The sequence below is a fragment of the Phyllobates terribilis genome, unplaced genomic scaffold (assembly GCF_046119375.1).
Source record: "Phyllobates terribilis strain yellow unplaced genomic scaffold, ASM4611937v1 Scaffold_4__5_contigs__length_816908805, whole genome shotgun sequence".
Classification (NCBI taxonomy): domain Eukaryota; kingdom Metazoa; phylum Chordata; class Amphibia; order Anura; family Dendrobatidae; genus Phyllobates; species Phyllobates terribilis.
The window spans coordinates 495,870,166-496,936,540 of NW_027362764.1; the positions used below are offsets into that span (position 1 = coordinate 495,870,166).

General features: G+C 45.8%; 3 protein-coding genes across 9 annotated transcripts; 1 reads left to right on the top strand and 2 right to left on the bottom strand.

Moving 5' to 3' along the window:
- The first annotated feature begins 390,739 nt into the window (after positions 1 to 390,739).
- PHACTR1 (phosphatase and actin regulator 1) lies at positions 390,740 to 941,587 on the top strand. Of its 7 annotated transcripts, none has more exons than XM_073678780.1 (15): positions 390,740 to 390,886; positions 395,938 to 396,035; positions 463,735 to 463,881; positions 754,490 to 754,654; positions 860,369 to 860,449; positions 909,050 to 909,214; positions 911,014 to 911,208; positions 921,425 to 921,740; positions 926,958 to 927,187; positions 928,238 to 928,394; positions 930,443 to 930,498; positions 933,712 to 933,773; positions 937,991 to 938,131; positions 939,456 to 939,532; positions 940,457 to 941,587. In XM_073678780.1, the coding sequence occupies exons 2-15, from the start codon at positions 395,975 to 395,977 to the stop codon at positions 940,470 to 940,472; spliced, it is 1,869 nt and encodes a 622-aa protein (XP_073534881.1). In that variant the 5' UTR covers positions 390,740 to 390,886; positions 395,938 to 395,974; the 3' UTR covers positions 940,473 to 941,587. The 7 variants fall into 7 exon arrangements, with proteins under 7 accessions (XP_073534881.1, XP_073534886.1, XP_073534882.1 ...); XM_073678781.1 differs by lacking the exon at positions 390,740 to 390,886 and adding an exon at positions 391,549 to 391,699; XM_073678785.1 differs by lacking the exon at positions 911,014 to 911,208 and having other exon boundaries at positions 390,741 to 390,886.
- A 5,390-nt stretch (positions 941,588 to 946,977) lies between these two features.
- TBC1D7 (TBC1 domain family member 7) lies at positions 946,978 to 964,846 on the bottom strand. Its single transcript, XM_073676686.1, has 8 exons — positions 964,610 to 964,846; positions 964,161 to 964,280; positions 963,879 to 963,959; positions 962,535 to 962,722; positions 953,510 to 953,647; positions 950,933 to 951,078; positions 950,267 to 950,396; positions 946,978 to 947,648 (listed from the first exon to the last, which is right to left on the bottom strand). The coding sequence occupies exons 2-8, from the start codon at positions 964,270 to 964,272 to the stop codon at positions 947,562 to 947,564; spliced, it is 882 nt and encodes a 293-aa protein (XP_073532787.1). The 5' UTR covers positions 964,273 to 964,280; positions 964,610 to 964,846; the 3' UTR covers positions 946,978 to 947,561.
- An 85,870-nt stretch (positions 964,847 to 1,050,716) lies between these two features.
- Positions 1,050,717 to 1,051,115, bottom strand: LOC141264674 (uncharacterized). The gene has a single exon (XM_073676942.1). It carries the CDS (start codon positions 1,051,113 to 1,051,115, stop codon positions 1,050,717 to 1,050,719), a length of 399 nt encoding a protein of 132 aa, XP_073533043.1.
- Positions 1,051,116 to 1,066,375: the final 15,260 nt, after the last annotated feature.

Consider the following 1,066,375-nt stretch of genomic DNA (forward strand, 5'->3'; position numbering starts at 1 on the left):
CCATCATGTCAAATATAATATATACGTTGCTGCTCCTGCATAAGCTAATTGTAACCCTGGCAAAGGTGAGGGTAATTGTAGCTGGCAAAGGTGTTGTGTCCTAAACACATTGCCATGGTTGATTGTCATGGCCAGAGTCATAGTCATAATCATTTTCTCTCTGTCTGTGTCATCCCCTGCCTGCACCAAATCTATGTCCTTTTCCACTTTCACCTGCTGCTGCTCCTTTTGCTCTTCTTACTCTTCCATTTTGTCCTCCAAATTCAGCAACATAAGACATCGACCTTGACAATCCCCAATAGACATAGGGCGGCGTTTAACAAATACAAATTGTTTTTCTTCCTCCTTCCATTCTTGTATGCTGATGAGTGTTTCTTCAAGTAAAAGTATTATCGTAGTAGCACTTCCAAGAAGAGCTAATTTGGATGGAGATAGCAAATTATCTCTAAATCTGTCTGCCATTTTTGGTTCAAATTAGATAAATAGAATCAATACGATGCATCAGAGAAAAGAAAAATAATATGCAGCCAGTGTCTGAGTGTACAATTCTTGCCTGAGTCTCAGAAGCCCAGTCACATATATTTATTACAACAACAGAGATATGAAAAGGGGAATGTCTTTAAAGGCTTTACATTACCTAACGCTGCAGATATTTTAATTGGGCAAAAAAAACATCGTAAATTATGGAAACTGCTGCAGATGTCCTTGAAACTAAAACTAGCTCTATCCAATTAACTATACTTAAAAAAACAGATGATAATTCAGTGCATTTTGGAGCTTAAAGACAAGTCCAGAAAGCGCCCTACGTGCTCTTGCCCATGACAACTAAGAGTGGGAAGCTTGGTATCTTGTAGCAAGACTGAGCATGCATCATCATGTATTGAAAGACAGCAGAATCCCCATGATGTTAAGGCAGCGACTAAACAACTGGCAACTAGTCAAGAAGTGAGTTGAGTTGGCAAACCTGCAGATGATTTGGAGCATATGGTAGTTTCCTTGACCCACCATCGGCGATGGATATTTGCCAGAGGCATACTTGTAGTATGATACACAATAGAGAAGGATGATGGTGGTGATGATGAGACCAAATGGGTGCTACCTTAGGGTGTGGCTTGGCTAACAGTAAGATGAGCGTGGCGAGAAGACGGAGAAGGGCAACTTGAGACTTGCTTTTACTGCTAGCCAGTTTGACTTTGCCAAATAAGCAGGTTATGTTGCTTCATATGCTGCTGGAGAGCTGTAATTTCTAGTCTATAGAAGCTGGAATGCCCACGGTTTATTTTACTCCTGCAGAGAATGCAAAGTGCAAAAGAATCGCCTGGCCCCAATGTGCAAAAAAACTCCCACAGACGATAAGCCCAGACATACAACTTGCCACGACCATGTATGTGTGGGCTTATCGTCTGTGGGAGTTTGTGAAATGGCTATCACTCCTTGTCTCACTACCTGATTCTCACCCAGAAGTTTGCCAAAGCTCAGAATGCTACTAAAATGGACAGTGTCCCGACCACATTGGCTCTCAGAGCCTGCAGCACAGATTGTTATTAGAATTGTGCTGTCCATCTTCTCTGGCACGATGTCTTCTGACAACTAAGGCTGACTGTTCACGTCTTCCAAAATATCAACTAAGAGAAGTTTTTCTAGTATAGTATGTTCCTTAGCCTCCAGGGTGCTGTGGGTTAGGGAACTTTGGGGCACAATAGAAACAGGTGTCATTGACAGATTAGAAATTCTGCTCTATACAATATTAACTGTAATCACAGCGGAGGTGAACTGAGCAGAACGCTGACTCCAGCTTATGGTGTTGCAGTCAGAGGTTACATGATCCTGCTATGATTGAGATGAGCAATGGGACATATACTCAATTTCACCCTCAGCTTCATCCTCACAAATCCTCTTACCAGAGGCAAAGGAGGCCTAGATATGCAGGCAGAGGCTACAGTCGATTTAATCATTGACATCAGCCATAGGTGTATGAAAATCACTGCTCCATGCCTGATTCATATTCACAAATGTAAGATTTTACAGACTTATGGAGGCCTATTTGTTCTGACTATGCTCTCTGATGGTACACTGGAGGCTAAACAAGACAGTATGCCCATGGCAAACTGGGTTAGTTCTTGCTACTGGTCTAATCTGCTAATCCAGAAATGCAAGGGCTCAGGGCTCAGGGTATCTGCCTGAGAATGGATACAGTTCAGGTATGACTGAACCAAATTGTTTAAGCAGTGCATCTCTGTTTGCTGATGTGCATCAAATTGGCGCAGCAGCTGATAAAACACAGACCTGTGAACGGCCTCATAAACTATATTAGGTATGTGTCCGATCTATGGTAAAAAAAAATGAACAGAATGTGTACGTGAAAAACAAACATTTGAATGAAGCTTTAGAAGAAAGCCTCATGGCAAGTTATTTACAAACTCCTTTAAGCACAAAAAAAATCAGGACACATGAGATTTAATTTTTACAACTATTGACCATTTAAATGAAAAATTGTTCAATTGAAATGCCTTGTTGCAAATTACAGCTCTTGCAGGGTTTCAGCTGGGAAGATGTGTTTAGAAATTTGTACTGAACTTTGGTAATCTGTGTAATTTAATAATGCACACTAAGTGCACTAATGGGATGTGATAGAGGGGTTTTGACGAAACGGTAACTGTAGTGGCATTCAGACTAGTAAGCATGCCCAATATTATTACTGCTGCCAGCAGGAGCGTAGTTAGAAGGTTTTATAAATTTGTAAAAAATAGTATTTAGTAATGTTAGACAGACTTTCTTCCTATGTGAAAACATTCATAGCTAACTTAAATATTGAAATGTTCATGGTGTGATTTTTAACATCACCCATCATTATTCTCAGTGAGGAAGCATCTGCCACAAAAAAGTTGGATGCTGGATTGATACATATATATTACTGTGTATGTGAGAAGTGGGGGGTTTAACTATTGGATTTTATTATCAAAGTGTATTTGCATTTCTCCGTATTACCCATTTTTGTAGGTAGCACAGTGGCTCAGTGATTAGCATTGTTTCCATTGCAGTTTAGAGATCTCAAGTTTAAACTGATCATGGGCAACATCAGTTTTTTATGTTCTCATGGTTGCTTAAGTTTCCATTTAGTATTCTGATTTTCTCACACCCTCCAAAGATACAGTATTAGATTAATTGGCATCCTAAAATTGTTAAGTAGTGTATCTGTTCTGTATACATTGGCAGTATGGCACCAAACGGTACAGATCAGACACCATCAATGTACAGCTTGTGAAGCCCGCCAAATTGTTTAGGTTAACATGAATTAAGTATATAAATAGGTCCTTTTTGTGGAATTAAAAATATCAAAGCTTAATACAATGTGAAGTATCCCAAATTATTAAAAATTGTTAAAAAATGACACTAGTCAGAGCTATAGTTAAAATAGGTAGCATAGTTGAAAACAGAAGTTTACATACACTAAAAATACACATATGCATGTTTTTCTGAATATCTGACATGAAATCAAAATAAACCTTTCCCATTTTAGGTCAATTAGGATTACCATAATTTTTAATATTTGCCAAATGCAGAATTATGAGAAAGAGAGAATGTTTTAAGGCATTTTTATTACTTACTGAAAAGTCAAAAAGTTTACATACACTAAGATTACTATGCCTTTAAACAATTCTGGATTGCCCATATGATGATGTCATGTGTTTGGAAGCGTCTGATAGTTTTTTTGGCAACATCTGAGTTAGAGACACACCTGTGGATGTATTTTAATGCACACCTGAAATACACTGCTTCTTTGTGTAGCATCAAGGGAAAGTGTAAAGAAATTAGCCAATATATATGGAAGAGAATTGAGAACTGGCAGAAGTCTGGCTCATCCTTGGGTACAATTTCAAGATACGTGAAGGTGCCTCGTTCATCTGAACAAACAATTATATGCAAGTACAAACAAGATGGGAATGTCCAGCCATCATACCGCTCAGGAAAGAGACAGGTTCTATGTCCCAGAGATGAACGTGCTTAGGTCCAACATGTGCATATCAACCCAAGGACAAAAACAAAAGACCTTATGAAGATGATGGTAAGATTGTGTCAATATCCACAGTGAAACAAGTACTGTATCAACATGGGCTGAAAGGCCACTCTGCCAGGAAGAAGCCATTACTCCAAAAGAAACATAAAAAGCCAGATTAATATTTACAAATACACACAGGAACATTGACCTTAATTTTGGAGACATGTCCTGTGGTCTGATGAAACTAAAATTGAAGTTTTTGGGCATAATGACCATCGTTACGTTTGGAGGAAAAAGGAAGAAGCAAAAGCCTAAGAACACCATCCCAACTGTGAAATATGGGGATGGCAGCATCATGTTGTGGGGTTGTTTTGCTGCAGGAGGGACTGGTGCACTTCACAAAATAGATGGAACAAAGAGAAAAGAAGATTATGTGGCAATACTGAAGCAACATCTCAAGACATCAGCTAGGAAGTTAAAGCTTGGGCGGAAATGGGTCTTCCAAATGGACAATGACCTGAAGCATACTGCCAAAATGGTAACAAAGTGGCTGAAGGATAACAAAGTCAATGTTTTGGAGTGGCCATCTTAATCCTATTGAAAATTTATGGGTAAAGCTGAAAAGGCAGGTGCAAGCAAGGCGACCTACAAACCTGGATCAGTTACACCAGTTTTGTCAGGAGGAATGGGCCCAAATTCAGACCAACTATTGTGAGAAGCTTGTGGAAGGGTATCCCAAATGTTTGACCCAAGTCAGTCAGTTTAAGGGCAATGGTACCAAATACTAATGAAATGTATGTAAACTTTTGATTTTGCAGTAAGTAATAAAAATGCCTTAAAACATTCTCTCTAATTTTTCTGGTATTTGGCAAATATTAAAAATTATGGTATTCCTAATTGACCTAAAACGGGAAAGGTTTATTCTGATTTCATGTCAGACAATGAGAAACACATGCATATGTGTCTTTTCATATAGTGTATGTAAACTTCTGGTTTCAACTGTAAACATGTTATTGTTTTTGTGCTTAAAGAAGACATGCCACTTGCTCCATTTTGCGCTGTGTCACTCCATTGCAAAGATATTCATATGTTTCTACATTGTAGTCCAACTGGGCATTTCTTCACACTTCACTCTTCACACTCTGAGGGTGTGAGCCTTAAACTCTCCCTCCCAGATGCTGCCAATCATAGCTTAGCAGCTGATCTAGAAGTTTATCAGTCTCAGACCCTGCAAACTGTGATTGGCAGTGTCTGGGAAAGACAGATAAAAGAGCTCGCCCAAAGAGAAAACTCTGAAGAAATGCAATGCAGAAACTTCACATAGAGTGCTTCAGAAGAAATACATTTCAAAATCTCTGCAATTGAGCAATATACCCAAAAAGGAAAAGAGCAGCAGAATCAGGGAAGCTCCGAAACTTTTACAAAGTATTTAACTCATCTTTCGGAGCAAGTGACTGGTCCACTTTAAAGTTGTATTTCTAGGATTTTACTTTAGAAGAAATCTAATTTTTTTTTACCAATACATGTGTCACATGCAGAAGTAGTGCTGTTGCTTTAAAAGCATTCAGCAACAATTAGAAGTAACACAAGCACAGGAGACAGGAAGTGTTGTGCTTCAGAAGCATCCAGCAACTAGATGGGTTAACACAGTCACAGGAAAAGGGGAGTGTTTTAGCAGAGCCCCAGGGGGAAGTTGTTGGCTAGAGCTGAAGAGAAAGGTGGTATGTGCGTTCTGTATCTCACACAAGTGCCCCTGCAAGTGAAAAGGCTTCCAGTCAGGAGTGAAGGTAAGCACAGGTCAGGTAGAGTTCCTGAACTAACAGTGCAGGGTATTGTCAGGCAGAAAGATAAGGACTGGAAGAAATGGTGTCACATGGATCATCTTCCTCAGCAAACCCCCCCCTCCATCTCACTGTGCTGTAAAGAATGCTGTGTTCATTAATGCGCCTTTTCATTAGAACTGTGCTGTCTTGTGCTGTCTTGTACTGTTGGGAAGACTGTGAACTGCTGTGCTGCTAAGGAAACTGTACTGTTTGTCACTGGAGCCTGTTGCTCATAAGACTTAACTTGCACTGGCTGTGCGGCTTCTAATTAAATTCTAATGTTCTACCATTTTTGAGGACTCTTATCAAGTGTGTCTGGTCAGCAAGTGAAACAACCTATGTGTCTGTGCCTGAGGGTCAATATTTCTGTGTGCCTGAGAGAAGCTGCAGCATATGGTCTATGGTCGCCCTGAGTAACGGTTCCCCCAGGATTCCAAAGAATTCATGTAACCTGTCTCGCCCCTATCTGAACCTAGCGGCGTGCGTGTAACACATGGTCCATACTGTCACGCAGTTGTGAGGAAATATTACGCACTTATTGTTAGGTACTGTATATTACATTAATGTTAACGGGAAAGGTAATAACAAATATTAAGCTTTCAAAGCACAAAGAAATATTTTTCCTCTAACCTATATGACTAATGTATTTTTATCTTTGTGATGTGATAGGTTTGTGACTAAAAGATATTAGGCATCATGGATGGTAGTCAGTGATTGATGATATCAAATCTATGCAGTCAAGATATGTACTCTAGGTCCAGGAACCATTAATGAAGGGTGTCACTGCAGGACAAGATCTGAGGTACCTCCAGTAGTGCACTTGGGTTTTGCACTGTGTCCTAAAAGTTTGATATGTACTTGGCTGCAGTTGAAATGATTGGTTAATAGCTTAGCGTGGGTTCAATTCAGCATGCATTATCACACCCTCTGTAGTAACACAGATAACATACAAAGAAGAGCTTTCTTGACAGTAGGGGTCAAAAACACAGAATTCATAGTACAAGATTTTCAAGATTTTCATTAAAGAATGACCATATGTAGGAAAACAGACAAACAGAGCAAGAAACACCAGGTGAAGTAGAGCCAGATGTGTGGAAACACACATTAACTGGCGATGTATAGACAATGGTTAATAAGAGAGATATATGCAATCTTGGATTTGCAGCAATAGTTTAATAACAGCAGAGATATATTCAATCAGGAACTTGCGGCAGACAGATGGATAATGGAAGTGATGTATGAAATCAGAAAGTTTCAGCAGGGAAATGGTTACCCGCCGCAGTGATTAATAGGCCAACTGGTTATTTGCTTACAGTGATGAGATTACACACAGTTAAAGTAGAGATTAGTGTTGAGCATTCCGATACTGAAATATCGGGTATCGGCCGATATTCACTGTATCGGAATTCCGATACTTAATTCCGATACTTTTATAATATCGAATACCGGAATCGGAAGTTCCCATAATGCCTGCGCTCTGCAGTGTCTGTGAAGGATGACAAGCTGGATGGCAGCGCTCAGCTGCGATCCAGCTTGTCATCAGAATGCCATCCCAGCGTGGGAGAATTCTCCTGATTGTTTAAAAGCCGGCGGGCGGTAAAAAGCCGCCGGCTTTTAAACAATCACACAGCCCCATACTGCTTCCCCGCAGCCTCCCACCCCGATCCTCCGCTCCTCTCGCCACCTCCCATCCCGATCGTAAATTAGGACCGGGCGGGGAGCGCAGCACCAAGGAGCGAAGGACCCGGGCGGGGAAGCCGGCAGTGAAAAGACTTCACCGCCGGCTTTCCCGTTCTGTGCTGCGCTTTCCCGCCGGTTATTTCAAATGAACAGCTGAGGTATCAGGTGATGCCGATCAGCTGTTCATTTGAAGTAGCCGCGGTGCCCTCAGAGGGTTCATGTGAGTTCATGCTTGACTGCATGAACTCACATGAACTTTCCCACGGCCGCACAGGTCAGCCTCACCTCCCAGACCCGTCATGATTAGTGTGTGCGGGGTGTGTGTGTGCGGGGTGTGTGTGTGTGCGGGGTGTGTGTGCGGGGTGTGTGTGTGTGTGCGGGGTGTGTGTGCGGGGTGTGTGTGTGCGGGGTGTGTGTGCGGGGTGTCTGTGCGTGCAGGCAGACATAGGCCGATGTGACACTACTACTCCCATCGGCCTATGTCTGTCCCCCGTCCACTCGTGCCAGCAGGATCAGCTCGATGGGAGCAGTAGTTCCCATCAGCCTGATCCTGCTATATAAATTGCCCTACTGTGTCCCCAATAAATGTTAGATACATGTCATTGGTGGCCAGTGGTTACCTAAAAGAAATTAGTTTATACATTACCTGTCCCCGCCGATCGTCACCTAAAATAAAGTAAAAAATAAAAAACTACACCTATACTCACCTAGACACCTAATTCCCCGAAGCCATCGATCTCCTGTAATAAAATATAAAATAATAAACCACAACCTTATCCTTACCCCTCCGTAGTAGTCCACGAGTGTCCCACGATGATCTCCAGTTCAGAGCAGCCACATAGAATGTGACCGCTCTGAACCGCTGCCGCCGCTAGAATGACGGGGCCGTAAGGGTTCACCAGAGTTAAGGCAGCGCTGCTCCGGTTAGCTGCTTTACGGCACTGCTGTATCGTGAGAAATTCCCACGGTACAGCACTGCCGTAAAGGAGGTCTCCGGAGCTGCGCTGCCTGAATGCACTCCGGTAACCTCAGTCAGTGGCTCCCGCTGCCGGGAGCGGACGTGTTCCCGGCAGCGTGAGCTTACAGCAGCCATGCACAGCTGTCACCATCTCCAGATGTGACAGCTGTGCATGGGAGATCAGCGCAGGAACGTGGACAGGTAACTATTTTTTTTTAGTAAACTAAGAATTAAATAAAATGGTGTTTTATTTCAAATAAATTATTTTTTTCTGGGTGTAGTGTGTTTTTTCTTTTTAACACTTTGTAGGTTAGTAATGGGGGTGTCTTATAGACACCCATCATTACTAACCTGGGCTTCATGGCAGCTGGCGCTGACATGAACCCCACCACTATTACCCCCTGCCACCGCACCAGGGCAGCGTGGAAGAGCGAGGCTAAGTGCCAGAATTGGCGCATCCTATGGATGCGCCATTTCTGGGGCGGCTGACGGCTGGTGTTTCTAGCCTGGGAGGGGGCCAATATTCATGGCACCCTTCCTGAGCTATTAATATCAGCCCCCAGCTGTCTGCCTAGCCTTTGCTAGCTATTAAAATAGGGGGGACCCCACGTCATTTTTTTTGGGGGGGTCCCCCATTTTAATAGCTAGTAAAGGCTAGGTATTCAGCTGGGGGCTGATATTAGTAGCCTGGGAAGCTCCGTGGGTTTTACCCCCTTCCCAGGCTTCAAACATCTGCCCCAGCCGTCTGCTTAACCTCCGCTAGAGACTAAAATTATGGGGGATCCCACGCCATTTTTTTTTAAAATAAATCCTTTATTTTAACACTAAATGACATTTGAGGACTTAATAAAGATGCAGTCCCTAAATTATTATTTATTTTTTAATAAATTTTTCCCAAAACTTTTGACGTGGGCTTCGCCATATTTTTGTATGCCAGCCAGGTACAGCATCCAGCTTCTATGAACGCGCCATTTTCCGGGGCGGCCGCGGACTGCAATTTTCAGCGGGGGGCAGAAAGCTTGGGCCTCCCTGCGCTGCAGATTCCATCCCCCAGCTGCCTAGTTGTACCTGGCTGGACACAAAAATAGGGAGAAGCCCCACGTTTTTTTTTTTTTAATTATTTCATGAAATTCATGGAATAATTAAGAAAAAAAGGGCTTCCCTATATTGTTGTGTCTGGCCAGGTACAAATAGGCAGCTGGTGGTTGGGGGCAGCCCGTTCCTGCCTGCTGTACCTGGCTGGACACAAATATAGTGTGAAGCCCCACGTCAATTTTTTTTTAATTATTTCAGGAAATTCATGAAATAATTAAAAAAAAATTATGTGGGGCTTCGCCCTATATTTGTGTCCAGTCAGGTACAGCAGGCAGGAACGGGCTGCCCCCAACCACCAGCTGCCTATTTGTACCTGGCCGGACACAACAATATAGGGAAGCCCTTTTTTTCTTAATTATTCCATGAATTTCATGAAATAATTAAAAAAAAATTGACGTGGGGCTTCGCACTATATTTGTGTCCAGCCAGGTACAGCAGGCAGGAACGGGCTGCCCCCAACCACCAGCTGCCTATTTGTACCTGGTTGGACACAACAATATAGGGAAGCCCTTTTTTTCTTAATTATTCCATGAATTTCATGAAATAATTTAAAAAAAATTGACGTGGGGCTTCGCACTATATTTGTGTCCAGCCAGGTACAGCAGGCAGGAACGGGCTGCCCCCAACCACCAGCTGCCTATTTGTACCTGGTTGGACACAACAATATAGGGAAGCCCTTTTTTTCTTAATTATTTCATGAATTTCATGAAATAATTAAAAAAAAAAAATACGTGAAGCTTCTCCCTATTTTTGTGTCCAGCCAGGTACAACTAGGCAGCTGGGGGATGGAATCTGCAGCGCAGGGAGGCCCAAGCTTTCTCCCCCCCCCCCCCCGCTGAAAATTGCAGTCCGCAGCCACCCCGGAAAATGGCGCGTTCATAGAAGCTGGATGCTGTACCTGGCTGGCATACAAAAATATGGCGAAGCCCACGTCAAAAGTTTTGGGAAAAATTAATTAAAAAATAAATAATAATTTAGGGACTGCATCTTTATTAACTCCTCAAATGTCATTTAGTGTTAAAATAAAGGATTTATTTTAAAAAAAATTGACGTGGGGCTTCGCCCTATATTTGTGTCCAGCCAGGTACAGCAGGCAGGAATGGGCTGCCCCCAACCACCAGCTGCCTATTTGTACCTGGTTGGACACAACAATATAGGGAAGCCCTTTTTTTCTTAATTATTCCATGAATTTCATGAAATAATTAAAAAAAAATTGACGTGGGGCTTCGCACTATATTTGTGTCCAGCCAGGTACAGCAGGCAGGAATGGGCTGCCCCCAACCACCAGCTGCCTATTTGTACCTGGTTGGACACAACAATATAGGGAAGCCCTTTTTTTCTTAATTATTCCATGAATTTCATGAAATAATTAAAAAAAAAAATGCTTGGGGCTTCGCCCTATTTTTGTGTCCAGCCAGATACAACTATGCAGCTGGGGGCTGGAATCCGCAGCGCAGGGAGACCCAAGCTTTCTGGGCCACCCCCGCTGCAAATTGCAGTCCGCAGCCGCCCCAGAAAATGGCGCGTTCATTGAAGCGCCATCTTCTGGCGCTGTACCCAACTCATCCAGGGCCCTGGTGCGGTGGCTCACTGGGTAATAAAGGGGTTAAGGCCAGCTTGGCATTATCAGCTGGCCCTAAGCCCAAAATTCATGGGGTCACGCCAATATTAGACATGACCACCATGAATTTCTAGTAAAGTATTTAAAAAAACACAACACCCAGAAAAAAGTCCTTTAATTGAAATAAACACACAATTCTTTATTGTTCTAAATTAAACCATACTTACCGTCACGCCCATTCCAGCTGAAGCCAATGATCTCCTGCAATAAAAGTAAAATAATAAAGCAACCTCATCCTTACCTTTCCATGGCTCCCACGACAGCTTCAGCTCTGCTACATCGAGATGACAGGCTGGACCGCAGCAGAACGCTGCCATCCATCCTGTCATCCCGCAGACACTGAGAAGCACAGGCATGCTTGTGCTCCTCAATGTCTGGCTGTGACGGCATAAAGATGAGCCGAGGTCATGTCCAATGAACTCAGCTCACCTCATGTACGTCACTGACAGCGTGGGAAAATTCTCCTGCACTCAGCACTTCAGCGTGAGAATTTTCCCACACTGTCAGTGACGTGCATGAGGTGAGCTGAGTTCATTGGACATGACCTCACCTCATGTATGTCACTGACAGCGTGGGAGAATTCTCACGCTGAAGCGCTGAGTGCAGGAGAATTTTCCCACGCTGTCAGTGACGTGCATGAGGTGAGCTGAGTTCATTGGACATGAACTCGGCTCATCTGGATGACGTCACAGAGAGACACTGAGGAGCGCAAGCATGCCTGCCTTCTCAGTGTCTGCGGGATGACAGGCTGGATGGCAGCTTTCTGCTGCGGTCCATCCTGTCATCTCGATGTAGCAGAGCTGGAGCTGTCCTGGGAACCATCGAAAGGTAAGGATGAGGTTGCTTTATTATTTTTCTTTTATTGCAGGAGATCGTTGGCTTCAGCTGGAATGGGCGTGATGGTAAGTATGGTTTAATTTAGAACAATAAAGAATTGTGTCTTTATTTCAATTAAAGGACTTTACTCTGGGTGTTTGTGTTTTCTTTTAACTTTGACTATGGGGTTAGTAATGGGGGTGTCTTATAGACGCCTCTCCATTACTAACCTGGGCTTGATGTCAGCTGGCATTATAAGCTGACATCAACCCCAACCCTATTACCCCCTGCCACCGCACCAGGGCAGCGTGGAAGAGCGAGGCTAAGTGCCAGAATTGGCGCATCCTATGGATGCGCCATTTCTGGGGCGGCTGACGGCTGGTGTTTCTAGCCTGGGAGGGGGCCAATATTCATGGCACCCTTCCTGGGCTATTAATATCAGCCCCCAGCTGTCTGCCTAGCCTGTGCTAGCTATTAAATTAGGCAGGACCCCACGTTATTTTTTTGGGGGGGTTCCCCCATTTTAATAGCTAGTAAAGGCTAGGTATTCAGCTGGGGGCTGATATTAGTAGCCTGGGAAGCTCCGTGGGTATTACCCCCTTCCCAGGCTTCAAACATTTGCCCCAGCTGTCTGCTTAACCTCCGCTAGAGCCTAAAATTAAGGGGAACCCCACGCCAATTTTTTTTTAAATAAATCCTTTATTTTAACACTAAATGACAAGTACAGTAATCAACACTGTCACTGTACTTCATATATATGTGACTGACATGTTTCTATCTATCTAATCTATGTGTGATTCTCTATTCTTTCTGTTCTAAATTGTCGGGTACAGATGCTGAATTGCCGGCCGGCTTTCTTAAAGAGACGGTGCATGAAAACACTATTATTTTTTTAAATAAATCCTTTACACTAAATGACAAGTACAGTAAGCAACACTGTCACTGTACTTCATATATATGTGACTGACATGTTTCTATCTATCTAATCTATGTGTGAAGCTCTATTCTGTCTGTTATAAATTGTCGGGTACAGATGCTGAATTGCCGGCCGGCTTTTTTAAAGAGACGGTGCACGAAAACACTAATATTTTTTTTAATAAATCCTTTACACTAAATGACAAGTACAGTAAGCAACACTGTCACTGTACTTCATATATATGTGACTGACATGTTTCTATCTATCTAATCTATGTGTGATGCTCTATTCTTTCTGTTGTAAATTGTCGGGTACCGGTGTATGCCGCTGATGAATTGCCGGCTTTTCATGTCATTCTACATTATTCTTAGTTGTTTTACTTCATGTAGAATTAACCTACAAGGAAAGAAAGGGTTTATTTTCATTCCGATATTTGTGTCCCATTGACTTGCATTGGTTTCCGGTATCGGAATCGGCGATATCCGATACTTTTTGGGTATCGGCCCGATCCAATCCGATACGATATTTCCTGATATCGGAAGGTATCGCTCAACACTAGTAGAGATAAATAATAATCAGGCACCTTCTTACATTGCCAAGACATTGGTGTGAATATCATCAGTATTAGCTGAGATGAGTCCGGGCATAGGTACCTGTAGAGAGTGCAATGTATGTAGCTAAAGATTATTGGATATCAGGTAGGAGTTTGCTGGAGAGATTATTAATCAACTAAGTAAAGTTGATAAAGGAGCAAACTAGTGAAATACACAAAGTAGCTGAAAGCTATGCTTCCTGAATACTCAGACTAGGAAGTGAGAATTGTCAATCAGAAGTTGAGGAAGGCCCTCAATATGCAAATGAGGAGGCATAACAGTTCACCAAACTCTTTAACCAAATCAAGGGTGCATCGACGCCTCCTTAGTGCATATGAATTAAAAGTTATTTTCTCAGGCACTGTATCAGTAAGAGGTACAGTGCTAGTATGATTGTTATAGGGGCTATATAGCTCATTTAAAATGCATTCTTCTGTTTTTTCTGCCTCACAGACCTGTTAGTCTTTCTTTAAGAAGCCCTCCTACTCTGCACTCATTACCTGTATTGCACCTGTTTGAACTTGTTACCTGTATAAAAGACACCTGTCCACACACTCAATCAATCACACTCGAACCCCTCCACCATAGCCAAGACCAAAGAGCTTTCTAAGGACACCAGGGACAAAAATGTAGACCTGCACGACGCTGGAATGGGCATTAGGCAAGCAGCTTGGTGAGAAGGCAACAACTGTTGGCACATTTATTAGAAAATAGAAGAAACACAAGATGACTGTGAATCTTCCTTAGTCTGGGGCTCCATGCAAGTTCTCGCCTCATGGGGTAAGGATAATTTTGAGAAAGGTCAGGAATCAACCCAAAACTACACAGGAGGACCTGGTCAATGACCTGAAGAGAACTGGTACCACAGTCTCAAATATTACTGTAAGTAACACACTACGCTGTCATGGATTAAAATCCTAAAGGGCACGCAAGGTCCCCCTGCTCACCCCAGCACATGTTCAGGCCCATTTGAAGTTCACCAATGAACATCTGGATGATCCAGAGGAGGTATGGGAGAAGGTCATGTGGTCAGATGAGATCAACATAGAACTTATTGGTATCAACTTCACTCGCCAAGTTTTGAGGAAGAAGAAGGATGAGTATAACCCCAAGAACACCATCCCAACCATGAAGCATGGTTGGGGAAACATCATACTTTGGGGGTTCTTTTCTGCAGAGTAGACAGGACAACTTCACCGTATTGAAGGGAGGATGCATGGGGTCATGTATCGTGAGATATTGGCCAACAACCTCCTTCTCTTAGTAAGAGCATTGGAAATGGGTCGTGGCTAGGTCTTCCAGCATGACAATGACCCGAAACACACAGGCAGGGCAACTAAGGAGTGACTCCATAAGAAGAATTTCAAGGTCCTGGAGTAGCCTAGCCAGTCTCCAGACCTGAACCCAATAGAAAATCTTGAAACTCAATGTTGCCCAGCGACAGCCCCGAAACCTGAAACCTGTATGAAGAAGTGGGCTAAAATCCTTGCTGCAGTGTGTGCAAACTTGGTCAAGAACTACAGGAAATGTCTGACCTCTGTAATGGCAAAGAAAGGTTTCTGTACCAAGTATTAAGTTCTGTTTTTCTATAGTATCAAATACTTATTTCATGCAATAAAATGCAAATTAATTAATTGAGTAAACATCATGCAATGTGATTTTTTGGATTTATTTTTTAGATTCTGCCTCTCACAGTTGAAGTGTACCTACAATAAAAATTACAGACATCTCCATTCTTTGTAGGTGGGAAAACTTCGGCAGTGTATCAAATATTTATTTTCCCCACTGTATATTTTGTACCATATGTCAGATTAAACAAAACAACATAATACTCAGTGAGAATAAAATAAGAGCAGTAACTGGTTAGTTTTGACCGAGAGATAGGTCCTCCTTAAATACACTATTAATGGCATTTAATAGAAGGTCTGCATTCATTTTGCTTTTAGGGCCAAGATAAGGCTAATTAGAATATTGTTATACTTCTTTTTAAACTTTGGTTATATATGTTTATTATCAAGAAATAAAGAGGCTTTTCAAGATTAGAATTTTTCTTTTTTTTTTTGCAAAACATTTGAATATTTTTCCTAGTATAATTCTATGGACTGTAACATTTAATTAAATCTCATCACTACTGGAGAACCTTCATTTGACCTTGGTGTTCAGTAGCAGCCTAGTGCAGTGACATTAATGTGTAAGACTCTTCACCTCTGTGGTCTCTCGAGACATCAGACTCATTAGTATGGACAACAGATACTTGGCTTCTGCAGTGAATAACATTCTAATGTTTTTTAACATTATCTTTTATAGCCAGAGAGAAGTTTTTCTAAGCCTGAAAGAACATAATGAACATTTTATTAATAGTATGGCCTAATAATATCTGTTTATGTCAGGGAAATCTAGCTGTCAAAGTAAAGTTACTACTGAAATATCAATAGGTACAATATTGCTAAAAAGAAGTCATAACAGATCATAGTTTGCATCTTTCTGCTGAGTCATCAATATTTTATGATCGGAGATCTGTAGCTCACCACAAAACTGAAGCTTTTCCTAAGTTAGTACATTTATGCAATTTTACAAGTTATGATCTATGAGCCCCATCTAGTGGCCAATAATGATTGTGAACCATTGCTAAACATCCCAAGTTTTCACAATAATGATACATCCTTTCTCTTTTCTCACACCTATAATAGTGACTTCTTTGCAGAGACTGTGTCGCTTTATGAGCTCTGATAAACATTTTTTTCCATAATCTCTGTACACCTGTTTAATAAATTCCCTAATTGTCTATATAGTGTTTGCAGTTCATGGTATATCCTGAATTTTAGCTTGGGTTTATATTTGCATTTCTCACCTGTAATTAAATCAAGGTGAATAAAAAAATGGAGGACATTAGTGTCTTTAATATACAGTACAGACCAAAAGTTTGGACACACCTTCTCATTTAAAGATTTTTTACGAATTTTCATGACTATGAAAATTGTACAGTCACACTGAAGGCATCAAAACTATGAATTAACACATGTGGAATTATATACTTAACAAAAAAGTGTGAAACAACTGAAAATATGTCTTATATTCTAGGTTCTTCAAAGTAGCCACCTTTTGCTTTGATGACTGCTTTGCACACTCTTGGCATTCTCTTGATGAGCTTCAAGAGGTAGTCACCGGAAATGGTTTTCCAACAATCTTGAAGGAGTTCCCAGAGATGCATAGCACTTGTTGGCTCTTTTGCCTTCACTCTGTGGTCCAGCTCACCCCTCGGTTGGGTTCAGGTCTGGTGACTGTGGAGGCTAGGTCATCTGGCGTAGCACCCCATCACTCTCCTTCTTGGTCAAATAGCCCTTACACAGCCTGGAGGTGTGTTTGAAGTCATTGTCCTGTTGATGGTCCAAGTAAACGCAAACCGGATGGAATAGCAAGCCGCTGCAAGATGCTGTGGTAGCCATGTTGGTTCAGTATGCCTTCAATTTTGATTAAATCCCCAACGGTGTCACCAGCAAAGCACCCCCACACCATCACACCTCCTCCTACATGCTTCACGGTGGGAACCAGGCATGTAGAGTCCATCTGTTCACCTTTTCTGTGTCGCACAATGACACGGTGGTTGGAACCAAAGATTTCAAATTTGGACTCATCAGACCAAAGCACAGATTTCCACTGGTCTAATGTCCATTCCTTGTGTTCTTTAGCCCAAAAAAGTCTCTTCTGCTTGTTGCCTGTCCTTATCAGTGGTTTCCTAGCTGCTATTTTACCATGAAGGCCTGCTGCACAATGTCTCATCTTAACAGTTGTTGAAAAGATGTGTCTGCTGCTAGAACTCTGTGTGGCATTGACCTGGTCTCTAATCTGAGCTGCTGTTAACCTGCGATTTCTGAGGCTGGTGACTGTGACTCGGATAAACTTATCCTCAGAAGCAGAGGTGACTCTTGGTCTTCCTTTCCTGGGGCGGTCGTCATGTGAGCCAGTTTCTTTGTAGCGCTTGATGGTTTTTGCAACTGCACTTGGGGACACTTTCAAAGTTTGCCCAAATTTTCGGACTGACTGACCTTCATTTCTTAAAGTAATGATGGCCACTCGTTTTTCTTTACTTAGCTGCTTTTTTCTTGCCAGAATACAAATTCTAACAGCCTATTCAGTAGGACTATCGGCTGTGTATCCACCAGTTTTCTGCACAACACAACTGATGGTCCCAGGCCCATTTATAAGGCAAGAAATCCCACTTATTAAACCTGACAGGGCACACCTGTGAAGTGAAAACCATTTTTGGTGACTACCTCTTGAAGCTCATCAAGAGAATGCCAAGAGTGTGCAAAGCAGTCATCAAAGCAAAATGTGGCTACTTTGAAGAACCTAGAATATAAGACATATTTTCAGTTGTTTCACACTTTTTTGTTAAGTATATAATTCCACATGTGTTAATTCATAGTTTTGATGCCGTCAGTGTGAATGTACAATTTTCAAAGTCATGAAAATACAGAAAAATCTTTAAATGAGAAGGTGTGTCCAAACTTTTGGTCTGTACTGTATTTCCCATTTTTTTCCCATATTTTTTCAGTAATAAAAAATAAAAAGATCATGACAGAACTGTTTAAGAATTTTACAAACTACTGCATTTTCCTATCAGTTTTACCCTATCCTGATATACACATAAGAGAGATATCCATCGTCAAGGTCTTTCATAAAAAAAATCAATTTATTAGTTAATTTAAGCAATATATATAAGCCAAGTCCATATCAAAATCGCAACCACAGTGAGCATAATGGAAGTGATTTAGCAGCAAACGCGTTTCGGATAATAATCCTTATTCATTGCATGAGACATTTTTTCATTTATCCTGACATACGTTCTACTGGTTTGTCCCATGTCGGGTGCTGTTTATTGAGTGGTCTCAGGAGCTAAGCTACACTCTGACCATTCCTAATAAGTCCTCCAGGTGACGTGCCATTTCAAGCTCCCTTTGTCCCATCTTACCCTCATGTGCCATGGCAGCTGGGGACGGATTATAAGCCGTGGAGACAGTGATATTAGCAAAAATTGTAAGGTTCAAGTCCTCTAAGAGTACTAAAAAACAAAATAAGAAAAAAATAAAATTATCTAAAAATCCAAATTACCTTACTTATCCTCATTAAAAAAAAACAAATAAATAAAAAAAAATATTTGATTTCACCACATCCTTAAAAGCCTGATCTATCAAAATAAATAATTATTTAAACAGTATGGTAAACAGCATAAAGCAAAAAAATCAAATCTCCAGAATCGCTGTTTTTTTGTCAACAACTCTCCCCCCCCCAAACAAAAAAAATAATTAAATGATTGTATGTACCCAAGATGGTAATAATTAAATTGTCAACTCAGAACGCAAAAAAAATTACACTTAATACAGAAAAATAAAAAGGTTAGGGGTTTCAGAAAACAGCAACATAAACATAATTAAGTTTTCTTTACAAATTTCTGACATTTTTCACCATTTAAATAAAACAAGTTTACAAGTTTTCTGTCACTGTAAGAATGCACAAAAGCCTCAGGCTAAGTGCCCACGATGCCGAAATGCTGCATATTTTTTCCGCTTCTCCCTGACAGGAAAAACGCATGTGGATTTTACATGCATTTTTCCTGCCAGGTAGAAGCGTTTGTCAAGCGTTTTTTCATGCATTTCTGCATGCGGGTTATCAAGCGCTTTTCCAAGCGATTTTAGCATCACTTGGAAAAGTGCTTGACAACTTGGTCACACTATATAAATCCATGCAACCGGCATGGATTTATATAGTGTGACCAAGTAATAGTTAAAAAAAAAGAATAAGAATGGTAAAAAATAAAAAATAAAGATTATACTCATCTTCCGATGGCCCCCGGTGTTTTCTCCGCTGCGTTCGGTCTGTTGTATGGGTCGCGGTGGTGTGAAAGGACCTGCGATGACGTCATTTAGTCATGTGACAGGTCACGTGACCGCTGAGGTCACATGACTAAATGACGTTATGGCAGGTCCTTTCACACCACCGCAACCCATACAACAGACCGGACGCAGCGGAGAAAACACCGGAGGCCATTGGAAGGTAAGTATAATCTTTATTTTTTATTTTAAATTCTTTTTTTAACAGGTTCTATGGTACCCCAGTCTGGATGAGAGTCTCCTCTTTTTCAGACTCGGATACCATCCGCACATTGAATAGCATAATTAATGGACATGCTGCGTATTTTTCCACAATGATAATCCGCAGCGGAAATTTCCGCAGCATGTGTACAGTACATGCGGATTATCATTGGGGACCATGGGTCACGTATTACCCAGCATTTTTTAAGCGTTTTCGCTGGGGAAATTCTGCGGCAAAACGCTTGAAAAATGCATAGTGGGCACGCAGCCTTAAAAACAGAACCCAAAAAGTAATGTCAGAATTATTGAGTTGCTTTCACCATTTCACAGCTGTTGCATTTTTTTTCCTGTTTTCAAGTTTGTACGGTACAAAGAATGGTGTCATTCAAAAGTACAAATTTAACTTCTCAATAGGCTTTCCCTATTAATTTCTATGACAGTTACAAAGACATCCAAGCATGCTTGCCCAGTTAGTTCTGAAACTCCCATAGAAATAAAGTGAGAGAGCCACATACTGTACATGTATAGTCTTATCCTCATTTAATCCTCACCTGGAAACTATGGTCAAAGATGGGACCAGAATCTGACACTTATTCATTCATACTAATTTTGTTCAGTTAGCTTCCAGGTTTTTATTCCTGATGTGTATAGCAAATTAGAAAATATAATCATTTTTGTTACGGGTAAATATAGTATAGTGATTGCATATATTATACTGTGAATATACTAAAGGGGATATACATAATAAATAGTGATGAGCGAGCACTAAAATGCTCGGGTGCTCGTTGCTCAGGTCGAGCAAATCTTAATGCTTGGGTGCTCGACCCGAGCAACAAGCTCAATGTAAGTCAATAGGAAACTCGAGCATTTTTTCAGCGGCCCTGTCGTAGGTCTGGAAGGGGCCTAAAAATTGGCCAAATCAATGGGAACAGTGCTAAAATAACATGGGAATAGCATGGGGAAGACCCCTGGAAGCATCTCTGACTCCCAGGTCACTGCTGTGAACAATGTTGTCAGAGTATTACGCCACTTTTATAGACTCGCAATAAAACATACAAAAACGAAGCGAAAATAGATTTTCTTGTAAAAAATGTTAAAGGAATATTCTTTCCAGGGTAATGAGTTGTATATAAGGCAGAATAAACAACCAACAAAAATGCTCCTCCACACCTTGAGCTATGTTCACACATAGCGTTTTTGATGCGTTTTTGCACTTTTGCATGGCTTTCAACTGTGAAAAATACATTCACTGGTAAAAGTAATTTTAACATTTTACTACCTTATCTGGTCATGTGGTGTGTGAGACATGATCAGACACATCCTGTTTCAATTATGAAGGAGGTACTGTGAAAGTCACAAAACCTATTTTTACAAGGCAATCGGGCCACCCTTACTATAGTTAGAGGGACAGCAGTCATCCCTCACTATTGATAGAGGGCCATCAACCGGCTATGCTTTGTTGTTCCCATTATTAAGGAGTGGGTCTCTTATACTGATATTTTGTTTGCAGCACAAGAGCACAAGTTCAAGAGCTGCCAAAAATTAGGACGCACTCCAATACCCCTTTGAAGAAACGTCGAGGAGGTCCTCTTTAAAAAAATGTTACCATTATTAAGGAGTGGGTCTCCTATAGTGGTAATGCCCATGCAGTGACTGCAAGAGCTGCCAAAAATTAGGACGCACTCCAATACCCCTTTGAAGAGACGTAGAGGAGGTCCTCATTAAAAAAATTGTTACCATTATTAAGGAGTGGGTCTCCTATAGTGGTAATGCCCATGCAGTGACTGAAAGGGCTGGCAAAATATTGGACACACTCCAATACCCCTTTGACAAGACATAGAGGAGGTTCTCATTAAAAAAATTGTTACCTTTGTTAAGGAGTGGGTCTTCTATACTAGTAATGCCCATGCACTAAGTGTATGGGCTGAAAAACATTTACCTCTGGGGGGTATACATGAACATACAGTATAACATACAGAATGTTAGAGGTAGGCCTCTAGAAAATTTCCTAAGGGCATCATAAATACCCTGAAAGCACACCTGTCAGCAGGATTGTGCTCAGTAAACTACATACACTATCAGGTGGGCAACATTATATAGATTAAAATGATACCTTGGTTGATTAAATCTGTCCTGCGGTTGTTGTGTAATATTTACTTGCAGTTTGGAGATAATGATATGCCCATGCTTTGGGAGGGCCTGTGGGGTGGGCCCTATCTGGTGCTCTGCTTACATATTCTTCTGTATGCTCTTATGACAGCTCACTGTGGCTTCACTGACCTGCCTCCTATTTTACATAATGCATCTAGTAGTGTGAGGTTAGGTAAAATAGTAGGCCGGTCAGTGAAGGCATAGTGAACTGTCATAAGAGCATACAGATCAATATGTAAGCAGAGCACCAAATAGAGCCCATCCCACAGGTCGTCCCGAAGCACAAGCATATCATTATCTCCAAACTGAAAGTAAAGATTACATAAGAACCACAGGATGGATTTAATCAACCAAGGTATCATTTTAATCAGTGTTATGTAGCCCAACTGACAGTGTATGTAGTTTGCTGAGCACAATCCTGCTGACAGATGCACTTTAAAAAAATTATGTGGGTGTTGCATCACTCATGGAGAAGGAGGAGAACAACAGAAAATAGACAAAATCAGGAAGCGTATACCCATGTCTGGGTGTGAAGAGGTGCATGGAAATAGACACCCCCAAAAAAACCACTGGATTTGACTTTATGTTCCACTGCTATCATCCGGTGGTGTTGAGAAGTCTGGCCAAATCCAACCCTTGTTTATTTTTATAAGAGTCAGCCTGTTAGCATTTTCAGTTGACCGGCAGATGCGCCTATCAGTTATAATGCCGCCTGCGGCACTAAAATTCTGCTCTGACAAAATGCTAGAGGCAGGCCAGGACCTCCAAGGCGTAGAGAGCTAGTTCATGCCACGTGTCCAGTTTGGATACACAATAGTTATAAGGAACAGAGGAATCACGGAGGACGCTGGTACAGTCGGCAAAGTACTCCTTCAGCATCTTCCAAAACTTTTCCCTCCTTGTCAGAGTACCCTGCGCATCAGGGCCTGGGCACTGGAAGGGTCTGAGAAAACTGTCCCACATCATTGACAGTGTTGCCCTGCCTCTGCTGCATGGAATTTGTGTCTCCCTCGCCTGTACTCATTGGTTGTCCCAGAAACTGTGACCTAATAATTCCTCAACAAGGGCCTTCTGGTACTGCAACATTTTATTAGACCTCTCCGCCATGGGAAGGAGAGATAGAAAGTTCTCTTTGTAGCGTGGGTCTAGAAGTGTGACCAACCAGTAATTACTGTTGGCCAAAATGTGTACAACGTGAGGGTCACGGAAAAGGCAGCGGAACATAAAGTCAGCCATGTGTGCCAGACTGCCAACAGCCAAGTCTTCCCTGTCCTGACCAAGAGGACGACTGTCCATGCTCTCCTCCTTCTCCTCCTCCTGGTCCTCCACCTCATTCTCCCTCTCCTCAGGCCATCCACACTGAACAGACGGTATGACTGTTGTGTGGGTTGTACCATCTGTAGCGCAGGAAAACAGCTCCTGTTCCCCCTCCTCTTCCTCCTCCTCCTAATTATCACCCAATCGTCATTGAGATGAGATGAGGCTGGGATGTGTGGCATCACCCTGTATGGTTCCTTGCTCCATCTCATCATGCTCCGCTTGTAATGCCTCCTCTTTAATTGTGAGCAGCAAGCGTTTCAGTAGATAGAGAAGCGGGATGGTGACGCTAATTATGGCATCATCACCGCTCACCATCTTGGTGGAGTCCTGAAAGTTTTGGAAGACAGTACAGATGTCTGACAACCATGCCCACTCATCAGCTCTTATGTGCGAAAGCTGACCTGAATATCGACGGGCATGTTGAAGCTGGTACTTCTTCTGCTGCTCCCAAATCCTTCCAAACATATGCAATGTTGAGTTCCAACTTGTGCTAACATCGCACACCAGTCGGTAAGCTGGAAGCTGCAAACGTTGCTGAAGCACAGTGAGGACAGCGGAAGCTATAGGTGAGTTTCGGAAATGGGCACACACATGGCGTACTTTCACAAGCAGATCAGGCAGATCAGGGTAGGTTTTGAGAAACCGCTGAACCACTAGGTTGAGCACGAGGCAGGCATGGAACATGTGCAACCTTGCCTAGCTTCAAAGCCACCACCAGGTTCTAGCCATTGTCACACACGACCATGCCTGGCTGTAGGTTTAGTGGTGACAGCCTCAGATCTGACGGCTCTGTTACAGCTGTCAACAACTCTGCAGCGGTGTGCAGTTTGTCCCCTAAACACATTAGCTTCAGCACAGCCTGTTGCCGCTTAGCCGAGGCAGTCCTGCAGTGCTTCCAGCTTCCGACTGATGTGGTCATTTCGGAGATGGAGGCTGAAGAGGAGGAGGAGGTGCAGGAGCTGTAGAATGTGGGGGCAACCCTGATTGACCCAGGGCCCGCAATCCTCGGTGTCGGGAGGACGTGTTCCATCCCAGTGTCCGACTGGGTCCCGGCTTCCACTATATTAACCCAGTGTGCCATCAGCAATATGTACCGTCTCCCTGCCCACAAGCACTTGTCCATGTGTCCATGGTAAGGTGAACCTTCCCAGTAACAGCATTGTTGAGGGCACGGGTAATGTTCTGGGACACGTGCTTGTGTAGGGCGGGGACGGCACACCAGGAGAAATAGTGGCGGCTGGGGACCGAGTACCGAGAGATGGCTGCTGCCATGATGTTGTGGAAGCCTAAAAAGCAACATTTCAAGTGCAAGCAGTCTAGAAATGTGACAGTTTAGCGCTGTGGACTGTGGGTGGCTGGCTGTGTATTTGCGCTTGCGTTCAAAGGATTGGGGTAGGGACAACTGAACGCTGTGCTGGGAGAAGGACGTGGACGTGGTTGTGAGTGTGCAGCGACAGATGCAAGGTGGGAGGCATCTTCGCCTGCACAATGGACAGGGGATTGGTGGGCACACACAACAGTGGAATGGGCAGTGGTGTGACCTGTAGACACTGTTCCTGGACCCTGGCATTTGGCCCAGCTAGTCGGGTGCTTTGCTGTCATGTGCATGAGCGGTGGTGGTCAGGTTGGTAGTTTTGCTTCCCCTGCTGATGCTGGCATGGCAGATGTTGCAAATGGCCTTTTTGTGGTTATCTAAACAATCTTTAAAAAAAGAGCCAGACTCTTGAAGACCTAACAGTTGTACTGGCAACTTCTGTCGTGTTGGTGTTCCGGAGAACGGTAGCCCGCGTTGTGTCTGTGGCCACCCCACTGCTTGTTACTGCCTGTTGTGCTGTTACGCCTCCCTCCCCCATTGTGCTGCTATCCTTGCTATGCATGTCACCCTGCCAGGTTGGGTCAGTGACTTCATCATTCACCACCTCGTCTTCCACGTGCACACCCTGTGCCTCCTCCTGACTTGCTGGCAATTGTGTCCAAAAAATGTGACGATTATTATGGCAGTAATATTGGATCACGTCTGAAGAGCACGGTTTTAGGCAGTGGCCTTATAGATATGGTATTGGTCAGCGACCAAGTGTGAATAGGTTGAACAACACATAACTGGCAGACATTAACTGGCACGCTCCAAAAAATGTGACAATTATTACCGTATTAATATCGGATGACGTCTGATGACCACGGTATTAGGCAGTGGCATCATAGATATAAATAATCAGGATTCAGAGCAAAAAAAAATTAGCCCTGATATCTAGGGCTATGGATATCTGTAACAGCAGCAGATAGAACATGCAATGGACCCTATTCTGCTGTATACAGTGTCCACAAACTCTGCCTGCCTAACTCCTGCTATCACCAGTAATATATGCAACTGGATTAGTCCTTAGAAGGACTGTTAGTTCAGATGGATATATATATATATATATATATATATATATGTGTCACCCTACCTGGATGCCACAAGTGTAATAAAGCTGTGTCTGAGAGCAAGGGGGAGGTTCTCTGGTCAGGGGAACATTAGCATGCAATGCCTCCTGTCTCAGGCCAGTAGGGGGAGCAGGCTGCCCCTATAAAAGCTGGTACTGGGGACAGGGTTAGAGAGAACTGGATTGCCTGTCTCAGCTCTGAGACGTGTCCCAGAGTGGAGCAGGGACAGAAAGTTGCATTGTAACCTAAGAGGAAGTGTGGCAGGAGGAGAGCCACAAGCCAGAGACAAGAGGCGAAGAGAGCCTGTCTTGGCAGAGAAAAGACTTAACTTTACCAGACTTTGGTGTCTGAGGCTGGAAGGATTCCACATCCCCCAGCAGAGAACCAGCCCGCAAGGGACTGTACATTCCTTGGCCTAAGAAGCCTGGAGGCCCTGCCACAACCGAAGGGACCAGTAAAGCCGTACAAGGCTGGGAGCAGAAAGGAACCCACGTCGCAGGCCATACAGGCGAGAAAGCACGGAAAGCTCGGAAACGTGGGCTGTTATCCTATCAGGAGGAGATAGTCAGAAGGAGCGCAGAAAGCACGGTAGGCCTACACCCTCACCCTGACCAGGGCCAATTTCCCCGTTGCTCTCAGACATCCAGGTCCCCTTCTAGCTGGGACTGTTTGTGGGTCAGTTTACCTGTTTAGTAAAGACCCTGGACTGCAACCTGTTGTCTGTGTACTCCTTGCTCCTCCAGCACTACCATCACTCCCACCATCCACTATACTGCCCTGGGGCCGCACTCTTCCCGTGGGGAGTCACACTACCATAGCTGCACACCTCATCAGCCCCAGCGGTCTGCATGCAGCGGCGGTTCCTAATAACCGCAATCCACGGGTGGCGTAGTCGGACATTATCAATAACACATAACGGACTACCACTGGCCTGACCACCCTGAGCCACGGAACCGGGTTGCCACTACTACTCCCATCGTTTCCCTAATTGCCCGGATCCGAGTGCCCCACGGCCCAGGGGGCGAGTCAGCTTTGGCGTAGTCGGCAGGATTTCGTGCCCGCAACCACCGGGTACTGCGTGCCTGAAAAAGACTTTTGTAACTTACCTGTGGCGAAGTTTCCCGCCGTCCGGAGTCGTTTCCCGCCATCCGGAGCCGATTCCCGCCATCAGACGCCATCTTGGACCGTTTCCCGCCGTCCTCTGCCGTCTTCCCGCCATCGGACGCCATCTTCAGGACGCCGCGCGGGAAGAAGAGGGGCGTGGACGTCAAAACCGCGCGAGATCTGAAGCTCCGCCCAACGCACCGACGCTGCGCAAGGTCCTGGAAAGGAGAGAGAGCGACGCTGACGTCATCGGAGTGCGACGCCAGGTCCTCGTCCAGAGCAGCAGCGGAGCCGCGGCCTACAGAAGAGGATCGTCGGAAGGTAGGCCACACTTCACTAGGGGGGGAGGAAGATGTCGGACACAGAGGCGCCCACTACCACCAACGTAGCTGCAGCAGCGGTGATGCCCTTTTCCCTGCCCTACATCCCTGGAGCGGCCTGGCTGCCCAAATACTCAGGGGAGCCCCATGCCCTAACTGACTTCAAGGAAAGACTGTATAGTTTGTTCCAAGTTTACCCCCTGACAGAGGAACAGAAGGTCAGCATATTGACAGGGCAGTTAACTGGCGCAGCCCAAAGGGAGGTAAAATCATGGCCCATTGAGGTGAAAGGGACTGTGAAGGGTATTCTGGCCCGACTGCGGGGTACCTTTGATACACGTACCTCCGCTGAGATTAAAATGAGGTTCTATGGGTGTAAGCAGCGGGCACAGGACAGCATCAGAGACTATGCCCTAAATCTGCAGGAAGCCTTGAGGGCTATTCAACAAACTGACCCTGGCAGTGTGCAGGAAACCGATAAGCTGCTAACAGAGCAATTCATAGAGGGTCTGCTGTCCAGCGCCCACAGGGCCCAGCTGCGCCTCATGTTCTTTCAGAACCCCGACCTGACCTTTGCCCAATTTAAGGACAGGGCCATAAGGGTGCTCCGTGAATCTGCAACCAGTGGCGCTATAAACCCCCGGCGCCCTGCTATCACCTACCACCAGGAGGCGGCGCCCTCCTCTATGGACTCCGTGGAGGCTGATGCACAGGCCCTGAACCAAGCCCCGTCGAAAGGCCTGCACCACCAAGTCCAGGAGCTGACCAGGAGCGTCGCGGCGTTGACCAGGACTGCCCAGGCGTTGCAAGTGGACCCGTCAAGACCCATCGAGCTGGCTTCAAGTCCGGAGGATGTCCCGTGGCGTCGACAGAGGAGGATCCCGTCGTTCCGAGGGAGGCCCACAGACCGCTACGCAGTGGATGGACAGCCCATTTGCCGTCGATGCAACCAGCCCGGACACATTTCCAGGTACTGTAATTTAAACGGGTCCAACCTGGGGCAGAGGGCCGACCCCCAGGCATAAGATCACCAGGCCCTTATAATTGGCGTGATAAGTACGTTGGGGGGCGCCCGGTTTTACCCGTGGTGCTGGACGGTATCCCCATGAGCGCCTTGCTGGATACTGGGTCGCAAGTAACCACAATCCCTTATGTACTTTTTAAGCAGTATTGGACTGATGCTGATATCACACGGTATCCAGACAGTAACTTGAGCATCATCGCCAGTAATGGCTTACCCGTGCCGCAGATGGGGTTCAAGGAGATGACCATTAAAATTGGTAAAGTTGAACTGCCGGCACAGGGAGTGATTATTGTGGACATTGACCGTCATGAAAGTCACCCTAAAATAACTGTGGGTACTAACATAATTGAAAATTGTCTTTCAGAAGTAATTGTAATTCTACAACAGGTGGCGGGGAATGCTAGTTCCAGCCAACAGAGAGTCCTCAACAAGGAGATAAAAGCCCTGATGAGACGGCAGCAGGTAGAACTGTCTGGTGGTGAGATCGGTAGCGTAAGACTCAGTGATCCATTCCCCATTTCCATGCCTCCCAAAAGTGAAATGATGATCTGGTGTCGGACTGCAATCGGGTTGAGAGGTAGAGACTACCAAGCCATGGTAGAACCCGTGTACTCAGACAGCAGGCCCACCATTTTTACAGCCCGGGGGGTGGTTGATGTCCGTCATGGGAGGGTGCCCGTCTGCATCCTCAACATTGGGGAGAGGGAAGTACACTTACCCAGGTACGCTACACTCGCCAAACTGTTTGTTGTCGAACACCAAGCTATCAGGGCCGTCAAGCCCTTGCCTCCATCTCCTCAGGCGGAGGGTAATGGCTCCCAGAAACAAAAGGAGGACTGGTGCCAGAAACTCCACGTGGGTGCTGACTCCACTCCCCTGCACCAAAAACAAGGAGTCTACCGGGTGGTACAGGAGTACGAGAGAGTCTTTAGTAAGCACCCGCTAGACTTCGGCAGAGTAAAAGGGATAGAACACCACATCCCCACAGGAAGCCACCCACCAATAAAAGAGAGGCACAGACCTGTACCCCCTGCACATTATCAGAACGCCAAGGGTATGCTGCGGGAAATGAAAGAAGCTGGGGTCATTAGAGATAGCTGTAGCCCCTGGGCAGCCCCCTTGGTTCTGGTGAAAAAGAAAGACGGCACCATGAGAATGTGCGTGGACTATAGACAAATCAACCGTATCACTCACAAAGACGCATATCCGCTGCCTAGAATAGAAGAGTCTTTAGCCGCACTAAAATCTGCTAACTTCTTTTCTACTTTGGACCTTACTAGCGGGTACTGGCAGGTTCCTGTGGCAGAGGCTGACAAGGAGAAGACCGCCTTCACCACCCCGATGGGACTGAGTGAGTTCAACTGTATGCCTTTCGGGCTCTGCAACGCACCAGGGACCTTCCAGCGGCTGATGGAATGCTGTCTAGGGCACCGAAACTTCGAGACGGTCCTCCTTTACCTGGACGACGTGATCGTCTATTCGAAGACCTACGAGGACCACCTAAAGCACCTGGCTGAGGTGTTCGAAGCCCTGGCAGGCTATGGCCTGAAGGTGAAACCATCGAAGTGCCACCTGCTGAAACCAAAGGTCCAGTACCTAGGGCACGTGGTAAGTGTGGAAGGAGTGGCCCCCGACCCTGACAAGGTCACGGCAATCAAGAGCTGGCCAAGCCCCTCGAACATCAAAGAGGTGAGACAGTTTCTCGGGTTGGTAGGCTACTACCGAAGGTTCATCCCCGGGTTCACCAAGATGGCAGCTCCTATGCAGGACCTCCTGATCGGACAGTCCAAGTCCAGAAGTCAAAAGCCACCCTTCAAGTGGGATAAACCGGAAGAGGAGTCCTTCCGCCAGCTAAAGTTGGCCCTCACTGGGGATGAGGTCCTGGCCTACCCTGATTACGGCCAGCCTTTCATTCTCCACACAGATGCCAGTAATGTGGGACTGGGAGCCGTACTGTCCCAAAACCAACAGGGCAGAGAACGGGTGATCGCATACGCCAGCCGGAAGCTGAGGCCCACCGAAAGGAACCCGGAGAATTACAGCTCCTTCAAGCTAGAATTCTTGGCGGTGGTGTGGGCCGTGACGGAACGCTTCAAGCATTACCTGGCCTCCGCAAAGTTCACCGTGTACACGGACAACAACCCGTTGACACACCTGGACAATGCAAGACTGGGTGCCCTGGAACAGCGGTGGATGGCCCATCTCTCCAACTATGACTTCGTGATCAAGTACCGGGCAGGCAAAACCAACGCCAACGCGGACGTCCTATCAAGAATGCCTCACTTACCTGAAGGTGACGAAGACCCAGAAGAGCTGGAAGAGGTAGAACTCCCCGCGTTTCACCGATATGGAGCCGCTCAACACTCTCACCGCGTGAAGGAGGAGGATCTAACAACTGTGATGATGAATCCCCTACCTCACCAAAGCTGGGCCGAAACCCAAGATAGTGACCCTGCTGTCCGCCTGGTGAAAGATCTGCTGACCCGGGAAGACGCCCGCCTAGATCCAGATGCCCCAGAGGAAGCCAAACAGCTATGGAAGGAGAAGAGCAAGCTGTTCCTCTACGAAGGCAAGTTGTGCAGAAGGATTGTCAACCACCGGACGCACGAGCTGACCTGGCAAGTCGTGGTCCCAAGGCGGGATGCAGCTATGGTCCTGGGGGCTTACCATGACAGAGCGGGACACTTTGGTTGGAAGAAACTGGAGTTCCTGCTAAGAGGAAGATTCTTTTGGGTCGGCATGAGAGGAGCTGTAGAAAAATGGTGCAGAGACTGTGGCCCTTGTCACCTGAGGAGGAAGGACCGCACCAGCCAGAAGACACCCTTAAGGCCCATCGTCACCACGCAGCCTCTTGAGCTGGTAGCTCTGGACCACGTCAAATTGGCTACAAGCCGGTCCGGATACATCTATGCCCTGACAATCGTGGACCACTATTCCCGTTTTCTCGTGGTGGTCCCGGTAAAGGACTTGACAGCGCAAACAGTGGCCAGAGCCTTCCAGCAATATTTCTGCCGTCCACACGGGTATCTGGAACAGGTCCTGACAGACCAGGGTCCAGCGTTCGAGGCTGAAATCTTCCAGGAGTTCTGCAACCTCTATGGCTGTAAGAAGATTCGTACAACGCCTTACCACCCCCAAACCAACGGGATGTGTGAGAAGATGAACAATATAGTCATTGATCTCCTGAAGACGTTGCCCCTGGAGGAACGCAGCCTGTGGCCAGAAAAACTGCCGGACCTGATAGACCTATACAACAATATCCCGGTGAATGCTACAAACTGCACCCCGGCTTACCTGATGCGAGCTAGACCAGGTAAGCTACCCGTAGACCTGGAGATGGGAGTCCTAATACCTGAGGACACCTCCCCGGATGTGGACTGGGATACAGAAAGGCAACTGCAGTACAAGAAGGTACAGGAGAGTGTGGAGAAGAGCCTGGCCCAGGTGAGAGAGAAGCAAGAAAGACTCTTCAATCAACACGCCCCTGCTGGTCCCCTAGAACCTGGTGAGCAAGTCCTAAAGCGAAAAAGAAGGCTACATAAGTTGGACGACCAGTGGGAAAGGGAACCCTACACCGTACTGCAGTCTGACCACGACAACCCAAAGGTGTGCGTAATCACCAAGGACGGAGGAGAAACCACTAGTGTCGTCTCCAGAGACCACCTCAAAAGGTGCCCCGAGCAACTCCGTAGTGCAGAAGAGGATCAGAGTCACCTTGAACCCGCAGAGGGCAAGGAAGAAATGATCAGCACCGTTCTCGGAGAGTTCCCTCAGTCCTGGACTCGCATAAATGATGCCATAGTGGTACCCGTCCTGCATTTCCTGCAACCGGCACAGCAACAACCAACACCAGAGCCGGAAGGTGAAGAGGAGCAAGCGGTTCCAGAGGCAGAAGAGCCTGTACCAGCAGCCCAGGAGAGTCAACCCTCTGCTGACAGTGAGCCTGCCATGCCTGCGGTAAGCCAAAGGACCCGCAGACAGCTGCCTGCCCTACCTGTACACCCAGCTGGTAGCTGTACCCCTAACGCTAGTGGGGAAAGCCAGGTTGGTCCACCACCAGACAGTGGGCTACGTAGGTCAACCAGGAGCACAAAGGGGCAGATACCCGCTCGCTGGAGAATATAGGATGCACTAATTGTAAATAACCCTGTTGCAAAATGTTGAAATGTTTGCCAAAGTTACCTGCATGTTTATTGATAGTGTGTTTCAGTTTCTTGCAGCTACCGTAAGGACTCACAGGTTATGGACTTTTTGTAACCGGGACCTTGTATGGACTGCGTTCGGAGCTTAACCCAGGAATGAACTAAGACTGTGAAGAACTTGGGGTAGGACAGACCCCCACCTGGTTAAGGCTCCCCGTTGTTTTGGTGATATGGACACCCGGTCACAGGCCACACTGTGACCTTAAGAACTCAATTTGTGCGTCGTCTGTCTATTAATGTTTTATTGTTATGCATATTGTCTTTGTTTACTGTTTAGTCCCGGAGTACTAAATTTCACTAGGGGGGAATGTGTCACCCTACCTGGATGCCACAAGTGTAATAAAGCTGTGTCTGAGAGCAAGGGGGAGGTTCTCTGGTCAGGGGAACATTAGCATGCAATGCCTCCTGTCTCAGGCCAGTAGGGGGAGCAGGCTGCCCCTATAAAAGCTGGTACTGGGGACAGGGTTAGAGAGAACTGGATTGCCTGTCTCAGCTCTGAGACGTGTCCCAGAGTGGAGCAGGGACAGAAAGTTGCATTGTAACCTAAGAGGAAGTGTGGCAGGAGGAGAGCCACAAGCCAGAGACAAGAGGCGAAGAGAGCCTGTCTTGGCAGAGAAAAGACTTAACTTTACCAGACTTTGGTGTCTGAGGCTGGAAGGATTCCACATCCCCCAGCAGAGAACCAACCCGCAAGGGACTGTACATTCCTTGGCCTAAGAAGCCTGGAGGCCCTGCCACAACCGAAGGGACCAGTAAAGCCGTACAAGGCTGGGAGCAGAAAGGAACCCACGTCGCAGGCCATACAGGCGAGAAAGCACGGAAAGCTCGGAAATGTGGGCTGTTATCCTATCAGGAGGAGATAGTCAGAAGGAGCGCAGAAAGCACGGTAGGCCTACACCCTCACCCTGACCAGGGCCAATTTCCCCGTTGCTCTCAGACATCCAGGTCCCCTCCTAGCTGGGACTGTTTGTGGGTCAGTTTACCTGTTTAGTAAAGACCCTGGACTGCAACCTGTTGTCTGTGTGCTCCTTGCTCCTCCAGCACTACCATCACTCCCACCATCCACTATACTGCCCTGGGGCCGCACTCTTCCCGTGGGGAGTCACACTACCATAGCTGCACACCTCATCAGCCCCAGCGGTCTGCATGCAGCGGCGGTTCCTAATAACCGCAATCCACGGGTGGCGTAGTCGGACATTATCAATAACACATAACGGACTACCACTGGCCTGACCACCCTGAGCCACGGAACCGGGTTGCCACTACTACTCCCATCGTTTCCCTAATTGCCCGGATCCGAGTGCCCCACGGCCCAGGGGGCGAGTCATATATATATATATGTGTTGTGGAATACCTATTCTAACTAATAAACAAGCAAATCTCTCCCTCACTCAGCAGCAGCTCTACTGCTAGTTCAGATCTGTATGTATAGTTGTGGAATACCTAATACCTTACTAATATGCCACCAATTCTCTCCCTGGCGCAGCAGCATCTCTCTCTACTGTGCCTGTTTGAAGGGTAGACTGTGATGAGCATAGGGTCACCGGGTCTGATATGGCCGCATACTATTAAATGACACAGGAACCCCACACATGTAATACAAAAACAAGTAAGGATCAGTCCATATTTAAAAATAATGAGAATTTTACTGATTTACTTGATGCAACTTACATACAAATTATAGCAGGTGTGTGAATTGTAAATCACATCTTATGTTTTTTAACAAAGGCCTAGGCTTAGCACTTATAAGTGACAGCACATACCTTGTAAGACACAATTTAGTTTAATGACAAAGATGACTATCTTTCCACAGATCACCTCTACTCAGTACTCCTACCCCAGCCGGACAAGCCTGGTCTTCCATCTCTATTCTTCCAGGTCCTGCATACAGAGTGCCTCAGTCCCAACCTCCATGTCATAGATGTAACGGTAAAATGGACCAATATGAAAACCGTCTCATGAGAGGGGCGGTCCCTTTTTACCTTTTTATTTTATTTGAAAGTATATGCTGTATTCCTTTGCCTATTTTGTAACTTTGTATATTTTGATAAACAATGCCTACTTTTCGGATTAAATATATCAAATTTAATAGCTTCGATCTTCTTGCTCTATAAACTGTATCCCTGAAGACTTTTGAGGTCATACATTACCAGAAATGGGTGTCTAATCAGCATGTAAGAATAATTGGTGGTGGCATCTATTTTTTGTTGGATTGTTGCGGAACTTGACGTTGACTGTACCGGAGTATATATATTCCATGGAATCGGATGTGTATATACTATATGTTCAATGTAAGGTACCAAGTAACCTGTCTAGTAGCAAAAGCAGCTTTGGCCTCATCAATCAATAGTCAGACAATTATGTAATTGTCCTAACGATCGGAGGCAGTGGAGTGCTGGTTACTGACAACTGGTGGCAGCAGTGGAATATCTGGGTGATCTCCCAGCTGGTCCCCTGACACTCCACCTTTGTAATCTCAGGGTTCCCACAAATCGACAGCTATACCTTTCTGGGTTCCCAACTTCGTACTCACAGCAGTTGAGCTCTCCTTCCTGTCTGCTTCATTATCTATGACATCAAAGATGTTCCAACTTTGTCAAGGATCCAAAACTGCCACTTCTCAATCAAGCAACCAGGCGGGTTACCTCAGCTTTCGTCTTTCTACATACATCCAATCTGCAACCTTTCTTCTTGCCTCCCTCTGTAACATACTACTTAGCATCTAATTACTAACCAGGAAGCATCCCCTTTTTGCTAACAAAACTCTTCCCCACTCAAAACTGGCTACTTACTAACCCTTCCTTGCCTAGATGACTTTACTACAAAATATTTCCTGTTGTCGAAATGTCGCTAACAGTCACAATATTATATTAAAACATCACAAAACTTTGCATGAATATTAAGTCATAGCAGTACATCATGCAACCCATAACAATTAAAACGTTAGGTCATCTCAGCAATCTCTTCAAAAGGATGTTAGTCGTCTTTTACTTTTTTACATGTCAGCGGGGTCTCCTGAGGCTCATGTAACATTGTTTTGTCACATTAGTCCTACACCCAGTCAGCAGCCGCTAATGGCCCTCTTCACTCTCACTTCTTTCGGCTGTAACTTACATCCAGGGGAACTCAATGAGCAGCAGCAGCTCTCATTTCTCACGGATGTCAGTTTCGTTTGAAGGAGTCACTTGGTGCTTTGTATATAAATTTTGCATATCTAAAATAATTTCTTTGCATCATTGACCACTGTATAGGTTTTTGTATTGTAGTTATTATATATGCCCACCAGGGCCAGACTAGCCAACTGATAATACTGGAAAATTCCAGATGGGCTCGTGCCAGCTATGGCCTCTCCTTCACCCTAGGGAAACACATGCAAACCTTCCCCCTGGTGCCCCATTTGTTCTATTTAGATTCCTGCGCTGCGCAGGGATTAACTTCAGTGGTGATCTGACCTCCGATTCTTCCTATCTGCATTTAGTACATGAAAGAGGACATGACGCCAATGCAGCCAGTCAACTTAAAGGGGTTGTCCGGTCTAAAATGAAAGCTCTCCTCACTTTTCAATAAATCCAGACACGCAGAGAAAGTGAGAGCTGCGTCTGCTTTCTCACCCTCTTTGGATGTCAATTACATCCAAATGAGAAGAGAGAGAAGAAGCCACTGAATTGCTACAGGGATCACCTGGAACGGCATCGGCACCGGAGGTGAGTATAAGTGTTATTTTTTTACTGGGAGGAATAAAATAATAGTGATTGAAAAGGGATTGTCTGAGTAGTGGACAACTCATTTAATTTTACATTTATCATCAATCAGTAAGCAACAAAAAGAGGCTAACGAAAATGTAGAAAAAGGGTGCAATAAGGTCATGGTGGTGGTTTAGGGCAGCTGACAGGTTCCCTTTCATGGTACATTTAAGTGCAGTCAATGCACCTTGAGGCTAAGTGCCCACGAAGCAGAAATGCTGCATATTTTTTCCGCTTCTCCCTGGCAGGAAAAACGTATGCGGATTTTACATGCGTTTTTCCCGCCAGGTAGAAGCGTTTGTCAAGCGTTTTTTCATGCATTTCTGCATGCGGGTTATCAAGTGCTTTTCCAAGCGATTTTAGCATCACTTGGAAAAGTGCTTGATAACTTGGTCACACTATATAAATCCATGCAACCGGTATGGATTTATATAGTGTGACCAAGTAATAGTTTAAAAAAAAGAATAAGAATGGTAAAAAATAAAAAATAAAGATTATACTTACCTTCCGATTGCCCCCGGTGTTTTCTCTGCTGCATCCGGTCTGTTGTATCGGTCGCAGTAGTGTGAAAGGACCTGCGATGACGTCATTTAGTCATGTGACAGGTCACGCGACCGCCGACGTCACATGACTAAATGACGTTATGGCAGGTCCTTTCACACCACCGCGACCCATACAACAGACCGGATGCATCGCTGAGGAGACCGGGGGCCATCGGAAGGTAAGTATAATGTTTATTTTTTATTTTAAATTCTTTTTTTAACAGGTTCTATGGTACCTGAGTCTGGATGAGAGTCTCCTCTTCTCCAAACCCGGGTACCATCCGCACATTGAACCGTATGATATCCACATGGGCATGCGTACTCATGTGGATATTAAGCGATTCAATGCAAGTCGATGGAGGCAATTATGCTGCGTGTCTGCAAAATTAATGATTAATGGACATGCTGCGTATTTTTACGCAATGATAATCCGCAGTGGAAATTTCCGCAGAATGTGCCCAGCACATGCGGATTATCATTGGGGACCATGGGGCATGTATTACCAAGCGTTTTTTAAGCATTTTCGCTGCGGAAATTCCGTGGCAAAAACGCTTGAAAAACGCATAGTGGGCACGCAGCCTGAAGGGATGGTCCGAAGATAATAATGATATTCATCCTAAATGACTATTTATTGTAATACTTTAATACTTATTATTCCCTCTCTAATCTAACTGCTTTAGTTATTTTTTTTTTAATCTATTTCCTCTTTGATGATGCTCCGTGTGAGTATCCCAGCATGCAATGGGGATTTTCAAATGAGTCATCATCGGGAGTCAGAGGCTGTGGTCAGTGCCGCAGCCTCCGTCCCCACCCTGAAACGAAGTGTCATCCAGGGGCGGACATATCATTGATGTAACCTGTGGTGCCGCAAAGGGGTCCTAGAGGTAAGGGGGCCCATTTCCACCTCCAAAACAGGTGGAATTGTGCATTATGATGAGCTATTGGACTGCAAAGGGCCCATATACTGTTATTGCACAGGGACCCTTTTCTGTTTGAGTCCGCCAATGACATCATCAGTGACATCCATTTTAAGGGCTTGGCTAGTCCCTGCTCTACTGAGCATGTGTCAGTTGTCAATTCTGATATCTGCTCAGTAGGATCTTGCCACTGTGCAATATTCTTCCCAGTGCACAGTGACAGTGCACAACCTCTCCGACTCTAATGAGAAGTGAAGAGCCGGAAAGAGAGCACAATGTTAGTGTGCATTGTAAGGAGTGAACTGGGGCAGCAGAGATCAGTGCCACTCCCGATAGTAAAGTCACTTTCGTGGATGGGCCTGGTCCCTGCTTGCTGCATTCTTTCCTTGACTGACAGCCAGCGGTGCATCAGTGCACAGCCGACTGTCAGTCAATGCGGGGGCATGCTTACAGCTGCTGCTCTCACTGTGCATGGTGACTAATTGCTCCGGGCACACCTGCATGACTTAAAGCCAGTGGCTCCTGGGAGAAATAAAATTTATTTTGTCCAGGGTGCGACACTTACAGTACAGCAGCTAGGCACCTCCTTAATGCTATTAAACTGCAAATTAACCCTATATTTGCAGGTAAATAGAGTTATCTGACCTGACAAGTTCCCTTTAAATTTCGCATAGTGTTATTCTGGCTTACAGCAGTTTGTACTCTGTAAATGTGATATATATCTCGAGTGATCCACAAAAAAATCGACAAACATATATCAAATTCACTTCATAGCAAGTGGGCCTGTGTGCTCTCAAATGCCAGGGCTGAATTTAAGTCCCAGTCCGACCCTGATGCCCATCTATACCCATATTCATTTGGTATTTATAAGGTGTTTATACATGTTTTTATAATTCATTTGATGTTATTTTAACATTGTGTGTGATCCTGTCTCTGTCAGCTACAACATACCCACTTGTATATTTAAATAAAGTTTTTTTGATATTTTCACCACACTTTGATCTACTGTCATTTATTTTCAGAGTCCTCTTTGTTGGTTTTTGTGTTATCCAGAATAGTATTTTGCATCCTTCAATATGTGTGCATTTATTACTTTATGGTACTGACAAACGCATCGATTTTACCGGACACTAATGCACATATAGTGTTTTTGTTTTTCTTGTTCTTTTTGTCAGGTACAATAACAGTATAGGCATATTTTTTTGGACGTAGAACCAGTGGTACCGACATTTTTCCAAAATGTTCCAGGCTCCATTTTTAACATGGCAACTCAAGGCCACATGTTGCTGGTGCTACTGTGACCCGCCTACGGGCCTAAACATGCTACCATGATTTGCAGAATCTCCAGGCTTGTCTCCCATCAAGCACATCTGGAACTTCACTGACTATTACAAACAGAGCTGCCAGCAGCAGATCTTGATGATTTGTGTATCCAAGTGCATTCAGTGTGGCAGAACCTTCTTCAGACAACCTTTAATAACCTCACTGATAGCATGTCAAACCATGGAAGTGTGTGTGATTCTGTGTGTAAAAAAAAAGAAAAATTTATAAAATCCTACTTAATTTAATAATTATTCATTAAAAAAGTAGCCAACAAAGGCATAAAAGCGTAAAAAAGGGGTGGGGGGACCAAAGAGAATTCTTGGTCTCTTGGTGAGCTGATGGTTTTCCTCTTCCCTTTTTCATTATTTCTGTATTACTCATACTCAATACTGACTAAAATAAGATGTTTTGAAAACTTTTGTTTTAATTTTTTCACCACTTGCTCCTGTGATTTCCATTATTCCTCAACTTTTCCTTCTTGATCTTGCAATTTCAATGTTGTGGAGTGTACAGGAAAGTGTGTAAATGATTTTTTATATTTATTGTGAAATATGGTATAAATACCCAGGTCTGTCAAGCTACTCCTCTGAGCTTTTTAATAAAACCTTTATAAAATGAGCAGGATCTGTCTTGTACATAGCCTTGCTTTAGTCGATTCTGAAATGCTTACATGTATGCTTAGTTCAGGTTTGCATGAAATCCTTAAAACACACCTGTCCCTGGAGCCTGGATTAACTGTACTGCTATTTACGCACCATGACATTAACACAGTGACAATGGTGCAAGAATTTCATGGAAGGCTAAAAATATGTACCATGTACTTACAGCTCCACAATCCGTAATTAACGAACACTTTGTGAGTGCAGGAATCCAAATACATTGTTTTCACTTCTCTACTCAGGCTTATACCTGTACATTCAGTCTTTCCACCTTCCTAATTAGAAGGGAATGTCATTTCAGCCCGGAAGTGTCAGAGATAAATCTGTGTTACATGAACTGCAGATACAGCATAAACAGCTCTATGTACCTGACATTTTGGAAAGACAGAGGTCAAGATGGTCTCATTCATTCTAATGCTTCCCTTAGAATGCTGCTTGACAACATAATACAGAATAGGTATGCAGTTCCTTCCTCTCGGTCAACATGATTAGCCACTACTTGCAGTTCATCTTGAAGCAGTTCATGGGTATAATCAGGTCTTACTGTGAAAACTGCAATGGTTTCTCTGACAGAAGTCAGTGTCCAAATTTAACAGATCTAATCCAGGGATCTAAAACTGAACATATAAAAAATTTGAAGGTAACCGGCCTCATTTCTTGCAAGACAAGATGATGTTTTCAGTGACTCCTTGCAATTGAGGGGTTATAGTAGGCTTAAAGGGGGAGCTCCCTCCTTCAAATAACTATCTAAATATTGCTGTCATTATCTATGGAGTTAAATGGCTGTGACCGATGCTAATACCAATCGTGGCTATTGTAGCAGGGTGTCAGCTGATGATGGTGTAAACTTTGCTTGTGAACTGGCGCTGTACATGTATGGTGGTTTGCAGAAAGTCCTATTTTGCTGCGCTAGGCATGTGCAGGAAAGGAGTTAAAAAATACTCTAGTATTTAATCTGTATAACTTCCCATGGTTGGGTGTCTCAGTCATCTGTATAACTTCCTATGGATGGGTGTCCTGCTCTGCCCTTATTCACATTTACGTCATTTGACACATGGTAAAGTATTAATACTAGAGACTGGTTAGGACCATAAATGGGTACACCTTGTTGTGAAGGGATGGCTTTTATGTTTTTTTGATCAAAATTGCAGTAACTAAGTACCCTATGTTATTTACATATACTACTAATATTTACTTATTTATTTTCTGTAGGTTATATGCTTATTTTGCTTTTTAGCTGTTTTTTGTGGGGATTTTGTCTGTGAAATGATCACAGTGTGAATGTGCTCTTACATTTTGCATGTATACCAGCTTATAGTCCGGCAGTTTTCTTTGGTTTTGCTGTAATCTCTTGTACTTTGTACAAACAAATGTACAAAGACAGTGGCCTCCCTTTCTTTGCTAAGTATTTCATCTGTATAGCTTCCCATGAATGAGTGTCTCAGTCAGGGCCTTGTCCTGCTCTGCCCTTATTGATGTAGTTGGACACATGGTAAGGTTTTAATACTAGAGACAAGTTAGGACCATCTTGATGGGTACACCTTGTAGTGGTAGGATGGCTTTTATGCTTTTTTGATGAAACTAGCATTAACTATATTATTTACATGTACTATTACTAATTTCTTATTTACTTGCTGTAGGATATATGCTCATTTGGGTTTTATCTAGGGTTTTGTCTGTGAAATGGCGACAGTGTGAAAGTGCTCTTACATTTTGCACATATACCAGCTTATAGTGCAGATCATTTTTTTGGTTTTGCTGTAATCTGTTGTATTTTGAACAAACAGGGGATGTCGTCCCCCTTTCCGAGCCAAGAATTTCATCTCCATAGCTTTCCATTGATGCATGTCTCAGTTGGTGCCCCATCCTGCTCTGTCCTTATTCACACTGACGTTATTTGACATATGGTAAGGTTTTAATACTAGAGACAGGTTAGGACCGTCCTGATGGGTATACTTTGTAGAGGTGGGATGGCTTTTATATATTTTTGAACAAAATAGCGTTAACTGTGTACCCTATGTTATTTATATATACTATTACTATTTACTTATTTACTTTCTGTAGGGTATATGCTCATTTTGTTTTTTTTTGTTTTTCTTGGGTTTCCTCTCCATATTCGCCTACTACTAGCGATCCAGGAGCGTGGGAAAAGATGCTGCCCCGAGAGTGCTTGTTCGAGGCTCCTAATCGAATCCATCCTGTGTATTGGTTTGCAAAGACCTATGATTCTCAAAAATTTAAAGCATGCAAAGGTCCTGAACGTGACTAAAATTATTGCAAATGTGGTTTTAGAAAAAAAAATTGGCTCCAGAATTTTGAGACCTGGCAGTCAAAAAAAAATGCAGAGTCAAAAATGCGATAAAAACACATGTAAAAAAACGCACTCAAAAATGCTATGAAAAATACGCAAGTAACCTCATTTATTAAATAGGTGCAGAAATGCTGCAACATCAAAAACTCACCAAAAACTCATAGTGGGAATGTAGCCTAACACTTTGATTATAAATGTGGTCTCTTATTCTAGAAAAATAACTATTGGAAAAAAATCCTGCAGTGTGCCACAGAATGATCCACAAATCCAGATAATTCATTATCTATGGAAAGTCATTTAGGAAGAGTTATAAATAAAAAAATCCAAGACAAGTTACAGTGAAATCTAACCCTAAACTTCTAAAATAAGATATCGTAAGATAGTCTTCCAACACTCTTCTCTTTTTTGTAACTATTTATATAAATGAGTCCACTTGCTACACAACGCCGGCTCAATCAAGACCTGCACAGTCACATTGCGTACTGTCTACTGGCGCAGGGCACATCATCTGATCCGGCAGCTGCCCTCTGCTACATTGGGACCCTGCTGTTTGGTACATTGCCACATTGGAGTCGACCAGTCCTCTCACAGTAAGTGGTCCACTTACTGTTAGCAGTTGTACTTTTTATGCGGCACTTTCTTTATTACACACTTTGAAGAAGGACAGCGCCTCCTTCGAAACGCACAGCATCTGGACTACCACCTTTGCTCTCCAGCAGTGATTGAATGGTAGAACGCCGATTGTCACAGGTAAAGAACATTCTCGGGACGATGCTTCCGCAACTGATCTCTGTTGCAGGACCACCATATGAACAAGTGAGTCAAGCAGGAAGATTGCCCAATTAATTAAGGTACTCTTCAGTATATTATATTATTATTCACGCATGCAGCATTTGGACTCCCGCCTTTTCTCTCCAGCACTGATTGAAAGCCATTAAGGGATCTCAGCCCTATGCTATTCATTTATACACACAAGCACACTGCATTCTTATAAGCAGAGGCATACTCTATGGGGGCACTGAGGTTTCTATAGAGGCCCAAGATCTAACTAATTAAAGACTTTATTCATTGACATACGTTTTTCTAATAACTGGCTTGGGGCACTGTAAAAGGGTCCACTCATTTGCACTTACTGCATGCAATGACTGTTTATTCACACTTGGTCCAGCATCCAGTTAAATGGTACCTGGTGGCTGGATAGGAGACCGCAAATCTCTTACCTTCTGGCATCCCCGGCACAGCTTTTGATTAGCCAGGGCCGGCGCAATGGTATTTGTGTATCCTGCTCATCTCTAGTTGGGACCTATGGATTTATTTTTTGTTCATTCATTCATAGTCAGAGCTGCCAGAACTTTCTCATCTTTATATAGCTTCACTATAGGATATCTGCCTTTTTTTGTGTCTGTAAGGCCGTTTTCACACGAGACATAAATAATGTGTTTTTTGTTTTCTGCAGTTGTCCGCACCAAACTACACAGTAACAATCTTCTCTGATTATTTCTGCATTCTTTTAGGCCTTTTTCCCTTTATTCAATGCCCAGTTTATCATTTCCCCATAACTGCTTTGCTCTTTTTAGTACATCTATCCCACTCTTAGGAAGGGCTACTCCAATAGCAAGAGCACATTAGGGAACTGTGATCGCATAGAGGGAATTATTTTTAATGATTAATGATTAAACAGCTAAAAACATAAATATTTCATTAAGTGATATATAAATAGACTTTTCTGATAAGCTTTTAATGTTATATGATACAAATTAATTTTTTAAAATATACTAGCATAACATAAAAGGCCAGCCTCCTGGTGTACACCGCCAGTCTAATCTAACACAGTATATGATTTACATGCAGACAGCAGTAGCAAAAGGTTTTGGCTATACTCTCCGGTCCTGGAACGCAACAATAAAAAAGTGAGAAAAAATGGCTCCGCATAAAGGCTAAAAACTGGCTTCAATGGGAGGGGGTTAAAGACATTGTTTAATGCCAGACAAGGAGTGTACAGTGAAACTGCATGAGATGACTGAAGACCTGCAGGGTCCTTGTGAGAAATAGTAGGCCTTGGCTTGTCTATTGCATAGCGGTCAGAAGATTGCGTAAAGTGAGTGCATTGGTCTGCTGAAATTCTGGCAGTAATCTAGAGCTTGAGCAGAATGACACAGCAAGGCCCAAGTATCTTTACAAAGAGGCATTCCAGTCCGTGTGCTGGGAAGAGACAAGGTCCTGTATACTAGAGATGAGCGGATCTTTTGAAGTTCGAATTCGCTGACTTCCCAAAATTTTCCCCAAAACTATGATTTGTGGCAAATAAATTAATGTAAATCACTCTACTGGAAAGCTTGTAATTGCTCGTAAAATACATTCAGGTAAGGAGAGAGAGAGAAGAGAGAATTACCCATTGACTCTGGAGATGGAAAACAACTCTGCTGTATAAACTGTGCTCTACTGGGAACCATTGATCTGTAATGGCCCTGGTTCTGACCGCCATTGTATGTCGCGCCCCCAGGGCCGTGGGGTACTCGGCAGCCGGGCCCTCAGATGCTTGGGGGATATCACGGTGGCTGGCTCGGTCCGTGGCCCAGGGCGGACAACTGAAAAGAGGGGATTGTCTATTGGGATAATAGGTTTGTAAATGTTTGTGACACCACCTGTGGTGTCTGGTGAGGATCACCAGCGCTGCAGCAGTCCACTGAGGCCGGTGCTGTGGCAGCTTAGATGGTATCGCTCCCCACAGGTGGAGCAGGGCCTCAGGGCAGCGTAGGAGGGGGGGATGCAGGACAGAGGGGACCCAGCCGGGTCAGAGCAAGAATAGGAGCACACACGAAAATCACTTCAGTACCTTTTACTGATGGAAATTCAGGCATGTCCCGGAGTGCTGTAGGGTGAGGGGTGCACGTCCGGATTCTCCCCAATGAGCGGATGTAGGGCCTCCTGTTTCTTGCCTCTCTGTAGTAAGTTTCTGACCTGGCTGGAGCTAGGCCTAACTTGGTTTCTGTTCTGCACCTGCTTACTTGGTGATAGGGCCTTGTGTTGGAGATCACTCTCCCTATTCTTTGGGGTCTCCGTGATTCCTGACCCTGGTACATTTCAGCTTTTGGTGATCCTGGGACATGTAGTTCGCCAGGGGTTCCGGTTGTTTTCTACTGGTCATGAAGATCCACGTAGACTCGGGCCCGGTGTCCGGTACATGCTTCTGAGGTGAGCTTGTAAAGCTCCTCTGCCCCCTATGTTAGTCACTTTCCACTCGCCTTCGGCCCCGCTCGGGCCCTCACTAGGCTACACACACTGCAGCCGGGACGCTGCTCTTCTTCGCCGCTCTCAGAGTGTCGGCACACTCCTAGCTCTCTATCCTGAGCTTTGTGAGTTCTAGTCTGGACTCACTCTACAGACTGTACTGAACTCTTTCTGCAGAAACTGCTAGGCTCTGGCTCGACTGCACTGAGTTCTTCTGTGTCTGAGCAGGAACTGCTGAATCACTGAGCTGCCTCGCTCGACCTTCCCTATTTATATCCCTATCGGGCTCCCTCTGGTGGTCTGAGGTGGAAGGTGGAGGTGTGTGTATGCTGTGGGGGCCTCTTGTAGAGAAATCCGGTAATGCACACCTCTAGGATCTGTGGTACCAAGCGCAGCTGGGCGTCACATGTACAATGTCCAATATTCTGCTAGATGTCATAGGGCATTATGGGAAACTCTGCGTGGTCATGCAAAAATAAATTAGACCACTCACTGATGCTTCAGCAGTGAGAAATAGTGTCACGTTTTTTTTGTTGTGAACTGAGGATTGAATATCAAAGTGTTCGAATTTGTGTAAAACCACAAATTTCATGATATTCAAGTCAAAATAGAACTTTCACAAATCAGTCCATACATCTCTAAAGTATATATCTAGAAAATGTGCAAGTGGCTCTATGTTATGGGAGATTCATAGCCTTGTGACCTGTAAAGTGGCTTGTGGCTTCAGATTGATCTGGTCATTGCTGGGATATGAACAAGGAGTTATAGCCTTGTTCTGTTCTGTTAGGTCTCTTTCACATATCCTGATATTTATGGTACTGGAAAAAACAGTACTGGTGCTATCCGTGTGTCCGTGTGTACATGAGTGTCATCAGTGTGGCATCCATGTGACATGTACCAGAATAGAATGCAGAATAGAAATGACAGATGTTTAGGTGTTAGATGTGCAAAGATAGAGAATAGATAAATAGAAAGATGTCTGTAAGATATATAATTAGTGCCGTGCATGTGTAGTTTGCTGTACATGTATTTAGAAAAAAATAAATAATTAAATTAAAAAAATGCCATGGGGTCGCCTCCTATTTTTAATAACCAGCTAAGGGAAAGCAGACAGAAGCGGGCTGATATTAACCACTTCGCCCCAGAGCCTGTTTTTGCCTTCGTGACTGGGCCAAATTTTTCAATTCTGACCACTGTCACTTTATGAAGTAATTACTCTGGAACGCTTCAACGGATCCTGCTGATTCTGAGATAGTTTTTTTGTGACATATTGTACTTCATGATAGTGGTAAAATTTCTTCGATATCACTTGCGTTTATTTGTGAAAAAATCAGAAATTTGGCAAAAATTTTGAAAATTTAGCAATTTTCAAAATTTGAATTTTCATGCCCTTAAATCAGAGAGATATTTCACTCAAAATAGTTAATAAATAACATTTCCCACATGTCTACTTTACATCAGCACAATTTTGGAACCAAAAATTTTTTTTTGTTAGGGAGCTATAAGGGTTAAAAGTTGACCAGCGATTTCTCATTTTTACAACAAAATTTACAAAAACATTTTTTTAGAGACCACATCACATTTGAAGTGACTTTGAGAGGCCTTTATGACATAAAATACCAAAAGTGACACCATTCTAAAAACTGCACCCCTCAAGGTGCTCAAAACCACATTCAAGAACTTTATTAACCCTTCAGGTGCTTCACAGGAATTTTTGGAATGTGGAAGAAAAAAATTAACATTTAACTTTTTTCACAAAAATGTTACTTTAGACCCAATTTTTTTTATTTTCGCAGGGGTAACAGGAAAAAATGGACCCCAAAATTTTTTGTGCAAGTTCTCTTGAGCATGCTGATACCCCATATGTGAGGGAAAACCACTGTTTGGGGGCACTGCAGGGTTCGGAAGGGAAGGAGCGCCATTAGACTTTTTGAATGTAAAATTTGTTTGAAAAATTAGCAGACGCCATGTTGCGTTTGGAGAGCTCCTGATGTGCCTAAACAGTGGAAACCCCCCACAAGTGACACCATTTTGGAAACTAGACCCCTTAGGGAACTTATCTAGATGTGTGGTGAGCACCTTGAACCCCCAGGTGCTTCACAGAAGTTTACAATATTGAGCTGTAAAAATAAAATTTTCACATTTTTCCCACAAAAATGTTTTTCATTCCCTAATTTTGCATTATCGTAAGGGTAATAGGATAAATTGCACCATTAAATTTGTTGTGCAATTTTTCCTGAACACGCCGATACCCCATATGTGGAGGCAAACCACTGTTTGGGTGCACAGCAGGGTTTGGAAGAGAAGGAGCGCCACTTGACTTTTTGAATGTAAAATTTGCTTGAATAATTAGCGGACGCCATGTCGCATTTGGGGAGCCCCTGATGAGCCTAAACAGTGGAAACCCCCCACAAGTGACACCATTTTGGAAATTAGACCCCTTAGGGAACTTATCTAGATGTGTGGTGAGCACCTTGCACCCCCAGGTGCTTCACAGAAGTTTATAATATTGAGCCGCAAAAATAACATTTTCACATTTTTCCCGCAAAAAATGTTTTTCATCCCCTAATTTTGCATTATCATAAGGGTAACAGGAGAAATTGCACCATTAAATTTGCTGTGCAATTTCTCCTGAGTATGCCGATACCCCATATGTGGGGGAAAACCACTATTTGGGTACACTACAGGGTTCGGAAGGGAAGGAGCGCCATTTGACTTTTGGAATGTAAAATTTGTTTGAATAATTAGCGGACGCCATGTCGCATTTGGGGAGCCCCTAATGTGCCTAAACAGTGGAAACCCCCCACAAGTGCCACCATTTTGTAAACTAGACCCCTTAGGGAACTTATCTAGATGTGTGGTGAGCACATTGGGAGACATAATAAACAAATCAGTAGCAGGTGAAGAATCGGTTTTATTTATTTTTTACGCCGTTCCTCATGCGGTATAAGTGATTAGACAACCTTATTCTTCGGGTCGGTGCGATTACAGAGATACCAGATTTATATCGGGTTTTTATGATTGACAGCTGTCACACACTAAAAGACGCTTTTTTTTCCAAAATCTAGTTTTTGCATCGCCATATTTTGAGAGCTATAATTTTTCCATATTTCGGCTGACAGAGTCATGTGATGGCTTGTTTTTTGCGGGACGAGTTGACATTTTTATTGGTACCATTTTTGGGTGTGTGACATTTTTTGATCGCTTTCTATTCCGTTTTTTGAGAGGTAAAATTAACAAAAACTTACAATTCAGGAATTGTTTTTTGAGGGTTTTTTTTATGCCGTTCTGCGTGTGTTAAAAGTGATAAGGCAGCATTATTCTTCGAGTCAGTACATTTACAGCGATACTACACTTACTGTATATTTTTTTATGTTTTGGCGCTTTTACACAATAAAACAATTTTATAGAAAAAATATTTTTTTTGCATTGCTTTATTCTGAGAGGTATAACTTTTTTATTTTTCAGCTGATGGAGCTGTATGGCGGCTTGTTTTTTGCAGAACAAGATGATGTTTTCAGCGGTACCATTTTTATTTCCATTTTGCTTTTTGATCGCATTTTTTTCCACTTTTTGTTTGGCGATATGAGGAAAAAGCATAGTTTTTTGCTCCGTTTTTTATTTATTTTTATTACGGTGTGCACAGAAGGAGTTAATTAGTGTGACAGTTTTATAGCTCGGGTTTTTTCGGACGCGGCGATACCAAATATGTGTCCTTTTTTTATTTTTGCATAAATATACAGATTTATCGGTTTAATATTTATTTATTTTTATTAATTTTGTAATTTTTTTTTAACAGTTTCAAAACATTTTTTTTATTTTTTTTTTACATTTTTACTTAGTCCCTGTATGGGACATTAATTTTTATTTTTCTGATCACTGATCTCATGTAATGTAATAGACATATATTACATTACATGAGATCTTTGCTGACTGTTTCACAGTCAGAGTTTTCTGCCAGGCTTCAGCTGCAGGCTGAGCCAGGCAGGACACCATATATGGCAGATCTGGAGGCGGTCATGTGACCTCCAGCTGCCATAGCAACGTCAGGTCCTGGAAGGTATAAGGGGGCCGTCGGAGAGGTAAGTGGATGACCCCCTCTCCTCCTGCTGTCTTCTATATGCCGCGATCACTATAGATCGTGTCATATAGAAGACAGCAAAGGGTTAACATCCCTGGGACCTGATCCAATCAGGTCCCGATGATGTTCCCTGTCAGAGCTATCGCTCTGCACCGCACCCGCAGCACTTGCAGGACCCTGGGGGTCCTGAGCGCTGCGGGTCCACCCACCGTTTTTAAACGTCCGCGCTGCACAGAGCCCAGGCAGCGCGGACGTTTATCTACAGTGGGCGGTCGGGAAGCGGTTAATAGGCTGGGAAGGTCTACAGCCACAGGGTGCAGCAAGAGCTGAAATGGTGAGTGGTGACTTCATTGCTCATCACTCCGGCCCTTGCGCTGCATGAAACCTGGCGGCTGCGAACTGCGGTAACCTTACTGTCATCACCCCTCATCATAGCAGCCAGGTGCGGAGTGCAGCGTGAGAACCTGCAGTGTCTGTTGCTTCAGTCTATGGAGGTTTGTTCTCTAAACGGGGCTCCATACGCTGGACAAAGAAGACCGGGATTATCGTGGGACCTACATGTGGACTACAACTGGTGTAGATTTTTTTTTTTAATAAATGGATGAAAGAGGGAAATAGATTTTTAGAAATAAAGGACTTTTCTGTTTGTGTTTATTTCTTTTGACTACGGGATTAGTAATGGTGGTGTGTGACACCTCTCCATTAATAACCCTAGGGTTTGATGTCAGCGCGAGCTGCTGACATCAACCCCACAATCTCATTACCCTGATTGCCAATCCACAAGGGCAACTGGGAAGAGCCGAGGCCAAGCGTCAGAATTGGACTCAGCAGCATCTCTGGAGCACGTCTGCTCCCCTCTCTCTGCCTGCAGTTTGACTCTCAGTGCTTTTATATCAAGGAAGTAATTTCTGTGGGTCACTTGATCAGGTCCAGCACCTGAAGTCACTGCTTCTGCAAATCTTCCAGTAGTACAATTTGGTTACGCTTGATTTCGCCTGGCCAGCAGTTGGCAGTCATTCCTGATTAATGGCACATCCTGCAAGGGTTCTTTAGCGAATTCATTGCTTCTTATTATACCTTCCTGGTATATATGTCCCCCATCCTGGGCCCATCCTGGTATATATTTCCCCCATCCTGGTATAAATGTTCCCCATCCTGGTATATATGTCCCCCATCCTGGTATATATGTCTCTCATCCAGGTATATATTTCACCCATTCTGGGCCCATGCTGGTATATGTGCCACACCTCTTGGGCACAGCCTGGTATATATGTCTCCCGTCCTGAGCTCATGCTGGTATATACAGTGGCATGTAAAAGTTTGGGCACCCCTGGTCAAATTAATGTTATTGTGAACAGTTAAGCAAGTTGAAGATGAAGTGATCTCTAAAAGGCCTAAAGTTAAAGATGACACATTTTTTGAAATTACAAAAAGGAAAATGGGCTGATGCAACAGTTTGTGCACCCTGCATGGTTAGCACCTGGTAGCACCCCCTTTTGAAAGTATCACTGCTTGTAAACGCTTTCTGTAGCTAACCAAGAGTCTTTCAATTGTTGTGTGAGGGACTTTCAGACATTCCTCCTTGGAAAATTCTTCCATTTCTGTGAGATTCCTGGGTGTTCTTGCATGCCACAGATTTTCAATGATGCTCAGATCAGGGGACTGTGAGGGCCTTTGTAAAACCTTCAGCTGGCACCTTTTGAGGTAGTCTATTGTGGATTTTTACGTGTGTTTAGGATCATTATCCATTTGTAGAAGCCATCTTTTTTTCAACATCACCTTCTATACAGATGGTGTTATGTTTGCATCAAGAATTTGTGGAAATTTCATTGAATCCATTGTTCCCTGTACCTGTGAAATGTTCACCGTGCTAGTGGCTACAACCCAACCCCAAATCATTATTGATCTGCCCCGATGCTTAATGGTTTTCGAGATGTACTTTTACTGAAATTCTGTGCCCTTTTTTCTTCACACATACCGTTGATCATTGTGGCCAAAAAGTTCTATTTTAACTTCATCGGTCCACAGGACTTGTTTCCAAACTGCATCAGGCTTGTTTAGATGTTCTTTTGCATACTTCTGATGCTGAATTTTATGGTGAGGACGCAGGAGAGGTTTTCTTCTGATAACTCTTTCAAGAAGGCTATATTTGTGCAGGTATATCTGAACAGTAGAACAATGTACCACAAATCCAGGGTCTGCTAAATCTTTCTGAAGGCATTTTGCGCTTTGCTATCTTCTTATAGCCTTGCTATAACAAAACATGTGTAATTGCAATAATTTTCTGAGAGAAATACTTCCTTATCTGGAACAATTTCAAGGGTACCAACATTTTCGGCCATGACTGTATTTCCCTCTTCCTGTTATATATGTCTGTCATCCTGATCCCATCTTAATATATATGTCCCCCATTCAGCATATATGTTCCCCATCCTGGGCCCATCATGGTATATATGTCTCTCATCCTGATCTATATGCCGCACATCCTGGACCCCTTCCTGGAATATATGTCCCCTATCCAGGTTTATATGTCTTCCATCCTTGTACATATGTCCCTCATCCTGGAATACAGTGAAGGAAATAATTATTTGATCCCTTGTTGTTTTTGTAAGTTTGCCTACTGACAAAGACATGAACAGTCTATAATTTCAAAGGTAGGTTAATTTTAACATTGAGAGATAGAATATCAAAAAAAAGTCAAGAAAATCACATTGTATAAATTAGATAAATTTATTTGCATTTTACAGTGAGAAATAAGTATTTGATCCCCTACAAACCGTTATGAGTTCTGGCTCCTACAGACCAGTTGGACGCTCCTAATCAACTCGATACGTGCATTAAAGACAGCTGTCTTACATAGTCACCTGTATAAAAGATTTCTGTCCACAGACACAATTAATCAGTGAGACTCTAACCTCTACAACATGGGCAAGACCAAAGAGCTTTCTAAGGATGTCAGGGACAAGATCATAGACCTGCACAAAGCTGGAATGGGCTACAAAACCATAACTAAGACGCTGGGGGAGAAGGAGACAACTGTTGGTGCAATAGTAAAAAAATGGAAGGAATACAAAATGACTGTAAATCGACATCGAACTGGGGCACCATGCAAAATCTCACCTCGTGGGGTATCCTTGATCATGAGGAAAGTGAGAGATCAGCCTAAAACTACACGGGGGGAACTTGTTAATGACCTCAAGGCAGCTGGGACCACAGTCACCAAGAAAATCATTGGTAACACATTACGCCTTAAAGGTTTAAAATCCTCCAGTGCACGCAAGGTCCCCCTGCTCAAGAAGGCACATGTGCAGGCCCGTCTGAAGTTTGCCAATGAACACCTGGCCGTCGGTATTCAGTTCAGACTCCACACATAAGACCTCAGGAGTGGACATGGATGTCAGACATATGTACCATCCTCCAAAACTTTGGAGTCTAAACTGAATATCGATGGCCTTGTTGATGCTGATACACAACAACTGCCCTCTTCTGCTCACAAATCCTTCCCAACATCTGCAGTGTAGAGTTCCAATGCGTGGGGACATCACACACCAGTCTGAGCCGGAAGCTGCAAACGCTGATGAAACACGGCAAGGGCGGCGGAAGTTGTAGGTGGGTACACAGGCGGCGTACTTTGACAAGCAGATCCAGCAGTTTCGGGTACGATTTGAGAAACCGCTGAACCACGAGGTTAAGCACATGGGCCAGGCATGGTATGTGTGTGAGCTCGCCTCGCCTCAGATCTCCCTCCAGGTTCCGGCCATTGTCACACATGACCATGCCAGGCTGTAGAATCAGCAGTGTGAGCCACAGATCTGCCTGCTCTTTTAGAGCTGTCCACAACTCTTCAGCATTGTGCAGTTTTTCACCTAAGCATATTAGTTTCAGCACAGCCTGTTGCCGCTTGGCCGAGGCAGTGCTGCAGTGCTTCCAGCTTGTGACTGATGTGGTCATTTCAGAGATGGAGGCTGAAGAGGAGGAGGAGGCTGAGGAGAATGAGGTGCAGGAGCTTTAGACTGTGGGGGCAACCCTGATTGACCTAGGGCCCGCAATTCTTGGCGTCGGGAGGACGTGTTCCGTCCCAAGGTCCGACTGGGTCCCGGCTTCCACTATGTTAACCCAGTGTGCCATCAGCGAGACATACCATCCCTGCCCACAAGCACTTGTCCATGTGTCCGTGGTTAGGTGGACTTTCCCGGTAACTGCGTTGTTGAGGGCATGGCTAATGTTTTGGGACACGTGCTTGTGTAATGCAGGTACGGCACACCGGGAGAAATAGTGGCGGCTGGGGACCGAGTACCGAGGGACGGCCGCCGTCATCAGGTTGTGGAATGCTTCCGTCTCCACAAGTCTAAAAGGCAACATTTCGAGCGCAAGCAGTTGTGAAATGTGGGAATTTAGTAGTGTGGCCTGTGGGGTGTTGGCTGCGTATTTGCGCTTGCGTTCCAAGGACTGGGGTATGGACAACTGAACGCTGCGCTGGGACAAGGACGTGGACGTGCTTCCTGATGCAGCTACTTGAGAGTGTGCAACGACAGGTGCAGGGCAGGAGGCATCTTCGCATGAACCATGGACAGGGGAATGGTTTGCATGCACAACAGCGGTAGAAGCAGTGGTGCCACCCGCAGATACTGTTCCTGGACCCTGGGGTTCGGCCCACAAAGTCGGGTGCTTTGCTGCAATGTGCCTGATCATGCTAGTGGTGGTCAGGCTGGTAGTTTTGCCATCCCTCCTGATGCTGGCCTGGCAGGTGGTGCAAATGGCCTTTTTTGGGTTATCAGCAGAGTCTTTAAAAAACAACCAGACTCGGTAAGACCTAACAGTTGTACTGGCAACTTCGTTCGTGTTGGTGTTAGGGGGAACGGTTGCCTGCCTTCTGTCTGCGGCCACCACACTGCTTCTTCCTGCCTGTTGTTTTTCTCTGCCTCCCTCCCCCTGAGTGCTGCTGTCCTCACTCTGCATGTCCTTCTGCCAGGTTGGGTCAGTTACTATATCATCCACCACCTAGTTTTCCACTTCCACACCCTGGTCCTCCTCCTGACTTTCTGGCATTTTTGTCTCATCATCGTCCACCACTTGTGACACTTTCCCACCATTGCCTTCATGTGACCGTGGCTGCTCAAATATTTGGGCATCGGTACATGCGATCTCCTCTTGCCCCGCTTCAAGTGGACCAGGCGAGAGACCCGAACCTATAAATAGAAAAGTAAACAGCTTTTCGGAGTGTCCAAGTGTGGGATCAGTTGTCTCTGGGCACTCGGCATGGTGGGAGGAAGGAGGATCAGGGTGAGGAATATGCAGTCCAGACTCACGGCTACTGAGACTTGACCGTGTGGAAGACAGGGTGGTGGTGGCAAAGGGACTGGAAGCATTATCTGCTATCCAACCAACAATAATTTTGACACTGCTCAGGGTTCAATAGTGGTGTGCTGCAGTCCCCTAGGAATTGGGACAGGAAGGTCGGGCGAGAAGATGTGGGTGTTTTTTATGGCACAATTACAGCTTGCCCATGGCCTCGGCCTCGGCCTCTGCATGCACCATCATCATCACCAGTTCCCCATCCCTTGCCATGTGCCTTGCCCATTTTAAATGGAGGACAATATCTTCCACGTGCTCTACTAAAAATGAATGAATTTGGAGCGAAGTTATATGTAATCCGTGTGACGGAGAAACCACAGTGGCCTGTAGATAACTATTTTGAACAGCAAGCTGGTGTCAAAAACTTTGCTAACACACTGAAAAGAATTAGAATGGAGGCCAGAAATGGCAGAATTTTCTGAAAACGTATATGTGATCCATGTGACGGACAAGCCACATAAATACCTGGCCTGTAGGTAACTATTTTGAACAGCAAACTGGTGTCAAAAACTTAGCTGACACACTGAAAAAAATTAGAATGGAGGCCAGAAATGGCAGAATTTTCAGAAAACGTATATGTGATCCATGTGACGGACAAACCACAGTTTTAAATACCTGGCCTGTAGGTAGCTATTTTGAACAGCAAACCAATGTCAAAAACTTAGCTGACAGACAGAAAAAAAATTTGAATGGAGGCCAAAAATTGCAGTATTTTCAGCGCAATTATATGTGATCCGTGTGACGGAGAAACCACAGTTTTAAATAGCTGGATTTTTAGCGCTGTAATATGGAAAGTACCTGGTTGTATTCTGTATTCAGCAAATAGCGCAGAAAAACGATTGTTCTTTGGATTCCTTTTTAAGCAAGTAATGAGGATTGAGATCCAAAAAAAATTATTACTGACCCCAGAGACCTGGGCCTTTGTCTAGACATGTCTAACAGCAGCAGAAGGCAGAACTGAAATGGAGCCTCTTGTGCTATATTCACTGCAGTCTGCTATATACACTGCCTGCCTATATACACTGCCTGCCTGATATCTCTGCAGATGGATTAGTCCTCAGAAGGACTGTTTGTTGAGAAGGATATGTGTAATGTACTTGTTTTCTCCCTACGCTACTTAATACACAACCTAATCCCTCCCTAGCTCAGCAGCACCTCTCCCCACACTGCCTGATTACGGAGTAGACTGACGAGGCCAGCCAATCACTGTAATGCCACAACCAACATGGCTGTGGCATTACAGTGAGTGACAGGCAATCCCTGCATGTTGATTGGCGCTCTAAAGAGCGCCAAACATGCAGGAAGGAGACCCGAGCATCCGCCCGAGCATCTGGCAAGTACTCTGCAAGCTCCGAGCATCTCGAGTACTGAGATACTCAGGCAAGTACTGAGTACTTGCGAGTAGGCTCACTCATCACTAGTGTTTATGATGTCCGTAAAAAAAATTGTTATACAGTATGTTCATGTATACCCCCCAGGGGTAAAAGTTTGTCAGCCCATACACTTAGAGCATGGGCATTACAAGTATAGGAGACCCCCTTCTTTCTAATGGGAATATTTTTTATGAGGCCCTCCTCCACGTCTTTTCCAAGGGGCATTGGAGTGCCTCCCAATTTTTGCCAACCCTTGCATTCACTGCATAAGCAAACACAATGGGAGACCCACTTCCTAATAATGGGAATATTTTTTTCAGGAGGCCCTCTGACTTCCACGTCTCTTCCAAGGGGCATTCGAGTGCCTCCAAATTGTTGGCAACCCTTGCATTCACTGCATAGGCAAACAGTATGGGAGACGCACTTCCTAATAATGGGAACATTGTTTTCAGGAGGCCCTCCTCTAAGTCTCTTCAAAGGGGTATTGGGGTGCATCCAAATTTTCAAAGGGGTATTGGGGTGCGTCCAAATTTTGGGCAGCCCTGCCACTCACTGCATACGCAATAACAGTATAGGAGAACCACTCTATAGTAATGGGAACAACAAAGCATAGCCGGTTGATGGCTCTCTAAGAATAGTGAGGGCCAACTGCTATAGTAAAGGCCGCCTGATGGCCCTATAAAAATAGGCTTTGTGACTTTCAGAATCCCTCCTTCATAAATGAAACAGGATGTGTCTGATCATGTCTTACACACCACATGGCTAGATAAGGTTGTAAAATGTTAAAAGGACATTTCCCGGTGAATGCATTTGTCACGGTTGAATGCAAAAGTGCAAAAACACATCAAAAACGCTACGTGTGAACATAGCCCAAGGTGTGGAGGAGTATTTTTGGTTTTGGTTATCTATTTTGCCTTATATATAAGTCATTACTCTGGAAAGGATGTTCCTTAACATATTTCCCAGGAAAATCCATTTTGGTGTAGTTTTTGTATGTTTTATTGTGAGTCCGTAAAAGTGGCGTAATACCTCTGACAACATTGTTCACAGCAGTGACCTGAGAGTCAGAAATGCTTCCAGGGGTCTTCCCCATGCTGTTCCCATGTCATTTGAGCACTGTTCCCATCGATTTCTGCAATTTCCAGTGCCTCTGCAGACCACCGGGGGGCCGCCGAAAAAATGCTCGACTTTCCCATAGACTTACATTGGACTCGTTGCTCGGGTCGAGCACCTGAGTATTCCAATGTGCTCGACCCGAGCAATGAGCACCCGAGCATTTTAGTGGTTGCCCATCACTACTCCTGACATGTGCGCAACCCTCTTCATCAAATACAAAAAATGCTGTGCTTGCCAACAAGGGTATTGCACCAAATATTAAGTGTTGTTTGCCAGAGGAATCGAATACTTATTTCTCACTGTAAAATGCAAATAAATTTATCTAATTTATACAATGTGATTTTCATGATTTTTGGGGGGATATTCTATCTCTCAATGTTAAAATTAACCTACCCTTAAAATTATAGACTGTTCATGTCTTTGTCAGTGGGCAAACTTACAAATACAGCAAGGGATCAAATAATTATTTCCTTCACTGTATATGTCCCCCATCTTGATATATATGTCTCCCATCCTGAGCCCATTCTGGTATATACAGTGCATGAAATAAGTATTCAATACATCACTAATTTTTTAAATGAATATATTTTTAAAGGTGCTATTGACAAGAAATTCTCACAAGATGTCAGAAACAACCCATCCAATCCACACAGGCAAAGAAATCAAACCAGAGATGTCCATAAATAAAGTGTAATAATGATAAATGACACAGGGAAAAAGTATTGAATACATGAAGAAAGAGGTGTAAAAAGCCATGGAGGGTCGTGACACCAGCTAAAATCTATCAGTAATTAGAAAGCAATACTGCCACTTAGTGAAAAATAATATCAACTGGTTCTATAAAAAGATGTCTCATTATTACCAAGGTGCCACACAAGAAACATCTCATGATGGGTAAAACCACTGAGTTGTCTCAAGATAATCGCATCCTTAACGTGATCAGTAATAGTAACTCTCACCGCCCAGGGCCTATTGGACCAGGTAGGTACTATTATGTATCACGATTCTCACAGCTGACACCCGGTGCTATGTGCCAGGAGTGGTGCCACACCGCTCCAGGCACATTAACCTCCGAAATGCTGTGATTGAAGTCAATCTTAGCATTCGGGGAGCAAAGGGGAGTTAAGCGCAGCTTACTTACCTGGTCTCTGGCGTCCCGTGCTATCTGTGCTGGGTCCCGGTAGTTGCCATGTTGACCCGATGTCGTGATGATGACATCCGGGTCACCAGGCATCAGGATCTTACTTTGATCATGCGCAGTGCATGATCAAAGTAACTTCTGCATTACTGAGAGCCTGTATAGCATAGAGATGCTGCTGCATCTCTATGCTATACAAGTGATCAGTCTGCAAAAAAATGAAAGTCCCATAGTGGGACAAGGTGTAAAAGTAAAAATAAAGGGTGAGAAAGTGTAAAAAAAAAAATTAAAAATATAAAAAAAAAAATGAAAAAATAATCCAAACAAAATAAAAATATACTGTACGCATAAATAAATATTATTATGAAAAAAAAACAACAATAAAAGTACACATATTTGGTATCGTCGCGACCGTAATGACCTGACCTATAAAACTGTTCCACTAGTTAACCCCTTTAGTGAACACAGTACACATCATCTTATCCTGCAATAAACAAGCCTCCATACAGCTCCATCAGCCGAAAAATAAAAAAGTTATAGCTCTCAGAATAAAGCTATACAAAAAAATTATTTTTTCTATAAAATAGCTTTTATTGTGTAAAAGCGTCAAATCATAAAAAAACTATATAAATGTGGTACCATTGTAAACGCACTGACCCAAAAATAAAGCTGCCTTATCAATTTCACCACACGCAGAAAGACATAAAAAAAACAATTCCTGAATTGTTGGTTTTTGTTTATTTTGACTCCCAAAAATCAGAATAGAAAGCGATCAAAAAATGTCACAAGCCCGAAAGTGGTACCAATAAAAACGTCAACTTGTCCCACAAAAATCAAGCCATGACATGACTCTGTCGGCCGAAATATGGAAAAATTATAGCTCTCAAAATATGGCGATGCAAAAACTAGTCTTTGCAAAAAAAAGGATTTTTTAGTGTGTGACATTTTTCAATCATAAAAGCCCGATATGAATCTGGTATCGCTATAATCGCACTGACCCAAAGAATAAAGATGTCTAATCAGTTACACCGCACGAGGAAAGGCTTAAAAAGTAAACTCTAGTGTTAGGGTTGTACTAGGGTTAGGGTTGTGCTAGGGTTAGTGTTGTGCTAGGGTTAGAGTTGTGTTGGGGATGGGATTTTTTCAAAACTAAAGAAAAAAATGATGACAATATGGCGACTAGTGTTGAGCGCAAGTGCTCTACTTGAGTTTGCATCGGGTGCTCTGGTATGCACTAGTATCGTGGATGCTCGAGTGACATGCTCAAGTCTCCGCCCCATATGTTTCGTGGCTGTTATACAGCCAAAAAAACCTCACGGAGATTGTCTGCCATGCATGAGTGATCCCTGCACGTTTTTTTTGCGTGTCTAATAACCATGAAACGTGCGGAGCAGGAACTCGAGCATCTGCGATAAATGGTGCATACCCGAGTACCAGATGCAAACTCAAGTAGCGAGCACTTGCACTCAAGACTAATGACAATTTATTCAATATGATGACCTAATGTTATCAAATTCTGTGTCGTACCTCTGGGTTCAAAATGTTCACGATACCTATTGATAAAATCCTTGAGGGGTATAGTTTCCAAAATAGGGTCACTAGTGGGGGGTTTCCACTGTTTAGTCGCATTAGGGGCTTTCCAAATGCGACATGGCATCTGCTCTCAATTCCAGCCTATTTTGCGTTCAAAAAGTCACTCAGTGCTCCTTACCTTCTAAAGCCTGCCGAGTGCCCAAACAGTGCATTTTCCCCACATATGGGATATCGGCGTACTCAGGAGAAATTTCACAACAATTTTTGATTTTTGGCGTCCATTTTTTACTCTTATCCTTGTGAAAATAAAAAGTTTGGGACTAAAATATCATTTTTTTGGAAAAAGTTAGAATTTTTTATTTTCACGGCTCTACGTTATAAACTTCTGTGAATCACCTGGGGGTTCAGGGTGCTCACCACACATCTAGAGAAGTTCCTTGATGGGTCTAGTTTCCAAAATGGGGTCAGTTGTGGGCGGTTTCCACTATTTAGGCACATCAGGGGCTCTCCAAACGCGACATGGCGTCCGCTAATTATTCAAGTAAATTTTACATTTAAAAAGTCAAGTGGCGCTCCTTCCCTTCCGAGCCCTGCCGTGCGCCCAAACAGTGGTTTTCCCCCACATATGGGGTATCAGCTTACTCAGGAGAAATTGCACAACAAATTGCATAGTGCAATTTCTCCTGTTAGCCTTATGAAAATGCAAAATTGGAGGCTGAAAAACATTTTTGTGGAAGAAATGTGAAAATTTTACTTTTACGACTAAATGTTATAAACTTCTGTGAAGCATCTGGGGATTCAGGGCACTCACCACTCATCTAGAGAAGTTCCCTGAGTGGTCTAGTTTCCAAAATAATGTCACTTGTGGGGGGTTTCCCCTGTTTAGGCCCATCAGGGGCTCTTCAAACGTGACATGGCGTCCGCTAATTATTCAAGCAAATTTTACATTCAAAAAGTCAAGTGGCGCTCCTTCCCTTCCGAAGCCTGCCGTGCGCCCAGAGAGTGGTTTTCCCCCACATATGGGGTATCGGCTTACTCAGGAGAAATTGCACAACAAATTGCATAGTGCAATTTCTCCTGTTACCCTTATGAAAATGCAAAACTGGGGGCTGAAAAACATTTTTCTGGAAGAAATGTGAAAATTTTATTTTTACGACTAAATGTTATAAACCTCTGTGAAGCACCTGGGGATTCAGGGCGCTAACCACACATCTAGATAACTTCCCTGAGGGGTCTAGTTTACAAAATGATGTCACTTGTGGGGGGTTTCCACTGTTTAGGCCCATCAGGGGCTCTTCAAACGTGACATGGCGTCCGCTAATTATTCAAGCAAATTTTACATTCAAAAAGTCAAGTGGCGCTCCTTCTCTTCCGAACCCTGCCGTGCGCCAAAACAGTGGTTTTCCCCCACATATGGGGTATCAGCTTACTCAGGAGAAATTGCGCAACAAAATGCATAGTGAAATTTCTCCTGTTACCCTTATGAAAATGCAAAATTGGAGGCTGAAAAACATTTTTATGGAAAAAACGTGAACATTTTATTTTTATGACTAAATGTTATAAAGTTCTGTGAAGCACCTGGGGATTCAGGGCGCTCATCACACATCTAGATGAGGGGTCTAGTTTCCAAAATGATGTAACTTGTGGGGGGGTTCCACTGTTTAGGCACATCAGGGGCTCTCCAAATGCGACATGGCGTCCGCTAATTATTCAAACAAATTTTAAATTCAAAAAGTCAAATGTCGCTCCTTCCCTTCCGAGCCCTGCCGTGTACCCAAACAGTGTTTTTTTTCCACATATGGGGTACCTGCATGCTCAGGAGAAATTGCACAACAAATTTTGGGATCCATTTTTTACGGTTACCGTTGTGAAAATAAAAAAAAATTGGATCTAAAGTAACATTTTTGTGAAAAAAAATAAATGTCATTTTTTTCTTCCATGTTCCAAAAATTCCCGTGAAGCACCTGAAGGGTTAATAAACTTCTTGAATGTGGTTTTGAGCACCTTGAGTGGTGCAGTTTTTAGAATGGTGTCACTTTTGGTATTTTATGTCATAAAGGCCTCTCAAAGTCACTTCAAATGTGATGTGGTCCCTAAAAAAATGGTTTTGTAAATTTTGTTGGAAAAATGAGTAATCACTGGTCAACTTTTAACCCTTATAACTTCCTAAAAAAAGAAAAATTTCAAAATTGTGCTGATGTAAAGTAGACATGTGGGAAATGTTATTTAGTAACTATTTTGTGCGACATATCTCTCTGATTTAAGGCATGAAAATTAAAATTTTGAAAATTGAAAAATTTTCAACATTTTCGCCCAATTTCCGATTTTTTCACAAATAAGCGCAAGTCATATTGAATAACTTTTACCATTATCATGAAGTACAATATGTCATGAAAAAACAATCCTAGAATCGGTGGAATCCGTTGAGGCATTGCATTCCAGGGGTATAGGGGTTAAAGGGAATCTGTCACCCCCTGGCACTTATCTGACCTCTAATATGGGCATACAGGTTAAAAAAATGTAAATCTATATCCACCTGTATGCCTCATATTGGAGGTCTTGTTGCTGTGAAATGTCTTTTCATTCAATCAAGTTTCTGATGACTTGCAGGCCCGGGAACTGGAAGAAATCCCTGCCTACTGTGTGAATTACAATGTTTCCCCCCCCCCCTGCATGTCACATTGCCTGGATTTGGCTTCTGAAACTGCACATCACAGGATACTTTGACATGCTGGGAAGGGGGGAAACATTCTAATTACTACAGGATGCAGGCATTTCTCCCCGGGACTGGAACACATCAGAAACTTGTATGAATAAAAAGACATTTCACAGCAACAAGACCTCCAACATGAGGCATACAGGTAAGTATAGATTTACATTTCTATCACCTATATGCCCATATTAGAGGTCAGATAAGTGCAAGTGGGTGACAGATTCCCTTTAATGTTAATGTTCCCTTAAACATACTGGTGGCGTTGGTTACAGAAGAATTTCTAAACTACTGAAGATTTCAATGAGCACTATTGAGGCCACAATCCAGAAGTGGAAAGAGTATCATTTCACCATAAAACGGCCACGACCAGGCGCTCCCCACAAGATTTCAGACAGAGGAGTGAAAAGAATTATCAGAATAGTTGACCAAGAGCCAAAGACCATCTGTGAAGAGCTACAGAAAGACCTGGAATCAGCAGGTACAATTGTTTCAAAGAAAACTATAGTAATGCAGTCAACCTCCATGGCCCGTATGCATGCTCACTACACAAGACATTGTTGAACAAAAAGCATGTTCAAGCGCATTTAAAGTTTGTTCTACAAAATTTAGACAGGCCTGTGAAATACTAGGAGAATATAGTCTTGTCAGATGAGACCAAAATTCAACTCTTTGGATGCCATAATGCCACACCATGTTTGGAGGACAAAAAACACTGCATATCACCCCAAAAGCACCATACCAACAGTGAAGTTTTGAGGTGGAAACATCATGGTGTGGGGCTGTTTTTCAACATACGGCACTAGCAAATGGCACATAATTGAAGAAAGGATGAATGGACAAATGTAACCAAGACATTCTTGATAAAAATCTGCTGCCATCTACGAGGATGATGAAGATGAAAAGAGAATGGACATTTCAGAAAAACAATGATCCCAAATACACAGGCAAGAAAACTCTCAATTGGTTTCAGAGAAAGAAAATAAAGCTGCTAGAATGGCCCAGCCAATCACCGGACCTGAATCCAATACAAAATTAATGGAAGGAACTAAAGCTCAGAGTTCATAGAAGGAGCCAACGGAACCTTCAGAATTTGAAGAGTGTTTGTGTGGAAGAATGGACCAAAATCACACCTGAGCAATGCATGTGACTAGTTTCTCCATACAGTAGACATCTTGAAGCTGTCTTCAGCAACAAAGGTATTTGTATGAATCATTATATAAATTTCAGTAAGCGTGTTCAATACTTTTTCTATGTGTTATTTCTCATTATTACACATAACTTAATTTTTGGACATCTATGGTTTGATTTATTTGCCTGTGTGGATAAAATGGGTTGTTAACGATTTGATTTATTTGCCTGTGTGGATTAAATGGGTTGTTAACGATATCTGGTGACAATTTCATGTCAATACCACCTTTAGAAATATAGTTACTTAGAAAATTGCGGACGTGTTCAATACTTATATCACTCACTGTATGTCTCCCATCCTGGCAGATGGGACTCCAACATCCTCCTCTGTAGCCGGCTCCTCTGTAGCCAGCCACGCGGCGTCCTCCTCTATAGCCAACGCAGAAGCTGTCACCTGACTTAAGATTGCGACGGGCAGTGCATGACGTCATTACCATACCTCTGATTGACTTGCGGCATGTATTGCAGTTCAGGCAACCGGCAGGTATCTGCGCCACAATGCATTTCAGCTGAATGTGCCTCCTCGGAGGCACATCCAGCTGAAATATGCGTTGGCGTTGGTGTGCCCCCTTCCCGCACGGGTCCGGTTGCGGTTGCTCCCGTGACCGCGATCGTTATGCACCTGACCACAGTTCCTTCTTCTTCTCAGTACTCTTCACTATCTGCCTAACAACAGGAATCTGATTTTCCTATGGTCACTTAACTTCTCTAATCTTGGGCTGGCCCCAACAGTTAACACTGTCTGCAGCTAACCCACTGTTGAAGATCACAAACCAGATAAAACAACATTGAAAATATGGCAATGCATTATATTGCCATAATATCTTTAAGGGAGGGGGGTGAAGCTTCTTCATTCCTTTACACCAGTAAAAGGGAGCAGGCTAATTAGAGTTGGTGTCCTCATTAACGAGAAGGAATATGGACTGTGACTGCTTGACCTTGTACTACACTGTGTTCCAAATTATTATGCAAATAATATTTTCTCAGATTTTCCCAAATTACCTATATGAATTGCAGTCATTGCAATTTTCCAGTCAAATAACTATTAGAGTACAATTGAAAGGTTTTTGTACAAACTGCCTATGATAACAGTATATTTAAAAAAAAATAAAAAACTCAAACTGCACTCAAAATGCATGTTCCAAATTATTATGCACAGCAGAGTTTTCAACCTTTTCCTTTTAATAAAGAACAAAAAAAATGTCATTTTTGAAATTATAAGCATTAGCAGGTTATTACAAACTGAAATCAAACAGTTTTCAACTCAAAACTTTATTCTAGGTGATGTTACATTTGCACATAGGACCACTTGTTCGAAAGGAGCTTCTGAACTCTCTCGTCCATTGAATTTGTCAGGTTTTGGATGGTTTCTGCTTCAATTATTTTGCATGAGGACAGAATACCCTCCCAGAGCTGTTGCTTAGATGTGAACTGCCTCCCGCCATCATAGACACTCCTTTTGATGATGCTCCAGAGGTTCTCAATGGGGTTGAGGTCAGGGGAGCATGGGTGCCACACCATAAGTTTGTCCCCTTTTATGCCCATAGCAGCCAGAGATGCAGATGTGTTATGTGCAGCATGAGACGGGGCATTATCATGCATGAAAATGATCTTGCTGCGGAATGCACGGTTCTTCTTCTTGAACCATGGCAGGAAGTGCTGAGAAACTCAACATACATTATGGAGTTCATCTTTACCCCTTCAGGGATCCTAAAAGGGCCGACAATCTCTCTCCCCATGATTCCAGCCCGAAACATTACTCCACCTCCTCCTTGTTAGCGCCGTAGCCGTGTTTGCATGGGGTGTCCATCAACCAGCCAGCCTCCACTCCATCCATCTGGACCATCGAGACCATTTCATGCATGATAATGCCCCATCTCATGCTGCACATAACACATCTGCATCTCTGGCTGCTATGGGCATAAAAGGGGACAAACTTATTTTTGATGGGCACCCACAGGGAGGAGGTAGCGGCAAGCTTAGGAAGCTGACAAAGCACAAGGAGGCATGTGGCCTGGTGACCTAATTGTCCCAACCTTGGTTATCCAAACAACTTTGTGGGCTCCGTGTTGGGCAGTGGAGCAGATCTGTAATCCACCAGCTGGAACCATTGTCCCTGGGCTGACGTTCTGTAGATTCACACCGGTGACAGGAGCAGGGCTCTTTTATAACCCTCAGCTCCCATTTCAGAGCATTGTCCCATAGGATTGGGGGGAGGTAGTCATGGCTGTTCCCCTCATTGTTTGATTGTTCAATTACTCTGCATAATTGTGCTCCAAGTGGTGCAGACTAGGGGGACAGGGGTTAATGCAATCCATAATTAGCAGGGATTCCACAAATTAACATACAAAAAGGGTCATCGGACAGTCTCACATGAAACAATGGCTCATGTCCCTTGACTTACTGAACAAAGGAATAGTACGTCAGATATATTTAAGAATAATTCACCCACACACAAGTGGCCAGATTGATGCTGTGTCATCACAGGCATACAAATAGAGTGGCTGATGTACCATAATTAACTCTTAAACTAGGCATGCTGTGGACAGTGGATAGCCTTCACTGAAGGACCAGCAAAATTCTATAGCCGCTCTAGATGCAATCTGACTCTCCATGAACCAGTGGATTACTATACAATCCCCAGCCCTAGTAAAGAACCATTCAAGAACAAAATTGGACAAATTAACTTTACTAGAAATAATATGTTCATATTTAATACTTTGTAGAAATTCCTTTTCAGGCAATGACTGCCTGAAGACTTAAAGCCATGGACGTCACCAAAAGCGGGTTTCCTCTTTTGTGATTCTTTGCCAAGCCTTTACTGCAGCCAACTTCAGTTGTTGCTTGTTTATGGGTCTTTCTACCTTGAGTTTTGTCTTAAGCATGTGAAATGCGTGCTTGATGGGGTTGACATCTGGTGATTGACTCAGTCGTTCCTGAATATTCCACTACTTTGCATTGAAAAAACTCCTGGGTTGCTTATGCAGTATGTTTTGGCTCATTGTCCATTTGTACTATGAATCAACCTTACTGTATTTGGTTGAATCTTAACAGAAAGTATAGCCCTGTACACTTCAGAATTCATCTGGCTGCTTCTGTATTCAGTCACATCATCAATAAACACTAGTGATGCAGTGCCAATGGAATCCATGCATGCCCATGCCATTGTACTGCCTCCACCATGTTTTACAGAAGAGGTGGTGTGCTTTGGATCATGAGCTGTTCCAAGTCTTCTCCAAACTTTATTTTTCCCATCATTCTAGTACAGGTTGATCGTAGTTTCATCTATCCAAAGAATGCTTTTCCAAAACTGTTCTGGCTTCTTTCGATTTTGGAAAAGTCTAATCTTGGCTTTCTATTTTTAAGGCTGATCAATGGTTTGCACCTTGTGGTGAACCCCTTGTATTTGCTCTCATGAAGTCTTCTCTTTATGGTAGACTTGGATACTGAAACACCTACTTTCTGGAGAGTATTCTTCACTTGGGTGGATGTTTTGAAGTGGTTTTTCGTCATCATATACATAGTCTGCCGTGGACATCCAGGCCTTTCTGAATTCCCAATTTTACCAGTGTGCCTTTTTTTTGCAGAATGTACTAAACCGTTGATTTGGTCACTACTAACATTTCTGCTATCTATCTAATGGTTTTCTTCTTTTTTTCAGCCTAATGATGATCTGTTTGTCTTCCATTGAGAGCTCCTTTGACAGCACGTTGTGAGTTCACCACAATAGGTTCCAAATGCAAATGCCACATCTGGAATCAGCTCTTCTGTTAATCTGTTATCAATTAAGCAGATAGCTTAATTGATAACAGATTAACAGAATAGCCCATGCAGCCCATCAAAAAGCTTTTGAGATAATTGTCCAATTACTTTTGGTAACTTTAAAAGGAGGCAGCTACATATGAAAGAGCTGTAATTCCTAAACCCTTAGTCCAATTAGTATGTGAATAATCTCAAATTAAATCTGAGAGTCTGCCCTTTAAGCCCATATTGGTTATATAACTATCTATATGTTACGGTAAACAGCTAAAATGACAAAATTTGTACCACTGTCCAAATATTTCTGGGTCTAACTGTAGATCAGGCAACTTGCTGTGTGAAACAGTCTCTGAGTTAAAATAAACAATAAGAGGGCATGGTGATCACAAACTGAAAAGAATATGTCAGCAAAATCCCTTTGTTGAAATGCGCTGACAAATCTATGTGAGTAGTCAGAATGTCTGTGAATGTCACTTATCAGGTGAAGAAACTGTAATGTAAGCATGCCTCCGCCATTGTTCTTCTGTGAATTAAGTAGTTAAAATTTATTTTGGTGGGTGAAAATAATTTGTTTATCCTTGCAGGGTGGACTTACATAGTACTGGGCTTCCCCGCTGATGTAATAGTATGGGCATTCCCAATAAGCTGTAATTCGGTGTGTGCACTACACGTATCTGTTTGATAGCACAAACATCGGACTAGAGTACCTTGAACCCACCAGTGAAAATTATTCTTGGGGTCCACTATGTAGCTGCTTAGAAATAATACAAGACCACCAATCGTGTAGTGAAATAGGCTAATATCGTGGTGTAATATATAACACAATTGCCCACTTTTGTCAACTATGGCGTAATTTGAGCCAAATTTTTAGTGTACTTCAATTGCACCACTCCAAATTTTTATTTATTTATTTATTTTACTCACTTACAGTACAGACCAAAAGTTTGGACACACCTTCTCATTTAAAGATTTTTCTGTATTTTCATGACTATGAAAATTGTACATTCACACTGAAGGCATCAAAACTATGAATTAACACATGTGGAATTATATACTTAACAAAAAAGTGTGAAACAACTGAAAATATGTCTTATATTCTAGGTTCTTCAAAGTAGCCACCTTTTGCTTTGATGACTGCTTTGCACACTCTTGGCATTCTCTTGATGAGCTTCAAGAGGTAGTCACCGGAAATGGTTTTCACTTCACAGGTGTGTCCTGTCAGGTTTACTAAGTGGGATTTCTTGCCTTATAAATGGGGTTGGGACCATCAGTTGTGTTGTGCAGAAGTCAGGTGGATACACAGCTGATAGTTCTACTGAATAGACTGTTAGAATTTGTATGGCAAGAAAAAAGCAGCTAAGTAAAGAATGTAAAATTTTCATAGTCATGAAAATACAGAAAAATCTTTAAATGAGAAGGTGTGTCCAAACTTTTTGTCTGTACTGTATATAACGCCATTAATTCCACAGCGCTTTATAGACTTTATCGGCACTGTCCCCCTTGGGGCTCACATTTTAAATTCCCTATTAGTATGTCTTTGGAGTGTGGGAGGAAACCGGAGAACCCTGAGGAAACCCACGCAAACACGGGGAGAACATACAAACTCCTTGCAGATATTGTCCTTGGTGGGATTTGAACCCAGGACCCCAGTGCTGCAAGGCTGCAGTGCTAACCACAGAGTCACCGTGCAAATTAATCAAATGTAGCTCCTAATGATATATTTGGTGCAAATTACGTGAGTACAACTTTTTAGGCATGTAAATACACTGTGTTCCAAATTATTATGCAAATAATATTTTCACAGATTTTCACAAATTACCTATATGAATTGCAGTTATTGTAATTTTCCAGTCAAATAACTGTTAGAGTACAATTGAAAGGTTTTTGTACAAACTGCCAATGATAACAGTATATTTTTAAAAAAATAAAAAACTCAAACTGCACTCAAAATGCATGTTCCAAATTATTATGCACAGCAGAGTTTTCAACCTTTTCATTTTGATAAAGAACAAAAAAATTGCCATTTTGGAAATTATAAGTATTAGCAGGTTATTACAAACTGAAATCAAACAGTTTTCAACTCAAAACTTTATTCTAGGTGATGTTACATTTGCACATAGGACCGCTTGTTCGAAAGGAGCTTCTGAACTCTCTCGTCCATTGAATTTGTCAGGTTTTGGATGGTTTCTGCTTCAATTGTTTTGCATGAGGACAGAATACCCTCCCATAGCTGTTGCTTAGATGTGAACTGCCTCCCGCCATCATAGACACTCCTTTTGATGATGCTCCAGAGGTTCTCAATGGGGTTGAGGTCAGGGGAGCATGGGTGCCACACCATAAGTTTGTCCCCTTTTATGCCCGTAGCAGCCAGAGATGAAGATGTGTTATGTGCAGCATGAGACGGGGCATAATTTCTTGCCATAATACAAATTCTAACAGTCTATTCAGTAGGACTATCAGCTGTGTATACACCAGACATCTGCACAACACAACTGATGGTCCCAACCCCATTTATAAGGCAAGAAATCCCACTTATTAAACCTGACAGGGCACACCTGTGAAGTGAAAACCATTTCCAGTCACTACCTCTTGAAGCTCATCAAGAGAATGCTAAGAGTGTGCAAAGGAGTCATCAAAGCAAAAGGTGGCTACTTTGAAGAACCTAGAATATAAGACATATTTTCAGTTGTTTCACACTTTTTTGTTAAGTATATAACTCCACATGTGTTAATTCATAGTTTTGATGCCTTCAGTGTGAATGTACAATTTTCATAGTCATGAAATACATAAAAATCTTTAAATGAGAAGGTGTGTCCAAACTTTTGGTCTGTACTGTATATATAGGCACTAGTGTTGAGCCACCCCCGTAGTGTTCGAGTTCGGTTCGGTTCGTCGAACACCCGTGTGTTCGCCGAACTGTTCGTCGAACTGTTCGTCGAACACCTTCGAACACCGTTAAAACCAATGGCAGGCAAACAAAAACACATAGAAACACATAGAAAACACCTTCAAAGGTGTCCAAAAGCTGACAAACTGCTCAGAAGACATAACTAACACATGGAAAAGTGACAAGTACATATAGTCATGCGAAAATAAAAGAGGTGGAGGAGTAAAAGGAGGGGGAGACACAGATATAGGCATGTCATGCCCTTCTAAAATCCAAAAAGTGAGAAGCCGACACGGCCAGTCCGCTCCTGCCCGTGCCACCTCTGTGTCGCCGGGTTTGTGCCAGAGCCGCGGTGAACCCTGACGGCCAGCCCCCCTCTCCCAATACTGGTGCCTGTCCGCTGGTGGGTCGAGCGAGCCCCCATGTGGTGGAGGCAGCTCTAAGCTTTTTAATTTAAATTGTCTCTCTAATTTGAATGAATACACTTTAAATCCATTTACAAGGATCTATTGGAGGGCAAGTCTCATGCCAGCAGCCGCGGTAATTCCAGCTCCAGTAGCGTCCACTAAAGCTGCTGCAGTTAAAAAGCTTTTATAAGGATCGAGCTCGGCTGTCCACCGCAAGGCATCCTACTGCCAGTCCCAGCCCCTATGCCTTGGGGTGCCTCCTGATGCTCTTCACTAAGTATCCCATGGTCCCGAAGCATTTCCTTTGAAAAAATTAAGTGTCTAAACTACAGGTGGTGCAGCTTGCTTAACAGCCGGGATAATCCGCTGACTAGCAGACACTGCTACTAGGCACAAAGTATTTCCTGGGCTAGATGCAGTTAAAAATTTGTAATTAGATACTCTCGTTGGATGCTGAGAAAGCATTCCATAGAGTCTCCTGGCACGCCATATATGATTCTCTTAAAAAGCTTGGGGTAGGGGTCTAGGGGACCCTTTTATAGCCAAAATCACGGCCCTGTATCGCAATACGTCACCTAGGCTGAAGATAAATGGAACTGTAGCACCCTGAGGGCTCGGTTGCTACAGACGTATTGCACCTCACCCAGAGGTGTGATATCTCACTCTCAGGTAAGGATGGAGTGTGGATCAGGACCCGACACCTGCATGCATTACACCACATTGCCGTGGGGCAGGGCGACCAATATGCCCCTGAGATGGGCACGACAGTCCCTGTCCCTGGCTGGAGTGGGGGGAGGGAACACTGAGGAAGGGGAACCCTGTAGTGCAGGAGCAGGGAGGAAGCAGTTCCTGGGTGCATTGAGAAGGGAGTATAAAAGGTGGGCACCATCTTAGTTCAGTGCAGAGAAGTCTGAGCAGAAGTGGCAGGGAGCAGGGGCTCTGCATGAGCTCTGCTCCGGAGGCGGGCCTAGTAACAGAGGCCCAGGCCTGGAAGAGGGAGAAGGAAGGAAGAGGAGCGGAGAAGGCTCCAGGAACGAGGAATGAAGGGATCCCAGGGGTGCGGACGGGCGAGTCGCCACCGCACGCCCGAATCCACCTGCGTGGAGGGGTCAGGCCAAAGGGGGAGACCGGTCCCCGAACTAGTGGAGGCAGGAAACGACCCTCAGCTAGAAACCGGAGGCTCTGACATTTTATGTGGCGCAGCCCCTCGCTACACCCGCTAGGAAGGCACCACATAGGGTCAGGGAATCTGGCGCCAAGTTTACCAAGAGGAGGCCCGAGGCAGCCGGACAGAAGTGTTGGTAAGAAAGGCCAGACAAAGGACACACAAAGGGGGTCCTGTGAAGTGCTCCAAAGTTATCTGGGAGTTGTCTGAGCCCCTCACCTGGTGAGCACAGTACGACGTGGGCAGCCGTTACCTGCAGACGTGGTCTGGATAATAAGAACTGTGAGTAAAGGCCCTGAACTGCATCACTGACTCCGTGTCGTTACTGCTGCTGCCCTGCACCATCACCCCCATCCTCCGCATACACTGCCCTGAGGCTATACTCCTCCCGTGGGGAGTTATGCTACGCTCTGCTGCACCCACAACACCAGCCTCAGCGGTCTGCCCTGTAGCGGCGGTTCACTCTGACCGCAATCCACGGGTGGCGTAGTCGGACATTTAAACATCAAAACCACATAAATAGTTCCGCCACTGGTTTGACCGCCCTGAGCCACGGAACCGGGTCGCCACGAAGACTACAACCACCAGCATCCACCAAAAAGGGTCCGGCTCCGGGTGTCCCAAGGCCCAGGGGGTGCGTCAGAACATTTTCATCACCTTTCACAATCACCAATGGGACAAGGCAGTGATGTCCTCTGTCCCCTCTCTTATACATCCTAGTGATGGAGCACCTGCTCTCATCAATTCGCCATAACCCCAATATTAGGTGGATTGAGGTGGGAGGCACCGAGTACAAGTGCTCTCTATTTGCTGATGATGTCCTAGTATATATCACTCAATCACATATATCCATCCATGCTGTTATGGCTGAAATAGATCACTTTGTTACATGGTAAAATTTTAAAATCAATGCAGCGAAGTCTGAGGCCCTCGATGTCTCCCTCCCCAAATCCATATAGGATTCCATCCAGTCCAACTTTCCCTTTGCCTGGCCCTCACAGGGTATCAAATACTTAGGAATTCCTATTCATAGAGACCCCTCCCATCTATGTTATCTTAATTTTGGGCCCTTTATTGAACAACTCCATACAGACCACGGTTGGCAAGTTAGAACTGTAAGATTCACTACGTGAACCACTGGTGTTTTGTGGAAAAGCACATGTACACTGCGTTCCAAATTATTATGCAAAAAGTGTTTAGGAGTGATAAGGGAAGAATTTGTTTGTTTGTCAGTTAAACTCATTGATGGTGATGTGTGTCAGGGCTCTTTATATCACTGTAAGCAATTGCAGACACCTGTGCTAATTAGTTTGGCAGGTGTGTCCAATGAAAGGCAAGACTACTTAAGAAGGCTCTCTCACATTATTAAGCAGCCTACATTTTCTGCCAAAATGGGAAAGAAAAAGGATGTGTCGGCTGCTGAGAAGCAACAAATTGTGGAGTGTTTAGGTCAAGGCATGACTACAGTCAACATTGTGCGATGATCAGGATGAAGTGTCTTGGCAATCAAGAAGTATGTAGCTGATTCACAGTACACACGTGTGCGTGCTGATAAGGGCAAATTGAGGACTCTTTCCTACAGGCAATTACGTCAGGTTGAAAGAGCAGCGGCAAAAAAGCCTTGTCATAGCAGCAGACAAGTTTTTGAAGCTGCTTGTGCCTCCAACGTCCCCCGAACAACAAGATGCAGGGTCCTTCAGAGGTTTGCAGCTGTGCATGCGCCATCCTGTCGACCTCCTCTATCCACTTCACACAAGCAGAAACGGCTCCAGTGGGCCAAACATTACATGAAGACTGATTTCAAAACTGTTTTGTTCACGGATGAGTGCCGTGCAGCGCTCGATGGTCCAGATGGATGGAGTGGAGGATGGCTGGTTGATGGACACCCCACGCAAACACGGCTACAGCGCCAACAAGGAGGAGGTGGAGTAATGTTTTGGGCTGGAATCATGGGGAGAGAGATTGTCTGCCCCTTTAGGATCCCTGAAGGTGCTAAAGATGAACTCCATAATGTATGTGGATTTTCTCAAACAGCACTTCCTGCCATGGTTCAAGAAGAAGAACCGTGTATTTCACAGCAAGATCATTTTTCTGCATGATAATGCACCATCTCATGCTGCACATAAAACATCTGCATCTCTGGCTGATATGGGCATAAAAGGGGACAAACTTATGGTGTGACTCCCATGCTCCCCTGACCTCTACCCCATTCAGAACCTTTGGAGCATCATTAAAAGGAGTGTCTATGATGGCGGGAGGCAGTTCACATCTAAGCAACAGCTCTGGGAGGGTATTCTGTCCTCATGCAAAACAATTGAAGCAGAAACCATCCAAAACCTGACAAATTCAATGGACGAGAGAGTTCAGAAGCTCCTTTCGAACAAGGGGTCCTATGTGAAAATGTAACATCACCTAGAATAAAGTTTTGAGTTGAAAACTGTTTGATTTCAGTTTCTAACAACCTGCTAATGCTTATAATCTCAAAAATGACCATTTTTTTGGTCTTTATTAAAATGAAAAGGTTGATCGAAAAGTTTGGGGGATTTAAGAGTGTGGCAACCCAGTAGTCATGATTACTTCGAATTCTGACAATATGAGGGTCATGCTGCAGGTAGTGCAGCAAGAAGGCACTTATGTGCCTTGCGCATCTCGGAGCCCCAAAATTATTTTCCGGGCTAGATGCAGCTAAAAATTATTTTTAATTTTAAATCTGGTGAAGCTTTAGTATAGATGGCCTAATAGGATCAGTGCTGCACACTGCTACAAAGCCCAAATTATTTTCCAGTCAAGATACAGATAAACATGATTAGTAATTTGAAAGCTTAAAACGGTTGGTAGGGTGATTTTAACCAATCATCAAGCTTTTACTCTCCCCAGGATGACACAGGGGTAGAAAAGTCATTTCGGATCCATGATTTGTTCATCTTTATGAACGTGAGTCTGTCTACATTATCAGTGGAGAGCCGCGTGCGCTTATCTGTCAGCACACCACCAGCAGCGCTGAACACACGTTCAGACAGAACGCTGGCTGCGGGGCATGACAAGATCTCCAAGGCATAAGTGGCTAGCTCCGGCCATTTATCCAGATTGGAAGCCCAAAAAGAGCAAGGGTCCAGTGACACAGTCGTGGCTTCAATGTTTACTTGGAGATACTCCTGTACCATCGTCTCTAGGCGTTGACTATGTGTCAGACTTCTTGTCTCCTGTGGCCTTGCAAAGGATGGGCTAAAAAAGTGGTGAAATGATTCCGCAAAATTGATGTTACCAGCAGATACTGTGGTTCTGTTACGGTTTGAGTGCTGAACACTTGACGGTCCCACGGTTGGCAAGTTGGAACTGTGAGATTCACTACGTGCACCACTGGTATTTTGTGGAAAAGCACATGTAAGATTCTGCAACAGTCTCTGCTGATACTCCTGCATGCGTGCATCCCTTTCTATGGCAGGAATAATTTCTGCAAATTTACTTTTGTACCGGGGATCTAACAGTGTGGCAACCCAGTAGTCAGGATTATTTCTAATTCTCACAATTCGAGGGTCATGTTGCAGGTAGTGCAGCAAGAAGGCACTCATGTGTGTTGCGCATCCAGGAGCACCAAGTCCCTGTTGTGTTGGTGGCGAGGTAACAATCATGCTTCCTTCCTCTGTCCTCTCCCCCCAACCTCGCACAACAGAAATGTGATCAAGGTCTCCCTCATCTGATGAGTCTTCCATCAGTTCGTCCTCCACTTCTTCCTGGGCTCCTGCACCTTCCTCACTAGTTTGGCTGCTACCATGCGCCCTGGTAAAACCATCTCCCCCACCCTCACATGCCTGCCGCCTTGGTGCTGCCGACCGTCTGGACCTTGCAGATGTTAGCCCTTCCGCATACAACTCCTCCTCCTCTACTTCCTCCACCTCCTCTTGTGCCACCACCTGACTCCGAATTCTGTTTAACATGTGCTCCAGCATGTAAATCACCGGAATAGTCATGCTGATAATGGCATCGTCAGCACTAAACATCTTCGTCGCCATTTCAAAACTGTGCAGAAGGGTGCATAGGTCCCTGATCTGAGACCACTCCTCCAGCGTGATTTGCCCCACCTCTGAATCTCGTTGGCCCAGGCTATACGTCAGAACGTATTGCACCAGGGCTTGTCGGTGCTGCCACAGTCGCTGCAACATGTGCAGAGTTGAATTCCACCGGGTAGGCACATCGCATTTTAGCCGGTGAAGTGGCAGGCCCAACGACTTCTGTAGAGATGTAAGTCGCTGAGCTGCGGGATGCGAACGGCGGAAGTGAGCACACAGCGACCGTGCCCTCTGCAGAAGGCCATCTAGTCTGGGATAGTGGGCTAAAAATTGCTGGACAACCAGGTTCAACACGTGAGCCATACAAGGCACGTGTGTGACATTGCCCCGGCGAAGGGCCGCACCCAGGTTTGCAGCATTGTCGCACACGGCCTTCCCTGGTTTCAGGTCCAGTGGAGACAACCATTCATGAAATTGGTTCTCCAGAGCTGACCACAACTCCTCAGCTGTGTGACTCACATTTCCCAGACATTTCAATGTAAAAACCGCCTGATGACGTTGAGCCCTACTGCCAGCATAGTAAGGAGGTGTGCAGGATCCCTTCTGCGCAGTTAGAAAGCTTGTGGCATGACCAGACAGGCTTTGGGTGCAGGTGGAAGACCGAGAGGAGGTTGAGGAGGCAGAAGCAGTGGAGGAACTTTTACATAAAGAGGATTGACGCACAACTCGTGGGGACGGCAAGACTTGGACAGCAGCCCCTTGTCCTGCTGTCACCATAGTTACCCAGTGCCCAGTCAGCGACATGTAACGCCCCTGTCCATGCCTACTCGTCCAAGTGTCTGTGGTGAAATGCACCCTGTCACACACAGAGTTTCTCAAAGAAGCGGTGATGTTATGTGCGACATGCTGGTGGAGCGCAGGCACACCTTTCTTTGAGAAGTAGTGCCGACTGGGCATCTGGTACTGGGGCACTGCGACGGACATAAGGTCTCGAAAATCCTCTGTGTCCACCAGGCGGAAAGGCAGCATTTCTGTAGCCAAGAGCTTGCAGATGGTGAAATTCAACCTCTTAGCTTTCTCATGGCTAGGAGGAAATGGTCTTTTACTTGTCCACATCTGAGGGACCGAGGGCTGGCTATTGTGCTTAGACGGGGTTGATAAGGGTGTCCCCGGCAAACTGCCGGTCTGTGAGGAAGATGCAGGCGGACATGTTAGGTTGCCTTGATCCAAAGGTGGTGCTATCGATGTCGGACAGCGCTCAACACCAGCTGGTGTTACCACCTCCAAAGAAAATGATGACCTGCCAATCACGCTGGCTGTTGCGGGTAAAGAGGTGGCAGGTCTGCGCCCCAAAACAGGTGTGACTGCTGTCCCCCCAGTCACAGAGGATGAAGAGGCCGCGGATGCACAAGATATGGCAGACGGTGGTTGGCCCGGCCGGCTAGGCCGCATTGTAGCACACTGAGCTTCCCACTGCAACTTATGCTTCATGTCCATGTGCCGGTTCATGCATGAAGTACTCAAACTATGTATTTTTTGGCCTCTACTTAGCTTTTGCTGACAAATGTTACAGATAACACGAGTTGGGTCATCTTTATCGATCTGAAAAAATGCCCAGGCTATGCAAGGCTTAGCACCCATGCGACCTGAAGAGCCACCACGACTTGTGGTGAGAGGCAGAGTTGTGTTTGAGGATGCAGTTGTTGACGTGCTTCCAGTACTACGTCTCTGTCCAGGAAGGCGCAACCTGACCTCGTCGTCACTAGCATCTTCCTCCACCTCCTCTGCTGACCTCATCTCTTGGCTGACTGTGGGTTGACAGTAAGTGGGATCTCCGACCTCATCATCATCACCCTGTGCGTTATCACACCCGTCGTCCTCAGAGCCAACCTGTTCCTGCCCTGACAAAAAACTAGAGTTGTCGCTCCAATCAGGTATTTGAGACTTATCATCGTCTTCCTCATTGTCTCCACCAACAGGAGTTACAGTTTGGGAATGAGGGTCTACATTATGGTCAGAACCTTCTGCGTCTGGTCCTGGATCCGACTCATAAAGATTCTGGGCATCAGTGCAGATCATTTCCTCGTCTGGATTCACAGAAGCGCTGGAGTCGACCTCTGATTCCCAGGCTATAGTATGAGTAAACAGCTCTGCAGACTCAACCATCTGTTCTACCTCATACTCAGACGGGCAGCTGGAGATTTGGGAGCTGTGAGGAAGCAAGTGCGATTTGGGTGACACCTTTGAGGACTGGAGTATTTGTGATGTTGAAGTTGATGTGGAGGAGAGCCCACTTAAAGGAGCACTTGATATCCGTTGAAGCACCTGCTGTTTTTGTGCCTCATCTGGAATTTGTAGCGATTGGCGTGGCCGTAAGAAAGGGATCTTATCACATTGTCCGCTAAAAGAAGTAGACATTTTAGTTTGGCTGGAAAATGGTCTTTCTTCTGCAGATGTTACTGTTGCTTTAACACCTACCCCACGGACACAACCTTTTTTCCCCTTCCCAACACGCCTATTCCCCTTTCCACCAGCAGCAGGCCTTTTTCCACTCATTTTGGTGGTTAACTAATTCACAACTCTGGAGTTGTTTGCACAAAAAAACAATGGATGGTAACCGAGCAGAGCTGAGTGGCCAAACTGTGGTATTAGGCCAAAACTATTGGCTGGGTTAGATGCAGAAAAAAATTATTTTGAATTTGCAACCTGATGGAGGTCAGTATAGATGGATTAATAGAACAAGACCCACACACAGCTAGAAGCCCAATATTTTTTCAGAGGTAGATGCAGGAAAAAAATATATTCAGTTTGCAACCTGATGGAGGTCAGTATAGATGGACTAATACAACAAGTCCCACACACAGCTAGAAGCCCAAATATTTTTTCAGAGGTACTGTAGATGCAGATAAAAATTAGTTTTAATTTGCAACCTGATGGAGGTCAGTATAGATGGACTAATAGAGAAAGTCCGACACACTACTAGAAGGCCAAATATTTTTTCAGAGGTAGATGCAGAAAAAAATATATTCAGTTTGCAACCTGATGGAGGTCAGTATAGATGGACTAATAGAGAAAGTCCGACACACTACTAGAAGGCCAAATATTTTTTCAGAGCTAGATGCAGAAAAAAATTATATTCAGTTTGCAACCTGATGGAGGTCAGTATAGATGGATTAATAGAACAAGACCCACACACAGCTAGAAGCCCAATATTTTTTCAGAGGTAGATGCAGAAAAAAATATATTCAGTTTGCAACCTGATGGAGGTCAGTATAGATGGACTAATACAACAAGTCCCACACACAGCTAGAAGCCCAATATTTTTTCAGAGGTAGATGCAGGAAAAAAATATATTCAGTTTGCAACCTGATGGAGGTCAGTATAGATGGCCTAATACAACAAGTCCCACACACAGCTAGAAGCCCAAATATTTTTTCAGAGGTACTGTAGATGCAGATAAAAATTAGTTTTAATTTGCAACCTGATGGAGGTCAGTATAGATGGACTAATAGAGAAAGTCCGACACACTACTAGAAGGCCAAATATTTTTTCAGAGGTAGATGCAGAAAAAAATATATTCAGTTTGCAACCTGATGGAGGTCAGTATAGATGGACTAATAGAGAAAGTCCGACACACTACTAGAAGGCCAAATATTTTTTCAGAGCTAGATGCAGAAAAAAATTATATTCAGTTTGCAACCTGATGGAGGTCAGTATAGATGGATTAATAGAACAAGACCCACACACAGCTAGAAGCCCAATATTTTTTCAGAGGTAGATGCAGAAAAAAATATATTCAGTTTGCAACCTGATGGAGGTCAGTATAGATGGACTAATACAACAAGTCCCACACACAGCTAGAAGCCCAATATTTTTTCAGAGGTAGATGCAGAAAAAAATATATTCAGTTTGCAACCTGATGGAGGTCAGTATAGATGGACTAATACAACAAGTCCCACACACAGCTAGAAGCCCAAATATTTTTTCAGAGGTACTGTAGATGCAGATAAAAATTAGTTTTAATTTGCAACCTGATGGAGGTCAGTATAGATGGACTAATAGAGAAAGTCCGACACACTACTAGAAGGCCAAATATTTTTTCAGAGCTAGATGCAGAAAAAAATTATATTCAGTTTGCAACCTGATGGAGGTCAGTATAGATGGACTAATAGTGAAAGTCCGACACACTACTAGAAGGCCAAATATTTTTTCAGAGCTAGATGCAGAAAAAAAATATATTCAGTTTGCAACCTGATGGAGGTCAGTATAGATGGATTAATAGAACAAGACCCACACACAGCTAGAAGCCCAATATTTTTTCAGAGGTAGATGCAGAAAAAAATATATTCAGTTTGCAACCTGATGGAGGTCAGTATAGATGGACTAATACAACAAGTCCCACACACAGCTAGAAGCCCAATATTTTTTCAGAGGTAGATGCAGAAAAAAATATATTCAGTTTGCAACCTGATGGAGGTCAGTATAGATGGACTAATACAACAAGTCCCACACACAGGTAGAAGCCCAAATATTTTTTCAGAGGTACTGTAGATGCAGATAAAAATTAGTTTTAATTTGCAACCTGATGGAGGTCAGTATAGATGGACTAATAGAATGATGCTATGCCCAAAAGATTTTACTTCACTAGGTGCAGTAAAAAAATTGGTATTCTATACACAGGTGGTATATCTTGCAACACAGATAGGCTACTCCACTGACTAACACACTCTGCAATAGGCCAAAAAGGATTAGCTTTGCTAGATTCAGCCAAATGCTGTGAAAAAAACTTGCACAGCACTGGCACAGACCTGCCTGGCAAAAACTGATAGGAACTGATGTAACATAGTCCTGAAAAGGACTCCAATTACAATTAGTCTTTACTCCCACAACCTATCTATTTAAGAGCACAGACCTCCCTGATAAAAGTCGTAGGAAATGCTGTAACCTAGTCCTTAAAAGGACTGCAATCACAACTATTCCCTACTCCCAAGCTATCTGTATATTTGTGCGAAAATTGGCTTGAAATTAACAAGGTATAGCGCACACAGCAACAGCGGTGCCGTCTAACACGCAGCTGCAGCAGTGAGAAAATGGTGGCGACGGGGAAAATGGCTTGGTCTTATAGGGCAAGGACATGTGACATACACTGCCAATGACACATGCCCTTGCTTGTGTGAAAAAAAGCACTTCGCTCCGTGTGTGCGCTGCTGATAGGCTGACAGATTGGACCTCCCCACTGCAAATGCGGGAAAGAGAAAAAAAAATGGAGATCTTCATTGTTCCTGCAGAGATCCATCCCCTGCCCCTCCCCCCACCCCGCTGTACACTCAAACTGCGTATTAACATTAATTTTCATCATTACTGAGAAAAAATCCAGTTATGATTTTGGTGCACGAACAGTTATCGAACATAACCTCGAACAGCCGAATTTTTCTCAAATTGTTCGTGTTCGCCGAACGGCTCGAACACCGCCCAAAACAGCTCGAATTTGAGATTGGCGAACAGTTCGAGTAGAACAACGCTCATCTCTACTAAACACTCTCCCTAGCAGCTCAGCGATCTCTCCCTAGGCTATTACAATGCAGACTCCAGATGCTCATCTCTAATAGGCACATACACACATATATACAGGCACATACACATGCATATATACATAGGCACATAAACACATACACTGTATATACACAAAAACCATATATATAGGCACATACACACATGTAATATACAGTATATATACAAGTGCTTCTCACAAAATTAGAATATCATCAAAAAGTTAATTTATTTCAGTTCTTCAATACAAACAGTGAAACTCATATATTATATAGAGTCATTACAAACAGAGTGATCTATTTCAAGTGATTATTTCTGTTAATGTAGATGATTATGGCTTACAGCCAATGAAAACACAAAAGTCATTATCTCAGTAAATTAGAATACTTTATAACAACAGCTTGAAAAATGTTTTTCAAATCTGAAATGTTGGCCTACTGAAATGTATGTTCAGTAAATGCACTCAATACTTGGTCGGGGTACCTTTTGCATCAATTACTGCATCAATGCGGCGTGGCATGGAGGCGATCAGCCTGTGGCGGTGCTGAGGTGTTATGGAAACCCAGGTTGCTTTGATAGTAGCCTTCACCTCGTCAGCATTGTTGGGTCTTGTGTCTCTCATCTTCCTCTTGACAATACCCCATAGATTCTCTATGGGATTAAGGTCAGGCGAGTTTGCTGGCCAATCAAGCACAGTGATACTGTTGTTTTTAAACCAGGTATTGGTACTTTTGGCAGTGTGGACAGGTGCCAAGTCCTGCTGGAGAATGAAATTTCCATTTCCAAAAAGCTTGTCAGCAGATGGAAGCCTGAAGTGCTTTAAAATTTCCTGGTAGACGGCTGTGCTGACTTTGGTCTTGATAAAACACAGTGGACCTACACCAGCAGATGACATGACTCCCCAAACCATCACTGATAGTGGAAACTTCACACTAGACCTCAAACAGCTTGGATTGTGTGCCTCTCCACTCTTCCTCCAGACTCTGGGACCTTGATTTCCAAATGAAATGCAAAATTTACTTTCATCTGAAAACAACACCTTGGACCACTGAGCAACAGTCCAGGTCTTTTTCTCCTTGGCCCAGGTAAGACGCTTGTGACATTGTCTATTAGTCATGAGTGGCTTGACACAAGTAATGCGACACTTGTAGCCCATGTCCTGGATACTAGTGTTGAGCCACCCCCGTAGTGTTCGGGTTCGGTTCGGTTCGTCGAACACCGGGATGTTCAAGGAACTGTTCGTTAAACTGTTCGTCGAACACCTTAGAACACCGTCGAACACCGTTAAAACCAATGGCAGGCAAACAAAAACACATAGAAACACATAGGTGTCCAAAAGCTGACAAACTGCTCAGAAGATGCTCTCTTTAAAAAAGCCGGCCGGCAATTCAGCAGCGGCATACACCGCTACCCGACAATTTAGACAAGAAGGAATAGAGCATCACACATAGATTAGATAGAGAGAAACATGTCAGTCACACATATAAGAAGCACAGTGACAGTGTTGCTTACTGTACTTGTCATTTAGTGTAAAGGATTTATTTAAAAAAATAATAGTGTTTTCATGCACCATCTCTTTAAAAAAGCCGGCCGGCAATTCAGCAGCGGTACCCGACAATTTATAACAGAAAGAATAGAGCTTCACACATAGATAGATATAAACATGCCAATCACATATATAATAAGTACAGTGATAGTGTTGGTTACTGTACTTGTCATTTAGTGTAAAGGATTTATTTAAAAAAATTATAGTGTTTTCATGCACCATCTCTTTAAAAAAGCCGGCCGGCAATTCAGTACCCGACAATTTAGAATAGAAAGAATAAAGAATCACACATAGATTAGATAGATAGAAACATGTCAGTCACATATATATGAAGTACAGTGACAGTGTTGCTTACTGTACTTGTCATTTAGTGTAAAGGATTTATTTAAAAAAAATAATAGTGTTTTCATGCACTGTCTCTTTAAAAAAGCCGGCCGGCAATTCAGTATCTGTACCCGATAATTTAGAATAGAAGGAATAGAGAATCACACATAGATTAGATAGATAGAAACGTGTGAGTCACATATATATGAAGTACAGTGACAGTGTTGCTTACTGTACTTGTCATTTAGTGTAAAGGATTTATTAAAAAAAATAATAGTGTTTTCATGCACCGTCTCTTTAAAAAAGCCGGCCGGCAATTCAGCATTTGTACCCGACAATTTAGAACAGAAAGATAGAGCATCACACATAGATTAGATAGATAGAAACATGTCAGTCACATATATAAGAAGTACAGTGATAGTGTTGATTACTGTACTTGTCATTTAGTGTTAAAATAAAGGATTTATTAAAAAAAAAATTGGCGTGGGGGTCCCCGTAATTTTAGGCTCTAGCGGAGGTTAAGCAGACAGCTGGGGCAGATGTTTGAAGCCTGGGAAGGGGGTAATACCCACGGAGCTTCCCAGGCTACTAATATGAGCCCCCAGCTGAATACCTAGCCTTTACTAGCTATAAAAATGGGGGACCCCCCAAAAAAAATGACGTGGGGTCCCCCCTATTTTAATAGCTAGCAAAGGCTAGGCAGACAGCTGGGGGCCGATATTAATAGCCCAGGAAGGGTACCATGAATATTGGCCCCCTCCCAGGCTAGAAACACCAGCCGTCAGCCGCCCCAGAAATGGCGCATCCACAGGATGCGCCAATTCTGGCACTTAACCTCACTCTTCCCACTGCCCTGTAGCGGTGGCAGGGGGTAATAGGGCTGGGGTTGATGTCAGCTTATAATGCCAGCTGACATCAAGCCCAGGTTAGTAATGGAGAGGCGTCTATAAGACACCCCCATTACTAACCCCATAGTCAAAGTTACAAAAAAACACAAACACCCAGAATAAAATCCTTTAATTGAAATAAACACACAATTCTTTATTGTTCTAAATTAAACTATACTTACCACCACGCCCATTCCAGCTGAAGCCAACGATCTCCTGCAATAAAAGAAAAATAATAAAGCAACCTCATCCTTACCTTTCCATGGTTCCCAGGACAGTTTCAGCTCTGCTACATCGAGATGACAGGCTGGACCGCAGCAGAACGCTGCCATCCAGCCTGTCATCCCACAGACACTGAGAAGCGCAGGCATGCTTGCGCTCCTCAGTGTCTCGCTGTGACGGCATAAAGATGAGCCGAGTTCATGTCCAATGAACTCAGCTCACCTCATGTACGTCACTGACAGCGTGGGAGAATTCTCACGCTGAAGCGCTGAGTGCAGGAGAATTTTCCCACGCTGTCAGTGACGTGCATGAGGCTGATATTTAAATTTGGCGCACAAATCGGTGATTGGTCGCGGGCAGCGTCCGCGACCAATCAGCACGGTAGTGTTTAACTTTGGCGGCAAGATCAGTGATTGGTCGCGCGCCAAGACCGCGACCAATCACCGATTTGGGCGCCACATTTAAATATCGGCCGCGACCAATCAGCACAGCGTTGTTTAAATGTGGATCCAAGATCGGTGATTGGTCGCGGCCGATATTTAAATTTGGCGCACAAATCTGTGATTGGTCGCAGGCAGCATCCGCGACCAATCAGCACAGTAGTGTTTAACTTTGGCGGCAAGATCAGTGATTGGTCGCGGTCAAGACGGCGACCAATCACCGATTTGTGCGGCACATTTAAATAGCGGCCGCGACCAATTGGATGTCAGCGCCGCTCCCCGGTCCTCCCTTCACACCCTAGCCGCATGGATGTCAGCGGCACTGCCTGTGCGGATACTTCCGCTGCGAGAGCCCGGGACATGAGCGGGCGCTCGCAGCAGAAGTATCCCGACCCGCAGCGCCCCTCCCCGGTCCTCCCTTCACACCCTAGCCGCTGATGTCCCCACAGTATCCGCATGGTGTTACAAAGGTCCGGACATTTGTGTTAAAAATCGCTGATTGGTCGCTGGCGCTGCCCGCGACCAATCACCAATTTGGGCGCCAAATTTAAATATCAGCCGCGACCAATCACCGATTTGGGCGCCAAATTTAAATATCGTCCGCGACCAATCACCCATCTTGGCTCCACATTTAAACACCGCTGTACTGATTGGTCGCGGACGCTATTTAAATGTGGCGCCAAAATCGGTGATTGGTCGCGCCCAGCGTCGGCGACCAATCAGCACAGCGGTGTTTAAATGTGGAGCCAAGATTGGTGATTGGTTGCGGCCGATATTTAAATTTGGCGCCCAAATCGGTGATTGGTCGCGGGCAGCGATTTTTAACACAAATGTCCGGATCTTTGTAACACCATGCGGATACTGTGGGGACATCAGCGGCTAGGGTGTCAAGGGAGGACCGGGGAGCAGCGCTGCGGGTCGGGATACTTCTGCTGCGAGCAGTCGCTCATCTCCCGGCTTCTCGCAACGGAAGTATCCGACCAGGCAGTGATCAGTGATCTTGGCACTAAAGTTAAACACCGCTCTGCTGATTGGTCGCGGACGCTGCCCGCGACCAATCACCGATTTGGGCGCCACATTTAAATAGCGGCCGCGACCAATCAGCGAGCTTGGCGCCAAATTTAAACAACGCTCTGCTGATTGGTCGCGGACGCCAGACGCGTCCAATCAGTGAGATTGGCGCCAAATTTAAACAACGCTCTGCTGATTGGTCGCGGACTCCAGCCGCGACCAATCAGCGAGATTGGCGCTAAATTTAAACCCCGCTCTGCTAATTGGTCGCGGATGCCGGCCGCGACTAATCAGCATTATTGGCGCCAAATTTAAACACCGCTCTGCTGATTGATCGCGGTCGCCGTCCGCGACCAATCAGTAGTATTGGCGCCAAATTTAAACCCTGCTCGGCTGATTGGTCACAGTTGCCTTCCGCGACCAATCAGCGATTTTGACGCCAAATTTAAACACCGCTCTGCTGATTGGTCGCGGCCGGCGATTGCGACTAATCAGCATTATTGGCGCCAAATTTAAACCCCGCTCTGCTGATTGGTCGCGACCGCCGGCCGCGACTAATCAACATTGTTGCCGCCAAATTTAAACACCGCTCTGCTGAATGGTCGAGGTCGTGACCAATCACCATTATTGGCGCCAAATTTAAACACCGCTTTGCTGATTGGTCGCGACCACAACCTATCAGCATTATTGGCGCAAAATTTAAACCCCGCTCTGCTGATTAGTCGCGACCGCCGGCCGTGACCAATCAGTGATATAGTCGCCAAATTTCAACACCGCTTTGCTGATTGGTCGCGGTTGCTGGCCGCGACCAGTCAGCGATTTTGGCGCCAAATTTAAACACCGCTCTGCTGATTGCGCCGGGTCTGCCGCATACATATTGTAGAATACCCGATGCGTTAGAATCGGGCCACCATCTAGTTTCATGAAATAATTTTAAAAAAAATTGACGTGGGGCTTCGCACTATATTTGTGTCCAGCCAGGTACAGCAGGCAGGAACGGGCTGCCCCCAACCACCAGCTGCCTATTTGTACCTGGCCGGACACAACAATATAGGGAAGCCCTTTTTTCCTTAATTATTTCATGAATTTCATGAAATAATTAAAAAAAAAAATACGTGGAGCTTCGCCCTATTTTTGTGTCCAGCCAGGTACAACTAGGCAGCTGGGGGCTGGAATCTGCAGCGCAGGGGGGCCCAAGCTTTCTGGGCCCCACCCGCTGCAAATTGCAGTCCGCAGCCACCCTGGAAAATGGCGCGTTCATAGAAGCGCCATCTTCTGGCGCTGTACCCAACTCATCCAGGGCCCTGGTGCGGTGGCTCACTGGGTAATAAAGGGGTTAGGGCCAGCTTGGCATTATCAGCTGGCCCTAAGCCCGAAATTCATGGGGTCACGCCAATATTAGACATGACCACTATGAATTTCTAGTAAAGTATTTAAAAAAAACACAACACCCAGAAAAAAGTCCTTTAATTGAAATAAACACACAATTCTTTATTGTTCTAAATTAAACCATACTTACCATTAGAGATGAGCGGTGTTCGACTAGAACTGTTCGCCAATCTCAAATTCGAGCTGTTTTGGGCGGTGTTCGAGTTGTTCGACGAACCCGAACGATTTGCAAAAAATTCGGCTGTTCGAGGTTATGTTCGATAACTATTCGTGCAACAAAAGCGTGTCCTGCATGTCTGGCGCTATTTAGAGCACCAATCATGCAGGGATTGTCTGCCACTCACTGTAATGCCTCAGCCATGGTGGTTGTGGCATTACAGTGATTGCCCAAATCGATGGGAACAGTGCTCACAGTGAAACATGAAAAGCCGGCAATTCAGCAGCGGCATACACCGGTACCCGACAATTTAGAACAGAAAGAATAGAGAATCACACATAGATTAGATAGATAGAAACATGTCAGTCACACATATAAGAAGCACAGTGACAGTGTTGCTTACTGTACTTGTCATTTAGTGTAAAGGATTTATCAAAAAAAATAATAGTGTTTTCATGCACCGTCTCTTTAAAAAAGCCGTCCGGCAATTCAGCATCTGTACCCGACAATTTAGAATAGAAGAAATAGAGAATCACACATAGATTAGATAGATAGAAACATGTCAGCCACATATATACGAAGTACAGTGACAGTGTTGCTTACTGTACTTGTCATTTAGTGTAAAGGATTTATTAAAAAATATAATAGTGTTTTCGTGCACCGTCTCTTTAAAAAAGCCGGCCAGCAATTCAGCAGCGGTACCCGACAATTTATAACAGACAGAATAGAGCTTCACACATAGATTAGATAGATAGAAACATGTCAGTCACATATATATGAAGTACTGTGACAGTGTTGCTTACTGTACTTGTCATTTACTGCAAAGGATTTATTAAAAAAAATAATAGTGTTTTCATGCACCGTCTCTTTAAAAAAGCCGGCCGGCAATTCAGCATCTGTACCCGACAATTTATAACAGACAGAATAGAGCTTCACACATAGATTAGATAGATAGAAACATGTCAGTCACATATATAATAAGTACAGTGACAGTGTTGGTTACTGTACTTGTCATTTAGTATTAAAATAAAGGATTTATTATTAAAAAAAATTGGCATGGGGTTCCCCGTAATTTTAGTCTCTAGCGGAGGTTAAGCAGACAGCTGGGGCAGATGTTTGAAGCCTGGGAAGGGGGTAATACCCACGGAGCTTCCCAGACTACTAATATCAGCCCCCAGCTGAATACCTAGCCTTTACTAGCTATTAAAATGGGGGACCCCCCAAAAAAATGACGTGGGGTCCCCCCTAATTTAATAGCTAGCAAAGGCTAGGCAGACAGCTGGGGGCTGATATTAATAGCCCAGGAAGGGAACCATGAATATTGGCCCCCTCCCAGGCTAGAAACACCAGCCGTCAGCCGCCCCAGAAATGGCGCATCCATAGGATGCGCCAATTCTGGCACTTAGCCTCGCTCTTCCATGCTGCCCTGGTGCGGTGGCAAGGGGTAATAGGGTTGGGGTTGATGTCAGCTTATAATGCCAGCTGACATCAAGCCCAGGTTAGTAATGGAGAGGCGTCTATAAGACACCCCCATTACTAACCCCATAGTCAAAGTTAAAAGAAAACACAAACACCCAGAATAAAGTCCTTTAATTGAAATAAAGACACATTCCTTTATTGTTCTAAATTAAACCATACTTACCGTCACGCCCATTCCAGCTGAAGCCAACGATCTCCTGCAATAAAAGAAAAATAATAAAGCAACCTCATCCTTACCTTTCCATGGTTCCCACGACAGCTTCAGCTCTGCTACATCGAGATAACAGGCTGGACCACAGCAGAACGCTGCCATCCAGTCTGTCATCCCGCAGACACTGAGAAGCGCAGGCATGCTTGCGGTCTGCAGTGTCTGGCTGTGACGGCATAAAGATGAGACGAGTTCATGTCCAATGAACTAGGCGCACCTCATGCACGTCACTGACAGCGTGGGAGAATTCTCCTGCACTCAGCACTTCAGCGTGAGAGTTCTCCCACGCTGTCAGTGACGTGCATGAGGTCAGCTGAGTTCATTGGACATGAATGAGCTCACCTCATGCACGTCACTGACAGCGTGGGAGAATTCTCACGCTGTAGCGCTGAGTGCAGGAGAATTTTCCCACGCTGTCAGTGACGTGCATGAGGTGAGCTGAGATCATTGGACATGAATGAGCTCACCTCATGCACGTCACTGACAGCGTGGGAAAATTCTCCTGCACTCAGCGCTTCAGCGTGAGAATTTTCCCACGCTGTCAGTGAAGTGCATGAGGTGAGCTCATTCATGTCCAATGAACTCAGCTGACCTCGTGTACGTCACTGACAGCGTGGGAGAATTTTCACGCTGAAGTGCTGAGTGCAGGAGAATTCTCCCACGCTGTCAGTGACGTGCATGAGGTGCGCCGAGTTCATTGGACATGAGCTTGTCTCATCTTTATGCCGTCACAGCGAGACACTGAGGAGCGCAAGCATGCCTGCGCTTCTGAGTGTCCGCGGGATGACAGGCTGGATGGCAGCGTTCTGCTGCGGTCCAGCCTGTCATCTCGATGTAGCAGAGCTGAAGCTGTCGTGGGAACCATGGAAAGGTAAGGATGAGGTTGCTTTATTATTTTACTTTTATTGCAGAAGACATTGGCTTCAGCTGGAATGGGCGTGACGGTAAATATGGTTTAATTTAGAACAATAAAGAATTGTGTGTTTATTTCAATTAAAGGACTTTATTCTGGGTGTTGTGTTTTTTTAAATACTTTACTAGAAATTCATGGTGGTCATGTCTAATATTGGCGTGACCCCATGAATTTCGGGCTTAGGGCCAGCTGATAATGCCAAGCTGGCCTTAACCCCTTTATTACCCAGTGAGCCACCGCACCAGGGCCCTGGATGAGTTGGGTACAGCGCCAGAAGATGGCGCTTCTATGAACGCGCCATTTTCCGGGGCGGCTGCGGACTGCAATATGCAGCGGGTGGGGTCCAGAAAGCTTGGGCCTCCCTGCGCTGCAGATTCCAGCCCCCAGCTGCCTAGTTGTACCTGGCTGGGCACAAAAATAGGGCGAAGCCCCACGCATTTTTTTTTTAAATTATTTCATGAAATTCATGGAATAATTAAGAAAAAAAGGGCTTCCCTATATTGTTGTGTCCAACCAGGTACAAATAGGCAGCTGGTGGTTGGGGGCAGCCCGTCCCTGCCTGCTGTACCTGGCTGGACACAAATATAGTGCGAAGCCCCACGTCAATTTTTTTTTAATTATTTCATGAAATAATTTTTTTAAAAAAGGGCTTCCCTATATTGTTGTGTCTGGCCAGGTACAAATAGGCAGCTGGTGGTTGGGGGCAGCCCGTTCCTGCCTGCTGTACCTGACTGGACACAAATATAGGGCGAAGCCCCACGTCAATTTTTTTAAATTATTTCAGGAAATTCATGAAATAATGAAAAAAAAATTGATGTGGGGCTTCGCCCTATATTTGTGTCCAGTCAGGTACAGCAGGCAGGAACGGGCTGCTCCCAACCACCAGCTGCCTATTTGTACCTAGCCGGACACAACAATATAGGGAAGCCCTTTTTTTCTTAATTATTCCATGAATTTCATGAATTTAAAAAAAAAATACGTGGAGCTTCGCCCTATTTTTGTGTCCAGCCAGGTACAACTAGGCAGCTGGGGGCTGGAATCTGCAGCGCAGGGAGGCCCAAGCTTTCTGGGCCCCACCCGCTGCAAATTGCAGTCCGCAGCCGCCCCGGAAAATGGCGCGTTCATAGAAGCGCCATCTTCTGGCGCTGTACCCAACTCATCCAGGGCCCTGGTGCGGTGGCTCACTGGGTAATAAAGGGGTTAAGGCCAGCTTGGCATTATCAGCTGGCCCTAAGCCCGAAATTCATGGGGTCATGCCAATATTAGACATGACCACCATGAATTTCTAGTAAAGTATTTAAAAAAAACACAAACACCCAGAAAAAAGTCCTTTAATTGAAATAAACACACAATTCTTTATTGTTCTAAATTAAACCATACTTACCGCCACGCCCATTCCAGCTGAAGCCAATGATCTCCTGCAATAAAAGTAAAATAATAAAGCAACATCATCCTTACCTTTCCATGGCTTCCACGACAGCTTCAGCTCTGCTACATCGAGATGACAGGCTGGACCGCAGCAGAACGCTGCCATCCAGCCTGTCATCCCGCAGACACTGAGAAGCGCAGGCATGCTTGCGCTACTCAGTGTCTGGCTGTGACGGCATCCAGATGAGCCGAGGTCATGTCCAATGAACTCGGCTCACCTCATGCACGTCACTGACAGCGTGGGAAAATTCTCACGCTGAAGCGCTGAGTGCAGGAGAATTTTCCCACGCTGTCAGTGACGTACATGAGGTGAGCCGAGTTCATTGTCGGCTCATCTGGATGCCGTCACAGTCAGACACTGAGGAGCGCAAGCATGCCTGCGCTTCTCAGTGTGTGCGGCATGGCAAGCTGGATGGCAGCGTTCTGCTGCGGTCCAGCCTGTCATCTCGATGTAGCAGAGCTGGAGCTGTCCTGGGAACCATGGAAAGGTAAGGATGAGGTTGCTTTATTATTTTTCTTTTATTGCAGGAGATCGTTGGCTTCAGCTGGAATGGGCGTGATGGTAAGTATGGTTTAATTTAGAACAATAAAGAATTGTGTCTTTATTTCAATTAAAGGACTTTATTCTGGGTGTTTGTGTTTTTTTTTTAACTTTGACTATGGGGTTAGTAATGGGGGTGTCTTATAGACGCCTCTCCATTACTAACCTGGGCTTGATGTCAGCTGGCATTATAAGCTGACATCAACCCCAACCCTATTACCCCCTGCCACCGCACCAGGGCAGCGTGGAAGAGCGAGGCTAAGTGCCAGAATTGGCGCATCCTATGGATGCGCCATTTCTGGGGCGGCTGAGGGCTGGTGTTTCTAGCCTGGGAGGGGGCCAATATTCATGGCTCCCTTCCTGGGCTATTAATATCAGCCCCCAGCTGTCTGCCTAGCCTTTGCTAGCTATTAAATTAGGGGGGACCCCACGTCATTTTTTTGGGGGGGTCCTCCATTTTAATAGCTAGTAAAGGCTAGGTATTCAGCTGGGGGCTGATATTAGTAGCCTGGGAAGCTCCGTGGGTATTACCCCCTTCCCAGGCTTCAAACATCTGCCCCAGCTGTCTGCTTAACCTCCGCTAGAGACTAAAATTACGGTGAACCCCACGCCAATTTTTTTTAATAATAAATCCTTTATTTTAATACTAAATGACAAGTACAGTAACCAACACTGTCACTGTACTTATTATATATGTGACTGACATGTTTCTATCTATCTAATCTATGTGTGAAGCTCTATTCTGTCTGTTATAAATTGTCGGGTACAGATGCTGAATTGCCGGCCGGCTTTTTTAAAGAGACGGTGCATGAAAACACTATTATTTTTTTTTAATAAATCCTTTGCAGTAAATGACAAGTACAGTAAGCAACACTGTCACAGTACTTCATATATATGTGACTGACATATTTCTATCTATCTAATCTATGTGTGAAGCTCTATTCTGTCTGTTATAAATTGTCGGGTACCGCTGCTGAATTGCCGGCCGGCTTTTTTAAAGAGACGGTGCACGAAAACACTATTATATTTTTTAATAAATCCTTTACACTAAATGACAAGTACAGTAAGCAACACTGTCACTGTACTTCGTATATATGTGGCTGACATGTTTCTATCTATCTAATCTATGTGTGATTCTCTATTCCTTCTATTCTAAATTGTCGGGTACAGATGCTGAATTGCCAGCCGGCTTTTTTAAAGAGACGGTGCATGAAAACACTATTATTTTTTTAAATAAATTCTTTGCAGTAAATGACAAGTACAGTAAGCAACACTGTCACAGTACTTCATATATATGTGACTGACATGTTTCTATCTATCTAATCTATGTGTGAAGCTCTATTCTGTCTGTTATAAATTGTCGGGTACCGCTGCTGAATTGCCGGCCGGCTTTTTTAAAGAGACGGTGCACGAAAACACTATTATATTTTTTAATAAATCCTTTACACTAAATGACAAGTACAGTAAGCAACACTGTCACTGTACTTCATATATATGTGACTGACATGTTTCTATCTATCTAATCTATGTGTGATGCTCTATTCCTTCATGTCTAAATTGTCGGGTACCGGTGTATGCCGCTGCTGAATTGCCGGCCGGCTTTTTTAAAGAAAGCGTCTTCTGAGCAGTTTGTCAGCTTTTGGACACCTTTGAAGGTGTTTTCTATGTGTTCCTATGTGTTTTTGTTTGCCTGCCATTGGTTTTAACGGTGTTCGACGGTGTTCTAAGGTGTTCGACGAACAGTTCGACGAACAGTTCCTCGAACATCCCGGTGTTCGACGAACCGAACCGAACCCGAACACTACGGGGGTGGCTCAACACTACTTACCATCACGCCCATTCCAGCTGAAGCCAACGATCTCCTGCAATAAAAGTAAAATAATAAAGCAACCTCATCCTTACCTTTCCATGGTTCCCACGACAGCTTCAGCTCTGCTACATCGAGATGACAGGCTGGACCGCAGGAGAACGCTGCCATCCAGCCTGTCATCCCGCAGACACTGAGAAGCGCAGGCTTGCTTGCGCTCCTCAGTGTCTGGCTGTGACGGCATCCAGATGAGCCGAGGTCATGTCCAATGAACTCAGCTCACCTCATGTACGTCACTGACAGCGTGGAAGAATTCTCCTGCACTCAGCGCTTCAGCGTGAGAATTCTCCCACGCTGTCAGTGACGTACATGAGGTCAGCTGAGTTCAATGGACATGAATGAGCTCACCTCATGCACGTCACTGACAGCGTGGGAAAATTCTCCTGCACTCAGCGCTTCAACATGAGAATTTTCCCACGCTGTCAGTGACGTGCATGAGGTGAGCTCATTCATGTCCAATGAACTCGGCTCACCTCATGCACGTCACTGACAGCGTGGGAAAATTCTCACGCTGAAGCGCTGAGTGCAGGAGAATTCTCCCACGCTGTCAGTGACGTGCATGAGGTGAGCCGAGTTCATTGTCGGCTCATCTGGATGCCGTCACAGCGAGACACTGAGGAGCGCAAGCAAGCCTGCGCTTCTCAGTGTCTGCGGGATGACAGGCTGGATGGCAGCGTTCTGCTGCGGTCCAGCCTGTCATCTCGATGTAGCAGAGCTGAAGCTGTCGTGGGAACCATGGAAAGGTAAGGATGAGGTTGCTTTATTATTTTACTTTTATTGCAGGAGATCGTTGGCTTCAACTGGAATGGGCGTGGTGGTAAGTATGGTTTAATTTAGAACAATAAAGGATTGTGTCTTTATTTCAATTAAAGGACTTTATTCTGGGTGTTTGTGTTTTCTTTTAACTTTGACTATGGGGTTAGTAATGGGGGTGTCTTATAGACGCCTCTCCATTACTAACCTGGGCTTGATGTCAGCTGGCATTATAAGCTGACATCAACCCCAGCCCTATTACCCCACTGCCACCGCTTCAGGGCAGTGGGAAGAGCGAGGCTAAGTGCCAGAATTGGCGCATCCTATGGATGCGCCATTTCTGGGGCGGCTGACGGCTGGTGTTTCTAGCCTGGGAGGGGGCCAATATTCATGGCACCCTTCCTGGGCTATTAATATCAGCCCCCAGCTGTCTGCCTAGCCTTTGCTAGCTATTAAAATAGGGGGGACCCCACGTCATTTTTTGGGGGGGGTCCCCCATTTTAATAGCTAGTAAAGGCTAGGTATTCAGCTGGGGGCTGATATTAGTAGCCTGGGAAGCTCCATGAGTATTACCCCCTTCCCAGGCTTCAAGCATCTGCCCCAGCCGTCTGCTTTACCTCCGCTAGAGCCTAAAATTATGGGGAACCCCACGCCAATTTTTTTTTAAATAAATCCTTTATTTTAACACTAAATGACAAGTACAGTAATCAACACTATCACTGTACTTCTTATATATGTGACTGACATGTTTCTATCTATCTAATCTATGTGTGATGCTCTATTCCTTATATTCTAAATTGTCGGGTACCGCTGCTGAATTGCCGGCCGGCTTTTTTAAAGAGACAGTGCATGAAAACACTATTATTTTTTTTAATAAATCCTTTACACTAAATGACAAGTACAGTAAGCAACACTGTCACTGTACTTCATATATATGTAACTGACATCTTTCTATCTATCTAATGTATGTGTGATTCTCTATTCTTTCTATTCCAAATTGTCGGGTACCGCTGCTGAATTGCCGGCCGGCTTTTTTAAAGAGACGGTGCATGAAAACACTATTATTTTTTTTGATAAATCCTTTACACTAAATGACAAGTACAGTAAGCAACACTGTCACTGTACTTCATATATATGTGGCTGACATGTTTCTATCTATCTAATCTATGTGTGAAGCTCTATTCTTTCGGTTCTAAATTGTCGGGTACCGGTGTATGCCGCTGCTGAATTGCCGGCTTTTCATGTTTCACTGTTGGCACTGTTCCCATCGATTTGGGCAATCACTGTAATGCCACAACCACCATGGCTGTGGCATTACAGTGAGTGGCAGACAATCCCTGCATGATTGGTGCTCTAAATAGCGCCAGACATGCAGGACAAGCTTTTGGTGCACGAACAGTTATCGAACATAACCTCGAACAGCCGAATTTTTTGCAAATCGTTCGGGTTCGTCGAACAACTCGAACACCGCCCAAAACAGCTCGAATTTGAGATTGGCGAACAGTTCTAGTCGAACACCGCTCATCTCTACTGGATACATCTGTGTCTGGTGGCTCTTGAAGCAATGACTCCAGCAGCAGTCCACTTCTTGTGAACACATTTTTGAATGGCCTTTTCTTAACAATTCTTTCAAGGCTGAGGTTATCCCGGTTGCTTGTGCACCTTTTCCTTCCACACTTTTTAAATGCTTAGGAAGCCTTTGCAGGTGTATTTTGTAAATTATTCTAATTTACTGAGATAATGACGTTTGTGTTTTCATTGGCTGTAAGCCATAATCATCAACATTAACCAAAATAAACACTTGAAATAGATCACTCTGTTTGTAATGACTCTATATAATAAATGAGTTTCACTTTTTGTACTGAAGAACTGAAATAAATTAACTTTTTGATGATATTCTAATTTAGTGAGAAGCATCTGTATATATAAAGAAACATAAACACATATACTATCTATACACAGGCACACACACACAGATATACAGGCACATTCATATATAAACATACTGTATCTACAGGCACATACACATGCATATATACACCAGAACATACACACATATACAGTATATGCACAGGCACATACACATAACCATATATACAAGCACATACACATATACTATATTTACACAGAGACATATACACAGCCACATATACTATATATTCACACTGGCACACATACCATATGCTATATATACAGGAGCATACACACATACTATATATACACAGGCACATACAGAAATATACTATATGTACTGTGGGGATTCGCTCTCATAGGCAATGGCAGAGATGCAGTAAAGAGGCACATGTAGGTTTTCAGTTCAAGCTCAGAGTTTTATTCACACTGGCTGCAGAACAGTTTTACATCAGACAAAGCAAAAGTCCAGCTTGTTTCCACAACATAGGTTAGGGCCTGGACATGCCAGACAGTTCAGGTCCGATGTTGCCACAAAACACCCCTCAGCTCTTTCACACCCATCAACAACACCCTGAGCAGTTCTCACTGACTATGCTGTCTTAAGACTTGCAGCTGTGCCATCTGGATGTTGCCTCAAAAACCCAGAATAACAGAGAAGGTCCAGGCCAGGTCTTGACCTCCTTCCCTGCTGTTTACCAGTGTGAAAGGCACTTGGTGGAAGGAATATATCTCCCATCTAGCACCATACCCCTCACTGCATCACAGTACACAGACACCAACACATATACCAAATATACAGGCACATACTGTATATACACAGGTACATACATACTATATATACAAGGCACATATACATATACCATATATATAGGCTCATACACACATATACTATACACTGAAGAGCAAAAGGGTAACAATGTTTTGAACTTTTTTGACTTTCAAGCTCCATATCTGTCACGGGTGTGTCAGGTCTAATAGACAGTTGCTCTGAATCTGGCTGTAGAAGGTCACTGCGCTTGGCATTATAGATGCCTTCTTAATCCTTCTGCCTTTAGGACCCAGCAGCGACCTCCCTCCTGCTGCTGATTAACACACCCTTGCCTGGGAGTTAAAAACACTCAGTTTGCTCCAGGGAATCGCCAGTGATACTTCTATGTACCTTTGTGCAGGCGTGGAGCAATAGCAGTCTGCTAGCTTCTTCTCTTTTGCCCTTGGAGGACAACTAGCATTGCTCCTCTGGTGTCTGCTCAAGCTAAGTTTACCCCCTTTGTTTTTCTACCTTGCTGTCTTTAGTTTGTTGTGGGGCCTGACCAGTGTTCACCCCTCCCCCTCCCTATCTAGGGCCAAGCTCTATGGTCATCCAGGGCTTAGTGTCCTGCTCAGCAATAAATGTGGAACCTATATTGGGACGGTAGAGTAGGCAGGGTGATATTAGATCTGCCTAGGGATCTACACTCCCCCTTTCCCTAGTGCTTGGGCTTACTCTCCCTCTTCCCTTCGTGTTCCACTTAGTCTTTCCCACACCTTGCGTGACAATATCTCACCATCCACTACTGCTTTTAACCTGAGACTACCATCATTTTATACACCTTCATCTTGGCTATCTCATACATAAATTTGACTTACACTTATTTAGCATATGATTAGTTATGCAGATTCTTGTCATGTCACTGCATTGTTACTGTTTTGCTCCTGATGGTGGAAAAATATTTTTTTTCCTGTAAACTACAAAATAAAACCTGTTCTCACATTCCCTAATAGCTCATTGTGTTATTAGGATGATTCCCAAGGGAAAGGTCGCTGATTTGAATCGAGGAGCATCCATGAAGAAGATTTCCCAAGAAAAGAGAAACAGCATCATCCAGCTCATCAATTGCTGTCTCTCGGCCAAGAAAATTGTCAAACTGCATTATGTGAGTGCCATGACAGTTAGAAGAATATGAAATGAACTCTGTCCATCCATTCAAGAGCCAAGAGGTGGACGTCCAGGCAAAATATTGGAGTCAACAAGTTGGGTAATCACAAGGTCTATTAGTTCTGGTGCGACAAACACAGTAGTGGAGGTGACTCATATGCTTCATAATAGTGAGGTCACAGACGTCCATGCAAGAACTGTGTGACTCGTGTTACACAAGTCTTGAATGGTGTCTCAAAAAAAGGTGAAGAAGCCTCAACCCCAATATCGTCATAAGAAGCATTGACTCGAGTTTGCAAAAAATATGAAAACTGAACAGTAGAAAATTGGAAACGGGTGATTTGGAGCGATGAGACAAAAGTCAATAGACTAGGCTCTGATGGGTGCTAATGGGTCTGGAAGAAACAAGGGAAAAGGGAGCTAACAGATGGAAAACTTGAATGAACTGTCCTCCAGTTTGGTGAAGAAACCTGATGATATAGGGTTGTTTCACTGTCAAAGGTGTTGGATACTTGACCAGGATCGATGGTGGTCTCAATGCTGAGCTATATATGAATATGACAACAATCTCTTATATTCCTCATATATCTGTGAGGTAGGGTGGCAAGACAGAAGCCTTTTCTTACAAAGAAAAACATCCAAGCTTGGCTATGTTTTGCAAAATCTACTGCAAGTGTGCCAAATGCATATGGAAAAATGTGTGATGAATAGTGTTGAGCATTCCGATACTGAAATATCGGGTATCGGCCGATATTCGCGGTATCGGAATTCCGATACTTAATTCCGATACTTTTGCAATATCGTATACCGGAATCGGAAGTTCCCATAATGCAATGAGCCATTTTCATTTTATTCAGCCAATGAGGATCCTAAGAAGTGTGGGCACATCCTGTTAGGCATGTAGGCATGTTAACTAATGGCATGGCTGTGATTGGCTGCTGAAATGATGTCATGATGCACTATAAAAGCCGCCGCCGCCATTTTGAGCTCACTCTGCTGTGAATTCAGTTAGGGATAGGATGCTGTTGTTCTGAGGGACAGTTTTAGCTACCTATTTGGTCTATTCTGCTTTACCCAAGCTACTTTATAAATCGCTGTGCCTTGCAGTGCTAGTGCACAGTTCTCTGTGCTGTTCACCGCTTTCTGCAAGGTCTCTGTGTGTGAGTGCAGCTCACCCTGTAGTGTGTGCTTCAGCCACGTCTGGTTATAGTGCACTCAGTGTGTGTCACTGCCTCATACATTGTCCTTTTTTGCCAATTCATAATTTTTCCTGATATCTCCTATTAGTGTGGTGGTTCCATCCGTATTCAGCTAAATTTGTTCCAAACACACTATATAGGAGTAGATAGAGAAATTTTTTTGGTCTTGCAGCGCTAGTGCACAGTGCTCTGCATCTGTACTGTTCACCGCTGTCTGCAAGGTCTGGTGTGTGAGTGCAGCTCACCCTGTAGTGTGTGCTTCAACCACGTCTGGTTGTACTGCACTCAGTGTGTGTCACTGCCTCATACATTGTCCTTTTTTGCCAATTCATAATTTTTCCTGATATCTCCTATTAGTGTGGTGGTTCCATCCGTATTCAGCTAAATTGGTTCCAAACACACTATATAGGAGTAGATAGAGAAATTTTTTGGTCTTGCAGCGCTAGTGCACAGTGCTCTGCATCTGTACTGTTCACCGCTGTCTGCAAGGTCTGGTGTGTGAGTGCAGCTCACCCTGTAGTGTGTGCTTCAACCACGTCTGGTTGTAGTGCACTCAGCGTGTGTCACTGCCTCATACATTGTCCTTTTTTGCCAATTCATAATTTTTCCTGATTTCTCCTATTAGTGTGGTGGTTCCATCCGTATTCAGCTAAATTGGTTCCAAACACACTATATAGGAGTAGTTAGAGGAGCCTTTCTGCAGCATTGGGCCCTGCAGCCCCAGCCAGATTAGTATTAGCCTATTTTTTGCAGCCTCATCTATTGCATTGTAGGTTACCTTCCTACATTGTAATAGCTACAAAAAGTTTGTGATACTATCGTTATTACATCTTTAGGCACATCCAGTGTCTTTTTGTGACAAAAAAAACCTAAATAAAGTTCACCAAACACTCCACTTTACAGTTGTGTAGGCCACATTAGCTCATATTAAAGTCTAGTCCACACTTTATAAAATTTGTGTTTCTTATACCTGTTAGCAGCTGTTCAGGAATAAGCACACTAAGCCCTTAGTACTTTTCTGCCTATCTTTATCAGTCTACCAAGATGAAGAAGGCAGGGAGTAAGGCATGTGGTCGTGGGCGTGGGCATGGAGTTTCTGCAGGGAGAGGACGTGAGGATTCTGTGCCTGCAGGGAGAGGACGTGGGGATTCTGTGCCTGCTGTGGGCACCAGTGACTCAGCATCCCCCAGTTTTACCAGGGAACAGTCCTTTATGCGCAGCTTTGTAGGAGCTAGCCGTACCCCACTGCTGCGGGAGGACCAAATTGAAGCCGTTGTCGGATGGATGGCAGCTAATGCATCGACTTCAATTAGTTCCAGATCCTCTCAGGTCCTGAGCACTGAAGAGCACCCATCTGTCTCTTCACCACCTGCCAAATTGCCCAGGCAGTCAGAGAGCCCTGGACAGGAGCCATCTCTACTTCTCTTCTCTGAATCTCTTGGCTTGGAAAGAGGGGGCCAGCCAAGCAGAATTCGAGAATTTGAAGAAGAGGTAGCATGCAGTGATGCGCAACCGTTTTGTCTCTGTGAATCTGAAGAGGCAGGTGGGCCAGTGCCTATGGTCAGCAGCACACCTCAGTATGCATCTGATGATGAGACTCAGGTGCCACTTTCTGGTGCGTACTGTGCTGTCGAGACTACCCAGGAGAAGCAGTTGTTTGAAGAGGGTGGTGTAGATGATGAGGTCCTTGACCCATCATGGCATGAGGGACAGGAAGGTGGTGGGAGCAGCTCTGAGGAAGAGATTCCCCGAACAGCCCAAAAAGGAGGGAGAGGGAGGGGGCAGACTTGGTTGCCTGTAGCCTCCACTTCGGCACCCATTAGGAGCATGGCTCTTCCAAAATCCAAAGCAGGCGCTCCCAAGACTTGCAGTGCCTGGTCCTTTTTTGACACAGTTGCAGATGACATTTGCTTTGTCAAATGCAAGCTATGTAATCAGAAGGTGAAAAGAGGGAAAAGTGTCAGCAACCTCAATACCACAAATATGTGGAAACATGTGCGGACCAAGCACGTGGTGGAGTTACAAAAACACACTGAAGACCTAGGCCAACCTACAGCGCCACCTACCACCTCTTCAGCTTGTGTTGTAGCCTCTTCCTCCAGCTCACACACAGCTGGTTCGGCTTCCTCACAGGATCGCCATGGAAGAATCTCTGGCACTGTTGTACAGAGACACAGTGTAATTCCACCCACAGCACCACTTTCCCAGTCATCCTCACACTCCCAGGCCAGTCTACAGCCATCGTTAGCACAGGCATGGGAGAAAAGGCGCCCATACTCGGCAAACCACCCCCGAGCACAGGCTCTGAATGCTGGCATTGCTAAACTACTGGCCCTTGAAATGCTATCATTCAGGCTGGTGGAGACTGACACATTCCGTAACTTTATGGCATTGGTAGTCCCACAATACAACGTGCCCAGCCGATTTTATTTCAGCAGACAAGCCGTCCCTGCCCTGCAACATCATGTGGAGGGAAAAATTAGGTCCACCTGACCACCGATGCATGGACCAGTAAGCATGGACAGGGACGATACCTTTCCCTCACTGCCCATTGGGTAAATGTTGTGGAGCCGGGTACAGATCTTGAGAGTGGCGCTGTACGTGTTCTGCCAACTCCAAGGATTGCAGGAATCCAGTCTGTACACATTGACTCCTCCTCATACTCCAGTTCCTCTGAATCAGCGCTGCAGGAGCCGTCACGGTCTACCTCCACATCGACCCGTGAACGGTTACCTGTTATGGTGACCAATATGAGCACAGCCGTGGCCAAACGTCAACAGGCCGTATTAAAATTAATTTCTTTGGGGAATCGAAGCCACACAGCGCAGGAGCTCTGGAATGCCATCAAGCAGCAGAGCGACGTGTGGTTTGTGCCAGCGAATCTCCAGCCAGGCATGGTAGTGTGTGACAATGGCCGAAATCTGGTGGCAGCTCTGGGCCTAGGCAACCTCACTCACATCCCATGTCTGGCACATGTGCTCAACTTGGTCGTGCAGAGTTTTTTGAGGGACTATCCGGATCCTGATGCACTGCTTCACAAGGTCCGCATAGAGTGCGCTCACTTGCGGCGTTCCAGCAATGCAAGATCACGCATTGCAGCTCTGCAGCGCCGATTACGTCTTCCGGAACATCGCATCATATGTGACCTACCCACCAGGTGGAATTCAACGTTACATATGTTGGAGAGGTTGTGTGAGCAGCAGGCAGCAGTAATGGAGTACCAGCTGCAGCAGCCGCAAACAAGTCGCAGTGCGCGCCGTTCACACTTCACCACCACTGAGTGGGCCTCTATGAAGGACATTTGCCACGTTTTGCGTGCCTTCGATTATTCCACGCGGATGGCGAGTGCAGATGATGCATTAGTCAGCATGACTATCCCCCTTATCTGCCTGCTTGAAAAAACACTGCAAGCACTAAGGGACGAGGTTTTGGAAGAGGTGGAGGATGAGGAGTCACAAATGCCATCTGCTTCTCTACAGTCTGCGCAACGTGGTTCCTCACAAAGGCCTAGGCAGGGGACACTTTGTGAGGAGGATGAGGAGGAGTCAATGGATGAGGAAGACATCTGTCCAGAGGAGGGAGGTACACAATGCTCTAGTAGTCAGTATCTAGAGCGAGGGTGGGGTGATGCAGAGCAGGCAGAGATCACGCCTCAAGCAGGGGACAGCGTTTCTTGGCCAGTTGGCAGTCTGCAGCACATGGTTGATTTCATGCTGCAGTGCCTGAGAAACGACCGCCGCATCGCCCACATTCTCAACACGGCTGAATATTGGGTGTCCACCCTCCTAGATCCTCGCTACCGGGACAACTTACAAAGCCTCATAACACCGTTGAACCGGGAGCGTAAAATGCGGGAGTACCAAGACGCACTGGTGCATTCCATCATGTTCTCCATTCCAACCGAGAGCAGTGCTGCTAGTGCTTTACAAAGCAGCTCAGTGCATCGAGGCAGTGGAGGAAGCTCTGCACAAAGAGGAAGCAGAAGCAGCGCCTCAGCACAAGGCAAGACCAGTATGGCCGAAATGTGGCAAAGTTTTGTGTCCCCGCCGCCACAAATGTCTACACCATCACAGACGGCTCCAGTCAGCAGGAGGCAACGTTTCCGTCAGATGGTGACAGACTACATGTCTTGCCCTCTTAGTGTACTCCCAGATGGCTCTTCTCCCTTCAAGTTTTGGGTCTGTAAGCTAGATACATGGCCAGAGCTAAGTCAGTATGCATTGGAGGTGCTAGCTTGCCCTGCTGCTAGTGTATTATCGGAACTCGTCTTTAGTGCCGCAGGTGGTGTACTAACAGACCGTCGCATGCGACTATCCTCCGATAACGTTGACCGGCTTACTTTTCTCAAAATGAACAAGGCCTGGATCTCTCATGAATTTGCCAGTCCTCTTCCAGAATAAATAATTGTTGGCAAAAGTATCCAGGTCTCCTGTACTGTTCATGTTTCTACCACCTGAACTGTAGTCCCTGAGCTCCAACACCGCCAGTTGGCGCTCGGAAGTGCCGTCTGCACAGTCACCACTTGCTGCCGTGTCATTGGGGTTCAGTAACGTCAGCTGTTCCCCGGCTGTGCGGACGGCAATTTCTCCTGCTCTGTCCACATTCTCACTACTACAGATTTTAAAGTTGCTCCAATTACACCTCTGGCTCCTCTGTTTTCAGTATTATCCCTGAGCTCCAACACCACCAGTTGGCGCTCGGAAGTGCCGTCTGCACAGTCAACACTTGCTGCCATGTCATTGGGGTTCAGTAACGTCAGCTGTTCCCCTGCTGTGCGGACGGCAATTTCTCCTGCTCTGTCCACATTCTCACTACTACAGATTTTAAAGTTGCTCCAATTACACCTCTGGCTCCTCTGTTTTCAGTATTATCCCTGAGCTCCAACACCGCCAGTTGGTGCTCGGAAGTGCCGTCTGCACAGTCAACACTTGCTGCCGTGTTATTGGGGTTCAGTAACGTCAGCTGTTCCCCTGCTGTGCGGACGGCAATTTCTCCTGCTCTGTCCACATTCTCACTGCTACTGATTTTAAAGTTGCTCCAATTACACCTCTGGCTCCTCTGTTTTCAGTATTATCCCTGAGCTCCAACACCGCCAGTTGGCGCTCGGAAGTGCCGTCTGCACAGTCAACACTTGCTGCCGTGTTATTGGGGTTCAGTAACGTCAGCTGTTCCCCTGCTGTGCGGACGGCACTTTCTCCTGCTCTGGCCACATCCACTGTACTACTGATTTAAAACCTCCTCCAAATACACCTCTGGCTCCTCTGTTTTCAGTATTATCCCTGAGCTCCAACACCGCCAGTTGGCGCTCGGAAGTGCCGTCTGCACAGTCAACACTTGCTGCCATGTTATTGGGGTTCAGTAACGTCAGCTGTTCCCCTGCTGTGCGGACGGCAATTTCTCCTGCTCTGTCCACATTCTCACTACTACAGATTTTAAAGTTGCTCCAATTACACCTCTGGCTCCTCTGTTTTCAGTATTATCCCTGAGCTCCAACACCGCCAGTTGGCGCTCGGTAGTGCCGTCTGCGCAGTCAACACTTGCTGCCGTGTCATTGGGGTTCAGTAACGTCAGCTGTTCCCCTGCTGTGCGGACGGCAATTTCTCCTGCTCTGTCCACATTCTCACTACTACAGATTTTAGAGTTGCTACAATTACACCTCTGGTTCCTCTGTTTTCAGTATTATCCCTGAGCTCCAACACCGCCAGTTGGCGCTCGGAAGTGCCGTCTGCACAGTCAACACTTGCTGCCGTGTCATTGGGGTTCAGTAACGTCAGCTGTTCCCCTGCTGTACGGACGGCAATTTCTCCTGCTCTGTCCACATTCTCACTACTACAGATTTTAAAGTTGCTCCAATTACACCTCTGGCTCCTCTGTTTTCAGTATTATCCCTGAGCTCCAACACCGCCAGTTGGCACTCGGAAGTGCCGTCTGCACAGTCAACACTTGCTGCCGTGTCATTGGGGTTCAGTAACATCAGCTGTTCCCCTGCTGTGCAGACGGCAATTTCTCCTGCTCTGTCCACATTCTCACTACTACAGATTTTAAAGTTGCTCCAATTACACCTCTGGCTCCTCTGTTTTCAGTATTATCCCTGAGCTCCAACACCGCCAGTTGGCGCTCGGAAGTGCTGTCTGCACAGTCAACACTTGCTGCCGTGTTATTGGGGTTCAGTAACATCAGCTGTTCCCCTGCTGTGCGGACGGAAATTTCTCCTGCTCTGTCCACATCCACTGTACTACTGATTTAAAACCTCCTCCAAATACACCTCTGGCTCCTCTGTTTTCAGTATTATCCCTGAGCTCCAACACCGCCAGTTGGCGCTCGGAAGTGCCGTCTGCACAGTAAACACTTGCTGCCATGTCATTGGGGTTCAGTAACGTCAGCTGTTCCCCTGCTGTGCGGACGGCAATTTCTCCTGCTCTGTCCACATTCTCACTACTACAGATTTTAAAGTTGCTCCAATTACACCTCTGGCTCCTCTGTTTTCAGTATTATCCCTGAGCTCCAACACCGCCAGTTGGCACTCGGAAGTGCAGTCTGCACAGTCAACACTTGCTGCCGTGTCATTGGGGTTCAGTAATGTCAGCTGTTCCTCTGCTGTGCGGACGGCAATTTCTCCTGCTCTGTCCACATTCTCACTACTACAGATTTTAAAGTTGCTCCAATTACACCTCTGGCTCCTCTGTTTTCAGTATTATCCCTGAGCTCCAACACCGCCAGTTGGCACTCGGAAGTGCAGTCTGCACAGTCAACACTTGCTGCCGTGTCATTGGGGTTCAGTAATGTCAGCTGTTCCCCTGCTGTGCGGACGGCAATTTCTCCTGCTCTGTCCACATTCTCACTACTACAGATTTTAAAGTTGCTCCAATTACACCTCTGGCTCCTCTGTTTTCAGTATTATCCCTGAGCTCCAACACCGCCAGTTGGCGCTCGGAAGTGCCGTCTGCACAGTCAACACTTGCTGCCGTGTTATTGGGGTTCAGTAACGTCAGCTGTTCCCCTGCTGTGCGGACGACAATTTCTCCTGCTCTGTCCACATCCACTGTACTACTGATTTAAAACCTCCTCCAAATACACCTCTGGCTCCTCTGTTTTCAGTATTATCCCTGAGCTCCAACACCGCCAGTTGGCGCTCGGAAGTGCCGTCTGCACAGTCAACACTTGCTGCCATGTTATTGGGGTTCGGTAACGTCAGCTGTTCCCCTGCTGTGCGGACGGCAATTTCTCCTGCTCTGTCCACATTCTCACTACTACAGATTTTAAAGTTGCTCCAATTACACCTCTGGCTCCTCTGTTTTCAGTATTATCCCTGAGCTCCAACACCGCCAGTTGGCGCTCGGAAGTGCCGTCTGCACAGTCAACACTTGCTGCCGTGTCATTGGGGTTCAGTAACGTCAGCTGTTCCCCTGCTGTGCGGACGGCAATTTCTCCTGCTCTGTCCACATTCTCACTACTACAGATTTTAAAGTTGCTCCAATTACACCTCTGGCTCCTCTGTTTTCAGTATTATCCCTGAGCTCCAACACCGCCAGTTGGCGCTCGGAAGTGCCGTCTGCACAGTCAACACTTGCTGCCGTGTCATTGGGGTTCAGTAACGTCAGCTGTTCCCCTGCTGTGCGGACGGCAATTTCTCCTGCTCTGTCCACATCCACTGTACTACTGATTTAAAACCTCCTCCAAATACACCTCTGGCTCCTCTGTTTTCAGTATTATCCCTGAGCTCCAACACCACCAGTTGGCACTCGGAAGTGCCGTCTGCACAGTCAACACTTGCTGCAATGTTATTGGGGTTCGGTAACGTCAGCTGTTCCCCTGCTGTGCGGACGGCAATTTCTCCTGCTCTGTCCACATTCTCACTACTACAGATTTTAAAGTTGCTCCAATTACACCTCTGGCTCCTCTGTTTTCAGTATTATCCCTGAGCTCCAACACCGCCAGTTGGCGCTCGGAAGTGCCGTCTGCACAGTCAACACTTGCTGCCGTGTTATTGGGGTTCAGGAACGTCAGCTGTTCCCCTGCTGTGCGGACGGCAATTTCTCCTGCTCTGTCCACATCCACTGTACTACTGATTTAAAACCTCCTCCAAATACACCTCTGGCTCCTCTGTTTTCAGTATTATCCCTGAGCTCCAACACCGCCAGTAGGCGCTCGGAAGTGCCGTCTGCACAGTCAACACTTGCTGCCATGTTATTGGGGTTCGGTAACGTCAGCTGTTCCCCTGCTGTGCGGATGGCAATTTCTCCTGCTCTGTCCACATTCTCACTACTACAGATTTTAAAGTTGCTCCAATTACACCTCTGGCTCCTCTGTTTTCAGTATTATCCCTGAGCTCCAACACCGCCAGTTGGCGCTCGGAAGTGCCGTCTGCGCAGTCAACACTTGCTGCCGTGTCATTGGGGTTCAGTAACGTCAGCTGTTCCCCTGCTGTGCGGACGGCAATTTCTCCTGCTCTGTCCACATTCTCACTACTACAGATTTTAGAGTTGCTCCAATTACACCTCTGGCTCCTCTGTTTTCAGTATTATCCCTGAGCTCCAACACCGCCAGTTGGCGCTCGGAAGTGCCGTCTGCACAGTCAACACTTGCTGCCGTGTCATTGGGGTTCAGTAACGTCAGCTGTTCCCCTGCTGTGCGGACGGCAATTTCTCCTGCTCTGTCCACATTCTCACTACTACAGATTTTAAAGTTGCTCCAATTACACCTCTGGCTCCTCTGTTTTCAGTATTATCCCTGAGCTCCAACACCGCCAGTTGGCGCTCGGAAGTGCCGTCTGCACAGTCAACACTTGCTGCCGTGTCATTGGGGTTCAGTAACATCAGCTGTTCCCCTGCTGTGCGGACGGCAATTTCTCCTGCTCTGTCTACATTCTCACTACTAGTGTTGAGCCACCCCCGTAGTGTTCGGGTTCGGTTCGGTTCGTCGAACACCGGGATGTTCGAGGAACTGTTCGTCGAACTGTTCGTCGAACACCTTAGAACACCGTCGAACACCGTTAAAACCAATGGCAGGCAAACAAAAACACATAGAAACACATAGAAAACACCTGCAAAGGTGTCCAAAAGCTGACAAACTGCTCAGAAGACACTCTCTTTAAAAAAGCCGGCCGGCAAATTCAGCAGCGGCATACACCGGTACCCGACAATTTAGACAAGAAGGAATAGAGCATCACACATAGATTAGATAGATAGAAACATGTCAGTCACACATACAAGAAGCACAGTGACAGTGTTGGTTACTGCACTTGTCATTTAGTGTAAAGGATTTATTAAAAAAAATATTAGTGTTTTCATGCACTGTCTCTTTAAAAAAGCCGGCCGGCAATTCAGCAGCGGTACCCGACAATTTAGAACAGAAAGATAGAGCATCACACATAGATTAGATAGATAGAAACATGTCAGTCACATATATATGAAGTACAGTGATAGTGTTGGTTACTGTACTTGTCATTTAGTATTAAAATAAAGGATTTATTATTAAAAAAAATTGGCGTGGGGTTCCCCTTAATTTTAGGCTCTAGCGGAGGTTAAGCAGACGGCTGGGGCAGATGTTTGAAGCCTGGGAAGGGGGTAATACCCACGGAGCTTCCCAGGCTACTAATATCAGCCCCCAGCTGAATACATAGCCTTTACTAGCTATTAAAATGGGGGACCCCCCAAAAAAAATGACGTGGGGTCCCCCCTAATTTAATAGCTAGCAAAGGCTAGGCAGACAGCTGGGGGCTGATATTAATAGCCCAGGAAGGGAGCCATGAATATTGGCCCCCTCCCAGGCTAGAAACACCAGCCGTCAGCCGCCCCAGAAATGGCGCATTCATAGGATGCGCCAATTCTGGCACTTAGCCTCGCTCTTCCACGCTGCCCTGGTGCGGTGGCAGGGGGTAATAGGGTTGGGGTTGATGTCAGCTTATAATGCCAGCTGACATCAAGCCCAGGTTAGTAATGGAGAGGCGTCTATAAGACACCCCCATTACTAACCCCATAGTCAAAGTTAAAAAAAAACACAAACACCCAGAATAAAGTCCTTTAATTGAAATAAAGACACAATCCTTTATTGTTCTAAATTAAACCATACTTACCATCACGCCCATTCCAGCTGAAGCCAACGATCTCCTGCAATAAAAGAAAAATAATAAAGCAACCTCATCCTTACCTTTCCATGGTTCCCACGACAGCTTCAGCTCTGCTACATCAAGATGACAGGCTGGACCGCAGCAGAACGCTGCCATCCAGCCTGTCATCCCGCAGACACTGAGAAGCGCAGGCTTGCTTGCGCTGCTCAGCGTCTCTCTGTGACGACATCCAGATGAGCCGAGTTCATGTCCAATGAACTCGGCTCACCTCATGCACGTCACTGACAGCGTGGGAAAATTCTCACGCTGAAGCGCTGATTGCAGGAGAATTTTCCCACGCTGTCAGTGACGTGCAGGAGGTGAGCTGAGTTCATTGGACATGAGCTCACCTCATGCACATCACTGACAGCGTGGGAGAATTCTCCTGCACTCAGCACTTCAGCGTGAGAATTTTCCCACGCTGTCAGTGACGTGCATGAGGTGAGCCGAGTTCATTGGACATGAACTCGGCTCATCTGGATGTCGTCACAGAGAGACGCTGAGCAGCGCAAGCAAGCCTGCGCTTCTCAGTGTCTGCGGGATGACAGGCTGGATGGCAGCGTTCTGCTGCGGTCCAGCCTGTCATCTCGATGTAGCAGAGCTGAAGCTGTCGTGTGAACCATGGAAAGGTAAGGATGAGGTTGCTTTATTATTTTTCTTTTATTGCAGGAGATCGTTAGCTTCAGCTGGAATGGGCGTGACGGTAAGTATGGTTTAATTTAGAACAATAAAGGATTGTGTCTTTATTTCAATTAAAGGACTTTATTCTGGGTGTTTGTGTTTTTCTTAACTTTGACTATGGGGTTAGTAATGGGGGTGTCTTATAGACGCCTCTCCATTACTAACCTGGGCTTGATGTCAGCTGGCATTATAAGCTGACATCAACCCCAACCCTATTTCCCCCTGCCACCGCACCAGGGCAGCGTGGAAGAGCGAGGCTAAGTGCCAGAATTGGCGCATCCTATGAATGCGCCATTTCTGGGGCGGCTGACGGCTGGTGTTTCTAGCCTGGGAGGGGGCCAATATTCATGGCTCCCTTCCTGGGCTATTAATATCAGCCCCCAGCTGTCTGCCTAGCCTTTGCTAGCTATTAAATTAGGGGGGACCCCACGTCATTTTATTTGGGGGGTCCCCCATTTTAATAGCTAGTAAAGGCTATGTATTCAGCTGGGGGCTGATATTAGTAGCCTGGGAAGCTCCGTGGGTATTACCCCCTTCCCAGGCTTCAAACATCTGCCCCAGCCGTCTGCTTAACCTCCGCTAGAGCCTAAAATTAAGAGGAACCCCACGCCAATTTTTTTAATAATAAATCCTTTATTTTAATACTAAATGACAAGTACAGTAACCAACACTATCACTGTACTTCATATATATGTGACTGACATGTTTCTATCTATCTAATCTATGTGTGAAGCTCTATTCTGTCTGTTATAAATTGTCGGGTACCGCTGCAGAATTGCCGGCCGGCTTTTTTAAAGAGACAGTGCATGAAAACACTATTATTTTTTTTGATAAATCCTTTACGCTAAATGACAAGTACAGTAAGCAGCACTTTCACTGTACTTCGTATATATGTGGCTGACATGTTTCTATCTATCTAATCTATGTGTGAAGCTCTATTCTTTCGGTTCTAAATTGTCGGGTACCGGTGTATGCCGCTGCTGAATTGCCGGCTTTTCATGTTTCACTGTTGGCACTGTTCCCATCGATTTGGGCAATCACTGTAATGCCACAACCACCATGTCTGTGGCATTACAGTGAGTGGCAGACAATCCCTGCATGATTGGTGCTCTAAATAGCGCCAGACATGCAGGACACGCTTTTGGTGCACGAACAGTTATCGAACATAACCTCGAACAGCCGAATTTTTTGCAAATCGTTCGGGTTCGTCGAACAACTCGAACACCGCCCAAAACAGCTCGAATTTGAGATTGGCGAACAGTTCTAGTCGAACACCGCTCATCTCTACTCACTACTACAGATTTTAAAGTTGCTCCAATTACACCTCTGGCTCCTCTGTTTTCAGTATTATCCCTGAGCTCCAACACCGCCAGTTGGCGCTCGGAAGTGCCGTCTGCACAGTCAACACTTCCTGCCGTGTTATTGGGGTTCAGTAACATCAGCTGTTCCCCTGCTGTGCGGACGGCAATTTCTCCTGCTCTGTCCACATCCACTGTACTACTGATTTAAAACCTCCTCCAAATACACTTCTGGCTCCTCTGTTTTCAGTATTATCCCTGAGCTCCAACACCGCCAGTTGGCGCTCGGAAGTGCCGTCTGCACAGTCAACACTTGCTGCCGTGTCATTGGGGTTCAGTAACGTCAGCTGTTCCCCTGCTGTGCGGACGGCAATTTCTCCTGCTCTGTCCACATTCTCACTACTACAGATTTTAAAGTTGCTCCAATTACACCTCTGGCTCCTCTGTTTTCAGTATTATCCCTGAGCTCCAACACCGCCAGTTGGCGCTCGGAAGTGCCGTCTGCACAGTCAACACTTGCTGCCGTGTCATTGGGGTTCAGTAACGTCAGTGTAACATACCTGGCGGCGTCCTTGCATGGTGGTCCATCTCCCACTGTGCAAGAGCGCGCACTTGATCTCCAGTCCAGAATGTCTCTCTGGCTTCCCTCCTTGCTGTCTGTTTGTCTGTTTTGGCTGCATAGGGCGACGCCCGCTGAACTTCCTGTTTCTTGTACCTGCTGCGGACACGCCCCTGTTGCACCTTCAGCCTATTGCTGTCCATCTTTGGGTATTTATACCACCTTCTTCCTCAAGATGGTGCCTGAGCATTGTGTCCTGTCAGTTGGCTTTTTGTCTCTGACGTGCCAGGTCCTATCCTGTTTTCCTGCCTGTTCTCCAGTTCTGTGTCTGAACTGTGGTCTGTTCTTGTGAACACGCTTCTAGCCTGTTCTTTCGCCTTCTAGGGGCTGTATTCCTAGATCTGCCTGTCTGTGCCTTGCGGTATCTGTTCCCGTCTGAACAGAGTCCTGTTTGTGTCCCAGCCTTGCTGTATTTGTTCCCGTTCCTCTGTTTCCAGTTGTCTGTGCCTTGCGGTATCTGTTCCCGTCTGAACAGAGTCCTGTTTGTGTCCCAGCCTTGCTGTTTTTGTTCCCGTTCCTCGGTTCCCAGTTGTCTGTGCCTCGTTTCTACTTTAGCCTTTTCTCCCTTTTCCCTCTATGTCTGTTTTCTGCGTCTTTCTGCAGAGTCTGAACTTGCTCCTAAATTCCTTCTCGTCGTCTCTGTACCTCTGTTGTGAATTTAGTGTACGCTCGCTACTTCTTTGTAAGTACTTTGTGTGCTTCTGGTTCTGCCTTTCCTTCTCCGTCTGTTCTTTGTGAACAGAGTCCTATCCCCTTGCCTTGTCTCGTTCGCCGCTCCGGCGGTTCTAGCCGCTCTGCGGTTTCCGCTCTGCTTCTGCCTCGCCTACCGCTCTGCGGTTTCCGCTCTGCTCCTGCCTTGTTTACCCCTCTGCGGTTTCCGCTCTGCTCCTGCTTAGCTTGCCGCTCTTGCGGTTTCTGCTCTGCTCCTGCCTTGTTTACTGCTCTGCGGTTTCCGCTCTGCTCCTGCTTAGCTTGCCGCTCTTGCGGCTTCTGCTCTGCTCCTGCCTTGGTTGCCGTCTGCGGTTTCCGCTCTGCTCCTGCCTTCTTAGCCGCTCTGCGGTTTCCGCTCTGCTCCTGCCTTGTTTACCGCTCTGCGGTTTCCGCTCTGCTCCTGCCTTGTTTACCGCTCTGCGGTTTCCGCTCTGCTCCTGCCTTGTTTGCCGCTCTGCGGTTTCCGCTCTGCTGCGGCCTTCTTAGCCGCTCTGCGGTTTCCGCTCTGATCCTGCCTTGTTTACCGCTCTGCGGTTTCCGCTCTGCTCCTGCCTTGTTTGCCGCCCTGCGGTTTCCGCTCTGCTGCGGCCTTCTTAGCCGCTCTGCGGTTTCCGCTCTGCTCCTGCCTGGTTTACCGCTCTTGCGGTTTCCACTCTGCTCTTGCCTTGCTTGCCGCTCCTGCGGTTTCTGCTCTGCATCTGCTCGCTGCTCTGGCAGTCCTGTCCTGCTCTGCTTCTGCTCGCTGCTCCGGCAGCCCCGTCCTGCTCTGCATCTGCTCGCTGCTCCGGCAGTCCTGTCCTGCTCTGCTTGTGCTCGCTGCTCCGGCAGTCCCGTCCTGCTCTGCTCTTGCCCACCGCTTCGGGCGTTCCCTCTCTGCTGTGTTTGGCTACCGCATCTGCGGTTCTGTTTCTGTGACCCAGTCTGTACTGGGTCTTGTCCTCTCTGTGCTCCAGCCCGTCCTTTCGGCCAGTACCTCCCTGCCTGCATATTCGCCTGTATCCACCCGTCTGCATACCTGCCGTGTTTGCTTATATCCACCAGTCTGTGCCAGCCTAGCCTGCCTGTTCCAGTAATCCCTGTGTGGGTCAACCCCCGTGTCCGGAGTTTGACCTGGAGTAGCACCTGGTCCCTCTGCCCGGTTTCTCCCTGGTGCACTGGCGTCGTATGCCGTCGTGCCACCTTGGTCGGATCGGCCAGATACTTAGTCACGCCCCTCCAGGCACTCTCCGGTCCATGGTCCAGTGGAACCACTACTCCTGCACACGCCAGTCAGTCCGGGCGTGTGCATAACAGCATGCTCAGGCCATGGTTCCCGTTGAGCCCCACGGCCTTCGCTCTCTGAGAAGTTTTCCAGCGAATACATGCATTAAAAATAAATAAATAATTTTTTTTTTTTTTTCTCAGCTAGTTCCAGGCGAATTACGCACCCGTCCAGATGGATCTATCTGCTCTCGTTCCTGCGGATCCGCCACGTTACTATGGGGATCCAAGACAAAGTCGTGCATTTGTGGAGCAATGCATGCTACACTTCAAGTTCTACCCTCTATGTTTTCCCACCGATCGGGTTAAGGTGGCATTCATTATGTCTTACCTGGCGGGTGATGCCTTGGAATGGATCAACCCCCTATATGAAACACAGGATCTGATCCTCCTGGACCTAATGGCCTTCCTGGTGGCCTTTCTAATGGTCTTCGATGATCCTAACCCGGAGGCTCCTGCTGAAGCTTCACCTCCCAATATCCCGGAGCAGCCCCGATGGGTAATGTGTGTGGGTAGCGCAATAGTCCTCCAGCCCAATGAGACTACTGCCCACCCAGAATCCTCACAGGGTGACTACGCTTTCCGGAATACTTCTCCCAACCTCAAGAGGCAGTCCAGACGTGCTAGACGTAGAGGCAAGCCGTCACGCCAGGGTCTGTCCTCCCTGAGACCTCCTGACCCCAACCTTGAAGTCCCTACTGAAGCTTCATCTCCCTGTATCCCGGAGAAGCCCCAACGGGTAACGTGCGTGGGTAGTGCTCCGGTTCTCCTGCCCGAAGAGACTTCTGCCCATCCAGACTCTACACAGGAGAACTTCCTGCACCCGGCATCAGATGCTTCACCCACTTTAACCGGTGTGCATGTCCAAGGATGCTCCAAAGCTGTGGTTACCTCTGAGTCTGTGCACCTCTACTACCTGGCGGAGGACCCCCTGTTGCCTCCTGAATCCTCCGGGATACCACTCGATGACAAATGGAGAGAGACTTCTCTACACTCGGTACTCGATACTTTGTCCGCTTCGTCCTGTGAGCCTGACAATGGGTACCCCAAAGTGGTAGTTACCCCCGAGTCTCTACACCCCTCCGACCAGTCGGAGGACCTCCAGTTGTCTCCAGAACCCTTCGGGGTGCTACCTGGTAGCGAAAGGACAGAGACTCTCCTATACTCTGTACCTGATACCTCGCTCGCTTCGTCCAGTGAGTCCAACCTAGTGTACTCCGAAGCAGAGGTTACTCCCGAGTCTCTACACCCCTCCGACCAGGCGGAGGACCTCCAGTTGTCTCCAGAACCCTACGGGGTGCTACCTGGTAGCGAAAGGACAGAGACTCTCCTATACTCTGTACCTGATACCTCGCTCGCTTCGTCCAGTGAGTCCAACCTAGTGTACTCCGAAGCAGAGGTTACTCCCGAGTCTCTACACCCCTCCGACCAGGCGGAGGACCTCCAGTTGTCTCCAGAACCCTACGGGGTGCTACCTGGTAGCGAAAGGACAGAGACTCTCCTATACTCTGTACCTGATACCTCGCTCGCTTCGTCCAGTGAGTCCAACCTAGTGTACTCCGAAGCAGAGGTTACTCCCGAGTCTCTACACCCCTCCGACCAGGCGGAGGACCTCCAGTTGTCTCCAGAACCCTTCGGGGTGCCACCTGGTGGTGAATGGACAGAGACTTTCCTATATCCTGGACCTGATACCTCGCCTGCCTCCTCCAGTGAGTCCGATCTAGTGTACTCTGAAGCAGATGTTTTCTCTGAGCCTCTGCACTCTTCTGACCCGGCGGAGGACCTCCAGTTGTTTCCTGAATTCTCCGGGGTACCACCAGATAACAAAGAGACAGTGACTTTTCCTCATTATGTACCTGATAACCTGTCTATTTCTTCCTGTGAGCTTGACAAGATGTACCTCGAAGCAGAGATTACCCCCAAGTCTCTGTCCCCCTCCAACCCGGTGAAGGACTTTCAGTTGTCTCCTGTACCCTCTGGGGTGCCACCTGAAAATATGTGGAGAGAGACTTCCTTGTGTGCTGTTCCTGGTACTCCACCCGTTTCGTCTGTTGCTAAGGATGGCTGGATAGGAGGTAGCATCCTAGCTAACCAGATGAGATCAATTTTTCCTGTGGACAGTGGAAGTGATCTCCTTGAAGTGAACGACTGGTCCTCGAATTCCCTGCGGGAGATTCTGGCAGGCCTGAAGAAGAGGGGGCGTAAGGGGGGGGGTACTGTAACATACCTGGCGGCGTCTTTGCATGGTTGTCCATCTCCCACTGTGCAAGAGCGCGCACTTGATCTCCAGTCCAGAATGTCTCTCTGGCTTCCCTCCTTGCTGTCTGTTTGTCTGTTTTGGCTGCATAGGGCGACGCCCGCTGAACTTCCTGTTTCTTGTACCTGCTGCGGACACGCCCCTGTTGCACCTTCAGCCTATTGCTGTCCATCTTTGGGTATTTATACCACCTTCTTCCTCAAGATGGTGCCTGAGCATTGTGTCCTGTCAGTTGGCTTTTTGTCTCTGACGTGCCAGGTCCTATCCTGTTTTCCTGCCTGTTCTCCAGTTCTGTGTCTGAACTGTGGTCTGTTCTTGTGAACACGCTTCTAGCCTGTTCTTTCGCCTTCTAGGGGCTGTATTCCTAGATCTGCCTGTCTGTGCCTTGCGGTATCTGTTCCTGTCTGAACAGAGTCCTGTTTGTGTCCCAGCCTTGCTGTATTTGTTCCCGTTCCTCTGTTTCCAGTTGTCTGTGCCTTGCGGTATCTGTTCCCGTCTGAACAGAGTCCTGTTTCTGTCCCAGCCTTGCTGTATTTGTTCCCGTTCCTCGGTTCCCAGTTGTCTGTGCCTCGTTTCTACTTTAGCCTTTTCTCCCTTTTCCCTCTATGTCTGTTTTCTGCGTCTTTCTGCAGAGTCTGAACTTGCTCCTAAATTCCTTCTCGTCGTCTCTGTACCTCTGTTGTGAATTTAGTGTACGCTCGCTACTTCTTTGTAAGTACTTTGTGTGCTTCTGGTTCTGCCTTTCCTTCTCCGTCTGTTCTTTGTGAACAGAGTCCTATCCCCTTGCCTTGTCTCGTTCGCTGCTCCGGCGGTTCTAGCCGCTCTGCGGTTTCCGCTCTGCTTCTGCCTCGCCTACCGCTCTGCGGTTTCCGCTCTGCTCGTGCCTTGTTTACCGCTCTGCGGTTTCCGCTCTGCTCCTGCTTAGCTTGCCGCTCTTGCGGTTTCTGCTCTGCTCCTGCCTTGTTTACTGCTCTGTGGTTTCCGCTCTGCTCCTGCTTAGCTTGCCGCTCTTGCGGCTTCTGCTCTGCTCCTGCCTTGGTTGCCGCTCTGCGGTTTCCGCTCTGCTCCTGCCTTCTTAGCCGCTCTGCGGTTTCCGCTCTGCTCCTGCCTTGTTTACCGCTCTGCGGTTTCCGCTCTGCTCCTGCCTTGTTTACCGCTCTGCGGTTTCCGCTCTGCTCCTGCCTTGTTTGCCGCTCTGCGGTTTCCGCTCTGCTGCGGCCTTCTTAGCCGCTCTGCGGTTTCCGCTCTGCTCCTGCCTTGTTTACCGCTCTGCGGTTTCCGCTCTGCTCCTGCCTTGTTTGCCGCCCTGCGGTTTCCGCTCTGCTGCGGCCTTCTTAGCCGCTCTGCGGTTTCCGCTCTGCTCCTGCCTTGTTTACCGCTCTTGCGGTTTCCACTCTGCTCTTGCCTTGCTTGCCGCTCCTGCGGTTTCTGCTCTGCATCTGCTCGCTGCTCTGGCAGTCCTGTCCTGCTCTGCTTCTGCTCGCTGCTCCGGCAGCCCCGTCCTGCTCTGCATCTGCTCGCTGCTCCGGCAGTCCTGTCCTGCTCTGCTTGTGCTCGCTGCTCCGGCAGTCCCGTCCTGCTCTGCTCTTGCCCACCGCTTCGGGCGTTCCCTCTCTGCTGTGTTTGGCTACCGCATCTGCGGTTCTGTTTCTGTGACCCAGTCTGTACTGGGTCTTGTCCTCTCTGTGCTCCAGCCCGTCCTTTCGGCCAGTACCTCCCTGCCTGCATATTCGCCTGTATCCACCCGTCTGCATACCTGCCGTGTTTGCTTATATCCACCAGTCTGTGCCAGCCTAACCTGCCTGTTCCAGTAATCCCTGTGTGGGTCAACCCCCGTGTCCGGAGTTTGACCTGGAGTAGCACCTGGTCCCTCTGCCCGGTTTCTCCCTGGTGCACTGGCGTCGTATGCCGTCGTGCCACCTTGGTCGGATCGGCCAGATACTTAGTCACGCCCCTCCAGGCACTCTCCGGTCCATGGTCCAGTGGAACCACTACTCCTGCACACGCCAGTCAGTCCGGGCGTGTGCATAACAGTCAGCTGTTCCCCTGCTGTGCGGACGGCAATTTCTCCTGCTCTGTCCACATCCACTGTACTACTGATTTAAAACCTCCTCCAAATACACCTCTGGCTCCTCTGTTTTCAGTATTATCCCTGAGCTCCAACACCGCCAGTAGGCGCTCGGAAGTGCCGTCTGCACAGTCAACACTTGCTGCCATGTTATTGGGGTTCGGTAACGTCAGCTGTTCCCCTGCTGTGCGGATGGCAATTTCTCCTGCTCTGTCCACATTCTCACTACTACAGATTTTAAAGTTGTTCCAATTACACCTCTGGCTCCTCTGTTTTCAGTATTATCCCTGAGCTCCAACACCGCCAGTTGGCGTTCAGAAATGCCGTCTGCACAGTCAACACTTGCTGCCGTGTCATTGGGGTTCAGTAACGTCAGCTGTTCCCCTGCTGTGCGGATGGCAATTTCTCCTGCTCTGTCCACATTCTCACTACTACAGATTTTAAAGTTGCACCAATTACACCTCTGGCTCCTCTGTTTTCAGTATTATCACTGAGCTCCAACACCGCCAGTTGGCGCTCGGAAGTGCCGTCTGCACAGTCAACACTTGCTGCCGTGTTATTGGGGTTCAGTAACGTCAGCTGTTCCCCTGCTGTGCGGACGGCAATTTCTCCTGCTCTGTCCACATCCACTGTACTACTGATTTAAAACCTCCTCCAAATACACCTCTGGCTCCTCTGTTTTCAGTATTATCCCTGAGCTCCAACACCGCCAGTTGGCGCTCGGAAGTGCCGTCTGCACAGTCAACACTTGCTGCCGTGTTATTGGGGTTCGGTAACGTCAGCTGTTCCCCTGCTGTGCGGACGGCAATTTCTCCTGCTTTGTCCACATCCACTGTACTACTGATTTAAAACCTCCTCCAAATACTCCTCTGGCTCCTCTGTTTTTAGTATTTACCCTGGGCTCCAATACCGCTAGTTGCTGCTCAGAAGTGCCGTCTGCACAGTCAACGCTTGCTCCAGTGTTATTGGGGTTCAGTAACGTCAGCTGTTCCCCTGCTGTGTGTCCGGCAATTTCTCCTGCTTTGTCCACATCCTCTGTACTACTGATTTAAAACTTGCTCCAATTACACCTCTGGCTCCACTCTGTTTTTAGTATTTACCCTGGGTTCCAGCACCGCCAGCTAGTTCTCGGTAGTTCTATTTGCTCTTGTACCTTCTACTACCCATCCGGGTTCCAGTACCGTCAGCTGGTTCTCGGCAGTGACTTTGGCACAGGTACTCCCTCCTGCCCAGCCTGGTTCCAGCACGCCAGCTGTTTCCGGGTAGTGCCTCCAATGCGTTGTCCTGTCGTGTTGCGGTCGGGTTAGCCGACTCTATGGTGCCTGCAGTTTAGGTGACTCCTATGTGGGCTGCGGGATCAGGCAATGAAGGCTGGTTCCATAGTGCCAATAGGACAAGCACCCCCTGTAGGACTGTGGGTTTTGGGAACTGCTGCCGGCTCACGGCCTTGAACTTTATTTTACATGGGTACCTTCTGCTACCCATCCGGGTTCCAGTACCGTCAGCTGGTTCTCGGCAGTGCCTTTGGATTAGGTGCCTCCTTCTCGGTATCCAAGTTCCACCAACGTCTGCTGGTCCTTGGTAGTGCTTTCTGGCACAGGTACCTCCTGCTTAGTAACCGAGTTCCAGTACCGTCAGCTGGTCTTCGGCAGTTCCATTGGCTCTTGTACCTTCTACTACCCATTCGGGTTCCAGTACCGTCAGCTGGTTCTCGGCAGTGTCTTTGGCACGGGTACGCCCTCCTGCCCAGCCTGGTTCCAGCACGCCAGCTGTTTCCGGGTAGTGTCAACGTCACTTTGCCTCCAATGCGTTGTCCTGTCGTGTTGCGGTCGGGTTAGCCGACTCTATGGTGCCTGCAGTTTAGGTGACTCCTATGTGGGCTGCGGGATCTGGCAATGAAGGCTGGTTCCATAGTGCCTATAGGACAAGCAACCCCTGTAGGACTGTGGGTTTTGGTAACTGCGGCCGGCTCGCAGCCTTGAACTTTTTTTTACATGGGTATCTTCTGCTACCCATCCGGGTTCCAGTACCGTCAGCTGGTTCTCGGCAGTGCCTTTGGATTAGGTGCCTCCTTCTCGGTATCCAAGTTCCACCAACATCTGCTGGTCCTTGGTAGTGCTTTCTGGCACAGGTACCTCCTGCTTTGTAACCGAGTTCCAGTACCGTCAGCTGGTCTTCGGCAGTTCCATTGGCTCTTGTACCTTCTGCTACCCATCCGGGTTCCAGTACCGTCAGCTGGTCCTCGGTAGTTCCATTTGCTCTTGTACCTTCTACTACCCATCCGGGTTCCAGTACCGTCAGCTGGTTCTCGGCAGTGACTTTGGCACGGGTACTCCCTCCTGCCCAGCCTGGTTCCAGCACGCCAGCTGTTTCCGGGTAGTGTCAGCGTCACTTTGCCTCCAATGCGTTGTCCTGTCGTGTTGCGGTCGGGTTAGCCGACTCTATGGTGCCTGCAGTTTAGGTGACTCCTATGTGGGCTGCGGGATCAGGCAATGAAGGCTGGTTCCATAGTGCCAATAGGACAAGCACCCCCTGTAGGACTGTGGGTTTTGGTAACTGTGGCCGGCTCGCGGCCTTGAACTTTTTTTTACATGGGTACCTTCTGCTACCCATCCGGGTTCCAGTACCGTCAGCTGGTTCTCGGCAGTGCCTTTGGATTAGGTGCCTCCTTCTCGGTATCCAAGTTCCACCAACGTCTGCTGGTCCTTGGTAGTGCTTTCTGGCACAGGTACCTCCTGCTTAGTAACTGAGTTCCAGTACCGTCAGCTGGTCTTCGGCAGTTCCATTGGCTCTTGTACCTTCTGCTACCCATCCGGGTTCCAGTACCGTCAGCTGTTTCTCGGTAGTTCCTCAGCTTTCTTGTACCTTCTGCTACATTTCCAAGTTCAAGCTTTTTGAAATAGTTCTTGGTAATCACTCTGGATCTCCCTGACGAGGACCCTGAAGACGAGGACCCTGAAGACCAACCCTAAGAAGACGAGGACCCCGAAGACAACGACCCTGAAGACGAGGACCCTGAAGACCACCCCGAAGAAGACGAGGACGCTGAAGACCACCCCGAAGAAGACGAGGACCCTGAAGACCACCCCGAAGAAGACGAGGACCCCAAAGACGAGGACCCAGAAGACCAACCCGAAGAAGACGAGGACCCCGAAGACGAGGACCCCCGAAGACGACGACCCTGAAGACCACCCCGAAGAAGACCAAGAAGATGACCCTGAAGAAGTTGACCAAGAGGACAAAGAAGAGAAAACAAGCACCAAGATACAGAAGAACAAGAGACAGAAAACCAAGAAGCAGAAATTCAAGAAGCAGCAGAACAAAAAGCGGAAGAACATTAAGCATAAGACTAAAAATCAGAGCAAAAGATAATATCTAAATTATAAGCAGAAGATGACTGAGCAGTGTATGGGGGTGAGTCCGTTCCTCCTCGTGGTTCCCCTGGAAAAGACCTGCTGCTGCAGGCCAAACTGAACGCGGACAAATCCTGTTGTAAATCTTTTGTGACGGGCAGAACGAAAGGTGTAATGTCCAACCTTTTATAGATAACAACTACAGGAATGCCTGTCACAAATAAGAATATGATGAAGAAGAAGAATATGAAGAAGATGAAGAAGTAGAATATGAAGAATGTAAAAAAAAAGAATAATACGAAGAAGGTGAAGAAGAAGAAGATGAAGAAGGTGAAGAAGAAGAGGATGAAAAAGATGCTGAGAATGATGAAGGAGAAAGTGTGGGAGAAGTAAAAAAGAAGGTGAAGAGCATGGAAGTAGTGAAACATAAATATCTGACAAAATATAAAAATACTTAACATAGTCAATATTTCCGTAACTCAGAACGTCTTAAAAAAAATATTAATTCCTGCTATTCCATTTGATTGGGCTAAACCTCTATGCCTTTATTGTCTCCCCCACCTCCCCCAATACATTCTACATTATTCTTAGTTGTTTTCCTTCATGTAGAATTAACCTACAAGGAAAGAAAAGGTTTATTTTCATTCCGATATTTCTGTCCCATTGACTTGCATTGGTTTCCGGTATCGGAATCGGCGATATCCGATACTTTTTCGGTATCGGTCCGATCCAATCCGATCCGATATTTCCCGATATCGGAAGGTATCGCTCAACACTAGTGTTGAGCATTCCGATACTGAAATATCGGGTATCGGCCGATATTCGCGGTATCGGAATTCCGATACTTAATTCCGATACTTTTGCAATATCGTATACCGGAATCGGAAGTTCCCATAATGCAATGAGCCATTTTCATTTTATTCAGCCAATGAGGATCCTAAGAAGTGTGGGCACATCCTGTTAGGCATGTAGGCATCTTAACTAATGGCATGGCTGTGATTGGCTGCTGAAATGATGTCATGATGCACTATAAAAGCCGCCGCCGCCATTTTGAGCTCACTCTGCTGTGAATTCAGTTAGGGATAGGATGCTGTTGTTCTGAGGGACAGTTTTAGCTACCTATTTGGTCTATTCTGCTTTACCCAAGCTACTTTATAAATCGCTGTGCCTTGCAGTGCTAGTGCACAGTTCTCTGTGCTGTTCACCGCTTTCTGCAAGGTCTCTGTGTGTGACTGCAGCTCACCCTGTAGTGTGTGCTTCAGCCACGTCTGGTTATAGTGCACTCAGTGTGTGTCACTGCCTCATACATTGTCCTTTTTTGCCAATTCATAATTTTTCCTGATATCTCCTATTAGTGTGGTGGTTCCATCCGTATTCAGCTAAATTTGTTCCAAACACACTATATAGGAGTAGATAGAGAAATTTTTTTGGTCTTGCAGCGCTAGTGCACAGTGCTCTGCATCTGTACTGTTCACCGCTGTCTGCAAGGTCTGGTGTGTGAGTGCAGCTCACCCTGTAGTGTGTGCTTCAACCCCGTCTGGTTGTACTGCACTCAGTGTGTGTCACTGCCTCATACATTGTCCTTTTTTGCCAATTCATAATTTTTCCTGATATCTCCTATTAGTGTGGTGGTTCCATCCGTATTCAGCTAAATTGGTTCCAAACACACTATATAGGAGTAGATAGAGAAATTTTTTTGGTCTTGCAGCGCTAGTGCACAGTGCTCTGCATCTGTACTGTTCACCGCTGTCTGCAAGGTCTGGTGTGTGAGTGCAGCTCACCCTGTAGTGTGTGCTTCAACCACGTCTGGTTGTAGTGCACTCAGTGTGTGTCACTGCCTCATACATTGTCCTTTATTGCCAATTCATAATTTTTCCTGATTTCTCCTATTAGTGTGGTGGTTCCATCCGTATTCAGCTAAATTGGTTCCAAACACACTATATAGGAGTAGTTAGAGGAGCCTTTCTGCAGCATTGGGCCCTGCAGCCCCAGCGAGATTAGTATTAGCCTATTTTTGCAGCCTCATCTATTGCATTGTAGGTTACCTTCCTACATCGTAATAGCTACAAAAAGTTTGTGATACTATCGTTATTACATTTTTAGGCACATCCAGTGTCTTTTTGTGACAAAAAAAACCTAAATAAAGTTCACCAAATACTCCACTTTACAGTTGTGTAGGCCACATTAGCTCATATTAAAGTCTAGTCCACACTTTATAAAATTAGTGTTTCTTATACCTGTTAGCAGCTGTTCAGGAATAAGCACACTAAGCACTTAGTACTTTTCTGCCTATCTTTATCAGTCTACCAAGATGAAGAAGGCAGGGAGTAAGGCATGTGGTCGTGGGCGTGGGCGTGGAGTTTCTGCAGGGAGAGGACGTGAGGATTCTGTGCCTGCAGGGAGAGGACGTGGGGATTCTGTGCCTGCTGCGGGCACCAGTGACTCAGCATCCCCCAGTTTTACCAGGGAACAGTCCTTTATGCGCAGCTTTGTAGGAGCTAGCCGTACCCCACTGCTGCGGGAGGACCAAATTGAAGCCGTTGTCGGATGGATGCCAGCTAACGCATCGACTTCAATTAGTTCCAGATCCTCTCAGGTCCTGAGCACTGAAGAGCACCCATCTGTCTCTTCACCACCTGCTAAATTGCCCAGGCAGTCAGAGAGCCCTGGACAGGAGCCATCTCTACTTCTCTTCTCTGAATCTCTTGGCTTGGAAAGAGGGGGCCAGCCAAGCAGAATTCAAGAATTTGAAGAAGAGGTAGTATGCAGTGAAGCGCAATCGTTTTGTCTCTCTGAATCTGAAGAGGCGGGTGGGCCAGTGCCTATGGTCAGCAGCACACCTCAGTACGCATCTGATGATGAGACTCAGGTGCCACTTTCTGGTGCGTACTGTGCTGTCGAGACTACCCAGGAGAAGCAGTTGTTTGAAGAGGGTGGTGTAGATGATGAGGTCCTTGACCCATCATGGCGTGAGGGACAGGAAGGTGGTGGGAGCAGCTCTGAGGAAGAGATTCCCCGAACAGCCCAAAAAGGAGGGCGAGGGAGGGGGCAGACTTGGTTGCCTGTAGCCTCCACTTCGGCACCCATTAGGAGCATGGCTCTTCCAAAATCCAAAGCGGGCATTCCCAAGACTTGCAGTGCCTGGTCCTTTTTTGACACAGTTGCAGATGACATTTGCTTTGTCAAATGCAAGCTGTGTAATCAGAAGGTGAAAAGAGGGAAAAGTGTCAGCAACCTCAATACCACAAATATGTGGAAACATGTGCGGACCAAGCACGTGGTGGAGTTACAAAAACACACTGAAGACCTAGGCCAACCTACAGCGCCACCTACCACCTCTTCGGCTCGTGTTGTAGCCTCTTCCTCCAGCTCACACACAGCTGGTTCGGCTTCCTCACAGGATCGCCATGGAAGAATCTCTGGCACTGTTGTACAGAGACACAGTGTAATTCCACCCACAGCACCACTTTCCCAGTCATCCTCACACTCCCAGGCCAGTCTACAGCCATCGTTAGCACAGGCATGGGAGAAAAGGCGCCCATACTCGGCAAACCACCCCCCGAGCACAGGCTCTGAATGCTGGCATTGCTAAACTACTGGCCCTTGAAATGCTATCATTCAGGCTGGTGGAGACTGACACATTCCATAACTTTATGGCATTGGCAGTCCCACAATACAACGTGCCCAGCCGATTTTATTTCAGCAGACAAGCCGTACCTGCCCTGCAACATCATGTGGAGGGAAAAATTAAACATGCGCTACAAAACGCCGTCAGTAGCAAGGTCCACCTGACCACCGATGCGTGGACCAGTAAGCATGGACAGGGACGATACCTTTCCCTCACTGCCCATTGGGTAAATGTTGTGGAGCCGGGTACAGATCTTGAGAGTGGCGCTGTACGTGTTCTGCCAACTCCAAGGATTGCAGGAATCCAGTCTGTACACATTGACTCCTCCTCATACTCCAGTTCCTCTGAATCAGCGCTGCAGGAGCCGTCACGGTCTACCTCCACATCGACCCGTGAACGGTTACCTGTTATGGTGACCAATATGAGCACAGCCGTGACCAAACGTCAACAGGCCGTATTAAAATTAATTTCTTTGGGGAATCGAAGCCACACAGCGCAGGAGCTCTGGAATGCCATCAAGCAGCAGAGCGACGTGTGGTTTGTGCCAGCGAATCTCCAGCCAGGCATGGTAGTGTGTGACAATGGCCGAAATCTGGTGGCAGCTCTGGGCCTAGGCAACCTCACTCACATCCCATGTCTGGCACATGTGCTCAACTTGGTCGTGCAGAGTTTTTTGAGGGACTATCCGGATCTTGATGCACTGCTTCACAAGGTCCGCATAGAGTGCGCTCACTTGCGGCGTTCCAGCAATGCAAGATCACGCATTGCAGCTCTGCAGCGCCGATTACGTCTTCCGGAACATCGCATCATATGTGACCTACCCACCAGGTGGAATTCAACGTTACATATGTTGGAGAGGTTGTGTGAGCAGCAGGCAGCAGTAATGGAGTACCAGCTGCAGCAGGCGCAAACAAGTCGCAGTGCGCGCCGTTCACACTTCACCACCACTGAGTGGGCCTCTATGAAGCACATTTGCCACGTTTTGCATGCCTTCGATTATTCCACGCGGATGGCGAGTGCAGATGATGCACTAGTGAGCATGACTATCCCCCTTATCTGCCTGCTTGAAAAAACACTGCAAGCACTAAGGGACGAGGTTTTGGAAGAGGTGGAGGATGAGGAGTCACAAATGCCATCTGCTTCTCTACAGTCTGCGCAACGTGGTTCCTCACAAAGGCCTAGGCAGGGGACACTTTGTGAGGTGGATGAGGAGGAGTCAATGGATGAGGAAGACATCTGTCCAGAGGAGGGAGGTACACAATGCTCTAGTAGTCAGTATCTAGAGCGAGGGTGGGGTGATGCAGAGCAGGCAGAGATCACGCCTCAAGCATGGGACAGCGTTTCTTGGCCAGTTGGCAGTCTGCAGCACATGGTTGATTTCATGCTGCAGTGCCTGAGAAACTACCGCCGCATCGCCCACATTCTCAACACGGCTGATTATTGGGTGTCCACCCTCCTAGATCCTCGCTACCGGGACAACTTACAAAGCCTCATAACACCGTTGAACCGGGAGCGTAAAATGCGGGAGTACCAAGATGCACTGGTGCATTCCATCATGTTCTCCATTCCAACCGAGAGCAGTGCTGCTAGTGCTTTACAAAGCAGCTCAGTGCATCGAGGCAGTGGAGGAAGCTCTGCACAAAGAGGGAGCAGAAGCAGCGCCTCAGCACAAGGCAAGACCAGTATGGCCGAAATGTGGCAAAATTTTGTGTCCCCGCCGCCACAAATGTCTACACCATCACAGACGGCTCCAGTCAGCAGGAGGCAACGTTTCCGTCAGATGGTGACAGACTACATGTCTTGCCCTCTTAGTGTACTCCCAGACGGCTCTTCTCCCATCAAGTTTTGGGTCTGTAAGCTAGATACATGGCCAGAGCTAAGTCAGTATGCATTGGAGGTGCTAGCTTGCCCTGCTGCTAGTGTATTATCGGAACGCGTCTTTAGTGCCGCAGGTGGTGTACTAACAGACCGTCGCATGCGACTATCCTCCGATAACGTTGACCGGCTTACTTTTCTCAAAATGAACAAGGCCTGGATCTCTCATGAATTTGCCAGTCCTCTTCCAGAATAAATAATTGTTGGCAAAAGTATCCAGGTCTCCTGTTCTGTTCATGTTTCTACCACCTGAACTGTAATCCCTGAGCTCCAACACCACCAGTTGGCGCTCGGAAGTGCCGTCTGCACAGTCAACACTTGCTGCCGTGTCATTGGGGTTCAGTAACGTCAGCTGTTCCCCGGCTGTGCGGACGGCAATTTCTCCTGCTCTGTCCACATTCTCACTACTACAGATTTTAAAGTTGCTCCAATTACACCTCTGGCTCCTCTGTCTTCAGTATTATCCCTGAGCTCCAACACCGCCAGTTAGCGCTCGGAAGTGCCGTCTGCACAGTCAACACTTGCTGCCATGTCATTGGGGTTCAGTAACGTCAGCTGTTCCCCTGCTGTGCGGACAGCAATTTCTCCTGCTCTGTCCACATTCTCACTACTACAGATTTTAAAGTTGCTCCAATTACACCTCTGGCTCCTCTGTTTTCAGTATTATCCCTGAGCTCCAACACCGCCAGTTGGCGCTCGGAAGTGCCGTCTACACAGTCAACACTTGCTGCCGTGTTATTGGGGTTCAGTAACGTCAGCTGTTCCCCTGCTGTGCGGACGGCAATTTCTCCTGCTCTGTCCACATCCACTGTACTACTGATTTAAAACCTCCTCTAAATACACCTCTGGCTCCTCTGTTTTTAGTATTTACCCTGGGCTCCAATACCGCTAGTTGCTGCTCAGAAGTGCCGTCTGCACAGTCAACGCTTGCTCCAGTGTTATTGGGGTTCACTAACGTCAGCTGTTCCCCTGCTGTGTGTCCGGCAAATTCTCCTGCTTTGTCCACATCCACTGTACTACTGATTTAAAACTTGCTCCAATTACACCTCTGGCTCCACTCTGTTTTTAGCATTTACCCTGGGTTCCAGCACCGCCAGCTGGTTCTCGGTAGTTCCATTTGCTCTTGTACCTTCTACTACCCATCCGGGTTCCAGTACCGTCAGCTGGTTCTCGGCAGTGCCTTTGGATTAGGTGCCTCCTTCTCGGTATCCAAGATCCACCAACGTCTGCTGGTTCTTGGTAGTGCTTTCTGGCACAGGTACCTCCTGCTTAGTAACCGAGTTCCAGTACCGTCAGCTGGTCTTCGGCAGTTCCATTGGCTCTTGTACCTTCTGCTACCCATCCGGGTTCCAGTACCGTCAGCTGGTCCTCGGTAGTTCAATTTGCTCTTGTACCTTCTACTACCCATCCGGGTTCCAGTACCGTCAGCTGGTTCTCGGCAGTGACTTTGGCACGGGTACTCCCTCCTGCCCAGCCTGGTTCCAGCACGCCAGCTGTTTCCGGGTAGTGTCAACGTCAATTTGCCTCCAATGCGTTGTCCTGTCGTGTTGCGGTCGGGTTCGCCGACTCTATGGTGCCTGCAGTTTAGGTGACTCCTATGTGGGCTGCGGGATCTGGCAATGAAGGCTGGTTCCATAGTGCCAATAGGACAAGCACCCCCTGTAGGACTGTTGGTTTTGGTAACTGCGGCCGGCTCGCGGCCTTGAACTTTTTTTTACATGGGTACCTTCTGCTACCCATCCGGGTTCCAGTACCGTCAGCTGGTTCTCGGCAGTGCCTTTGGATTAGGTGCCTCCTTCTCGGTATCCAAGTTCCACCAACGTCTGCTGGTCCTTGGTAGTGCTTTCTGGCACAGGTACCTCCTGCTTAGTAACCGAGTTCCAGTACCGTCAGCTGGTCTTCGGCAGTTCCATTGGCTCTTGTACCTTCTGCTACCCATCCGGGTTCCAGTACCGTCAGCTGGTCCTCGGTAGTTCCATTTGCTCTTGTACCTTCTACTTCCCATCCGGGTTCCAGTACCGTCAGCTGGTTCTCGGCAGTGACTTTGGCACGGGTACCCCCTCCTGCCCAGCCTGGTTCCTGCAAGCCAGCTGTTTCCGGGTAGTGTCAACGTCACTTTGCCTCCAATGCGTTGTCCTGTCGTGTTGCGGTCGGGTTAGCCGACTCTATGGTGCCTGCAGTTTAGGTGACTCTCATGTGGGCTGCGGGATCAGGCAATGAAGGCTGGTTCCATAGTGCCAATAGGACAAGCACCCCCTGTAGGACTGTGGGTTTTGGTAACTGCGGCCGGCTCGAGGCCTTGAACTTTTTTTTACATGGGTACCTTCTGCTACCCATCCGGGTTCCAGTACCGTCAGCTGGTTCTCGGCAGTGCCTTTGGATTAGGTGCCTCCTTCTCGGTATCCAAGTTCCACCAACGTCTGCTGGTCCTTGGTAGTGCTTTCTGGCACAGGTACCTCCTGCTTAGTAACCGAGTTCCAGTACCGTCAGCTGGTCTTCGGCAGTTCCATTGGCTTTTGTACCTTCTACTACCCATCCGGGTTCCAGTACCGTCAGCTGGTTCTCAGCAGTGTCTTTGGCACGGGTACTCCCTCCTGCCCAGCCTGGTTCCAGCACGCCAGTTGTTTCCGGTAGTGTCAACGTCACTTTGCCTCCAATGCGTTGTCCTGTTGTGTTGCGGTCAGGTAAGTCGACTCTATGGTGCCTGCAGTTTAGGTGACTCCTATGTGGGCTGCGGGATCTGGCAATGAAGGCTGGCTCCATAGTGCCTATAGGACAAGCACCCCCTGTAGGACTGTTGGTTTTGGTAACTGCGGCCGGCTCGCGACCTTGAACTTTTTTTTTACATGGGTACCTTCCGCTACCCATCCGGGTTCCAGTACCGTCAGCTGGTTCTCGGCAGTGCCTTTGGATTAGGTGCCTCCTTCTCGGTATCCAAGTTCCACCAACGTCTGCTGGTCCTTGGTAGTGCTTTCTGGCACAGGTACCTCCTGCTTAGTAATCGAGTTCCAGTACCGTCAGCTGGTCTTCGGCAGTTCCATTGGCTCTTGTACCTTCTGCTACCCATCCGGGTTCCAGTACCGTCAGCTGGTCCTCGGTAGTTCCATTTGCTCTTGTACCTTCTACTACCCATCCGGGTTCCAGTACCGTCAGCTGGTTCTCGGCAGTGACTTTGGAACGGGTACTCCCTCCTGCCCAGCCTGGTTCCAGCACGCCAGCTGTTTCCGGGTAGTGTCAACGTCACTTTGCCTCCAATGCGTTGTCCTGTCGTGTTGCGGTCGGGTTAGCCGACTCTATGGTGCCTGCAGTTTAGGTGTCTCCTATGTGGGCTGCGGGATCAGGCAATGAAGGCTGGTTCCATAGTGCAAATAGGACAAGCACCCCCTGTAGGACTGTGGGTTTTGGTAACTGCGGCTGGCTCGTGGCCTTGAACTTTTTTTTACATGGGTACCTTCTGCTACCCATCCAGGTTCTAGTACCGTCAGCTGGTTCTCGGCAGTGCCTTTGGATTAGGTGCCTCCTTCTCGGTATCCAAGTTCCACCAACGTCTGCTGGTCCTTGGTAGTGCTTTCTGGCACAGGTACCTCCTGCTTAGTAACCGAGTTCCAGTACCGTCAGCTGGTCTTCGGCAGTTCCATTGGCTCTTGTACCTTCTGCTACCCATCCGGGTTCCAGTACCGTCAGCTGGTTCTCGGTAGTTCCTCAGCTTTCTTGTACCTTCTGCTATATTTCCAAGTTCAAGCTTTTTGAAATGGTTCTTGGTAATCACTCTGGATCTCCCTGACGAGGTCCCTGAAGACGAGGACCCTGAAGACCAACCCTAAGAAGACGAGGACCCCGAAGACAACGACCCTGAAGACGAGGACCCTGAAGACCACCCCGAAGAAGACGAGGACCCTGAAGACCACCCCGAAGAAGACGAGGACCCTGAAGACCACCCCAAAGAAGACGAGGACCCCGAAGACGAGGACCCAGAAGACCAACCCGAAGAAGACGAGGACCCCGAAGACGAGGACCCCCGAAGACGACGACCCTGAAGACCACCCCGAAGAAGACCAAGAAGATGACCCTGAAGAAGTTGACCAAGAGGACAAAGAAGAGAAGACAAGCACCAAGATACAGAAGAACAAGAGACAGAAAACCAAGAAGCAGAAATACAAGAAGCTGCAGAACAAAAAGCGGAAGAACATTAAGCATAAGACTAAAAATCAGAGCAAAAGATAATATCTAAATTATAAGCAGAAGATGACTAAGCAGTGTATGGGGTTGAGTCCGTTCCTCCTCGTGGTTCCCCTGGAAAAGACCTGCTGCTGCAGGCCAAACTGAAAGCGGACAAATCCTGTTGTAAATCTTTTGTGACGGGCAGAACGAAAGGTGTAATGTCCAACCTTTTATAGATAACAACTACAGGAATGCCTGTCACAAATAAGAATATGATGAAGAAGAAGAATATGAAGAAGATGAAGAAGTAGAATATGAAGAATGTAAAAAAAAAGAATAATACGAAGAAGGTGAAGAAGAAGAAGATGAAGAAGGTGAAGAAGAAGAGGATGAAAAAGATGCTGAGGATGATGAAGGAGAAAGTGTGGGAGAAGTAAAAAAGAAGGTGAAGAGCATGGAAGTAGTGAAACATAAATATCTGACAAAATATAAAAATACTTAACATAGTCAATATTTCCGTAACTCAGAACGTCTTAAAAAAAATATTAATTCCTGCTATTCCATTTGATTGGGCTAAACCTCTATGCCTTTATTGTCTCCCCCACCTCCCCCAATACATTCTACATTATTCTTAGTTGTTTTCCTTCATGTAAAATTAACCTACAAGGAAAGAAAGGGTTTATTTTCATTCCGATATTTCTGTCCCTTTGACTTGCATTGGTTTCCGGTATCGGAATCGGCGATATCCGATACTTTTTCGGTATCGGTCCGATCCAATCCGATCCGATATTTCCCGATATCGGAAGGTATCGCTCAACACTACTGATGAATAAAGGGTTTCAATGTTTTGGCCATAATTCCAAAAGGTATGTTTGGCACAAAGCTAACATTTCGCATCACCAAAAGAACACCATATCCACAGTGAAGCATGGTTGAGACAGCAATATGCTTAGTGATTTTTCTCTTCAGCTGGAATTTGGGCTTTAGTCAAGGTGGAAAGAATTGTGATCATTCATTACCAAATGTCAGTCAATTTTGAAAACAAAGCCATCCGGTCTCTGCTCTGAAGTGGAGGATGAAAAAGAAATTTACCTTTTAGCTTGACAACAACCCTAAGAAAACCTCCAAATAAACATAAAAGAAAATTAAAGTTTTGGAATGGTCCAGCCAGAGCCCAGATATGAATTGAATTGAATTGAAAATCTGTGGGTTGACCTGAATAGGGCTGTACACAGAAGATGCCCTCGCAACAGATTTGGAGTGCTACTACAAGGAAGAGTGGGCCAAAGATTGCCAATTCTAAATGTGCCATGATAATAGACCTCTACCCAAAAAGACTGAATGCTGTCAAAAATTCAAAGGGTACTTCAAGAAAGTATTAGATTAAAGGTGTTCATATTTGTGCAACCACATTATTTTAGTTCTTTATTTTTCTTTTTCAGCAGAAAATATTTTAGTTTATTTTTCAACTGAACTGTACAGATTATAGGTGACATTAAAGGTGGAAAAAGTTCTAGAATGATTCTTCCTGGTATGATTTTTCTTACATGACAAAATCTCGGTGTGTAGACTTTTTATATCCACTGTTTATCACTGGGACCGGTCTGCATCCTGCACTATATAGGTATTGTGACCAGATAAGTATGGCCTCTTTTTTTCTGTGATGATGAGTTTTATTATCTATACTTTCCAAAGACCACTTTAATAGTGGTACAATCAATAAATATTATCCACATGATATGGACTTTGTGTAATGATTTTCCATGGAACTGTGGTCCTATCTGTTCATTGTTGTTCATCCCATTAATTATTATTTTTTTAAATTATTTCACCTTGATCTTCTGCATTATTTTGTATTTGTATTTGATCTTTCACATAGATTCATTATCAACCTTCAATCATGAGAATTTAACATGTGCTTTGTGTTAGATGTTTGCTGGATTTGAAATGGGTTCAGAACCTTCAGTGGATTCTGTGGTCCTTCTTTCTGGTTGAGCTGGGGCAGATGCTGCTCAGCATTGTCGTTGGTCCCAACACCTTGCTGGTGCACCAGAAGTACAGGTTGTCTCTTGGGTCTTTGCTCCTAGCAACATGAAGGATAGGTTGCGGAGGGAAACAGGGCTGCTACAGCCTAAGTTCAGGATTCTCTGCACTGAGCATGTCTGTGACATGGCGGACCGTGATTGGTGGTTTGGGAGTCAGCTGATCCAGTGACCTGGACCTCCTGATTGGTCGCGGGTGACGTCACCAATAGTGCGATGGTGGGCAGGGCTTAATCTTTAAAAAGCCCGCCCACAAACATGGCGGTGGCTCTGATCATTGAGCTGTGATGGTGTTGTGTGGACGCTTGGTCGTTTGGGCTCCACATGTGCTTTAGCTTGATTCAGGCAGGTTTAGTGGGGGATAGGCAGCCTTAGATGGAGGGAGGCAGGTAGCTTCATCTGACAGTCTGGCTCCGACAAAGGGGTCGCCATACACCCCGAGCAGTCTGCAGACGCCATATTCCCGACACCGCCTGTAAGCCACGTGGAGAGATACTCCTCAGTCCGGTAGCACGACGGCTGGGAGCACTTATATGCCGGCGTGTATCACACACGCATCCTAGCGCCTACTGTGTAGTCCCTGTGCTGTAACAGGACTACAGATACATTATTTATCGCACATCTCTCGTGCTGTTAACAGAGATAGTGCGAATCCCTATTCCCGTTCCAGTGTGCAGTAACACGGAAGGGATTGTTATTTAAGTTGGTTGTTTTACCTTCTCATCCGGAAGGTGTTCGGCCGCAATCCACTAGGCTGCATCGTGGACCCCGGGTTCGGTTGCTTTCCATTATTTAATAAAGTTGTTTGCAACCGTCCCCTTAACAGTATCAGAGCCCAAGGGTCTTGCCGAACATGGCTGACAACCAGCTAATGCAGCGCTGTATACAGCAACTTGAGGCCAGACTTAGGACTCTGGAACAAGCTGTCCCGGTCGCTGATATCACTGTAGTAGCTACCCAGGCAGCTTCTCAGGCGGCCAGTCTGGTTAACACGGCTGCGGTGAATGCTGCGGCAGCTGCAATTACCCCATTACCCCGTTTTGCTCTCCCGGAAAAATTTTCTGGTGACAGCAAATCCTGCAGAGGTTTTATTAATCTGTGCTCCATTCAGTTGGAGATGATGGAGGCACGGTTCCCCTCCGAAAGGGCCAAAGTGGGTTATGTCATCTCGTTACTCTCCCACAGGGTTCTGGAGTGGGCTACCCCTCTGTGGGAGCGGAATGACCCGGTAGTGGCTAATGCGGGTCTCTTTCTAAGTGCCCTAAAGGGTGTTTTCCTAGGTCTTCAGGTCACGCATGATACGGCGCTTAAGCTTCTTGCGTTGGTCCAGGGTTCGGCCACCGCCAGCCACTATGCCATCCAGTTCAGAACCTTAGCGGCTGAACTGGATTGGTCTGAGCGATCTTTAATCCCGGTGTTCTGGAAGGGTCTGGCTGGGCATATTAAAAATGCTCTATCTACCAGAGAGATTCCAACCTCCCTGGAGGAGTTAATCTCTCTCGCTTAACCGAATAGATTTGCGTCATGCAGAACACAAGTTAGAGCTGGAGGTCCCCAGTCCTCACTGTCGGTTGGCATCATCCTTCTCTAGACCAATTTCCAAACCCGTGACTCCCGACCCGGAGCCTGAGGCTATGGATATATCCCGGACTGAGTCTAGCCCCTCTCGTTCCCGACCTGCACATCTCTTGGAGTACCCCATTAATAAGGGTTCCAAGCAGTCGGGAGAACGAGTGTGTCTAACCGCCGTTGGAGGAAGTGTGTTAGATTCCGGGGCTCCTTCCTCCAAATTATTGTATAAGGTGACATTGTTCTTCGGAACAACCACGGTTACTGTCAAGACGTGGGTGGATTATGGCTCCGATGGCAATTTTTTGTTATCTACGTTTGCCCAGAAGCACGCCATCCCTATGGAGTTACTGCCAAGACCAATGAGCATTAGGGTAGTCAACGGTTCACTACTGGACACGCAAATCACCCACCAGTCGATTCCCCTCACCATGTCATTTCCTCAGGGTCACGGGGAGATTATCTCCTTTCTTATTATTCCCAGTGGATTAGATGAAGTGTTATTGGGTCTTCCATGGTTACGTTGTCACACTCCACACGTTGACTGGATTACGGGGAGAATTTCTTCCTGGAGTGAGAATTGTGTGTCTCAGTGTATGGTTACAGTCACCCGGAGGGTAGTCTCTGACCCTTCTACTGATGTGGCCCCCCGGCACAGATCCTCTGTCTGTCCCCGAGACCCAGGTCTTGTCAGATTATGTCAAAAAGAACCCTTGGATAGAGCTTTTGTCCCGGTCCATGGATATGGCTGAGGACGATGACGAGCCCAGGCTCACCGTTCCTTCGGGAAGTATGCGGAGGGTGGCTCCAGTATCCTTAAACCAGGTTCCTTCGGGGAGGACGTTCGTTCCCCCTAATCTACAAAATGAGGTGCTCTCCTGGGCACATGCCCCTAAGATCGGAGCTCATTTTGGGGTCAAACGTACCACAAAGTTCCTTCAACGGTCCTATTGGTGGCCCCGGTGGCGCCAGGACGTTAAGGAATATGTTATTGCGTGTGTCTCCTGTGCGAGAGATAAATCATCCCGTCAAAGTCCGGCTGGTCTTCTTCACCCATTACCTGTGGCGGACTCCACAGATCTGACTCCGCTTCTTCTGAATAATGGCCAACATCCGCGCGTTCCGGTTCCTATGCCAGTTCCCTGTATGGAACCTGGGGTCAGACATTTGGCTCTGGGGGTGCGGGAGGTTTGGGACCATACCCAGGATGCTTTATTGGCCTCCAAGAATCGAATGAGAAAGTCGGCTGACACTCTTCGTCATCCTGCTCCCGTATTCTATCCGGGCGACAGAGTGTGGCTCACGGCTCGCAATACCAAAGTACGCAGGGAATCTGCTAAGTTTGCCCCCCGCTTTATTGGTCCTTTCAAAATTTTGGCCCAAGTAAACCCTGTAATGTACCGTTTACAGTTACCATGACACCTGAGGAGTCACGACACTTTCCATGTGTAGCTCCTTAAACCCGTTCGCCTGACAAAACTCGCTGAACCTCAACCTGCTACAGACACCAGGGGTGATAATCTCGAGGTGCAGGCTATTATGGGGTCTAAGATGGTTCGTGGAAAAAAAGGTTACCCAGTACACTGGAGGGGCCATGGATCTGAGGATCATCCCTGGGAACTGGTGGACCACATTCATGCTCCCCTGCTCATTGAGGAAAATGAGTGTCAAGTGGAGGGGGATGTTAGAAGGAGGGATAATGTTAGGTGTCGGGCGTTTACTGGATTTGAAATGGGTTCAGAACCTTCAGTGGATTCTGTGGTCTCCCATTCAGGTCCAGCCAGGGAAGATGCTGCTCAGCATCATCATCAGTCCCAACACCTTGCTGGTGCACGAGATCTACAGGTTGTCTTTTCGGTCTTTGTTCCTAGCTACATGAAGGATAGGTTGCGGAGGGAAACAGGGCTGCTACAGCCTAAGTCCAGGATTCTCTGCACTGAGCATGTCCGTGACATGGTGGACCGTGATTGGTGGTTTGGGAGTCAGCTGATCCGGTGACCTGGCACCGCCTGATTGGTCGGGGGTGACGTCACCAATAGTGTGACGGTGGGCAGGGCTTAATCTTTAAAAAGCCCGCCCACAAGCATGGCGGTGGCTCTGATCATTGAGCAGTGATGGTGTTGTGTGGACGCTTGGTCGTTTGGGCTCCACGTGTGCTTTAGCTTGATTCAGGCAGGTTTAGCGGGGGATAGGCAGCCTTAGATGGAGGGAGGCAGGTAACTTCATCTCACAGTCTGGCTCCGACAAAGGGGTCGCCATACACCCCAAGCAGTCTGCAGACGCCGTATTCCCGGCACCGCTTGTAAGCCACGTGGAGAGATACTCCTCAGTCCGGTAGCACGCCGGCTGGGAGCACTTATATGCTGGCGTGTATCACACACGCATCCTAGCGCCTACTGTGTAGTCCCTGTGCTGTAACAGGACTATAGATACATTATTTATTGCACATCTCTCGTGCAGTTAACGGAGATAGTGCGAATCCCTATTCCCCTTCCGGTGTGCAGTAACACGGAAGGGATTGTTATTTAAGTTGTTTTACCTTCTCACCCGGAAGGTGTTCGGCCGCAGTCCACCAGGCTGTATCGCGGACCCCGGGTTCGGTTTCTTTCCATTATTTAATAAAGTTGTTTGCAACCGTCCCCTGAACACTTTGCTTGTTTTTTTTATCGCATGCTGAATCACTTTCACTGAGCCTTGAAATATGTGCAATTGATAAATGCAATTAACACAAATTATATCACCTGAGTGGGTCCTATGTACTGTGATAATTGTTTTACAATTAAAAAAGCCAAAGTATTGACATATGGAATTTAGTTTATGTTTGTGTTTTTGCTTAAAACCACTAGATGGCAGCTGACGAAAACAAAGCTCACCTCTAAATGGAAATATTATACAATGCAAAAATATATTATTCTCTAATTTTTTTATCTAAATAAATGGTAGGTAATAATTATTTATAATTTTGTACATGCTTTTGAGTTGTTTCATGTCCCCCACCTTAACTTCATATTTTCAAGTTTACTTCTTTCTATAGCGCTGTCCACATGTAAGTGCTTTCTATTATGGAGATTGAGCATTTTTTACGCCAAGAAAATCTTAGTCTTTAAGATTAGAGATGAGGGGATCAATCCGCGAAGGATCAAGTTTGTAAAATTTCCTTAAATTTGCAATTTCACGCAAATTTGAACATTTTCAGATTTGATTTGTGATTTGCAAAAAAAAAAGATGAGCGGCAACATTTCCCATATTGCTAAAGCATCAGAGAGCAGGCACATGTTATTTTACATTGCCACTCGGGCTTCCCCATAATGCATAATGTCCTGCAGCTATGGCATTTTTTAAATTGGGTCATCACAGATCAGTGGTTCTTAATGGAGCACAGTTTATATGATTTGTATGATAGATTTATTTTCCATCTCCAGAATCACTAGGTAAATCTCTCTCACCTGTAGAGTGTAAGCTCTTATGGCCAGTGGGGTCCTCTCTCTTCTGTAGAGTGTAAGCTCTTATGGTCAGTAGGGTCCTTTTCTACTGTAGAGTGTAAACTCTTATGGTCAGCTGGGTCCTCTCTTTCATGTAGAAGGTAAGCTCTTATGGTCAGCTGGGTCCTCTCTTTCATGTAGAAGGTAAGCTCTTATGGTCAGAGGGTCCTCTCTCCTGTAGAGTGTTACGGATCTGGGTGGTGGAACCTCTGTGCTGTGATACAAGGAGGGACCAGAGGGACGTAACTAAGTGCCTACCCGGACCGACACTGGTCACACGGCGGCTTAGTCAACTCCGTGAACCAAGTAGGGACCGGGAAGGTGAACCAGGTGCCACTCTGGGACCTACCTTTTGTGAGAGCAGGCAACTCCCACGGGACTGATGGCCAAAACCGACAGGTACAGCAGATGAACATGGTTGGTAGACAGACAGGAGATGTGGGTAGACAAGCAGGCAGGCATGGCAGATAGACAGGCAGGTGGGCACGGCTGATAGACAGGCAGGTGGACATGGCTGGTAGACAGGCAGGTGGGCACGGCAGGTAGACAGGCAGGCGGGCACAGCTGATAGACAGGCAGGTGGGCACAGCTGATAGACAGGTAGGCAGGCACGACTGCTAGATAGGCAGGTGGACACGGCTGATAGGCAGGCGGGCACGGCAGGTTGACAGGTTGGTGACTCGCCCCCTGGGCCGTGGGGTACTCAGCAGCCGGGCCTCTGGCTGCTTGCAGGGGATATCACGGTGGCTGGCCCGGTCCGTGACCCAGGGCGGTCAGTGAAAATGGGGGAATACTTTTATATGGGGACTTTTGGGATTTTTCGTGACGCCACCTGTGAATTCTGGTAAGAGGTTACCAGCGCTGCGACAGTCCACTGAGGCTGATGTTAGGGGCAGCTATGATGGCACGGCTCCCCACAGGTGGAGCCCACCGGGCAGTGTAGAGGTGTAGAAAGATGGTGGAAGCAGCAGGGAGACGGCAGGACGGTCCCAGAGGAACTACAGGCACACACACAAGGGTAAACTTCAATGCCTTTACTGGTGGTGATGCAGATACGGTCCAGGGCACTCAGAGCGAAGGGTACACTTCTGGACTCTTCCCAGTGAGCGGGTGTAAGGCCTCCTGATCTGTGTCTTTTACTCTCTAAGCTTCGGGCCTGCCTGGAGCTAGGCCTGGCTTGCTTATTGCTTCCTTCTTGTACCTACTGACCTGGCGGTAGGGTTTTCTCCTGGTTCCCACTATTCCAGGTCGCTGGAGCCTTAGTGGTACCTAACCCTGTTCCTGTGGTCAGCGGTTGGTTAACCTGGGACTTGTAGTTCTCCAGGGATTCCGGTTGTTCCTACTGGTCATAAAGATCCCTGTAGGCGCGGACCCGGTGCGTTTCTCCTTTTTCTCCTCAGTCTGCAGAATCTTTCATGCAGACTCCCTGAGCAGAGTCTCTGAGTTCTGTCCCTGTCTGTGCCTGACAGGAACTCTCACTTGCCTTCTAGCCCGATCCAGGCTCTCACTGGCCAGAATAGCCCGCAGCTTGGGCCTAGCATGGCCTTCAGCCACACAGACTTCAGCTTGTCTGGAGCTGCAGCATGGTGTCACACTGTCTGCTTCCCACTGACTGACTTCCTGAACTCCACTCCCCCAGTATTTATATACCTGACAGGGCTCCATCTAATGGACTTGGGTGGAGGTGTCTGTGACGCGCCCCCTGGGCCATATTCTTTAGGGGAATATCCGGAGCCGGATCAGATGGGAGTTGTAGTCTTCCGAGTGGCTGTGACCCGGTCCGTGCCCAGGGTGTCAAGCTCAGAGTATGTGGCAGTCCTACAGATGTTATAAAGTTCTTAATGTCGACTACGCCACCCGTTGTATTGCGGTCACTATGGCCGCCGCTGCAGCAGGGTCCGCTGAGGCTGATGGTGTTGGTGCAGCTTTTGGTAGTATAACCCCCAACGGGTGGGGTATAGCCTCAGGGGGTCAGGTGCAGAGGATGGGGGTTGTGGTGGTGCAGCATAGATGTTAAGTGAAGACAGAGTCGGGTTGTGCAGTTTAAGGTATTTACTCACTGCTGATGTTCCGGTCACTCCAGCTTCAAGTGACCACCCGAGCCGTGCTGCGTCCACCAGGTCCTGGATTCAGCAAACCCCCAAACAAGTCCGGAGCGTGACCCTGAGCTCTCCTTCTGTCCTTTCCTCTGGCCGTCCCCACTAGTGATCCACCTAGGTCCAGCTCCCTCGGGCCTTCTGTTGGGAGACCCTTGGCCTTGGGTTCCCTGACCCTCCACGTGGTTTGCCTTCGGGGTGGATGTGGTGGGTGGCCGTGGCAGATCCTGCCCACGGCCTCCGGTCTCTGGCTAGGGTGTGCTTTTGCCCCCACCAGTTTGGGATCCGGTACCCTATTGCCGACTCTTCACCCGGGGATTGAATTTGGGTTCTCAGAGTCCTTTCTTTTTCCCTCTCTGGGTCTTTCCTTCTCTGCTCCACTCTCTCTCTGCAGGCTCATCTGGACCTCTGCTTCTTACTGACTCTGACAGACTGACCCTGATCTTTGATGGTGCCCACCTTATATACTCCCTCTATGTGTGAGCTCAGGTGACCAGCACCCAATGAGCTCCTATCTTTACCCAGGCTGCTCCCCCTATCTGCCCCTACACTACTTGGGATGTACCACCCCCCTCCCACTCCAGCCAGGAACAGACTCGGTCGTACCTGCACATTTCTAAGTGGGAGTACCGTTGGTCTGTTCCTCGGAAATGGGATGTGTGTAGTGCATGCAGCCTACCGAGCTCAGGTCCACACTCCATCCTTACCCGGGAGTGGAATATCACACCTCTGGGTTGAGGTGCAATACCCCTGTAGCAGCCGAATCCTCAGGGTGCTACATTCCCCCCTGGTAAATCACAGCACGTCCTCGGGCTGTAAGAACAAAACACCATAAAACATACAAATTTTTTTTTCATATAAACAACATAGTAAAAACATATAAAATATCATATATAAATCAGAAAACTTTTCATATAAATAACATTCTCGTCGCCTCTGCTCCTCCTCCGGTCACTGTGCAACGTGTGACCGGGTAAAGTGCGACAGTCTTCGGAACTCGTGGCTTTCCTATAAAACCGGTAGGGGGCGCTTTAGGACGCGCAACTATTTACAAGGGATATGGCCGCTCTCAGTCCTCAGCCAGGTATTAGGGAGGAATGACCGCTCTCAGTCCTCGGTCAGTGGGATTTAAGGGATAAACGGGTAAACAGTTCACACTTGCTGGTCCCAACGGGGACTATATTATCAGCAGTTCACTGTGCCCCGACGGGCAACTATATACAGCTTGTACTCTGCTGTACTTAACGACGGCGTCCTCCTGCTCTTTCTTTGTGGTTACCTTTAGCTTCAGACCCGTCCGGGTCCTCTTGTTCTTCCTCCTCACACCGCAGCTCTTCCTCCGTCAGGCGATGCACATGGAGGGCGTAGGGTCCTTTGGCACACTTGTGCCGGGTGAAGGTGACCTCGTCCCCGATGTAAAGGTCACGACCTCTGTGTCCCTCCGGTAGGTGGGATTCAACGTCTCTCCTGGTTACGAAGACGTCGCCTAGGGTGCGGTGGTCTCGGATGAAGCCCCACCCATGCTGCATGTTAAACTTGATCACAGTCCCGGTGGTGCGGGGACTATGCGCTGCACGGGGGTCTCTCCTGGCCCGGCTCTTCTGCTCCGCGCTCCTTATCTGGGCTTGTTGTTCCCGGACCCGCCTCTCTCTCCGCTCCCTCTCAAAGACCTCGAGCTGCTGGCGGCAGCACTCAGCACGCTCCGCTGCGGCTGCCCGAGTCTCCTGAGTGAACCCCATGAGATCTTCTCCGGTGGGGTCCCACTCAAATTGGGCCTCTTCTAGCGGGGGCGAGATCCTTTTTACGGGCTTTGGAGCCGGGATCAGGGGTTCACACATGGGCCTTGCCCTCTTTTGGAGCTCTTGTTCGTAGTACTCCCTGGGCCAGACAAAGGGCTGCCCGTCCGGCCATGTGTGTTGGGCGAACAGATCTTCTCCCAGATGCGGCACTTGAGGTTTTATGGGCGCGGTGGTGGTGGCGCCCGGGTTGCCCGGGCCTTGCGGCCAGGCCTGGGGTATCTGGAAGGTGAAGGGCACCGTAAGGACGGCGGCGCCCTGGGCTACTTGGCCCTGCGACCAGGCCGGGGGCTCCGCAGAGGTAGGGGGCGCTGTTGGTATTGCGGCGCCCGGGGGTACTAGGCCTTGCGACCAGGCTGGTGGTACTTCCTGCTTGGTCACGCTCGGGGTCGAGGCGTGTGACGTCACAGGGGTCGCGGCTGCGGCTTCCGGTTGAGGCCTAGTCTGTGGCGGTGACGTTGCGGTTACGGGCACGGCAGGGGGTGCTTCGGGCTCTGCGACGGGGAGCTGGGGCAGGCACGCGGTTTCCCGGCTTGGGGTAGAGACGTCCCCTTTACCTGCCTCCCTTCGTTCGGCTCCCTTCTCGGCGCCGTCTCCGGCCTTCAGTCCTCCTGCGCCATCCTCAGAGGCGGTCTGTCTCCTCGTCTCGGGTGGCGTGCTCCGCTGACGAGTCTCGGTCCGCTGGGCCATCTCTCGGCTCCACTGCGCCAACGTCTCTCGTTGCACCCGGGCCATCCTCCTTGCGAGGCCCTCCAGAGCGGTCTGCGCACACTCCCGGTCTCGGGGGAGCTGTGCTAGGACCTCCACTAGGCCTAGTGGGGTCCTTGCTTCCAGCAGGCTCCTGACCAACGGGTCGGTGCTGCTCTGCTCTCCTTCTGTTGTTTCCAGCAGGCTCCTGGCCAGCGGGCCGGTGCTGCTCTGCTCTCCCTCCTCTGTTTCTAGCAGGCTCCTGGCCAACGGGCCGGTGCTGCTCTGCTTTCTCGCCATCTCCGGGTAAGCTCCTCCGATACCCTTCTCCAGGCTTCTTGCCTCCGGGTGCGCTCGCTCCAGACTGCTCCAAGCGACACCCATCTTTGTTCTCCCTTTCTCAGTCCTCCCACTTCGAGGGCGGTCCCGGGGCCACTTGGTGATTGTCAGCTCCAGGGGCAGTTCTTTCACGCTGACAGACACCTCTAGCATCACAGTCTCTGTTGGTGGGGGCGGTTTCCACTTTTGGCGCCATTTTCGGTCCTGGCCCACGATGGGAGGCGGCCTCTTACCACCCTCTGGCACGCCCATAATGGCGTCCGCTCTTCCAAGGCGGGAAACCTTTGGAAATGGCGGGAATCGTCTCCCAGTGGCGGGAAACTCTGCAAATGGCGGGAAAAAGCTGTTAATGGCGGACAACCGGCGGGAATCGACCTGTGATGGAGTCCGATGGCGGGGACCCTCCGGAACCGGCAGGAGACTTCTTTTTGAGGTAAACTCGTTCTTTTCTTCAGGCACGCAGTACCCGGTTGTTGTGGGCACGTAATCCTGCCGACTACGCCAAAGTTGACGCGCCCCCTGGGCCATATTCTTTAGGGGAATATCCGGAGCCGGATCAGATGGGAGTTGTAGTCTTCCGAGTGGCTGTGACCCGGTCCGTGCACAGGGTGTCAAGCTCAGAGTATGTGGCAGTCCTACAGATGTTATAAAGTTCTTAATGTCGACTACGCCACCCGTTGTATTGCGGTCACTATGGCCGCCGCTGCAGCAGGGTCCGCTGAGGCTGATGGTGTTGGTGCAGCTTTTGGTAGTATAACCCCCAACGGGTGGGGTATAGCCTCAGGGGGTCAGGTGCAGAGGATGGGGGTTGTGGTGGTGCAGCATAGATGTTAAGTGAAGACAGAGTCGGGTTGTGCAGTTTAAGGTATTTACTCACTGCTGATGTTCCGGTCACTCCAGCTTCAAGTGACCACCCGAGCCGTGCTGCGTCCACCAGGTCCTGGATTCAGCAAACCCCCAAACAAGTCCGGAGCGTGACCCTGAGCTCTCCTTCTGTCCTTTCCTCTGGCCGTCCCCACTAGTGATCCACCTAGGTCCAGCTCCCTCGGGCCTTCTGTTGGGAGACCCTTGGCCTTGGGTTCCCTGACCCTCCACGTGGTTTGCCTTCGGGGTGGATGTGGTGGGTGGCCGTGGCAGATCCTGCCCACGGCCTCCGGTCTCTGGCTAGGGTGTGCTTTTGCCCCCACCAGTTTGGGATCCGGTACCCTATTGCCGACTCTTCACCCGGGGATTGAATTTGGGTTCTCAGAGTCCTTTCTTTTTCCCTCTCTGGGTCTTTCCTTCTCTGCTCCACTCTCTCTCTGCAGGCTCATCTGGACCTCTGCTTCTTACTGACTCTGACAGACTGACCCTGATCTTTGATGGTGCCCACCTTATATACTCCCTCTATGTGTGAGCTCAGGTGACCAGCACCCAATGAGCTCCTATCTTTACCCAGGCTGCTCCCCCTATCTGCCCCTACACTACTTGGGATGTACCACCCCCCTCCCACTCCAGCCAGGAACAGACTCGGTCGTACCTGCACATTTCTAAGTGGGAGTACCGTTGGTCTGTTCCTCGGAAATGGGATGTGTGTAGTGCATGCAGCCTACCGAGCTCAGGTCCACACTCCATCCTTACCCGGGAGTGGAATATCACACCTCTGGGTTGAGGTGCAATACCCCTGTAGCAGCCGAATCCTCAGGGTGCTACATCTGCATGTATTGAGGCCACTGGGGAGAATTCCATCCATGCACCCCTTTGGGATCTGTGGCACCAGTGCGCAGCAGGACGCCACATTGGTGGGCACGGCTGATAGACAGGCAGGCGGGCACAGCTGATAGACAGGCAGGCAAGTACAGCTGATAGACAGTCAGGCGGGCACGGGAACCTGAGGGCTGGAGAGCGTGTTAGCACACAAACATTAACCTTGCACAGGCACCTCCATTTTGGAGGAGGTGCCTTATATAAAGGCAGTCCTCCGGCCATTGGCCGGGGACTCTTTAGGATGGCGCTCATGGCCCCTTCAAGAGGGAGAAAGCGCACGCGTGCGCACCCTAAGTACAGTGCCCGGGGAACTACGCATGGTGCGCGCACCCCTGGCTAATGCAGCAGGGGAGCCAGCGGATGCCGGACTGGGACCACGGAGGTGAGGGTATCGGCGTCTCTGCCCGGCAGGAGGTAGAGACGACGACGCTACAGTAAGCTTCTTTGGTCAGCGGGGATCTCTCTCGAGTCTCGCCTGTAAATTGTAAGCTATTACGGTCAGAAAAGTTCTCTCTCTTTCACACCTGTTAAGTGTAAGCTCTTACGGCCAGCAAGGCTATCTCTTTCTCCCCCACATGTATTTTACGAATAATTACAGGCTTTCTGGTATTGAAATATGAATTTTTGGAGATTATTCAGCAAAGACAGAAAATTTGAATTTCAAAAAATTCACTCATCTCTATTTAGAAATATCAAGGCCCAATAATAATTAATTGGTTCTATCAAAATATAGAACCACTTTAAAATGGATGCGCTAAAGTATATATGGGATCTAAGGAGTTAACACTTCTCCTTGTGGAGAGTGAAAAGCCAGGCCCCGCATGTCAGAGTGAGGAGACTTATATGCCATGCATGCTGCTCTGGGAAATTAAATATGCAAATTGCCTGTTCAGAGAGGAAGAGGACTTGAACTCCATAGCGCCACCTATTGGAAGTAGCAATCCTAAAAGTCAATATTAACCCTTTGCACTGACGAGAGGCAATACCCAGAAACACTGTTTCTGCAAATTGTGATTTTGGTTTGGCTTTTATCCTAAGTCATATGGCAAGGCTCGTTAAAGGGTCCATATTGACTTATAGGATTGCTGCTTCCAATAGGTGGCACTAGAGTCTAAGTCCTCTTCATCTCTGAAGAGGCAAATTGGATAAAGTATATCTGTCGTGACTCTGGTATAAATGAAAGCCATGATGCTAAAGTGAACAGAGGATAATATATCGCCCCACATATATCCTTCCTCCGTACTCCAATTTCCTTACTGGAACCTTTCATCATAGACCTGTTTCTTTGGTAGAATAAATACAGTGCATTGTGAAAGTATTTGGCCCCCTTGAACTTTTCTACCTTTAACCACATTTCTGGCTTCAAACATAAACAGAGATATAAAATTCAAATTTTTGGGGGAAGAATCAACAACAAGTGGGACACAATCGTGAAGTGGAACGAAATTTATTGTATATTTTAAACTTTTTTAACAAATTAAAAACTGAAAAGTGGGGCGTGCAATAATATTTTGCCCCTTTACTTTCAGTGCAGCAAACTCACTCCAGAAGTTCAGTGAGGATCTCTGAATGATCCAATGTTGTCCTAAATGATTGGTAATGATAAATAGAATCCACCTGTGTGTAATCAAGTCTCTGTATAAATGCACCTGCTCTGTGATAGTCTCAGGGTTCTGTTTCAAGTGCAGAGAGCATCATGAAGACCAAGGAACACACCAGGCAGGTCCGAGATACTGTTGTGGCGAAGTTTAAAGCCGGACTTGGATACAAAAGATTTCCTAAGTTTTAAACATCTCAAGGAGCATTGTGCAAGCGATCATATTGAAATGGAAGGAGTATCAGACCACTGCAAATCTACCAAGACCCGGCCGTCCCTCTAAACTTTGATCTCGAACAAGGAGAAGACTGATCAGAGATGCAGCCAAAAGGCCCATGATCACTCTAGATGAACTGCAGAGATCTACAGCTGAGGTGGGAGAGTCTGTCCATAGGACAACAATCAGTCGTACACTGCACAAATCTGGCCTTTATGGAAGAGTGGCAAGAAGAAAGCCATTTCTCAAAGATATCCATAAAAAGTCTCGTTTGAAGTTTGCCACTAGCCACCTGGGAGACACACCAAACATGTGGAATAAGGTGCTCTGGTCAGATGAAACCAAAATCAAACTTTTTGGCCACAATGTAAAACGATATGTTTGGCGTAAAAGCAACACAGCTCATCACCCTCAAAACACCATACCCACTGTCAAACATGGTGGTGCCAGCATCATGGTTTGGGCCTGCTTTTCTTCAGCAGGGACAGGGAAGATGGTTAAAATTGATGGGAAGATGGATGGAGCCAAATGCAGGACCATTCTGGAAGAAAACCTGTTGGAGTCTGCAAAAGACCTGAGACTGGGATGGAGATTTATCTTCCAATAAGACAATGATATCAAACATAAAGCAAAATCTACAATGGAATGATTAAAAAATAAACGTATCCAGGTGTTAGAATGGCCAAGTAAAAGTCCTGACCTGAATCCAATCGAGAATCTGTGGAAAGAGCTGAAAACTGCTGTTCAAAAACGCCCTCCATCCAACTTCAGTGAGCTCGAGCTGTTTTGCAGGGAAGAATAGGCAAGAATTTCAGCCTCTCGATGTGCAAAACTGATAGAGACATACCCCAAGCGACTTGCAGCTGTAATCGCAGCAAAAGGTGGCGCTGCAAAGTATTAACTCAAGGGAGCCGAATAATATTGCACGCCCCACTTTTCAGTTTTTAATTTGTTAAAAAAGTTTAAAATATCCAATAAATTTCGTTCCACTTCAAGATTGTGTCCCACTTGTTGTTGATTCTTCCCCCAAAAATTAGAATTTTATATCTTTATGTTTGAAGCCAGAAATATGGCAAAAGGTAGAAAAGTTCAAGGGGTCCAAATACACTGCTCAAAAAAATAAAGGGAACACGCAAATAACACATCCTAGATCTGAATGAATGAAATATTCTCATTGAATACTTTGCTCTGTACAAAGTCGAATGTGCTGACAACAAAACCACACAAAAATCATCAATGGAAATCAAATTTATTAACCAATGGAGGCCTGGGTTTGGAGTCACCCCCAAAATTAAAGTGGAAAAACACACTACAGGATGATCCAACTTTGATGTAATGTCCTTAAAACAAGTCAAAATGAGGCTCAGTATTGTGTGTGGCCTCCACGTGCCTGTATGACCTCCCTACAATGCCTGGCATGCTCCTAATGAGGTTGCGGATGGTCTCCTGTGAGATCTCCTCCCAGACCTGGACTAAAGCATCCGCCAACTCCTGGACAGTCTGTGGTGCTGTAAGGGGGAAGACCGAGGTGTAAGTACTTTCAGAGCAAGGGATCCGGAACTGCCGGGGGGCCGTGCCTCTGGTTGCAGGGGGAAGACAGACTGTGAGCACAGGAGTCAGGTGACTGGGAAGCTGGGGGCGTGTCCAGAGTGATAGCTGGGAGGTCAGGTGACCGGGGAACTGGTGGCGTGGCTAGAGAGAGGAAGAGACGAGGACATGTGCGCGGAAAAGCGGAGCTGGGTCCTGCTCAGCAGAGTAGTGTGAGAGGGTCCAGGCTCCTGGCTACAGAACTTGGAGCAAGAGCTGAATGCAGTGGACCGGAGGAGTCAAGCCGACTAGAGGGAGAAGAGATGCAGGGTCTGTGGAGCCGAGCACGTGAGGTGCCATGTTATGGACTAGGGGCTAAGTGGGTAAAACCGGAGACCGCCCGCTGCCGCCAGAAGACGGAGCATTGTTTGGGCGGGGACGCCTGAAAAAATCAACACTGGCATCAGCTGGCAACTGCCTTGTGAGGAGCAAGAGTCAGCTAAGTGAAAAAACTGTTGATTACAACCGGTTCGACTCTGCTACATTTGGTTAAACTGTGAACTGTCAGTAATAGACTTTTACCTGCTACTTCACTTGTTTTTTCCCCCATATTTTCCCCTGTTACTCCCTGCGTGGAGGTTGACCCTGTTATCATAAACCTCCCCTGTTTATTAACCCCGTATTGGCTGCTCTGTGTTTCTGTGTCACTGCATCTAAAGTACCCATGTTACAGTGCAACGTGACATTGGTGGATGGAGCGAGACATGATGTCTTGGATGTGCTCAATCGGATTCAGGTCTGGGGAATGGCCGGCCAGTCCATAGCTTCAATGCCTTCATCTTGCAGGAACTGCTGACACACTCCAGCCACATGAGGTCTGGCATTGTCCTGCATTAGGAGAAACCCAGGGCCAACCGCACCAGCATATGGTCTCACAAGGGGTCTGAGAATCTCATCTCGGTACCTAATGACAGTCAGGCTACCTCTGGCGAGCACATGGAGGGCTGTGCGGCTTTCCAAAGAAATGGCACCCCACACCATTACTGACCCACTGACAAACTGGTCATGCTGAAGAATGTTGCAGGCAGCAGATCACTCTCCACTGTGTCTCCAGACTCTGTCATGTCTGTCACATGTGCTCAGTGTGAACCTGCTTTCATCTGTGAAGAGCACAGGGCGCCAGTGGCGATTTTGCCAATCCTGGTGTTCTGTGGCAAATGCCAAGCATCCTGCACGGTGTTGGGCTGTGAGCACAACCCCCATCTGTGGACGTCGGGCCCTCATACCACCCTCATGGAGTCGGTTTCTAACCATTTGTGCAGACACATGCACATTTGTGGCCTGCTGGAGGTCATTTTGCAGGGCTCTGGCAGTGCTCCTCCTGTTACTCCTTGCACAAAGGCGGAGGTAGCTGTCCTGCTGCTGGGTTGTTGCCCTCCTACGGCCCCCTCCACGTCTCCTGGTGTACTGGCCTGTCTCCTGGTAGTGCTTCCAGCCTCTGGACACTACGCTGACAGACACAGCAAACCTTCTTGCTACAGCTCGCATTGATGTGCCATCCTGGATGAGCAGCACTACCTGAGCAACTTCTGTGGGTTGTAGCGTCTGTTTCATGCTACCACGAGTGTGAAAGCACAACCAACATTCAAAAGTGACCAAAACATAAGCCAGAAAGCATTGGTACTGAGATGTGGTCTGTGGTCCCCACCTGCAGAACCACTCCTTTATTGAGTGTGTCTTGATAATTGCCAATAATTTCCATCTATTGTCTATTCCATTTGCATAACAGCATGTGAAACTGATTGTGAATCAGTGTTGCTTCCTAAGTGGACAGTTTGATTTCACAGAAGAAGTTTGATTTACTTGGAGTTATATTCTGTTGTTTAAGTGTTCCCTTTATTTTTTTGAGCAGTGTACTTTCACAATCCACTGTATATCATCATGTAAAAGAAACAATGTTGTACAAAGGGTCATCATAATCCAACTTGGCTATCAACTCGAACAACATTCAAAGATCATAAAAGGCCATTCATCTAGAGGTAAAAGAATAAAAGATGTTTATATATCAAGGACAAAAACTAAAGCAATGTTATCAATACCATAGAAAAACTATACAGTCATATATGTATTGCGGAGTAGCATAACTGTAAACAGCTGGCGGAGAACAGCAGCCCAACTATACAGTAGTACAATACAAATATACAAACAGTGCAAACACATTTCACAAAGAGATTCTTTCATGTGTTGTAGTCTTTACAATTAACCCCTTAAAGACCGCACGACACTAAGCGGCTCTAAACTTTTAAATAATGACTGCAAGGAGCATTTTTTTTTTTTACATTTTTTGCTTTCTTGGTTTTTCTTTACACCCATTGAGCACCGTATATACAAAAGAATCAGGACAATGCCATTGCCTCTATTTTGTGTAATGATCATGTGATCATCAGTGTTGTAGCAGTTTTATTCTGACCCACAGCAGATTACGGCATCAACATTAAGGCCAAATTGTGGAACTAGGCCGCCTCAGCCACGAGTGGTCGGATAAAAGAATGAACACTGGTCGTAAGCATAGGCAATTCTGTTTATTACCCTGTGAGCAGTTTTCTTATACCATATCCAGACAAATGTAATTTCCAATGGAAATTTCCACCAGCGCCTCCTTCTCAGAAATATGTTATGAGAATTTTAGCTATCAGGCCTTTCCCAGTGCCCTACCCATAGCACATAGGAAAATATTAGACCAAATATGAAACCCTAAGAAAAATATTAAACATAATTTGAGAGTATGAGACTAGTTAATACTAAATAAAATATAGAGCTTAGAAAAATATTAACCCTTCTATATCATTAGGAGTCAGGACCACTATTAAATGATAAATAAATCATGGAGGGACAAGTTAAAACTAGAGGTGATCAATTCGATGCGAATAGAATTTGAGTCAAATTTTTAGGAAATTCACTGGTCCTGGAAATTACGGTAAATCAATTTGCAATTTGATTAGCGAATATTGCCAAAAAAATATCCACCACCAGTTTACACATTGCAGAAGACTGTATTAATCTCAGAAGGCTGACATATCCTCAGGCATCACAGCGCAGGTTGTCCCACACTGCCTTTCAGCTATAACAGGGCCGGCGTCACCACCCGACGCACCCAAGCAAGTGCCGGGGCCCTGCGAAAGCAGGGGGGCTCACTCGCCAACTCGCCAACTGGCGCACTATGGGGTCCGTGATTCGGGGGAGCCCACTGCCAGTGCCCGTGAGTGGGTCCCCACGCTTGTTCAGGGCCCTGGCACTTGGAATACTATCATCTCCCTGTTCAACCACACCTCCGGAGTTTTCCGCATCTTCTGACTCTGTGACGTCTCATTGCAAAGGGAACGATGACGTCACTACAGTGCACCCTCTGTGGAGCAATATATGGGGACCTTTATGTATAGAGCATTATATGGGGCCCATTATGTATGGAGCAATATATGGGGCCCATTATGTATGGAGCATTATATGGGGCCCATCCTGTATGGAACATAATATGTGGCCAATTATGTATGGAGTATTATATGGGGTCCATTTTGTATGGAGCAATATATGGGGACCATTCTGTATGGAGCATTATATGGGGCCCATCCTGTATGGAACATTATATGGGGCCCATTCTGTATGGAGAATTGTATGGGACCCATTATATATGGAGCAATATATGGGGACCATTCTGTATGGAACATTATATGGGGCCCATTTTGTATGGAACATTATATGGCACATATTATGTATGAAGCAATATATGGGACCAATTATGTATGGAGCAATATATGGAGCTCATTACTTATGGAGCATTATATGGGGCCCATTATGTATGGAGCATTATATGAGGCCCAATATTCTTTATGAAGCAATATATGGGGTCCATTATTCTGTATGGAACAATATATGGGGTCCATTATTCCGTATGGAGCAATATATGGGGCCCATTATTCTCTATGAAGCATTATATGGGGCTCATTATTCTGCATGGAGCTTTATATGGGGTCCATTGCTCTGTATGGAGCAATATATGGGGTCCATTATTCTGTATGGTGCAATATATGGGGTACATTATTCTGTATAGGACATTATATGGGCCCATTCTGTATGGAGCATTCTATTTGGGCCCATTATGTATGAAGCAATATATGGGGCCCATTATGTATGGAGCAATATATGGAGCTCATTACTTATGGAGCATTATATGGGGCTCATTGTGTATGGAGCATTATATCAGGCCCATTATGTATGGAGCAATATATGAGGACCATTCTGTATGGAGCATTATATGGTGTCCAGTATTCTGTATGGAGCAATATATGGGGTCCATTATTCTGTATGGAGCAATATATGGCCCCATTATTATGTATGAATCATTATATGGGGCTCATTATTCTGCATGGAGCATTATATGGGGTCCATTGTTCTGTATGGAGCAATATATGGGTCCATTATTCCGTATGGAGCAATATATGGGGCCCATTATTATTTATGAAGCATTATATGGGGTTCATTATTCTGCATGGAGTATTATATGTGGTCCATTATTCTGTATGGAGCATTATATGGGGCCCATTGTTAAGTATGAAGCATTATATGAGGTCCATTATTCTGTATGGAGCAATATATGGGGTCCATTATTCTGTTTGGAGCAATATATGGGGTCCATTATTCTTTGTGGAGCAATATATGGGGTCCATTATTCTGCATGGAGCAATATATGGGGTCCATTATTCTATAGGGAGAAATATACGGGGTCCGTTATTCTACATGGAGCATTATATGGGGTCCATTATTCTGTATGGAGCAATATATGGGGTCCATTATTATGTTTGGAGCAATATATGGGGTCCATTATTCTGTATGGAGAATATATGGGGCCCGTTATTCTGCATGGAGCATTATATGGGGTCCATTATTCTGTATGGAGCATTATATGTGGCCCATTATGTATGGAGCAATATATAGAGCTCATTACTTATGGAGCATTATATGGGGCTCATTATGTATGGAGCAATATATCAGGCCCATTATGTATGTAGCAATATACGCGGACCATTCTGTATGGGGCATTATATGGGGTCCATTATTCTGTATGGAGCAATATATGGGGTCCATTATTCTGTATGGAGCAATATATGGGGCCCATTATTATGTATGAAGCATTATATGGGGTTCATTACTCTGCATGGAGCATTATATGGGGTCCATTATTCTGTATGGAGCATTATATGGGGCCCATTATTATGTATGAAACATTATATGAGGTCCATTATTCTGTATGGAGCATTATATGGGGTCCATTATTTTGTGTGGAGCAATATATGGGGTCCATTATTCTGTATGGAGAAATATATGGGGTCCATTATTCTGCATGGAGCATTATATGGGGTCCATTATTCTGTAAGGAGCAATATATGGAGTCCATTATTCTGTATGGAGAATATACGGGGCCCATTATTCTGCATGGAGCATTATATGGGGTCCATTATTCTGTATTGAGCAATATATGGGGTCCATTATTCTGTATGGAGAAATATATGGGGTCCATTATTCTGCATGGAGCATTATATGGGGTCCATTATTCTGTAAGGAGCAATATATGGAGTCCATTATTCTGTATGGAGAATATACGGGGCCCATTATTCTGCATGGAGCATTATATGGGGTCCATTATTCTGTATGGAGCAATATATGGGGTCCATTATTCTGTATGGAGCAATATATGGGGTCCATTATTCTGTATGGAGCATTATTTGGGGCCCATTATTATGTATGAAGTATTATATGAGGTCCATTATTCTGTATGGAGCAATATATGGGGCCCATTATTATGTATGAAGCATTATATGAGGTCCATTATTCTGAATGGAGCAATATATGGGGTACATTATTCTGGGTGGAGCAATATATGTGGTCCATTATTCTGTATGGAGCAATATATGTGGTCCATTATTCTGTATGGAGAATTATATGGGGTCCATTATTCTGTTTGGAGCAATATATAGGGCGCATTATTCTGTATGGACCAATATATGGGATCCATTATTCTGTATAGAGCAGTATATGGGGTTCATTATTCTGTATGTAGCAATATACGGGGACCATTCTGTATGGGGCATTATATGGGGTCAATTATTCTGTATGGAGCAATATATGGGGCCCATTATTATGTATGAAGCATTTTATGGGGTTCATTATTCTGCATTGAGCATTATATGGGGTTCATTATTCTGTATGGAGCATTATATGGGGCCCATTATTATGTATGAAGCATTATATGAGGTCCATTATTCTGTATGGAGCATTATATGGGGTCCATTATTCTGTGTGGAGCAATATATGGGGTCCATTATTCTGTATGGAGCAATATATGGGGTCCATTATTCTGTATGGAGAAATATATGGGGTCCATTATTCTGCATGGAGCATTATATGGAGTCCATTATTCTGTAAGGAGCAATATATGGAGTCCATTATTCTGTATGGAGAATATACGGGGCCCATTATTCTGCATGGAGCATTATATGGGGTCCATTATTCTGTATGGAGCAATATATGGGGTCCATTATTCTGTATGGAGAAATATATGGGGTCCATTATTCTGCATGGAGCATTATATGGGGTCCAGGGTCCATTATTCTGTAAGGAGCAATATATGGAGTCCATTATTCTGTATGGAGAATATACGGGGCCCATTATTCTGCATGGAGCATTATATGGGGTCCATTATTCTGTATGGAGCAATATATGGGGTCCATTATTCTGTATGGAACAATATATGGGGTCCATTATTCTGTATGGAGCATTATTTGGGGCCCATTATTATGCATGAAGTATTATATGAGGTCCATTATTCTGTATGGAGCAATATATGGGGCCCATTATTATGTATGAAGCATTATATGAGGTCCATTATTCTGAATGGAGCAATATATGGGGTACATTATTCTGGGTGGAGCAATATATGTGTTCCATTATTCTGTATGGAGCAATATATGTGGTCCATTATTCTGTATGGAGAATTATATGGGGTCCATTATTCTGTTTGGAGCAATATATAGGGCCCATTATTCTGTATGGACCAATATATGGGATCCATTATTCTGTATAGAGCAGTATATGGGGTTCATTATTCTGTATAGAGCAATATATGGGGCCCATTATTCTGAATGGAGCATTGTATGGAGCCCATTATTCTGTATGGAGCAATATATGGTGTACTTTATTCTGTATGGAGCATTATATGGGGTCCATTATTCTGTATGAAGCAATGTATGAGGCTCAATATACTGTATGGAGGACTATGTTGTGCCCATAATACTGTATGGAGGACTATGTGGTGCCCATAATACTGTATGGAGCACTATGTGGTGCCCATAATACTGTATGAAGCACTATGTGGTGCCCATAATACTGTATGAAGCACTATGTGGTGCCCATAATACTTTATGGAGAACTATGTGGTGCCCATAATACTGTATGGAGGACTATGTGGTGCCCATAATACTGTATGGAGGACTATGTGATGCTCATTATACTGTATGGAGGACTATGCCCAATATACTGTATGGAACGGCATAAAAAATACAGTGGGTACGGAAAGTATTCAGACCCATTTAAATTTTTCACTCTTTGTTTCATTGCAGCCATTTGGTAAATTCTAAAAAGTTCATTTTTTTCTCATTAAAGTACACTCTGCACCCCATCTTGACTGAAAAAAAACAGAAATGTAGACATTTTTGCACATTTATTAAAAAAGAAAAACTGAAATATCACATGGTCATAAATACCCTTTGCTCAGTATTGAGTAGAAGCACCCTTTTGAGCTAGTACAGCCATGAGTCTTCTTGGGAATGATGCAACAAGTTTTTCACACTTGGATTTGGGGATCCTCTGCCATTCTTCATTGCAGATCCTCTCCAGTTCCGTCAGGTTGGATGGCGAATGTTGGTGGACAGCCATTTTCAGGTCTCTCCAGAGATTCTCAATTGGGTTTAGGTCAGGTCCCTGGCTGGGCAAGTCAAGAATGGTGACAGAGTTGTTCTGAAGCCACTCCTCTGTTGTTTTAGCTGTGTGCTTAGGGTCATTGTCTTTTTGGAAGGTGAACCTTCAGCCAAGTCTGAGGTCCAGAGCACTCTGGAAGAGGTTTTCATCCAGGATATCTCTATACTTGGTTGCATTCATGTTTCCTTCAATTGCAACCAGTTGTCCTATCCCTGCAGCTGAAAAACACCTCCATAGCATGATGCTGCCATCACCATGTTTCACTGTTGGGATTGTATTGAGCAGGTGATGAGCAGTGCCTGGTTTTCTCCACACATACCGCTTAGAATTAACACCAATAACTTTGTCTCATCAGACCAGAGAATCTTATTTCTCATAGTCTGGGAGTCCTTCAAGTGTTTTTGAGCAAACTCTATGCGGGCTTTCATATGTCTTGCACTGAGGAGAGGTTTCCGTCGGGCCACTCTGACTGACTGACTTTCTCCCATCTCCCTACTGCATCTCTGGAGCTCAGCCACAGTGATCTTTGGGTTCTTCTTTACCACTCTCACCAAGGCTCTTCTCCCACCAGAAGGGAAAGCTCAGTTTGGCTGGATGGCCAGGTCTAGGAAGACTTCTAGTGTTCCCAAACTTCCTCCATTTAAGGGTTATGGAGGCCACTGTGCTCTTAGGAACCTTGAGTAATGCAGAAATTCTTTTCTAACCTTGGCCAGATCTGTGCCTTGTCACAATTTTGTTCCTGAGCTCCTTGGGCAGTTCCTTTGAGCTCATGATTCTCATTAGGTCTGGCAGACACTGGGAGCTGTGAAGTCATATAGACAGGTGTGTGCCTTTCCAAATCAACTCCTATCTGTTTAATTAAACACAGCTGGAATCCAATGAAGGAGTGTAACCATCTCATGGAGGATCACAAGGAAATGGACAGCATGTGACTTAAATATAAGTGTCTGAGCAAAGGGTCTGAATACTTATGACCATGTGATAATTCAGCTTTTCTTTTTTAATAAATTTGCAAACATTTCTACATTTTTTTCAGTTAAGATGGGGAGCAGAGTGTACTTTAATGAGAAAAAAAATGAAGTTTTTAGAATTTACCAAATGGCTGCAATGAAACAAAGAGTGAAAAAATTAAAGGTGTCTGAATACTTTCCATAACCACTGAATGTAAAACCTATTCTTGACCTACTGTTGATTTGTTCATTCTGCCTCACAAAGATAGCAGTATTGCTCGGCTCACATTTATGCTGCACTCTGCGCTGAGGGCTTACACCGTGGTTTCCATGCAAATCTCTGGAATACGTGATTCAGACTGAACCTACAGCAGAAGATTTCCTATAATGAGGCAGATGGGAAAACTGTGGATGCCGTCTGGCCTGTGATCCGGTGGTGTCCGTCTTTTTAGGCATGCAATAAAAGCGTGGTCCACCACAGTTTTGTGCACCTTTTAACAAAACAAGGACACCGCTGAACAGAGATAAGATGGAGTCTACAGTAACTCTGTTGCCTCATTATAGCGAATGGATGTCTCGAGGGTTTTATCTGAAATCACGTCACTTAGAGATTTAAATGGAAACCCCGATGTAAGTGCTCAGCGTAGAGCGTAGGATAAATGTGGTCCCAAATGTTAAGTAAAATGTTCCCAATAAAAGCTTCAACTCAATCCACAAAAAAAGCCCTCACTCAGGTCTGTCATCTGTCAATGGAAATATAGAAGACTTCCACGTTACTGGTAGTACAAAGGCTCTGGAAAAGCGCTATGGCTCCTCATCACCAAAAGAAATCCAGGAAATTCTGCCCCGCACCTACAGTGTGCCTAAACCACATTTAGCGTTCACATGTTTGGCATTTCTGTAGCGATGAGAGCCCGCCTAGATTATGGATGCATGTCTCCAGAAGCACGAGCTGGGCATAATGTACTGGACACTACAACGTACTGGGCACTACAATGTACTGGCACTACAATAGCAGATTTGCAATTTTCACTCAGCAACATCCACTACTGCTTGTTTCTGGAAATGGGAAACACCAATGGAGTCAAATCATCACTACACCTGTAAATAAATTCTCAAAGGGGTATAATTTTCAAAATGGGGTCACTTGAGGGGAGTATTGTTCTCTTCTAGCACTTAGGGGCTCTGTACATGAAGTCTGCAAACTATTCTATTCTATTTTTGTGGTAAAAATGTAATTATTTTTTCTTCACTGCCTCATGGTATAAAATTCTGTGATGTCAATATGATCCCTGCACCCATAGATGTATTCATTGAGAGATGTAGTTTGTAAAATGGGGTTACTTATGGGGGGTACTGCTGTTCTGTCACCTCAGGGGCTCTCCCAGTGGGTCATGGCACCCACAAACCATAACAGTAAACTCTGCACTATAATATAACACTCCTTCCTTTCCTAGCTTTGTACTGTGCCTCAAAAGTAGTTCCTGATTACATCTAGGGTATTGGTGCACTGGGGAGAAATTGCACAACAAACTGAGAGGTCCATTTTTTCCTAGTAGCCTTAATAAAAAAATAAAATTTGGGTCTAAAACAACACTTTAATGCTAAAAATGTAATTACTCTTTCTTCACTGCCCAATGATATAAATTTCTGTGATGCCCATGTGGTGTCAACATGCTCACTGCACCCCTAGATGAATTCATTGAAATTGTAGATTGTAAAATGTCATCATTTATGGGGGGTTTCTGCTGTTCTGGCACCTCTGGGGCTCTGCAAAGGTGACATGGCACCCTCAAACCATTCCAGCAAAATCTGATCTCCAATATGGTGATTCTTCCCTTCTGAGCTTTGCACTGTGCCTCAAAAGTTGTTTTCCCCCACATATGGGGTATTGGTATACTCATGAAAAATTTCATAACAAATTTTATGGTCCACTTTGCTCCTGTTACACTTAAGAAAATGAAAATTTGGGGGCAAACCAACATTTTTTCGGGAAAAAATATTTTTTTCATTTTCACATTTCAACATTATAATCTTTTGTGAAGCACCTGGGAGTTCAAAGTGCTCACCACATGACTAGATAAATTACTTGAGGGGTCTAGTTTAAAAAATGGGGTTACTTGTGGAGAGTTTCCACTCTTTAGGTACATCAGGGGCTCTCCAAATGCGACATGACGTCCGCTAATGATTCCAGCAAATTTTAAAAAGTCAAACGGTGCTCCTTGCCTTACCAGCCCTGCCACGTGCTCAAACAGTAGATTTCCCCCACATATGGGGTATCAGCGTACTCAGGAGAAATTGCACAACAAATTGTAAGGTGCATTTTCTCCTGTTACCCTTGTGAAAATAAAAAAATTGGGGCTAGAAGAACATTTTTGTGGGAAAAATAAGATTTTTCTATTTCCACAGTTCTACGTTATAATCTTTTGTGAAGCACCTGGGGTTCAAGGTGCTCACTAGTGTTGAGCCACCCCCGTAGTGTTCGAGTTCGGTTCGGTTCGTCGAACACCCGTGTGTTCGCCGAACTGTTCGTCGAACACCTTCGAACACCGTTAAAACCAATGGCAGGCAAACAAAAACACATAGAAACACATAGAAAACACCTTCAAAGGTGTCCAAAAGCTGACAAACTGCTCAGAAGACATAACTAACACATGGAAAAGTGACAAGTACATATAGTCATGCGAAAATAAAAGAGGTGGAGGAGTAAAAGGAGGGGGAGACACAGATATAGGCATGTCATGCCCTTCTAAAATCCAAAAAGTGAGAAGCCGACACGGCCAGTCCGCTCCTGCCCGTGCCACCTCCGTGTCGCCGGGTTTGTGCCAGAGCCGCGGTGAACCCTGATGGCCAGCCCCCCTCTCCCAATACTGGTGCCTGTCCGCTGGTGGGTCGAGCGAGCCCCCCTGTGGTGGAGGCAGCTCTAAGCTTTTTAATTTAAATTGTCTCTCTAATTTGAATGAATACACTTTAAATCCATTTACAAGGATCTATTGGAGGGCAAGTCTCATGCCAGCAGCCGCGTAATTCCAGCTCCAGTAGCGTCCACTAAAGCTGCTGCAGTTAAAAAGCTTTTATAAGGATCGAGCTCGGCTGTCCACCGCAAGGCATCCTACTGCCAGTCCCAGCCCCTATGCCTTGGGGTGCCTCCTGATGCTCTTCACTGAGTATCCCGTGGTCCCGAAGCATTTCCTTTGAAAAAATGAAGTGTCGCAACTACAGGTGGTGTAGCTTGCTTAACAGCCGGGATAATCCGCTGACTAGCAGACCCTGCTACTAGGCACAAAGTATTTCCTGGGCTAGATGCAGTTAAAAATTTGTAATTAGATACTCTCGTTGGATGCTGAGAAAGCATTCCATAGAGTCTCCTGGCACGCCATATATGATTCTCTTAAAAAGCTTGGGGTAGGGGTCTAGGGGACCCTTTTATAGCCAAAATCATGGCCCTGTATCGCAATACATCACCTAGGCTGAAGATAAATGGAACTGTAGCACCCTGAGGGCTCGGTTGCTACAGAGGTATTGCACCTCACCCAGAGGTGTGATATCTCACTCTCAGGTAAGGATGTAGTGTGGATCAGGACCCGACACCTGCATGCATTACACCACATTGCCGTGGGGCAGGGCGACCAATATGCCCCTGAGATGGGCACGACAGTCCCTGTCCCTGGCTGGAGTGGGGGGAGGGAACACTGAGGAAGGGGAACCCTGTAGTGCAGGAGCAGGGAGGAAGCAGTTCCTGGGTGCATTGAGAAGGGAGTATAAAAGGTGGGCACCATCTTAGTTCAGTGCAGAGAAGTCTGAGCAGAAGTGGCAGGGAGCAGGGGCTCTGCATGAGCTCTGCTCCGGAGGCGGGCCTAGTAACAGAGGCCCAGGCCTGGAAGAGGGAGAAGGAAGGAAGAGGAGCGGAGAAGGCTCCAGGAACGAGGAACGAAGGGATCTCAGGGGTGCGGACGGGCGAGTCGCCACCGCACGCCAGAATCCACCTGCGTGGAGGGGTCAGGCCAAAGGGGGAGACCGGTCCCCGAAACTAGTGGAGGCAGGAAACGACTCTCAGCTAGAAACAGGAGGCTGTGACATTTTATGTGGCGCAGCCCCTCGCTACACCCGCTAGGAAGGCACCACATAGGGTCAGGGAAACTGGCGCCAAGTTTACCAAGAGGAGGCCCGAGGCAGCCGGACAGAAGGGTTGGTAAGAAAGGCCAGACAAAGGACACACAAAGGGGGTCCTGTGAAGCGCTCCAAAGTTATCTGGGAGTTGTCTGAGCCCCTCACCTGGTGAGCACAGTACGACGTGGGCAGCCGTTACCTGCAGACGTGGTCTGGATAATAAGAACTGTGAGTAAAGGCCCTGGACTGCATCACTGACTCCGTGTCATTACTGCTGCTGCCCTGCACCATCACCCCCATCCTCCGCATACACTGCCCTGAGGCTATACTCCTCCCATGGGGAGTTATGCTACGCTCTGCTGCACCCACAACACCAGCCTCAGCGGTCTGCCCTGGAGCGGCGGTTCACTCTGACCGCAATCCACGGGTGGCGTAGTCGGACATTTAAACATCAAAACCACATAAATAGTTCCGCCACTGGTTTGACCGCCCTGAGCCACGGAACCGGGTTGCCACCACGGAGACTACAACCACCAGCATCCACCAAAAAGGGTCCGGCTCCGGGTGTCCCAAGGCCCAGGGGGCGCGTCAGAACATTTTCATCACCTTTCACAATCACCAATGGGACAAGGCAAGGATGTTCTCTGTCCCCTCTCTTATACATCCTAGTGACGGAGCACCTGCTCTCATCAATTCGCCATAACCCCAATATTAGGTGGATTGAGGTGGGAGGCACCGAGTACAAGTGCTCTCTATTTGCTGATGATGTACTAGTATATATCACTCAATCACATATATCCATCCATGCTGTTATGGCTGAAATAGATCACTTTGTTACATGGTCAAATTTTAAAATCAATGCAGCGAAGTCTGAGGCCCTCGATGTCTCCCTCCCCAAATCCATATAGGATTCCATCCAGTCCAACTTTCCCTTTGCCTGGCCCTCACAGGGTATCAAATACTTAGGAATTCCTATTCATAGAGACCTCTCCCATCTATGTTATCTTAATTTTGGACCCTTTATTGAACAACTCCATACAGACCACGGTTGGCAAGTTAGAACTGTAAGATTCACTACGTGAACCACTGGTGTTTTGTGGAAAAGCACATGTACACTGTGTTCCAAATTATTATGCAAAAAGTGTTTAGGAGTGATAAGGGAAGAATTTGTTTGTTTGTCAGTTAAACTCATTGATGGTGATGTGTGTCAGGGCTCTTTATATCACTGTAAGCAATTGCAGACACCAGTGCTAATTAGTTTGGCAGGTGTGTCCAATGAAAGGCTAGACTACTTAAGAAGGCTCTCTCACATTATTCAGCAGCCTACATTTTCTGCCAAAATGGGAAAGAAAAAGGATGTGTCGGCTGCTGAGAAGCAACAAATTGTGGAATGTTTAGGTCAAGGCATGACTACAATCAACATTGTGCGATGATCAGGATGAAGTGTCTTGGCAATCAAGAAGTATGTAGCTGATTCACAGTACACACGTGTGCGTGCTGATAAGGGCAAATTGAGGACTCTTTCCTACAGGCAATTACGTCAGGTTGAAAGAGCAGCGGCAAAAAAGCCTTGTCATAGCAGCAGACAAGTTTTTGAAGCTGCTGGTGCCTCCAACGTCCCCCGAACAACAAGATGCAGGGTCCTTCAGAGGTTTGCAGCTGTGCATACGCCATCCTGTCGACCTCCTCTATCCACTTCACACAAGCAGAAACGGCTCCAGTGGGCCAAACATTACATGAAGACTGATTTCAAAACTGTTTTGTTCACGGATGAGTGCCGTGCAGCGCTCGATGGTCCAGATGGATGGAGTGGAGGATGGCTGGTTGATGGACACCCCACGCAAACACGGCTACAGCGCCAACAAGGAGGAGGTGGAGTAATGTTTTGGGCTGGAATCATGGGGAGAGAGATTGTCGGCCACTTTAGGATCCCTGAAGGCGCTAAAGATGAACTCCATAATGTATGTGGATTTTCTCAAACAGCACTTCCTGCCATGGTTCAAGAAGAAGAACCGTGTATTTCACAGCAAGATCATTTTTCTGCATGATAATGCACCATCTCATGCTGCACATAAAACATCTGCATCTCTGGCTGATATGGGCATAAAAGGGGACAAACTTATGGTGTGACCCCCATGCTCCCCTGACCTCTACCCCATTCAGAACCTTTGGAGCATCATTAAAAGGAGTGTCTATGATGGCGGGAGGCAGTTCACATCTAAGCAACAGCTCTGGGAGGGTATTCTGTCCTCATGCAAAACAATTGAAGCAGAAACCATCCAAAACCTGACAAATTCAATGGACGAGAGAGTTCAGAAGCTCCTTTCGAACAAGGGGTCCTATGTGAAAATGTAACATCACCTAGAATAAAGTTTTGAGTTGAAAACTGTTTGATTTCAGTTTCTAACAACCTGCTAATGCTTATAATTTCAAAAATGACCATTTTTTTGGTCTTTATTAAAATGAAAAGGTTGATCGAAAAGTTTGGGGGATCTAAGAGTGTGGCAACCCAGTAGTCATGATTACTTCGAATTCTGACAATATGAGGGTCATGCTGCAGGTAGTGCAGCCAGAAGGCACTTATGTGTCTTGCGCATCTCGGAGCCCCAAAATTATTTTCCGGGCTAGATGCAGCTAAAAATTATTTTTAATTTTAAATCTGGTGGAGCTTATTATAGATGGCCTAATAGGATCAGTGCTGCACACTGCTACAAAGCCCAAATTATTTTCCAGTCAAGATACAGATAAACATGATTAGTAATTTGAAAGCTTAAAACGGTTGGTAGGGTGATTTTAAACAATCATCAAGCTTTTACTCTCCCCAGGATGACACAGGGGTAGAAAAGTCGTTTCGAATCCATGATTTGTTCATCTTTATGAACGTGAGTCTGTCTACATTATCAGTGGAGAGCGGCGTGCGCTTATCTGTCAGCACACCACCAGCAGCGCTGAACACACGTTCAGACAGAACGCTGGCTGCGGGGCATGACAAGATCTCCAAGGTGTAAGTGGCTAGCTCCGGCCATTTATCCAGATTGGAAGCCCAAAAAGAGCAAGGGTCCAGTGACACAGTCGTGGCTTCAATGTTTACTTGGAGATACTCCTGTACCATCGTCTCTAGGCGTTGACTATGTGTCAGACTTCTTGTCTCCTGTGGCCTTGCAAAGGATGGGCTAAAAAAGTGGTGAAATGATTCCGCAAAATTGATGTTACCACCAGATACTGTGGTTCTGTTACGGTTTGAGTGCTGAACACTTGACGGTCCCACGGTTGGCAAGTTGGAACTGTGAGATTCACTACATGCACCACTGGTATTTTGTGGAAAAGCACATGTAAGATTCTGCAACAGTCTCTGCTGATACTCCTGCATGCGTGCATCCCTTTCTATGGCAGGAATAATTTCTGCAAATTTACTTTTGTACCGGGGATCTAACAGTGTGGCAACCCAGTAGTCAGGATTATTTCTAATTCTCGCAATTCGAGGGTCATGTTGCAGGTAGTGCAGCAAGAAGGCACTCATGTGTGTTGCGCATCCAGAAGCACCAAGTCCCTGTTGTGTTGGTGGCGAGGTAACAATCATGCTTCCTTCCTTTGTCCTCTCCCCCCAACCTCGCACAACAGAAATGTGATCAAGGTCTCCCTCATCTGATGAGTCTTCCATCAGTTCGTCCTCCACTTCTTCCTGGGCTCCTGCACCTTCCTCACTAGTTTGGCTGCTACCATGCGCCCTGGTAAAACCATCTCCCCCACCCTCACATGCCTGCCGCCTTGGTGCTGCCGACCGTCTGGACCTTGCAGATGTTAGCCCTTCCGCATATAACTCCTCCTCCTCTACTTCCTCCACCTCCTCTTGTGCCACCACCTGACTCCGAATTCTGTTTAACATGTGCTCCAGCATGTAAATCACCGGAATAGTCATGCTGATAATGGCATCGTCAGCACTAAACATCTTCGTCGCCATTTCAAAACTGTGCAGAAGGGTGCATAGGTCCCTGATCTGAGACCACTCCTCCAGCGTGATTTGCCCCACCTCTGAATCTCGTTGGCCCAGGCTATACGTCAGAACGTATTGCACCAGGGCTTGTCGGTGCTGCCACAGTCGCTGCAACATGTGCAGAGTTGAATTCCACCGGGTAGGCACATCGCATTTTAGCCCGTGAAGTGGCAGGCCCAACGACTTCTGTAGAGATGTAAGTCGCTGAGCTGCGGGATGCGAACGGCGGAAGTGAGCACACAGCGACCGTGCCCTCTGCAGAAGGCCATCTAGTCTGGGATAGTGGGCTAAAAATTGCTGGACAACCAGGTTCAACACGTGAGCCATACAAGGCACGTGTGTGACATTGCCCCGGCGAAGGGCCGCACCCAGGTTTGCAGCATTGTCGCACACGGCCTTCCCTGGTTTCAGGTCCAGTGGAGACAACCATTCATGAAATTGGTTCTCCAGAGCTGACCACAACTCCTCAGCTGTGTGACTCACATTTCCCAGACATTTCAATGTAAAAACCGCCTGATGACATTGAGCCCTACTGCCAGCATAGTAAGGAGGTGTGCAGGATCCCTTCTGCGCAGTTAGAAAGCTTGTGGCATGACCAGACAGGCTTTGGGTGCAGGTGGAAGACCGAGAGGAGGTTGAGGAGGCAGAAGCAGTGGAGGAACTTTGACATAAAGAGGATTGACGCACAACTCGTGGGGACGGCAAGACTTGGACAGCAGCCCCTTGTCCTGCTGTCACCATAGTTACCCAGTGCCCAGTCAGCGACATGTAACGCCCCTGTCCATGCCTACTCGTCCAAGTGTCTGTGGTGAAATGCACCCTGTCACACACAGAGTTTCTCAAAGAAGCGGTGATGTTGTGTGCGACATGCTGGTGGAGCGCAGGCACACCTTTCTTTGAGAAGTAGTGCCGACTGGGCATCTGGTACTGGGGCACTGCGACGGACATAAGGTCTCGAAAATCCTCTGTGTCCACCAGGCGGAAAGGCAGCATTTCTGTAGCCAAGAGCTTGCAGATGGTGAAATTCAACCTCTTAGCTTTCTCATGGCTAGGAGGAAATGGTCTTTTACTTGTCCACATCTGAGGGACCGAGGGCTGGCTATTGTGCTTAGACGGGGTTGATAAGGGTGTCCCCGGCAAACTGCCGGTCTGTGAGGAAGATGCAGGCGGACATGTTAGGTTGCCTTGATCCAAAGGTGGTGCTATCGATGTCGGACAGCGCTCAACACCAGCTGCTGTTACCACCTCCAAAGAAAATGATGACCTGCCAATCACGCTGGCTGTTGCGGGTAAAGAGGTGGCAGGTCTGCGCCCCAAAACAGGTGTGACTGCTGTCCCCCCAGTCACAGAGGATGAAGAGGCTGCGGATGCACAAGATATGGCAGACGGTGGTTGGCCCGGCCGGCTAGGCCGCATTGTAGCACACTGAGCTTCCCACTGCAACTTATGCTTCATGTCCATGTGCCGGTTCATGCATGAAGTACTCAAACTATGTATTTTTTGGCCTCTACTTAGCTTTTGCTGACAAATGTTACAGATAACACGAGTTGGGTCATCTTTATCGATTTGAAAAAATGCCCAGGCTATGCAAGGCTTAGCACCCATGCGACCTGAAGAGCCACCACGACTTGTGGTGAGAGGCAGAGTTGTGTTTGAGGATGCAGTTGTTGACGTGCTTCCAGTACTACGTCTCTGTCCAGGAAGGCGCAACCTGACCTCGTCGTCACTAGCATCTTCCTCCACCTCCTCTGCTGACCTCATCTCTTGGCTGACTGTGGGTTGACAGTAAGTGGGATCTCCAACCTCATCATCATCACCCTGTGTGTTATCACACCCGTCGTCCTCAGAGCCAACCTGTTCCTTCCCTGACAAAAAACTAAAGTTGTCGCTCCAATCAGGTATTTGAGTCTTATCATCGTCTTCCTCATTGTCTCCACCAACAGGAGTTACAGTTTGGGAATGAGGGTCTACATTAAGGTCAGAACCTTCTGCATCTGGTCCTGGATCCGACTCATAAAGATTCTGGGCATCAGTGCAAATCATTTCCTCGTCTGGATTCACAGAAGCGCTGGAGTCGACCTCTGATTCCCAGGCTATAGTATGAGTAAACAGCTCTGCAGACTCAACCATCTGTTCTACCTCATACTCAGACGGGCAGCTGGAGATTTGGGAGCTGTGAGGAAGCAAGTGCGATTTGGGTGACACCTTTGAGGACTGGAGTATTTGTGATGTTGAAGTTGATGTGGAGGAGAGCCCACTTAAAGGAGCACTTGATATCCGTTGAAGCACCTGCTGTTTTTGTGCCTCATCTGGAATTTGTAGCGATTGGCGTGGCCGTAAGAAAGGGATCTTATCACATTGTCCGCTAAAAGAAGTAGACATTTTAGTTTGGCTGGAAGATTGTCTTTCTTCTGCAGATGTTACTGTTGCTTTAACAATTACCCCACAGACACAACCTTTTTTCCCCTTCCCAACATGCCTATTCCCCTTTCCACCAGCAGCAGGCCTTTTTCCACTCATTTTGGTGGTTAACTAATTCACAACTCTGGAGTTGTTTGCACAAAAAAACAATGGATGGTAACCGAGCAGAGCTGAGTGGCCAAACTGTGGTATTAGGCCAAAACTATTGGCTGGGTTAGATGCAGAAAAAAATATATTCAGTTTGCAACCTGATGGAGGTCAGTATAGATAGACTAATAGAGAAAGTCCGACACACTGCTACAAGGCCAAATATTTTTTCAGAGGTAGATGCAGAAAAAAATTATATTCAGTTTGCAACCTGATGGAGGTCTGTATAGATGGATTAATAGAACAAGACCCACACACAGCTAGAAGCCCAATATTTTTTCAGAGGTAGATGCAGAAAAAAATATATTCAGTTTGCAACCTGATGGAGGTCAGTATAGATGGACTAATACAACAAGTCCCACACACAGCTAGAAGCCCAATATTTTTTCAGAGGTAGATGCAGAAAAAAATATATTCAGTTTGCAACCTGATGGAGGTCAGTATAGATGGACTAATACAACAAGTCCCACACACAGCTAGAAGCCCAAATATTTTTTCAGAGGTACTGTAGATGCAGATAAAAATTATTTTTAATTTGCAACCTGATGGAGGTCAGTATAGATGGACTAATACAACAAGTCCCACACACAGCTAGAAGCCCAAATATTTTTTCAGAGGTACTGTAGATGCAGATAAAAATTATTTTTAATTTGCAACCTGATGGAGGTCAGTATAGATGGACTAATAGAGAAAGTCCGACACACTGCTACAAGGCCAAATATTTTTTCAGAGGTAGATGCAGAAAAAAATTATATTCAGTTTGCAACCTGATGGAGGTCTGTATGGATGGATTAATAGAACAAGACCCACACACAGCTAGAAGCCCAATATTTTTTCAGAGGTAGATGCAGAAAAAAATATATTCAGTTTGCAACCTGATGGAGGTCAGTATAGATGGACTAATGCAACAAGTCCCACACACAGCTAGAAGCCCAATATTTTTTCAGAGGTAGATGCAGAAAAAAATATATTCAGTTTGCAACCTGATGGAGGTCAGTATAGATGGACTAATACAACAAGTCCCACACACAGCTAGAAGCCCAAATATTTTTTCAGAGGTACTGTAGATGCAGATAAAAATTAGTTTTAATTTGCAACCTGATGGAGGTCAGTATAGATGGACTAATACAACAAGTCCCACACACAGCTAGAAGCCCAAATATTTTTTCAGAGGTACAGTAGATGCAGATAAAAATTATTTTTAATTTGCAACCTGATGGAGGTCAGTATAGATGGACTAATAGAGAAAGTCCGACACACTGCTAGAAGGCCAAATATTTTTTCAGAGCTAGATGCAGAAAAAAATTATATTCAGTATGCAACCTGATGGAGGTCAGTATAGATGGATTAATAGAACAAGACCCACACACAGCTAGAAGCCCAATATTTTTTCAGAGGTAGATGCAGAAAAAAATATATTCAGTTTGCAACCTGATGGAGGTCAGTATAGATGGACTAATACAACAAGTCCCACACACAGCTAGAAGCCCAAATATTTTTTCAGAGGTACTGTAGATGCAGATAAAAATTATTTTTAATTTGCAACCTGATGGAGGTCAGTATAGATGGACTAATACAACAAGTCCCACACACAGCTAGAAGCCCAAATATTTTTTCAGAGGTACTGTAGATGCAGATAAAAATTATTTTTAATTTGCAACCTGATGGAGGTCAGTAAAGATGGACTAATAGAGAAAGTCCGACACACTGCTACAAGGCCAAATATTTTTTCAGAGGTAGATGCAGAAAAAAATTATATTCAGTTTGCAACCTGATGGAGGTCTGTATAGATGGATTAATAGAACAAGACCCACACACAGCTAGAAGCCCAATATTTTTTCAGAGGTAGATGCAGAAAAAAATATATTCAGTTTGCAACCTGATGGAGGTCAGTATAGATGGACTAATACAACAAGTCCCACACACAGCTAGAAGCCCAATATTTTTTCAGAGGTAGATGCAGAAAAAAATATATTCAGTTTGCAACCTGATGGAGGTCAGTATAGATGGACTAATACAACAAGTCCCACACACAGCTAGAAGCCCAAATATTTTTTCAGAGGTACTGTAGATGCAGATAAAAATTATTTTTAATTTGCAACCTGATGGAGGTCAGTATAGATGGACTAATACAACAAGTCCCACACACAGCTAGAAGCCCAAATATTTTTTCAGAGGTACAGTAGATGCAGATAAAAATTATTTTTAATTTGCAACCTGATGGAGGTCAGTATAGATGGACTAATAGAGAAAGTCCGACACACTGCTAGAAGGCCAAATATTTTTTCAGAGCTAGATGCAGAAAAAAATTATATTCAGTTTGCAACCTGATGGAGGTCAGTATAGATGGATTAATAGAACAAGACCCACACACAGCTAGAAGCCCAATATTTTTTCAGAGGTAGATGCAGAAAAAAATATATTCAGTTTGCAACCTGATGGAGGTCAGTATAGATGGACTAATACAACAAGTCCCACACACAGCTAGAAGCCCAAATATTTTTTCAGAGGTACTGTAGATGCAGATAAAAATTAGTTTTAATTTGCAACCTGATGGAGGTCAGTATAGATGGACTAATACAACAAGTCCCACACACAGCTAGAAGCCCAAATATTTATTCAGAGGTACTGTAGATTCAGATAAAAATTATTTTTAATTTGCAACCTGATGGAGGTCAGTATAGATGGACTAATACAACAAGTCCCACACACAGCTAGAAGCCCAAATATTTTTTCAGAGGTACTGTAGATGCAGATAAAAATTATTTTTAATTTGCAACCTGATGGAGGTCAGCATAGATGAACTAATACAACAAGTCCCACACACAGCTAGAAGCCCAAATATTTTTTCAGAGGTACTGTAGATGCAGATAAAAATTAGTTTTAATTTGCAACCTGATGGAGGTCAGTATAGATGGACTAATACAACAAGTCCCACACACAGCTAGAAGCCCAAATATTTTTTCAGAGGTACTGTAGATGCAGATAAAAATTATTTTTAATTTGCAACCTGATGGAGGTCAGTATAGATGGACTAATAGAGAAAGTCCGACACACTACTAGAAGGCCAAATATTTTTTCAGAGCTAGATGCAGAAAAAAATTATTTTCAGTTTGCAACCTGATGGAGGTCAGTATAGATGGATTAATAGAACAAGTCCCACACACTGCTAGAAGGCCAAATATTTTTTCAGAGCTAGATGCAGAAAAAAATTATTTTCAGTTTGCAACCTGATGGAGGTCAGTATAGATGGATTAATAGAACAAGACCCACACACAGCTAGAAGCCCAATATTTTTTCAGAGGTAGATGCAGAAAAAAATATATTCAGTTTGCAACCTGATGGAGGTCAGTATAGATGGACTAATACAACAAGTCCCACACACAGCTAGAAGCCCAAATATTTTTTCAGAGCTAGATGCAGAAAAAAATTATATTCAGTTTGCAACCTGATGGAGGTCAGTATAGATGGATTAATAGAACAAGACCCACACACAGCTAGAAGCCCAATATTTTTTCAGAGGTAGATGCAGAAAAAAATATATTCAGTTTGCAACCTGATGGAGGTCAGTATAGATGGACTAATACAACAAGTCCCACACACAGCTAGAAGCCCAAATATTTTTTCAGAGGTACTGTAGATGCAGATAAAAATTAGTTTTAATTTGCAACCTGATGGAGGTCAGTATAGATGGACTAATACAACAAGTCCCACACACAGCTAGAAGCCCAAATATTTATTCAGAGGTACTGTAGATTCAGATAAAAATTATTTTTAATTTGCAACCTGATGGAGGTCAGTATAGATGGACTAATACAACAAGTCCCACACACAGCTAGAAGCCCAAATATTTTTTCAGAGGTACTGTAGATGCAGATAAAAATTATTTTTAATTTGCAACCTGATGGAGGTCAGCATAGATGAACTAATACAACAAGTCCCACACACAGCTAGAAGCCCAAATATTTTTTCAGAGGTACTGTAGATGCAGATAAAAATTAGTTTTAATTTGCAACCTGATGGAGGTCAGTATAGATGGACTAATACAACAAGTCCCACACACAGCTAGAAGCCCAAATATTTTTTCAGAGGTACTGTAGATGCAGATAAAAATTATTTTTAATTTGCAACCTGATGGAGGTCAGTATAGATGGACTAATAGAGAAAGTCCGACACACTACTAGAAGGCCAAATATTTTTTCAGAGCTAGATGCAGAAAAAAATTATTTTCAGTTTGCAACCTGATGGAGGTCAGTATAGATGGATTAATAGAACAAGTCCCACACACTGCTAGAAGGCCAAATATTTTTTCAGAGCTAGATGCAGAAAAAAATTATTTTCAGTTTGCAACCTGATGGAGGTCAGTATAGATGGATTAATAGAACAAGACCCACACACAGCTAGAAGCCCAATATTTTTTCAGAGGTAGATGCAGAAAAAAATATATTCAGTTTGCAACCTGATGGAGGTCAGTATAGATGGACTAATACAACAAGTCCCACACACAGCTAGAAGCCCAAATATTTTTTCAGAGGTACTGTAGATGCAGATACAAATTATTTTTAATTTGCAACCTGATGGAGGTCAGTATAGATGGACTAATACAACAAGTCCCACACACAGCTAGAAGCCCAAATATTTTTTCAGAGGTAGATGCAGAAAAAAATATATTCAGTTTGCAACCTGATGGAGGTCAGTATAGATGGACTAATACAACAAGTCCCACACACAGCTAGAAGCCCAAATATTTTTTCAGAGGTACTGTAGATGCAGATAAAAATTATTTTTAATTTGCAACCTGATGGAGGTCAGTATAGATGGACTAATACAACAAGTCCCACACACAGCTAGAAGCCCAAATATTTTTTCAGAGGTACTGTAGATGCAGATACAAATTATTTTTAATTTGCAACCTGATGGAGGTCAGTATAGATGGACTAATAGAGAAAGTCCGACACACAGCTAGAAGCCCAAATATTTTTTCAGAGCTACATGCAGAAAAAAATTATATTCAATTTGCAACCTGATGGAGGTCAGTATAGATGGATTAATAGAACAAGACCCACACACAGCTAGAAGCCCAAATATTTTTTCAGAGGTAGATGCAGAAAAAAATATATTCAGTTTGCAACCTGATGGAGGTCAGTATAGATGGACTAATACAACAAGTCCCACACACAGCTAGAAGCCCAAATATTTTTTCAGAGGTACTGTAGATGCAGATAAAAATTAGTTTTAATTTGCAACCTGATGGAGGTCAGTATAGATGGCCTAATAGAATGATGCTATGCCCAAAAGATTTTACTTCACTAGGTGCAGTAAAAAAATTGGTATTCTATACACAGGTGGTATATCTTGCAGCACAGATAGGCTACTCCACTGACTAACACACTCTGCAATAGGCCAAAAAGGATTAGCTTTGCTAGATTCAGCCAAATGCTTTGAAAAAAACTTGCACAGCACTGGCACAGACCTGCCTGGCAAAAACTGATAGGAACTGATGTAACCTAGTCCTGAAAAGGACTCCAATTACAATTAGTCTTTACTCCCACAACCTATCTATTTAAGAGCACAGACCTCCCTGATAAAAGTCGTAGGAAATGCTGTAACCTAGTCCTTAAAAGGACTGCAATCACAACTATTCCCTACTCCCAAGCTATCTGTATATTTGTGCGAAAATTGGCTTGAAATTAACAAGGTATAGCACACACAGCAACAGCGGTGCCGTCTAACACGCAGCTGCAGCAGTGAGAAAATGGTGGCGACGGGGAAAATGGCTTGGTCTTATAGGGCAAGGACATGTGACATACACTGCCAATGACACATGCCCTTGCTTGTGTGAAAAAAAGCACTTAGCTCCGTGTGTGCGCTGCTGATAGGCTGACAGATTGCACCTCCCCACTGCAAATGCGGGAAAGAGAAAAAAAAATGGAGATCTTCATTGTTCCTGCAGAGATCCATCCCCTGCCCCTCCCCCCACCCCGCTGTACACTCAAACTGCGTATTAACATTAATTTTCATCATTACTGAGAAAAAATCCAGTTATGATTTTGGTGCACGAACAGTTATCGAACATAACCTCGAACAGCCGAATTTTTATCAAATTGTTCGTGTTCGCCGAACGGCTCGAACACCGCCCAAAACAGCTCGAATTTGAGATTGGCGAACAGTTCGAGTAGAACAACGCTCATCTCTAGTGCTCACCACACATCTAAATACATTCCTTGAGGGGTCTAGTTTCCAAAATGGGGTCATTTGTAGTGTTGAGCCACCCCCGTAGTGTTCGAGTTCGGTTCGGTTCGTCGAACACCCGTGTGTTCGCCGAACTGTTCGTCGAACTGTTCGTCGAACACCTTCGAACACCGTTAAAACCAATGGCAGGCAAACAAAAACACATAGAAACACATAGAAAACACCTTCAAAGGTGTCCAAAAGCTGACAAACTGCTCAGAAGACACAACTAACACATGGAAAAGTGACAAGTACATATAGTCATGAGAAAAGAAAAGAGGTGGAGGAGTAAAAGGAGGGGGAGACACAGATATAGGCATGTCATGCCCTTCTAAAATCCAAAAAGTGAGAAGCCGACATGTTCAGTCCGCTCCTGCCCGTGCCACCTCCGTGTCGCCGGGTTTGTGCCAGAGCCGCGGTGAACCCTGACGGCCAGCCCCCCTCTCCCAATACTGGTGCCTGTCCGCTGGTGGGTCGAGCGAGCCCCCCTGTGGTGGAGGCAGCTCTAAGCTTTTTAATTTAAATTGTCTCTCTAATTTGAATGAATACACTTTAAATCCATTTACAAGGATCTATTGGAGGGCAAGTCTCATGCCAGCAGCCGCGTAATTCCAGCTCCAATAGCGTCCACTAAAGCTGCTGCAGTTAAAAAGCTTTTATAAGGATCGAGCTCGGCTGTCCACCGCAAGGCATCCTACTGCCAGTTCCAGCCCCTATGCCTTGGGGTGCCTCCTGATGCTCTTCACTGAGTATCCCGTGGTCCCGAAGCATTTACTTTGAAAAAATTAAGTGTCCAAACTACAGGTGGTGTAGCTTGCTTAACAGCCGGGATAATCCGCTGACTAGCAGACACTGCTACTAGGCACAAAGTATTTCCTGGGCTAGATGCAGTTAAAAATTTGTAATTAGATACTCTCGTTGGATGCTGAGAAAGCATTCCATAGAGTCTCCTGGCATGCCATATATGATTCTCTTAAAAAGCTTGGGGTAGGGGTCTAGGGGACCCTTTTGTAGCCAAAATCACGGCCCTGTATCGCAATACGTCACCTAGGCTGAAGATAAATGGAACTGTAGCACCCTGAGGGCTCGGTTGCTACAGAGGTATTGCACCTCACCCAGAGGTGTGATATCTCACTCTCAGGTAAGGATGGAGTGTGGATCAGGACCCGACACCTGCATGCATTACACCACATTGCCATGGGGCAGGTCGACCAATATGCCCCTGAGATGGGCACGACAGTCCCTGTCCCTGGCTGGAGTGGGGGGAGGGAACACTGAGGAAGGGGAACCCTGTAGTGCAGGAGCAGGGAGGAAGCAGTTCCTGGGTGCATTGAGAAGGGAGTATAAAAGGTGGGCACCATCTTAGTTCAGTGCAGAGAAGTCTGAGCAGAAGTGACAGGGAGCAGGGGCTCTGCATGAGCTCTGCTCCGGAGGCGGGCCTAGTAACAGAGGCCCAGGCCTGGAAGAGGGAGAAGGAAGGAAGAGGAGCGGAGAAGGCTCCAGGAACGAGGAACGAAGGGATCCCAGGGGTGCGGACGGGCGAGTCGCCACCGCACGCCCGAATCCACCTGCATGGAGGGGTCAGGCCAAAGGGGGAGACCGGTCCCCGAAACTAGTGGAGGCAGGAAACGACCCTCAGCTAGAAACCGGAGGCTGTGACATTTTATGTGGCGTAGCCCCTCGCTACACCCGCTAGGAGGGCAGCACATAGGGTCAGGGAAACTGGCGCCAAGTTTACCAAAAGGAGGCCCGAGGCAGCCGGACAGAAGGGTTGGTAAGAAAGGCCAGACAAAGGACACACAAAGGGGGTCCTGTGAAGCGCTCCAAAGTTATTTGGGAGTTGTCTGAGCCCCTCACCTGGTGAGCATAGTACGACGTGGGCAGCCGTTACCTGCAGACGTGGTCTGGATAATAAGAACTGTGAGTAAAGGCCCTGGACTGCATCACTGACTCCGTGTCGTTACTGCTGCTGCCCTGCACCATCACCCCCATCCTCCGCATACACTGCCCTGAGGCTATACTCCTCCCGTAGCCTCAGTATAACCTTTCACAATCACCAATGGGACAAGGCAGGGATGTCCTCTGTCCCCTCTCTTATACATCCTAGTGACGGAGCACCTGCTCTTATCAATTCGCCATAACCCCAATATTAGGTGGATTGAGGTGGGAGGCACCGAGTACAAGTGCTTTCTATTTGCTGATGATGTACTAGTATATATCACTCAATCACATATATCCATCCATGCTGTTATGGCTGAAATAGCTCACTTTGTTACATGGTCAAATTTTAAAATCAATGCAGCGAAGTCTGAGGCCCTCGATGTCTCCCTCCCCAAATCCATATAGGATTCCATCCAGTCCAACTTTCCCCTTGCCTGGCCCTCACAGGGTATCAAATACTTAGGAATTCCTATTCATAGAGACCTCTCCCATCTATGTTATCTTAATTTTGGGCCCTTTATTGAACAACTCCATACAGACCACGGTTGGCAAGTTAGAACTGTAAGATTCACTACGTGAACCACTGGTGTTTTGTGGAAAAGCACATGTACACTGTGTTCCAAATTATTATGCAAAAAGTGTTTAGGAGTGATAAGGGAAGAATTTGTTTGTTTGTCAGTTAAACTCATTGATGGTGATGTGTGTCAGGGCTCTTTATATCACTGTAAGCAATTGCAGACACCTGTGCTAATTAGTTTGGCAGGTGTGTCCAATGAAAGGCAAGACTACTTAAGAAGGCTGTCTCACATTATTAAGCAGCCTACATTTTCTGCCAAAATGGGAAATAAAAAGGATGTGTCGGCTGCTGAGAAGCAACAAATTGTGGAGTGTTTAGGTCAAGGCATGACTACAATCAACATTGTGCGATGATCAGGATGAAGTGTCTTGGCAATCAAGAAGTATGTAGCTGATTCACAGTACACACGTGTGCATGCTGATAAGGGCAAATTGAGGACTCTTTCCTACAGGCAATTACGTCAGGTTAAAAGAGCAGCGGCAAAAAAGCCTTGTCATAGCAGCAGACAAGTTTTTGAAGCTGCTGGTGCCTCCAACGTCCCCCGAACAACAAGATGCAGGGTCCTTCAGAGGTTTGCAGCTGTGCATATGCCATCCTGTTGACCTCCTCTATCCACTTCACACAAGCAGAAACGGCTCCAGTGGGCCAAACATTACATGAAGATTGATTTCAAAACTGTTTTGTTCACGGATGAGTGCCGTGCAGCGCTCGATGGTCCAGATGGATGGAGTGGAGGATGGCTGGTTGATGGACACCCCACGCAAACACGGCTACAGCGCCAACAAGGAGGAGGTGGAGTAATGTTTTGGGCTGGAATCATGGGGAGAGAGATGGTCGGCCCCTTTAGGATCCCTGAAGGCGCTAAAGATGAACTCCATAATGTATGTGGATTTTCTCAAACAGCACTTCCTGCCATGGTTCAAGAAGAAGAACCATCTATTTCATAGAAAGATCATTTTTTTGCATGATAATGCACCATCTCATGCTGCACATAAAACATCTGCATCTCTGGCTGATATGGGCATAAAAGGGGACAAACTTATGGTGTGACCCCCATGCTCCCCTGACCTCTACCCCATTCAGAACCTCTGGAGCATCATCAAAAGGAGTGTCTATGATGGCGGGAGGCAGTTCACATCTAAGCAACAGCTCTGGGAGGGTATTCTGTCCTCATGCAAAACAATTGAAGCAGAAACCATCCAAAACCTGACAAATTCAATGGACGAGAGAGTTCAGAAGCTCCTTTCGAACAAGGGGTCCTATGTGAAAATGTAACATCACCTAGAATAAAGTTTTGAGTTGAAAACTGTTTGATTTCAGTTTCTAATAACCTGCTAATGCTTATAATTTCAAAAATGAACATTTTTTTGGTCATTATTAAAATGAAAAGGTTGATCGAAAAGTTTGGGGGATCTAAGAGTGTGGCAACTAGAGATGAGCGTTGTTCTACTCGAACTGTTCGCCAATCTCAAATTCGAGCTGTTTTGGGTGGTGTTCGAGCCGTTCGGCGAACACGAACAATTTGAGAAAAATTCGGCTGTTCGAGGTTATGTTCGATAACTGTTCGTGCACCAAAATCATAACTGGATTTTTTCTCAGTAATGATGAAAATTAATGTTAATACGCAGTTTGAGTGTACAGCGGGCTGGGGGGAGGGACAGGGGATGGATCTCTGCAGGAACAATGAAGATCTCCATTTTTTTTTTCTCTTTCCCGCATTTACAGTGGGGAGGTGCAATATGTCAGCCTATCAGCAGCGCACACACGGAGCGAAGTGCTTTTTTTCACACAAGCAAGGGCATGTGTCATTGGCAGTGTATGTCACATGTCCTTGCCCTATAAGACAAAGCCATTTTCCCCGTCGCCACCATTTTCTCACTGCTGCAGCTGCGTGTTAGACGGCACCGCTGTTGCTGTGTGCGCTATACCTTGTTAATTTCAAGCCAATTTTCGCACAAATCTACAGATAGCTTGGGAGTAGGGAATAGTTGTGATTGCAGTCCTTTTAAGGACTAGGTTACAGCATTTCCTACGACTTTTATCAGGCAGGTCTGTGCTCTTAAATAGATAGATTGTGGGAGTAAACACTAATTGTAATTGGAGTCCTTTTCAGGACTAGGTTACATCAGTTCCTATCAGTTTTTGCCAGGCAGGTCTGTGCCAGTGCTGTGCAAGTTTTTTTCACAGCATTTGGCTGAATCTAGCAAAGCTAATCCTTTTTGGCCTATTGCAGAGTGTGTTAGTCAGTGGAGTAGCCTATCTGTGTTGCAAGATAAACCACCTGTGTATAGAATACCAATTTTTTTACTGCACCTAGTGAAGTAAAATCTTTTGGGCATAGCATCATTCTATTAGTCCATCTATACTGACCTCCATCAGGTTGCAAATTGAATATAATTTTTTTCTGCACCTAGCTCTGAAAAAATATTGGGCTTCTAGCTGTGTGTGGGACTTGTTGTATTAGTCCATCTATACTGACCTCCATCAGGTTGCAAACTGAATATATTTTTTTCTGCATCTACCTCTGAAAAAATATTGGGCTTCTAGCTGTGTGTGGGACTTGTTCTATTAATCCATCTATACAGACCTCCATCAGGTTGCAAACTGAATATATTATTTTCTGCATCTACCTCTGAAAAAATATTGGGCTTCTAGCTGTGTGTGGGACTTGTTGCATTAGTCCATCTATACTGACCTCCATCAGGTTGCAAACTGAATATATTTTTTTCTGCATCTACCTCTGAAAAAATATTGGGCTTCTAGCTGTGTGTGGGACTTGTTGTATTAGTCCATCTATACTGACCTCCATCAGGTTGCAAACTGAATATATTTTTTTCTGCATCTACCTCTGAAAAAATATTGGGCTTCTAGCTGTGTGTGGGACTTGTTCTATTAATCCATCTATACAGACCTCCATCAGGTTGCAAACTGAATATATTTTTTTCTGCATCTACCTCTGAAAAAATATGTGGCCTTCTAGCAGTGTGTGGGACTTTCTCTATTAGTCCATCTATACTGACCTCCATCAGGTTGCAAACTGAATATAATTTTTTTCTGCATCTAGCTCTGAAAAAATATTTGGCCTTCTAGCAGTGTGTGGGACTTTCTCTATTAGTCCATCTATACTGACCTCCATCAGGTTGCAAATTAAAAATAATTTTTATCTGCATCTACAGTACCTCTGAAAAAATATTTGGGCTTCTAGCTGTGTGTGGGACTTGTTCTATTAGTCCAGCTATACTGACCTCCATCAGGTTGCAAATTGAATAAAATTTTTATCTGCATCTAGCTCTGAAAAAATATTTGGCCTTCTAGCAGTGTGTGGGACTTTCTCTATTAGTCCATCTATACTGACCTCCATCAGGTTGCAAATTGAATATAATTTTTATCTGCATCTAGCTCTGAAAAAATATTTGGCCTTCTAGCAGTGTGTGGGACTTTCTCTATTAGTCCATCTATACTGACCTCCATCAGGTTGCAAATTAAAAATAATTTTTATATGCATCTACAGTACCTCTGAAAAAATATTTGGGCTTCTAGCTGTGTGTGGGACTTGTTCTATTAGTCCATCTATACTGACCTCCATCAGGTTGCAAATTAAAAATAATTTTTATCTGCATCTAGCTCTGAAAAAATATTTGGCCTTCTAGCAGTGTGTTGGACTTTCTCTATTAGTCCATCTATACTGACCTCCATCAGGTTGCAAATTAAAAATAATTTTTATCTGCATCTACCTCTGAAAAAATATTTGGGCTTCTAGCTGTGTGTGGGACTTGTTCTATTAATCCATCTATACAGACCTCCATCAGGTTGCAAACTGAATATAATTTTTTTCTGCATCTAGCTCTGAAAAAATATTTGGCCTTCTAGCAGTGTGTGGGACTTGTTCTATTAGTCCACCTATACTGACCTCCATCAGGTTGCAAATTCAAAATAATTTTTTGTCTGCATCTAGCTCTGAAAAAATATTTGGCCTTCTAGCAGTGTGTGAGACTTTCTCTATTAGTCCATCTATACTGACCTCCATCAGGTTGCAAACTGAATATATTTTTTTTCTGCATCTACCTCTGAAAAAATATTGGGCTTGTAGCTGTGTGTGGGACCTGTTCTATTAATCCATCTATACAGACCTCCATGAGGTTGCAAACTGAATAAAAAATTTTTCTGCATCTACCTCTGAAAATATATTTGGGCTTCTAGCTGTATGTGTGACTTGTTCTATTAGTCCATCTATACTGACCTCCATCAGGTTGCAAATTGAATATAATTTTTTTCTGCATCTAACCCAGCCAATAGTTTTGGCCTAATACCACAGTTTGGCCACTCAGCTCTGCTCCGTTCCCATCCATTGTTTTTTTGTGCAAACAACTCCAGAGTTGTGAATTAGTTAACCACCAAAATGAGTGGAAAAAAGGCCTGCTGCTGGTGGAAAGGGGAATAGGCGTGTTGGGAAGCGGAAAAAGGTTGTGTCCGTGGGGTAGGTGTTAAAGCAACAGTAACATCTGCAGAAGAAAGACCATCTTCCAGCCAAACTAAAATGTCTACTTCTTTTAGCGGACAATGTGATAAGATCCCTTTCTTACAGCCACGCCAATCGCTACAAATTCCAGATGAGGCACAAAAACAGCAGGTGCTTCAACGGATATCAAGTGCTCCTTTAAGTGGGCTCTCCTCTACATCAACTTCAACATCACAAATACTCCAGTCCTCAAAGGTGTCACCCCAATCGCACTTGCTTCCTCACAGCTCCCAAATCTCCAGCTGCCCGTCTGAGTATGAGGTAGAACAGATGGTTGAGTCTGCAGACTCAACCATCTGTTCTACCTCATACTCAGACTACTATACTCATACTATAGCCTGGGAATCAGAGGTCGACTCCAGCGCTTCTGTGAATCCAGACGAGGAAATGATCTGCACTGATGCCAAGAATCTTTATGAGTCGGATCAAGGACCAGACGCAGAAGGTTCTGACCATAATGTAGACCCTCATTCCCAAACTGTAACTCCTGTTGGTGGAGACAATGAGGAAGACGATGATAAGACTCAAATACCTGATTGGAGCGACAACTTTAGTTTTTTGTCAGGGCAGGAACAGGTTGGCTCTGAGGACGACGGGTGTGATAACGCACAGGGTGATGATGATGAGGTTGGAGATCCCACTTACTGTCAACCCACAGTCAGCCAAGAGATGAGGTCAGCAGAGGAGATGGAGGAAGATGCTAGTGACGACGAGGTCAGGTTGCGCCTTCCTGGACAGAGACGTAGTACTGGAAGCACGTCAACAACTGCATCCTCAAACACAACTCTGCCTCTCACCACAAGTCGTGGTGGCTCTTCAGGTCGCATGGGTGCTAAGCCTTGCATAGCCTGGGCATTTTTTCAGATCGATAAAGATGACCCAACTCGTGTTATCTGTAACATTTGTCAGCAAAAGCTAAGTAGAGGCCAAAAAATACATAGTTTGAGTACTTCATGCATGAACCGGCACATGGACATGAAGCATAAGTTGCAGTGGGAAGCTCAGTGTGCTACAATGCGGCCTAGCCGGCCGGGCCAACCACCGTCTGCCATATCTTGTGCATCCGCGGCCTCTTCATCCTCTGTGACTGGGGGGACAGCAGTCACACCTGTTTTGGGGCGCAGACCTGCCACCTCTTTACCCGCAACAGCCAGCGTGATTGGCAGGTCATCATTTTCTTTGGAGGTGGTAACACCAGCTGGTGTTGAGCGCTGTCCGACATCGATAGCACCACCTTTGGATCAAGGCAACCTAACATGTCCGCCTGCATCTTCCTCACAGACCGGCAGTTTGCCGGGGACACCCTTATCAACCCCGTCTAAGCACAATAGCCAGCCCTCGGTCCCTCAGATGTGGACAAGTAAAAGACCATTTCCTCCTAGCCATGAGAAAGCTAAGAGGTTGAATTTCACCATCTGCAAGCTCTTGGCTACAGAAATGCTGCCTTTCCGCCTGGTGGACACAGAGGATTTTCGAGACCTTATGTCCGTCGCAGTGCCCCAGTACCAGATGCCCAGTCGGCACTACTTCTCAAAGAAAGGTGTGCCTGCGCTCCACCAGCATGTCGCACACAACATCACCGCTTCTTTGAGAAACTCTGTGTGTGACAGGGTGCATTTCACCACAGACACTTGGATGAGTAGGCATGGACAGGGGCATTACTTGTCGCTGACTGGGCACTGGGTAACTATGGTGACAGCAGGACAAGGGGCTGCTGTCCAAGTCTTGCCGTCCCCACGAGTTGTGCGTCAATCCTCTTTATGTCAAAGTTCCTCCACTGCTTCTGCCTCCTCAACCTCCTCTCGGTCTTCCACCTGCACCCAAAGCCTGTCTGGTCATGCCACAAGCTTTCTAACTGCGCAGAAGGGATCCTGCACACCTCCTTATGCTGGCAGTAGGGCTCAACGTCATCAGGCGGTTTTTACATTGAAATGTCTGGGAAATGTGAGTCACACAGCTGAGGAGTTGTGGTCAGCTCTGGAGAACCAATTTCATGAATGGTTGTCTCCACTGGACCTGAAACCAGGGAAGGCCGTGTGCGACAATGCTTCAAACCTGGGTGCGGCCCTTCGCCAGGGCAATGTCACACACGTGCCTTGTATGGCTCACGTGTTGAACCTGGTTGTCCAGCAATTTTTAGCCCACTATCCCAGACTAGATGGCCTTCTGCAGAGGGCACGGTCGCTGTGTGCTCACTTCCGCCGTTCGCATCCCGCAGCTCAGCGACTTACATCTCTACAGAAGTCGTTGGGCCTGCCACTTCACCGGCTAAAATGCGATGTGCCTACCCAGTGGAATTCAACTCTGCACATGTTGCAGCGACTGTGGCAGCACTGACAAGCCCCGGTGCAATACGTTCTGACGTATAGCCTGGGCCAACGAGATCCAGAGGTGGGGCAAATCATGCTGGAGGAGTGGTCTCAGATCAGGGACCTATGCACCCTTCTGCACAGTTTTGAAATGGCGACGAAGATGTTTAGTGCTGACGATGCCATTATCAGCATGACTATTCCGGTGATTTACATGCTGGAGCACATGTTAAACAGAATTCGGAGTCAGGTGGTGGCACAAGAGGAGGTGGAGGAAGTAGAGGAGGAGGAGTTGTATGCGGAAGGGCTAACATCTGCAAGGTCCAGAAGGTCGGCAGCACCAAGGCGGCAGGCATGTGAGGGTGGGGGAGATGGTTTTACCAGGGCGCATGGTAGCAGCCAAACTAGTGAGGAAGGTGCAGGAGCCCAGGAAGAAGTGGAGGACGAACTGATGGAAGACCCATCAGATGAGGGAGACCTTGATCACATTTCTGTTGTGCGAGGTTGGGGGGAGAGGACAAAGGAAGGAAGCATGATTGTTACCTCGCCACCAACACAACAGGGACTTGGTGCTCCTGGATGCGCAACACACATGAGTGCCTTCTTGCTGCACTACCTGCAACATGACCCTCGAATTGTGAGAATTAGAAATAATCCTGACTACTGGGTTGCCACACTGTTAGATCCCCGGTACAAAAGTAAATTTGCAGAAATTATTCCTGCCATAGAAAGGGATGCACGCATGCAGGAGTATCAGCAGAGACTGTTGCAGAATCTTACATGTGCTTTTCCACAAAATACCAGTGGTGCACGTAGTGAATCTCACAGTTCCAACTTGCCAACCGTGGGACCGTCAAGTGTTCAGCCCTCAAACCGTAACAGAACCACTGTATCTGCTGGTAACATCAATTTTGCAGAATCATTTCACCACTTTTTTAGCCCATCCTTTGCAAGGCCACAGGAGACAAGAAGTCTGACACATAGCCAACGCCTAGAGACGATGGTACAGGAGTATCTCCAAGTAAACATTGAAGCCATGACTGTGTCACTGGACCTTTGCTCTTTTTGGGCTTCCAATCTGGATAAATGGTCGGAGCTAGCCACTTACGCCTTGGAGATCTTGTCATGCCCCGCAGCCAGCGTTCTGTCTGAACGTGTGTTCAGCGCTGCTGGTGGTGTGCTGACAGATAAGCGCACGCGGCTCTCCACTGATAATGTAGACAGACTCACGTTCATAAAGATGAACAAATCATGGATCCGAAACGACTTTTCTACCCCTGTGTCATCCTGGGGAGAGTAAAAGCTTGATGATTGGTTAAAATCACCCTACCAACCGTTTTAAGCTTTCAAATTACTAATCATGTTTATCTGTATCTTGGCTGGAAAATAATTTGGGCTTTGTAGCAGTGTGCAGCACTGATTCTATTAGGCCATCTATAATAAGCTCCACCAGATTTAAAATTACTAATCATGTTTATCTGTATCTTGACTGGAAAATAATTTGGGCTTTGTAGCAGTGTGCAGCACTGATCCTATTAGGCCATCTATACTAAAGCTTCACCAGATTTAAAATTAATAATAATTTTTAGCTGCATCTAGCCCGGAAAATAATTTTGGGGCTCCGAGATGCACAAGACACATAAGTGCCTTCTTGCTGCACTACCTGCAGCATGACCCTCATATTGTCAGAATTCGAAGTAATCATGACTACTGGGTTGCCACACTCTTAGATCCCCCAAACTTTTCGATCAACCATTTCATTTTAATAAAGACCAAAAAAATGGTCATTTTTGAAATTATAAGCATTAGCAGGTTGTTAGAAACTGAAATCAAACAGTTTTCAACTCAAAACTTTATTCTAGGTGATGTTACATTTTCACATGGGACCCCTTGTTCAAAAGGAGCTTCTGAACTCTCTCGTCCATTGAATTTGTCAGGTTTTGGATGGTTTCTGCTTCAATTGTTTTGCATGAGGACAGAATACCCTCCCAGAGCTGTTGCTTAGATGTGAACTGCCTCCCGCCATCATAGACACTCCTTTTAATGATGCTCCAAAGGTTCTGAATGGGGTAGAGGTCAGGGGACCATGGGGGTCACACCATAAGTTTGTCCCCTTTTATGCCCATATCAGCCAGAGATGCAGATGTTTTATGTGCAGCATGAGATGGTGCATTATCATGCAAAAAAATGATCTTGCTGTGAAATACACGGTTCTTCTTCTTGAACCATGGCAGGAAGTGCTGTTTGAGAAAATCCACATACATTATGGAGTTCATCTTTAGCGCCTTCAGGGATCCTAAAGGGGCCGACAATCTCTCTCCCCATGATTCCAGCCCAAAACATTACTCCACCTCCTCCTTGTTGGCGCTGTAGCCGTGTTTGCGTGGGGTGTCCATCAACCAGCCACCCTCCACTCCATCCATCTGGACCATCGAGCGCTGCACGGCACTCATCCGTGAACAAAACAGTTTTGAAATCAGTCTTCATGTAATGTTTGGCCCACTGGAGCCGTTTCTGCTTGTGTGAAGTGGATAGAGGAGGTCGACAGGATGGCGTATGCACAGCTGCAAACCTCTGAAGGACCCTGCATCTTGTTGTTCGGGGGACGTTGGAGGCACCAGCAGCTTCAAAAACTTGTCTGCTGCTATGACAAGGCTTTTTTGCCGCTGCTCTTTCAACCTGACGTAATTGCCTGTAGGAAAGAGTCCTCAATTTGCCCTTATCAGCACGCACACGTGTGTACTGTGAATCAGCTACATACTTCTTGATTGCCAAGACACTTCATCCTGATCATCGCACAATGTTGATTGTAGTCATGCCTTGACCTAAACACTCCACAATTTGTTGCTTCTCAGCAGCCGACACATCCTTTTTCTTTCCCATTTTGGCAGAAAATGTAGGCTGCTTAATAATGTGAGACAGCCTTCTTAAGTAGTCTTGCCTTTCATTGGACACACCTGCCAAACTAATTAGCACAGGTGTCTGCAATTGCTTACAGTGATATAAAGAGCCCTGACACACATCACCATCAATGAGTTTAACTGACAAACAAACAAATTCTTCCCTTATCACTCCTAAACACTTTTTGCATAATAATTTGGAACACAGTGTACATGTGCTTTTCCACAAAACACCAGTGGTTCACGTAGTGAATCTTACAGTTCTAACTTGCCAACCGTGGTCTGTATGGAGTTGTTCAATAAAGGGCCCAAAATTAAGATAACATAGATGGGAGAGGTCTCTATGAATAGGAATTCCTAAGTATTTGATACCCTGTGAGGGCCAGGCAAAGGGAAAGTTGGACTGGATGGAATCCTATATGGATTTGGGGAGGGAGACATCGAGGGCCTCAGACTTCGCTGCATTGATTTTAAAATTTGACCATGTAACAAAGTGATCTATTTCAGCCATAACAGCATGGATGGATATATGTGATTGAGTGATATATACTAGGACATCATCAGCAAATAGAGAGCACTTGTACTCGGTGCCTCCCACCTCAATCCACCTAATATTGGGGTTATGGCGAATTGATGAGAGCAGGTGCTCCGTCACTAGGATGTATAAGAGAGGGGACAGAGAACATCCCTGCCTTGTCCCATTGGTGATTGTGAAAGGTGATGAAAATGTTCTGACGCGCCCCCTGGGCCTTGGGACACCCGGGCCCGGACCCTTTTTGGTGGATGCTGGTGGTTGTAGTCTCCGTGGCGGCGACCCGGTTCCGTGGCTCAGGGCGGTCAAACCAGTGGCGGAACTATTTATGTGGTTTTGATGTTTAAATGTCCGACTACGCCACCCGTGGATTGCGGTCAGAGTGAACCGCCGCTCCAGGGCAGACCGCTGAGGCTGGTGTTGTGGGTGCAGCAGAGCGTAGCATAACTCCCCATGGGAGGAGTATAGCCTCAGGGCAGTGTATGTGGAGGATGGAGGTGATGGTGCAGGGCAGCAGCAGTAACGACACGGAGTCAGTGATGCAGTCCAGGGCCTTTACTCACAGTTCTTATTATCCAGACCATGTCTGCAGGTAACGGCTGCCCACGTCGTACTGTGCTCACCAGGTGAGGGGCTCAGACAACTCCCAGATAACTTTGGAGCGCTTCACAGGACCCCCTTTGTGTGTCCTTTGTCTGGCCTTTCTTACCAACCCTTCTGTCCGGCTGCCTCGGGCCTCCTCTTGGTAAACTTGGCGCCAGTTTCCCTGACCCTATGTGGTGCCTTCCTAGCGGGTGTAGCGAGGGGCTGCGCCACATAAAATGTCACAGCCTCCTGTTTCTAGCTGAGGGTCGTTTCCTGCCTCCACTAGTTTCGGGGACCGGTCTCCCCCTTTGGCCTGACCCCTCCACGCAGGTGGATTCGGGCGTGCGGTGGCGACTCGCCCGTCCGCACCCCTGGGATCCCTTCATTCCTCGTTCCTGGAGCCTTCTCCGCTCCTCTTCCTTCCTTCTCCCTCTTCCAGGCCTGGGCCTCTGTTACTAGGCCCGCCTCCGGAGCAGAGCTCATGCAGAGCCCCTGCTCCCTGCCACTTCTGCTCAGACTTCTCTGCACTGAACTAAGATGGTGCCCACCTTTTATACTCCCTTCTCAATGCACCCAGGAACTGCTTCCTCCCTGCTCCTGCACTACAGGGTTCCCCTTCCTCAGTGTTCCCTCCCCCCACTCCAGCCAGGGACAGGGACTGTCGTGCCCATCTCAGGGGCATATTGGTCGCCCTGCCCCACGGCAATGTGGTGTAATGCATGCAGGTGTCGGGTCCTGATCCACACTACATCCTTACCTGAGAGTGAGATATCACACCTCTGGGTGAGGTGCAATACCTCTGTAGCAACCGAGCCCTCAGGGTGCCACAGTTCCATTTATCTTCAGCCTAGGTGACGTATTGCGATACAGGGCCATGATTTTGGGTATAAAAGGGTCCCCTAGACCCCTACCCCAAGCTTTTTAAGAGAATCATATATGGCGTGCCAGGAGACTCTATGGAATGCTTTCTCAGCATCCAACGAGAGTATCTAATTACAAATTTTTAACTGCATCTAGCCCAGGAAATACTTTGTGCTTAGTAGCAGTGTCTGCTAGTCAGCGGATTATCCCGGCTGTTAAGCAAGCTACACCACCTGTAGTTTGGACACTTAATTTTTTCAAAGGAAATGCTTCGGGACCACGGGATACTCAGTGAAGAGCATCAGGAGGCACCCCAAGGCATAGGGGCTGGGACTGGCAGTAGGATGCCTTGCGGTGGACAGCCGAGCTCGATCCTTATAAAAGCTTTTTAACTGCAGCAGCTTTAGTGGACGCTACTGGAGCTGGAATTACGCGGCTGCTGGCATGAGACTTGCCCTCCAATAGATCCTTGTAAATGGATTTAAAGTGTATTCATTCAAATTAGAGAGACAATTTAAATTAAAAAGCTTAGAGCTGCCTCCACCACAGGGGGGCTCGCTCGACCCACCAGCGGACAGGCACCAGTATTGGGAGAGGGGGGCTGGCCGTCAGGGTTCACCGCGGCTCTGGCACAAACCCGGCGACGCGGAGGTGGCACGGGCAGGAGCGGACTGAACGTGTCGGCTTCTCACTTTTTGGATTTTAGAAGGACATGACATGCCTATATCTGTGTCTCCCCCTCCTTTTACTCCTCCACCTCTTTTCTTTTCGCATGACTATATGTACTTGTCACTTTTCCATGTGTTAGTTGTGTCTTCTGAGCAGTTTGTCAGCTTTTGGACACCTTTGAAGGTGTTTTCTATGTGTTTCTATGTGTTTTTGTTTGCCTGCCATTGGTTTTAACGGTGTTCGAAGGTGTTCGACGAACAGTTCGACGAACAGTTCGGCGAACACACGGGTGTTCGACGAACCGAACTCGAACACTACGGGGGTGGCTCAACACTAGTGGCAACCCAGTAGTCATGATTACTTCGAATTCTGACAATATGAGGGTCATGTTGCAAGTAGTGCAGCAAGAAGGCACTTATGTGTCTTGCGCATCTCGGAGCCCCAAAATTATTTTCCGGGCTAGATGCAGCTAAAAATTATTATTAATTTTAAATCTGGTGGAGCTTAGTATAGATGGGCTAATAGGATCAGTGCTGCACACTGCTACAAAGCCCAAATTATTTTCCAGTCAAGATACAGATAAACATGATTAGTAATTTGAAAGCTTAAAACGGTTGGTAGGGTGATTTTAACCAATCATCAAGCTTTTACTCTCCCCAGGATGACACAGGGGTAGAAAAGTCATTTCGGATCCATGATTTGTTCATCTTTATGAACGTGAGTCTGTCTACATTATCAGTGGAGAGCCGCGTGCGCTTATCTGTCAGCACACCACCAGCAGCGCTGAACACACGTTCAGACAGAACGCTGGCTGCGGGGCATGACAAGATCTCCAAGGCGTAAGTGGCTAGCTCCGCCATTTATCCAGATTGGAAGCCCAAAAAGAGCAAAGGTCCAGTGACACAGTCATGGCTTCAATGTTTACTTGGAGATACTCCTGTACCATCGTCTCTAGGCGTTGGCTATGTGTCAGACTTCTTGTCTCCTGTGGCCTTGCAAAGGATGGGCTAAAAAAGTGGTGAAATGATTCCGCAAAATTGATGTTACCAGCAGATACTGTGGTTCTGTTACGGTTTGAGTGCTGAACACTTGACGGTCCCACGGTTGGCAAGTTGGAACTGTGAGATTCACTACGTGCACCACTGGTGTTTTGTGGAAAAGCACATGTAAGATTCTGCAACAGTCTCTGCTGATACTCCTGCATGCGTGCATCCCTTTCTATGGCAGGAATAATTTCTGCAAATTTACTTTTGTACCGGGGATCTAACAGTGTGGCAACCCAGTAGTCAGGATTATTTCTAATTCTCACAATTCGAGGGTCATGTTGCAGGTAGTGCAGCAAGAAGGCACTCATGTGTGTTGCGCATCCAGGAGCACCAAGTCCCTGTTGTGTTGGTGGCGAGGTAACAATCATGCTTCCTTCCTCTGTCCTCTCCCCCCAACCTCGCACAACAGAAATGTGATCAAGGTCTCCCTCATCTGATGAGTCTTCCATCAGTTCGTCCTCCACTTCTTCCTGGGCTCCTGCACCTTCCTCACTAGTTTGGCTGCTACCATGCGCCCTGGTAAAACCATCTCCCCCACCCTCACATGCCTGCCGCCTTGGTGCTGCCGACCGTCTGGACCTTGCAGATGTTAGCCCTTCCGCATACAACTCCTCCTCCTCTACTTCCTCCACCTCCTCTTGTGCCACCACCTGACTCCGAATTCTGTTTAACATGTGCTCCAGCATGTAAATCACCGGAATAATCATGCTGATAATGGCATCGTCAGCACTAAACATCTTCGTCGCCATTTCAAAACTGTGCAGAAGGGTGCATAGGTCCCTGATCTGAGACCACTCCTCCAGCGTGATTTGCCCCACCTCCGGATCTCGTTGGCCCAGGCTATACGTCAGAACGTATTGCACCAGGGCTTGTCGGTGCTGCCACAGTCGCTGCAACATGTGCAGAGTTGAATTCCACCGGTAGGCACATCGCATTTTAGCCGGTGAAGTGGCAGGCCCAACGACTTCTGTAGAGATGTAAGTCGCTGAGCTGCGGGATGCGAACGGCGGAAGTGAGCACACAGCGACCGTGCCCTCTGCAGAAGGCCATCTAGTCTGGGATAGTGGGCTAAAAATTGCTGGACAACCAGGTTCAACACGTGAGCCATACAAGGCACGTGTGTGACATTGCCCCGGCGAAGGGCCGCACCCAGGTTTGCAGCATTGTCGCACACGGCCTTCCCTGGTTTCAGGTCCAGTGGAGACAACCATTTATGAAATTGGTTCTCCAGAGCTGACCACAACTCCTCAGCTGTGTGACTCACATTTCCCAGACATTTCAAAGTAAAAACCGCCTGATGACGTTGAGCCCTACTGTCAGCATAGTAAGGAGGTGTGCAGGATCCCTTCTGCGCAGTTAGAAAGCTTGTGGCATGACCAGACAGGCTTTGGGTGCAGGTGGAAGACTGAGAGGAGGTTGAGGAGGCAGAAGCAGTGGAGGAACTTTGACATAAAGAGGATTGTCGCACAACTCGTGGGGACGGCAAGACTTGGACAGCAGCCCCTTGTCCTGCTGTCACCATAGTTACCCAGTGCCCAGTCAGCGACATGTAACGCCCCTGTCCATGCCTACTCGTCCAAGTGTCTGTGGTGAAATACACCCTGTCACACACAGAGTTTCTCAAAGAAGCGGTGATGTTGTGTGCGACATGCTGGTGGAGCGCAGGCACACCTTTCTTTGAGAAGTAGTGCCGACTGGGTATCTGGTACTGGGGCACTGCGACGGACATAAGGTCTCGAAAATCCTCTGTGTCCACCAGGCGGAAAGGCAGCATTTCTGTAGCCAAGAGCTTGCAGATGGTGAAATTCAACCTCTTAGCTTTCTCATGGCTAGGAGGAAATTGTCTTTTACTTGTCCACATCTGAGGGACCGAGGGCTGGCTATTGTGCTTAGACGGGGTTGATAAGGGTGTCCCCGGCAAACTGCCGGTCTGTGAGGAAGATGCAGGCGGACATGTTAGGTTGCCTTGATCCAAAGGTGGTGCTATCGATGTCGGACAGCGCTCAACACCAGCTGGTGTTACCACCTCCAAAGAAAATGATGACCTGCCAATGACGCTGGCTGTTGCGGGTAAAGAGGTGGCAGGTATGCGCCCCAAAACAGGTGTGACTGCTGTCCCCCCAGTCACAGAGGATGAAGAGGCCGCGGATGCACAAGATATGGCAGACGGTGGTTGGCCCGGCCGGCTAGGCCGCATTGTAGCACACTGAGCTTCCCACTGCAACTTATGCTTCATGTCCATGTGCCGGTTCATGCATGAAGTACTCAAACTATGTATTTTTTGGCCTCTACTTAGCTTTTGCTGACAAATGTTACAGATAACACGAGTTGGGTCATCTTTATCGATCTGAAAAAATGCCCAGGCTATGCAAGGCTTAGCACCCATGCGACCTGAAGAGCCACCACGACTTGTGGTGAGAGGCAGAGTTGTGTTTGAGGATGCAGTTGTTGACGTGCTTCCAGTACTACGTCTCTGTCCAGGAAGGCGCAACCTGACCTCGTCGTCACTAGCATCTTCCTCCACCTCCTCTGCTGACCTCATCTCTTGGCTGACTGTGGGTTGACAGTAAGTGGGATCTCCAACCTCATCATCATCACCCTGTGCGTTATCACACCCGTCGTCCTCAGAGCCAACCTGTTCCTGCCCTGACAAAAAACTAAAGTTGTTGCTCCAATCAGGTATTTGAGTCTCATCATCGTCTTCCTCATTGTCTCCACCAACAGGAGTTACAGTTTGGGAATGAGGGTCTACATTATGGTCAGAACCTTCTGCGTCTGGTCCTGGATCCGATTCATAAAGATTCTGGGCATCAGTGCAGATCATTTCCTCGTCTGGATTCACAGAAGCGCTGGAGTCGACCTCTGATTCCCAGGCTATAGTATGAGTAAACAGCTCTGCAGACTCAACCATCTGTTCTACCTCATACTCAGACGGGCAGCTGGAGATTTGGGAGCTGTGAGGAAGCAAGTGCGATTGGGGTGACACCTTTGAGGACTGGAGTATTTGTGATGTTGAAGTTGATGTGGAGGAGAGCCCACTTAAAGGAGCACTTGATATCCGTTGAAGCACCTGCTGTTTTTGTGCCTCATCTGGAATTTGTAGCGATTGGCGTGGCCGTAAGAAAGGGATCTTATCACATTGTCCGCTAAAAGAAGTAGACATTTTAGTTTGGCTGGAAGATGGTCTTTCTTCTGCAGATGTTACTGTTGCTTTAACACCTACCCCACGAACACAACCTTTTTTCCCCTTCCCAACACGCCTATTCCCCTTTCCACCAGCAGCAGGCCTTTTTCCACTCATTTTGGTGGTTAACTAATTCACAACTCTGGAGTTGTTTGCACAAAAAAACAATGGATGGGAACCGAGCAGAGCTGAGTGGCCAAACTGTGGTATTAGGCCAAAACTATTGGCTGGGTTAGATGCAGAAAAAAATTATATTCAATTTGCAACCTGATGGAGGTCAGTATAGATGGACTAATAGAGAAAGTCCCACACACAGCTAGAAGCCCAAATATTTTTTCAGAGGTAGATGCAGAAAAAAAATATATTCAGTTTGCAACCTGATGGAGGTCAATATAGATGGACTAATAGAGAAAGTCCCACACACTGCTAGAAGGCCAAATATTTTTTCAGAGCTAGATGCAGACAAAAAATTATTTTTAATTTGCAACCTGATGGAGGTCAGTATAGATGGACTAATAGAGAAAGTCCCACACACTGCTAGAAGGTCAAATATTTTTTCAGAGCTGGATGCAGATAAAAATTATTTTTAATTTGCAACCTGATGGAGGTCAGTGTAGATGGACTAATAGAGAAAGTCCCACACACTGCTAGAAGGCCAAATATTTTTTCAGAGCTAGATGCAGAAAAAAATTATATTCAGTTTGCAACCTGATGGAGGTCAGTATAGATGGACTAATAGAATAAGTCCCACACACAGCTAGAAGCCCAAATATTTTTTCAGAGCTAGATACAGATAAAAAATATTTTTAATTTGCAACCTGATGGAGGACAGTATAGATGGACTAATAGAGAAAGTCCCACACACTGCTAGAAGGCCAAATATTTTTTCAGAGCTAGATGCAGACAAAAAATTATTTTCAGTTTGCAACCTGATGGAGGTCAGTATAGATGGACTAATAGAACAAGTCCCACACACAGCTAGAAGCCCAAATATTTTTTCAGAGGTAGATGCAGAAAAAAATTATATTCAGTTTGCAACCTGATGGAGGTCTGTATAGATGGATTAATAGAACAAGTCCCACACACAGCTAGAAGCCCAATATTTTTTCAGAGGTAGATGCAGAAAAAAAATATATTCAGTTTGCAACCTGATGGAGGTCAGTATAGATGGACTAATAGAGAAAGTCCCACACACTGCTAGAAGGCCAAATATTTTTTCAGAGCTAGATGCAGACAAAAAATAATTTTTAATTTGCAACCTGATGGAGGTCAGTATAGATGGACTAATAGAGAAAGTCCCACACACTGCTAGAAGGCCAAATATTTTTTCAGAGCTGGATGCAGATAAAAATTATTTTTAATTTGCAACCAGATGGAGGTCAGTATAGATGGACTAATAGAGAAAGTCCCACACACTGCTAGAAGGCCAAATATTTTTTCAGAGCTGGATGCAGATAAAAATTATTTTTAATTTGCAACCTGATGGAGGTCAGTATAGATGGACTAATAGAGAAAGTCCCACACACTGCTAGAAGGCCAAATATTTTTTCAGAGCTAGATGCAGAAAAAAATTATATTCAGTTTGCAACCTGATGGAGGTCTGTATAGATGGATTAATAGAACAAGTCCCACACACAGCTAGAAGCCCAATATTTTTTCAGAGGTAGATGCAGAAAAAAAATATATTCAGTTTGCAACCTGATGGAGGTCAGTATAGATGGACTATTAGAACAAGTCCCACACACTGCTAGAAGCCCAAATATTTTTTCAGAGGTAGATGCAGAAAAAAATTATATTCAGTTTGCAACCTGATGGAGGTCTGTATAGATGGATTAATAGAACAAGTCCCACACACAGCTAGAAGCCCAATATTTTTTCAGAGGTGGATGCAGAAAAAAAATATTTTCAGTTTGCAACCTGATGGAGGTCAGTATAGATGGACTAATAGAGAAAGTCCCACACACTGCTAGAAGGCCAAATATTTTTTCAGAGCTAGATGCAGAAAAAAATTATATTCAGTTTGCAACCTGATGGAGGTCAGTATAGATGGACTAATAGAACAAGTCCCACACACTGCTAGAAGCCCAAATATTTTTTCAGAGCTAGATGCAGAAAACAATTATATTCAATTTGCAACCTGATGGAGGTCAGTATAGATGGACTAATAGAATGATGCTATGCCCAAAAGATTTTACTTCACTAGGTGCAGTAAAAAAATTGGTATTCTATACACAGGTGGTATATCTTGCAGCACAGATAGACTACTCCACTGACTAACACACTCTGCAATAGGCCAAAAAGGATTAGCTTTGCTAGATTCAGCCAAATGCTGTGAAAAAAACTTGCACAGCACTGGCACAGACCTGCCTGGCAAAAACTGATAGGAACTGATGTAACCTAGTCCTGAAAAGGACTGCAATTACAATTAGTCTTTACTCCCACAATCTATCTATTTAAGAGCACAGACCTGCCTGATAAAAGTCGTAGGAAATGCTGTAACCTAGTCCTTAAAAGGACTGCAATCACAACTATTCCCTACTCCCAAGCTATCTGTAGATTTGTGCGAAAATTGGCTTGAAATTAACAAGGTATAGCGCACACAGCAACAGCGGTGCCATCTAACACGCAGCTGCAGCAGTGAGAAAATGGTGGCGACGGGGAAAATGGCTTGGTCTTATAGGGGAAGGACATGTGACATACACTGCCAATGACACATGCCCTTGCTTGTGTGAAAAAAGCACTTCGCTCCGTGTGTGCGCTGCTGATAGGCTGACAGATTGCACCTCCCCACTGTAAATGCGGGAAAGAGAAAAAAAAATGGAGATCTTCATTATTCCTGCAGAGATCCATCCCCTGCCCCTCCCCCCACCCCGCTGTACACTCAAACTGCGTATTAACATTAATTTTCATCATTACTGAGAAAAAATCCAGTTATGATTTTGGTGCACGAACAGTTATCGAACATAACCTCGAACAGCCGAATTTTTCTCAAATCGTTCGTGTTCGCCGAACGGCTCGAACACCGCCCAAAACAGCTCGAATTTGAGATTGGCGAACAGTTCGAGTAGAACAACGCTCATCTCTAGTCATTTGTGGGAGGTTTCCACTGTTTAGGCACATCAGGGACTCTACAAATCTGACATGGCATCCGCTAATGATTCCAGTAAATTTTGCATTCAAAAAGTTAAACAGTGCTTCTTCCTTTATGAGCCCTGCCATGCGCCCAAACAGTAATTTTCCCCCACATATGGGGTATCGGCATACTGAAATTGTATGGTGCGTTTTCTCCTGTTACCCTTATGAAAATGCAAAATTTTGGGATAAAGAACATTTTTGTGGAAAAAAATAGATTTTTCATTATTAAGGCTCTTTTTGCATTCAAAAAGTGACATGGAGCTCCTTCCTTTCCAACTCCTGGGAGAAATTGCACAACAAATTGAACAGTGCATTTTCTCCTGTTACTCTTGTGAAAATAAAACATTTGAGGCTAAAGTAAAATTTTTGTGAAAAAAAGTAAAATGTTATTTTTTTCCATCCACATTCCATTAATTCCTGTGAAGCACCTGAAGGGTTAATAAACTTCTTGAATGTGACTTTGAGGGGTGCAATTTTTAGAATCGTGTCACTTTTGGGTATTTTCTGTCATATAGGCCCCCGAAAGTCACTTCAAATGTGATGTGGTCCCTAAAAATTGGTTTTGTAAATTTTGTTGGAAAAATGAGAAATTGCTTATAAACTTTTAACCCTTCTAACTTTCTAACAAAACCAAAAAATTTTTTTTTTAAATGATGCAGATGTAAACTAGATATGTGGTAAAAGTGGTTATTTATTAACTATTTTGTGTAACAAAGCACTCTGGTTTAAGGGCATAACAATTAAAAGGTTTAAAATTGCAAAATTTTCAAAATTTCCACCAAATTTCCAATATTTTCACAAATAAACGCAAGTCATATCGAACAAATTTTACCACTTTTATGAAGTACAATATGTCATGAGAAAACGGACTCATAATCACTGGGATCCATTGAAGCGTTCCAGAATTATTAAATCATAAAGTGACACTGGTCAGAATTGTAAAATTTGGCCTGCTCATGAAGGTGAAAACAGGCTTGAGGTGTGAAGGGGTTAAAGAAGATCAGAGTAATAGTCTGCGAATTACACTGCAATTAAATTGATAGGCAGAGAGAAAGATGTGGGGGAGATGTACATTGACAGTATGATTAATCAGTGATATGATATAGCTGTCATCTGTCTGCTGAATTTGAATTACAATTACACATTTTTTCTTCATTCTTAATGCACAAGAAGCAATAAGCAAGACAACGCAATAGGTTTTACAAAAAAAAATCTGAAATCGGCGTCAGATGGTGTGATTGTAAAGAATTTTTTGCATTTCTTGTGCAATTGTTTTTGTGAAGTGGGGAAAAAATGGTTAAGAAAATTCCCCCAAATCCAGACATTAAACTTCAATTGACTTCCTAATTAAGTGTGCATGTCACAAACAATTTTTTTCTTTTCATATCTATTTTACTAGTCAAATTTTACATCTATACATGCCACACCAATACAGTGCCCAGTTACAGGTAATGGCTTTTTAGTCCTGTACTTACTTAGTGTTTCTTAATTTGTCTCTTTTGGGAAGGTAGTTGAGTTCTGTTGAAAAAATGTTTTTTTACACCTGTTTTATTTATCCAATTTGACACCAATACATGGCCCAACTGTGCTGCGACTTACTGTCTCGTTTTCCTTTATGCATGTATACCTACCTACTTAGCATTTCTTATAATGTCCTTTATGGCAATGGTTTATTAATTGAGGTTAAAAAGTTTATCAACAGTTAATTAGAGCATTGTACAACATAAGAAGAAGGGGAGAGAGGGAAGCCGACCATAAAGTCCCAAATATCAAATGTAGTGAATAATTTCATATTTATTAACAACAGGTGACAACAATGAATATCAGATCAAATACATGATAAAAATAACTAAAAACATGTGACCAAAACAATGTAAGGCCACATAGAGACACAGGGGCCGCGGATATCCACGGCAGCATGGCGACAGTGCGTACCGCCCCCTATATATATATATATATATATATATATATATATATATATATATGTAGAAAAAATGCAATGTGTGAAGGGAAAACAAGACAAATAAAGAATCAATAAAAAAAAAATAAAAAAAAACGGAATATCATATCGGACACTCGCCCCTGTTTCTAGATGTTTTTAGTTATTTTTATCATGTATTTGATCTGCTATTTATTGTTGTCATCTGTTGTTAATAAATATGAAATTATTCACTACATTTGATATTTGGGACTTGCATGGTTATAATCCTTGTAACACATAAAGTAGAAGAAATGGGTGACACTCTCCAGATACAGAGATTATCTTTCTTAATGGTATAAATCCATAAAAACAATGCAAACAGACAGAATATAGTAAACTATACATGCTACAAGCAACAGCTATTTTGCGTTACGCGAAGCTTTTAGGGTCCTAACTTAAGAAGCCACATGGAAGCATCGTGAAACGCTGAAACGCAAAGAATGGGCATTTCCTTTAGTGCATCTCGTTTCCTATTTTTTTGTCTATTTTCATTGTTTTTATGGATTTATACCAATAAAGAAGATAAAGTCTATCTGGAGAATGCCACACGTTTATTCTACTTTATTCCTTACAATCTCTAAGAAATCTATTGGAATGGAATCTGTCATCAAGTTTTTGTTACCTCATCTGAGAGCAGTGTAATGCAGCAGCTTGCGGCATTACTGTAATGGTCCAGGGTGTGCTTTGGCCGACCATGTACCTCCCCCAGGTGACTGATCACATGACTGTGACATCAGCACAGGTTCTGTGCACACAGAAGGTCTGATCACATGACTGTGACATGAGCACAGGTCCTGTGTGTGCACTAGAGGATATATAAACCCTGGTAGATTTGAGACAGGTGTGTAAGGCGTGAGACCTGTTCCTGTGTGGGACACCGTTAGCCTGGAGAGGCCTAGTGAGGGCTAGTGAGGCCTAGTGAAGCCTGGTGAAGCCTGGTGAAGCCTGAAAGGCAGAGGCTGGATCCTTATGTGTAAGCGATACCAGTAGCTGAGCTAGAGGAAGAAGTTTTAAAGCTCAAAGGTCGCCTAGCAAAGTATCACTCAGTGAACGAGGCCTCCTTGGAGAAGGAAAAGGGCAAACAAGTTGCACTCACTCCCTTATACCATGAGAAGGTGGACCTGAGGAGAGCTAAGAGAGTGTTAACAGAAGATAAATATGAAATGGAAGTGGTGAAGACGAAAATTTGTGAATTTGTAGCTGTGAGTCTGCTCAGGGGAAGCATACAGGGTGAAGAAGCTGAAAGTCAGTTGCCCCTGAAACCTGAGCTAGATGATCTTTTGGAGACCACTGGTGAGACAGAAACCTCTCGGTACAAGTGCCTCATAGATGTACCCGAGGATTTGAGAGAAGAATGCACCAGTGAGTCCGTGTATGAAGAGTTTAAGAAGGCCATGGGAGCCTGTAAGGTGTACTCGACCTCAGAAGCTAAACAGCTGCTGGTCCTGTCCACAACCAAAGTCACAGTGAAGAGGGTGGCGATCCTAAGTGACATGCACTGGCGATGTATTCGCACGAAGCGGTTTCTCCAGTTGAAGACGGAACAAGCCGTTAGACAACTGGAGCTTATGAGAAAAGCTCACAGTCTGCGGGAAGAGGTCATCCGGGAGCCTCATGTTCTGGTGAGAAAGCTCATTGGGAGAAATGGCCGAGCCATGCAGATGATGGTAAAGAAGTCTGGTGTGATGAGAGTAAGCAGTCCACGTGATCGACAGGGCTGGATACCAGATGAAGACGGCATGGTATCATTCTCCGCTGTAGGAACGGAAGAAAGTCTTGCATATATACGCATGCTGATGGAGTACCGAGTGACCTACCTGAGAGAGGTAGAACAGTTGAATCTCGCTAGACTGCGAGTGGAAAGACAGCATCGTCTGAGCAGCAGAAGATGGCAGCCATCTAGAAGTTGTGAGACCAGACAGAGAAAGGGCCCCCTAAATAACAGAACAGCTACAGCTGAAGTTAGGGACCTTTCAAGATGTCCTGAGAGTAGTGGGCATGGGTTTAGAGGTAGTGAGACCTCCAGTAACTCAGGTTTGAGAGGCCCATACAACCGACCCAATAGAGTACGGGACAGTACGGAGTCTAACCGGACCTTAGATACCAGGGCGTGTGAGTCACACTGCTGTATGGACCGCTGGGAGCGGGGGAGGTCTGACAAAGTTATGACTGACCGCTGGGAGCGGGGGAGGTCTGACAAGGTTACGACTGACCGCTGGGAGCGGAGGAGGTCTGACAAGGTTACGACCCAGAAATGTGACTTGACGAAGTCAGTGACAATGACAGATGGTAGGTCCCTAAGGAATGGGTTAATGTCGATGACTAATGTTCCAGGTGCTGAGCAGCGCAATTGTCAAGTACATAGTCTCTGTGTGAACTGTGGGTTATAAGGTGATTGTGTATATTATGTGTTCAACCCCACAAGTTTGAACAGAGGGGGGGGATATGTAATGCAGCGGCTTGCGGCATTACTGTAATGGTCCAGGGTGTGTTTTGGCCGACCATGTACCTCCCCCAGGTGACTAGTCACATGACTGTGACATCGCACAGGTTCTGTGCACACAGAAGGTCTGATCACATGACTGTGACATCAGCACAGGTAATGTGCGTGCACTAGAGGATATATAAACCCTGGTAGATTTGAGACAAGTGTGAGGCCTAGTGAGGCCTAGTGAAGCCTGGTGAAGCTTGAAAGGCAGAGGCTGGATCCTTATGTGTAAGCGATACCAGTAGCCTTGGAGGGCCAGAGGCTTGGAAGGCAAGAGTCCTGGAAGGCAGAGGCTGGATGTTAGGTGAGACAACATACCAGTAACCTTTGAAGGAAAGAGGGCTGGAGACCCCCATCTGGGAAGCCGTAAAGCCACAGTGGTGGCAGAACAAATCTGACTGAAGCAGCTAAAACCCGTCAAAGGTAAAACACTGCACTATATGGACGTTGATATAAGTGACTTTGCTGAAGGCTGTAACTGGAGCCAAGTGGGCTTGTCTGCCACTTGAAAGGCTCCTGGACATTATATGTGTATGTCGGTGAGCCACTGAGTTGGACTCGGTGATAAGCAGTAGTGAAGTGTAATAAACTGCTGGATTGTGAAATACTAGAAAACGTGGCTGGTGTGCTTTAATTGACCCGATGCAGCGAGTGTCCCCCAGCATGATGACTAGCGCTGCCTTACAGCAGCCTGATGTAGGCAAAGAGACCCTGAATCCAACATTGTATCACTTAGTTTACTAGGTGCAGTGATTCTGACACAAAGTTTTTAGATTTACCATGCAGCAGAGCTGACAAAGCTGCCCCCACCTACACCAGGCTCTGTATATACAATGTCTATAGACAGTCAGATGCTTATCACAGTAGGGGGCGGGATTGGACTAGCATACACTTGCTGCTGTAGGTGCTGTAGTAGTGCAAATGTATTCACACACCTCATTCCATCACTAATGAAAGTAATCTGTGGCCGCTACACAGGAGAGTATTGACCAACTTTACCTGTTGATGTCTACAGCTTTTCTTTTGATTGTCAAATATGCATCTCGCCATAACCTTGATTTAACGCCAGGTCAGCTAATCAAGAAAAGAGCTGCAGTCATGAGCAGGAAAGAGGTGGTACTCCTTCTACCTTGCAGTGGACCCAGACCACTGTCGTAGCCGTTGGAATGGGATGTGTGAATTAATTTGCACCACCTCTCTCTCATGTTTCATATAACAAATATTACCTTTTGGAGCACAGAATTGTGATGTCCTGAACTAAAGCACATTAGAGACAATGGCTGAGAAATGAAGAATCTCTTCACCTGGAGCACAGTTAGTTTTTTTAAGAATACCAAATAGCTCTGCTTTAATCTCAATAAATCTTACTGTGATCTCAAACTGTTCAGAATCCATTACATTTTCTTAAAATTCAAGAACCAGTTAAACTCATCAATCCTCAAATGGTTTGAGTTTTGCATGTTATTTTATCACTAAGATTCCTATTCCCTTTGATATTGCATATGCATCTCTGAGTGGGAGGTTAACAAGAATTATGGGATATACAGATGAAACAAAGTGACAGTTTGACAGGGCCCTATAATTAATGCTTTCTGCAAGTTTATATTCCCAATTCAGTCATCACTTATTTATAAAAATGTGCATTTTAACTCTAGTGGCTCCAAAATATTCATTTTACAAAAAAAGGTTTGAACAATTATGATGTATAGGAGATTCACAGTTGGTCAAATAACTGCGAATGGCATAAAAACAATCCATTCAGACAAATAACACTGTCATACAAATCCATTACAAAGCAGTGCTGTAAGGTTTGTGTTACTATCTGCATCTTAAAAAGCTATAGCTGAATACCTACATTGCTGGGATGTCCTTATTTTACGCTGGTCGATTAAAAGAACAAATAATTATATACGTTCTGTTTCCTGCTAAGAAACTAACGAATCGTGAAATTAGGAATTCAAAATTCATGCCTGATGAAGAGGCCTGAGTAGACTAGAAAGCTTGCAATTTGTTACCATCTTTTCAGTTAGCCATTAAAAGGTATCAACCACTGAGGACTCTCTAATCTTAATAGAAATTTAATGACACAAATATGTCAATATGACCTTTGTTCTTAGAAAGATAACTAATTCAGCACATTGATTTCATGTGATATAACTTTGCAGAATATTTTGCCCAAATCAAAGTCGTTCAGAAACTTATATGCACACCAAAATGGTCCAGCAGTGAGTGGAGGAGTGAGGGGATGCATCTCTATCTACCAGGTCTTGTGTCCCAATATAACAGTTGACTTCACAGGTACATAGAGATTTAGATGTGTACCAGCAGGTGGTGCTAAGCAATGGCCACAGCATGGTAATTCCTGTGCAGAAAACCGAAGTTTATGAAATAGTCACTAGAGAGTTTTAAGCACTTTCTATTAAATAATTACAATATTTTTTTTTTTTGCCAATGTTTCATGGAACATAAAAAGCAAACAAAAACCCAATATACTGTGCTCATCACAAATATGTACATCCCCTTTGAAAAGTACGATTTTAATCAATATCTCACTGAACACAAGAACAATTTTCAAAATTTTAACAAGACTGATTTTCATAGAAATTTTTTTTAACCCATAACATAAAAGTAAGGTTAATAACATAACTTTCATTACAAAATATTGTTTAACTCAAATTAGCTGATGCAAAAATGAATGCACTCTACATCAAAAACTACTACATCTAGTATTTTGTATGACCTCCATGATTTTTAAGGTCAACACCAAGTCTTCTAGGAATAGGAGGAACAAGTTGACGACATACTGCAACACCTATCTTTTCCATTCTTCAAGAATGAAATCTTTTAAATCATAGATGCTGGATGGAGAGTGATGCTTAACTTGTCTCTTCAGAATTCCCTATTCAGTTGGGTTCAGATCAGGAGACATACTTGGCCACTGAATCACTTTCACCCTGTTCTTCATAAATGTAACATATGTGTGTTTTGGATCATTGTCATGTTAGACATGTGCACATCTACCAAGGGCACGGAGTGATGGCAGCATCTTCTTTTTCAATATGGAGCAGTACATCTGTCAATTCATTATACTATCAATGTAGCTCCCCGATACCATGAGCACTCATGCAGCCCCACATAAGAAAACTGCCATGACCATGTTTCACTTTAGGCACCATGCATTTAGAAAAACTAATGCAGAAAAATGCATGGGTCCTACAGTGAAGCATGGTGGCGCCACTGTCCTTATGTGTGGCTGCATGAGATCTCCTTGTGTTGGGAAGCTACATTTCATTGATTGTATCATGAATTCACAGATTTACTGCTCTATATTGAAAGAGAAGATGCTGCCATCACTCTGTGCCCATGGCGGGCGTGCATTTTTCTAAACATATGGTGCCTACAGTGAAACATGGTGGAGGAATTGTCCTTATGTGGGGCTACATAAGTGTTGCTGGTGTTGGGAAGCTAAATTTCATATATGGTAAGATGAATTCAAGGATGCTGTGCTCTATATTGAAAAAGAAGATGTTGCCATCACTCCATGCTCTTGCTAGACATACACTTTTCCAACATGACAATGATCCAAAAGCTGGGTTTTCATTTCTATCAGCACTCTGAGAAAGTGAGCACTGTCAACCAACAAAGTGGAACATGGGACACAGTGCACTGAGAGTTTAGCTGTCACGTAGTGTTAAGGGACTGGGGCACCTACCCGATCCCTCGAACTAGGGGAACTCTAGTACCTACCTATGCTCCTAACTTAACCCTTATCTGATCCCACCCCCCACCCAGGTGAGGGGCCAAAGTGTATAGGAAAACACTAACCAGAGAGAGAAAAACTCTCCAACCGCCAACTCCAAACACTGAACTTTCTCCTTCACCTCTAAACCAGGAAATGGAACTATCACTGGCAACCCACAAGTGCCAGTGGCGAGCATATATACCAGAAGGGAGTGGTCAACACAGAATAGCTGAGACAATTCAGGATGGAGAGCTCCAGTAGATCAATTGAACTGATTAACCCTTGCCATGACAGAGCAAGGAAAACCTACATTGTTTAATAGGATGGTGAATCAGTTCTAATAAGTGCAGGAGTTCGTGTAACCAGACGCCGCAATCTTTTGGCCCTTCTTTGTCACGGTATCCTTTTGACATTAACAATCCCAAATGTGCACCGAGCTTCCTCACTTGTATAATAATTAAATATTATTTCTGGATAATCATAACTGTAAAAACAAATCAACAGACATGATTTTTATAGAGACTAAGAGCTAAGTTCCTTATATGATTACATGGTTAGTTTACACTGAGTTTTGCGAATGACAGACTCCGCTTAATTTTTTTTTTGCATATATTTAGCCTCACTTGAATGTACGATTCCTTGATGGCTTGTTTAATACACTGCAGTGCTTCAATATTGTAGTGCATTATTGCTTGACAATGTTATACCTATTGTAATAGATGTACGTAGATGATAAACCTGGGGGCTTTTATTAGGGTCCTCGTTGCAAAATTCTCACAATTGTGTCAAGAGACAAAAGGGAAGTCTTGGGGATGGATAGGTTAGCACAAGGATTCCCTAACCATTTGGATGACACAGTTGCTATTGACTGCAGCATCTAAGAAGTTAAATGGCCAAAATCAGAGTTATTTTTAATTAAAACACTATTAATTTCAGGTTACTGTGTATGTAAAAAGGGTTACGTACATATTATTTATATTTATTCAAAATTGAAGGCATACTGAACCAGCATGGCTACCACAGCATCTTGCAGAGGCATGCTATTCCATCCGGTTTGCGTTTAGTTGGACCATCATTTATTTTTCAACAGGACAATGACCACAAACACACCTCCAGGCTGTGTAAAGGCTATTTGACCAAGAAGGAGAGTGATGGGGTGCTACGCCAGATGACCTGGCCCCCACAGTCACCAGACCTGAACCCAATCGAGATGGTTTGGGGTGAGATGGACCGCAGAGTGAAGGCAAAGGGGCCAACAAGTGCTAAGCATCTCTGGGAACTCCTTCAAGATTGTTGGAAGACCACTTCCGGTGACTACCTCTTGAAGCTCATCTAGAGAATGCCAAGAGTGTGCAAAGCAGTCATCAAAGCAAAAGGTGGCTACTTTGAAGAACCTAGAATATAAGACATATTTTCAGTTGTTTCACACTTTTTTGTTAAGTATATAATTCCACATGTGTTAATTCATAGTTTTGATGCCTTCAGTGTGAATGTACAATTTTCATAGTCATGAAAATACGGAAAAATCTTTAAATGAGAAGGTGTGTCCAAACTTTTGGTCTGTACTGTATATGCACATAGTGAGCCTGGTGGGGGGCAGGGATAGCTCTCTCTGCTCTGCCGCATTGCTAAATCTAAAAGCTCTGATTGTGTCAGAAATCCTGCATACAATAAACTAAGTGATACATCATTGGATTAAGGATCTCTTTGTCTACATCATGCAGCTCTCAGAAGGGATAGCAAAAAACTGCTGACAGATTCCCTTTAAGGATAGAATAGAGAGATATGATAGTGTTAGTTGGGAGATCACAGAGGAAAACACTGTAGTACTCAAAGCAGGAGATAATGAGAGAGGCTTCATGCCCACGATGTGGATTTAATGCGTTTCCGCGGCATCATTTCTGTCACAAAAATGCATTAAAAATGCTTGTTAAGTTGTCTGCCATGTTTATCAATGATAATCAGCATGCTGCGGAAATTTCTGCTGCGGATTATCATTGCGGAAAAATCACAGCGAAATCGCTGCCATTGACTTGCATTGGACCGCATAACATCCGCATGACTACAAGTACACATGTGGATATTATGCGATTCAATGCGCGGATGGTACCCGGGTCTGGAGGAGAGGAGACTCTCCTCTAGACCCGGGTACCATAGTACCTGTAGTTAAAAAAGAATTAAAATAAAAAAAACATATACTTACCTTCTGATGGCCCCCAGTCTGCTCCCGGCAGGGCTGCTGGCTCTTCGGTGGCTCACGGTGGTGTAAAAGGACCTCCATGATGTCATTTAGTCATGTGACAGGTCACACGACCGCTGACGTCGGCCGTCGCGTGACCTGTCACATGACTAAATAACGTCATGGAAGGTCCTTTTAGAGCACCGCGAGCCGCCGAAGACATCGGACACACTGTACAGGAGACCGAGGGCCATCGGAAGGTGAGTATAATGTTTTTTTTATTTTTTAACATTTTTATTCTTTTTGTTACTGTTGATGCTGCATTTTCAGCATCGTAACTTGGTCACACAATATAAATCCATGCCGGTTGCATGGATTTATATAGTGTGACCTAGTGGTCAAGCACTTTTCCAAGTGATGCTAAAATCGCCTGGAAAAGCGCTTGACAACCCGCATGCAGAAATCACATGTTAAAAACGCTTCACAAACGCTTCTACCTGGCAGGAAAAACGCATTTAAAATTGCATGCGTTTTTTTTCTGCCAGGGAGATGCAGAAATGCTCCGCAGCATTTCTGCTTTGTGGGCACATAGCCTCAGGTTTGAATAAAGGGAAGATTTGTAGTCAGAAGCAGTGGTCAACTGTGTTGAAGGCAGAGGACAGGTCTAAGAAGAGTATAGCATATTGTCTATTAGCTTTAGTAGTTAGAAAGTAGTTTGTAATTTTTGTTAGGGCAGTTTTAGTGAAGTGGTGATGACGGAAGTCGGATTGTTGGCTGGCGAAGTGTGATATCATATGCTTTGCAGTGAGAGCTGACTCTATATTCCAGCTAGCTCCCGCTGTGTATAATGCAATTCTCAGTTCCTGAGCTTCCTACTTCTCGGTTAGATAACTGAATATAACTGTATTACTCTTACAAAAAACGTAGTTCCCCAAATATATAAATTACATTAAGTAAATGTATTACACATTATTACACATTGTGTATTGGAAACATATAATTACATTTTCCTTTTTTACTTTACTTTGCTGTTCATTTGCAATGAATAAATAGGTGTAATTTTTGCTGTTACTGAACCTTATGTAGCACCCTGAGGATTCGGCTGCTACAGGGGTATTGCACCTCAACCCAGAGGTGTGATATTCCACTCCCGGGTAAGGATGGAGTGTGGAACTGAGCTCAGATAGACTGCATGCACTACATACATCCCATTTCAGAGGAGCAGGCCGACGGTACTCCCACTTAGAAATGTGCAGGTACAACCGAGCCTGTTCCTGGCTGGAGTGGGAGGGGGGTGGTACATCCCATGTAGTGTAGGGGCAGATAGGGGGAGCAGTCTGGGTAGTGATAGGAGCTCATTGGGTGCTGGTCACCTGAGCTCACACATAGAGGGATATATAAGGTGGGCACCAACTAGAATCAGGGTCAGACGCAGAGAGTCAGTCAGCTGCAGAGGAGTTGGAGAGGAGAGAGAAGGAAACAGCAGCCCTGGAGAGAGAGAGAGTGGAGCAGAGAAAGACCCAGAGGGGGAAGACTGAAGGGACCCAAGAACCCAAATTAGAGCACCGGGTGAGGAGTCAGCATCAGGGTACCGGAACCCAAGCTGGTGGGGGCAAAAACAATCCCTAGCCAGAGACCGGAGATCGTGGGCAGCGTTTGCCACGGTCACCCACCACATTCACCCCGAAGGCACACCACATGAAGGGTCAGGGAACCCAGGGCCAAGGGTGTCCCAACAGAAGGCCCGAGGGAGCTGGACCTAGGTGGATCACTGGTGGGGACGGCTGAAGAAAGGACAGAGGGAGAGCTCAGGGCCACGCTCCGGACTTGTTTGGGGGTTGGCTGGATCCAGGACCTGGTGGACGCAGCACGGCTCGGGTGGTCACTAGCAGCTGGAGTGACCAGTACAACATCTGCAGTAAGTAAACACCCTTAACTGCACAACCCGAGTCTGTCTTCATTGCCGGCTGCACCGCACCACCACAACCCCCATCCTCTGCGCCTGTCCCCTCTGAGGCTATACCCCTCCCGTTGGGGGTTATCCCACCAAGCTGCGCATCCACCATCAGCCTCAGCGGACCCTGCTGCAGCGGCGGCCACAGTGACCGCATCACAACGGGTGGCGTAGTCGACATAAAGAACTTTAGTAACATCAGTAAGGACTGCCACACACTGAGCTTGACGCCCTGGGCACGGGACCGGGTCACAGCCGCTCGGAGACTACAACCCCCCCCATCTGATCCGGTGCCGGGTATTCCCCTCAAAAAGGAATATGTCCCAGGGGGCGCGTCACTTACAGCAGCAGCAATTTGCAGATTTATCTTGGATTTCTGGCCACTATAATCTGGTAGATAAAATTTTGCCTGAAGCTATTACATGACTGATTGCTGGACTCAATGATGTATGACAGCAGGGTACAAAAACACACTGCAAATAACTGATATTAATTATTAAAATATACTAGAGTTATGTATCCTAATAATATTTGTGTCAGGTTAAAGCTTGCTTTTTTCCTTATATGACCAATTATTTAATTATTTAGCTAATTAAATCATTTTCAACAAGGTACATGAGATCGGACAATGCATTCTTGTTCAAATATTTTTATTGGTTTTATAGGACAACGTATTCTTAAGCCATTTTTCATCTCTTTGACAAATCACTTCTCTTATGCACCATTATCTCCATACTATAGTGTTCCTATTTGCATAATTTAAACAATGGAAAAATGGAACTACCCTATACTATATGAGAACAATATCAGCAGAACAGAGGGCATCATATATTTGGTGAAAAAGGGACTCTATGACATATAGTCTACGGGCCCAAATAGTAGTCTGGACACTTCTCAATTACAGTTTAACACAGAAAAAAAATGGAGTACAATAGTCCACTGTAAAGTATAACAAAATGTATTGAAAATATAAACATAGGCAAATGTAGCACCCCGAGGGTTCGGCTGCTACAGGGGTATTGCACCTCAAACCAGAGGTGTGATATTCCACTCCCGGGTAAGGATGGAGTGTGGACCAGGACTCAGTAAGCTGCATGCACCACACACACCCCATTTCCGAGGGATAGCTCAACGGTGCTCCCACTAGACAGAAGTGCAGGCACGACAGCATCTGTCCCTGGCTGGAGTGGGGAGGGGAAGGAAAACCCAGTGGTGTAGGAGCAGATAGGGGTGGGTCTCTGGGCAAAGGTAGGAGCCCATTGGTTGCTAGTCACCTGGGCTCACACATAGAGGGAGGTATATAAGGTGGGCACCATCTTAGAACAGTGTTCAGTCTGGGGAGTCTGTTCAGAGAGGAGTTCAGCCAGAGAGGGCTGACAGGGAGCTGTGGCTCAGTCTGGGCCCAGCTCCACGAGGCAGGCCTGGAGTGGAGGCCAGAAACAGCAGAGGGAACAGGAACAGAAGAGAAAGGAAACAAGGAACAGCACATTAAGAGAGGCCCAGAGACAGAAGGAACCCCATAGGCCCAGGAGATTGCGGGTGACGGGTTGGCAGAACAGGGTACCGGATCCCAAATTGGTGGAGGCGACTAATCCTCAGCCAAAGACCGGCGGTCGTGACTATATCCCGGTGCGACCCCTCACTACACCTACCAGGAAGGCACACCACATAGGGTCAGGGACGCAGAGATCAGCGTACCAAGAGAAGGCCCGAGGCAGCCGGACAAACGTAGAGTCACTGGTGGGGCACGGCCAGAGAAGGGAAGAGAAGGGAGCCCTGTGCCACACTCTGGAATTGCCTGGGAGTTGGTCGAGCCCCTTGCCTGGTGGACGCAGCACGACTTGGGCAGTCACCGCCGGTACCGAGGTGACTAGGACCAGTAAAGAACTGTGAGTAAAGCATTGGAAACTGCAACCGCACGTCTCTGTGCTTCTTAGCCGCACCAGCACTACCAGTGCTGGGACGCTCGTGCACCATCACTCCCATCATCCATACTAACTGCCCTGAGGCTATACTTCTCCCGTGGGGAGTAATCCAATTCTTAGCTGCACACATAACACCGGCCTCAGCGGTCTGCCTTGCAGCGGCGGCCCCCACTGACCGCAATCCACGGGTGGCGTAGTCGGACTATTATCTCACTAATAAGACTGCCACTGAATTGACCACCCTGGGCACGGACCGGGTCAACGCCACGGAGACTACAACCCCCAGCGATCCGGCTCCGGGTATTCCCTACACAACACAGGCTCAGGGGGCGCGTCAACTTTGGCGTAGTCGGCAGGATCGTTACCAACCCGCCACAAACGGGTATTGCGTGCCTGAGTAGAAAACGACTGTATTATCGAAGATTGACTCTATGGAAAATGGCGCCCGCCCCGGCAGAACGGGCGCCATAATGTGCGCACCAAAAGACAACAGGAGGCCACCTCCCATCGTGGGCCAGATCCCAGAATAGAGCCAAAGAAGGAGTCCGCCCCCACCAGCCATGAATGCGGCTGTGGAAATGTCCATCAGCGTGGGAGGGCTGCCCCTGAAACTGACTGTCACCAAGTTGCCCCAGGACCACCCCCAATGGGGACGGGAAGTGAAGAAAACTGTGGGGCAGGGCACGGTCTGGATCAGTCTAGACAGACCGCACCCGGAAATGGAGGAAGCGCCCAGCAGTACCAACACCTTGGTTCGGAGCCTGCTGCAGGCCGCACCGCCATACAGCCTGGTGGAGATCCTGGCGCAGCTCCCCAGAGACCCAGAGCGTGCGCAGGCTGCGCTGGAGGACTTGGACCGGAGGATGGTCCGGGTGCAGCCGAATGCGCTGGCCGAGTGGAGAAGAGAGATGGCCCGGCAGGCTGGAACCCGCCAGCAGGAGGCGCCACCCGCAACCTGGAGCACGCCTGCCTCTGAGGATGGTGCAGGAGGGACGAAGGCCGGAGAAGACGCCGCGGAGGGAGCCGCGAGGACTGAGGCAGGTAATGGGGACGTCACCACCCGGAGCCCAGCAGCTGCAAGCCTGCCCCAGCCTCCCATTGCAGAGCCCGAAGCCCTACTCACCACACCCGTTACCGCGCCGCCACTGCTCCCAACTAGGCCTCAAGCGACAGGAGCCGCGGTCACGCCCCGTTCCGCGCCACGCCCCTCGACCCCGGGCGCGGCAAAAGAGGAAGTACCACCGGCCTGGTCGCAAGGCCTGGTGAACCCGGGCGCCACTGCCCCTCCAGCGCCCTCTTCCTCAACAGTGCCACCCCCAGGCCCAACCGGAAATTCCCCGGCCTGGTCGCAAGGCCAAATGCCCCCGGGCGCTGCTCCCCGACCGAGGCCAGTGGTGCCACCCCTGGGCGCAGACCTCTTTGCGCAACATACCGGCCCGGACAGGCTGCCCTTCGTGTGGCCACCGGAGTACGTCAACCCCCGTCTCCGGAGAGAACAACCCCTGTGTGAGCCTCTGATCCCGGCTCCGGAGCCTGCCAAAATCGCTCCGCTCCCGCTGGAGGACGCTCAATTTGCATGGGATCCCACCAGTGAGAATCTCATGGGGTTCGCCCAGGAGACCCGGGCGGACGCAGCCCGGCACGAGGAGAGCTGCCGTCAACAGCTGGAGGTATTTGAGAGGGAACGGCGGGAGAGGCACACAACCCCTGAGGAAGCCCATGCGAAACGTGTGTTGGGGCTGGTGACGAGCTACTTCTTGTGGAAAATACAGGTAAGAGATAAAGCTTGTATATGATGATTTCCTCCATTGTATGCGTCTGTTAGGCAGTATTCTCATTTTATACTCACCTTTGAGATGTCATTATGATTTTCTTTGCACATGGGCACTTTACATACTGTATATATTGGCTCCTTTGATATATGAGTTAGGATGCATAATGGGGATACCATTATGTAGCTAGACACTGGGACTATACATGGGGTTCATTTCACAGTTTTTTCTCTTCCCACCCATGACTTTTAGTGGGTAAGCATGTCCCTATACACCTGAGTCTTGCTACTGACTTTGTCTATATTTCTGTCTATTTATGTTTATGCCTAAGCTATTTTTTTTCAAAAAATTTTGTTATACTTTACAGTGGACTATTGTACTTCATGTTGTTTCTATGTCTAACCTAAACTACTGTATATGAGATAGTGAAATGAATCATGAAAACATATACATATACATGCTCCCATTCAAACTTCTTCTTAACACACAAAGATTTACAGCATTTTTTGAGGCTCTACTTGTAAGGTTGATTCTCTAAGCAGAGTAAGCATTATGACTGCACATTGAATGTTCTACACATTAACACTTCCAGTTAATGTGTAGAACATGCAATGTGAATATGCTGGTTAACACCAGGAGAAGCATGAAATAGCAAAGTTGAATAGTCTGGATGACACATAATGTATAAAAATGCAGAACTGAGTATGCAGGATGGCACCTTGGAACAGTACAGCAGAGTAGAAAAGCAGAGTTCAGGTTTTAAGGATACTTCCTTTGGGGTATATGCAACAAAGCCCATCGGAACAGCAGAGCAGGGGTGGTCTAAAAACACACTCGGAACTTGCAGTGTCAGAGACCAACAGAGTAGCTGAGCTGAGTTTGTCAGTAGATCCAATACTGTATTGATTGTATTGTGAAAAAGTAACAGCGCCCAGAAGAATGGTAGTGGCAAGTGACACGCCCCCAGGGCTGTGGGGTACACGGAGTCCGGGCCTCTGCGTATGCCGGTGGGGGAGTATCACGGTGGTTGGCCCGGTCCGTGACCCAGGGTGGTCAGTGAAAAAAGGGGGGTATTATTAGGGGATTTGGGAAAGTTCGTGACGCCACCTGTGGATTGCGGCTAAAAGGAGCCGCCGCTGCGGAGCAGTCCTCTGGAGCGGGTGTTACGGCAGCAGGGATGGTGTGGCTCTCCACAGGTAGAGCTTGCTCCAGGGCAGTGTAGGTATTGTGAGTTGCGCTGGGCCTTGTAGTGCCGGGAGGGAGAGATGGCGCAGATGAAAGAATGGACGGAGGCAGTGCGGTGCAGTCATCCGAGTTTTTACTCACAGTTCTTATGACAGTTCCACTGAACACTGTACAGGTGTCAGCCTCCCACGTCGCGCTGTGTTCACCAGGCAGGGGTTCAGCACTTCCTCAGGCAGATTAGGAGTACCTGACAGAACCCCACTTTCTTGTGTTCCTAGCTAGACCGTCTTCACGCTGGGTCTTTCTCCCTCCTGCCCTGCGCTTCCCACTCTCAATCCCGCTCGGGTGCTCTGAAGTCCCTCCTGTCTCGTTGGAGTTCCCAGACCTGCTTGACTCTCACGGAGATTAGAATGAGGCTTCAGCAACTGACTATATAAGCCAGAAGCCTCCGGCTTTCCCAGCCGAGACTTGAAGTTACACGACTGGACCAGGGGCCGGTCCACTTCTTGCGGCCTACGATCCCTCTGTATTCTGACAGATTCGGGGCGTACGGGTGCCGTCCTGCACTCGCCGTACCCCTGGGATCCCTTCCTTAGAATGGAGCCTACTCCTCTGCTCCCCACCTGGGCCTCTAGGACTGGGCCCTACTTGTGGAGCAGAGCTCCTAATGAGACTCTGCTCCCTGACTGTCCTCCTGAGCTGTTCTTCTGAACTGCTCTCAACTGTTCTGCCACCCTAAGATGGCTTCCCTTTATATACCTACTACCATGGTGCTCCCCTAAACTGCTTCCTCCACCCACACCCACTACTGGTTCCCCCTACCTTTGGGTTCCCCCCACTCCAGCCAGGGACAGGGCTCAGCAGGAAGCACATTACGTCTTGCCCTTCCAGCCGGCCTGGAGTAGTGTAGTGTTGGATGCAGGTGTTGGGGTTCCGGGCAGCACTCCCTCCTTACATGAGAGAAGGAGATACCACACCTCTGGGTGAGGTGCAGTACATCTGTGGCGACTGAACCCTGAGGGGCGCCACACAAGCCCACCTAACTACCTGAATACTCAGGCTGAATATTATCACCTGAGATGGCCTTAAGCCCTTAGAGTGTGGTATCAGAGGTGGATTACTTTGGTAACCTGATGTGCACGGGAGTATATAGAGCTGTTCATTGTGGAAAGAGGACATAGAGCCCAGCACTCAAGTCAGGATAGAAGTGTAACAATTTCATTATGATCTTACCTATTACAATTAAGTAGAAATAGTAAATTATTAAAATATTTTTTTCTATCCTTAAGGCTGGGTTTGCATGACAAGATTATACAAAAGTCTAACTTCTAAATTGGTTCTTTTGATTAAATAATTTACACATAATAATTCTTGCCAGTTGCAGTGAAAAATGCCTGGATTTTGAACTTGTGATTTTTGCCAAATTGTATAATTTCCCTGCCAATACTGACTGGAAGCGAACTTGAGAAGAAACTGTGCAAGTCATGTAATGTAGCCAGTGAGCTAAATAGCCACCAATCAACCATAGCCAAGGAAATAAACAGCAGAAAACATCACCTCACAACAAGACAGTTTTACGATAGTGGCACCTACAGAATATTTACTGGTGGCACTGTATATACTACTACATATGTTGTTTGGAAAAAAAAGAAGATTATTTTTTGTCGTTATCAATATGTTAATAAGAAATGGAATGTGATTGATTTAGTAAATATGTTTATGAAAGCAAACTTAAGGTTTAATCCATTTATTTATTATATTACCTTTTATGACAATATATGAGTGACCATCCACAGCACATGCACCAGACTGCAGACTGACCTGACAGTGCTTACACCATGCAATGCAGGCTTCACAAAAGTCAAGGACAGAGTAGAGCGCAGGACTAATATCATGACTGTGCTGCTGTTAAAGGATGATCCATATGTATAGACAATAAAGAATAGAAAAAGCTTTACTCAAGATGTCCACATCGATGTGTCTCAGGGTCGAACTGACCCCCGTTGATCAGGATTAAAACCATCATCAGTCAGGTGGTAACGTTACAAGCCAGATTGTATCCAGCCAAGTAGACAGTTGGATAAGAGTTCCAACCCCGAAACACCTCTCTGTGAACATCTTCAATAAGCTTCTTCTATAAGCTTCTTTTTGAGCAAATGCATTGTCCTTTAACAGCAGCACAGCTGTGATATGAGTCCTGATCTTTAGTCTCTCCATGACTTCTGTGAATCCTTTACTGATTGTGGCTCCTTGTTACTTGCATATTACTGGCAGAAGTTGTGATAATCTATATGTAGCAATAGTTAATACAGAGAAGTATCAAAATTTTTGAAATACAACTACGAGGTCTAATACCTAATCTATCACCGGGTATCCCAAACCACCATAGAAATGATAGAAGGTCCAGTACAAGAGAAACTTAAATCAGATAAAGAAAAAGGTACTCAAGAACCAGAAAATGTAAAAATAAGCAAAACTTTAAAAAAGGTTAAAAAAGATTAAAAAAGTAACAGTGGGAAATCACAATACCCACAGTACAAACCCACAGTACAAAGAATGCATGAGGTAAATGCTACAATACAACCATAGCTAGGAACAAATGGTCACATAGAGATCTAATCTCGTATATTAGTGACCTGCAAGACAACCCGCTAGCCCAGCGCATAGTCGAGGCTAAGTAATGGAAGCATATACAGTACCTATTTGTGGGTGATAGTGCAGCCAGCCCCTACGCACGTTTCGACGTAAGCCTTCTTCTGGGGGTCAAGAGTTCCAACCTGTGAATCCTACATTGATTGTTGCCCCTTGCTGCTTGCATATTACTGGCAGAAGTTGTGATAATCTATATGTAGCAATAGTTGTTGTGTTCTTAAAACAATATGAGAAGGTTAGTGGACCACTTCAAGAGGGAACAATACCACATAGACCTCCCTTTCTGAGCTAGGCATTTCATCTATATAGCTTCCCATGAACATGTCGCTGAACAGTGGGCTCCTGTCCTGCTCTGCCTTTATTCACATTGAGGTCTGCTGACACAAGGTAAGATTTTAATACTAGAGACAAGATAGTACTGTCCCAACTGGGTACACCTTGCGCAGTGGGATTGCTTTTACACTTTTTGATCAAAATAGTGTTAACCAAGTACCCCATGTTATTTACATGTACTATTACTATTTGCTTATTTACTTACTACAAGTTATATGCTCATTTTATTTTTCTCTTGGGTTTTGCCTGCGAAATATTCAAAGTGTGAACGTGCTGATACACACTGCACTTATACCAACTTATGGTTTGACTAATTTTTTTTGTTTTGCTGTAGTTTCTCGTACTTTGTATAAACAAGGGTGTAGCGCTCCCTTTCTTTAGGCATTTCATATATATAGCTCCCCATGGACAGGTAGCTGATAGTGTTGAGCGAACATGCTCGACACTGCTCGGTACTCGCCCGAGCATCACGCTACTCGGGATGTTCGGCGAGCACCGAGCATTTCCAGGTTACTCGGGCGGGAGCTCGGGTCTCCGCCCTGCATGTTTGGCGCTCTTTACAGAGCCAATGAACATGCAGGGATTGCCAGCCAGTCACTGTAATGCTGCAGCCTTGTTGGTTGTGGGCATTACATTGATTGGCTGGCCGCACAGCGTCACCTCGAGTATTTAAAACCGGGTGCCGCCATCTTGGACACAGACGCCCGGGAATAGATAGTGTAGGGAAAGTGCTGCTGAGCTAGGGAGAGATTTATACTGCGAAATAGGTAGTGTAGGGTCTCTAAAGGCTGCCAGATCAAACAAACAGTCCTTCTCAGGACTAATATCCATCCCAGATATCAGGCAGGCAGGTTGTATAGGAGACGCAGTGGTTATACCAGCAAACGCTGCATTACAGTCCTGTGTGCTCCTGCTGCTGAAATTTCTGGACATAGCTCCAGGTCTCGGGGGCCAGGAAAAATACTTTTTTTTTCATCTAAATCCTTTTTTTTTTCCTCCTTCACACTGTACAAATACCCGTCTTATTAACCTTTTGGTGTCCCGTCCCCCCCCCCCCAAAAAAAAAAAAAAAAGTGTGTCTGTGACAGTTCAGACACAAATATATCTGTTTAAAAGAGTCTGGTGTAGGACAGAGAAATAGAAGTGTGGTTTTTCAGTTCCACGGTTCAAATCTCTTTATTATCCACTTTTGGGCCATTTTTATCTAAAAAAATAACAGTTTGAGTGTGTCGCTCACTGTTCAGCCGCAAATATATATATTTAAAAAGTCTGGTATACACCAGTAAATTATAACTGTGGTTTTGCTGTTCCACGGTAAAAAAAATCTCTGTCTTATCCTGTTTTTGGCATTTTTTGCCGTAAAGAAAAACAGTAATAGTGTCTCCTGATTGTTCAGACACAAATAGCCCGAGAAATAGAACTGTGGTTTTGCAGTTCCATGGGTCAAATCTCTGTATTATCCTGCTTTTGGCATTTTTTGCTGTAAAGAAAAACAGTAATTGTGTCTCCTGATTGTTCAGACACCAATATATTTGTTTAAAATAGTCTGGTGTAGGCCCGAGAAATAGAACTGTGGTTTTGCAGTTCCACGGGTCAAATCTCTGTATTATCCTGCTTTTGTCATTTTTTGCTGTAAAGAAAAACAGTAATAGTGTCTCCTGATTGTTCAGACACCAATATATCTGTTTAAAAGAGTCTGGTATACACCAGTAAATTATAACTGTGGTTTTGCCGTTCCACTGTAAAAAATCTCTATTATCCAGCTTTTGGTATTTTTTCCATAAAGAGAAACAGTAATAGTTTCTCCCTGATTGTTCAGATTGTTTAAAAGAGTCGGGTGTAGGCCAGAGAAATAGAACTGTGGTTTTCCTCTTCCACGGTTGTAATCTACTTTTTATTACCCTTTTTCCATTGATAGTGCAAGTGTAAGCTATTTTACTTCATTTACAATGGGCAAGGCGTGTGGCAAGGGACATGGAACTGGACGTTCTTGTGATGGTACGTGCAGAGGACGGGGCCGTGGCCAAGATAAAAATGTGCCACATCCACCAGCCACATCTTCTCACTCCCAGTTCTTGACCGAATTACTAGGGAAGCACAGAACATCACCAGTATTGCGACCTGATCAGTGTGAACAGGTTATTAATTGGATAGCAGATAATACTTCCAGTTACCTGGCCACCACCAGCTCCGGTCTGTCTTCCACACGGTCAAATCTTAGTAGCCGTGAGTCTCAACCGCATACTCCTCCTCACCCTGATGCTCCTTCCTCCCACCATGCCGATTGTCGTCAGACAGCAACTGATCCCACACTTGGACACTCTGAAGAGCTGTTCACTGGTCAATTTCCAGATTTGTGCCCCTCGCCAGCTCCGCTTGAAGTGGTGGAAGAGGAGATCCCATGTAGCGATGCCCAAACATTTTTACAGCCACGGCCACAGGAAGTCGACGCTGGCAATTTGTCACAAGAGGTGGACGATGACGAGACACAATTGCCACGAAGTGAGGAGGAGGACCGTGGTGCGCAAGTGGAAGAGGAGGAGGTGGTGGATGATCTAGTAACTGACCCAACGTGGAAGGAGGACATGCAGTGCAAGGCCAGCCGCACACAGGGTGAGGGAGGCAGAGTACCCCAACAGGCAGGAAGAAGCAGTGTGGTGGCCGCACACAGAAGGCGAGCAACAGTTCCCCGTAACACCAACACGAGGGACGTTGCCAGTACAACCGGTAGGTCTTCCAGAGTCTGGATTTTTTTAAAGACTCTGCTGATAACTCCAAAAAGGCCATTTATACCACCTGCCATGACAGCATCAGTAGGGATGACAAAACTACCAGCCTGACCACCACCAGCATGATCAGGCACATGGCAGCAAAGCACCCGACTTTGTGGGGCGAACCCCAGGGTCCACGACCAGTGTCAGCGGGTGTCACCACTGCTTCTTCCGCTGTTGTGCGTGCAATAGAACCCCCTGTTGTGCTTGCAAGGCAATCCCCTGTCCATACTGCATGCAAAGATGCCCCCTCCTCTCAGTCTTCACTTGTTATGGCAGTTTCTCAAGAAACAGCATCAACGTCCACGTCCACGTCCCACCGCAGCGTTCAATTGTCCATATCCCAGACCTTTGAACGAAAGCGGAAATTCGCAGCCAACGCCCCACAGGCCACAGTCCTAAATTCGCACATTTAACGACTGCTTGCATTGGAAATGCTGCCTTTTAGGCTGGAGGAGACTGAATCCTTCCGCAACCTTATGGCGGTGGCCGTCCCTCGGTACTCGGTCCCCAGCCGACACTATTTTGCCTGGTGTGCCATCCCCGCACTACACAAGCACGTGTCCCAAAACATCTGCCGGGCCCTCAACAACGCAGTTACTGGGAGAGTCCACCTGACAACGGACACGTGGACAAGTGCTTGTGGCCAGGGACGGTACATCTCCCTGACGGCACTCTGGGTAAACATAGTGGAAGCCGGAACCCAGTCGGACCTTGGGAGGGAACACATCCTCCCCACATCGAGGATTGCGGGCCCTATGTCAGTCAGAGTTGCCCCCACAGTGTACAGCTCCTGCGCATCATCCTCCTCCTCCTCCTCATGTTCAGCCTCCATCTCAGATATCACATCAGTTACAAGCTGGAAGCACTGCAGTACTGCTTCAGCCAAGCGGCAACAGGCTGTGCTGAAACTCATAAGCTTAGGTGATAAACCTCACACTGCTTGTGAGTTGTGGACAGCTGTGAAAGAGCAGGCAGATCTGTGGCTGAGACCGCTGAACCTACATCCAGGCATGGTCGTGTGTGACAATGCCCGTAATCTGGTGGCGGCTCTGAGGCAAGGCGAGATCACACACGTACCATGCCTGGCTCATGTGCTTAACCTCGTGGTTCAGCGGTTTCTTAAATCGTACCCCGAGTTGCCAGATCTGCTCGTGAAAGTACGCCGTCTGTCAGCTCATTTTCGCAAGTCGGCTACAGCTTCCGCCGCCCTTGCTGTGTTGCAGCAGCGTCTGCAGCTTCCATCACACCGACTGGTGTGTGATGTCCCCACACGTTGGAACTCTACCCTCCACATGTTGGAAAGGATTTGTGAGCAGAAGAGAGCAGTTGTGGAGTACCAGCTGCAACAAGGCCGTCGATATTCAGGTCAAACTCCACACATAAGACCTCAGGAGTGGACCTGGATGTCTGACATATGTACCATCTTGACAAACTTTGAGGAGTCCACAAAGATGGTGAGTGGCGATGACGCCATCATTAGCGTCAGCATTCCACTTGTCTGTCTTTTGCAACGCTCTCTGCAGAAAATTAAAGAGGAGGCATTGCATCCAGAGTATGATGAGATGGATCAAGAAGCCGTAGCGGGCGATTACACACAGCCCAGCCTCATCTCATCCCAACGTGCATTGGGGGACAATGAGGGAGAGGAGGAGGAGGAAGAACAGGAGCTGGTATCATGCGCTGCAGACGGTAGTACCTGTACAACTGTCATACAGTCGGTTCAGCGTGGGTGGCCTGAGGACAGGGGGGAGGAGGAGGAGGAGGAGGAGGAGAGCATGGTCAGTCGTCATCTTGGTGAGGACACGGAAGTCTTGCCCGTTACCAGTCTGGCACGCATGGCTGACTTTATGTTACACTGCCTTAACCGTGACCCTCGCATTGTCAAAATGTTGGGTGACAGTCATTACTGGTTGGTGACAATTTTAGACCCCCTCTACAAGGAGAACTTTCACTCTCTTATTCCTGAGGTGGAGAGGTGTACAAAAATGGGGCAGTACCAGAAGGCCGTTGCTGCAGAACTGCGAGAGAGATGCAACTCCAATTCAGCAGAGGCAGGGGAACACTGTCAACGTTCTGGGACAGTTTTCTCAGACCCTCCCTTCGGACAGACCCTGAGGCGCGGGGTACTCTCACAAGGAGTGGAAAGTTTCAAAAGATGGTGAGGGAGTACCTTGCTGACCGTACCAGCGTCCTCCATAATTCCTCTGTGCCTTTTAATTATTGGGTATCCAAGCTGGACACTTGGAATGAACTCGCTCTGTACGCCTTGGAGGTCCTGGCCTGCCCTGCCGCTAGCGTGTTATCGGAGCGTGTTTTTAGTGCCGCTGGGGGAATTATAACTGATAAGCGCACTCGCCTGTCAACTGACAATGCTGACAAGCTGACCCTTATCAAAATGAACAAGGGCTGGATTGGGCCAGACTTCTCATCACCACCAAATGACAGCAGAGTAACAAAAGTCAAATCCACTGTGCTATTTCGGGAGGTGTATTCACATGCACCGCTTCACACCCACACATGGGTAGACGCTTCCTCATTTCGGCTGTTTTATGCTCTTCTCTTTATCCTCAGCCTCCACCACCACTATACCACCAGGGTGACCATGGTCCGTGTTGCCATTATTGAAAGTTCCTCCGTCCTTATTTTTGGCAGCTTTTGCTTGGAAGGCATAAGCAAAGACTATGGGAGACCCACTCCCCAATAATGGGAATAATATTTTTAAGATGCTGTACTGTATGGCTCTTGTAAGGGTCATTAAAACCATCTTGTTAAGCTACTGCGACCTCCACGTCTCTTCCAAGGGGCATTTAAACCGTCTTGTTAAGCTACTGTGACCTCCACCACTTTTCCAAGGGGCATTAAAACCGTCTTTTTAAGCTACTGCGACCTCCACCACTTTTCCAAGGGGCATTAAAAGCGTCTTGTTAAGCTAATGCGACTTCCACCACTTTTCCAAGGGGCATTAAAACCATCTTGTTAAGCTATTGTGACCTCCACCACTTTTCCAAGGGGCATTAAAACCGTCATGTTAAGCTACTGTGACCACCACTACTTATCCAAGGGGCATTAAAACCTGTCTTGTTAAGCTACTGTGACCTCCACATCTCTTCCAAGGGGCATTAAAACCGTCTTGTTAAGCTACTGTGACCTCCATGTCTCTTCCAAGGGGCATTAAAAGCGTCTTGTTAAGCTACTGCGACCTCCACCACTTTTCCAAGGGGCATTAAAAGCGTCTTGTTAAGCTACTGCGACCTCCACCACTTTTCCAAGGGGCATTAAAAGCGTCTTGTTAAGCTACTGTGACCTCCACCACTTTTCCAAGGGGCATTAAAACCGTCTTGTTAAGCTACTGTGACCTCCACGTCTCTTCCGAGGGGGCATTAAAACCGTCTTGTTAAGCTACTGTGACCTCCACCACTTTTCCAAGGGGCATTAAACCCGTCTTGTTAGGCTACTGTGACCTCCACGTCTCTTCCGAGGGGCATTAAAACCGTCTTTTTAAACCACTCTGAACTCCACAGCTCTTCCAAGGGGCATTAAAAGCGTCTTGTTAAACCACTCTGAACTCCACAGCTCTTCCAAGGGGCATTAAAAGTGTCTTGTTAAACCACTCTGAACTCCACAGCTCTTCCAAGGGGCATTGAAATGTTGTTTTTAATTAACTCTAACCTCCACGACTCTTCGAACTGGCATTGCATTTCCTCCTAATTTTTGGCAGCTTTTGCTTGGAAGGCATAAGCAAAGACTATGGGAGACCCACTTCCCAGTAATGGGAATAATGTTTGTAATATGCTGTACTGCATGGCTCTTGTAAGGGTATTGCAAGTTCCTCCGTCCTAATTTTTGCCAGCTTTTGCTTGGAAGGCATAAGCAAAGACTATGGGAGACCCACTTCCCAATAATGGGAATAATGTTTGTAATATGCTGTACTGCATGGCTCTTGTAAGGGTATTGCAAGTTCCTCCATCCTAATTTTTGGCAGCTTTTGCTTGGAAGGCATAAGCAGAGATTATGGGAGACCCACTTCCCAATAATGGGAATAATATTTGCAATATGCTGTACTGTATGGCTCTTGTAAGGGTATTGCAAGTTCCTCCGTCCTAATTTTTGGCAGCTTTTGCTTGGAAGGCATAAGCAAAGACTATGGGAGACCCACTTCCCAATAATGGGAATTATGTTTGTAATATGCTGTACTGCATGGCTCTTGTAATGGTATTGCAAGTTCCTCCATCCTAATTTTTGTCAGCTTTTGCATGGAAGGCATAAGCAAAGACTATGGGAGACCCACTTCCCAATAATGGGAATAATGTTTGTAATATGCTGTACTGCATGGCTCTTGTAAGGGTATTGCAAGTTCATCCGTCCTAATTTTTGGCACATTTTGCTTGGAAGGCATAAGCAAAGACTATGGGAGACCCACTTCCCAATAATGGGAATAATGTTTGTAATATGCTGTACTGCATGGCTCTTGTAAGGGTATTGCATGCTCCTCCATCCTAATTTTTGGCAGCTTTTGCTTGGAAGGCATAAGCAAGACTATGTGAGACCCACTCCCCAATAATGGGAATAATATTTTTAAGATGCTGTACTGTATGGCTCTTGTAAGGGGCATTATAACCGTCTTGCTAAGCTACTGTGACATCCACGTCTCTTCCGAGGGGCATTAAAACCGTCTTGTTAAGCTACTGTGACCTCCACGTCTCTTCCGAGGGGCACTAAAACCATCTTGTTAAGCTACTGTGACCTCCACCACTTTTTCAAGGGGCATTAAAACCGTCTTGCTAAGCTACTGTGACCTCCACGTCTCTTCCAAGGGGCATTGAAATGTTGTTTTTAATTACCTCTAACCTCCACAACTCTTCCAACGGGCATTGCATTTCCTCCTAATTTTAGTCAGCTTTTGCTTTTCAATGCAAAGGCGAAAACTAAGGGAGACCCACTCCCCAATAATGGGTAGAAGGTTTTTAGTACACTGTAATGCACGTCTGTTTCAAGGGGCATTGCAGTTCCTCATAATTTTTGGAAAGCCTTCCATTCACTGCTTAGGCCAGCAGTGTACAGGAGACCCAGTTGCTATAAATGTAAAAAACGGTTTAGTTAAGGCCCTCTGACCTCCATGTCACTTCCAAGGGGCATTGGAGTGCCTCAAAATTTTTGGTAGGCATTGCACTCACTGTATGCCCTATAACTGTGTAGCCGAACCGCTCCTTTTGGTACAGAAACATATCCTACAAGACATGTGTGGTTGACTGGCCTGATATTGATGTGAATGGTCCCTGTTCCTCCTGCTCTTTCTCCTTTGCCACCACATCATCCATCATTTATCACCTGAAGCTTTGTTTTAACAGGAGTCATAGAACTGGGATAGTAGCAGGAAAACATCCAGCAATCCTCGGAGGAGGTAGGATATGTGCCAAAACGCTGACCACCTCAGGCCTAGCCGCTACCACATACATGCGCTTGCATTCCAAGAAAACAAAGCAGATGCTAACTTCTATCATCATCATCATGCTCCTCACCTTGGCACTCTCAACTCCCCTGATGGAGAAGCCAGGGCCCACCGAAGGAGTCTGGTTCTCTGGTGGGCTCGTCCAATGCTGCCCTAAAGCAGGCCAGGCTAAGAAAAGTTTGTGGGAAGGTAATAGGAGAAATAGGGGCGGCTGGGGACCGTTTATGGACACCCGGCCGCCCCCAGGCGACTGGGGACCGTATGTGGACACCCGGCCGCGGGGCGGCTGGGGACCGAGTGTGGACACCCGGCCGCCCCCTGGCAGCTGGGGACCGAGCGTGGACACCCGGCCGCTGGGCGGCTGGGGACTGAGTATGGATACCAGGCCGCCGATGCAGCCATGACATGGTGGCCGGCTTCTGCCTCGATATGCCTAAAAGGCCCAATTTCAAGTGCAAGCAAGCTAGCAGTATGGTATTGCAGCCTGGGGGTTGGTGGGTGGCAGGTTGCACACTTACTCTTGAATTCCAAGAAAACAAAGCAGATGTTAACTTCTATCATCATCATGCTCCTCACCTTGGCACTCTCAACTCCCCTGATGGAGAAGCCAGGGCCCACCGGAGGAGTCTGGTTCTCTGGTGGGCTCGTCCAATGCTGCCCTAAAGAAGGCCAAGCTAAGAAAAGTGTGTGGGAAGGTAACAGGAGAAATAGGGGCGGCTGGGGACTGTTTATGGACACCCGGCCGCCCCCAGGCGGCTGGGTAACGTGTGTGGACACCTGGCCGCGGTGTGGCTGGGGACTGAGTGTGGACACCCGGCCGCCGGGCGGCTGGGGACTGAGTATGGATAGCAGGCCGCCGACGCAGCCATGACATGGTGGCCGGCGTCTGCCTCCACATGCCTAAAAGGCCCAATTTCAAGTGCAAGCAAGCTAGCAGTATGGTATTGCAGCCTGCGGGTGGGTGGGTGGTTGGCTGCATATTTGCGCTTGCATTACAAGGAATGGGGGAGGTACAATTGAACACTGCCCTGGGACAAGGACTTGCACGGGGATAGTTGCAAGTCTGCATCTTCTGATGCGGCAAGGATCACTTCTGATGGGCACACTTTTAGGCAGTGACCTGGGAGTCAGAGATGCTTCCAGGGGTCTTCCCCATGCAGTTCCCATGTCTTTTCAGCACTGTATGCATGTGTCACACAGCACATGGCCAGACAAGGTTGTAAAATGTTAAAATGACATTTCCCGGTGAATGCATTTGTCACGGTTGAAAGCAATACAAAAGTGCAAAAACGCATGAAAAATGCTACTTGTGAACATAGCCTAAGGTGTGGAGGAGTATTTTTGTTTTTGGTTATTTATTTTACCTTATACACAAGTCTTTACCCTGGAAAGGAAAATCCTTAACATATTTCACAAGAAAACCGTTTCAGTTTCGTTTTTGAACGTTTTATTGTGAGCCCGAGCATTTTAGTGTTCGCTCAACACTAGTAGCTGAACACCAACTTATGTCTGGCTCATTTATTTGGTTTTTATTTTGACACCATGCAATAGTACTCTGCGCTACTTACATAACCTAACATGAAAAACATTCATTTGCATTTTAATCAAAATGTGTGAGCCCATCCACCAGGGAAAAAGTGTCATCTTTTAGATTGAACACTATATTAGACTCACCTCTTTTTGTGCCTTAGCATCAAATAAAGTGGGAAGAAGAGGATCCAGATGCACTTTAGGCTAATTGAAAACATTCTTGGATAGATGGGTGAATACGGAGCATGGACCACGGATGCAGATCAGCTGTCATGTGCCCAAAAACATCTAGGTTCAGCGCTGGAGCCGCATGGAGTGCAGGGATGCAACCTTTGATTACTCATACATCCAAGGTCATAAAGGGGTTAATGTCACCTACAATCCGTACAGTTTAATAATAAAACAAACAAATATTTATATGGAAAAAAAAAAGAAATAACTAAAATAATGTGTCTGCACACCCTTCAAAGGAATCTGTTAGCATATTTTTAATATTAAATCTGAAAGTAGTACGGTACCCTAATTCAAGGGATATGTCACTTATTAGGCTGTGTGTTGTAGTTTTAATGCAAACAATGTTTTATAAGCAGCAGATTAACACTGCCAGGACTACAGCTCAGGAGACCAGCAGTCAGGCTGATATATGTATTCCTACACCACCTGTCATACAGGGGTGTGGGCATGGCTATACACAGTTTAACTCTTAACTCTGCTACATCTCCATCAGACAAAACAGGGATTCTATGAAAACTACACCAAGCAGCCCAGTAAGAGACACATCCCTGGAATCAGGCTTTCTTGCCCTATATTATGCTGCTCTCAGATTATATAGCAAAAACCCACTGGAACATTCCCTTTAAACTAATACTTTATTACATATAGTTACATAGTTATATAGATTCAAAAAAGACATGGGTCCATCAAGTTTATCCTTTCTCCACCAGTTATGCATTCTCTATCACTAGATTATTTATAACCCACAATGCCATTTCTTGTGAGAAAAGCATCCAGCCATTTTTTAAATTCTGTTATAGTGTCAGCCTACTGTGGTAGAGCATTCCACAGTCTGACTGCTCTGACTGTAAAGAACCCTTTCCTATATAGCTGCCGGAATCACCTTTCCTCCACGTAGTGAATGTGCCCTGTTCCTTTGTAAAGTCCTTGGAAGGTGGAAGGAATAAGTCATGTGCCCGTCCTTAGTATTGACCACACATTTATTTACACATATAAAAGAGATCTCCTCTGAGACGTCTTTTTTCTAAGCTAAACAAATAAAGGTTATTATTGACTGCTTATCTTGGATGGTGAGAGTGCACTTTTTCTCTGATTTAATATAAAAATGACACTACTTTTCATGCTATTAAAAAGAAACACTAGAAAAACAATGCCAAAAGTACTATTTTCCATTAATTGAAGTCATAAAAAAATGTTCCTGCAAAACATGCCCTCAAACAGCTGTTCAGAGAAAAATTTAAAAAGTTGTATTCTTGGAATGGCGCAACGCAAAAAAATATTTCTATTAATTCTATTGTGCAGTAGAAAAGTAGCAAAATGTTCACCTGGCTACCAGAATTGTACATTGAAAAGGTTGACAATGTGTCTACATGCAAAGGCATGGATTAAGTGGCATGTTTATTTCTGAACTTCTGTAATATAATTATATAACTGAGTAAATAGGAGAAGTGATATGACACCACATGAAGTGATAGAGCCAAGATGATCCAAAGTATAGCAGAAAAAACTGAGATTAAGGCCACATTCACACATTCAGTATTTGGTCAGTATTTTACATCAGTATGTGTAAGTCAAAACCAGGAGTGGGTGATAAATACAGAAGTGGTGACGTGTTTCTATTATACTTTCCCTCTTATTGTTCCACTCCTGATTTTGGTTCACAAATACTGATGTAAAATACTGAATGTGTAAACATGGCTTAAAATTGAGAATTGTCTATAGTTATGAAAAAAAATTAAAGCTGCATTTTAAGTTATGCAAATGTTATTTTTAGGCAATATCATCCAGTCCTAGTTTGACCATTATTATTATTTATTATTATAGCGCCATTTATTCCATGGCTCTTTACATGTGATAGGGATATACATAGCAAAAACTTTTACATAATTTTAACAAAACAAGTCAGCGACTGGTACAGGAGGAGTGAGGACCCTGCCCGTGAGAGCTCCCAATCTATAAGGGAGCGGTATAGCCTCCGGGTACCGGGTGGCATAGTCGACGACCACCAGTATATGTTGGTGGCCACGAGCGGATTTTACAATGGGCCCTACCAAGTCCATTGCAATCCGTACAAAAGGTGCCTCTATCACTGGCAGGGGTACCAATGGGCTACGGAAACTTGCGGTGGGTGTGGTTAACTGACATTTGGGGCAGGATTCGCAGTACTTTTGGGCCTCCGCTTAAATCCCCGGCCAAAAGAAACGCTGCAAGACACGCTCTTGCATCTTTTTAACCCCTAAGTATCCACCCAGCAGGTGTGTGTGTGCCAACTCCAGAACTGCCCGACGGTAAGACTGAGGAACTACTAACTGTTCCACGACCTCGTCCCTGATTTTGTCTACCCTATAGAGCAACTCACCATTGACTACCATGCGTGGAGATACAGTATCTGCACTGGGCTGTTGAGCTACGCCATTTACCTCTAACACCCTTTCCCACACCCGAGTCAGAGTGGGATCCTGTAGTTGAGCTGTCACAAACGAGCCCCGGGACACTTCCAGCTCGGGGATCGATGGGGTCTCCTCGACCTCTCCTGCCAGCACCTCTAGGGGAGACCTATTGGGGTCACACTCTGTCCCTAGGTTGGACACCCCTACGGCAGGTACCCCTGACTCGGGTTCGTCTGGTACAGCGCCTGTAACACATTTTACCGGGGGAGAGTGGATTTTGTTTTTCCACAGAGTCCAGAACAGGGGCAAGTCTCTTCCCAACACAGTCCCATAGGGAAGAGTTTTTACCACCCCCACCACATGTTTTATGTCTCCACATGGCGTGAACAAAACTACCTCCGCGGTTGGGTACTCTCGGAGGTCCCCATGGATACACACAACTCCGACTGTCCATCCACTGGGGTTGTCTCCTGCCACCAGCGACCCATGTACCAAAGTCACTTGGCTCCCCGAATCTAGGAGGGCCTCCGTGGGGCACCCATTAACCGTTACCTGGCACAGTTGGGGTTCACTCTCCGGGGGGTCGGCGCTCGCAGTGCAGACAGTCTGGGCGTACATTGAGACCCGGTGGATAAACCATGGGTTCCGTAGTCAGGGGGCAGTTAGCAACCACATGTTCCGGCCCCTGACACCGCCAGCACCTAATGGTGGAGGTACTGTTAGGTCTTATGACTGTTGGGAGGGAACCGGTCTCCTGCCACTCTATTTCTGGGGTACCCCTTCAGCACGGGTATGGCGCTGACTGTCCTCTGCAGAGGGACGCGACCCCTTTCCCGGTTCCTGGGTTGGCAGGGATCGGCGTGACAGTCGCGAGGGGGCAGAGTCCCAGATAAAGTCCTGAGTGGCCCAGTAGCGCTTGATCAGGCTGATCACCTGGTCGAGTGTGCCGGGGTCCCCTTGCCCCACCAAACATTGGATAGCGGCTGGCAGAGTCCTCACCAGCCGGTCAACCACCACCCTCTCAACTATCTGGGCTGGAGACAAAGTCTCAGGCTGGAGCCACCTCTTTACCAGCTGCAGGAGGTCATAAGCCTGAGACCGGGCGGGTCGGATCTACATAGGCCCATGAAAATACACGCTGAGCCCTCACATATGTATTGACCCCCAGTCGGGCAAGGATTTCACCTTTGAGCCTCTGGTAGTCCTGGGCGTCCTCCCGACTGAGGTCGAAGTAGGCCTTTTGGGCATCGCCGACCAGAAACGGAGCCACCACTTCTGCCCACTGGCCAGCCAGTAGGTTTTCCCGCTCTGCTGTGCACTCATAATGGTCAGGAAGGCTTCCACATCGTCCTCCGGTCCCATCTTGCTCAACGCTGGGCAAACCTTGTCCCAGGCCTCCCGACATTCTGAGGCTGGTGCTGTCGGCGTCTCCCGCAGGGCAGCTGTAGCATCGGCGCCATCCCCCTTACCGCCGCGCTCCTGGTCCAGCGTCTTCCAGCCTCCCTTCTGCTGCTGCTGGTGCACGCAGCTTCCCGGGCACTGTGCTTAGGGTGTGGCAACACATTGCTATGGACTTTATTATGGATCTCCCTGTTTCTGCCGGTTGTACTGTCATTTGGGTGATCGATGACCGCTTTTCTAAAATGGCCCACTTCATCCCTCTGCCTGGTCTCCCGTCTGCATCTGTGCTGGCTAAGGACTTCATCCTTCACATCTTCCGTCTCCACGGCCTACCCCTCCACATTGTGTCTGATCGCAGGGTCCAGTTTACTTCGCGCTTCTGGAGAGCTACGTGTAAGCTGCTGGATGTCTCCTTGGATTTCTCCTCTGCTTATCATCCTCAGTCCAATGGTCAAGTGGAACGTATCAACCAGGTCCTTACCAGCTTTCTCCGGCACTTCGTCAATGCTCACCATAATGATTGGTTTGAGCTCCTACATTGGGCCGAGTTCTCCTATAACAACCATGAGAGCGAGTCTTCTTCCAAATCCCCGTTCTTTGTGGTCTACGGTCAACACCCCCGGTGTTATGATCTGCTACAAGCACTAAGGAAAGACAGGAGATCTGTCCCTACAATAGAACTAAACTGGATCCCTACGATGTAACGGGGAACCTGATCCTGCGATCAGACCCGCTAAAGTCCTCAGCTAGTCTGTACGAAGACCTATAGATGCAAGGGAGGGATCCCTACAAGAACTAGGGACTGGGATAAAGTTGGACACCTCCTAGCAGAAATTGTAGCAGTAAAAGACAAACACACAACATAGAACTTAGAGGTCAGAAGACCTAGCAAAACCAACAGAGAAAGGTAACAGAGCACCAAGCTAGCTCAAGAGTAGAAATAACAATGAAGTCCAGCAAGGCCAGGAGGGCGGAGCCGGATTAAATAGGCAAAAAAGGTCATGTGACCAGCAAACTAGAAAAAAACCAACAGGAGAGTTCTAACAGTACCCCCTCTTCTAAGAGGATCCTCCGGATCACCTAGGCCCGGGCTTATCAGGAAACCTCCTGTGAAACGCTCTGACAAGTCTGGAAGCAGAAACATCATCCGCCCTCACCCATGAGTTATCCTCGGGTCCGAAACCCTTCCAAGCGACGAGATACTGCAAACTCCCTCTATACCGTCTAGAATTTAGGATGCGGGAAATTTCATATTCCCCGTCCTCCACCACCAGAGGAACAGTGGCAGAGGCGTCACCAACCGACACATCAGCTCTTTTCAACAGAGAAACATGAAACACCGGATTAATCTTCCAGGAGGTAGGAACCTCCAACCTAACAGCAGATTGGTTAACTATCTGAAGCACCTTAAAGGGCCCTACAAACTTGGGACCCAATTTTTTAGAAGGAATCCTCAATCGCAGATTCTTAGAGGACAACCAAACCATGTCACCAATAGCAAATGAAACCTCTTGCCGTTTCCTATCAAAGTACCTCTTAGATTTTTTGTTAGCCTCCTGAAGATTATCACGCACATCCGTCCAAACTCTCTCCAAATCACCGGAAAAACTCTCCTCCTCAGGCACAGCCGATACCAATTTGGAGAATGACCCAAAAGACGGATGTCTCCCAGAACAACAAAAAAAAGGCGAACACCCAGCAGAAGAGGATGTATGGTTGTTAAGAGCAAATTCAGCAAGTGGCAGAAACTCAGACCACCCCTCTTGATTGTCTGCCACAAAGCAACGCAAGAACTGCTCAACATCCTGGTTCTTTCTTTCTGTCTGGCCATTAGACTCAGGATGATATCCGGATGAAAACGACAAATGAACTCCCAACCTGTCACAAAAGTCACGCCAAAAACGAGCCACGAACTGAGGTCCCCTATCAGAAACAATGTCAGTAGGAACGCCATGTAGTCTGACTATTTCCTTGACAAAGGCCTTAGCGAGTGTCTTAGCGCAAGGCAGTTTGATGAAGGGAACCAAGTGACACATCTTGCTAAAACGGTCCACGACCACCCAGATGACCGTGAAACCTTCAGAGGGGGGAAGGTCAGTAATAAAGTCCATAGCCAGATGTGTCCAAGGTGCACTAGGAACCTCCAGAGGGCAAAGCAACCCCGCAGCAGGAGCATGCGAAGACTTAGATCTAGCACACACAGTACATTGACACACCCACTTAATGACTTCCTTCTGCCATCCAGGCCACCAAAAACTGCGACCCACAAGTCTCTTGGTCTCAGAAATTCCTGGATGACCGGCCAACTGAGACTCATGACACTCAACAAACAAATCTCTCCTAAAGGTCCTAGGCACAAGCAACCTCCCATGGGGAGTGTTAGATGGGGCATTCCCCTGAGCTTTAAGAATCTCATCCTCCAAAACAGAGTCCAAAGCAGCAATCACAACACCTTCTTGTAAAATGCTCTCCTCCTCCTCCTCAGCACCGACCATGGGAGAAAAGCTGTGAGACAAAGCATCAGCTTTAACATTCTTGGTACCCGGGATGTAAGTAACGGAAAAATTAAACCGCGAGAAAAAAAGTGCCCACCTAGCCTGACGGGCATTCAAGCGCTTGGCAGCATCAAGATAGATCAGATTTTTATGATCAGTGAAAACCTGAATGGGAAATTCAGCACCTTCCAAGAGATGACGCCAGTGTTCAAATGCGAGTTTAATAGCCAGCAATTCCCGATTACCAATATCGTAATTAAGTTCAGTCTCAGAAATTTTTTTGGAAAAAAAGGCACAGGGATGTACTCCATCCTTGCTTTCCTGAGACAACACCGCACCGACCCCCACAGAAGAAGCATCAACCTCAACCAAAAACGGCTTAGTCACATCAGGCTGCATAAGGATGGGGGCAGAGCTGAACCTCTCCTTTAGAAACACAAAAGCTTCAATGGCCTCAGAAGTCCACTGAACCGCATTAGCACCTTTCCTGGTGAGATTGGTCAGCGGTTTGACAATAATAGAAAAATTTTTTATGAATTTTCTGTAATAATTGGCGAAACCCAAAAACCTCTGTATCGATTTCAAACCAATAGGCCTAGGCCATTCCTGCACAGCTTGAACTTTAACCGAGTCCATCTCAAAACCTTCACTGGAGATAATGTAACCCAAAAAACTAATTCTCTGTACAGCGAACTCACATTTCTCTAGCTTAGCAAAAAGCGAATTGTCCATTAATAACTGTAAAACCTCACGTACGCTCCGCCAATGAGACTCCAGATCAGGCGAATAAATCAGAATGTCATCCAAATACACAACCACATTTTTGCCGATCAAAGGTCTAAGGATGTCATTAATAAGATTCTGAAAAAATGCTGGAGCATTGGTAAGACCAAAAGGCATAACCAGATTCTCAAAATGACCCACAGGAGTGTTAAAAGCAGTCTTCCATTCATCACCCTCCTTCATGCGCAACAAATTGTATGCCCCCCGGAGATCAATTTTAGAGAACCACTTGGCCCCCACTAACTGGTTAAACAAATCAGGAATCAATGGCAGTGGGTAAGGATTGCATACAGTAATTTTATTAATCTCACGAAAGTCCAGACAAGGACGTAAACCGCCATCTTTTTTTTTTACAAAAAAAAATCCAACAGCCACAGGAGACTTGGAAGGCCTAATGTGACCGGCGGCCAAGCTTGTCTGTATGTATTCCTCCAAAGCCTTTCTCTCAGGAATAGTAAGATTAAATAAACGACTTTTAGGAAGAGTCGCTCCAGGGACAAATTCAATGGTACAATCATAGTCTCTATGGGGATGCAAAATTTGTGACTCCTCCTCAGAAAAAACTCTCCAAAAATCCTGAATAGGTACAGGTAATTCCCCTTTTTCCCCCGCAGCAATAAGTCCGTTACATCACTTGTCATAACATTTAGGGCTCCAGGACTTAATTTCATTGGTAGACCAATCCAGTACAGAATTGTGCAATTTTAACCAGGGCAACCCCAAAATTACTGGAGAAGGCAAATTATTTAATACTACCAAATCCAAATTCTCTTGATGAATACCATTAATAGTGAGGGGAAATTCACAGACCTTGTGAGTAACACTCTTCAAAGGAGAGCCATCGACAGAAACCACAGCAATAGGGGATGACAAAGGTTTAGGTTTTAATTTAAATTTTTCCAAGAATCCCCTATCAATCACATTCAGAGTAGAACCACAATCCACAAATACCCGAAATTCAATTAATTCTTCCTGAGCAGCGGTAGTACTCCCTTAGTATTTAAACAAGCTATACGTGCATGACTGACCATTTTTTTTTCTTTGTTCATACTAAGCACAGAGTTCTTAATAAAATGACCAGAATTTCCGCAATAAAAGCACAAACCTCCAGAAAGCCTGCGGTCTTTTTTCTGAGAGCGGGGTGCCATCGCCCCAATCTCCATCGGCTCTCCTTTGTCAGCACAGACCCTCTCAAAACTCGGAGCTGACATGGCAGAGGATTTACTCTCATTAACCCTTGCACGCAGTCTCCTGTCCACCCGTATAGCTAATTGCATTGCCTCCAGTAAGTTTCCAGATGTGGGATAATCAATCAGCAAATCCTTAACCCTTTCACCTAGCCCTGCAAGAAACAAACTTTTCAAAGCTGAATAGTTCCACCCCACCTGGGCAGACCACCGACGGAAGTGAGAACAATATTTTTCCACATTACCTGATCCCTGCCTCAGACGTCTCAATTCAGACTCAGCAGATGAGACACGATCAGGATCATCATACAACAAACCCAAAGCAGAAAAAAAACTATCCACTGATCAAAAGCACGGATCACTAGGTTGGAGAGAAAAGGCCCATCCCTGAGGATCTTTGCGCAAAAGTGACATTATGAACCCTATGCGCTGTGATTCATCACCAGAGGATCTGGGTCTTAAACGAAAATACAATAAACAAGCATTTTTAAAAGAAAAAAAATCTTGTTGTTCACCAAAAAATAGATCAGGCAGACGTACCTTTGACTCCTCAAAAAGTGCTCCAGAACAGCTACTCACGTGTTGTTGGAGCTTGGCCACCTCCAGAGAGAGTCCCTGCAAGCGTTGAGCCAAATCTTGAACCGAGACCATGATGGAAATTGGAGGTCTTTCCTTAGAGAGATTTTTTTTGGGGGCTGGACTTACTGTTATGATCTGCTACAAGCACTAAGGAAAGACAGGAGATCTGTCCCTACAATAGAACTAAACTGGATCCCTACGATGTAACGGGGAACCTGATCCTGCGATCAGACCCGCTAAAGTCCTCAGCTAGTCTGTACGAAGACCTATAGATGCAAGGGAGGGATCCCCTACAAGAACTAGGGACTGGGATAAAGTTGGACACCTCCTAGCAGAAATTGTAGCAGTAAAAGACAAACACACAACATAGAACATAGAGGTCAGAAGACCTAGCAAAACCAACAGAGAAAGGTAACAGAGCACCAAGCTAGCTCAAGAGTAGAAATTACAATGAAGTCCAGCAAGGCCAGGAGGGCGGAGCCGGATTAAAAAGGCAAAAAAGGTCATGTGACCAGCAAACTAGAAAAAAACCAACAGGAGAGTTCTAACACCCGGATTCCGATTCCCGTCTCCGCTTCAGTGGACAATCCTGCCGCGGAGTCTCTAGTCAGTGAATTTTCAACTATTTGGGAAGACACTAGATCCGCACTTCTTCAGTCCTCCGAGCGGATGAAGAAACATGCTGATAAGAGACGTCTGGATCCGCCTCAATTGCGTCCGGGAGACAGGGTCTGGCTCTCCTCCAAACATGTTCTTCTAAAAATACCATCGTATAAGTTGGGTCCGCGGTTCATCGGTCCGTTTGACGTTCTCAACCAAATCAATCCCGTGGCTTACAAGCTAAAACTCCCTTACGGATTCCCAACTCCTTCCACATATCTCTCCTCAAACCAGTTGTTCTTAATTCTTTTTCTGACGATCCAGGTACCACCCCAGCTCCGGTCTCCGCTGAGGACGTCTATGAGGTAGAGAACATTTTGGCCACCAAAAGGGTAAGAGGAAAAACCTTTTTTCTGGTGGATCGGAAGGGGTTTGGCCCGGAGGAGAGTTCTTGGGAACCCAGGAAGAACATCCATGCCCCTCTTCTTCTTAAAGAATTTCTTGCAGGCCTAAAAAAGAGGGGGCTTAAAGGGGGGGGGTACTGTAGCATCAGCTTCTCAGCCCCCTGCCAGGCAGAGACGCCAACCCCCTTACCACCGCGCTCCTGGCCCAGCGTCTTCCGGCCTCCCTGCTGCTGGTGCACGCAGCTTCCCGGGCACTGTGCTTAGGGCGCGCGCGCTCCCTCCCTCTTAAAGGGGCCTCGCGCGCCGTCCTAAGAAGTCTCCGGCCAATGGCCGGAGGACTTTCCCTATATAAAGCACCTCCTCCAATATGGAGGTGCCCTTGCAAGGTTGTTGCTCTGTGATTCTTACTGTTGCTTCAGCCCTCAGGTCCCTCTGCAAGTCAGTCCTGTCCACCAGTCTGTTCTTCAGTCCAGTCCGCCTGTCTGACTACTATCCAGCCTGACAGTCTGTCTACAGTCCAGTGCGTCAGTCTGTCTATGGGCTCTATCCGCCTGCTTACCTGGAAGCACCTGCCTGCTACCTGCCATGCCCGCTAGCCTGCTTACCTGGAAGCACCTGCCAGTTACCTGTTGTGCTCGCCAGCCTGCCTACCCGGAACACCCGTCTGGCTATCAGCCGAATCAGCCTGCTTTTCTACCCGGACCACCCGTCATCCGCTGTACCGGTCAGTTCCTGCTATCTGACCCATGGGAATCACCTGCTCTCATACAAGGTCGGTCCCAGAGTGGCACCTGGTCCCCCTGCTCGGTCCCTCCCTGGTTCACGGAGTCGATTGAGCCGCCGTGTGACCTTGGTCTGGCCGAGTAGGTACTTAGTCATGCCCCTCTGGTCCCTCCTTGCAACGCAGCACAGAGGTTCCACCACCCGGATCCATAACAGCAGCAATCTGTTGCAGCAACAGTTCATTTGTTTTTTGCTGCTGCTGGTACAGTAGCTACTGCTGATTGTGCTGCTGCTCCTGCTCCTGTTGTTGCCGCTGGAGACTCAGGTGCTGCTCCTGCTGTTGCCGTTGGAGACTCTGGTGCTGCTGCTGCTGGATAAGTACCATACGCTTTAACAGCTCCTCCATTTTGTCCACGGGGTGGGGCTGAAAGGTGGCTGGCCAGATTGTGGTCATGCAGCTGCCGGCGGGGTATGTCTCAATCACTATGCCCGCATTCTCCACCAAGCTGTAAGGCGGAGGTGTTCACACCGTGCAGTAACTGAGGCAGTGACCCAAGCAAGTCCAACATAAACAGCTTTATTCAGCAACTCACTGGTAAGCAGAAAAGTCCTCCGGTTCGCAGCCGGGTTAACACGAGTCCTTAATCAACGGTTGCCGTTGCGGTTACACAGCTGGCATCTGTCTCTAGCTGTAACGACCTGAGCTGTGCTCTGATTGCTTCATAGGAGACTGTGATTGACATAATATACTATACTGCTGCGGTCTTGCAGTATATAGTATACTATAAGCAATCAAACTATCATAAGTTCAAGTACCCTAAGAGGAAGTAAAAACAAATATATATGTATTGTAGGATGGCTGCCTTGAGGGGAGACATGTATCATCGAGGTTGGTTGCCTCGGTGATATAAGCCCAGGAAAGCAGGCTCCAGCACGTATAGTGCTGAGAGAATTAATAGGGCATATCAGGGCCGGGTTTATGAGCAGTCAAAGAGATGGGTGGGACTGGCTGCTCACATATCCCTACCTCGGGGGCGTGGTATGGTAGATAAAAAGAAGACCAGCTGTCTCATTCAGTGTCTGTGTCTGGAGGTGTGTATATCTCCAGTATTGCTTGTGTTTGCTAATTTACTCAAAAGCTGGACACTAATCTGAACAGGCGAACCTGCACAACTGTATGGACTATTTACTTTCTGTTTATGAAGTTTTAATAAACCAGCCTGGACATTTTACTGAAACTGCTTCCTTTGCCTATTTCATCCGCAGCTGAATGAGCAAAAACCGTACAGTATATACTGTATACATATATATATTTTGGTAAAGCAACTTGCTCGGCTCTCAAAGAAGAAGACACAGGAAAAACGTCTCAGGTTAACTTCCTGCGGGTTTATTATACGGCATAAACCCCGTCAGGGTTCCACAAAAATAAACAAGTCCACTCCGGGATAACGGGAAAACAAAAAGGTAAAGTATATCACAGTTCATGGGTGAGTGGGTTTTGCCCGCTCTCGGTATCACAAACAGTCCAGCAAAGTCCTTTTGTGGAGCTCTCAGGCTTCCACTCACTGTCTCCAGACTTCCTCCTCCAGACCAAACCAGAGAAAAAAAACAGTGCCGGAGTATTTAACCCCTTAAGCCCCGAGGGTGGTTTGCACGTTAATGACCAGGCCAATTTTTACAATTCTGACCACTGTCACTTTATGAGGTAATTACTCTAGAATGCTTCAACGGATCCCCCTGATTCTGAGATTGTTTTTTCGTGACATATTGTACTTCATGATAGTGGTAAAATTTCTTCGATATCACTTGCGTTTATTTGTGAAACAAATGGTAATTTGGCAAAAATTTTGAAAATTTTGCAATTTTCAAAATTTTAATTTTTATGCCCTTAAATCAGAGAGATATGTCACACAAAAGAGTTAATAAATAACATTTCCCACATGTCTACTTTACGTCAGCACAATTTTGGAACCCAAATTTTTTTTTGTTAGGGAGCTATAAGGGTTAAAAGTTGACCAGCAATTTTTCATTTTTCCAACAAAATTTACAAAACCATTTTTTTAGGGACCACATCACATTTGAAGTCACTTTGAGAGGTCTTTATGACAGAAAATACCCAAAAGTGACACCATTCTAAAAACTGTACCCCTCAAGGTGCTCAAAACCACATTCAAGAACTTTATTAACCCTTCAGGTGCTTCACAGGAATTTTTGGAATGTGGAAGAGAAAAATGAACATTTAACTTTTTTCACAAAAATGTTATTTTAGACCCAATTTTTTTTATTTTCACAGGGGTAACAAGAAAAAATGGACCCCAAAATTTGTTGTGCAATTTCCCCTGGGCACGCAGATACCCAATATGTAGGGAAAAAACACTGTTTGGGCGCATGGCAGGGCTCGGAAGGGAAGGAGCGCCATTTGACTTTTTGATTGTAAAATTTGCTTGAATAATTAGCGGACGCCATGTTACGTTTGGAGAGCCCCTGTGTGCCCAAAAATTGGAGCTCCCCCAAAAGTGACCCCATTTTGGAAACTAGACCCCCCAAGGCACCTATCTAGATGCATAGTGAGCACTTGGAACCCCTAGGTGCTTCACAAATTGATTCGTAAAAATGAAAAAGTGTTTTTTTTTTCATTTTTACGAATCAATTCGTGAAGCACCTGGGGGTTCCAAGTGCTCACTATGCATCTAGATAGGTGCCTTTGGGGGTCTAGTTTCCAAAATGGGGTCACTTGTGGGGGAGCTCCAATGTTTGGGCACACAGGGACTCTCCAAATGCAACATGGTATCCGCTAACAAATTGAATGGAAAATCGGCTCAAATTGTTAGCGGACACCATGTTGCGTTTGGAGAGACCTTGTGTGCCCAAACATTGGAGCTCCCCCACAAGTGACCCCATTTTGGAAACTAGACCCCCCAAGGCACCTATCTAGATGCATAGTGACCACTTGGAACCCCCAGGTGCTTCACAAATTGATTCGTAAAAATGAAAAAGTGAAAAAAAAAACACTTTTTCAATTATATGAATCAATTTGTGAAGCACCTGGGGGTTCCAAGTGCTCACTATGCATCTAGATAGGTGCCTTGGGGGGTCTAGTTTCCAAAATGGGGTCACTTGTGGGGGAGCTCCAATGTTTGGGCACACAGGGACTCTCCAAATGCAACATGGTATCCGCTAACAAATTGTCGGCTCAAATTGTTAGCGGACACCATGTTGCGTTTGGAGAGCCCCTGTGTGCCCAAAAATTGGATCTCCCCGACAAGTAACCCCATTTTGGAAACTAGACCCCCCAAGGCACCTATCTAGATGCATAGTGAGCACTTGGAACCCCTAGGTGCTTCACAAATTGATTCGTAAAAATGTAAAAGTGTTTTTTTTTTCATTTTTTCATTTTTACAAATCAATTTGTGAAGCACCTAGGGGTTCCAAGTGCTCACTATGCATTTAGATAGGTGCCTTGGGGGGTCTAGTTTCCAAAATGGGGTCACTTGTGGGGGAGCTCCAATGTTTGGGCACACAGGGATTCTCCAAATGCAACATGGTATCCGCTAACAAATTGAATGGAAAATCGGCTCAAATTGTTAGCGGACACCATGTTGCGTTTGGAGAGACATTGTGTGCCCAAACATTGGAGCTCCCCCACAAGTGACCCCATTTTGGAAACTAGACCCCCCAAGGCACCTATCTAGATGCATAGTGAGCACTTGGAACCCCCAGGTGCTTCACAAATTGATTCATAAAAATGAAAAAGTGTTTTTTGTAAAATCTAGTTTTTGCATCGCCATATTTTGAGAGCTATAATTTTTCCAGATTTTGGCAGACAGTCATGTGATGGCTTGTTTTTTGCAGGATGAGTTGACGTTGTTATTGGTGCCATTTTCAGGCACGTGACATTTTTTGATCGCTTTCTATTCCGATTTTTGGGAGGCAGAATAAACAAAAACCAACAATTCAGGAATTGTTTTTTTTGTTTTTTTTTAATTCTGTTCCGCGTGTGGTAAAATTGATAAGGCAGCTTTATTCTTCCGATCAGTACGTTAACAGCGGTACCACATTTATATCGTTTTTCTATGTTTTGCACTTTTACATAATAAAAGCAATTTTATAGAAAAAATTATTTTTAGCAAAGCTTTATTCTGAGAGCTATAACTTTTTTATTTTTAGGCTGATGGAGCTGTGTGTCAGCTTGTTTCTTGCGGGACGAGATGACGTTTTCAGCGGTGCCATTTTTATTTATATTTGTCTTTTTGATCGCGTGTTATTCCATTTTTTGTTTGGCGGTATGGTGATAAAGCATTGTTTTTTGCTTCGTTTTTTTTTTTTTTTACCGTGTTCACTGAAGGGGTTAACTAGTGGGACAGTTTTATAGGTCAGGTTGTTCCGGACGCAGCGATACCAAATATGTGTACTTTTATTGTTTTTTTGTGTTTTTTTTATAATAATATTTATTGATGGGTACATTATATTTTTATTTTTGGTGGATTATTTTTTTTATTTTTTTTTTTATATTTTTGCAATTTTTTTTTACATTTTTTTTTTCACTTTCTGAAAGTTTATATGCTTTATTACTTTGCCCACTATGGGACTTTCACTTTTTTTTCTCTGATCGCCTGCATGGCACAGGAATGCAGCACCATCCCTGAGATGCACTGCGCATGTCCAAACAATCTTCCTGCTTGTCTGGTGACCCGGATGTTGTCATGACGACATCGGGTCGTCATGGCAACACCCGGGAAGCCGCGTGAGACAGCGCTGGAAGCCGGAAGAGGAGGTGAGTATCTGCGATCACCTCCCCTTGCCCCCACAATGCTGCGATCGACTTCGATCGACTTCGATCGCAGCATCGCGGGGGTTAATGTGCTGAGAGCGGTGCAGGACCGCTCCCTGCACATAGTATCGGGTGTCAGCTGTGACAATCAGCTGACACCCGGCGGCGATCGCGCCCGCACAGCCTGTGTGCGCGCGCGATCGCCATGACGTGCTAATACGGGTCTGGCTCTTAAGTCCCAGGGCACAGACGCGTATTAGTACGTCAGATGTTATTAAGGGGTTAATTTCTCCAAGCCACACCCTTGACAAGGTGGAGATATGGTGAGTAGGCATCCCGCCCGTCTCTCACCCCCTCACAAAGAACCAGACCCAAGATGGCTGTTTAACCTCTTCAGCACCTAACATGCTAAAGAAACTTCTAAGTCCAGTTCTCTGAGGCTTGTAGCCATAGTGAAACATATCTCCCTTCACATACTTCACCAGTGACTCTGTCACATTATATATATATATGTATACTGTATATATACAAATATATATATATATATATATATATCTATTTATACAGAGGGTAAAATAAGTATTTGATCCACTGCCGATTTTGCAAGTTTTCTCACCTGCACGGAATGGAAAGGTCTGTAATTTTTATCATAGGCATACTTCAACTGTGAGAAACAGAATCTAAAAATAAAATCCAGAAAATCACATTGTATGATTTTTACATAATTAATTTGCATTTTATTGCATGAAATAAGTATTTGATACAATAGAAAAACAGAACTTAATATTTGGTCCAGAAACCTTTGTTTGCCATTACAGAGGTCAGACATTTCCTGTAGTTCTTGACCAAGTTTGCACACACTGCAGCAGGGATTTAGGCCCACTCCTCCATAAGATCTTCTCCAGAATTTTTCAGGTTTCGGGACTGTCGCTGGGCAACATTGAGTTTCAGCTCCCTCCAAAGATTTTCTATTGGGTACAGGTCTGGAGACTGGCTAGCCACTCCAGGGCCTTGAAATGCTTCTTACGGAGCCACTCCTTAGTTGCCCTGGCTGTGTGTTTCGGGTAATTGTCTTTCTGGAAGACCCAGCCATGACCCATCTTCAATGCTCTTACTGAGGGAAGGAGGTTGTTGACCAAAATCTAGCAATACATGATCCCATCCATCTTCCCTTCAATACATTCAGTCGTCCTGTCCCATTTGCAGAAAAACACCCCCAAAGTATAAGGTTTCCACCACCATGCTTCACGGTTGGGACGGTGTTCTTGGGATTGTATTCATCCTTCTTCTTCCTCCAAAGACGACAAGTGGAGTTGATACCAAAAAGTTCTATTTTGGTCTCATCTGACCATATGACCTTCTCCCATGCCTCCTCTGGATCTTCCAGATGGTCATTGGTGAACTTCAAACGGGCCTGGACATGTGCTGGCGTGAGCAGGAGGACCTTACGTGTCCTTTAGGATTTTTATCCATGACGGCATACTGTGTTACTAACAGTAATGTTTGAGACTGTGGTCCCACCTCTCTTCAGGTCATTGACTAGGTGCTTCCATGTAGTTCTGGGCTGATTCCTGACCTTTCACAGAATCATCCTTACCCCACGAGGTGATATCTTGCATGGAGCCCCAGACTAAGGAAGATTGACATTCATCTTGTTTCTTCCATTTTCTAATAATTATTCCAACAGTTGTTGCCTTCTCAAAAAGCTGCTTGCCTATTGTCGTGTAGCCCATCACAGCCTTGTGCAGGTCTACAATTTTGTCCCTGGTGTCCTTGACAGCTCTTTGGTCTTGGTCATGGTGGAGAGGTTGGAGTGTGATTGAGTGTGTGGACAGTAGTGTTGAGCGAGCATGCTCGACACTGCTCGTTACTCGCCCGAGCATCATGCTATTCAGGATGTTCGGCGAGCACCGAGCATTTCCGGGTTACTCGGGCGAAAGCTCGGGTCTCTGCCCTGCACGTTTGGCGCTCTTTACAGAGCCAATGAACATGCAGGGATTGCCAGCCAGTCACTGTAATGCCGCAGCCATGCTGTTTGTGGGCATTACAGTGATTGGCTGGCCGCACAGCGTCACCTTGAGCATTTAAAACCGGGCGCCGCCATCTTGGACACAGTCGCTCCGGATCAGCCAGTGTAGGGTCAGTGCTGCTGAGTTAGGGAGAGATATATAGTGCGAAATAGGTAGTGTAGGGTCTCTAAAGCCTGCCAAATCAAACAAACAGTCCTTCTCAGGACTAATATCCATCCCAGATATCAGGCAGGCTGTATAGGAGACGCAGTGGTTATACCAGCAAACGCTGCATTACAGTCCTGTGTGCTCCTGTTGGTCAAATTGCTAGACTTATCACCCCGGTCTAAGGGGCCAGGAAAAAATTTTTTTTTTTCATCTAAATCCTGTTGTTGTTTTTTTCCCTCAGTCAGACTGTACAAATACCCATCTTATTAACCTTTTGCTATTTTTTTCCCTCCCAAAAAAAATTGAGTGTGTCTGTGACTGTTCAGACACCAATATATCTGTTTAAAAGAGTCTGGTGTAGGCCAGAAAAATAGAACTGTGGTTTTGCAGTTCCATGGGTCAAATCTCTGTATTATCCTCTTTTTGGCATTGTTTGCCATAACAAAAAACCTGTAATAGTGTCTCCCTGACTGGTCAGACACCAATATATCTGTTTTAAAGAGTCTGGTGTAGGCCAGAAAAATAGAACTGTGGTTTTGCAGTTCCACGGGTCAAATCTCTGTATTATCCTGTTTTTGCCATTTTTTGCCGTAAAAAAAACTGTAATAGTGTCTCCCTGACTGGTCAGACACCAATATATCTGTTTAAAAGAGTCTGGTGTACGCCACATAACTATAACTGTGGTTTTGCAGTTCCACGGGTCAAATCTCGGTATTATCCTGTTTTTGGCATTTTTGACGTAAAAAAAAACTGTAATAGTGTCTCCCTGACTGGTCAGACACCAATATATCTGTTTAAAAGAGTCTGGTGTTGGCTAGAAAAAATAGAACTGTGGTTTTGCAGTTCCATGGGTCAAATCTCTGTATTATCCTGATTTTGGCATTTTTTGCCGTAAAAAAAAACTGTAATAGTGTCTCCCTGACTGGTCAGACACCAATATATCTGTTTAAAAGAGTCTGGTGTACGCCACATAACTACAACTGTGGTTTTGCAGTTCCACGGGTCAAATCTCTGTATTATCCTGTTTTTGGCATTTTTTGCCATAAAAAAAACTGTAATAGTGTCTCCCTGACTGGTCAGACACCAATATATCTGTTTAAAAGAGTCTGGTGTAGGCCAGAAAAATAGAACTGTGGTTTTGCAGTTCCATGGGTCAAATCTCTGTATTATCCTGTTTTTGGCATTTTTTGCCTTAAAAAAAAAACTGTAATAGCGTCTCCCTGACTGGTCAGACTTCCACGGTTCTAATCTCCTTTTTATTACCCTTTATCCATTGATAGTGCGAGTGTAAGCTATTTTACTTCATTTACAATGGGCAAGGCGCATGGCAAGGGACGTGGAACTGGACGTTCTGGTGATGGTGCGTGTAGAGGATGGGCCCGTGGCCAAGGTAAAAATGTGCCACAACCAACAGTCACATCTTCTCGCTCCCACTTCTTGACCGAAGCACACTACAACACCAGTATTGCGAACTGATCAGTGTGAACAGGTTATTAATTGGATAGCAGATAATACTTCCAGTTACCAGGGCACCACCACCTCCGGTCTGTCTTCCACACGGTCAAGTTTTAGTAGCCGTGAGTCTCAACCGCATACTCCTCCTCACCCTGATGCTCCTTCCTCCCATCATGCCGAGTGTCGTCAGACAGCAACTGATCCCACACTTGGACACTCTGAAGAACTGTTCACTGGTCCATTTCCAGATTTGTGCCCCTCGCCTGCTCCGCTTGAAGTGGTGGAAGAGGAGATCCCATGTAGCGATGCCCAAATATTTGAACAGCCACGGCTAGAGGAAGTCGACACTGGCAATTTGTCACAAGAGGTGGACGATGACGAGACACAATTGCCACGAAGTGAGGAGGAGGATCGTGGTGCGCAAGTGGAAGAGGAGGAGGTGGTGGATGATCTATTAACTAACCCAACGTGGCAGGAGGACACGCAGAGCGAGGCCAGCAGCACACAGGGGGAGGGAGGCAGAGTACCCCAACAGGCAGGAAGAAGCAGTGTGGTGGCCGCACACAGAAGGCGGGCAACAGTTCCCCGTAACACCAACACGAGGGACGATGCCAGTACAACCGGTAGGTCTTCCAGAGTCTGGAATTTTTTTAAAGACTCTGCTGATAACCCCAAAAAGGCTATTTGTACCACCTGCCATGACAGCATCATCAGGGGTGACAAAACTACCAGCCTGACCACCACCAGCATGATCAGGCACATGGCAGCAAAGCACCCAACTTTGTGGGGCGAACCCCAGGGTCCATGACCACTGTCAGCGGGTGTCACCACTGCTTCTTCCGCTGTTGTGCGTGTAATAGAACCCCCTGTCCATACTGCATGCAAAGATGCCCCATCATCTCAGTCTTCACTTGTTATGGCAGTTTCTCAAGCAACAGCATCAACGTCCACGTCCACGTCCCACCGCAGCGTTCAATTGTCCATATCCCAGAGCTTTGAACAAAAGCGCAAATTCGCAGCCAACGTCCCACAGGCCACAGTCCTAAATTCGCACATTTCAAGATTGCTTGCATTGGAAATGCTGCCTTTTAGGCTGGTGTGCCATCCTCGCACTACACAAGCACGTGTCCCAAAACATCTGCCGTGCCCTCAACAACGCAGTTACTGGGAGAGTCCACGTGACAATGGACATGTGGACAAGTGCTTGTGGCCAGGGATGGTACATCTCCCTGACAGCACACTAGGTAAACATAGTGGAAGCCGGGACCCAGTCGGATCTTCGGATGGAACACATCCTCCCCACACCGAGGATTGCGGGCCCTATGTCAGTCAGAGTTGCCCCCAGAGTGTACAGCTCCTGCGCATCATCCTCCTCCTCCTCCTCCTCATGTTCAGCCTCCATGTCAGATATCACCACATCAGTTACAAGCTAGAAGCACTTCAGTACTGCCTCAGCCAAGCGGCAACAGGCTGTGCTGAAACTCATAAGCTTAGATGATAAACCTCACACTGCCTGTGAGTTGTCGACAGCTGTGAAAGAGCAGGCAGATCTGTGGCTGAGACCGCTGAACCTACATCCAGGCATGGTCATGTGTGACAATGGCCGTAACCTGGTGGCGGCTCTGAGGCGAAGCGAGATCACACACGTACCATGCCTGGCTCATGTGCTTAATCTCGTGGTTCAGCGGTTTCTTAAATCGCACCCCGAGATGCCAGATCTGCTCGTGAAAGTACGCCGCCTGTCAGCTCATTTTCGCAAGTCGGCTACAGCTTCCGCCACCCTTGCTGTGTTGCAGCAGCGTTTGCTGCTTCCGGCACATCGACTGGTGTGTGATGTCCCCACGCGTTGGAACTCTACCCTCCCCATGTTGCAAAGCATTTGTGAGCAGAAGAGAGCAGTTGTGGAGTACCAGCTGCAACAAGGCCGTCGATATTCAGGTCAGACTCCACACATAAGACCTCAGGAGTGGACCTGGATGTCTGACATATGTACTATGCTGACAAACTTTGAGGAGTCCACCAAGATGGTGAGTGGCGATGACGCCATCATTAGCATCAGCATCCCACTTGTCTGTCTTTTGCAACGCTCTCTGCAGAGAATTAAAGAGGAGGCATTGCAGCCAGAGTATGATGAGATGGATCAAGAACCCGTAATGGGCAATTACACACAGCCCAGCCTCATTTCATCCCAACGTGCATTGGGGGACAATGAGGGAGAGGAGGAGGAGGATGAAGAGCAGGAGCTGGTATCATCCGCTGTAGACGGTAGTACCTGTACAACTGTCATACAGTCGGTTCAGCGAGAGTGGCCTGAGGACAGGGGGGAGGAGGAGGAGGAGAGCATGGTCAGTCGTCATCTTGGTGAGGACGCTGAAGTCTTGCCTGTTACGATTCTGGCATGCATGGCTGACTTTATGTTACGTTGCCTTAACCGTGACCCTCGTGTTGCCAAAATGTTGGGTGACAGTCATTACTGGTTGGTGACACTTTTAGACCCCTGCTAGAAGGAGAACTTTCACTCTCTCATTCCTGAGGTGGAGAGGTCTACAAAAATGGGGCAGTACCAGAAGGCCCTTGCTGCAGAACTGTTCAAAAAATTCCCATCTGAACACGCTAGCGGCAGAGGTCACAGTTCATTGACCAACCAAGGCGTACAGGCGAGAGAGACACAACTCCAATCCAGCAGAGGCAGGAGAACACTGTCAACATTCTGGGACAGTTTTCTGAGACCCACCCAGCTTACAGGCCCTGAGGCGCTGGGTACTCTTACAAGGAGTGGAAAGTTTCAAAAGATGGTGAGGTAGTACCTTGCCAACCGTACCAACGTCCTCCGTGATTCCTCTGTGCCTTTTAATTATTGGGTATCCAAGCTGGACACTTCGAATGAACTCGCTCTGTACGCCTTGGAGGTCCTGGCCTGCCCTGCCGCTAGCGTGTTATCGGAGGGTGTTCTTCCTTAATTCGGCTTTTTTTTGCTCTTCTCCTTATCCACAGCCTCCACCACCACTATACCACCAGGGTGACTGTGGTCCGTGTTGCCAGCATTGCAAGTTCCTCCTTCCTAATTTTTGGCACATTTTGCTTGGAAGGCATAGGCAAAGACTATGGGAGACCCACTCCCCAATAATGGGAATAATGTTTTTAATATGCTGTACTGCATGGCTCTTGTAAGGGGCATTAAAACCGTCTTGTTAAACCACTCTGACCTCCATGTCTCTTCCAAGGGGCATTTAAACCATCTTGTTAAGCTACTGCAACCTCCACCACTTATCCAAGGGGCATTAAAACCGTCTTATTAAGCTACTGCGACCTCCACCACTTTTCCACGGGGCATTAAATCTGTCTTTTTAAGCTACTGCGACCTTCACCACTCTTCCAAGGGGCATTAAAACCGTCTTGTTAAGCTATTGCGACCTCCAATGCTCTTCCAAGGGACATTAAAACTGTCTTGTTAAACCACTCTGACCTCCACGTCTCTTCCAAGGGGCATTAAAACCGTCTTGTTAAGCTACTGTGACCTCCACCACTTCTCCAAGGGGCATTAAAACCGTCTTGTTAAGCTACTGTAAACTCCACCACTCTTCCAAGGGGCATTTAAACCATCTTGTTAAGCTATTGCAACCTCCACGTCTCTTCCAAGGGGCATTAAAACCGTCTTGTTAAGCTAATGCGACCTCCACCACTTTTCCAAGAGGCATTAAAACGGTCTTGTTAAGCTACTGCAACCTCCACCACTTTTCCAAGGGGCATTAGAGCTGTCTTGTTAAGCTACTGCGACCTCCACCACTTTTCCAAGGGGCATTAAAACCATCTTGTTAAGCTACTGTGACCTCCACCGCTCTTCCAAGGGGCATTAAAACTGTCTTGTTAAGCTAATGCGACTTCCATGACTTTTCCCAGGGGCATTGATATTGTCTTTTTATTCCACTGCGACCTCCACGTATTTTCCAAGGGGCATTAAAACTGTCTTGTTAAGCTAATGCGACCTCCACCACTTTTCCCAGGGGCATTGATATTGTCTTTTTATTCCACTGCGACCTCCACGTCTCTTCCAAGGGGCATTAATACCGTTTTGTTAAGCTACTGTGCCCTCCACCACTCTTCCAAGGGGCATTAAAACCGTCTTGTTAAGCTACTGCGACCTCCACCACTTTTCCCAGGGGATTGATATTGTCTTTTTATTCCACTGCGACCTCCACGTCTCTTCCAAGGGGCATTAAAACCGTCTTGTTAAGCTACTGCGACCTCCACCACTTTTCCCAGGGGCATTGATATTGTCTTTTTATTCCACTGCGACCTCCACGTCTCTTCCAAGGGGCATTAAAACCATCTTGTTAAGCTACTGCGACCTCCACCACTTTTCCAAGGGGCATTAAAACCGTCTTGTTAAGCTACTGCGACCTCCACCACTTTTCCAAGGGGCATTAAAGCTGTCTTGTTAAGCTATTGCGACCTCCACCACTTTTCCAAGGGGCATTAAAGCTGTCTTGTTAAGCTACTGTGACCTTCACCACTCTTCCAAGGGGCATTAAAACCGTCTTGTTAAGCTATTGCGACCTCCACCGCTCTTCCAAGGGGCATTAAAACTGTCTTGTTAAACCACTCTGACCTCCACGTCTCTTCCAAGGGGCATTAAAACCATCTTGTTAAGCTACTGCGACCTCCACCACTTCTCCAAGGGGCATTTAAACCATCTTGTTAAGCTACTGCAAACTCCACGTCTCTTCCAAGGGGCATTAAAACCGTCTTGTTAAGCTAATGCGACCTCCACCACTTTTCCAAGGGGCATTAAAAACGGCTTGTTAAGCTACTGCAACCTCCACCACTTTTCCAAGGGGCATTAGAGCTGTGTTGTTAAACTACTGCGACCTCCACCACTTTTCCAAGGGGCATTAAAACCGTCTTGTTAAGCTACTGCGACCTCCACCGATCTTCCAAGGGGCATTAAAACTGTCTTGTTAAGCTAATGCGACCTCCATGATTTTCCCAGGGGCATTGATATTGTCTTTTTATTCCACTGCGACCTCCACGTCTCTTCCAAGGGGCATTAAAACCGTCTTGTTAAGCTAATGCGACCTCCACCACTTTTCCCAGGGGCATTGATATTGTCTTTTTATTCCACTGCGACCTCCATGTCTCTTCCAAGGGGCATTAAAACCGTTTTGTTAGGCTACTGTGACCTCCACGTCTCTTCCAAGGGGCATTAAAACTGTCTTGTTAAGCTAATGCGACCTCCATGACTTTTCCCAGGGGCATTGATATTGTCTTTTTATTCCACTGCGACCTCCACGTCTCTTCCAAGGGGCATTAAAACTGTCTTGTTAAGCTAATGCGACCTCCACCACTTTTCACAGGGGCATTGATATTGTCTTTTTATTCCACTGCGACCTCCACGTCTCTTCCAAGGGGCATTAATACCGTTTTGTTAAGCTACTGTGCCCTCCACCACTCTTCCAAGGGGCATTAAAACCGTCTTGTTAAGCTACTGCGACCTCCACCACTTTTCCCAGGGGATTGATATTGTCTTTTTATTCCACTGCGACCTCCACGTCTCTTCCAAGGGGCATTAAAACCGTCTTGTTAAGCTACTGCGACCTCCACCACTTTTCCCAGGGGCATTGATATTGTCTTTTTATTCCACTGCGACCTCCACGTCTCTTCCAAGGGGCATTAAAACCATCTTGTTAAGCTACTGCGACCTCCACCACTTTTCCAAGGGGCATTAAAACCGTCTTGTTAAGCTACTGCGACCTCCACCACTTTTCCAAGGGGCATTAAAGCTGTCTTGTTAAGCTATTGCGACCTCCACCACTTTTCCAAGGGGCATTAAAGCTGTCTTGTTAAGCTACTGTGACCTTCACCACTCTTCCAAGGGGCATTAAAACCGTCTTGTTAAGCTATTGCGACCTCCACCGCTCTTCCAAGGGGCATTAAAACTGTCTTGTTAAACCACTCTGACCTCCACGTCTCTTCCAAGGGGCATTAAAACCATCTTGTTAAGCTACTGCGACCTCCACCACTTCTCCAAGGGGCATTTAAACCATCTTGTTAAGCTACTGCAACCTCCACGTCTCTTCCAAGGGGCATTAAAACCGTCTTGTTAAGCTAATGCGACCTCCACCACTTTTCCAAGGGGCATTAAAACCGGCTTGTTAAGCTACTGCAACCTCCACCACTTTTCCAAGGGGCATTAGAGCTGTGTTGTTAAGTTACTGCGACCTCCACCACTTTTGCAAGGGGCATTAAAACCGTCTTGTTAAGCTACTGCGACCTCCACCGATCTTCCAAGGGGCATTAAAACTGTCTTGTTAAGCTAATGCGACCTCCATGATTTTCCCAGGGGCATTGATATTGTCTTTTTATTCCACTGCGACCTCCACGTCTCTTCCAAGGGGCATTAAAACCGTCTTGTTAAGCTAATGCGACCTCTACCACTTTTCCCAGGGGCATTGATATTGTCTTTTTATTCCACTGCGACATCCATGTCTCTTTCAAGGGGCATTAAAACCGTTTTTTTAGGCTACTGTGACCTCCACGTCTCTTCCAAGGGGCATTAAAACCGTCTTGTTAAGCTACTGCGACCTCCACCACTTTTCCCAGGGGATTGATATTGTCTTTTTATTCCACTGCGATCTCCACTTCTCTTCCAAGGGGCATTAAAACAGTCTTGTTAAGCTACTGCGACCTCAACTACTTTTTCAAGGGGCATTGATATTGTCTTTTTATTCCACTGCGAACTCCACCATTCTTCCAACGGGCATTGCATTTCCTCCTAATTTTAGTCAGCTTTTGCTTTTCAATGCATAGGCGAACACTAAGGGAGACCCACTCCCCAATAATGGGTAGAAGGTTTTTAGTATGCTGTAATCCACGTCTGTTTCAAGGGGCATTGCAGTTCCTCATAATTTTTGGAAAGCCTTCCATTCACTGCTTAGGCCAACAGTGCACAGGAGACCCAGTTGCTATAAATGGAAAAAACAGTTTAGTTAAGGCCCTCTGACCTCCATGTCACTTCCAAGGGGCATTGGAGTGCCTCGAAATTTTTGGTTGTCATTGCACTCACTGCATGCCCTATAACTGTGTAGCCAAACCTCTCATTTGGTACAGAAACATATCCTACTAGACATGTGTGGTTGACTGGCCTGATATTGATGTGAATGGTCCCTGTTCCTCCTGCTCTTTCTCCTTTGCCACCACCTCATCCATCATTCATCACCTGAAGCTTTGTTTTAACAGGAGTCATAGAACTGGGATAGTAGCAGGAAAACATCCAGCAATCCTCGGAGGAGGTAGGATATGCGCCAAAACGCTGACCACCTCATGCCTAGCCGCTACTACATACTTGCGCTTGCATTCCAAGAAAACAAAGCAGATGCTAACTTCTATCATCATCATCATGCTCCTCACCTTGGCACTCTCAACTTCCCTGATGGAGAAACCAGGGCCCACCGGAGGAGTCTGGTTCTCTAGTGGGCTCGTCCAATGCTGCCCTAAAGCAGGCCGGGCTAAGAAAAGTGTGGGAGGATGTTCCAAGGAGAAATAAGGGCGGCTGGGGACCGTTTATCGACACCCAGCCGCCCCCAGACGGCTGGGGACCGAGCATGGACACCCGGCCGCCGGGCGGCTGGGGACTGAGTATGGATACCAGGCCGCCGACGCAGCCATGACATGGTGGCCGGCGTCTGCCTCCACATGCCTAAAAGGCCCAATTTCAAGTGCAAGCAAGCTTGCAGTATGGTATTGCAGCCTGGGGGTGGGTGGGTGGCAGGTTGCACACTTACGCTTGCATTCCAAGAAAACAAAGCAGATGCTAACTTCTATCATCATCATCATACTCCTCACCTTGGCACTCTCAACTCCCCTGATGGAGAAGCCAGGGCCCACCGGAGAAGTCTGGTTCTCTGGTGGGCTCGTCCAATGCTGCCCTAAAGCAGGCCGGGCTAAGAAAAGTGTGTGGGGGATGTTCCAAGGAGAAATAGGGGCGGCTGGAGACCGTTTATGGACACCCGACCGCTCCCAGGCGGCTGGGGACCGTGTGTGGACACTAGGCCGCGGGGCAGCTTGGGACCGAGTATGGACACCGGGCCGTCCCCTGGCGGCTGGGGACCGAGCGTGGACACCCGGCCGCCGGGCGGCTGGGGACTGAGTATGGATACCTCGCTGCCGAAGCAGCCATGAGGTATTGGCCAGCTTCGGCCTCCTCCAAACTAAAAGGCTCAAGCTAGCAGTATGGTATTGCAGCCTGGGGGTGGGTGGGTGGCAGGCTGCATACTTGCGCTTGCATTTCAAGGAATAGGGGAGGTACAATTGAACAGTGCCCTGGGAAAGGACTTGCACGGGGATAGTTGCAAGTCTGCATCTTCTGATGCGGCAAGGATCACTTCTGATGGGCACACTTTTAGGCAGTGACCTGGGAGTCAGAGATGCTTCCAGGGGTCTTCCCCATGCAGTTCCCATGTCTTTTCAGCACTGTATGCATGTGTCACACAGCACATGGCCAGACAAGGTTGTAAAATGTTAAAATGACATTTCCCGGTGAATGCATTTGTCACGGTTGAAAGCAATACAAAAGTGCAAAAACGCATGAAAAATGCTACTTGTGAACATAGCCTAAGGTGTGGAGGAGTATTTTTGTTTTTGGTTATTTATTTTACCTTATACACAAGTCTTTACCCTGGAAAGGAAATTCCTTAACATATTTCACAGGAAAACCGTTTCAGTTTCGTTTTTGAATGCTTTATTGTGAGCCCGTAAATGTGGCTTAATACCTCTGACCACGTTGTAGACAGCAGTGACCTGGGGGTCAGAAATGCTTCCTGGGGCGATGCCCATGCTGTCCCCATGTCTTTTGAGCACTGTCACTATCGTTTTGGGCACTTTTTGGCCTTCTACAGACTGCCGGGGGTGCCGCCGCAAAAATGCTCGGGTCTCCCATAGACTAACATTGGGCTCGTTGCTCGGGTCGAGCACCCGAGTATCACGGCGAGCTCGGCCCGAGCTTCGAGTACCCAAGCATTTTAGTGCTCGCTCAACACTAGTGGACAGGTGTCTTTTATACAGGTAACCAGTTCAAACAGGTGCATTTAATACAGGCAATGAATGCAGAGTAGGAGGGCTTCTTAAAGAAAAACTAACAGGTCTGTGAGCGCAAAATTCTTGCTGGTTGGTAGGTGATAAAATACTTATTTTATGCAATAAAATGCAATTTAATTATGTAAAAATCATACAATGTGATTTTCTGGATTTTAATTTTAGATTCTTTCTCTCACAGGTGAAGTGTACTTACGATAAAAATTACAGACCGCTCCATTCTTTGTAGGTGGGAAAACTTCAAAAATCAGCAGTGTATCAAATACTTCAAATATTTACTTTCCCCACTATATATACCCTGGCAGAATTTTTCCTTGTTTCAGAGAATATGAATGATAACAAGAAAACTTTTTCTCCACTCATGGTTTTTCTTTGGGTGAAGCCATTTATTGTCAAACTACTGTGTTTTCTCTTTTTAAATCTTAATGACAACCAAAAACATCCAAATGACCCTGATCAAAAGTTCACATACCCCAGTTCTTAGTACCGTGTATTGCCCCCTCTAACATCAATGACAGCTTGAAGTCTTTTGTGGTAGTTTTGGATGAGGTTCTTTATTTTCTCAGATGGTAAAGCTGTCCATTCTTCTTTGCAAAAAGCCTCCAGTTCCTGTAAATTCCTGTACTGTCTAGCATGATTTGCGCGGCTTCCAGGCTGATGAGTGAAAATTTGCCTCCAGTATTTGCTGATAACGTGCTGCATTCATCTTTCCTTCAACTGTTACCAAGTTTCCTGTGCCTTTGTAGCTCACACATCCCCAAAATATCAGCAATCCACCTCCATGCTTTATTGTAGGAATCGTGTTCCTTTCATCATAGGCCTTGTTGACCTCTCTCCAAATGTAGCGTTTATGGTTGTGGCCAAAAAGTTCAATTTTGGTCTCATCACTCCAAATTACCTTGTTTCAGAAGTTTTGAGGCTGGTCTCTGTGCTGTTTGGCGTATTGTAGGCGAGATACTTTGTAGCATTTGCACTGTAACGGGTCCGGGAGGCGGAACCTCTGAGCTACTATACAAGGGGGCGGCCCTTGTAAGGGAGCGGGTGGCAGTCTCTGGATGAACGGACAGGGAGATACGGCAAGTGATCAGGGCAGTCTCTGGGTGAACGGACAGGGAGATACGGCAAGTGATCAGGGCAGTCTCTGGGTAAGGGGTAGGTACGACCTGTGATGGCAGAGCCTCCGGGTAGGCTAGCAGGCAGATGGTAGATTGGTGCTCCCAGGTGAGCAAGCGAGAGTCTCTGGAATAGCAGGTGGTCACGGCACGTGACGGCGGAGCCTCCGGGCTGGCAGGCAGGCAGGTAACGGAGAAGCGCTCCCAGGTGAGCGGGCAAGAGTCTCTGGAATAGCTGGTGGTCACCGCACGTGACAACGGGACCTCCGGGCTGGCAAGCAGGCAGGTAACGGAGATGCGCTCCCAGGTGAGCGGGCAAGAGTCTCTAAGATAGCTGGTGGTCACAGCACGTGACAACGGAGCCTCCGGGCTGGCAAGCAGGCAGGTAACGGAGAAGCGCTCCCAGGTGAGCGGGCAAGCTGGTCCATAGACAGACTGACCGGAGTAGTAAGGCAGACCGTCGGACCTCAGGCAAGCAGGCAGGTAGCTGATATGCGCTCCCAGGTGAGCGGGCAGGCTGGTCCTTAGACAGACTGACAGGAGTAGTAAGGCAGACCGTCGGACCTCAGACTGGCAGACAGGTAACAAGTATTCAGGCAGGAATCAGGCAGGTAACTGGCAGGAATCAGGCAGGTAACTGGCAGGTAACTGGCAACGGGACCTGAGGGCTGAAGCACAGGTGAGACACAGGTGCAAACAACATTGCTCGGGCACCTCCATTTTGGAGGAGGTGCCTTATATATGATGAAGTCCTCCGGCCATTGGCCGGGGACTCCTTAGGACGACGCGCGCGGCCCCTTTAAGAGGAGGGGAGCGCGCGCGCGCGCGCCCTAAGCACAGGGGCCGGGAAGGAGCGCGCGCTGAGAGCAGAGCGGGAGGAGGACGCCGGGAAGGAGCGCGCACTGACAGCAGAGCGGGGAGAGGACGCCGGGCACGGAGCAGAGCGGTGAGGGGAGCAGCGTCCCTGCCTAGCAGAGGGCAGGGACGCCAGCGCTACAGTACCCCCCCCTTTAGGCCCCCCCTTTTTTAGGCCAGATAGAAATTTAGCTAGGATGAGAGGGGCATGGATGTTCTCCCGGGGCTCCCACGTTCTCTCCTCAGGACCAAACCCCTTCCAATCTACCAGAAAAAAGGTCTTTCCTCTTACCCTTTTGGTGGCAAGAATGTTCTCTACCTCAAACTCGTCCTCAGCAGAAACCGGAGCAGGAGGCGTACCTGTAGACTTGGAAAAAGAGTTAAGTACCACAGGTTTGAGGAGAGACACATGGAAGGAGTTAGGGATCCGTAAGTTGGCCGGGAGTTTCAATTTATAGGCCACCGGGTTGATCTGACTGATGACCTCCAGTGGGCCGATGAACCGAGGCCCTAACTTATAGGAAGGGATCTTGAGCCGGACATATTTGGACGAGAGCCAGACTTTATCCCCAGGGCGGAATTGAGGAGGGTCCAGACGTTTTTTGTCAGCGTGTCTTTTCATACGCTCGGATGACAGAAGGAGTGCGGACCGGGTACTCTCCCATATGGAGGAAAATTTGTTAACAAGAGATTCCGCAGCCGGATTGTCCGCCGAGGTGGAGACGGGAAACGGGATCCGAGGATGCTGACCGTAGACTACAAAAAACGGGGATTTGGAGGAAGACTCGCTCTCGTGATTGTTGTACGAGAATTCGGCCCATGGCAGGAGATCCACCCAGTCAGAATGGTGGGCATTAACGAAGTGCCGAAGGTAACTGGTCAGGTTCTGATTGATCCGCTCCACTTGACCATTAGACTGTGGGTGGTAAGCGGAGGAGAAGTCCAGGGTGACGTCCAGCAATTTACAAGTGGCTCTCCAGAAACGGGAAGTGAACTGTACCCCACGATCCGACACGATGTGACGGGGCAGGCCATGAAGACGGAAGATGTGGCGGATAAAGTCTTTAGCCAGCTCGGGTGCAGACGGAAGACCTGGCAGTGGAATGAAGTGAGCCATCTTGGAGAAGCGGTCAGCGACCACCCAAATGACCGTACAACCGGCAGAGACGGGTAGATCAGTAATGAAGTCCATCGCTATATGCTGCCAGGGGGCAGCAGGTACTGGCAGAGGTAGGAGACGGCCGGCCGGCAGGTGTCTCGGAACTTTGTTGCGGGCGCAGGACACACAGGCAGAAACAAAGTCTATTACATCCTTGTGCAGGTTAGGCCACCAGTAGTGCCGGGTAATAAGCTGGAGGGTCTTTTTCTGACCGGCGTGGCCAGCTAGTTTAGACGAATGACCCCAGTGTAGGATCTTCTCCCGATCAGGTACTGGTACGAACGTCTTACCAGGAGGAAGACGATTTAGACTCACGGGAGCCACCTGCATTACTCTGGCGGGATCGATGATATGTTTCGGATCCTCCTCGAGATCAGACACCAGAAAGGACCGAGACAAGGCGTCCGCCTTGACGTTTTTGTCAGCCGGGCGAAAATGAAGGACAAAATCAAAACGAGCAAAAAACAAGGACCACCGGGCTTGGCGCGGGTTAAGTCTCTGGGCATGCTGGAGGTAAGCCAAGTTCTTGTGGTCAGTGTAAATTATTACCGGGTGAAGAGCCCCCTCGAGCAGGTAACGCCACTCCTCCAATGCCAGTTTGATGGCCAATAACTCTCGGTCTCCTATGGAATAGTTGCGCTCAGAGGAGGAGAAGAGTTTAGAGAAGAAGCCACAAGTTACCATCCTCCCGGAAGATGATTTTTGAGTAAGTACCGCTCCGGCTCCAGAGGAGGAGGCGTCAACCTCCAGGAAGAACTGTTTGTTGCCATCTGGGCGATGCAGCACCGGGGCGGAAGAGAAGGCCTGTTTAAGGGAAAGAAAGGCCTCCTCTGCTTCGGGTGGCCACTCTTTGGGATTAGTACCTTTACGGGTGAGCGCAGAAATTGGGGCCGTCCGGGAAGAGAAGTGTGGTATGAAGAGGCGGTAGTAGTTGGCGAAGCCCAGGAATCGCTGAATGGCCTTCAACCCCTCCGGTCGGGGCCATTTCTCGATGGCAGACAGTTTCTCAGGATCCATTTGTAGGCCGGTCTGAGAGATAATATAGCCCAGAAACGGAAGCGAGGTCTGCTCAAAGAGGCACTTCTCAAATTTAGCGTAGAGATGGTTCTGCCTTAGCCTGAGCAGGACCTGACGAACGTCCCTCCGGTGAGTCTGGAGATCCGGAGAGAAGACCAAGATGTCGTCCAGGTACACCACTACGCAGGAGTAGAGAAGGTCCCGGAAGATGTCATTGACCAACTCTTGAAAGACGGCAGGAGCGTTACAGAGACCAAAGGGCATTACCAGGTATTCATAGTGGCCGTCCCGGGTGTTGAATGCCGTCTTCCATTCATCCCCCTGACGAATACGAACCAGGTTGTACGCCCCACGAAGGTCCAGTTTGGTGAAGATCCTAGCCCCCCTCAGGCGATCAAATAATTCTGGAATGAGCGGAAGGGGGTACTTATTCTTCACCGTGATCAGGTTTAGGCCTCTATAGTCTATACAGGGACGGAGAGAGCCGTCCTTCTTTTTGACGAAAAAGAAGCCTGCTCCCGCCGGGGAGGTAGATTTCCGGATGAATCCTCTGGCCAGATTCTCCTCAATATATTCGGACATTGACCGGGTTTCAGCAGCGGATAAAGGATAGATACGCCCACGGGGAGGAGTAGTACCGGGTAGCAGATCGATGGGACAGTCGTATGGTCTATGTGGTGGTAATGTCTCTGCCTCCTTTTTATTAAAGACATCTGCATAAGACCAATAAGGAATCGGAAGTCCAGGTAGATTAGCTGGGGTAGGAGAGGGACGGACGGGATGGACGGGAACCAGGCAGGTTTTATGACAGTCTTGTCCCCAGCGAAGGACCTCTCCGGTTTGCCAGTCTAGCACGGGTGCATGTCTCTGGAGCCAGGGCAGACCTAGCAAGAGGGCGTGAGAGAGTCCAGGCAGAACATGAAAGGTGATACTTTCAGAATGCAGCATTCCCACCTGCAGGGTAATGGATTCGGTGATGAGTTGAATGGGGCGAGGTAAGAGGCCCCCATCCACGGCAGCGACAGACAAGGGTACAGCCAGAGGTTTGGTGGGGATGCGGTATTTTTCAACCAGGGACTGTGAAATAAGGTTCCCGGCTGCTCCAGAGTCAAGTTGGGCTAGTTCGAAATAACGGTTCTCCCCGTAGATGATCGAAACTGACAACAGCAGGGATGGAGAGGATTTATTCTTGTCTAGGTGGACCTCTCTGAGCGAACCTAGACACAGGCGTTTCCCGACCTCTCCGGGCAGGCACGGATCCGGTGCTCCTTACTGCCACAGTAGAAGCAGCTCCCCTCGGCACGGCGTGAGTCCTGACGGGTTTTGACCATCTTGGTCTGGTCGACCTGCATAGGCTCAGGAGAGTGTACCTGGGGAGAGATGGAGGGAATGACGGGTCTCTGGAAAGTAGGAGCTAAACGTGGAATCCTTCTCTCACGGGTGACCTCTTTGGCACGCTCCTGGAACCGTAGGTCAATCCGGGTGGCAAGGGTTATTAGATCATCGAGAGAGGTAGGAATGTCCCGACCAGCAAGTTCATCTTTAATACGACCGGACAGACCCTCCCAGAAGACGGATACCAGAGCGTCGTTATCCCAGGCCAGTTCCGAGGCAAGGGTGCGGAACCGTATGGCATATTGGCCCACGGTGAGACCCTCCTGACGGAGGCGTAGCAGAGAGGATGCGGATGAGGTCTTCCGTCCGGGTTCGTCGAAGACTTTCCGGAAAGCCGAGAGAAAAGCAGGCAAGTTGGACACCAGGGGGTCTCCTCTCTCCCATAGAGGATTTAGCCAGGCCAGGGCCTCCCCGGTGAGATGGGACATGATAAAGGCAATTTTGGCCCGGTCGGAATTAAACTGATGGGACAAAAGTTCAAAGTGCAGGGTGCACTGATTTATGAAGCCCCGAGCCTGGACGGGGTCGCCTCCGAAGCGAGGAGGTGCAGAGAGCCGGGGTCCGGGGTAGGATACCATAGTATTAGTGGGCAGCGGAGCTGCCGGATTGCAAGATATGGCACTGGCGGAGGTTGTTGGTGGATCAGACAGAGTGTTCAGGCGAGTATTAACATTCCGCAGGTGACCCAGGATGGCCTCCTGTTGGGACCTCTGACGGGACAGTTCAAGACAGAGGTCCGAGAGCGAGGGAGCTTGGGTGCCACCGGGTTCCATGGCCCGAGCAAACTGTAACGGGTCCGGGAGGCGGAACCTCTGAGCTACTATACAAGGGGGCGGCCCTTGTAAGGGAGCGGGTGGCAGTCTCTGGATGAACGGACAGGGAGATACGGCAAGTGATCAGGGCAGTCTCTGGGTGAACGGACAGGGAGATACGGCAAGTGATCAGGGCAGTCTCTGGGTAAGGGGTAGGTACGACCTGTGATGGCAGAGCCTCCGGGTAGGCTAGCAGGCAGATGGTAGATTGGTGCTCCCAGGTGAGCAAGCGAGAGTCTCTGGAATAGCAGGTGGTCACGGCACGTGACGGCGGAGCCTCCGGGCTGGCAGGCAGGCAGGTAACGGAGAAGCGCTCCCAGGTGAGCGGGCAAGAGTCTCTGGAATAGCTGGTGGTCACCGCACGTGACAACGGGACCTCCGGGCTGGCAAGCAGGCAGGTAACGGAGATGCGCTCCCAGGTGAGCGGGCAAGAGTCTCTAAGATAGCTGGTGGTCACAGCACGTGACAACGGAGCCTCCGGGCTGGCAAGCAGGCAGGTAACGGAGAAGCGCTCCCAGGTGAGCGGGCAAGCTGGTCCATAGACAGACTGACCGGAGTAGTAAGGCAGACCGTCGGACCTCAGGCAAGCAGGCAGGTAGCTGATATGCGCTCCCAGGTGAGCGGGCAGGCTGGTCCTTAGACAGACTGACAGGAGTAGTAAGGCAGACCGTCGGACCTCAGACTGGCAGACAGGTAACAAGTATTCAGGCAGGAATCAGGCAGGTAACTGGCAGGAATCAGGCAGGTAACTGGCAGGTAACTGGCAACGGGACCTGAGGGCTGAAGCACAGGTGAGACACAGGTGCAAACAACATTGCTCGGGCACCTCCATTTTGGAGGAGGTGCCTTATATATGATGAAGTCCTCCGGCCATTGGCCGGGGACTCCTTAGGACGACGCGCGCGGCCCCTTTAAGAGGAGGGGAGCGCGCGCCCTAAGCACAGGGGCCGGGAAGGAGCGCGCGCTGAGAGCAGAGCGGGAGGAGGACGCCGGGAAGGAGCGCGCACTGACAGCAGAGCGGGGAGAGGACGCCGGGCACGGAGCAGAGCGGTGAGGGGAGCAGCGTCCCTGCCTAGCAGAGGGCAGGGACGCCAGCGCTACATGCACAGTAATGGCTTTCTTCTGGTGACTCAACCATGCAGCCCATTTTTCTTCAAGTGCCTCCTTATTGTGCATCTTGAAACAGCCACACCGCTAGTTTTCAGAGAGTCCTGAATTTCAGCTGATGTTATTTGTGGGGTTTTTTTGCATCCTGAACAATTTTCCTGCCAGTTGTGGCTGAAATCTTTGTTGGTCTACCTGACCGTGGTTTGGTTTTTACAGAGCCCCTGATTTTCTATTTGTTAAGCACAGTTTGAACGCTGCTGACTGGCATTATCAATTCCTTGGATATTTTTTTATATCCCTTTTTCAGTGTTATACAGTTTAACTACCTTTTCCTGAAGATCTGTTGACAATTGTTTTGCTTTTCCCATGACTCACAATCCAGAAACGTCAGTGCCTGGATGAAAGATGCTAGAGTCTGTCGGGATCCCAGAAACTCACTCAGCTTTTATGCACATGTAAGGAGTCCCAGCGAGGTAGTCGTGGGCGAGCTGTAGCCCCCTCTCGCTATGGCACCCTACAGACAATACGTGTCCTCCCTCTGAAGTGTGGCTGTGTATATGGTGCTCTTCACTTACTTCAAGCCATCCGACCGCGGCTGTCTCCAGGCATTTTTCTTCTGGGACCAGGGCAGCAATAACTTCAGAGGACACGAAGTTCTTAACCAGAACTTGGACTTTACTTGGGGAAGAGGAATATGTACAATATTTACAGGCAGATATAATGGATAAGGCCCGACAGGTTATCATCTCTCTCACAGGTGCTGGTAACTCCTTCAGCCCTGGTTCCCTCTTTAATCGAAGCATCTCTGTGACCCTAATCTCTGGCCCCAAGAGACTCTTCTGTACTGACCGTGACCTGGATCCGATATCTCTCCCCCACATCTTAGCCTGGAGTCCTATTTATCTTCCTCTGCTTCTTGCAGACTAGAAGTGCCCCGTGTCTTCACTGCGTTTGATGAGTTTCTCAGTCAGGCCAACAGGACTCGTGCTCTTGTGTGGAGAGACTTGCACACTGGGATCCCACTGTCTGAGGGTACGGAGCTCCCGTCTACCCTAGCAGCCACTATAGTCAGGCTGTCTGAACAATTTGCTGTCACAACTCGTACTGAAGAATCACTTCCTGATTCTAGAAACTAAACAGAGACTTTCCTAATGTGCCCACCCTCAGTGAGCTGTCATCACACAGCATTAACTCGTCCCTCTCTGTAACACTGCTAGCAGACTCAATCTGACATCTGCACCCAGGACAGTGGCATCTTGTGGCTGTTTACAGGTACTGCAGCCCACAATAAATTATGCCAGGAACAGGCTTTATATCACTCAAGGCTTGATCCGGGCACTAAGTTCCCCCTCTACTCTACTAACTGGACCACTAAAGCTAACCCCCTTAGCTTGGTCTACCACAGATGGGGAGGTCTGACTTCAGGAACACTTCCTTTAACTATCTCAGTACCAAGGGAAGGCTACGCCCTTCCCCACTGTTACACACACACACACTGATTACAAGCAAACAGGAAACAGGTGAGGATGTTACCTTTAGTAGCCATTCAGGCCAAAATCACCAGGGTATCTGAACTTTTGATCAGGGTCATTTGGATGTTTTTGGTTGTCATTAAGATTTAAAAAGAGAAAACACAGTAGTTTGACAATAAATGGCTTTACCCAACCAATAATTGAGTGGAGAAAAAGTTTTTTTGTTATCATTCATATTCTCTGAAACAAGGCCAAGAAAGGAAAAATTCTGCCGGGGTATGTAAACTTTTGAGCACAACTATATATACATACATATACAGCACAGACCAAAAGTTTGGACACACCTTCTCATTTAAAGATTTTTCTGTATTTTCATGACTATGAAAATTGTACATTCACACTGAAGGCATCAAAACTATGAATTAACACATGTGGAATTATATACTTAACAAAAAAGTGTGAAACAACTGAAAATATGTCTTATATTCTAGGTTCTTCAAAGTAGCCACCTTTTGCTTTGGTGACTGCTTTGCACACTCTTGGCATTCTCTTGATGAGCTTCAAGAGGTAGTCACCGGAAATGGTTTTCCCTTCACAGGTGTGCCCTGTCAGGTTTAATAAGTGGGATTTCTTGCCTTATAAATGGGGTTGGGACCATCAGTTGTGCTGTGCAGAAGTCAGGTGGATACACAGCTGATAGTCCTACTGAATAGACTGTTAGAATTTGTATTATGGCAAGAAAAAAGCTGCTAAGTAAAGAAAAACGAGTGGCCATCATTACTTTAAGAAATGAAGGTCAGTCAGTGCGAAAAATTGGGCAAACTTTGAAAGTGTCCCCAAGTGCAGTTGCAAAAACCATCAAGCGCTACAAAGAAACTGGCTCACATGAGGACCGCCCCAGGAAAGGAAGACCAAGAGTCACCTCTGCTTCTGAGGATAAGTTTATCCGAGTCACCAGCCTCAGAAATCGCAGGTTAACAGCAGCTCAGATTAGAGACCAGGTCAATGCCACACAGAGTTCTAGCAGCAGACACATCTCTTCAACAACTGTTAAGAGGAGACTTTGTGCAGCAGGCCTTCATGGTAAAATAGCTGCTAGGAAACCACTGCTAAGGACAGGCAACAAGCAGAAGAGATGTGTTTGGGCTAAAGAACACAAGGAATGGACATTAGACCAGTAGAAATCTGTGCTTTGGTCTGATGAGTCCAAATTTTAGATCTTTGGTTCCAACCACCGTGTCTTTGTGTGACGCAGAAAAGGTGAACGGATGGACTCTACATGCCTGGTTCCCACCGTGAAGCATGGAGGAGGAGGTGTGATGGTGTGGGGGTGCTTTGCTGGTGACACTGTTGGGGATTTATTCAAAATTGAAGGCATACTGAACCAGCATGGCTACCACAGCATCTTGCAGCGGCATGCTATTCCTTCCGGTTTGCGTTTAGTTGGACCATTATTTATTTTTCAACAGGACAATGACCCCAAACACACCTCCAGGCTGGACACACCATCTCATTTACAGATTTTTCTGTATTTTCATGACTATGAAAATTTTACATTCACACTGAAGGTATCAAAACTATGAATTAACACATGTGGAATTATATACTTAACAAAAAAGTGTGAAACAACTGATAATATGTCTTATATTCTAGGTTCTTCAAAGTAGCCACCTTTTGCTTTGATGACTGCTTTGCACACTCTTGGCATTCTCTTGATGAGCTTCAGGAGGTAGTCACCGGAAATGGTCTTCCAGCAATCTTGAAGGATTTCCCAGAGATGTTTAGCACTCGTTGGCCCTTTTGCCTTCACTCTGCGGTCCTGCTCACCCCAAACCATCTCGATTGGGTTCAGGTCTGGTGACTGTGGAGGCCAGGTCATCTGGCGTAGCACCCCATCACTCTCCTTCTTGGTCAAATAGCCCTTACACAGCCTGGAGGTGTGTTTGGGGTCATTGTCCTGTTGAAAAATAAATGATGGTCCAACTAAACACAAACAGGATGGAATAGCATGCCGCTGCAAGATGCTGTGGTAGCCATGCTGGTTCAGTATGCCTTCAATTTTGAATAAATCGCCAACAGTGTCACCAGCAAAGCACCCCCACACCATCGCACTTCCTCCTCCATGCTTCACGGTGGGAACCATGCATGTAGAGTCCATCCGTTCACCTTTTCTGCGTCGCACAAAGACACTGTGGTTGGAACCAAAGATCTCAAATTTGGACTCATCAGACCAAAGCACAGATTTCCACTGGTCTAATGTCCATTCCTTGTGTTCTTTAGCCCAAACAATTCTCTTCTGCTTGTTGCCTGTCCTTAGCAGTGGTTTCCTAGCAGCTATTTTACCATGAAGGCCTGCTGCACAAAGTCTCCTCTTAACAGTTGTTGAAGAGATGTGTCTGCTGCTAGAACTCTGTGTGGCATTGACCAGGTCTCTAATCTGAGCTGCTGTTAACTTGCGATTTCTGAGGCTGGTGACTCGGATAAACTTATCCTCAGAAGCAGAGGTGACTCTTGGTCTTCCTTTCCTGGGGCGGTCCTCATGTGAGCCAGTTTCTTTGTAGCACTTGATGGTTTTTGCAACTGCACTTGGGGACACTTTCAAAGTTTGCCCAATTTTTCGCACTGACTGACCTTCATTTCTTAAAGTAATGATGGCCACTCGTTTTTCTTTACTTAGCAGCTTTTTTCTTGCCATAATACAAATTCTAACAGTCTATTCAGTAGGACTATCAGCTGTGTATCCACCTGACTTCTGCACAACACAACTGACTGTCCCAACCCCATTTATAAGGCAAGAAATCCCACTTATTAAACCTGACAGGGCACACCTGTGAAGTGAAAACCATTTCCGCTGACTACCTCTTGAAGCTCATGAAGAGAATGCCAAGAGTGTGCAAAGCAGTCATCAAAGCAAAAGATGGCTACTTTGAAGAACCTAGAATATAAGACATATTTTCAGTTGTTTCACACTTTTTTGTTAAGTATATAATTCCACATGTGTTAATTCATAGTTTTGATGCCTTCAGTGTGAATGTACAATTTTCAAAGTCATGAAAATAGAGAAAAATCTTTAAATGAGGTGTGTCCAAACTTTTGTTCTGTGCTGTATACTGTATATATATATATATATATATATATATATATATATATATATATATATATATACACAGTGCTGGTCACCATTATTGGCACCCCTTCATTTTTTTCATAGACTGTACAATATCTTCAGAAATAAATGGAAATGTACCAAACGTCCAAACGTATATCCTCAGGATTTTTTAATTAGTGGCCCAAAGTAATACAACAATAAAACATTGTTTTCAACTTCCATGTTGCAATTTTAAAGAAGAAACAGAATAAACAGCATGTACAGCAAAAAAAGCACCCCTAATTAATACTTGGTTGCACACCCTTTAGCATTGCTGACAGTTTCCAAACGTTTCTTGCAGCCATCTATAAGCTTCTTGCACGTCTCAGCTGGAATTTTCTCCCACTCTTCCTTTGCAGTTTGTTCAAACTCTTGAATGTTTGCAAGGTTCTTTTTCCCAATGGCAGATTTCAGCTCACCCCAAAGATTTTCAATGGGATTGAGGTCAGGACTCATTGCTGGCCATTTTAAAATAGTCCATTTTTCTTTTTCAACCATTCCAGTGTATTTTTGGATGTGTGATTTTGGTCATTGTCTTCCTGGAGGACCCATGATCTTCGACTCAAACCAAGTTTTCTTACACTGGGTAGGATATTTTGCTCTAAAATCTCTTGATAATTCTCTGATTTCATGATTCCCGTGATATGGTCAAGGGCTCCAGCACCAGACACAGCAAAGCAACCCCACAGCGTTATGGATCCTCAACCAGGCTTAACTGTTGGTAAGGTGTTCTTTTCCTTATAAGCTTCATTGCACCATCTGTAAACTGTTGCTTTGCATTGCCAAAAAGCTTTATGTTTGTTTCATCTGTCCACAGAACATTTTCCCAGAAGGATTGTGGTCTGTCAAGGTACTCTTTGGCAAAGCTCAGTCGCTCCTTTATATGTCTTTTCTTCAGCAATGGTTTCTTCCTTGATCTTCACCCATAAAGCTCTGCTTGGTTTAGTGTGCGGCATATGGTACTTGTTGAAACCATGATCCCAGACTGTTCCAGGTTGGTCTTCAGGTCTTTGGATTTTTAACGTGGTGTTTTTTCCGCCATTACCACCAACCTTCAAAGACATGTCTTGTCAATTTTCCTCTTCCCCCACGTCCAGGGAGGTGCTTGACGGTTCCATGCTTTGCAAACTTCTTAATCACATTGAGCACTGTTGAAACTGGGATAGCAAGGTCTTTGGAGATGGTCTTATACACTTTGGAAGTCTTGTTTTTGGTAATAATAACAGTTCTGATGTCCTCAGACAGCTCCTTTGTTTTCACCATTGTGACAAAGGAACAGGGCCTACCATTTGGACTTATAAAACACTGAAACCATCATTCATTGGATAATTCATATCACATGGGCACCGACAATTAATCACAGGTGAATTTCTTTTGTGATTTACCACAGATGAGTCAAAATGTGTTTCCATACGAATTTAATGCAAAGGGTGCCAATACCAGTGTCACAGCAAGCTTTAGGTTTTTCTATTTTTCCCTCCCATTGTTTTTTGTTTTAAATTATTGGCTATCATTTGCTCTTTTGTTTTTAACACAAGTGCTGTATACAAAAAAAAAATTATTTCACGATTCATTTTTTTCAGGAGATATTCCACATTATGTACTTAAACATCATGTGTGCCAATAACGATGAGAAGGACAGTAGGAAGTAGGAAATGTCTTCGCCTGGCTTCTAAAGGATGGGTGTGATGGTGTATGTTTAAAGGTAAAAGGAAAGACGTCAGTTGTTAAGGATCGGTTGAAAAATAACTCAGGATTGAGATAAACAGAGTAGTAAGGCTTCGGATGAAGTGGGAAGGGACAGGGTCAAGAGGACAGGTGGAGCTTTTGACCCTTTGAGTCTATGAATCAAGGGAGTGCCAAGCAGTTGAACCATTACCAAGTAATGGCACATTCTTGTAATATGTCATAACTTTCCCTGAAAAAACACTTTAAAATACAGTACAGTACACTTTAAGCCACTCTAAAGCTTTTGGATGTGCACTTTTATTCATTTTACATAGTCTTACACACTATCCTTGATAAAAAACTAAAGAGATTTTACAGTAATTTTTCCCAATTACAACATCCCATGTAATTTATCACCAGTAAAATATGCTACTAAGATGTCCAATTCCTAGAACAACTAATTAATCACCACTAATGAAAAAACAACCTTGAGACAACTGCAACACGGGGGCACTTTGGTTATGTATTGTATTGGCTATATACAGGTTCCCCCATTATGCACAGTAAATAATGCCATGTCCAAAAGCTTCAGACAGTAAAATATTCTCATTTCACTCTATTGTTATTCATATCAAAGGTGTAATAACCTTTCTGCACATAAATCTTACAATATAATTTTGATGTGTGTGAGACAGGAAGAAAAACTACAGCCCTAGGGGCACACCATGAGCTATCATTCACTCTGTAGCTGGGGTTTTAAGCTATGTAATCAATCCCATTATATATGTTGCATCATTAGTTACTGATACATACTCCACGGAAATTATCAAGAAAAATAAGCTACTAATCACAAAAATTATAAATATAAATCTAGAGCTTGTTGTCCTCTTCATTTATACAGCATAAGTATTCATTATAACAAAATCAGAATAATAAAAATGCTAGTAATTAGGTCATGGAAAGGTAGGGGTGCACAGACTTCCAGTAGGCACTGTCACCCTAAAAAGAAAATAATACTTACAAATACTAAAGGACTAAGCAAATGAATTTCTTATCTCAATCACACTTTTGGAGTAGAGAAACAGGGTTATGTACTAAGGCTCATTCACACATCATTTTTTTTCGTACGAGTGCTCTCTGTGTTTTTCTGTACCTTTGATATTGTATAGCAGGGGTCTCAAACTCGCATCCCGAGCGCAGCATGCGGCCCCTGAGGCTCCATTGTGTGTCCCTTAGGCCCCTGAGACGTCAGGGACCGCTGACGTCAGTGCTTCTTTTCAACTAAATGTGCATTTTCACCAAGGGCGCAAGATCAGATGAGGAGAATTTTTTTGTATATGTATGTAAAGAGCAGCAGAATGGGGGACATTGTTACAAGAAGGGGACAAGGATAGGGACAATACAGGCTGAGGGACATTATTATTGGATAGGGGACCATTATTACAAGCTTGGGAATATTACTACAAGATAGAGGACACTATTACATGACGGGGACATTATTACAGGCTTGGAAATATTACAGGATTGGGGCCAGACCTACTATATGGGGCTAATTGAAAAACTATATTACTGTACAGGGCCGATTGGGGGTAAAAAAAAAAAAACATTTAAAAGAAAATGTAAAATGCAGAATGATAAAATAATGGAATAATATTTATTTTATTAATTTATCAAAAATGCTGTTTTATGTAAAAATGTAAATACAAAGGGTTGAACTGTATCATAACCCATATGAGTCATGGCATGCATCAGAAGAGGAATAGGGGCATATGATGAGAACATTGTTCTTCCTCTGTATAAAGCGCTGGTAAGGCCGCACTTAGAATATTGTGCACAGCCGCACTTAGAATATTGTGCACAGTTCTGGGCTCCGGTGCTCAGGAAAGACATATTGGAGCTAGAGAGGGTACAAAGGAGGGCGACTAAGGTAATAAAGGGAATGGAGGGACTAGAATACCCAGAGAGGTTGTCAAAATTAGGCCTATTTACGTTGGAAAAGAGAAGGCTTAGGGGAGACCTCATAAACATGTATAAATACATCAGGGGGCAGTAGAGAGATCTCTCCCATGACCTGTTTATACCAAGGATGGTGACAAAGACGAGGGGGCACACTATGCGTCTGGAGGAAAGGAGGTTCCTGCACCAGAAGGGGATTCTTTACGGTCAGAGCCGTGAGACTCTGGAACTCTCTGGGAGAGGAAGTGGTGATGTCCAACTCACTTAATGAGTTCAAGAGAGGCCTGGACGCCTTTCTTGAGAACAATAAAATTACATCTTATGCTTAGTGATAGTTAATTAATCCAGGTATTTAATCTGACTGCCAGATTGGAGTCGGGAAGTGAATTTTTCCTCAATGATGTAAATTGGCCTATACCGCATGGGTTTTTTTTGCTTTCCCCTGGATCAACGCTGCGGAATAGCTGCAGTGCACAAGAAATAGGCTGAACTGGATGGACGCTTGTCTTTTTTCAGCCTTATAAACTATGTAACTATGTAAGTATTAATTCCATCCGTTTTGCACAGCTTGTTTGACTGGAGAAGCCTGAGAAGCTTCAATCTTTTTTTTCTTCCATCACAGAAAAACTTATGAAACTCTGACCATACTCTGATGGCAAAAACTGACACACGGACCAAACTCTGATCAAAGACAAGGATCAAAAACACTGATGAAACTTTAACCAGTTTTTTTGCATATGAGAAAAATCATGGATGTGTGAAGGAGCCCTTAGCTCGTAAGAGCTGACAATCTACAATGAGGTGGGGGTGACACGAAGTACAGGGGCTTATTTACAATGATGGTCCAGCCATCTTGAGGGGATGAGGAATAGATAAAGGCTGCATGAGCTTGTCACCTGCCAGTATCTGTAGTGCTTTTGGGTGCGGTGGAGTTTGGTGGAGACTTATGTTTGGAGAAATAATTAATGGGCTATAAAAATATAAAAAGGACTTTGATTAGGGAACGTGATAGGCCGCCTAAATAGATGTGTGTTATAGGGAGCGCCTAAAACTGTGTAAGTTGAGGTTCGTCCTGATTTCTTGGGGTAGAGCATTCCAAAGAATAGGTGCAGCTCGGGAGAAGTCTTGGAGCTAGGAGTGGGAGGTACGGATTAGTGCGGATGTTAGTTGAAAGTCGCTTGCGGAGCGTAGAGATCGTGTAGGCCGATAAACAGAAATGAGGGAAGAGATGTGGGGGGGTGCCACACTGTGGAGAGCTTTGTGGGTGAGAACAAGCAATTTACAGTTGTGTTCAAAAGTTTACATACCCTGGCAGAATTTTTCCTTTCTTGGCCTTATTTCAGAGAATATAAATGATAACACAAAAACTTTTTCTCCACTCATGGTTATTGGTTGAGTGAAGCCATTTATTGTCAAACTACTGTGTTTTCTCTTTTTAAATCTTAATGACAACCAAAAACATCCAAATGACCGTGATCAAAACAATACTACAGTACAAACACTCCTTTATTAGTGATGAGCGAGCACTAAATTGCTCGGGTACTCGTTGCTCGGGTCGAGCAAATTGGAATACTCAGGTGCTCGACCCGAGCAACGAGCCCAATGTAAGTCTATGGGAAACTCGAGCATTTTTTAGGCGGCTCCCCCCGGCGGTCTGCAAAGGGCCTAAAAATTGCCCAAATCGATGGGAACAGTGCTCAAATGACATGGGAACAGCATGGGGAAGACCCCTGGAAGCATTTCTGACTCCCAGGTCACTGCTGTCAACAACGTTGTCAGAGTATTACGCCACTTTTACGGACTCACAATAAACATACAAAAATAAAAACAAAATGGATTTTCCTGGGAAATATATTAAGGAACATCCTTTCCAGGGTAATGACTTGTATATAAGTCAAAATAAATAACCAAAACCAAAAATACTCCTCCACACCTTGGGCTATGTTCACACGTAGCGTTTTTGATGCGTTTTTTTACTTTTGCATTGCTTTCTACCGTGACAAATGCATTCAATGGGAAATGTCATTTTAACATTTTACAACCTTATATGGCCATGTGGTGTGTGACACATCATCAGACACATGCATACAGTGCTGAAAAGACATGGGAACAGCATGGGGAAGACCTCTGGAAGCATTTCTGACTCCCAGGTCACTGCGTAAAAGTGTGCCCATCATAAGTGATCCTTGACGCATGCGAAGATGCCAACCGCCATGCACCTGTCATTGCAGGCTTGCAACAATCACCGTCCACGTCCTTGTCCCAGTGCAGCGTTCAGTTGTCCCTACCTCATTGCTTGGAATGCAAGCGCAAGTATGCAGCCAGCCAGCCACCCACCCACAGGCTGCAATACTATACTGCCAATTTTTTGACAGCTACTTGCACTTGAAATGTGGCCTTTTAGGCTCGTGGAGACGGAAGCTTTTCATAACCTCAAGCCGGCAGCGGCCGGGTGTCCATACTTGGTCCCCAGCCACCACTGTTTCTCCCAGTGTCGTCTCCGTCTTCCACAAGCACGTGTCCCACAACATTACCTGTGCCCTCCCTAGTGCACTTACTGGGAAGGACCGCCTAAACACAAACACATGGACAGGTGAATGTGGCCAGGGACGGTATGGAGCCAGTCCACAGCTTTTTTTGCTGAGTTGTATTTCACCACAGCCATATTCTTTAGCTTGGTGAAAGGACTTGATAAACCATATCTACCCAGCTGTCATTTCTCCCAGGAAGTCCTCTAAAGCTGCTTTCACTTGAAATGTGGCCTTTTAGGCTCGTGGAGGCGGAAGCTTTTCATAACCTCATGCCGGCGGTGGCCGGGTATCCATTCTTGGTCATCAGCCGCCACTATTTCTCCCTGTATTGTCTCCGCCTTCCACAAGCACGGGTCCCACAACATTACCCGTGCCCTCCCCAGTGCACTTACTGGGAAGGACCGCCTAACCACAAACACGTGGACAGGTGAATGTGGCCAGGGACGGTACGGAGCCAGTCCACAGCTTTTTTTGCTGAGAGTTGTATTTAGCTCGGTGAAAGGACTGGAATAGAGATAAACCGTATCTACCCTGGGTGTCATTTCTCCCAGGAAGTACTCTAATGCAGCTTGTTGCAGAAGCAATGGCAGCCCGTCCAACATCAACTTGCACTTGTCGGTGGTGCTTTGACACACAAACATCTTTCTTTGCGCATTTAATTTCATGAATACAGAGTTGGACAATGGCCTGATCTGCAATGCGGTTTAAGAAATAACATGCATAAGCATGTCCGATCCACATAAAAAAAGCAGCCATACAGTGTCTGGGAACCTTCCCCCACACTTTTCTTAGCCAGGGCTGCTTCTCGGCAGGGTTGGATGGGCCCACCAGAGAATCGGAGACTCCTTCGGTGGGCCCTGGCTTCTCCTTCAGGAGAGTTCATAGTGCTGAGGTGAGACCATGATGATGATAGAGGCCACCATCTGCTTAGTTTTCTGTTACTTGGAATGCAAGCGCAAGTATGCAGCCAGCCACCCACACACAGGCCGTAACACTAAACTGCCAAATTTCTGGGCAGCTGCTTGCACTTGAAATATGGCCTTTTAGGCTTGTGTGTTAGAACCTTGCTCTTAGGTTTTTTCCTTTGCTGGTCACATGACCTTGTTGGCCTATTTAATCCTGCTCCGCCCTTCTGGCTTTGCTGGACTTCATTGTTTAACTACTTTCTAGCTAGCCTGTGCTCTGTATCTAACTCTGTTAGTTTGCTTGGTCTACGGACCTCTATGTTCTATATATTTTGTTTGTTCGTCTGTCTGCTACTATTTCTGTTAGGAGGTGTCCCATTTTCCTCCCAGTCCTTAGTACTTGTAGGGATTCCTTCCCCACATCTATAGGTCTCCGTACAGACTAGTTTAGGACTTTAGCAGGTCTGATCGCAGGATCAGGTCCCCTGTTACATCGTAGGGATTAAGCTGAGTTCTATCGTAGGGACAGATCTCCTCTCTTTCCTTAGCTCTGGTAGCAGAACATAACAGTAAGTCCAGCGCAGCAAATGCTCTAAGGAAAGATTTTTTCTGTTCCATCATGGTGTCGGTTCTGGATTTGGCTAAACACCTGCAGGGACTCTCTTTGGAGGTGACTGAGTTCCGTCAACACGTGAGTAACTGTCCTGGAGCACATTTCTTGGAGCCTAAGGTACGTTTGCCGGATTTATTTTTTGGTGAACACCGAGAATTTTTTTCATTTAAAAATGCTTGCTTATTGTATTTTCGTTTGAGACCCAAGTCCTCTGGGGATGATTCCCAGCGCATAGGGTTTATAATGTCACTTTTGCGCAAAGAGCCTCAGGAGTGGGCCTTTTCTTTGCAACCTAGTGATACATGCTTCAGTTCAGTGGATAGTTTTTTTTCTGCCTTGGGACTATTATATGATGATCCTGACCGTGTCGCATCAGCTGAGACTGAGTTGAGACGTTTGAAACAGGGATCAGGTAATGTGGAAAAATATTGTACTCATTTCCGTCGATGGTCTACTCAAACAGGGTGGAACGATTCTGCTCTGAAAAGTCTATTTCTTGCTGGGCTCAGTGAAAGGGTTAAAGACCTGCTAATTGCTTATCCTACACCTGAAGATTTGCAACAGGCTATGCAATTAGCTATACGGGTGGATAGGAGACTGCGTGCAAGGGTTAATGAGAGCAAATCCTCTGCTATGTCAGTTTCTGGTTATGAGAATGTGTGTACTAACAGTGGTGAATCGATGGAGATTGGAGCGATGGCACCTCGCTCTCAAGAAGAAGATCGCAGATTTTCTGAAGGCTTGTGTTTCTATTGCGGAAAATCTGGTCATTTAATTAAAGACTGTGAGCTTCGTATCAAGAAAGAAAAAAAAATGGTCAGTCATGCCCGTATTGCCTGTTTAAATTCCAAGGGTGTATTTTTAGCTGCTTCCACGATTGCTCAGGAAAAATTAATGGAATTTCGGGTGTTTGTTGATTGTGGGTCTACTCTGAATGTTATTGATGGGGGATTCTTGGAAAGACTCAATTTAAAACCCGAACCTTTATCATCCCCCATTGCTGTGGTTTCTGTGGATGGTTCCCCTTTGAAGAATATTACTCTCAAGGTCTGTGAATTTCCTCTCACTATTAATGGTGTTCACCATGAGAAATTGGATTTGGTAGTGTTGAATAACTTGCCTTCTCCAGTAATATTGGGATTGCCCTGGTTAAAATTTCACAATCCTGTACTGGATTGGTCTACCAGTGAAATTAAATCCTGGAGCCATAAATGTTATGACAAGTGTTGTAACGGGCGTATTGCAGCTTTGGATAGGGGAGAATTGCCTGTTCCTATTCAGGATTTTTGGAGAGTTTTTTCTGAGAAGGAATCGCAGGTTTTGCCTCCCCATAGAGACTATGATTGTTCTATTGAATTTGTCCCTGGAGCGACTCTTCCTAAAAGTCGTTTATTTAACCTTACTATTCCTGAGAGAAAGGCTTTGGAGGAATACATACAGACAAGCTTGGCCGCCGGTCACATTAGGCCCTCTAAGTCTCCTGTGGCGGTTGGATTTTTTTTTGTAAAAAAAAAGGACGGCGGTTTACGTCCTTGTCTGGATTTTCGTGAGATTAACAAAATTACTGTACGCAATCCTTACCCACTGCCATTGATTCCTGATCTGTTTAACCAGTTAATGGGGGCCAAGTGGTTCTCTAAAATCGACCTTAAGGGGGCATACAATCTGTTGCGCATGAAGGAGGGTGACGAATGGAAGACTGCTTTTAACACTCCTGTGGGTCATTTTGAGAATCTGGTTATGCCTTTTGGTCTTACTAATGCTCCTGCATTTTTTCAGAATCTTATTAATGACATCCTTAGACCTTTGATCGGCAAAAATGTGGTTGTGTATTTGGATGACATTTTTATTTATTCGCCGGATCTGGAGTCTCATTGGCGAAGCGTACGTGAGGTATTACAGTTATTGATGGACAATTCGCTTTTTGCTAAACTGGAGAAATGTGAGTTCGCTGTACAGAGAATTAGTTTTTTGGGCTACATTATCTCCAGCGAAGGTTTTGAGATGGACCCGGTTAAAGTTCAAGCTGTACAGGAATGGCCTAGGCCTATTTGTTTGAAATCGATACAGAGGTTTTTGGGTTTCGCCAATTATTACAGAAAATTCATAAAAAAAATTTCTAGTATTGTCAAACCTCTGACCGATCTCACCAGGAAAGGTGCTGATGCGGTTCAGTGGTCTTCTGAGGCCATTGAAGCTTTTGTGTATCTCAAGGAGAGGTTCACCTCTGCTCCCATCCTTATGCAGCCTGATGTGACTAAGCCGTTTTTGGTTGAGGTTGATGCTTCCTCTGTGGGGGTTGGCGCAGTATTGTCTCAGGATAACGGGGATGGATTACATCCCTGTGCCTTTTTTTCAAAAAAATTTTCGGAGACTGAACTGAATTACGATATTGGTAATCGGGAATTATTGGCTATTAAACTCGCATTTGAACACTGGCGCCACTTCTTGGAAGGTGCGGAATTTCCCGTTCAGGTTCTTACGGATCATAAAAATCTGATATATCTTGATGCTGCCAAGCGCCTGAATGCCCGTCAGGCTAGGTGGGCACTGTTTTTCTCGCGGTTTAATTTCTCCGTTACTTACATCCCTGGTACTAAGAATGTTAAGGCGGATGCCTTGTCTCGCAGTTTTTCTCCCATAGTCGGTGCTGAGAAAGAGGAGAACATTTTACAAGAAGGTGTTGTGATAGCTGCTTTGGACTCCGTTTTGGAAGATGAGATTCTTAAAGCACAGGAGAATGCCCCATCTAACACTCCTCATGGGAGATTGTTTGTGCCTGGGACCTTTAGGAGAGATTTGTTTGTTGAGTGTCACGAATCTCGGTTGGCAGGTCATCCTGGAATCTCTGAGACCAAGAGACTGGTGGGTCGCAGTTTTTGGTAGCCTGGATGGCAGAAGGAAGTCATTAAGTGGGTGCGCCAATGTACTATATGTGCTAGATCTAAGTCCTCACATACTCCTGCTGCGGGGTTGCTTTGTCCTTTGGAGGTTCCCAGTGCTCCTTGGACACATTTGGCTATGGACTTTATAACTGACCTTCCCCCCTCTGAGGGTTTTACTGTCATCTGGGTGGTCGTGGACCGTTTTAGCAAGATGTGTCACTTGGTTCCCTTCGTAAATCTGCCCTGCGCTAAAACTCTCGCTAAGGCCTTTGTCAAGGAAATTGTCAGACTTCATGGCGTTCCTACTGACATTGTTTCTGATAGAGGTCCTCAGTTCGTGGCTCGTTTTTGGCGTGCCTTTTGTGACAGGTTGGGAGTTCATTTGTCGTTCTCGTCAGGATATCATCCTGAATCTAATGGCGAGACAGAAAGGAAAAACCAGGATGTTGAGCAGTTCTTGCGTTGTTTTGTGGCAGACAATCAAGAGGGGTGGTCTGAGTTTCTGCCACTTGCTGAACAATCATACATCTTCTTCTGCTGGTTGTTCGCCTTTTTTTTGTTGTCCTGGGAGACATCCGTCGTTTGGGTCGTTCTCCAAGTTGGGATCTGCCGTGCCTGAGGAGGAGAATTTTTCCGGTGATTTGGAGAGAGTTTGGACGGATGTGCGTGGTAATCTTCAGGAGGCCAACAGAAAATCTAAAGACTACTTTGATAGGAAACGACAGGAGGTTATGTTCGCTGTTGGTGACATGGTTTGGTTGTCCTCTAGGAATCTGCGGTTGAGGATTCCTTCTAAGAAACTGGGTCCCAAGTTTGTAGGGCCCTTTAAGGTGCTTCAGGTTGTCAACCAATCTGCTGTTAGGTTGGAGGTTCCTACCTCCTGGAGAATTAATCCGGTATTTCATGTCTCTCTGTTGAAAAAAGCTGTTGTATCGGATTGTGACGCCTCTGCCTCTGTTCCCCCGGTGGTGGAGGACGGGGAATATGAAATTTCTCGCATCCTTAACTCTAGACTGTATAGAGGTAGTTTGCAGTATCTTGTGGCCTGGAAAGGTTTCGGACCCGAGGATAACTCTTTGGTGAGGTCGGATGATGTTTCCGCGTCCAGACTTATCAGAGCGTTTCACAGGAGATTTCCTGATAAGCCTGGTCCTAGGGGATCCGGAGGATCCTCTTAGAAGGGGGGGTACTGTTAGAACCTTGCTCTTAGGTTTTTTCCTTTGCTGGTCACATGACCTTGTTGGCCTATTTAATCCTGCTCCGCCCTTCTGGCTTTGCTGGACTTCATTGTTTAACTACTTTCTAGCTAGCCTGTGCTCTGTATCTAACTCTGTTAGTTTGCTTGGTCTACGGACCTCTATGTTCTATATATTTTGTTTGTTCGTCTGTCTGCTACTATTTCTGTTAGGAGGTGTCCCATTTTCCTCCCAGTCCTTAGTACTTGTAGGGATTCCTTCCCCACATCTATAGGTCTCCGTACAGACTAGCTTAGGACTTTAGCAGGTCTGATCGCAGGATCAGGTCCCCTGTTACATCGTAGGGATTAAGCTGAGTTCTATCGTAGGGACAGATCTCCTCTCTTTCCTTAGCTCTGGTAGCAGAACATAACATTGTGGAGGCAGAAGCTTTTCACAATCTCATGCCGGCGGTGGCCGGTTGTCCATACTCGGTCCCCAGCCGCCACTGTTTCTCCTGGTGTCGTCTCTGCCTTCCACAAGCATGGGTCCCACAACATTACCCATGCCCTCCCCAGTGCACTTACTGGGACGGACCGCCTAACCACAAACACGTGGACAGGTGAATGGGGCCAGGGACGGTACGGAGCCAGTCCACAGCTTTTTTTGCAGCGTTGTATTTCACCACAGCCATATTTTTTAGCTTGGTCAAAGGACTTGGGAAACCATATCTACCCAGCTGTCATTTCTCCCAGGAAGTCCTCTAAAACAGCTTTCACTTGAAATGTGGCCTTTTAGGCTCGTGGAGGCAGAAGCTTTTCACAACCTCATGCCGGCGGCGGCCGGGTATCCATACTCGGTCCCCAGCCGCCATTATTTTTCCCGGTATCGTCTCCGCCTTCCACAAGCACGGGTCCCACAACATTACCCGTGCCCTCCCCAGTGCACTTACTGGGAAGGACCGCCTGCCCAAAAACACGTGGACAGGTGAATGTGGCCAGGGACGGTACGGAGCCAGTCCACAGCTTTTTTTGCTGAGAGTTGTATTTAGCTCGGTGAAAGGACTGGCATAGAGGGAATCCGTATCTACTCTGGGTGTCATTTCTCCGTCACCAGGTTCCGCCCATTGTCACACACGACCATGCCTGGCTGTATGTTCAACGGTGAGAGCCACAGATCAGTCTGCTGTGTTACAACTTTCAACAACTCTGCAGCACTGGTCAGTTTGTCAATTAAGCATTAAGCATGTTATCTTCAGCACAGCCTGTTGCCGCTTGGCCAAGGCAGTGCTGCAGTGCTGTCAGCTTGTGACTGATGTGGTCATTTCGGAGATGGAGGAGGAGGTGCAGAAGCTGAGCAGTGTGATTACATTGAGGTTAAATTGGTGACGCTGTTTTTTATACTAAAGAAAGATCCTATTGTTTTGTTTTTTTACATTATTTTTAAAAACAAATGCATTCACCGGGAAATGTCATTTTAACATTTTACAACCTTATCTGGCAATGTGGTGTGTGACACATCATCAGACACATCCTGTTTTATTTATTATGGAGGGACTCTGAAAGTCATAAAGCCTATTTTTATAGGGCCATCAGACGGCCCTTACTATTCTTAAAAGGCCATCAGCTGGCTATGCTTTGTTGTTCCCATTATTAACAAGTGGGTCTCCTATACTGTTATTGTGTATCCAGTGACTGCAAGGGCTGCCAAAAATTTGGACGCAACCAAATACCCCTTTGAAGAGACGTAGAGGAGGGTCTCAGTAAAAAAAATGTTTCCATTATAAAGGGACGGATCTCCTATAGCGGTAATGCCCATGCTCTGACTGCAAGGGCTGCCAAAATTTGGAAAAAACCTCACTAAGAATTTAAAGACACATAGAGAAGGGCCACAGTAACGACAAATTCCCATTAGAAAGGAGAGAGTCTGCTATACAGTTATAGGGTATGCAGTGAGTCCAAAGGCTGACCAATTTTAGGAAAAACCCCACTAAGAATTTAAAGACACATAGAGCAGGGCCACAGTAACGACAAATTCCCATTAGAAAGGAGAGAGTCTGCTATACAGTTATAGGGTATGCAGTGAGTCCAACGGCTGACCAATTTTAGGAAAAACCCCACTAAGAATTTAAAGACACATAGAGCAGGGCCACAGTAATGACAAATTCCCATTAGAAAGGAGAGAGTCGGCTATACAGTTATAGTGTATGCAATGAGTCCAACGGTTGACCAATTTTAGGAAAAACCCCACTAAGAATTTAAAGACACATAGAGCAGGGCCACAGTAATGACAAATTCCCATTAGAAAGGAGAGAGTCTGCTATACAGTTTTAGGGTATGCAGTTGACGCGTCCTCTGGAACGTGGGGTACTGGGCAGCCGGGCTTCTGGTTGATGGGGGATATCACGGTAGCTGGCCCGGTCAGTGACCCAGGGCGGTCAGTAAAAAGGGGAATTTAAAGGGGATTTGGAAAGTGACGCCACCTGTGGAATGCGGCCAAGGGGTGCCGCCGCTGTGGAGCAGTCCTCTGGAGCTGGTGTTACGGCAGCAGGGATGGTGTGGCTCTCCACAGGTAGAGCTAGCTCCAGGGCAGCGTGGGGTGTAATGGATGGTGGTGCAGGGGAGGGATGGCAGGACGGTCCCGGAGGAAAAACGGACACTCACACGGGGGTAAGCTTCAGTACCTTTACTGGTGATGTTGCAGGCACGGTCTAGGGCGCTCCAGGCGAAGGGCACACTTTTGGACTCTCCCCAGTGAGCGGGTATAGGGCCTCCTGATCCGTTGCTTTATTCTCTAAGCTTCTGACCTGCCTGGAGCTAGGCCTAGCTTGGTTACTGCCTCTCTTTGCACCTGCTGACCTGGTGGTATGGCCTTCTCTTTGGAAATCACACTCCCTGGATGCTGGGACCTCCGTGATTCCTAGCCCTGGTACTGCAATCAGCATTTGGTGAACCTAGGACCTGTAGTTCTCAAGGGGTTCCGGTGGTTTCTACTGGGTATAAAGGGTCCCTGTAGGCGCGGACCCGGTGTCCGGTATATATGTCGGGGTGAGCCTGGTATGCTCCTCTACCCCCCTCGCTACTTCTTCCTTCTCCTCTCGCCTTCGGCCCACTCAAGGCCCTCACTAGGCCTTCACACGTGCTGTAGGCCTTGGCTCGCCTAAGCACAGCAGCCAGCTTGCTGCCTTCTCGCTGCTCTCTGAGCGTCAGCGCGATCTCTGCTCAACTCTGAGCTCTGTCCCTCTCTGTCTCTAAGCAGGAACTATTCTCAGACTGAACTGAACTGCCTGGCTCCACCCTCCCTATATATATCCCTAACGGGCTCCCTCTGCTGGACTGAGGTGGTACGGTGGAGGTGTGTGAATGTGTGAGGGCCTCTTGTGGAGAAGTCCATCCATGCACCCTTCTGGGTTCTGTGGCACCAATGCGCAGCAGGGCGCCACATTCCCCCCTAGTGAAACTCAGTACTCCTGGACTGAAGCATTTTTCTCAAAAACAGGTTAAACAATTAACAATAACATTTCTTCCCTTTATGGGAGGCACTTTTCTTGAACGTTACAGGTAACATTATAATACAATAATAACAATAAAGTTACAGCAAGTCCCGTAACCTGGTGTCCATTTCACCTATGAAGGAACATGAGGGACCCGCCTGAAAACCCTCAACGTAGGCCCTGGGCGTGGCTACAGGGCATAGGTGATCCAGGTGCTGGAGCACGTCTTCGGCCACGCCAAACGGGTTTTTGTTCCGTGGTGACTTAAAAGGCACTCCAGGGAGTGCAACTATGTACATGACAGTTTTTGGGCTACTCACAGTCCTCAGCCACTGAGATCTTTATATATACCCTTACGGGTAACTAAATAAACACATATATTTCAGATTATACAATAACATTATGCAATACCCTACTGGGTAACTATTTACACTGTCAGCGTTCCACTGTTTTACTCTCTATACCTGACAGGGGTCTGGCCTTTTGTGCTACGCGATGACCTACGTAATACTGGGATGCGTGTAGTGTGGATGCTTGCACTATTTTCCACTCTATGTGTTGGTGGACTTCAAGACTGCCTTAACCTCTCTACGGGACTGGCAAGTACACTGGTTACTGTGCCTTCTGGCTCTGCTTCTACCGGTGATCCTTCTTCCGGGGATTCTTCCTGAGCAGGCTTTTCCAGGGCACTTACAGGTCTTACTTGCAGTGGAGAGTCTTCTGGCTGTTGGTAGAAGTGTAGCACAGGTATTATTACTGCTCCATCCAGTTGAGGCCAATCTGCCGGGAAATCTCCTACAACAGTATGGAGTACTTCTTCTTCAGGCTCCTCCGGTACGGTGAGAGGCATTTCTTCCTGGGGCTTCAGCGGACTTGGGCACAACTTCAGATGGTCTCTTGATACCGCTGCAGTCGTTCTTCCTCCGTCTTTGCTAGTCAGACAGGTTTTCTTATTATCGAATCTGGAATTCAACACAGTGTAAGGTTCCTTTTCCCACTGGTCGTCAAGCTTGTGGCTTCTTCTCTTTCGTTTCAGCACAACTTCTCCAGGTGTCAAGGGTTCGCCTGGTGCACTCTTGTTGTACTGTGCTTCCTGCTTATCTCTCACCCTATTTAGACTGTCTTCGACACAGGCCTGTACACTCTTGTACTGCTCCTGTCGAGTCGTATCCCAGTCTTCAGTGGACATATCTGCTTCTGGCTCTACCACTCCAAGCTCCAGGTCCATGGGCAACTTTCTGGGTCTTGCTCTCATGAGGTACACTGGAGTATAAATGGTTCAACTCACAAGTATGTGATTGTACAGATCTACCAGGTCAGGTAGTCTGTCCGGCCACTGGTTTCTTTCTTCTAGAGGTAAGGTCTTCAACAGGTCGATGACTATGTTATTCATCTTTTCACATAACCCATTGGTTTGGGGGTGGTACGGTATAGTCCGGATCTTCTTACACTCGTACAGATGGCAAAATTCTTTGAACAACTCGGCTTCAAAGGCAGGGCCTTGATCCATCAGCACTTTATCCGGGTATCCATGGGGCCTGCAGAAGTAGGCTTGAAACGTCCTTGCTTCAGTTTCTGCCGTCAGATCCTTGACGGGGGCTTCCACCAGGAAACGGGAGTAGTGATCCACCATGGTCAGGGCATACGAGTAGCCTGACCTGCTGGGTGACAGCTTGACGTGGTCCAGGGCGACGATCTCCAGGGGCTGGGTTGTCTTAATAGATTGCAAGGGTGCTTTCTGGCTTCTGTAGTCTTTTCTTCTGAGGCTACAGGGTCCACAATCCCGGCACCACCTCTCTATGGAATTCCGCATTCCAACCCAATAAAACCGACTGTTCAGGAGGGTTTCCAGCTTTTTCCAGCCAAAATGCCCTGCTTGATCGTGGTAGGCCTCCAATACCATCTGGATGTCTGTCCTGGGCACTACGATCTGCCATACCATCTCATGGGTCCTAGGGTTGACATACCTTCGGCACAGCTTCTCTCTAGAGATGAACAGCCGGCTTCTCTCATTCCACAGTTGCTTGGCTTAGGGAGGAGCGTCCTTCTCCAGGGAGGAACCTTCCTGGGTTATCAGTTCTTTGATACGGCTGACAACCGGGTCGCTGTCCTGGGTCTCCTTCCAACTGTGGTGAGGTAAAGGGTTTAGTGTCTTATCACGATACCTCCTGGAGGTGCGCTGCTCGTGGACCATCCAATTTCTGTGGAAGGCAGGTAGCTCAATCTCCTCCAGGTCATCCACTTCTTCTTCAGTATCCGACTGGTGTGGCATTCTGGATAGGGCATTGGTGTTAGCGTTCTTGTGGCCTGCCCGGTACTTGATGGTAAATTGATAGTTTGACACCCGGGCCATCCAACGCTGTCCCATGGCCCCCAACTTGGCTGTGTCTAGATGTGTCAAGGGGTTGTTATCAGTGTAATCCGTGAACTTACTGGAGGCCAAGCAGTGCTTGAACCGTTCAGTGATGGCCCAGACCAAGGCCAGGAGCTCCAACTTGAAGGAGCTATAGTTTTCTGGATTCCTCTTGGTAGGACGAAGCTTCCTGCTGGCATAGGCAATCACCTTCTCCTTGCCATACTGCTTCTGGCTTAACACAGCTCCTAGTCCCTCGTTGCTGGCATCAGTGTACAGCAGGAAAGGTTGGCTGTAGTCAGGGTAGGCCAGGATTTCTTCACCAGTCAGGATCTCTTTCATCACTGCAAAGGACTCAACCTTCTCTTTACTCCACTGGAAGGGGGGGTTTTGCCTCTGTGGGACTGTCCCACCAGGAGATTTTGCAAAGGTGCTGCCTTCTTGGTGTAGTCCTTTACAAACCTCCGGTAATACCCGACCAGTCCCAGGAACTGACGTGCCTCCTTGAGATTCTTCGGTTCCAGCCATTTCTGGATGGCAGTAACCTTCTCCGGGACTGGTGCTACTCCTTCTGGACTGACGATGTGCCCCAGGTACTGAACCTTCCGTTTCAGCAGGTGGCACTTGGAAGGCTTCAATTTCATCCCATACCGGGACAATGCTTCAAATACCTCCGCCAGGTGCTTCAAATGGTCCTCATACATCTTGGAGTACACTATCACGTCATCCAGGTATAGCAGCACGGTCTCGAAGTTACGGAGTCCCAAACAGCACTCCATCAATCTCTGGAACGTTCCAGGGGTGTTGCAGAGTCCGAACGGCATACTGTTGAACTCGCAGAGTCCCATCGGGGTAGTGAAGGCAATCTTCTCTCGGTCCTCCTCAGCAACTGCTACTTGCCAGTACCCACTAGTGAGGTCAAGGGTAGAGAAGTAATTTGCAGACTTTAATGCAGCCAGGGATTCCTCTATACGGGGAAAAGGGTATGAATCTTTATGTGTTATGCTATTTACCTCTCTGTAATCTACACACATTCTCATGCTTCAGTAGCACCCCGAGGGCTCGGCTGCTACAGGGGTATTGAACCTCAAACCAGAGGTGTGATATTCCACTCCCGGGTGAGGATGGAGTGTGGACTAGGGCTCGTTAGGCTGCATGCACCACACACACCCCATTTCCGAGGGACAGCTCAACGGTGCTCCCACAGAAGTGCAAGCACGACAGCTTCTGTCCCTGGCTGGAGTGGGGAGGGGGAGGAAAACCCAGTGGTGTAGGAGCAGATAGGGGTGGGTCTCTGGGCATAGGTAGGAGCCCATTGGTTGCTAGTCACCTGGGCTCGGGTGTTAGAAGGAGGTACATAAGGTGGGCACCATCTTAGAGTTCAGGTCAGTCAGGAGAAAGAAGAAGTTGAGTCTGAAGAGAAGTGACAGGGAGCAGAGCTGCTGCATGGGCTCTGCTCCACGGGCAGGCCTTGTCAGGAGGCCGGGGCCTGAGTGAGAGAGAGAGGAGAAGGAACAGCAAAGGAAGTAAGAAAGGAAACAAGGAACTGGAACACAGAGAAAGGCCCAGAGACACGAAGGCAGAAGGAACCCCAAAGGCCCAGGAGATTGCGGGTGAAGGGTTGGCAGAGCAGGGTACCAGGTCCCAAATTGGTGGAGGCAACAGATTCCTCAGCCAAGGACCGGAGGTTGTGACCACATCTTGGTGCGACCCCTCACTACATCCACCAGGAAAGCATACCACATAGGGTCAGGGAAACCGCAGATAGGTTTCGCCAAGAGAAGGCCCGAGGAAGCTGGACAAAGGTGGGTCACTGGTGAGGACTGCCAGAGAAGGGAAGAGAAGGGAGCCCTGTGCCACGCTCTGGAATTGCCTGGGAGTTGGTCGAGCCTCTTGCCTGGTGAACGCAGCACGGCTCAGGCGGTCCTTCATGTGCACAAGTGACCTGGATGAGAACTGTGAGTAAAGCATTGGAAACTGCACCACACATCTCTGTGTTTCATCGCCGCACCAGCACCATTAGTACTGGGACGCTCACACCATCACTCCCATCATCCACACTAGCTGCCCTGAGGCAATACTTCTCCCGTGTGGAGTTATCCCATACTCGGCTGCGCAAACAACATCAGCCTCAGCGGTCTGCAGCGCAGCGGCGGTCCCCACTGACCGCAATCCACGGGTGGCGTAGTCGGACATTTGTTATTACACTAAGACTGCCACTGAATTGACCACCCTGGGAACGGCCCGGGTCAGCGGCACGGAGACTACATCCCACCAGAGTCCCGGTTCCGGGTTCCCCACACGGCCCAGGGGGCGAGTCAACTTTGGCGTAGTCGGCAGGATCTTTACCAACCCGCCACAAGCGGGTATTGCGCGCCTGAAAAGAGACTGTTTTATTGTGTTAAAGATGGCGCCCGTCCCAGAAGAACAAGCGCCATAATGTGCGCGCCAAAAGACAACAGGAAGCCACCTCCCATCGTGGGCTTGGTCCCAGAATGGCGCCAAAGAAGGGGCCTGCCCCCAGCAACTATGAGTGCAGCAGTGGAAATGTCCATCAACGTGGGGGGGCTGCCCCTAAGGGTGATTGTCAGCAGATGCCCCCAAGACCACCCCCCATAGGGGCGGATAGGAAAGAAAACTGTGGGGCCGGGCGCGGCCTGGATCAGTCTGGACCTACTGCACCCGGAGATGGAGGGAGCAGCGAACCCCACCAGCACCCTGGCCCGCAGCCTGCTGCAAGCTGAACCACCCTGCAGCCTGACAGAGTTGCTGGCCCAGCTGCCTAGAGACCCGGACTGCGCGCGTGCGGCACTGGAAGACCTGAACAGAAGGATGGTCCGGGCGCAGCGGGATGTGTTTGCCGGGTGGAGAGAGGAGTTGGCCCGGCAGCACGAAGATAGCCAGCAGAGGACCCCGCAAGGACCGAGTAGCACGCTTGCCGCTGGGCGCGGAGAAGAGGGACCGGCGGTGGCCAACGACGCCGCAGAGGAGGCCGTCAAGACCAAGGCAGGTAACGGGGACGACACCACCCTAAGCCCTGAGGCCGCAAGCCTGCCCCCACCCTCCGTTGTGGGACCCGAAGCCCCGGGGACCGTACCTGAGACCACGCCTCCACCGCCACCAGCTAGGCCTCAGGCAGCAAGCACCGTCGTCACGCCCCGCCCCGCGCCCTCTGAACCCGGGCGCCGCTGCCTCACCAGCGCCCCCTGCCTTGGCGGTGTCATCCCCGGGCGCGACCAACAGACGACCACCGGCCTGGTCGCAAGGCTGAGAGCCCCCGGGCGCTGTCACACGCCCGAAGCCCGTGGTGCCACCCCTGGGCGCGGACCTCTATGCGCAACATACCAGCCCGGACGGGCTGCCCTTCGAGTGGCCACCGGAGTTTGTCAACCCCCGTCTCCGGAGAGAACAACCCCTGAGCGAGCCTCTGATCCCGGCCCCGGAGCTCGCCAAAATCGCTCCACCCCCGCTGGAGGATGCCCAGTTTGCATGGGATCCCACCAGCGAGAGTCTCATGGGGTTCACCCAGGAGACCCGGGCAGAAGCAGCCCGTCGCCTGGATTGCTGCCGTCAACAGCTGGCCACCTTTGAAAGGGAGCGGCGGCAGAGGCGCATCAGGGAGGAGCGACTCCAGGCCTGGAGCGCAGAACAAAAATGGAGAGCCCGTCAGAACTCCCAAGCCATCCACGGTCCCAGAGCCACCGGGACTGTAGTAAAATTCCAGCCGGAGCATGGCTGGGGTTTCGTCAGAGACCCGGAGGCTGACACCGACGTCTTCGTCACTAGAAGGGACGTTGAAAGCCACCTGCCAGAGGTACATCACGGCCGTGACCTGTACCGCGGTGACGTTGTCACCTACACCCGACACAAGGGCGCAAAGGGACTGTACGCCCTCCATGTCCACCGTCTAACGGAGGAGGAACTGCGGTACCGCCCAGACATGGACTACCCTGAGGGCCCGGACGGGTCTGAAGATTACGAGGAAGGAGCATCAGTAGGACACCGTTACTAATGAACGGTAAATGGAACTGTATATAGTTACCCGTAAGGGTATAGAAACTGTTGCTGAGTGGAGTGTGGTCCCCGTTGGGACTAATGTGGACTGTTACCTGTTAAAGTTACCCCCCCTACATCCCCTACCAGGCTGAGGACTGTGAGCAGCCATTCCCCTATCCCCACTGGCCGAGGACTGAGAGCGGCCATCCTGTACATAGTTGCGCTTCTTAAAGCGCCCCCTACTGGTTTTATACAAAGACTGCAACGTCTACCTCAAGATTAACTGGACTGTTGCACCTTTACCTGGTCGCAAGTTGCACAGCGGCCAGAACTCAAGAATATGTTTTGAAAATGTTTTACTTGAAAATGCCTTAATGTGAAAAGTCTATGTGCTGCTAAAATAGAAATGCCAAAGTTTAATATGGTGTTTTTGCAAAAAGAGTTCCGGTGGCATTAGCAAAATGTTTTCTAATGTTTATACCAGTAACGTTAAAAAAAAAAAAAAAAGGGAAAAGAGTACCTCCCATAAAGGAATGAGTTTTTGGTTAATGTCTTATATGCGAGTGCACTTTAAAAATTTGTATGTTTTAAATTGTTTTGCTCTTTTCCAGCCCGAGGACGTGCTGTGATTTACCAGGGGGGAATGTAGCACCCTGAGGGCTCGGCTGCTACAGGGGTATTGCACCTCAAACCAGAGGTGTGATATTCCACTCCCGGGTGAGGATGGAGTGTGGACTAGGGCTCGTTAGGCTGCATGCACCACACACACCCCATTTCCGAGGGACAGCTCAACGGTGCTCCCACAGAAGTGCAGGCACGACAGCTTCTGTCCCTGGCTGGAGTGGGGAGGGGGAGGAAAACCCAGTGGTGTAGGAGCAGATAGGGGTGGGTCTCTGGGCATAGGTAGGAGCCCATTGGTTGCTAGTCACCTGGGCTCGGGTGTTTGAAGGAGGTATATAAGGTGGGCACCATCTTAGAGTTCAGTTCAGTCAGGAGAAAGAAGAAGAAGTTGAGTCTGAAGAGAAGTGACAGGGAGCAGAGCTGCTGCATGGGCTCTGCTCCACGGGCAGGCCTTGTCAGGAGGCCGGGGCCTGAGTGAGAGAGAGAGGAGAAGGAACAGCAAAGGAAGTAAGAAAGGAAACAAGGAACTGGAACACAGAGAAAGGCCCAGAGACACGAAGGCAGAAGGAACCCCAAAGGCCCAGGAGATTGCGGGTGAAGGGTTGGCAGAGCAGGGTACCGGGACCCAAATTGGTGGAGGCAACAGATTCCTCAGCCAAGGACCGGAGGTTGTGACCACATCTTGGTGCGACCCCTCACTACATCCACCAGGAAAGCATACCACATAGGGTCAGGGAAACCGCAGATAGGTTTCGCCAAGATAAGGCCCGAGGAAGCTGGACAAAGGTGGGTCACTGGTGAGGACGGCCAGAGAAGGGAAGAGAAGGGAGCCCTGTGCCACGCTCTGGAATTGCCTGGGAGTTGGTCGAGCCTCTTGCCTGGTGAACGCAGCACGGCTCAGGCGGTCCTTCATGTGCAAAAGTGACCTGGATGAGAACTGTGAGTAAAGCATTGGAAACTGCACCACACATCTCTGTGTTTCATCGCCGCACCAGCACCATTAGTACTGGGACGCTCACACCATCACTCCCATCATCCACACTAGCTGCCCTGAGGCAATACTTCTCCCGTGTGGAGTTATCCCATACTCGGCTGCGCAAACAACATCAGCCTCAGCGGTCTGCAGCGCAGCGGCGGTCCCCACTGACCGCAATCCACGGGTGGCGTAGTCGGACATTTGTTATTACACTAAGACTGCCACTGAATTGACCACCCTGGGCACGGACCAGGTCAGCACCACGGAGACTACATCCCACCAGAGGCCCGGTTCCGGGTTCCCCACGCGGCCCAGGGGGCGAGTCACTTCCATCCTTTTTCCTGACCAGGACCAGGGGAGCTGCCCAGGGGCTACAGCTATCTCTTATTACCCCTGCTTTCCTCATGTCATACAACATTTCCTTCGCTTTCTGGTAGTGTGCTGGTGGGATAGGCCTGTAACGTTCTTTGATGGGTGGATTGTCAACTGTGGGTATATGGTGTTGTACCCCTTTAATCCTCCCAAAATCAAATGGGTGTTTTCTGAATACCTGTTCGTATTCCTGGACCACCCTGTATACACCTTGTTTTTGATGGACAGGAGTGGTGTCAGTCCCAACATGGAGCTGTTGACACCAATCCTCCAACTGAGCTTTGGAGTCATTGTCCTCCACTGTATCTGGTGGGGTCAAGGATTCCACTGTGTGTATGGCGTTGTTATCCACAGTGTACAACCTGGCAAGAGTGGCTTATCTTGGTAATTTAACTTCATCCTCCCCATAAAAAAGGAGTCGTACGTGTACCCTCCCATTGCGTACATCAACCACCCCTCTGGCAGTTAAGAGTGTAGGTCTGTGCTCCGAACTAATGGGCTCCACTACCGCCTGGTAGTTCTGTCCCTTGAGACCTATTGCTGCTCTACACCAAATCAGCATTTCACTCATCGGGGGGAATCACAATGGGTATCAGGTCTGTCACCCGTACATTACCAATTTCGAAACCTGATAGCTTTACCTTTTGCTGGTACATAAGGGCTCGGATCTCTTTCTGGAGCACCTTCCTCTGCCCTGGTTTGGCGGTGTCAGCACTCTGTTGGAGCAAAAACAACACTTCTCCCAAACAGTTACCGACAATATTTGTACCAAGTATCATATACAAGTCTGTATCACCAGGATTAGACTCCACTACAATTAGTCCTTGGTCCTTTAGTTCCGCTCTCCCCACCTTCACTGTCACATTCTTAACCCCTACTAGGTTAAGAGGAAGTCCTCCAGGGGTTCCGGTGGTTCCTACTGGGTATAAAGGGTCCCTGTAGGCGCGGACCCGGTGTCCGGTATATATGTTGTGGTGAGCCTGGTATGTTCCTCTACCCCCTCGCTACTTCTTCCTTTTCCTCTCGCCTTTGGCCCACTCAAGATCCTCACTAGGCCTTCACACGTGCTGTAGGCCTTGGCTCGCCTAAGCACAGCAGCCAGCTTGCTGCCTCTTCGTTGCTCTCTGAGCGTCAGCACGATCTCTGCTCAACTCTGAGCTCTGTCCCTCTCTGTCTCTAAGCAGGAACTATTCTCAGACTGAACTGAACTGACTGGCTCCACCCTCCCTATATACGAGCGTCAGTCAATAAGTAATGCCTCCTATTTTTTTTCTCCTTTTAATTGGCAAGAAATTCAAATGCAATTACATAGGTTGAAAACCACAACATTAACGATTAATTTGTCACTTTTCAATATAGTCTCCATCCATTTCCACAGTCTTGGTCCACCGTTTAACAAGGGCATGTATTCCAGCATGGTAAAAAGCATTCTTGGGACCCACCGTGCACAAACTTTTCTGTATCCCAGTTGTCCAATAATTTTCATCACACTGCCTTTACTGAGGCAGATAATGCCACACAATTCATCTGCAGTCACCCGGCGGTCACCACGAATGATGTCATCGACTCGCTGAATGTTGTTTGGAGTCACTACGGTTACTGGCCTGCCACTCCGCATTTTGTCAGCCAATGGTGATGGCCCTTCAACTGTGTTACAGCGACGAACCCATCGTCTAACAGTACTGACATCCACTGTTGCATCACCGTACACATTTTTCTGTCTCTCATGAATTCAAATGGGCGTTTCACCTTCTGCATGCAAGAATTTAATCACAGAACGTTGTCTAATATGAACATCGATGTCAGCCATTTTGCAAACGGATACAGTCCAGCCACCTGTTGGTGCAGGAAGTTGTAATTGCTGTGGATTGGAGAAGAAGGTTTGAGGAATTGTGCCAAATTTGAATATTTAACATAACTACCTTATTTAAGGAGAAAAAAAATAGGAGGCATTACTTATTGACTGACCCTCGTATAACCCTAACGGGCTCCCTCTGCTGGACTGAGGTGGTAGGGTGGAGGTGTGTGAATGTGTGAGGGCCTCTTGTGGAGAAGTCCATCCATGCACCCTTCTGGGTTCTGTGGCACCAATGCGCAGCAGGGCGCCACACAGTGAGTCCAAAGGCTGACCAATTTTAGGAAAAAACCCACTAAGAATTTAAAGACACATAGAGCAGGGCCACAGTAACGACAAATTCCCATAAGAAAGGAGAGAGTCTGCTATACAGTTATAGGGTATGCAGTGAGTCCAAAGGCTGACCAATTTTAGGAAAAACCCCACTAAGAATTTAATGACACATAAAGCAGGGCCACAGTAACGACAAATTCCCATTAGAAAGGAGAGAGTCTCCCATATTGTTGGCCTATGCAGTGAATGCAAGGGCTGCCAAAAATTTGGAGGCACTTCAATGCCCCTTGGAAGAGACGTGGAGGAGGGCCTCATAAAAAAATGTTCCCATTAGAAAGGAGAAGGCCTCCTATACTTGTAATGTCCATGCACTAAGTGTATGGGCTGAGAAACATTTACCACTGGGGGGTATACATGAACATATTGTATAAAAAAAATTTTGACGGGCATCATAAACACCCTCTAAAAAAATTATGTGGGTGTTGCATCACCGACCACGGTCACCCTGGTGATATGGTGGTGGAGGATGAGGAGATGGAGGAGGAGAAGAGCAAATAGCCAAAATCAGGAAGCGTATACCCATGTGTGTGTGTGAAAAGGTGCAAGGGAATACACCTCCCAAGAAAAGACACTGGATTTGAGTTTATGTTATGCTGCTATCATTCGGTGGTGTTGAGAAGTCAGGCCCAATCCAGCCCTTGTTCATTTTTATAAGAGTCAGCCTGTTAGCATTTTCAGTTGACAGGCGGATGCGCTTATCAGTTATAATTCCACCAGCGGCACTAAAAACCCGCTCTGATAAAACGCTGGCGGCAGGTCAGGCCAGGACCTCCAAGTCATAGAGAGCCAGTTCATTCCACGTATCCAGCTTGGATAGCCAATAATTATAAGGCACAGAGGAATCACGGAGGACGTTGTTACGGTCGGCAAGGTACTCCCTCAGCATCTTCCAAAACTTTGCACTCCTTGTGAGAGTACCCCGCACCTCAGGGCCTGTGCGATGGGAGGGTCTGAGAAAACTCTCGCAGAACTTTGACAGTGTTCCCCTGCCTATGCTGGATTGGAGTTCTGTCTCTCTCGCCTGTATTCCTTGGTTGTCCAACGAAGTGTGCCCTTTGCCGCCAGCGTTTTCAGATGGGATTTTTTTTAATAGTTCCGCAACAAGGGCCTTCTGGTACAGCCCCATTTTTGAAGACCTGTCCGCCTCAGGAATAAGAGCTATAAAGTTCTCCTTGTAGCATGGGTCTAGAAGTGTCACCAACCAGTAATGACTGTCACCCAAAATTTTGAGAACGCGAGGGTCATAGGAAAGGCAGCGTAACATAAACTCAGCCATGAGTGCCAGACTACTAACAGGCAAGACTTCCGTGTCCTCACCAAGAGGATGACTGACCATGCTCTCCTCCTCCTCCTCTCTGTCCTCTGGCCATCCACGCTGAACAGACGGTATGACAGCTGTGCAGGTAGTACAATCTATAGTGCATGAAACTAGCTCCTGTCCTTCCTCCTCCTCTTCCTCATTGTCACCCAATCCACATTGGGATGAGATGAGGCTTGGCTGTGTGTAATCACCCTGTATGGTTCCTTGCTCCATCTCATCGTGCTCCGCCTGCAATGCATCCTCTTTGATTGTGAGCAGAGAGCGCTTCAGAAGACAGAGAAGCGGGATGGTGATGCTAATGATGGCGTCATCGCCGCTCACCATCTTGGTGGAGTCCTCAAAGTTTTGGAGGATGGTACATATGTCTGACATCCATGTCCAATCTTGAGGTCTTATGTGTAGAGTCTGAACTGAATACCGACGGCCTTGTTGATGCTGGTACTCAACAACTTCCCTCTTCTGCTCACAAATCCTTCCCAACATCTGCAGTGTAGAGTTCCAACACGTGGGGACATCACACACCAGTCTGTGAGCCGGAAGCTGCAAACGCTTCTGAAACACGGCAAGGGCGGCGGAAGCTGTAGCTGACTTTCTAAAATGGGCACGCAGGCGGCATACTTTAACAAGCAGATCCAGCAGCTCCGGGTAGAATTTGAGAAACCGCTGAACCACGAGGTTAAGAACATGGGTCAGAGCCGCCACCAGGTTCCAGCCATTGTCACACATGACCATGCCTGGCTGTAGGTTCAGCGGTGTAAGCCACAGATCTGCCTGATCTTTCAGAGCTGTCCACAACTCTTCAGCATTGTGCGGTTTGTCACCTAAGCATATTAGCTTCAGCACAGCCTGTTGCCGCTTGGCCGAGGCAGTGCTGCAGTGGTTCCAGCTTGTGACTGATGTGGTCATTTCAGAGATGGAGGCTGAAGAGGAGGAGGAGGCTGAGAAGGATGAGGTGCAGGAGCTGTAGACCGTGGGGGCAAGCCTGATTGACCTAGGGCCCGCAATCCTTGGCGTCGGGAGGACGTGTTCTGTCCCAAGGTCTGACTGGGTCCCGGCTTCCACTATGTTAACCCAGTGTGCCGTCAGTGAGATGTACCGTCCCTGCCCACAAGCACTTGTCCACGATTCCGTGGTTAGGTGGACTTTACGGGTAACTGCGTTGTTGAGGGCACGGCTAATCTTTTGGGACATGTGCTTGTGTAATGCGGGGACGGCACACTGAGAGAAATAGTGGCAGCTGGGGACCGAGTACCGAGGGACGGCCGCCGCCATCAGGTAGCGGAATACTTCCGTCTCCACGAGCCTAAAAGGCAACATTTTGAGCGCAAGCAGTCATGAAATGTGAGAATTTAGTAGTGTAGCCTGTGGGGTGTTGGCTGCATATTTACGCTAGCATTCTAGGGACTGGGGTATGGACAACAGAACGCTGCGCTGGGACAAGGACATTGACGTGCTTCCTGATGCTGCTACTTGAGAGTGCGCAACGACAAGTGCAAGGCAGGAGGCATCTTCGCATGCACCATGGACAGGGGATTGGCTTGCATGCACAAGAGCGGAAGAAGCAATGGTGCCACCTGCAGACACTGTTCCTGGACCCTGGGGTTCGACCCACAAGGTCGGGTGCTTTGCTGCCATGTGCCTGATCATGCTGGTGGTGGTCAGGCTGGTTGTTTTGCCACCCGTGCTGATGCTGGCCTGGCAGGTGGTGCAAATCGCCTTTTTGGGGTTATCGCCAGAGTCTTTAAAAAACAAACAGACTCGGGAAGACCTAACAGTTGTACTGGCAACTTCCTTCGTGTTGGTGTTACGGGGAACGGTTGCCTGCCTTCTGTCTGCGGCCACCACACTGCTTCTTCCTGCCTGTTGGGGTGCTCTGCCTCCCTCCTCCTGCATGCTGCTGTCCTCGCTCTGCATGTCCTCCTGCCAGGTTGGGTCAGTTACTATATCATCCACCACTTCGTCTTCCACTTCCACTTCGTCCTCCTTCTGACTTTCTGGCAATTGTGTCTCATCATCGTCCTCCTCTTGTGACACTTTCCCACCGTCGCCTTCATGTGACCATGGCTGCTCAAATATTTGGGCATCACTACACGCGATCTCATCTTGCCCCACTTCAAGTGGACCGGGCGAGAGGCCCGAATCTATAAATGGAAAAGTAAACAGCTCTTCAGAGTGTCCAAGTGTGGGATCAGTTGTCTCTGGGTACTCGGCATGATGGGAGGAAGGAGGATCAGGGTGAGGAATATGCGGTCCAGACTCACGGCTACTGAGACTTGACCGTGTGGAAGACAGGGTGGTGGTGGTGGTGGTGGCTAAGTGACTGGAAGCATTATCCGCTATCCAACCAACAACGTTTTGACACTGCTCTGGGTTCAATAGTGGTGTGCTGCGCTCCCCTAGAAATTGGGACAGGAAGGTCAGGTGAGAAGATATGGGTGTTTGTTGTGGCACAATTTCAGCTTGCCCACGGCCTTGTCCTCGGCCTCTGCATGCACCATTACCATCACGTCCAGTTCCCCGTCCCTTGCCACGTGCCTTGCCCATTTTAAATCGAGGACAGTATCTTCCACGCACACTACAAATGACTGAGTTTGGAGCGAACTAATATGTGAGCTGTTTGACGGAGAAAACACAGTTTTAAATACCCGGCCTGTAGGTAAGTAGTTTGAACAGCAAACTGCTGTGAATTGCTTCACTGACACACTAAAGGAAATTTTTAATGGAGGCCAGAAATGGCAGTATTTTCTGACAACGTATATGTGATCCGTGTGACGGAGAAAACAGAGTTTTAAATACCTGGCCTATAGGTAAGTAGTTTGAACAGCAACCTGCGGTGAATTGCTTCAATAACACACTAAAGGAAATTTTTAATGGAGGCCAGAAATGGCAGTATTTTCTGACAACGTATATTTGATCCGTGTGACAGAGAAAACAGAGTTTTAAATACCTGGCCTGTAGGTAAGTAGTTTGAACAGCAGACTGCTGTGAATTGCTTCACTGACACACTAAAGGAAATTTTTAATGGAGGCCAGAAATGGCAGTATTTTCTGACAACGTATATTTGATCCGTGTGACAGAGAAAACAGAGTTTTAAATACCTGGCCTGTAGGTAAGTAGTTTGAACAGCAGACTGCTGTGAATTGCTTCACTGACACACTAAAGGAAATTTTTAATGGAGGCCAGAAATGGCAGTATTTTCTGACAACATATATGTGATCCGTGTGACGGAGAAAACAGAGTTTTAAATACCTGGCCTGTAGGTAAGTAGTTTTAACAGCAGACTGCTGTGAATTGCTTCACTGACACACTGGAAGAAATTTTTAATGGAGGCCAGAAATGGCAGCATTTTCTGACAACGTATATGTGATCCGTTTGACGGAGAAAACACAGTTTTAAATAAATGGATTTCTAGTGCTGTAATATGGAAAGAGCCTGGCTGTATTCTGCTGTGCCAACAAGCAAATGGCGCAGAAAAACGGTGTTCTCTGGATTGCTTTTTAAGCAAATAATGAGGATTAAGATCCAAAGAAATGTATTCCTGGCCCCTGAGACCTGGGCTTTTGTATAGAAATATCTAACAGCAGCAGAAGGCAGAATTGGAATGGAGCCTCTTGTGCTATATGCACTGCAGTCTGCTATATACCCTGCCTGCCTATATACACTGCCTGCCTGATATCTCTGCAGATGGATTAGCTAGTCCTCAAAAGGACTGTTCGTTAAGATGGATATGTGGAATGTACAGTTTTTCTCCCTACACTACCTAATACACAAGCAGATCTCTCCCTGACGCAGCAGCACCTCTCCCTACACTGTCTAATTCCGGAGTGACTGTGACGAACATGGCGGCGCAAGGTCTGATATAGACCCGATGACGCTATGCAGCCAGCCAATCACTGTAATGCGACAACCAACATGGCTAGAGCATTACAGTGAGTGTCAGGCAATCCCTGCATGTTGATTGGCGCCAAACATGCAGGGAGGGGACCCGAGCTCCCGCCGAGCAACCCCGGAAATACTCGACGAGCGCCAAGCATCTCGAGTAGTGAGTTGCTCGGGCGAGCACCGAGCAGTAGCAAGCATGCTCACTCATCACTATCCTTTATTTCATAAATATATCAATTAGTATGGTCATTATTCTGTTATATGTATGGGGCATTATCAGGCCCATCAAATTTGCCTGGTTTTACAAGACACCTGTTTTTCTATTTTTTGTTGTTGTTTGATTCTATAGTCATTTCATTATAAAAGCAGTTTAGCTGCTACCTGGACTCATAAAGAAATCCTGTGGGTCCTGCTTCAGAGTGATTGATAGAGCTACCTATCTAGAGGCTCATATCAGAAAAGTTGTCAAGCATTCTTTAATGGAAGGAGAAGCAGTTGTAGACAGTAACAAAATATCTGAGTGCAAAGTTACTATCTGAAGGATTGTGCATCAGTACCTTAAAAAGCTTGTCCACTTAAAAATATATATTTTAAGAGGTTGTCCACAACGTTAGCATTAATAATATATCCTTAGGATAGGTCATCAATACCTGATTGGCCGGGGTCCGACACCTGGCACCCCCGCCGATCAGCTGTTACCGATGTCGGTGGCCGCTGGTCGGAAGTACTCATTTGCGGAGCTGGCCATCTTCTGGTAGTGGCCAAGGCTTGGTACTGCACATCCGACTCCTATTCAAATCAGTAGGAGGCGGATATGCTGTACCCTGCTGCTGCCACTATCAGAAGACGGAAAAGCTCCGCAAGTGAGTATTTCCAGCCAGCCACCGACACCGATTACATCGGGTCATCAATAAAAAAGTAGTGGACAACCTCTTTAACTGTGTTCACAATGTAAATATATGCAACTTACTAATATATTTGAATCTCAAGGCGCAGCTTCATCAGCTAGGTCCTATTCCCTGCAGCTCCACTTATAATTTGTGCTTGCCACAGATGAAAACATGACATGTGCCATTATGTCATCCATGTGTGAAGAGGGCTAGCAGTCTGTTTCATTTCCCTGAGCATCAGCCGCAACATAGTAGGGTGCTTGCTTAGCTATTGAAATAAATCAATCATTCCGGCCACATGTAGTCCTGTGTGGAGAACAAGCGGGAAGTGAAATATCTGGAACGAATGCTGACACCTGAAGATCAGGAAACTTTTGTAAATAAAAGTAACTCCTAACATTCTCAGTTTTAAATGCCACATAATGACTCACCTACAGCCTGAAGTCACAAATATCTGCAGTGCATCCTTTGCTCAGGTACCTACAATTTTCTCATCATTGTGCATTTTATGTGTATCAAATATTAGATAGGTGATAGGTTGATATGTCCGATTCTTGGACAAAATGCACTCCTTGTACCCATGGCATAATTTCCACCCATTTTACTTAGATTGTAAGATATCATAGACAAAAACTTTTATGCTTTTCTCTCAGTGTATGCTACTTGTCTAAATCGCTGTGGAACGTGTTGGCAATACATACATTGTTATTTTTATTATGTAATCATAATAATTATCAATCATTAAACAGCTCAAAAACAAAATAAAATGTATGGAATTCTTGGCTTGTAGGCCTGTTCCCGGGGATCTTTGGGGCGCTGATTCAGAAAATTGCATTGGAAAGACTGCATCAGCTCTGCTTTCTTAGATATGGTTGCTAAATCGGTCACTCCACCAGGATGAATAGAGAGTACAAGGCCATCTCTTGGAAAAGATAAATTGTCAAGAACATCAATGAGTGATTTATGGTATGTAGACTTGAAGATGATTAATTTTATTTTTGGTCAACAAAGTGTCTACACAAAGTATTCATGTTTTTTTATGCCTTGGGGATTGTAGAGCCCAACATGAACATTGGATAAGAAAAGATTGGCCTCCGAAGTAATATAGGGTGGTTGGTGGAGGACAAGATGCCATCAATTGACCTTTTGGTAATACAAGACAGAATCCTACTGCCATCACTACATGAAGAGTTAGTCCTGATTAAACAATGTGTAAAGACTTTGAAAAAGACAGTTCGTGCATTGAATACATCCAGTTACCTGGACTTACCATGGAAAAACTGAAGGTAGGAATTTTCCTTGGTCCACATATCAAACAACTTATAAATGACCCACATTTCATAGCATCAATGAATGAAATCAAATCATGGTCCTGGTCTTTGTTTTTTTGTGAAAAACTTTCTTTCCAAGAAGAAGGCAGACACCTACAGACAATTGTGTGTGATTATACACTCCCTGACAGAAGTTATGTCGCTTATCCATGTTATGTAAATAAAAGCTTATAACTAGTGTTGAGCATTCCGATACTGAAATATCGGGTATCGGCCGATATTCGCGGTATCGGAATTCCGATACTTAATTCCGATACTTTTGCAATATCGTATACCGGAATCGGAAGTTCCCATAATGCAATGAGCCATTTTCATTTTATTCAGCCAATGAGGATCCTAAGAAGTGTGGGCACATCCTGTTAGGCATGTAGGCATCTTAACTAATGGCATGGCTGTGATTGGCTGCTGAAATGATGTCATGATGCACTATAAAAGCCGCCGCCGCCATTTTGAGCTCACTCTGCTGTGAATTCAGTTAGGGATAGGACGCTGTTGTTCTGAGGGACAGTTTTAGCTACCTATTTGGTCTATTCTGCTTTACCCAAGCTACTTTATAAATCGCTGTGCCTTGCAGTGCTAGTGCACAGTTCTCTGTGCTGTTCACCGCTTTCTGCAAGGTCTCTGTGTGTGAGTGCAGCTCACCCTGTAGTGTGTGCTTCAACCACGTCTGGTTGTAGTGCACTCAGTGTGTGTCACTGCCTCATACATTGTCCTTTTTTGCCAATTCATAATTTTTCCTGATATCTCCTATTAGTGTGGTGGTTCCATCCGTATTCAGCTAAATTGGTTCCAAACACACTATATAGGAGTAGATAGAGACATTTTTTTCCGTCTTGCAGCACTAGTGCACAGTGCTCTGCATCTGTACTGTTCACCGCTGTCTGCAAGGTCTGGTGTGTGAGTGCAGCTCACCCTGTAGTGTGTGCTTCAACCACGTCTGGTTGTAGTGCACTCAGTGTGTGTCACTGCCTCATACATTGTCCTTTTTTGCCAATTCATAATTTTTCCTGATATCTCCTATTAGTGTGGTGGTTCCATCCGTATTCAGCTAAATTGGTTCCAAACACACTATATAGGAGTAGATAGAGAAATTTTTTTGGTCTTGCAGCGCTAGTGCACAGTGCTCTGCATCTGTACTGTTCACCGCTGTCTGCAAGGTCTGGTGTGTGAGTGCAGCTCACCCTGTAGTGTGTGCTTCAACCACGTCTGGTTGTAGTGCACTCAGTGTGTGTCACTGAATCATACATTGTCCTTTTTTGCCAATTCATAATTTTTCCTGATTTCTCCTATTAGTGTGGTGGTTCCATCCGTATTCAGCTAAATTGGTTCCAAATACAATATATAGGAGTAGTTAGAGGAGCCTTTCTGCAGCATTGGGCCCTGCAGCCCCAGCCAGATTAGTATTAGCCTATTTTTTGCAGCCTCATCTATTGCATTGTAGGTTACCTTCCTACATTGTAATAGCTACAAAAAGTTTATGATACTATCGTTATTACATCTTTAGGCACATCCAGTGTCTTTTTGTGACAAAAAAAACCTAAATAAAGTTCACCAAACACTCCACTTTACAGTTGTGTAGGCCACATTAGCTCATATTAAAGTCTAGTCCACACTTTATAAAATTAGTGTTTCTTATACCTGTTAGCAGCTGTTCAGGAATAAGCACACTAAGCCCTTAGTACTTTTCTGCCTATCTTTATCAGTCTACCAAGATGAAGAAGGCAGGGAGTAAGGCAGGTGGTCGTGGGCGTGGGCGTGGGCGTGGAGTTTCTGCAGGGAGAGGACGTGAGGATTCTGTGCCTGCAGGGAGAGGACGTGGGGATTCTGTGCCTGCTGCGGGCACCAGTGACTCAGCATCCCCCAGTTTTACCAGGGAACAGTCCTTTATGCGCAGCTTTGTAGGACCTAGCCGTACCCCACTGCTGCGGGAGGACCAAATTGAAGCCGTTGTCGGATGGATGGCAGCTAACGCATCGACTTCAATTAGTTCCAGATCCTCTCAGGTCCTGAGCACTGAAGAGCACCCATCTGTCTCTTCACCACCTGCCAAATTGCCCAGGCAGTCAGAGAGCCCTGGACAGGAGCCATCTCTACTTCTGTTCTCTGAATCTCTTGGCTTGGAAAGAGGGGGCCAGCCAAGCAGAATTCGAGAATTTGAAGAAGAGGTAGTATGCAGTGATGCGCAACCGTTTTGTCTCTCTGAATCTGAAGAGGCGGGTGGGCCAGTGCCTATGGTCAGCAGCACACCTCAGTACGCATCTGATGATGAGACTCAGGTGCCACTTTCTGGTGCGTACTGTGCTGTCGAGACTACCCAGGAGAAGCAGTTGTTTGAAGAGGGTGGTGTAGATGATGATGTCCTTGACCCATCATGGCATGAGGGACAGGAAGGTGGTGGGAGCAACTCTGAGGAAGAGATTCCCCGAACAGCCCAAAAAGAAGGGAGAGGGAGGGGGCAGACTTGGTTGCCTGTAGCCTCCACTTCGGCACCCATTAGGAGCATGGCTCTTCCAAAATCCAAAGCGGGCGCTCCCAAGACTTGCAGTGCCTGGTCCTTTTTTGACACAGTTGCAGATGACATTTGCTTTGTCAAATGCAAGCTGTGTAATCAGAAGGTGAAAAGAGGGAAAAGTGTCAGCAACCTCAATACCACAAGCACGTGGTGGAGTTACAAAAACACACTGAAGACCTAGGCCAACCTACAGCGCCACCTACCACCTCTTCAGCTCGTGTTGTAGCCTCTTCCTCCAGCTCACACACAGCTGGTTCGGCTTCCTCACAGGATCGCCATGGAAGAATCTCTGGCACTGTTGTACAGAGACACAGTGTAATTCCACCCACAGCACCACTTTCCCAGTCATCCTCACACTCCCAGGCCAGTCTACAGCCATCGCTAGCACAGGCATTGGAGAAAAGGCGCCCATACTCGGCAAACCACCCCCGAGCACAGGCTCTGAATGCTGGCATTGCTAAACTACTGGCCCTTGAAATGCTATCATTCAGGCTGGTGGAGACTGACACATTCCGTAACTTTATGGCATTGGCAGTCCCACAATACAACGTGCCCAGCCGATTTTATTTCAGCAGGCAAGCCGTCCCTGCCCTGCAACATCATGTGGAGGGAAAAATTAAACATGCGCTACAAAACGCCGTCAGTAGCAAGGTCCACCTGACCACCGATGCGTGGACCAGTAAGCATGGACAGGGACGATACCTTTCCCTCACTGCCCATTGGGGAAATGTTGTGGAGCCGGGTACAGATCTTGAGAGTGGCGCTGTACGTGTTCTGCCAACTCCAAGGATTGCAGGAATCCAGTCTGTACACATTGACTCCTCCTCATACTCCAGTTCCTCTGAATCAGCGCTGCAGGAGCCGTCACGGTCTACCTCCACATCGACCCGTGAACGGTTACCTGTTATGGTGACCAATATGAGCACAGCCGTGGCCAAACGTCAACAGGCCGTATTAAAATTAATTTCTTTGGGGAATCGAAGCCACACAGCGCAGGAGCTCTGGAATGCCATCAAGCAGCAGAGCGACGTGTGGTTTGTGCCAGCGAATCTCCAGCCAGGCATGGTAGTGTGTGACAATGGCCGAAATCTGGTGGCAGCTCTGGGCCTAGGTAACCTCACTCACATCCCATGTCTGGCACATGTGCTCAACTTGGTCGTGCAGAGTTTTTTGAGGGACTATCCGGATCTTGATGCACTGCTTCACAAGGTCCGCATAGAGTGCGCTCACTTGCGGCGTTCCAGCAATGCAAGATCACGCATTGCAGCTCTGCAGCGCCGATTACGTCTTCCGGAACATCGCATCATATGTGACCTACCCACCAGGTGGAATTCAACGTTACATATGTTGGAGAGGTTGTGTGAGCAGCAGGCAGCAGTAATGGAGTACCAGCTGCAGAAGGCGCAAAGAAGTCGCAGTGCGCGCCGTTCACACTTCACCACCACTGAGTGGGCCTCTATGAAGGACATTTGCCACGTTTTGCGTGCCTTCGATTATTCCACGCGGATGGCGAGTGCAGATGATGCACTAGTCAGCATGACTATCCCCCTTATCTGCCTGCTTGAAAAAACACTGCAAGCACTAAGGGACGAGGTTTTGGAAGAGGTGGAGGATGAGGAGTCACAAATGCCATCTGCTTCTCTACAGTCTGCGCAACGTGCTTCCTCACAAAGGCCTAGGCAGGGGACACTTTGTGAGGAGGATGAGGAGGAGTCAATGGATGAGGAAGACATCTGTCCAGAGGAGGGAGGTACACAATGCTCTAGTAGTCAGTATCTAGAGCGAGGGTGGGGTGATTCAGAGCAGGCAGAGATCACGCCTCAAGCAGGGGACAGCGTTTCTTGGCCAGTTGGCAGTCTGCAGCACATGGTTGATTTCATGCTGCAGTGCCTGAGAAACGACCGCCGCATAGCCCACATTCTCAACACGGCTGATTATTGGGTGTCCACCCTCCTAGATCCTCGCTACTGGGACAACTTACAAAGCCTCATAACACCGATGAACCGGGAGCGTAAAATGCGGGAGTACCAAGACGCACTGGTGCATTCCATCAAGTTCTCCATTCCAACCGAGAGCAGTGCTGCTAGTGCTTTACAAAGCAGCTCAGTGCGTCGAGGCAGTGGAGGAAGCTCTGCACAAAGAGGGAGCAGAAGCAGCGCCTCAGCACAAGGCAAGACCAGTATGGCCGAAATGTGGCAAAGTTTTGTGTCCCCGCCACCACAAATGTCTACACCATCACAGACGGCTCCAGTCAGCAGGAGGCAACGTTTCCGTCAGATGGTGACAGACTACATGTCTTGCCCTCTTCGTGTACTCCCAGACGGCTCTTCTCCCTTCAAGTTTTGGGTCTGTAAGCTAGATACATGGCCAGAGCTAAGTCAGTATGCATTGGAGGTGCTAGCTTGCCCTGCTGCTAGTGTATTATCAGAACGCGTCTTTAGTGCCGCAGGTGGTGTACTAACAGACCGTCGCATGCGACTATCCTCCGATAACGTTGACCGGCTTACTTTTCTCAAAATGAACAAGGCCTGGATCTCTCATGAATTTGCCAGTCCTCTTCCAGAATAAATAATTTTTGGCAAAAGTATCCAGGTCTCCTGTTCTGTTCATGTTTCTACCACCTGAACTGTAATCCCTGAGCTCCAACACCGCCAGTTGGCGCTCGGAAGTGCCGTCTGCACAGTCAACACTTGCTGCCGTGTCATTGGGGTTCAGTAACGTCAGCTGTTCCCCTGCTGTGCGGACGGCAATTTCTCCTGCTCTGTCCACATTCTCACTACTACAGATTTTAAAGTTGCTCCAATTACACCTCTGGCTCCTCTGTTTTCAGTATTATCCCTGAGCTCCAACACCGCCAGTTGGCGCTCGGAAGTGCCGTCTGCACAGTCAACACTTGCTGCCGTGTTATTGGGGTTCAGTAACGTCAGCTGTTCCCCTGGTGTGGACAGCAATTTCTCCTGCTGTGTCCACATCCACTGTACTACTGATTTAAAACCTCCTCCAAATACACCTCTGGCTCCTCTGCTTTCAGTATTATCCCTGAGCTCCAACACCGCCAGTTGGCGCTCGGAAGTGCCGTCTGCACAGTCAACACTTGCTGCCATGTTATTGGGGTTCGGTAACGTCAGCTGTTCCCCTGCTGTGCGGACGGCAATTTCTCCTGCTCTGTCCACATTCTCACTACTACAGATTTTAAAGTTGCTCCAATTACACCTCTTGCTCCTCTGTTTACAGTATTATCCCTGAGCTCCAACACCACCAGTTGGCGCTCGGAAGTGCCGTCTGCACAGTCAACACTTGCTGCCGTGTCATTGGGGTTCAGTAACGTCAGCTGTTCCCCTGCTGTGCGGACGGCAATTTCTCCTGCTCTGTCCACATTCTCACTACTACAGATTTTAAAGTTGCTCCAATTACACCTCTGGCTCCTCTGTTTTCAGCATTATCCCTGAGCTCCAACACCGCCAGTTGGCGCTTGGAAGTGCCGTCTGCACAGTCAACACTTGCTGCCGTGTCATTGGGGTTCAGTAACGTCAGCTGTTCCCCTGCTGTGCGGACGGCAATTTCTCCTGCTCTGTCCACATCCACTGTACTACTGATTTAAAACCTCCTCCAAATACACCTCTGGCTCCTCTGTTTTCAGTATTATCCCTGAGCTCCAACACCGCCAGTTGGCGCTCGGAAGTGCCGTCTGCACAGTCAACACTTGCTGCCATGTTATTGGGGTTCAGTAACGTCAGCTGTTCCCCTGCTGTGTGTCCGGCAAATTTTCCTGCTTTGTCCACATCCACTGTACTACTGATTTAAAACTTGCTCCAATTACACCTCTGGCTCCACTCTGTTTTTAGTATTTACCCTGGGTTCCAGCACCGCCAGCTGGTTCTCGGTAGTTCCATTTGCTCTTGTACCTTCTACTACTCATCCGGGTTCCAGTACCGTCAGCTGGTTCTCGGCAGTGCCTTTGTATTAGGTGCCTCCTTCTCGGTATCCAAGTTCCACCAACGTCTGCTGGTTCTTGGTAGTGCTTTCTGGCACAGGTACCTCCTGCTTAGTAACCGAGTTCCAGTACCGTCAGCTGGTCTTAGGCAGTTCCATTGGCTCTTGTACCTTCTGCTACCCATCCGGGTTCCAGTACCGTCAGCTGGTCCTCGGTAGTTCAATTTGCTCTTGTACCTTCTACTACCCATCCGGCTTCCAGTACCGTCAGCTGGTTCTCGGCAGTGTCATTGGCACGGGTACTCCCTCCTGCCCAGCCTGGTTCCAGCACGCCAGCTGTTTCCGGGTAGTGTCAACGTCACTTTGCCTCCAATGCGTTGTCCTGTCATGTTGCGGTCGGGTTAGCCGACTCTATGGTGCCTGCAGTTTAGGTGACTCCTATGTGGGCTGCGGGATCTGGCAATGAAGGCTGGTTCCATAGTGCCTATAGGACAAGCACCCCCTGTAGGACTGTGGGTTTTGGTAACTGCGGCCGGCTCGCGGCCTTGAACTTTTTTTTACATGGGTACCTTCTGCTACCCATCCGGGTTCCAGTACCGTCAGCTGGTTCTCGGCAGTGCCTTTGGATTAGGTGCCTCCTTCTCAGTATCCAAGTTCCACCAACGTCTGCTGGTCCTTGGTAGTGCTTTCTGGCACAGGTACCTCCTGCTTAGTAACCGAGTTCCAGTACCGTCAGCTGGTCTTCGGCAGTTCCATTGGCTCTTGTACCTTCTGCTACCCATCCGGGTTCCAGTACCGTCAGCTGGTCCTCGGTAGTTCAATTTGCTCTTGTACCTTCTACTACCCATCCGGGTTCCAGTACCGTCAGCTGGTTCTCGGCAGTGACCTTGGCACGGGTACTCCCTCCTGCCCAGCCTGGTTCCAGCACGCCAGCTGTTTCCGGGTAGTGTCAACGTCACTTTGCCTCCAATGCGTTGTCCTGTCGTGTTGCGGTCGGGTTAGCCGACTCTATGGTGCCTGCAGTTTAGGTGACTCCTATGTGGGCTGCGGGATCAGGCAATGAAGGCTGGTTCCATAGTGCCAATAGGATAAGCACCCCCTGTAGGACTGTGGGTTTTGGTAACTGTGGCCGGCTCGCGGCCTTGAACTTTTTTTTACATGGGTACCTTCTGCTGCCCATCCGGGTTCCAATACCGTCAGCTGGTTCTCGGCAGTGCCTTTGGATTAGGTGCCTCCTTCTCGGTATCCAAGTTCCACCAACGTCTGCTGGTCCTTGGTAGTGCTTTCTGGCACAGGTACCTCCTGCTTAGTAACCGAGTTCCAGTACCGTCAGCTGGTCTTCGGCAGTTCCATTGGCTCTTGTACCTTCTGCTACCCATCCGGGTTCCAGTACCGTCAGCTGGTTCTCGGTAGTTCCTCAGCTTTCTTGTACCTTCTGCTACATTTCCAAGTTCAAGCTTTTTGAAATGGTTCTTGGTAATCACTCTGGATCTCCCTGACGAGGACCCTGAAGACGAGGACCCTGACGACCAACCCTAAGAAGACGAGGACCCCGAAGACAACGACCCTGAAGACGAGGACCCTGAAGACCACCCCGAAGAAGACGAGGACCCTGAAGACCACCCCGAAGAAGACGAGGACCCCGAAGACGAGGACCCTAAAGACCAACCCGAAGAAGACGAGGACCCCGAAGACGAGGACCCCCGAAGACGACGACCCTGAAGACCACCCCGAAGAAGACCAAGAAGATGACCCTGAAGAAGTTGACCAAGAGGACAAAGAAGAGAAGACAAGCACCAAGATACAGAAGAACAAGAGACAGAAAACCAAGAAGCAGAAATACAAGAAGCTGCAGAACAAAAAGCGGAAGAACATTAAGCATAAGACTAAAAATCAGAGCAAAAGATAATATCTAAATTATAAGCAGAAGATGACTAAGCAGTGTATGGGGGTGAGTCCGTTCCTCCTCGTGGTGCCCCTGGAAAAGAAATGCTGCTGCAGGCCAAACTGAACGCGGACAAATCCTGTTGTAAATCTTTTGTGACGGGCAGAACGAAAGGTGTAATGTCCAACCTTTTATAGATAACAACTACAGGAAAGCCTGTCACAAATAAGAATATGATGAAGAAGAAGAATATGAAGAAGATGAAGAAGTAGAGTATGAAGAATGTAAAAAAAAAGAATAATACGAAGAAGGTGAAGAAGAAGAAGAAGAAGAAGAAGGTGAAGAAGAAGAGGATGAAAAAGATGCTGAGGATGATGAAGGAGAAAGTGTGGGAGAAGTAAAAAAGAAGGTGAAGAGCATGGAAGTAGTGAAACATAAATATCTGACAAAATATAAAAATACTTAACATAGTCAATATTTCCGTAACTCAGAACGTCTTAAAAAAAATATTAATTCCTGCTATTCCATTTGATTGGGCTAAACCTCTATGCCTTTATTGTCTCCCCCACCTCCCCCAATACATTCTACATTATTCTTAGTTGTTTTCCTTCATGTAGAATTAACCTACAAGGAAAGAAAGGGTTTATTTTCATTCCGATATTTCTGTCCCATTGACTTGCATTGGTTTCCGGTATCGGAATCGGCGAAATCCGATACTTTTTCGGTATCGGTCCGATCCAATCCGATCCGATATTTCCCGATATCGGAAGGTATCGCTCAACACTACTTATAACCTGACGTTAAATTCATCCATTGGTTTTATAAATTACTCTTTTGAAAGCTGAAACCCTCCCAAATTTGGTTTTGGTTAAGAAAAGAAATTGGCATAAATGCTGAAATATTGATCATTTAATGAACACAGAATGGTCAGATTTTGGCAAGACAAAAGTTTTGTCGCCTGGTCATATAATGCACCCAATCCTAGTTTACATCCTCACCAGTGCTCAGTAAATGATCGGTTAATTAGTGGGTGTGTATAAAAAGAAACCCAGCACCCCAGACCTTCACTTGAACTGCAACTTGAGCTATGACAACATGCCAAAAATCAACCCTGCGACCAAATACTTGATTATAAAGAGGCTGAAGACCAGATCCACTGCAGAGGTGGCTGGCACCTTTAATGTGTCTCAGCGTTAAGTACAAAGAATTAAAAAAAGATTTGAAGGGACTGGAGATGTGTTTGACAAGCCCAGGTCTGGCAGACCCCGCAAGACAACTGCTCAGGAGGAACGTTTGTTGGTTAGAAAATCCAAAGCAAGCCCCTCTTCCACTGCAGCAGAGCTCCAACAGGCCTGGTCACCTCAAGTCCCTGTGTCAACTAGAACAGTTTGTAGGATTCTGTCTCGAAATGGCCTCCATGGTCGAATCAGTGCCCAGAAGCCAGCACTAAACAAAAGGCAAATAAAACCGTGTGGCATTTGCAAAGTCCCACAGCCTGCTAAACAAATGGACGCTGGAAAAGTGGCAGAAGGTGGATTTCTCTGATGAATCTTCAGTAGAATTACACCACAACTGACGCAAATACTGCAGGAGACCTACTGGAGCCCATATGGATCCAAAATACACCCAGAAAACAGTTAAATTTGGTGGTGGAAAGATCATGGTCTGGGGTTACATTCAGTATGGGGGTGTGCGAAATATTTGCAAGGTGGAAGGCAATATCAATAGCCTAAAATATCAAGACGTATTAGCTACCTCTTACATTCCAAATCATAAAAGGGGTCAAATTCTGCAGCAGGATGGTGCTCCATCTCATACATCCGTCTCTACAACAAAGTTCCTCCAGGCAAAAAAGATCAAGGTGCTCAAGGACTGGCCAGCCCAGTCACCAGACATGAACATCATTTAGCATGTTTGGGGTAGGATGAAAGAGGAAGCTTGGAAGACAAAACCAAAGAATCTAGATGACCTCTGGGAGGCATTTAAGACTGCATTCTTTGCTATTCCTGATGACTTCATTAATAAATTGTATGAATCATTGTTGAACCGCATGGATGCAGTCCTTCAAGCTCATGGAAGTCACACAAAATATTAAATATGACTCTAATAACACCACAACTTCATTCATCAATATTATGCAACATATATTTGTATTTTAAGATAATTATTTGTTTGAATATCACATTACTTTCTGTGGGCGACAAAACTTTTGTCTTGCGAAAATCTGACCATTCTGTGTTCATTAAATTATCAATATTTCAGCATTGATGCCAATTTATTTTCTTAACCGAAATCAAATTTGGGAGGGTTTCAGCTTTCAAAAGAGTAATTTATAAAACCAATGGATGAATTTAACGTCAGGTTATAAGCTTTTATTTACATAACATGGATAAGCGACATAACTTCTATCAGGGAGTGTACCTGGCACATCTGCAGGTTCTTCTCAGTGCTTCAGCTTCCATCCAACAGGCAAACAGGGTTGAAATATTGTTACAATTCAGCAGAGCACAAAAAGCTGCAAAAAATGGGTTTGTAAGAAGACATAGTTTATTAAGTTCAGTTTTACTATTCTGTATTAGTTACTTGTCTCACATTGGTAACTAACTTCCCCTTTTATATAAAGTAATCCCTGGAGGCGAAATCTCATACAGATCAGTGTATGGTTTAAAGCCTGGAAAGCTCATTTACCTATAAGAAAACCATGGATTTCTCTGGAATAAAACATCAGATTGCAAATATCAAGGTATCATTTTATTCAGCTTCCTATGACCTATATACCCATGTAGGCTTAGGAGGGTTGAACCTACTGACAGTTCCCTTTATAAGATATTAATTTAAACACTACATTAAAATATCCTGATTTTTTTTTATGAACGAGCAAAGCGAGGAGAGGTATATGGAATACGTTCTATTTTTTAAAAAAACTAGAGCTGATGGGGAAAACTGTTGCCGTTTTCTGAATCAGCATGTGAAATATACCCAGAAGCAGGTCTAACATTTGAGATACCAAAACGTTTTTTTGGGCAGAGTTTTGTCTCCTTCCATATTACTTCTCAATGAGCGGCTCTGCTTGTCCCACTAGTGTATCAACAGCTTTTGAATATCAATTTCTCATGATACCAGTGGAGTCAGTCGTCTGTTGCTGCATGCTTCATGAATTTGAAGCAATATTGTATTATTATCATTGTGTGAAGAAATGATTTATATAATAAAAACCAGCATAAAAGTTTGAGAATATCCTATCTCAGTTAATTTGGACAGATGAACACTTTTGAAGATATATATTCTGTTGATTGAATTTCAGATCTTATAGAAAATCAACCACAAAATGTTATCGCTTCTGTGCTCAAAACAAATCATTTGGAAATGGAAAATGTTTACCCAAATATTGGGTAATAATAAAGTGAATTATTGTAAATTCAACAAATAAATTATAGACGAGGGAGAAATAAATTCCCTATAGATTTGAAATATTTGTTTATAGCAACACAAAACAATTTCTTAAGAACCTGTAATGGTACATAGATTGAGGGACTTATTCCCATATGTAAACTGCAAATATCAATCTTTGTTCCAATCTTAGAACCTTGGAATGAGTAAATTATGTATGGTCAAAGTGCAAAATTCACTTATTTCTCTCTTGAAAATAGCAAACATCAGGTGAAGAATAGAAAAAGGACAATACTTGGTACTTTCAATGTTATATTTATACAGTTATATGAAAAAGTTTGGGCACCCCTATTAATCTTAAGCTTAATGTTATATAAAAATTGGTGTTTTTGCAACAGCTATTTCAGTTTGATATATGTAATAACTGTTGGACACAGTAATGTTTCTGCCTCGAAATGAGGTTTATTGTACTAACAGAAAATGTGCAATCTGCATTCAAACAAAATTTGACAGGTGCATAAGTATGGGCACCCTTATCATTTTCTTGTTTTAAATACTCCTACCTACTTTTTACTGACTTACTAAAGCACTTTTTTTGGTTTTGTAACCTCATTGAGCTTTGAACTTCATAGCCAGGTGTATGCAATCGTGAGGTATACTGTGGTCTCGCAGGACATTTTTTAAAGGACCGTCCAACTCGTTCTCAAGCAGTTCGGAAAAAACACCTAAGTCTGGGTGATTGCCGAAGGGGACACACAGACTTCCAGGTACCTTTTGTCTCCTCAGATAAAGTACTGCTTAATAAAATGTTGTCCTTCAAGAACAAGGTATTACCAGCATTGGCTTTTAATGACTGCGGGTCTGCAGCTAATTTTATTGATTTGGGACTGGTTTCTGAGATTAGGATTAAAGGGGTTTTCCCACGAATGAAAGTTCATTGTAATCAATAGATCTTGGAATAATAATAATTTCCACAATTGGATGTGTTTAAATAAAATGTTCCTGTGCTGAGATAATCTTATAAATGTTCCCCTGCTGTGTACTGTGTAATGGCTGTGTCTGACCATGTGTGAAACATGGTCTGATCATACAATATCTCCTGGGCAGGGGAGGAAGCAAAAGAGTATACCGACATTACAGCATGGGATCACAGGTGATTCTTTTTGTGAGGTAAAACATTTCACTGCCTGTTTTTAAACAATGTTTTACTTCAAAGAAACAATCAGATGTGATCCCCTGCTGTAATGTCTGTATACTCTTTTGCTTACTTCCCTGCCCAGGAGATGTGGTATGATCAGACCATGTTCCTGTACGGTGAGACACAGCCATTACACAATACACAGCAGGGGCACATTTATAAGATTATCTCAGCACAGGGCCATTTTATTTAGAGAGGTTGTCCACTAGTATGCACAATGCCCCTAATGTATTTTTATGGTGTAAATAAGATTATTTCCAATTATTTTGTGCTGTCCTTCGTGTCTGTGAGCAGCGCTATCGCTGGCCGCTCACAGGCAACACGTGATCCGCGGCTGCAGCCGGCTGTGACATCCGCTGATGTCACGACAAGTTCCGGCTGCAGCCAGGCGTGACTCAGTGCTGTGCTCCCTGGTGAGTGATGGGCTGTGGGCAGGGTTTCCCCACACATCACAGCTCAGCATTCACCGCACATTTTCCTAATGAATGCAGGAGAGGGAAACCGTGCGGTGGAAGTGGGAGCACTTCACTCTTAATCAACCTCCTGTTTTACCTATTAGGGTTGTACTGGGGCTTCCATGGCTGTTCATTCACAATCCTGTTATTGATTGGTGTCAGAAGGAGATTGTTAAGTGGTACCTCAATTGTAATAAGAAATGTCTAAGTTCTGTACAAATATGCTCTGCTAGGGTACGTGAAAAATTTCGGAGATGTGTTTTTGGAAAAAGAGGTGGAGACATTACTTCCTTATCATTCTTATGATTTCTATTACTTGTCCCTAATGCCAAATTGTCACTTAATGTCTAGGGACTGTGGGAACCTACTTGATCCCTAGAACTAGGGGCGCCGTAGTCTATCCCTGTCCCCAGCATTACACCTGAAGGTGGAGACGAAGGGTTCTCGACCTATCTATGCTACTACCTTAACCCTTATCTGATCCCTCCCCCACCCAGGGAGGTGAGGGGCTGAAGTGTGTAGGAAAATGCTAACCAGACAGGGTTAGCAGACAGGGATAAAAAGAAAACTACAATCATACAAATACACTAATAAAACAACATAGTGGCAAACAGAGAAGGTATAAGAAGGAGAAACTAAATGTGAGAGGATAAGGAAAAACACGCAGCAATCTCCAGAAAAACTCTCCAACCGCCAACTTCAAACACTGAACTTTCTCCTTCACCACCAAACAAAGAAGTAGAACTATCACTGGCAACTCCCAAGTGCCAGTGCCTAGCATATACAGTACAGACCAAAAGTTTGGACACACCTTCTCATTTAAAGATTTTTCTGTATTTTCATGACTATGAAAATTGTACATTCACACTGAAGGCATCAAAACTATGAATTAACACATATGGAATTATATACTTAACAAAAAAGTGTGCAACAACTGAAATTATGTCTTATATTCTAGGTTCTTCAAAGTAGCCACCTTTTGCTTTGATGACTGCTTTGCACACTCTTGCCATTCTCTTGATGAGCCTCAAGAGGTAGTCACCGGAAATGGTCTTCCAACAATCTTGAAGGAGTTCCCAGAGATGCTTAGCACTTGTTGGCCCTTTTGCCTTCACTCTGCGGTCCAGCTCACCCCAAGCCATCTCGATTGGGTTCAGGTCTGGTGACTGTGGAGGCCAGGTCATCTGGAGTAGCACCCCTTCACTCTCCTTCTTGGTCAAATAGCCCTTACACAGCCAGGAGGTGGGTTTGGGGTCATTGCCCTGTTGAAAAATAAATTATGGTCCAACTAAACGCAAACTGGATGGAATAGCACACTTTTTTGTTAAGTAATTCCACATGTGTTAATTCATAGTTTTGATGCCTTCAGTGTGAATGTACAATTTTCATAGTCATGAAAATACAGAAAAATCTTTAAATGAGAAGTTGTGTCCAAACTTTTGGTCTGTACTGTATATTAGTAGGAAATAACTAACATAGAACAGCTGAGGCAATTCATGATGGAGTGTTCCAGGATATCAACTGAACTGATTAACCCTTGCCATGACAGCAAGGAAACCTGCACTGTTTAATAGTAAGGTGAAGCAGTTCTAATAAGTGCAGGAGTTTGTGTAACCAGATGCCGCGATTGTCTAACCACACTCTGTCGCAGTATCCCTGTGACAGTACCCCCCTCCTAAAAGGGACCTCCGGAACCTCAGAGCCAGGTTTATCTGAAAAGTGTGAAAAGACCAGAGCAACCTGATCGAATGAACGTCAGAAGCTGGTACCTGTCACGGTTTCACCCCTCACTGTGTCTGGGAAGCAGTTGCTCAGCCATCCAATCTTGTACAGGGGCATGCTGGAGCTGTCAGCACTGTGATTGACAGCTCGACCGTCCAATCTGGTACAGGGAGAGTGCAATAGCTCAGTGTGGTGATTGACAGCTCAGCTATCCAATCTGAGACTGGGAAGCACTGGCTATCTTCAGGTGTTCATTATCCCAGGTGAATGCCTGGCTACTTAACTGAGTTGTTTGTCCCAGATCTCTGCCAGACGTACATTCAGCTAGTGTGTGTGGTTTGTTCTCTGTGCCTTGCATTCTGTTTGTTGATCTTCTGCTGCCTGACCTTGGACCTTGTTCTGACCATCCGTCTGTTTAACCCCTTCTGCTCTGATCTGCTGTCCTCCTGGAATTCTGACCAATGGTACATTACCTGACTATGCCTTTGCCTCTTCCCTCTGTTTATGACGTACCCTCCTGGCTTTGACTTCGGACTCCTTGACTATCCCATCTCACGGCCTGGCCGTGAAAAGTGACTCAGTGTCACAGTACCCACATTCTCTCCTCAGGACCGTAACCCTTCCAATGAACCAAATATTGCAGAGACCGGCGTACCAAGCGAGAATCGTTAATCTTTGCTATCTGGAATTCCAGATTCCCTTCAACAATCACTTGGGAAGATGGTTAAGAGAAAGCAATATATTTTTTGAGAAGTGATCGGTGAAACACATTATGAATCTTAAAGGTGGGTGGCAGAGCAAGGTGAAATACTACAGGATTGACGACCTCAACTATCTAATAGGGGCCGATGAACCTGGGTCCCAGTTTCCAAGAAGGAACCTTTAACTTAATGTTAAACCACAATAAATCACCAACACAGAGGTCCAGAACCACCAAGCATCTCTGATCAGCCATACTCTAATATTTGGACCCCATCTCAGTTCAGTTTATCTCCTGGAGCTCTCCATCCTGAATTGCCCCAGCTGTTCAGTATTGGCCACTCCTCTCTGGTATATATGCTCGGCACTGGCACTTGGGAGTTGCCAGTGATAGTTCTACTTCCTGGTTTAAAGGTGAAGAAGAAAGTTCAGTGTTGGCGGTTGGAGAGCTTTTCTGGAGATTGCAGTGTGGAGTTGGTTTGCGTGTTTTTCCTTATCCTCTCACATTTGGTTTCCCCTTTCTATACCTCCTCTATTTCCCACTCTGTTGTTTTGTTAGTGTATTTGTACTATTGTAGTTTTCTTTTACCCCTCTTTATTAACCCTGTCTGTCTGGTTAGTGTTTTCCTATACACTTCAGCCCAAAACCTCCCTGGGAGGGGAAGGGATCAAATAAGGGCAAGCAAGGAGCATAGACAGGTTTGAAAACAGACGTCTCCACCTTCAGAAGTAATCCGCGGGACAGGGATAGACTAGGGGGCCCCTAGTTCAAGGGATCGGATAAGTGTGCATAGTCCCTTGTCACTACGTGACATTTGGCTTCCTAATGTGAGGTAAAATACTGTCCAAAATCCGGCATGGGAACATGGCTTATGGCTGTAAGCCAGACACTCTGCACCAAACATATCTGTGTGACTGGCGCCTTATACAAGCCTTATCTGTCACAGTACTGTTGCAGTATTTCTCGGGGAAAGGGGCTGCTTCCCTATCCCTCATGCTAGGGGGCGCCCTAGTCTATCCATGTTCCCTGGATTACCCCAGAAGGTGGAGACACCAGGGTCATGTTTGTTGCTATGCTCCTGACTTATCCTTATCTGTTCCTCTCCCCTACCCAGGATGGTGTGAGGCTGAAGTGAGTAGGATAACACTAACCAGGCAGACGAGGGAAGACAGACAGAGATAAATAAAAACTGCACTCACCATACAACAGAATGGAATACAGGGGATGGTAAGGTAGGTGCAAACAAACTCCATGCAGAAATCTCCAGAACAACTCTCCATACGCCAACTCCAAACACCGAACAACTCCTCCACCTCCAAACCAGACAGAATGAACTATCACTGGGAATTCCCAAATGCCAGTGGCAAGCATATATACCAGAGCAGGGTGTCCAACACAGAACAGCTGAGGCAATCCATGATGGAAAGCTCCAGGTCAACTGAACTGATTAACCCTAGCAATGCCAGAGCAAATAAATCCAGCATTGTTTAATATGAGGTGAAGCAGTTTTAACCAGTGCAGGAGTTCGGGTAACCAGCCGTCGCGATCTTTTGGCCCCTCTCTGTGGCGGTATCCCTGTGACATTATCTGTGTGCATTTATAATACTAAGCATCCCCCCCCCCCCATGGATGGTAGGTGTGTGAGTGGTTGTTTCATCAGTATTTTGCACCTGTACTTCCCCAACCTATTATAACAGGGGCTATTGCATCCTGTAGTGCATTCATTTTGTGACCTAGAATTGGTAAATGTGGCTGTTTTTTCTGAATGTTTTTTTTTTAATGTTATGTCCTTTTGCTACGTTTTGCTTGTAATACCAGCAAGGAAAACTGTCCAAAAGGATTACACAGCCTATAAGACATGGATTTTCAAAGGAGGTATACAAGTCTCATCTACCACTTAAACTGGATATGAAAAATATAAAACATATATATATACAGTACAGACCAAAAGTTTGGACACACGTTCTTATTTAAAGATTTTTCTGCATTTTCATGAGTTTGAAAATTGTACATTCACACTGAAGGCATCAAAACTATGAATTAACACATGCGGAATTATATACTTAACAAAAAAGTGTGAAACAACTGAAAATTTGTCTTATATTCTAGGTTCTTCAAAGTATCCACCTTTTGCTTTGATGACTGCTTTGCACACTCTTGGCATTCTCTTGATGAGCTTCAAGAGGTAGTCACCGGAAGTGGTTTTCACTTCACAGGTGTGCCCAGTCAGGTTTAATAAGTGGGATTTCTTGCCTTATAAATGGGGTTGGGACCATCAGTTGTGTTGTGCAGAAGTCAAGTGGATGCACAGCTGATAGTCCTACTGAATAGACTGTTAGAATTTGTATTATGGCAAGAAAAAAATAGCTAAGTAAAGAAAAACGAGTGGCCATCATTACTTTAATAAATGAAGGTCAGTCAGTGCGAAAAATTGGGAAAGCTTTGAATGTGTCCCCAAGTGCAGTTGCAAAAACCATCAAGTGCTACAAAGAAACTGGCTCACATGAGGACTGCACCAGGAAAGGAAGACCAAGAGTCACCTCTGCTTCTGAGGATAAGTTTATCCGAGTCACTAGCCTCAGAAATCGCAGGTTAACAGCAGCTCAGATTAGAGACCAGGTCAATGCCACACAGAGTTCTAGCAGCAGACACATCTCTACAACAACTGTTAAAAGGAGACTTTGTGCAGCAGGCCTTCATGGTAAAATAGCTGCTAGGAAACCACTGCTAAGGACAGGCAACAAGCAGAAGAGAACTGTTTGGGCTAAAGAACACAAGGAATGGACATTAGACCAGTAGAAATCTGTGCTTTGGTCTGATGAGTCCAAATTTTAGATCTTTGGTTCCAACCACCGTGTCTTTGTGCGACGCAGAAAAGGTGAACGGATGGACTCTACATGCCTGGTTCCCATCGTGAAGCATGGAGGAGGAGGTGTGATGGTGTGGGGGTGCTTTGCTGGTGTCACTGTTGAGGATTTATTCAAAATTGAAGGCATACTGAACCAGCATGGCTACCACAGCATCTTGCAGCGGCATGCTATTCCATCCGGATTGCATTTAGTTGGACCATCATTTATTTTTCAACAGGACAATGACCCTAAACACACCTCCAGGCTGTGTAAGGGCTATTTGATCAAGACGGGGGGTGATGGGGTGCTACGCCAGATGTCCTGGCCTCCACAGTCACCAGACCTGAACCCAATCGAGATGGTTTGGAGTGAGCTGGACCGCAGAGTGAAGGCAAAAGGGCCAACAAGTGCTAAGCATCTCTGGGAACTCCTTCAACATTGTTGGAAGACCATTTCCGGTGACTACCTCTTGAAGCTCATCACGAGAATGCCAAGAGTGTGCAAAGCAGTCATTAAAGCAAAAGGTAGCTACTTTGAAGAACCTAGAATACAAGACATATTTTCAATTGTTTCACACTTTTTTGTTAAGTATATAATTCCACATGTGTTAATTCATAGTTTTGATGCCTTCAGTGTGAATGTATAATTTTCAAACTCATGAAAATACAGAAAAATCTTTAAATGAGAAGGTGTGTCCAAACTTTTGGTCTGTACTATATATATATATATATATATATACATATATATATATATATATATATAAATGTAAAAATTAGAACAGCAGATGATCATAGGACAAGTATTGAGACACTAATTAAATACAGCTGGTGTTTATGACATGTTTAGAGTAAAACCTTCTGGTCTTTTAGCTGCTAATATTGCCAAAAGAATCCTGAGCTGCAAAAACAAAATCCTTGCAGAAACTTGGAATGTAGAAGCATGTAGGTAAGCTGCTGCAGGGAAGAGTGAAATGGATTGCTCACACATTAGCCTCTTGGAGATCAGGAACTGAATGGGGACTCTTCACCAGCTGCTGTTGAAGTCATAAATAACAAATTAGAGATGGATAAGCTGATATGCTACATATACATTGATAGTAACACAATTTATAAAATGTAATTAATGAGCTGATGTCCATTTCATGAAGTTTTCAGCTTTACAATTTTGCATCAGTACTTGTGAGCCAAAAGTAGCAATGAAATCTGAGCAGGAAAAGTACAATGGATACTTGTACCTTTTTCTGTATTTTGGACCCAGTAATGATTTTACCTTTTTTGCAAGAGAAGAACAGACTAAAACATGTTCTCCAATTTACCGCGCAGTGCTTACTTTAAGGGCGTAGCCATAACTTTTTTATTTATCCATCAAGGTAGCTGAATGAGGGCTTGTTGTTTGTGGGACGAGTTTTACTTTTGAATGACACCATTCATTTTATCATGTGACGCACTGGAAAGCGGTAAAAAAATTACACGTGCATTGAAAATGCAAAAAAAGTGAAAATCCACAATTAGGGGGTGGGTTATTTACCATGTTAGGGGTCTTTCACACGTCCGTGTTTTGAGTAGGTATGGCGTCATCAAGGGATTTCTCGTGCCTCCTGAGGAACAAGAGGGAAGGCAACAACACACTGTCAACAAGGGGAGAGGAAGGTGTGCAGGAGGACACGAAGACCCTGGGTGAGAAACTTAAAGCACGTTCATAAAAGGGGAGAGTGGAAATTGTAAGGAGAACCACCAAATAATGAAACTAGAATAACCTCCCAGAAACCTAAAAGTGGTAAAAGAAAAAGGTGCTGGGAAGGAAGACAAACACACACACAGCAAGAATCTAATATATAAGCGGAGTAAGTCTAGCAGAGAAAATCCCTTAGCTAAAGGGCTGGAACTCCTTAGGACAAATCCACCTTGAAATATAGCCAGCAAGGAAGTGCAGTGAAGGGATAATATATAAAGCGCCACTCAGAACATGATAGGGCAAAACAAAATGGGAAAACGGAAAACACCTGGAAAATAGAAAACCAAAAAGGGAGAATAAAGACAATAGGAATAATCAGCATTTGGACAGGGAAAGAAAAGCAATAGCTCAACAGACAGAAGAACTGACCACGAAGCAACAGGTCACCTGATCGAATCCCCCAAGCAAGCCATGACAACTAACATACGCACATAAATTATTATTATTAATGGTCTATTCCCAAAAAAAGACAAATAATCCCTAATCTATAGAATAATAGAGATAAGTGAGAACTTGCTGATCTCTGGATGTCCGACCACTGGGACCCCAATGGTCCCATGATTAGGGCTTTGGAACAAAGTTCTGCAGCCCCGTCTTGAATGGAGCTAAGGTGCATATACTTGGCCTCTGCCCAATTCATTGTCAATGAGGCTGTATTAAAAATCAAAAAATAAAATCTTGCAGATTTCACACTGGCCACTGGGGCTTTTTTTAGACTCATTCTCCCAGTGGTTTCAGGAAACAATACATGTTCAAAGCCACAATGGTTAGACCCCAGATCTTTTGTATTGAGGAGTCTAATGAGCCTGCAAAATTTATTATAAAGAGAAAGGGGAGCTAGATCAGGTGTGACATGATCTGTGTATAGACGTGCTACCTGTCATTGTAATTATGATAATATGGAGCCTGGCTGTAAAATCTCCCTAAAATAACAGGAAGTATGAGTCTAAAAAAGCCCCAGTGGCCAGTATCAAAATTGCAAGATTACTAATTTTGTTTTGTTTTTTTATAAAGATCATGGCATGAAAAAAAAATTGTCATAATATTTTTAAAAATACTGACATGTAAAACAAAAACCCAATTTAAACAATAAATAGGTCATTTTCTGATGATGGATTTAATTTAAAAGATTTTTTTTTGTCCTGTCTTTCTATTTTCGATGATCAATTTTGCATCAAACTTATCAAAAAGGAGCGCAATGTTTGATCATTTGGCACATAAAAAATCTTTTTTTTTTGCACGTTTGTACCTTTTAGAGTAATATGGTACACAATCCTTTTAATAGGCTTTGCATGTTATTCTTAAACTGCACAAAAAATAGTCTGTACTTTACTAGGGTACTGGAAAACCATTGCACAAAAAGGGCAACTTTTTCAGATATCACAAATTAACTACAAACATCAGAATAATGAAAAAAAAAGCCCACATTGTTGAACAATGCTGAGCTTCTAAGGAGACCGTGATTTACATTATATACTGCAATACCATGGTATTGCAATATATAGTATATGGGATCACATGCTCGTCCTTAAGTTTCATAAGAATATGAAATTAAAAAAAAATATATATATATATATAACAATTCAAATCAACCCCCTTTTTCCTCCATACAGAAATTTAAAAAAATTTAAATATTTGGTATCATGTCCGTAAAAGTCTGAAATCACAAAATATAAAATTAACCAAATCGGTAAACGCTGTAACAACAAAATAGAATAAAAATGCCAAAACTGCGTCATTGCAACTCCCTAAAAAAAAAACACATTAAAGAATGATCAAAATGGATTACCAATGAATGTGTCAGCTCTCCAAACCAAAAAAAAAGCCCCCACACAGCTCACGCCCTATCAAAAATATTAAAACATTATGGGTCTCGGAAAATGGCGGCAGAAAGCAAACGTTTTTTTTTTTTACAAACTTCAGAATTTTTAAACTGAAAAAAATGCAAGCTATAATTGCACTAACCTTGAGAGTCAGCTTTCGGGTTGATTTTACAATACAGCAAAAGCCATAAACTCTAAGTCCAAAAAGCAATGACGAAATTGTAATTTTTCCACTATTTGACCCCAGTTGGAATTTTTTTTCCCGTTATTTAATACATCGTATGGTAAAATAATAGTGCCATTCAAAAATATAATTCATCCCGCAAAAACAAACAAGCCATCATATGGCTATGTTGATGGACAACTAAAATAAGTTCTGACTATTGGAAGGAGAGAAGAAAAAAAAACTAAAGCGCAGAAACTAAAAAATTCCCAAGAGTGAAAGGGTTAAACGAATACCATCTTATTCTATAACAAATTCATAAAATGAACAGATAAGACTATAATTTTATTTTATGATCTAACAAAAGTGCAATGGTTTCACGCATAGTGTTTTCTGGTTTCTTTGTTTGGTATTTTAAATGTAGTTTTTTGAGTCAAAAGTAGATTCTAAACAAATGGAAATATATAAAGGAAGTACTTCTCCTTTAAGTTTTTTGTAAAGTTGTCCTAAATTATTTATTCTATATCTCAGCATCCTTTTCTAAATGATATTGCTCTTGGTATTATATTAATTACTCCTGCATTTTTCCATGAATAATTGCAAAAAAATGTTTTAAAAAGTGTTTGGCAGATCCAGCAGAAAAATGAATAGAGCCCATTTAAGAAGCTATTAACTCCCACAGACAATGAGGATGCGGATGAAATTAATATGCAGATTTGAAGGAGAGCACCTGACTACATGACTCCTTTCACGAAGGTCACATTTTATTTGTTAGAATATATTCTGCAAGATTTTTACTTTCACTGAAAGCTAAGCTGTGAAGTATTTTGTGTTTCTCTTTTCTTCCTTTCAGAAAAGACTTGAATACCTGTGGATAATGATTTCCATACTGGAGCACAGACTTATCAGCAGAATAAAGATAAAACTTCAAAGTGCATTCATGGTAGTCACGTACTTGTTAAATTCAGTCATCGCACACTCCTACACCAGGTCGGAAACAATTGAATAGACATAAATGTTAGAGGAATAATAACGGCATTTGCATAGACATCAAGAACAATGCTGACAGAATAATGAGTGATTGAAAGGCTTTCGACAGAAACAAGAGCTCTCAATCAGCTAAACTTCACTTAGCTATAGATTAGAATATTGAGCTCATACTATCTACACAGTTGCATGTAAGGATTAAATCAACGTTGTAACTGTCTATTGCAGATCTATAATATATGTTCTTACTATTTGTAATATATATTTTTATATACACCCCTTGGAAAAATTAAATAATAAAAATCTTTTTATCTGCAGTCATCGCTAGGTGGAGCTGCAAAAAAGAACAGATATCACACCTGACTGCTAGAGGATGTGGGCTGTTGCAGCACTTGCACTGGCGCTCCCATCATCGACCAACTGCCACATTATCCTGCATTTCCATATGTTCATGTGAATTCCAGCTGATCACAAAACTCTTTTCCATGTTGTCAATTGACTACTGTGATGAGAGTTGTACAATTAGGTCCAAAATCTGGTTTTCCAAATGAGCAATTTCCTTACGCAACAACGCAGTGTTATATTTCTCAAACTGTTGAATAAAGAAGGCTTATCTGCAACATTTATAGCTATCATCTATCTACAGAATTGATGATAACTTGGAAATCTGTGGGGGGCCGTCCACTGGAACCCCACTGAGAACAAGATTAAAAAATGCCCATTAGGGTAGGTTCACACAACAGTATAAAAAATCATTCAGAGTTTCAACCAGAAAAGTGGGATGATTTTTTTCTCACTCGTCATCTGTATTAAATCCATTTTTGAACACCAGCAACTATTAATCATTTATAAGACTATTTACAGTTTCCAATGTTACAGAATGGTAATGTATCAGTAAAAGTCAGATACTATGCGTCTCTGTATGACATCAGATTTTTTTTTTGAGACGCGGAGTCTCATCCAATTTTAAGAAGAAACTAGTGCATGCTGTGATTTTTTTCACATGCAGATTGGGCCAATGAAAAAAAATCGGTCATCTGCACTGCCCCATTGAATAACATTGGTCTGAGTACAATCGTTTTTTTTTTCACAGACAGTACTTGGACTGAAAATACGGTCATGTAAACGAGCCTTTAAGATAATTTTTATAGAACTGCAGGAGATAGAGTGCTGTGCTCAATAATGTAGACAACAATGAACTCAGCAGCAAATGAGGATGTTACAATATGAAGCACAAAATGACAAGGAGAATGCACAATGCCAACCACAGGAACTGGAGATGTTGTTGTTCCTAAAAAATTTGAGTTGGTGAGAAGTAATTCTCTAAATGTAATGTACTTTATTATGCTCCTGGGTCTCTTCAGACAGATACTAACTTGCAAAAACGACTAAAAATTTTTATACTCCCTCCTCTACTCCTTTTCACATCTTTGGATAAGCATCAGCAGCACTGAAATCCCCAGGCAATGATCGCTAGGCTGAGGCTTCCAATTTTGCTATGCCCGGGGACGGTCCTACACATGCGCTCGCAAAGGTCTCATACATCATACCTCTCAGTGTGGGCCAAGACCTTTGCAGACACACGAGCAGAACACTCCCAGGTCTAGCAAACCCAGAAGCCTCAGTCTAGAGAAAAGACCGAGGCTGGGGATTTCAGCACTGCCGACACCAATCAGAAGATGCAAAGAGGACTGGATGCGTGGCAGTGAGAACCAGAGAGGTTAGCACTAGGTTTTCTTTTTATGTTAACATTTTGATGGCCTCTTATGGCCGGCGGTTTAATGAATGTGGATTTTTAGAAAATTCAAGTAGAATTCAATTCCACTCATATTTATTCACTCATATGTAATTTCAATGAATAGTAAAAGCGTTATAATTTATTTATTTTTTCATTTGTGAAAATCAAAGATGAAATACTGATAGTAAAAACTGAAACACTGACCAAACACTGGTGAAACTAGGATCCAAAGCATGATGAAACTCGGACCATTTTTTTCCGTGCGTGAAAAATCACTGACATCTGAATAAGGCCTCATCAAGAGTTGCTGAAGTAAATCGTTGTTTATTACTGCTTTTGCAAATCTTTTCTCCAACTACAATATAAAGTGGGTTATTCTACATTGGTTCTCCTTCAAAAAAGAAGGGAATTATAGACCAAAATGGCTGATATAGCTACACATAAAGCGTTATTGGTTATTGTCACTATAATATGTACAATATGCCCCTCCTCATGCCCAGTGTTCATGAGCCTGGTCCCAACTCCCAGGCACTGGCATCCTTTGTGTTCAAAACATCAGCAGATTCAGCTCGCCGATTATCAGAAAGAAGCTTCGAGTACTGGCCAAGTCTTCTGATGTTTCTATCCAACCTCTTCTGTACTTAGGTGTATAAGGGAAAAAAATAGGGAAAATTTCAGCCTACCATGCATATGCCATAAGGCATTGTACTTACACTATGTAACATACCTGGCGGCGTCCTTGCATAGTTGTCCATCTCCCACTGTGCAAGAGCGCGCACTTGATCTCCAATCCAGAATGTCTCTCTGGCTTCCCTCCATGCTGTCTGTTTGCTTCTGTTTCTGCTGCTTAAGGGCAGTGCCCGATCACTTCCTGCATTTTGTACCTGCTGCAGGCACACCCCTTGTGCGTCCTCAGCCTATTGCTGTCTGTCACCTGGTATTTAAACCAGGTGCTCCAATTAACCCATGCCTGAGCATTGTGTTTCAATCAGTGTGCTCTCTCACTCTGAATGTGCCAGGTCCCCTTCTGTGTTTGCTTGCCTGCCCTTCCTGGAGGCTGTATTTCCAGGCCTGTCTGAACACACTCCTTGCCTGTTCGTTCCGCCTTCTAGGGGCCGCATACCTAGACCCGCTCCTGTATCTTGTCTGTCCTGTCTGAACACGCTCCTAGCCTGTTCCTCCCGCCTTCTAGGGGCTGCATACCTAGACCCGCTCCTGTATCTTGCTATTGAGTCTGTTCTTGTCTGTATACTCTTCTAGCCTGTTTCCTGTGTTTCTCTATGTCCGTACCTTTCCTTTTTCTGCAGAGTCTGAACTCGTACCTAACTCCTGCTCGTTCTCACTGTACTTCCGTTTGTGAGTTTGTGGTCCACTCGCTACTTCACTGTAAGTACCCTGTGGGTATCTGGTTCTGCCTTTCCCTTCCTGCCTGTTCCGTGTGTACAGAGCCCTGTCCCCCCTGCTCTGCCTTGCTCACCGCTTCGGCGGTTCTAGCCTGCTCTGCCTTGCTCACCGCTCCGGCGGTTCTAGCCTGCTCTGCCTTGATCACCGCTCCGGCGGTTCTAGCCTGCTCTGCCTTGCTCACCGCTCCGACGGTTCTAGCCTGCTCTGCCTTTGCTCACCGCTCCGGCGGTTCTGGCCTGCTCTGACCCTTTGCTCACTGCTCCAGCAGTCTTGCTCCGCTCTGACCCTTTGCTCACTGCTCCGGCAGTCTCGCTCCGCCCTGACCCTTTGCTCACTGCTCCGGCAGTCTCGCTCCACTCTGACCCTTTGCTCACTGCTCTGGCAGTCTCGCTCCGCTCTGACCCTTTGCTCACTGCTCCGGCAGTCTCTTCTCTGCTCTGACCCTTTGCTCATTGCTCCAGCAGTCTCGCTCCGCTCTGACCCTTTGCTCACTGCTCCGGCAGTCTCGCTCTGCTCTGACTACTCTTGTTCACCGCTCAAGGCGGCCTCGTCCTGCTCTGACCCTTTGCTCACTGCTCCGGCAGTCTCGCTCCTCTCTGATTCTTTGCTCACTGCTCTGGCAGTCTCGCTCTGCTCTGACTACTCTTGCTCACCGCTCCAGGCGGCCTCGTCCTGCTCTACTCTCGCTCACCGCTCCAGGCGGCCTCGTCCTGCTCTACTCTCGCTCACCGCTCTAGGCGGTCTCGTCTTGCCCTGCTCTCGCTCACCACTCCGGGCGGCCTTACTCTGCTGTGTTTGTCCGCCACATCTGTGGTTCTGTTCCTGAGTCCCAGTGTGTACTGGGTCCTATCCCGCCTGTGTTCCTACCTGCTAGTGCCTCCCTGTCTGCACTCTAGCCGTGCTTGCCTGTACCCCCCTGCCTGCATACCCGCCTGCCTGCATACCAGTCGTGCCTACCTATACCCACCAGTCTGTGTGCCAGCCTAACCTGTCTGTTCCTGTATTCCCCTGTGTGGGTCAACAGCCGTGTCCGGGGTCTGTCCTGGAGTAGCACCTGGTCCCTCTGCTCGGTTCCTCCATGGTGCACTGGCATCGTATGCCATTGTGCGACCCTGGTCGGATCGGGTGTATACCTAGTTACGCCCCTCCAGGCATTCACTCTCCGGCACGGTCCAGTGGAATCACACGCACACGCCGCTCAGCCCGGGCGTGTGCATTACAGCATGCTCAGGCCATGGTTCCCGTTGAGCCCCACGGCCTTCGCTCTCTAAGACGTTTTCCAGCGAATACGTGCATTAAAAATAAATAAAAAAATATATATATTTTTTTTTCTTTAGCTGAGCTCCAGACGAATTACGCACCCGTCCAGATGGATCTTTCTGCACTCGTTCCTGCGGATCCGCCACGGTACTATGGGGATCCAAGACAGAGTCGTGCATTTGTGGAGCAATGCATGCTACACTTCAAGTTCTACCCTCATTGTTTTCCCACCGATCGGGCTAAGGTGGGATTTATGATGTCTTACCTAGCGGGTGATGCCTTGAAATGGATCACCCCCCCTATGGGACGCACAGGATCCTATCGTCCTGGACATAATGGCCTTCCTGGTGGCCTTTCTAATGGTCTTCGATGATCCTAACCCGGAGGCTCCTGTTGAAGCTTCACTTCCCAATATCCCGGAGCAGCCCCGATGGGTAATGTGTGTGGGTAGCGCACTAGTTCTCCTGCCCGCAGAGACTGCTGCCCACCCAGAATCCACACCAGAGGACCCCCTGTTGCCTCCTGAATCCCCCGGGATACCACTTGATGACAATTGGAGAGAGACTTCCCTATACTCTGCACCTGATACCTCGCCCGCTTTGTCCAGTGAGTCCGACCTAGTGTTCTCCGAAGCAGAGGTTACCCCCGAGTCTCTACACCCCTCCGATCAGGCGGAGGATCTCCAGTTGTCTCCTGAACCCTTCGGGGTGCTACCTGGTAGCGAAAGGACAGAGACTCTCCTATACTCTGTACCTGATACCTCGCTCGCTTCGTCCAGTGAGTCCAACCTAGTGTACTCCAAAGCAGAGGTTACTCCCGAGTCTCTACACCCCTCCGACCAGGCGGAGGACCTCCAGTTGTCTCCAGAACCCTTCGAGGTGCCACCTGGTGGTGAATGGACAGAGACTTTCCTATATCCTGGATCTGATACCTCGCTCGCTTCGCCTAGTGAGTCTAACCTAGTGTACTCCGAAGGAGAGGTTATTCCCAAGTCTCTACACCCCTCCGACCAGGCGGAGGACCTCCAGTTGTCTCGAGAACCCTTCGGGGTGCCACCTGGTGGTGAATGGACAGGGCCTTTCCTATACTCGGCACCCGATACCTCGCCTGCTTCGTCCAGTGAGTCCGACCTAGTGTTTTCTGAAGCAGAGGTTACCCCCGAGTCTCTGCACTCCTCTGACCCGGCAGAGGACCTCCAGGTGTCTCCTGAACCCTTCGGGGTGCTACTTGATAGCGAATGGACAGAGACTCTCCTATACTCGGTACCTGATACCTCGCCTGCTTCATCTAGTGAGTCTGAACAAGTGTACTCCGAAGCGGAGGTTACCCCGAGTCTCTGCCCCCCTCCAACCCGGCGGAGGACTTCCAGTTGTCTTCTGTACCCTCTGGGGTGCCACCTGAAAATATGTGGAGAGAGACTTCCTTGTGTGCTGTTCCTGGTACTCCACCCGTTTCGTCTGTTGCTGAGGATGGCTGGATAGGAGGTAGCATCCTAGCTAAACAGATGAGACCAGTTTCTCCTGTGGACAGTGGAAGTGATCTCCTTGAAGTGAAGGATTGGCCCTCGAATTCCCTGCGGAAGATTCTGGCAGGCCTGAAGAAGAGGGGGCGTAAAGGGGGGGGGGGTACTGTAACATACCTGGCGGCGTCCTTGCATAGTGGTCCATCTCCCACTGTGCAAGAGCGCACACTTGATCTCCAATCCAGAATGTCTCTCTGGCTTCCCTCCATGCTGTCTGTTTGCTTCTGTTTCTGCTGCTTAAGGGCGGCGCCCGATCACTTCCTGCTTTTTGTACCTGCTGCAGGCACACCCCTTGTGCGTCCTCAGCCTATTGCTGTCTGTCACCTGGTATTTAAACCAGCTGCTCCAATTAACCCATGCCTGATCATTGTGTTTCATTCAGTGTGCTCTCTCACTCTGAATGTGCCAGGTCCCCTTCTGTGTTTGCTTGCCTGCCCTTCCTGGAGGCTGTATTTCCAGGCCTGTCTGAACACGCTCCTTGCCTGTTCGTTCCGCCTTCTAGGGGCCGCATACCTAGACCCGCTCCTGTATCTTGTCTGTCCTGTCTGAACACGCTCCTAGCCTGTTCCTCCCGCCTTCTAGGGGCTGCATACCTAGACCCGCTATTGTATCTTGTTACTGTGTCTGTTCTTGTCTGTATACTCTTCTAGCCTGTTTCCTGTGTTTCTCTATGTCCGTACCTTTCCTTTTTCTGCAGAGTCTGAACTCGTACCTAACTCCTGCTCGTTGTCACTGTACTTCCGTTGGTGAGTTTGTGGTCCACTCGCTACTTCACTGTAAGTACCCCGTGGGTACCTGGTTCTGCCTTTCCCTTCCTGCCTGTTCCGTGTGTACAGAGCCCTGTCCCCCCTGCTCTGCCTTGCTCACCGCTCCGGCGGTTCTAGCCTGCTCTGCCTTGCTCACCGCTCCGGCGGTTCTAGCCTGCTCTGCCTTGCTCACTGCTCCGGCGGTTCTAGCCTGCTCTGCCTTGCTCACCGCTCCGGCGGTTCTAGCCTGCTCTGCCTTTGCTCACCGCTCTGGCGGTTCTGGCCTGCTCTAACCCTTTGCTCACTGCTCCGGCAGTCTTGCTCCGCTCTGACCCTTTGCTCACTGCTCCGGAAGTCTTGCTCCGCTCTGACCCTTTGCTCACTGCTCCGGCAGTCTCGCTCCTCTCTGATCCTTTGCTCACTGCTCCGGCAGTCTCGCTCCGCTCTGACCCTTTGCTCACTGCTCCAGCAGTCTCGCTCCGCTCTGACCCTTTGCTCACTGCTCCGGCAGTCTCGCTCCGCTCTGACCCTTTGCTCACTGCTCCGGCAGTCTCGCTCCGCTCTGACCCTTTGCTCACTGCTCCTGCAGTCTCGCTCCGCTCTGACCCTTTGCTCACAGCTCCGGCAGTCTCGCTCCGCTCTGACCCTTTGCTCACTGCTCCGTCAGTCTCGCTCCGCTCTGACCCTTTGCTCACTGCTCCGGCAGTCTCGCTCCGCTCTGACCCTTTGCTCACTGCTCCGGCAGTCTCACTCCGCTCTGACCCTTTGCTCACTGCTTCGGCAGTCTCGCTCTGCTCTGACTACTCTTGCTCACCGCTCCAGGCGGCCTCGTCCTGCTCTACTCTCGCACACCGCTCTAGGCGGTCTCGTCTTGCCCTGCTCTCGCTCACCACTCCGGGCGGCCTTACTCTGCTGTGTTTGTCCGCCACATCTGTGGTTCTGTTCCTGAGTCCCAGTGTGTACTGGGTCCTATCCCGCCAGTGTTCCTACCTGTCTGCACTCTAGCCGTGCTTGCCTGTACCCCCCTGCCTGCATACCCGCCTGCCTGCATACCAGTCATGCCTGCCTATACCCACCAGTCTGTGTGCCAGCCTAACCTGTCTGTTCCTGTATTCCCCTGTGTGGGTCAACAGCCGTGTCCGGGGTCTGTCCTGGAGTAGCACCTGGTCCCTCTGCTCGGTTCCTTCTTGGTGCACTGGCATCGTATGCCGTCGTGCGACCCTGGTCGGATCGGGTGAATACCTAGTTACGCCCCTCCAGGCATTCACTCTCCGGCACGGTCCAGTGGAATCACACGCACACGCCACTCAGCCCGGGCGTGTGGATTACACACTACCGTTCAAAAGTTTGCTGTCACCCAGACAATTTTGTGTTTTCCATGAAAACTCATACTTTTATTTATCAAATGAGTTGCAAAATGAATAGAAAATATAGTCCAGACATTGACAAGGTTAGAAATAATGATTTGAAAAAATAATTTTCTCCTTCAAACTTTGCTTTCGTCAAAGAATGCTCCTTTGCAGCAATTACAGCATTGCAGACCTTTGGCATTCTAGCTGTTAATTTGCTGAGGTAATCTTGAGAAATTTCACCCCATGCTTCCTGAAGCCCCTCCCACAAGTTGGATTGGCTTGATAGGCACTTTTTGCGTACCATACGGTCAAGCTGCTCCCACAACAGCTCAATGGGGTTGAGATCTGGTGACTGCGCTGGCCACTCCATTATAGATAGAATACCAGCTGCCTGCTTCTTCCCTAAATAGTTCATGCATAATTTGGAGGTGTGCTTTGAGTCATTGTCTTGTTGTAGGATGAAATTGGCTCCAATCAAGCGCTGTCCACAGGGTATGGCATGGCGTTGCAAAATGGAGTGATAGCCTTCCTTATTCAAAATCCCATTTACCTTGTACAAATCTCCCACTTTACCAGCACCAAAGCAACCCCAGACCATCACATTACTTCCACGATGCTTGACAGATGGCGTCAGGCACTCTTCCAGCATCTTTTCAGTTGTTCTACGTCTCACAAATGTTTTTCTGTATGATCCAAACACCTCAAACTTTGATTCGTCTGTCCATAAAACTTTTTTCCAATCTTCCTCTGTCCAATGTCTGTGTTCTTTTGCCCATATTAATCTTTTCCTTTTATTAGCCAGTCTCAGATATGGCTTTTTCTTTGCCACTTTGCCCTGAAGGCCAGCATCCCGGAGTCGCCTCTTCACTGTAGACGTTGACACTGGCATTTTGAGTGTACTATTTAATGAAGCTGCCAGCTGAAGAGCTGTGAGGCGTCAATTTCTCAAACTAGAGACTCTAATGTACTTGTCTTGTTGCTCAGTTGTGCAGCGGGGCATCCCACTTCTCTTTCTACTCTGGTTAGAGCCTGTTTGTGCTCTCCTCTGAAGGGAGTAGTACACACCATTGTAGGAAATCTTCAGTTTCTTGTCAATTTCTAGCATGGAATAGCCTTCATTTCTAAGAACAAGCATAGACTGTCGAGTTTCACATGAAAGTTCTCTTTTTCTGGCCACTTTAAGAGTTTCATAGAACAAACAAATGTAATGCTTCAGATTCTCAGCTAGCTCAAAGGAAGGTCAATTTTATAGCTTCTCAAATCAGCCAAACCGTTTTCAGCTGGGCTAACATACTTGTACAAGGGTTTTCTAAGGTTTTCTAAACATCCATTAGCCTTCTTACACAGTTAGCAAACACAATGTACCATTAAAACACTGGAGCGGTGGTTGTTGGAAATGGGCCTTTATACACCTATGTAGATAAAAACAGGACGTTTGCAGCTAGAATAGTCATTTGCCACACTAACAATGTATAGAGTGTATTTCTGATTCATTTAATGTTAGCTTCATTGAAAAAATGTGCCTTTCTTTCAAAAATAATGAAATTTCTAAATGACCCCAAACTTTTGAATGGTAGTGTATGTGTGGCTCCCCTGCAGGTCAAGTAGCCACAGAGGTACTGCATCTCACCCAGAGGTGTGGTACCCCACTCTTAGGTAAGGAGGGAGTACTACCCGGGACCTACACACCCACATCCAATACACTCCACTTCAGTAAGGAAGGGCGAGATTGCTCCTAAGGGAGAGCATAGTCCCTGGTCCCTAGCTGAAGGGTGTAACTAGGTAAAGGAGGTAGGTTGAGGAAAAAGTTCACTGGAGCACAGACAGAAGGGTATATAAAGAAGGTAGAGGGTTCTAGAAGAGGCCAGTTTCCTACTCCAGTGCTTGGAGCAGGAGTGAAGAGTCAGTTGGGAGTTGGGAGCGCAGGAGGAGCTCTGCTCAGGAGAGCAAGGAAGGAGAGAGAGGAGTCGGGCCCGGTCAGAGAGGCCCAGGAGGAGGAAAGTGAGGAAAGAAGACAGGAGCAGTGAGGAGGGCTCCAGAGAGACAGAAGGGATCCCCAGGGCACGGCGAGTGCAGAGGCCACCCGTGCGCCCGAATTCACGCTGATGTGGAGGGATCAATCCGCAGTAGGGGACTGGCCCCAGCTTAGTGGAGTACTTTAGGTGTCAGCTAGCAAACCGGAGGCTGCGGCATTTCAGGTGCTGTAGCCACACTCCACACTTAATCGCCTTAAAGGTGGCCATAGAGGACCAAGGGGACAAAGAGGACATTGCCCGACAAGGCCCATGGCCACTGGCTTGGGACACTGAGTGTGAGGCGCAGGGCAGGAGGGTGAGAGCCAGCGCAGTGAGACGACCTGGAGAGGTACACAGAATGGGGTCCCGTCCAAGTGCTCCTGAGATACCTGAAAGTTTGCTGGATAACTTCTCCGGAGGACACAGGATGACATGGGCGGTTACAGACCGGTAACTGTAACTTGGAGAACTGAACAACTGTGAGTAAAACCTGAAGACTGCACCCCACTGTGTCCTTGAATAATTGCTGCGCCATCACCAGCCCTGGACTACACCGCACCAACAACATCTACATCATACAATTCATCATATACTGCCTTGGAGCTTAGCTCTGCCCGTGGAGAGCTGAACCAACACTGCTGCATCACCATCAGTCCCAGTGGATCTGCACCGCAGCGGCGGCCCCATATAGCCGCATACCACGGGTGGCGTCATGAACATTATCTCTAAAAACTTTATTCCCCTTTTACTCTTCCTTTATTTGACCGTCCGGGGCCACGGACCGGTCACTGTCACCGTGACTACCCCGAAAATGACCGGCCCGGCAACCGAGTACCCCACGGCCCCAGGGGGTGCATCATATGTGCCATGTCCATGCTTCACCACGTGTTCCCACCACAACACGTGTCCAATTTGGACTTTTGCTATGTGTAGTGCAGCGGCTTGCTGCATTGCTAGAATGTCCAGGGGGTGTGCTCTAGCTGACCTTTCACCTCCCCCTCAGGTGACTGATCACGTGACTGTGACATCATCACAGGTCCTGTGTGCACAAAAGGATATATAAACCCTGGTAGTTTTGAAACAGGTTGAGAAAGAGTGGCCTGGTGAGGCCTGGTGAAGCCTGGAAGGTAGAGGCTGGATCCCTGTGTTTGGGGACACCAGTAGCCTTGGAAGGCACGTGGCCTAGAGACTACAGCTAGTGAGCTTTAAACGACAGCTCTGGCAGAACCGAGCTGATGGAGCAGCTAATACCCGGCAAAGGTAAAAACGCTGCTTGATGTGGACATTGATATTGTTACCTTGCTGATGGCTGTATCTGGAGCCAAGTGGTCATATCTGTCACTGGAAAGGCTCTTGGATATTATATGTGCAAAATGTCGGTGAGGTACTGAGATGGACTATGTTATGAGCGGTTTATGATATGTAATAAACTGCTGGACTGTGAATTACCGGAAAAACGTAGCATGTGTGCTTTAATTGACCCGGTGAAGCGAGTACCCCAGCGTGATGAATAGCGTTACCCTACATGTGGTGGAGAATGCGGGCAACTGCAGCCTGGTTGCTAGGGGTAACGGCACAGGATGACGATTGTGGATGCAAGCATCTTGCTGTGGCTCGGCGGGGTCACGAAGATTAAAGCATCTGGCTGTAGCTCGGCGGGGTTACGAAAATTGTCGTCGCACTCAAACCTGGTTTTGCTGTGGCTCGGCAGGGTCACGAAGATTAAAGCATCTGGTTGTAACTCGGCGGGGTTTACGAAAATTGTCGTCGCACTCAAACTTGGTTTGCTGTGGCCACGAAAATTTTCCGGGGAGAGCGGTGTGAAGTGTCTAAGGTGAACAGTGTACCGCGATGGCTGTGAAGGGAGCAGCAAATGAGACTAAAGCTATTGAGCGATTAAAGTGCCTGTTAAAATTGCAGCAGCAGTTATTTGAGAAATGACAACAGGTCGTGGTACAGGAAGGGCAGGAGCTGTTGGCCCTTTACAGAAAGGTGGCAGTGGACCATTCCTGGAGTTCTCCTGTGGCGCCAGTACTATCCCAGAGTGCCCAGGAAGGTAGTAAGATATGTTGTGAACTGGGTCCTAAGACTATTGCTGTTTTTTTTTGTAAAGTACCCCCTACCGGTGTGGTTGTTTAAAAGGGGGCAGAGTCTCAAAAGGGGGCGGAGTGTCAAAAGAGCGTGGAGTATAGAAAACCAAAATTGGTTACTGGTTGTGGGTTGGTACCGCCTAAAAATGACAATTTGACCATTGATAGCGGGGTAGCTCCAGTAAAAGGGGTTGACGTCAAAGTGGGAGGTGACTTGTTGGTCCACAACACCATGGGGAGTGACACAGACCCCATAGCTGATGGTGACACTACGAAAGTAGAAAGAGAGTTCAGTCAGGAGGAGCTAGACGAGGTGAGAAAGTCCCCCTCTCTTCGTCGACGGCGCAAGGGCCACAAAAAAGCTGCTCCTGTAGCCTTCGCTGAAAGGGCAAATAAAGAAAATGCAATGTTGTGTGCCTTTATTTCGAGTGTGGATCCTCCTTTAGAAGCAGAGGAAGAGTTGGATGCAGTTCAGCAGATTAGTTACAAGCAGGATGATCTACTGAGACAGAAGGATCAGGAACCGACAGCCCTGAAAGAGGAGGTGGCCAATCCTAACCAAGAGCTGGAGTCTGAACAGCAGAAAATAAACCAGGTTGTGAGGAACTTACAGCGAGAACTGGAGGAAAGCAGCAAGGAAGTCAATAATTGGAAGGAAAAGTTCCAGAAAAATAAAGAGGAGGTTTTTCAGTTGGAGCTTGACAAAGCAGAGTTTGAAGATGAGCTGTGCGAGTTGAAAGATCGGTTCTCCCTGGTACACTTAGAGCTGATGCAGGTGAAGCAAAAGCTGGATGAGGGACTACACCAGAGAGACCGGGAGCTATCCACCCTGAAAGAGGCAATAAAAGATGAAGTGTCTGGTCACGACCGTGAGGCAGAAAAGAGGCATGAAAGGTTCAATAGGGAACTGCAACAAATCAAGAGAGACTATGAGGATCTCATCAAGGTTAAGGAAAAACTAGAGGATGATAATACTGATGCAGAGCACATGCGCCAAGTGATTGAGACTACTCTACAGGACACCCGTGATGAGAATGATGATCTCCGCAGAAAGATCCCAGGTCTGGAAGCTCAGGTGAAGGAGCTGCAGACGTTCTGTGGTGATCTCCAGAGGGCAGAGACATGCCTTAAGGATAGAATCTGCAGGATGGAGGAGTCCATCGGAGAAGGGAGGTATGAAGCAAATGCCTCTTCGAATAATGCGAGCTTGGATGATTCAGTGGATGTAAGTGGATGTAAGTGTGGCGCCCCTGAGGGTTCAGTCGCCACAGAGGTACTGCACCTCACCCAGAGGTGTGGTGTCTCCCTTCTCTCAGGTAAGGAGGGAGTGCTGCATGGAACCCCAAACACCTGCATCCAACATTACACTGCTCCAGGCCAGCTGGAGGGGCAACATGCAGAGCGCAGCTGCTGAGCCCCGACCCTGGCTGGAGCGGGGGGGAACCCAGAGGTAGGGGAAACCTGTAGTGGGTGTGGGTGGAGGAAGTAGTTAGAGGGAGCACTTTGGTAGGAGTATAAAATTGGGAAGCCATCTTAGGGTGGTGGTTAGATAGTTCTGGAGAGCAGTTCAGAAGAACAGCTCGGGACAGTTCAGAAGAACAGCTCGGGACAGTTCAGAAGAACAGTCCGGGAGCAGAGTCTCATTAAGAGCTCTGCTCCACAAGTAGGGCCAAGTCAGAAGGCCCAGGAGGGGAGCAAGGAGTAGGCTCCGTTCTAAGAAGGGATCCTAGGGGGTACGGCGCATGCAGGACAGCACCCGTACGCCCCGCATCTGTCAGAAGACAGAGGGATCGTAGCCGCATTCTAATCCCCTGAGGGTCAAGCAAGTCTGTGTAACTCCGACGGACAGGAGGGACTTCAGAGTACCCGAACAGGATTGAGAGTGGGTAGCGCAGAGCAGGAGGGAGAGAGACCCAGTGTGAAGTCGGTCTAAAGAGGAACACGGAAAAGTGGGGTTCTGCCAGGCATTCCCAAATCCCCTGAGGAAGGATTGAACCCCTGCCCGGTGAACGCAGCGCGACGCGGGAGGCCTTCACCTGTACAGTGCACCTGTGGACTGTCTTAAGAATTGTGAGTAAAACCTCGGATGACTGCACTGTACCGCCTCTATCCAATTATTTCATCCGCGCCAACATTTCCTCTCTGCACCACAGCGCTCAGCACAACCTCCATTTACCTTACACTGCACTGGAGCTAAGCTCTACCTGTGGAGAGCCATACCACCCCTGCTGCCATAACACCAGCTCCAGAGGACTGCTCTGCAGCGGCGGCACCCCTTTTGCCACATTCCACAGGTGGCGTCACGAGCTTTCCAAATCCCCTATAAATTCCCTTTTTTACTGACCGCCCTGGGTCACGGACCGGGCCAGCCACTGTGATATCCCCCACCGGCATACGCAGAGGCCCGGCTGCCGAGTACTCCCACGGCCCATAAAAGCCGAGATCAAGGAGCTCAAGGAGACGCTACAAGCCCATTTGAAGCAAGAGAAGTTTGAGAGACTGGCTGTCGAGAGCTGAGTGGGCGCATTGGAGACAGAGAGCTCTGAGAAAATTCTGCTGATAAAGGAGCAGTTGAAGTTGGAAGAGCTTCAGAGATGGGCGGCTGAGAGGCGAATAGCTGAGCTAGAGAAAGAAGTTGTCAAGCTCAAAGGTCGCCTGGCAAAGTACCAATCAGTGAACGAGGCCTCCTTGGAGAAGGAGAAGGGCAAACAAGTTGCGCTCAGTCCTTTGGGCCATGAGAGGGTGGACCTGAGGAGAGCTGAGAAAGGGTTGAAAGAAAATAAGTATGAAATGGGGGTGGTCAAGACGAGAATTCTTGAGTTCATAGCTGTGAGTCAGCTCAGGGGAAGCATACAGGGTGAAGAAGTTGAAAGTCAGTTGTCCCTGAAACCAGAGACAGATGATCATTTGGAGACCACTGTTGAGACAGAAACGTCTCGGTACAAGTGCCTCATAGATGTACCCGAAGATTTGAGAGAAGAATGTACCAGAGAGTCAGTGCATGAAGAGTTTAAGAAGGCCGTGGGAGCCTGTAAGGTGTACTCGACCTCAGAACCTAAACAGCTGGTGGTCCTAAACACAGCCGAAGTCACAGCAAAGAGGGTGACTATCCTAAGTGACATGCACTGGCGATGTATTCGCACAAAGCGGTTTGTCCGGTTGAAGACGGAACAAGCCATTAGACAACTGGAGCTTATGAGAAAAGCTCAAAGTCTGCGTGAAGAGGTCATCCGGGTGCCTCATGCTCTGGTAAGAAAGCTCATTGGGAGAAAAGGCCAAGCCATGCAAATGATGGTAAAGAAGTCTGGTGTGATGAAAGTAAGCAGTCCACATGAACATCAGGACTGGATACCAGATGAAGACGGCATGGTGTCATTCTCCGCTGTAGGAAAGGAAGAAAATCTTGCATATATACGCATGCTGATGGAGTACCGAGTGACCTACCTGCGAGAGGTAGAACAGTTGAATCTCGTCAGATTGCGAATGGAAAGACAGCATCGTCTGAGCAGCAGACGATGGCAGCCGTCTATAAATTGTGAGACCAGACAGAGAAAGGGCCCTTCCAATAACAGGACAGCTACAATAGAAGTTAGAGACCTTTCAAGATGTCCTGAGGATAGTGGCCGTGGGTTTAGAGGTAGTGAGACCTCCAGTAACTCAGGTCTGAGAGGCCCATACAAATGACCCAATAGAGTACGGGACAGCACGAAGTCAGACCTGACCGTAGATACAAGGTCAAGTAAGTCACACTACTGTATTGACCGCTGGGAGCGGGGGAGGTCTGACAAGGTTACTACTCGGAAATGTGACTTGACGAAGTTAGTGACAATGACAGATGGTAGGTCCCTAAGGAATGGGATAATGTCGATGACTAATGTCCCAGGGGCTGAGCAGCGCAATTGTCAAGTACATGGTCTCTGTGTGAACCGTGGGTTATAATGTGATTGTGTATGCTATGTGTTCAACCCCACAAGTTTGAACAGAGGGGGTGGATATGTAATTCAGCGGCTTGCTGCATTGCTAGAATGTCCAGGGGGTGTGCTCTAGCTGACCTTTTACCTCCCCCTCAGTTGACTGATCACGTGACTGTGACATCATCACAGGTCCTGTGTGCACAAAAGGATATATAAACCCTGGTAGTTTTGAAACAGGTAGAGAAAGAGTGGCCTGGTAAGGCCTAGAGAGAGGCCTGGTGAGGCCTGGTGAGGCCTGGTGAAGCCTGGAAGGCAGAGGCTGGATCCCTGTGTTTGGGGATACCAGTAGCCTTGGAAGACACGTGGCCCAGAGACTACAGCTAGTGAGCCTTAAACGACAGCTCTGGCAGAACCGAGCAGACGGAGCAGCTAATACCCGGCAAAGGTTAAAACGCTGCTTGATGTGGACATTGATATTGTTACCTTGCTGAAGGCTCTATCTGTAGCCAAGTGGGCATATCTGTCACTGGAAAGGCTCTTGGATATTATATGTGTAACATGTCAGCGAGCCACTGAGATGGACTATGTTATGAGCGGTTTATGATATGTAATAAACTGCTGGACTGTGAATTACCGGAAAAACGTTGCATGTGTGCTTTAATTGACCCAGTGAAGCGAGTACCCCAGCGTGATGAATACCATTACCCTACATATGGTACGTCATGATTTCTATGTATGCCCCTGGTTGTAGAAATAAACAAACTCAATAAATATAAAGAAATCAATGTAAACTTTTTGCTTAAGCCTTTGTGCCTCTTAGATTACACACACCAACACGGTGTTACCTCACACAATCACACACCAATCTCTCACTTAATGCCGCATATCATACATCAGTTTCTCACCAGACCCTTCACTTTAGGACTCTAGTTTTTTAAAGGGAACCTGGACACATTTTTACAGTGTGTCAGTCTTGAGAAATCTAGCATAGTATTCATATGCAAATCAGGCTCGAAGTGCACTGGGAGCATGTCAATGAACTTGTTCTGCTTTTTTCCAACTGCACTGACATGCCCCCTGTGCACTTTCAGCCCAATTTACATATGACTTTTATACTAGATTTCCATAACTCTCACACCTGGTCTTTACAAAAATGTATAACTTTTATTCGGGGACATACGCCTACACAGAAATGCCACTACTTCCATATGTAAAATCATGCTGACAGGCACTGTAACTCAGAACCTGATTCCAAAGTTTTTCTTTCTCTCTATCACTGTTCCCTACATCTCAAGGGTTCCATCCTTTTATCACAAGTCTCATCTTCTAAAGGAAGAGTCCAGTAAGTAATATCACTAGAGATCAATAGGACCACATCTTAATTTCATTCCGCACTGTTACACACCTGTCCCGGCTCCGTGCTTTTGCTCCACTCACTTTGGTCCACTGAACTCTGTTGTGCCCTATGTCAGGATTTGCAGATTGGCCAGCGCTATTCCATGTGATCATCTGCCTGGGAACATATAAAGCCAATAAAGATGCACACCTGGGTCTTGATATTAAGACTTTTAGTGTTTCTGAGTCCTGTTTGCCTGCAGCCTTCAGAACCTTGCTATGTGTTCCAGATCTCTTGTCCATCTCCGGCTTCCATTATATCTCTTGTCCACCTTCAACGTCCAGGACTTCTGTTACCTGTTCCCGGTCTTCCAGGACCTTACCTGTTACCTGTTCCCAGTCTGCTGTCCACCTGGGGCTTTCAGGACCTCTGCTACCTATCTGCAGTCTCCAGGACCTCTGCTACCTCTTTGTGGATCCCTGTCTGTCTCCGATCTCCCGTACCTCAGCTACCTGTTTCCTGAGTGCTGCATCAATGCCCATGGCCCGTGTGCCCACCCAGACCATGGTCTTTGAGATTCCATCCTACATAGTCAGCCTATAACAAAATTAATATTAAATACCATCAGGCAAACAATATTTCACAAACTCATAATTTTATGAAATATAATCAACAACATTTTTATTAATGACAAGATTGTTACATACCTTATACCAACTACAGATAAATTCCCCCCAAAAAAACCTTTAAAACCCTATTAAAAACACACAGAAATAGGGCAGGCTGTTCATGAAGATGGTGTACATGATATATAGAGTGAGTATTTATAATACATAAACATCACATATAGGGCTCATAAAGGTAAATGCTTGATTCTTGTATGATACCCAATAGATATATAATCAATAATAAAGTACAGGTGCAATTGTAAATGAGCAATACATATATAGAGTGTCAGGTAAGTATATCATATATGTCTATGTATGCCAAATCCAATTATTCTTCCTAGCTATAAATATCTGATGTCAGGTAGGTATATCACGGCAATATAAATAACAATAATCAATAAATTGATTTTATAAATATTCAAACACCTGAACAATAGTAAAAATAGTCCATATCATTAGACCCCTATGTTAAATCTAATTGTCCATCCCATCCAGATTCTATATGTCATTATATTAGTTATACACACCATGTGCCATTGTAATGTAATAGCAGCTCGCCACAAATCCCCTACGCACGTTTCGGCACTAAGGGGAAAGCGCCCAAAGGTGAAGCACAACACTGTTGCCGTGGGTTACAGATGCATTTGGGAAGGGCCATAAGAGAGGAATACTGTTACACACATGTCCAGGATTTGGGCTTTGCTCCCCTCACCCCGAAGTGCTGAACTCTGTTTCTGGTCTTCCAGGACTTCTGATACCTGTTCCCAGTTGTAAGGTGTGAGTGCTTTCAGAGCAAGGGATCCGGAACTGCCGGGGCCGTACCTCTTGTTGCAGGGGGAACACAGACTGCAAGCAGAGGAGTCATGTGACAGGGAAGCAGGGGGTGTGTCGAGAGAGCTGGGAGGTCAGGTGACAGGGGAACTCCTGGTGTGACTGGAGAGAGGAAGAGACAAGTACATTTTGTGCGGGAAAGCGGAGCTGGATCCGGCTCAGCAGAGCAGTGTGAGAGGGTCCAGGCTCCTGGCTCCAGGACTAGGAGCAAGAGCCGAGTGCAGTGGACCGGAGGAGTCAGGTAATCATAGGTAATTTGCGAATGTGGGTAATGTAATATTCACATGCAGCTGAGCACAGGACTCCCAGAGTTAATATTAGTGGTGGGTCTTTGGCACCCCAGTCCAACACTGCTCCTACTGTTCAATATTTCACTGTCTCTGGAGTTCAGCCATTTCAGTGTCATGTCATTCAATCAAGCAAATCAATAGCCCAGCCTCTACACAGCTCAACAAAATTAGCTCCAGATCATTATTGGTCACATTTCTGGCTCTTCCTTCTACTTTTATGGCATACTTCACCAGGTTCTACTTGATAAAACAATATAGAAAAACAACTTGGCCCTCAAAATGGTTGCAATCAATAGTGGAGACGTTTATTCAGGCAATCATAAAGGGTTAAATGTTTTCAGTCCTACATTTGGACCTTCATCAGAACTGACTGCCAGTGGGTCTGGGATAAGCTGCCTTGAGGTAGCGCTGTGTATGCAACGCACGTCGCTGCAGGGTATGCGCTCATACACTGCATACACAGCTCATACACACTGCATACAGTGTATGCAGTGCTATCTCAAGGCAGCTTATCCCAGACCCACTGGCAATCAGTTGTGATGAAGGTCCAAATGAAGGACCGAAAACGTTTAACCCTTTATGATTGCCTGAATAAATGTCTCCACTATTCATTGCAACCATATTGAGTGCAAAGTTGTTTTTCTATATTAACTACGGGTTGGAACCCTGCTTGAGCACCTCACCACACGCCAGGTATATCTTGGTATATCTACCAATACTACTTGGTAAAACAGCTGTGTGGCGCCCCTGAGGGTTCAGTTGCCACAGAGGTACTGCACCTCACCCAGAGGTGTGGTGTCTCCTTCTCTCAGGTAAGGAGGGAGTGCTGCCCGGAACCTTAACACCTGCATCCAACACTACACTGCTCCAGGCCGGCTGGAAGGGCAAGACGCAATGTATGTTCCTGCTGAGCCCTCACCCTGGCTGGAGTGGGGGGAACCCAAAGGTAGGGGGAACCAGTAGTGGGTGTGGGTGGAGGAAGTAGTTAGGGGAAGCACTTTGGTAGGAGATATAAATAGGGAAGCCATCTTATGGTGGGAGAACAGAATGGTTAGTAGTGAGAGAAGAGCAGTTGAGAAGAACAGTCCGGGAGCAGAGTCTTATTAGGAGCTCTGCTCCGCAAGTAGGGCCTGGTCTGTAGGCCCCGGAGGGGAGCAGGGAGTAGGCTCCGTTCTAAGAAGGGATCCTAGGGGGTACGGTGAGTGCAGGACGGTACCCGTACGCCCCGCATCTGTCAGAAGACAGAGGGATCGTAAGCCACATTCTAATCCCTGTGAGGGTCAAGCAGGTCTGTGAACTCCGACGGACAGGAGGGACTTCAGAGCACCTGAGCAGGATTGAGAGTGGGCAGCGCAGGGCAGGAGGGAGAAAGACTCAGCGTGAAGACGGTCTAGCTAGGAACACAAGAAAGTGGGGTTCTGTCAGGTACTCCTAACCTGCCTGAGGAAGGGCTGAACCCCTGCCTGGTGAACGCAGCGCGACGCAGGAGGCTGTAAGCTGACAGTGCACCCTGAGGAACTAAAGAACCGTGAGTAAAGACTCGGATGACTGCACCGCACCGCCTCTGTCCATTATTTCGTCCGCGCCATCTTTCCCCCTGCACTACAACACCCAGTGCAACTTACACTACCTACACAGCCCTGGAGCAAGCTCTACCTGTGGAGAGCCACACCAACCCTGCTGCCGTAACACCAGCTCCAGAGGACTGCTCCGCAGCGGCGGCTTCCTTTAGCCACAATCCACAGGTGGCGTTACGAACAATCCCAAAAACATCATATAAAAATAACCCCCCTTTTGAGTGACCGCCCTGGGCCACGGACCGGGCCAGCCACCGTGATATCCCCCCAACCGGCATCCAGAGGCCCAGCTGCTGAGTACCCCACGGCCCTGGGGGCGCGTCATCTTCATTGTCAAGTTTTATTAACCCTTAGGTAAGGAAAACATAGACAGAGCTCACCACGCCTATTGATTCACATTGCAGCTGGGAAATTTTGAACCAGTGGGTGCTTGTGTAGCACCCTGAGGATTCGGCTGCTACAGGGGTATTGCACCTCAACCCAGAGGTGTGATATTCCACTCCCGGGTAAGGATGGAGTGTGGAACTGAGCTCAGTTAGCTGCATGCACTACACACATCCCATTTCCGGGGAACAGACCGACGGTACTCCCACCAGTTTATGTGCAGGTACGACAGTGTCTGTTCCTGGCTGGAGTGGGAGGGGGGTGGAACATCCCAGTAGTGTAGGGGCAGATAGGGGGAGCAGTCTGGGTAATGCTAGGAGCTCATTGGGTGCTGGTCACCTGAGCTCACACATAGAGGGAGTATATAAGGTGGGCACCATCTTAGGACAGGGTCTTTTGTAGAGTGAGTCAGTCTGTCAGAGTGTAACCTAAGGAGCAGAGCAGAGAAGCTCAGCCAGAAGGGCTGACAGGGAGTTGTGGTTCCGGCTGGGCCCAGCTCCAAGGCCAAGAGAGAGAGAGGAGTCAGAAGGACCCAGAGAAAACAAGAAGGAACCCCAAGACCCCAGAATACAAACAACAGGGTGAAGGGTTGGCACCTAGGGTACCGGATCCCAAGCTGGCAGAGAGAAAAGCACACCTTAGCCAGAGACCGGAGGTCATGGGCAGGATCTGCCACGACCCTCACCAAATCCACCAGGAAGGCAGACCAAGTATAGGGTCAGGGAACCCAGAGGAGGTGTACCCACCAAGAGACCCGAGGGAGCCGGACATAGGTGGATCCCTGGTGAGAACGGCCAGAAGAGAGGGAAAGTCAGACAGGAGCTCAGGACCACGCTCCAGAACTGCCTGGGGGTTAGCCGAGTCCAGGACCTGGTGGACGCAGCACGGCTCGGGTGGTCGCTTCAGGCCAGAGTGACCATAAGAACACCCGTAAGTAAAAACCCCTGAACTGCACAGCCCGACTCTGAGTCTTCTTGCTGATTCATCCTGCACCTTCACAACCACCATCCTCTACATCTGACCCCCTGAGGCTATACCCCTCCCGTTGGGGGTTATACTACCAAAGCTGCACACATACCAACAGCCTCAGCGGACCCTGCTGCAGCGGCGGCCTTTTGACCGCAAATCAACGGGTGGCGTAGTCGACACAAAGAACTCTAATAACATCTGTAGGACTGCCACACACTGAGCTTGACACCCTGGGCACGGACCGGGTCACAGCCACTCGGAGACTACAACCCCCATCTGATCCGGCTCCGGGTATCCCTAACAACATGGCCCAGGGGGCGCGTCAACTTTGGCGTAGTCGGCAGGATTACGTGCCCGCAACCACCGGGTACTGCGTGCCTGAAGAAAGTTCACATTTACCTCAAAAAGAAGTCTCCCGCCGGTTCCAGAGGGTCCCCGCCATGGGACGCCATCACGGATCGTTTTCCGCCGGTTGCCCGCCATCTGCAGCTTTTTCCCGCCATCCACGGAGTTTCCCCCCACTGGGAGACGATTCCCGCCATTTCCAGAAGATTTCCCGCCTTGGAAGAGCGGACGCCATTATGGGCGTGCCAGAGGGTGGCAAGAGGCCACCTCCCATCGTGGGCCAGGTCGAAGAATGGCGCCAAAAGCGGAAACCGCGCCCACCAACGGAGACTGTGATGCTGGAAGTGTCCATCAGCGTGAGAGAACTGCCCCTGGGACTGGCAATCACAAAGTTGCCCCAGGACCGTCCTCAGTATGGGCGTATACAGAACAAGAGAAAGAAGATGGGAGCAGCTTGCAGGAGTCTGGAGAGAGCGCACCCGGAGACAAGACGTCTGGAGGGGAGTCCAGAGAGAGCGTACCCGGAGATGGAGGGAGAGACAGGCAGCACCGACCCAGTGGTCAGGAGCCTGCTGCAAGCAACAACCCCACTAGGCTTAGTGGAGATCCTGGCACAGCTCCCCCGAGACCGGGAGTGTGCACAGACCGCGCTGGAGGGCCTCGCACGGAGGATGGCCCGGGTGCAGCAGGAGACGTTGGCGGAGTGGAGCCGAGAGATGGCCCAGCAGACCGGAACCCGTCAGCGGAGCACGCCGCCCGAGACGAGGAGACAGACCGCCTCTGAGGATGGCGCAGGAGGAATGAAGGCAGGAGACGGCGCCGAGAAGGGAGCTGAACGAACGGAGGCAGGTAAAGGGGACGTCTCTACCCCGAGCCGGGAAACCGCGCACCTGTCCCAGCTCCCCGTCGCAGAGCCCGAAATTCCCCCTGCCGTGCCCGTCGCTGCATCTTCACCGCTCCAGACAAGGCCTCGAGCAGAAGCCGCAGCCGCGACCCCTGTGACGTCACGCGCCTCAACCCCGAGCGCGGCAAAGCAGGAAACACCACAGGCCTGGTCGCAAGGTCTAGTACCCCCGGGCGCCGCAGTACCAACAGCGCCCTCTACCTCCACTGAGCCACCGGCCTGGTCGCTGGGCCAAGTAACCCCGGGCGCCGCCGTCTTCACGGTGCCCTTTACGTTCAGGGTACCCCAGGCCTGGTCGCAAGGCCTGGTCAACCCGGGCGCCGCTTCCACCACCGCGCCCTCAACATCTAGAGTGCCGCACCTGGGTGAAGACCTATTTGCCCAGCATACGTGCCCGGATGGGCAGCCCTTTAGATGGCCACCGGAGTACTACCAACTGGAACTCCAAAAAGCCAGGCCCCTGTGCGAGCCCCTGATTCCGGCTCCGAAGCCCGTTAAGAGGACCCCGCTCCCGCTGGAAGAAGCGCAGTTCGAGTGGGACCCCACCGGAGGAGACCTCATGGGATTCACCCAAGAGACTCGGGCAGCCGCAGCTGAGCGTGCGGAGTGCTGCCGGCAGCAGTTAGAGGTCTTCGACCGGGAGAGGAGAGAGAGGCGGGTCCGAGAGTAGCGGCTGCAGGAACAGAGCGCAGGGCAGAAGAGCAGGACCAGGAGAGACCCCCGTGCAGCTCATGGTCCCCGTGCCACCGGGACTGTAATTAAATTCCAACTGCAGCACGGATGGGGCTTTATCAGAGACCATCAGACCCCCGGCGACGTCTTTGTAACCCGCAGAGACGTAGAAAGCCATCTGCCGGAGGGACACAGAGGTCGTGACCTGTACGTAGGGGACGAGGTCACCTTCACCCGGCACAAGTGTGCCAAAGGACCCTACGCCCTCCATGTGCATCGCCTGATGGAGGAGGAGCTGCGGTGTGAGGAGGAGCAAGAGGACCCGGACGGGTCTGAAGAATCTAAAGAAGGAGCAGGAGGACGCCGTCGTTGAAGTACGGTAGAGAGAGACTGTACATAGTTACCCGTCAGGGTATAAGAACTGTTCTAGTTAAAATATAGTCCCCGTTGGGACCAGCCGATTGAACTGAAACCCGTGTGTCCCTATTCCCACTGACCGAGGACTGAGAGCGGTCATTCCTCCCTAATACCTGGCCGAGGACTGAGAGCGGCCATATTTCCTTTGTATATAGTTGCGCTTTCTAAGGCGCCCCCTACCGGTTTTATAGGAAACTGTTTTCTTCCAAGAGAGACTGTCGCACCTTACCCGGTCACAAGTTGCACCGTGGCCGGAGGAACAAGAATGTTATTTATGAAAAGTTTTATATGAAAAGTTTATTGCTGATGATATCTATATGATGTTTTCTATGTTTATGTTTATGAAAAAAATTGTATGTTTTGGATGTTTTGTTATTTTACAGCCCGAGGACGTGCTGTGATTTACCAGGGGGGAATGTAGCACCCTGAGGATTCGGCTGCTACAGGGGTATTGCACCTCAACCCAGAGGTGTGATGTTCCACTCCCGGGTAAGGATGGAGTGTGGAACTGAGCTCAGTTAGCTGCATGCACTACACACATCCCATTTCCGGGGAACAGACCGACGGTACTCCCACCAGTTTATGTGCAGGTACGACAGTGTCTGTTCCTGGCTGGAGTGGGAGGGGGGTGGAACATCCCAGTAGTGTAGGGGCAGATAGGGGGAGCAGTCTGGGTAATGCTAGGAGCTCATTGGGTGCTGGTCACCTGAGCTCACACATAGAGGGAGTATATAAGGTGGGCACCATCTTAGGACAGGGTCTTTTGTAGAGTGAGTCAGTCTGTCAGAGTGTAACCTGAGGAGCAGAGCAGAGAAGCTCAGCCAGAAGGGCTGACAGGGAGTTGTGGTTCCGGCTGGGCCCAGCTCCAAGGCCAAGAGAGAGAGAGGAGTCAGAAGGACCCAGAGAAAACAAGAAGGAACCCCAAGACCCCAGAATACAAACAACAGGGTGAAGGGTTGGCACCTAGGGTACCGGATCCCAAGCTGGCAGAGAGAAAAGCACACCTTAGCCAGAGACCGGAGGTCGTGGGCAGGATCTGCCACGACCCTCACCAAATCCACCAGGAAGGCAGACCAAGTATAGGGTCAGGGAACCCAGAGGAGGTGTACCCACCAAGAGACCCGAGGGAGCCGGACATAGGTGGATCCCTGGTGACAACGGCCAGAAGAGAGGGAAAGTCAGACAGGAGCTCAGGACCACGCTCCAGAACTGCCTGGGGGTTAGCCGAGTCCAGGACCTGGTGGACGCAGCACGGCTCGGGTGGTCGCTTCAGGCCAGAGTGACCATAAGAACACCCGTAAGTAAAAACCCCTGAACTGCACAGCCCGACTCTGAGTCTTCTTGCTGATTCATCCTGCACCTTCACAACCACCATCCTCTACATCTGACCCCCTGAGGCTATACCCCTCCCGTTGGGGGTTATACTACCAAAGCTGCACACATACCAACAGCCTCAGCGGACCCTGCTGCAGCGGCGGCCTTTTGACCGCAAATCAACGGGTGGCGTAGTCGACACAAAGAACTCTAATAACATCTGTAGGACTGCCACACACTGAGCTTGACACCCTGGGCACGGACCGGGTCACAGCCACTCGGAGACTACAACCCCCATCTGATCCGGCTCCGGGTATCCCTAACAACATGGCCCAGGGGGCGCGTCAACTTTGGCGTAGTCGGCAGGATTACGTGCCCGCAACCACCGGGTACTGCGTGCCTGAAGAAAGTTCACATTTACCTCAAAAAGAAGTCTCCCGCCGGTTCCATAGGGTCCCCGCCATGGGACGCCATCACGGATCGTTTCCCGCCGGTTGCCCGCCATCTGCAGCTTTTTCCCGCCATCCACGGAGTTTCCCCCCACTGGGAGACGATTCCCGCCATTTCCAGAAGACTTCCCGCCTTGGAAGAGCGGACGCCATTATGGGCGTGCCAGAGGGTGGCAAGAAGCCACCTCCCATCGTGGGCCAGGTCGAAGAATGGCGCCAAAAGCGGATACCGCGCCCACCAACGGAGACTGTGATGCTGGAAGTGTCCATCAGCGTGAGAGAACTGCCCCTGGGACTGGCAATCACAAAGTTGCCCCAGGACCGTCCTCAGTATGGGCGTATACAGAACAAGAGAAAGAAGATGGGAGCAGCTTGCAGGAGTCTGGAGAGAGCGCACCCGGAGACAAGACGTCTGGAGGTGAGTCCAGAGAGAGCGTACCCGGAGATGGAGGGAGAGACAGGCAGCACCGACCCAGTGGTCAGGAGCCTGCTGCAAGCAACAACCCCACTAGGCTTAGTGGAGATCCTGGCACAGCTCCCCCGAGACCGGGAGTGTGCACAGACCGCGCTGGAGGGCCTCGCACGGAGGATGGCCCGGGTGCAGCAGGAGACGTTGGCGGAGTGGAGCCGAGAGATGGCCCAGCAGACCGGAACCCGTCAGCGGAGCACTCCGCCCGAGACGAGGAGACAGACCGCCTCTGAGGATGGCGCAGGAGGAATGAAGGCAGGAGACGGCGCCGAGAAGGGAGCTGAACGGACGGAGGCAGGTAAAGGGGACGTCTCTACCCCGAGCCGGGAAACCGCGCACCTGTCCCAGCTCCCCGTCGCAGAGCCCGAAATTCCCCCTGCCGTGCCCGTCGCTGCATCTTCACCGCTCCAGACAAGGCCTCGAGCAGAAGCCGCGGCCGCGACCCCTGTGACGTCACGCGCCTCAACCCCGAGCGCGGCAAAGCAGGAAACACCACAGGCCTGGTCGCAAGGTCTAGTACCCCCGGGCGCCGCAGTACCAACAGCGCCCTCTACCTCCACTGAGCCACCGGCCTGGTCACTGGGCCAAGTAACCCCGGGCGCCGCCGTCTTCACGGTGCCCTTTACGTTCAGGGTACCCCAGGCCTGGTCGCAAGGCCTGGTCAACCCGGGCGCCGCTTCCACCACCGCGCCCTCAACATCTAGAGTGCCGCACCTGGGTGAAGACCTATTTGCCCAGCATACGTGCCCGGATGGGCAGCCCTTTAGATGGCCACCGGAGTACTACCAACTGGAACTCCAAAAAGCCAGGCCCCTGTGCGAGCCCCTGATTCCGGCTCCGAAGCCCGTTAAGAGGACCCCGCTCCCGCTGGAAGAAGCGCAGTTCGAGTGGGACCCCACCGGAGGAGACCTCATGGGATTCACCCAAGAGACTCGGGCAGCCGCAGCTGAGCGTGCGGAGTGCTGCTGGCAGCAGTTAGAGGTCTTCGACCGGGAGAGGAGAGAGAGGCGGGTCCGAGAGCAGCGGCTGCAGGAACAGAGCGCAGGGCAGAAGAGCAGGACCAGGAGAGACCCCCGTGCAGCTCATGGTCCCCGTGCCACCGGGACTGTAATTAAATTCCAACTGCAGCACGGATGGGGCTTTATCAGAGACCATCAGACCCCCGGCGACGTCTTTGTAACCCGCAGAGACGTAGAAAGCCATCTGCCGGAGGGACACAGAGGTCGTGACCTGTACGTAGGGGACGAGGTCACCTTCACCCGGCAAAAGTGTGCCAAAGGACCCTACGCCCTCCATGTGCATCGCCTGATGGAGGAGGAGCTGCGGTGTGAGGAGGAGCAAGAGGACCCGGACGGGTCTGAAGAATCTAAAGAAGGAGCAGGAGGACGCCGTCGTTGAAGTACGGTAGAGAGAGACTGTACATAGTTACCCGTCAGGGTATAAGAACTGTTCTAGTTAAAATATAGTCCCCGTTGGGACCAGCCGATTGAACTGAAACCCGTGTGTCCCTATTCCCACTGACCGAGGACTGAGAGCGGTCATTCCTCCCTAATACCTGGCCGAGGACTGAGAGCGGCCATATTTCCTTTGTATATAGTTGCGCTTTCTAAGGCGCCCCCTACCGGTTTTATAGGAAACTGTTTTCTTCCAAGAGAGACTGTCGCACCTTACCCGGTCACAAGTTGCACCGTGGCCGGAGGAACAAGAATGTTATTTATGAAAAGTTTTATATGAAAAGTTTATTGCTGATGATATCTATATGATGTTTTCTATGTTTATGTTTATGAAAAAAATTGTATGTTTTGGATGTTTTGTTATTTTACAGCCCGAGGACGTGCTGTGATTTACCAGGGGGGAATGTAGCACCCTGAGGATTCGGCTGCTACAGGGGTATTGCACCTCAACCCAGAGGTGTGATGTTCCACTCCCGGGTAAGGATGGAGTGTGGAACTGAGCTCAGTTAGCTGCATGCACTACACACATCCCATTTCCGGGGAACAGACCGACGGTACTCCCACCAGTTTATGTGCAGGTACGACAGTTTCTGTTCCTGGCTGGAGTGGGAGGGGGGTGGAACATCCCAGTAGTGTAGGGGCAGATAGGGGGAGCAGTCTGGGTAATGCTAGGAGCTCATTGGGTGCTGGTCACCTGAGCTCACACATAGAGGGAGTATATAAGGTGGGCACCATCTTAGGACAGGGTCTTTTGTAGAGTGAGTCAGTCTGTCAGAGTGTAACCTGAGGAGCAGAGCAGAGAAGCTCAGCCAGAAGGGCTGACAGGGAGTTGTGGTTCCGGCTGGGCCCAGCTCCAAGGCCAAGAGAGAGAGAGGAGTCAGAAGGACCCAGAGAAAACAAGAAGGAACCCCAAGACCCCAGAATACAAACAACAGGGTGAAGGGTTGGCACCTAGGGTACCGGATCCCAAGCTGGCAGAGAGAAAAGCACACCTTAGCCAGAGACCGGAGGTCGTGGGCAGGATCTGCCACGACCCTCACCAAATCCACCAGGAAGGCAGACCAAGTATAGGGTCAGGGAACCCAGAGGAGGTGTACCCACCAAGAGACCCGAGGGAGCCGGACATAGGTGGATCCCTGGTGACAACGGCCAGAAGAGAGGGAAAGTCAGACAGGAGCTCAGGACCACGCTCCAGAACTGCCTGGGGGTTAGCCGAGTCCAGGACCTGGTGGACGCAGCACGGCTCGGGTGGTCGCTTCAGGCCAGAGTGACCATAAGAACACCCGTAAGTAAAAACCCCTGAACTGCACAGCCCGACTCTGAGTCTTCTTGCTGATTCATCCTGCACCTTCACAACCACCATCCTCTACATCTGACCCCCTGAGGCTATACCCCTCCCGTTGGGGGTTATACTACCAAAGCTGCACACATACCAACAGCCTCAGCGGACCCTGCTGCAGCGGCGGCCTTTTGACCGCAAATCAACGGGTGGCGTAGTCGACACAAAGAACTCTAATAACATCTGTAGGACTGCCACACACTGAGCTTGACACCCTGGGCACGGACCGGGTCACAGCCACTCGGAGACTACAACCCCCATCTGATCCGGCTCCGGGTATCCCTAACAACATGGCCCAGGGGGCGCGTCAACTTTGGCGTAGTCGGCAGGATTACGTGCCCGCAACCACCGGGTACTGCGTGCCTGAAGAAAGTTCACATTTACCTCAAAAAGAAGTCTCCCGCCGGTTCCAGAGGGTCCCCGCCATGGGACGCCATCACGGATCGTTTCCCGCCGGTTGCCCGCCATCTGCAGCTTTTTCCCGCCATCCACGGAGTTTCCCCCCACTGGGAGACGATTCCCACCATTTCCAGAAGATTTCCCGCCTTGGAAGAGCGGACGCCATTATGGGCGTGCCAGAGGGTGGCAAGAGGCCACCTCCCATCGTGGGCCAGGTCGAAGAATGGCGCCAAAAGCGGAAACCGCGCCCACCAACGTAGACTGTGATGCTGGAAGTGTCCATCAGCGTGAGAGAACTGCCCCTGGGACTGGCAATCACAAAGTTGCCCCAGGACCGTCCTCAGTATGGGCGTATACAGAACAAGAGAAAGAAGATGGGAGCAGCTTGCAGGAGTCTGGAGAGAGCGCACCCGGAGACAAGACGTCTGGAGGTGAGTCCAGAGAGAGCGTACCCGGAGATGGAGGGAGAGACAGGCAGCACCGACCCAGTGGTCAGGAGCCTGCTGCAAGCAACAACCCCACTAGGCTTAGTGGAGATCCTGGCACAGCTCCCCCGAGACCGGGAGTGTGCACAGACCGCGCTGGAGGCCCTCGCACGGAGGATGGCCCGGGTGCAGCAGGAGACGTTGGCGGAGTGGAGCCGAGAGATGGCCCAGCAGACCGGAACCCGTCAGCGGAGCACTCCGCCCGAGACGAGGAGACAGACCGCCTCTGAGGATGGTGCAGGAGGAATGAAGGCAGGAGACGGCGCCGAGAAGGGAGCTGAACGGACGGAGGCAGGTAAAGGGGACGTCTCTACCCCGAGCCGGGAAACCGCGCACCTGTCCCAGCTCCCCGTCGCAGAGCCCGAAATTCCCCCTGCCGTGCCCGTCGCTGCATCTTCACCGCTCCAGACAAGGCCTCGAGCAGAAGCCGCGGCCGCGACCCCTGTGACGTCACGCGCCTCAACCCCGAGCGCGGCAAAGCAGGAAACACCACAGGCCTGGTCGCAAGGTCTAGTACCCCCGGGCGCCGCAGTACCAACAGCGCCCTCTACCTCCACTGAGCCACCGGCCTGGTCACTGGGCCAAGTAACCCCGGGCGCCGCCGTCTTCACGGTGCCCTTTACGTTCAGGGTACCCCAGGCCTGGTCGCAAGGCCTGGTCAACCCGGGCGCCGCTTCCACCACCGCGCCCTCAACATCTAGAGTGCCGCACCTGGGTGAAGACCTATTTGCCCAGCATACGTGCCCGGATGGGCAGCCCTTTAGATGGCCACCGGAGTACTACCAACTGGAACTCCAAAAAGCCAGGCCCCTGTGCGAGCCCCTGATTCCGGCTCCGAAGCCCGTTAAGAGGACCCCGCTCCCGCTGGAAGAAGCGCAGTTCGAGTGGGATCCCACCGGAGGAGACCTCATGGGATTCACCCAAGAGACTCGGGCAGCCGCAGCTGAGCGTGCGGAGTGCTGCCGGCAGCAGTTAGAGGTCTTCGACCGGGAGAGGAGAGAGAGGCGGGTCCGAGAGCAGCGGCTGCAGGAACAGAGCGCAGGGCAGAAGAGCAGGACCAGGAGAGACCCCCGTGCAGCTCATGGTCCCCGTGCCACCGGGACTGTAATTAAATTCCAACTGCAGCACGGATGGGGCTTTATCAGAGACCATCAGACCCCCGGCGACGTCTTTGTAACCCGCAGAGACGTAGAAAGCCATCTGCCGGAGGGACACAGAGGTCGTGACCTGTACGTAGGGGACGAGGTCACCTTCACCCGGCACAAGTGTGCCAAAGGACCCTACGCCCTCCATGTGCATCGCCTGACGGAGGAGGAGCTGCGGTGTGAGGAGGAGCAAGAGGACCCGGACGGGTCTGAAGAATCTAAAGAAGGAGCAGGAGGACGCCGTCGTTGAAGTACGGTAGAGAGAGACTGTACATAGTTACCCGTCAGGGTATAAGAACTGTTCTAGTTAAAATATAGTCCCCGTTGGGACCAGCCGATTGAACTGAAACCCGTGTGTCCCTATTCCCACTGACCGAGGACTGAGAGCGGTCATTCCTCCCTAATACCTGGCCGAGGACTGAGAGCGGCCATATTTCCTTTGTATATAGTTGCGCTTTCTAAGGCGCCCCCTACCGGTTTTATAGGAAACTGTTTTCTTCCAAGAGAGACTGTCGCACCTTACCTGGTTACAAGTTGCACCGTGGCCGGAGGAACAAGAATGTTATTTATGAAAAGTTTTATATGAAAAGTTTATTGCTGATGATATCTATATGATGTTTTCTATGTTTATGTTTATGAAAAAAATTGTATGTTTTGGATGTTTTGTTATTTTACAGCCCGAGGACGTGCTGTGATTTACCAGGGGGGAATGTAGCACCCTGAGGATTCGGCTGCTACAGGGGTATTGCACCTCAACCCAGAGGTGTGATATTCCACTCCCGGGTAAGGATGGAGTGTGGAACTGAGCTCAGTTAGCTGCATGCACTACACACATCCCATTTCCGGGGAACAGACCGACGGTACTCCCACCAGTTTATGTGCAGGTACGACAGTTTCTGTTCCTGGCTGGAGTGGGAGGGGGGTGGAACATCCCAGTAGTGTAAAGGCAGATAGGGGGAGCAGTCTGGGTAATGCTAGGAGCTCATTGGGTGCTGGTCACCTGAGCTCACACATAGAGGGAGTATATAAGGTGGGCACCATCTTAGGACAGGGTCTTTTGTAGAGTGAGTCAGTCTGTCAGAGTGTAACCTGAGGAGCAGAGCAGAGAAGCTCAGCCAGAAGGACTGACAGGGAGTTGTGGTTCCGGCTGGGCCCAGCTCCAAGGCCAAGAGAGAGAGAGGAGTCAGAAGGACCCAGAGAAAACAAGAAGGAACCCCAAGACCCCAGAATACAAACAACAGGGTGAAGGGTTGGCACCTAGGGTACCGGATCCCAAGCTGGCAGAGAGAAAAGCACACCTTAGCCAGAGACCGGAGGTCGTGGGCAGGATCTGCCACGACCCTCACCAAATCCACCAGGAAGGCAGACCAAGTATAGGGTCAGGGAACCCAGAGGAGGTGTACCCACCAAGAGACCCGAGGGAGCCGGACATAGGTGGATCCCTGGTGACAACGGCCAGAAGAGAGGGAAAGTCAGACAGGAGCTCAGGACCACGCTCCAGAACTGCCTGGGGGTTAGCCGAGTCCAGGACCTGGTGGACGCAGCACGGCTCGGGTGGTCGCTTCAGGCCAGAGTGACCATAAGAACACCCGTAAGTAAAAACCCCTGAACTGCACAGCCCGACTCTGAGTCTTCTTGCTGATTCATCCTGCACCTTCACAACCACCATCCTCTACATCTGACCCCCTGAGGCTATACCCCTCCCGTTGGGGGTTATACTACCAAAGCTGCACACATACCAACAGCCTCAGCGGACCCTGCTGCAGCGGCGGCCTTTTGACCGCAAATCAACGGGTGGCGTAGTCGACACAAGGAACTCTAATAACATCTGTAGGACTGCCACACACTGAGCTTGACACCCTGGGCACGGACCGGGTCACAGCCACTCGGAGACTACAACCCCCATCTGATCCGGCTCCGGGTATCCCTAACAACATGGCCCAGGGGGTGCGTCACTTGAACCTGCTGGTGAGGCACAGCAACAATTGGGAAATAGTGTAGAGATTCAGCACTTTCACCTGGTAATGTAAAAGTTTGGCAATCCTTTATTTGTAATCCATTTAAAAATGAGGGAAGGTGGTGAAGGGGGGACAGTGACGGTTGCTGTGGGCCAGAACTGAGTTCTCTTTGCCCTAAACCCCCTCTTCTAAATAAGAATCTGACTTGTGTATGATGTGCTGTGGGATTCCTTCTGTGTTCACTTGTTGTACTAGAGTCCTTATTACCTCCCTGTCCATGGGACCAGATACAGCTGCACACATGACTGGAGACCTTGGGTCCAGTTTAACAGGTACAGCTTTACTGTGCAATTTGGATACATGATGTTGCAGCACATAGAGTGAGATAGAATCCCCTCCTAATCATGTTCCCTTTGTACAGTGTACTGTCAGTCCTTGCCTCCGATCTTCCCAACCTGCCCCCGCCTCAACAACTCCTGTTTGTACCAGGGACCTTCTATCCGGCATAACAGGTTTTCTGAGGCCCACCATCTTTCCCTCTCGCTGCGACCCGACCGGCATCTTCCTCACAGGGGAGACAGAGATATGACAATGTCTCTTCTGGGCCCTAGGCCCAAGACTGCCCCCAAATCCACATGAGATTTCTGATGTGTCCTCATACTGTGCAGGGACTTGAGACTAACAGGACTTCTTTGCCGCTGCTGCATCACTGCCTTGGAACCTGTCAAACATTGTCACAGTTGAGCACTTCCTCTGACTGAGCTCCACTAGCACTTGACTCTGAACTTGACTGAGCTCTCCTGACTCCACTGATTACAAGCAGGAAGTGCTTTCCTTTTTATCTGATCTAACCTCTCACAGAGCATGGGTTAATCCCAAGTTGTTTACTATATACTACCCTGTGTGATGCAAACTATATCCCTATGCTTTGTAATGGTTTTCCTAGTGGACAGCCCTCCCCATTCCCTGGGGATGGCCTTGAGGTAAAACCTCTAGGAAAATCGAGACACAAACCAACCATAAGGATAAAATGCAAAACTCTGTATCAAACATGTACCCATAAATCATTCATATACAATATTATTCACATTAACTTCTTCTTGACTCGACGTGTTCTTCTACCCCCCTACAGTGGGAAGATTAAAACACTGATGCGTTTCTTTCATGTGAAATACTCTTAGTTAGGTTACATCTCTAATCAGCTCTTCACAAATCTTTATGTAATCTTTTGATCTCCAGTCCACCACCTACACAACCAAAACTTTCAGTATGCTCTGCCTCACAGAAGACAGACAAGTTTGATCCTCCAGGTATCAAGGGTTGAGTGTATCACAGACCCCCTGCACTCTGGTGCAGCACCTCACAGCACTTTGGTGCCATGCCACTCTTTCTCCCAGCTCGCCTTGGGCTCTTTCTGGGCATAGCCAGTTCATTGTACTTGCCTGCAGTAGTCTTTGTTTGGCAAGGAAGGGCAGGCCAAAGAGGAAGCTCTGTGGCTGAGATATTTCCATAGAGATTTAAAAAAAACACTCAAAACAGTCTATTGCCTCATTATCACAGTCAGTGTTTTTCCCACACTGGCTCACAATTATGTCAACCATGAGAAATAATAAAATCCATAAAGACAACTCCAGAGAGGGGACATATCACCCTCACATATGGGATTAATTATAACTGGGGAACTGAAAAGATCTGACCCTTCAACCTCCATTGAAGTAGGACCTACTGCTGTGAACAGGTAATTATAACACAGATCTGTTCTGAGAACCAGCCAACAAGTCTAGGATTCCTATATTCAGAGGCTAAGTATACTTCCGAGGCAAGAGCTTTCTCTTTTCAAAAGACTGGTCTCAGACTGTCTGGAGCCACTGGCCATTGGTGAATATTGGGGTTTGCATTGATCCAATATTTATGGGAGATATATTTTCTGCGTTGTAGCGAAGAGACAAACATAACTCATTCACTCACGCCACCATAAGGCCGGCCGAACGCATCCAACTTAATATCGGAGAGATGGAAGATGTTATCCATGCCATGTTTCATCTTTAATAAGGATACCTCATGGAGAAAAATAGCATGCTCAATGTCCATGTACATATATATCACACATAGTTATTATAACTTATATATCATGCCAATATTTGAATGGACTAAATGGGACCATTTGTCATAAAGTACAGAGGAGGAACAAGAAAACGACGATTGACAGTCCAAGATTATATATAAAAATAGCTAATTTTATTAATCAAATATGAATACAGGGTGGAGAAATAGGGAACAGCCACATGCGTGGGGAAAGCTGTGAGAAAGGGGACGCACAAGCTGGGAGAAGTACAATTCTATTAATATGCATATATATAAAAATCTCATGTATTCCTATATAGTGTAATCTCCTGCCATTATGTAAATAGGTAGGTAGAGTGACAAGGCTGCGTGGAACGTTATCAGTATAAGCGAAAAGCAGCTTTGTCCGGCAGAAAAAAATGGTGAACCATATAAATTACCTTGAACACTACCATGTGTAGGGGCTCCCAGTGCTTGCACATCCGCCCCAAAATAGAAAATTAAAATTGTTATAGGAAACATGATCACAATATCTCATGCCTAGGACCCCCAGGGGCAAATGTGGCGCCCCTGAGGGTTCAGTCGCCACAGAGGTACTGCACATCACCCAGAGGTGTGGTGTCTCCTTCTCTCAGGTAAGGAGGGAGTGCTGCCCGGAACCCCAACACCCACATTCAACACTACACTGCTCCAGGCCGGCTGGAAGGGCAAGATGTAATATGTTTTCTGCTGAGCCCTGTCCCTGGCTGGAGTGATTGGAACTCAAAGGTAGGGGGAACCAGTAGTGGGTGTGGGTGGAGGAAGCAGTTTAGGGGAGCACCATGGTAGGAGATATATAATGGGAAGCCATCTTATGGTGGCAGTTCAGAACAGAATGGTTAGTCAGTGAAGAAGTGAGTGAGAACAGTCTGGGAGTAGAGTCTCTTTAGGAGCTCTGCTCCACAAGCAGGGCCCAGTCCTAGAGGCCCCGGAGGGGAGCAGAGGAGTAGGCTCCGATCTACAGAAGGGATCCCAGGGGGTAAGGCGAGTGCAGGACGGCACCCGTACGCCTCGAATCTGTCAGAAGACAGAGGGATCGTAGGCCGCAAGAAGGGGACCGGCCCCTGGTCCAGCCGTGTTACTCCAGGTCTCGGCTGGGAAAACCGGAGGCTTCTGGCTTATATAGTCAGTTGCCGAAGCCTCATTCTAATCCCCGTGAGGGTCAAGCAGGTCCGGGAATTCCGACGAGACAGGAGGGACTTCAGAGCACCCGAGCGGGATTGAGAGTGGGGAAGCGCAGGGCAGGAGGGAGAAAGACCCAGCGTGAAGACGGTCTAGCTAGAAACAAAAGAAAGCGGAGTTCTGTCAAGTACTCCTAACCTGTCTGAGGAAGTGCTGAACCCCTGCCTGGTGAACGCAGCGCGACGTGGGAGGCTGACACCTGTACAGTGCACCAGTGGAACTGTCATAAGAACTGTGAGTAAAAACTTGGATGACTGCACTGCACTGCCTCCGTCCATTCTTTCATCTGCGCCATCTTTCCCTCCCTGCACTACAACGCCCAGCGCAACTCACACTACCTACACTGCCCTGGAGCTGGCTCTACCTGTGGAGAGCCACACCATCCCTGCTGCCGTAACACCAGCTCCAGAGGACTGCTCCGCAGTGGCGGCTCCCTTTAGCCGCAATCCACAGGTGGCGTCACGAACTTTCCAAATCCCCTATAAATATTCCCCGTTTTATTGACCGCCCTGGCCACGGACCGGGCCAGCCACCGTGATATCCCCCAACCGGCATCCAGAGGCCCGGCTGCCGAGTACCCCACGGCCCTAGGGGCGCGTCACAAAGATATCCTGAAGGTTGGGGATCTCATGATTCTCTAAAGGCCAAGCACATCCCATGACCAGCCCCCCTATATGAGCTCACCAAGGGGAGGTATGTGTGTGTAACCTTGACTTAATAAAAATCAGAGTTTGGGTTTCTGCCATTGTTCATTTCTGGAAGACAAAGTTCACTGTGAGAGTGTTTCATTTTCCTAAGCGGAGAGTTTCCCTACATAAAGATAAGAGCCATTCCTGCAACATCAGGTTTTAGTACTCTTTCGTTATCCCTTTTCATCTTATGCAATTGTATATATCGTGTTGTTTTGTTCTCATTTTGTAACATCTTTGTATATTTTTTATAAACACTTCCTTCTTTTCCAGAATAAATATATAAAATGTAATAACTCTATTCCTCCTGCTCTGTAAATCACACCCATGAAGCCATACACTCCCTGTAACGGGTGTCCAATCGGCATGTATAAACAGTTGGTGGTGGCAGCTAGTAGTCTCTTTTGTTGTTGTGGAGTTGGCAGTAACCGTGCCAGTGCGTAGAGATATATATATACTAGCTATTGAACCCGTTCTACGCCCGGGTGGCGAGCATTTTTATTGGTATATGGTCTCCCATGCTGGTATGTGCTGCCCCCCTCCTTGTATTTGAGCTGCCCCCATCCTGTCCCCACCATCCAATCCTGGTATGCGTGGCACCCCCTCACCCCCAATCCTGGTATGCGTGGCACCCCTCACCCCCAATCCCGGCGTGCGTGGCACACCTCATCCCCAATCCCAGCATGCGTGGCACCCCTCATCCCCAATCCCGGCATGCGTGGCACCCCTCATCCCCAATACTTGTATGCGTGGCTCCCCTCATCCCCACTCCTTGTATGCGTGGCACCCCTCATCCCCAATCCTTGTATGCGTGGCACCCCTCATCCCCAATCCTGGTATGCTTGTTACCCCTCACCCCCCAATCCTGGTATGCGTGTTACCCCTCACCCCCCAATCCTGGTATGCGTGTTACCCCTCACCCCCCAATCCTGGTATGCGTGGCACCCCTCACCCCCCAATCCTGGTATGCGTGGCACCCCTCACCCCACAATCCTGGTATGCGTGGCACCCCTCACCGCCCAATCCTGGTATGCGTAGCACCCCTCACCGCCCAATCCTGGTATGCATGGTACCCCTCACCCCCCCAATCCTGGTATGCGTGGTACCCCTCACCCCACAATCCTGGTATGTGTGGTACCCCTCACCCCCAATCCTGGTATGTGTGGTACCCCTCACCCCCCAATCCTGGTATGTGTGGTACCCCTCACCCCCCAATCCTGGTATGTGTGGTACCCCTCACCCCCCAATCCTGGTATGCGTGGTACCCCTCACCCCCCAATCCTGATATATGCATGGTCCCCCTCACCCCACAATCCTGTTATGTGTGGCCCCCTCATCCCTTTCACACTGTACACACATACAAAAAAAATAAACAGTTATACTCACCTTTCTTCTCTGTACTCCAGCGCTGCAGCGTCCTGTTCTGCCGGAGGCTGGGGGAGGAGTGCGGCGCCGGAGCACCGCGCTGTCCGGCACCATTTTGCTGAAGACACACTGTAAATGTGTCTTCAGTAAAATGGCCCCGGATAGCGCAATGCGCACGCGCCGGTCCGACGCCTTCACTCCTGCCCCTGGTCTCCAGCGAAGAGAGGCGCCGCGGCAACGCTCCTCCCGGTCAGGTAAGTATGTAAGTATGGCGCCGGAGATCGCGGTATGTGTTCAGTGTCTACGCATAGTGCGATCTCCGGCACCATATACTCCTCTTACCTGTAACGGCTGGATGCGTGCTTCTGTCTGGAGCCAGACTGCGCGTCACGCATGCGTAGTCTATAAAGGCTTCAGACAGAGGTACGCATCCCCGGTTATATTATAGATATCAGGGATACACCTAAATTAAATGGGAATGGTTGGTGATATCAACTTCCTGTTTGTGGCACATTAGTATATGGGAGGGGAAAACTTTTCCAGATGGATGGTGACCACGGCGGCCATTTTGAAGTCGGCCATTTTGGATCCAACTTTATTTTTTTCAATGGGAAGAGGGTCATGTGACACATCAAACTTATTGAGAATTTCATAAGAAAAACAATGGTGTGCTTGATTTTAACGTAACTTTATTCTTTCATGAGTTTTTTACAAGTTTATGACCACTTATAAAATGTGGACAAAGTGCTGCCCATTGTGTTGGATTGTCAATGCAACCCTCTTCCCCCACTCTTGACTCACTAATAGCAGCACTGCAGAAGAAATGCTAGCACAGGCTTCCAGTATCCGTTGTTTCAGATGCACATCATTGTTTTTCTTATGAAATTCTCAATAAGTTTGATGCGTCACATGACCCTCTTTCCATTGAAAAAACTAAAGTTGGATCCAAAATAGCCGACTTCAAAATGGCCGCCATGGTCACCACCCATCTGGAAAAGTTTTCCCCCTCCCATATACTAATGTGCCACAAACAGGAAGTTGATATCACCAACCATTCCCATTTAATTTAGGTGTATCCATATAAATGGCCCACCCTGTATATATATATATATATATATATATATATATATATATATATATATATATATATATATAGTAGATAGATAGATATTCCATGCCTTGTAATCGGAGATATATGGTTGCAAGGAGTGATATACACCAGTCCTTTCCTTTATTAACCTATGCTACTTTAAACAAAACCCCATAACAATTAAAACACACAGAATGTTTTGTGGGTTAAGTGGGTTGGCCACAGTTTTTAGTAAAGCACAACTACATGCTCCATCCATGCCCATCCATATTCCTTATTTTTCACCATGCTCTTATTTCAAGACCAAAGGCCAACTTATGTTGTACAACAGGCCTTGTAAAATAACATAATTGGGCATGGATGAGAAAACCCGCCATATTGTGACAACTTTGTAAATGTGGTGCCCCTGCTGCGCATGAGTGCCACAGATCCTAGAGGGGTGCATGGACGGATTCCTCCACAAGAGGCCCTCACAGCATACATACACCTCCACCTTCCACCTCAGACCACCAGAGGGAGCCCGTTAGGGATATAAATAGGGAAGGTGGAGCTAGGCAGTTAGTCAGTCTGCAGCAGCCAGAGAGGTTGTCAGGTCAGTGCAGACTCAGGGAGCTCAGTTAGAGCCCAAGGCGTGCCGACGCCATAAGAGCGGTGAAGCGCGACAAGCTGCCGCTAGTGTATAGCCTAGTTAGGGTCTCGAGCGAGGCCGAAGGCTAGAGGAGTGAGTAGCATTGGGGGCAGAAGAGCTGTACAAGCTCACCCCAGAAAACATATACCGGACACCGGGTCCGCGTCTACAGGGCCGTATACCCCCCTGTGGAGACAACCGGAGACCCCTGGAAGACTTCAGGTCCCAGGATCACCCAAGAGCTGATACGTACCAGAGCCAGGAGGTACGTCAATCCAAAAACCCATGAGATGGTATGGCAGATAGTGGTCCCCAAGACAGACATCCAAATGGTGTTGGAGGCCTACCACGATCAGGCAAGGCACTTTGGCTGGAAGAAGCTAGAGACCCTGCTGAAGTGTCGATTCTACTAGGTAGGAATGTGTAGCTACATTGAGCGGTGGTGCCGAATCTGTGGACCCTGTAGCCTCAGAAGAAAAGACTACAGCAGCCAGAAGGCACCCCTGCAACCCATCAAGATGACTCGACCCCTGGAGATCGTGGCCCTGGACCATGTCAAGCTGTCACCCAGCAGGTCAGGATATTCCTATGCCCTAACTATGGTGGATGAATACTCCAGGTTACTGGTGGTCGCCCCCGTCAAAGACCTGACGGCAGGGACAGCAGCAAAGACGTTCCAGTCATGTTTCTGCAGACCCCATGTATACCCTGAGCAGGTGCTGACGGACCTTGGCCCGGCCTTTGAGGCTGAGTTGTTCAAAGAGTTCTGCCATTTGTACGGGTGTAAAAAGATCAGTACTACACTGTACCACCCCCAAACCAACGGTCTCTGTGAAAAGATGAATAACATCATCATCGACCTGCTGAAGACCATACCACTTGAGTAGAGAAATCAGTGGCCAGACCTACTACCTGACCTGGTAGATCTGTACAATCACATACCTGTAAGTTCCACCAATTGCACTCCAGCATATCTCATGCGGGCAAGACCAGGAAAGCTGCCCATGGACCTGGAGCTCAGTGTTGTAGAACCAGAAGCAGATGTGACCACTGAGGACTGGGACACGACCAGACAGGAGCAGTACAGAAGAATACAAGCCTGTGTCGAAGACAGTCTCACTCAGGTGAGGGACAAGCAGGAAGCCCACTACAATAAAAGTGCGCCCGCAGAACCCTTCACACCAGGAGAAGTAGTGTTAAAGAGAAAAAGGAAAAACCACAAACTTGATGACCAGTGGGAGAGACAACCCTACACTGTGTTGAATTCAAGGTTTGATAATAGGAAGACCTGCCTAATTAGTAGAGACGGAGGAAGAACGACTGCAACAGTATCCAGGGACCATCTAAAGTTGTGTCCAGGTCTGCCAAAGCCCCAAGAAGAAGTGCCTCTCACCGTACCGGAGGAGCCTAAAGAAGCAGTAACGCACACTGACTTAGGAGATTTCCCGGCAGATTGGCACCAACTAGGAGGAGCAGTAATCATACCTGTAATCACCTTCTACCCACAGCAAGAAGAACCTGTAGGTGCCCCAGAAGAGCCTGCTCAAGAAGGATCGCCAACTGGAGCAGAGTAAGAATGTCCAGCTAATGGTATACTTGCCAGTCCCGCAGAGAGGCCAAGGCAGTCTAGCAGCCCCTCTACACCTAGTACTGACAGAATGGGAGGTAGTGCAAGTGCTTGTGCCTCACGCATTCCAGTACCATGCAGGTCTATACGTAGTACCAAAGGTCAGATTCCTGTCAGGTACAGAGAGTAAGAAGGAAATTCTGACAAGTGTAGACAGTTACCCCTGGGGTATTGTATTGTAATATATTGTGTATTTTCATGAATACGTATTTATTAATATGTGTTTTGCTTTCTAATGGACAATTTAAGTGAAACGGACACTTCCCTTGTTACATACAGAACTTTGTGGCTGAGGACTATGTGCAGCCCAAAAACTGCTTCTTGTAAATATTTGCACTCCCTGGAGTGCCCCTTTAGGTAGCTCAGAAGCACAACCTGTCTGGAGTGGCTCTACCGGAGGTCCAACTCGGATCTTCATGCCCTGCAGCCACCCCAGGGCCTGCGTTGAGGGTTTCGGACAGGTCCCTCAAGCTGCCAAGTTCTCTACCCTGTGAGATGGACATCCTACCTGGGAACCTCACTGCAAGAGACTTGGATTCTGGGGTTACTCATTAAATTGTGTATATCTAATTGTTATTTATACTGTTTTATATGTAACGTTTAAGCTAAGTGCCTCCCGAAAAGGGAAGATTGTTATTATTGTTGTTTCAAAAGGTACTTCAGCCCGGGAGTGCTGAGCTTTGCTAGGGGGGAATGTGGAGTGCCACAGATCCTAGAGGGGTGCATGGACGGATTCCTCCACAAGAGGCCCTCACAGCATACATACACCTCCACCTTCCACCTCAGACCACCAGAGGGAGCCCGTTAGGGATATAAATAGGGAAGATGGCGCTAGGCAGTTAGTCAGTCTGCTGCAGCCAGAGAGGTTGTCAGGTCAGTGCAGACTCAGGGAGCTCAGTTAGAGCCCAAGGCGTGCCGACGCCATAAGAGCGGTGAAGCGCGGCAAGTGTAAAGCCTAGTTAGGGACTCGAGCGAGGCCGAAGGCTAGAGGAGTGAGTAGCATTGGGGGCAGAGGAGCTGTACAAGCTCACCCCAGAAAACATATACCGGACACTGGGTCCGCGTCTACAGGGCCGTATACCCCCCTGTGGAGACAACGGAGACCCCTGGAAGACTTCAGGTCCCAGGATCACCCAAGAGCTGATACGTACCAGAGCCCGGAGTCACGGAGGCCCCGCAAGCTGGGAGAGTGTACTCCAAAAGAAGGCCCTACCACAAAGTCAGCCAGTGCAGGACAGAGACAAAGTTAGGCCTAGCTCCAGGCAGGTCAGAAACTTGCTACACATAGGCAAGAGGCAAGAAACAGGAGGCCCTATACCCGCTCACTGGGAAGGATCCTGACATGCACTCTTCACCCTACAGTGCTCCGGAGTGTGCCTGAATTTCCATCAGTAAAAGGTACTGAAGTGAACTGTGTGTCTGTCTATCCTTCTTCAGACCCGGCTGGGTCCCCTCTGCCTTGCATCCCTACATCCACGCTGCCCTGAGGCCCCGCTCCACCTGTGGGGAGCTACACCATCTTAGCTGCCGGAACACCGGCCTCAGAGGACTGCTGCAGCGCTGGTGGTCCTCACCAGAAACCGCAGGTGGCGTCACGAACATTTACAAACCTATTATCCCAATATACATTCCCCTCTTTTCAGTTGTTCGCCCTGGGCCACGGACCGGGACAGCCACCGTGATATCCCCCAAGCTTCTGAGGGCCCGGCTGCCGAGTACCCCACGGTCCCGGGGGCGCGACATAAACATATCTACATACGCATATATATTATATATATAACTTTTACAAATGTAATGACAAAAAACATAAGGGGGTAGTGGGAGGGCACAAAAATTTTGGGTAAGATGGCCGACAGGCCTGTTGGTGCCAAAACCCCTGTATAAACCATACCCACTCTGCCCCAACCTCTTGGGGGAGCCCCCTTACTTTCCCACAATTTTTAATTATCCCTTCCGACTCCCTTACAGTTATAGAGTAGTGTTGATCGAGCACTAAAATGCTCGGTTGCTCGAAGCTCGGCCCGAGCTCGCCGTGATACTCGGGTGCTCGACCCGAGCAACGAGCCCAATGTTAGTCTATGGGAGACCCGAGCATTTTTGGCGCGGCACCCTCGGCAGTCTTTTAAAAGCCTAAAAAGTGCCCAAAACGATAGTGACAGTGCTCAAATGACATGGGGACAGCATGGGGATCACCCCAGGAAGCATTTCTGACGTCCAGGTCACTGCTGTCAACAACGTGGTCAGAGGTATTAAGCCACTTTTAAGGGCTCACAATAAAACGTTCAAAAACGAAACTGAAACTGCTTTCCTGTGAAATATGTTAAGGAACTTCCTTTCCAGGGTAAAAGACTTGTGTATAAGGTAAAATAAATAACCCCCCAAAAAAAATACTCCTCCACACCTTGGGCTATGTTCACAAGTAGCATTTTTTATGTGTTTTTGCACTTTTGTATTGCTTTCAACCGTGACAAATGCATGCACCCGGAAATGTCATTTTAACATTTTACAACCTTATCTGGCCATGTGCTATGTAACACATGCATACAGTGCTGAAAAGACATGGGAACAGCATGGGGAAGACCGCTGGAAGCATCTTTGACACCCAGGTCACTGCCTAAAAGTGTACCCATCAGAAGTCATCCTTGCCGCATCAGAAGATGCAGACTTGCAACTATCCCCGTGCAAGTTCTTGTCCCAGGGCACTGTTCAATTGTACCTCCCCCATTCCTTGTAATGCAAGCGCAAATATGCAGCCAACCACCCACCCACCCCCAGGCTGCAATACCACACTGCTTGCTTGCACTTGAAATTGGGCCTTTTAGGCATGTGGAGGCGGAAACTGGCCACCACGTCATGGCTGCGTTGGCGGCCTGGAATCCATACTCAGTCCCCAGCCGCCCGGCGGCCGGGTGTACACACTCGGTCCCCAGCCGCCACGGGGCGGCCGGGTGTCCATAAGCCGCCCCTATTTCTCCTGTCAACTTCCCCCCACACACTTTTCTTAGCCCGGCCTGCTTTAGGGCAGCATTGGACGAGACCACCAGAGAACCAGACTCTGGTGGGCCCTGGCTTCTCCATCAGGGGAGTTGAGAGTGCCAAGGTGAGGAGCATGATGATGATGATAGAGGTTAGCATCTGCTGTGTTTTCTTTTAATGCAAGCATAAGTGTGCAGCCTGCCACCCACCCACCCCCAGGCTGCAATGCCATACTGCTAGCTTGCACTTGAAATGGGGCCTTTTAGTTTGGAGGAGGCCGAAGCTGGCCACTACCTCATGGCTGCTTCGGCAGCGAGGTATCCATACTCAGTCCCCAGCCGCCCCTATTTGTCCCGGTGTGCCTTATAGATAAGATTAAGCGCGTATACCAAAACATTACCTGTGCCCTCCCCAGTGCATTTAGTGGGAAGGACAGCCTATTCCGTTGTAGTGTGTGCATGCCAAACCCCTGTTCAAGGTACATGCGAAGATGCCTCCCACCCTGCACCTGTCGTTGCAGACTTGCAACTATCCCCGTTCAAGTCCTTGTTCCAGGGCAGTGTTCAATTGTACCTCTCCCATTCCTTGCAATGCAAGCGCAAGTATGCAGCCTGCCACCCACCCACCCCCAGGCTGCAATGTCATACTGCTTGCTTGCTTGCTTGCACTTCAAATTGGGCCTTTTAGGCATGTGGAGGCGGAATCTGGCCACCACGTCATGGCTGTGTTGGCGGCCTGGAATCCATACTCAGTCCCCAGCCGCCCGGCGGCCGGGTGTCCACACTCGGTCCCCAGCCACCAGGGGGCGGCCGGGTGTCCATACTCGGTCCCCAGCCGCCCCGTGGCCGGGTGTCCATACACGATCCCCAGCCGCTTGGGGGCAGCCGGGTGTCCATAAACGGTCCCCAGCCGCCCCTATTTCTCCTGTCAACTTCCCCCCACACACTTTTCATAGCCCGGCCTGCTTTAGGTAGAGCAGCATTGGACGAGACCACCAGAGAACCAGACTCCTCCGGTGGGCCCTGGCTTCTCCATCAGGGGAGTTGAGAGTGCCAAGGTGAGGACCATGATGATGATGATACAAGTTAGCATCTGCTTTGTTTTCTTGGAATGCAAGCGCATGTATGTAGTAGCGGCTAGGCCTGAGGTGGTCAGCGTTTTGGCGCATATCCTACCTCCTCCGAGGATTGCTGGATGTTTTCCTGCTAGTATCCCAGTTCTATGACTCCCGTTAAAACAAAGGTTCAGGTGATAAATGATGGATGAGGTAGTGGCAAAGGAGAAAAAGCAGGAGGAACAGGGACCATTCACATCAATATCAGGCCAGTCAACCACATATGTCTTGTAGGATATGTTTCTGTAACAAAAGGAGCAGTTCGGCTACACAGTTATAGGGCATACAATGAGTGCAATGCCTACCAAAAATTTTGAGGCACTCCAATGCCCCTTGGAAATGACATGGAGGTCAGAGGGCCTTAACTAAACCTTTTTTTCCATTTATAGCAACAGGGTCTCCTGTACACTGTTAGCCTAAGCAGTGAATGGAAGGCTTTCCAAAAATTATGAGGAACTTGCAATGCCCCTTACAAGAGCCATGCAGTACAGCATATTACAAACATTATTCCCATTATTGGGGAGTGGGTCTCCCAGAGTATTTGCTTATGCCTTCCAAGCAAAAGCTTCCAAAAATTAGGACGGAGCAACTTGCAATGCCCCTTACAAGAGCCATGCAGTACAGCATATTACAAACATTATTCCCATTATTGGGGAGTGGGTCTCCCATAGTATTTGCTTATGCCTTTCAAGCAAAAGCTGCCAAAAATTAGGACGGAGGAACTTGCAATACCCCTTACAAGAGCCATGCAGTACAGCATATTACAAACATTATTCCCATTATTGGGGAGTGGGTCTCCCATAGTATTTGCTTATGCCTTCCAAGCAAAAGCTGCCAAAAATTAGGACGGAGGAACTTGCAATGCCCCTTACAAGAGCCATGCAGTACAGCATATTACAAACATAAGTCCCATTAATGGGGAGTGGGTATCCCATAGTATTTGCTTATGCCTTCCAAAAAAAAGCTGCCAAAAATTAGGACGGAGGAACTTGCAATGCCCCTTACAAGAGCCATGCAGTACAGCATATTACAAACATTATTCCCATTATTTTTGGAGTGGGTCTCCCATAGTATTTGCTTATGCCTTCCAAGCAAAAGCTGCCAAAAATTAGGACGTAGGAACTTGCAATGCCCCTTACAAGAGCCATGCAGTACAGCATATTACAAACATAAGTCCCATTAATGGGGAGTGGGTGTCCCATAGTATTTGCTTATGCCTTCCAAGCAAAAGCTTCCAAAAATTAGGACGGAGCAACTTGCAATGCCCCTTACAAGAGCCATGCAGTACAGCATATTACAAATATTATTCCCATGATTGGGGAGTGGGTCTCCCATAGTATTTCCTTATGACTTCCAAGCAAAAGCTTCAAAAAAATAGGAGGAAATGCAATGCCCGTTCGAAGACTCGTGGATAGTGTTGAGCATTCCGACACTGAAATATCCGGGTATCGGCCGATATTCGCGGTATCGGAATTCCGATACTTAATTCCGATACTTTTGCAATATCGTATGCCGGAATCGGAAGTTCCCATAATGCAATGAGCCATTTTCCTTTTATTCAGCCAATGAGGATCCTAAGAAGTGTGGGCACATCCTGTTAGGCATGTAGGCATCTTAACTAATGGCATGGCTGTGATTGGCTGCTGAAATGATGTCATGATGCACTATAAAAGCCGCCGCCGCCATTTTGAGCTCACTCTGTTGTGAATTCAGTTAGGGATAGAACGCTGTTGTTCTGAGGGACAGTTTTAGCTACCTATTTGGTCTATTCTGCTTTACCCAAGCTACTTTATAAATCGCTGTGCCTTGCAGTGCTAGTGCACAGTTCTCTGTGCTGTTCACCGCTTTCTGCAAGGTCTCTGTGTGTGAGTGCAGCTCACCCTGTGGTGTGTGCTTCAGCCACGTCTGGTTATAGTGCACTCAGTGTGTGTCACTGCCTCATACATTGTCCTTTTTTGCCAATTCATAATTTTTCCTGATATCTCCTATTAGTGTGGTGGTTCCATCCGTATTCAGCTAAATTTGTTCCAAACACACTATATAGGAGTAGATAGAGAAATTTTTTTGGTCTTGCAGCGCTAGTGCACAGTGCTCTGCATCTGTACTGTTCACCGCTGTCTGCAAGGTCTGGTGTGTGAGTGCAGCTCACCCTGTAGTGTGTGCTTCAACCACGTCTGGTTGTAGTGCACTCAGTGTGTGTCACTGCCTCATACATTGTCCTTTTTTGCCAATTCATAATTTTTCCTGATTTCTCCTATTAGTGTGGTGGTTCCATCCGTATTCAGCTAAATTGGTTCCAAACACACTATATAGGAGTAGTTAGAGGAGCCTTTCTGCAGCATTGGGCCCTGCAGCCCCAGCCAGATTAGTATTAGCCTATTTTTTGCAGCCTCATCTATTGCATTGTAGGTTACCTTCCTACATTGTAATAGCTACAAAAAGTTTGTGATACTATCGTTATTACATCTTTAGGCACATCCAGTGTCTTTTTGTGACAAAAAAAACCTAAATAAAGTTCACCAAACACTCCACTAAACACTCCATTAAAGTCTGGTCCACACTTTATAAAATTAGTGTTTCTTATACCTGTTAGCAGCTGTTCAGGAATAAGCACACTAAGCCCTTAGTACTTTTCTGCCTATCTTTATCAGTCTACCAAGATGAAGAAGGCAGGGAGTAAGGCATGTGGTCGTCGGCGTGGGCGTGGGCGTGGAGTTTCTGCAGGGAGAGGACGTGAGGATTCTGTGCCTGCAGGGAGAGGACGTGGGGATTCTGTGCCTGCTGCGGGCACCAGTGACTCAGCATCCCCCAGTTTTACCAGGGAACAGTCCTTTATGCGCAGCTTTGTAGGAGCTAGCCGTACCCCACTGCTGCGGGAGGACCAAATTGAAGCCGTTGTCGGATGGATGGCAGCTAACGCATCGACTTCAATTAGTTCCAGATCCTCTCAGGTCCTGAGCACTGAAGAGCACCCATCTGTCTCTTCACCACCTGCCAAATTGCCCAGGCAGTCAGAGAGCCCTGGACAGGAGCCATCTCTACTTCTGTTCTCTGAATCTCTTGGCTTGGAAAGAGGGGGCCAGCCAAGCAGAATTCGAGAATTTGAAGAAGAGGTAGTATGCAGTGATGCGCAACCGTTTTGTCTCTCTGAATCTGAAGAGGCGGGTGGGCCAGTGCCTATGGTCAGCAGCACACCTCAGTACGCATCTGATGATGAGACTCAGGTGCCACTTTCTGGTGCGTACTGTGCTGTCGAGAGTACCCAGGAGAAGCAGTTGTTTGAAGAGGGTGGTGTAGATGATGAGGTCCTTGACCCATCATGGCGTGAGGGACAGGAAGGTGGTGGGAGCAGCTCTGAGGAAGAGATTCCCCGAACAGCCCAAAAAGGAGGGAGAGGGAGGGGGCAGACTTGGTTGCCTGTAGCCTCCACTTCGGCACCCATTAGGAGCATGGCTCTTCCAAAATCCAAAGCGGGCGCTCCCAAGACTTGCAGTGCCTGGTCCTTTTTTGACACAGTTGCAGATGACATTTGCTTTGTCAAATGCAAGCTGTGTAATCAGAAGGTGAAAAGAGGGAAAAGTGTCAGCAACCTCAATACCACAAATATGTGGAAACATGTGCGGACCAAGCACGTGGTGGAGTTACAAAAACACACTGAAGACCTAGGCCAACCTACAGCGCCACCTACCACCTCTTCAGCTCGTGTTGTAGCCTCTTCCTCCAGCTCACACACAGCTGGTTCGGCTTCCTCACAGGATCGCCATGGAAGAATCTCTGGCACTGTTGTACAGAGACACAGTGTAATTCCACCCACAGCACCACTTTCCCAGTCATCCTCACACTCCCAGGCCAGTCTACAGCCATCGTTAGCACAGGCATGGAAGAAAAGGCGCCCATACTCGGCAAACCACCCCCGAGCACAGGCTCTGAATGCTGGCATTGCTAAACTACTGGCCCTTGAAATGCTATCATTCAGGCTGGTGGAGACTGACACATTCCGTAACTTTATGGCATTGGCAGTCCCACAATACAACGTGCCCAGGCGATTTTATTTCAGCAGGCAAGCCGTCCCTGCCCTGCAACATCATGTGGAGGGAAAAATTAAACATGCGCTACAAAACGCCGTCAGTAGCAAGGTCCACCTGACCACCGATGCGTGGACCAGTAAGCATGGACAGGGACGATACCTTTCCCTCACTGCCCATTGGGTAAATGTTGTGGAGCCGGGTACAGATCTTGAGAGTGGCGCTGTACGTGTTCTGCCAACTCCAAGGATTGCAGGAATCCAGTCTGTACACATTGACTCCTCCTCATACTCCAGTTCCTCTGAATCAGCGCTGCAGGAGCCGTCACGGTCTACCTCCACATCGACCCGTGAACGGTTACCTGTTATGGTGACCAATATGAGCACAGCCGTGGCCAAACGTCAACAGGCCGTATTAAAATTAATTTCTTTGGGGAATCGAAGCCACACAGCGCAGGAGCTCTGGAATGCCATCAAGCAGCAGAGCGACGTGTGGTTTGTGCCAGCGAATCTCCAGCCAGGCATGGTAGTGTGTGACAATGGCCGAAATCTGGTGGCAGCTCTGGGCCTAGGCAACCTCACTCACATCCCATGTCTGGCACATGTGCTCAACTTGGTCGTGCAGAGTTTTTTGAGGGACTATCCGGATCTTGATGCACTGCTTCACAAGGTCCGCATAGAGTGCGCTTACTTGCGGCGTTCCAGCAATGCAAGATCACGCATTGCAGCTCTGCAGCGCCGATTACGTCTTCCGGAACATCGCATCATATGTGACCTACCCACCAGGTGGAATTCAACGTTACATATGTTGGAGAGGTTGTGTGAGCAGCAGGCAGCAGTAATGGAGTACCAGCTGCAGCAGGCGCAAAGAAGTCGCAGTGCGCGCCGTTCACACTTCACCACCACTGAGTGGGCCTCTATGAAGGACATTTGCCACGTTTTGCGTGCCTTCGATTATTCCACGCGGATGGCGAGTGCAGATGATGCACTAGTCAGCATGACTATCCCCCTTATCTGCCTGCTTGAAAAAACACTGCAAGCACTAAGGGACGAGGTTTTGGAAGAGGTGGAGGATGAGGAGTCACAAATGCCATCTGCTTCTCTACAGTCAGCGCAACGTGGTTCCTCACAAAGGCCTAGGCAGGGGACACTTTGTGAGGAGGATGAGGAGGAGTCAATGGATGAGGAAGACATCTGTCCAGAGGAGGGAGGTACACAATGCTCTAGTAGTCAGTATATAGAGCGAGGGTGGGGTGATGCAGAGCAGGCAGAGATCACGCCTCAAGCAGGGGACAGCGTTTCTTGGCCATTTGGCAGTCTGCAGCACATGGTTGATTTCATGCTGCAGTGCCTGAGAAACGACCGCCGCACTGCCCACATTCTCAACACGGCTGATTATTGGGTGTCCACCCTCCTAGATCCTCGCTACCGGGACAACTTACAAAGCCTCATAACACCGTTGAACCGGGAGCGTAAAATGCGGGAGTACCAAGACGCACTGGTGCATTCCATCATGTTCTCCATTCCAACCGAGAGCAGTGCTGCTAGTGCTTTACAAAGCAGCTCAGTGCGTCGAGGCAGTGGAGGAAGCTCTGCACAAAGGGGGAGCAGAAGCAGCGCCTCAGCACAAGGCAAGACCAGTATGGCCGAAATGTGGCAAAGTTTTGTGTCCCCGCCGCCACAAATGTCTACACCATCACAGACGGCTCCAGTCAGCAAGAGGCAACGTTTCCGTCAGATGGTGACAGACTACATGTCTTGCCCTCTTAGTGTACTCCCAGATGGCTCTTCTCCCTTCAAGTTTTGGGTCTGTAAGCTAGATACATGGCCAGAGCTAAGTTAGTATGCATTGGAGGTGCTAGCTTGCCCTGCTGCTAGTGTATTATCGGAACGCGTCTTTAGTGCCGCAGGTGGTGTACTAACAGACCGTCGCATGCGACTATCCTCTGATAATGTTGACCGGCTTACTTTTCTCAAAATGAACAAGGCCTGGATCTCTCATGAATTTGCCAGTCCTCTTCCAGAATAAATAATTGTTGGCAAAAGTATCCAGGTCTCCTGTTCTGTTCATGTTTCTACCACCTGAACTGTAATCCCTGAGCTCCAACACCGCCAGTTGGCGCTCGGAAGTGCCGTCTGCACAGTCAACACTTGCTGCCGTGTCATTGGGGTTCAGTAACGTCAGCTGTTCCCCTGCTGTGCGGACGGCAATTTCTCCTGCTCTGTCCACATTCTCACTACTACAGATTTTAAAGTTGCTCCAATTACACCTCTGGCTCCTCTGTTTTCAGTATTATCCCTGAGCTCCAACACCGCCAGTTGGCGCTCGGAAGTGCCGTCTGCACAGTCAACACTTGCTGCCGTGTTATTGGGGTTCAGTAACGTCAGCTGTTCCCCTGCTGTGCGGACGGCAATTTCTCCTGCTCTGTCCACATCCACTGTACTACTGATTTAAAACCTCCTCCAAATACACCTCTGGCTCCTCTGTTTTCAGTATTATCCCTGAGCTCCAACACCGCCAGTTGGCGCTCGGAAGTGCCGTCTGCACAGTCAACACTTGCTGCCGTGTCATTGGGGTTCAGTAACGTCAGCTGTTCCCCTGCTGTGCGGACGGCAATTTCTCCTGCTCTGTCCACATTCTCACTACTACAGATTTTAAAGTTGCTCCAATTACACCTCTGGCTCCTCTGTTTTCAGTATTATCCCTGAGCTCCAACACCGCCAGTTGGCGCTCGGAAGTGCCGTCTGCACAGTCAACACTTGCTGCCGTGTCATTGGGGTTCAGTAACGTCAGCTGTTCCCCTGCTGTGCGGACGGCAATTTCTCCTGCTCTGTCCACATCCACTGTACTACTGATTTAAAACCTCCTCCAAATATACCTCTGGCTCCTCTGTTTTCAGTATTATCCCTGAGCTCCAACACCGCCAGTTGGCGCTCGGAAGTGCCGTCTGCACAGTCAACACTTGCTGCCGTGTTATTGGGGTTCGGTAACGTCAGCTGTTCCCCTGCTGTGCGGACGGCAATTTCTCCTGCTTTGTCCACATCCACTGTACTACTGATTTAAAACCTCCTCCAAATACACCTCTGGCTCCTCTGTTTTTAGTATTTACCCTGGGCTCCAATACCGCTAGTTGCTGCTCAGAAGTGCCGTCTGCACAGTCAACGCTTGCTCCAGTGTTATTGGGGTTCAGTAACGTCAGCTGTTCCCCTGCTGTGTGTCCGGCAAATTCTCCTGCTTTGTCCACATCCACTGTACTACTGATTTAAAACTTGCTCCAATTACACCTCTGGCTCCACTCTGTTTTTAGTATTTACCCTGGGTTCCAGCACCGCCAGCTGGTTCTCGGTAGTTCCATTTGCTCTTGTACCTTCTACTACCCATCCGGGTTCCAGTACCGTCAGCTGGTTCTCGGCAGTGCCTTTGGATTAGGTGCCTCCTTCTCGGTATCCAAGTTCCACCAACGTCTGCTGGTTCTTGGTAGTGCTTTCTGGCACAGGTACCTCCTGCTTAGTAACCGAGTTCCAGTACCGTCAGCTGGTCTTCGGCAGTTCCATTGGCTCTTGTACCTTCTGCTACCCATCCGGGTTCCAGTACCGTCAGCTGGTCCTCGGTAGTTCAATTTGCTCTTGTACCTTCTACTACCCATCCGGGTTCCAGTACCGTCAGCTGGTTCTCGGCAGTGTCTTTGGCACGGGTACTCCCTCCTGCCCAGCCTGGTTCCAGCACGCCAGCTGTTTCCGGGTAGTGTCAACGTCACTTTGCCTCCAATGCGTTGTCCTGTCGTGTTGCGGTCGGGTTAGCCGACTCTATGGTGCCTGCAGTTTAGGTGACTCCTATGTGGGCTGCGGGATCTGGCAATGAAGGCTGGTTCCATAGTGCCTATAGGACAAGCACCCCCTGTAGGACTGTGGGTTTTGGTAACTGTGGCCGGCTCGCGGCCTTGAACTTTTTTATACATGGGTACCTTCTGCTACCCATCCGGGTTCCAGTACCGTCAGCTGGTTCTCGGCAGTGCCTTTGGATTAGGTGCCTCCTTCTCGGTATCCAAGTTCCACCAACGTCTGCTGGTCCTTGGTAGTGCTTTCTGGCACAGGTACCTCCTGCTTAGTAACCGAGTTCCAGTACCGTCAGCTGGTCTTCGGCAGTTCCATTGGCTCTTGTACCTTCTGCTACCCATCCGGGTTCCAGTACCGTCAGCTGGTCCTCGGTAGTTCCATTGGCTCTTGTACCTTCTACTACCCATCCGGGTTCCAGTACCGTCAGCTGGTTCTCGGCAGTGACTTTGGCACGGGTACTCCCTCCTGCCCAGCCTGGTTCCAGCACGCCAGCTGTTTCCGGGTAGTGTCAACGTCACTTTGCCTCCAATGCGTTGTCCTGTCGTGTTGCGGTCGGGTTAGCCGACTCTATTGTGCCTGCAGTTTAGGTGACTCCTATGTGGGCTGCGGGATCTGGCAATGAAGGCTGGTTCCATAGTGCCAATAGGACAAGCACCCCCTGTAGGACTGTTGGTTTTGGTAACTGCGGCCGGCTCGTGGCCTTGAACTTTTTTTTACATGGGTACCTTCTGCTACCCATCCGGGTTCCAGTACCGTCAGCTGGTTCTCGGCAGTGCCTTTGGATTAGGTGCCTCCTTCTCGGTATCCAAGTTCCACCAACGTCTGCTGGTCCTTGGTAGTGCTTTCTGGCACAGGTACCTCCTGCTTAGTAACCGAGTTCCAGTACCGTCAGCTGGTCTTCGGCAGTTCCATTGGCTCTTGTACCTTCTGCTACCCATCCGGGTTCCAGTACCGTCAGCTGGTCCTCGGTAGTTCCATTTGCTCTTGTACCTTCTACTACCCATCCGGGTTCCAGTACCGTCAGCTGGTTCTCGGCAGTGACTTTGGCACGGGTACTACCTCCTGCCCAGCCTGGTTCCAGCACGCCAGCTGTTTCCGGGTAGTGTCAACGTCACTTTGCCTCCAATGCGTTGTCCTGTCGTGTTGCGGTCGGGTTAGCTGACTCTATGGTGCCTGCAGTTTAGGTGACTCCTATGTGGGCTGCGGGATCAGGCAATGAAGGCTGGTTCCATAGTGCCAATAGGACAAGCACCCCCTGTAGGACTGTGGGTTTTGGTAACTGCGGCCGGCTCGCGGCCTTGAACTTTTTTTTTACATGGGTACCTTCTGCTACCCATCCGGGTTCCAGTACCGTCAGCTGGTTCTCGGCAGTGCCTTTGGATTAGGTGCCTCCTTCTCGGTATCCAAGTTCCACCAACGTCTGCTGGTCCTTGATAGTGCTTTCTGGCACAGGTACCTCCTGCTTAGTAACCGAGTTCCAGTACCGTCAGCTGGTCTTCGGCAGTTCCATTGACTCTTGTACCTTCTGCTACCCATCTGGGTTCCAGTACCGTCAGCTGGTTCTCGGTAGTTCCTCAGCTTTCTTGTACCTTCTGCTACATTTCCAAGTTCAAGCTTTTTGAAATGGTTCTTGGTAATCACTCTGGATCTCCCTGACGAGGACCCTGAAGACGAGGACCCTGAAGACCAACCCTAAGAAGACGAGGACCCCGAAGACAACAACCCTGAAAACGAGGACCCTGAAGACCACCCCGAAGAAGACGAGGACCCTGAAGACCACCCCGAAGAAGACGAGGACCCTGAAGACCACCCCAAAGAAGACGAGGACCCCGAAGATGAGGACCCAGAAGACCAACCCGAAGAAGACGAGGACCCCGAAGACGAGGACCCCCGAAGACGACGACCCTGAAGACCACCCCGAAGAAGACCAAGAAGATGACCCTGAAGAAGTTGACCAAGAGGACAAAGAAGAGAAGACAAGCACCAAGATACAGAAGAACAAGAGACAGAAAACCAAGAAGCAGAAATACAAGAAGCTGCAGAACAAAAAGCGGAAGAACATTAAGCATAAGACTAAAAATCAGAGCAAAAGATAATATCTAAATTATAAGCAGAAGATGACTAAGCAGTGTATGGGGGTGAGTCCGTTCCTCCTCGTGGTGCCCCTGGAAAAGACCTGCTGCTGCAGGCCAAACTGAACGCAGACAAATCCTGTTGTAAATCTTTTGTGACGGGCAGAACGAAAGGTGTAATGTCCAACCTTTTATAGATAACAACTACAGGAATGCCTGTCACAAATAAGAATATGATGAAGAAGAAGAATATGAAGAAGATGAAGAAGTAGAATATGAAGAATGTAAAAAAAAAGAATAATACGAAGAAGGTGAAGAAGAAGAAGATGAAGAAGGTGAAGAAGAAGAGGATGAAAAAGATGCTGAGGATGATGAAGGAGAAAGTGTGGGAGAAGTAAAAAAGAAGGTGAAGAGCATGGAAGTAGTGAAACATAAATATCTGACAAAATATAAAAATACTTAACATAGTCAATATTTCCGTAACTCAGAACGTCTTAAAAAAAATATTAATTCCTGCTATTCCATTTCATTGGGCTAAACCTCTATGCCTTTATTGTCTCCCCCACCTCCCCCAATACATTCTACATTATTCTTAGTTGTTTTCCTTCATGTAGAATTAACCTACAAGGAAAGAAAGGGTTTATTTTCATTCCGATATTTCTGTCCCATTGACTTGCATTGGTTTCTGGTATCGGAATCGGCGATATCCGATACTTTTTCGGTATCGGTCCGATCCAATCCGATCCGATATTTCCCGATATCGGAAGGTATCGCTCAACACTACTCGTGGAGGTCCCAGTAGCTTAACAAGACGGTTTTAATGCCCCTCAGAAGAGACGTGGAGGTCAGAGTGGTATAACAAGACGGTTTTAATGCCCCTTTCAAAAGATGTGGAGGTCAGGGTGGTATAACAAGACGCTTTTAATGCCCCTTACAAGAGACGTGGAGGTCAGAGTGGTATAACAAGACGCTTTTAATGTCCCTCAGAAGAGACATGGAGGTCAGAGTGGTATAACAAGACGGTTTTAATGCCCCTTACAAGAGACGTGGAGGTCAGAGTGGTATAACAAGACGCTTTTAATGCCCCTCAGAAGAGACGTGGAGGTCAGAGTGGTATAACAAGACGGTTTTAATGCCCCTTACAAAAGACGTGGAGGTCAGAGTGGTATAACCAGACGGTTTTAATGCCACTTACAAGAGACGTGGAGGTCAGAGTGGTATAACAAGACGCTTTTAATGCCCCTCAGAAGAGACGTGGAGGTCAGAGTGGTATAACAAGACGCTTTTAATGCCCCTTAGAAGAGACGTGGAGGTCAGAGTGGTATAACAAGACGCTTTTAATGCCCCTTACAAGAGACGTGGAGGTCAGAGTGGTATAACAAGACTGTTTTAATGCCCCTTACAAGAGACGTGGAGGTCAGAGTGGTATAACAAGACGCTTTTAATGCCCCTCAGAAGAGACGTGGAGGTCAGAGTGGTATAACAAGACGCTTTTAATGCCCCTCAGAAGAGACGTGAAGGTCAGAGTGGTATAACAAGACGGTTTTAATGCCCCTTACAAGAGACGTGGAGGTCAGAGTGGTATAACAAGATGGTTTTAATGCCCCTTACAAGAGACGTGGAGGTCAGAGTGGTATAACAACACGCTTTTAATGCCCCTCAGAAGAGACGTGGAGGTCAGAGTTGTATAAGAAGACGCTTTTACTGCCCCTTACAAGAGACGTGGAGGTCAGAGTGGTATAACAAGACAGTTTTAATGCCCCTTACAAGAGACGTGAAGATCAGAGTTGTATAACAAGATGCTTTTAATGCCCCTCAGAAGAGACGTGGAGGTCAGAGTGGTATAACAAGACGGTTCTAATGCCCCTTACAAGAGACGTGGAGGTCAGAGTGGTATAACAAGACGCTTTTAATGCCCCTCAGAAGAGACGTGGAGGTCAGAGTGGTATAACAAGACGGTTCTAATGCCCCTTACAAGAGATGTGGAGGTCAGAGTGGTATAACAAGACGGTTTTAATGCCCCTTACAAGAGCCATACAGTACAGCATCTTAAAAATATTAGTCCCATTATTGGGACTGGGTCTCCCACAGTCTTTGCTTATGCCTTCCAAGCAAAAGCTGACAAAAATAAGGACGGAGGAACTTTCAATAATGGCAACACGGACCACGGTCACCCTGGTGGCATAGTGGTGGTGGAGGCTGAGGATAAGGAGAAGAACATAAAACCGCCGAAATGAGGAAGCGTATAACCATGTGTGGGTGTGAAGCTGTGCATGTGAATACACCTCCCGAAATAACACAGTGGATTTGACTTTATGTTACTCTGCTGTCATTTGGTGGTGATGAGAAGTCAGGCCCAATCCAGCCCTTGTTCATTTTGATAAGGGTCAGCTTGTCAGCATTGTCAGTTGACAGGCGAGTGCGCTTATCAGTTATAATTCCCACAGCGGCACTAAAAACACGCTCCGATAATACGCTAGCGGCAGGGCAGGCCAGGACCTCCAAGGCGTAGAGTTCATTCCAAGTGTCCAGCTTGGATACCCAATAATTAAAAGGCACAGAGGAATCACGGAGGACGCTGGAACGGTTGGCAAGGTACTCCCTCACCATCTTTTGAAACTTTCCACTCCTTGTGAGAGTACCCCGCGCCTCAGGGTCTGTCCAAAGGGAGGGTCTGAGAAAACTGTCCCAGAACGTTGACAGTGTTCCCCTGCCTCTGCTGGATTGGAGTTGCCTCTCTCTTGCTTGTACGCTTTGGTTGGTCAACGAACTGTGACCTCTGCCATTAGCGTGTTCAGATGGGAATTTTTTTTAACAGTTCTGCAGCAAGGGCCTTCTGGTACTGGCCCATTTTTGTAGACCTCTCCACCTCAGGAATAAGAGAGTGAAAGTTCTCCTTGTAGCGGAGGTCTACAAGTGTCACCAACCAGTAATGACTGTCACCCAACATTTTGACAACGTGAGGGTCACGGTTAAGGCAGCGTAACATAAAGTCAGCCATGCGTGCCAGACTGGTAACGGACAACATTTCCGTGTCCTCAACAAGATGACGACTGACCATGCTCTCCTCCTCCTCCTTTTCCCCCCCTGTCCTCAGGCCACCCACGCTGAACAGACGGTATGACACTTGTACAGGTACTACCGTCTACAGCGCATGATAACAGCTCCTGTTCTTCTTCCTCCTCCTCCTCCTCCTTTCCCTCATTGTCCCCCAATGCACGTTGGGATGAGATGAGGCTGGGCTGTGTGTAATCGCCCACTATGGCTTCTTGATCCATCTCATCATACTCTGGCTGCAATGCCTCCTCTTTAATTCTCTGCAGAGAGCGTTGCAAAAGACAGACAAGTGGGATGTTGACACTAATGATGGCGTCATCGCCACTCACCATCTTGGTGGCCTCCTCAAAGTTTGTCAGGATGGTACATATGTCAGACATCCAGGTCCACTCATGAGTTCTTATGTGTGGAGTCTGACCTGAATATCAGCGGCCTTGTTGCAGCTGGTACTCCACAACTGCTCTCTTCTGCTCACAAATCCTTTGCAACATGTGGAGGGTAGTGTTCCAACGTGTGGGGACATCACACTTCAGTCGGTGTGACGGAAGCTGCAAACGCTGCTGCAACACAGCAAGGGCGGCGGAAGCTGTAGCCGACTTGCGAAAATGAGCTGACAGGCGGCGTACTTTCACGAGCAGATCTAGCAACTCGGGGTACGATTTAAGAAACCGCTGAACCACGAGGTTAAGCACATGAGCCAGGCATGGTACGTGTGTGATCTCGCCTCGCCTCAGAGCCGCCACCAGGTTACGGCCATTGTCACACACGACCATGCCTGGATGTAGGTTCAGCGGTCTCAGCCACAGATCTGCCTGCTCTTTCACAGCTGTCCACAACTCACAAGCAGTGTGAGGTTTATCACCTAAGCTTATGAGTTTCAGCACAGCCTGTTGCCGCTTGGCGGAGGCAGTACTGCAGTGCTTCCAGCTTGTAACTGATGTGGTGATATCTGAGATGGAGGCTGAACATGAGGAGGAGGAGGAGGATGATGCGCAGGAGCTGTACACCGTGGGGGCAACTCTGACTGACATAGGGCCTCGGTGTGGGGAAGATGTGTTCCGTCCCAAGGTCCGACTGGGTCCCGGCTTCCACTAAGTTTACCCAGTGTGCCGTCAGGGAGATGTACCGTCCCTGGCCACAAGCACTTGTCCACGTGTCTGTTGTCAGGTGGACTCTCCCAGTAACTGCGTTGTTGAGGGCCCGGCAGATGTTTTGGGACACGTGCTTGCGTAGTGCGGGGATGGCACACCGGGCAAAATAGTGTCGGCTGGGGATCGAGTACCGAGGGACGGCCACCTCCATAAGGTTGCGGAAGGATTCCGTCTCCACCAGCCTAAAAGGCAGCATTTCCAACGCAAGCAATCGTGAAATGTGCGAATTTAGGACTGTGGCCTGTGGGGAGTTAGCTGCGAATTTCCGCTTTCGTTCAAAGGTCTGGGATATGGATAATTGAACGCTGCGGTGGGATGTGGACGTTGATGCTGTTTCTTGAGAAACTTCCATAACAAGTGAAGAATGAGAGGAGGGGGGCATCTTTACATGCAGTATGGACAGGGGATTGCCTTGCACACACAACAGGGGTTCTATTGCACGCACAACAGCGGAAGAAGCAGTGGTGACACCCGCTGACACTGGTCGTGGACCTTGGGGTTCGCCCCACAAAGTCGGGTGCTTTGCTGCCATGTGCCTGATCATGCTGGTGGTGGTCAGGCTGGTCGTTTTGTCACCCCTGCTGATGCTGGCATGGCAGGTGGTACAAATAGCCTTTTTGGGGTTATTAGCAGAGACTTTAAAAAAATTCCAGACTCTGGAAGACCTACCGCTTGTACTGGCAACGTCCTTCGTGTTGGTGTTACGGGGAACGGTTGCCCACCTTCTGTCTGCTGCCACCACACTGCTTCTTCCTGCCTGTTGGGGTACTCTGCCTCCCTCCCCCTGTGTGCTGCTGGCCTCACTCTGCATGTCCTCCTGCCACGTTGGGTCAGTTACTAGATCATCCACCACCTCCTCCACTTCCACTTGCGCACCACGATGCTCCTCCTCACTTACTGGCAATTGTGTCTCGTCATTGTCCACCTCTTGTGACAAATGCCAGCATCGACTTCCTGAGGCCGTGGCTGTTCAAATATTTGGGCATGGCTACATGGGATCTCCTCTTCCACCACTTCAAGCGTAGCAGGCGAGGGGCACAAATCTGGAAATGGACCAGTGAACAGCTCTTCAGAGTGTCCAAGTGTGGGATCAATTGCTGTCTGACGACACTCGGCATGGTGGGAGGAAGGAGCATCAGGGTGAGGAGGAGTATGCGGTCGAGACTCACGGCTACTAAGAGTTGACCGTGTGGAAGACAGACCGGAGGTGGTGGTGCCCAGGTAACTGGAAGTATTATCTGCTATCCAATTAATAACCTGTTCACACTGATCAGTTCACAATACTGGTGTTGTTCTGAGCTTCCCTAGTAATTCGGTCAAGAAGTGGGAGCGAGAAGATGTGGCTGTCGGTTGTGGCACATTTTCACCTTGGCCACGGCCCTGTCCTCTGCACGCACCATCACCAGAACGTCCAGTTCCACGTCCCTTGCCACACGCCTTGCCCATTGTAAAGGAAGTAAAATAGCTTACACTCGCATTATCAATGGAAAAAGTGTAATAAAAAGTAGATTAGAACCGTGGAAGAGGAAAACCACAGTTCTATTTCTCTGGCCTACACCCGACTCTTTTAAATAATCAGAACAATCGGGGAGAAACTATTACTGTTTTTCCTTACGGAAAAAATACCAAAACCTGAATAATAGAGATTTTTTACCGTGGAATGGCAAAACCACAGTTATTGTTTACTGGTGTATACCACACTTTTTAAAATATATAGATTTGTGGCTGAACAGTGAGCGACACACTCAAACTGGGTTTTTTTTAGATACCAAAGGCCCAAAACTGGATACTACAGAGATTTTACCCATAGAACTGCAAAACCACACTGGGATTTGTCAGGCGTACACCAGACTATTTTCAACAGATATATTTTTGTGTCAGAACACTCAGGAAACACTACTGTTTTTTTTTACTGCAAAAAATGCGAAAAGCAGGATAATAGAGATTTTTTACCGTGGAACAGCAAAACCAGTTTTAATTTACTGGTGTACAGTGCTGGCCAAAAGTATTGGCACCCCTGTAATTCTGTCAGATAATACTCAGTTTCTTCCTGAAAATGATTGCCATCACAAATTCTTTGGTCTTATTATCTTCATTTAATTTGCTTGCAAGGAAAAAACACAAAAGAGAATGAAGCAAAAATCAAATCATTGATCATTTCACACAAAACTCCAAAAAAGGGCCAGACAAAAGTATTGGCACCCTCAGCCTAATACTTGGTTGCACAACCTTTAGCCAAAATAACTGCAAACAACCGCTTCCGGTAACCATCAATGAGTTTCTTACAATGCTCTGCTGGAATTGTAGACCATTCTTCTTTGGCAAACTGCTCCAGGTCCCTGATATTTGAAGGGTGCCTTCTCCAAACTGCCATTGTGAGATCTCTCCACAGGTGTTCTATGGGATTCAGGTCTGGACTCATTGCTGGCCACCTTAGAAGTCTCCAGTGCTTTCTCTAAAACCATTTTATAGTGCTTTTGGAAGTGTGTTTTGGGTCATTGTCCTGCTGGAAGACCCATGACCTCTGAGGGAGACCCAGCTTTCTCACACTGGGCCCTACATTATGCTGCAAAATTTGTTGGTAGTCTTCAGACTTCATAATGCCATGCACACGGTCAAGCAGTCCAGTGCCAGAGGCAGCAAAGCAACCACAAAACATCAGGGATCCTCCGCCATGTTTGACTGTAGGGACCGTGTTCTTTTCTTTGAATGCCTCTTTTTGTTTCCTGTACATTCTATATTGATGCTTTTTCCCAAAAAGCTCTACTTTTGTCTCATCTGACCAGAGAACATTCTTCCAAAACGTTTTCGGCTTTCTCAGGTAAGTTTAGGCAAACTCCAGCCTGGCGTTTTTATGTCTCAGGGTAAGAAGTGGGGTCTTCCTGGGTATCCTACCATACAGTCCCTTTTCATTCAGACGCCGACGGATAGTACGGGTTGACACTTTTGTACCCTCGGACTGCAGGGCAGCTTGAGCTTGTTTGGATGTTAGTCGAGGTTCTTTATCCACCATCCGCACAATCTTGCGTTGAAATCTCTCATCAATTTTTCTTTTCCGTCCACATCTAGGGAGGTTAGCCACAGTGCCATGTGCTTTAAACTTCTTGATGACACTGCGCACGGAAGACACAGGAACATTCAGGTCTTTGGAGATGGACTTGTAGCCTTGAGATTGCTCATGCTTCCTCACAATTTGGTTTCTCAAGTCCTCAGACAGTTCTTTGGTCTTCTTTCTTTTCTCCATGCTCAATGTGGTACACACAAGGACACAGGACAGAGGTTGAGTCAACTTTAATCCATGTTAACTGGCTGCAAGTGTGATTTAGTTATTGCCAACACCTGTTAGGTGCCACAGGTAAGTTACAGGTGCTGTTAATTACACCAATTAGAGAAGCATCACATGATTTTTCAAAGGGTGCCAATACTTTTGTCCACCCCCTTTTTTAGGTTTGGTGTGGAATTATATCCAATTTGGCTTTAGGACAATTCTTTTTGTGTTTTTTTCATTGAAGACAAATTAAATGAAGATAATAATACCAAAGAATTTGTGATTGCAATCATTTTCAGGAAGAAACTGAGTATTATCTGACAGAACTGCAGGGGTGCCAATACTTTTGGCCAGCACTGTATATACCAGACTTTTTAAAATATATAGATTTGCGGCTGAACAGTGAGCGACACACTCAAACTGTTTTTTTTTAGATACCAAAGGCCCAAAACTGGATGCTACAGAGATTTTACCCATAGAACTGCAAAACCACACTGGAATTTGTCAGGTGTACACCAGACTATTTTCAACAGATATATTTTGTGTCAGAACACTCAGGAGACACTACTGGGTTTTTTTACTGCAAAAAATGCGAAATGCAGGATAATAGAGATTTTTTACCATGGAACAGCAAAACCACAGTTTTAATTTACTGGTGTATATAACAGACTTTTTAAAATATATAGATTTGCGGCTGAACAGTGAGCGACACACTCAAACTGTTTTTTTTTTAGATACCAAAGGCCCAAAACTGGATGCTACAGAGATTTTACCCGTAGAACTGCAAAACCACACTGGGATTTGTCAGGCATACACCAGACTATTTTCAACAGATATATTCTTGTGTCAGAACACTCAGGAGACACTACTGTTTTTTTTTACTGCAAAAAATGCGAAATGCAGGATAATAGAGATTTTTTACCGTGGAATAGCAAAACCACAGTTTTAATTTACTGGTGTATATACCAGACTTTTTAAAATATATAGATTTGCGGCTGAACAGTGAGCGACACACTCAAACTGGTTTTTTTTTAGATACCAAAGGCCCAAAACTGGATGCTACAGAGATTTTACCCGTAGAACTGCAAAACCACACTGGGATTTGTCAGGCGTACACCAGACTATTTTCAACAGATATATTTTTGTGTCAGACCACTCAGGAGACACTACTGTTTTTTTTTACTGCAAAAAATGTGAAAAGCAGGATAATAGAGATTTTTTACCGTGGAACAGCAAAACCACAGTTTTAATTTACTGGTGTATACCAGACTTTTTAAAATATATAGATTTGCGGCTGAACAGTGAGCGACACACTCAAACTGTTTTTTTTTTAGATACCAAAGGCGCAAAACTGGATACTACAGAGATTTTACCCGTTGAACTGCAAAATCACACTGGGATTTGTCAGGCGTACACCAGACTATTTTCAACAGATATATTTTTGTGTCAGAACACTCAGGAGACACTACTGGGTTTTTTTACTGCAAAAAATGCGAAAAGCAGGATAATAGAGATTTTTTACCGTGGAACAGCAAAACCACAGTTTTAATTTACTGGTGTATACCAGACTTTTTAAAATATATAGATTTGCGGCTGAACAGTGAGCGACACACTCAAACTGTTTTTTTTTTAGATACCAAAGGCCCAAAACTGGATACTACAGAGATTTTACCCGTTGAACTGCAAAACCACACTGGGATTTGTCAGGCGTACACCAGACTATTTTCAACAGATATATTTTTGTGTCAGAACACTCAGGAGGCACTACTGTTTTTTTTACTGCAAAAAATGCGAAAAGCAGGATAATAGAGATTTTTTACCGTGGAACAGCAAAACCACAGTTTTAATTTACTGGTGTATATACCAGACTTTTTTAAAAATATAGATTTGCGGCTGAACAGTGAGCGACACACTCAAACTGGTTTTTTTTAGATACCAAAGGCCCAAAACTGGATACTACAGAGATTTTACCCGTTGAACTGCAAAACCACACTGGGATTTGTCAGGTTTACACCAGACTATTTTCAACAGATATATTTTTGTGTCAGAACACTCAGGAGACTCTTGTTTTTTTTTACTGCTGTGGAACTGCAAAACCACACTTCTGTTTCTGTGGCCTATACCAGACTCTTTTCAACAGATATATTTGTGTCTGAAAAATCAGAGACACACTTTTTTTTTGTAGGGGTGGGGGGGGGACACCAATAGGTTAATAAGACGGGTATTTGTACAGTGTGTAGGAGGAAAAAAAAAAGAGGATTTAGATGAAAAAAAAGGATTTTTACTGGCCCCCGAGACCTGCAGCTAAGTCCAGCAATTTCAGAAACAGGAGCACATAGGACTGTAATTCAGCGTTTGCTGGTATAACCACTGCGTCTCCTATACAGCCTGCCTGATATCTGGGATGGATATTAGTCCTGAGAAGGACTGTTTGTTTGTTCTAGCTGCCTTTACAGACCCTACACTAACTATTTCGCAGGAAAAATCTCTCCCTAGCTCAGCAGCGCTGTCCCTACACTGTCTGATCCGGAGCGTCTGTGTCCAAGATGGCGGCGCCCGGTTTTAAATACTCGAGGTGACGCTGTGCGGCCAGCCAATCACTGTAATGCTCACAAACAACATGGCTGCGGCATTACAGTGACTGGCTGGCAATCCCTGCATGTTCATTGGCTCTGTAAAGAGCGCCAAACATCCAGGGCGGAGACCCGAGCTCCCGCCCGAGTAACCCGGAAATGCTCGGTGCTCGCCGAACATCCCGAGTAGCGTGATGCTCGGGCGAGTACCGAGCATTGTCAAGCATGCTCGCTCAACACTATTATAGAGCCTTTCCTGATTTAGTTCAGGCCCTGTAAATACCATACACTCACTGTGAATTACCCAATAACTGACCTAGTAGTGGAAACAGCCACGGCCTCCTCCATCACTTGTCAGTCTATTGCGTAATTGTCCTGATGATTGGAGGCAGCGGAGTTGTGTTTCCCTGACAAATTGGTGGCAGAGGAGGGATCTGCGCACTGTAAACCATCTAAAAAAGCATAATAACGCTCTTATTTTCAGCTTCAAACCTACTCTAATGATATAGCTTTCTATACTTTCTTGCCCAGCTATTCACCAGGTGTGTGACATGCATGGTCTGCACATCAACTAGGCTTTAGCATACAAATAAAGAGGCAAGTGCATTAAGAACGGTACTGGTCGAATTTTCCTGCCCATTTTCATTCTGTTTTAGAATTGTTCAAAGCCCCTCTTTGTATGCCACCTCTTCAGTGTATATTATACTCATTGATTTCCTGTAATGTCTACTCTGAGTCATCGACAATGTTTGGGCTAGATTATAACCCCCATAGCACAGCGGCCACACGGAGCCTGTGGGCAACCAATTGGATGGCTGTTCCCTAGGCATTGAGACAGATGTTGCAATTACTCTCCCACCTCTGTCTGATCACAATTACAGCACGGCAGGCTTTTGGAAAAATAAAATTCGACGAAAGGTGAGGATTAAATGTGTTCTGCGGCTCACCTTCCTCAGACCTGCAGACAAGTCATTTTCAATGCTAATGAAATCTGAGGGGGCAGATGAAGAACACACAAAATCCCGAAAGAGGGGAAAAAAAGCCTCTTCAACTCTCTTAAATTAGCAGGTAATGCATGTTAATGACAAACAGAGGGGAGGATTTACATCTTCATAAACTGGAAGAAACTGCAGAGCTATCAGAATTCTGCTCTCATAGTGTCTCCACATAGGATGCACTGTGGGTTCTGCTCGTCTGGACCCTCCAGCTCTCCTCTACTTCTTACCCAAGGATTGGAAGGAGGTTAGTGATATTGGTGAGTACCCTGTATCCATCCCAGGATCCTCCCCGCCGTTCATTATTTCACTGTCTCTGGAGCTCAGCCATTTCAGTGTCATTTTATTCAAGAAAACAAATCTGTGGCTTATTTTTTCCTTTTTTTTGCTTTCTTGGCAACTTATTGACTAATTACTGAATAGACGCCCTTCACACTTGGATAGTTTGTACATTGGAAAGCAATTATCCTATAAACCCTCCTTAAATGTCAATTGGAATCGCAGCTCATAAACTGCTTGTAAAATTCATGTGTGCAGTGGGAAATCTCGCTTCTTTCTGGAAGACCCTCAACAGCAGGGATTAGTGTTGCAGCTGAGCAGGCAGTGAATTATTCACCAAATTCCTTCATTTGTTATGAGATCCTAATATCTATAAGGACTAGCAAAAATGGTGTTTCTTCCTTATTTGTAGAAATGAAGTATAAGAAGGAGTGACTTAAAAAAAAAAATGATAAAGGAGGATGTGCAAGTTTGGGGAAGATGCGTATAGACTGTAGTCTCTTCTGCTCCAAATCCTAAATAAGTTTAATTAAAGGGAGGGACGGTGATTTTCTCCACGTCAAATGTAAGGCATTGAAGTGATGGCGTTAAAGCACTCTGTTGCCATGGTTACGCCTACTAGCCATTTTTATCAGTTGATCACAGGAAGTCCGCCTGATGCTATGCATTATTCAACTTGAATAGTCATAGAATAAAAATTGTTCTTTATACCGGACAATTTTGCAATGATTGAAGAACCCTGGCTTAGGAGCAGTTTCTGACGACTGGCACCACCACCTCCTTTGCATTTGCCAGTAAGTATTGCTTGTTCTCAAGCTGCAGTCTGCAAAGGACACGGAAGATTGAAAAGTTATTTAGACGTTTCTCTGTCGATTCCTAGTGTGTATTTTCTGCTATATTCCTGGGTTATTGAACTGCAGACTGCTGTGATACATATGAGATGCAGTGGGTATAGCGAGTACACTGGAAATAGCGAGACTTATAATTTACTGTTAACTCTTACTGGAGATGAGCTTAAATGGTTAAATATGTATATATATATATATATATATATATATATATATATATATATATATATGAAAACCTGTTGTTAAACATGTTATTATTATGTTGCTTATATCCTAGACACTCCAGATATGTGCAATATACGTGTTATAAAGATCACTTACATAATTGAAACCGTTCCATGAAATTGACTTTACTGGCGCACTTGTGTTAATAGACTAATACGCAGAGAGCAGTGCTGCATGGGGAGATCAATATAGCTACCAGCGGTGTGTTTGATTGCACTGACATCTATGTAGACCTTGTACTGGTACAGCCGACTGCTGGGAACCATTCACTGAAGCATTAATCCTCTTATGTCCAACCAAGATCAGAAGACAATTATAAATTATTGATTTGTTTTATGTTTAATTACTGCACAGCAATATGCTTCCTGTAATACAGCAACACAAGAAAAGAATGGTAGCTGGTCGTACGCATAGTGTCAGGCTACAGACAGACAGTATAGTAAATGAACGACGCAAAGGAATGAAAAACTCGTATTTGTACATTTATCAGAAGTAGGGTCAAATTTAATAATAAAGGCTAATTTAAAAAAAAAAACGCATATTTCAATGGCAGCACTGCACAAAAAGCTGGGGGAGTGAGAGGGCTGCTATGAAGTAGTAAGTGTAGTAAGGACATATTCACCCACAGTTGATTCATCGCAGAAATGTCTGCTACTAATTAATCTATTCCACACTTCTAATTAGTGCTGTTGTATGGGCAAAGATTTCTGCTCCATTCAGATGAATTTACAATGAATACACCTGCTCGCTGCAACAAGTGCATGGATTTATGTAAACCCCATTCTGATGTTTGGGATAGTCACAGAAAGTTTAGTTTACAAAGATCTCTAGATGCAGCAACTATCCAGTGTAAACTATAACTTTGACATTAATTTAACAGTTCACATGGTGCCTTAAGTTTGAGACATTACTTGATTCCTATATTTCTTGATAACAAACTTCACACCTTGAAAGTAGTAACTATTTATACCGGTTCTATTGTTCATGTTAAAGTACCATGTAATTGTAACCCCTGATGAAGCCACCTTAGTGGTGATACGCATAGTGTTCTCTTTCCTATACGATGCTTTTCCTATCAGCCAATTTACCTCTGTGACTATGCACATAGCACTTTATTGCTCAGTGTTACTGTTTACCTACTTTATATTCTTTCGATACTGCATTATTAAAATATCTGTACATGTGTATTGCACCTTTTTCATTATTGAACTGTTTGACATAATTCTAGCAGACTATTTATTTCAGATATCCATTATATTTATATGCCTGATACAACTGATTTGACTGGCATGATAACCAACAACATATTATAGGTTGTCATGTCGGCCAAATGAGTTGTATCCCAGTGCCAGCCTTTGTCCTAGGAAACAGGTTCTGACGCAATGTGCGCATTTTTAAATATTATTATCCAACTTGTCTAGGTCTTTGTGCTTCCTACTTAATAAAGGTTTATGTTGTTAAAATTTAAGAAGTGACTGTTCTCTTTTTTAGAATTGCATATGTTTTATATGTATTTTAGTTGGCATACCATTAATATACAAGTGGTGCTCACTCCATTGTGATTTTTTGGTAAAATTGTCATGTACACTAATATTTATAATCCAGTAAATGCTTTAATGACACTTAATACAGCATAATATCACAGAAATAAAATATACACGAGCAATCTTGTAAAAACATATTTGCCAAATGCCAGAATAATGAGAGAGAGAGAATGTTTTAAGGCATTTTTATTACTTACTGCAAAGTCAAAAATTTACATACACTAAGATAACTATGCCTTTAAACAACTCTGGACTGCCCATATGATGATGTCATGTGTTTGGAAGCTTCTGAGTTAATTAGAGACACACCTGTGGATGTATTTTAATGCACACCTGAAACACACTGCTTCTTAGTGTAGCATCATCGGAAAGTCTAAAGAAATCAGCCAAGATATCAGGAAGAGAATTGTGGACTTGCACAAGTCTGGCTCATCCTTGGGTACAATTTCAAAATACCTGAAGGTGCCTCGTTCATCTGTACAAACAATTATACGCAAGTACAAACAAGATGGGAATGTCCAGCCATCATACCACTCAGGAAGGAGATGGTTTCTGTGTCCCAAAGGTGAACGTGCTTTGGTCCGACATGTGCATATCAACCCAAGGACTAAATCAAAAGACCTTGTAAAGATGATGGCGGAAGCTGGTAAGATTGTGTCTATATCCACAGTGAAACGAGTACTGTATTAACATGGGCTGAAAGGCCACTCTGCCAGGAAGAAGCCATTACTCCAAAATAAACATAAAAAACCCATATTAATGTTTGCAAATGCACACAAGAACAAAGACCTTAATTTTTGGAGACATGTCCTGTGTTCTGATGAAACTAAAACTGAACTTTTTGGGCATAATGACCATCCTTACGTTTGGAGCAAAAGGGGAGGAGCTTGGAAGCCTAAGAACACCATCCCAACTGTGAAACATGGGGGTACCAGCATCATGTTATAGGGTTCTTTTGCTCCAGCACGGACTGGTGCACTTCACAAAATAGATGGCACCATGAGAAAAGAAGATTATGTGGCAATACTGAAGCAATATCTCAAGACATCAGCCAGGAAGTTAAAGCTTGGGCGGAAATGGGTATTCCAAATGGACAATGACCTGAAGCATACTGCCAAAATGGTAGCAAAGTGGCTTAAGGATAACAAAGTCAATGTTTGGGAGTGGCCATCACAAAGCCCTGATCTCAATTCTATTAAAAATGTATGGGCAAAGCTGAAAAGGCAGGTGTGAGCAAGGCGACCTACAAACCTGGATCAGTTACACCAGTTTTGTCATGAGGAATGGGCCCAAATTCTGACCAACTATTGTGAGAAACTTGTGGAAGGATATCCCAAACGTTTGGCCCACGTCATTCAGTTTAAGGGCTATGGTACCAAATACTAATGAAATGTATGTAAACTTCTGACTTTGCAGTAAGTAATAAAAATGCCTTAAAACATTCTCTCTCTCTCATTATTCTGGCATTTGGCAAATATTAAAAATTATGGCAATCCTAATTGACCTAAAATGGGAAAGGTTTATTCTGATTTCATGTCAGATATTGAGAAAAACATGCATATGTGTCTTTTTATATAGTGTATGTAAACTTCTGGTTTCAACTGTCTACCTGCTGCATAAAGCCAGTATATGCTATTGCTCTTTTGCGACATACTACATATTACAGTTGTTATAGATGTGCAACAAATTGTGCAACACGTTCAGTGATATGCCATATGAGTGGTGCAACTGAATGATGTCAGTACCAGTGTATATAGTATATGGAAGATATGCCGCATGTCATACCATATGCAGGGCGCTGATGAGACGTACTGCTAAGGTCTGAGGGTCCACATATTAGGAGCTAGGGTTGAGCAATATACTTTAATTGTTAATGCACTAAGTTGCTGGTAACATGTAGAGGGCATTGGGGCTGGCTCTGAGAAAGACATGATGTAGCTGAAACAAGTGTCTAAAAAGTATGACTAAATGAGCCCTTATATGTGTTATTATTAGTGATCCAAAGGAGTCTGTATTATTGGAAAGACATATCTGTGTGGCAGAGGAACCTTTTAGCCCCTTTGGGAACACCCTTGTTCAGAGGCAGCAATCTCCCTGGTGCCCGAAGAAGTAAAAAAGGCTTCTCTACCACATAAGAAGACACATGTATTATAAATGTCATTTGATCAAGTTTAATGAAAGATTTTGCATTGGGGACCAGGAACTTAGAGCTTTGCCTTTGCAATCTTATTTAAAGAGTTCCTTTAAAGTTAGAAAAAAAAGTGTCTGTATTCTTCCAGGAAAAAAGCACCACGCTTGTTCCTGGGTTATGTCTCGAATTATAGCTCAGCCATAGTGTGAAAATATCATAGAACATCATGAACCACCTTAAGCGCAATAAAATAAAATACATTTTATTTTTGCTTTTTTTTAAAGGTTTCGTCATCAATTGACTGCTCTTAAACATCTAACAATGACGAACTTTCTGGATGTGGATTCTATACCAAGGCTTTTATTCAGTCAGGGAGCTCAAGGTAATTTCCTTTAGCTTATAAAAATGTTACTGTCTTACTCGGTATAATCTCCTACATGTCAATGTCCCATTTTTTATTGGAGCAGACAATTGCTTGTAGTTTTTTTTTATTGGAAAATATATATGCTCAATGCCTACTATAGCAGTACGGCAGTCTTCAGTGTCATTTTGTATAATTATCTGATTGGCCAAGAAAGTAATTATACCAACAGATTCACAGCCTTAGCCAAGAAATGCAATGCTGTTTTTGTTCACAGAGAAAAGATGTGGGTGTAAGAAGACTGGTGGAGAAGCATTTTATTCAGGCAATGCATGTGTCACTCACATGACGGCAAAAGAGGGGAAAAATCATCCACACTGTCATAAGATGTAAAAATCAGCGGCAAAAGATTAGATCGATAGATAGATAGATGATATTTAGTAGATAGATATATGGATAGATAGATAGATAGATAGATAGATAGATAGATAGATAGATAGATAGATAGACAAGACAGACAGATAGACAGATAGAAAGATAGATAGCTAGATAATAGATAGATAGATAGATAGATAGATAGATGATATTTAGTAGATAGATATATGAATAGATAGATAGATAGATAGATAGATAGATAGATAGATAGACAAGACAGACAGATAGATAGAAAGATAGATAGATAGACAAGACAGACAGATAGATAGATAGATAGAAAGATAGATAGATAGATAGATAGATAGACAAGACAGATAGATAGATAGATAGATAGATAGATAGATAGATAGATAGATAGATAGATAGATAGATAGAAAGATAGATAGCTAGATAATGGATAGATAGATAGATAGATAGATAGATAGATAGACAAGACAGACAGATAGATAGATAGATAGATAGACAGACAGATAGACAAGACAGATAGATAGACAGATAGAAAGATGGATAGCTAGATAATGGATTGATAGATAGATAGATAGATAGATAGAGCGATAGACAGACAGATAGATATATAGATAGATAGACATAGATAGATAGATAGATAGATAGATAGATAGATAGATGATGTATGTAGAAAGATTGATGGAAAGACAGATAAGATCTGTAGCTGTGTTACTTGGTAGTTGTACGGTAAATATGGATTTTCCATGTCCAGACCCAAGATTAAAGGGGTTGTCCCATGAAAATAATTATTTAGAATTCAATAAAGCATGTCAAATGAAGTGTATTTGCAATAAACACCTATTAAAAGTAGTGTGTGGTTTTGTATATACATTCCACCTGTATCTGTGTTAGTGCCCTAACGCTGTTTTACATATGGCTGGACCCTCAGTCCATCTTCAGTGGTGAATGCACATTCTCGGTAGCTGCCCTGCTCTGTCCCTCCCCTTCGTGTTGCATAGTGATCTTACAATGAAGTAACTAATATTATAATGATGAAAAAAAATTGTGTGCATTGGAGGCAACAAGTGGGTGGCAAGATAAATGCAAACATATAAGTATAATTTTGAAATGTATTTTTGATATACAAACTATACTTATAAGATTATAAAATTGAGGTACTAGCACACAAATTAGCCAATCTGTCTGTGCCCATCAGCCATAACAAGGTGTACTTTTGCTGTTGATCGGAATGTACTTTAACACACTTACCTATCCTAAATTTGTAGACTATGACCCTGAAAAAGCAACATTCCTTATTACAATGCACTATAGCACTCTAGTAATAGGCAATAAAGAAGAGAGAGGAATAACTGGTAGTTACTCTTTCAGACTTTCCTATTTTTATTCCACAGTACTGAACATTGTGTAGGTATGGATGCAATTATTACAATTACTACATGTACACTGTACCATGCAGAGCATTTCAGAAAATAAAAGAAATTAAGGTTATTCTTAAAGTATTTGACAATGAAAAAGAGAAATAATAGTAAAGCTTAGATTACAAGTGCTTTTTGAGAATAGTGACTCACATACTGTATGTAATCATGAGATTTTGGTTTCTTATTTTACAGTACAGAGCTGAAAAAAACTGTAAATGCTAATACATTTAGTGCAGAATTTTATGAAAATATGTTTTTCAATTTCTATAATATTTGGCAGGGTAAAAAGCAACTAATGATATGGAGAGAGTATTAAAGGGAGTAGGTGCACCATGAGAAAAACCTTGCAGTCAAGGGGGATATGCACATAACTCAAAGAAGCACTCCTATCAAAATTTTTATCCTCTTAATATATTGCAGTCATCATATTATATAGTACTGTGTACTTACAATTGCTCATTTTGCCCTTCTATCAGCTAATTCTTCTGTTTCCCATTAGGTCTATGACATCACATGATTAAAAACTGACTAGCTGAATCCTTATAAGCTTTATGTGGAAACAGGAGGTCAATTTTCCCTGAATGAGTCATAAGTCACAGCAAAAGTCCCTCGCAGGGGGCAGGAAAGCAGCTGGGTCAGAAGGTGAAGAGGGAAATAATAAATGTAGGGACAAGAGACTTCCTGTTTCTACATAGAGCAGAGAAAACAGAAGAATTAGCTGGGTAGAAGGGTAAAATGAGCAATTGTAAGTACACAGTGCTATATAATATGATAAATGCAATATATTAAGAGGATAAAAAAAACTTTGTTGTGAGCGCTTCTTTATGATGCTAAAATAATATACTTTTCTGAAACATATAAGCAAAACATTTTTGCTTACCAAATTTACCATCACAAATAACTGAGATTGTACCAAACATTGTGATAACACATTTTCATTTCAATAACTTTAAAATTCTCAAACAAATAATCAGAAAGAAAATTATAAATAGAGAAAATGGTGAGAGGACGCCTATTTTACTTTGCATCAAAGCTGCAGAATGTGAACCTAGCCATAGAGGGGAAAATGGATAAATATTCTCATAAGATATAATCCTAAATAATTTGATTTAGTAAATCACACTCATTCTGTATAGTGAGCTAATTACATTAAATTATATCATCCAGCTAGACTGAAACATATCCTACACTTTGAGCAGGTGTAGTAAGGAGCATCCCTGCTGTGACCTGGAGATAGCTTGACAGTACATGGTATAGTGTTACACGCACGCCGCTAGGTTCAGATAGGGTGAGACGGGTTTCATGAATTCGTTGGAATCTGGAGGGAACCGTTACTCAGGGCGACCATAAAATTAAATTAGATAGGGTGGACAGCAGTGTGAGCAGCATCTTCTTACTTCATCACACCTGGTATCTCCAGTATTAGAGCAGACAGACATGGCAGACAGCAGTGTGAGCAGACTCTTCTCACCACAGCACCCCTGGTATCTCCACTATTTTTTCATACACGGTAAACAGCCGTGTGAGCAGCTTCTTCTTATCTCAACATTCCTCGTATCTCCTGTATTAGATCAGAATGTTTAGAGGTAAAATATTTTTCCTACACATGATAGCAGCCAAGGCAGCGGCCATTTTGATGTACCACAGTTATAGCCTCCCAAGCCAATAGTTTATAGTTGTAGCAATGCTACTCACTTGGGAGTGATCTGAGGTATCACAGGAACTCTTTCTATTTAAAGTCCGGCTGATTTATTTCAGTCCTCATAAACCACATCACAGGAAAACTTAAATACAGCATTTGTCTGGCACAAAGAGACACATAAGGTAACAAGTCCATACAATAGTGCTGGTTAGCCCGCTTGGCTTAGAGTCCAGCTTCTTAGTCCTTTAGCAAAGGCACTCAATCCAGGAGATCTGCACACCTCCATACACACAGCCAAATGTGAGACAAACAGGTCTCATTTTACCAAGTGAACCACACCCAAGGGTGGAGATATGGTGAGCAACTCTTCAGCTGCTCATAATCAACCTGTCATGGCTGATTAACCCATTTGAGTCCTATATCTACTAAAGCATTATTCCAGGTTTATTTCCCAGCCACTTTGTGTCTAACAGCCACCTTACATACCTACTGTCTTTGCCTAAAGCCGTGGGCTTGTCACCTTCTACCACCAGACATGGGATTCTCAAGAGGGCATCTGCATTAGCATGTAACTCCCGGCTCTATGTTCTACATAGAAGCAGAAATCCTGCAGGGCTAGAAACCAGCAGGTAACACAAGCATTTTTTCCCTTTTTCTTCCTCATCCACCTGAGTGACCATGGTCTGACACTAATTTAAATTCTTGTCCTAAGAGATAGTATCGCAATACATTTTCTCACATGCCGACAGTTTCCTACTCAGGTAGGAACAAGATGCCTCTCTCCGTGTATCTCCTGAGAGAGGACAACTCCTAATCTGACTTCTGAGGCATCCGTTTGGAGTATAAATTCCTTCTTAAAGTTGTGGGTAATCAGAACTGGCAAAATACACAGAGCTACTTTCAGTTCTTGAAAGGCCATCTTCACCTCCAACGTCCATTTGGCCATGACTGATTTTGTCCCCTTAAGGAAGTCAGTCAGGTCTGTGGCCACCATGGCAAAGTTTGAAATGAACCTCCTGTAGTACCTCACGATTCCCAGAAAGGCCCTTGCTCTTTTTGAGAGTGTCCACTTTATTGATCTGGGGTTTGATTTCGCCTCTACCTGCTACATATCCAAGATATTTGGCCTCCTCTTTCCCCATGGCACATTTTTCTGGATTTATAGAGAACCCTGCCTTCCTAAGAGCATCAAACACCACATGGACCTTTCTCAGATGACTTCCCCAATCCGGGCTGAAGATTACGATATTGTCCAGGTATGCCGCAGTGTAATTCTTATGGGATGCAAGGATATGGTCCATGGCCCTGCGGAAGGTGGCCAGAGCTCCCTGCAGTCTGAACGGCATCCGGACATATTGGTAGCAACTGTCGGGCGTAGAGTAAGTCGTCTTCTCCTTGGCTTCTTGTGACATAGGGATTTGCCAATATCACTTTGTTAGACCCAAGGTGGTTATGTACCTTACCAGCCCAAGTCTCTCGATCAGCTCATCAACACGCGGCCTCGGATATGCATCAAACTTGGAGACTTTGTTCAGGTTCCAATACTAATTACCAAATCTGCATTCTCCATCGGGTTTTGGAACGAGGACAATCGGGTTAGACCACCTGCTCTTAGATTCTTTAATGACTCCGAGATTCAGCATGCGCTTCACTTCCTTAGAGATCAGTTCTCGGCGGGCCTCTGGAATTTGGTAGGGCTTCGAATTCACCCGCACATGGGGTTCCATCAGTATTTCGTGTTCTATGACATCGGTACACCCTGGCAAATCTGAGAACAGGTCCCGGCTCTGCTGCAGCAATTCCTGACATTGCTGTTTTTGGGCCTTCATCGTCTCAGCTATTGTGACATCTTCATTGTCCCCTTTTGCCTTAACCAGCAAACATGGAGCTTCAACTTAGTCCCAGTCTTGCCAATGCTCCCAGTCTTGCTTTTTATAGGTAGCAGTACAAGGGGATTTTGGAAGTGAGAGGTGGAAGCGGTTAACTGGCAGATGAGACAGGACTTGCAATACCTTAGGATTTCCTTGTGATATCAGGGCCAATAGAACCTCCACATGATCCATTCTGGAGTTTTGTCCACACCTAGATTACCACCCAAGACATGTGAATGAACCATGTCCAAAACCCTCCGTCTATAGGGACCTGGTACCAACAATTGTTCCACTATCTCCTCCCTCACCTTAGTAACCTGGTACAATAAGGCCCCACTCAATATGAAATAGGGAAACCTGGTATCAGCCCCCGACTCCTGTGCTATGCCATTTATAATAGTTACCTTATTGAAGGATTCTTTTAGTGTTAGGTCCCTATGTTGGGTGGACCCAAAATTTTCTCCATTCACCCCAATCTCAAGAAGGTCTCTTCCCTTCCCCCACAAGTCCCAAATCAGCACAAATTCCCGGCCTACGATAATCGGGTGCAATAAATCCTGGACCACGCCGACCTCATGGGCCTTCTCAATGACCACTCTAGGCACCCTATAGTCTTTAGCGTCCCCGTGAATGCAGCCACCTTCTTCTCAGGGATCAATTGGAGAAGGAGTGTGGCCCTCACGAGGGTCACCAAACTCCCTGAATCTAGTAGCCCAGTCATTTGCAGACCATTCACTTTTACAGGACAAGCTGGGGCCCCCTTGCTGATTGAACAGTCCACGCTGCAAGCCGAATATGCGTAGAATGAACACCAGTGTCCCATGCTATAGTCCATTTGCTCTGTGGTCAGGGGATAATGGGCATCTAAATGACCTGGGCTGTGACATCCCAAGTCTGCATCGGTCCCAGAAGGGAGTGCAAGAATCGGTCCATTATAACTTGCTCTACCATCTGCGCTGGGGTAAAGGACTCTTGCTGCAACCATTTTTGGATGAAGTGCAGGAGATCAAACATTTGGGAGCGAGGGGTTTGTCACAGTGATATGCCCAGCGGTGGACCCATTGTGCCTTGACAGACATTGTCACCCCTAAGCATGCCAAAATTTCTGTTTTCAATTTCGCATGTTCTTTGGCATTCAGTAAGGCTAAATCATAGTAGGCCTTTTGTGACTTCCCCGTTAAATATGGCGCCAGCACTTCTGCCCACTGCTCTGCAAGGAGTTTCTCCCTATCAAAAATGGTTAAAAAGGCCTCTATGTTGTTTCCCGGAATAATTTTCTACAAGGCTCTCCTCACCGCCTTCCGTATAGAAAAATCAGCTGACCTTGAAGTCGGAGCTGCCGCCGTGCCGCGAACCACCTCTGTGAGTAATTTAATCTGCTGCTGCTGGATCTGTTGGTGGTTCTGCTGCAGCTGGATTTGTTCCTGGTGCTGCTACTGCTGCTGAAACTGTTGCATCAGCAGCTTACTTGTCTCCTGTTGTGCCAGCTGTTGCTGCTGTAGCTGTTGCTGCTGGTGCTGCTGCTGGGCTTGCACCAGGTCTTTAATCGGGTCCTCCATGCTGCCTGACGTTGCTCTCTGGCTTATAAACTCACAACAGCTGTTCAGCTGCTAATAATCAACCTGTCATGGTTGATTAACCCCTTTTAGTCCTATATGTACTAAAGCATTACTCCAGGTTTATCTCCCATCCACTATGTGTCTAACACCCACCTTACATAGTATTAATGAATTTATTCATTAATGATACTTTATTTAGTTATTTTATTACAAGGAAATCATAGACAGAACCCCTTTTTTAAATACATCAGATGCCCGGCCAGAGCTTAGGTGATGGGTTACAACTTTTGGTCAATCGGCTCTAATTAATAGGAGATAAGCCTGATATATAATAGCTGGAGCCACATTTACTATAGCTTATATGTCCTGGCAATTTATTTTCACATTCAACTGCAATGTACAGTACTGTTATAGATGTTGGTGTCAGAATCCATAATTTTTTCATCTTTAGTGGGCCTTAGTCAGATGGCTTATTCACTCCATTCCTATATTTAAGAAGAGTACAAGATGAGAAATAAATGATACGTACGTGCGATAACTGCTAGACGTTACTGCAATGACTCATAAAGCTAACAATTGTCATGGCAACTACAACTTTTTTAAAGGTCAGTTCCACATATACAAGAAATATTAATTAAACCTTTAAATAAACGACAAAGAAAAGCCATTCAGTCACTCCTAGTTATAAGTGGCCAAGTGTCAGATAACCATTATATGCTGGATAGTTTTCGGCAAAAAGGAAGCAACATGTGTACTACTGTATATAAGCCGCAACGTGATGCTATAATGCCATAACATTTGTTACTTTATACAATGATGCTATTATAATTACCGTATTTTTTGGACTATAAGATGCACTTTTTTCCTCCAAAATTTTAGAGGAAAGTGGGGGGTGCGTCTTATAGTCTGAATACTATCTCCCTGTATATACTGTGGCTCTGCGTGGTAGGAGGTCTGGGGGGTGCAGCAGCGGGGGATCAGCGGGACTCAGGAGGCAGCAGCCGACTGCTGCAGTCTGCGCTGTGCCTGCTACTAAAGAAAATAAATATTCCCTGCTCCCCACACCCATGGGCGTGGGGAGCAGGGAATATTCATTTTCCTTAATAGCGGGCACACTGTACTGCAGCGCGGCTCCTGCTGCGGTCTGTGTGCCCGCTATTAAAGCTCATGAATATTAACTACAACCCACTCCCATGGGTTGTAGTGAATATCCATGGTCTTTAATAGCAGGCACACTGTCCGCAGAACGGCAGCAGGAGCCGCGCTGCGGTACAGTGTGCCGGCTATTGAAGAGACTGGATGGTCACTGCTCCCCACACACAGCCCCCGGCGTGAGGAGCAGTGACTATTCCAGCACAACATCTCATACTGTGTGAGGGCGCATGGCTGGGACGCCATGCGCACCTTGCCATGCGCGGCTCACACAGTGAGAGTGTCAGCAGCAGAGCGGGACAGCGCTGGAGGAGAGAGGAGGTGAGTATGATTGTTTATTTTTTTTGTGGGCAGCAGGATGGGGGCTCAAGGGGTGCCAAGCATACCAGGATGGGGGTTCAAGGAGTGCCAAGCATACCAGGATGGGGGCTCAAGGGGTGCAAAGCATACCAGGATGGGGGCTCAAGGGGTGCCATGCATACCAGGATGAGTGATCAAGGGGTGCCATGCTTACCAGGATGGGGGCTCAAGGGGTGCCAAGCATACCAGGATGGGGGCTCAAGGGGTGCCACGAATACCAGGATGGGGGAATCAAGGGGTGCCATGAATGCCAGGATGGGGAATAAAGGGGTGCCATGCATACCAGGATGGGTGATCAAGGGGTGCCATGCATACCAAGATGGGTGCTCAAGGGGTGCCATACATACCAGGATGAGTGATCAAGGGGTGCCATGCATACCAGGATGGGAGCTCAAGGGGTGCCATACATATCAGGATGGGTGATCAAGGGGTGCCATACATACCAGGATGGGGATCAGAGGGGTGCCATGCATACCATGATGGGGTATCAAGGGGTGCCATGCATACCAGGACGGGGGAATCAAGGGGTGCCATGCACACCAGGATGGGGATGATGGGGGGCCCTACATACCAGGATGTGCGATCAAGGGGTACCATGCATACCTGGATGGGGGCTCAAGGGGTGCCATACATACCCGGATGGGTGATCAAGGGGTGCCATGCATACCAGGATGGGTGATCAAGGGGTGCCATGCATACCAGGATGGGGGATCAAGGGGTGCCATGCATACCAGGATGGGTGATCAAGGGGTGCCATGAAAACTAGGATGGGGATCAGGGGGTGCCATGCATACCAGGATGGTAGATCAAAGGGGTGCCATGAATAGCAGGATGGGGGATCAAGGGGTGCCATGAATTCCAGGATGGGGATGAGTGCCACGTATACCAAGATGGGATGGGGGCCACGTATACCAGGAAGGAGGGACCATACATACCAGGATGGAGGATACTAACAGAATTGGGGGACATTAACCGTCCGCAGCAGACTCCCTCCCCTATAACAGGGCATCATGACCACATTTTTTGCTTAAATATTTTTTTTCCTATTTTCCTCCTCTAAAACCTAGGTGCATCTTATGGTCCGGTGCATCTTATAGTCCCAAAAATACGGTACATTTATCTTTAGTGCCTTTCTTTCCATGAAACTAAACATAATACGGTGAATTTAGCATCTGTTTTGCACCTGTTTTTGTGTGTATCTTGTGTCATTTTGTGTCATCTTTCCTTTTTAGACACATTTGTAAAAATTGTGCGCCATTTTTAAAGCCTTTTGCACAAAGTCCTTCATTTTTATTTTGAGCTTGTCAAAAGAATCCCATCCCTGCATTTTCCCTAATAGAGCCATATTTATGCCAGATCCAGAGACATAGATGCCGATTCATCATAGGCTTTGCACCTTCTTCTCAAGTAAAAACAATTCCAATAGTGACTTTTAAATTTGTGCCTCATTATCATTATTACATTTGTGCCTTTCTTTAAGTCATCTTTACTTTGTTTCGTCTGGGTTGTTTTTGTTCGACAATGTGGACATACAGTAGTTTGCCTCATCTAGATGATTTAGCCTACGTCATAATTTATGATTTTATTGAATGTCACTAATTTTTTTCACAATTGTACTCCAATATCCCACTGGAGTACAAAATCTATTTAATATTATTTTTGTTTAGTTGAACATTAAGGAGGTTGTCCACTACTTTTACATTGATGGCCTATCCTTAGGATAGGTCAACAATGTCTGATCGGTCGGGGTCCAACACCCAGCACCCCCGCCGATCAGCTGTTATCAGTGTCGGTGGCCGCCAGCCGGAACTGCTCAATTGCCAAGCTGCTCCGTCTACTTGTAGTGGCTGGGGTTTGGTACAGCACACCCGCCTCATATTCAAATTAATAGGAGGCGAATGTGTAGTAACCTGTGGCAGCCATTACAAGTAGACGGAGCCGATCGGTAAGTGAGCAGTTCCACTGTGGCTTAACCCATTACCGACATATAACATACTGGAACATCATATGCCAGCTCCCTGACTTTGATGCCGACTCCCAAGTTCTGCCCATGACTGTTAAGCTGTGTGCCCACGTAGCGTTTTTCAAGCGTATATGCTGCGGAATTTCCGCAGCGTAAACGCTTGAAAAACGCATGTATATCCGCACCCCATGGTCCCCAATGGCATTCCGCAATGTCAATGCCCATGCTGCGGATTTTTCCGCAGCGTATATGCTGCGGTCAAAAATCCGCAGCATGTTCATTAATTTTGCGGAAGCGCAGCGGAATCAATGTGCGGATGGTACCCAAGTCTGGATGAGAGGAGACTCTCCTCCAGACCTGGGTACCAAAGAACCTGTAAAAAAAGAATAAAATAAAGTTTATACTTATCTTCTGATGTTTTCCCTCCGTCGCGCTGTTGTCTGAAGGACTTGCCACGTCATTGAGTCATGTGACCCACCACATGACTCAATGACGTCACCGCAGGTCCTGCACACAACAGCGTGAACCGCTCAAGACTCCGGACGGGGCAGAGAATGCATCAGAAGGTGAGTATAAAGTTTATTTTTTTATTTTTTACCATTCTGAACAAGTTGTCAAGCACTTTTCCAAGTGATGCTTGGAGAAGTGCTTGATAACCCGCATGCGGAAATGCATGCAAAGACGCCTCACAAACGCTTCTACCTGGCGGGAAAACCGCATGTAATATCCGCATGCGATTTTCCCGCCAGGGAGAAGCGTAAAAAATATGCTTCAGGTCCGCAACGTGGGCACATAGCCTTAATCTGTTAAATGCCCTTGTCAATCTGTGTCCACGGCATTAAATGTGCGCTAACAGGGAGGGAGGTGGCGTGTCACTCTATGCGCCCATCGGCACACCTGTTATGCGAGGCACTGAAGGGTTGCCTTGACAGACGGGGTCTGCTGAAGATCCCCATGCCTGTAATGACAGTCATAGGAGACCATGATTTTGGCTATACTTAGCAATACTGTGATACTGTGGTATTGCTGTGAATAGTACATGTGATCAGACAATCAATCGCAGGTTCAAGTTCCCAAGTGAAAAAGAGGTAATTAAAAATATGAAAAAAATAAAAGAAATATAAAAGTTCAAATCACCCTTCTTTTCACCCATTAAAAGTAAAGAAATATAAAACAAAATACACATATTTGGTATCGCTGCTTTAGTCAATGTCCGATCTATCAAAATACAAAATAAGATTAACAAATCGGTAAATGGAGTAATTAGAAAAAAATTGAAATGGAAGAATTACGTTTTTTTTTTGGGCTAGTGCTACACTGCAATAAAATGCAATAACGGGCGATCAAAACATCATATTTACCTCAAAATGGTATCAATAAAAACATCAGCTCAGGGCGTAAAAATAGGACCTCACACAGCCCCATGGACCAAAAATTAAAAATATTAAAACTATGCATGTTTAATATCAGTGTAATCATACTAACCTGGAGAATCATATTGCCAGTTTTACTGTATAGTGAACATGGTAAATAAAAAACCCAAAAACCAATTGCAGAACTGTGCTTTTTTTGTTATTTCACAACAATTGGATTTTTTTTCCCGCTTTCCTATACATCACATAAAATGAATGGTATCATTCAAGAGTACTGCTCATCCTGTAAAAAAAACAAGCTCCCAAATGGCTATGTGGAGGGAACAATAAAAAAAGTTATAGCTCGTGGAAGAAGGAAGGGATTAAAGAAACCTGACAGCTGATACCTGCTGCCTGATCCAGGGCAGCATGTATCATGCACTGGAGACTAGTCAGACAGGCGGGTCCCTGGACGGCTTCTCCCCGCCCCCTACCCTGGATTGACAGGCCTTTGCCTACGTGCGTGTATAGGGAGAAACTTATCACTCAAAGGCAGTGAGCGGGGAGAATTCTCCGGGAATCCATCTGCCCAACTAGTCTCCCATGCGGCTCAGGCCCTGGTGGCTTTTAAAAGCCGCAGCATTTCATAGTCAAACATACCTGGCTGTTTATACAGCCAGCACCTGATGCATACTGCCTATGGTGACAGGTTCAATTTAACATTTCAATCATGTCCATGTCAAAACCAGTTGTTTCAGCATTAAGTAGTAAAATTATATAGATGGTACCAAAATAAATCCAGTAGCAGTGGGCACATGAACATTGTGAAGATGATGCCAAGGACAGTATACCTTGCTTCACTGCACGTACACTTCCTGCTGATGGTCTCAGGAAATTTCTAAGTCCTAATATTTAGATTTGAGAGTCCTCAGTGGTTGATACCTTTTAATTGCTAACTGAAAAGATGGTAACAAGTTGCAAGCTTTCGAGACTACTCAGGCCTCTTCATCAGGCATAGTATAACACAAAATCTGAAAGTCACATATTTATACACAATAGGACATAGAAATAATGCAATAGATGAGACAGGTGATGTAAAGCAGAGCTATTACTATGGGAAAGAGATAAACAGCTATGGCTGTAAATATTTTAGCAACTCATAGATAAGGAGTGTGAACGTTTTATTGCCCTGTGACTGAGGTCTGGTCCAGCGTTGTGATGACCCCACAGGTCTGAGGAGCACATTCCTTAGTTGATGTAGAATGACATAAATCCATGTGACACATTCATTCCTGCTCTGAAGGTGTCAAAGGTCACCATGAGTTTATATACCCAAACTTTTCTGTCTCTCTGAGATTTGAAATTACATTTTAATACCAATAATTCCATGTCTGTGATGCTGTGATCAGGTAAACAAAAATGCTTGGCCAGAGGTAGATCTATTCTTTTATTGTGTGGCGATGATGATTCATCATTGTCCTAAGTTTTTGCCCTGTCTCCCCTACATACAGACCCACAGCTTGATCTCAGAACAGCCAGTTTTGATATGGGCAAGTTTAGAAATTTATACGAAAGATGCATAACAACATGTTGGTGGTGTAAGGGTATGTACACACGTTGAGTATTTGGATGCAGAAATTTCTGCACCATTTTTGCATCTCTTGACAGGAAAAATGCAGCGGATACTCGATGACTATTTGTAGCTTATAAAGCCAGTTGAAAAAAAATGCTTATATACAGATATAGACAGTCATGGCCGAAAGTGTTGGCACCCTTGAAATTGTTCCAGATAATGAAGTATTGCTTCCAGAAATGATTGCAATTAGACATGTTTTGTTATACACATGTTTATTTCCTTTGTGTGTATTGGAACAACACAAAAAAACAGAAAAGAAGGCAAATTGGACATAATTTCACACAAATCCCAAAAATGTTCAGGACAAAAAATGTTGGCACCCTTAAAGGGAATCTGTCAGCAGGTTTTTGCTATGCAATCTGAAGACAGCATGAGGTGCGGGTTAAAACACAGATTTCAGGGATGCCTCTTTTAACAAGCTACATTTTGTTTGCTTACAATGATTGTTTTAGCACCAGTAGCTTATCACTGCTGTGACTAGCTGGTTGTGTGAACCTAGGCCCAACACACCTCCTGTGATAGGCAGTTCACTTTCTATGGATATTGTATATATAGAGCCTGGTGTGGGTGGGGTTAACTTTTCAGTTCTGCTTCATTGCTAAATCTAAAAACTCTGATTGTGTGAGAGTGGCTGCACCCAGTAAACTTAATGATATATCATTGGATTCACCTTCTCTTTGCCTACATCAGGCTGTTCTCAGATGAGGTAGCAAAAACCTGCAGACAGATTCCCTTTAACTTAATATTTGGTTGCACAATCTTTGGAATAAATAACTGGAATCACTTCCTTCCTATAAAGATCAAAAAGCTTCTTACACTTCTCAACTGGAATTTTGGACCACTCTTCTTTTGCAAACTGCTCAAGGTTTCTCATATTTGAAGGGTGCCTTCTCCCAACAGCAATTTTAAGATCTCTCCACAGGTCTTCAATGGGATTTAGATCTGGACTTATTGCTGGCCACTTCACAACTGTTCAGCGCTTTCCATCCATTTCTGGGTGTTTTTTTAAGTATGTTTGGAGTCATTGTCCTGCTGGAAGACATATGACCTAGGACGCAAACCCAGCTTTCTGACACTAGGCAATAAATTGCAACCTAAACTCCTTCGGTAATCTTCAGATTTCATGATCCACAGTCAAGGCACCCAGTGCCAGAGGAGGCAAAACAACTTCAAAACTCCACCATATTTGACTGTAGGTACAGTGTTCTTTTCTTTGTAGGCCACATTCCGTTTTCAGTAAACAGTAGAATGATGTGCTTTACCAAAAAGCTCTATCTTGGTCTCATCTATCCACAAGACGCTTTCCCAGAAGGAATTGAGCTTTTTCAAGTAAATTTTGGCAAACTGCAGTCTAGTTTTTATGTCTCTGTGTCACCAGTGGGGTCCACGTGGGCATCCTTCCATAGCGTTTAATTTTGTTCAAGTGTTGACATATAGTTCACGCTGACACTGATGCACTCTGATCCTGCAGGACAGCTTGAATTTATTTGGAACATGATTGGGTCTGCTTATCCACCATCGGGACTATCCTGCGTTGCAACCTTTCATTCATTTTTCTCCGCCATCCACGTCCAGGAAGATTAGCTACAGTGCCATGGGTTGTAAACTTCTTGATTATGTTGAGCACCGTGGACAAAGGAACATCAAGATTTCTGGAGATGAGCTTATAACCTTGAGATTGTTGATATTTTTCAACAATTTTGGTTCTCAAATCCTCAGACAGTTCTCTTCGTATCTTTCGGTTCTCCATCCATGCTTAGTGTGGCACACACAGACACACAAGGCAAAGATTGAGTCAACTTCTTTCCTTTTTATCTAGTTTCAGGTGTGATTCAGGTGTGATTTTCATATTGCCCACACCTGTTACTTGCCACAGGTGAGTTTGAACGAGCATAACATGCTTGAAACAAAGTTGTTTACCCACATTTTTGGAAAGGTAGCAATAACTTTGTCCCTCCCATTTTGGGAGTTTTGTGTGAAATTATGTCCAATTTACCTTTTTTTCTCAGTTTTCTTATGTTGTTCCAATACACACAAAGGAAATAAACATGTGTATAACAAAACATGTGTAATTGCAATAATTTTCTGGAAGCAATACTTCATTTTCTGGAACAATTTCAAGGGTGCCAACACTTTTGGCCATGACTGTAGATAATAGACAGACAGATAGATAGATAATTAGATAATGCTGTAGATATCTCACAGATATATTATTTCACAACCCCACAACACATTAGTGCATTGCGTGTGGAGCTTATTGTACATCTAATAACCTAATAAATAAATGATAAAAACTATGTGGGGTCCCCCCATTTTTTGTAACTAGCGAAGGTAAAGGAGACAGCTGAAAGCTGATATTATCAGGCTGAGAAAGTCCATGGTTATTGGGACCTTCCCAGCCTAAAAATACCAGCCCGCAGCGGTACCAGGAGTGAAGCATCACATGGGATTCTCCAATTCTGGCGCTTTGCCTTGCCTCTTCCTGATTGCCCTGGTGAGTTGGCAATCAGGATAATGTTGCTTGGGGTTGATGTCAGCTGTGTAGTGTCCAAAAACACAGCTGACATTAAGTCCTGGTTTTAGTAATGTAGAGGTGTCTACCCCATTACTAATCCAGTAATAAAAAAAAACACAAAAAATAATTTATTTAAATAAACACTCCCCAATACTTTCCCCGGTTCACTACTTTATTGAAAAAAAAATCCCACGCATGTCCGACATAGTCCACAGAATCTGACGTACAAAGCCTATGGATCCTCGTTCTGATGCTTCATAGGCTTTGCAAACAGCCACCTCTGGGATCGAGGAAACTAAGAGCGGTGACGTCTGTAAGTCAGTGATGTCACCTCTCTTTAGAGACACCGGGTCTCGCACACTGTAGCGTGACCCAGGAGTGGCTGTTTGCAAAGCCTATGGAGCGTCAGAACGAAGCTCCATATGCTCTGTCCGCTGGATTCGTTGGACTACGTCTGACCTGCAAATTCACAATCATTTTTACACCTGGTTTTCATAGCGTTTTTGATTGACTTCATTGAAGTCAATGGGTGAGAAAACGCTGAAAGAATTGACATGCATATATGAATCTGCACCAAATCTGCAACTCAAAAATAAGCAACGTGTGCATGAGACTTCAGGGTTCTCATTCACTTGGCTTGCTTCAGGCATCCCTCCAGGCGTTGTGACAAATCTGCGCGGCAAAAACATGGCAAGAACTCAACGTGTGCAAGGTCTCAAACCTAGTGACAGGTTTGCTTTAACCTACTGCTGTGTACAGCTGTCAGCTGGACTCGTACATTAACAGAGTAACTAATTCACACCTGCATTGGAGGCATTAGGTGACTGTCACAAATTCATCATTTTAACCAGAATAATAAGTGCAGAATGCTGTTCTGTGTTTTGTCTGATAAAATGACAGACATCATGTCAGGAACCAAAGGAACCCTACTGGAAGTCAATCCTGGCGCTCCTGATGTCAGTTATACAGTATGAAGAATGCATCCCTGGCATAAATTCTGCTTTGCTGTTGCTAAAAACAAAGATGGAATTCCTTGATACCAATATGAAGTCAGCTTTACCAAAAGCAGCTTGTTACACAAACTTAAAACAAAACTAAATGAACTGGAATATAAATCAGTACGCATGCAACGTGTAGGCACATATTCACACTGGCCACTAAACAAACAAAACCTAAGATTAAAACAAAATGAGTACCGTATTTTTCGGACCATAAGACGCACTTTTTTCCCCCAAATTTGGGAGGAAAATGGGGGGTGCGTCTTATGGTCCGAACGTTGGGTACCTGCGGTTGTGGTGGAGCTGGATCTCCCTCCTTTAAGGTGGCGGAGGCAGCAAAGGAGGAGGAGGTGATATGCTGTGGGTGTCTGGCTGGGGGCTGCGGGTGTCTGGCTGGGGGCCAGCACGGGTTGGACTGAATGCGGGCAGTGTCTGGCTGCGGGCCCGGGCGGTGAGCGGTGCAGGTTTCCGGTGTGCGCGGTCACTTCCTGAAGCTGTGATCCACAGGAAAATGGCCGCCCGAGCCGGCGCATGCGCTGACATTTGGCTCGGGCGGCCACTTTCCTGTACACCACAGCTTCAGGAAGATGGCCGTGCACACCAGAAACCTGCAACGCTCATCGCCCGGCCCGCAGTCAGACACTGCCCGCATCCAGTCTAACCCCAGCCAGACACCAAGGGCCCTCAGCCAGACACCCGCGGCCCCCAGCCAGACACCCGCAGCACCTCACCTCCTCCTCCTTTGCTGTTGCTGCTGCCGCCACCACCACCACCAACGGTCCCGGTCCCCAGGCAGGCCTCGGCGGCTTGCAGCCAGACCCCGGTCCCTGCCCTAAGGCAGGCAGGCCCCTATCTCCAAACACTGGCCCCGGCCCTCAGCCAGGCCCAGGGCCCGGCCCCCAGCCATGCACCGGACCTCAGCCTGGACCCCAGCCATGCACTGGGCCTCAGCCAGGCCCCGGCCCCCAGCCTGGCATCGGGCACCAGCCAGGCCCTAGCCAAGCTCCGGCCTCCCAGCCTGGCATCGGGCCCCAGCCATCTCTTCTGCTGCAGCCGCCAGGTTCCTGAGGGAGGGAACGGAGGGCCCTGCAATCCTGCTCCACCGCAACTCCCCGCTGCTGGAGCACTGGATTCCTGAAGGACCCTGACTCCTGTGACCCTCGCTCCTCTGACCCCCAGGTAAGATACTGTACCTATTAAGACTATAAGATGGACCCCATCTTATAAAAATATTTTTTTTTCTATATTCCACCCCAAAATTTAGAGTGCGTCTTATGGTCCGGTGCGTCTTATAGTCCGAAAAATACGGTAAAAATACCCAGCAGTAAGTAAATAAATAGCAATATTGCATAAAAATAAGAATGGGGAATTAGTTAACATTGTTTTGATCAAAAAAGCGTAAAAGCTATCCCACCACTTAAGGTGACCCTACTCAGGACAGTCCTAACCTCTAGTATTAATACCTTACTGCGACAGGTTGAAACTGCACTGGTGATTTAGAATCATCCAGCATCTAGAGGGGTTAACGGAGTTGCAGTAGAAAGGGAGTGGTTAGCTCTGACCCAGGAGAGACTGGAAAAGTTAGTCTTGGAATGTGTGCCAGAGCGTCTGCAGAATGATGCAAGTCTGGACACTGGACTAATGGAGGTGCTGAACCTCTCTGGCTGTGATGGCCATCATGACTGTGCAAGCACTGATTAATGATCGGCCTGAGTAAGATTCCCCCAGGATTTCAAAGAATTCATGTTCCTTTGTGCTGCCTCTATATACCTATTGGCGTTCATGCAACATTACCATACAGTACAGACCAAAAGTTTGGACACACCTTCTCATTTAAAGATTTTTCTGTATTTTCGTGACTATAAAAATTGTACATTCACACTGAAGGCATCAAAAATATGAATTAACACATGTGGAATTATATACTTAACAAAAAAGTGTGAACCAACTGAAAATATGTCTTATATTCTAGGTTCTTCAAAGTAGCAACCTTTTGTTTTGATGACTGCTTTGCACACTCTTGGCATTCTCTTGATGAGCTTCAAGAGGTAGTCACCGGAAATGGTCTTCCAACAATCTTGAAGGAGTTCCCAGAGATGCTTAGCACTTGTTGGCCCTTTTGCCTTCACTCTGCGGTCCAGCTCACCCCAAACCATCTCGATTGGGTTCAGGTCTGGTGACTGTGGAGGCCAGGTCATCTGGCGTAGCACCCCATCACTCTCCTTCTTGGTCAAATAGCCCTTATACAGCCTGGAGGTGTGTTTGGGGTCATTGTCCTGTTGAAAAATAAATGATGGTTCAACTAAACGCAAACCGGATGGAATAGCATGCCGCTGCAAGATGCTGTGGTAGCCATGCTGGTTCAGTATGCCTTCAATTTTGAATAAATCCTGAACAGTGTCACCAGCAAAGCACCCCCACACCATCACACCTCCTCCTCCATGCTTCACGGTGGGAACCAGGCATGTAGAGTCCATCCGTTCACCTTTTCTGCGTCGCACAAAGACACGGTGGTTGGAACCAAAGATCTCAAATTTGGACTCATCAGACCAAAGCACAGATTTCCACTGGTCTAATGTCCATTCCTTGTGTTCTTTAGCCCAAACAAGTCTCTTCTGCTTGTTGCCTGTCCTTAGCACTGGTTTCCTAGCAGCTATTTTACCATGAAGGCCTGCTGCACAAAGTCTCCTCTTAACAGTTGTTGTAGAGATGTGTCTGCTGCTAGAACTCTGTGTGGCATTGACCTGGTCTCTAATCTGAGCTGCTGTTAACCTGCGATTTCTGAGGCTGGTGACTCGGATAAACTTATCCTCAGAAGCAGAGGTGACTCTTGGTCTTCCTTTCCTGGGACAGTCCTCATGTGAGCCAGTTTCTTTGTAGCGTTTGATGGTTTTTGAAACTGCACTTGGGGACACTTTCAAAGTTTGCCCAATTTTTCGGACTGACTAACCTTCATTTCTTAAAGTAATGATGGCCACTCTGCACAACACAACTGATGGTCCCAACCCCATTTATAAGGCAAGAAATCCCACTTATTAAACCTGACAGGGCACACCTGTGAAGTGAAAACCATTTCCGGTGACTACCTCTTGAAGCTCATCAAGAGAATGCCAAGAGTGTGCAAAGCAGTCATCAAAGCAAAAGGTGGCTACTTTGAAGAACCTAGAATATAAGACATATTTTCATTTGTTTCACACTTTTTTGTTAAGTATATAATTCCACATGTGTTAATTCATAGTTTTGATGCCTTCAGTGTGAATGTACAATTTTCATAGTCATGAAAATACAGAAAAATCGTTAAATGAGAAGGTGTGTCCAAACTTTTGGTCTGTACTGCATGTCAAATGACGTAAATGTGAATAAGGACCGAGCAGGACCAGGGCCCCGACTATGGACACCCAGCCATAGTCATGGTGATTCCCCAGCCCCTCCGCCAGCCTCCGGTCTGGGAATGACAAGTCACTACTGAGAGTTCAAATAGAGGAGGAAGGCCATTCACTGACCGGAGACAGGCAGAGGGGCCGGAGAATCACAGAAAGGGAGGAGAAGACCCAGTGCACCGTCCAGCCCCTGTGCACCGAAATCTAATGGTACGTACATTCCTCTTACAGATTTGCTTTAAGAATGTATTACTACAGTGCAGAATTTCTCATTCAGCAAATTGATGAATACTGTATAATTTACCTGTGCTGAGAGTGGCTGACTTATTGTTCTCTGGGAGTATTCAATATACTAAAGGGGTTGTCTGGACATCTACTATTGATTACCTATCGCCTAGCCTATCAATTCTATCAATTTGATGAAGACTTTTTAAAAAATCTTTCTGTAATCTCTTTAAGATAAGTCATCAATAGAGGTCACCTACTTTTAAAACCCCTGCCGATCAAATGTTATTAGCTGGAAAGAATAGGATCTGTTACACATTGAATGTTGCTGTGCTGTTCAGCTTCATGCAATGCTAATATCCAACTGTCAAAGGAGCTAATAAGAGCTGTTTGGTGGGGGTGCCGAGTATTGTATCCCCACCGACCCAATATTGTTGACCTATCCTGAGGAAAAGTTATATTAAATGCCTAGAAATTCTCTTTAATGGGAATCTGTCAGTAAGTTTTTGCTATATAATCAGAGCGCAGCATATTATAGGGCAATAAAGCCTGATTCCAGGGTTGTATGACTTATTGGACTGCTTGGTGTTGTTTTGATAGAATCCCTGTTTTTTCTGATAGAGATGAAGCAGAGCTAAAGCTTCTGGGCTATGTACAACCCCGACCACACCCTTAACTGGCAACTTCCTGTGTACACTGTACGTAGTCAGTAAGCAGCCAATCAGTGGTGGGTCGGAGTTATACAGATTAGCCTGACTGCTCTGCAGGTGAGACCTAGTCCTTTAGTGATAATCTTCTGCTGATAATCACTGTATTGAAACTAAAGCACTCAGTCTAATAAGTGACACATTTCACGAATCAGGGTCTCAGCTCCTACATTATGCTGCTTTCAGATTAACCCCTTAATGACATGGCCAATTTCTGTCTTTGCTTTTTCATTTTTACCTCACCTTCTTCCCAGAGTCATAACTTTTTATTTCTCTGTCCACATAGATATATGAGGGCTTTCACTTCACCACATAATGTACTGGAAATGGGGGAAAAATATTCAAGCAGGGAGAGAAATTGTGGAAAAAATCCAATTCTGACATTGTTTTTTGGGAATTGTTTTTACGGTAAACATTTTGTGGTAAAAATGACCTTGCAATATGTTTCTCCTCATCAGTACAATTACGGTGATACCAAACATGTCTAGCTGTTTTATTATTTTAGTGGTGGAAGAAAAATCAGAAGCTTGAAAAAAAAAATGGGGGGTTGTGTTACCATTTTTTGAGACTCATAATGTTTTCACTTTTCGGTCGATGGAGATCTGTGACATCTTTTTTTGTATGGTGAAATGCCAAATTTACTGATACCATTTTGGGATACATATGACATTCTTGGTAGGACTCCAGTTACCAAAAAACGTAATTATGGTGCTCTTGAATTTTTTTCCGTTTACGGTGTTCATCAATTGGGTTAATTATTTTTATATTTTGATAGATCTGACTTTTCTGAAGTCGGTGATCTAAATATAGGTGTTTTTTTACTTTTTATGGGGGTAAAGTGGGGGTGATTTGAAGTTTTATGTTTTTTGGGGGAGGGGTTTTCATATTTTTTAAAACTTTTTTTACTTTTCACTGTTCTTATTAGTTTCCTTAGGAGCAATTATATTGCAAGCACAGGTTACATCACATTTTATGTGCATTTTGATATTCAATGTCATACTAAGTAGATGCTGTGAGTTATGCTTCTACCTAACCAGTCATTAATCATGTAGTTGGCATTAGAACCAATCTTTTGGTACTAGACAATCTATGGTCACTTTGCCAGCTACATTTACAGGCCGGACAATTTATGAAGGTATTTACATTTAAAACATCTTCAAATGTTGCAAAATTTTTGTGACTTTTGGTGTTTTGACGCCAGTTCCTGCTAGCTCTGCCAAAATGGGAGGAGTATAGGTGGGATAGGGCGTGGCTAAGCCCACTTGTCTAATTCATGTTTTAGATGTTTTACCACTTTAGTGGCATGACTTAAATCAGAAATATTACCCACTCCCTGACTAGAGTACATTTTGCCAAAGGTGCATGGCACTTGTAAGATGTGCTCAACTCATTGAGTGGTGTGTGCCTGTTAATGAGTTAGGCGCATCTTACTCCAGCAACCCATTCATTAAGACTGGTATGTAGTGTTAAGAGATGGAAAAGTGAGAGGACACACACAGTTAATGCATAACAGAGTGTCTGCAGGCGAATAACACCTACTGCTGGTCAAAGATTATAGGAAAAGGGAAAATAGAGAGAATTGCATTAGCAGGAACTGTAGAGCGAAGTGCATGTTCCATGGGGGGAAAAGATTGGAAGAGACACCAGGTCAGGTGATAGCTGCATAGCAGTTAGGAATTTTAAAAAGCAGAGGAAGACAGAGATGGGGAGGAGTCAACAGCTAAACCCAGAGGTGTATCTAGGTTTTGTGGCACCCGGGGCAAGAATTCAGTTTGGCGGCCCCCCCCACAAAGCACATATACGATTTGCACACTTAGCCACGTGCCGATGAGCTGTAGTCCATAATTCTTTCAATGTTCAGTGAAAAATTGAGAAAAGTAGGTAGAAAAGCTAATTGTCACATGACCATAAGTATAAAAATCACATATGAGTGAAGTGGCCATGTGATGACTGCTGGAACCAGCAAGCAGAGCTGAATCCTGACAGTAAGTATATGACATGCTGTTAGGATTGGCATGCTACAGGGCTTCATTTTATAGTTAAAGGGATTGTCTAGATTTGAGATGAAAGTCTGCAGTCACTTCTGAATTCTCACAGCACATGCACTGCCGACTTTTAGGAAAAGTAAGCGATTTGTATACTTCTGGCCACATTCCGACTAGATGTGTCCAGCCTCGCTCAATTCATTTTCATTGAGTGAGGACACGCATGTCTAGTCTGCACATGACTGCATGTATGCAAATCGTTGGCACCAGAGAATCCTGACAGTGTGCAGTGTGCACTGTGAAAATTCAGAAGTCTGCAGTCAGATAGAATGACTGTAGACTCATCATAAATTTGGACCAGCCCTTAATGCTCCTAACATAAAAAAATGCGAGAATTAGTCAGTATCACAAAAAAAAACATTTACATCCAGGTACCTTTTAGACAATGTTGTCTCTGATTGGAGTCGTTCTCTTCTTTTCTTCATCTTATCTAGACTTCATGATGAGTTTTTTCATCCACATCTCATCTCTGAAGATTTCCATCTTCTCCTGTCTTGTGCAGCACATCCCCACATGATGCCCTTAAAAATAGCAGTGTCATTATAATGCTCCTAAATAAAAAATATCTGCCCTACGCTGAGCCCCTAAATAAATAATTGCCCCTCACTATATTCCCTGCACAAAATATGACCCCCACACTGTCCCTCTTGCGGTACATGCCCTCCACTCTTCCCTCTTCTCTCCATACTAGGCCTTCTTTTCACATTGTCCTCTCACACTGTGTCCCGCCTATAGGGCCCAGTCTCTATACTGTGCCCCCTCATCACACTCCCCCTCCTTGATTTACTGTCCCTTCCTGGCTGTGCCCTTACACTGTCCCCCCATGCTACCCCCCCACACACACACTACTCAGTCTCTATTCTTTGGTCACATATACTTTTCTCCCCCCATACTGTCTTCTCACATTATTGTCCTCAAGTCTCCTCACATGTTTCCCCCTCCCTCCTTATACAGTCTCCTCTCATCCCCCCAGCTAACCATACTGTTTCCTCATATATTTATTTACACCCTCACTCTCCATACTGCCGGCTTACACCTCCCCCCGACTCCCCATACTGTGTCTGCACAAATACCATCACCTTCGCTACCCATACTTTGTCTGCACACATTCCATCACCCTCACTCCCCATATTGTGTCCACATACATTTTTGTCCTCGCTAATCAAACTGTGTCCGAATCCATCCCGCCACTCACCATGCTGTGTCTGCACCCATCGTCCCTTACTGTTTCCTCATACATTCCCCATCTCCCCCCTTGCTCCCCATACTGTATTCAAATTTCTCCTGCTCTCCATATTGCGTCTGCACCTGTCCCTTCCTTGCTCCCCAAACTTGTGTCCTCGAATCTTCCCCCATTACACTAAATCTCCCCCACCCCTCCCCCCATATTAAATCTCCCCACACTAAATCTCTCCCCACCTCACACGAGATCTCCCATACTAATTCCCCCCAACACTAAATCTCCCCCCCACACACTAAATCCCTGCACACTAAATCCCCCACACACTAAATACCTCCTCACATTAAATACCCCCACACACTAAATCTCCCCCACACCCATACTAAATCTCCACCCGTTAAACTTAATCTTTGGTGTCTTCAGCTCCACTGGTCTGGACCACTTACCACCAATGTTCTGCATGCCGGCGAGTGACATCAGCTTCTTGATCACATGACCTGCTGGTGTTGCTCTGACCCGGTGGTCAGAGCTTCAGTTGTACTCGCGTCTGACAGACACGAGTACAATTGGTTACTGGAAGCTGGCTCGCTGCTCCTTCTGCGAGCTGATTGTCAGCTTGACAGCCCGCTCAGAGAACTGCTGACTCCCAGTCCGGGGGGGGGGAATGGAGCCGTGGGGGAAGACACCTCGGACCACCACATTGGGTGGTCCGACTGTTCCCCCCTGCCGACTACGACCAGGTTAGATGTCCCATCTGTCCCCACTCCTAGATATGCCTCTGGCTGAACGTGTGTCAGGACAGACATATGGAAGTAGCTGAGCTGTCTTATAGCTGCAACTACCAACACAGGAGAGGCCAGTGAAGTGAACCCACAGCCTTGAGTGAGTAAAAGGGATTCAAAAGAGAGAGCCAACCAGGGGGATCAAGATGACCCGAGAGAGGTAGCTGATCAGAGAAATAGAGAGAGAGAGACGATCAGAGGAATCGAGAGAGGTAGCCGATCAGAGGAATCAAGATGACCGAAGAAAGAGAGCCAATCAGAAGAATCAAGGGAGCTGACCAGAGGAACTCAAATGACTGCAGTATAAATTACGATACAGAGGGGACCTGGGGCCACGCTTCAGAAAACAGAGGTGGCTGGAGTACAGAATCGCTGAAACGACTAGCCGATAAGAGACTTGCAGTCTAACAGAGTAGTACCACTGACTCCCTTTAGGGCCTGTACTGAGATGGTTACTACCGACGTACTGAGTGATGATGGTGAAGAGCACAAAACTGACTGTGACATACTATAGACCAGGGTATTAGGACCGAGACGTCATTACTTATCATTATTGTTTATTGCTTTGTATGATAGAGTTTTTATTGTTAGAATTGTTATAGTAACTTCTAACCAAGATGGGGTAAGCATTGCCATTGTAAAATACTTCACTGCATTTCAATAATTTGTCAATCCTCCTTAATTCTGTATCTTAATCACCTAAACCGTTGTGTTAAATTAATAAATAATCTTTGGTTAAGTTACCACTGTGTCTTCTCCTTCTGCGCTATTGCATCCAACTACTTTGGCGTCGGTAGAATGCAGCACTCGGGTGCAGAAATGACAGATCAGTCGGTAACTGAAACCATAGGGTGCAGCCTACCCCTCGGAGCTATGCTCAGCAATATACCAAAGTTTACGGGTGACAATTTACCGATGCTAGGTTGGGTTGAACATTTAAAAAGTGTGTTATGAATGCACCCCATGACACCTGCCTTACAGGCAGAATTAGCATTACTGACCCTAGACAGAGAGGCCCAAAAGACGTTCATGTTCAGACAGCAAAGAGACCGCAATAATGTAAATAAAGTGATAAAAATCTTAGAGGACAAACATCGTGACACAACTGTTTTAGGTAATCTGCTCATTCGCCTCTTCAGTCTGGTTCAGAGAGAGGGCAAGATTGTCACTCAATTTGTGAATGCATTACAGGAAGTAACGGCTCACATCACTATGAAGACCAAGGGCCAGTATGGGAGTCTAGGCTTGATAGATGAAGTGTTAAAGGACAAGCTGGTTGCGAACCTAAGTGCTACCTATCTGAGACAGGCCCTGCAGGAACGTTTGCGCTACAATCCTAACATGAGTTTCCTTGAAGTTGGAGCAGAAGCAAGGGTATGAGAACAAAAGACCCCAACTGTTGCCAGCATTACCAATGCTGAACTAGATTGGGCTGGTGAGTTGTGAGTTATGAGTATAAAGGAAAATCCTGCAACTGCACCATAATCAGATTTGGGGCCCTGGTATGAACAGAGCCCAAGGAGGGAGTATCCCCCACCTGTGGACCAACAGTTAAGACCTAGAGGTCAGAAAGAGGAGTGCAGAGCTGAATGTTGGAACTGTGGAGGAATTGGATACATGTCAAGGAATCGCGCAAGCCGTGATGGACAACAACTGAAGCAGCCTCTCAACTAAGGTGCCCAGCGGTCAGAGAGCACACCCCGGGGCCAGGTTCCTCTGCAAGGGTGACTGAAACTCCGAAGATGTAGTTTCTGAGACTCCCACTATGTTGGCTGAGTTTAACACACAGATTTGTTGTCTGATGGATACTGGGCCCCAGGTGACTACCATGCCTAAAACATATTTCTGTCAACGGTTCCCAAATGTTGCTCAATCAAGGGAGTGCCCGAACATCCATTTGATGGCTATGAACCAGTTCGTCATCCCAGTAGCAGGAGGGGTATGGATGGACATATGAGAGTGTGGGCAAAATGTAGGAAAGAAGAGTCTCTTTGAGGATGGACCAATCTTGATGCTGGGGATAAATGTCCTGAAGGTTGGAGGCGAGCGACGCGGCACCATCCTAGCAGAAGGATATTCCAGCAGCTAATCCAGGCCAGCCAGATCTAGTGATCGCTAGTCATTTCCCAGATCCTAGGAAAAGTAGTGGTACTCACTTCTACCGCCACGACCTTGTCACGTGGCCAGAAATTGCTCACTCTGCCTGTCTGGGCCCGTATGTTTTGGGAAGGAGTAGAAGTGCACATTTAATCTTAGGAGAATGGAGAAGTGATGCCAGGACTACTGGTAGCCAGCACTCTGATGACAGTGCACCAGGAGCAAGTTTTGGTAAAATGCCTTAATTTCAGTGGAACGAGCCTATTGCGAACTCCCAGGAAGGCATGGTACGAGTCTACATAATGCAGGAAAACCTTGCAAGATCTATTGCTGTGAATCTGACTCCTGTAGATGGAGATCCATGGACAATATCAGTGTCTACAGAACAGAAAAGGAGAAGGTGTAATGCAAGAGATGGATGTGATACACTGGAACACATGGAAGCAAAGCTAACTGAGTTCTCCCCCAGGCAAGGACAGGTGGAAAACTTGTTGGAACAATATCAAGAAGTGTTCGCCTGACATGATGATGACTTTGGGTGCACAGATGCCATCTGAAATGAAATTCCAGCGGGAAATATGGCCCCAATACGGGAGAGATATCAGATCTCACCCCAAATATATCAAGAAGCGAAGGACCCATTGACACACGTTACAGAGTTGAGTGATATGAGAAAGCCAGAGCCCCTGGGCTGTGCCCATTGTGTTGGTCTGGAAGAAGGACGGGACTCTGAGATTCTGTGTGGACTACTGACGGTTGAAGGCCTGTACGGCCCAAGACTTATACCCTTTACCAAGGATAGAAGAATTTCTGTCTTCACTAGGGAAAGCTAAATACTTCTCCTCTGTGGACTTGGCCAGCGGCTACTGACAGGTTCCTATGGCCGTGTGTGATCAGCAGAAGACGGCCTTCATCCTCTCTATGGGACTCTTTGAATTTAATCGGATACTATTTGGGCTGACTAACGCCCTGGGAACATTTCACCAGTTGATGGAGAGGTGTCTCGGTGACTTGAACTTTGAGGCGACGCTAATATATCTGGACAATATTGTAATATACTCCACCACGTTTGAAGAGCATCTTGCTCGACTGGGGCAGGTGCTAGAGCGTCTTCAGAAGCATGGATTGAAGATAAAGTCCTGAAAGTGTCACCTGTTCCAGAAGGAGATTGAGTATCTGGGGGACACAGTCTCCAGTGAAGGCGTGTACCTGATGAAGCAGAAGGTGGCTGACATGCAGAGGTGGCCTACCCCAAGCAACTTGCGAGTTGAGAGCATTGTTGGGTCTGATCACAGGATCGCATCTCCTGGGTTAGAAGTTCACTCCAACACAAGATACAATCTGGCTGCAAACAGCTTTAGGGCTCGCTCTTACTTGCGATTAAATCGGACGAATGCAATCTGATAAAAAAATCGGATTGCATTCGTACCAATTTAATCCTATGATGGTGTGCTCAGTGGCGTTTTTTTTTCCAGTTTTCCAGCTCCGATCGAATTGAGATTGGGCTGAAAAAAAAAAAGCAGCCTGCTGCGATTGCATGCTGGATTTGGATCGCACCCACCTTTATAAGCCTATGGGTGCATGTGAAACATTGCATTGCACTCGGATATCACCCGAGTGCAGTGCGATTCCCACCGACGCCAGTAACAGAGGAGATGGAGAAATTACTTTCTCCGTCCCCTCCACAGCTGTGCTGCGATCCTCTCTGTGCGAGAGGATCGCAGCACAGAGCACTGACACTCGGCTCCCGCTCACAGCAGAGCAGGAGCTGAATATCATTAGCATTTCACATCCGATGCTCTCGTATCGGATGCCATAAGCTAGTGGGACCCCGGCCTTACTTTGCCACTCATGCAAAGAAATCAAGGAGTGATATCTCAAAGAAAATCCAAGGTTGTCTGATGGTTTTCTCTACTGCCCAACACCATGAAGGGGTTGTCCAGTCTTAGGCTACAAGTTTTTGAATCTTTGGAATCCTCACACCACATGCACTACGCACTGTGAGGATTCTCCGGTGCAGTGAGCAGCGGGCGCGTGACCGCAAGTATGTGATTTGCACACATGTGGTTACGTGCCAACTAGATGGGCGCAGCTTTGCTCAATGCAAGTGAGGAAGACTGGACACATGATAATACAAAACCCATTTTCTTATAATAAAATCACAATAGCACAGGTGTGGATATATAATGGCCGTGATGATTATTTTGGGTAACTTTATTAAATAAATATAATATTAATAACCAACAAATAAATAACTAATTTACCAATAAATAATTCCAATCCACCCAGCACTGACTGGGCGATTTTCCCACAAATCAGCAATCACGATAAAATTAAAAACTATAGCATAAAAAAGAGAGAGGGAGGGCGGAAACTTCTTATCTTCTGACAGCTGGAATGCCGCAGAGCTGGAGAACAGCTATCTTTTATATCCAAATTCCTTCCCGCACTTTTTCCGACATCCAATCAGATAAGAGTGAAAAATGACCGCCAAAAAAAACAGTTCAAACCAGAATAACCTGTGGCTCCCACAGCTGACAAATTCAAAGCAGTTAACCCTTAATTAACCTGAAGAAAAAAGGGGGGGTGAAATACCACAATGAAATAGAAGGGTCTATATTATCATGAGACCCCCCTTTTAATTGGCCTATGGTGGGGGGCTTACAGTCTAGGTGTCCAGAAGTATGCAAATCACATACTTGTGGTCACACGACCACCCTCTTCCAACATTGGTACCGGAGAATCCCAACAGCACACAGTGCTTGCGATGTGAGGAGTAACAGGTCTGAAGTCACATAGAGTGACTGCAGACTTGCAGCCTAAGGACGGACAACCCCTTTAAAACACTTTTATTCATACGAGAACTCTAGATTACCATATGATGACAATGTCTATTTTCCCAATGCTGGCACACAATTTATAAAAGGAGCCTTCTCAGCTTACTTTTTACTAGGCTCATAAGACAGCCCAAGAGCTGGACTAGCCTGTAGATGGAGTTTAGACTTTCCTGCCTCACCAACACAGCCCACTCCAGCAACCAGGACCTTTCTCAAAGTTTTTAACACACATAGGGGCTGTGCACAGATTTGTTGCTTATTTCTTTCTGCGCACATTTGTCACAAAACCTGAAGGGTTTCCTGATTGTAGCAAAGTGATTTAGAATACTTAAGTCTCATGCACACTTTGCTTATTTTTGACTTGCAGATTTAGTGCAGATTTAAATCTGCAAAAACGCTGCAAAACTGCCGCTTCTCCACCAAATACTTAACGTGTGCACATACCCTAAGGGTAAAGGAAATAATATTTTCGCAACCAAAATGCAATTTGATTATTACACTCTTTGCCAATAAGCCGCTTTCTGGTAGCTGCACACACACAACATAGTATATTACTAGCTAGCCACTATTGTAGATAATAGGTAACAATGCAGCAAGGGTGTTGTGGGCACTCGTCTTTCACCAGATTGGTTTTTAGAATGCAATAATGGACTATATCACAGCACGTATTCCACAATTTCAGATTTCTTTAGCTGCTACCATTCTAGAAAATGTGGGGTTAGCATATACTTTGAATGCACAATGCAGTAGAGACACCTTCTGGACATTATAAAAACTGCAGGTAGCTGGTATAGTTCTTTTATATTCATTACAATATTCTCTGGTTTATTTAAATTTAGGACCAAATTCATAATATTCCTATGGAATAATCCCAAACAGATTATGGGACATAGACATCAGGTGATGGTTGTTAGCCAGACAGGTATTCTCTCATCAGTTACATACTCACCACCCCTGGGAACAGGGGTGGATTAAGAGTAGCAAGGGCCCCGGGCAGTTTAGAAGACGCGCCCCCCCCCCACACACACACACATACACACACACACCTGATGTATCACATGTCACAAGATCCCCTGTGATAGATCATGTGATAGTTCACATGAATTTTGGCACAATATTAATTCTAATAATTTTTTTTAGGCTGTGTGCCCACTATGCGTTTTTTAAGCAATTCCGCTGCAGAAATGCTTAAAAAACACATGGTAGAAGGCCTGCCATGTTCCCCAATGATAATCCGGATGTGCTGTGCACATGCTGCGGAAATTTCCGCTGCGGATTATCATTGTGGAAAAAAACGCAGCACTACCAATTATTTTGCGGAAGCTCGGTGTTTTCGCCGCCATTGACATGCACTGGAACGCATGGAATCCGCTGTACATGCAGAATCCATGCGTTTCAATGTGCAGATGGTACCCGGGTTTGGAGAAGAGGAGACTCTCCTCCAGACCCGGGTACCATAGAAAACTGTAAAAAAAAAGAATAAAATAAAAAATAAATATTATACTTACCTTCTGATGGCCCCCGGTGTCTTTATCCGATGCGTCCTGGCTTGCCGGAAGCTCACGATGGTCTGAAAAAGACCTGCCGTGACGTCATTTAGTCATGTGACGGGTCACGCGACCGCTGACGTTGGCAGGCCATCAGAAGGTAAGTATATATTTATTTTTTACCATTCTTTTACAGTCACACTATATAAATCCATACCGGTGGCATGGATTTATATAGTGTGACCAAGTTGTCAAGCACTTTCCAAGTGATGCTAAAATCGCTTGGAAAAGCGCTTGATAACCCGCATGCAGAAATGCATGTGAAGAACGCTTTACATCCGCATGTCCCTGGCAGGAAAAACGCATGTAAAATCCGCATGCGTTTTTTCTGCCAGGGAGATGCAGAAACGCTCAAAAAAAATCCGGAGCATTTCTGCATCGTGGGCACATAGCCTTACATTAATTGTATGACTCAATATTGAGCACACATAGCCATCTAAACACGGCGGGAGGCCGCACGGTGCCATCAAAACACAGCAGGAGGCCGCACATAGCCATCTATACACAGCGGGAGGCTGCACGGCGCCACCTATGCACAGCAGGAGGCCGCACGACGCCATCTATACACAGCGGGAGGCCACACGGCGCCATCTATACACAGCAGGAGGCCACACGGCACCATCTATACACAGCGGGAGGCCGCATGTAGCCATCTATACACAGCGGGAGGCCACACGGCGCCATCTATACACAGCGGGAGGCCGCACAGTTCCATCTATACACAGCAGGAGGTCGCACAGCGCCATCTATACACAGCAGGAGGCCGCACAGCGCCATCTATACACAGCAGGAGGCCGCACGGCGCCCCCCCAGAGACAGCGGGAGGCCGCATGCAGTCATGCACACACAAACATATACAGACATATACATACACGCAAAAACACATTTGAAACACAAAAATACATATAAACAGACATAACACAATGATATCTGCCTGCACACACACTCACTCAATCACACATACACACACACTCACTCTCACATATACACACTCTCTCTCACACACACACACACACACAGACTCACCATCCCCCGGCTCGGCTCCAGTCCTGCTCCTCTCCGGTGGTAAGTAGCAGTGCAGGGCGCGCACTGCGTGACGTCACAGCTAGGCCAGCACAACTTCCCTGTGTGCTGGCCTGGCCGCGTCCTAGCAGTGAGAAGAAGCAGCGGCCGTGCCACTGTCTGCCAGTATGTGCCGCGGTGCCGCAGGCCCGCACATATAATGAGGGCAATCCGGCCATAGACACCCCGGAGCCTCGGGCCTCCTGCAGCACCGAGGCCCTGGGCGGTAGCCCGGATTGCCCTCATTATAATCCGCCTATGCCTGGGAATGCCCCAACCGTACTGGTAACACACAATTATGGTGATAGTGATATGAACTTGTATAGAGTTCTACTCTCTGACACCCCCAAGTGGTTGAATGTATGAAAATGTATTTTACAGTAATGTACAGTGGCGACCAAAAGTTTTGCTTTTTTTTTTAAAGTGTGATTACTTCTGTCTGGTTGTTGTGATACCATGGGCAGCACAATGGCTCAGTGTTTGCAGGGCTGGGGTCCTGGGTTCAAATTCCACCAAGGACAACATCTGCAAGGAGTTTGCATGTTCTTCCTGTGTTTGGCTATGTGCCCACGATGCAGATGACGCGCCCCCTGGGCCTGTGCTGTACAGGGGGATACCCGGAGCCGGATCGCTGGGGGTGGTAGCCCTCCGTGGCGGTGACCCGGTCCGTGCCCAGGGCGGTCAAACCAGTGGCAGTCTATAGGTAAGAACAATGTCCGACTACGCCACCCGTGGATTGCGGTCAGTGGGGACCACCGCTGCGCTGCCGACCGCTGAGGCTGATGTTGTTTGCGCAGCCGAGTATGGGATAACCCCCCACGGGAGAAGTATTGCCTCAGGGCAGCTAAGGTGGATGATGGGAGTGATGGTGTGAGCGTCCCAGTAGTAATTGTGCTGGTGCAGCAAGGAATCACAGAGACGTGTGGTGCAGTTCAGGGCCTTTACTGATGGTATAAAGCAGACCCTCCCGGGAGTACTGGTTAGCAGTTGGGGCCTGGTCAGTCTGTGAGCAAGCAGGATCTCCCCTGGCCAGGTGGAGTTGTAGGCCTCCCCGACTATCTGCACTCTTTCCTGGCTACCTTGCTCTATGCGGGTAGAAGTAGCCCACGTCCCTGAGTATACCGTGTGGTGCTCACCCGTATGGGGCCTTCCGTCAGCCTTCGCTTCACGATGGCGGTGCTGGTCCCTTGCTTGTGACCGTGCCTTCGGGTTTCTAAGGCCAGAGGACATGGAATCCCCTGCCAGTTGGATTCTGCTGCTGGACCTGGATGTCCCCACAGCCTCGGACTCCGTGTCCGGGTTTAGTGTCTTCAGCCAAGGCGAGCTTTCGAGCTTCCAGCCTCTGGCACTCACTCCTGCTCCTACAGAGCTCCTAGTTCTTGCTTTCCCTCTGTCTGGAACTTCACTCCAGGCTCTGACTGACTTAATCCCGCCCCAGACCCAGTTTATAAGGGCAGATTCCTCCCCTCCCAGGTCTGGGTGGGCCGTGTTGCATGCTTAGGGCTCCTGACCAGAGAAACCTCCCACTTGCTCTCAGACATAATATCTCTATTACTGTGGCAACCAGACCCCTGGGGTGTCACATTCCCCCCTAGTAAATTTTAGTACTCCGGGACTAAACACATTTTTTTTAAAGAAATATAAATACAGGGTATAACAATAACACAATAACATATTTACAAGAAGCTTTAGTTCTTTAAAGGTCACGGCGTGTCCGCAACCGGGTGTCCATATCACCCAAGGTGAAGCTTTAAGCGAAGTAGGGGACCTGTCCAAAGCAAACCCCTTGCGTTGGCCCTGGGCGTGGCTGCAAGGCTGGAGCTAGCTACTTTGGGCCGCAAGTAGGCCACGCCAGACAGGTTTTCTCTTCCGTGGCCGTCTTCACAAGAGGCACCAAGGTGCAACTATCTACAAAACTGTTCCGGTTATCCAGTGTCCATAACCTGTTAGTCCATAAAAATCTGCAGGGTAACTGAGAAACATAATTAATAACAGGCAACAAACATAAACCATAAACATTTCTCAATAAACAGGTAAATTCACAGTGCATTAGTTTATATTCTCCAGCGAGCGGGCATCTGACCTCTAGTGACTCTAGTGGACCTACGGAGCTCACTAACTGGTCCTGCACTACAGGGTGTAGGAGGTGTTATGGGTAAGCTGGGCAGCTGTCTGCGCACTCTTTGGCTCACTAGGGGCACGGCAGGCTCACTACTAGCAGAGGGTTGATTCTCCTGCGCTGCTGGTGTGGACTCTTCTGCCTCCTGGGCCGGCCGCTCTTCCAGCTCTACATGGTCTTCTGTAGGCACTTGAGGGGCTGGCTGGAGAAAGGTGAGGACGGGCACCACGATAGCGTTGTCTACTTGTGTCCAGGACCGGGGAAAGTCTCCAAGTACGGTGCTGATCATTTCCTCCTTTTCCTCTACGGGTTGAGGGTCTTCCTGATCTTCATCCGTGCTTTGCAACTTCTCGGGGCACTTTTTCAGGTGGTCTCTAGAGACAGTGGCTGTGGTCTCTCCTCCATCCTTGCTGATGACGTACACCTTTGGATTATTGTGGCTTGAGGGCAGTACGGTGTACGGGTCCTTTTCCCACTGGTCGTCCAACTTATGGAGCCGCCTTTTTCTTTTCAAGACCTGCTCTCCAGGTACCAGGGGAACAGCGGGAGCATGTTGGTTATAAGTTCTCTCCTGCCTTTCTCTTGATTGACAGAGACTTCGCTCGACGCTCTCTTGTACTTTCCGGTACTGCTGCTGCCGTTCTGTATCCCAGTCTGTCTCTGGTGAGGTGTCCTCGGGTATCAGGACTCCCATATCCAGCTCAACAGGCAGCTTACCAGGTCTTGCTCGCATTAGGTAAGCCGGGGTACAGTTGGTGGAACCTACCGGGATGTGGTTATACAGGTCCACCAGATCGGGCAGTTTCTCAGGCCACAGACTGCGTTCTTCCAGGGGCAATGTTTTTAGCAGATCTATCACCACCTGGTTCATCTTCTCGCAGAGTCCATTGGTTTGGGGGTGATAGGGCGTTGTTCTTATCTTCTTGCAGCCATGCAGGTTGCAGAACTCCTGGAAGACCTCCGCTTCGAAGGCTGGTCCTTGGTCCGTCAGCACTTGGTCTGGGTACCCGTGTGGGCGGCAGAAGTGCAGCTGGAAGGCTCTAGCTGCTGTTTGTGCTGTTAAGTCTTTGACGGGACCACCACTAGGAATCGGGAGTACTGATCCACGATGGTTAGGGCGTAGACATACCCGCTTCTGCTTGGAGCCAGTTTAACATGGTCCAGAGCGACCAGTTCCAGCGGCTGCCTGGTGATGATGGGCTGCAGGGGAGTCCTCTGGCTGGCACGGTCCCTTCTTCTTAGATTGCACGGGCCACAGTCTCTACACCACCTCTCAATGGCTCCTCTCATGCCTATCCAGTAGAACCGTTCACGCAGCAGGAACTCCAGCTTCTTCCATCCGAAGTGCCCGGCTCCATTGTGGTAGGCCTCCAGCACCATAGCCACGTCCAGTCTCGGTACCACCACCTGCCAGATCAGCTCATGTGTCCGGGAATTGACCATTCTGCGGCACAACTTCTCCTTGTAGAGGAACAGTTTGCTCTTCTCCGTCCACAGTTGCTTGGTCTCTTCCGGAGCGTCTGGGTCTAGGCGGGCGTCAGCCTGGGTCAGCATCTCCTTCACCAGACGGACTGCGGGGTCACTGTCTTGCGTCTCCGCCCAGTTGTAGTGGGGTAAGGGGTTGAACGTAGCGGATCGCTGGCCCCCCACACGGTGGGAATACTGGGTAATCCCATGATGGTGAAACGCAGGGAGTTCGATCTCTTCCAATTCTTCTGGATCCTCCCCTTCATCCGGTAGGTTTGGCATTCTGGACAGGGCGTCCGCGTTGGTATTGGAGCGTCCTGCCCGGTATTTGATTGTGAACTCAAAATTGGACAGGCGGGCCATCCATCTCTGCTCCAGGGCACCCAGTCTTGCAGTGTCCAGGTGTGTCAACGGGTTGTTGTCCGTGTACATGGTGAACCTGGAAGAGGCAAGGTAATGCTTGAAACGTTCGGTTACTGCCCACACCACTGCCAGGAACTCGAGCTTGAACGAGCTGTAATTCTCAGGGTTTCTTTCCGTGGGTCGCAGTTTTCGGCTGACGTAAGCAATTACCCGTTCTCTCCCCTGCTGGATCTGGGACAGTACGGCTCCAAGCCCGATGTTGCTTGCGTCCGTGTAGAGGATAAAGGGCTGGCTGTAATCAGGGTACGCCAGGATTTCATCCCCCGTGAGGGCCATCTTCAGCTGGCGGAAGGACTCCTCTTCCAGCTTTTCCCATTTGAAGGGTGGCTTCTGGTTTTTGGCCTTCCTGGAATGGCCTATCAGGAGGTCCTGCATAGGAGCTGCTTTCTTGGTAAAACCGGGAATGAATCTTCGGTAGTAGCCTACCAACCCGAGGAACTGCCGCACTTCCTTTATGCTGGATGGTCTTGGCCAGTCCTTAATCACGGTGATCTTGTCAGGGTCGGGGGCTACTCCGTCAGCACTCACCACGTGTCCCAGGTACTGTACCTTTGGCTTCAGTAGATGACACTTTGAGGGTTTTACCTTTAGGCCATAGTTCGCCAGGGATTCAAACACTTCTGCCAGGTGTTCCAGATGGTCCTCATAGGTCTTGGAATAGACGATGACGTCGTCCAGGTATAATAGGACCGTCTCGAAGTTCCGGTGTCCCAGACAGCATTCCATCAACCGCTGGAAGGTTCCTGGTGCGTTGCAGAGCCCGAACGGCATACAGTTAAACTCGCTGAGTCCCATCGGGGTGGTGAATGCGGTCTTCTCCCGGTCCGCCTCTGCTACAGGAACCTGCCAGTACCCGCTAGTGAGATCCAAAGTAGAGAAGAAGTTAGCAGATTTTAATGCAGCTAAGGACTCTTCTATCCTTGGTAACGGGTACGCATCTTTGTGTGTGATACGGTTGACCTTCCTGTAGTCTACACACATTCTCATGGTGTTGTCTTTCTTTTTCACTAAGACTAGTGGAGCTGCCCAGGGGCTACAGCTGTCCCTAATTACCCCAGCCTCCTTCATGTCTTTTAGCATCCCCTTGGCGTGTTGATAGTGTGCAGGGGGTACGGGTCGGTATCTCTCCTTTATAGGAGGGTGGTCTCCCGTGGGGATGTGATGTTCTACCCCCTTTTCTCGCCCGAAGTCTAGCGGGTGTTTACTAAACACTTTCTCGTACTCTTGAACCACCCGATAGACTCCCTGTTTTTGGTGTGAGGGAGTGGAGTCAGTACCCAAATGCAGTTGCTGACACCAGTCCTCCAGTGGTTTCTTAGAGCCGTTACCTTCCTCTGGTTGAGATGGAGGCAAGGGTTCCACGGCCTGTACAGAATTCTGGTTTATGGTGAACAATTTGGCTAGCGTGGCATACCGGGGCAGGTATACTTCTCTCTCCCCGATATTGATGATGCGGACGGGCACCCTCCCATGGCGTACATCGACCACCCCCCGTACTGTCAAAATGGTGGGCCTACTGTCTGAGTAGACGGGTTCTACCATTGCTTGGTAGTCTCTACCTCTTAGACCAATAGCTGCCCGGCACCAAATCATCATCTCACTTTTTGGGGGCATGGCAATAGGGAACGGGTCACACATTCTCACGCTACCTATCTCACCACCAGATAGTTCCACTTGTTGCCGCTTCATCAGTGCCCGGATCTCTTTTTGGAGCACACGCTGCTGGCTGGAACTGGCGTTCTTGGCAACCTGTTGCAAAATAAGAATCACCTCTGCAAGACAGTTTTCGATTACATTAGTACCTAGGGTTATTTTTGGGTGACTCTCGCGACGGTCAATGTCCACAATGATAAGTCCTTGTGCTGGCAGTTCAACTTTACCGACCTTGATGGTCATTTCCTTAAATCCTATCTGTGGCACGGGCTGACCATTGCTGGCGACAATGCTCAGGTCGTCATCTGGGTAGCGGGTTATGTCCGAGTCATTCCAGTACTGCTTGAAGAGCACGTACGGGATGGTGGTGACCTGAGACCCGGTGTCTAGTAGGGCACTCATAGGAATGCCATCCAGTACCACAGGCAAGACCGGACGTCCCCCTACGTATTTGTCACGCCAGTTTGATGGGCCTGATGATCTTATGCCTGGGGGTTGGCCCTCTACCCGAGGTTGTGCCCGTTTAAATGACAGTACCTTGCCATATGTCCGGGTTGGTTGCAGCGGCGGCAGATGGGTCGTCCGTCCTTGTTGTATCTGTCGCTGGGTCTTCCTCTGGCCGGTGGGGTCCTCTTCAGTCGGCGCCATGGGACGTCCTCCAGTCCGGATGCCAGCTGGATCTTTTCTGGAGAAGAGACCTGTAAAGACTGCACAGTTCTGGTTAGCGCGGCAACGCTTTTAGTCAGCTCTTGGACCTGGTGGTGCAGGTCTGTTGCCGGGTCATTGTTCAAAGCCTGCGCATCATCTCCCACAGGACCTGCAGACAAGGGCGCCGTCTCCTGGTGGTAAGTGATAACAGGGCGCCTGTGGGTCACAGCGCCACCTGGTGCCGGTTCTCGGAGCACCCGGATGGCTCTGTCCTTGAACTGTGCAAAGTCCAGGTCAGGGTCCTGTAAGGCCATTGCCTCAACTGGGTTCGGTGGGCATTGCACAGTAGACCCTCAATAAATTGTTCAGTCAACAGCTTGTCTTCATTTCCCACGCTGTCAGGGTCTGCCTGCTTAATGGCTCTCAGGGCCTCTTGTAGGTTTAGGGCATAGTCTCTTATACTTTCATGTGCCCGTTGTTTGCACCCATAAAATCTTAGTTTTATCTCGGCTGAGGTGCGGGTGTCAAACGTGTCTTTCAGTCGGGCTAGTATCTCTCTGACAGTCCTCTTCTTCCCAGGTGACCAGGACTTTACCTCCCTTTGGGCTGCCCCGATTAGCTGGGCCACCAGAATGCTCACTTTTTGCTCTTCTGTGAGGGGGTATACCTGGAAGAGGCTATCAAGTCTTTCCCTAAAGTCACTCAGGGTATGTGACTCTCCTGAGTACTGGGGTAGCCAGGTTGCCCCCGGGATATAGGGCATGGTGAATGGCATGACTGCTGCAGCGGTTGCGCTGGCGGTGGCTGTGGCAGTGGAGCTCCCCTCGGTGTCCGACATCCTCCTTCCCCCCTAGTGGACCGTGGCCTACCTTGCGATGCTCTTCTTCCCGAGGCCGCAGCTCCGCAGTCGATCGTCGGGGTTGAGGACCTGGCGTCGCGCTCTGATGACGTCAGCGTCGCTCTTCCTTCCTTCCAGGACCTTACGCAGCGTCAGAGTGTGGGGCGGAGCGTGGGGCGGAGCTTCGGATCTCGCACGCTTTCGGCGTCCACACCCCTCTTCTTCCCGTGCGGCGTCCCGAAGATGGCGTCCGAAGGCGGGAAGCAGCTGCGGATGGCGGGAAGAAGGCAGAAGACGGCGGGAAACGGTCCAAGATAGCGTCTGATGGCGGGAATCGGCTCAGGATGGCGGGAAACGACTCCGGACGGCGGAAAACTTCACCACAGGTAAGTTCAAAAGTCTTTTTCAGGCACGCAGTACCCGGTGGTTGCGGGCACGAAATCCTGCCGACTACGCCAAAGTTGACGCGCCCCCTGGGCCTGTGCTGTGCAGGGGGATACCCGGAGCCGGATCGCTGGGGGTGGTAGTCCTCCGTGGCGGTGACCCGGTCCGTGCCCAGGGCGGTCAAACCAGTGGCAGTCTATAGGTAAGAACAATGTCCGACTACGCCACCCGTGGATTGCGGTCAGTGGGGACCGCCGCTGCGCTGCCGACCGCTGAGGCTGATGTTGTTTGCGCAGCCGAGTATGGGATAACCCCCCACGGGAGAAGTATTGCCTCAGGGCAGCTAAGGTGGATGATGGGAGTGATGGTGTGAGCGTCCCAGTAGTAATGGTGCTGGTGCGGCAAGGAATCACAGAGACGTGTGGTGCAGTTCAGGGCCTTTACTGATGGTATAAAGCAGACCCTCCCGGGAGTACTGGTTAGCAGTTGGGGCCTGGTCAGTCTGTGAGCAAGCAGGATCTCCCCTGGCCAGGTGGAGTTGTAGGCCTCCCCGACTATCTGCACTCTTTCCTGGCTACCTTGCTCTATGCGGGTAGAAGTAGCCCACGTCCCTGAGTATACCGTGTGGTGCTCACCCGTATGGCCGGTGACTTGGGGCCTTCCGTCAGCCTTCGCTTCACGATGGCGGTGCTGGTCCCTTGCTTGTGACCGTGCCTTCGGGTTTCTAAGGCCAGAGGACATGGAATCCCCTGCCAGTTGGATTCTGCTGCTGGACCTGGATGTCCCCACAGCCTCGGACTCCGTGTCCGGGTTTAGTGTCTTCAGCCAAGGCGAGCTTTCGAGCTTCCAGCCTCTGGCACTCACTCCTGCTCCTACAGAGCTCCTAGTTCTTGCTTTCCCTCTGTCTGGAACTTCACTCCAGGCTCTGACTGACTTAATCCCGCCCCAGACCCAGTTTATAAGGGCAGATTCCTCCCCTCCCAGGTCTGGGTGGGCCGTGTTGCATGCTTAGGGCTCCTGACCAGAGAAACCTCCCACTTGCTCTCAGACATAATATCTTTATTACTGTGGCAACCAGACCCCTGGGGTGTCACACAGAAATGCTCAGGATTTTTTCCTGAGCGCTTCTGCATCTCCCTGGCAGAAAAAAACGCAGGGACATGCGGAAATGGAGCGTTATTCACTGACATTTCCGCATGAGGATTGACAAGCGCTTTCCAAGCGATTAGCATCACTTGGAAAGTGCTTGTGACAACTAGGTCACACTATATAAATCCATGCAAACGGCATGGATTTATATACTGTTACCGAGAGAGTGGTTAAAAATAAAAAAATAAATATATACTTACCCTCCGATGGCCCGCGCTGGCTTGTTTCGCTCGGTCCCGGCTGCCGGCAGCGGTGAATTGAAAGACCTGCCGACGTCAGCGTCGCGTGACCCGTCACATGACTCTGACGTCAGCGCAGGTCCTTCAATCCACTGCAAAGTGCCGGGAAGCAAGGAGGAGCGCAGCGCGGGCCGCCGGAAGGTAAATATACATTTATTTTTTATTTTATTCTTTTTTTACAGATTTTTTAATGGTACCTGGGTGTGGATGAGACTCTCCTCTCCTCTACACCCGGGTACCATCCGCACATTAGAACGCGCCAATTACGCAAGTACAGATGCAGTCTTGCGGTATTGGAGCGTTCTAATGCAAGTCAATGGCGGCGAAAACGCAGCACTTCCACAAAATAATTGGTAGTGCTGCGTTTTTTTCCGCAATGATAACCCGCAGCGGAAATTTCTGCAGCATGTGCACAGCACATGCGGATTATCATTGGGGAACATTGCTGCCCTTCTACCATGCATTTTTAATGCGTTTCCGCAGCGTTTCCGCAGCTGCAAAAACGCTGCAGAAAGGCATTAAAAACGCATCGTGGGCACACAGCCTTTGAGAGGATTTCCTCCGGGTTCTCCGGTTTCCTCCCACACTCCAAAGACATACTGATAGGGAATGTAGATTGTGAGCCCCCAGTGGGGACAGTGCCAATAATGTTGTAAATTGTCTGAATTGTAAAGCGCTGCAGAATATGTTGGCGCTATATAAATAAAAAAAAAAGAAGAAAGATAAAAAAAAAGATTTCCCTGGCGATTTTAGTAAACCGGAAGCAAATGGTTGTCAGCTATAAGGACGAAAATTGTGTTTGACATTGTTTTATCCCTTTATGTGTTAGTTTTCAACATTTGCTGGGCCAAATGTTTTGCATATTTTGTCATGGTTAGTCAAATTTTGCCTAATTTATTTTTATGTGTGTGTTTTTAGGTTAAAACATGGCAAAGACTAAGAAAAATTTATCACCAGATGTCAGGAAGCTTATTATTCTGAGAGTGAAGTCAGGCAGAAGCCAAAAAGAGGTAGCTATGGAATTCACTGTTCTCAGAGTCAGGTGTCACGTATATTAAAGAAAGAAGAAGAAGGTTATGGAGCAGCTGACAAATCTAGAAGAGGACGACCACGGAAAACTTCCTCCCAAGTTGATCTCATTATTAAGAAAAGTCACTATCTGATGTCCATAAAAGTGCTGTACAGATTTCGCACGATATGAATGAAGAATATGGGGTCAAAGTGAGTCGCCAAACACTGGTGCGATGGCTAAGAGCAGTAGGAATGAATGCACAAATTCCAGTCAAGGAGACTTTCATCTCTGCAAAGAATCGGGAGGTCCGACTTGAGTTTGCCAAAAAACACAGCCAATGGATAGAGACAGATTGGTCTAAGGTGTTGTGGTCGGATGAATCCAAGTTCAATCAGTTTGGTAGTGATGGCAAGCACTATATATACTGCCCAATTGGAAAACATAATGATGTAAGGTACCAAACACCTAAATTGAAACATGGTGGTGGCAATGTCATTGTCTGGGGCTGCTTTTCTGCATCTGCCATTGGCCTTCTGCATAGAATTGATGGAAATATGAAGGCTACCATGTACAAGGATATACTGGAGAATGTAATGCTGCCACATGGTAAAACCAAAGAGGGCAGGGGATGGAAATTCCAGCAAGACAATGATCCTAAGCACACATCCAATTTAGTAAAAAATTGTTAACAAAGAAAAATGTTTGCCTGTTGCAATGGCCAAGCCAATCACCTGATATAAACCCTATAGAGCACCTTTGGGATAAGTTAGGCTGACAAGTTGGGGTCCCTACTCATAGCTTTAAAGATGAATTGTTTGCAGATTTGCAAATGGAATGGAGCAAGATTCCTCAAGATGTCTTGAATACCCTCGTGGATTCAATGCCCCGTCGGTGTAGTGCAGTAAAGCAAGAGGTTATGCTACAAAATACTAAATTATGACATTGTAAACAATGAATTACTCTCTATGTTGTGATCAATAAATAATATATGCAAAACTTTTGTCAGTCAGTTTTCTTTAATTAAATGACCATACCTATATTCAAAAGCATTGTGGTTAAAATTAAGGTCTTGTATGATGACAACGTCATGCACTTTCAATTCATCACCAGTAAAATGGTATCACAACAATCAGACAGAGGTAATCACACTTTAAAAAAAATGCTAAACTTTTGGTCGTCACTGTATGTTATTTGAGAGTAATCCTTTGGGGCTGTAGTGTTGCATAGACAGGGTTAACTATAACGGCCAGCCCAGATTAGGGAGGAGGATTGGGAGATTGTGGGTTAGTGACAGGAACAGGAAGTGTATCTAAGGCTATGTACACACATGTTGGGTTTTTCAGCATTTTTTGCTGCAGATTTTTATGCAAATTTTCAGCTGCGTTTTGCAGTACCACCAAAGTCTATGAGAAACCAGAATTCTCTGTTAACACATCATGTTTTTTTTGTTGTGTATTTTGTGCCTTGGTTAGGTTTTTGGAAAATAGAGCATGTCACTTTTTTCAGCGTTTTTTCACCCATAGGAAGTAATGGGTGGTGAAGAAAAATTCAGCATTTTTGATGGCAAAATAGAATAAGGTTCTTTTTTTTCACAGAACTTTATGTACATGCATAAATACAGACAGAAGAACAGTGAAAAAAATGCAGAAAAAATGCTGAATAAACGCACAAAAACGCACAAAAACCTGCATTTTTGACGCAGCTGATTTCCTGCCAGAGATTAGGTTTTGCTGCAGATTTGTGACGCTGAAAAGCCCAACATGTGTGAAAATATCCTAAGAGTGAGCTTGGATAAGAAAAGAAGTCAGGACACCCCTCTGGTCAAGGTGATCTTCACCGGAGTGTGTGTGTGTGGAAGAGGAAAACAGAGAAAAAGACAAACAGAGAAGGAAGACGACAAAGGAGAAGAGCTCGATTGGTGACTGTGGAATACTCCTAGCAGGCAAGTTGGGGAAGGGAACTCTGGTTCAGCAACTTGTGACAGATCCTATGGGACTCCGGGAATGCAAAGTGTCAGCCAAGGCTTGAGAGCTGTGGGTCTAAGAAGAGACTAGTCAGCGATGATGGAGTCACATACAGCAGAGGTCCCCAACCTTTTTTGCACCAGGGACCGGCTTTAAGCAAGACCAGTTTTCCACGGCCCGGTGGGGGTGGGGGCGGGGCTTTGGTCATATGGGGGTGGGGTTATGGAGGGGTGGAGCTGTATGGGGAGGATGCTGGCGGGACCTCGGTGTACAGCGCTGCTAAGTAGCAGCATTGTACATTGAGCGTCAGTGTATACAGCGCTGCTGCTTAGCAGCGCTACACACTGAACTCCGGTACCGGGAGCCGCGTCACTGAAGCCAGTCTGCTGCCCCAGCACGCCCCACATAACATGTTCTGCCGGGGGCGTGTCAGTGAGGAGAGCCTGCCGCCCCACCCCGTCAGGAACACACCATGCTGTGCAGGAGGGCCGCGTCACTAAGACCCGCCCGACGCCCCACCCCGTCCTGCATAATGTTCTCTGCTGTCAGCGGCGCCGCGGACCGGCTGAAAAACCCCAACGGCCCGGTCCTGGTCCGCGGACCGGCGGTTGGGGACCTCTGACATACAGTAAAGAAGGTAGCCACAGGCGCTTCGTTTACGTATTTCCTTAAAGTGGCTGAAGCTAGAGAAAGTAGGAAGAAGCAGCTGAAGAGGTATAGTCTAGGAAGCTTGAAAGCCCCTAACTCCGCTAGTGAAAAGTTTCACCTCTTGTGCTGCTGAAAAATGTTTGTTGAAAACATGCCTTTGTACTGTAAACTAGAGAAAGATTCCTGTGTCTCTTGCTGTACTTTGTTGATCAATGAAACAAATGGCCTTGGGGAACCACAGCCATGCTAAGCGTGGCGGACCAGAGGAGGCAAGAAGTGTCCACAGCCACAACAGTAACACACACACACACTAGAAACAGGCCCCTGTTTTCTGTAATGTGCCAGAGTGTCAGACTCATGACATTCGTCTACGGCTACCACCGTGGACACTGTTACATGATAAACCAACACAAGGTAGCAAGTATTTGCCAAGTGTAAAGGAAATGACACATGATTTTCTAATCATTTGTATTTTTAAATATAAATCTGAAAATTGAGACAAGCATTTGTATTCAGCCCCCCTGAGTTAATACTTTGTAGGACCTCTTTCACTACAATTAGTGCTGGAAGTCTTTTGTGGTATGTCGCTACCAGCTTTGCATTCTTCTTTGCACACTAGCTCTAGCTCAGTGAGATTAGATGGAGAGCGTCTGTGAACAGAAATTTTCAAGTCTTGCCACAGATTCTCAATGGGATTTAGGTCTGGTCTGTGACTGGGACTTTGAAACACATGAATATGTTTTGATCTAAATCATTTCACTGTAGCTTTGGCAGTTTGTGTCATTGTCCTGCTGGAAGGTGAACCTACGTCCCAGTCTCAAGTCTTTTGCAGGCTCTAAGTGGTTTTCCTCCAGGATTGCCCTGTATTTAGCTCCATCCTTCTTCACATCAACTCTGACCAGCTTCCCTGTTCCTGTTGAAGAAATGCATCCCCACAGCATGATGTTACCACCACCATGTTTGACGGTGAGGATGTTTTTTTCAGGGTGATGTGCAGTGTTAGTTTTCCACCAAACATAGCGTTTTGCTTTCAGCCCCAAAAGTTCCACTTTGGTCTCATCTGACCAGAGCACCTTCTTTCACATGCTAGCTGTGTCCCCTGCATGTTTTTTTTGCAAATTGCAAATGGGACTTCTTATGGCTTGATTTCAAAAATGTCTTTCTTCTTGCCACTCTTACATAAAGGCCTGATTTGTGGAGCATGCGACTAATAGTTGTCCTGTGGACAGATTTTCCCACATGAGCTGTGGATCTCCGCATCTCCTCCAGAGTGACTATAGACCTCTTAGCTGCTTCTCCAATTAGTGCTTTCCTTGTTTGTGATGTCTGTTTAGGTGGACGGCTACGTCTTCATAGGTTTGAAGTTGTGCCATATTCCTTTGCATTTTTGGATGATGGATTCAACAGTGCTCTGTGAGATGTTCAGAGCATGGGCTATTTTTTTATAACCTAACCCTGCTTTACTCTTCTCCACAACTTTATCCCTGACCTGTCTATTGTTGTTCCTTGGTTTTTATGATGATGTTTGATCCCTTATGTTCTCAAACAAACCTGTGAGGCCTTCACAGAACAGCTGTAGTTATTCTGAGAATAAACTACACACTGGTGAACTAAATTTACTAATTTTGTGACTTATGGAGGCAGTTGGTCACTCAGGAATTTATTTAGGGGTATCAGACTATAGGGGGCTGAATACAAATGCACATCACAATTTTCAGATTTATATTTTTAAAACAACTAGAAAACCATGCATCATTTCCATTACACTACACAAATACTTTCTACTTTGTGTTTGTATATCTACAGTACAATTTATCTATTTATTCTTGTTTTTTTCATTTTTGAACTGGGAAAAGGAGGAAGGTTGGTGATTCAAACTCTTTTTTATATACAGTACAGACCAAAAGTTTGGACACACCTTCTCATTTAACGATTTTTCTGTATTTTCATGACTATGAAAATTGTACATTCACACTGAATGCATCAAAACTATGAATTAACACATGTGGCATTATATACTTAACAAAAAAGTGTGAAACAACTGAAAATATGTCTTATATTCTAGGTTCTTCAAAGTAGCCACCTTTTGCTTTGATGACTGCTTTGCACACACTTGGCATTCTCTTGATGAGCTTCAAGAGGTAGTCACAGGAAATGGTTTTCACTTCACAGGTGTGCCCTGTCAGGTTTAATATGTGGGATTTCTTGCCTTATAAATGGGGTTGGGACCATCAGTTGTGTTGTGCAGAAGTCTGGTGGATACACAGCTGATAGTCCTACTGAATAGATTGTTAGAATTTGTATTATGGAAAGAAAAGAGCTGCCAATTAAAGAAAAATGAGTGGCCATCATTACTTTAAGAAATGAAGGTCAGTCAGTCCAAAAAATTGGGCAAACTTTGAAAGTGTCCCAAGTGCAGTTGCAAAAACCATCAAGCGCTACAAAGAAACTGGCTCACATGAGGACCGCCCCAGGAAAGGAAGACCAAGAGTTACCTCTGCTTCTGAGGATAAGTTTATCCGAGTCACCAGCCTCAGAAATCGCAGGTTAACAGCAGCTCAGATTAGAGACCAGGTCAATGCCACACAGAGTTCTAGCAGCAGACACATCTCTACAACAACTGTTAAGAGGAGACTTTGTGCAGCAGGCCTTCATGGTAAAATAGCTTCTAGGAAACCACTGCTAAGGACAGGCAACAAGCAGAAGAGACTTGTTTGGGCTAAAGAACACAAGGAATGGACATTAGACCAGTGGAAATCTGTGCTTTGGTCTGATGAGACCAAATTTGAGATCTTTGGTTCCAACCACCGTGTCTTTGTGCGACGCAGAAAAGGTGAACGGATGGACTCTATGTTAGAACCTTGCTGTTAGGTTTTTTTTCCTTTGCTGGTCACATGACCTTGTTGGCCTATTTAGTCCTGCTCCACCCTTCTGGCTTTGCTGGACTTCATTGTATATCTACTTTCTAGCTAGCCTGTGCTCTGTATCTAGCTCTGTTAGTTTGCTTGGTCTACGGACCTCTATGTTCTATCTATTTTGTTTGTTCGTCTGTCTGCTACTATTTCTGTTAGGAGGTGTCCCATATTCCTCCCAGTCCTTAGTACTTGTAGGGATTCCCTCCCCACATCTATAGGTCTTCGTACAGACTAGATTAGGACTTTAGCAGGTCTGATCGCAGGATCAGGTTCCCTGTTACATCGTAGGGATTCAGCTGAGTCTCATAGTAGGGACAGATCTCCTCTCTTTCCTTAGCTTTGGTAGCAGAACATAACAGTAAGTCCAGCCAGCAAATTCTCTAAGGAAAGGGGTTGCTTTGTCCTTTGGAGGTCCCCAGTGCTCCTTGGACACATTTGGCTATGGACTTTATAACTGACCTTCCCCCCTCTGAGGGTTTTACTGTCATCTGGGTGGTCGTGGACCGCTTTAGCAAGATGTGTCACTTGGTTCCCTTCGTCAAACTGCCCTGCGCTAAAACTCTCGCTAAGGCCTTTGTCAAGGAAATTGTCAGACTTCATGGCGTTCCTACTGACATTGTTTCTGATAGGGGTCCTCAGTTCGTGGCTCGTTTTTGGCGTGCCTTTTGTGACAGGTTGGGAATTCATTTGTCGTTTTCGTCCGGATATCATCCTGAATCTAATGGCCAGACAGAAAGGAAAAACCAGGATGTTGAGCAGTTCTTGCGTTGTTTTGTGGCAGACAATCAAGAGGGGTGGTCTGAGTTTCTGTCACTTGCCGAATTTGCTCTGAACAATCATACATCTTCTTCTGCTGGTTGTTCGCCTTTTTTTTGTTGTTCTGGGAGACATCCGTCGTTTGGGTCGTTCTCCAAGTTGGGATCTGCCGTGCCTGAGGAGGAGAATTTTTCCGGTGATTTGGAAAGAGTTTGGACGGATGTGCGTGGTAATTTTCAGGAGGCCAACAGAAAATCTAAAGACTACTTTGATAGGAAACGACAGGAGGTTTTGTTCGCTGTTGGTGACATGGTTTGGTTGTCCTCTAGGAATCTGCGGTTGAGGATTCCTTCTAAGAAATTGGGTCCCAAGTTTGTAGGGCCCTTTAAGGTGCTTCAGGTTGTCAACCAATCTGCTGTTAGGTTGGAGGTTCCTACCTCCTGGAGAATTAATCCGGTCTTTCATGTCTCTCTGTTAAAAAAAGCTGTTGTGTCGGATGGTGACGCCTCTGCCTCTGTTCCTCCGGTGGTGGAGGACGGGGAATATGAAATTTCTCGCATCCTTAACTCTAGACGGTATAGAGGTAGTTTGCAGTATCTTGTGGCCTGGAAAGGTTTCGGACCCGAGGATAACTCTTGGGTGAGGTCAGATGATGTTTCCGCGTCCAGACTTATCAGAGCGTTTCACAGGAGATTTCCTGATAAGCCTGGTCCTAGGGGATCCGGAGGATCCTCTTAGAAGGGGGGGTACTGTTAGAACCTTGCTGTTAGGTTTTTTTTCCTTTGCTGGTCACATGACCTTGTTGGCCTATTTAGTCCTGCTCCGCCCTTCTGGCTTTGCTGGACTTCATTGTATATCTACTTTCTAGCTAGCCTGTGCTCTGTATCTAGCTCTGTTAGTTTGCTTGGTCTACGGACCTCTATGTTCTATCTATTTTGTTTGTTCGTCTGTCTGCTACTATTTCTGTTAGGAGGTGTCCCATATTCCTCCCAGTCCTTAGTACTTGTAGGGATTCCCTTCCCACATCTATAGGTCTTCGTACAGACTAGATTAGGACTTTAGCAGGTCTGATCGCAAGATCAGGTTCCCTGTTACATCGTAGGGATTCAGCTGAGTCTCATAGTAGGGACAGATCTCCTCTCTTTCCTTAGCTTTGGTAGCAGAACATAACACTCTACATGCCTGGTTCCTACCGTGAAGCATGGAGGGGGAGGTGTGATGGTGTTGTGGGGTGCTTTTCTGGTGACACTGTTGGGGATTTATTCAAAATTGAAGGCATACTGAACCAGCATGGCTACCACAGCATCTTGCAGCTTCATGCTATTCCATCCGGTTTGCGTTTAGTTGGACCATCATTTATTTTTCAACAGGACAATGACCCCAAACACACCTTCAGGCTGTGTAAGGGCTATTTGACCAAGAAGGAGAGTGATGGGGTGCTACACCAGATGACCTGGCCTCCACAGTCACCAGACCGGAACCCAATTGAGATGGTTTGGGGTGAGCTGGCCCGCAGAGTGAAGGCAAAAGGGCCAACAAGTGCTAAGCATCTCTGGGAACTCCTTCAAGATTGTTGGAAGACCATTTCCGGTGACTACCTATTGAAGCTCATCAAGAGAATGCCAAGAGTGTGCAAAGCAGTCATCAAAGGAAAAGGTGGCTACTTTGAAGAACCTAGAATATAAGACATATTTTCAGTTGTTTCACACTTTTTTGTTAAGTATATAATTCCACATGTGTTAATTCATAGTTTTGATGCCTTCAGTGTGAATGTACAATTTTCATAGTCATGAAAATACAGAAAAATCTTTAAATGAGGTGTGTCCAAACTTTTGGTCTGTACTGTATATATACCGTATACAGTATATGTTTTTCTTAATTTTTACTTTATTGTTTATTTTCCTTAGATACACTTTTTCTATATTCTTCAAATACATTATTATGGTATATAGAACAAACTGTGAACTTCAATGGCAATGAGGGCCTTCAAGAGGTTCCCTGCTGTCACAGGGGGAAGGCATAGGTGCAGGAATAGATGTGTGACGAGATCGCTTCACTTAAATACCAATTTTCGGGATTGACAGTGGCAACTAAGTGGTTAAACAGCAGCAATTGGAGCTAGCTTTAATTGCTGCTGATAGAGGCAGGTGCTGGTTGTATAACATACATCCAATGATGGAATCCAGGGGCTGTACATTCATATTACAGACCTATTCATAGAGGTGTATGAGTTTACTGCACAAATTGGATCAAACTTAGACATGCCTTTGCTCTATTTTCACGAGCCTTGCAGGATGCAGCAATTTGCCCATAGGCTCAGGGACGTAAGTCTGGTGGGTGCAGAGATTACAGTCACAACTGGAGTATGTGGGGTGGCTCAAAAGGTCACTCTGGAAGACCAATACTTTTAACCCCTTAACACAAAATGCCATATTGCTGGGGTGCCGATGCGTTGAGAATGCCCAGGAGCTGAGTTCTTTCCAAACATATCTGATACCATTTATATATCTCTGTCTAACATCAGAGGCTGGAGCTAGCTCTGATCGCTGCTGTTAACCATTTAAATGCTGTGGTCAATCTCTGACAACAGCAATCAAATGGAGCAGTTACTGGTACTCAAGCGCACTGTCTACCATCGACCCCCACGATGTGATCGCAAAAAACTGAAGGCCCCTGACCCTGCTATCTAAATACTCCTGTGAAGCTCAAGTTTTTCAACAAGTACTCAAATAATGTGGTATTGCAGTGTAAAAACAAGCAATCGAACAATGGTAGGTTCAAGTCTCCTAAGAGGACTAAAAAATGAAATTAAAAAAATCTGTTTTTATAAATTATAAAAATTCAAGTCACCCCTCCAGATACACAGACTTTTACCCCCATAATAAATAATAATAAATTTAAAAAAAAAAAATTAAATAAAAAAAAAATATTTCAACAAATCAAATTAATTAACTAATACGGTAAAAGCCATAATGAGAAACAAAATCAAAACACCTGAACTGCAGTTTTCCAGTCATTACTCCCACATAAAAAAATAAAATGAAAAGCAAACAAATGTCATATTCATATGTATCCCAAATTTGTATCAACAACACCATCAGCTCACAACAGAAAAACAAGTCCTCACATAACTTAATGAATGGGAAAATAAAAATGTTAACAGGGCTCAGAATATGTTGACAGCCAAAACATTTTTTATACAAACTTCTGACGTTTTGTATCGCCGTAAGAGTACTAATCTTGAGAACAGTCTTACCAGGTCATTTTTACCACACAATGAATGCTGTAGAAACAAAACCCAAAAATCCATGACAGTATTGCATTTTTTCACCATTTCATACCACTTTTTCGTTTCTCGCTACATTGCAGTAGACTCTGTGTACAATCATTAGATTAGTGAGTATTTTTACCATATCACAATTTTTAGGCATATTTTCCTTCTCCAAGCTGTATAAACTTGAATACTTACTGTTGCATGTTAAAGTTTTGTCACCCTTGATCAAAATGACTTATTGTGAATAGTTAAGCAAGCTGAAGATGAAATGATCTCTAAAAGGCTTAAAGTTAAAGATGACACATTTCCTTTGTATTTTAGGCAAAGAAAATATATTGTCTTTTTTTTTTTTTCATTTTAAAAATTACAAAAAGAAAAACGGGTCGATGCAAAAGTTTGGGCACACTTGGTGATTTGTGTGCTCAGATAACTTTGACCAAGGTTTCAGACCATAATTAGCCTGTTAGGGTTATGGCTTGCTCACTATCATCAAGGCCAGGTGATGCAAATTTCCCAACTTTATAAAAACCCAGCCTCCTCTAACCTTGTGCCAAAAACTTCAGCCATTGGTTCTTCTAAGCATCTGCTTAGCACTCTGAAAATAAAAATGGTGGAGGCACACAAAGCAGCAGAAGGCCATAAGAAGATAGCAAAGCGTTTTCAAGAGACCCCCGCATCACTGCAAAAGACCTTCAAAAGGATTTAGCAGACTCTGGAGTTGTCTGCTGTTCTACTGTTCAGAGACACTTGCACAAATATAGCCTTCATTAGATGAAAATCTCTCCTGCATTAAATTTAGCATCAGAAGTAAGCAAAAGAACATCTAAACAAGCATGATGCATTTTGGAAACAAGGCCTGTGGTCTTATGAGGTTAAAATATAACTCTTTGGCCACAATAATCAAAGATATGTGTGGAAAAAAAGGGCAAAGAATTTTAGGAAAAGAATATCTCGCCAACCATCATGGTTTAGGGTTGTGTTGCAGCCAATACTGGGAACATTTCACAGGTAGAGGGAAGAATGTATTCAATGAAATGTCAACAAATTCTTGATGCAAACATAACACCATCTGTAAAAAAAGCTGAAATTGAAAAGAGAATGGCTTCTACAAATGGATAATGATCCTAAACACATATCAAAATCCACAATAGACTACCTCAAAAGGTTCAAGCTGAAGGTTTTACGATGGCCCTCATAGTCCCCTGATCTGAACATCATTGAAAATCTGTGGCTAGACCTTAACATAGCAATGCATGCAAGACGACCCAGGAATCTCACAGAACTGGAAGAATTTTCAAAGGAATAATGGATGAAAACCCCTCAAACAAAAACTGAAAGACTCTTGGCTGGTTACAAAAAAAATTTACAAGCTGTGATACTTTCAAAAGGGGGTGCTACTAGGTACTAACCATGCAGGGTGCCCAAAAGTTTTGCATCGGCCCAATTTCCTATTTATAATTTTTTAAATGTAAAAGATGAAAATATATATTTTTTTGCCTAAAATAAAAAGGAAATTTGCCATCTTTAACTTAAGGTCTTTTAGAGATTATTTCATCTTCAACTTGCTTAACTGTTCACGATAACAGTAATTTTGACCAGAGGAGCCCAAACTTTTACATGCCACTGTATTGGATGAAGCAGATCAGGTGATGTGTATTTGTATAATGAGGGAGGGTGAGGCCTAAGGAGATCAACACCCTTTATCAAGGTGTGCAGAATTATTAGGCAGCTTGTTTCCTCGGGCAAAATAGGCCAAAAAATAAATTTAACTGACTATGAAAGGTCTAAAATTGCTAAAAGTCTTACAGACGGATGCAGCACTCTTGAAATTGCTTAGATATTGGGACTTGATCACAGAACCATCAAAAGTTTTGTTAAAAATAGTAAACAGGGTTGCAAAAAATGTGTTGAGATAAAAAGTGGATCATTAACTGCCAAAGAGTTGAGAAGAATTAAACATGAAGCGTCAGGAAGCCATTATCCTCCCTGGAGTGCCCAGAAGTACAAGGTGTTCAGTGCTCAGAGACGTGGCCAAGGTAAGGAAGGCAGAAACCTGACCACCATTGAACATGACACAGGAGTTGAAACATCAATACTGGATAAAGAAATATTTGAAGACAGATTTTTCAAAGGTTCTATGGACCGATGAGATGAGAGTGACTCTTGACGGATCAGATTGATGGGCCTGTGGCTGGTTCAGTAATGGGCACAGGCCTCCACTTTGACTCAAACACCAGCAAGGTGGAGGTGGAGTGCTACTATGGGCTGGTATTATTAAAGATGAGCTAGTTGGACTTTTTCGAGTTGAAGATGGACTCAAACTCATCTTCCAAACCCACTGCCAGATTTTAGAAGACATTTTCTTCAAGCAGTGGTACAGGAAAAAATCTGCATCTTTAAAAAGATTTTTATGCAGAAAATGCTTCACAGCACGCATCAAAGTCCTTCACTGCTTGGCTAGTCAGTAAAGGCCTTAAAGATGAAAGAATAATGACATGGCCCCTTTCCTCATCCGACCTTAACCCTATTGAGGACTAGTGGGACCTCCTAGAGAGATTTATGGTGAAGGAAAACAGTACATCGGGAAGCAAGTATCAGCTATCAGGTTCTCTTTAACCATTTGGATTGACTGACATCATTGTAGTTGCTCAATAACAAAATTATCATAAATACAAATTGCCTAATAATTGTGCCCGCGGTGTAGTTGATTGACAGGTCTCTCTCATGTGCGTAAATCAGGATAGACTTTTTAGCCCCTTAACCCTCCGTCACACACAATAGGCCTGACAGGCACATCTCTTTTATTTGGTGGGAGTTTTGAAATGTTTGTATTTCAAAGTTATTAGTTTTATGTTAAGTAAATTGGTTTTTTTTGCACCTGATTATGTGTAGTCTCTTTTATTACATCCCTATGAAGGTCACTGATCACTTTTAGAGCACTGAAATTGCAAACATTAGATATTATAGGTATTTTTCTAGCCTGCGCCTGACAGTCACATTGTATGTGAACTCGTTAGAACCGATATTGTATGTGACGGAGGGTTAACGACTGCCATAGCGCATTTTCATAGAGGCAGTTAAGGGTACTTATTCCTCAGCGACGCTCTTTCATGTCGCTGAGGAATAACAGAGTAGTGCCCCCCAGCGTTGCAAAATCTCCGGGGTTTCAGCTACCGGTGGTAGCTGAGACCCTGGAGAACATGACCAGGGCCGGTTTTTCAGTGAATAACGGTGATCACGAAAAAAAAAGTGTGCCCACAGTTACAATGATTTCTCATTACATGTATATTATGTCAGAGGAGAGAGAAATAAACCCCCCGAACCCTCCCGATACCTCTACCATCCCCCGGATCTCCTGATCCGCCCCCCGGCCCTCGTCATCTTCCTGTAAAAAAAAAAAATGGCGGGTGCATGTGCACTGCACCCGCCGAGATCTGCCAGCCGGTACCCGGCAACAATAGGGAATTTTCCCTATTGGTTCCTTTTGATCACTGTGATAAACCCTATCACAGTGATCAAAAGAAAAAAATAATAAATCCCCCTTTGTCACCCCCTTAGTTAGATAAAAATTATAAAATATTTTTTTTCCATTCTTTGCAGTTAGGGTTGGGGTTAGGATTAGGGGTAGGGTAAAGATTAGGGTTAGAATAAGGGGTAGGATTAGGGTTGTGTTAGTGTTAGGGTTTTGGTTAGGGTTAGGATTAGGGTTGTGTTGGGGTTAGGGTTTGGGTTAGGGTTGTGTTAGGGTTGTGTTCAGGTTGGAGTTAGGGTTGCGTTGGGGTTGGGATTTTTTCAAAAGTAAAGAAAAAAAATGATGACAATATGACAACTATGCTCACTATATCCCTTGATAAAATCCTTGAGGGGTGTAGTTTCCAAAATGGTGTCAATTGTGGAGGGTTTCTACTGTTTAGGCACATCTGGGGCTCTCCAAACGCAACATGGCATCCGCTCTAGATTCCAGCCAATTTTGCATTCAAAAAATCAAATGGTGATTTGATTCCGAATCCTACCGTGCACCCAAACAGTGGTTTTTCCCCACATATGGGGCATCAGCGTACTCAGGAGAAATTGCACAACATATTTTGTGGTCATTTTCTATTGTTACTCTTGCGGAAATAAAAAAATTGGTGTCTGAAGTAAAATTTGTGTGAATAAAGTTAAATGTTCATTTTTTCCTTCCACGTTGCTTCAGTTCCTGTGAAGCACGTGAAAGGTAAATAAACTTCTTGAATTTGGTTTTGAGCACCTTGAGGCGTGCAGTTTTTAGAATGGTGTCACTTATGGGTATTTTCTGTCATATAGACCCCTCAAAGTCACTTCAAATGTGATGTGGTCCCTAAAAAAATGGTTATATAAATTTTGTTAGAAAAATCAGAAATTGCTGGTCAACTTTTAACTCTTTTAACTTTCTAACGAAAAAAAAAAAATTTGTTGCAAAATTTGTGCTGATGTAAAGTAGACATGTCGGAAATGTTATTTATTAACTTTATAATTGGCTCCGTCACTAAGAGGTTAATCAACTACAGGGGTGTTTTCTTTGCAGTGCCAGAAAGTTTCAGAGAAAATAAAAGACCTGACCTTGGTTTCGCCAGCATAAATCAGCTGACAGGTTCCCTTTAAGCCCGCAGATTTCTCCACAGTGCGTGAATGAGATTTAAACAAATCTCACTTACAGGTGTGCTACTGGAATATGGAGAATATATGGCGCTACCTATACTAATAAATAATAAGCATGTAATTCTGCTGCCATCTTCCACTTCTGGCCTCTCTTTGTCTTTAGTGGTTATATTCTGTTGCAATGACAACCACAGGTTACTACAGGAAGTTACATCACAATGGATGCACATAACACCAGGCCAATGACGAATTTCCAAGGAAAGTATATTACTAACTATATTACTTGTTAAAACTCAAGCAAGTTTTTCTGTAACGGGTCTGGGAGGCGGAACCTCTGAGCTACTATACAAGGGGGCGGTCCTTGTAAGGGAGCGGGTGGCGACCAGGGAAGACGGGCAGGAAGTCACAGCAGGTGACCGGGACAGTCTCTGAGTGAACGGGCTGGAGGTCACGGCAAGTGACCGGGGCAGTCTCTGGATGAACGGGCAGATGGTCACGGCAAGTGACCGGGGCAGTCTCTGAATGAACGGGCAGATGGTCACGGCAAGTGACCAGGGCAGTCTCTGAATGAACGGGCAGATGGTCACGGCAAGTGACCGGGGCAGTCTCTGGATGAACGGGCAGATGGTCACGGCAAGTGACCGGGGCAGTCTCTGGGTAAAGGGTTGGTACGACCTGTGGCGGCTGATGATAGACGTGAGCTCCCAGGTGAGCAGGCGAGAGTCTCTGGATGAACGGGTGGTCACAGCATGTGACGGCGGAGCCTCCAGGAAGACCAACAGACAGGCGGCAGATGAGCGCTCCCAGGTGAGCGGGCAGAAGTCTCTGGACAGGCGGGTGGTCACAGCACGTGACGGCAGAGCCTCCAGGTAGGCTAGCAGACAGGCAGCAGATGAGCGCTCCCAGGTGAGCAGGCAAGCTGGTCCATAGACAGACTGACAGGAGTTGGAAGGCAGACCGTCGGACCTCAGGCAAGCAGGCAGGTGGCTGAAGTGCGCTCCCAGGTGAGCGGACAGGCTGGTCCTTAGACAGACTGACAGGAGTAGTAAGGCAGACCGTCGGACCTCACACTAGCAGGCAGGTAGCAGATAATCTGGCAGGTATCTGGCAGGTAACTGGCAACGGGACCTGAGGGCTGAAGCAGAGTAGTGAACAGTGCAACAACATTGCTCGGGCACCTCCATTTTGGAGGAGGTGCCTTATATATGGTGAAGTCCTCCGGCCATTGGCCGGGGACTCCTTAGGACGGCGCGCGCGGCCCCTTTAAGAGGAAGGGAGAGCGCGCGCGCCCTAAGCACAGTGGCCGGGAAGGAGCGCGCGCTGCAGCAGAGCGGGAGGAGGACGCCGGGCACGGAGCAGAGAGGTGAGGGGAACAGCGTCCCTGCCTAGCAGAGGGCAGGGACGCCGGCGCTACAGTACCCCCCCCTTTAGGCCCCCCCTTTTTTAGGCCAGACAGAAATTTAGCTAGGATAAGAGGGGCATGGATGTTCTCCCGGGGCTCCCAAGTTCTCTCCTCAGGACTAAACCCCTTCCAATCTACTAGAAAAAAGGTCTTTCCTCTTACCCTTTTGGTGGCAAGAATGTTCTCTACCTCAAACTCGTCCTCAGCAGAAACCGGAGCAGGAGGCGTACCTGTAGACTTGGAAAAAGAGTTAAGTACCACAGGTTTGAGGAGAGATACATGGAAGGAGTTAGGGATCCGTAAGTTGGCCGGGAGTTTCAATTTATAGGCCACCGGGTTGATCTGACTGATGACCTCCAGAGGACCGATGAACCGAGGCCCTAACTTGTAAGAAGGTATCTTGAGTCGGACATATTTAGATGAGAGCCAGACTTTATCTCCGGGACGAAATTGTGGAGGATCCAGGCGTTTTTTGTCAGCGTGTCTTTTCATCCGTTCGGACGACTGAAGGAGTGCGGATCGGGTACTCTCCCAAATGGAGGAAAATTTGCTAACGAGAGATTCCGCAGCCGGGTTGTCCACAGAGGTGGAGACAGGAAAAGGAATCCGAGGATGCTGACCGAAGACTACAAAAAACGGGGATTTGGAGGAGGATTCGCTCTCGTGATTGTTATAAGAGAACTCGGCCCATGGTAGGAGATCCACCCAGTCTGAATGATGGGCATTAACGAAGTGCCGGAGGTAACTGGTCAGGTTCTGATTGATCCGCTCCACTTGACCATTGGACTGTGGGTGGTAAGCGGAGAAGTCCAGGGTGACGTCTAGCAGTTTACAAGTGGCTCTCCAGAAACGTGAGGTGAACTGTACCCTACGATCCGACACGATGTGGAGGGGCAGGCCATGAAGACGGAAGATGTGGCGGATAAAGTCTTTAGCCAGCTCGGGTGCAGACGGGAGGGCTGGCAGGGGAATAAAGTGAGCCATCTTGGAAAAGCGATCAGCGACCACCCAAATGACCGTACAACCGGCGGAGACGGGGAGATCAGTTATGAAGTCCATAGCAATATGCTGCCAGGGGGCAGCAGGCACAGGAAGCGGAAGGAGGCGACCAGCTGGCAGGTGTCTCGGGACTTTGTTGCGGGCGCAGGACACACAGGCAGAAACAAAGTCTATTACGTCCTTGTACAGGGTAGGCCACCAGTAGTGCCGGGTAATAAGCTGGAGGGTCTTTTTCTGACCGGCATGGCCAGCTAGTTTAGACGAATGGCCCCAGTGTAGGATCTTCTTCCGATCAGGTACTGAAACAAACGTCTTACCGGGAGGGAAACGATTTAGACTCACGGGAGCCACCTGCATTACTCTGGCGGGATCGATGATATGTTTAGGTTCTTCCTCGAGATCGGACACCAGAAAGGATCGGGACAAGGCGTCTGCTTTGACGTTTTTGTCAGCCGGGCGAAAATGAAGAACAAAATCAAAGCGAGCAAAAAACAAGGACCACCGGGCTTGGCGCGGGTTAAGTCTCTGGGCATGCTGGAGGTAAGCCAAGTTCTTGTGGTCAGTGTAAATTATTACCGGGTGAAGAGCCCCCTCGAGTAGGTAACGCCACTCCTCCAACGCCAGCTTGATGGCCAATAACTCTCGGTCTCCTATGGAATAGTTGCGCTCAGAAGAGGAGAAGAGTTTGGAGAAGAAGCCACAAGTTACCATTCTCCCGGAAGATGATTTTTGAGTAAGTACCGCTCCGGCTCCAGAGGAGGAGGCGTCAACTTCCAGGAAGAACTGCTTGTTGCCGTCCGGGCGATGCAGCACCGGGGCGGAAGAGAAGGCCTGTTTTAGGGAAAGAAAGGCCTCCTCTGCTTCGGGCGGCCACTCTTTGGGATTAGTACCCTTACGGGTGAGCGCGGAAATTGGGGCAGTCCGAGAAGAGAAGTGTGGTATGAAGAGGCGGTAGTAGTTAGCGAATCCCAGGAATCGCTGAATGGCCTTCAACCCCTCCGGTCGAGGCCATTTCTCGATGGCAGACAGTTTCTCTGGATCCATTCGTAGGCCGGTCTGAGAAATAATGTAGCCCAAAAACGGAAGCGAGGTCTGATCAAAGAGGCACTTCTCGTATTTAGCGAAGAGGTGATTCTGCCTGAGCCTGAGCAGGACCTGACGAACGTCCCTCCGGTGAGTCTGGAGATCCGGAGAGAAGACCAAGATGTCGTCCAGGTACACCACTACGCAGGAGTAGAGAAGGTCCCGGAAGATGTCATTGACCAACTCTTGAAAGACGGCAGGAGCGTTACAGAGACCAAAGGGCATTACCAGATATTCATAGTGGCCGTCCCGGGTGTTGAATGCCGTCTTCCATTCATCCCCCTGACGGATACGAACCAGGTTGTACGCCCCACGGAGGTCCAGTTTGGTGAAGATTCTAGCCCCCCTCAGACGATCAAATAAGTCCGGAATGAGCGGAAGGGGTTACTTATTCTTCACCGTGATCTGGTTAAGGCCTCTATAGTCTATACAGGGACGGAGAGAGCCGTCCTTCTTTTTGACGAAAAAGAAGCCTGCTCCCGCCGGGGAGGTAGATTTCCGGATGAATCCCCTGGCCAGATTCTCCTCAATATATTCAGACATCGACCGGGTCTCAGCAGCGGATAATGGATAAATACGCCCACGGGGAGGAGTAGTACCAGGTAACAGGTCGATAGGGCAGTCGTATGGTCTATGAGGGGGTAGTGTCTCTGCTTCCTTTTTATTAAAGACATCAGCATAAGACCAATAAGGAATCGGAAGTCCAGGTAGATTAGCTGGGGTAGGAGAAGGACGGACGGGATGGACGGGAACCAGACAGGTCTTATGGCAGTCCTGTCCCCAGCGAAGGACTTCTCCGGTCTGCCAGTCAAGCACGGGTGCATGTCTCTGGAGCCAAGGTAGGCCTAGCAAGAGGGCGTGGGAGAGTCCAGGCAGAACATGAAAGGAGATACTCTCAGAATGCAGCATTCCCACCTGCAGAGTAATGGATTCAGTGATGAGTTGGATGGGGCGTGGTAAGAGACCCCCATCCACGGCAGCAACAGACAAGGGTACAGCCAGAGGTTTGGTGGGGATGCGGTATTTCTCTACCAGGGACTGTGAAATAAGATTCCCGGCTGCTCCAGAGTCAAGTTGGGCTAGTTCGAAATAACGGTTCTCCCCGCAGACGATTGAGACTGACAACAGCAGAGATGGAGAGGATTTATTCTTGTCTAGGTCGACCTCTCTGAGCGAACCTAGACACAGGCGTTTCCCGACCTCTCCGGGCAGGTACGTATCCGGTGCTCCTTACTGCCACAGTAGAAGCAGCTCCCCTCGGCACGGCGTAAGTCCTGACGGGTTTTGACCATCTTGGTCTGGTCGACCTGCATAGGCTCAGGAGAGTGTACCTGGGTAGAGACGGAGGGAGTGACGGGTTTCTGAAAAGTAGGAGCTAGACGTGGTAACCTCCTCTCACGGGTGACCTCTTTGGCACGCTCCTGGAACCGTAGGTCAATCCGAGTGGCAAGAGTTATTAGGTCATCGAGAGTGGTAGGGATGTCCCGACCGGCAAGTTCATCTTTAATACGGCCGGACAGACCCTCCCAGAAGACGGATACCAGAGCGTCGTTATCCCAGGCCAGCTCCGAGGCAAGGGTACGGAACCGTATGGCATATTGGCCCACGGTGAGACTTCCCTGACGGAGGCGTAGCAGTGATGATGCGGATGAGGTCTTCCGTCCGGGTTCGTCGAAGACTTTCCGGAAAGCCGTGAGAAAAGCAGGCAAGTTGGACACCAGGGGGTCTCCTCTCTCCCATAGAGGATTTAGCCAGGCCAGGGCCTCCCCGGTGAGATGGGACATGATGAATGCAATTTTGGCTCGGTCGGAGTTAAACTGGTGGGACAATAGTTCAAAGTGCAGGGTGCACTGATTTATGAAGCCCCGAGCCTGGGCGGAGTCGCCTCCGAAGCGAGGAGGTGCAGAAAGCCGGGGTCCGGGGTAGGATACCATGGTATTAGTGGGCAGCGGAGCTGCCGGATTGCGAGACATGGCACTGGCGGAGGTTGCTGGTGGAGCAGTCAGAGTGTCCAGGCGAGTACTGACATTCCGCAGGTGACCCAGGATGGACTCCTGTTGGGACCTTTGACGGGACAGTTCATGACACAGGTCCGAGAGCGAGGGAGCTTGGGTGCCACCGGGTTCCATGGCCCGAGCAAACTGTAACAGGTCTGGGAGGCGGAACCTCTGAGCTACTATACAAGGGGGCGGTCCTTGTAAGGGAGCGGGTGGCGACCAGGGAAGACAGGCAGGAAGTCACAGCAGGTGACCGGGACAGTCTCTGAGTGAACGGGCTGGAGGTCACGGCAAGTGACCGGGGCAGTCTCTGGATGAACGGGCAGATGGTCACGGCAAGTGACTGGGGCAGTCTCTGAATGAACGGGCAGATGGTCACGGCAAGTGACCGGGGCAGTCTCTGAATGAACGGGCAGATGGTCACGGCAAGTGACCGGGGCAGTCTCTGGATGAACGGGCAGATGGTCACGGCAAGTGACCGGGGCAGTCTCTGGGTAAAGGGTTGGTACGACCTGTGGCGGCTGATGATAGACATGAGCTCCCAGGTGAGCAGGCGAGAGTCTCTGGATGAACGGGTGGTCACAGCATGTGACGGCGGAGCCTCCAGGAAGACCAACAGACAGGCGGCAGATGAGCGCTCCCAGGTGAGCGGGCAGAAGTCTCTGGACAGGCGGGTGGTCACAGCACGTGACGGCAGAGCCTCCAGGTAGGCTAGCAGACAGGCAGCAGATGAGCGCTCCCAGGTGAGCAGGCAAGCTGGTCCATAGACAGACTGACAGGAGTTGGAAGGCAGACCGTCGGACCTCAGGCAAGCAGGCAGGTGGCTGAAGTGCGCTCCCAGGTGAGCGGACAGGCTGGTCCTTAGACAGACTGACAGGAGTAGTAAGGCAGACCGTCGGACCTCAGACTAGCAGGCAGGTAGCAGATAATCTGGCAGGTATCTGGCAGGTAACTGGCAACGGGACCTGAGGGCTGAAGCAGAGTAGTGAACAGTGCAACAACATTGCTCGGGCACCTCCATTTTGGAGGAGGTGCCTTATATATGGTGAAGTCCTCCGGCCATTGGCCGGGGACTTCTTAGGACGGCGCGCGCGGCCCCTTTAAGAGGGAGGGAGAGCGCGCGCGCCCTAAGCACAGTGGCCGGGAAGGAGCGCGCGCTGCAGCAGAGCGGGAGGAGGACGCCGGGCACGGAGCAGAGAGGTGAGGGGAACAGCGTCCCTGCCTAGCAGAGGGCAGGGACGCCGGCGCTACATTTTCCATTCCCACAAAAGTCCTTTGTATGTCCTATGGCTGCCTAACAGAAATCAGCCATCTCAAATGTAAGAAACCAGCCCTAAAATTAATAAATGTGCAAATTCAAATAAGAATTTCTCAGCTTTCATTGGCATATCTATAGGAGTCACAATAATAGCAGTTGTAGCCTGGCTCCTAAGCTTCCCGGATTGTCTGTCCGTGATTTTTTAATTAAGATGTCCAGAAAAAAATGAAAGGTCAAGTTGGCAACCCTGTGTAGGGGTAGGACCAAGGCTCATTTCTACACCAGGGTCCGGAATCCTAAAGTCATGCCTCTGCCTTCTTTAATGTATATCTAATGTATATACGGATGTTTCGCACTCTCATGTATCATGAGAGGAGCTAAATGTGCATTTTCCTTACTACATTACTTCTGATGGATGAAAATTTTGACTTTTAGGGTGTACATTCTGAAACCACTACCTTGGCTACCATGAGGACTTGTACTACACATGAAAGGTTCAACAACTTTTAATGTTTAACAAAACAATATACTGTAAAATATCTAGCATTTCAACTTCATTATTAAGGTTAATATTGCACCTGCTCTGGTCCTTCTGCCACATAAAAGGGCAATAGTACCATAAATAAGCTGTACATGGGGTCATAGCATAAAAATGCACATCAATGGTATAATAATATACAGTGCAGTATTACTATTCAGATGAATCCTTCACTTAAAAATTATTTATAAGATACTAAAAAAATGGTATATGATATTCAGGGAAATAGATAATCAATGCATACACCAGGTAGCAAAAATTGGTGTTATCATGGGATCTGAAATCTTAATTTTACACTAGATTGACGTGGAAAATAATTGGTGTGCAGTACGTATTCAGTACTAAAACTAAGCAGAGTATTATAGGTAAGAGATGGCTGCATGGAGATCCCAGAGAAGTCAATCTAGGCGACCTTAATTTAGGAAAATTCAGATTAACCACCAAGGAATAGTGAGTTCTGAGTTACATAGTTCTGGAAAAAGCAGACAACTACATGTCCCAGCAAAGACCTTCTTCAAGGAATCTTGGCATTTACAGGGCAGGTAAAGGTGAATGATCAGAAAATTCTCATCTTCTTCCCTTTCACTGATAAGGGCAGGTACTTAGCAGTGCGTAGGTCCATCACTCACCTCCTGGCACATAATCAACAGCAATATATTTAATTGTGTTAGGTCAGGTGCAGATGGCTGTAGATTCTCTCTAGAGATGAGTGGACCCCAACTTTAAAGTTTGGTTTAATGTTCGGAGTTCTGGGGGAAGTTCGATAGGAGAGAAAGAGAGGAGAGAAAGAATTTCCCAGCTCAAAAGTTTGGATCCCAATTATTTTCAATGGGGTGTGGGTTCTGGTTCAAGTTCGGGTACAGTTCTTGTACCTGAACCGAACTTTGGAATAAAGTTTGGGTCGGATACCAAAACCTAAGCTTCCACGGGTTCACTCATCCCTAATTCTCTCATCCGAGAGAATCGGACTGATTATGCTTATCAGGGTTTGATCAGACTGTGAGCATAGTGTGATCCGATTCTTTCAGATGAGGAGAAGGTGGAAAAAAAATTCTTTATCTTCTCCATTCTGTGAGTGCGTGGAAATGTCATCCGAGTGCTGTCCTATGTTTCCCACGTGCTCATTGACTTGCATGGCTGAGTGCGATCCAAATATTGAATAACTGTCCAAGAAAAAAATCGGATATGTGCACAGCCCCATAAAACAACATTGGTCCGCGTGTGATCCGATGTTTTGTCGGATAGCAAACACACCCATCCTCACCTGCCCTAATGGGCAAAAATTGTCAAACTATGCCAAAAGTCAAAATTTCTTCAAATACTTTTTTTAGAGAATGAGTGTTTGCTGATGATATAGATTTTTTAGGGAACACATTACAGTTTTTATATTATTGATGCAGATATTTACAGCGTGGCCATGTATTTCCAGAATATTTTGCTTCCATTGTCTCTATAACCCATGTGATATATTGTTATATATACTTGATATCTGGCAGTGAAAAGTGACTGTCCACTTGGTTTAACACTAATATTATTATCTTTGTATAACATATTGTTGCAGAGAAATCTATCCTTTTCATACTGATACATGTCCATGAGCCCAGTCAGATAGAGCACCCAGAGATGTGGTGTCCCACTTTATATCTTTCCCCAGGACCCTTAATATTGAAATGATGGGGCCATTAGAAATACAGGTGATTTAAATGACTAACTGCATTGTATTTGTCTTATCAGTAGATGGTCATGTGGAAGACATGCTGGCACTATGTTGCTCCCAACCCTTAGCATGTCCAGGAGCTGCCCCTGCTGCCTGTCAGCCTCTGCCCCTGCTGCCTGTTAGCCTCTGCCCCTGCTGCCTGTCAGCCCCTGCCCCTGCTGCCTGTCAGCCTCTGCCCCTGCTGCCTGTCAGACCCTGCCCCTGCTCCCTGTCAGCCTCTGCCCCTGCTGCCTGTCAGCCTCTGCCCCTGCTGCCTGTCAGCCTCTGCCCCTGCTGCCTGTCAGCCCCTGCCCCTGCTTCCTGTCAGCCTCTGCCCCTGCTGCCTGTCAGCCTCTGCCCCTGCTGCCTGTCAGCCCCTGCCCCTGCTGCCTGTTAGCCTCTGCCCCTGCTGCCTGTTAGCCTCTACCCCTGCTGCCTGTCAGTCTCTGCCCCTGCTGCCTGTCAGCCTCTGCCCCTGCTTCCTGTCAGCCCCTGCCCCTGCTGCCTGGCAGCCCCTGCCCCTGCTGCCTGTCAGCCTCTGCCCCTGCTGCCTGTCAGCCCCTGCCCCTGCTGCCTGTCAGACTCTGCCCCTGCTGCCTGTTAGCCTCTGCCCCTGCTGCCTGTCAGCCTCTGCCCCTGCTTCCTGTCAGCCTCTGCCCCTGCTGCCTGTCAGCCCCTGCCCCTGCTGCCTGTCAGCCTCTGCCCCTGCTTCCTGTCAGCCTCTGCCCCTGCTGCCTGTCAGCCCCTGCCCCTGCTTCCTGTCAGCCTCTGTCCCTGCTGCCTGTCAGCCTCTGCTCCTGCTGCCTGTCAGCCTCCGCCCCTGCTGGCTGTCAGCCTCTGCCCCTGCTTCCTGGCAGCCCCTGCCCCTGCTGCCTGGCAGCCCCTGCCCCTGCTGCCTCTCAGCCTCTGCCCCTGATGCCTGTCAGCCCCTGCCCCTGCTGCCTGTCAGCCTTTGCCCCTGTAGCCTGTCAGCCTCTGCCCCTGCTGCCTGTCAGCCTCTGCCCCTGCAGCCTGTCAGCCTCTGCCCCTGCTGCCTGTCAGCCCCTGCCCCTGCTGCCTGTCAGCCCCTGTCCCTGCTGCCTGTCAGCCTCTGCTCCTGCTGCCTGTCAGCCTCTGCCCCTGCTGCCTGTCAGCCCCTGCCCCTGCTGCCTGTCAGCCTCTGCCCCTGCTTCCTGTCAGCCTCTGCCCCTGCTGCCTGTCAGCCTCTGCCCCTGCTTCCTGTCAGCCTCTGCCCCTGCTGCCTGTCAGCCCCTGCCCCTGCTGCCTGTCAGCCTCTGCCCCTGCTGCCTGTCAGCCCCTGCCCCTGCTGCCTGTCAGCCTCTGCCCCTGCTGCCTGTCATCCCCTCCCCTGCTGCTTGTCAGCCTCTGCCCCTGTTGCCTGTCAGCCTCTGCCCCTGCTGCCTGTCAGCCCCTGCCCCTGCTGCCTGTCAGCCCCTGCTCCTGCTGCCTGTCAGCCTCTGCCCCTGCTTCCTGTCAGCCTCTGCCCCTGCTGCCTGTCAGCCTCTGCCTGCTCCTGCAGTGGCACATCAGGACAGCTCAGCCTCCCAGCTCTGCCATGCAGCAGGCTTTCCACATGAACCCTTTGGTGTCATCATGCAGCTCCAATCAGTAACCCTTTGTATGCTGCACACAATAGAGGCTAGGACTGTGAGTGTGGAGCTGCAGCAGCTGAGTTGGGGGAGGGATCTCCTCTGCTCTCCCCCTGATCATTGCTGCTCTCCTCCTGCTCCCATCTACATTCAAATCCTTAACGTATTTTCTCTGTTTCCCTCCTCCTTTTCTCCTGTCTCTTTCTGCCTTTTCTTCTCCTCCCCTCCCCCCACTCCTCTCTCTTTCTCTTCCCCTCCTCCTTTTTGGCACCTTCTCCCTTCTCCCTTTTTTTTGGCTCTGATTTACCCACTGCATTAGCTCGCCGGGCAACCCTGTTCACTGCTCACCCCTTAATGGCGGCATCTTCAGAGGAGGAGACTGATCGGCGACCCATTAGGAGAGTCCGATCAAAAAGTGACACCCCTTATCTGGCTGAAGCGAGGATCTCTCTGAACCTGGAGACAGGTAAGAAGAACCTCCCACCCATGATCATTGCTCCCAGGAGCTGTCCCTGCAGCCGGTGCTGAAGGCTGCTGGAGCCCCAGACTGTGGCAATCAAGCCTCTTTGTGCCAATGTGCAGAGATCACCCCAAATAAGAAGTTCCCACCTACATGTGGGTGCTGACAGTGTCCTCATGTGCAGACAAACTTGGCTCTGTGAAATGTGCCCCCTCCATGCTACATTCACAATAAAGGCTCTTTGTGTCACTATATGCTGATCATTGACAGGTCACCCAACATTTAAATGTCCTATGACTTCCACTCATCTGTGCTGTCACTTGTCTCTCTGTGTTAGCAGAGCATTTCTTTTTCCAGAGATATTGATTGCATTGGTTGAAATAAACTTGAGATTGTCTGGTTATATTTGCAATAAAAAAAATTAGGAATTCTCGTAATCTAGATGATATATGATGCCCAGCATGCTGCAAATGCAATAAGGCACTTACTGGCTGGCATTAATCTAGAAAGGACAGCAGGAGAAGAATGGTGATGTGTGATGAAAGGACACTGCTGTGATTTCAGTAGGTGATGAATTGAAGTGCTTAGAGGACATAAATGAAGTGTCCAATCATACATGTCCTGGTCACTCCAATATGGTGCTGATCCCAGGACACATCAGCATCAATGACATGGAAGCCTCCTCCTCTCTTGTGGGATACAGATGTTTGGAAAACACTTTCTCTTGGTTTCTGTGAAACTTGTTGACTATTATGTGTTTGTACCTTGTATACAATGTTACAATGTGTCTGCTACTTCCCCACAGTCTGCTGGTTCGGTACTAGGAGGAGCATGTGATGACTTTATAATAGGTGTGAATTAGGAGTAAAGGGAGAAAGGGGATTATTATAATAATCTAATATAGTAATAATATATTAATATTATTGATTGGAAAAGGTAACTTTTTTTTTGTAAAATTTAAAAGTAAGTTGATTTTGAGTGTTATTAATGCAAAAATGAACTATAGCTGTCATTCTGCTGCCCAATGTGTAATGTAGGAGTAATGCCATGTATTGTCACTTATGTTATACCAACTAAGGCCATGTTCACACCTTCAGTATTTGGTCAGTTTTTTACAACAGTATTTGTAAGCCAAAATCAGAAGTGGAACAATCAGAGTATAATACAAACACATCACCACTTCTGCATTTATCACCCTCTCCTGGTTTTGGCTTACAAATAACTGATGGAAAATACTGACCAAATACTGGACGTGTGAACGTGGCCTAATGGATAAATGGATATGACGCTAGCCATAGATATTCATCTGCCATTATCGTTAATGCTGACATAATTGTCTAACGTCTCTGTGAATATGCCAAGTTTACAGATTAGACGTATTGTTATTTTATTTCTAACCCGCCGTGAGATCAGAGAGCAAACATAAGCTATGAGGAAGGTTAATTTTTGTCATAAAAATACTTCTTTTTTTTTTTTCTTTTTTTTTAAATCTGCTGGATTGAATGAAAGGATGTGTTGCCATGGCGATTGAAGTGCTGTGGCTTGGAGACAATCGCTTACAGAACAGTCAATCAAATGTGGAGTTTCGCATGTGTATCTTATATTGTTCATTCATGCAATTAGACTCTAGACAGAGGCAATATTTTCATTAATTAAGCAACAAAGCTTGACAGGCAATGTACTCATTAAGATCTTGTAAAATGTTTGCTTATTATGCAGATGGATTTAGAAACTGCATCAGTTTGTATGGTGTTTTCACTGCCGCTACTACAATTCCTACTACTACTAAAGGCCCAGCATTCACATCTCTTGTACACTTCCATTACATCGTTGTACTATTACATAGGCAACACCTATGATTTGCAAAGTAGCAATAATAAAACAAATATACAGTATTTTATTATACTGTAAGACATTTGCAATATATGGACCTGTGGGCACCAAATCTTTGCTTTACTGTTGCTTTTTTATTTCACTGATTATAAAAAAAAGTTAATTTTTTTTAATCTTTTTTAATTATATTAAAATATATAATTAATATATATATATATTAATTATTATATGTATTCTTTTTTTTTCATACAGTCATTCACTTGGACAATAAAGTGGACAAATAATGCATATTGCACACAGCAGAGAACTTGCTGAAATTTTGTAATATATTATGGGACATTATAATTACATAGTTAAGGGGAATCTATCTGCAAATTTTTGCTATCTTATCTGAGAGCAGCATGATGTAGGGACAGAAACCCTGATTCCAATGATATATCACTTAGTTTGCTGGGTGCAGAAGTTGTGATACAATCATAGTTTTTAAGGTTCGCTCACATCTGCATATAAAATCGGCGAGTGCAGTGTGAGAAAAAAATCTCAGTGCACTCACACCAATGTTATTCAGTTAGGCAGTGTTCATCTGTGAACTTTTCCTCACCTGGAATTGGGATGAGAAAAAATTTGCAGCATGCTGCGTATGGCCACATAAAACGGCCTAGACTCACCAATGCAAGTCAATGGGTGCGAGAAAAAAGTTGCACAGCGCACAGACCATGCGTGTGCCGTGCGATTTTTATGCACCCATCTCATAGGAAACCCGACATTTCATCAGCCGAGTACAGTAAATTCACAGCGTGAACCGTCAGAAAAAATAGAATAGATAGAAAGATGTCAGTCAAATATATAATCATTTCTTTGCGTGTGTAGTTTACTGTACTTTTTTTTAGCTAATAAATAAATAATGAAAACAATTGCGTGCCCCCCCCCCCCCCCAATTTTTATTAACCAGCTGAGGGAAAGTAGACAGCTGAGAGCTGGTCTTAATAGTCTGGGAAGGGGTCAATAAACATGGAGTTTTCCAGGCTATTAACATCAGCTCACAGCTGTCTACTTAGCCTTTACTGGTTATTAAAAAAGGGGGGACCCCAAAAAAGATGACATGGGTCTCCCCTATGATTAATAACCAGAAAAGGCTAAGCAGACAGCTGCAGGTTGACATTAATAGCCTGGAAAGGGGTCTATGGATATTGATCCCCCTCCCTGACTAATAAAACCAGCCCTCAGCAGCCCCAGAAAAGGCGCATCCATAAGATGCGCCAAATCTGGTGCTTAGCCTTGGCTCTTCCTACTTACCCTGGTGCGTTGGCAAGCAGGGTAATGGTTTTAGGGTTGATGTCAGATTTGTAATGTCAGCTGACATCAAGACCAGGGGTTAGTAATGCAGAGGCAAAATAAAAAAAAGTTTAAAGCAAAAAACACACACAGAGCAAAGTCCTTTATTTGAACAAAACACTCCCCGACCCTCTTTTACCCATTTATTACCTTTAACAAATCAAATATTCCAAAGGGGTCTGCCATAAATCCATTCCACGTCCCACGATGATCTCCAACTCTGCTACATCCGGATGGTGTGTTGAGCGGTGACATGATGCGACCGTTCAGCACACCATCCAGAACACACTGACAGTAGTGTGAGAACGCACCTGCAGTGACGAGCGCTGACGTCAGTAAGGTGACCAGAGTTTATCGGCTATGAACTCCAGTCACCTCACTGACGTCAGTGCTTGCAGCGGGAGAAATTTCTCACACTACAAGCGGTGATGTCAGTAAGGTTAAAGCAGTTCACAGGCCAGCTCACACAGAGCTTACCGTGAGAAGAGCTGCCTGTGACCTGCGGTAACCTTAATTACGTAACCGCTCGTTACTGCAGCCGAGTTCTCACGGTACTCTCACTATGTTCTGGCTAGCGTGGTAAGCGGTCACGTTATTGATGTCACCGCTCATCACACCATCCCGATAGACACCTCTCCATTAATAACCTCTTTGCTTGATGTCAGCGGACATAAAACAGCTGACGTCAACCTCAAAACTATTACCCCACTTGCCAACGCGCCAGGGCAAGTGGTAAGAGCCGAGGCATCTAATGGATGCGCCATTTCTGGGATGGCTGAGAGCTGGTGTTATTAGTCTGGGAGGGGGCCAATATCCATGGACTCTTCCCACCCTTTTAATATCAGCCTACAGCTGTTTAGTTAGCCTTTGCTTGTTAGTAAAAATAGGGGGGGAACCCACATCATTTTTTTGTGGTCCCCCCTTTTTAGTAACCAGTAAAGGCTAAGTAGACAGCTGTGAGCTGATATTAGTAGCCTGAAAAACTCCATGTTTATTGCCCCCTTCCCAGACTATTAAGACCAGCTCTCAGCTGTCTGCTTTCCCTCAGCTGCTTAATGAAAATAAGGGGGACCCCACGCCATTTTTTTCTTTATTTATTTATTAATTAGCTGAATACAAGTACAGAAAAGTACACATGCAAAGCAGTGATTTTATATCTCACTGATATAGTTATTTCTATCTATATCTGTATATATTGTTTTATTAGTTTGAAATGACAGAGAATTACTGTATGTAAAAGCTGATGTTAAAAATGCATTACAAACGGATTGCATACACATGTCATACGGATTTTACGTGAGGAAAAAACACACACTTTCATAGCACTCGCATGGCATACGGATGCTAGGTGAGAGAAAAAATGCATGACACTCTCCTGACAATCTCCCACTTTTCTGGCTGAGACTCTCAGCTACTTTATATATGCAGATGTGTGCGTACCCTTAGGCTATGTGCCCACGTAGCAGATTTGATGCAGAGAGTTTTTGCCTCTCTCTGGCAGAAAAAAACGCATGCAGATTTACATGCGTTTTTCCTGCCAGAGAGAAGCGTTTTTTCAGCGTTTTTACATGCGTTTTTTCAAGCAGTTTTTGAACATCACTTGGAAAAGTGCTTAACAAGTTGATCACACAATATAAATCCATGCAACCGGCATGGATTTATATAGTGTGACCAAGTAATAGTTAAAAAAAAGAATATGATTGGTAAAAAATAACAAAAAAAGATTATACTCACCTTCCGATGTCCTCCCGGTGTTTTGTCCACGCCGTCCGGTCTCTTGCACTGCTTGCGGTGGTGTGAAGGACCTGCGGTGACGTCATTGAGTCATGTGGTGGGTCACATGACTCAATGACGTCACCGCAGGTCCTTCACATCACCGCGAGCAGTGCAAGAGACTGGACGGCGTGGACAAAACACCGGGAGGACATCGGAAGGTGAGTATAAGCTTTATTTTTTATTTTAAATTCTTTTTTTTACAGATTCTATGGTACCCAGGTCTGGAGGAGACTCTCCTCTCCTCCAGACCTGGGTACCATCCGCACATTAGAACGCGCCAATTACGCAAGTACAGATGCAGTCTTGCGGAATTGGCGCGTTCTAATGCAAGTCAATGGTGGCGATTACGCTGCGTGTCTGCAAAATTAATGGACATGCTGCGTATTTTTGAGCGCAGCATAAATGCTGCGGAAAAATACGCAGCATGGGCATTGAAAGTGCGGAATTGCATTGGAGACCAAGGGGGAAGGTTTACCAAGCGTTTCCCAAGCATTTACGCTGCGGAAATTCCGCAGCATAAACGCTTGGAAAACGCATCGTGGGCAACCAGCCTTAGAGGTAACAGAGCTGAGAAAGCTAACCCCGCTCACACCACGGCTTTCTGTATGCATTGTATATTGACAGTAAGCTGCTAATCAGCCCTGGGGGCAGAGTCGGACCAAGATACATGTGAGCTGTAGTCTGGGCAGTGATAATCTCCTGCTGATAAAACTGTCATTGTAAGTAAACAACAGCACGCAGCCTAATAAATAACACATCGCTGAAATCAGTGTCTCAGCCCTTACCTCATGCTGACCTCAGATTACATAGCAAAAACCTGCTGACAGATTCCCTTTAATGTAATTGAAAAAAGACACACGTCTATAAAGTTCACCCGAGGAATGAGAGAGAATAAGGGGTATATGTACAACCATAATACATTATTCAGTCTGCCCAATATCTACTGTACATTCCCATGATGAGCTTTTGGTGATTTTCTGCACCATTTCTGCACCTACTAAGTAAATTAGGTTACTAGCATTTTTCAGCGCTTTTTTACATGCATTTTTATCGAGTTTTTGATGCTGCATTTTTTGTCTGTTAATGGTGTGTCATGCTTTAAATAAAGTTGCTTTGATTTTGAAACTTGACTTTGACAAAACACTATTGATACAGTCATGTGTGGATTGCATGCATTTTTGATGCGATTCCACTGTGGAAACGTGCTAAAAATGCATGTGCGTTTTTTACCTGCGGATATTCTGCAATTAATGTAAGTCTATGGGGAAAATCTGCACAGAAAACTCTGCGTACCTGCAAGTGATATTAACATGCTGCGTATTTGAAAAACGCACCACAGGTCAGTTTACAAGGCGTAAGCACGGTGGGCATGAGATCTCTATACATCCCATCCACTCTGCTGGAACTGTAAGACGCTGCGTTTTTAATGCAGAGATAATGTGCTGCATCAAAAACTCATTGTGGGCACACGGACTAATAGAGCTAAATTATGTGTGTTTTAATTAGCCCTCCCAGCCATATAGGCTCCTGTGTATGTTTGCTTCAAATGTCTAGAAATTTCTCATATACCCTTACTCCTCATTCGTGGATTTATACAATTATACAAACACAACAGGCTCTCTTACAATTACTTGTATATTACGGATATACAGGTGCTGTAGTATATCACAGACTTGCAACAAGCCCTGCTCTCAGCAAAATGAATGTTAATTACATTGTTCCAGAGAACTACTTCAATGTGAGTGGAAGGAGAAATGGCTTGTACAATGCATCAGGCCTCCGCGCAGTCAGCAGTGTCTGTGGATAGGAGCCCGGGTGGCTTGCCCAACTTGCTCTCATCAATCTACTGTACCATCTCTTCTCTCCTACTTTGATGAGCGTGCCTGTCAACGTCTCCACTTACTGTAACACGGAGTGTTAGATAGTGCTAGGATAGATATGTGCAAATGTAGAATAGTAAATCATGTCCATAAAGAGGGCCCATCCTTCACAGCAGATGAATCTGCAAAGTTTGTTTCCATTCCACTTAGCATAGTCAAGGAGGTCCTGTGTCAGAAAGGCACCTATGAGAACTCAGGTAGCTGCATTGGCCCGGTGATGAATCCCTAATGGGCAGAAAAAGGAACATTAAGTCTATGTTCACACATTGCATTTTTGATAGTAAATAAGCTGCTTACAAAAATCTGATTTTGCTGCATTTTTGATGCTTCTTGGGTGAATTTTTGCTGCATTTTTTGGTGTGGATTATATGTGTTATTTGTCTACAGTTCATGTTTAATAAAGTTTTATTCAGCAAAAATGCAACAAAAATGCATGGTTGCTTTTTTGCACTTTCTCATTGCTTTCTAGGGTGAAAAAAAGCTGCAAAAACGCTGAAAGAATTGACAACGCAGCAGTTTTCCAGTCAGTCAGAAAAAAAATACAAGTGTGTGCATGAGATTTCTGAAATCTCATAGCTTTTGCTGGTACTGTAAAAAGGATGCAGGGACATGAGACCTGACATACACCTGTGACCTAGATAAAGACCCACTATTAGACAGTACTATTGTGCCCATCTGGACATTTATTTTGGCTTATACATTTTTGAACCTACACTAGTATCATCTCATCTGACCCATGATTATTTTATATGGATGCTAGTACTTCACTGGGATTACCGTATAACATTGCAACCTAGTTCACACATGTATTATGTACAGGTCCATATTATGGGCCCTCAAGCTGTGAGGCATCTTTGTTTTTAACTTGTGTATATTATTTTCTGTATATTTTGAGTCAATAATAAACTTTGTTGTTTTTTCAAATGATTTGGAATATTCACTTTGCTTGCCTGGCCATATGGACTTTTTGGGTCTAGACTAGTGATGAGCGAGCGTGCTCGTTTAACCCTTTAACCGTACATGCTCGGGTACTTTCTTCGGCGTGCTCGTATATTATATTCGAATCAGTGCGTCTGCATGATTTATGGCTGTTAGGCAGCTTCAACACATGCAGGGATTGCCTGTTTGTTAGGGAATCCTCACATGTGTTAAGCTGTCTAACAACCATAAATCAGGCAGATACAGGGACTGGAACAGAATATACGAGCACGCCGAAGATACTCGGAGAGCACCCGAGCGTGTACGGTTAAAGGGTTAAACGAGCACACTCGTTCATCACTAGTCCAGATATTTAGGTGTTTTCATACATTTCAAAGTGAAATCAGATATGGCAGTTGACCATTATTTAGATGGACAGACACGTTATATTGATTTAAATTGGTACTGTAAAAAGCAGCTTTTAATGTGCATTAAAAAATCAGCAAAAAATGCTGCAAAACGAAACGTGTGAACATAGCCTTAGAGTTTATTATGGCTGTATGTTAAATAGTCACATGAGTGTTTTTATTTAGCCTGGATTATTTTAGAACTTTCTTTGATCTGTTTTTGCTTTGAGACTGAAAAGCAAGAAAGAAAATAGAGGCTAAATAAGAAAAAAAAATTGACAAGTAAATTGTCTCCCCTAAGGTCCTGTTCACACTGTGTTTATGCAGTGCGTCATTGGGTAGTGTCTGAATACCCCTGAGTGCCAACGGAGCCATAGAACAGAATCATACAAATGGAGTTCAAATGAATTTTATGTTCTTCCTCTGAACATGAGATGCTATGTTACTGTGCCCCTCTAAACAAATAGACACATTCAGAGAAAAACATAGTTGATTTGAACTCCATTTATGTCATTATATTCTTTGGCCCCATTAACAGTTCTGAATCTCGTTTTTAGGGGAACTCAGGTGGACCATATGGACACAGAAACTACGGAAACAGTGTGAACATGGCCTAACTGAAAAGTAACCCACTTACTCAAAGATTTCTCGCAGCTCTCTCTAGTTGTGTCATGGCACTTGGCCATTAGGCTACATTCAGAAATCATTCATTTAATGTATACGTTCATATGAATGTGTAAAAGAAAGGCTTCAGACAGATGCTACATAGTGGCATCCATTACTATAGAAATCCAATATAACATAGGCATTTTTTAGTAGATACTATTGTTTGAAGTGACGATTTCCCAAACAGCGGCATCCAGTAAAAAAAAACATTTGTTTAATATATATGCTTTTTAATAATCAACTGCTGTCATGACAATTGAACTTTGTGTCAACTGTCTGAAGCATCTGTTTAACGCACATGTCCAAGAGAATACAGTAAACACATGAATGAAGGGAATCTGTCATCAGGTTTTTGCTATATAGTCTTAGTGCAGCATGAGGGACTGAGACACTAATTTCAGTGATGTGTCACTTATTAAGCTGTGTGTTGAAGTTTCAAAACTATCAGTGTTTTATCAGCAGGAGATTATCACTTACGGACTAGGTGCCCTGTGCCTCCTGGTCCAACCACGCCCCCAACACTTCAATGTACATAGAAAGCTGTGAATCAGTGGTGTGGGCAGGGTTATCTTTCTCAGCTCTCCTGCAAGCTACATCTAAAAACTACAATTGTATCACAACTGCTACATCCAGTAAACTAAGTGATTCATCACTGAAATTAGGATCTCTTTTTCTACATTATGCTGCTCTCAGATGAGGTAGCAAAAACCTGGTGACAGATTCCCTTTAAAACATGATGTGAACATAGCCTCAGACTATATTAAAAATTGCAAGTCTGCTTTTCATAAAATAAATCGTAACAGTAATTGATTTATTGGCTTACTTGACCTAAAAATACTTCTGTAATTTCCCTTGTAAAATTCATAAATCAACAATTATATCAAATACTGATGATCTAAACTAAAACAAAAAATTTAAATGTAAAAGTGCCCCTGAAAGGTGATTAGACAAAAACATTCCAATATGTCTCATATATTTCCAAGTTTAAACTCAAGAAAAGGGATGAGAATAAGACCCTCATACAATATAACCTTTTCAAATAGGTTTATGAATTTATAGTTCTCTGCTTGGTTTGTCATGATGTTGGCAACTCCAATATACAATGAATGAAGTGATGGTGTGCATGCTTGATCATGCCCTGCTCAGATGGGACTCTTCTTGGAATTGATGGGGGGTCCATGTGCTAAAACCCCAAGTGATGAGTAAGATGTCACCTATTCAATGGGTAGGTAAGAACTTTAAAACTTTGTGCAAACCATTATATTTCTAAGCTCATAAAGGTCAACATATTTGTTTGCTCTACTATTTAGAGCATGTTCACACTTGAATTGTTATTTTGTTGTTTGGTTCTATCATAAGGATCAGAACATTGATAATAACCACCGTATTAGAACTCTCATGTGTTGGAGAATAACGATGCCCGACAGACCAATGTCTATAATGGGGTCTGTAGAGTTTCCATCATTGTGTCAAGTCATTATAGAGGGCAAAGAAGTCCAGCATGCTGTTCTATTTTGTCCTTTTTTTAGGGAATCTGTGATGAGAATCTGAACACATCCTCAGTAGTAAAATTAATTTAAAGGGGTTTTGCATTATTAATGAAAGTTATACAACTCTGTAATATATTTTCTGTCAGTTTTTCAGTCTCTTACAGTCTAGACATCAGGTTCATAAGGCTTGCGTTATAATATAAGTTAAAAGGAAGCTATCAGCTGTCTGATGGTAGTTTTACATACCCTTGGCATTCTGTCAAGCAGCTTCATAGGGTAGACACCTGGAATGGCTTCCAAAGGCTCTTTTTAAGGAATTCCCAGAGGTGCTGAGCATTTGTTGGCATGTTTGCCTTCACTCTGCAGTCCAACACATCCCAAACCATCTCAATTGGTTTGAGGTCGAGGGATTGTGGGTGCCATGTCATCTGACACAGTACTTCATCCCTCGCCTTCTTGGTCACATAGCCCTTACATGGCATAGAGGGGTGTTTTGTATCATTGTCCTGTTGCAAAACAAACGAAGGTCCCACTAACGGCAAACTAGATGGAATGGCATGTTATTGCAGAATACTGTGGTAGCCATGCTGGAATATTGTGTCTTGAATTTGAAATAAATCACGAATTTCACTTGCAAAGGACCCCTACACCATCACACCTTCCCCTCCATGCTTCACAGTGGACACCACACATATGGAAATCATCTACGAATCTCACAAAGACATGGTGGTTGGTACCAAAAATCTCAAATTTTGACTCATGAGACCACAGTGAAGATTTCCATTGATCTAATGTCCAGTACTGTTGCATGATTTCTTGGGATAAGGGGCTCTTTCCATATCCCTCACGGGGGTGTGCACTAGTCTATCCCTGTCCCCCGGATACTCCGGAAGGTGGAGACGCCGTGGTTATGTGCCTTGCTATGCTCCTAACTTACTCTTATCTGTTTCCTCCCCCACCCAGGGAGGTGAGGGGCCAAAGTGTATAGGAAAACACTTATAACACAGGCAAGGAAAGACAGACAGGGATAAATGAAAACTTAAATCATAGAAAATACACTCACCAAACAACAGAGTGGAACACAAAGGAGGATAAGGTAGGTAAAACCAAATAGGCGAGGATAAGGGTGAACACGAAAACAAACTCCACACAGAAATCTCCAGAACAACTCTCCAACCGCCCACTCCAAACACCGAAGAACTCCTCCAACTCCAAACCAGGCAGAATGAACGATCACTGGCAATTTCCAAATGCCAGTGGTAAGCATACAGTTGAAACCAGAAGTTTACATACACTATATAAAAAGACACATATGCATGTTTTTCTCAATATCTGAAATGAAATCAGAATAAACCTTTTCCCGTTTTAGGTCAATTAGGATCATTTTTAATATTTGCCAAATGCCAGAATAATGAGAGAGAGAAAGAGAGAATGTTTTAAGGCATTTTTATTACTTACTGCAAAGTCAAAAGTTTACATACATTTCATTAGTTTTTGGTACCATTGCCCTTAAACTGAATGACTTGGGTCAACCATTTGGAATATCCTTTCACAAGCTTCTCACAATAGTTGGTTGGAATTTGGCCTCATTTCTCCTGACAAAACTGGTGTAACTGATCCAGGTTTGTAAGTCGCCTTGTTCACACCTGCCTTTTCAGCTTTTCCTTAAATTTTCAATAGGATTGAGATCAGAGCTTTGTGATGGCCACTCTAAAACATTGACTTTGTTATCCTTAAGCCACTTTGTTACCATTTTGGCAGTATGCTTTGGGTCATTGTCCATTTAGAAGACCCAATTCCGCCCAAGCTTTAACTTCCTGGCTGATGTCTTGAGATGTTGCTTCAGTATTGCCACATAATCTTCTTTTCTCGTGATGCCATCTATTTTGTGAAGTGCACCAGTCCCTCCTGCAGCAAAACAACCCCACAACATGATGCTGCCATCCCCATGTTTCACAGTTGGGATGGTGTTCTTAGGCTTTCAAGCTTCTCCCTTTTTTCTCCAAGCGTAACGATGGTCATTATGCCCAAAAACTTCAATTTTAGTTTCATCAGACCACAGGACATGTCTCCAAAATTAAGGTCTATGTTCCTGTGTGTATTTGTAAACATTAATCTGGATTTTTTATGTTTCTTTTGGAGTAATGGCTTCTTCATGGCAGAGTGGCCTTTCAGCCCATGTTGATACAGTACTCGTTTCACTGTGGATATTGACACAATTTTACCAGCTTCCTCCATCATTGTAACAAGGTATTTTGCTTTTGTCCTTGATTTGATATGCACATGTCGGACCAAAGCACGTTCATCTTTGGGACACAGAACCCATCTCCTTCCTGAGCGGTATGATGGTTGGACATTCCCATCTTGTTTGTACTTGCGTATAATTGTTTGTACAGATGAACGAGGCACCTTCAGGTATCTTGTGTAGCGCCGGCGTCCCTGCCCTCTGCTAGGCAGGGACGCTGTTCCCCTCACCCCTCTGCTCCGAGCCCGGCGTCCTCCTCCCGCTCTGCTGGCAGCGCGCGCTCCTTCCCGGCCACTGTGCTTAGGGCGCGCGCGTTCCCTCCCTCTTAAAGGGGCCGCGCGCGCCGTCCTAAGGAGTCCCCGGCCAATGGCCGGAGGACTTCACCATATATAAGGCACCTCCTCCAAAATGGAGGTGCCCGAGCAATGTTGTTGCACTGTTCACTACTCTGCTTCAGCTCTCAGGTCCCGTTGCCAGTTACCTGCCAGAATCCTGCCAGTTTGCTGTCTGTTTCCTGCCTGACATTCCTCCTACCTGCTTGCTAGCCTGAGGTCCGACGGTCTGCCTTCCTACTCCTGTCAGTCTGTCTATGGACCAGCTTGCCCGCTCACCTGGGAGCGCACATCTGCTACCTGCCTGCTAGCCTACCTGGAGGCTCCGCCGTCACGTGCTGTGACCACCTGCCATTCCAGAGACTCCTGCCCGCTCACCTGGGAGCGCTCATCTGCTGCCTGTCAGTTGGCCTACCTGGAGGCTCCGCCGTCACGTGCTGTGACCACCTGCTATTCCAGAGACTCCTGCCCGCTCACCTGGGAGCGCTCATCTGCTGCCTGTCTGTTGGCCTACCTGGAGGCTCCGCCGTCACATGCTGTGACCACCTGCCATTCCAGAGACTCCTGCCCGCTCACCTGGGAGCGCTCATCTGCTGCCTGTCTGTTGGCCTACCTGGAGGCTCCGCCGTCACATGCTGTGACCACCCGTTTATCCAGAGACTCTCGCTTGCTCACCTGGGAGCACACATCTACCATCTGCCTGCTAGCCTACCTGGAGACTCAGCCATCACAGGTCGTACCTACCCTTTACCCAGAGACTGCCCCGGTCACTTGCCGTGACCTCCTGCCCGTTCATCCAGAGACTGCCCCGGTCACTTGCCGTGACCTCCTGCCCGTTCATCCAGAGACTACCCCGGTCACTTGCCGTGACCTCCTGCCCGTTCATCCAGAGACTGCCCCGGTCACTTGCCATGACCTCCAGCCCGTTCACTCAGAGACTGTCCCGGTCACCTGCTGTGACTGCCTGCCCGTCTTCCCTGGTCGCCACCTGCTCCCTTACAAGGACCGCCCCCTTGTATAGTAGCTCAGAGGTTCCGCCTCCCAGACCTGTTACAGTTTGCTCGGGCCATGGAACCCGGTGGCACCCAAGCTCCCTCACTCTCGGACCTGTGTCATGAACTGTCCCGTCAGAGGTCCCAACAGGAGTCCATCCTGGGTCACCTGCGGAATGTCAATTCTCGCCTGGACACTCTGACTGCTCCACAAGCAACCACCGCCAGTGCCATGACTCGCAATCCGGCAGCTCCGCTGCCCACCAATACTATGGTATCCTACCCCGGACCCCGGCTTTCTGCACCTCCTCGCTTCGGAGGCGACTCCGCTCAGGCTTGGGGCTTTATAAATCAGTGCACCCTGCACTTTGAACTCCTGTCCCACCAGTTTAACTCCGACCGGGCCAAAATTGCCTTCATCATGTCCCATCTCACCGGGGAGGCCCTGGCCTGGCTAAATCCTCTATGGGAGAGAGGAGACCCCCTGGTGTCCGACTTGTCTGCCTTTCTCACGGCTTTCCGGAAAGTCTTCGACGAACCCGGACGGAAGACCTCATCCGCATCATCTCTGCTACGCCTCCGTCAGGGAAGTCTCACCGTGGGCCAATATGCCATACGGTTCCGTACCCTTGCCTCGGAGCTGGCCTGGGATAACGACGCTCTGGTATCTGTCTTCTGGGAGGGTCTGTCCGGCCGTATTAAAGATGAACTCGCCGGTCGAGACATTCCTACCACTCTCGATGACCTAATAACTCTTGCCACCCGGATTGACCTACGGTTCCAGGAGCGTGCCAAAGAAGTCACCCGTGAGAGGAGGTTTCCACGTCTAGCTCCTACTTTTCAGAAACCCGTCACTCCCTCCGTTTCTCCCCAGGTACACTCTCCTGAGCCTATGCAGGTCGACCAGACCAAGATGGTCAAAACCCGTCAGGACTTACGCCGTGCCGAGGGGAGCTGCTTCTACTGTGGCAGTAAGGAGCACCAGATCCGTACCTGCCCGGAGAGGTCGGGAAACGCCTGTGTATAGGTTCGCTCAGAGAGGTCGACCTAGACAAGAATAAATCCTCTCCATCTCTGCTGCTGTCAGTCTCAATTATCTGCGGGGAGAATCGTTATTTCGAACTAGCCCAACTTGACTCTGGAGCGGCCGGGAATCTTATTTCACAGGCCCTGGTAGAAAAATACCGCATTCCCACCAAACCTCTGGATATACCTTTATCTGTCGCTGCTGTGGATGGGGGTCTCTTACCACGTCCCATCCAACTCATCACCGAATCCATAACTCTGCAGGTGGGAATGCTGCATCCTGAGAGCATCTCTTTTCATGTTCTGCCTGGACTCTCTCACGCCCTCTTACTAGGTCTACCTTGGCTCCAGAAACATGCACCCGTGCTTGACTGGCAGACCGGAGAGGTCCTTCGCTGGGGACAGGACTGTCATAAGACTTCTTTGGTTCCTGTTCATCCCGCCCGTCCTTCTCCTACCCCAACTAATCTACCTGGACTTCCGATTCCCTATTGGTCATTTGCTGATGTCTTTAATAAAAAGGAGGCAGAGACATTACCCCCTCATAGACCATACGACTGTCCTATCGACCTGTTACCCGGTACTACGCCTCCCCGTGGGCGTATTTACCCATTGTCCGCTGCTGAGACCCGGTCGATGTCCGAATATATTGAGGAGAATTTGGCCAGGGGATTCATCCGGAAATCTACCTCCCCGGCGGGAGCAGGCTTCTTTTTCGTAAAAAAGAAGGACGGCTCTCTCCGTCCCTGTATAGACTACAGAGGCCTTAACCAGATCACGGTGAAGAATAAGTACCCCCTTCCGCTCATTCCAGAATTATTTGATCGTCTGAGGGGGGCTAGAATCTTCACCAAACTGGACGTCCGTGGGGCGTACAACCTGGTCCGTATCCGTCAAGGGGATGAATGGAAGACTGCATTCAACACCCGGGACGGCCACTATGAATATCTGGTAATGCCCTTTGGTCTCTGTAACGCTCCTGCCGTCTTTCAAGAGTTGGTCAATGACATCTTCCGGGACCTTCTCTACTGCGTAGTGGTGTACCTGGACGACATCTTGGTCTTCTCTCCGGATCTCCAGACTCACCGGAGGGACGTTCGTCAGGTCCTGCTCAGGCTCAGGCAGAATCACCTCTTCGCTAAATATGAGAAGTGCCTCTTTGAGCAGACCTCACTTCCGTTTTTGGGCTACATTATTTCTCAGACCGGCCTACGAATGGATCCAGAGAAACTGTCTGCCATCGAGAAATGGCCCCGACCGGAGGGGTTGAAGGCCATTCAGCGGTTCCTGGGCTTCGCCAACTACTACCGCCTCTTCATACCGCACTTCTCTTCCCGGACTGCCCCAATTTCCGCGCTCACCCGTAAGGGCACTAATCCCAGAGAGTGGCCGCCTGAAGCAGAGGAGGCCTTTCTTTCCTTAAAACAGGCCTTCTCTTCCGCCCCGGTGCTGCATCACCCAGATGGCAACAAGCAGTTCTTCCTGGAGGTTGACGCCTCCTCCTCTGGAGCCGGAGCGGTACTTACCCAAAAATCATCTTCCGGGAGAATGGTAACTTGTGGCTTCTTCTCCAAACTCTTCTCCTCTTCTGAGCGCAACTATTCCATAGGAGATCGAGAGTTATTGGCCATCAAGCTGGCATTGGAGGAGTGGCGTTACCTGCTCGAAGGGGCTCTTCACCCGGTAATAATTTACACTGACCACAAGAACTTGGCTTACCTCAAGCATGCCCAGAGACTTAACCCGCGCCAAGCTCGGTGGTCCTTGTTTTTTGCTCGCTTTGATTTTATTCTTCATTTTCGCCCGGCTGACAAAAACATCAAGGCGGACGCCTTGTCCCGATCCTTTCTGGTGTCTGATCTCGAGGAAGAACCGAAACACATCATCGATCCCGCCAGAGTAATGCAGGTGGCTCCCGTGAGTCTAAATCGTCTCCCTCCCGGTAAGACGTTCGTATCAGTACCTGATCGGGAGAAGATCCTACACTGGGGTCACTCGTCTAAACTAGCTGGCCACGCCGGTCAGAAAAAGACCCTCCAGCTTATTACCCGGCACTACTGGTGGCCTACCCTGCACAAGGACGTAATAGACTTTGTTTCTGCCTGTGTGTCCTGCGCCCGCAACAAGGTTCCGAGACATCTGCCAGCCGGTCGCCTCCTTCCGCTTCCAGTACCTGCTGCCCCCTGGCAGCATATAGCAATGGACTTTATAACTGATCTCCCCGTCTCTGCCGGTTGTACGGTCATTTGGGTGGTCGCTGACCGCTTTTCCAAGATGGCTCATTTCGTTCCCCTGCCAGGCCTCCCGTCTGCACCCGAGCTGGCTAAAGACTTTATCCGCCACATCTTCCGTCTTCATGGACTGCCCCTCCACATAGTGTCGGATCGTGGGGTACAGTTCACCTCACGCTTCTGGAGAGCCACTTGTAAACTGCTAGACGTCACCCTGGACTTCTCCTCCGCTTACCACCCACAGTCTAATGGTCAAGTGGAGCGGATCAATCAGAACCTGACCAGTTACCTCCGGCACTTCGTTAATGCCCACCATTCAGATTGGGTGGATCTCCTGCCATGGGCCAAATTTTCTTACAACAATCACGAGAGCGAATCTTCCTCCAAATCCCCGTTTTTTGTAGTCTTCGGTCAGCATCCTCGGATCCCATTTCCCGTCTCCACTTCGGTGGACAATCCGGCTGCGGAATCTCTTGTTAACAAATTTTACTCCATGTGGGAGAGTACCCGGTCCGCACTCCTTCAGTCGTCCGAGCGTATGAAAAGACATGCTGACAAAAAACGTCTGGATCCTCCTCAATTCCGTCCAGGGGATAAGGTCTGGCTCTCGTCCAAATATGTCCGGCTCAAGATTCCTTCCTATAAGTTAGGGCCTCGGTTCATCGGTCCTCTGGAGGTCATCAGTCAGATCAACCCGGTGGCCTATAAATTGAAACTCCCGGCCAACTTGCGGATCCCTAACTCCTTCCATGTATCTCTCCTCAAACCTGTGGTACTTAACTCTTTTTCCAAGTCTACAGGTACGCCTCCTGCTCCGGTTTCCGCTGAAAACGAATTTGAGGTAGAGAACATTCTGGCCACCAAAAGGGTAAGAGGGAAGACCTTTTTTCTAGTAGATTGGAAGGGGTTTGGTCCTGAAGAGAGAACGTGGGAGCCCCGGGAGAACATCCATGCCCCTCTCATCCTAGCTAAATTTCTCTCTGACCTAAAAAAGGGGGGCCTAAAGGGGGGGTACTGTAGCGCCGGCGTCCCTGCCCTCTGCTAGGCAGGGACGCTGTTCCCCTCACCCCTCTGCTCCGAGCCCGGCGTCCTCCTCCCGCTCTGCTGGCAGCGCGCGCTCCTTCCCGGCCACTGTGCTTAGGGCGCGCGCTCCCTCCCTCTTAAAGGGGCCGCGCGCGCCGTCCTAAGGAGTCCCCGGCCAATGGCCGGAGGACTTCACCATATATAAGGCACCTCCTCCAAAATGGAGGTGCCCGAGCAATGTTGTTGCACTGTTCACTACTCTGCTTCAGCCCTCAGGTCCCGTTGCCAGTTACCTGTCAGTTACCTGCCAGAATCCTGCCAGTTTGCTGTCTGTTTCCTGCCTGACATTCCTCCTACCTGCTTGCTAGCCTGAGGTCCGACGGTCTGCCTTCCTACTCCTGTCAGTCTGTCTATGGACCAGCTTGCCCGCTCACCTGGGAGCGCACATATGCTACCTGCCTGCTAGCCTACCTGGAGGCTCCGCCGTCACGTGCTGTGACCACCTGCCATTCCAGAGACTCCTGCCCGCTCACCTGGGAGCGCTCATCTGCTGCCTGTCAGTTGGCCTACCTGGAGGCTCCGCCGTCACGTGCTGTGACCACCTGCTATTCCAGAGACTCCTGCCCGCTCACCTGGGAGTGCTCATCTGCTGCCTGTCTGTTGGCCTACCTGGAGGCTCCGCCGTCACGTGCTGTGACCACCTGCCATTCCAGAGACTCCTGCCCGCTCACCTGGGAGCGCTCATCTGCTGCCTGTCTGTTGGCCTACCTGGAGGCTCCGCCGTCACATGCTGTGACCACCCGTTTATCCAGAGACTCTCGCTTGCTCACCTGGGAGCACACATCTACCATCTGCCTGCTAGCCTACCTGGAGGCTCAGCCATCACAGGTCGTACCTACCCTTTAGCCAGAGACTGCCCAGGTCACTTGCCGTGACCTCCTGCCCGTTCATCCAGAGACTGCCCCGGTCACTTGCCGTGACCTCCTGCCCGTTCATCCAGAGACTACCCCGGTCACTTGCCGTGACCTCCTGCCCGTTCATCCAGAGACTGCCCCGGTCACTTGCCGTGACCTCCAGCCCGTTCACTCAGAGACTGTCCCGGTCACCTGCTGTGACTGCCTGCCCGTCTTCCCTGGTCGCCACCCGCTCCCTTACAAGGACCGCCGCCTTGTATAGTAGCTCAGAGGTTCCGCCTCCCAGACCCGTTACATCTTGAAATTGTACCCAAAGATGAGCCAGACTTGTGCAAGTCCACAATTCTCTTCCTGATATCTTGGCTGATTTCTTTAGACTTTCCCGTGATGCTACACAAAGAAGCAGTGTGTTTCAGGTGTGCATTAAAATACATCCACAGGTGTGTCTCTAAATAACTCAGATGTTGCCAAAAAACCTATCAGAAGCTTCCAAACACATGACATCATCATATGGGCAGTCCAGAATTGTTTAAAGGCATAGTAATCTTAGTGTATGTAAACTTTGGACTTTGTAGTAAGTAATAAAAATACCTTAAAACATTCTTTCTCTCTCTCATTATTCTGGCATTTGGCAAATATTAAAAATTATGGTAATGCTAATTGACCTAAAAGGGGAAAGGTTTATTCTGATTTCATGTCAGATATTGAGAAAAACATGCATATGTGTCTTTTTATATAGTGTATGTAAACTTCTGGTTTCAACTGTATATACCAGAGGGTAGTGTCCAACACAGAACAGCTGAGGCAATTCATGATAGAAAGCTCCAGGAGATCAACTGAACTGATTAACCCTAGCAATGCCAGAACAAAGAAAACCTGCACTGTTTAGAATGATGTTGAAGCAGTTCTAACCAGTGCAGGAGCTTGGGTAACCAGATGCCGCGATCTTGTGGCCCCTCTCTGTTGCGGTATCCACGTGCACAGTCCTTGTGAGGCTTGACCCAAAAAGTCTCTGTCATTTGCGGTCTTCAGTAATGGCAATTTGATTATAAAGACCTTCTCGCAGTCTCATCTGAAAAGTTGATGGTGAGATGTGTCTTTTACTTACTGTAATGTCTGTGCATCATATATTAGAGCTATTATCTCAGGTGCTGTCAGTTTGCGTTTTCTGAGGCTAGTAACTCTGATTTTGATCAGAGCGATTAATCATTTTCATGGATGCAGTTGACAGTAACATCAAGGTTCTAGTAATTTTCCAGATTAACCGACCTTCATGTCTTAAAGTAACAATGTTTCTTTTTAATTATTTGAGTGGTTCTTACAATGTTCTGGCTTAGAACAGTTGTGGACTAGAGCTCAGCAGCACAGTAGGGAACTGTTTACCAACACTTTTTGAAGGTCGGTAATTCCACAAATGATCTCTTGACAAGGCATACATGTTCATTAGAAGCTTTTCCTTATGATAACTTGATGAAGCTGCCTGAGAGAATGCCTAGATTGTAAAGTTGTAATCAGTGTAAAAAAAGGTTCTTTGAGGAATCTAAGGATTAAAACATATTCTGGTTTATTTTACACATGTTTCTTTACTCCTTGTTTATATGTGTCCATTCTTCGTTTTGCTGCCTTCAGTCTGAATCTACAATGTGCAAATTCTAATAAGAACAAGGGAAACCATTGTTTGAACAGGTGTGTGTCACGGGTGTGTCAGGTGTAATAGAAAGTTGCTCTGGATCTAGCTGTAGAAGGTCACTGCGCTTGGCATTGCAGACTCCTTCTTAATCTTTCTTCCTTTAAGACCCAGCGGCGACCTCTCTCTTGCTGCTGATTGACACACCCTTGCATGGGAGTTAAAAACTCTCAGTTTTCTCCAGGCAATCGCCGTTGATACTTCTATGTACAGGCTTGGAGCACTAGCAGTCGGCTAGCGTCTTCTCTGGTGGGTGCCCTTGGAGAACAGTTTGCATTACTCCTCTGGTGTCTGCTCAAGAAATCCCCTCTGTTTGTCTACCTTGTTGGCTTTAGTTTGTAGTGGGGCCTGACCAGTGCTCACCCCTCCCCCTCCCTACCTAGGGCCAGGCTATAGGATTATCCAGGGTTTAGGGTCCTGCTGGGCGATAGGTGTGAAACCTATATAGGGATGATAGGGTAGGCAAGGTGATATTAGATCTGCTTAGGGGTCTCCACTCCCCCTTTCCCTAGTTTTGGGCTTCCTTCCCCTCTTCCCTTTGTGTTGCACTTAGTCTTTCCCATACCTTGCGTGACAGTGTGTCCAAACTTTTGACAGGTATTGTATTTTCAGATTCTTTGTAGGGAAATTCGGAATTATTTGTGGCGCGTCCCTGTTCAGGTCATATATTTATTAATCAGAATGGACAGTTACAATGAGCAGTTCTCTCTGGAAGAACTATCATATTCATGAATGTACATCCCATTCAGATGCAACGCTAGTGGTCAGCTTATCATTATGGTTGCTTTTAATACAAAGTAATTGGCAAGTGCTTTTAAGTATTAATTTGTAAGATGGCACCTTTCAGATTACTTATAGTATTGTGCTACTTTCCCTAAGTGTATTGTAAGTTGGTTTGCAGCCAACAACTAAATTCTTACATGTGCTTTGATCACTTTGTTTTGTAGCAGAAAATCTTTCTAATTGTTTATTTCTACTCAGTTTTATTATTTTAGTCCCTTGATACGCCAGATCATGAAAAACAGGTACCGGATTATGAGAATTTCCAGATTTTTGGATGCTGGATAAACTGTGCTTTTTGTTGAGGACATTAGAATCACATTTCAATGAAATATATTGAGTGTAACGACTGATCTAGTAATGCAACTTTCTTGTGATAGCAGTAATGGAACAATTTGTCTGGAAACACTGAGCTGTGTATGGTGAAGAGCAGGAGTCAGCATTTTCAGTTTCCCCCTGCAAAAATGACAGTGTCATAAGATTAGATGTGCCTCAACTGTGGCAATATTAAGAGTAAAAAAATGTAAAAATATGATTGTGCTCTTTGTTCTGATTTCAGCAATGTCGGGGATTTTATTCAAGTTTGAAATGAACTATTTAAACTGAAGAAAATATTTTTTTGTATTCAGACTTGTATCTTAGAACGATATCCTTCTGATCACCACTTTATTATGGATGCTACATTTAATTTCTGAAATATATGAAATGGAAAATATTTGACATTTTTGTATTTCTCTAAATGATGCAGATTTGAAAATAACCTGTAGTTTTGTGTATACAACGCCAACGCAACCTATGTGTGTTCATGGTTATATGGTTTGTAATGCAGCGGCTTGCGGCATTACTGTAATGGTCCAGGGTGTGTTTTGGCTGACCATGTACCTTCCCCTCAGGTGACTGATCACATGACTGTGACATCAGCACAGGTCCTGTGTGCACTGGAAGATATATAAACCCTGGTAGTTTTGAAACAGGTGAAAGGTGTGAGGCCTGTTCCCGTGTGTGTGACACTGTTATCCTGGAGAGGCTTAGTGAGTCCTAGAGAGGCCTGGTGAAGCCTGGTGAAGCCTGAAAGGCAGAGGCTGGATCCTTATGTGTAAGCGATGCCAGTAGCTTTGGAGGGCAAGAGGCTTGGAAGACAAGAGTCCTGAAAGGCAGAGGCTGGATCCTGTGTGTGTAAGAGATGCCAGTAGCCTTTGAAGGTACGAGGGCTGGAGACCCCTATCTGGGAAGCCGTAAAGCCACAGCGGTGGCAGAACAAATCTGAAGCAGCTAAATCCTGGCAAAGGTAAAAACACTACTTGATGTGGACATTTATATTGTTACCTTGCTGAAGGCTGTATCTGGAGCCAAGTGGACATATCTGTCACTGGAAAGGCTCTTGGACGTTATATGTGTAATATGTCAGCGTTGGACTCGGTTATAAGCAGTTATGAAGTGTAATAAACTGCTGGATTGTGAAATACTGGAAAACGTGGCTGGTGTGCTTTAACTGACCCGATGCAGCGAGTGTCCCCCAGCATGATGACTAGCGCTGCCTTACAGGTTATAGACTACAAAAAACCCTTCGTCGTCTGGTCCTGCAATTGCGTTACTCCCTTACATCTTCTCCCTCCTCTTACTACTTAAAATGATAGATTAGCAAGAAGGATTCAGCATTAGATCAGCAGACTTTTTCTTATTATTACTTTGGAAGCGCTGCAGCAATGCAAATGATTGTTCAAGTATATGTATAGGCTCCAAAGGAGTCTGAAACCAGGACAATGGTGATGGACAATGGTCACCATTCTATTGGCTGTACATCTTCTCCTGTCCTGATTGTTTGTACTCAAGTAAAACAGTTTCTCCTATTAGGGCACAGAATCTTTTTTTAACATGCTGTATGCTCTGATTTTTATAAGGAAAGCTCTTTCTGTTAAATCATTTATCTACCTGCAGAATGCTCCTGCATTCCTATGCTTTACAAGCGATCAGCCTGCAAAAGTATCCCATAGTGAGAGAAAATAAAAAAGTAAAAAAAAGTAAAAAAAAATGTGTAAAAAAATTGTAAAAATATAAAAAAAATTATTGTAATCATAAATACATATTTTTGGGGAAAGAAAAAATATAAACAAAAAATGTACACATATTTGGTATCCCTGACCTCTAAAACTGTCCCACTAGTTAACACCTTTAGTGAACACTGTAAAAAAAAAAAAATGAGGCAAAAAACCGTGCTTTATCATCATACCGCCAAACAAAAAGTGGGATAAAACGTGATTAAAAATACGAATGTAAATAAAAATGGTACTGCTAAAACCATCATCTTGTCCCGCAAAAAACAAGCCGCCATACAGCTCTAAAAGCCAAAAAATAAAAAAGTTACAGCTCTCAGAATAAAGTGATGCAAAAATAATTATTTTTTCCATAAAATAGTTTTTGTTGTGTATATCTTCAGTGTGAATGTACAATTTTCATAGTGATGAAAATGCAAAAAAATCTTTAAATGAGAAGGTGTGTCCAAACTTTTGGTCTGTACTGTATATAAATGTGGTATCACTATAATTGCACCGAATAATAAAGCCGCCTTATCAATTTTACCACATATGGAACGGCATAAAAAAAATCCTGAATTGCTGGTTTTTGTTCATTCTGCCTCCCAAAAATCAGAATAGAAAGTGACCAAAAAATGTCATGTGCCCAAAAATAGTACCAATAAAAACGACAACTTGTTCCGCAAAAAACAAGCCATCACATGACTGTCGGCACAAAATATGGAAAAATTATAACTCTCAAAATATGGCGATGCAAAAAATAGTTTTTGAAAGAAAAAAAAAAGCATCTTTTAGTGTGTGACAGCATCCAAAACAAACCCGATATAAATCTGGTAACGCTGTAATCACACCAACCCGAAGAATAAAGTTGTCTAATCACTTATACCGCAGGAAGAACGGCGTAAAAAATAAATAAAACCAATTTTACACCTGCTGTTGAATTGTTCATTTTGTCTCCCAAAGATCGCAGTATGGCTCGGCTCACATTTATCCTGCACTCTGAGCTGAGCGCTTACACCGGGGTTTTCGTGTAAATCTCTGAAATACGTGATTCAGACAGAACCCCCGGTGGAAGATTTCCTATAATGAAGCAGATGGAGGCACTGTGGACTCCATCTGGCCTTTGATCTGGCAGTGTCCGTCTTTTTAGGTGTGCATAAAAGTGCCAATGGCCACAGTTTTGTGCACCTCTGAAAAAAAAGACACCGCTGAACAGAGGCCACATGGAGTCCAGAGTAAATCTGATGCCTCATTATAGTGAATGAATCCTTCGGGGGTTTAATCTGAAGCACGTCACTCGGAGATTTAGATGGAAACCCCGATGTAAGTGCTCAGCGTAGAGCACAGGATAAATGTCATCCCAGATGTTATGTAAAATGTTCCTAACAAAAGCTTCAAATTAATCCACAAAAAAAGCCCCCACTCAGGTCTGTCATCTGTCAATGGGAATATAGGGGACTTCCATGTTACTGGTAGTACAAAGGCTCTGGAAAAGCAAAATGGCTCCTCGCCCCCCCAAAAGAAATTCAGCAAATTCTGTACTCCCAAATCCAAATGTTGCCACTCCCTTCGGAGCTCCAGTGTGCCTAAACCGCAGTTAGCGTCCACATGTTTGGCATTTCTGTAGCGATGAGAGCCCGCCTAATTTACATATACATGCCTCCAGAAGCATGAGCTGGGCATAATGTACTGGTCATTACAACGTACTGGTCACTGCAACATACTGGTCACTACAATGTAATGGTCACTACAATGGCAGTTTGCAAATTTCACTCAGCAACATCCACTGCTGCTTGTTTCTGAAAAACACCCATGTAGTCAATATCGTCATTACTCCTGTAGATAAATTCCCAAAGGGTTATAATTTCCAAAATGGGGTCACTTGAGGGGGGATTCTGCTCTTCCAGCACTTAGGGGCTCTGTATATGGAGTCTGCACATTGTTCTAGAAAAATCTGGGCTCCAGGAGGCAAATAGCGCTCCGTCCCTCCCAAGTCTCGCTGTGTGGCTAAGCAATACTGTACATCCACATATTGGGTATTTCTATATTCAGGAGAAATTGTGGGACAAATTATGGAGCCATTTTTACCCATTCAGTGTAAAAATTTTAAATTTGAGGCTAAAACTAAATTTTGCTAGTAAAAATTATATAAAATTCTGTGACCCACCAGTGGTATCAATATAATCACTCCACCCCTAGATGAATTAATTGAGGGGTGTAGCTTGTAAAATGGGGTCTCTTATTGTGAGTTTTGAGGTTCTGGCACCTCAGGGGCTCTGTGACATGGCACCATCAAACCAATCCAGCAAAATCTGAAGTCCAATATGGCGCTCCTTCTATTCAGAGCTTTGCACTGTGCTTCAAAAGAAGTTTTCGACCACATATGGGGTATCTGCCTACTCAGGAGAAATTGCACAACAAATTTTGGGTACATTTTTTCCTGCTATCCTCATGGAAATGAAAAAAATTGGGGCTAAAACAACATTTTTGTTGGAAAAATATATATTTTTAATTTTCACAGATCAACATTGTAAAATTCTTTGAAGCACCTGTGGGTTCAAGATGCTCACCACAAGTCTAGATAAATTCCTTCAGGGGTGTAGTTGTCAAAATGGGGTCACTTGTGTTTTTTTTTCACTGTTTAGGCACAACAAGGGCTGTTCAAATGCAACATGGCATCCGCTAATTATTCGTGAAAATTTTACATTCAAAAAGTCAAATGATGCTCCTTCCCTTCTGAGCCACCCTGCCGTGTGCCCAGATAGTAGTTTTCCCCCACATATGGGGTATTGGCATTACATTGTATACAAATTGTATGGTGCAATTTCTCCTGCTACCTTTGTGAAATTGCAAAATTTGGAGCTAAAAAAATTTTTTGGGGAAAAATATCATTTTTTTATTTTCACGGTTCAACATTATAAAGTTCTGTGAAGCACCTGGGGGTTCAAGGTGCTCACCACATATCTAGATAAGTTCCCTTAGGGGTCTAGTTTCCAGAATGGTGTCACTTGTGGGGAGTTTCCACTGTTTAGGCATATCAGGGGCTCTTCAAACGCGACATTATTACAGCAAATTTTACATTCAAAAAGTCAAATGGCACTCCTTCCCTTCTGAGCCCTGCCATGCGTCCAAACAGTAGGTTTCCCCCATATATGAGGTATTGGCGTGCTCAGGAGAAATTGCGCAACATATTTTGGTGTCTGTTTTCTCCTATTACCCTTGTGAAAGTAAAAAAAATCTGGGTCTAAAGTAACATTTTTGTGAAAAAAAAGTTAAATGTTTATTTTTTCCTTACACATTCCATTAATTAATAAACTTCTTAAATGTGTTTTTGAGCACCTTGAGGGGTGCAGTTTTTAGAATGGTGTCACTTTTGGGTATTTTCTGTCATATAGACCCCTCAAAGTGCCTTCAAATGTGATGCGGTCCCTAAAAAAATGGTTTTGTACATTTTGTTGGAAAAATGGAAAATCGCTGGTCAACCTTTTAACCCTTATAACTTCCTAACAAAATAAATGTTTCAAAAATTGTGCTAATGTACAGTAGACATGTGGGAAATGTTATATATGGACTATTTTATGTGACATAACTCTCTGATTTAAGGGCATAAAATTTAAAAGTTTGAAAATTGCAAAATTTTCAAAATTTGCGCCAAATTTCAACTTTTTTCACAAATAAACGCAAGTCATATCTAACAAATTTGACCACAATCATGAAGTACAATATGTCACAAAAAACAGTCTCATCTCATAATCAGTGCGATCCGTTGAAATGTTCCAGAGTTCTTACCTCATAAAGTGGCAGTGGTCAGAATTGTAAAATTTGGCCTTGTCATGAAGGTGAAAACAGGCTTGGAGGGTGAAGGGGTTAAAATAATATCTGGCGACAGAGTGTTTAGACCTCTGAAAGTGCTATTAAAAATTGTGATGTTTTTCACAAAGGTACTCTGTTTAAATTCAGCCTTAGTAAATTCCTCGATGAGTCTTCAGCAAAAGCCGCATTAAATATATGCCCAATTTTTCTGCAGATTTGCAATGTATCTCGTTTTATGTTTTGCAAAGAGTGAAATCTAATGTTTAAATCTGCTTTCCAAATTGACATGCGGTGGATTTAAAGTCCGCAGTGCAGGTGAGCATACACGTGGTTTTAACACAGATCTTTTTATGCATGTGAATGAGATTCGGTACAATAATACACTGAGGATTTTACAACCAGAAAATCCAGATGGAAAATTTGCAGCATATCCACCTCTCTTGAACACCCCTTTTAATGACATTAACCAGAATGTTCTGAAATCTTTTGTAACATAAGATTTCAATGTTCTTTCAGAGTTATCAAACTTCAATACAGATTTATAACCATCAACAATATTGATAGATGTATTACATTTTGAGACTTATATTTCATAGTATGAAGGACCTTAGTAACCTGTGTGGTTGACACTCGCAGTGATTAAACATGGGTTTTATTAGGTCTCTCCATTTATATTTCTTAAACAATTGGAATCAATAGTAGATCAGTTCTAGGGGAATGGGACAATGGCAAGAAAATATGGCTTGTTCAAATGAAATATTTTGCGACCTTATGTCTGATACTTTATAAGCCTTTCATATTGCAAAAATATAATCCTCTATCCAAATACAACTCAACAACCCAAATAAATGATACAACCTATCTTTACTAAGGTAAAAGATTGTTTAAAGTTAGTAAGCATTATTATTAGCTCTGATGATTGGATTTGTTGAAGCTGAGTGGCTTTCACTGCTAAGCTTCATAAAGTCTATATATATAAATTGGGTGTCCATCTGTTACGAGTTGTTCTGCAGATCTGAGAGCACGGAATTACACTGCTCTATTTCAGACCTGCAGTGATCTTTGGAAAGATAACTGTTAAAATGACAGAATAAACAACTAAAATGTAAGAGTGTCTGCAATTTTTCAATTTATTATGGGTTTATTTTATGTTTTTAATATACATATAAATCAGTGAAATAGGAGTATGCGGTGAACAGTAGTTGTAAGAAGAAATGGAGGGCAATGGTATGGATTCATTCCTAAATCTTTATTGATACAGTATGTAATTTTTACAAAACATATTCCATTAATGTGGAATCCCACAAGTCTTTAGATTATATGTCATTGATATTATGTTTATCCAAAAAGGCTGTAATTCCATGAGTTTTCTCACTAAAAATTTACAGTATGTAAGTGACAGATGTGCTGTTAGTTAGTTGAATCTCTTCTTGCTTACTGTATAGCTGTCATCTGCATGTCTTAATAGTGCCCAGAATATAAAGACAAATGGGACAATAAAAGAGATTAAGTATTATAACTTGTATTTTATTAAAGGGTTTGTCCAGTTTTAAAATACAAGTCTGCAGTCACTCTATGTGACTGCAGACTTGTGAATCCTCACATCGCACTCACTGGATTCTCCAGTGTCACCGATGTGATCCCCGGTCATGTGACCTCAGGTATGTGATATGCATACTCTTGGCCACATTCCGACTAGACTGTTTCTGGCTTCGCTCAATACACTTGCATTAAGCAAGGCCACGCCCATCTAGTCAGTTGTGGCCAGGAGTATGCATATCACATACTTGCGGTCCGCACAGTGCCTGCTCTGCGGGGGATTCACAAGTCTGCAGTCACATAGGGTGACTGCAGACTTGTCATTTTAGATCGGACAACCCCTTCATTCAGGATACTACACTTTCCTATGCAATAAAAATAAAGGTATGACAATGAATACTGCTGCAGCATATGCCAAATTATTATTTTTCTGTGTGTGTACACTGGGCACATGGGCCCAAAGAATACATTTAGCAAGTACAACAGGAGCTTTTGCAGTGCATACGCCAAATCCTTGCTTGGATTCTTGATACTGGTGCAAAATATTGACCAAATCTGCACCATGTGAACAAATCCTCAGGATTATATACTTTATACTTATTCAATTTGCAGAGAATGCTTAGTTGTGTCCCAGCACAGAACAGAAAATGAGTGCTGCCGTATTGAAGATTAATTTTACATATAAATGAAAGAAAACAATACTGTACATTTATTACTGTGTAGATTAAATGCTATCTGCCACCACTCGCCCTAAGCACATGCCTACTGCTGTGTGTGTGACTAACAAGGTAAATTAAATTGTAATTTACACAAAAAAATAAATGATAAAAGTACAGTCTTCATCACAAAGTACAAATAGATTTTATACCTGTCTACTTAATAATTAGATGGCTGGTTATAGCCATCCATCCAGAATTGTGCAAGTGTAAAAATGACTGTTTGGCCCTCTCTCCTGAGCCAAATAACTTGACCATTATGGATAAACCTTTTAAGACATTTTATCTGCCAAGTTTGACAAAGGAGTGTTCTTGCTTCCCTTCGATTTCCTGGACGGCACCATGTAGTTCTCACAAATTGCATTAGTCTTGAGGTACACAGCTTTTCCACTTTCATCCCCCAGGACTTAACTTTAATTTATGTCGCTTTGCTTATTTTTCAGTAATTTTTTTTTAGAAAAGAAATTCTAGGCAATGTTCCCAGAACTGCTACTATACAAGCCTACAATATAACAATAAACAATTATTGTGAAGGTGTTTTACTGTAAAGAGGTAAAAAGCACCAGGCATGCCACAGTTTGAGAGAATGATGGCTTTGGGTCTGTAAATGAAACTTCTAAAAATTCTGCAGTAAAACACTAGAGCAGCCAAAAAACACAACGCAATCTGTTGAATCCTTTTGTTGAATGTTGAATGGTGAGTTCTCCTTCAATGGAAGACTTCAAACATAGGCTGGACAGACATGTCTGAGATGGTTTAGTGAATCCTGCATGGAGCAGGGGGTTGGACCAGATGACCCTGGAGGTCCCCTCCAACTTTGACATTCTATGATTCTATAAATCAAAGTCGCACAACCCTCTATGTCCCTACTCTCCATTGGTTTAGTTATTCATGTGTACATCTAATTTATCCACTAAAGTAGACTCACTGGGCTGCCGATATAACCCCTCAACAGGAGGCAAGCTGCCGTTCCCAAAACAAACACTTACACATTACCCTAGACCACCAGGGAAGCTGGCATTAAACTTTTCACTACCTGGACAATCTGCAGTTTTTTGCCATTCTACATTGAAATCTTTCTTCATAATTTTCTGTTGCCTAACCTGAGGCGCAAGTCATGGTGAAGAGTATCTCATAGTCTAGAAAATATAGTGCCTGCGTTGTGGTTAATTATAGGAACGGCTACCAATATGGACACTGGGCAGTCCATACTGCACTTCATCTGGTAAATGGGAGCATTATGCTCATAAAAGAGGTAGACCATGACAATTTTATGGGGCCCAAAGTGAGGAGACCAGGCTTAGAAATGTTTTCTCCTTCCCAACATAGATTCACAGTTTTTACTCTAGTCCTCACTAACAAGAGCTCAGTGCACTAAGTTCATTGGTGGCTGTACAAATTCCTATGCAATGAGCTCTCCTTAGTGATGGCTGCAGGGATCTAGTTTTATCATAATATGTGTGAATGAAAGTAATCAGGGAATTAAATGGAAGAACATTTCTGGATTCATGTAGCCTAAACCATGGGCTGCATGACTCTGGGAAAGGCTCCATTATTGTGGGTATGTGTTGTAATGCATACTTTAATAAGGCACCAGGAATAGGGAGAACAGTCATTGTGTATGGTGCTCACTGGCTTCTTCACGGCTGGCTCTGCTGGATTCACAGCAAAACGAGGAGAAGTCAGTGAGGACCCACTCCAATAACTGTAATCCTCATTGCCGGTTTTGAAACGTCGCAGTGTTTTAGAGTAAACCGTAAATGCCTGCAATGAGAGAGTCCAACTATTCATAATTATGAAAGTCCTTTTCCACTTGCAAGGTTTAAAAGTCCAAATGCAACTTGTTTAATAAAAAATGCCTTCTCTTTTCTATTAAAAAGGTCGGACATGGTATTTGCAGCCTAAGGTCTCGTGTACATGCTCATATTTTTGCTCCGAGTGTGATTCGACAAAACATCGGATCGCACTTGGTCTAATGTTATTCTCATGTCTGATTTTTTCCTTGAACTGAGCCAGTCCCAGGAAATAAATTGCAGCAGTTTAATCCGAAATTCAGATCACACACGGCCAGGCAAGTCAATGAGTTCGTGGAAAACATCGAACTTCACTCCGAACTCCACTTACTGACAGAATGAAGTCAATGGAAAAATCTTTTTCTCCATCTTCTCCTCATCCAAGAAAATCGGATCACACTATGATCAGAGTTTGATCAGAGTGTGATTAGTATAATCGACCCTATTCTCTCGGATAAGAGAAAATACACAGGTGTGACCTTATTATTAGCCAGATTTATCAACATGGCATAAACCCTGTTGATAAATCAGTTACAGAAAGGAAAGAGGTACTTGCACAATGCTTACACTGTCCATCAATATCTGCAAAGCTCCACCTATGAAGATTGGTTATGAATTTACAATGAATATTAACTTAATAATAATTTTGAAAATGGTTGGCGCTCTTCGGTACTAAGTTTTTCTCTAGGGACGTAGTATTTTTTTGTATGCCCAGAAAAGGACTGAACATGCTACAAAAATAGATAGAAAAAAACACTCTGTTATATACAGTCATGGATAAAAGTTTTGGTTTTCACAAAGTTTGCTGCTTCAATTTTTTTAGATTTTTAAATCAGATGTTTATATGATTACTAAAGTACATTGATAAGCATTTCATACGTTTTTACACTTTTATTGACAAATACATCAAGTTTATGTAACGATTCAATATTTACAGTGTTAACCCTTATTTTTCAAGACTTCTGCAACTTGCCCTGACAGCTGGATATCAGCTTCTGGGCCAAATCCTGACTGATGACAACCCATTTTTGCCCAATCAGTGCTTGAAGTTAATCCAAGTTTTTGTTTCTTTGAGGACTGACCACAGGCTCTCATTGGGATTGAGATCTGGGGAGTTTCCTTCCTAGCCATGGAGCAAAAATGTCAATATGTTGGTCACTTAGGTATCACGTTTTCCTTATGACATGGTGCTCCATCATGCTGGAAAAAGTATTCTTCATCACCAAATTGCTCCTGGTTCATTGGGAGAAGTTACTCTTGGAGAAGGTTTAGATACTATTCTTTATTCATGGCAAAATTGCGAGTCAACTCCCTTGGATAAAAAACTACCCCACACATGAATGGTCTCAGGATGCTTTACTGTTGGCATGACACAACACTCATGGTAGCTCTCATCTTTTCTTCTCCAGTCATTCTTTCAGATGTTTGAAACAATCTGAAAGGGCTCCATAAGATAAAATAATGTTACTCCTGTCCTTTGCAGTCCCATCCCTGTACCTCCTGTAGAATTCCTGTCCTTGATGTTTTCTTGGAGAGAAGTGGCCTCTCTACTGCCCTTTTTGACACCAGCCTAGCCTGCAAAAGCCTTTACTTCATTGTGCATGCAGATGCACTGACAACTGCTTGCTGAGATTCCTTGAGCAAGCTCTGCACTTGTGTTGAACTGATCCCATAGCTGAATGCTCTTTAGGAATTGGTTCTGGCACATTCTGTACTTTCTTGGGTGCCTCAAAGCCTTCTTCTCAGCAATTGAACCTCTATCTTTGAAATTCTTGATGACCCGATAAATGGTTGATTTATGGCAATTTTACAAGCATCAATGTCCTTGCCTGTAAAGCCCTTTTGATGCACAACAATGATGACAGCACGATTCACCTTGAAGATAACCATGGTTAACAGAAGTAGACAATGATTTCAAGAATTAGACCCATTTTAAAGCAAATATTTTGCCCTTATAATTCAATGAGCCTGATAGATTGATATCAACTGCTTTGTCCTCGTAAACATTTTTTCCCAAGCTACCAAGAAGATCACTAAAATTATGTCATTTTGTGGCAGGTTCAAAATTTAGCACAAATGAGGTTTTTGTGAAAACCAAAATTTTTGTCAGTCTCAAAACTATTGACCACAACTGTAATGTAAATAGATTGCAATGAGATGTAAGTATGTTTTGCTTTCTAATCTGAGAGAAACATAATGTAGAGGGAGAGACCAAGATACCAGTGATGTATCAGTTACTGGGATGCCTGCTGCAGTTTTGATAAAGTCACTATTTTACTTGCTGCAGGTTTAGCAGTTCTCTGAATACAGAGCTCTGTATAACCTCGCCTACACTACTGATTGACTGCTTTCTCTGCACACTGTACATAGGCAGAAAGCTACCAATCAGTGGTGGGGGCAGGTTATACTGAGCTCATGAATATGGAGGACTACATAGTAGCTGGTTTACTAGACCTTTAGTGATAATCCCCTGCCGATAAATCAGTGATTTTATCAAAACTACAGCAAAAAGTCCAATGAGTGGCCCATTACTGGAATTAGGGTCTCTATCTACATTACATTGATCTCAAATTAGGTGGTAAAAAACTGGTGACAGATTCCCTTTAAAAGGGATATCCAATGATTTTCCAAGGCATGGGTATTTTAGTTACCTGACTGCAGCAACCAGTCACAGGCTTCTGTACTTCAGTAGTCTTGTTGACTTTTGGAGTGGCCTGCACAGGATTCACAGGAGTGATGGAAGGTGAATATGACTCCTAATTGCCTATTATTAGGATAGGTTATCCATATCAGATTGGTTGGCTTTGACAATTGGCACCCCCAACAATCAACTGTTGAAAACTCTTGCGCCAGCCGGATATATACAGTCAATAGAGTCAGAATAGCCTAGCTCCATTCACCTTCGCAATGGCCTGTGCCAAGAACTGCAGCTCATCTATTTGGCCCCCCACCAATCTGATATTGATGGCCTATCATACGGATAGTTCTTTAATATCATAACACTGGACAACCCCTTTAATACATTTGGCAAATCTTGGGCAAAAAAATTATTAAAAAAATCTGAAATCTATGCCTGCTATATGTACAGAACAGTATAATTTGTGCCATTTTCTGTAGAACCTTTTTTTTTTATAAACGCAAACTTCCACAAAGCCATTAACTTATTGCCCACACTGTCTTTTTTCTGCGTAATGTTCTCTTGAAAAACAAGATAAAATAGTTTGCTCAATATGGTCAAAACTATCAAAAATGTCAAATTAGTTTTCCGTTCAGACTATTGTAGGGAAAATTGGAAACCAAGGCATTAATTATGAAGACTCTTGTCTAGAGACATTGTGGCAGATTTATCAAAACTGTCAAATTTTTAGACACTACCAATTTGGACTAGACAGATTTAAAACGAGCCAGATTTATCAGCGTGATTAATGCAGTCTGATAAATCTGGCACAGTTTTAGACTTTCTAATTTAACTTTACACTATTTATTACTTGACTTACTTTATGCCAGAAATTTGTGCCACAATTTTGGCTCGTTTTTGGCTCACAATGTTGCATGTGTAATCATGACCCCTTCGGATAAGATACACACTGCTCAGAGAGGTCACTGTCCTTTTGCCGACAGGGAGTAGAAAGTGTCTAAAACGTATAATAAATATGGTGCAAGTTATTAAAGTAAGTTTTTTTGTGCACATTGTTCCAGAATTCGGGTGCATCCTATTTGACAGACTCCCACTATGTGTTTACAGTAAGAAAATCAATTAAAGGGTTATTCTTACGTAGCCTCTTGAGCAGTTCACAGGTGTCCAGTCCCTTTCACTTTCTGGTTTCTGGCACGAGGACACTTCTTGAGTGACAGTTCATAGTTCATGAATAGCAGAACTGTAGTTTTAGTAAAACCAGTGGTGTAAATAGAATTCTAACGGTCCCGGTGCAAAATTTGGCCATTGTTCCCCATCCAGTATTCTGGTCAGAGGTACAGGCCCCTGTAGCATTCTACATCCTATAAAGACAGTTGTTCACCCCTTGATTAAATGTGACGTTGTGTGACACTACGAATAAGGGTATGTGTCCACGGTTAGGAGCCGCTGTGGCTAGAATAGCTGCATCACTTCCTCCCTCATTATGAAAATGAGCGACTGCAATATTTTTTTTCACATGCGGACTTTCCTCATAGATGTTTAGTCTATGGGGAAATTCCACATGCGGACCCGCAAGAGAAATTGACATGCTGAGGGTCTGGAAGACGCGCTGCGCATCAGTTTCCGTGGGTGAGCAGCAGCCTCAGATGCACGCATAGTGGACATTGGATTTATAGAAATCCATCCACTATGCTGTAACATCTGGTCGCTGTTTTGAGATTTGTGGATGTGCGGTTTTCCTCCAATCCTCAAAAAAAATGTACCAAGTTGGAAGTCCACAACAGGAGTGGCACCCACAGATATGGAAAGACATGTGTGAAAATAAAGACATGGTAAGCTCATTTATGACTTTCTTTTGCAGGTCTCTCCGTTGTGTGTTCATGGGGAGAGACCTGTCATTCACCTGTAGCGATGCTGGGAAGAACCAGCTGGGGGCAGAGCCAGACTAGTCTTGAGTGTGGCTATGGTCCCTGGCTGGATCTTCCAAGTGCACTTTCTCTGAAAGTCTGGAGCGTTTCAGAGAATAATATAACTGGCTGCAATCGTCAAGCCAGGATCTGATTCATGCATCCCACGGTTTGGGCAGCATGAATCTAATGACAGGTTCCCTTTAAAAGATAAATAAATTGTCTCTTATTTCCTAGCAGTTCATGAGCAGATACATTATATGTACTGCACTGTGCAGATTCTAATGTGCTTTTTAGATTTTCTTTTACCTTTATAGTGGCTTTATGGCCAATTATCAAAGTCTTGCAGATTCTTTGTTACATATAATCACAACAGAACATACTGTCTTTACACAGTTGAATGCTTACAGTATTAATTTACTGAGAGATAAGGAATGGCTTCCATTTTCATATCTGATGAATTGTAGATTTCATTTGCAGACCTATCAGCACCAAGTTATGATCAGATTTCTCAGGGCGTAATTGCTATAGAGCAGGCCTTCATTTCGGCACATGCTGCTCAGCGAGCTATTTAGTATTTTTTTGCAATCAAGATCATTTCACAAAGGGCTCATTCAGATTTCCATAAGAAAATATAATGAATACAGAATTTTTTTTTATAATTTGTTCAATTTTTGCTTCTGTTTTGTAACTGTTTTGTTCCATATTGTGCTCTGAGTTGTCCAGTTGTTGCATCCAGTTCTGTTCAGTTCTTTGTTAACACCTTCACGACCTTGGGATTTTCCGTTTTTGCATTTTTGATTTTTGCTCCCCTTCTTCCCAGAGCCATAACTTTTTTATTTTTCCATCAATATGGCCAGGTGAGGGCTTGTTTTGTGCAGGACGAGTTGTACATTTGAATGTCACCGTTGATTTTACCCTGTAGTGTACTGGAAAACGGGAAAAAAGTTCCAAGTGCGGTGAAATTGCGAAAAAAGTAAAATTCCACAATTTTTTATTTTTTTTTACCATGTTCACTAAATGCTAAAACTGACCTGCCATTATGATTCTCCAGGTCATTACGAGTTCGCAGATACCAAACATGTATAGGTTCTTTTTTATTTAGGTGGTGAAAATAAAATCCAAAATTTGTAAAAAAAAAAAAATGGCGCCATTTATCGAGACCCGTAGCATCTCCATTTTTCAGGATCTGGGGCTGGGTGAGGGATTATTTTTTGCACGCTGAGCTTAAGTTATTTACTGATATAATTTTGGAGTAGATACGATGTTTTGATTGATTGTTATTGAATTTTATTGCAATATTGCAGCGACCAAAAAACGTAATTCTGATGTTTAAATTTTATTTCTCGTCACACCGTTTACCGATCGGATTAATTTATTTTATATTTTGATAGATTGGCATTCATAGGAGATCTGCAATCACAAGCACAAGGATCTTCTGCAAATGCCCGGTTGTCATGCCACCCAATCACGTAACAGGGGCACCAATGGGTGGGTTTGTGATGTGCTTCCGGCGCGATCGTGTTGAATGCCGCTGTCAGAAATTGACAGCAACATTTAACATATAACATCCGCGGGTGGATCAAATTAGCTGTCATGTGCGCAAAAAGATGCGGGCTCAGCCTATGTCATAGATCATGAAGGGGTTAAAGGATTAAAAAGGGTTTTTTTGCTACTGAACTAGGCAAAGGCGGAACATGTGCTTTTTTTCACTTATACAACCCCTGGCAAAAATTATGGAATCACCGGGCTCAGAGGATTTTCATTCAGTTGTTTAATGTTGTTGAAAAAAAGCGGATCACAGATATGGCACAAAACTAAAGTCATTTCAAATGGCAACTTTAGGGCTTTAAGAAACACTAAAAGAAATCAAGATTAAAAATGTGGTACTCAGTAAGGGTAATTTTTTTCAGACCAAGCAGAGGGAAAAAATTATGGAATCACTCAATTCTGAGGAAAAAATTATGGAATCATGAAAAACAAACACACAAAAGAACACTCCAATACATCGCTAGTATTTTGTTGCACCACCTCTGGCTTTAATAACAGCTTGCAGTCTCTGAGGCATGGACTTAATGAGTAACAAACAGTACTCTTCATCAATCTGGCTCCAACTTTCTCTGATTGCTGTTGCCAGATCAGCTTTGCAGGTTGGAGCCTTGTCATGGACCATTTTCTTCAACTTCCATCAAAGATTTTCAATTGGATTGAGATCCGGACTATTTGCAGGCCATGACATTGACCTTATGTGTCTTCTTTCAAGGAATGTTTTCACAGTTTTTGCTCTATGGCAGGATGCATTATCATCTTGAAAAATGATGTCATCATCCCCAAACATTCTTTCAATTGATGGGATAAGAAAACTGTACAAAATATCAATGTAAACTTGGGCATTTATTGAAGATGTAATGACAGCCATCTCCCCAGTGCCTTTACCTGACATGCAGCCCCATATCATCAATGACTGTGGAAATTTGCATGTTCTCTTCATGCAGTCATCTTTATAAATCTCATTGGAATGGCACCAAACAAAAGTTCCAGTATCATCACCTTGCCCAATGCAGATTCGCTATTCATCACTGAGTATGACTTTCATCCAGTCATCCACAGTCCACGATTGCTTTCCCTTAGCCCATTGTAACCTTGTTTTTTTCTGTTTAGGTGTTAATGATGGCTTATATTTATCTTTTCTGTATGTAAATCCCATTTCCTTTAGGCAGTTTCTTACAGTTCGGTCACAGACATGGACTCCAGTTTCCTCCCATTCGTTCCTCATTTGTTTTGTTGGGCATTTCCTGTTTTGGAGACATATTGCTTTAAGTTTCCGGTCTTGACGCTTTGATGTTGTAACATACCTGGCGGCGTCCTTGCATGGTGGTCCATCTCCCACTGTGCAAGAGCGCGCACTTGATCTCCAGTCCAGAATGTCTCTCTGGCTTCCCTCCATGCTGTCTGTTTGTGTCTGTTTCTGCTGCTTAAGGGCGGCGCCCGATCACTTCCTGCTTTTTGTACCTGCTGTGGGTCACACCCCTTGTGCGTCCTCAGCCTATTGCTGTCTGTCACCTGGTATATAGCTCAGCTGCTCCCATCTATTCCTGCCTGAGCATAGTGTTTCATTCAGTGTGTGCTTGCACTCTGAAGGTGCCAGGTCCCGTTCTGTGTTCTCTTGTCTGCCTATCCTGGAGGCTGTATTTCCAGGCCTGTCTGAACACGCTCCTAGCCTGTTCCTCCTGCCTTCTAGGGGCCGATTACCTAGACCCGTTCCTGTATCTTGTCTGACCTGTCTGAACACGCTCCTAGCCTGTTCCTCCCGCCTTCTAGGGGCCGATTACCTAGACCCGCTCCTGTATCTTGTCTGTCCTGTCTGAACACGCTCCTTGCCTGTTCGTCCTGCCTCTCTGGGGGCCGTATTCCCAGACCCGCTCCTGTATTCCGCTGCAGTGTCGATCTCCTCCGTACACTCAGTTCCAGTCTGAACTCTCTCCTATCCTTTACCTGTTTTGCCTCTATGTCCGTTCCCTTCCTTTTTCTGCAGAGTCTGAACTCGTACCTAACTCCTGCTTGTTGTCTCTGTACTCCCGTTTGTGAGTTTGTGGGCCACTCGCTACTTCTCTGCAAGTACCCTGTGGGTGTCTGGCTCTGCCTTTCCCTTCCTGTCTGTTCCGTGTGAACAGAGCCCTGTCCCCCCTACTCAGCCTTGCCTGCTCTGACTCCTTTGCTCACCGCTCCGGCGGTTCTAGCCTGCTCTGACTCCTTTGCTCACCGCTCCGGCGGTTCTAGCCTGCTCTGACTCCTTTGCTCACCGCCCCGGCGGTTCTAGCCTGCTCTGACTCCTTTGCTCACCACTCCGGCGGTTCTAGCCTGCTCTGACTCCTTTGCTCACCGCTCCGGCGGTTCTAGCCTGCTCTGACTCCTTTGCTCACCGCTCCGGCGGTTCTAGTCTGCTCTGACTCCTTTGCTTACCGCTCCGGCGGTTCTAGCCTGCTCTGACTCCTTGCTCACTGCTCCGCAGCCTTGCTCCGCTCTGACCCTTTTGCTCACTGCTCCGGCAGCCTTGCTCCGCTCTGACCCTTTTGCTCACTGCTCCGGCAGTCCTGTCCTGCCCTGCTTCTGCCCGCTGCTCCGGCAGTCCTGTCCTGCCCTGCTTCTGCCCGCTGCTCCGGCAGTCCTGTCCTGCCCTGCTTCTGCCCGCTGCTCCGGCAGTCCTGTCCTGCCCTGCTTCTGCCCGCTGCTCCGGCAGTCCTGTCCTGCCCTGCTTCTGCCCGCTCCTCCGGCAGTCCTGTCCTGCCCTGCTTCTGCCCGCTGCTCCGGCGGTCCTGTCCTGCCCTTCTTCTGCCCGCTGCTCCGGCAGTCCTGTCCTGACCTGCTTCTGCCCGCTGCTCCGGCAGTCCTGTCCTGCCCTGCTTCTGCCCGCTGCTCCGGCAGTCCTGTCCTGCCCTGCTTCTGCCCGCTGCTCCGGCAGTCCTGTCCTGCCCTGCTTCTGCCCGCTGCTCCGGCAGTCCTGTCCTGCCCTGCTTCTGCCCGCTGCTCCGGCAGTCCTGTCCTGCCCTGCTTGTGCTCGCTGCTCCTGCAGCCCCGTCCTGCTCTGTTCTTGCCCACCGCTTCGGGCGTTCCCTCTCTGCTGTGGTTGTCTACCGCATCTGCGGTTCTGTGACCCAGTCTGTACTGGGTCTTAACCTTTCTGTGCTCCAGCCCGTCCTTTCGGCCAGTACCTCCCTGCCTGCATACTCGCCTGTATCTACCCATCTGCATACCTGCCGTGTTTGCTTACATCCACCAGTCTGTGCCAGCCTAACCTGCCTGTTCCAGTAATCCCAGTGTGGGTCAACCCCCGTGTCCGGAGTTTGACCTGGAGTAGCACCTGGTCCCTCTGCCCGGTTTCTCCCTGGTGCACTGGCGTCGTATGCCGTCGTGCCACCTTGGTCGGATCGGCCAGATACTTAGTCACGCCCCTCCAGGCACTCTCCGGTCCATGGTCCAGTGGAACCACAACACCCGCACACGCCAGTCAGTCCGGGCGTGTGCATAACAGCATGCTCAGGCCATGGTTCCCGTTGAGCCCCACGGCCTTCGCTCTCTGAGAAGTTTTCCAGCGAATACATGCATTAAAATAAATAAATAATTTTTTTTTTCCCTTTAGCTGAGTTCCAGGCGAATTACGCACCCGTCCAGATGGATCTATCTGCTCTCGTTCCTGCGGATCCGCTACGTTATTATGGGGATCCAAGACAAAGTCGTGCATTTGTGGAGCAATGCATGCTACACATCAAGTTCTACCCTCTATGTTTTCCCACCGATCGGGTTAAGGTGGCATTCATTATGTCTTACCTGGCGGGTGATGCCTTGGAATGGATCAACCCCCTATATGAAACACAGGATCCGATCCTCCTGGACCTAATGGCCTTCCTGGTGGCCTTTCTAATGGTCTTCGATGATCCTAACCCGGAGGCTCCTGCTGAAGCTTCACCTCCCAATATCCCGGAGCAGCCCCGATGGGTAATGTGTGTGGGTAGCGCAATAGTCCTCCAGCCCAATGAGACTACTGCCCACCCAGAATCCTCACAGGGTGACTACGCTTTCCGGAATACTTCTCCCAACCTCAAGAGGCAGTCCAGACGTGCTAGACGTAGAGGCAAGCCGTCACGCCAGGGTCTGTCCTCCCTGAGACCTCCTGACCCCAACCTTGAAGTCCCTACTGAAGCTTCATCTCCCTGTATCCTGGAGAAGCCCCAACGGGTAATGTGCGTGGGTAGTGCACCAGTTCTCCTGCCCGAAGAGACTTCTGCCCATCCAGACTCCACACAGGAGAACTTCCTGCACCCGGCATCAGATGCTTCACCCACTTTAACCGGTGTGCATGTCCAAGGATGCTCCAAAGCTGTGGTTACCTCTGAGTCTGTGCACCTCTACTACCTGGCGGAGGACCCCCTGTTGCCTCCTGAATCCTCCGGGATACCACTCGATGACAAATGGAGAGAGACTTCTCTACACTCGGTACTCGATACTTTGTCCGCTTCGTCCTGTGAGCCTGACAATGGGTACCCCAAAGTGGTAGTTACCCCCGAGTCTCTACACCCCTCCGACCAGGCGGAGGACCTCCAGTTGTCTCCAGAACCCTTCGGGGTGCTACCTGGTAGCGAAAGGACAGAGACTCTCCTATACTCTGTACCTGATATCTCGCTCGCTTCGTCCAGTGAGTCCAACCTAGTGTACTCCGAAGCAGAGGTTACCCGTGAGTCTCTACCCCCCTCTGACCAGGCGGAGGACCGCCAGTTGTCTCCAGAACCCTTCGGGGTGCCACCTGGTGGTGAATGGACAGAGACTTTCCTATATCCTGGATCTGATTCCTCGCTTGCTTCGTCCAGTGAGTCCGACCTAGTGTACTCTGAAGCAGAGGTTACCCGTGAGTCTCTACACCCCTCTGACCAGGCGGAGGACCGCCAGTTGTCTCCAGAACCCTTCGGGGTGCCACCTGGTGGTGAATGGACAGAGACTTTCCTATACTCGGTACCCGATACCTCGCCTGCTTCGTCCAGTGAGTCCGACCTAGTGTACTCTGAAGCAGATGTTTTCTCTGAGCCTCTGCACACTTCTGACCCGGCGGGGGATCTCCAGTTGTTTCCTGAATCCTCCGGGGTACCACCAGATAACAAAGAGACAGTGACTTTTCCTCATTATGTACCTGATAACCCGTCTATTTCTTCCTGTGAGCTTGACAAGATGTACCTCGAAGCAGAGATTACCCTCAAGTCTCTGTCCCCCTCCAACCCGGTGAAGGACTTCCAGTTGTCTCCTGTACCCTCTGGGGTGCCACCTGAAAATATGTGGAGAGAGACTTCCTTGTGTGCTGTTCCTGGTACTCCACCCGTTTCGTCTGTTGCGGAGGATGGCTGGATAGGAGGTAGCATCCTAGCTAACCAGATGAGATCAGTTTTTCCTGTGGACAGTGGAAGTTATCTCCTTGAAGTGAACGACTGGTCCTCGAATTCCCTGCGGAAGATTCTGGCAGGCCTGAAGAAGAGGGGGCGTAAGGGGGGGGGGTACTGTAACATACCTGGCGGCGTCCTTGCATGGTGGTCCATCTCCCACTGTGCAAGAGCGCGCACTTGATCTCCAGTCCAGAATGTCTCTCTGGCTTCCCTCCATGCTGTCTGTTTGTGTCTGTTTCTGCTGCTTAAGGGCGGCGCCCGATCACTTCCTGCTTTTTGTACCTGCTGTGGGTCACACCCCTTGTGCGTCCTCAGCCTATTGCTGTCTGTCACCTGGTATATAGCTCAGCTGCTCCCATCTATTCCTGCCTGAGCATAGTGTTTCATTCAGTGTGTGCTTGCACTCTGAAGGTGCCAGGTCCCGTTCTGTGTTCTCTTGTCTGCCTATCCTGGAGGCTGTATTTCCAGGCCTGTCTGAACACGCTCCTAGCCTGTTCCTCCTGCCTTCTAGGGGCCGATTACCTAGACCCGTTCCTGTATCTTGTCTGACCTGTCTGAACACGCTCCTAGCCTGTTCCTCCCGCCTTCTAGGGGCCGATTACCTAGACCCGCTCCTGTATCTTGTCTGTCCTGTCTGAACACGCTCCTTGCCTGTTCGTCCTGCCTCTCTGGGGGCCGTATTCCCAGACCCGCTCCTGTATTCCGCTGCAGTGTCGATCTCCTCCGTACACTCAGTTCCAGTCTGAACTCTCTCCTATCCTTTACCTGTTTTGCCTCTATGTCCGTTCCCTTCCTTTTTCTGCAGAGTCTGAACTCGTACCTAACTCCTGCTTGTTGTCTCTGTACTCCCGTTTGTGAGTTTGTGGTCCACTCGCTACTTCTCTGCAAGTACCCTGTGGGTGTCTGGCTCTGCCTTTCCCTTCCTGTCTGTTCCGTGTGAACAGAGCCCTGTCCCCCCTACTCAGCCTTGCCTGCTCTGACTCCTTTGCTCACCGCTCCGGCGGTTCTAGCCTGCTCTGACTCCTTTGCTCACCGCCCCGGCGGTTCTAGCCTGCTCTGACTCCTTTGCTCACCGCTCCGGCGGTTCTAGCCTGCTCTGACTCCTTTGCTCACCGCTCCGGCGGTTCTAGCCTGCTCTGACTCCTTTGCTCACCGCTCCGGCGGTTCTAGTCTGCTCTGACTCCTTTGCTTACCGCTCCGGCGGTTCTAGCCTGCTCTGACTCCTTGCTCACTGCTCCGCAGCCTTGCTCCGCTCTGACCCTTTTGCTCACTGCTCCGGCAGCCTTGCTCCGCTTTGACCCTTTTGCTCACTGCTCCGGCAGTCCTGTCCTGCCCTGCTTCTGCCCGCTGCTCCGGCAGTCCTGTCCTGCCCTGCTTCTGCCCGCTGCTCCGGCAATCCTGTCCTGCCCTGCTTCTGCCCGCTGCTCCGGCAGTCCTGTCCTGCCCTGCTTCTGCCCGCTGCTCCGGCAGTCCTGTCCTGCCCTGCTTCTGCCCACTGCTCCGGCAGTCCTGTCCTGCCCTGCTTCTGCCCGCTGCTCCGGCAGTCCTGTCCTGCCCTGCTTCTGCCCGCTGCTCCGGCGGTCCTGTCCTGCCCTGCTTCTGCCCGCTGCTCCGGCAGTCCTGTCCTGCCCTGCTTCTGCCCGCTGCTCCGGCAGTCCTGTCCTGCCCTGCTTCTGCCCGCTGCTCCGGCAGTCCTGTCCTGCCCTGCTTCTGCCCGCTGCTCCGGCAGTCCTGTCCTGCCCTGCTTGTGCTCGCTGCTCCTGCAGCCCCGTCCTGCTCTGTTCTTGCCCACCGCTTCGGGCGTTCCCTCTCTGCTGTGGTTGTCTACCGCATCTGCGGTTCTGTGACCCAGTCTGTACTGGGTCTTAACCTTTCTGTGCTCCAGCCCGTCCTTTCGGCCAGTACCTCCCTGCCTGCATACTCGCCTGTATCTACCCATCTGCATACCTGCCGTGTTTGCTTACATCCACCAGTCTGTGCCAGCCTAACCTGCCTGTTCCAGTAATCCCAGTGTGGGTCAACCCCCGTGTCCGGAGTTTGACCTGGAGTAGCACCTGGTCCCTCTGCCCGGTTTCTCCCTGGTGCACTGGCGTCGTATGCCGTCGTGCCACCTTGGTCGGATCGGCCAGATACTTAGTCACGCCCCTCCAGGCACTCTCCGGTCCATGGTCCAGTGGAACCACAACACCCGCACACGCCAGTCAGTCCGGGCGTGTGCATAACAGATGTCTTCCTTGGTCTACCAGTATGTTTGCCTTTTAATAACCTTCCCATGTTGTTTGTATTTGGTCCAGATTTTAGACACAGCTGACTGTGAACAACCAACATCTTTTGCAACATTGCATGATGATTTACCTTCTTTTAAGAGTTTGATAATCCTCTCCTTTGTTTCAATTGACATCTCTTGTGTTGGAGCCATGATTCATGTCAGTCCACTTGGTGCAACAGCTCTCCAAGGTGTGATCACTCCTTTTTAGATGCAGACTAACGAGCAGATCTAATTTGGTGCAGGTGTTAGTTTTTGAAATGAAAATTTACAGGATGATTCCATAATTTTTTCCTCAGAATTGAGTGATTCCATAATTTTTTCCCTCTGCTTGGTCTGAAAAAAAATTACCCTTACTGAGTACCACATTTTTAATCTGGATTTCTTTTAGTGTTTCTTAAAGCCCTAAAGTTGCCATTTGAAATGACGTTAGTTTTATGCCATGTCTGTGATCTGCTTTTTTTCAACAACATTAAACAACTGAATGAACATCCTCCTAGCCCGGTGATTCCATAATTTTTGCCAGGGGTTGTATGAGCTAACAATTATACCATTACAGATCCTTTGGAACATGTATGTTGACAAAACATCATGTGTGGTGTCGATGTCAGTTGTCAATGTGCATATGTGGTTTGGCAATCAGCTTAGTTTGCTCAGGAGCATTTTTAACTGTATATTGCTACATCTGGAAACAGGACATCATTGCTGATGTTCCAACCAATGTCTGTGTTACTTTAAGGCCCAACTCTTTTCTCAACTCAACTAAGGGCCAGAATTTCAAAGGTTCAACTCTTCAAAGTCTTCCCAAATTTCATTTGGTGCAGGTATGACAGACACCTGAATTTAATAATTTGCTTAGTTGTAATATAACGCCCAACTGAAATACTTGGACCACTCCTCAAGCATCCTACAGCCAGTTCTATGTGTAAGCTCCTTTTTTCTGCCCTCAGAGATGGTACATTTTCCATCCCTAACTAGCCCCTTTAAAGTCTACTCCAGATCCACCACTGCTGTCACCCCTCCATGCTCTCCTCTAGGCTGACATACCCCCCATGTCACCCAAAGCAAATTGTCCCTCCAGAATTAACTCCAGCCAGTCCAGCGATACTCTCAGCCTACATTGTATCTGCAGCTGCTTCCACATTACACCTGCAAACCTCATTCCTCCACAGTTAGCTAACCTAGCCCCTCCACTATTAGCAATTGCTGAATTAGCTCACCATCTGCTTCCATGATGGCTTAGTCTCACTCAGTAGAACAGTGTCACTACTACACTTCAGCGACTCTACTCACTACTCCTGGTAATCTTCTGCATGGCTTTTTTTCTGCAAACCACAACCATATGTCCCCATCTCAATACTCATCTGCAGAAGATTAACTAAGCTAAATGCACCAGAATCCTGTCACAATTTGGGCCAAAAAAACTGTCTTTCAGGACTTATTTATTATGCCTTAGACATTTCCTTTAATTTATCTGACAGGGCCTGGCTTAGGAATATTTTCACATTTTAGCACAAATTTCTTATTTATTGTTTTTTATTGTTCAGTATCTATTTTCTTGCTTAAATACATAGACATACAGTACAGACCAAAAGTTTGGACACACCTTCTCATTTAAAGATTTTTCTGTCTTTTCATGACTTTGAAAATTGTACATTCATTCTGAAGGCATCAAAACTATGAATTAACACATGTGGAATTATATACTTAACAAAAAAGTGTGAAACAACTGAAAATATGTCTTATATTCAAGGTTCTTCAAAGTAGCCACCTTTTGCTTTGATGACTGCTTTGCACACTCTTGGCATTCTCTTGATGAGCTTCAAGAGGTAGTCACCGGAAATGGTCTCCCAACAATCTTGAAGGAGTTCCCAGAGATGCTTAGCACTTGTTGGCCCTTTTGCCTTCACTCTGCGGTCCAGCTCACCCGAAACCATCTCGATTGGGTTCAGGTCTGGTGACTGTGGACGCCAGGTCATCTGGCGTAGCACCCCATCACTCTCCCTCTTGGTCAAATAGCCCTTACACACCCTGTATACACACCCTGTAGTTGTGTTTGGGTTCATTGTCCTGTTGAAAAATAAATGATGGTCCAACTAAACGCAAACCGGATGGAATAGCATGCTGCTGCAAGATGCTGTGGTAGCCATGCTGGTTCATTATGCCTTCAATTTTGAATAAATTCCCAACAGTGTCACCAGCAAAGCACCAGCACACCATTACACCTCCTCCTCCATGCTTCACTGTGGGAACCAGGCATGTAGAGTCCATCCATTCACCTTTTCTGCGTCACACAAAGACACGGTGGTTGGAACCAAAGATCTCAAATTTGGACTCATCAGACCAAAGCACAGATTTCCACTGGTCTAATGTCCATTCCTTGTGTTCTTTAGCCCAAACAAGTCTCTTCTGCTTGTTGCCTGTCCTTAGCAGTGGTTTCCTAGCAGCTATTTTACTATGAAGGCCTGCTGCACAAAGTCTCCTCTTAACAGTTGTTGTGTCTCCTGCTATAACTTTGTGTGGCATTGACCTCGTCTCTAATCTGAGCTGCTGTTAACCTGCGATTTCTGAGGCTGGTGACTCGGATAAACTTATCCTCAGAAGCAGAGGTGACTCTTGGTCTTCCTTTCCTGGGGCGGTCCTCATGTGAGCCAGTTTCTTTGTAGCGCTTGATGGTTTTTGCAATTGCACTTGGGGACACTTTCAAAGTTTGCCCAATTTTTCTGACTGACTGACCTTCATTTCTTAAAGTAATGATGGACACTCATTTTTCTTTACTTAGAGTTTGTATTATGGCAAGAAAAAAGCAGCTAACAGTCTATTCAGTAGGACTATCAGCTATGTATCCACCTGACTACTGCACAACACAACTGATGGTCCCAACCCCATTTATAAGGCAAGAAATCCCACTTATTAAACCTGACAGGGCACACCTGTGAAGTGAAAACCATTTCCGGTGACTACCTCTTGAAGCTCATCAAGAGAATGCCAAGAGTGTGCAAAGCAGTCATCAAAGCAAAAGGTGGCTACTTTGAAGAACCTAGAATATAAGACATATTTTCAGTTTTTTCACACTTTTTGTTAAGTATATAATTCCACATGTGTTAATTCATAGTTTTGATGCCTTCAGTGTGAATGTACAATTTTCAAAGTCATGAAAAATCTTTAAATGAGATTGTGTGTCCAAACTCTTGGTCTGTACTGTATACTATGATATGCTATGACACAGTTGTGTCTCAATCAACAATCGGTTAAATTAGGACTTGTTCACTCTTTTTTGACTGATCTACAATAGATTAGTTTTTAATGAGTCAAAACAACAGCCTAATGCAGGGGAAGGGGGCAAATAATTTTCCCAAGGGGCCACATGAGATACTGTAACTGTTGTGGATGGCTGAATCAACCGGCCAAACTTAATTCTGCTTATCATTATTGTTTCAAATTAAAGGGGTTGTCCGGTCCAAATTGATAAGTCTACAGTTACTCTATGTGACTGCAGACTTATGTATCCCCCCAGCGCAGGCACTGTGCTCTGCGGGGATTCGCCGGTTTCTGACCCGGGACCGGAGAATATGTATGACTTATATATACTCCCGGTCAGTGGGTGCGGCATCTCTTCCATACACTTGTGTGGAATGAGGTCGTGCCCTCTAGTCGGCCACACCCACTGGATGGCTGCATCACTAGACGAGCGTGGCCTCGCTCAATACAAGTGTATGGAGCAAGGTCACGCCCACTAGAGGGGCCCTGGCCAGGAGTATGTATAAGGAATATATACCCTCCGGTCCCAGGTCAGAAACCGGCGAATCCCCGCAGCACATAGTGCGTGCGCTGGGGGGGATTCATAAGTCTGCAGTCACACAGAGTGACCGGACAACCCCAGAATTAAGCATGCTGACTCACTTCTACTTCTAATACATGTTACAATAGGGCTTATTATAACATGTATTCTTATTTGTAGGCGCTAATCAAAACCATATAATTTGCTACTTTTTATAAAGTTTATATAAAGCAGTAAATCACACTGTTCCTGTTATTCAACAGTTGTACCTGTATCAACAGCTCTCAACACAATATGATGATCTCACGGTCCCCGCGCACACTATAATGCCTCTACATATAACCTTACACATAACCTCAAACAGTATGATGTCCCCTCAAACAGTATGATGTCCTACCAAACAGTATGTCCCCACACAGTCCCTGTATATAGTATGATATCCCCACACAGCCCCCTTGCAGAATAATGTCCCCACAAAGCTCCCTTACACAGTATTATACCCAATGCAGCCCCCTTACACAGTATTATTTTCCCACAAAGTCATCTACTCAAAATGATGTCCCCACACAGCCCCCTTACATAGTATTATGTCCTCACACAGCCCTCTTACACAGTATTATGTCCACCCATCCCGTGGAATAATGTGAAAAAAAAAAACTGTTCCCCCGCAGCTCCGGTCTGCGCTGTGTATTGAGGCACAGCTAACGTGATGTAATTACGTCATCATGCCTGCTGCATTCTCAGACATACAGGCTCAATGATGTTCCATCATCGTATTCACCAGTATCTGCATCCTGAGAATGCAAATATAAAAAGAGAGACGCTGAGTGGAGTGGTGTAGGACGCTACTGCATAAAGCCCTTTGGTTGTTCCGGTTCGCGGGCTGCACCAGAACAGCCAGAGGGGCACATATGGCCCGCAGGCCGCACTATGCCCCGGTCTGGCCTAATGGATCTTAACAGACCCTGTTGAGTTTGATGGAATCTGTAAGGGTTCAGTTTCTTTTAATGGGTAAAATACCTTTAAAGACATAACTATTCTGTCCAGCAATCTCACAGTATGAACCCAAACTGAGGCAAGGTAATGCCACAAAAACTCAATGACCTCAATGGATCAATGAGATTATAGGGGGCTGAAGTCAGTTTAGGACCATGCACTTTATGTTGAAAGGTTGAGTAAACAATTTCCATTTCTTCTGCCTTTCCTCTTTTAGATGTCTGGCTGAAAAAAGTCTATGCCAATTCAAAATAATTGAAGAAAGGCATGTAATGAAATAATATGGCAAGATTCAAACTAGCGTTCAAAGTTCTGTTAAAGAAACAGAAAAACAGAACTCATAAAGAATATTGAGTCATCTTATTATGGAAAAAAACACCACTAGATGGATCCCATTGGCTATAATGGGTTCGGTTTGGTTTCCACTAAGGTGTCAATGTAGCGCCCCGAGGGTTCGGTTACTACAGAGGTATTGCATCTCACCCAGAGGTGTGATATCCACTTCCAGGTAAGGATGGAGTATGGCTCAGGACCCTAACACCCACATGCACTACACCACATTTCCGGGGGACAGGGCGACAATGCTCCCAAGAGTGAGCACAACTGTCCCTGTCCCTGGCTGGAGTGGGGGGAGGGAACACCTAGAAAGGGGGAACCCGGTAGTGTGTGGGTGGGGAGAGTAGATCCCGGGTGCACTGTATAGGGGAGTATATATGGTGGGCACCATCTTAGAGTCAGGGTAGAAAGGAGTAGAAGAGAAGAGAGAGCAGAGAGAGAAGGAGGCGGGGAGCAGAGGCTCTGCACGGGCTCTGCTCCGCAGGCAGGCCAAGTCTTAAGGCCTGGGCCTGGAGGAGAAGGAAGGAAGGGAGAAGAATGGAGGAAGCTCTAGGAGAAGACTGAAGGGACCCCAGGGGTGCGGACCGGCCAGTCGCCACCGCACGCCCGCCGCTACCAGAGTAGGGGGGGGGGGGGTCAGGCCAAGAAAAGGGAACCGGATCTCTCATCTAGTGGAGGAGAGCAACTACCCTCAGCTAGTAACCGGAGGCCGTGGCATTGTACGTACACGGCCCCTCACTACACCCATTAGGAAGGCACCATATAGGACCCAGGGAAACGGAACATACGTTTGCCCGCCAAGGCCCGAGGCAGCTGGACAGAAACGTGGTCAATTGTGGGGTACGACAGGCCAGAGAAAGGACACACGAAGGGGGTCCTGAAAAGCACTCCAAAGGTACCTGGGAGTTGGCCGAGCCCCTCACCTGGTGAGCACAGCACGACGTGGGCAGCCATAATCTGCAGAAGTGGCTTGGAGTGTAAAACTATGAGTAAAGACCCTGGACAGCATCACTGGACTCCGAGTCATTACTGCTGCTCCCGCGCACCATCACCCCCATCATCTGCACTCACTGCCCTGAGGCTATACTCCTCCCATGGGGAGTTATACTACCCCCTGCTGCGCACACGACATCAGCCTCAGCGGTCTGCCCGCAGCGGCAGTTCTCAGTGACCGCAATCCACGGGTGGCGTAGTCGAACATTTAAACATTAAAACCCAAAGAAACAGATCCGCCACTGGTTTGACCACCCTGAGCCACGGGACCAGGACGCCGCCACGGAGACTACAACTCCTAGCACGACACAGAGAGACCCGGCTCCGGGTATTCCCCTACACACACGACCAAGGGGGCGCGTCATCAATCATACCATCATATAAGAGTATGTTCACACAATACGATTGTGCGTTCTTTTTGTGATTTTCAGAAATCATGGTAAAAATGGGTTTGTTTGTTTTTACATGAGATTCAAGAATTAGAGCAAAAAAAAAAAGCACAATCGCATCTTGTGAACATACCCTAACATTGCAGCAAAGTACAGAACCTAGAACCTAAGAAAGGTTGTGATGGAAACAGAAGTGGCTAACACTTAGCTTGAGACAAAAAAAAAATAAACTTATTGCTGTGAAAAAAATATATAAATAAACTCATTACTCAATTCAAGAATGAATAAAAAGTTAGGAAAGTCTGCACCATTTAAAAAAAAAGTGCTCTGAACTCACACACCACACGGCAGATTTCTTGTAGAAGTCTGCAAATAAAAAAAAATATCTGTCTGATACTTGTGAACTGATCACAAAATTGATACGTGAACATAGAGAAAAGTTGGCAGAACATGGCGATTTTGGTACTACTGACTAGCCAAGTGATATACGCGCCTTCCAACTCTCCCAAGATTGATCATGTTGGGGATACAAGAATCAGCATTTTAACGTTAAACACCCAATCCTTTTGTTCTATCGAGAAATAAACTACCACCAGACGTGTCTTGCAGAGGCTCATTTCCCCTTCCTAATTACTCAAAGTCTTCAACAATTCATTATACATATATAGGAGTATTCAATTATTTCCATACTTCATCACAACAATATGCAATTGTAGAAATGCAATGCAAAAATACATTGCCTTGTTATTTTCTAAGCCATATAAATATGTTCTGTCATTGCCATAAATGCCGTTATATCTGTGGCCAGATTTAATACAAGGCGAGTTATTGGATTAAGATATGGTTAAATACAGTGATAGGAAACAAATGCGTGGCTTATCTTGCTATATAGTATTTTGCTATAGGTTTTACTCCTACTCACTTGCTAATTTTATCTGTCATTACTGTTTGGGGGGGAAAAAAACAGCTTTTAGTCACTGAAATAAATAAAAACATAAAAATATTAGTAATTAACTGATATTCTAAAAATACAATGCATGAGAAAGTCACACATTCATTTGATAGTTGTGCCATAGATGTAGAAATTGTGTTTAATGATCATAAAGTAGTTACTTGCATTGATTGGTTCCGGCTGATGGAAAACTTTTCATTGAAACTTTTCTCGGTCACTCCTGAGATGCTACAATGGTAGCGTTTAGCTGTGAACGAAGATGTCGGGCAATGAAAATGCATTGTGTATCTGACAATATGTATTTGATTTCCTTCCTGATGAGTGACCTGTTTTATAAAAATGGTCAAAATGCTCAATGTACTGTGGAGAGGTCTTTGTCTTCAGGCAGCTCGGGATACCAACACGTGGCAGATTTGTGGCAGAAATTGCTGCAGCTGAACTTCAATTTTTTTCATCTGAATGAAGTTGTTTCAGCAGCAAGCACATGGAGGTCTTCAAGCCCCATTCAGACAAATAGGGCAGTCACAAAAAGTTCAGTAACGTATCTACCACATGTAAATATAATGTAGGTACCTGTAACTGTACCAGTAAAGTTTCTTATGGTACCATGTTTTTTTCTGTGTATGGTTCCATATGGCGTTTACTACTGTATGTTTTCCACATCAGTTCTATTTTGTTCCATATCCGTAAAAAATGCCGTACGTATTATACTTGCACAGAGGTGTCTACTCAGTGAGTTAAAAATGTGCAATTTTTTTTTCTTTGATTTTTAAATCATAGCACACTTCACCTTTGTAAACACCACCTAACTAATCAAAATGACAGATGTATCAATCATTAGAAGGATTTGTTCCTGATATTTCTTACTAATTCTATCAGAAGTCTGTTTTTTGCTGAGCATAATCTAGTAAGAAATATTGAAAATACTGGAAAGCTCTTAATTTAATGCTATTTATTAGCTTCATTCACGTAAAGAACTGAACATTGTATTCATTTTAGTATGCAGCAAGAGTGAGAAGACACTTGCATTACTGCAGACTAGTGATGAGCGAGTATGTTCTGTTAACCCTTTCGGCGAGTATGCTCGGGCGAGCACCGAGTAGTTACAGCTGCTCGGTGATATGTTTGGATCTCTCCCGTGTGCATGATCTGCAACTGTTTGACAGCTCTAATGCATGTGAGGAATGTGTAAGAAATAGACAGTCCTCACATGTATTAAAGCTGTCAAAAATTCGCAAATCATGCACACGGGAGTGATTCAAACATATCACCGAGCAGCGGTAAATACTCGGTGCTCGCCCGAGCATACTCGCCGAAAGGGTTAAGAAAACATACCCGCTCATCACTACTGCAGACTTTTACTTCTTCCCTGCCATAAAAGACCTAAATGCAACTTAGTATATATACACTGTATGTTAGCACACTGCGATTAATGAATACACAAATTCCACTATTGCTATAAGTGTGAAAAATGTGAGGTACCTAGTTAACAGTTTTTGACCAAAAGGTGTAAATACCATCCCACCACGACAAGGTGTACCTCTTATGGATGACCCCAAACTTTAATGACTCACCTCTCTACGTGCCCAGACTGGCCCCAAATGAAGTGGGGTAGAGATAGGAAACAGGCTTAGCACTTATTGAAACCTTTTTAGACATAATGCGTGGATACGAGTTCACAGCTTAGATATCACAACTCTGTTGTTGGGTATCCAGGGGCCAAGGGCTCCTTCCCTGTGCCTAGCACTAGGTGTCACCCTAGATATCCCTGCACCCCGGATTACTTGTAATGGTGAAGACACCGGGGCGACATACCTAGCTGAGCTCCTGAATCCGCCCTTAGTTTGATCCTTCCCCTCACCCAGGGAAGCAGGGAAGAGGGGAATAGTAGTGTATGGCAATACGCCAACCAGACTTACAAGGTAAATACTACAGGGATAAAGGAAAACACCAATCATACAAATATGCATTCACAAACAACAGAGGGAAACACCGGAGAGTGAAAGAAGGGGAAAACCAAAGTAGGAAAAGAAGAGGATTTGCACACAAGCAAAACCAACCAACAGTCTTAGATAAATCCACCAAACTCCACCAACTCCTGAACCATGCAGCATGAAGCTAACTCTGGCAATGCCGGCTTGCCAGAAGAAATCTGCACAATTTAATATGAAGATGAAGTGCTTCTAATCAGGAGTAAGAGAAATCAGACAGTGCTGTCTTCTGGCTCTTTTGACTATGTGCCCACGATGCAGAAATGCTCCGGATTTTTCCTGAGCGTTTCTGCATCTCCCTGGCAGAAAAAACACATGGAGATTTTACATGCGTTTTTTCAGCCAGGGACAAGCGTTTATCACGCGTTTTGCACATGCGATTTTGCATGCGGGTTGTCAAGCGCTTTCCAACCGATTTTAGCATCACTTGGAAAAGTGCTTGACAACTTGGTCACACTATATAAATGCATGCAACAGGCATGGATTTTATATAGTGTGACCAAGTTAGCTAAAAAAAAAGAATAAAAATGGTATAAAATAGAAAAAAAAATTATACTCACCTTCCGATGGTCCCCGGTCTCCTTCTCCGATGCGTCCGGTCTCCCCGGTGTCTTGCGGTGGTGTAAAAGGACCTTCCATGACGTCATTTAGTCATGTGACAGGTCACGTGACCGCCGATGTCAGTGGTTGCGTGACCTATCACATAACTAAATGACGTCATGGAAGGTCCTTTTACTCCATCGCGAGCCGCCAAAGAGCCAAGACGTACGGGATAGAAGACCGGGGGCCATTAGAAGGTAAGTATAATGTTTTTTTTTATTTTAAATTCTTTTTTTTACAGGTACTATGGTACCCGGGTCTGGAGGAGAGTCTCCTCTTTTCAGACATGGATACCATCCGCACATTGAATCGCTTAATATCTACATGTGCACATGTAGTCATGTGGATATTAAGTGATTCAATGCAAGTCAATGGCGGCAAAAACGCCGCGATTCCGCAAAATAATTGGCGGTGCTGCAGATTTTTCCGCAATGATAATCCGCAGCGGAAATTTCCGCAGCATGTGCATAGCACATGCGGATTATCATTGGGGAACATTGCAGACCTTCTACCAAGCGTTGTTTAAGCGTTTCTGCTGCGGAATTGCCGCTGCGGAAACGCTTACAAATAGTGGGCACACAGCCTTTCTATTGCGGTAAACCTATGACACCGGAAGAGGACTACATACCCCAATACAAACTTTGATAAAAAAAAGTTAACTAAGTAACTCACATTTTTTACATATATAGCAATAGTGGAATTAATGTATTCATTAATCGCAGTGTGCTGATGCACAGTATATGTATATACAGTATGTCTGTATATAGGCTACAGCAGCATATTTGTACTTCTGCATATTAATTTAATACTTAAAGGGGATATCTGGGACTTTGCAAAAAAAAAGTGCCTGACGGAACTGGAGAGGATCTGCAATGAAGAATGGCAGAGGATCCCCAAATCCAGGTGTGAAAAACTTGTTGCTTCATTCCCAAGAAGACTCATGGCTGTACTACCTCAAAAGGGTGCTTCTACTCAATACTGAGCAAAGGGTCTGAATACTTATGACCATGTGATATTTCAGTTTTTCTTTTTTAATAAATTTGCTAAAAATTCTACATTTCTGGGGGGTTTTTTCAGTCAAGATGGGGTGCAGAGTGTACTTTAATGAGAAAAAAAATGAACTTTTTAGAATTTACCAAATGGCTGCAATGAAACAAAGAGTAAAAAATTTAAAGGGATCTGAATACTTTCCGTACCCACTGTATATCACCCTATGCCGTATGTTAACCAACAGAACATTGCATTGCTATACACTTTCCATGTTATAGAATAGGATTATGTGGCACCCCAGGGGTCTGGTTTCCACAGTAACAGCAATGGTATGTCTGAGAGCAGGTGGGAGGTCTCTTGGTCAGGGATCCTATGCATGCCACACCTCCTGCCCAGTCCTGGGAGGGGAAGAACTTCCCCTATATAAACCTAGGGCTGAGGCAGGGTTAGTGAGTAGAGAAGAAGTAGAGACAGAGAAGCAGATATAGGAAAAGAACATCAGGAGCTCTGTGGGAGCAGTGCTACAAGGAGTCAGGGGCTGGCAGCTGCAGAGCTCGCCCTGACTGAGAAGTTATCACCGGACCCGGAGTCCGAGGCTGTGGGGACTAACTCCTATCCAGCAGCAGAAACCGACCGGCAGGGGATTGCAGGTCCTCTGGCCCAGAAACCCGAAGGCACGGTCACACGCGTGGGACCAGCACCGCCGTCGTGGAGCGGAAGCTACTAGAAGGCCCCGAGTCACCGGCCATACGGGTGAGCACCACACGGTACACTCAGGGACGTGGGCTACTTATACCCGCCTCTAGCAAGGTAGCCGGAAGAGTATCGTTAGTTTGGGAGGCCTACAACTCCGCCTGGCCAGGGGAGATCCCATCTGCTCAAGGACTGACCAGGCCCCAATCGCTAGCCAGTACTCCGGGAGGGTCTATCTTTGTCACCAGTAAAGACCCTGAACTACACCGTACCGTCTCCGAGTGGTTCCTGCTACCCCCATCATCCATGTCGGCTGCCCTGAGGCCATACCCCTCCCGTTGGGGGTTATACTATCACGCTGCACAATCCTACCACCGGCCTCAGCGGTCTGCCCTGCAGCAGCAGCTCCTTAGCTGTACTCAACGGGTGGCGTAGTCGTCCAACATCTACCGCTAATACAGCGCCACCTAGTCTGACTCCCTGGGCACGGACCGGATCACCGCCACGAGACTACAACCCTAAAGAGATCCGGCTCCGGGTAAGCTCCCGCGTGCGCAACGCAGCGCGACACAGGCCCAGGGGCGCGTCAACTTTTGGCGTAGTCGGCAGGATCTCGTGCCCGCAACCACCGGGTACTGCGTGCCTGAAAAAGACTGTTCAAACTTACCTGTGGTGAAGATTCCCGCCATCCGGCGCCATCTTCCGCTTCCTTCCCGCCATCGGTGGAGTTTTCCCGCCATCCGGCGCCATCTTCAGCCTTCTTCCAGCCATACGTGGAGTTTTCCCGCCATTGGACGCCATCTTGAGGACGCCGCGCGGGAAGAAGAGGGGCGTGGACTCCGAAAGCGCGCGAGAACTGAAGCCCCGCCTCACGTCCGGACGTTGCGTAAGGTCCTGGAAGGAGCCCAGCAGACGCCGACGTCACAGGAGCGCGACGGAAGGTCCTCAACCCTGACGATCCACTGCGGAGCCGCGGCCTACGGAAGAGGATCATCGCAAGGTAGGCCACGGTCCACTAGGGGGGAGAAGGATGCCGGATACGGAGGAGAGCTTCACCGCTTCAACCCCCGCCAGCGCCACCGCTGTTGCGGTCATGCCTTTCACCATGCCCTATATCCCGGGGGCAGCCTGGCTACCCCAGTACTCAGGGGAGTCACATACCCTGCATGACTTTAGAGAAAAGCTGGATAGCCTCTTCCAGGTGTACCCCCTCACAGAGGAGCAAAAAATGAGCATCCTGGTGGCCCAATTAACCGGAGCAGCCCAAAGGGAGGTAAAGTCCTGGCCACCTGGGGGGAGGACTGTCGCAGGGATACTAACCCGGCTGAGGGACACCTTTGATACCCGCACCTCAGCCGAGATCAAGCTTAGATTCTACGGGTGCAAACAGTGGGCACATGAGAGTATAAGGGACTATGCCCTGAACCTACAAGAGGCCCTGAGAGCCATTAAGCAGACCGACCCTGACGGCGTGGGAGACGAGGACAGGCTGTTGACTGAACAATTTATAGAGGGTTTATATTGCAATGTCCACCGAACCCAGTTGCGGGCAATGGCCTTACAGGACCCTCATCTGGGATTTGCACAGTTCAAGGACAGAGCCATCCGGGTGCTTCGAGAACCGGCACCAGGTGGCGTTGTGACCCCCAGACGCCCCACTACCACTTACCACCAGGAGGCGGCGCCCTTGTCGGCAGGGCCTGTGGGAGCTGATGCGCAGGCTTTGAACAATGACCCGGCTCCAGACCTGCACCATCAGGTCCAAGAGCTAGCTAAAAGCGTTGCTGCGCTAACCCGAACTGTGCAGTCTTTACAGGTTTCCACTCCAGGGAAGATCCAGCTGGCATCCGGACCGGAGGACATCCCGTGGCGTCGACCAAGGAGGACCCCACCGGCCAGAGGAAGACCCAGCGACCGATACAACGAGGACGGACGACCCATCTGCCGCTGCTGCAATCAACCCGGACATATGGCAAGGTACTGTCCTTTAAACTGGCACAACCTGGGGTAGAGGGCCAACCCCCAGGAAAAAGATCACCAGGCCCATCGAACTGGCGCGACAAATATGTGGGAGGACGTCCAGTCTTACCCGTGGTACTGGATGGCATTCCTATGAGTGCCCTACTGGACACCGGGTCACAGGTCACCACCATCCCGTACGTGCTCTTCAAGCAGTACTGGAATGACTCGGACATCACCCGCTACCCTGACGACGACTTGAGTATCATCGCCAGCAATGGTCAGCCCGTGCCACAGATTGGATTTAAAGAGGTGACCATTAAAATCGGTAGAGTCGAACTGGCAGCACAGGGACTGATCATTGTAGACATTGACAAACACGAGAGTCACCCAAAGATAACTCTAGGAACTAATGTAATTGAAAATTGTCTTGCAGAGGTGATTTTCCTTTTACAGCAGGTTGCCAAGAACGCCAGCTCCGGCCAGCAGCGAGTGCTCCAGAAAGAGATCCGGGCACTGATGCGACGGCAACAGCTAGAACTCTCCGGTGGTGAGATTGGTAGCGTAAGAATGTGTGACCCTTTCCCTATTGCCATGCCCCGAAAAAGTGAAATGATGATTTGGTGCCGGGCAGCTATTGGTCTGAGAGGTAGAGATTACCAGGCAATGGTAGAACCAGTTTACTCAGACAGTAGGCCCACCATTTTGACAGCACGGGGGGTGGTCAATGTACGCCATGGGAGGGTGCCCGTTCGCATAATAAATATCGGGAAGAGGGAAGTGTACCTGCCCCGGTATGCCACGCTAGCCAAATTGTATACCATCAATCAAGATTCCATACAGTCCGTAGAACCCTTGCCTCCATCTTCCCCGGAGGAAGGTAACGGCTCTCAGAAAACAATGGAGGACTGGTGTCAGCAACTACATTTGGGTACTGACTCCACTCCCTCACACCAGAAACAGGGAGTCTATCGGGTGGTTCAAGAGTACGAGAGAGTGTTTAGTAAACACCCGTTAGACTTCGGGCGAGTCAAGGGGGTAGAACACCACATCCCCACGGGAGACCATCCTCCCATAAAAGAGAGGTATCGACCCGTACCCCCTGCACACTACCAACACGCCAAGGGGATGCTTAGAGACATGAAGGAGGCTGGGGTGATCAGGGATAGCTGTAGCCCCTGGGCAGCTCCACTAGTCTTAGTCAAAAAGAAAGACAACACCATGAGGATGTGTGTAGATTACCGGAAAATCAACCGTATCACACACAAGGATGCGTACCCCTTACCAAGGATAGAGGAGTCTTTGGCTGCTTTAAGATCTGCTAACTTCTTCTCTACCTTGGATCTCACTAGTGGGTACTGGCAGGTTCCTGTAGCAGAGGCGGACCGGGAGAAGACCGCATTCACCACCCCGATGGGACTTAGCGAGTTTACCTGCATGCCGTTCGGACTCTGCAATGCACCAGGAACCTTCCAACGATTAATGGAGTGTTGTCTGGGCCACAGAAACTTTGAGACGGTCCTGTTGTACCTGGACGATGTCATCGTATATTCCAAGACGTATGAGGACCACCTGAAACACCTGGCGGAAGTGTTCGAAGCTCTGGCAAGCTACGGCCTAAAGGTGAAACCCTCCAAGTGTCACCTCCTGAAACCAAAGGTGCAGTACCTGGGACACGTGGTGAGCGCTGATGGAGTGGCTCCCGACCCTGATAAGATCACCGCAATTAAGGAATGGCCAAGTCCCTCCAGTGTAAAGGAAGTGCGGCAGTTCCTCGGGTTGGTAGGCTATTACCGCAGATTCATCCCCGGTTTCACCAAAAAGGCAGCTCCTATGCAGGACCTCCTGATAGGCCAGTCCCGGAAGGCCAAGAACCAGAAGCCGCCCTTCAAATGGGAGAAGTTAGAAGAAGAGTCCTTCCGCCAGCTGAAGATGGCCCTCACGGGGGATGAAATCCTGGCGTACCCTGATTACAGCCAGCCCTTTATCCTCTACACCGACGCAAGTAACATCGGGCTAGGAGCCGTACTGTCCCAGATCCAGCAGGGGAAAGAACGAGTAATCGCTTACGCTAGCCGAAAACTGCGACCCACCGAAAGAAACCCTGAGAATTACAGCTCATTTAAGCTAGAGTTCCTGGCAGTGGTGTGGGCAGTCACCGAACGCTTTAAGCACTACCTCGCTTCTTCCCGGTTCACCGTGTACACGGATAACAACCCGTTGACACACCTGGACACGGCAAGACTCGGTGCCCTAGAGCAGAGATGGATGGCCCGTCTGTCCAACTACGAGTTCACAATCAAATACCGGGCAGGACGCTCCAATACCAACGCGGACGCCCTGTCCAGGATGCCAAACCTACCGGACGTAGGAGAAGATCCAGAGGGACTGGAAGAAGTCGAACTCCCCGCGTTCCACCGTCATGGGACTATCCAGTATTCCCATCGGGTAAGGAGTAAGCAAGCCGCTACGTTTAACCCCTTGCCTCACTACGACTGGGAGGAAACGCAAGACAGTGACCCTGCCGTCCGGCTGGTAAAAGAGATGCTGACTCGGCCAGAGGCTCGCCTTGACCCAGACGCTCCGGAGGAAGCCAAGCAACTGTGGGCTGAGAAGAGTCGACTGTTCCTTTACAAGGGGAAGTTGTGCCACAGAATGGTTAACTCCCGGACGCATGAACTAATCTGGCAAGTAGTGGTGCCACGGAGAGACGCAGCCATGGTGATGGAGGCATACCACGACGGGGCTGGACACTTCGGATGGAAGAAGCTGGAGTTCCTGCTGCGTGGGCGGTTCCACTGGGTAGGCATGAGGGGAACCATCGAGAGGTGGTGCAGAGACTGTGGCCCGTGCAACCTAAGAAGGAAGGACCGTGCCAGCCAGAAGACTCCCCTGCAGTCCATCGTCACCCGGCAGCCGTTGGAACTGGTAGCCTTGGATCATGTAAAACTGACCCCAAGCAGAAGTGGCTACGTCTACGCACTAACCATCGTGGATCACTACTCCCGGTTCTTGGTTGTCGTCCCCGTCAAGGACTTAACCGCTCGAACAGCAGCTAGAGCCTTCCAGCAGCATTTCTGCCGTCCACACGGGTACCCGGACCAAGTGTTGACAGACCAGGGACCTGCCTTTGAAGCGGAGGTCTTCCAAGAATTCTGCACTCTGTATGGCTGCCGGAAGATAAGGACGACACCCTATCATCCGCAAACTAATGGACTTTGTGAGAAAATGAACCAGGTGGTGATAGATCTTCTGAAAACATTGCCCCTGGAAGAACGCAGTCTGTGGCCTGAGAGGCTGCCCGACCTAGTGGACCTATACAACCACATCCCGGTAGGTTCCACCAACTGTACCCCGGCTTACCTGATGAGGGCAAGACCTGGTAAGCTACCTGTTGACCTGGAGATGGGAGTCCTGACACCCGAGGACACTTCACCAGAAGCAGACTGGGACACAGAGAGGCAGCAGCAGTACCGGAAAGTACAGGAGAGCGTGGAGCGAAGTCTCTGTCAAGCTAGGGAAAGACAAGAGAAAACTTACAACCAGTATGCTCCCACTGTTCCCCTGGTACCCGGAGAGCAGGTCTTGAAGAGGAAAAGGCGGCTCCACAAGTTGGACGACCAGTGGGAGAAGGACCCGTACATCGTACTGCCCTCAAGCCACGACAACCCAAAGGTCTGTACCATCAGTAAAGACGGAGGGGAAACCACAACCATTGTATCCCGGGATCACCTGAAGAAGTGTCCCGAACAGCTACGGAACCCTGAAGAGGAACAAGAAGACCCTCGACCCGTAGAGGAAAGGGAAGATATGGTTAGTACTGTGCTCGGAGACTTCCCTCGGTCTTGGACTCAAGTCAATGGCGCAGTTGTGGTACCCGTACTCACCTTCCTCCAACCAGCATCCCAAGCACCTACGGAGCAACAGGTAGAGCTGGAAGAACAGCCGGTCCAGGAGGCAGAAGACCCCACACCAGCAGACTAGGAGGATCAACCCTCTGCTTATAGTGAACCTGCCATGCCTCTAGTGAGCCAAAGGGCCAGTGGACAGCTGCCCAGTTTACCCTTGACAGTTCCTACACCCTGTAGTTCGGGGCTAGACAGTCAGCTCCGTAGGTCCACTAGGGCCACTAGAGGCCAGTTACCCGCACGTTGGAGGATTTGAAGTGTATAAGTTGTTTTATTTATGGTTACCTGTTTTTCTTGTTACTTGTAAATAATTATGTGTTTCTAGTTATTTTTAGGAGTCCTTGGTGGATTTACCGGGAATCCTTGTACAATTGGTTGGAGCGTAACCTAGGAATGGACTAAAGACTGTTAAGGACTCGGGGCAGGACAGACCCCTACCTGGTTACGTCTCCCTGTTTTGGTGAAATGGACACCTTGCTTTTCTTCAAAACTGCACCCGGTTGCGGACACGCCGTAACCATCTTTATGTGTTTTTCTTATTGTATTATTATTGTTTATACCTTGTTATGTTTTTCTAAAAATATGTTTAGTCCCGGAGTACTAAATTTCACTAGGGCTGAATGTGGCACCCCAGGGGTCTGGTTTCCACAGTAACAGCAATGGTATGTCTGAGAGCAGGTGGGAGGTCTCTTGGTCAGGGATCCTATGCATGCCACACCTCCTGCCCAGTCCTGGGAGGGGAAGAACTTCCCCTATATAAACCTAGGGCTGAGGCAGGGTTAGTGAGTAGAGAAGAAGTAGAGACAGAGAAGCAGATATAGGAAAAGAACATCAGGAGCTCTGTGGGAGCAGTGCTACAAGGAGTCAGGGGCTGGCAGCTGCAGAGCTCGCCCTGACTGAGAAGTTATCACCGGACCCGGAGTCCGAGGCTGTGGGGACTAACTCCTATCCAGCAGCAGAAACCGACCGGCAGGGGATTGCAGGTCCTCTGGCCCAGAAACCCGAAGGCACGGTCACACGCGTGGGACCAGCACCGCCGTCGTGGAGCGGAAGCTACTAGAAGGCCCCGAGTCACCGGCCATACGGGTGAGCACCACACGGTACACTCAGGGACGTGGGCTACTTATACCCGCCTCTAGCAAGGTAGCCGGAAGAGTATCGTTAGTTTGGGAGGCCTACAACTCCGCCTGGCCAGGGGAGATCCCATCTGCTCAAGGACTGACCAGGCCCCAATCGCTAGCCAGTACTCCGGGAGGGTCTATCTTTGTCACCAGTAAAGACCCTGAACTACACCGTACCGTCTCCGAGTGGTTCCTGCTACCCCCATCATCCATGTCGGCTGCCCTGAGGCCATACCCCTCCCGTTGGGGGTTATACTATCACGCTGCACAATCCTACCACCGGCCTCAGCGGTCTGCCCTGCAGCAGCAGCTCCTTAGCTGTACTCAACGGGTGGCGTAGTCGTCCAACATCTACCGCTAATACAGCGCCACCTAGTCTGACTCCCTGGGCACGGACCGGATCACCGCCACGAGACTACAACCCTAAAGAGATCCGGCTCCGGGTAAGCTCCCGCGTGCGCAACGCAGCGCGACACAGGCCCAGGGGCGCGTCAATTACACATATTTCTGCTTACAGCCAGTAACTAATAGCCTGTGATATGCACACATGGCACAGTATTTTCATTTACTTAGAATTAATAGCATTACTTAGTTTCTGATTAGTCAGTTGTAATTACAAAATTGTCATCTACGTCTTAATAAGAATGTTGACTTTTATCTCGAGAATATGAAGGCAAGCTGCATGGATAAGTGGCATGTATAGTCATTGGGGACACTGCGAAATGTTTCATTATGTGCGGATTATCAGCAGTGTCAGCCATGCAGCGTATATTTAAGCATTGCTGTCTTTTCAGAACGTGATGGAACAATTGATGTATTTGTGGGTAACGGAAATCTACCATGAAATTCCTATATAATGTATTTTTACTTGCAGCGGCATATATATTTGACGTTACTAAATGTAAGTGGCGGCTGTTTTCATGCAGTGTTGATTTCCCTTGAACCTCACTATGAATGACAATATGATTACATATTATAATCCCTAGCATGATATTAAATCTCTCTTTAGGCTGTAATGTGATGGGGTTAGCTGTGATAGTACTGCAGTGCAGAAATGATGCATAACCCTCACAGGCTCATTTGTTATGACACTTAAATGTGAATGTTGTAAAATTTCTCACTTAAAAGAAGCAAGAAATTTATGATCACATTGTGTCTTACTGTTCATAGAAAGACTAAACATTTCACCAAAAGGTGGTGCACAAATACAAGAGACTAAACAGTATATACTTCCTACCTAGTACCAGCTTTGCAATATTTGAAACATAGAAATGTGCCTTTTTTCTTATCTTTTCTCTTAGCTCGATATATTATTAAATGAGGTTTGAAAAAAAAAAACAATTTTGTGATGCTCTGTCTGGAGATGTTTATTCTCATGATAGCACTATTTGTAGAAGCGTGGCAGCGGTAAATATAGCTTCTATGGACAGGCTTAGTGCAAGCCACTTTGTTAATCAGATCCAATGGGTTTCACCCTTTAACCCTTGCACAGAGATCTGGACTTACACATGGACCCCTGGGCTGTGGCCACAGTGTCGGCTGAGACCGATGGAGCAAGCTGGTGGCAAGAAAGGTCACGTGGGGTTGACGCCAGGAGGTTACATCTCAGACAGAATAAAGTTCACTTTCTCCCATGAGCCCCACTTTCAGTATGGAGGCTGGGAACCTTCATAACGCGATTAACCTTATATGTGTTGGTTAATAGTGTTATCCAACATGACAGATTCTCTTTAATTATATTCTCAAATTAGTTTTAAGATTACTCTTTTCTTACATCCCGAAATCGGACGACGCCATACAAATTGGATTAACAAGGGCAGTACTCATCAATATATTGGTGGGATTGGGATCCGTTGACAGTCTAAGGCCACAGCCCCACTATCAGTATTTGGTCAGTATTCAGTCAGTATTTTTTCTCAGGAGTGGGAGTCAAAACCAGGTGAGGAGCAATAGGAGAAAAGGTATAATAGATACAAGTCACCAATTCTGCATTTATCACCCACTCCTGGTTTTGGCTCCCACTACTGAGAAAAAATACTGACCGAATACTGACCAAATACTGATAGTGGGGCCGTGGCCTAATATGTATGGTGGCCTCCAGGATTTTTAACAATCCATTCTTTTGTTCTTCCGAAGATGAGCTGCTACGTACTAGAGGAGTCTGGCAGCAGTTCTCTCACAAAGAACACAGGGGCTTTCGGCAGAGAGTTCCTATGTATGGTGGACTCGGTAAAACAATCATCCGGATGACAGCTGCGTATTGTCTATGGGCGGCTTTATCAATCTGTTAGGAAAATGTTTCAACTGATATGAACTAGAGTTCCATGAGAGTCGATAATCGAAATCTATTCTATTTAAAAGTTTTGACAGCTTTGTGTGTCTTGATTAGACTAATTATTTACTGTTTTTACTATTGTTTATATGTTTTTCTGTATTTTTTTATCATACATTTATTCTTTTCTTTTATCTTTGTGTTATATATAAAAAAGGAAAAGTCTTCTAATAAAAGAAATAAAAAAAAGTAAAGGGGGAACCTAACAAGTACAAGTGGTCATTGTCAGGTATTTGCTCAGCTCCTACTCACTTCAATAGGAGCAGAGCTGCTGTATATAACATCAGTCCCTACACAGTGTAAGAATTCGTGGTGTTCCAGCTCCATACACTGTTCACCTCAAAGTACCATTAATATCTAAGTAGTGGACACCAACTTTAAAACTTTTAGATAATGTAGGAGTACAAAATCACAGTGTGTGCGTTGGGGGGATTCATAAGTCTGCAGTCACACAGAGTGACTGCAGACTTATCGATCTGGTCTAGACAACCCCATTATGGGGACCAAACTTTGCTGGGAGTGCTTCTTTAAAAATGATCACCATCCAAAATCTGGAACTTTCACTACACATATAAGGTGCATTATAAATAAATGATCTAAATGTCTACTTTTTACCACTTTTATTGTATGTATTATACTGTTCATACATTTCTAGGGCAACAGTGTAATTTTGGGATTCTTTGTATTCCTTTCCCATATTATAGGTAAATTAATCAAATGATTGAAAGATTCAACAAAATTATAGTGTTTTTGTTGAATTTTTCAAGTGGAAATTCAGCAGAAACTCTCCAAATCAGCGGCCGATTCATCAAAGCTTTTTATGCCAGTATTTTGCAGTAAAAAGCGTTGAAAAATTACATAATTTTGTCTGCATTAAAATTTAGCTACTTTTGGCATTCTCACGCCATTTTCGCCAAGATCTGACAAAGTGGGTGGGGTTGGATCGGGATGGGAACGTGGCAACCATTGCTCATCAAATTCATGATGAACGTCGGCGTTCGCTATGCAACAAATGCTACTCCAACAGTGACTGGAGTAGGATTTGTGGTGAGGCACACACAGAGGTGTACGTCTCGTTTTGATGAATCGGGCCTTCAGTGTGTACATACCCGTTGGGTGACCAAAAAACAATTGTGCATTAAAAGTCAGATAAAATAGTGATACAGGTCGTACTGGTGATATTTTTCATAATTTTCCATCTCCATTTGAAATATGTATACACTGCAAATTTCTATCTCCTCTCATTATAATTTTTTCCTTTTTGGGCTCTTAGCCAGGGAAATGAATCTCAGCAGAATATTGTTTGTGCTGTTACTGTATGTGTTAAGTGCAGACTGGCAATGTGATTAGCATAGATCTCATTTTGGAAATGATTCTCTCTGCTTGTTGTGGTTACAGGACTCATATTCTATTGCTGATTTTACAAAAAAAATATTTGGATGATTAAGTGGGTATTTTAAGATAAGTAGTGATGCCTATGCTGCAGTCGTGGTACAATTAGATTGATGAGTGTGGTGAGCGGTTACTGATGTTGCCAGTTGACGTGAAATACCGCATTCACTTATTATGGACATGGGTAATTTTTTACCTTTACTAAGAAAAACTTGGATATTTGTTCAATACATTTTCAGTTATGGGCAGTTTTCAAATGTCAATCATCTTCTAAATTATATCAAAAAGTGATAGAGTGGTGCCTCTAGTGGCTAAAGTCTTCCATTATCCTTCCATAGCTGTAAATCATGCATGTGACAGGGCTGATGTTAGGGGTATGCAACCTGTATGGCCACAAACAGTGTGTCAGCTTTCCCCCACTGAATGGGGCACCATTGATGATGTAGCACCTCAGGGCACATACCCTAAGAGGCCTTACTGCACCTATGTAGACCTCTGATTCTACAATTACACCATGAGATGCCATGTTTGCTACATATTTTCAACACCCTTAGGTGAAACTAAGAACACCTCCATAATATACACTGTGTGCCCAATTATTAGGTAATTTGTATTTTTGATGATTATTTTTATTATTGAACAACTACAGTGATGTCGGTCAATGCAGTCATAAAACTGAATATTTAGGAACGTGAAAGTGAGGTTTTGTCTTCTTTAGAAGAATATCTCTGCGTGCAGAATTGTTGGGCAGAATTATTATGCAACCAAATGAAAAACATACATTTTCCCATTTCATTTTTTTATTTTCATTTGTGAATGTGCGAACAATAAAGAGCGGACCAAACAACTGAAAATGTACAAAAATACATTTCTGACATTTCAAAAAAATTACCAGTGACCAATGTAGCTGCCCCTCTTTTCAATAAGTCTTTGGTGGTTATATTGGCCATTGATATTTTTTTTTAAATATATTTTTCCATCCACGGAGTCTGTCATTTTTTTAATCTGTTAATGATCAACTTTTTAGGCAGCACCAACCACAGACCCCCATACACTGTTCAGAGAGGTGACTGTTTTTCTTCACTGTAAATTTCCCATTTAAGAAGGGTTCACAAGTTCTCAATAGAGTTTAGGTCAGGAGAGGAAGAGGCCATGTCATTATTCTGTGATCTTGAAGGCCTGTACTGGTTAGCAAAGCAGTGGAATACTTCGATGCATGCAATTGAGCGATGGATGTCCTGCCTAACCCCTTTACAGCCCAGGGCGTACTAATACGTACCTGAGCCCTAAGCACAACCCTAAGCCTAGCACAACCCTAACCCTAGTACAACCCTAACCCTAGTACAACCCTAACCCTAGCACAACCCTAGCCCTAGCACAACCCTAATCCTAGCACAACCCTAACCCTAATCCTAGCACAACCCTAACCCTAGTACAACCCTAACTCTAGCACAACCCTAACCCTAGCGCAACCCTAACCCTAGCACAACCCTAACCCTAGTTCAACCCTAACCCTAGCACAACCCTAACCCTAATCCTAGCACAACCCTAACCCTAGAGTTCATTTTTCCTCGTGCGGTATAAGTGATTAGACGACTTTATTCTTCGGGTCGGTGCGATTATAGCGATACCAGATTCATATCGGGTTTTTATGATTGACAGCTGTCACACACTAAAAGACGCTTTTTTTGCAAAGACTAGTTTTTGAATCGCCATATTTTGAGAGCTATAATTTTTCCATATTTTGGCCGCCAGAGTCATGTGACGGCTTGTTTTTTGCGGGATGAGTTGACGTTGTTATTGGTGCCATTTTCAGGCACGTGACATTTTTTTATCGCTTTCTATTCCGATTTTTGGGAGGCAGAATAAACAAAAACCAACAATTCAGGAATTGTTTTTTGGGGTTTTTTTTATGCCGTTCCGCATGTGGTAAAATTGATAAGGTAGCTTTATTCTTCGGGTCAGTACGTTTACAGCAGTACCACATTTATATCGTTTTTATATGTTTTTGCGCTTTTACACAATAAAAGCTATTTTATAGAAAAAATATTTTTTTTTGCATCGCTTTATTCTGAGAGCTGTAACTTTTTTATTTTTCGGCTGATGGAGCTCTATGGTGGCTTGTTTTCAGCGGTACAATTTTTATTTTTATTCGTCTTTTTGATCGCATTTTATTCCATTTTTTGTTTGGCGGTATGATGATAAAGCACCATTTTTTGCACCATACTACACCCCTCAAGGATTTTATCAAGGGGTATAGTGAACATTTTGAACCCAGAGGTACGACACAGAATTTGATAACATTAGGTCATCATATTGAATAAGTTGTCATTAGTCTTGAGCGCAAGTGCTCGCTACTTGAGTTTGCATCGGGTACTCAGGTATGCACCATGTATCGCGGGTGCTCGAGTGACATGCTCAAGTCCCTGCCCCGCATGTTTCACGGTTATTAGACAACCAAAAAAAAAACATGCCGGGATTGCTCGTGCATGGCAGGCAATCCCCTCAAGGTTTTTTTGGCCGCGAAGCTTAGGGGGCGGAGACTCGAGCATGTCACTGGAGCACCTGCAACCACCTAAGACTTTTAACAATTGTTGACTTTTCAGAGTCAGTTAAATCTCTTTTGTGGCCCATTTTGCCTGAGGGAAATAAGCTACCTAATAAATCTGCACACCTTAATCAGGGGTATTGAAATCCTAAGGCCTCACCTCACCACCCCCACCTTATTACCCAAATACACATCATCAGATCTGCTTAATCCAATATGCATTGAAGTTCATACAGCTTGGAGATGGAAAATCTGCATAAAAACGGTGATATGGTCAAAATACTCACTTGCCTAATAATTGTGCACAGTGTATTGCCCCACAGAGGTGCCATGAAACATCACATAGAGCTACAGGGACTAAGTGTGCCATACCAACTTGTGTCTTCCTAGCCCAAAGGTGACTATAAAAATGTAAATCCACAGTTATCAGGTAACTGATTATTTTGGTGCGTGCAATGTGATCTAGTTCCTAGATGGGTGTTCCTGCTAATCATTCTACTAGCCAATTTATTTAGCACATGATGCTACTGAATATTATATCCAGTACTTGAAAATACTCTAAACTGATAAACTGATGGGAACATAATAAACTTGCAGCATTTTTTTTTTCTATGAGATTTCACTGATGTGATGGTCAAAGCTTTAAACATGACCTTTCAATTGCTCAAAAAGATTAAGTTAAATACCTTGCTAAAAATCATTGACTCCACCAGAATCTGACACTTTTTTCCATTTAGCGGTGCATCGCTTTATTGAAGAGACATTTGCATTTATTGTTCTTGAGTAAAGATGAGTGGATCTCTTCACGCAACTTCGGTCCATGGTCAATGCTCTCTGGATGTTGGCAAGAGCTCCATGATTTTCCTGAGCTTCTGGGTTCCCCGGCGCATTATTTGACACACGGGATACATCTCACCTGCCCGGCTACTTAGGGATCCTAAAGGGTAAGAAAATTCATGCAGCTCCTGTCCACAGCCAGAGAGCACAGACCTGGACCTGGACCTGGAAGATGGAGCAGGGTTGTACAAAGCGATCTGCTTAATTGTACTTTTGAGAGAAATGTTTGAAATCTCTGTAATACAGCTAGTCATTTCTTCAGAGTCTTCTCTGGAGGTGTGGACTTTTATCCATCCCTCTCAGATGCTGTCAATAACAGCTCAGCAGTTCATCTAGAAGTCTCAGACACTGCCAAGCTGTGATTGGCCGCATCTGAGAGGGAGGGGTGAAAGTGCATGCCCTCAGAGAAGACTCTGAAGAAACACCCATTTGCACTGCAAGCAGAGATTTCACATAATGCACTCCAAAAGGAACAAATGTAAATATCTCAGCAATGGAGTGACTTAGCGCAAAACGGAAAAAAACTGTAAAATCAGGTGAGCTCAGGGATTTTTTACAAGGTATATAACTCAGTTGTTTTGAGGTCCTCTTTAAAGCTAACATCAATGTAAAATACTGCAGTATATTTTCAAACATTTATACTGCTATTAGTTGGTAAATCATGCAACTAAAACCTACATCCTGTACTTGGTGATATCATGGCTCTGTGAATGCACAGCAGCCAGTACCTTTGCCTTAGTGCAGACTGAATGCAGGCAGTGACAGTCAGCCAGGATTGTGCTGCAGCTCTGCAGGGATTGCAGAAAGATCACAGCATTGATCAGAGACGCCTTACCACGTTTTCTGCTCTTCACTCCAGATTTCACTTTATACTGGTCTAGGGGGCTATTTACCAGTTATGAGTGGAGACCTGTTGGAAAATCATCACAGGTAAATACTTTCTTTCCTTCCATTAAGCTTACAAATTGGCAGCTATGCCGCTTGTTTTGCAAGCCCTGTATTATGCCATCGGCTGATGGACTAGCTGATAGCATGGCACAATGATATGCATACATATTGGTCACATGTTAGTGTAAGTTAATGGGGGGTTTTTTGTGACTAGCTAAACAATTGCAACATTTGCTATAATTGGAAACTAATCAGCTTTATGATTAATCTGTGACAGACAGGCTGATTTTCTATTCTTACAGTAATGGTTAAAAATACCCAATGCTTCAGTGCTGTGCGTCATAGCTGTGCGAGAATGAATGCTTTTCTTTACACATTAGCAAGGAACTGCCAATCAGCTTTGCACGTTCCAAGGCCATGGTGGCATTATTGTGCCCGAAATACACTTGTCAATGCTGACATCATATTAGTAGGTCATCACAATGAGGGGCTGTACACAGTGTCAGAATTACGAGGGGTATAGAATAGACGTCGTAAGCAAGAAGAAAGTCTGTACTTACTCCCACTCTATACGGTTGATTTGTACCATAGTGAACTAGACAGGGACATATTATTACCCGCATGAATCACTGGGGTAAGCAATGTCAAGTTCTTTCGAGATAGACGGACTTGAATATGTACTTTATCACAATTAAGAATAATTGCCTATTAGTATTTGGACTCAGATCATGGACAGACTGACCAAAACTCAAGCCAGCGCTCTCGTCTCAATGTGAATGTGTGTTTACACTCAATGCATCCAGAGAGGCTAACAGTTTCTTTTTTAGGAGTTAAGTTTGGCGCCAACGAGAAGAAATGAGCTGAGCTTTGCAGGGCATAATTAAGGAAAACAATCTATTCAATTGTTAAGCAATACAGGAACATAGATTTATTCTGCACATTTGATCATGCCTTATAAATACAGGAATAGATTAATCTAGGAATTTTATGTTTATACCGCAACAGCAACATGTTAATGTGTGAAATGTGCATTTCCGTAATGTACAAGGTAGCAGTGTGTCTGCATTGCAGTAGGAAGTCCACTAATGCATAGAGCTAGGGCGACTGAAGGAGTGAGGCTCCGGCTCCTTTAGCTGGGACATAAATTATGTGTCGTGAATTAGCTTTGAAGCCCATTGTTCACATTGTGATGAATTATTCATTTCAGTTAATTAGTCTCAGTGTTGACTACAAATAAAATACATTACAGACTCTGGGACTTGATAAAACTAATAATATTAAACATGTTTACTAATCACTTGGCGGATAAACAGAAGTTTGGAAATGGAAGTTTAGTGCAAAGAAGCCTCAATCGTACATTTTAATAAGGAAAGAAAATAGATCTAGAAAAAAATTCCTTTTGTATCGGTGGTGTTTTTTTTGTTCGTTGTGTTGCTAAAAAATTGACGTTTTCTCAATTAAAAAATTAAAAACTTAAGGCCAAATAATCACATTCTACATTTAGAGCTGCCAGTAAACATACAGGTGCATCTCACAAAATTAGAATATCATCAAAAAGTTAATTTATTTCAGTTCTTCAATACAAAAAGTGAAACTCATATATTATATAGAGTCATTACAAACAGAGTGATCTATTTCAAGTGTTTATTTCTGTTAATGTTGATGATTATGGCTTACAGTCAATGAAAACACAAAAGTCATTATCTCAGTAAATTAAAATAATTAACAAAAAACACCTGCAAAGCCTTCCTAAGCATTAAAAAGGTCCCTTAATCTGTTTCAGTAGGCTCCACAATCATGGGGAAGACCGCTGACTTGACAGTTGTCCAGAAGGCAGTCATTGACACACTCCACAAGATCCCAGAGTTCCAATTTTCATTTGGAAATCAAGGTCCCAGAGTCTGGAGGAAAGTGGAGAGGCCACAATCCAAGCTGCTTGAGGTCTAGTGTGAAGCTTCCACAATCAGTGATGGTTTGGGGAGCCATGTCATCTGCTGGTGTAGGTCCACTGTGTTTTATCAAGACCAAAGTCACCAGGAAATTTTAGAGCACTTCATGCTTCCCTCTGCCGACAAGCTTTTTGGAGATGGAAATTTTATTCTCCAGCAGGACTTGGCACCTGTCCACACTGCCAAAAGTACCAATTCCTGGTTTAAAAATAACAGTATCACTGTGCTTGATTGGCCAGCAAACTCGCCTGACCTTAACCCCATAGAGAATCTATAGGGTATTGTCAAGAGGAAGATGAGAGACACAAGACCCAACAATGAAGACGAGCTGAAGGCTGCTATCAAAGCAACCTGGGCTTCCATAACACCTCAGCAGTGCCACAGGCTGATCGCCTCCATGCCATGCCGCATTGATGCAGTAATTGATGCAAAAGGAGCCCCGACCAAGTATTGAGTGCATTTACTGAACATGCATTTCAGTAGGATAACATTTCAGATTTTAAAAACATTTTTCAAGCTGTTGTTATAAAGCATTCTAATTTACTGAGATAATGACTTTTGTGTTTTCATTGGCTGTAAGCCATAATCATCAACATTAGCAGAAATTAACACTTGAAATAGATCACTCTGTTTGTAATGACTCTATATAATATGAGTTTCACTTTTTGTACTGAAGAACTGAAATAAATTAACTTTTTGATGATATTCTAATTTAGTGAGATGCACCTGTATTAGGTTATGTTAATATTGTGTTTGGGCCACACGTCAGTGGGTCTGTTGGGGCTCCATCTAAAGCTCTGAAAACTGGATTGGAGCAGAAACCCCAATGTAGCCATTGACTTTAGTGAGGCTGACGCAGTAATTTTCTGCTGTCTGATCTTTGTTTAAGCAGTGTCCGCCATCTTGACTAGCATAAAGCGGACACCATTGCCTAAATAAAGGTCAGAAACAGCACAAAGTGACTCCGTCTGCCTCTTTAAAGTCAATGGCCTCATTGGGGGCTCCACCCAAATCCTATTTTTCACTGATTTAGATGGAAGCTCTGATGGAGCCACTGATGTGCTGGGCAAAGGCAACATGAACACAGTCTGAATATACAGCTTAATGCTTACTTTTGGTAGATTAGAAGCAAATGACTATACCACAGTAATGGGGCCTCTATGTACAAAGACATTTATAACCAGGCTCAGACTGGCCCACGGAGGAACAGGTGAATTCCCTGGGGGCCCTGTGCAGAAGTGAGCCCCTCTAACAAACGTTCCAGTTTACTATTATATAGAAGCTTAGGTAAATTTGTGAATGAGGGTAATGTAGTATTTGCTTGTAGCAAAACAGCGGGCCCCCAGAGTCATTGTTACTTTTGGGCCCATGCCCCCCCAGTCCGATACTGTTTATGACTGCCTGTGAAAGAAAGACTTAAGTGGAACTAAGAGCACCTGAAAGTTTTAAAAATATTTTCCAAGAAAAAAGTCAAAGGCACTACTCCACCCCTGCTCAACTTATAGTCTAGGGTGCCCATTGTTACATCATGTTTTCCAAAGGTTGATTATAAAGCTTGCATAGTTTAAGTATAAATTCTCAGGCCCCAAGGCAAAATATCTACCACGGCCCACAAGTACCAGTGTCCTTTATAGTACTGGTCTACTAATTTGGGGCAGAGGTGCCTAAATTCGATCACAATCTTTGCATTCTCTGCAGTTTGATCTTGCCAGGGGCTTTCGATCTTTAGGCCTTCCACCATCCAGTTGTTTCCAGTCCTTTTTAGCCTTCCCAGCAAAAAGGCATTGGGCTAAAATATTAAAAATGAACCTCCAACAAGAGGTGATAACGTGAGTCTTTACATACAGTATATTTACTTATATTTTTATTAATCCTCGCACCACACTTAGCTGCATGATAACTGCAATAGGAAGAAGGTGTAAAAGGATATATCTTCTGGATGAATAAATAATTGGGCATGTTTATATCCAGTATGCCAAACCTTGTCCCGGCGCCTTTCTATTTCTAAGATTTGGCACCCTCTTCACTCTATGTTATTCTAGTTAGCTAGCCAAGAGGGCATGTTCCACAACTCTTCTCTGTTGGCATCTTCATGAGGATCTCTCCATATTGGCTAATTAGTTTAGATTCACATGCAAGGAAGAAGGGACCATATCTCAGGAATGGAGAGGCACAGGAACAAAAAAAACTCAGGACAGTCCTGGTAAATTTGGGACTATTGGCAAACAATTGCATATAATGATAGGATTATACTCTGTTCACAATGGTGTCATGGTTCCAACCCATGAGAGCTTGTAGTTTGGTACTCCAAATTATCCAATGGAATGGAAATCTAATAGATTCCATATATATGATAGGGCACGCTAATAAATGAATCTGTAATATCTTACGCCAGTGTGAGCAAAGTATTACTTAGAGGTTCTGCGCTGAGGACCAGAAGCTTGAAACTATGGAATTATAAGCAATCTAGAAAGCCATTACCACAATCTGCAGAGTAAAAATAGATTATACTACCAGATGGTACTTCCTGCTCGAAAAACATGATTTTTAGAAAATTATACACTGTTGACAGTTTTAAATTAGCATTTGTATTACTGCAGATCGATTCTCAGAAATACCGCTTGGCTGTCAATCAAGAGCATTTTAGGAGCATTACAACGTGATCTGTAGTATGAAGTTAATGAGAGCAGAAACTAAATAAAGCATGAATACAGAAAGGCCTCCTGTTGCCCACTGCTTGCCAGTAACCATGTGAGAAACAGTAGGCAGCAATAAAGCAGATATGTAGTCTGCTATGAGAATCCATTCATTAATTATAATCTGCAATTGAGGTAAATTTATAGAACCAATGCGCAGACAAGCACCAAAGCAATATCACTGCGAAGAGGGAGATAGATGAAGAAAATGAAAATCAGCAGGATATTCTTCAAAATCACTATGCCACATGTCAAGGTTAAACTGCAGGACCGACTTATCAGTGTACCACAAGATCCCCAGGCTCTGAAACAATAATGGGCTAATTGTCCAGTGGAGAATAACCCTATTTGAACCTGACTTTAGAGCAATTCGCTTTCCATTAGCATCTATTTCTTAAGTTTAATCATAAATAATCTTTTTAGTCTTATTAATTAAAAGTCTTAAATATTTTTATAGATGGACAGTAGAATCCCTCAAATCATTTCCTTTACTGACACTGGATAGCTATATGGGCCAATTTACTAGGAACGCTTGTTCGTTGGGTGAAATGATTGTTAAGCTTGGTTAAAAATCATCATTCTCATGGTCCTTTAATCCGTTTGAAGGGGTCAACTACACATCCATGAGTACAATATGATATAATCGTTCTGTGCACTGTGACAGAGTCACTGGTGTTATATGTGAGGGGAGGTATGTGTCACTACGGCTGCTAGCCTGTGTTAACTGAACCAACAACTTTTCCGCAGCATGTTATGTGTTGGGGTGTAATCACCATTGTGAAGAGTGGTTTTGTGTGAATGTCATAAAGATCCGGTGGGAAGTCATTCACCCTACCTCCCCTCAGGGTGTGGCTGAGCAAGGTTAAATTCTCAGTCACTATTATTTTTTGTCTAGTTTGGTCTGGAGAGTGAAGCCTCCAGGCTGTGTGTGGTGAAGCCAGAGAGCAACACCAAAGGCCTGGTGTTTAGTGGGACTTAACTGTGCTACCCAGAGGGGGCGAAGCCCAGCTCGCTTATGGACTCTGCTATATTTTATCTTTTGTTTTCCCGTTATCCCGGAGAGGACTTGTTTATTTTTGTGGAGCGCTGCTGAAGTTTATGCCATATGATAAACCAGCAGGGAGTTAACCCGAGACGTGTGTCCTATGTCTGCCTCTGTGAGAGCCGAGCAAGTCGCTTTACCACAGTGCATAGAATATTACTGTTCTCAGCAGCAAATCTTGGTACACAAGACGATGCATTGCCAAAAAAGATGATTTTAAATAAAGCCTTAAAATCATTATAACCGACAAGTGAGCATTTTGCTGGTTCTTCAGGTAAAATCAGCCTGTTTAGACAGGCTGAAAATCAAGAATGAGCATTCCTAAGAATGCTCATTCCTTATTATTGGCAAGTGTAAATGCTCCCTGTAGCTAGATAAGATTCTAATTCAATGATCTCCAACCTTCCTTTCCATGAGAGCCACATTCAGGTCTTAGAGAGGGTTGAGAGCCACATCCAGATACTTCCCCTCGCCCTGAATATTGACGTACAGCTACCGCCTCCCCCATAATAGTGATACCATGCACTCCCATTCTCACAATAATGACAGTCAAAAAATTCCCCACAGAAATAACCCAGAGGAACTATACTTGCATCCAGGGGTTCCCACTTTGCCACCATTAGGTATTCTCGCATCAAGCACTCCCACCACAATATCACATTGAGCTCCTCTATCTGGCAGTATCATCCTATCTCCAGCTTAGAGTTACTTATCGTTCCAACCCCAAGGCCAGTATATGTGCATCCAGATCTGCTCTTCTGTGAGAGCAATGCAAAAAAAGTCACTATTTGAAGACTTGCTCTTCTTAATTGTTTGCTAGACCTGGTGATAATTCCCCAAGCTGGTAGACAGTCACGAGCCGCACATCATAGGCCTGCGAGCTACATGAGTTCCCGAGTCACATGTGGCGGATTCCTTCTCTAATTACATTGCATTTTACCTGCACATTCAACATATAAACCAACAAAACTATCTAATATGTATCCATAAGTCCATACATTTCACTTTTGCTTTTTTGTCAAGAATGCATTGGCATATGCGTAGTTTTTTTTAATTGTATAGGAAAGAACAGTGTGCTGTGATTTCCTATAAATAGGGCCACCGCAAAAAAAAGGATATACTACGATGAGCATAATTTTTTAGCAATGATGCCTGTATGGTATACAGTGAAATCTATCAGGCTTTTACATTTGGCATATACATTTCCTAATACAGAGGCTTACCAGTGAGAAAACAATGTGAATAGACCTATAGGCTATTAAACTTGGGGTTGTTTAGTTTGGAAAAAACAAAGGCTTAGAGTCAATCTTATTACAATGTACATATATATGAGGGGACAGTACAGAGATATTTCTAATGATCTTTTTTACGCTTATGCCTGTGACGGGGACAAGAAGGCATCCTCTACCTCTAGAGCAGGGATGTCAAATTCACAGACAGAGGGCCAAAATGAAAAAAAACTTGGACAAAGTCACAGGCCAACCAGTATACAGTATAATAGGCCCCACATAGTCCTCCATACAGAATAATAGGCCCACAAAGTCCTTCATACAGAATAATGGGCCCCACATACACCTCCACGCAGAATAATGGGCCCCACATAGTCCTCCATACAGAATAATGGGCCTCACATAGTCCTCCATACAGAATAATGGCCTCACATAGTCCTCCATACAGAATAATGGCCCCACATAGTCCTCCATACAGTATAATGGGCCCCAAATAGTCCTCCATACAGCATAATAGGCCCACATAGTCCTCCATACAGAATAATGGCCCCACATAGTCCTTCATACAGAATAATGGGTCCCACATAGTCCTCCATACAGAATAATGGGCCCACATATTCCTCCATACAGAATAATGGCCTCACATAATCCTCATACGGAATAATGGGCCCCAAGGTTCTTCTTTACCTCTCTTACCAAGGCTCTTCTCCCAAGATCGCTCAGTTTGGCTGGACGGCCTGGTCTAGGAAGACTTCTGGTGGTCCCAAACTTCTTCCATTTAAGGATTATGGAGGCAACTGTGCTCTTAGGAACCTTGAGTAATTCAGAAATTCTTTTGTAACCTTGGCCAGATCTGTGCCTTGCCACAATTCTGTCTCTGAGCTCCTTGGGCCAGTTCCTTAGAGCTCATGATTCTCATTTGGTCTGACACGCACTGTGAGCTGTGAGGTCTTATATAGACAGGTGTGTGCCTTTCCAAATCAAGTCCTATCAGTTTAAACACAGCTGGACTCCAATGAAGGAGTAGAACCATCTCAAGGAGGATCACAAGGAAATGGACAGCATGTGACTTAAATATGAGTGTCTTAGTAAAGGGTCTGAATACTTATGACCATGTGATATTTCAGTTTTTCTTTTTTAATATATTTGGAAAAATTTCTACATTTCTGTTTTTTTCAGTCAAGATGGGATGCAGAGTGTTCATTAATGAGAAAAAAAATGAACTTTTTAGAATTTACCAAATGGCTGCAATGACACAAAGAGTGAAAAATTTAAAGGGGTCTGAAAACTTTCCGTACCCACTGTATTAGGCTATAGGTTGAATTCAATAAAATTAAGTCCACCTTCAACCTTAAAACTATAAAATCTATGGATTGGCTTATATTAATGTAGTTTGTTGAGATATAGTATATTTTAAAATAATGTTTTCTTTAATTATTTTACCTTAAATGACTTTTAGTTATTCATAGGTTACAAATTATTAATAATTAATTGAGGATTTGTGGTTACTTTTGCTTCTTACAATACTTTTGCAGTTGATGCAATATTGTTGCGCATTAGAAGTCAAAGTGAATAGGTTGGATTGAATATATTTCTAAACTAATTGTTTTTTGTGAGCAGGCGCCGGGGAATCACTGTAACTTCCTGGCGCCTGCGCAATAGAACCCTGCGGCGCAGTGCACAGGTAGACGGGGCCGGGATGAAGCAAAGCGCGCTCTATGTGAGCGGCGTTTTGTGCATGACCGGGAAGTCAGAGAGCACAGTGCACGTCACAGGGCCTGTCACAGAGCCTTGTGATGTGCAGGGGAGGGGGAATATGATAATTAAGCATATAGGCGGGGATTTGGGGGAATAATAAGGACATATGCAGGGATTGCTTGGCGTCCTCCGGACGCCAAGCCTGTACGAAATTGAATTGATTTAAGCGCTTTTCTCTGCTATCAAACCTCTACTATGGGCCATACAGGTATGTATAGATTTACTTTTCTATACCCTGTATGCCCATAGTAGAGGTCTGATATCTCCAAAGTGGTGCCAGATTCCCTTTAAATCTGGTAATAAAGAAAGGAATGCGACCGCTGTAAGTATCCACAATCCGCAACTATCCAAGGAAAATCATCAGTGTCACAAAATCACGTGAATGTTGCTGCAGATTTCCCAGACAGAGGTCTAGCAGTGAATTTGGAATAAAAAAAAGCTATTCACCTGTGCGAGTGATTTTCTGGCCTCAGCTTCCAGGTGGTAGTACAGTAATTTCCTAAGGAAGTGAGTATTTTATTTTTTTATTAATTAATTTTAATTTTTCTTTAAGTTTTCACTTGCGGATTTTGCTATCTCCACTCTGTTACAGACCCAGTAAATCTGCATTCTTTACGCAGGTGAAATTGACATTCTGTGGATTGAAAAATCTACAAAACAGGTAAATTTTCATCTTGAAGATAAAAGCAATGTGTGGGTGCAAAAAGAGAAATCTCAACCATTTTGCTAGGACTGTATTCCATTGCAAATTTTCCATCCAAAAATCTGGACGAAAAATAAGCAAGAAAGCCGATATGTCAGAACATAACTCAAGATTGATGGAAGATGCATATGACAGGGAAAACAGTGCAGGGGTGGGGAAAGTGAATTGACATGTAGGCCGGGAACAGGAGTAGCTTTGTAGAAGTGTGGAAATAAGTCGGCCCAAAGGAGGCAGAATATAGAGGACGGCTGTGGCAAGAAGCAGATCTCTTGGCAGAAGAAAACAAAATGTACCCTGCTTTTAAAACAAAATAATAGTCCAGCTATGGTTTTTGTATTGGATTCATTACAGCAGGAGGTACAAAGAAAATACTAAAAATAGATTTAAAAGAGTTGTCCACTACTTGGACAACATCTTCTTAATTGCTATATTACCCTGCGTAAAATAATAACAGTCTATACTCAGTATTCGGCGTCTGGTGAGTACAGGAGTTGGCTTCTCATCTCTCGGGGCTCACATGACATTGTTATGCTATGTCAGCCCTGCAGACAATTACCAGCCGCTTCACCCTCACTTCCTCCGGATGTAACTGACATTTTGACTCAAGATATCTGCTATGGTCATTTTAAGCTTGGGTGATGCAATAAACTTGTTGGTTAATTTCATGCGGACAGAATCCCCGAGTAAGGGGATTTGTTCTCTGCCATAATAGTGTCTTTGAGCAAAGTGCAGCCTGGCTGAGGCAAGGACCCAAGATATATTGATGGATATAAATGTTTATTTAGTGGTTATGCCTTCAAGGATTCCTCTAAGCATATTTTTTCGTCTTCGGATCAATTATGCAAATGAAACTCTGATCAGAGTGGGAGCATAGTGCAATCCAATTCTCTCAGATTAGAAGATGGAGAAAAAAATGTCTCTATCTTCTCCATTCTGTCAGTGAGCGGAAATCGGATTGCACTTAGATGTCATCTGAGTGCAGTCAATGTTTCCCACTGACTTCTTGACTTACATGGCTGAGTGTGATCCGAATATCGAATCAAACTTGCGCCTGCAGTGAGTTTTTCATTGGACAGTCTCTGTCCGGGGAAAAAAATTGGACATATGCACGACCCCATAGACTAACATTGGTCCGAGTGCAATCCAGTGTTTTGTCTGATCACATTCGGACAGCAAATACGCTCGTGTGCCCTTGGCCTAAGGTTTACCTGTCATCAGGTGATACTTTATAAATGTCTAGGAGAATGGTCAAAGTTTTGTAATGTTACAATCTTCTTTAAAAAGTATTTGTAAAGTTTATTATGATGACAGTTTGTAACTTTACTTTGTGTGGTTGATACATGGCTGCTGTGTCCTTTCAAAGCAAATTGTGACATGGTTATTTTTGGGGTTCAGTCACTGACAAGCCTTTAGCGCAAATCTGCCTTCATGTACGTGTACTGTAATTTGTGTGGGTAAGCGTGCCTAGTAGTGATGAGCGAGCATTCTCGTTGCTCGAGATTTACGCGCATGCTCGGGTGAGCTTTAATACATGTGAGGAATGCCTATTTCTTAGGCATTCCTCACATGTATTAAAACTGTCAATCAGTCGCAAATCATGAGCATGGAGTGACTAAAACATAACACCCAAGCACACTGAAGATACTCGGTGAGCATCCGAGCATGCTCGCCAAAAGAGTTAACAGAACATACTCGCTCATCACTAGTGCCTATCATAAGTTAGGTGGTGCTAGTTGAAAATGCTGAGAATTTTAAAAGGATCACTGCCTGTAAAACTTCAAAGCAGCAGTAAAGCACATGAAATATTTGACAATAGCGTGAAGATCCATTGTTTCTGAAAAGTCTTTTGTTTCTATGACAACGGGAGAAAGTTACATGGTTTGATGATTAAAAAGAAGTCTCTGCATTTAGAAAGAAAAAAAAGTAATGCATTTATTTACACAGTTGCCTGAAACTTCTGTTCTGAGAGGTTCACGTGAGGACAGAATCCGCTGTCTGTGGTAGTTAGTTCTCATCAGCACAAGCCTATGTCATGCTCTTAAAATCTAGTTAGCAAAACATTGATCCTAACAATGGTCATATAACCGGCATTACCGAATGACTAAGCGTGACATATTCCCAAGGTGACGATACATTTACTCATCACATTGCAACATAATCCACAAGATGTACTCTTTCAATATACTCAGCCATCGGCTTTGGAGTGATATGTGCAAGTAACTGCTTTTGACCTCATATGGATTTTGTTACTTTTATTTCATAGGTCTCTTGATAATATTGCTAATTGTGTAATGGTGTGATAAAGGTTGCCCGGTATTTTAAAACAAGAATTGCTATGAATTACTGTTCATCTCCACTAATCTTGCAGTTTAAATGGTCCCTTAGTCTCATTTCACATGTCCAGTTGGCATCCGTTTGTAATGGATCAAATATTAAAAAAACTCATCTGTTACAAACGGAGCAAAAATGGATGCAAAATGTAAACTAAAGTTTATATATTTAGTGGATCCATTGTTAAAAATAAGCTATCTTCTTAAAAACAGACCCTTTGATTTCCATCTTGCATCCTTTTTTTTCTGTTTTAACAGATTCAGATTGTCTTTGAATTTCTCTAGTGTTCTGGACTTATGCAGTCCTAAAAAAATGGATCATTACTGGATAACATAACGTCACCATTCATTGTAATCTGTTTCCCTTAGGCGTCAATGTTAAAAAAAAAACAGATTCAGCTGCTGTTTTTTGTTGATTTTTTTTGCTTGGACAAAAAAGTTGTGCAGACTACCTTTTTTAATCCAACTAGAAAACATATAGCAGAAACGGAAGACCTTTTATGACACCTCCGTTCTCATTTATTTACATCTTTATTATCTCACAATAGATCCAGAAATGGCAATAAATACTGGACATATGGGTTATCCAATCCAGAAAAACATTGTGGGATACTATACATGGTAGGAAAATATCTTACAAATTGTGGCATGTAGAGGAACAGATATTAGGCATATATAGGGAGATTAAAGGGGTTGTCCAGTACTTTATTTTACCCCCCCCCCCCAATGTATCCCCCCGGGGCCCCTAAGACTTTTTCTAAATACCTTGCAGATAATGCCTGGTAGCGGCGCTATCACTGGCCGCTCACAGGCATCACATGACCCCCGGCTGCAGCCGGCTTTGACATCCGCTGATGTCACAACACGTGCTGGCAGCAGCCGGGGGTCTTTGTCTTACACGTTCCAGGTGGATGCCAGGCTGTGGGCGGGGGTTACCCCGCGCGTCACACCCGGCATCCACCGAGCGCTCTGCGTCTCCCCATTCATTGGGAAAGCGCGCGGTGGATGCTGGGTGTGACACGGGGGCTAACCCCGCCCACAACCCAGCAGCCACCGTGGGGAACCCAGCCCTGAGTCACGCCTCACTTGTCGTGACGCCAGCGCGGGGTCACTTGATGCCTGTGAGCGGCCACCGATAGCGCCACTCACAGGCATTATCTGCAACGTAAGGTATTTACAAAAAGTCTTAGGGGCCCCGGGGGAATACATTGGGGGGGGTAATCTAAAGTAGTGCATAACATCTTTAATTTCCGCAGTTTCTATATGTAATATTCTAATTGTAGTTATATTTGAATGATCATTGTACCTTTACCCAACTTATTGAAAGATAACGTACTAAACTGCCAGTGTGCAAATCTTTTTACTCGCAAATTATGTTGTCTTGCCTTGAAAAACAAACACCAAATCATCACCCCCTACACGTCTCCTTTTTGTCTAACTTGCTGTGTACTGCTTGTTATCCTTGAGCACCGATATGTGGTTATTCTGTGGTAACTACTATGTGGCTCTAAAAATGATATTGGTAAATCTATGTGGTGGGTGATGTCTGAGCAGTTCTATATGGATGGTATTATCAGTCAACATGTAACAGAAACTAGCCAATTTATGAAATCTGAACAGACATTATGTTAACCTTTCGTACCACATGTGACACATAAAGTCCACTTTTCCTTCTGGCTGTTTTTACCGGCACTTAAAATAGTTGTTTCTGAGAAATGTATCCACTGACTGCCTGAAGCTTCCATCAATTCTTTTCATGGACACAATAGACTTATTGATTTCTGCCTTAAAAATGTCCTAATACGAGTAGACTGAGGTTTAATGCTCACATGTTCCAGGTCAAGGGACAATTTAGCTAACGTCACTGCTTTACGAGAAACAGCGATGAGATCCAATTCACCATCTTATTAATGCAATAGTTCAGATTTCTCCCAAGAGTTTCTCACTAGTCTATGAATAGACTATAACTATACATGATTTAGTGCATAAATAAATACAAATGTCCTAATTAATTCCCTTTAATTCCATTTATATCAAAGATTTATGTGGTTGCCATCAACTAGGCTACTGACACTAATACACACTGTGGATGAGGGGCACCTTAGCTAACAGATATTGTGCCGTCATTGGCCGTCATACCAATCCGCCCACCACAATTTGGATTGGCACGCATCTATTACTATTGTTAAAGTTGACATGGTTGTGTGTAATCCACACTGGCATCTTAATAACTCTGCAGCCTCTTTTTTCCTATCAGCTGCCACATACAGTACTGTGCAAAATTTTTAGGCAGGTGTGGAAAAAAAGCGCTTTATAGAATAGAAGTGCTAATAGTTCATTTTTATCAATTAACAAACTGCAAAATGAAAAAACAAAAGAGAAATCCAAGTCAAATCAATGGAATAAGAGAGTAAGCCCTCTGGGATGGCAGTAGCCGTTTGCTCCCCTTTGGCTTTACATTTATATCTTTGGTTATTTATTGAACTATCCATTGTATTTATGCAATTTTTCATTTCCCTCCGAAGATGCCGCTATTTTTTTAAATTCATTCTTAAACATTTATTTATAAGAATGTAATAAACTGTATACATTTTTTACTTATTTATATATTTTTTTATTTTTATTTTAGTAGGTGTACATATGTTTATTGAAATGCTGGTGACATACTAACACGAAGATGCAGTCTGAATAGCTAGTAATTCTGCTATATACTCGTATTTTGTACAAGTAGATGATTAAACCAGAGAAGTCACAGCGGTTCCCTGTCCTTGCACTCTCTGTCCTGAAACTCTCATGCCCAATATAAGATACAATTGGTAAATTGAGTCTGACAGAAGGATCCGATATATGATTGATCTACAACTATAGAGATCCTCTTTTTGCAACTTTTTAATATGAATGAATCTGACATATAGTTATTTGCCTTAATATCCACACCAACTTTCCTACCCACATCTCAAATACTGGTAAGAGTGGCATAAAAATGCACAGGGGCTGATTCATTAAGACTAGAATTGTGCACACTAGTCTTAATCAAACAGGCTCACCGGAGTACAATGCACTTAGTTCATTAAGAGGCACAAGCCACTTGAAGGGAACCTGTCAGGTCCGATAACACTATTAACCTGCAGATGCTGGATTAATCTGCAGGTTTGAAGGTACACAGATATTGAAAAGTTTGTAGATACTGCTCACCCCATCCAATATATGTATGTTGCTCAGCCTGGTTTTCTGCTCAATCCACTCCACTGTGCACGGATAAAGCTTGTGACGTATCAAGCAGCTTTGTTCAAAGTTGTAAAAAGAGGTTTTTAAATCCAGCAAAGCAAATTAAAAGCAAAAATACTTTATTACTTCATTAAAATAGTAGCATGGGCATAAAAAATATACCTGACGCGTTTCGAGTCTAGCTGACTCTTGGTCGTAGATATACTTCAAAAAAGGGACAAAACTACTAGTATAAAAACACATAAAGCCCACTAATTAGATGACAGCACCTGAATAACAAAGCATCAACCCTAGAATATGATGTTGTGGACATGCATATGTACCATGGACAACCATGTAGCAAAGTAGTTTTGGCCATTTTTTTTAACTATATCTACGATTAGGAGTCAGCTAGACTTGAAATGCGTTAGCTATATTTTTTATGCCCCTGCTACTATTTTAATGAAGTCATAATAAAATATTTTTGCTTTTAATTCACTTTGCTGGATTAAAAAAACTCTTTTCACAAGATATTTGCCCAGATATTGGGTTAATCTGCACATTAAGAAAGGTGACCTGCTACTGAAAGTGCAGCACCCAGGAGAAAATGAACTTTGTTCATCCCGGGAGCCGCCGGCTTTCAGTCATCCATATGTGCCCGGAGCAATTACAGTGAGTGCTCACAGCACTGATAGCAGCGGCTGTAAACAGGTGCAGGCACAGATGGACAGCCAGTTATACAGTACATCAGTACAAAGCCAGCTGTCAGTCAGTGCTGTGATGTGCTCACAGTGCTGTGTAAATTGCTCTAGGAATGTCTGCATGAGTGAAAGCCGGCGGCTACCGGGAGAAATAAAGTTGATTTTATCTCAGGTGCCGCACTTTTAGTAATGGAGATGGGAACCTTCATAACGCAGATTAACCCTATATCTTCAGGTTAATAGCATAATCAGACCTGAAACCGGTTCCCTTTAATCAATTAGGCACATCTCTTTACTGGCATGCACCGCCACAAGAAGTGTGCTCCAGACAGGTAAGTTACACAAATAAAGTCATGTAACTTTTCATGAATTTGATGGGCAGATGTAGCTATGCCCCATCTTGCCCATGCTTCACCCATTCTACTGCCATAATGGTATAGCTTACTGGCGTGAAAATTGCTAAAAATTGTAATATCTTTGCACAATTTCCGAGTTGTGCAAAAATATTGCAACTTATCAAGATGTTTTACATGAGATTTCTGGCATAAACACCATAATGAATTGGCCTTGTTATGTAAATGTTGCATAAAAATGATGTATGACAAAATTTGTGAACTGTCAAAATTTCTGTTTGATGGCTGAAAACTTGTGCAAAAGCCTTAATAAATTCTCTCGTTGTGATCAGTGTAACAAAAATCATACCCATTTAATTTCCTGTTATTAAAGAGAGTTGTCTCTCTGGGCACTATTATGTAATTATTTTAGGGTCACTATGTCGGCGGTACAGTAATATGGATAGTTCTGTGTATCGGGCACACTGATATGGACCATCCAATGTAAACACTTTTACTCTAGTACTATTACAATGTATTTGGCCATCACAGCTATTTTCCAGCTGGCAGCAACTAGATGTGGCCCCCATGTGGGCAATATGCTGTTGGCACTATTACTTGGGGTTGATATTGGCACAGTATAGGGTCTGAGAACAATACTGTATTGTTCTGAGATCATAGCAAGAGTTCATCATGAAGGTAAGGCAAGGGTATTATGAGTTGGTTATACGAAGGGGTTTCATCAGAAAGTTATGTGGGGTAGGTGTACCTATTTTGCAATGATTGAACCTTCTAAATGGCAGCTACCCATTTATGTAGCTGCTAGAAAGCACTTTCTTGGCCACCGCTGTTAGGTAAAGTAACGTAAGAGAGTCTAATATCATTTAGTATTTCGTGCTAACATTTCAGGTTTGGATTCCTTCACCGCTCATCGATAATAAAAAGTACAACAGACAATGTGATTATGTATTTCAGCAATACCCCGCTATGAGCTGACAGTAGCGGCCAGTGTCGAAGCATCTGCCATTTGTAGACTGGTCTTTCATGTGCGAATCATCAATCCTAAGCATCTGGCACAACATGTTTTCTCATTTATAATTAAGGAGAGACTGCAAATATACACACAAAACCGGTTATGTACTATTACTTTCTGTTCAATTATTTACGATACTTTGCTAAATGTTCAGATCCGTGTCTAGATGCTCCATTTCCAACAGAGTAGTAACATTTTCATTTGTATTCATTCAATAAGGGTTTGCTCACATCTGCGTATAAATACACCGAGTGCAATGTGATAAAAAAAATTGCATTGCACTCACACCAATGTTATTCAATGTGGCAGTGCAGATCTGCTATTTTTATCTTACCATTCTAGGCTTTGAGCAGCAGCCACTCATGGCTCACACTGCACTATGCAAGACCCGGCGACTCTGATGAGCGGTGACATCAGTAGCGTTACTGCTCTTCACAGGGAAGAGTGAAGGCGCAGTGCCAGACTTGAAGCATCTCATGTGATGCTCCACTTCTGGGGCAGCTGTGGGCTGGTATTTTTAGGCTGGGAAGGGACCAATAACCCTGGACCTTCCCAGCCTGATATCAGCTCTCAGCTGTCTGCTTTACCTTTGCTGTTTTTTCCCCATTTATTTATGTATTTATTTAGTCAGGCTAAGCAAGTCTAAAAAGCTGTACAATAAATTCCACATGAAAGGCACTAAAGGGTGCAAATTTAAAATGTGTATGTAGGGAGGTTGTGAAATTATATATCTGCAGGAAATCTATTTATCTATCTATTCTGTCTAATATTTATCTATCTATTATATATCTAATATCTTTCTATCATCTATCTATATAATTGTCTTATCCCGTCTATCTGTCTGTCTGTCTGTCTTTCTGTCTGTCTGTCTGTCTGTCCTGGAAATCCCGGGTCGCTGATTGGTCCGGCCGCGGCCAATCAGCGACGCGGCATTTCAGAAAAACATGGCGGCCATTAGCGGCTCATGTGTGGCACGGATGGCAGCGGCGATTCACCTGGGAGATGCAGCCGGCTGCTCGCAGTATAAGTCCCCCGACCGCTGACCTACATGCAGCTATCGTCAGAAGATCAGCGGCTACGGCCGCTTATCTCCCGAGGACAAGTATGACGCCCCTCCCCTCCTTTCCCCTCCCCTCCTCTCCTCTCCCCTCCCCTCTTCTCCCGTCCCTCGCCCCGCTCGATCAGGACCCCGGCACCCGGCGTCACACTTACCCCTCCTCTCCCCTCCCCTCTCCTCTCCTCCCGTCCCTCCCCCCGCTCGATCAGGACCCCGGCACCCGGCGTCATACTTACCCCTCCCCGTGCCTGCGCAGCAGCTCCTGTGTCTTCCGCTGCAGCTCTGTGACGTCTCAGGTCAGAGAGCGCGGTGACGTCTTTACACCGCGTTCTCTCCTGACCGGTCACAGCGCACAGCGGGAAGATGCCAGCTACGCTGGAGTCCAGAGAAGCAGTGAGGTGAGTATTGGATTTTTTTTTTTTTGTATGGGGCCACAGGGGACCTGCATGGGGTACTATGGGGGGATGGGACATCCTGCATGGGGTATTATATAGGAGGGATGTGACAGTCTGCATGGGGCATTATATGGGGGGAGAGGTGACATCCTACATGGGGCATTATATGGGGGGAGAGGTGACATCCTGCATGGGCCATTATATGGGGGGAGAGGTGACATCCTGCACGGGGCATTATAAGGGGGTTGACATCCTGCATGGGGCATTATATGGGGGGAGAGGTGACATCCTGCATGGGCCATTGTATGGGGGGAGAGGTGACATCCTGCATGGGGCATTATAAGGGTTGGTGACATCCTGCATGGGGCATTATATGGGGGGAGAGGTGACATCCTGCATGGGCCATTATATGGGGGGAGAGGTGACATCCTACATGGGGCATTATATGGGGGAACAAGTGACATCCTGCATGGAGTATTATATAGGGGGGATGTGACATCCTGCATGGGGTATTATATAGGGGGGATGTGACATCCTGCATGGGGCACTATAGTGGGATGTGACTTCCTGCATGGGCCATTATATAGGGGGATGTGACATCCTGCATGGGGTATTATATACGGGGGATGTGACATCCTGCATGGGGTATTATATGCATGGGGTATTATATACGGGGGATGTGACTTCCTGCATGGGGCATTATAAAGGAGGGTCGGGAGACATATGCTAGAATACCCGATGAGTAAGAATCGGGCCACCATCTAGTCTATCTATATATTTATATATGATTGCTTTACTATTTTGTCAACTAGCTTTTAAGTTTACATAGAGTATTATAGTATGTTAAAGATAATGTTAAAAACTTATTGCATACAGTTTGCATACTGATGTGAGCCAAGAAAATAATTGCAATCACACTCACAGTGCACTCTCATGAGAAAAGGTAAATCATACAGATTCCACTCGTCCCACTTTTCAGGATGAACATGGGAGTGATTTTTTATACGCACATATGAGCGAACCCTTATAAGCAATATTTTATGCCTGGTTAGCTTTCTATATGATTTAGGTGATCTGATTTTGGGTCTCATCTGCTTATCTGCATTTGCTGTATGTCATGTGTGTTTTTAGAAATTGACGTGGTCTTCATTGAGCAAAATATGCATCAGCAATTTATCTCCACCTGTCATTCATCCACCTGAACCAAAATGAATACAAACCACAATGGGCAGACATGTAGTAACAGAATATATTGCTTTCGTCCCCTCCAGCTAGTTCCCGTTTGCCATCCCTGAGCTTTCGAAATATATTTGACATATTCTGATTTAGGGGCTTTTATTGTGTGGTCTGCATAAAAAAGCAGCGACATCGTAAATTATCTGTCCATGTTATTATGTTGACATAGAGAAAATGGAAATGTATTTCACTTATGAAATAGGTCCCAGGATAAGGCGCCGTGTGTCTTTTATGTTCTCCAAATAATATCTGAGGTTGCCATGTCAGTAAAAATCGCAATAAAATAATGTTAAAATGATTGCAGTGTGTAATATTATAGAAGGCAAATTGAGGCCACAGAACCCCAGGGCAAATGACCTTATCATAACACCTAATGCTACAATGTATTGTCACGCTGATGTGAAAAGGGATCGAAAAATACAAAATAGCATGATTTTACATATCAGGAGAATTGTTATTTAGGGAAAAAAAATCTGCCATTCATCATCAATATAGAACTCATGTTTGTGGATTTTTGGCAATGAAAGAAATAATTATTCAGAAGTGGTCTCGAAAGCTTGCAATTTATTACCATCTTTTCAGTTAGCCATTAAAAGGTATCAACCACTGAGGACTCTCAAATCTAAAGAAATAATTAAAATTGAAAGGGGTTGTCCAGGATTACACTCTTTTATTGGGCAAAATGTGTTTTTGATTAAAAAAAATGCAGTGTTTTCAAATGTTGCCCAATAAGTGCCACACCCTTGTGAGCTACTGTTGGCATGTATGCCATCTCATAGAGTGTGAACCAGTACATTGTGCAGAATGTTCTTTCATTACAGAAATCACTATTTTAAAAAACTAATTTTTCTTAAAGAAGATCTGTCAGCAGATTTCACAAAAAAGTTCCATACATTATTAAAAAGATATATTATTTTTAAAATCTAAGCCACCGTGGCTATATAATCTTTATCGTTTTATCTCTGGATATTAAAATTTGAATTTCATGAGTCAAGCTCAACCTGGAATCACATAAAAAGTTCATCTAAAGGCTCGTTCACACTTGTGATGAAATCGGATGAATGCAATCCGATAAAAAATTGGATTTCATTCGGGCAAATGTTATTCTATGATTTTGTGGTCGTCCGATTTTTACGCACCCATCTCTTAGAAAACCAGATATTTCATCTGCTGAGTACAGTAAATTCACAGTGTGACCCATCAGAATAGAATAGAAAAAATAGATATATACATCGAATAGATAGATAGAAAAATGTTAGTGACATATAAAATGATTGCAGTGTGTGTGTGTAGTTTAATGTTTATGTATTTAGCTAATAATTCAATAAATGAATTTAAAAAAATGGCGTGGGGTCCCTTGAAATTTTAATAACCAGCTGAGGGATTCCGACAGCTGGGGGCTGATGTTTATAGCCTGGGAAGGGGGTAATACACATGGAGCTTCCCAGGCTATTAATATCAGCTCACAGCTGTGTACTTTGCCTTTACTGGTTATTAAAATGAGGGACCCCTCAAAAAAATGATGTGGGGTCCCCCCTATAATTAATAACCAGCAAAGGCTAGGCAGACAGCTGCGGGCTGATATTAACAAGGTAGGAAAGGGCCATAGATGTTGGCACCTTCCCAAACTAAAAACATCAGCTGTTAGCCGCCCCAGAAACTACGTATCCATAAGATGCACCAATTTTGGCACTTAGCCATTTGCCCTGGTGTGTTGGTAAGTGGGATAATAGTATTGGGGTTGATGTCAGCTTTGTACTGGCTGCTGACATCAAGCCCAGGGACTAATAATGGAGAGGCGTCTATAAGACGCCCCCATTACTAACCCCATAGTCATATTGGAAATAAAAAAACACCCAGAATAGTCCTTTACTTGAAATGACACAGACTCCTTTATTGAAATAAATACTTACCCCTCTTTTATCCATTTATTAGGGAAAAAGAAAAATAATAAACCACCTTATTCCTCAGCTGTCCGATGAGTAGAAATTCCACTGAAGCCCATGTGCCATTTAAAAGACCAAAAATAGTAAAGCACCATATTTCTCACCTGTCCGAGAAGAAGATAATCCATTTAACGAGTCTAGCTCTGCTACACCTAGATGTCTTGCTGAACGGTGGCATGATGCCACCGTTTAGCCGGACATCCAGCAGAGACACTGAGCTGCGCATGCTAGCGCAGCTTAGTGACTCGTGGTGATAGGAATAAGGTGAGCGGAGTTCATAGCCAATGAACTCTGTTCACCTCACTGACGTCAGCGCGAGCACTACTCTTGCGCTGATGTCAGTGATGTGAACAGAGCCCCTTCCTAGTCTATTAATATCAGCTCTCAGCTGTCTGCTTTCCCTCAGCTGTTTATTAAAATTTCAGGGGATACCACATCATTTTTTCCTTTTATTTATTTATTAATTAAATATATGCACAGTAAGCTACACTCGCAAAGCAATGATTATATATCTCACTCACATATTTCTATTAATCTATCTCTACCTATCAATCTATATATGTTTAGAAGATTATTTACTTTGAAAAATATCTTTAAATGACATAGAGAATTACTCTATGTAAAAGCTAATGTTAAAATTGCATTGCAGGCTTATTGCATTTGCATGTCATTCAGATGTCATTCGGATGCTAGGTGAGAAGAATCACATTGTACTCGCATGACACTCGTATGACACTCGCCCTACTTTTCTGGAACAACATCGAACCGATTTTTTAAATGATAGTGTGTCTCTGGCCTTAATAAAAGTGTTATGCAATCATTGATTTTCAAAGTAAGTACACCAGCTTCATTAGGCCTAAGAGATCTATTTAATAATGTATCTAGTTTGTTTTGTGAAATCTATTGACAGATCTGCTTTTACTCCTTCCCACAGAGTGACATAACTGTGTGTCCAGATTGCAAATGCTTTCCCACAATCCAACTTACAGCTATGTCTGAACGATGGCACAAATTCAGTAGTTGTCCTCGCTGGTGGTATCGCCACATTTGTGACAACAAGTAATTTGAAACTATACTATTATTTATCTTTTTACAGTGAACGCCGTAAAAAATATATGACAAACAATGCCAGAATTGTTGAAGTTTCTGCCTTACAACCAATTATCCCAAGGTAGTACCAATAAGAACTACAGGTTACACAAAAACAGCCCTTATTCAGCTCTGTACTCCTATTCTTTACCACTGAATAACCCTCAAAAAAAAAATGTGCAAAAGTAGAAAAACATAAACAAAAATAGAAATTGGGTATCACTGTAATCATATCGACATTCAGGATGAAGTTAACAGGTAACTTATACTTCAAGGTGAAATCCATAAGAAAAGAAAAGAAAAAAATTACTTCATATTTATTATTTTATGCTCATGCAATCCTAATAAAAAATAATTTAAAAAGTGATAAAAGTCACATCACAAGTCTTTTTTTCACAAAAGTAGCAAAACAAAAAAAACTTACAAATTTGGTGTTGTCATGATCGTATCGCTGCATAAAATAAAGATAATGACAATTATGACAGTGAATGGTGTATAAAAAATATATCAATTTGGAATTGTTTTTTGTTCATTTTGCCTCCCAAAAAGTTTAATAAAAAGTCAAAAATTTGCATATACTACAATATGGTATCAATGAAAATTATAGTTTGTCACGCAAAAAATAAGCCCTCGTACAGCTCTACTGACAGAAAATTGTAAAACTTAAAGCACTTAGGTTATGGAGGACATGGCGATAAGAAAACAAATGAATTTTTTTTCAAAGTGGGAATTTATTGTACAAAATAAAACATAAATAAAACTATATACGGTACATTTGGTACTGCCACATTAATACTGACCTACAGGATAAATCTAACCACTTTATTTGTGCAGCATGGTGAACATACAGGGCTACAGTACAGCATCCGATTTTTGCAAATTTTTAACTCAAAAAGTTGCAAATCCTTTGAAAATTCACAAGTTTGTCTAAAAATGCACCAAATTAAAAACTCTACCAGCAACCTTACTCCAAGCAGGGACTGGCTTGAGAAGCGCCAAAACAATTGGTAAAAGTTACATTTCGTGAATCGGTCTAAAACAGCTAGTAAAGTTGTCGAGGAAAAATAAAACAAGACTTAAAAAAAGAGAACTTTAAAAATAGCACACATTTTTTAAAGAAAAGGCGTAAATACAAAAACAACTAATAAAAAGAAAATTCCTCCAGAAAACTGGATAAACAACTTTGACCTCTGAGACCACACTATTCTTTGATAGCTTCTATTAGATGAATGTCATAGTTTTTGGCCCTGTTTGGGCTAATACTGTAAAAAATTTTGATTTTTAGATGTAGTTGAGTAAATAAGAAACGTAACGGTGGCTCAGTGGTTAGCACTGAAGTCTTCTAGCTCTGGGGTCCTGGGATTAAATCCCACCAAGGACAACATATGGAAGGATTTTGTGTGGGTTTCCTCCGGGTACTATGGTTTCCTCCCACACACCATAGACATACTTATAGGGAATTTAGATTGTGAGCCCCATTGGGGACAGCGATGATGATGACTGTAAAGCGCTGTGGAATTAATGGTGGTATATAAGTGAGTAAAATAAATAACCAAATCACACGGATCATTCCCTATACACTACTTTATATAGTTTTACGATTTAAGAGGTTGCCTTGATATGTAATATTAATGACCAATACTTAGGTCGGACTTCCACCGGACTGATATTGCTGACCTATCCTAAGGATAAATCATTAATTTTAGAAGCCTAGACCACCCCTTTAAGGAAGCTTAAAAGCATGCAATTGAAATGTAGTTACATTCGTATATAAAGAACATACTAGTAATATAAATCTAAGCCTTCTACAGAGGATGTTTTATATCATTGATCAAAAAAGAATGTCAACTATATCATTGGTCCTTAAACCAAAAACAGACTATTTTTGTATGTAATATCTTACAAACTCAGGTCATAAATACTCCATTATCTAACTGCTATTAACTCAAGCTTCAGATACAGCATAAACTACCTGGAAATGGCAGAAGAATGTGCGAAGCACAATGATTAATTAGCGGTGGCTGGATTGCATATTAGGGCGGGGATCAGACGGCCGTACTAGAAGTCGGGCCACCCATGCCCGCAAATTCCAGACATGACTGGCTCCATATGCAGCTCCATGTGAGGCCAGTACAGGAGCTGCCTGTTATTTACATGCACTATTCTGGTCTGTAAATCAGAGTAAAGTAGTGAATGCTGAGATTTGTCCCACACATTGGTCCGCATGGAAAATCAGCAATGAGATCTGGCACATTGGCTATAATGGGTGCGCGTGCTTTCCATGGTGGTGCACACAGACAGCACATGTCGGCATAATACACTCATCTGAATGAGTCCTTATGCATAGAGCAATTTACTACTTTGTATTCGTAGCCACAGCATGTACCAAATGTAATATCCCCCAACAGACCTGTGGCATGGGATAAGGTCTTGGACTTTTACTCATAGGTACTGGTTGCAAAAGGTAGTTATGTCTGCTCGCATTGGTCCATTTCGTTCCCATTTTCTTCAGAAGCTATGCTGTTCCACCAGAGGAAGAATAATCCTCAAGGACACATGGAATAACACAATACAGTCACATCCTACCACTTTTATCTTATAAATAAATGGTTCCAACCAGAGTCCTGATATGCCGTATTTTTCGGACTATAAGGCACACCGGACCATAAGACACACCTAGGTTTTAGAGGAGGAAAATAGAAGAAAAATGTAAGCAAAAAATGTGGTCACGATGCACTGTTAAGGGGTATGCGGTCTGCTGCTGACACTGGTATAGGGGTAATGTCCCCCAATTCTGATAATATCCCCCATCCTGGTATATATGCCCCCCTTCCTATTATACGTGGCCCCCATCCCCATCCTGGAATGCATGGCACCCCTCCATCCTGATATGCATGGCACTCCTCCATCCTGGTATGCATGGCACCCCTCCAACCTGGTATGCAAGGCCCCCTCATCCTTATCCTGGTATGCATAACACCCCTCATCCCTATCCTTGTATGCATGGAACCCCTCATCCCCATCCTGGTATGCATGGCACCCCTCATCCCTATCCTGGTATGTATGGCACCCCTCATCCCTATCCTGGTATGCATGGCACCCCTCATCCCTATCCTGGTATGTATGGCACCCCTCATCCCTATCCTGGTATGCATGGCACCCTCATCCTTATCCTGGTATGTATGGCACCCCTCATCCCTATCCTGGTATGCATTGCACCCCTCATCCCTATCCTGGTATGCATGGCACCCCTCATCCCTATCCTGGTATGTTTGGCACCCCTAATCCCTATCCTGGTATGCATGGCACCCTTCATCCCTATCCTGGTATGCATGGCCCCCTCATCCTTATCCTGGTATGCAAGGCCCCCTCATCCGTAAATTGGTATGTATGATCCCCGTCATCCTTATCCTGGTATGTATGGCCCCCTCATCCTTATCCTGGTATGTATGGCCCCCTCATCCTTATCATGGTATGTATGGCCCCCTCATCCTTATCCTGGTATGTATGGCACCCCTCATCCTTATCCTGATATGCATGGCACCCCTCATCCCTATCCTGGTATACATGGCACCCCTCATCCCTATCTTGGTATGTATGGCACCCCTAATCCCTCTCCTGGTATGCATGGCACCCCTCATCCCTATCCTGGTATATATGGCACCCCTAATCCCCATCCTGGAATGCATGGCACCCCTCCATCCTGATATGCATGGCATTCCTCCTTCCTGGTATGCATGGCACCCCTCCATCCTGGTATGCAAGTCCCCCTCATCCTTATCCTGGTATGCATAGCACCGCTCATCCCTATCCTGGTATACATGGCACCCCTCATCCCTATCCAGGTATGCATGGCACCCCTCATCCCTATCCTGGTATGCATGGCACAGCAATCCCCATCCTGGTATGCATGCCACCCCTCATCCCTATCCTGGTATGTATGGCACCCCTAATCCCTATCCTGGTATGCATTACATCCCTCATCCTTATCCTGGTATGCATGGCCCCCTCATCGGTATACTGGTATGCATGATTCCCGTCATCCTTATCCTGGTATGTATGGCCCCCTCATCCTTATCCTGGTATGCATGGCGCTCCTCATCTCTATCCTGGTATGCATGGCACCCCTCATCCCTATCCTGGTATGCATGGCACCCCTCATCCCTATCCTGGTATGTATGGCACCCCTCATCCCTATCCTGGTATGCATTGCACTCCTCATCCCTATCCTGGTATGCATGGCACCCCTCATCCCTATCCTGGTATGTTTTCCACCCCTAATCCCTATCCCGGTATGCATGGCACCCCTCATCCCTATCCTGGTATGCATGGCACCCTCATCCTTATCCTGGTATGTATGGCCCCCTCATCCTTATCCTGGTATGCACGGCGCTCCTCATCTCTATCCTGGTATGCAAGGCACCCCTCATCCTTATCCTGGTATGCATGGCACCCCTCATCCCTATCCTGGTATGTATGGCACCCCTCATCCCTATCCTGGTATGCATTGCACTCCTCATCCCTATCCTGGTATGCATGGCACCCCTCATCCCTATCCTGGTATGTTTTCCACCCCTAATCCCTATCCTGGTATGCATGGCACCCCTCATCCCTATCCTGGTATGCATGGCCCCCTCATCCTTATCCTGGTTTGCAAGGCCCCCTCATCCGTAATCTGGTATGTATGATCCCTGTCATCCTTATCCTGGTATGTATGGCCCCCTCATCCTTATCCTGGTATGTATGGCCCCCTCATCCTTATCCTGGTATGTATGGCCCCCTCATCCTTATCCTGGTATGCATGGCACCCCTCATCCCTATCCTGGTATGCATGGCACCCCTCATCCCTATCCTGATATGCATGGCACCCCTCATCCCTATCCTGGTATGTATGGCACCCCTAATCCCTATCCTGGTATGCATGACACCCCTCATCCCTATCCTGGTATGCATTACATCCCTCATCCTTATCCTGGTATGCATGGCTCCCTCATCGGTATACTGGTATGTATGATTCCCGTCATCCTTATCCTGGTATGTATGGCCCCCTCATCCTTATCCTGGTATGCATGGCGCTCCTCATCTCTATCCTGGTATGCATGGCACCCCTCATCCCTATCCTCGTAGGCATGGCACCCCTCATTCCTATCCTGGTATGTATGGCACCCCTCATCCCTATCCTGGTATGCATTGCACCCCTCATCCCTATCCTGGTATGCATGGCACCCCTCATCCCTATCCTGGTATGTTTTCCACCCCTAATCCCTATCCTGGTATGCATGGCACCCCTCATCCCTATCCTGGTATGCATGGCCCCCTCATCCTTATCCTGGTTTGCAAGGCCCCCTCATCCGTAATCTGGTATGTATGATCCCTGTCATCCTTATCCTGGTATGTATGGCCCCCTCATCCTTATCCTGGTATGTATGGCCCCCTCATCCTTATCCTGGTATGTATGGCCCCCTCATCCTTATCCTGGTATGCATGGCACCCCTCATCCCTATCCTGGTATGCATGGCACCCCTCATCCCTATCCTGATATGCATGGCACCCCTCATCCCTATCCTGGTATGCATGGCACAGCAATCCCCATCCTGGTATGCATGCCACCCCTCATCCCTATCCTGGTATGTATGGCACCCCTAATCCCTATCCTGGTATGCATGGCACCCCTCATCCCTATCCTGGTATGCATTACATCCCTCATCCTTATCCTGGTATGCATGGCCCCCTCATCGGTATAGTGGTATGCATGATTCCCGTCATCCTTATCCTGGTATGTATGGCCCCCTCATCCTTATCCTGGTATGCATGGCGCTCCTCATCTCTATCCTGGTATGCATGGCACCCCTCATCCCTATCCTGGTATGCATGGCACCCCTCATCCCTATCCTGGTATGTATGGCACCCCTCATCCCTATCCTGATATGCATTGCACTCCTCATCCCTATCCTGGTATGCATGGCACCCCTCATCCCTATCCTGGTATGTTTTCCACCCCTAATTCCTATCCCGATATGCATGGCACCCCTCATCCTTATCCTGGTATGTATGGCCCCCTCATCCTTATCCTGGTATGCACGGCGCTCCTCATCTCTATCCTGGTATGCAAGGCACCCCTCATCCTTATCCTGGTATGCATGGCACCCCTCATCCCTATCCTGGTATGTATGGCACCCCTCATCCCTATCCTGGTATGCATTGCACTCCTCATCCCTATCCTGGTATGCATGGCACCCCTCATCCCTATCCTGGTATGTTTTCCACCCCTAATCCCTATCCTGGTATGCATGGCACCCCTCATCCCTATCCTGGTATGTTTTCCACCCCTAATCCCTATCCTGGTATGCATGGCACCCCTCATCCCTATCCTGGTATGCATGGCCCCCTCATCCTTATCCTGGTTTGCAAGGCCCCCTCATCCGTAATCTGGTATGTATGATCCCTGTCATCCTTATCCTGGTATGTATGGCCCCCTCATCCTTATCCTGGTATGTATGGCCCCCTCATCCTTATCCTGGTATGTATGGCCCCCTCATCCTTATCCTGGTATGCATGGCACCCCTCATCCCTATCCTGGTATGCATGGCACCCCTCATCCCTATCCTGATATGCATGGCACCCCTCATCCCTATCCTGGTATGTATGGCACCCCTAATCCCTATCCTGGTATGCATGACATCCCTCATCCTTATCCTGGTATGCATGGCCCCCTCATCGGTATACTGGTATGTATGATTCCCGTCATCCTTATCCTGGTATGTATGGCCCACTCATCTCTATCCTGGTATGCATGGCACCCCTCATCCCTATCCTGGTATGTTTGGCACCCCTAATCCCTATCCTGGTATGCATGGCCCCCTCATCCTTATCCTGGTATGCAAGGCTCCCTCATCCGTATACTGGTATGTATGATCCCCATCATCCTTATCCTGGTATGTATGGCCCCCTCATCCTTATCCTGGTATGTATGGTCCCCTCATCCTTATCCTGGTATGTATGGCCCCCTCATCCTTATCCTGGTATTCGTGGCACCCCTTATCCCTTTCCTGGTATGCATGGCACCCCTCATCCCTATCCTGGTATGTATGGCACCCCTAATCCCTCTCCTGGTATGCATGGCACCCCTCATCCCTATCCTGGTATGCATGGCCCCCTCATCCTTATCCTGGTATGCATGGCCTCCTCATTCTTATCCTGGTATGTATGGCCCCCTCATCCTTATCCTGGTATGCATGGCACCCCTCATCCCTATCCTGGTATGCATGGCAACCCTCATCCCTATCCTGGTATGTATGGCACCCCTCATCCCTCTCCTGGTATGCATGGTACCCCTCATCCCTATCCTGGTATGCATGGCCCCCTCATCCTTATCCTGGTATGTATGGCCCCCTCATTCTTATCCTGGTATGTATGGCCCCCTCATCCTTATCCTGGTATGCCTGGCACCCCTCATCCCTATCGTGGTATGTATGGCCCCCTCATCCTTATCCTGGTATGTATGGCCCTCTCATCCTTATCGTGGTATGTATGGCCCCATCATCCTTGTCCTGGTATGTATGGCCCCCTCATTCTTATCCTGGTATGTATGGCCCCCTCATCCTTACCCTGGTATGCATGGCCCCCTCATCCGTATACTGGTATGAATGATCCCCGTCATCCTTATCCTGGTATGCATGGCCCCCTCATCCTTATCCTCGTATATATGGCCCCCTCACCCTTATCCTGGTATGTATGGCCCCCTCAACCTTATCCTGGTATGTATGGCCCCCTCATCCCTATCCTGGTATGCATGGTCCCCCTAATCCCCATCACGCTGCACATAAAAAAATAAACACTCCTACTCATCTTTCTTCTGTCTCCTCCAGCGCTGCATCCTGTCTGCCTGCACTGATCTCGCCATGTGAGCCGCGCATGGCAGTGACGCCATGCGCGGCTCACATGGCGAAATCAGTGCTGGCAGAGATCAGTTGCCAGAAGTCCCGGCGTGGGGAGCACTGACTATTCATTCTCCCATGGACGTGGAGAGGGGGTGAATATTCATGTCCTTTAATAGCGGGCACACGCGATCGCCCAGCAGCAGCAGGAGCCGCGCTGCGGATACACTGTGTGCCGCTATTAAGGCGTGGGGAGCAGTGAATATTCATTTTCTTAAGCAGCGGGGACAGTGTAGGCTGCAGCAGCCTTAGAGGAAATAAGATGACTTGATACCAAAAGATGCAAAGAGAAGGGAAATGTGATTATTAGGCTATGTGCCCACGTTGCATTTATGAAGCAGAAAATTTCTGCTGCATAAATGCAAGTCCTCTCCCGGAAAAACGCATGCGGAATTCCGCACGCGTTTATCGTGCATTTTTCGCGCGTTTATCACGCGTTTTCCACATGCGGAATTGCCTTGCGTTTTTTATGCATTGGACAAAGGCAATTCCGCTTGCGGAAACGTAAAATTAAATGACATGCTGCGGATTTTTGAACGCGGCATAAACGCTGCGGAAAAATCCGCAGCATGTGCATAGAACTTGCGGAATCCCATTGGGGACCATGGGGTGCGGATATACATGCGTTTTTCAAGCGTTTACGCTGCGGAAATTCCGCAGCATATACGCTTGAAAAATGCTACGTGGGCACACAGCCTTACTCATCTAACTTGTTCTTCCACCCTGCCCCCTATCATGATTCTTCATAAACAAGACCTGTCACCAGGCCAAAAGTGGCCAGTTTCTGCTCATATTTTATCCCCTCTTCTCCCCTGAGTAATCCATTTTATTTATTTTTTAAATCCACCATAAAGCTCCAGAGATATGGGTCAATTTTTCTAGTACTTATTTTATGGTCTTTACCAAGGTGGAGTGGTTCACAGCCTTCTCTGGGGGGTGTCTTTAGGCTGCTCTGCATTTTTACGTTGTGAGCTATCATAAAAAAATTGTGCCAAATAAAAAGGCCCATATATCGGGTAGTGTATGATGGATTCATAAAACTTAAAACTCAGTTGAGCAACAGGAACCAAATAAGGACAAAAATTGGTCTCTTTGGACTTGGTGATAGGTCCTCTATAAAGGGGTATTTCTATATTAATAAGAGATAACATATGGCTTAGAGAACAATTGGCACTGTGCAACATAAAAACTGCAAAGGGTATTCAGGCCTGGGGCCCTACATTCTGAGGATCAGTAGAAGAACCAGAGGTCACACCCCAGCGATCATTGCGTGATGCTACATCCTAGCAGTATGCCATCATGACTGAGATTGGAATACTCCTTTTAGATATAACAAACCATGGTGATGATGAGAGTGAGAAAGCTGTCTGACATCAGACTTGAGAGATTCCAGCCAAATTGATTTGATTGATTGATGACTGCAATTATTGTATTCACTTCACAGAAATATCTGGAATGTCTGTATGCTAATTAATATATACCCTGCTCAAAAAAATAAAGGGAACACTCAAATAACACATCCTAGATCTGAATGAATGAAATATTCTCATTGAATACTTTGTTCTGTACAAAGTTGAATGTGCTGACAACAAAATCACACAAACATCATCAATGGAAATCAAATTTATTAACCAATGAAGGCCTGGATTTGGAGTCACCCCCAAAATTAAAGTGGAAAACACACTACAGGCTGATCCAACTTTGATGTAATGTCCTTAAAACAAGTCAAAATGAGGCTCAGTATTGTGTGTGGCCTCCACGTGCCTGTATGACCTCCCTACAATGCCTGGGCATGCTCCTGATGAGGTTGCGGATGGTCTCCTGTGGGATCTCTTCCCAGACCTGGACTAAAGCATCCGCCAACTCCTGGACAGTCTGTGGTGCAACGTGACGTTGGTGGATGGAGTGAGACATGATGTCCCAGATGTGCTCAATCGGATTCAGGTCTGGGGAACGGGCGGGCCAGTCCATAGCTTCAATGCCTTCATCTTGCAGGAACTGCTGACACACTCCAGCCACATGAGGTCTGCCATTGTCCTGCATTAGGAGGAACCCAGGGCCAACCGCACCAGCATATGGTCTCACACGGGGTCTGAGGCTCTCATCTCGGTACCTAATGGCAGTCAGGCTACCTCTGGCGAGCACATGGAGGGCTCCAAAGAAATGCCACCCCACACCATTACTGACCCACTGCCAAACCGGTCATGCTGAAGGATGTTGCAGGCAGAAGATCGCTCTCCACGGCGTCTCCAGACTCTGTCACATCTGTCACATGTGCTCAGTGTGAACCTGCTTTCATCTGTGAAGAGCACAGGGCGCCAGTGGCGACTTTGCCAATCCTGGTGTTCTGTAGCAAATGCCAAGCGTCCTGCACGGTGTTGGCCTGTGAGCACAACCCCCATTTGTGGAGGTCGGGCCCTCATACCACCCTCATGGAGTCGGTTTCTAATTGTTTGTGCAGACACATGCACATTTGTAGCCTGCTGGAGATCATTTTGTAGGGCTCTGGCAGTGCTCCTCCTGTTCTTCCTTGCACAAAGGCGGAAGTAGCGGTCCTGCTGCTGGGTTGTTGTCCTCCTACGGCCACCTCCACATCTCCTGGTGTACTGGCCTGTCTCCTGGTAGCGCCTCCAGCCTCTCGACACTACGCTGACAGACACAGCAAACCTTCTTGCCACAGCTCGCATTGTTGTGCCATCCTGGATGAGCTGCACTACTTGAGAAACTTCTGTGGGTTGTAGAGTCCGTCTCATGCTACCACGAGTGTGAAAGCACAACCAACATTCAAAAGTGACCAAAACATCAGCCAGAAAGCATTGGTACTGAGATGTGGTCTGTGGTCCCCACCTGCAGAACCACTCCTTTATTGAGAGTGTCTTGATAATTGCCAATAATTTCCATCTATTGTCTATTCCATTTGCACAACAGCATGTGAAATTAATTGTCAATCAGTGTTGCTTCCTAAGTGGACAGTTTGATTTCACAGAAGTTTGATTTACTTGGAGTTATATTCTGTTGTTTAAGTGTTCCCTTTATTTTTTTGAGCAGTGTACTTATAGTTATAATATAACATACATGTGGATTAGTGGGGTTAGTCACCATAACATACATATGGATAAGGGTTTCTTTATCAATGTATTCATGTGTGGCCTTGGTAGTCTTTTGTGAATTCACAGTTTTATTCTTTATTTGACATACTGCTTTTAATACTTCCCCGCTTAGCGTTTCAGCATTTATATGCTGTGACTTTATTTGTTCTGATAGCAGCTTCTTTTTGTTTTATCCCTTTAGGGATCTTTTTTCGCATTGAATTTCTTCTGCTCACATGTTTGCAGGAAAGATTCAGTTTCTTCAAACTATATGAGAACAGTTTAGTATGAATGAGAAATTAAATTTCAACTCACAAAATAATATTACACAAGTACACAGTGGTATGACACGGGAAACGTTCTTTTTTTAACTTTATTCACTGATAAAAAAAACTGGAATTGGATAGCATTACATTTATTTGGAACTATAACATATATTATCATCTATCCAATGTCTTACAGATTGTTAGTTGACCCATCGCTGGGACCACTAACAATCTCAAGGACTGGCTCTGTTGATTCCTGTCTGAATGGACTGTCAATCAAAAAACTAATCGCCTGGATGCCTGAATAGACGTGTGTCAATTCTCTAACATAGTTATATTTATTTTAAATTATTTTTCATGTTTTTAATTTTAACAATATGGAATACTATTGACGTCACTGCATTCTGGGTCTTCTATCCTTGGATTACGATATCGGAGAGAGTGAGACACAGGACAAGGATGTATGTGTCAACAAGCTCTAACTTTATTACAAAGCATAGGGTTTATATACAACCTGAAGGCAGGAAACGGATTTACCATATATGGTCCGATTATACAATTTAGCACACAAAGACTGATTTCTATTCTCGTGCTTGTGTTGAAACATTCAATCGGACACATTTGATTAGACACATTTAATCAGATACTTTCTGATGGCTAGCAAGGACACTTTAGTCTCTATTGATAAAGGAAGGAACATTTCAGCTGTTGTTTTGACCTAAAGTAACCATCAGACATATAGCATAGATGGGGCCTTTAAACTTGAGGGACCTCATCTTCTGCTATATCACTATGAGTGCTGGCTTCTACGTGGATCTACCCTACGTATATCTCTACAGAGGGCTTTTTGCAGTGCACCAGACAGGTGAGCTGATTGCCTTTTCTTGTTACTATTGTCAAGAATAACACTTTGCCGTCCTTTTGTTCCTTCATTTATCAATATGAATTTCTATATTTTCTTTTAGTACAACACTGAATACACATTAGAAAAAGCTTAAAAACCAAATAAACCGCAAGACACATTAGCAAAACCTGAAAAATAGCTTGCACTATACCAGCCAACCACCCACCGATACCTTTAAAATAGACATTATTCACCCAATTAAAAGTGTGTAGATATCTTTCCAACAGGGAAGGTTTAAAGGCATCACTGCTTCCTGAAGTGGCATTAAAACTTATTTTTAATCCTTGTTCAGGTATTTTCCCTAGATCAGTAATTTTTGTTTTGTTACGAGGTACCCACTCCCCTCCTTTAAATGCTAAATACAACCTGGGAATTATTTGACTCGTCAGGTTCCCTTGCCACCACGGAAATTTTGTCCATCCTACTACGGGAATCCCAACAGTGGTATTCCACAGTCTCTGTGTGGCATTATTGGCCCAAGTATCTGAACAGTTCACCCAAAAGTTTATCTCTTCCCATGAGACTGGGACAGCGAGAAAGGGTATGCTAGTGGACGTCACAGGGGCATGTGTACATATCCAACAGTTAGCAATGGTCTGGTTTTGCTCCTTTAGTCCATCGATTAGAGCAAGATGGTGTTTAATGAATCTATTGTCGTCTCCATCTGTGGTGCTCAACCTAGTCCATGCACCTGTGGTCGCAAGGATGCAGATAAGTATAAACAATGTCTTCATTCTTTGTCCGCTGGTTCTCCTAGTATCTTTTGGCAATGGTACGCGTGGATCCAGGTCTCTTTTCCCTCTAGCTTAACGGCTGTGCTTGTGGTCAGCAGAACTTGAAAGGGTCCGTCAAACCGTGGATCTAGGCTTTTCCTCACGTGTCTTTTTATAACCACCCAGTCTCCAGGTGTAATGCAATGTCCCAAAAAGGTGACTGAAGATTTACAAAACTGAAGCTTATCTTTCGATGCCTTGCAGCCAGCGTGATAGAGAAACAATATAAGCGATATAGTTGCACTATGAAATTGTTTCCTAGAAGGGGCACAAATGAGCAGGTCATCGACATATTGCAAAACAACGATATGTGGTTCAGACCATCCTTCCAGTATTTCCTGCAGACTTGCAGTGTACATTGTGGGTGAATTGTGGGCACCCTGTGGCAACACTGTCCATGTATATTGACTACCCTGGAATGTGAAAGCAAACAAGTACTGGCAGTCAGGATGTAATGGTACACTGAAAAATGCATTTGCCAAATTGACCACTGAAAAACAAAGAGAGTTAGAAGGTATCTGTGACAGAAGAGTATGCGAGTTGGGCACAACTGGTGTTAGAAGTTCTGTGGCTTTGTTAACCAACCGAAGGTCATGGACCATTCTATATGCGGCTGGTTGTCCTGGCATGCTCTTTTTCTTTACTGGGAACAGGGGAGTGTTGCAAGGGGACTGGGTTTTGACTAGGACTCCCCTGTGTAGTAATTTTTGGACTCGCTGGGCTATGGCATTCTCCTGAGCCGAGCTAAGGGGATACTGCCTCTGGTGGGGTAAGATTGCTCCTGGTTTTAATTTTACCATTACTGGTTGAACGCTTAACCTACCAACATCTGTTTTGTCTGAGGCCCAAAAATCATGTGGCACAGCATGCTCTAATATCGGAGGAAACTCATTTGTCTCTTCTATGCTGGCAATATCTAGTGACATAATTTTGCAAAGGGTACTTGGTTTTAAACCTGGGGTCATGGTGACAGTGCCATCGGGATGATATTCAATATGTGCTTGTAATTGGGACAACACATCATTTCCCAAAAGATTACATTGGCCTCGGGGTGATACCATGAGCTGGCTATGTACAGTAGCTCCTTGAATTTGCAGGGGAATTCTCTTAGTGACAGGGAGCAGGACAGACGGGGAATTGAAGGGGGTGGCAATGACATGATGTGAAAAATCACTGTCAGTGTATGGCCAATCACCTTGCGTAATTACTGAATTGTCGGCCCCCGTATCTACTTGGAAATCGATTTCATGTCCCCCTGGTAGGTTCACCTGCACTATACAACTGGGAGTTGGGGGTAAGGAGATGGGGTTCATGTGCAAGCTACCCTCATCCTATGGGGGTGTTGTTTGGTCGGCTGGAGGACCCGTACTCTGAGCATTTGGATACAGGTTGGTCCTACAGTCCTTTCTAAAATGTCCTGGCTTTTTACATCCGTAACATAGTCTCTGTCCTCCTCCTGCAGTCTGTCCTTTGCCTCTGTTGTTTCTAGGGGTAGTCTCTACTATGTGTATTCTGGCAGCTCTCTTTGCCTGCGCTATGTCATGCTGTGCCCCCTGGGCTATTCTAGCCAAATCCTCTGCTTTCACTGATCTCCAGTCTGGTCTACTTGCTTTTACCTTCTCTGCAATCTCCTTCTTTAGTCCATTCATGAAAGCACTTACTAATACCCTCTCACTAGTCTTATTCCCGGGGTTGAACCCCATTTCTGACCAGGTTTTCTTTAGTGCATAGAAATAATCCTTAGGATCTTCCTCCTTCCCCTGCACTCTATCTTCTAGTGTAACTTGCTTTTCTGCTTGCCTGTCTTTACATGCTTTTACCAATGCTTTTACGTACAGAACTCCGGCTGCTGCATCATTAGCCTCCGCTACATCAGGGCCCGTTCTACTGTCATATTGTTTATAAGTTTCGTCTGTCATACCGAGCTTCATCTGCCAATTTCCCCTTAATTACCCCTTGCGGATCTATTCTAGTGGCATGGTACGTATCCTGTATGGTGGTGATCATTCTAGCGAAACCCATAGGGGACTGGGACGGATCTGGCAGCTGGGAGATCAATGCCAACTGCTCTGAAGGACTCCATGGTCTATACATTAACATTGTGCGAGCTTCCTGACCTGGAACCCCTGCATCCCCCCCCCGCTGCTGCTGTTGCTGCTGCTCCCGGTTCTCCTGGCACAACTACCGTCCTCATTGGGAACAGACTAGCTGGTTGGGGTCTCGGTCCTCCACATGCCACACAGATGTCTACTGTCAAGGGGTTCTGCTGTCCACATCTGGGGCAAACCCAACATTTAGGTTCCTGGGAATTCTGGTACTGGGGTGGGGGTGACGTCGGGGGCAGACAGGGAGGAAAATCTGTCATTCCGGTTTTTGTCAGTCTGTAACATCCGTCTCCTAATTCTTCAATCTTTCCTTCAAAATAAGCGCATGCATTCATCCATACATCCACTGTCTTCAACAGACCCTTATCTTTCAGCCATCCATGATAGGAGTTAAAGAAGGATTTCCATTTCTCTCCATTCATCTCTCCATTCTCATTCATTCCCGCTTTACACAATATTTTGTCAATTCCAATCAGTGCCTGTTTCCCTTCTCTGCGTACCACTAAGTCTTTGGCAGTAATGCCTTCCTTGGCATTTTGGTTCCCCATTTTTTGGGGTTCTCCTCACTTAGAGTAGACTCCTCAGTCACTTAGACAATGGTCACTTAGACAATGGGCCACAAAGGTTTCTGAACCATTCCACTACTTGCCCTCCAGGACTTGTACGCCAACCAGAAAAACAGACCAAAAACACCGATCCCGATACACACCCACAACACAATCATCGGATCCATACTTTCATTCTTAAATTTTTCCAAAGGATAGAAGGCAGGTCTGACAATTTATCTGAGGGATTCTACTGGTTCAAAGGGACCTGAGCTAGACAACAATCTGTGAATTACCTGGGGAGCCGACAGCTCGGGGGTGAGGGAGTCTCTTCTATGCAGTGATATAATTTAGGTAGAATATAACAGTTATTCTTACCTCAGCGCTGTATATATCACCAACAGAGAGCTTCACTCGTCCCACGTCTCGGACAGGTCGAGCACCTCTGGGTAGATTAACTCAAGGTCCCTGTTCGGGCGCCAGCTGACGTCACTGCATTCTGGGTCTTCTATCCTTGGATTACGATATCGGAGAGAGTGAGACACAGGACAAGGATGTATGTGTCAACAAGCTCTAACTTTATTACAAAGCATAGGGTTTATATACACCCTGAAGGCAGGAAACGGATTTACCATATATGGTCCGATTATACAATTTAGCACACAAAGACTGATTTATATTCTCGTGCTTGTGTTGAAACATTCAATCGGACACATTTGATTAGACACATTTAATCAGATACATTCTGATGGCTAGCAAGGACACTTTAGTCTCTATTGATAAAGGAAGGAACATTTCAGCTGTTGTTTTGACCTAAAGTAACCATCAGACTTATATAGCATAGATGAGGCCTTTAAACTTGAGGGACCTCATCTTCTGCTATATCACTATGAGTGCTGGCTTCTACGTGGATCTACCCTACGTATATCTCTACAGAGGGCTTTTTGCAGTGCACCAGACAGGTGAGCTGATTGCCTTTTCTTGTTACTATTGTCAAGAATAACACTTTGCTGTCACTATAGTGAGCTCAGCGGTTACCTTTATTTTATATTTTGCGCTCCCCTTCACGCCAATGATGCGGCCATCCATGCAGTTTGCTATCTTTTATGTTCAGGGCTTCCTGCCAGCAGCAAAATGGAAAAATCCAGCATACGCAGGAAATGAGGTAAGTATATTAGAACATTATTTTATTAGTAACATAGTTAAAAAAATGGGAAAAATTAAAAATCAAAACATACAAAGATAATAAAAGGACATGGGTCGCTGCGTTTCGAGCATAACCGCTCTTAGTCCTGATCCTGGATTTATCAATTTTGCTGCTATATCTACACCCAGAAGTCAGTCTGGAGCCTCCGTGCACCGCACCTCGATTCAAGGCATTTTTCAACAGTTGGTGAGCCGATATACAACTTTTCTATTTTTTCTTCCTGACAGCACTTCTATCCAGACTACATTTACCATGATTCATTGCACCCTCACTGCCATCCAGATCCCACAGCATCTAGTTGGCTGCTGATCTCTGGCTTACCCACTGCAACCACTAAGTGTCTTTGAGAGACTGCAATACAGTCTCAAAATGGAAACAACAGCATGGACCGCTCTGATATGCCTGTTCTCAGCTGCCCTTTGGCAGCCTGCTTCCACCTGCCCATCCCCCCAGCGCTGTTTGCACAGACAGTCAAGTAATGTTTTGCATTTAAAACATACATAGACATTGAAATGCAACTCGCCACCTATTGAGTGAAAAGCACCAAACATTCATTAGTGATTGACTACTGAGATGTAGGATATCTAATTGCCAGTGATGACCACTATAGGGTAGAGCACAAATTATCATATTTAAATATTTAAAATTAACCTGTAGTTTTAGGTGAATTTTCAGAATATCTTTAATTTACGTGTACATGAAGAATAACACTATTTCTGACTATTATATGACTTGTATCCTGCAGTTTTCACAAGTTTTTCCCACTGTAAGTTCTCTCTCTAAACTCCATTTGTCTCCAAGCTAGTGGGAGAAGACTGGCTGTTTTTCATACACAGTACACAGAAATATGAGGGATTCTTGGTCTTCTATGTCAATGTAGCTCAACATGGAGAACATCATACATCAATACTGAGCAGTGTAGCTGTGAATCCAGCACTTGTGTGAGATATGTATTTACTAGAAAACAGCAGCTTCCTCTCCCTGTCTTTCTACCGGTTTTCCTCACAGAGGGTTCCTGTCAGTATTCCCCTGGACCATCCAGACTACTTCTATCATGATTCATTTCACAGTACACATCCCTAACTCCTGCCGTCACTGCCAACCAGTGCATGTAGTTTGTTGCTGATATCTGGCCCACCCAATCTATCAGATTGTGTTCTGGAGACTGCTATATAGTCACAAAATTGAAAAAACATTGTGGTCCGCTCTGACATGCCTGCTCCCTGTCACCCTCCTCCAGAGCCTCCCTCCATTAAAGCCAGCTCTCAGCTTTCCTTTCACTCCTCTGCAGCTTATCTACACCAACCCAACCTCATAGCACTGCTACCAGGCTCAGTTCTCCTCTGCAGCCTGCCTCCACCATTCCTTACCCCCGGTGCAGTCTGTCTCCACCAACCCTTTCCCAGGGCTGTTCCCAAGCTGAGTTCTCCTCCGCAGCCTGCCTCTACCCCCCTACGGTGCTCCCAAACAGCTTTGTTCCTTCACGTTCTCCTGTCAACATTGCTTTCTTGCTCAGTTCTCCTCCACTGCCAGCCTCCATCACCTTCTCCTATCAGCGCTGCTCCCAGGCTCCTCTATAGCCTCACTGCCTGTACACATGTAGATAAAGATGATGCCTCCCTATAACATCACCATTCAGAGCTCACTGCTCTGAGAGCTACCGCCTCTGTATTCTGGGCTCAGCATGGTGGCGCAATGGTTAGCACTGCAGCCTTGCAGCGCTGGGGTCCTGGGTGTAAATCCCACCAAGGACACATCTGCAAGGAGTTTGTATGTTCTCCCCGTGTTTATGTGGGTTCCTTGGGGTTCTCTCCTCCCACATTTAGAAGACATACTGATAGAGAATCTAGATTGTGAGTCCCAATGGGGACAGTGATGATGTCTGTAAAGCACTGTGGAATGGCGCTATATAAGTGAATAAAATAAATAAATAAACCTGAGTGCTAGGCTCAAAACAGAGGCAGGAAATCTCTGTACTCTAAGCTTTTGAATGGACTGTAGGAGGAAATGTGGAGTTATCGCATGTGACAGCTCAGGAGCAAGCAAAAATTTTAACAAGTAATTTATGAATTTTCTTTATGTATCAAAGATTTTACGATGGATTAATTAGCAGTAAGTCTCAACAACCCCTTTAAGCAAGATTATTGAAGTGATACAATGATAATTTCAGAATATCAATCAGTTCAAACTATATTGTACGTCAGTGATTGGTCTCAGTGTTCTCATGCTATCTACATCAGCATTACCACTAAGCCCAGTAATTGGCTGCAGCAATCACATGTTGTAGACAGGATGTCATGGCTCTAGCCTTGCAAACAAGGACCAGGGGGAAGCAGTGGAGATACAGCGATGAAGCAGAAAAGGCGCCAATGGGTAACTAATGACGATTTTATAATTTTATAGCATCACATCCTTTTGCATCAATTTTGTCTGATTTCGGAATCCCCTTTAATATCATTATATGAAGTCATAATCCACTGCATATATTGTATCTCAATATGTCTTTAATTCCACTCAGAGGATTATAAAGTGCTATTCTTTTGCATTTATTAGAAAAACAAATTGTGCACGTTACATTGGAGATATTTTCCTCTAGAAGTAGAGTATAATGCTGGGGTTTCAAATTAAAATGGGGTCCAGAGCAACTTGGCAAAATCCTGTTAGGGTGCATTGTTAAATTTAGGCTACAAAGCACAACGGAATTGGATGTTTCGCCCCCAGCAGTTCGCCCCCAGCAATTCGCCCCTACACATTTTGTCCCCAGCATTTGGCCCCCAGGATGTTTTGCCCCCGCACATCTCACCCCCGCACATATCGCCCCCAGTTCGAAACGTCCGGGGGCGAAACGTGCGGGGGCGAAATGTAGCTGGGGGCGAACAGATGGGGGCGAACTGCTGGGGGCAAATTGCTGGGGGCGAACTGCTGGGGGGCGAAACTTCCTATAACCAGCACAGCATAGGTCATGTGGCCAAAGTACACTCTGCGTAGCTGCTACATCGCGTTATCTTACAAGTAGTGTTGCACTGTGATGCCTAGAATACTGCAGCCCCACCGCCCCACTATATACAGTATGAGGCCCCATAGGTCCTCTATTCACAATGATAGCCACATAACCCCCTAAATACAGAAAGATGACCACACAAATCTTCTATATACAGTGTGATGGCCTTATCGCCTTCCTATATACAGTATGATGGTCTTACAGATCCTCTATACACGGTATAATGTCCCCTCAGCCTCTATATACAGTATGATGCTTCCACAGTGCATCTATATACAGTATAATGGCCCCCCAGCCTTTTACATGCATTATAATGGCCCCACAGACTTTTACATACAGTATGATGGCCCAACAGCCCCCTTTATACAGTTTAATGGCTCCTCTGCCCCCTATTTACAGTATGATGGTCGCCACAGGCCCTATATACAGTATAAAAGGCCCCATGACTCCTATATATATAGAATGATAGCCCCACAGCCCCCAAATGTAAGGTATAATGCTGCCATAGTCCCCCATAGCATTTATCTCCTACTGTGTTGCTCATTTCCCATCCGGTCATGTTGCTTAGAGAATCTCTTTCTCAGATACAGGAATTGTCAGGCTCGCTACATGACATCATTAAACAATTATACGAGTATAGCATGTCTGGTATCCTTTGACACGGCTGGGACGGTACCCGGTACATTGAAAGACACAGTGCTGGCCCGACTGATAGCTACCCCTCTGCCACCTGGCCCAGCTCACCCCCTGGCTGCGAGCCGAAAAATAATTGCTTACAGGGCGACATGCAGCCCATGGGCTATGTGTTTGAGACCCTTGTATATTACATCCATAATACAGTGCTGTATGGAGGCACATGGTGACCATAGGTCCATAGACAAGTGACACATGATGGTGCGTCAAGCCCTGTCTTCTTGGTTCCCAATATAAAGCCATCTTTGTTGGCTCCTTCCAGTAAAGCCTCTAGTGTACATATAGTGAACAGGCGGTTGTTCATATAGATCCCAATAAGTGTTTTTCACATAAAACGTAAATCATTGTGCCTGAAGAAGATATATTATAGTACTTAAAACCCATATAATATTTTCAACCCTTCTACTTCTTTTTCAATGTTTATAGCCTGTTGTATGTACTGAAACAAAGTATATGTAATGAATTTATTTTACTCGTTTACTAAGTCATATAAACCCATTAGTACGCTTTTATAACAGAAAAGTAGAGCCATGGTGTGAATGACAAACTCTAGCAAGAGCCCAAATACATTCCGGTAACCATGCCTGGAGGAGATAGCAATATATTCTCATATTAGACTGTATTGTAACTGCTTATTAAATAGCTTCAGGAATATGTAAAAGAACATCAGTGGTTCAGGTGATTTCAGCTGTAATGTAACGTATGTCTGTCTTCTGTAGATACCCGAATGAGTGCAGATCATTTTTTGTCAAAGATGGAATTTCCTACAAATTGATGAATCTGGCTTTAATTAAACATGTTCAGTGCTGATACTGAAATGTATGCACCATTTACATAATATGTGCAATCATTGCTTATTATATTTTAACTATTTTTTTTTTTAGGGGGAGCAGTTTAAATTAAATCTCTAATTATGTAATATGCCATGAATTTGTTGTTGCTCTCTTTTGTAACTGAATATAGATTGCAGTGAAGGGGACAGGCAATTAATATTTCACTTGGAATACATGCATAAACATCGCAATGCAACTTGCCGCCTATTAAGTGAAAAACACCAAAACATTCATTAGCGATCATCCACAGGGGTGTAGGATATCTATCAGTGCTTACCACTAAATAGTAAAGAACATATTATTACCATATTTATATATTTAAAGTGTTTACTTGTAGCTTCAGATACCTTCACAGAATAGACTATCATTTATGTATACATGAAGAATAAAACTATTTTTGGCCATTATGACTTGTATACTGCATTTTTCATCAGTTTTCCCCAACTCCAGGTTCTATCTCTAATTTTCAGTTGTCTCAGAGCTAGTAGGTGTAAACTAGCTGTTTTTCATACATAGTACATAAAAACATGAATGATTCCTGTTCTCCTATTTAAATTTAAGAAAGCATGGAGAACATTATATTCCAGTATTGAGTAGTACATCTGTAATTACATCACTTATGGAAGATAAAATTTTAATAGAAAGGCTCTGACTTTCTGCCTGTCTCTCACTCTGCTCCTCCGTCCTCTTGTCCATCTATATAGATTTCTATAAGTAGCTCCAAACTGACCCATCAGTGAGCTGGAAGTCTGTCTTTTCTTACGCAAGATAAACTTTAGCAGTTTTTCAGAGTGAATGATAAGTTCATGAGGTAATGGGAGGGGAAGAAGTGGCTCATAAGTGGAGAAAGGATATTTCTCCGATAAGATATAAAGTCTCGTTTATTCAGTCATATTATTGATTTATGAAAATTTTGCTCCCCAGCTTCATAGGCGCACAGCGCATGCCCAGGGAGGTAGCAGTGACTTAAGACATAGCCAGCTACAATACTTAAAGTGCTGGCGGTAACAGCTGGGTGTTTCCTGCACCACTGATGCTTCTCTGAGTATACGCAATGCGGCTATGAAGCTGGGAAGCATACACCCAGCTTCACTGCGAATTGCCAAGGATGCAGAGATTTGCAAAATGCTAGCTTTAGTGCCATTCTTGCAAATCAGCCATCATCTGCTTCTAACCGCAGCTGGTGCTCCAGCCACGGTTGTTAATCTGTCAATCTGTAACAGCGGCAATAACAGTGTGCCGGCAGGGGGGCGCACTGTTCTATGCACCCATCAGTGCGCCCGTGATGTGATCTCGGGGCGCCGATTGGTAGCCATGACTTCCAGCGGTCTGCTGAACACCCCCTTGCCTGTCATTATGGTACTCCTGTGAAAGCCAGCTTGTGACTGCCATTAATAATAATTATAATTTTTATTTCTATAGCTTTTTACATTCATAGGCGTTCATAGGATACCGTGATTTTTGCTATATACCGCAGTGCTGTTACATTGCTGTATATTGCACAAACGATCAGATGATTGCAGTTCAAAGTTTCCTAAGGTGACTAACAAATACAGTGAAAAGAAAAAAAAATATGAAAAAAAAAATATATACACTGTATATATATAAAAGTTCAAATCACTCACCCCTATTTTCTCCCATTGAAAATTAAGAAATAAAAAAATGAAAAAAAAATTTGATATCGCTGAGTTTGTAAAAGTCCGATCTATCAAAATATACAAATTAATCGATTGGTAAACAGTGTAACGAGAAAAAAAATTAAAACTACAGAATTGCGTTTTTTCGGCCACCACAACAACACAAAAAAAATGGATCAAAACATTGTAGCCCATAAAGATGTCAATAAAAACATCAGCCCGGGACGCAAAAATCAAGGTCTCACACAGCTCATTATTCCGAAATTGAAAATGTTACGACTCTTGGAAAATGGAGTCACAAGCGAACTTTTTTTTTTTTACAAATTTCTGAATTCCTTTTGGCCATTTAAATAAAGCAAAAACTATGCATGTTTGGTATCTGCGTAATCATACTGACCTGGAGAATCATGTTGCCAGGACAGTTTCACCGTAAAATGAACGTTGTAACTGAAAACCCCCCCCAAAAAACTATTGCGGAATTGCACTGTTATTGATATTTCGCCATACTTGGAATTTTTTTCCTGCTTTCCATTACATCACATGATAAAATGGATTACAAGCCCTTACATGGCTGTGTTGATGGAAAACTAAAAAAGTTATGACTCTTGGAATAAGGGAAGGAAAAAACGAAAGCTCAAGAATGAAAAATCACCTGGCCCTTAACGGGTTAAGTCACTGACTCCTTCTGTTTTTAGGAGTCTGTGGCTGTATTGACTTTTAAAAAAATGAAACTGGCGGCCTGCACTTGAAAAGCCCCCCGTATCACCCCTCAAGGACTGATGACTGAAATAAATATCCATGAAGGGATTCTCTAAGGCCGTTATTACATATATCAGATGTATCTGTCCAACTGTTATTTGCCTAAACATGACTCAACTGATGACCAAGTTCTGCTCCTTGTGTACCAGTCCGACCTCCATAGCCAGATCAGAAAATGCTTCATGCAAAGCTTCTTGATCAGTGAGCTGCAGAAATGGATACTCCACATGTCTCTGAACAATCCCATAGAGATTTATGACTGGCCTCAGTTCATCCCAATGGATGGCGTATATATAGTGGTAATGAAGCCTCAGAAAGTGTTTGAAAAGGTATGAAAAAAATATCAGGGCAGATTTATGATGCTGTTTAACGTTCAGAAAGCATAGACTTGTGTAATATACGTTAAAATAGTATTGTGCACCTACAAACTTGTGCATGCCAGAAGTAAGTCAGGAGCACCGTATCCATAGACAAAGCTGAGGCCTCTTTATAGGCGCTTTTACACAGTGTCTAAAAAGGAGCCAACATCTGTATTTTGGGGGGTAAATTGTTAATAACCGTGTCTCAAAATAATTTGTAACAGAATTTTGGCAAAAGAAACACTGGAATTCTGACACAATGGTGATAGATAGTAATTCTGCACCATTGTATCAAGCCTACAGAGCCTCCTGGTTTTGAGGATGATGGTCCTGGACAACAGAGGTGAGATATGCTGAATTTAAGGGGTCGCTAAGACGAGCGAATATATCAGACAAGTGCTATCCAATGTTTTATCAGATAGCACTCGGCCCAGTGTTATACTATGAGGCAGTGCTGATCAGCGTTTTTCTTCTCACGCCGAATCGGCATGAGAAAGTAATTGTAACATGCTGCGAGTTTCAGTGCAAATCGGATGCCACGCACCCATTCAAGTGTGTGCATCAAAAACATCGAACTGCACTCAGATGACATCCAAGTGCAGTCCGATTTCTCCAGATTCACACAATGGAGAAATCTTGTTCTCCATCTTCTCCTCACCTGTGCTACGATTCTCTCATCCGAGAGGATTGGATCACACTAAGCTGAAACTTGCCTCAAACTCTGATCAGTTTGAGCAGTGTCACTTACATAATTGATCCGATTCTCTCGCATGAGAGACTCTGCGCTCATGTGACTCCTGCCTTAGGGGGTTAAGCCAAGTAGCGTTTCACTGTCCCTGTGTCTTATAGTGTTATTTTGAAACCAGATGGGCTGATTCCTTACTTACAGGAGTCACATACTATTTCTCTGATTGCATGGGTATTAGGCAAGATTTTTGCTTTTATTTTAGAAGTTTGTCCTTTTGGTTTAAATGTTTAATCTACCATTGTAAAACCTATATATGTATCCCATGGAGCCATCAGCACCTTTTAAGCTCCTAGTTTACATGAAGGGTTGCTGGAAATTTGGTTTGGTTATCACTGAGATCCCCTATGTTTCCATACTGACCATATAATGTTAGCTAGGAAATACTGGACCCATCATGTTATTTAGTTCATCATTAGTTTAACTATAATCTTGGGTCTAAAATGAAACCCGACCGCCCTTCTTATGGTTGTTATTTGTGTGTCCCTTTTATTGGCATATATAAGATCGATTGATTTACCTTTAATGATTGCAATTCATATTTTTCATATTATAAATGTAATATTTAATCATTATCCCTGGCTGCTACAGGTTGGTTGAACTGACTTTGGTTCCTATAATAAGTGTGTATGTTAATATAACCTGCTGAATGTTTCTTGGCCCACCAGTTCTCATTTAGAATATTCACATGAAGTAAATGTGTAGCAGAAATTTCTGATTGTCTGACTGTGCTATTCATCTGAATAAGGTCTTCAGAATTCCATGAATATGTTGCAGAAAAATACCCATTAATATGTATTTTTCTAATACATTTTTGCAAGAAATATGCTGCTTCCATGTTTAGACAATATTGTAAATCAATTATGTACTGATACCTGTTAAAACCCCTGTTGCTCCATCTTGGATGCTCCATTGCCCCCACAGTCTTAAAGGGGTTGTCAACTACTTTATATTCCCCCATGTATCCCCCCCGGGCCCCTAAGACTTCTTGTAAATACCTTCTGTTGCTGATAATGCCTGTGAGCGGCGCTATCACTGGCCGCTCACAGGCATCACGTGACCCCCGGCTGCAGCAGGCGCTGACAACCGCTGACGTCATGACAAGTCCAGGCTGCAGCCGAGGGTCACGATTTTCCCATGGGGTGGATGCCAGGCTGTGGGTGGGGTTACCCCCTGCGTCATACCCAGCATCCACCGCGTGCTCTGCCTCTCCCCATTCATTGGGAAAGCGCGCGGTGGATGCTGGGTGTGACGCAGGGGGTAACCCCACCCACAACCCAGCAGCCACCGCGGGGACCCCAGCGCTGAGTCACGTCTCACTTGTCGTGACGTCAGCGCGGGGTCACGTGATGCCTGTGAGCGGCCACCAATAGCACCGCTCACAGTCAGTATTAGGAACAGAAGGTATTTACAAGAAGTCTTAGGGGCACCGGGGGGATACATTGGGGGGGGGAAATAAAGTAGGGGACAACTTCTTTAATTCACAAACGGAGAAACATTTTTAATATAGTGATCTAAGAAAGCCACATGTCTAGTGGTAGTCTGTTAGAGACTTTAGATTGAGGACCAGAAACTTATACCTCCAAACATACTGATCCATTTGGCCTAATATGATTTGTGTACCATAAAACATTTAGTTCTAAATTACATTGTTTTCAACTAGCTTAATATTAAATGTAGCTTAGAGGCACCTTCATGTTGATGAGTCTCCGTGGCAGGTTTAGCATATTCCACCTGACTATTGCCCTTACAGAATGACATCACTTTTTAAACCCAGCCTGTGAGCATCTCATTAACACATATGACACATAAAACATGACCAGCATGGTAAATAATTAAAATAACCAGATGTTATAAGGTCCGAATTATGTCATGTGAGCCAATTAAGGAGCACTAGAAGTCTGATTTATAAGACCCGCTAGTAGTCTGATTTATAGGACCCCTGGGAGTATGAATTGCTTTAAATCAGGAACACCGCCAAGCAATCTGTGTGCTTGTGCATAAAGATACATTGTATATTGTATCTTACTTATTACTATTGTGAGAATGTATTTTTACATGCAAAGTTTAATATATTTAAACGTAAAAATATTTTTTAGGAATGGAATACCTCTTTAATATCTATCTATATATATTATTTATCTATATTTAGCTATGTATCATAATATGTCTGACACTTCTTATCACTTCCATACAAATTTAAGTATTGATTGTAATGTCAGTAAGAATTTCATGAGCATAGGAAAAACAAAGTCTTAAAGCTCAGCAGATACTTGATATTGGAGCACAGTACATAGGCCATAGTTCATAATATTAAGAGAACTACGGTATATATTGTTGTCAATGTGTGTAAGACTAGAGCTCCATAAAATCACCTGCAATTTATGGAAAAATTGTATAAAATACAATGTGACTCTGATATACCATGAATGTCTGATGGATAATGGAGCATCTCTAGTCCCTCAAATATACACTGCTCAAAAAAATAAAGGGAACACTCAAATAACACATCCTAGATCTGAATGAATGAAATATTCTCATTGAATACTTCGTTCTGTACAAAGTTGAATGTGCTGACAACAAAATCACACAAAAATCATCAATGGAAATCAAATTTATTAATCAATGGAGGCCTGGATTTGGAGTCACCCCCAAAATTAAAGTGGAAAAACACATTACAGGCTGATCCAACTTTGATGTAATGTCCTTAAAACAAGTCAAAATGAGGCTGAGTATTGTGTGTGGCCTCCACGTGCCAGTATGACCTCCCTACAACGCCTGGGCATGCTCCTGATGAGGTTGCGGATGGTCTCCTGTGGGATCTCCTCCCAGACCTGGACTAAAGCATCCGCCAACTCCTGGACAGTCTGTGGTGCAACGTGACATTGGTGGATGGAGCGAGACATAATGTCCCAGATGGGCTCAATCGGATTCAGGTCTGGGGAACGGGCGGGCCAGTCCATAGCTTCAATGCCTTCATCTTGCAGGAACTGCTGACACACTCCAGCCACATGAGGTCTGGCATTGTCCTGCATTAGGAGGAACCCAGGGCCAACCGCACCACCATATGGTCTCACAAGGGGTCTGAGGATCTCATCTTGGTACCTAATGGCAGTCAGGCTACCTCTGGCGAACACATGGAGGGCTGTGCAACCCTCCAAAGAAATGCCACCCCACACCATTACTGACCCACTGCCAAACCAGTCATGCTGAAGGATGTTGCAGTCAGCAGATCGCTCTCCACGGCGTCTCCAGACTCTGAGCACGTGACAGTGTGAACCTGCTTTCATCTGTGAAGAGCACAGGGCGCCAGTGGCGACTTTTCCAATCCTGGTGTTCTGTGGCAAATGCCAAGCGTCCTGCATGGTGTTGGGCTGTGAGCACAACCCCCATCTGTGGACGTCAGGCCCTCATACCACCCTCATAGAGTCGGTTTCTAACCGTTTGTGCAAACACATGCACATTTGTGGCCTGCTGGAGGTCATTTTGCAGGGCGCTGGCAGTGCTCCTCCTGTTCCTCCTTGCACAAAGGAGGAGGTAACGGTCCTGCTGCTGGGTTGTTGCCCTCCTATGGCTCCCTCCACATCTCCTGGTATCTGCTCCATGCTCTGGACACTGTGCTGACAGACACAGCAACCCTTCTTGCCACAGCTCGCACTGATGAGCCATCCTGGATGAACTGCACTACCTGAGCAACTTCTGTGGGTTGTACTGTAAACACCCCCTCATGCTGCTGTACCTCTAGGGGTGAGAGCAATGGCAAAATGAAAAAGTGACCAAAACAACAGCCAAAAAGGATGAGAACAGAGAAATGGTCTGTGGTCACCACCTGCAGAACCACTCCTTTATAGGGGGTATCTTGCTAATTGCCTATCATTTCTACCAGTTGTCTGTTTCATTTGCACAACAGCAGGAGAAATTGATTCACAATCAGTGTTGCTTCATAACTGGACAGGTAGATTTCACAGAAGTGTTATTGACTTGGAGTTACATTGTGTTTAAGTGTTCCCTTTATTTTTTTGAGCAGTGTATATAGAACAGGAGTCCCCAAAACCCATTTCTTATTAAGGTAGGAGAGTTACAGAATCAGGCAAGCACTCATTCTCTAAATACTGTATTCTCTTTCACCTGCCACGTCACCAGGAGAGGGGGTCAAGGAACCATGTTCTCCAAGGTGGGACACATATGTATCAGATATTTATGATATAACCTATGGATATGCCACAAATGTTCAATGTAGAAATAAGCCATTAAAGCACCACTCCAATATTTTATTTGCCTATAAAGTTCAGCAATGTTTATTGAGAAATATTGTAGAGGCTCTAATTTGATGCATCTTCAGCCTGTTTCCTCTACCTCCTGCTTGTGATATGTTTCTTCCAGTCATTTTTTACAAGCAGTGGGGAGCTAAAGCTACATCTCTTATACTTCAGTTTCTTCACACTGCACTTACAAATATAATAGACAAGAAACGTGAGTCAGAGGAACTTTATAACTGCAACTAAGCATTGTACAGACTCACCAATTATATCACTGCTTTTTTTATATAAGGCAGTAATTTAAAAATATTATTATATATCTTCAGTTTCATTGAGAGACAAATGGAAAAACATTTTTAACATAGTGATATGAAAAATCAAAAAAATCTTAAAATAAAAAAAAGTTAACATAAAATCCTATTTTAACAATATCTCATGGTTCCCTTTAAGTGTAGAATACAGATTATTACACAACAAAAAAAAACATTACTGTTTGTCCTGGAAACAGCTGCTAATAATAAAATGTCACACCAAAATTCCATTGACTATGGTATGACACTGTTCTGAGAATAAAGGGACATGTTGAGGTGTAAGCTTTACTAAATGTATGGTGTTAAGAGAGAACATTAAGCCTATTCTTGTAGGATCCGTGTGTCTGTCTCATATGCATCATTCTTAGTCTGCAGAATCTATTCTCTTCATTGGGATCTACTAACGATCTTTTGTTCTCCCCAAGAGTATGATGGATATCAGCAGAATGATCCATTTATAGCTTGGCTGTGTTATTACTTGTCCTATAGCTCATTATCTCGCCAGTCACTTGCGTTTAGTTGATGTATATGCTTTCATTATGTTTAATATTTGCAAATTCATGCCAAAAGCAGAGTATGGTATATCTGCACTGCGGTGCCCTAAGGTCACTGCCTCCCAGGAAGAATAGCGGTAGTGCAGCTGCGGATAAAGAATGATGTTATTGAATGTTTTACCCTCGTCACTTCTGCAGATCTTCATCGTCTTACTAAATACTGTGTGGGTAACAATGAAACAAAAGAACTGTAGCCAAGTGTCTATCCGGGAGGCTTTTACTAGACAGATTGTACCTATGGAAACAATTTCCTTTAAAGTATGTCCTATAAAATGACAAAAATATATATTTTGTCCTATGTAGTGATATCATACCAACTATGTAAAAATTCTACACAGGTAGGCATATCGCTCTTCAGGCATCTGGGAAAGCTGGATAAGAACCTCCAAGGAGGGTGAAGTGATAGCCACATCCTGCTGTCATGTTTGCTTGGTTGAAGAAACAGGTTTATCAAAGAAATAGATTTTTTAAAGAACTTGACAAGTCAAATTCCAGAACTTCAAAGCGCTGTCTTTTGAAAACAACAATTTTTCATTTGCCCTTTTAGCTTCTGTGAATTTAGACACCAAAAAGAAAAAGACCCTTAAAAAATAACTTTTAATATTAATCACTTAAAAGTATACCAATATATGAAGCACTCTTTAAAAATCGAAATTGGGCATTAGAGAGATTAGACATTAGAGGCGCCAACCTCCGTGGTCAGACAGTTCTATAGGGTTGACTAGGGTCTGTTAGCCTTTATGTATTTTTCCCTGAAAAAACTCCTCTAATGTCCAATTTTTTTAAAAGAGTGTTTCATAAATTTGTATACTTTTAAGTGATTAATATTAAAAGGTTTTTTTTTTTAAGGTTTTTTTTCCTTTTGTGGGACCCCATATGACACATTGATACAATTGGTCTTTTCTAGTTTGTGTGAATGTCTGGCATGTTATTCTTCATTGACCCTGCAGATACTGACTTCCCATGCATATTTTCAGTATTCACAACATAAATGTCAAACTTATGTACATGTGATCACCACATGTCTACTTTTGTTGTTCAATGGGGAGGCTTGCTAAAAAATGGCAAAAAAAGAAATATATAGCGTGTGCTTGTGACGATTTATGTTGGGTTTTTGACACTTTTTACAGCTAGACCTACAGTTTTGAAGTAATTTTGGTTTGGAAGAATTGAAAAACTGCTCTATACTTTGTAAGGTGGCTAATGGTCGCGTAGTCGATGGGAGGTATGTGTCACAGAGATGGCTGGTCTCTGTGATATAACCCGCAGTGTTTCTCTATTGCATGTCGCACTAAGAGGACTAATTGGTGCACCTGGGAGCCGGGTTATGGGTAGCTGTGAAGAGTTGGGCGGGTCTAGCTACCCACATACCTCACCTCTGGGTGTGGTTAACAGCCTATATAATGGAGGCTGTTGTTTGTCACATGGTCTGTGTTTGGAGGGAGAAGGCCTCCTGTGTGTTGTCTCCAGACTGAGCTGTGTACTGGATGCTTACCAGCCTGTGTGACCACAGGGCCGGTTTACCAAGAGACTTTGCTTAAAGACTGTTTTCTTTTGCTTTTCCCTGCACTAAAAGCTGTTTGTTTGCATTTTGCTTTTGATGGTTTATGAAGTTAATAAACCGCTATGGACATTTAAAGGAACATGTCTCCCGTTGGCCTCTCATTGCACCTGAGTGAGTACAATCCCTACAACTTATTAAATATTGGCATCATTTTTTTGTGTAAATTATTGGTGAGGTCACTGGTCTCTGCCTTTGTCACGCAAGGTGTGGAAAAGACTAAGTGCAACACAAAGGGATAAGGGGAAGGGAGCCCATACACTAGGGAAAGGGGGGAGTAGAGACCTCCTAGGCTGATCTGATATAACCCTGTCTTCCCTATCGTCCCTATATTGGTTCCTCACCAATCGCCGCATAGAAACCTAAAACCCTGTATTTCCCCAGAGCTAGGCCCTGGCTAGGGAAGGGGGGGTGAGCACTAGTCAGTCCCCACTAACAACTAAAGACAACAAGGTAGACAGACACAGGGGAAAGTAACTTAGCTTGAGCTGACTTCAGAAAGATTGTACACATGTCCTCATAGCACCAGAGAGGAAGTAAGAACTGCACTTGCTCCAAGCTTTCACAAGGAAACGTGAATATCACTGGCGCCACCCTAAAGCAGACTGAAAGTATTTACAGCTTCTAAGAAGGTGTCTATAATGCCAAACTAAGAGATCTCCTGCAACCAACTGCACATCTAGCACACCCGTGACAGCCTGCCAGATATTCTTACACAGAAGTTTTGCCCCTATTGAAGCCCTTTAGTATTCTCACCCATTACGATACCCCTTTCATGGCCCCTATACAAAATGATGCCCCTAAAAATGTCCCCACTTACACAGTTTGATAACCCCACAGTGCAATTACCCACATTGCCCTCCAAACACACAGTATGAAACTCCAGTACCCCAAGCAAAGTATAATGTCCCCACAATGCCCCCAATACATTATGATGCAATCACAGAGCCCCCAACCAGTATGATGCTCCCACAGCCCCCCAACATAGTAGGATATCCCACAGTGACTCTCCACACAATCACACCTCCAGCCTCCCACACCACAGTATGATGCCCCCAGTGTCCTTCCCACAAAATAATTTCCCCACAGTCCCCTACACAGTATGATGCCTGCACATCCCCACCACACAGTATAATGTCTCCACTGTCTCACCACACATAATATTATGATGGCCCTCACACCCAGTATGATGCCCATGAAGCCCCTCAATATTATGAGGCCACCTAGCCCCTTACAAGTATGATGGTTTTTACAGTCCCCCACACACAGTATGATGCCCCCACAATCCCTCCACACTATGAAAAAAAAAGATTTATCACCTATCCTCATTTTTGTCCTGCTCCACTCGGTGCTCTGTGTGGGCTGAGTCTCCACGCAGCAGTTGCAATCTAGTGAAGTCATTATGCCTGATGCACTGACACTCAGATGCACAGGCAGAGTGGTGGAACTGGGAGATGAAGACTCTCTGCTCCAGTATTGTGTTCACATGTATTCATTCGACATCGCCCCCCCCCCTAATTATGGGCCCCATAGTGGCTGCGTGGCGGTATGCTGCTGCATAGAATCTAGAGCAGGGGTCTCAAACTCAGCTGGGCATATGGGCCGCACACGGAAAAACATTTAATTTGGGGGGCTGCATTATTTGCATGACAAAGTGACATTTTTAGTGATACCATTTTGTTTTCTATACACCTTTTGAACTGGTCCTCATCTTGCAGACATGGTCTCCCCTCCAGGTCCCCCATCTTGCAGACATGGTCTCCCCTTCAGGTCCCCCATCTTGCAGACATGGTCTCCCCTCCAGGTCCCCCATCTTGCAGCCATGGTCTGCCCTCCAGGTCCCCCATATTGCAGACATGGTCTCCCCTCCAGGTCCCCCATCTTGCAGACATGGTCTCCCCTCCAGGACCCCCCTATTGCAGACATGGTCTTCCCTCCAGGTCCCCCCTACTGCAGACTTGGTCTTCCCTCCAGGTCCCCCATATTGCAGACATGGTCTCCCCTCCAGGTCCCCCATATTGCAGACATGGTCTCCCCTCCAGGTCCCCCATATTGCAGACATGGTCTCCCATATTGCAGATATGGTCCCCCATCCAGGTCCCCTATATTGCAGACATGGTCCCCCATCCAGGTCCCCCATATTGCAGACATGGTCCCCCATATTGCAGACATGGTCTCCCATCCAGGTCCCCCATATTGCAGACATGGTCCCCATATTGCAGACATGGTCTCCCATACAGGTCCCCCATATTGCAGACATGGTCCCCCATATTGCAGACATGGTCCCCCATCCAGGTCCCCCATATTGCAGACATGGTCCCCCATATTGCAGACATAGTCCCCCATCCTGGTCCTTATCTTGCAGACATGTCCCCCATCCAGGCCCCCCCATACTGCGCACAGGGTCGTCCCCCCCATACTGCGCACAGGGTCTCTGTCCCCCCCATACTGCGCACATGGTCCCCGTCCCCCCCATACTGCGCACAGGGTCCCCGTCCCCCCCAATACTGCGCACAGGGTCCCCGTCCCCCCCAATACTGCGCACAGGGTCCCCGTCCCCCCCAATACTGCGCACAGGGTCCCCGTCCCCCCAATACTGCGCACAGGGTCCCCATCCCCCCCAATACTGCGCACAGGGTCCCCATCCCCCCCATACTGCGCTCAGGGTCCCCGTCCCCCCCATACTGCGCTCAGGGTCCCCGTCCCCCCCATACTGCGCACAGGGTCCCCGTCCCCCCATACTGCGCACAGGGTCCCCGTCCCCCCATACTGCGCACAGGGTCCCCGTCCCCCCATACTGAGCACAGGTCCCCTGTGGTGTATTTCACATGACAGAGAAAAAAAAAAAAGATTCTCACCTGTCCTCCGTTCCCTCTGCGTCCTCTCTGCACCTGTGGCCCGCAGGCGCAGACCCCGTAACGATTGCGGTTCTCTCCAGCAGCCGCTGACATCAGTGCTGTAGTGCAGTGTATTGCCGCGCAGAGACCGGCTCTCTGCACAGCAATACCAGTGTCAGCCGCTGGCCTATCAGAGGCCAGCAGCTGACATCTGCGCGTGTCAGTGACGTCATACGCCGCTGCGCTGGGACGCAGATGTCAGCTGCTGGCCTCTGATAGGCCGGCGGCTGGCAATGGTATTGCTGTGCAGAGAGACGGTATCTGCGCGGCAATGCACTGCACTACAGCACTGATGTCAGCGGCTGCTGGAGAGAGCCGCGGTCGTTACGGAGTCTGTGCCTGCGGGCCGCAAGAAGCAGCCGGAGGGGCCGCGGGCCGCGTGTTTGAGACCCCTGATCTAGAGGAACTACATGCACATAAACAAATTATAATAGTTAACACAGCGCCATCTGCTGTTTGTTCAATATAGTTTCACAACGTTTTACTAAACAATGAACAGTATTATGGGGTTTTCAGGTTGATCTGTTAGGCCAAAACCAAACAAGTGTAATGTGATTTCTTGGGTTGTAGCTACAGGTGGTGATTTCCAGTTTTGGGCAATTGATAGTTTGACTGCAGTACTTGGATGGTATGTGTCTCTCCATATCTAGCCAATTTACCGAAGGTCGCTAAATAGCAGTTTCCTTAGAATATTGTATCAGATTTTCAGTAACAGAAATCTCTATGCAGTGCCAAAGGGGTTTAAAGAGATATTCAGATCTTAGATATTTTATTTCATATACTCACATTCTTAGCGCTTTAATATCACATAAAGCAGCAAGGCTAAACCATATGGACTCTGGATTTCACAAATCTACAACTTCTTCAAAGAATGTGAGTATATGTGGAACACGTCTTTTCATCCATATGCTAAAGATGTTCTGCATCATCTTCTCTATTTTAATTCATTCCAGGACCTTAGTGTAATATTTCCGATTTGTACTCCTTTCAAAAAGATACAGTATGTGTCACTGGACAGAACATATAAAGATTTGGAAGCGCATAGACTGCCATACCATACCATTTTCTCTTTTGTAGTTATAGGTATTTACTGGGAATTTAGCGGTGCTCATAATCTCCCCAATCTGTAGATATGGATTTAACATACACTGGATTCCTGTGAAGTTTAAAGGGAATCTGTCAGCAGGTTATTGCTATGTAATCTGAGAGCATCATGACGTACAGGCAGAGATCCTGATTTCAGTTATGTGTCACTTACTAGGTTGTGTTTCAATAAAATCAGTGTTTTATCAGCAGGAGATAATCAATAGGGGACTGGGTGTCGCTTGCCTCCTTGTCCAACCACACCTCCAGCACTAATTGGCAGCTTTCTATCAATATACAGTGTACATAGAAAGCTGCCAATCAGTGGTGTGGGCGGAGTTATACAGAGCTCAGCATTCAGAGCACTGCTAGATCTACAGCATCAAAAACTATGATTATATCACAACTGCTGCATCCAGTAAACTAAGTGATACATTGCTGCAATCAGGGTTTCTGTCTCTACATCATAGTTCTGTCATATAACATAGCAAAAACCTGCTAACAGGTTTAAGGGGTGCTGAGATAGCAGGAACATGTGCTCTCATGTCTAAGGTGGACTGAAAGCCCCTCTGCTATATGAGAAAATGCCTGTATTATAAATAGCACAGAGAAAGTGGGTATATATGATACAGCCTTTAGAGTGGGGGGCATGGCGCTTTAAATACCGCTGGTTATATAGTATGTTAAATGGTTTGTGGCTAGAATCCCATGCCCTTGTATATTCTTGCTCATCAGCCTAACATGTTTTTATGTTCTACAAATCTCTAGATAAATCATGCTTAAGAAGCATGAAATTATCCTAATTTTACCAATTATTTTCATTGTATTTCTTTGTTAATAAAATGGACTAACTTCAGGTCTGCTCACAAATTATTTCTAGCATTTCTTTGCATGAAGTTTAGCATGCTCTGCCATCTAGTGGCCATTTATAGTATCTTAATGACTATAAATCTCTTCATCTTCAGTTTACATCGTTTGTTGTGCGACAGCTTTATTCGCATACAGCTTTTTTGAAGTTGCTATCAAAGTTGTGTTGCAAAAACAGGGACTGTTGTGGTGAAGGGGGATTTCATGCTTCTTTGTGTCATCCTGGCTTAGTGGCCTGGTTGCGTCTGTGAGTGCTGGTGATATAGCTATGCCACTGCTTATTCAGCATTTGCAAGAAAAAAATGAAATTGAAATTTTAGTCATTACCTGTAATGATGTAAGTAAAAAAAAATGTGCCTAAGGGTACAGTGCAGCACAGAGGCAAAGAAATGCAAACAGTGCAAAATCCTTAATGAACTTCAATTGCAAAAATGATTTTTTTTTAGCCCTAAATACTAGCATTTAAGTTAAATTATTGTCCCCAGAGGTGCACACCTCCTTAATTTACATTTTTCGTATGGTGCTATTTTTACTGTGTAATGATGCAATATATTATTCTTAATATTCATATTTGATCTGTTTATAATCTTTAGAATGTGCATTTTATTATCCATTTCTGCCAAACTCTAAATACTGTATTGTATTTTGTTTCATCATTTGTTGGTGAGGTTTGTGGTCTCATGTTAAGCGCCTGCTATTAAAAATGATACCTTTATTACTATTATTAAAAGAAAAAAAAATATTTCATAATTCCTATCTAACATACTTATATATATCTATGTAGTGACCAAATAATATCCAATTAATATGTCACATAGATAACAGGGCTGAAAACAAAATCAGGCGGGTGGGCGTCCTAACATTTTCCCTCAATGATGCACTATAAAGATAAGCCCTGCCTGACCGCGGAGGTTGGCACCCCAGATAAAGCATGCAAGTTAGCTATTTGCACTTTGGTAGCTATATGGTGCCCTTCTTATGACGTAACTATTTGCATCTGGTCTGGGCCCAGTTTTGTTTATTTTCTATCACCCCATATGGGTTTAAGGATACAGTTGTACACCTATATATTAGTTGGATTAAGCACAATTTGCCCTTTATTCTATGCACGGACACTTTCTCCATGCAACATATTTTGTCTAGTTGTTTGAGCACTTATGAATATTTGTCATTGTATATACACCTGACTATATATTGGGCAGGACCAGACTTTGTCTCCATATTGTTGGATGCTCTGTCTTCTCTTTTCATGTACACTGCCATTGGGGACTAACTTTAGTCAGGACTACCTAGGGTCAGCTAGGGTCTGACGAAGGTGAGCAGGGGCGCCATAACTTGCGTGCTTTATATAGGGTGCCAACCTCAGCAGTCATACAGATCTTATCTTTAGGGTGCATCATTAATGAAAAATGTTAGGACACCCCCCTGCCTGATATTGTTTTCAGTCCTGTTTTCTATGTGACGTATTAATTGGATATTATTTGGTCACCACATAGATATATGTATGAACATTTGTTGGATAGGAATTACCAAGTTTATTTCCTTTTTCTTTTAATAGTCTTAATGAAGGTATAATTTTTAATAGGGATTTATTCACCTTGTTAGAAATTCACTGAATCCCTTACATGATTGATTTACTGTAAGTCTATATCCTGTTAAGTGACATGATGTCACTTTTTTTATGCAAAAATAGGCTGCGTCCAAAGCGCTGATTGTTGCTGTTTGTGGGGACGTAGCGGCTAACGAAACAGCTGCGAGCTTTTAATACTAGCCAGGGACCATGTTTACCGAAATGGCACCTTCATAAAATAGCAGCTCACAGCAGCCCCAGAAATTACATGAATGGAAATGATAATGAAGATTGGGTGAATGGGATTAGCTGACACCTAGCCCTTTTGTTTGGTGATGACAAGATCTCAATCAGACCCTTTCATCACCAAATCTAATTAAGGTAAAGTAAAGAGTTAAATAAACACACAGATACAGAGTAAACACTTTATTTGAAATACAACAGACACATTCTTTAATCATTTAAATTAACCAATATACTCACCCCAGTTCTGACGGTAATCCAAGGGTTAAAGCAATGTCCCACCAAAATAACTTTATTTAGCTCCAAAAAGCATTCATTGATGTACAAAAACGCTTCAAAAAACGCATCAAAAACGCGGCAAAACTGCACATTTTTTCCACAGCGTTTGTGATCCCTCTTGCATGTGTGCTCTTCCCTCAAAGTGTTGCACTGGTGGTTCCATCAAGTCACTATGAGCTGAGTATAGCTTTGGCTATCAGAGGCCTAGGATAAGAGGGTGGAGGGAAGATTCTTTGCCTTCTTGTAAAAGGCCAGGTGTTTGGAGAATGGAGTTTCCCAGCACCTCAGAAACAGAGGCCTACACCTGGAATAGAGGATAACCAACAGATAACTGTATGAAGGGTATTATATAGGGATGCCTGCAATTGATAGATTTTACCTGGTATACCCGAGTGAGTTTATGTGAATCAGACTTTGCCCTTCTCTATAGGAACCGTTAGTGTTGCACTATTCCATCCAAAGATTTTTTCATGTATTCCTGAGTAACGTTTACATGCCTCAGTGACATTGTAATCATCATGTGTGCAGGGCTTTTTATCTAACATGACGGCGGAATTTTTTCTTAGAGGGTAAAGAAAAATTAGGAGCTCTTAATCAGCATCTTAATACCGTTTTTAATGATCTATGTATTATCCCTACATGCTAATGCAGTTTGTTAAAAAATTATGTTTAATCCTCCCTGCTCTTCCTGTGTGCATGTAATCCAGGACCACTGTCAATCATTTCAGCAGCGCTCTGGTATTACACCCACAGCGGCTTGATTGATATCCCAGCAAGTGCAGGGTGGAGAAGAAACGCGACTTCTTCTCCTCATCCTACGTGCAGTTAGGGCACATCATTGGGGACCTTCATTGTTATAGCAGACGGCACAACAATGTATTGCCTGGTCATCCATTCATTTGAATGGATGTTGTGTCTCGGGGAAAACTTTTGGTGACTTGCTGCTTCCTTTGTGGATAAAACCTTATTTTCTGGAATTTCAGGCTCATTGATAATAATTTTTCACGTTGTATACATACTCAGTTTTCATAACCTTGTAAATATACTGCATGATTTATCTTGTACTGATCGTAAGACAAACCACTAAAAACAGATTGATAGTGTTATGAATCGATTAGTAAGACCCAATCCATTAACCAAGTCAGTAATCGCTGACTACTGGATGGGAACCCTGAAATCCAGCTCCTACCTGCCAGCATCCCCGGGTTCTCTTTTAATTAACCATTCTGGCACGACACCATCGTTGAGGTGTGACGCGCATGTAATGGTGCCAGTCTGATCAATCAAGAGAAGAGCCATGGATGCCATCAGGTAGGAGGCAGTTCTCAGGGTTCCTGTCCAGCAACTACAGATTACTGATTACTGATGTTGGTGATGGACCGGGTCCAGTGAATCGATGCGCAAAAGATCTACAGATCAGTGAATTAGTGATGCAAATGCTGATCTGCTGTATGGAGGGTCCGTAACGCTTGTCAAAGGGTTTAAATCACACGTGCCAAACTCTGGCCCATGGGCCAAATCTGGACCGCAGGGTGATTATATTTGGTCCGCCACACTAGGACCACCACCCCATTATTCTATATGGAGGACTTTGTGGGGCCCATTATACTGTATGGAGGACTACGTGGGGTCAATTATTCTGTATGGAGGACTATGTGGGGCCCATTATACAGTATGAAGCACTATGTGAGGACATTATTCTGTATGGAGGACTATGTGGGGCCCATTATTCTGTATGGAGGACTATGTGGGGCCCATTATACTGTATGAAGGAATATAGGGGCCTATTATTCTGTATGGAGGACTATATGGGGCCTATTATTCTGTATGGAGGTCTATGTGGGGCCTATTATTCTGTATGGAGGACTATGAGGGGCCCATTATTCTGTATGGAGGGCTATGTGGGGCCCATTATTCTGTATACTGGTTGGCCTGCGGCTTTGTCCAAGTTTTTCATTTTGTCCCTCTGTGTGTTTTGAGTTTACAGTCTCTTCAATATTCACATTGCGACATCTACCTCCACTGTTTATTTTAGTAGCGGCACGGCAGCATCATTCATGGTGCAGTATGTGTGCTTACAGATGGAATAATCAACAAAAAGGAAAATGTATAAATCTACAAATGTAACTTTTAAAGAATTAGGCCCAGAGGCACTTGATCATCATCATCGTAGTAGATAGGTTAATGTTACATACACGCCGCTAGGTTCAGATAGGGGCGAGACAGGTTACATGAATTCTTTGGAATCCTGGAGGAAACGTTACTCAGGACGACCATAGACCATGTGCTGCAGCTTCTCTCAGGCACACAGGAATATTGACCCTCAGGCACAGACACATAGGTTGTTTCACTTGCTGACCAGACACACTTGACAAAAGTCCTCATAAACAGTAAAACAGTAGCATTTAATAAGAAGCCGCACAGCCAGTGCGAGTTAAGTCTTATGAGCAACAGGCTCCAGTGACAAACAGTACAGTTTCCTTAGCAGCACAGCAGTTCACAGTCTTCCCAGTAGTACAGGACAGCACAGTTCTAATGCAAAGGCACATTAATGAGCACAGCATTCTTTACAGCACAGTGAGATGGAGGAGGGGGGGAGGGTTTACTGAGGGAGATAATCCTTGTGACACCATTTCTTACAGTCCTTATCTTTCTGTCTGACAATACTCTGCACTGCTAGTTCAGGAACTCTACCTGACCTGTGCTTAGCTTCACTCCTGAATTTAATCCTTTTCACTTGCAGGGGGCTTCTGTGAGATACTGAACACGCACACCACCTTTCTCTTGGGCTCCAGCCAGACAGTAAAACAACTTCCTCACAATCCCCCTGGGGCTCTGCTAAAACACTCCCCTTCTCCTGTGACTGTGTTAACCCCTCTAGTTGCTGGATGCTTCTGAAGCACAACACTTCCTGTCTACTGTGCTTGTGTTACTTCTAATAGTTGCTGAATGCTTTTAAAGCAACAGCACTACTTCTGCATGTCACATTAACACCCAAAATCCAAATCATAGCGTGTGCATACTTGAAGCTGCATGTTTCTGTAGTTTGTTCTTTGTTTTATAGTTGTAAAAGCTATTACGTCCCAAAAGATAAGGCCAAACAGAAATGCTGCCACACAGTGGAAAATGAAAAGTGGCCAATGGGCACTGCAGTTTTGAGGATGTTCATTAAAGAAGTTGTGCACTACTTTATATTATTCCCCCAATGTATCCTCCCGGGGCCCCTAAGACTTTTTGTAAATACCTTCAGTTGTAGATAATGTCTGTGAGCGGCGCTATCGGAGGCCGCTCACAGGCATCACGTGACCCTACGCTGATGTCACAACAAGTGAGGCGTGACTCAGCACTGGGGTCCCCGCAGAGGCTGCTGGGTTGTGGGTGGGGTTACCCCATGCGTCACACCCAGCATCCACCGTGCGCTTTCCCAATGAATGGGGAGAGGCAGATCGCGCGGTGGATGCCGGGTGTGACGCGGGGGGTAACCCGCCCACAATCCAGCAGCCACCGGTGGAACCAGGAAGACAAAGACCCCCAACTGCTGCCATCACTTGTCATGACATCAGCGGATGTCAGAGCCGGCAGCAGCCGGGGGTCACGTGATGCCTGTAAGCGGCCAGTGATAGCGCCGCTCACAGGCATTATCTGCAACGGAAGGTATTTACAAAAAGTCTTAGGGGTTCCGGGGAGATACATTGGGGGGTGTAATCTAAAGTAGTGGACAAACCCTTTAAACAATCACTTAATTTTGATTTTCTCCATAGATTTCTATTAAATTAAAAAATCACAAAGTAGCAGCAGCTGCAGTTTTCAGGCATGTCACATTTTCTACAAATAATAACTTATTCCTTCCAAGAGAGGTCACTGGACCTCAGGTTCCGTTAGGAAACGCTTTGGTCTTGACAAGGCGGAAGCAAGATTGTGGCAAAAAAATGGGATTCGGCAGAGGTATTAGCTCAGGCTGGACCATCGTCATAATGTCATAACCCACACATGCTAAATATGCATGTGTTTAATAATACAGGGTGGGCTATTTATATGGATACACCTAAATAAAATGGGAATGGTTGGTGATATCAACTTCCTGTTAGTATATGGGAGGGGGAAAACTTTTCCAGATGAGTGGTGACATGGTGGCCATTTTGAAGTCAGTTATTTTGGATCCAACTTTATTTTTTTCAATGGGAAGAGGGTCATGTGACACATCAAGCGTGTTGAGAATTTCATAAGAAAAACAATGGTGTGCTTGGTTTTAACGTACCTTTATTCTTTCATAAGTTATTTACAAGTTTATGACCACTTATAAAATGTGTTCAAAGTGCTGCCCATTGTGTTGGATTATCAATGCAACCCTCTTCTCCCACTCTTGACACACTGATAGCAAAACCGCAGAAGAAATCCTAGCACAGACTTCCAGTATCCGTTGTTTCAGATGCTGCACATCTTGTATCTTCACAGCATAGACAATTGCCTTCAGATGACCCCAAAGATAAAGGTCTAAGGGCATCAGAGTGGGAAACCTTGGAGGCCATTCAACTGGCCCACAACGACCAATCCACTTTCCAGGAATGCTCGGACCTGACACCCATAATGAGGTGGTGCATCATCTTGTTGGAAAAACTCAGGAAATGTGCCATCTTCAGTGCATAAAGAGGGCAACACATCATCATGTAGCAATTTCAGATATCCAGTGGCATTGAGGTTTTCATTGATGAAGAATGGCCCCACTATCTTTGTACCGCATATACCACACCATACCATCAATTTTTGTGTTCCAACAGTCTTGGAGGGATCTATCCACTGTGGGTTAGTGTCAGACCAATAGCGGTGGTTTTGTTTGTTAACTTCACCATTCACAAAAAAGTTTGCCTCATCACTGAACATAATGTTCTGTGTAAACTGAGGGTCCTGTTCCAATTTTTGTTTTGCCCATTCTGCAAATTCAGTGCACCGATCTGGGTCATCCTCGTTGAGATGCTGCAGCAGCTGGATTTTGTAAGGGTGCCATTTGTGAGTAGCTAATATTCACCGAAGGGATGTTCGACTGATGTGACTCTCCAGTGACATGCAGTGAATGCTACGCTGTGGGCTCTTGCTGAATGAATCTAGGACAGCCACTGATGTTTCTTCATTAGTGACAGTTTTCTTGCGTCCACATTTTGGCAAATCCAACACTAAACCTGTTTCACGAAATTTGGCAAGCATTTTCCTAACTGTAGCATGAGAGATGGGTGGTCTCGTAGGGTGTCTTGCATTGAAATCTGCTGCAATGACCCGGGTACTGCGTTCACCAGACATCAACACAATTTCTATCTGCTCCTCACGTGTTAACCTCGGCGACATGTCAATGCCTGTAAACAAAGAGAAACCTGTAAATAACTCATGAAAGAATAAAGTTACGTTAAAACACCATTGTTTTTCTTATGCAATTCTCAATAAGTTTGATGTGTTACATGACCCTTTTCCCATTAAAAAAATAAAGTTGGATCCAAAATGGCCGACTTCAAAATGGCCACCATGGTCACCACCCATCTGGAAAAGTTTTCCCCCTCCCATATACTAATGTGCCACAAACAGGAAGTTAATATCACCAACCATTCCCATTTTATTTAGGTGTATCCATATAAATGGCCCACCATGTATATAGGTGTCTTATATATATCAGTATATGTTGTATATATGTGTATTGGATTTGCTAGTTGCTGCCATATCTAAATGGGGAATCCCCATTATAAATAATTATTCAATTTTTCACTGGATTTTTTCATTTAAACTGAGTACCTCCTCTAATTGGTGCCGCTCCGCTCTTCGCTGCTCTCTGTCGGCATGACCATATTTTCATTGGCCAGCTTCAGAGGACAAAAAGCAAAGGCCCACAGACAAGCTCTGTGGTATACATCCAGTTGTTTGTAGGGAACATTTGCTGGGAACATAACTTTGGAATGGGGAGGGGGGCAAAGGGGCCCAGAAAAAAAGGAAACCTGTTCCAGAGTCAATGAAACAGCACCAATTGGAGGAGGTACTCGGTTTAAATGAAAAAATCCAGTGAAATGTCATCTGAAAGGTTCCTGTGATTTTGTTATGTACAGCAACACACATTGAGATAGCGGCTTTTCTCTCTTGACAGCAGGTTAAAGGATTCCTCCTTTCTTATCACGGAGCTGTCAGACTATTACTATCACATCATTCTGTTCCTGTGAGGGTAGTCCTCTCTTCTCACAGTAGTGTGTAAAGTAACTAAAAGTTTGAGGTAAAAAAACACCCGATATCGGTGCCGTGAGGCTCACCTGGATGCTACTGGGGTCATAAAGAAGGTGCAAGAGTTTAATTGCAAGTACAATGATTCATTATTAAAGGTATCCTGCCGGTAAATAGGGGTTAAATCCAGTCTGGCCAGCTTACTGGATGCGCAGCTACGGGAAGAAAATGAAGTTATATTCTTCCTGCAGCCGCTCGCTTAGTGTGGTGCAGGGAGCGGTTACAATCAACACTTGGTACACAGCGAGAGCCCTATAATCACTCCCTAGTTGGTTGTCAGCCTGCTGTACACACGCTACACACATACACTGCAGGGCAGCCTGTCAACCAGGGGTGGATTAAGAGTAGCAAGGGCCCCGGGCAGTTTAGAAGGCGCGGGCCCCCCACACACACACCTGATATATCACGTGACATGTCACATGATCCCCTGTGATAGATCATGTGATAGTTCACGTGAAATTAATTTGGCACAATATTAATATATTAATTATAATAATTTTTTTACATTAATTGTATGACTTAATATTGAGCACAATTAAGTATGCTGACATCCCCTATATACAGTATGAGACCCTACACACAATATGAGCTGCCACAATCCTCCCATACACAGCAGAAGGCCGCACGTAGCCATCTATACACAGCGGAAGGCCGCACGTAGCCATCTATACACAGCGGGAGGCCGCACGTAGCCATCTATACATAGCGAGAAGCCGCATGTATCCATCTATACACAGCGGGAGGTCGCACGTAGCCATCTATACACAGCGGGAAGCCGCACGTAGCCATCTATACACAGCGGGAGACCGCACGGTGCCATCTATACACAGCGGGAGGACGCACGTAGCCATCTATACACAGCGGGAGGCCGCACGTAGCCATCTATACACAGCAGGGGGCCGCACGGTGCCATCTATGCACAGCAGGAGGCTGCACGGCGCCATCTATACACAGCGGGAGGCCGCACAGAGCCATCTATACACAGCGGGAGGCCGCACGTAGCCATCTATACACAGCAGGAGGCCGCAAGGCACCATCTATACACAGCAGGGGGCCGCACGTAGCCATCTATACACAGCAGGAGGCCGCACAATGCCATCTATACACAGCAGGAGGCTGCACGTAGCCATCTATACACAGCAGGGGGCCGCACGGCACCATCTATACACAGCAGGGGGCCGCACGGCGCCATCTATACACAGCAGGAGGCCGCATGGCGCCATCTATACACAGCGGGAGGTCGCACGGCGCCCCCCAGATACAGCGGGAGGCCGCACGGCGCTCCCCCAGAGACAGCGGGAGGCCGCATGGCGCCCCCCCAGAGACAGCGGGAGGCCGCACGCAGTCACGCACACACACACAAACCTATACAGATATATACATACATACACGCATAAACACATTTGAAACACAAAAATACATATAAACAGACATCACACAATGATATCTGTACACACACACTCACACACACACACTCACTCACCATCCCCCGGCTCCCGTCGTCGAGCTCCTCTCCGGTGGTAAGTAGCAGTGCAGGGCGCGCACTGTCTGACGTCACACTAGCAGACACGGCCAGCACACAGGGTAGTTAACAGGTGCAGTGCTGGCCCGGCTGAAGAAGAAGCAGCGGCAGTGCGCCGCTGCTGGGGGAGCGGTAGCCCAGATTGCCCTCATTATAATCCGCCTATGCTGTCAACCAATGTGCCCTGGAGTGATTACATGGCGCTCAAAGTACAGTATAGTGGGCTGTGACTGTATCTGCTCCCCACACTGAACTGATGACTGGAAGTGAGCGGATGCAGCGCGAATATAACTTCATTTTCTCCCGGTGTAACACGGGTACTTTAGATGCAGTGACACAGAAACACAGAGCCGCCAATACGGGCTTAATAAACAGGGGGGGGTTATAAGAACAAGGTCAATCTCCACGCAGGGAGCAACAAGGAAAATATGGGGGGAAAACAAGGGAAAATAGCAGGTGAAAGTCTATAACTAACAGTTCACAGTCTGACAAGATGTAGCAGAGCCAACCCGGTTGTAAACATCAGTTTGTACACTTAGCTGACTCTGGCTCCTCACAAGGCAGTCGCAAGCTGATGATTTCTTCCGGCTTCCCCGTCCAAACAATGCTCCGTCTTCTGGCGGCAGCGGGCGGTCTCAGGTTTTACCCGCTGAGCCCCTAGTCCGTAACACGGCACCTCACGTGCCTCGGCTCCACGGACCCTGCGTCCCTTGTCTCTATAGTCGTGTTTGACTCCTCCGGTCCACTGCACCCGACTCCTGCTCCCAGTACTCGAGCCAGGAGCCTGGACCCTCTCACACTGTTCTCCTGCGCAGGACTCAGCTCCGCTTTCCCACGCAAAACGTCCTCGTCTCTTCCTCTCTCTAGTCACACCACAAGTCTGCCGGTCACCTGACTTCCCAGCTCTCTCTCTGGACACACCCCCAACTTCCCAGTCACCTGACTCCTGTGCTCCCAGTCTGTCTCCCCCCTGCAACAGGAGGTATGGCCCCGGCAGTTCCGCATCCCTTGCGCTGAAAGCACTTACACCCCGGTCTTCCCCCTTACACCGGTAGTTTAAATGCGTTAAATAGCATTTCTCGTAGTGACAGTTTCCTTTAAAGCACCACTCCAGCGGGTTTTTTATTGCACCGCTGGAGTAGTGCTTTAAATGTAAGTCCTCTGCCCCCTGTCTGATACTCTCCTGTCGCCGCCTTCATCCTTTTCCAGTGTTGTTCCCATCGGTCTCCAGCTAAAAGTGACTTGCCGGCAGCTCCATTGTTTCATGGAGCTGTGCGGAGGTCACTAATCAATGTAAGTCTATGAGAGCCTCGTTCTAGCCTCGTTCTGGTTCTCATAGACTTGTATTGAGAGCATGTGACATAGCTTCTGACTTCCAGCCAGTCAGAAGTTACAGGCACAAGATGGCGCTGCGGGACTGGAGCTGCATTGGTAAAAGGTGAAGCCGCTGGAAGACGAGTATAAGAATGGGAGCAGAGGGCTTACATTTAAAGTGCTACTCCAGCACTGAAAAAAAGAAAAATGCTGGAGTGGTGATTTAAGCAAAGGTATATAACATAATTAAAGGGGTTGTCCCCTTTCAGAAAATCTGCATCCATAAATGCAGTTTGTTATAGAAAAACAAACCACACTTTACACACCATCCCCGGGTTAAGTGTTGAGTCTCTGGCGCTGCTCCCAGTGTTCGGTATTTGCTGCAGATCTGACATCATGTTGACATCGAGGGAGCTAATCAATGAGCTCAGTGGCTCTGCCTTGTAAATGGTACACCCCCCTTCAGAGCTGATGAGCTACCTGACTCGCTCCTGCGCTGTCAATGTGAAGTTAGCGCCACTTGAAATATCATAATAATGTCCCCCATCTTGGGCTCCTTCCTGGTATATATGTACCCCATCCTGGGTCCATCTTTGTATATATGTCCCTCATCCTGGCCCCATCCTGGTATATATGTTCCCCAACCTAGGCCCATCCTGGTATATATATTCCCCGTCCTGGACCTTTCCTAGTATATATGTTCCCCATCCTGGTATAAATGTTCCACATCCTGGGCCCATCCTGGTATATATGTATCCCATTCTGGTATATATGTCCCTTTTCCTGGACTCTATCCTGGTTTATATATCCCCCATCCTGTTATATATGTCCCTTATCGAGGGCCCATCCTGGTATATATATCTCCCATCCTATTATATATATGCCCCATCCTGGTATATATGTCCCTCATCCTGGTATATGTCCCCCATTCTGCCGCTGTTCTTTAATGCATAGAAAAAAATAAACAATTATACTCACCTCCCATCCGCTCCCCCACCGGAAGCTGACTTCAGCGTGCAAGCGACGGGAGCGCATGTCGTCACTGCCATGCGCCCCCAGTCATGTGCCGACATCAGCTGCTGGTCTCTGATTGGTCGGCAGCGTGTATTGCAGAGCAAGTGCCCAGTGGGTCTCTGCACCTCAATACACTTCAGCTGAATGTGCGTCCGAGGATGCACATCCAGTTGAAGTTTGCTCTGGCGTTGGTGGGCCCCCCACCCGCATAGGCCTGGTCTTTGTCTTGACATCTGCGACCGCGATCGTTACACCCCTAGGTATTCCGGTTTCCTCCCACACTCAAAAGATATACCGATAGGGAATTTATATTATGAGCCCCAATGTGGATGGTGATGATGATGTCTGTAAAGTGCTGTAGAATATGATGGCGCTATATAAGTAAAATAAAATGTGCATGGCCATTCTGTAACAGTTTTCACAGAAGTGCCTATCCTGCCTGCTGTCCTTTCGTTTGCCTCCATAGTCATATCATATGGAGATTCTTTTTGCCAGATCCCATGTGATGTGATTAGAAATAAAATTGTGAAATGCCCCCTCAATCCCTCGGAGGTGGAGGTCTTAAGGCTGTTGCCACATTTGCCCTTATTATATTCGAGCTCTGTCCCATCCACATGGGTGGTATAAATCTACAGACCTGTCTTCTTTTTACGGCTGCCACAGCATAGAGCGAATAAAGGTGGAAACCTCGTCGTTGTGTTGCAGGAGGGAGGGGGATCATTTTGATTCAGTTTTATTCTTGACGGTGCTATGCAAATTAAAATGAGAGCTTTATAGCTTACATGGACCCTATGCAGAATGCTATACGTTACACACAGCAGGTGAAATCCTGATATGATGCTCTATGAGCTGCTCGTAGATTTGGCAGATATATGCTTTCATCTTTCAGCGTTGCCTGCTGTTACATATAATCACCACTTGGTGTCAGAAATGTAATACAATGTAACACTTATGAATAAAACATCTTTTGAAGCAATATTGGACTCCTTACCAAAGCAGACATCTCTGAAAAACTGTTTTGAACATTTGGAGGAGAAAATATGGAACATATTATTTGGATTGCAAAGCTAGTACAGTAAAATTGTTAACATGCTCAGTCGACTGATCAAAAAAATCTGTAGAAACAGAATACTCCCAAGAGGTCTTCTTACATAGTAGACTAGAAGAAATGGAATTCATAACGTTCCGAAAATATAAAACAAACCGAATCATATGACTTAAATTATGCATTGCTGTCGAGAAGAACAAAAGAGAGGCTGTTCCTGGGTCGCGGATTCATAATGATAATATGTTGATCTGCTTGGCGGCTTTGTGATATTCCATGCTATTTGTTCACCGGTAGAGCAGCTGTGACGCTCACGCCAACAGATGTGCGAAGGATACTTCTACAGATCTGTCCTACCAGGTACACTAGATGTGCATGCCATGTACGTTCTCGTCACCTTACACACTCTGGGGACATCATGACTTATCACTGTACGTCTCTCTAATCTTTATGTTCCTAAATAATGTGGATTATGTATAAATTATATATTCAGCTGTGCAGAAAAATTTCCCATAATGTATAAGGAAGACGTCATACTAGAACGGGATGAAGGGTATATCATAAAGCTTTTCTTGGAAATTTCTCAAACTTTTATGCATTTGTGTCATAGATATGTGCCGTTTGTAAAGCACTTCTAGGCTAATTTACATGTGGCTTCAAAGCTTGACTTCTCAGCGCTGGCACGTTAGATTACTACAAGACAGGTATCATTTGCATTGATGTACTAGGAGGACCTATACAGTCGTACCACTGAATTTAACAGTAAAATTGTCACAACAGGGATCTTTGTAAATTAATTTGTATACAATCTATATTTACAGGGAAACTGTCATCTACAGAAACATTAAAATTAGCATTAAAATTAGGTCTGATTCCATTACTGAAGCAGCAGCTACAGGGAGAAAATGAAGTTATATTCTCCCTGTAGCTTCCAGACATCAGTTCAGTAAAGTGAGCGGTTATAGTCACCACTCCCCGGGACTCACTGCTCTAATCACTCCCCTGGACTTTGATTGACAGCCTACTCTACAGCATGTGTGTGCAGCGTGTGTGTGCAATCACTGTCTCTGTAACCACTGCTCCAGTATGGCAGCCTAACATGATTCTAATGCTTTTTACCTACAAATTAACCCCATTTCTTTTGGTGAATAGCGTTTTTGAACATGACAGGTTCCCTTTAATGCCATGACTGTTTCACCTGCCTGATCGTTGTAATTGGAGGCTGATAAGTCTTAACAACAGACACATCACTAATACCCTGAATAACAGGGCCCTAAGTCCTGAAGAGAGGCCCAACATCTGAGAGCGTTGGCGACTTTTGTGCGCTAGGCTCCTCATCTTTTGGCAATGCCGCTCTGTAACTCTATGTGATCTCAACTTCATGGCTGAGTTTCTGTGGTTCCTAAATATTTCCACTTTTCAATAATACCACTCACGGGTGATGGTGGAATATTTAGGAAAAATGAAATTTCATGAACTGACTTACAACAGTCACATCCAACTACAGGACCATACTCGAATTCAATGAGAATGAGCCATTCTTTCACAAATGTAAAGGCAGACCGCTTGGCTAGGTACATCATTCTATTTATTCATGTACTGTGACTGCACTGTTTTATTATTTATGTGCTGTGGTATCATTGTGGTATTATGCAGGTTCAGCACATGGGAACTGAGGTGACCCAATGATTCATGTACATCGTTAGTGCAGCTCTGAAGCTTGGAGAATTGTGAATGCAGCTCTTGGTTATTCTACAAATCAATACAAGCAATATAATACCCTTGCAAAACTGTTCCACTTTTTATATAAATCTATATGTAAATTGTAGTGATCAATGCATACACTTTAAATAGGTTGTCTGATTAGAGAATTCTGCTATAAAGGGGTTTTTCGGGAAAAGAGTTTTTCAGCCAATCAGTCAACGCCTGGTTAAAATATGAAGAAGAGTTGCCTCTCTACCACTTGCTCCTGTGATTGTTTAAAGACTGCAGTGGTAACATCACGAAAACTTCAGAAGGGCCGGGAGATCAATGATCGGCTGCAGCGGTGATGTTCTCTATTATCGTGACGTCACCGCTGGAAATGGTAAATAATCATAGGAACACCGATAAGCTGAAGAATACTATCCTAAAAAAAAAACTCTAATAGGTCCACTGTAGAAGCAGTGGTAAAGCAATAGGTTGGCCATCCCAGCAAATGAATGGGGCAGGAAAAACCAAACACATAGACTGGTAAAGAAATGAGAATTTTACCATAAAACGGCAAAACCTTAGTGGTTACAGTCTATGGCACAATGCTTGGCGGTTAGAATTTAGGCACAGCTCTTTGTGGTTACAATTTAGGTTCCAATATATAATGACTGCACTGCCAGGATGGACATCTGAATGGCGGTTACAGGAGACAGTTTTAAGTAATAGACTATGATAATAAAGGGATAGCATGGTGGCATTTGGCAGTGGTTTTCACTTATAATGTGGGAGGTAGATTGCCCACCTACTATCACTCCCACTGAAATAACAGTGACTAGATAGCCACTTAATCATGGTCTCTGGTGGTATTATTCTCACAACTCATATTGGAAGCGCATGCCGTTACTTGAAACACACAGCAATTTCCTTCCAGCTGCACAGAGTCCCTGACCTGACTCCTGATCACTCGGTATTCGTACCTTTCCTCTCTACGCGCTTTACAAGGGCAGCTTTCAATGTCTCAGTAGACTGTGTCACACATCAACTATTCTTTTGGCACCAAAAGCAACTTTTTATGTCATGAGCTCCTTACCAACCATGCCTCTCCCTTTGCCAAAGAGGCAGATCCATATGAACTTTAATATTCCTGGCCATGGACCCAATATTTAAATTTTTTTAACTGAGCCACTTAGTTATCACTTTTGCCTTGTGATATAGTGTTTCATCATGCTGGAAAACCATTGTTCATCACAAAATTGCTACTGGATTGTTGGGAGAAGTTGCTCTTGGGGGATATTTAGATATTCTTTATTCATGACAAAATTGTGAGTGAGCCCACTCTCTGGGATGAATTGCAAGCCCCTAACAAGAATGGTCTCAGGATGCTTTACTGTTGGCATAGCACAGGACTTATGGTAGCGCTAGCCTTTTCTGCTCCAGACAATTATTCAGTCTGAAGGGGATCCAGCAAAGAAAATAACTTTACAATAATCCTCAGCAGTCAAATCCCTGTGTGTCCTGCAGAATGTAAGTCTGTTCTTGATGGGTTTTTTTTTAGATAAGTGGCTTCTTTGCTGCCCATCCTGACACCAGGCCAGTCTTCAAAGGTTATTACCTTATAGTGCAGGTAGATGCACTGACACCTGTTTGCTGCCATTCCTGAGCAAGCTCTGCACTAGTGTTGAACCTATCCTGTAGCTGAATCCTCTTTAGGAGACAGTATTGGCACTTTATAGACTTACTTGGGCACCCTGAAACCTTTACAGCAATTAAACCTCTCTCTTTGAAGTTCTTGACCCAATAAATGGTTGATTTAGGTGCAATATTACAAGCAGCAATGTCCTTGCCTGTAAAGCCATTTTGATGCAAATCAATGATGACAGCACATATTTTCTTGGAGGTAACCATGGTTAACAGAAGAAAACAATGATTTCAAGCACCAGTAATCTTTTAGAGCAACCACTCTGCTCTTATAATTCAATTAGCATGCCAAAGTGATATCAACTGCCTTGTCCTCATTAACACTTTCTCCTGAGCAAATGAGAAGAAAACTGTAATGATGTAAGCCGGTCATTTTGTGGTAGGGCTGAAATTCAGTCAAAATGTTTTTTGTGATTAAGTTAATTTTCATGGCAAGGAATGACTGCAATTTTTGCAATTCATTTGATCACTCTTCATAACAATCTACACTTAATGCAAATTGGCACTATAAAAAGTGAAGCTGCAAACTTTGTGAAAAAACAAAATTTATACGAGTCTCAAAACTTTTGGCCATGACTGTATGTCTAAAAAGATTAAAGGAGGAAATTCTATAAAGTATTCTCTAATGTTTTTCGAAGATGACACTAGGAAACTCAGCTACTAACGTTTTACATAAAATACATAGTAAAGTGTTAATTATTATGAAGTCACACCGATAAAACCTCCCTAAAGGAAACTGTCACTCAATTCACGCTGCCCAAACCACAGGTAGCATGAATCAGAGCCTAATTGCATGACTGCAGCCAGGTTTGTTTTTTGTTTGAAACTTTCCAGTGTTTCAGAGAAATGTAGTTTGAAGAGCAAGTCATGGACCATAGGCAGAGATGAGACTAATCCGGCACCACCCCTAACTGGCCAATAAGGGCGCTCTAGGTAATTAACAGATCTCTTCCTATTTACACACGGAAGAAACCTGTCAATCAACTACAGTGGTACAGGTCAAAGTCATCCAGGGGCGGCACTGTACTAATCTCATCTTTGCTTATAGTCAAACTATAATTTCTCTTAAAAAAACAAGACGCCAGGCTCTGATTCATGCTGCCCATGGTTTCATGCAGCATGAGTCAAATAACAGGTTTCCTGCAGCCTGTAAGTTGCAAATGAGCGGCTTTATGACTGAAATATAGTTTAACTCATTTGCAACAAGTGCACTGGAGGAGGATCTTTGTCCTGAAGTGCACTCTGGTCTCTGTATTAACCTTTCCCCAACCTATTACCTCTGTGCTTGATTGATTGCTGTAGTGTCCAATCAGGATCCATCAACCAGGTGTAAAAGTGGACTCTGTACTATAGAGAGGTAGGCATTCCATGTGCAGCTGTATGGTGCGCCTTATGGAAACATAGTTTGGATATATTCTTCCCTAGAATCATTATAATATGGCATCTGATGGAGCTGGGCACAGTATTTTTTGGCAGATACATAGTTCCATTGCACAGTAGGGTTCCATAGAATTACATAAGCGCTATATAATGGCCCTCTGCAACTTGGAAGTTGTATGGAGCAGAAAATAATTCACTTTAACTACTTTTTATTTTTATTGCTACCTAAAACAATTCAATCTATAAGTCGCATTTCAGAACACCAGTACTTGCACTAACAAGTAAGCCTGGTGTCAAGCTAGGGCTTATAAATGCATTCTCAAACATCAGAACGTCACTCACAGAGGTAATTCTAACCAAATTTGGCAGCTTCTGTCGTGTATTTTGGATTTGTTACAGAAAGCATAGCAATGCTGGTGTCCCGCTGCATCTTTTTCTTCTGAAAATATACTGACGGAGCGGCCGGCACATACAGTACTTTCACATTATGCCAACACTAAGCAAGGTAACCTAAGCTGCCAACAGGGCACTTGATTTTTAATTAGAATGCCAAATGTAAGGCATTCAATTGAGAAATACAAAAATATAAAAATCAAAGTGAGAAAAACCACTGTAATTCTGAGATTTGTAGGATTTAGACGATAACATTTCTACAGCCACAGCAACCATTAGTTTTCCTGCTGCTAAACGTGCTCTGTGTGAAGTAAATGGGCTGGGAGCTACCATTTAACCATATTTTTCATCAGAATAGACCAAGCAGAGAAAGTTATAAAAAATAGAGAATATATCCTAAAGATATACTAATATGTCTGTTTATACAATGGCTTGCGAAAGTACTCACACCCCTTGGTTTTTTTACCTTATTTTTTGTTACATTACAACCTGTGTTTAAATATTTGTGTAATCTGATTTGTGATGTGTGTGATGCATCAGCACTAAATAGTCTAAGTTGGTGAAATGAAGTGAGAAAAATATAGGCATAAATTAAATTTATGGGATCAAATAACTAAAAATTGGCATGTACATATGTATTAGGAGAAGAATCCAGCGGATAAAAAAGTAAAAAAAAAGCTTTATTATATCTAGTTAAAAATAGCAGCAGTGCACACCAGCAAGTAGCGAAACCTACGCGTTTCAACCTAAAGAGGTCTTCATCATGGCCAAGGTGACAGCATCATGCTGTGGGATGGTTTTTGGCTGCAAAGGACAGGGAAAATGGTCCAAGTCGAGGGGAAGATGGATGGAGCAAAATACAGGGATATTTTTGAGCAAAACCAGTTTGTCAGTGATTTGAGACTGGGACGGAGGTTCACCTTCCAACAAGACAATGACCCAAAGCATACTGCTAAAGCAACACTCGAGTGGTTTAAGAGGAAACGTGTAAATGTTTGGAGTGGCCTAGTCAAAGCCCAGACCTTCATCCAATTGAGAATCTGGGGTCAGACTTGAAGATTGTTGTTCACCAGAGGAAACCATCTAACTAGAAGGAGCTGGAGCAGTTTTGCCTTGAGGAATGGGCTCAAATCCCAGTGCAAGATGTGGAAAGCTCATAGAGACTTATGTAAAGCGACTTGCAGCTGTAATTGCCGCAAAAGTACTGATTTTAGGGGGGTGAATAGCTATGCACACGGAAATTTTCAGTAAATTTGTTGTTTGCTTCACAATAAAAACAAAACCAAATGTTCATAATTGCAGGCATGTTCTTTACATGAACTGATGCAAACCCTGAAAAAAAAACTGTGAAATTCCAGGTTGGGAGGTAGCAAAACATGAAAAATGCCAGAGGGGTGAATAGTTTCTCAAGCCACTGTCCATTCCGTGTATACATGTGGCTGAACCTATAGGCCAGCAAGGATGTACTTTAGTGGATATCAATTGTAATGTAAGCTATTTAATTCATAAGCACTGGTCTTGGAACATTAAGCAAGAAATATAGTTGTGCTCCCTGTTTGCCAGTCTGCAGTATTTTCTGCATGATTTTGAAACAGTCTTGCAGAAATTCGGAAATTCTGCAGAGAACCTACTGGCCAGTTATATCTTCATTATATGATGGCAGGCTGAAACCCTACCTCTTTAGCCAAGGGGCTGGAATTTGTGGGTGGGGGGTGTTGTCCTACTGCAGACAGAGCATGACGATAGTCTTCTTCTCTAGCCAGTTGTCTTATAGCCAGACAAAAGTCAATGAAGTGGAGGAATAGGGCATGGCCGAGCTCCTGAGTATCACAGAAAAGGAAGGTTTCTCAATTTCAACTGTAATATGACAGAAAAAAAGGATGAAACAAAAGAAAGAAATTAAGGATGGGAATTGCTGGGATATTTTTTCATATTCACGGTATTTTCTGTATTTAGTGTTTCTTTAAGGACTTAGCAATTTTTTCAATGTTTTGTAAGAGCTGTTAAAAATAAGGAATATATCCCAAAAATATGTCCTTATTTCTATGTATATATTCCATGTATGTGTGACTAAACCTGTAGTTCAACAAGGTTCTACGTTGCTGAATATCTATTGTTATGTAAGTTTTTTAATCTCATAAACACTGACCTATTTTGGGCCTTATAGGAACATTGAACCTACAAATTAGTTAATTAAACAAGAACTATAGTTGCCACCACAGTCTGTGAGTCTGCAATATTTTCTGCATGATTTTCAAACGGCTTTGTAGAAATCCTGCAGAGAACCTCCTGATAAGTTCCATCTTTAATGGATGGGTTTGTTATTTTTTTTTGTCCTACGACAGACAGGGCACAATAAGGAGTCTTCTACTTCAGGCAGTTGTCTTACAGCCAGACACATGACACTGAAGTAGAGGAGCAGGACATTGCTGAGTTCCTGAGATGAGCAGAAAAGGAGGAAATTAAAGGTGGGGATTGCTAGTTTTTTTTTTCATATTGTGTGCATTTTCTGTGTTTAGAGTTTCTTTAAAGGGGTGGTCTGAAGCCTAACAGTAAACCTAATATATATATGTAACCATTTATTTTTAAAAATGAACTACTTTAGTAATGTTCATCAATTATAAAAATTCCTTACTGTTCCCTCTGTACTTAAACTTCCTTTGTCTGTTTCTACGTTCCATTGGAGTTTCCCAGCATGCACTGAGGATTCTGAAATAGAATGTCATCATGGGGCTCGGGCTGCTGTCACTACCCCTACTTCTTTGTTTGCTGTTAAATAGGTTGCCATGTTCTTTCCCTTTCCCTGTGCACTGCCAGTGTGCTCCCTCGCCACCTCTACTGAGAATGACGAGCTAATGAGGAAGCACCTGTCTATGCGCACTGAAAGGGAGAGAATGCGGTGAGCTGGGAGAGCGTGCTGACCATGCATCGAAATTGACAACCGGCGCATGCTCAGTAGAATGGAGACTAGTCCAGCTCCTGAAACGTATGTCACTGATTATGTCCCACTTCATGGCAGTGACAGCAACAGTGGGGAGTGACTGCAGCTCCAGCCTCCTGATGACATCCCGTTTCAGGACGGACAAAGAAGCAGCAGGGGTGAGTGACAGCAGTCCCGACTGACTGATGAAGTTCTGTTTGAGAATTCTAAGTACATACTGATTGCCTCTTCAGAGAGGAAGAGGACTAGAACTCTAGCGCCACCTTTAAGTCACTATCAACCCTTATTGAGCCTTGCCATATGACTTAGGGTAAAAGCCAAACCGGAATCTCAATTTGCAGACATGGTGTTTCGGGGTGTTGCCCCTCGGCAGCACAAAGTATGAGATATGATTTGGCTAGGTGAGAGGCTTACGACTGGGATCTAAGCAGTAACGTTTCTTGTCACTCTCCATAAGGAGAAACGTTACCCCCTTAGATCCAAATGCATACTGGGAAACTCAAATGAAACGTCATCGGAAGTGTAAAAACAACAAAGGAAATGAAACTACAGAGGGAACGGTAGGGAATTTTTAATTGATGTCAAATAAGATGAAGTGGCAAAAAAAAACATAATTTTGCCAATGTTTTTTTGTTTCATTTTTACTGTTTTCAATGTGCAGTTTTCTGAGGCCCATAACTTTTTTATTTTTTCATCAATGGAGCTGAATAGAGGTTTTTTTATTTTTGTGTGGCGAGTTGTCGTTTTTATTGGCATCATTTTTGGGTACATGCAATTTTTCTTTGCTTTCTATTTCATTTTTTAGGTTAGGTTAGTGCAGTGCCCAAAAAAGCTATTGATTTTTTCCTTATGTTTACAATATGGATTAAGTAATTTTATATTTTAATAAATCAGAGTTTATGGACACAACTATCCCAAATAATCTTTTATTTTTTTTATTTTATTTTGCTATTTCTTTATTTTCAGAGAACAGGGAGATGATTTATACTTTTATTTTTGTTTTATTAATTTAATAGTTAATAGTTAATTTAATTGTTCTAAAAAATTGAAATTTACAAGACATACACAGTGACACATACAGTACAAATTAATGCATTCTTCACAGTCTATCTGCAAAATAAAATCCTTAAAGTGAATCAGAACATTTTTGTAAACATTTTAGCAATGTTTTGTTTTTTTTGCAAACTTTATTAAAAAAAAATAATAATAGTAATCTTGCAATTTTCCATTGGCCATGGAATTTTTGATTAATTCAGGTAGAGTTTACAGCAGTTTCCTTATTATCAGAGGCAGTGTTATAATGACTGATGACACCTCTATACACAGCTGATAACACAGGATCCACCAATCACAATAAACCATGTCACAGCTCCCCTGCTCTCCCTCCCTTCATAATGTCCTGTGCACATGCTCATTAGATGCTTTACTTCAAAAGATAGGGACAGGGTCTTGTCATTGTGGCTAATGTACATGTAAATTTCCTGAAACAACAAAAAGTTAGTCTAAAAAAGTCTCCATTGACCATTGTGAGAATTGCAAGATTTCTATTTTTTATTTAGTACAAATTGTGGAAAAAAATATTAAAAATTAATATATATATATATATTTTTTTTTTTACACAATAACCTAATGTTAACAATAGGTAATTTTCCGATTATTTTTTTTAAGTAAACATGTAATAAAAAGGATACGGAGCAGAAATTTTAACAAATAGGGAGGCGATTTTCTACCCTTCCTACAGGATTAACACTGTTTGTGACATTACTGTGTGCATTATCAATTGTCATCACGCTTTGCTATCACTTCACTGTTTTAATTCTCCATGTACTGTGTAGATCACCCTTGTTCTGTTACATCACTGTACCCATTTTTTTTCTGTTCAATTTCTTCACTTTGCTCATTATTCCTGTGAAGAGATATTAGTTTATTATTGCCGTTTTGCAGAATCTTTGTTAGATCGGAAGTAACTTTCGGTAAAGAATGTAGAAAATAGTATTTGCTGCAACAAAAGGAATTGCCAACAAATTGATACTTTCCATGAAATAATGGTTAAAGAATAATGTGAAGCAAGTAAAAGGCTGCCTGTTCCTCTACGTTTTCATTTTATTACCATTGATTTTTGCTGCTATTAGTAGAAAGGTCAGGATTCTCCATCAGTCTCTATAAAGCTCAAATATACATCAGGAAATCTTAGTGATTGAACCAAGTTTGACCTGTGCAAGTTTTTTTAAGGTGATTTATTTTAATATATGAATAACATTATGTGAAATTGATGAAAGCTCTGCTATATATCATGGAAATCTGAGCTATAGAACTGTCATATTTCTCTACTTGTGTGTTTTATATTCACATTGTAGACATCATTTGGCCTAATCTTACCTCTAGTACGTAGATCCCATAATGTTATTATGCTCCGTGTCCCATAATGTGCTCTTAGAAGTATTAGCTTAATTTGTGAAATTTACCATGTCTTTTTGTATAAGGGCTCACTCACACTGGTGTATAAATCGGATGAGCGCAATGCGAGAAGAAAAGGGATTGTACTCGGACCAATGTTATTCAATGAGGCAGTGCAGATCTGCGGTTTTTTTCTCATGCCGAATAGAGCTGAGAAAAAATACACAGATCTGCACTGCCTCATTGAATAACATTGGTCCGAGTACAATCCCTTTTCTTCTCGCATTGCACTCATCCGATTTGTACGCTAGTGTGAGTGAACCCTTAAAGGGAATCTCACAGCCGACAAGTATCAGACACCCGCTGCATGATTCCAGTCATATAAGTATTGAACACGTCACCGACGTTCTAAGTAAATATATTTCTAAACGTGCTATTGACATGAAATTCTCACCAGATGTCGGTAACAACCCTTCCGATCCACACAGGCAAAGAAATCAAACCATAGATATCCATAAATTAAGTTATGTGGCTCCTTCACAAAATGAATGAAAATGATCTTGCAAATGCCACTTGGGAGAAGTAGCTACCTTATGATTCAATGTCCCACCCAATAATGAGCTTTGGTAACACTTCAAAATAATTTTCTTTCATTTTACCAGACATCTAATCTACTGTACATACTGTGATCCATTGCTAAAACTTTGAAATGTGGCAATATAATTCCCTGTGGTAGACAACTGACATCTTCCTATATCAACACTCTGATCACTAGTATTAACAACTTACTGTAAATGCCGCTGTGAACCACGTCCCGGGGCCAGATGCCTATGTATCACTTCTTTCCCATGTGATGTGATTACATGGTGCTGATCGACTGTGGCAGGGTGAGATAAAATGAGTTTCCAAATGCATGATTTCTAAAAATTCCATTACCAGCTTAATATAAAAACTGTATAAGAATGAACATAATCTAGGAGACCTACAGTCTAATATAAATTCATTTAATTAATTCATGTAATATAAATCTCATTTAATAACAGTACAGCTCAAAATATATCATATGCCTTTTAATTTGTGATGTGTGCATACTCACCCTTACACACTAATAATGTCTATAGTACAATGCACATTCTGCAGGCTCATGTGAGGAGTAATAGGACTGGCCATCAGAATGAAACATCAGTGCTGTAAATGTGGCGGCCTTAGATCACAGACCTAAAGCTGACCTAGAACTTCAGCCAGCTGTATGCGCACTCAGCTTTACGCCATAATTCACATATCCATGTTTAGAGATGCGCTTGGAAAAATTGTACCGGAGTCATCAGTGTTTTCCATCAGTGTGTCATCCGAGCATCCATTTTTACCATCAGTGTCATCAGTGTTGGATAAAGAAATAAATTACAAAGCTTATCCTATACTTTACAATATTAAACATGGACGGCACAGATGTCATCCGTGTCCTGTACGTGTTTTTCACTGACCCATAGACTTGTATTGGCCCTTGTTATCCATGCTGCTGGAACAAAACGGACATGTCTCCTTGTGTTTTGCACAGACACACGGTCAGGGAATTACATGGACATGTGAACAGCTGCAAAGATTATAATGGGTACGTGTTCTATCTGTGAAAAAAACGGACACTACGCGTACGTGCAACACGGATGTGTGAATGAGACCTTATACACTCTCAGTTTGCTGTGTATATACGTTCTCAATATGGAGAAACAACAAAAGGATCGGGTATGATGACTTCCAACATGCCTGACTCCTCTTTCTTCCAAAATATGCCATTGATGGATAGTCGGTACTCATAAGATAGTTGGCTAGTCCCAACAAAATAGGCAAGTTCTGCTGATATTGATCTATCTACAGTTTCTGGCAAATGCATTTTTATCTGGTGACTTATTGTTCTCTGATCCGACAGTTTCCAGGATCTTCTTTCACATAAAATAGTCCCCCCCACCCCTCGTCATCAATGCTGCTCCCTCATCTGACAGCAGCATGTTTTAGCCTACCACCACACACTGCACATAGGGTAGTCTGTGAACATCAAATATTTCTTATTCCTAATATTATTAGAATTTGGGGACATGCTGAATACATAATGATATGTCTAGTAATGCTTTGATGTAAATACTTTTATGTCCAAATAAAGTTAAAAGTATTTTAGGAGTGATAACTTTATTGGTATCACATTGGTTGTCAATAAAAGTATCACTCCTAGAATACTTTTGTCTTTCTTGGGCCAAAAAGTATTTACATTGATTTTTCTGGCTAACACGGTACCGCAATATAATTTTTGTATTGTACACCGAGATACACTTTAAGATTCATTGTTTTTATTTTTTTGTTGTGACCTTAGAAAACCTAGATTCTACGTACTGTAAATGCTGGCAATACACGTCTCATTTTCAGGATAATTACAAGTAATTGTCTGTTTTCTTTGTGATCATTGCATTATAAAAGAACCATGCATCATTTACCCATCTCAGTTTATACACAATTAGGTTTAATGACAATATACTTATAATCTGTTATCTTAAATTTATGCATGTGGAAATGGAAGCACCAGACAGAACCTTTCACTTTCTTCTACCTACAACACTTTAGTCTCATATTTTACAGTAATATGAAGCAATTGTTCATTATATGTAATGTAAAAGATTAGTAAAAGTAGACTATAGCATGCCATGGAACCTCTAGAGGCTATGTGGGCCCTATTTGGTCTGTGTGGTCACAGTCAAGAGAAGCAACGTGTTGGGTAAAACTACTCTTCACTCTCACAATTATTTGTTTGTTTTTAAACTCGTTTTATTAAAGAATTAACGAACATGAAAACGAACAGTACTGCTATCTCTCATTTAACTTTGCTCACAATATACAATGTAACAATGCTACTCACTCTGTATGAGGTATCACAGGAACCGTTTCTATTTAAAAGTATAGCAGGTTTATTGCAGTTCTCATAAACCACATCACAGGAAACTCAAATATAGCCCTTGTCCGGCACAAAGTACAACATAAAGCAAAAAGTCCATAAAATAGTGCTGCTTAGAGTCCTGCTTCTTAGTCCTTTAGCAAAGGCACTCAATCCAGGAGGTCTGCAACCTCCATACACACAGCCAAGTGTGAGACAAACAGGTCTCAGTTTACAAAGACCCAGGGGTGGAGATATGGTGAGCAGCCATCTCTCTCAACTCTTCAGCTGCTCACAATAAAACTGTCATGGCCGATTAACCCTTTTTAGTCCTATATGTGCTAAAGCATTTTTCCAGGTTTATCTCCCATCCACTAAGATGTCCTACAGCCACCTTATTAAACCAAATAAAAATATGAATGATATGAAAATACATAGCATCAGTTCCATTTTATATAGTGAATAACCAGGTAATATAAAATAAATAAAATTCCCATTATTAGGCCCATGAAGAGCGTGTCTCTCAAGAAAACCTGATCTTGATGAAAACTATAATTGTTCATCTAAGATTCCAAATAAACATACCTAAACTGTGTAATCTATAAGTGCCTCTGACGCGCCCCTGGGCCTGTGCTGAGTAGCGTTGCGCACACGGGGGCCTACCCGGAGCCGGATCTGATAGGGGTAGTAGTCTCGTGGCGGTGACCCGGTCCGTGCCCAGGGAGTCAAGCTGAGTGGCAGTCTTTAGCAGTAGATGTTAGAATGTTCGACTACGCCACCCGTTGAATGCGGTCATGAGACCGCCGCTGCAGGGCAGACCGCTGAGGCCGGTGATACGATTGTGCAGCGGGGATGGTATAACCCCCAACGGGAGGGGTATGGCCTCAGGGCAGTGGACGTGGATGATGAAACACTCAGAGACGGTGCGGTGTAGTTCAGGGTCTTTACTGGTGGCAAAGGTAGACCCTCCCGGAGTACTGGCTAGCGATCGGGGCCTGGTCAGTCCGTGAGCAGATGGAATCTCCCCTGGCCAGGCGGAGTTGTAGGCCTCCCCAACTAATCGTACTCTTCTGGCTACCTTGCTAGAGGCTGGTAAAAGTAGCCCACGTCCCTGAGTGTACCGTGTGGTGCTCACCCGTATGGCCGGTGACTCGGGGCCTTTTGGTAGCTTCCGCTCCACGTCGCGGTGCTGGTCCCTTGCGTGTGACCGTGCCTTCGGGTTTCTTGGCCAGAGGACCTGAAATCCCCTGCCGGGCGGTTTCTGCTGCTGGGTAAGGATTAGTCCCCACAGCCTCGGACTCCGGGTCCGGTAAGAATTCTTCAATCAGGGCGAGCTCTACAGCTTCCAGCCCTGACCTCTTTTAGCACTGCTCCCACTGAGCTCCTGATCTTTCTTTCCTATAGCTGCTCCTCTCCAGACCAGACTGTGTCTCTGTCTGTGTTCTCTGCTCTTTCTCTCTAACCCTGCCTCAGCCCCAGCTTTATATAGGGGAAGTTCTTTCCCTCCCAGGACTGGGCAGGAGGTGTGGCATGCATAGGATGTCTGACCAGGAAACCTCCCACCTGCTCACAGACGTAATATTGCTATTACTGTGGGAACCAGACCCCTGGGGTGCCACATTCCCCCCTAGTGAAATTTAGTACTCCGGGACTAAACATATTTTTGTAAAACATAACAAGTAAAAACAGAAACAGTACAATAAAGAAAAACACATTAGGATGGTCACGGCATGTCCGCAACCGGGTGCAGTCTTTGAAGAAAACAAAGGTGTCCATTTCACCAAGAGACCGGGAGCCGTAACCAGGTAGGGGTCTGCCCTACCCCGAGTCTTTAACAGTCTTAGTTCTTTCCTGGGTTACGCTCCAAACATATGTACAAAGGATTCCGGATAATCCTTAAACGACACCTATAAAATAACTAAAAATACACAATTATTTACAGGCAACAATAAACAGGTAAATACAAATAAACAGTCTAAACACTTAGATCCTCCAACGTACGGGTAACTGGCCTCTAGTGGCTCTAGTGGACCTACGGAGCTGACTGACTGGTCCTGAGCTACCAGGTGTAGGAGCTGTCAAAGGTAAACTGGGCAGCTGTCTACGGGCTCTTTGGCTCACTAGGGGTATGGCAGGCTCACTATAAGCAGAGGGTTGATCCTCCTGGTCTGCTTGTGTGGGGTCTTCTGCCTCCTGGACCGGCTGCTCTTCCAGCTCTACCTGTTTCTCCGTAGGTACTTGAGATGCTGGTTGGAGGAAGGTGAGGACGGGTACCACAACTGCGCCATTGACTTGAGTCCAAGACCGAGGGAAGTCTCCGAGTACAGTACTAACCATCTCCTCCCTTTTCTCTACGGGTTGAGGATTTTCTTGATCTTCTTCAGGGTTTCGTAACTGCTCGGGACACTTCTTCAGATGATCTCGGGATACAATGGCTGTGGTTTCTCCTCCGTCCTTACTGATTATGCAGACTTTCGGGTTCTCATGGCTTGAGGGCAGTACGGTGTACGGGTCCTTCTCCCACTGGTCGTCCAACTTGTGGAGGCGTCTCTTCCTCTTCAAGACCTGCTCTCCAGGTACCAGGGGAACAGCGGGAGCATACTGGTTGTAAGTCTTCTCCTGTCTTTCTCTAGCTTGACAGAGACTTCGCTCCACGCTCTCCTGTACTTTCCGGTACTGCTGCTGCCTTTCTGTGTCCCAGTCTGCTTCTGGTGAAGTGTCCTCGGGTGTCAGGACTCCCATCTCCAGATCAACAGGAAGCTTACCAGGTCTTGCTCTCATTAGGTAAGCCGGGGTACAGTTGGTAGAACCTACCGGGATGTGGTTGTATAGGTCCACCAGATCAGGCAGTTTCTCAGGCCACAGACTGCGTTCCTCCAGGGGCAATGTTTTCAGAAGATCTATCACCACCTGGTTCATTTTCTCGCAGAGCCCATTGGTTTGCGGATGATAGGGTGTTGTTCTTATCTTCCGGCAGCCATACAGAGTACAGAACTCCTGGAAGACTTCCGCTTCAAAGGCAGGTCCCTGGTCCGTCAGCACCTGCTCCGGGTATCCGTGTGGACGGCAGAAGTGCTGCTGGAAGGCTCTAGCTGCTGTTTGAGCCGTTAAGTCCTTGACCGGGACCACCACCAGGAACCGGGAGTAATGATCTACGATTGTGAGGGCGTAGACATACCCAGATCTGCTTGGAGCCAGTTTCACATGGTCCAGGGCTACCAGTTCCAGTGGCTGTCGGGTGATGATGGGCTGCAAGGGAGTCTTCTGGCTGGCACGGTCCTTCCTTCTTAGGTGGCACGGTCCACAGTCTCTGCACCACCTCTCGATGGTTCCCCTCATGCCTACCCAGTGGAACAGCCCACGCAGCAGGAACTCCAGCTTCTTCAACCCGAAGTGCCCAGCTCCGTCGTGGTATGCCTCCAGTACCATAGCCGCGTCTCTTCTTGGCACCACTACTTGCCAGATCAGTTCATGCGTCCGGGAGTTAACCATTCTGCGGCACAACTTCCCCTTGTAAAGGAACAGTCGACTCTTCTCAATCCACAGTTGCTTGGCCTCCTCCGGAGCGTCTGGGTCAAGGCGGGCATCTGGCTGAGTCAGCATCTCCTTCACCAGTCGGACGGCGGGGTCACTGTCTTGCGTTTCCGCCCAGTTGTAATGAGGTAAGGGGTTGAACGTAGCGGATTGCTTACTCCTTACACGGTGGGAATACTGGATAGTCCCATGCCGGTGGAACGCGGGAAGTTCAACCTCCTCCAGTTCCTCTGGATCTTCCCCCACGTCCGGTAGGTTTGGCATTCTGGACAAGGCATCCGCGTTGGTATTGGAGCGTCCTGCCCGGTATTTGATTGTGAACTCAAAGTTGGACAGGCGGGCCATCCATCTCTGCTCCAGGGCACCGAGTCTTGCCGTATCCAGGTGTGTCAACGGGTTGTTATCCGTGTACACGGTGAACCGGGAAGAGGCGAGGTAGTGCTTAAAGCGTTCGGTGACTGCCCACACCACTGCCAGGAATTCTAACTTGAATGAGCTGTAATTCTCAGGGTTTCTTTCGGTGGGTCGCAGTTTTCGGCTGGCGTAAGCAATTACCCGTTCCTTCCCCTGCTGGATCTGGGACAGTACGGCTCCTAGCCCGATGTTACTTGCGTCGGTGTAGAGGATAAAGGGCTGGCTGTAATTCGGGTACACCAGGATTTCATCCCCCGTGAGGGCCATCTTCAGCTGGCGGAAGGACTCTTCTTCCAGTTTCTCCCATCTGAAGGGCGGCTTCTGGTTCTTGGCCTTCCTGGACTGGCCTATCAGGAGGTCCTGCATAGGAGCTGCCTTTTTGGTGAAACCGGGAATGAATCTTCGGTAGTAGCCTACCAACCCGAGGAACTGCCGCACTTCCTTTACGCTGGAGGGGCTTGGCCATTCCTTAATTGCGGTGATCTTATCAGGGTCGGGAGCCACTCCGTCAGCACTCACCACGTGTCCCAGGTACTGCACCTTTGGTTTCAGGAGGTGACACTTGGAGGGTTTCACCTTTAGGCCGTAGTTTGCCAGGGCTTCGAACACTTCCGCCAGGTGTTTCAGGTGGTCCTCGTAGGTCTTGGAGTAGACGATGACATCGTCCAGGTATAACAGGACCGTCTCGAAGTTTCGATGTCCCAGACAGCATTCCATCAACCGTTGGAAGGTTCCTGGTGCGTTGCAGAGTCCGAACGGCATGCAGGTAAACTCGCTAAGTCCCATCGGGGTGGTGAATGCGGTCTTCTCCCGGTCCGCCTCTGCTACAGGAACCTGCCAGTACCCGCTAGTGAGATCCAAAGTAGAGAAGAAGTTAGCAGATTTTAAAGCAGCCAAAGACTCCTCTATCCTTGGTAAGGGGTACGCATCTTTGTGTGTGATACGGTTGATTTTCCGGTAATCTACACACATTCTCACGGTGTTGTCTTTCTTTTTAACCAAGACTAGTGGAGCTGCCCAGGGGCTACAGCTATCCCTGATTACCCCAGCCTCCTTCATGTCTCTAAGCATCCCCTTGGCGTGTTGGTAGTGTGCAGGGGGTACGGGTCGGTATCTCTCCTTTATGGGAGGATGGTCTCCCGTGGGGATGTGGTGTTCTACCCCCTTTACTCGCCCGAAGTCTAACGGGTGTTTACTAAACACTCTCTCGTACTCTTGAACCACCCGATAGACTCCCTGTTTCTGGTGTGAGGGAGTGGAGTCAGTACCCAAATGTAGTTGCTGACACCAGTCCTCTATTGTTTTCTTAGAGCCGTTACCTTCCTCTGGTTGAGATGGAGGCAAGGGTTCCACGGCCTGTACAGAATTCTGGTTTATGGTGAACAATTTAGCTAGCGTGGCATACCGGGGCAGGTGTACTTCTCTCTTCCCGATGTTTATTATGCGAACGGGCACCCTCCCATGGCGTACATCAACCACCCCCCGTGCTGTCAAAATGGTGGGCCTACTGTCTGAGTAGACGGGTTCTACCATTGCTTGGTAGTCTCTACCTCTTAGACCAATAGCTGCCCGGCACCAAATCATCATTTCACTTTTTGGGGGCATGGCAATAGGGAAAGGGTCACACATTCTCACGCTTCCAATCTCACCACCGGAGAGTTCCACCTGTTGCCGTCGCATCAGTGCCCGGATCTCTTTTTGGAGCACTCGCTGCTGGCCGGAGCTGGCGTTCTTGGCAACCTGCTGTAAAATGAAAATCACCTCTGCAAGACAATTTTCAATCACATTAGTTCCTAGCGTTATCTTTGGGTGACTCTCGCGCTTGTCAATGTCTACAATGATCAGTCCCTGTGCTGCCAGTTCGACTCTACCGATTTTAATGGTCATCTCTTTGAATCCGATCTGTGGCACGGGTTGACCATTGCTGGCGATGATACTCAAGTCGTCGTCAGGGTAGCGGGTTATATCCGAGTCATTCCAGTACTGCTTGAAGAGCACGTACGGGATGGTGGTGACCTGTGACCCGGTGTCAAGTAGGGCACTCATAGGAATGCCATCCAGTACTACAGGCAAGACTGGACGTCCTCCCACGTATTTGTCACGCCAGTTCGATGGGCCTGGTGATCTTATTCCTAGGGGTCGGCCCTCTACCCCAGGTTGTGCCAGTTTAAAGGACAGTACCTTGCCATATGTCCGGGTTGATTGCAGCGGCGGCAGATGGGTTGTCCGTCCTCGTTGTATCGGTCGCTGGGTCTTCCTCTGGCCGGTGGGGTCCTCCTTGGTCGACGCCACGGGATGTCCTCCGGTCCGGATGCCAGCTGGATCTTCCCTGGAGCAGAAACCTGTAACGACTGCACAGTTCGGGTTAGCGCAGCTACGCTTCTAGCTAGCTCGTGGACCTGATGGTGCAGGTCTGGAGCCGGGTCATTGTTCAAAGCCTGCGCATCAGCCCCCACAGGCCCTGCCGACAAGGGCGCCGCCTCCTGGTGGTAAGCGGTAGTAGGGCGCCTGTGGGTCACAACGCCACCCGGTGCCGGTTCTCGGAGCACCCGGATGGCTCTGTCCTTGAACTGTGCAAAGTCCAGATGAGGATCCTGTAAGGCCATTGCCCGTAACTGGGTTCGGTGGGCATTGCAATATAGTCCCTCTATAAATTGTTCGGTCAACAGCCTGTCCTCGTTTCCCACGCCGTCGGGGTCGGTCTGCTTAATGGCTCTCAGGGCCTCTTGTAGGTTTAAAGCATAGTCTCTTATACTCTCATGTGCTCGCTGTTTGCACCCGTAGAATCTAAGCTTAATCTCGGCTGAGGTGCGGGTATCAAAGGTGTCCTTCAGCCGGGTTAATATCCCTGCTACAGTCCTCCTCCCAGGTGGCCAGGACTTTACCTCCCTTTGGGCTGCCCCAGTTAGTTGGGCCACCAGGATGCTCACTTTTTGCTCTTCTGTGAGGGGGTACACCTGGAAGAGGCTATCCAGCTTTTCTCTAAAGTCATTCAGGGTATGTGACTCCCCTGAGTACTGGGGTAGCCAGGCTGCCCCCGGGATATAGGGCATAGTGAAAGGCATGACCGCAGCAGCGGTGGCGCTGGCGGTGGCTGCGGCAGTGAAGCTCTCCTCCGTATCCGACATCTTCCTCCCCCCTAGTGGACCGTGGCCTACCTTGCGATGATCCTCTTCCGTAGGCCGCGGCTCCGCAGTAGATCGTCAGGGTTGAGGACCTTCCGTCGCGCTCCTGTGACGTCGGCGTCTGCTGGGCTCCTTCCAGGACCTTACGCAACGTCCGGACGTGAGGCGGGGCTTCAGTTCTCGCGTGCTTTCGGAGTCCACGCCCCTCTTCTTCCCGCGCGGCGTCCTCGAGATGGCGTCCAACGGCGGGAAAACTCCACGGATGGCGGGAAGAAGGCAAAAGATGGCGTCGGATGGCGGGAAAACTCCACGGATGGCGGGAAGAAGGCAAAAGATGGCGTCGGATGGCGGGAATCTTCACCACAGGTAAGTTTATCAGTCTTTTTCAGGCACACAGTACCCGGTGGTTGCGGGCACGAAATCCTGCCGACTACGCCAAAGTTGACGCGCCCCTGGGCCTGTGTTGAGTAGCGTTGCGCACGCGGGGGCCTACCCGGAGCCGGATCTGATAGGGGTAGTAGTCTCGTGGCGGTGACCCGGTCCGTGCCCAGGGAGTCAAGCTGAGTGGCAGTCTTTAGCAGTAGATGTTAGAATGTTCGACTACGCCACCCGTTGAATGCGGTCATGAGACCGCCGCTGCAGGGCAGACCGCTGAGGCCGGTGATACGATTGTGCAGCGGGGATGGTATAACCCCCAACGGGAGGGGTATGGCCTCAGGGCAGCGGACGTGGATGATGAAACACTCAGAGACGGTGCGGTGTAGTTCAGGGTCTTTACTGGTGGCAAAGGTAGACCCTCCCGGAGTACTGGCTAGCGATCGGGGCCTGGTCAGTCCGTGAGCAGATGGAATCTCCCCTGGCCAGGTGGAGTTGTAGGCCTCCCCAACTAATCGTACTCTTCTGGCTACCTTGCTAGAGGCTGGTAAAAGTAGCCCACGTCCCTGAGTGTACCGTGTGGTGCTCACCCGTATGGCCGGTGACTCGGGGCCTTTTGGTAGCTTCCGCTCCACGTCGCGGTGCTGGTCCCTTGCGTGTGACCGTGCCTTCGGGTTTCTTGGCCAGAGGACCTGAAATCCCCTGCCGGGCGGTTTCTGCTGCTGGGTAAGGATTAGTCCCCACAGCCTCGGACTCCGGGTCCGGTAAGAATTCTTCAATCAGGGCGAGCTCTACAGCTTCCAGCCCTGACCTCTTTTAGCACTGCTCCCACTGAGCTCCTGATCTTTCTTTCCTATAGCTGCTCCTCTCCAGACCAGACTGTGTCTCTGTCTGTGTTCTCTGCTCTTTCTCTCCAACCCTGCCTCAGCCCCAGCTTTATATAGGGGAAGTTCTTTCCCTCCCAGGACTGGGCAGGAGGTGTGGCATGCATAGGATGTCTGACCAGGAAACCTCCCACCTGCTCACAGACGTAATATTGCTATTACTGTGGGAACCAGACCCCTGGGGTGCCACACCTCCACCACTTCTCATAAAATGTTTCTAATTTCCAACCCTCACTTATTAAATATCCTTCAGACCCTCTACAACATTTTTTGTACTTTACAGAAATCAGAACAACAGACACTAGTTATGAGAAGATCGATCCGCTGAGGAACTTCTTGAAATTCGCGGTTGTACGTGAATTGGAACACCTTTAGATTCGATTTGCAATTTGCAAAAAAAAAAATCTTGTCCGGCACCATTTCCCACACTGCTGAAGCATCATCTTGTACATTTAGGTACCTCTTACCATATTATCATGCCTTGGATATTGGTGGTCAGTACCTGAGATCAGGGGTTCCCAGTGGAGCATAGTGGGTACGGGCAGTTTGTATAATGGAGTTGGTTTCCATTTCTAGATTCCACTGAGTAAGTGGAACATACATTACCACTCTCATTAATGCAAATTTATTCACCGCAAATCAATTTTGGGGGAAAATTCGCCAAGATTTTCAAAATATCAGTTCATCTCCAGCAGACACTGAAACTTCTCATTGAGAGGCCAGGTTTAGATATGCCTGTGAAATTCCTGTCCGCAGACAGCTAATATTATCCAATTGTGCTGTTCAAAATAGAGTTTTTTTCACGGAATGAATGTGCACGTGAAAAACAATTGTAGCGTGCCCTAGTTTCTTCTATATTTTGTATGAGATTCGACTATGGGTGTGCAAAAAAATCTGATCTTATACAGATTACCCTCATTGCATCCATTGTAAATAGTAATGGTTGCTCATTAGAGATGAGTGGCTCAACCCGCAGAGGATCAAAGTCACGTTAAATTTTCTGGAAAGAAAAACGTACCTGGCACCATTTCCCACCCTGCTGAAGCATCAGAGAGTGAGTTATTGTTATTTTCTGTGACCGCGCTGGCTTTCCATAATGCCCTGCAGCTATGACGTCTAATGGATTATCATACCTTGCACAGTGGTGGTCGGTACCTGGCCCATCACAGATCAGCGGTTCCCAGTGGAGGACAGTTTGTATGGCAAAGTCATTTTCCATCTCCAGAACCACTGGGTAAATCTCTCCTGTAGGGTGTAAGCTCTTGTGGTCAAAAGAGTCCTCTTGACCTCTGACCTGTAGAGTGTACGCTCTTATGGTCAGCGGGGTCCCCTCTCTCCTGTAGAGTGTAAGCTCTTATGCTCAGTGGAGTCCCTTCTCTCCTGTAGAGTGTAAGCTCTTATGGTCAGCAGGGTCCCCTCTCTCATGTAGAGTGTAAGCTCTTATGTTCAGCGGGGTCATCTCTCTATCTCTACTGTAGAATGTAAGTTCTTATGGTCAGCGGGGTCATCTCTCTCTATCTCTCCTGTAGAGTGTAAGTGACGCGCCCCTGGGCCTGCTGTGTCGCGCAGCGTCTCGCGCACGGGGGCTTACCCGGAACCGGATCAGATGAGAGTTGTAGTCTCCGAGTGGCGGGGACCCGGTCCGTGCCCAGGGAGTCAGACTCAGTGTGTGGCAGTCTTGATAGATGTTATTTGAGTGTCGACTACGCCACCCGTTGATTTGCAGCTATGGAGCTGCCGCTGCAGGGCAGACCGCTGAGGCCGGTGTAGAATTGTGCAGTGTGATAGTATAACCCCCAACGGGAGGGGTATGGCCTCAGGGCAGCCGACGTGGAAGATGGGGGTAGCAGGAACCACTCAGAGACGGTGCGGTGTAATTCAGGGTCTTTACTGGTAACAACGATAGACCCTCCCGGAGTACTTGCTAGCGAACGGGGCCTGGTCAGTCCTTGAGCAGATGGGATCTCCCCTGGCCAGGCGGAGTTGTAGGCCTCCCAAACTGACTGTACTCTTCTGGCTACCTTGCTAGAAGCGGATATAAGTAGCCCACGTCCCTGAGTGTACCGTGTGGTGCTCACCCGTATGGCCGGTGACTCGGGGCCTTCTATTGGCTTCCGCTCCACGATGGCGGTGCTGGTCCCACACGTGTGACCGTGCCTTCGGGTTTCTGGGCCTGAGGACCTGAAATCCCCTGCCGGTCGGCTTCTGCTGCTGGGTAGAGATTAGTCCCCACAGCCTCGGACGCCGGGTCCGGTAAGAAAGCTTCTCAGTCAGGGCGAGCTCTGCAGCTGCCAGCCCCTGACTCGTAGTAGTATTGCTCCCACTGAGCTCCTGCTGTTTCTTCCTATGACTGTTTCTTGTCTCTACTCTCCTTGACTCCTCACCCTGCTTCAGCCCCGGGTTTATATAGGGGAAGTTCTTCCCCTCCCAAGACTGGGCAGGAGGTGTGGCATGCACAGGATCCCTGACCAAAGGACCTCCCACCTGCTCTCAGACGTAATATCTCTATCACTGTGGCAACCAGACCCCTGGGGTGTCACATTCCCCCCTAGTGAAATTTAGTACTCCGGGACTAAACATATTTTTAGAAAAACATAACAAGGTATAACAATAACAATACAATAAGAAAAACACATAAGATGGTTACGGCGTGTCCGCAACCGGGTGCAGTCTTTGAAGAAAAGCAAGGTGTCCATTTCACCAAAACAGGGAGACGTAACCAGGTAGGGGGTCTGTCCGACCCCGAGTCCTTAACAGTCTTTAGTCCGTCCTGGGTTACGCTCCAACTATGTACACAGGATTCCCGGTAAATCCACCAAGGACTCCTACAAATAACTAGAAACACAAAATTATACACAAGCAACAATACACAGGTAAACATAAATAAAACAATTTATACACTTCAAATCCTCCACCGTGCGGGTAACTGGCCTCTAGTGGCCCTAGTGGACCTACGGAGCTGACTGCCTAGCCCTGAACTACAGGGTGTAGGAGCTGTCAAGGGTAAACTGGGCAGCTGTCTACCGGCTCTTTGGCTCACTAGGGATATGGCAGGCTCACTGCAAGCAGAGGGTTGATCCTCCTGGTCTGCGGGTGTGGGGTCTTCTGCCTCCTGGACCGGCTGTTCTTCCAGCTCTACCTGTTGCTCCGTAGGTGCTTGGGATGCTGGTTGGAGGAAGGTGAGTACGGGTACCACAACTGCACCATTGACTTGAGTCCAAGACCGAGGGAAGTCCCCGAGCACAGTACTAACCATATCTTCCCTTTCCTCTACGGGTCGATGGTCTTCTTGTTCCTCTTCAGGGTTCCTCAGTTGTTCGGGACACTTCTTCAGGTGGTCCCGGGATACAATAGCTGTGGTTTCCCCTCCGTCTTTACTGATGGTACAAACCTTCGGGTTCTCGTGGCTTGAGGGCAGTACGGTGTACGGGTCCTTTTCCCACTGGTCGTCCAACTTGTGGAGCCGTCTCTTCCTCTTCAAGACCTGCTCTCCGGGTACCAGGGGAACAGCGGGAGCATACTGGTTGTAAGTTTTCTCTTGTCTTTCCCTAGCCTGACAGAGACTTCGCTCCACGCTCTCCTGTATTCTCCGGTACTGCTGCTGCCTCTCTGTGTCCCAGTCTGTTTCTGGTGAAGTGTCCTCGGGTGTCAGGACTCCCATTTCCAGGTCAACAGGTAACTTACCAGGTCTTGCCCTCATTAGGTAAGCCGGGGTACAGTTGGTGGAACCTACCGGGATGTGGTTGTATAGGTCCACCAGATCGGGCAACTTCTCAGGCCACAGACTGCGTTCTTCCAGGGGCAACGTTTTTAAAAGATCCATTACCACCTGGTTCATTTTCTCACAAAGTCCATTAGTTTGCGGATGGTAGGGTGTCGTCCTTATCTTCCGGCAGCCATACAGATTGCAGAATTCCTGGAAGACCTCCGCTTCAAAGGCAGGTCCCTGGTCCGTCAGCACTTGGTCCGGGTACCCGTGTGGACGGCAAAAGTGCTGCTGGAAGGCTCTAGCTGCTGTTTGAGCCGTTAAGTCCTTGACGGGGACGACAACCAAGAACCGGGAGTAATGATCCACGATGGTTAACGCGTAGACGTAGCCACTTCTGCTTGGGGTCAGTTTTACATGATCCAAGGCTACCAGTTCCAACGGTTGCCGGGTGACGATGGACTGCAGGGGAGTCTTCTGGCTGGCACGGTCCTTCCTTCTCAGGTTGCACGGGCCACAGTCTCTGCACCACTTCTCAATGGTTCCCCTCATGCCTACCCAGTGGAATCGCTCGCGCAGCAGGAACTCCAGCTTCTTCCACCCGAAGTGTCCAGCTCCGTCGTGGTATGCCTCCATCACCATGGCTGCGTCTCTTCGTGGCACCACTACTTGCCAGAGTAGTTCATGCGTCCGGGAGTTAACCATTCTGCGTCACAACTTCCCCTTGTAAAGGAACAGTCGACTCTTCTCTGCCCATAGTTGTTTGGCTTCCTCCGGAGCGTCTGGTTCAAGGCAAGCCTCCGGGCGAGTCAGCATCTCCTTCACCAGTCGGACGGCAGGGTCGCTGTCTTGCGTTTCCGCCCAGTTGTAGTGAGGTAAGGGGTTCAACGTAGCAGCCTGCTTACTCCTTACCCGGTGGGAATACTGGATAGTCCCATGACGGTGGAACGCAGGGAGTTCAACTTCTTCCAGTCCCTCCGGATCTTCTCCTTCGTCCGGCAGGTTGGGCATCCTGGACAGGGCATCCGCGTTGGTATTGGAGCGTCCGGCCCGGTATTTGATTGTGAACTCGTAGTTGGACAGACGGGCCATCCACCTCTGCTCCAGGGCACCGAGTCTTGCCGTGTCCAGGTGTGTCAACGGGTTGTTATCCGTGTACACGGTGAACCGGGAAGAAACGAGGTAATGCTTAAAGCGCTCGGTGACTGCCCATACTACGGCCAGGAACTCTAGCTTAAATGAGCTGTAATTCTCGGGGTTCCTTTCGGTGGGTCGCAGTTTTCGGCTGGCGTAGGCGATTACTCGTTCCTTCCCCTGCTGGATCTGGGACAGTACGGCTCCTAGCCCGATGTTACTGGCGTCGGTGTAGAGGATAAAGGGCTGGCTATAATCCGGGTACGCCAGGATTTCGTCCCCCGTGAGGGCCATCTTCAGCTGGCGGAAGGACTCTTCTTCCAGCTCCTCCCATTTGAAGGGCGGCTTCTGGTTCTTGGCCTTCCGGGACTGGCCTATCAGGAGGTCCTGCATAGGTGCTGCCTTTTTGGTGAAACCGGGAATAAACCTTCGGTAGTAGCCTACCAACCCGAGGAACTGCCGCACTTCTTTTACGCTGGAGGGGCTTGGCCATTCCTTAATTGCGGTGATCTTATCAGGGTCGGGAGCCACTCCGTCAGCGCTCACCACGTGTCCCAGGTACTGCACCTTTGGTTTCAGGAGGTGACACTTGGAGGGTTTCACCTTTAGGCCGTAACTCGCCAGAGCTTCGAACACTTCCGCCAGGTGTTTCAGGTGGTCCTCATACGTCTTGGAATATACGATGACATCGTCCAGGTACAACAAGACCGTCTCGAAGTTTCTGTGGCCCAGACAACACTCCATTAGTCGTTGGAAGGTTCCTGGTGCGTTGCAGAGTCCGAACGGCATGCAGGTGAACTCGCTAAGTCCCATCGGGGTGGTGAATGCGGTCTTCTCCCGGTCCGCCTCTGCTACAGGAATCTGCCAGTACCCGCTAGTGAGATCCAAGGTAGAGAAGTTAGCAGATCTTAAAGCAGCCAATGACTCCTCTATCCTTGGTAAGGGGTACGCATCCTTGTGTGTGATACGGTTGATTTTCCGGTAATCTACACACATCCTCATGGTGTTGTCTTTTTTTCTGACTAAGACTAGTGGAGCTGCCCAGGGGCTACAGCTATCCCTGATCACCCCAGCCTCCTTCATGTCTCTAAGCATCCCCTTGGCGTGTTGGTAGTGGGCAGGGGGTACGGGTCGATACCTCTCTTTTATAGGAGGATGGTCTCCCGTGGGGATGTGGTGTTCTACCCCCTTGACTCGCCCGAAGTCTAACGGGTGTTTACTGAACACTCTCTCGTACTCCTGAACCACCCGATAGACTCCTTGTTTCTGGTGTGAGGGAGTGGAGTCAGTACCCAGATGTAGTTGCTGACACCAGTCCTCCATGTTTTTCTTAGAGCCGTTACCTTCCTCCGGGTGAGATGGAGGCAAGGGTTCCACAGATTGTATAGAATTTTGGTTAATGGTATATAATTTGGCTAGCGTGGCATACCGGGACAGGTACACTTCCCTCTCCCCGATATTTATTATGCGAACGGGCACCCTCCCATGGCGTACATCAACCACCCCCCGTGCTGTCAAAATGGTGGGCCTACTGTCTGAGTAAACTGGTTCTACCATTGCCTGGTAATCCCTACCTCTCAGACCAATAGCTGCCCGGCACCAAATCATCATTTCACTTTTTGGGGGCATGGCAATAGGAAAAGGGTCACACATTCTTACGCTACCAATCTCACCGCCGGAGAGTTCCACCTGTTGCCGTCGCATCAGTGCCCGGATCTCTTTCTGGAGCACCCGCTGCTCGCCGGAGCTGGCGTTCTTGGCAACCTGCTGTAAAAGGAAAATCACCTCTGCAAGACAATTTTCAATTACATTAGTTCCTAGAGTTATTTTTGGGTGACTCTCATGTTTGTCAATATCTACAATGATCAGTCCCTGTGCTGCCAGTTCGACTCTACCGATTTTGATGGTCACCTCTTTAAATCCGATCTGTGGCACGGGCTGGCCATTGCTGGCGATGATACTCAAGTCGTCGTCAGGGTAGCGGGTAATATCCGAGTCATTCCAGTACTGCTTAAAGAGCACGTACGGGATGGTGGTGACCTGCGACCCGGTGTCCAGTAGGGCACTCATGGGAATGCCATCCAGTACCACCGGCAAGACTGGACGTCCTCCCACATATCTGTCGCGCCAGTTCGATGGGCCTGGTGATCTTTTTCCTGGGGGTTGGCCCTCTACCCCAGGTTGTGCCCGTTTAAAGAACAGTACCTTGCCATATGTCCGGGTTGATTGCAGCGGCGGCAGATGGGTCGTCCGTCCTCGCTGTATCGGTCACTGGGTCTTCCTCTGGCCGGTGGGGTCCTCCTTGGTCGACGCCACGGGATGTCCTCCGGTCCGGATGCCAGCTGGATCTTCCCTGGGGTGGAAACCTGTAAAGACTGCACAGTTCGGGTTAGCGCAGCAACGCTCTTAGCTAGCTCTTGGACCTGATGGTGTAGGTCTGGAGCCGGGTCATTGTCCAAAGCCTGCGCATCAGCTCCCACAGGCCCTGCCGACAAGGGCGCCGCCTCCTGGTGGTAAGTAATAGCTGGGCGCCTGTGGGTCATAACGCCACCCGGTGCCGGTTCTCGGAGCACCCGGATGGCTCTGTCCTTGAACTGTGCAAAGCCCAGATGGGGATCCTGTAAGGCCATCGCCCGCAACTGGGTTCGGTGGGCATTACAATACAGTCCCTCTATAAATTGTTCAGTCAACAGCCTGTCCTCGTTTCCCACTCCATCAGGGTCGGTCTGCTTAATGGCCCTCAGGGCCTCTTGTAGGTTTAGTGCATAGTCCCTTATACTCTCATGCGCTCGCTGCTTGCACCCGTAGAATCTAAGCTTAATCTCGGCTGAGGTGCGGGTATCAAAGGTATCCTTCAGCCGGGTTAGTATCCCTGCGACAGTCTTCCTCCCAGGTGGCCAGGATTTTACTTCCCTTTTAGCTGCCCCGGTTAGTTGGGCCACCAGGATGCTCACTTTTTGCTCTTCTGTGAGGGGGTACACCTGGAAGAGGCTATCCAGCTTTTCTCTAAAGTCATGCAGGGTATGTGACTCCCCTGAGTACTGGGGTAGCCAAGCTGCTCCCGGGATATAGGGCATGGTGAAGGGCATAACTGCAGCAGCGGTGGCGCTGGCGGGGGTTGAGGCAGTGAAGCTCTCCTCCGTATCCGACATCTTCCTCCCCCCTAGTGGACCGTGGCCTACCTTGCGATGATCCTGTTCCGTAGGCCGCGGCTCCGCAGTAGATCGTCAGGGTTGAGGACCTTCCGTCGCGCTCCGGTGACGTCGGCGTCTGCTGGGCTCCTTCCAGGACCTTACGCAACGTCCGGACGTGAGGCGGGGCTTCAGTTCTCGCGCGCTTTCGAAGTCCACGCCCCTCTTCTTCCCGCGCGGCGTCCTCAAGATGGCGTCCAATGGCGGGAAAACTCCACGGATGGCGGGAAGAAGGCCGAAGATGGCGCCGGATGGCGGGAAAACTTCGCGGATGGCGGGAAGAAGGCAGAAGATGGCGCCGGATGGCGGGAAACCTCACCACTGGTAAGTTTGAACAGTCTTTGCTTTTCAGGCACGCAGTACCCGGTGGTTGCGGGCACGAAATCCTGCCGACTACGCCAAAGTTGACGCACCCCTGGGCCTGCTGTGTCGCGCAGCGTCTCGCGCACGGGGGCTTACCCGGAACCGGATCAGATGAGAGTTGTAGTCTCCGAGTGGCGGGGACCCGGTCCGTGCCCAGGGAGTCAGACTCAGTGTGTGGCAGTCTTGATAGATGTTATTTGAGTGTCGACTACGCCACCCGTTGATTTGCAGCTATGGAGCTGCCACTGCAGGGCAGACCGCTGAGGCCGGTGTAGAATTGTGCAGCGTGATAGTATAACCCCCAACGGGAGGGGTATGGCCTCAGGGCAGCCGACGTGGAAGATGGGGGTAGCAGGAACCACTCAGAGACGGTGCGGTGTAATTCAGGGTCTTTACTGGTAACAACGATAGACCCTCCCGGAGTACTTGCTAGCGAATGGGGCCTGGTCAGTCCTTGAGCAGATGGGATCTCCCCTGGCCAGGCGGAGTTGTAGGCCTCCCAAACTGACTGTACTCTTCTGGCTACCTTGCTAGAAGCGGATATAAGTAGCCCACGTCCCTGAGTGTACCATGTGGTGCTCACCCGTATGGCCGGTGACTCGGGGCCTTCTATTGGCTTCCGCTCCACGATGGCGGTGCTGGTCCCACACGTGTGACCGTGCCTTCGGGTTTCTGGGCCTGAGGACCTGAAATCCCCTGCCGGTCGGCTTCTGCTGCTGGGTAGAGATTAGTCCCCACAGCCTCGGACGCCGGGTCCGGTAAGAAAGCTTCTCAGTCAGGGCGAGCTCTGCAGCTGCCAGCCCCTGACTCGTAGTAGTATTGCTCCCACTGAGCTCCTGCTGTTTCTTCCTATGACTGTTTCTTGTCTCTACTCTCCTTGACTCCTCACCCTGCTTCAGCCCCGGGTTTATATAGGGGAAGTTCTTCCCCTCCCAAGACTGGGCAGGAGGTGTGGCATGCACAGGATCCCTGACCAAAGGACCTCCCACCTGCTCTCAGACGTAATATCTCTATCACTGTGGCAACCAGACCCCTGGGGTGTCACATAAGTTCTTATGATCATCAGGGTCATCCCTCTCTCTCCTGTAGAGTGTAAGCTCTTATGATCAGCGAGGTCATCCCTCTCTATCCCTCTTGTAGAGTGTAAGTTCTCTTGATCAGAGGGGTCATCTTACTCGCTCTCTCCTGTAGAGTGTAAGCTCTTATGATCAGCGGGGTCATCTCTCTCTCCTGTAGAGTGTAAGTTCTTATGATCAGCGGGGTCATCTCACTCTCTCTCTTGTAGAATGTAAGTTCTTATGATCAGCGGGGTCATCTCACTCTCTCTCTTGTAGAATGTAAGTTCTTATGATCAGCAGGGTCATCTCACTCTCTTTCTTGTAGAGTGTAAGCTCTTATGATCAGTGGGGTCTCTCTCACTCTCTCTCTCCTGTAGATTGTAAGCATTTATGATCAGCGGGGTCAAATCTCTATCTCCTTCCTGTAGAGTGAAAGCTCTTATGGTCAGCAGTGTCCTTTTTCTTTCTTTCCTATAGAGTGTAAGCTATTATCATCAGTGTGGTCATTTCTCTTTCCTATAGAGTGTAAGCTCTTATGGTCAGCAGTGTCCTTTTTCTTTCTTTCCTATAGAGTGTAAGCTATTATCATCAGTGTGGTCATTTCTCTTTCCTGTAGAGTGTAAGCTCTTATGGTCAGCAGTGTCCTTTTTCTTTCTTTCCTATAGAGTGTAAGCTATTATCATCAGTGTGGTCATTTCTCTTTCCTGTAGAGTGTAAGCTCTTATGGTCAGCAGTGTCCTCTCTCTTTCTCTCCTCTACAGTGTATGTTCTTATGATCAGCGGGGTCCTCTCTCACTCTCTGTCTCTCCAGAAGAGGTGAATTTAAAAATATAATATTCTTATATTCTCATATTTTTTTTAAAAAATAACACAAAATAACCTATAATCTGCTCATATTATGTATCAGGAGCTGTTTGTACAATTTATAAAACTGCACAAAGCAAAAGGAAAATATAATATGTTATGCTCAGATATCTATGCCATAGAGTAAAACAAAGTTAGTTGTCTCAAACCACATAATTCCATTTAATAGTTTTTCCTTCTCTACAGATTTTGTTCCAGTCACAATGGTGTAATTAGTTACCTAGTATAATCCTTTGGAGGACTAAAGTCCTTATCATCCAATGCTTAGAAATAAAATCAGTGCCAGGACAAAACAATAGAATATCAGTTCAGCGAGAGGTGAAAGGTATTCATAAGACCTCAAATGCATTTACCATACTACTGTAAAAACATACCGGCATGACCCAAGCGGTTCAATTTCAAGGTCAATTTCACAATGATATTACTCATCTATAGGTGCATAGAGTGGTGAGCTTTTGACGAAAAACATATACTCTTCTACATTAAAAAAGTCAATGTCTCACCCTGCAACAGAACCAGGGATCACTTGTAAGATATTTTCTTTTGTTGTAAGACAGATAATTAGCAATTTTTTTCCATATACTGTAGCATTTTCAAAAAGATTGCATACTCAGCTAGTCTCTTTTAGACGCCGGTGAACCCACATTGTTTTTGAAGCAGAAGCCACTTCAGGAAAACGCAGGCGGTATTTCTTTTCTGACTTCTTTCTGGGTGTCTTAGGCTATGTTCCCATGATCAGCTTTTGATGAGTTTTTGATGTTGCAGATTTTCTGTACCTATTATGTAAATTTTTTACATGTGTTTTTAGCACCTTTTTGACGCTGCACTTTTTTTAGTGTGTCATGTTTTAATGTGAACCTCTTGTCAGGATTTTGCTAAGTAAACTACAGCAGTGTCAGGTTGGCGCCAATACACTGATTAAAATGATACCTGAGGTGATGAAATCCATCTTGTGATTGTTGTTTAATTCGTGTTTGCAGTTTGGAGATAATTAGACTCTCGTGCTTCTTGGAGGCCTGTGGGCGGGTCTTTTCTTGGTGTTCCGTTCTCATATTCATCCTTATGGGGTTAAATGACATGTCACTGGTCGTTCAGTGACCTGCCTTGTATTTTAAATAATGCGCTTACGCAGTTCATATCGTAGTCTTTTAAAAAAATGTTTTAACTCCTGCAAAATGGTGCCGGCGCATGCGCAGTAGCATCTAGATACTACTCTGCACGCACCTCAGCAATTTTTCTGGAGCCAAATTTTTATTTTTGCGCCAACAAAATAGCGCCGGTGCATGCGCAGTAGAATCTTTCAGCAAGCAATAGATGCTACTGTGCATGCTCTGCCCACCAGTGTAGCGGGGCTTGCAAAGAATAAGATTATTGCTTGCAGATAGATGCTACTGTGCATGCGCCGGCGCCATTTTGTTGGCAAAAAAAATTGGCTCCAGCAAAATGGACACAGCACGTGCACAGTGGCAGCTATCGGAAAACGATTTTTGCTACTGCACATGCGTGGGCGCTGGCGTAATTTTGCTGGAGTCCAACTTTTTTTCTTAAAAGACCACAATATGAACTGCGCAAGCGCAATATTTAAAATACGAGGCAGGTCACTGAAGGATCAGTGACCTGTCATTTATGCCACAATGGAGAAGATAATGCCAGAGCACCAAAGAAATTCTTGCCCACAGGCCCACCCCGAAGCACGAGAATCCAATCATCTCCAAATTGCTAATAAAGATTAAACAACAACCACAAGACAGATTTCATCAACCCAGGTATCATTTTAATCAGTGTAACGGCGCCCACCTGACACTCCCTGTAGTTTACTTAGCAAAATCCTGATGACAGGTTCGCTTTAAAAAAAGCTGCTTTGTTTTTTATACTTACTGGTATTTAGTTTTGTCAAAACTTTATTGATAGTCATGTGAGGATTACATGCATTCTTGATGCGTTTCCGCAGCGGAAATGCTCTAAAAACGCGTTTATGTTTTTACCCTGCAGATTTCCCGCATCTAATACAAGTCTATGGGAAAAACCCGCACATAAAGCTCAGCGTACCCGCAAGAGAGATTGACATGTAGCGGATTTGATACAATCACAGGAGGTCAGTTTACACTGAGTAAAAAGTAAAGACAAAGTTCTATAAATCCCTTGCGCTTTGCTGGAACTTTAGTAAGCTGTGTTTTTGACAGAGCAAAATATGGAGCATCAAAAACTCTCCAAAGACTCGTTGTGGGCACACAGCTTTATGTGGTGGCTTCTTTTTAAAAAAAAACTCATATACGACATAGCTTCCAAGAAGCTGTCAAAGAATAGTCTGGCTTTTGAAGCCTGAAGTGGTTAAAAGAAGTTACAAAAGACAGAATATATGGACAGCAAGTCGTTTGATATTGCTGGGCATATGTTTATTCTTTTTGGTGTTTTTTAAGCACTTTTTCAGGCAAGTTCCAGGCAGAATCCTCCTTAAAATCACGTTGTGTGCACAAACCTTTATGGCTCATTCAAACATCAGGTTTTTCAAATATGAGAAAAACAGATCAAGTTTCATCAGTGATTTTCATCAGCGTTTCAACAGATTTTCATCAGTGTCATCCGTTTTTCTCGTATGTGGAAACAAAAAGTTTCTCCACCATCTATCTAACAATCCGTGTAACTTGGACCTCACTTGGACAGCAGCCAAGCGCTGTCCGATTTTTTCTCGGACCCTTAGACTTGCATTGTCGATTTTGATCCAGCACTTGAATCAATATTGAACATGTCTCCACAATTTTGTGTGGACCGCTCAATCCATGAAAAATCATGGACATTTGAACAGCCCCATTCACTATTATAGGTACAAGTGTATCACAGATAGCACTCATACGCAAAAAAAAATGACGTCTGAATGAACCCTAAGGCCATGTGCAAACGGTGACTATTTGGTGAGGTTTTTACCTCAGTATTTGTAAGCCAAAACTATGAGTGAAGATAAAATGCAGAAGTGGTGACGTGTTTCCATTAGGCCACAAGCATACGTTGACTATTTGGAGACTTTTTTACCTCAGTATCTGTAAGCCAAAACCAGGAGTAGAACAAATAGAGGAAAAGTATAATAGAAACATGACGCGCCCCCTGGGCCAGTGCTGTTTGGGGATACCCGGAACCGGATCAGATGGGGGTTGTAGTCTCCGAGTGGCGGCGACCCGGTCCGTGCCCAGGGTGTCAAACTCAGTGTGTGGCAGTCTTTACAGATGTTGTTAAATGTTCTTTAGTGTCGACTACGCCACCCGTTGATTTGCGGTCAAAAGGCCGCCGCTGCAGCAGGGTCCGCTGAGGCTGTTGGTATGTGTGCAGCCGTGGTAGTATAACCCCCAACGGGAGGGGTATAGCCTCAGGGGGTCAGATGTAGAGGATGGTGGTTGTGCAGGTGCAGGAGAGCTAAGCAAGAAGACTCAGAGTCGGGCTGTGCAGTTCAGGGGTTTTTACTTACGGGTGTTCTTATTGTTCACTCTGGCCTGAAGCGACCACCCGAGCCGTGCTGCGTCCACCAGGTCCTGGACTCGGCCAACCCCCAAGCAATTCTGGAGCGTGGTCCTGAGCTCCTGTCTGACTTTCCCTCTCTTCTGGCCGTTCTCACTAGGGATCCACTTATGTCCGGCTCCCTCGGGTCTCTTGGTGGGTACACCTCTTCTGGGTTCCCTGACCCTATACTTGGTATGCCTTCCTAGTGGATTTAGTGAGGGTCATGGCAGATCCTGCCCACGACCTCCGGTCTCTGGCTAAGGTGTGCTTTTCTCTCGGCCAGCTTGGGATCCGGTACCCTGGGTGCCAACCCTTCACCCTGCTGTTTGTATTCTAGGGTCTTGGGGTTCCTTCTTCTTCTCTCTGGGTCCTTCTGACTCCTCTCTCTCTCAGACTTGGCCTTGGAGCTGGGCCCAGCCGGAACCACAACTCCCTGTCAGCCCTTCTGGCTGAGTTTCTCTGCTCTGCTACAGACTGACTCACTCTACAAAAGACCCTGTCCTAAGATGGTGCCCACCTTATATACTCCCTCTATGTGTGAGCTCAGGTGACCAGCACCCAATGAGCTCCTAGCATTACCCAGACTGCTCCCCCTATCTGCCCCTACACTACTGGGATGTTCCACCCCCCTCCCACTCCAGCCAGGGACAGACACTATCGTACCTGCACATATACTGGTGGGAGTACCGTCGATCTGTCCCCCGGAAATGGGATGTATGTAGTGTATGCAGCTATCTGAGCTCAGTTCCACACTCCATCCTTACCCGGGAGTGGAATACCACACCTCTGGCTTGAGGTGTAATACCCCTGTAGCAGCCGAGTCCTCAGGGTGCTACATTCCCCCCTGGTAAATCACAGCACGTCCTCGGGCTGTAAGAGAATAAACACATCCACAAACATACATTTTTTTTTTTTTTTTTTCATAAAACATAAACATATAAAACATCATATATTATCAGCATAAACTTTTCATATAAAGCTTTTCATAAATAACACTCTTGTTCCTCCGGCCACGGTGCAACTTGTGACCGGGTAAAGTGCGACAGTCTCTTGTAGTAAAAACAACAGTTTCCTATAAAACCGGTAGGGGGCGCCTTAGAAAGCGCAACTATATACAAGGGAAGGTGGCCGCTCTCAGTCCTCGACCAGTGGGGAAAAGGGATGGCTGCTCACAGTCCTCAGCCTGTGGGGAGATGGGACACACTGGAACAGTTCACACTTGTCCCAACGGGGACCTTATTTTAAGTTAGCAGCATGGCATATACCCTGACGGGTAACTATGTACAGTCTCTTTACCGTACTTTAATGACGGCGTACTCCTGCTCCTCCTTCAGACCCGTCCGGATCCTCTTGCTCCTCTTCACACCGTAGCTCCTCCTCCGTCAGCCGGTGTACATGGAGGGCGTAGGGTCCTTTGGCACACTTGTGCCGGGTGAACGTGACCTCGTCCCCTACATATAGGTCACGACCTCTGTGTCCCTCCGGCAGATGGGACTCCACGTCTCTGCGGGTGACAAAGACGTCGCCGGGGGTGTGATGATCCCTGATGAAACCCCAACCGTGCTGCAGTTGGAATTTAATTACAGTCCCGGTGGCACGGGGACCGTGGGCTGCACGGGGGTTCCTCCTGGTCCGGCTCTTCTGCTCTGCACTCTGTTCCTGCAGCCGCTGCTCACGGACCCGCTTCTCTCTTCGCTCGCGGTCAAAGACCTCTAACTGCTGCCGGCAGCACTCCGCACGCTCAGCTGCGGCTGCCCGAGTCTCTTGGGTGAATCCCATGAGGTCTCCTCCGGTGGGGTCCCACGCAAACTGCGCTTCCTCCAACGAGAGTGGGGTGATCTTAACGGGCTTCGGAACCGGAATCAGGGGCTCATCTAGGGGTCTTTCTTTCCGGAGTCGGGGATGGTGGAACTCCGGTGGCCACACAAAGGGCTGCCCATCCGGGCACGTGTGCTGGGCAAACAAGTCTTCACCCAGGTGCGGCACTCTAGATGTTGAGGGCGCGGTGGTGGTGGCGGCGCCCGGGTTCGCCAGGCCTTGCGACCAGGCCTGGGGTACCCTGAACGTAAAGGGCACCGTGAAGACGGCGGCGCCCGGGGTTACTTGGCCCAGCGACCAGGCCGGTGGCTCAGTGGAGGTAGAGGGCGCTGTTGGTACTGCGGCGCCCGGGGGTACTAGACCTTGCGACCAGGCCGGTGGTGTTTCCTGCTTTGCCGCGCTCAGGGTTGAGGCGCGTGACGTCACAGGGGTCGCGGCCGCGGCTTCTGCTTGAGGCCTTGTCTGGAGCGGTGACGATGCAGCGACGGGCACGGCAGGGGGAATTTCGGGCTCTGCGACGGGGAGCTGGGGCAGGCACGCAGTTTCTCGGCTCGGGGTAGTGACGTCCCCTTTACCTGCCTCCATCTGTTCAGCTCCCTTCTCGGCGCCGTCTCCGGCCTTCACTCCTCCTGCACCATCCTCAGAGGCGGTCTGTCTCCTCGTCTCGGGCGGCGTGCTTCGCTGGCGGGTTCTTGCCTGCTGGGCCATCTCTCTGCTCCATGCGGCCAGTACGTCCCGCTGCACTCGGGCCATCCTCTGAGCCAAGCCCTCCAGTGCGGTCTGTGCACGCTCCCGGTCTCGGGGGAGCTGTGCCAGGATCTCCACCAGGCCTTCTGGGGTTGTCGCTTGCAACAGGCTCCTGACCACTGGGTCGGTGCTGCCTGCCTCTCCCTCCATCTCCGGGTACGGCTTCTCCGGAGTCCTCTCCAGACTTCTTGTCTCCGGGTGCGCTCTCTCCAGACTCCTCCAGGCTGCACCCATCTTCGCTGTTTTGTTCTGTCCCCGCCCACATTGAAGGTGGTCCCGGGGCAACGTTGTGATTGTCAGTTCCAGGGGCAGTTCTCTCACGCTGATGGACATCTCCAGCATCACAGTCTCTGTTGGTGGGGGCGGTTTCCGCTTTTGGCGCCATTCCTTGACCTGGCCCACGATGGGAGGTGACCTCTTGCCACCCTCTGGCACGCCCATAATGGCGTCCGCTCTTCCAAGGCGGGAAATCTTCTGGAAATGGCGGGAATCATCTCCCAGTGGCGGGAAACTCGGTGGATGGCGGGAAAAAGCTGCAGATGGCGGGCAACCGGCGGGAAACGACCCGTGATGGCGTCCGATGGCGGGGACCCTCCGGAACCGGCGGGAGACTTCTTCTTAAGGTAAATTTGAACTTCTCTTCAGGCACGCAGTACCCGGTGGTTGTGGGCACGAAATCCTGCCGACTACGCCAAAGTTGACGCGCCCCCTGGGCCAGTGCTGTTTGGGGATACCCGGAACCGGATCAGATGGGGGTTGTAGTCTCCGAGTGGCGGCGACCCGGTCCGTGCCCAGGGTGTCAAACTCAGTGTGTGGCAGTCTTTACAGATGTTGTTAAATGTTCTTTAGTGTCGACTACGCCACCCGTTGATTTGCGGTCAAAAGGCCGCCGCTGCAGCAGGGTCCGCTGAGGCTGTTGGTATGTGTGCAGCCGTGGTAGTATAACCCCCAACGGGAGGGGTATAGCCTCAGGGGGTCAGATGTAGAGGATGGTGGTTGTGCAGGTGCAGGAGAGCTAAGCAAGAAGACTCAGAGTCGGGCTGTGCAGTTCAGGGGTTTTTACTTACGGGTGTTCTTATGGTCACTCTGGCCTGAAGCGACCACCCGAGCCGTGCTGCGTCCACCAGGTCCTGGACTCGGCCAACCCCCAAGCAATTCTGGAGCGTGGTCCTGAGCTCCTGTCTGACTTTCCCTCTCTTCTGGCCGTTCTCACTAGGGATCCACTTATGTCCGGCTCCCTCGGGTCTCTTGGTGGGTACACCTCTTCTGGGTTCCCTGACCCTATACTTGGTATGCCTTCCTAGTGGATTTAGTGAGGGTCGTGGCAGATCCTGCCCACGACCTCCGGTCTCTGGCTAAGGTGTGCTTTTCTCTCGGCCAGCTTGGGATCCGGTACCCTGGGTGCCAACCCTTCACCCTGCTGTTTGTATTCTGGGGTCTTGGGGTTCCTTCTTCTTCTCTCTGGGTCCTTCTGACTCCTCTCTCTCTCTCTCAGACTTGGCCTTGGAGCTGGGCCCAGCCGGAACCACAACTCCCTGTCAGCCCTTCTGGCTGAGTTTCTCTGCTCTGCTACAGACTGACTCACTCTACAAAAGACCCTGTCCTAAGATGGTGCCCACCTTATATACTCCCTCTATGTGTGAGCTCAGGTGACCAGCACCCAATGAGCTCCTAGCATTACCCAGACTGCTCCCCCTATCTGCCCCTACACTACTGGGATGTTCCACCCCCCTCCCACTCCAGCCAGGGACAGACACTATCGTACCTGCACATATACTGGTGGGAGTACCGTCGATCTGTCCCCCGGAAATGGGATGTATGTAGTGTATGCAGCTATCTGAGCTCAGTTCCACACTCCATCCTTACCCGGGAGTGGAATACCACACCTCTGGCTTGAGGTGTAATACCCCTGTAGCAGCCGAGTCCTCAGGGTGCTACATTCCCCCCTGGTAAATCACAGCACGTCCTCGGGCTGTAAGAGAATAAACACATCCACAAACATACATTTTTTTTTTTTTTTTTTCATAAAACATAAACATATAAAACATCATATATTATCAGCATAAACTTTTCATATAAAGCTTTTCATAAATAACACTCTTGTTCCTCCGGCCACGGTGCAACTTGTGACCGGGTAAAGTGCGACAGTCTCTTGTAGTAAAAACAACAGTTTCCTATAAAACCGGTAGGGGGCGCCTTAGAAAGCGCAACTATATACAAGGGAAGGTGGCCGCTCTCAGTCCTCGACCAGTGGGGAAAAGGGATGGCTGCTCACAGTCCTCAGCCTGTGGGGAGATGGGACACACTGGAACAGTTCACACTTGTCCCAACGGGGACCTTATTTTAAGTTAGCAGCATGGCATATACCCTGACGGGTAACTATGTACAGTCTCTTTACCGTACTTTAATGACGGCGTACTCCTGCTCCTCCTTCAGACCCGTCCGGATCCTCTTGCTCCTCTTCACACCGTAGCTCCTCCTCCGTCAGCCGGTGTACATGGAGGGCGTAGGGTCCTTTGGCACACTTGTGCCGGGTGAACGTGACCTCGTCCCCTACATATAGGTCACGACCTCTGTGTCCCTCCGGCAGATGGGACTCCACGTCTCTGCGGGTGACAAAGACGTCGCCGGGGGTGTGATGATCCCTGATGAAACCCCAACCGTGCTGCAGTTGGAATTTAATTACAGTCCCGGTGGCACGGGGACCGTGGGCTGCACGGGGGTTCCTCCTGGTCCGGCTCTTCTGCTCTGCACTCTGTTCCTGCAGCCGCTGCTCACGGACCCGCTTCTCTCTTCGCTCGCGGTCAAAGACCTCTAACTGCTGCCGGCAGCACTCCGCACGCTCAGCTGCGGCTGCCCGAGTCTCTTGGGTGAATCCCATGAGGTCTCCTCCGGTGGGGTCCCACGCAAACTGCGCTTCCTCCAACGAGAGTGGGGTGATCTTAACGGGCTTCGGAACCGGAATCAGGGGCTCATCTAGGGGTCTTTCTTTCCGGAGTCGGGGATGGTGGAACTCCGGTGGCCACACAAAGGGCTGCCCATCCGGGCACGTGTGCTGGGCAAACAAGTCTTCACCCAGGTGCGGCACTCTAGATGTTGAGGGCGCGGTGGTGGTGGCGGCGCCCGGGTTCGCCAGGCCTTGCGACCAGGCCTGGGGTACCCTGAACGTAAAGGGCACCGTGAAGACGGCGGCGCCCGGGGTTACTTGGCCCAGCGACCAGGCCGGTGGCTCAGTGGAGGTAGAGGGCGCTGTTGGTACTGCGGCGCCCGGGGGTACTAGACCTTGCGACCAGGCCGGTGGTGTTTCCTGCTTTGCCGCGCTCAGGGTTGAGGCGCGTGACGTCACAGGGGTCGCGGCCGCGGCTTCTGCTTGAGGCCTTGTCTGGAGCGGTGACGATGCAGCGACGGGCACGGCAGGGGGAATTTCGGGCTCTGCGACGGGGAGCTGGGGCAGGCACGCAGTTTCTCGGCTCGGGGTAGTGACGTCCCCTTTACCTGCCTCCATCTGTTCAGCTCCCTTCTCGGCGCCGTCTCCGGCCTTCACTCCTCCTGCACCATCCTCAGAGGCGGTCTGTCTCCTCGTCTCGGGCGGCGTGCTTCGCTGGCGGGTTCTTGCCTGCTGGGCCATCTCTCTGCTCCATGCGGCCAGTACGTCCCGCTGCACTCGGGCCATCCTCTGAGCCAAGCCCTCCAGTGCGGTCTGTGCACGCTCCCGGTCTCGGGGGAGCTGTGCCAGGATCTCCACCAGGCCTTCTGGGGTTGTCGCTTGCAACAGGCTCCTGACCACTGGGTCGGTGCTGCCTGCCTCTCCCTCCATCTCCGGGTACGGCTTCTCCGGAGTCCTCTCCAGACTTCTTGTCTCCGGGTGCGCTCTCTCCAGACTCCTCCAGGCTGCACCCATCTTCGCTGTTTTGTTCTGTCCCCGCCCACATTGAAGGTGGTCCCGGGGCAACGTTGTGATTGTCAGTTCCAGGGGCAGTTCTCTCACGCTGATGGACATCTCCAGCATCACAGTCTCTGTTGGTGGGGGCGGTTTCCGCTTTTGGCGCCATTCCTTGACCTGGCCCACGATGGGAGGTGACCTCTTGCCACCCTCTGGCACGCCCATAATGGCGTCCGCTCTTCCAAGGCGGGAAATCTTCTGGAAATGGCGGGAATCGTCTCCCAGTGGCGGGAAACTCGGTGGATGGCGGGAAAAAGCTGCAGATGGCGGGCAACCGGCGGGAAACGACCCGTGATGGCGTCCGATGGCGGGGACCCTCCGGAACCGGCGGGAGACTTCTTCTTAAGGTAAATTTGAACTTCTCTTCAGGCACGCAGTACCCGGTGGTTGTGGGCACGAAATCCTGCCGACTACGCCAAAGTTGACGCGCCCCCTGGGCCAGTGCTGTTTGGGGATACCCGGAACCGGATCAGATGGGGGTTGTAGTCTCCGAGTGGCGGCGACCCGGTCCGTGCCCAGGGTGTCAAACTCAGTGTGTGGCAGTCTTTACAGATGTTGTTAAATGTTCTTTAGTGTCGACTACGCCACCCGTTGATTTGCGGTCAAAAGGCCGCCGCTGCAGCAGGGTCCGCTGAGGCTGTTGGTATGTGTGCAGCCGTGGTAGTATAACCCCCAACGGGAGGGGTATAGCCTCAGGGGGTCAGATGTAGAGGATGGTGGTTGTGCAGGTGCAGGAGAGCTAAGCAAGAAGACTCAGAGTCGGGCTGTGCAGTTCAGGGGTTTTTACTTACGGGTGTTCTTATGGTCACTCTGGCCTGAAGCGACCACCCGAGCCGTGCTGCGTCCACCAGGTCCTGGACTCGGCCAACCCCCAAGCAATTCTGGAGCGTGGTCCTGAGCTCCTGTCTGACTTTCCCTCTCTTCTGGCCGTTCTCACTAGGGATCCACTTATGTCCGGCTCCCTCGGGTCTCTTGGTGGGTACACCTCTTCTGGGTTCCCTGACCCTATACTTGGTATGCCTTCCTAGTGGATTTAGTGAGGGTCGTGGCAGATCCTGCCCACGACCTCCGGTCTCTGGCTAAGGTGTGCTTTTCTCTCGGCCAGCTTGGGATCCGGTACCCTGGGTGCCAACCCTTCACCCTGCTGTTTGTATTCTGGGGTCTTGGGGTTCCTTCTTCTTCTCTCTGGGTCCTTCTGACTCCTCTCTCTCTCTCTCAGACTTGGCCTTGGAGCTGGGCCCAGCCGGAACCACAACTCCCTGTCAGCCCTTCTGGCTGAGTTTCTCTGCTCTGCTACAGACTGACTCACTCTACAAAAGACCCTGTCCTAAGATGGTGCCCACCTTATATACTCCCTCTATGTGTGAGCTCAGGTGACCAGCACCCAATGAGCTCCTAGCATTACCCAGACTGCTCCCCCTATCTGCCCCTACACTACTGGGATGTTCCACCCCCCTCCCACTCCAGCCAGGGACAGACACTATCGTACCTGCACATATACTGGTGGGAGTACCGTCGATCTGTCCCCCGGAAATGGGATGTATGTAGTGTATGCAGCTATCTGAGCTCAGTTCCACACTCCATCCTTACCCGGGAGTGGAATACCACACCTCTGGCTTGAGGTGTAATACCCCTGTAGCAGCCGAGTCCTCAGGGTGCTACAAACACGTCACCACTTCTGTTTTTCACCCACTCCTGGTTTTGGCTTACAAATACTGAGGTAAAAAACTCACCAAATACTCAACGTGTGCACGTGGTCTAAGGAGCAACCAGGCCTCCATAAAGCAATGATATATCTGCATGGGTCAGCATCACAGATGAAATAGATTTGGCCCAGATGTATTTGGCAGCCAAGCCATGAAATATCCGGTGCATTTATTTGAGATACTATAATGCTATTCTTCCTCCTGCACTTATATACATTATGTCATGCCTTCTACAGACACATCAATGAATGGACATGGTACAAAAATACAGCTCGAAAAATTATTGTTGTATTTTTACACCCGATAAGCCTCATGGGATTTAGTAAAGCAGTTTACACATTTCTGTGTCCCATGTCTCGAATATTTTGGCATTTTGTCAATCTGTAGTTTGCATCGTGTTTGAGAATGACTGGAGTCGGAACTAAGATAGTAAAAGCCCCTAGGTATCTATATTGTTTCAATCTTAAGGAATTCAGAAAGGGGTCCAGCAATGAAAAAACAATAGTGCACAATGATTATCAACAGTCGAGTAACATGGATTTAGTTTCTGTGCTTATGTAAACTGTAACAGATTTGGCATTGCGATATTCACATGGGGATTAAAGGAAAAAGAAAACAGAAGAAAGCGAGCATGAAGTACAGCTACGTCTGCCAGATAGTCTTAGCAGATTGAAGTTACACTGAGCATGCCTGGGCACATGAGATGGGATCAATAAGTCAGAACAAAAGACTGCTCAGCACCTCCTGAGGTCAGTCTATTCCTATAGTATAAGAGGGGTTGGTTGGGAGGGGGCAGGGTTTAGATTAGAATATTTCAGTAATGAATTTGTAAGAAACTGTGTAAGGTTTCCAACTTTTAATAAAAAACTGATGGGGAGGAATGAAGAATTTTGCAAGAGTATATGGAAAACTAGAAGTAAAATGCCATAAGGTTGTATTAATATTGTTGTATGCATTCTCAATCAATACTTTGAAAAATTGAGAATCTGCAGGACTGAACCTATTAGCTTACTGTTCTAAGAAACTCAGATGGATGCACAAATTTAAAGGGGTTAACAGGACTTTTTTTTTGCTTCCCCTATAGGACTAAGAATTTATCATCAAGTAGTTGCTAGTTCAGTGCCTGTGCTACACTGTTGCAATCTCTTCTGGTTCACAGCCATTTCAGATTCTCATGCTTCCTGTGACATCACATTGACAGAGCAGCTTCTTCTCTTCCGTTCTGCTCTGTTGACGTCATGTTGATTATGATCTGTAGTGGTGTCATATCCTGTGTGCTGTCTTTTCCATGTTGAAGGCCATTTATCATCAAGTAGTTGCTAATTCGGTGCCTGTGCTACACTGTTGCAATCTCTTCTGGTTCACAGCGATTTCAGATTCTCATGCTTCCTGTGACACCATATTAACAGAGCAGCTTCTTCTCTTCCGTTCTGCTCTGTTGACGTCATGTTGATTATGATCTGTCTCAGCCTAATGCGGCGAGGAGCTGGCTGTCACTCAACATGACGTCGGCAGTGATGCCCTGTCGATAGAGCAGAGCCTAAGAGAAGAAGCTGCTCTGATGACGTGATGTCACAAGAAGCAGGAGAATCGCCGACAGGAGCTGTCCATGCCAGGAGAGACCATTGCAAATGAGCAACTACCTGCTAATATGTGCTTAGTCTCATAGGGAAAATTTAAAAAAGTCTTAGATAACCCTATGAAAGAATATGCACCCCAATGTCCCCCTTGTTTGTTTTGGTCAAATGCGTTTTCAATACAAAAAAAGTTAAAAAGACTTGAATAATTAATACTTAATTAAAATTATTGTCCTGTACTATGAATACTGTGCTTTTGTACACCAAGTTCATGCAGCTTCTGCACGAAAATAACTGACTTCAAACAAACCCTCTATATATATATAGTCTAATACTGCAGCCGTTTGTTATTCCTTCCACATTGCCCCTGCTGCTTTCCACCCTACTGTTTATCATTGAGAAAGTTTATAGGCCACATTTTGTTAGACAAATTAAAGGGAATCTGTCAGTAGGATCACCCCTCCTAAGCCATCTATATAGGCATGTAGGTCACAGGAAATCATATCTTGATATCTGTGATGTCTTATTTGAGAGAAATCTATAATTTTCGTATATGTAAATGAGCTGTTAGGATCTATGGGCCTGACACTGATCTGTATAACAATCTGCCTCCAGAGCCTACTTTACATGAAGAGGAGTTACCAGTGTGATATGTAATGGCCGCTCTCCTGATCTCACTGCAGAGCTGTGTGTGATTGTACCTGACACATCTGCAGGCTCCTCTCAGCTTCAGCTTCCAGCTCACAGGCAGAAAGTGTTGTAATAGTGTTACAATACAGCAGAGCTGTGAGAGCTGCAACAAATGTGTTTGTAAGGCTGAGTTCACACGATGCGTTTTTCGTGCGTTTCCGCGGTGTTTTTGCAGTTGCGTAAACGCCGCGGAAAAGCATGAAAAACGCATGGTAGAAGGGCAGCAATGTTCCCCAATGGAAATCCGCATGTACTGTGCCCATGATGCGGATTTTTCCGCAGCGTAAACGCTGCGGTCAAAAATCCGCAGCATGTCAATTAATTTTGCGGAAACGCTGCTCTTTTGCCGCCATTGACTTGCATTAGACCGCATGGAATCCGCATCACTGTATATGTTGATGCGCTTTTCATGCGGTCTAATGTGCGGATGGTACCCGGGTGTGGATGAGAGGACTCGCATCCAGACCCAGGTACCATTAAAAAAAAAAGAATAAAATAAAAAATACATATTATTCTCACCTTCTGACGGCCCGCGCAACGCTCCTGCCGGCTTCCCGCGCACTTCGCGGTTGAATGAAGGACCTTCGCTGACGTCAGAGTCATGTGACGGGTCACGTGACGCTGACGTCGGAAGGTCCTACAGTCTTCACTGCCGGCAGCCGGGACCGATGAAGCAGGACACCGGGGGCCATCAGAGGGTAACGTATAGATTTATTTTTTATTTTTTGACATCACACACTATACAGATCCATGCCGGCTGCATGGATTTATAAAGTGTGAAGTTGACAAGCACTTTCCAAGTGATGCTAAAATCACTTGGGAAGCGCTTGTCAACCCGCATGTGGAAATGAAAGTGAAGAACGCTTCACATCCGCATGTCCCTGGCAGGAAACCGCATGTACAATCCGCATGCGTTTTTTCCTGCCAGAGAGATGCAGAAACGCTCAGGAAAAAATCCTGAGCATTTCTGCATCGTGTGCATATACCCTAAAGAGACAAAGTTCAGTTCTACTGTTCTGTGTTAGTTACATGTCTCACACTGGTAACTCCCCCTTTTATTTAAAATTATCTCTGGCGGCAACAGCTCATTTACATATAAGAAAAACATGGACTTCTCTGGAATAAGACATCAGATCCTATATTATTAGCTTTTTCATATGGAAACAAACTTAAAGGGGTTGTCCCATGAACAATGTACATTTTAATTAATAGATCTTAGAATGAAATATTGGAATAATATAATATGTTATGTAAGAGCAGTGAAAAGCATATGGACCAATGGCCTAATTTAACCCCTTAAGGACGGAGCCAATTATGTCCTTAATGATCAAGCCAAATTTTACAATTCTGACCACTGTCACTTTATGAGGTAAGAACTCTGGAACTCTTCAACAAATCCCCCTGATTCTGAGACTGTTTTTTCGTGACATATTGTACTTCATGATAGTGGTAACATTTCTTCGGTATGACTTGTTTATTTGTAAAAAAAAACAGAAATTTGACGAAAATTTAGAAGATTTAGCAATTTTTAAACTTTGAATTTTCATGTCCTTAAATCAGAGAGATATGTCACACAAAAATAGTTAATAAATAACATTTCCCACATGTCTACTTTACATCAGCACTATTTTGGAACCCAAATTTTTTTTGTTAGGAAGTTATAAGGGCTAAAAGTTGACCAGCGATTTCTCATTTTTTCAACAACATTTACAAAACCATTTTTTTTAGGGACCACATCACATTTGAAGTGACTTTGAGAGGTCTTTATGACAGAAAATACCCAAAAGTGACACCATTCTAAAAACTGCACCCCTCAAGGTGCTCAAAACCACATTTAAGAAGTTTATTAACCCTTCACGTACAATACAGACCAAAAGTTTGGACACACCTTCTCATTTAAAGATTTTTCTGTATTTTCATGACTATGAAAATTGTACATTCACACTGAAGGCATCAAAACTATGAATTAACACATGTGGAATTATATACTTAACAAAAAAGTGTGAAACAACTGAAAATATGTCTTATATTCTAGGTTCTTCAAAGTAGCCACCTTTTGCTTTGATTACTGCTTTGCTCACTCTTGGCATTCTCTTGATGAGCTTCAAGAGGTAGTCACGGGAAATGGTTTTCACTTCACAGGTGTGCCCTGTCAGGTTTAATAAGTGGGATTTCTTGCCTTATAAATGGGGTTGGAACCATCAGTTGTGTTGTGCAGAAGTCAGGTGGATACATAGCTGATAGTCCTACTGAATAGACTGTTAGAATTTGTATTATGGCAAGAAAAAAGCAGCTAAGTAAAGAAAAACGAGTGGCCATCATTACTTTAAGAAATGAAGGTCAGTCAGTGCGAAAAATTGGGCAAACTTTGAATGTGTCCCCAAGTGCAGTTGCAAAACCCATCAAGCGCTACAAAGAAACTGGCTCACATGAGGACCGCCCCAGGAAAGGAAGACCAAGAGTCACCTCTGCTTCTGAGGATAAGTTTATCCAAGTCACCAGCCTCAGAAATCGCAGGTTAACAGCAGCTCAGATTAGAGACCAGGTCAATGCCACACACAGTTCTAGCAGCAGACACATCTCTACAACAACTGTTAAGAGGAGACTTTGTGCAGCAGGCCTTCATGGTAAAATAGCTGCTAGGAAACCACTGTTAAGGACAGGCAACAAGCAGAAGAGACTTGTTTGGGCTAAAGAACACAAGGAATGGACATTAGACCAGTGGAAATCTGTGCTTTGGTCTGATGAGTCCAAATTTGAGATCTTTGGTTCCAACCACCGTGTCTTTGTGCGACGCAGAAAAGGTGAACGGATGGACTCTACATGCCTGGTTCCCACCGTGAAGCATGGAGGAGGAGGTGTGATGGTGTGGGGGTGCTTTGCTGGTGACACTGTTGGGGATTTATTCAAAATTGAAGGCATACTGAACCAGCATGGCTACCACAGCATGTTGCAGCGGCATGCTATTCCATCCGGTTTGCGTTTAGTTGGACCATCATTTATTTTTCAACAGGACAATGACCCCAAACACACCTCCAGGCTGTGTAAGGGCTATTTGAACAAGAAGGAGAGTGATGGGGTGCTACGCCAGATGACCTGGCCTCCACAGTCACCAGACCTGAATCCAATCGAGATGGTTTGGGGTGAGCTGGACCACAGAGTGAAGGCAAAAGGGCCAACAAGTGCTAAGCATCTCTGGGAACTCCTTCAAGATTGTTGGAAGACCATTTCCGGTGACTACCTCTTGAAGCTCATCAAGAGAATGCCAAGAGTGAGCAAAGCAGTCATCAAAGCAAAAGGTGGCTACTTTGAAGAACCTAGAATATAAGACATATTTTCAGTTGTTTCACACTTTTTTATTAAGTATATAATTCCACATGTGTTAATTCATAGTTTTGATGCCTTCAGTGTGAATGTACAATTTTCATAGTCATGAAAATACAAAAAAATCTTTAAATGAGAAGGTGTGTCCAAGCTTTTGGTCTGTACTGTACTTCACAGGAACTGAAGCAACATGGAAGGAAAAAATGAACATTTAACTTTTTTTCACACAAATTTTACTTCAGGCACCAAATAGAAGATGAAAAATGGGCCACAAAATTTGTTGTGTAATTTCTCCTGAGCACGCCGAAATCCCATATGTGGGGGAAAACCACTGTTTGGGCGCACAGCAGGGTTTGGAAGGAAAGGAGCACCATTTGACTTTTTGAATGTAAAATTTGCTTGAATAATTAGTGGACACCATGTTGCATTTGGAGAGCCCCTGATGTGCCTAAACAGTGGAAACACCCTACAAATGACATCATTGTGGAAACTAGACCCCTCAGGGAACTTATCTAGCTGTGTGGTGAACACCTTGAACCCCCAGGTGCTTCACAGAAGTTTATAACATTGAGCCGTAAAAATAAAATTTTCAAATTTTTTTTAGTTTCGCCGTTATTCGGTGAATAACGACGATCACATGACAGGGGACCGTAAAAACCGTCCCTGATCATATTCTCCAGGGTCTCAGCTACCCCTGGTAGCTAAGACCCCAGATAATTTCCGACTCTGGGGGGGCGCTACAGCTTTATTCCTCAGCGACGCATTTTCACGGCGCTGAGGAATAAGTACCCTTAACTGCTACCGTGAAAATGCGTTACGGCGGTCATTAAGGGGTTAAATCTATAATAACAAAGGATAAAAAAACTTGAATAATACAAATAATAAAGTATGATGCAAACAAAAGTGCCCCCACAAAGTATGTTACCCTCACAGTGAATTCCGCCACAGTTCCTTGCACAAAAAAAATGGTATGATGACCCTACTGTAACCCCCTCCCTCAATCCCCCCATGAAAGAATGGTGACCTATCACAGTATAATTCTCCAACTATAATCCACACACAGCCCTCCATACAGTATAATGGCACAAAAAGTGCTCCATACAGTATAATGGGCCCCACATAGTCCTCCATAAGTATAACTGGGCCCTGCATTGCTTTCCATTCAGTATTATGGCCCTACATAGTCCTCCATACAGTATAATGGTCATTAAAAGTGCTCCATACAGAATAACAACCACAAAAAGTGTCCCATGCCGTCTAATGGCTCCACATAGTGCTCCTTACAGTTTAATGGCCCTAAATAGTCCTTTATACAGTATAATGGCCTCACATAGTCCTCCATACAGTATAATGGTCCCACATAGTGCTCCTAAAAAAATAATATGCCCCACATAGTGCTCCACACAGTATAATGAGCCACATATAGTGCTCTATACAGCATAATGTGCCTCACATAGTGCTCCATACAGTATAATGGCCCCACATAGTGCTCCACACAGTATAATGAGCCACATATAGTGCTCTATACAGCATAATGTGCCTCACATAGTGCTCCATACAGTATAATGGCCCCACATAGTCCTCCATACAGTATAATGGGCCCACACAGTGCTCCATACAGTATAATAGGCCCCACATATGAGGTATAATTCATGCCAGAGGGCGCTGTTGTGGCTAATAGTAAAATCCAGAAGCCTCTCTGGCTAGGACTTGCCTACTCCAGTTTTCACCTCTGATTTTTGCATGTGTTTGATAGCAAAGAATGAAAAACAACTCGTACACATTTGAGCTTGTGTTCATTTTAAAAGCACTTCGCACACGTATCATGGCCATGTATTACAAGTTGATCCATTGTTGTATTGCGGTTCTTTGGGCTCACTAAAGGAAATCATTCACAGGGCCCTGTGCTTATCTTTTCTGCACATAAAGAATATTTTGCACCAGTTATTCAATTTTTACTTCACTGACTTTGCTGGGAAAACATATACAGATAAAATGAGGCCCTGTCCCTTGACATCATTTTTTTTTTACCTCGTGTGAATTCTAATGGTCTTTTGAGGTGGGCATTATTTTTTCTTTCTTTTTTTATTGTTCCTCCACCTTTCCATTTCTGGAATATGGCCCCCTCTTCTCTGTGTACAGTATAAATCTAGTCTTTTTAGACAAGTGGGCATGGTCCACAAGAAGACTCCCATTGAGAAGAGTTGAGGGCCACCTCCATTTGGATATCAGGACTAGATATACATATGTAAAAGAGAGGACCATATGTCAGGAATAGAAAGGCAAAGGAACAAAAGAAAAACAAAACCATATTGAGGTGAAAAGAGATATTTTCACCACATAAAAAACACACATTTATGGTAAGTGACAGGTCCTCTTTACGACAATTTTAGCTTGTAATATTATGTGGGCAAGACAAAGAAGTACCATCAAATTTACATAGGAATGGAGATGTGCATATAAAGCCACCAATAGTTCTAATAGCTGTGAAGACAAGCCAGCATCTGGGGACTCAACTCCGCTGTATATGTTTCTCCAGCAAAAAATCATCTGTAAGTAATGAAGACATACGGTCTTTGCATTTGGAGAGGCCTGAAGATGTTGCTGAGTCCAGATCTGGTCTTTGCCCTGAGAAGTATTCCTCCAGGAATATTTACTTCCCCACAGACGAGGGATTACAAGGTAATGCCCCAAGATTTCTTTTCTTCTTTGATTGGAGGACTTTTGGTGTGTGATTGTTCAGCTACAGTGGTGGCCAAAAGTATTGGCACCCCTGTAATTCTGTCAGATAATACTTAGTTTCTTCCTGAAAATTATTGCAATCACAAATTCTTTGGTATTATTATCTTCATTTAATTTGCTTGCAAGGAAAAAACACAAAAGAGAATGAAGCAAAAATCAAATCATTGATCATTTCACACAAAACTCCAAAAATGGGCCAGACAAAAGTTATTGGCACCCTCAGCCTAATACTTGGTTGCACAACCTTTAGCCGAAATAACTGCGAACAACCGCTTCCGGTAACCATCAATGAGTTTCTTACAATGCTCTGCTGGAATTGTAGACCATTCTTCTTTGGCAAACTGCTCCAGGTCTCTGATATTTGAAGGGTGCCTTCTCCAAACTGCCATTTTGAGATCTCTCCACAGGTGTTCTATGGGATTCAGGTCTGGACTCATTGCGGGCCACCTTAGAAGTCTCCAGTGCTTTCTCTCAAACCATTTTATAGTGCTTTTGGAAGTGTGTTTTGGGTCATTGTCCTGCTGGAAGACCCATGACCTCTGAGGGAGACCCAGCTTTCTCACACTGGGCCCTACATTATGCTGCAAAATTTGTTGGTAGTCTTCAGACTTCATAATGCCATGAACACGGTCAAGCAGTCTAGTGCCAGAGGCAGCAAAGCAACCCCAAAACATCAGGGAACCTCCGCCATGTTTGACTGTAGGGACCGTGTTCTTTTCTTTGAATGCCTCTTTTTTTTCCTGTACACTCTATGTTGATGCTTTTTCCCAAAAAGCTCTACTTTTGTCTCATCTGACCAGAGAACATTCTTCCAAAACGTTTTAGGCTTTCTCAGGTAAGTTTTGTCAAACTCCAGCCTGGCTTTTTTATGTCTCGGGGTAAGAAGTGGGGTCTTCCTGGGTATCCTACCATACAGTCCCTTTTCATTCAGACGCCGACGGATAGTACGGGTTGACACTGTTGTACCCTCGGACTGCAGGGCAGCTTGATCTTGTTTGGATGTTAGTCGAGGTTCTTTATCCACCATCCGCACAATCTTGCGTTGAAATCTCTCGTCAATTTTTATTTTCCGTCCACATCTAGGGAGGTTAGCCACAGTGCCATGGGCTTTAAACTTCTTGATGACACTGCGCACGGAAGACACAGGAACATTCAGGTCTTTGGAGATTAACTTGTAGCCTTGAGATTGCTCATGCTTCCTCACAATTTGGTTTCTCAAGTCCTCAGACAGTTCTTTGGTCTTCTTTCTTTTCTCCATGCTCAATGTGGTACACACAAGGACACAGGACAGAGGTTGAGTCAACTTTAATCCATGTTAACTGGCTGCAAGTGTGATTTAGTTATTGCCAACACCTGTTAGGTGCCACAGGTAAGTTACAGGTGCTGTTAATTACACGAATTAGAGAAGCATCACATGATTTTTCAAACAGTGCCAATACTTTTGTCCACCCCCTTTTTTAGGTTTGGTGTGGAATTATATCCAATTTGGCTTTGGGACAATTCATTTTGTGTTTTTTCATTGAAGACAAATTAAACGAAGATAATAATACCAAAAAAATTGTGATTGCATTCATTTTCAGGAAGAAACTGAGTATTATCTGACAGAATTGCAGGGGTGCCAATACTGTTAGCCACCACTGTATATTTCCGGAATAACTTGTATGCTTCTAGCTGTGTGGTTACCAGTCAGTATTGTGTAGTAGTGAATTTTCATGATTTCAAGCTCCATAGGAATGTTAGAAAGATACAGTACCATTGGATTAATGCAGTTTGGTCTCCTTGTGCTTTGTACTGATCAGACAGCAGTTGATAAAGGGTTCATCAAGTGACCTGGGATTGTTATCTATAATATGAGGCTAGTTTTGTATAGAATTAGGACAGAATCAGAAATAACTTGCATTAAGCACATCCTTAGGATAGGATATAAGTATCAAACCTCCCACTCCCGACTCCAGGACTTCTCTCATGCTGCACTAGTGTTCTGGAATGCACTGCCAAGACAATCTGGTTAATTCCCAGTATCCACAGTTTCAAGGGTGCCCTAAAACACATTTCTTTAGACTAGCCTTTCACCTCACCACACAAATCTAATGTTTTCTCTTCCACGTACTCAGCTGGTGACTGCATTCAGCACTATTTGAATACCCTAATTATTATACTGATGGCTGGACCTTACATGACAAGCACTTTATTTTTACCTTTTGTGTTTCCCATATTTCCTCATAGATTGTGAGTGGTGATGAGCGAGCATGCTCGTTACTCGAGATTTACGAGCATGCTCGGGTGTTTTTGGAGTATCTTCAGCATGCTCGAATGCTATGTTTTAGTCACTCCATGCGCATGATTTGCGACTGTTTGACAGCTTTAATACATGTGAGAAAGCCCTGTTTCTTAGTCATTCCTCACATGTATTAAAGCTGTCAAACAGTCGCAAATCATGAGCACGGAGTGACTAAAACATAACACCCGAGCACGCTAAAGATGCTCGGCGAGCACCTGAGCATGCTCACCAAAAGGGTTAACAGAACATACTCGCTCATCACTAATTGTGAGCTTGGGTGCAGAGCCCTCACACCTCTTGATATGCTTTGATCTTTGTGTTACTTTTATGCCTTACCTTATTTGTCCAAGACCCCTCTGAATTATAAAGTGCTGTGGAATATGTTGGCGCTATAGAAATAAAATAAATATTATTATTCAATTGCCCAGTGTCTGACTCCCGATACACCATAAGTGGGATTCGCAGCTATTCCTGTTACTACAGCTCTCAGAGAAGGCCATAATTCTCACAGTCCTTTACCCCTTCCATACTGTCACAGTATTTTTGCTGTTTAGTCTGAGAGCAGCATAATGTGGAGATAGCGACTCTGATTCCAAAGAAATGCGGTGGGTCCAACCAATAATAAGTTAGCATTGCTAGTCAAGCATACAAAAACAATCAATAGAAAAGAAAAAAGTATGTGCAAAAATAGACTCCACAAAAAAATTAGATTTTATGAGAAAAATAGCAAGAAATATATTAACACAGAGAATAAAAACAATAAAAATTCCAAAGGTGTATAAGAAAACATATCAAAGCCATCATGGATTGTGCGTCATGGGTTGACATCATTATTATTTACAGCATTTTTTTCTATCCAATATTTTTGCCATGCATGGTTATCTTCTTTATATTACTGTTATCACTGTACATTCCCAGTGAGTTCTTCGTTCTCATTTTTCATTATCCCCTTGAGGTATATAAACATTACAAGCATTACAAGCCCATTTATTTAATTTTTTTTGTATTGTTTTACATTACTACTATTATTGGGGGTATTGTTTTTATTCTTGTGTGTTCCACTTTCATATTTGGAGTCAGTGTATTGGTTGGAGGACATGATTTATCCTTGTTCATTATCTTGGGCTTCAATATGTTTTCGTATACACTTTTGGTGCTTTTAATTGTTTTTAATTTTGTTGTATTTCCTTTTACTTTCTCATAATAAAATCTCGTTTTTTGGATGTGCAGTGTTTTTTTTTTTGCATATACTTTTTGTTATCTAGAGACCCAGATTCCAGTGATGTGTCACTTACTGGGCTTCTCACTGAGGTTTTGATAAAATCACTGTTTTTTTTCAGCAGGAGATTATCACTAGAGTTATCACTGCTGCCATGTAGGCCAACCCCGCCTGTTATGCACACGCCCGGGCTGAGCGGCGTGTGCGTGTGATTGTAGTGATTCCACTGGACCGTGCCGGAGAGTGAATGCCTGGAGGGGCGTAACTAGGTATTCACCCGATCCGACCAGGGTCGCACGACGGCATACGACGCCAGTGCACCAAGGAGGAACCGAGCAGAGGGACCAGGTGCTACTCCAGGACAGACCCCGGACACGGCTGTTGACCCACACAGGCGAATACAGGAACAGACTGGTAGGCTGGCACACAGACTGGTGGGTATAGGCAGGCACGACTGGTATGCAGGCAGGCGGGTATGCAGGCAGGGGGGTACAGGCAAGCACAGTTAGAGTGCAGACAGGGAGGCACTAGCAGGTAGGAACACAGGCGGGATAGGACCCAGTACACACTGGGACTCAGGAACAATACAGGCAGAGGGGTACAGGCAAGCACAGCTAGAGTGCAGACAGGGAGGCACTAGCAGGTAGGGACACTGGCGGGATAGGACCCAGTACACACTGGGACTCAGGAACAGAACCACAGATGTGGCGGACAAACACAGCAGAGTGAGGCCGCCCAGAGAGGTGAGCGAGAACAGGGCAGGACAAGGCCGCCTGGAGCGGTGAGCAAGAGTAGAGCAGGACAAGGCCGCCAGGAGCGGTGAACAAAGGATCAGAGCTGAGCGAGACTGCTGGAGCAGTGAGCAAGAGTAAAGCAGGACGAGGCCGCCTGGAGCGGTGAGCAAGAGTGGAGCGAGACTGCCGGAGCAGCGAGCAAAAGGGTCAGAGCGGAGCAAGGCTGCCGGAGCAGCGAGCAAAGGAGTCAGAGCAGGCAAGGCTGAGTAGGGGGGACAGGGCTCTGTTCACACGGAACAGACAGGAAGAGAAAGGCAGAGCCAGATACCCACAGGGTACTTGCAGTGAAGTAACGAGTGGACCACAAACTCACAAACGGGAGTACAGAGACAACAAACAGGAGTTAGGTACAAGTTCAGACTCTGCAGAAAAAGGAAAGGAACGGACATAGAGGCAAAACAGGTAAAGGATAGGAGAGAGTTCAGACTGGAACTGAGCGTACGGAGGAGACCGACACTGCAGCGGGATACAGGAGCGGGTCTGGGAATACGGCCCCCAGAGAGGCAGGACGAACAGGCAAGGAGCGTGTTCAGACAGGACAGACAAGATACAGGAGCGGGTCTAGGTAATCGGCCCCTAGAAGGCGGGAGGAACAGGCTAGGAGCGTGTTCAGACAGGACAGACAAGATACAGGAGCGGGTCTAGGTAATCAGCCCCTAGAAGGCAGGAGGAACAGGCTAGGAGCGTGTTCAGACAGGCCTGGAAATACAGCCTCCAGGATAGGCAGACAAGAGAAACACAGAACGGGACCTGGCACCTTCAGAGTGCAAGCACACACTGAATGAAACACTATGCGCAGGCAGGAATAGATGGGAGCAGCTGAGCTATATACCAGGTGACAGACAGCAATAGGCTGAGGACGCAAAGGGGTGTGACCCACAGCAGGTACAAAAAGCAGGAAGTGATCGGGCGCCGCCCTTAAGCAGCAGAAACAGACACAAACAGACAGCATGGAGGGAAGCCAGAGAGACATTCTGGACTGGAGATCAAGTGCGCGCTCTTGCACAGTGGGAGATGGACCACCATGCAAGGACGCCGCCAGGTATGTTACACCGCCCCCGCCACTGATTGGCAGCTTTCTGCTTATGCACAGTGTACACAGAAAGCTGCCAATCAGTGATGTGGGCGGGGTTATACAGAGCTCAGCATTCACAGAAATGGTAGTTCTGCAGCAGAAAAAAACAGGGATTTTATCAAAACTGCAGCAAGCAGCCCAGTAACTCAGAATCTCAACCCATACATCATGCTCCTCTCAAATGTGGTAGCAAAAACATGGTTCCCGTTAAACTTGCACCAGCATGTGTATGTGTACAGTGCTTTACTTCATGCATAATGTATGGTGAGACTTTACACGGTGACTGATCTTGATGAAGGTTTCCAAGTATTGTTTCCATAGCCACGGACAAGAATGCTGCGTGGACAGGCACAGACTTTAGTATTGATTTTCTCAAGATACAGTATAGCTGTCTACTTATAAAACAGAATGGCAGATTGCTATAATAATCTATATGAGGCACCTGGGTACTTATTATAACAGAGCCCAAATGCCAGACATTATGGAATACCTAGAATGCAATGACAAGTTGATAAGATTGTGGAGACAGCTGGCGTCTGATACAAAGTAAGCTTAGAGCTTCACTGCTACTATAATGTTAGTTTATCTTGGTGGTGATTTATGTTGCAATAGTTGCTAAAGAAATGCGCTGAACCAGCACAATGACACCGGCTTAGCTTCTTTCGAGTTGCATCTGAATGAGTTCATTTAAAGCTGGACTTAATGATTTTGCCCTTAATAACCTGAAGCCATCTGGTTCTAGACGTTCCAGCAATTATACACTGTGACAATAATGCACATATGTTTAGCATCTTTAGAGCCAGATTCCCACAGAGAGCGATCATTGATGACCTTACATCATTTTAATAGCACATACCAATAAATCTAATTTTCTTACACACGGGGGTCTTGAACAGTAGTGAAGGTTTTAAAGCTTTCTCTACCATGGCTTTCTCAACATTTTGTTCCTCCGGTAGCCAGGACAATTTTTGCACATTTGACTTATACAAATAAAAACTAAATTACAAAACGATAACAATGTTAAAAAAAAAAATCCAACACTTATAGTATTGAAAATAGTTTTAGTAAGGTTGTTAACCCTTCAGGTGCTTCACATGATGCAACACAAAGTGGAATGAATAAATTATAAATTTCATTTTTTTTTTACATTAAAATATAGTTTTAGACTCAAATTTATCATTTCAAAAGGAGAAAAAAAAAACGCAATCTCTTCCGAGTATGGAAATACCCTACATATAGTCGTACACTACTGTTTAGGGGCAAGAAGGGAAAAAGCTTAAATTTTGCAGAGCCCCTGAGATATTGTTACAGAGGAAGCCACCCAAAAGTGATCCCATTTTTGGAAGCTGTACCACTCAAAGCATTTACAAAGGGATATAGTGGCTAATTCATTTATTTATTTATTTTACTTGTTTACTGTATATAGCGCCATTAATTTCACAGCGCTTTACAGACATCATCATCACTGTCCCCATTGGGGCTCACAATCTAGATTCTCTGTCAGTATGTCTTTGGAGTGTGGGAGAAAACTGAAAGAAACCCATTGTTTCCACATGGGGAGAACATACAAGCTCCTTGTAAATGTTGTCCTTGGTGTGGACCCCAGCGCTGCAAAGCAACAGTGCTAACCACTGAGCCACCGTGCTTTTGATCTCAAATGTGTCTTCAAGAAATAAATTAGCATAAAGTGAAAATTGCTATTTTTTTTTTCTTTTCCAGGTTTGACTATTTGGCATAAGTGACATGTTTATTGTTTGGAGCAATGTGATTAATGAGATATCAAATGTATATAGTTTTAAGTTTTCCTATGTTTCACATTAAAAATGCTTTGTAAAAATAAACATAGGCTATGGGCAAATGGCATCCTTTTGAAAAATTGCTGCAAAAGTGCCCCAGAAAGGGAAGATAACGCTCAGAAATGTCAAAATGGCATTGCTGTTTACTCGGTCCCTCTTATGACACTTCTTTTAACTGTTTCATGGTTCAGAAACCCTGGAGCAGTTAAAAGAAGTGACATTTATTCTTCGGGCAGCTTCCTACACTTCACAATATAGTATAGAGCAAAAGAAGCCGGTGGCGGAGCCACCACTACAAAAACAGCAAAACCGCCTGCAACGCCACTTCACGAAAATGACCACCAGCATTGCCTGGGAAAACTCGGTAGCTGCGCCTGCATCTAAGGTCTCATTCAGACAGCCATGTTTAAACACATACGTGAAAAAATGGTACCGGTGTCATCAGTGTTTTCCATCAGTGTGTCATCCGTGTGTCTGCTTTTACCATCAGTGTCATCAGTGTTTTTCACGGATGGATAAAATAATAAATAAATGACAAAGCTTCTCCTACTTTGCAATGTTAAACACGGATGACACACGGAAGACACACGGATGTCATCTGTGTTCTGTACGTGTTTTTCACAGACCCATAGACTTGCACTGTCACTTGTCATCCATGCGGCCAGAAAAAAAACAGACACGTCTCCATGTGTTTTGCACGGACACTTGGTCCGTGAAAGACACAGACATGTGAACGGCAGCATAGATTATAATGGGTATGTATTGTATCCGTGAAAAAAACGTATACAACACGTACATTCAACATGGATGTGTGAATGAGACCTAAAGACGCCATGTGCATATAGCAATACTTTTGTGTCGTCAGATTCTATGAGACATAACCTTTCCATTTTTTAATTGATGGAGCTGTATGAGGGCTTATTTCTGCAGGACGATTCATAGTTTTTATTGGTACCATATTAGGGTTTTTGTACCTATTTGATCGTTTTTCATTCCATTACCCGTAAGACAAAATGACAGAAAAATAGCAATTTTTTCATGTTATATAATTTGGGTTCTTACAGACACAGCGATACCAAATATGTATAGTTTATTTATATTTTAATACGTAGGTGTGATCACTACCCTAATCAACCACAGTGAATCAAGTGGTGTCACGTAGAATGTAATCCGGATAGGTAAATAGACAGTCGAGCTTCTGGGGCAAGTGCTCTTTTTTTTACATAAAGGTGAACAGGTGGAGGGTAAAGTTGCAGTCAGACGGTCGTATAACATGGACGACAATTGCAACGCAGTGCTCGGACTGCCCAGCGGCTATCCTGACCCAAGCGTGACAGCATGTATTTCTATGCCGCTGTCATGCTCGGGTCAGGAGAGCTGCCGGCCAGTCCGTGCACTGCAATGCGATTGTCGTCTGTGTTGTACAACCGTCTGACTGCTCCCTGAATGACAGAGTTAGTGTCCCTGCTAGTGATGAGCGAGCATGCTCTTTACTCGAGATTTACAAGCATGCTCGAGTGTTTTCCAAGCATCTTCAGCGTGCTCGGGTGTTATGTTTGAGTCACACCTTGCGCATGATTTGCGACTGTTTGACAGCTTTCATACATGTGAGGAATGCCAGTTTCTTAGGCATTCCTCACATGTATTAAAGCTGTCAAACAGTCGCAAATCATGCGCACGGAGTGGCTAAAACATAACACCCGAGCACGCTGAAGATACTCGGCGAGCACCCGAGTATGCTCGTCGAAAGGGTTAACAGAACATACTCACTCATCACTAGTCCCTGCCTTTATCTCCTTGTCCTTATCTGCCTGTTATTTTTAATAGTGAACAGAGTGAATGATACTATTGTATTTAAGTCCAAAAAATATTACAATGTTCTGAGATGTTTTTTTGCATTTATCCACGATACTGATGGTTGGTTCCCATTATTCCTTAGAAACAATGTAGCAGTCATAAAGCAATCACACTCCATTGTACAAGGCGTAGTTTACTCAGTGTAATTGCTAATTATGCTAGACATTAGCTAATAGACTGCTTTATGTGAGACTGGATACCTCACTAGAAATGAACATCCCAATTATGCTTCTCTGCTGGACAAAGCCTAAATTACTATATAACTTTCCGAATGTAATCCCAGATGTTCATATATCACACAGTGAAGATTATATCCAATGGTTTTCTCAGTAACTTTTGATACTTGAAGCGTTTATGATCACTTTGAAACTCCTGAAGCATATTAATTAGTATTTCACACAAACACTTCTTAGGGACATTCCTTCTGGGCACTTGCAAGCCTACATGCCTGTTAGGTGTAGGTTTACTATTCCCTTGTGCCTATGATTACACAGAAAATTGCTGTTTTGAATGCCTAATGCTGGTAAGGTAATTATGGTATATAATAAATATATTATACATAATGGCATCAACTGAAAGAGCCTAGTTGCAGAAATCTAAATGGTTTATATCCAGACACCAGTTTATCTCGAGGCCCCCTTTAAAAATTCTATTCACCTGCGAAGACTGTGGTTAGAGCCAAACTGATCTTTGACCATCCTTACCCATGAGGAATCCCTCCTAGTTTGTCTGCCTCCATCCATGGTGTAGCCTTGCGATTTTGGAAGGACCAGCTAACCATCTAACGTTTAGTGGGACTCACAACTCTACCTTAATAGATGATGCAGGAAAGAAAGAAAACGTCAACCAAAAGAGTCCAGGTATGTGAGTGATACAAATAATTATTTTATTGATAACCAAGTGATAACAGAGGAAATGCAAAAAAAAGGGAAGTAATTAAAAACAATACTCAAAGGGGACGCCAAGACAGGAATTACAAGTAAAACTAGTGGGAGTGGATCATGATTATAACAGCAGGAGGATAATACAAGGAATCAAGCCACAATTTAATCCAACATATCAAATATATTTATACATATCATTAATTAGATATAGTTCTACATATGATTATTTAATTATATATCATAATCATTAAATAAAGTGCAAGTGCCACCAAAGTATAAATATGAATAAATTATCTTATATGTAAACAAATAGCAAAAAGAAGGTGCTAGTGCTTCAACAGTATATGTACTGGTACATCTCTCTAAACTAGAATATCATCAAAAAGTTAATTTATTTCAGTTCTTCAATACAAAAAGTGAAGCTCATATATAATATAGAGTCATTACAAACAGAGTGATCTATTTCAAGTGTTTATTTCTGTTAATGTTGATGATTATGGCTTACAGCCAATGAAAACACAAAAGTCATTATCTCAGTAAATTAGAATACTTTATAAGAACAGCTTGAAAAATGATTTTAAAATCCAAAATGTTGGCCTACTGAAATGTATGTTCAGTAAATGCACTCAATACTTGGTCGGGGCTCCTTTTGCATCAATTGCTACATCAATGTGGCGTGGCATGGAGGCGATCAGCCTGTGACACTGCTGAGGTGTTATGGAAGCCCAGGCTTTTTGATAACTGCCTTCAGCTTGTCTGCATTGTTCCCCGCCTCTGCGTAAAGGAATCTCAGTCTTGGTGTCTTTTTCCCAGAACAAATTTCCTGTTGACATTACCTGTTCACTGCAGGAGAGGCCCCTACTTCAATGGAGGTTGAAGTGTCAGCTCCCTCTACTTCCCCAGTTATAATTCGTTTTTCTCTTCCACACCTATAATTAATCCCATATGCTCAATGTGCAGTCATACTTCAATGGAGGTTGAAGTGTCAGTTCTTTCTCTCTTCCCCAGCTATAATTAACCCCATATGCTCAATGTGAGGGTGATATGTCCCCTCTCCAGAGATATCTTATGGATTTGAATTTTTCTCTATGACACTGGTCATTGTGTGGAAAGTTGCTTGACGTCAAAGGAAATGTTTCCAGGATATTCCTTGAATATTCTTAGAAAGATTGATTATACTTTACCTATTTAATCGAACAAATATGGAAAGTTTAATTGACTGTAATGGCAAAAAATGTCTGCTTCTGCAAATCATTTCATCAATGATTGTTCAACCATTAACGTAATGTCAAAATTCCATTGCAGTGGCAGCAAATATAAACATATTACATACAGTGGTGGCCAAAAGTATTGGCACCCCTGCAATTCTGTCTTCAATGAAAAAACACAAAAAGAATTGTCCTAAAGCCAAATTGGATATAATTCCACACCAAACCTAAAAAATGGGGTGGACAAAAGTATTGGCACTGTTTGAAAAATCATGTGATGCTTCTCTAATTCGTGTAATTAACAGCACCTGTAACTTACCTGTGGCACCTAACAGGTGTTGGCAATAACTAAATCACACTTGCAGCCAGTTAACATGGATTAAAGTTGACTCAACCTCTGTCCTGTGTCCTTGTGTGTACCACATTGAGCATGGAGAAAAGAAAGAAGACCAAAGAACTGTCTGAGGACTTGAGAAACCAAATTGTGAGGAAGCATGAGCAATCTCAAGGCTACAAGTCCATCTCCAAAGACCTGAATGTTCCTGTGTCTTCCGTGCGCAGTGTCATCAAGAAGTTTAAAGCCCATGGCACTGTGGCTAACCTCCCTAGATGTGGATGGAAAATTAAAATTGACGAGAGATTTCAACACAAGATTGTGCGGATGGTGGATAAAGAACCTCGACTAACATCCTAACAAGTTCAAGCTGCCCTGCAGTCCGAGGGTACAACAGTGTCGGCATCTGAATGAAAAGGGACTGTATTGTAGGATACCCAGGAAGACCCCACTTCTTACCCCGAGACATAAAAAAGCCAGGCTGGAGTTTGCCAAAACTTACCTGAGGAAGCCTAAAACATTTTGGAAGAATGTTCTCTGGTCAGATGAGACAAAAGTAGAGCTTTTTGGGAAAAACCATCAACATAGAGTGTACAGGAAAAAAAGAGGCATTCAAAGAAAAGAACACGGTCCCTACAGTCAAACATGGCGGAGGTTCCCTGATGTTTTGGGGTTGCTTTGCTGCCTCTGGCACTGGACTGCTTGACCGTGTGCATGGCATTATGAAGTCTGAAGACTACCAACAAATTTTGCAGCATAATGTAGGGCCCAGTGTGAGAAAGCTGGGTCTCACTCAGAGGTCACGGGTCTTCCAGCAGGACAATGACCCAAAACACACTTCCAAAAGCACTATAAAATGGTTTGAGAGAAAGCACTGGAGACTTCTAAGGTGGCCAGCAATGAGTCCAGACCTGAATCCCATAGAACACCTATGGAGAGATCTCAAAATGGCAGTTTGGAGAAGGCACCCTTCAAATATCAGGGACCTGGAGCAGTTTACCAAAGAAGAATGGTCTACAATTCCAGCAGAGCATTGTAAGAAACTCATTGATGGTTACCGGAAGCGGTTGTTCGCAGTTATTTTGGCTAAAGGTTGTGCAACCAAGTATTAGGCTGAGGGTGCCAATACTTTTGTCTGGCCCATTTTTGGAGTTTTGTGTGAAATGATCAATGATTTGATTTTTGCTTCATTCTCTTTTGTTTTTTTCCTTGCAAGCAAATTAAATGAAGATAATAATACCAAAGATTTTGTGATTGCAATAATTTTCAGGAAGAAACTGAGTATTATCTGACAGAATTGCAGGGGTGCCAATACTTTTGGCCACCACTGTACAATGTTCTCTGTGCAGTTGCTGTGTACATATTCACTACTACATGGAAAAGTATATGTAAGCCCACACATGTTACTGAAGGCTAAGACCATCAATACAAGACCAAATTAGATAAAAAAAAAAGTTTTATTATAATTTTGGGTGCATTTAGAAGAAGCAATCTATAGAAACATAAATTATATATGTGTACATACACAGATACAGCATGCTTTCAAAAATAGAAGCGTTCATGGTTTATTTTTATCAATTAACAGAAGGGAAAGTGAATGAAGGAAAGAGAAATTTAAATAAAATTAATGTTTGGTTTGACCATCCTTTGGCTTTAAAACAGCATCAAAGCATCAATTATTTTGGGCACACTTGCACACAGTTTAAGGAACTCAGTAGAGAGGATGTGCCAAACTTCTTGGAGAACTAACCACGAGAGATGAGCGAATTTATTTAAGTGAAATTGAATTCTCCTTGATATTTTTCTTAAAATTTTTTTCCTCCACAATATAGACGTTTTCCAATTTGCTCCATGTGAAATCAGCAACATGGTGCCCAGCTGTAGCTACCATTTTACTGAACTTTGTAAGGCCGGCAAAACATTAAAAATAACAATAATGCTGTTAGCTTGTCCCGCAGTCCAGTCCTATACGCCTCTTCTGTCACTTTCCCCCAACACATTGGTAATCTTCGGCTTGCTTTACTCTATGCCGAGTCTTCCAGCACCAAGGTGGCTTCTGATGTCATGTATCCCCAGAAGTGTTGACTAGCCCTTGAATGAAGCACATTGAGCAGATATGTCAGAGGCCTCCTCGGTGACAGAAGACCTGGCATAAAGTACAGCAGGACAAAATGAATGATCACCAAGGGGGAAGGTGAAAAGAAGGGGCACGGATGATCGGACAGGCTACGGGGCACCCCACATTCAGACTAGATGTGCGCAGCCTCACATAATTCACTAGTATTGAGCGAGGCCACACACATCTAGTTGGAATGTGGCCAGAAATTTGCATATCGTATACTTGCAGTAACAAGACCGCTCGGTCTCGCCGCAGGCACTGGAGAATCTTCCCAGTGTGTGATGTGACCATTGTGTAGATTCACAAGTCTGTAGTCCCATAGCATGAGTGTAGACTTTCGTGAAAAACTTGGATAACTCTGTTAATGACATTGGCTTATGTTTAGGTTGTTGTCCTGTTGTGTAATAAATTTTTAGCTAGTCAGAAGCCTCCCTGATGGTATTGCACAATAGATAAGTATCTGCCTGTATTTCTCAGCCTTGAGAATGTCAATAATTCAGACCATTTTCTCATCGTCATATGTTGACATGCAGCTCCAAACTTGCAAGGAACCTCCACCATGTGTCACAGTTGTCTGCAGACACTCATTATTGTACCACTCTCCAGTCCTTCACTGAACAAACTGTTTTCTGTTATAGCCAAATATTTCAAATTTTGACTTATCAATACAGAGCATGTGCTGTCATTTTTCTGAATCTCAGTTCCCATGTTTTGTGCATAGTTGAGTCACTTGTCGAAGGTATGTTTTGGCCACAATTTTTCCATAAAGATCACTTCTGAGCAGACTTCTTTGAACAAGTAGATGGGCGTAGCTTGATCCCACTGATAGGTATCAGTAGGGACGTACAAAAAAATCATGGGGCCCTATAGAAGAAGTCCTAATTTGCTCCCTCCTCCCCCCAAAAAAAAAGTTAAATAATTGTCGGGGGTCACAGAAGAGCATATCTCACAACTCTCCAACTGTTACATAGTAATTTTACTCCTGCTGAAGTCCTAGATTCCTCTTTCATTGCCCCCATAAAGTATTATGCGATCAAAAGTACCTGCCAAAACACAGTATGATACCCCCCATGGTGAATTCATCCACATGCACAGTATAATGACCCTCCTGTCCCCACCTCAACTCCCAATGCAAAGTATGGTGACCCCAACACAGTATGATCCCCCAACTGTGACCCCCACACAGTTCTCCATGTACTATAATGGGCCTACATACAGTATAATGGCCTGCACTAGCTCGCCAAACAGTATAATGGCCCCCACACAGTATGATAGGCCCCACACAAACCTTCACACTGTATAATTGCTTGCATACAGTATAATGGACCCCCCACATATTATAATGGCCCCACATAGTATAATGTGCTCCCCATAATCCTCCATATAGTATAATGCACTCCCCATGGTCCTCCTTAGAATATAATGCTCTCCCAATGATCCTCCATAAAATATAGTGCACTCCCCATGGTCCTCCATAAAATATAGTGCACTCCCCATGGTCCTCCATAGAATATAATGCACCCTCCATGATCCTCCATATAATAAAATGCTCTCTTCATGGTCCAACGTATAATAAAATGCTCTCCTCATGATCCTCCATATAATAAAATGCTCTCCCCATGGTCTTCCATACAATATAATGCAACCCCCATGGTCCTCCATGCAATATAATGCACCCCCATGGTTCTGCATACAATATAATGCACCCCTCTTGGTCCTCCACACAGTATAATGCACCCCCATTATCCTCCATACAGTATAATGCACCCCCATGGTCCTGCATATAATATAATGCACTCCCTATGGTCCTACATACAGTATAATGCACTCCCATGGTCCTTCATACAGTATAATGCACCCCCATGGTCCTCCACACAATATAATTCACCCCCATGGTCCTCCATACAGTAAATCACCCCCATGGTCCCCCATACAGTATAATGCACTCTCATGGTCCTTCATACAGTATAATGCACCTCGATGGTCCTCCACACAATATAATGCACCCCCTTGGTCCTCTATAAAAGTATAATGCGCCCCCCATGCATGACCCTCCGTACAGTATAATGCACCCCCATGGTCCTCCATACAATATAATGTGCCCACCATGATCATCCATACACTATTAGGCACCCCATGGTCCTCCACACAATATAATGCGCCCCCATGATCCTTCATACAGTATAATGCACCCCCATGGTCCTCCATACAGTATAATTCCCCCCATAGTCCACTATACAGTATAATGCACCCCCATAGTCCTCTATACAAGTATAATGTGCCCCCCATGATCCTCCATACAGTATTATGCACCCCCATGGTCCTCCACACAATATAATCTGCCCACCATGATCCCCCATACACTATTAGGCACCCCATTGTCCTCCACACAATATAATGCGCCCCCCCCATGGTCCTCCATATCTTCTGCACAAAGAAGAACCTGAAAGTGATGCTATGGTCCCACAGAGTCCTGATCTCAACATCATGTCTGGGATGACATGAAGAGGCAAAAGGATTTGCACAAGCCTACATCCACAGAAGGTATGTGGTTAGTTCTCAAATGGTTTGGAACAATCTCCTGCCTGTGTTCCTTCAAAAACTATGTGTAAGTGTACCTAGAAGAATTGATTCTTTCATACTGTTTTGAAGACAAAGGGACCAACCCATTAACAGTGGCATAGCGCACGCCAGTCTTAATGAAGGGCTTGCTGGAATACAATGTGCTAAATTAATTAAGAGGCGGACACCACTTAATGAATTTGGTGCGTCTTTTGAGCTGCATGCACCTCTATGTGCCTTGCCAGAAATGCTACTCCACAAAAAAAGAAAATATAGTAACATATACCAACAGGATGTGTGAGCACACTGCGACTAATGAATACATGAACTCCAATATTGTTGCAAACGGTAAAAGGTACTTAGTTAGCGTTTTTTGATCAAAGACCACAAAAGCCATTAAACCATTACAAGGTTACTAAATATTTTACCTCTATATGTGCCAAAGCAGCCTTACGTGAATGGGAAGTGAAAAGGAAACCAGGTATAGCATGCAATTAAATCCTTATGTGGGAAAGATGGGTGGATAAGAAGTAAAATATTTAGTGGCTAGGGACCATGCATATCAAAATGTCACCTTGACGTGGTTGGATAGCTTTTGCGCTCTTTGATCAAAAAATGCTAACTAAGTACCTTTTATGTGTTTAACTTTTGCAGCAATATTAGAGTTCGTGTATTGATTAGTCGCAGTGTGCTGGCGCATCGTGTATGTATATGCTACTCCAGTCACAGATTAGATTAGCATTTCTGGCATAGAAAGCACGCGTATTTTTAATTAATTGAACGGGCAGGTGTGGCCTCCTCGTGGGTTCATCCATTTCAGCAGAGCTGCTTTAAACTGTCGTGCAAAAATTTTGACGCAAAAGCTTTGTTGAATCCTCCTCCTCCTCTAAGGGTGGTCACACCAAATATAGATTTGATTTAGATTTCTCTTTTGTACATTCACTTTGCACTGTGTAAATTGATAAAAATAAACTATTAACACTTCTATTTTTGAAGGCATTCTTACTTTGCAGCATTTTTTGCACAACTGCCTAAAACTTTTGCATAATACTGTATATTTATGTATTTGTATAGTTTTACATAACACATAAATACATTTATAGCACCTTATGTGTGAAATCTTGCAAATCATTTTAGCAAGAATATCCAGGACTCTAGTCATCACTGAGCCAATCATCTAGTGCCCACATGCCATCATTGATGACAGGTACTCTTAAATGCCATGCAATGTGCAGTCTTTCTCAATAATCTAGTACTATTCTCTAGAGTCAGACCTTGTACATTTATATTAGTAGAAATAAAGTTTGCCTCAAGCCAGGATGTAGGCTTTTTTAATGAACAGATGGGAGCAAATAATTAAGGTTGGTATAATCCCACTGCTGTTCCTAATACTCTAGGAGAGAATCTGTCCAAGATTGCTGAGCTGAAAATGTGGTTTGGGTGATATATCGCTCTCTATAAAGCCACCCCCAAATGAACAGCTCTAAAATATGTAGGTGAAAGTGGGTGATACACAGTGACACAGACATGCATATATACAGAGTCAAGTCCTAATTATCGGTGTCATGTAACAACAACAAGCCATATTATATCTCAGCAATAACATAAACATTGACACAGAAATAAAAACAATCCCACACTATTTAAAGGGATTCATTTGCATATAAAATGCTAGTGTATGATAAAAGGAACCGGAACAAATATACCTACTACCAAATTCCTTGTGACACAATTTAAAGAGGTTGTCCACTAATTTTTGATTGATGACCTATCCATGGGATAAGTCATCAATATCTAATCGGCCGGGGTCCGACACCTGGCACCCGTGCCGATCAGCTGTTATCGGTGGCTTTGGCCGCCGGCCGGAAGTACTCACTTGCGGAGCTGGCCGTCTTCTGATTTGAATATGAGGCGGATGTGTACTGCCAAGCCTCGCCCACTACCAGAAGACGACCAGCTCCGCAAATGAGTACTTCCAGCCAGCAGCTGCCGAGGCCAACTGATCAGCGGGGGTATCGGACCCCGGACGATCAGACATTGATGACTAGTGATGATTGAGTATGCCTCATTAACCCTTTTGGCGAGCACGCTCGGGTGCTCGTCAAGTATTTTGGCGTGCTCGGCATTTCATTCATTGTCACCTCGCCTGCAAGTGTCACGGCTGTTAGATAGTTGTGACACATGCAGAGATTGCCTGTTCGCCAACCGTGACACTTGCAGGCGTGGCGACAATGAATGAAATGCAGAGCACGCCAAAATACTCGGTGAGCACCTGAGCGTGCTTGCCGAAAGGGTTAATGAGGTATACTCGATCATCACTATTGATGACCAATCCTAAGGATAGGTCATCAATCAAAAAGTAGTGGACATCCTCTTGAAGATCTCATACACATACCAGGGCCGTGTACAGGAGGGTTTGTACACAGAGTTTTGTGAGTTTTTTTAAGCGACCTGAGAAATTGGCAAAAAAATAACATTTGAAAGACTCTTCCTATTCATGTGTTGTGAAACCACTTTGCTGGTCATATGTTCTGAGATGACGTATAGGTGTCAGCGTCATGCATCATCACCTCATTCCTTTATGAATTACTGCCTCCTATACTCTCCTGATGAACCACTATCCATGATGGGGAAACGCGTTGAGGTTGCGATGGCTTGGTAGATATTTGGGATTTCTCTGTATTTATAGTGACACCCTTATGTCTCATTATTCTTAAATACAATGCTCATTTTCTGATGACTACTTACGCATTTTATGTTGGGTCAACAAGCTACCACTGAGTAGCCTTGGTATTATATTTATTATAGTTATATGTCTGGCATTTAGGAATCATTTGAATATGTATTAGTACCCTGTGGATCTTTGGATTGAATTAGAAGGGATTGTCACTTCGTATCTTTTCTATAGTAGATTTGCATGTCTTCCTTTTTGTATGGGAGACTTTGCTTATACAGATGTTGATGTGTATTATGGTCCCCTAGGGTTCCCAGGTTGAGATGATGGGGGGCGGGTGAGCCTTTTTGCATGTCTTTCTTAGGGTGCCAACCTCCACGGTCAGGTAGGGTGATTTGTTGGGGGTTATTTTTAAGGACAAGTTTATAGGCACTCGATCAATTTATTCTGACCTCTTTTCCCTGTTAAGCCCTACCCCTAATACTTTCTGTACCCTGTGCTTGGATGCTGGTTTGACTAACGGTTGTTAACTTTGACAACTGCAATTGCACTGTTCCCACTCTTTTACATCTTTAATTGGGATTTACTGCTTAAGTGTTTACTTTTTAAATTATTATTAATAGAGTACATTTTTTATGTTTTTTTCCTATATTAGGACAGGTTCAAGATAAGTGTATGAAAATTTTTAATCAATTTTCATCCATATTGTATTTGTATCCCATCTGTGTGTCCATTTTTTACATCAATATGACATTCGTGTAGCATCCGTTTTTTATACACCAGCAGTTAATGAAATGCATGTGAGCCAATACAATTTTCAGTATTAAAAACGGCAATGTAGCTATAAAATTCAGATGCTACAGAGATGATCCATATGGGATCCGGTTTTAGACTTGTATAGGCAAGTCTGGTCTTTCACACTCGGTTGATATGAAAAACACATCTGAACAGTCCTATTCAATAACATTGATCAGTGTGCTGTCCATGTACTATCCGATTTTAAGACAAACTGCACACATAATAATATACTTGTCTGAACGAGCCCTAACACTGTACACATGCAATTCTGTGCATACAGATCTTAACGTGTTTGGCACAACCAATTGAAACAATAAAATCACCCGACTGTATTCTGTTGATAGCTCATATAACTAAAATATTTTTCAGGTTTCTGCAAATATCTCCAAATATAATATTAACTTGAAAACACAAAAGTAAATAGTGAAATAGTTAGGTTTCACAAATAAAACCTAAGAGGGGACAATTCTACTTGTGGAGAATGCCAAGTCAGTGTAAGGAGACTTATAGGCAATGCAATGCTCCTCTGGGAATTTAAAAATGCAAATTGCCTCTTCAGAGCGGTAGAGGACTGGCACTTTAGCGCCACCTACTGTAAGTATCAATCCTAAAACTCAATATCAACCCTTTAATGAGCCTTGCCAAATGACTTAGGATAAAAAGCCAAACAAGACAGTTCATTTGTATTTCCATTTGAGTTTCTGCTTTGACTTCTTACCCTGCGTCATGTGGCAGGGCTCCTGAAAAGGTCAAGATTGACTGAGCACGGACTGCAATATACGGTCTGTCAGTGACTCTCCTGACCCCAAATCAACAGCCTCATAGGCATTTATGATGCTGCCAAGTTCAGATCATGTTACCCACAGGACAGTCCATGCATTGGAGTCCATGCTCAATCTGAGATCTGCATGAGCCCTTAGGATTGCTACATCCAACAGGTGGCGCTAGAGTTTAAGTCCTCTTCCTCTCTGAAGAGGCAATTTGTGTGCATGAATAAAACCATGATTTTCAGTTACAACAGTACTATACCATCTAAAAAATGTAAAAAATGAATTATCAAGTGTTTATTCCAAGTCATCCATGTCCCATAATCGGTCAGCCTTTCATGGAGTTTCTTATGCTTACATTTCTTAGGAAATAAATAAAATTAAATAAAAAATTCTGTCTGTTCATACAAATGGTTCTCTGATGGTCATTTGTGGATCCTAATTTGTCATGTAGATAAGTAAGGAATATTCATAGTGCCCTGATGTTATAATGCAGCTGTGCTGCGATAACAGGCTATGAAGAACATGAAAAGCTTGGTAAAAATTCTGCTTCCTGTTGTCAATCATCATCGCTTGTCTATGAACCAAAGCGATTGTAAATGGCCGCTAGTGTCGGCACATTAGTATGCTCTCTCCTTTCTGGAGATTTCTGGTTTGTAAATCCTCCGTAAAGTCTGCTCATTCTTCTTATCATTTGGAAGTCAGATTTGCTTATGAAAGCATATCCTGCCTTATACCGTGCAATTAAAAGGCTGAAATTTATGTTTGGTCAGCTAAGCTATAATAAATCATGATGCCTCTTATAAAACACATCATCTACACAATAATCCCACGTACTCCAATTTCATAATTAAATCACAAGATAGTGATTATAATATTAAGAAGGAAACCATTGCCGTTCCCTGGGGCAACATCAGCTATTTTTGTCCATTTAAAAATCCTAGCAGGTAGCGCATCTCATTTAGTGAAAATGGCTGCAGGCAAAATCATTCTTCACGGCTTGTATATTTAACCCTTGAAATACTGACGCTGAGCTCACTATGTTCATGTGAAAGCTCCTCCTGTACTTGCTGTGTAGATAATATAATTTTGGTACTTTTAAGGCTATAACATTATTATACAGTATAAATGTGGACAATGGTCACCAGAGATTGACATTTTTGCTATGCAGTTTATTGCAGGATTTCATTGGAGCTCTCATAATGGCTGCAAATAATTTAGTAATGGGCAATTGGACTCATACTGTAATACGTAGGGCGCCAGAATGACTCCAGAATGTTGTAATCATGGAAACTGGCATAGGAGTCTTTTATATAACATTAGTAGATAGCAAAATAATTGCTAATTTCACTGTTCAAACTAGTTCAAAGCTTCCAATTTCAATAGATCCCTGATGGATAAGGTACTAACACATGTGAAACAGGTTTAATAATAAATCAAATAATATGGTTTGTTACATGTTTAGCATCGGCGTCTCTGCCTCCTGCCGGGCAGAGACGCCGTTCCCCTCACCGCCACGGTCCAGGTCCGGTGTCTTCCTGCTCCCCCGCCGCAGCTGTGGTGCGCACCACGCGCAGCTTCCCGGGCACTGTGCTTAGGGTGCGCACTCCCTCCTTCTTAAAGGGGCCACACGCGCCGTCCTATAGAGTCCCCGGCCAATGGCCGGAGGACTTCCCCTATATAAGGCACCTCCTCCAAAATGGAGGTGCCTGTGCAAGGTTGTTGTTCCGTGTGCTAACACTTTCTCCAGCCCACTGCCTCTGCCTGTCAGTCCTGCCTGCCAGTCTGTCAGTCCAACCCGCCAGCCTGTCCAACAGTTCTGTCCTCCAGTCTGTCTACAGTTGTGCCCGCCAGCCTGATTACCTGGAGTACCTGTCTGTTACCTGTTGTCGCCAGCCAGCCTACCTAGAGCACCTGCCTGTTACCTGTCGTGCCCGCCAGCCAGCCTACCTGGAGCACCTGCCTGTAACCTGCCGTGCCCGCCAGTCTGCCTACCTGAAGCACCTGCCTGTTACCTGCCGTGCCCGCCTGCTTGTCTATCCGGAGCACCCATCTGGCTATCTGCCGAATGAGCCTGCAAATCTACCTGGACCACCCATCAGCCTTCATTCCGTGCTCATCCGCTGTACTGGTCAGTTCCTGCCATCTGACCCGTGGGAGTCACCTGCTCTCACACAAGGTCGGTCCCAGAGTGGCACCTGGTCCACCTGCCTGGTCTCTCCCTGGTTCACGGAGTCGACTAAGCCGCCATGTGACCTTGGTCAGGCCGAGTAGGCACTTAGTCACGCCCCTCTGGTCCCTCCTTGCACCGAAACACAGAGGTTCCACCACCCGGATCCGTAACAGTTTGCACAGGCCATGGAACCTGGTGGCCCACAGGCTCCTTCGCTCTCTGACCTGTACCAGGAGCTCTCACGTCAGAGATCCCAACAGGAGACTATCCTGTCCTATCTGCAGACTGTCAACTCCCGCCTGGACACGCTGTCCACCCTGTCTGTGTCCGTCTCTAGCCGAGTGGCATCCGCTCCGGCGGAACCTCAACCCACTGGCGCTGTGGCACCCGGGTTTGGACCCCGGCTCTCTGCGCCTCCACATTTTGGTGGTGACCCCGTCTTATGTCGGGTCTTCTTAAATCAGTACACGCTGCACTTTGAACTCCTGGCACATCAGTTCTCCTCCGACCTGGCCAAGGTGGCGTTCATCATGTCTCACCTCACTGGGGAGGCATTGGCATGGCTAAACCCTCTGTGGGAAAGAGGGGATCCCCTGGTGTCCGATCTTCTGGCTTTCCTCGCTGCCTTCCGGAAGGTCTTCGATGAGCCCGTCCGAAAATCTTCTACTGCCTCCTCACTTCTCCGTCTCCTCCAAGAGAGTCTCACCGTGGGCCAGTATGCCATACGTTTCCAAACCCTCGCATCTGAGCTTGCCTGGAACAACGAGGGCCTGGTGTTCACCTTCTGGGAGGGTCTTTCTGGACAGATCAAGGATGAGCTAGCCAGTCGTGACATCCCTTCCACCCTGGACGACCTGGTGTCATTAGCTACCCGGATTGACATCCATTTTCTGGAACGTGCTAAGGAGACTACCCGGGAGAGAAGATTTATGCATCTCGCTCCTGTATTCCAAAGGCCAGCCTCACAACCAACAATTCCCTGGGCATGTTCGCCTGAGCCTATGCAAATTGACCAAACCAAGATGGTCAAGTCTCGCCAGGAGACGCGCCGAGCCGAGGGGAGTTGCTTCTACTGTGGCAGTAAAGAGCATCTGATCCGTTCCTGCCCGGTGAGGTCGGGAAACTCCAGTGTCTAGAACCGCTCGGAGAGGTCATCCTAGGCAAGAGTAAATCCTCTCCTTTCTTGACTCTATCTGTTTCTATTTCCAGTGGTGAGACCCACTTCTTTGAGACTGCCCATATGGATTCCGGAGCCGCTGGGAATCTCATTCAACAGGCTGTTGTGGAGCGGTATCAGATTCCTACCGTACGTCTGGCTGAACCATTGGTGGTTGCCTCTGTGGATGGGAGGCTTCTTCCGGAGACTATCTTGCTCGTCACAGAGCCTGTAACCCTTCAGGTGGGAATGCTGCTCTCGGAGAAGACCTCCTTTCATGTGCTGTCCGGTCTCTCTCACCCCCTCTTGCTTGGTCTACCCTGGTTACAAAGACATGAGCCCGTCCTGAATTGGAGATCTGGTGAAGTGCTCCGTTGGGGTCAGGAATGCCATGAATCCTGTCTGGTTCCGGTTCGTCCAGCTCGACCCCTGTCTACTCCGGCTAATCTACCTGGTCTGCCGGCACCCTACTGGTCCTATGCGGACGTCTTCGACAAAAAGGAAGCAGAGACACTACCACCTCATAGGCCGTATGATTGCCCCATCGACCTGGTACCTGGTGCTTCTCCTCCCCGCGGGCGTATCTACCCCTTATCGCTGGCTGAGACCAGGGCCATGTCTGAGTACATAGAGGAGAATCTTGCTAGGGGATTTATCCAGAAATCCACCTCTCCGGCTGGAGCAGGATTCTTCTTCGTCAAGAAGAAAGACGGCTCTCTACGTCCCTGTATCGATTACAGGGTCTTAACCAGATAACCATCAAAAATAAGTACCCCCTGCCTCTCATCTCGGAGCTGTTCGACCACCTTAAAGGCGCGAAGATCTTCACCAAGCTCGATCTTCGTGGGGAGTACAATTTGGTCTGGATCCGCCAGGGAGACGAGTGGAAGACGGCATTCAACACCCGGGACGGTCACTACGAATACCGCGTGATGCCCTTTGGTCTCTGTAATGCTCCAGCCATCTTCCAGGAGCTGGTTAACGACATCTTACATGATCTCCTGTATTCTTGCGTGGTGGTGTACCAGGACGATATCTTGGTCTTCTCTCCGGATCTGCCCTCACACCGGAGGGATGTTCGTCAGGTTCTGCTAAGGCTCCGGCAGAATCGCCTATACGCTAAATTTGAGAAATGCCTCTTTGAGCAGACCTCCCTACCGTTCCTGGGCTATATTATCTCCGAGACTGGTCTGCGGATGGATCCCGAGAAAGTCTCTGCCGTCTTAAAGTGGCCCCGACCGGAGGGGTCGAAGGCGATTCAGCGATTCCTGAGCTTTGCAAATTATTACCGCCTCTTCATTAGTCATTTCTCCTCCCGGACTGCTCCCATCTCCGCGCTCACTCGTAAAGGAGCAAATCCCAGGGAATGGACTTCCGAAGCGGAGGAGGCCTTCGTCTCCCTAAAACAAGCATTCTCCTCCGCTCCTGTGCTCCACCGTCCGGATTGCAACAAGCAGTTCTTCCTGGAGGTTGATGCATCCTCCTCCGGAGCCAGAGCGGTGCTCACTCAGAAATCCTCGTCCGGTAGAATGATAACCTGCAGCTTCTTCTCCAAGCTCTTCTCCTCGTCCAAGCGCAACTACTCCATAGAGGATCGTGAGCTGCTGGCCATCAAATTAGTGCTGGAGGAGTGGCGCTACTTGCTGGAGGGGGCTCTGCACCCGGTGGTCATCTACACTGACCACAAAAACCTTGCTTATTTACAGAACGCCCAAAGACTAAATCGGCGTCAGGCCAGGTGGTCTCTATTCTTTGCCCGATTCTGCTTCACTCTGCATTACCGCCCGGCGGACAAGAACATTAAGGCTGACGCTCTATCCTGGTCATTCCTGTCTTCCGACCAAGAGGAGGAGCCTCTACATATCATTGACCCCTCCAAAGTAATGACTGTTGCTCCATTTGACCTTTCTCATCTTCCACCCGGTAAGACCTTTGTAGCGGTTCTGGATCGTAAGAAGGTTCTACTCTGGGGCCATTCATCCAAACTAGCCAGTCATGCTGGCCAGAGGAAGACCTTTCTGCTCATCGCCCGACATTACTGGTGGCCTTCCCTGCACAAGGATGTTGCGGACTTTATCGCGGCTTGTTCCTCCTGTGCCCGTAACAAGGTTCCCAGGCACCTTCCATCCGGCCGTCTCCTTCCTCTTCCCATGCCTTCCACTACATGGCAACACATTGCAATGGACTTCATTACGGACCTCGCTGTTTCTGCCGGTTGTACTGTCATTTGAGTGATCGCTGACCGCTTTTCTAAAATGGCCCACTTTGTCCCTCTGCCTGGTCTTCCGTCTGCATCTGTGCTGGCTAAGGACTTCATCCATCGCATATTTCGTCTTCACGGCCTACCACTCCACATTGTGTCTGATCGCGGGGTTCAGTTCACTTTGCGCTTCTGGAGAGCTATGTGTAAGCTGCTGGATGACTCCTTGGATTTCTCCTCCGCTTATCATCCTCAATCCAATGGTCAAGTGGAACGTATCAACCAGGTCCTTACCAGCTTTCTTCTGCACTTTGTCAACGCTCACCATAACGATTGGGTTGAGCTCCTGCCCTGGGCCGAGTTCTCCTATAACAACCATGAGAGCGAGTCTTCTTCTAAATCCCCGTTCTTTGTGGTCTACGGTCAAAACCCCCGGATTCCATTTCCTGTCTCCTCTTCAGTGGACAATCCTGCCGCAGAGTCTCTTGTCAGCGAATTTTCGGCTATTTGGGAAGACACTAGATCTGCACTTCTTCAGTCCTCCAAGCAGATGAAGAGACATGCTGATAAGAGACGTCTGGATCCGCCTCAATTCCGTCCGGGAGACAAGGTCTGACTTTTCTCCAAATATGTTCGTCTCAAGATACCTTCCTATAAGTTGGGTCCGCGGTTCATCGGTCCGTTCGAGGTTCTGAACCAAATCAATCCCGTGGCTTACAAGCTGAAACTCCCGGTCACCTTACAGATTCCCAAATCCTTTCATGTATACCTCCTCAAACCTGTTGTCCTTAATTCTTTCTCCAACGATCCAGGTACCGCTCCAGCTCCAGTCTCCGCTGAGGACGTCTTTGAGGTAGAAAACATTTTGGCCACCAAGAGGGTAAGAGGAAAGACTTTCTTTCTTGTGGATTGGAAGGGGTTTGGCCCTGAGGAGAGGTCTTGGGAACCCAGGAAGAACATTCATGCCCCTCATCTTCTTAAAAAATTTATTGCGGGCCTAAAGAAGAGGGGGCGTAAGGGGGGAGGGTACAGTAGCATCGGCGTCTCTGCCTCCTGCCGGGCAGAGATTCCGTTCTCCTCACCGCCGCGGTCCAGGTCCGGCGTCTTCCTGCTCACCTGCTGCTGTGGCACGCACCGCGTGCAGCTTCCTGGGCCTGCACTTAGGGGCCGCGCACGGCATCCTATAGAGTCCCCAGCCAATGGCTGGAGGACTTCCCCTATATAAGGCACCTCCTCCAAAATGGAGGTGCCTGTGTAAGGTTATTGTTCCGTGTGCTAACACTTGCTCCAGCCCTCAGGTCCCGCTGCCTGTCAGTCCTGCCTGCCAGTCTGTCTGTCAGTCCAGCCCCCCAGCCTGTCTAACAGTTCTATCCTACAGTCTGTCTACAGTTGTGCCCGCCAGCCTGCTTACCTGGAGCAACTGTCTGTTACCTGTTGTGCCCGCTAGCCAGCCTACCTGGAGCAACTGTATGTTATCTGTCATGCCTGCCAGCCAGCCTACCTGGAGTACCTGCCTGTAACCTGCCGTGCCCGCCAGTCTGCCTACCTGACGCACCTGCCTGTTACCTGCCGTGCCCGCCTGCTTGCCTATCCGGAGCACCCGTCTGGCTATCTGCCGAACCAGCCTGCTAATCTACCTGGACCACCCATCAGCCTTCCAGCCGTGCTCATCCGCTGTACCTGTCAGTTCCTGCCATCTGACCTGTGGGAGTCACCTGCTCTCACACAAGGTCTGTCTCAGAGTGGCACCTGGTCCACCTGCCCGGTCCCTCCCTGGTTCACGGAGTCGACTAAGCCGCTGTGTGGTCAGGCCGAATAGGCACTTAGTCACGCCCCTCTGGTTCCTCCTTGCACTGAAGCACAGAGGTTCCACCACCCGGATCAGTAACAACATGTATCCAATAATATATCCAGATAGTTTAAGCCATGATTTCTTTCTTAAAGGGAACCTATCTTCAGAAAATGACCTAATGTTTAAATCAGGCTTTGGTATTAAATTTATTTTTTAAACATGTTTTTTTTTATTAATCATAATCTGTATTAAAAATTAAAAAAATAGAGATCTTGTAATTTTCTCACTAGCCACTGGAGCTTTTTTAGATCCTAACTGCCTGTTTCAGGAAACAACACATGTACATAGCCACAATGAACAGACCTTGACCCTAACTTGTGTATTGAAGTGTCTAATGACTGTGTGAAAATGTCATTGTGAAAGGAGGGAGATAAGGGTCAGTTGAGACATCACCTACTGTGAATTCTTTAATCATTTGTTATCAGCTGTTAACACATGGGTTAATTATCATTGTAATCCTGTAATGATAGGAACCCTTGAAGAAAACTCTTCCTAAAAGGACTGGAAGTATTAGTTAAAAAAAAAACAAGTGGCTGGTATGAAAATTGCAAATGACTAATTTTCTTTTTTTTAATAGATCATGATTACAAAAAAAAGGCAAAAATTAAAAAATACACGTAACACAAAAACCTAATTTAAACAATAGGTCATTTTCTCATGATAGCTTTCCTTTACAAATGCTAAATGACCAAGTAGTTTCCAAATTGTAGGTGCACCTGGATAGACCTGCTGTACATGGTTCTCACCCAGTTCAAGTTTTACTAAATTAAGGTGTATGAAAGTTTACTAATGTGCAAAAATAGGGCACTATTAGCAGAACTGTAGCAAAGCTAAATGCATTGCAAGAAACTATATACATACATTATGTCAAATGTTTTTTGTTTTTTTTTAAAGGAAACTTGTCGGGATGATTTTACTAGTGGTATAACAGTATAGGTACTAGTGCAAATTCGAAATTATAGCTGTTTTGTAGTAATAATCCAATATGAAAGTGATGATAAATCAAGCAAATAGACTATATTCACACTCCCCCAATGCAACGCCAGGCTAATTTGCATGTGGATCTCTCAGTTCTGGCATGTTAGATTAGTTCAAAACAGATATCATTTCTACTGTTGCTATAAACCTATAGCTTTAGTTATAAAAACGTCCTGATCTGTTTCCACAATAGTAGAAAACATTCTGAATTTTGTATCAAAGAAACACCAGAAGATGATCTTCTGTATAACACTAAGTAAAGTAATTAAAATCAATAGTTCTACTAGTAATATATTAATATTCATGTATATGTGAAAATTCTTCCTCTTGCGTCATTGGAAATTGCGTGCTCCTAACAAGTGTCTTCGATATCCAAGTCTCTGTGGAGAAAGCTGCTATTGTCATTGTTAGTAATAGTTGTATTGATCCACACAGGCATCTTTCTCTGCACAATACAATTGAAGAGCAGACCCACATTAAACTTCATTCAGACATCTGTTTGCCATCTACATATTCTATCCGTGTTTTTGAGAGTTAGAACATAGGGGTAAACAACCTTTTCTGATCTGAGGGCCACGTTCTTATGTTGTATCACTCCCATGGGCCAAAATAAAACTTCTAGGGGTATTACCATTCAAGATATTTCCACAATATAAACTTATATCTGCTAAATGCCTGAAAGATAGTAGGCCAAAAAGTGGAACCTGCACCTCTGGGAATAATAGGGGTCCACTTTCCATCCAGTTAGCACTTAGGAGAGAGGGGACGGCCATGCGTGAATGTGGTTCTACCCATAGTAAACTTAAAGTGGTTATCCAGGACTTTTGTATTTTTTTATTATGGGCCTAAGAACTTACAATAGTTGCTAACTACCTTCCTGTTCTGTCTACTGCCAGCTTAGTGCGGTCACGGACTGCTTCCGACCGCTATTCTGCAGTTTACAGTGGCGTCATGTCGACAGAGAAGCTGCTTGTCTTTCACTCTGCTCTGTTGAGAGGGCATTACTGCCGATGTCATGCTGATTGATAGCTGGATCCCCGCTGCCTAGCTGCAGGAAGCCGGCTGTCTATCAGCATGACAGCGGCAGTCACGCCCCCTCAACAGAGCAGCCCGGAAGTGGAAGAGCGGCTCTGTTGACGGGAGGTCAAATGAAGCAGCAGAAATTGCCGGAAGGAGCAGTCCATGATAGCTTTGAGAAGGCGTCAGGCAGAAAAGTCAGGTAGTTAGCAACTACCTGTCTGTCAGTTCTTAGTCTCATGAGAAAAAAATAAAATAGTCCCGGATAACCCCTTTAAATGCCATAAACTATAATGTATGTAATATTTATTTCTTTTGTTTTCATTTTCTGGAGTAAGAAAGATTGAGTGCAGAAACTATTGAGCGCACTGGAAAAAGTCTAGTCGGATTGTGGCCAGGAGTATGCATATTGCATACCTGCAGTCTTGTGACCTACGACCCTGCGCTGACACCAGAGAATCCTCACAGCTCACAAGTCTACAATCACATAGAGTGACAGCAGATTTGTCATTTTAGACCAGACAACCTCTATAAAAGTGGTTATCCTATGCAAAACATTTCTCCTATACTCAAAGGATAGGTAGTAAAATGTATGATTTTTGGGAGACCTCCACTGATTATTTGAATGAGGGTCCAGAGTTATGAAACATGTGAATAGGTGATTAATGAGAATAATGAGATTTTTTTTCTGGTGTACTTATTCCTGATGTGACTTTCACTGCATCTGTATGGCAGACAATGTCCTCATCTAGAAGAGGGAATATGTAATACATAACGTATTGGAGTAGTAACCAGAGAAACGATAGGACTTTGCTTGATCAGATGATGTATGCAATGTACCTATTAATGTTTTAATTAAATCTTCATAAGAAAATTAGCAGGTGGCAAAAGCAGCTGCCTCACGCAGCAAGAAACCAATTAAACTAGCTCTGGTGCTTAGTACATTATGACCCATTCCCAAATCTGACCACAGCAACACCTATTGTTATGCCGCTGTGAATTACATTAATTTACACTGGTAAGGTCAAATTGGGTAAATGTAGTGCTTCTTATCTGTGCAGAGTGCAATGTCGGATTCCTGTGGGGAAATGCAATGCTCTGTATTCGTGTACATTGTAAAAATAAGAACGAATAAAGTGATCCGGTGGCCGTGCTGCATTGGAAGATGTACTGTCCTGAAGGCAGATCCGGTGATCTTACTGCATGGATCTACACAATGTATTACATTTGTAAACTCCTTGCTCGGTAATGATTTGGGCAGTGGCCTTGTCATTTGGTAACTGTAATGTTATCGAAGATCTATATTTTTTATACTACAAATCTATCATAATAATACTGATTTTATTTATATATATCGCAAGCATATTCCGCAGCACAATTTAGGGGACACGTACAATCAGTATCAGACATTACAGGGTAAGAGGGGTCCTCACCAAGAGAAAGGTGAGAAGAGTTTACAATCTACAGAGACAAAAATTGCTTGCATTGTATGGTCCAGCCATCTTATTAATAAATAAGGGTATTCATGTATGCCTGCATGAACCAGTCATCAGCCAATATCTGTCTATGTCCAGAATAATCCTATGTACATATCATAGGGATAACTTGCTGGTCGCTGGGGTCTGACCGCTGGGACCTCCAGGGATTCCAAGATGGAAGCTTCGGAACCCCAAGGAATGGAGCAGATGTGTGCATGCTCAGCTTCTGCTCTATTTATTGTCTATGGGACTGCCGGAAAGAGCAGAGGGCTACAATTGTAGTCTCATAGACAATGAAGGGAGCAGAAGTCAGGATACAGACCTTCCACTCCATCCAGGACGGGGCTGCAGGACCCCTTTTTCAGGCTTTCAAAGCCCTGATCTGGGGATCACTGGGGATTCCAGCATTTGAACCCCCAGCTATTAGCAAGTTATCCCCTATTCATTGGACTTGTTTTTTTTGAGAAAAATCCTTTACTCATTGGTTGTCAGTTGTGGTTGGATCCAATATTTCTGTAAATCTGTAAATTATGTGGCAGATAACCGTACTTGAAAATGAAGAAATACAACATCACGATCTGTGTATTTAGTCCCATTTCTATTGTAAGAGTAAAATGTTTGGAACATAAAAAACAATGTCTGAAAAGCTTCAGCCACTTCCTAGCAATCTTCAGCATCCGCCTGGAGGAGACATTTGGTATCCGCCTTGTCAGACAGTGGTGGAGGTGTTGTGATGTCATGGGACAAGCATTTGCTGGCTACAATCACGTTCTGTTTACTTTGACATTCCTGAAGCTAATCTGTAACATTGCCGAAATGCCAGAACAATAACTGGATACTTGTATATGTTTATCTGCTCTTTGTGCTATTATTTCAGCCCTCCACTATGGATAACAGCAGGTTTAGTTCTGGGGCAAGGCACGGGAGCCAAATCCTTTAAACTACATGTTCTTGTTTTTTTCCCAAAAATTTTTATTTATGGGATTTAACAATAAAAACACCCTATGCACAACCTCTGTCTCTATTTATATGTCTTTCTGGGAGTAGAACAGAGTTTACTTGTTTTGGCAATCCCTTTTTAAATGCCCGGTTAAGGCATATTGATATTATGGAAGGTTGTAAGTATGGAGTAAGAACTACAAGCCACTATAATAGCTTTACTGGCCCTGTTCCATCAGGTCATTCATGTTGTCTGCTGTTCGTGAATGGTTTCTCGACTTCCAGACATAACACAGATGTGTATCTAGGTTTTCCAGCACCTGGGGCAAGATTTCAGGTTGCCCTATTCCCCCACACTCAAGCGGTTTGAGTAGTCGTCATGTGACTGCTCATTCATATGCGATTTGCACACTTAAGTTCCCCGTCACACTAAGCGACGCTACAGCGATCCCGACAATGATACGACCTGTCAAGGATCGTTGCTGCGTCGCTATGTGGTCGCTGGTGAGATGTCAAACAGTCAGATCTTCCCAACGACGCAGCAACGATGCGGCGACCCGTAACGATCTGTATAACGATGCACGCCTATGTTTTTCTGTGTCTGAGTCGTCAACAAGGTCGTTGGTAAGGTGTCAAACACACCGATGCATGCTACCCAGCGGGACCTCAATGATCAAAAAAATGTCCAGGCCATTCCGACACGACCAGCGATCTCACAGCACGGGCCTGGTCGCTGCTAAGTGTCAAACATAGCGAGATCGCTACTGAGGTCGCTGTTGCGTCACAAAATTTGTGACTCAGCAGCGATCTCGCTAGCGATCTCGCTTAGTGTGACGGGGCTTTACAGTCACATGCCAACAAGCTGCTCTTCCTAATTCTATCAATCTTCAGTGAAAAGCTGAGAGAAGCCGTAAGAAAGGCTCGTTGTCACGTGACTGTAAGTATGAAAATCGCATATGAGTGAAGTGGCCGTGTGATGACTGCTGGAACCAGCAAGCAGAGCTGAATCCTGACAGTGAGTATATTGCACGCTGTTAGGATTGGCTACAGGGCTTTATTTTATAATTAAAGTGCTTTCCCAGGTTTGAGATGAAAGTCTGCCGTCACTCTAGATGACTGCAGGCTTCTGAATTCTCATAGCGCATGCACTGCACATTTTTAGGATTCTCCTTTGCCTGTGGCAGGAGTGGGCATGTGTGGCCTCGCTCAATTCATTTTCATTGAGCGAGGCCACGCATGTCTAGTCGGCATGTGACTGCATGTATGCAAATCGCCAGCACCAGAGAATCCTGAGAGCGTGCAGTCTGCAGTTATATAGAATGACAGCAGACTTATGACAAACTTGGATAATCTCTTTAATGCTCCTAACATTAAAACATAGTAACCCCTTGACTTGTCAGACTACACAACACTGTATTAACATAGCCATGCACCACGTAATCTTACAAGTTATGGATTGTTACATGTGTACAGGATCAAAACCAATAACAGCACAAGAATCTATCACCAGAACCACCAGCAGTACAGAAATTCATTACTAGAACTCCCATCAGCACAGAAACACAGCATCACAACCCTCATTAGTAGAGAAATACATCACCAAAACTACCAGCAGTACAGAAATTCATCATCAGAAACACCGGCAGTACAGAAATACATCCGTATAATCCCCATCAGTACATAAACACATCATCCAAACCCTCATCAGTACAGGAATACCTCACAAGAACTACGATCAGTACAGGAATACATCACCTGGACCACCATCAGTAAAGGAATACATCACCAGGACTACCATCAATACAGGAATACATCACCAAAACCGCCATCAATACATGAATATTTCACCAGCACCTCCATCAGTATATGCATACATCGATAGGATGGACCAGAACCACCATCAGGGCATGGTACATCAATTGTAATGTCAGGTCAGACCCATATACATTTTTATCGCATGAACCTACAACTTCCACTACATCCTTAACAATGGTAAGGAGATACTGGGAGTTGTTGCTATCAGTCATCATCAGACTGTGGACCATACTGGAACCACGGTACTGATGAGAATTAGTCAGTATCACACATAAACATTTAGATCCAGGTACCTTATAGATGACATTGTCTATGATTGGAGTTTTTTTTCTTTTCTTCATCTTCTCCAGAAGCCATGCTGACTATTCACAGCCATAGCTCGTCTCTTCAGACTTCCATCTTCTCTGGTCTTGTCCAGCACATCCCCACACGATACCCTTAAAAATTGCAGTGTCATTATAATGCTCCTGAGCAAAAAATATCTGCCCTATGCTGTGCCCCTGAATAAATAATTGGTCCCCATTGTGTTCCCTGCACAAAATATGACCCACACACAGTCTCTCTTATGGTACAAGCCCTCCACACTGCCCTCTCCTTTCCATACTGGGCCCCATCTTCACACTGTCCTCTCACACTGTGGCATACTGTTCCTTCTTTGCTCTGGCCTCACACTGTCCCCTCATGATGCCCTTCTCCATACCACCTCCTCACACTACCCAGTTTCTATTCTGTGCCCCCTCACATTTTTCTTATCCCACACTGTCTCCTCACACTATTTCCCTCAGTGGTATCCTGACACATCCCCATACTCCCTATACTGTGTCCGTACCCATCCCTCCTCATTCCTCATACTGTATCTACATACATTCCCCTCCTTGCTCCTCATACTTTGTCTGTACTCATCCTCCCCTCGCTTCCCTGTCTGCCCCCACCCCCCTCACTCCTTATACTGTATCCATATACATTCCCCCCTTGCTCCCCATACTATGCCCGCACCCATCCCGTCCCCTCATGCCCCATACTGTGTCCGCAAATTTACCCCCTTGCTCCCCTTACTGTCCGCACTCATCACTCCCCATTCTATTCCTGCACCCATCACCCTCTCGCTCTTTATAATGTGTCCTCAAATTCTCCGCTCGTTCCCCATACTGTGTCCGTACCCATCCCTCCTCATTCCTCATACTGTATCTACATACATTCCCCTCCTTGCTCCTCATACTTTGTCTGTACTCATCCTCCCCTCACTTCCCTGTCTGCCCCCACCCCCCTCGCTCCACATACTGTGTCCATATACATTCCCCCACACTCTCTCCCCGTACTGTGTACATAATTTTCTTCCTCCTTCCCCCTAATTATAATAAACCTTTGGTGTCTTCAGCTCCATTGGAGCATTTACCACACCAAACTTCTGCCACCTATGCAACACTGAGGAGTGACATCAGCACTGTTATCACATGACCTGATCACGCTGCTGACTTCTCCCTGACCCGGAAGTGGCGGTCGTCAGGGCTTCAATTGTACTCGCACCTGAAAGACCCGAGTACAATTGATCACTGGGAGCTGGCATGCTACACCCTCTCTGAGCTGGCTGTCAGCTTGACAGCTGGCTCAGAGAACGGCCGACTCCCACTACGGGGGAATGGGCGGCGGCAAAATGCAGCCGCCGGGGAGACTCCTCGGACCGCAGCATCAGGCAGCCAGATGGCGCCCCCCCCCTACTGGCTGGGCCCGTGGCAAATGTATCCCCTCTCCACCCTAGATACGCCCTTGCACAACATGATAAGCTAATAACCACAGCTTTTTCTAATATTGAAGGGATTGACCGTGATGTAACTTCACCTTTAGGGAATCTGTCACCAGGTTTTTGCCATCTAATCTTAAAGACAGAGATCCTAATTTCAGCGATGTGTCACTTACTGGGCTGATTGCTGTTTATTAGCAGGAGATTATCACTAGAGGACTGCTGCCATGTAGTTCTCCATATTCATGGGCTCTGTATAACCAAGACCCCATCAATGATTAGCAGCTTTCAGCCTATGCACAGTATACACAGAAAGCTTCCAATCAGTGGTGTGGACGGGGTTATACAGAGCTCAGCATTCAGAGAACTGGTAGATCTGCAGCAGATAAAACTGTGATTTTATAAAAAAATGCAGCAAGCAGCCCAGTAAGTGATACATCGCTGGAATCAGGGTCTCTGCCCCTACATTATGCTGCTCTCAGGTGGGGCAGCAAAAACCTGCTTGCAGATTCCTTTTAAAAAAAATAGATTAAAAAATAATTTACGCCACAGTCATTATACTTGCTATAACTTGTCTCCAGACTTTTTCATTCCACTATATTGAATTTTTTTCTGCATTGTTGCAGAGGCGGTGAAGTTGAAGGGAACCTTGTCAGCTGGTTCTTGCTTCCCGTAGTTTGCTTTATTGCAGCCAGGCTTCCTTTACTTCAGTGTCTCATAGAAAATATACTCTGAAAAGCCAATCTATGCGGGAGTATACAGTATATAGCATATGAGTGAGAAAGGTTTCAAGTGGCTTCTCCACGCCCCACTCCACATGACTGACAGGTCTTTCCCTATGTGTATATATAGAGAGATACCTGTCAATCTAGGGAAGCGAGGCATTGAGAAGCCACCAAGGGCTTGCATTGGAGTAGTCATCGGAGACACATTGTCCCTGGCTGGTTTTTAAAGTATGTTTTTTGCTAAAACACTACAGTCCTTCAGCATAAAATATACACAGCTGCAATAAAACAGCCAGAGCCTGATTCACACTGCCTGTGGTTCGGGCAGCAGGAATCCGCGCACAGGTTCTCTTTAACTCAACTCAGGGACAATATCTACCATTGTGCAAGGGCAAACTAATTAGTTAAAATCCCCATTCCCATGATCACCTCTAATTTATAAAACTACCAATTATTTTAGTGGGGTGCATTCACGCTTAGAACTGAAATATTGAAATCATAAACCCAATCCCTCACACCCTCTCGTAGTAAGAAGCTATGGTATTCTGCTGCAAAGGTACATCTACATGGGACGTAATTTCAATTGAAAAAAGGCGCTGCTGATTTTGACCTAAATGCACAGCAAAATGCGTCACAGCTCTGTTACTTATAGACTTAGGCCACATTCACACGTTCAGTATTTGATCAAGTATTTTACCTCAGTATTTGTAAGTCAAAACCAGGAGTGGGTGATAAATACAGAAGTGGTGAAGTGTTTCTATTATACTTCTCTGATTGCTCCACTCCTGGTTTTGGCTTACAAATACTGATGTAAAATACTGAGCAAATACTGAATGTGTGAACGTGGCCTTAATATGGATTTTACCTAATGTGGTTTGCTGACCATTTGAAATCCACACCACAGGCCAGTGTTCATGCAGATTCTTTTTTTGCGCAGCATTTGGTTGAGATTTGGTCTATCTACTTTGCTTGTACTATAAAACACTGAAGATTTTCCATTTGGAAAGTGCGGGAAGAATGACTGCAGAATACCTGCCTCGGATGAACTTATATAAAGAGTGGCATTGAGCCTTCTTGCTCCATGCAAAGCTGACCATAAGAAATACCATCAGTTTCATGGTGTATGAATGTCGGTTTTCTCTGGGTATTCTGGTTTTCTCCCACATATGTCACATTAGAACTATTTGGTTGCCGGCTGTGTTCTTCCAAAATCCTCACCATTCAGCTCTGAAATGAAACACAGAAAGGGCTTGTGCAGACGGCACAATTATTCGTCCAATAGAATCGGAACGATTATGCAAGTGACACTCTGATCAGAGTTTTAGGATAGTGGGATCTTATTCGCTCGGATGAGAGAATCGTAGCACAGGTGAGCAGAAGATGGAGATCCAAATTTCTCCATCTTCTCCAATGAGTCAGTGCACAGAAATCAGACTGCACTCAGATGTCATCCCAGTGCAGTCCGATGATTTCCACGCACTCATTGACTTGCCTGGAAGAGTGCTATCTGAATATTGGAGCAAACTTAGGCATGCAGCAATTTTTTCCTTGGATAGATTCTGCCAAGGAAAAAAATCGGACATGTGCACGACCCCATAAAATAACATTTGTCCCACTGTGATCTGATGTTCCACCGGATCTCACTCGGACCTATAATACAGTCGCCTGTACGAACCCAAAGGCTAAGTTATCTACAGGACATGTCCCATTAATCTACATGCCGTATAGTTTTTTGAGAAAGAAACAATTTTCCATGTGGATAAATCTAAACTGACCTGAAATACTAAAATGTGTCATGTATGCACAACGGAATTCACAAAGATGATGTGATTTATTTTAAGAAATCAGTGAGAACATTGGAAATTATCAGTCATCATTTCGGATGTTATTCCCCATGGAGAATGAAGGCTTCCATACATTAGATTAAAGGGACTATTGCTGACCTATCCATGGGACAGGTCATCAATATGATATCAGTGGAGGTCCAACACTCCAGCACTACCACCGATCGGTTGACATTTGCTCCGGTAGCGGCTAGATGTCAGTGATGTACAAACTCTACATTGTTTAGTGGCCTCTGTGGGTATGGCACCTTATTGGGCAGGTCATCAGTACTTAACCCTTTAATGCTGGCTTAATCTGTAGATTTCTGACAGGACCATAACATATTGGGTACCCTACATGTGTGAATAAATGCACAATGATAAATACTTATTCTTTCCCATAGGATTCAAACAGTCCCAAATAGGTGGGGACAAACCCTAGACTTTGATAGAGTAAAAGTAGTCATGGGCTAATCTGATTGGGTAGGTGGAGATGTCGAAACAATATACAGCATGAGGGTGCTCTACAAAATATAAAATTTTCAGGTATCCAGTAGTTGTGGTTAGAGAGGTAAAAGAATCATACAAAAGATCTGTCCGTATCTACTAGATAGTGTTCATGGGTGAGAGGAATCACAGGGGTTAGCATTCAGCAGGGTGATCACACACGTCGCGTCTTTCTGCCTGCGTCTAAACTGTTCCCACCATGATGCCCAATGGCCATATGATTTGGTTTCAATGTTGCGCTCACGGAGAGCAGAGATTGGGACACATCAAGCAAGGCGCATCGTATGATCACCCTAAGAGCTCTCCACTGTAATGATGTGATGGTCACATTATCAGGAAAGCCTCCAATTAGTGATGAGCGAGCATGTTCGCTACTGCTCGGTGCTCGCCCGAGCATCTCATTGCTCGACATACTCGGTGCTCGCCGAGTATTTCCGGGGTTGCTCGGCGGGAGCTCGAGTCTCCTCCCTGCATGTTTGGCGCTCTTTAGAGTGCCAATGAACATGCAGGGATTGCCTGCCACTCACTGTAATGCCGTAGCCATGTTGGTTGTGGCATTACAGTGATTGGCGGGCCGCACAGCGTCATCAGGTCTATATCTGACCTGGCGCTGCTGTGTTTGTCAAAGTCACTCCGGAATCCGACAGTGTAGGGAGAGGTGCTGCTGAGCTAGGGAGAGATTCGCTTGTTTCTAGTTAGTGTAGGTGTACCAAACTATGTTAGAGACACATATCCATCTCAACAAACAGTCCTTCTGAGAACTAATCCATCTGCAGAGATATCAGGCAGGCAGTGTATATAGGCGGGCAGTGTATATAGCAGACTGCAGTGGACATAGCACAAGAGGCTCCAAACCAGTTTTGTCTGCTGCTGCTGGTAGATATTTCTAGAAATAGGCCCAGGTCTCAGGGGCCAGGAATAATTTTTTTTTGGTTCTTAATCCTCATTATTTGCTTAAAAAGCAATCCACAGAACACAGTTTTTCTGCGCCATTTCCTTGTTGGCAATGCAGAATACAGCCAGGCACTTTCCATATTGCAGCGCTAAAAATCCAGCTATTTAAAACTGTGGTTTTTCCGTCACACAGATCACATATAATTGCGCTGAAAATACTGCCATTTCTGGCCTCCATTAAACATTTTTTTAGTGTGTCAGTGAAGAAATTGACACCAGTTTGCTGTTCAAAATAGTTACCTACAGGCCAGGTATTTAAAACTGTGTTTTCTCCATCACACGGATCACATATACGTTTTCGGAAAATACTGCCATTTCTGACCTCCATTAAACATTTTTTCAGTGTGTCAGTGAAGCAATTGACACCAGTTTGCTGTTCAAAATAGTTACCTACAAGCCAGGTATTTAAAACTGCGCTTTGTCCGTCACACGGATCACATATGAGTTCACTCCAAATTCAGTCATTTGTTGTGAGCGTGGAAGATATTGTCCTCCATTTAAAATGGGCAAGGCATGTGGCAAGGGACGGGGAACTGGACCTGATGGTGATGATGGTGCATGCAGAGGCCGAGGCTATGGGCAAGCTGAAATTGTGCGACAACAAACACCCACATCTTCTCGCTCGACCTTCCTGTCCCAATTAATAGGGGACTGCAGAACACCACTATTGAACACAGAGCAATGTGAAAAGGTTATTGGTTGGATAGCAAATAATGCTTCCAGTCAACCCTTAGCCACCACCACCACCACCACCACCTTGTCTTCCACACGGTCAAGTCTCAGTAGCTGGCAGTCTGGACCGCATATTCCTCACCCTGAACCTCCTTCCTCCCACCATGCCAAGTGCCCAGAGACAACTGATCCCACACTTGGACACTCCGATGAGCTGTTCACTTTTCCATTTATAGGTTCGGGCCTCTCGCCCGGTCCACTTGAAGCGGGGCAAGAGGAGATCGCATGTAGCGATGCTCAAATATTTGAGCAGCCACGGTCTCACGAAGGCGACGATGGAAAAGTGTCACAAGAGGTGGACGTTGATGAGACACAATTGCCAAAAAGTCAGGAGGAGGACCAGAGTGCGGAAGTGGAAGATGAGGTGGTGGATGATATACTAACTGACCCAACCTGGCAGGAGCGAAGACAGCCACACACAGGGAGAGGGAGGCAGAGCACCCCTACAGGCAGGAAGAAGCAGTGTGGTGGCCGCAGAAAGAAGGCAGGCAACCGTTCCCCGTAACACCAACACGAAGGAAGTTGCCAGTACAACTGTTAGGTCTTCCTGAGTCTGGTTGTTTTTTAAAGACTCTGCTGATAACCCCAAAAAGGCCATTTGCACCACCTGCCAGGCCAGCATCAGCAGGGGTGGCAAAACGATCAGCCTGACCACCACCAGCATGATCAGGAACATGGCAGCAAAGCACCCGACTTTGTGAGCCGAAGTCCAGGGTCCAGGAACAGTGTCTGCGGGTGGCACCACTGCTTCTTCCGCTGTTGTGCATGCAAGCCAATCCCCTGTCCATGGAACATGCGAAGATACTTCCTGCCTTGCACCTGTCATTGCACACTCTCAAGCAGCAGCATCAGGAAGCACGTCCACTTCCTTGTCCCAGCACAGCGTTCAGTTGTCCATACCCCAGTCCTTGGAACGCAAACGCAAATACGTAGCCAACGCCCCACAGGCCACACTACTAAATTCCCACATTTCGCGACTGCTTGCGCTAGAAATGTTGCCTTTTAGGCTCGTGGACACGGAAGCATTCCGCAACCTGATGGCGGCCGTTCCACGGTACACGGTCCCCAGCCGCCACTATTTCTCCCGGTGTGCCGTCCCCGCATTACACAAGCACGTGTCTCAAAACATTAGCCGTGCCCTCAACAACGCAGTCACCGGGAAAGTCCACCTAACCACCGACACGTGGACAAGTGCTTGTGGGCAGGGATGGTACATCTCGCTGAAGGCACACTGGGTTAACATAGTGGAAGCCAGGACCCAGTCAGACCTTGGGATGGAACACGTCCTCCCGACGCCAAGAATTGCGGGCCCTGGGTAAATCAGGGTTGCCCCCACGGTCTACAGCTCCTGCACCTCATCCTCTTTAGCCTACTCCTCCTCTTCAGCCTCCATCTCCGAAATGACCACATCAGTCACAAGCTGGAAGCACTGCAGCACTGCCTCGCCCAAGCGGCAACAGGCTGTGCTGAAGCTAATATGCTTAGGTGACAAACCGCACAATGCTGAAGAGTTGTGGACAGCTCTGAAAGAGCAGGTAGATCTGTGGCTCACACCGCTGAACCTACAGCCAGGCATGGTCGTGTGTGACAATGGCCGGAACCCGGTGGCCGCTCTGAGGCGAGGCGAGCTCACACACGTACCATGCCTGGCCCATGTGCTTAACCTCGTGGTTCAGCGGTTTCTCAAATCCTACCTGGAGCTTCCGGATCTGCTCATTAAAGTGCGCCGCCTGTGTGCCCATTTTAGAAAGTCACCTACAGCTTCTGCCGCCCTTGCCGTGTTTCAGCAGCGTTTGCAGCTTCCGGCTCACAGACTGGTATGTGATGTCTCCACGCATTGGAACTCTACACTGCAGATGTTGGGAAGGATTTGTGAGCAGAAAAGGGCAGTTGTTGAGTACCAGCATCAACAAGGCCATCGGTATTCAGTTCAGACTCCACACATAAGACCTCAGGAGTGGACATGAATGTCAGACATATGTACCATCCTCCAAAACTTTGAGGACTCCACCAAGATGGTGAGCGGCGATGATGCCATAATTAGTGTCACCATCCCGCTTCTCTGTCTTCTGAAACGCTCTCTACTCACAATCAAAGAGGATGCATTGCAGGCAGAGCACGATGAGATGGAGCAGGGAACCATACAGGGTGATTACACACAGCCCAGCCTCATCTCATCCCAACGTGGATTGGGTAACAATGAGGAAGAGAAGGAGGAGGAAGAACAGGAGCTAGTTTCATGCGCTATAGATGGTACTACCTGCACAACTGTCATACCGTCTGTTCAGCATGGATGGCTAGAGGACAGAGAGGAGGAAGAGAGCATGGTCAGTCATCCTCTTGGTGAGGACACGGAAGTATTGCCTGTTAGCAGTCTGGCACACATGGCTGAGTTTGTTACGCTGCCTTTCCCGTGACCCTCGCGTTCTCAAAATTTTGGACAGTCATTACTGGTTGGTGACTCGTCAAGACCCACGCTACGAGGAGAACTTTATATCTCTTATTCCTGAGGTGTACAGGTCTACAAAAATGGGGCAGTACCAGAAAGCCCTTGTTGCGGAACTATTAAAAAAATTCCCATCTGAAAATGCTGGCGGCAGAGGTCACAGTTCGTTGGACAACCAAGGAGTACAGGCGAAAAAGACACAAATGCAATACAGCAGAGGCAGGGGAACACTGTCAAAGTTCTGGAACAGTTTTCTCAGACCCTCCCATCGCACAGGCCCTGAGGTGCGGGATACTCTCACAAGGAGTGCAAAGTTTGGGAAGATGCTGAGAGAGTACCTTGCCGACCGTACCAACGTCCTCCGTGATTCCTCTGTGCCTTATAATTATTGGGTATCCAAGCTGGATACGTGGAATGAACTGGCTCTCTATGCCTTGGAGGTCCTGGGCTGCCCTGCCGCTAGCGTTTTATCAGGGCGGGTTTTTAGAGCCGCTGGTGGAATTATAACTGATAAGCGCATCCGCCTGTCAACTGAAAATGCTGACTGGCTAACTCTTATAAAAATGAACAAGGGCTGGATTGGGCCAGACTTCTCAACACCACTGAACGATTATGTGGCGCCCTGCTGCGCATTGGTGCCACAGAACCCAGAAGGGTGCATGGATGGACTTCTCCACAAGAGGCCCTCATACATTCACACACCTCCACCCTACTACCTCAGACCACCAGAGGGAGCCCGTTAGGGATATATAAAGGGAGGGTGGAGCCAGGCAGCTCAGTCAGTTTCAGATGAGTGTTCAGAGACAGAGAGGAACACAGCTCAGTTGAGCAGAGAGCGTGCTGATGCTCAGAGAGCAGTGAAGAGAGCAGCACGCTGGCTGCTGTGCTTAGGCGAGCCAAGGCCTACAGCACGTGTGAAAGCCTAGTGAGGGCCTTGAGTGTGGCCGAAGGCGAGAGGAGAAGGAAGAAGTAGTGAGGGGGCAGAGAAGCTTACCAGGCTCACCCCAATATATATACCGGACACTGGGTCCGCGCCTACAGGGACCCCTTTACACCCAGTAGGAACCACCGGAACCCCTGGAGGACTACAGGTCCCAGGTTCACCAAACGCTGACTATTGTACCAGGGCTAGGAGTCACGGAGGCCCCAGCGTCCAGGGAGAGTGATCTCCAAAGAGAAGGCCCTACCACCAGGTCAGCAGGTGCAAAGAGAGACAGTAACCAAGCTAGGCCTAGCTCCAGGCAGGTCAGAAGCTTAACAAGTAAAGCCACGGATCAGGAGGCCCTATACCCGCTCACTGGGGAGAGTCCAAAAGTGTGCCCTTCACCTGGAGTACCCTGGACCGTGCCTGCAACATCACCAGTAAAGGTACTGAAGCTTACCCCCGTGTGAGTGTCCGTCTTTTCTCCGGGACCGTCCTGCTGTCTCTCCCCTGCACCACCCTCCATTACACCCCACGCTGCCCTGGAGTTAGCTCTACCTGTGGGGAGCCACACCATCCCTGCTGCCGTAACACCCGCTCCAGAGGACTGCTCCGCAGCGGCGGCTCCCTTTAGCCGCATTCCACAGGTGGCGTCACGACAAATCCCCTATAAATATTTCCCTCCTTTTTACTGACCACCCTGGGCCACAGACCGGGCCAGCCACCATGATATCCCCCAGTAACCAGAGGCCCGGCTGCCGAGTACCCCTGGGGGCGTGTCAATAGCAGCGTAACATAAACTAAAATCCAGTGTCTTTTTTTGGGAGGTGTATTCCCATGCACCTCTTCACACCCACACATGGGTATACGCTTCCTGATTTTGGCTATTTGCTCTTGTCCTCCTCCTTCTCCTCATCCTCATCCTCCACCACCATATCACCCGGGTGACCGTGGTCCGTGATGCAACACCCACATTTTATACAGTATGTTCATGTATACCCCCCAGGGGTAAATGTTTGTCAGCCCATATACTTAGAGCATGGGCATTACAAGTATAGGAGACCCGCTCCTTTCTAATGGGAACAATTATTTATGAGGCCCTCTAAGTCTCTTCCAAGGGGCATTGGAGTGCCTCCCAATTTTTGGCAGCCCTTGCATTCACTGCATAGGCCAACACTATGGGAGACCCTCTCCTTTCTAATGGGAATTTGTCGTTACTGTGGCCCTGCTCTATGTGTCTTTAAATTCTTAGTGGGGTTTTTCCTAAATGTAGTCAGCCGTTTGGCTCACTGCATACCCTATAACTGTATAACAGAATCTCTTCTTTCTAATGGGAATTTGTCATTACTGTGGCCCTGCTCTGTGTCTTTAAATTCTTAGTGGGGTTTTTCCTACATTTGGTCAGCCGTTGGACTCACTGCATACCCTATAACTTTATAGCAGACCCTCTCCTTTCTAATGGGAACATGTCGTACTTGTTACTGTGGCCCTGCTCTATGTGTCTTTAAATTCTTAGTGGGGTTTTTCCTAAATTTGGTCAGCCGTTGGACTCACTGCATACTCTATAACTGTAGAGCAGACTCTCTCCTTTCTAATAGGAACATGTTGTACTCGTTACTTTAAATTGTTAGTGGGGTTTTTCCCAAATTTTGGCAGCCCTTGCAGTCACAGCATGGGCATTACCACTATAGGAGACCCACTCCTTTATAATGGGAACATTTTTTTTACTGAGACCCTCCTCTATGTCTCTTAAAAGGAGTATTGGGTTGTGTCCGAATTTTTGGCAGCCCTTGCAGTCAGTGCATACGCAATAACAGTATAGGAGACTCACTCGTTAATAATGGGAATAACAAAGCATAACCGGCTGATGGCTCTCATACAATAGCGAGGGCCGACTGCTGGCATTTTAAGAATAGTAAGGGCCGCCTGATGGCCCTATAAAAATAGGCTTTATGACTTTGAGTCCCTCCATCATGAATGAAACAGGATGTGTCTGATGATGTGTCACACACCACATTGCCAGATAAGGTTGTAAAATGATAAAATGACATTTCCCGGTGAATGCATTTGTCTTAAAAAATCATGTAAAAAAACAAACAGTAGGGTCTCTCTTTAGTATAAAAAACAGAGTCGCCAATGTAACCTCAATGTAATCACATTGTTCAGCTCCTGCACCTCTTCCCCCATCTCCGAAATGACCACATCAGTCACAAGCTGAAAGCACTGCAGCACTGCCTTGGCCAAGCGGCAACAGGCTGTGCTGAAGATAACATGCTTAATGCTTAGGCGACAAACTGCCCAGCGCTGCCGAGTTGTTGAAAGCTGTAACACAGCAGCCTGATCTGTGGCTCTCACCGCTGAACATACAGCCAGGCATGGTCGTGTGTGACAATGGGCGGAACCTGGTGACGGAGAATTGACAGCCGGAGTAGATACGGTTTCCCTCTATGCCAGTCCTTTCATCGATCTAAAGAATATGACTGTGGTGAAATACAACTCCCACTGAGAAGCTGTTTCAGATTGAAAAACATTGTGCCCACCAGAGGATTTGATTCTGAAAGCTCACCTTTCTCCCCCGCTCAAGAGCCCCATAGCAGCTGTAAAGTTACCCCTATCATGAAGTCTCCTGAGGTAGAAGCCAGGGCACACCAGAGGATTCTCTGGTGGGACCGTCCAACCCTGCCGAGAAGCAGTCCTGACTAAGAAAAGTGTGGGGGAAGGTTCCCGGACACTCTATGGCTGCTTTTTTAATGTGGATCGGGCGTGATTATGCATGTTATTTGTCAAACCGCATTGCAGATCCGACCATTGCCCAACTCTGTAGTCATGAAATTAAATGCGCAAAGAAAGATGTGTGTGTGTCAAAGCACCACCGACAAGTGCGAGTTGATGTTGGATGGGCTGCCATTGCTTCTGCAACAAGCTGCATTAGAGGACTTCCTGGGAGAAATGACACCCAGAGTAGATACGGTTTTCCTCTATGCCAGTCCTTTCACCGAGCTAAAAAATATGGTTGTGGTGAAATACAACTCTCAGCAAAAAAAAGCTGTGGACTGGCTCCGTACCGTCACTGGCCACATTCACCTGTCCACGTGTTTGTGGTTAGGCGGTCATTCCCAGTAAGTGCACTGGGGAGGGCACAGGTAATGTTGTGGGACCCGTGCTTGTGGAAGGCGGAAGCGATACCGGGAGAAATAGTGGTGGCTGGGGACCGAGTATGGACACCTGGCTGCCACCGGCATGAGGTTAGGCAAAGCTTCCCCCTCCACGAACCTAAAAGGCAACATTTCAAGTGAAAGCAGCTTTAGAGGACTTCCTGGGAGAAATGACAGCAGGGTAGATATGGTTTCCAAAGTCCTTTAACCAAGCTAAAGAATATGGCTCTGGTGAAATACAACTCAGCAAAATAAGCTGTGGACTGGCTCTGTACCTTCCCTGGCCACATTCACCTGTCCACGTGTTTGTGGTTAGGCGGTCCTTCCCAGTAAGTGCACTGGGGAGGGCACTGGTAATGTTGTGGGACCCGTGCTTGTGGAAGGCGGAGACGACACTGGGACAAATAGTGGCGGCTGGGGACTGAGTATGGATACCCGGTCGCCGCCATCATAAGATTGTGGACAGCTTCCACCTCCACGAGCCTAAAAGGCCACATTTCAAGTGCAAGCAGCTGTCAAAAATTTGGCAGTATAGTATTGCAGCCTGTGGGTGGGTGGGTGGGTGGCTGGCTGCATACTTGCGCTTGCATTCCAAGGAATGGGGTAGGGACAACTGAACGCTGCACTGGGACTAGGACGTGGACGGTGATTGTGATGGCGGGAGGCATCTTCGCATGCACCAAGGATCACTTATAATGGGCACACTTTTAGGCAGTGACCTGGGAGTCAGAAATGCTTCCAGAGGTCTTCCCCATGCTGTTCCCATGTCTTTTCAGCATTGTATGCATGTGTCTGATGATGTGTCACACATCACATGGCCAGATAAGGTTGTAAAATGTTAAAATGACATTTCCCATTGAATGCATTTGTCTTGGTTGAAAGCAATGCAAAAGTGCAAAAACGCATCAAAAACGTTACGTGTGAACATAGCCCAAGGTGTGGAGGAGTATTTTTGTTCTTGGTTATTTGTTTTGCCTTATATACAAGTCATTACCCTGTAAAGGATGTTCCTTAACATATTTCCCAGGAAAATCCATTCTGGTTTCGTTTTTGTATGTTTTATTGTGAGTCCGTAAAAGTGGCGTAATGCTCTGACCACGTTGTTGACAGCAGAGACCTGGGAGTCAGAAATGCTTCCAGGGGTCTTCCCCATGCTGTTCCCATGTCATTTGAGCACTGTTCCCATCAATTTGGGCAATTTTTAGGCCCTCTGCAGACCGCCGAGGGGAGCCGCCTGAAAAATGAGTTTCCCATAGACTTACATTGGGCTCGTTGCTCGGGTCGAGCACCCGAGTATTCCAATGTGCTCGACCTGAGCAATGAGTACCCGAGCATTTTAGTACTCGCTCATCACTACCTCCAATCCATGGAATATTTTCTATTTATAGGAGTTTTCTGGGCATAAATATTGATGACCTAAAAATGGGTTATCAGTATCAGATTGATGGGAGTCCGACACCCGGCACCCCCACTGATCAGCTGTTATTAGCTCCGGTGGTGGCCAGATGTAAACAATGAATGGATCTAACGAGCACAGTTCTGGTCAATGTGTAATAGCGACTGCTGAGAACTGCAGATCAGCTCCTATCCAAGACAGCTGACAGCTCCATTCAATGCTTCCATCTGGCTGCCACCAGAGCTAATAACAGCTGACTGGTGGGGGTGCCGGGTGTCGAACCCCCACTCACAAGATATTGAAGACCTATCCTAAGAATAGGTGATCAATATCAGATGCCCTGACATACATAAGAAGACAGCGTAGTGTTTTGTTACACACAGTAAGGCTCTGCAACATGGCGGCTATTCCTCCACTAATGGATTTGAGACCTGCAAATGTGTGTTCACCGCTTATCCACAAAAATCAACGACATGCTTTTTCGTAGCAGATGCTGATTTTGTATCAGATTTCATATTGTGCGTCGTAAAATCTGCAGTAGGAAGCCATGCTGCGGTGCTCACAATCTGCGTCGCAAGTTCATTGAACATTTCTGTGACACGTAGATGAGGGATTGTCTGGTTAAAATATACTGTTGACCTATTCTTGGCATGAGTCATTAATATCAGATCCGTGGAGGACCAACAGAAGAATAAGAGCCGCTCTGCGGGACCCTTCAGCGAATACTACACCCTGATAGGAGCCGTTCTGCTGGACCCCGCAGCGACTACTACACCCTGAATGGAGCTTGCAGTGCAGCTCTGGTAATGTGGCTACATCTGGCTGCCACCGGCGCTGGTAACAGCTAACCAGTGGAGGTGCTGGGGGTATCAGTCTGATATTGACAACCTATTCTGTGGATAAGGGGACTACAGCTGGCACTGTGTTACGGATGTGTGGGTATGGTACCAGAGGGCACAGCCACATGGGAAAGTCCTCTGCCCATTTCTTTAGCAGCTTTGTGACTGAGATTTTGCGCAATACCAAGCTGGGGAGAAAATCTGCAGTGAAAATGAACCAGCGCTGTGGATTTGCAATATGTATCATGTCAGTCCACGCTACGGATGTTGACGCTGATTTCCTCAGCGGAAAGGTCCCATGGGCGCCCTATAGGAAAGCCAAGCTTGTGGGGGGATCTGCACAAAGCGATGAGATTGTAGTGAATGTGGAAAAAATCTGAGATTTGTGCTCACAGCAGTGAACCTGCCCTATGGGGTGGGAAGATCAGGGTGAGGCTGGCGGTATTCCCCTTTAAGAGAAGTAAGCAGCCTGTAGTGCTGGGGGTCAGCAGTGAGGGCTCAGGCAGCAGGGCATGCCAGGTACGGCAATGTGTGCCTGCCTGGTGGGTGGCAGCACTTTGCAGAGGTCATCCAAGACTTAGGCTGCTCTCCTCCCTCTCTCCTGCCTCCTGACAATGTGTGTGTGAGAGGACTGCTGACGGAGAGCGGATGGCGGAGCTCACACACTACGGCGGCAGGCAGCCCGGGATGTTCTCGCTGCCTTCGTTTGGCTGCAGGGAGGGCTCTGTGCCGCCTGGCACCGGCGGAGGCGACAAGCACCGGAAGAAAGCCTTCTATCTAGTGAGGATGAAGCCGCTGAAGGAGCCCACGAACAACAACAACGTGTCCTTTGTCATCCACTGTCACATCGGCAAGGAGATCAAGCACATCTGCAGCAACTGCAGCCGCGGGGAGGAAGGTGAGTGCGAGCGGGCAGGGGCCATTATCTGCATTGTGCGGCACCGGAGCTCTGCTCCTGCCTGTGGTATCGTGTGGTGATGGCACCGGGAGGAATGGCCTCTGCCGGAAGGGGGCGCTGTGCTTGGATGGCTGCAGTGTCCCTGTGCGGTATTGGTGTACTGGGGTGACATTCAGCTCATTATGACTGATGCAGGGCCCCCGAGACATGGAGAGCCGGCACCTCAACATGTACAGGGGCTGCTGGTGCGACCCCTGCTGGGCAGAGCTCGGGACTCTGCCGGACAGAGCAGTATACAGCTGAGGGGACAGAGCAGAATACAGCTGAGGATACAGAGCAGAATACAGCTGAGGGGACAGAGCAGAATACAGCTGAGGGGACAGAGCAGAATACAGCTGAGGGGACAGAGCAGAATACAGCTGAGGGGACAGAGCAGAATACAGCTGAGTGGACAGAGCAGTATACAGCTGAGGGGACAGAGCAGTATACAACTGAGGGGACAGAGCAGAATACAGCTGAGGGGACAGAGCAGAATACAGCTGAGGGGACAGAGCAGTATACAGCTGAGGGGACAGAGCAGTATACAACTGAGGGGACAGAGCAGTATACAGATGAGGATACAGAGCAGAATACAGCTGAGGATACAGAGCAGAATACAGCTGAGGATACAGAGCAGAATACAGCTGAGGGGACAGAGCAGAATACAGCTGAGGATACAGAGCAGAATACAGCTGAGGGGACAGAGCAGAATACAGCTGAGGGGACAGAGCAGAATACAGCTGAGGATACAGAGCAGAATACAGCTGAGGGGACAGAGCAGAATACAGCTGAGGGGACAGAGCAGAATACAGCTGAGGGGACAGAGCAGTATACAGCTGAGGATACAGAGCAGAATACAGCTGAGGGGACAGAGCAGAATACAGCTGAGGATACAGAGCAGAATACAGCTGAGGGGACAGAGCAGAATACAGCTGAGGGGACAGAGCAGTATGCAGCTGAGGGGACAGAGCAGTATACAGCTGAGGGGACAGAGCAGTATACAGCTACAGGGACAGAGCAGTATACAGCTGAGGATACAGAGCAGTATACAGCTGAGGGGACAGAGCAGTATACAGCTGAGGGGACAGAGCAGTATACAGCTGAGGGGACAGTGCAGTATACAGCTGAGGATACAGAGGAGAATACAGCTGAGGGGACAGAGCAGTATACAGCTGAAGGGACAGAGCAGTATACAGCTGAGGATACAGAGCAGAATACAGCTGAGGGGACAGAGCAGAATACAGCTGAGGGGACAGAGCAGTATACAGCTGAGGATACAGAGCAGAATACAGCTGAGGGGAGAGAGCAGTATACAGCTGAGGAGACAGAGCAGTATACAGCTGAGGGGACAGAGCAGTATACAGCTGAGGGGACAGAGCAGAATACAGCTGAGGGGACAGAGCAGTATACAGCTGAGGGGACAGAGCAGTATACAGCTGAGGGGACAGAGCAGAATACAGCTGAGGGGACAGAGCAGTATACAGCTGAGGGGACAGAGCAGAATACAGCTGAGGGGACAGAGCAGAATACAGCTGAGGGGACAGAGCAGTATACAGCTGAGGATACAGAGCAGAATACAGCTGAGGGGACAGAGCAGAATACTGCTGAGGGGACAGAGCAGTATACAGCTGAGGATACAGAGCAGAATACAGCTGAGGAGACAGAGCAGTATACAGCTGAGGGGACAGAGCAGTATACAGCTGAGGGGACAGAGCAGAATACAGCTGAGGGGACAGAGCAGTATACAGCTGAGGGGACAGAGCAGAATACAGCTGAGGAGACAGAGCAGTATACAGCTGAGGGGACAGAGCAGAATACAGCTGAGGGGACAGAGCAGTATACAGCTGAGGGGACAGAGCAGTATACAGCTGAGGGGACAGAGCAGAATACAGCTGAGGGGACAGAGCAGAATACAGCTGAGGGGACAGGGCAGTATACAGCTGAGGGGACCGAGCAGTATACAGCTGAGGGGACAGGGCAGTATACAGCTGATACAGAGCAGTATACAGCTGAGGGGACAGAGCAGTATACAGCTGATGCAGAGCAGTATACAGCTGAGGGGACAGAGCAGTATACAGCTGAGGGGACAGAGCAGTATACAGCTGAAGGGACAGAGCAGTATACAGCTGATACAGAGCAATATACAGCTGAGGGGACAGAGCAGTATACAGCTGAGGGGACAGAGCAGTATACAGCTGAGGGGACAGAGCAGAATACAGCTGAGGAGACAGAGCAGTATACAGCTGAGGGGACAGAGCAGAATACAGCTGAGGGGACAGAGCAGTATACAGCTGAGGATACAGAGCAGAATACAGCTGAGGATACAGAGCAGAATACAGCTGAGGGGACAGAGCAGAATACAGCTGAGGATACAGAGCAGTATACAGCTGAGGATACAGAGCAGAATACAGCTGAGGATACAGAGCAGAATACAGCTGAGGGGACAGAGCAGAATACAGCTGAGGGGACAGAGCAGAATACAGCTGAGGGGACAGAGCAGTATACAGCTGAGGATACAGAGCAGAATACAGCTGAGGGGACAGAGCAGAATACAGCTGAGGATACAGAGCAGAATACAGCTGAGGGGACAGAGCAGAATACAGCTGAGGGGACAGAGCAGTATGCAGCTGAGGGGACAGAGCAGTATACAGCTGAGGGGACAGAGCAGTATACAGCTACAGGGACAGAGCAGTATACAGCTGAGGATACAGAGCAGTATACAGCTGAGGGGACAGAGCAGTATACAGCTGAGGGGACAGAGCAGTATACAGCTGAGGGGACAGTGCAGTATACAGCTGAGGATACAGAGGAGAATACAGCTGAGGGGACAGAGCAGTATACAGCTGAAGGGACAGAGCAGTATACAGCTGAGGATACAGAGCAGAATACAGCTGAGGGGACAGAGCAGAATACAGCTGAGGGGACAGAGCAGTATACAGCTGAGGATACAGAGCAGAATACAGCTGAGGGGAGAGAGCAGTATACAGCTGAGGAGACAGAGCAGTATACAGCTGAGGGGACAGAGCAGTATACAGCTGAGGGGACAGAGCAGAATACAGCTGAGGGGACAGAGCAGTATACAGCTGAGGGGACAGAGCAGTATACAGCTGAGGGGACAGAGCAGTATACAGCTGAGGGGACAGAGCAGAATACAGCTGAGGGGACAGAGCAGTATACAGCTGAGGGGACAGAGCAGAATACAGCTGAGGGGACAGAGCAGAATACAGCTGAGGGGACAGAGCAGTATACAGCTGAGGATACAGAGCAGAATACAGCTGAGGGGACAGAGCAGAATACTGCTGAGGGGACAGAGCAGTATACAGCTGAGGATACAGAGCAGAATACAGCTGAGGAGACAGAGCAGTATACAGCTGAGGGGACAGAGCAGTATACAGCTGAGGGGACAGAGCAGAATACAGCTGAGGGGACAGAGCAGTATACAGCTGAGGGGACAGAGCAGAATACAGCTGAGGAGACAGAGCAGTATACAGCTGAGGGGACAGAGCAGAATACAGCTGAGGGGACAGAGCAGTATACAGCTGAGGGGACAGAGCAGTATACAGCTGAGGGGACAGAGCAGAATACAGCTGAGGGGACAGAGCAGAATACAGCTGAGGGGACAGGGCAGTATACAGCTGAGGGGACCGAGCAGTATACAGCTGAGGGGACAGGGCAGTATACAGCTGATACAGAGCAGTATACAGCTGAGGGGACAGAGCAGTATACAGCTGATGCAGAGCAGTATACAGCTGAGGGGACAGAGCAGTATACAGCTGAGGGGACAGAGCAGTATACAGCTGAAGGGACAGAGCAGTATACAGCTGATACAGAGCAATATACAGCTGAGGGGACAGAGCAGTATACAGCTGAGGGGACAGCAGTATACAGCTGAAGGGACAGAGCAGTATACAGCTGAGGGGACAGCAGTATACAGCTGAAGGGACAGAGCAGTATACAGCTGAGGGGACAGAGCAGTATACAGCTGAGGGGACAGGGCAATATACAGCTGAGGGGACAGAGCAGTATACAGCTGAGGGGACAGAGCAGTATACAGCTGAGGGGACAGAGCAGTATACAGCTGATACAGAGCAGTATACAGCTGAGGGGACAGAGCAGTATACAGCTGCAGGGACAGAGCAGTATACAGCTGCAGGGACAGAGCAGTATACAACTGAGGGGACAGAGCAGAATACAGCTGAGGGGACAGAGCAGAATACAGCTGAGGGGACAGAGCAGTATACAGCTGAGGGGACAGAGCAGTATACAACTGAGGGGACAGAGCAGTATACAGATGAGGATACAGAGCAGAATACAGCTGAGGATACAGAGCAGAATACAGCTGAGGATACAGAGCAGAATACAGCTGAGGGGACAGAGCAGAATACAGCTGAGGATACAGAGCAGAATACAGCTGAGGGGACAGAGCAGAATACAGCTGAGGGGACAGAGCAGAATACAGCTGAGGATACAGAGCAGAATACAGCTGAGGGGACAGAGCAGAATACAGCTGAGGGGACAGAGCAGAATACAGCTGAGGGGACAGAGCAGTATACAGCTGAGGATACAGAGCAGAATACAGCTGAGGGGACAGAGCAGAATACAGCTGAGGATACAGAGCAGAATACAGCTGAGGGGACAGAGCAGAATACAGCTGAGGGGACAGAGCAGTATGCAGCTGAGGGGACAGAGCAGTATACAGCTGAGGGGACAGAGCAGTATACAGCTACAGGGACAGAGCAGTATACAGCTGAGGATACAGAGCAGTATACAGCTGAGGGGACAGAGCAGTATACAGCTGAGGGGACAGAGCAGTATACAGCTGAGGGGACAGTGCAGTATACAGCTGAGGATACAGAGGAGAATACAGCTGAGGGGACAGAGCAGTATACAGCTGAAGGGACAGAGCAGTATACAGCTGAGGATACAGAGCAGAATACAGCTGAGGGGACAGAGCAGAATACAGCTGAGGGGACAGAGCAGTATACAGCTGAGGATACAGAGCAGAATACAGCTGAGGGGAGAGAGCAGTATACAGCTGAGGGGAGAGAGCAGTATACAGCTGAGGGGACAGAGCAGTATACAGCTGAGGGGACAGAGCAGAATACAGCTGAGGGGACAGAGCAGAATACAGCTGAGGGGACAGAGCAGTATACAGCTGAGGGGACAGAGCAGTATACAGCTGAGGGGACAGAGCAGTATACAGCTGAGGGGACAGAGCAGAATACAGCTGAGGGGACAGAGCAGAATACAGCTGAGGGGACAGAGCAGTATACAGCTGAGGATACAGAGCAGAATACAGCTGAGGGGACAGAGCAGAATACTGCTGAGGGGACAGAGCAGTATACAGCTGAGGATACAGAGCAGAATACAGCTGAGGAGACAGAGCAGTATACAGCTGAGGGGACAGAGCAGTATACAGCTGAGGGGACAGAGCAGAATACAGCTGAGGGGACAGAGCAGTATACAGCTGAGGGGACAGAGCAGAATACAGCTGAGGAGACAGAGCAGTATACAGCTGAGGGGACAGAGCAGAATACAGCTGAGGGGACAGAGCAGTATACAGCTGAGGGGACAGAGCAGTATACAGCTGAGGGGACAGAGCAGAATACAGCTGAGGGGACAGAGCAGAATACAGCTGAGGGGACAGGGCAGTATACAGCTGAGGGGACCGAGCAGTATACAGCTGAGGGGACAGGGCAGTATACAGCTGATACAGAGCAGTATACAGCTGAGGGGACAGAGCAGTATACAGCTGATGCAGAGCAGTATACAGCTGAGGGGACAGAGCAGTATACAGCTGAGGGGACAGAGCAGTATACAGCTGAAGGGACAGAGCAGTATACAGCTGATACAGAGCAATATACAGCTGAGGGGACAGAGCAGTATACAGCTGAGGGGACAGAGCAGTATACAGCTGAGGGGACAGAGCAGAATACAGCTGAGGAGACAGAGCAGTATACAGCTGAGGGGACAGAGCAGAATACAGCTGAGGGGACAGAGCAGTATACAGCTGAGGATACAGAGCAGAATACAGCTGAGGATACAGAGCAGAATACAGCTGAGGGGACAGAGCAGAATACAGCTGAGGATACAGAGCAGAATACAGCTGAGGGGACAGAGCAGAATACAGCTGAGGGGACAGAGCAGAATACAGCTGAGGGGACAGAGCAGTATACAGCTGAGGATACAGAGCAGAATACAGCTGAGGGGACAGAGCAGAATACAGCTGAGGATACAGAGCAGAATACAGCTGAGGGGACAGAGCAGAATACAGCTGAGGGGACAGAGCAGTATGCAGCTGAGGGGACAGAGCAGTATACAGCTGAGGGGACAGAGCAGTATACAGCTACAGGGACAGAGCAGTATACAGCTGAGGATACAGAGCAGTATACAGCTGAGGGGACAGAGCAGTATACAGCTGAGGGGACAGAGCAGTATACAGCTGAGGGGACAGTGCAGTATACAGCTGAGGATACAGAGGAGAATACAGCTGAGGGGACAGAGCAGTATACAGCTGAAGGGACAGAGCAGTATACAGCTGAGGATACAGAGCAGAATACAGCTGAGGGGACAGAGCAGAATACAGCTGAGGGGACAGAGCAGTATACAGCTGAGGATACAGAGCAGAATACAGCTGAGGGGAGAGAGCAGTATACAGCTGAGGAGACAGAGCAGTATACAGCTGAGGGGACAGAGCAGTATACAGCTGAGGGGACAGAGCAGAATACAGCTGAGGGGACAGAGCAGTATACAGCTGAGGGGACAGAGCAGTATACAGCTGAGGGGACAGAGCAGAATACAGCTGAGGGGACAGAGCAGTATACAGCTGAGGGGACAGAGCAGAATACAGCTGAGGGGACAGAGCAGAATACAGCTGAGGGGACAGAGCAGTATACAGCTGAGGATACAGAGCAGAATACAGCTGAGGGGACAGAGCAGAATACTGCTGAGGGGACAGAGCAGTATACAGCTGAGGATACAGAGCAGAATACAGCTGAGGAGACAGAGCAGTATACAGCTGAGGGGACAGAGCAGTATACAGCTGAGGGGACAGAGCAGAATACAGCTGAGGGGACAGAGCAGTATACAGCTGAGGGGACAGAGCAGAATACAGCTGAGGAGACAGAGCAGTATACAGCTGAGGGGACAGAGCAGAATACAGCTGAGGGGACAGAGCAGTATACAGCTGAGGGGACAGAGCAGTATACAGCTGAGGGGACAGAGCAGAATACAGCTGAGGGGACAGAGCAGAATACAGCTGAGGGGACAGGGCAGTATACAGCTGAGGGGACCGAGCAGTATACAGCTGAGGGGACAGGGCAGTATACAGCTGATACAGAGCAGTATACAGCTGAGGGGACAGAGCAGTATACAGCTGATGCAGAGCAGTATACAGCTGAGGGGACAGAGCAGTATACAGCTGAGGGGACAGAGCAGTATACAGCTGAAGGGACAGAGCAGTATACAGCTGATACAGAGCAATATACAGCTGAGGGGACAGAGCAGTATACAGCTGAGGGGACAGCAGTATACAGCTGAAGGGACAGAGCAGTATACAGCTGAGGGGACAGCAGTATACAGCTGAAGGGACAGAGCAGTATACAGCTGATACAGAGCAGTATACAGCTGAGGGGACAGAGCAGTATACAGCTGAGGGGACAGGGCAATATACAGCTGAGGGGACAGAGCAGTATACAGCTGAGGGGACAGAGCAGTATACAGCTGAGGGGACAGAGCAGTATACAGCTGATACAGAGCAGTATACAGCTGAGGGGACAGAGCAGTATACAGCTGCAGGGACAGAGCAGTATACAGCTGCAGGGACAGAGCAGTCTACAACTGAGGGGACAGAGCAGTATACAGCTGAGGGGACAGAGCAGTATACAGCTGATACAGAGCAGAATACAGCTGAGGGGACAGAGCAGTATACAGCTGAGGGGACAGAGCAGTATACAGCTGAGGGGACAGAGCAGAATACAGCTGAGGAGACAGAGCAGTATACAGCTGAGGGGACAGAGCAGAATACAGCTGAGAGGACAGAGCAGTATACAGCTGAGGGGACAGAGCAGTATACAGCTGAGGGGACAGAGCAGTATACAGCTGAGGGGACAGAGCAGTATACAGCTGAGGGGACAGAGCAGTATACAGCTGATACAGAGCAGTATACAGCTGAGGGGACAGAGCAGTATACAGCTGCAGGGACAGAGCAGTATACAGCTGCAGGGACAGAGCAGTCTACAACTGAGGGGACAGAGCAGTATACAGCTGAGGGGACAGAGCAGTATACAGCTGATACAGAGCAGAATACAGCTGAGGGGACAGAGCAGTATACAGCTGAGGGGACAGAGCAGTATACAGCTGAGGGGACAGAGCAGAATACAGCTGAGGAGACAGAGCAGTATACAGCTGAGGGGACAGAGCAGAATACAGCTGAGGGGACAGAGCAGTATACAGCTGAGGGGACAGAGCAGTATACAGCTGAGGGGACAGAGCAGTATACAGCTGAGGGGACAGAGCAGAATACAGCTGAGGGGACAGAGCAGAATACAGCTGAGGGGACAGGGCAGTATACAGCTGAGGGGACCGAGCAGTATACAGCTGAGGGGACAGGGCAGTATACAGCTGATACAGAGCAGTATACAGCTGAGGGGACAGAGCAGTATACAGCTGATTCAGAGCAGTATACAGCTGAGGGGACAGAGCAGTATACAGCTGAGGGGACAGAGCAGTATACAGCTGAAGGGACAGAGCAGTATACAGCTGATACAGAGCAATATACAGCTGAGGGGACAGCAGTATACAGCTGAGGGGACAGCAGTATACAGCTGAAGGGACAGAGCAGTATACAGCTGAGGGGACAGCAGTATACAGCTGAAGGGACAGAGCAGTATACAGCTGATACAGAGCAGTATACAGCTTAGCGGACAGAGCAGTATACAGCTGAGGGGACAGGGCAATATACAGCTGAGGGGACAGAGCAGTATACAGCTGAGGGGACAGCAGTATACAGCTGAGGGGACAGAGCAGTATACAGCTGAGGGGACAGAGCAGTATACAGCTGATACAGAGCAGTATACAGCTGAGGGGACAGAGCAGTATACAGCTGCAGGGACAGAGCAGTATACAGCTGCAGGGACAGAGCAGTATACAGCTGAAGGGACAGAGCAGTATACAGCTGAGGATACAGAGCAGTATACAGCTGAAGGGACAGAGCAGTATACAGCTGAAGGGACAGAGCAGTATACAGCTGAGGATACAGAGCAGTATACAGCTGAGGGGACAGAGCAGTATACAGCTGAGGGGACAAAGCAGTATACAGCTGAAGGGACAGAGCAGTATACAGCTGAGGGGACAAAGCAGTATACAGCTGAGGGGACAGGGCAGTATAAAGCTGAAGGGACAGAGCAGTATACAGCTGATACAGAGCAGTATACAGCTGAAGGGACAGGGCAGTATGCAGCTGAAGGGACAGAGCAGTATACAGCTGAGGATACAGAGCAGTATACAGCTGAGAGGACAGTGCAGTATACAGTTGAGGGGACAGAGCAGTAAACAGCTGAGGGGACAGGGCAGTATACAGCTGAGGATACAGTGCAGTATACAGCTCAGGGGACAGAGCAGTATACAGCTGAGGATACAGTGCAGTATACAGCTCAGGGGACAGAGCAGTATACAGCTGAGGGGACAGTGCAGTAAACAGCTCGGGACAGTGCAGTATACAGCTGAGGGGACAGAGCAGTATACAGCTGCAGGGACAGAGCAGTATACAGCTGAAGGGACAGAGCAGTATACAGCTGAAGGGACAGAGCAGTATACAGCTGAGGATACAGAGCTGTATACAGCTGAAGGGACAGAGCAGTATACAGCTGAAGGGACAGAGCAGTATACAGCTGAGGATGCAGAGCAGTATACAGCTGAGGGGACAGAGCAGTATGCAGCTGAGGATACAGAGCAGTATGCAGCTGAGGGGACAGAGCAGTATACAGCTGAGGGGACAGAGCAGTATACAGCTTAGGGGACAGAGCAGTATACAGCTGAGGGGACAAAGCAGTATACAGCTGAGGGGACAAAGCAGTATACAGCTGAGGGGACAGGGCAGTATACAGCTGAGGGGACAGAGCAGTATACAGCTGAAGGGACAGAGCAGCATACAGCTGAGGGGACAGGGCAGTATACAGCTGAGGGGACAGAGCAGTATACAGCTGAAGGGACAGAGCAGTATACAGCTGAGGGGACAGGGCAGTATACAGCTGAAGGGACAGAGCAGTATACAGCTGTAGATACAGAGCAGTATACAGCTGAGGGGACAGTGCAGTATACAGTTGAGGGGACAGAGCAGTAAACAGGTGAGGGGACAGGGCAGTATACAGCTGAGGATACAGTGCAGTATACAGCTCAGGGGACAGAGCAGTATACAGCTGAGGATGCAGTGCAGTATACAGCTCAGGGGACAGAGCAGTATACAGCTGAGGGGACAGTGCAGTAAACAGCTCGGGACAGGGCAGTATACCGCTGAGGGGACAGTGCAGTATACATCTGAGGGGACAGGGCAGTATACAGCTGAGGACACTGGTGGACACAGACAGAAGAAAATATATGGGCCCTTTGCAGCCCAGTAGCTCATCATAATGCACAATTCAACCTGCTTTGGTGGTAACAATGGGCCCCCTTACCTCTTGGACCCCTGTGCAGCTGCACAGGTTACACCAATGATATGTCCGCCCCTGGCTGATCATACAGAGCAATATACAACTGAGAATGCTGTACAGGATAAAGCTCAGAATACAGTGCAGTGTACAACTGAGAATGCACTTCAGTATACAGTGGTGTATACAGCGGAAAATACAGTGCAGTATACAACTGAGAATGCAGTGCAGTATACAGCCGAGAATGCAGTGGAATATACAGCAGAATATAGTGAAGTATACCGTTGAAAATACAGTGCAGTATACTACTGGGAATTCAGTGCAATATACAGCTGAGACCAGGGTGCAGTATACACCTGAGACTAGAAGGGTTGAACTTGATGGACCTAGGTCTTTACTTAACCTACATTACTATGTATACAGCAAAGAATTCAGCGGAGTATACAACTGAAAATAGAGTACAGTTTACAGCTGAGAATACAGTACTGTACAGTATACAAATGAGAATACAGTGCAGTATACAGCTGAGACTACAATGGCATAAATAGCTGAGAGTGCAGTATACAGTTTAGAGTACAGTGCAATATACAGCTGAGAATGCACCACTGTATACAGCTGAGAGTATAGTGCAGTATACAGCTGAGAAGACAGTGCAGTATACAGTGCCTACAAGTAGTATTCAACTCCCTGCAGATTTAGCTGGTTTGATAAGATGCAAATAAGTTAGAGCCTTCAAACTGCAAACGAGAGTAGGTTTTATGAACAGAAGCATAAATCTTACAAACCAAAAAGTTATGTTGCTCAGTTGAATTTTATTAAATTTTAAACATAAAAGTGTGGATCAATTATTATTCAACCCCTATGTTTAATATTTTGTGGAATAACCCTTGTTTGCAATTACAGCTAATAATCGTCTTTTATAAGACCTGATAAGGCCGGCACAGGTCTGTGGAGTTATCTTGGCCCACTCCTCCATGCAGATCTTCTCCAAGTTATCTAGGTTCTTTGGGTGTCTCATGTGGACTTTATTCTTGAGCTCCTTCCACAAGTTTTCAATTGGGTTAAGGTCAGGAGACTGACTAGGCCACTCCAACACCTTGACTTTTTCCCTCTTGAACCAGGCCTTGGTTTTCTTGGCTGTGTGCTTTGGGTCGTTGTCTTGTTGGAAGATGAAATTACGACCCATCTTAAGATCCTTGATGGAGGAGCGGAGGTTCTTGGCCAAAATCTCCAGGTAGGCCGTGCTATCCATCTTCCCATGGATGCGGACCAGATGGCCAGGCCCCTTGGCTGAGAAACAGCCCCACAGCATGATGCTGCCACCACCATGCTTGACTGTAGGGATGGTATTCTTGGGGTCGTATGCAGTGCCATCCAGTCTCCAAACGTCACGTGTGTGGTTGGCACCAAAGATCTCGATCTTGGTCTCATCAGACCATAGAACCTTGAACCAGTCTGTCTCAGAGTCCTCCAAGTGATCATGAGCAAACTGTAGACGAGCCTTGACATGACGCTTTGAAAGTAAAGGTACTTTACGGGCTCGTCTGGAACGGAGACCATTGCGGTGGAGTACGTTACTTATGGTATTGACTGAAACCAATGTCCCCACTGCCATGAGATCTTCCCGGAGCTCCTTCCTTGTTGTCCTTGGGTTAGCCTTGACTCTTCGGACAAGCGTGGCCTCGGCACGGGAGGACACTTTCAAAGGCTGTCCAGGCCGTGGAAGGCTAACAGTAGTTCCATAAGCCTTCCACTTACGGATGATGCTCCCAATTGTGGAGACAGGTAGGCCCAACTCCTTGGAAAGGGTTTTGTACCCCTTGCCAGCCTTGTGACCCTCCACGATCTTGTCTCTGATGGCCTTGGAATGCTCCTTTGTCTTTCCCATGTTGACCATGTCTGAGTGCTGTTCACAAGTTTGGGGAGGGTCTTAAATAGTCAGAAAAGGCTTGCAAAAGAGATCTTTAATCCACACATGTGAAGCTCATTATTCTTGGTGCCTGAACTACTTCTTAATACTTTAGGGGGACCAAACAGAATTCTTGTGGTTTGAGGGGTTGAATAATAAATGACACTCTGAATTAACTTTTAACGTTTAAAAAAAAAAAAAAAATTTGCTGCAGTGCATTTCCCACTTCCAGGCTGATCTACAGTACAAATGTCACAATGCCAAGTTAATTCCGCATGTGTCAACCAGCTAAATCTGCAGGGGGTTGAATACTACTTGTAGGCACTGTACAACTGAGACTACAGTGTAGTATACAGTGGCGTATACAGCTGAGAATATTGTGCAGTATACAGCTGAGAATACAGTGGAGTATACAGAATACAGCTGAAAATACAGTGCAGTATACAACTGAGCATGCAGTACAGTATACAGATGAAAATACAGTAGCGTAAATAGTTGATAATACAGCGGCGTATTCAGCAGAGAGTACACTGAAGTATACAACTGAGACTACAGTGTAGTATACAGTGGCATATACAGCTGAGAATACAGCAGAATACAGTAAAGTATATAGCTGAAGATACTGTGATATATCCAACTGAGAATACAGTGCAGTATACAGCTGACAATACAGTGAAATATGTAGCTGAGAATACAGTGCAGTATATAGCTGAGAATGCAATGGAGTATATAAACGAGAATACAGTGGAATATACATCAGAATTTACTGGAATATACCACAGAACACAGTGGAGTATACAGCTGACAATATATTGGAGTATACTACTGAGAATACTTTGTAGTATACAGTAGAATACAGCTGAGAATACAGTGGAGTATACAGTAGAATACAGCTGAGAATACAGTGGAGTATACTGTAGACTACAATGGAGTATACAATCGTGAATACAGTGGAGTATACAGTAGAATACAGTGGAGTATACAGCTGAGAGTACAGTGCAGTATACAGCTGAGAATTAGAATACAGTGCAGTATACAGCTGATAATACATTGGCGTATACAGTAGAATACAGCTGAGAATATAGTGGAGTATACAGTAGAATACAGTGGAGTATACAGCTGAGAGTACAGTGCAGTATACAGCTGAGAATATATTGGAGTATATAGTAGAATACAATGCAGTATACAGCTGACATACCAGATACAGTAGATACATCTTTATTGGCTCTGGTGTATGTATACACTGAGTAAAGTTCTTAACATATGTATTAGGAGACTGACGCAGTTGTGGGGATAAGCCCTTGTATATATAAACTCTTCTGTCTGGTGGATTGTTTTTTGGACTGTATTGTAAAGTGCGGCGACTGCACTTGTCTATACATAGGTGCACTGCAAACATTGTATATAATATGTATGGCATCTGTCATAGGTCATCAGACGTATACACGTCCTGAGCTTATACGTCTGACGTAGACTTGAACATAATGTATACAGAGCAGGGAGATACCGAACAGCGGCTTCTGTCACCCATAGGCTCTTACATCATCAGTTTAGTGTATATGGCATGAAAAGCTCATTATGTATTCGCTAAACGGATGCCAGTGACAGATGATGTGAAGTGGCACTCATCACCCAAAGGCTTCCATGCTGTAGAAATGTGAACCGCTCATTATATGTTATTTTTCAGTATTCATTTGATGGAAAAGTTTCTTCTGTGTTCTTCAGTCTTTCTTTTATTGCATTACACAGTATATAGTCATGTGGCAAGCTTTTGTTTATTATTGGCCGCGGTGGGTGCCACCCTAGGGATGTGAGTTTTGAAGGTCAGCAGGAGGTGTGGTTGGTGTCGGGGTACACCTCTATCTCCGTACCTCACAGTTCTGATTCCTGGAGGCGGATAATGGATCTGATTCTCTGTCTCTTTTTCTCAACACTGTGCTGGGAACTGAAGACTACACAATGACCATTGATTTCTCACAAAGCAGCATCTTAATGGTGTCATTCCCTCAGCAGAGGAGCTGAACAGATCTGGCCGTGGTTTGTCCCCACTAGTGGACTGTGGTGTCACCTGGCTCCATGTGTCGATCCACTTGTAAGATAGGTGAGAGACTGAAAGTGATCATGACACTCATAAGGGAGAACCCAGCTCATTATAGGACGGCATGTTTGTTATTACTGGAAATAGAGTGACAGATAATAGATACAGGTGCATCTCAGTAAATTAGAATATCATGAAAAAGGTAATTTATTTCAGTTCTTCAATACAAAAAGTGAAACTCATATATTATATAGAATCATTACAAACAGTGATCTATTTCAAGTGTTTATTTCTGTTAATGTTGATGATTATGGCTTACAGCCAATGAAAACACAAAAGTCATTATCTCAGTAAATTAGAATACTTTATAACAACAGCTTGAAAAATGTTTTTAAAATCCGAAATGTTGGCCTACTGAAATGTATGTTCAGTAAATGCCTTCAATACTTGGTCGGGGCTCCTTTTGCATCGATTACTGCATCAATGTGGCGTGGCATGGAGGCGATCAGCCTGTGGCACTGCTGAGGTGTTATGGAAGCCCAGGTTGCTTTGATAGCAGCCTTCAGCTCGTCTGCATTGTTGGGTCTGGAGTCTCTCATCTTCTTCTTGACAATATTCCATAGATTCTCTATGGGGTTAAGGTCAGGCGAGTTTGCTGGCCAATCAAGCACAGTGATACTGTTGTTTTTAAACCAGGTATTGGTACTTTTGTCAGCGTGGACAGGTGCCAAGTCCTGCAGGAGAATGAAATTTCCATCTCCAAAAAGCTTGTCGGCAGAGGGAAGCATGAAGTGCTCTAAAATGTCCTGGTAGATGGCTGCGCTGACTTTGGTCTTGATAAAGCACAGTGGACCTACACCAGCAGATGAAACCAGGGGAGGAGTCCTGAGGAGATAATTTGCATATTCCCACTGCATTTTGGGGTAAGTGAAGAGTCTCCGCGAGCTCAAAGAACACTGGATTTTGGCTGTTGGAGCTGAAAAGAGGACATCGGTAAACCAGGGGAGGAGTCCTGAGGAGATAATTTGCATATTCCCACTGCATTTTGGGGTAAGTGAAGAGTCTCCGCGAGCTCAAAGAACACTGGATTTTGGCTGTTGGAGCTGAAAAGAGGACATCGGTAAACCAGGGGAGGAGTCCTGAAGAGATAATTTGCATATTCCCACTGCATTTTGGGGTAAGTGAAGAGTCTCCGCGAGCTCAAAGAACACTGGATTTTGGCTGTTGGAGCTGAAAAGAGGACATCGGTAAACCAGGGGAGGAGTCCTGAGGAGATAATTTGCATATTCCCACTGCATTTTGGGGTAAGTGAAGAGTCTCCGCGAGCTCAAAGAACACTGGATTTTGGCTGTTGGAGCTGAAAAGAGGACATCGGTAAACCGCGCGCCGGTTGAAGCTTTTTTTTTAAGCTTTTTTCACTGTTTTCAAAACATTAACAATAAGAACATGGAAGAGTCCAGGAGCCATTTGGTGAGCTGCATATCCTGCTACATGTTCACAGACTTGCAAGTGGAAAAGCCAAACTTCACATGCCAGAAATGCAAGCTTGTGTCCCTGTTGGAGGAAAAGTTGCGAAATCTAGAAGAGAGGTTAACTACCTTGAAAATCATTAAGGAAGGTGAAGAGTTCTCAGACAGAGCAGAATTATCTCTTCATGATTCAGAAAGAGAAGAAATTCGAACTGCACCTGACGAAACAGAGGAATGGAAGCATGTGACCCACAGAAGCAGGAGGATCGAGAGGCAGTCAGCACCCATACTGCTCAGGAACCAGTACCAGGCTCTCACGCAGGAGAACCATGAAGAAATACAGCAAAATAAGACTTTGCCAGCAATGAATAACCTTGTAAGCCCTCAGAATCCTCCTGGATGGAGAAAGAAGAATGTTGTGAAGAAAAAACGGAGAGTGGTGGTCATGGGGGATTCCCTGTTAAGAGGAACAGAGGCCGCTATCTGCAGACCAGACATAACCTCAAGAGAAATGTGCTGTCTTCCAGGAGCAAAAATTAAAGATGTGTCTGACAGGATATCAAGACTCTTCAGACCTACAGATCACTACCCATTCCTGCTAATACATGTGGGGACAAATGACACCGCAAGAAAGGACCTGGAAACCATCTGCAGTGACTTTGAAGACTTAGGCAAGAAAGTGAAAGAATTGGGAGCGCAGGTGGTCTTCTCATCCATCCTCCCAGTGGATGGCCATGGAACAATGAGGTGGAATAAGATTCTACAGGTGAACAACTGGCTACGTCGATGGTGCCGTCAACAAGGATTTGGATTTCTGGATCACGGAATGAATTACCTATACGATGGATTACTTGCTAGAGATGGGGTGCACCTTACGAAGACTGGAAAACATGTATTTGGAAGTCGCCTTGCTACACTCATCAGAAGAGCTTTAAACTAGAACAATGTGGGAAGGGAAGCAAAAGGCCAGAAAAAGCCATACAGCTGACAAATACTATTGAGATCTCTGCTACTGGAAGTGGAAAGGAAGAACAAAGACAAAACAATTTAAATAATAAAAATATGGGAGGAAGAGAAACCAATCACAAACTAAAATGTTTTTATACAAATGCACAAAGCATGGGCAACAAACAAGGAGAATTGGAACTACTAATGCAGGAAAAGGAATATGATGTCATTGGAATCACTGAAACTTGGTGGGACGATACACATGATTGGAATAAAAGGCTAAAAGGATACAACTTATTTGCAAGAAACAGACTTGATAAACGAGGAGGAGGTGTTGCATTGTATGTTAGAAAAGCGTATATCTGCACAGAGATTGAAGCTTCAGAGACTGGGAGTTCTGTGGAAACTGTTTGGGTAAGAATACAAGGAGAGAACAACGGAAAGGACGCCATTGTAGGCATTTACTACAGGCCACCTGGGCAAGCTGAAGATATGGATGAACTCTTTATGTATCAAATGACCAAGTTCTCCAAAAAATATGACGTAGTGGTCATGGGAGATTTCAACTATCCAGACATTTGTTGGGAATCTCTCTCAAGTAAAACTAACAGGTCAAGCAAATTCTTATCCTCTCTTGCTGACAACTTTATCTTCCAAAAGGTAGGGGAGAAAACAAGGGGATCTGCTACTTTGGATCTAATCCTTATAAACAGGGAGGAAATGGTTGAGGAGGTAAAGGTGGCTGGGACCCTAGGAGGCAGCGATCATGCTATTATAGAATTTTGGATAACTAGAGGAGGAAGACATGTGAAGACTCAAACTTCAAGGTTAGATTTTAGAAAGGCAGATTTTAAGAGACTCAGAAAGAGAATAGGAGGGATCCAATGGCTGGATGTCCTTAAGGACAAAAATGTCCAGGAAGGATGGGAAATTTTTAAAAATGAGATTCTCAAAGCACAATCGTTAACAATCCCGAAAAGTAGGAAGAATGGGAAGCATTTAAGGAAACCAGGATGGATGAACACAGAACTTAAACACATGCTAAAAGGAAAGAAAGAAATTTTTATTAAATGGAAAGAGGGAGGCATATCTAAAGAAGATTATAATGCAGTCTGCAGATCCTGCAGGGCACGTATCAGGGTAGCTAAAGCTGACAATGAATTAAGGCTTGCAAGAGATGTCAAAAGCAATAAAAAAGGATTTTGGGGGTATGTCAAAAGTAAAAGAAAAGTCAAAGATGCTATAGGATTTTTACAGGATGAAAATGGAGAAATGGTAAGAGAGGATGTTGAGAAGGCCGAACTTTTTAATTCCTATTTTGCATCTGTTTTCTCTCAGAAAGAAAATGTAACATCAACTGATCTTCACTGTCCTTTTAAAGGAATAGAGGAATCCAAGTTATCTGTAAACAGAAAGATTGTGAGGGAATATTTAGCTAACATAAATGAGTTCAAGTCTCCAGTTCCAGATGAATTACACCCCAGAGTACTGAAGGAGATCGTAGAAGAAATTTTAGAACCACTCTCCATAATCTTTGAAAATTCTTGGAGAACAGGAGAAGTCCCAGAAGACTGGAGAAGAGCAAATGTTGTTCCTATCTTCAAAAAGGGGAAGAAGGTGGACACAGGGAACTATAGGCCGGTGAGTCTGACTTCTATACCAGGAAAGATCTTTGAACAAATTATTAAACAACATGTATGTAAGTACATGGATAAGAATGAAGTGATTAACCAGAGTCAGCATGGGTTTGTAACTAACAAGTCATGTCAGACTAACTTAATTTCCTTCTATGACAGAATCACTGACTGGGTGGATCAGGGAAATGCTGTAGATATAGTATATCTTGACTTCAGCAAAGCATTTGACAAAGTATCTCACACCATCCTTATTGAAAAAATGACCAAGTATGCAATGGACCAGGCAACTGTTAGGTGGATTCATAACTGGCTTAGTGATCGGACTCAAAGGGTGGTTGTAAATGGCTTCACATCCAGCTGGATGAATGTCTCAAGTGGGGTACCACAGGGCTCCATCCTGGGACCTGTATTGTTCAACATCTTTATCAATGATTTAGATGAAGGAATTGAGGGTAAACTGATTAAATTTGTTGATGACACAAAGCTAGGAGGGATAGCTAATACTAGAGAAGAGAGAGAGAGGATTCAAAAAGACCTAAATAAACTGGAGCAGTGGGCAGCAACCAACAGAATGGTTTTTAACAGGGAAAAATGCAAAGTACTACATCTGGGCAATAAAAATGAAAAAAGCATATACAGAATGGGAGGAAAAGAGCTAAGCAACAGTACATGTGAAAAAGACTTAGGTATACTAATAGATCATAGACTGAACATGAGTCAACAGTGTGATGCAGCAGCAAAAAAGGCAAATACAATTCTGGGATGTATTAACAGAAGCATACAGTCTAGATCACGTGAAGTCATTATCGGTCTTTACTCCTCTTTGGTCAGACCTCATCTGGAATACTGTGTACAATTTTGGGCACCACATTTTAAAAAAGACATAGACAAACTGGAGCAAGTTCAGAGAAGAGCGACCAGAATGGTGACTGGTCTGCAAACCATGTCCTATGAGGAACGGTTGCAGGATTTGGGAATGTTTAGCTTGCAAAAAAGAAGACTGAGAGGAGACTTAATAGCTGTCTACAAATATGTCAAGGGCTGTCACATTGTAGAAGGATCATCTTTATTCTCATTTGCACAAGGAAAGACTAGAAGCAATGGGATGAAACTAAATGGGAGGAGACACAGATTAGATATTAGAAAAAACTTTTTGACAGTTAGGGTGATTAATGAGTGGAACAGGCTGCCACGAGAGGTGGTGAGTTCCCCTTCAATGGACGTCTTCAAACAGAGGCTGGACAGACATCTGTCTGAGATGATCTAGTGAATCCTGCTTTGAGCAGGGGGTTGGACCAGATGACCCAGGAGGTCCCTTCCAACTCTACCATTCTATGATTCTATGATTCTATGACATGGCTCCCCAAACCATCACTGATTGTAGAAACTTCACACTAGACCTCAAGCGGCTTGGATTGTGGCCTCTCCACTCTTCCTCCAGACTCTGGGACCTTGATTTCCAAACGAAAATTGGAACTCTGAGACCTTGCGGAGTGTGTCAATGACTGCCTTCTGGACATCTGTCAAGTCAGCAGTCTTCCCCATGATTGCGAAGCCTACTAAAACAGACTAAGGGACCTTTTTAAATGCTTAGGAAGCCTTTGCAGGTGTTTTTTGTTAATTATTTTAATTTACTGAGATAATGACTTTTGTGTTTTCTCTGGCTGTAATCCATAATCATCAACATTAACAGAAATAAACACTTGAAATAGATCTCTCTGTGTGTAATGACTCTATATAATATATGAGTTTCACTTTTTGTATTGAAGAACTGATATCAAATAACTTTTTGATATTCTAATTTAGTGAGATGCACCTGTAGATAGATAAATAGATAGATATGGATAGAGAGATAGATAGCTAATAGATGGATAGATAGAACCAGCTAATCAAGCATATGGTTATTAATACTGAGAATAGTTGCGGTATACTGATGCATAGATAGAAGAGCTGATCATAAAATAGTTATTAATACTGGAAATATAATAGCTATTGCTAATCATGCAGCCAGTAAGTGATTTACAGGCTTCAGTGAGATTCCTGACCTGTGCAGACTTCGTATTCTGAAGCTGTACCCATCAGGAGGGGGTTAATATTAGCATAGAGATATTTCCAGATACTTCCATTAAAACAGCATGCAGAACACTGCACAGTATCAGCCAGCTCAGTCAGTGTGCTGTCAATTATCCACAGTCTGTATACAGTGCTGTATACCCTATACCTGTCCATTATCCACAGTCTATATACAGTGCTGTATGCCCTATACCTGTCCATTATCCACAGTCTGTATACAGTGCTGTATACCCTATACCTGTCCATTATCCACAGTCTCTATACAGTGCTGTATACCCTATACCTGTCCATTATCCACAGTCTGTATACAGTGCTGTATACCCTATACCTGTCCATTATCCACAGTCTGTATACAGTGCTGTATACCCTATACCTGTCCATTATCCACAGTCTATATACAGTGCTGTATGCCCTATACCTGTCCATTATCCACAGTCTGTATACAGTGCTGTATACCCTATACCTGTCCATTATCCACAGTCTGTATACAGTGCTGTATACAATATACCTGTCCATTATCCACAGTCTCTATACAGTGCTGTATACCCTATACCTGTCCATTATCCACAGTCTCTATACAGTGCTGTATACCCTATACCTGTCCATTATCCAGTCTATATACAGTGCTGTATACCCTATACCTGTCCATTATCCACAGTCTGTATACAGTGCTGTATACCCTATACCTGTCCATTATCCACAGTCTATATACAGTGCTGTATACCCTATACCTGTCCATTATCCACAGTCTGTATACAGTTCTGTATGCCCTATACCTGTCCATTATCCACAGTCTATATACAGTGCTGTATACCCTATACCTGTCCATTATCCACAGTCTATATACAGTGCTGTATACCCTATACCTGTCCATTATCCACAGTCTGTATACAGTGCTGTATACCCTATACCTGTCCATTATCCACAGTCTGTATACAGTGCTGTATACCCTATACCTGTCCATTATCCACAGTCTGTATACAGTGCTGTATACCCTATACCTGTCCATTATCCACAGTCTGTATAGAGTGCTGTATACCCTATACCTGTCCATTATCCACAGTCTGTATACAGTGCTGTATACCCTATACCTGTCCATTATCCAGTCTATATACAGTGCTGTATACCCTATGCCTGTCCATTATCCACAGTCTGTATACAGTGCTGTATACCCTATACCTGTCCATTATCCAGTCTATATACAGTGCTGTATACTCTATACCTGTCCATTATCCACAGTCTATATACAGTGCTGTATGCCTTATACCTGTCCATTATCCACAGTCTATATGCAGTGCTGTATGCCCTATACCTGTCCATTATCCACAGTCTATATACAGTGCTGTATACCCTATACCTGTCCATTATCCACAGTCTATATACAGTGCTGTATACCCTATACCTGTCCATTATCCACAATCTATATACAGTGCTGTATACCCTATACCTGTCCATTATCCACAGTCTGTATACCGTTCTGTATACCCTATACCTGTCCATTATCTACAGTCTGTATGCAGTTCTGTATACCCTATACCTGTCCATTATTCACAGTCTATATACAGTGCTGTATACCCTATACCTGTCCATTATCCACAGTCTGTATACAGTTCTGTATGCCCTATACCTGTCCATTATCCACAGTCTGTATACAGTGCTGTATACCCTATACCTGTCCATTATCCACAGTCTGTATACAGTTCTGTATACCCTATACCTGTCCATTATCCACAGTCTGTATACCGTTCTATATGCCCTATACCTGTCCATTATCCACAGTCTGTATACAGTGCTGTATACCCTATACCTGTCCATTATCCACAGTCTGTATACAGTTCTGTATACCCTATACCTGTCCATTATCCACAATCTATATACAGTGCTGTATACCCTATACCTGTCCATTATCCAGAGTCTGTATACAGTTCTGTATGCCCTATACCTGTCCATTATCCACAGTCTGTATACAGTTCTGTATACCCTATACCTGTCCATTATCCACAGTCTCTATACAGTGCTGTATACCCTATACCTGTCCATTATCCACAGTCTCTATACAGTGCTGTATACCCTATACCTGTCCATTATCCAGTCTATATACAGTGCTGTATACCCTATACCTGTCCATTATCCACAGTCTGTATACAGTGCTGTATACCCTATACCTGTCCATTATCCACAGTCTGTATACAGTGCTGTATACCCTATACCTGTCCATTATCCACAGTCTGTATACAGTGCTGTATACCCTATACCTGTCCATTATCCACAGTCTATATACAGTGCTGTATACCCTATACCTGTCCATTATCCACAGTCTGTATACAGTGCTGTATACCCTATACCTGTCCATTATCCACAGTCTGTATACAGTGCTGTATGCCCTATACCTGTCCATTATCCACAATCTATATACAGTGCTGCATGCCCTATACCTGTCCATTATCCACAGTCTATATACAGTGCTGTATACCCTATACCTGTCCATTATCCACAATCTATATACAGTGCTGTATACCCTATACCTGTCCATTATCCACAGTCTATATACAGTGCTGTATACCCTATACCTGTCCATTATCCACAGTCTGTATATAGTTCTGTATGCCCTATACCTGTCCATTATCCACAGTCTGTATACAGTGCTGTATACCCTATACCTGTCCATTATTCACAGTCTCTATACAGTGCTGTATACCCTATACCTGTCCATTATCCACAGTCTATATACAGTGCTGTATACCCTATACCTGTCCATTATCCACAGTCTATATACAGTGCTGTATACCCTATACCTGTCCATTATCCACAGTCTGTATACAGTGCTGTATACCCTATACCTGTCCATTATCCACAGTCTGTATACAGTGCTGTATACCCTATACCTGTCCATTATCCACAGTCTGTATACAGTGCTGTATACCCTATACCTGTCCATTATCCACAGTCTGTATACAGTGCTGTATACCCTATACCTGTCCATTATCCACAGTCTGTATACAGTGCTGTATACCCTATACCTGTCCATTATCCAGTCTATATACAGTGCTGTATACCCTATGCCTGTCCATTATCCACAGTCTGTATACAGTGCTGTATACCCTATACCTGTCCATTATCCAGTCTATATACAGTGCTGTATACTCTATACCTGTCCATTATCCACAGTCTGTATACAGTTCTGTATGCCCTATACCTGTCCATTATCCACAGTCTGTATACAGTGCTGTATACCCTATACCTGTCCATTATCCACAGTCTATATACAGTGCTGTATGCCCTATACCTGTCCATTATCCACAGTCTATATGCAGTGCTGTATGCCCTATACCTGTCCATTATCCACAGTCTATATACAGTGCTGTATACCCTATACCTGTCCATTATCCACAGTCTATATACAGTGCTGTATACCCTATACCTGTCCATTATCCACAGTCTATATACAGTGCTGTATACCCTATACCTGTCCATTATCCACAGTCTGTATACCGTTCTGTATACCCTATACCTGTCCATTATCTACAGTCTGTATGCAGTTCTGTATACCCTATACCTGTCTATTATTCACAGTCTATATACAGTGCTGTATACCCTATACCTGTCCATTATCCACAGTCTGTATACAGTTCTGTATGCCCTATACCTGTCCATTATCCACAGTCTGTATACAGTTCTGTATACCCTATACCTGTCCATTATCCACAATCTATATACAGTGCTGCATGCCCTATACCTGTCCATTATCCACAGTCTGTATACAGTTCTGTATACCCTATACCTGTCCATTATCCACAGTCTGTATACCGTTCTATATGCCCTATACCTGTCCATTATCCACAGTCTGTATACAGTGCTGTATACCCTATACCTGTCCATTATCCACAGTCTGTATACAGTTCTGTATACCCTATACCTGTCCATTATCCACAGTCTGTATACAGTGCTGTATACCCTATACCTGTCCATTATCCACAGTCTGTATACAGTGCTGTATACCCTATACCTGTCCATTATCCACAGTCTGTATACAGTGCTGTATACCCTATACCTGTCCATTATCCACAGTCTGTATACAGTTCTGTATGCCCTATACCTGTCCATTATCCACAGTCTGTATACAGTTCTGTATACCCTATACCTGTCCATTATCCACAGTCTGTATACAGTTCTGTATGCCCTATACCTGTCCATTATCCACAGTCTGTATACAGTTCTGTATACCCTATACCTGTCCATTATCCACAGTCTGTATACAGTTCTGTATGCCCTATACCTGTCCATTATCCACAATCTATATACAGTGATGCATGCCCTATACCTGTCCATTATCCACAGTCTGTATACAGTGCTGTATACCCTATACCTGTCCATTATCCACAGTCTGTATACAGTGCTGTATACCCTATACCTGTCCATTATCCACAGTCTGTATACCGTTCTGTATGCCCTATACCTGTCCATTATCCACAGTCTGTATACAGTGCTGTATACCCTATACCTGTCCATTATCCACAGTCTGTATACAGTGCTGTATACCCTATACCTGTCCATTATCCACAGTCTGTATACAGTTCTGTATGCCCTATACCTGTCCATTATCCACAGTCTGTATACAGTTCTGTATACCCTATACCTGTCCATTATCCACAGTCTGTATACAGTTCTGTATGCCCTATACCTGTCCATTATCCACAGTCTGTATACAGTGCTGTATACCCTATACCTGTCCATTATCCACAGTCTATATACAGTGCTGTATGCCCTATACCTGTCCATTATCCACAGTCTATATGCAGTGCTGTATGCCCTATACCTGTCCATTATCCACAGTCTATATACAGTGCTGTATACCCTATACCTGTCCATTATCCACAGTCTATATACAGTGCTGTATACCCTATACCTGTCCATTATCCACAGTCTATATACAGTGCTGTATACCCTATACCTGTCCATTATCCACAGTCTGTATACCGTTCTGTATACCCTATACCTGTCCATTATCTACAGTCTGTATGCAGTTCTGTATACCCTATACCTGTCTATTATTCACAGTCTATATACAGTGCTGTATACCCTATACCTGTCCATTATCCACAGTCTGTATACAGTTCTGTATGCCCTATACCTGTCCATTATCCACAGTCTGTATACAGTTCTGTATACCCTATACCTGTCCATTATCCACAATCTATATACAGTGCTGCATGCCCTATACCTGTCCATTATCCACAGTCTGTATACAGTTCTGTATACCCTATACCTGTCCATTATCCACAGTCTGTATACCGTTCTATATGCCCTATACCTGTCCATTATCCACAGTCTGTATACAGTGCTGTATACCCTATACCTGTCCATTATCCACAGTCTGTATACAGTTCTGTATACCCTATACCTGTCCATTATCCACAGTCTGTATACAGTGCTGTATACCCTATACCTGTCCATTATCCACAGTCTGTATACAGTGCTGTATACCCTATACCTGTCCATTATCCACAGTCTGTATACAGTGCTGTATACCCTATACCTGTCCATTATCCACAGTCTGTATACAGTTCTGTATGCCCTATACCTGTCCATTATCCACAGTCTGTATACAGTTCTGTATACCCTATACCTGTCCATTATCCACAGTCTGTATACAGTTCTGTATGCCCTATACCTGTCCATTATCCACAGTCTGTATACAGTTCTGTATACCCTATACCTGTCCATTATCCACAGTCTGTATACAGTTCTGTATGCCCTATACCTGTCCATTATCCACAATCTATATACAGTGATGCATGCCCTATACCTGTCCATTATCCACAGTCTGTATACAGTGCTGTATACCCTATACCTGTCCATTATCCACAGTCTGTATACAGTTCTGTATACCCTATACCTGTCCATTATCCACAGTCTGTATACAGTGCTGTATACCCTATACCTGTCCATTATCCACAGTCTGTATACCGTTCTGTATACCCTATACCTGTCCATTATCCACAGTCTGTATACAGTTCTGTATGCCCTATACCTGTCCATTATCCACAGTCTGTATACAGTTCTGTATACCCTATACCTGTCCATTATCCACAGTCTGTATACAGTGCTGTATACCCTATACCTGTCCATTATCCACAGTCTGTATACCGTTCTGTATACCCTATGCCTGTCCATTATCCACAGTCTGTATACAGTGCTGTATACCCTATACCTGTCCATTATCCACAGTCTATATACAGTGCTGTATACCCTATACCTGTCCATTATCCACAGTCTGTATACCGTTCTGTATGCCCTATACCTGTCCATTATCCACAGTCTGTATACAGTGCTGTATACCCTATTCCTGTCCATTATCCACAGTCTGTATACCGTTCTGTATGCCCTATACCTGTCCATTATCCACAGTCTGTATACAGTGCTGTATACCCTATACCTGTCCATTATCCACAGTCTGTATACAGTGCTGTATACCCTATACCTGTCCATTATCCACAGTCTGTATACAGTTCTGTATGCCCTATACCTGTCCATTATCCACAGTCTGTATACAGTTCTGTATACCCTATACCTGTCCATTATCCACAGTCTGTATACAGTTCTGTATGCCCTATACCTGTCCATTATCCACAATCTATATACAGTGCTGCATGCCCTATACCTGTCCATTATCCACAGTCTGTATACAGTGCTGTATACCCTATACCTGTCCATTATCCACAGTCTGTATACAGTTCTGTATACCCTATACCTGTCCATTATCCACAGTCTGTATACAGTGCTGTATACCCTATACCTGTCCATTATCCACAGTCTGTATACCGTTCTGTATACCCTATACCTGTCCATTATCCACAGTCTGTATACAGTGCTGTATACCCTATACCTGTCCATTATCCACAGTCTGTATACCGTTCTGTATACCCTATGCCTGTCCATTATCCACAGTCTGTATACAGTGCTGTATACCCTATACCTGTCCATTATCCACAGTCTATATACAGTGCTGTATACCCTATACCTGTCCATTATCCACAGTCTGTATACCGTTCTGTATGCCCTATACCTGTCCATTATCCACAGTCTGTATACAGTGCTGTATACCCTATACCTGTCCATTATCCACAGTCTGTATACCGTTCTGTATGCCCTATACCTGTCCATTATCCACAGTCTGTATACAGTGCTGTATACCCTATACCTGTCCATTATCCACAGTCTGTATACAGTGCTGTATACCCTATACCTGTCCATTATCCACAGTCTGTATACAGTTCTGTATGCCCTATACCTGTCCATTATCCACAGTCTGTATACAGTTCTGTATACCCTATACCTGTCCATTATCCACAGTCTGTATACAGTTCTGTATGCCCTATACCTGTCCATTATCCACAATCTATATACAGTGCTGCATGCCCTATACCTGTCCATTATCCACAGTCTGTATACAGTGCTGTATACCCTATACCTGTCCATTATCCACAGTCTGTATACAGTTCTGTATACCCTATACCTGTCCATTATCCACAGTCTGTATACAGTGCTGTATACCCTATACCTGTCCATTATCCACAGTCTGTATACCGTTCTGTATACCCTATACCTGTCCATTATCCACAGTCTGTATACAGTTCTGTATGCCCTATACCTGTCCATTATCCACAGTCTGTATACAGTTCTGTATACCCTATACCTGTCCATTATCCACAGTCTGTATACAGTGCTGTATACCCTATACCTGTCCATTATCCACAGTCTGTATACCGTTCTGTATACCCTATGCCTGTCCATTATCCACAGTCTGTATACAGTGCTGTATACCCTATACCTGTCCATTATCCACAGTCTATATACAGTGCTGTATACCCTATACCTGTCCATTATCCACAGTCTGTATACCGTTCTGTATGCCCTATACCTGTCCATTATCCACAGTCTGTATACAGTGCTGTATGCCCTATACCTGTCCATTATCCACAGTCTGTATACAGTGCTGTATACCCTATACCTGTCCATTATCCACAGTCTGTATACAGTTCTGTATACCCTATACCTGTCCATTATCCACAGTCTGTATACAGTGCTGTATACCCTATACCTGTCCATTATCCACAGTCTATATACAGTGCTGTATACAATATACCTGTCCATTATCCACAGTCTGTATTCAGTGCTGTATACCCTATACCTGTCCATTATCCACAGTCTGTATACAGTGCTGCATGCCCTATACCTGTCCATTATCCACAGTCTGTATACAGTGCTGTATAACCTTTACCTGTCCATTATCCACAGTCTGTATACAGTGCTGTATACCCTATACCTGTCCATTATCCACAGTCTGTATACAGTGCTGCATGCCCTATACCTGTCCATTCTCCACAGTCTGTATACAGTGCTGTATAACCTTTACCTGTCCATTATCCACAGTCTGTATACAGTGCTGTATACCCTATACCTGTCAGTCTGCTGTTGATGGATGTGCCCTCTGATCCCCCTCTCTCATTTACTATGTCACGTTCCACAATGCCACATACCGGTGTTATAGTGGCATGATGTTATTACTGGTGGTGTGGCACAGTTACTTGGAGTGTGGCATTGCTCAGTGATGATTTGCAGCGCAGACTTTACTCCACTGGGTGATTTATTTGCTGTAGTTGCTGAATAAAGAATTTTAGGGTACTGTTTGGTATATAATCATAGTTATGCATAGTATGTGCTGCATACTTACAATATGCTTATCATCTATGATCTACCATTATCTCAAGGCGTTAAGCCTGTGGCACTATGTGTGTTAGGTATAGCCATGTACAAGAGGTTGTGGGTCTGATAGCTCTCGTTGTTTGTTTTTTCTGGCGCCCAGTGCCAGTTTTTTCCTTTAGAAGCCATACCTCTGTCATATAGCATGCAATGTAACATCACACTTTTCATAAACTAGTACAGAATCCAGCAGGAAAAAATCTTCTGCACGTGAGGATATGAGGATTTAAGGTCAACATATTCATAAGATGAAAGTCGGGTGACCAGTCGACCATCTGATGTACTGTATATGGGGCCTCCTGACTCTGCCCTGGCAGATGATGTTGGGGGAGAAAAGGATCAGGTAGATGGAATTTCAGTCTGATCCTTTTTGTTTTCAGGAGAGACAAGCTGTGGTAACAGCTGTCTAATGTGTACGGCCAGCTTTAGGTTCAGGTTTTTATACCTTATAACCTTAGTAAATGGTGAGAAATGTAATATAGGGCCCCAAATGTATCTGAAAAGTATTACTGACAAAAATGAGACGAATACCCCCTGCAGAGTGCAGAAAGAGTTAAGTTGTCCTAAGGCAATAAATGTTGCTCTGCTCTGGTCATGATAACTAATAGAGAGGCAGGATGATTCATCACATTAATTTCATTTCAAGTAGGGATTCAATCACTTAAACAGACATGAGTAAGCTTCCATAGAAACAGTAATTCAGCGAAACGGCTTCATCCACAGATATCCTACTGAACCAGCAAAAGTTTGGAGACACCTGTTCATGCAATGGATCTCCTTGTTCTTAATGGAATGTGCACATTGTCGATTCAGACCAAAGGAAGCAAAACTGCAAAGGAACACATATAGGTTCATAGTTACATACTTATATGTGTTGAAAAAAGACAAGTTCGACCTTTAATATGGAAATGAGGAGTAAAGAAACACATGTGAAACAAACCAGAATGTGTGTTAATCGTTAGATTTCTCATAGTACACCCATTTTACTCTGATGACAGCTTTACACACATTCTCTCAAGCAGCTTCATCAGGTAGTCACTTGGAATGGATGTCAATGAACAGGTATGTCTCGTCAAGAGTTCATTTGTGGATGCAGAAACAAAATTGTTGAAAAATATCAACAATCTTAAGGTTACAAGTCCATCTTCAGAGATCTTGATGTTCCTTTGTTCACGGTGCGCAACATAATCAAGAAGTTTACAACCCATGGCACTGTAGCTAATCTCCCTGGACGTGGACGGCAGAGAAAAATTGATGAAGGTCTGCAACGCACGATAGTCCGGATGGTGGATAAGCAGCCCCAATCAAGTTCCAAAGAAATTCAAGCTGTCCTGCAGGCTCAGGGTGCATCAGTGTTGGCGTAAACTATCCGCCTACATTTGAATAAAATGAAATGCAATGGCAGGAGATACAGGAGGACCCCACAGCTGACACAAAGACATAAAAAAAACTAGACTGCAGTTTTCCAAAATGTATGTAAGCCAAAATCCTTCTCGGAAAGTGTCTTGTGGACAGATGAGACCAAGATAGAACTTTTTGGAAAACACATCATTCTACTGTTTACCGAAAACGGAATGAGGCTTACAAAGAAAAGAACACACTACCTACAGTCAAAGGTGATGGAGGTTCAAAGATGTTTTGGGGTTGTTTTGCTGCCTCTGGCACTGGATGCCTTGATTGTGTGCAAGGCATTATGAAATCTGAAGATTACCAAAGGATTTTGGGTTGCAATGTAGTGCCCATTGTCAGAAAACTGGGTCATGAATCATATTTTTTTGTGTTGTTCCAATACACACAAAGGAAATAAACATGTGTATAATAAAACATGTGCAATAATTTTCTTGGAGAAATACTTAATTTTCTAGAACAAATTCTAGGGTGCCAACACTTTCAGCAATGACTGTATAAGGTTTAAAACACATTCTGATTTGTTTCACACGTTATTCTTTACTCATTGTTTCTATTTGTGTTCCTTATTGGTTTTGCTGTCTTTAGTCTGAATCTACAATGTGCACATTCCAATAAGAACAAGCAAAACCATTGCATGAACAGGTGTCCAAACTTTTGACTGGTATTGCTGTTCATTGAAGTGTTCAACCATTTGAAGACAGAGCTCACCATTGCCATTTTGCGAGACTCCAATACAGCTAAAAAGAGCAACTGATTAAAGTCTGCCATATTTTGTATACAGCTCTTATCTATTTCCATGGTCACAGAGTACAAACAATGGGACATGTTTATGAAGCTAAATGTGCCAGAATTGTAGCATAATTTGCCCAAAAATACCTCTTTCATGGTTAGCACTATATTTATTATGTATTTTAAACACCTTTTGCGACATGTCCTTCAAGGGGCAGCATGGCCTTGGTGAAAATGGGCATGGCTTACCTGAAAAGGGGTATGGCTTTATATTTGACACCAGGCGTCAAAACATGCCCCAGAATTGTGATACCCTTTTCTGGCACTAAGTCAGCTAACAGGTGGAGTAAACTTAGATTAGACCATCTTAAATCTAGGGCACTTTTAGACTGTCTACCATAAGTTTGCACAGTTTTGATAAATATGTGCCATTGGTTGCAGTCTAATCCTCTGGTTATTCTTCTTTCTGACTGTCCCCTCCTTAATAACCTATCAAATTAGTTGTGTGCTTCAATGAAAGAAGCGAGAGAGGGCGGTCGGGATGTGACCAGAAGTGTGCAAATCTCGTGAGTGATCGCGTGACTGCATCTGGACTGTGAAACACTGTTAGGATTCCTGATTTTATGCTACATTGATAGCTTTCATGAGCTCTGTATAACCACGCCCACACCACTGATTGGCAGCTTTCTGCCTATGCACAGTGTACAGAGAAAGCTGCCAATCAGTGGTGTGGGCGGGGTTATACAGAGCTCAGTATTCAGATCTGCAGCAGGTAAAACAGTGATTTTATAAAAATGACAGAAAGTAGCCCAGTACGTGACACATTGCTGGAATCAAAATCTCTGTCCCTACATCATGCTTCTCTTTGATTACCTGGTGACACATTTCCTTTAAACAGATCTAAAACAATGGCAAATGATCTTTATTGGAAAATTGTGGCTCTTGGATAAATACAGAACTGGCAGTTGCCAGTGGAAGAGGTTATATGTGTAATATCCTAAATGATTTGACTGTTTTGGAACATATTGGTCAGTATGTATTGATGGGGATTTAAAAAATAGGTGCAACAAATGTTCTAAATGTTCAAAAAACAGCCTTTTCCTTTTCTCAATCCCCCACTGATCCAAGACAGATGCTCTGGTGGTCTCCCACTGCAGCCAGTCAGTGACCCCTGCAGTCATGTTGTGTACTTGTGGTGTTTTGTGCACTTTTCCAGACCTTACTATAATCAATCTGTACTTCCTACCATGGAAATCAGATTGTATGGATACGTAGCTGCCGATTTAAACAAGCAAAGCTTCAGTGTAAAGCATGGCAGAATAGTAGCAGGGTGAAAGCTGCTCTGCAGCTCCACTAGAGACAGGAGTTGGATTTGTTACCAGAGCTGTTCATACACAGTAAATAAATCAATGTACATGATGCAAGACCAACCTCAGATTTTTTTATACACAAGTTATTAACTGCACATCCCTTTTTTATTTTATTTTTTTACTTTACATTTGTTTTTATGTAATACTGTATTTGCTTTTGTTTGTTTCACGTTGTCTGATTTATTTACTACATAATAATTAATATCTGACAGGTAAATGACGTCCTAATATACAGCAATGTTGAGCTTTAACTACTGTACTTAAGTTTGGATGCTTGACTAAAAATTTATGTTGATTGTCTTGTGATGTAGAAATTAGAGTGATGATGGGGAATTGGATGGCTCTTCTGGATGAAAAGTGCTGATTAGCATCTGGCAAGTGATTTGCAGCAGATAAGTGATGATGACACAATTTACGAAAATAATGTTTAATTGAGATGTAATAAAAGAATACAAGAACCAAAAATACCACGTGTCCTTGACGGGACTATATGGTGATCACCAGATATTGTTCTGTATACCTTAATTTGATGAAATCTTGACCACATTTCTATAGGTGGACTGAGCATTTGGGCATTTCCCATGGCCAGCGGGGGCCCGTAGTCAGATGGAGGTCTCGTAGCTGGAAAGCTTTCATATGGCATAAATGTTTTATCAATGAGGTTCTGATATCAGGGGTTGCCAATAGTGGTCATATGTGCAGAGTCATTCTTTATTCTAGTAGTCTATGGGTTTTTACAGTAGTTGGGAATGTGTGGATCAATAGATTTATAGCATATACAGTATAATCAATGTGTCAAACATTTATTTAAAGGGAATCTATCACCAGGTCTTTTCTACCTAATCTGACAGGAGAAAAATGTAGAGACAGAGACCCCAATTCTAGTGATGTGTCTCTCACTGGGCTGCTTGCTGTAGTTTTGATAAAGTCACTGTTTTATCAGCATGAGATTATCACTAGAGGACTAGTAAACCTGCTGCCATGTAGTCCTCCATATTTATGAGCTCTGTGTAACTCTGCCCCTACCATTGATTGGCTGCTTTCTGTGTTCACTGTGCATAGGCTGAAAGTTGACAATCAGTGGTGTGGGCGGGGTTATACAGAGCTCGGCATTCAGAGAACTGCTAGATCCGCAGCAGATAAAACTGTGATTTTATCAAAACTACAGCAAGCAGCCCAGTAAGTGATACATCTCTGGAATCAAGTTCTCTGCCCCTACATTATGCTGCTCTCGACTCAAATGGGGTCACAATAACCTGATGACAGATTCCCTTTAACAATAAAGCTTCATTACATTCAGGACCTTCAGAAAAGAAACTGCTCCATACATTATGTCATTATCTCTCCGCAGTATAGGTGATAACTTACTGATCGGTGAGAGTCTGACTGCTGGCACCCGCAGCGATCGGCAGAATGGGGAATTTTTAGCCCCAGCAGAGCAATTTTATCCCTGATACAAAAAGCAGGTTGGATGCCCGATTGCCGCTCCATTCATTCTCTATGGGGCTGTCAGAAAAAGATGTCTGTAGCGCTTGGCAGCCCCATAGGGAGTGCTGCAGTCAAGCATTCTAAGGGGAGAAAAGTGCCCCATTGTGCCGATAGGTGCAGGTTCCAGTGGCTGGACCCCCACCGGTCAGAAAATTATCAACTATACTGCGGATAGGTGATAAATTATCTTCACTAGAGAACCCTTTATCCCAATTCAATTGTATTATGACTATGATTGGTTGGAGCTATATGGTCTAATACATTAATTTGTGTTCTTGTGTGAATGTAAGTAGTACCCTTTCCTAAAAAATAATAGAGGAACATAATAAAAGCTGACTGCAAAAGTTTGCTTTGACTTTAAATTTTAAGGGTACAGTTGCTGGTATTACGTGGAATGTACGAGAGGCTCCTAGATTCTCACAGGCGCCTCACAAACCTCCTACAAGGCAGCATTTCCACTACTTTTGTTTTTTGCCGTAGCTGCAGAACGCTATGTTAGAGTCAGCTTTGGCATCTAGATGCACATTTAATGGGCACCATTTTAAAGGGACTTGTTTGTTAGTAATCTTTCACCATGGAGAAATCTGTCACCAAATTTTTGCTACTCCATTTGAGAGCAGTATGATGGAGGCAGAAACCCTGATTCCAGTGATGTATCACTTAGTGGGCTACTTGCTGTCATTTAGATAAAATCACAGTTTTATCTGCTCAAGATTTACCAGTTTTCTGAATGCTGAGCTCTGTATAACCCCACCCACACCACTGATTGGCAGCTTTCTGTGTGCACTGTGCATAGGCAGAAACCTGCCAGTCACTATTGGAGGCTTCGTTATACAGAGCTCATGATTTTATAAAAACTACAGTCAGCAGCCCAGTAAGTGATACATAACTGGAATCTCTGTCCATATGTGGCACCCCAGGGGTCTGGTTTCCACAGTAATGTAGTGTTATGTCTGAGAGCAGGTGGGAGGTCCTTTGGTCAGGGATCCTGTGCATGCCACACCTCCTGCCCAGTCTTGGGAGGGGAAGAACTTCCCCTATAAAAACCTAGGGCTGAGGCAGGGTTAGTGAGTAGAGAAGAAGTAGAGACGAGAAACAGTCATAGGAAGAAACAGCAGAAGCTCAGTGGGAGCAATACTACTACGAGTCAGGGGCTGGCAGCTGCAGAGCTCGCCCTGACTGAGAAGCTTTCTTACCGGACCCGGCGTCCGAGGCTGTGGGGACTAACTCTTACCCAGCAGCAGAAGCCGACCGGCAGGGGATTTCAGGTCCTCAGGCCCAGAAACCCGAAGGCACGGTCACACGCGTGGGACCAGCACCGCCATCGTGGAGCGGAAGCCATTAGAAGGCCCCGAGTCACCGGCCATACGGGTGAGCACCACACGGTACACTCAGGGACATGGGCTACTTATATCCGCTTCTAGCAAGGTAGCCAGAAGAGTACAGTCAGTTTGGGAGGCCTACAACTCCGCCTGGCCAGGGGAGATCCCATCTGCTCAAGGACTGACCAGGCCCCGTTCGCTAGCAAGTACTCCGGGAGGGTCTATCGTTGTTACCAGTAAAGACCCTGAATTACACCGCACCGTCTCTGAGTGGTTCCTGCTACCCCCATCTTCCACGTCGGCTGCCCTGAGGCCATACCCCTCCCGTTGGGGGTTATACTATCACGCTGCACAATTCTACACCGGCCTCAGCGGTCTGCCCTGCAGCGGCAGCTCCATAGCTGCAAATCAACGGGTGGCGTAGTCGACACTCAAATAACATCTATCAAGACTGCCACACACTGAGTTTGACTCCCTGGGCACGGACCGGGTCCCCGCCACTCGGAGACTACAACCCTCATCTGATCCGGTTCCGGGTAAGCCCCCGTGCGCGAGACGCTGCGCGACACAGCAGGCCCAGGGGCGCGTCAACTTTGGCGTAGTCGGCAGGATTTCGTGCCCGCAACCACCGGGTACTGCGTGCCTGAAAAAGAGACTTTTAAAACTTACCATCCGTGAAGTTTTCCCGCCATCGGTGAAGATTCCCGCCATCCGGCGCCATTTTCAGCCTTCTTCCCGCCATCTGTGAAGATTCCCGCCATCCGGCGCCATCTTCAGCCTTCTTCCCGCCATCCGTGGAGTTTTCCCGCCGTTGGACGCCATCTTGAGGACGCCGCGCGGGAAGAAGAGGGGCGTGGACTCCGAAAAGCCCGCGAGAACTGAAGCCCCGCCTCACGTCCGGACGTTGCGTAAGGTCCTGGAAGGAGCCCAGCAGACGCCGACGTCACCGGAGCGCGACGGAAGGTCCTCAACCCTGACGATCCACTGCGGAGCCGCGGCCTACGGAAGAGGATCATCGCAAGGTAGGCCACGGTCCACTAGGGGGGGGGGGATGTCGGATACGGAGGAGAGCTTCACCGCTTCAACCCCCGCCAGCGCCACCGCTGTCGCGGTCATGCCTTTCACCATGCCCTATATCCCGGGGGCAGCCTGGCTACCCCAGTACTCAGGGGAGTCACATACCCTGCAGGACTTTAGAGAAAGGCTGGATAGCCTCTTCCAGGTGTACCCCCTCACAGAGGAGCAAAAAGTGAGCATCCTGGTGGCCCAATTAACCGGAGCAGCCCGAAGGGAGGTAAAGTCCTGGCCACCTGGGGGGAGGACTGTCGCAGGGATACTAACCCGGCTGAGGGACACCTTTGATACCCGCACCTCAGCCGAGATCAAGCTTAGATTCTACGGGTGCAAACAGCAGTCCCATGAGAGTATAAGGGACTATGCCCTGAACCTACAAGAGGCCCTGAGAGCCGTTAAGCAGACCGACCCTGACGGCGTGGGAGACGAGGACAGGCTGTTGACTGAACAATTTATAGAGGGTTTATATTGCAATGCCCACCGAACCCAGTTGCGGGCAATGGCCCTACAGGACCCTCATCTGGGATTTGCACAGTTCAAGGACAGAGCCATCCGGGTGCTCCGAGAACCGGCACCGGATGGCGTTGTGACCCACAGGCGCCCAGCTATCACTTACCACCAGGAGGCGGCGCCCTTGTCGGCAGGGCCTGTAGGGGCTGATGCGCAGGCTTTGAACAATGACCCGGCTCCAGACCTGCACCATCAGGTCCAAGAGCTAGCTAAAAGCGTTGCTGCGTTAACCCGAACTGTGCAGTCTTTACAGGCTTCCACTCCAGGGAAGATCCAGCTGGCATCCGGACCGGAGAACATCCCGTGGCGTCGACCAAGGAGGACCTCACCGGCCAGAGGAAGACCCAGTGACCGGTACAACGAGGACGGACGACCCATCTGCCGCCGCTGCAATCAACCCGGACATATGGCAAGGGACTGTCCTTTAAACTGGCACAACCTGGGGGTAGAGGGCCAACCCCCAGGAAAAAGATCACCAGGCCCATCGAACTGGCGCGACAAATATGTCGGAGGACGTCCAGTCTTGCCTGTGGTACTGGATGGCATCCCTATGAGTGCCCTACTAGACACCGGGTCACAGGTCACCACCATCCCGTACGTGCTCTTCAAGCAGTACTGGAATGACTCGGATATAACCCGCTACCCTGACGACGACTTGAGTATCATCGCCAGCAATGGTCAGCCCGTGCCACAGATCGGATTTAAAGAGGCGACCATTAAAATTGGTAGAGTCGAACTAGCAGCACAGGGACTGATTATTGTAGACATTGACAAACACGAGAGTCACCCAAAGATAACGCTAGGAACTAATGTAATTGAAAATTGTCTTGCAGAGGTGATTTTCCTTTTACAACAGGTTGCCAAGAACGCCAGCTCCGGCGAGCAGCGGGTGCTCCAGAAAGAGATCCGGGCACTGATGCGACGGCAACAGGTGGAACTCTCCGGCGGTGAGATTGGTAGCGTAAGAATGTGTGACCCTTTTCCTATTGCCATGCCCCCAAAAAGTGAAATGATGATTTGGTGCCGGGCAGCTATTGGTCTGAGAGGTAGGGATTACCAGGCAATGGTAGAACCAGTTTACTCGGACAGTAGGCCCACCATTTTGATAGCACGGGGGGTGGTTGATGTACGCCATGGGAGGGTGCCCGTTCGCATAATAAATATCGGGGAGAGGGAAGTGTACCTGCCCCGGTATGCCACGCTAGCCAAATTATATACCATTAGCCAAAATTCTATACAATCTGTGGAACCCTTGCCTCCATCTCACCCGGAGGAAGGTAACGGCTCTAAGAAAAACATGGAGGACTGGTGTCAGCAACTACATCTGGGTACTGACTCCACTCCCGCACACCAGAAACAAGGAGTCTATCGGGTGGTTCAAGAGTACGAGAGAGTGTTCAGTAAACACCCGTTAGACTTCGGGCGAGTCAAGGGGGTAGAACACCACATCCCCACGGGAGACCATCCTCCTATAAAAGAGAGGTATCGACCCGTACCCCCTGCCCACTACCAACACGCCAAGGGGATGCTGTAGCCCCTGGGCAGCTCCACTAGTCTTAGTCAGAAAAAAAGACAACACCATGAGGATGTGTGTAGATTACCGGAAAATCAACCGTATCACACACAAGGATGCGTACCCCTTACCAAGGATAGAGCAGTCATTGGCTGCTTTAAGATCTGCTAACTTCTTCTCTACCTTGGATCTCACTAGCGGGTACTGGCAGGTTCCTGTAGCAGAGGCGGACCGGGAGAAGACCGCATTCACCACCCCGATGGGACTTAGCGAGTTCACCTGCATGCCGTTCGGACTCTGCAACGCACCAGGAACCTTCCAACGACTAATGGAGTGTTGTCTGGGCCACAGAAACTTCGAGACGGTCCTGTTGTACCTGGACGATGTCATCGTATATTCCAAGACGTATGAGGACCACCTGAAACACCTGGCGGAAGTGTTCGAAGCTCTGGCGAGTTACGGCCTAAAGGTGAAACCCTCCAAGTGTCACCTCCTGAAACCAAAGGTGCAGTACCTGGGACACGTGGTGAGCGCTGACGGAGTGGCTCCCGACCCTGATAAGATCACCGCAATTAAGGAATGGCCAAGCCCCTCCAGCGTAAAAGAAGTGCGGCAGTTCCTCGGGTTGGTAGGCTACTACCGAAGGTTTATTCCCGGTTTCACCAAAAAGGCAGCACCTATGCAGGACCTCCTGATAGGCCAGTCCCGGAAGGCCAAGAACCAGAAGCCGCCCTTCAAATGGGAGGAGCTGGAAGAAGAGTCCTTCCGCCAGCTGAAGATGGCCCTCACGGGGGACGAAATCCTGGCGTACCCGGATTATAGCCAGCCCTTTATCCTCTACACCGACGCCAGTAACATCGGGCTAGGAGCCGTACTGTCCCAGATCCAGCAGGGGAAGGAACGAGTAATCGCCTACGCCAGCCGAAAACTGCGACCCACCGAAAGGAACCCCGAGAATTACAGCTCATTTAAGCTAGAGTTCCTGGCCGTAGTATGGGCAGTCACCGAGCGCTTTAAGCATTACCTCGCTTCTTCCCGGTTCACCGTGTACACGGATAACAACCCGTTGACACACCTGGACACGGCAAGACTCGGTGCCCTGGAGCAGAGGTGGATGGCCCGTCTGTCCAACTACAAGTTCACAATCAAATACCGGGCCGGACGCTCCAATACCAACGCGGACGCCCTGTCCAGGATGCCCAACCTGCCGGACGAAGGAGAAGATCCGGAGGGACTGGAAGAAGTTGAACTCCCTGCTTTCCACCGTCATGGGACTATCCAGAATTCCCACCGGGTAAGGAGTAAACAGGCTGCTACGTTGAACCCCTTACCTCACTACAACTGGGCGGAAACGCAAGACAGCGACCCTGCCGTCCGACTGGTGAAGGAGATGCTGACTCGCCCGGAGGCTTGCCTTGAACCAGACGCTCCGGAGGAAGCCAAACAACTATGGGCAGAGAAGAGTCGACTGTTCCTTTACAAGGGGAAGTTGTGCCGCAGAATGGTTAACTCCCGGACGCATGAACTACTCTGGCAAGTAGTGGTGCCACGTATAGACGCAGCCATGGTGATGGAGGCATACCACGACGGAGCTGGACACTTCGGGTGGAAGAAGCTGGAGTTCCTGCTGCGCGAGCGATTCCACTGGGTAGGCATGAGGGGAACCATTGAGAAGTGGTGCAGAGACTGTGGCCCGTGCAACCTGAGAAGGAAGGACCGTGCCAGCCAGAAGACTCCCCTGCAGTCCATCGTCACCCGGCAACCGTTGGAACTGGTAGCCTTGGATCATGTAAAACTGACCCCAAGCAGAAGTGGCTACGTCTACGCGTTAACCATCGTGGATCATTACTCCCGGTTCTTGGTTGTCGTCCCGGTCAAGGACTTAACGGCTCAAACAGCAGCTAGAGCCTTCCAGCAGCACTTCTGCCGTCCACACGGGTACCCGGACCAAGTGCTGACGGACCAGGGACCTGCCTTTGAAGCGGAGGTCTTCCAGGAATTCTGCAATCTGTATGGCTGCCGGAAGATAAGGACGACACCCTACCATCCGCAAACTAATGGACTTTGTGAGAAAATGAACCAGGTGGTAATGGATCTTCTAAAAACGTTGCCCCTGGAAGAACGCAGTCTGTGGCCTGAGAAGTTGCCCGATCTGGTGGACCTATACAACCACATCCCGGTAGGTTCCACCAACTGTACCCCGGCTTACCTAATGAGGGCAAGACCTGGTAAGTTACCTGTTGACCTGGAAATGGGAGTCCTGACACCTGAGGACACTTCACCAGAAGCAGACTGGGACACAGAGAGGCAGCAGCAGTACCGGAGAGTACAGGAGAGCGTGGAGCGAAGTCTCTGTCAGGCTAGGGAAAGACAAGAGAAAACTTACAACCAGTATGCTCCCGCTGTTCCCCTGGTACCCGGAGAGCAGGTCTTGAAGAGGAAGAGACGGCTCCACAAGTTGGACGACCAGTGGGAGAAGGACCCGTACACCGTACTGCCCTCAAGCCACGAGAATCCGAAGGTTTGTACCATCAGTAAAGACGGAGGGGAAACCACAGCCATTGTATCCCGGGACCACCTGAAGAAGTGTCCCGAACAACTGAGGAACCCTGAAGAGGAACAAGAAGACCATCGACCCGTAGAGGAAAGGGAAGATATGGTTAGTACTGTGCTCGGGGACTTCCCTCGGTCTTGGACTCAAGTCAATGGTGCAGTTGTGGTACCCGTACTCACCTTCCTCCAACCAGCATCCCAAGTACCTACGGAGCAACAGGTAGAGCTGGAAGAACAGCCGGTCCAGGAGGCAGAAGACCCCACACCAGCAGACCAGGAGGATCAACCCTCTGCTTGCAGTGAGCCTGCCATATCCCTAGTGAGCCAAAGAGCCGGTAGACAGCTGCCCAGTTTACCCTTGACAGCTCCTACACCCTGTAGTTCAGGACTAGACAGTCAGCTCCGTAGGTCCACTAGGGCCACTAGGGGCCAGTTACCCGCACGTTGGAGGATTTGAAGTGTATAAATTGTTTTATTTATGTTTACCTGTGTATTGTTGCTTGTGTATAATTTTGTGTTTCTAGTTCTTTGTAGGAGTCCTTGGTGGATTTACCGGGAATCCTTGTACATAGTTGGAGCGTAACCCAGGACGGACTAAAGACTGTTAAGGACTCGGGGCAGGACAAACCCCTACCTGGTTACGTCTCCCTGTTTTGGTGAAATGGACACCTTGCTTTTCTTCAAAGACTGCACCCGGTTACGGACATGCCGTAACCATCCTTATGTGTTTTTCTTATTGTATTATTATTGTTTTTACCTTGTTATGTTTTTCTAAAATATGTTTAGTCCCGGAGTACTAAATTTCACTAGGGGGGAATGTGGCACCCCAGGGGTCTGGTTTCCACAGTAATGTAGTGTTATGTCTGAGAGCAGGTGGGAGGTCCTTTGGTCAGGGATCCTGTGCATGCCACACCTCCTGCCCAGTCTTGGGAGGGGAAGAACTTCCCCTATAAAAACCTAGGGCTGAGGCAGGGTTAGTGAGTAGAGAAGAAGTAGAGACGAGAAACAGTCATAGGAAGAAACAGCAGAAGCTCAGTGGGAGCAATACTACTACGAGTCAGGGGCTGGCAGCTGCAGAGCTCGCCCTGACTGAGAAGCTTTCTTACCGGACCCGGCGTCCGAGGCTGTGGGGACTAACTCTTACCCAGCAGCAGAAGCCGACCGGCAGGGGATTTCAGGTCCTCAGGCCCAGAAACCCGAAGGCACGGTCACACGCGTGGGACCAGCACCGCCATCGTGGAGCGGAAGCCATTAGAAGGCCCCGAGTCACCGGCCATATGGGTGAGCACCACACGGTACACTCAGGGACGTGGGCTACTTATATCCGCTTCTAGCAAGGTAGCCAGAAGAGTACAGTCAGTTTGGGAGGCCTACAACTCCGCCTGGCCAGGGGAGATCCCATCTGCTCAAGGACTGACCAGGCCCCGTTCGCTAGCAAGTACTCCGGGAGGGTCTATCGTTGTTACCAGTAAAGACCCTGAATTACACCGCACCGTCTCTGAGTGGTTCCTGCTACCCCCATCTTCCACGTCGGCTGCCCTGAGGCCATACCCCTCCCGTTGGGGGTTATACTATCACGCTGCACAATTCTACACCGGCCTCAGCGGTCTGCCCTGCAGCGGCAGCTCCATAGCTGCAAATCAACGGGTGGCGTAGTCGACACTCAAATAACATCTATCAAGACTGCCACACACTGAGTTTGACTCCCTGGGCACGGACCGGGTCCCCGCCACTCGGAGACTACAACCCTCATCTGATCCGGTTCCGGGTAAGCCCCCGTGCGCGAGACGCTGCGCGACACAGCAGGCCCAGGGGCGCGTCACATACATTATGCCGCTCTCAGATTAGGTGACAAATACCTGGTGACAGATTCCCTGTAAGCATTTACTTATGCACACGTGTTATACTGGGAAACTTATTCCAGTAAAAAATACTGCAAGAATGCTGTCACAAAAAAGGGAGAAGTGTAAGCAGAATAGTAATAGTCATACACCATTCATCCATGTGAATTCTGGCTGTACATGTACACCAGCCATACAGGAACATAAGAATGTTTCTAACTAGTGAGCTGAGTCTAAATTTATTACTCCTTTTGCATTTTCTTATTAAATTTTACACATTTTACATCCCTCTAACACTATTGTGTTATTCTCCCTCATCTTCTTCAGCTATCAGAAACTTTCAGTGTTCAATAATCAGAGACATCTGGAGGGATGAGTAATTTTTACAGAACTTTATGTCAGTGGACACTTTAGAAGATATGTATGGTTGTGGCTGCTCGCTGCCAATGAAATCTTACATTTTTCTTCAGTCTGAACACATGGTGGGATGAAGGAGAAGGATTTGGCTGCCTGTCCGCACTTTTATCTTTTTGCTAAACATCACAATTTTAAGTGCATAAATGCATTTCCATCATTGTATCTAGGCGTTCCTTTGTCTCATGCACTCCCATCATCCGTCAGCACCTCATCTTTCCTTCTTTGTTGCGGTATGAACGATGACATATGGGAGGTGCAGATACTTGAAGAATGATGGTCTTCCAATTTACCATTTCTGATTGGCACATAAATAAAATTCACATTTTCTCTAATTGTGAAGAACAAGAAAACTGTGCATAATCATTGTAAGTAAATAGCTGATACTAATTAGTGGATGTTACATGAAAATTCACATTCTTTTATGTCCTTCCATTTCAGCTGAAGAAGTGGAGAGACTGGCTGCAATGCGCTCAGAGTCTTTAGTACCTGGTACCCACACACCTCCCATCAGAAGAAGAAGTAAATTTGCCACTTTAGGAAGACTTTTCAAGCCCTGGAAATGGAGAAAGAAAAAAAGTGAAAAGTTCAAGCAAACATCTGCAGGTAAGTGCTTGTACTTCTCACATTATACTCTTTAAGAGAATCTTGAGCTCTCTTCACTTGTCTGTCTTAATGAACACTAGTATTTCCTAGAAAAAAAAATCATTATTCTGCATCATATTTTCTAGGAACGCTGTGCTGCTCTTCTGTTGTTCCTCCTGGAAATGCATTACTATCTTAACTAAGTATGCCATTCTCTTTGTCAATGGGGTGTGTCCCTGCAGCTGTTGACACTGCCCAATCAGTGCTTACTGGGTATAGGGATATGCCCCATTGACATGGAAAACAATTGTGCTCACTACAGTTCTAAAAATAAGAATTGCCTACAAGTCGCCTGGTAAAGATCTGGTTGATGGCCAATGTATGAACCCCCTATACAGCCTGGACTATATGAACCCTCTATACCGCCTGGACTGTATGAACCCCCTATACAGCCTGGACTATATGAACCCTCTATACCGCCTGGACTGTATGAACCCCCTGTACAGCCTGGACTGTATGAACCCCCTATACAATCTGGACTGGTGGGGAAGGCTTACATGGTAAACATCCATTTACCAGGTAAATCTCATGGCAAGTCAGTGTTACATAGTATAGGATAATAGAAGGTGTCAATTGACTTTTTAGTATTTACCCCCCAAATACTGATTCAGGGGCCTTCAAATGATGGTCCTTTATGATGTGGCAGGTACTCTCACGTGTTTCGAAACAAAATAAATACAATATTGCCACATGCAAACAAAACCCTTAAAAGATTTCAATTCATCACAACTACTGGGTTACCACACATAGATCCATATACAGCCATGGCCGAAAATGTTGGCACCCTTGAAATAGTTCCAGTAAATGAAGTATTTCTCCCAGAAGATTATTGCAGTTACACATGTTTTGTTATACACATGTTTATTTCCTTTATGTGTGGATTGGAACAACTCAAAAAAACTGAGAAAAAAAGGCAAATTGGACATAATTTCACACAAAAACCCTAAACATGGGCCGGACAAAATTGTTGACACCCTCAGCTTAATATTTGGAATAAATAACTGCAATCGCTCCCTATAACCATCAACAAGCTTCTTACACCTCTCAGCTGGAATTTTGGACCACTCTTCTTTTGCAAACTGCCCCAGGCCTCTCATATTTGAAGGTGCCTTCTCCCAACAGCAATTTTAAGATCTCTCCACAGGGGTTCAATGGGATTTAGATCCGGACTTGTTGCTGGCCACCAGTTAATTGCATAATGGGACTAGAAATTATCTTTCCACAATCACATTTTGATCACGTTCACACGTTCAGTATTTGGTGAGTATTTTTCCTCAGTATTTGTAAGCCAAAACCAGCAGTGGGTGAAAATACAGAAGTGGTGACGTGTTTCTAGTATACTCTGATTGTTTCTCACCTGGTTTTGGCTTACAAATACTGAGGTAAAATACTGAGCAAATACTAACCATGTGAACAAGGCTATATATAATACAAATGACAGAAAAGCTAAAACATCCAGAGGTTACCATTATGACCTCATTGTTTAGGCCTTCTTATTAATATAGCGTGCAAAGATTAAAATATAGAGTATTTTATCCAAGCATCATTCAAAACACTATATGTGCCTGCATAGAAAGCCATTTACAATCTATAAGTCATACTCATCATATTATTCCGTCAAAGCAACATAAAGCCAATTCTGTGCTAAAAGAATAAATATGATTTTCATGACGCACATAGGAGACTAACTCTGTCATGTATGCAGTAAACTCCATAGAATACAATGTGTTTGATCAACCTGAGAAAACAGAATATTTGTGATTAGTGTCTTTTTTGGCGATTATAACTGATTTGCTTACCCAACTGGCACATTACATAGAGTGGATGAGCTAACACTAAGCGGCACGCTAAAATGTATTTTTCTGATAGAATTATGCAATGGGCAAAATCCTGTTGAATTCTGCATGAAGTGCTTTTATGCAGGACAGATCACTGATACCAGGTAGCTCAACACTTCTTTCTTTCAGGTTTTGCTACTGCATTGCAGATTAGTTACAAAATAATGTTAGGGGTTTGCTTTTTAGTTTTTCATTTTGTTATGGCAGTAGCAAAAAATGTCCAGTTTGGGGACCTCCATTTTATACTGTAGGTCCCCATTGGATAATCTTATCATGGTGGGGTGGTGGGTTTGCTGCAAAGTACCTTGGAAATTATGTTTTATCTCTTGGAATCTATGCCAGTAAAGTGATAAAAAAGGGTTCCTTTTAAATAAATGGACACCTCTAGCATCCATTGTTTTCAGTAGACCTTCTGACGTTCATAATTGAACGTCCTACATTTGTGCCAGAAGCCCGGATGGAGTTTGCCATCTTCATATAGGCAGTGTAGGATTTTCTACTGCGAAACCACAGTGTTTTCTTGTTAGAGCTCAGTTCACAAGACCAAGTCCATCGGCCACATCAGCAGGAGCCCTGCGAAACATCTCTTGCCTCATGGCATCCCTGACTCCCCTTTTGATTAGCCAGCCTGGCACAATGTCATGCATCATGACAGACTGGCTAATCAAAAGAAGAGTCATGGATACCGGTATGCAGGAAGCGCTGGGCTAGGCTCCCATCCGGCGCCACTAGACTAGGTTCTGCGATCCGATTTTCACCATCTCTATCATCCATCAAATACTCCTTTATAATACTGTACGTTGACTCCCTGTATTAGTCGGTAGGATCAAGGATAAGTTTTTCGAGTTCTATCACTGCTGCCATGAAGCAAAAAAATATATATATATATTTTCACGTAATATTACGTGACATGATGTAAATTTGTTCATTAGTTGAATAAAGCATGACAGGTACTCATCTCATCTGGCATGGGATTTCTGCAGTTACCAATGTTACATAGAAGGCGAAACGTTGATAGCTGTACATACATGGCAGTATTGGGATTGCAGAAAAGAGGCACTTTGTATGTTTTTTTTTACAAGTAGTGGTAGAGATATAGATGAAAATCTATCAACTTGATAAATTTGTCTATTGAAATAATTGGCTACTGGCTATTCTAACGCCATCTGGTTCACAAATCAACCATTGCCCGTACTACAAAGAGACACAGTAAATACCACTAGTGTCCTACCTCCCATAACATTCATCAGATTTACAAAGCATTCCTAGGTCTCGGCAATGACAAATTGATTTCTTCTACATTATTGTTTATCTGCAATAATCTTATTGTGACTATTGAAAGAATGATAAGAAGCTTTGATTTAGCAATGAGTGAAAGAGTTTACAATGTGGTTGTGTCCATAAATAAAGATGTTGTTTGTTCATGTGACTGAATCGGGACTTCACCGTGCTGGTGCTAAACATTAATTAATGGAAGTACAAACAATGGTTTGTCTGTCTGTGCCCTGACTTGTGATGGCTAGCCACATCCAAAAACATGGCTGCAAATTCCAGTGCAATCAATGCCTTTATATAGTAATAATGGCCCCTTTGTGCCTCCACACAGTAATAATACCCCCTCATTGCCTTTATATAGTAATAATGGACTCTTTGTACCTCCAAACAGTAATAATGCCCCCTCCATGCTTTTATATAGTAATAATGGCCCCTTTGTACCTTCTCACAGTAATAATGCCCCCTCATTGCCTTAATATAGTAAAAATGGCCCCTTTGTACCTTCTCACAGTAATAATGCCCCCTCATTGCCTTAATATAGTAATAATGCCCCCTCCATGCTTTTATATAGTAATAATGGCCCCTTTGTACCTCCACACAGTAATAATGTCCCCTCCATGACTTTATATAGTAATAATGGCCCCTTTGTGCTTCCACACAGTAATAATACCCTCTCCATACCTTAATGTAGTAATAATGCTGCCTCTATGCCTTTATATAGTAATAATGGCTCATTTGTGTCTCCCCACACTAATAATGCTCCCTTTGTGCCTCAATGCAATAAAGCCCTCATTGTGCCTCTAAACAGTAGTATTATTCCCCTGCATTTCCATATACTAAAAACACCTTCTTGCTCCTCCTTATAATAGTAATTTCCCACTTTATGTCATTCTATGCTCCATTTGTGCCAATAATAAAAAAAAAATAAACTCACCTCACTCTGTTCCCACAATTCTGTCAACCTCCTCAACTTGTTATTCCTCATTGACAGCCACCATCAACCCAGTCACCCACCCTATTGTTTCTCCATATTTATGTCCCACAGGCAGTCACCAACTCTGCAGGTCCTCAGATTAACCTCCTCTCTACCCCAACACCCCAAAAATCACTCTTTGCTTCCTATTGACACTGTGCCATGCCCTAATTCCCTTCTCGGCCCCACCACATGTAAGTAGGACAACATGGACAGGCTGTTCTTTATTACATTTAAAGTAAATTAAAGTTAATTTATTATTCTGGCACTGAATCTGTGGTATCACACTTGTTCACTCAGAGGCAAGCAGTGGCAACACAGTGTACAGACTTAAAGGGGTATTCCCATCTCCAAGATCCTATCCCAATATATAGTAGGTGTAATAATAATAATAATATTAGCAAATAAATCTAATTAGAAATGTAGTATAGTATTTTTGATTCGCTATGTCTCTTTCCTCATGTGCAGGGCATTGCAGGACCTTAGGTATCCATGGTTACTGAACACTGGCACTGAATGCATACTGCGATCTCCGGTGCCATACTTAGATACTTACCTAACCGGGAGGAGCGTTGCCGCGGCGCCTCTCTTCGCCGGAGACCGGGGCAGGAGTAAGGCGTCGGATCGGCGCATGCGCATAGCGCTATACTGCACCATTTTACTGAAGACACATTTGCAGTGAGCCTTCAACAAAATGGCGCCGGACAGCGCGGTGCTCCGGCGCCACACTCCTCCCCAGGCCTCCGGAAGAACAGGACACCGCAGCGCTAGAGCACAGGGAAGAAAGGTGAGTATGTGTTTATTTTTTTGTATGTGTGTACAGTGTGAAAGGGATCAGGGGGCCACACATACCAGGATTGGGGGATGAGGGGACCATGCATACCAGGATTGGGGGGTGAGGGGTACCACACATACCAGGATTGGGGGTGAAGGGTACCATGCATACCAGGATTGGGGGGTGAGGGGGACCATGCATACCAGGATTGGGGGGTGAGGAGACCATGCATACCAGGATTGGGGTGTGAGGGGGACCAGGCATACCAGGATTGGGGGGTGAGGGGACCATGCATACCAGGATTGGGGGTGAGGGGTGCCATGCATACCAGGATAGGAATGCAGGGCACCATGCATACCAGGATGAGGGGTACCATGCATACCAGGATGAGGGGTACCATGCATACCAGGATTGGGGATGAGGGGTGCCATGCATACCGGGATTGGGGATGAGGGGTGCCATGCATACCAGGATTGGGGGGTGAGGGGACCATGCATACCAGGATTGGGGGATGAGGGGACCATGCATACCAGGATTGGGGGGTGAGGGGTACCACGCATACCAGGATTGGAGTGTGAGGGGGACCATGCATACCTGGATGAGGGGTACCATGCATACCAGGATTGGGGATGAGGGGTGCCATGCATACCAGGATTGGGGATGGGGGTGCCATGCATACCAGGATTGGGGGGTGAGGGGACCATGCATACCAGGATTGGGGGATCAGGGGACTATGCATACCAGGATTGGGGGGTGAGGGGTACCACGCATACCAGGATTCGGGTGTGAGGGGACCATGCATACCAGGATGAGGGGTACCATGCATTCCAGGATAAGGATGAGGGGTGCCATGCATACCGGGATTGGGAATGAGGGGTGCCATGCATACCGGGATTGGGGGTGAGGGGTGCCATGCATACCTGGATTGGGGGTGAGGGGTGCCATGCATACCGGGATTGGGGGTGAGGGGTGCCACGCATACCGGGATTGGGGGTGAGGAGTACCACGCATACCAGGATTGGGGATGAAGGGTGCCATGCATACCAGGATTGGGGATGAAGGGTGCCATGCATACCAGGATTGGGGATGAAGGGTGCCATGCATACCAGGATTGGGGATGAGGGGTGCTACGCATACCAAGATTGGGGGTGAGGGGTGCCACGCATTCCAGGATTGGGGATGAGGGGTGCCATGCATTCCAGGATTGGGGATGAGGGGTACCATGCATACGAGGATTAGGAGATGAGAGGTGCCATGAATACCAGGATTGGGGGTGAGGGGTGCCATGCATTCCAGGATTGGGGATGAGGGGTGCCATGCATACCAGGATTGGGGATGAGAGGTGCCATGCATACCAGGATAGGGATGAGGGGTACCATGAATACCAGGATTGGGGGTGAGTGGTGTCATGCATTCCAGGATTGGGGATGAGGGGTGCCATGCATACCAGGATTGGGGGTGAAGGGTACCATGCATACCAGGATTAGGGGTGAGGGGTGCCATGCATACCAGGATTGAGGGTGAGGGGTGCCATGCATACCAGGATAGGGATGAAGGGTGCCATGCATACCAGGATGGGGATGAGGGGTGCCATGCATTCTAGGATGGGATGGTGGGGACAGGATGGGGGCAGCACAAATACCAGGAGGGGGGCAGCACATACCAGCATGGGAGACCATATACCAATAAAAATGCTCGCCACCCGGTTCACTAGCTAGTATGTTATAATGGCCAGATGATGTATGATGCCAGATACTTTACAAAGGTGCTGACAAGTAGGGTTAGTGATACTCTAGGAAAGAGGAAGCTACGTATATGGGTCACATATTTCATTTTTGTGTTTGGCTGGATGACAGTTCTTTAGGTCCTGTTGTTATTTATTACTCAGCCTATAGCAAGGCTACGCTTGTGTCAGACATAAGGGAGCCATGATGCATACATTATTACCATTGCAACTAGATTTATGAATGTAATTCCTCCTATCTGTCTGCTGCTTTAAATTTAGTTATCTAGACTGTACATTTTCTGGGTCATTAAATGTCCAATAATCAGCTCTTCTTAGAGATGTAAATACCAGAATATCGCATGTTATAGATACATTTTGCAAGTTAAAAACATTGTACAAGTAGTGATGCTGTTGCATTACTGAATTTGGTACAGTACACTAATATAAAAGTATATGCATACGACACCAACGGCTATTTACAGTATGTATGGAAAGCAGTTAAAGGTACCAAGGGCCACAGCCAAAAAAGAAACAGCAGTGGTCCCACAGCAAATCCTAGCCCTAGACCCCCATCACCAACATGGCAGGTTAACGAAACCTAGAACACATCATTATAATTTTGTCCTTTGAAAAACATCTGGTGCCATCCGCATTTAACATTGCATATATGATATAAGTCTAGTAATTTATTTATATTATTTATCCATCCATGAAAAACAGAGATGACACTGATGGTAAAAACAGACACACTGATTACACATTGATCCAAAACACTGATGACACTGATGGTAAAAACAGACACACTGATCACACATTGATGCAAAACACTGATGATAAAAACAGACAGACAAACAGACACACTGATCACACACGGATCCAAAACACAGATGACTCTGATGGTAAAAACTGACACACTGATCACACATGGATCCAAAACACTGATGTTAAAAACAGACAGACAAACAGACACACTGATCACACATGGATCCCAAATACTGATGACACTGATGGTAAAAACAGACAGAAAAACAGACACACTGATCACACACGGATCCAAAACACTGATGACACTGATGTTAAAAACAGACACACTTATCACACATGGATCCAAAACACTGATGACACTGATGGTGAAAACAGACAGACAAACAGACACACTGATCACACACGGATCCAAAACACAGATGACCCTAATGGTAAAAACAGACACACTGATCACACATGGATCCAAAACACTGATGGTAAAAACAGACAGACAAACAGACACACTGATCACACATGGATCCAAAACACTGATGACACTGATGGTAAAAACAGACACACTGATCACACATGGATCCAAAACACTGATGATAAAAACAGACAGACAAACAGACACACTGATCACACATGGATCCCAAATACTGATGACACTGATGGTAAAAACAGACACACTGATCACACACGGATCCAAAACACTGATGACACTGATGTTAAAAACAGACAGACAAACAGACACACTGATCACACACAGATCCAAAACACAGATGACACTGATGGTAAAAACAGACACACTGATCACACATGGATCCAAAACACTGATGACACTGATGGTAAAAACAGACAGACAAACAGACACACTGATCACACACGGATCCAAAACACTGATGACACTGATGGTAAAAACAGACAGACAAACAGACACACTGATCACACATGGATCCAAAACACTGATGGTAAAAACAGACAGACAAACAGACACACTGATCACACATGGATCCAAAACACTGATGACACTGATGGTAAAAACAGACAGACAAACCGACACACTGATCACACATGGATCCCAAATACTGATGACACTGATGGTAAAAACAGACACACTGATCACACACGGATCCAAAACATTGATGACACTGATGGTAAAAACAGACAGACAAACAGACACACTGATCACACACGGATCCAAAACACTGATGACACTGATGGTAAAAACAGACAGACAAACAGAAACACTGATCACACATGGATCCAAAACACTGATGATACTGTTGGTGAAACAAACACACTGATCACACACGGATCCAAAACGCTGATTACACTGATGGTAAAAACAGACACACTGATCACACATGGATCCCAAATACTGATGACACTGATGGTAAAAACAGACAGACACACTGATCACACACGGATCCAAAACACTGATGACACTGATGTTAAAAACAGACAGACAAACAGACACACTGATCACACACGGATCCAAAACACTGATGGTAAAAACAGACAGACAAACAGAAACACTGATCACACACGGATCCAAAACACTGATGGTAAAAACAGACAGACAAACAGAAACACTGATCACACATGGATCCAAAACACTGATGACATTGTTGGTGAAACAAACACACTGATCACACTCGGATCCAAAACGCTGATTACACTGATGGTAAAAACAGACACACTGATCACACATGGATCCCAAATACTGATGACACTGATGGTAAAAACAGACAGACAAATAGACACACTGATCACACACGGATCCAAAACACTGATGACACTGATGGTAAAAACAGACAGACAAACAGACACACTGATCACACACGGATCCAAAACACAGATGACACTGATGGAAAACAGACAGACAAACAGACACACTGATCACACACAGATCCAAAACACAGATGACACTGATGGTAAAAACAGACACACTGATCACACATGGATCCAAAACACTGATGACACTGATGGTAAAAACAGACAGACAAACAGACACACTGATCACACATGGATCCAAAACACTGATGATAAAAACAAACAGACACACTGATCACACATGGATCCAAAACACTGATGACACTGTTGGTGAAACAGACACACTGATCACACATGGATCCAAAACACTGATGACACTGATGGTAAAAACAGACAGACACACTGATCACACATGGATCCAAAACACTGATGATAAAAACAGACAGACAAACAGACACACTGATCACACATGGATCCCAAATACTGATGACACTGATGGTAAAAACAGACACACTGATCACACACGGATCCAAAACACTGATGACACTGATGGTAAAAACAGACACACTGATCACACACGGATCCAAAACACAGATGACACTGATGGTAAAAACAGACACACTGATCACACATGGATCCCAAATACTGATGGTAAAAACAGACAGATAGACACACTGATCACACACAGATCCAAAACACAGATGACACTGATGGTAAAAACAGACACACTGATCACACACGGATCCAAAACACAGATGACACTGATGGTAAAAACAGACACACTGATCACACATGGATCCAAAACACAGATGACACTGATGGTAAAAACAGACACAGTGATCACACATGGATCCAAAACACTGATGACACTGATGGTAAAAACAGACAGACACACTGATCACACATGGATCCAAAACACTGATGATAAAAACAGACAGACAAACAGACACACTGATCACACATGGATCCCAAATACTGATGACACTGATGGTAAAAACAGACACACTGATCACACACGGATCCAAAACACTGATGACACTGATGTTAAAAACAGACACACTGATCACACACGGATCCAAAGCACAGATGACACTGATGGTAAAAACAGACAGACAAACAGACACACTGATCACACACGGATCCAAAACACTGATGACACTGATGGTAAAAACAGACAGACAAACAGACACACTGATCACACATGGATCCAAAACACTGATGACACTGTTGGTGAAACAGACACAGTGATCACACATGGATCCAAAATACTGATTACACTGATGGTAAAAACAGACACAGTGATCACACGTGGATCCAAAATACTGATGGTAAAAACAGACAGATAGACACACTGATCACACACAGATCCAAAACACAGATGACACTGATGGTAAAAACAGACACACTGATCACACACGGATCCAAAACACAGATGACACTGATGGTAAAAACAGACACATTGATCACACATGGATCCAAAACACAGATGACACTGATGTTAAAAACAGACAGACAAACAGACACACTGATCATACACGGATCCAAAACACAGATGACACTGATGGTAAAAACAGACAGACACACTGATCACACATGGATCCAAAACACTGATGACACTGATGGTAAAAACAGACAGACAAACAGACACACTGATCACACACGGATCCAAAACACAGATGACACTGATGGTAAAAACAGACACACTGATCACACATGGATCCAAAACACAGATGACACTGATGGTAAAAACAGACACACTGATCACACATGGATCCAAAACACTGATGACACTGATGGTAAAAACAGACACACTGATCACACATGGATCCAAAACACAGATGACACTGATGGTAAAAACAGACACACTGATCACACATGGATCCAAAACACTGATGACACTGATGGTAAAAACAGACACACTGATCACACATGGATCCAAAACACAGATGACACTGATGGTAAAAACAGACACACTGATCACACATGGATCCAAAACACAGATGACACTGATGGCAAAAAGAGACACACTGATCACACATGGATCCAAAACACTGATGACACTGATGGTAAAAACAGACAGACACACTGATCACACATGGATCCAAAACACTGATGATAAAAACAGACAGACAAACAGACACACTGATCACACATGGATCCCAAATACTGATGACACTGATGGTAAAAACAGACACACTGATCACACACGGATCCAAAACACTGATAACACTGATGTTTTAAACAGACAGACAAACAGACACACTGATCACACACGGATCCAAAACACAGATGACACTGATGGTAAAAACAGACACACTGATCACACACAGATCCAAAACACTGATGACACTGATGGTAAAAACAGACACACTGATCACACATGGATCCAAAACACTGATGACACTGATGGTAAAAACAGACACACTGATCACACATGGATCCAAAACACTGATGACACTGATGGTAAAAACAGACAGACAAACAGACACACTGATCACACATGGATCCAAAACACTGATGACACTGATGGTAAAAACAGACAGACAAACAGACACACTGATCACACATGGATCCCAAATACTGATGACACTGATGGTAAAAACAGACACACTGATCACACACGGATCCAAAACACTGATGACACTGATGTTAAAAATAGACAGCAAACAGACACACTGATCACACATGGATCCAAAACACTGATGACACTGATGGTAAAAACAGACAGACAAACAGACACACTGATCACACATGGATCCAAAACACTGATGACACTGATGGTAAAAACAGACACACTGATCACACATGGATCCAAAACACTGATGACACTGATGGTAAAAACAGACACAGTGATCACACATGGATCCAAAACACTGATGACACTGATGGTAAAAACAGACACACTGATCACACACGGATCCAAAACACTGATGACACTGATGTTAAAAACAGACAGACAAACAGACACACTGATCACACATGGATCCAAAACACTGATGACACTGATGGTAAAAACAGACACAGTGATCACACATGGATCCAAAACACTGATGACACTGATGGTAAAAACAGACACACTGATCACACATGAATCCCAAATACTGATGACACTGATGGTAAAAACAGACACACTGATCACACACGGATCCAAAACACTGATGACACTGATGTTAAAAACAGACAGACAAACAGACACACTGATCACACATGGATCCAAAACACTGATGACACTGATGGTAAAAACAGACACAGTGATCACACATGGATCCAAAACACTGATGACACTGATGGTAAAAACAGACACAGTGATCACACATGGATCCAAAACACTGATGACACTGATGGTAAAAACAGACACACTGATCACACATGGATTCAAAACACTGATGACACTGATGGTAAAAACAGACACACTGATCACACACGGATCCAAAACACTGATGACACTGATGGTAAAAACAGACACACTGATCACACACGGATCCAAAATACTGATTACACTGATGGTAAAAACAGATACAGTGATCACACGTGGATCGAAAATACTGAATGTAAAAACAGACAGACACACTGATCACACACAGATCCAAAACACAGATGACACTGATGGTAAAAACAGACAGACACACTGATCACACATGGATCCAAAACACTGATGATAAAAACAGACAGACAAACAGACACACTGATCACACACGGATCCAAAACACTGATGACACTGATGGTAAAAACAGACACACTGATCACACATGGATCCCAAATACTGATGACACTGATGGTAAAAACAGACACACTGATCACACACGGATCCAAAACACTGATGACACTGATGTTAAAAACAGACAGACAAACAGACACACTGATCACACACGGATCCAAAACACTGATGACACTGATGGTAAAAACAGACACACTGATCACACATGGATCCAAAACACTGATGATAAAAACAGACAGACAAACAGACACACTGATCACACATGGATCCCAAATACTGATGACACTGATGGTAAAAACAGACACACTGATAACACACAGATCCATAACACTGATGACACTGATGGTAAAAACAGACAGACAAACAGACACACTGATCACACGGATCCAAAACACTGATGACACTGATGGTAAAAACAGACAGACACACTGATCACACATGGATCCAAAACACTGATGATAAAAACAGACAGACAAACAGACACACTGATCACACATGGATCCCAAATACTGATGACACTGATGGTAAAAACAGACACACTGATCACACACGGATCCAAAACACTGATGACACTGATGTTAAAAACAGACAGACAAACAGACACACTGATCACACACGGATCCAAAACACAGATGACACTGATGGTAAAAACAGACACACTGATCACACACGGATCCAAAACACAGATGACACTGATGGTAAAAACAGACACACTGATCACACACGGATCCATAACACTGATGACACTGATGGTAAAAACAGACAGACAAACAGAAACACTGATCACACATGGATTCAAAACACTGATGACACTGATGGTAAAAACAGACAGACAAACAGACACACTGATCACACACTGATCCAAAACTGTGATGACACTGATGGTAAAAACAGACACACTGATCACACATGGATCCAAAACACAGATGACACTGATGGTAAAAACAGACACACTGATCACACATGGATCCAAAACACAGATGACACTGATGGTAAAAACAGACACACTGATCACACATGGATCCAAAACACTGATGACACTGATGGTAAAAACAGACAGACACACTGATCACACATGGATCCAAAACACTGATGGTAAAAACAGACAGACACACTGATCACACATGGATCCAAAACACTGATGATAAAAACAGACAGACAAACAGACACACTGATCACACATGGATCCCAAATACTGATGACACTGATGGTAAAAACAGACACACTGATCACACATGGATCCAAAACACTGATGACACTGATGGTAAGAACAGACAGACAAACAGACACACTGATCACACATGGATCCAAAACACTGATGACACTGATGGTAAAAACAGACAGACAAACAGACACACTGATCACACACGGATCCAAAACACTGATGACACTGATGTTAAAAACAGACAGACAAACAGACACACTGATCACACACGGATCCAAAACACAGATGACACTGATGGTAAAAACAGACACACTGATCACACACGGATCCAAAACACTGATGACACTGATGGTAAAAACAGACAGACAAACAGACACACTGATCACACATGGATCCCAAATACTGATGACACTGATGGTAAAAACAGACACACTGATCACACACAGATCCATAACACTGATGACACTGATGGTAAAAACAGACAGACAAGCAGACACACTGATCACACGGATCCAAAACACTGATGAAACTGATGGTAAAAACAGACAGACACACTGATCACACATGGATCCAAAACACTGATGATAAAAACAGACAGACAAACAGACACACTGATCACACATGGATCCCAAATACTGATGACACTGATGGTAAAAACAGACACACTGATCACACATGGATCCAAAACACTGATGACACTGATGGTAAAAACAGACAGACAAACAGACACACTAATCACACACGGATCCAAAACACTGATGACACTGATGGTAAAAACAAACAGACAAACAGACACACTGATCACACATGGATCCCAAATACTGATGAAACTGATGGTAAAAATAGACACACTGATCACACATGGATCCAAAACACTGATGACACTGATGGTAAAAACAGACAGACAAACAGACACACTGATCACACACGGATCTAAAACACTGATGACACTGATGGTAAAAACAGACAGACAAACAGACACACTGATCACACACGGATCCAAAACACAGATGACACTGATGGTAAAAACAGACAGACACACTGATCACACATGGATCCAAAACACTGATGATAAAAACAGACAGACAAACAGACACACTGATCACACATGGATCCCAAATACTGATGACACTGATGGTAAAAATAGACACACTGATCACACATGGATCCAAAACACTGATGACACTGATGGTAAAAACAGACAGACAAACAGACACACTGATCACACATGGATCCCAAATACTGATGACACTGATGGTAAAAACAGACACACTGATCACACACGGATCCAAAACACTGATGACACTGATGTTAAAAATAGACAGACAAACAGACACACTGATGACACATGGATCCAAAACACTGATGACACTGATGGTAAAAACAGACACACTGATCACACACGGATCCAAAACACTGATTACACTGATGGTAAAAACAGACACACTGATCACACATGGATCCAAAACACTGATGACACTGATGGTAAAAACAGACAGACACACTGATCACACACAGATCCAAAACACAGATGACACTGATGGTAAAAACAGACACACTGATCACACATGGATCCAAAACACTGATGACACTGATGGTAAAAACAGAAAGACAAACAGAAACACTGATCACACATGGATCCAAAACACTGATGACACTGATGGTAAAAACAGACAGACAAACAGACACACTGATCACACACGGATCCAAAACAGTGATGACACTGATGGTAAAAACAGACAGACAAACAGACACACTGATCACACACGGATCCAAAACAGTGATGACACTGATGGTAAAAACAGACAGACACACTGATCACACATGGATTCAAAACACTGATGACACTGATGGTAAAAACAGACACACTGATCACACATGGATCCAAAACACTGATGACACTGTTGGTGAAACAGACACAGTGATCACACATGGATCCAAAATACTGATTACACTGATGGTAAAAACAGATAGATAGACACACTGATCACACACAGATCCAAAACACAGATGACACTGATGGTAAAAACAGACACACTGATCACACACGGATCCAAAACACAGATGACACTGATGGTAAAAACAGACACACTGATCACACATGGATCCAAAACACTGATAACACTGATGGTAAGAACAGACAGACAAACAGACACACTGATCACACATGGATCCAAAACACTGATGACACTGATGGTAAAAACAGACAGACAAACAGACACACTGATCACACACGGATCCAAAACACTGATGACACTGATGTTAAAAACAGACAGACAAACAGACACACTGATCACACACGGATCCAAAACACAGATGACACTGATGGTAAAAACAGACACACTGATCACACACGGATCCAAAACACTGATGACACTGATGGTAAAAACAGACAGACAAACAGACACACTGATCACACATGGATCCCAAATACTGATGACACTGATGGTAAAAACAGACACACTGATCACACACAGATCCATAACACTGATGACACTGATGGTAAAAACAGACAGACAAACAGACACACTGATCACACGGATCCAAAACACTGATGACACTGATGGTAAAAACAGACAGACACACTGATCACACATGGATCCAAAACACTGATGATAAAAACAGACAGACAAACAGACACACTGATCACACATGGATCCCAAATACTGATGACACTGATGGTAAAAACAGACACACTGATCACACACGGATCCAAAACGCTGATGACACTGATGTTAAAAACAGACAGACAAACAGACACACTGATCACACACGGATCCAAAACACAGATGACACTGATGGTAAAAACAGACACACTGATCACACACGGATCCAAAACACAGATGACACTGATGGTAAAAACAGACACACTGATCACACACGGATCCATAACACTGATGACACTGATGGTAAAAACAGACAGACAAACAGAAACACTGATCACACATGGATTCAAAACACTGATGACACTGATGGTAAAAACAGACAGACAAACAGACACACTGATCACACACTGATCCAAAACTGTGATGACACTGATGTTAAAAACAGACACACTGATCACACATGGATCCAAAACACAGATGACACTGATGGTAAAAACAGACACACTGATCACACATGGATCCAAAACACAGATGACACTGATGGTAAAAACAGACACACTGATCACACATGGATCCAAAACACTGATGGTAAAAACAGACAGACACACTGATCACACATGGATCCAAAACACTGATGATAAAAACAGACAGACAAACAGACACACTGATCACACATGGATCCCAAATACTGATGACACTGATGGTAAAAACAGACACACTGATCACACACGGATCCAAAACACTGATGACACTGATGTTAAAAACAGACAGACAAACAGACACACTGATCACACACGGATCCAAAACACAGATGACACTGATGGTAAAAACAGACACACTGATCACACATGGATCCAAAACACTGATGACACTGATGGTAAAAACAGACACACTGATCACACACGGATCCAAAACACTGATGACACTGATGGTAAAAACAGACACACTGATCACACATGGATCCAAAACACTGATGACACTGATGGTAAAAACAGACAGACACACTGATCACACATGGATCCAAAACACTGATGATAAAACAGACAGACAAACAGACACACTGATCACACATGGATCCCAAATACTGATGACACTGATGGTAAAAACAGACACACTGATCACACACGGATCCAAAACACTGATGACACTGATGTTAAAAACAGACAGACAAACAGACACACTGATCACACACGGATCCAAAACACAGATGACACTGATGGTAAAAACAGACACACTGATCACACACAGATCCAAAACACTGATGACACTGATGGTAAAAACAGACAGACACACTGATCACACATGGATCCAAAACACTGATGACACTGATGTTAAAAACAGACAGACAAACAGACACACTGATCACACACGGATCCAAAACACAGATGACACTGATGGTAAAAACAGACACACTGATCACACACAGATCCAAAACACTGATGACACTGATGGTAAAAACAGACAGACACACTGATCACACATGGATCCAAAACACTGATGACACTGATGGTAAAAACAGACAGACAAACAGACACACTGATCACACACGGATCCAAAACACTGATGACACTGATGGTAATAACAGACACACTGATCACACACGGATCCAAAACACTGATGACACTGATGGTAAAAACAGACAGACAAACAGACACACTGATCACACATGGATCCCAAATACTGATGACACTGATGGTAAAAATAGACACACTGATCACACATGGATCCAAAACACTGATGACACTGATGGTAAAAACAGACAGACAAACAGACACACTGATCACACATGGATCCCAAATAGTGATGACACTGATGGTAAAAACAGACACACTGATCACACACGGATCCAAAACACTGATGACACTGATGTTAAAAACAGACAGACAAACAGACACACTGATCACACATGGATCCAAAACACTGATGACACTGATGGTAAAAACAGACACAGTGATCACACATGGATCCAAAACACTGATGACACTGATGGTAAAAACAGACACAGTGATCACACATGGATCCAAAACACTGATGACACTGATGGTAAAAACAGACACACTGATCACACATGGATTCAAAACACTGATGACACTGATGGTAAAAACAGACACACTGATCACACATGGATCCAAAACACTGATGACACTGATGGTAAAAACAGACAAACTGATCACACACGGATCCAAAATACTGATTACACTGATGGTAAAAACAGATACAGTGATCACACGTGGATCGAAAATACTGAATGTAAAAACAGACAGACACACTGATCACACATGGATCCAAAACACTGATGACACTGATGTTAAAAACAGACAGACAAACAGACACACTGATCACACACGGATCCAAAACACTGATGATAAAAACAGACAGACAAACAGACACACTGATCACACACGGATCCAAAACACTGATGACACTGATGGTAAAAACAGACACACTGATCACACATGGATCCCAAATACTGATGACACTGATGGTAAAAACAGACACACTGATCACACACGGATCCAAAACACTGATGACACTGATGTTAAAAACAGACAGACAAACAGACACACTGATCACACACGGATCCAAAACACTGATGACACTGATGGTAAAAACAGACACACTGATCACACACGGATCCAAAACACTGATGACACTGATGGTAAAAACAGACACACTGATCACACATGGATCCAAAACACTGATGACACTGATGGTAAAAACAGACAGACACACTGATCACACATGGATCCAAAACACTGATGATAAAAACAGACAGACAAACAGACACACTGATCACACATGGATCCCAAATACTGATGACACTGATGGTAAAAACAGACACACTGATCACACACGGATCCAAAACACTGATGACACTGATGTTAAAAACAGACATACAAACAGACACACTGATCACACACGGATCCAAAACACAGATGACACTGATGGTAAAAACAGACACACTGATCACACACAGATCCAAAACACTGATGACACTGATGGTAAAAACAGACAGACACACTGATCACACATGGATCCAAAACACTGATGACACTGATGTTAAAAACAGACAGACAAACAGACACACTGATCACACACGGATCCAAAACACAGATGACACTGATGGTAAAAACAGACACACTGATCACACACAGATCCAAAACACTGATGACACTGATGGTAAAAACAGACAGACACACTGATCACACATGGATCCAAAACACTGATGACACTGATGGTAAAAACAGACAGACAAACAGACACACTGATCACACACGGATCCAAAACACTGATGACACTGATGGTAAAAACAGACACACTGATCACACACGGATCCAAAACACTGATGACACTGATGGTAAAAACAGACAGACAAACAGACACACTGATCACACATGGATCCCAAATACTGATGACACTGATGGTAAAAATAGACACACTGATCACACATGGATCCAAAACACTGATGACACTGATGGTAAAAACAGACAGACAAACAGACACACTGATCACACATGGATCCCAAATACTGATGACACTGATGGTAAAAACAGACACACTGATCACACACGGATCCAAAACACTGATGACACTGATGTTAAAAACAAACAGGCAAACAGACACACTGATCACACATGGATCCAAAACACTGATGACACTGATGGTAAAAACAGACACAGTGATCACACATGGATCCAAAACACTGATGACACTGATGGTAAAAACAGACACACTGATCACACATGGATCCCAAATACTGATGACACTGATGGTAAAAACAGACACACTGATCACACACGGATCCAAAACACTGATGACACTGATGTTAAAAACAGACAGACAAACAGACACACTGATCACACACGGATCCAAAACACTGATGACACTGATGGTAAAAACAGACAGACAAACAGACACACTGATCACACATGGATCCCAAATACTGATGACACTGATGGTAAAAACAGACACACTGATCACACACAGATCCATAACACTGATGACACTGATGGTAAAAACAGACAGACAAACAGACACACTGATCACACGGATCCAAAACACTGATGACACTGATGGTAAAAACAGACAGACACACTGATCACACATGGATCCAAAACACTGATGATAAAAACAGACAGACAAACAGACACACTGATCACACATGGATCCCAAATACTGATGACACTGATGGTAAAAACAGACACACTGATCACACACGGATCCAAAACACTGATGACACTGATGTTAAAAACAGACAGACAAACAGACACACTGATCACACACGGATCCAAAACACAGATGACACTGATGGTAAAAACAGACACACTGATCACACACGGATCCAAAACAGAGATGACACTGATGGTAAAAACAGACACACTGATCACACACGGATCCATAACACTGATGACACTGATGGTAAAAACAGACACACTGATCACACATGGATCCAAAACACTGATGACACTGATGGTAAAAACAGACACACTGATCACACATGGATCCAAAACACAGATGACACTGATGGTAAAAACAGACACACTGATCACACATGGATCCAAAACACTGATGACACTGATGGTAAAAACAGACAGACACACTGATCACACATGGATCCAAAACACTGATGATAAAAACAGACAGACAAACAGACACACTGATCACACATGGATCCCAAATACTGATGACACTGATGGTAAAAACAGACACACTGATCACACACGGATCCAAAACACTGATGACACTGATGTTAAAACAGACAGACAAACAGACACACTGATCACACATGGATCCACAACACAGATGACACTGATGGTAAAAACAGACACACTGATCACACATGGATCCAAAACACTGATGACACTGATGGTAAAAACAGACACACTGATCACACACGGATCCAAAACACAGATGACACTGATGGTAAAAACAGACACACTGATCACACATGGATCCAAAACACTGATGACACTGATGGTAAAAACAGACACACTGATCACACATGGATCCAAAACACTGCTGACACTGATGGTAAAAACAGACAGACACACTGATCACACATGGATCCAAAACACTGATGATAAAAACAGACAGACAAACAGACACAATGATCCCACATGGATCCCAAATACTGATGACACTGATGGTAAAAACAGACACACTGATCACACATGGATCCAAAACACTGATGACACTGATGTTAAAAACAGACAGACAAACAGACACACTGATCACACACGGATCCAAAACACAGATGACACTGATGGTAAAAACAGACATACTGATCACACACAGATCCAAAACACTGATGACACTGATGGTAAAAACAGACAGACACACTGATCACACATGGATCCAAAACACTGATGACACTGATGGTAAAAACAGACAGACAAACAGACACACTGATCACACACGGATCCAAAACACTGATGACACTGATGGTAAAAACAAACAGACAAACAGACACACTGATCACACATGGATCCCAAATACTGATGAAACTGATGGTAAAAATAGACACACTGATCACACATGGATCCAAAACACTGATGACACTGATGGTAAAAACAGACAGACAATCAGACACACTGATCACACACGGATCCAAAACACTGATGACACTGATGGTAAAAACAGACACACTGATCACACACGGATCCAAAACACTGATGACACTGATGGTAAAAACAGACAGACACACTGATCACACATGGATCCAAAACACTGATGATAAAAACAGACAGACAAACAGACACACTGATCACACATGGATCCCAAATACTGATGACACTGATGGTAAAAACAGACACACTGATCACACACGGATCCAAAACACTGATGACACTGATGTTAAAAACAGACATACAAACAGACACACTGATCACACACGGATCCAAAACACAGATGACACTGATGGTAAAAACAGACACACTGATCACACACAGATCCAAAACACTGATGACACTGATGGTAAAAACAGACAGACACACTGATCACACATGGATCCAAAACACTGATGACACTGATGTTAAAAACAGACAGACAAACAGACACACTGATCACACACGGATCCAAAACACAGATGACACTGATGGTAAAAACAGACACACTGATCACACACAGATCCAAAACACTGATGACACTGATGGTAAAAACAGACAGACACACTGATCACACATGGATCCAAAACACTGATGACACTGATGGTAAAAACAGACAGACAAACAGACACACTGATCACACACGGATCCAAAACACTGATGACACTGATGGTAAAAACAGACACACTGATCACACACGGATCCAAAACACTGATGACACTGATGGTAAAAACAGACAGACAAACAGACACACTGATCACACATGGATCCCAAATACTGATGACACTGATGGTAAAAATAGACACACTGATCACACATGGATCCAAAACACTGATGACACTGATGGTAAAAACAGACAGACAAACAGACACACTGATCACACATGGATCCCAAATACTGATGACACTGATGGTAAAAACAGACACACTGATCACACACGGATCCAAAACACTGATGACACTGATGTTAAAAACAGACAGACAAACAGACACACTGATCACACATGGATCCAAAACACTGATGACACTGATGGTAAAAACAGACACAGTGATCACACATGGATCCAAAACACTGATGACACTGATGGTAAAAACAGACACACTGATCACACATGGATCCCAAATACTGATGACACTGATGGTAAAAACAGACACACTGATCACACACGGATCCAAAACACTGATGACACTGATGTTAAAAACAGACAGACAAACAGACACACTGATCACACACGGATCCAAAACACTGATGACACTGATGGTAAAAACAGACAGACAAACAGACACACTGATCACACATGGATCCCAAATACTGATGACACTGATGGTAAAAACAGACACACTGATCACACACAGATCCATAACACTGATGACACTGATGGTAAAAACAGACAGACAAACAGACACACTGATCACACGGATCCAAAACACTGATGACACTGATGGTAAAAACAGACAGACACACTGATCACACATGGATCCAAAACACTGATGATAAAAACAGACAGACAAACAGACACACTGATCACACATGGATCCCAAATACTGATGACACTGATGGTAAAAACAGACACACTGATCACACACGGATCCAAAACACTGATGACACTGATGTTAAAAACAGACAGACAAACAGACACACTGATCACACACGGATCCAAAACACAGATGACACTGATGGTAAAAACAGACACACTGATCACACACGGATCCAAAACACAGATGACACTGATGGTAAAAACAGACACACTGATCACACACGGATCCATAACACTGATGACACTGATGGTAAAAACAGACACACTGATCACACATGGATCCAAAACACTGATGACACTGATGGTAAAAACAGACACACTGATCACACATGGATCCAAAACACAGATGACACTGATGGTAAAAACAGACACACTGATCACACATGGATCCAAAACACTGATGACACTGATGGTAAAAACAGACAGACACACTGATCACACATGGATCCAAAACACTGATGATAAAAACAGACAGACAAACAGACACACTGATCACACATGGATCCCAAATACTGATGACACTGATGGTAAAAACAGACACACTGATCACACACGGATCCAAAACACTGATGACACTGATGTTAAAACAGACAGACAAACAGACACACTGATCACACATGGATCCACAACACAGATGACACTGATGGTAAAAACAGACACACTGATCACACATGGATCCAAAACACTGATGACACTGATGGTAAAAACAGACACACTGATCACACACGGATCCAAAACACAGATGACACTGATGGTAAAAACAGACACACTGATCACACATGGATCCAAAACACTGATGATAAAAACAGACAGACAAACAGACACAATGATCCCACATGGATCCCAAATACTGATGACACTGATGGTAAAAACAGACACACTGATCACACACGGATCCAAAACACTGATGACACTGATGTTAAAAACAGACAGACAAACAGACACACTGATCACACACGGATCCAAAACACAGATGACACTGATGGTAAAAACAGACATACTGATCACACACAGATCCAAAACACTGATGACACTGATGGTAAAAACAGACAGACACACTGATCACACATGGATCCAAAACACTGATGACACTGATGGTAAAAACAGACAGACAAACAGACACACTGATCACACACGGATCCAAAACACTGATGACACTGATGGTAAAAACAAACAGACAAACAGACACACTGATCACACATGGATCCCAAATACTGATGAAACTGATGGTAAAAATAGACACACTGATCACACATGGATCCAAAACACTGATGACACTGATGGTAAAAACAGACAGACAAACAGACACACTGATCACACACGGATCCAAAACACTGATGACACTGATGGTAAAAACAGACAGACAAACAGACACACTGATCACACACAGATCCAAAACACAGATGACACTGATGGTAAAAACAGACAGACACACTGATCACACATGGATCCAAAACACTGATGATAAAAACAGACAGACAAACAGACACACTGATCACACATGGATCCCAAATACTGATGACACTGATGGTAAAAATAGACACACTGATCACACATGGATCCAAAACACTGATGACACTGATGGTAAAAACAGACAGACAAACAGACACACTGATCACACATGGATCCCAAATACTGATGACACTGATGGTAAAAACAGACACACTGATCACACACGGATCCAAAACACTGATGACACTGATGTTAAAAATAGACAGACAAACAGACACACTGATGACACATGGATCCAAAACACTGATGACACTGATGGTAAAAACAGACACACTGATCACACACGGATCCAAAACACTGATTACACTGATGGTAAAAACAGACACACTGATCACACATGGATCCAAAACACTGATGACACTGATGGTAAAAACAGACAGACACACTGATCACACACAGATCCAAAACACAGATGACACTGATGGTAAAAACAGACACACTGATCACACATGGATCCAAAACACTGATGACACTGATGGTAAAAACAGAAAGACAAACAGAAACACTGATCACACATGGATCCAAAACACTGATGACACTGATGGTAAAAACAGACAGACAAACAGACACACTGATCACACACGGATCCAAAACAGTGATGACACTGATGGTAAAAACAGACAGACAAACAGACACACTGATCACACACGGATCCAAAACAGTGATGACACTGATGGTAAAAACAGACAGACACACTGATCACACATGGATTCAAAACACTGATGACACTGATGGTAAAAACAGACACACTGATCACACATGGATCCAAAACACTGATGACACTGTTGGTGAAACAGACACACTGATCACACATGGATCCAAAATACTGATTACACTGATGGTAAAAACAGATAGATAGACACACTGATCACACACAGATCCAAAACACAGATGACACTGATGGTAAAAACAGACACACTGATCACACACGGATCCAAAACACAGATGACACTGATGGTAAAAACAGACACACTGATCACACATGGATCCAAAACACTGATGACACTGATGGTAAGAACAGACAGACAAACAGACACACTGATCACACATGGATCCAAAACACTGATGACACTGATGGTAAAAACAGACAGACAAACAGACACACTGATCACACACGGATCCAAAACACTGATGACACTGATGTTAAAAACAGACAGACAAACAGACACACTGATCACACACGGATCCAAAACACTGATGACACTGATGGTAAAAACAGACACACTGATCACACACGGATCCAAAACACTGATGACACTGATGGTAAAAACAGACAGACAAACAGACACACTGATCACACATGGATCCCAAATACTGATGACACTGATGGTAAAAACAGACACACTGATCACACACAGATCCATAACACTGATGACACTGATGGTAAAAACAGACAGACAAACAGACACACTGATCACACGGATCCAAAACACTGATGACACTGATGGTAAAAACAGACAGACACACTGATCACACATGGATCCAAAACACTGATGATAAAAACAGACAGACAAACAGACACACTGATCACACATGGATCCCAAATACTGATGACACTGATGGTAAAAACAGACACACTGATCACACACGGATCCAAAACGCTGATGACACTGATGTTAAAAACAGACAGACAAACAGACACACTGATCACACACGGATCCAAAACACAGATGACACTGATGGTAAAAACAGACACACTGATCACACACGGATCCAAAACACAGATGACACTGATGGTAAAAACAGACACACTGATCACACACGGATCCATAACACTGATGACACTGATGGTAAAAACAGACAGACAAACAGAAACACTGATCACACATGGATTCAAAACACTGATGACACTGATGGTAAAAACAGACAGACAAACAGACACACTGATCACACACTGATCCAAAACTGTGATGACACTGATGTTAAAAACAGACACACTGATCACACATGGATCCAAAACACAGATGACACTGATGGTAAAAACAGACACACTGATCACACATGGATCCAAAACACAGATGACACTGATGGTAAAAACAGACACACTGATCACACATGGATCCAAAACACTGATGGTAAAAACAGACAGACACACTGATCACACATGGATCCAAAACACTGATGATAAAAACAGACAGACAAACAGACACACTGATCACACATGGATCCCAAATACTGATGACACTGATGGTAAAAACAGACACACTGATCACACACGGATCCAAAACACTGATGACACTGATGTTAAAAACAGACAGACAAACAGACACACTGATCACACACGGATCCAAAACACAGATGACACTGATGGTAAAAACAGACACACTGATCACACATGGATCCAAAACACTGATGACACTGATGGTAAAAACAGACACACTGATCACACACGGATCCAAAACACTGATGACACTGATGGTAAAAACAGACACACTGATCACACATGGATCCAAAACACTGATGACACTGATGGTAAAAACAGACAGACACACTGATCACACATGGATCCAAAACACTGATGATAAAACAGACAGACAAACAGACACACTGATCACACATGGATCCCAAATACTGATGACACTGATGGTAAAAACAGACACACTGATCACACACGGATCCAAAACACTGATGACACTGATGTTAAAAACAGACAAACAGACACACTGATCACACACGGATCCAAAACACAGATGACACTGATGGTAAAAACAGACACACTGATCACACACAGATCCAAAACACTGATGACACTGATGGTAAAAACAGACAGACACACTGATCACACATGGATCCAAAACACTGATGACACTGATGTTAAAAACAGACAGACAAACAGACACACTGATCACACACGGATCCAAAACACAGATGACACTGATGGTAAAAACAGACACACTGATCACACACAGATCCAAAACACTGATGACACTGATGGTAAAAACAGACAGACACACTGATCACACATGGATCCAAAACACTGATGACACTGATGGTAAAAACAGACAGACAAACAGACACACTGATCACACACGGATCCAAAACACTGATGACACTGATGGTAATAACAGACACACTGATCACACACGGATCCAAAACACTGATGACACTGATGGTAAAAACAGACAGACAAACAGACACACTGATCACACATGGATCCCAAATACTGATGACACTGATGGTAAAAATAGACACACTGATCACACATGGATCCAAAACACTGATGACACTGATGGTAAAAACAGACAGACAAACAGACACACTGATCACACATGGATCCCAAATACTGATGACACTGATGGTAAAAACAGACACACTGATCACACACGGATCCAAAACACTGATGACACTGATGTTAAAAACAGACAGACAAACAGACACACTGATCACACATGGATCCAAAACACTGATGACACTGATGGTAAAAACAGACACAGTGATCACACATGGATCCAAAACACTGATGACACTGATGGTAAAAAGAGACACAGTGATCACACATGGATCCAAAACACTGATGACACTGATGGTAAAAACAGACACACTGATCACACATGGATTCAAAACACTGATGACACTGATGGTAAAAACAGACACACTGATCACACATGGATCCAAAACACTGATGACACTGATGGTAAAAACAGACAAACTGATCACACACGGATCCAAAATACTGATTACACTGATGGTAAAAACAGATACAGTGATCACACGTGGATCGAAAATACTGAATGTAAAAACAGACAGACACACTGATCACACATGGATCCAAAACACTGATGACACTGATGTTAAAAACAGACAGACAAACAGACACACTGATCACACACGGATCCAAAACACTGATGATAAAAACAGACAGACAAACAGACACACTGATCACACACGGATCCAAAACACTGATGACACTGATGGTAAAAACAGACACACTGATCACACATGGATCCCAAATACTGATGACACTGATGGTAAAAACAGACACACTGATCACACACGGATCCAAAACACTGATGACACTGATGTTAAAAACAGACAGACAAACAGACACACTGATCACACACGGATCCAAAACACTGATGACACTGATGGTAAAAACAGACACACTGATCACACACGGATCCAAAACACTGATGACACTGATGGTAAAAACAGACACACTGATCACACATGGATCCAAAACACTGATGACACTGATGGTAAAAACAGACAGACACACTGATCACACATGGATCCAAAACACTGATGATAAAAACAGACAGACAAACAGACACACTGATCACACATGGATCCCAAATACTGATGACACTGATGGTAAAAACAGACACACTGATCACACACGGATCCAAAAGACTGATGACACTGATGTTAAAAACAGACATACAAACAGACACACTGATCACACACGGATCCAAAACACAGATGACACTGATGGTAAAAACAGACACACTGATCACACACAGATCCAAAACACTGATGACACTGATGGTAAAAACAGACAGACACACTGATCACACATGGATCCAAAACACTGATGACACTGATGTTAAAAACAGACAGACAAACAGACACACTGATCACACACGGATCCAAAACACAGATGACACTGATGGTAAAAACAGAGACACTGATCACACACAGATCCAAAACACTGATGACACTGATGGTAAAAACAGACAGACACACTGATCACACATGGATCCAAAACACTGATGACACTGATGGTAAAAACAGACAGACAAACAGACACACTAATCACACACGGATCCAAAACACTGATGACACTGATGGTAAAAACAGACACACTGATCACACACGGATCCAAAACACTGATGACACTGATGGTAAAAACAGACAGACAAACAGACACACTGATCACACATGGATCCCAAATACTGATGACACTGATGGTAAAAATAGACACACTGATCACACATGGATCCAAAACACTGATGACACTGATGGTAAAAACAGACAGACAAACAGACACACTGATCACACATGGATCCCAAATACTGATGACACTGATGGTAAAAACAGACACACTGATCACACACGGATCCAAAACACTGATGACACTGATGTTAAAAACAGACAGACAAACAGACACACTGATCACACATGGATCCAAAACACTGATGACACTGATGGTAAAAACAGACACAGTGATCACACATGGATCCAAAACACTGATGACACTGATGGTAAAAACAGACACAGTGATCACACATGGATCCAAAACACTGATGACACTGATGGTAAAAACAGACACACTGATCACACATGGATTCAAAACACTGATGACACTGATGGTAAAAACAGACACACTGATCACACATGGATCCAAAACACTGATGACACTGATGGTAAAAACAGACAAACTGATCACACACGGATCCAAAATACTGATTACACTGATGGTAAAAACAGATACAGTGATCACACGTGGATCGAAAATACTGAATGTAAAAACAGACAGACACACTGATCACACACAGATCCAAAACACAGATGACACTGATGGTAAAAACAGACAGACACACTGATCACACATGGATCCAAAACACTGATGACACTGATGTTAAAAACAGACAGACAAACAGACCCACTGATCACACACGGATCCAAAACACTGATGATAAAAACAGACAGACAAACAGACACACTGATCACACACGGATCCAAAACACTGATGACACTGATGGTAAAAACAGACACACTGATCACACATGGATCCCAAATACTGATGACACTGATGGTAAAAACAGACACACTGATCACACACGGATCCAAAACACTGATGACACTGATGTTAAAAACAGACAGACAAACAGACACACTGATCACACACGGATCCAAAACACTGATGACACTGATGGTAAAAACAGACACACTGATCACACATGGATCCAAAACACTGATGATAAAAACAGACAGACAAACAGACACACTGATCACACATGGATCCCAAATACTGATGACACTGATGGTAAAAACAGACACACTGATCACACACAGATCCATAACACTGATGACACTGGTGGTAAAAACAGACAGACAAACAGACACACTGATCACACGGATCCAAAACACTGATGACACTGATGGTAAAAACAGACAGACACACTGATCACACATGGATCCAAAACACTGATGATAAAAACAGACAGACAAACAGACACACTGATCACACATGGATCCCAAATACTGATGACACTGATGGTAAAAACAGACACACTGATCACACACGGATCCAAAACACTGATGACACTGATGTTAAAAACAGACAGACAAACAGACACACTGATCACACACGGATCCAAAACACAGATGACACTGATGGTAAAAACAGACACACTGATCACACACGGATCCAAAACACAGATGACACTGATGGTAAAAACAGACACACTGATCACACACGGATCCATAACACTGATGACACTGATGGTAAAAACAGACAGACAAACAGAAACACTGATCACACATGGATTCAAAACACTGATGACACTGATGGTAAAAACAGACAGACAAACAGACACACTGATCACACACTGATCCAAAACTGTGATGACACTGATGGTAAAAACAGACACACTGATCACACATGGATCCAAAACACAGATGACACTGATGGTAAAAACAGACACACTGATCACACACGGATCCATAACACTGATGACACTGATGGTAAAAACAGACAGACAAACAGACACACTGATCACACACAGATCCAAAACACAGATGACACTGATGGTAAAAACAGACACACTGATCACACATGGATCCAAAACACTGATGACACTGATGGTAAAAACAGACAGACAAACAGAAACACTGATCACACATGGATCCAAAACACTGATGACACTGATGGTAAAAACAGACAGACAAACAGACACACTGATCACACACGGATCCAAAACAGTGATGACACTGATGGTAAAAACAGACAGACAAACAGACACACTGATCACACATGGATCCAAAACACTGATGACACTGATGGTAAAAACAGACAGACACAGTGATCACACATGGATCCAAAACACTGATGACACTGATGGTAAAAACAGACAGACACACTGATCACACATGGATTCAAAACACTGATGACACTGATGGTAAAAACAGACACACTGATCACACATGGATCCAAAACACTGATGACACTGTTGGTGAAACAGACACAGTGATCACACATGGATCCAAAATACTGATTACACTGATGGTAAAAACAGATAGATAGACACACTGATCACACACAGATCCAAAACACAGATGACACTGATGGTAAAAACAGACACACTGATCACACACGGATCCAAAACACAGATGACACTGATGGTAAAAACAGACACACTGATCACACATGGATCCAAAACACTGATGACACTGATGGTAAGAACAGACAGACAAACAGACACACTGATCACACATGGATCCAAAACACTGATGACACTGATGGTAAAAACAGACAGACAAACAGACACACTGATCACACACGGATCCAAAACACTGATGACACTGATGTTAAAAACAGACAGACAAACAGACACACTGATCACACACGGATCCAAAACACAGATGACACTGATGGTAAAAACAGACACACTGATCACACGGATCCAAAACACTGATGACACTGATGGTAAAAACAGACAGACACACTGATCACACATGGATCCAAAACACTGATGATAAAAACAGACAGACAAACAGACACACTGATCACACATGGATCCCAAATACTGATGACACTGATGGTAAAAACAGACACACTGATCACACACGGATCCAAAACACAGATGACACTGATGGTAAAAACAGACACACTGATCACACACGGATCCAAAACACAGATGACACTGATGGTAAAAACAGACACACTGATCACACGTGGATCCATAACACTGATGACACTGATGGTAAAAACAGACAGACAAACAGAAACACTGATCACACATGGATTCAAAACACTGATGACACTGATGGTAAAAACAGACAGACACACTGATCACACATGGATTCAAAACACTGATGACACTGATGGTAAAAACAGACACACTGATCACACATGGATCCAAAACACTGATAACACTGATGGTAAAAACAGATACAGTGATCACACGTGGATCGAAAATACTGAATGTAAAAACAGACAGACACACTGATCACACACAGATCCAAAACACAGATGACACTGATGGTAAAAACAGACACACTGATCACACATGGATCCCAAATACTGATGACACTGATGGTAAAAACAGACACACTGATCACACATGGATCCCAAATACTGATTACACTGATGGTAAAAACAGACACACTGATCACACACGGATCCAAAACACTGATGACACTGATGTTAAAAACAGACAGACAAACAGACACACTGATCACACACGGATCCAAAACACTGATGACACTGATGGTAAAAACAGACACACTGATCACACATGGATCCAAAACACTGATGATAAAAACAGACAGACAAACAGACACACTGATCACACATGGATCCCAAATACTGATGACACTGATGGTAAAAACAGACACACTGATCACACACAGATCCATAACACTGATGACACTGATGGTAAAAACAGACAGACAAACAGACACACTGATCACACGGATCCAAAACACTGATGACACTGATGGTAAAAACAGACAGACAAACAGACACACTAATCACACACGGATCCAAAACACAGATGACACTGATGGTAAAAACAGACACACTGATCACACACGGATCCAAAACACAGATGACACTGATGGTAAAACAGACACACTGATCACACACGGATCCATAACACTGATGACACTGATGGTAAAAACAGACAGACAAACAGAAACACTGATCACACATGGATTCAAAACACTGATGACACTGATGGTAAAAACAGACAGACAAACAGACACACTGATCACACACTGATCCAAAACTGTGATGACACTGATGGTAAAAACAGACACACTGATCACACATGGATCCAAAACACAGATGACACTGATGGTAAAAACAGACACACTGATCACACATGGATCCAAAACACAGATGACACTGATGGTAAAAACAGACACACTGATCACACATGGATCCAAAACACTGATGACACTGATGGTAAAAACAGACAGACACACTGATCACACATGGATCCAAAACACTGATGATAAAAACAGACAGACAAACAGACACACTGATCACACATGGATCCCAAATACTGATGACACTGATGGTAAAAACAGACACACTGATCACACACGGATCCAAAACACTGATGACACTGATGTTAAAAACAAACTGACAAACAGACACACTGATCACACACGGATCCAAAACACAGATGACACTGATGGTAAAAACAGACACACTGATCACACACAGATCCAAAACACTGATGACACTGATGGTAAAAAGAGACACACTGATCACACACGGATCCAAAACACTGATGACACTGATGGTAAAAACAGACACACTGATCACACATGGATCCAAAACACTGATGACACTGATGGTAAAAACAGACAGACACACTGATCACACATGGATCCAAAACACTGATGATAAAAACAGACAGACAAACAGACACACTGATCACACATGGATCCCAAATACTGATGACACTGATGGTAAAAACAGACACACTGATCACACACGGATCCAAAACACTGATGACACTGATGTTAAAAACAGACAGACAAACAGACACACTGATCACACACGGATCCAAAACACAGATGACACTGATGGTAAAAACAGACACACTGATCACACACAGATCCAAAACACTGATGACACTGATGGTAAAAACAGACACACTGATCACACATGGATCCAAAACACTGATGTTAAAAACAGACAGACAAACAGACACACTGATCACACACGGATCCAAAACACAGATGACACTGATGGTAAAAACAGACACACTGATCACACACAGATCCAAAACACTGATGACACTGATGGTAAAAACAGACAGACACACTGATCACACATGGATCCAAAACACTGATGACACTGATGGTAAAAACAGACAGACAAACAGACACACTGATCACGCACGGATCCAAAACACTGATGACACTGATGGTAAAAACAGACACACTGATCACACATGGATCCAAAACACTGATGACACTGATGGTAAAAACAGACAGACAAACAGACACACTGATCACATATGGATCCCAAATACTGATGACACTGATGGTAAAAACAGACACACTGATCACACACGGATCCAAATCACTGATGACACTGATGTTAAAAACAGACAGACAAACAGACACACTGATCACACATGGATCCAAAACACTGATGACACTGATGATAAAAACAGACACAGTGATCACACATGGATCCAAAACACTGATGACACTGATGGTAAAAACAGACACAGTGATCACACATGGATCCAAAACACTGATGACACTGATGGTAAAAGCAGACACACTGATCACACATGGATTCAAAACACTGATGACACTGATGGTAAAAACAGACACACTGATCACACATGTATCCAAAACACTGATGACACTGATGGTAAAAACAGACAAACTGATCACACACGGATCCAAAATACTGATTACACTGATGGTAAAAACAGATACAGTGATCACACGTGGATCGAAAATACTGAATGTAAAAACAGACAGACACACTGATCACACACAGATCCAAAACACAGATGACACTGATGGTAAAAACAGACAGACACCCTGATCATACATGGATCTAAAACACTGATGATAAAAACAGACAGACAAACAGACACACTGATCACACACGGATCCAAAACACTGATGACACTGATGGTAAAAACAGACACACTGATCACACATGGATCCAAAACACTGATGACACTGATGGTAAAAACAGACACACTGATCACACATGGATCCAAAACACTGATGACACTGATGGTAAAAACAGACAGACACACTGATCACACATGGATCCAAAACACTGATGATAAAAACAGACAGACAAACAGACACACTGATCACACATGGATCCCAAATACTGATGACACTGATGTTAAAAACAGACAGACAAACAGACACACTGATCACACACGGATCCAAAACACTGATGACACTGATGGTAAAAACAGACACACTGATCACACATGGATCCAAAACACTGATGATAAAAACAGACAGACAAACAGACACACTGATCACACATGGATCCCAAATACTGATGACACTGATGGTAAAAACAGACACACTGATCACACACAGATCCATAACACTGATGACACTGATGGTAAAAACAGACACACTGATCACACACGGATCCAAAACACAGATGACACTGATGGTAAAAACAGACACACTGATCACACGGATCCAAAACACTGATGACACTGATGGTAAAAACAGACAGACACACTGATCACACATGGATCCAAAACACTGATGATAAAAACAGACAGACAAACAGACACACTGATCACACACGGATCCCAAATACTGATGACACTGATGGTAAAAACAGACACACTGATCACACACGGATCCAAAACACTGATGACACTGATGTTAAAAACAGACAGACAAACAGACACACTGATCACACACGGATCCAAAACACAGATGACACTGATGGTAAAAACAGACACACTGATCACACACGGATCCAAAACACAGATGACACTGATGGTAAAAACAGACACACTGATCACACACGGATCCATAACACTGATGACACTGATGGTAAAAACAGACAGACAAACAGAAACACTGATCACACATGGATTCAAAACACTGATGACACTGATGGTAAAAACAGACAGACAAACAGACACACTGATCACACACTGATCCAAAACTGTGATGACACTGATGGTAAAAACAGACACACTGATCACACATGGATCCAAAACACAGATGACACTGATGGTAAAAACAGACACACTGATCACACATGGATCCAAAACACAGATGACACTGATGGTAAAAACAGACACACTGATCACACATGGATCCAAAACACTGATGACACTGATGGTAAAAACAGACAGACACACTGATCACACATGGATCCAAAACACTGATGATAAAAACAGACAGACAAACAGACACACTGATCACACATGGATCCCAAATACTGATGACACTGATGGTAAAAACAGACACACTGATCACACACGGATCCAAAACACAGATGACACTGATGGTAAAAACAGACACACTGATCACACATGGATCCAAAACACTGATGACACTGATGGTAAAAACAGACACACTGATCACACATGGATCCAAAACACTGATGACACTGATGGTAAAAACAGACAGATACACTGATCACACATGGATCCAAAACACTGATGATAAAAACAGACAGACAAACAGACACACTGATCACACATGGATCCCAAATACTGATGACACTGATGGTAAAAACAGACACACTGATCACACACGGATCCAAAACACTGATGACACTGATGTTAACAACAGACAGACAAACAGACACACTGATCACACACGGATCCAAAACACTGATGACACTGATGGTAAAAACAGACACACTGATCACACATGGATCCAAAACACTGATGATAAAAACAGACAGACAAACAGACACACTGATCACACATGGATCCAAAACACAGATGACACTGATGGTAAAAACAGACACACTGATCACACGGATCCAAAACACAGATGACACTGATGGTAAAAACAGACACACTGATCACACGGATCCAATACACTGATGACACTGATGGAAAAACAGACAGACACACTGATCACACATGGATCCAAAACACTGATGATAAAAACAGACAGACAAACAGACACACTGATCACACATGGATCCCAAATACTGATGACACTGATGGTAAAAACAGACACACTGATCACACACGGATCCAAAACACTGATGACACTGATGTTAAAAACAGACAGACAAACAGACACACTGATCACACACGGATCCAAAACACAGATGACACTGATGGTAAAAACAGACACACTGATCACACACGGATCCAAAACACAGGTGACACTGATGGTAAAAACAGACACACTGATCACACACGGATCCATAACACTGATGACACTGATGGTAAAAACAGACAGACAAACAGAAACACTGATCACACATGGATTCAAAACACTGATGACACTGATGGTAAAAACAGACAGACAAACAGACACACTGATCACACACTGATCCAAAACTGTGATGACACTGATGGTAAAAACAGACACACTGATCACACATGGATCCAAAACACAGATGACACTGATGGTAAAAACAGACACACTGATCACACATGGATCCAAAACACAGATGACACTGATGGTAAAAACAGACACACTGATCACACATGGATCCAAAACACTGATGACACTGATGGTAAAAACACACAGACACACTGACCACACATGGATCCAAAACACTGATGATAAAAACAGACAGACAAACAGACACACTGATCACACATGGATCCCAAATACTGATGACACTGATGGTAAAAACAGACACACTGATCACACACGGATCCAAAACACTGATGACACTGATGTTAAAAACAGACAGACAAACAGACACACTGATCACACACGGATCCAAAACACAGATGACACTGATGGTAAAAACAGACACACTGATCACACATGGATCCAAAACACTGATGACACTGATGGTAAAAACAGACACACTGATCACACATGGATCCAAAACACTGATGACACTGATGGTAAAAACAGACAGACACACTGATCACACATGGATCCAAAACACTGATGTTAAAAACAGACAGACAAACAGACACACTGATCACACACGGATCCAAAACACAGATGACACGGATGGTAAAAACAGACACACTGATCACACACAGATCCAAAACACTGATGACACTGATGGTAAAAACAGACAAACACACTGATCACACATGGATCCAAAACACTGATGACACTGATGGTAAAAATAGACAGACAAACAGACACACTGATCACACATGGATCCCAAATACTGATGACACTGATGGTAAAAACAGACACACTGATCACACACGGATCCAAAACACTGATGACACTGATGTTAAAAACAGACAGACAAACAGACACACTGATCACACACGGATCCAAAACACAGATGACACTGATGGTAAAAACAGACACACTGATCACACATGGATCCAAAACACTGATGACACTGATGGTAAAAACAGACACACTGATCACACATGGATCCAAAACACTGATGACACTGATGGTAAAAACAGACAGACACACTGATCACACATGGATCCAAAACACTGATGTTAAAAACAGACAGACAAACAGACACACTGATCACACACGGATCCAAAACACAGATGACACGGATGGTAAAAACAGACACACTGATCACACACAGATCCAAAACACTGATGACACTGATGGTAAAAACAGACAGACACACTGATCACACATGGATCCAAAACACTGATGACACTGATGGTAAAAACAGACAGACAAACAGACACACTGATCACACACGGATCCAAAACACTGATGACACTGATGGTAAAAATAGACAGACAAACAGACACACTGATCACACATGGATCCCAAATACTGATGACACTGATGGTAAAAATAGACACACTGATCACACATGGATCCAAAACACTGATGACACTGATGGTAAAAACAGACAGACAAACAGACACACTGATCACACATGGATCCCAAATACTGATGACACTGATGGTAAAAACAGACACACTGATCACACACGGATCCAAAACACTGATGACACTGATGTTAAAAATAGACAGACAAACAGACACACTGATCACACATGGATCCAAAACACTGATGACACTGATGGTAAAAACAGACACACTGATCACACATGGATCCAAAACACAGATGACACTGATGGTAAAAACAGACAGACAAACAGACACACTGATCACACACGGATCCAAAACACTGATTACACTGATGGTAAAAACAGACACACTGATCACACATGGATCCAAAACACTGATGACACTGATGGTAAAAACAGACAGACACACTGATCACACACAGATCCAAAACACAGATGACACTGATGGTAAAAACAGACACACTGATCACACATGGATCCATAACACTGATGACACTGATGGTAAAAACAGACAGACAAACAGACACACTGATCACACACGGATCCAAAACACTGATGACACTGATGGTAAAAACAGACAGACAAACAGACACACTGATCACACATGGATCCAAAACACTGATCACACTGATGGTAAAAACAGACAGACAAACAGAAACACTGATCACACATGGATCCAAAACACTGATCACACTGATGGTAAAAACAGACAGACAAACAGACACACTGATCACACACGGATCCAAAACAGTGATGACACTGATGGTAAAAACAGACAGACAAACAGACACACTGATCACACATGGATCCAAAACACTGATGACACTGATGGTAAAAACAGACAGACACACTGATCACACATGGATCCAAAACACTGATGACACTGATGGTAAAAACAGACAGACACACTGATCACACATGGATTCAAAACACTGATGACACTGATGGTAAAAACAGACACACTGATCACACATGGATCCAAAACACTGATGACACTGTTGGTGAAACAGACACAGTGATCACACATGGATCCAAAATACTGATTACACTGATGGTAAAAACAGATAGATAGACACACTGATCACACACAGATCCAAAACACAGATGACACTGATGGTAAAAACAGACACACTGATCACACACGGATCCAAAACACAGATGACACTGATGGTAAAAACAGACACACTGATCACACATGGATCCAAAACACTGATGACACTGATGGTAAGAACAGACAGACAAACAGACACACTGATCACACATGGATCCAAAACACTGATGACACTGATGGTAAAAACAGACAGACAAACAGACACACTGATCACACACGGATCCAAAACACTGATGACACTGATGTTAAAAACAGACAGACAAACAGACACACTGATCACACACGGATCCAAAACACAGATGACACTGATGGTAAAAACAGACACACTGATCACACACAGATCCAAAACACTGATGACACTGATGGTAAAAAGAGACACACTGATCACACACGGATCCAAAACACTGATGACACTGATGGTAAAAACAGACACACTGATCACACATGGATCCAAAACACTGATGACACTGATGGTAAAAACAGACAGACACACTGATCACACATGGATCCAAAACACTGATGATAAAAACAGACAGACAAACAGACACACTGATCACACATGGATCCCAAATACTGATGACACTGATGGTAAAAACAGACACACTGATCACACACGGATCCAAAACACTGATGACACTGATGTTAAAAACAGACAGACAAACAGACACACTGATCACACACGGATCCAAAACACAGATGACACTGATGGTAAAAACAGACACACTGATCACACACAGATCCAAAACACTGATGACACTGATGGTAAAAACAGACACACTGATCACACATGGATCCAAAACACTGATGTTAAAAACAGACAGACAAACAGACACACTGATCACACACGGATCCAAAACACAGATGACACTGATGGTAAAAACAGACACACTGATCACACACAGATCCAAAACACTGATGACACTGATGGTAAAAACAGACAGACACACTGATCACACATGGATCCAAAACACTGATGACACTGATGGTAAAAACAGACAGACAAACAGACACACTGATCACGCACGGATCCAAAACACTGATGACACTGATGGTAAAAACAGACACACTGATCACACATGGATCCAAAACACTGATGACACTGATGGTAAAAACAGACAGACAAACAGACACACTGATCACATATGGATCCCAAATACTGATGACACTGATGGTAAAAACAGACACACTGATCACACACGGATCCAAATCACTGATGACACTGATGTTAAAAACAGACAGACAAACAGACACACTGATCACACATGGATCCAAAACACTGATGACACTGATGATAAAAACAGACACAGTGATCACACATGGATCCAAAACACTGATGACACTGATGGTAAAAACAGACACAGTGATCACACATGGATCCAAAACACTGATGACACTGATGGTAAAAGCAGACACACTGATCACACATGGATTCAAAACACTGATGACACTGATGGTAAAAACAGACACACTGATCACACATGTATCCAAAACACTGATGACACTGATGGTAAAAACAGACAAACTGATCACACACGGATCCAAAATACTGATTACACTGATGGTAAAAACAGATACAGTGATCACACGTGGATCGAAAATACTGAATGTAAAAACAGACAGACACACTGATCACACACAGATCCAAAACACAGATGACACTGATGGTAAAAACAGACAGACACCCTGATCATACATGGATCTAAAACACTGATGATAAAAACAGACAGACAAACAGACACACTGATCACACACGGATCCAAAACACTGATGACACTGATGGTAAAAACAGACACACTGATCACACATGGATCCAAAACACTGATGACACTGATGGTAAAAACAGACACACTGATCACACATGGATCCAAAACACTGATGACACTGATGGTAAAAACAGACAGACACACTGATCACACATGGATCCAAAACACTGATGATAAAAACAGACAGACAAACAGACACACTGATCACACATGGATCCCAAATACTGATGACACTGATGTTAAAAACAGACAGACAAACAGACACACTGATCACACACGGATCCAAAACACTGATGACGTTGATGGTAAAAACAGACACACTGATCACACATGGATCCAAAACACTGATGATAAAAACAGACAGACAAACAGACACACTGATCACACATGGATCCCAAATACTGATGACACTGATGGTAAAAACAGACACACTGATCACACACAGATCCATAACACTGATGACACTGATGGTAAAAACAGACACACTGATCACACACGGATCCAAAACACAGATGACACTGATGGTAAAAACAGACACACTGATCACACGGATCCAAAACACTGATGACACTGATGGTAAAAACAGACAGACACACTGATCACACATGGATCCAAAACACTGATGATAAAAACAGACAGACAAACAGACACACTGATCACACACGGATCCCAAATACTGATGACACTGATGGTAAAAACAGACACACTGATCACACACGGATCCAAAACACTGATGACACTGATGTTAAAAACAGACAGACAAACAGACACACTGATCACACACGGATCCAAAACACAGATGACACTGATGGTAAAAACAGACACACTGATCACACACGGATCCAAAACACAGATGACACTGATGGTAAAAACAGACACACTGATCACACACGGATCCATAACACTGATGACACTGATGGTAAAAACAGACAGACAAACAGAAACACTGATCACACATGGATTCAAAACACTGATGACACTGATGGTAAAAACAGACAGACAAACAGACACACTGATCACACACTGATCCAAAACTGTGATGACACTGATGGTAAAAACAGACACACTGATCACACATGGATCCAAAACACAGATGACACTGATGGTAAAAACAGACACACTGATCACACATGGATCCAAAACACAGATGACACTGATGGTAAAAACAGACACACTGATCACACATGGATCCAAAACACTGATGACACTGATGGTAAAAACAGACAGACACACTGATCACACATGGATCCAAAACACTGATGATAAAAACAGACAGACAAACAGACACACTGATCACACATGGATCCCAAATACTGATGACACTGATGGTAAAAACAGACACACTGATCACACACGGATCCAAAACACAGATGACACTGATGGTAAAAACAGACACACTGATCACACATGGATCCAAAACACTGATGACACTGATGGTAAAAACAGACACACTGATCACACATGGATCCAAAACACTGATGACACTGATGGTAAAAACAGACAGATACACTGATCACACATGGATCCAAAACACTGATGATAAAAACAGACAGACAAACAGACACACTGATCACACATGGATCCCAAATACTGATGACACTGATGGTAAAAACAGACACACTGATCACACACGGATCCAAAACACTGATGACACTGATGTTAACAACAGACAGACAAACAGACACACTGATCACACACGGATCCAAAACACTGATGACACTGATGGTAAAAACAGACACACTGATCACACATGGATCCAAAACACTGATGATAAAAACAGACAGACAAACAGACACACTGATCACACATGGATCCAAAACACAGATGACACTGATGGTAAAAACAGACACACTGATCACACGGATCCAAAACACAGATGACACTGATGGTAAAAACAGACACACTGATCACACGGATCCAAAACACTGATGACACTGATGGAAAAACAGACAGACACACTGATCACACATGGATCCAAAACACTGATGATAAAAACAGACAGACAAACAGACACACTGATCACACATGGATCCCAAATACTGATGACACTGATGGTAAAAACAGACACACTGATCACACACGGATCCAAAACACTGATGACACTGATGTTAAAAACAGACAGACAAACAGACACACTGATCACACACGGATCCAAAACACAGATGACACTGATGGTAAAAACAGACACACTGATCACACACGGATCCAAAACACAGGTGACACTGATGGTAAAAACAGACACACTGATCACACACGGATCCATAACACTGATGACACTGATGGTAAAAACAGACAGACAAACAGAAACACTGATCACACATGGATTCAAAACACTGATGACACTGATGGTAAAAACAGACAGACAAACAGACACACTGATCACACACTGATCCAAAACTGTGATGACACTGATGGTAAAAACAGACACACTGATCACACATGGATCCAAAACACAGATGACACTGATGGTAAAAACAGACACACTGATCACACATGGATCCAAAACACAGATGACACTGATGGTAAAAACAGACACACTGATCACACATGGATCCAAAACACTGATGACACTGATGGTAAAAACACACAGACACACTGACCACACATGGATCCAAAACACTGATGATAAAAACAGACAGACAAACAGACACACTGATCACACATGGATCCCAAATACTGATGACACTGATGGTAAAAACAGACACACTGATCACACACGGATCCAAAACACTGATGACACTGATGTTAAAAACAGACAGACAAACAGACACACTGATCACACACGGATCCAAAACACAGATGACACTGATGGTAAAAACAGACACACTGATCACACATGGATCCAAAACACTGATGACACTGATGGTAAAAACAGACACACTGATCACACATGGATCCAAAACACTGATGACACTGATGGTAAAAACAGACAGACACACTGATCACACATGGATCCAAAACACTGATGTTAAAAACAGACAGACAAACAGACACACTGATCACACACGGATCCAAAACACAGATGACACGGATGGTAAAAACAGACACACTGATCACACACAGATCCAAAACACTGATGACACTGATGGTAAAAACAGACAAACACACTGATCACACATGGATCCAAAACACTGATGACACTGATGGTAAAAATAGACAGACAAACAGACACACTGATCACACATGGATCCCAAATACTGATGACACTGATGGTAAAAACAGACACACTGATCACACACGGATCCAAAACACTGATGACACTGATGTTAAAAACAGACAGACAAACAGACACACTGATCACACACGGATCCAAAACACAGATGACACTGATGGTAAAAACAGACACACTGATCACACATGGATCCAAAACACTGATGACACTGATGGTAAAAACAGACACACTGATCACACATGGATCCAAAACACTGATGACACTGATGGTAAAAACAGACAGACACACTGATCACACATGGATCCAAAACACTGATGTTAAAAACAGACAGACAAACAGACACACTGATCACACACGGATCCAAAACACAGATGACACGGATGGTAAAAACAGACACACTGATCACACACAGATCCAAAACACTGATGACACTGATGGTAAAAACAGACAGACACACTGATCACACATGGATCCAAAACACTGATGACACTGATGGTAAAAACAGACAGACAAACAGACACACTGATCACACACGGATCCAAAACACTGATGACACTGATGGTAAAAATAGACAGACAAACAGACACACTGATCACACATGGATCCCAAATACTGATGACACTGATGGTAAAAATAGACACACTGATCACACATGGATCCAAAACACTGATGACACTGATGGTAAAAACAGACAGACAAACAGACACACTGATCACACATGGATCCCAAATACTGATGACACTGATGGTAAAAACAGACACACTGATCACACACGGATCCAAAACACTGATGACACTGATGTTAAAAATAGACAGACAAACAGACACACTGATCACACATGGATCCAAAACACTGATGACACTGATGGTAAAAACAGACACACTGATCACACATGGATCCAAAACACAGATGACACTGATGGTAAAAACAGACAGACAAACAGACACACTGATCACACACGGATCCAAAACACTGATTACACTGATGGTAAAAACAGACACACTGATCACACATGGATCCAAAACACTGATGACACTGATGGTAAAAACAGACAGACACACTGATCACACACAGATCCAAAACACAGATGACACTGATGGTAAAAACAGACACACTGATCACACATGGATCCATAACACTGATGACACTGATGGTAAAAACAGACAGACAAACAGACACACTGATCACACACGGATCCAAAACACTGATGACACTGATGGTAAAAACAGACAGACAAACAGACACACTGATCACACATGGATCCAAAACACTGATCACACTGATGGTAAAAACAGACAGACAAACAGAAACACTGATCACACATGGATCCAAAACACTGATCACACTGATGGTAAAAACAGACAGACAAACAGACACACTGATCACACACGGATCCAAAACAGTGATGACACTGATGGTAAAAACAGACAGACAAACAGACACACTGATCACACATGGATCCAAAACACTGATGACACTGATGGTAAAAACAGACAGACACACTGATCACACATGGATCCAAAACACTGATGACACTGATGGTAAAAACAGACAGACACACTGATCACACATGGATTCAAAACACTGATGACACTGATGGTAAAAACAGACACACTGATCACACATGGATCCAAAACACTGATGACACTGTTGGTGAAACAGACACAGTGATCACACATGGATCCAAAATACTGATTACACTGATGGTAAAAACAGATAGATAGACACACTGATCACACACAGATCCAAAACACAGATGACACTGATGGTAAAAACAGACACACTGATCACACACGGATCTAAAACACAGATGACACTGATGGTAAAAACAGACACACTGATCACACATGGATCCAAAACACTGATGACACTGATGGTAAGAACAGACAGACAAACAGACACACTGATCACACATGGATCCAAAACACTGATGACACTGATGGTAAAAACAGACAGACAAACAGACACACTGATCACACACGGATCCAAAACACTGATGACACTGATGTTAAAAACCGACAGACAAACAGACACACTGATCACACATGGATCCAAAACACAGATGACACTGATGGTAAAAACAGACACACTGATCACACACAGAACCAAAACACTGATGACACTGATGGTAAAAACAGACAGACAAACAGACACACTGATCACACACGGATCCAAAACAGTGATGACACTGATGGTAAAAACAGACAGACAAACAGACACACTGATCACACACGGATCCAAAACACTGATTACACTGATGGTAAAAACAGACACAGTGATCACACTTGGATCCAAAATACTGATGGTAAAAACAGACAGACACACTGATCACACACAGATCCAAAACACAGATGACACTGATGGTAAAAACAGACACACTGATCACACACGGATCCAAAACACAGATGACACTTATGGAAAACAGACAGACAAACAGACACACTGATCACACACGGATACAAAACACTGATGACACTGATGGTAAAAACAGACACAGTGATCACACACAGATCCAAAACACAGATGACACTGATGGTAAAAACAGACAGACAAACAGACACACTGATCACACACGGATCCAAAACACTGATGATAAAAACAGACAGACAAACAGACACACTGATCACACATGGATCCCAAATACTGATGACACTGATGGTAAAAACAGACACACTGATCACACACGGATCCAAAACACTGATGACACTGATGTTAAAAACAGACAGACAAACAGACACACTGATCACACATGGATCCAAAATACTGATGACACTGATGGTAAAAATAGACACAGTGATCACACATGGATCCAAAACACTGATGACACTGATGGTAAAAACAGACACACTGATCACACACGGATCCAAAACACAGATGACACTTATGGAAAACAGACAGACAAACAGACACACTGATCACACACGGATACAAAACACTGATGACACTGATGGTAAAAACAGACACAGTGATCACACACAGATCCAAAACACAGATGACACTGATGGTAAAAACAGACAGACAAACAGACACACTGATCACACACGGATCCAAAACACTGATGATAAAAACAGACAGACAAACAGACACACTGATCACACATGGATCCCAAATACTGATGACACTGATGGTAAAAACAGACACACTGATCACACACGGATCCAAAACACTGATGACACTGATGTTAAAAACAGACAGACAAACAGACACACTGATCACACATGGATCCAAAACACTGATGACACTGATGGTAAAAACAGACACAGTGATCACACATGGATCCAAAACACTGATGACACTGATGGTAAAAACAGACACAGTGATCACACATGGATCCAAAACACTGATGACACTGATGGTAAAAACAGACACACTGATCACACATGGATCCAAAACACTGATGACACTGATGGTAAAAACAGACACACTGATCACACACGGATCCAAAATACTGATTACACTGATGGTAAAAACAGATACAGTGATCACACGTGGATCCAAAATACTGATGGTAAAAACAGACAGATAGACACACTGATCACACACAGATCCAAAACACAGATGACACTGATGGTAAAAACAGACACACTGATCACACACGGATCCAAAACAGAGATGACACTGATGTTAAAAACAGACACACTGATCACACATGGATCCAAAACACTGATGACACTGATGGTAAGAACAGACAGACAAACAGACACACTGATCACACACGGATCCAAAACACTGATGACACTGATGGTAAAAACAGACACACTGATCACACACGGATCCAAAACACAGATGACACTGATGTGAAAAACAGACACACTGATCACACATGGATCCAAAACACTGATGACACTGATGGTAAGAACAGACAGACAAACAGACACACTGATCACACATGGATCCAAAACACTGATGACACTGATGGTAAAAACAGACAGACAAACAGACACACTGATCACACATGGATCCAAAACACTGATGACACTGATGTTAAAAACAGACAGACAAACAGACACACTGATCACACACGGATCCAAAACACAGATGACACTGATGGTAAAAACAGACACACTGATCACACATGGATCCAAAACACAGATGACACTGATGGAAAACAGACAGACAAACAGACACACTGATCACACACTGATCCAAAACACCGTTGACACTGATGTTAAAAACAGACAGACAAACAGACACACTGATCACACACGGATCCAAAACACAGATGACACTGATGGTAAAAACAGACACACTGATCACACACGGATCCAAAACACAGATGACACTGATGGAAAACAGACAGACAAACAGACACACTGATCACACACGGATACAAAACACTGATGACACTGATGGTAAAAACAGACACAGTGATCACACACAGATCCAAAACACAGATGACACTGATGGTAAAAACAGACAGACAAACAGACACACTGATCACACACGGATCCAAAACACTGATGATAAAAACAGACAGACAAACAGACACACTGATCACACATGGATCCCAAATACTGATGACACTGATGGTAAAAACAGACACACTGATCACACACGGATCCAAAACACTGATGACACTGATGTTAAAAACAGACAGACAAACAGACACACTGATCACACATGGATCCAAAACACTGATGACACTGATGGTAAAAACAGACACAGTGATCACACATGGATCCAAAACACTGATGACACTGATGGTAAAAACAGACATAGTGATCACACATGGATCCAAAACACTGATGACACTGATGGTAAAAACAGACACACTGATCACACATGGATTCAAAACACTGATGACACTGATGGTAAAAACAGACACACTGATCACACATGGATCCAAAACACTGATGACACTGATGTTAAAAACAGACAGACAAACAGACACACTGATCACACATGGATCCAAAACACTGATGACACTGATGGTAAAAACAGACACACTGATCACACATGGATCCAAAACACTGATGACACTGATGGTAAAAACAGACACACTGATCACACACAGATCCAAAACACAAATGACACTGATGGTAAAAACAGACACACTGATCACACACGGATCCAAAACACAGATGACACTGATGGTAAAAACAGACACACTGATCACACATGGATCCAAAACACTGATGACACTGATGGTAAGAACAGACAGACAAACAGACACACTGATCACACATGGATCCAAAACACTGATGACACTGATGGTAAGAACAGACAGACAAACAGACACACTGATCACACATGGATCCAAAACACTGATGACACTGATGGTAAAAACAGACAGACAAACAGACACACTGATCACACACGGATCCAAAACACTGATGACACTGATGTTAAAAACAGACAGACAAACAGACACACTGATCACACACGGATCCAAAACACAGATGACACTGATGGTAAAAACAGACACACTGATCACACACGGATCCAAAACACAGATGACACTGATGGTAAAAACAGACACACTGATCACACACATTTCCAAAACACTGATGACACTGATGGTAAAAACAGACAGACAAACAGACACACTGATCACACACGGATCCAAAACAGTGATGACACTGATGGTAAAAACAGACAGACAAACAGACACACTGATCACACACGGATCCAGAACACTGATTACACTGATGGTAAAAACATACACAGTGATCACACGTGGATCCAAAATACTGATGGTAAAAACAGACAGACACACTGATCACACACAGATCCAAAACACAGATGACACTGATGGTAAAAACAGACACACTGATCACACACGGATCCAAAACACTGATGACACTGATGGTAAAAACAGACAGACAAACAGACACACTGATCACACACGGATGCAAAACACTGATTACACTGATGGTAAAAACAGACACAGTGATCACACGTGGATCCAAAATACTGATGGTAAAAACAGACAGACACAATGATCACACACAGATCCAAAACACAGATGACACTGATGGAAAACAGACAGACACACTGATCACACACAGATCCAAAACACAGATGACACTGATGGTAAAAACAGACACACTGATCACACATGGATCCAAAACACTGATGACACTGATGGTAAAAACAGACACAGTGATCACACACAGATCCAAAACACAGATGACACTGATGGTAAAAACAGACACACTGATCACACACGGATCCAAAACACAGATGACACTGATGTAAAACAGACACACTGATCACACATGGATCCAAAACACTGATGACACTGATGTTAAAAACAGACAGACAAACAGACACACTGATCACACATGGATCCAAAACACTGATGACACTGATGGTAAAAACAGACACACTGATCACACACGGATCCAAAATACTGATTACACTGATGGTAAAAACAGATACAGTGATCACACGTGGATCCAAAATACTGATGGTAAAAACAGACAGATAGACACACTGATCACACACAGATCCAAAACACAGATGACACTGATGGTAAAAACAGACACACTGATCACACACGGATCCAAAACACAGATGACACTGATGGTAAAAACAGACACACTGATCACACATGGATCCAAAACACTGATGACACTGATGGTATGAACAGACAGACAAACAGACACACTGATCACACATGGATCCAAAACACTGATGACACTGATGGTAAGAACAGACAGACAAACAGACACACTGATCACACATGGATCCAAAACACTGATGACACTGATGGTAAAAACAGACAGACAAACAGACACACTGATCACACACGAATCCAAAACACAGATGACACTGATGGTAAAAACAGACACACTGATCACACACATTTCCAAAACACTGATGACACTGATGGTAAAAACAGACAGACAAACAGACACACTGATCACACACGGATCCAAAACAGTGATGACACTGATGGTAAAAACAGACAGACAAACAGACACACTGATCACACACGGATCCAGAACACTGATTACACTGATGGTAAAAACATACACAGTGATCACACGTGGATCCAAAATACTGATGGTAAAAACAGACAGACACACTGATCACACACAGATCCAAAACACAGATGACACTGATGGAAAACAGACAGACACACTGATCACACACAGATCCAAAACACTGATGACACTGATGGTAAAAACAGACAGACAAACAGACACACTGATCACACACGGATCCAAAACACTGATTACACTGATGGTAAAAACAGACACAGTGATCACACGTGGATCCAAAATACTGATGGTAAAAACAGACAGACACAATGATCACACACAGATCCAAAACACAGATGACACTGATGGAAAACAGACAGACACACTGATCACACACAGATCCAAAACACAGATGACACTGATGGTAAAAACAGACACACTGATCACACATGGATCCAAAACACTGATGACACTGATGGTAAAAACAGACACAGTGATCACACACAGATCCAAAACACAGATGACACTGATGGTAAAAACAGACACACTGATCACACACGGATCCAAAACACAGATGACACTGATGTAAAACAGACACACTGATCACACACGGATCCAAAACACTGATGACACTGATGTTAAAAACAGACAGACAAACAGACACACTAATCACACATGGATCCAAAACACTGATGACACTGATGGTAAAAACAGACACACTGATCACACACGGATCCAAAATACTGATTACACTGATGGTAAAAACAGATACAGTGATCACACGTGGATCCAAAATACTGATGGTAAAAACAGACAGATTGACACACTGATCACACACAGATCCAAAACACAGGTGACACTGATGGTAAAAACAGACACACTGATCACACACGGATCCAAAACACAGATGACACTGATGGTAAAAACAGACACACTGATCACACATGGATCCAAAACACTGATGACACTGATGGTAAGAACAGACAGACAAACAGACACACTGATCACACATGGATCCAAAACACTGATGACACTGATGGTAAGAACAGACAGACAAACAGACACACTGATCACACATGGATCCAAAACACTGATGACACTGATGGTAAAAACAGACAGACAAACAGACACACTGATCACACACGGATCCAAAACACTGATGACACTGATGTTAAAAACAGACAGACAAACAGACACACTGATCACACACGGATCCAAAACACAGATGACACTGATGGTAAAAACAGACACACTGATCACACACGGATCCAAAACACAGATGACACTGATGGTAAAAACAGACACACTGATCACACACATTTCCAAAACACTGATGACACTGATGGTAAAAACAGACAGACAAACAGACACACTGATCACACACGGATCCAAAACAGTGATGACACTGATGGTAAAAACAGACAGACAAACAGACACACTGATCACACACGGATCCAGAACACTGATTACACTGATGGTAAAAACATACACAGTGATCACACGTGGATCCAAAATACTGATGGTAAAAACAGACAGACACACTGATCACACACAGATCCAAAACACAGATGACACTATTGGTAAAAACAGACACACTGATCACACACGGATCCAAAACACTGATGACACTGATGGTAAAAACAGACAGACAAACAGAAACACTGATCACACATGGATTCAAAACACTGATGACACTGATGGTAAAAACAGACACAGTGATCACACACAGATCCAAAACACAGATGACACTGATGGTAAAAACAGACACACTGATCACACACGGATCCAAAACACAGATGACACTGATGTAAAACAGACACACTGATCACACACGGATCCAAAACACTGATGACACTGATGTTAAAAACAGACAGACAAACAGACACACTGATCACACATGGATCCAAAACACTGATGACACTGATGGTAAAAACAGACACACTGATCACACACGGATCCAAAATACTGATTACACTGATGGTAAAAACAGATACAGTGATCACACGTGGATCCAAAATACTGATGGTAAAAACAGACAGATAGACACACTGATCACACACAGATCCAAAACACAGATGACACTGATGGTAAAAACAGACACACTGATCACACACGGATCCAAAACACAGATGACACTGATGGTAAAAACAGACACACTGATCACACATGGATCCAAAACACTGATGACACTGATGGTATGAACAGACAGACAAACAGACACACTGATCACACATGGATCCAAAACACTGATGACACTGATGGTAAGAACAGACAGACAAACAGACACACTGATCACACATGGATCCAAAACACTGATGACACTGATGGTAAAAACAGACAGACAAACAGACACACTGATCACACACGAATCCAAAACACAGATGACACTGATGGTAAAAACAGACACACTGATCACACACATTTCCAAAACACTGATGACACTGATGGTAAAAACAGACAGACAAACAGACACACTGATCACACACGGATCCAAAACAGTGATGACACTGATGGTAAAAACAGACAGACAAACAGACACACTGATCACACACGGATCCAGAACACTGATTACACTGATGGTAAAAACATACACAGTGATCACACGTGGATCCAAAATACTGATGGTAAAAACAGACAGACACACTGATCACACACAGATCCAAAACACAGATGACACTGATGGTAAAAACAGACACACTGATCACACACGGATCCAAAACACTGATGACACTGATGGTAAAAACAGACAGACAAACAGACACACTGATCACACACGGATCCAAAACACTGATTACACTGATGGTAAAAACAGACACAGTGATCACACGTGGATCCAAAATACTGATGGTAAAAACAGACAGACACAATGATCACACACAGATCCAAAACACAGATGACACTGATGGAAAACAGACAGACACACTGATCACACACAGATCCAAAACACAGATGACACTGATGGTAAAAACAGACACACTGATCACACATGGATCCAAAACACTGATGACACTGATGGTAAAAACAGACACAGTGATCACACACAGATCCAAAACACAGATGACACTGATGGTAAAAACAGACACACTGATCACACACGGATCCAAAACACAGATGACACTGATGTAAAACAGACACACTGATCACACACGGATCCAAAACACTGATGACACTGATGTTAAAAACAGACAGACAAACAGACACACTAATCACACATGGATCCAAAACACTGATGACACTGATGGTAAAAACAGACACACTGATCACACACGGATCCAAAATACTGATTACACTGATGGTAAAAACAGATACAGTGATCACACGTGGATCCAAAATACTGATGGTAAAAACAGACAGATTGACACACTGATCACACACAGATCCAAAACACAGGTGACACTGATGGTAAAAACAGACACACTGATCACACACGGATCCAAAACACAGATGACACTGATGGTAAAAACAGACACACTGATCACACATGGATCCAAAACACTGATGACACTGATGGTAAGAACAGACAGACAAACAGACACACTGATCACACATGGATCCAAAACACTGATGACACTGATGGTAAGAACAGACAGACAAACAGACACACTGATCACACATGGATCCAAAACACTGATGACACTGATGGTAAAAACAGACAGACAAACAGACACACTGATCACACACGGATCCAAAACACTGATGACACTGATGTTAAAAACAGACAGACAAACAGACACACTGATCACACACGGATCCAAAACACAGATGACACTGATGGTAAAAACAGACACACTGATCACACACGGATCCAAAACACAGATGACACTGATGGTAAAAACAGACACACTGATCACACACATTTCCAAAACACTGATGACACTGATGGTAAAAACAGACAGACAAACAGACACACTGATCACACACGGATCCAAAACAGTGATGACACTGATGGTAAAAACAGACAGACAAACAGACACACTGATCACACACGGATCCAGAACACTGATTACACTGATGGTAAAAACATACACAGTGATCACACGTGGATCCAAAATACTGATGGTAAAAACAGACAGACACACTGATCACACACAGATCCAAAACACAGATGACACTATTGGTAAAAACAGACACACTGATCACACACGGATCCAAAACACTGATGACACTGATGGTAAAAACAGACAGACAAACAGAAACACTGATCACACATGGATTCAAAACACTGATGACACTGATGGTAAAAACAGACACAGTGATCACACACAGATCCAAAACACAGATGACACTGATGGTAAAAACAGACACACTGATCACACACGGATCCAAAACACAGATGACACTGATGTAAAACAGACACACTGATCACACACGGATCCAAAACACTGATGACACTGATGTTAAAAACAGACAGACAAACAGACACACTGATCACACATGGATCCAAAACACTGATGACACTGATGGTAAAAACAGACACACTGATCACACACGGATCCAAAATACTGATTACACTGATGGTAAAAACAGATACAGTGATCACACGTGGATCCAAAATACTGATGGTAAAAACAGACAGATAGACACACTGATCACACACAGATCCAAAACACAGATGACACTGATGGTAAAAACAGACACACTGATCACACACGGATCCAAAACACAGATGACACTGATGGTAAAAACAGACACACTGATCACACATGGATCCAAAACACTGATGACACTGATGGTATGAACAGACAGACAAACAGACACACTGATCACACATGGATCCAAAACACTGATGACACTGATGGTAAGAACAGACAGACAAACAGACACACTGATCACACATGGATCCAAAACACTGATGACACTGATGGTAAAAACAGACAGACAAACAGACACACTGATCACACACGAATCCAAAACACAGATGACACTGATGGTAAAAACAGACACACTGATCACACACATTTCCAAAACACTGATGACACTGATGGTAAAAACAGACAGACAAACAGACACACTGATCACACACGGATCCAAAACAGTGATGACACTGATGGTAAAAACAGACAGACAAACAGACACACTGATCACACACGGATCCAGAACACTGATTACACTGATGGTAAAAACATACACAGTGATCACACGTGGATCCAAAATACTGATGGTAAAAACAGACAGACACACTGATCACACACAGATCCAAAACACAGATGACACTGATGGTAAAAACAGACACACTGATCACACACGGATCCAAAACACTGATGACACTGATGGTAAAAACAGACAGACAAACAGACACACTGATCACACACGGATCCAAAACACTGATTACACTGATGGTAAAAACAGACACAGTGATCACACGTGGATCCAAAATACTGATGGTAAAAACAGACAGACACAATGATCACACACAGATCCAAAACACAGATGACACTGATGGAAAACAGACAGACACACTGATCACACACAGATCCAAAACACAGATGACACTGATGGTAAAAACAGACACACTGATCACACATGGATCCAAAACACTGATGACACTGATGGTAAAAACAGACACAGTGATCACACACAGATCCAAAACACAGATGACACTGATGGTAAAAACAGACACACTGATCACACACGGATCCAAAACACAGATGACACTGATGTAAAACAGACACACTGATCACACACGGATCCAAAACACTGATGACACTGATGTTAAAAACAGACAGACAAACAGACACACTGATCACACATGGATCCAAAACACTGATGACACTGATGGTAAAAACAGACACACTGATCACACACGGATCCAAAATACTGATTACACTGATGGTAAAAACAGATACAGTGATCACACGTGGATCCAAAATACTGATGGTAAAAACAGACAGATTGACACACTGATCACACACAGATCCAAAACACAGGTGACACTGATGGTAAAAACAGACACACTGATCACACACGGATCCAAAACACAGATGACACTGATGGTAAAAACAGACACACTGATCACACATGGATCCAAAACACTGATGACACTGATGGTAAGAACAGACAGACAAACAGACACACTGATCACACATGGATCCAAAACACTGATGACACTGATGGTAAGAACAGACAGACAAACAGACACACTGATCACACATGGATCCAAAACACTGATGACACTGATGGTAAAAACAGACAGACAAACAGACACACTGATCACACACGGATCCAAAACACTGATGACACTGATGTTAAAAACAGACAGACAAACAGACACACTGATCACACACGGATCCAAAACACAGATGACACTGATGGTAAAAACAGACACACTGATCACACACGGATCCAAAACACAGATGACACTGATGGTAAAAACAGACACACTGATCACACACATTTCCAAAACACTGATGACACTGATGGTAAAAACAGACAGACAAACAGACACACTGATCACACACGGATCCAAAACAGTGATGACACTGATGGTAAAAACAGACAGACAAACAGACACACTGATCACACACGGATCCAGAACACTGATTACACTGATGGTAAAAACATACACAGTGATCACACGTGGATCCAAAATACTGATGGTAAAAACAGACAGACACACTGATCACACACAGATCCAAAACACAGATGACACTGATGGTAAAAACAGACACACTGATCACACACGGATCCAAAACACTGATGACACTGATGGTAAAAACAGACAGACAAACAGACACACTGATCACACACGGATCCAAAACACTGATTACACTGATGGTAAAAACAGACACAGTGATCACACGTGGATCCAAAATACTGATGGTAAAAACAGACAGACACAATGATCACACACAGATCCAAAACACAGATGACACTGATGGAAAACAGACAGACACACTGATCACACACAGATCCAAAACACAGATGACACTGATGGTAAAAACAGACACACTGATCACACATGGATCCAAAACACTGATGACACTGATGGTAAAAACAGACACAGTGATCACACACAGATCCAAAACACAGATGACACTGATGGTAAAAACAGACACACTGATCACACACGGATCCAAAACACAGATGACACTGATGTAAAACAGACACACTGATCACACACGGATCCAAAACACTGATGACACTGATGTTAAAAACAGACAGACAAACAGACACACTGATCACACATGGATCCAAAACACTGATGACACTGATGGTAAAAACAGACACACTGATCACACACGGATCCAAAATACTGATTACACTGATGGTAAAAACAGATACAGTGATCACACGTGGATCCAAAATACTGATGGTAAAAACAGACAGATTGACACACTGATCACACACAGATCCAAAACACAGGTGACACTGATGGTAAAAACAGACACACTGATCACACACGGATCCAAAACACAGATGACACTGATGGTAAAAACAGACACACTGATCACACATGGATCCAAAACACTGATGACACTGATGGTAAGAACAGACAGACAAACAGACACACTGATCACACATGGATCCAAAACACTGATGACACTGATGGTAAGAACAGACAGACAAACAGACACACTGATCACACATGGATCCAAAACACTGATGACACTGATGGTAAAAACAGACAGACAAACAGACACACTGATCACACACGGATCCAAAACACTGATGACACTGATGTTAAAAACAGACAGACAAACAGACACACTGATCACACACGGATCCAAAACACAGATGACACTGATGGTAAAAACAGACACACTGATCACACACGGATCCAAAACACAGATGACACTGATGGTAAAAACAGACACACTGATCACACACATTTCCAAAACACTGATGACACTGATGGTAAAAACAGACAGACAAACAGACACACTGATCACACACGGATCCAAAACAGTGATGACACTGATGGTAAAAACAGACAGACAAACAGACACACTGATCACACACGGATCCAGAACACTGATTACACTGATGGTAAAAACATACACAGTGATCACACGTGGATCCAAAATACTGATGGTAAAAACAGACAGACACACTGATCACACACAGATCCAAAACACAGATGACACTGATGGTAAAAACAGACACACTGATCACACACGGATCCAAAACACTGATGACACTGATGGTAAAAACAGACAGACAAACAGACACACTGATCACACACGGATCCAAAACACTGATTACACTGATGGTAAAAACAGACACAGTGATCACACGTGGATCCAAAATACTGATGGTAAAAACAGACAGACACAATGATCACACACAGATCCAAAACACAGATGACACTGATGGAAAACAGACAGACACACTGATCACACACAGATCCAAAACACAGATGACACTGATGGTAAAAACAGACACACTGATCACACATGGATCCAAAACACTGATGACACTGATGGTAAAAACAGACACAGTGATCACACACAGATCCAAAACACAGATGACACTGATGGTAAAAACAGACACAGTGATCACACATGGATCCAAAACACAGATGACACTGATGTAAAACAGACAGACTGATCACACACGGATACAAAACACTGATGACACCGGTACCAATTTTTCATGTATGTGTGTAAACACGGACATGTAAATGGGGCCTTATGTTGTATTTTCATCAGTATTATGAGGCAAAACATGGTAAAATCATGCTTGTATTTCTTTCAACTGTACATGCCCTGAAGGCACTGTTTTTCACAGTTATTGTAGTGTTTTATGTTCGGCTATAAATTATTCATTCTGATCCTTCTAATTGCCAGAATATGGTAATTTATCAGTGGGGTTTTTATGTGTTCATCATTGGCTTCCTGGTTTTAAAAAGAATTGTTAGTGTGCACAATTACATAGATCTACCTGTGTAAATGTCTCTAAGGGCTTGTTCAGAAGAGCGTTTCACATGGACTTGTGCTCTCTGGGTTAATATCGGACAGCACTATGACCAATATTATTTAATATCTGATCAGATGATGTTTTTTTCACAGATTGAGTGGCCATATGAAAAAAATCTCAGCATGCGTTGTTTTTTTTCTGTATTTCGTCTGAAACTCGCTTATTCAAGTCTATCTGTGCACAAAACAAATTGGATATCATATGGATCAACCGCATAGCACCCAGTTTTTATGGATACATTGCTATTATATTATTAACCTAGGAAACTGGACTTGATCTTGTACATACTAACTGTTGATGTGCAAATACTGATGTAAAGAGCAGACACACAGAAGGAATACAGATAAAAATTGTCCAAGTTTTCTGCATTAAAATCAGACAATTTTTGATACTCTCATCTGAACCCCGCCTCATACAGAGATGCTTCTATGGAAAGCTGAGTGACATAGAGAAGTGCCTGGCTGCGGCTGTCTTTTCTCTCTTCATTGAATGGATGGATGCTCATGTATGGGGGAGTCTGGAGAGATAGGGGTGTGCTGTACGAATGTCTCATATGTAAGGCCTGCCTAAGTAATTGTAGCAGACTGGTAAATACTCCTCCACTTATGGCACAGCACCCTGGGTGTGCTATACTTCCACAATAGAAACGTTTCCCGCAGTAATCTTTTGGGTACGTGGCTCCGGGGAGCTCTGTTCCGCAGTCCCGCTGGTGATCTTAGCGTTGCACCTCTTTTATATAGTATCATTTCTAGCTAACAAAACGGCTCATGTGAATGACTGATCAGAGGCACCAAGGCTTTTATGTAATGGCTTTAATTTGACATCTCTTTCAATTTGTGGTTCTTTTTTTCACATGAATGGCAGAACACATTTGACATTTTATCTTTACAAAACTTGTCATTCAGGGTTACTGAAGATGTGAGGAGACAGTCCGATGCTTCTGTGTTAGCTTCAGTCTTTTGTAAAGGTCTTTTAGCGTTGAGGACTTATGAAGCTCGTTGCTTCAGGGTATGTTCAAGCTCTAATTATGGATGTTCTTTGGTGATTCAATGGAATCTAGTCAGTACAACCAGTAATGGGGAGGGGGCTCAGAAGCGATGTCTGCTGCATTCAGAAGTCAACACGCTACCGCAACCTGTGAATGGCGGTAGTGGTCAGGTGGCTAGATGAGGGCATTATGAGATGTTTCTCCTATGTCAAAATCTTCTAGTCATTGCAGCAAATCACAGGTTGCCTCGGTGCTGTGACTTCTGAATGGAGCAGACACCTCCATCAGTGTTGAAATTCCACTTGCCAGCTCCTTCATTGCCCTGGCATCAGCTGTCAGGGAACATTTGGAAGGCTCCCATATACATCAGATAGTCGGCCTATCCCACCAATACTTTAAGGTTGATAGGCACCTTATGATGGACTCTGCAAATCCGCACATGTGAAAATTCGATGATCCATGTTATTCTAGAATGATTTCAGAAAGTTCCAAAGAATTTCTTGTGATGTTGCTTATGGGGGTTGTCTCCTGTCCAAAGTCATTTCCAGTTGTTACATACATACAGTGCGGAGTAGTATATGGACTGTCCATGGTACGTGAACATAATTTATTATTTGTAGTAAATGCTTATGTTGTCTTTGTACACAGAATCACATTGTTTGTTGGAAAGCAAGATGTGTAGAGACTAGTGTTGAGCGATACCTTCCGATATCAGGAAATATCGTATCGGATTGGATCGGACCGATACTCAAAAAGTATCGGATATCGCCGATTCCGATACCGGAAACCAATGCAAGTCAATGGGACACTAATATCGGAATGAAAATAAACCCTTTCTTTCCTTGTAGGTTAATTCTACATGAAGTAAAACAACTAAGAATAATGTAGAATGTATTACGCGAAAAGCCGGCAATTCATCAGCGCATACACCGGTACCCGACAATTTACAACAGAAAGAATAGAGCTTCACACATAGATTAAATAGATAGAAACATGTCAGTCACATATATATGAAGTACAGTGACAGTGTTGCTTACTGTACTTGTCATTTAGCGTAAAGGATTTATTTAAAAAAATAATTGTGTTTTCATGCACTGTCTCTTTAAAAAAGCCGGCCGGCAATTCAGCAGCGGTACCCGACAATTTATAACAGACAGAATAGAGCTTCACACATAGATTAGGTAGATAGAACCATGTCAGTCACATATATATGAAGTACTGTGACAGTGTTGGTTACTGTACTTGTCATTTAGTGTAAAGGATTTATTTAAAAAAATAATAGTGTTTTCATGCACCGTCTCTTTAAAAAAGCCGGCCGGCAATTCAGCAGCGGTACCCGACAATTTATAACAGACAGAATAGAGCTTCACACATAGATTAGATAGATAGAAACATGTCAGTCACATATATATGAAGTACAGTGACAGTGTTGCTTACTGTACTTGTCATTTAGTGTAAAGGATTTATATAAAAATATATTAGTGTTTTCATGCACCGTCTCTTTAAAAAAGCCGGCCGGCAATTCAGCATCTGTACCCGACAATTTATAACAGACAGAATAGAGCTTCAGACATAGATTAGATAGATAGAAACATGTCAGTCACATATATATGAAGTACAGTGATAGTGTTGATTACTGTACTTGTCATTTAGTGTTAAAATAAAGGATTTATTTTAAAAAAAATTGGCGTGGGGTTCCCCGTAATTTTAGTCTCTAGCGGAGGTTAAGCAGACAGCTGGGGCAGATGTTTGAAGCCTGGGAAGGGGGTAATACCCACGGAGCTTCCCAGGCTACTAATATCAGCCCCCAGCTGAATACCTAGCCTTTACTAGCTATTAAAATGGGGGACCCCCCCAAAAAAATGACGTGGGCTAGGCAGATAGCAAAGGCTAGGCAGATAGCTGGGGGCTGATATTAATAGCCCAGGAAGGGAGCCATGAATATTGGCCCCCTCCCAGGCTAGAAACACCAGCCATCAGCCGCCCCAGAAATGGCGCATCCATAGGATACGCCAATTCTGGCACTTAGCCTCGCTCTTCCCACTGCCCTGTAGCGGTGGCAGTGGGGTAATAGGGCTGGGGTTGATGTCAGCTTATAATGCCAGCTGACATCAAGCCCAGGTTAGTAATGGAGAGGCGTCTATAAGACACCCCCATTACTAACCCCATAGTGAAAGTTAAAAAAAAACCACAAACACCCAGAATAAAGTCCTTTAATTGAAATAAACACACAATTCTTTATTGTTCTAAATTAAACCATACTTACCGTCACGCCCATTCCAGCTGAAGCCAACGATCTCCTGCAATAAAAGAAAAATAATAAAGCAACCTCATCCTTACCTTTCCATGGTTCCCACGACGGCTCCAGCTCTGCTACATCGAGATGACAGGCTGGACCGCAGCAGAACGCTGCCATCCAGCCTGCCATCCCGCAGACACTGACAAGCGCAGGCTTGCTTGCGCTCCTCAGTGTCTCTCTGTGACGGCATCCAGATGAGTCGACAATGAACTCGGCTCACCTCATGCACGTCACTGACAGCGTGGGAGAATTCTCACGCTGAAGCGCTGAGTGCAGGAGAATTTTCCCACGCTGTCAGTGACGTGCATGAGGTGAGCCGAGTTCATTGGACATGACCTCACCTCGTGCACGTCACTGACAGCGTGGGAAAATTCTCCTGCACTCAGCGCTTCAGCGTGAGAATTTCCCCACGCTGTCAGTGACGTGCATGAGGTGAGCTCATGTCCAATGAACTCAGCTCACTTCATGTACGTCACTGACAGCGTGGGAGAATTCTCACGCTGAAGCGCTGAGTGCAAGAGAATTTTCCCACGTTGTCAGTGACGTGCATGAGGTGAGCTGAGTTCATTGGACATGAACTCGGCTCATCTTTATGCCGTCACAGAGAGACACTGAGGAGCGCAAGTATGCCTGCGCTTCTCAGTGTCTGCGGGATGACAGGCTGGATGCCAGCGTTCTGCTGCGGTCCAGCCTGTCATCTCGATGTAGCAGAGCTGAAGCTGTTATGGGAACCATGGGAAGGTAAGGATGAGGTTGGTTTATTATTTTTCTTTTATTGCAGGAGATCGTTGGCTTCAGCTGGAATGGGCGTGATGGTAAGTATAGTTTAATTTAGAACAATAAAGAATTGTGTGTTTATTTCAATTAAAGGACTTTATTCTGGGTGTTGTGTTTTTTTTAAATACTTTACTAGAAATTCATGGTGGTCATGTCTAATATTGGCGTGACCCCATGAATTTCGGGCTTAGGGCCAGCTGATAATGCCAAGCTGGCCTTAACCCCTTTATTATCCAGTGAGCCACCGCACCAGGGCCCTGGATGAGTTGGGTACAGCGCCAGAAGATGGCGCTTCTATGAACGCGCCATTTTCCGGGGCGGCTGCGGACTGCAATTTGCAGCGGGTGGGGCCCAGAAAGCTTGGGCCTCCCTGCGCTGCAGATTCCAGCCCCCAGCTGCCTAGTTGTACCTGGCTGGACACAAAAATAGGGCGAAGCCCCACGTATTTTTTTTTTTAATTATTTCATGAAATAATTAAGAAAAAAAGGGCTTCCCTATATTGCTGTGTCCGGCCAGGTACAAATAGGCAGCTGGTGGTTGGGGGCAGCCCGTTCCTGCCTGCTGTACCTGGCTGGACACAAAAATAGGGCGAAGCCACACGTATTTTTTTTTTAAATTATTTCATGAAATTCATGAAATAATTAAGAAAAAAAGGGCTTCCCTATATTGTTGTGTCCGGCCAGGTACAAATAGGCAGCTCGTGGTTGGGGGCAGCCCGTTCCTGCCTGCTGTACCTGGCTGGACCCAAATATAGTGCGAAGCGCCACGTCAATTTTTTTTTAATTATTTCATGAAATAATTTTTTAAAAAAAGGGCTTCCCTATATTGTTGTGTCCGGCCAGGTACAAATAGGCAGCTGGTGGTTGGGGGCAGCCCGTTCCTGCCTGCTGTACCTGGCTGGACACAAATATAGGACGCAGCCCCACATCAATTTTTTTTTTAATTATTTCATGAATTTCCTGAAATAATTAAAAAAAATTGACGTGGGGCTTTGCACTATATTTGTGTCCAGCCAGGTTCAGCAGGCAAGAACGGGCTGCCCCCAACCACCAGCTGCCTATTTGTACCTGGCCAGACACAACAATATTTGGAAGCCCTTTTTTCTTTATTATTTCATGAATTTCATGAAATAATTAAAAAAAAAATACGTGGAGCTTCGCCCTATATTTGTGTCCAGCCAGGTACAACTAGGCAGCTGGGGGCTGGAATCTGCAGCGCAGGGAGACCCAAGCTTTCTGGGCCCCCCCCCCCCGCTGCAAATTGCAGTCCGCAGCCACCCCGGAAAATGGCGCGTTCATAGAAGCTGGATGCTGTACCTGGCTGGCATACAAAAATATAGCAAAGCCCACGTCAAAATTTTTGGGAAAAATTAATTAAAAAATAAATAATAATTTAGGGACTGCATCTTTATTAACTCCTCAAATGTCATTTAGTGTTAAAATAAAGGATTTATTTAAAAAAAAAATTGGCGTGGGATCCCCCATAATTTTAGTCTCTAGCGGAGGTTAAGCAGACGGCTGGGGAAGATGTTTGAAGCCTGGGAAGGGGGTAATACCCACGGAGCTTCCCAGACTACTAATATCAGCCCCCAGCTGAATACCTAGCCTTTACTAGCTATTAAAATGGGGAACCCCCCCAAAAAAATGACGTGGGGTCCCCCCTATTTTAATAGCTAGCAAAGGCTAGGCAGACAGCTGGGGGCTGATATTAATAGCCCAGGAAGGGTGCCATGAATATTGGCCCCCTCCCAGGCTAGAAACACCAGCCGTCAGCCGCCCCAGAAATGGCGCATCCATAGGATGCGCCAATTCTGGCACTTAGCCTCGCTCTTCCTCGCTGCCCTGGTGCGGTGGCAGGGGGTAATAGTGGTGGGGTTCATGTCAACGTCAGCTGCTATGAAGCCCAGGTTAGTAATGATGGGCGTCTATAAGACACCCCCATTACTAACCTACAAAGTGTTAAAAAGAAAAAACACACTACACCCAGAAAAAAATAATTTATTTGAAATAAAACACACAATTTTATGAAATTCTTAGTTTACTAAAAAAAAAATAGTTACCTGTCCACGTTCCTGCGCTGATCTCCCATGCACAGCTGTCACATCTGGAGATGGTGACAGCTGTGCATGGCTGCTGTAAGCTCACGCTGCCGGGAACACGTCCACTCCCGGCAGCGGGAGCCACTGACTGAGGTCACCGGAGTGCATTCAGACAGCGCAGCTCCGGAGACCTCCTTTACGGCACTGCTGTACCGTGGGAATTTCTCACGATACAGCAGGGCCGTAAAGCAGCTAACCGGAGCAGCGCTGCCTGAACTCCGGCGAACCCGCTTATGCAATGACGGGGCTGCTTTACGGCCCCGTCATTCTAGCGGCGGCAGCGGTTCAGAGCGGTCACATTCTATGTGGCTGCTCTAAACTGGAGATCATCGTGGTACACTCGTGGACTACTACGGAGGGGTAAGGATAAGGTTGTGGTTTATTATTTTATATTTTATTACAGGAGATCGATGGCTTCGGGGAATTAGGTGTCTAGGTGAGTATAGGTGTCGTTTTTTATTTTTTACTTTATTTTAGGTGGCGATCGGCGGGGACAGGTAATGTATAAACTAATTTATTGTAGGTAACCACTGGCCACCAATGACATGTATTTAACATTTATTGGGGACACAGTAGGGCAATTTAAATAGCAGGATCAGGCTGATGGGAACTACTGCTCCCATCAAGCTGATCCTGCTGGCACGAGTGGACGGGGGACAGACATAGGCCGATGGGAGTAGTAGTGTCACATCGGCCTATGTCTGCCTCACGCACACATCACACAGACACCGTGCACACCCGCGCACATCGCACAGGCACCGCGCACACCCGCGCACATCGCACACCCGCGCACATCGCACAGGCACCGCGCACACCCGCACACATCGCACAGACACCGCACACCCCCGCATACATCGCACAGACACCGCACACCCCCGCAGACATCGCACAGACACCGCGCACACCCGCACACATCACACAGACACCCACACACACCAATCATGACGGGTCTGGGAGGTGAGGCTGACCTGTGCGACCGTGGGAAAGTTCATGTGAGTTCATGCAATGCAGTCAAGCATGAACTCACATGAACCCTCTGAGGGCACCGCGGCGACTTCAAATGAACAGCTGATCGGCATCACCTGATACCGCAGCTGTTCATTTGAAATAACCGGCGGGAAAGCGCAGCACAGAACGGGAAAGCCGGCGGTGAAGTCTTTTCAATGCCGGCTTCCCCGCCCGGGTCCTTCGCTCCCCGCTCCTTGGTGCTGCGCTCCCCGCCCGGTCCTAACTTACGATCGGGATGGGAGGTGGCGAGGGGAGCGGAGGATCGGGGTGGGAGGCTGCGGGGAAGTAGTATGGGGTTGTGTGCTTGTTTAAGGCTGTGTGCCCACGTAGCATTTTTCAAGCGTATATGCTGCGGAATTTCCGCAGCGGAATTTCCGCAGCGTAAACGCTTGAAAAACGCTTGTATATCCGCACCCCATGGTCCCCAATGGGATTCCGCAAGTTCTATGCACATGCTGCGGATTTTTCCGCAGCGTTTATGCCGCGTTCAAAAATCCGCAGCATGTCATTTAATTTTGCGTTTCCGCAAGCGGAATTGCCTTTGTCCAATGCATAAAAAACGCAAGGCAATTCCGCATGTGGAAAACGCGTGATAAACGCGCGAAAAATGCGCGATAAACGCGTGCGGAATTCCGCATGCGTTTTTCCGGGAGAGGACTTGCATTTATGCAGCAGAAATTTTCTGCTTCATAAATGCAACGTGGGCACATAGCCTAAAAGCCGGCAGCTTTTTACCGCGCGCCGGCTTTTAAACAATCAGGAGAATTCTCCCACGCTGGGATGGCATTCTGATGACAGGCTGGATCGCAGCTGAGCGCTGCCATCCAGCTTGTCATCCTTCAGAGAAACGGCAGAGCGCAGGCATTATGGGAACTTCCGATTCCGGTATTCAATATTGTAAAAGTATCGGAATTAAGTATCGGAATTCCGATACCGCGAATATCGGCCGATACCCGATATTTCAGTATCGGAATGCTCAACACTAGTAGAGACCTTATAACTAGTGTTGAGCATTCCGATACTGAAATATCGGGTATCGGCCGATATTCGCGGTATCGGAATTCCGATACTTAATTCCGATACTTTTACAATAACGGCGCTCTGCCGTTTCTCTGAAGGATGACGAGCTGGATGGCAGCGCTCAGCTGCGATCCAGCCTGTCATCAGAATGCCATCCCAGCGTGGGAGAATTCTCCTGATTGTTTAAAAGCCGGCGCGCGGTAAAAAGCCGCCGGCTTTTAAACAAGCACACAACCCCATACTACTTCCCCGCAGCCTCCCACCCCGATCCTCCGCTCCCCTCGCCACCTCCCATCACGATCGTAAGTTAGGACCGGGCGGGGAGCGCAGCACCAAGGAGCGGGGAGTGAAGGACCCGGGCGGGGAAGCCGGCAGTGAAAAGACTTCACCGCCGGCTTTCCCGTTCTGTGCTGCGCTTTCCCGCCGGTTATTTCAAATGAACAGCTGCGGTATCAGGTGATGCCGATCAGCTGTTCATTTGAAGTCGCCGCGGTGCCCTCAGAGGGTTCATGTGAGTTCATGCTTGACTGCATTGCATGAACTCACATGAACTTTCCCACGGTCGCACAGGTCAGCCTCACCTCCCAGACCCGTCATGACTGGTGTGTGTGGGTGTCTGTGCGATGTGTGTGCGGTGTCTGTGCGATGTCTGCGGGTGTGTGCGGTGTCTGTGCGATGTGTGCGGGTGTGCGCGGTGCCTGTGCGATGTGCGCGGTGTCTGTGCGATGTGCGCGGTGTCTGTGCGATGTGTGCGGATGTGCGCGGGTGTGCGCGGTGCCTGTGCGATGTGCGCGGGTGTGCACGGTGTCTGTGTGATGTGTGCGGGTGTGTGCGTGCAGGCAGACATAGGCCGATGTGACACTACTACTCCCATCGGCCTATGTCTGTCCCCCGTCCACTCGTGCCAGCAGGATCAGCTTGATGGGAGCAGTAGTTCCCATCAGCCTGATCCTGCTATTTAAATTGCCCTACTGTGTCCACAATAAATGTTAAATACATGTCATTGGTGGCCAGTGGTTACCTACAATAAATTAGTTTATACATTACCTGTCCCCGCCGATCGCCACCTAAAATAAAGTAAAAAATAAAAAACGACTCCTATACTCACCTAGACACCTAATTCCCCGAAGCCATCGATCTCCTGTAATAAAATGTAAAATAATAAACCACAACCTTATCCTTACCCCTCCGTAGTAGTCCACGAGTGTCCCACGATGATCTCCAGTTTAGAGCAGCCACATAGAATGTGACCGCTCTGAACCGCTGCCGCCGCTAGAATGACGGGGCCGTAAAGCAGCCCCGTCATTGCATAAGCAGGTTCGCCGGAGTTCAGGCAGCGCTGCTCCGGTTAGCTGCTTTACGGCCCTGCTGTATCGTGAGAAATTCCCACGGTACAGCAGTGCCGTAAAGGAGGTCTCCGGAGCTGCGCTGCCTGAATGCACTCCGGTGACCTCAGTCAGTGGCTCCCGCTGCCGGGAGCGGACGTGTTCCCGGCAGTGTGAACTTACAGCAGCCATGCACAGCTGTCACCATCTCCAGATGTGACAGCTGTGCATGGGAGATCAGCGCAGGAACGTGGACAGGTAACTATTTTTTTTTTAGTAAACTAAGAATTTAATAAAATTGTGTGTTTTATTTCAAATAAATTATTTTTTTCTGGGTGTAGTGTGTTTTTTCTTTTTAACACTTTGTAGGTTAGTAATGGGGGTGTCTTATAGACGCCCATCATTACTAACCTGGGCTTCATAGCAGCTGGCGCTGACATGAACCCCACCACTATTACCCCCTGCCACCGCACCAGGGCAGCGTGGAAGAGCGAGGCTAAGTGCCAGAATTGGCGCATCCTATGGATGCGCCATTTCTGGGGCGGCTGACGGCTGGTGTTTCTAGCCTGGGAGGGGGCCAATATTCATGGCTCCCTTCCTGGGCTATTAATATCAGCCCCCAGCTGTCTGCCTAGCCTTTGCTAGCTATTAAAATAGGGGGGACCCCACGTCATTTTTTTGGGGGGGTTCCCCATTTTAATAGCTAGTAAAGGCTAGGTATTCAGCTGGGGGCTGATATTAGTAGTCTGGGAAGCTCCGTGGGTATTACCCCCTTCCCAGGCTTCAAACATCTTCCCCAGCCGTCTGCATAACCTCCGCTAGAGACTAAAATTATGGGGGATCCCACGCCAATTTTTTTTTAAAATAAATCCTTTATTTTAACACTAAATGACATTTGAGGAGTTAATAAAGATGCAGTCCCTAAATTATTATTTATTTTTTAATTAATTTTTCCCAAAAATTTTGACGTGGGCTTTGCTATATTTTTGTATGCCAGCCAGGTACAGCATCCAGCTTCTATGAACGCGCCATTTTCCGGGGTGGCTGCGGACTGCAATTTGCAGCGGGGGGGGGGGCCCAGAAAGCTTGGGTATCCCTGCGCTGCAGATTCCAGCCCCCAGCTGCCTAGTTGTACCTGGCTGGACACAAAAATAGGGCGAAGCTCCACGTATTTTTTTTTTTAATTATTTCATGAAATTCATGAAATAATAAAGAAAAAAGGGCTTCCCTATATTGTTGTGTCCGGCCAGGTACAAATAGGCAGCTGGTGGTTGGGGGCAGCCCGTTCCTGCCTGCTGTACCTGGCTGGACACAAATATAGTGCAAAGCCCCACGTCAATTTTTTTTTAATTATTTCAGGAAATTCATGAAATAATTAAAAAAAAATTGATGTGGGGCTGCGTCCTATATATGTGTCCAGCCAGGTACAGCAGGCAGGAACGGGCTGCCCCCAACCACCAGCTGCCTATTTGTACCTGGCCGGACACAACAATATAGGGAAGCCCTTTTTTAAAAAAATTATTTCATGAAATAATTAAAAAAAAATTGACGTGGCGCTTCGCACTATATTTGGGTCCAGCCAGGTACAGCAGGCAGGAACGGGCTGCCCCCAACCACGAGCTGCCTATTTGTACCTGGCCGGACACAACAATATAGGGAAGCCCTTTTTTTCTTAATTATTTCATGAATTTCATGAAATAATTTAAAAAAAAAATACGTGGGGCTTCGCCCTATTTTTGTGTCCAGCCAGGTACCACTAGGCAACTGGGGGCTGGAATCTGCAGCGCAGGGAGGCCCAAGCTTTCTGGGCCCCACCCGCTGCAAATTGCAGTCCGCAGCCGCCCCGGAAAATGGCGCGTTCATAGAAGCGCCATCTTCTGGCGCTGTACCCAACTCATCCAGGGCCCTGGTGCGGTGGCTCACTGGGTAATAAAGGGGTTAAGGCCAGCTTGGCATTATCAGCTGGCCCTAAGCCCGAAATTCATGGGGTCACGCCAATATTAGACATGACCACCATGAATTTCTAGTAAAGTATTTAAAAAAAACACAAACACCCAGAAAAAAGTGCTTTAATTGAAATAAACACACAATTCTTTATTGTTCTAAATTAAACCATACTTACCATCACGCCCATTCCAGCTGAAGCCAACGATCTCCTGCAATAAAAGAAAAATAATAAACCAACCTCATCCTTACCTTCCCATGGTTCCCACGACAGCTTCAGCTCTGCTACATCGAGATGACAGGCTGGACCGCAGCAGAACGCTGGCATCCAGCCTGTCATCCCGCAGACACTGAGAAGCGCAGGCATACTTGCGCTCCTCAGTGTCTCTCTGTGACGGCATAAAGATGAGCCGAGTTCATGTCCAATGAACTCAGCTCACCTCATGCACGTCACTGACAACGTGGGAAAATTCTCTTGCACTCAGCGCTTCAGCGTGAGAATTCTCCCACGCTGTCAGTGACGTACATGAAGTGAGCTGAGTTCATTGGACATGAGCTCACCTCATGCACGTCACTGACAGCGTGGGGAAATTCTCACGCTGAAGCGCTGAGTGCAGGAGAATTTTCCCACGCTGTCAGTGACGTGCATGAGGTGAGGTCATGTCCAATGAACTCGGCTCACCTCATGCACGTCACTGACAGCGTGGGAAAATTCTCCTGCACTCAGCGCTTCAGCGTGAGAATTCTCCCACGCTGTCAGTGACGTGCATGAGGTGAGCCGAGTTCATTGTCGGCTCATCTGGATGCCGTCACAGAGAGACACTGAGGAGCGCAAGCAAGCCTGCGCTTGTCAGTGTCTGCGGGATGACAGGCTGGATGGCAGCGTTCTGCTGCGGTCCAGCCTGTCATCTCGATGTAGCAGAGCTGAAGCTGTCCTGGGAACCATGGAAAGGTAAGGATGAGGTTGCTTTATTATTTTTCTTTTATTGCAGGAGATCGTTGGCTTCAGCTGGAATGGGTGTGACGGTAAGTATGGTTTAATTTAGAACAATAAAGAATTGTGTGTTTATTTCAATTAAAGGACTTTATTCTGGGTGTTTGTGGTTTTTTTTTAACTTTCACTATGGGTTAGTAATGGGGGTGTCTTATAGACGCCTCTCCATTACTAACCTGGGCTTGATGTCAGCTGGCATTATAAGCTGACATCAACCCCAGCCCTATTACCCCACTGCCACCGCTACAGGGCAGTGGGAAGAGCGAGGCTAAGTGCCAGAATTGGCGCATCCTATGGATGCGCCATTTCTGGGGCGGCTGACGGCTGGTGTTTCTAGCCTGGGAGGGGGCCAATATTCATGGCTCCCTTCCTGGGCTATTAATATCAGCCCCCAGCTGTCTGCCTAGCCTTTGCTAGCTATTAAAATAGGGGGGACCCCACGTCATTTTTTTGGGGGGGTCCCCCATTTTAATAGCTAGTAAAGGCTAGGTATTCAGCTGGGGGCTGATATTAGTAGCCTGGGAAGGCTTCAAACATCTGCCCCAGCTGTCTGCTTAACCTCCGCTAGAGACTAAAATTAAGGGGAACCCCACGCCAATTTTTTTTAAAATAAATCCTTTATTTTAACACTAAATGACAAGTACAGTAAGCAACACTGTCACTGTACTTCATATATATGTGACTGACATGTTTCTATCTATCTAATCTATGTGTGAAGCTCTATTCTTTCTGTTGTAAATTGTCGGGTACCGGTGAATGCCGCTGATGAATTGCCGGCTTTTCGCGTAATACATTCTACATTATTCTTAGCTGTTTTACTTCATGTAGAATTAACCTACAAGGAAAGAAAGGGTTTATTTTCATTCCGATATTAGTGTCCCATTGACTTGCATTGGTTTCCGGTATCGGAATCGGCGATATCCGATACTTTTTCGGTATCGGTCCGATCCAATCCGATACGATATTTCCTGATATCGGAAGGTATCGCTCAACACTACTTATAACATGGTGCAAATGCAAGAGGATAAAGCCAAGAATAAAGTAGACTTAGCAACGAAGGGCTAATCCTCTCGGCATTTATATGCGGGGGGCACTAGTGCATAATTATAAAACTGACTCCTGCCGTACAAAATGTGCAGCCACTGCCAGGTTTCTATCCAGATTGGGCGGGTTTATATTACAGTTACTGAACTAGGCCCAGAAATAGCCTCAAAAATCAATTTGAAATCAATTGGGATTACATAGAAAGGTCCCTTTTCCTAATTTCCGTGCATCGGGAGGAAAACAGTTGTTCCTAAAACTAATTCTGACCCTAAGGTCAAGAAATACCTTGTTGAAATTTGCAAATGTATGTGTAACCTAAAAGTGGAATGCTACTTACCTGCTGCAGGTAAATGTGTACAACATCCCGTAATTATGTGCGTCTTCGTATGTCATTTTTTGGGGCATTCCCAAGGAATTAAGGCAGGGCTCAGAATCTCATTATTTGGCATTTAGATATTGCGCCTTATTATTTTGGTATTATTTTTGGCAAATTTGATACTTGTAAATGGGCAGTAAGCAGATTTTTTACAATAGTCTACCTTGGGTAGGTTTCTGAAGGCTATAGATATATTGTGGCATGGCATACTTTTATATTTCTGCAGTGGACTTCAGTATTTGTAAAGCACAGTCTGCGGCACTATCCTATACTGCTAAAAATAAGTTCTGCTGGCACATACCAAGCCAAGACAGGTCAGTCGGACCCTCTTTAGGTCTCTGATGGGAATAATGGAGGCATATGGATATGTTTAACATCCATTCTGGGAGCTTGTCTGGGCGAATACTATAAATTCAGGACTATCATAACCCATTTAGACGAGCCAATAATGAGCAAACAAGCATTCGTAGGAACCCTTGTTCTTCATATACCAGTCTACACAGGCTGACAATCAACACTTGTTTGTTGGGCATAAGGATTTTTATGCGTGCATAAATATTATTTTTATTGGAAGCACATTGCTCCATGTAAACAGCCGATGTGCTGCCGATATCTTGATACTATCTGGGGTCAGAATGATTATATTCTCTGTCCCCCATTACGGTTTCATTGAAAGTGTAAACAGCCCAGTAAACAATCGCCTATTGGCTTGTAAATAGCTGAGTGGCGGTCATCGAAGGATCAGGATAGGCCTGTCTAAATGGGCCCTTAAGCTTATTATAAATTCTGACCTGTTCGCGTGAACTTCTTACTGCAGATGTCACACAAGTGCAGACGCCCCCAAAATCTCTTGCATTAAAATTGCTTACAAAGTACTATGTAATTATGCGTAATAAACAGTTATGTCCTTAATTATAAGGTACTTGCTCCCAGCTACACAATATATTTAGGATGAACCTGTAATCATGACAACATTGCTGGTTGTATACTATTGTAAGCCAAAAATGCCTGAGCTAAACTTTTACACCACAGTATATTAAGTACTGAAGATATTGACTCCATGAGCATTAGTAATTTGAGGGGCGTTCCCAAACTTGTAAAACTCATTCCGTTATCAGAACTTTATAACTATTCTTGTGTGCATGGTCCTTCATTCTCATGTGGGTTCATCACAAAATATGTCGCCTATATATGTCCAACCATGCTGATAATACTCTTATAGCCAAATAATGTATTCTAAATGTTGTATACCATGAAACAAGTCCAAAAATCACTCTTGTTTAGAAATCCATCCCTGATCTAGACCCAGATTTCTTTGTGACTGATTTCCCATTAAAAATATTATTATTAGAAATGAGTAAATTGATTGGCAGGTCATATCAGTAATCCGTGGCTGCCGGATGAGAAACCAGCGAATCATTTCCTACCTTCCTACATCTCCAGTTCCTCTTCTGATCAGTCAGCCCTGCCCACCGTAATGCATACCTCACGCCACAACTATGATGTCACGACCGAAATCAGAAGAGGTGCCGATGATTTCAGCATGTAGTAGGCGATTCACTGGGCTACCGTCTGCCGGCCATGGGCTACTGAGGTGGCCGCTGCACAAGGGCTTTGATAATTTATTCTCTCATTTTTTATTAGTATTCTGTATATTATATAAAACAAAAACTGGGTAGTAACATGGTAGCACAATATCGCTGAGCTTTGGTGTAGAATGTGCATCACCATTTTCAGAAATCTTTCAAGATTATTCATCATACTTTGAGATTCTTGCCAATAGTTTGACAATATTTCTGAAAGTAAATCCTGCTACCCATGTGTCGATAATCAGGACTGTGGAGTCGGGTAAGCCAAAACTCCAACTCCAACTCCTCAATTTCCATGACACCGACTTCACGACTCCGACTCCCGCATACATGGCTCATGTTTAAGTGATAAATTTACTGTAGCACAGATTCATCTCAGCTAAAAGTCAGGCAGGCCAGGCAGGAAATAAATGAAGTGATTTTTTCAGTAATAGAATGCAATCACTCATTTTCATTGTATTAGGCTATGTGCCCACGATGCAGAAATGCTCCGGATTTTTCCTGAGCGTTTCTGCATCTCCCTGGCAGAAAAAAGCGCATGCGGATTGTACATGCGTTTTTCCTGCCAGGGACATGCGGATGTGAAGCTTTCTTCACATGCATTTCCGCATGCGGGTTGTCAAGCGCTTTCCAAGCGATTTTAGCATCACTTGGAAAGTGCTTGTCAACTTGGTCACACTATATAAATCCATGCAAACAGCATGGATTTATATAGTGTGACCTTAAAGAAGGTTTAAATATAAAAAAATAAATCTATACTTACCTTCCGATGCCCCCCGGAGTCTTGCTTCGCTCCGTCCTCCCTTGCAGACAGCTCGCGGTACACTACACTGAAGGACCTGCCGTCACGTGACTATGACAGCAGCGCAGGTCCTTCAGTCCACTGCGAGCTGCCGGCAAGGGAGGACGAGGAGACCGGGGGCCATCAAAAGGTAAATATGATATTTATTTTTTATTTTATTCTTTTTTTTACAGGTTCTATGGTACCCGGGTCCGGAGGAGAGTCTCCTCTCCTCCACAACCGGGTACCATCCGCACATTGAAACGCTAGGATTCCGCATCTACAGATGCAGTGATGTGTAATCCAAGCGATTCAATGCAAGTCAATGTCAGCGAAAACGCAACGCTTCCGCAAAATAATTGGTAGTGCTGCGGTGTTTTCCGCAATGAAAATCCGCAGCGGAAATTTCCGCAGCATGTGCAGAGCACATGCTTATTATCATTGGGGGACATGGCAGGCCTTCTACCATGCGTTTTTTAAGCGTTTCTGCAGCGTTTTTGCCGCTGCGGAAACGCTTAAAAAACGCATCATGGGCACACAGCCTTATATAACATATTTTTGTTTATGGCTTCCATATTCGGTTCTTCAGCGGATATGCCGGTGCTCGCAGCTGTAAGTTGTGCTGTACACAGATGCCACATGTCTTGTTCGTATCATCAAAGCTTGCTGGTGACAAGTGTCTGATGTGCCGGGTTACTCTGAGCCTTTGGTGGAGACTCGGGATAAACAGACGTAGCAATCTCTTTCTTATGTAAAGGAGGGATTTTGTGGCCTTGCCTGGACAAATTGTTCAATTGTAAATTGTTCCATATAGCAAAATAAATATAGCAGTCAGATGTCAGGTCAATTTAGAGTGTGAAAAATGTTGCCATGTGTCAACGTGCTTCTCTATGGACAGGTCAGTCTGTTCATAGTTAGGGCAGGCGTATAGGTTTTTGTGGACTTTGTTTTTTTCTTTCCATTGATGTGGTAGTTTTATGGGAGAAATTGTATTTTATTATGGTGCTATTTAAGGTACATATAAAAGCAATTGTGGAAATTATCCCATATTTTTTACATCATGGATAAAAAAGCAATATTTGGCATTTAAAAAAAAAAGTTCAAGCTTGAAAAATTCATGAAAAAAAATAATAAAAAAATAGCTGTGTAATAAAATAATTAAAGATCTGTCATAAAAAAGCAATGATCACCTATAGCTTGAATGATAAAAAATATATACCTGTTTAACCAACGTCATTAAAGGAAGTCTGTCAGCACAGAATGACTGTGCAAACCAAGTATAAGCGCTTGGTGCACCCTTGGTGTGGCCAAATATTTAAGTGTGCCTTCCAACCAACTTCCATTTAATTTCCATTTTCATTTCTATTTATCTCCGCCCTTCTCTGGCTCTATACAGACGGAACTGTCAATCAAGGTAGTGGGGATGGCGATAGATGGAAAACAAGCAGGTGGGAAGGTATACTTATTTATTGGCCACATCAATGGTGCACCAAAAACCTGTGTTTGGTTTCAACAGTCATTTTGTGGCTGACAAACTCCTTTTAAGGCCTCAAAAGGTGTATTTAAGACAATCAAAGCCAAAAGTATAATTTCTACAATTAGGGTGGCCGCACTCTTAGTGTAGATATGATACTTTTGGCTTTGATTGTCTTAAATACAGCTATGGCTGGTAATATGTATGACGCTCCACCCACCTGCTATGAGCCAATGGCTGCACAAGTCTTTTTCACAATGGCGTGGCCCCAGTTTGTGGCAGCACCCTGATGGTGATTTTACACCCAATTTTTTTTTTTAAAGTTCCCTGCAGTTTTTGATGCAGGTATTTGAGTCAAGGCCATAAGTGCATCCAGCAAAAAGGTATTGTCTTGTGGTATTCGCTGACATTTTTGTGCCATATTCATCAAAATGATGCATGAATTTGGTGCAAAATAATAAAAAATACTTTTTTTTTCCTTTAACCATTTTTGTGAATTTTTAACACAAAAAGTTACAAAAATCCTTTAAAATGTTTTATGTTTTTCTTCATCTCCACCCAAATAAAACATCCGCCAACCAGGAACTGGAGTAAGATTCAACCCCAAAAATTATGACATTTGGAAAAGTGTAATTTCATGAATCTGCATAAAAGATCTGAATAAGCAAAGTTGTTGAGGACAAATCAAAAAAGACTTAAAAAAGAAAGACAACTTAAAAAATGGCACAAAACATATAGCGAATAAGGAACAAATTCTAAAGCCATAAAAAAGGAACAAATTACTTCAGAAAGGTGGAGAAAAAGCAATGGTGAACCAGGGTCCTAGTCTTTCCTTTATATTTCACAATCCTTTTAAATTCAAGTCTGGCTTAAAAAATACATCAAAAGCTCCAGTAATATTTTTAAGGGTAATAAGTAATAAATATGCATATGAATAACAGATCCGTCAACAGCAACTTGTTGAAGGTTTCTCAGTAGATTTATTCTACATTGCAAACAGATTGAAACTCTACAGGTCCCAATTCATCAAAGCTTTCACACCACTATCCTGGCGTAAAAACTTTGAAAAGTCTCAAAATGTAGGCGCAACTCTTTTATTGTTTTCAGGCCAGTTTCTCCCAGCTCTGCCAAAATGGTCGGAGCTGGGATGGGAGGGTGCGTGATGCCACAGCTCGTCTAATCCATGATGAGCTGTAGCGTTCGGTACAGGAGAGATCTCACTCCAGTCTCTGACTGGAGTGAAAGTTCTGTCGTAACACAGGGAGGCGCACGTCACTCATCAGACACTCCAGATTCATGAAGAGGAGTGCACCTCTTCATCAATCAGGAGCGTCTGACTCCAGCATGCCCCTATCATCAAGACTGGCAAGAACAACGCCGGTCTTGATGAATCAGTAGCGTCTGACTCCAGCATGCCGGTCTTGATGAATCAGGCCCATAGTATGTGAGCGTAATCTGATTGCAAGCTTAGGGGTTAAGAACTGAAGAATCTAGCTAATAGTTTATACATGTGCATCCATCCAGTGATTATGAGGACCACTGCGTACATAGATTATAATGTATGTCGCTGTTCTTCACTCCCACACAGTTGCTGTATAGAGAGGTGTTAATGCTGTAGCTGATTACTTTCCATGACCTCAGTATGGAAGTAAAGCGCCATAATTCACATATTTCAAATGATTTGATTGCATGAAGCAAAGGCAAATAGCAGGGGCCCGGCAAAGCAATGCACTGTCCTACCAGTACGCCATATCAGAGACCCCCGCCGTCATGTGCACAGAGCAGCACTTCCTACACACAGACATTTCTATTCTCTAATATTTCTAACCACAAAGTAGTGTTGGAAATAATTTATATCAGTATTTTGTGCATTCCAAGAAGAACATGTGTCGGGACACGGAATTGTATGGCTATAAATATTTTCTTAGTCCAGAAATCTTCTCACCACTAATAGGCATGATTGCAAGTCGTGTTTGTTGTTGGGGCCAGTTAATGGCTCATTGTGACACCAGTATTTTGTTAATCATGTGATTTTCTTAACCCGTCAGCAGCCAAACACTGCACCTGTTGTGTGTCCCGCTGAGCGCAGGACATTTCCTCCAGTTACACAATGCGTGCCACTTGTTGCCTGTGTAGATAGATGTGCCGGGCTCTGCCACCACAGGCTAATTAGTACTATATATAGACTAGAAAACAACTGTGCCCACAGACACTTGTGGCATGCCTGTGAATATATATAAAGCTGGTTACCCTTTCCGCCCAGCATCTGCTCTAACAATTGATATTTACTGAATTATCACTTTGTGGATTTTTTTTCTTTTAAATATTTAATCTTTTTTCTCATGATCATTGTCAAAAGACTCTGTTTCAAGGGAATCTGCCACCAGGATTTTGCAGTATAATGTAGGGGCTGATACCCTGATTCCAGGATTACTGGTCTGCTTGCTATAGTTTTGATAACATCGCTGTTTTATCATCAGGAGATTATCACTAGAGGACTAGTAAACCTGTTGCCATGTAGTCCTCCATATTCATGAACTCTGTATAACCCCGCCCACACTACTGATTGGCAGCTTTCTGCCTATGCACAGTGTATATAGAAAGTTGCTAATCAGTGGTGTGGGCAGGGATATACAGGGCTCAGCATTCAGAGAACAGGTAAATCTGCACCAGATAAAGCAGTGATTATATCAAAACTACAGCAAGCACAGTGAAAGCGACACATTGCTGGAATCAGGGTCTCTGCCCCTTCTTAATGCTGCTCTCAGAGGGAAAACCAAAGAAATGAGCCAGATCACATGTTGGTATAAGTGCAATGTGTAGGTGAACATCTACACTGTGGCCATTTAACGGACAAAAACCTAGAACAAAAACAAAATGAGAAAAAATATACTCATAGGATAAAGTTGCATACCTATTATACATGTGTGTAAGAGACTTCTAATGAAATAACTATCATGCAATTATATAATAAGACTACTGTAATGCTCAAGGACAAATCACACACGTGTATGTATATATATATATATATATATATATACATATACAATACAGACCAAAAGTTTGGACACACCTTCTCATTTAAAGATTTTTCTGTATTTTCATGACTATGAAAATCGTACATTCACACTGAAGGCATCAAAACTATGAATTAACACAAGTGGTATTATATACTTAACAAAAAAGTGTGAAACAACTGAAAATATGTCTTATATTCTAGGTTCTTCAAAGTAGCCACCTTTTGCTTTGATGACTGCTTTGCACACTCTTGGCATTCTCTTGATGAGCTTCAAGAGGTAGTTACCGGAAATGATTGTCACTTCACAGATGTGCCCTGTCAGGTTTAATAAGTGGGATTTCTTGCCTTATAAATGGGGTTGGGAGCAAGTCTGGTGGATACACAGCTGATAGTCCTACTGAATAGACTGTTAGAATTTGTATTATGGCAAGAAAAAAGCAGCTAAGTAAAGAAAAACGAGTGGCCATCATTACTTTAAGAAATGAAGGTCAGGAAAAACTTTGAAAGTGTCCCCAAGTGCAGTTGCAAAAACCATCAAGAGCTACAAAGAAACTGGCTCACATGAGGACCGCCCCAGGAAAGGAAGACCAAGAGTCACCTCTGCTTCTGAGGATAAGTTTATCCGAGTCACCAGCCTCAGAAATCGCAGGTTAACAGCATCTCAGATTAGAGACCAGGTCAATGCCACACAGAGTTCTAGCAGCAGACACATCTCTTCAACAACTGTTAAGAGGAGACTTTGTGCAGCAGGCCTTCATGGTAAAATAGCTGCTAGGAAACCACTGCTACGGACAGGCAACAAGCAGAAGAGACTTGTTTGGGCTAAAGAACACAAGCAATGGACATTAGACCAGTGGAAATCTGTGCTTTGGTCTGATGAGTCCAAATTTGAGATCTTTGGTTCCAACCACCGTGTCTTTGTGCGACGCAGAAAAGGTGAACGGATGGACTCTACATGCCTGGTTCCCACCGTGAAGCATGGAGGAGGAGGTGTGATGGTGTGGGGGTGCTTTGCTGGTGACACTGTTGGGGATTTATTCAAAATTGAAGGCATACTGAACCAGCATGGCTACCACAGCATCTTGCAGCGGCATGCTATTCCATCCGGTTTGCGTTTAGTTGGACCATCATTTATTTTTCAACAGGACAATGACCCCAAACCCACCTCCAGGCTGTGTAAGGGCTATTTGACCAAGGAGGAGAGTGATGGGGTGCTACGCCAGATGACCTGGCCTCCACAGTCACCAGACCTGAACCCAATCGAGATGGTTTGGGGTGAGCTGGACTGCAGAGTGAAGGCAAAAGGGCCAACAAGTGCTAAGCATCTCTGGAAACTCCTTCAAGATTGTTGGAAGACCATTTCCGGTGACTACCTCTTGAAGCTCATCAAGAGAATGCCAAGAGTGTGCAAAGCAATCATTAAAGCAAAAGGTGGCTACTTTGAAGAACCTAGAATATAAGACATATTTTCAGTTGTTTCACACTTTTTTGTTAAGTATATAATTCCACATGTGTTAATTCATAGTTTTGATGCCTTCAGTGTGAATGTACAATTTTCATAGTCATGAAAATACAGAAAAATCCTTAAATTAGAAGGTGTGTCCAAACTTTTGGTCTGTACTGTATATACTGAAAAAAGGAGGTAAAAAATGATCAAATATCCTCAGTTATTAGCAAATAAATGAATATTTTATTGAGGGACCAGTAGTTGGGGGAGGGGTACACAAACACAATAGTCTAGTTCTCCTGGCTTAACAAATCTAGATGTCTGGCTAATTAAGATTAGAAGCTGTGTGGTCACAACGGCGCTGAACTCAGTGGCTCTGCACCTCTGCACGGACATTGCAGCTGTGCTCACATGATGTCATTGCCGGCTCTCATCTATTTTATTTATTTTACTCACTTATATAGCGCCATTAATTCCACATCGCTTTACAGACATTATTGGCACTGTCCCCATTGGGGCTCACAATCTAAATTCCCTATCACTGTGTCTTTGGATTGTGGGAGGAAACCAGAGAACCCAGGGGAAACCCACATAAACACGGGGAGGACATACAAACTCCTTGCAGATGTGTCCTTGGTGGGATTTGAAAACAGGACCCCAGCGCTGCAAAGCTGCAGTGCTAACCACTGAGCTACCGTGCTGCCCCATCGCTGGCTCCTGTCTGCGGACACCGTTTGGTACTGCACTGCCGACAGGAGCCGGCATTGAGAGTGGGCAATTGGCAATGACATTTTGCTGCAGTGTCCGTGCAGAACCACTGGTAGAGTTCTAACAGCATTCTCTTGAGTGCTGTCAATCAAGATGTGACAGTGCTCAGTATGCAAATTGAAGGGGCATAATATGCCAAAGGTGAACTGAAGCCCTCTCATTTGCATACAAAAAAAATCATTTTTTTTATGCCAACTAAACCACTAAAAGCTATACTACATGTATGATTATTATAGGGGGTAAGTCCCTGACATACCGGTATAAGTGGTTTAGTTAGTGGTTTGGGGGTGACAGACTCCCCTTAGAAAGAAAAATATGAAACTTCCAATGAAGATAACGACTTATTAAGGCTCACAACATTAGAGCATGTCTGACCAATACGTGGATAAGAAGCCACACAAGGTTCTGACGAAGGCTATGCCTCTATGGCAATGCCAGCAAAGTACTGGAAGGGTATATTTGCATGTTCTGCTTTTTTTTCTGGAGGTTTTGAAGTCAAACCCAAAAGTAGATTCAAGAAAGCAGTAATTCCTGGTTTTGGTTTGAAAACTGTAGAAAAAACTGAACCAATGGACAGAGCCCAACGCCTCAGGTTTGCCATGACTTGAACCACAACTGCTATGTTTCTCTAAGTCACTAGGTATCTTGTGCTTATCACAATCTGTCATGATCAGATGATTGATCTCAAGGTAATGATATGAAGCCATAGCCTAAAAGGCTGTGATGCTTATTAAAATGTAATTTGTAGCAAATCTTCACAGAATTTTGAAAGGAAAAGGATAAATGATATTTTAAAGGGCTATAACCATTTTATAAAGTAATTCCTTCAATTTATGTTGCATGGGATCTGACCTCTGGGACCTCCACAATCCTGAGAGTGAAGGGGGCTGTTGTATTTTAGCTGTGCAATTTCTTGAAGGGGTTTTCTGGTGATTATAAGTATTTGTCTATCCACAGGATAGGTGATAACCTGTTTATTGGTGGGTGCCGGACTGCTGGGACCCACACTGGTTGACAGAATGGGAAGCTTTTGTCCCCATTAGAATGGATCAGCAACCGCCTCCACATTCACTCTCTAGGGGACTGAGGAGCACTGAGCTTGACTTTTTCCAGCAACCCAATAGAGAATGTATGGAGCAGCGATCGGGTGTCTAACCTGCTGCTCCATTTTGTAAAAGGTATAAAAGTTCCCTATAGGCTGTAAAAATTCCCTATTCTGCCAATCAGGGAGGGTCCCAGTGGTGGGACACCCTTCAATTAGCAAGATATCACCTATCCCGTAGACAAACCCTTTAAGTGGCACCTTTGCCACCCACTGAGAATTTAATTGCTGCACAACCCTATACAAATGGATGGGGCCACTTTTCTGTCCTCTAGATTGCGCAGGTTGACATTGAATTGCATCAGAATCTGCGGAAGGAATCCAAAGTGAGTAAAAGACTGCTGCGCGTTCATTCTCTATCTCTATACAAATGTTTGATAACTGAACTGTATCATTCAGGGAATTCCAGGCGTCAGCATCGTGCCAACATGTCCTTTGTTCTTGGGTCCAACGGCCCGAAGGCCTGGTTCAATCTCCTTTCTTATCTGCATTAAAGCTATGCACTCCAGTATGATTTCCCCAGGCGATATTTTCTGTTTACGCAGTACAGTATGCGCTTTTTTTCCAGGAAATATTGACATATTGATGTATTGTTCTTTATCTACCGTGTGCATGAAGGCATTCTGCTGTAGGCAAGAAGAGGGTTCGGATAATATTCTTTACTGGAACTGATAAATGGTAGGCAATTTATCACAGAATATACGGAAATGCCAGCAAGTGTAAATGCTATTTTACATGGAACAGAGAGTGCTGTCCTCACGGAGAGCTACACAGAGGGCAATTTTCATCAGGTCCTCGGAGGGGTGGCAGGAAGTTGTGGGCGTAGATTAATATTACCAATATTCTGGTAATAGGACCGTTATGGAGCAAAATAACACATTCAACCCAAAGGTACAAATTAATAACTATCTAGCTGCCAAACAGCCAGCACTAGTCACAGATTCGATTTATATAGATTTATATAGTCTCGTATGTATTCAGCAAGCATCCACCTCTCCTCACCAAGAGTGCAGTTATACAGACCATAGTATACGGCATGGATTTATTGTATATTACGTCAACCCATGCTTTAGGTAGAGTATAAAAAGGTAAAAAAAAAGTATGCAGCACCTCTAACGCCATATTACTAAGGACACAACGACTCACATTTATTAAAGAGAATCTGTCAGCAACTTTTTGCTATGGAATCTGATAGCAGCATGATGTCGAGACAGAGAGCTTGATTCCAGGGATGTATCACTTACAGGACTGCCCAGTGTCATTTTGATAGAATCCCTGTTTTCTCTGTTGTAAATGTAGCAGAGCTAAGACTTATGTGCTGTGTATAACCCTGACCACAGCTTCCTGTGTACACTGTGAATTGTCAGCTAGCAGCCAATCAGTGGTGGGGGTGGGGTTCCACAGATTAGCTTGACCACGCTGCACATGAGACCTAGTCCTCTAGTAATAATCTCCTGCTGATAAAACACTGACTGTATTGAAACAACACACAGTTTAATAAGAGACACATCCCTGGCATAAGGCTCTCATGCCCTGTATTATGCTGCTCTCAGAATAAATGCCGAAAAACCTGCTGACATATTCCCTTTAATACTGTCGCAGTATATAAAGTCTGGTGCCTATGGGGAATATGATGCAGCTATTGAACCACACTAGGTTTGCGAAAAGAAAGATCCAAGAAAACCAATGTAAAACAGCTGCAAAACCTAGTATCTTGAAAACTACGTCCTCTTTTTTATCTGACTCCTATATAAATGTTACAGGTGTTGGAGAAGGTAACAAGGAGCTCTGTATTTCTGTCATTCATGCTGAAAACCACCTGATACTTAAGTATAAGTCTTCCCCAATATGTGTAAACGTCCCCATGGCTTAAAATGTTAAACCATCTAACAGTGAATTAAAATACATAAAATCCTCAGATTCTGACTCCCTGAAAACCTATATCGTTTTTCTCCCCCAGAACATATTTTACATAAGGTTCAGTATAGATTCTGCCCTCTACCTCAATCACATTATTGCTAAATTTGTGCCATAAAGAAGAAAAGCCATTAAAGCCTTGTATAGTATCATCTGGTATTTATAATATTTAGAAATATGCACTTCCACCTGGGTGCTAATGGTCATACATGTTTTGCCACTCTCCATGTTGTGCCACTCTCCTACGGTGCAGCTAATAGAAATAGATTTCTGTTATGCTTGTCAGGGAAAAAGCGAAGACCCCTTAGTAGCATAGTGGTATAGCTGAGAGGACTCCGTTCTTCCTACGAATTCAGAAGGGACTATGTTGTCAGCTGCCAGAGTGTAAAGAAGAATGAAAGAAGAATGCTTCTATTTACAGTCAGTCGTAGCAGACCAGATTAGCAGCAGCACCAAATGGAACATATATAGTCATGGTCGAAAGTGTTGACACCCTTGAAATTGTTCCAGAAAATGAAGTATTTCTCCAAGAAAATTATTGCAGTTACACATGTTTTGTTATACATGTTTTATTCCATTTGTGTGTATTGGTACAACACTAAAAAAACGAGAAAAGAAGGCAAATTGGACATCATTTCACACAAAACCCCCAAAATTGTTGGCACCTTTCCAAAAATGTTCGTAAACAACTTTGTTTCAAGCATGTGATGCTCGTTCAAAAACACCTGTGGCAAGTAACAGGTGTGGGCAATATAAAAATCACGCCTGAAACCAGATAAAAAGGGGAGAAGTTGACTGAATCGTTACATTGTGTGTCTGTGTGTGCCACACTATGCATGAGGATTTGAAAACCAAAATTGTTGAAAAATATCAACAATCGCAAGTTTACAAGTCCATCTCCAGAGATCTTGATGTTCCTTTTGTCCACAGTGTGCAACATAATCAAGAAGTTTACATCCCATAGCACTGTAGCTAATCTCCCTGGACGTGGACGGCAGAGAAAAATTGATGAAAGGTTGCAACACCAGATAGTCCGGATGGTGGATAAGCAGCCCCAATCAAGTTCCAAAGAAATTCAAGCTGTCCTGCAGGTGCATCAGTGTCAGCTGGAACTATCCATCAACATTTGAATGAAATGAAACGCTATGGCAGGAGACCCAGGAGGATCCCACTGCTGACACAGAGACATAAAAAACCTAGACTGCAGTTAGCCAAAATGTACATGAGTAGGCCAAAATCCTTCTGGGAAAGCGTCTTGTAGACAGATGAGACCAAGAAAACTTTTTGGTAAAGCACATCATTCTACTGGTTGCCGAAAACAGAATGAGGCCTACAAAGAAAAGAACAGAGTACCTACAGTGAAATATGGTGGAGGTTCAAATATGTTTTGGGGTTGTTTTGCTGCTTCTGGCACTAGGTGCCTTGACTGTGTGCAAGGCATCATGAAATCTGAAGATTACCAAAATGTACAATACAAAGTTATATTGTGGTACCTTGTTAGCCAGAAAAATCGATGTAAATACTTTTATGCCAAAAATGACAAAAGTATTCTCGGAGTGATATCTTTATTGGCTAACCAGAAATATATATATATATGCAAGCTTTCAGAGCACAGAGGCTCCTTCGTCAGGCAAGATTACAAATGAATTCATAAGACAAAAGGCACAACATTTGAGAGATGTTACAACAAGACATTTTTTCATGAGGTGTAAGTTGTGATGCCTCCTACTGATAAGTTAGGGAGATCAAATTTAGTAACATAGTTTTAAGGTTGAAATTTGTTTTTTTGTTTTTTTTTTGCAAAATGAGAGGCCTTGGGAATGTTTAATTATCTGGAGGTGTGAATTGTGTCCATGTAGTGAGTCATAAACCCAGGTGTTATATTTAGTCCTGTTGTCAGTGAACTGAACATCCTTATCAATTTGAATTCCCTAATTTTTCTTTCTCTGTTGCCCTTGAAGTGACCTTTTAGTATTAAAACTTTTAGATCTTTCATACAGTGTCCCCAGCCAGAGAAATGTTTTCCCACAGGTGTGTCCAGTTCATTCTTTATTTCTTTATTGCGTGTCTGTGTAAATTCATTCTCATTTGCAGTTTTTGCATCGTTTCTCCAATATAAACTCCTTCCGGGCACCTTGTACATTGTATCATGTACACCACATTGGAGGATGTACATGAAAAGACATCCATGATTTTGTAATCCTGATTTGTGTTTGGTATATGGACTGTATTTGATGGTAATATGTAGGTACAAGTTTTGCATTTTTTGTTTTCACATGGGAATGTGCCCGTCACTGATGGTGATGAGATGACACTTCTGACAAGGAGATTCCTTAAGTTAGGGGGCTGTTTGTAGGAGAGAAGTGGTAGTTCTGGAAATATTTCTTTCAGTTTGTGTCCTCCGTGGAATATGGGTTGGAGATCAGCACCAATTTTCCTTAGGATGTTCATGTGCGGGTTGTATGTGACCACAAGAGGTACCCTGTTGTTGTCCTCCCTTTGTCTGTAATTCAGGAGGCTACTTCTTGGTATTCTTGTAGCTCTGCGAATCTGTTCATCTATTACCAGTGGATGGTATCCTTGTTGTAGGAATGTATTCCTCAGTAATAGTAGCTGCTGTTTTCTGTCCTTGATGTCTGAACAGATTTGAATGTACCTCAGAGCTTGACTGTATATGATAGATTTTTTTGTGTGTCTTGTATGAAAGCTGTTCCATCTAAGATATGCCCGACGTCCTGTGGGCTTATGGTAAATTAATGTTTGTATGGTGTTGTCTTTGACGTATATGGTCATATCCAGAAAATGTATTTGGGATTTTGAGAAGTTGAGGGTGAGCTTGATGGTTGGGTGGAACCTGTTGAAGTTATCGTGAAAGGTCAGCAGATCATCTTTTGAGCCTGTCCAGATTATTAGCAGATCATCAATGTAACGGAAGTAAGCTAGGGGTTTAATAGAGCAAGATGACAAAAACTCCTCCTCTAGTTTAGCCATAAATAGGTTAGCATATTGTGGGGACATTTTGCTTCCATGGCGCTACTCATACATTGTTGGTATAAATTGTTCCCAAAGGAGAAATAATTGTGATGGAGCACAAACGTGATGAATTGCAGAGTTGGTTCTGTGGCCAGATTGTTTTTTTGTAGTAAATGTCTGCATGCTGCAATCCCATCCTCATGAGGAATGTTGGAGTAGAGAGACTCTACATCCATGGTGGCTAGTATTGTGTCCTCCGGAAGTTGGCCCAGAGAATAGCCATGGTGTCCTGGATATAGCTGGGTGTGCGTCTCACCAAGAGTTTCAGAATGTTCTCCACCCAGCCTTCTCCCTTTAAGTCTTAGATTATCGGGGATTTATTGTGTCGGTGTGAATTAAGCTTTTCAAGTTTTCCTATAGCTCAATTTTTCTCTGATTTTCCTATCATCTATTTCTGTGTTGGCTTTTAACAGAAATCTGTCATGGGAAACCATAAAAGCTACAGAGTATGTGTGAACTGCTATTTGCCAGGTACTGCAGTAGGGTTATATAATGCAAAATGTAGGGCGAGATCACAACGACAGCAAAGAGAAATCCCTAGCATCATAGTATAGAGTTCAGTAAACGTTTTCTACAAAGAGGGTGTGCTATGTCAAGACACCGTTATCAAAGGTCGATGTAGTCAATGTATAGATTGTGATCTTGATCAACACTTGAAAAAGAAGCAACCAGTGCAGGTAGGGGATGCATGTGATTATGTTCTCTTTAGGGGGAATTCAGCTGTAGAAAGAAAGTCACAGCCTCAGAAGATGTGATAAAACAACACATGTGACTGCTGTAGACAGTCACTGTATTACTGGCATCCTGGTACTCATCGTTAAGTTTTGATGCCAGTAATATGGAAGGGAGGGGACCACTAATTGGCTGTAGTGGCCACGTGCCAGCTGCTTATAAACAGAGACCAAGAGGACCTCTAGAGCTTCTGTCCTGGATCGTTGGGAACAGAAGAGGTGAGTAGTGTTTCTTATGTTACTTTATCACATCTACTGCAGTTTTGACATCTCAGACGCCTTCAGTGATTCTTCTTGTGCTCTCCAACAAGAATAAGTCCTCCGGTTACCTTAGACCAGGGATGTCAAACTCAAATATACAGAGGGCCAAAATGAAGAACTTGGACTAAGTCGCGGGCCAACCAGTATACGGTATAATGGGCCCCAGAAAGTCCTCCATACAGAATAATGGGCCCCACATAGTCCTCTCTACGGGATAATGGGCCCCCTATAGTCCTCTATACACAATAATGGCCCCACATAGTCCTCCATACAGAATAATGTGCCCCACATAGTCCTCCATACAGAATAATGGGCCCCACATAGTCCTCCATAGAGTATAATGGGCATAACACAGTCCTCCATACAGAATAATGGCCCCACATAGTCCTCCATACAGGATAATGGCCCCACATAGTCCTTCATACAGAATAATGGCCCCACATAGTCCTCCATACAGGATAATGGCCCCACATAGTCCTTCATACAGAATAATGGCCCCACATAGTCCTCCATACAGGATAATGGCCCCACATAGTCTTCGATAGAGTATAATGGCTCCACATAGTCCTTCATACAGTATAATGGGCTCCACATAGTCCTACATACACAATAATGTGTCCTCCATACAGTATAATGGGCCCCCATAGTCCTCCATACAGAACAATGGGCCCCACATAGTCCTCCATACAGAATAATAGGCCCCACATAGTCCTCCATATAGTATAATGGGCCCCACATAGTCCTCCATACAGAATAATAGGCCCCACATAGTCCTCCATACAGTATAATGGGCCCCACATAGTCCTACATACACAATAATGTGTCCTTCCTACAGTATAATGGGCCCCCATTGTCCTCCATACAGACTAATGATGGGCCCCACATAGTCCTCCATACAGAATAATAGGCCCCACATAGTCCTCCATACAGAATAATTGCCCCACATAGTGCTCCATACAGAATAATAGGCCCCACGTAGTCCTTCATACAGAATAATGAGCCCCACATAGTCCTCCATACAGTATAATGGGCCCCACATAGTCCTCCATACAGAATAATAGGCCCCACATAGTCCTCCATATAGTATAATGGGCCCCACATAGTCCTCCATACAGAATAATAGGCCCCACATAGTCCTCCATATAGTATAATGGGCCCCACATAGTCCTACATACACAATAATGTGTCCTCCATACAGTATAATGGGCCCCCATAGTCCTCCATACAGAATAATAGGCCCCACATAGTCCTCCATACAGAATAATAGGCAACACATAATCCTCCATACAGAATAATAGGCCCCACGTAGTCCTTCATACAGAATAATGGGCCCCACATAGTCCTCCATACAGCATAATGGGCCCCACATAGTCCTCCATACAGAATGATAGGCCCCACATAGTCCTCCATATAGTATAATGGGCCCCACATAGTCCTCCATACAGAATAATAGGCCCCACATAGTCTTCCATATAGTATAATGGGCCCCACATAGTCCTACATACACAATAATGTGTCCTCCATACAGTATAATGGCCCCCCATAGTCCTCCATACAGAATAATAGGCCCCACATAGTCCTCCATACAGAATAATAGGCACCACATAGTCCTCCATACAGAATAATGGGCCCCACATAGTCCTCCATACAGAATAATGGGCCCCACATAGTCCTCCATACAGAATAATAGGCCCCACATAGTCCTCCATACAGAATAATAGGCCCCACATAGTCCTCCATACAGAATAATAGGCCCCACATAGTCCTCCATACAGAATAATGGACTCCACATAGTCCTCCATACAGAATAATGGCCCCACATAGTCCTCCATACAGAATAATAGGCCCCACATAGTCCTCCATACAGAATAATGGGCCCTACATAGTCCTCCATACAGAATAATGGGCCCCACATAGTCCTCCATACAGAATAATGGGCCCCACATAGTCCTCCATACAGAATAATGGGCCCCACATAGTCCTCCATACAGAATAATAGGCCCCACATAGTCCTTCATACAGAATAATGGCCACATAGTGCTCCATACAGAGTAATGGCCCCACATAGTCCTCCATACAGAATAATAGGCCCCACATAGTCCTCCATACAGAATAATGGCCCCACATAGTCCTCCATACAGAGTAATGGCCCCACATAGTCCTCCATACAGAGTAATGGCCCCACATAGTGCCCCATACAGAATAATAGGCCCCACATAGTCCTCCATACAGAATAATGGCCTCACATAGTCCTCCATACAGAGTAATGGGCCCCACATAGTCCTCCATACAGAATAATGAGCCCCACATAGTCCTCCGTACAGAATAATGGCCCCACATAGTCATCCATACAGTATAATAGGCCTCACATAGTCCTCCATACAGAATAATGGCCCCACATAGGGGTGGTGATTCTGGTGTCAGGGGGGCAGGTAAAATCACCCTGTGGGACAGATTTGGCCCACAGACCAGAGTTTGCCATGTATGCTTTAGACCTAATAGTCTTATGTCTATAAAAAATAAAGTCAAAATAGATCTTATTTTGGAAATGCCTCTTGATAAGGAAATAAGGAGTGGAAGCAACAAGTCAAATCTACAGGATATAACAGCAATGGAAAAAGCAAAAGTCAGATACAAGGATGCTGCAGGCTCTTCTCTGAGATTTCTGCATGGGAGTAACATTAGGTGGGACTATTCCTTAGCTTATTGTAGTTTGAATTTGAGGAAAAGTTGTAGCAGAAATAACTAAATAGGATATCTAAGCCTTGGCATTACTTACCAGACCAAATTATGACCACAAGTATTTTGAAGTGTTGTACAGGGTTAGAAAATAGGCTTGCTAAGTTGTTTGGTCAATTTGTCAAAGTCCTATATGAGTCTGAGTCCTGGAATTTATTTGAGTCCCACTAGGACCAATAATCTAGGACCTGAGGTCAGTACCACCTGATTATGGATCAGCTCCAACCCTTACATGAAACAGTATACATTTTTCTTCTCTTGTGTGTTACAAATTATCTATAAATCTCACCCATACTGCACACAATCACCTTATATATTATAGTAAAGGTGTTCCCATTTTCACATAAAGTCCTTGGAATATATGATTGGGGTTCTTGGTATTGTTTTTCATTGAATAATAGACCCCCCCCATCTAAAGTCTCAAGAAGAACCAAGGCTCCATGAATGATAATGTATATGAGGCAACCAATTACAATTGCAGTACAATTGTAATTGCACAAGCCATTATGGCGTGGATGATAGACGAGTTGCAGGAGTAATCTTCCTACCATCTAATTCTTACAAGCTTGTGTGAGTTGCTAGGCTCGAAAAATATCTACAGCTGCACAACCCACATTAAAGTCTTAAAATAGTAAATTAATTCTTCAAATTCTCCATAGGCAGATCATGCAGAACATGGAAAGGACTTTTAGAAGTGGCTCCTTAATATTAAACGTCATGAAATCCCACTGACATACGAAAAAGAAATGGTATATGAGAAACATTGCTTGAAATTAACTTTTGAAACATGGATAAAAAAAAATCAGTCGTAATACATTGTTAACTGCAATGCCATTCTGCTTGGCTGGAGTTTGCTTGGTATATAATGTCTGACCCTTAGACCAGGTTTATACCACACAATTGCAATTGTTAAACGACCACCAATTGGCTACAAGTAAGCCGATTGGCTATCAGTTAGTAGCCTCTTTAGAACGGCCAATAGCACTTCCATGCGCACAAGATATCTTATTCTCGGCAGCCTGCTTACACAGGATGATGTGCTGCCGAGAATGATTATTTTGAGCGCACTTAAAAATCATCTCACTCAACTAACGAGTGTTTTGCTTGTTCGCTGGGTGATTACCAGCTAGTTTAGGCTGGCCGATAATCATGAAATAAGCGTTCCTAAGAATGCTCATCCCCGATTATCACCTTGTCTAAATGGGCTCTTATTCTAGGCATAATGATTAATGATCATTATAGGTCACAGTGGAGTTGACATAGAAGCCAAGTCCTTGTATTACTATCACAGGTAATATCCACATCACTGGTCATATCTTAAAGGGATTGTTAGGGATTTTGAAAAATGTAAGTGGCACCTGAACATTTAATAAAATAGAAAATCAAATAGTACCTCCTTGTTAAATCTCCTGCCAATCCAGCACCAATGCTCCGGCCGTTCTTGATGGTTTATTTTCCTGGACTGATGAAGTGACCATACTACTTCTAGTGGTCATGTGATTATATGGCTTGTCCTCACTCCAGGGAAGCATTCAAAGACTGCCGGGTTTTATAATATTTCTAAGTGGCAGTTTATTTTTTCCTAAAGTCTTGGAAAATCCCTTTAAATAGTTTTTATCTCTTTTAAAATTCCATATTGCTTAGTAATGCTTATTTGAAGGTGGCCCAAAATACAAAAGATTATTAGATATTGGAAAAAGTGGAATACTTTTTTTGGATTCCACAAACATATGCTGCACTAGCGCACCCCTACAATACACTGGGAAGCCATAACAATCTCGAATGTGCGGACATCTATTATGGGCAGGGCTGTGGAGTCGGTAAGCCAAACCTCCAACTCCGACTCCTCAATTTCCATGACTCCGACTCTACGACACTCCGACTCCCTCATACACGGCTCATGTATAAGTGATAAATTTACTGTAGCACAGAGTCATCTCAGATAAAAGTCTAGACCCTTAGATCAGGAATAGGACAGACATTTATAGGACATTTCATAACTTTCCCAAATTCTTATGAAAAAATATTCCCCACAAACTGCATTGAACTACTGGACCCAATTTATATTGACTCCGACTCGACCAAAATGGGCTCCAACTCCGACTCCATAGCCCTGATTATGGGTTTCTTTTTAGTGTTGATTTCCTATGGATGCAGAGTATGTGCATGCAGGTGAATCATGAAAGCCAAAGCTGACAAGGAGACCATTAATGACTGTGTGGCAATTCTTCATAGCGTACTGTAGTAAGCCCTGTAGTAACATCAGAGCTCTAAATGAGTCTGCTTAATGGGGCAGAGGCATGTTACTGGGTACAGCTGAGAGGGGAGGGGAAGGTTTAAATAGCTTTAATACAGCGGTGTAGAAATCTAACTATCGAGCGGGCTGCCATGCTGTTTAGCTCATTCTTCTAAAAATGTGTCATGCCATGCAGCCCTGTAATGAAAAGCGACATGTATTGAGCAGGTGGGGGAGGGGATGCTACAATCTAAAACAAAATACTGTAGTAAATAGCATAGTACAGCATTGTAATTGGGTTATGAATTACAAATACGCATGTTCTCATCGTATCGTCTGGTATTAATCAGGCATCATATAAAAACCAAACCACATTGTCAATAATAATAATATTACCAGTTTCTGAATAATTTGAGTAGACTTTCATTTTTCCTATATATATACACAGTGCCTATATTTTGGAAACTTCAATAATAAGTACATATGGTTATCCTGGAACCACCCTGTTTCATATACAGTGCTCAGCATAAATGAGTACACCCCAACAGATTTATCAGAAAACCTTTCGTTTCCTTTCAGAATCATGATTTTCTATGGGATACCATACTATACAATACTCCCACAAATGTGGGTCACTGATTGTCTTGAATTAATTTGTTAAAAAAATTACTAGCAATGTTACAAAATTGAGTACACCCCAATAGGCATTCCTCACATGTATTAATGCTTTCAAACAGTCGCAAATCATGCACACACAGTGACTCAAACATAACATTCGAGCACGCCGCAAATACTCGGCGAGCACCTGAGCATGCTCGCCGAAAGGGTTAACAGAACACGCTCGCTCATCACTGCTAATTATTCATTAGGTGTCAAGCAGAAAGTTGACAAGTTACTTAATAAAGAAACCCCATTCCCATTTCATCCTGTCAGTAATGGAACCACATGGAAGAGAAATGTCTCAAGACCTGAGACAGAAAATCAATTATTTACACAAGAAGGGTGAATGTTACAAGAATATCAGCAAAGATTTTCTTATCAGTCAGAATTCTGTAGCAAAAGTGATACAAAAATTTAATAAAGATGGAATTACAATCATCTCACAGACACATCCAGGCGAACCATGAAAGTTAACACCCAAACAGGAGTGTCTTCTGATGAGAAAGGTTGAAGAAAATTGACATGCAAGTTCAATGCTGTTAGCTAAATAAGTAGAAAGCCAAACCTGATTGAGTGTTTCGCATGACACAATACGGCGTGCAACTGCAGAGGAATGGCATGCATGGGTGTCAGGCTATGTGCCCACGATGCAGAAATGAAGCAGAAAATTTCTGCAGCATTTCTGCATCTCCCTGGCAGAAAAAACGCATGCAGATTGTGCATGCGTTTTTCCTGCAGAATACACGCGTATTCACATGCGTATTCACTTGCGTTTATGCATGCGGACTACAAGCACTTTCCAGGCGATAGCATCACTTGGAAAGTGCTTGACAACTAGGTCACACTATATAAATCCATGCAGAGATTGACAGCGGAATTTAACTAGTTAACAGCTGCGGGTGGATCACGATTCCACCCGCGGCTGTTGCGGGCACATGTCAGCTGTAAGAATCAGCTGACATGTGCCCGTTCAGTGTGGGCTCACTGCCGGAGCCCGCGCTGAACAGGGGGTGACAACCTGGTGCGTACTAATACGTCCCAGGCTGTAAAGTGGTTTTAAAGAATGGAAAAAGATATATGTTGCAATATGTCACCAACTTGTTCATTATTTGCCTAGGAGAATTGGTGCTGTCATTAAAAATAATGGAGGTCATGCAAAATACTAGATGTAGAAGTTTTTGATGTGGGGTGTATTCATTTTTGTATCAACTAATTTGAGTAAAGCTGAAGATTTTGTAAGAAAGTAATATTAACCTTACTTTCATGTTATGGATTAAAAAAATGTTCTATGAAACTAAGTATTATCAAAATATTAAAAGGGTTGTACCTATTTATACTGATCACTGTATTAGTGCCAAGATGAATTGAGGGAAGTGTACAAGGTGTTATAGTTCAAAGGTTGGGTGATTGTGTCCATTAATCACACCATACAGAGAATATAACAAATATCACATGTGCATGGAAAGAGTCCCTGTAATTTCATCCAAAACCAGAGTAAAAGCATATGCATTGTTCACGCCGGTCTTGATGGGGTGGTGTGCTGGTGTCAGACGCTCCTGATTCATTTAGCAGCGCAAGTCTTTTAATGAATCCAGTGTCTGAAAATCAATGTGTGCCTCGCCACAAATCTTACTCCATTTGGGGACAGGAGTAAGATTTGTGGTCTAAGGAACGTTGCGACTCGTCATGAATTTGAAGACGACGGGTTGCCACTTCCCCATCCCATCCCAGCTCCACCCACTCCACCCAAAAATGGTGTGAGACCGCCGAAAGTCACAAAATGTTAGTGCAGCCTTTGCGTTACGGCCCAAATTTTGCGACTTTTCAAAGCTTTTTACACTAGAATTATGGCGTGAAAGCTGTGATGAATCGCGCCCAATGTATTTCTGACCTCATCCCCTAGCTGCAGTTTCACGACTTCTGGAGCACTACAGGTTGCTAGCCTCTGTACTCGAGTCATTTTCTGTGCTAACCCCTGAACCACCTTTCCATCGTATTCCTGGTTCTTCTCCCTTCAGGTCTTTTTATAATAAGTTTTTTTAATGAGCTTGGTCCTTTTATATGTCTCTTCATATTGGCATCAAGAAAAAGGTTTGATGTGATCTTGTTCTTATCTTCGGTGATCTTCTCTCTAGATTGAATTTGCAGATATTTTTCAGCTGCATCGTATTCTTGACGTGACCCTTTGTCATACATAATAATTATCAGTATGTGATAAAGTAACTCTAAGCTTAGTACATTAATACAACGATCTATACAATGAGTATAGTAATATATTTTTGTTTTGTGACAGTGTTAGTTGAACGATATGTAGAAAGTACTGGTATTCTGGAGGGTATTGGAGGAGGATGTCGGAGGGGTGTTTAGATTTGCCGGTTGGACCTGGCAGGGTCATTTAGAGCCTTTTCTGACAAATGTCTCTATGTTAAAAGGATGAACTTTAATTTGCTGTAAGAGAGAGTGCCGTTGTAAGCCCTTATCTAGGGCATATCTCTGACACTCTTCATTTCTGATGTGTGCTGCTCATTGTATATTTATGCTGGTGTCAGATGTCTTGGAAGAATCAAGAAATCGAGTCTGCTTGTTACAAGTTTACTGCAGCACGGATTTTCACATAAAGAGAGCGTTGCTGAAAATAGTGACACCAACGTGGAGGTTTAGTGGAGTCCAATTAAGTATTCCGAGGGAACTGGACAGGTCCCCAAAACAAATGTAATGTGTCATTTTATTACTACCTCTGTTGTCGGCATTACCTGCCTTAAATCCCCTTTTGTAAAATATTTTCTGACAGTCTAATGTAGCATACTGCCCATTCTCATTCTAAATCTAAAAAGCCCAATTACGTGCCAATTAGTGATGAGCGAGTATGTTCGGTTAACCCTTTCGGCGAGTATGCTCGGGCGAGTACCGAGTATCTTCAGTGTACTCGGTGTTATGTTTGGATCTCTCTCGTGTGCATGATTTGCGACTGTTTGACAGCTTTAATACCTGTGAGGAATGCTTAAGAAACAAGCATTCCTCACATGTATTAAAGCTGTCAAACAGTCGCAAATCATGCACACGAGTCCTTTAACACATATGTACAGTTACAAGGGATGCCAGTGACGCGCCCCCTGGGACATATTCCTTTTTGAGGGGAATACCCGGCACCGGATCAGATGGGGGGTTGTAGTCTCCGAGCGGCTGTGACCCGGTCCCGTGCCCAGGGCGTCAAGCTCAGTGTTATGTGGCAGCTTTACAGATGTTACTAAAGTTCTTTTGTGTCGACTACGCCACCCGTTGTGATGCGGTCACTGTGGCCGCCGCTGCAGCAGGGTCCGCTGAGGCTGATGGTGGATGCGCAGCTTGGTGGGATAACCCCCAACGGGAGGGGTATAGCCTCAGAGGGGACAGGCGCAGAGGATGGGGGTTGTGGTGGTGCGGTGCAGCCGGCAATGAAGACAGACTCGGGTTGTGCAGTTAAGGGTGTTTACTTACTGCTGATGTTGTACTGGTCACTCCAGCTGCTAGTGACCACCCGAGCCGTGCTGCGTCCACCAGGTCCTGGATCCGGCCAACCCCCAAACAAGTCCAGAGCGTGGCCCTGAGCTCTCCCTCTGTCCTTTCTTCAGCCGTCCCCACCAGTGATTCACCTAGGTCCAGCTCCCTCGGGCCTTCTTTTGGGACACCCTTGGCCCTGGGTTCCCTGACCCTTCATGTGGTGTGCCTTCGGGGTGAATGTGGTGGGTGACCGTGACAGACACTGCCCACGATCTCCGGTCTCTGGCTGGGGATTGTTTTTGCCCCCACCAGCTTGGGTTCCGGTACCCTCTTGCTGACTCCTCACCCGGTGCTCTAATTTGGGTTCTTGGGTCCCTTCAGTCTTCCCCCCTCTGGGTCTTTCTCTGCTCCACTCTCTCTCTCTCCAGGGCTGCTGTTTCCTTCTCTCTCCTCTCCAACTGACTTGTTCTCAGCGTCTGACCCTGATCTAAGTTGGTGCCCTCCTTATATATCCCTCTATGTGTGAGCTCAGGTGACCAGCACCCAATGAGCTCCTATCACTACCCAGACTGCTCCCCCTATCTGCCCCTACACTACATGGGATGTACCACCCCCCTCCCACTCCAGCCAGGAACAGGCTCGGTTGTACCTGCACATTTCTAAGTGGGAGTACCGTCGGCCTGCTCCTCTGGAATGGGATGTATGTAGTGCATGCAGTCTATCTGAGCTCAGTTCCACACTCCTTCCTTACCCGGGAGTGGAATATCACACCTCTGGGTTGAGGTGCAATACCCCTGTAGCAGCCGAATCCTCAGGGTGCTACATTCCCCCCTGGTAAATCACAGCACGTCCTCGGGCTGTAAGACATAAAACACCAAAACATACAAAATTTTTATATGAACATATAAAACATATAAACATTATATATATATAAAACTTTTTATATAAACATTCTCGTAGACTTCTCTTGTCTCTGGTTCCTCCTCCGGACACTGTGCAACGTGTGTCCGGGAAAAGTGCGACAGTCTCTTAGAAAAATCTGGTTTTCTATAAAACCGGTAGGGGGCGCTTTAGGACGCGCAACTATATACAGGGGAAGTTGGCCGCTCTCAGTCCTCGGCCAGGTAGAGGGTAGGGAATGGCTGCTCACAGTCCTCAGCCTGTAGGATGAAGGGGTTAACGGGTAAACAGTTCCCTGGTCCCAACGGGGACTATTTTAGCAGCAACGGTTTCAGTTTCTATATACCCCGATTGGGTAACTATTTACAGCTCCTGCTCTGCCGCACTCAACGGCGTCTTCCTCCTGCTCTTTCTTGATATGATGTTTCTTCAGACCCGTCCGGGTCCTCTGGCTCCTCCTCTCCGTACCGCAACTCCTCCTCCGTCAAGCGGTGTACGTGGAGGGCGTAAGGTCCTTTGGCACACTTGTGCCGGGTGAAAGTGACCTCGTCTCCGACGTAGAGGTCACGGCCTTTGTGACCTTCCGGCAGGTGGGACTCGACGTCTCTGCGGGTCACAAAAACGTCACCGCGGTTGTTACGGTCCCGAATAAAGCCCCACCCATGCTGCGGGTTGAACTTTATCACTGTCCCGATGGTGCGGGGACAATGCGCTGCACGGGGGTTCCTCCTAGTCCGGCTCTTCTGCTCCGCGCTCTGGATTTGGGCCTGTTGTTCTCTGACCCGCCTCTCCTCCCGTTCTCTCTTAAACTCTGCCAGCTGTTGACGGCAACACTCTGTACGTTCAGCTGCGGCTGCCCGAGTTTCTCCGGTGAACCCCATCAAATCTTCTCCCGTGGGGTCCCACACGAATTGGGCTTCTGCTAGAGGAGGCGAGACCCGAGCCACGGGCTTCGGAGCCGGGATTAGGGGCTCACACAAGGGCCCTAGTCTTCGCTGCCGCTCCAGCTCAGGGTACCCTTCGGGCCAGATGAAGGGCCGCCCGTCCGGCCATGTGAGCTGGCCGAAGAGGTCCTCCCCCAGGTGTGGCACCCTAGGTATTGCGGGCGCGGGCGCGGTGGTGGTGGCGCCCGGGTTGCCCAGGCCTTGCGGCCAGGCCTGGGGCACCTGGAAGGTGAAGGGCACCGTTAGGACGGCGGCGCCCTGGGCTACCTGGCCTTGCGGCCAGGCCGGAGGCTCCGCGGAGGTAGGGGGCGCTGTTGGTGGTGCGGCTCCCGGGGGTACTAGGCCTTGCGACCAGGCTGGTGGTACTTCCTGCTTTGTCACGCTCCGGGTCGGGGCGCGTGACGTCACAGGGGTCGCTGCGGCGGCTTCCGGTCGGGGCCTAGTCCATGGCGGTGACCTGGCGGCTACGGGCACAGCAGGGGGACTTTCGGGCTCTGCGACGGGGAGCTGGGGCAGGTGGGCGGTTTCTCGGCTTGGGGTATAGGCGTCCCCTTTACCTGCCTCCATGCGTTCGGCTCCCTCCTCGGCGCCGTCTCCGGCCTTGGGTCCTCCCGCGCCATCCTCAGAGGCGGTCTGCTTCCTCTTCCAGGGTAGCGTGCTCCGTTGACTGGTCTTTGCTTGCTGGGTCATCTCCCGGCCCCACTCCGCCAGTATCTCACGCTGTACCCGGGCCATCCTCCTTGCGAGGCCCTCCAGGGCAGTTTGTGCACACTCCCGGTCTCGGGGGAGCTGCGCTAGGATCTCCGCTAGACCTAGCGGGGTTGTGGACTCTAGCAGGCTCCTGACCATCGGGTCGGTGCTGCTCTGCTCTGCTCTCGGCAGGCTCCTGGCCAGCGGGCCGGTGCTGCTCTGCCCTCCTTCCTCGGTCTCTAGCAGACTCCTGGCCAGCGGGCCGGTGCTGTTCTGCTTTCTTTCCATCTCCGGGTGAGCTCGCTCCAGACTGCTCCAAGCGACACCCATCTTTTCTCTTCTCTTTCGTCTCCTCCCCCTTAGAGGGCGGTCCCGGGGCAACTCGGTGACTGTCAGCTCCAGGGGGAGTTCTTTCACGCTGACAGACACCTCCAGCATCTCAGTCTCTGTTGGTGGGGGCGGTTTCCACTTTTGGCGCCATTTTCTGTCCCGGCCCACGATGGGAGGTGGCCTCCTGCCCTCCTTTGGCACGCCCATAATGGCGTCCGCTGCTCTTCCAAGGCGGGAAATCTGCGGTTTTGGCGGGAAGCGTCGCCCAGTGGCGGGAAACTCTGCAGATGGCGGGAACAAGCTGGAAATGGCGGACAATCGGCGGGAAACGACTGGTGATGGAGTCCGATGGCGTGGACCCTCCGGAACCGGCGGGAGACTTCTTTCTGAGGTAAACTTGCACTTTTCTTCAGGCACGCAGTACCCGGGTGTTGCGGGCACGTAATCCTGCCGACTACGCCAAAGTTGACGCGCCCCCTGGGACATATTCCTTTTTGAGGGGAATACCCGGCACCGGATCAGATGGGGGGTTGTAGTCTCCGAGCGGCTGTGACCCGGTCCCGTGCCCAGGGCGTCAAGCTCAGTGTTATGTGGCAGCTTTACAGATGTTACTAAAGTTCTTTTGTGTCGACTACGCCACCCGTTGTGATGCGGTCACTGTGGCCGCCGCTGCAGCAGGGTCCGCTGAGGCTGATGGTGGATGCGCAGCTTGGTGGGATAACCCCCAACGGGAGGGGTATAGCCTCAGAGGGGACAGGCGCAGAGGATGGGGGTTGTGGTGGTGCGGTGCAGCCGGCAATGAAGACAGACTCGGGTTGTGCAGTTAAGGGTGTTTACTTACTGCTGATGTTGTACTGGTCACTCCAGCTGCTAGTGACCACCCGAGCCGTGCTGCGTCCACCAGGTCCTGGATCCGGCCAACCCCCAAACAAGTCCAGAGCGTGGCCCTGAGCTCTCCCTCTGTCCTTTCTTCAGCCGTCCCCACCAGTGATTCACCTAGGTCCAGCTCCCTCGGGCCTTCTTTTGGGACACCCTTGGCCCTGGGTTCCCTGACCCTTCATGTGGTGTGCCTTCGGGGTGAATGTGGTGGGTGACCGTGACAGACACTGCCCACGATCTCCGGTCTCTGGCTGGGGATTGTTTTTGCCCCCACCAGCTTGGGTTCCGGTACCCTCTTGCTGACTCCTCACCCGGTGCTCTAATTTGGGTTCTTGGGTCCCTTCAGTCTTCCCCCCTCTGGGTCTTTCTCTGCTCCACTCTCTCTCTCTCCAGGGCTGCTGTTTCCTTCTCTCTCCTCTCCAACTGACTTGTTCTCAGCGTCTGACCCTGATCTAAGTTGGTGCCCTCCTTATATATCCCTCTATGTGTGAGCTCAGGTGACCAGCACCCAATGAGCTCCTATCACTACCCAGACTGCTCCCCCTATCTGCCCCTACACTACATGGGATGTACCACCCCCCTCCCACTCCAGCCAGGAACAGGCTCGGTTGTACCTGCACATTTCTAAGTGGGAGTACCGTCGGCCTGCTCCTCTGGAATGGGATGTATGTAGTGCATGCAGTCTATCTGAGCTCAGTTCCACACTCCTTCCTTACCCGGGAGTGGAATATCACACCTCTGGGTTGAGGTGCAATACCCCTGTAGCAGCCGAATCCTCAGGGTGCTACACCAGCAGCTTTGAAGATGTCATACCAGCCAGTCTGAGAATCTGTACTTACAATCCAGTCTGAATTCACCGACCTCATTTTAAAGCCCTTTTAAAAATGATCAATTTGCTTGAGCACCTTTTTGCTTTTTCTGTAATTTACTCTATTAATGGGATTTTCACAGTCAGATGGCGATATATATTTTGTTTGTTTTGGTGTATTGAATAAATCTGTGGATGCATGATTTGTAATTTTTTTTATTATGCTCTTTTTCATAGCATTAGAGCGGAAAATCTCAATGAGGCAGAGCCGAGAAGAACTCATTAAAAGAGGCGTCTTAAAGGAGATCTATGATAAAGGTAAACTGTATTACCAGTGTGTTTAAACACAGTCTGATTTGCTGCATGAATATATATTGTTTTTGCTTTAGAGATAATTATTGTGTTTCATGATTTTGCATTATTTTGTTGCTGAAGTGTTGTACAATTAACGCAGGTTATCACCTAACCAAAGAATACGTCATAACTTGCCGATCACAAGAACAGAGCTTTTATGTGCTACTTTTGAATAGAGCTGTAATTCCCATGCACACCAGCACTTCATGTATTATCTATTGGCCTGCTGGAGACCACAAAATACAGTACTTGGCTATCTCAATCAGTACAATAGGCAATGAATGGAGTGGTGGTGTGTATGTGGAACCACTGCTCTATTCAATCAGGAAACTCTGGAGCTTATTCAGGGTAGTTGAGGGTCCTAACAATGAACAAGGTAATATCTATAATGTGGATAGGTGATAACTTGTATTCATTGTACAACCTATTTGCTTTTCTTATCCTCAAGTAGATGGACAATTTGATCCACAAAATAGATATGTACACATAGCCATATACATGAGATTCATTTTGGCTGAACGCAACAACTATTTAATGCCTATGAGACTGTCCTTACTTTTCCCCAACAGCAGCAAAAAAAAAACAATCAGAATGATGGATTTTAGCATGCCAGATTTTTTTGCTCAGCTACCCAAAGTATATGGCCAGCTTTATGCCTAGAGCAGGACCTTAAGAGGGGGGTGCTTCACCAACAGGAGGTCCTTGTGTCGGGCAAAGCGCTACTTATAACTCTGTTTAAGGGATTGTAGAATTTTAATTAATTAGTATCTTAGCCCCACTGTATATAATATACTGTGGTTGCTTAAAGAAGACCTGTAACTTGATCACAAACAATTGATTTAAGTAGCTTGTTAAAATCCCTGAACTCACCTGATTATGCCGCTGTTTTCTGTTTTCTACTACGTCATTCCATTGCAGAGATATTCATATTTTTTTTCTTTTGGAGCGCAGTATGTGAAATCTCTTCTTGTAGTGCAACTGGGTGTTTCTTTAGAGTCTTCTCTGGGGCGTTTGCTTTCACCTCTCCCTCCCAGATGATGTCATTGACAGCTTAGCAGCTTATCTAGCAGTATGAAATGCCCAGTAGGTCTGCAAGGAGAAATTTCACATACTGGGCTCCAAAAGCAATACATGTGAATATCTCTGCAATGGAGTGACGCAGCGCAGAACTGAAAAGAGTGTCAGGCAGAATCAGAGGAGCTCAGGGCATTTCATTCTTTTTTTTACATGCCCTCTTTAATGGATAATGATCTTATACTTTATTTGAGACTTGGAAAAAAATACTAGGGGACATATTAATGCTGTACTGGAAAAGAACAGGTCACATCAATAAACTAAAGTTTCCATGTGCGAAAGCTGTTGCAAAGAAAGAGCACTGTACTCATCTATCTCCTTTACACAATTAATGGAGCGGCTGTGCATATGCAAGGCTACCGCTTCATTCCGTCAGGGCATTTCAGAGGCTCGTCCTCAGGATCATAGAGGGCCCCTGCGGTTGGATCTCCAACAATCGAAAAGTTGTCACCTAGTCTCTTGGCCCCATGTGCAGGTCCACGCCCCTTATTATCCATAGTGTACACTCAGTGGAATAGTGGGGGACAAAGGGGCAGTTGCCCTAGGCACAAAATTCTTAATTTAAGAAAAGAAAATAGTAGTGATGTTACTAGCTCCGAAGATCTGGAACAGTGCCACTTTAATCAGTATAAGCACCACTTTGAATAGTATTGGCGTCAACTTGATGGGTTCATAGGTCCCACCACTCTCTGTCTTGTAGGCCTCAGACTGCCATTGGCCTATTGCCTGCAAGATGTCAGCATCCCAGCGCAGGCATTGCAATGACGTCACAGCATTGTGCCTGCTGTGCCAGCCTGCTCTGTGTGCAGGGGTGAAAAGAACTTGATTGCTCAGATTAGGGGAGCATAAACTTTGTTTTTTTTTGGTAGGTGGGGGGTTGGCAATATCACTTCTGGAGGGGCTACTCAGGAGGTATCAGTACTTTTTAAGAGGTACTAAGGGGGCATTAATACTTTCCAAAGAGTGCACTCAGAGACTGCTATTTATTTGAAGGGGGGCACTTCGGAGGCATTATTACTGGGTTAGGGGTGCAATGCTTCCCTTTCTGCGTGCTCATGCTATGACACTGTGTGTGGCACAGAACATTCTTAATGGTGTGTCAGCTCTCTGGAGTTATTCTGATTTTCTCCAGGTATATTTATGTTGCCACTTATGTCATCCATGTTTTGGTGTGCTTTTGAATCTTGAAAAAACCTGTGATGTCTATAATGCCGGTAGGATATGGACTATTATAAATGTCAGTAATGCACTGGGATTTCTTTCATCTGAGCTTAGGAATCAGTATGACGTCTTAGTCTCAGGGATTTTTAATGCTACCCATAAAAGCAACTCTTGCTTCAGGTTTTTTTCTCTCTATGTTCATCTCTTTATTTCCTGCAGCATTCTGCTACCTCTGTAAAAGATCTGCTTCACTGTAAAGTAATCCTTCAATATTTTACATATATCAATATTCATCTGGGCATGTAAGAAGTTTTAGAAGCGATGAGTTAGTGACTTTGGTAAACTATATGTCTACGCTTTAAAATTGTTACAGTATATCTAAAAACAAGCTCCTTTATATATTACTTAGTGATTGTAGCAAGAATAGCAGACAAAGGTTTCTGGCTGAGGCATGCTAGAATCATAGCAAAGTGTGCAAGCAGAGAAAAACAGAATGCAGGAGCGAGAAAGGGAACAAGGAGGTGACAGGTCATTTGGGTTCACCTAGAGGAGTTAAAAAAAACTTTTCACAACTGGAAATCTTGGTGAAGGTAAAGCGCACAGGTATCTGTCCCAAGAATCCCACATTTTCTGAAAGGTCTCATTCTTAAAGGATAATTGACAGTTGTTCATTGACCAGGGTCCATCTTCAAATTTTGTATGTAAATATGAGCATACGCTATTGATGAAGTTTTTGGACTTGGACCACCATCAATATAAATAATAAACTTGGACCACCATCAATATAAATAATAATTGTACTCACAGATACTGAAAATCTGAAACAGACTTGTAAGCAAACAATTATTGATTTGATAGAACACTTACTTCAGTGTTGTCAGACTTTTAGCATCAGAAATCTTACAGTTTTTCAAAAGCCGAAATGACCAATTTACACCATTTTCTCTTGACTAGCAGAACCTTTTTTATCTGTTCTTGGTGCAGTCAATTGCAAAACAGATGTGCACAATGGAAGTCCAAAAATGGTAGAGATGAAGGAAGAGATCGTTCCCTGATTCGCCATAAAAGCTCTCCATACACATCAGATAGCTGTAAGCCAAATGGTGGTTCGGGCTACTTGTTCAGCCGTCCGGCAGCTGTCTCGCCTGACTCCCATACATAGGAGTCCTCGCTCTGTTGAGCCTTTTGTACTCTCTATGAGAGAGCTGCTTCCGGACTTCTCTGGTGGCAACTTAACTCTTAGAGAACAAAAGGATAGGCAGTCAGAAATCAGACATGCCGGATCATTATCTCCCCTGACATCAACAGGTAAGAATCAGGGGTCTCCATACACATCAGACCAGGGGAGCACAACCTGCAGACTGGGGGGCCACATGGAGCTCGCAATGCCTCTCCAGGCAGCCTGCAACCATCTCTGGCTCTACTTTGTTCAGTAATTCTCATATACGATAGTGATAGCTGCGCTCATTGTATAGTCATCTTCACTTCTTTCTTCTGAAAAGATCATGGCATATGTAGCACTATCGATGTATACCCCGCATCAGAATACCCCTTCAAATTTTATGCAGCCCCCTGGAGTGGGACAATCATAAAATTTGGCACTGGGACCAAAAAAGGTTGTACACCTCTACATAAGATTGTTGGCTGAACCCACTAATATTGGTGGGTTTGGCAGTCGTTAGTCTAATGTGTTTAGGGAATTAACTTGTCATGCTGAAGGTCAGTCTTCTCAGATCAGCCATGAATGATAAGTCCTAAAAAATAGTCTGCTTAATGTCATGAAAGAAGCCGATTTATTGTAACCTTAGATGATGTTCCGAAGTAAGGAATAGTAAATAGTAAAGCAACATAAGCTTTACTATACTAAATATGAAATGTCCTCTTATATACAAGCAGTGTACTGCTTACACCCACTACACAATTCTAATGCTTGCCTTTTGCCTTTCCAATGTTAGAATTGATGAAGTAGGTCAGGGAGCTGTGGGATTTGGCATCTTCAGCTCAGTTCCCCAATGCGGATGTTATACACAATAACTCTTGCTCAAGTAATTCACTCTTTCTTTTTGCCCTGCAGCCTTTCCATGCCACTTTTATTGAATAATATCTAGTGATAAAACCTTTTAGTCATCTGTAGAGCACAGATGAGGACAGTGTCTTTGCTCACACTTTGTGTTATGAGGAACCGCGTGGACCATTGCACCCTCTGTTGCTATGTCCCTGCGTGTACAGATAAAGGAGCCGATTCATTAAGATTGGCTTTTTGTAAACCAGTCTTACTGAAGAGCTCGCTGGAGTACGGTGCACTGAATTCATTAAGGGGCGCACACCACTTAATAAATGCGGTGCATATTCTCAGTGGCTTGCACCTCAACAGAAATGCTACTCCAGTAAGAGACTGGAATAACGTGGCAAGGCACATGGAGATGCACTTAAAAGTACTGGCGGGTACTTGAGTAGCATTTCTAGTGTAAGAATACCCCGACACTTTTCTTGAACTTAACATCTCACCATGGCTCCTCCCCAGCTTCACCCATTTTGGATGAGTTGCTTTAAACTGGCGTGAAAATGCCAAAAGTCGCAATATTTTCTGCAAAAAAAATTGCATATTTTTCAGTGATTTACGACAGTTTTCTGTCAAAAACACTTTGATAGATCGCCCTCTATAGTGTTTGCACGTAGTCAGTGAGGCGAGGGCTCCCAAATAAGAAAAGATGAACTTTTTATTGTTCCTAAATTAGAAAATATTACAATAACACGACCACTTATAACACTTCTAAAAAAAAGTGACCCACTAAGTTGTTGATTTTTGGAAGATATGTCACTGATATTTCAATTCTACTTGTCTTTGAAGATAGCTTCATTCATTTACATTCTATACTTACAGAGAAATAAGTGGAGTATCACTTTAATAAAAAAATGAGATGCACTTTACCAGTGTGGAAGAGAATGCACTCAGTAATCTGCCAGATAGCGCTCGCTCCAGTGTCATGTCCTCTGCTTGTTATGTACAGCTCAACGCTCGCGACCTCTTGGTATATGTACAGAAAAGGAAGCTACAGTATTCATTCAAGCATGGTTTCCCAATAAACTTTCTTCTGAGCGCTGCCTCTTCTAGAATTATAAATAGCAGGCCCATAAGATGGATTGATTTTCTTTGCTAAGGTTTCACAAGAGACAGCAAACAAGTTTGCACTAATGATAAATCAGAAACGCACATTGTTATTCATAACCTCCAAAATTTTCTTCCAGTTCATTCATGTGTGATATTATCTAAAATGCAAGATGTTTCTTACTATTTATTGAACCCAATGTATGAAAGTTAATCTTCCAAGTTGTAATCAATTAATTATCTGGATCTGAGTAGTCTGCTGGGTCCTTTTAGGTTTGTGATTTGTAGTACTATACTCCAGTCAGCAGGACTCATTATGGGCAGCGTGAATCAGAGACTGTCTCCCACATTATAGACACATGGGGCCAGGGACGAGGGGACTAGTCACAGAGGTTCTCCCCACCTGCTTAGCTAGATTGATTGGCCTCTCCATATACATACATAAGGAGAGATCTGTCAGTTTAGCTAAACAGGGTGTAGAAAAGTCAGGTGGAACATACCTCTGTGACTAGTTACCTCCCCCTTTTAACTATGTTTTTCTCTGAAACGCCACAGCTTTTCAGGGTGAAATATAGCTGTTTTTAATAAGGTCCCTGGTCTCTGATCCATTCTGGCCAAGGTTTGGGCAGCATTAATCATATGAAAGGCTCCCTGTAAAGGGGTAACATGAACATTAGATTTATAGGCTTCACTAATGGGACATAATGTCATACCAAAAGGCAGGATTATTTATCACAGAGATGCCCGTCTTAATGTTTCCCACTTATAATAAAATAAAAAATTACAGAACATGATGTTTATTTCAAGTATGTGAATTCATTTTTCTGTCAAGCATAAACTATTTAAAGGATTTATCCCACTAATTGAAAAGAGAATAGTAACACCATTATTTTAACAACTCCAGTGTAGTTATCACCCTTTCAGCCTCTTTACTCACTTCTCTGCAGTTTGGTCTGTTCACTTTCTGTGGGTGGTCCGAAGCTCGTCCCACTTGACCAAGAAGCAGCTGCATCTCGCAGGAATGAATTGCGGTCGACTAGAGGAGCAGCCTAATATTCTCCCAGATGTGGATCCTGGTTTATAACCTTATTCACAAAATTACAGATCACAGTTTAATCAAGAACACTTGGGAGGCTGTTACCTGTCCCGGCTCAGGTGCCGGGCTTTGTTTCCTTCCCCTAAGGCTGGCTCCCTTAGTGCTACTCCATGCCAAATGACGTGCTAACTCGATATCGCATATGGACAAAGGTTTCTCAGATTGGCAACCCCTTTAACTTTGTTTTATCTCGCCTACTTCAGTGGAATCTGATGAACATTTCATGTTTTTTTAACCATATTACCTGTGTAAATTGTATTTCTTTTCTGGATAACGAACAGACTGTAGGACCTAATAAACCTTAGACTTGTGTCTATTAAAGCATGTAGCCCTGAGCATCAGTAAATATTAATCAGTCCGAACTCTGTATTCATATCCACATAATTGTATGGGCCAGCGTACAGATGATTTACAGTCTACTATTTGTACTTGGTAATTCGGTGCTTCCAGTGTTTTATTAGCTCAGTCTTACATTGTTTCTTCTTGAATTGAATAATTTGGTCATCAGTTGAGCAAGGGAAATTGGCAATAACTCATATAACTCGTATGAATCCAAATTCAGATGCTCAGCTGAAGACACTTCTCATAAAGAAAACTGCTCCTCAGGGAACGTGGAAATGACTCGGACATTATACTGAATGGCAGCTATTTTCTCCGTGAAGTCTGTCAAGACACCAATTTTACATTTATTGGTGTTTAAGGGACACTAAAGTATAAAAATAGATAATAATATTAGCTACATCTACTATGGTATCTGCATCTTTAATACTTCATTTTTGCCACCTTTCAATCCAAAGAGTAAAAAGATAGTAAAAGCAAGTCTATGTATGTATCCCAGAAAGCATCCATTTCATGTCTACCTTCTTTTTAAGTAATGCTAGTGTGAAACAATACATTTGGGAAAGGAAGCAGGGCTACACATGGGTAGTCTTTAGGTGGTAGGAAGCCTGCTGCATCAGAAACTTCCCCATCTTAGGACACGTTCAGTATTTGATCAGTATTTTACAAGGAACGGTTAAAGAATCTGGGAATGTTTAGTTTGCAAAAAAATGGCTAAGAGGAGACTTAATAGCTGTCTACAAATATCTGAAGTGATGTCACACTGTAGAGGGATCATCTTTATTCTCATTTGTACATGGAAACACAAGAAGCAATGGAATGAAACTGAAAGGGAGAAGATACGGAATAGATAATAGAAAAATCTTTTTGACAGTGAGGATGATCAATGAGTGGAACAGGCTGCCACAAGAGGTGGTGAGTTCTCCTTCAATGGAAGTCTTCAGAGGCTGGACAGACACCTGTTTGATACATAGTATACAAGTACAAGTATACATAGCCTCCGGTCACGGGTCTCATACCGGCGAATCCCCGCAGCGCCCATTGCCTGTGCTGGAGGGATTCATAAGTCTGTAGTCACACAGAGTGACTGCATAGTTATCACTTTTGACCGGACAACCCCTTTAAATACTGTAAAGAAAAAAAGTCGAAATACCGTTTTTGGTCCTCACGATTCTAAAAATGCAATAAAAAGCAATGAAAACATCATATATAACCACAAATCATGAAAAACCTCAGCTCTGCGCTCAAAATACAAGAGTTCACACAGCTCAATTGATGGAGAAGTAAAAAAAGTTATTGCTCTCAGAAAATGGCAACACAAACCAGTTTTGTATTTGTACTGACCTGAAGAATTATATTGTCAGGTCATATTTACCACACACTGAACAGATACATAAAAAATAAAACCATCTAAAAACAAAAGCAGAATTGCATTTTTTTTTTGACATTTTGACCCCACTTGGAATTTTTTCTCGGTTTTTAGTATATTGTTTTGTAAAGTGTCATGTAAAACTAAAACTTATCCAGCAAGAAACAAGCCCTCATATGTTGGCAGATCAATAAAAAGATTATAGCTCTTGGAAGAAGAGGAGGAATAAACGAAAGCTCAAAAGTAAAAAAACGCCCAGTCATGACGGTGTTAATAGTTTGGCAGCTGATCAATGGGTATGTTTTTGTTTTTTTTAAACTCTTTTTATTGAAAAATTCCACAGGATAATGGTCACAAACAGATACTGTCATAATATAAGGTCAGGGTAATCCAAACATTAACCATTCTCAGTTTAATACAATTTACATCACGTTCTCAATAATCAGAGTAAACAGAAGAAAACAAATAGTTTGAAACATAAGCTTCATTCTGGAGCACTGCACTCTTTACTAATCCGGCCCATTCCCTATCAGAATTCAGTACATATATCAGTTACAGTTGCTGTAGAGGTCCAATCTTACAGCCCATATATATCATATGTCATTTCCCATGCACTCAAAAGGGCATATATCAGGACTCATAACGCCAGATTAACGAAGTAATGGCACCAGGGGACAGGTGTGTTAAGGGCGAGTTACACCATCTTTCCCATATCCTTTGGAATTTCTAGGGACATCCCCTATTCCTATATACTATATTTTCATACGGTATTGTATCATTCACTAGTTTTTTCCATTGGTTGATAGTAGGAGGTTTCCCTCCCATCCATCTTAGTGCTATCGCTTTCCTGGCCATAAATATAGCCTCCAGAAGGAATATCCGATCACAGTGTGTCCACATTTCCTCATCCACAAAACTCTGGACTACATTCAATTGGCATCCAAACTATCCGTTCCAATGTAGTTATCACTTCACTCCAATATCTTCGTATTATGCCACAATTCGAAATAAGATGCCAGAAATCAGCTCCTGATTCCCCACATCTGTGGCATTCATCAGATGCCATTCTACCAAATCTATGCATTCTCACTGGAGTCAGGTAAGATTGATGTAGTATATATAATTGAATTAATTTATTATTGGCGGCTGGTGACACCACCATATGCGCCTCCAGTGCATCATTCCACTAATCATCAGTTATAGAAGGGATTAATTGCCGCCATTTACTCTCAACAACAAGTTGGGTAGAAGTGATTTTAGAATTCAGTAGAAAGGTATATAGAGAAGATACCACGCCTGTGGGTCCTTAAGTTTTAAGTACTCCTATTAATGGGTATTTACATATTCGCCTCCTAGGATATGGGAATTGGTGTGTTATGGCATGCCTCATTTGTAGATATCTGTAGAAGTCCCTATGAGGGATTTCAAACTTTATATGAATTTGATCAAATGACAATAAAATTTCATTTTCAAAAATCTGATTAAGTGTTGTTAGTCCGTGTTGCTTCCAGAAGATTGTGTCCTGTAGGTTTTTAAGCTGCGGAAATTCAGGGTTATCCCACATTTGGGATTCTCCCATTTGATCAGTAAACCCCACAATACACCTACTCTCACGCCACACCTGCATTGCTAGGCTATGTGCAAATAATAAGCCCTGTGGTGGTCTGTAAGAGCCTTCTAATATAGCCCATGGTGTATTCCCATTTAAAAAATGTATAAGATGTGCTTCTGCTTCTGCATTAGTTAGTTTATCACTACTTATCCACAACTTCAAATATCGTATCTGACCAGCTAAATAATAGAGAAATAGGTCAGACACCTTGCTACCCCCTTGATCCTTGGGTCTCTGCAGAGATCCAATACTTAGTTTGGGCCTTGCTGAGCCCCATATAAATGTCGCCATCATGCCGTGCAGTTTCCGGAAAAATTCTTTGGGGATTTTAATGGATGAATGTTCTAATACATACAAACATTTTGGAAGGATAATCATTTTGATTAGGTTAATTCTTCCCGCCACAGACAATGGAAGTTGGGACCAGCTTTAAAATTTTTTCCTCATCATATCCTTTATGGGGTACACATTGTCCTTCAGGTCCATTATTGGGTTTTGATTAATTATAATGCCTAGATATTTGAATTTTTGTACTACCTGTAATCCAAAAAAAACCTGTAATCCAAAAAAAAAAACGGTTTGGTTATGTTATCTATAAGTGGCATAACCACAGATTTGTTCCAATTGATTTTAAGGCCCGATAATTCCCCAAAGTAATTAATAAGGTCAATTGCTCTTGGAAGGGATTGTTCTATTTTGTTTAGAAAGAGGATCAGGTCGTCTGCGTATAACTCCACTAGAGTTTATACTAATGCCCTCCACCAGGTGGTCCTGCCTAATTTTAAGGGCATCAATGGGTATATTTACACAGGGCAATGATTGGTTCCTATGATTTGGCTGATCATCAGTCCATGTAAAAGAGCTGTAAAGTACTGTTACTTGGCCCCTTGAGGAATAGATGATATCTGATGAAAACTCCTTGGTAGGCATTTGTTTTTTTTTTCCTGCACCAGAATTTTGTTATCAGTCAGAGTCCAATGCTTTTATAGGCAGGTCTAGTCAGTATTAAAGGATTCTTCAGCAGGTTACTTACCTCTACTATCTTTATACGTGTGGGTTACTTATGATTTATAGAAATCCCATGCCCACTGTGCTTCTAATTGAGACCGCGTAAACTCACCTGCGGCGACTGTCAATTGACTAGCGTCTCGGCAACACAAATTTTCACAATGTAATGTATAGGGTGCAGTAACTCTGCATTGTTCAATGAACACATGAGGATTTACCTGCGTGATTAGAACACAGCGCTTTGGACTCAGTGAAAAAACTCTGCATCCAAAGCGCTGCTGGTTCCTGATCGCGGGAACGTAGCCTTATAAGCCATCTTGGTGGGTTCATATCTGTACTGTGAAAAGGACCACCATATCTATTCTGAAAGCCCACTAGATTATTATAGTTGTTGGACAACCTTTAGGATACAGGTTGAATCTCTTCAAGTCTGGCAGAGTGCTCTGAGACACTGATTCAACAGTTGGAACCGTCTGCAGAAAAAGCCTTAGTAAGATGGGTCATAAGATCCAAGAATCTGCATTTATGGTTGCTGTCATAACGCGAAGGCTATGATCACACTATCAGTATTTGGTCAGTATTTTACATCAGTATGTGTAAGCCAAAACCAGGAGTGGGTGATAAATACAGAAGTGGTGACGTGTTTGTATTATACTTTCCTCTGATTGTTCCTCACCTGGTTTTGGCTTACAAATACTGATGTAAAATACTGGCCAAATACTGATAGTGTGACCGTAGCCTTAGACCAGTGCTACCAAAATTGTTACCTGTAGAACAGGAATAAGGGAACTAATTTATCGTAGAAATGTATAACAAGGCCTCAAAGGCTTTGTTCTTTAGAGAATCAATTTCACTATAATAATCCAACAGTATTGGAGTACCTAAACAATAGTCTTCACAATGGCACCTCATAATGTCTTCAGAAGAGACTTCAATTACCCAGTCACCCAGGTAAGTATCTACAGGTATCCATTGTGTTTTCAAGGCAACTAATTGCAGGTGCTTGATGCTGCTTGTTCTCTGCACAGCTGTACATAGCATAGCGGACACTACCTTAGCAAAGGTGTGAGGAGCCAAAGAGATTTCCATATCTGCTCTTAGTAAAAGGTAAACATCCTGATTGGCCAAAGAGACCAAGAAAACTTCTTTCCATATGGAGAATATTGAGTAATTTGAGATTGATGCTTGCGGTTGAGTTTACCTGCACAGTAAATATAGCAGTGTCATTTCCATGCATACTAGTTTCTAGTTGTAAATTGTCCCTGCGCAGTGTCAGTTGTGAAATTTTTCTATACAGCAATCATTAGCTGCAGTGGTTGACAACGCAGCAATCGCTAGTTGTGCAATTGTCCTGCACAGCAGTTGTTAGTTATGGCGTCTAACCTTATCAGCTCAGAACCAAAGACTCCTTAACTCATGCTCTAACACACAAAAAAGGAACTGGAAGCATTAACTGGGACTTTGGTTAAAAGAAACCGAACACGTTGGTCACACAACACTAAATAAAGAACTAGCCAAACAATATATCAGACTAAAAAACCTTTATTCAAAAAGTCACCCTGAAGAAGGTGTGCCGAAACGCACATCGGAGTCAGCGTGCATCACACGGAGCTACGGACCACCAGGTACTGAGACTTTTCTCCTCTCTGTGCTGTGCCTAATTGATTTATATGGCAACATGCACCAATACCCTTTATATATTCATATGGTTAGTATATGTGCTCGTATTTTTACTCTGAGCATTTTAATTTGCACCTGCAACTTTGTAGGTGTATGAGATTTGCAGCATTACCTGGTCACTGACCTTATATGCATTTGAATAGTGATAGAGCGGCAATGCACTTTTTGTGTCAGAGCATGTGGGTATAATATATAGTGCATATTTATACATTCTGTGCATAGCCTTGAAGTACTATGGTTCAGCTTGGTCTTTTGTTATTTATTGATACTTCACATTGATGCATCATGTATTTTAATTGCTTTTATATCCGTGTGTGCACTCTTGTTTCAGTGTCACCAAGAAGCAATGACTTTTTGAATAAAGGTTTTTTAGTCTGATATATTGTTTGGCTAGTTATTTATTTTGTGTTGTGTGACCAATGTGTTCGGTTTCTTCTTCTTGGGTTTATGTTTATTTTCCGAATGGTCCTCTACAAATCCTACAGTCTGGGGCATGTGTATGTCATATATTTTATCCCGTGATTAAATTATATGGGGAATTACTGTGTGGACATATAGTATTTGCGTATTCCAGGAACTGTTCTAATAAACTTTGGTTCAAAGTAGAGGACACATCTTACAGTGGTGGCCATAGTGGTGTCTGACAACTTAGCAGCTGGGTTGGTGACAACTGAAGATAAACACATGTGTAACTCAGCATGTAGATTTACTTAGACCTGAAAATAGCCATTTTTTTAGAGATTTGGAGCAGGTAAGTCCTCGCCAGACTCAGATTTGTTATACCTCTGCTTAGCAGAGTAAACCAGCAAAAGGCACAGTGTGGCAATCTTGATGAACCTTTTCCAAGCGGTACAGATCTAATTTTTAGAAGTACTCTAATCCGGCAAATAATCATTTTTTTATTCCCTTACAAGAAGGAATATGTATTCGAATAATGCAGTGACTGAGGGTGTTGGCCCTGGTACCAGTCAAGCTCTCTTGCTAGAGGAGCCTTTGGTCCTGATTCATCTACACCAGTGTTGCTCATGCCAGTCATTTATCAGGGGGCTTGGAGAAGTCAGAGGTGCTTGGTTCATTATTAGGCATGTGCACTAATAAATCAGGCACGTATTAAAAGTCGTGTGCGTCTCTCCACTAATCTTACTCCAGTCATGAACTGGAGTAAGATTTGTGGCATAAGGTACACCACAGCTTGTATTGAATTAGACAAGTGGGCGTCACCCCAACCTGTCCAATTTTGGCAAAGCTGGCTAAAACTGGAATGAAAATGGCAAAAGTCACACATTTTTGGGCAACATAAGTTTATGCTAGATTTCATAAGCACTTTGCTGAATAGAGGCCTCTGTATCTCAGCCTTGATTCACGACATAGACATGAGCACATGTCCAGCCATAATCAGCAAGTTTCAGAGGGTGACAGACTTGGCACCTAGTAGCTTTCAGGCAAGGGTATACCATAATCCCTTCAGTAAGTGCTTTGATATGGAGATAGGTCCATCCCCCTGAACCTGCAGAAAACATGTTAGAAACTAACATTTATTGGCAATGTATACATACCTGGAGGGGCCAAGACATACAAAATCAAACAATTATGCTAAACCTCACTAAAAGATTTAATTTTATTAGGTATTAATTGAAACTAGAGATGAAATGTGGCGCAGGTAACCAATAACATATCAACTGGGGCAAAAAAGGGAAAGTGTTAAAGACATAGACTTACAAAATAGCAGCTTACACAGGGTGCAATATAGGGCACTGAAGCATAAATTATAGAAGGGGTCAATGTGTCAACTTTTATTAACCGAGTAGTAACAAAATTGCCCTTAATAGCAGCATACATAGAGTGAATTCCTCCAACACAATTACAAAGTATGGTCAAACTGCACACAGCAAAATGGTCCTAATAAGGGTAAGCATAGATAGGTAGTACAGCCAGTGGAAGATAATATAAGAATGGCTACAAAAAAAGAAATACCGTGTAGGGCTCACACACCTTTAGTATTAAACTAATGCACAAATGCGCAAATATGCTATGTGGCCAATATACGAACATATACATACACGATGCTCCAGCACACTGCGACTAATGAATACATAAACTCCCAATATTGCTGTAAACGTTAAAAAAGTAAGGTACTTAGTTAATGTTTTTTGATCAAAGTGTGCAAAAGCCACCCAACCATGTCAAGGTGACCTAAATATGGATGGTCCTCATCACTAATATCCTAGCTCTCCATGTGCCAAGCCAGGACTCATCTGAATGGGGAAGTGAAAAGGAAACCAGGTGTCAAATGCAATTAAAATTTTGTCTGGGGAGGATGTGTAGATAAGGGTGCTGAACCCTGGAGCGGGTGTGTAGTAATATTATATTATGTGTAGTAATGTTATATAGTGATGTTATTTTTTGTATAGTGATGTTATGTTGTGTGTAGTAATGTTATATAATGTGTAGTGATGTTATATGTAGTGATGTGTTGTGTAGTGATGTTGTGTTGTGTGTAGTGATGTTATGTTGTGTGTAGTGATGTTATATGTAGTGATGTTATGGTGTTTTGTGTAGTGATGTTATATGTAGTGATGTTGTGTTTTGTGTAGTGATGTTATATGTAGTGATGTTATGTTGTGTTTTGTGTAGTGATGTTATATGTAGTGATGTTGTATTGTGTGTAGTAATGTTATATGTAGTGATGTTGTATTGTGTGTAGTGTTGTATTGTGTGTAGTGATGTTATATGTAGTGATGTTGTATTGTGTGTAGTGATGTTGTATTGTGTGTAGTGATGTTATATGTAGTGATGTTATGTTGTGTGTGTAGTGATGTTATATGTAGTGATGTTGTATTGTGTGTAGTGATGTTATATATAGTGATGTTATGTTTTGTGTAGTGATGTTATGTTGTGTAGTGATGTTGTGTTTTGTGTAGTGATGTTATATGTAGTGATGTTATGTTGTGTTTTGTGTAGTGATGTTATGTTGTGTAGTGATGTTGTATTGTGTGTAGTGATGTTATGTTGTGTAGTGATGTTATATGTAGTGATGTTATGTTGTGTAGTGATGTTGTATTGTGTGTAGTGATGTTTTGATTAGTGATGTTATGTTGTGTAGTGATGTTGTATTGTGTGTAGTGATGTTATATGTAGTGATGTGATGTTGTGTTTTGTGTAGTGATGTTATATGTAGTGATGTTGTGTTTTGTGTAGTGATGTTATATGTAGTGATGTGATGTTGTGTTTTGTGTAGTGATGTTATATGTAGTGATGTTGTGTTTTGTGTAGTGATGTTGTGTTTTGTGTAGTGATGTTATATGTAGTGATGTTGTGTTTTGTGTAGTGATGTTATATGTAGTGATGTTATGTTGTGTTTTGTGTAGTGATGTTATATGTAGTGATGTGATGTTGTGTTTTGTGTAGTGATGTTATGTGTAGTGATGTTGTGTTTTGTGTAGTGATGTTATATGTAGTGATGTTATGTTGTGTAGTGATGTTATATGTAGTGATATTGTGTTTTGTGTAGTGATGTTATATGTAGTGATGTTATATTGTGTGTGTAGTGATGTTATATGTAGTGATGTTATATGTAGTGATGTTATATGTAGTGATGTTGTGTTTTGTGTAGTGATGTTATATGTAGTGATGTTATGTTGTGTGTGTAGTGATGTTATATGTAGTGATGTTATGTTGTGTGTGTAGTGATGTTATATTGTGTGTAGTGATGTTATATGTAGTGATGTTATGTTGTGTAGTGATGTTGTATTGTGTGTAGTGATGTTATATGTAGTGATGTTATGTTGTGTAGTGATGTTGTATTGTGTGTAGTGATGTTTTGTGTAGTGATGTTATGTTGTGTAGTGATGTTGTATTGTGTGTAGTGATGTTATATGTAGTGATGTGATGTTGTGTTTTGTGTAGTGATGTTATATGTAGTGATGTTGTGTTTTGTGTAGTGATGTTATATGTAGTGATGTTGTGTTTTGTGTAGTGATGTGATGTTGTGTTTTGTGTAGTGATGTTATATGTAGTGATATTGTGTTTTGTGTAGTGATGTGATGTTGTGTTTTGTGTAGTGATGTTATATGTAGTGATGTTGTGTTTTGTGTAGTGATGTTATATGTAGTGATGTTGTGTTTTGTGTAGTGATGTTGTGTTTTGTGTAGTGATGTTATATGTAGTGATGTTGTGTTTTGTGTAGTGATGTTATATGTAGTGATGTTATGTTGTGTTTTGTGTAGTGATGTTATATGTAGTGATGTTATGTTGTGTTTTGTGTAGTGATGTTATATGTAGTGATGTTATGTTGTGTGTGTAGTGATGTTATATGTAGTGATGTTATGTTGTGTGTGTAGTGATGTTATATGTAGTGATGTTACGTTGTGTGTGTAGTGATGTTATATTGTGTGTAGTGATGTTATATGTAGTGATGTTATATGTAGTGATGTTTTGTTGTGTAGTGATGTTGTATTGTGTGTAGTGATGTTATATGTAGTGATGTTATGTTGTGTAGTGATGTTGTATTGTGTGTAGTGATGTTTTGTGTAGTGATGTTATGTTGTGTAGTGATGTTGTATTGTGTGTAGTGATGTTATATGTAGTGATGTGATGTTGTGTTTTGTGTAGTGATGTTATATGTAGTGATGTTGTGTTTTGTGTAGTGATGTTATATGTAGTGATGTTGTGTTTTGTGTAGTGATGTGATGTTGTGTTTTGTGTAGTGATGTTATATGTAGTGATATTGTGTTTTGTGTAGTGATGTGATGTTGTGTTTTGTGTAGTGATGTTATATGTAGTGATGTTGTGTTTTGTGTAGTGATGTTATATGTAGTGATGTTGTGTTTTGTGTAGTGATGTGATGTTGTGTTTTGTGTAGTGATGTTATATGTAGTGATGTTGTGTTTTGTGTAGTGATGTTATATGTAGTGATGTTATGTTGTGTTTTGTGTAGTGATGTTATATGTAGTGATGTTATGTTGTGTTTTGTGTAGTGATGTTATATGTAGTGATGTTGTATTGTGTGTAGTGATGTTATATGTAGTGATGTTGTATTGTGTGTAGTAATGTTATATGTAGTGATGTTGTACTGTGTGTAGTGATGTTGTATTGTGTGTAGTGATGTTATATGTAGTGATGTTGTATTGTGTGTAGTGATGTTGTATTGTGTGTAGTGATGTTATATGTAGTGATGTTATGTTGTGTGTGTAGTGATGTTATATGTAGTGATGTTGTATTGTGTGTAGTGATGTTATATATAGTGATGTTATGTTTTGTGTAGTGATGTTATGTTGTGTAGTGATGTTGTGTTTTGTGTAGTGATGTTATATGTAGTGATGTTATGTTGTGTTTTGTGTAGTGATGTTATGTTGTGTAGTGATGTTATATGTAGTGATGTTATGTTGTGTAGTGATGTTGTATTGTGTGTAGTGATGTTTTGATTAGTGATGTTATGTTGTGTAGTGATGTTGTATTGTGTGTAGTGATGTTATATGTAGTGATGTGATGTTGTGTTTTGTGTAGTGATGTTATATGTAGTGATGTTGTGTTTTGTGTAGTGATGTTATATGTAGTGATGTGATGTTGTGTTTTGTGTAGTGATGTTATATGTAGTGATGTTGTGTTTTGTGTAGTGATGTTGTGTTTTGTGTAGTGATGTTATATGTAGTGATGTTGTGTTTTGTGTAGTGATGTTATATGTAGTGATGTTATGTTGTGTTTTGTGTAGTGATGTTATATGTAGTGATGTGATGTTGTGTTTTGTGTAGTGATGTTATATGTAGTGATATTGTGTTTTGTGTAGTGATGTTATATGTAGTGATGTGATGTTGTATTGTGTGTAGTGATGTTATATGTAGTGATGTTATGTTGTGTAGTGATGTTATATGTAGTGATGTTATGTTGTGTGTAGTGATGTTATATGTAGTGATGTTATGTTGTGTGTAGTGATGTTATATGTAGTGATGTTGTGTTTTGTGTAGTGATGTTATATGTAGTGATGTTATGTTGTGTTTTGTGTAGTGATGTTATATGTAGTGATGTGATGTTGTGTTTTGTGTAGTGATGTTATATGTAGTGATGTTGTATTGTGTGTAGTGATGTTATATGTAGTGATGTTGTATTGTGTGTAGTAATGTTATATGTAGTGATGTTGTATTGTGTGTAGTGATGTTGTATTGTGTGTAGTGATGTTATATGTAGTGATGTTGTATTGTGTGTAGTGATGTTGTATTGTGTGTAGTGATGTTATATGTAGTGATGTTATGTTGTGTGTGTAGTGATGTTATATGTAGTGATGTTGTATTGTGTGTAGTGATGTTATATGTAGTGATGTTATGTTGTGTAGTGATGTTGTGTTTTGTGTAGTGATGTTATATGTAGTGATGTTATGTTGTGTTTTGTGTAGTGATGTTATGTTGTGTAGTGATGTTGTATTGTGTGTAGTGATGTTATGTTGTGTAGTGATGTTATATGTAGTGATGTTATGTTGTGTAGTGATGTTGTATTGTGTGTAGTGATGTTTTGTGATGTTATGTTGTGTAGTGATGTTGTATTGTGTGTAGTGATGTTATATGTAGTGATGTGATGTTGTGTTTTGTGTAGTGATGTTATATGTAGTGATGTTATGTTGTGTTTTGTGTAGTGATGTTATATGTAGTGATGTTGTGTTTTGTGTAGTGATGTTATATGTAGTGATGTTGTGTAGTGATGTTGTATTGTGTGTAGTGATGTTGTGTTTTGTGTAGTGATGTTATATGTAGTGATGTTATATGTAGTGATGTTATGTTGTGTGTAGTGATGTTATATGTAGTGATGTTATGTTGTGTTTTGTGTAGTGATGTTATATGTAGTGATGTTATGTTGTGTGTAGTGATGTTATATGTAGTGATGTTATGGTGTTTTGTGTAGTGATGTTATATGTAGTGATGTTGTGTTTTGTGTAGTGATGTTATATGTAGTGATGTTATGTTGTGTAGTGTTGTTGTGTTGTGTGTAGTGATGTTATATGTAGTGATGTTGTGTTATATGTAGTGATGTTGTATTGTGTGTAGTGATGTTATATGTAGTGATGTTGTGTTTTGTGTAGTGATGTTATATGTAGTGATGTTGTGTTTTGTGTAGTGATGTTATATGTAGTGATGTGATGTTGTGTTTTGTGTAGTGATGTTATATGTAGTGATGTTGTGTTTTGTGTAGTGATGTTATATGTAGTGATGTGATGTTGTGTTTTGTGTAGTGACGTTATGTTGTGTGTAGTGATGTTATATGTAGTGATGTTATATGTAGTGATGTTATATGTAGTGATGTTATATTGTGTAGTGATGTTATATGTAGTGATGTTGTGTTTTGTGTAGTGATGTTATATGTAGTGATGTTATGTTGTGTAGTGATGTTATATGTAGTGATGTTGTATTGTGTGTAGTAATGTTATATGTAGTGATGTTGTATTGTGTGTAGTAATGTTATATGTAGTGATGTTGTATTGTGTGTAGTGATGTTGTATTGTGTGTAGTGATGTTATATGTAGTGATGTTGTATTGTGTGTAGTGATGTTGTATTGTGTGTAGTGATGTTATATGTAGTGATGTTATGTTGTGTGTGTAGTGATGTTATATGTAGTGATGTTGTATTGTGTGTAGTGATGTTATATATAGTGATGTTATGTTTTGTGTAGTGATGTTATGTTGTGTAGTGATGTTGTGTTTTGTGTAGTGATGTTATATGTAGTGATGTTATGTTGTGTTTTGTGTAGTGATGTTATGTTGTGTAGTGATGTTATATGTAGTGATGTTATGTTGTGTAGTGATGTTGTATTGTGTGTAGTGATGTTTTGATTAGTGATGTTATGTTGTGTAGTGATGTTGTATTGTGTGTAGTGATGTTATATGTAGTGATGTGATGTTGTGTTTTGTGTAGTGATGTTATATGTAGTGATGTTGTGTTTTGTGTAGTGATGTTGTGTTTTGTGTAGTGATGTTATATGTAGTGATGTTGTGTTTTGTGTAGTGATGTTATATGTAGTGATGTTATGTTGTGTTTTGTGTAGTGATGTTATATGTAGTGATGTGATGTTGTGTTTTGTGTAGTGATGTTATATGTAGTGATATTGTGTTTTGTGTAGTGATGTTATATGTAGTGATGTGATGTTGTATTGTGTGTAGTGATGTTATATGTAGTGATGTTATGTTGTGTGTAGTGATGTTATATGTAGTGATGTTATGTTGTGTGTAGTGATGTTATATGTAGTGATGTTGTGTTTTGTGTAGTGATGTTATATGTAGTGATGTTATGTTGTGTTTTGTGTAGTGATGTTATATGTAGTGATGTGATGTTGTGTTTTGTGTAGTGATGTTATATGTAGTGATGTTGTATTGTGTGTAGTGATGTTATATGTAGTGATGTTGTATTGTGTGTAGTAATGTTATATGTAGTGATGTTGTATTGTGTGTAGTGATGTTGTATTGTGTGTAGTGATGTTATATGTAGTGATGTTGTATTGTGTGTAGTGATGTATTGTGTGTAGTGATGTTATATGTAGTGATGTTATGTTGTGTGTGTAGTGATGTTATATGTAGTGATGTTGTATTGTGTGTAGTGATGTTATATGTAGTGATGTTATGTTGTGTAGTGATGTTGTGTTTTGTGTAGTGATGTTATATGTAGTGATGTTATGTTGTGTTTTGTGTAGTGATGTTATGTTGTGTAGTGATGTTGTATTGTGTGTAGTGATGTTATGTTGTGTAGTGATGTTATATGTAGTGATGTTATGTTGTGTAGTGATGTTGTATTGTGTGTAGTGATGTTTTGTGTAGTGATGTTATGTTGTGTAGTGATGTTGTATTGTGTGTAGTGATGTTATATGTAGTGATGTGATGTTGTGTTTTGTGTAGTGATGTTATATGTAGTGATGTTATGTTGTGTTTTGTGTAGTGATGTTATATGTAGTGATGTTGTGTTTTGTGTAGTGATGTTATATGTAGTGATGTTGTGTAGTGATGTTGTATTGTGTGTAGTGATGTTGTGTTTTGTGTAGTGATGTTATATGTAGTGATGTTATATGTAGTGATGTTATATGTAGTGATGTTATGTTGTGTGTAGTGATGTTATATGTAGTGATGTTATGTTGTGTTTTGTGTAGTGATGTTATATGTAGTGATGTTATGTTGTGTGTAGTGATGTTATATGTAGTGATGTTATGGTGTTTTGTGTAGTGATGTTATATGTAGTGATGTTGTGTTTTGTGTAGTGATGTTATATGTAGTGATGTTATGTTGTGTAGTGTTGTTGTGTTGTGTGTAGTGATGTTATATGTAGTGATGTTGTGTTATATGTAGTGATGTTATGTTGTGTGTAGTGATGTTATATGTAGTGATGTTATGTTGTGTGTAGTGATGTTATATGTAGTGATGTTGTGTTTTGTGTAGTGATGTTATATGTAGTGATGTTATGTTGTGTAGTGTTGTTGTGTTGTGTGTAGTGATGTTATATGTAGTGATGTTGTGTTATATGTAGAGATGTTGTATTGTGTGTAGTGATGTTATATGTGGTGATGTTGTGTTTTGTGTAGTGATGTTATATGTAGTAATGTTGTGTTTTGTGTAGTGATGTTATATGTAGTGATGTGATGTTGTGTTTTGTGTAGTGATGTTATATGTAGTGATGTTGTGTTTTGTGTAGTGATGTTATATGTAGTGATGTGATGTTGTGTTTTGTGTAGTGACGTTATGTTGTGTGTAGTGATGTTATATGTAGTGATGTTATATGTAGTGATGTTATATGTAGTGATGTTATATTGTGTAGTGATGTTATATGTAGTGATGTTGTGTTTTGTGTAGTGATGTTATATGTAGTGATGTTATGTTGTGTAGTGATGTTATATGTAGTGATGTTGTGTTTTGTGTAGTGATGTTATATGTAGTGATGTTGTGTTTTGTGTAGTGATGTTATATGTAGTGATGTTATGTTTTGTGTAGTGATGTTATATGTAGTGATGTTATGTTTTGTGTAGTGATGTTATATGTAGTGATGTTATGTTGTGTGTAGTGATGTTATATGTAGTGATGTTATGTTGTGTGTAGTGATGTTATATGTAGTGATGTTGTGTTTTGTGTAGTGATGTTATATGTAGTGATATGTTGTGTAGTGTTGTTGTGTTGTGTGTAGTGATGTTATATGTAGTGATGTTGTGTTATATGTAGTGATGTTGTATTGTGTGTAGTGATGTTATATGTAGTGATTTTGTGTTTTGTGTAGTGATGTTATATGTAGTGATGTGATGTTGTGTTTTGTGTAGTGATGTTATATGTAGTGATGTGATGTTGTGTTTTGTGTAGTGATGTTATATGTAGTGATGTGATGTTGTGTTTTGTGTAGTGACGTTATGTTGTGTGTAGTGATGTTATATGTAGTGATGTTATATGTAGTGATGTTATATTGTGTAGTGATGTTGTGTTTTGTGTAGTGATGTTATATGTAGTGATGTTATGTTATGTAGTGATGTTATATGTAGTGATGTTGTATTGTGTGTAGTGATGTTATATGTAGTGATGTTGTGTTTTGTGTAGTGATGTTGTGTTTTGTGTAGTGATGTTATATGTAGTGATGTTATGTTGTGTTTTGTGTAGTGATGTTATATGTAGTGATGTGATGTTGTGTTTTGTGTAGTGATGTTATATGTAGTGATGTTGTGTTTTGTGTAGTGATGTTATATGTAGTGATGTTGTGTTTTGTGTAGTGATGTTATATGTAGTGATGTGATGTTGTGTTTTGTGTAGTGATGTTATATGTAGTGATGTGATGTTGTGTTTTGTGTAGTGATGTTATATGTAGTGATGTTGTGTTTTGTGTAGTGATGTTATATGTAGTGATGTTATGTTGTGTAGTGATGTTATATGTAGTGATGTTGTGTTTTGTGTAGTGATGTTATATGTAGTAATGTTGTGTTTTGTGTAGTGATGTTATATGTAGTGATGTTGTGTTTTGTGTAGTGATGTTATATGTAGTGATGTTATGTTTTGTGTAGTGATGTTATATGTAGTGATGTTATGTTTTGTGTAGTGATGTTATATGTAGTGATGTTATGTTGTGTGTAGTGATGTTATATGTAGTGATGTTATGTTGTTTTGTGTAGTGATGTTATATGTAGTGATGTTATGTTGTGTGTAGTGATGTTATATGTAGTGATGTTATGTTGTGTGTAGTGATGTTATATGTAGTGATGGAATGTTGTATATAGTGATGTTATATGTAGTGATGTTGTGTTTTGTGTAGTGATGTTATATGTAGTGATGTTATGTTGTGTAGTGTTGTTGTGTTGTGTGTAGTGATGTTATATGTAGTGATGTTGTGTTATATGTAGTGATGTTGTATTGTGTGTAGTGATGTTATATGTAGTGATTTTGTGTTTTGTGTAGTGATGTTATATGTAGTGATGTTGTGTTTTGTGTAGTGATGTTATATGTAGTGATGTTGTGTTTTGTGTAGTGATGTTATATGTAGTGATGTGATGTTGTGTTTTGTGTAGTGATGTTATATGTAGTGATGTGATGTTGTGTTTTGTGTAGTGATGTTATATGTAGTGATGTTGTGTTTTGTGTAGTGATGTTATATGTAGTGATGTGATGTTGTGTTTTGTGTAGTGATGTTATATGTAGTGATGTTGTGTTTTGTGTAGTGATGTTATATGTAGTGATGTTGTGTTTTGTGTAGTGATGTTATATGTAGTGATGTTGTGTTTTGTGTAGTGATGTTATATGTAGTGATGTGATGTTGTGTTTTGTGTAGTGATGTTATATGTAGTGATGTTGTGTTTTGTGTAGTGATGTTATATGTAGTGATGTGATGTTGTGTTTTGTGTAGTGACGTTATGTTGTGTGTAGTGATGTTATATGTAGTGATGTTATATGTAGTGATGTTATATGTAGTGATGTGATGTTGTGTTTTGTGTAGTGATGTTATATGTAGTGATGTTGTGTTTTGTGTAGTGATGTTATATGTAGTGATGTTATGTTGTGTAGTGATGTTATATGTAGTGATGTTGTGTTTTGTGTAGTGATGTTATATGTAGTGATGTTGTGTTTTGTGTAGTGATGTTATATGTAGTGATGTTATGTTTTGTGTAGTGATGTTATATGTAGTGATGTTATGTTTTGTGTAGTGATGTTATATGTAGTGATGTTATGTTGTGTTTTGTGTAGTGATGTTATATGTAGTGATGTTGTGTTTTGTGTAGTGATGTTATATGTAGTGATGTTATGTTGTGTTTTGTGTAGTGATGTTATATGTAGTGATGTTATGTTGTGTGTAGTGATGTTATATGTAGTGATGTTATGTTGTTTTGTGTAGTGATGTTATATGTAGTGATGTTATGTTGTGTGTAGTGATGTTATAAGTAGTGATGTTATGTTGTGTGTAGTGATGTTATATGTAGTGATGTTGTGTTTTGTGTAGTGATGTTATATGTAGTGATATGTTGTGTAGTGTTGTTGTGTTGTGTGTAGTGATGTTATATGTAGTGATGTTGTGTTATATGTAGTGATGTTGTATTGTGTGTAGTGATGTTATATGTAGTGATTTTGTGTTTTGTGTAGTGATGTTATATGTAGTGATGTGATGTTGTGTTTTGTGTAGTGATGTTATATGTAGTGATGTGATGTTGTGTTTTGTGTAGTGATGTTATATGTAGTGATGTGATGTTGTGTTTTGTGTAGTGACGTTATGTTGTGTGTAGTGATGTTATATGTAGTGATGTTATATGTAGTGATGTTATATTGTGTAGTGATGTTGTGTTTTGTGTAGTGATGTTATATGTAGTGATGTTATGTTATGTAGTGATGTTATATGTAGTGATGTTGTATTGTGTGTAGTGATGTTATATGTAGTGATGTTGTGTTTTGTGTAGTGATGTTGTGTTTTGTGTAGTGATGTTATATGTAGTGATGTTATGTTGTGTTTTGTGTAGTGATGTTATATGTAGTGATGTGATGTTGTGTTTTGTGTAGTGATGTTATATGTAGTGATGTTGTGTTTTGTGTAGTGATGTTATATGTAGTGATGTTGTGTTTTGTGTAGTGATGTTATATGTAGTGATGTGATGTTGTGTTTTGTGTAGTGATGTTATATGTAGTGATGTGATGTTGTGTTTTGTGTAGTGATGTTATATGTAGTGATGTTGTGTTTTGTGTAGTGATGTTATATGTAGTGATGTTATGTTGTGTAGTGATGTTATATGTAGTGATGTTGTGTTTTGTGTAGTGATGTTATATGTAGTAATGTTGTGTTTTGTGTAGTGATGTTATATGTAGTGATGTTGTGTTTTGTGTAGTGATGTTATATGTAGTGATGTTATGTTTTGTGTAGTGATGTTATATGTAGTGATGTTATGTTTTGTGTAGTGATGTTATATGTAGTGATGTTATGTTGTGTGTAGTGATGTTATATGTAGTGATGTTATGTTGTTTTGTGTAGTGATGTTATATGTAGTGATGTTATGTTGTGTGTAGTGATGTTATATGTAGTGATGTTATGTTGTGTGTAGTGATGTTATATGTAGTGATGGAATGTTGTATATAGTGATGTTATATGTAGTGATGTTGTGTTTTGTGTAGTGATGTTATATGTAGTGATGTTATGTTGTGTAGTGTTGTTGTGTTGTGTGTAGTGATGTTATATGTAGTGATGTTGTGTTATATGTAGTGATGTTGTATTGTGTGTAGTGATGTTATATGTAGTGATTTTGTGTTTTGTGTAGTGATGTTATATGTAGTGATGTTGTGTTTTGTGTAGTGATGTTATATGTAGTGATGTTGTGTTTTGTGTAGTGATGTTATATGTAGTGATGTGATGTTGTGTTTTGTGTAGTGATGTTATATGTAGTGATGTGATGTTGTGTTTTGTGTAGTGATGTTATATGTAGTGATGTTGTGTTTTGTGTAGTGATGTTATATGTAGTGATGTGATGTTGTGTTTTGTGTAGTGATGTTATATGTAGTGATGTTGTGTTTTGTGTAGTGATGTTATATGTAGTGATGTTGTGTTTTGTGTAGTGATGTTATATGTAGTGATGTTGTGTTTTGTGTAGTGATGTTATATGTAGTGATGTTGTGTTTTGTGTAGTGATGTTATATTGTGTGTGTAGTGATGTTTAGTGTTGAGCCACCCCCGTAGTGTTCGAGTTCGGTTCGGTTCGTCGAACACCCGTGTGTTCGCCGAACTGTTCGTCGAACTGTTCGTCGAACACCTTCGAACACCGTTAAAACCAATGGCAGGCAAACAAAAACACATAGAAACACATAGAAAACACCTTCAAAGGTGTCCAAAAGCTGACAAACTGCTCAGAAGACATAACTAACACATGGAAAAGTGACAAGTACATATAGTCATGCGAAAATAAAAGAGGTGGAGGAGTAAAAGGAGGGGGAGACACAGATATAGGCATGTCATGCCCTTCTAAAATCCAAAAAGTGAGAAGCCGACACGGCCAGTCCGCTCCTGCCCGTGCCACCTCCGTGTCGCCGGGTTTGTGCCAGAGCCGCGGTGAACCCTGACGGCCAGCCCCCCTCTCCCAATACTGGTGCCTGTCCGCTGGTGGGTCGAGCGAGCCCCCCTGTGGTGGAGGCAGCTCTAAGCTTTTTAATTTAAATTGTCTCTCTAATTTGAATGAATACACTTTAAATCCATTTACAAGGATCTATTGGAGGGCAAGTCTCATGCCAGCAGCCGCGGTAATTCCAGCTCCAGTAGCGTCCACTAAAGCTGCTGCAGTTAAAAAGCTTTTATAAGGATCGAGCTCGGCTGTCCACCGCAAGGCATCCTACTGCCAGTCCCAGCCCCTATGCCTTGGGGTGCCTCCTGATGCTCTTCACTAAGTATCCCATGGTCCCGAAGCATTTCCTTTGAAAAAATTAAGTGTCTAAACTACAGGTGGTGCAGCTTGCTTAACAGCCGGGATAATCCGCTGACTAGCAGACACTGCTACTAGGCACAAAGTATTTCCTGGGCTAGATGCAGTTAAAAATTTGTAATTAGATACTCTCGTTGGATGCTGAGAAAGCATTCCATAGAGTCTCCTGGCACGCCATATATGATTCTCTTAAAAAGCTTGGGGTAGGGGTCTAGGGGACCCTTTTATAGCCAAAATCACGGCCCTGTATCGCAATACGTCACCTAGGCTGAAGATAAATGGAACTGTAGCACCCTGAGGGCTCGGTTGCTACAGACGTATTGCACCTCACCCAGAGGTGTGATATCTCACTCTCAGGTAAGGATGGAGTGTGGATCAGGACCCGACACCTGCATGCATTACACCACATTGCCGTGGGGCAGGGCGACCAATATGCCCCTGAGATGGGCACGACAGTCCCTGTCCCTGGCTGGAGTGGGGGGAGGGAACACTGAGGAAGGGGAACCCTGTAGTGCAGGAGCAGGGAGGAAGCAGTTCCTGGGTGCATTGAGAAGGGAGTATAAAAGGTGGGCACCATCTTAGTTCAGTGCAGAGAAGTCTGAGCAGAAGTGGCAGGGAGCAGGGGCTCTGCATGAGCTCTGCTCCGGAGGCGGGCCTAGTAACAGAGGCCCAGGCCTGGAAGAGGGAGAAGGAAGGAAGAGGAGCGGAGAAGGCTCCAGGAACGAGGAATGAAGGGATCCCAGGGGTGCGGACGGTCGAGTCGCCACCGCACGCCCGAATCCACCTGCGTGGAGGGGTCAGGCCAAAGGGGGAGACCGGTCCCCGAACTAGTGGAGGCAGGAAACGACCCTCAGCTAGAAACCGGAGGCTCTGACATTTTATGTGGCGCAGCCCCTCGCTACACCCGCTAGGAAGGCACCACATAGGGTCAGGGAAACTGGCGCCAAGTTTACCAAGAGGAGGCCCGAGGCAGCCGGACAGAAGTGTTGGTAAGAAAGGCCAGACAAAGGACACACAAAGGGGGTCCTGTGAAGTGCTCCAAAGTTATCTGGGAGTTGTCTGAGCCCCTCACCTGGTGAGCACAGTACGACGTGGGCAGCCGTTACCTGCAGACGTGGTCTGGATAATAAGAACTGTGAGTAAAGGCCCTGAACTGCATCACTGACTCCGTGTCGTTACTGCTGCTGCCCTGCACCATCACCCCCATCCTCCGCATACACTGCCCTGAGGCTATACTCCTCCCGTGGGGAGTTATGCTACGCTCTGCTGCACCCACAACACCAGCCTCAGCGGTCTGCCCTGTAGCGGCGGTTCACTCTGACCGCAATCCACGGGTGGCGTAGTCGGACATTTAAACATCAAAACCACATAAATAGTTCCGCCACTGGTTTGACCGCCCTGAGCCACGGAACCGGGTCGCCGCCACGAAGACTACAACCACCAGCATCCACCAAAAAGGGTCCGGCTCCGGGTGTCCCAAGGCCCAGGGGGTGCGTCAGAACATTTTCATCACCTTTCACAATCACCAATGGGACAAGGCAGTGATGTCCTCTGTCCCCTCTCTTATACATCCTAGTGACGGAGCACCTGCTCTCATCAATTCGCCATAACCCCAATATTAGGTGGATTGAGGTGGGAGGCACCGAGTACAAGTGCTCTCTATTTGCTGATGATGTCCTAGTATATATCACTCAATCACATATATCCATCCATGCTGTTATGGCTGAAATAGATCACTTTGTTACATGGTAAAATTTTAAAATCAATGCAGCGAAGTCTGAGGCCCTCGATGTCTCCCTCCCCAAATCCATATAGGATTCCATCCAGTCCAACTTTCCCTTTGCCTGGCCCTCACAGGGTATCAAATACTTAGGAATTCCTATTCATAGAGACCTCTCCCATCTATGTTATCTTAATTTTGGGCCCTTTATTGAACAACTCCATACAGACCACGGTTGGCAAGTTAGAACTGTAAGATTCACTACGTGAACCACTGGTGTTTTGTGGAAAAGCACATGTACACTGCGTTCCAAATTATTATGCAAAAAGTGTTTAGGAGTGATAAGGGAAGAATTTGTTTGTTTGTCAGTTAAACTCATTGATGGTGATGTGTGTCAGGGCTCTTTATATCACTGTAAGCAATTGCAGACACCTGTGCTAATTAGTTTGGCAGGTGTGTCCAATGAAAGGCAAGACTACTTAAGAAGGCTCTCTCACATTATTAAGCAGCCTACATTTTCTGCCAAAATGGGAAAGAAAAAGGATGTGTCGGCTGCTGAGAAGCAACAAATTGTGGAGTGTTTAGGTCAAGGCATGACTACAATCAACATTGTGCGATGATCAGGATGAAGTGTCTTGGCAATCAAGAAGTATGTAGCTGATTCACAGTACACACGTGTGCGTGCTGATAAGGGCAAATTGAGGACTCTTTCCTACAGGCAATTACGTCAGGTTGAAAGAGCAGCGGCAAAAAAGCCTTGTCATAGCAGCAGACAAGTTTTTGAAGCTGCTTGTGCCTCCAACGTCCCCCGAACAACAAGATGCAGGGTCCTTCAGAGGTTTGCAGCTGTGCATGCGCCATCCTGTCGACCTCCTCTATCCACTTCACACAAGCAGAAACGGCTCCAGTGGGCCAAACATTACATGAAGACTGATTTCAAAACTGTTTTGTTCACGGATGAGTGCCGTGCAGCGCTCGATGGTCCAGATGGATGGAGTGGAGGATGGCTGGTTGATGGACACCCCACGCAAACACGGCTACAGCGCCAACAAGGAGGAGGTGGAGTAATGTTTTGGGCTGGAATCATGGGGAGAGAGATTGTCGGCCCCTTTAGGATCCCTGAAGGCGCTAAAGATGAACTCCATAATGTATGTGGATTTTCTCAAACAGCACTTCCTGCCATGGTTCAAGAAGAAGAACCGTGTATTTCACAGCAAGATCATTTTTCTGCATGATAATGCACCATCTCATGCTGCACATAAAACATCTGCATCTCTGGCTGATATGGGCATAAAAGGGGACAAACTTATGGTGTGACCCCCATGCTCCCCTGACCTCTACCCCATTCAGAACCTTTGGAGCATCATTAAAAGGAGTGTCTATGATGGCGGGAGGCAGTTCACATCTAAGCAACAGCTCTGGGAGGGTATTCTGTCCTCATGCAAAACAATTGAAGCAGAAACCATCCAAAACCTGACAAATTCAATGGACGAGAGAGTTCAGAAGCTCCTTTCGAACAAGGGGTCCTATGTGAAAATGTAACATCACCTAGAATAAAGTTTTGAGTTGAAAACTGTTTGATTTCAGTTTCTAACAACCTGCTAATGCTTATAATTTCAAAAATGACCATTTTTTTGGTCTTTATTAAAATGAAAAGGTTGATCGAAAAGTTTGGGGGATCTAAGAGTGTGGCAACCCAGTAGTCATGATTACTTCGAATTCTGACAATATGAGGGTCATGTTGCAGGTAGTGCAGCAAGAAGGCACTTATGTGCCTTGCGCATCTCGGAGCCCCAAAATTATTTTCCGGGCTAGATGCAGCTAAAAATTATTTTTAATTTTAAATCTGGTGAAGCTTTAGTATAGATGGCCTAATAGGATCAGTGCTGCACACTGCTACAAAGCCCAAATTATTTTCCAGTCAAGATACAGATAAACATGATTAGTAATTTGAAAGCTTAAAACGGTTGGTAGGGTGATTTTAACCAATCATCAAGCTTTTACTCTCCCCAGGATGACACAGGGGTAGAAAAGTCGTTTCGGATCCATGATTTGTTCATCTTTATGAACATGAGTCTGTCTACATTATCAGTGGAGAGCCGCGTGCGCTTATCTGTCAGCACACCACCAGCAGCGCTGAACACACGTTCAGACAGAACGCTGGCTGCGGGGCATGACAAGATCTCCAAGGCCTAAGTGGCTAGCTCCGGCCATTTATCCAGATTGGAAGCCCAAAAAGAGCAAGGGTCCAGTGACACAGTCGTGGCTTCAATGTTTACTTGGAGATACTCCTGTACCATCGTCTCTAGGCGTTGACTATGTGTCAGACTTCTTGTCTCCTGTGGCCTTGCAAAGGATGGGCTAAAAAAGTGGTGAAATGATTCCGCAAAATTGATGTTACCAGCAGATACTGTGGTTCTGTTACGGTTTGAGTGCTGAACACTTGACGGTCCCACGGTTGGCAAGTTGGAACTGTGAGATTCACTACGTGCACCACTGGTATTTTGTGGAAAAGCACATGTAAGATTCTGCAACAGTCTCTGCTGATACTCCTGCATGCGTGCATCCCTTTCTATGGCAGGAATAATTTCTGCAAATTTACTTTTGTACCGGGGATCTAACAGTGTGGCAACCCAGTAGTCAGGATTATTTCTAATTCTCACAATTCGAGGGTCATGTTGCAGGTAGTGCAGCAAGAAGGCACTCATGTGTGTTGCGCATCCAGGAGCACCAAGTCCCTGTTGTGTTGGTGGCGAGGTAACAATCATGCTTCCTTCCTCTGTCCTCTCCCCCCAACCTCGCACAACAGAAATGTGATCAAGGTCTCCCTCATCTGATGAGTCTTCCATCAGTTCGTCCTCCACTTCTTCCTGGGCTCCTGCACCTTCCTCACTAGTTTGGCTGCTACCATGCGCCCTGGTAAAACCATCTCCCCCACCCTCACATGCCTGCCGCCTTGGTGCTGCCGACCGTCTGGACCTTGCAGATGTTAGCCCTTCCGCATACAACTCCTCCTCCTCTACTTCCTCCACCTCCTCTTGTGCCACCACCTGACTCCGAATTCTGTTTAACATGTGCTCCAGCATGTAAATCACCGGAATAGTCATGCTGATAATGGCATCGTCAGCACTAAACATCTTCGTCGCCATTTCAAAACTGTGCAGAAGGGTGCATAGGTCCCTGATCTGAGACCACTCCTCCAGCGTGATTTGCCCCACCTCTGAATCTCGTTGGCCCAGGCTATACGTCAGAACGTATTGCACCAGGGCTTGTCGGTGCTGCCACAGTCGCTGCAACATGTGCAGAGTTGAATTCCACCGGGTAGGCACATCGCATTTTAGCCGGTGAAGTGGCAGGCCCAACGACTTCTGTAGAGATGTAAGTCGCTGAGCTGCGGGATGCGAACGGCGGAAGTGAGCACACAGCGACCGTGCCCTCTGCAGAAGGCCATCTAGTCTGAGATAGTGGGCTAAAAATTGCTGGACAACCAGGTTCAACACGTGAGCCATACAAGGCACGTGTGTGACATTGCCCCGGCGAAGGGCCGCACCCAGGTTTGCAGCATTGTCGCACACGGCCTTCCCTGGTTTCAGGTCCAGTGGAGACAACCATTCATGAAATTGGTTCTCCAGAGCTGACCACAACTCCTCAGCTGTGTGACTCACATTTCCCAGACATTTCAATGTAAAAACCGCCTGATGACGTTGAGCCCTACTGCCAGCATAGTAAGGAGGTGTGCAGGATCCCTTCTGCGCAGTTAGAAAGCTTGTGGCATGACCAGACAGGCTTTGGGTGCAGGTGGAAGACCGAGAGGAGGTTGAGGAGGCAGAAGCAGTGGAGGAACTTTGACATAAAGAGGATTGACGCACAACTCGTGGGGACGGCAAGACTTGGACAGCAGCCCCTTGTCCTGCTGTCACCATAGTTACCCAGTGCCCAGTCAGCGACATGTAACGCCCCTGTCCATGCCTACTCGTCCAAGTGTCTGTGGTGAAATGCACCCTGTCACACACAGAGTTTCTCAAAGAAGCGGTGATGTTATGTGCGACATGCTGGTGGAGCGCAGGCACACCTTTCTTTGAGAAGTAGTGCCGACTGGGCATCTGGTACTGGGGCACTGCGACGGACATAAGGTCTCGAAAATCCTCTGTGTCCACCAGGCGGAAAGGCAGCATTTCTGTAGCCAAGAGCTTGCAGATGGTGAAATTCAACCTCTTAGCTTTCTCATGGCTAGGAGGAAATGGTCTTTTACTTGTCCACATCTGAGGGACCGAGGGCTGGCTATTGTGCTTAGACGGGGTTGATAAGGGTGTCCCCGGCAAACTGCCGGTCTGTGAGGAAGATGCAGGCGGACATGTTAGGTTGCCTTGATCCAAAGGTGGTGCTATCGATGTCGGACAGCGCTCAACACCAGCTGGTGTTACCACCTCCAAAGAAAATGATGACCTGCCAATCACGCTGGCTGTTGTGGGTAAAGAGGTGGCAGGTCTGCGCCCCAAAACAGGTGTGACTGCTGTCCCCCCAGTCACAGAGGATGAAGAGGCCGCGGATGCACAAAATATGGCAGACGGTGGTTGGCCCGGCCGGCTAGACCGCATTGTAGCACACTGAGCTTCCCACTGCAACTTATGCTTCATGTCCATGTGCCGGTTCATGCATGAAGTACTCAAACTATGTATTTTTTGGCCTCTACTTAGCTTTTGCTGACAAATGTTACAGATAACACGAGTTGGGTCATCTTTATCGATCTGAAAAAATGCCCAGGCTATGCAAGGCTTAGCACCCATGCGACCTGAAGAGCCACCACGACTTGTGGTGAGAGGCAGAGTTGTGTTTGAGGATGCAGTTGTTGACGTGCTTCCAGTACTACGTCTCTGTCCAGGAAGGCGCAACCTGACCTCGTCGTCACTAGCATCTTCCTCCACCTCCTCTGCTGACCTCATCTCTTGGCTGACTGTGGGTTGACAGTAAGTGGGATCTCCGACCTCATCATCATCACCCTGTGCGTTATCACACCCGTCGTCCTCAGAGCCAACCTGTTCCTGCCCTGACAAAAAACTAAAGTTGTCGCTCCAATCAGGTATTTGAGTCTTATCATCGTCTTCCTCATTGTCTCCACCAACAGGAGTTACAGTTTGGGAATGAGGGTCTACATTATGGTCAGAACCTTCTGCGTCTGGTCCTGGATCCGACTCATAAAGATTCTGGGCATCAGTGCAGATCATTTCCTCGTCTGGATTCACAGAAGCGCTGGAGTCGACCTCTGATTCCCAGGCTATAGTATGAGTAAACAGCTCTGCAGACTCAACCATCTGTTCTACCTCATACTCAGACGGGCAGCTGGAGATTTGGGAGCTGTGAGGAAGCAAGTGCGATTTGGGTGACACCTTTGAGGACTGGAGTATTTGTGATGTTGAAGTTGATGTGGAGGAGAGCCCACTTAAAGGAGCACTTGATATCCGTTGAAGCACCTGCTGTTTTTGTGCCTCATCTGGAATTTGTAGCGATTGGCGTGGCCGTAAGAAAGGGATCTTATCACATTGTCCGCTAAAAGAAGTAGACATTTTAGTTTGGCTGGAAGATGGTCTTTCTTCTGCAGATGTTACTGTTGCTTTAACACCTACCCCACGGACACAACCTTTTTTCCCCTTCCCAACACGCCTATTCCCCTTTCCACCAGCAGCAGGCCTTTTTCCACTCATTTTGGTGGTTAACTAATTCACAACTCTGGAGTTGTTTGCACAAAAAAACAATGGATGGTAACCGAGCAGAGCTGAGTGGCCAAACTGTGGTATTAGGCCAAAACTATTGGCTGGGTTAGATGCAGAAAAAAATTATTTTGAATTTGCAACCTGATGGAGGTCAGTATAGATGGATTAATAGAACAAGACCCACACACAGCTAGAAGCCCAATATTTTTTCAGAGGTAGATGCAGGAAAAAAATATATTCAGTTTGCAACCTGATGGAGGTCAGTATAGATGGACTAATACAACAAGTCCCACACACAGCTAGAAGCCCAAATATTTTTTCAGAGGTACTGTAGATGCAGATAAAAATTAGTTTTAATTTGCAACCTGATGGAGGTCAGTATAGATGGACTAATAGAGAAAGTCCGACACACTACTAGAAGGCCAAATATTTTTTCAGAGGTAGATGCAGAAAAAAATATATTCAGTTTGCAACCTGATGGAGGTCAGTATAGATGGACTAATAGAGAAAGTCCGACACACTACTAGAAGGCCAAATATTTTTTCAGAGCTAGATGCAGAAAAAAATTATATTCAGTTTGCAACCTGATGGAGGTCAGTATAGATGGATTAATAGAACAAGACCCACACACAGCTAGAAGCCCAATATTTTTTCAGAGGTAGATGCAGAAAAAAATATATTCAGTTTGCAACCTGATGGAGGTCAGTATAGATGGACTAATACAACAAGTCCCACACACAGCTAGAAGCCCAATATTTTTTCAGAGGTAGATGCAGAAAAAAATATATTCAGTTTGCAACCTGATGGAGGTCAGTATAGATGGACTAATACAACAAGTCCCACACACAGCTAGAAGACCAAATATTTTTTCAGAGGTAGATGCAGATAAAAATTAGTTTTAATTTGCAACCTGATGGAGGTCAGTATAGATGGACTAATAGAGAAAGTCCAACACACTACTAGAAGGCCAAATATTTTTTCAGAGCTAGATGCAGAAAAAAATTATATTCAGTTTGCAACCTGATGGAGGTCAGTATAGATGGATTAATAGAACAAGACCCACACACAGCTAGAAGCCCAATATTTTTTCAGAGGTAGATGCAGAAAAAAATATATTCAGTTTGCAACCTGATGGAGGTCAGTATAGATGGACTAATACAACAAGTCCCACACACAGCTAGAAGCCCAATATTTTTTCAGAGGTAGATGCAGAAAAAAATATATTCAGTTTGCAACCTGATGGAGGTCAGTATAGATGGACTAATACAACAAGTCCCACACACAGCTATAAGCCCAAATATTTTTTCAGAGGTACTGTAGATGCAGATAAAAATTAGTTTTAATTTGCAACCTGATGGAGGTCAGTATAGATGGACTAATAGAGAAAGTCCGACACACTACTAGAAGGCCAAATATTTTTTCAGAGCTAGATGCAGAAAAAAATTATATTCAGTTTGCAACCTGATGGAGGTCAGTATAGATGGATTAATAGAACAAGACCCACACACAGCTAGAAGCCCAATATTTTTTCAGAGGTAGATGCAGAAAAAAATATATTCAGTTTGCAACCTGATGGAGGTCAGTATAGATGGACTAATACAACAAGTCCCACACACAGCTAGAAGCCCAATATTTTTTCAGAGGTAGATGCAGATAAAAATTATTTTTAATTTGCAACCTGATGGAGGTCAGTATAGATGGACTAATAGAGAAAGTCCCACACACTGCTAGAAGGCCAAATATTTTTTCAGAGCTAGATGCAGATAAAAATTATTTTTAATTTGCAACCTGATGGAGGTCAGTATAGATGGACTAATAGAGAAAGTCCCACACACTGCTAGAAGGCCAAATATTTTTTCAGAGCTAGATGCAGATAAAAATTATTTTTAATTTGCAACCTGATGGATAGAGATGAGCGTTGTTCTACTCGAACTGTTCGCCAATCTCAAATTCGAGCTGTTTTGGGCGGTGTTCGAGCCGTTCGGCGAACACGAACAATTTGAGAAAAATTCGGCTGTTCGAGGTTATGTTCGATAACTGTTCGTGCACCAAAATCATAACTGGATTTTTTCTCAGTAATGATGAAAATTAATGTTAATACGCAGTTTGAGTGTACAGCGGGGTGGGGGGAGGGGCAGGGGATGGATCTCTGCAGGAACAATGAAAATCTCCATTTTTTTTTCTCTTTCCCGCATTTGCAGTGGGGAGGTGCAATCTGTCAGCCTATCAGCAGCGCACACACGGAGCGAAGTGCTTTTTTTCACACAAGCAAGGGCATGTGTCATTGGCAGTGTATGTCACATGTCCTTGCCCTATAAGACCAAGCCATTTTCACCGTCGCCACCATTTTCTCACTGCTGCAGCTGCGTGTTAGACGGCACCGCTGTTGCTGTGTGCGCTATACCTTGTTAATTTCAAGCCAATTTTCGCACAAATATACAGATAGCTTGTGAGTAGGGAATAGTTGTGATTGCAGTCCTTTTAAGGACTAGGTTACAGCATTTCCTACGACTTTTATCAGGGAGGTCTGTGCTCTTAAATAGATAGGTTGTGGGAGTAAAGACTAATTGTAATTGGAGTCCTTTTCAGGACTAGGTTACATCAGTTCCTATCAGTTTTTGCCAGGCAGGTCTGTGCCAGTGCTGTGCAAGTTTTTTTCACAGCATTTGGCTGAATCTAGCAAAGCTAATCCTTTTTGGCCTATTGCAGAGTGTGTTAGTCAGTGGAGTAGCCTATCTGTGTTGCAAGATATACCACCTGTGTATAGAATACCAATTTTTTTACTGCACCTAGTGAAGTAAAATCTTTTGGGCATAGCATCATTCTATTAGTCCATCTATACTGACCTCCATCAGGTTGCAAATTAAAACTAATTTTTATCTGCATCTACAGTACCTCTGAAAAAATATTTGGGCTTCTACCTGTGTGTGGGACTTGTTGTATTAGTCCATCTATACTGACCTCCATCAGGTTGCAAACTGAATATATTTTTTTCCTGCATCTACCTCTGAAAAAATATTGGGCTTCTAGCTGTGTGTGGGTCTTGTTCTATTAATCCATCTATACTGACCTCCATCAGGTTGCAAACTGAATATAATTTTTTTCTGCATCTAGCTCTGAAAAAATATTTGGCCTTCTAGTAGTGTGTCGGACTTTCTCTATTAGTCCATCTATACTGACCTCCATCAGGTTGCAAACTGAATATAATTTTTTTCTGCATCTAGCTCTGAAAAAATATTTGGCCTTCTAGTAGTGTGTGGGACTTTCTCTATTAGTCCATCTATACTGACCTCCATCAGGTTGGAAATTAAAACTAATTTTTATCTGCATCTACAGTACCTCTGAAAAAATATTTGGGCTTCTAGCTGTGTGTGGGACTTGTTGTATTAGTCCATCTATACTGACCTCCATCAGGTTGCAAACTGAATATATTTTTTTCTGCATCTACCTCTGAAAAAATATTGGGCTTCTAGCTGTGTGTGGGACTTGTTGTATTAGTCCATCTATACTGACCTCCATCAGGTTGCAAACTGAATATATTTTTTTCTGTATCTACCTCTGAAAAAATATTGGGCTTCTAGCTGTGTGTGGGTCTTGTTCTATTAATCCATCTATACTGACCTCCATCAGGTTGCAAACTGAATATAATTTTTTTCTGCATCTAGCTCTGAAAAAATATTTGGCCTTCTAGTAGTGTGTCGGACTTTCTCTATTAGTCCATCTATACTGACCTCCATCAGGTTGCAAATTAAAACTAATTTTTATCTGCATCTACAGTGCCTCTGAAAAAATATTTGGGCTTCTAGCTGTGTGTGGGACTTGTTGTATTAGTCCATCTATACTGACCTCCATCAAGTTGCAAACTGAATATATTTTTTTCTGCATCTACCTCTGAAAAAATATTGGGCTTCTAGCTGTGTGTGGGACTTGTTGTATTAGTCCATCTATACTGACCTCCATCAGGTTGCAAACTGAATATATTTTTTTCTGCATCTACCTCTGAAAAAATATTGGGCTTCTAGCTGTGTGTGGGTCTTGTTCTATTAATCCATCTATACTGACCTCCATCAGGTTGCAAACTGAATATAATTTTTTTCTGCATCTAGCTCTGAAAAAATATTTGGCCTTCTAGTAGTGTGTCGGACTTTCTCTATTAGTCCATCTATACTGACCTCCATCAGGTTGCAAACTGAATATATTTTTTTCTGCATCTACCTCTGAAAAAATATTTGGCCTTCTAGTAGTGTGTTGGACTTTCTCTATTAGTCCATCTATACTGACCTCCATCAGGTTGCAAATTAAAACTAATTTTTATCTGCATCTACAGTACCTCTGAAAAAATATTTGGGCTTCTAGCTGTGTGTGGGACTTGTTGTATTAGTCCATCTATACTGACCTCCATCAGGTTGCAAACTGAATATATTTTTTTCCTGCATCTACCTCTGAAAAAATATTGGGCTTCTAGCTGTGTGTGGGTCTTGTTCTATTAATCCATCTATACTGACCTCCATCAGGTTGCAAATTCAAAATAATTTTTTTCTGCATCTAACCCAGCCAATAGTTTTGGCCTAATACCACAGTTTGGCCACTCAGCTCTGCTCGGTTACCATCCATTGTTTTTTTGTGCAAACAACTCCAGAGTTGTGAATTAGTTAACCACCAAAATGAGTGGAAAAAGGCCTGCTGCTGGTGGAAAGGGGAATAGGCGTGTTGGGAAGGGGAAAAAAGGTTGTGTCCGTGGGGTAGGTGTTAAAGCAACAGTAACATCTGCAGAAGAAAGACCATCTTCCAGCCAAACTAAAATGTCTACTTCTTTTAGCGGACAATGTGATAAGATCCCTTTCTTACGGCCACGCCAATCGCTACAAATTCCAGATGAGGCACAAAAACAGCAGGTGCTTCAACGGATATCAAGTGCTCCTTTAAGTGGGCTCTCCTCCACATCAACTTCAACATCACAAATACTCCAGTCCTCAAAGGTGTCACCCAAATCGCACTTGCTTCCTCACAGCTCCCAAATCTCCAGCTGCCCGTCTGAGTATGAGGTAGAACAGATGGTTGAGTCTGCAGAGCTGTTTACTCATACTATAGCCTGGGAATCAGAGGTCGACTCCAGCGCTTCTGTGAATCCAGACGAGGAAATGATCTGCACTGATGCCCAGAATCTTTATGAGTCGGATCCAGGACCAGACGCAGAAGGTTCTGACCATAATGTAGACCCTCATTCCCAAACTGTAACTCCTGTTGGTGGAGACAATGAGGAAGACGATGATAAGACTCAAATACCTGATTGGAGCGACAACTTTAGTTTTTTGTCAGGGCAGGAACAGGTTGGCTCTGAGGACGACGGGTGTGATAACGCACAGGGTGATGATGATGAGGTCGGAGATCCCACTTACTGTCAACCCACAGTCAGCCAAGAGATGAGGTCAGCAGAGGAGGTGGAGGAAGATGCTAGTGACGACGAGGTCAGGTTGCGCCTTCCTGGACAGAGACGTAGTACTGGAAGCACGTCAACAACTGCATCCTCAAACACAACTCTGCCTCTCACCACAAGTCGTGGTGGCTCTTCAGGTCGCATGGGTGCTAAGCCTTGCATAGCCTGGGCATTTTTTCAGATCGATAAAGATGACCCAACTCGTGTTATCTGTAACATTTGTCAGCAAAAGCTAAGTAGAGGCCAAAAAATACATAGTTTGAGTACTTCATGCATGAACCGGCACATGGACATGAAGCATAAGTTGCAGTGGGAAGCTCAGTGTGCTACAATGCGGCCTAGCCGGCCGGGCCAACCACCGTCTGCCATATCTTGTGCATCCGCGGCCTCTTCATCCTCTGTGACTGGGGGGACAGCAGTCACACCTGTTTTGGGGCGCAGACCTGCCACCTCTTTACCCGCAACAGCCAGCGTGATTGGCAGGTCATCATTTTCTTTGGAGGTGGTAACACCAGCTGGTGTTGAGCGCTGTCCGACATCGATAGCACCACCTTTGGATCAAGGCAACCTAACATGTCCGCCTGCATCTTCCTCACAGACCGGCAGTTTGCCGGGGACACCCTTATCAACCCCGTCTAAGCACAATAGCCAGCCCTCGGTCCCTCAGATGTGGACAAGTAAAAGACCATTTCCTCCTAGCCATGAGAAAGCTAAGAGGTTGAATTTCACCATCTGCAAGCTCTTGGCTACAGAAATGCTGCCTTTCCGCCTGGTGGACACAGAGGATTTTCGAGACCTTATGTCCGTCGCAGTGCCCCAGTACCAGATGCCCAGTCGGCACTACTTCTCAAAGAAAGGTGTGCCTGCGCTCCACCAGCATGTCGCACATAACATCACCGCTTCTTTTAGAAACTCTGTGTGTGACAGGGTGCATTTCACCACAGACACTTGGACGAGTAGGCATGGACAGGGGCGTTACATGTCGCTGACTGGGCACTGGGTAACTATGGTGACAGCAGGACAAGGGGCTGCTGTCCAAGTCTTGCCGTCCCCACGAGTTGTGCGTCAATCCTCTTTATGTCAAAGTTCCTCCACTGCTTCTGCCTCCTCAACCTCCTCTCGGTCTTCCACCTGCACCCAAAGCCTGTCTGGTCATGCCACAAGCTTTCTAACTGCGCAGAAGGGATCCTGCACACCTCCTTACTATGCTGGCAGTAGGGCTCAACGTCATCAGGCGGTTTTTACATTGAAATGTCTGGGAAATGTGAGTCACACAGCTGAGGAGTTGTGGTCAGCTCTGGAGAACCAATTTCATGAATGGTTGTCTCCACTGGACCTGAAACCAGGGAAGGCCGTGTGCGACAATGCTGCAAACCTGGGTGCGGCCCTTCGCCGGGGCAATGTCACACACGTGCCTTGTATGGCTCACGTGTTGAACCTGGTTGTCCAGCAATTTTTAGCCCACTATCTCAGACTAGATGGCCTTCTGCAGAGGGCACGGTCGCTGTGTGCTCACTTCCGCCGTTCGCATCCCGCAGCTCAGCGACTTACATCTCTACAGAAGTCGTTGGGCCTGCCACTTCACCGGCTAAAATGCGATGTGCCTACCCGGTGGAATTCAACTCTGCACATGTTGCAGCGACTGTGGCAGCACCGACAAGCCCTGGTGCAATACGTTCTGACGTATAGCCTGGGCCAACGAGATTCAGAGGTGGGGCAAATCACGCTGGAGGAGTGGTCTCAGATCAGGGACCTATGCACCCTTCTGCACAGTTTTGAAATGGCGACGAAGATGTTTAGTGCTGACGATGCCATTATCAGCATGACTATTCCGGTGATTTACATGCTGGAGCACATGTTAAACAGAATTCGGAGTCAGGTGGTGGCACAAGAGGAGGTGGAGGAAGTAGAGGAGGAGGAGTTGTATGCGGAAGGGCTAACATCTGCAAGGTCCAGACGGTCGGCAGCACCAAGGCGGCAGGCATGTGAGGGTGGGGGAGATGGTTTTACCAGGGCGCATGGTAGCAGCCAAACTAGTGAGGAAGGTGCAGGAGCCCAGGAAGAAGTGGAGGACGAACTGATGGAAGACTCATCAGATGAGGGAGACCTTGATCACATTTCTGTTGTGCGAGGTTGGGGGGAGAGGACAGAGGAAGGAAGCATGATTGTTACCTCGCCACCAACACAACAGGGACTTGGTGCTCCTGGATGCGCAACACACATGAGTGCCTTCTTGCTGCACTACCTGCAACATGACCCTCGAATTGTGAGAATTAGAAATAATCCTGACTACTGGGTTGCCACACTGTTAGATCCCCGGTACAAAAGTAAATTTGCAGAAATTATTCCTGCCATAGAAAGGGATGCACGCATGCAGGAGTATCAGCAGAGACTGTTGCAGAATCTTACATGTGCTTTTCCACAAAATACCAGTGGTGCACGTAGTGAATCTCACAGTTCCAACTTGCCAACCGTGGGACCGTCAAGTGTTCAGCACTCAAACCGTAACAGAACCACAGTATCTGCTGGTAACATCAATTTTGCGGAATCATTTCACCACTTTTTTAGCCCATCCTTTGCAAGGCCACAGGAGACAAGAAGTCTGACACATAGTCAACGCCTAGAGACGATGGTACAGGAGTATCTCCAAGTAAACATTGAAGCCACGACTGTGTCACTGGACCCTTGCTCTTTTTGGGCTTCCAATCTGGATAAATGGCCGGAGCTAGCCACTTAGGCCTTGGAGATCTTGTCATGCCCCGCAGCCAGCGTTCTGTCTGAACGTGTGTTCAGCGCTGCTGGTGGTGTGCTGACAGATAAGCGCACGCGGCTCTCCACTGATAATGTAGACAGACTCATGTTCATAAAGATGAACAAATCATGGATCCGAAACGACTTTTCTACCCCTGTGTCATCCTGGGGAGAGTAAAAGCTTGATGATTGGTTAAAATCACCCTACCAACCGTTTTAAGCTTTCAAATTACTAATCATGTTTATCTGTATCTTGACTGGAAAATAATTTGGGCTTTGTAGCAGTGTGCAGCACTGATCCTATTAGGCCATCTATACTAAAGCTTCACCAGATTTAAAATTAAAAATAATTTTTAGCTGCATCTAGCCCGGAAAATACTTTTGGGGCACCGAGATGCGCAAGGCACATAAGTGCCTTCTTGCTGCACTACCTGCAGCATGACCCTCATATTGTCAGAATTCGAAGTAATCATGACTACTGGGTTGCCACACTCTTAGATCCCCCAAACTTTTCGATCAACCTTTTCATTTTAATAAAGACCAAAAAAATGGTCATTTTTGAAATTATAAGCATTAGCAGGTTGTTAGAAACTGAAATCAAACAGTTTTCAACTCAAAACTTTATTCTAGGTGATGTTACATTTTCACATAGGACCCCTTGTTCGAAAGGAGCTTCTGAACTCTCTCGTCCATTGAATTTGTCAGGTTTTGGATGGTTTCTGCTTCAATTGTTTTGCATGAGGACAGAATACCCTCCCAGAGCTGTTGCTTAGATGTGAACTGCCTCCCGCCATCATAGACACTCCTTTTAATGATGCTCCAAAGGTTCTGAATGGGGTAGAGGTCAGGGGAGCATGGGGGTCACACCATAAGTTTGTCCCCTTTTATGCCCATATCAGCCAGAGATGCAGATGTTTTATGTGCAGCATGAGATGGTGCATTATCATGCAGAAAAATGATCTTGCTGTGAAATACACGGTTCTTCTTCTTGAACCATGGCAGGAAGTGCTGTTTGAGAAAATCCACATACATTATGGAGTTCATCTTTAGCGCCTTCAGGGATCCTAAAGGGGCCGACAATCTCTCTCCCCATGATTCCAGCCCAAAACATTACTCCACCTCCTCCTTGTTGGCGCTGTAGCCGTGTTTGCGTGGGGTGTCCATCAACCAGCCATCCTCCACTCCATCCATCTGGACCATCGAGCGCTGCACGGCACTCATCCGTGAACAAAACAGTTTTGAAATCAGTCTTCATGTAATGTTTGGCCCACTGGAGCCGTTTCTGCTTGTGTGAAGTGGATAGAGGAGGTCGACAGGATGGCGCATGCACAGCTGCAAACCTCTGAAGGACCCTGCATCTTGTTGTTCGGGGGACGTTGGAGGCACAAGCAGCTTCAAAAACTTGTCTGCTGCTATGACAAGGCTTTTTTGCCGCTGCTCTTTCAACCTGACGTAATTGCCTGTAGGAAAGAGTCCTCAATTTGCCCTTATCAGCACGCACACGTGTGTACTGTGAATCAGCTACATACTTCTTGATTGCCAAGACACTTCATCCTGATCATCGCACAATGTTGATTGTAGTCATGCCTTGACCTAAACACTCCACAATTTGTTGCTTCTCAGCAGCCGACACATCCTTTTTCTTTCCCATTTTGGCAGAAAATGTAGGCTGCTTAATAATGTGAGAGAGCCTTCTTAAGTAGTCTTGCCTTTCATTGGACACACCTGCCAAACTAATTAGCACAGGTGTCTGCAATTGCTTACAGTGATATAAAGAGCCCTGACACACATCACCATCAATGAGTTTAACTGACAAACAAACAAATTCTTCCCTTATCACTCCTAAACACTTTTTGCATAATAATTTGGAACGCAGTGTACATGTGCTTTTCCACAAAACACCAGTGGTTCACGTAGTGAATCTTACAGTTCTAACTTGCCAACCGTGGTCTGTATGGAGTTGTTCAATAAAGGGCCCAAAATTAAGATAACATAGATGGGAGAGGTCTCTATGAATAGGAATTCCTAAGTATTTGATACCCTGTGAGGGCCAGGCAAAGGGAAAGTTGGACTGGATGGAATCCTATATGGATTTGGGGAGGGAGACATCGAGGGCCTCAGACTTCGCTGCATTGATTTTAAAATTTTACCATGTAACAAAGTGATCTATTTCAGCCATAACAGCATGGATGGATATATGTGATTGAGTGATATATACTAGGACATCATCAGCAAATAGAGAGCACTTGTACTCGGTGCCTCCCACCTCAATCCACCTAATATTGGGGTTATGGCGAATTGATGAGAGCAGGTGCTCCGTCACTAGGATGTATAAGAGAGGGGACAGAGGACATCACTGCCTTGTCCCATTGGTGATTGTGAAAGGTGATGAAAATGTTCTGACGCACCCCCTGGGCCTTGGGACACCCGGAGCCGGACCCTTTTTGGTGGATGCTGGTGGTTGTAGTCTTCGTGGCGGCGACCCGGTTCCGTGGCTCAGGGCGGTCAAACCAGTGGCGGAACTATTTATGTGGTTTTGATGTTTAAATGTCCGACTACGCCACCCGTGGATTGCGGTCAGAGTGAACCGCCGCTACAGGGCAGACCGCTGAGGCTGGTGTTGTGGGTGCAGCAGAGCGTAGCATAACTCCCCACGGGAGGAGTATAGCCTCAGGGCAGTGTATGCGGAGGATGGGGGTGATGGTGCAGGGCAGCAGCAGTAACGACACGGAGTCAGTGATGCAGTTCAGGGCCTTTACTCACAGTTCTTATTATCCAGACCACGTCTGCAGGTAACGGCTGCCCACGTCGTACTGTGCTCACCAGGTGAGGGGCTCAGACAACTCCCAGATAACTTTGGAGCACTTCACAGGACCCCCTTTGTGTGTCCTTTGTCTGGCCTTTCTTACCAACACTTCTGTCCGGCTGCCTCGGGCCTCCTCTTGGTAAACTTGGCGCCAGTTTCCCTGACCCTATGTGGTGCCTTCCTAGCGGGTGTAGCGAGGGGCTGCGCCACATAAAATGTCAGAGCCTCCGGTTTCTAGCTGAGGGTCGTTTCCTGCCTCCACTAGTTCGGGGACCGGTCTCCCCCTTTGGCCTGACCCCTCCACGCAGGTGGATTCGGGCGTGCGGTGGCGACTCGACCGTCCGCACCCCTGGGATCCCTTCATTCCTCGTTCCTGGAGCCTTCTCCGCTCCTCTTCCTTCCTTCTCCCTCTTCCAGGCCTGGGCCTCTGTTACTAGGCCCGCCTCCGGAGCAGAGCTCATGCAGAGCCCCTGCTCCCTGCCACTTCTGCTCAGACTTCTCTGCACTGAACTAAGATGGTGCCCACCTTTTATACTCCCTTCTCAATGCACCCAGGAACTGCTTCCTCCCTGCTCCTGCACTACAGGGTTCCCCTTCCTCAGTGTTCCCTCCCCCCACTCCAGCCAGGGACAGGGACTGTCGTGCCCATCTCAGGGGCATATTGGTCGCCCTGCCCCACGGCAATGTGGTGTAATGCATGCAGGTGTCGGGTCCTGATCCACACTCCATCCTTACCTGAGAGTGAGATATCACACCTCTGGGTGAGGTGCAATACGTCTGTAGCAACCGAGCCCTCAGGGTGCTACAGTTCCATTTATCTTCAGCCTAGGTGACGTATTGCGATACAGGGCCGTGATTTTGGCTATAAAAGGGTCCCCTAGACCCCTACCCCAAGCTTTTTAAGAGAATCATATATGGCGTGCCAGGAGACTCTATGGAATGCTTTCTCAGCATCCAACGAGAGTATCTAATTACAAATTTTTAACTGCATCTAGCCCAGGAAATACTTTGTGCCTAGTAGCAGTGTCTGCTAGTCAGCGGATTATCCCGGCTGTTAAGCAAGCTGCACCACCTGTAGTTTAGACACTTAATTTTTTCAAAGGAAATGCTTCGGGACCATGGGATACTTAGTGAAGAGCATCAGGAGGCACCCCAAGGCATAGGGGCTGGGACTGGCAGTAGGATGCCTTGCGGTGGACAGCCGAGCTCGATCCTTATAAAAGCTTTTTAACTGCAGCAGCTTTAGTGGACGCTACTGGAGCTGGAATTACCGCGGCTGCTGGCATGAGACTTGCCCTCCAATAGATCCTTGTAAATGGATTTAAAGTGTATTCATTCAAATTAGAGAGACAATTTAAATTAAAAAGCTTAGAGCTGCCTCCACCACAGGGGGGCTCGCTCGACCCACCAGCGGACAGGCACCAGTATTGGGAGAGGGGGGCTGGCCGTCAGGGTTCACCGCGGCTCTGGCACAAACCCGGCGACACGGAGGTGGCACGGGCAGGAGCGGACTGGCCGTGTCGGCTTCTCACTTTTTGGATTTTAGAAGGGCATGACATGCCTATATCTGTGTCTCCCCCTCCTTTTACTCCTCCATCTCTTTTCTTTTCGCATGACTATATGTACTTGTCACTTTTCCATGTGTTAGTTATGTCTTCTGAGCAGTTTGTCAGCTTTTGGACACCTTTGAAGGTGTTTTCTATGTGTTTCTATGTGTTTTTGTTTGCCTGCCATTGGTTTTAACGGTGTTCGAAGGTGTTCGACGAACAGTTCGACGAACAGTTCGGCGAACACACGGGTGTTCGACGAACCGAACCGAACTCGAACACTACGGGGGTGGCTCAACACTAGTAGTGACGTTATGTTGTGTGTAGTGATGTTATATGTAGTGATGTTGTGTTTTGTGTAGTGATGTTATATGTAGTGATGTTGTGTTTTGTGTAGTGATGTTATATGTAGTGATGTTGTGTTTTGTGTAGTGATGTTATATGTAGTGATGTGATGTTGTATTGTGTGTAGTGATGTTATATGTAGTGATGTTGTGTTTTGTGTAGTGATGTTATGTTGTGTGTAGTGATGATAAGTTATGTGCAGTGAAGTGACATTGTTTGTGTCTCTTGTACATAAAATCACTAGTGGGAGCTGAGTAGTAATGTGTGATGATTCCTCCAGAGATACTCTTTCCGGAGAGGAGGTATGGCACTAATGCGTGGCATGCGGAGCCATCTATAGAAGGACAGCGCTCTGTGCTGACAATGACACTGCTGTCATGGGGCCTCTGCATACATTTGTATCATTAAGCATCTCTCCAGGCGTTTCTCTCGCAATAATACATGACATTGATCACATTACCAGTTGTAATGGGTTTCATAGTTTGTGCTCTCATATGCTGGTAGAATTAATAAGAAGCATAATGATTACCCATCTGCGAGAGGTCAGACAGTATGATGTGAGGAGTCATTTAATGGTGATGTGCAGTTTGCCCGATCTGACCTGTATGAGGCGTTCATCAATACTGCAGTGGATGCTCTTGTCAATGTTAGTTGTGTACATAAATGATAACCAACCCCCATGAGGACACTGCACGTCCTAATACTCATGACTGAGATATTGCTGCTCAGATGAGTCTGTTGTGTTTATAGACAGGACACCATATTCAGATCAAACATCGTGGTGATTTCAGGGTAGATCAGTCGTAATATCTGTGATAAGCAGCCTTTTGCAGGCCCACATCCTCCAGTTTACTGCTGCGACCTTGACAATACTTGACTATAGATCACTAAGCTGTGCTCCTAATTTTCTTTCAGATGGTGATCTACAGGATGAAGAAGGAATGATGGAAAATGGTCAACCTATTGGTACTCCTTCATCCTCCCTTCCAGTCATAACAGAGCTAGACTCAAGTTCAGGGGTGTCCGGGGACACTTGTGCATATGAAATACTTCCAACCTCTGAACTCATGGATGGGACAGGTGACTACTCCTCTACTTTTATGGTCAATGTCGATACATTTTATAACATAGGCTTTTAGGGCATGGGTGTGCCATTGTCATTGCTCGCCCCACCACCGTACCTTCCAATGATTAACCATCATTTTAATTTTTATTTCACAAGTTAACACTACACAAGAAAAAAATGCAACTTTATAATATATCTTACCATAGAAATCTGCTTCTTTCTCTTCCTGGATTTGTCTTTCACTCTCAGTTCATGACTAAAACCATTGAAATCTGTATGCAGTAAAGACAGATTTTCCCATTAGTGAGATAAGAGATGACAGTTGGTGCTTTTACATCTCTATGGAGGGGTGGAGCTAGAGGCAGACAGACATTCTGCTGCATGTTACAGTTCTGCATAGAACCAGCTATCATATCTCAGTAATGGGAAAATCTGTGTTCACTGAAGAAACATTTTACCTGATGTGCTTAACACTTCAATCTCCGCAAGGAGAAATATTACCCCTAGATACCGGTCTGATGCCTCTCACCCAGCCAAACCAGAACTCACACTTTGCACTGACGAGGGGCAGTACACCGAAACACAGTGTCTGCAAATTGAGTTTCTGGTCTTGGCTTTTTATTCTAAGTCATATGATAGAGCTGGCTAAAGGGTCACTATTGACTTTTAGGATTGCTACTTCCTGTAGGTGGCACTAGAGTTCTGGTCCTCTTCCTCTCTGAAGAGACAATTTACCTGTGAATTGACAATTTTGGGAATTAATGATCAGTTCCAGAGGAGAAAGAAACAAATTTCTCTGATAAGATATATTACAAAGTTTCTTATTTTCTTGTGCACTACTGACTTATTAAAAAATAAATAAAATGACAGTGACTGTTTAAGCAGTCCAGTGTCACCTACTTCTTCCCCATTAGTACCTGCCATTTTTTACTCGAGTAGTCACAACCAATTGTTTCTATATTTACGTTTTTGTGATATGCCCCTTATAGTCAGAGAATTGCCCACAAACAGGTTATTTCTGGCTGCTGGATCAATCTCTGATAATCATAGATACAGGAGGAAAACCCAGTACTGTCATCCTCTGATGGCTGCTGTCCTGCTGTCTCCTTGGCCACCTGTCTGTCCTGGAAGATACGGACCCTTGATATTTGTATTAGGCAGTGGGTGGATATAGGTCAAGAAGGTCGGCTAGGTTGGCAGGGCAGATTTTCTAGACTGCATGCTTTTCTAATGCATCCTGCCACATACTGACCTTCTAGACTACTTGGTGCTTAGTCCTTGGGAATGTTATGTATGCATTTTCTATATCAATATTTGCCTTTATCAGTTGTTCCTGATTTACAGCATCTAATTTTTCCTTATTATAAAGGGCTTTATGCTTCAGTCTCAGCAATCTGATCTACTGCTGTGATCGCCATCCTATTTTTGGGTGTATCAGTGGCGACATCTGGTGGACAGCTTTAGTATAGATTGCATGCGGCTTTCAGTATGAAATGATTCTGCTGTGAAGTTTGTACATTCTGTAATATCAAAGATAAAACAATTATTTCCTTTTTTTAATCTTAGCAAAGTATCTACTTACCTGTCCTATTTATTGTGAATTTGCAGCCCCATTATCTAGTGCGGTCATTTCTGAGCTCCTAATATGCGATCCACATATGTCTTATGTCAAAGTTATGCTGCTGTGATCTACTCATACCATATACGTAGCAAGTTTGTGAACTAACCCATGACTCTCCATGCTGTCGTCACACGTCTGTTGCTACCTCATATGTAACCGTGTCATGTCTGTGATGTGGTTTGTGTTCCTCAGTGTCTGAAGATCTCTCGTCCGAGCCAGGATCCCTATCCCAGGATCCAACATACAAGCCAACCCTGCTACTGCCCCCCAAAAAATCATCTTACCCTGTAGACCATGAGGACACCCCTGTGAAACCACTAACTCTCCTCAAGCAGCCCCCTGCCCTGCCTCCTAAACCTCTTTCCAGAATTGCCAATCACATTGCAGGTAAGAAAAAGCTACTACACCTTGTACACGTTTTCATTCTTGACTTCTCTGGGTGTATGACCCATATTTCCCAAGTGATCGTTACCCTTCATATGATCAGCCCCCAATGTAATATTCCTCCTATCTGCAAAATCAATGAGCTCTCCCTTTATGGCATCCTAGAGATCTACAGTGGGGGAAATAAGTATTTGATCCCTTGCTGTTTTTGTAAGTTTGCCCACTGACAAAGATATGAACAGTCTATAATTTTAAGGGTAGGTTAATCTTACCATTGAGAGATAGAATATCCAAAAAAAATCAAGAAAATCACATTGTATAAGTTAGATAAATTTATTTGCATTTTGCAGTGAGAAATAAGTATTTGATCCCCTACAAACCATTATGAGTTCTGGCTCCTACAGACCAGTTAGACGCTCCTAATCAACTCGTTACCTGCATTAAAGACAGCTGTCTTACATAGATACCTGTATAAAAGACTCCTGTCCACAGACTCAATTAATCTGTCAGACTCTAACCTCTACAACATGGGCAAGACCAAAGAGCTTTCTAAGGATGTCAAGGACAAGATCATAGACCTGCACAACGCTGGAAGGGGCTACAAAACCATAAGTAAGATGCTGGGTGAGAAGGAGACAACTCTTGGTGCAATAGTAAAAAAATGGAAGACATACAAAATGACTGTCAATCGACATCAATCTGGGGCACCATGCAAAATCTCACCTCGTGGGGTATCCTTGATTATGAGGAAGATGAGAGATCAGCCTAAAACTACATGGGGGGAACTTATTGATGATGTCAAGGCAGCTGGGACCACAGTCACCAAGAAAATCATTGGTAACACATTACGCCTTACAGGTTTAAAATCCTGCAGTGCCTGCAAGGTTCCCCTGCTCAAGAAGGCACATGTGCAGGCCCATCTGAAGTTTGCCAATGAACACCTGGATGATTCTGTGAGTTATTGGGAGAAGGTGCTGTGGTCAGATGAGACAAAAATCAAGCTCTCTGGCATTAACTCAACTCACAGTGTTTGGAGGAAGAAGAAGGATGAGTACAACTCTAAGAACATCGTCCAAACTGTGAAGCATGGTGGGGGAAACATTATACTTTGGGGGTGCTTTTCTGTAAAGGGGACATGACGACTGCACCGTACTGAAGGGAAGATGGATGGGATCATGTATCGCAAGATTTTTGCCAACAACCGCCTTCACTCAGTAAGAGCATTGAAGATGGGTCGTGGCTGGGTCTTCTAGCAAGACAATGACCCATAACATACAGCCAAGGCAACAAAGGAGTGGCTCAAAAAGAAGCACAGTAAGTTTATGGAGTGGCCCAGCCAGTCTCCAGACCTTAATCCCATAGAAAACTTATGGAGGGAATTGAAGCTCCTAGTTGCCAAGCGACAGACTCAAAATCTTGAGGAATGGACCAAAATTCCTCCTGACATGTGCGCAACCCTCATCATCAACTACAAAAAAACATCTGACTGCTGTGCTTGCCAACAAGGGTTTTGCCACCAAGTATTAAGTGTTGTTTGCCAGAGGAATCAAATACTTATTTCTCCATGCAAAATGCAAAAAAAAATTATCTAATTTATAGAATGTGATTTTCTTGATTTTTTTTGGATATTCTATCTCTCAATGTTAAAATTAACCTACCCTTAAAAGTATAGACTGTTCATGTCTTTGTCAGTGGGCAAACTTACAAAAACAGCAAGGGATCAAATAATTATTTCCCCCACTGTATGCTGCTGCATATAGAATGAAATTAATATATATATGATAATTTAGGCCTCATCCAACTTTATATTCCAGGTCTGAATTGTATTTTTGGATTAGAATTGCTAAATGCCAGCATTTGTTCCACATTTTGTATTATAGTGCCCCCACCGTGTAAACCACTTTGGTCTTCTTGACTCTTGTGAATTATCCCATACAGTTATTTGTTACGAGTATGTCTGTCAGCTTTCATGTACTTGTTAATCAGACATAAACGTGTTTTATTTAAATTACACGACATGCCTAATAGTATGTGAACATCCATTCCCTTCTAGTGTGTGGGTTTGGTCATTCCAACCACATGCTTACGAGTATACGATGTCCATAGAGAAACCCTTTCCAATAATCCAGTTGTCAGCTCTCTGTCCAGCTTGTATGGTAGTATGTAGAGTAAGAGCCATAGGAGACAGTAATCCACACAAGCTCTCAAAACAGAAATGCTGAATACTATCAGAGCTTGTCACTCCAACACTAAGTTCTAGATTACCATGGGGGGAACGTATATCTAATGATCTACTGTACTTAAACACCTCTCCTCTTAGAATATGAATCCCGTCTGTAAGTTCAAGTTTGTAATCTAGAATTCAAAAATTGGTGATCTACTGTATGCTGTTTATTTTAGGCTGCATGCTCCATTCATTTCAGTATAGGGTATAGAAGGAGGAGACTTGAATACTGCAGCCTTTTACTTCCTCTCTGCTGATGTTAGCTACAGAAGCAAATAGTTCAAGTGGTTGTTCACTACTGGACAACCCCTTCAAATTTGGTCTGCAGCATAGTACAAAATAAAGAAACCAAATACTGACCGCCCAGAAATGAGTCCTGGAGAGAGAAATAGTCCTGTGATTACAGCAGCATTGGCACTAATTCAAGGATTGCATGAATAAGTAGGGGAGGGATAAAGGAAGGTTTTGTATGTACTATGTGAGCTTACAGGCTTGTAGAAAAAGTGATTGATGACCAGGCTGCCGGTGAACTGAATCTGTTACAGACTATGATAATGAGTTCCTATTAGTAATTTAGAAAAATGGAGAGGACTGCAACTAAAACAGCTGAGCTTTGAAGGCAAAGGCTCCGTAACAGGAGGTCCACTTCAATGTATTGGAGCTTCCATGGCTACACAGCAGCACAGAATGCATAACAGCAAGTGCTGGCTGTCAAGCACTTTCACATTGCAACTTTATGAAAATATTCTCCAATTTTTTGGATCATATGACAATCATATGATTACATGATGATATGGCAGGCTAATAAACAAATCAAGATTTGACAGATGCCAGGATGACATTTTCTGCAAAAACGCATTGTGCCATTGGAAACTTTGGCAAAGGAATATTTGTTGTGGAAGGGCCATTCCAATTGTGAAAGTATTTGACAAAAAATACCTAATAGGGAGTGAAGGCACTTCCAATAATGAATTAAACTCAAAAAGAAAAGAAAGTAATAAAGCCCAAGTTCCGAAAAAAATTTACAAAATGTATTAATTGGATTAGAGTAATAAAAACACATAAAATGAGAGAATGAGACACAGAAAGAGCTTCCCTGCCCACAGGAGACTGAGTACAATAGAAATACCTCTGAATCATGCACACAAAATAGTACTACATCCATCTGTGTTTATTGAAATGTGAAGGGGCAGAGCGTCCGTATACCTTAAAACAGACACAGGTGGATAAAAACTAAAGTGCATGTGCAAAAAAAGGTAAAGCCATATTGGACATATATAAAGTGCAGATGCAGGTAAAGATGAGGCATTAAGTCCAGTTGGACAAAGATGTTAGTGCAATAGGGTAAACCTTATTAATCGTATATAAGGTGCCAGTGCATACACAATATAAGACTATAAGTCCAAAGGTAATAGTGAAATCAAAGCATAATTACATCAGTAAACAATAAATGGCATCACATGATGTAAATAACCCGATAGGTATATGAGGGCAGGGGAGAGGACCCGGACGTGTGTTTCGTGTAGGCTTCTTACCCCCTGGAAGTAAGAACACAGGTGGATGTGGGACTACATCCAGTGTGCATGATTCAGAGGTATTTCTATTGTACTCAGTCTCCGATAGGCAGGTGAAGTTCTTACTGTGTCTCATTCTCCCATTTTATGTGTTTTTATTACTCTGATTCAATTAATAAAGTGTGTATATTTTTTTCGCTTCTTGGGCTTTAATACTTTCTTTTCTTTATGGGTTTAAGTATTTGGCAAACTAAAGAGGGCATACATTTGGCATTCTCAGGCACTGGATTTTGCAGCATTCTGCAGATTTCACACTTTTCATTTATGTTCCAGTTTAGTAACAAAAGGTGGTTGTACAAAATCGTAAAATCCTTCCAGTTCTGTCTATAAGATGTCTGCAGATTGTGAGATACAGATGAGTACTAAGCCAGATATATATTTGACACAGATGAGCCAAATAAGTAATATGATAATAAAGTCATGGGAAATATCTTGTATAATATAGAAATGTTACAGTACTTGTAGTTACTAGCTTACAGTAGTTACAATCTCATTGTCCATTCTTTTACTACAGAAAGTTGATGTATGACAGTCTAGCGTTAAATAGCTATATGTACCCCAAGAGAGGGTGCACAATCACTGCAATCACTGATATTGTAGACAAGGTCACACCTCAGGTCAGTGGAAATTATGGGGTCGTTTCATCAAGACTGGCCTAGTGCACACTCACGCTCTGCCAGTGTTGCTGGAGTAGAAGGCTCCGAATTCATTAAGAGGCGCACGCCCCTTAATGAATTTGGCGCCTCCTCTGGGTGGTGTGCTTCTCCACGCACCACACCAGAAATGCTACTCCAGTCAGAAACTGGAGTAGCATTTCTGGCATACAAAAAGCCAACACATTTAATGAGTTTAACAGGTGGACATGGCCAAGCCCCCAACCCACCCTGGCTCCTCCACAGCTCCAGAAACCATTATCACATCGGTTCACCTTGGCCATGTATCGTTCCATCTAGGAGTGCAAGGGTGCAGTTCACGGAGAAAGACCACAGGCCGGCTCCCAGGTAAAAGTGATCAGGTTGAAGGCAGAAAGACATCCAGCAACCGCAATGGAAAAGGACTATTAAAACATTATTTATTAGTAACTTTTAAAATATCACAAGGGAAAAATTAAAATAAACACACTAGACCTATGCGTTTCGAGCACTATGGCTTTTAATCATAGCTATGATTAAGAGCCCTAGTGCTTGAAACGCGTAGACCTAGTGTGTTTATTTTAATTTTTCCCTTGTGATATTTTAAAAGTTACTAATAAATAATGTTTTAATAGTCCTTTTCCATTGCGGTTGCTGGATGCCTTTCTGGCTTCAACCTGATCATCCTCCACAGCTCTGCCCATTTTGGCTATTAAATTCAGACTAGTGTGAAAACAGTAAAAGTTGCAAAAGTTTGCGCAGCTCTTCGTTGTGCAAAACCTTTGCGACTTTTTAAAGCTTTTATGCCACTTTTATGGAGTAAAAGCTTTGATGAATCGGCCCTTATGTGTTGACGTTTTGTATTAGTAATTTGCATTTACATGTCTATTTTTTTCTGTAGTTTTTCTCCAAACTGAGCAGACACCTTCATAGTTTATGGAACTTTTACAGACCGTTGCCACATTTTTCTCTTCTTTGAGGCAAAAAAAATGATGACAATAGTAAGCACTGGTACCTGACTTTACAATTCTTGTCTGGTGTCGGACAATCTTTATGTGCATTGGGGGGAAGCAGTACATGTGTTTGATAGGGTCTTGAACAAAAGATCCATTCCTGCAGCCTCAGCTACAAGAGAATAGCTGTGATTGACATCTACAGTCCTGAAGCAACAGCCGCTTCAGAGATAACTCCAATCCTCGACTTTCAAATCCTGTGCGTATCATTAAAGAAAATCTGTCAGTAAGATCACTCCTCCTCCCTCAAACCACATATACACTGGATTTAAAAGTCTACTGACCCCTGTTGCCAAGTTTTTGTCATCGCAAAAAATCATACCAAGAAGAATCATTTCAGAACTTTTTCCACCTTGTATGTCAGTCATAATGTACAAATCCTGAAATCTTTTTTTTTTCTGGTTAGCCAGTAAAGGTATCACTCCGAGAATACTTTTGTCATTTTTGGGCATAAAAGTATTTACATTGATTCTTCTGGCTAACACTGTACCACAATATAACTTTGTATTGTACATCAGATGGAAACTAAAAATAACAAAATTAAAATAATGTGGTTCCATTAATGTGAACACCATCTTATAATTGGGGATGTGGTAATGTTCAGAATTATCCAATCATATTTAAACTCAGATTAAATAGTGGTCAGTACACAGCTGCCATTATTTAAAGCAGGGCTTTTTACCACCAAGGGCCATATAGATATGTATAACCTTATTCGAGGGCCGCACAAAATTATCAACTTGAAATTTATCCTGCTATATTTGATCAAACATTTAATTAACTCACCCCTAATGTGATGGCTGGAATTGCTTCTCTTTCATGTTAGGTAGTAGTGATGTTGTTGCTACTCGCAACTACTTTTCCAGATTGCCTCGGTCTGGAGCACAGTTGCCTCTTTGCGACAAGAATTTGCAGCAGTAAATTGTTGCTCACACAGATATATATTACACTGCATAGAGTGGTGTGAAAAAGTGTTTGCCCCCTTCCTGATTTCTTATTCTTTTACATGTTTGTTACACTTAAATGTTTCAGCTCACAAAACAAAATTTAAATATTACACAAAGATAACACAAGTAAACCCAAAATGCAGTTTTTAAATGCAGTCTTTACAATTAAGGGAAAATCAAATCCAAACCTACAGAGCCCTGTGTGAAAAAGTGATTGCCCCTAAACCTCTGGAGGAATTTTGGCCCACTCATCTTTGAAAAATTGTTGTAATTCCGCCACATTGGAGGGTTTCCAAGCATGAACCGTCTTTTTAAGGTCATGCTACAGCATCTCAATTGGATTAAGGTCAGGACTTTGACTAGGCTACTCCAAAGTCTTTATTTTGTTTTTCTTAAGCCATACAGAGGTGGATTTGCTGGTGTGTTTTGGATCATTGTCCTGCTGCATAACCCAAGTGCGCTTCAGCTTGAGGTCACGAACAGGCCGGACATTCTCCTTCAGGATTTTGTGATAGACAGCAGATAGCCGCAAACCATCACACTACCACCACCATATTTTTTTGTTGGTATGATGTTTCTTTTCTGAAATGCTGTGTTACTTCTACGCCAGATGTAATGGGACATACACCTTCCAAAAAGTTCAGCTTTTGTCTCGTCAGTCCATAGAGTGTTCTCCCAAAAGTCTTGGCGATCATCAAGATGTTTTCTGGCAAAACTGAGATGAGCCTTTATGTTTTTTTGCTCAGCAGTGGTTTTCGTCTTGGAACTCTGCGATGCATGCCATTTTTGCCCAGTCTCGTTCTTATGTTGGAGTCATGAACACTGACCTTAACTGATGCAAGTGAGGCCTGCAGTTCTTTGGATGTTTTTGTGGGGTCTTTTGTGACCACTTGGATGAGTCCTCGCTGCGCTCTAGAGGTAATTTTGGTCTGCCGGACACTTCTTGGAAGGTTCACCACTGTTCCATGTTTTCGCCATTTGTGGACAATGGCTCTCATTGTGGTTCGCTGGAGTCCCAAAGCTTTAAAAATGACTTTATAACCTTTTCCAGACTGATAGATCTCAATTACTTTGTTTCTCATTTGTTCCTGAATTTCTTTGGATCGCAGCATGATGTTTAACTTTTGAGGATCTTTTGGTCCACTTCACTTTGTCAGGCCAGTCCTATTTAAGTGATTTATTGATTGAGAACAATTGTGGCAGTAGTCAGGCCTGTGTGCGGCTAGGGAAATTGAACTCAGCTTCCCAAAGATGTAATAAATCACAGTTAATTCATGTTTTAAAGGGGGAGGGGAAATCACTTTTTCACAGAGGGCCCTGTAAGTTTGGATTTCTTTTTCCCTTAATAATAAAGACCTTAATTTAAAAACTGCATTCTTTGTTTACTTGTGTTATCTTTGTCTTATATTTAAATTTGTTTTATGATCTAAAATATTACAAAGTATGACAAACATGCAAAAGAATAAGAAATCAGGAAGGAGGCAAAAACTTTTTCACACCACTGTATCTCCTAACAGTGGGAAATTCATCACTGCTCATGTTACAGAACTCAAGCAGTGGGGGAGGTCTGCAGTTTACATTACATAGGGGTCACTGAGACTTCTGTGTACACATAGGAGACACTGGGGCTGTTATATATACATCACATAGGAGACACTGATAATGCTGTATACATAACATTGGAGACACTTAGCCTGGTGTATACATCACATAGGAGACACTGAGAATGCTGTATACATAACATTGGAGACACTTAGCCTGGTGTATACATCACATAGGAGACACTGAGAATGCTGTATACATGACATGGGAGACACTGAGACTGCTGTATATACATCAAGGCTGCTATATATACATCACATATGAGACACTAGGGCTGCAGTGTATATCACATAGGAGATATTGAGACTGCTGTCAACACATCACATAGGAGACACTGCAGCTGCTTTGTAAACATCACATAGGAGACATTAAGACTGCTATATACACCACAAAGGAAATACTGAGACTGCTTCATATAAATCACCTAGAAGACAGTGGGGCTGCTATATATACATCACATAGGAGACACTGAGACGGCTGTAAACATCAAATAGGAGACATTGAGTCGGCTATATACATCACATAGGAGACACTGGGACTGCTATATACACATCACATAGGATACACTGAGATTGCTGTATATACATCACATGGGAGACACAGAGACTACAGTATACTTCACATAGAGGACACCGAGACGCTGGAGCATATACATCATATAAGAGACACTGGGGCTAAAGTATATACATAACATTGGATACACTGGAGCATATACATTCCATGGGAGACTCTGGGGCTGCATTCTATATATCACATGGGAGATCCGATCCTGGGGCTGCAGCCTATGCATCATGACGTAATCCTTCATTGCATGCACTGCAGCGTTCTGTAGTGAATGCTGTGTGCACGTGCTCACTATGTAAAGAGGAATTAAGAGGCCAGCAAAATGGGACCACCGGTCTGAGCACTGTGGTCCCCAGGAATCTGCCCGATATCCAAAGATTCTCCACCCCTGATTTAAAGTGATAGTGTGAGCCGGAAATGTGTTCTCACGTGAAACAGGTGTTGCTTATTTCACTGATGTTTCTGTGTGCAATTCCATGACAGAAATAAAGTGCATTTTGCTGAAATTGCCAGTGGTGAATGCTGCTTCTCTTGCTGACCTCTGAATTTTCATGATCTTTTACAAGTATGAAGCTGAGCATCGCAAGACATGGCTTTTATAATCTGTCTATTTTTTGTTTGATACTATCTTTTCCTTGTAAATGGGTGTAGTGGTAGTGCCAGCAAATTTTTCTTTGGTCCTGGCCTACGGGAATCTGCCCGGGGACCGGAGGTTCTCCACCACTGATATAATGTGATTCTGATTGACCCCATATAAAGTTGAGCTTAATTTTCTTTTTCTACCTGAAAATTTTCTTTTTCTACCCGATTAACTTTCAATTGATTTTTACAGGTTAAAGGTGGAAAAAGTTCTGAAATGTTTCTTCATGGCCTGATTTTTTACATAACAAAACCTGGCATTTTAACAGGGGTGTGTAGACTTTTTATATCCACTGTGTGGGCATGCAGGTCTTTGAAACCTAAATCCAGCGACACGTTACATCTTCTATCTGTTGCTGCATTCCTGAGAAATTTGTGTTTTAATTTATCTGCAAATGAAGTGTTAAGTGCTCTTGGCGTGACAGAGTAAGAAACCACTGTGCCTTCTGAGTTTGCTTCCCCTCCTAGCACCAACTTTTTTTATCTTAATTAATAGCTGAAGTCAAACAGAAGGTGAGCTTTCAATCAAGCTAAAGAGACTGGTGCTGGGAGGGGAAACAACCTGGGGAGGCAGTGGTTCCTTAAAGGGGATATCCAGGACTTTGAAAAAAAAAAAGCATGTAGTTGCCTGTTATTGCTTAGGCATTTTTTTTAAAGTCTCCGATATCCCCTTAAAGTGCTTAGTCACACCTAGAGCACTTAGTGCCTCATTTACATATGAATTAAACTGCTATATTTTTAACAATGCAGCAACAAATAGAAGGTATAAAGGTGTTGATGTATTTACATTTCAAAAAATTGTATGTGTATTTTTTGGAGGGGGAAAGGAGGGTTGGAACTTACTGACCGATTCCCATTAAATCCTATCACTTTCAAGCACCATGCGTTTCCATCTTTCAATGAATTAAAATCAATGCCAAGAAGGATTAGTATTGCTAGTTATCTTTTTCACCCTTGTAAGCATAAGCTATGTGGTGGTTTTCCATTTACGGTATACATTTTAAAGTTTATTATTTTTCTCTAGACTCCGGAGCACCTGTGAAACTGCCTTGTATGCCAGGGAAGATGTCTCCTCCACTACCTCCAAAGAAAGTGATGATATGCATGCCACTGGGAGGATCAGACTATCCCCACTCCTATTCCAATCAGAAGAGCTCCCAGCATCATCACACCATCCTCCCATCTCAACTGGCTGTCCATCAGCACCAGCTTCAGTATGGAAGCCAGCATCTCTCAACTGGATCCAGTTCAGTGCCCATTCATCCATCAATACCTCCAGGATGCAGGGTCATTGAGGAGCTCAACAAGACGCTTGCCATGACCATGCAAAGGTTGGAAAGGTAAGTACAGCCATAGTCAGCCCTGCTGTGTCATTTAGAAATATGATGAGAACTGTTCTATTACCTTCATGCTTTATAATAACTAAGTGGACATGTTATTAAAAAAGGATCCAAATGTATCTACAGCATGTGAGAAGAAAGCAACTTGTGCAATATGATGTTTGCTCCCTAGTATATACGTGTATTTCAGATTGTGTGGTCTCTCAATAGCGCTTTTCCATTCACAGTGTCCCGCAGACCCCTTTTCTCCGTGGAAAGGTCACCAGCAGATTTATTCAACAAGTCATTTTCTGTAATGGCTCCTAGTCATCAGTGCTCCGCTACAATTTCTATAGAGGTTTGGGGGGTGATGGAAATGGGAATTACTAAGCAATCAGCGTGCCTTCTATCCGTTTGTTGGTGGTTCAGATGTGATTGGACTGTGTCAGCGTTTCTATTCTATAAACTTCCAGCGAATGCCAGTTACCAATCTCCCTGCCTTCGTGTGTCTTCTTGAACTATTTGGAGCATTGGAAATGTAGCTGAATCCACTTTTTTTCTTTCAGCTGTAATATTCAGATAGGAGAATCAAACAGATGCATTCTGAATTAGATCTAACATTACTGAGCTGCTCAGCTGAATGGAGAAGTATTATATAAAAGTGACAGTGTAGCTATAGGGGGTGCAGTGCTAACAGTCATCACATGGGGGCCCAAAGTCCCCTCTGCCATACCTGTATGTAGCACATTATATGTGGGGGGTCTGGTACAGATTTTACATTGAGGCCCAAGAGCCTCAAGTTACACCTCTATTTAAAGGGAATTGTAAAGAAAAGGATTGTGAACAGAAGGGTATAAACACAATATTTGGGACAAACTGTCAGTGGTCCACTGGGTTGAAAACGTTTGCTTTATTATTGTGTAGTAAAATCCTGTTTCTTAAAGGGAGTCTGTCAGTAGGATCACTCCTCCTTAGTATCTTTATGGGCACACAAGTCATAAGAAGCTGAATAAAGAGATACCTTGATATCTGTGATCCGATGTCCTATTCCAGAGAAATCCACATTTTTCTTATATGTAAATAAGCTGTTAAGATCTATGGACCAGACAGTGATCTGTATGACAATCAGCCTCCAGAAATTATTGTAAATGAAAGGGGTAGATACCAGTGTGAGACATGTAAATAACAAAGAGCAGTAGAACTGAAATTTGTCTCCATACAAACACAATTTTTGCAGCTCTTGAGCTCTGTTGTCTTTCAACAATATTGCACAACTGGCTGCCTGTGAGATGGAAGCTGAAGCTGAGAGGAACCTGCAGATGTTGAGATCAGAGAGTGGCCATTACACTGGTAACTCCCCCTTATATTTGTAATAATCTCTGGAGGAAGATTCTTATGTAGATCAGTGTCAGGCCCATAGATCTTAAAGGGGTTGTCCGAGCCTTCTGTATAATTTGTGTGTGTACCTAGGCTTCAAAATCCTGACAGTTTATAATACACTCCTGGTCAGCATTCTGCATGGTGTCCTAGGTACCACACTTAGTCATGTGAGCTGCTCTCTCCTGATTCTGGAGTAGCTGCTCACTCCCAAACTAGAGTTTTCCTGTCTGGCAGAGACTGGATGGTGACATCTCAACAGACATCAACCCCTAGTCTCTGCCAGACCCTCCCCCTGCCTCCTGCTCCAGTCTCCCTGTGCAGCTCACAGTGCAAAGCAGCAGTGGAATGACTGATTGGACTAACCAGGAAGGAAAAGGCTTCTACATAAGTGAGTATAATGTGCTCTGTGCATCCATCCCTCCCTCATCCATCATCCCTCCCTCATCCATCTCTATCTTATCCATCCATCCCTCCCTCATTCATCCATCCCTCTCATCCATCCATTCCTCCCTCCGTCATCCATCCATCTATTCATCCACATACACATCACTATAGACTGAGCTTCTGCAGCAGCTGAAGTGTATTATGTGGTATATATGTAGATACATCACTATAGACTGAGGTTCTGCAGCAGCTGAGGTGTATTATGTGGTATACATGTAGATATATAAACACATACTTACACTCTTGCACACACACATCACTATAGACTTCACTTGACGGTACTCATTGACGGTACTCATGTTTGGTCATGTGGGGACATGTGAAGCTCTGTCACCACTGGATGTGATGTGGAGTGGAGTGATTGTGCTGCATTCCACAGCTGAGGACTCAGGACTCTGCTCTGTTATTTCCAATACTGGAATAATAACAGAGGTCAGTGCAGATTACTGACAGCCAATGAGTGTGCAGTGTGCAGTCAGAGGGCGGTGCTGAACACTGAGGCCGGGCGGTGTCAGCTCTGGCTGTGAGGTTAGATAATAAAGCACAGGGAGATGTCAAGTTTGGTAGAGCCGCAGGTAAATAAAGTGGGTGCAGGGAATTAAGTGAAATTCAGGAGGAACGAAAGGCAGAAACAAAAAAACTAAATCTATAGGGATGTAGTATATTACAATACAGCACAGATTAGCTTAAAAAAAATTTGGATTACGGGTTCGGACAACCTCTTTAGCTGCTCATTTACATATAAGAAAAATGTGGATTTTCCTGGAATAAGACATCGGATCACAGATATTAAAGGGAACCTGTCACGTCCTAGCTACTATCTACACTGCCCTCATAGCGTTGTTAGTGATGCAATGTGCTTCACTGATTGTGCTTATCATGCCTTGTTCTCCGGTGAAGCTTTTTGCAGTACTGGGAGATGCTGCAAAGATCATGTGAATTTAAATAAAATAAAGGTTAAATCCAAGCAGCCCTATGTGGGAATTGTCCCCATACACGTTCTGTAAGGCTAAGTGCCCACGATGCAGAAATGCTGCATATTTTGTCCGCTTCTCCCTGGCAGGAAAAACGCATGTAGATTTTACATGCGTTTTTCCTGCCAGGTAGAAGCGTTTGTCCAGTGTTTTTTCATGCATTTCCGCATGCAGGTTGTCAAGCGCTTTTCCACGCGATTTTAGCATCACTTGGAAAAGTGCTTGACAACTTGGTCACACTTTATAAATCCATGCAACCGGCATGGATTTATATAGTGTGACCAAGTAATAGTTAAAAAAAAGAATAAGAATGGTAAAAAAAATGTGAAAGGACCTTTCATGACGTCATTTAGTCATGTGACAGGTCACACGACCGCTGACGTCAGCGGTCGCCTGACCTGTCACATGACTAAATGACGTCATGGAAGGTACTTTTAGACCATCGCGAGCCGCCCAACACACCGGACGCATCGCTGAGAAGACCGGGGGCCATCGGAAGGCAAGTATAATCTTTATTTTTTATTTTAAATTCTTTTTTTAACAGGTACCATGGTACCCGGGTCTGGAGAGTCTCCTCTTCTCCAGACCCGGGTACCATCCGCACATTGAATCGCTTAATATCCGCATGTGCACATGTAGTGATGTGGATATTAAGCGATTCAATGCAAGTCAATGGTGGCAATTACTCTGCGTGTCCGCAAAATTAATGGACATGCTGCGTATTTTTCTGCAATGATAATCCGCAGTTGGAAATTTCCGCAGCATGTGCACAGCACATGTGGATTATCGGAAATTCCTCGGCAAAAGCGCTTGAAAAACGCATAGTGGGCACGCAGCCGAAAGGTTATTTGTGTGGATCTACAGAGCACAGTTGTTCCTGATTGTTCCACTTTAGTGCAGCAGTGAAGCTTGTATATAATGGTGTGTATATATAATTCTGTATAGAGGACAGCGTGATCCTCTTCTTAGCTGTAACCTGCCAGTAATGATGATTATTGGATTAGGGGTATGTTATCTTGCATTTTCCGTCTTGTAATAAGACACTGCTCTCTATCATGTATACACCAGATGGCACAATCCTACAGTCGGGGATGTGTCTGGCTTTGCTAATGCCGGTGGAGTCAGACCAAGAATGTATGCAATTTCCAGCAATGATCTGCGGTGGCTTACCGCAGAGATTTGGAGATGTGTACACTCGTATGATTCACGTGTCTCTTTTGGACTCATCCTGCATTCAGTTTGTTTTGTCCAGGATGAGTGTTTGGCGGCAGAGCTGGGAGCATGCGTTATCATAGCCTGATACAGGTCTAGGGGGTTCTGCTGTTTCCAAAGGGAATATTACCAGTTGTGTGGTAAAGAAGAGACGATTTATCAGAGTTATATAATGTAATAAATATCATTCCTTTCTACCCTAAACCATATATATCGTAAGTAGATACATATTCCAGTTATAAAAGTTGTTGTCTAGGTTTTATTTTTATAATATCTATTTCTACAAGACATTTTTCTCAAATGCATGTAATTAACAAATTGGATGATTTCCCTCAGTATTACAGGAAGGCAGGTTCTTACTTACTATACCAGAATGAGTGCAATCTGGTGAGATTTTCTTCTCTGGGAGCTACCAACTATGAGAGGGTGGTGGATATTTGGAGTATTGTTCTCAGATTGGGTCAGGATTTAGGGTGTTCAGATCAATTCACCCGTTACACCTTTTTGTTGAGTCAATGCTCCATAGAGAGCAAAATACAATCATGGTGAATTAATTCATCAACGCATCTTGAACTTTACTACATACTGAGTGTTATTGTGTTCTTATTCTTCAACCATGTAATATGAAACCCAGGAAAAGGAGGAGAACACAGCTGTTTCTAAAAGGTTAATCTGCAAAGCAAGAACAAAGCTGCTTGTAAAGGGTTTAGCTGAGTTTCATAGTACATACACACAAGCTAATAGCAACCTCTCTTGCTGCTTCCTCTCCGCCTATTTCACACACTGTGTTACCTCTCATGATGATTTATGCTCCAACTACGGGTTATTGAGGATAGTAACATTACAATGATGATCTTTAATCTGCTGCCTTATTTAATATAATGCAGTAATAGAACTTTGAATGGTGTATTTAAGTGCTCATAATAAGTCACAGGGGTGGAGCTGCTCTCCATAGTAGTCACATTTGTTAACCCTCCTCCTGATTTCATTGACATCTCCAGTAGCATCTAGTGTATTTTGCAAAGAGGCAAGATGTGACGTCAATCATTTTAGGATCAGGACCACCCAGTTTGATTATTCAAGAGAACGGCTATACCTATTTGACTGTTTATCGGATATGAATACAGCTTACTTATGTATTTACATTTGGCAGTATTACCATATGATTATATAATAGATTCCAACAGTATTTGATAACAATTTATTCTGCATCAATCTTTTTTTGTAGCTCGGGGTTACATGGAGGGGACAGCATGTCAAAGTCAGGACTTGGTGGATATGCTGACATGAGACAAGTGCCAACTGTTGTTATTGAATGTGAAGATGATAAAGAAAATGTGCCTCATGACTCAATCTACGATGACTCATGCCTGTACTCAAGAGATGATGAAGATGATACGGATGATGATGATGATGATGATGATGATGAAGATGATGATGACAGCTCGCTATACACAAGTAAGTACTCAAGCTTTTAGATATGGAGTAAGTAAGTACTCAAGCTTTAGATAATTAAAGGCATATTATGATTATAGGCTTTACAGACACATCAAACATTCTAAAAGGAAATAACTACAGCGATAGATATGTTACCTAGCACCAAAACAGGTGCAGGGAGTCTTAAGGAGGTCTAAGATATAAAAAGTCTTTAAAGGAGTTGTCCCCTTTTAGAAAATCATTGTGCCCAGATCCAGCATCATCCAGTCAGTGAGCTCAGCGACTCTGCCCATGTAGGTGGAACACCACACCCCCTCCCCCAGAGCCACTGAGCTCACTGATTGGTTGCTGCACTATCGACGTGACAGGAGCGCCGCAGTCAATACTGGACACTGAGAGCAGTGCCGGAGACTCAGCGCTGAATTATATTGTTTCCCCCCTCCCCTGCATGTCACAGTGCCTGGATTTGGCTGCTGCAACTGCATATCACAGGGCACTGTGACTTGCAGGGGAGGGGGGACACATTGTAATTCACATGGGAGGCGAGGATTTCTTCCAGTCCCCGGGACTAGAACACATCAGAAACTTGTAGGAATAAAAAGACATTTCACAGCTACAAGACCTCTAATATGAGGCATACAGGTAGGAATAGATTCACATTTCTATCACCTGTTTGCCCATATTAGAGGTCAGATAAGTGCCAGGGGGTGACAGATTCCATTTAAACCAATTAATCCATTCTTCACTCCCAGCTGTAGATTTTGTCTCTGTCTATAAATTAGGCAGGTTGAGCCACAAAATGACTTCTTTCCATGGATGTCATTCATTTTGTGCCCTGGCTCAGGAGAATATGCACGTGGCTGGTCTTTCTCACCATATTGACCTAGTGAATCTGATGGATCCAATGAATATGGCTGTGATTCCTACATGTTAGTGTTAACCTCGTAATTTATGCACTATTTGTTCCACCATGATATATGGTGAAGCGGAACCAAAGCATCCTGATAATGTATCCAGAACCTTAGTAGCCTCAAGCCAATTAGTAGACTGTTTATTCTCTTCTTTCCCAAGGTTCGCTGGCATTAAAGGTTCTCAGGAAGGATTCTTTGGCAATTAAGTTAAGCAACAGACCGTCCAAGAGAGAATTAGAGGAGAAGAACATTCTGCCCATGCAGACGGATGAAGAGAGGCTGGAACTGAGGCAGCAGATTGGTACTAAGCTCACTAGGTAGGTTCCTTGTATTGCAATGTGAAATGCTTATGGATTATTCCATGATGGAGTCTTACCCAGGACCCGTCATTCTAACTCTTGAAGTGGTCACATCACTACTGACTTAACGCTATACTTTGGACACTCTAGGTAAATCAAAGTGTAAATCCCGGACTTATAACATATATTTAAACCCCTTTGATGTGTTGCACAAAAGCATTTTTTCATCATAATGAATCTTGCAAGATTTGCATTGAACGTCATATGAATTACATCCTCCACCGTTACCTTAAATATAGGAACTGTTATCATAAGATGTCAAAAATATTTCCTGTTTGATTTTTTTTTTCGCCTTCTTCCAAGAAAGATAACTTTTTCTGTTTTTCTGTAAACTTACAGTAGCTGTATGAGGGCTTTTTTTATGGGACAAGTTGTGGTTTTGAATGACTCCATTCATTTTATTATATAATGTACTGAAAAACAGGAAAATGCAATGAAATGTTTAACATAATAATAAAAAAGAAACACGCAATCCCGCCATTGTTTTCGTCTGTTTTTTTTTTACAGTCCAGTAAAATTGATCTGGCACTATAATTCTTAATATTGTTACGGCTATACAAAACTTGAATAGTTCACCAATTCTGCATTAATCAACCACTCCTTTGGCTCCCACTCCTGAGAAAAAATACTGACTGAATACTGACCAAATACTGATAGTGGGGCCGTGGCCTTAGACCCAAAAAGTTTTTATTTTTTCATGAATGGAGCGAGGGCTTGTTTTTTGCGTGACAAGCTGACATTTTTATTGATACCAATTTGTGGTACATACAATGTTTTGGTCGCTTTTTATTGCATTTTTTTCAGGGAGTTGTGACTGAAAAAACACAATATGGGATTTTCAAATTTTATTTCTGTTTATGGCGTTTACCTAATGGGTTGTTTGATTTTATGTTTCGATAGATCACACTTTTATGGACGTGCTGATACCAAATATTTTTTTATGTTGTATTTATTTTTAATTGGGTAAAAAAATCTGTAGCATTTTCTTTTACTTTTTAATGCCTTTAGGCCCCTTGAACCTGACTAATTAATTGTTCTATACACTGCACTACCACTATATTACCCACTTGCCACCGCCTTACTCCAGTCCAAATCTAATTTTCCCTATATACTGAAATATTCAACCCATCCAGGGTATTCTCTTATGAAGCCCAAACTGTGGTTGGGTTTCATAGGTGGATAAAAAAAATAGCAGTAATAGGAGCAAGTTCTGGTCCCTGCTGTTACAGGTAGATGCTGGCATTTGTCAGGTATGGTGCAAACTAAGCTCCCGTTCCATACATGGGCACCCGACAAAAGGATGCACTGAGTTCCCATAGTAGTGACTGCAAGAAAAAGATATGGCCCTTAGATATGAAGCCAGAGGAGTTAGGAGCTGGCCGCCTTTTCACCACAGGTCCATAGTGGTAGTGTTGTAAGATGCCACCGCTCTACTTTCCTTCACTGAGTATCTGCTATATAATTGACTTTTCAACAAAAAAAAAACCTGTTTTCTTTATTCAAAACCTATTTTCCTTCAGCAGTATGGAGCTGGCTAGATGCCTGATTTATTGCACATCGCTTTACACACCACCATCACTATTCAGATCTCATGCATGCTCAGATGAGCTGATCAAAAAGGGCAAAAATCAGATAAAGCGATATGACACTCGGGGATAACCCCATGCCTGGCACAACACTGTATTGTAGAAGCTGCGCCTCGTAGCTGTGCTTTTATACCCATCTTTTTGCGCAGTAAAGCACATTAGCTACAACATTACAGAAGTCAGGAAGTCTTGTGACAAGAGAAGGAAATGTTGTAACGTCGTTCTATCACACTAATATCTATAGGCTGCTAGTGACAATGACTTACCAGCAGCAGGGCCATTCTGTAGCTGAGATTTCCTTGTGTCTTTGTAAGCCATGGGTTTTATAGCAGCGCCCATTGTAATGCAAGTCAAGTAGGTATAAAACAGCGGACATAATCAGGAGAATATGGTTAAGAAGATCTCAACCTTTTTTCGCAGACGACTGAGCCAAAGGCCGACAGCTGAAGAGTTGGAACAAAGAAATATTCTGAAACGTAAGTTAATTATGCTTTTTTCTATACTGACAAAGTTGATGTGTAAAAAGCAGAAGACATATCTTAAAGGGGACCTGTCAGCTCTTCTTACATGTTTGCCTTAGTAAATAATTGTATATTCCGTTATATAACAATTCATCAATCTCTGATTTATACCAGTCGTGTGTTATTACTGATAGGATTTATGAATAAATTGACAGCTGGGCGTTAGCACTTGTGGGTGTGTCCCTACAGAGTCAGCGCTGTCAGTATCAGACTGTGTTACGGACAGACCCCTTTGACAATGGAAATAATAACACCCAGTTGTAAATTTATTCACACATTTCTGGAAGGATTGACAGAGGAATGGAACAAGGCAGAACTATGGAAAAAGACATGTTTTAGGGAGCTGAAAGCTCCTTTTTAAGCCACGTCCCCACTATCAGTATTTGCTCTGTATTCGGTCAGCATTTTTTCTCAGGAGTGGAAGCCAAAACCAGTTGAGGAACAATCAGAGAAAAGGTATAATAGAAACAAGTCACAAATTCTGTATTTATCACCCACTCCTGGTTTTAGCTTCCACTCCTGAGAAAAAATACTGACCGAATACTGACCAAATACTGATAGTGGGGCCGTGGCCTTAGGCTAGCTTCACTCATTGTGTACTTGGTGCAGATTTTTGATGCGGATTTGTAAACTGAAATCCTCAGCGTTTCTGCATGAGACCTCCATGAATATATTCTACACTTATTCATGCATTTTTATGTGCATTTTTGTTGCAGGAATACAACAATACAATGCCAGGCCAGCAGTATTAACTTGAGGGTTTAAGGATCCCCATTGTAATTAATGGGTAAAATCCGTATCAAAAAGATGTATTTTTGCAACAGAAATTGACATGCTGGGAATTTAATGAAAACATAAAAAAAGCAAATTTCTGCTCGGATTCTGCACAAAAAAAAACACCGCATGTAGATGAGATTAAATGAGTTGTCCACTACTTTTACATTCATGGCCTATCCTTAGGCCATCAATGTCTGATCGGCTAGGGTCCGACACCCAGCACCCCCGCCGATCAGCTGTCATTGATGCTGGCAGCGGCAAGTACTTAGTTGCCGATTTGCTCCGTCTACTTGTAATGGCTGCCGCAGGGTACTACACATCCGCCTCCTATTCAAATCAAAGGGAGGCGGATGTGCAGTACCACACGGCAGCCACTACAAGTAGATGGCCAAGCTCGGAAAGCAAGCACTTCCGGCCTGCGACCGTCGGCACCAGTAACAACTAGTGTTAGTGTTTCTCTGCAGAATGTGTATTATACATGAATAGTTCTACAGCAAGCACATTATGTACACTCCCTGCAGCTCACACATATGCACAACACTGCTGCAAACACAGTACACGCACTCTCAGCTCTGCTACATATGCACACAGCTCTGCTACCTACACACACTACTCTGCTAGATGAGTACATATATACAGTTAGGTCCAGAAATATTTAGACAGTGACTGAATCTTCGGGATTTGGGCTCTGCATGCCACTATTTTTCTATAAAGCCTTCTCATTTCAGGGGCTCAAAAGTAATTGGACAAATTAACTTTACCATAAGTAAAATGTTCATTTTTAATACTTTGTAGAGAATCCTTTGCAGGCAATGACTGCCTGAAGTCTGGAAGCCATGTATGTCACCAAATCCTGGGTTTCCTACTTTGGAAGCCATGCATGCCCATGCCATCACACTGCATTTACCATGTTTTACAGAAGATGTGGTGTGCTTTGGATCATGAGCTGTTCCAAGCCTTCTCCATACTATTTTCTTCCCATCATTCTGGTACAGGTTGATTTTAGTTTAATCGGTCCAAAGAATGCTTTTCCAGAAGGCGGGCTTATTTAGATGTTTAAGGCTGATTAATGTTTTGCACCTTGTGGTGAACCCTCTGTATTTGCTCTCATGAAGTCTTCTCTGTATGGTAGACTTAGATACTGAAACACCTACGTCTTGGAGAGTGTTCTTCATTTCGGTGGCCATTCTGAAGGGGTTTTCCTTCACCATGGAATGGATTCTGCTATCATCCACCACTGTTGTCTTCTGTGGATGTCCAGGCCTTTTTGAGTTCCCAAGCTCACTAGTGCGCTCTTTTTTTTTTTGCAGAATGTACCAAACTGTTGATTTGGCCACTCCTAACATTTCTGCTATCTCTCTGATGGACTTCTTCTTTGTTTCAGCCTATTGATGGTCTATTTCTCTTCCATCGTGAGCTCCTATGACTGCATGTTGTGGGTTCACAGCAACAGCTTGCAAATGCCACACCTGGAATCAGCTCCAAACCCTTTACCTTCCTAATTGATGATGGATTAATGAGTGAATAGCCCATGAAGCCCATTAAATAGCTTTTGAGATATCTGTCCAATTACTTTTGGTCCCTTTAAAAAGACGGAGCTATATATTAAAGAGTTGTAATTCCTAAATCCTTACTCCAGTTAGGATGTGAATACCTTCAAATTAAAGCTGAAACTCTACACTTTAAGTCCATATTGGTTATATAACTGTATCTTAAATATATTTTGATAAACAGCTAAAATGCCAAAACTTGTTTCACTGTCCAAATATTTCTGGACCTAACTGCATATATATATTTTCACAGATAATTAGTAACGATCAGTCTGTAAGCAGTGATTGTTAATGTTAATTGATATGCCTGTGGTAATAAAATGATCAGATGACTGTGTACAAAATTCTGTGGGACCTTGAAGGGACCATTTCCAGTAAACTATTGTCCTTGACTGAGAAAACACTATCACGAAGTTCAACAGCTTTTGCCATCTACATCGGCAGAGCTGCTAAACTCAATGGTTGGCTGCAGCTCTGTTGACGTGATAGCAGTTTTGCAGACAAACAGAGACCTGGGCAGTGGCAGAGACTCAGTATGGATCCCTGGAGGGGAAGTGAAGAACGGTTTGTTTGCTTTTTTTTTTTTTTTTTTACACTGAACTGTGCCTGGGGATAATAGTTTTCTGAAACCAGAAAACTCCTTTAAGTGTAAATGAAACATTGTTTTGGGCATACTTATGTGACATCATTATAGCTGGGGGTCTGTTTAAACTCTTTTCAGGGCCATTCATGGTAGATTTACTTATATACAAATTATCAGTTTAGGCTAATGGACTAAATTATTTGCAAATCTTTGTGAAATGACAGAATTGTCAAAATTAATGTTGCTTCTAATTTACAGCTCGTAATGAACAAGAAGAACAGGAGGAGAAGCGAGAAATTAAAAGGAGACTTACACGCAAGGTGAGATTATGAAATGCCCCGCTGGATCTTTCCGATAGACATGGCTGCTTTAATGATCATCACATTTTCAGATCGGATGATTCCACTGCAACTTAGGGCTCTTTCATACGTCCTTGTGTCTGGTACGAGTGGTGACAGTTTCTACACGTAATGGAGACACTGACACACGTAGACCCATTTAAATGAATGGCTCTGTGCACATGTCAGTGTGTTTCCACGGACCGCGTGTCCTTTTGCTCCACACTGCGGATGCAGTCTGAAAAACGTCCCACACGGATGACATCCGTGTGACACGTGCTGGCGCCTGGGAATCAGCGCTACCATTAGCGCTGTTCCCAAGCACCGGGTGCTGAACGCTACCCTCATCATGGTTCCCTGTCGGTGCTGCGATCAGCACCAGCATGGACAATGATGAGGATAGTAATAGTCTGCTCCCGCAGTGTCCCTGTGTAAAAATGAGAATAAAATAATAAAATCCTTATACTCACCTGTCCTAAGTGTCCCCCGCTGTAATCCTCTGCTGACCGCACACGCCAGGTAGCCGGGGAGAATGAGCCGCTCCAGATACATATAGACGATGCCTTAAAAAACACAAACAATTTATTCATTGCTTAATGGATTTCAAGACACCAAAAAAATACGTCAGAAAAAATGTCGTTGGAATAACTTCAACAAAGCAATTCAGAAAATAACCAAAAAACGCTATCAAAAAACACTTGGTATTTAAAAAAAGGAGCAATTAAAAAATTGCAGTGTGGACATAACCTTACAGTTCTACTTATTCCCAGGCCTGGTAGCCTGTTTAGGAAAGAGCTACATTTTCAAAGCGTATTTTAGCAGTGTTTATTTGTGTGAGGGGGGCGGGGGGTGTTTTTTTTTTTACAAGGCACTAAAAGGAGCATATAATTTATAGGCAGAGACCTGATGGAATAAAGATAACTTTACATTTCCTTCTTTTCTACCGGCTAAACTTATCCAGCCTCATAAAAAATGCAACTATACTATCAGATGTAATTGACTTTCAGTTTTCATATGACCTTCAAAGAGAAATAAAACACACAGTTACTGGTTAAAATGCTTGCCTCTTACTGTTACTGGTTACTCCTGGCCTCCGGTTGCAGTTTATTTTTAAAAAAAGAAGCTGTGCTTAAGGCCACGTTCACACGTTCAGTATTTGGCTAGTATTTTTGTATTTGTTAACCAAAACCAAGGGTTGGTGAAAAATGCGTAAGTGGTGACGAGTTTCTATTATACTTTTCCTCGGATTGTTCTACTCCTGATTTTGGCTTAGAAATATTGATAATAATAATGTATAATAATAATGTATAATACTGACCAAATACTGAAGGTGTGAATCTGGCCTAACTTACCCTTCCCAGGTCTCCTCTACTGCTCCTGGTATCTGTTAATGTCTGCAACTCTGACATCATGTCAACAGCACTGCAGCCTATGAGTGAGCCTAGCTGCTCATTTCATCAAATCAGGCTGAGCCATTGAGCTCAATGATTGGCTGCAGTGACTTCAGCGCTGAAGACCAAAACAGACACTGGGAACAGCAGAGGAGACTCAGTGCTGGACCTGTGGAGGGTGAGTAAAGCGCTTTTTTTTTTTTAATCAAACTATAGACAGGAGTTTTGCAAAACAGTAAAACCTGTTTAAAGGTACGTACATTCACACATCAGTTTTTCTCATCTCTGTCCTGTCTTTTCTTCAAACAGAAATCACACAGACCCTTTAATTGGACCGTTCACACATCCATTTTTTTAATAGAGCTCTGTGTTGCATTTAAACTCAGTGCATGTGCTCTTCTTATCAGTTTTTGGCGATCTGAATTGGCCATACAAATCTATGGTGATGCTTTTAAAATGGATGAGAAAAATGCAAGCAAAACGGATGCCACACCAAAGAAGAACAATCCATTATATTGAGGGTGAATGAGCCCTAAAAAGGCTTTTTGGAACAAATGACTTTTTCTTACATGAAGAAAAAGTTGTAAATAGCCTGGGAATTGTAATTTATGCACAGCTTGCTTATCACACAGTTTATAATTCCTGTAATTACTCTCATAAGTTGCATTAATGAAGTATGAGCCAGTCTGAATGTTGTTCTCTTGGTGCTACTGTATATGTGTTCATTTGTATTATTGTACTATTACCAGCAAAATACATATTGATCTCTTTTCCCATGGACAGCAACATTGTTTGGAAAGCCGTCTAATTGCAGACATGATTGGCTCTGTGTGCAGCTCCGTGTTCTCGTCTGCATATCAGATGAGTGCAAGAGCTGCCTGCCATTTACATGCACTAGTCTGGTCTGTAAAGCAGACCAAAGTAGTACATGCTGTGCTGTTTTCCCATGCGGACTGTTGGTCCATATGGAAAATTGGCTATCTGTACTGGCACATTGGATGTATGTGGCTCTGCGTGTGCTGTCCGTGGTGCACATAGACAGCACACATCCATGCTGAACAAGTAGTCGTGTGTTGCTTTTTACTTACTCCTTAACGACAGGGTACATTATATGCTGGCTCCATGCCTTTGATGCGGGCTCGCAAACCGAACCCGAATCTTTGGCGGCAGATGATAGCTGTAATAATCAGCCATCATCTGCCTCTAACAGCCGCTGGTGGAGTGGAGCTCCTCCCACAGCTGTTGACCTGTCAAATGCCACTGTTCTATGCGCCCATCAGGTGATTGCAGGTTCAAGTCCCCTAAGGGGACTATTAAATACAGTAAAAAGTAAAAAAACATGTTTTAAAGAATATGAAAAAAAAAATATAGAAGTTCAAATCACCTCTCCTCCCCCCTCATTTCAAATTAAAAAATAAAAAAATACACATATTTGGTATCGCTACGTCATAACGAAAAAAAAAACGTCAAAATTGCAGTTTTTCGGCACAACACAAAAAAATATAATGAGAGGTGATGAAAACATCATATTTACCCAAGTATGATATCAGTAAAACCACTGGCTCTGGGCACAAGAACAAGCCCTCAAACAGCCCCGTATCCCGAAAATTGAAAACATTATGGCTCTAGGAAAATGGAGTCATTGGCAATTTTTTTTTTTTATTACAAGTTTCTGAATTTTTTTTTCACTGCTTAAGTAAAGCAAAAACTATACATATTTTATACTTCCGTAATCATACTGACCTGGAGAATCATACTGCCATTGTGCATTTTTTGCTATTTCGCAACACTTGGAATTGTCTTTCCACTTACTAGTACATCACATAATAAAAAGGATGGTGTCATTCAATAGTACAACTCGTCCTGCTAAAAAACAAGCCATCACATAGCTATGTCAAAGGAAAAATAAAAAAGTTATGGCTCTTGGAAGAAACAAAAGTGCAAAAGCAAATATTGCCTAGTTCTTAAGGGATTAAATTTAGTTTACTAGAAACTGGACAGTCCCTTAAGGTTTCGCTAACTTGGATTTGAAAGTGAAAACAATAAAGATCTTCCAGGATTTCTGCACTTACTTGCACCTGAAATGATTTGCCTTTACAAGAGCCTGTACTGTCTCCAGGCTTCTATTACTATGGCTGCACGTATATTTCTATCAATCTATACCTTAAAGGGGTTGTCTTCTACTAAGACAACCCCTTATTGAACTAAATGTTCGGCCCCGATAAAATAAACAAACCTATACTCACCTCCTGTGCCAGCTCTGTTCCAGCGGTGTCGGCACTAGCGGTCCCAGGGCAATGATGCGGTGGAATGACATGTGGTGCCCGGCACCCAATCAGCGCTGGCATCACTGTCCCCGCCTCCTGTCGAAATGAACATGAAGAGGAAGCCCAGGATCAGTTGCAGCTCTGGCTTCCGATTCATGTTCAGTTCATACGAAGGCGGGGACAGTGACGCCTGAGCTGATTGGGTGCTGAGCACCACATGTCATTCCATCGCATCAGAGCCCCGGGACCACAAGTGCCGACACCGCTGGAACGGCCCCGGAACGCGAGGTGAGTATAGGTTTGTTTGTTTTATTGGGGCCAAACATTTAGTTTATGAAGGGGTTGTCCTAGTAGTGGACAACCCCTTTAAAGTGCATTTTGCAGAGCAGCTTCATCACGCCAGTACTGATATACAGTATAATAATGTCATTGATAAGGATCAATGAGTTTTTTTGTAAATGAAAAAAAAACCTAATTCTGAAAATCTAATTGAAATAATAGGATAACTCTAACAATCTTTTCTCATATTTCTTATCTACAGCTCAGCCAGAGACCTACGGTAGAGGAGCTGAGGGAAAAGAAAATCTTAATTCGTTTCAGCGATTATGTGGAGGTGGCGGACGCACAAGACTACGACAGGAGGGCTGACAAACCTTGGACAAGATTAACAGCCGCTGACAAAGTTTGTACCCTTCTTATATTACCTATTCAGAATTACTAAGATTGATAGAAAATATTATACAATGTGCACAGGCTCTCCAGAGTCATGGAGGCACCACCTGAGTCACGAAGGGCTTTGTGTTCACCTTGCAGTTTTCCGCACTAAGGCCACATTCCCACTATGAGCTTTTGTTGTGTTTTTTAGGTTACAGATTTTCGGCACTTGTTAAGTAAATTAGGTTACTTGCGTTTTTTTCATAGCGTTTTTGAGCGCGTTATGCGTTTTTATCCCTTTTTTGACTTTGCAGTTTTTGTGTCTTTTTAGTGTGTCATGCTTTAAATAAAGCTGCTTTGTTCATGGCATTTGGCTATGACAAAACAACTTAATGTGTGGATGTGTGCGCTCAGGAACGGTGTCCTGTCACTCACTGAGCGCAGCTCCGGAGCCCGCTTGCTGCAGCGGCTCATTCTCCCCGGCTCCTCTGCTGATTGGTCGTTGGATTACAGTGGGGCACACTTAGGTGAGTATATGGATTTTTTATTTTATTCTTATTTTTATACAGGGACAATGCGGGAGCAGACACTACTACCCTCATCATTATCCCCTGCTGGTGCTTATTGCAGCACCAGCAGGGAACCATGATGAGAGTAGTGTTCAGCACCCGGCGCTTGGGAACAGCACTAACTGTAGTATTTGGTCAGTATTTTTTCTCAGGAGTGGGAGACAAAACCAGGAGTGTGTGATAAATGCAGAATTGGTGACTTGAAAAAAACGCAGATCTGCACTGCCCCCTAGTATAATATTGGGCCGAGTGCTATCCAATAAAACATCGTAAAAGAACATCGTACTCGTAAAATAAATTGACACGTTGCGGATTTCAAAAATGTACCGCAGGTCAGTGTAATGCTGTGTAGATAAAAAAAGCACAGTGGCCATGAGATTTCTCTGTATCCTATCCATCATGCTGGAACTGTAAGACTGCGTTTTTTGCTCACTGAAAATAAGCAGCATCAAAAACTCATAGTGGGAACTTAATCTAAGGCCAGGTTTACATGTTCAGTATTTGGTCAGTATTTTACCTCGGTATTTGTAAGACCAGGAGTGGGTGATAAATACAGAAGTGGTGACGTGTTTCTATTATACTTTTCCTCTGATTGTTCCACTCCTGGTTTTGGCTTAAAAATACTGATGTGAAATACTGAGCAAATACTGACCATGGCCTATCAGGGAAGTTCGTTTGCTTGTTTGATTTTTTATTTAATGGAGTTCAACCATCAACCAACTTGGATCTGATATGTAAGGTGTAAAATAATGTAGCTTTACTTGTCGTATCTTACCGTTCCAGGCAGCCATACGAAAAGAGCTAAATGAGTTTAAAAGTACAGAAATGGAGGTCCATGAATTAAGTAGGCATTTAACAAGGTGAGGAAAAAATGTTTTCTTCTAATTTCTGGCTTTATTATACAAATAAGAATCCAAAGACTTCTCCAGCCCGTATAAATGCAAAAGTGATTTGTGACTTATACTTATAATATATAGCAGGGGTTAAATTATTCTTTATAGCACACACATCAGCTGCTGCAGAACCTCCTATTTAAAGGGAGTCTGTCAACACAGAATGACTGTTCAAACTAAGTCCTGCAACTTGGTGCATAAAGGTGGGGTCAGTCATTTAAATACACCTTCCCACCTGCTTGTTTCTCCACCCTCTTCTTTGATTGACAGCTCTGGTTTTATAGAGACAGAGAAGGGTGAAGATTTATCTTTGCCCTTTTCTGGCTCTATAAAGTCAGAGCTGTAAAGGAAAGAAGGAGGGTGGAGATAGAGGGAAAATAAGTAGGTTGGAAGGTGCTCTTGAAGGTTTGGCCCTGCCGTGAAGCACCGAGCGCCTGCACTTGGTTTGAACAGACATTCTGCTTTGGCAGGGTCCCTTTAGGAGTGAGCCTATGCTCACACAATGTGTAGAATCACTACAACCACAAGAATACTCCCAGCCCATAGGCCAAACATACCACAATCTTACAATATTTCTCTTTGCTTGCTGTACTGAAAAGCATAGGCATTGGTGAGGGCCCTGCAAATAAAACAAGGCATACCAAAGAGTGTACGTTTTTTGGAGATTTCTCTGCATACAGTTTATGCGAACCTAGCATTCATCATCCTGTAGGAAGAGCTAAGCAGTGAATATGGAGCGCCACTCATCTCTGTATAATTGTCGGGTCCTAACATTAGAATGTGATGGTTTTCCTATTATTTACAGACACATAAATGGACATTTGCCATCAATGTGTGACGGTCATAACAAATGGTGCATCGAGAACCTGATTCCTCCTATCTCTTTTGCAGGTTTCACAGACCCTAGCATTAAAGTTCTACTTGAATACTTCACCGTTTTCAAAAAGGGAACCACAAGTGCTGGGATACTTTCTTTTGTCTTATACTTAAATGTAAATCTTTGGAACTGCCTTGTTTTTCCAAAAGAAGAAAATTTGCATTTGCATAATCTTCATAGATGATTTCCATCTTCACTAAACCTTCAAAAATGTGAAGCGTTGTGCAATGCAAAATGTCAGCAATGTCTGGACCTGTCCTGTATGTACATACCGAGCAGAAGTCGTTCTTCCTTAAGTCTTCGGGTGTCAGCATCTTGCGTCTGTGTTAGCGGTGGCTCATATGGAAGATCTGGGGCACGAGTGGATTAAGAAGACCTGTGAGACGTATGCCAGTCCAGCATCACGCATTTCAGCCAAATCAATGTGGGCTTAATAAGCAACAAAGAGAGACTTGCACTACTTTCCTTTGTGAACTGTCGCATCTTCCATACTGGAAACTGGTTGTTGATTTCTGAGCCTGTTGTGACTGGATGTGAGTGCTCGTTCAGAAATATCTAACCATAGACACAACAGGGTTGGAATGACCAGCATCATGTAGCTTTGGCGCCAAAACCATTCATTTTTTTTTTCATTATGCGAGAGAGCTAATTCGCATCATTATATTACCGCATTAAGAGAGTAATCAGGGTCAGTAAATAAACGATACAGAAATGTCAACCCATTTCAAGAAAGACATGCTTCATTTGTTTGGATCCCATGTGGCCCTCTCTGCATCCATGTGGAAGTCGCATCGTGGGTTTCATTACGTGTCCCGTCATCGTACAACTCTTCAGTTGAATGGGCCACTCATTTCATTCCCTTCTTTTTTCTACAGTCTTGTACCAGCGGGTGCGGACGTGACCAGTCCTAGACATATTCCATCCCAGAACTTATTTTCCTGAAGGCAGATATTGATTGTGTTTGTCTTTGGGAACGTGTTGTCATTATATTGTGCCTGTTCTGTATAGAGTAGGAACGGTTGGTCAAGACAGACTCTGCCATTATGCCAGGTGAGAAGCCTCCATTAATTGAGCCTGTCCATATTAACATGGAGTTTTCTTGTAAATGAAATGAAGAAATAAACAAGAATATTTTTCAAAATCTACTTTTTGTTCACATTACTCTGTCTGGGACACTTTAAAAGCATACAGAATCTATTGTGGTTTATCCCATTTTATTCATGTTGAAGTGCAACCCTTCTGATTTAGGGAAAGAGACTTGGTGCACAAAAAAAGAGAACCTATCACCATAAAGATGTTGTCCAATCTACAAGCACCATGTTATAGAGCAGGGGGAGCGGAGTAGATTGATACACACTGCTCAAAAAATAAAGGGAACATTAAATACCACATGCTAGATATCACTGAATGAAATATTACAGTTGCAAATCTTTATTCATTACATAGTGGAATACGTTGAGAACAGTAAAATATAAAAATGATCAATGTAAATCAAAATTAATAACCCATGGAGGTCTGGATTTGGAATGATACTCAAAACCAAAATGGAAAATCAAATTACAGGCTGATCCAACTTCAGTGGAAATGCCTCAAGACAAGGAAATGATGCTCAGTAGTGTGTGACCCAGCGTCAGCACCCGGTGCACCTGGGCAAGTGCCGGCACCCTGAGCAGGTGAGGGGGCCCACTCACCGTCGGGCACCCCGGCGTGCTATGAGACTCGTGAGCGGTGCGGTGCCAGCGCCCCCATTGTTCAGGGTCCCCGCAGCCGGCACAGTACTTACCCCTCCTAGTGCCTCTGCAACAGCTACGGTCTCTTCCGCGGCTGCTGCACTGTGATGTCTCAGGTCAGAGGGTGCGGTGATGTCTTTACACAGCGCTGTCTCCTGAGCCGTCACAGCGCAGAGCGGGAAGACGCCAGCTGGAGTACAGAGCTGAGCAGCGGCAGCAGGTGAGGAGTGAGATGAGTATTTGATTTTTTATTTTTTTTGTATATGTATGGAATTCATGGGGCATTATATGGGGGGGGGGGTGACATCCTGCATGGGACATTATATGGGGAGGAGAGGTGACATCCTGCATGGGGCATTATATGGTGGAAGGAGGTGACATCCTGCAAGGGGCATTATATGGGGGAGAGGTGACATCCTGCATGGGGCATTATATGGGGGGGGAGAAGTGACATCCTGCACGAGGCATTATATGGGGGGGAGAAGTGACATCCTGCACGAGGCATTATATGGAGGGTGACATCCTGCATGGGGCATTATATGGGCGGAGAGGTGACATCCTGCATGGGGCATTATATGGGGGGGAGAAGTGACATCCTGCACGAGGCATTATATGCGGGGGGTGACATCCTGCATGGGGCATTATATTGGGGGGAAGAGGTGACATCCTGCATGGGGCATTATATGGAGGGAGAGGTGACCACCTGCATGGGGCATTATTAAGGGGGGTGGGGGAGAGGTGACATCCTGCATGGAGCATTATATGGGGGGGTGACATCCTGCATGGGGCATTATATGGGGGGGTGACATCCTGCATGGGACATTATATGGGGGGAGGAGGTGACCACCTGCATGGGGCATTATTAAGGGGGGTGGGGGAGAGGTGACATCCTGCATGGAGCATTATATGGGGGGGTGACATCCTGCATGAGGCATTATATGGGGGGGTGACATCCTGCATGGGGCATTATATGGGGGGAGGAGGTGACATCCTGCATGAGGCATTATATGGAGGGAGAGGTGACATCCTGCATGGGGCATTATATGAGGGGGGTGACATCCTGCATGGGGCATTATATGGTGGGGTGACATCCTGCATGGGGCATTATATGGGGGGGGTGACATCCTGCATGGGGCATTATATGGGGGGAAGTGACATCCTGCATGGGGCATTATATGGGGGGGGGAGTGACATCCTGCATGGGGCATTATATGGGAGGGGAGTGACATCCTGCATGGGGCATTATATGGGGGGGGGGAGTGACATCCTGCATGGGGCATTATATGGAGGGGGGGGAGTGACATCCTGCATGGGGCATTGTATGGGGGGGAGTGACTTCCTGCATGGGGCATTATGTGGGGGCACAGCCTGCATGGGGCATAATGTGAGGGCCAGTATTCTGTATGGAGCGTTATATGGGGTCCATTATTCTGTGTGGAGCAATATATGGGGCCCATAATCCTGTATGGAGGACTATGTGGTTCCCATAATACTATATGGAGGACTATGCGGTGCCCATAATATTGTATGGAGGACTATATTGTCCGGTCTGCACTATACACTGCAAGGATTCGCCGGTTTCTGAGCTTTTGTAGAATTTACAATAGATATCGCTCATGTAATGTAAGAAGTGAAATCTTCGACATTGTACTACATATATATATTTCTCTGCGGTATCTGTGCATCGTGAATCGTGGTATGTGTTAAAGGGGCCCATTGAGACTCTTTCGCCCAGGGCCCACAAAAACCTGGAGCCGACCCTGGTGTGACCTCCCACCTGCCTGTATGACCTCCCTACAACGCCTGGGCATGCTCCTGATGAGGCAGTGGATGTTCTCCTGAGGGATCTTCTCTCAGACTTGGATTAAAGCATCAGTCAACTCCTGGACAGTCTGTGATGCAATGTGGATTGGGGGATGGAACGAGACATGATGACCCAGATATTCCCGATTGTTTTCTGGTATGGGGAACGGGCAGGCCAGTCCATAGCATCAATGCGTTCATCATGCAGTTACCGCTGACACACTTCAGCCAAATGAGGCCTAGCATTGTAATGCATCAGAAGGAACCCAGGGCCCACTGCACCCGCATATGGTCTCACAATGGGTCTGAGGATCTCATCCCGGTACCTAATGGCAGTCAGGGTACTTCTGGTTAGCACATGGAGGGCTGTGTGGCCCTCCACTCCCCACACCATTACTGACCCACTGCCAAACCAGTCATGCTGGAGGATGTTGCAAGCAGCAGAACATTCTCCACAGCATCTCCAGACTCTGTCACATGTGCTCAGTGTGAACCTGCACTCATCCGTGAAGAGCACAGAGCGCCAATGTGGAATCTGCCACTCTTGGTGTTCTCTGGCAACTGCCAACGACCCTGCATGGTGTTGGGCTTACAGCCCAACACCCACATGTGGACGTCTGGCCCTCATACAACCCTAATGGAGTCTGTTTCGGACAGTTTGAGCAGACACATGGATGTTAGTGGCCTGCGGGAGGTCATTTTGCAGGGCTCTGCCACTGCTCCTCCTTGTAGAAAGGAGGAGGTAGCGATCATGCTGCTGGGTTGTTTCACTCCTATGGCCCACTCCACGTCTCCTGGTGTACTGGCCTGTCTCCTGGTATCAGCTCCATGCTCTGGACACTGTGCTGACAGACACAGCTTTCCTTCTTGCCCCAGCTCGCATTGATGTGCCATCCTGGGTGTACCTGAGCAACTTTTGTGGGTTGTACTGTAGACACTGCCTCATGCTACTGTATTTCTAGGGGTGAGAGCAATAACAAAATGCAAAAGTGACCAAAGCAACAGCCAAAAAGGATGAGAACAGAGAAATGGTCTGTGGTCACCACCTGCAGAACCACTCCTTTATAGGGGGTATCTTGCCAATTGCCTATCATTTCTACCAGTTGTCTGTTCCATTTGCACAACAGCAGGAGAAATTGATTCACAATCATTGATGCTTCATAACTGGACAGGTAGATTTCACAGAATTGTGATTGCTTTGGAGTTACATTGTGTTGGTTAAGTGTTCCCTTTATTTTTTTTTTGAGCAGTGTATATAGTTTTAGTCATCAAATAGAGAAAATAAAAGCCTCTTTGATTATATACAATTTTTTGTTTTCTCCATGGACTAGCATCACACACTGCACTATTCCATACAAAAGCATACAGGGAAAGAGGAAATAAAATACTGTGTGATAGATATAGATCTCTCTCTGTTTCTACTCTGGGAGCCTATGGTAGACAGATGGTTGTGTTCTGTAAAATGGCCATAAGTCAATTAGCATCATAGGATTGCGAGTTTCCCATTATCTGCTGGGAAAAACCTGACAAACAAGCAAAATGTTTTACCAGGTGACGATTTTTTAAAAAAATAAATAAATAATGTTATTATTGGCAGCACATTGCCCCATGTGTAAATGGGGGATGTTCTGCCGACAACATGTACTCTATATAGAACAAGTGTATTAATGTTCATATCATATAAAAAAAAAATAAAGACCATACTTACCAATACCTGGTTACATTACCATACCAATATAGCGCAGAACGCAGACAAGCCCTAGTGCTATAAAGTGGAGGCAGCCCTGGTGCAAAATACTGGTGAACAACCACTCCCTCACCTACCATGCATGAGGGGGGGTTGCTGCTTAGTATTATAAAAAGACAGTAGAAAGTGCCAGTCACCCAGATACGTGTAGTGCACCCAAGAGGAGACAATCCTTTTTCCCCCCGCCTCCCCACCTCACCCAACATTAGAGGGCCTGGCTGCATCAAGTGAAGATGGGTTAACAATCGTCCTGTCCCAATCATTGCTCGTCAGCCTGTGGGAACGAGTGCCAAATTAATTGAATATAGTCGATCGGCATCCATTACTGGCCTGATAACAGCCTGTGTATATCGGCCATAAGGCGCACATTGTAAATGATTATGGACCATAGTGTAGATGCAACGTATCACATAACAGAACCTGCACCTTAAACTTCCTGCAAATATTTAAACTACGATGTCCCATATTTTAAATGGAAACATAACGGTGTACAGTATAAAGATTGGTGATTGTAGGGGGGAAAAAAAGGGAGTTTATTATACAAAGTAAAGAGGTATTTGCATCTCCAAGATCCTATCCCAATATGTAGAAGCTGTAATAGTAATATTATCAAATACCTCCAATTAAAAATGTAGTATAGTTTTTCTGATTTGCTATGTCAGTTTCCTCATGTGCAGGCATTACAGGACCTTAGGTATCATGGTTATGACCATTGATATAGTGACAGGTAGTTGCTAGTGGTCATAACCATGGATACTTAAGGTTCTGCAATGCCTGCACATGAGGAAATCAGAAAAACTATACTCCATTTCTAATTGGAGGTATTTGCTAATAATATTATTATTACACCTTCTACATATTGGGATAGGATCTTGGAGATGCAAATACCCCTTTACTTTGTAGGGGGAAAAAAAGGGAGTTTCTTATACAATCACCAATCCAAATATGTAGAATGTGTAAGAATAATAGCAAATACCTCCAATTCGAAATGGAGTATAGTTTTTCTGATTCACTATGTTGCTTTCCTCATGTGCAGGCATTGCAGGACCTTATGTATCCATGGTTACGAGCACTAACAACTACCTGTCGCTGCCTGCACATGAGGAAACGGACATAGTGAATCAGAAAAACTATACTACATTTTTAATTGGAGGTATTTGCTATTATTATTAATACACCTACTGCATATTGGGATAGGATCTTGGAGATGGGAATACCCCTTTAAGGCTGTATTTCACACACACAGAGCATCAGATAGTACCATCAGATTTGACAGCATCAATGTTTTATATAACAGCTCATACAACACCATTCTTTTTTTCATAAGCCAAAACTGATGTATCCAACTATAAACCAGCAGTTCCTTTGAATAATGCATGGGTCCACCATATGACAGATCCAGCAACAGCTCCAGTTATAAAGAGATATGAACAAAGCATAAGTCCAGAAGTATCAGATCATTTTTTATGAAATTTTTTTTTTTTATTACAAACTTCATGTGAAATCAGCAGGGAACATCTGCAGTTTTTCTTCAACACAATTAGTATTCCTCCGATTTCACAATCCGCAGCACTCATAACTCCAAGCTTTTTTTTTTTCCTTTGGCGTGAATGGCTTTTGTGTTGTAATGACCACTGATGTGCATTTGTGGTGCTCTGCAACGCCAATCTGTTTCAATTTCATGTATCTGAATGTGGTCTGACGCTACATATAAATGCAACGAAACATCAGATGAATTCAAAAGTCCATGTATCCAAAAAAGTCCACAAAACATACATTTCTAGATAAATAAATAGAAAGTACAGAAGAGAGCGACTCCATTTAAAGAGTAATGAAACATCACACGGAATGAGCAGGTATTCCACAGTGCTTATGCCATAAATCGATTGCTTTGTTGATTATTGGGTCTGTGTTGTCATCAGGAATCTGGAAGAAAACAGAACAATTTACTGTACAGATTATAGAGAATCTGTTAGTAAGATCAGCCCTCCTAAGCCTTCTAAATGGGTATGCAGGTCATAGGAAGCTGAATAAAATGATACCCTGATATTTGTGGTCCGATGTCTTAATCCAGAATAAAAAACACAATTTTCTTTTACGTAAATGAGCTGTTCCAGGCTATGGACAGGACACTGATCTGTATAACAATCTGCCTCCAGAGCCTACTTTACATGAAGAGGAGTTACCAGTGTGATATGTAATGGCCGCTCTCCTGATCTCACTGCAGAGCTGTGTGTGATTGTACCTGACACATCTGCAGGCTCCTCTCAGCTTCAGCTTCCAGCTCACAGGCAGACATGGTTGTAATAGTGTTACAATACAGCAGAGCTGTGAGCTGCACCAAATGTGTTTGTAAAGAGACAAAGTTCAGTTCTCCTGTTCTGTGTTAGTTACTTGTCTCACACTGGTAACTCCCCCTTTCATTTACAATAATCTCTGGAGGCAGATTCTCATGCAGGTCAGTGTCCAGCCCATAGATCCTAACAGCTCATTTACATATAAGAACAATGTGGATTCCTCTGGAATAAGATATTGTATCGCAGATATCAAGGTATCATTTTATTCAGCTTCCCATGACCTGCTTGCCCATAGAGATGGTTTAGGAGGGTTGATCCTACTGACAGATTCCCTTTAAACAATTTTATATTTAGAGAGATCGGACTTTTCTAGACGTTGTGGCAACAAATATTGATATATTTATTTTTTTACATTTCTTTATTTTTAACAGGAGAAAGACAAAATTTTATTTTTTTTAGTTATTTTTCAGTCTCCATAGACAACTTGAACCTACGATTGTATTTTATAAACAAACTAATACTCCAGTATTGCTGTATATCGTAATAATCACAGTCCCCTATGATGCCCAGCATGTGGCTGGATGTCACAGGAGGAGTAACATGACAAGCATGAGTTCTTTCAGCAGGACCCAGGCTGTCATGGAACAAATCAGCTTTCCAGGATCGCATCACTAGGGAGCGATGGGCGCCTGAAAGACTACCCGAACAGGATCACAGTGCTTAATTGACAGGTTAACAGCAGCAATCAGCAGTAACGCTGACCCGCTGCTGTTAAAGACTATCTGGAGCAGGCTTCGTTCATGAGTCCACTCCATATACCCAGACTTCTTCCATTATGTAATAGTAATGCATGAAGCATTATGGAGTTAAACCTGTCTTACATTTAAAGGGGTATTCCTATCCCAACATGTAGTACGAATAATAATAATAAATATTAGCAAATACCTCTAGTTAGAAATGTAGTATAGTTCTCCTGATAAGTTATGTCACTTACCCCATGTGCAGGGCATTGCAGTAGATTAGGTATCCATGGTTACGACAGCTAACTGTCACTATATGAGTGGTGGTAAGTAACCATGGATAGCCAAGCTACTGCAATGCCCTGCATATGGGGTAAGTGACATTGCGAAGCTGAAGAACTATACTACATTTCTAATTGGAGGCATTTGCTAATATTATTTCAACTACTACATATGGGGATAGGATCTTGGCGATGAAAATATCCCTTTTAAAGGTGTGGTCTGGTCTAAAATTATAAGTCTGCAGTCAGGTGACTGTAGACTTGTGAATCCTCACAAGTGACGCTTCTCCGATGACGGTGACGGGGAACGGCGATCACATGACCACAAGTATGTGATATGCATACTCCCGGACAGAATCCGATTAGACTGTTCCGGCACACTCATTGTAAGTGCATTGTGCAAGGTTGGAAAGAGTCTACATCGGGTTCTGGCCGGGGGTATGCATATCACATACCATTCCTGACACCAAAGAATCCTCACCGCGCGTAATGTGAGGATTCACAAGTCTGCTGTCTCTCTGCAGACTTGTCATTTCAGACAAGACAACCCCTTTAATATGGATCTGAGGCCTCATTCAGATGCCTATTTTTCACGTACGTGTTCTGTCCGTATTTTCCTAAATAGATCAGGTCCCCAATATAATCTATTGTGCTGTTCACAAGTCCATGTTATTTTATGCACGGTGTGTCTGCAAAAAAAAAAAAAAAAAAAAAAAAATGTCCACTTTTCATCTTAATTGCAGGTCAAGACTATAAGTATATGAAAATGACAGACAACACACAGATGCCATCTGTGTCCTGTCCGTATTAACATTGTAAAGGGTAGGGTAGACAAGCTTTACAAATTTCCTTTTTTTTGTTCAATATTTTGGACTCTGATCCAGTACACTGAGGAAATTTGGTCCGATTTAAACATGAGGAAAAAATAAAATAAGGGATTAAAAGGACACTAGAAGGGCTCTACTGATGCTAAGAGGAAATAGCAACTCTAAGACCCTGATGTCTGAGCAAACCATTACCACTATTTTGCAGCAAACATAACAGCAGCCACAAAGAGGAGAGAATTCAGTGTGCAGCTCTTCATCACATCATCCCTAGTATACCTGACCCTTCTGTGAGCTGTAATAAATGGCGGGGACTAGATCTGATCAGAATATCATGGTGTTATGTATACTTGTATACAGGAAGACAACGTATATATGCAAATGAAAGGCAAAATACGTTACCTTTTCCAGAAATTCATTAATACTGTCAGCATTATTAAGGGCCATCACTTTCATCTTGAAGGTCAGCAGTATTTCTACAGCAACAAATAGAAGAATCTTGCAGGATCCACTCACCAGTTTATCCCATACCCTGCAGGTAAAACAGAGAATTTAAGAAGGACTTGTTGTCTATATTTCTATGCATATGTCTGACAAGTCTACAAGCTGCTAAATAGCAAAACGGTCTCCCCTGATTAATAGTGTAGACTGCTACCTTCATCTGCACACACAATCTCAGCAATGTCAAAATGGCCATGATGTCCATTTCTTCCCGATCATTGCCCGGTGTAAACCTGCCCCTCTTCATCTTGCCAGTTGATCAAAATATATTCTATTAAATCGTGTAAACAGAGGAAGTTTTGCCGAAAATGATGTAAAGTGCATGAACGGTCCTAACAAACCCCATTTATTCTACTCGCTTATATAGCATCATTAATTTCTACAGCACTTTACAGACATTAGAATCAAGACGAACCATAAGCCTTCTACCCGATCGATCAAAAATCGAAATTGTTGATCTTTGTGGACAATTTATTGGCTAGTAATAATAAAACAATGCTTATTGATGATCCAGCTGTGAGCGCCCATGTTATTGAGACAATGCAGCCGTAATAAGACCAATTATACCTTTGTAAGCTGGATGGCGGTAAACAACCTGCAAAGCATTTCCTGAACCACAAGTTATAAGGGAGTTTCTCCAGAGCACTGCATGCCTTGAGGTGTGCCACAAGTCTACCGTCTTCTAAGGTCAGGTAATGCTCGAATCCCTTCTGCTGTAATAGAGAAATGAGAACATTGCATTGAAATGTGGCCTCCGGCTTGATCCCTACAGTGGGGGAAATAATTATTTGATCCCTTGCTGTTTTTGTAAGTTTTCCCACTGACAAAGATATGAACAGTCTATAAATTTTAAGGGTAGGTTAATTTTAACATTGAGAGATAGAATATCCAAAAAAAAAAAAAAAAAAAAGAAAATCACATTGTATAAGTTAGATAAATTTATTTGCATTTTGCAGTGAGAAATAAGTATTTGATCCCCTACAAACCATTATGAGTTCTGGCTCCTACAGATCAGTTAGACGCTCCTAATCAACTCGTTACCTGCATTAAAGACAGCTGTCTTACATAGATACCTGTATAAAAGTCTCCTGTCCACAGACTCAATTAATCAGTCAGACTCTAACCTCTACAACATGGGCAAGACCAAAGAGCTTTCTAAGGATGTCAGGGACAAGATCATAGACCTGCACAACGCTGGAATGGGCTACAAAACCATAAGTAAGACGCTGGGGGAGAAGGAGACAACTGTTGGTGCAATAGTAACAAAATGGAAGAAATACAAAATGACTGTCAATCGACATCGATCTGGGGCACCATGCAAAATCTCACCTCGTGGGGTATCCTTGATCATGAGGAAGGTGAGAGATCAGCCTAAAACTACATGGGGGAAACTTGTAATGATCTCAAGGTAGCTGGGACCACAGTCACTAAAAAAAACATTGGTAACACATTACACCTTAAAGGTTTAAAATCCTGCAGTGCCCGCAAGGTCCCCCTGCTCAAGAAGGCACATGTGCAGGCCCATCTGAAGTTTGCCAATGAACACCTGGATGATTCTGTGAGTTATTGGGAGAAGGTGCTGTGATCAGATGAGACAAAAATTGAGCTCTTTGGCATTAACTCAATTCGCCGTGTTTGGAGGAAGAGAAATGCTGCCTATGACCCAAATAACACCGTCCCCACTGTCAAGCATGGAGGTGGAAACATTATGTTTTTTGGGTGTTTCTCTGCTAAGGGCACAGGACTACTTCACCACATCAATGGGAGAATGGATGGAGCTATGTACCGTAAAATCCTGAGTGACAACCTCCTTCCCTCCGCCAGGACATTAAAAATGGGTCGTGGCTGGGTCTTCCAGCAAGACAATGACCCAAAACAAATAGCCAAGGCAACAAAGGAGTGGCTCAAAAGTAAAGGACATTAAGGTCATGGAGTGGCCTAGCCAGTCTCCAGACCTTAATCCCATAGAAAACTTATGGAGGGAGTTGAAGCTCCGAGTTGCCAATCGACAGCCTCAAAATCTGAATGATTTAGAGATGATCTGCAAAGAGGAGTGGACCAAAATTCCTCCTGACATGTGCGCAACCTTCATCATCAACTACAAACAACGTCGGACTGCTGTGCTTGCCAACAAGGGTTTTGCCACCAAGTATTAAGTGTTTGCCAGAGGAATCAAATACTTACTTCTCACTACAAAATGCAAATAAATTTATCTAATTTATACAATGTGATTTTCTTCATTTTTTTTTGGAATATTCTTATTCTAAAAATTATAGACTGTTCATGTCTTTGTCAGTGGGCAAACTTACAAAAACAGCAAGGGATCAAATACTTATTTCCTTCACTGTATAAATATATGTAGTGTCTAATGATTTTCTGGTGACCACACTAAATGACAAAAGCATCATCTGGATGCAGCCGAAATTTGAGCAGCCGTTTGTAATCTTGATTTACAGGCAGGGTTATGAACAAAGACAAGTGGGAAGTATATTCTTTCTAAAAAAAAAAAAAAAAAAAAAAAAAAAAAACACACACAACACATACATTACATATAAGATCTCTAGGCACACTCAGCAATGGACGATACATGACTTCAATGGGACCAATTCTAGGATGGACATAAAACATGCCACAGTTGGAAAACATAGGTCATGGGTGGACAATCCCTCTAATCTGAGATCCCTTTGTATTCAAAGGTTGGAGCCATCGCAGGATCAGCAGAATTGGTGCAAATTGATTCACACAACCCGGTCCATCCAGTTAGTAGTCTCTCTCCACTGGACAGGAGGTGTGAAAACAGCCTCTTACTTTTCGGCTTTTACAACTCTACTTTTGATTAGCTGGCCTGGCAAAGCGTCAAGTCTACACAGATGCTAAACTAGGATTTTTTTTTATTCTCCCATGTCTGCCACTGCCCTGCTCACTGCAGAATGCTGGGTTCAGGGTTTTCTAGTGGGCCGCCTCCTATATACAGTAGTAAAAAGAGACAGTCAAAAGAAACATGAACATCTGCAGCTGCTGGCACACCATGGATGCACAGCTTAAATATTGAAACAATGTACATTTGGTACTAGAAGCACATTGGGAAGTAACTACAGTTTATACGTCATTTCCCAGTATTATTGGGCACACACCAGCTCTTACCAGCTGCTGCTGGGAATCCCTGAACTTGGAGTCTAAATGATGCACAAAGTTCTTGATCAGCCAGTAACAATCCACATCGTCATCGACCATCTCCTCCATTGTGCCGACTATGGCCAGGAATAACTCATCCTGTGGTTCCTGGGAATAAAACGTTACATTAAATAACCTTATATCCCATTTCTCATCACACAATATTATAGACAAGTATTTTATATAAAACACAGCCATGCAGTAATATCAAGCCAGGAGATCTCTGCTTTAAAGAGAATGGGTCAGCTCTTTTAACCCCTTCACCCACGATCCTGTTTTCACCTTCATGACCGGGCCAAATTTTACAATTCTGACCACTGTCACTTTATGAGGTAATTACTCTGGAACGCTTCAACAGATCCCCCTGGTTCTGAGAATGTTTTCTCGTGACATGTTGTACTTCATGATAGTTGTAAAATTTCTTCGATATCACTTGCGTTTAATTGTGAAAAAAACAGAAGTTTGGCAAAAATATTGAAATTTTCTAACTTTCAATTTTTATGCCCTTAAATCAGAGATTGGTCACACAAAATAGTTCATAAATAACATTTCCCACATGTCTACTTTACATCAGCACAATTTTGGAAAAAAAAAAATTTTGTTAGGAAGTTATAAGGGCTAAAAGTTGACCAGCGATTTCTCATTTTTCCCAAAAAAAATGGTTTTGTAAATTAAGGACCACATCACATGTGAAGTCACTTTGAGGGGCCTATATGACAGAAAATATCCAAAAGTGACACCATTCTAAAAAGTTCACCCCTCAAGGTGCTCAAAAACACATTCAAGAACTTTATTAACCACTTCGCACCAGAGCCTGTTTTTGACTTCGTGACCGGGCCAATTTTTTCAATTCTGACCACTGTCACTTTATGAGGTAATTACTCTGGAAAGCTTCAACAGATCCCCCTGATTCTGAGAATGTTTTTTCGTGACATATTGTACTTCATGATAGTGGTAAAATTTCTTTGATATGACTTGCATTTATTTGTGAAAAAAAATCGGAAATTTGGCGAAAATATAGAAAATTTTGCAATTTTCAAACTTTGAATTTTTATGCCCTTAAATCAGAGAGATATGTCACACAAAATAGTTAATAAATAACATTTCCCACATGTCTACTTTACATCAACACAATTTTGGAACCAAATTTTTTTTTTTTGTTAGGGAGCTATAAGGGTTAAAAGTTGACCAGTGATTTCTCATTTTTTCCAAAAAAATTTACAAAAACATTTTTTAGGGACCACATCACATTTGAAGTCACTTGGAGAGGTCTTTATGACAGAAAATACCCAAAAGTGACACCATTCTAGAAACTGCACCCCTCAAGGTGCTCAAAACCACATTCAAGAACTTTATTAACCCTTCAGGTGCTTCACAGGAATTTTTGGAATGTGGAAGAAAAAAATTAACATTTAACTTTTTTCACAAAAATGTTACTTTAGACCCAATTTTTTTTATTTTCACAGGGGTAACAGGAAAAAATGGACCCCAAAATTTTTTGTGCAATTTCTCTTGAGCGCGCCAATACCCAATATGTGGAGGCAAACCACTGTTTGGGCGCACGGCAGGGTTTGAAAGGGAAGGAGCGCAATTTGACTTTTTGAATGTAAAATTTGTTTGAATAATTAGCCGACACCATGTTGCATTTGGGGAGCCCCTGATGTGCCTAAACAGTGGAAACCCCCCACAAGTGCCACCATTTTGGAAACTAGACCCCTTAGGGAACTTATCTAGATGTGTGGTGAGCACCTTGCACCCCCAGCTGCTTCACAGAAGTTTATAATATTGAGTCGTAAAAATAAAATTTTCACATTTTTCCCACCCTAATTTTGCATTATCATAAGGGTAACAGGAGAAATTGTACCATGAAATTTGTTGTGCAATTTCTCCTGAGTACGCAGATACCCCATATGTGGGGGAAAACCACTGCTTTGGTGTACGGCAGGGTTCGGAAGAGAAAGGAGCGCTATGTTGGCCGGGATAGGTTGCAGACACCATGTCACATTTGAAGAGTCGCTGAAATGCCGAAACAGCAGAAACCCCCACAAGTGACCCCATTTTGTAAACTACACCTCTCAATGAATTCATCTAGGGAAGTAGTGAATATTTTTTAATTTTTTAATTTATACCATTGGGCAGTGAAAAAAGCATAATTATATTTTTACCACAAAAAAATGTTTTACCCTCAGATTTTACATTTTCACACAGGGCAATGGGTAAAAATGGTGCCGAAATGTGTCACACAATTTCTTCTAAAAGTGGCAATACCCCATATGTGGCTGTATCGTACCGCTCAGCCATACGGCGAGATCTGGGGGGGACGGAGAGCTATTTGACAATTGGAGAACAAATTATTGTAGAATAGGCATTTGGATTTGGGAGCACAAAATTTTCTGAATTTCTTTTGGGGGGCAAGGGCCATTTCGCTTTTCCAGAGCCTTTCTGCTACCAGTATCTTGGAAGTCCCTTATATTTTTAACAGATGATGGACCTGAGTGGGGACTAGCTTTTTTTGAGGACTGAGTTGAAGCTTTTATTGGGAACATTTTACGTAACATTTATCCGGCGCTCTAGGCTGAGCACTTACATCGGGGTTTCCATCTAAATTTCCAAGTGATGTAATTCAGATGAAACCCCTGCGGGATCCATTCACTGTAATGAGGCAGCAGAGTTACTCTGGACTCCGTCTGGCCTCTGTTTAGCAGTGTCCTTTTTTTCTGAAGTGCACAAAACTGTGGCCAACCGCACTTTTATGCACGCCTAAAACAAATGACACCGTGGGATCACAGGCCAGATGGCATCCACAGAGGCCTATATCTGCCTCATTACAGGGAATCTTCCGTCATGGGTTCCGTCTGAATCACGTATTTCAGAGATTTACACGGAAACTCTGGTGTACGTGCTCAGCGCAAAGCGCAGGATAAATGTGGGCAGAGCCTTACTGCGATCTTTGGGAGACATAATAAACAAATCAGTAGCAGGTGAAGAATTGGTTTTATTTATTTTTTACGCCGTTCCCCGTGTGGTATAAGTGATGAGATTACTTTATTCTTTGGGTCGGTGTGATTACAGAGATATCAGATTTACAGTATATCGGGTTTTTATGACTGACAGCTGTCACACACTAAGACGCTTTTTTTTTTGTGCAAAATCTAGTTTTTGCATCGCCAGATTTTGAGAGCTATAATTTTTCCATATTTCGGCCGACAGAGTCATGTGACGGCTTGTTTTTTGCGGGACGAGTTGACATTTTTATTGGTACCATTTTTTGGGTACGTGACATTTTTTTATCGCTTTCTATTCCGTTTATTGGGAGATAAAATTAACAAAAACCAACAATTCAGGAATTGTTTTTTTGAGGTTTTTTTTATGCCGTTCTGCGTGTGGTAAAAGTGATCAGGCAGAGTTATTCTTCGGGTCAGTACGTTTACAGCAATACTACACTTACTGTATTTTTTTTATGTTTTGGCGCTTTTACACAATAAAACAGTTTTATAGAAAAAATATTTTTTGTTGCATTACTTTATTCTGAGCGCTATAACTTTTTTATTTTTCGGCTGATGGAGCTGTATGGCGGCTTTTTTTTTGCGGAACAAGATGACGTTTTCAGCAGTACCATTTTTATTTCCATTTTGCTTTTTGATCGCATTTTTTTCCACTTTGTTTGGCGATATGATGAAAAAGCATATTTTTTTGCTCCGTTTTTTATTTATTTTTATTACGGTGTGCACAGAAGGAGTTAATTAGTGTGATAGTTTTATAGATCGGGTTGTTTCGGACACGGCGATACCAAATATGTGTACTTTTTTTGGTTTTGCATAAATATATGGATTTATTGGTTTAATATTCTATTTATTTTTATTTATTTTGTGATTTTTTTTTTTTTACAGTTTAAAAACATTTTTTTTTACATTTTTACTTAGTCCCTGTATGGGACATTAATTTTTATTTTTCTGATCACTGATCTCATGTAATGTAATAGACATGTATTACATTACATGAGATCTTTGCTGACTGTTTCACAGTCAGTGTGTCCTGCCAGGCTTCAGCTGCAGGCCGAGCCTGGCAGGACACCATATATGGCAGATCTGGAGGCGGTCATGTGACCTCCAGCTGCCATAGCAACGCCAGGTCCTGGAAGCTATCAGGGGTCGTCGGAGAGGTAAGTAAGACGACCCCCTCTCCTCTGTCTGTCTGTCTGTCTGTCTGTCTGTCTGTCTATCTTCTATATGCCGCGATCACTATAGATCGCGGCATATAGAACATAGCAAAGGGTTAACATCATTGGGACCTGATCCAATCAGGTCCCGATGATGTCCCCTGTCAGAGCTAACGCTCTGCACCGGAATCGCAGCGCTTGCAGGACCCTGGGGGTCCTGAGCGCTGCGAGACCACCCACCGTTTTTAAATGTCGGCGCTGCACAGAGCCCAGCAAGCGCCGACGTTTATCTACAGTGGGCCGTCGCGAAGCGGTTAACCCTCAGGTGCATCACTGGAATTAATGGAATGTAGAAGAAAAAAAAAAATTAAAATTTGACTTTTTTTTTTTCCCCTTTCACAAAAATTTCACTTTAGACCCAAATTCAATTTTCACAAAGGTAACCGGAGAAAATAGACCCCAATTTTTTGTACAATTTTTCCTGAGTATGCCGATACCCCATATGTGGGGGAAAACCATTGTTTGGGCACACGGCAGTGCTTGGAAGGGAAGGAGCGCCATTTGACATTTTGAATGCAAAATTTTCTGGAATAATTAGCGGTCACCATGCCGTGTTTGGAGAGGCCCTGATGTGCCTAAACAGTGGAAACTCCCCACAATTGACCCCATTTTGGAAACTACACCCCTCAAGGAATTTATGTAGATGTGTGGTGAGAACCTTGAACCCACCGGTGTTTCACAGAATTTTACAACTTAGATCTGTAAAAATGAAAAATATATATTTTTCCCACAAAAATGTTGTTTTAGCCCCAAACGTTTTCATTTTCACAAGGATAACAGGAGAAAATGGACCTCAAAAATTTGTTGGGAAATTTTTCCTGTGCATGTCGATACCCCATATGTGGTTGAAAATTACTTTTGAGGCACAGTGAAAAGCTCAGAAGAGAAAGAGCACCATATTGGAGTTCAGATTTTGCTGGGCTGGTTTGAGGGTGCCATGTCACATTGGCAGAGCCCCTGAGGTGCCAGAACAGCAGACAAGAGACCCCATTTTACAAACTTTTCAATGAATCCATCTAGGTGTGCAGTGATCATATGGACACCACAGGTGGGTCACAGAATTTTATACCATTGAGCAGAGAAGAAAAAAATAATTACATTTTTATCACCACAATTTTGTTTTAGCCCCAGATTTTACATTTTCACACTGGGAAATTGGTAAAAATTGCACTAAAATTTGTCCCACAATTTCTGATGAATATAGAAGTACCCCATATGTGGCTGCACAGTACTGTTTAGCCATACGGCGAGACTCGGGAGGGACAGAGCGTTATTTGCCTCCTGGAGCATATATTTTTCTAGAATAGTTTGGGGACTCCATATACAGAGCCCCCAAGTGCTAGATAAGCAGAACCCCCCCCCCCGCCCTCAAGTGGCCCCAATTTGGAAATTATACCCCTTGGGGAATTTATCTACAGGTGTAGTGACGATTTTGACTCCATGGAACTTTTCCAAAAACAAGCAGCAATGTATGCGGCTGAGTGAAAATTGCAAACTACCATTGTAGTGACCAGTACGTTATGCCCAGCTCGAGCTTCTGGAGACATGCACCCGTAAATTAGGCAGGCTCTCATCGCTACAGAAATGCCAAACATGTGGACTCTAAATGTGGTTCAGGCACACTGTGGGACTCAGAAGGGAGGGGGGCATTTGGATTTGGGAGAACAGAATTTGCTGAATTTCTTTTGAGGGACAAGGAGCCATAGCACTTTTCCAGAGACTTTGTGCTACCAGTAACGTGAAAGCCTCTATATTTCCATTGACTGATGACGGACCTAAGTGGGGACTTGCTTCTTTTTTGTGGATTGATTTGAAGCTTTTGTTAGGAACATTTTACATAACATTTTTGATCGCGTTTATCCGGAGTTCTACGCTGAGCACTTGTATCAGGGTTTCCATCTAAATCTCTGACTGACGTAATTCAGATGAAACCCCCGAGGGATCCATTCACTATGATGAGGCAGAAGAGTTCCTCTTGACTCAGTCTGGCCTCTGTTCAGCGTGGTCCTTCTCAAAAGTGCTCAAAACTGTGGCCAACAGCACTTCTATGCACGCCTTAAAAAACGGACACTGCCGGGTCACAGGTCAGACGGCATCCACGGTGCCTCCATCTGCCTCATTATAGGGAATCTTCCGCCGGGGGTTCAGTCTGAATCAAGTATTTCAGAGGCTTACACAGAAATCCCAGTGTAAGCGCTCAGCGTAGAGAGCATGATAAATCTGATTCGAGCCATACTGCGATCTTTGAGAGGTAGAATGAATAAATCAACAGCAGGTCAAGAATTGGTTTTATTTATTTTTTACGCCGTTCCTCGTGCGGTATAAGTGATTAGACGACTTTATTCTTCGGGTCGGTGCGATTACAGCGATACCAGATTTATATCTGTTTTTTTTCGTTTGGCTGCTGTCACACACTAAAAGACGCCTTTTATGGCAAAAACTAGTTTTTACATCGCTTTATTTTAAGAGCTATAATTTTTCCATATTTCGGCCGACAGTCAAGTAAGGGCTTGTTTTTTGCGGGACGAGTTGATGTTTTTATTTGTACCATTTTCAGGCACGTGACATTATTTGATCGCATTCTATTCCAATTTTTGGGAGGCAAAATGAACAAAAACAGTAATTCAGAAGTTGTTTTTTGGGGGTTTTTTTTGTTGCTCTTCCGCGTGTGGTAAAATTGATAAGCAGCTTTATTCTTCGGGTCAGTATAACAACAGCGATACCAAATTTATATAGTTTTTTTTTATATTTTGGTGCTTTTACGCAATAAAAACAATTTTATAGAAAAAAAATAATTTTTGCATCGCTTTATTCTGATAGCTATAACTTTTATTTTTCCGCTGATTGAGCTGTATAGCAGCTTGTTTTTTGGGACAAGATGATATTTTCAGTGGTACCATTTTTATTTACATTTGTCTTTTTGATAGCGTTTTATTCCACTTTTCGTTCATTAGTATCATGATAAAGCATAGTTTTTTGGCTTTTTTTTTTTTTTTTTTTTTTTTTTTTTACGGTGTTCACTGAAGGGCTTAACTAGTGGGACAGTTTTACAGGTCAGGTCGTTCCGGGCGCAGCGATACCAAATCTGTGAACTTTTTTTAAAATGATTTATTTCATATAAATATTTACGGGAATATATTTTACATTTTTTTATCATTTTTTTTTTTATATATTTGTAGAATTTTTTTTTTCAGTTTTTCTTACTTTGTCACACTATGGGACTTTCACTTTTTTTTAGCCTAATTGCTTATAAAGCATAGGGATGCAGCAGCATTCCTATGCCTTATAAACTCAGTGCTGCGCTGACAAAGTTGCTAGATCATGCATTGCGCATGATCTAGCAACTTTGCTAGCTCTGGTGACCCAGAAATCAAAACAACAAAATTGTGGAATTTTTAAGGTCACCGCAACACCACAAAAAAAAAAAAAAAAAAAAAAAAAAAAAGATCAAAATCTTGTATGTATCCCAAAATGGTATCGATAAAAAAAAAAAAAAAAAAAAAAAAAAAGACTGGCCTCGCAAATAAGCCCTTACACAGCTCCATCAACCGAAAAAGAACAGCAGCTTGGGGTCAATTTTTAACTAAGTCACAAGTCTTTGAATAAAAGCGTATGTTAGAGAGGCAGTCTCTCTCAGAAACAAAGATGGACGGAATATCACCAATCCGTGAACAATTGCATCTAAAAATTGAGGAACAATTTCATAAAAATGTTCTTCAATGTGAAATCGCAAAGACTGTGAATATCCCACCATTTACAGTACATAATATCCTCATAAAATTTACGGATTCTGGAGAAATCCATGTGCACAAGGCCAATATTGGATGCTCGCGAGCTACGGACCTCCAGGCACCACCACCGGTGGGCTGCCTGTGGTCCAGAACAACATTCCTCTCTCAAAACGCCAGCAGTTGTTCTAGTCACTTCCAGACTGTTATAAAAGAAGAGATGTGACACAATGGTAGACATGGCCATGCCCCAACTATTTTTGATATGTGTTGCTGCCACCAATTTCTAAATAAGTAATATTTTGTCTAACGAAATGGAAAAATGTCTGACTTTCATTGTTTGATCTGTGTTCTGTTGTGAATAAAATATGGCTATAAGGGATTTCCTAATCATTGCATTCTTGTTTTCTTCATATTTTACACAGCATGCATCCCCACATTTTTTTGGGAATTGGGGTTGCACTATAATTAAGAAAATCACACATTAATATTAAGAAGGAAGGTTCCTTAAGCATAACTGCAAGATAATTTAAAAAAAAAAGAGGAATGATAGGTTAACAAGTCACAGAAAAAAAAACAACCTCCATGAGCACAAGAGCCAGTAGGGCTACCACTATTTTTTCTGTCTTGAGTACAAAAAAAAAAACTGACCATTTAAGGCTAGAACCCCCAGCTGTTGTGGTTTAGGAGCAAAAACAAGTATACATTTTTCATGGTCTAAGGCAGGGTTCCCCAACTCCAGTCCTCAAGGCCCACCAACAGGTCATGTTTTTTGGATTTCCTTAGTATTGCACAGGTGATGGAATTATTGCCTGAGCAATACTAAGGAAATCCTGAAAACATGGCCTGTTGGTGGGCCTTGAGGACTGGAGTTGGGGAACCCTGGTCTAAGGGGTAGCGTTTCTCCTTATGGAGAGTGACACACCAGCTCTGGCACATGAAGGTAAGGAGGCTTATTCGCCATGCAATGCTCCTCTGGGAAAGTCCTCTTTTTCTCCGAAGAGGCAATTTTCACATTTTTCATGAAAACTTTAAAACTTAGACTCACCATAGTGTACTTCTGACTTCTAGACAGTCTTCCACTCTCCAGTTGGTACATGTAGAGGAACACTTCAGCCTTGGGTGTGGATTCGTCGATAAAGCGTATAACCTCTAGAGCATGGTGAACATCATCAAACTGTTCCTCCCTGTACACCCTCACAGCAGAGTGTGTCTCCTGGTGGGGAGGAAGGATTCCTTAAAAAAAAATAAAAATAATAAAAAAAAAAAAAACAGAACTGAATTTAAAGGATTGTACAATGTAAATGGGGAAAAAAAAAAATAATAAAAAATATATATATATATATATATATATATATATATATATATATATATATTTATTTTTTTTTATTATTTATTTAGATGTGTGTCTAACATGGTTCAAGTCCAGACTGCAATGCACGGACTCACCCTGAATCTCCTGACCTTAATTAGACTGCCAAATATATGCCTATTAGGTGGTAGAGTTCGAGTCAAGACCAGTGGCCAGTCCATGAATAGCAGTTTGTCCTTGGACCATGACATGCAGACGTGTGAATTCAGCCTAAAGCACTGTATGAGCTGGACTTCGTGGTCCTCTCAGATACAGCCATTGGAAATTCTTTCTTGTCAAACAGACCTGCATGTTATTAATAGAAGCCTGGAGCTAAGATCGGTCAGCCCTCTGCCTTTTTTATTTATTGTGCTGTCATCTAAAAAGAAAAACGGTCACAGACTAAGTATATAAAACAAGTTGGTCAGAAAATGTCAATCTGGGATCATTAGTGGCCAGCTTCAACAGTGTGTTTCACTAGTAGGTTGATGGCAGGAGTTTTTTATGTTTTAAGCAACCTGACAATAGAAGAGAGTGAGTGTACAGAGTTAATTGAGGAGAGCTTGTGAGGTCCCTGCCCAACCACAAAAGCTGTTACGATGGCTCTATAAAGGAAATAGAAAAAAAGGCATGTGCCAGTAACTCACAGCAGTGCATTTAGAGGGTCATTCACATATCAGCCTTTCATGGCTGAAACAGAGGTAACTCCAAGCACTGAAGGTGAAGCTTCAGAATCAGCAGAGACCCGTCAAGCCATGCTGGTTCCATAGTAGCTTCCATCCAAAAACCGGAGTCGTGGAAACAGAAAAACTTGCAGTGCTAATTCCCATTCATTTCTATAGGAGCCACAGAGACAGCACGGCTCAGAGGTTTGCAGGCGATTCTGCAGCTTCACCTCCAGTGGACGGAGATATTCCCGTCTCAACCATGAAGACCCTATCTCAGGCTGAGATGGAAATAATCTTTTAACCCCAGAAATACTCAGTATCACACCATCAATGTGGATAACAAAATGTTCTTATTCATTTGGAGACTGTTTACCAAGAAGCACTTTCCATACAAGTATTCGGTACATGGATGGAAGGGGGAACCTCTGACAGAAGGTGCAAAGTTTCTCAATATCTGTGGAGAGAGGAAGAGGTTAAAAAAAAAAAAAAAAAAACGAGTGTCACCCACTGCTCAACTTTATAGGGTATTTTATCTCACACATCTGGGTATTTGCTACACCGCACATATAACAGGGGATGGAAGCCTTCTTGCACTTGAGGTTAGTAAGGATTACCTGATACCCCAGATACAGTTTAGCTCTTAACCGGTCCTTACCCCAGCGGTCATCCTTCAGCAAGATCTCCAAGGATTTCTTCTCCTCCACACCACGAAATCCAACTTTTTCATAGTACACAGAGCGGAAATTTCTCTGACTATCTTCGGCCATGTTTCATGCTAGCAAAGGAAATAACATATCGGATTACCAGGGAAAATGTTACAGCGGCACATGGAGAGGTGAATCTGGTGCTGGCACTGGCATAAATGCTTCACTGTGACTGAGCACTGCAGCAGCTCGATGACCTGTAACTATGGGGTGTACGACCCTTATCCTGTGCTACCTGTCTGCACGGTGCGGGGGGCGCCTGTTACGGGAAATGTGTAGGGCTGGCACACTGCTATGGAGAAGCCTGACCGTGGCTGGGGGGCACATTACCATGGGGGTCCTGGGCTGGCGCACCGCTATGTCTGATAGTGAACACGAGGAACAGACATCGGTCACTCACTATCGCTGTGGCTACAGATGCCGGACGGGCGCAGGGGCTCCTCAGACAGGCACAGGGGCTCCTCAGCCCCTCGGACAGGCTCCTCAGACAGGCACAGGGGCTCCTCAGCCCCTCGGACAGGCGCAGGGGCTCCTCAGACAGGCGCAGGGGCTCTTCAGCCCCTCAGACAGCAGCCACTTCCTGCGTTCCACGCTGATGTTTACTTCCCGGATGGTAGACGGCGGCTGAGGAGGGACAAAAACCTCCTCTCTGAAAAACGCGGAGAGGGGTAGCCTGACACTTTGCAGAGGAGCAGGGATTGGGTGAATGGATAGCAGCTGATAGCTGCCATGGTCACCGGGGCGATTTATCCGCTAGGCGGGCTTACAATAGTAGTGTGTGACCAGCTCGAATCCACGGCCACTCCTGAATATCTGCGCAGACACTTGCAGGCTTCCCTGCTGGAGCTGTGATCGTCTGCCTATTGGTTTGAACCCAGAAATGTCCCCAGCCCAGTAGAGAAGAGGCCATTGTGATAAGAGCGGACTGATAAGTGGTCACCGCTGCGCTCATCCGTAGCGACATTTTCTGTCAGTACTACGTGCCATCACTAGAGGGCGCTCATTGCCAGTGAGACTGAAGAGAACACACAGGTGCCAGTGATGGGCTAGTAAAGGAAAAGACAGTGGCTGAGCGATCAGCATGGCCCTGCCAGCGTCTACACTGGCCAAAGAAAGCATAAAGGAGTCCTCTGACCCGAAACGTCCTCATTGTCAGTGATCTGCTCTAGTTTGGCGCATAACCCCTTCAGCACTGGGCCATTTTAGATTTTTTCTGCTTTTGCTTTTTCCTTCCCTTGTTCCCACATCCATAACGTTAGTGTAACCGCGTCTTCAGCCATATGAGCGCTTGTTTCTTGTGAGACGAGTTGTGACTTTGATTTTTTTAATTAGACCATTAATTTTATAGTATAATGTAGTAAAAAATTAAGGAAAACAATTCAAAGGGCTGTGAAATGATGAAAGAAAGAGCCTGCAAGTGCAGCAATTTTTCTTTTTTGGGGGGGGAGGGGAGAGGGTCGTTTTTTTGTTCACTGTGTGGTAAAAATAACTTGGCAAAATAATTCTCCAAAATCCGTATGGTTAAAGGGTCTGGCCCCTCAGACCCAGTGAACAGAAATGTAAATGCTTCAGCATTACATGACATTTTGGCCAATTTTTGCAAGCAGGCCCTCTCATCCAACATCGTGTCTGACCTCACAAATTCTCTTCTGGATAAGGGGGTAAAAATTCCCACAAACGCCCTACAACATATTGTAGAAAGCCTTCCCAGAGGAGTGGGAGATGTTCTAGCTGTAACATGGGGATCAACGCTATATTAAAGCCTATAGGTTTACAATGGCATGTCATACAAGCTTCTGTAACAGAATCATTTCAGAACTTTTTCCACCTTTAATGTCACTTATGATCTGTACAATTGAATTGAGGAAACAAACAAATCTTTTCAGGTGAAAAAAAGAACTAAAATAAAGTGGTTGCATAAATATGCACACCCTTAACCCCTTTACGACCTTGGATGTATGAGTAAATCCAAGGTCGTATCACTGCACTCCATGCGGGCTCCTGCGCTGAGCCTGTATGTTTTCGGGCACATGACAGCTGATCTCATCGCGATCCACCCGCAGTTGTTAACTAGTTAAATGCTGCTGTCAATCTCTGACAGCGGCATTTAACTCGCACTTACCGGAAGCGTGTCACTAATCCTGTCCATCGGCGCCTGTGTTACATGACTGGGTTGCCGATGGATTGACATAACAACCCGGGGTCTGCAGGAGACCTCTGCAGTTGTCATTGCCAGGATGATATGAACGCTACCCAGCGGTCGGCGCTCATAGCAAGTGAGCTCTTTAGCTACACACTTTCAGGGCTGAAGCCCTGCTATGTATAGCACAGGCAATCAGATTATCGCAGCTTCTAGTCTCCCATGGAGACTATTGAAGCATGTGTAAAGTAAAAAAAAAAGTTTTTAAAAAAATATAAATGTTCAAATCACCCCCCTTTTGCCCCATTCAAAATAAAACCATAAAAAAATCAAATATACACATATCTGGTATCATCGCATTCAGAAATGCCTGATCTATTAATATAAAAAAATAGTCTGATCGGTAAACGGTAACGAGAAAACAAAATCAAAACGCCCGAATTATTTTTTTTTGGTCGCCGCAACATTGTAATAAAATGCAATAACGGGCGATCAAATCATCGGATCTACCCCAAAAAGGTATCAATAAAATGTCAGCTTGGTGTGCAAAAAATAAGCCCTCACCCAGCCCCAGATCCAAAAAACTGGAGACGCTACGGGTCTCGGAAAATGGTGACTTTTTTTTTTTGCAAACTTTGGATTTTTTTTCACCACTTAAATAAAAAAAAAACCTGTACATGTTTGGTGTCTACAAACTCATAATAACCTGAAGAATAACAATGGCAGGTCAGTTTTAGCATTTAGTGAACATGGTAAAAAAATTGTGAAATTGCACTTTTTTTTGCAATTTCCCTGCACTTTGAATTTTTTCTTCCCGTTTTCTAGTACACGATATGGTAAAACTAATGGTGTCGTTCAAAAGTACAACTCATCCCGCAAAAAACAAGCCCTCACATGGCCATATTGACGGAAAAATAAAAAAGTTATGGCTCTGGGAAGAAGGGGAGCAAAAAACGAAACTGCAAAAACGGAAAAACCTAAAGCGGTAAAGGGGTTAAAAATCAATACTTTGTTGAGGTACCCTTTGAATTTATGACAGCATTGCATTTTTTGGGTAGGAGTCTATCAGCTTGGCCCATCTAGCATTGGCAATCTTTGCCCTCTCTTCCTTGCAGTAGCGCTCCAAATCTGTCAGATTGTGAGGACATCTCCAGTGTACAGGCCTCTTCAGGTCGACTCATAGATTTTCTATTGGATTCACTTCAGTGAACTTCTTCTGGTGAAGCCATTCTTTTGTTGATTTGGAGGTATGCTTAGGGTCGTTGTCATGATAAAAGGTGAAATTCATCTTTAAAGGCAACCTGTCACGGCCTTTATTGCTATTAAACTGCCCCCAGTATCGTTAGTGATGCACATCGCATCACTAACATGTTTATCTCAAGCAAAATGTCCTTGCATTTAGCACAAAAATAACTTTTTACACTCCGGATGCAGTCATAGGGGTGGGCAGCTCTAACTTTTCAGTCACTGTCAATCAGCTGTGTTTTGAAATTCTCCACGCCCATCATATTAGCATTCCTTCCAGTCACTGCTCCCTACGTCACCGCGATCTCCCAGCAGATACCGTTTTTACACAATGACTATCAGCTTTCCGGGCATGCGCACTGAATCTGGGTGTACATCCCAGCTTCATATCCTATGTGCGCAAATTTCATTTAAAAAAAAAAAAGTATAATTCTTTTTTTTTTATTTTATACAAATTTACTTTTAAATGAAATACGTGTCTAGTGTGTTGAGCCACTCGCCTCGGATCTGGCCCTGTGTCTAGTGTGTTGGACTACCCGCCTTGTGTCTAGCCCTGTGTCTGATGTGTTGGGCCGCCCGCCTCGGCCCTGGCCCCATGTCGGGTGTGTTTGGCTACCCGACTTGGGTCTGGCCCTGTGCCTGGTGTGTCAGGCTGCCCACCTCGGGTCTGGCCTTGTGCCCAGTGTGTTAGGCCCCCAGCCTCGAGTCTGGCCCCGTGTCTGGTGTTTTGAGCCGTTCGCCTCGGGTCTAGTGTGTTGGGTCACCTGCCTCGGGTCTGGCCCCATGTCCGGTGCATTGGGCCTTCCGCCTTGGGTCTGACCCCGTATCTGGTGTTTTGGTCCCAAAGCCTTGGGTCTGGCCCTGTGTCTGGTGTGTTGTGCCTTTTGTCTTGGGTGTGGCCCTGTGTCTGTTGTGTTTGGCCGTCTGCCTCGGTTGTGGCCCTGTGTATGGTGTCTTGGGCCGCTCCCCTCGGGTCTGGCTTTGTGTCTGGTGTGTCGGGCCACCCGACTCAGGTTTAACCCCGTGTCTCGTGTGTTGGGTCGCTCTCCTCGAGTCTCGCCCCATATCTGGTGTGCTTGATCCGCCCGCCTCGGGTCTTGACTTGTGTCTGCTATGTTGGGCAGCCCGCCTCGGATCTGTTGAGCCAACCATCTTGGGTCTTCGCTGTCTCTGCTGTGTTTGATGCGCCTGCCTTTGGGTCTGGCCCCATGTCTGGTGTATTGGGCCGCCCACCTCTGGTCTTTCCACAAGTCTGGTTTGTTTGATCTGCCGGCCTCGGGTCTCGCTTGGTGTCTGGTTTGTTGCGCTGCCCGCTTTGGATCTGACCCCATGTCTGGTGTGTTGGGCCACCCGCCTTGGGTCTGGATTTGTGTCTGGTGTGTTGTGCCACCTGACTTGAATCTGGCCCCTTGTCTAGTGTGTTGGGCCACCCGCATCGGGTCTTGCCTTGTGTCTGGTGTGTTGGGCTGCCCGCCCCGGCTTTCCTGTTTGGGGCCGCCCACTTCGGCTCTGGCCCCATGTCTGGTGTATTGGGCCACCTACCTTGAATCTGGCTCCGTGTCTGGTGTGTTGGGCCACCCGCCTCGGGTCTGGCCATGTGTCGGGTGTGTTGATCTGCCCCTCTCGGGTCTTGCCCCGTTTCTTTTGTGTTGGCCCGCCTGCGTCAGTCTGGCCCCATATCTAATTCATTTGGCTGCCCACCTCGGGTCTGGCCCCATACCTGGTGTGTTGCATCGTCTGCCTCGGATCTGACCCTGTGTCTGATGTGATGGGCTGCCTGCCTCGTGTCTGGCCCCTTGTCTGGTGTGTTGGGCTCACCACCTTGGGTCTGGCCCCTTGTCTGGTGTTTTGGGCTGCTCGTCTCAGGTCTGGCCCCGTGTTTGGTGTGTTGGGTCGCCTGCCTCGAGTCTGGCCCCCGTTTCTGGTGTATTGGGCTACCCGCCTCAGGTCTGGTCCCGTGTCCTGTGTGTTCGGCTGTCTGCCTCGGGTCTCGCATCATGTCTGGTGTGTTTGATCCGCCCGATTCAGGTCTCACCCTGTGTCTGGTTTGTTGGGCCACCCACATCAGGTCCGGCCCCGTTCCTAGTGTGTTGGGCCACCTACCCCGGGTCTGGCCAATTGTCTGGTGTTATGGGCCACCCGACTCGGTGGGTCTTCCCCTTATCTGGTGTGTTGGGCTGTCTGCCTCAGGTCTGACCCAGTGTCTGGTGTATTGGGCCACCTGCCCCAGGTCTGATCTTGTGTCTGGTTTGTTGAGCCGCCCAACTCGGGTCTGGTCCCATGTCTGGTGTGTTGGGCCGCCCGCCTTGGTTCTCACCCCATGTTTGGCATGTTTAATCTGCCTGTCTCGGGTCTCGCCCAGTGTCTGGTGTATTGGGCCATCCTCCTCGCATCTGGATCCATGTCTTCTGGTGTGTTGGGCAACCCGCCTTGGGTGTGGCCTTGTGTTTTGTGCTGGGCCGCGCTTGGGTCTAGCCCCATGTATGATGTGTGGGGCTGCCTGCCTCGTGTCTAGCCATACATGTCTGGTGTGTTTGGCCACCCGCCTCAGTTCTGGCCCCATGTCTAGTGTGTTGGGCCGACACCTTAGGCCTGGGTCCGTGTCTGGTGTGGGTCTCATATTAGGCCACCTGCCTCGGGTCTGGTCCCATGTCTGGTGTGTTGAGCCACCCTGCTCGGATCTGGCTCAGAGTTTGGTTTGTTGAGTCGCCCCCCTCGGGTCTCGCTCCGTGTCTGGGGTGTTAGGCCGCCCGCCTCAGGTCTGGCCCCGTGTCTGTTGTGTTGGACTGCCCGCCTTGGATCTCGTCGCATGTTTGGTGTGTTGGGCCGCTTACCTTGGGTCTCACCCCGTGTCTAGTGTATTTGATCAACCCAACTCGGGTCTCGCCCCATGTCTGGAGTGTTGAGCTGCCCGCCTCGGGCTGGCCCCATCTCTAGTGTGTTTTATCCGCCTGCCTCAAGTCTGACCCCATGTCTGCTGTGTTGGCCGCCCACCTTGGGTCTGGCCCTGTGTCAGGTGTGTTGGGCTGCCCGCCTCAGTTCTCATGTGGTGGGCCGGCCACCTCAAATCTGGTCCCGTGTCTGGTGTGTTGGGTCGCCTACCCCATGTTTGACCCCATGTCTGGTGTGTTGGGTCGCTCGACTCGTTTGGTCTGGCCCCTTATCTGGGGTGTTGGGCCGCCTGCCTTGGGTCTGGCTCTGTGTCTGGTGTGTTGGGTCACCTGCCCCGGATCTGACCTCATGTCTGGTTTGTTGGGCCGCCCGACTCGGGTCTGGCCCCTTAACTGGTTTGTTGGGCTGCCAGTCTTGTGTCTCGCCCTATGTCTGTTGAGTTTGATCCTCCTGATTCTGGTCTCGCCCTGTGTCTGGTTTGTTGGGCCACTGGCCTCGGGTCTGGCCCCGTGTCTGGTGTGCTGTGCCTCCCAATTTTGGTCTGGCCCTGTGTCTAGTGTGTTGGGCCGCCCAAGTCGGGTTTGGCCCCTTGTCTTGGTGTGTTGAGCCGCTGTCCTCGGTTATAGCCCTGTGTCTGGTGTGCTGGACCGTCCGCCTCGGATCTGGCCCCATGTCTGGTGTGTCTGGCTGCCCGCCTCAGGTCTCGCCCCATCTCTGATGTGTTTGATCCATTTGCTTTGGGTCTGGCCCCGTGTCTAGTGTGTTGGGCCACTCACCTCGGCACTCGCCCTGTGTCTAGTGTATTGGACTGCCCGCCTCGCGTCTAGCCCTATGTCTGGTGTGTCGAGCTGCCCACCTCGGGTCTGGCGTTGTGTCCAGTTTGTTGGGCTGCCCGCCTTGGTTGTGGCCCCGTGTCCGGTGTGGTGGGCCGCCCACCTCCGATCTGGCCCCATGTTTGGTATGGTGGGCCACCCACCTCGGATCTTGGCCCGTGTCTAGTGTTTTGGGTTGTCCGCCTCGGGTCTCGTGTGTTAGGCCACCAGCCTTGGGTCAGGTGCATTGGACCTCCTGCCTTGGGTCTGGCCCCGTCTATGGTGTGTCGTGTTGCCCACCTCAGGTCTGGCATTGTGTCTGGTTTGTTGAGCTGCTCGCCTTGGTTGTGGCCCCGTGTCCAGTGTGTTGGGCCGCCCACCTCTGGTCTGGCCCCGTGTTTGGTATGGTGGGCCGCCTCGGACCTGGGCCTGTGTCTAGTGTTTTGAGTTGTCCGCCTCGGGTCTTGTGTGTTAGGCCACCTGTCTCGGGTCTGGCCCCATGTCTGTTGCATTGAGCCTCCCGCCTTGGGTCTGACCCCGTGTCTGGTGCGTTGGTCCACCAGCCACGGGTCTGGCCCTGTGTCTGGTGTGTTGTGCCTTTTGTCTTGGGTCTGGCCCTGTGTTTGGTGTGTTTGGCTGTCAGCAACGGATCTGGCCCTGTTACTGGCTTATTGAGCCGCCCACCTCGAGTCTGGCCTGTCTCTAGTGTGTTTGATCCGCCTGCCTCAAGTCTGTCCCCATGTCTGATGTGTTGGCCGCCCACTTTGGGTCTGGCCCCATGCCTGGTTTGTTGGGCTGCCCGCCTCAGTTCTCATGTGATGGGCCGCCCACTTCAAATCTGGCCCCGTGTCTTGTGTTTTCGGTTGCCTACCCCAGGACTGACCCCGTGTCTGGTGTGTTTGGTCGGTCGGTCTGGCCCTCTATCTGGGGTGTTGGGCCAACCACCTCTGGTCTGGCTCTGTGTCTGGTGCGTGGGGTAGCCTGCCATGGATTGGACCTCATGTCTGGTGTGTTGAGCCACCAGACTCGGGTCTGGCCCCATATCTGGTTTGTTAGGCCGCCCGCCTCGGGTCTGGCCCCGTCTCTAGTGTGTTTGATCCGCCTGTCTCAAGTCTGACCCCATTTCTGGTGCGTTGGCTGCCCACCTTGGTTCTGGCCCCGTGCCTGGTGTGTTGGGCTGCCCGCCTAAGTTCTCATGTGATGGGCCACCCACCTCAAATCTGGTCCCGTGTCTGGCGTGTTGGGTCGCCCGACCCGGTCGGTCTGACCCCTTATCTAGGGTGTTGGGCTTCCCACCTCGGGTCTGGCTCTGTGTCTGGTGCGTTGGGCCGCCATGGATCTGACCTCATGTCTGGTGTGTTGGGCCATTCAACTTGGGTCTGGCCCCATATCTAATTTGTTAGGCTGCCCATCTTGGGTCTCGCCCCGTGCCTGGTGTGCTGGAGTCTTCCGATTCGGGTCTCGGCCCGTGCCTGGTATGTTGGGCCTCATTCCTCAGGTCTGGCAAAGTGTCTGGTGTTGTGCCTCCTAATTTGTGTTTGGCTGCCCAAATCGTGTTTGACCCCTTGTCTTGGTGTGTTGGGCCACTCGCCTCGCATGTGGCCCTGTGTCTAGTGTGTTGGACTGTCCGCTTTGGGTCTGGTATGTCTGGCCAACCCACCTTGGGTTTTGCCCTATCTCTGATGTGTTTGATCCACCTACTTTGGGTCTCGCCCTGTGTCTAGTGTGTTGGGCCACTCGCCTTGGATCTGGCCCTGTGTCTAATGTGTTAGACTACCCGGCTCGGGTCTAGCCCTGTGTCTGGTGTGTGGGGCCGCCCGCCTCGGGCCTGGCCCCGTGTCGAGTGTGTTGGGCCACCCGACTTGGGTCTGGCCCCATGTCTGGTGTGTCGGGCTGCCCACCTCGGGTCTGGCCTTGTGTCTGGTTTGTTGGGCTGCCCGCCTTGGTTCTGGCATGTGTCCAGTGTGTTAGGCCCGCAGCCTCAGGTCTGGCCCCATGTCTGTTGTTTTGGGCCGTTCGCCTCGGGTCTCGTGTGTTGGGCCACCTGCCTTGGGTCTGACCACGTGTCTGGTGTTTTGGTCCCAAAGCCTTGGGTCTGGCCCCGTGTCTGGTGTGTTGTGCCTTTTGTCTTGGGTCTGGCCCTGCTATGAGTAAGGATCTATATATCCAAAACACGTAAGCCTCTGTACGCTTTTATTTGCACTATGGTCTCATGTTTTTAATTTTTTCAAAATAAAGGCTATTTTTAAGTCAATTTCACGATTTGCCGGATAATTACCCTTTCATCACTGTGTTGTGCCTTTTGTCTTGGGTGTGGCCTTGTGTCGGTTGTGTTTGGCCGTCCGCCTCGGTTCTGGCCTTGTGTATGGTGTCTTGGGCCGCTCCCCTTGGGTCTGGCCTTGTGTCTGGTGTGCTGGGCCACCCGCCTCGGGTCTGGCCAAGTGTCAGGTGTGTTGCGCTACCCCCCTCCGTTCTTGCCCTGTTTCTTTTGTGTTGGTCTGCCTGCGTCAGTCTGGCCCCTTATCTAATATATTTGGCTGCTCACCTCGAGTCTGGCCCTTTATTTGGTGTGTTGGGCTGCCTGCCTCATGTCTGGCCCAGTGTCTGGTGTGTTGGGCTCACCACCTTGGGTCTGGCCCCTTGTCTGGTGTTTTGGGCTGCCAGTCTCAGGTCTGGCCCCGTGTTTGGTGTATTGGGCCATTTGCCTCATGTCTGGCCCCATGTCGATGTGTTGGGCCAAACAACTTGGGTCTGGTCTCGTGTCTGGTGTGTTGGGCCACCCGCCTCAGCTCTGGCCCCGTGTCCTGTGTGTTCGGCTGTCTGCCTCGGGTCTCGCATCATGTCTGTTGTTTTTGATCCGCCCAATTCAGGTCTCGCCCTGTGTCTGGTGTGTTCTGCCGCCACATCAGGTCTGGCCCCATTCCTAGTGTGTTGTGCCACCTACCTCGGGTCTGGCACCTTGTCTGGTGTTATGGGCCACCTGACTCGGTCGGTCTTCCCCTTTATCTGGTGTGTTGGGCTGTCCGCCTCAGGTCTGACCCCGTGTCTGGTGTATTGGGTCACCTGCCCCAGGTCTGATCTTGTGTCTGGTTTGTTGGGCCGCCCAGCTCGGGTCTGGCCCCATATCTGGTTTGTTGGGCCTCCCGTTTTGGGTCTCACCCCATGTCTGATGTGTTTGATCCTCCTGACTCAGGTCTCGCCCCATGTCTGGTGTATTTGGCCTCCCCACTCGGGTCTGGCCCTGTGTCTAGTTGGCTTGCCGAATTGGCTTTGGCCCCTTGTCTTGGTGTGTTTAGCTGCCCGCCTCGGGTGTGGCCCCGTTTCTGGTGTGTGGTGCCTCCCAATTTGGGTCTGGCCTTGTGTCTAGTGTGTTTTGCCATCTGAATTGGGATTGGCCCCATGTCTGGTGTGTCGGGCCGCCCGCCTCAGGTCTGGCCCCATGTATGGTGTGTTTGATCCGCCTGCTTTGGGTCTTCCCTGTGTCTAGTGTGTCGGGCCACTCGCCTCGTAAGTGGCCTTGTGTCTAGTGTATTGAAGCGCCCGTCTTGGTTCTAGCCCTGTGTCTGGTGTGTTGGGCTGCCCGCCTCAGCTCTGGCTCTGTCAAGTGTGTTTGGCCTTGGGCCTGGCCCAGTGTCTGGTATGTTGACCGCCCACCTCGGGTCTCGTGTGTTGGGCCACCTGCCTCATGTCTGGCCCCATGTCTGGTGCATAGGGCCTCCCACCTTGGGTCTGGCCCCGTATTTGGTGTATTGGTCCTCCCACCTCGGGTCTGGCCCCATGTCTGATGTGTTGTGCATTTTGCCTTGGGTCTGGCCCTGTTTCTGGTGTGTTGGGCTGCCCGACTCGGATTTGGCCCTGTGTCTAGTGCTCGCCTTGGATCTATTGGGTGTCTTGGGCACCTCCCTCGGCTCTTACCCTGTGTCTGGTGGGTTGGGCCGCCCGGTTGGGATCTGGCCCCGTGTCTGATTTGTTGGGCCACCTGCCATGGGACTGGCTCCGTGTCTGGTGTCTTGGACCGCCCGCCGCTAGTCTGGCCCTGTGTCTGGTGTGTTGGGCCACCCGAGTCGGGTTTGTCCCCATGTCTGGCCGCACACCTTGAGTCTGGCCTTGCTTCTTGTGTGTTGGGCTGCCTGCCTCGGGTTATGCCCTGTGTCTGGTGTGTTGGGCCACCTGCCTCGGGTCTTGCTCCATTTCTTGTGTGTTGGGCCACTCGTCTCGGGTATCGCTCCATGTTTGCTGTGTTGGATCACATGCCATGGGCCTGGCCCTGTGTCTGGTGTGTTGGTCTGCCTGCTCAATACACCAGGCACGGGGCCGGACCTGAGACGGCGACCCTACACACAAGACACGGGACCATACCCATGTCGGACAGCCCAACACACCAGACATGGGGCCAGACCCGAGGCTTGTGGCCCAACACACTAGACACGGGGCCAGTCCCAAGGCAGGCTTCCCAAAACACCAGATACGGGGCCAGACCGGAGACGGGTGTCCCAACACACTAGACACATGGCGTGACCCAAGGCATGCGGATCAAACACACCAGACACGGGGCGAGATTTGAGGTGGGCGGCCCAACAAACCAGACATAGGGCCAGACTTGAGGCAGGCGAATCAAACATCAGAGACGGGGCAAGACCCGAGTTGGGCGGCCCAACACACCAGACACAAGGCCAGATCCGAAGCGGGCTGCCCAACACACCAGACATGGGCAAGACCAGAGGTAAGCGGATCAAACACACCAAACATGGGGCGAGACCTGAGGCGAGCAGCCCACACACCATACACAGAGCCACAGCTACAGCGTGCGGCCCAACACACCAGACACGGGGCCAGACCCAAGATGGACATCCCAACACACCAGACATGGGGCCAGACCCAAGGCTGGTGGCCCAAAACACCAGACATGGGGCGAGATTTGAGGTGGGCGGCCCAAAAAAACAGATATAGGGCCAGACTTGAGGCAGGCGGATCAAACACCAAAGACGGGGCAAGACCCGAGTTGGGCGGCCCAAAACAACAGACACAAAGCCCGATCCGAAGCAGGCAGCCCGACACACCAGACATGGGATGAGACCTGAGGCGGGCAGCTCAAAACACCAGACACAAAGCCACAGCAAAAGCGTGCAGCCCAACACACCAGACATGGGGCCAGACCCGAGGCAGGCAGCCCAACACACCAGACACGGGGCCAGACCCCAGGTGGGCAGCCCAATACACCAAACACGGGGCCAGACCAAAGGCATTCTGCCCAACACACCAGACACAGGGCCATTCCCAAAGCTGGTGTCCCAACATACCAGACCCAAGCCAGGAGGCCCAACACACCTGACATGGGGCCAGATCCGAGGTGGTCGGCCCAACACATCAGACATGAGGCCAGATACGAGGAGGGCGTCCAAACACACGAGACCCGGGTGGGCGGCTCAACACACCAGATACGAAGCCAGACCCAAAGGGTGCAGCCCAACACACCAGACTCTGGGCCAGACCCAAAGCGTGTGGACCAACACAGCAGACAAGGAGCCAGACCAGAGGAAGGTGGCCCAACACATCAGACATGGTGCCACACCCGAGGCTGCCGGCCCAACACATGATGCCCAAGGCAGGTCGTCCAACACACCAGACACGTGGCCAGACCTGAGGAGGGCGGCTCAAGACACCAGACGTGGGGTGAGACCCGAGGCAGGCAGCCCATTACACCGGACATGGGGCTAGACCTAAGTTGAGTGGTCCAACACACCAGACATGGGGCCTGAGCCAAGGCGGGTGGCCCAACACACCAGACACGGAGCGAGATCCGAGGTGGGTGGCCGAACACACCAGACTTGGGGCCAGACCCAAGGTGGGCAGCACAACATGCAAAACCTGATACACCAGACACGAGGCCAGACCCGAAGCAGGTGGATTAAACACACCAGACATGGGGCGAGACCCGAGGTGGGTAACCCAACACACCAGACATGGGGCCAGACCCGAGGCAGGTTGATCAAACACACCAGAGATGGGGCGAGACCCGAGACAGGCGTCCCAAAACACCATACACGGGGCGAGATTTGAGGTGGGTGGCCCAACAAACCAGATATAGGGCCAGACTTGAGGCAGGCGGATCAAACACCAAAGAGGGGGCAAGACCCGAGTTGGGCGGCCCAACACAACAGACACAAGGCCCGATCCGAAGCAGGCTGCCTGACACACCAGACATGGGATGAGACCTGAGGCGGGCAGCCCAGCACACCAGACACAAAGCCACAGCAAAAGTGTGCAGCCCAACACACCAGACATGGGGCCAGACCCGAAGCGGGCAGCCCAACACACCAGACACGGGGACAGACCCCAGGTGAGCAGCCCAATACAACAATCACGGGCCAGACCCAAGGCATTCTGCCCAACACACCAGACACAGGGCCATTCCCAAAGCTGGTGTCCCAACATACGAGACCCAAGGCAGGAGGCCCAACACACCAGACACGGGGCCAGATCCGAGGCGGTTGGCCCAACACATCAGACATGAGGCCAGATACGAGGAGGGCGTCCAAACACACGAGACCCGGGTGGGCGGCCCAACACACCAGATACGAAGCCAGACCCAAAGGGTGCAGCCAAACACACCAGACTCTGGGCCAGACCCAAAGCGTGCGGACCAACACAGCAGACAAGGAGCCAGACCAGAGGAAGGTGGCCAAACACATCAGACATGGTGCCACACCCGAGGCTGCCAGTCAAACACATGATGCCCAAGGCAGGCGGTCCAACACACCAGACACGTGGCCAGACCTGAGGTGGGCAACTCAACACACCAGACGTGGGGTGAGACCCGAGGCGGGCAGCCCATTACACCGGACATGGGGCTAGACCTAAGTTGGGTGGCCCAACACACCAGACATGAGGCCAGAGCCAAGGCGGGTGGCCCAACACACCAGACACGGAGCGAGATCCGAGGTGGGTGGCCGAACACACCAGACTTGAGGCCAGACCCAAGGTGGGCAGCACAACACGCAAAACCGGATACACCAGACACGAGGCCAGACCCGAAGCAGGTGGATTAAACACACCAGACATGGGGCGAGACCCGAGGCAGGCGGCCCAACACACCAGACACAGGGCCAGACTCAAGGTGGGCTGCTCAAAACACCAGACATGTGGCCAGACCTGAGGCAGAAGGCCAAACACACCAGACACGGGGCTGGACCTGAGACGGGTGGCTCAACACACCAGGTCGGGCTCAAGGCGAACAGCTGTACACACCAGACACGGGGTGAGACTCAAGGCAGGTGGTCCAACACACCAGATACAGAACCACACCCGAGGTCGCTGGCCTAATACACCTGACATGGGGCCAGAACTAAGGTGGGCGACCCAACACACGAAACCCAAGGCGGGCAGCCCAACACACCAGACACGGGACCAGACCCGAGGCAAGTGGGCCAACACAACAGTCATGGGGCCAGACCCGAGGCGGCGGTCCTACATACCAGACACTGGGAGACACCCGAGGCAGGTGGATCAAACACACCAGAGGCGAGCTGCTCAATACACCAAACACTGGGCTAGACCCAAGTCGGACAGCCCCACGCAGCAGACATGGTGCCAGACTCAAGTCGGACAGCCCACACACCTACACTGGGCCAGACTTGAGGTGGGCGGACTAACACACCAGACACGCAGCCCCAGACCCGAGGCGGGCGGTCCAACATACCAGACAAGGAGCAGATCCGAGGTGGGTGGCTCAACACACCAGACTTGGGGCCAGACCCGAAGTGGGCAGCCCAACACACAAAACTCAAGGCGGGCAGCCCAACACACCAGACATGTGACCAGACCCGAGGCAGGCGGCCCAACACACCAGACACGGGGCCAGACTTGAGATGGGCGGCCCAACACACCAGGTTGGGCTCAAGGTGAACAGCGGAATACACTAGACACTGGGTGAGACCAGAGGCAAGCGGTCTAACACACCAGATACAGAGCCAGACCTGATGTGGCTGGCCCAGTACACCTGACACAGGACCAGAACTAAGGTGGGCGGCCCAACACATGAAACCCGAGGCGGGCAGCCCATCCCACCAGACACAGGGCCAGAGTCAAGGCAAGCGGTCCAACACAACAGTCATGGGGCTGGACCCGAGGCGGCGGTCCCACATACCAGACACTGGGAGAAACCCAAGGCAGGTGGATCAAGCACACCAGACATGGGGCAAGACCCGAGGCGAGCTGCCCAATACACCAAACACTGGGCCAGACCCAAGTCGGACAGCCCCACGCAGCAGACACGGGGCCAAACTCAAGTCGGACAACCCACACACCTACACGGGGCCAGATCCGAGGTGGGTGGGCTAACACACCAGATACATGGGACCAGACCCGAGGCGGGTGGTCCAACACACCAGACACGGGACCAGACCCGAGGCGAGTGGCTCAATACACCAAACACAGGACCAGACCCAAGGTGTTCGGCCCAACACAACAGACACATGGCCAGAACCGAGGGGGGCGGCCAAACACACCAGACATCCAGACATATACGAGAAGGGCAGCCTGTCAGGGATTCTACAGGCAAGCGACCAGTGAGCGTATGGCGTCACACCTCTGGATTCCAATGCATAGAATACGTGTTTACGCCCTCCGTACAATCACTGTCAGCTTCACAATAGCCCGATTATTAATATTATTCTCTGCCACCACCGGCCGAGTTTGAAATATAATACAGGCCTGGCCGGACGCCTGCGTTCTGGTAGCGTATGGCTTCGGGGGAGGGAACAATTACAGGACAAAAGAAACAGAACTATTAAATTTTTATATTTAATTCTAAAGGGAGGCAGTGTTTAAGAAAAATATACAAGATTTTACAAAGGAGACATACAATACATAAGCAGTTACACAAAATAATAAGGATTAAAGAGGGAACTTTCTCTATACAGTTCGCAGGGACGAATCAGCATAGGTGGAGGAGGGGCTCCCCAATTTGATTTGAACGTTATCGAACGTGACCCGTTGCTTATAGTATCTATACCCCCTGGCAATGAGTGCTCCTCTATCCTCCGTGGTCTCTTTTATGTCTAAGGGGAAATCTTCACCCCCCCCCCCTGTGCTGACATCACAGGGGCTGGGCTCCACCCTTCATGTCATTAATAAAAACTCTAACTTCTGGGATAACTTATCGCTCGTTGATCGCAGAAGCTTGCAAACGACGCCATTTTTTCCATTATGATTTTACCTTCATTTAGAGACCACACATGGCGTATTTGCTACCCGTTATTCTGGTGCTTTTGCACTACAGCTCCACTGAGGGGTTTACAGCTATGGAAAAATAAGCATATCGCTCCTTGGCTGTCCCTGTCACTAAAAATATATGTTACATTAAGAGAGAATTATGGAACTTAAGTTATTCCATATTTCATATCAGCTCTGGTTGGACTGGGGCTTCAGCTAAAACTCCCTTTGACGTCCCGGGAATCAAGCTCCAACAGTTACGTGTAAATTGATCACCATCCTATGTCTAATCACCACCTGTTTCTGCTAGGTAGAAATACGCTCGCATTTTAATTAGGTTGTAGCTTTACAAGTCACTTCTACTGTAGGTGATAATTTGCAGAGAGACAGATGCTGGAATGTCAGCTCTCCTTTGACAAATGGTGGAGAAGGGAGGGGTGAGGGGGCTTCAGGGCAAGGAAGAAAGAAAAAATATATTCAATATTTCTCAATATTTCCCTGACACAGCCCAACTAGCAAGACCTGAGGCAGGCGGCCCAACACACCAGATACAGGGCCAGATCCGAGGTGGGTGGCCCAACACATGAGACCTAAGGGGGGTGGCCCAACACACCAGATACGGGGCCAGACCCAAGGGGGGCAACCCAACATACCAGACACAGGGCCAGACCCGAGGATGGTGGCCTAACACCCCAGACACAAAGCCAGTCCCGAGATGGGTGACCCAACACATCAGACATGGGGCAAGACCGGAGGCGGCCGGCCCAACACACGATACACAAAGAAGGTGGTCCAACACTCCAGTCACGTGGCTGGGCCCGAGGAGGGCGGCCCAACACACCAGACACGGGGTGAGACCAGAGGCAGGTGGTTCAGCACACAGGACACGAGGCCAGACCTGAGTTGGGTGGCCCAACACACCAGACAAGGAGCAGATCCGAGGTGGGTGGGTCAACATCAGACTTGGGGCCAGACCCGAAGTGGGCAGCCCAACACACAAAACCAGAGGCGGGCAGCCCAACACACCAGACACGGAGCCAGACACGGGGCCAGACCCGAGGCAAACGGCCCAACACTACAGTCACGGGGCCGGACCTGAGGCGTCGGTCCTACACACTAGGCACTAGAGAAAATCTGGGCAGTGAGAAAGATAAAAAAAACTGGGAGAAGAAAGGAGCGCTAACTGAGCGCAGTAAATAACATCACATATAGAATTTTGATAAGGTAACTGGAGAGGCTCACCTTTGTGGGTTGTGCAGATCCAAGCACAACTCTAGTAGAGATTTAATAAAATGTTTTACAGGGTCTCCACCAACGGTCTACCGCTCATCCGAAAGCCGTGGTTGCACACCTTATCCTGGCCTGACAGGTTGCCTCCACGTGGGTTTGTGAAAGACATTACCGGAGGCACTCCCGTGGATAATGATAGAGACTCCACTGTAAGTTTAGTGGAAACGTTCCAATAGGCTCGCAGGTGACTGCTCAAAAGCGCCTCCGGTAATCTCTTTCACACACCAGGCACTGGAAGAGACCCGAGATCAAACACACCAGAAATGGGGCGAGACCCAAGGCGAGCAGCCCAATACACCAAACACTGTGCCAGACCCGAGTCGGACAGCCCACATATCTACACGGGGCCAGACCCAAGGCGTTCGGCCCAACAGACCAGAGACAAGGCCAGAACTAAGGGGGGCTGCCAAACACATCAGACATGTACTAGAGGGGCTGTCCAAAAAACAAGACCCGAGGCAGGCGGCCCAACACACCAGATACAGGGCCAGATCCGAGGTGGGTGGCCCAACACATGAGACCCGAGGGGAGCGGCTCAACACACCAAATACGGGGCCCGACCTGAGGATGGTGGCACAACACACCAGACATGAAGCCAGTCCCGAAACTGGTGACCCAACACATCAGACATGGGGCCAGACCCGAGGTGGGCGGCCCAACACACGATACCCAAAGAAGGTGGTTCAACACACCAGTCACGGGGTGAGACTCAAGGCAGGTGGTTCAACACACTGGACACGGGGCCAGACCGGAGTTGGTTGGTCCAACACACCAGACACAGGGACAGACCTGAGGCAGGTAACCCAACACATCAGACACAGGGCCAGACCAGAGGCGGGCTTCCAAACACTCCAGACTAGAGATGAGCGTTGTTCTACTCGAACTGTTCGCCAATCTCAAATTCGAGCTGTTTTGGGCGGTGTTCGAGCCGTTCGGCGAACACGAACAATTTGAGAAAAATTCGGCTGTTCGAGGTTATGTTCGATAACTGTTCGTGCACCAAAATCATAACTGGATTTTTTCTCAGTAATGATGAAAATTAATGTTAATACGCAGTTTGAGTGTACAGCGGGGTGGGGGGAGGGGCAGGGGATGGATCTCTGCAGGAACAATGAAGATCTCCATTTTTTTTTTCTCTTTCCCGCATTTACAGTGGGGAGGTGCAATCTGTCAGCCTATCAGCAGCGCACACACGGAGCGAAGTGCTTTTTTTCACACAAGCAAGGGCATGTGTCATTGGCAGTGTATGTCACATGTCCTTGCCCTATAAGACCAAGCCATTTTCCCCGTCGCCACCATTTTCTCACTGCTGCAGCTGCGTGTTAGACGGCACCGCTGTTGCTGTGTGCGCTATACCTTGTTAATTTCAAGCCAATTTTCGCACAAATCTACAGATAGCTTGGGAGTAGGGAATAGTTGTGATTGCAGTCCTTTTAAGGACTAGGTTACAGCATTTCCTACGACTTTTATCAGGCAGGTCTGTGCTCTTAAATAGATAGATTGTGGGAGTAAAGACTAATTGTAATTGGAGTCCTTTTCAGGACTAGGTTACATCAGTTCCTATCAGTTTTTGCCAGGCAGGTCTGTGCCAGTGCTGTGCAAGTTTTTTTCACAGCATTTGGCTGAATCTAGCAAAGCTAATCCTTTTTGGCCTATTGCAGAGTGTGTTAGTCAGTGGAGTAGCCTATCTGTGTTGCAAGATATACCACCTGTGTATAGAATACCAATTTTTTTACTGCACCTAGTGAAGTAAAATCTTTTGGGCATAGCATCATTCTATTAGTCCATCTATACTGACCTCCATCAGGTTGCAAATTGAATATAATTTTTTTCTGCATCTAGCTCTGAAAAAATATTGGGCTTCAAGCTGTGTGTGGGACTTGTTGTATTAGTCCATCTATACTGACCTCCATCAGGTTGCAAACTGCATATATTTTTTTCTTTATCTACCTCTGAAAAAATATTGGGCTTTTAGCTGTGTGTGGGACTTGTTCTATTAATCCATCTATACAGACCTCCATCAGGTTGCAAACTGAATATATTTTTTTCTGCATCTACCTCTGAAAAAATATTGGGCTTCTAGCTGTGTGTGGGACTTGTTGTATTAGTCCATCTATACTGACCTCCATCAGGTTGCAAACTGAATATATTTTTTTCTGCATCTACCTCTGAAAAAATATTGGGCTTCTAGCTGTGTGTGGGACTTGTTCTATTAATCCATCTATACAGACCTCCATCAGGTTGCAAACTGAATATATTTTTTTCTGCATCTACCTCTGAAAAAATATTGGGCTTCTAGCTGTGTGTGGGACTTGTTGAATTAGTCCATCTATACTGACCTCCATCAGGTTGCAAACTGAATATATTTTTTTCTGCATCTACCTCTGAAAAAATATTGGGCTTCTAGCTGTGTGTGGGACTTGTTCTATTAATCCATCTATACAGACCTCCATCAGGTTGCAAACTGAATATATTTTTTTCTGCATCTACCTCTGAAAAAATATTGGGCTTCTAGCTGTGTGTGGGACTTGTATTAGTCCATCTATACTGACCTCCATCAGGTTGCAAACTGAATATATTTTTTTCTGCATCTACCTCTGAAAAAATATTGGGCTTCTAGCTGTGTGTGGGACTTGTTCTATTAATCCATCTATACAGACCTCCATCAGGTTGCAAACTGAATATATTTTTTTCTGCATCTACCTCTGAAAAAATATTTGGCCTTCTAGCAGTGTGTGGGACTTTCTCTATTAGTCCATCTATACTGACCTCCATCAGGTTGCAAATTAAAAATAATTTTTATCTGCATCTAGCTCTGAAAAAATATTTGGCCTTCTAGCAGTGTGTGGGACTTTCTCTATTAGTCCATCTATACTGACCTCCATCAGGTTGCAAATTGAATATAATTTTTTTCTGCATCTAACCCAGCCAATAGTTTTGGCCTAATACCACAGTTTGGCCACTCAGCTCTGCTCGGTTCCCATCCATTGTTTTTTTGTGCAAACAACTCCAGAGTTGTTAATTAGTTAACCACCAAAATGAGTGGAAAAAGGCCTGCTGCTGGTGGAAAGGGGAATAGGCGTGTTGGGAAGGGGAAAAAAGGTTGTGTCCGTGGGGTAGGTGTTAAAGCAACAGTAACATCTGCAGAAGAAAGACCATCTTCCAGCCAAACTAAAATGTCTACTTCTTTTAGCGGGCAATGTGATAAGATCCCTTTCTTACGGCCACGCCAATCGCTACAAATTCCAGATGAGGCACAAAAACAGCAGGTGCTTCAACGGATATCAAGTGCTCCTTTAAGTGGGCTCTCCTCCACATCAACTTCAACATCACAAATACTCCAGTCCTCAAAGGTGTCACCCCAATCGCACTTGCTTCCTCACAGCTCCCAAATCTCCAGCTGCCCGTCTGAGTATGAGGTAGAACAGATGGTTGAGTCTGCAGAGCTATTTACTCATACTATAGCCTGGGAATCAGAGGTCGACTCCAGCGCTTCTGTGAATCCAGACGAGGAAATGATCTGCACTGATGCCCAGAATCTTTATGAGTCGGATCCAGGACCAGACGCAGAAGGTTCTGACCATAATGTAGACCCTCATTCCCAAACTGTAACTCCTGTTGGTGGAGACAATGAGGCAGACGATGATAAGACTCAAATACCTGATTGGAGCGACAACTTTAGTTTTTTGTCAGGGCAGGAACAGGTTGGCTCTGAGGACGACGGGTGTGATAACGCACAGGGTGATGATGATGAGGTTAGAGATCCCACTTACTGTCAACCCACAGTCAGCCAAGAGATGAGGTCAGCAGAGGAGGTGGAGGAAGATGCTAGTGACGACGAGGTCAGGTTGCGCCTTCCTGGACAGAGACGTAGTACTGGAAGCACGTCAACAACTGCATCCTCAAACACAACTCTGCCTCTCACCACAAGTCGTGGTGGCTCTTCAGGTCGCATGGGTGCTAAGCCTTGCATAGCCTGGGCATTTTTTCAGATCGATAAAGATGACCCAACTCGTGTTATCTGTAACATTTGTCAGCAAAAGCTAAGTAGAGGCCAAAAAATACATAGTTTGAGTACTTCATGCATGAACCGGCACATGGACATGAAGCATAAGTTGCAGTGGGAAGCTCAGTGTGCTACAATGCGGCCTAGCCGGCCGGGCCAACCACCGTCTGCCATATCTAGTGCATCCGTGGCCTCTTCATCCTCTGTGACTGGGGGGACAGCAGTCACACCTGTTTTGGGGCGCAGACCTGCCACCTCTTTACCTGCAACAGCCAGCGTGATTGGCAGGTCATCATTTTCTTTGGAGGTGGTAACACCAGCTGGTGTTGAGCGCTGTCCGACATCGATAGCACCACCTTTGGATCAAGGCAACCTAACATGTCCGCCTGCATCTTCCTCACAGACCGGCAGTTTGCCGGGGACACCCTTATCAACCCCGTCTAAGCACAATAGCCAGCCCTCGGTCCCTCAGATGTGGACAAATAAAAGACCATTTCCTCCTAGCCATGAGAAAGCTAAGAGGTTGAATTTCACCATCTGGCTACAGAAATGCTGCCTTTCCGCCTGGTGGACACAGAGGATTTTCGAGACCTTATGTCCGTCGCAGTGCCCCAGTACCAGATGCCCAGTCGGCACTACTTCTCAAAGAAAGGTGTGCCTGCGCTCCACCAGCATGTCGCACACAACATCACCGCTTCTTTGAGAAACTCTGTGTGTGACAGGGTGAATTTCACCACAGACACTTGGACGAGTAGGCATGGACAGGGGCGTTACATGTCTCTGACTGGGCACTGGGTAACTATGGTGACAGCAGGACAAGGGGCTGCTGTCCAAGTCTTGCCGTCCCCACGAGTTGTGCGTCAATCCTCTTTATGTCAAAGTTCCTCCACTGCTTCTGCCTCCTCAACCTCCTCTCGGTCTTCCACCTGCACCCAAAGCCTGTCTGGTCATGCCACAAGCTTTCTAACTGCGCAGAAGGGATCCTGCACACCTCCTTACTATGCTGGCAGTAGGTCTCAACGTCATCAGGCGGTTTTTACATTGAAATGTCTGGGAAATGTGAGTCACACAGCTGAGGAGTTGTGGTCAGCTCTGGAGAACCAATTTCATGAATGGTTGTCTCCACTGGACCTGAAACCAGGGAAGGCCGTGTGCGACAATGCTGCAAACCTGGGTGCGGCCCTTCGCCGGGGCAATGTCACACACGTGCCTTGTATGGCTCACGTGTTGAACCTGGTTGTCCAGCAATTTTTAGCCCACTATCCCAGACTAGATGGCCTTCTGCAGAGGGCACGGTCGCTGTGTGCTCACTTTCGCCGTTCGCATCCCGCAGCTCAGCGACTTACATCTCTACAGAAGTCGTTGGGCCTGCCACTTCATCGGCTAAAATGCGATGTGCCTACCCGGTGGAATTCAAGTCTGCACATGTTGCAGCGACTGTGGCAGCACCGACAAGCCCTGGTGCAATACGTTCTGACGAATAGCCTGGGCCAACGAGATCCAGACGTGGGGCAAATCACGCTGGAGGAGTGGTCTCAGATCAGGGACCTATGCACCCTTCTGCACAGTTTTGAAATGGCGACGAAGATGTTTAGTGCTGACGATGCCATTATCAGCATGACTATTCCGGTGATTTACATGCTGGAGCACATGTTAAACAGAATTCGGAGTCAGGTGGTGGCACAAGAGAAGGTGGAGGAAGTAGAGGAGGAGGAGGAGTTGTATGCGGAAGGGCTAACATCTGCAAGGTCCAGACGGTCGGCAGCACCAAGTCGGCAGGCATGTGAGGGTGGGGGAGATGGTTTTACCAGGGCGCATGGTAGCAGCCAAACTAGTGAGGAAGGTGCAGGAGCCCAGGAAGAAGTGGAGGACGAACTGATGGAAGACTCATCAGATGAGGGAGACCTTGATCACATTTCTGTTGTGCGAGGTTGGGGGGAGAGGACAGAGGAAGGAAGCATGATTGTTACCTCGCCACCAACACAACAGGGACTTGGTGCTCCTGGATGCGCAACACACATGAGTGCCTTCTTGCTGCACTACCTGCAACATGACCCTCGAATTGTGAGAATTAGAAATAATCCTGACTACTGGGTTGCCACACTGTTAGATCCCCGGTACAAAAGTAAATTTGCAGAAATTATTCCTGCCATAGAAAGGGATGCACGCATGCAGGAGTATCAGCAGAGACTGTTGCAGAATCTTACATGTGCTTTTCCACAAAATACCAGTGGTGCACGTAGTGAATCTCACAGTTCCAACTTGCCAACCGTGGGACCGTCAAGTGTTCAGCACTCAAACCGTAACAGAACCACAGTATCTGCTGGTAACATCAATTTTGCGGAATCATTTCACCACTTTTTTAGCCCATCCTTTGCAAGGCCACAGGAGACAAGAAGTCTGACACATAGTCAACGCCTAGAGACGATGGTACAGGAGTATCTCCAAGTAAACATTGAAGCCACGACTGTGTCACTGGACCCTTGCTCTTTTTGGGCTTCCAATCTGGATAAATGGCCGGAGCTAGCCACTTACGCCTTGGAGATCTTGTCATGCCCCGCAGCCAGCGTTCTGTCTGAACGTGTGTTCAGCGCTGCTGGTGGTGTGCTGACAGATAAGCGCACGCGGCTCTCCACTGATAATGTAGACAGACTCACGTTCATAAAGATGAACAAATCATGGATCCGAAACGACTTTTCTACCCCTGTGTCATCCTGGGGAGAGTAAAAGCTTGATGATTGGTTAAAATCACCCTACCAACCGTTTTAAGCTTTCAAATTACTAATCATGTTTATCTGTATCTTGGCTGGAAAATAATTTGGGCTTTGTAGCAGTGTGCAGCACTGATTCTATTAGGCCATCTATAATAAGCTCCACCAGATTTAAAATTACTAATCATGTTTATCTGTATCTTGACTGGAAAATAATTTGGGCTTTGTAGCAGTGTGCAGCACTGATCCTATTAGGCCATCTATACTAAAGCTTCACCAGATTTAAAATTAATAATAATTTTTAGCTGCATCTAGCCCGGAAAATAATTTTGGGGCTCCGAGATGCGCAAGACACATAAGTGCCTTCTTGCTGCACTACCTGCAGCATGACCCTCATATTGTCAGAATTCGAAGTAATCATGACTACTGGGTTGCCACACTCTTAGATCCCCCAAACTTTTCGATCAACCTTTTCATTTTAATAAAGACCAAAAAAAGGTCATTTTTGAAATTATAAGCATTAGCAGGTTGTTAGAAACTGAAATCAAACAGTTTTCAACTCAAAACTTTATTCTAGGTGATGTTACATTTTCACATAGGACCCCTTGTTTGAAAGGAGCTTCTGAACTCTCTCGTCCATTGAATTTGTCAGGTTTTGGATGGTTTCTGCTTCAATTGTTTTGCATGAGGACAGAATACCCTCCCAGAGCTGTTGCTTAGATGTGAACTGCCTCCCGCCATCATAGACACTCCTTTTAATGATGCTCCAAAGGTTCTGAATGGGGTAGAGGTCAGGGGAGCATGGGGGTCACACCATAAGTTTGTCCCCTTTTATGCCCGTATCAGCCAGAGATGCAGATGTTTTATGTGCAGCATGAGATGGTGCATTATCATGCAGAAAAATGATCTTGCTGTGAAATACACGGTTCTTCTTCTTGAACCATGGCAGGAAGTGCTGTTTGAGAAAATCCACATACATTATGGAGTTCATCTTTAGCGCCTTCAGGGATCCTAAAGGGGCCGACAATCTCTCTCCCCATGATTCCAGCCCAAAACATTACTCCACCTCCTCCTTGTTGGCGCTGTAGCCGTGTTTGCGTGGGGTGTCCATCAACCAGCCATCCTCCACTCCATCCATCTGGACCATCGAGCGCTGCACGGCACTCATCCGTGAACAAAACAGTTTTGAAATCAGTCTTCATGTAATGTTTGGCCCACTGGAGCCGTTTCTGCTTGTGTGAAGTGGATAGAGGAGGTCGACAGGATGGCGTATGCACAGCTGCAAACCTCTGAAGGACCCTGCATCATGTTGTTCGGGGGACGTTGGAGGCACAAGCAGCTTCAAAAACTTGTCTGCTGCTATGACAAGGCTTTTTTGCCGCTGCTCTTTCAACCTGACGTAATTGCCTGTAGGAAAGAGTCCTGAATTTGCCCTTATCAGCACGCACACGTGTGTACTGTGAATCAGCTACATACTTCTTGATTGCCAAGACACTTCATCCTGATCATCGCACAATGTTGATTGTAGTCATGCCTTGACCTAAACACTCCACAATTTGTTGCTTCTCAGCAGCCGACACATTCTTTTTCTTTCCCATTTTGGCAGAAAATGTAGGCTGCTTAATAATGTGAGACAGCCTTCTTAAGTAGTCTTGCGTTTCATTGGACACACCTGCCAAACTAATTAGCACAGGTGTCTGCAATTGCTTACAGTGATATAAAGAGCCCTGACACACATCACCATCAATGAGTTTAACTGACAAACAAACAAATTCTTCCCTTATCACTCCTAAACACTTTTTGCATAATAATTTGGAACACAGTGTACATGTGCTTTTCCACAAAACACCAGTGGTTCACGTAGTGAATCTTACAGTTCTAACTTGCCAACCGTGGTCTATATGGAGTTGTTCAATAAAGGGCCCAAAATTAAGATAACATAGATGGGAGAGGTCTCTATGAATAGGAATTCCTAAGTATTTGATACCCTGTGAGGGTCAGGCAAAGGGAAAGTTGGACTGGATGGAATCCTATATGGATTTGGGGAGGGAGACATCGAGGGCCTCAGACTTCGCTGCATTGATTTTAAAATTTGACCATGTAACAAAGTGATCTATTTCAGCCATAACAGCATGGATGGATATATGTGATTGAGTGATATATACTAGGACATCATCAGCAAATAGAGAGCACTTGTACTCGGTGCCTCCCACCTCAATCCACCTAATATTGGGGTTATGGCGAATTGATGAGAGCAGGTGCTCCGTCACTAGGATGTATAAGAGAGGGGACAGAGAACATCCCTGCCTTGTCCCATTGGTGATTGTGAAAGGTGATGAAAATGTTCTGACGTGCCCCCTGGGCCTTGGGACACCCGGAGCCGGACCCTTTTTGGTGGATGCTGGTGGTTGTAGTCTCCGTGGCGGCAACGCGGTTCCGTGGCTCAGGGCGGTCAAACCAGTGGCGGAACTATTTATGTGGTTTTGATGTTTAAATGTCCGACTATGCCACCCGTGGATTGCGGTCAGAGTGAACCGCCGCTCCAGGGCAGACCGCTGAGGCTGGTGTTGTGGGTGCAGCAGAGCGTAGCATAACTCCCCACGGGAGGAGTATAGCCTCAGGGCAGTGTATGCGGAGGATGGGGGTGATGGTGCAGGGCAGCAGCAGTAATGACACGGAGTCAGTGATGCAGTCCAGGGCCTTTACTCACAGTTCTTATTATCCAGACCACGTCTGCAGGTAACGGCTGCCCACGTCGTACTGTGCTCACCAGGTGAGGGGCTCAGACAACTCCCAGATAACTTTGGAGTGCTTCACAGGACCCCCTTTGTGTGTCCTTTGTCTGGCCTTTCTTACCAACCCTTCTGTCCGGCTGCCTCGGGCCTCCTCTTGGTAAACTTGGCGCCAGTTTCCCTGACCCTATGTGGTGCCTTCCTAGCGGGTGTAGCGAGGGGCTGCGCCACATAAAATGTCACAGCCTCCTGTTTCTAGCTGAGGGTCGTTTCCTGCCTCCACTAGTTTCGGGGACCGGTCTCCCCCTTTGGCCTGACCCCTCCACGCAGGTGGATTCGGGCGTGCGGTGGCGACTCGCCCGTCCGCACCCCTGAGATCCCTTCGTTCCTCGTTCCTGGAGCCTTCTCCGCTCCTCTTCCTTCCTTCTCCCTCTTCCAGGCCTGGGCCTCTGTTACTAGGCCCGCCTCCGGAGCAGAGCTCATGCAGAGCCCCTGCTCCCTGCCACTTCTGCTCAGACTTCTCTGCACTGAACTAAGATGGTGCCCACCTTTTATACTCCCTTCTCAATGCACCCAGGAACTGCTTCCTCCCTGCTCCTGCACTACACGGTTCCCCTTCCTCAGTGTTCCCTCCCCCCACTCCAGCCAGGGACAGGGACTGTCGTGCCCATCTCAGGGGCATATTGGTCGCCCTGCCCCACGGCAATGTGGTGTAATGCATGCAGGTGTCGGGTCCTGATCCACACTACATCCTTACCTGAGAGTGAGATATCACACCTCTGGGTGAGGTGCAATACCTCTGTAGCAACCGAGCCCTCAGGGTGCTACAGTTCCATTTATCTTCAGCCTAGGTGACGTATTGCGATACAGGGCCGTGATTTTGGCTATAAAAGGGTCCCCTAGACCCCTACCCCAAGCTTTTTAAGAGAATCATATATGGCGTGCCAAGAGACTCTATGGAATGCTTTCTCAGCATCCAACGAGAGTATCTAATTACAAATTTTTAACTGCATCTAGCCCAGGAAATACTTTGTGCCTAGTAGCAGGGTCTGCTAGTCAGCGGATTATCCCGGCTGTTAAGCAAGCTACACCACCTGTAGTTTGGACACTTCATTTTTTCAAAGGAAATGCTTCGGGGCCACGGGATACTCAGTGAAGAGCATCAGGAGGCACCCCAAGGCATAGGGGCTCGGACTGGCAGTAGGATGCCTTGCGGTGGACAGCCGAGCTCGATCCTTATAAAAGCTTTTTAACTGCAGCAGCTTTAGTGGACGCTACTGGAGCTGGAATTACGCGGCTGCTGGCATGAGACTTGCCCTCCAATAGATCCTTGTAAATGGATTTAAAGTGTATTTATTCAAATTAGAGAGACAATTTAAATTAAAAAGCTTAGAGCTACCTCCACCACAGGGGGGCTCGCTCGACCCACCAGCGGACAGGCACCAGTATTGGGAGAGGGGGGCTGGCCGTCAGGGCTCACCGCGGCTCTGGCACAAACCCGGCGACACGGAGGTGGCACGGGCAGGAGCGGACTGAACGTGTCGGCTTCTCACTTTTTGGATTTTAGAAGGGCATGACATGCCTATATCTGTGTCTCCCCCTCCTTTTACTCCTCCACCTCTTTTCTTTTCGCATGACTATATGTACTTGTCACTTTTCCATGTGTTAGTTGTGTCTTCTGAGCAGTTTGTCAGCTTTTGGACACCTTTGAAGGTGTTTTCTATGTGATTCTATGTGTTTTTGTTTGCCTGCCATTGGTTTTAACGGTGTTCGACGAACAGTTCGGCGAACACACGGGTGTTCGACGAACCGAACCGAACTCGAACACTACGGGGGTGGCTCAGCACTACTCCAGACAAGGGGCCAGCCAGACCTGAGGCAGGCGGGCCAACACATCAGACACAGGACTAGACCCGAGAAGGGTGGCCCAACACACCAGACATCGGTCCATACCCGAGGCGGACGGCCCAATGAAAGATTACTGAGATGGGCGGTACAACACACCACACACGGGGCCACATAGGAGACGGACAGGCCAAGACACCAGACACGGGGCCAGACCCAAGGCGGTTGGCCCAACACACCAGACATGATGCTAGAACCGAGGCAGGCAGCCCAACACACCAGACACAGGGCCATTTCCAAGGCTGGTGGCCCAACACACCAGACCCGAGGCAGGCGGTCCAACACATCAGACATGGGGCTGCTACCCAGACGGGCAACCTAACACACCAGACTCAAGGCCTGATGCCCAACACACCAGACATGGGGCCAGACACGAGCCGTGCGGCCCAATACTCCAGACACTAAGCCAAACCAGAGACAGGCATCCTAACACACCAGACGAGGGGCCGTGGCCAGACCCGAGGCGGGTGGCCAACACACAAGACCGGTGGCCGGAGCTGAGACGTGTGGCCCACCACACCGGAAGCAGGACGAGACCCGAGGCGGGCAAATCAAACACCACACATGGACCGAAACCCGAGGTGGGCGGGCTAACACACCAGACATGTGGCCAGACCCAAGTCGGACAGGTCAACACACCAGACACAGGGCCAGACAAGAGGTGGGTGGCCCAAAACATAAGACATTTGGCCGCTCCCTAGGCGGGCGACCTAACACACCAGACTCAAGGCCCAACGTCCAGCACACCAGACATGGGGCCGGACACGAGCCGTGCAGCCCAACACACCAGACATGGGGCCACACCTGAGGCAGTCAGCCCAACACACCAGACACGGGGCCAGAACCAAGGCAGGCAGTCCAATACACGAGACACGTGGTCATTACCAAGGCTGGTGGCCCAGCACCTCAGACCCGAGGCAGTCAGCCCAACACACCAGACACGGGGCCACATAGTAGGCGGACAGGCCAACACGCCAGACACGGGGCCAGACCCAAGGCGGGCATCCCAACACATTAGGAATAGGGCCGCTCCCTATGCGAGCGGCCTAACACACCAGACACGAGGCCCAAAGCCCAACACACCAGACACGGGGCAAGACCCGGTGGGCGGCCCAACAGATCAGACATGGGGCCGCTCCCTAGGCGGGCGACTTATCGCACCAGACTCGAGGCCCGACACCCAACACATCAGACATGGGGCCAGACCCGAGGCGGGCGGCCCAACACACGATACCCAAAGAAGGCTGTCCAACACACCAGTCACGGGGTGAGACTCAAGGCAGGTGGTTCAACACACTGGACACGGGGCCAGACCTGAGTTGGTTGGTCCAACACACCAGACACAGGGAGAGACCCGAGGCAGGTGACCCAACACATCAGACACAGGGCCAGAACCAAGGCAGGCGGTCCAATACACGATACACGTGGTAATTCCCAAGGATGGTGGCCCAACATCTCAGACCCAAGGCAGGCGGTCCAACACACCAGACACAGGGCCAGACGCAAGGCGGGAGGCCCAACACATCAGACATGGGGCCGCTCCCAAGGCGTGCGGCCTAACACACCAGACACGAGGCCCGATGACCAACACACCAGACATGGGGCTGGACACGAGCCGTGCGGCCCAACACTCCAGACACAGAGCCAGACACAAGACAGGCATACCAACACACCATACAAGGGGCCAGACCAAAGGCGGGCGGCCCAACACATCAGACACCCGCCAGACCCGAGGCGGGCAGACCAAAACACCAGACACAGGACCAGACCCGAGGTGGGTGGAACAACACACTAGACAGGGGGCCGGACCTGAGACGTGTGGCCCACCACACCAGAAGCAGGATGAGACCCAAGGTGGGCAGATCAAACAAACAACACATGGGGTGAGACCCAAAGCGGGTGGATCAAACACACCACACATGGAGCCAGACACATGGGCCAGACCGGACACGGGTGGCCCAACATACCAGACACGAGGCCACCACCGAGGCATAACACACCAGACATGGGGCCAGACACGAGCAATGCTGCCAGACACACCAGACATGGGGCCATCTATACCCGAGGCGCTCGGCCAACACATCAGACACGGGGCCAGAACCAAGGCAGGCGGTCCAACACACGAGACACGGGGTCATTACCAAGGCTGGTGGCCCAGCACCTCAGACCCGAGGCAGGCGGTCCAACACACCAGACACGGGGCCACATAGTAGGCGGACAGGCCAACACGCCAGACTCAGGGCCAGACCCAAGGCGGGCATCCCAACACATTAGAAATGGGGTCGCTCCCTAGGCGAGCGGCCTAACACACCAGACACGAGGCCCAAAGCCCAACACACCAGACACGGGGCAAGACCCGGTGGGCGGCCCAACAGATCAGACATGGGGCCGCTCCCTAGGCGGGCGACTTAATGCACCAGACTCGAGGCCCGACACCCAACACATCAGACATGGGGCCAGACCCGAGGCGGGCGGCCCAACACACGATACCCAAAGAAGGCTGTCCAACACACCAGTCACGGGGTGAGACTCAAGGCAGGTGGTTCAACACACTGGACACAGGGCCAGACCTGAGTTGGTTGGTCCAACACACCAGACACAGGGAGAGACCCGAGGCAGGTGACCCAACACATCAGACACAGGGCCAGAACCAAGGCAGGCGGTCCAATACACGATACACGTGGTAATTCCCAAGGCTGGGGGCCCAACACCTCAGACCCAAGGCAGGCGGTCCAACACACCAGACACAGGGCCAGACGCAAGGCGGGAGGCCCAACACATCAGACAAGGGGCCGCTCCAAGGCGGGCGGCCTAACACACCAGACACGAGGCCCGATGACCAACACACCAGACATGGGGCTGGACACGAGCCGTGCGGCCCAACACTCCAGACACAGAGCCAGACCCAAGACAGGCATACCAACACAACATACAAGGGGTCAGACCAAAGGCGGGCGGCCCAACACATCAGACACCCGCCAGACCCCAGGCGGGCAGACCAAAACACCAGACACAGGACCAGACCCGAGGTGGGTGGTACAACACACTAGACAGGGGGCCGGACCTGAGACATGTGGCCCACCACACCAGAAGCAGGATGAGACCCGAGGCTTGCAGATGAAACAAACAACACATGGGGTGAGACCCAAAGCGGGAGGATCAAACACATCACACATGGAGCCAGACACATGGGCCAGACCGGAAACGGGCGGCCCAACATACCAGACACGAGGCCACCACCGAGGCCCAACACACCAGACATGGGGCCAGATGCGAGCAATGCTGCCAGATACACCAGACATGGGGCCATCTATACTCGAGGCGCTCGGCCAACACACCAGACATGGGGCCAACACACACGACCGGGGTCATTACCAAGGCTGGTGGCCCAGCACCTCAGACCCGAGGCAGGTGGCCCAAAACACCAGACACGGGGCCACATAGTAGGCGGACAGGCCAACATGCCAGACACGGGGCCAGACCCGAGGCCGATGTCCCAACACATTAGGAATGGGGCCGCTCCCTAGGCGAGCAGCCTAACACACCAGACACGAGGCCCAACACACCAGACACGGGTAAGACCCGGTGGGTGGCCCAACACATCAGACATGGGGCCGCTCCCTAGGCGGGCGACTTAACACACCAGATTCGAGGCCCGACACCCAACACACCAGACATGGGGCCAGACACGAGCCATGCGGCCCAACACTCCAGACACAGAGCCAGACCCGAGACAGGCATCCCAACACACCAGACAAGGGGCCAGACCAGAGGTGGGTGGCCCAACACACCAGACAGGGGGTCGGACCTGAGACGTGAGGCCCACCTCACCGGAAGCAGGACAAGACTCGAGGTGGGCAGATCAAACACACCAGACATGGGGTGAGACCCAAGGCGGGCGGATCAAACACACCACACATGGAGCCAGACATGGGGCCAGACAGAACTCCAGCTGCCCAACATACCAGACACGAGGCCAGAATCTTGGCCCTCGGTCCAACACACCAGACATGGGGCCAGACACGAGCCGTGCTGCCAAACACATCAGACACGGGGCCAGAACCGAGGCAGGTGACCCAACATACGAGAACCAGGGTCATTCCCAAGGCTGGTGGCCCAACGCCTCAGACTCGAGGCAGGCGGTCCAACACACCAGACACGTGGCCACATAGGAGGCAGACAAGCCAACAAGCCAGACACGGGGTCAGACCCGAGATGGGCGTCCCAGCACATCAGACACAAGGCCCAACGTCCCACACTCCAGACACGGAGCCAGACCCAAGACCGGCGTCCCAACATACCAGAAAAGGGGCCAGACCAAAGGCGGACGCCCAACACATCAGACACAGGGCCAGACCCAAGGCGGGTGTCCCAACACACCAGACAGGGGGCCGGACCTGAGATGCGTGGCCCAGCACACCGGAAGCAGGATGAGACCCGAGACGGGCAGATGAAACACACCAGAGATGTGGTGAGACCCAAGGCAGACAGATCAAACACACCACACATGGAGCGAGACCCGAGACGGAAGCAGGATGAGACCCGAGACGGGCAGATGAAACACACCAGAGATGTGGTGAGACCCAAGGCGGGCAGATCAAACACACCACACATGGAGCGAGACCCGAGGCGGGCAGACCAACACACCAGACATGGGGCCAGACCGAAATCGGACAGTCCAACATACCAGACACAGGGCCAGACCCATGGCAGGCAGGCCAAATCACCAGACATGGAGCCAGACCCAAGGCGCACGGCCCAACACACCAGACACAGGGCCAGATCCAAGACGTGAGGCCCATCACACTAGACACAGGGTGAGACCCAAGGAGAGCTTATCAAACACACCAGGCATGGGCGGCCCCACACACAAGACATGGTGCCAAATCCAAGGTGGGCAGCCCAACACACCAGTCACATGGAGTGAGACCCGAAGCAGGCGGCCCAACACACCAGACATGGGGCCAGTCCCAAGTTGAAGAGTCCAAGACACCAGACACGGGGCCAGATCCAAGGCAGGCGGCCTAGCATACCAGACATGGGACCAGACCTAGGTGGATGGCGCAACACGGCAGACACGGGACCAGACCATGGGTGGGTGGCCCAACACACCAGACAAGGGGCCAGACCCAGGGCAGGCGACCCAACACACCAGACACCAAGACAGAACCAGACATGGGGCCGTACTCGAACCATGCGGCCCAACACACCAGACATGGGACCAGACACGAGCTGTGCTGCCAAACACATCAGACACGGGGCCAGACCCAGGGTAGGCAACCCAACCCACCAGACACGGGGCCAGAACCAAGGCGGTGGCCCAACACACGAGACACAGAGCCATTCCCAAGGCTGGTGGCCCAACACCCCAGACCCAAGGCAGGCGGTCCACACGAGAAACAGGACCAGACCCGAGGCAGTCAGGCCAGCACACCAGACATGGACCAGATACAAGGCGGATGGACCAACACAGACCATACACGGGGCCAGACCCGAGGCACTTGGCCTAACACACCAGAGCTGAGGCAGGCAGAGCAACACACAAGACACGGGGCCAGACCCGAAGCGGGTGGCTCAAAGAACCAGACACGAGGCAGGCAGCTTAACACATGAGCGCAGGGGGCCGGACCCGATGTGGACGTCCCATCACACCAGATATGGGGCCAGACCAGAGGCGGGTGGCCCAACACATCAGACATGGGGCCAGAGCCGAGTGGGCATCCCAAAAAACGAGACTCGAGGTAGCCGGTCCAACACACCAGAGACGGGACGAGACCCGAGGTGGGCAGACCAAGCACAAGAAACAAGTCCCGAGATGTGGCAAGTCCCGAGATGGGTGGCCCATCAGACCAGATATGGGGCCAGACCCAAGGCAGGTGGATCAAACACACCAGACACAGCAAGGTGAGTGGCCCAACACACCAGACATGGGGCCAGAACCGAGGCAGGCCACCCAACATACGAGACCCAGGGTCATTCACAAGGCTGGTGGCCCAACGCCTCAAACTCGAGGCAGGCGGTCCAACACACCAGACACGTGGCCACATAGGAGGCAGACAAGCCAACAAGCCAGACATGGGGTCCGACCCGAGATGGGCGTCCCAACACATCAGACATGGGACCGCTCCCTAGGCGGGCAGCCTAACTCACCAGACACAAGGCCCAAAGTCCAACACTCCAGACACGGAGCCAGACCCAAGACCGGCGTCCCAACATACCAGAAAAGGGGCCAGACCAAAGGCGAACGCCCAACACATCAGACACGGGGCCAGACCCGAGGTGGGCAGACCAAAACACCAGACACAGGGCCAGACCCAAGGCGGGTGTCCCAACACACCAGACAGGGGGCCGGACCTGAGATGCGTGGCCCAGCACACCGGAAGCAGGATGAGACCCGAGACGGGCAGATGAAACACACCAGAGATGTGGTGAGACCCAAGGCGGGCAGATCAAACACACCACACATGGAGCGAGACCCGAGGCGGGCAGACCAACACACCAGACATGGGGCCAGACCGAAATCGGACAGTCCAACATACCAGACACAGGGCCAGACCCATGGCAGGCAGGCCAAATCACCAGACATGGAGCCAGACCCAAGGCGCTCGGCCCAACACACCAGACACAGGGCCAGATCCAAGACGTGAGGCCCATCACACTAGACACAGGGTGAGACCCAAGGAGAGCTTATCAAACACACCAGGCATGGGCGGCCCCACACACGAGACATGGGGCCAAATCCAAGGTGGGCAGCCCAACACACCAGTCACATGGAGCGAGACCCGAAGCAGGCGGCCCAAGACACCAGACATGGGGCCAGTCCCAAGTTGGAGAGTCCAACACACCAGACACGGGGCCAGACCCAAGGCAGGCGGCCTAACATACCAGACATGGGACCAGACCCTAGGTGGATGGCCCAACACGGCAGACACGGGACCAGACCATGGGTGGGTGGCCCAACACACCAGACACGGGGCCAGACCCGGGGCAGGTGACCCAACACACCAGACACCAAGACAGAACCAGACATGGGGCCGTACTCGAACCATGCGGCCCAACACACCAGACATGGGGCCAGACACGAGCTGTGCTGCCAAACACATCAGACACGGGGCCAGACCCAGGGTAGGCAACCCAACCCACCAGACACGGGGCCAGAACCAAGGCGGGTGGCCCAACACACGAGACACAGAGCCATTCCCAAGGCTGGTGGCCCAACACCCCAGACCCAAGGCAGGCGGTCCACACCAGAAACAGGACCAGACCCGAGGCAGTCAGGCCAGCACACCAGACATGGACCAGATACAAGGCGGATGGACCAACACAGACCATACACAGGGCCAGACCCGAGGCACTTGGCCTAACACACCAGAGCTGAGGCGGGCAGAGCAACACAGAAGACACAGGGCCAGACCCGAAGCGGGTGGCTCAATGAACCAGACACGAGGCAGGCAGCTTAACACATGAGCGCAGGGGGCCGGACCCGATATGACGTCCCATCACACCAGATATGGGGCCAGACCAGAGGCGGGTGGCCCAACACATCAGACATGGGGCCAGAGCCGAGTGGGCATCCCAACAAACGAGACTCGAGGTAGCCGGTCCAACACACCAGAGGCGGGACGAAACCTGAGGCGGGCGGATCAAATACACCAGACATTGAGGCGCGTGGCCCAATACACCAGAAACAGGACGAGACCTGAGGCGGGCAGGTCAAGCACAAGAAAAAAGTCCCGAGATGGGGCAAGTCCCGAGATGGGTAGCCCATCAGACCAGATATGGGGCCAGACCCAAGGCAGGTGGATCAAACACACCAGACACGGCAAGGTGAGTGGCCCAACACACCAGACATGGGGCCAGACCAGAAGAAAGCGGATCAAACACACCAGAGACGGGGCGAAACCTGACGGATCAAATGCACCAGACATTTTGGGTCTCCCGCCTCATGTCTCGCCCGCCTCAGGTCTCTCCTTGTGTCTGGTGTGTTAAGCTTCCTGCCTCAGGTCCGGCCACGTGTCTGATGTGTTGAACCGCCTGCCTCGGGTCTCGTGTGTTGGGCCACCCGCCTTGAGTCTGGCCCGATATCTGGTGTGTTGAGTCGCCCACCTCGAGTCTGGCTCCGTGTCTGGTGTGTTGGGCTGCCTGACTTGGGCCTGGTCCTGTGTCTGGTGTGTTGGGCCGATTGCCTCGGGTCTGGACACGTGTCTGCTGTGTTGGCCTGCCAACTTGGGTCTGATCCAGTGTCTGATGTGCTGGGCCGCCTGCCTCGGGTCCGTCTCCTTATCTAGTGTGTTGGGCCACCCGCCTTGGGTCTCGCCCCGTGTCTGGTATGTTGAATAGCCTTCCTGCGGGTCTGACCCCGTGTCTGGTGTGTTAGACTGCCCGCCTTGGGTCTCGCCCCATGTCTGGTGTGTTTGATCGGCCCGACGCACGTGTCGCCCCATGGCTGGGGTGTTGAGCTGTCCTCCTTGCGTCTGGCAGCGTGTCTGTGTGTTGGGCCACCCTGCCTTTGGTCTGGCCTTGTGTCTGTTGTGTTGGGCTACCCGCTACCTGTCTCAATTCTGGTCCGTTTCTAATGTGTTGGGCTGATCGCCCTGGGTCTGGCCCAGTGTTAGGTAGGTTGGGCCACCCGCCTCGAGTCTAGTCCCGTGTCTGCTGTGTTGTGCCAACCACCTCAGGTCTGGCCCCGTGTCTGGTGAGTTGGGCTGCCCGCTTCGGGTCTTGTGTGTTGGGCTGCCCATCTTGGGTCTGGCCCCATGTCTGGTGTGTTGGGCCACCTACCTCGAATCTGGTTCCGTGTCTGGTGTGTTGGGCCACCTGCCTTGGGTCTGGCCCGTTATCTGGTGTGTTGGGCTGTTCGCATTGGGTCTGGCCCTTTGTCTTTTGTGTTAGCCTGCCTGCCTCAGATAAGGATCTGGTGTGCTGGGCAGCCTTCCCTGAGTCTGACCCCGTGTCTGGTGTGTTGGGGCACCTGCCTCATGTTGGGCCACATGTCTGGTGTGTTTGACAGCCCACCTCGGTTCTGGCCCTGTCTGGTGTGCTTACCGCCTTGGGGTCTGGCCCCGTATCTGGTGGGTTGGGTTGCCCACCTTCGGGTCTGGTCCTGTGCCTGATGTGTTGGGCCTGGAAAACAAAAGCAGTTGGAGCGCCAATGGTGAAGAGCCTGAGGTTTGGGGGGGAATAAAGGGGGGAATAAAGGGGGGAGATGTTGTGACCACTCACCTGGTCCTGTTGTGCAAAGGAGCCCCGCACAACAAGGGAAAACGCTTCCAGGTGGGAGTCTGTATGATGACCGCAGCTTAGCAGGAACTGCTGTAGGGAGTTTCTGTCTGCTTCAGCGGTCACATGACCAGGACCGTGTGACCGAAGTGGACGTTCCACAATGACATCACGGCAGGTCCTGTAGTAGGCTAGTTGTAAACAGTGCAGCTTCCACCGCTCTCCACAGGGGAGATTAGCAATCAAGAAAGAAGGAATTGTGCAGTGTTAGTGAAGCGCTAGAACAACTAGACAGTGGAAGGTCTGCTGGGCAGCCTTCCCTGAGTCTGACCCCGTGTCTGGTGTGTTGGGGCACCTGCCTCATGTTGGGCCACATGTCTGGTGTGTTTGACAGCCCACCTCGGTTCTGGCCCTGTCTGGTGTGCTTACCGCCTTGGGGTCTGGCCCCGTGTCTGGTGTGTTGGGTTGCCCACCTCCGGGTCTGGTCCTGTGCCTGATGTGTTGGGCCGTTCTCGGTTCTTGTCACGTGTCTGGTGTATTTGAACTGCTCGATTCGGATCTCGCTGAATGTCTGGTGTGTAGGACTGCCTGCCTCGGGTCCAGGCCTGTGCCTGGTGTGTTGGGCCACCTGCCTCGGGTCTAGCCCTATGTCTGATGTGGGTCTCGTGTGTTGGGCCGCCCGCCTCGGGTCTGGCCCCGTGTCTGGTGTGTTGGACCACCTACCTTAGATCTGGCTCCATGTCTGGTGTGTTGGGCCTCCTGCCTCTGTCTGACTTTTTATCTAGTGTGTTGTGTCACCTGCCCAGGGTCTGACCCCGTGTCTGATGCATAGGGCAGCCCGACTCCAGTCTGGTCCCATGTCTGATGTGTTGGGCCGCCCGCCTTGGGTCTCGCCCCATGTCTGGTGTGTTGAGTCGCCCGCATTGGCTTTGGCACCGTGTCTGGTGTAATGCAGCAGCTTGCTAGCATTACTGTAAATGGTCCAGGATGTGTTTACCGGACCATGTACCTTCCCCTTTAACTGACTGGTCACATGACTGTGACATCACACAGGTCCTGTGTGCACAGTAAAGCTCTGCACACATGACTGGGACAGCACACAGGACCTATACACACAGCTGACTGATCACATGACTGTGACATCAGCAAGGTCCTGTCAGTATGTGGCTGTCTGTGCACAGCATATATAAACCCTGCTTAATTTGAGACAGGTGTGTTCGGTGTGAGAGGCGTGAGGCCTGTTCCCCATGTGTGTGGGATACCGTGATACCGTGAAGCCTGGCAGCCTGAAGGCAAAGACTGGATCCTGTGCGGAAGCTAGTGGCCTTGGAAGGCAGCGGCTTTGGAGTGAAGCCTGGTACCTGAAGGGTCGAGCCTGGATTCTGTGTGGATGCCAGTGGCCTTTGAGGGAGAGCCAGCTTGTTGAGGAACCCTGAAAGGCAGAGCCTGGATCCTGTGTGGATGTCAGTGGCCTTTGAGGGAACGACGGCTGGAGACCCCCACCTGGGAAGCCGCAGAGCCACAGTGGTGGCAGAGTAACGGACTGAGACAGCTAAACCCGGCAAAGGTAATACCCTGTGCTATATGGACATTATGATATGAACATTGCTATTATTACCTTGCAGTAAGCTGTAACCTGGAGCAAGTGGGCCGGTGTGCCACTTGGCTCATGAATAATGTAGATATGTGTGTCGGCGTGCCACGGAGTTGGACCTGATGAACTGTGTGGACTTGTGGTTTATGCCGAAGTAATAAACTGCATTGTGGTGAAAAACGTAAAGACATTGCACGTGTGCATTGATTGACGCAGCGAAGCGAGTTACCCCCAGTATGATGACTAGCGCTGCCTTACACTGGTGTGTTGGGCCACCCGCCTCGGGTTTGGCCCTGTGTCTGGTGTTTTTGCCTTCGCCTTGGGTCTGGCCCTGTGTCTAGTGTTTTGGGCCAGCCTCGGATCTGGCCCTGTGTCCAGTGTGTTGGGCCGCCCGCCTCAGGTCTGGCCCCATGTCTGGTGTGTTGGGCCACCCTCCTCAGATCTGGCTCCTTCTGATGTGTTGGGCCACCCATGTCGGTTCTGGCCTCGTGTCTGGTGTGTTGGGCCACCCGACTCTCGTCTGGCCCTGTGTCTGGTGTGTTGGGCTCCCTACATCAGTCTCGGCCCCTTATCTGGTGTACCCGTGTCTGTTCCCATTTTTGGCGTGTTCTCGCCCCATATCTGGTGTGTTGGGCCATCCTCCTCGCGTCTGGCCCCGTATCTGGTGTGTTTGGCCGCCCACCTTGGCTCTGGCTCTATGTCAAGTGTGTTGGGCTGCCCGCATCAGGTCTTGCTCCATGTTTGCTGTGTTGGGCCACCTACCTCGGATCTGGCTCCTGTCTGGTGCTTTGGGCCACCTACCTCGGGTCTTGCCCTGCCTCAGGTCTGACCCCTTGTCTGGTGTGTTGGGCCGCCTGCCTCGGGTCTGTCCACATATCTGGTGTGTTTGGCAGCCTGCCTCAGTTCAGGCCCCGTGTCTGGTTTGTTGGGATGACCGCCTTGGATCTAGCCTCTTGTCTGTCTGGTGTTTTGGGCTGCCCACCTCAGGTCTAGCCCCATGTCTGGTGCGTTGGACTGCCCGCCTCGAATCTGGTCCCGTGTCTGGTGTGTTGGGCCGCCCGCCTAGGGTCTGTCCTCATGTCTGGTGTTGGGCTACCTGTCTCAGTTCTGGCCCCGTATCTGTTGTGTTGGGCCGATCACCCTGGGTCTGGCCCAGTGTCAGGTGGATTAGGCCGCCCGCCTTAGGACTTGTCCCGTGTCTGGTGTGTTAGACTGCACGCCTTGGGTCTCGCCCCGTGTCTGGTGAGTTAGGCTGCCCACCTCGGGTCTCATGTGTTGGGCTGCCCATCTTTGGTCTGGCTCCGTGTCTGGTGTGTTGGGCCACCTGCCTCGGGTCTGGCCCCGTATCTGGTGTGTTGGGCTGCCCGCGTTGGGTCTGGCCCTTTGTCTTTTGTGTTAGCCCGCCTGCATCAGATAAGGATCTGGTGTGCTGGGTAGCCTGCCCCGAGTCTGACCCCATGTCTGGTGTGTTGGGCAACCTGCCTCATGTTGGGCCACGTCTGGTGTGTTTGACAGCTAACCTCGGTCCTGGCCCTGTGTCTGGTGTGTTGGGCTTACCGCCTTGGGTCTGGCCCCGTGTCTGTTGTGCTGGGCTGCCCACCTTCGGGTCAGGTCCTGTGCCTGGTGTGTTGGGCCAGCCGCGGATCTGTCCCCCCGTGTCTGGTGTGTTTGAACCGCTTGATTGGGATCCCGCCCCATGTCTGGTGTGTAGGGCTGCCTGCCTCGGGTCCAGGTCTGTGCCTGGTGTGTTGGGCCATCTGCCTCGGGTCTGACCCCGTGTTTGATGTGGGTCTCATGTGATGGACCACCCGCCTTGGGTCTGGCCCCATGTCTGGTGTGTTGAGCCACCCACCTCGGATCTGGCTCCATGTCTGGTGTGTTGGGCCTCCTGCCTCTGTCTGACTTTTTATCTAGTGTGTTGAGTCGCCTGCCCAGGGTCTGGCCCCGTGTCTGGTGCGTTGGGCAGCCCAACTCAGGTCTGGCCCCATGTCTGATGTGTTGAGCTGCCCGCCTTGGGTCTCACCCCCTTATCTGGTGTGTTAGGTCGCCCACCTCGGGTTTGGCCCCTCATCTGGTGTTTTGAGCCACCCGACCTGTGTCTGTTACCATGTCTGGTGTGTTCTCGCCCCATGCCTGGTGTGTTTGATCCACCCAACTTGGGTCTCGCGTCTGGCCCCGTATCTGGTGTTGGGCCACGGTCTTGTGTCTGTTGTGTTTGGCTGCCCTTGGGTCTGGTCCCATGTCTGGTGTGTTTGGCTGCCCACCTTGGCTCTGGCTCTGTGTCAAGTGTGTTGGGCTGCCCGCATCAGGTCTGGCTCCATGTTTGGTGTGTTGGGCCACCTACCTCAGATCTGGCTCCTGTCTGGTGTGTTGGGCCACCTGCCTCGGGTCTAACCCTGCCTCAGGTCTCATCCCTTGTCTGGTGTGTTGGGCCGCCTGCCTCGTGTCTGGCCACATATCTGGTGTGTTTCACAGCCTGCCTCAGTTCTGGCCCCGCGTCTGGTTTGTTGGGCTGACCGCCTTGGGTCTAGCCCCTTGTCTGTCTGGTGTTTTGGGCTGCCCATCTCAGATCTAGCCCCGTGTCTGGTGTGTTGGGCCGTCCGCCTCGAATCTAGTCCCGTGTCTTGGTTCTGGCCCCGTGTCTGGTGTGTTGGGCTGTCTGCCTCAGGTTTGGCCGCGTGTTTGGTGAATTGGGCCGCCAGCCTCGAATCTGGTCTTGTGTCTGGTGTGTTGGGCTACCTGCCTCGGGTCTAGCCCCTTGTCTGGAGTATTGGGCTGCCTTCCTCCGGTCTGGCCCCATGTCTGGTGTGTTGGGCTGCCTGCCTCGGATCCAGCCCCGTGTCTGGAGTATAGGGCTACCCGCCTCGGGTTCGGCCCCATGGCTGGTGTGTTGGGCCGTCCGCCTCCTCTCTGGTGTGTTGGGCTGCCTGCCTCAGGTCTGGCCCCGTGTCTGGTGTGTTAGGCCACCTGCCCTGGGTCAGACAGGCTCAGTGTCTAGTGTGTTGGGCCTCTCGCCTTGTTTGTGGCCACAGGTCTAGTGTGTTTTTGCTGCCCTCCTCGGTTCTGACCCCGTGTGTCTGGTGTGTTGGGCTGCCCATCTTGGGTCTGGCCCGATGTCTGGTGTGACCTACCTCAGATCTGGCTACATGTCTGGTGTGTTGGGCCACCTGCCTCAGGTCTGCTCCCCGTATCTGATGTGTTGGGCTGCCCCCGTTGGGTCTGGCCCTTTGTCTTTTGTGTTAGCCCACCTGCCTAAGATAAGGATCTGGTGTGCTGGGTAGCCTGCCCCGAGTCTAATCCCGTGTCTGGTGTGTTGGGGCACCTGCCTCATGTTGGGCCACATGTCTGGTGTGTTTGACAGCCAACCTCGGTTTTGGCCCTGTGTCTGGTGTGTTGGGCTGCCCACCTTCGGGTCTGGTCTTGTGCCTGGTGTGTTGGGCCGGCCGCGGATCTGTCCCCGTGTCTGGTGTGTTTGAACTGCTCGATTCGGGTCCCCCCCCATGTCTGGTATGTAGGGCTGCCTGCCTCGGATCCAGGCCTGTGCCTGGTGTGTTGGGCCACCCGCCTCGAGTCTGGCCCTGTGTCTGCTGTGTTGTGCCTTCCCCCATTGGGTCTGGCCCTGGGTCTGGTGTGTTGGGTCTGCCTCGGTTCTGGTCCCGTGTCTGGTGTGTTGGGCCACCCTCCTCGGATTTGGCTCCGTCTGATGTGTTTTGTGCCACTCACCTCGGTTCTGGCCTCGTGTTAGGTGTGTTGGGCCGCCCGACTCTCGTCTGGCCCTGTGTCTGGTGTGTTGGGCCGCCTGCATCAATCTCGGCCCCTTATCTAGTGTGTTGGGTCGCCTGCCTCGGGTTTGGCCCCTTATCTGGTGTTTTGGACCACCTGACCCGTGTCTGTTCCCATGTCTGGGGTGTTCTCGCCCCATGCCTGGTGTGTTTGATCCACCCAACTCGGGTCTCACCCCGTGTCTGGCGTGTTGGGCGCATCCTCCTCGTGTCTGGCCCCATATCTGGTGTTGGGCCACGGTCTTGTATCTGTTGTGTTGGGCTGCCAATGGGTCTGGTCCCATGTATGGTGTGTTTGGCCACCCACCTTGGCTCTGGCTCTATGTCAAGTGTGTTGGGCCGCCCGCATCAGGTCTGGCTCCATGTTTGGTGTGTTGGGCCACCTACCTCGGATCTGGCTCCTGTCTGGTGTGTTGGGCCACCTGCCTCGGGTCTATCCCTGCCTCAGGTCTCACCCCTTGTCTGGTGTGTTGGGCCACCTGCCTCATGTCTGGCCACATATCTGGTGTGTTTGGCAGCCTACCACAGTTCAGGCTCCGTGTCTGGTTTGTTGGGCTGACCGCCTTGGGTCTAGACCTTTGTCTGTCTGGTGTTTTGGGCTGCCCACCTCAGATCTAGCCCCGTGTTTGGTGTGTTGGGCCGTCCACCTCGAATCTGGTCCCGTGTCTGCTGTGTTGGGCCGCCCGCCTAGGGTTTGTCCTCGTGTGTGGAGTATTGGGCTGCCCGGCTCGAGTCCGGCCCCGTGTCTAGTGTGTTGAGCCGCCCGTCTCGGATTTGGTCCCATGTCTGGTGTATTGGGTCTCCCGCCTCGGGTCTGGCTCCGCCTCAGGTCTGAGACGCCTGCCTCAGGTCTGGCCCCATGCTTGGTGTGTTGGGCCACCCACCTTGGTTCTGGCCCCGTGTCTGGTGTGTTAAGCTATCCGACTTGGGTCTGGCCCCATATCTGGTGTTTTAGGCTGCCCATCTCGGGTCTGGCTCCTTGCTTGGTGTATTTGGCCGCCTGCGTCGGGTCTGGCCCCGTGCCTGGTGTTTTGTGCTGTCGGCCTCAGGTTTGGCCGCGTGTTTGGTGTATTGGGCCACCCGCCTCGAATCTAGTCCTGTGTCTGGTGTGTTGGGCCACCCGCCTCGAGTCTGGCCCCGTGTCTGGAGTGTTGGGCCACCTGCCTAGGGTCTGGCCCCATGTCTGGTGTGTTGGACTGCCTGCCTCGGGTCCAGCCCTGTGTCTGGAGTATTGAGCTACCCGCATCGGGTCTGGCCCCATGGCTGGGGTGTTGGGCCGCCTGTCTCCGCTCTGGTGTGTTGGTCCACCTGCCTCAGGTCTGACCCCGTGTCTGGTGTGTTTGAAAGCCCACCTTAGTTCTAGCCCTGTGTCTAGTGTGTTGGGCTTACCGCCTTGGGTCTAGTCCTGTGTCTGGTGTGTTGGGCTGGCCTCGGATCTGGCCCCATGTCTGGTGTGTTTGAACTGCTCAATTCGGGTCTCGCCCCATGTCTGGTGTGTAGGGCTGCCTGCCTCGGGTCCAGGCCTGCGCCTGGTGTGTTGGGCCACCTGCCTCGGGTCTGGCCCCATATCTGGTGTGTTGGGCTGCCCGCGTTGGGTCTGGCCCTTTGTCTTTTTTGTTAACCCGCCTGAGTCAGATAAGAATTTGGTGTGCTGGGCAGCCTGCCTCGAGTCTGACCCCGTGTCTGGTGTGTTGGGGCACCTGCCTTATGTTGGGCCACATGTCTGGTGTGTTTGACAGCCCACCTCGGTTCTGGCCCTGTGTCTTGTGTGTTGGGCTTACCGCCTTGGGTCTGGCCCCATGTCTGATGTGTTCGGCCGACCACCTTCGGGTCTTGTCCTGTGCCTGGTGTGTTGGGCCGTCCTCGGATCTTACCCCATGTCTGGTGTGTTTGAACTGCTCGATTCTGGTCTCGCTCCATGTCTGGTGTGTAGGGCTGCCTGCCACGGGTCCAGGCCTGTGCCTGGTGTGTTGGGTGGCCTGCCTCGGGTCTGGCCCTGTGTCTGATGTGTTGGGCCACCCACCTCGGAACTGGCTCCGTGTCTGGTGTGTTGGGCCTCCTGCCTCTGCCTGACTTTTTATCTAGTGTGTTGGGTCGCCTGCCCAACGTCCGACCCCGTGCCTGGTGCATTGGGCATCCCGACTCGGGTCTGGCCCCATGTTTGATGTGTTGGGCCACCTGCCTTGGGTCTCACCTCGTGTCTGGTGTGTTGGGTTGTCCTCATTGGCTCTGGCCCCGTGTCTTGTGTGTTGGGCCACCCGCCTCGGGTCTGGCCCTGTGTCTGTTGTGTTTTGCCTTCCGCATTGGGTCTGGCCTGTGACTGGTGTGTTTGGCAAGCCTCGGATCTAGCCCTGTGTCCGGTGTGTTGGGCCGCCCGCCTCGGGTCTGGCCCCATGTCTGGTGTTTTGGGCCACCCTCCTCAGATCTGGCTCTGTCTGATGTGTTGGGCCACCTGCCTCGGTTCTGGCCTCGTGTCTGGTGTTGGGCCACCCGACTCTCGTCTGGCCCTTTGTTTGGTGTGTTGGGCCGCCTGCATCATTCTTGGCCCCTTATTTGGTGTGTTTGGTCGCCCGCCTCGGGTTTGACCCCTTATCTGGTGTTTTGGGCTACCCGACCCGTGTCTGTTCCCATGTCTGGTGTTCTCCCCCATGCCTGGTGTGTTTGATCCACCCGACTCGGGTCTCGCCCCGTGTCTGGTGCGTTGTGCCATCCTCCTCGCGTCTGGCTCCATTTCTGGTGTTGGGTCACAGTCTTGTGTCTGTTTGTTGGGCTGCCATTGGGTCTGGCCCCGTGTCTGGTGTGTTTGGCCACTCATGTTGGGCCTGTCCTCATGTCTGGGGCATTGGGCTGCCCGCCTCGGGTCTGGTCCCGTGTCTGGAGTATTGGACTGCCTGGCTCGGGTCTGTTGCCGTGTCTAGATTGTTGAGCAGCCCGTCTCGGATTTGGTCCCGTGTCTGGTGTATTGGGTCACCTTCCTCGGACCACATATCTGGTGTGTTTGGCAGCCCGCCTCGGTTCTGGCCCTGAGTCTGGTGTGTTGGCCTGACGGCCTTGGGTCTAGCCCCTTGTCTGGTGTTTTGGGCTGCCCATCTCAGGTTTGACCCACTGTTTGGTGTATTTGGCCGCCCGCCTCAAATCTGGTCCCGTGTCTGCTGCATTGGGCCTCCAGCCTCAGGTCTGGCCCCGTGTCTGGTGTGTACGGCCTCCAGCCTCAGGTCTGGCCCATGTCTGAATTATTGGGCTGCCCGGCTCAGGTCCGGCCCTGTGTCTGGTGTGTTGAGCTGCTTGCCTCGGATTTGGTCCCATGTCTGGTGTGTTGGGTCACTGCCTCAGGTCTGGTTCCGTGTCAAGTTTGTTGGGCCGCCCTCATTGGGTCTGGCCCCATGTCTGGGAGTTGGGCCACCTACCTCGGATCTGGCTCCTGTCTGGTGTGTTGGGCCACCTGCCTTGGGTCTTGCCCTCCCACAGGTCTGACCCCTTGTCTGGTGTGTTGGGCCTCCTGCCTCGTGTCTGGCCACATATTTGGTATGTTCGGCAGCCTGCCTCAATTCTGGCCCCGTGTCTGGTTTGTTGGGCTGACCACCTTGGGTCTAGCCCCTTGTCTGGTGTGTTGCGCCATCCTCCTCGTGTCTGGCTCCATTTCTGGTGTTGGGCCACAGTCTTATGTCTGTTTGTTGGGCTGCCATTGGGTCTGGCCCCGTGTCTGGTGTGTTTGGCCACTCACCTCGGCTCTGGCTCTGTGTCAAGTGTGTTGTGCCGCCGCATCAGGTCTGGCTCCATGTTTGGTGTGTTGGGCCATCTATCTCGGATCTGGCTCCATGTCTGGTGTGTTGGACCGCCCGCTTCAAATCTGGTCCCGTGTGTAGTGTGTTGGACCTGTCCTCATGTCTGGGGTGTTGGGCTGCCCACCTCGGGTCTGGTCCCGTGTCTGGAGTATTGGGCTGCCTGGCTCGGGTCTGGTGCCGTGTCTAGACTGTTGAGCCGCCCGTCTCGGATTTGGTCCCCTGTCTGGTGTATTGGGTCACCCGCCTCGGGTCTGGCTTCGCCTCGGGTCAGAGATACCTGCCTTAAGTCTGGCCACATATCTGGTGTGTTTGGCAGCCCGCCTCGGTTCTGGCCCTGAGTCTGGTATGTTGGGCTGACGGCCTTGGGTCTAGCCCCTTGTCTGGTGTTTTGGGCTGCCCATCTCAGGTTTGACCCAGTGTTTGGTGTATTTGGCCGCCCGACTCGAATCTGGTCCCGTGTCTGCTGCATTGGGCCTCCAGCCTCAGGTCTGGCCCCATGTCTGGTGTGTACGGCCTCCAGCCTCAGGTCTGGCCCATGTCTGAATTATTGGGCTGCCCGGCTCAGGTCCGGCCCTGTGTCTGGTGTGTTGAGCTGCTTCCCTCGAATTTGGTCCCATGTCTGGTGTGTTGGGTCACCGCCTCAGGTCTGGTTCCGTGTCAAGTTTGTTGGGCCGCCCGCATCGGGTCTGGCCCCATGACTGGGAGTTGGGCCACCTACCTCGGATCTTGCCCTGCCACAGGTCTGACCCCTTGTCTGGTGTGTTGGGCTTCCTGCCTCGTGTCTGGCCACATATTTGGTATGTTTGGCAGCCTGCCTCAATTCTGGCCCCGTGTCTGGTTTGTTGGGCTGACCACCTTGGGTCTAGCCCCTTGTCTGGTGTTTTTGGCTGGCCACCTCAGGTCTGGCCCCGTGTCTGGTGTGTTGGGCCTCCCGCCTTGGGTCTGGTCCCGTGTCTAGTGTGTTGGACTGGCCTCGGATCTGGCCCCGGGGTCCGTTGTGTTGGGCTGCCTGCCTCAGGTCTCTCCCCATTTCTGGTTTTTGATCCGTCCGATTCGAGTCTCCCCCTGTTTCTGGTGTGTTGGGCCACCTGCAACTTGTCTGGTTTTGAGTCTGCTGTGGGTCTCGTGTGTTGGGCTGCATGCCCCAGATCTGACCCTGTGTCTGGTGCATTAGGCAGCCCGCCTTGGGTCTCGCCCCATGTCTGGTATGTTGTTCCTTCCGACTTGGGGCTGGCCCTGTGTCTGGTTTGTTGAGGCGCTCACCTTAAGTCTGGCCCCGGTCTGATGTGGTAGGCCGCCTGCCTTGGCTCTGACCAAACTGGTGTCTTGGGACGCCCACCAAGTCTGACCCTCTTTCTAGTGTGTTGAACTGGCCTGGCTGAGGTTTGGCCCCACATCTTGGTATGTTGGGCCACCCGCCTCGGGTCTCGTCCCGTGTCTGGTATTGTGGGCTGCCCGCCTCGGATCTGGCCCTGTATCTGGTGTCTCTGTGACGGGGGTCTCTGATGCATTTGATTCGCACACTTCTGGTCTCGCCTTTGTCTCGTGTGTTTGATCAACCCGACTCGGGTCTCGCCCCGAGTCTTGTGTGTTGGGCCGCCTGCAATGAATCAGGCCCTGTTACTGGTACCGGTGTTGGGCCTCCTGCCTCGGGTCTGGCCCCGTCTCTCGTGTGTTTGATCTGCCTGCTTCAGGTCTGGCCCCATGTCTGGTGTGTTGGGCTGCCCACCTCAGCTCTTATGTGTTGTGCCACCCACCTCTTGTCTGGCCCCATGTCTAGTGTGTTGAGCCGCCCGCATCGGGTCTGGCCCCATATCTGGGGTGTTGGGCCACCTATTTCGGATCTGGCTCTGTGTCTGGTGTTTTGGGCCGACTGCCTCGTCTCAGGCCACATATCTCTTGTGCTTGGCAGCCTGCCTCGGTTCTGGCCCCGTGTCTTGATTGTTGGGCTGACTGCCTTGCATCTAGCACCTTGTCTGGTGTTTTGGGCTGCCCGCCTCAGGTCTGGTCCTGTATTTGGTGTGTTGGGCCTCCCGCCTTGGGTCTGGTTCCGTATCTGGTGTGTTGGGCCGGCCTCGGATCTGGCCCTGGAGTCCGTTTGTGGGGCTGGTGTGTTGCCTCGGGTCTCTCCCCATGTCTGGTGTGTTTGATCCATCTGATTCAGGTCTCCCCCTGTGTATTGTACGCAAGGCCCCCTGCCTCAGGTTCGGACCTGTGCCTGGTGTGTTGTGCCACCTGCCTCTTGTCTTGCATTGTGTCTGCTGTGGGTCTCGTGTGTTGAGCTGCCTACCTCGGGTCTGGCACCATGTCTGGTGTTGGGCCACCCATCTCGGATCTGGCTCCGTGTCTGGTGTGTGTCTGGCTCCTTATTGGGTCGCCTGCCCCAGGTCTGACCCCGTGTCTGGTGCGTTGGGCAGCCCGACTCGGACCTGGCCCCATGTCTGGTGTGTTGGGCCGCCCACCTTGGGTCTTGCCCCATGCATGTTGAGCCGCCCGCCTTGGGTCTGGCCCCGTATCTGATGTGTTGGGCTGCTTGCCTTGGGTCTGGCCACTCTGGTGTTTTGGGCTGCCCACCTCGGGTCTGACCCTGTTTCTGGTGTGTTGTGCCACGCACCTCAGGTCTTGCCCCATGTCTTGTATCTTTGACTGCCCGCCTTGGATCTGGCCCTGTGTCTGGAGTCTCTGTGACGGGGGTCTCTGATGTGTTTGGTCCGCATACCTCGGGTCTCGCCTTTGTCTCGTGTGTTTGATCAGCTTGGCTCGAGTCTCACCCTGAGTCTTGTGTGTTGGGGCGCCGTCAATGGATCTGGCCCATGGTACCATGGTTGGGCCTCCTGCCTCAGGTCTGGCCCCGTCTCTGGTGTGCTTGATCTGCCTGCCTCGGGTCTGGCCCCATGTCTGGTGTTTTGGGCTGTCCGCTTGGGCTGCCCACCTCAGCTCTTATGTGTTGGGCAACCCACCTCGGATCTGCCCCCATGTCTTGTGTGTTGGGCCACCCACCTCGGATCTGGCTCCAAGTCTAGTGTGTTGGACGGGACTGGCCCCATGTCTGGTGTGTTGGGCTGCCCGCCTTGGGTCTGGTCACTCTGGTGTCTGCACTTTAGAGTGGCATTTTGTACGATCAGCGGTAGTCTCAGGAACCAAACCCCCACCAATTAGCAGCTATTTGCAGTGTCTATTATGTATAAAAACTTGCATAATGACAGTTACACTTTAACAAAAAAACATGGATGCTGTGTGTAACCCTTCTGCTGATCTGCCAAGAATACGAGTGGGAAATATATCAGACTGCTCATATTCTTGTGTACGTCATACTAGGTGAGTGATAAGGAGTGACAAGGAACAATCACTGTATCCACATTATATACAGTACAGACCAAAAGTTTGGACACACCTTCTCATTTAAAGATTTTTCTGTATTTTCATGACTATGAAAATTGTACATTCACACTGAAGGCATCAAAACAATGAATTAACACATGTGGAATTATATAGTTAACAAAAAAGTGTGAAACAACTGAAAATATGTCTTATATTCTGGGTTCTTCAAAGTAGCCACCATTTGCTTTGATGACTGCTTTGCACACTCTTGGCATTCTCTTGATGAGCTTCAAGAGGTAGTCACTGGAAATGGTCTTCCAACAATCTTGAAGGAGTTCCCAGAGATGCTTAGCACTTGTTGGCCATTTGCCTTCACTCTGCGATAATAATAATAATAATAATAATAATAGTTTATTTTTATAGCGCCAACATATTCCGCAGCACTTTACAAATTTTAGGGGGGACTTATACAGACAATACAGAATAAGCATATCTCATATCGAACGGAGTGAGGGCCCTGCTCGCGAGCTTACAGTCTATGAGGAAGTGGGGGAGACACAAAAGGTAAAAAGTACATATATTGTATAATGCAGCCTTGATATACTGAATAGGATAAATAATAATACATGGACTGGTCGCCAGCCAGTATGTGTGCAGTCCTGACAGAGGCTTTTATGTGCATGGTTGGTTTGAACCCGAAGTTGAAGAAGATTTTAATATGGGGGAAAGCTGGGATGGACAGAGTGTGTTTAGGTGATACGCCAGTCTAAAGAAATGTGTTTTTAGGGTTCGCTTGAAACTGTGGGTATTGGGAATTAATCGAACTGTCCTGGGTAGTGCATTCCAGAGAATTGGCGCAGCACGCGAGAAATCTTGGAGACGGGAGTGGGAAGTTCGGATTATGGAGGATTTTAGTTTCAAGTCATTTGCAGAACGGAGGGCACGTGTAGGGTGGTAGACTGAGACAAGGGAGGAGATGTAGGGGGGTACTGAAGCATGGAGCGCTTTGTGGGTAAGCGTGATAAGTTTAAAACGAACTCTATATTGGATGGGCAACCAATGCAATGACTGGCACAGGGAAGAGGCATCTGAGTAGCGGTTGGCGAGGAATATGATCCTGGCTGCTGCGTTCAGGACGGATTGGAGAGGGGAGAGTTTAGTAAGAGGGAGACCGATTAGTAGAGCGTTGCAATAGTCAAGACGAGAATGAATAAGAGCGACAGTAAGAGTTTTTGCCGAGTCAAAGGTGAGAAAAGTCCTGATTCTTGAGATGTTTTTGAGGTGTAGATGACATGAACGAGCGAGTGATTTGATGTGAGGAGTGAAAGAAAGATCTGAATCAAAAATGACCCCAAGACAGCGGGCTTGTAGCTGGGGAGTAATGGTTGAGCCACAAACGGAGATGGCCATATCGGGCACAGGTAGATTAATGGAGGGAGGAAAGACGAGTAGTTCAGTTTTTGACAGATTCAGTTTTAGGTAGAGGGAGGACATAATGTTAGACACAGCAGAAAGACAATCACTGGTCTTTTGTAGTAATGCAGGGGTGATGTCCGGAGCAGAGGTGTATAATTGGGTGTCATCAGCATAGAGATGGTACTGAAAACCAAATCTACTGATTGTTTGTCCAATAGGAGCGGTGTATAAGGAGAAAAGAAGGGGGCCTAGGACTGATCCTTGAGGAACCCCGACAGTAAGAGGAAGTAGGGAGGAGGAGGAGCCGGCAAAAGACACAGAGAAGGAGCGGTCAGAGAGATAAGAGGAGAACCAGGAGAGAACCGTGTCCTTGAGGCCAATAGTGCGGAGCATAGTGAGGAGGAGCTGGTGATCCACAGTGTCAAATGCTGCAGAGAGATCCAGGAGAATCAGCAGGGAGCAGTGACCATTAGATTTAGCTGTTAGTAGATCATTAGAGACTTTAGTGAGGGCAGTTTCAGTAGAATGTAAAGAGCGGAAACCAGATTGTAAAGGGTCAAGAAGAGAGTTGTCTGAGAGATAGCGGATTAGACGGGAGTGGACCAGGCGTTCCAGGAGTTTAGAGATAAAGGGAAGATTGGAAACAGGTCTGTAGTTGGCCGTGCAGTTCTGGTCGAGGGATGGTTTTTTAAGTAATGGTTGTATGCTGGCGTGTTTAAAAGAAGATGGAAAGATACCAGATGAGAGGGAAAGGTTGAAAATTTTAGTTAGGTGAGAGGTGACAGCTGGAGCAAGGGACTGAAGGAGATGTGAGGGAATAGGGTCGCTGGTGCAGGTGGTAGGGCGAGAAGATGCAAGGAGCCTGATCACTTCATCTTCCGTGACTGGTTCGAAGTCAGAAAATGAGCAAGATACAATGTGGCGGGGGGGAGCATGCATAACATTTGGGGAATGGGAGAAAATTTCCTGTCGGATATGGTCAATTTTTTCTTTGAAATAGTTAGCCAGATCGTCAGCGCTGAGGTCGGTGGTCGGGGCCTGTGCTGTTTGATTGAGGAGAGAATGAAACGTGTCAAAGAGTCGTTTAGGATTATTGGAAAGTGAGATGATGAGGTTGTTAAAGTAGGTTTGTTTGGAGAGGTGAAGGGCAGAGTTATATGTTTTCAGCATAAATTTATAGTGGAGGAAATCTTCGGGCAGATTTGATTTTCTCCACAGCCGTTCAGCGCACCTGGAGTACCTCTGGAGAAGACGTGTTTGAGGCGTGTGCCAGGGTTGTCGCCGTCTATGCCGAATTGTTCTTTGTGTAGGAGGTGCGGCTTCATCCAGGGCACATAGCATTATTTTGTTATAATGCTTCAATGCAGATTCGGGACATGAGAGGGAGGAGATTGGGGCCAATGATGATTGCAACCTTTTTATAAATTTCTGGGTGTTAATGGCGCGTAAATTTCTATAAGTGTGGACGGTGGGAGTGTCTTGAGTAGAGTCACAGTTCTTGACAGAGAATGAAAGAAGATTATGGTCAGAGAGTGGAAGGGGAGAGTTAGTAAAGTCATGTACTGAGCAAAGCCGGGAGAAGATCAGGTCCAATGTGTTCCCGTCCTCATGTGTAGGAGAATTAGCAAGCTGTGAAAGGCCGAAGGAGGAGGTTAATGATAAAAGATGCGTGGCAGATGGGGAAAGAGGATCGCCAATTGGGATGTTAAAGTCTCCCATGATTATCGTGGGGATGTCGCAGGATAGAAAATTTGTAAGCCAGGCAGCAAAGTGATCCAGGAATTGACGGGGGGGACCTGGGGGGCGATAGACAACCGCCACTCGCAGGGAGAAGGGCCGGTAGAGTCTGACTGTGTGGGCCTCAAAGGACGGGAAGATAAGGGAGGGTACAGGGGGGATAACCTGAAAAGTACATTTTGTTGAAAGAAGCAGACCAACACCTCCACCTGATCTGTTGTCAGGTCGCGGGGTATGAGAGAAATGTAGGCCACCATAGGAGAGAGCTGCAGCGGCGGTGGTGTCCGACTGCTGGATCCAGGTTTCAGTGAGAGCCAGAAGGTTGAGGGAATTAGAGAGGAAAAAGTCATGGATGTAAGAGAGTTTATTACAAGCTGAGCGTGCATTCCAAAGGGCACAGTTGAATGAGACAGAAGATATGCAGGGAATATTAATGAGATTAGCAGGGTTTCTGAATGTAACAGGGAAAGAGTTAGTGTTATTATTACTGGAGGGTCCTGGGTTGGGAGAAATATCACCTGCGACTAATAGAAGGAAGATACAGAGAGTGAGCAGATGATTGAGTGATTTGTGAGAGCGTTTCCTGCGTTGTATGGTAGGAATGAATGGATCTGCGTGGTATAACATTGTGAAGAGAGCATGACAACTGTACATAGGAGAAGAGAGGAGTGAGGGATTAATATGGATGAAGTGTGCCGCATTTGTGGGTGAACGGTGAATGTGGATGATTGTAGCAACCAGAGTATAAATGGCACAGATACAAATGGTGAATACTGTTTGCCAAAAAGATGACCTGGAAGCAAGTTTGTTTAATTGTCTTGCATGTCTTACCTGTCTCCTGCCCTGTCCAACTGCCATTTTCTAACTGCCAGGGCACTTTGCTAAATTATGGCACTTCGATCCAGCTCACCCCAAACCATCTTGATTGGGTTCAGGTCTGGTGATTGTGGAGGACAGGTCATCTGGCGTTGCACCCCATCACTCTCCTTCTTGGTCAAATAGCCCTTACACAGCCTGGAGGTGTGTTTGGGGTCATTGTCCTGTTGAAAAATAAATGATGGTCCAACTAAACGCAAACCGGATGGAATAGCATGCGCTGCAAGATGCTGTGGTAGCCATGCTGGTTCAGTATGCCTTCAATTTTGAATAAATCCCCAACAGTGTCACCAGCAAAGCACCCCCACACCATCACACCTCCTCCTCCATGCTTCACGGTGGGAACCAGGCATGTAGAGTCCATCCGTTCACTTTTTCTGCGTCGCACAAAGACACGGTGGTTGGAACCAAAGATCTCAAATTTGAACTCATCAGACCAAAGCACAGATTTCCACTGGTCTAATGTCCATTCCTTGTGTTCTTTAGCCCAAACACGTCTCTTCTGCTTGTTGCCTGTCCTTAGCAGTGGTTTCCTAACAGCTATTTTACCATGAAGGCCTGCTGCACAAAGTCTCCTCTTAGCAGTTGTTGAAGAGATGTGTCTGCTGCTAGAACTCTTAGAGTTCTTAAAGTAATGATGGCCACTCGTTTTTCTTTACTTAGCTGCTTCTTTCTTACCATAATACAAATTCTAACAGTCTATTCAGTAGGACTGTCAGCTGTGTATCCACCAGACTTCTGCACAACACAACTGATGGTCCCAACCCCATTTATAAGGCAAGAAATCCCACTTATTAAACCTGACAGGGCACACTTGTGAAGTGAAAACCATTTATGGTGACTACCTCTTGAAGCTCATCAAGAGAATGCCAAGAGTGTGCAAAGCAGTCATCAAAGCAAAAGGTGGCTACTTTGAAGAACCTAGAATATAAGACATATTTTCAGTTGTTTCACACTTTTTTTGTTAACTATATAATTCCACATGTGTTAATTCATAGTTTTGATGCCTTCAGTGTGAATGTACAATTTTCATAGTCATGAAAATGCAGAAAAATCTTTAAATGAGAAGGTGTGTCCAAATTTTTGGTCTGTACTGTATATACAGGTGCTTCTCACAAAATTAGAATATCATCAAAAAGTTAATTTATTTCAGTTCTTCAATACAAAAAGTGAAACTCATATAGAGTCATTGCAAACAAAGTGATCTATTTCAAGTCTTTATTTCTATTAATATTGATGATGGCTTACAGCCAATGAAAACACAAAAGTCATTATCTCAGTAAATTAGAATACTTTATAACAACAGCTTGAAAGATGTTTTTAAAATCCCAAATGTTGGCCTACTGAAATGTATGTTCAGTAAATGCACTCAATACTTGGTCGGGGCTCCTTTTGCATCAATTACTGCATCAATGTGGCGTGGCATGGAGGCGATCAGCCTGTTGCACTGCTGAGGTGTTATGGAAGCCCAGGTTGCTTTGATAGCAGCCTTCAGCTCATCTGCATTGTTGGGTCTGGTGTCTCTCATCTTCCTCTTGACAATACCCCATAGATTCTCAATGGGGTTAAGGTCAGGCGAGTTTGCTGGCCAATCAAGCACAGTGATACTGTTGTTTTTAAACTAGGTATTGGTACTTTTGGCAGTGTGGACAGGGGCCAAGTCCTGCTGGAGAATGAAATTTCCATCTCCAAAAAGCTTGTCAGCAGAGGGAAGCATGAAGTGCTCTAAAATTTCCTGATAGACGACTGCGCTGACTTTGGTCTTGATAAAACACAGTGGACCTACACCAGCAGATGACATGGCTCCCCAAACCATCAATGATTGTGGAAACTTCACACTAGACCTCAAGCAGCTTGGATTGTGTGCCTCTCCAATCTTCCTCCAGACTCTGGGACCTTGATTTCCAAATGCAATGCAAAATTTACTTTCATCTGAAAACAACACCTTGGACCACTGAACAACAGTCCAGGTCTTTTTGTCCTTGGCCCAGGTAAGACGCTTCTGGCGTTATTTAATGGTCATGAGTGGCTTGACACAAGTGATGCGACCCTGGATACGTCTGTGTGTGGTGGCTCTTGAAGCAATGACTCCAGCAGCAGTCCACTCTTGTAAATCTCCCCCCAAATTTTTGAATGGTCTTTTCTTAACAATCATTTCAAGGCTGTGGTTATCTCAGTTGCTTGTGCACCTTTTTCTACCACACTTTTTCCTTCCACTCAACTTTCCATTAATATGCTTGGATACAGCACTCTGTGAACAGCCAGCATCTTTAGTAATGACCTTTTGTGGCTTACCCTCCTTGTGGAGTGTGTCAATGACAGCCTTCTGGACATCTGTCAAGTGAGCAGTCTTCCCCATGATTGTGGAGCCTACTGAAACAGACTAAGGGACCTTTTTAAATGCACAGGAAGCCTTTGCATGTGTTTTTTATTAATTATTCTAATTTACTGAGATAATGACTTTTGTGTTTTCATTGGCTGTAAGCCATAATCATCAACATTAACAGAATTAAACACTTGAAATAGATCACTCTGTTTGTAATGACTCTATATAATATGAGTTTCACTTTTTGTATTGAAGAACTGAAATAAATTCACTTTTTGATGATATTCTAATTTTGTGAGAAGCACCTGTATGTCTACCTCGTAGAGCAGGCCCAGAGAGGATGCCATGAATTAAACCATACCTCTGCTCATCGACTGGATGCTTTTTGGTGTGTTGGGCCGTCCAACTCAGGTTTGACCCCACATCTTGGTGTGTTGGGCCACCCGCTTCAGGTCTTGCCCAATGTCTGGTGTGTTTGATCCACCCGCTTCTGGTCTAGCCCCGTGTCTGGTATGTTGGGCCGCCAGCCTCGGGTCTCGCCCAGTCTCTGATGCATTTGATCCGCCCACCTTGGGTGTCGCCCCATGTCTCGTATGTTTGATCAGCCTGACTTGGGTCTCACCCCGTGTCTGGTGTGTTGGCCCCCCTGCAATGGATCTGGCCCTTTTACTAGTTTGTTGGGCCTCCTGCCTCGGGTCTCGCCCTGTCTCTGATGCATTTGATCCGCCCACCTTGGGTGTCGCCCCATGTCTCGTATGTTTGATCAGCCCGACTCGGGTCTCACCCCATGTCTGGTGTGTTGGCCCCCCTGCAATGGATCTGGCCCTTTTACTAGTGTGTTGGGCCTCCTGCCTTGGGTCTGGCCCCGTCACTGGTGTGTTTGATCTGCCTGCCTCGGGTCTGGCTCCATGTCTGGTGTGTTGGCCCACCCACCTTGGGTCTGTCCCTGTGTCTGGTGTGTTGGGCTGCCCACCACAGTCCTCATGTGTTGGGCTGCCCACTTCGGATCTGGCCCCATGTCTTGTGTGTTGGACCACCCACCTTGGATCTGACTCCGTGTCTGGTGTGTTGGGTCACTCGGTTCAGGTCTGGCCCCATATCTGGTGTGTTAGGCCGCCCATCTTGAGTCTCGACCCATCTCTGGTGTATTTGATTCACCCGAATCGGGTCTCGCCCCATGTCTGGTGTGTTGGGCTTCCTGCCTCAGGTCTGAACCCGTGTCTGGTTTGTTGTGCCTTCCGCTTTGGGTGTGGCCTAGTGTCTGGTGTGTTGGACCGCTCGCCTTGAGCCTGGCCTCATGTCTGGTGTGTTGGGCCGACCGCCTCGATGAGTCTGGCCCCATATCTGATGTCTTAAGCCGCCCACCTCGTCTCTGATGCATTTGATCCGCCCACCTCGGGTCTCGCCCCATGTCTCGTGTGTCTGATCAGCCCGACACAGGTATCGCTCCGTGTCTGGCGTGTTGGGCCATCCGCAATGGATCTGGCACTGTTACTGCTGTGTTGAACCTCCTACCTCGGGTCTGACCCCGTCTCTGGTGTGTTTGATCTGCCTGCCTCTGGTCTGGCCCCATGTTTGGTGTGTTGGGCCACCAGCCTCGGGTCTGGGCCCTTGTCTGGCTTGTTGTGCTGCCCGCCATAGTTCTCATGTGTTGGGCCGCCCACCTCGGATCTGGCCCCATGTCTTGTGTGTTGGGCCACCCACCTTGGATCTGGCTCCTTGTCTGGTGTGTTAGGCCACCTGCCTTGGGACTGGCCCCGTGTCTGGTGTGTTGGGCCACCAGCCTCAGATCTGTTGGGCTGCCTCTCTTGGAACTCGCCCCATCTCTGCTGTGTTTGGTCGCCTGCCTCAGTTCTGGCCCCGTGAATGGTGTCTTGGCCGCTCACCTCGGGTCTGGTCTTGTGTCTGGTGTGTTGGGCCGCCCACTGCGGGTCTCGCCCAATGTTTTATGTGTTTGATCTGCCCGCCTTGGGTTTCACCCTGTGTCTGGTTAATTGGGCCGCCCACTTTAGGTCTGGCCCCGTGTCTGGTGTGTTGGGCCGCCTGCCTCGGTTCTGGCCCCGTGTCCAGTGTGCTGGGCCACCTGCTATGCGTCTGTCACCGTGTCTGATGTGTTTGGCTGGCCGACTCGGATCTGAACACACGTCTGGTGCGTTGGGCCGTCCACCACAGGTCCATCCCCGTGCCTGGTGTGTTGGGTTGCCTGACTCGGGTCCATCCCTGGTCTGGTGAGTTGGGCTGCTTGCCTCAGGTCCCGTGTGTTAGGCTGCGAGCCTTGGGTCTTGCCCCATGTCTGGTGTCTTGGGGCACTCGCCTTGGGTCTGGACCTGTGTCTGGTGTGTTGGGCCGCCTGCCTCGGTTCTGGCCCCGTGTCCAGTGTGCTGGGCCACCTGCTATGCGTCTGTCACCGTGTCTGATGTGTTTGGCTGGCCGACTCGGATCTGAACACACGTCTGGTGCGTTGGGCCGTCCACCACAGGTCCATCCCCGTGCCTGGTGTGTTGGGTTGCCTGACTCGAGTCCATCCCTGGTCTGGTGAGTTGGGCTGCTTGCCTCAGGTCCCGTGTGTTAGGCTGCGAGCCTTGGGTCTTGCCCCATGTCTGGTGTCTTGGGGCACTCGCCTTGGGTCTGGACCTGTGTCTGGTGTGTTGGGCCGCCGGGTTTTGATCTGGCCCTGTGTCCGATATGTTGCGCCACCCGGTTTTGATCTGGCGCTATGTCTTATGTGTTGGGCTGCCCGTCTCCGGTCTGGCCCTGTGTCTGGCGTGTTGGGCCGCCCGACTCGAGTTTGTGTGTCTCGCCCCATGTCTGGTGAGTTTGATCCTCCTGCCTTGGGTCTCACCCCATGTCAGGTATGTTGGACAGCCCGCCTCGGGTCTGGCCCTGTGTCTGTTGTGTTAGGCCGCCCACCTCAGATCTGGCTCCGTGTCTGGGGTTTTTCATCCACCTGTCTTGTGTCTTTCCCCATGTCTGGTGTGTTGGGCCGCCCACCTCTGGTCTCGCCCTATGTCTGGTGTGTTTGATCCACCCGCCTTGGGTCTCACCCTGTGTCTGGTGTGTTGGGCTGCACACTTTGGGTCTGGTCCCGTTTCTTGTCTGTTGGGCAGCGAGACCTGAGGCGGGCAGCTCAACATACCAGACATGGGGCCAGTGCCAAAGCAAAAAACATCAGATATGGGGCCAGAACGGAGGCGTGTGGCCCAACACAACAGACACGGGGACAGACCCAAAGTGGAAGGCACAACATACCAGACATGGGGCCAGACCCGAGTCAGGAGGCCCAACACACCAGACACAGGGCCAGACTCAATCGAGGTGGGCAGCCCAAGGCACCAAACACAGGGCCAGTCCCGGGGCAGGCTGCCCAACACATTAGAGACAGGGCCAGACCCGAGGCGGGTGGCCCAACACACCAGTCACAGGGACATACCCAAAGTGGAAGGCACAACACACCAGATACGGGGCCAGATCAGAGTCAGGAGGCCCAACACACCAGACACAGGGCCAGACTCGAGGTGGGCGGCCCAAGACACGGGACCAGACCCAAGGCGGTCGACCCAACACACCAGACACAGAGCCCGTCCCGATGCAGGCTGCTCAACACATTTTACACAGAGCCAAATCCAAGGTGGGTGGCCCAACACACCAGACACAGTGCTAGACCCAAGGTGGAAAGACCAACACACTAGACACACTTTAACGACATAGTCAACGGGATAAATAGTAAAATATCAATATTTGCAGATGACACAAAGTTATGTAAAACAATTAATACAAAAGAGGATAGTGAAGACCTACAGAGGGATTTGGATAAGCTGGGTAGGTGGAGCATTAAATGGCAAATGAGGTTTAACGAGGAGAAATGTAAGGTCATACATATGGGAAGGAAAAATGGAAGTCACCAGTACTCACTGAATGGGAAACCATTGGGGAATTCAGAGATGGAGAAGGACTTGGGCATCTTGATTGATAGCAAACTAAATTGGAGTGCCCAAAGTCAGGCCGCTGCTGTAAGGGCAAACAGGGTAATGGGATGTATCAGAAGAGGTATAGCTGCAAAGGATGAGAACATTGTTCTTCCACTGTACAAAGCACTGGTCAGACCACACTTGGAATACTGTGCTCAGTTATGGGCCCCAATATATAGAAAGGATATAAATGAGCTTGAAAAGGTACAAAGGAGGGCAACAAAATTAATAAGGGGAATGGAGGGACTGCAATACCCAGAGAGGTTGGCAAAACTAGGACTATTCAGCCTGGAAAAGAGAAGGTTGAGGGGGGACATAATAAATGTGTACAAATATGTTAGGGGACAGTATAGAGACCTTGCCCGGGATTTGTTCAAAAGGAGGGATATTACGGTAACAAGAGGGCACTCACTAAGACTGGAAGAGAAAAGGTTTCAGCACCAGCATAGGAAGGGGTTCTTTACGGTAAGAGCAGTGAGAATATGGAATTCACTGAGTGAGGAGACGGTAATGTCGGATTCACTAAACCAGTTCAAGCGGGGACTGGATGCATTTCTAGATACCAGGCAGATTTCTGCATATACTTAAAAATAGAATAAAATAGTAGGTTGATACAGGGATTTATTCTGACTGCTGGTTTCAGAGTCGAGAGGGAATTTTTCCTCAGGTGAAGATTGGCTAAATCATTTGGGGTTTTTGCCCTCCTCTGGATCAACTTTAGCAATTACAGAACTAACAGGTCGAACTTGATGGACGCAAGTCTTTATTCGGCTTTACTAACTATGTCTATGTAACTATGACACAGAGCCATACCCGAGGCGGGTGGCCCACCATACCAGACACGGGGCCGGACCCCTGGCGGATAGCCCAAGACACCAGGCACGGAGCCAGACCCGGTTGGGTGGCCCAGTGTGTGGCCCAAAACTTTAGACCCTAGGCAGGCAAACGCACTAGACACAGTGCTGAACCTAAGGCGGGCGGTCCAACACACCAGACACGTGGCCAGTCTCGAGGCAGGTAGACCAACACACCAGACATGGGGCCAGACCTGACGGAGTTGGCGGCCTAACATACCAGACACATGGACAGACAAGAGGCGGGCGGCCCAATACTCCAGACACGGGGCCATACCCGAGGTGGGCGGCCCAACACACCAGACATGGGGCTAGGTTCACGGCGGGTGGCCTAACACACCAGAAGCAGGACAAGACCCGAGGTAGGTTGATCAAACACAAAAAAACAATGGGCCAGACTCGAGATGGGCGGCCCAACACATCAGACATGAGACCAGACCCATGGCAGGAGTATCAAACACACCAGAGACTGGGCCAGACCCGAGGCAGGCAGCCCAACACACCAGACACAGAGCCAGATCTGAGATGGGCGGCCCAACACGCCAGACACAGAGTGAGACCCAAGTCAGGTGGATCAAACACACCAGAGATGGGCTGAGACCCGAGGAGGGCAGCCCAACACACCAGACACAGGACCATATCCAAGGCGGGAGGCCCAACACACCAGAAACAGGACGATACCCAAGTCGGGCGTATCAAACACACCAGGCGTGCGGCAAGACCAGAGGTGGGCAGCCAAATACACCAGACATAGGGCCAGATCCTAGGTGGGCTGCCCAACTCACCATACACAGGGCCAGACCCAAAGCGGGCAGCCCAACAACCCAGACACGGGTCCGAACAAGAGCTGGGCGGCCCATACCACCAGACATGGGGTCGGACCCAAGGCGGATAGCCCAACACACTAGACACGGGGATAGACCCAAGGCAGGAGGATCAAACACACCAGGCATGGGGCCGGACCCAAGTCGGGTAGCCCTACACACCAGAAACAGAATCAGACCCGAGTCAGCTGGATCAACACACCAGACATGGGGTCATACCCGAGGCAGGTGGCCCAAAACATGAGACCGTAGGTGGGTGGTCCAACACAAAACACGGTGCTGTAACCGAGGCAGGTGGCCCAACACACCAGACATGGGGCCAGACCCAAGACGAGCGACCCAACACACCAGACACAGGGCCAGACTTGAGGAAGGCGGCCCAAAACACCAGACATGGGTGCCAGGTTCAAGGCGGACAGCCCAACACCTCAGGCACGGGTTAGACCCGGGGCGGGTGGCCCAACACACCAGACACATGAGACCCTGGGCGGGCAGTCCATTGCACCAGACACGGTGTTGAACCCGAGGCGGATGGCCCCACACACCCGACACGGGGCCAGACCTAAGGCAGGTGGACCATACCAGATGAGGGGCCAGGGTAGGCAGCCTATCAAACCAGGCACATAGGACCTGAGGCGGGCAACCCAACACACCAGACATGGGGTCAGAGCTGAGGTGGGCAGCCCAACACACCAAACATGGGGCCAGGTTGGAAGCGGGTGTCCCAACACACCAGAAGCAGGGCGAGACCCAAGGCGGGTGGATCAAACACAAGAGACACAGGGCCAGACTCAAGATGGGCGGCCCAACACATCAGTCATGGGGACAGGAGGATCAAACACACCAGAGATGGGGCCAGACCCGAGGCAGGCAGCCCAACACACCAGACACAGGGCCAGATCTGAGATAGGCGGCACAGCACTCCAGACCCGGGGGTGAGACCCTAGTCGGGCAGATCAAACACACAAGATAAGGGGCCGGAACCGAGATGGGCAGCCCAACACACCACACGCTGGGCCAGAATCGAGGCGAGTGGCCCAATACACCAGACACAGGGCCGACCCAAAGTGGGCAGCCCAACACACCAGACACACGTGGGTCTGGACACGAGCTGGGCGGCCCATCACACCAGACACGGGGTCGGACCCAAAGCGGATAGCAACACACCATACGGGGCCAGACCTGAGGCAGACTGATCAAAACACACCAGACATGAAGCCTGACCCGGCTCGGGTGGCTCAACAAACCAGACAAGGAGCCTGACCCGGGTCGGGTGGCTCAACACACCAGACATGGGGCCATACTCGACCGAGGGAGGCGGCCCAAAACAGGAGACCCTAGGCGGGTGGTCCAACGCAAAAAATACGGTGCTGGACCCGAGGCACATGGCCCAACACACCAGACACAAGGCCAGACCCGAGGCAGATGGCCCAACACAAAATACACATCAGACATGGGGCCAGACGCAAGACAGGAGGGTCAAACACACCAGAGACGGAGCCGAGGCAGGCAGCCCAACACACCAGACACAGGGCCAGATCTGAGATGGGCGGCCCAGCACACCAGACACGGGGTGAGACCGGAGTAGGGAGGCTCAAACACCCCAGACACAGGGTGAGTGAGACCAGAGGTGGGCGGCCAAACAAACCAGACATGGGGCGAGACCAGAGTCGGGCGGATCAAACACAGCAGACACGGAGCAAGATCAGAGGTGAGCGGCCCAACACACCAGACTTGGGGCCAGAAACGGGCATGTGGATCAAACACACCAGAGATGGGGTGAGACCAGAGGCGGGCAGCCCAACACACCAGACAGAGGGCCAGATCTTAGTCGGGCGGCCCTACACCGCAGACACAGGGCGATACCCGAGTTGAGGGTATCAAACACACCAGAGGTGGGCAGCCCAACACACCAAACATGGGGCCAGACCTGAAGCATGCGGATGAAAGGCGGGCAGCCCAACAAATCATACATAAGTCCAGATCTGGGGCGAGCTGCCCAACACACCAGACATGGGGCCAGAACCGAGGTGGGCAGCCCAAATCAACAGACACTGGGCCAGACCCAAGGCAGTCGGCCCAAGCCACCAGACACAGGGCCAGACGCAAAGCAGGCAGCCCAATACGCCAGACACGGGTCCGGGCACGAGCTGGGCGGCCCATCCTACCAGACATGGGGTCGGACCCAAGGCGGATAGCCCAACACACTAGACACAGGGCTAGACCCGATGCAGGCGGATCAAACACACCAGGCATGGGGCCGGACCGAAGTCGGGTAGCCCAACACACCAGGCACGGGTTGGATCCGGGGCGGGTGGCCCAACACACCAGACACATGAGACCCTTGGCGGGCAGTCCATTGCACCAGACACGGTGTTGAACCCGAGGTGGACAGCCCCACACACCAGACACGGGGCCAGACCTAAGTTAGGTGGACCATTCCAGATGAGGGGCCAGGGTAGGCAGCCTATCAAACCAGGCACATAGGACCTGAGGCGGGCAACCCAACACACGAGACACGGGGCCAGACCTGAGGTGGGCAGCCCAACACACCAGACATGGGGCCAGGTTCGAAGCGGGTGTCCCAACACACCAGAAGCAGGGCGAGACCCAAGTCGGGCGGATCAAACACCTCAGACACGGGGCGAGCAAGACCAGAGGTGGGCGGCCCAACACACCAGACATGGGGCTAGACCAGAGTCAGGCGGATCAAACACAGCAGACACGGAGCAAGATCAGAGGTGGGTGGCCCAACACACTGCAGACTTTGGGCCAGAAAGGGGCATGCGGATCAAACACACCAGACATGGGTCCAGAACCGAGGTGGGCAGCCCAACACACCAGACACTGGGCCAGACCCCGAGGTGGTCGGCTCAAACCACCAGACACAGGGCCAGACGCAAAGCAGGCAGCCCAATACGCCAGACACGGATCCGGGCACGAGCTGGGTGGCCCATCACACAAGACACGGGTTGGACCCTAGGTGGGAGGTCCAACACACTAAACACGGTGCTGGACCCGAGCACCAGACACAGGGCCAGACCCAAAGCAGGTGGCCTATCACATCAGACTTGGGGCCAGACCCAAGGCTGGGAGGCCCAACACACCAGACACGGATACCCGAGGCATACGGCCCAACAAACCAGACCCTGGGGCCAGGTTAGAGGCGGGTGACCCAACACACCAGAAGCAGGACGAAACTCCAATCAGCTAGCGGATCAAACATGAAAGACATGAGGCCAGACCCGAGATGGGTGGTCCAACACATCAGACATGGGGCCAGACCCAAGATAGGAGGATCAAACACACCAGAGACGCACCCAGACCTGAGGCAGGCAGCCCAACACACCAGACAAAGCCAGATCTAAGATGGGCACCCCAGCACACCAGACATGGGGTGAGACCCGAGTCGGGCAGATCAAACACACCAGACATGGGGCAAGACCAGAGGTGGGTGGCCCAACACACCAGACATAAGGCCAGACCCAAGGCATCCAGATAAAACACATCAGAGATGGGGTGAAACCCGAGGCAGATAGGCCAACACACCAGACACAGGGCCAGATCCTATGTGGGCGGTCCAACACATCAGACTGTGGGTGCCCAACACATGAGACACAGGGCCAGACCTGAGAGTGGGTGGACCAAGACACCAGACATGCGGCCAGACTGGAGGTGGACGGCCAACACCAGACCCGTGGTCAATCTTGAGGCAGACGGCCCAACATCAGACACAGGGCGAAACCCAAGGCGAGTGGCCCAACACACTAGACACAGGGCCAGACTCAAGGCAGAAGGCATAACACACCAGACCCTGGGCCAAACCTGAGTCGGGTGGCCGAACACTCCAGATACGGTGCCAGACCCGAGGCAGGCTGCCCAACACATCAGACACAGGGACAGACCTAAAGCAGAAGACACAACACACCAGACACAGGGTCAGACCTACAGCGGAAGGCACAACATACCAGACACGGGCCAGATCAGAAGTGGGTGGTTCAACACACTAGATATGGGGCCAGACCCGAGGCGGGCGGCCCAACGCACGAGACCCGGGGCAGGCGGCCCAATACACCAGACACTGGGCCGCACCCATGGCAGAGGACCCAACACACCAGCCTTTGGGCCAGAACTGAGTCGGGCTGCCCAACACACCAGACATGGGGCCAGATCCAAGGCGAGTGGTCCAACACATCAGACTTGGACCAAGACCCAAGGCGCCTGGCCAACCACACCAGACACAGGCCAGACCCGAGGTGGGCGGCCCAACACACCAGACACAGGGCTAGACATGAGGCAGGCAGCCCAACACACCGGACACATGGCCAGAGCCAAGAAGAGCGGTCCAGCACATCAGACACAGAGCCAGACCCAAGGCGGGCGTATTAAACACACCAGTCATGGAGCGAGACCCAAGGCAGGCAGCCCAACACATGAGACATAGTCGGGTGGCTCAACACACCAGACACAGGTCCAGACCCAAGGTTGGTGGCCGAAGACACCAGACACGTGGCCAGGCCCAAGGCGGGCTGCCCAACACACTAGACATGGGGCCAGTCCCGAGACAGGTGGTCCAACACATCAGACACGGGGCCAGTCCCAAGGCGGGTGGCCCAACATATCAGACTCTGGGCCATACTCAAGGCGGGCAGATCAACACACCAGACATGGGGCGGGACCCGAGGCATGTGGCCCAACACACCAGACACGGAGCCAGATCCGAGGTAGGGGCCCAACACACCAGACATGGAGCCAGACCCGAGGTGAGCTGCCCAACACACGAATCTCAAGGTGGCGGCCCAACACACCAGACATGGAGCCAGACCTATGGTGGGCAGACCAACAAATCAGACACGGGGCCAGACCCAAGGCAGGTGGCCTAACACACCAGACACACAGCCAGATCCGAGGTGGGTGGCCCAGCACACGAGACATAGGGCCAGACTCGAAGTGGGCGGCCCAACACACGAAACCTGAGGCGAGTAGCTCAGCACATCAGACACGGGGCCGGACCTGCGGGGCAAGCGGCCCAACACATCAGACATGGAGCGAGACCTGAGACAGGCGCCCCAACACATGAGACACCGGCCAAACCTGAGTCGGGTGGCTAAACACACCAGACATGGGGCCAAACCTGCAGGGCAAGCGGCCCAACACATCAGGCACGAAGCCGGACCCAATTCAGCGGCCCTACACACCAGGCTGATCTAACACACCAGACAGACATGGGGCGAGACCCGAGACGAGCGGCCCAACACACCAAACACGGGGGCCAGACCCAAATCGGACAGCCCCACACACCAGACATGGGGCCAGACCCGAGGTGGGCGGCCCAACACACCAGACACAATGACTACAGAAACAGTACAGAAATACATCACCAGAACCACCAAAAGCAGAGAAATACTGTATCACAACCACCTGTACATGAATACATCACCATAATCACTATCAGTACACCCTCCCATCAGTACAGAAATACATTACTATACATGAATACAGCAATGACAGGAATACACAGATACCTCACCAGACCATCATTAACATCACTAGACGCACCATCAATACATGAATACATCAGCAAAACCACTATCAGTTAAGAATACATAATTAGAAACATCAGTACAGAAATACATCACTAGAACAACCTTTAGTACTGGAATTCATCACCAGAATCACCATTAGTACATGAATACATCACCAAACTTAGTACAGTGGTCAATTGCAGTGTCAATTGCGCCCCATATACAATTTTATCACACGAATCTACAACTCCCAGTTTGGCCTTAACAATGGTAAAGATTTACTGGGAGTAGTTGTTAATAGCCATCATCAGACTGTGGACCATACAGAAAACAGACGAAGTTAGTATCAAAAATTAACATTCACATTCAGGTACCTAATAGATTACATCTTTTCTGATTAGAGTTATTCTCTTTCTTTTCTTCTCCATCTTATGTAATAATAAATTACTGCTCACCAAAGCCGCAAAGGCAAGGCACTGTGAGAAAGAAACCAGTACTCTGTTCTCCTTATAAAAACAATCCAGTTTATTTCATGACTGAATGATAAAATATCATATAAAAACACAAATGTGCAGACATCTGATCCATTTCAGAGATTACATCTCCATATTTATTTCCTTTCCATCTTCTACAGACGCCATGATGATTTTTCACATCCACAGTTTGTTTCTGCAAACTTCTGTCTTCTCTGGTCTTCTGCAACACACACCAACACAGTGCCCTTAATGCCCCTGAAACAAACATTTCTGCCTTATGCTTTGCCCCTGAATAAATAATTTACCCTCGCTGTGCTTCCTGCACAAAATAAGACCCTCACACTGTCTTTCTCATGGTAATGCTCTCCATATTGCCATCTCCTATAAAATATTGCCTCCACACTGTCCACCGTTATAAACTATAACCCGTACTGTCTGCCCTTATTAGCTATAACCACTACACTATGCCTATGTTAAGTGTCCCTTGCCACGTTACCCCCCTGTTCATACTGGGCCCCCTTTTTACTCTGTCCCCTTGCTGTGCGTCCACTATACGGCCCAGTATTGTGCCACCTACTCACACTCCCCCATGCATACTTTCCCCTAGTTCTTGTGCCCTCAGTCTCCCCATGCAATCCCCCTCTCTATACTACCCCACCACACGGTATACCCATTCACTAAACTGTGACCCCTCACACTTTTCCTAAACTGCCTCCTCACATTTTTCCCCTACACTGTCCCCTCACACTCACCAAATAGTGTCCCCTCATATATTTCCACTCATACTATCCCCTATCTCTTCTCCCCCCATACTGTGCCATCATTCTTTTATACCCGATACTGTGCCCTCACACCTTTCTCCCAATACTGTCCCCTTACATATTTCTCCTCCATACTGTTCCCTCATGCTATTCCCCCATACTGTCCCCTCAGTTTTCTCTCCATACTGTCCTCTCACACTATTCCTATACTGTCCTCTAACACTATTCCCCCTAAAGTGTCCCCTCACACTTTTCTCCCACAGTACTGTACAACACACATCCCTCCATATTGTACTCTCGTGCTTTTCTCCAATATGCTGTCCCCCAAAACTCCCCCATGCTATCCCCTCACAAATTTCTCCCCCATAACTTTCATCTCTGCAGCGCAAGAGTGATGTCAGCAGTATGATCATGTCAACTGATCATGTTTCAGGGCTTCAATTATACTCACTAGTGCAACTGAGTGTAGGGAGCCAGCATTTTTGATGTTCTCCTTACTGGTTGTCAGTTTGCCAACCAACTCGGAGAACGGGTGAATATCATTTCGGGAGGGCAGAAAAATGCCCCACCTAGGTATGTCTCTATAATACCCCATACATAGTGATGGGCGAGCACTAAAATGCTCGGGTGCTCGATGCTCATGTTGGGCCCAATGTAAGTCTATGGGAAAGTCAATCATTTTTCAAGCGGCTCCCCCTGGCGGTCTGCAGAGGGCCTAAAATCGATTGGGAACAGTGCTCAAATGACATGGGAACAGCATGGGGAAGACCCCTGGAAGCATTTCTGACTCCCAGGTCACTGCTGTGAACAACGTTGTCAGAGGTATTACGCCACTTTTACGGATTCACAATAAAACATACAAAAACTAAACCAAAATGGATTTTCCTGGGAAATATGTTAAGGAACATCCTTTCCAGGATAATGACTTGTATATAAGGAAAAATAAATAACCAAAAACAAAAATACTCCTCCACACCTTGGGCTATGTTCACATGTAGCGTTTTTTATGCGTTTTTCCGCTTTTGCATTGCTTTCAACCGTGACAAATGCATTCACCGGGAAATGTAATTTTAACATTTTACAACCTTATCTGGTCATGTGGTGTGTGAGACATGATCAGACACATCCTGTTTCATTTATAAAGGAGGGACTCTGAAAGTCACAAAGCCTATTTTTATAGGGCCATCAGGCGGCCTTTACTATTCTTAAAGGGCCAGCAGTTGTCCCTCGCTATTCTTAGAGAGCCATCAGTCGGCTATGCTTTGTTGTCCCCATTACTAAAGAGTGGGTCTCCTATACTGTTATGGCGTATGCAGTGAGTGCCAGGGCAGCCCAAAATTTGGACGCATCCCAATACCACTTTGAAAATTTGGATGCACCCCAATACCCCTTTGAAGAGACTTAGTGGAGGGCCTCCTGAAAACAATGTTCCCATTATTAGGAAGTAGGTCTCCCATTGTGTTTGCCTATGCAGTGAATGCAAGGGTTGCCAAAAATTTGGAGGCACTCCAATGCCCCTTGGAAGAGATGTGGAGGTCAGAGGGCCTCCTGAAAACAATGTTCCCATTATTAGGAAGTGGGTCTCCCATTGTGTTTGCCTATGCAGTGAATGCAAGGGTTGCCCAAAAATTGGGAGTCACTCCAATGCTCCTTGGAAGAGACGTAGAGGGCCTCAAGAAATTTCTTTCTCATTATTAGGAAGTGAGTCTCCCATAGTGTTGGCCTATGCAGTGAATGCAAGGGTTGCCCAAAATTTGGAGGCACTCCAATGCTCCTTGGAAGAGACGTGGAGGTCAGAGGGCCTCCTGAAAACAATGTTCCCATTATTAGGAAGTGGGTCTCCCATTGTGTTTGCCTATGCAGTGAATGCAAGGGTTGCCAAAAATTTGGAGGCACTCCAATGCCCCTTGGAAGAGACGTAGAGGGCCTCATGAAAAAATGTTCCAATTATTAGGAAGTGGGTCTCCCATAGTGTTGTCCTATGCAGTGAATGCAAGGGTTGCCAAAAATTTGGAGGCACTCCAATGCCCAATGGAAGAGTTGTGGAGGTCAGAGGGCCTCCTGAAAACAATGTTCCTATTATTAGGAAGTGGGTCTCCCATTGTGTTTGCCTATGCAGTGAATGCAAGGGTTGCCAAAAATTGGGAGGCACTACAATGCCCCTTGGAAGAGACGTGGTGGAGGGCCTCATAAAAAAATGTTCCCATTAGAAAGGAGCGGGTCTCCTATACTTGTAATGCCCATGCACTAAGTGTATGGGCTGACAAACATTTACCCCTGAGGGGTATACATGAACAGACTAAATATATATATATTTTTTTACAGGCATCATAAGCACCCTTTAAAAAAATTATGTGGGTGTTGCATCACGGACCACGGTCACCCTGGTGATATGGTGGTGGAGGATGAGGAGAAGGAGGAGGACAAGAGCAAATAGCCAAAATCAGGAAGCGTATACCCATGTGTGGGTGTGAAAAGGTGCATGGGAATACACCTCCCAAGAAAACACACTGGATTTGAGTTTGTTACTCTACTATCATTCGGTGGTGTTGAGAAGTCTGGCCCAATCCAGCCCTTGTTCATTTTTATAAGAGTCAGCCTGTCAGCATTTTCAGTTGACAGGCGGATGTGTTTATCAGTTATAATTCCTCCAGCGGCACTAAAAACCCACTCTGATAAAACGCTGAAGGCAGGGCAGGCCAGGACCTCCAAGGCATAGAGAGCCAGTTCATTCCACGTATCCAGCTTGGATACCCAATAATTATAAGGCACAGAGGAATCACGGAGGACGTTGGTACGGTCGGCAAGGTACTCCCTCAGAATCTTCCCAAACTTTGCACTCCTTGTGAGAGTACCCCGCGCCTCAGGGCTTGTGCGATGGGAGGGGCTGAGAAAATTCTCTCAGAACTTTGACAGTGTTCCCCTGCCTCTGCTAGATTGAAGTTGTGTCTCTCTCGCCTGTACTCCTTGGTTGTCCAACGAAGTGTGACCTCTGCCGCCAGCGTTTTCAGATGGGAATTTTTTTAATAGTTCCGCAACAAGGGCCTTCTGGTATGATTTTTGTAGACCTGTCCGCCTCAGGAATAAGAGATATAAAGTTCTCCTTGTAGCGTGTGTGTAGAAGTATCACCAACCAGTAATGACTGTCACCCAAAATTTTGAGAACGCGAGGGTCATGGGAAAGGCAGCATAACATAAACTCAGCCATGCGTGCCAGACTACTAACAGGCAAGACTTCCGTGTCCAAGAGGATGACTGATCATGCTCTCCTCCTCTCTGTCCTCTGGCCATCCACGCTGAACAGACGGTATGACAGCTGTGCAGGTAGTACCGTCTATAGCGCATGAAACTAGCTCCTGTTCTTCCTCCTCCTCTTCCTCATTATCCCCCAATCCACGTTGGGATGAGATGAGGCTGGGATGTGTGTAATCACCCTGTATGGGTCCTTGCTCCATCTCATCGTGCTCCGCCTGCAATGCATCCTCTTTGATTGTGAGCAGAGAGCGTTTCAGAAGACAGAGAAGCGGGATGGTGACGCTAATTATGACGTGATCGCCGCTCACCATCTTGGTGGAGTCCTCAAAGTTTTGGAGGATGGTACATATGTTTGACATCCATGTCCACTCCTGAGGTCTTATGTGTGGAGTCTGAACTGAATACCGACGGCCTTTTTGATGCTGGTACTCAACAACTGCCCTCTTCTGCTCACAAATCCTTCCCAACATCTGCAGTGTAGAGTTGTAACGCGTGGGGACATCACACACCAGTCTGTGAGCCGGAAGCCGCAAACGCTGCTGAAACACGGCAAGGGCGGCGGAAGCTGTAGGTGACTTTTTAAAATGGGCACACAGGCGGCGTACTTTAACAAGCAGATGCGGCAGCTCCGGGTGGGATTTGAGAAACCGCTGAACCACGAGGTTAAGCACATGGGCCAGGCATGGTACGTGTGTGAGCTCACCTCGCCTCAGAGCCGCCACCAGGTTCCGACCATTGTCACACACGACCATGCCGGGCTGTAGGTTCAGCGGTGTCAGCCTGTTGCCGCTTGGCCGAGGCAGTGCTGCAGTGCTTCCAGCTTGTGACTGATGTGGTCATTTCGTAGATGGAGGCTGAAGAGGAGGAGGAGGAGGATGAGGTGCAGGAGCTGTAGACCGTGGGGGCAACCCTGATTGACCTAGGGCTCGCAATCCTTGGTGTCGGGAGGATGTGTTCCGTCCCAAGGTCCAACTGGGTCCCAGCTTCCACCATGTTAACCCAGTGTGCCGTCAGCGAGATGTACCGTCCCTGCCCACAAGCACTTGTCCACGTGTCCGTGGTTAGGTGGACTTTCCCGGTAACTGCGTTGTTGAGGGCACAGCTAATGTTTTGGGACACGTGCTTGTGTAATGCGGGGACTGCACACCAGGAGAAATAGTGGCAGCTGGGGACCGAGTACCAAGGGACGGCCGCCACCATCAGGTTGTGGAATGATTCCGTCTCCACGAGCCTAAAAGGCAACATTTTGAGCGCAAGCAGTCGTGAAATGTGAGAATTTAGTGGTGTGGCCTGTAGGGCATTGGCTGCATATTTGCGCTTGCGTTCCAAGGACTGGGGTATGGACAACTGAACGCTGCGCTGGGACAAGGATGTGGACGTGCTTCCTGATGCTGCTACTTGAGAGTGTGCAACGACAGGTGCAGGGCAGGAGGCATCTTCGCATGCACCATGGACAGGGGATTGGCTTGCATGCACAACAGCGGAAGAAGCAATGGTGCCACCCGCAGACACTGTTACTGGAAACTGGGGTTCGGCCCACAAAGTCGGGTGCTTTGCTGCCATGTGCCTGATCATGCTGGTGGTGGTCAGGCTGGTCGTTTTGCCACCCCTGCTGATGCTGGCCTGGCAGGTGGTGCAAATGGCCTTTTTGGGGTTATCGGCAGAGTCTTTAAAAAACAACCAGACTCGGGAAGACCTAACAGTTGTACTGGCAACTTCCTTCGTGTTGATGTTACAGAGAATGGTTTCCTGCCTTCTGTCTGCGGCCACCAGACTGCTTCTTCCTGCCCGTTGGGGTGCTCTGCCTCCCTCCCCCTGTGTGCTGCTCTCCTTGCTCTGCATGTCCTTCCAGGTTGCGTCAGTTACTATATCATCCACCACCTCATCTTCCACTTCTGCACCCTGGTCCTCCTCCTGACTTTCTGGCAATTGTGTCTCATCGTCCACCTCTTGTGACACTTTCCCACCGTCGCCTTCATGTGACCGTGGCTGCTCAAATATTTGGGCATCGCTACTTGTGATCTCCTCTTGCCTCGCTTCAAGTGGACCGGGCAAGAGGCCCATATCTATAAATGGAAAAGTGAACAGCTCTTCAGAGTGTCCAAGTGTGGGATCATTTGTCTCTGGCCACTCGGCATGGTGGGAGGAAGGAGGATCAGGGTGAAGAATATGCGGTCCAGACTCACGTCTACTGAGACTTGACTGTGTGGAAGACAGGGTGGTGGTGGTAGCTAAGTGACTGGAAGCATTATTCGCTATCCAACCAACAACCTTTTGACACTGATCTGGGTTCAATAGTGGTGTGCTGCGGTCCCCTAGGAATTGGGGCAGGAAGGTCAGGCGAGAAGATGTGGATGTTTGTTGTGGCACAATTTCAGCTTGCCCACGGCCTTGGCCTCTGCATGCACCATCACCATCACGTCCAGTTCCCCGTCCCTTGCCACGTGCCTTGCCCATTTTAAATGGAGGACAATATCTTCCACGTTCACTACAAATGACTGAATTTGGAGCGAACTTATATGTGATCCGTGTGACGGAGAAACCACAGTTTTAAATATCTGGCCTGTAGGTAACTATTTTGAACTGCAATCTGGTGTCAATTGCTTCAATGATACACTGAAACAAATTCTTAATGGAGGTCAGAAATGGCAGTATTTTCTGAAAACGTATATGTGATCCGTGTGACGGAGAAAACATGGTTTTAAATACCTGGCCTGTAGGTAACTATTTTGAACAGCAATTTGGTGTCAATTGATTCACTGACACACTGAAACAAATTTTTAATGGAGGTGAGAAATGGCAGTATTTTCTTAAAATGTATATGTGATCCGTCTGACGGAGAAAACACGGTTTTAAATACTTGACCTGTAGGTAACTATTTTGAACAGCAAACCGGTGTCAAAAACTTCGCTGACACAGTGAAAAAAATTTTGAATGGAGGCCAAAAATGGCAGTATTTTCTGAAAAAGTAAATGTGATCCGTGTGACGGAGAAAACACAGTTTTAAATACCTTGCCTGTAGGTAACTATTTTGAACAGCAATCTGGTGTCAATTGCTTCACTGACACACTGAAACAAATTTTTAATGGAGGTCAGAAATGCAAGTATTTCTGAAAACGTATATGTGATCCGTGTGACGGAGAAAACACAGTTTTAAATACCTGGCCTGTAGGTAACTATTTTGAACAGCAAACCGGTGTCAAAAACTTCGCTGACACAGTGAAAAAAAATTTGAATGGAGGCCAAAAATGGCAGTATTTTCTGAAAACGTATATGTGATCCGTGGGTTATGTTCTGCAACATGCACTAAGGAAAGATAGGGGAAATCTGTCCCTACAGTAAGACTAAGCTGAATCCCTACGATGTAGCGGGCTGCCTGTTCCTAGTGAACAGATCTACCTTAGTTCTCGGCTAGTCTGAACGAAGACCTATAGAATTAAGGGAGGGGTCCCTAAAAGAACTAAGGACTGGGACAAAAATGGGACACCTCCTAAACAGAGAAGTTGTTGCAGAACACAAAAAGACAAACTGACAAAAATGTACTAGAGGTCCTAGAGGACCAAGCGAACTTGACAGAGAAAGGCCCCGAAGCACCAGGCTAGAGAAACAGTTAAATACTGAAGTCCAGCACAGCCACAAGGGCGGAGCTGGAAAATAAAGGCAGATGGTCACGTGATCGCAAAACACAAGATGGAAAAAACAAACAGGAGGGTTCTAACACCGTGTGACGCAGAAAACACAGTTTTAAATACCTGGCCTGTAAGTAACTATTTTGAACAGAAATCTGGTGTCAATTGCTTCACTGATACAGTGAAAAAAAATTTGAATGGAGGCCAAAAATGGCAGTATTTTCTGAAAACGTATATGTGATCCGTGTGACGGAGAAACACAGTTTTGAATAGCTGGATTTTTAGCACTGTAATATGGAAAGAACCTGGCTGTATTCTGCAGTGCAATAAGCAAATGGCGCAGAAAAACAGTGTTCTCTGGATTCCTTTTGAAGTAAATAATAAGGATTAAGATCCCAAAAAAATTATTCCTGGCCCCTGAGACCTGGGCCTATTTCTAGAAATATCTAACAGCAACAGAAGGCAGAACTGGAATGGAGCCTCTTGTGCTATATGCACTGCAGTCTGCTATATACAATGCCTGCCTGATATCTCTGCAGATGGATTAGTCCTCAGAAGGACTGTTTGTTGAGATGGATATGTGTAATGTACGTGTTTTCTCCCTAAACTATCTAATATACAAGCAAATCTCTCCCTATCTCAGCAGCACCTCTCCTTACTCTGCCTGATTCCAGAGTGACTGTGACGAGCACAGCGGCGCCAGGTCTGATATAGACCTCATGACGCTGTGCGGCCAGCCAATCACTGCATTACAATGAGTGGCAGGCAATCCCTGCATGTTGATTGGCGCTCTAAAGAGCGCCAAACATGCAGGGAGGGGACCTGAGCATCCACCCGAGCATCTCGAGTACTGAGATACTCGGGCGAGTACCGAGTACTTGCGAGTATGCTCGCTCATCGCTAGTTGCTATCATTTGGTGGTGTTGAGCAGTCTGGCCCAATCCAGCCCTTGTTCATTTTTATAAGAGTCAGCCTGTCAGCATTTTCAGTTGACAGGTGGATACCAAATAATTATAAGGCAGAGAGGAAACACGGAGGATGTTGGTACGGTCGGCAAGGTACTCCCTCAGAATCTTCCCAAACTTTGCACTCCTTGTGAGAGTACCCCGCTCCTCAGGGCTTGTGCGATGGGAGGGGCTGAAAAAACTCTCCCAGAACATTGATAGTGTTCCCCTGCCTCTGCTGGATTGGAGTTGAGTCTCTCTCGCCTGTACTCCTTGGTTGTCCAACGAACTGTGACCTCTGCCGCCAGCGTTTTCAGATGGGAATTTTTGTAGACCTGTCCGCCTCAGGAATTTTTGTAGATGCCCCATTTTTGTAGACCTGTCCGCCTCAGGAATAAGAGATATAAAGTTCTCCTTGCAGCATGAGTCTAGAAGTGTCACCAACCAGTAATGACTGTCACCCAAAATTTTGAGAACGCGAAGTTCACGGGAAAGGCAGCATAACATAAACTCAGCCATGCGTGCCAGACTCCTAACAGGCAAGACTTCCGTGTCTTCACCAAGAGGACGACTGACCATGCTCTCCTCCTCCTCCTCTCTGTCCTCAGGCCATCCACGCTGAACAGATGGTATGACAATTGTGCAGGTAGTACCGTCTATAGCGCATGAAACTAGCTCCTGTTCTTCCTCCTCCTCTTCCTCATTGTCACCCAATCCACATTGGGATGAGATGAGGCTGGGCTGTGTGTAATCACCCTGTATGGTTCCTTGCTCCACCTCATCGTGCTCTGCTTGCAATGCATCCTCTTTGATTGTGAGCAGAGAGCGTTTCAGAAGACAGAGAAGCGGGATGGTGAATCTAATTATGGCGTGATAGCCGCTCACCATCTTGGTGGAGTCCTCAAAGTTTTGGAGGATGGTACATATGTCTGACATCCATGTCCACTCCTAAGGTCTTATGTGTGGAGTCTGAACTAAATACCGACAGCCTTGTTGATGCTGGTAGTCAACAACTGCCCTCTTCTGCTCACAAATCCTTCCCAACATCTGCAGTGTAGAGTTCCAACGCGTGGGGAAATCACACACCAGTCGGTGAGCCGGAAGCTGCAAACGCTGCTGAAGCACGGCAAGGGCGGCGGAAGCTGTAGCTGACTTTCTAAAATGGGCACACAGGCGGCGTACTTTGACAAGTAGATCCGGCAGCTCCTAGTAGGTTTTGAGAAATCGTTGAACCACGCCTGGCTGTAGGTTCAGCGGTGTCAGCCACAGATCTGCCTTCTCTTTCATAGCTGTCCACAACTCTTCAGCATTGTGCGGTTTGTCACCTAAGCATATTAACTTCAGCACAGCCTGTTGCCGCTTGGCTGAGGCAGTGCTGCAGTGCTTCCAGCTTGTGACTGATGTGGTCATTTCGGAGATGGAGGCTGAAGAGGAGGAGGAGGCTGAGGAGGATGAGGTTCAGGAGCTGTAGACTGTGGGGCCAACCCTGATTGACCTAGGGCCCGCAATCCTCGACGTCGGGAGGATGTGTTCCGTCCCAAGGTCCGACTGGGTCCCGGCTTCCACTATGTTAACCCAGTGTGCCGTCAGCGAGATGTGCCGTCCCTGCCCACAAGCACTTGTCCACATGTCTGTGGTTAGGTGGACTTTCCCAGTAACTGCATTATTGAGGGCACGACTAATGTTGTGGGACACGTGCTTGTGTAATGCGTGGACGGCACACCGGGAGAAAGAGTGGCAGCTAGGGACCGAGTACCGAGGTACGGCCGCTGCCATCAGGTTGTGGAAAGCTTCCATCACCACAAGCCTAAGAGGCAACATTTTGAGTGCAAGCAGTCGCGAAATGTGGGAATTTAGTAGTGTGGCCTGTGGGGCGTTGGCTGCGTATTTGCGCTTGCGCTCCAAGGACTGTGGTATGGACAACTGAACGCTGCCCTGGGACAAGGACGTGCTTGCTCATGGTGCTAGTTGGGAGTGTGCAATGACAAGTGCAGGGCAGGAGGCATCTTCGCATGCACTATGGACAGGGGATTGGCTTCCACGCACTACAACGGAAGAAGCAGTGGTGTCACCCGCAGACACTCTTCCTGGACCCTGGAGGTCGGCCCACAAAGTTGGGTGCTTTGCTGCCATGTGCCTGATCATGCTAGTGGTGGTCAGGCTGGTAGTTTTGCTACCCCTGCTGATGCTGGCCTGGCAGGTGGTGCAAATGGTCTTTTTGGGGTTATCGGCAGAGTCTTTAAAAAACAACCAGACATGGGAAGACCTAACAGTTGTACTGGCAACTTCCGTTGTGTTGGCGTTACAGGGAACGGTTGCCCGCCTTCTGTCTGCGGCCACCAGACTGCTTCTTCCTGCCTGTTGGGGTGCTCTGCCTCCCTCCCCCTCTGTGCTGCTGTCCTCGCTCTGCATGTCCTCCTGCCAGGTTGAGTCAGTTACTATATCATCCACCACCTCATCTTCCACTTCTGCACCCTGGTCCTCCTCCTGACTTTCTGGCAATTGTGTCTCATCATTGTCCACCTGTTGTGACACTTTTCCACCGTCGCCTTCGTATGACTGTGGCTGATCAAATATTTGGGCATCGCTACATGCGATCTCCTCTTGCCCCACTTCAAGTGGACCAGGCGAGAAGCCCGAATCTATAAATGGAAAAGTGAACAGCTCTTCAGAGTGTCCAAGTGTGGGATCAATTGTCTCTGGGCACTTTGCATGGTGGGAGGAAGGAGGATCAGGGTGAGGAATATGCAGTCCAGACTCACGGCTACTGGAACGCATGGCTGAGTTTCTGTTACACTGCGTTTCCTGTGACCCTCACGTTCTCAAAATTTTGGGTGACAGTCATTACTGGTTGGTGACACTTCTAAACCCACGCTACAAAGAGAACTTTATATCTCTTATTCCTGAGGCGGACAGGTCTACAAAAATGGGGCAGTACCAGAAGGCCCTTGTTGCGGAACTCTTAAAAAATTCCCATCTGAAAACGCTGGCGGCAGAGGTTCATTGGACAACCAAGGAGTACAGGCGAGAGAGACACAACTCCAATCCAGCAGAGGCAGGGGAACACTATCAAAGCTCTGGGAGAGTTTTCTCAGCCCCTCCCATCGCACAGGCCCTGAGGCGCGGGGTACTCTCACAAGGAGTGCAAAGTTTGGGAAGATGCTGAGGGAGTACCTTGCCGACCGTACCAATGTCCTCCGTGATTCCTCTGTGCCTTATAATTATTTGGTGTCCAAGCTGGACATGTGGAATGAACTGGCTCTTTACGTCTTGGAGGCCCTGACCTGCCCTGCCGCTATAATTTTATCAGAGCGGGTTTTTAGTGCCGCTGGTGGAATTATAACTGATAAGAGCATCCGCCTGTCAATTGAAAATGCTGACAGGCTCACTCTTATAAAAGTGAACAAGGGCTGGATTGGGCCAGATTTCTCAACACCACCGAATGATAGCAGCATAACATAAACTCAAATCCAGTGTCTTTTTTTTGGGAGGTGTATTCCCATGCGCCTTTTCACACCTGCACATGGGTATCCACCAACATATCACCAGGGTAACCGTGGTCCATGATACACACCCACATAATTTTTTTTAAAGGGTGTTTATGATGCCCGTAAAAAATTTTTTTTATACAGTATGTTCATGTATACCCCCCAGGGGTAAATGTTTGGCAGCCCATACACTTAGTACATGGGCATTACAAGTATAGGAGACCAGCTCCTTTCTAATGGGAACATTTTTTTATGAGGCCCTCCTCCACGTCTTTTCCAAGGGGCACTGGAGTGCCTCCCAATTTTTGGCAACCCTTGCATTCACTGCATAGGCCAACACTATGGGAGACCCACATCATAATAATGGGAACATTGTTTTCAGGAGGCCCTCTGACCTCCACATCTCTTTCAAGGGGCATTGGAGCGTCTCCAAATTTTTGGCAACCCTTGCATTCACTGCATAGGCCAACACTATGGGAGACCCACTTCCTAATAATGGGAACATTTTTTTCTTGAGGCCCTCTATGTCCAGTTTCTTCCTCATGCCTGATTCTTGTGGGACGTTCCTTGAACTTCTCTATCACAGACACTTCGAGACAAAACACTTTCTCCATACTGTGCTCAAAATCTTCAATAAATATCAGCACAAGACTCACCATCAGACTACAAAAAAATTGCTTTTCTTCCTTGAATTTCACAAGTGAGAGAGCCATTGTTTCTTGCACCGCAATCACAAATGAACTGATGTAACATGTTCAAACCTGCACAGCAGGAACTGGTGTGACAGAGACATTCTGCAGAAAGTGCTCATAAAATAGTGCGGCCAACAGAAGTTTTAATTGTAATGCACATGGTAGTGGAACCACTGTGCCATGGACCGAGGAGAGCCTAGAGGGACGTACAGTTATATGAAAAAGTTTGGGCACCCCTATTAATCTTAATGTTTTATAAAAATTGGTGTTTTTGCAACAGCTATTTCAGTTTGATATATGTAATAACTGTTGGACACAGTAATGTTTCTGCCTTGAAATGAGGTTTATTGTACTAACAGAAAATGTGCAATCTGCATTCAAACAAAATTTGACAGGTGCATAAGTATGGGCACCTCACCAGAAAAGTGACATTAATATTTAGTAGATCCTCCTTTTGCAAAAATAACAGCCTCTAGTCGCTTCCTGTAGCTTTCAATGATTTCCTGGATCCTGGATGAAGGTATTTTTGACCATTCATCTTTACAAAACAATTCCAGTTCAGTTAAGTTTGATGGTCGCCGAGCATGGACAGCCCTCTTCAAATGATCCCCCAGATGTTCAATGATATTCAGGTCTGGGGACTGGGATGGCCATTCCAGAACATTGTAATTGTTCCTCTGCATGAATGCCTGAGTAGATTTGGAGCGGTGTTTTGGATCATTGTCTTGCTGAAAGATCCATCCCCTGCGTAACTTACACTTTCTCACTGATTCTTGAACATTATTGTCAAGAATCTGCTGATACTGAGTGGAATCCATGCGTCCCTCAACTTTAACAAGATTCCCGGTGCCGGCATTGGCCACACAGCCCCAAAGCATGATGGAACCTCCACCAAATTTTACTGTGGGTAGCATGTGTTTTTCTTGGAATGCTGTGTTTTTTTGCCGCCATGCATAACGCCTTTTTGTATGACCAAACAACTCAATCTTGGTTTCATCAGTCCACAGGACCTTCTTCCAAAAAGAAACTGGCTTCTCAAAAAGTGCTTTTGCATACCTCAGCCGACTCTGTTTGTGGCGTGCTTGCAGAAACGGCTTCTTTCGCATCACTCTCCCTTACAGCTTCTCCTTGTGCAAAGTGCGTTGTATAGTTGACCGATGCACAGTGACACCATCTGCAGCAAGTTGATGCTGCAGCTCTCTGGAGGTGGTCTGAGGATTGTCCTTGACTGATCTCACCATTCTTCTTCTCTGCCTTTCTGATGTTTTTCTTGGCCTGCCACTTCTGGCCTTAACAAAACTGTCCCTGTGTTCTTCCATTTCCTTACTATGTTCCTCACAGTGGAAACTGACAGGTTAAATCTCTGAGATAGCTTTTTGTATCCTTCCCCTGAACAACTATGTTGAATAATCTTTGTTTTCAAATCATTTGACAGTTGTTTTGAGGAGCCAATGATGCCACTCTTCAGAGGAGATTCAAACAGGAGAACAACTTGCAAGTGGCCACTTTAAGTAGCTTTTCTCATGATTGCATACACCTGGCTATGAAGTTCAAAGCTCAATGAGGTTACAAAACCAAAAAAAGGGCTTTAGTAAGTCAGTAAAAGTAGGTAGGAGTATTTAAAACAAGAAAATGATAATGGTGCCCATACTTATGCACCTGTCAAATTTTGTTTGAATGCAGATTGCACATTTTCTGTTAGTACAATAAACCTCATTTCAAGGCAGAAACATTACTGTGTCCAACAGTTATTACATATATCAAACTGAAATAGCAGTTGCAAAAACACCAATTTTTATAAAACATTAAGCTTAAGATTAATAGGGGTGCCCAAACTTTTTCATATAATTGTAACTAAATGAACATCTGATTCTTCCCTAGAGGAGCCCTGATGGTGTGGTTAGATGGGGCTCCAGATGGATGCCAGGTGCTTCTCTAAGACAGACCACGGACACACAGCAACTGACCCCCAAAGGGGTAGGAAGCTGGAATGACCAGTGTGAGGATCTGCCCACTTACTAAAGACTATGATACTTTTCCAGCAACGGACCACCATTTTTGTCAATATTATTATTGTGTTTTATTAGTTATTTACTTGTTATGTTTTATATAGTTCTGCTAACTTGTCAGTACATAAGATTCACTTGTAAAATATCCAGCATTCCACTAATCTGTGTCTCAGGATATCTGTATCTCAGGAGTATCTAACCATTGTTCCAACAGCCAATAATCTCATTATGTGTGTGTAGATTGTAGACACAGTGGAGCCGTCACCACAGGGGGTCTTACATGCAGTCTCAGATGAAGGCTTCTAGAATATTCTTCATTGTTTTAGCAAACAGTGAATGTTTAAGGGGGAGGGTGTGATCACTTCTGACCTGGGAGGGGACTGATGCCAGTGGAAGAAAGGAGAGACATGTTTTAGAGAGTTGTGTGGAAGGATTGAAGGAAGAGGATGGAGACCGTGGACTTGGAAGGATGGATGGATAAACATTTTACCATTATGGATTATGTCATTTGGATTTAAACTTTCTTAAAAGGACTGCTGATACTGGATACCTGTGCTTTCATCATTTTATCTGCTGTCTAGAGAATCATGGACTGTGGCTACAGACTATACTGGCTGGAGATACGAAATCTGTGGGCCAACCAAAAGTTGGGAGACAGTGAGTATGGCCTTATACAAAGCCAGTGGAACTACTGAACCCAGATTGGGAACTTGAGGACTGAGAGAACTATATTTTAGCCATTTACCTGGAATTGCTTTATTACCATGGCTGTGATCAATAAAATATTGTTGCATTGTTAACCTGCCTAGGTGATTACTTACAACCCACAACCTCAGATCTTTACAGCCAGGAATGTATGGCACAGCAGCCACAGGCAGGTGCTGGCAGACTCAGCTGGGATATAGGTGAACACAGCAGGTACTGGCAGGCATGTCTGGTATACAGGAAGGCACAGCAGGTGCTGGCAGGCACGGCTGGTACAGGCAGGCAGGTACAGCGCAGGTACAGGCAATACAAGAACAGAGGGGACCTGACAACTAGCAAGGGTGCAGACAAACAGATAGAACACCAGTTGCTCATTCACCTCCCAATAGGTGAAGGTGCCTTAAGTAATAAGTGACTCCCAGCTATTGGCTGGGGACACTTTAGGACAGTGCATGCTGTCTCTTTAAGAAACCGGGGCTGCTCAAGCACCCTAAGCACAGTGCCCAGGGATGTGAGCAGACTCTGGGAGACTGCAACAGCAGGAACAAGCGCGGGCCGAGGGCCGGGTGATGAGTGAGTCGGCGTCCCTGTCGGGGGTGAGGAGGATGGGAATCGCGCAGGGACGCTGGCGCTACAATACCCCCCTTTACACCCACTCTTCTTTAAGCCCACAAGAAATCTTTCCAGTAGGAGAGGGGCATGGATGTTCTCCTTGGGCTCCTACAACCTCTTCTCAGGACTGAACCTATCAACTAAAAAAAAAGTTTTTTCCTCCTATACTTTTAGTGGCCAGAATATTCTCTACCTAAAAGACATTTTCAGAGACAACTGGAGCAGGAGTGGTACCCAGGTCCTTGAAGAAGGAGCTTAAAATGACAGGCTTGAGGAGAGATACGTGGAAGGAGTTGGGGATACGTAAAGAGGCCGGGAGCTTGAGCTTGTAGGATACAGCATTTATCTCTTTGACAACCTAGAAAGGACCGATAAAGCAAGGACCCAACTTGTAAGAAGGTAGCTTGAGATAGACAAACCTTGAAGAAAGCCAAACCTTGTCCTCAGGACGAAACAGAGGCGGGGGTAAACGCCTCTTGTCCCCATGTCTCTTCATCAGTTTTGAAGACTTCACAATGTGGCCTTGGTGTCCTCCCAAATTCTAGAGAAGTCCTTGGTGAGAGCTTTTGCCACAGGGATGTCGGAGGTAGTACCTACAGGGAATGAAATATTGGGGTGTTGACCATGCACAATAAAAAATGGAGACTTAGCAGAGGACTCACATGGTTATTGTAGGAGAATTTGGCCCAAGGCAGGAGTTTGACCCAATCACTGTGGTGAACATTGAAGAAATTATTTAAGATCTGGTTGACCTGCTCTACCTGGACGTTTGATTGAGGATGGTAAGCTGAGGAGAAGTCCTCGGTTACATTCAGTAGCTTACAGGTAGTCCTCCAGAACAGTGATGTGAACTGGACACCTCTATCAGAAACTATATGGAGAGGTAACCTGTAAAGACAGAAGATATGCTGGATGAACTTCTCAGCAAGCACAGGAGGAGAAGGGAGAACGGTCAAAGGAGTAAAGTGGGCCATCTTCGAGAAGCGATCCACAACTACCCAGATGACGCTACATTCAGTGGACACGGGAAGATCGGTAATGAAGTCCATCGCGATGTGCTGCAAGTGAGCTGATGGTATGGGCAGGGTTAGTCACCCACTGGACGGAAGCTGTTTCATAGTCTTATTCTGGACAAAGGACGGAAAGGCCGTGATGAAATTAGCTAAAATTTTGCACAGGGATGGCCACCAATAATACCATGAAATGAGAAGAACTGTTTTCTTCTGTCCATCATGACTAGCCAATTTAGATGAATGACCCAATGAAGAACCCGCTTCCTGTCTGGTTCCACGACGTAGGTCCTCCCGGGTGAAACCTGAAACAAGTCCACTGTAGAGACAGTAAGCATCTTGGAGGGATCAATGATGTGTTGAGGCTCTTCCTCCTAGTCAGAAAAGAAAAAGGACCTAGAAAGCACATGTGCCTTGACATTCTTGTCTGCAGGCCGGAAATGGAGAACAAAATCAAAGATGGCGAAGAACAAAGACCACCTGGCTTGACGCAGATTTAGCCTCTCTGTGGACTGCAGGTAAGTTCTTGTGGTCAGTGTAAATAATTACTGGATGAGCAGCTCCTTCAAGTAGAAAGCGCTACTTCAAAGTCAATTTATTCACAAACAGTTTTCTATTGCCAATCGAGTAGCTGCATTTAGGAGCCAAGAAGGCTTTGGAAAATAAACCGCTGGTCACCATACATCCGGTAGCAGATTTCTGAGTAAGAACGACATCGGCCCCATAGGAAGAAGCCTCCACTTCCAAGAGGAATTACTTATTACTGTCAGGTCTGTGCAGCACTGAAGCTGAAGAGAAGGCATGTTTAAGGAAGACAACGTCGCTTTCAGCCTCAGGAGTCCATACCCTAGGATTATCAGCCTTGTGGGTCAGGGCAGGAATTGGAGCAGTCCAAGAGGAGAAATGTGGTATGAACTGGCGGTAATAATTGGTGAATCCCAGAAACCGCTGGATTGCTTTCAGGACATCAGGACGGGGCCACTTCAGGACAGTAGATACCTTCTCGGGATCTGAGATAATGTATTCCAGGAAGGGAAGAGAGGTTTGTTTGAAGATGTACTTCTCAAACTTGGCGTACAGATGGTTCTTCCTCAGCCTCTGCAGGATCTGGTGAACATCCCTCCTGTGTGCGGGCAGATCAGGAGAGAGCATTAATATGTTGTCCAGTTAAACCACCACACATGAGTAGAGAAGATAGTAAAATATCATTCACCAGTTCTTGGAAGACTCCTGGGGCATTACAGGGACCAAATGGCATTACACAATACTCATAATGGCTGTCCTGGGTGTTAAAGGCAGTCTTCCATTCATCCCCCTGGCATATTCGGATCAGGTTATATGCCCCCCGCCGATCAAGCTTAGTAAAGACTCTGAAACCTCTGAGACGATCAAACAACTCTGAGATGAGGGGCAGAGGATACTTATTCTTGATCATTTTCTTGTTGAGGCCCCAATAGTCAATACAGGAATGGAGTGAGCCATCCCTCTTCTAAACAAAGAAGAACTCTGCTCTAGCCGAGAAGGATAACTTCCGGATAAATCCCCTAGCCAGATTCTCCTTGATATACGCGGCCATGGCTCGGGTCTCTGCCTGGGACATAGGCTAAATACAGCCTTGAGGGAGAGAAGAACCCGGGTGAAGGTCTATAGGGCAGTCGTACGGCCTGTGTGATGGTAACTGTGACATACCTGGTGGCGGGCTTGCATAGTGCACCATCTCTCACTATGCAAGATCGCAAACTTGATCTTCAGTCCAGTCTGCTAGCCTGGCTTCTATTCATGCTGTCTGTTTGTCTCTGTTCTGACTGCTTAGGGCGGCGGCCCGGTTACTTCCTGATTCTTGTAGCTGCTGTGGGCACACCCCTAATGCGTCTCCAGCCTATTGCTGTCTGTCACTGGATATTTAAACCAGTTTCACTTGGAAGCTGATGCCTGAGCAACTTTATCATTCAGTGTGCTCCTTGACTCTGAATGTGCCAGGTCCTGTTCTGTTTCTCCTGCCTGTCTGCCTTCCTGGAGGCTGTATTTCCAGGCCTGTCTGAACACGCTCCTAGCCTGTTTGTTTCTGCCTCTGGGGGCCGTATACCCAGGCTCGTTCCTGTATTTCGCTGCAGTAACAGTTCCTGTCTGAACTGTCTCCTAACCTGTTACTTGTTTTGTCTCTATGTTCGTTTCCTCCCTTTTACTGCAGTGTCTGAACCAGCGCTTGGCTATACCTAGGCTCGTGTCTGCATTCTGTTGCAGTAACAGTTCCTGTCTGAACTGTCTCCTAACCTGTTACTTGTTTTGTCTCTATGTCCGTTTCCTCCCTTTTGCTGCAGTGTCTGAACCAGCACTTGGCTTTACCTAGGCTCGTTCCTGTATTTCGTTGCAGTACAGTTCTTGTCTGAACTGTCTCCTGGCCTCTTACCTGTTTTGTCTCTGTGTCCATTTCCTCTCTTTTTCTGCAGAGTCTGAACCTGCACCTAACTCCTACTCGTTGACGCTGTACTTCTGTTTGTGAGTTTGGAGTCCACTCGCTACTTCTTTGTAAGTACCTTGTGTGTATCTGGTTCTGCCTTTCCCTTCCAGTCTGTTCCGTGTGAACAGAGCCCTGTCCCCAATGCTCTGTCTTTGCTCACCGCTTTGGCGGTTTATCTCTGCTCTGCCTTACTTACCGCTCTGGCGGTTTCTGCCTGCTCTGCTCAGCCTTGTCCACCGCATCTGCGGTTTCGCTCTGCTCAGCCCTGTCCACCGCACTTGCGGTTTCGCTCTGCTCAGCCCTGTTCACCGCACTTGTGGTTTCGCTCTGCTCAGCCCTGTCCACCGCACTTGCGGTTTCGCTCTGCTCTGCCTTGTCCACCGCACCTGCGGTTTTGCTCCGCTCTGCCTTGTCCACCGCACTTGCGGTTTCGCTCTGCTCTGCTTTATCCACCGCATCTGCGGTTTCGCTCTGCTCAGCCTTGTCCACCGCATCTGCGGTTTCGCTCTGCTCAGCCTTGTCCACCGCATCTGCGGTTTCGCTCTGCTCAGCCTTGTCCACCGCATCTGCGGTTTTGCTCTGCTCAGCCCTGTCCACCGCATCTGCGGTTTTGCTCTGCTCAGCCCTGTCGACCGCACTTGCGGTTTTGCTCTGCTCAGCCTTGTCCACCGCACTTGCGGTTTTGCTCTGCTCAGCCTTGTCCACCGCACTTGCGGTTTCGCTCTGATCAGCCTTGTTCACCGCACCTGCGGTTTCGCTCTGCTCAGCCTTGTTCACCGCACCTGCGGTTTCGCTTTACTCTGCTTGATTACCGCTCTGCAGCTCTGAACCTGTCTCCTAGTCTGTACTGGACCCTACCCAGCCTGTGCTCTAACCTGCCTGTTCCTGTATTCTCCGGTGTGGGTCAACAGCCGTGTCCGGGGTCTGACCTGGAGTTGCACCTGGTCCCTCTGCTCGGTTCCTCCCTGGTGCACAGGCGTCGTTAGCCGTCGTGCGACCTTGGTCGGATAGGGTAGATACTTAGTTACGCCCCTCCAGGCACTCTCCGGTTCATGGTCCAGTGGGATCACTAAACACGCACATGCCAGTCAGTTCAGGCGTGTGCATAACAGTAACGTCTCTGCCTCCTTCTCATCGAAGACGTCTGCGTAAACCCAATAAGCGGGAGGCAAGTCATGTAAATTTGATGGAGTAGCCCGAGGTCGAGCAGGACGGATAGGGACAAGACATTTCTTGTGACAGGACTGATCCCACCGAAATACCTCTCCGGAACTCCAATCCAAGACAGGCTTGTACGCTCATAACCATGGCAGGCCCAGGAGCAGAGGATGGGATAGACCTGTTAGCACATAAAAGGAGATCTTCTCTAAGTGTGCAAGTGCAACATTCCTACCCGAAGTTCTACTGGCTTGGAAACCAAAAGATCGGCTTCGGATAGAGATCTCTCGTCCACGGATGATTCCACAAAAGGACTCTGAAGACAATGATGGGATCTGATACCAATCCACCATGGCCTGTTGTATGAAATTTTCTGCGGACTCAGAGTCCAGATAGGCCGATTCAAACAAAAAGGTGTTGCCACAGGAAACGGACACTAACAGAGTCGGCAGGGGAGAGTAATTCTCACCCAGGGTAGCCTCTCCTACTGACCCTAGGCTTTGGAGTTTCCCGACTTCTTAGGACAGGAGCAAATTAAATGTTCGAGACTACCGTAGAATCCCTTCCCCTCGGTACGATGGACCTCCTGGTGATGCTTAGCCAGCTTCACATAGTCGACTTGCATAGATTCAGAGAGGTGTGTAGAAGTTGAGCTCTGTGGTATGATAGCCCTCTGGAAGGTAGGAGCCAAGTGCATAGGTCTTTTCTCTCGGGTCACCTCCCTGGAGCGCTCCTGAAACCTGAGGTTGATCTGGGTAGCCAGGGATACCAGGTCATCTAGAGAGGCGGGACATCTTGACCAGCCAGTTCATCCTTAATTTTCCCAGACAGGCCCTTCCAGAAGTCATCTACCAGTGCCTCATTATTCCAAGCGAGCTCTGAGGACAGGGTACGAAAATGGACGGCATAATGGAATACAGAGAGATTTCTTTTGGTCACAGTCTGAGGAGGGAGGATGCTGTGGAAGAAACATGGCCCATCTCATCAAAGACCTTGCAGAAGGCCTCTAGGAAAGTCTGGAGGTTGGAGATTAGAGGATCCCTTCTCTTCCATAAGGGGTTGAGCCATGCGAGAGCCTCACGACTAAGAAGGGACATGATAAATGCCACTTTGGCACGGTCTGATGTGCCAATAGCTCAAAGTGCAGCGTGCACTGATTGAGGATACCACGGCATTGTGTAGGATCACCGTCAATTCGTGGTGGAGCAGACAGATGGGGTCTGGACCCAGGAACATAACTAGTAGACTGGAGATTCACAGCTGAGGTTGCCGCAGTTTGGACAGGAACGGATGCGGCAACAGATGTCAGAATGTCTAAACGGATGCTCACTATCCGCAGATAGAACATAATTTTGTCCTGCTGGTCTTTCTGGCGGAAGATCTCCTGGTACAACTCAGAGACTGGAGGGGATTGAGGGCCAGCGGATTCCATGGCCTTAGGAATCTGTAACCCACGTGGTAGTGGAACCACAGTGCAATGGACCGAGGAGAGCCTGGAGGGATGTGACTAGACACCTGCCTCTTCGCTAGAGCCCCTGATGGTGTGGTTAGACTTAGCTCCAGATGGACTCCAAGTTCTACTCCAGGACAAACCACAGACACACGGCAGCTGACCCCCAAAGGGGTAGGAAGCTAAGAAGCTAGAACGGCCAGAAATGGATGGCACAGCAGGCACAGGCAGGAGCTTGTCAGGTACTGGCAGCCTCAGCTGGCATACAAGTGGACACGGCAGGTAATGGCAGGCATGGCAGGTACACAGGAAGGCACGGCAGGTATACAGGAAGGCACAGTAGGTGCACGCAGGCACAGCCGGTATACAGGAATGCCGAGCAGGTGCTGGCAGTTACAGGCACGTATACAAGAACAGGGGACCTGACAATTAGCAAGCGTGCAGACAAACAGACAGAAGATGTTGGTCAGGCACCTCCCAACAGGCGGAGGTGCCTTAAGTAATAAGTGTCTCCCAGCTATTGGCTGGAGACACATTAGGACAGTGCGCGCTGTAATATCCATGGGCCACCACATAGTAATGACATTTGTGCCCTCACAAAATATTGTCTACCATATGTACCCCAACAAAATAATATCCATCATTTGTGCCACAATACTGTAATATCCATTTGTACCCCCATATAATATCCCCCATTTTTGTACCTAAACAATAGTGATATTTTTGCCTCTGTAGAACAGTAATGCCCCCTATTTGTATCCCCAAACATTAATATCCATTTTTGCCCCCACATAGTAATGTCCATTTGGCCCACACACAATAATGTTTACCATTTGAGCACCCAAACAGTATTTGCACCACCAAACAATAATGTCCATTGGTGCCCCCATGTAATAATAACCCTCATTTGTGCACCTAAACAAGAATGTTGCTATTTGTGCTTCTGTAAAACACTAATGTCCCCATACAGTAATATCCATTATGCCCTCACATAGTAATATCCATTTGTGTCCACATAGTAATGCCCCCATTTTTGTCTCCACACTCTGATGTCCCTATTTGTGCCTTCACATGGTAATATCCCTTGCTGGTATCCCAATAAAGTACTGTCCCCCATTTACTTAGTATGTCACCACAGTAACTCCCATTTGTGCCCCCACATAGTAATTTCTCATATTTCTTTCTCCACACAATGATGTCCCCTATTTGTGACAAAACACAAATAGCCACCATTTGTGTAACCACACTGAAATTTCCATTTGTGCCTCCACACAGTAATATTCCCCTTTTTGTGTCTCCACACAATGATGTCCCTCACTTATTGCCTCACAACAGTTTTGTCTCTCATTATTTCTCCAAATAGTAATTTCCCCCATTTGTGCCTTCTCATATTAAGGTGGTGTCCCACACAGTAATTTCCCCCATTTGTGTCAACAAACCATCACAGTGATGTCTATTTGTGCCCCCACATAGTGAAAACTTAAAACAATAATACTGCCATTTGTGCCTCTATATAACAGTAATGTCCCCCATTTATGTTCCCACAAAATAATGTCTACTATTTATGCCCCACACAGTAATATGCCCCACTTGTTCCATCAAAGTAATTTTCATTTATGCCAACAGAATATTTTTGCCTCCCCCATTTGTGCCTCCAGATGGTAGTTTCATTAGTGCCTCCACATAAAATATCCACTGCTGGTATCCCCACATGGTTATTTCCCCTATTTGCGTCACCACACAATATTGTCTATTTGGGGGCAAAGCGAAATCCCTCATTTGTGCGGCCACAAAAAAATGTCTGCTATTTGTGTGCCCAATTAGAACTATCCCCCATTTTTGTACCCACAGAGGAGTGTCCCCCCTTGTGCACCCAAACAGTACTATCTCCTATTTATGTTACCACAGTAATGTCCGTTTGTTCCCTAACATTGTAACGTATCCCAGTCATCTCTCCACACAATGATGTCCCCTAATTGTGCCCCCACACAGTAATGGCACCCATTTGTGCAAGCACACAGTAATGTCCATTTGCACCCTCACATATTAATGTTCTATTTGTGTCCCCACACAATGTTGTTCCCCATTTATTTCCCCACACAGTAATTTCTCCCATTCATGCCCCCACATAGTAATTTCCCTGTGTTTACCACATCTTAATATCCCCTATTGGTGTCCCCACACAGTAATTTCCCCCATTGGTGTCACCACACAATATTTGAAACCCCACATTGTGAGATCCCCATTTATGCCCTCACCCAAAAATGTATATTGTGTGCCTTAGTAGTAATATGTTATCCTTCATTTATACCCCCCACACAGTAGTGTCCCCATTTGTGTGCCCAAACAGAATTATCCCTCATTTGTGCCCCACATAGTAACATCACAATTTGTGATGCTAGACAGCAATGTCCATTTGTGCCCCAACAGTTATAATCTCAATTTGTGCCCCAACACAATAAAAGATTCCATACAGAAATGTTCCCCATTTGTGGCGTCTCCATAAAAAGATGTATTTTGTTTCATTCATTTGTGCTCACATATACTGTAGTAATATTTATATTTTTTGTCCCCTCACAGTAGTGTCGCCCATATGTGCCCCCACACAATAATGTTAATTTGTACTCGCATATAGTAATATCCCCCACACAAAATGTTCTCAATTTGTGCAAATAAAATATCCCCATTTATTCCCTACAACCAACATTTGTGCCCCCATAGAGTTGTGTCTCGCAATGAAATACTAATATCCCCTATTTGTGCCCCCACGCGATAGTTTTACCTGTGCACCCATATAATAATACCGTTTGTGTCCCCACATAGTAATATGCCTGATTTCTACCCCATGTAATAATGCTCATTTGTGCGCTCACACAGTAATATCCCCAATTTATTCCCCACATAGTAGTAACCAACATTTGTGCTCCCATACAGTTGTGTCTGCGAATTGAACATCCAAATATTTTTGCCCCCACATAAGTTTTCCTTATTTGTGCTCCCAAACAATATCCTGTTTGTGTCCCCACAGTAATATCCCCCCTTTCTGCCCCCACACCATAATGTGCCTCATATGTGCTCTAACACGGTAATGTCCCCAATTTGTGAGCCCAAATAGTAATATCCTCCATATAATACTAGTACTGTTCCTCTTTTGAACAAATATTCCTCCCTTTTGTGCCCCCCTAGTAATAATGCCCCCTTTTGTGCCACCATATTTTCCCTTTCAATTATTTAATGTCCAATTTGTGCCAATAAAGAGATATATGGTATGTAAAGGGAATCTGTCAGCAGGATCCTCCAATCCGGAGAAATCAGGGTTTGAATCTCTGTAAAAATGAGGCTGAAATGCTTTAGGCGAATGGAAACTCTGAATAGGAGCAGCTCTTCATGGTCGGATACAGCAAATAAAAGTATATAGCAGGGGCACATTTATAAGATTATCTCAGCACAGGAACATTTTTTTTAACACATCCAATTGTGGAACCTATGTTTATTGCAAGATCTATTAATTAAAATGTACTTTATTCATGGAACAATCCCTTTAAAGAGGACCTTTCACCAAATTTTTCATGTTGAACTGCACACACAATGTAAAATGTAATAGTGGCTGCAGAGCGGTATACAATTTTTTTTGCTTTATCTAAACAGCAATCAAAGTATTTAGCACCAAGCATAAGCTGCCTGGTTATGATTGGCAACTCATAAATGGAGAAGTACACACTCCCAGTGAAAACTATCTGATAACACCCACTTGGACTTAACAAGAGTTAACTCATTAGGTGCCAAATAATTCGATTGCTAATATCTCTGCAACAAATTAAATACATTTAGGCGAAATTAAATAAAATAAAAACGTTTTATTCCGCTCTGCAGTCACTATTACATTGTGTGACCAGTTCAACATGAAAAATAATAATGAAAATAATGTTGTACATGTGGCAAGATGACAAAGGGGAAGAATTTTTGCCTCATTCTGCAATACAGATCACTAGTATGTCCATTTAAAATGTTTCTAGAGTCATTACAAGGACGCAAGCAGGTATTTTTTGTGGAAATTTTAGGAAGTATATGGATCTTCACTCACATGCTGCAAATTGTTTCTAGACTGTTTTTGAGTTTATTGAATTTTTCGAGGCCGAGATATGCTGCATGGTAATGATAACTGTGTGTAATAAAAGAAGTCCTCCCCAATTAGTCATTAGTAATAACTAATATCGAATGCTTGATCCATATTCCTCAAGCTGAAAAATGCATATTATCTGAAATACTACTAACTATATATTTTATTTATTTTCAATGGCAAAATCATATATCTCATGACAAAAGGAACCAAATTGAAAAAGGTTCTACCATCTTGTAATAGAATTATATGCAAGTAAATATGACCACATCTAAAGGCTGTTTTCTACTTTCATAACTCATTTTAATAGGTCCCAAACATCTAAAATAAACCATTAAAGGAATATTCCCATCTCTAAGATACTATCCCAATATGTGATAGGTATAATAATAATCGTAATATTAGTAAATACCTCCAATTAGAAATGTAGTATAGTTTTTCTGATTCGCTCTCTTTCCTCATGTGCAGGCATTGCAGGACCTTAGGTATGGTTATGACCACTGATAGTGACAGCTAGTTGCTAGTGGTCGTAACTATGGAAACTTAAGGTCCTGCAAGGCCTGCACATGAGGAAAGAGTGAATCAGAAAAACTATACTACATTTCTAATTGGAGGTATTTGCTAATATTATTATTATTACACCTACTACATATTGGGATAGGATTGTGGAAATGGGAATACCCCTTTAAGTGTCTGATTAGTGTTAGGGTATGTGCGACACAAAAGTGCCCCATAAAATGAAAATAGTGTACAACAATGTCAAAACAATGTTCTTATCCATACACAGAGTCACCAGGAAACTGACAAACAACCGAGTGTAGTCTGATCCTGCAGTCACACTTATTTCTATCTGTACACTATTTTTTCTTAAGATACATTTGGTAGGATAAGCAGAATTAGGGGTCAACCGGGAGCATTACTGCAAGAACAGACTACAATGGCTTTCCTCGTAGTCTGTTATCATGGAGACACATAGGTCTTTTATAAAAGCTGCACAATTTTAACAAAGCGTATTTTCACAGTTGCTTCTTTTTGGGGACACCCTTAAGATCAATTACCAATATTTAATGGTAATATATTACAAAGATGTAAATATTAATTTATTTTTTTGTTTACATCTGATACCCTACAATAATTGGTATTCCGTTATGACTAGTTATCAGTTTATGGACACAACCCATGTTATTTGCCATTTCCAGATATGCTAGGATATTCTTTCAGAAGACGTAGTTCCCTTGAGTCATAGGAGTTCATCTGTAAAGAATGTTACATGGTCTGAAATTCACAATGCATTCTTCAACAGTCATGCAAATTCTTTATTAACAGCTGTACAGAGTAAGAAACAATCTGAATGGATCAGAAATGCATTTTACTATGTGTCTAAAGTAAAAAAAAACCTAAAACTACATCAGATTTTCACAGTCCTAAAAGTAAAGAGAACCAACGCAAATAAATAATTCAAAAATATTAGGCTTTAAATGAGAAAAATGCTTTTAGTATCCGGTGTGCAACAAGAAGTGCATCTAAAGGTAGTTGTTTCTGGCATCTTTCTGGTAATTTTTGATTAGTCTTGTTCATCTTAAAAGAACTTTAGCCCATTTCACTCTACAAAAGAGTTTCAACTCTGCTATGTTGGTGGGTGTTCTTCCAAGAACTGCTTGCTTCAGGTCTTTTCACATCTCCACGTCATTTCTATACGGGGCTGTCCACTTTCAGAAAAGTAGGCCCCAAACTGTGTAAAATATAAAAAAATAACAAACTCAGACGGTACTCACCTCCCTTGGTCTAATGTCGACTCCCGCTGCTCTTCCGTTCCCAGTGTTTTGACTACAGTGGTGACATCACATCAACAGCGCACATCACTGCCCTTGCCAGTCACTGAGCTCAGCACGCGTGCAGTCAACCGGGATGCAAGGAGTTCAGTGATTGGCTAGAGCCAAGATGTGAGCTGTCGATGTGACGTCACCACTGGAGTCAAAAAGCCAGGACCGAAGAAATGGCAGGTAGCTGGCGCTGGAAACAAGGAAGGTAAGTGCCTGAGTTTTTTTTTTGTACTTTACACAGTTTGTGGCCCACATTCCTGAACGTGGACAGCTTCTCTAAGGTCAGGACTTTGATTTGGCCACTCTAAAATTTAACTTTATTCTTTTTTAACTATTCTTTTGTAGAACGACTAGTGTGCTTTGGGTCCTTGTCTTGCTGCTTGACCCACGTTACTTTAGATTCAGCTCATGGGCAGTTGTCCTGACACTTTCAGAATTTTGCTGGTATAATTCAGAATTGCGCCATCAAATGCTAGCTAGCATGGCCCAAATGCAGCAAAACAGACCTAATCCATGATACTGCCACGACCGTGTTTTACAGATAGTATGAGGTTTTTATCCTGTAATACAGTGTTGTTCTTTCTCCAAACTTAATGCTTCTCATTTAAACCAAGAAGCTCTATTTTGATCTCATCCCTACACAAAATATTGTTCCAATTGTATTCTGGCTTGTCCAAGTGATCTGTAGCAAACTGCAGAAAAGTACCAATGTTCTTTTTAGAGAACAGGGGCTTTCTCTTTCATGAATATTAAAGTACCACGCCAGCATTTTTTATTGCGATGCTGGAGTGGTGTCTCTAACGTAAGGTCCCTGACCCTAGTATTATACTTACAAACCACTGTCTTCAGCTCTTCCCGGCATCACTTCGGTCCTGCGCCGTCATCTTGTGGCCACAACTTCTGCCTGACCATAAGTCAGAGGTAACATTCACAAACACTCAATGAAAGTCTATGAGAGCCTCGTTCTGGCTCTCATAAACTTACATTGAGTTGTGACTTCCGGATCGTACTGCAAACACTGGAGCGATCCGGGAGGTCACAAACTGCTGGAGACCGACCAGAGCAGCACTGATAACAGAAGAAGACGACGGCTGGTAAGTGTGAGACTAAGTGCAGGGAACTTACATTAGTGGCACCACTCCAGCGGTAAAAGAAAAAGCAATACGCTGGAGTGGTACTTAAACATTAGCTAATGTGTGAGAGGCCTTCAGTTTCTTAGATGTTACGGGGCTTTTGGGACTCAATGGACTATTTCTCATTTGAGAAAATCCTGTCCGATTATGCTATTCACACTCTTATCAGACTGTTATGAGAGTTTGATCAGAGTGTGACCCCATTTTCTTGGATGTGGAGAAGATGGGAGAAAAAATTTCTGCATCTTCTCTATTCTGCCAGTCCATAAAAATAGGACTGCATTTGAATGTCATCCAAGTGTGATCCAATTTTTTTAATGGACCCATTGACTTGTACGGCTGAGTGCGAAACAATTTCTTGATGCAAATCAGGCATGCTGCAATTTTTTTCTAAAGACAGACTTGGTCCGAGGAAAAAATAGGATATGGGCTTGGTGCCATAGAATAACATTGGTCCAAGTGTGATCTGATGTTTTGTTGGATCACACTCAGACCGAAATATGGTTGTCTGCAAGAGCTCTCCCTTAGAGTAATCGTTGCTGGTGGACCATTCCTAGGGAGGGTGGTAATCATCTTGAATTTACTCCATTTGTACACAATCTGTCTGACTGTAGATTGATGGAGGCAATATTCTTTAGATTTGTATCCTTTTTCCAGCCTGATGAACATCAACAACTCTCTTCTGAGGTCTTTAGCAGTCTTTTTTGTTTGAGCCATGATACACTTCTATAAACATGTGTTGTGAAAATCAGACTTTGACAGATGTTCTTAGAATAAAACAGGTCGCCCACTCACACCTGATTGTTATTCCATTGGTTGAAAACACCAGACTCTAATTTCACCTTCAAATTGTCTACTAATCCAAAAGGTTCACATACTTTAGCCATTCACAGACACTTGATATTGGATCATTTTCCTTATTTAAAAAATGACAGAGCCTTTAGTTCTCTTTATCTATGTTAGGACCTTTGTAAAAAGCAGATGTAGTTTCAGGTCAAATTTATGCAGAAAAATGGAAAATTGTGAAGGATTCACAAACTCTCAACCACGTTCTTCACACGCTCATTTACAGTTAGCAGTACACATGGGACCAAGAACCATTTCAAGAATCATCCAAACTTTACTTTCTACAGGAAAAGATTTTTTCGGTACATAGCAAATAAATTTACTATTTTCTATTTTTAGGTGACAAACTGTATTTGAAGTATTAGAAAGCTATTCTAAATGCTTATACCACAGGTTCACTACATGAGTGCCTCACTGAATAAAGCTGAGCATATGACACATGCCTATGCCCAAGCTCATCCTATTAGTAATAGGTTACATAATGCAATGTAATATTCCTATAGAAGGACAGCTATGTTATTGTCCCAAATAATATGGTGTCATATTTAATAGTGCATGATGCCCAGTGATGTAATTGTCCAGACAGTGCCAAAAGGGCAAATGATCAATGTTTTACTGCTAAAACGTAGGTTGAGTATTTATAGGGGGCATGAATGCTTCCAAGTTATGATAGGATACGCCTTGTGGAATCTGTCAGTCGGTTTGCTCCTCTTATACCACCACCACAATGTTAATGTACATTAGAATTATGCTTTTATATAAACTGTTTGATATTGCATTATGTAAGAGAATAAGTAACAAAAGGCCATGCAGTCCAGGCTAAAATCAGGTCTCCCAATCGCAGTCGAAGTCTGTGAATGGGGTGTATTATTCCAGGAAGGAGCCGAGGATGAGGGCATTGTTAAAGCATGGGGCCCAGGTGGGGGTCATTATTACTGGAAGGGTCCACGACAAGGGCATTATTACTGGAAGGGGCTAGGATGGGGACATTATTCCTGGAAAGGGCCCAGGATGGGGAAGATTATTTACGGAGGCAGCCAGGACGGGGGACATTATTACATCAGGGGCGAACACGCATGTTATAGGATCGTTATAGGATCTAGAATGCTACAAGGGCGCCCATACATCTGACCAACATGCAGGTGGGGGCCCAGGTCAAAATTTTACACCAGGGCCCATCAGACTCTAGTAAGCCACTGCTCCCAAGTATGCACAGTGAACAGAGGTGCATTACAGCGCCTGGTGCATACAAAGCAGGGTAAGCACATTACTTCAATGCACATGCTCAGGATAATTCGAACTTATTATTTTACACAATGTAAAGAGTTAATATAAAAGCATGAAGCTAAAGCTTGTAAAGGCCGCACCAATGAAGTCATGGTATTTAGAGGAATTAATCCAACTGAAAGGTCCCTTTAAATAGGGCCTTTTCGGAAGAGTTAGCTTGGTACTTTGCTACGGTATCTATTGCAAACATACTATTTGGCAATGAGTAAGGTAGGCCAGCAGAAAGATGTATTCTGAGACCATACAAATCCTCATTACTCAGGATATTAAACACAGTTTAGCTACATTACATTAGTTAAAGGAATTTGGCATGGATGAGGGTCACAAACTATCCTTAGATGACCTTACTGAAAAACTAATAGAAGTCAGTTAATGATGGAAAACTTCAGCAATGCATACTATTATACACTACATTTGGGATGGCTGTACCCATCGTATACAGTATACTACTTACAAGGAACAGTAATTCAAGTGAGATTGATTTTTCGTGCAATGTGCTTTCAAAAATCAGCCATAGCTGACCATGTGTTAGATAAGGGAGTAAAAAAAACAGTAGCCAAACACGTTGTATAAGAGCCATAAACGACCGCTTTGAGCATTTAGTATAGCACCGACATTCACATTTTCTACATGCTCAATAATCTCCTTGAAAATGTGCAACAATGAGCAATTTCTATAGCTCAAAGTCAAATCCTGTTATGTAATCACACTAAAATACATTCTGATAAATGTTCACAGCTTGTCTCCCACGTAAAGAAAAGATTCTGCAGTACAGTACAGCAGTAAGAGAAAGATGCATAAATTACACCATGGACCTGTACCATCTGCCTGGGTACATGAATGCCTCTAAAAGCAGGATATATACAGTACAGACCAAAAGTTTGGACACACCTTCTCATTTAAAGATTTTTCTGCATTTTCATGACTATGAAAATTGTACATTCACACTGAAGGCATCAAAACTATGAATTAACACATGTGGAATTATATACTTAACAAAAAAGTGTGAAACATCTGAAAATATGTCTTATATTCTAGGTTCTTCAAAGTAGCCACCTTTTGCTTTGATGACTGCTTTGCACACTCTTGGCATTCTCTTGATGAGCTTCAAGAGGTAGTCACCGGAAATGGTCTTCCAACAATCTTGAAGGAGTTCCCAGAGATGCTTAGCACTTGTTGGCCATTTTGCCTTCACTCTGCGGTCCAGCTCACCCCAAACCATCTTGATTGGGTTCAGGTCTGGTGACTGTGGAGGCCAGGTCATCTGGCGTAGCACCCCATCACTCTACTTCTTAGTCAAATAGCCCTTACACAGCCTGGAGGTGTGTTTGGGGTCATTGTTCTGTTGAAAAATAAATGATGGGTCAACTAAACGCAAACCGGATGGAATAGCATGCCGCTGCAAGATGCTGTGGTAGCCATGCTGGTTCAGTATGCCTTCAATTTTGAATAAATCCCCAACAGTGTCACCAGCAAAGCACCCCACACCATCACACCTCCTCCTCCATGCTTCACAGTGGGAACCAGGCATGTAGAGTCCATCCGTTCACCTTTTCTGAGTCACACAAAGACACGGTGGCTGGAACCAAAGATCTCAAATTTGGACTCATCAGACCAAAGCATAGATTTCCACAGGTCTAATGTCCATTCCTTGTGTTCTTTAGCCCAAACAAGTCTCTTCTGCTTGTTGCCTGTCCTTAGCAGTGGTTTCCTAGCAGCTATTTTACCATGAAGGCCTGCTGCACAAAGTCTCCTCTTAACAGTTGTTGTAGAGATGTGTCTGCTGCTAGAACTCTGTGTGGCATTGACCTGGTCTCTAATCTGAGCTGCTGTTAACCTGCGATTTCTGAGGCTGGTGACTCGGATAAACTTATCCTCAGAAGCAGAGGTGACTCTTGGCCTTCCTTTCCTGGGGCGGTCCTCATGTGAGCCAGTTTCTTTGCAGAGCTTGATGGTTTTTGCAACTGCACTTGGGGACACTTTCAAAGTTTGTCCAATTTTTTGGACTGACTGAACTTCATTTCTTAAAGTAATGATGGCCACTCGTTTTTCTTTACTTGGCTGCTTTTTTCTTGCCATAATACAAATTCTAACAGTCTATTCAGTAGGACTATCAGCTGTGTAGCCACCAGAC

What these genes read in the sequence shown, in the direction of transcription:
- PHACTR1 (XM_073678779.1), top strand. Translation starts at nt 710,053, where the DNA reads ATGGCGGAGCTCACACACTACGGCGGCAGGCAGCCCGGGATGTTCTCG. An exon ending in AATTGCCAATCACATTGCAG is followed by an intron (nt 911,209 to 921,424) that starts GTAAGAAAAAGC and finishes ATTTTTCTCTAG; the next exon opens with ACTCCGGAGCACCTGTGAAA. An exon ending in ACCATGCAAAGGTTGGAAAG is followed by an intron (nt 921,741 to 926,957) that starts GTAAGTACAGCC and finishes CTTTTTTTGTAG; the next exon opens with CTCGGGGTTACATGGAGGGG.
- TBC1D7 (XM_073676686.1), bottom strand. Translation starts at nt 964,272, where the DNA reads ATGGCCGAAGATAGTCAGAGAAATTTCCGCTCTGTGTACTATGAAAAA. An exon ending in GCTGAAGGATGACCGCTGGG is followed by an intron (nt 963,960 to 964,160) that starts GTAAGGACCGGT and finishes CTCTCTCCACAG; the next exon opens with ATATTGAGAAACTTTGCACC. An exon ending in TGTATGGAAAGTGCTTCTTG is followed by an intron (nt 962,723 to 963,878) that starts GTAAACAGTCTC and finishes TTTTTTTTTAAG; the next exon opens with GAATCCTTCCTCCCCACCAG.
- LOC141264674 (XM_073676942.1), bottom strand. Translation starts at nt 1,051,115, where the DNA reads ATGCTCTCTCCTGATCTGCCCGCACACAGGAGGGATGTTCACCAGATC.